A 1,153,433-nucleotide genomic window follows, 5' to 3' on the forward strand; every position below is an offset into this window, starting at 1 on the left:
TACTGCCCTGAAGGTGGTTCCAAGGTTCCTGTGAAGTACAGTGGTACCTCAAAGATATTGGTTCCAGACAACTGCAATATAGCAAATATCACAATAAAGCAAGTCACACAAACTTTTTGGTTTCCCGGTGCATATAAAAGTTATATTTACACTATACTGTAGTCTATTAAGGGTGCAATAGCATTATGTCTATTAAAAAAATGTACATACCTTAATAAAAAATACTTTGTTGCTAAAAAATGTTAACCACCATCTGAGCCTTCAGCAAGTGGTCATCTTTTGGCTGGTGGAGGGTTGGAAATATTGCAAGAATTACCAAATGTGACACAGAGACGTGAAGCAAGCAAATGCTGTTAGAAAAATGGTGCTGATAAGACTTGCTTGCCACAAATCTTCAATCTGTAAAAAATGCAATACTCGCGAAGTGCAATAAAATGAGTTATGCCTGTAATTCTAACAGTCACAGGTGATAAGTGAAGCCATATGATAGATAGGGTCAGATGGCCTAGAGATAGGGTTGCCAGATTTAGCTAATAAAAATGTATCCCCAATATTTCATGGGACATAATTATACTAAAAATTTATTTGTTTGTCTAATATTCAACTACTGTATCCTGTATTTCATCTGGTAACCCTACCCAGAGAGCTTTTGGGAATGTGTATGAGAGTTTCACTTTCCTTTGGCAGCAGAGAAATGTCTCTTCATCCTGTCTGCTGTGCCACAAAGAGCACAGAGAACACAAGGAGAGTCAGTCAAAGCCAGCAGAGGTTAAAATCTCCTACATGCTTTATTGGACTTCAAAGAGTCTTATGAAATAACACAGAAAAACCCATGTGAGGGTGTCCAGGGGGTACAAGGCAGTCTGCAGCCTAGCACCCTCCCAAGACCAGCCCCAGGTGCCCCCACCCCAGGCCCAAAATAGGATCCCAGAGTAAAGACACGGCAGGGAGTGGGGCAGAGGGAAAATACCTTTACAGCCATTGCAAAAACAGGGAAGGGAGAGAGTTGTCTAGAGGGTGGGAAGGGCGGGGGAGTGGTCACACAGCCACCTTGACCTACACCATCTTCCTTAGCCACCCCCTTCCCTAAACCGGCTGTGTCCTTCTTGAGCCTCTGGCCCAGGATATGCAGTAACATGAAAATGGGGTCTCACAGGGCAAGTATGCAGTGCAGGCACTTGGGAAATTCAGGAGATTTCATTTTTCAACTTTAAACTGTCTTTTGGTTCAAATGTGACAACATCCTGCCCAGCAGCTCCAAGGCCCCATTAGAGCCCTGTATCATAGCTGAGGCTCCCACGGCCATGGGAGCCCACTGTCCTGAGCCTCAGGAGTAATGAGGCTTGGGGAGCATTTGGGCAGCGCCTCTTATAGACAAACCCTCCTGCAGGGTGGGGGAGCGGGAATAAGAGAGAGGCAGGTGTGAGTGAGAGAAGAGAGAAAAGGTGACTGCTTTGTAGCCCACACCTCTGGCTTCCACTCATCCTCCAACTAGGAGAAGTCTCTTCCGATCTATCCCCTAGCCTAGCCTCTCTTCAGAACTCTAGTGGCTTGTCCTCTGGGAGTTGGTTTCGCTCCCCCATGGACCCCTGGAGGCCTCAGTGAGCTCCAGGCCGAGGTTCCCTCTGGCCCACCACACTCCCAGAGAGCAAACTGCAAATATTAGGTCCTAGGCCCCAGTCTGGGGCAAACAGAACCATGGTCGGTGAGGTGGAAGAGATCTGAGGCACAGGTGTCAGAAGTTACTGCCCCTCTCTTCCCCCCTAGCCTCTAGGGGAAGTTGGGGAGTGGCGGGGGGGGGGGGAGTCCAAAAGCAGGAGACAGAGAGAAACAAGAAACCAAACCTCAAAACTGGGACAGCAGAGACAGAAGCTGGACCCCAGAGGTGGACTGAGAGCTGAGGGGGCAGCAACTAAGACATGCACTGAAGTGGAGAGGGAGTGACAGCAGCAGCCCATGGTTGGGAGGGAGGCAGGGCAGGCAGGCCATGGTGGTCAGTTAATAAATAATGTTGAAGGACCCAAGGATACGGGGGGCAAGTATGTACAGTGCCCAGGCCCCAGGGCCAGCCCCTCCCATGCCCCATGCTGGGGGCCAGGTATGTTGGAAGGGAGGGAAGGGGAGGCAGAAGACCAGGTGAGGACAAGCTGTCCCACAACTGCCACCCTCATCCTGCCTACTTCTTAAGAGGCTTCTTAAAGATTTTGAGGGGAAACTTCTTCCGGCCTGGGCTGGAGTCTGTCTCCTCACCAATGGAGCCATTATCCTCCTCAGCCACGGCCTTCTTGCCAGCCAGGTGGGGAATACGTGTATTTCGGCTAGACTGCAGGGCTCTGCTGTCCCCAGCTGGAGACGGCGTGTCTGGGTCTGGGGAACTGGGGCTGTGAGAACGGGAAGAATCCAAATGTGGAGAACCACTAGGTGGGGCTGGGGAGCTCAGCTCCATCAGGCTGTGGGCCTTGTCCAGCCCGTGGTTCAGTGCCAGCAGTGCCTTCTTGGCCAGGGCAGGGCTGTCAGGCAGTTTCTCCACCAGAGAGGCGGGATGGACCCCCTCAATCAGCCGGTGGCTGCCGTTGGAAGTCATGGCACTGAGAGCCTCATCTGCAGCACGGACCATCTGAGGAGGCTTGAGGACCAGACGCTGGCGGTCACTCATGTGGAGGGAGGACTCCGAATCGGAATGGGTCAAATCCCTGTAAGACAGGTCAGAGAGGAAGAAAGGGACGCATAGAGGATGGGGGGGCAGGGGGGAATTTGAAGAGGAGACAGGGGCCAAGAGAGAAGACAAGGGCAGGGTAGGAAAATGGGGATGGAGAGAGGGGCAGGAGAGATAAAATAGGGTGAATAGCAGGTGGGAAAGAGGGAAGAATGAGAAACAGAGGGAAGTTGAGCAGGCCATAAGCACGGCATAAGAGAGAAGGAAGGAATAGGGAATAAGGATAGATTGGAGAAGAGATAAGGAGAAAAGAGTAAAATTGGGGAGGAAGAAAAGCAAAAGGAGAAGCAGGTAGAAATAAGAAGGACCAAGGGGAGAGAAGAAAAGAAAGAGGCAAAAGTGATGGAGAGAGAAGAGACAGACAAGAATCAAAAACAAATGTCATTATACCATTATCTTTCTGGCAAAGGGCTTTCTAAGGCCTGCACCCCACCCCTGATGAATGGCCAGGCCCTAAACCGGTGCAACCATTGGCTTCAATGCCACAGGCATCCTCCTCAATAAAATCTCTGCTTCCATAGCTGGCTAGATTTCTTACAACTGCACCCTAAGCTAACCCAGAACCCGTATATTTCTCTGAGTCACCATTTTCCATGCCTCCCTCCCCCATTTACTCCTGTCACCCCTGGGACACATCCAGTCTGGGCCAGGCCCCAAGGAACAGGGCACATGCAATAAGTGAGCCTGACCCAGCCTGGGGAGAGAAGGGTAAGAACAGCCTTGCAAACAATCCCTCACCCACCCCAAAAGGCCAAGATGCTGCCTCTTCCAACCCTCTGTCAGGATTCAAAGGAGGTCACAGAGAAGTGTTTCAGCATTCAAACCAAAGCTGGCTGACAGCAGGAAGGCTGGGGTCTTTTTCAGAGCTCTACAGACGGGGAGAACATAGGGAGGCATAGAAAGACAGGACATTGGCCTTTAAGGAGCAGTGGTTCAGAAGAGCTGCATGCTGGAAGTCCTAAGGTCTAATTCAATTTCCAGCTCTGCCTGAGGCTTGCTGTATGACCTTGGACAAGTCATCTAACCTTGCTGGTCCTCAATTTTGGCCAAATGAAGATAACACCAATTTAATTATCTTGCAAGACTGTTTGGAGGCCCAAATATGTTGGCAAAGCACTTGAAAATGTAGAAAGTATTGTGGGAATGAAGATGATGAGGCCAGTCAAGCAGGAAGACCCTTCCGTGGGCCAGTCACAAGAGGTTTCTTTGCAAGGCTGAGCTACGGGGACACGGCACTGCACACTGGACGTGCACACACAGAGGCAGTCCAGGATAGTCGAGACCCTTTAAGGGGCTGGCTGTTCCTAAGAAGACCACGAACTAATTCTGGACGCCACACCTCCTGCCTCTATAGACAAGAGGGTAGATATGGGAGTCCCCTTCCAATCCCGTAACCCTCCTTCTCCTTTCCCAGAGGCCTGAGAACCCATGGCAGAGGCAGAGGAGAGGGCTAAGGGAAATGTTTAAACATCCAAGTCAGGAAACCAAAGGGAAAGGGTCATGAGTGGGAGAGGAGAGCACAGCAGGACCCGGAAAGAAGGAGGCTGTGGGTGGAAAAATTAGGGAGGGCACCAGGCTCCAAAAACAGGCAAAAGCAGGAGGTTGACTAATAGTTATTATAGGTTTAATTCTCAGCAGGAAACAATTAACTTAAGCAGCCACGCTGTGGGCCAGTACCTTGCTGAAGACAGGGGATAGCAGAGAACAATCCCAGCTCCAACTCCCATTCCAAATACTGTTTCAGCCACGTACTCTAGTGTTTATGAACGGTCTCATATTTGCTTTCATATTTCAGATGGTGTCCTTGCTTCTATCTAAATGTGTCCTTGTTTCTCTAAGTCCCAAGATGACCCTCTCCGTATCCTGCCTTTTCCACACAGGTGTGAACCACTGAGCATGGTGCCAAGGAAATTCTAGGGGGCAGCCACACCGGGAAGAGGGGCCCTCTAGGCTGAGGAGGTGAGGATCCTAGGAGCCCACCTTTCTAATACCAAGGAAGGACGAGAGGTCAAGAGGTTGGGGTCTACCCAGACTCACTCCCCCTGGCCCACTGCCCCATTTGGTCATGATTCCCATCCCTCTGTGCCTCCATCATCAACGAAAGCTGAGGCTTCCAAAGCAAGAAAAGAACCTGGGAGGAAGCCTGGGTGGATATAGGAGGGGAAAGGCCCATTGAGGCAAGCTCACCTTCCCTCCCTGAGTCTTTGAGACAATTCAGGTCAGGGGTGTCCCTCCCCAAAGGTTGGGCTGCCTTGGGCTCCCACCCCAAGCTACTAACCTTACTAGAGAGCCTGTTTGCCTTTAGAGACGATCCTCTGATGCATGGTGCAAAAGAAAATTCAGTAGTGAACAGGCCAGGCAGAGGCACGTACTTCCCCACCCTCCCTCCCCACTGCCCTCAGCCTGGGCCTTGGAGCGTGAGATTCACAGCATCCTCTAGTGCCCCCAACCCACTTCAGTCCTCTCCATCTGTACTGGGAAGGGCAGTCTCCCTGCCTAGGCTTTTGGATGAAGATGAGGGTGAGGATGAAGATGAGTAGCTCTGCTTCTAGTAAAGGCTGTCCTTTTGTGAAAGAGAAAGGAACAGCCTTCAAGGATAATTATCCAGAGGTTCGAGGGGCAGAGCTAGAGAGATTGGCATCCAGGGTGAGGCAGGACCAAAAGGAAGCAACAGGGTAAGGCGGCTGCAACCCAGAGACCAGGATTGAGCCGTGGCCACAGCTTCAGAGATGAGAGGTCCTTCCAGAGGAGAGGGACTTCCTGAGGGTCCTCTAAGCTTGTTCAGGTGAGGTCAAGGCTACTATATCTGACCCTAGCCTATCACCTTGAGCTATAGCAGGGAAAGTCCCTGCAGCTGCCACACCAGGCTGTGGGAGAAAGCCTTTCACCAGTTCTGATACAGTTCACTTACTGAGACCTTGTGAAAGGACAAAAATATCCGACAGAGTGTCCTGGAATGGAAAGCCAAGTCCTAGTCTGTGTTCTGCTCCTAATTAGCTTTGGGACCTGGGGAAAATTACTTAACCTTTCAGAACCTTAACTTCCTTCTCAGACGTGAGTGTTTTTAATGCCGGCCCGACCTATAAACCTCGCTTGTCCAAAACCCCTAAATCTGTTTCCCCCCCTTCTGAAGAGTAATTCCATGAAGGGTACTACATCCATTCGGTCACCCAAGCTAGAAACCTGGGCATCATCCTACACTCCTTCCTCTCCTCCACCCCTCAAAGCCAGTTACCAAATTAATCCTCTTGTTTCTATACCAAGACCTTGTTACCTCCCCTGATGGCCTACTGCAATGACTTCCAAATTCCTGTAGTCTCCCCATTGTTTCCTTTATACAGGCCACTAAAATGTTATTTCTAAAGTGCAAATATGACCAATTCACTTTCTTCTAAAAACCCCTTTGCAGTTCTCCGTCTCCTAAAGGGTAATGGCCAAAGCCCGTGTCCTTTCAGAACCCCTCATCATTCTAGCCTCATCTGCTACCCCTTCCCACCAACACATAGCAAATGTTCTAACCACACGTAGATCAGGTTCTCTTGAAACTCTATGCCTGTGCATGTGTTTCCTCTGCCTAGAATACACTTTCTCCTTTGCCTGCACACAGGGTGCCAGCACAAATGTCATCTCTCTTGTGAAGCATTCCACCCGGGTTCACACTGTTAGCCATTCCTTCTTCAACACCCCCTTAGCACTTATCAAACTGTTCCAGAATCATTTATGTACCTCTCCCAGACCAGACTGCAATTCTTGATGGCTGGGATTGTATCTTATCATCTACGAATCCCCATGCCCAGCAGAGCCTGGCAGAGTAGGTATCAATAAATGTTCGTTGAGGGTGTGAAGGAAGTGAGGACTCCATTGAGATAACAGATGTGAAAGTTTAGGCCAAGGTGCTATAGGACCGTGAGGCAGCGGGGTTGTTACTCATGTTTAGAGTCAGCAAACCCCAAACAGAGAAGGGAAGAAAGCCTTAGGGAGTTAGGCTGACCTTAAGGAGGATTCGCAGGCTGGGAAAGGATAGGACAAGGAGAAGTGCCCCACCGCACACACACACCCCGCAGCTGACCAAGCAGCAGCCAGCAGGCAAAGGCCGAGGTAAAGGCAGCAGAGGGGCAAGGAAGGGAGAAAGGAAAGAGAAGAGAGACAGCTGGTACCCCAAGGTCTCTGAATGCCAAGGCATCACAGCGGTGCTGTCAGAAGGGGGTGGGTCAGGGTAGGGCTCCATCTGGAGGAAATAGGAAGTGCTGTGGTGGTAATAAACAGGGTGGATGTGGACGGTGGTGATGGAGGTGGTGGTGGTGGTGATGGTGCTGGAGGTGGTGGCAGTGGTGGTGGTGGTAGAGGAGCAGGAAGAAGAAGCAGAGGCAGATGGAGCGCTGGTCCCGAGGCCTTCAGAAGTGAAAGACTGTCCAGATGAAAGGCTGCGCATTCGCCGCAGAGAGACCCGGCTTGTCAAGAAGCGGCCAGCCTCGCCCTCTACCAACCTCTGAGATCCCAGGCCATGCTGTGGTTCCGTCAGGCGCTGCCGGACGCTGCTGCTCTGCAGGCTGGGGGCTGCAAGGAGAGTGAAGAAAGTGTGAGGAAGGGCCAGCCTACTTTGGGCTGGTGGCAAGCAGGTTTGCCCATGGAGAAATGCTTACTGGAGACCACTCTGGGCCTTCAGTGGCCAATCTGGAGAATGGGGCACCTCCTCCCCGAAACCTCCCACCAGGGGTCCTAAAAGGAAGGGGAAGTTGAAGATGAGGTACCCAGGTCAGTTTTAATGGCAATTCCAATGGAAGCAGACCTAGGGCCAACATTACTATGAAGGGAGACGGTAAGGCAGTTAGTGGGAGGGCACAGGCAGGACGGGGTAGGATAGGGGTTTGGGACAAGGTCCGGGAGGGCACTAAGAACCAGCCTTTTTAGAAAGCCAAACTCAGGAAATAATTCACAACTCAGACAAGGATTTATACACAGACATGCTCATCACATCATTATTAATAATTGTATGAAAGTAAAAATAAAGGTGGAACGACAGGAAGATGATAACACATCCAACTGCTGGAAGGTTACACAGCTATTAAACATGATGCTTATGGGAATTCCCTGGCGGTCCAGTGGTTAGGACTCAGCGCTTTCACTGCCAGGCCCTGGGTTCGATCCCTGGTTGGGGAACTAAGATTCTGCAAGCCGCACTGCGCAGCCAAAAAAAAAAAAAAAAAAAAAGCTGCTCGTGAGAAGATTTTTAAAACATAGAAAAATGTCTATTAAAATGCTCAGGAAAAACAAAAGGCTACCAAATTTCATGTAAAAGGAATACCTTGAGCTATAGAATAAAAAAGACAGGAATTTGAAACAAGGCCTTTCTGTTTCTAGCTGTGACCTTGAGTAACTTACTTCCCTATTTTAATTCCTAATTTACAAAATCCTTCAGGTTGTCCTGAGGCTTCAAGATAATATTTTTAAAGTACCTGACACAGTTCATGGCACTCAATAAATGGTAGTGATTATCATTATCTTGACCACGTAAAAAAATTATTTAAAAATTCACAGACAAAAGACTGAAAGAGAAGGTACTCAATATGATGGGATTACAGGTACCTTTTTATGCCCACATTTACTCTTTTTACTATCCAAATTTCTTCTAATAAGCATGTACCCAACAAAGAACCAGCTCTTGGATCAATGCTGCAGATCAGGCTCTTGGAAGACGAGGGCCACCATGCCCAGAGAAGGGGTATGTGGGTACCAGATAACTTAGAGATGTGCTAGAACATCCCTCTTGGGCTCACTCCCAGCTCCAGTTGAAAATAGAATTCACACCTTTGTTTTTTTCTCCTCTACCCTGATATATGGGCCTCCCTGCCTTCTCCCTAAAGATGGGAGAAAGGACACGGTTACATGGATGGCAGAAGGCTTGGAAGGGCCACCAGGAAGAGAACACAGTTCCATGGTGATGGAGAGCTAGGGAGCCAGGGCTTCTATGGCTGGTGGCTTTCGAGACATGAAAGGGAGGCTTAAGGGGAAGAGGAGGCATGGAATAGGGACGGGGAAAGAGAGACAGAAGGGGAACACAGAAGGAGAAAAGAGGAAGAGAATCTTTCCTTCCCTCTTTCATCTCAGCCCAGCTAGATGAAGGGCCGCCAGGACATCTGTCTAGCTGGGCTGAAAGGAGAAGCCTAAGCCTCCCATCACCATGGCTGTTCTCTCTCAAGCACTCAGCTGAGCAGGCTGATTCTTCTCACCTCCGAACCCTTCCCTGAAGTTAGTAGGGACCGTGGTGAGGGAATAGCAGAGCAGGCAGGGGAGGGATGCAGGCAGGAGAAGGGGCCCGTGGGATAGGAGTGTTGGTTTAGCCCCAAAAGTTGGAAAAACAAAAGCCCCAAAGGGGCTCCTCAAACCCGGGTATTTCCAGAGGGACTGATCATCCGAGCCGGCGGATGCTGAGCAGAGAGAGCGGTCACTGAACCTACGCCCCATCAGCCAGGCAGCATCTAGGGTCCAACAGCCAGGCCAAAAGGAGAAGAGAATCTGATTTACAGAGGGCTTCGCCCTGCCCCTCAATGGGATAAGGGAAGGGCCAGGGGGCAAGGGGTGGGTGGCTCAGAGCTAATGAAGGTCCCTCCCAACCCGGAGAACATGGGAGCCTTTAGATCAATACATCAAGATCAAGCTCTACCTGCTAGGGATCCTAACCTTGCTGGGCCTCTGACTAAAGCCCTGCCAAGTTAACAGCCCAGGGAAAGAAGAGGCTTGCCCAGAGGCAGACTATCGCTGAAGAAACTTACAAATAAATCCTGTCTGGAGCTGGAATCCAGCCTGATTAAAGAATCTGACTTTCTGAAAGTGAGCCCCTAACCCAGCCCAGCTTTCTGCCATCCCCTCTGCACTCATGGGATATGGGCCCAGCACAAGAGCTTTTCCATAAAAGTCTATCCTATTTATCTAAAATAGCCTCTGATCCAGAGAAAAATTCAACAGGGTCAGTAAGGGGTATGTCCCTTCCTTCACTTAAGAATTCCCACAGAGTGCTGTCTCCTTCAATTCTGCCCTACTCAGCTCTTACCACTCGCAGGGGAGAAAAGGAAGAGGGAAGACCCAGGACAGAGGGTGGGGATGGCCGAGAGTTCAGGTGGAAAGACAGACATGCTTGTGCAGGAGATCCCTCCTGGACAAGAATGTCTTTCTGGCTTGGAGGATTTAGGGCTCTTTTACCGTAAGGGACTATTGCTTCCTGGGGCCTCACACGAAAAAACAAAAAGAAAGAGACATCATTCCATTCAACTACTTTAGCAGTTAAAAGTAAGGATTATAAAATTAAAACCAATTAAAGCAATAAGTAGTCAAAATGAATGCCATTTTTATATTATGAACCACTAAAGGAGATTATTTTTATAAAGATAGATAGGAGCAGGGGGAAAGGAGAATAAAGAGATTAAAAAAAACACAAAGAGTGAAGGGAGACACACTTAACACAACAGACCCATAGGGTAAACAGAATATATAGCAAAGGGAAAACCACCAAAGGGACAATTATAAAGGGGTATCTTGATGCGGATTATGCTTTACTAACCAAGGTCATGAGTTAAACCATCTTGGTTTCTGCCCCATATGTTGCTTAAGCACAGCAGAGGCCAACTTCTCAATCTGCACATCAAAGGCTCCTTCCCTCCTCCCCAGCCAAGAGGTCACCTACACTGCATGGACAAGGGTGACACAATCTCCTCATCCATGTCGTCCACATCGTCAGTCATGATGAAGTGGGCAGGGTTGGGGCGCGTACTACCCATCCAGCTGGGATCTATGTTGAGGGCAGCCACCAGGGAGTGGACACCAGGGTTATTGACAATCTGGAAGCCACAGAGGATCTCAATCTGTTGCCAGCGGTGCAGGCGTTCCCGCAGTGCTGCCGTCACCTCGCTCAGAGCTTGCCTGAAGAGGGATGAAAGGAAATGGCAGGCATGGGTGTGAGCCCCAACAGAAGTGAGGCTGCTTCTCAGAGGAGCAAGTTGGGGGGATATGTGTAAATAAGAAACACAATTAAATCATAAACTTAAGAGCAAGGTGGGAAATAGCCAAGGGCTACGGCACGAGACCAGAGCTGTACCTCTACCAGTGAAGAAGCAGAGTTAGGGCTGGAGGCCCTGGACGACCTCCGACTCTGAGGATGGGATGGACATCGCCAGAGCTGGGCAACAGGGGCTACTTACTTAGCTGTTAAGATTTTGTGATCCACATCATCCAGGGAAGAGCTGTGGGCCACGTGGAAGGTGCCAAAGAGTGTGTTTCTCTTCTTTTTTATCTTCTCAGCCTGCAAAGATGAGGCCCTCAGCTTAAAAAGAGCAGGGATAGAGGCTGGAGAAATGAGAAATGCTATTCTGTGACTGGTTCCCCTTCCTCCTAGCACAGCTTAGGCTGCACAAGAAGAAGGAAGACAAGAAGGGAAAGGAAAACAGAAGGCAACAGGAGAGAAAAGCATAGGGGAAGAAAGAAAATAGAGGCAGTGAGACAAGCAAAGGGATCCTGGCCCCAGGAGGATTCTGTCCCCATGTCAGTCTGGGGCCAGCAGAGACTTCCCTCTACCTGCCTCCACTTGCTTCATCTTTCCCAAAAGGCAGGTGGGAGTAGCCCCACACCCTCATTCCCTCCTCCAGAAGCCTGAAGACATTATTAGAAACTGTATTATCAGGAAAAGAAACAAAACCCAACACCAGGATGTCTCTGTGTCCAACAGGAGGGATATAGAGAGGCAGAGAGGAGGAAGAAAGGCAGGTGAAAGGAGGGTGGGGGGAGAGAAGAGGGCAGCAGGAAGGCAGGTCTCACCCCCTCCTTGGCCACCAGCAGCTGCTTCTCGGCATTTTGCTTCTTGATGTTGTAGTACTGTACCTCCACCTCGTGTGTCAGCTGCAGCCACTTCTGAAGGGCCTCTGGAGCATACCATGAGCTATGTGATTCCAGCTCCTTCTCTGCTTTCCTCAAGGCCTCCCGGACCTGTGTAGCCAAGAGGATGTGAGTCCTTACTACTACCAAGACCCTCTCCAATGCCTCTGGTATGATACTTCAGAGTTCTTTTCTTCTGTCTCACCTAAGCTTCACAACTCTCCCAAGAGGGAGAAGGGGCAAGGATTATTCTCTGCATTTTACATACAAGAAACCAAGCTTGGAGAAGGAAAGTAACCTCCTCAAGGTCACACAGTCAGTAGTGTCAACCAGAACTCAGATGGAGATTGATTGATTGATTGATTGATTTTTGCTGCCAGAGTAGAGCAATCTATTCTCACATACTGGTTGCCTCTCCTCATCATATAGCCAATCTCAGCAATCTTCCCTGCTCTCATAAGGTACAGGCTATCTCAATAAATCCTCTTCTTTCTGACAGTTGGGTCTGTTCCTGGACCCAAGACATCACAATGTGGCAGGAAAAGCATTTGGTTGGGAGTCTGGAAATATGATCTGGTCCCTGGTCTGTCACTCAACTGGCTGTGTGACCATGTGTTTCCTAAAGCAGACCTCAATCAGTGTAAGGCTTTCTCCCATGCAAATCCAAACTGTAAGCGAAGGGGTGATCTCAGGAGAGCGTGAGCTCCCCGTCATGAGAGGTATGTAAAGAGCTCATGTCTGAAAGACCTTCAAAATGATTGCTGATCCAGAAGGGGATTGGCCTGAATACTCTCCAAAGTCTCCTCCAGCCCAGAGACTTTATCAGTGATTCTCCCATTGAGATGGGTGGGTAGGCTGTAATAGGCACTCTCTACAAGGCAAGAAAACAACAAGCAAGCTTATACCTAACATGGGCACTGCCAACAGAGGCCAAGATATGGAAGGACCAATGTGTAAGCAGAAACCTCCTCACTGACTTCTCAGCAAGGAGCATAAAATGAAGCAGATGGTCACAAAGCACTTAAGCATGAATCTGAGAGTATATACAGAATCCATTATATTCACTGAATTCCTTCTATCTCACCCAGCCTACCAGTATAAATGATCCCCAACTCCCCCATCTGAACACTGACTTTTAGCTGGTCAGAATCCCAGAGAAAAGAGATTGAGAGCAGTCTCATGCCCAACTTCAGCCACTGGGGAAGTATCCCATAGCAGGCCTGAGGTCCTCCCCTGAACCTAATATAGACCGGGAGGGCCTTAGCTAAGGACAGAACACCTTCATTCCTCTGAAAGCCAATGACAAGATGAAGCATCAATTGGTTTTTGCTCCTTGAAAAGGAAACTATAAAATGGCCCACTCCTGGCTTTATAGATTTAAAATGAGGAACAGATACCTTAGAGGCTGATACACCGAGTCTGGAAGTGTAAGATCAAGTTCTACATTAAAAGCAGTTTAATGTAGCTGCAAAACTTTGAAGCTATGAGGAGCAGGAGGACAAAGCGCTAACTTAAAAACCTCCAAGGAGGGCTTCCCTGGTGGCACAGTGGTTGAGAGTCCGCCTGCCGATGCAGGGGACAGGGGTTCGTGCCCTGGTCCGGGAAGATCCCACATGCCGTGGAGCGGCTGGGCCCGTGAGCCATGGCCGCTGAGCCTGCGCGTCTGGAGCCTGTGCTCCGCAACGGGAGAGGCCACAACAGTGAGAGGCCCGCGTACCACAAAAAAAAAAACCTCCAAGGGGCAGAAATGAATCTCTCATAGCCTTTCAGGGCTGAGGAGAAAGAAATCCACCAGATCTGAATAACAAGTCAGGAAGGGGCATACCTGAGAAACTGGGACAAATGAGCCTTAGACCAAGTCTTATTAAACTACAACCCAGTTCCAACATATGTCAGTCTCTCATTGGCTTGAGGCAATCAGAGCCTCACCCAACATACCTAACAGAACCCTATATCTGATGGAAGATTAAAAATCACCTGCAGCCTCTATTATTTTTTATGCACACTGTCCAGCATTTAATAAAAATAAATTACTAGACATGAGAAGAGGCAGGAAAATATAAGCAATAATCAAGAGAAAAAATAAGCAGTCCCACAAATGATCCAGATGTTAAGAGTTACCAGTCAAGGACTTTAAAACAACTATGATTGAAATGTTAAAGAAAATATGGGAAAAGATGGACAGGAAACATGAAAACATGGAGACTCTGGACAGGGAATGAGAACCTATAAAAGAGCATTCTAGAAAATGCCCTATGAAAGGGCATTCTAGAAAAATACATTATCCGAGAGTAGGATTCCACTGGATGGGCTAAATAGCACAATTCTCGGCAGAACACAGGATTAGGGAACTCAAAGACAGATCGATATAAAATAACCAAACCAAAGCACAGAGAGAAATAAAGAACAGAACTAAGCATAATACACACTACAGAGAACGTGTATTCTGCAGTTGTTGGGTAAAATGCTCTATATACATCAATGAGGTGAAATTGATTGACCATGTTTAAATTTTTTATATCCTTACTGATATTTTTGGCTGCTTATTACTGAGAGATAGATGCTCAAATCTCTAACTTTGATTATGAATTTGTCCTTTTAGTTTTCTTAACTTTTGCTTTACATATGTATTTTAACTATATTATTAGGTGTACCAAATTAAGGGTTGTTATATATTACTGTTTAATTCACACATATCGTAAGTGAAATGTCCATTTTTGTCTCTAGTAATACTTCTTTCTCTAAAGTCTACTTTGTCTGATATTAATATAGCTACAGCTGCTTTATTTTGCTTAGTGTTTATCCTAGTGTTCTCATCCTTTTACTTTTAACCATCTTGTATCCTTATTTGTAAAGCTTGCCTCTTGTAAACAGCATATAGTTGGGTTTTGTTTTTTATCCAGTCTGACACTTCGCCTTTCAATCGTTTTGTGTAGTCTGTTTACATCAACCAAGTCTCAGCACATTGGAAAGGACTAAAACCCTATAGCACACACTGTTTGACCACAGAAAAATTAAATTGGAAATCAATGAGAAAGATAAATAGGAAAGTACCCAAGTGTTTGAAAATTAGGCAACACACTTCTAAATAACCACAGGCCAAATAAGAAATCACAATGGAAATTAGAAAATATTTTGAAGTGAATGATAATGAAAATATGAAATATCAAAACTTAGTAAATGCAGCTAAAGCAGTGCTGAAATGGGAATTTATAGCTCCAAATGCATGTGTTAGAAAAGATTAAAGGTTTAAAATGTATAACCTATTCTTCCATCTCAAGCAGCTAGAAAAATAAGAACAAGTTAAAAAAAATTTAAGTGCAAGACTTCTACACTGAAAACTACAAAACATTGTTGAGAGAAATTTTTAGAGACCTAAATAGGTGACAGGATAACCAATCCTCATGAATTAGAATAATTATTTGGTTAAAGTGTCAGTTTTCCCCCACATTAATCTATAGATTCAATGTAAAAACAAATAACAATCCCAGCAGAGCACACTGTAACGGAATGACAAGCCAACATGGAAATGCAAAGAACCTAGAACAGCCAAGGCCATCTGGCAGGAGGACAAAGCTGGAGAACCTAACACTGCCAGATATCAAGACTTGTTGTAAGACAATGTGGGATAAGGATAGACATATAGACCACAGAACAGCGTATCTACCTGGGAAAAAACCTTGATCTCCTATCTCATCTTATACACAAAAATTAGTTTGAAATAAGCCATACCCCTAAATGTGAAAAGTAAAACAATAAAGCTTCTAGAGGAAAATATCTTGGTGTTAGGAAAAGATTTCTTAAACAGGCCACAAAAAACATCAACCATTTAAAAAAAAAAAAGATTGAGTAATTGGTCTTCATTAAAGTCAACAACGTCTGTTCATTAAAAGACAATATTAAAAGAGCAAAAAAGCAAGCCACAGTCTGGGAGAAAATATTTGCAATATGTATGTATATATATAGACAAGAAGACTTACATCCAGAATATATTTTAAAACTCTTACAAATCAATTAAGAAAAAATACAACCCAATTTGTAAATTAGAAGAGATTCCCAAATAAAGTGGTCAATAAACTTATGGAAAGGTATTCAATATTATTGGTCAATAGGAAAATAAAAATTAAAATCACCATGAGATACCATTACATCCATATCAGAACGTATAAAATGAAAATGCCTAAAAATACCAAGGTTGTAGCTCAACTAGAACTCTCACACTATTGCTGGTGGCAGTATAGGTTGGTACAACCATTTTCGAAAATTGTCAATTTCTGATAAAGTTAAATATATAAATGACCTACTGCATATCCAACAGAAATAAGTGATGCCCGCCAAGGAGGTTCATAAACAATGTTATTGATAAACTGCAAAAAAAAAAAAAAAAAAAAAATCTGCAAACAACCCAAAAGTCTATCAACAGGAGAATGGATAAATAATTTACAGTATATTCATACAATGGATTAATACTCAGCAATGGAAATAAATCAGTTATCACTACATGAAACATGGATGACTCTCACAGACACAATGTTGAGTGAAAGAAACCAAACATAAAAGAATACATACTGTATAATGCTATTTAGATGACGTTCAAAAAGCACGTGAAACTAATCTGGTTTAGAGATTAAGACTGTAGTTACCTTTTGGGTGGAATACTGACAGGGAGAAAGGGGAGGCAAAAGCGAGCCTTCTGAGTGCTTAAGAGAGTCTGTATCTTGATCTGGATGGTGGTTACACAAGTACATGCATATGTAAAAGTGTGCCAGCTGTATACTTATGATTTGTATACTTTATGTAAATACCTCAATTAAAAAGGAACAAAATAACTGTTACCACCTGTTATTCACTGTTCTTTGACAACTGCAGTGACCATTTTTTGCAACTTTCCCACTACTCTTAGCCAGACCTTTGGCCCCTGCCCTTTTACCCCACCCCCTCGGGGTGTCCAAGAATTCGCAGATTTCCCCTACCTGCTCCAACTCCTCCTCAGCATATTTTTGGCGGCTCCGTTCATTCTCAGTACCCTCCCGCAGCTCCTTCAGCCGCTGGGCTTCCTGCTTGGCAAGGCTGATCTCATCACGCAGCTTCTTCTCCAGGTGTACCTTCTCCACTTCCACTGTGCGGTGCTCCTCCTGAGCTTTGTGCAGCCTGGGGGGCGATGCGGGGAGCTGGAGAAGGCTAGGCAAGCGGGCGCCAGCCAACACGCCACGAGGCATGGCATCCAAGAGGAAAATGAGGGCTCCAGCACTCTGAACATATTCTCCCTACTCTGCTGCCTGTCTGGCTCTGAGGTAGCTCAGGGCCAACAGAAACCATGGTCACTACCATAATTCTTATGTGGGCCATCATTCTGCTGCCAGTAATAAAGGCTGTGAAGCTAGGTTCCTGGGTACCTGAATCCTTCCTTCTAAAGTGTCTCACATACTCAGATCATAACAACTACTAATTTACAAGGTATTTCACATTTGTTCTCCCTGCAGATAATGATATATTGTATCATTATAAGCCTGGGACAGATACGGACATGGAGGCTTAGAGACAGGAATTAACTGCATGTAGAACTGAGACCAGAATTCCAATCTATATGTCTTCAAATCCCACAGTTACTACCCTTATACCAAGGCATCTGGAAGGTGCAATAAATGTAGAACACCCTGCAAGCTAGACCAAAGACCCAGAGAAAGCCTGATGGTGAGATGTGACAGGGGTGGTGGTAGTGGGGGGGATTTAAGGAAGATGAGAGAGGAACTATTGAGCTGTACCTCTTGGACTCCTGAGTACCTGTTCCCAGAAGCACCAAAAAATGAAATTCATGCCAAAGGGGCTGGACAGGATTTGGGAGAGCCCCTGCTGTCCCCAGCCCTGAGTTCCCTTCCTAAGTATCTTCCATGGTGGGTAAGATCTAAAGGGCATCAGTTATAATGAAAATATGCCCTTGTACCCACCCACACATTCCCTCTGTTTACTGACAAAACCTTTCATCCATCCAACCAAGCTTCCTTCCTTCCTCCCTTCTTTCCGCCACATATCTATGTTCATTCATTCATCCATCCGTTCATTCACCAAGTACTTTAAGGCATCTACTAAATGCCAAGCCCTGTGCTGAGCCCTAGATATATTGAAATGAGTGAGAAAACTGTCTCTGCTGCTGAGGTACTCATAATCTAGTCCAATATAAACAAGTAAACAGATAGGTGCACACAGTGTGATAAGTTCTATGATAGAGAGATATACAAGGTGTTGGGTAGGCCCCAGGGATGGGGTGATCAACTCTGCCTGAAAGGAGTCAGGGAAGGTGAGGCCTGGGACTAGACCCAGAAGAAAGAGTAACAGTTGGCTAGTCCCTCTGGAAGAGGGAAAGGACTTAGCCACTGTCAGGTCTTCCGATCTTAGCAGGAACCACCAAGTTACCGGGGAACCAGGATAAGAGGGGGAAAGGATGAGGAAGAAGACAAGTGATATATGGCTTTAGACTTGAGGTACGGAAGAGGAAGGATAGGCTACAGAACAAGTAGGGCCCACAGAGAAGAGCACTGACCACTGAGTTCATTAAGAAGGTGAAACAGAAGAGGCAGAAACAGAACTCAGCCTCTAAATAATCCCAAGTCCAGATGTGTCAGTGACTGAAGCCTCAAAAGATGTGGTGACAAGTAAGGAGGGAAGAGGGAAAATGTCTAGGCTGCACGCTTCCTGCTGACAAACTGCAGCCTTCTGTCTACTTTGTTCCTGGAGTGAAAGGGAGTTGAGCCTCCTTAAGGTATACAGCAGGTGGCGCTACATGCACAGCTAAAAACAAATCAGAGGCGCCATTTCCAGCCCCATCCCCTTCCCCTTCCCCTTGCTGAATGTCCTCCTTTATTGTATTCTTCCATGACCCCACTGCTTGAAATTACACCACTAGAGATTCGATTCTTCACTGAAATATTATCCTCTCCGGAAGCAGCCTCTTCTGAAAAGCCTGTGATATGCCTGTCTTCTCCATACAATAGGGAGCTCCTTTTAAAGTAGAATCAGAACTGACCCACTTTCATAACCCTAACAGGATCTAATAGAGATGAAGATCAATAAATACCACTGGGTACAGAAATGAGAAAATGAATATACAATCAAGCCTTGTCTCACTACATCTCCTCCACAGAAGACTGAGCACCCTGAAGGCAGCAATCAGTTACCATTACAAGCAAGAAAATCAGGCAGCCTGACTGCAAGCCCTGGCTCTAAGCAGCTGTATGACTATGGACAAGTCTGTTCCCTGGACTAGGCCTGTTTCTTCCTTTGTAAATGGGAATCAAAATTCCTGCCTGCCTCAAAGAATTATCCTGAAACCCAATGAAATCCTAACTGGAATGCACATGTAGCATTACATTTATTCACCCAAAATATCAGGAACTCTGTAAAAAAGCTCTTTGGTGGCTGACAGTGTAGGCCTGCCAAAGTGAGGAGGGACAAGGAGGCACATGGGCTCTGGACACTGTCAGAGGAGGATATGTGTGTGCACAGGTGCAAGCCTGTCTTTGGGGAGTGTGTGCATTTGTTTCTCCAAGTGCCGCAGTGGTCATTTAGCTCTGGAGGCCGTGCGGAGCAGGGAGGGCTGGGAGCTTAGTTTTATCCCCAAACTTGGAATGTCTCCTGCCTAGATTCTTTGCCTTTGGAATGAAAACAGTACATGTTTTTCAGACAAATGAAGAACGGGGACTGCCCACATAGCAGCATTTAGCCCCCGTTTGGAAAAGGGCCCAGGAACGAGGGGGTCCAGCAAAGTAGCCAGGAATCGGCTCAAAGATAAAACTCCTCTTGCCTCCTAAAAGTCCAGCCCATGGAAATGAATCTGCTAAGCCTGCCTTTATTGAGGCAGCACCCTGTGGGTGTCGAAATTCCTAGCTTACTACTTACTGACACTCACACTCTCTGAGGCTTCATTTCTTCAACTTGAAAATTGGGATAACAATACCTACCTAACAGGGTTGTGGTGATTAAAAACAATAATACATTTAAGTACTTAACAATACCTAGCTCTTAAGAAATCCTTTCCCCATCCCTCCAAAGAAAATTATATCTATCATTTTAAAATAACAGAAAAGAGCCAGACTTCTTCATTCCTTTTTACATGGATTCCTGCAAAGACTTCCCAACTGGAGCCCCTAGGCTGTTGGAATAATTTTCTAAAAGACAGTTCTGAAGTAGGCTTCTCCTTTTCTCAAAACCAAAACAAAGCAAAAAAGCCAAATACCTACATTGACTCTCTATTGCCTTTTGCATCCTGCTAAATTTCTCCATGTGAGTCTGTAGGTGCCAGGGATCTGGCCTCACTCTATACATTCAACCAGAACTACCAGGTTACATCTTTCCTACCCGTCGTTCAAGGCCACCTCCTCAGACTCCACATCCACTCATCTCCTACCTCTGTTCCCCTCCAGTCCTTGAAGCTCTCGTCCCATAAGCTGGCACTGAGTCACTGCTCCTTCTTAAGTGTGAGCTTTGTGGCCCCAGGAGCAGTGACTTCCTTACAATTCCCTGCACAGACCTGATTCCTAGACTTCAGGAAGTGTTGGGTTGGCCAAAAAGTTCGTTTGGTTTTTCTCTGTAAGATGGTTCCAGTAGCGCTTAGTTGTCTTTAACTTCATTAGAAACAATTTTGTTAGACTGTATTGTGACAGCTGTCATATCAGCATGCATTTAAAAAAAAAACTTATCAAAATTGGTGAATTTTTGGGGCTTCTCTGGTGGCGCAGTGGTTGAGAGTCCGCCTGCCGATGCAGGGGACATGGGTTCGTGCCCCGGTCCGGGAAGATCCCACATGCCGCAGAGCGGCTGGGCCCGTGAGCCATGGCCGCTGAGCCTGCGCGTCCAGAGCCTGTGCTCTGCAACGGGAGAGGCCACAACAGTGAGAGGCCCGCGTACCGCAAAAAAGACTTGTGCAGTGTATGGAGAAGGTGCTGTGACTGATTGAACATGTCAAAAGTGGTTTGCGAAGTTTCGTGCTTGCTGGATGATGCTCCACGGTCAGGTAGGCCAGTTGAAGTTGACAGCAATAAAATCAAGACATTAATTGAGAATAATCAACATTATACCACGCGGGAGATAGCCAACATACTCAAGATATCCAAATCAAACGTAGGAAATCATTTGCACCAGCTTGGTTATGTGAATCGCTTTGATGTTTGCGTTTCACATAAGTTAAGCAAAAAAACCTTCTTGACCGTATTTCCACATGCGGTTCTCTACTTAAGTGTAACGAAAATGTTCTGTCTGTAAAACAAATTGCGACGGGCGATGAAAAGCGGATACTGTACAATAATGTGGAAGGGAAGAGATCGTGGGGCAAGTGAAATGAACCACCACCAACCACACCAAAGAACGGTCTTCATCCAAAGAAGGTGATGTTGTGTATATGGTAGGATTGGAAGGGAGTCCTCTATTACGAGCTTTTTCCAGAAAACCGAACGATTAATTCCAACAAGTATTGCTCCCAATTAGACCAAATGAAAGCAGCACTCGATGAAAAGCGTCTAGAATTATTCAACAGAAAATGCATAATCTTTGATCAGGATGACGCAAGACCGCATGTTTCTTTGATGACCAGGCAAAAACTGTTACAGCTTGGCTGGGAAGTTCTGATTCACCCGCCGTATTCACCAGATATTGCACCTTCGGATTTCCATTTATTTCGGTCTTTACAAAATTCTCTTAATGGAAAAAATTTCAATTCCCTGAAAGACTGTAAAAGGCACCTGGAACGGTTCTTTGCTCAAAAAGATAAAAAGTTTTGGGGAGATGGAACTACGAAGCTGTCTGAAAAATGGCAGAAGGTAGTGGAACAAAACGGTGAATACACTGTTCAATAAAGTTCTTGGTGAAAATGAAAAATGTGTCTTTTATTTTTACTTTAAAAACCGAAGGAAACTTTTGGCCAACCCAATACTTAGGTTGGCTGACTGACTGGCACCTTCTCTTCACAGCTAGATCTTCTACAATAGTCTCTAAGCCATGTTTTATTTAAACAGAATACCAGACTATCAGAGCTAGAAGGCCCTGGTATTCTCCTAGTTCAATGCCTTTACATTACTGATGAGAAAATAAGTCCTAGAAAGGAAAGGGATTTACCCAAAGTCATACAACAAGTGAGTCTCATGAGATTTAGATGCTGTACAAGAAAGCAGGAAAGGTATTAGGAAGACAGATTTGTGAGGTTTCTTTGGGAAACAGTGAAGAACAGTTAATTATGTCTACTTCTATGGGAAGGGAAGCAGTCCAGAGGTGGGACGGAGGATAGAATGACCCCTAACTAGTCATCCAACCAGGGAAGCTCAAGACCTCTGACAGCTCCACACTTCTCCCTCTGAAGCTCCGAGGGAGAAAAGATAGAAATAAGCTTCTGCCCTGGGGAGGAATACTTGCCTGTGCGAATGGAATGGCAGGAACCTAGGCTCTGATGCAGGTTTGGAAGGATGACACAGCCTGGGCCTCTACGTCGTCGGCAGGGTCTCAGGAGCCAGACGGCCCACAGCGCAGGTGGAAACTGGAGGCTCCCAAGAGATGGCAGCATCAGGGCCGTGGGGAAGGGACAGGGCCTTACCTTTCCTGAAGGTCATGCAGACTCTGCTCAGCTCGGTGTAAGCCCTCCAGATCCTTCATCATCTTCTTCATGTGCTCCTTGGAGTAACGGTTCTGGATATAAGCAAACCAGCAGCCGCCCACACCAATAACGATAGACACCACAAGCATGAAGTCCTTGAGGTGATTATGGCGGGTCACTGCCAGAGAAGAAGGGCACAGTGAGTCGGGGTGCCCACTACACACTTAGCCCTGCAGACCCTGCTGCATCCCCTCCTCCACAAAGCCTTCCCGCTCAGGAGGAAGTCGTTTCTCTTCTTAGACACACACTGGCCACACTCTGTGCCATTTTCTCTACTAAGTCAAGGCCTAGTTTGGAAAGGATGAGAGGCCTTAGAGCAATACAGAATGCTTACTGGATCATACTCTCCTAATACACAGTGAAGAGAACTAGTGCCTTCTCAATACATCCCAGCCATTCTGGGCTGCAATGAGCCCATGTGCCCAGATGCAGTGGCTTTTACCCTACAGGGTAAGCAAGGCTACAGTGCTACACTAGGTAGAAGGGGATGGCTGGTAAGGGTACCAAGCAATGTCACTGGAGCCTGAGGACTGGCTGTGGGACTGAGATTATTGCAGGAGCTGGGTCTCCTGGACTACGAGGCTATTCTAGGTACAAGGTACAAAGAACAGAGCAGGTAAAGGTCTGCAAGTCTCATCTACAGAGAGCATTTCTAGGCTGCGGCTCAGCCCAGAGACCAGGTAGAACAGGAGTAGCATCAAGAGATTGGTACACATTAAGACATGACATGTGCCAGGAAGAGAGAATACCTCCAGGGAAGGCCTGGCAGCAATCTGGTGAGGTGCGAGGGCCCTGGCCGCCAGCTGGGGTTCAAAGCAATGCTCAGTCTCCAGAGCAAAACCAAAAAGCTAGACAAGGAATAACATCAGAAGATAAGAGTAAAAACCACGTCCCAAGAACTGAGCCCGCCAGAAGAGGGGCAGTCCTGGAGCCTGAGATTGGTCCCGGTGTGCCAGACCTGGGCTCTCGGCCACAGCACAGGAGACTGAAAGAGACACCAGGAGGGAAAGAGGCTGCTCCTGTAGGCCCTGCCTGCATTGTACTCCACTTGAGATAGAGCAGCTATGGCTCAGAGGGGCCCCAGACGAGGGAAAAGAGGTAATGACGTCCTGTGCACAGTGCGTCACCTGGTGTTGGGGAGGGGGAGGCAGGACTGACGGGATTTCCGTGCCCAGTAAGGACAAGGGGCTGAGGGGAATCCAAAAGGATCCAGTGGAGCCACCGAGTTGAGGCAGGGTCTAGACAGCAGGAAAAGACACATGGAGCTGAAATCCCACTGCACGAAGCTGAGGCCCAGTTTGACAAAAAGGGTTATATTCATAGCTCCTCATTGAAAGGCTGAGCAGTAGGACCTGGGGATGGTGTGGGATCAAGGACAGATTAGCACATTCTATTTCCATCCAAGGGAGGGGAGTTACTAGGTCCAGGGTGTAGCCGTGTCCTTTACGTGTTTATGCCAGACTCCAACAGAGAAAACTGAGGGTCCTCTAGCGGCCATCCTCTAGCTTCCCGGAAGGTCTATACTTCCAGCCATTCTCAAGTCCCCACTCTCCCATCCTTCAGGTCCCAAGAAGGGATATCTCTGCAGCACAGCGAGCTGCTTTCCTTTCTGGAACACACCTGCCTCCTATCCAGCCTCCACCAAAGGCTGGGGTACTGTTTGTCTCCCCTGTTTATTAAAGACTTTTCATCTTGGCTTCCCAGGGTTTCTCATCATCAACATCTCCTTTACGTTCCTACTCAAAGTCAAAGGTACTCTGTTCAAACAAGACTCCATGCGACCAGCACCCTCCCCCTATTACCTCCAACACTTCAAAGTTCTTGAGGTGGGCATACAGATTGGGTGTGGATCTATTCTATTCAGTCCCTTATTCTACCTTCTCTAGATTGATTTGAAACAAGATCCTATTTTTCCCAGCTTCATATTCTCATCCAACGCATAAATAAAAATACTGAATGACCAGGGGCAAGGATAGGCTCTATCAGTCACTCCCTGGGTCTCTTCAGCCAGTTTTGACTCCACCTAAATACACAAGCATCCATCCCATATATCCCTCTGCCTTTTCAAATGCATAGCTGAAGCTCAAATATACTGCCTGTCGCATCCCATGGGCTACCAAGCTTGGTGGGAAGAAAATAAGTCTAATCTAGCTGGTTTACTCTGTGGCCCCTACTGATCATCCCTTGTCTGTAGGCCAGTGCCCAGCACAGCACTGACCAGCACACAGAAGGTATTCAATAAATATTAGTGGGATTGAATCTTCACTGACAAGCCTCAAGTGTGATATCTCCCTCTCTTTAATCCACATAAGCAAAGAAGGGAAATAGAGAAAATATAAAATGGGAACGGGCATTTATATTCATTTCAAATTCTCACAACTATTCTATAAGGTAGAGTCTTCCCATTCTGTAGACCAGAAAACTGAGGCTCCAGAGAGGCACTGACTTGCCAGAGTCCATAAAAAGTGACAGAGCTTGGATTCAAATCCAGATTTGCCTGACTGCATGGTCTTTCTGCTACACCCCACTTTCTCATACTCATGCAGCAGGTATTGTTTCTGTTTTACTACATGCAAACATCTCTCACCATGGAGATGCCTATATCCCCTGATCTAGCCTGAGTTCAACTCTAAGGATTCCAAGGCCTGAGTTTTCCCACGAAACAACATGCTGGGAGCTGGCTGTGGCATTGTCATCAGGACAGTGAAGATCCAAAGGCTGAATGGCCAGGCCTTTGAGGTTACACGTAAGGCCTCATGTAGAGAAATTTTTGTTTCATCAGAGGAAGCATCCTGCACTTAGTATGAGGAAGTCTGGGTTCTATGCTTGCCTCTGCCCCAATCTGTCATGAAATTCATTTCCCCCATCTGGGTCTCAGCTTCCTCAACTGTAAAATGCATTATCACAGAATTACTAAAAGATCAAATGCATAGTTGTAAATGAAAGTGCTTTGAGGTGTTTGGAGACATTTAGATGGGCATATCCCATAGGTAATAAAGAATGTAGATGTGGGATTTGAGGAAGAGGTAGGAGTTGGAGAAGTAGATGTGAGAATTGTCAGTTCCCTTCAGTGGGGCCCCGGGCTGAACCCCACAGTCCTAAGGGAATCTGTGATGGTTTACTTTATGTGTCACCTTGACTGGGCTAAGGGATGTCTGAATAGCTGGTAAAGCATTATTTCTGGGTGTGTCTGTGGAGTTGTCTTCATAAGAGATTAGTATTTGAATCGGTACACTAAGTAAAGAAGGTCATCTTCACTAATGCGACTGGACATCATCCAATCGTCCACATGCCACTAAGGGCCTGAACAGAACCAAAAAGCAGAGGTAGGGCAAATATGCTCTCTCAGCTTGAGCTGAGACATCCATCTTCCCCTGCCCTCTTACATCAGCTCCCCTGGCTCTCAATCTTCAGACTCAGACAAGGACTCACACCATCAGCTCCCCTGGTTCTCAGCCTTCAGACTCAGACTGAATTATACCACTGGCTTTCCTGGGGTCCCAGCTTGCAGACGGAAAGATTGTGGAGCTTCTTGGCCTCCATGATAGCATGAATCAATTCTCATAATACATCTCCTCGTATATGTATCTATATACATAACCTATTGGTTCTGTTTCTCTGGAGAACCCTGACAGATACAGAATCTATAAACTATTGTGTCAGAAAAAGAAGGGAAAATAGGGAATTTAAGAGTCTAGTCTATGCCTTATTAGTGATGTACCTCTTCCTATCATAATCTCAATCCTATTCTTCAATTCCCACCACCTTCCCAGCCTACCACAGTTCACAGAGACCTGCCCATTCCTTCTCCTCTGAACTAGGATTCCCTGACCAACCCACTCTTTGGACAGCTAAAAACATGTATTATCTCAAGGTCTGCCCTAGGATTCCCTGACCAACCCACTCTTTGGATAGCTTAAAACATGTATTATCTCAAGGTCGGCCCTGTGTGTTTTTCAGCTTCCATGGCAGTCACCTTCTGGTAATCTGTGAGTTACTCAGGACCAGGGCACAAGACTTACTTATCTCTGTAGCCTCATACTTAGCATAGAGGCTGGCCAGAGCAGGTACTCAGCAAAGGTGGAAAGGAGAGAAAAAGGGAAGAAGAAAGGGAGGTTTTAGCAGGAAAGGGGAGATACAATATAAAGTGCACGTGGAAGGCAAATAAATACCAGCTCCTGGGATCAGAAAAAATATGGCAAGCTGTCCTCACAACCCCGACTGGAGCTCAGCTCTCAGAATCCACCTCACACCAGGGAACACAGCCACAGAGAAACCATGGAGGTTTCATGAGAGCAGAGGTGGCTGGCTAGGTGAACAGAGCGAACCCAGGGAAGCTGGTTAGGACCTGGGGAGCCAGAGGGTGGCAGAATTCCCAGCCTGAGTGCTGCAAACAGATTTTAGCAAAATTAGGTCAACTGTTAACACAATCAGGCCCGAGGCAAGGGAGGAGGGTGTAAACAAATGAGATGCTTACATGTGAACACAGTCAGGGGTGATGGTGAGAATTTTCAGGGTGCCAGTTAGCAATGAGAATGTGAGCCTCCAATAATTATCACTTTCTGGAATCCCCTCTCCCAGTCTATTCTCTCCACCGTTCTACTGCCCACACTAATGTATGTGCTAGGAGTTTCTCTTGTCATTTACACAGCCTTCTGTGCTGAGGTATCTGTTTAACCTGTAAGAACTATTTCTGGGCCCTCCTCCCTTCTGGTTGTAGCCAAAAACTGCCTTAGCTGCCTCACCTATGCACAGACACTACATAGGGAGCGGTTCTCCCCACAACTAAGCTGGGCCAGACTCTTCTCCCACCTCCCCCAGCTTCCTTCTGTGTAACTTCTAGCATTCATCTCCTGGCACTTCTTCCTTGCTGGGCCTTACACTGAGTGCTGATGACAGATGAACAAAGCTGTGTCTACCCTCAAGGAGTTTCCAGTTTAAAGAGTAACAGACAGGAAAACCGATTGTTATACAGAAAGCAGGTACAATTACTTTGTTGTGCACCTGAAACTAACACGATATTGTAAATCAACTATACTTCAAAAAAAAAAAAAGGCAAATCTGAAATAACAAACACACAAAAAAGCAGGTACAAAGGGCTGTGAATCCCCAGAGGAAAGTAAGAGGGAAGGGTTGAGCATGCCCGGGAAGAGGCTGGAAAGGCATCCTAGAGAAGGCTTGAAGGGTAAGTTGGAACATAACAAAAAGGAGAAAGAGGGTAAGAACAGCTGACAGAGACCAGAGCAAGCTGTGCCAGAGAGGCAGCTACTCCTGCTTCCTGAGGACTTTTCCCTATTACCTGAGCCACTGAGGAAGGAAGACAAGGTGCAGTCTCGTCTTTTCCTCTATCACAAAGGAAAATTCCCCAGCCCTCGCAATTACTGGGCAGGCCTCTCTCTGCACCCTTCTCTGCACCCTTCTCTTTGTGCTAAGAGCACAAAGGGCACATAAGCCCTTAGCCCGAGACCAACCACAGCAGGCATTACACTAAAAACAGTAGCTATCATTTACTTAGGGGAAACTGGGACACAGAGAACCTTAGGAATGTGCCCAAGGTCACAAAGCGAGTGAGTGAGTGATAGAGCCAGTTTGCTTGATTTCAAAGCTAAAACTCTTATATCTTGTTTCCTCTAACACAAGTAGAGGGTGGGATAATACAGTAGAAAAGAGCACTGAAATGTAAGTTAAAGACCTAGGTTTAGGGGGCTTCCCTGGTGGCGCAGTGGTTGAGAGTCCACCTGTCGATGCAGGGGACACGGGTTCGTGCCCTGGTCCGGGAAGATCCCACGTGCCGCGGAGCGGCTGGGCCCGTGAGCCATGGCCGCTGAGCCTGCGCGTCCGGAGCCTGTGCTCCGCAACGGGAGAGGCCACAACAGTGAGAGGCCCGCGTACCACAAAAAAAAAAAAAAAAAAAAAGACCTAGGTTTGAGGCATGGCTCTGCTATTGAAAAGCTGAACGACGTCTAAAAACTCACCTCATCTGGGCCTCAATTTCTCCCTCAGTGAATCATTTGCTGCCCTAATGAGACATCAACTTAGGCCCCAAACTGAACACTGTCCTTGGGCCTCTATGTCTCAGAGCACACCTGACACCTGACTAGCGGCACGGCCAGGAGAGCCCCAGGTGGGCCAGCCTGGAGCCAACTCTGCAGGTGGAAAAGACAGGAAAGCACCTGTGCTGCTCTGTGGCCACATGGGGAGGACTGAGCTGTCTGCCATTGTCAGGACTCTGGGCCGAGCCAGTGTGATCCCTCTTCCCCCTTCCCAAGCTCTGAGGCTGCTGTGAGTGGATGGATCCTGCTCGCTCAGCAGACACCCCCAGCTACAGTAAACAAAATTTTGATTTGCGATTTCTCAAACCTCAGACCCGTTAAGACTGGGAGAGGTAGCCATGACTGGAAACTGAAGTGGGCCCACGTGCTCTGGGGGTGTTTACTACAAGCCTGTGGTGAGGCCTGAGCGCTCACCCTGGATGTAGAACCCAGCAGAGCCAGCACAGGCCATCACTCTAAGTCCTACGTGAGTGCTGCACAGGGAAGAGCACTGACCTAGGGATTTCAGTCCATGCGCAAATGGGAAAACAGAGCTGAGAGGGACACAGATCAAGGGATTCTTTGCAGATACCCACCAGGCATGGCCCCGCCCTTGCAGAAGTCTCCTGGCAAAGAGCTTCCTAGTATCTTCCTCAGGTTCCAGCTGGCAATTTTCAAAATTTTTCTTTAAGAAGCATCAGCAGGAAAGTATAAAAACAATCTCTGCCATCAGGACAGCTGCTGGATTCCAAAATCTTAGCTCCCAGGAGTACACCAACTCTACCTGAGTCCTTGAATGAGAGAGCCAGTAAGAGCCTTAACGACCAAGCCCATTCTACAGATGAGGGAAGCTAAATCTAGGCAGGAGAACTAAATTGCCAAAGGTCACTTGATAAGGCAAGGGCCAAATACAGAAATCCCAAAAGTACAGGATACAGGATACAGGAGGAAAGAACAGACCTCCTCCTGTCTTTTACACAGAACCCTTATCAACCAAAGGGTTCTTGCCCAAAATCATGGAATGTACAGCTGAAAGGAATTATAAGGATCCTTTAGTTCAGCTGTTTCATGACGCAAATCAGCAAACACATACTGAGAAAAGTGACCTACACCAGGTCACACAGTGAGTGGCAATTCTGAAGAGACCAAGGTGCTTTCCTAAACTTTATAAGAAGTTCTCTAAATGGAAGTCCAGGAGTTATAAAAAATCAATTTGTGTATAATGATGATGATGATGATGATTATGATGGAGATATAATCCACATACCCTAAAGTTCACTCTTTTAAATTGTACAATTCAGTGCTTTTAGCGTATTCACAAGGCTGTGTAACCATCAGCACAATTAATGTTATAACCTTATCATTACCTCAAAAAGAAATCCCATACCCATTACCAGTCGCTTCCCATTTCCCACTCCCTCCAGCCCCTGCCAGCCACCAATCTGTATTTGGTCCCTATGGATTTATCTATTCTGAATATTTCATATAAATGGAATCATACAATATGTGTCCTTTTTTATGTCTGGCTTCTTTCACTCCCTCAGTTCTGTCACTTCTTTCACTTTTTTAGGCCACTTTTTTCCAGGTTCATCCATGTTGTAGCATGTATCAGAACTTCATTCTTTTTTATGGCTGAGTAATATTTCACTGTATTTATATACCACCACTATTTATCCATTCATCCATTGATGGATATATGGGTTGCTTCCACTTTTCAGCTATTGTGAATAATGCTGCTATGTATATATACTTGTTTCAGTACTGTTTTCAGTTCTTTGGGTACATTCCTAGGCATGGAATCGCTGAGTTACATGATAACTATGTTTAATTTTTTGAGGAACACTATTTTCTACAGTAGCTGAACCTTTTTACATTATCACTAGAAATGTACAAGGGTTCTGATTTCTCCACACCCCTGCCAACACTTACTTTCTGTTTTTTGTTTTCGCTTTTATTGTAGCTATTCCTAGTGGGTGTGAAGTATCTTCTTAGCTCTAGTACCCCTGCTCTGCCAATCTCAGAAATAGTTTTCTGCTGACCTCTGACCTCCCTTAGATTAGGTCATATGCAACCTATAGGCTATATGAAATGAGTCTAGGATAAGATACTCCTGTCCTGGTATCAGTCTAACCAGCTTCACCAAGGCTCCTCTTGCTGGCTCTGACCTCTGGGACTCAGTACCATGTATGTACTCAGGATTCTGGTGCCTATGCTCTCCAGCCCTAGCTGATTTTTCCATATACAATCCTTGCTGACTTTAACCTGCAGTTTCTAATGCACCCTTTCAGATATGGTAAATCCTATTTTGAATCAGAACATGTAACAGTTAATATGTCTCAGAAGACTAAGGAAGACTTTCAGGCTGGCGGAGACCTCCCCTAACTAAGGTGTGACAGAGGACAGCCTCTGCAAAGATAGCTTAGCTTTCACTGCTGGGTTTGATTCTTCTGGCAGAAGTGTTCTTGCTGGTGTATACAAAGAGAGGGGAATAGGCTGTTAACGGAGAGAGTTTAATAAAGCCACTTCCCATTTTTCAAGAGTCAGCTCAAGAGTGATCCTCTCCATAAAGCTTCTTGGTCTGCAATTGAAAACTCCTCCCTACTTTGTGCTCCCGCCTGAACTATGGAATGACTTACACGACAGTTATACCACCGTATTTGTTGACCATTTATTCAATTTGTTGACATGCCAATCTCCACTCAGAAGGAACTTCTTGAGAGTAGGGACCCTGTCATGCATAGTGGTACACAGTAGGTGCTCAATAAATGTTAGTGGATGAATGAAAGCCCATTGCTCAGTATGCAGGGTGGGTCTCATATAAAGAGTAGTGACTTCGCTGTGTCATTTATTCAAAACTTATAAATGAATCACAAGAAAAAAATGTGTCCTAGGACCAAAAACAGGGCAACAAAGGAGATGGAAATGGTCTTCTCCCATGTTGCTCTGTTTCACGTTTTCAAAAGATATAGACCTTCTGGAAAAGGCAAAACTATGGAGAAGTAAAAAATCAGTGATTGCCAGGGGTTGAGGAGGAGGGCAGGGTAAATAGGTGGAGCACAGAGGATCTTTAGGGCAGTGAAACCATTCTGTATGACACCACACAGATGGATACACATCATTATACATTTGTCGAAATCCACAGACTGCACAACACCAAGAGTGAACCTTAATGTAAACTACAGACTCTGGGTGATAATGCTGTGTCAGTGCAGGTTCAGCAGTTGTTACCACTGTGACATCACAGTGTAGCACTGTGGTGAGGATGCTGATAATGGGGGAGGCTGTGCATGCATGAGGGCAGGAGGTATATGGAAAATCTCTGTAGCTTCCACTCAATTCTGATGTAAACCTAAAGCTACTCTAAAAAATAAAGTCTAGGGACTTCCCTGGTGGTCTAGTGGTTAAGACTCTGCACTTCCACTGCATGGGGCACGGGTTCAATCCCTGGTCGGGGAACTAGGATACTGTGCAGTGTGGCTAAAAAAAAATTTTTTTAATTTTTTTAAATTAAAAAAATGAATATAGGGAATTCCCTCGTGGTCCAGTGGTTAGGACTCGGGCTTTCACTGCTGTGGGCCTGGGCTCGATCCCTGGTTGGGGAACTAAGATCCCACAAGCCGCATGGCCAAATAACTAACTAACTAAATAAATAAAGTCTATTAAAATTTTTTTAAACCACGGAAAGTACAGACCCATCCACCTCTATTGAGACATCAGCTTGGGCACTTGTCAAGCCAAATGCACGGACAGGGAAATGTTATACTGCCCATGACCCTGCCTGCCAGCTGCTTCTCTGGACTGGTTCTTGGTTCTATAGCATTCTGCTGCTGGCATCCTCAATTGATGCCAACAGCTCCCAAAGGGCAGGGAGTAGGCCCTAAGAGACTGTTTGGTCAAGACTAATTTTCTAAGAAATCTTGCTACTTCTGTGCTGAGTTCACTTAGAATAAAAAAAGGTTGGCAAGGTTGGCCCTTCCCACCTCGCAGATCTTCAGGAGTTGAAGCACCTAATACCCTCAACTAACCCTGGGTTGAAGAGACCAAACTTCCTTGGTCTGAGTGTGTCTCTATTGATTCAGTGAAAGCCTGCTTAATCCCGTTTGTCTGTCCAAGGACACAAAATGTCCAGCAATCAGTTCATACCCTCTGCATATCCACAGCTGAGAGCAGGAACAGCTAAATGGCACTCGGCCCCTTTTGGGTGACTTTTTATACCTGAGCATGCCATTCATATTTTAGCGTTTGTATCCCTGCTCAGGTTGTTTCCTCCACCTAGAATGCCCTCTCCTGCCACCTCCATGGAATAAAACCCTATCCATCTTTAAAGGCAGAGGTCACACGCCACCTCTTCTATAGGATGCCTTCTTTATCCCTCCCCTGGATCTCAGCAGCATTGTGTACCTCTCTAGAACATTCATTTTATCCATTTAGGGCAGACCCAGGACCTCAACCCAGCCACTCCAACTGCCTTCGGGTCCATGGCACATCAGCAGCCCTTCTTGCCACAGGACTCACAGAGAGGAGGCCCAAAGAGCACTGTGTCCAGGGCCTTCAGCTGCAGCTTCTGCCGATGGCTCCGGTCTGTCATCTTTAGCACAGTCCCTGTCATGGTGGTGTTGGTTACAGCGAGCCTGTTGGGACAAAGAGTAGGGGCTCAGTTCCCTGCCGGCAAAGCAGGAAGGATCCTGGTAGGACTACCCACCTCGCCCAGGAACACTTCCATGACTTCTAGCTCCTGGCGATTGCTCCCCTCTGCACTCTAGTACACAGAGTCTGTACCAGTGGATCTCAACAAGCAGTGAACAGGACACATAACATTCACCAAGAATTTGTTCACCCTTCTCCCCATGTCCACCATCTCCTGAATATCCTACTCTCAAAGGATTATCCATCTGTAACCATTCCCACACCCAACTGTAAATTTTCTGTTGTACTTCTCCTTCCAGGGATTATCCACTATATACCTGTCCCCATACTCCCACCATTTGCAAACACATTCACCTGTCCAGCCCAGGTCAAAATGTTATGCCACGTGACCCAGCGATTCTAGGGACCTCTGAATTATCCTAATCCTAACACATTGTCATTAAATATAAATCTGCTGACAACAAGCATTGCATTAGTCTTCTTATAATGCAATGCAACAAGCATTGCATTAGAACTTCTAAGAAATGAGAGATGAGCTAACATTTAATAAGCAGCTGTGTATATCTCATATTGTTCTGACACTTTAGATACAATACCTCACTTGGTCCTCACACTTTAAGAACCCAGTTCTATTATTAGCTCCATTTTACAGATAAGAAAAATGAGACTTAGAGGTAAGTAACTTCCCAAAGTCACGCAGCAAGTAAGTGGCAAAGGCAGGATACAACGCAAATCTGCTAGATCCGTCCCATTATACCACGCTGCCTAGGGATGGGCCTAGAAGCGCCCACACTCTACCCCACACCCTACTCTCTGAACGCTCCATGCTTCCTGCTGTCGCTAAGGTACCACAGCTTGTTTATCTCTACCCCTATGCCCAGCCTGGCTGGGTCTGGTCTTGGATCTAATCCTAGTCACAGAATGGCCAAGTGAGCGCACTGCCTGAGAACTAACTTCTTACCCTATGTTTTACAGTTTTAATCCAAGCCATAGCCGTTCTTCAAGATGGAATAGGCCAGGGATCCACAGGGCAATACTGCTATTTCCATGGGAAAGAAACCTAAATCCTGGAGCTTCATGGTCAATCATCTGTTTAATTGTCTGTCTTTTCCACTAAACGTGGAGTTCCTCAAGGCAAATGTGAGGTCTAATGCATTTCTTTGTCCTCAGGACCCAGGAGAGAGCATGGCACATGGTAAGTGCTTGGTAAAGTTTTGTTAAATAGAACTAAACTGAGTATTTCCAGGAAGCCTATTTTCAAACTACATGGGGCAAGAGGAAGGTGCAGTGAAAAAAGCAGGGCACTTAGAACCAGGCAGACCTGAGTTCAAATCCCAGCTCTGCCACTTACCAGCTCTGAAAAATCATAAAATATCTGAAGTTCAGTTTGCTTGCCCGAAAGTTGGGATAATAATTCCTTCCTCCCAAAATTGTGAGAATCAACTGAAATAATAGGTAGGAAAGTACCCTATAAAGGGATGTACAGACATTAAGATTATTACTCTCTCAGAGTAGGGAGAAGCTGTGAATAAGAGGCTGCAGGCAGCAGAGGAGGGACCAGCCAGCTCAGCTAGGCCTGGACAGCAGCGCCCGGTAGCCCTGTGGCTGGAGGCTGCGATGTGTGGGCATTCCAACAGCTTCCCCTTCCCCCTTCCCCTTTGCTGAAGCTCATAACCAGATGCACCTACATAATAAGATGACAGATTATACATAATCAGCACTTACCAGACAGTAAGCCCTTTGAGGGCAAGGGCAGGTTGTTGTCATCTTTATCCCCAGCACCCAGCACAAGTGCTTGGCCCAGAGCAGGTACCCAGTAAATACTGGGTGAATGAATAAGTGAATGGATTAATGACTGAATGACATATGGCGCTAGTTTGACATAACAAGAAGTCCAAGCAGTATTCCATCCCCTCCCCACACCCACCCCAAGTCCTAGTACATTGTGCCTGAAAGGGAGGCAGAGCTAGGGCATAACAGCTGTCGGAAGAGTCATTCCAGAGAGGAGACTGGGGCCAATGGTAGTCAGCCCCCACCTCTGCACCGGTTCTTTAGAGCAGATAAACTGCAGATGGATAGTTCCGGGAAGGTTAAAAGAGCCCCGAGTCCCCTGGGCAATGAAAGAGGCAACTGCTGGGGGGACAGCAAAAGAAAAAGAGAAAAAACACAGGCTTTGAAGTCTACCCAGATCTAGGTTCAAATCGCAGTTTTGCCTCTAACTAGCCATGTGACCTTGGAAAAGTTACTAGGCCAGGTTCATCATCTAGATACAATAATACCTACCTTACAGGATTGATGTCAGAATTAAATGAGATACTGTACATAAAGTGTTGAGTAGAGTGCCTGGCATACACTAAGCACTCAATAAATGGTAGCTATTAGTACTAGTCCCAGGATTGACAGAACTATTAAGTAAGAGAATAGATGTGGAGTGTCCATATGCTTTCTAGCAAGTGCACAGTAAATGTGAGAAGTCTACAGATCCTGCCCTGAAAGGGGTGAAACTTCAGTTAACAGGTGAGAGCAACGTGAGGGCAAGCCGACCCCAGCCCATTCCCTGCACCCCCAGTGAGAGAACCCAGTCCCTTCCTGACCTCGGCATGGCATGGCCACTGAGCTGCAGCTTCCGGAAGGTCTCCTCATACTGAGGCAGCTCCACATATGTGATCAGCCACTGCACCACCTCATCCACGGTCCAGTTGTATACTGCGGGAAGAGATAAGCAAAGCCATGACTCCAGAACGCAAGCACTGCTTGTTCTTACTGTCACAGTCTCCACGACCTTAACATTCAGCACATGTCTACGTGTTTAACAGATCTCTCTCCCATAAAATCCCAAGTATGAAAGGAATACATACAGTACTTTTTGTCTGACCTATAGGGGATGGACTTGTTCTTCCACTATTCAAGTATCTGGGATAAAATAATCCTTAATTATTACATAATATACTACATTATATATAGTATTATATTATATATTATTGCAATATAATAATAACAAATGATATTAATAGAAGCCATCATTTACATAGCACTTACTATATAACAGGTACTGTGCTAAGCACTTCACAGATATTAGCTCACTAATCTTTGCAACTACCATGTGAAGGATATGTTCCACTTCATCCCTATTTTACAGATGAAGAAACTGACACACAAAAAGGTTATGTAACTTTCCCAAAGTTATCCAGCCAGGAATTGGTAAAGCCAATTTTGGACTCAAGCCGTCTGGCGTCAATAGCCCTTGCCCTAGCCATTATGTCATAAATATAATACGTATATAACATTTTAAAATTTATATAAATAATATATATAAAGGATATATATATATGTGTGTATATATATATATATGGACACACACACATACACACATATGTATATCCTCCCTGACACTGCTGGAAAGCTTCATACTAAGGCAAATCTGAGCCGAGTGACGGATCCAGATGACATCACTTAAGCCCTGAATGAGATCACACCTGTAGACAGCCCTATTCATACATTTTTCAGTTTTGTGCAAAAAGTATTTTCCCATTTTACTTATATCAGATTAAAAAGATTTTCTGTCACAGCAGGAGCCAATTCTAACTGAAACAATTACTGAGTGATCATTCACAACATGGTAAATCATGTCATTACCATACACGGATCACTGTACCTAATCATTTCCTCAATAGTATAAGACTGTGATTTTTTTAAATGGACAACCATAAAAATAATCCTTGTAAAATAATTTTAATATTTCTGTGGTATTTAGCCACATATATAACAAATTTATTTCCATACTTTATCAAGAATCAACAATAAAAGAACAGAAGAGGACTTAACATGCAAGGAATATGTTCAAGCCAAGTAAAAGTCAAATGACATCATGATGTCTTATATAAATCAAAGTTTCATAGGAGCTTGAGTAGAGAAAAATGGTGGGAGGACTGAGTCACCATATAGCACCCAGTAATACAGCTATGCTGAACTTAAAGAGCCTTGGGTGGGAGCAACTGGGTTTCAGCAAAAACATGTCATTTTATTGGATTTGAAATTTGCTTTTATTTAATGTATCAGTGTGTTTTTGTTCATATTTGTACACAAATTTTATATAGCAACTTAAACCTCATTTTATGTTTCTACATATTTAAATACCATTAAATAAAGCCAGCTTTGCAGGCCCAAGATAAATGATTTCCCTTAAAAGGAATCTGTACATTTCTCAAGTTGAAAACTACCGCTGTGAGCAGCAAGAAGCCAAAAAAGTTTTGAAGCAGAATGAAATGGTGAGATTTATCACCCTCCTCTCTTAAGATACATATCTTTCCCCAAAACTGTCCTTCATCAGAATGCTTTCTAATTTCTCCTTAGTAGTCAGGAGACATTGAAGGCAGGGACCACATCCTATTCATTTTTGCTCACTCCTTTGTCACTAAAATAGTGCCTCTTATACAGTGGCATCAATAAGAATTTACTGAAAGAATAACTACCCTAAATGAGGAGTTCCAGAAATGTTCTGAATGTGGGCCTCCAGACAGCAGCCACAATCCTCCTAGACAAATATACAGCTCAGGTGGAGGTTAACTTCTGAAATGCTTGTCCAAAAATCAGCATTCCTCTGGTAGGCACACCTCAGATCTTAGGTTGTTTCTGTCACTCGCATATAAACTAGAGAAGTTGGAAGGCTGGGCTCTGACCCTTCATCCTTCTATCTCCCATAGGGGAGCCCAGCACACGGTACAAAGCAGACACTCAGAGAAACATTCCGAATGAAACAATAGAAGACAAAAATGCTCTAATCTCTCCATGTCCTCAAGAAGCTGCTGGAGCTCAGGAGGAAAGTTCTGAAGCCGAGAGACTTTGAAGGTAGATTAGACCATTTGCAGAGGCACAGGAAAGGTTCCGGGAGAGGAAATGAGGCAGGTCTAGTGCACTCAGATTGATTGCATCCTAGAAGACAAGATCCCGGAGGCTTAGGCGGTGAGTGCTTAGTCATTGCCTGGTTGAATATCTAATTTCCAGTCTAGAATACATTGGAGGGAAGAGAAAGATTAATTTCCAAAAGATATGCTCAAGTCCTAGGGCTTAGGATAGGAGGGATGACAGAACTGGGGTTAAAGAAGTGTTGAGGAAAGTAGAATAGACTGGCCTTTTATTCCTGAAAATGAATATATCTCCACATACATTATAAACGTGATCACTTGCTACGGTCCAGAGTGTTAGGTAATGAAGGCCTAGCAGAGTGGCACAAGATGTGAGGCAGACAGACAAGTGCTAGCCTGCAAAGTGCAGAGAACACATTCCTTCCACTACTGTCAAGGGAGCTTGGCCTCACCCAGCATGGCGTATGGAGTAGAAAGGCCACGTCACATATTGTTGCTTGAAAGGCTTGAGGCCAGCGGTGCCACAAGGGTCTTCTGTCTACGGGGAAGACGACCTGATACAAGCCTGAGCATAAACGCTTGGCATGCAGGAACTCCTCCACTTGTGCCCTACACTGCAGTGGAGACAGAAGTCACTCTAGACCAGGGTTTCTCAGTCTCTGCAGCACCGACCTTTTGGACAGGTTAATTCTTTGTTGTTGGGGGCTGTCCTATGCATTGTAGGATGTTTAACAATAGCCCTGGCACCTACCCACCAGATGCCAGTAGCATGCTGCCAGTCATAACAATCAAAAGTATCTCCAGATGCTGCCAAACGTTCTCTGGGGAGCAAAACTGCGCCCCACTGAGAACTACTGCTCTAAACACTACACTAAGTGAGGCAGAGGGTCTGTAAGGAGACCACTACACTCCAATAAGGATGGACTCTGAACATAGTAAGTCCCTACAGAACTAAGCTTTGCAGAAAAGGATGATGACTTCAGCATGTCAGGACAAACCTCAAGGCACTTGTTTTTTGGGTTTTGTGCTCCACATATTATTCTGTTACCTGGCAGATGCCCTACCTAGGTAAGGCTTGGCAGTATGGTGTTGCCCACTCAGAGTCACTGCAGTCTGAAAAAGTAAGCCAGGACGAGCTGCATCCTTGTCAGACAGCAACACTGTGTCCCAGCATGAAGATCTCACTCAACAGTCAAGGTGAGATATTAGGGCCCCTTGTTCCTAAGGTTCAAGTATCTAAAAGTTAAAAATCTTGTTCTGCTTTCTCATTCCAAAAGAGAAAATGGGAAGAATCCCTGAGCCGAAGTGAGGAAGAAGGTAACAGCAAGTACAGAGAGCTGTGGCTGACAGTAAAAGGAGACAGAATTTGACCAGGGGAGCTTAGTACAGATAGAGACTCCAAGTGACTCACACGACCAAACCCCAGGAGGACATGCAAGCAAAAGAGAGTTTTCTAAGGTCATGATTCTCTCATCCCCCTAAGCCTGTCCATTTTGCTCCTAGAGACATCAAAGACTACATCTCTGGGCAAAATGACAAACAGAACTACACAGAATCGGAGAAAGCCAACCTCTGGAGTTTTCCACAACAAATAGTCCTTTATAAAAGAAATGCACAAGGTGACTGACTATGTAGCCTCCAACCTTTCTAATGACATAATCTACATGTAAAAAAAAATTTGAGCACACATTGCCAATATAAGAATATCTGTTTATAAATTAGATATATGTACTAACATTAGGTATACTGTAAAACATACATAAAAATTAAATGAGATAAAAATAAATGCAATATAAATACAAGCTATTATATTCTCTTGGGGCACCCCAATTGATTGTCTTGTACAGTTGGAAACCATTGACCCAAACTTCACAGCTTTACCCTACATGTTGCCTCTGTTATAGCTTTTAGCTTCTCAGTCTTCTTCTAGAATCAGTATCTTGCACTATTTACTTATTTATCCTTGAACATTGCTCTCAAACTTCTAGGTCTTTGCTGTTTCTGGAAAAGCTCTCTTCCCTCTTCCTGGCCTGATAAACACCAACTAACCCTTAAAACCCAGCTCTACCTCTTCACTTATTGAAACTCTTTGGAGCCCATTTTAAAATCATGAGCAAAGACACAGAACTATAAAGTGTGGGGCCTGTTCAGAGAACTCTGACTCCCATCTGCCTGGAGTCCAAGGGTTATATATAGGGACAAGGAGGGTGAGGCACTGCTGAGGCCAAATGATAAAAGGCCTTGAAAGCAGTCGGTCCAAAACTCCAAATTCATTTATTCATTGGGGGGAAATTTTTATTGAGTACCTACTACTTGCCAGGCACTGCTCTAGAAGCTAGGAATATAACAGTGCACAAAAGTCACCGGTTCCTAGTGTTTATATTCTGGTGGAGAGAGACAAACTAAAACACTGTAACAAATAATTGTATGTTGGGTAGTGATAAATACAAGAAGAAAAATAAAGCAGGGTAAGAGGATAAAGAGTAGTGCTATATCAGACCAGATCAAGGAAGGCCTCTTTGACAAGATGACATTTGAGGAGAAAATAAAATGAAGTCATGAGCCATGTGCATACTTGGGGGAAGGGCATTCCAGGCAGATGGAACAGTAAGTACTACTCCTAGCACATGAGCTATAGTGATACCTCCAGGGATATGCCAGAACAGATCCTTGGCCTTGGCCAATCCTTTTTCTTGTCAGAGAAAGAATAAGCAGTAAGAAATGGGCTCCTGAATCAGTATGTCTTTCCCCTAATGGACTGGTGGTGCCTCCAAATAAAGCCCTCACTTTTGTAGTTTCAAACTCACATCCCAAAAGAACTATGTCTGGCAGAAAAGTCACCAGTACCTTCTTTGCCTCTCTTTCACACAGCTGTTAGTCAGTTAGTTGGTCACTTGGTCAGCCTTTGGTCAGTCTTTTGGTCAGCCAGTCAGATATAGCACAATGGTTAAGAATTTGGACTTTGGAACCAAGTGACTTGGATTGAATTCAAGATTTGCTACTTACTAGATATAAGATCATGGACAAGTTACCTAACCTTTCTGTGCCTCATTCTGTCACCTAATGGTGAGAATCAGAGTTCTCACATCATAAGAGTGTAGAAGATATGAGAAGTTCCTAGCATACAGTAAGTGCTAAACAAATATTATCCATTATTATCACCATTCATTCACTCCTTCATTCACTAAGCTTTCACTGGCTTCTACGCTAGTAGATCCTTGGTTGGTTACAGAGATCAATCTGGATGATCTCCATCATCCAGGGCTCTTTTCTAGAGAAGGAGACATATAGGAAATTAAATGAGTATAATACAGTGTGATAAGTGCTAGGTAAGAGGGATGTATGGGGTGATGTGAGGGCACAGAGAAAGGAGTGACTGATTGCCAGAGAGAGTCAGAAAATGCATCACAAAGCCTAGCTTTTTATCTGACTACTGTGGAGAGAGAGCATTCCAAGACGCCTACAGAATCTTACCACAGTGGCCCTCCCTAAAGACAGTTTGCAGCCTAGACCTGTGGTTTTTCTCTGAGTGGTTTCCCTCTGGCTCTCACTAGCAGTTTGTCATCTGAGCCTAGACTAAGGCAGATACTATGTTAGTTTTCTAACATGGTCCAATACCAAGCCCTAAACCATTACTGCAAAAAGAATCTGGCCCTTTCACTTAGGCCTCATGTGATAGGCCCACTAGGCTGCCTGGCAGAAACCAAGTCTTCAGAGCCCAAAAGGACACACTAGTGAACACCACCTATAAAGAAGCTACATGGCTAGCAGAGACCAGATTAGAGAAAGACTGACATCATGGCTGCAGAGTAGTAAGGGAACCTAGAGTTTGGAATGTTGAATGAGCCAAACAACTCATATAACATCACACAATGGCAGACCCAAGGACAAACTCCTGTCTTCCACATCCCTGCTCTGGGCCAGGTCCTGGGCTATGTGTTAAGATATGGAATCATATAAGATAATGCCCTCAAGCAGTCTGGTGGGGAAATAAAAAGGGAGGGGAACAGATAGTTGCAATTAGTGTGCTAAGTGCTGTGATGAGATAAATGTAAGAGGCTGTGGGAACACAGAAGGCATCTAACCTAGCCTGTGGTTTTCAGGGAAGATTTCCTAAAGAAGGGTATACTGAAATTGAGTCTTAATTATCAAGTAGGATTTAACCAGATCAACAAAGGAAGATAGAGGGAACACTATATGAGAAAGCATCAAAGGATGAAAGAGAATGGCATATCGTAATAACTGCAGATAAATCAGTGCAGGTACAGAGAAGGATGTGTGATAAACAGTGATAGAAAATATGAAAATAACTGGAGCACAGAAACGAGCCTGAGCCTGGTATGTTAAAGTAATCTGGCACAATGCCTGGTATGTAGAAGGTACTCAGTTAATTTTTTTGTTTTGTTTTTTGCAGGCATGTTTGCACAAATTGGAAGAGAGAAACAGTACCTACTGAGGCCAATACTACAGAGGTGAGTAAGGAATGACAGCATGAAAATATTAAGAAATTCTCAGAATATAAGAGAAGACAACCAGATTTTTACATATATGTACATATTGATCTTTTTTTCCTAATTGAGGTAATTCATTCTGAGATTACAAGTGGGTTAATGTCAATGCATCTGACTAACATCTCATAGATAAACATGAAAAAATCAGTGGCATTTTCTGTAACAATTAATCTTTTTTAATAAATTTATTTATTTTATTTTTGGCTGCATTGGGTCTTCGTTGCTGCGAGTGGGCTTTCTCTAGTTGTGGTGAGCAGGGGCTACTCTTCATTGCAGTGACTACTCTTCATTGTGTGGGCTTCTTATTTCGATGGCTTCTCTTGTCATGGAGCACGGGCTCCAGACACGTAGGCTTCAGCAGTTGCAGCACATGGGCTCGGCAGTTGTGGAACACGGGCTTAGTTGCTCTGCGGCATGTGGGATCTTCCCAGACCAGGGCTCGAACCCGTGTCCCCTGCACTGGCAGGCGGATTCTTGACCACTGCGCCACCAGAGAAGCCCTGTAATAATTAATTTTGTCAACAACTACTGAGCTTTCAATATTTTATTGAGTTCCAAATGAGACAGCAGTTGTGATTTAAATTAAAAGCTAGTTCTATACAAATTGTTACCTGACCAATAGAAAAATCAATATTTATCTTTTCAAAATAATATATGGTTACTATATATGATTATGCAGGAATTTACTTGTAAAATTTTTAGCAGTACCTTTATTTCTCCAGGTTCCATTTAGTAATATTTACTCCACACAGAAATTTGGTGTCTTAGCATGTTTGTTTCATTATTTAAAAAAGAAATGGGGAACCACTGAAAAGCAGAGACTTGGTCAGATATTTGTTTTAGAAAGATTTCTCTGGAACCAACTAAAGTACAAACTGCAGTACAGTTAGACTGGGCCAAGAAGAATAGTATGAAAACATTCAAGCAAAGCAAAAGATGATTAAACTAAGACTTCTGCTTCAGGCCAAGATGAAGTAACAGGGATGGAATTCACCCTGCCTCATGAAACAACCAAAAAAAAAAAAAAAAAAAGATAAAACATATGAAACAATGGTTTTCAAGACACTGGACATCAGCCTACAATGGACAGTGATCTTGAGAGCTGGTAAACAAATGAGGCAAATCATACAACTGCCCCAGCTTATGGCTGTGAGAAAATTTCCAGGCCACTGTGCAGAGAGTGAAACTAAGGTTGAGAGGGCAGAAATGGAAATACACTGTTGGGAGGTTCTTATACTATATGTGGCAAGAGGTACTATTATCTCTTGAAAATAGACTGTGATAAGTTAAAGATGTGTATTTTACCTCCTAAAACAACCACTAAAATGACAAACCAAAAAGTTAAGCCAACAAAGAAGATAAACTGGAATTATCAAAAATACTCATTAATCCAAAAGAGGGTAGAAAATAAGGAAGAGTGAACGAAGAACAGATGGGAAAAACAGGAAGTGAACAGCAAGATGATGGACTCAGATCTAACCATATTAATAAACACATTCAATGTAAATGGTTTAAACACCCCAATGAAAAGGCAGAGACTGTCTTATTGCAAAAAAAAAAAAAATCGGGCTCAACCATATGCTGTCTATAAGAAATGCACTTTAAATAGAAAAGCACAAATAGGTTAAAAATAGATGGAAAAAGATACACCAAACTAACAATTCTCAAAAGAAAGCTATATTAATATCAAAGTAGATTTCAAGGCAAAGTATATTACCAGGGATAAAGAAGGTCATTTCATAATAATAAAGAGGTCAGTTCATCAAGAAGACATAATAATCCTAGATCTGTATGCACCTAGTTAACAGACTTTCAAAATGAAGCAAAGACTCACAGAATTAATTGCAAGAAATAGGTAAATCCACAATTATAGCTGGAAATTAAAATACTCCTCTCTCATTAATTGATAGAACAAGTAGGCAGAAAATCAGCAAAGATACAGTAGACTTGAAAAACCATAAACCAACATGGCCAGACTGAATTTTACAGAACACTCTACCCAACAAATGCCAAGGGCACATGGAACATTTACCAAGATAGATCATGTTCAGGTACATTTTTTAAGAAGTCTTAGGGGCTTCCCTGGTGGCACAGTGGTTGAGAGTCCGCCTGCCGATGTGGGGGACACGGGTTCGTGCCCCGGTCCTAGAGGATCCCACATGCCGCGGAGCGGCTGGGCCCGTGAGCCATGGCCGCTGAGCCTGCGCGTCCGGAGCCTGGGCTCCGCAACGGGAGAGGCCCCAACAGTGAGAGGCCCGCGCACCGCAAAAAAAAAAAAAAAAGAAGCCTTAAAATATTTTAAAAATATTAAATATAAAGTATGTCCTCAGACCACAATGGATTTGAAATGCAAATCAATAACAGAAAAATCTCTAAAAAAATCCCCAATATTTGGAAACTAAATAACTTGCTTCTCAATAATTCATGAATCAAAGAAGATATCAAAAAGCAAACAAAGTATTTTAAGCTGAATGAAAATAAAAACAAAACACATCATCTAAGATAGTGAAGAGCCAATACTAAGATATAAGACAGATTTCAGAGGTATGCATTTCTAGGGCAAAAATAATCCCTCAAGTTGGAACACATTAAGGGATGCTAAGTTATTAGAGACTATATCAGGCCCCCCAAAAAGGTGAAAATAAGCATTTACCATCAGTTGCGTTTTCATTTTAGATATTTTCACTCTGTCTATGCTATGAATAAATCAGTTGGAAAAAAGCAAAAAACTACAACACACTAGAATTTGTGAAATGCTGCTAAAGCAGGACCTAGAGGAAATGTATAGCACTGAACGCCTATATTAGAAAAAAAAAGAAAGGTCTTGAATCAATATCCTTAGCTTCCACCTTAACGAACTAGAAAAAAAGAGCAAATTAAACCCTAAGTAATCAGAGGAAATAAAGTTCAAAGTAAAAGTCAATGAAATAAACAACAATAGAGAAAATCCTTGAAACCAAATACTGATTCTTTGAGAAGATCAATAAAATTAATAAAATCTAACAAGATCAGTAAAAAAAAGAGAGAAGACACAAATTACCAACATCAGGAATGATACATCATTACAGATTTAAGGCATATTATAAGAATAATAAGGGAATGTTATGAGCAAATGTATGCCAGTAAATTTGACAACTTAGTGTAATGGACAAATTCCTTGAAGACACAAACTACAAAAGCTCATAGGAAAAAAAAAAAAAAAAAACCCGTCCCACAAAGGAAAACACCAGGCTCAAACAGCTTTACTGGTGAATTCTCCCAAATATTCAAGGAAAAATATAACAATTCTGTATGAAGTCTTCTGAAAAAATTGAAGAGGAATACTTCCCAACGCATTCTATGAGGCCAGCGTTATCCTGATACCAAAAACAAAGATATTTCAAGAAAAGAAAATGACAAACCAATATCCTTCATTAACAAAGGTGCACAAGTTTGAAACAAAGTTTTAGCAAATAGGAAATACAGAAAACAAACTAGTGGTTACCAAATGGAAGAGGGAAGGGGAGGAAGGGGAAAATTAGGGATGTGGGATTAAGAGATACAAACTACTATGTATAAAATAGATAAGCAACAAGGATATATTGTATAGCTCAGGGAACCATGGCCATTACCTTGTAATAACTTTTAATGGAGTACAATCTGTAAAAAACACTAAATCACCATGCTGTACACCTGAAACTAATATAATACTGTAAATCAACTATACTTCCATTTAAACATTTTAATAGAAAAATTAAAAATAAAATTTTTAAAAAGTAAAATCCAACTATATATTAAGAAGATGACCAAGTGGGGTTTATCCCAAGAATGCAGTTAGTTTAACATGGAAAAATCAGTCAATATAATTTATCACATTAGCAAACAAAAATAGAAAAAACAGGCAATCATCTCAAAAGACACAGAAAACTCATTTGATAAAATCCAACATGCATTTCTGATCAAAGCTCTCAGAAAACTAGGAATAGAAGGTAGCTTCCTTGATGTAACAAAGGTCTTTTACAAAAACAAACAGACAAACAAACAAAAAAACCCACAGCGAATGTTATATTTAATGGCGAAAGACTGAATGCTTTCCCTTTAATATCAGAAACAAGACGAAGATGTCTGCTCTTACCGCTTCTCTTCAACACTGTACTGGTGATACTAACTAGGGCAATCAAATAAGAAAAATATTTTTTAAAGGCATTCAGGTTGGAAAAGAAAAAGTTAAACTTTCTTTACCAGCAGACATGATTGTCTAATTTGAAAATCTGATGGTATCCTACTGATAAGTGAGTTTAGCAATGTTGCAGAATACAAGATCAATATATAAAATCAATTATATTTCTATATAAAGAAACAATCAGGAATTAAATTTGTAATACCATTTAACAGTAAAATGTATGTTATGTATATTTTACCACAATTTAAAAAATACTATTTACAATAGGAACAAAACCTATGAAATGCTTAGAAACAAATATGACAAAATATATGAAAGACCTGTATCCTGAAAACTACAAAACATTGCTGAAAGTGTTATCTCCTGAATAAATGGAGAGATATACTTTGTACATAGGTCAGAAAACTAAATATTGTTAAGATGTCAGCTCTCTCAAACTAATCTATAGATCTGATGCAATCTCAGTCAAAATCCCAGTAGGGTTTTTTGTAGAAATTGACAAGCTGGTTCAAGGACAAACAGCCAAAACAACTTTGAAAAAGAAAAACAAAGTTGGAGGGCTAATACTGTCTGACTGAAAGAATTACTATAAGGCTATTGTAATCAAAATAGCATGGCATTGACATAAAGACAGACAAATAGATCAGTAGATCAGAATAGAGAGTTCATAAATAAACCCATGTTTATACGGACAACTGATTTTTGACAAAAGGTGCAAGGCAATGCAGTGGAGAAAGGATAGAATTTTCAACAAATGATTCTAGAACAATTGGGACATCCACAAGCACAAAAAAGAACTAAAATCCATACTTAACACCATATACAAAAATTAATACAAAACAGATCATAGGCCTAAATGTAAAACCTAAAGCTATAAAACTTCTAGAAGGAAAGGTAGGAGAAAATGTTTGTGTAAGCTTGGGTTAGGCAAAGATTCCTTATACGTGATACCAAAAGCATGAGCCATAAAAGAACAAATTGATAAACTGGACTTCAGAAAAATTAAAACTTTCTGTTCTTTAGAAGACACTGTAAAGAGGATGATAAGCCATAGACTGAGAGAAAATCTTTGCGAAGCATACGTCTCATAAAGGATTTATATCCAGAATATATACAGGACTCTAAAAACTCAACAATAAGAAAACAAACAACCCAAGTTTTAAAAAGACATAAGATTTGGACAGATAATCCACCAAAAAAGATATATGAATGGCAGTTAAAGCACATGAAAAGATGCCCAACATCATTAGTCATCAGCTAAATGCAAAATAAAACCACTATGTAATAACACTACACTATTAGAATAGCTAAAATTTAAAAGACCATACCAAGTGCTGGTAAGGATGTGCAAGCACTGAAAGTCATACACTGCTGCTGGGAATGTAAAATGATACAACTACTTTGAAGACGGTCCAACAGTTTTTTAAAAATATATACCTACCATGTGATCTAGCCATTCCATTACTAGATATTTACCTAAGAGAAAAGAAAATATGTGCCCATAGAAAGACTTGTACATGAATGTTCATAGAAGCTTCATTTGTAATAACCAAAAACTGGAAATAACTCAAATGTCTATCAGCAGGTGATGGATAAACAAACTGTGGTATATTTAGACAATGGACTACTACTCAGCAATAAAAATAAATAAAATATTTATATATGCAACAATATGAATAAATCTCAAAATAATTATGCTAAGTGAAAGAAGCCAATTTTTTAAGTGTATATTATATGATTCCATGTATATAAAATTCTATAAAATGCAAACACGCCTATAGCAGCTGAAAGATCAGTAGTTGTCTGAGAGGTAGGAGGGGAGAGATCACAAAAGGCTGTGAGAAAAACTGTAGGGGTGATGAATATATTCACTATCTTGATTGTGGTGATGGTTTCACCGTTGTATACATGTGTCAGAACTTTGAAAATTGTACATTTTAAATATTTATACCTTATTTTATTGTCAATTACAACTCAATAAATCTCTTTCAAAAGAGGAAGTTGAACTAAAACAGTATCATAGGAGATGCACATAAAATATATTAAAGAGGTAGAATCCTCAGGACTTGGGAACAGAAATAGGTAAGAGATGCTCAGTTTCCTTTATTAAATGTGGATACAAGTAAGACATTTTACCCTCAAATAGCTATGTAATATAAATAGAAAATGACTGTGATAAGTTCATTTTCTTCAGATAACAAAAAACAACCAGCGTTGATGTAATGATTTAACACATCATGGTAATTTTATATTTATACCTGAAAGAATGTAAGAGAAAGAAAAAGCCAGTTGTACCTTTTCCCCAAAAAATATAGCAACAAACAACTATGGTTGAGGAATTTAACTAAATGACTTGAAGATTCACTTAGCAAAGTAATTTTTAAATAGCTAAAAGAACAGAACAAATAGATATCTCGTCAGGTTTATATAAAAGCAAAAAGGGGATGCCAACTCTTTTATATTGATCTGACTTTTGAAATGGTTTATACAAAAGTCCAATGCCACCTGGCTCCCTGTGTTATGTCAACAGAGAGGCCAGTTCTGCTGAGTTTTCTCCCTAAAACCCTCCTGGTTCTCCAGTACTGCTCTACTGCTCCAATAAAAAATCCTGTCCTACAAACGAACAGACTGAATAGGAGATCTGTCAGCTTATTTTCTTATTTCCAAAAGCCCAGTAGAAAACAAACATCTTCTCGGGACTTCCCTGGTGGTGCAGTGGTTAAGAACCTGCCTGCCAATGCAGGGGACACGGGTTCGATCCCTGGTCTGGGAAGATCCCACATGCTGCAGAGCAACTAAGCCTGTGTGCCACAAGTACTGAGCCCATGCGCCTAGAGCCCATGCCCCGCAACAAGAGAAGCCACTGCAATGAGAAGCCCGCGCACCGCAACGAAGAATAGCCCCTGCTCACCACAACTAGAGAAAGCCCGTGTGCAGCAACAAAGACCCAATGCAGCCAAAAATAAATAAATAAATTTATTTTTAAAAAAAACAAAAACATCTTCTCAAGACAAAGTTCAGAGTGACACTAGAATACCAGGTTATTTTGCTTTTAGCTGGAATCATACTCTTTGGTTAGAATCAAAATTGATGGTTAAGGTGCCTTTGATCCATAAAAATGGGTAAAGAAATTATTAAGAAATATGCTTTGTTTGGCAGACAACATCTTTTTAAATCTCATGTCCACGAAAAGGGAGAAGAAACAGTAACACTGCACTTTGTTTAGAAGAATGGAAGCCATGCTTTAGAAGGGAATCCTCTTAGGTCAATGCCTCCCACCACCCTTCACTACAAAGGGCATAGTTACTGTTTCCATTGGCTCAAACATACAAACAACAATTCTACTGCTCAAAGATTCTACAAAATTCACCTGGCATCTCTTCTGTTAAAGAACTGCTACTTTGGGCTTCCCTGGTGGTGGTTGAGAATCCGCCTATCGATGCAGAGGACACGGGTTTGTGCCCCGGTCTGGGAAGATCCCACATGCCGCGGAGCGACTAGGCCCATGAGCCATCCGGAGCCTGTGCTCCGCAAGAGGCCACAATAGTGAGAGGCACATGTACCACAAAAAAAAAAAGAACTGCTACTCTCCCTACCTCAAGGATCTTAGAGAGATTGGAATTTGCAGCACCCTCCAACTCTTGCCACACACACATACTCTCTTCTCTCACCATTACTACCCTACATAAGTCTGTGATCCAAACTATGCCAATCTGATTCTCCCTCCACTGTACCTGACTCTTGGGCAAAGACAGAGATGAAGAATGAATGTAGCCGAGACATATGAGAGTTACTAATTAGAAGAGGCCAATCCCGTAGTCCCTGATGCTGGGATCCCTGGAGTTGCCCTTGTTCTCAACTCTTCCTCAGCTCTACTAGTTCAGCTCTTCCTTACTTAATGACTTAATTTTGTATAATAAAGAATTTGGCTGGTTTTTATCTTTAGGTCAATTTCCCTGATTATAGGAGTATCTTTGTTATTCATGGTAGGCCCTTGGGTCACACTTGAGTTCATGCTAATGAGATGACTCTGGATGGGGGCTGGTCACCAGAAAGATCAACCATGTGACTAGAGGACTGGGGCTTTGAGCCAGGTGATATCAGCCCAGCCTTTGGGGAGGAATAGAAGGCTGGTGATTGAGTTCAATCATGTGGTCAATCAATCATGCCTAAGTTATAGGAAACCCCAATGAAAACTCTGGACAATGAGGCTTGGTTGAACTTCACGGTTGCATTGATGACTGATGTGCCAGGAGGGCAATATGTCCTGATTCCATGGGGAGAGGACACAGAAGCTCCACATTCAGGACCCTACAAGACTTTTCCATATGGGTGTCTTCTTTTTGCTGGTCCTAATTTTTATCCTTTATAATGAAATTGTAGTCATAAGCATAGCACTTCCCTGAATCCTAAGAGTTATTTAGTAAATTATTAAACCTGAGGGGATTGTGGGAACCCCTGATTTTGTAGCCAGTTGGTCAGAGCACAGGTGGTCTAGGAACACCCAGAGCTTATGGCTAGTTTGGTGTCTGAAGTGACAGTATTCTTGTTAGGTATTGTGCCCTTTTCTTATGAAGTCTGCACTAACCCTGGATAGTTAGTGACAAAATTGCATTACATTATTTCACTTAATCACTCTCTTTCTGCTTCATCTTCCTCATCTGTAAATGGAGACAATCGTAATATTTAAACTTCATAAGGTTTTTGTAAGAAATAAGAGTTAATATTTGTAAAGCACTCAGACCACTGCCTAGCACATATTAAATACGATATAAACATTAGAGTAGTTTTGTAGTTGTTGTTGTTGTTTTTATTATTAAAGTCCAGAGCTGGCTAATGTAGAGATTATCAGCCTTTTCTGCTTAAATCTAAATAACACAGAGAAAAGGCTGGCCCCAACATTAGTCAGAAAATGTTAACAACATTAATCACATAGATGGTACTGGCATTAGTCAGCTAATGTTCTGAATACAAATGACCACTGCTGATATCTACATCATCTAGAAAAACTCAGGCCAGCCAGTTTGAGCCAGTGACAGAATAGTACATGTTTTTTGTAGCTCTGGAAATCATAACTCCAGAGAGATTAGAGGCCTTACTTGGAATGAAACAAACTGTTGGGAGAAATAGTACACAAGAAGATTCTCACTTTTAGTTTGTCAAACCATCAGGCATGACACATGGTGAGCAAATCTTAAAATGGTACATATATATCACTTCTAGCTTAGCTATGAGCTACATCACTGTGCATTGAAATGTTTTTCTCTGCTCACCAGTAACGGGTACCAACTCTGCAAAACTCACTCCATTGTCTTCCATCTTCCTGTCATTTAGAACATGCTTGGTAGTGTTCCAATTAGTTGCTGAGTCCAGAAATAAAGTCCTTACCAGAAAGTTGTCTTGAGCTGTTTTCTAATACTATGATTTAATCCCTCTGTTTCTGCCCTCTCTTGGTCACTTTCCCTTCCCAGCTACTTCTCTTTGGCTTTCAGAGAAGGTCAGGAATGCTCTCCCTGCCATCTTTCATTCTAAGTTCCGACTTTTGACACCCTCTCTTAAAACCCAGGCGCCATGGCCTCAAGTTACTACAGAAAAAGAAGAAAACTAAAATTAAATAGTACTGTTAGAAGATTTTTCCTGGCAGTGCTGGTATCATTCCAAAGATCATTTCTGTGCTTGATCTCTCATCAGTAGACAGCCTGAGTTGCTCAGGAGCTTATTAAACAAAAGCCCCCACAAGGATAACAATTTCCAGAAAGCTATCTACATAGCTAAATTATGCTTCTTCTAAATTGATTAAAAACAGAGTTAACAAGCATCAGCCTGTCCATCCTACAACCAGGATTAGAATCCAGGTCTTCCTGGGACTTCCCTGGTGGTCCACTGATTAGGACTCCATGTTCCCAGTGCAGGGGGTACAGGTTCGGCCTGGTCAGAGAACTAGATCCCACATGCCGCAACTAAAAGATCCTGCATGCCTCAACTAAAGAGCCCACATGCCACAATGAAGATCCCACAAGTGGCAACAAAGATACCGCATACCACAACTAAGACCCAGAGCAGCCAAAGAAATAAATAAAATATTTTTTTAAAAATCCAGGTCTTCCTGTTTAAATCTAATGTTCTCCATCTATATTATAGATGATCCCTTCCAGAACTGAAATTCCATAATCCTAGGTAAGAATTTTCTTTTTTAATTTATTTATTTTTGGCTGCACTGGCTCTTCATTCCTGCACGCGGGCTTTCTCTAGTTGTGGCAAGTAGGGGCTACTCTTCCTTGCAGTGTTCAGGCTTCTCACTGTGGTGGCTTCTCTTGCTGTGTAGCATGGGCTCTAGGCACACGGGTTTCAATAGTTGTGGCACGCAGGCTCAGTAGTTGTGGTGCACAGGTTTAATTGCTCCGCAGCATGTGGGATCTTACTGGACCAGGGCTTGAACCTGTGTCCCCTGCACTGGCAGGCAGATTCGTAACCACTATGCCACCAAGGAAGCCCCCTAGGTAAGAATTTAAACAAAAATAGAAACCGCCTCATTCCTACCAAAACTGGTCTTCTCTACAACCAGACCAGTGCTTTCAACCACGGTGGCATGGAAAAGCACTGGCCTAGAGAGCAGAAGGTCCAGGTCTAAGTCCTGGCTCCACTATTTACTAAATACAATGAACAAGTAACTTTATAAATTTAGGCCTGAGGGAGGAGATATGGGGATATATGTATATGTATAGCTGATTCACTTTGTTATAAAGCAGAAACTAACACATCATTGTAAAGTAATTATACTCCAATAAAGATGTTAAAAAAAATTTTTTTAATTAAATAAATAAATAAATTTAGGCCTAAGGTTCCTCATCTGAAAAACCAGGAATGCTGGTGGTCACTTATTTTTAACTCTTCTTAGCATCAAGACATACCCTAAGAGACCCAGGGGAGAGATTGCTTCCATTCTTATTAGTATCAAAGGAAGCTCTAGCCATAGACACAAATGGAAAGGAGGCTAAGGCACTGTTTTTTCCTTCCCTGTCAAGCCTCATACAATTAGACATGCTCTTTCACTCAGAATTTTGAAGCAAATGCTCTAGGAGGAAAAAAAAAAAAAAAAAAAAAAGGTAATCACGGTTTAGCAGTCTTACACATGAAAAAGATCTAAAGAGCTAAAGTTTTAATTTTTTTTTTTTTTTTTTTTGCATACGCGGGCCTCTCACTGTTGTGGCCTCTCCCGTTGTGGAGCACAGGCTCTGGACGCGCAGGCTCAGCGGCCATGGCTCACGGGCCCAGCCACTCCGCAGCATGTGGGATCCTCCCCGACCGGGGCACGAACCCGTGTCCCCTGCATCAGCAGGCGGACTCTCAACCACTGCGCCACCAGGGAAGCCCTAAAGTTTTAATTTAATAAGTCCAACATGAGTCAGCAGAGTGATTTGACTGCTGAGGGTACCAGTATCTAATCAGACTGCATTAACAGACACACAGGGTCCAGAACTGAGAAGCGGATGGTCCTGCTCGGCTCTGTGCTGATCAAACCACACCTGGGGGTCTGCGTCCAACTGTAGGAGCCATGATCTAAGAAATACATTAACAAAAGTGTCCATATGCAGGAGACCAAGATGAAGAGGAGGCTGGAAAAAAATGTTTTCTTCAAAGAACTAGGGCTATTTAACCTGGAAGAGAAGACTCGGGAGAGAGTTCAACTGCCCTTCGACCCAACCTTTGAATCATCTAGGACTCAGCAGAGCCAGGACCAAGTGGGGAGCTTCAGAAGAAAGGGGCTGCCTCAAAAGGCCAGCAAACTCCCTGTCTCTGGAGATGAAGCAGCCAAAGCTGTGAGGTTCCTTTGGGGGATGGGGGGAGCTGGTAAGGAGAGGTGTAGGGATAGGATAGGATTCGATAAGAATTCTAATGAGAACAACTCCAACTCTGTTTGGAGCATCTTCCCCCATTCTCAGCACAGTGACTCTCTTCAGTCTTATTCAGTCTCTATACAGTCTCTATTCAGTGACTGTATGTAGAACCATTTCAGTAATTTGCTCTTTACTAAGCATTTTATACTCATGTCCTTTAAAGGCCAAATTGCTACCCATCTTCTTCTCTCTTCTCTAAACCTTCCGGCAACTAGGATTGACAACCAAGCTGCCTATTACCTTCTGAAGACTTCCATGCCTTCCACAAGTCCTCTACGCTGATGAGCTTATCCTCACCATGGAAGGTGCTGTGTTTCACCGTTGGGTCGTGGTAATTGAGGTCTTCCCTCAGGAACTGCAAGGGAAAGCACATAAGTCACAAGAGATACCTGGGAGCCAGCCCACTAAGATCTCCTCACAGGTCACCTAGCTACCCACAGCACATCCCACCTGCCGGATGTACAAGTGTATCACATCACCCATGTATCCTTCCATGTGAATATGTCCTACTTACTAACTAGACTGCCTTTTCTTCTCTGTTATATGTTTCGTTTGAGAAAAAAATAAACGTGAATAAGAAATTCCTTCCTCATATTTTTTTAATTATGGAAAAGGAAGAATTAACAACTTTTGAGCACTCATTTACACACTAAGCAACATTCCAAGAGCTTATATTTTCTCATCTAATCTTCACAACTAATGAATTATCACACCTATTTTACAAATGAGAACAGTAATAGTCTTTAGTTATTTATTTATTTAGGCTGCGTTGGGTCTTCGCTGCTGCTCGCAGGCTTTTCTCTAGTTGCGGCGAGCGGGGGCTACTCTTCATTGTGGTGCCCGGGCTTCTCATTGCAGTGGCTTCCCTTGTTGTGGAGCACGGGCTCTAGGCATGCAGGCTTCAGTAGTTGCAGCATGCAGGCTCAGTAGTTGTGGCTCGCGGGCTCTAGAGCAAGGTTCAGTAGTTGTGGCACGTGGGTTTAGTTGCTCTGCAGCTGTGCAATCTTCCCGGACCAGGGTTCGAACCCGTGTCCCCTGCATTGGTAGGCAGATTCTTAACCACTGCGCCACCAGGGAAGCCCAAAAGCAGTAATAGTCTTAAAGAACACAGTTTGCCCCAAATTCTCAAAACATTAAGTTTAAAGAGATTTAATTACTTGCTGTGATGATTTTAAAATATGTCCACAATTCTTTGACAATCCTTCCATAAAAGTTGAATTCTTCTGCCCTTGAATATAGGCTGACATTAATGACTCATCTTCTAACAAACAGAATGTGGCAGCAATGATGTCAAATGACTTCCCAGGCTAGGTTAGAAAAGGCAGTATAGATTCCACCTGGCTCACTCCCTTTGGGGACACATGCCTTGGGAGCTCTGAGCCACCATGTAAGAAGCCTGGCTACTCTGAAGCTATCATTCTGGAGAGATAATGTGTAAAGACTATTTAGAGCTAGCAATGTCTGAGCAGCACAAGCTGTCTGAGTCTTCCAGCCAGGAGTCAGACATGTGAGTGACTGAGACTTCAGGTGATACTAGCCCCTAGATTTTGAGTTACTTCACCTGATGCCAAGTGGACACACAGGAGCTGTCCCTGATAAGCCAAGCCGAGATTGCAGAAACATGATAAAATAAATGTTTTTGTTGTTTGGAGCCACTAAGTTTGGGGGAAGTTTGTTATGCAGCATTAGATAACTGAAACATCTGCCCAGGGTTACAGCTGATAAGTGATAGAGTTAGTATTCCAACCCAAGGTATCTGACTTTATAGTCTAAAGTTTTCCCCTGTACCGCATATGCTGTCCTTTAGTTATGCGGATTTTTTTTCACACTATACTTTTATAAGAAAAAAGAAAAGCAAAAGAAATCAAAGCTTTTAGAAATTTAACTGGTAATTAATTTCACAGATACTCATTCAGCCCAATCCTTAACCACATTAGTATGTATAAGATTGAACAGTGATCACTGCTTTCCACAGAGCCTCAAACATCAAAGAAATACGCAACTCTGATCACTACTCTCACAAGAACACATTTTAGTAGAATTTTCCGGAAATGTCTCTTATCCACCTTTCATTATCCCCAGGGTCCAAGAAAGGAAAGGGTCTGACTCAGAGTAATGTCAGTAAATGTTGCTGACTAAATGAACAGATGATTGACAGAATGGTCCCAGATTCCTTAAACTCATAATCGAGGGATGATTTTCTCCCCTGGGTTTTTCAGACATAAGACGTCTGGGCTTAAAGACTCAGGAGAGAAGTTTGAAGAGAGACCACACTGGATTACTCTCAACCTAGTCAGGGTATAGGCTGCTGAGCACAAGGAACTTGACAATGTCCACAACTATAACGTAGCACTGTCCAATACAACTTTCTGCAATAATGGAAAGCTTCAATATCTGTCCTGTCCAAACAACTGTCACTAGGCACAGGCAGCTATTGAACACTCATAATGTGGCTAGTATGACTAAAGAACAGAAATTTTTTTAAAAATTAATTTAAGTTTAAATGGCCACATGTGGCTAATAGCTACATACTGGAGTACAGCTCTAGTGCAGTCTACTACCTGGGGTATAGGTACGGCCTAGCTACATTCCCATGGAGGCTAGAATCCTGAAGGGAAGTCAAGACCTCCGGCGAGATGAGGAGTGAAGAGCAGTGCCTAAGTTTAACAGTTCTCTGTGTCCTCCCCCCACAACTAAACTCAGGTTCCTTCTGACACGTGTGGGTTAGGTTCTCCAGCTCCCCAATGTCTCATCTGAAATTGGTGAGAGAATCTACTTTTTAATAAGAATTAGGTAAGTGACATGGTGAAGGGCCCAGAGCAAGGAGATTTTGTCAATTCTTAGAAAGGTAAACTGACTGAAGTATTTAACATGTTTGGATTTTTTAATCGTCAGCCCTTTAGACCGCCTAACATCCAATGTATTGTATGCTATAAATTGTGACTCTTAACATTTTTTCCCAAATTGCTACCCAGTATCCCAACTCCATTTATTAAATTATCTGTCTTTCCATGGAAGCAACCTAAATGTCCATTGACAGATGAATGGATAAAGAAGATGTGGTATATATACACAATGGAATATTACTCAGCCATAAAAAAGAATGAAATAATGCCATTTGCAGCAATGGATGGACCTAGAGATTATCATACTAAGTGAGGTAAGTCAGACAGAGAAAGACAAATATCATATGATATCACCTATATGTAGAATCTAAAAAACTGATTTACGAAACAGAAACAGACTCACAGACATAGAAAACAAACTTACAGTTACCAAAGGAGAAATGGGGGTGGGTGGGGGATAAATTAGGAGTTTGGGATTAGCAGATATAAACTACTATATATAAAATAGATAAAGAACAAGGTCCAATTGTATAGCACAGGGAACTATATTCAAAACCTTGTAATAACCTATAATGGAAAAGAATATGAAAAAGAATATATATATATACACATATATACATATATATATATACACACACATATATACACATACATATATCAATACATAAAAAACTGAATCACTTTGCTGTACACCAGAAACTAGCACAACATTGTATACTTCAATTAAAATAAATAAATAAATGCCTTAGACCTTAAAAAAAATTATCTGTCTTTTATTCCCTTTTTGGAAAAATGCTATTTAATAAGAAGTAATTATAAAGTAATAACAACTACATATATAGTTGGGTATATTTCTAGCCTCTCCATTCTTTTGCACTAAACCATATTCTTTTGCTAGCACTTGACTATTTTATTATACTTTTTATTTTAGTTCAGTTTTATTTTATTTTATGCTTTTAAAATTTTTCTAATGTCTTGACCCCCTCTTTCCATGGCTCTTTTATTTCAGAACATTTCTTGTCAATCTCAGTTACTTATTTTTCAAAACGAATTTTAAAACAATTTTGTTAATTTTATTGAGAGTCTGATTACTCTCACTGGGTGATGAGTAAGTGATGAAATCACTGGACCTTAAACACCACACCCTAGGACATATCAGGGAAGACACAGTTACAAGCAGTCTGAGACAGTCAGTCTGGAGGCAGAAATTCATTCATTCATTTATTCAACAAATACAAGATTTCTATGTTCCGGGCACTAGAAATGCAGTAAATAGTAAACAAAACAGACAAAAATCTTTGTCCTCATTGAGCTAACATCCAATTTGGGTGAGAGAGACAATAATTTGTATAAAGCAGAGAAGGTCAAGAGGGAAGGCCAAGAGTTGTGGTATTAGTGATTTATCATCTTCATTAGAGGTGTCAAGGAAAGTCTCATTAAGAAAGTGACTTTCAGGCTTCCCTGATGGCGCAGTGGTTGAGAGTCCACCTGCCAATGCAGGGGACACGGGTTTGTGCCCCGGTCCGGGAAGATCCCACATGCCGCAAAGCGGCTGGACCCGTGAGACATGGCCGCTGAGCCTGCGTGTCCGGAGCCTGTGCTCCGCAACGGGAGAGGCCACAGCAGTGAGAGACCCGCATACCGCCAAAAAAAAGAAAGTGACTTTTAAGCAAATATCTGAAGGAGAAAGGCACACAGGATAACTGGAAGAGTATCCCAAGAACAGAAAATGGCAAATGCAAAGGCCCTGAGCCAAGAACAAGTATGTTCAAGGAATAGCAAGGAGGCCAGTGTGGCCAAAGAGAAACAAGTGAGGTGGTAACTAGCAGGAGATGAACTCAGAGAAGCAACAGGGGTACAGATCATAAAGGCTTTTGTAGGTCATCATAAGGACTTTGAGTTTTACTCTGAGATGGAAGCTGTTGGAGGAATTTGAAGAGATATGCGACACGATCGCATTTACATCTTTAAAAGCATTTCTCTGAACGCTGTGTTGAGAAGCAGACTATAGGAGGACAAGGGCAGATGCGGGGCAACCAGGTGGCAATTGCAATAATCAAGATGTGAGCTAATGGTGGCTTGAAACAAAGTAGTAATGTGGATATAATGAGAAGTTGTCAGGTTTTACATAAACTTTACAGAGATCAAATTTCTAATCCTCATAACGTTTTTAGTTTTGATTCATCAGGGGTCCTTTAAGGTATACCCTACTTTAGTCCTCCTAGGCTCTAACCCAGACCCTCTTAATCTAAGACTAGAGAAACACTTGTCATATGCAGGCCTTAGGAGCAGAAATGCCAAAATCCCCAAGGAAGAGGATTTTCTACCATTATCAGCTAACTCCAGGAAACCATGTGATGAGATATACCAGCTACTTTTAGGGAGCCAACAAGAAACAGACTGCTTTTTATAGCCAAGTCTGGTCATTGAGGTGTATGGAGAGCAGAGAAGCTCATGGGAAGAAGGTGCAAGGAGTATCCGCACAGGGGCTCACATCAGGCTCTGCTGGTACCACAAAGCATGCAAAGAAAGAGTAAGGTCAGAAAACAAGGCCAGCAAGAAGGTGGTGCCAAACAAGGAGGGTGGGCTGACAGAAGCTATACCTGAAGGAAGGGCCAGATGCTGGATGGAACCTCGTTAGAGAACAAGGAAGTGCGGCTGCAACAATCAGGCTTTTTTCTTTTTTTTTTTTTTTTAACATCTTTATTGGAGTATAATTGCTTTACAATGGTGTGTTAGTTTCTGCTGTATAACAAAGCGAATCAGCTATACACATACATATATCCCCATATCTCCTCCCTCTTGTGTCTCCCTCCCACCCCTCTAGGTGGTCACAAAGTACCGAGCTGAGGCTTTAAGGGGAGGAAAGGCGGTGTACTGTAAATATAAAGAGTTCAGAACCTTTAGAAACAGACCCCTTCCTATGTGACTTTTGGGCAAGCTACTTAGCATCTCTGAGCCTGTATTCCCCTCAAAATGAGGGCTAATTATCCCTCTCATTTGAGTGTGATAAGGATTAAATGACTCATGTTTGCACAAGTCATAGACTGCCTTTGCACATGTCTTTTAATGGCCCACAGAGCATTTTATAAATTGAAACTATATATAAAAATCACAGGGACTTCCCTGGTGGTCCAGTGGTTAAGACTCCACACTCCCAACACAGGGGGCCTGGGTTCAATCCCTGGTCAAGGAACTAGATCCCACATGCTGCACTAAGAGCCTGCAAGCCACAACTAAAGGAGCCCACATGCCACAACTAAAAAGATCCTGCATGCCGCAATGAAGATCCCGCGTGCCACAACTAAGACCCAGCTCAGCCAAATCAATAAATATTTTTTTAAAAAATCAAATTTCACCCCAAAAGTCCAGCTCTCTTTAAAAAAACAATTTAAAGGTCTAGCAACACTGAGCTCCAGTGACAACTCTGGAATTTTATTTGGGAGAGGCTTAAGGGCTACAATTTGATTGGAAGGGAGGGTGGTGGCTAAGGGACTTGTCATGAGGTTGTGTTTGCAAAGCAAGCACATTGTTTTTATGTAGATCATTCATTACAAATTAATTTTATAATGCAACATTTTATGAAGATGTTTTTGTTTACATTTTACTTAAAATTAAGAAAAAATTAATTGTCCGTATCAAACAGTATTATACATAAGTCGCAATTTGGGGCAGCTTAGAGGTGGGGCAGTTGGTCCTGAGGAAGATAACGAGGGTTTCTTTTTTTTTTCTTAATTAAAAAAATTTTTTTTCCCTTTATTTATTTATTTTTGGCTGCATTGGGTCTTCGTTGCTGAGCGCGGGCTTTCTCTAGTTGTGGCAAGCGGGGGCTACTCTTCATAGCGGTGCGCGTGCTTCTCACTGCAGTGGCTTCCCTTGTTGCGGAACACGGGCTCTAGGCACGTGGGCTTCGGCAGCTACAGCACACAGGCTCAGCAGTTGTGGCGCACGGGCTTAGTTGCTCCGTGGTATGTGGGATCTTCCTGGACCAGGGCTTGAACCTGTGTCCCCTGCATTGGCAGGCGGATTCTTAACCACTGTGCCACCAGGGAAGCCCAACGAGGGCTTCTTGATCAAAGATGATTATTCTGTGCTCCCACAGTCCCTGTGTATACCCTAATCAGTCTTGTTATGCGTCTACCTCCCCTACCAAACCATATACCCTCTGATAGACGGTCCCAGTTACCCAGCCATAAACATAGCATACAAGAAAATTGTACAGAACTAGAACTTTGATGTCCAATATACTTGAGGTAGGCATTATCACATATTACTCTGAACACTGTCCCACATCCAGCTAATGGCTAGTGTCTGATATAAGACAAAGTTTAAAAGCAACAAAAAGCAAAACCAAAACAAAACCAAAGAGGCAACTTTTGGCTCCCACAACAAGGATTTACTATTTCGGACTCAGAACAAGCAGCTCTTCTCTCAGGAAGGTCTAAGGAGGCTCCCTGAAAGTCCTGCCTTACCAGGGGGAATACAGCACTGGCTAGAGCTGCAGCTCAACAGCTCTCTGAAGAGCCAAGGGACCAGTTGTTACTAGGTATATTTAGTTCTATGAGCTCAGAAAAGTGATGTCCCTGGCAGTGGCACAAAGCATGCAACCCCATCCCAAGTGAAGCAGTAGTGAGGGGGTGTGGGTGAGAGCAGACAGGAGGGGAGACATGTCTCTAGAATTCCAACAAAACAGGCCCAGCCAGCTTCATCAGGGAACAGAATTCACTGAGGTAAAGCTTGAAGAGGAGCAGCACATCTGTGGGTGCAGGAATCAGGCAGGTCTCCTGGGTTCTTGCCTGGAAGCAATTACTCCTCCTTCCCCTTTCCACCCTTGTTCCCCACTGCTGATGCACCACATCTCCCAAACCACACCACCACAGCACCACCCCCGCTTCCCCACACATACAATGTTTAGAACCCACAACACACGTGCCCCAGATCTGAGAAGCTTCCCAACTCTTGTTTACCACGTGAACATCTAGCAAGGACACAAATTTTAGATACAACAGCTCTGAATGTCACTGGTACAGAATGCTGGGGACATGGACATCTCAGGGGTGAAAAATCTGTCCTCAGTGAGACCAGAAGCTATTGCTCAAAGTCAGGGAGAGAACGGGCTTCCCTGGTGGCGCAGTGGTTGAGAGTCCGCCTGCCGATGCAGGGGACACGGGTTTGTGCCCCGGTCCGGGAAGATCCCACATGCCGCAGAGCGGCTGGGCCCGTGAGCCATGGCCGCTGAGCCTGCGCGTCCAGAGCCTGTGCTCCGCAACGGGAGAGGCCACAACAGTGAGAGACCTGCATTCGCAAAAAAAAAAAAAAAAAAAAAAAAGTCAGGGAGAGGACAGTCATTTCTCACTCACCTTTGTACATCTAGTCTCACTTCTGCCAGTCCATCTACCACATTAGTCACCAGAATGACCTTTGTAAAGTATAAATCTAACTATACCAATGTACCTACTTAAAATCTCATGACTCCCCATTACCAATAGGATAGAGCCCTAGCCCCTTGGCCTTACATTCAAGGCCTTTTACAATCTGCCCCATAGACTAACTTTCCAGTCAGCTTCCTGGCCATTCTCCCTCCCTATCAGACATCTACACTCCAGGCCAGGGGTCAAGAAACTATGGCCATGGGCCAAATCCAGCTTGCTGCTTGTTTTTGTAAATAAAGTTTTATTGGAACTCGGCCACATTCATTCATTTATGCACTATCTATAGCTGCTTTCAGGCTTCAAAGGCGGACTTGAGTCGTTGTGACAGAGACTGTGTGGCCAGCAAAGCCTAAAATATTGACTATCTGACCCTTAATAGAAAAAGTTTGCCAACATTTGCTCTAGATACATCAAGCCACTTCAGGCTCCTTGAACAAACTAAACCATGCTCTTTTTCCTTTACACAAGGTGCTCCTTTTAAAATGTTTCTCCTTCTCTTTATCTGCTGAAGAAAAAGTCACTGCCTCTGTGAAGTTTTCCAGACCTCTCCCAAGCAAATTAATTGCCCTATCCTATTTGTTCTCTTAGTCCTCAGGGTATATATCTATGACAGTATTTATCCCATTATACCATAATTACTATTGAATTACCCCATTTTTACTCCCCCTAAGCAACTCAAATATAGAAACTGTGTTTTATTTGTCACTTATCTCTTTACCCGGCATCTTGCAAATTTTCTGGAACACCTAAATAAATAATTAATTTAGCTCTGTAAGTCAAGCTCCAAGCATAGAGCCTGGCACAGAGCAAGGTGTGTGGTTATTAAATAACTGAATGAGTATCTCTCACTTGAGCTTGTCCTAGAACACCCAGAAGAATGCTTAGCTTAGAGTAGGTACTCAATGCATATTATGTCTACTATACAGAAGAAAGAAAAAGGTCCCCACATTGCCAGCCAATCTAAAACAAAGATATCCAGCTAGGGGCCAGAGGGTTACACTGGCTTGGGTTCAGTGTAACATGATGGTTTAGAGCTTGATTCTAGAGCCAGGCTGCCTGGGTTTGAATCCTGGTTCTACCACTCACTTTCACTGTATTAGTCACATCATTTGTAAAATGGACATAATAGTACAAACTTCATAATACACTTATATTGAGGGTATTATAAATGGATTAATTCACATAAAGAACTTAGAATAGTACCTGGCACAAAATAAGCTCTCCTATGTATGAATTGAGCTCTCCTAAATATTAATACATTTGATATACTATAAGAGGAATATAAAGATACTAAGAATGTGCAATCCTGAAGCCCACTATTACAATGATGCTGATCTCTCATATGTAAAGGAGACACACAGAGGAGGTAGAAGACAGATATTTCCTAAGTGCTTGCTACACGAAGACCATGTGCCAAGCGATCAGCAATAGACAAGACACTGTAATCTACTGACCTCTAAGGCCCTTTCCATTCTACTCTATGTTCCTTACTTTGAAAGCTTTAACTCCATTTAAAACAGAGATTTCACAACCTTGGCAAGACCCTCCCTGCCTTCTTTGCCACATCAACTGTCACTTCCTCCCAACCCCAATGATAATGAAATACTTGAAGTTCTCTGAAAGTACCAGGCTCTTGACCAGTCTCATGTCTTTGCACATACTGTTCCCTTAGCTAAAACACTCTCCTTCTCCCATCATCTCTTCGGACCAAAACGACATATCAGCAACTCTGTACATGGGTAAAACTAACTTAGGTCTTCCTCTTCCGTGACTCCATCACAGTATCCACTTATCCTACTGCAGTATCCTCATGTGTTTACATGGCTATTTCCACAACTAGAGGAATTTCTTCTAAGGCAGCAACTTCACCTTCCCTTTTACTCCTATATATCTAGTACCCAGCACACATGCAGGTACAGAGAATCTCTCTGAGGTCGATGATAAAGCTTAGTCCTTGTCATGGAATCATCTTTGATGTCCTCAGGCCATGACATTGGTCACATGACACAGATCAAATACTAGAGGCAGCATCTGAAGTTGCAACTTGCTAGGTACCTGGCCAGAATGGCAAAGACTAAGAAATTTTGACATCTCCAGTCTTGCAAACTATCGGGACCAAAGTATCCAAGCTAGCCAAGGACTACTGCCAGGGGAATCTTATGAAAGGGGGATAGAAATGGATCACTAATTTAAAAATATTTCCCCAGACAGAAAGGATTATCTTCTTGGGGTCAATACTGCTACATTTACATAGGAGGAATACACAGCACTGGACAGAATGTGTTATGGGTAAAAATGTTTTTAAAAACTGATGAGTTTGGGGCTTCCCTGGTGGCGCAGTGGTTGAGAGTCCGCCTGTCGATGCAGGGGACGCGGGCTCATGCCCCGGTCTGGGAGGATCCCGCATGCCACGGAGCGGCTGGGCCTGTGAGCCGTGGCCGCTGGGCCTGCATGTCCGGAGCCTGTGCTCCGCAACGGGAGAGGCCACAGCGGTGAGAGGCCCGCGTACAGCAAAAAAAAAAAAAACACAAAAAAAAACAAAAAAAAAACTGATGAGTTAGAGGGGACTTCTGGCTTGACAGTGTGAGAAGCTTCATAGAACCACTCTCCAGTGAAAGTGGCAAAAGTTATTTTTTAAAAGTAATCATTCATTATGTGACATATAACAGAAAGTTAAAGATCCTTAATATAAGAGCACCTAGAAACCAAACAAAAGATGAGCAAAAGATATAAAAATATTTTTATAAAGAAATATAAACAAACATGTATAAACTTTCAACTTCATAAGCAGTCAAAAATTAAAATGAATACCATTTTCCCATCCCTTGAAAAGGCAGCTATGAAAGGATTGGTAATAACTAGTGCTGGACATAATGAGCACTCTGTCATTGTTGGAGAAGGTATACATCCATGTAGCTTTTCAGGTGGACAATTTGTCAGTGTATATCAATACTTAAAAGGTGTCTAGCCTCTCATTTAACAGCTCTGACTGTAGGCATCCAACCTGAAGAAATCTTCACGCAAGTCCTAGGAGTCACGTATAAGTAGGTGTATCGAAGCATTTTTTGAAATAACAAAAAATTTGAAACATGATTGTACATAAATGAAGAAATTGTTGAAGTAATACATACTAACTCCTACCAGGCAATACTCTGCAGCAGATGAAAAGAGCTCTATAGTGTGGACATGAAAATATTTCTAAGACATAGTGATATGAAAAACAAGGTGTACAATAATACTGAATCACACACTCCTGTTTATGTTTATATGGTTATGGACCTGTTTACATATATATGGCATGCGTGTGTCTGTGCATGCCTAGAAAAAAGTCTGTAATAATGCATATCAAGATGTTGATGGTTTCCTCTGCCCAAGGCACTAGGACTGGAAGAGGAGGAATGAAAGGGGCTTTACGTAATTTACTTCATTCTAGGTTATTTGGGTTTTTTTAATAAGCATGTTTTTACGGATGACAAATAACTTTCATTTTCACAGAAAACTTGGAAAATGCAAATATATAATCTCTGATACCGTAAAAAAAAAAAAAAGCCATCATTCAAAATCTCTAGAAATTGTCCTAGGGCATATAGCAAATGAAGAAACATTTGCTCAAGAAGATCTACTAAAACTCAGTAAGAACAGTGAGAGTCTGTAGTATTTTAATTAACACTTGCTCCCTCTCTCTCTCCCCACTGCCAAATCAGTAAGACAGAAACCCCATTCCAGACTGGTGCAGCTGAGAACACAGGGCTCCCTCATGCCCAGGCTCCCAGTTGGAAGGCTATGTCTCCTCCTTCTTCCAGTTACCTGTTGCTAAAGCTAAGTTCTAGGTGAATCCAGCAAAGAAGTGGGCCTCCCTACTTTCACCCAGCCCCCACTCATGGGGCAGGGACTTCACCTTGGATGCAGAGCCACTGAGCATACTGGGGACCTCACTGCCATTTCCCTAGCTTATAAGACAGCAATTATACTCTGGGAGAGGCAAGTCAAGAAGGCACGAGGCTACTGCCATCCCTCCACCAAGTGTTCAGCTCCTAAAATGGGGGTGTCACTCAAAGAGAAGAACGTCATCGTCCCCACCTCCAACTCCAGAACCATAGCTCAGAGTTCTTGCCTGGTAGGAGAAGCAGGCTTTAGAGAGTTTTGAACCTCTCCCCAAAGGAAATTATTTTATTTGCAACAGAATGTGAAGAAGTTTAAGACCAAGGGCTCTCTGAAAAACAGTGAAAGTTCTGGTGAAAGGCAATTGGGAGGAGAGGGGTGGATTTATTGGAGATATAGGCTGAACTGCAGGGGAAAGAATTTGCTGACTGGGAACAGAGACAGCTGGGAGGAGCCCTCCTCTTGTAAGAACAAATCTCAAACACTGATCTCAGAAACTATCCTTTCAAAGGAGCCCTAATATGAGTGGATCAGTCTGTGGAGAAAATTTATGCCCCAGGGCATTGTTGAAAACAATAGAGTAATCAGATGGCAACTAACAGAGCTTAACAGCTGAGTGGGGCCAGGAGAAGACAGAGTCAAAGACAGCCCTGCCAAAACCATTGCCATCCAAAGGTGACTGTGGGCATATCCAAAGCTGCACCCTCTGAGAAGCAACATCAGAGGCTTCACACGGTCAGGAGGTGGTGGGAACAGACCACTGAAATAATCTTTCCAGTCACCAAACAAACAAACAAGTAAATAATAACAAGCCCCAGAGGGGTTGGACCAGTAGCCAGAATTGCTCCAGTATATGATCAAAAACATCCAGTTTCTAACAATACATATATTGTTTCATATATATATATATATATATATATATATATATATATATATATATGGCATGCGAATTAACAGGAAAGTATGAGCCATACACCAGAGAAAAAGCAGGCAACAGAAACTGTCTGTGAGAGCAAGCAAATTCAAATTTGACAAAAAAAGGCTCCAAAGTAGCCATTATAAATATCTTCAAAGACTAAAGGAAACCATGATTAAAGAAGTAAGGGAATGTGTGGTGACAATGTCACATCAAATAAAGAATATCAATAGACAGAAATTACAAAAAAGAACCAAAGGTATGTTGTGGAGTTGAAAAGTACAGTAACTAAGAGAGGAGCTCAACAGCAGCTCTGAACCAGCAAAAGACAGAATTAGCAAACTGGAAGATAGGCTGAAGGAGATTACACAATGCAAAAAACAGAGAGAAAAAAAGAATGAGAAAAAATGAACAGTTCCAGAGAAATGTGGAACACCATTTTGCTCATATGCGTAATGGAAGGATCAAAAGGCGAGGATGGGGAGTTCCTTGGTGGCCCAGTGGTCAGGATTCCGGGCTTTCACTGCTGTGGCCCGCGGTTCAATCCCTGGTCGGGGAACTGAGATCCCACAAGTCGTGTGGTGTGGCCAAAAAAAATTAAAAGTAAAAATAAATAAAAGGAGAGGATGAAGAGAAAGGAGCAGAAAAAATAGAGAGAGAAAGAAATAATGTCTGGGAATTTCCCAAGTTTATTGAAAAGCATTAATCTACCTATCCAGAAAGTTCAACAAACTTCAAAGAGGATAGGATAAATGCAAAGAGATCCACAGACACATCACAGAAAAAGCTAAAAGCCAAAGGCAAGGAGAAAATCTTAAAAGCAGCAAAAGAAAAATAATTCATTACACATAAAGGAAGCCAAATAAAAATAACAGCCTACTTCTCATCAAAAGCAATGGATGCGGGACTTCCCTGGTGGTGCAGTGGTTAAGAATCCTACTGCGGGGCTTCCCTGGTGGCGCAGTGGTTGAGAGTCCGCCTGCCGATGCAGGGGACATGAGTTCGTGCCCCGGTCCGGGAAGATCCCACATGCCGCGGAGCGGCTGGGCCCGTGAGCCATGGCTGCTGAGCCTGCGCGTCCGGAGCCTGTGCTCTGCGACGGGAGGGGCCACAGCAGTGGGAGGCCCGCGTACCGCAAAAAAAAAAAAAGAATCTGCCTGCCAATGCAGGGGACATGGGTTCCAGCTCTGGTCCGAGAAGATCTCACATGCCGCAGAGCAGCTAAGCCCGTGCGCCACAAATACTGAGCCTGCGCTCTAGAGCCCGTGCTCCGCAATGAGAAGCCACCTCAATGAGAGGCCGGAGCACCACAACGAAGAATAACCCCTGCTCGCGGCAACTAGAGAAAGCACTAGCGCAGCAACGATGACCCAGCGCAGCCAAAAATTAATTTAAAAAAAAAAGTGAAGGCAAAATAAACACTGAAAAAATTCATTGCTAGCTGACACACCTGATATTGATAAAAAGCACTAAAGGACATTTTTAAGGTTAGTAAGGGACCCCAGATAGTAATTTGAATCCATGTAAAAAAATAAATCTGTTCCTTTTTAAATAAATGCATTCATTCACTTAACAATATTTATAGAGTACCAACACTGAGCACTATTCTAGGTACCAGGGATTTAGCAGTGAACAAAACAGATCCCCTGCCCTTATGGATTAAATGATAGAATCCAGAAGGTGATTAAGTCCTTAAAAATAAAAAAAAACCCAAAATAACAAACAAAAAAAAAGAAGTGATGTGTAATGAGGATGTAGGTGCCAGAAATGCAGTAGGCTTGCAGATTTCATTATTACATAGGGTAGTCTGGGAAAGGTCTCATTGATAAGGAGAAGTATGAGAAAAGACAAAATATTGGGAAACATGAGGGAGTTATCAAAGTGGATATCTGGGGGAAGAATATTCCAGACAGAGGTAAGAGCTATAACAAAGGCCCTAAGACAGGAAAAACAAGGAGTGTTTGAGAAACAGCATGGAGTGTGGCTGAAGTGAAAGACCAAAGGAGATAGATGAAGAGGAGGAGATCCTAATGATAAGTGGAAGCCAGGTCACATAGGACCTTACTGACTCTTTTTTTTTTTTTTCGGCTGTGTTGGGTCTTCATTGCTGTGCGCAAGCTTTCTCTAGTTGCAGCGAGCAGGGACTACTCTTCATTGAGGTGCACAGGCTTCTCGCGGTGGCTTCTCTTGCTGCGGAGCACGGGCTCTAGGCGCATGGGCTTCAGTAGTTGCAGCATGCAGGCTCAGTAGTTGTGGCTCACGGGCTCTAGAACACAGGCTCAGTAGTTGTGGCGCACGGGCTTAGTTGCTCCGCGGCATGTGGGATCTTCCCGGACCAGGGATCGAACCTGTGTCCCCCGCATTGGCAGGCAGATTCTCAACCACTGCGCCACTAGGGAAGCCCTGGACCTTGCTGACTCTTGTGTTAACTTTGGCTTTCATACTAAATGAGAAATGGAGCTAAAACAGGGTTTTGAGTAGAGGAGTGAAATGATCTGGTTTACATCTTTTAAAGCTCTCTGGTTGCTACACTGAGAATAGACTGTAGACATGGTGATCTGTTATGAGGCTGTTGAGTCTCAGTACCTACAGTGGAGTAGGGGTGCGAAATGATTAAATTTTGGACATATTTTGAAGGTAGAACCCACTGGATTTACCAATGGATATGGGGATGAGAGGAATTATGGATGATTCAGAGTATTTTTTGGTCCAGGCAATGGAAATAATGGAGTTGCCTTCAACTGAGATGACAAAGGCTGTAGGAAGAGAAGGTGTTGGATGAGGTGACATTTAGAACCCAGTTTGGGTCATGGTAAGTTTCAGATCCCTTTCAAATTCTTAGAAGGGGACTTTGGGAGTTTGGGATGGACATGTATACACTGCTGTACTTAAAATAGGTAACCAACAAGGACCTACTGTATAGCCCAGGGGACGCTGCTCAGTATTATACAGCACCTTAATGGGAAAAGAATTTGAAAAAGAATAGATACATGTATATGTATAACTGAATCACTTTGCTGTATACCTGAAACTAACACAACATTGTTAATCAACTATGCTCCAATATAAAATAATTTTTTTTAATTTCTCAAAACAAGATATACAAATGATCAATAGGCACATGAAAAGATGTTTGGCAAAATTAATCACCAGGGAAATGCAAATCAAAACCATAATGAGATATTATTTCACATCCACTAGGATAGCGATAATTTAAAAAATCAGATAATAACAAGTGTTAGGATATGGAGAAATTAGAACCCATGCTCTGCTGACATGAATGTAAAATGGTTCAGCCACTTTGGAAAACAGTCTGGCAGTTCCTCAAAGGGTAAACATAGTCAACATATGACCCAGCAATTCCACTCCTAAGTATATACCCAAGAGAAATAAAAACATCTGTCCACTGGGAATCCCCTGACGGTCCAGTGGTTAGGACTCCGAGCTTTCACTGCCGTGGCCCGGGTTCAATCCCTGGTTGGGAAACTAAGATCCCACAAGCCGTGCAGTGTGGTCAAAATAATAAGAATTTTTTTTAATTCTTTAAATAAATTAAATAAAATAAAAAATCTATCCACAAAAACCTGTACCATAGCAGCATTATTCATAACACCCAAAAGGTAGAAACAACCCAAATATCCATCAACTGATGGGTGAATAAGCAAAATGTAGTGTGTCCATACAATAGAATATTATTCAGCCATAAAAAGGAATCAAGTTCTGATACATGCTACAACATGGATGAACCTGGAAAACATTATACTAAGTGAAATAAGCCAGTCACAAAGCACCACATATTATATGATTCCAATATGAAATGTCTAGAATAAGCAAATCTTTAGAGACAGAGAGTAGATTAGGGCTAGGGGGAATAGGAGGACAGGGGGACAATAGCTAATGTGTATTAGTTTTCTCTCTGAGGTGACAAAAATTTTCTAAAACGGACTCCAGTGATGGTTGCACATATCTGTGAATACAGTAATAACCATTAAAGTGTACATTAATAACCATTAAATTGTAAATGGGTACATTATATGGTATGTGAATTATATCCCAATAAAGCTATTTTTTAAAAACTGGTGGGTTTGACCAGGGCCAGGCAAACTTTTTCTGTAAAGGGCCAGACAGTAAATATTTTAGACTTGGTGAGACATACAGTCTGTTACAACTACTCGACTCAACTCTGCTCTTCTGTGAAAGTAGCCATGGACAAGATGTAGATGAATAAGAGTGGCTCTGTGCCAATGAATCTTTACTTATGGACACTGAAATTTGAATTTCATACAGATTTCACATGTCACAAAATTCTTCTTTGGATTCTTCTCCCAGCTATTTAAAAATGTAAAAGCTATTCTTGGGAGATTGGGATTGACATATATACACTAATATGTATAAAGTAGATAAGTAATAAGAACCTGATGTATAAAAAAATAAATTAAATAAAATTCAAAAAAATTTAAAAAAAAAAATAAAAGCTATTCTTAGTTTGTGGACTCTATAAAAAACAGGAAGGGTGTCATATTTTGCTGACCCTGGACTAAATGCACCTAATCCTCCCTCCATTATGGCTTCAAGTACTAAGGAAATCTCTCTCCCTTACAATCCCCATGAACAAGAGTCAGTTTTGATTCCCCTTTCAGTTTTTCCCCCACACTCACTACCATTCCTATGCATGGCTTTCCAACACCCTGGGAAATACAAACCCAGCCAAGTACTCAACAGCAGGAAAACCTCCCGGACTCCATTTCCAAAATAGAACATCAACTTGGTAAGAGTTGAGGGCTCACCATGTGTTCTTTATAAATGCCACTCACCTTTGGGCACTGAGTGGATAGAGGAAAAGGCTTGGGAACAGAGAATATAAGAGAGTAAGGCAAACTCATGCCTCCTCTTTAAGAACCTTCTGGCTCCTAATCAACTCTAAGAGGGAGAATTTAGGCTTATGTGTCAATGAGCAATATAAAAAAAAAATCCTTAAGAGCAGAATTTCATTTTAGAGCATGATGGTACCACAAGAGAAGGCAGAAGGGATGAGTGAAGACATGAAGCCTCTATTAAGAGGCATTTGTTCATTCATTTGCCCAACCAGCATCTTCTGAGTAGTGACTATGTGGCATTGCCTATGCTGGTATCTGAGGACACAGAGATTAATCAGACATATTGAAAGCACCTGGGTGAGTCAGCTATATGGGGGAAAGTCAGTCCCTGAAGGCAAGAACCACTGTCCTATGTGGAGGAAAGGGCTACGGCTCAATCCCAAAGGCAGAGCCCAGAAACACTTTCTCCAATCCTCTCAACCCCACACTGCCTGAGACCTCACAGAATTTTCCACTCTGAACTAATCAGGGAACTTGCTCACCACCCAGAGATACCAGAAGACTTGTGAAGGGACATACAGGAAAAAACCTCACCGATACAGACTCGAATCCCATCTCTGCCACCTACTCACCACATCACTTCAAGTCTGTAAAATGCAGACTACCTCACAGTTACAGTGTGGAGACAATGAGATCATGTAAGGCACAGTCCCTCACAGTACCTGTATGTAGAAGGTGCTTCAGGAATGTTTGACTATTCTGAACCTGGGTCGCTTGGCAAGAGGGGTCACACTGTGGAAAATGATGTATCCTGAGTGAACCAGCTCTGAGTCCCAGCAGCTTCTAAGCCCCTCCTTCTCAAGATGCAGGGCTGCTAGGTGAAAGAGGGCCTGGTTCTTACCCGATCATGCCATGCTGCTGAGGTGCATGCCTACCTGACCTACCCCCGGGAGGGCCTGAGGCTGCTGGGCACTGAGGGCAGAAGAGGACAAGCTGCGTACCAACTGCTACTATTGAAATGTTCATACAGCGTTATGGTTTACAAAGGCTTCTTTACATCCATTATCTTATTTGAGCCTTTCACCAGCCATCAAAGGGATGTATTACCGGTATCGCTATCTTGTAGATGAAGAAACTATTCTCTAGACATCTCCCTACTTGATGTCTCCCAAACTTGCCCTTTTCTTTTTTTGCCTCCTGCCTTTACTCATAAAGTTCATCTTTCCTGGAATGCTCCTCCTTCTTTCTTCATTGGTAAACCCTGCTCCCCTTTGAAAACCAAGTTCCAGTTTGATCTGCTTGGCAAGGCCTGCTCCTGACGTACCTTCAGTCAGAATTAGAGGCATCTCTGTTTAAAATCCTTCTAGCTCATCATCTTTGGGATAAAATCCAAGTTTCTCAGGATGGCAAGAATCTGGCTTATGCCTGCCTCTCCAACCTCATCTCCAACCTCTCCCTCCCTGCCCCACCATTACCTTCTATGCTCAAAGTAAAACAACCACTGATTCACAGATCCCAAAAGGACATCATACTCATTCCTCCACTTGCTATACCTTTCTCTTCTCAAGGCTAACTCCTATTCATCTCAGGCATCACCTCTTCTGTGTCGTCTTTCCTGGCACCCTAGGATGGGTTAAATTCCCTCTTCTGTACTTACAGAGCATGCAGTGCTCATCTCTGGTCACAATACCTGTTAGGATTGAACACGTGTGTCTTTCTGCCTCACTAATACATGAGCTCTCTGCAGGTAGAAAATCTGTCTTCCTTATTAGTCTTTGCATACCCAACATCCAGCACAGACCAGACACTAAATATGTTTAGAGAAGGAAGACAGAAATAAGGGGATGGGGAACACGAGGACAAATAAGGGGTGGTGGTGGTCATGGATCCTCAAGTGAATCAGACATTGCATTGGAAACCAATTGTTTCTAATGCCATTAAGTACACTGAATGTGATGCACATGCAGATACAGACATGCACTGAGAGACTGGCATAAATATAGATACATACAGACAAACAAACACAAACACCAGTTAGGTCTGAAGACAAGCAGGACCTTGGGAGCCAGTGGCTGATTCCTCCTTAGACAGGAAGATCCAGAAGCTTACTTAATACCTGAAGTTGATCTTTTCTCTCTCTGCTGGCTTGACCATTTCTGGCCGTAGATGATCCTTGCATTCTGCCTACCACTTTGTAGGGCCCAGATCCTGCCTAGACTAACAGCAGCTTTGGACTCCTGATCATACTTCCTGGCTCTGTTTTTGCCCCCAGGTCCTGCACACCGTACTGCACTGTAACCTTTCGCTCCTAATCTTCTCCTTGATCTCTGACCTGGCTCATGGGCCTTCTCTCAGCTCCTACCTCCTTGGCTCAGTGTTCCTCCCCTCCTCTACTTCTTATGCACACAGACACATCTAAATACAGAAAGGCACAAAATGATGTATACACACCCACAAAGAAACAAACACAAAGGCACATATAGACATATACACATATATGGACACACACACAGAAGCCTTACAAGTACAACTAATCCCTGCCATTAACAGGATTGCCATCCAGAATAGACAAAGCAGACTCACCAACAAAGATGGGAGGAAGGAAAACAACAGTCTGCTTAGTGAGAAAGAATTTCCCTATCTGTCAAAGCAAACCACCGTCTGGGTTTTCCTGGAAACATGAGTGGAACCATCTGGGGGAGCTGCTGCTTCACCCTGTATCTGGCTAAGGCACTAGGACAGATTGCAAACGACGCTTACTCCCTCTGATGTGTAGCTCAGTTTGTCTAGCAACCAGTACCCCTCCCTGAGTGCTGGCTGACAATGTGTCTTCTGCTACACCAGCACATGTTAGATTACCTCACCCCTATTCCTCTTGAAACTCCCACAGTCTCCTGTGCACACCACCATTACAGCCCTGAAGATGTGCTGTTGTCATTGCCAGTTTACATACCCGCCTCTCTCACTAGGCTAAGGGCTTATGAATGGCAAAGAGTGTCTTATTTTCATCTCTATTCTATTCTACAGATGAGGAAAGTGAGCCTCCGAATTACTTGGCCTTATAGCTAGTACGCTGCCGAGCTTGCATCTGAACTCAGGTCAGACTCCACAGCTCATGCTTAGACTTTTAAAAGTCAATTTCCAGATACTTTATTCTAAGAAACTCACAAAATGCCAGGAAGCCCTCCTAGAAGTTAGGGCTGAATGCCTGAGGAAGGCCACAGAGCTTGGACTCACTGGGGTTGTAGCCTGGAAGCTGACTATGAGGTACCCCTGGTGAGTGAATGCTACAGCCATCCATAATTAAGTATTTACAAGGAAAAATGGGGATAGGTCATTCCCTAGCCTAAAGAGCACGTGTTATCTGAAGGATGATCTCTCATGGTATCAGTCATCTCTGTTCTGTCCAAAGGGTCTGAGCAGACTTCAATCTGTGCTGTGTCTGAATTAAGGGCAGGCGGTCAGAATGTTCCACAAGGCAGGAGATAGGATGGTGACTGCACCAGGAGATAGGCAGGGAGCTAGAAGGCAAAAAAGCAGCAAAGTGCCTCCAAACTGTAACAGTCCTTTAGGTCAAAGAAGAGTTATTGCAGCAGCAGAAATGTATACATCGAAACCCATGCTGAGGTTATTTGAATAATTGTGTGCAAGTTTTTTCTGCCCTACTTTTCATATAGTAAACTTAAAAAAGCAAAACAAAACAAAACAAAAAAAACCTCTAGGCTGTCAAAGCTGTTCAAAGAGGAAACAAGGAAAATCTATGTTCAGGGACCAAGGGGAGAACTCTGCTTCTGAGGGGCCAGCATGGTAGCAGTACTAGATATCAGAGGAAGGCCCTGAGCACAAGGCAAACCCAGGAAAAATAAAACTGGGGCCAATTAGCCAGCTGCGTTTGATATCTCCTGTCATGGAGCTCCATATGATAAGGGTCAAGAATTGGATTCAGGTCCCTGGTGTGTGGGTGAGAGAGAATTACCACCTGGCTCTCCCTTAGCTTCCCCAGAAGTGACAACTATAAAAAAAGAGAAAGAAGGGAGGGAGGAAGGGAGGAGGGGAGGGAGGGAGGAGAAAGAAATTCTCCCAAAGGCTGTTCAGTCTGGTGTCCTCAAAAGCGATCTACACCTGCCCAGAAACAGAGGGAACCTAGCTGTCAGCTAGCTAACCAGGGATCTCTGCTTCCAGAAACCATGGTAATTCAGACTTAGAAGCACCTCTTCATATCTGTCAAAGTAAGGAGTGGGGGAAAGGGAGATAGAAGTCAACATGGTTTTCAATGTGTTTTCTACAGAGCACTAGGGATTCTTATGGATTGGGCTACAGAAAGGCAAGTGGAAGGTGATCACTACTCCAACCAATGTAGTGACACTTTTATTTTTTTAACATCTTCATTGAGATATAATGCACATACCATCTTAGTGTACAGCTCAAGGGTTTTTAGCATAATTACAGAGGTGTACAATCACCACAAGTCTGAAACATTTTCATCAGCCTGAGGCAGATGTGCGTTGCAATAACCCCAAAAAATGGATAACTGTGAGCTAATTCAGTCTCAGTTTCCTTACCAGTTATATGGAAAAATCACTATGTACCCCACAGTAGACGTTTCTTGTAAAGATGACATGAGCGATTGTATGTAGAAGCACCCAGCACAGGCCTAGCACATTACAGGCGGGTAGGAGTAGAAGAAGTAGTAAGTAATACTACTACTGGGAACTAAGCCACAGGCTGGGGACTCTCTATGCACAAGTTCATTTCATCTGTGCCATAACCTTTCAAGGTAAGGATTACTGTCCCCATTTGACAGTGAGGAAACGAAGCTCACAGAGTTTAACAAACTTCCCAAGGTCACACAACTATTAACTGTACACCTAAAACCCTCGTCTTTCTTGCTCCAATGCCTCTGCATGCCTTTGCTCAGTCACACAGCCTTTCAGCAGTCTCAGCAGCGTCTTTTCCTTTCTTCAACACCCCTCTTGTATGTTCTTCTCTGTCTTTCCTAACATTTTAACTATAGTGATTTCACCTCCATCCAGATTCTGTATATGATTCATAGCACAGGGCAGAGGGATAGGGAAGCGGTCACAGAGGAGGTCAGACACACACATCATACACAAACGCCTGGAGCCCAGACCCTAGCAACTTCTAGAAACAGCCCACCATTGACTCAGCTGCTATCCTGGCCAGGAACTCACAAGTCAAAAGCACCCTGTCCCCCATACCATTGACCAGCCAACTCTATACTCTTGCTCTGCCCTAGTGAAACAATTTAAGGAGCACACACAGATAAGATAGAATCTTTGCTTTCAAATTCAAAAAAATGTAACTCATCACCTTTGTGTGCAAGGCCCTGCAACAAGCACTGTGGGAGAAGCAGTGATGCATGAGACCTGGTTCCTGGGAGGCATTCACAGTCTGGTAGGACAGACAAGGATGCACCCAACTAATTACAATATGGAGCAAAGCAATATGCCAGATGCAGGCTTCATGCCAAGTACTCTGGAGCATGGGAGAGGAAGGATTACTTCCCACTGTAGGGGAACAAACAAGATTTCTTGGAGGCAACATTTAATCTAGGGCCAGTAGTTCTCAACCAGGAGCAATTCTATTCCCCAGGGTAACTGACAAGTGGCAATAAAAAAAGTTTGGTTGTCACAACTTGGGTGGTGTGGGGCGTGGGGTGGCTGCTCTTAGCCTCTAGTGTAGAAAGGCTAGGGATGGTGCTAAACATCCTACAATCTGGCCCAAAACGTCAGCAGTGCTGAGGCTGAGAAACCCTGATTAGGCCTTGGAGGACAAGTAGAATTTTTACAGGCAAAAGTGGGAACCAGAGCGATGCCAGGATGAGGGTTTATCTGGAGCAAAGGCACAGTGATGAGAGATTAAGAGCATGTTTGAGATGGCTGCAGCATAGAGTGAGGGAATGCAGGGTATAAGAAGAACTAGTCAGGCGAGCTAAAGTCAGACTGCAGGAACCCTGGCGGGCAGGTCAGAGTTTAGATTAGTTTAGTAAGTGAAGGTAAGCCATTCTTACAATTTCATCATCTCTAAAACAGAGTTAATAACACCGAGTTCACAGAGTGGTTGAGAAGTAAATGAAACCACATATATACTCAGCTGGCACAGGACTTATTACATGGTAGGAATGTTACTTTTCCACCGCACTCCCTTTACAAGGTAGGACTAACGATCAGAGTCGTGCTTTAGCAATTCCAGTATTAGTGCAAAAAGACAAACTTATAGGCAACAATACAATCAAAATCATTGGGGTACAAAGCAAGACATTCTAAGTGCTAAACGAGTGATGTAGACTGTGCTGCAGGAGTTAGTACTGAGATGAGAGAGATCAGTGGGGGAAGAAAGCCAGGCAAGGTTCATGAAAAGTGAAGCTGGGGCATTCCAGAGGACACCTAAGACCAATACACACAGAGCCAGGGGTTGGAGGGAGGGATATAAAAAGTTAATTCCCAGAAAGGAGAACTATCTGAGCAAGGAAAGGCACCTGGAATAAACATGGAATGACTATGACCCAAAGAAGGACAAGAGTCAGATCAGAGTGGTAGGAGGTATGTCTAGAGAGACTTACAGGCTAAGGCCGGGGAATTCCCTGGTGGTCCAGTGGTTAGGACTTGGCACTTTCACTGCCATGGCCCGGCTTCAATCCCTGGCCAGGGAACTAAGATCCCACAGGCTACACAGCATGGCCAAAGGGGAAAAAAAAAAAAAGGTTAAGGCCAGATTTGAAGGGATGGCGTGCTAGGCACAAGATGGAATAAGAAAAGGAAATTAAAATGTAACTTAGAAAGATCACTGGCAGCGTGTACATGTGCTGGTGAAGGAGAAATTAGAGGCAACGGAATACTGAGGGCTGTCTACAGCTATCTGGATACAAAGAAATGAAGCCACAAGCCTCAGGAGGGAATAACAATCGTTGTTAGTCATGATGATAACTTCTGAGCATAATGCAGCTACTTATCTTCGTCCAAATTAACCCACGCTGGCCACAGCACTGGCTACGTGTGAGAAGCTCTTAGGGCCCTATATACTGCCCCTCCAGCCCAATTCCTACTGGGCCTCTGGCTATTGCAAGTGGAACTGCCGGCTGCACCCCTTCGGTTGTTTCCCCAGCCCTGATTCCACCTGGTGCCAGAGTCCATCCTTCCTCAACCCTCACAGCCTCCCAGGACCTAGCATGCTTCTTGGTGGAACAATTTTAAAAAGGTAAAAAACAAGTCAACTTTCACCATGCTAAAGTCAAGCAGATCTAATGACACTACCACAGCATGGCCTTGTTCAAAATCCTCTAGCCTTCCAGATGGGTAGGGGAAAATCAAAAGTTCTCACTTAGACCTTTTTTAAAATAAAGGCATAGGCAGGAGGCTGAGTGAGCTAACAGAGAAGTTGTGGCCCCTAGAAACGTGTGACTCTGCTCTATCATGTGCCATTTCCCTTAACATCAGCTACTCGGGTGAAGACAGAACTACCTCCTGCAGGGTCCTGGCCCTAGCCGTGTCAGCCGAACTGCTGTGGGTGGCTCCCAGAGCTGAACACTGTGGTGCCCTGGGATGATGAGAGAGCTGATTTGGAATTCTTGCGATACAAGCCAGCCCTCACTATCTGTACCATCACGCTGAGGGAGGAAAAAACATGAATTTAGAACCTATCACGCGCCAGCCCTTGTGCTTGGAGCTTTGAATACATTAAATGCTTACAACAACCCTGCAAAGAGTTACCCTCCTCAAATAGCTGAATAATTGAGGCTCAGAGAGGTGAATTTATTTGCCTATATGTCATCACATAGACAGTAAGTGGCAAAGCCAGGTTTTGAACACAGGCCTATCTCTAACAAAATGTAGGTTCTTTCTGATGATAACAACAATAATAATAACAACAAAAACTAACTTTTATTGAGCCTGTTCTATATGCCAGGCATTGTACTAATTGCTTTATATGCATTATTTCATTTAATCTTCACAACAACTTCATGAGGTACCTATTATTATCACTCCGCTTTTTTTTTTTTTTAACATCTTTACTGGAGCATAATTGCTTTACAATGGTGTGTTAGTTTCTGCTGTATAACAAAGTGAGTCAGCTATATATATACATATATCCCCATATCCCCTCCCTCTTGTGTCTCCCTCCCACCCTCCCTATCCCACCCCTCTAGGTGGTCACAAAGCACTGAGCTGATCTCCCTGTGCTATGCGGCTGCTTCCCACTAGCTATCTATTTTACATTAGGTAGTGTATATATGTCCATGCCACTCTCTCACTTCTTCCCAGCTTACCCTTCCCCCTCCCACTGTCCTCAAGTCCATTCTCTATGTCTGCATCTTTATTCCTGTCCTGCCCCTAGGTTCTTCAGAACCATGTTTTGTTTTTTTTTTTAGATTCCATATATATGTGTTAGCATACGGTATTTGTTTTTCTCTTTCTGACTTACTTCACTCTGTATGACAGACTCTAGGTCCATCAACCTCACTAAAAATAACTCAATTTCGTCTCTTTTTATGGCTGAGTAATATTCCACTATATATATGTAACACATCTTCTTTATCCATTCATCTGTCAGTGGACACTTAGGTTGGTTGCAGGTCCTGGCTATCATAAATAGTGCTGCAATGAACATTGTGGTACATGACTCCTTTTGAATTATGGTTTTCTCAGGGTATATGCCCAGTAGTGGGATCACTGGGTCGTATGGTAGTTCTATTTTTAGTTTTTTAAGGAACCTCCATACTGCTCTCCATAGTGGCTGTATCAATTTACATTCCCACCAACAGTGCAAGAGGGTTCCCTTTTCTCCACACCCTCTCCAGCATTTATTGTTTGTAGATTTTTTGATGATGGTCATTCTGACTGGTGTGAGGTGATACCTCATTGTAGTTTTGATTTGCATTTCTCTAATGATTAGTGATGTTGAGCATCCTTTCATGTGTTTCTTGGCAATCTGTATATCTTCTTTGGAGAAATATCTATCTCGGCCTTCTGCCCATTTTTGGATTGGGTTGTTCGTTTTTTTGATATTAAGCTGCATGAGCTGCTTGTATATTTTGGAGATTAACCCTTTGTCAGTTGCTTCGTTTACAAATATTTTCTCCCATTCTGAGGGTTGTCTTTTCATCTTGTTTATGGTTTCCTTTGCTGTGCAAAAGATGTTAAGTTTCATTAGGTCCCATTTATTTATTTTTGTTTTTATTTCCCTTTCTCTAGGAGGTGGGTTAAAATGGATCTTGCTGTGATTTATGTCATAGAGTGTTCTGCCTATGTTTTCCTCTAAGAGTTTGATAGTGTCTGGCCTTACATTTAGGTCTTTAATCCATTTTGAGTTTATTTTTGTGTATGGTGTTAGGGAGTGTTCTAATTTCATTCTTTTACATGTAGCTGTCCAGTTTTCCCAGCACCTCTTACTGAAGAGGCTGTCTTTTCTCCATTGTATATTCTTGCCTCCTTAATCAAAAATAAGTTGACCATATGTGTGTGGGTTTATCTCTGGGCTTTCTATCCTGTTCCATTGATCTATATTTCAGTTTTTGTGCCAGTACCATACTGTCTTGAGGACTGTAGCTTTGTACTATAGTCTGAAGTATAGTATATATAGAAGTATGTACTATAGTCTCATTCCTCCAGCCCCATTTTTCGTTCTCAAGATTGCTTTGGCTATTCGGGGTCTTTTGTGTTTCCATACAAATTGTGAAATTTTTTGTTCTAGTTCTGTGAAAAATGCCAGTGGTAGTTTGACAGGGATTGCGTTGAATCTGTAGATTGCTTTGGGTAGTAGAGTCATTTTCACAATGTTGATTCTTCCAATCCAAGAACATGGTATAGCTCTCCATCTGTTTGTATCATCTTTAATTTCTTTCATCAGTGTCACACAGTTTTCTGCATACAGGTCTTTTGTCTCCTTAGGTAGGTTTATTCCTAGGTATTTTATTCTTTTTGTTGCAACGGTAAATGGGTATCACTCAACTTCTAATGAGGAAACTGAGGCTTAAAGAGATTAAGTAACTTCTCAAAGTTTCCACAGCTGGTAAAGGGAAAGCCAGGTTTAAACCTGGGTCTGTGTGACTCTGCAGCACAAGCTTTTAACCCTGTGCTATTCTACACCAGACACCACAGACACTAACAGAAGGTTAAGTATATTTTGCAGCTTTCCAGGCTCATACTAACGTACCCATCTCCACCCCGCAAAATGTGTGATCTCACCCTTGCATAAGACTCCCATCTCAGCCTGACGACATGCTTGCTACAGTGATATTGGTCAGTCATTCCACACATGAACATTAAAATACAATTGTCAGGGACTTCCCTGGTGGCGCAGTGGTTAAGAATCTGCCTGCCAGCGCAGGGTACACAGGTTCGAGCCCTGGTCCGGGAAGATCCCACATGCCACGGAGCAGCTAAGTCCATATGTCACAACTACTGAGCCTGCACTCGAGAGCCCATGAGCCACAACTAATGAAGCCCGTGTGCTGAGAGCCTGTGCTCTGCAACAAGAGAAGCCACCACAGTGAGAAGCCCGCACACCACAACGAAGAGTAGCCCCTGCTCGCCACAACTAGAGAAAGCCCGCGTGCAGCAATGAAAACCCAATGCAGCCAAAAATAAATAAATAAATTTATATATATATATATATATATATATATATATATATATATATATATATATATATATATATATACAATCGTCAGATGTAGGTAGCTTTCCTGGAAATATAGAGGAAACAGAAAGGTGGCAATAAGTAGCGTTCACTGAGCCTGAATTGTGTGTCAATGCTATGCTGGGAACATTTTTCTTACTTAACATATGATGAAATGAACTGTGGTGGAGGGCACAGGGGGAATCTGGTCCTATGAGTTTTAGTACCTATGTAGATTCTTATAACTGCCCCACAATCCAGACATGGGACAGTTCCATTACCAAAAAAAAACTCCCTCATGCTGCCCCTTTGTAATCAAACCCTCCCCACACCCCTAACCCCTGGTAACCACTGATCTGGCCTCCATCCCTATAGATTTGCCTTTCTTAGAATGTCATTAGATGTTATCATATAGTATGTAACTATCTGAGATGGTTTCCTTCACTCAGAGTAATGCCTTTGAGATTCATCTATGCTGTGTACATCAATAGTTCATTCCTCTTATTGCTGAGTAGTTTTCCATAGTTTGTTTTATCCATTCACACACTGAAGGACATCTGATTTGTGTCCAGTTTTTGGTGATAATGAATAAAGCTGCTATAAACATTTGTGTACAGGTTTTAATACAAATATAAATTTTCTTTTATCTATCGGGGTAAATACCTAGAAGTAGGACTGCTGAGATATGTATTAAATTGTGTTCAGCTTTATAAGAAACTCTGTAAGAGTTCTAGTGGCTCTTCCTCCTCACATGGTACTTGGTTTTGACTACTTTCTAATTTTACCCATCCAAATAGGTGTATAGTGATATCTCATTGTGGGTTGGTTTTTTTTTTCTTTTTTTCTTTTTCTTTTTTTTTTTTTTTTGGCTGCACCGGGTCTTAGTTGTGGCATGCAAACTTTTAGTTGAGGCATGCATGAGGGGTCTAGTTCCCCAGCCAGGGATCGAACCCAGGCCCCCTGCATTGGGAGCACAGAGTCTTACCCACTGGACCACCAAGGAAGTCCCTCAATGTGGTTTTAATTTGTACGTCCCTAATAGCTAATGATACTGAGCATTTTTTCATATGCTTATTTGCCATGCATATATCTTCTCTGATGAAGTGTCTGCTCAAATCTTGTCTCATTTTTTATTGAGTTGCTTGTTGTCTATTGATGAGTTTTGAGAGTTCTTTATTTGGACTGGGAACTTTTTGTTTTGTTTTGTTTTTGCGGTACACGGACCTCTCACTGTTGTGGCCTCTCCCATTGCAGAGCACAGGCTGCGGACACACAGGTTCAATGGCCATGGCTCACGGGCCCAGCCGCTCCACGGCATGTGGGATCTTCCCGGACCAGGGCACGAACCCGTGTCCCCTGCATCGGCAGGCGGACTCTCAACCACTGCGCCACCAGGGAAGCCCTGGACTGGGAACTTTTAACAGCACTTTTCTCACTTAATCCTGATAGCAACGCTGCCAAGGGTAGGAATCATTAACCACCATTTTACCCTGAGAAAACCAAAGGGAAGTCACTAAACTACTATAACCTGATCACAGTTCTGCCTAATTTCAAAGTTTACTTATCACTTAATCACCTATGACATACATATTACTAGAATGCAAGCTCTATTAAAGCACGGATCTTATCTGCTTTGTTCATCATGGAATCTATAGCCCTACAACAGTGCCTCACACATAACAGGTATTCAATAAGAATTTGTTTAATAGCTGAACAAATGTCCTTTATTTTCCATGTAGGCTCCACAGAAGACAATAAAACTGCTCTCAAACTGTCTGGTCCCGTCAAGGGGACAGTGGTTTTAGGAAGGCTCTTGTCTGCCCACCTCAGACTATCAGGACAGCCTGAAGTGCCATCCCACTGCTGCAAATCCTTTGCCCAGAGGCAGTATCCCTACCAGAGGTCTCAGTAGAACACAGGTCATGAATTCCCACACTGCCAGGCTGGCAGAACTCCCTGTCAGCTTTGCAAGGAGGACACCAGCACCAATAGTGCCATCTTGCTCATCTGAAGGGCCCACAATCCATAGCCTCTGCTACCTAGGACAAAAGCAAGCAGAGATGACACTTGAGAAGTCAAATTGGCTTCCCCCCACACGAGCGACTGTATATTGTCTATAAAATGGCTGCTGAGTCTCAGTTTACCGAAAGTCTAATTTCATAGCTTACAGCAGAGACAGAAAGATCAGAAATGAGAATGAATCAACGAAGAGATAGAAAACTATAAAAAGAAATCACAACAATGCATACAGGAATGTAAGCACTGGGGTAACAGTGCAAGAGGCCCTGAAGACATGCTTTGAATAATCCAAAGAAAGTAACAATCTGTTCACAGTCATCTGTAAGAAGGAAAACTTACTTCAAAAATGGCTAAGATTTTTAAATATCTAGAAATGAGGTTATAGTTCAGTTATCTGAAAAACTTACCGATATGAGGCTGAATAAATGAGGGCTTAATAGAGTATCCCAGCATATTTCTCCTAGGGTCCTTGGGTAATCAGCAATTCTTTTAAGCGGGACATAAGAATCTCAGGTCCTTGATGGCCAGCACAACCAGGGTTTCATCTCTGGTGTCTCAGCATCCATAATCTGATATTCCAAGCTCTGAGCTGCCCACCCAATGGTCTAGTTAGATCATGAACTCCATCTATGTTGAGACTGACTCAAACACACACACTTTGCTACCGTGACTTTCTCTTTCAAGGAGAAAATAGCTTGTGAATGATCATGAGACCCCAGACTGGCAGGCCCCTCTGCCCACCAGAGGCCCGGACTGTAGGGAGAGCAGCTGAAGCCAAGGCAGGCAGAAGCTACACTGAAAAAGAACAGCTCACCACTGGCACAGGGAAAAGCAGGGTGACAGCTTTTGTGTTATTTTAGAACAGTTTGTGCTGATGAGCTTTTTGTTGTGGTACATTCCTCTAAAAAGAACATTTTCTTCCTCCCTCCATTGACAAAGTAATTCAGCAGAAAGTGAAAAAAGAAGGAAGAGTGGATGACAAAGATATCCAGGAATTTGTGGATCTTGGATCGTATCACCTTCTTGACTGTGGTGCCACGCATCTCCCAGTCCTGTGGTCAGGAAACCTCTAGGCCTCCCTCACCACCAGGAACATGGCTCTATTCCCAGCACAGACAAATAAAATGTGGGTCCTCTGAGGGTCAGTGACACATCTAGATGTGACCAAAAGTTTGGATACTTTCATCATGGCTGTTGGCCTTGCTTAAGAACCTACAGCTGCCAGGTTCAGCAAGTATACATATCTCAGCCTGGTTGCCTGGGCCCCCTTTCCTTGCCAGGCTTTTGCCCTGCAGTTTTCTCCCACAGTCACTCTGTGTGACCAAACCTACCCTCCACGCTTCTTACTGCCTCCACATCTTTGCTCACACTGCTTCCTGCTGTTCAGGCTGCCCCACCCCTTCCACTCTCTCCCAATTCTGTTTCCTCCAGGAAGTCTATTTTTCTCCTCTTATAAGTTCCTTAGACATTATCTAGCTCAACCTGATACAAGGATCCCCTCTGCTGACCAATCAGTGGAGTGCTGTGTTCTACTGTCCCATCTTCAGTGACAGGGAGTTCACTACCTACCTACCAAGGAAGCCTCTTCTATGACGAGATAGCGCTGTGAGGTGATTCTTTATTCCAGAAGAATATGCCTATATTTTACTTTCCCCACAGTGGTCCTGGTTCTGCCCTTAGCATAAGAGAAACAATACTGCAGTACTTAACAGCATAGGCTTTGAAATCAGATCTGTTCTCCTACCCAGCGTGTCCTTGAACAAAATGCTTAACCTTTCCAAAGTTCCAGTCCTTGATGGTAATACCAACTTCCTAAGGCTATCAACAAAGTTAAAAAAGTAACTATGCAAAGAGCTTAACAATGTGCCTGGCACAGAGTAAGGATTTCACTGTTATCATCGTCATCATTTAAGTCTGATTCCTCTACTTCGATTGCATTTGAAAATAGAAATTGTATTATCTGAATCTTTTCTTTTCCAGGCTAAAGTTTCTTCACTAGACTGTAAATTATATGAGGACAGATGTATCTCTATGTAATTATGTGTATTTGCTGCCACATCCCCACGTCTAGAACAGTGCCTGGCACACATATAATAGACAGTTATAAACACTGAATTGTATTGAATGCCGTCCGTTTCAGAGTTTCCATACCCTTCATCATTCATGTCACTCCTCTCTTTCACTGTTTCAAATGTTTTTGGCAACGTGAAATCCAAAGTTGAATTCACAACTTAAAGGTGGGCTAACCAGAGGAGGAGAGACTAGATTGGCCCCTCCCTCACGATATACACCCTATTGCTACTAAAAGCTGGCATAACTTGCCAGCTTCACCCCATTGCTGGCTCAAGTGGAGCTTGAAAACAACTGAAGCTTTTCAGTCTTTTGACACATGATGACTTTGGGCTCTGGGCTCTGTGGAATTGGAGCTGCAGTCACGCCAAACGGTGAAACAATAACAGAGCTATTTCCACCTAGAGATTCCTCTCGCTCTTACTATCTGGACCACTCAACTGGATCCCAGCAACTGCAGCCTGGAATTCAGAATGATCTTTCTAGGAACCTTTGTTTCTTCTTCACAAATAGAGTATACGCTTCCAAAGGGCAAGATCTGACTGTCTTGCCTTCTCTTCCACATGCCAGCACAGGGCTGAGCACAGAGTAAGGACAGATGGATGCCCTCCTTCTACAGCAGGATTATAGCAAGGATTCAGGGAAACTGTACAGACGAGCCTCAGGGCTCCCTCTCCTCTCAAACAGCACAGCTCGGTCAGTGTTGTGCTTCTAGCCGGTAGGCAAACAGGAGCCAGTCCAGGCACACACACAGATGTTAAGGCCTGCACTCTGGCAGGCCGGCTCCTAGAGGCTGCTCTGCTGAGAATCACCTTCCCTGACAAGGATGCATTCCTAGAGGACAAGCCAATATCAAGAACACCTCTCCTCAGGGAACAGACTGTCTAGACAGCTTCAGGGACTGTTCACACAGGAGGAGAAGAGAGCCGCACAGGGTGAGGGAGCTCACCTCATCACTTTCTTCCACATCCACGTCACCATTGGCATCATCGTCCATCAGCTTGTGGATGCTGCGGACTGCATCAAAGCTGAGCTTCTCATCCTCACTGTGGCACAGGGGCTTGTCAATCCGGCAGAACTCTGTACAGGAAAAGCAAGAGACAACATTACTGGGGGCTGCCACCCAGCTCTATTACCTACCTGTCTCACAGTCCCTGGCTTCTAGCGCCTGACTCCTCACACAGCCACTTAACAGACTATTTGTACAGTGATAAAAGTATTTCATAGTAACTGTCTTCCCTATTTAGGGTCAATGCTTTATTATCCTAATAGTTCCTTGGCAGGGAAGTCAAGCATAGGACTAGGAATACACTGGGATCTACACAAAGAACATGAATAAATAACTCACAAGGAAAAAATATACAAGTGAGAGAAAATACAAATAGCTGATGAACACAGGGAAAGGTCTTACTAGTAAAATCAAAGAAATACATATTCAAATGAAACATCATTTTTAGTCAATAAATAAAGGTGAATTAATACAGTCTTTCTAGAAATAGGAAAACAGGCCATTTGTTCCAAGGCCAGAGTACTACGTAGTTTTCCTTTTTGTTCACTTTGTCACTGCCTGTACATATAATGCCAGCCACAGGCCAACTGAGGAAACCCTTCACATCTTATGCCTTCTCCAGGACAGCTACATTCAGCAAGCATGGAGGTCTGGAGTGAAACTTCCTCCACCCACCACCATACAGTCATACAGCAATAAAACCAGCACAAGAGCCTAGCCCACCCATGTCTCTTTCATGACACCTAATCCTCTCTTACGAACCTGGAAAACACCTAGCCTGATCAAGGCACATAGCAGAAAGAGCCTGGAATCTAGTCTAGTAGCTCTACTATGTGGCTCTAAGGAGGTCACTTCCCTTCTTCAGGCTTCAGGTTCACTATTTGAAAAAGATATTTTAACTAAAGTTTCTGGTATTTCTTCCAATTCCTAGAGTATAAAATTCCTCTTGCCTTTCGACCCTGATCTTTCTAGGCAAAATACTCTTCAGATCACCCCCAAAGAAGACAGAAGAAAAACCGTGACCTCCCAGATAACAGAAGCAGTCACAGAAGAGAAAGCAAGGACAGGGTGAAGAAGCTGTGGCTGTGAAGCCTTCTAGAAGTCCCTGATCAGAGACCGGAAACACTAATCCATCTAATCATTTACTTGTCTGCTGGTGAGAAACAGAGACAGGATTGGACAGGTCACCTCTCTATCGCTTGCTAGTTGCTCAAATCCTTTTCAAAATGAGGAGGGGTGTAAATATTAAATTTTTTAAGTCCCAGATGTGACTCAATAAAAATATGTTGGATATTGAAGCTCACAGATGTTAACGGATGTGCCCAAAGTCAAAGGTCGCTGAAGAGGCACAGCAAGACCCCGGGTCTGCTGACTCGCAGGCCAGCACTTCACCTGACTGCCTTTATGCCAAGGTAACCAGACAGCTTTAGTTTCATCTTCTGGAAGCCACGGACAGTAATGCTGGTAGGAAGCACACTGAAGAAATGGCTTTATAAAAGAAAAAAGTAGATAAATAGTATGCATACAAAAGAAATAAGTACCTCCATGCAATCTTATGTTCCTCTACCTTTGTCCTGGCAAGGTGGAGTGGAAAATGGAGGGTGGGGTAAAGGGGTGGTGGGTATTGAGGAAAAGAGTAGAAAATAGCCAAAAATTAAGGAATTGTTTCTCAGTTTCCTCACCAACGAGAGCTCTTGGCATGATTGCTTCATTCATGGACTCCTATCCACAAATTACCTATCCCCCCAAAATTGCAGTAAGTAACAACTAGTCCATAGATGAAGCACACAGCACTGAGATTACCACAACCAACATAACACTTTCCTTCCCTTATTCCTGTTTTTATATTACTCAAAGGCATATATAATTGCCTATAAGAGCTTTTTGATCAGCATAGGATATGCCCATTTAAACAACATTTATTGAGTACTCTTCATATATCAGGGTCTATAATCAGCACAGGGTATAAAGAGATGAATCAGACTTCATCTTTGCTCTCAAGGAGCTCAATTATAAAAGTGGGGGAGATACGCAATTAAAACACTATGCGCTAAGTGCCATAATAGAAAGAATTGAGGTTATGCTAGGGGTCAGCAACTTCTGTAAAAAGCCAGACAGTAAACATTCAGGATTTATGGGCCATATAGTCTCTGTGGCAGCTACTGAACTATGTCATTGAGCACAAAAACAGCCACAGACAAAACATGAGTGAGAGAACTTAGCTGTGTTCCAACAAAATTTTATTTACAAAAACAGGTGGTGGGTTGGATTTGGCCCTTGGACCATACTTTGCTGACCCCTTTTCTAGAGTTCCATAGGTAGCACACCTGAAGCACATCAGATCGACAGATTTCTGACCCAAAACAAAGAAACCTAATCTTTTCATTAGCAAGTATCCACCCACAGGATGAACCTAAGTAAAGTACTTCTATTAGGCTTTTAAAAAATAATGGGAATAGTTTACCAAGCTCTAGGGACTAGGGTCTCCAGGCTGGGCACAATTGGCCTACAGCAGGTCCAAGAAATCTAGGCTTCAAGCATCAGGCTCTAGTTTGTAACCTGATCAGACAGACAGGTGACCTTTGCTGCTGGCATCATCTGGCATAGAGAAGGATTAAAGGGATTGAGGATAAGGGAGTACAAAATCTTGATGTCCCATATGGCCATAGAATCCTGTCCAGAAAAATCATGTCAGCCAAAATTCACAAATAATTCCTTCAATGAAGCATTTTCTAGGCTGTCTCTCTCTCTCCTTCCTGAGACCTTTTCTATCTTCTCTTAATACATTCCAATCTGGCAAGGTTTCCCAGACCCATCCAGAAATTACCTTAAAAGATCCACCCATTTTAGCAACACATTATTACTGCAATGAAAGAGCCCTGCACTTGGAGTCAGAACACATGTGTCAAAATCCCAGCTTCATCAGTTACAACCATATGATATTGGACAAGTTGTTTAACTTCTCTGAGCCTCCAATATCTCATTTGCAAAATAAGGATAATTAACTCTGCTGCATAGGGTTTTTGTGAGAGTTAAGCAAGACCACATTTGTTAAAACACCTAGCATAGGGCCTGCATGAAGCTGACATTTAATACATTTGTAGTTTCCTTTTTTCCTCCCAGACCAGCAAGTGAACAGTTCCCATCTTTTGCTAACTTCAGCCACTTTCCCTCTAAGACCATAAAGAATCAAACACAGGCAGTACAGTCCAATCACATTGCTCAGAGGAACGTTCTAGGTGAGCTGGCAAGCAACTCTGACAATGGTCTGTCTTCCCACAGCATTTATATGTCTATCACTGGTAACATTTATCATACTGTGTTGTAGTTGTCTATTTAATTTGTCTTCCCCATAAGGGCTAGGGACTATGTACCCAGCAGCAAGAAAAAACCAGGTTCTTGGTAGATGCTCAGTAAATGTTTTCTGAATGAATAACTAAATATCAGCTCTACAATTATATACGGGATTTCTGTAGGCAGAAAAGAGAATTTTAGGTAGAGAGAATAGTACAGGACCAAGTTTTAAATTTTTTGGTCTCAGGACTCCTTTTTACACTTAAAAATTGAAAATCCCTTGGGCTTCCCTGGTGGCACAGTGATTGAGAGTCCACCTGCTGATACAGGGGACACGGGTTCATGCCCCAGTCCAGGAAGATCCCACATGCCACGGAGTGGCTGGGCCCGTGAGCCATGGCCGCTGGGCCTGCGCGTCTGGAGCCTGTGCTCTGCAAAGGAAGAGGCCACAACAGTGAGAGGCCCACGTACCACAAAAAAAAAAAAAAAAATTGAAAGTCCCAAACTGTTTGATATTTACTATATTAGAAATTAAAACATAAATTCTAATATTTAGTAATTAATTCATTTTAAAACAATAAAATCTCATATACATTAATATAAACATGTTTTAATGAAAAATAATTGTTTTCTGCAAAAAAATTCATGAGAAGAGTGGTATTGTTACACACTTTTGTAAATCTCTTTAATGTCTGACTTGATAGAAAACAGCTGTTACAGCCTCATTATATCTGTTTCCACATTCAAGGTGTTGTTTTGATTGAAGATCAAAACATAGATATGCAGTTGGAAAATGCAGGAGTATTTTAATAACCTTTCAGATAATTGTGGTCATTCTTCTCTGATACTGCACTGAAACTCAACAAGTAGGAAGTTTATTAAAGGTTAGTTACAAGGTGAAATCTGAAACTATACAGATGAACTTTTTGTACTCTATTACAATAAAATCCATTGGTCTATCTTGCACTTTGAATGGATCTTTTATCCATAGGTGATTTTTTTTTTCTTTTTGGCCACACGTCATGCGGGATCAGATCTTAGTTCCCTGACAAGGGATTGAACCCACGCACCCTGCAGTGGAAGCATGGAGTCTTAACCACTGGACCACCAGGTAAGTCCCTACCCATTGGTGATTTTGAAACATGATACACTAATCATTTGGAAACTAGTGATTCGATGAGTTAGGCAGAGCTTCCAAATTTGACACAGTTCATTTATACAATATCAAAATAATCACAATTATTAATATCACCACTGATTTCATCAGAAAAGCTGTAAATCTGGAGAAGCTGTCAAGCTCACAGTGGCAGATACAAGTTTTCCCAAACTCTTATTTTCAATTAAAAGCTGGAATTTTATCACTGGCAACAAATACTATCAGTTGTTTTCCTTAAAGTAGCAGACTCACTTCATTCATTTTCAAGAAGATGTCTGCCAAAAGCATAAGTCTGAGTAATTGCAATTTGTCAGTTATTCTTTCAAGTAAAACTAGTGTTCCCCGAGAAAAGGAGGTAGTTCAGCTTGCAACTCAATCACACAAATGCATTTCCTTGAGATAAACATCAGGCTCCTACGTGCAGCAAAAGTGCTTTATGCATACTTCCTGTTTTATCACACAGAATACTAAAGAGACATGTATTCATGGGATACAATTTAATAAAATTAATAAATTTTTACTTCTCTATTAAAAGCTTAAAAAAAACTGAGAGGGCATGGAGGTGAGGAATGCAGTGATTACTGGCACAATTTTGTGCCACTCTTTTGACTCCTGTTAAGGTGCCAGCAGTTTTACCTACTAATTTCTTCTGCACCAACAGTGCAAAAGTACACACGATGGAAAAAGCAAATAGCATCTTAGTATTATTATTAAATGGCTTTGACCTTCTGGATCCCCACAAAGACCTTGGTGACCTCCAGTGGTCTGCAGACCACACTTTGTTAACCACTGGCGGACAAAACCACAAAGGCTTTTCCCTCATGTCCAAATCTCCTCTCCTTTCTCAAGGCAGAGCTAATCATTTACTGTTTTATGCTCCAAAGCACTCTGTACATAACTCTGTTATATTAATTCTCATGCTCTGAGTTGTTTGCATGCCACATCCAGAAAAGGGCAAGGGCTAAATTTGACTCACTCTATCCCCCAGGGCCCAGTATGGCACCATCACTAATATCCACCTTGTCAAGTACGAAATCAGTAAGTGCTGGCTGAACGAATGAATGCATGAATGAATGGATTCATAACAAACCACCTCCCCAAAAGGCAACAGAATTCTTGAGGGCAACCCACCCGTTCCCACCAGCAATATCCACCATGCACCTAATGCCCCTCCTCTCCCAGCACTACCGTGCAGAGCCACTACAGTTGAGCTGGACAGTGGATTACCTGATGTGAGACACAAGCCTAGAGGGAAAGAAATGAGAGAAACAGCAGTCAAGGAAGAAGGCAGAGAGAAGGAGGAGAGAAGGGCACTGGTCAGACTGGTCCTCAGCGCTTGGCTGGAACCTGAGGGGAATCTGGATGGAAATGGCTAAAGTTTACCAACAGGGGCCTCATCTCCGAAAATAATTTCTCCCCCTTCAGCCTCCACCCCCCAGCCAGGACTGGCAGGCTTTGCAGTGACTCTGATGGGATCAGAATCCACCCTTACCCTTAGAAAGGGCTCAAAAGACTGTAAGACTGAGAGCATGAGCCCTAGGAAGACTTTCAGATTTGACCAAGGACCATGAGGTTCCAGAGATAAAACAGCCTGGAACCTAGAATGAGGATGGGGCTGGGGAGGAGGGCAGGGGACCCTCTAGACAAAAATGTGAAGGCTGAGAAGGGGAACTGGCTTGGGACATGGAACTGTCAAGAAAAGGTCCCCCCTGGAATACAGCATGTAGCAGGCCTAGCCACAGAGGAAAGAGGATTCCTCTTTGAGGAAAGAGGATTCCTGGGCTGTGTAAAATCCAGCCTACCTGCGGGATGTTCCTTCCCTTGTTAGAACATCACGTCCTCATATCCAAGAAGAGGCCCAGCTCTTCTCAGCAGGGGGCAGGAACTGAGAAGCGCTTCCCTTCTAGACAAAGCTAGCACTGGTTTCAGCTACCCAAGCAGCACTGACCCAGAAGACTTCTGACCATGCTCACTTCTCCTCAGAGGGAGAATACATAAAAAATAACCCATACAGCACCAAGAGTGAACCCTAACGTAAACCACGGGCTTTGGGTGATTACGACGTGTTGATGTAAGTTCATCCTTGGTTAAAAAAAAGAAGCACCATTCTGGTGAGAAATGTTGATAACGGGGTTGGCTATGCATGTGTGGAGGCAGGAGCTATATGGGAAATCTCTGTACCTGCCTCTCAATTCTGCTGTAATCATAAAACTGCTCTAAAAAATAAAGTCTTAAAAAAAACATAGCCTGTAATATGTGTGTGATTGGTAGAGATTTTGTTCAATTCTTATTAGCCTGCTTTTAAAAATATTACATATGTTGATTATAATGTGAGATAATTATATTCTCACTCTAACCTGAGATTTGAATACTCCAGTAACAGTTGTTTATTTTATTTTTTTCATTTTCTCTTTTTTTAAATTAATTTTTATTGAAATATAGTTGCTTTACAATGTTGTGTTAGTTTCCACTGTACAGCAAAGTGAATCAGCTATACGTATACATATATCCCCTCTTTTTTGGATTTCCTTCCCATTTAGGTCACCACAGAGCACTGAGTAGAGTTCCCTGAGCTATGCAGTAGGTTCTCATTAGTTACCTATTTTATACATAGTATCAATAGTGTATATGTGTCAATCCCAATCTCCCAATTCATCTCACCCCCCGCCCCGCTCCTTTCCCCCCTTGGTTTACATATGTTTGTTCTCTACATGTGTCTCTATTTCTATTTTGCAAATAAGATCATCTGTACCATTTTTCTAGATTCCACAAATATGCATTAATATACGATATTGGTTTTTCTCTTTCTGACTTACTTCACTCTGTATGACAGTCTCTAGGTCCATCCACGTCTCTACAAATGACCCAATTTCGTCCCTTGTTACGGCTGAGTAATATTCCATTGTATATATGTACCACGTCTTCTTTAACAGTTGTTTAATTTATATTAAACATAATTAAAGAAAGTCATCAGTGGAAAAATGATAATCCATGGCATCAACTATATATAAAGCTCCAATGAGCAACATAATGAGATATACCTCTGAGTTTCAGCATTTCTGACTTTGTACCTCATGCAGGCTTACCACGGTCAGCTTACAGCTGCAGTTATCTGAGGGTATCTGAAGGCAGAGCTATGTCTTTTTCATTTTTTCATAGCACCTACTACCACCTCACACATGATATACTTGTTCATTTATTTGTTTATTATCTGTCTCCCTCCAATAGATGTAAGGTTCATAAGCAGGGACTTTTTTTGTTTACTGCAGTATCTCCAGGGACTCATATAGTGCCTGGCACATAGTAGGTATTCAGTATAGATTTGTTGAATGAATAAATAAATCTTTGTCTTCCCTAATGTGCAGAGCAGACTTCTCCTCTCTACCTGACTTTTTTTTTTTAATAAATTTATTTATTTTTGGCTGTGTTGGGTCTTCGTTGCTGTGCGCAGGCTTTCTCTAGTTGCATTGAGTGGGGGCTACTCTTCATTGCGGTGCACGGGCTTCTCATTGCAGTGGCTTCTTTCGTTGCAGAACACGGGCTCTAGGCATGCGGGCTTCCATAGTTGTGGCTCGAAGGTTCAGTAGTTGTGGCTCGCGGGCTCTAGAGCACAGGATCAGTAGTTGTGGCACACGGGCTTAGTTGCTCCACGGCACGTGGGATCTTCCCGGACCAGGGCTCGAACCCGTGTCCCCTGCATTGGCAGGTGGATTCTTAACCACTGCGCCACTAGGGAAGCCCCTCTACCTGACTTTTAAATGTTGGGCTTTCAAAGAATGCGGGCTCAGTCCTAGGCTCTGTTCTCATACTACACTCTCTCCTAAGTAATCTTACCTCTCCTCATAGCTTCAACTACCCTTTAAAGAAATTACTAGCCATTACCAACTTCCAAAAAACAAAATGATGTTTCTGGTTCAAATTTCACTTTTGGCCTACAGAAACCCACAGACTCTAACTACCTACTAAACATCTCCATGTGGATGTGTAACAGGCACCTCAACTCATAACGTCTAAATCTAAACTCATTACCTTTCCCCCAAACTTCCTACTTCACCAGTTGTTTGTGTCAGAAACCTTGACATCTCACTCTCCCTCACTCCCCACATTTAATCAATCACCAATCCTAGTTCAAGACTCTTAACTATTCCAGATCTCATTCTCCACACAGCATGTCACTCTCAGCAGAGAGATTCTAAATACTTAATGAGCAATCAGCAGGAGTGCTGGCTATAGGCAGTGCTGGTGCGTACCACCTGCATATCTGTCCAAGGCCTCTCCCTTCCTAAAACCCTTCAAAAGTTTCTCATTATTCTCAAGATAAAGTTCAGGACTTCCCTGGTGGCGCAGTGGTTAAGAATCTGCCTGCCAACGCAGGGGACACAGGTTTGAGCCCTGGTCCGGGAAGATCCCACATGCCGCGGAGCAACAAAGCCCATGTGCCACAACTACTGAGCCTGAGCTCTAGAGCCCGCAAGCCACAACTACTGAAGCCCGTGCACCTAGAGACTGTGCTCCACAGCAAGAGAAGCCACCGCAATAAGAAGCCCGTACACCACAACGAAGAGTAGCCCCCGCTCGCCGCAATTAGAGAAAGTCTGCGCGCAGCAACGAAGACCCAATGCAGCCAAAAATAAATAAATTTATTAAAAAAAAAAAAAGTTCAAAGTCCCTACTGTGGCCTGCCAGGGCCAGAACGATCTGCCACCTGCCACCTTTCTGGTCTCATGTCCAGCAACTACTCCTGCTTCGTGTGACCCTTCTTTGATGTGCCAAGTTTCTTCCCTCCTTTCCACACAGCACAGTGGTTCTCGGCTCTGGCAGCATATTAGAATCACCTAAGGAGCTCTTAAACTGCTGACACGCAGCCCCCAGTATCTCTGTGGGTGAGACCTAGGTATGGGTTTGGGTTTGGGGGTTGTTTTTTCTTTAATTGAGAAATAACACATATATAGTAAAGTACATAAATAAACATAAGGATCAATTTAAATATATATATATATATATATCCATGTAATTTTCACCAAAATCCAGATACAGAGCATTCCTAACACTCCAGGAAGACTCCCTCCCCTTGTCCCTCTCCAATCACTACTACGACGACCCCACAGCGGTAACCACTATTCTGACTTTCATCACCATAGATAAGTTTTGCCTTTTTTCCCGACATTTATTAAAATGGAGCATGGGGCTTCCCTGGTGGCACAGTGGTTGAGAGTCTGCCTGCCGATGCAGGGGACACAGGTTCGTGCCCCGGTCCGGGAGGATCCCACATGCCGCGGAGCGGCTAGGCCTGTGAGCCATGGCCGCTGAGCCTGCGCGTCCGGAGCCTGTGCTCCGCAACGGGAGAGGCCACGAGAGTGAGAGGCCCGCGTACCGCAAAAAAAAAAAAAAAAATGGAGCATGGATATTTTTAGGGTACAGTTGCACACAATAAAATGCCCCCATTCTAAGTATACAGTTCTATGTGTTTGACAAACATATGCATTCATATGACCACCACCCTGATTAAGATCTAGAACACCTCCATGGTCTCAAAATGCTCCCACTTGGCTCTTCAGTGCCAACCTTCATCCCCGTCCCCACACAACCACTGATCTGATTTCTATCATTAGAAATTAGTTTTGCCTCTTCTAGAACTTCAAATAAATATAATCACAGCTCTGTACTCTTTTGTGTCTGGCTGCTTTTGTTCAGCATGATTTGAGATTCAACCATGCTGTCACGTGAATCAGTAGTTTGCTCCAATTTATTGCTGAGTAGTATTCCATTGAATGGATATACAATTTGTTTATCCATTAACCAATTTCTAGCTGTTACAAATAAAGGTTATGAATGTTAAGTGTATAAGTCTATGTGTGTACACATGTTTTCATTTTTCTTGAGTGAAAATGAGTGTTTTATTCCTTGAGTTCCACTAGGGGTGGAACTGCTGGGTTAGATGACAGGGGTATGCTTAACTTTTTAAGTAACTGCCAAACTGTTTTCCAAAGCAGTTGTATCACTTTATACTCCCACCAGTAAGCACCAGTACGAAGCACCAGTCCTGTTGCTTCATATACTCTCTTATACCTGGTGATGATGCTAATGTGAAGCCCAGGTTGAGAACCACCTAGAATTCCTTTTATATGAAAGGCTCTTCTCTTTCTTAACCTGCAAACTCTGACTCATACTGCTAGACTCAGTTTAAATACTTTTTCTCCAAAGAATCTTCTTTGATTCATCTTCTTTCCCAAACTAGTTTAGGCCCAAATTATATTTTCTCCAAAGTACCCTATATTTTTCATTTATAACACTTTTCACAATTGTAATTATTTGTGTGATACTTTGCTTAATATCTCTCTTCTCCACGAAACTGTAAGCTCCATAGCAGCAGGAATCATGGCTATCTTCTTCGTGGCTGAATCCCAGCTTCCAGCCAAACTCTAGCACCTAGCAAAGTCCCTAGCACAACAGCTGGGCTTCAATAAACATTTGTTGTATAAACAAATGAATGCCCAACAGAACCTGTTGCATGAAGGAGCAAATTCAGAGATGAACAAATACAGTCCTTGCTCACAGAAAGTACTAGAATGAGCATAGTACATGAGTTACAAAGACACAAAGTAGAATATGGTAAAGGGTCAAGAGACCAGAGCAACAGGAGACAGCACAGTCTGAACAACAGGTAGAAGGCAGTGGGGGCAGAAGGGAAGGCTACCTAAGCACAGCAACCCAAAAGCAGGGAGCACAGCACCTCACATGGTTTGATTTATTAAAAGAGCCAAAGTCAGAACTTCCCTGGTGGTCCAGTGGTAAGACTCCACGCTCCCAATGCAGGGGGCCCAGGTTCGATCCCTGGTCGGGGAACTAGATCCCGCGTGCATGCCACAACTAAGAGTTCGTATGCTGTAACTAAGAAGTCTGCAGGCCACAACTAAGGATCCCGCATGCTGCAACTAAGATCTGGTGCAGCCTAAATAAATAAATAAATAAACAAATAGGCCAAAGTCAAAGGGTTCTTTTTGCCAATCTTGCAAAAGCTCCTGGCATAGAATGGGAGTAACGGATAGTGGGATCTCTCATCATACTCAAACTCTAAATGGCAGAGTTGGAGGAGCTTTGGAGAGCATTAAGGGCCACTGCTCACTTTACAAGTAGAGAAGGAAACTGAGGCCATGAAATGGGGTTGTTTTGCCATAGGCGGGCTGGCAAAATACTGTTAGAACCAGATTAGAAGCCTCACTAACTTTTTTTTAATTTATTTTATTGAAGTATGGTTGATTTACAATGTTGTGTTGATTTCTACTGTGCAGCAAAGTAATTCAGTTTTACATATATGTAATATTTTTTAATATTCTTTTCCATTACAGTTTATCATAGGATATTGAATATAGTTCCCTGTAGGACCTTGTTGTTTATCCATTCTAGATATAATAGTTTGTATCTGCCAACCCCACACTCCCAATTCATCCATCCCCCACCCCCCTCCCGCTTGGCACATACAAGTCTGTTCTCTATATCTGTGAGTCTGTTTCTGTTTTATAGATAAGTTCATTTGTGTCATATTTTAGACTCCACATATAAGTGGTATCATATGGTATGTGTCTTTCTCTTCCTGACTTACTTCACTTAGTATGATAACCTCTAGGTCCATCCATGTTGCTGCAAATGGCATTATTTCATTTTTTTATGGCTGAGTAGTATTCCATAGTACATGTACACCACATCTTCTTTATCCTTTCCTCTGTCAATGGACATCTAGGTTATTTCCATGTCTTGGCTATTGTGAATAGTGCTGCTATGAACATAGGGGTGCATGTATCTTTTCGAATTATAGTTTTTTTCTAGATATATGCCCAGGAGTGTGATTGCTGGATCACATGGTAGCTCTATTTTTCGTTTTTTGAGGACCCTCCAAACTGTTCTCCATAGTGGCTGCACCAACTTACATTCCCAACAACAGTGCAGGAGGGTTCCCTTTTCTCCACAGCCTCTTCAGCATTTGTTATTTGTAGTCTTTTTAATGATGGCCATTCTGACTGGTGAGAAGCCTCACCATCTTCTTATACCATGTCTTGTGGCAAGACTATGGTTGGGAGATCCAGATGAGCCTGTGCAACAGGGCTTCTTAGAACGACTAATTCTTACTCTCCAAGGCCAACAAACAGGGGTAGCGGGGAATGGGTTCCATTAGGTTCTGTTTGTCTATTAAGGGCAAACACAGAAGCCCTAACTGAGCTTGTGCCATTCCCCAAGCAGGGTAAAACAGAACTTCCCGGTTTTGCCTTAACTTCTTCAGTGTCTAGCACTAGCCAAAGGCCCTTCTTCACTAGGACTTAGAAACAAAGTTAAAAAGACACTAGAGGGGCACTCAGTCACCCCTTTGTGTCCCATTTCTACCATCTTCCTCCTCTCAGTATTCTTTTCTTCAAATTTTGATCTCACAAGAAGCCTCCTTCCAGAAGAAGATGGCTAATCCTTAAAGTTAGTCCCCACCAGGCAGGCCATGCCTTCAATAACTTGGGCTTCTGGTCCTTCTGGCTGTTCTGACTCCTGGTGCCTACTCCTGGGTCTCCTGCAGGGCTTTGGACTCTTGCCCATCTGCTTAACAGCCTATTTGCCTGCACTTTTAAACCTATAAACTTTCTGACTGAATTAGAAGTGTCTGACCCCAAATTCAGTGCTCACATGCTGGCATTTTAACACTCATTTATGACTTTCAAACAGCTATTTGATGAAATAGCTAGCTAAAGGCAGTGGCAGTACAAAGAGAAGTAAGACACACTTTTCTGGCCTCCAGGGTCCCCTCCATTCCTACCCCCCAATTATTAAAATATATACTGAATTACATAAGTGGTAGATGTAGGTCTTTGAATCTGACTTTCTTATACCCTGACTACTCCTAAGGATTAATTTTCTTATCTGAAAAATCAGTAAAGTTCTTTAAAATCGTAACCCCTATAAAAATGTCAGTCGTTCATTTGTCAGTTCTCTATTCTTTGCTTTACCTGTGAGTCTGATGTTCCCAACTACAGCAGGAGGAGTCTGATTTTTCCAATATCCCTTGTGTCTGGCCCTGGGCTGGGCAGCACAGTACCCGGTTCTAGTGACAACTGAAAGGTGCGTGCGTACAGGTTTGGAAGATTCACTTTCTCAGCTCTGGGGTCCCACACACCACAGGTCTTTACATTCTTTACATTCTAAAGGCGTCTGTGCCAAGAAGTGTGACCGTCCCAGAGAAATTCAACACACTCTCGTTCAAAAGCCACCCCAAATTCTCTGATCTGGCGCCTGACCCAAACATTCCTGTGTCCTGGCCAGTACTTGTCAGGGTCTGCGATGGCCAAAAAAATAATTACAAACAACTCAAAACAGCTTTCTGCTAGGAAGAGTTTTCTAACAGTGCTGGGGTGGCCATCCAAGGACCAGCCCAGATAGGGACTTGGCGCAGTGCCCTGGGGAGATGTCCAACCTATTAGTGGACCCTCTAGGATTATACCCTCTGGGTTCAGAAGTGGGGCTGGCTCCCAATAATCAGTGCTTATCACAGCAGCCCCAAGAGCACAGTGATAAAGGCCTTGAAGATATAAACACTGAGGAGCCAGGCACACCACTGCATGGGGTAAAAACAATGTGGATTACAGTTTCCATAGCAACAAGAGGTTCTTCCTCAAGCCTCCCAGGCCTACTGCTGGCTGGCTTACCAGAGAACACATTCCTAGGCTCCAAAAGAGACCAAGACTAGGAGAGAACTTCTCACCATCTTTCTGCCCCATATAAGCCTCCACTCAAACAATACAAGGAAGCTAACTGGGCCCCCTTCTTATTTTCCTGAGAGAAGATAACCAAGAACACCTACTGAAAAACCTGGCAGTCAGGATGATCGTTTTAAGAACTAGGTTCGCAGCCCTTCCTTACCCGATGCAGCTGTCAGCTATGGTGGCAGAGCAATTCCCCTGAAGAGGGACTGACTATTAGGAATGAAGTATGCCTGAGCCTCCTTACAGCCCAGGCTCTCTGACCCTGCTCCCTCATCTGCACAAGCCTGATGCGATTTCTGAGGAAAGGCCTCTCTGGCAAAGCACATTCCAGCTCACAGAGAACGGAGTTCAGGTCTCAAAGTCTCTTGCCTGGGTTACTACAATAGCTTCCTCGCTGATCTCCCTGCTTCTGCTCTAGTCTCTCTTAAAGTCATCCTCTACCAAAGCAGTCAGTATAATTTTTCTAAAATTCAAATCTGACTAGACCACGGTCCTGAATAAAATCCTTTCAGGTTCCCATAAAAACCTGTACACAAATGTTCATAGAAGTTTTATGTGTAATAGCCAAAAAATGGAAGCAGGCTATATGTCCTTCAACAGGTGAATGGTTACACTCTAGTACTTACATATTACTCAGCAATAAACAGGAATGAAGTATTGATTCACATACCTTCCCTGGGTGAAGTCCCAGGGAATTATGCTGTGCAAAAAAAGCCAATTCAAAAAGGTTACAAACTCCACAATTCTATTTATATAACTTTTTTTTTTTTTTTTTTTGCGGTACGCGGGCCTCTCACTGCTGTGGCCTCTCCCGTTGCGGAGCACAGGCTCCGGACGCGCAGGCTCAGTGGCCATGGCTCACGGGCCCAGCCGCTCCGTGGCATGTGGGATCCTCCCGGACCGGGGCACGAACCCACGTCCCCTGCATTGGCAGGCGGACTCTCAATCACTGCGCCACCAGGGAAGCCCTATATAACATTTTTTAAAGGGCAGAATTTTAGAAATGGAGGATAGAGGGGTTAGGGACACAGAAGGGCATGGGAGGGAAGGGTGTGATTACAGGACAACATGAGGGAATTCCCTGGCAGTCCAGTGGTTAGGACTTGGCGCTTTTACTGCCAAGGGCCCGGGTTGATCCCTGGTCGGGGAACTAAGAGCCCCACAAGCCACTCGGACGGCTGAAAAAGAAAAAATAAAATAGCAAGATAACATGAATGATCCTTACGGTGTTGGAACAGAACTTGGTACACACACACACACACACATACACACACACACACACACACACACACATACACAAATACATGTAAAAGTGAGGAAATCTGAACAAGATCAGTGGATTGTGTTAATGTCAATATTCTGATTGTGATATTATACTACAGTTTTTCAAAATGTTACTGTGGGGGAAACTACACAAAGTTTCCCAGTGATCTCTATATTATTTCTTTTCTTTGCTTTTTTTTTTTTTTCCGGTACGCGGGCCTCTCACTGTTGTGGCCTCTCCTGTTGCGGAGCACAGGCTCCGGACGCGCAGGCTCAGCGGCCATGGCTCACGGGCCCAGCCGCTCCGCGGCATGTGGGATTTCCCGGACCGGGGCACGAACCCGTGTCCCCTGCATCGGCAGGTGGACTCTCAACCACTGTGCCACCAGGGAAGCACTTATATTATTTCTTAAAACTGCAGATAAAGCTATAATTATCTCAATAAAAATTCTAATTTAAAAACAAAATCCTTTGCAGGGCTCCCAAATTCCTACAACAGTGATTCCTAACTTTTTTTCAATGAGTAATTCAAAAAAGCTCCATATAATAATGGTTGTTCTTTTAGTATCCACCAACTGAAAAATGATAGTGGAAATAATATGGATTCATGAGACACCCCTCAAGGACCCTTTTCAGGGCTTCAGATCCCCAAGACTGGAAACCCCTGGCCCATATAATGAATATAGATGAACAAAGCATGCCAGGCTTTTCAAGAGGTGGTCCCTTCTGAGTTCTCTAGCCTTACCCCATGCCGCTCACTCACACATACCCCACGCTCTCACCGCACTAAACCACATGCAATTCCATAAATACACAAGATTCACTTTGCGGCTTTGTACATGAGGTACCCTCTGCCTGCAATATCCTTGCCCCATTCTATGCCTGACTAACTCCTACTCAAGTTTCAAGATTCTACTCAGGCTTTTTCTAATTCCTCCAAGAAGTCTTCTCTGCACCGAAACTCCTAGGGTTAGATTGGGAGCCCCTCTTCTGTGCTCTCATATTCCCTGTGCTTCCCTCTATCACACTTAGACCAATTACTCAACCTCTTGATGCCCCATTTCATTTTATTTATTTATTTATTTTTGGCCACACCTCACAGCTTCTGGGATCCTAGTTCCCCAATCAGGGATCAAACCCGGACCCCCTGGAAGTGCAGAGTCCTAACCACTGGACTGCCAGTGAAGTCCCCTCATTTCGTTATCTTAAAATAAATAGAAAATAATATGTACCTATCTCATAAAGTTGTGCAAATTAAATGAGTTAACACATCTAAAGTACTTCAAATAGAACATGGCACACAGTAAGCGTTCGATTACTACCAAGTTGTTTTTGTTCTAATTGTCTGTCTAACCACTACAGTAAAAGATACAAGCAGGAATCAGTATTTGCATCCATCTCTAGGTCTATGGTAGGTGCCTGATCAATATTTGGGAAAAGAATTAAGGGATCTAAGTTTGAGGTAAGGAGGTAGAATTTAAGTCAATGGTAGCATGGGGGATCTAGAAAATTGGGAATTACTACTAAGAGCAAGAGGTAAGTATAGGGTGCAAGCAAGGAATAAGATAGCCATCTCAGAAAGATAAGCACTATTACACGTTACTGAGAACTTGGGTAAATAAACACAACTGAGAACTGCTAAATTATACGTATCTCCTAACCTGGCTTTGGCTGTACTCAATTATTATGAAGAACTCCTTTGATTTGTCACTGTAACTTGTTAATATTGAGCTGAAAAAGTTGCTTAACCTTTTGGAGGCACTGTTTCCTCCTCTGTAAAATGTGGCATAATAACACAATTTTCTAAGTATTTAAGATTATGCAAGAAAACTACCTAGCCCATTGACTGAAGTAAAACTAGTTTGGTCTGGATAAATGTTATGTCTTCCCCTTGACTCAAAAAAATTTTTTTCTCTTAAAATTTTGAAAATATATCCCTTGAATAATAACTGCCTAGCTGATGGGAGAATGAGATGTATGTGAAACCGACCTATACAAAATACCAGCTTGACAAAGGGTGTAGACGGGTACCTAGAATTACTCTCCCCTCAGCTCCTCATGTTTAATGGAGACTTGCTGGCCCTTCAAGGCCCAGGGAAAGTCCATCTCCACCGGGAAACCTTCTTGAACCACTCCAGCCCCTATGAGTCTCCCCTTCTGAGGTCAGAGCACTGAACCCAGTCTGGTCCAGGCACCACCTCATAAGGTTTCTTCTAATCATAATTGAATTATGTCCCCCACGTGGCCTGTTAGCTCCTCTGGAGTGGGACTTGACTGTCTTGCTGCTATCTCCACAAGAACAGAATTAAGGACATTCTAACTGCCTAAGGGAGAAAGGGAGGATGAACATGACAAGAACTATGCAGCAACTTCTACATATGGTGTCTCTTTACAACTCTGTGAAGGTGGTACCTTTATTATCCCCAATATAAGATGAGGAAACTGAGGCCCAGATATACCACATGACTTACTCAAGTCACATAAATGGTGTAAGTAGGGCTGGAACTGGGATACTATCTATCTCCAGAGTCTTCATAATAATAAGTGCATATTGGTATCTGCCTGGTTACCAACCATATAGCTGATTGGTAAGGCAATTCGGTCACACCAGCCTCCCATCTCAACTCCTCTTTGCTGCCAATTTGGGCCCGAGACAGTTGTTTGACTTTCTTTCTTCCTCTTATTTTGTCCCACATAGGAAATGCGAAGGGAGCTCCCCTGTGTCCCTTCCAGGTTGGAGTATGTGGAAGAAACAGGCTAAACCAAGGGCCTTTCAGGGGTAATAAAAAGGGAGGCAAATATTCATATCCTATAATATCAGAGCCAGAAAGACTCACTAGTTAAATTCTCTGGTTTTACAGATGAGGATGTTGAACCCTAAAAGGCAAGGTCATTTGCCTAAGGTCACACAGCTGAATGGAGACTGAAACCCTGTCTCCCAGCTCCCAAATTAGCGCTCATTTTGGTCTACCCTGCACCAGGCCATGGAGACAGAACTGGAGTATGAACTGTCAGGTCTGTCACTAAGCAAAAAAGCCAAACACTGTAAACACAGGAAATGGGCTGGGGTGAGGTTCAGAGGGCGTAGCAACCTTTGCCAAGTTAGAAGTGTTCACGGGTTTCCTGTCCACAGCTGTTAACTGTCAGAGAAACGCTCCAGAAAGTAATACAAGGCAGAGAAAAAGGAAACGACTGAGGCTTAGAATTGACTATAAATTATTCAGGCCAACCCACTTAGTTTTACAGATGAGGAAGCTAAGACCCCCCCAAAAAAGAAAAATGGCATGTCCAAACTCACACCATAGAATTTAAGGACCCTTAGAAACCACTTACGTGGTTCAAATCTTTCACTTTAATGATGAGCTGTCTGAGACCCAGAAAGGGAAAGAGGCTTGCCCAATGTCACACAGCTAGACTGGGTCAGAGGCAGCACTGGAACCCGGGTCTTCTACCTCACAGGCCAGTATGCTTCCCACTAGTTAGAGTGAATAAGATAAAGGGGTTTGCCTCAGATGATCTGAGTGCTCTTTTGGTCTCGGAAAAAATACATGTCAGGAAATTGAAAATAAGCAGAATATACTAACAGCTAATGAAGAATGACAAGGACCATACAGAGCAAGCTTAAAGGAGCCAAAACCAAAGTGGTCTGGTTGCTTAAGACACTTTGGGAAACTAAGAGGCAGAAAAATATTTTGGCTATTCTAGGAACTTAAAATCCAAATAAGAACAAGTAGGGAAGGCAGACAGAAAAGGCCGGAAACCCTAAGGGAAATCCCAAGGTACTGCTTCCTTCTTCCGTCCTAGGCCAAAATATCCAGAAAACATCACCGCAGGAGCAACCCTGGGTTCAGCGGCCACTATGGGGTACTATAGTAATCAGCAGATTCCCGGGCCCCACATGCCACACAGCTGGCAGGTGTGGTGGGGAACTACATTTACACAACTCCTGGCAGTTCATATATATTCAATCCTCACATCAGCCCTGCATGACAAGGATCATGACTGCCATTTTTTAAAATTTATTTATTTATTTATTTATTGGCTGAGTTGGGTCTTCGTTGCAGCCCATGGGCTTTCTCTAGTTGTGGTGAGCGGGGGCTACGCTTCATTGCGGTACGCGGGCTTCTCATTGCAGTGGCTTCTTTTGCTGCGGAGCACGGGCTCTAGGTGCTCAGGCTTCAGTATTTGTGGTGCGCAGGCTTCAGTAATTGTGGCACATGGGCTCAGTAGTTGTGGCGCACAGGCTTAGTTGCTCTGCAGCATGTGGGATCTTCCCAGACCAGGGATCGAACCTGTGTCCCCTGCATTGGCAGGCGGATTCTTAACCACTGCGCCACCAGGGAAGTCCCATGATTGTCATTTAACAGATGTGGAAACTAGGGTTTAGAGAAGACAAGTCTCTTGTTCACAATCGTAAAGTTAGTATTGTATATGGCAAATACAGTATTCAAACATAAACTCTCATTCCAGAAATTCTTAGCAAATGCCTGCTGTTCCAATCCTGTGGAACAGGGCTAGGGATACAGTGAGGAAATAGATATAGCGCCCAGCCTACAGGAGTTCCAATCAGGGATTAGAGAGTTAAGTAATAATTATTATAACAATATAGAACATTTTTGAATGCTTACCATATGCCAGGTACTATTCTAAGCTCTCCACATATACTGCTGCATTTAATTCTCACAGTAATTTAGTGAGGTAGTTACTTTTCTTTTTTTTTTTTTGGCTACACCACGCAGCTTTTAGGATTTTAGCTCCCCAACCAGGGATTACACTCGGGCCACGGTAGTGAAAGCGCTGAGTCCTAACCACTGGACCACCAGGGAATCCCAAGGTAGTTACTATTATTCTCCTCATGTACAGGTAGGAAACTAAGGCACAGAGAGATTAAGTAACTTGCTCAAGAGCACACAGCCAGTAAGTTGTAAAAGTAAGGATTCAAACCCAGGCAGCTTGATTCTAGAGCCTATAATCTTTTCTTTTTTTTTTTTAATTTACACAGGTATAGTTTATTTACAATGTTGCATTAATTTTACTTTACAGCTAATTGATTCAGTTATATATATATTCTTTTTCACATTCTTTTCAATTATGGTTTATCACAGGATATTGAATATAGTTCCCTGGGCTATACAGTAGGACCTTGTCATTTATCCATATAATAGTTTGCATCTGCTAATCCCAAACTTCCAAGCCATCCCTCTCCCACACCTACCACCCCTTGGCAACCACAAGTCTATTCTCTATGTCTGTGAGTCTGTTTTGTATATAAGTTCACTTGTGTCATATTTTAGATTCCACATATAAGTGATATCATATGGTATTTGTCTTTCTCTTTTTGACTTACCTCAGTATGATAATCTCTAGGTCCATCCATGTTGTTGTAAATGGCGTTATTTCATTCTTTTTTATGGCTGAGTAGTATTCCATTGTATATATGTACCACATCTTCTTTATCCATTCATCTTTTGATGGACATTTAGGTTGTTTCAATGTCTTGGCTATTGTCCATACTGCTACTATGAACATAGGGGTGCATTATTTTTTGAATTATAGTTTTATCTGGATATATTCCCAGGAGTGAGATTGCTGGATCATACGGCAACTCTATTTTTAGTTTTTTAAGAAACCTCCATACTGTTTTTCATAGTGGCTGCACCAATTTACATTTCCACCAACAGTGTAGGAGAGTTCCCTCTTTAGGGCTTATACTCTTTTTTAAAAAATATTTATTTTATTTATTTATTTATCTATCTATTTATTTGGCTGTGTTGGGTCTTAGTTGCAGCACACGGGATATTCGTTGAGGCATGCGGGATCTTTCGTTGCGACATGCGGGCTCTTCGTTATGGTTGTGGCGTGCGGGTTTTCTAGTTGTGGCGTGCGGGTTTTCTCTTTAGTTGTGGCACGTGGGCTCTATAGTTTTGCAGCACGCGGGCTCTCTAGTTGAGACCTGCAAGCTCAGTAATTGTGGCACGCAGGCTTAGTTGCCCCTCGGCATGTAGGATCTTAGTTCCCCAACCAGGGATCGAACCCATGTCCCCTGCATTGGAAGGCGGATTCTTTACCACTGGACCACCAGGGAAGCCCCAGAGCCTATACTCTTAATAGCCACTTCCAAACAGGCAATGGCAAGACACTCTGGTGAGGGCTCTGATAGAGGGAGGCCGGAGGCAATGGAGGGCCTTGCTGGGACAACTGTAATGAAGAATGACTATCTAGAGGCTAGAAAGCACAGAAAGGTCAGAGGAACCTGAGCATCGAGGACTGGGCTACAATAGTTGATTGCTCCAGAGACAGGAAGTCTCTGGTGAGAAAAGATGAAAGGGTGACCAGAGTCATTTTACTCTTCTCCTGCTCTGATCAGGACACCGTTACCTCTGTTCTGCAGAGCTTTCTCATCCAACATCTCACCAATCCTCACTACAGTCAAGGGAATCAGGCAGGGCAGAGACTCCCAATTCCCACTTGACAAATGAGAAAAATGAGACCAATAGAGCAGCAGTGATTTGTCCTAGATATGAGGTGGCGGCAGAAGAAAGTCAAGTCTCTTGACTTCTGCTCTTTCTACTAACCTACTATGACTCTAGATCACAAAAAGGAAAATTCAAAACATTGTATTTAGGAAGAGTTTAAAATTCTAGATTTCTCTGACCATTCTCTTTTCATTTTACCATCACTCCCACCACTCCACCCCCTCCACCCCTCACCATACATGCACACAGAGTTCTTAAACTCTGCTTACATATACCCATGCTCCCTCCCTTGATGCCTGAAAGTCAGTGATTCAATCAGTGAGTTAATCAACCACAAAGCCTTGGCTGCTATTAGACACCACGTCCTCAGGGAAACATTCCCCTCCACCAGCTCTTCCTCAGCATACAGATCTTTAAATAGCAATTAAAGAAAAGAGAGGAATACTGAAAAAGGAAAGGCCAGGGAGAAACACCCTATGAGGGAAGAACATCTCAAACGATTCTTAAGTCTGCACAGAGACATCATATTTAGCCCCAGCCTGAGGTCCACCCACAAAATCAACTCAGTTGGGATCTTGAATTTTTAATAAGGAAAAGTACTAAAACTCCATCATTAAATCATTTATTCATTCATTCTTTCGTTATGATTGATGTTTACCTTGCATACAACTTAGGTGTTAGAGCCACACACACTCACACACACACACACACAACCTCTGCCTTCAAAAAGCTTAACTTTTAGTTTATGCTCCATTGTTGTAGATGAAGCCATTTTTTACTAATTCATTTGCTTCTATCATTTATGTGAGTTTTATGTATATAAGTGATAATTTGTGTTTTTCAAGTCTTAGTAATATGACTATGGGAGTTACACGGAGAGGAAGAATGAAGGAAAGGCGTGTTTGTTCTTTGATATATTTTTTCATCTATTCCAGAAGATTTTCTTTTTAGAAACTTGAGTTGGCCTGAGGCTCTTTTGGAAAGAGCTATGTTCAGCAGTAAATAATCTTTTATTTTTCCTTTAATTAATTAATTAATTAATTAATTGGCTGTGTTGGGTCTTCGTTGCTGCGCGCGGGCTTTCTCTAGTTGCAGCGAGCGGGGGCTACTCTTTGTTGCAGTGAGCAGGCTTCTCATTGAGGAGGCTTCTCTTGTTGCGGAGCACAGGCTCTAGGCATGCGGGCTTCAGTAGTTATGGCACACAGACTCAGTAGTTGTGGCTCGTGGGATCTAGAGCAGAGGCTCAGTAGTTGTGGCGCACGAGCTTAGTTGCTCCATGGCATGTGGGATCTTCCCGGACCAGAGCTCGAACCCGTGTCCCCTGCATTGGCAGGCAGATTCTTAACCACTACGCCACCAGGGAAGTCCCAATAATCTCTTTTTATTAAAAAAAAAAATCAATAGCTTTACCAGAAAAACAGAAACAAAACCTTACCTTCTAGTGGAGAAGGCAGGCAATCAGGATACAAGGAAAGAGGTATAATCAAGGGATATACCACATTCTGTGGAAGCAAGATGACTAATTCTCCTTTACGGGTCAGGGAAAGACTTCCCAGAGAAGATTGGCTTGGCCATTGGCTTGCCCTCAGAGAATATGGAACATCTAGATGCTAGAATGCTGAGCCTGCACAGACAGGGCAGGAGAGGTCTCTAAGGGCAGACTAAACAGCCCTAGGTTGGGAATTTCCTGGCAGTGGTTAGGACTCTGTGCTTCCACTTCTGAGGGCCCGGGTTCGATCCCCTGTCTAGGAACTAAGATCCCGCAAGCTCCTTGGCGTGGCCATAAAAAAAAAAAAAAAAAAGAGTAGTCCTAGGTTCCTAGCAGAGGAGTTGTCATGGCCCTGGTTGTTTCAAAAATTATATTACCCCTCTGGGGCATCTGCTCCAGGTAAAGTTCATCAGACTCTGTAAGGGACCAAACTCTACCCTGCACTCAAACAGACCCAAAGCTCTAAGCATAAGCTCTGAGACTCTACAAGAGACTTCTCTATCTTGCCCTCACACACTTCTTCCTGTCTTGCACACAGCCTCCCACAGCAACCAGAGCCACCTTATCTCCCAAAGAGCTCTGCTGGTGGATACCACCATTAATTGTCTTAAGACTTAAAGCCAGACAAAATGAGAAACAGTTCAGTTCAAATGCAACCATTAGTGCTTTAACCTTGAGCGAGCCAAAGATGAAGACAAAAGTCCTTTTAATGCACAAACACAGAACAAAGCAAACAACTCATATCAAACTACAGTCCATTCAGTGGAAGCTGCAAATTCGGTAGTCCCTGCCACCCTACCCACCTGTCACCAAACCCATGTTCCAGCTAGGCCCAGCCTAGGCACACAGCACAAGCAGCACTGGAAAGAAGGGTAGGGGAGCAGGTGCTCAGACGCTTACCTGAAACACTATCCAAATGGAAGAGAGCAGCTGCACCCTTCCCATGCCCCATCCCGACCCCACAGAATGCCAGCCCAGCCTGGCCCCTGTGGGACTTGAAAATCCGCAAAGAAGCTGGCAATGTACCACCTAAGCACCACAGATCACACTTCTCAGGAAATGCGGGCTACTTTTGCAGCCCACATGACAGGACTGCCACACGCAGTCTAGATACTAATGGCTATTTAAGGAGTGCTGCTCTGAAATAGAGAAAGCGGGTTGAAGTTTGGTGACCAACTTGATCATATTCTACACCCATTCTCACCTCCATGCAGTCCCCAATATCAAATCCTACCATACCTTCAAGCCCAATCCACATACTGCCTCCTCTGAGAACAGCTTCCAGCCTCCTGCAGTCCTCAATGATCACCCTGTTTCATTCAGACAACATTTATTCACTCAGAAAATATGTAGCAATGCTTTTTCTATGGCAGCACTCTTTGCTGCGGTACTGCTGCATTCCCCTCACCGGAACTCAAATTCTTTGACAAGGCTGCCCAAGTCCTACACATCTACTGCCTAACCCCACCAAGAATTGCCTCTGCATGCAACAAATCTATTATACTAGATGATTTAACGTGGACACATCCTACCTCAAGAGCCCACTGCCAATTCTCCTCCCTCTAATTCAGCCTGCACTTCCCGATCAGATCTTGTTTACCACCACTTTATGCAGGCTCACCACGGTGATGGCTCTTCACTACCTAGAGCAGAGGTCTTCAAAGTACAGATGACAATCCCTGAGTTAATAGATCAGATTATTTTTTTAATTTATCAGAGTCCATCAGTAAGGGCATATGCTGTTTTATGGAAGTTTTATTTCATTTAAAGAATAACAACAATAATTATAGCAGCTAACATTTATGTAGTACTATGTGTCAGGCACTATTCAAGCACTTTCTATTTGTTATCTCATTCATCCTCACAACAGCCTTACAAGGTATCATTATTATCATCTCCATTTTTCAGATCAAGAAGCTAAGGCACACAGAAATAAACTAAGTGGTGGCATTTAGAGACAGGTAGTCTGGCTCCAGAGTCCAAGCCTCTAGCTACTATACTACACAATAGAGTATAAAAAGGGCTTTTAGGGCCTTCCTGGTGGCCCAGTGGTTGAGAGTCCGCCTGCCGATGCAGGGGACACGGGTTCGTGCCCCGGTCCGGGAAGATCCCACGTGCCGCGGAGTGGCTGGGCCCGTGAGCCATGGCCGCTGAGCCTGCGCGTCCGGAGTCTGTGCTCCACAACGGGAGAGGCCACAACAGTGAGAGGCCCGCGTACCGCAAAAAAAAAAAAAAAAAAAAAAAAAAGAGGGGGCTTTTAAATACATATATATACACCAGTATAGAGAGCTCAAAAAAAACCTTCCCATGATAACATCTCTTTTATTTTTTTTTTAGTATTTATTTATTTATTTTGGCTGTACCAGGTCTTAGTTGCGGCATGTGGATCTTTTTAGTTGCAGCACGCGGACTCTTAGTTGTGGCATGCACACGGGATCTAGTTCCCCGACCAGGGATAGAACCCATGCCCCCTGAATTAGAAGCATGGAGTCTTACCCACTGGACCATCAGGGAAGTCCCCAACCTCTCTTTTGAATAAATAAAGCCTAAACTTCTGTCTCTTTAGCTATACTTCTTACTGCTTCTTCCATGTGCCCTCCATTCCCACCAGACTGACATACTCACGGGACCTGAACCTTCCCATCCCCCCCTCTTTCTATCACCCTTCTTCCACTCTTCCCTTCCCCCAAATCCTAATCAACCTTTCAGGCTTAGCTCCTCTAGGAAGGCTCCTGGAAAAGGGGAGGAGGGAATTACCACTGGTTTTATGCCCACCATGCATCAGACACTATGCGGGTGCCTTAGACACATTACCCTCATTCGATCTTCACAACCCTGTAAGGCTGCTATCACTATGCCTGCTTCACAGAAAAGAAAAAAGTAGTTCAGAAGGTTAACTTGTCAATGGCCCACAATACTAAAGCACACACTCTTTCCACTATACCTTCTAAGTCCCTTATGACTTTTTCCCCATGTTTAGATAATTACAGGTATACTATTTGATTTTGTATTTTATTAAAAACTGTCTCCTATTATTTTCCTGTTTATATATGTGTCTTATCTCTCCAGCTGAACTCTGAGCCTCTCAGCCCAAGGACTTCCCCTATTGCACCTAACACATAGCTAAGCACACAATGGCTACAGAATTTTACCAAACCAAAGCAGCATGTCTGGCCTTAGCTAGAAGAGAGGACTCTTGTGTTCTGGGTAAAGCTGCTGAATGCCTGTGCCTTAACGACACATAACTATTAATTAATTTCTTCTATAGCTAAGGAAAAAGTTCTCTTAACCAAGAAAATCACATAGTGAAGTCTATGAGTCACTCCTGTCAGCAATAACATGAAGATACCAGAAAACAAGTAGCAAAAAAAGAATTACAGTGGGTGGAGTGTTTTTTCCCTTCCCACTTTGTAGGGAACACAATTGGGATGATGCTCTCTAACGGGTGCACACAGCTTCAGCTATGGAATGAGGGAATCCCAAAGGAAAGGCCAGCAAAACCCAACCAATCCTAAAGTTGCTCACAGAAGGCCCCCAGAGGGCTCAGAAGAATATAGTAGCAAACTACTGGCCAAGGAAGCAGAGAATGTGGGCTCCAGTTCTGGTTCATTCATTTATTCAACAACACTTACTGAAAGTACTGAGGATACCAGTCAATCTAGTGTGTAATCCAAACAAGCAAGTTACTTAACTCTTCTGGACCTCTAAAAAGAGTTTAATAAGCACTTTCTTGCCCATTTCACAAGCTGTTGAGAGGGTCAAATGAGAAAAGGACAGATCAACATCATGGACAAAGTATAAGCCTGTGGGATTATTTTAATTGTGGTAAAGCACACATAACATAAGTGGCTCTATTTTATATCTGTATTTCTCTGGCCTAAGGGCAGAGCAGTGGTGGGCAGAAATGCAGAAATGAGATCAGCGGTAACCTCAACTTCGTCACAGTCACCCACTCTCCTGACCCCTTGTTGGGCCTGTAAGATTTCCAGGAATCACTGCACAAAGTCTGTTCTAGAATTTTCAGGAATGGAAAGGTCTAAAAGACTCATAGACTCTCAGAGCTAGAAGGGCCTTTCGGATGAAACTCATCGTGACCCACATCCATGTCTCATCTTTCTTCCAGCTTATCACCAGATAACTGTGATGGCACTGCCTATCTTCTGAGAGCATCAGATATCAAACAGCATTTTATAAGCCAGGTTATCTAGTTTCAATAACTATATTTACTGTCCTATTGCCATGTCTGAGTCTTTAGAAAATTCTTGTCTAAACATTCTGTGTAGGGAGATTGGTTCAAGATGGCGGAGTAGAAGGACATGCACTCGCTCCCTCTTGTGAGAGCACCAGAATCACAACCAACTGCTGAGCAATAATCGACAGGAAGACACTGGAACTCACCAAAAAAGATACCCCACATCCAAAGACAAAGGAGAAGCCACAATGAGACGGTAGGAGGGTCACGATCACAATAAAATCAAATCCCATAACTTCTGGGTGGGTAACTCACAAACTGGAGAACATTTATACCACAGAAGTCCACCCACTGGAGGGAAGGTTCTGAGCCCCATGTCAGGCTTCCCAACCTGGAGGTCCGGCAATGAGAGGAGGAATTCCCTGAGAATCAGACTTTGAAGGCTAGCAGGACTTGACTGCAGGACTTCAACAGGACAGGGGGAAACAGAGACTCCACTCTTGGAGGGCACACACAAAGTAGTGTACGCATCGGGACCCAGGGGACGGAGCAGTGACCCCAAAGGAGACTGAACCAGACCTACCTGCTAGTACTGGAGGGTCTCCTGCAGAGGTAGGGGGTGGCTGTGGCTCACCATGGGGACAAGGACACTGGCAGCAGAAGTTCTGGGAAGTACTGCTTGGCATGAGCCCTCCCAGAGTCTGCCATTAGCCTCACCAAAGAGGCAGGTAGCCTCCAGTGCTGGGTTGCCTCAGGCCAAACAACCAACAGGGAGGGAACCCAGCCCCATCCATCAGCAGACAAGTGGATTAAAGTTTTATTGAGTTCTGCCCACCAGAGCAACACACAGCTCCACCCATGACCAGAGGCTTGCACAAGCCTCTTAAACATCCTCATCCACCAGAGGGCAGACAGAAGAAGCAAGAAGAACTACAATCCTGCAGCCTGTGGAAGGAAAACCACTTTCACAGAAAGATAGACAAAATAAAAAGGTAGAGGACTTTGTACCAGATGAAGGAACAAGATAAAACCCTAGAAAAACAACTAAAGGAAATAGAGATAGACAACCTTCCAGAAAAAGAATTCATAATAATGATAGTTTAGTTGATCCAGGACCTCAGACAAAGAATGGAGACAAAGATCCAGAAGACACAAGAAATGTTTAACAAAGACCTAGAAGAATTAAAGAACAAACACCTAGAAGAATGAAAGAACAAACAAACAGAGAGGAACAATACAATAACTGAAATGAAAAATACACTAGAAGGAATCAATAACAGAATAACTGAAGCAGAAGAACGGATAAGTGACCTGGAAGACAGAATGGTGGAATTCACTGCCATGGAACAGAATAAAGAAAAAAGAATGAAAAGAAATGAAGACCGTCTAAGAGACCTCTGGGACAACATTAAACACAACAACATTCGCATTATAGGAGTCCCAGAAGGAGAAGAGAGAGAGAAAGGACCCGAGAAAATATTTGAAGAGATTATAGTCGAAAAATTCCCTAATATGGGAAAGGAAATAGCCACTCAAGTCCAGGAAGCACAGAGAGTTCCAGGCAGGACAAACACAAGGAGAAACACACCAAGACACATAGTAATCAAACTGACAAAAATTAAAGACAAAAATTATTGAAAGCAACAAGGGAAAAATGACAAATAACATACAAGGGAACTCCCATAAGGTTAATAGCTGATCTCTCAGCAGAAACTCTACAAGCCAGAAGGGAGTGGCATGACATATTTAAAGTGATGAAAGGGAAGAAACTACAACCAAGATTACCCAACCCAGCAAGGATCTCATTCAGATTCATGGAGACATCAAAAGCTTTACAGACAAGCAAAAGCTAAGAGAATTCAGCACCACCAAACCAGCTCTATAACAAATGCTAAAGGAACTTCTCTAAGTGGGAAACACAAGAGAAAAAAAGGACCTACAAAGACAAACCCATAACAATTAAGAAAATGGTAACAGGAACATACATATTGATAATTACCTTAAACGTGAATGGATTAAATGCTCCAACCAAAAGACACAGGCTCCCTGAATGGATACAAAAACAAGACTCACATATATGCTGTCTACAAGAGACCCACTTCAGACCTAGGGACACATACAGACTGAAAGTGAGGGGATGGAAAAAGATATTCCATGCAAATGTAAATAAAAAGAAAGCCAGAGTAGCAATTCTCATAATAGACAAAATAGACTTTAAAATAAAGACTATTACGAAAGACAAAGGACACTACATAATGATGAAGGGATCAATCCAAGAAGAAGATATAACAATTATAAATATATATGCACCCAACATAGGAGCCCTCAATACATAAGGCAACTGCTAACAGTTATAAAAGAGGAATTCAGGGCTTCCCTGGTGGCGCAGTGGCTGAGAGTCTGCCTGCCAATGCAGGGGACGTGGGTTTTTGCCCCGGTCCGGGAAGATCCCACATGTCGCGGAGCGGCTGGGCCCGTGAGCCATGGCCGCTGAGCCTGCGCGTCCGGAACCTGTGCTCTGCAATGGGAGAGGCCACAATGGTGAGAGGCCCGCATACCGCAAAAAAAAAAAGAGGAATTCGACAGTAACACAATAATAGTGGGGACTTTAACACCCCACTTACACCAATGGACACATCATCCAGACAGAATATTAAAAAGGAAACACAAGCTCTAAATGACACAATAGAACAGATAGATTTAATTGATATTTATAGGACATTCCATCCAAAAACAGCAGATTACACTTTCTTCTCAAGTGCACACGGAACATTCTCCAGGATAGATCACATCTTGGGTCACAAATCAAGCCTCGGTAAATTTAAGAAACTTGAAATCGTATCAAGCATCTTTTCCGACCACAACGCTATGAGATTAGAAATCAATTCCAGGGTAAAAAATGTAAAAAACACAAACACATGGAGGCTAAACAATACGTTACTGAATAACCAAGAGATCACTGAAGAAATCAAAGAGGAAATCAAAAAATACCTAGAGACAAATGACAATGAAAACACAATGATCCAAAACCTTTGGGATGCAGCAAAAGCAGTTCTAAGAGGGAAGTTTATAGCAATACAAGTATACCTCAAGAAACAAGAAAAATCTCAAATAAACGATCTAACCTTACACCTAAAGGAACTAGAGAAAGAAGAACAAACAAAACCCAAAGTTAGTAGAAGGAAAGAAATCATAAAAATCAGAGCAGAAATAAATGGAAAAGAAACAAAGAAAACAATAGCAAAGATCAATAAAACTAAAAGCTGGTTGTTTGAGAAGATAAACAAAATTGATAAACCTTCAGCCAGATTCATCAAGAAAAAGAGGGAGAAGATTCAAATCAATAAATTTAGAAATGAAAAAGGAGAAGTTACAATGGATACCGCAGAAATACAAAGCATCATAAGAGACTACTACAAGCAACTTTATGCCAATAAAATGGACAAACTGGAAGAAATGGACAAATTCTTAGCAAGATATAACCTTCCAAGACTGAACCAGGAGGAAATAGAAAATATGAACAGACCAATCACAAGTAATGAAATTGAAACTGTGATTTAAAATCTTCCAACAAACAAAAGTCCAGGACCAGATGGCTTCACAGGTGAATTCTATCAAACATTTAGAGAAGACCTAACACCCATCCTTCTCAAACTCTTCCAAAACTTTTCAGAGGAAGGAACACTCCCAAACTCATTCTATGAGTCCACCATGACCTGGATTCCAAAACCAGACAAAGATACTTCAAAAAAAGAAAATTACAGACCAATATCACTGATGACTATAGATGCAAAAATTCTCAACAAAATACCAGCAAACAGAACCCAACAACACATTAAAAGGATCATACACCATGATCAAGTGGGATTTATCCCAGGGATGCAAGGATTCTTCAATATACGCAAATCAATCAATGTGATACACCATATTAACAAATTGAAGAAGAAAAACCATATGATCATCTCAATAGATGCAGAAAAAGCTTTTGACAAAATTCAACACCGATTTAAGATAAAAACTCTCCAGAAAGTGGGCATAGAGGGAACCTACCTCAACATAATAAAGGCCATATATGACAGACCCACAGCAAACATCATTCTCAATGGTGAAAAACTGAAACCATTTCCTCTAAGATCAGGAACAAGACAAGGTTGTCCACTCTCACCACTATTTTTCAACATAGTTTTGGAAGTCCTAGCCATGGCAGTCAGAGAAGAAAAAGAAATAAAAGGAATACAAATTGGAAAAGAAGAAGTAAAACTGTGACTCTTTGCAGATGACATGATACCATACATAGAGAATCCTAAAGATGCCCCCAGAAAACTACTAGAGCTAATCAGTGAATTTGGTAAAGTTGTAGGATACAAAATTAATGCACAGAAATCTCTTGCATTCCTATACACTAACAACAAAAGATCAGAAAGAGAAATTAAGGAAACAATCTCATTCACCATTGCAACAAAAAGGATAAAATACCAAGGAATAAGCCTACCTAAGGAGGTAAAAGACCTGTACTCAGAAAACTATAAGACACTGATGAAAGAAATCAAAGATGACACAAACAGATGGAGAGATATACCATGTTCTTGGATTGGAAGAATCAACATTGTGAAAATGACTATACTACCCAAAGCAATCTACAGATGCAATGCGATCCTTATCAAACTACCAATGGCATTTTTCACAGAACTAGAACAAAAAATTTCACAATTTGTATGGAAACACAAAAGACCCCGAATAGCTAAAGCAATCTTGAGAAAGAAAAACGGAGCTGGAGGAACCAGACTGCCTGACTTCAGACTATACTACAAAGCTACAGTCATCAAGACAATATGGTACTGGCACAAAAACAGAAATACAGATCAATGAAACAGGATAGAAAGCCCAGAGATAAACCCACGCACCTATGTTCAACTAATCTATGACAAAGGAGGCAAGGATATACAACGGAGAAAAAACAGTCTCTTCAATTAGTGGTGCTGGGAAAACTGGACAGCTACATGTAAAAGAATGAAATTAGAACACTCCCTAACACCATACACAAAAATAAACTCAACATGGATTAGAGACCTAAATTTAAGACCAGACACTATAAAACTCTTAGAGGAAAACATAGGCAGAACACTCTATGACATAAATCACAACAAGATTTTTTTGGATCCACCTCCTAGAGTAATGGAAATAAAAACAAAAATAAACAAATGGGACCTAATGAAACTTCAAAGCTTTTTCAAAGCAAAGGAAACTACAAACAAGACAAAAAGGCAACCCTCAGAATGGGAGAAAATATTTGCAAATGAATCAACGGACAAAGGATTAATCTCCAAAATATATAAACAGCTCATGCAGCTCAATATTAAGAAAACAAACAACCCAATCCAAAAATGGGCAGAAGACCTAAATAGACATTTCTCCAGAGAAGACATACAGATGGCCAAGAAGCACATGAAAAGCTGCTCAACATCACTAATTATTAGAGAAATGCAAATCAAAACTACAGTGAGGTACCACCTCACACCAGTTAGAATCGGCATCATCAGAAACTCTACAAACAGTAAGTGCTGGAAAGGGTGTGGAGAAAAGGGAACCCTTTTGCACTGTTGGTGGGAATGTAAATTGATACAGCCACTATGGAGAACAGTATGGAGGTTCCTTAAAAAACTAAAAATAGAACTACCATATGACCCAGCAATCCCACTACTGGGGATATACCCAGAGAAAACCGTAATTCAAAAAGACATATGCACCCCAATGTTCATTGCAGCACTCTTTACAATAGCCAGGTCATGGAAGCAACCTAAATGCCCATCGACAGACGAATGGATAAAGAAGACATGGTACATATATACAATGGAATATTACTCAGCTATAAAACGGAACGAAATTGGGTCATTTGTAGAGACGTGGATGGACCTGGAGACTGTCATACAGAGAGAAGTAAATCAGAAAGAGAAAAACAAATATCGTATATTAACGCATATATGTGGAACCTAGAAAAATGGTACAGATGAACCAGTTTGCAGGGTAGAAATTGAGACACAGATGTAGAGAACAAACGTATGGACACCAGCGGGGGAAAGTGGGGTGGGGGGTGGGGATGGGGTTGTGATGAATTGGGAGATTGGGATAGACATGTACACACTGATGTATATAAAATAGATAACTAATAAGAACCTGCTGTATAAAAAATAAAATTCAAAAAAAAAAGGAAAAGAAATAAAGGAAAATAGTCAAGCAAGACCAAACAACAACATTCTGTGTAGGACCCAGTTACATGATAGTGAAAAAAAAAGCTCCTGTACCCAACTTGGACCCAAACATAAAAGGAAAGCAGTACCTTCCAGAAGCTAGTATGGTGGTAGTACAGATATTTAGTAAGAATCAGTCCCTCAATGAAGGAAAGGGTTTCAAGATCCAGGTTCAGATGACATGGTCCAGTTGCCCCTTCTCACATCTTCTAATGCCAACCTTAGTCATTCTGGATGGTGGTCTTATTAAGAAATTCAGCATTTCCTCCCTGTGGCCCTAGGCAGCTAGTCTCTGTTTAACAGTTGTAAAGTCAAAGCACTCCTATCTCCGCATGGCCCACTCCTATCTCTGCATGGCCCAGTGATAGGGAGTTACAGTAGTTTGGAAAATCTTCCTTGTTTATTAGCAGGGGACCAGATAAAACAACAATCCAAACTACTTTAGTTAGAGAAAAACTGCCATTTTAAAAGTTGTCAGCCCCTCTCTCTCTTAGAAATATCAAGTCATCTTGGCACAGACTATTGTTCTTAAGGGTTTTTTTAACCCCCCTTTAATTATATAAATATAAAGCAAGCAGGCACACATTATCCCTGGGGAAAAGGATACAACATGATCTTCTGTGACTTGGCAAAGACTGTTCCCAATACTCCTTGGTATGTAAAACTGGGAAAAATGGATACAAATATACACAGGGTCCAAAGCTCTCCCAGGACCAAAGACTGAAACCTTGACCACCTTTCTTTTGAGGTTCTATACTATTAGAATTTCTCAGACTGACTTGAGATTTTAAGTCAAGTTAAAGGTAGGAAAGGACAGTAAGAGCCTACAGTAAGCACTCACACTGAGGAAAGAGAAAGTATGAATGGGTGTTCTAAGCTCAATACCATAACCAAAAGGATCATGGAAGAATGCTGGCTATGCAAACACTTCTAGACCCAGCCAACTAGAGATTGAAGAAGTTCCCTTCTCCGGTGGACGAGCATATATAGACATGACTTGGAGAGGTCAAACACAGTAAAGCCTAGGCCAGGTGTGACATTCAAGGAGCACTATATCATCCTCCCTCAAAGAACCACTGTCACTTGTGCAGAACCAAGTCCTCACAGCTACACTAAATAAGGAAACAACATACTGTGAGTAGTCCGTTTTTAAAAGCCACAATGTGTTATCATCAACAGAAGCTAAAATATGGGGCCCACAACCAGACCAATAAGATTCTCTAGCCCACTATTTGGAACTAAGCCTGACCCCTTAGAGTTCTTAATACTTCAGAAAGAGAAAGAGGGAGGAGGAAAATCCCCAAGAGAAACATACTAAATTTCCTGATAATTTTATAGTCATTCAAGAGATTAACCTTAATATTGGAAAGACATCAGACCTTATTTGTACTTCAAACAGATGACAAGCTAATGAGGCATTTCATATCCACTGCACTTTAATTTTTCCAAAATATGCTATACTGGCCCACCCATAGGGCTCTAATTATGCCTTCTGAAGCCACACAGGAAAACAAGTTGATTTTCTCTTCCAAAGAACAGCCTTTCAAGGATAGGAAGACAATGATTACATTTTCTCTTCAGGGCTTCCAAACCTGGCTCCTTCAATTCCTCTCCAAAGCACTAGATTTCAAGGCCCCCCTCCATCTTGCCTCCTTTACATATGCTCTGGCCTGTCCATGTTGCCCTTATAGTGCCTAGCCCAGAACTGGCTGCAGCCTACCACAGAGAGCAGTCTCAGAGCATATGCGACTATCGTGATCTATCATCTATATTTCTATATCTTGTTCTGTGAGCCTAGGAGCCAGTCCCTTTTTCAGACACTACATTATACCCTGTTAGCAGGCTCCCTAGTCCACCCCATTCTTCACAGGCCTGGAGAGGCAAAGGCTGGGCATAAGGCAAGTAGTTCTGCCTACTTTGGTCCTGAGGTTCTAGCGGTACTGATAGCTGTTTCATCCCTCTCCACCGCCTACTTCTGGGCCTCTTGCTCCTCAAGACCCCTTTAGTGCGTAGACTATTAAGTCTATGTCATCTTACTCTTTAATGCACTTGTCCACCAGGGCAAGACAGGCAATGGCTGGACCACAAAAGAAGAGACGGAAGGCAGAATAGCACAGTAGTTAAGAACATGGGCTCCGGAGTCAGACAGCCTGGGTTCAAATCTTGGTTCTATCACTTATTAGCCATGAGACCTTGAACAAACCACTTAATTCCTCTGTACCTCAGTGTTCTCCCTGTAGAATGAAGATAATAATAGTACCCACTGATGGAAATGTTCTATATCTTGACTGCAGGGGAGAGGTTCCAGAGGTGTATATATTTGTCAAAACTCAAACTGAACACTTAAAATGAGTGCATTTTACTATATGTAAATTACATCTCAATAAAATCGATTTGAAAGGTTAAAAAAAATTACAGTAACTACTCATGGAGGATTGTGAGGATTAAAAGAATTTTGAAATACCTAAAATAGTTCCAGAAATCATAGTAAGCACTGAAGCAACGTTATCTATTTGTAATGGAGTTAGCAATGATGCGTCCAATCTCTATGCCCTGTGATTGCTGCTGGAGAGCAAGGGAGGGGTCTGAAAACCCAAAGGGATCTTCAGTTAGCTGAGATGTGGTATTTTCCCAGAAGTTTCATTATAGATCTGGCTTTCACCAGATAAAATACCAGTATCACAAACCACACCTCGTCCATGCTCCAGCCAAGGTTGCGTTTAACACTAGCAAAGCCAAACCACAGGAATCATCACCAAAATCAAAGATGTTCCAGTGAAACTGGGAGGGATCTGTTTTCTTTAGTCTTCCTCTGGCTTAGCCCATGAGATCTTCCTGGGCCAACTTAGGTTTCTATTCAGTCCTTCACCAAGTCTTCCCTGAACGTCTTCTCTGCCTAGCCTTGGCAGGAGGAGGGGGTGACAGAAGGAAAAGATATCAAGTTTCCTGGCTCCCTCACCCTCACCAAGTTCACAATCTACAGGAATTACAAATAAAAAGAGGAAACATATCAGAGGCAACAAGGCATAGTGAAGAGACCACTCTGCAGGGAGCTGGAAGACCGGTGTCTAGCCTCAGCTGACACTTACTAGTCACATGACCATGAGCTAGTCCCAGGGCACTGTGAACTTCAGTTTCCTCCCCTATAAAAATGAAGGGATAAGAATAAACGATCTCACAGTCTGTGGCCCGACAATGGTAGAAAAACAAGTGTAATAGGACTTGTTTCAGGATCTCAGTCCTCTGAGAAACTCAGGGTGAGCCAAGTGAGCTGATTTAGAAGAACTGATTGTCTTAGACCCAGAATACAGTAAGGGGAGTGCCTCATGGCTATGGCTGCTGCAGCAACAGTGATGGCAGTCATAACTTGGAGGCAATCGGTTCAGCTGCTATTACAGGGAACGGGTTCATTTCTATTTTCTCATCTTGCACTGCCCCACAGGACCAAACCTGCAAATTAAGGATTCAGGATACCAAGTGTGGCTCATTTCTGGCATTTCCTCCCTATTCATTCCCTGGATCAGGCCCAGGGGGCTAGAAGAGCACTGTGAGATGAAGGGCAAAGCAGGCAAAGACAACATCTGTAGAGCACGACACTGTTCTCTCTGGAAGTCAGCTACCGTCATGCATGTTTGAAGGACTATGGGACCTAGAAGATAACACAATACAGTGAATTATGCAAGAGAATCCTTTTTTAGTTTATGGAGGTACACAAGATAGTTGTACAACCATCTAGTTCAGGCATCAGTGTAGTTCAGTTCAAATTTCTTGATACTCTAGTCTCCTTCAGGTCCTGTGCCTGCTAAAGAAAGATGAAACCGACTCAGTCTCTTGCTCTTAAGGGGCTCAAGATATGCACAGCGAAGCAGAGAGTTAAGTGAGTAAACATGGTACAACAAAGGCCTGTACAGAGTGCCTACCTCCATAGAAAGAGGGGATCAAAGGCAATGTCACTGAAAAGGTAACATCTAAACTGAGTCTTGAAAGGATGAGGATGTATCCATGGGGCAGAGAAGATGGAAAGGACATCTTCCCTCTTCTCTAGGGATGGAAAGGACAGAGGGAACAGAATGTACAAAGACCTGAGATATGAAATAGCCTGTCATGCTTCAGGACCTGCAAGCAGTCTGGGGTAGCTGAAGCACAAGCTAGGTGAGTGCAGAGGCCTTCTGTTATTTAGATCCTACTTCTCAAATGGGACTGCAAAACTGCCAAGAGAAAGGAAGGGAAGAAAGAGTACTGAAAAGCAGGTGAGGCAGTAAATACACAACCCACCTCTCCTCCTGCCTTCCCCCAGACTCCGCCTGACACAGCCCCCTGCCACACCAAACACACCCCCGAAAACTCCAGGAAGGAAAAACCCTCCCCACTCTAAGGTCAGTAGCTCCAGAATCCCCAGTTGAAGAGGCAGGTCCTCTCCTAAAAGGGAGAAACGAGAACCACAGGTCCCTGGAAAAGGAACATTAAGTACTAATTTGCAAAGATCCAACCAACCCTAGCAGCCATGCAACTTAGAAAGGCTGAGGGAATCTCATCCCATCAGCCAAGCCCAGATCCAATGCCTTTTTCACCCAAACTCATCTCCAGTGAGCCATCCCCGGCTTCTATCCTACTGAGAACGCTGTGGGAGCTGCAGTGAGAAAGGCAGCCCAGCAAATCCAGAGCTGACTTACCCTTTAAAATGACTTTAGCTACAGTTATATTGTTGCCTCCTGCTAAACACAAAAATAATTTTAGATGGAAAAAAAATGACTCTAGAGTATCTCCCAAGCAGGACACATTCCTGAGCCTCAGCCATGCTGAGAATCCTTAGGTTACTGACACAGGGCGGCCAGACAGATGAGTCAAAATAGACAAGGCCAAGCAAGCCATGGAAACAAGATGACACGCAAGACCTGAAGTCTGTGACCACATTGGGAAACAGCTGGGAGTGGCAGAGAAGCATGAACTTCAGTCAGACCCGAGCTCTAATCCCAAGGCACTACTCACTAGCTTCACCGAACCTTCAGTCTTCTCATCTGTAAATAAGCATAATAATAGTATTTACCTCAGAGCATTATTGAGATTATTAAATGAAGTAAAGAATATAAACCACTAGCCTGAGGCACACAGTCAGTGTTTAAATAACTTCCTTTCCCTTTAACCAGAGCCACAAGGATGCACTGCTGCACAGTTAGGGAGGGGTGGCCCCATTCACAACACAGTCTATGTGAACAGCGCACCCTGGAGTTAGGCAATTGCACAGTCCAAGGCAGCCAGCCACTGGCCTTCTGTCTATTATAAGAGGTACCAGAACTCAGAAAAACAGAGCTAAAATACCACCATAGGTGTATTCAAGACAATGGATGGGTCTGAGACCACACAATCAATCCAACTAACAAATATGAGGCAACAGGGACACATCTCTGACAACCACGGCAACTCCATCTTAGCCAGAAAGCCTCTTCTATGCTCCTGCTGAGGTAAAAGCCAATTTCTTGACCTCCATCAACCTCAGGTCTGTAGATGAACCCCATCAACCAAGGATCTGGCAAGTGTGAAGCCAGGGATGAAAGCAAATGCTACAAGTTTCCAGCTGTGGTCCACATCCTCTCTGCTTGACAGGTGGCCCAAATACTCAAGGGCAGGCAGTGTCTCTGAAGGTGTTAAGTCTTGTCACATGGGAGCCAGGAGATTGAATCCAAGACCTAGGATGACTTTAGCACCCTGGCTACCAAGCAGTAAAGCCACTGCTCCTAACTGAGCGTCTCCAGGGCAGGTAGGGACCATTTCTGATTGTTTTGTATGTCCCCAGACCCTAGCACAGTGCATGACACAACCCACCAGCTGTAAATGGTTGCTTAATAAATGAACCAACAAGGACGTGGCCTTATCCCTATCACCTGGACTTTAGGCCTCTGCATATACTCTATCTGCTGCCTAGAATTTACCTTTCTTAACCCCACTTACTTAGTTATTTTTTCTCAATTCTCAGGTCTCAACTTAAATGTCATCTATTATGGTAGTGTTGAGGTCTTTCCTGACACCCTAAACAATATTAAGTTCCCCAGCCATAAGTACGCTCTCATCACATCCCTTATTTCTGCCTCATAAGTCATCAGACTTCATTGTGATTATCTGTTTTATTTTTGCCTTCCCTCCTACACTGTAAGCTCTAGGAGAGCAGGAACCATATCTGTCTTGTTCATTATACTGATTCCCAGAGGCTAGTACAGTACCTGGCACAGAGGGAGTGCCCAATATGTTAGAATAACTGAATACATGAGTGAAGGAATGAAGGAATGAGAGAGCTCCAGTCCAAAATGGCTCTGGAGTGACTGGGGATTCAAAACTATCTGCTCAGCCCTAAGCTGTCAATGGTTACTTTTTGATTCAGACCTTAATAGAGCCTACAAATGCCCATGCATGGAAGATGACAGCAGACTTGACGAACAATAGAACAAAGAACAGTCTGTGTGACAGGAAGTAAGAAGAGACGGAAGAGGAGTTATGAAGCAGAAACCCCACCTCTGAGTGCCTTGAATGCCATGCTAAGGAATATGGTTTATTAGCCTGCAGGACAACCACTATCTGACCTGAGTTCACTCAGGGCACACAGGCCTATGAAAGGTACCATCCTGCTATAGCCACCCACTGAGTTCCCTTTGATTGCCCACAGACTGACAGGCCTTCTTGCCCTCCCTTCAGGTTCACCCCCATTTCTCTGAGCTGTGTGGAATCATTCAATAACACAGGTGCCCCCAATGATAATTTGTGCAAATTACCCTAGCCCAATTTTACTAAAGAAAGTTGTAAACAGGGAAGCTGTCATTTAGGAAAAACAAGATCAGAGGGCCTGGATTCAAGTGTTGTTTAGCTGTGTGACAGTAGGTTACTTAGTCAACCTTTCTGAGTTTTAATAATCTCTATAAAATAAGAATAATACCTATCTCACAAGGTTGTAGAGAAGGTTGAGATAACACATTCAAAGGGCCTAGTTCAGTGTCTTTCATATAGTAAGGGTCCAACACAGATTTATTTAAAAAAAAAAAATCCCACCTAGAGCACAGGGCTATTATTTCCTCCTAAATGCTAAGCACTTTCATTTGACCTGATACAGCACAGAGACCCACAAGGCCAGAGGTTACTCATACAGACTTGGGCCTGTCTTACCTCCTAAAAGGGGATGGGCAGACTGCCCTGTTTCCATTCTGTGTCTAGCTGAGCACTGAGGAAATTACCAGCAGTCAGGCTGCTGGGAGTGGGGAAGTGGGGGAAGAGCTGAGACTCTCCCAGAACTTCAGATCTATTAATAGCCTGGTCACGTGTCTACAGAGGCACAGGATTGTTGTCTGTAAACTTGGTAACCCATGGCCCAAGACAGGCAATTTAGGACTGGGCTGTGTTCCAGACCAAAGACTGCAGACTGGGGTCCACTCTCAACAATGAAGCATGGTAGCAAACTAGAGCAACCAGAAGTAAGGTGTTGACTCTTCATAAGATGCAAGGAAGGAAACTACAGAATAAATCCCTCACCCTCCCCAACCCTGCTAGCTTTATGTTACAGGAGGCCTCAGATGGGGCTCAGCGTTTATAGGATTTCAGTTTGCCCTTGGAAATATATTTAGATACTCACTCTAGCCCTGACCAACTGCATCACCGTGGATGAGTCACTACCCTCTAGGCTTGTTTCTTTATCTGAAACTCAAGAAGGGAAGGCCAGATGATCCTACCTCTTGATGAGCTTGTTCACGAATCTTCATCTCAAAGTCCTGATTTATGAGAACACGAAGTCTAAAACACTGTGTTCTAGAGATGGAGAGAGAGGGATCTCCGGTATACTGCCCTCTGCCACCAGCCTCAGCCCCTCGACCAGGAAGAGAGGCAAGGAACATAAGGAACTGGGAACAAGCCACCTCGACCTCTCAAATCCCAGCACCTCCAGCCTCAGAAGGCCATCATCCTATGGCACCCAGGAAGGGGCTCAGTAAATGTAGGCAAATGACCAGAATATGGGTGTAAATTGCCAGTTCCCATACAGTTTCTTAAAGGGAAGACCTGGAACAGAGGAAAAAGAAAAGAGGAGATAAGGGGCCTGTATTTTCTGTCTTTCCCAATTTCAGCATCACCATCAGGGGAAAAGCAGGACATCTGTAGGAAACTTAACTACATAAAGTCATAAAGTTATTAGATTTAAATACAGTTCTCTGTGTGTGTGTGTGTGCATGCACATGCGTGTGCACACGTGTACGGAACTGTCTGTGGGTGTATGGTCTTTTCTTTATTCCACCAACAAGCCTCATGAGGAAGACTCAAGAAGTGATGGCTTCCAGAATGCCGGGAAAGCTCTGACACCAGGAAGGGACTTAAGTCCTTGTCAGCACTTTGGGGCTCTGTGAAGTGCCCCTCTACACACACACACACACAAAATCACAGACAATCATACACCCCAGGGCTAAACTAAAACGCCCACAGAGCACAGATAAGCCAAATGAGTTTAAAAGACAAAACAATTCCCAAACCAATAAAATGTAACTGTTATATAGGATTACATATGTATTAACACACCTAAAGAAAAAAATCTGTACTTCATTCGGAAGTTTTGGACAGCCCCAGAAGCTGAGAAAAAGCAATCACTGATACACATATTGGCAGACATACAATTGGGTTCATTGGCAGAATGAACCCATCACTCATTCATTCCACAGAGGTTTACTGAGCACCTACTATATACCAGGCACAATTCTAGGCCCTGGGAATACAGTGACCCTAACACTCTCAAAAAAGAGGGAGCCAATGAACTTCAAACATTCCAGCTGAATTCCCATGACCTTTCCATCCCTACTGTGAGACGAATGCATCAGGCTACTGTAGCGTCAGTATCAGCCAGAGTCCTTAGTCGCAAGAACAACTTAGTCTGTAAGTTCAGCAACTAAAACTGATTCTAGATAGTCTAAGCAGAAAAAAAAACAAAACAAAACCTTATTTTAAGAGCAGCTCAGACTCACCTGGAGAAGTTGAAAACCCAGGGATGGATGTCAAGAACAACACCTAAAATCTGGCAGTAGAACTAGTCTGGTCAGGATATCTCTGCTTCCACTGCCAACTTCCACTATCCCCAGCCACTGCAATACGACTACCACTGCTGCTCTGGGAACTCAATCTTGCTACATGCACCACCACCACTGCAGTCCCTGCTTGCTTGCATCACCAGCTCTTCAGAGTCAAAGTCCATGGAAAGCGGATCAGACCAAAAGAACCTACGGCAAGCTGCAAATGAGGTTGAAAGTAGATGTCTGGCATTTTAAGTGGAGAAATTCTTAAATACAGGAAAAGGTAATAAATATTCATTTTAGCTACTTTGGTATTATACACAAAACACTGGATTCATCTAACTAATGGCCCTAATTCAAATTTCATGTTCACCATAACCTTTCTGCTTAGGATTTGGTGTTCCACATTGCCACCCAAAGGCAAAAAAGCACTGGTCATACCAACACAGGCATTCTTGAGGTTTTTATATATCAGCCTCGTGAACTTGGTTAAGAGAATCTGCTTGAAGAGATAAATATTCTCAGTGTACCGACAAAATCTGAACCTTCAAAAAGTGAAATACTAACAAACATTTGTTGAGCACTTCATATGTGCCAGATACTATCCTAAGCACTGTATATGGATTAACTAATTTTTCATAACAACCTTATAAATTGGATACCATTCTCCCCATTTAACATAAGAGGAAACTGTGACACAGAGAGTTTAAAGTAAACTTGCCTAAGAATACACAGCTAATAAAATGAGAAGTCCAGAATTTGAACCCAGGTAGTGTGACTCCATATTTTTGTCAGCTCCCCAAAGTAAATCCCCACCTAAGGAAGCCTATTAGGTAGTGTCTTGCTCATTGCAGTGTTTCTGGTGGGTTACAGAATGGCAAGAAGACACAGTCCTGTAACCTCCATTCTAAGGTTCTATTCTGGATTTAATTAGCTGCAGATACAAAATCTTATTGGAAGAGAGATGGCTATCCACAGAGGACAAGAACAGATGAAGCACCTAAGTGAGGCTTTGTTTGGCCTCCAGATTCTCTAACCGTAGTTGCTGATAGTACTATTCACACAAGAGAGTCTTTGCCGGACTTCGAGCTCAATTCTTATTATGCTACAACCTTTTATTTATATTCAGGGATTACGCCTACATTCAGAAAGAACTTACACAAACAGTATATAAGAGAGTCATCTCCTAACTGGAATGCACAAGACTTTCCAATGAAAGTACAGAAACATTAAAACTCTTATTTTATCCTGTTTTTAATCTTAAACTATAAGAATTACACTTTGCCAGTATTAAATGTACAGACGAACAATGATGCCCTCTCTGAATCTGTCAAGTGTTTCCATATCATTTATTACATATAAGGTGTCCTGAGAATAGAATGGAAGTTCCACAGTGTTCGAGGGAGAACAACAGTGTCTGTCTGCAGTTACTCATGTGCTTTCAGGATACCATGACATACTGTACTGCAATTAATACATGTCTGACTAAATAAACTTACAAATTATGGTTTCTATTTTTTTCCCAACTAAACCAACCCCCACCACATAGATCAATGATTTTAAAGGATTCTTGCAAATAAGTAAACAAAAATAAAAAACAATCCCCACTGGTTGAAGATAATATTAAAATTACACACAAAAATAAATAACAAGAAAATGACAGAGCTGACCTTTCTATTCCTAATTCTATTCCTAAACTCTCTATCAGCTACATTACAGGGTAAAAACAATCTAACTGGTTCAAATAATAAGTTGGCCAAAAAGATTGAAAACTATCAAAAAAACTTCTGGAAAGATGGATTTACATTTCTCATTAACAGTGAACTTCATCCTTAGTATATACTGTGTCTTGATACGTTACACTAAATCAGGGGTCAGCAAACATTTTCTATAAAGGGCCAGACAGTGAATATTTCAGGCTCACAGGCCAAACATCCTCTATTCTTTTGTAACTAAATAACTCTGCCATTAGTGCAAAGGTAGCCACAGATAATATACAAAATATATATATATATATGGATTTATTTGTAGAAGCAAGTGTAGTTTTCCAATCTTTGTATTTAATAATGATGATATAAAGCTATCATGATTTAAAATACATCTAAAAATTAAATCTAAAGATAAAACTCTACAAATTTTCTGCGATGCTTAAAGTCTGAAGGTATTCAATCCAGTTAAGAAGTCTCTTTATAGGTTTCCTGCTTAATAGTGAAAAATAAAAGGCACATATCACTGGTGAAACACTATTTCCTTCTTGCTGCAATGAAAAATGGGATTAAATAGGACATGAAAAGCAATATTTTGTAAACTGCATTCATTTACCAGCAAATGTGATTTGAACAATATATACAAAATATTTCTTAAGATTAAAAAAAATAGGGCTTCTCTGGTGGCAGAGTGGTTAAGAATCCTCCTGCCAATGCAGGCGACACAGGTTGGAGTCCTGGTCCGGGAATATCCCACATGCCACGGAGCAACTAAGCCCGTGCGCCACAACTACTAAGCCTGCGCACTACAGCCCATGAGGCACAACTACTGAAGCCCACATGCCACAACTACGGAAGCCCGCACGCCTAGAGCCCGTGCTCTGCAACGAGAGAAGCCACCGCAATGAGAAGCCCGCGCACTGCAACAAAGAGTAGCCCCTGCTCACTGCAACTAGAGAAAGCCCACGTGCAGCAACGAAGACGCAACGGCAGCCAAAAATTAATTAATTCATTAATTTTAAAATAATAATAATAAACTATAAAAAACGTAAATTAAAAAAACAAAAAAATAAAAATTACAAACTACGGAGCTCGGGAGATCGCTAGACTGTAGAATGTAAGTTTCCCTTCATGTGCCACTTAAACGTATTTGCTACATTCTGTTAAATACTGAAGTACAAAAGGAACTGCTTTTTAAGGGCCACTAAAGGAAAAATGTACAAAAAAGAAATATCCCCTATATGGGGTGTGCTCAGAGCAGGGGGCCTGAAGAAATGGTTCCTCTGTTTACAACACATCCAACAGGAATCTGGGTACATTGTGACAAGGGACACAAAACTTGTGGCCTTCCTATGAACAAATACCTGACACATGTCCCCCCTGCACCTCCACGTGGCTGCTGGGTCAGAGCTCAATACTGGTAGAAAAGCTACAGTATTTATGTGGGGAGTTTGCCACCTAGAGCCTGTCCAGTCTACATGGGTGGGCCACGAGTGGTCCTATAGACATAAAGGCTTTGAATCTCTCTTTTCAAGGAAAAAAAAAAAAGAAAAAGAAAAATGGCTTCCAACTATATGCCATTCTGGAAAAGGCAAGACTATGGAGACAATAAAAAGATCAATGGTTGCCACATGTGTGGGGGGAGAGAGGAGATGAATACACAGAGTACGGAAGTTTTTATGAGCAGTGGAAATACTTTGAATGACATTATAATGATGGATATATGTCATCATACTTTTATGCAAACCCATAGAATGTGCAACACTCTTTACTTCATTAAAGTGAACCCTAAGGGTGAAATGAGAAGCCCACGCACCACAATGAGAAGCCCACACACCGCAACAAAGAGTAGCTCCCGCTTGCCGCAACTAGAGAAAGCCTATGCACAGCAACAAAGACCTAAGGCAGCCAAAAATTTAAAAATTTATCAGAAAAAAACCTATTGTAATAATAATTAAGACAGTGTGGTATCAATTGCAAGGATACAAAAATAGCCAATAGAATAGAATGGAGTCCAGAAACACAGCCACACATAACAGTCACCTGACTTATAACAAAGGTGACACTACAGTACAGAAGGGAAAGAATGAACTTTTCAATAAATAGTATTAGATCAAATGGATATCCATATGGGGGGGAAATATACCTTGACTCACTACCTCACACCATCACAAAAAAATTCATTTCAAATGGACAGCAGATCTAACATGAAAGGTAAAACAATAAAGCTTTTAAATGAGGAAATAGGAGAACATATTCATGATCTTGGAGTAGGCAAAGTTTTCTTGAACAGGACACCAAAAGGCCTAAACATGAAGGAAAAAGTTGATAAACTGAGAAAGATATTCACAATACATATAAGACAAAGGACTTGGATCCAGAATACATGAACTCCTACAAAGCAACTAAAAAATGGCAAGCAACCCAAAGAACAGTAGGCAAAAAACTTGAACACTTTACAAAATAATAAGTCCAGACTATGTGTGTGTATGTGTGTATATGTATGTGTGTATGTATGTATGTATGTATATACAGATAGACAGTATTTGTATATATCTATATACATGTATATAGATATATATGAATGAAAAGATGCTCTACTTCATAGTCATTGGGGAATCACAAATTAAAACCACAGCGTGAGAACACTATACACCAATCAGAATGGCTAAAATGACAAAAATAGGGAAATATTAGATGTTGGAAAGGATGTCTAAAAACTAGTACACACACACAGCTTGTGGGACTGTGTATTAGTATCACTTGTTGTATAATAACTACCCTAAAACTAAGTTGCTTAAAACAATAAACATTTATTATCACACACAGTTTCTGAGTGTCAGGGACAAAGAGTGGCTTAACTGAGTGGTTCTGGCTCAGATCTCGCATAAGGTTCATAAAGGGCTAGGGCCACTGGAGACCTGACCGGGGCTGGAGGATCTGCTTCCAAGATGGCTCACTCACACTCCTAGCAAGTCAGTGCTGGGTGGGTCAGGAAGCCTCAGTTCTTCTCCATGTGGGCTGTTCCATAGCCTGCTTGAGTGTCCCCACAGTATGTAGGCAGGCTTCCGACAGAGTGAGTGATCCAAGAGATAGTGAGACAGACAAACAGTAGTACCTTTTATGACCTAGTCACTGAAGTCATATACCATCACTTTCATTTTATTCTATTTCTTAGAATTGAGTTACTAGGGTCTAGCTGAGTCAAAGGGAGGGGAATTAGGTTCCACCTCTTGATGGGAGGGGTATCAAACAATTCGTGGACATATTTAAAAACAAATACACTTACTTTGGCAAAGAATGTGGCAGTACCCACTGTGGAGCACATGTATCTTACCAAGGCCTCCGTGTGCTAACCTCCTCTTGTTCATGCTGTCTGATTAGCATGATGTCATCAACGTAACAGATCAAAGTGATGTTCTATAGATGGCCAGATGGTCCAAGTCTCTTCTGACTATATTATGACAAAGAGTAGAAGAGTGGAAGTGTTTATATAGCCCTCGGCAAAACTATGGAGGTGTAATGATATCTGTTCCACAAGAATGCAAACTGTTTTTGGCCTTTTTTTCTGATTGAGACAGAAAAGAACACATTCACCAAACCAATGCCCACATACCATATTAATTTGCTCTAGCAAAGATACCATATCCATCACAGAATCCATAATTGGGGCTACTAAATTAAACTTGCTGAGGTCTACGTTCTCCAGAATCCATCCAGTTTTGCAGAAGAGGGCAGACTAGTGAATTAAATGTAGACATAATAGGGACCACCACCCTGCATTCTAAAGATACTTAAGGATAGCACTATTTCCACCATCCCTCACAGAATATGATATTAGTTTTGATTCACTATCTTGGCCAGAGGAAAATGCAACAGTTTCAAAAGCTTCCACTTGGCCTTCTCCACTATGATAGCTCTTATGTGACAGGTCAAGGTTCTGATGGGGGTGCTACTAAGTATGTGCATCCCAATTATACATTTGAGGATAGGTCTGTGGGATAATTCTAAAAAGTATCATGAGAAAGTAATTAGATAAATATATGTTAACATTACACTAAGTGAAAGAAGCCAGACATGATTCCATTTATATGAAAAGTGTAGAATAGGCAAATCCACAGAGATGGAAAGTAGATTAGTGGTCGCCAGGGACTAGAGAATAGGGAGTGACTGTTTAATGGGTAACAAGGTTCCTTTTGGGGGTGATGAAAATATTCTGGAATTAGATAGTGGAGATGTTGCACAAAATTGTTAGAAACCACTGAATTGTATATTTTTAAATGGCAAATTTTATGTTATGTGAATTTTATCACATTAAAAAAAACAAAAATAGAAAAACAAAGACAGCCGTTGGCTGCCTTATGCAGCTGGCTGATGTATGAGGGCTGCTTTCACCCTCACTCAATTTACAATACAGAATCCAGCTCATGGCGCTATACATTCTAGCATACTGAGCCCTTGCAAAATGCTTAGGATACAAATATATTTCATCATTCACATCAACCAGTACATTGTAAAGTCACTTCTTCTTGTTCTCTAGGAGTCCCTATTTAAATCTGAAAGGCTCATGGCTTTAAAAAAAAAAAAAACCAGTTTGGTGTCCAGGCTAAGCAAGGTCCTTGGCATCTTCAACCCCAGGCAATAGCTGGCTCTGCTACTTACCTCACTGTCCCAGATTTGAAGGAAAATACAATCTCTTCTACATAAAGCCAGAAAGGCAGGAAGAAAGGATTCAGTGACTATCATACCTCAAACAAATATTTATTGGACAAACTGTCTAGCAGTTTTCAAATTATGCTCTGCAGATCCCTCCTCCCACTCAGGTTCCTTGGCAATATCTACAACTTGAAGCAGAGCAGCTCTACTTTGTTGAGTTTTAAATATTGGAAGCACACTTAAAAAAAAAAGAAATTAAAATGGCACAATTATGTAGCAAACATCTATGAATTTTGCTGATTTAACAATCTCCCCACCTCCCAAGCCCTCTTTAAGTACATGTACCTTGATCTTCCCTGAGGGAACCATCCCTCCCCTGCTCTCAGCCCACATGATTCCAGGGTAGCTGACCATGATCCCTGGGCTCCATGAGTAGAATATAACTGTTGGCCAATGAAAGTCCAGCATTCTTCCAGTCACAGTGATACTTTAGGGTGGGCAAATGACCCAAGCCAAAATCATACCCACGACTGCCAGCACCATCAGGAAAGAGGTATTATCTTTCCAATAGTGGTTGCTTAGCTGGTAGATTACACACCCAAAGCTGACAGCTACCTTTGCCACTACATGGGTGGAGGCTTTAACACCAAAACAAAGAAAAGCGGAGCCAAGAGGAGAGAGATTAGGTCCAAATGACATGATTCAAGTCCCTGGATCTTGCTGTGTCTAAAGGTAAATTTCCTTCTAGGCTTTTTAGTTACTTCAGTCATAAGTGCCTCTCATAAGTCAGTCTGACCTGTATTTCTGTCACTTGCAAAGAAGGCACAGCAAATGTAAAATTATTTGAAAAAAAATTAAAAACATCCATCTGGTCAATAAACCTCAAACCTTTACTGTAAATCACAGTTGGGGAAAGAATATTTTTAAAAAAAGAGAAAATTTTAGAAAAAAGCTCCCAGGAGAATTAGTCTTCTCCTTGACTCCTCATTACATTCCCAAAAATGCATGGTATGGGCTTCCCTGGTGGCGCACTATTAAGAATCCACCTGCCAGAGGGAGGAATACTCCCAAACTCATTCTACGAGACCACCATCACCCTGATACCAAAACTAGACAAAGATGTCACAAAGAAAGAAAACTACAGGCCAATATCACTGATGAACATAGATACAAAAATCCTCAACAAAATACTAGGAAACAGAATCCAACAGCACATTAAAAGGATCATACACCATGATCAAGTGGGGTTTATCCCAGGAATGCAAGGATTCCTCAATATACTCAAATCAATGTGATACACCACATTAACAAACTGAAGGATAAAGACCATACAATCATCTCAATAGATGCAGAAAAAGCTTTCGACAAAATTCAACACCCATTTATGATAAAAACCCTTCAGAAAGTATTCAGAGAGGGAACTTACCTCAACATAATAAAGGCCATAAATGACAAACCCACAGCCAACATTGTCCTCAATGGTGAAAAACTGAAACCATTTCCACTAAGATAGGAACAAGACAAGGTTGTCCACTCTCACCACTATTATTCAACATAGTTTTGGAAGTTTTAGCCACAGCAGTCAGAGAAGAAAAAGAAATAAAAGGAATCCAAATCAGAAAAGAAGAAGTAAAGCTGTCACTGTTTGCAGATGACATGATACTACTATATAGAGAGAATCCTAAAGATGCTACCAGAAAACTACTAGAACTAATCAATGAATTTGGTAAAGTTGCAGGATACAAAATTACTGCACAGATATCTCTTGCACTCCTACACACTAATGATGAAAAACCTGAAAGAGAAATTAAGGAAACACTCCCATTTACCATTGCAACAAAAAGAATAAAATACCTAGGAATAAATCTACCTAAGGAGACAAAAGACCTGTATGCAGAAAACTATAAGACACTGATGCAAGAAATTAAAGATGACACCAACAGATGGAGAGATATACCATATTCTTGGATTGGAAGAATCAACATTGTGAAAATGACTATACTACCCAAAGCAATCTGCAGATTCAATGCAATCCTTATCAAACTACCAATGGCATTTTTCACAGAACTAGAGCAAAAAAATTCACAATTTGTATGGAAACACAAAAGACCCCGAATAGCTAAAGCAATCTTGAGAAAGAAAAATGGAGCTGGAGGTCTCAGACTCCCTGACTTCAGACTATACTACAAAGCTACAGTCATCAAGACAGTATGGTACTGGCACAAAAACTGAAATATAGATCAATGGAACAGGATAGAAAGCCCAGAGATAAACCCACCCACATATGGTCACCTTATTTTTGATAAAGGAGGCAAGAATATAATGGAGAAAAGACGACAGCCTCTTCAATAAGTGGTGCTAGGAAAACTGGACAGCTACATGTAAAAGGATGAAATTAGAACACTCCCTAACACCATACACAAAAATAAATTCAAAAGGATTAAAGACCTAAATGTAAAGCCAGACACTATGAAACTCTTAGAGGAAAACATAGGCAGAACACTCTATGACATAAATCACAGCAAGATCCTTTTTGACCCACCTCCTAGAGAAATAGAAATAAAAACAAAAATAAACAATTGGGACTTAATGAAACTTAAAAGCTTTTGCACAGCAAAGGAAACCATAAACAAGATGAAAAGACAACCCTCAGGGCTTCCCTGGTGGCGCAGTGGTTGAGAGTCCACCTGCTGATGCAGGGGACACGGGTTCTTGCCCCAGTCCGGGAAGATCCCACATGCCACAGAGCGGCGGGGCCCATGAGCCATGGCCGCTGAGCCTGCGCGTCCAGAGCCTGTGCTCCGCAACGGGAGAGGCCACAACAGTGAGAGGCCCGCTTACCGCAAAAAAAAAAAAAAGACAACCCTCAGAATGGGAGAAAATATTAGCAAATGAAGCAACTGACAAAGGATTAATCTCCAAAATTTACAAGCAGCTCGTGCAGCTCAATATCAAAAAAACAAACAATCCAATCCAAAAATGGGCAGAAGACCTAAATAGACATTTCTCCCAAGAAGATATACAGACTGCCAACAAACACATGAAAGGATGCTCAACATCACTAATCATTAGAGAAATGCAAATCAAAACTACAATGAGGTATCACCTCACACCAGTCAGAATGGCCATCATCAAAAAATCTACAAACAATAAATGCTGGAGAGGGTGTGGAGAAAAGGGAACCCTCTTGCACTGTTGGTGGGAATGTAAATTGATACAGCCACTGTGGAGAACAGTATGGAGGTTCCTTAAAAAACTAAAAATAGAACTACCATATGACCCAGCAGTCCCACTACTGGGCATATACCCTGAGAAAACCATAATTCAAGAAGAGTCATGTACCACAATGTTCATTGCAGCTCTATTTACAATAGCCAGGAGATGGAACCAACCTAAGTGTCCAAGAACAGATGAATGGAAAAAGAAGATGTGGCACATATATACAATGGAATATTACTCAGCCATAAAAAGAGACGAAATTGAGTTATTTGTAGTGAGGTGAATGGACCTAGAGTCTGTCATACAGAGTGAAGTAAGTCAGAAAGAGAAAAACAAATACCATATGCTAACACATATATATGTAATCTAAAAAAAAAAACAAAAAAACATGGTTCTGAAGAACCTTGGGGGAGGACAGGAATAAAGACACAGATGTAGAGAATGGACTTGAGGACAGTGGGAGTGGGAAGGGTAAGCTGGGACAAAGTGAGAGAGTGCCACGGACTTATGTATACTACCAAATGTAAAACAGATAGCTAGTGGGAAGCAGCCGCATAGCACAGGGAGATCAGCTCAGTGCTTTGTGACCACCTAGAGGGGTGGATTAGGGAGGGTGGGAGGGAGACACAAGAGGGAGGAGATATGGGGATATATGTATATGTATAGCTGACTTGCTTTGTTATAAAGCAGAAACTAACACACCATTGCAAAGCAATTATACTCCAATAAAGATGTTTAAAAATTAAATAAATAAATAAATTTTAAAATTAAAAATAATTAATTTTAAAACAAAAGAAAAAAAGAATCTGCCTGCCAATGCAGGGGACACGGGTTCGAGCCCTGGTCCGGGAAGATCCCACATGCCATGGAGCAACTAAGCCCGTGCGCCACAACTACTGAGCCTGCGCTCTAGAGCCCACAAGCCATAACTACTAAGCCTGCGCACCTACAGGCCATGCTGTGCAACAAGAGAAACCACCACAATGAGAAGCCCGCCCACCACAACGAAGAGTAGCCCCCGCTCGCCACAACTAGAAAAAGCCCTTGCACAGCACGAAGACCCAACGCAGCCAAAAATAAATAAAATAAAATAAATAAATTTTTTTTTAAAAAAGAAAGAAAATGCATGGTATTTTACAGTTTCCATTGATAATCTCGCCTGATCTCCAAAACCAAAACAACCCTCTGAGGTCAGCATTCACACTGTATATTTGAAGACATTGAGGCTCAGAGAGAAGTGACTAACCTAAGTCATCCAATTTGAAATCAAGGTTTCTGTCTCCAAATTATACCTTTTTACTACTCATTACTGCTTTGCACAGTTCTCAGCAAGCCATGCACAAGTCTGGGAACCTGCCTGGGCTCAGTACAGACTTGCTACCTGACAGCAATGTTCCCCTGACCCTTGGCAGTTTTGCCTTGTTTCAAACAGGCCTCGCCCTGCTCCGTTTCCACATAGCCTGAGATAAAGACAAGCTCATAGCACAGCATCCCACTGCGTGCACATAAGGGTGTGTCACTCAACTGACTGGCAACACTGAAAGTCAGTAGCCTTACTCTCAAAGTAGCCCTAGAACTATCAAATGCACATCAATAGATAAGATCTGAGGAGGAAGAAATAAGGTGCGCCTATGATGAGAAGCTGCAAGTCAGCTAACAGAAACTAATACAACTTCTATAACTATTGGAATCTGAAGATCCAAAAATCATTACTGACTGGAAAAACTCCAACAGCGTACATTCAAGGGTTTAAAAATACATTAGGCTCATGCTATATACAAAAAATTAACTGAAAATGGATCAACAACCCAAGAGCTAAAACCATAAAACTCTTAGAAGAAAACAAAGGGATAATCTTAACTACCTTAGATTTGGCAGTAGATTCTTAGATATGACACAAAAGGCATGAGTAACAAAAGAAAAAATAGATAAATGTGACTCCATAAAAATTAAAACCTACTGTGCATCAAAGAACATTACCAAGAAAGTGAAAAATTACCCTACAGAAGGGGAAGGAATATTTGCAAACCATATATCTGATAAGGATCTGGTATCCAAAATATATAAAGAAATCTAACAATTCAACAACAAAAAGATAAACAACCTAATTTTAAACAAAAAAAGGACCTGAACAGACATTGCTCCAAAGAAGAAATACACATGGCCAACAAGTACATGGAAAGATACTCAACATCATCAGCATTAGGGAAATGCAAATCAAAACCACAATAAGATGTCACTTCACACCCATGAGGATAGCTGTAATTAAAACAAACAAACAAACCAAAAAATAACAAGTGTTGGCAAAGAAGTAGAGAAATGGAACCCTTACATATTGCTGATGGGATTGTAAAATGGTGCAGTTGCTGTGGAAAACAGTTTGGCAGTCCCTCAAAACGTTAAACACAGAATTACCATATAACCCCACAATTCCACTCCTAGGTATATAGCCAAAAGAATTGAAAACTGGTACTCAAACAAGTACATGTACACGCATGTCCATAGCAGCACTATTCACAATAGCCACAAAGTAGAAACAGCCAAAGCGTCTATCACCAGAAAACGGATAAACAAATGGTGGTATTTTCCAGCCATAAAAAGGAACGAAGTTTTCTGGTACATACTACAACATGGATGAACCTTATAAACATTATGCTTAGTGAAATAAGCCAGACTCAAAAGGACAAATATTGTATGATTCCACTTAGATGAAATATCTAGAATAGACAGATTCATGGAAACAGAAAGTAGATTAGAGTTTAACAGGATCTAGGAGGAGGGGGAAATGGGGAGTTATTGCTTAATGGGTAGAGAGTTTCTGTCAGGGATGATGAAAAAGTTTTGGAATAGTGGTAATGGTTGCACAATGGTGTGAATGTAATTATTGCCACAGAATTACACACTTAAAAATGGTTAAAATGGCTAATTTTATGCTATACATTTTACCACAACAATGAAAAAAGAAAAAAGAGAATGATGCACTGACACATGCTACAAAATATTATGCTAAGTTAAAAAAGCCAGACACAAAAGGTCACATATTGTATGACTCCATTTATATAAAATATCCAGAACAGGTAAATCCACAGAGACAGAATGCAGATTGATGGCTGCCAGGTGGAGGGAGAAATGAGGAGAAACTGCTTAATCGGTAAGGTGTTTTACTGTGGAGTAATGAAAATGTTTTGGAACTAGAGAGAGGTGATGGTTGTACAACATTGTAAATGTACCAAATGCCACTGAATTGTTCAATTTAAAACGGTTGATTTCGGGCTTCCCTGGTGGCGCAGTGGTTGAGAGTCTGCCTGTCGATGCAGTGGACACGGGTTCGTGCCCCGGTTCGGGAAGATACCACATGCCGCGGAGCGGCTAGGCCCGTGAGCCGTGTCCGGAGCCTGTGCTCCGCAATGGGAGAGGCCCCAACAGTGAGAGGCCCGCATACCGCAAAATAAAAGGTTGATTTTATGTTATGTGACTTTCACATTAATAAATGCTTTAAAAGTACATGAGAGAGGGCTTCCCTGGTGGCGCAGTGGTTGAGAGTCCGCCTGCCGATGCAGGGGTCACGGGTTCGTGCCCCGGTCCGGGAGGATCCCACATGCCGCGGAGCGGCTGGGCCCGTGAGCCATGGCAGCTGAGCCTGCGCGTCCGAAGCCTGTGCTCCGCAACGGGAGAGGCCGCAACAGTGAGGGGCCCACGTACCGCAAAAAAAAAAAAAAAAAAAAAAGTACATGAGAGAACTCAAGCAATCATCTGGGAAGCAGGAATCAGGGCTAAGTGGCAAGGCAAGGCAAAAATTGTCAGGAACCCAGTAAATAGTCTGACGTAAAAGATGTCTGGGAACAGCAGCAAGAAGCCACTTGATGCTGCAGCACCCGGAAGCTTCCCTACGTTGGTGAGGGTACAGGCAAACCTGCTAAAACTAAGAGACGCCTGCCCAGAGTAGATTAAACCAAAGAGATGTTTCTTTCTCTTTCGTATAATAGTTTGGTAGCGAGCAGTCTGGGGCTGAGTGGAACTTTGCCATCCTCACTCAACATGATGCTTCCATCTCTGGGACCAAAAAGAGTGCTGTACTCTCACAATCTCCCAGCTAGCAGGAGGAGAAAGAGGGCAAGAGAAGTACTTACCCACTCTGTTCAAGCACCTGGCCCCAGAAGTGGTAGGTGCACCACTTCCATTTTAGATCCTACTGGTTAGAACTTAGACATATGGCCACATTTGGTTGCAAAAGAGGCTGGGGGACTATATGCCTCGCTAAAACTCAGGCATTCTATCATTAAAAAAAGAATGAGAGGGAATTCCCTGGCGGTCCAGTGGTTAGGACTCCAAGCTTCCACTGCAGGGGGCACAGGTTCAATCCCTGGTCGAGGAACTAATATCCTGCATGTCAAGCGGAGCAGCCAAAAAAAAAAACGAATGAGAGAGTCAATATTGGCAAGGACAATTAACAGTCTCTGCCATACTCACTTCAAATACTCTTTATTTTTTTATTATTTGTCTAATTAAACGAAGAACTTATTCCAAAGCCCAGCTACCCAGAGGTCTGCAGTTATTGTTCAGTGGAACCTCCCAGCTAGGGTAGAAAGACAAGAAAAGGAGTGCAAGGCAGTTATGGACTGATGTCCCCTGTTAGCCTCACTGCAATGACCAATGCCAACATAGCCTATTATTTGCCTTTCATCACTGGAAATTTACAGTGTAGAAATAAACGCTTCTTTAAAAAAAAAAAGAAAGAAAGAAACAGTAAGAGCTGTCTATGTGCAATATTGGGGCAGGGGTACAGAAAAAAACCTGTAGGGCATGTGTCTTTGAAAAACTCCCCATCTGTGTGGCAACCACACACAAAGCAATCACAATGCAGTGAGATAATTAACAGAGAGACATATAAAATTTAATGGAAGAATAACATAGGAATGGACTGTCTGCCTATGGGCAGGGAGAACCAAGAAAGCTTCAAAAAAGTGGTAACACTGGAGCTGAGTGTAGAAGGATGAGTTTACCAGATAGAAAAGGTAGGAAGATATTCAAGCAAGATGTAAAGCATGAATAAAAACATGCAAGATGTTTACTGAAAAGACAATAATGCAGGAGCCAGATCATGGAATGCCATGAAACCAGATTCAATCAAAAGCTTGGATTTTACAATGTAGGGAATGGGAAAGCAACAGAGAATTCTTAGCAGGGAAGGGCCATGGTTAGATTGACCTGTTAGAAAGATGACTATGGCAGCCTATAGGAAGGATGGACAAAAAGAGAACATGCATTGGGCTCACATCCCTGCTGCTACACCTAGTCCCATCCTTGACTCCCCAGTACCGCCACCGATAAGCCAAGTCCTTGCAGAAGAAAGGCAGTAACAAAACCCCAGGCCAAGTCCTACAAAGACCGAGGCAGGATGAGGTTCTTAGTTTTGTTTGCTTTTAAGCTTTTCTATTGAGGTGAAATTCACATAACACAGTATTAATCATTTTTAAATGAACAGTTCAGTGGCATTTAGTATATTCCCAATGTCGTGCAACCACCAAAGTTCTCAGTTTTTGACAAGGTCCAGGAAAGCCTCTGTGATTTCACTGAGGTCAGGCTCCACCCACTCACTCCTCAGGTGTCTCTGCTCAGACAGATATGCCAGATGACTGTGGCTTTCAGCAAACATCTGTCTACAGTCCTGCGGCTGCCATCCTGTCTCCTAGCCTTTCCTGACCTCACCTCCCCTGGGAAAACAGGGCATAGTGACCAGAAGCAAAATGACCATGTCTATCTCTTATTTAAAACTTTTCAGTGGCTCTGCTTTGCCCAAAGAATGAAGTTTCAAATTCTTAACATGACATACAAGACTCTCTGCAACCTGGCATCTGCTTGTTCCCTACCCTCATCTCCTAAACATGTTGCCCTAAAATTCTTTCCTCTCATTATGTTTCCCTTGCTACTTGAGACTGCTCCAACATCTATTTTCTTTCTCTCACCCTGGGAATGGTGCTGTCATCCCCATACACTTTTCCCCCAGGCTTATCTTACCCTGAGGAAAGTTCTCATCCTATTTTCATTATTTCCTGGGAACAGCTCTGATCTCAGTCTCATTTTACCCTGGAGACCACTCTGATCCACACTTCACTATTCACTGTTCTCTGGATATGTCACTGACCACATCATACCATAGAATGACTTTTTTCTACCTCCTCCTCTTCTACTTCTGTCATGTTACTGAGAAGAGCTTTACCCTGAATAATCAGCTTCTGCTCCCTCCGTCTGGGCCTCCTATAAGCCCAGGGCTTCACCAGGTCTCCCAACCCAAAGTTCGTATGTGGGTTTTAGAGTACATAGTAAAAATCGTAGAGACAGAAAGCAGAATGGTGGCTGCCGGGGGCTGGGGAGAAGCGGGAATGCGGAATTACTGTTTAAATGGGTACAGAGTTTTTGTTTTACAAGATGAAAAGAGTTATGGAGATGGATGATGGTGGTGACTGCACATTATGAATGTATTTAATACCTCTAAACTATACACTTTAAAAATGATTAAAATGGTAAATTTCATGTTATGTGTTATATTACCACAATTTTTTTTAATTTGGGAAAAAATTTATGGGTACCTGAGACCTAGGAGAGAGATATAACTATATCCCAGCCAGCTGAGGGGTTGGCTCCTGGTCTCATTCTCCCTGACCTTCGTTTCTGAAAGATACACCTTTTTTAAAAAAATAAATTTATTTATTTTATTTTATTATTCATTTTTGGCTGCGTTAGGTCTTCGTTGCTGTGCGCGGGCTTTAGGTGCGACGAGCAGGGGCTACTCTTTTTTGTTTGTTTGTTTATTTATTTATTTTGGGCTGTGTTGGGTCTTCATTTCTGTGCAAGGGCTTTCTCTAGTTGTGGCAAGCGGGGGCCGCTCTTCATCGCAGTGCACGGGCCTCTCACTATCGCGGCCTCTCTTGTTGCGGAGCACAGGCTCCAGACGTGCAGGCTCAGTAGTTGTGGCTCACGGGCCCAGCCGCTCCGCGGCATGTGGGATCTTCCCAGACCAGGGCTCGAACCCGTGTTCCCTGCATTAGCAGGCAGATTCTCAACCACTGCGCCACCAGAGAAGCCCAAGGGGGCTACTCTTCGTTGCAGTGAGCGGGCTTCTTATTGCGGTGGCTTCTCTTGTTGTGGAGCACAGGCTCTAGGTGAGCAGGCTTCAGTAGTTGTGGCACATGGACTCAGTAGTTGTGGCTCTCGGGCTCTAGAGCACAGCCTCAGTAGTTGTGGCACACGGGCTTAGTTGCTCCACGGCATGTTGGATCTTCCCGGACCAGGGCTCAAACCCGTGTCCCCTGCATTGGCAGGCGGATTCTTAACCACTGCGCCACCAGGGAAGCCCAAGAATGCTGTACCTTTATTTGGATGGCATTTGAACCCAGCCCCATTTTACCCTGGAGATATCTCTGACTCCAGCCTCATCTTACTCTGGGAATAGCTCTGATCTAGGCCTTCCCAATCACCACACCATAAAGAAAGTCATGCTACAGAATACTCTGAAGATGGTTTGCACTCTGACCTTGGGTGACATTAAACCTCAGGAAAGGAAAGTGATGCGAAGCAATTGGCCCAAAATAACCTTAATGTTATTCCAAAGTAGGGAAAGAAGGTTTTTCCTGGGGAGTGGGGGAGAAAATTTTTCCAAATTATCACAAAACTCTTCTGACTTTCTGTATATACATGCCAAAGTTTTGTCAAATGGTGCACAGGGAGATCTCACACAAAGGCCTTTTTCCAGGTGTTTTAGGCTTCTAACTGCAGCAGCATCACAAATATCAGTGTGTTTCCATGCGAGTGAATGAACAATGCCCAATTTGGGCATTTGGACTTTGCCTTTCTTCTGGTTTCTAGGCCTGTGGTTTAAACACTCCATTCAGAAACAAAGAAATAATATTTAGACTCCATCCTTCTAAAATATTTTATTTGACTTTGGTAATGTTTTAAGTGGAACAGACCTAGGCTTTACAAATTTCTAGCCATGCAATCCTAGGCACATAACTTTCCTCATTTGTAAAATGGGAATATCTTGCAGGGCTGTTGTGAAGAAAAGTAAACATATATAAGGTATCTACCAGTGTACCTGGCCCAAAATATTTCACTCAACAAATATCTACTAAGCATATGTTATATGCCAGTCAGTGTTCTAGGCACTAAGGATTCAGCAATGAACAAAAATCACTGCTCTTATGGAACTATCAGGGAGTAGGGGGCAAAGTAAAGGGCCTGACAAATAAATATGTCAGAGGATGATAAATGCTATGGAGAAAAATTAAGTAGAGAATATGCTACAGGGGAGGGTTTGTTATTTTTAAATAGAATGATTGAAGAAGGCCTCACTGAGAATATGACATTTGAACAAAGGATCTGAAGGAAAAGAGATAATAAGCCATGCAGAGGAGAAAGAGGGAAGAACAAATGCAAAGGAGGCAAGAGCATATTTACCTTGTTCAAAGGAGAGTGAGGAAGCCAATGGGGCAGGGTGAGCAGGTGGAGAGGAGATAAGGATAAGCCAGGTTGCTGGGAGCCAAGTCACTCTAAGGACTTTGCCTTGTTCTCTGAGGGATATGGGAAGCCACTAAAGGACTGTGATCTATATGACTGGATTCATGTTTTGAAAGGATTGCTCTGGCAGCTCTGTTTAGAACAACTGTAGGCAGGCAAGGGCAGAAGCAGGGAAACCAATCAAGAGGCTATTATTTCTCCAGGCAAGAAACAATGGTAGCTCGGATCAAGGTGGTAGGAGCAGAGGCAATGAAAAGTGTCTAAATTGTTGATGTGTTTTAAAGGTAGAACCAATAGGATCTGCTGACAGAGTGAATGTTAAGTGTGAACTTGTTTAAATTAAAATGCCAGTTAGACATTCAAAATGTCAATTAAGGGGTTGGCTATACAAGGCTAAAGTTCAGAGGAGCGTCTGAGCTAGACACACAGATTTGAGAGTTATCAATTAACAGATGATAATTAAAACCATTAAAGTGGCTTTTAAATGCCATTTATTTATTACTCAATAAATGAATTACCCAGTGAATAGTAACTGCTATTATAACCCCTTTGTTTTTGTTTTTTGGGGGTTTTTTAATTTATTTTTGGCTGCGTTGGGTCTTTGTTGCTGCGCACAGGCTTTCTCTAGTTGCAGTGAGCCAGGGCTACTCTTCGTTGCGGTGCACAGGTTTCTCATTGCGGTGGCTTCTCTTGTTGCGGAGCATGGGCTCTAGGCGCACGGGCTTCAGTAGTTGTGGCACACGGGTTCAGTAGTTGTGGCCAGGGGGCTCTAGAGCGCAGGCTCAGTAGTTGTGGCGCACGGGCTTAGTTGCTCTGCGGCATGTGGGATCTTCCCGGACCAGGGCTCGAACCCGTGTCCCCTGCATTGGCAGGCGGTTTCTTAACCACCGTGCCACCAGGAAAGCCCCCCTTTGTTTTCTTAAGGTGCTAGAAATACTTGCCAACTCTTACCATGAATACTTAAACTTCAGTGCCCAACCTCCAACCCCATCCCCAATCCCTCAACTCCCTTCCTTCCTTCCAAATTTTCAATTAAAACACTAGATAAGTGGAGGCATTGTGCTGTTAAGTGGTAAAGGCACCAATTTTAGAGTTAGACAGAATTGGGTTTGAATCCTCCATCTTAGCCACGTATTAGTTCTATGACCTTTGAACCTCAATTTTCTTATCCGTAAGATGGGGCTAATAGTACCTATGTTACAGGATTGTTGTAACAATAAGACATCTATTCATTCTTTTGTTCAATAAATACTTACTGAGTATTCATCACATGCCCAGGACTGTGTTTAGCACTAGAGTTATAGTAGTAAACAGGCACAGATACTGTCCTCACGGAGCTTATTGCCCAAGGGACCATAATACTTCTAAAGGACCAGACAAAAGTTTTAAATTTAAAAAATCATCTAAATAAAATAAATACGTAAAGAGCCTCACACAGTGCCTGGGCAAAAAGTAGGTGCTAAATAAATGATAGTACTTATTATTTTATAACTAAAGCATATAAATCTTCATAGAACAATACACTTAGAATTGGAATGACTTTTAGAAATCAAAAGGTCCAATTCCCTCATTTAACAGATAAGCAAATTAACTTACTCCATAATAAACTTACTCAGGACACCTCTTCAGTCAGGCCATGTGCCAAGTAGTGGGATACAGGGATAAGTAAAACAGTCCCTACCTTATGTCAAGTAAACACATAAGGGGGAAGTGACTTGCCCAAGGTAACCTGAGCAATCACTTAGGCTAGAAATCATGTCTTCTAATTTTCAGTGTTTTGCTCCTTCCACCGATCCAAAATTATTCATTTCAAATAGAAATACTTATCAGGAAGAAGCCTACCATATGGCCTGTGCCAAAAAGAGTGCCATCCTACAGCTCAGCAATTCCTTGCAGGTAGCTTGTCAGAAAGGGTAAGCTCTTTGGGCTTAGAGGTGGATCCTTTTTTCTCTATAAACCATCAATAACAGGCAGCAGCTAGGACCTCAGAGGCCCTGGTCGGAAGCTACAGAAAGATGGAGAAAAATGAAAGCCTACAGTCACCAAAGCCACTGGCTAAGCAGAGAGAAGGCTGGGCAAGGCCAGACCAAGACCCTTCTCCTTCATCTCAGAGATTAAGTCATGTTCCCTCCAGGCTAGGGCCATCTTCAGAGCTCTGCCTTTGTCCCTCCTGTCCATCCATCCCTACTCTCCCTTCCAGACCTCTTTAGAGTCTCAACATTGAGCTCCTAATGGAAAAGACACTGTGGAGTAGAAAGAGCACACCTTGCAGTTTCACGGACCTGGGCTGAAACTTTGGCTCTACCACTAACTAGCTGTATGCTTCTTAACTTGTCTGTTTCCAAATCCGGAAAATGGTGACAATACCATATTTCTGGGAGTTGTGGTGAGTGTTAGAATTGCATCTAATGTTTAGATGTATCTAGAAAAGTTCCTGGCATACAGAGGTTACTCAATACATGGTGCTGTCATTAATTATTATGAGTGTCAAGGTCTCTCTTGTCTACTCCACACTCTTTCTAGTGACCGCAGCCTTCAGCACAGTACCACAGTTTAGGGCTCCCACATTAATATGGAGTATTCAGAAAGCCACGGCACCTTTACTTGGCCACCTTTCTCTATCTCTTGTCCCTCAACCTATACCAGCTCAGGTCCCCATTCCATTCCCCAACGCTGAAAAAACAAAATCTTTGAACCTGCATCCCCTGGTTCCTCTTCAAAATATTACCCTCGGGCTTCCCTGGTGACGCAGTGGTTGAGAGTCCGCCTGCCGATGCAGGGGTCACGGGTTCGTGCCCCGGTCCGGGAGGATCCCACATGCCGCGGAGCAGCTGGGCCCGTGAGCCATGGCTGCTGAGCCTGCGCGTCCGGAGCCTGTGCTCCACAACGGGAGAGGCCACAACAGTGAGAGGCCCGCGTACCGCAAAAAAAAAAAAAATATATATATATATATATATATATATATATATATATATTACCCTCTTTCCTTCTTTCCCGGAACACCATATTTCTCAAAAGAGAAGTCTGTACTTGCTGCCTCTAGGCCCTCACCTCACACTCACTCCCTAAGCCACAGCAGTCTAGCTTCTGTCTCCACCCCTCCACTGAAACTGCCTTCACTGCACCACCAATGACTCAGTAGCCCCACTTCAGGGCTCACCCTACTTGTTCTCAGCTCCAACAAGCATTCGCCTCCTTTTACAAACTCTTCTCATTCCTGACTTCCCAGACAGTACTTTCTCCTGCCTCTCCAACTGCTCCTCCTCAGATGCCTTCCCTGACTTTTCTGGCTACACATATCAGAGTTCCTCTGAGCTCTATCCTCAGCCTCCTTCCGTTCCCCATTTTATGGATTTTACGCAGGCAATTTCATCTATTCCTATGGTTTCCACTCTCACTTAGAAATCATCATTCCTACATCTATGATCAATCCTACCTCTCTCAGGACTCCAAAACTCATATCTTCTCCCCCAAGTACCAGATATTTTCTCCTGAATGTCACCCAAAGGCATCTCAAAACCAACATTAACTTCCCCAAACCAGCCTCTCCAGCCTGTATTCCATGTGTTAATAGCATCATAGTAATACCCAGACACCTAACATTTCTTCCCTCTTCCTTTAGTCACACAATTTAAATCAACAACCATGATCACTGCCCTGGATCCAGCCTCATCATTTGCTACTGCAACAGTCTTCTAGCTGGCTTCCCGGCCTCTAGTTTACTCAATCCATTCCAATCCTCCTAAGCACAGGCATCAAAGAGATCTTCTAAAACACCACTCTGATAGGATTTAAGGTCTTCAGCATTCAGAATCCCTCCCAAGCACCCCCATTCCAGCATGATGAACAGCTCACCATTCCCTGAATATGCCGTGCACTTCCACACTCACAATGCCTGGAATGCATCCCAGGGCCCTCTCTGCCTGGCATACTTCTGGTCATCCTTAAAGATCCAGCCTGAACAACTCTGAAGCCTTCCCTGACTCTCTCTTGCTAAGCATTTAGACCCTCTTTCCTTTGTCTCTCAGTCTATTTTTCTATGTTCCTCTATTGTCACACTTGTGACATTATATTGAGTGTACTTTCTTATGTGCTTTATCTTCTCAGTAATTTGTGGATTGCTCAAAGACAAGGATCATATCACATCTCTATACCCCAGCCCACTTGCCCAGTCTCTCAAAGTGAGCAACCAGGTTCACCATCAGTTATGACAAGGGATACTCCCCCATATCAGGAGAGCAAACTCCAATGGCAACAGGAAGTCTTAATAGGTTCAGCTTCCCCTCTTGCAAATGCTTCCAGATGCTGCTTGGACTCTGACCCCACAGGAGGTATTCCTGACCCGATTCCTGGGGCCCCTCTGCCTAGAACAGGCAGGGGATAGGAGAGTTTCCTGTAGATTAAAATTCTTTGGAAAATGATTTCTAAAATGGGCCAAGATTACAGGTACAAATGGCAACTACCAGGGCCACCTCAGGAAGTAATTTGTGAAATAACTTCAAGCTCTTTCTACACCTTCAAAAGCAACTGAGATGATTACTACGACAATCTGTGGCGAGTCTTCTTGCCTTCAATGCCACCACCCCGCCTTGGAAAATTGCCCTGTACCATGCTACTTGCAATAAGTTGCTTCACTAGCCAGAAATCTATGGTGGCTTCTCACTGTATGATGTATGATGGCCTAAAACTGCATAACATGGTGATTTAGAGCAAGGATTCTGGAAAAATATCACCCAGGCATGAACCCTAACTTCATCATTTATTAACCATACGAGTTTGAGCAAGTCTCTGGGCCTCAATTTTCTCACCTTTAAAATAGGAAAATAATAGTACCTACCCTCTTAGACCTGGTATAAAGATTAAATGTACTAATAATAAGAAGTAAATAATGAAAAAAGAATTAAATAAGCTTAGCATTAAAAATGCTAACAACAGGGGACTTCCCTGGTGGCGCAGCGGTTAAGAATCCGCCTGCCAATGCAGGGGACACGGGTTCGAGCCCTGGTCCGGGAAGATCCCACATGCTGCGGAGCAGCTAAGACCATGCGCCACAACTACTGAGCCTGAGCTCTAGAGCCCATGAGCCACAACTACTGAAGCCCACACGCTTAGAGCCCGTGCTCCGCAACAAGAGAAGCCACCGCAATGAGAAGCCCGCACACTGCAATGAAGAGTAGCCCCCGCTCGCCACAACTAAAGAAAGCCCGCACGCAGCAACAAAGACCCAACGCAGCCAAAAATATACATAAATAAATAAACTGATTAATTAATTTAAAAAAATGCTAACAACAGCGCCTAGCACATGGAAAGAACTTCGTATATTATACAAAACATATTCAGGTTTCAAGTCCTCTATCTTCATAGCCTGAGACATGAACTGTTACCCTGACCCATTTCCAATTCTTCAACTGACCAGCTCCCAATCCTTTTAACTTCTGACTTCATCACTTATGATTCTTTCCCCCTACCCATAATACCAATCCCCATCTGCCCAGCCCCCACTCTGTCCTTAGCTGCGAATTCTCTCTGGCAGTGCTACCTTCAACTGCCCCGGAAATAAGCCCCCTCAGCAGAGTGCCCATAGGAGATGCCATGGCTAAGAGCAGTACAGGATACCACCTTCTTCTGAGCATTTCATGTTCACTCCTACCTGCACTCCGGTCATCTGCATAATCCAAATGCTTCCCTGAACTTCTGCAGTATAAAAACCTTACAGTTTTAGAGACCAAGTCACACCATCTCCAGGAAGCCTGCTAGACAATGTCTGCCTTCCCTCAACTACTAAAATCTTAACCTATAAAACACACTTCCATTCTCACATAATCTAATCATCTCTACTAGATTAAGTTCCTGAGGCAGTGTCTGGTTTTCCATCACTACATTCCCATTATCCTAGAACAGTGACTGGATCATAGTAAATGTTTAATAAATATTTATTGAATGTAATCAATCTAACACAACTTCTGCATCTTTAAATAAGGAAATCAAGGTTGAGAAAGTAGAAGTACCTAACTTAACTCAAAGTGAGACTGGAACCCAGAACTCCCTAAGACTGAAATATTGAATGCAATCCCCCCTACCCAACCCACTTCTTAGCCAGCTGCAATTAACAAGAGAGCAAATAGATAGTTCTCTGATTGAACTGAGTATTATTCCCTCAAAGCCGACCATTTACCTCCCCTTCCAGAAGTAGCAAACAAGGCCAACTATAGAGGCTCCATTAGCTAAATCTCCTACCATTGAGTCTGGGACATAACCAGGGACTGGTGGATTAACCAAGATTTCTAGCTTTCTATAACAACCCCCCAGTCTGTGAAAAGAAGGGGAGTCCTGGAAGTACTTTGCCAGCCAAAGGACAGTTTGCCATTCTACTTCTTCAAATCCAACTAACAGAAAATCAGTAGCCACTTTATGCTCATTTTACCTAATTGTGTCACATGGTACACTGGTATTTTATGAAATATCAATAGATGGGTTGTTGGTTTGTTTTTTTTGGGGGGGGGGTGGAATTCCATGATCAAAATATGTAGAGTCATCTATACTTCAATTTTAAAAAAAAATGTAGGGACTTCCCTGGCAGTCCAGTGGCTAAGACTCCATGCTTCCAAGGCAGGGAGAGTGGGTTCGATCCCTGGTCAGGGAACTAAGATCCCACATGCCGTGCAGTGCAGCCAAAAAATTTTTTAAACAATAACAATAAATTTTTTTAATGTTTTTAAATGTAGAAAACCCTGCATACTTTTCCTTACCATATTAAAGACTCGCAGCTTTTCCAAACTTAATCTCAAAGGTCTTTTACAGACTAATACCTATTGTCTTTTCATATGATAGTGATGTTCTAAAGAACACTTATTTTAAAAGAGTGCACTGTAAAATATATAAAGGTACTGTTACTCCACGGTTACACAAAATGGACAGGACCCTAAAGTAGAAGAGAATGCCTGGACCACTTGGACTACTAAAATTACATTACTTTCGCCAACACAATAAACTTGTGGAAAGGTTAACCTAGATTCAGATCTAAGTCTGTTTGACTTTAAAGCCTGTGTCCTCCCATCATTATATTATATTCCTTGACAGTTGCTCATTCTAAAAAATCTTTGTTGGGCTTCCCTGGTGGCGCAGTGGTTGAGAGTCCGCCTGCCGATGCAGGGGACGCGGGTTCGTGCCCCAGTCCGGGAAGATCCCACATGCCGCGGAGCAGCTGGGCGCATGAGCCATGGCCGCTGAGCCTGCGCGTCCGGAGCCTGTGCTCCGCAAAGGGAAGGGCCCCAACAGTGAGAGGTCTGCGTACCGCAAAAAAAAAAAAAAAGAAAATCTTTGTTGAACTGCAGATGAAATACAGCAAGGGATATGAGGAAGCATAAGATTTAGTAATCTCTGCCTTCATGGAACTCATAATTGGCTGATGCTCACAGCTGTGATAGAGGGAATAGGGAAATAGGGATAGAGGGATGGGGGGCAATGGGAGCTCAGGGGGCCCCCTAATCAATGTGGCAGGGGAAGTTGTTAGGGAAGGCTTCCCAGAGAAGTTGGTACCTCAGCTAGTCTAGCGATGAAGAACATCAGCTCGAGGGGAAAAGACCAGTTTCTACAGGAGGCCAGCTTCCAGACCATCCAGTGAAGAGACAGCAAAGAAAAGAGGGTGTTTATCAGATATAGCATTTCTGGGGGCCAACCAGAGATGGCTTCAGGGAGCACACACAGGTTGGGTTGCTGCCAGACACAAAGTTACTTGCCAGTTGCCCTCCTGGAAACAACCGGGCAGTATTTACTTTGACAGAATCTTAGGCCTGAAAGGAATACTTTGAAATCACTTAAAGAAACCCCCACTTCCCTGATGGTAAGAGGTCCTAAGACAGCCTGGCTTCATTTGTCCCCACGAGCTGAATATGGGAGAACCACACGTTAGACAATGATAATTATAATGGTTGGCAATCAATGAGCTTATTATGTGTCAGGCAATCTGCTAAGTGCTCCAAATGGATTATCTCATCTTAATCTTCATAACAGCCCTATGAGGTGGATAAGATGATTATCTCCCTGTTAGAGATCAGGAAGTAGGCTCAGAGAGGTTAAGTAACTTGGCCAAAGTATTACTAGCAAGAGATGGCACCCAGGCAGACCAACCCCAGGGCTCATGTCCTTCATCCTTAGACTAGCTAAGGTACCAACTTCTCCAGGAAGCCTCCCTTGACAACTTCCTCTCCTACTAAAAATTAGGGGGCCCCTGGCTCCCATCGCCCCCTCCATTCCTCTCTCTACCCCTTTGTCCCCATTCCCTCTATCACAGCAGTGAGCATCACCAAATTATGAATTCCGTGAAGGCAGAGATTACTAAACCTTATGCTTCCTTATATCCCTCATACCTAGCATTGCATTTGCAGCTCAATAACGATTTTTTAGAGTAAACAACTGATGATAGAAATACACAGACTTCAAGGTCAAACGGACTTAGATCTGTCCAGGCACAGCCCTTCTTAGCTATATGATCTTAGCTGTCACTTAATCACTCCGGGACTCAGAGTGGTAACATTTTTTACCATATAACCTTCTGAGAAACCTAAGCCAAGCACCTTATATAGCTCCTCGCACATAAAAGGCAGTCAATTTCATTTACCATCCTCCTCCTTTCCCCTTGTCCTACATATATTGGTAGAAAGAACACTAGTCTGGGAATCCAGAATCTAATTAGCTATAATCTTAGTTACTTCTCCTTTCTGGGCTTCAATTTCCTCATCCACAAAACAAGAACTGTTGGTTTGGAACAAATGAAATAAAATGTGCTTCAATGGTTAAAAAGCACTGCACAGATGGAAGGAATTTTTGTCATACCACCTATCTGGCTTTTAATCAGCCTTGAACCACACTGCATACAAGTGTCTTGAAGCTCACAGAAGAGTGATTTCTCAGAGACCAAAATCTAAAAAAGGAGGGCATATTTGCACTGTCACTACAGGAAGGAGCCTGTCCCACTGAGGAGCTGAGGTAAGACACTGCCAAATGGCTTTGCTCCTGCAGTCCCTAACTAATTAAGGCTTCACTCCCCTGCCCTGTCTGCCTGTGACCTCTGCAAAGGCTCGAGAACACCAAGTGCTCCACAGAAGCTCTTCTCTTGGCCAGAGTGACAAGGTATTGCTGGCTAAGGATTAGCCAAAGCTTTTGCTAAAAGGTTCTTGCCCTTGGCCTTCCTCAGAACACAGCCAAAACAGGGAGCCCTCGGGCTGTCTTGAGGTTATCAGTTTAGGATTCCTAAGAGTCAGCCCTAAACACAGCTACCAGGACCCTGGGTCTGGAACATGTCAGATGTGACACAACTGAAGCCCGACCAGCCGGGCCCTCTGGACAGACTAGGGAGTCTCCTTAAGGGGTAGGGTAAGGGCCTGGTCTTCCCATTCTCAGCTAGTAGTATTTTGTCTTAGATGCTCCCAAGGCCATTTTTCAAGTTCTTCAGGCTGCATAGGCCCCAGGGACTTAGCCACTTCCTTTGCTCATTAATGCAAAACTCTCACTCTGCCCCTTAGGGCTCCCTACCCCAAACCTAGATCTAGGGTTAAACTGTCAGTCCATTCATCTCACCCTTCAAAAATTAAAACACATGGGCTCTTTTTGTTATAAGGGTTTAACCATTGGGTTGGGAAAGACTATAGGCCAAAACAACACACGCGAGGAAGTAAAGAAGTTTAAAAAGTCTTACAAGTTACTTACAGTCACTGTCCCCACTTCACAGTTCCTAGTTCTTGTCATAAGAGGTGCTCTTAGAGAACAGCTACAATCCAATAGTTTTCAAAGTTTATTTTTAAACAATGTAACCCTCTTTTTCAAACGCAGTTCAAATTAAACCTAATTAGTAGTCTCAATATCTAATTAGGTCTCTAATGAAATAATGGATCTAGGTAGTAAACATCAGTGGCTCCTAAAATCATTAGACAAAAAGCTGATGGGAAATATTTTAATGAATAGATCAAGTTAACAACATCTGAACCCATTCCTCGATGTTAACATTACAAAAAGACAGAAAGTCAGATGTGGTTAAACATATTTTCAAAAAAATGAAGGAGAGAGGAAGGAAGGGAGGAAGGGAGGAAGGAAAGGAAATGATTCTTTATCTGATCCTGTATCTGATCAAGCCTTAAGATCCAACTACCAATTTATATAAAATACAGAGGATGTAGGAACATGTTAAATGCCATCACAGGGAGATAATCAGCAAAACCCAGAAACTGGGAAACTCTTCAGGACAAATGACCCAGCTTCTTCAATATAAAATTTCAAGGAAAAGAAAAGAAAGAAGGGGGAAGCTATGGATTAGATGAGACTCAAGATTTAGATCAATGAATGTGTAGACCTTCTTCAGATACTGATATGAATAAATCAACTTAAAAAAATTTTTTGAGTCATTACGAGAAATTAAACACTAACTGTTGATGATATTAAGGGATTATTGTTATATTTTTAAGCATGATAATGATATTTTGGTTATGGTTTCAAACACAGTTCTTTTAGAAATATATACCAGGGGCTTCCCTGGTGGCGCAGTGGTTGAGAACCCGCCTGCCAACGAAGGGGACATGGGTTCGATCCCTGGTCCAGAAAGATGCCACGGAGCAACTAAGCCCGTGCAACACAACTACTGAGCCCGCGTACCACAACTACTGAGCCCGCGTGCAGCAACTACTGAGGCCCGTGCGCCTAGAGCCCATGCTCCACTATGAGAGAAGCCACCGTGATGAGAAGCCCGCGCACTGCAACGAAGAGTAGCCCCTGCTCGCCACAACTAGAGAAAGCCCACGCGCAGCAACGAAGACCCAACACAGCCAAAAATAAATAAATTAAATAAATTAATTTATTTTTTTAAAAAAGAAATATATACTAAAATGTTTGTGAATGAAATGATATGTCTGGAATTTGCTTCAAAATAATCCAAGGGGGTGGGAGGATAAAGATGAAACAAGATTGATAAAATCAGCCATGAGTAGGTAATTGTATATGGGGAGTAATGGGCACACAGGGGTTCATTATACTGCCCTCTCTCGTTTTAAATATGTTTAAAATTTTCCATAATAGAAAAGGTTTTTTTGTGGCATGGACATATATACACTACCAAATGTAAAATAGATAGCTAGTGGGAAGTAGCCGCATAGCACAGGGAGATCAGCTCGGTGCTTTGTGTCCACCTAGAGGGGTGGGATACGGAGGGTGGGAGGGAGACACAAGAGGGAGGAGATATGGGTATATATGTATATGTATAGCTGATTCACTTTGTTATACAGCAGAAACTAACACACCATTGTAAAGCAATTATACTCCAATAAAGATGTTAAAAATAATAATAATAAGCTGCGTGTAGAGGAGTTACGGCTGTGACATATGAGAAAAGTCTAGAGCTCTTCCCATGACTCACCTCTCCCACGGCGATTCCTAGGCACTCTGAGAAGCCCTAGGACACCTAGAAACAGTTTGAAAAACACTCCTGCATTATAAGGAACACAGATACCTGAGTAAGAGAACCTGGTTTCAAATCTTGGCTCTGCTGCCTTAATAGCAGTGTGACACCTTAAAGAAGGTACCCTCTGAGCTTCGTCTTACTCTTGTGCAAATAGGACTATCTCCCAGGATAGCAATGAGGGTCAAAGAAAATAAGGGATTGAAATCGTTATATTCTCTTTTTTTTTAAAAAATATTCACTTATTATTTGGCTGCGTCGGGTCTTAGCTGCGGCCCATGGGATCTTTCGTTCCGGTGCATGGGCTTCTCTCTAGTTGTGGCACGGACCCCAGAGTGCATGTGCTCATTAGTTGCAGCATGGGGGCTCTCCGGTTGCAGCTTGTGGGCTCAGTAGTTGCAGCACACAGGCTTAGTCACCCTGTGGCATGTGGGATCTTAGTTCCCCAACCAGGGATCAAACCGGCATCCCCTGCATTGCAAGACCGATTCTTAACCACTGGACCACCAGGGAAGTACCCCCTTTTTTAAAAAAAAGAGGCACTGCTGTAGTTCTTTTTTTTTTTTAATATTTATTTATCTATCTATTTATTTAGCTGCATCAGGTCTTAGTTGCAGCGTGCAGGCTCTTCATTGCGGCACATGGGCTTCTCTCTAGTTGCGGCGCATGGGCTTAGCTGCCCCACGGCATGTGGGATCTTAGTTCCCTAAGCAGGGATCGAACTCACGTCCCCTGCATTGGAAGGTGGAAAATCCTTTGTATTCTTAACATCTATATGTTCATTATTATTAGGACCATTAGGGAGAGAATTTGCCTTTTTTTCTTGACAGTAAAGTTACTCAACCCCCACCCCACCCTAATCTTCATGCCAATCCCTTCCAATCCTCAGCAAATACATGTAAATTCTGTTAAGACATGAGAGGAAGCAGGAAATAAGGGTCACTCAGTGGGCAACCCCTATGTGCCTGGCCAGCTTTAGTGTGTATGTGTTTGGGGGGTAGGCGGAGGACAGGTAGTGGGAAAGTGCCCTAGAGATTACTGAAAAGTTACCCTCAGACTAGGATCTAGGTCTCTAAACTACAAGTCCCAAATGAAAAAAATAAGTAAAAAGTACTTGTGATGAAGGCCAACCATTAGGGGAAAAATTTTAGTGTTAATGACAGAGTTTAGCTGCCTATTCCTGACTCAGAAATAATAGGACCTATCCTTTTTATCAACTCTTTGATTATTTTCCTTTCACAGCTCCTCATTGTTTGAATGATTTTGTCTATAAACAAAGTACATTTATTGAGAAATAATTCAACATTCTCAGCTGTGTTTATTATCACTACTTTTTCTTTTCAAAATGCTGGTCCAGATTTTAACCAACCATATACAGTTATCAGAACTCCATTACCATATTGTGAAATCACACACCTCTCCATCCTGGCTTTGACGCTAAATGAGCAAGAAAGTGAAAGTAAACATGTAGACATTCAAGCACCGGGCCCTGCTACCAGTTGCTTATTTTGGCTCTGTACTTGTGTCCAAGGTCATTCACTCACTGGACAGGTTTATGTCCTATGATGCCATCAACTGCCAGTCAAATCACCAATCAGCATGAGCAAACTAGTATTACCACACAGCACTGGCATAATTGAAACCAAAAGCAAAGACACTTGAATTGTATGTAAATATATAATTTTCATTAGGCTTACTGAAATACTGAAAGTAATTTAATTTATTCATTCAAAAACAAATATTTACTAAGCATCCCTGTCTAAGACCTTACTCTAGCTAGGCGCTAAGCACAAAATGAATAAGACATAGTCCACGGCCTAAAGGGACTATGAGGGAGTCACACAAATAAATTCCTTTAATCTCTAAATTTCCACAGACCACAGGGCACCAAAACTGTGCTGGAAGGAATTTTACATTTTACTCCCTTATAAATATGAACAACCTGTGAAAAGGCAACCTGCTTCAAGAAGTACCTCTCAAAAACATAGCCCTGCTCTGGAGATACAAGCTGGTCCACTACCGGAAAATCAAGAAAAGGGTTTCTGAGAGCAAGGTCTTTGTCTACAATTCAACAGATTTGTGCTAGATAAGAGATCAGCAATTTGGCCCTCAGGCCAAATCCAGCCCAACACCTGTTTCTGCAAATAAAATTGTACTGGAACACAGCCATGCATGATCATTTGCATATTGTCTATGACTGCTTTCCTGCAACAACTTGCCACTTCAACAAAAACCGTATGGCCCTAAAATATTTGCTATCTGCTACTTTACAGAAAATGTTTGCCAACCTCTATGCTAAACTCTGAAGATGCAGAAGTGTATCTGTATCTTGATCTGGGTGGTAGTTACATGGGTATACACATATGTAAAGATTCATTTTATCACCATAACTCAATTTTTTTAATGAAATAAAGAATACTTGGTCCCTGCCCTCTAGCAACTCAAAATCTGGTAGAGGCCGTAAAAGTAAACAACTGCAGTACAATGGTGATAAGAATCATAATGAAGAGCTATACTAATTACAGTAATGGTACAAAAGAGAAAACGAAACCCTAGCCAGGAATGCAAGGCCAAGTCTTCGTAGGGAAGATAACTGAAGTATATCTTGAAGAATGAGTAGGTATATACCAGAAGGGCAGTGGTAGAGAAAGAAAAATGGAGGTGAAAGGGAGAGGTTATTCCAGGCAGAGGGGACAGCATATGCAAAGGCTCAGAACTGAAGGAAAAGGAAAAAAAAAAAAAAAGGCATGCCTTTCATAAATGACAAGTAACTCACAGAAACACTTAGATAAGGTGCTAGCAGAGCAATGTCAAAAGATGAGACTGGAGCAATATGAAGGGGTCAGATCATGGAAAGACTCATATGAGGGGTGGCCACATAATTTATAGTCTAAACAGGGTCACTTCTGAGAGTAAAAGAGAACCAGAAAAATAGTTGTAAACAAAGACTACCCCAGGAAAATATCATAACCCTATAATGTGCCATATTAAAGAACTTGGACTTTGACCTACAAGATAGCACAAGTTAATAAAGGGTTTTTTACAAAAGAATACCAAGATTTATGCTTTAAAAAGGATAAATGCATAAAAGCATCTATTTATTTAATATATACACAGAGTACTTATGTGCCAAGCACTGCAAATATTACTTATTAATCCTCATAACTACCTTGTGAGATAGATACTATTATTTTCCTCATTATTCAGGTAAAAGGCATAGGCTTATTAAGTAACTTGCCCAAAGTAGCACAGCTAATAAATGGCAGAGCCAGCATTTGAACGCAGGCACTTAGGCCCCAGAGTTTGTGCCATTCTCCTACCTATGACTCAGAGAATCCTGAGCCCCAGGTCGGTGTTAAGACCCTCTATATAGAAACCCACCACACTCTACATTTCTCCATAGCACGCAGCATATTTCTAATCATTTGTTTAAAAATCTATCTTCCTCACTACATTATAAACTCCTTAAGGACAGGGTTGAGATTATCTTGTTTACCACTGTATTCCCACAGCCTGATACATTTATTAGCTCTCAATTTAGAAATCATATTAATAATAGCTAACATTTATTGACCACTTTCTCGGTTCCAGACACTGTTTGAAGAGCTTTAAACATACTAATCAATTTAAAATAAGTTGAATAACTTGTCCAACGTCACAAAGCTAGTAAGAAGTGGAGCAAGGATTCTGGATGTAGCTCAGTGCTCTTAACTTTATGCTATACTACCTTTTTATTGAAAAAAACTATGAATTAATAAAATTAGTACCCCTGGTATACAAACAGTGCCTGCCACTCAGCAGGCATTCCAAAAATAAATGACTCAGGTGCTAAGGAAGAGACAGCCTGTAACCACATCTCCTTCCTTCCAAAGAGGCAGCCTAGCCCATATTAGGTTGAGTCCCACTTCCACCAGTTACTAGATATGTGACCTTAGATTCCTCATTTATAAAATGAGAATAACAATATCTATCTCATTGGCTGTTGTGTGGATTAAATAAGGTAAATGCAGAATTGTACCTAACACATACATACTCAATATACCTTTGTCTTTTATCATAACAATTAACAGTATTTTTATTATTTTATTTTATTTTCATTATTATTAACTGTTTGATTAGTGGTGGGTGGACTTAGCTATCACTCAGAGTTCCTGTGACTTCTCCCTAAGTCCCCTGAGACCCCCTCCATGACCCTCCCCAAGTCTTACCAAAGTTGAGTATTTTACAAGCTTAGAGCTCACGTGGGTATTGTACACAGAGTGTTTCAAGGAGCTTTAGACTTCTGGCCCAAAGTCTAGAGAGATAAAAGTCCTAAGGGTGGGGTCCCAATCCCCATTGCCTAAGCCATGACTTCCAGAAGCAAAATCAGGAAACCACTACCTCTAGCTGACCTAGATGATAATGAAGGAAACCACACTAGAAAACACGTTTAAATACAATATCCCCTTGAGCTTAAAACCTAAGTCAAATCTTAACTGCCAGGCTAGAAAGGTTGACTGAGTCCAAAAGAGAAGCCAAGAGCTTCTGCCAGTGCTGCTGGGTCTAACAGGAGGAAAGTTTTAGACTTTTGAGGTGCCATAAAACATTCTCAGCAATCGCTGTGACAAACAACTCAAAGCCTGCTGGACACCCAGTCCTATATCAGGATCAGAAGGGTAAGATCACAGAAATCATAGAATTGGGAGAAGTAGGTGGATATCCAGAGATTACCACCTGGATTGGCCCCCGCTTTCAGACTGTAATATACCTATCTATCATTAGCCTCATTTTACAGGAAGCAACTGAGGTCCAGAGACGGTAAGTGAGATACCCCAAGTCAGATATCTAAGAAGCGGCAAAAAAAAAAAGCACCTAGTCTCAAGGACTGACAATCTTGATGACAAGGTAAGACTCACAAAACTGTTAAAACACATTATCAGGTGGTAAGGGAGATTCCTATGAGGAGCTTCAGGTATGAAAAGGAAGAACAAGAAACCAGGTACAGAAGGCCTCAGAGTAGAAGTCCCTGCTCACCACATCCCTCACAAAGTAAAAGGGTCCCTCCTTGCTTTTATGGCTCCTTTAATACCTACTACCCTGTAATATCTGTTTACCTATCTCCCCCATTCGATGGCAGTTCCTCAAGGTTATACACATTTTATTATCTTTACCTATATTATCAACACCCAGCCTAAGCATATAGCTGCACCTCCTGCTGACTTAGAAAAGACTCAGACTAGACCCACTCACACCCACAATACTAAAAATAAGGCACATGTATCCTATTAGGCATCTGCCAGGGCAAGAGGCCAGACCCTCAAGAAAGAGGCTAAGAGAAAGTTAGTTTGGCCTATTAATTTAACCTCTTAACTGTTCATCTGTAAGATACTAATAACAATAGTCATCTCAGAAGACTGTATGAAAAAGTAAATGTCCATGAAAGCACTTAACACAGTAGCTGAACATAGCAGTCACTCAATGACTGCTAGCTCCCTTAACACAGTACTCCTGAGGGTACTGTGTTAAGCCTCAGGAGTAAGACGATGATCTTATCTGAGGCTTCTCTGCTGGAACCTCAGCATCTAGCACAGCGCCCATCATAGCTGCCTGGATCCAGTAAGCACTCACTAAATAGGGAACTCTCGAGAAGACTACTGGACACGGACCACTGATGGGTCGCTTGCCAGTACAGCAAGACCAATCCATCTGCTCTGCTAACCCTGGAGACATGCAAACACAGAAGAGATCAAGTCCCTGGCCAGCAGCAGGTCTACATGTGTACAGAGCCCCTCCCATAGTAGAGCCTGGCCATTGAGGTGACCAGAAAAATATAAGAAGGATCCAGATGACTTCCTCAAAACCACCTGAGAGACCATACGGCAATGTTCCAAACTCCCTACATCTCCATTTAGGACCTGAGCTGGAATATTAAACTGAACACCCACCGTCACATTTCCTACACTCCCCACTGAGAAGGAAGGAAAGGCTCCTTCCTTTTAGCGCTGCTTGTTTAGAAAAGCTAATCTCCTGGGAAATGGCTGGGCCCATATCCTGGCAAATAGGATCTGGCAAAAGCTTGAACCCCACAAAAGCATCTCGGTCATTCCACCTTGCTGGGCTCCAGGGCTGAAAATAGCCCCAGATGAAAAACAAGCTGTGTGGACTACTTATCCAGTTTCATTGCAAAGGCAGGCCTTAAGCTGGCTGAAGAGGACAAGCCCCTTACTCCTGAGCTCAGGCAGGGCTAGAAGCCTCACCTGTTTCCGGCCCTATAGCAACTGGCATAGCTCTGGCACTTCTCAGGCTTCATATTTCCAAAACAGCAATGGAACAAGTGCAGAACAGACAAGGGTCTTCTGCAGTCAGCCCAGCACTGCTTGAAGGCATGGCAGGGAAAGAGAGAGCTATTCCCGGACACAGATCCGCTATTCTTTCATAAAATCTAAGGGTAAAAAGAAAGACACCCAAAGCAGCCCACACCCAAAAAAAAGAACCATTCTATAACTCTGCTTCATCTTTTTGGCAATGACCGTAAGAGGCTTCTCTATCAAGGTCCTAACTCAATGCCCATTTAAGGGCAGATTTACCTAATCCCAAATTAGAGTCAATCAGTCTTCAGTCTTACACACCAAGTCCAACCCTGTCTATTACACACCCTGATCCACACCATTAGAGTCAACTGTTTCCAGGTCTGTCTCCCCCAACACCTTAAGCACTTCTAGAGACAGGGCCCAGGTCTCATAATGTCTGTGTCTCCAGTTTTGCCCAGCACAGGGGCATGCTTAGATTAGGAGCACAAAGGCCTGCTTGTTGTAGAGCGAAAGTGAGCAGGTACAGAAACAGGACAGGAAGTGTAAGGACAAGAACGTATCTTGCCTTACTCCCCCTGGAGTCCCCACCCAGTACATGCTGCCCTCTGGCCCTAGGCTCAGGCTCCCTCTCTTATCACCAAGCTCACAGCCATCTCTCCCTCCTTTGGCTCTGCACAATCCTATCTGAAGCATTCCCTAGATGGTTCTTGACATATTAGATGTCTGTTTCATCTCCTGGGTGTGTTTGGGATCTCCTTGAGCACAAGGCCCATGGACCAGCCACAGGGTAATCCACCAATAATTGTTTACAGAGGGAAGAAAAAGAAAATCAACTTCCCTTGAGCTTTCAATTGCTCATCTGTGAAAAGGTGAAAAGAATATCTGCACCAGCATCCCTCACCTGGTTTTACCTGGTTGCTCCCACAGGCTTAGATTATCTCTCTTTCGCCATGTCCTCAGCTGGTTCCCAGGGAATTCTCCATAAAGAATTCAGGGCAAATGGTTCAGCACCTATATTTGGCCTACAATTGTGTGATACTCAAGATGTCATCAGAACAGAGATGACAGCTCATTCTTCACATCTCACATCCCTCACACTACAAGGGGTGACTCATCTATGCCGATCCCAGCCAAAGACAGGAAAAGTTCCCTTGAACCAAAGCAGGACAATGCTGCATCCTGCACCTACCCACTGGTGAGCCCGTGCCTAAGATCATGTTCAGGTTCACGTCTCTAACCGGGAGTGGGCCCCTAAGTCCTCACTTTTGTGGGCTGAAGTCCTGGGGGAAGACTTCCAATCAGAAAAGAAAATAAATTATAACTTTCTACAGCTGTGTTAAAACCAATAGTTTTGGGGGGGGGGTTTAATATATTTATTTACTTATTTTTGGCCGTGTTGGGTCTTCGTTGCTGTGTGCGGGCTTTCTCTAGTTGCAGTGAGCGGGGGCTACTCTTCGTTGCAGTGCGTGGGCTTCTCATTGTCGTGGCTTCTCTTGTTGCGGAGCACGGGCCCTAGGCGCGCAGGCTTCAGTAGTTGTGGCATGTGGGCTCAGTAGTTGTAGCTTGCGGGCTCTAGAGCTCAGGCTCAGTAGTTGTGGTGCAGACGCTTAGTTGCTCCGCGGCATGTGGGATCTTTGCGGACCAGGGATCAAACCCGTGTCCCCTGCATCGGCAGGTGGATGTTTAACCACTGCGCCACCAGGGAAGCCCAAAACCAATAGTTTTTAGCAGACCCAAATTATCTTTGTTTTTATTTAGGTACAATTCACCCATTTAAAGTACACAGTTCAATGGTTTTCAGTATACTCATGAAGTTGTGCAGCCATCACCACAATCTAATTTCAGAACATTTTTATCACCCCCAAAAGAAACCCCATAACCATTAGCAGTCACTCCCCATTATGCCCACCCTCTAGCTCATGATAACCACTAATCTGTTTTCTTTCTCTATAGATTTGCCTATTCTGGGCATTTCATGTAAATAGAATCATGTAATATGTGGCCTTTCCACCTAGAGTAATGTTTTCAAGGTTCATCCACGTTGTAGCATGTATCTGTACTTCATTCCATTTTATGGCTGAAAAATATTCAATATATGGGTATATCACATTTTGTTTATTTATTCCTCAGTTTATGAACATCTGGGTTGTCTCCACTTTTTTGCTATTATGAATAATGCTACTGTGAACACTCGTGTGCAAGTTTTTCTATGAAAGTGTTTTCAATTCTCATGAGTATATACCTATAAGGGGAATTGCTAGGTCACATGGTAACTCTATGTTTAACTTAGAGGTGAAATTACCTTTTAAAACACTTTAACTCACTCCTCTGCCTTCCTCTCTGTCAAGACTTTCCATGGTCAGCCCCACTCTCCAACACACCTAAAGAAGCCCAGTGGCTACCATCTTAGCTAGTGGCTACTATATTGGACAGCACAGATATAGAACATTCCCATCATTACAGAAAGTTCTATTGGACAGTGCTGATCTAGAAGAATAAGATAATTAGAACAATTATAGCTAACATTTAATGGATGTTTACAATGGGTCAGACACTGCACCAAGACCTGTACAGGGATTATCTCTTTTAATCATCATAACAACCTCATGTAAGTATATTCCCATTTTATAGATGGGAAAATCAAGGCTTTTAGGAGTTAAATAACTTGCCTAAAGTCACACAGCTAGTAAATAGAGCCATGATTTAAACCCACAAAATCTGACTCCAAAGTCTGTCTTTTTAACCACTATATTACACACAAATGATTATAATAAGGCAAGATGTGCTAATGGCACAAATGAAGTCCAGAAAAAGAGCTAAGGGACTTCAAAAGAGTAGAAGTCATATCAGGATATTAAAAAAAAAATGACTTCATTAAAGAAGCATGAAAAAGAACCACTAATCTAATCTATTCATCCTATACTCTAGGCCCCTTCAAGCACCATCTCCTTCAGAAAGTCTTCTTGGATTACTCCAGTCCACACTATTCTCTTCTTCTATGTTTCACATTTATTTAACTGCTCTCTAACTAGTTAAGAAATTATCTGATTTGTAAGTTCCCCAAAGACAAGACTAGAGGACATGTTTTAGTCTCTTCTACGGCCCAAGTGCAGCAAAAGCAGAACTCAGAGCAAGAGGTTCAATCTAAATGTTTCTGGAGGACTGCTGACTATTATTACTCCCTTTGGTTGGATTCAGACATAGCAGGAAACAAGGCCAAAATGAGAGAGAGCAAGAGACAGAGACAGAGACAGAGAGAGAGAATTCGAGCACCGCACAGGAGAGTAGAGAAATCGCATTCTTCCTCCTGGAGGCTGAGCTAAATAGGCTCCAAATTCCCCAGGCTATTCCCTTTGACCAATTTACACAGAGCTTCACTTGGAGCATGGGTTTTGCTCTCAGCCCCTGAATCAGGGCTGCATCAGTCAGTGTTCTGAATAAGGTGTCACGCAGTTTCTAGTGTAAACCAGTTCCTTGGTCTTCAAGGTGCTGAAAACATCTGGCTGGCTCCCACACTACTCACTCATTCTCTTGACTTCGGAAAGGAAGAGCCAAGCATCATGCTATCACCATTTAAGAAAGCACTTTCGGGGGCTTCCCTGGTGGCGCAGTGGTTGAGAGTCCGCCTGCCAATGCAGGGGACACGGGTTCGTGCTCCGGTCCGGGAGGATCCCACATGCCGCTCGCGGCTAGGCCCGTGAGCCATGGCCACTGAGCCTGTGCGTCCGGAGCCTGTGTTCTGCAATGGGAGAGGCCACAACAGTGAGAGGCCCGTGTACTGCAAAAAAAAAAAAAAAAAAGAAGCTACGAATATTAGCTTCATTCTACATGCTAGATGCTGCAACATGGGTGGACCTCCAAAATATTAGTGTAAGTAGAAGAAGCCAAACATAAAAAGTCACAAATATGATTCCATTCACATGAAATATCTAGAATAGGTAAATCCACAGAGACAGAATGAAGATTGGTGGCTGCAAGGGAAGGGGAGAGGGGGAAATGGGAGCAACTGCTTAATGGGTATGGGTTTCCTTTGGGGTAATGAACATGGTTCGGAACCAGATAGAGAGGGTGATTATAAAACACTGTGAATGTACTAAATACCACTGAATTATGTATGTGAATGGTTAATTTTGTTATGTTATGTGAATTTCACCTCAATTTTAAGAAAAAGATAAATGGCTCATGGCATCATATTCTAAAAGGAAAAACTCAGAAGCAAGTGTTTCCGTATCCAACTGCTCCTTCCTGCCCTTCCAGGATGCTTGCCCTCCCATCCTGCAGACATTCAAACCTGCCATTTTAGCAATGAGTTATGTTCCCTTGTTCTCATTTTCTAGTCATTCCCTGTGTCAAGCCGTCTAAAGTCCCCAGTGAGAAAGCAAGCTTCCTTTTTTTTTTAATATAAATTTATTTATTTTTAGCTGTGTTGAGTCTTTGTTGCTGCGCATGGGCTTTCTCTAGTTGCGGCGAGCGGGGGCTACTCTTCGTTGTGGTGCGCAAGCTTCTCATTGCAGAGGCTTCTCCTGTTGCAGAGCACGGGCTCTAGGCGCACGGGCTTCAGTAGCTGTGGCGCACGGGCTCAGTAGTGTGGCTCGTGGGCTCTAGAGGGCAGGCTCAGTAGTTGTGGTGCACCGGCTTAGTTGCTCTGCGGCATGTGGGATCATCCCGGACCAGGGATCAAACCCGTGTCCCCTGCATTGGCAGGTGGATTCTTAACCACTGTGCCACCAGGGAAGTCCCAAGCTTCCTTTTAAATAGGGTCCACGTGTACTTGTTCTGTTTCCCCTACAGCACAGACCAGGTCATGGGTGGAGAGCAGGGGGAAAGGGTCTGAATGACCTCTCTTGAAGCAGCAGTTTGGAGCGGTGCTATCTCTGAGAAGGGAGCTAGAGGCTGGGTGGCCAGGGAGACCAAAGATACAATCATCACACAACGGTATGAATTTGTTTTATTCTCTTTGGCGTGGGACAGGGTTCAAGAAGAATAGAGAAGTATTTAACAAACAACTTTGTAGCAATATCTGGTTTCAGAAATAACAAAAATCTCTCAGTAACAACTGGGTTCTTGATTTTTCCAAAGCAACAATTCTAATGCCAAAGTCTTTCAAAAAAGCAACAAAGATTTTACTCCCAAAGTTTGACCCTGAAGCCATCCCCCAGCTGTCCACAAGCTGTTTTCATTGCCCTCAGGAGGCACTGGAGACCCAGAGGCTGGAGACTCCGGGCACAGCATTCAAGCTCAGCCCTATCAGCCAAAAGGCTCCAGCGTAGCAGGCATGCCATCACTGAAGCCTGGAACTCAAGCCATAACGAGTAACCTGCAAGGGTCACAGGCACATCTTCCCCAGGCTCCTCATGCTTTATATTTATAGTAATATTGACAATAAAAACCACCAACAAATACTTCCTTTTTTAAGGGCCATTATGTGGCCTTTAAATACATTCTCACAACAGCCCTAAGGCTCATACAGATTAATAATTTGCCCAGGGTCATGAGGCTAATAAACAATGGCAAAGTCAGATTTTAAGCTCTGGTCTGCATGCTTCCAAAGTTTATGCCATTGCCACAACACAAAACTGGCCAGCACCACACATCCTGCCCCAACTATTTCCTGGTTGTCCATGAGAAAATGCTCTGACCACTCAAAATAAAAATGCTTCTTGGGCTTCCCTGGTGGCGCAGTGGTTGAGAGTCCGCCTGCCGATGCAGGGGACACAGGTTCGTGCCCCGGTCCGGGAAGATCCCACATGCCACGGAGCGGCTGGGCCTGTGAGCCATGGCCGCTGAGCCTGTGCATCCGGAGCCTGTGCTCTGCAACGGGAGAGGCCACAACAGTGAGAGACCCTCGTACCGCAAAAAAAAAAAAAAATGCTTCTCAGTTTAACATAATCCTAGTAGATCAAGGACAGAACCTCTCTCAGGCAGTAGCAACCCAGAGCACTGACACCACTGAGAAGTACCTGAGATTGCTATCCGGGCTACTCCACCATTCCCCAGGTCACCAATCAAGCCTGCTGAAAACCCAAACATAGATGTTCTGCCTTGAAGGTAGGAGGAGAAATGCCAGAGAGAAACACAAATGTGGAAGGCATGGCAAAGAAAACACCAAGCCAGAAATCAGTAGACCTGAGACCTAGTCTCAGTTCTGCCCCTAATTAGTTATACGACCTTGGGAAGTCACCTGCCTTCTTTGCACTTGTGTTTTCTGCTATAATATGGAAATAACAATTCCCTCCCATCATATTTCACAGGTTTACTGTGGACATGACAAGCAAAAAGACAGGTCTTAAATAGGAGAATGCTTTGAAAAGTGTGAAGCACAGATTAATGAGGGGCCATTATGATATGACTACCACAAGCTGGCTGGAGAGAAGATTAATGCCCATGAAACAATTAGAAGGTGAAACAGTAGTTAATTAGGTGCCAAGTTATATGGCACAGACTGAGAAGATTATACTCTGGATAGGGGTGTTCTCAGGGATTAGTCAGAGAAACTGCATAGAAAAGAACAGACAGGATTGAAGAGGGATGGAGAGCAATAGTGGCAGCAAAAGTATGTAGCCAGGGAAAAGAGTGGTGAAGAAGCAAGAGAGGAACAGAGCTGGATCATACGCTGTGTGTTGGGAGCTCTGGGAGGCCACAATGGGAGGTAGGGTAAGGCCAGACTGTGGAGAGGAGACAGTCAGGCCAAGGAGCTGGGGCAGGATGCAGTCAGCAACAGGGGACAATGGGGGAGAGCAGAGCTGGATTTCACAGCAAACATTTATTGAGGACTAATAATGCGGTAGGCGCTATCTCAGATTATAAGGATACAGAGATGGAGTAAGACATGAAACTTGCGCTCGTGACTCTGTGTCTGAATCCTACTCTTCCAGCTTCAGTGACGTGTACATCAAAGAACAAGCTTCACAATCACAGAATTCTGGATTCAAGTCCTTGTGCCACCATTGCTAGATGAGTGACCTTCATCAAGTAACCAAAGCTCTCTAATTCCCAGTTTCCTTATTTGCAATGCAGAAGTAATAATAATCTTTCATAGGATGGTGGTGAGTACTAGATATAAAGCACTTAAAAAAAGAAACTTGGTATGCGCCTTCTCGACATACAACAGATGATAACTATTATTATCGTTCACTAGCTTTGTGACCTTGGGAAAGTTGCTTAACTTCTCTGGGCTTCAGTTTCATCATCTGTAAACTTCACAAGGTTGTTGTAAATATTAAAGGAAATAATTGGTCTAAAGCACCTAGCATAACAACAGCTCAGCAAAATTCCTTCTCTTCCCTCTGTCTCCTTTCCTCAAGCCTATATTTGAGATCTTCCTTGTAGCAATGCTTGGCTCCCAAAGGAGGGCACTGAGGACACAGCCAGAGCACCTACTGTCTCTACTTCTAGAAGACACCAGGTCCACTTAACCCCTAAACTAACCCTAACTTACCCAGTGCCTGACTACCCCCATCTAGGAACATGTTCTTTAGCTGCTTCTGGCCAAGTGGCTTCAATTCAACTGTCTGATGGCCAGACAATTCCTCCCTGCTTACTCATCCTCCAAGAAACTAAACCAGAAGAGAAAGCTCTGAAGTCTAAATGTTGATAAAAGAAAGGAGAGTGGTATTATGTCCAGTGTCTTAAGACCACAGGATAGAAAGGAGAGGCACTGAGCACACTTGCTGAAGGGCAAATATATCCCACTGGTCTTGTGCACATATGACAAGGGCAGGCAAACCTGCTGCCACTTCCAACAGTTTCAGGAATGTCTCAGAAAAAGGCCCTCAGCCTGCTGGAGTCACCCAGGCATGAGGGAAAATTAGGTTTTCACTAGCAAAGGTCAACTCATAAATACCTGATTAACTCATGCAAACATGCTCTGCTCCATGTGCTGTGAGAATTTACAACTGATCCGGAGCAGAAGTCAAGCTGAGGACACCTTTCAAAGCTATAACTAACAATAACTGGTGTAAGGGGAGGCAGTGATGGCTGGCTATGAAAGCCTAATCCAAATCAGGTGAGTCCAGACTCTCCAGGGGAAGCTGCTCTTTCTGGGAACAACCTCTGCACAAACCTGCAGGGCAAACATTACCTTGCCTTGAAAGACAAGAGCCAGACCCTCCCACCAAGACCCCGGGAAACACAGAGGCAAAGCATATATATTCCAACACTCCTGCTCAATCCCAGGGACTTCTGTTTGTGAGGAAATAATACCAATAATTCTAATCTCACACATTAGAAAGACGTGGTCAGATCAAACCTGTGAAGCCATTGGCTAGGCTCCCCAAGCAGATCTGCTTTGTCCTCGGTGCTTCCATCCCACTTTGCAAACCAGGAAGGGAAAACAAAAGGAACCATCTTTCATTGAGCACTTACTAGGACTTGTACAAAAGTTTTAAAACCTTTACTTTAAAAAAAAATCCCCCCAATTATTCTCTGTAATAGCTAATCCTAGTCCCATTTTATAAATGAGGTAACTGAGCATCAGAGAGATTAAGCAGCTTGCTCAGGAAAGGGGCTGGTGAAGGGCAGAGCCCAAATATGAACCCAGTCTGTCTGATTCCAAAACTTAGCCTTTCTTTCCACAAATATTTATCAAGAGCCTACCAAGTGCCAAGTACTGCTCTTGGGTGAAAACACAACAGTGTAAAAGACAGACAAAAACTCCTGTCTTTATGGAGCTTTCATTCCTAAACCAAGAACCCTCCATACTTAGCATACCATACATTTAATAGGTAGACATCTGTATTTCTTTCTCCTCCACCCGACAGGACTCAACAGATACAGAATGAAGGGACGAATGTGGCTCTTTCCCTCACCTCACAGGAATTCCTCTCAGCTGCTGCCCAAACAACATTCAACAGTTTACTCATCAACTTAGCATTCTTCTTCCCACCTATGTCATAGGTTTAAGCCACATCTTTTTCTTGTTGCTGTTTTGGCTGTGCCAGGCAGCACTCAGGATCTTAGTTCCCGGACCACCAGGGATCAAACCCATACCCCCTGCATTGGGAGTGCAGGGTCTTAACCACTGGACCAGCAGGGAAGTCCCTAAGGCATATCTTAAACCAAAAGCCTCCTGCAGTGCTAGCAAATTGGCTCCAGTCACCTACTGAGTATGACAACAATACTATTTCGGAGTTTACAAAACACTTTACATACATTGTCTTATTTAATCCTCATAAAATTAAACAGGGTAGGTATTGCTTTCATTTAACATGGAAACAGACACCCAGAAAGGTAGTTACTAGTTACTTCTGTCCTTAGACACAAATGAGTAGTTGGAACTACACAGTTCTACTCCCAGAATGCATTCTTCTCCCCTTCGCCTAAGGACATCTCCTAATCTATTGCTAATACTGGAGAAGGCAAAACGGTGTCATGTCACTATCTAGATCATTCTGCTGATTATGCTATTCCAGATTTCCCATTGTATCCAAACAGAACAAACAAAAAACACTGTGTTTCAGCCTACCTATTTTGGAATTTATTTTGATTGTCATTAATATTTTATTATTTTTCCTGTTAAAGGTCTTTTAACTGTATTTTGTTATGTTCTAATTTGCCATTTATTCCCAAAGGAACAAACTTTTGATGTTAAACACTAAACATATATGCTATATGCACAGAAAAAGGCATGAAAATACTTTTATAATTTTTTTCAAGTCAGTGAGAAAGATAATTCAACTTTTAAAAATGCCTTCACAGGCTTGCCTTCTTCAGGAAAGCCTTTATCCTGTGAAGTGAGGCACACCAGTAGGCAGAGGCTGCAGAAAACATAAGACCCAAATGCAGGGTTAATAACTTAGCATGCTCTTTGCAAAAATAACCCAAGTACCCACAGTCAGCAGGAATATTCCAGCAACCACGGCCAGGCCGAGGGCTTTGTCATAGTACTTTACTCCAGGTGGCACTGATCTGACTCTTAATCAAAGGGAGACTACGAGAAAGAAACTGTAAAGCCAGATGCCAAGGAAAATGACCTGAGGGAAAAGATGCCTGCTCCTTGGGAACCCAAAAGGCATGCTGCCTAGAAGGCCCTACTGCCTCGAGAACAACAAAGCACACTCCCGCAAACCAGGAAGACCCAGGCCTGCCTTCGTGCAGGGAACTAGCCGAGACTATGCCCAAAACCTCTCTCCTTACCAGTCTGTCATGATGCCTGAAGTTTCAACACTACAGCTTCCTTTGGGTCTTCGGAGAACACATCCTGAGGGCCACAGCTTGCAGGAGTGGGAGCAGCCAAATGAGGGAGGTAGATCCATGCCTCATTGGATATCAGCCAGAATAGAGGGAAGGGCAGAGTGCTCTGGAAAGGCAGGTCAAGAAAATAATTCTGGCTGTAGGAACTGGAGGCAGGAAATTTGCTCAGCTTAGAAAGATATGAGGATAGGAAAGTGTTTGTGCTGCCTTAGGAAGGTAACCAGAGGCTTTGGGAGAGACCTGGATTTGAATTCTGGTTCAGTTGCTTACAGGCTGTAATGACTATCAGGCAAATTATTTTCCTTTTATGAGTATTTTCTCATCTATAAATTGGGCATTATGAAAAGATGTGGCCATATCTCAAAAGACAGCTGTGTGAAACACTAGCCCTGACCTGGCACATGGCAGGACTTAATAAATATCCCTTTTTCTGGAACAGGAACACACATCAGGGAAGGATACCCCAGGGCAATGGAAATTACTTGCCAGCTGACAGAGCAAAGCCATTTGCGAGCTAATAGAACAGACAATCGACCTGAAAGGGCACCTTGGGAGTCTGGAGAGTACCAAATCCAGGCATATGTGGATGCAGGGCTCAGCCTACATCTCTCTCCACCATGAAATGTGTAGCCGCCCATTCTGGACAGAAATTATCACATCATCATGCATTTAGTTAGATGAGGAAATGGAAACCCACTCCTCAGTTCCCCAGGAAAGACCGCCCCATGCCAACTTCTGGTACTCCAGGAGTCTGAAGCAGGACCTAGTACAAGGAAAGTATTGAGTCCAGCTGCCAACATTTTAATTAGTCCAACCTGAAAAGTCTATAACCACAGGAGATTACAAGGAGCCCCCAGGGAAAGCCTCTGCCCTTCACTCAGTTCAGCCAATTAGATCTGTTCAAGTGCCCTAATTTTTATCACTGAATTCCTGGGGGAATCAGGCTTCACCAAGCTCTGACTTCTGGCTGAGAGTACAGGTACGTGCTCAGCTCAGGAAGAGAAGTTGGGTGTGGGCTACAAGAAAGGCAGCAGCAAGTATGCCCTGAGGCCCTGACACCCTTCCTGCATCAGTAAACTAAGAATTGCCCTCTTACCAGCCTCCATCCCCGACCCCAGTGTCCTACTGTGACCTATTCCCCCAGTGGATATACCCTAACTTAATCCGCACTAGCAAAGGCTAGTTTTTTGGGTTGTTTTTTTTTTTGTCTTTTTAACATCTTTATTGGAGTATAATTGCTTTACAATGGTGTGTTAGTTTCTGCTTTATAACAAAGTGAATCAGTTATACATACACATATGTTCCATATCTCTTCCCTCTTGCGACTTCCTCCCTCCCACCCTCCCCATCCCACCCCTCTAAGTGGTCACAAAGCACCAAGCTGATCTTCCTGTGCTATGCGGCTGCTTCCCACTAGCTATCTATTTTACGTTTGGTAGTATATATATGTCTATGCCACTCTCTCACTTTGTCACAGCTTACCCTTCTCCCTCCCCATATCCTCAAGTCCATGCTCTAGTAGGTCTGTGTCTTTATTCCCGTCTTACCCCTAGGTTCTTATCTAGAAACAATAAATGCTGGAGAGGGTGTGGAGAAAAGGGAACACTCTTGCACTGTTGGTGGGAATGTAAATTGATACAGCCACTGTGGAGAACAGTATGGAGGTTCCTTAAAAACTTACATATAGAACTACCATATGACCCAGCAATACCACTAGTGGGCATATACCCTGAGAAAACCATAGTTCAAAAAGAGTCATGTACCAAAATGTTCACTGCAGCTCTATTTACAATAGCCAGGTCATGGAAGCAACATAAGTGTCCATCTACAGATGAATGGATAAAGAAGATGTGGCACATATATACAATGGAATATTACTAAGCCATAAAAAGAAATGAAATTGAGTTATTTGTAGTGAGGTGGATGGACCTAGAGTCTGTCATACAGAGTGAAGTAGGTCAGAAAGAGAAAGACAAATACCGTATGCTAACACATATATATGGAATCTAACAAAGGCTAGTTTTGATTCTCAGTTCAAGGGTACCCTCAACCCAGTAATGCTTGTATTTTAAAGGAGATTCTCCAGAATGAAAATGACTTCAAGGCTCACAAGAATCAAGCTGCGTGGTACACCGGGAGCAAATGTGAAAATTGAGGCACAGAACGGTAGAGTCTCGTTCAAGTTAATGACAAGATATTACACTCAAAAGCTAACAAACATCACTTTTTCTAAGGCTCAGCCCTCTGCCTTACAACTATACCAGGTGTGGCCACACTTTTCCAGTTGTCATTAAGAGTTAGAAAGGAAGGTTATAAGGAAAAGTGAGAACCTAGGAGACATAAAGTAGTAAAAAGAGGGGAAGAACCAGGGAACTGTATAGTTGATCAGACAATCAGAAAAAGAGAACTAATAATAAATTACTCACATCTGTATAACACTAAATACTTGTCACATTATCTCATAAAATCTGCATTCATCAACCTTGTGAGATAGGTTCAAAATACCTGGCATGGGGAAACTGAGGCCCAGAAACGTCAATAGTATCACAACCACAGCTAATTCCTAGTCTACTGTTCTTTTTTATTAAACTAGATTTTTCATAAAGAAAGTTATGAAGACTCAAGAGAACTAGAGCCTCTTGACTCTAGCTAGAAAGAGGGAAGAAAAAGAAAAAAGGGTTCAAGGGAAAAAGTGGAAAAAAACACGCTTTAAGACAGAAGCTACAGGGACTTCCCTGGTGGCACAGTGGGTAAGACTCCGTGCTCCCAGTGCAGGGGGCCCAGGTTTGATCCCTGGTCAGGAAACTAAATCCCACATGCATGCCACAACTAAGGGGCCCGCCTGCCACAACTAAGACCCAATGCAACTAAATAACTAAATAAATAAAAAAGAATCAGGCCCTCTTTAAAAAAAAAAAAGGCTACAAAACAGTAAACAGCTATCTCATTAATCAGAAAATCTTCTTGCAATCCCCCTTCCACCCTCTCAGAGGTTATGTGACAAGACATCAGACAAGATGGCCAGTTTCAGGCCTGCTCCCATGACAATGAGCTGACACAACCACAGACCTGCTACCTGACAAGACCTGAGCAGCCTCCTCCCCCTCTCAAGATGATGCAGGAACATGTGTGCTAAACCAAACAGATGACTACAAGAGGACTCCAGGTACCAGTTTTGATCAGCAGCTGCACCCTGGCACCTCTGTCCCCAGCCAGGGCTTACTCTAGTCCAGCAGGAGTTTCCCCTCAAAGCATAGCCTAAATTCAGCTAGCACTGTGCCCCCCCACCTTGAGCCAGCTGAAGGTTGGTAGAAGACCCTGGGGAAAAGGGATAGTAATCATCTTCTCTCAGGCCAAGAACTCCTGACAGGGTATGATGGCTTAGTGTTCCTTCTGCAGCTCCATTTCACACTAGAAAATTAGAGATGTGTGACTGTGGAAAACTCAGCATGTTCCCATACCTGAAAGCCCCAACTGCAGGTGAGTGAGTAGCCTAGGAAGCCTAAAGTGAAAGAAGACCTTCCCTGAGAAACTGTGAGTTTGTCTGCTCTCACTCGGCCAAAATAATCACTGTATATATGGCTCCAACCCATGCCAAAATCCTGGAATAACACCCTCACATAGCACTTGAAGGTTTCACAAAGTGCCTTATCTTCCATTGCCTCCATGAGGTTAATATTCCTTTTATTGCAAATTTGGAAACTAAGGCTCAGAGAAAAAAAGCAACCTGTTCAAGATGTCACAAATGGGGCTTCCCTGGTGGCGCGGTGGTTAAGAATCCACCTGCCAATGCAGGGGACACAGGTTCGAGCCCTGGTCCGGGAAGATCTCACATGCTGCAGAGCAACGAAGCCCGTGTGCCACAACTACTGAGCCCATGAGCCACAACTACTGAGCCCACGAGCCACAACTACTGAGCCTGCGAGCCACAACTACTGAAGCCTGCACGCCTAGAGCCCATGCTCCACAACAAGGGAAGCCACCACAATGAGAAGCCCGCACACCGCAACGAAGAGTAGACCCTGCTCGCCGCAACTAGAGAAAGCCCATGCACACACAGCAACAAAGACCCAAGGCAGCCAAAAATAAATAAAATAAGTAAATTTATATATAAAAAAATGAAAAAAACAAAGATGTCACAAATGGAAAATGGCAAAGCCTGGAGTTGAACCCAGGTATTCCTATCTGCAAGAGTCTCTGATTTTCCTGCAGTGAAGGCTCAGCTTTGTAAGGAAGCTTAATAGCTAAAAACAAGAGACCTGTATTCTCAGACTTGGAATCCACCAAGCAGTTCTTGTATGACCTTTGGCAAATCCCTTCACATCTTTGGGCATCAGAAAACTCATCTGTAAAATGAAGTGATGTAAAACAACCGTAGAGAGAAGACAATTCTTTGGTTCCTAGAGTACTGTGAAGTGTAGCCCTTGCCTAGCACGTCAAAAAAAGTCAACTACCCCCCTAGTCATCACAGCCTAGCACTAGCCCCCTCCTTCAGACTGCCATATATTTTCTGTTACTGGCACCACCAGGCACCTCATTACCCACACGCAAAACATGGCTACATCTTTGCCTCTTTCCTTCCCTCCCTACACTTAAACGCTGAGTCCTACTGATTCTGCCTCCATAGTACACACCTCTCTGCTCATGAACAATTGCAAAGTCTCCTATCTAGACTCCCTGCCTCCAACCTCATCCCACCAATGCATTGTGCGTGTTCTGTGAGATTAATCTGCCCAAAGCAAAACTCAGGTCAAGTCTCTCCCCTGCTCAAAACCTGCAAGGACTACTTACTGCCTACACAGCAAAGTCTGAACTCTTTAGCCAAACACTGAGGCCCTCCATTATCTTTCCTCAATTAATCTTTTTTTGCCTTATTTTATCATACTCTCCTTCATAGATGCCACTCTCCAGCCAACCTGGACTAACCAATGTCCCCTAAAGACTCTTCACTTTGTCTCACTCCATGCCTTTATTCATGACATTTCCTTTGGCTGGAATGCTTCCCAGCCAGAGGAAACCTTATATTTCTGCCTGAAGTACCTGAAGACCTACTAAGCTGCTACCTCCTCCATAAAGCTTCCCTGATCTCTCCAGGCAGAGGTGATCCCATTTTCCAATAGGATCATAGGTATTATTCATAGGGCACTGAAACTAGATTGCCTTGCATGATAAACTGTAAAATGGGAAACCCATTGTGAGGATTAAACAAGATTACGTATGTGAAAGTATCTAACCCAGTCCTGGTATAGAATATGTGCTCAATAAATAGGAGCTCTTATTATGATAAGGAAAAATGTTCGTACACATCTTAACTTCCCTATTATATTCAATCCTTTTACCGGGCAAGGTATAACATACATGTTAAATGTCAGCTGAAGAGGTAAACACTACATAGATACAGACCCTATCCCAAAGCTTGTATCCACAAGAGCTCAACCATAATGCTGTTTTTAGAGGATACAAACTGAACACACAGCACTCTGTAGCTATACACTTCACCAGTGTGATACTCCCATTCAGAATTTATTAAGTGGATACACTTTCTCATTCCCTCCCCCATCCCCTACAAATTCCAATCCCAGGTTATTCCAGGCCACTTAGGCAATAGAACAAACTAATGCCACTAACAGTCTGATAAATTGTACACTTTTCAATCCAAACACACATCTCTACTTAAATTCATATAGCTGTTTCCTTCCTTTCCACAGTTATTAAACAAGAATAGAAACAGCATTGGCCTTTGGGTCAGATAAATCTAAATTCAAATCCTGGCTTAGTCACCTTGGGAAAATTACTTAAATTCTCAGAGTTACAGCTTCCCCATCTATAAAATGAGAAAAATATCCACCTTTAAGGGTTGTTATACAGCTGTAAAGCACCTAGCCCAGGACCTAGAAGATAACAGGTGCTCAATAAATAGCAGTTATCATCATCATTCTTTTTTTTTTTTAATATTTATTTATTTTGGGCTGTGTATTTGGGCTGCTCAATAAATAGCAGTTGTCATCATCATTCTTTTTTTTTTTTAATATTTATTTATTTTGGGCTGTGTTGGGTCTTTGTTTCTGTGAGAGGGCTTTCTCTAGTTGTGGCAAGCGGGGGCCACTCCTCATTGTGGTGCGTGGACCTCTCACTATCTCAACCTCTGTTGTTGCGGAGCACAGGCTCCAGACGCGCAGGCTCAGTAGTTGTGGCTCATGGGCCTAGTTGCTCCATGGCATGTGGGATCTTCCCAGACCAGGGCTCGAACCCGTGTCCCCTGCATTAGCAGGCAGATTCTCAACCACTGCGCCACCAGGGAAGCCCCTCATCATCATTCTTATCATTGAAGTTATTTGAGTTGTCTCAATTACATACTTATCTCTTTAGCAATACACAATATGAGTTTCAGTGAACTTTGCCCTTGTCGGCAAAAGTTTCTTGAAATAAGACCTCCACAAGTCTGAGTACCCAGGTACACACACACACACACACACACAAGCTGCTTTCTAACCGGTGTATGTGTTATGCCTGAAGGGCACCCAGCTCCCCTGGTCCCTACATTCCAGATGCTGGCTCTAGGAACTTGGAAAACACAAACACATTTGCTTTAATGTACACATTGTAGTGATGAGAGCTCCGAGAGCTTCCTACAAGCCCTGAGATGACCCAGAGAGCCAATCAGGAGCACAGCTACTGAATCTCACTGGAGAAAATCAGAGGCACATGAGACTTGGAAGCCTGCCTGCCTGCCTGCCTGCCTGCCTGCCTGCCAGTGAGATTTCTGGTCATTACTTAGGCCAACATTCAACACAAGGCAGCCAGGAGCTCTGTAAAATGGCTAACAGGAAAAGGGACAGGTTTGGCCCAGCGGGGCCATGCTGACAGCACAGCTGACTCTTTTATGCCTCTGCCTCCTTTACCAAGTTCCCCTAGAGGCCCCTCCCCAATGCCTTGAAGGAAAGCTGGTGTGACGTCTGCTCAGGCTGGAGTTCTCTGAGGCCCAGGGAGTTCGCAGAATCAGAGATAACCTTTAAAACACCAGTGATCTTCACTGGACTATCCTACCTCGCTGCTGCAAAGCCCAGCATGAACAAAGGCTCCCTTCTCCATCCCACAAGCCCGGCTAAGGAAAGTAGTTCTGTTCCTTCAGCTGCCTCACATTTGCCCTGTGGTAAACCCAGGGGGTCCATGGAGCCAAAGCCAAGCAGCAGCAGGAGCCAAGGAAGCCCCGCCCACAAGCCTCATCTCAGGCCTCCAGGAGCACAGCCCTGCTCCACTCCTACTACAGCCACCTGCTCAGGGCAGCCAGTGCTATGGCAAACAGAAAAGGCCAGCCAGAGTCAAGGGCCGAACCGTCCCCCAGTGCGACTGGTAACTGTCGCTGCGCGCAGCTTCAGGAGGTACTCAGTAAACAGGGATGAAGTACCAGGCAGCAGAAAAATAGTGAGTGCCCACAGAACACCTCAGAAATCCCCCACGTGAGCTCTACCCCTAATCTCAGGGCACTCTTGTCCAAGCTCGTCACTTGGCACTCTCCCTCCATGACTACTCAATCCAAAGATCAACTCGTTGTTATTCATCCATTTATTCAGCAAATATCTATTGGGCACATACCTTGTGACCCGTACTGTGATAGATACTAAGGACGGGTGCTATGGTCAGAAAAAATAGACATGGCTCTTGCCTTCAAGAGAGAGGAAAATATGCAAAAAAAAAAGGCTTTAAAAGCTATTTCATACAAGTTTTAATCCCATTTTCAAGTGAGGAAACTGTAGTTTGGATCATACTGTCAGTAAGGACTCAAGTCAGTGCCCAGTGCTCTTGATTCCCACATCAGGCTATCTCTTGCTTTAAGAGGCATAAGTAGGGTGTGAAGGGCACAGAGAGTATTGTAGATAGCAAGTGCTACCGGAGTTTGGAAATGAGAGGGAGTTTGTGGCTAGCATTAATGTCAGGGATCACTTCACAGAGGACTCAGAGGTTAGGTAGGAAGGAAGGAGGAGAGGGGAGGACATTCTGGGAGGCAGTAAAATGGCATTCATAAGTAAAGGCAAAAGAGAAGCAGTATAAGGTGTGCTCTGCAGACCAGGACAAAGAAAAAAGCCTGGCTGGGCCAAAATGTAGAGAGGGGAACCGAGGAAGATGAAGTGGGCAAAGTGGTCTGGGGCCGGAACCCTGGGTCAGGAAGGAAACTAGCACCCATAGAGGGATTTTAGGGTTTACACCGTCTCTATTCCAAGCTCCCCAGCAGAAAACAAAAGTACAGTGCTGTTGGCTCATTTCAGGTTTTTCCTTGCAGGTCTCTCACTGAAATAAATCTGCTCCACTCTGATCAACATGACAGGGCCATAGCCATCCCTACTCAAGTCTCGCCTGCCTTAGCAAGTTGTGCCAACACAGGCAAGGCTTTGTCAAATTCTCAGTGCCCAGAAAGGTCCCCCTAGGTGGCCACGAGTAACCCCACAGGGCTTTAGATACATTTACCCTGCCTGCGGAGGCCCCAAATCTATACATAAAGCAACCAGCTGAGCCAAACAATGGTGAGATATGCAGTACGACACTCTGACCCACCTCCTTCGGGAAATCTGCTCTGTACATCAAAACAAACAGATCTCTCCTTGCTTGAATTGAGATTGCCAGGGGAGTACAGAATGCAGACATTAGTCACCATACGCCACAGATATCACTGGGCTTCTTTTTCTGCGCATCATATAAAAGCTCCCTAGCTGGGCAGGGAAGATCCTCAGAAGCAGCACTGACTTTGCATACCCCCCCAGTTCTGCCCAGCACAATTTCTGTGAACACAATACAATATTGTGAACTGCTTTCTGGTTTTCCTCTGTATAGGTCTCAGACCCCCTAACAACCCAAACTGGCTGTGTTAGGGTAAAGAAGCTCCACAACAGAGTGGGAACAGCATGTGAATAATAATCAGACAAAATTAGATTCTGGCCCCAACTGAGACCTTGGGCAAATTTGTTCCTGTCATATGTAGACTGAGGAGTTTAGTTGAGATGGTACTTAAAAGCCCTTCCAACTTTGACACACTAGGATGTGATAGCACCCAACATCAACGGCCCTAAAGGTCAGAGTAAGTTTTTCAGCTGTCAATGTGTAAGTCCCAGTTCAATGCCACTTATAAGTCTAGCTCTCAGAAGGCAAGTTGGGGCAGTAAAGCCTCCAAGGTCAGTGGCTGTACAATGTGCTCCAGAACTAAAGGTACCAAACAAGGAGTTGGGAGGCATGACTAGAACCTAGGATAAAAATCTAGTTTAGAATTGGGTTTAAAACAGGGGAGGAATACAGGTGGAAGGGCCATGTCAACTCTACATGTCAAAGCAATGCGGTCATGCATGAATCAAAAGGACATAATACCAAAGGGAGTACAGAAAGACACCACAAGACTCTAGGAGGCAAGCAAAGGAAGTCAGAGGAAAACTAAGAGGACTCAGCACCCATTGTTCCCAAGATCATGGCCCTAGAATGATGTCACAGGCATCCTCTATGATGGCCCCCAGTGATCCCTACCCTCCTGGTATTCATGCCATTGTATAATCCCTTCACCTTGACTTGTTTCTAACAAATAGAATATGGCAGAAGTTGTGGCACATCAATTGCAAGATTAGGCAATAAAAAGATTGCAGCTCTCATCTTGGGCGCTCCCTCTTGGATCACTTGTCCTGGGGGAAGCCAACTGTCAGGTCATGAGGCAGCCCAGTGCAGAGGCCCATGTGGCAAAGGACCAAGGCCTACCAACATAAATGGTAGCTCATAAATGAGCTTGAAAGTAAATACTCTCCCCGCAGTTGAGCCTTCAGTCCCAGCCCAACAGCTTGACTACAACCTTATGAGAGACCTTGAGCCAGAGGCACCCAGCTAAGCAGCACCCAGATTCCTAACCCACAGAAACTGAAAATAATAAATGTTTACTATTTTAAGCCTCTGCATTTAAGGATAATTTGTTATGTACCAATACAGGTAGGGACTAGGCCCATCTGGTCAGCCGTTTCAAGTCTGCAGGTGGGGCTAGGGAAGTGGTTACAGCCAGCAAAAGGAAGGGGATATAGGCCGGAAATAAGGTGAAATACTAGCACCCAGACTTTATCAACAGCTTCCCTATGGCCTAGAGTAAGCTTTGAGTAAAAGCCTAATTTGGCCACACGCAGGGTTCATATAAGTCTGGTGGGTACACCTGATGTAAAACAATGGCACTACAGCAGTTCCAGAGAAGCAACTTCCATTAGAGAGGCGCAACCGTAAGAAGACACTCAGATTCTGACTGAGGCTTTTCCAGGCCCATAAAAGCAGAGGTTGTGAGGACCCCACTATCCCTAATTGTGTGGTACTTTAGAGTTTATAAAGCCCTTTCACCACATAAGTTATCTCATTTGATCCTCACTACAAATCTATTCATTAAGGTTATGCTCTTTCTACAAATGAAAAAACTAAGGCTGAGAGAGGCAAAGTGACTTACCCTCTGCAAGGTCCACAGACAGTAAGAAAAAAAGCTGGAACTCTGAAGCTCCCCTAAATCCAGATATTTATGTCTGCTGGCTGTGGCCAACTGAGACCCTTTTGCCAACCAAAGCCAATCATCTCATCTGAGCTTCTACCCAGCCCCACCCACTCATTTCCCAACTCTCTCCTCCCCACTACACATAGGTCTTTTGTGGAACTAGACAGTTTCCCAGCTACTCCCAACCGCATTCTCATGCTAAGGCCTGCAACAATAAGAGTCTGGTTTCTTTAAAATCCTAGACAAACTTCTTCCAAGCAAAATGAGGCCATTGGACTCAAACTGATCTGGATGACTTTTTTAACAAAAGCAAAAAACAAGAAATTCTATTTTTTGTTTGTTTGTTTGTTTTGCCTCACCACATGGCTTGCAGGATCTTAGTTCCCCGAACAGGGATCGAACCTGGACCCCAGCAGTGAAAGCACAAGAGTCCTAATCACTGGACCACCAGGGAATTCCCAAAAAATGAGAAATTCTAGAACAGTGAACTTTCTAAATAAGTGAAGCTTACTTCTTCCACTTTACCTAACCCTTTCGAAGTAAAACTTCTTCAACTTCCAACCTAGTAAACTACAGTTGAAAAAGAACCAGACAATAAATCCCCTTCAATTCAGTTTTACAAACTCTACAGTATGTAAAGTATACCATGTGCCAAGGCTTGTGCTAGGAGCTTCCTGTCCTAACCCTCGAGGAGTTTTTTTCAAGGAAGGCCGGCACATACACAGGTAACTCCAACAGGGTAGCATGATTGGTAAGATTATAGACTCCATCATCCTCCAGAGCAGCACTTTGTCATAGGTGACAAGACTACTCAAACACCTTTGTTAGCACAGCTATGGCCAGACCATTGAGGCTAAGGCTCTGTATGCCAGATTGGTGAGGGACACACTGACAGGTACTGTGTTTTGATAAAAACAACAAGGGCTTGATACACAGATCCCCAGAGTTATGGTTCTGATCCTGCCACTTTTTAGTTATGTGACAAAGAACACAAATTTCTCAGCTACGAATTCTTCACCTTTAAAATGGGCATAATGGGAATTCCCTGGTGGTCCAGTGGTTAGGACTCCATGCTTCCACTGCACGGCGCAGGGGTTCAATCCCTGGTTGGGGAAGTAAGATCCTGCATGTCACGTGGCTCGGCCAAAAAAAATGGGCATAATAATAAAAACAGGTATACCTACTTCCAAAGTTGAGGATAAGATAAAATAATACGGGCTTCCCTGGTGGTGCAGTGGTTGAGTCCGCCTGCCGATGCAGGGGACACGGGTTCGTGCCCTGGTCCGGGAAGATCCCACATGCTGCGGAGCGGCTGGGCCCGTGAGCCATGGCTGCTGAGCCTGCGCATCCGGAGCCTGTGCTCCGCAACGGGAGAGGCCACAACAGTGAGAGGCCCACGTACCGCAAAAAAAATTAAAAATTTAAAAAAAAATAAATAAAATAAAATAAAATAGTACATTGAAAAGGGATAAACAGATCTGAACTTGGATGAAAATACAAAGTGCCCTGGGTGAGCAACACCATGAAGGGTTGCTGAAAAGCCCAGAATGTGTACCAAGATATATGAGAAGGTATGAAAGGAAGAGAGAAAATATGATCCATTCAAACAGGCCCTGATTTCAGCTTTTCCAACAAACTTTAACAGAAATTTTAGGCTGGGCACAATAAAAACAGAGATAAATAAAATACAACCCCTCCTTTCTTCCACAAAGAGCTTACACTTGTAAGTGAGCAAATATATGTACAGTGTGCTATGTGTTAAATTAGAAATTTATACAAAATATCCAGGGGGTAATAAAGAAAGCTCTGTATTGTTATTACTTGATTTCTTACACTGTGTTATGGGCACAGGCGTATTCAATGTATTATTCTTTATACTTAGTTGTATATCTTAATAGTTCATAATTTTTTTTTGATCAGCAGTAACAAAAAAAGAAAGCTCTGTTGGAGACCCAGTTTGGTATCTTTCACTCTCCCAAAAACTTTGACAGCCAGAACTGCTGGGTTTCCTGGAGAATCATTTCTCACAGAAAGCAGTATACCACAGCCTGCCCATGAAGTCACTCAGCACTGTATCTCAAAGCCACTCAGCAGGAAATGAGGGGCCCCCTGGGGCTCAAACTCAAGTCCTGTGAAGACCTAGGAAACCCTCCCATCAGGACCTCATCCCTTCCTTGTCAGAGAACAGGAGTTCTTAGCATGATGGCTCCACATTCCTAAGGAGCCCATGAGAAGAATTGGGGGGGGGGGGTGTGATTTGGATGGGAAAGAAATTACATCTTTATTTTCAACATTCTCTTACTGAAAGTTAGCATTTCCTTCAATCATACATAATAACCAACCATAATATTATTAGCACTACCTATGATTTTGTCACCAACAGAAAGTACAGACATTTTCATGTCACATTACATTGGTATAGATATCTCCAAATATTATTCATAATCATCATTACTTCAAAATTACAGTAGTTATGAGACCTGCCACAGACCACACGTGACTGCAGTCTTCCTGTCTACCAGCCCTCATGCGAGGTAGTTGGCCAACTGTGAAGCAACTCTGCCCAGTTATTGTTCAGCCGCCAGTGAGACCCCATGTGCTCACACTGGTGATCCAGACCTCTACAATGCCCCCTTCCCTCCAACAATCCCCAAGTCAGACCACTCCCCACCCCGTTCTCTTATGCCTCCGCACAACCCCTCCTTCCAGGAAGCCCTCCCCAGCCACCTTAGCCTAGCTCAGCCCACGCAGAGCTCTTGTAATCCTTAGCCTACACTGTCTACCCTGCTTGGTTTTGTGCTTCATTAAGCTTGTGCATTATGTTGTATTTAATAGTCTCTAAATATATATCCCTACCCCCACCCCCAAACTAGACTACTTTGGTAGCCCTAAATTCCTTCCATAGTACAAAGCAAGCAGTAAGCACTCATTACAGACTTGTGGATTGAATAACTGATTACGCCAGGGTCCCTGACTCAAATGTCTTAGTCTAGTTCTACTAATAACCCATTGTGGAATTTCTATGTGACGCCTCTCTGGACATCAGTTTCCTCATATGTAAAAATAAATAAGTTGAACTAACTGATGTTTCCACCTCTTAACTTTTGAATTAGGCAACCACTTTTTATCTCCCCAAGATCTGAGAAAAATTATGGAGGAAACTGAGAAGCCTCCCCCAGCTCTCCCAGGCAGGGTTAGTCACTTGCTCCTCTGGGCTTCCCACAGCCTTTTGTATGCATATATCATACCTCTACTACAGCGCTTATCACAAAGTTCTGAAAGAGTGTATAACCTAGTGGCTGAGGTGGAGGTGGGGATAAGAGTCAGACTGCCTGGGTTCAAATTCTGGCTCTATTCCCTACTATCTGTATAACCTTGGGTAATTTACTTGACCTCTCTATGATTTCAGTTCCTCACTTATAAAACAGGGATAATACCAAGCACACAGGATGGCTGTAAGAATTAAAAAGAATAAAATGTTTGGAATAGTGCCTGCCACACAGTAGGCACTAAAAAATGTCAGTTGCTATTATTGTTGATGTTACTGATGTTATTAATGTCTTGCTAGGCACTGGGTTCCTACTTCAGCTGGATCTCTGTCCTCTTCCCGTTCTCCATCACAGTACTCTGTTTATGTTTTCTTCCACAAAAATTACAAGACACTATATTTATTTATGTATTTATTTTCTATCTCCCCACTAGACTGTAAACTCCATGAGGGCAGAGAACATGTCTGTTTTGTTCATCCTTTAATTCCCAACACCAAACACAGTGCCTGGCCCAGAGCAGGCACTCAAATATATGCTGAATACACAGCACGTGAGCTGACACTGTTCAATGTTTGCTGAATAAATTAACCTGGTTAAGGATGATTGTCAAAGCTGAGGTGTGGGTGCAGATGATGTCCTAGCTGCCCCAGGATTAGTGTGACCCTCTGCCCATCCCCCAATATTAGCCTCAGCCAAGCCGCACCCACCTGCCCTTGGCTCCAATCCAGTTCCGGGAACCACCCTCAGCTAAAATTAGCATAGCCACCAAGATGGCCAGGCCATTTATAGCCTTGGAGGCAGCAGCAACTAGCTGGGTGGGCAGGCAAGACTCTGGCCTCCCACTCCATTAGGGGTGAATTGAGAAGCCAACCTGCACTCCATAAACTGCCTAGAGGCCTATCCTCCAAAGCCCAGTTCTAGTTATACTGAGTAGAACTACAGTTCCTGAGTAGAGGTCCTCAACCAACACTGGCAGTCACAACTCCAGACTCACGTGGGACCCCTCACACACATTCTGCAGGAAACATTTTTAGTTGCTGGAGGCAATGAGTCCAGAGTCTAAGGGAGGTTCCAAGCATCAATTCCAGGCAGTTTCAGAAGTGCAGGCTTCAGAGCAGCACAGTCAAGCACAGATCTTTACTGAGAAAGTAACTTAGCACAACTGGGTATACAGGCATCAAAGAGCCAGAAGGTGACAGGAATGGCCTCTCCCAATGAGAAGGCCTTCTAGCAGAGCACCTGCCTTCCCTGGAGGGGCAGACCTTTAAGATAGCCATGTACATCCAACAAGAGAAAAAATGCAATTTTCTGGCCCCTGCAGAAGACCCTCCAGAGGAGAAAAAGACAGCCTTTTTTTGGATCTCTGCTACAGAGTCACCAGGGGCTGCCTAACTAACTCACCAAGAGGAAAGTAACATTCTCTTGGCCTTACCTAGTGCTCCTTTAACAGGGCAGGGCCTGAGAAGACAGAAGAAGTCTAGGACTTAAGAATCAGAAAACGTGGGACTTCCTTGGTGGTCCAGTAGTTAAGACTTTGTCTTCCAATGCAGAGGGTGCGGGTTCAATCCCTGGTCAGGGAGCTAAGATCCCACATGCCTTGCAGCCAAAAAACCAAAACATAAACAGAAGTAATATTGTAACAAATTCAATAAAGACTTTAAAAATGGTCCACATCAAAAAAATCTTTTAAAAAAAAATCAGAAAACTGAGCATAGGACTCAATTTCTTCAACAATAAAAATGGGGATAATACCACCTGCCCTGCATTCTAATAGAGCAATTGCGAGACTATGGGAAAAACAGCTGTGTAAAATACAAACTTTAGAGAACATACAAATTGACTAGATATGTTGAGTCTGATTTAGAAAAGTGGAAGCTTTAAGGGTAAGTAAAACTCCTGTGTTCTGAGGATACAGAGGGACTGGAAAGGCTACAAGAGTTCCTGGCTGTGTAGACAGCTCCTCACCAAATCCTTTAGAAGAGCCCCGTCCATGAGCCCAGTCCACCTCTTTGCAAAAATGAGTTCTTATCTGAGTCAAAGTCCCAGACAGGCCCAAGGTGATAACCTACCAGAACAACAGTGCTGGGGCCTCCAGGTTACCACAAACTATAGTCATTCCCAGCACCTAGGGTCTCTGAGATTTCCTCCCTGGGCTTCAATATTACTGTGACAATAGAAACTAATTTCTGAACTGAGAGGAAGAAAAGACCAAAAGAGAAGCCTAAGTAGTATAATCAACATAGCCAAGCCTCTAAAATATGTTGTGTGGAGGGCTGTCTCCATAAGCTCAAGCCAGGGGCTGCTTACGAGGGATGCTGGAGTGCCTCTTACCTATGGCATGTACAAACACACAAATCTTCCTGACAGCTAGCTAATGCCTAAATTCAAAACTTCATCTCTTTTAGCACTGTGTCTAAAATAAAGAACACTTCCTCCCCCCCAAAAGAAAATTCATTTTATGTCAGGCACTCATATTTTAGGGTGAAAAAAGGACATATTATCAGTTACAAACAGGGATGTCACTGGGACAGCAGAGATGCTCCTCAGGTCTTCTGCACAGTTTGACCTACATCTGCCTTCATAGCCCAATGACAGCCAAGCTTTGAGCTAGGGTTCAGGGGCCAAGGAGACACTGTATGGAGAAACAGGATTAATATGCAAGAAGGACCTATCTTCAAAGCAACAGCCTAGGTGCCATGCTTGTACATAGGGCAACCCTGGCCTCACTTGGAAGCCAACCCTTGGGGTACCTGCAGTCACACCCAGCCCAGTCAAGGAATTTAAAAGGGGGTTTCCTAAGAAAGGGTCTAGCACCAAAGCCAGCCTCTGGATCCATCCATGAAACTTCCTGGCCACCATGATTTACGCTTCCTTTTCCTCCTTGTATCAACAGGTATTCACTGCAGCGTCCCCTCACTTGAGCTTGCCCCGCCGTAGAAAGAACCCAGCTATAAACTCTCCTCATTCTGCATCTCACTACTTTGGGCAGATCACAGTGACCGGGTGAGAGAAACAGGGATCAAAAACTGAATACCTCTAAGCCTTGTGTAAAACAACTGCATTTTAAAAGTGCTCTTTCTTCTGCAACAATACCAGGGCTCCTACTGTTTGACAAGCCTCCATAAGTGCATAGGAAAAACCAGGACAGATCAAAAATATTGTACAATTCCTACCCTCATCAGTCAGAAGAAACAGAATAAGTCAACAAGTGGTCCCAGGAATTACATCATGCCCATGTCAACAAAAGGCCATTTAACTCCCTGGTGGTAAATAGGATTCCATCTAAGGAACTGCCTTGATATTTCAAATGGGCACAGCTAGAAGACAGCAGATTACCTAAGGGAAGGGAGAGAATAGGGTCCCCACGCTCATTGGAATAGAAAGGCACACCTCGACACTAAGTTAGAGAGTAATAGAGTTGGCCCAGTCCTGACTCTTCCTACCCAACCCAAGTAGCCTCAGCCTCCCCTGTGCTGCCAAGTGCTGAAACTGGCCAAGAGCAACAGACTTATCATCTGCCCAGGGCATCAGTCCAGACAAGTAGTCATGAGAAGGGGTCTTGACTTGCTGATCTGAAAGGCCAAGGTGCCCCAAAAGCAAAGCTCTTTCCACTGCCAACAAAAGATATCCTGAGGAGGGATGAGGAAAGTTGTTCAAGAGAGACAAAGACATTAGAAGGGAAAGAACTCTTTGGACTACTAAGAACAGGCAGTGCCATGTGTGGGTCTGCCATCAATCGCAGGTGTATAAACCTAGGGTTCGACTTCCCCACTTGGGCAACTCAGTTCTTGTCCGTGGCCAAGGCCTTACCTGCTACAGTGGACTCCTCAGAACTGGCCCCCGAGCCGGTTCCCGTCGTCTTCTCGCTGTGGCTTTGGCTGAGGCTCTGGCCGTGATGCAGGAGAAGCCCCCAGAGGAGCCACAGGGCAAGACGGGCGCACACATCCATGACTCCAGGTCTCAGTCAACATGCGCCTGATGTAGATTCCTCAGGATCCCAGAGGCAAAGCTGGGAGCCCGGGAGTGCAGCTGACGGTCCTGGAACCCCAGGCAAGATGCCCTCGAGGTGCCGCAGCTGTCCAGCCACCCGTGAGTCTGCCTCCTCAGACAGCCAAAGGTCAAGTGCTCCAAGTTTGGGCGCGGGAGGAGGGCCGGCGCCTCGGGTCCAACAGTGGGTCCGCCGGAGCTGCGACGGCCTGAGTACCCGGTCGGCTCGGGCCGCTTCCGGAGAGTTTGGACAGGGTGGCCGCGGAGCCGGTGTCAGCTCCGCAGCCGGCTACACCCCTGCCGGAGGGGGCGGGCGGGCGGGACCTCCAGCGGGCACCGGAGTGGGGGAGGGAAAGAAGGGAGGGAAAGAGGGGGGCACCTGGCCTCGCACCGCCGAGAATCGGCGAGGGGCACAGGTTCGGGAAGGGCGTGCGACTTCCAGGCCCCCGCGGGCGCAGGCGGCTCGGGGATCCCAGGCCTCCTAGGCCGAGGTCAGTGCTCCCGCCCAGTCCCGTGCCCAGGCGGCCGGCGGTGCCCAGGTTCAGCAGGCGGACGCGCACGGGCCAGGCCCGGGACAGAGGCTCCCCGGCGAGCGGGCGGGAGGCGCGGGGCGGGCCCGGGGCGGGCGGGGGCGTGCTCTCCCGCAGGCCCGCCCCGCGCCGCCCGGCCCCCAGCGAAGCCCGAGCCCGCCCCAGCGCCCGGCTTACCCCGGAATAACCTGTTAGAGACAGCCGCCCGGCACCCCCAGACCCCGGAGGGCTCTCCCGGCTCTCGGCCCGCTCTAGTCTCCGCCAGGACCCCTCTCCCCAGCCAAGGGTCGGGTCCCGGCCTCCCTTTCCCCCACGAGAGCCCCTCCCGCACTAACAGCCCGCGAACGAGCGGGCGGGCCCCTGACACGCAGTCGCTCAGGTAACCCAGGCCTGCGGCGGCAGCGACGATGACAGTAGCTGCCCTGCCCGATCTCCGGGCCTCGGTGCTGCTCCACTCGCCCAAGCTCTAGAGCTGGTCAGGGCAAAGACCCTCGGTACCACGACTGCCGCCCGGGGCTGCCTGAGGCGACAACTGCCCAGCCCGGTTCGGCCGGGGGTCCCATTGCCAGCCCCCCACTCCAGGCCGGTATCCCAGGCTCCGCCCTCCCCGCCGCGCCTTGCAACCAATCCGCTTCCGCCTCTCTGCAGCTTAGGAACCCTCGCGCTTCGTCACCCGTGTGCAGCGGCCCCTGGCGGGCAAATCTGGGCGCTGCGAACAGGGCCCGAGCTCGTTGGGAGGCCCTGCCCCTTTGCAGAGGATTGAGGAATAGAGCTAGGACCCGCCCCGGGGGAGGCCCATTAGGGCCTGCTAGTGGTTTCGGAGGAAATGATGCCAGAAAATACACGAAGCGTCCAAACCACTGTAGGTAAAATTGCCCTACACATACCGTAAGTCTTGGCTAAATGACCCCATCTGCCTACCTGACGCCCCCTCCCCGCCTCATCCAAGCTAAGTCGGATGCCCTCCCTTAACTCTCACAGCCCGTTTTCCTAACCCCCCCTCCAAATACCCTCCCCTCTGAGGTTTTTGCGGGTAGGGCCTGTGGCTGGTTCCTCCCTGCATCTCACTCTCCCAGCTCTCTGTGTGGCTTGGGGGTGTTAGCGACTTGAGAATGAGTGCCCCCATAAAGAGGGAGTTGAGCCTGGGCCTCCTTCAACAGAGCCTGCACTTCCTGTTCTCAAGTGTGCTGTCAGCAAATCTTTACTGAAACCTGCTCTGTGCCCTACCCTGTCCTTGGCACCTGAGGCAGAGGAAGGGATTAGGCCCCGTCCCCACTCTGACAGTGCTAAGCCAGCTACCTGTTCTGAGCAAGGCTTCTGAAGACCGGGAACACGGATTTGCCCAATAGCTGCCTGGCTTAAGGGTTAGGCTGTCGATATAAAAACACACGTCTGACGTCATCTACTACCACTCTTCCCACTCTCTTATTAAACGTCAGTCGCACTGGCCTTCTTTAAGTTTCTCAAACACATGGAACATCAGCCACCTCCCGGCCCTTGTATCGGCTGTTGCTTCTACCTGAAACCGTCTCCCCTCCTGGCCTCCCCATCAACTCCCTCGTATGGCTGGCCTCTCATTCTTTCAGATGCAGTTCAAGATCTTCTCAGAAAATCCTACTCTGACTGCCACCTCAGGTCCACAATTGGACCATACTCATATCTGCCTTCCCCCGCCCCATAGGATTGTGACTTTTCAGAGGTCAGGGGCTGTGCCTTATTCATCTCTGGGAAATGGCCATCCAGCCATAGGCCCTGTACATCGTAAGTGCTCAATAAAAGCTGGTTGACATGAGTTAATTCATTTGATCATGCAAATATTTATTGAGTAACAACTGTGTTGCTGGGAAATTGGCCCTAACAGAAGATGAGCCCCTGATCTAGGTTCTACTAGACCTACACTCGGAACCAGGAGTCTGAAATTCAAATGGAAAATGGGAAAATAGCTAATATTATTGAGAGAAGTAGGTGCGAGTAATAGGGAGTGGTAGGGACTGGGGCACACTGGTAAGCAGGCAAGAAGGTGAACTCAGTATTGCTGGATCATCTTTAAGAGAAGATGGCAATCTGGACTTTTAAATGATGTAGCCCCTTTATCAACACAGACCTACTGTATAGCACAGGGAGCTCAATATTCTGTAATAACCTATATGGGGAAAGAATCTGAAAAATAATGGATATATGTATAACTGAACCACTTTGCTGTACACCTAAAACTAACACAACATTGTAAATCAGCTATACCCCAATATAAAATAAAAATTAAATTTTAAAAATAAATTTTTTTTGATGTTGGGGGTAAGAGTTTTTATTAATTAATTTATCTATTTTTGCTGTGTTGCGTCTTCGTTTCTGTGCGAGGGCTTTCTCTAGTTGTGGCAAGCGGGGGCCGCTCTTCATCGCGGTGCGCAGGCCTCTCACTATCGCGGCCTCTCTTGTTGCGGAGCACAGGCTCCAGATGCACAGGCTCAGTAGTTGTGGCTCACGGGCCTAATTGCTCCGCGGCATGTGGGATCCTCCCAGACCAGGGCTCGAACCCGTGTCCCCTGCATTAGCAGGCAGATTCTCAACCACTGCGCCACCAGAGAAGCCAAAAAAATAAATTTAAAAAAATCAAAACAGAAAAAAAAATGATATAGCCCTTTAAAAATGATATAGCCCTACATCTATAGCATAAATTGATCACTCAGACTACAAGTTTATAATTTCTGCCTAAGCCAACCCACCTGCCTGTGTACTCATTTGTCAAAGAGAACACACAAGAAAAAAGAAAAATAAATCATGCTTAATACAACCTCCTTTATACTCAAGTGCATCTTTCTCTTAGCTACCATGTGAGTTCTTTGGGGGTATGGTTGCAAAACCCATGTGGTACAAAGAGCCTGGGTCTTGGAGACAGGAAGCAAGGGTCTATTACCAATTCACACCAAGACCTTGAAACTCTCAGAGCCTGCTGCATTTCCTGTGAGGCTAAAATGGTCTCCAGGAACTAAAAACAGAATTACCATATGCTGCAACAATTCCACTTCTGGGCGTATGCCAAAAAAAATTGAAAGCAGGGTCTCAAAGAGATATCTGTACACCCATATTCATAACAACACTCTTCACAATAGCCAAACGCAACCCAAGTAAGTGTCCACGGATGGATGACTATATAAACAAACTGTGACAAATATATATATATATATATATATATATGCAATGGAATATTATTCGGCCTTTAAAAGGAAGGAAATTCTCCATGCTACACATGAATGAACCTCAAGGACATTATGCTAAGTGAAATAAGTTGGTCACAAAAGGACAAATACTGTATGATTCCACTTATATAAGGTTCCTAGAGTAGTGAAATTCATAGAGACAGAAAGCAGGATAGTGGTCACCAGGGGCTGGGGGGAGAAGAGGATAGGGAATTGTTTAGTGGATATGGTTTCCATTTTGCAAGATGAAAAGAGTTCTGGAAACTGGTTGCAAAACAATGTGAATGTACTTAATACACTTAAAATGTAAATTTTATATTATGTGTATTTTACCACAGTTAAAAATAAAAGTAAAAATAAATGGTGTCTGGGAGCAAAAGCCATGGCCTGGACATTAGGAGAAACATTCTTGTCTCATCTCTGCCTCCAAGATCATGATGTGACATCAGAAAAGCCAGTGCCCCTCTGGATCTCAGTCTCCCCAACTATAGGATGGGTAGGGACCAGATTATTGATCCAGTTCAGCTTTAATATTCTATAAGGTAGGAAAATCCTGAGACCTCGTGGATCTTCCTGGATCAGAAGCTGTGACTCTCACCTCAGTAGACCCTAGATTGGGTCCTCATGTAAGTGTAGCCTCTGCAAGAAGCCCTCACCACATTGTGTCTCAGGAGGAAATTGAGAGCTTGGTTTTGTTTTGTTTTTTTCATCTCTGTGTCTTTTTGAAACCTATACACCAAGCCTTTACCGTGTGCCAGGAATATCTCCCTTGCATCACTCTTAGGGCCTTGCTCCTAATAGATATTCTGCAGATGTTGGTTAAATCAAACCGGATTAACAATTCTTACGCCTCTATTCTACTATTTGCAAGAGCGTTCACATCTATTATCTTATTTCTCTCTCACAAAACCTCTGCTAGATAAGTCAGAGACTATACTTATTTTACAGATGAGGAAACTGAGCCTAAGAAGAAGTGACAACCACATCAAGTTCTCTTTCTCCTCTGGGATTTCCTCCCTATCCTTCAAGTCTCAGTTCAAGTGATACAAATCAGCCATACCTTGATCACTGATGACAGCATAGCATGAACCAAAAGTTATGATTAGTCAAAAAAAAAAAAAGAGCCAGCTCAAAAGTCACCTCCCTTCTTTTCCCACCTTCCCTGACTTACCCTGTCTCTCCAGTCTCCTGCTACTCTAAGTACCTTAGAGTACTTATATAACTGAATTATGATTATCCAATAAGTATTTATCTTCCCCATTAGCTCCTGAGTTTATCAAGGACTTCATTTCTTTTTTTTCTGTTTTTTTAATTTTTTGGCCCCATGGCACATTATGTGGAATCTTAGTTCCCCAACCAGGAATCAAACCCACACCCCCTGCATTGGAAGCGTGGAGTCTTAACCGCTGGACCACCAGAGAAGTCCCAGGACTTCTTTTCATTTATTTATTTATTTATTTTTTGCGGTACACAGGCCTCTCACTGTTGTGGACTCTCCCGTTGTGGAGCACAGGCTCCGGACGCGCAGGCTCAGCGGCCATGGCTCACGGGCCCAGCTGCTCCACAACATGTGGGATCTTCCCAGACCAGGGCACGAACCCGTGTCCCCTGTATCGGCAGGCGGACTCTCAACCACTGTGCCACCAGGGAAGCCCCTTTTCATTTATCTTTGTATTCTCCCAAGATAGGACTGTACCCAGTACAGAGATGGTACTCAGTAAGAGTAAACGAATGAACGATGAGTGTTCTGTACAGCAGCTTAGCTGTCCTTTCTCTCACAGGGTTTCTGATTACCAACAGCTTTCATTTGGAAAGTGAGAGAATCTTCAAGAGAATCTTCAGTAGAAGTGTACTAAAAGAGTCCGAAATCTCCTGCTCAGAAAAGTTTAGGAATCTGTAAGTTTAGGCTGTGTTATCAGTGGTGCTCCCTGGTGTCCAAAAATGGCAAGTACAGCTATCACTAAGAGTCTGGCTGTGTACAGAATGAGGAGAGAAAACTTGGCTTGTAACAACTCTTCCCAGGCTAGCTTCACAAAGAGAATCATCTTCCTTTCCAGAATCAGTTCTAGAATCTCACGGCCAATGTTCGTTCATTCAACATCTACCAAGCCCCTGTTTGTAACAACCCAGTTCCTACCCTCAAAGAGCTCAATTTTTCGGGGAAATATATAGATGAAGAGTAATTAGAACGTGTTGATAATGTCTTGAGAGAAATTGGTACAGGGGCAAGTGAAGGAGCACAGAGGAGGAACAAGTAACTGCCTAAAACAGTCAGAGAGGCTGTGCATACGGATTGGGGGAGGAGGACGGGTTCTGGAATTATACTGCCTAGATTCACATCGTGGCTCTGCTGTGTGACTCTGGGCAAACCAAGCTGCTCCTGGAATGTACCAGGGCTGAAGAAAGAGGAATTTCCCAGAGGGAGTATGCCAGATGACCTGGGTACCACCCAGTTTGGAGAAGCTCAAAGAGGCAAAGGTGTCCTGGAGGCAAACAGGACAACTACTGTTCTGCCTGTCTGGGAGGAGGGACCCTCCAGAAGGATTGGGCATGTGCTTGGTCCCCCTTCCCTCCATCCAGTTATTTCCTCAGGGGGAATCAGGAACAATTGGTCCAAGGATGCGACTCTAGAACTTTGTTTCATTTGTCACTTCCCCTGTTTGTTCTTTCTGCTATCTCCTGTATTACCCATCACCTTCTCATTTCATGAAATGAGACATTGGGCTTATCTTTGGGAGTAGCAATAAGGGGAATAATGAGCAGGAGACTCGTATTTCCGCTCAGGCAGCCTGAAAGAGGGAAGGCCAGGGGATCAAGAGGAGAACCAAGACGGCTGAGTCCCTGGAGCCACATGAGAGAAAAAGAAGAACTCAGATTTAGGGTTAGCTTGAAGAGGCTGGGACTGGGACTGAGCAGAAAACCCTGTGGGCCACTGGTGAGCCATAGGAGCTGGAGCTCAGTGAGGACCAGGCTGGGAAGACCCGTTTGGAAAACACCAGGGCAGGGGTGAGATCAATTCAGGGCCTTTCTCCTCCCCCTCTCTGTCTTCATCCTGCTCTTTCAGGGGAACTGAGTCAGCTTTAGCATTTGATCTTGAGAAAGAGGGAAGAATTATCAGGGAGAAAAACTTGAAAACAACATGAGTACATGCAGAAATAAATGTTTATTAATTGTACCCTGGGCAATCTGCTAGACACTCAGCTTGCTTATCTCACTGAATCCTCGCAATCCCACAAAGCACACAGTATTGTCATTCTGATTTTAAAATGAAAGTAAATGCCTCTGTTGTACGCTTTTATATCACTCTGTACTTTTGTATCATTACCTGTTTAAGATTTATCTCCCTTTCTAGTTACATCAGGATAGGGGCTTGCTTTTGTTTTCACCACTGCATCATTGGCATGTGACACTATGCTTGGCCGAGAGGTTTTCGATAAATATGTGTTTAAGGAATGAATAAGAGAGGTCATGTGACTTGTCAAAAGCCACAATGTAAGTGGTACGACCAGGATTTGAATCCTGGACCGTCTGGCTCCAGAACCTGTCTCTGATCTCTCTATTCTACCCCTACCAAGTGCTTTCATATATTCTCTCATTTCTAAATGTCCTAGCTCAGTGACCTTTTCTCTCAGCTGCTTGTGAACACAAATGTACACTGCCAAGAACTCACCTATTCAGGGAAAGCAAGAGAGAGAAACAGTCCATCTGGAGTTGTGTCCTCTTCCTACCCTCTTCATCTCACCACCTTCTTCCTCCAAGAAGCCTTTGCAGACAGCCCCACCTGTCTACCTGTCTCCTTCTCCTCTGGTCTTATTGGCCCTTCCTATGCCTGTGCCATAAAAGTGGCTCCAAGTCACCTGGTCTCTGATGTTTCCATACATATTAGTGCTTTATTAGGGCAATTTTATTCTGCTAATATACTGAAGGCAAATATACTGCAGGCAAGTATATTCTGCAATATACTGAAGGCCTGCCTGTGCCAGGCCCAGTGGTTGGACACAGAGATGAACCAGACACCACCTCAAATGACTTACACTTAGTGGAGAAGGCAGACATTAGGCACAGATACAATTAACTGGAGCACAAAGCAAGATGACCTAAATGGTATTAAAGAACTATGAGCAATATGTTACATGCATAAACCTTAATTACTTAATGATTATTTTTAAGTGTGTATCATAGAAGGTCACAGCTCAAAAGTATCATCTGGTTCAACTCCTTGCTTTCCGGTGGAGGAGTCTGAGACCCAGAGAAAGGCCAGGCCTCGTCTAAAGTCTCACAAGCCAGTCTGGCTGAGCCAAGACTAGACTTTGGGTCTTCTGAAGCCCAGCCGAGGGCCCTTTCCTCCTCTGCTAGTAGTTTCATATGCAACAGTCCCATATCCCATCAGACCATGACATCCTCAAGGCCAAGTCAGGTTCTCCCACCTAAGCAAGCTGAACCAGGGTCAGGCATGTCCAAGACCAAGGCCTCAGGAAATGCAGTCACCCCAGACTACCAATCCAGCCTTTTGGTCTACCGCACCTATTTTTACCACTATGCTTCTAAAATGATTTTCAAATATTTTTGCAGAAAACTTTTTTTTTTAAAGAGCCTTTTACCCAGAACACTAGTATATAAATCAGATAAAAGTGAACCAATTCCAGTTGAAGGAAAGGAAGGCCAGAGCCCCACTATTTTCCCACCCTCAAGTCCTGGGAAGGGAACTTTAGGAACACAGTTCAAAAACCTTTGTTCTGGGACACAATTTTTTTTTTAACATCTTTATTGGAGTATAATTGCTTTACAATGGTGTGTTAGTTTCTGCTGTATAACAAAGTGAATCAGCCAAACATATACGTATAACCCCATATCTCCTCCCTCTTGCATCTCCCTCCCACCCTCCCTATCCCACCCCTCTAGGTGGACACAAAGCACTGAGCTGATCTCCCTGTGCTATGCGGCTGCTTCCCACTAGCTATTTTACATTTAGTAGTGTATATATGTCCATGCCACTCTCTCACTTCATGGGACAATTTTTAATGGCTTCATAGAAGCCATTTTAGTATATGGTCCTCCACTGAACCCTGTCTTTAATGGAAACTCACAATCCTTTCTTCATCATCAAATGGCAAACACCAGCCATGTGCTCCCACTAGAGTACGGAGGGGAATCTGATTTTCCCCTTGTCTTTCCTTGTTTCCTCGTCTCCACACAGAGGAGTATGTCCCAAGTGCTGTGGGGAGGGAGGAGAGAGACCCAAACTCTGCCTGGAGGATCTGGGGAAGCTTGAGCAGAAGGATCATGGAGAATGAATTCATCTACTCAATCATTTACCAGCCTGAATCTGATAGAGACTTTAATATTCTGTTCCACACCATACCCACTAGCTACATGAACCATCAAGCATTTGAAATGTGTCTAGTCAAAATTCAAACGTACTCTAAGTGTAAAACATACACCAGATTTCAGACTTAGTACAAAAAAAGAATGTAGACTATCCTATTCTTTTTGTTTTGTTTTTTTGCTGTATGTGGGCCTCTCACTGTTGTGGCCTCTCCCGTTGCGGAGCACAGGCTCCGGACGCACAGGCTCAGCGGCCATGGCTCACGGGCCCAGCTGCTCCGCGGCATGTGGGATCTTCCCGGACCGGGGCACGAACCCGTGTCCCCTGCTTTGCCAGGCGGACTCTCAACCACTGCGCCACCAGGGAAGCCCCTCCTATTCATTTTTATAAGCACTAATTTTATACAGATTCATGCTGAAGTTGAATGATTATATTTTGCATATGTTGGGCTAAGTAAAATATATTATTAACATTAAATTTTACCTGTTTCTTTTTATTTATTTGCTGCACGGCTGTGGGATCTTAGTTCCCCAACCAGTGATCGAACCCGTGCCCCCTGCAATGGAAGGGTGGAGTCCTAACCACTGGACCGCCAGGGAAATCCTTCGTTTTACTTTTAAAAAAAAATGTCATCACTAGGAAGTTTTAAGTTGCATATGTGGCTTACAATATATTTCCACTAGACAGCACTAGGAGACTACCAAGTGCATGGCAGAGGTGGTGTGTGTGCATGCATGTGTGCGCGCGTGCGAGTGTCATTGGAGGCAGTGGTCCATCACCGCCAGATTGTGAAAGACTGAGTCGATTTCGCCCGGCAGTCAATACAGGAAAGAGGCGGAAAGAATAGAATGCACAAAGACCCAAAGATGTGGGCTGGCACACTGTGTTTTGGGAACTCATTCTTACAGTAGTATGATTTTTAAAAAGAAGAGGAAAAGAAGTATTTGTTGAGTGTTTACTTTGAACCAGGTATTGGCAGCAGGCCTTTTACATCCATTCTCATCTTCACAACTACAGGATGAAGGGGAAGTTACTCTATTTTGCCAAAGACAGAATGGAGGTTCAGAAAGGTTGGACTATTTATTCTCGGAGTTGTTCTTCCTCTTTATCTGGAAAGCCTCTTGGAGACAGGGAGCCTTTCGTTAATGCCTGTTCTCCTCCACAGCACCTAGCTCTGCACGCAGCTCTGCACGCAGCTCTGCACGTGGTAGGCACTCAGAAAGTTTGTGATGAACGAAGGATATCCTTTCTCAAGTCAGAGCTCCACGCGCAAGGCCAGGGAGCAGAAGCACCAGAGGGCGCCCACGAGTCCGCCCACCCGCCGGTCCCCAGAGCCCCGGCAAGATTCAGGACTGGGTGCGGCCCTTCTGTCCCAAGCAGTTGAGCGCCCCAGCGAGAAGAGGGTGCGAGGGGAGCCCCACGTCCTGGCTCCGCCCCACCCCCCTCCCCAGAGCCCAGGCGCGCGGAGCCGCCGGGTGCGGAACAACGACACGACATCCTGTTTTTGGGGCCCGCGGCTCCGCCTGCGCCTCTGCTGATCTTGTCTTTCCCCGGGTGCTGACGCCAGCTCTCCTTCCCCCAGTCTCCGCACCCTTCCCAGGGGTCTGGGGCCTTCCCACTGCTGAATCACCGCCACCCCGCACTCCCCCGGGGCTCGGGGCAGAGGTGGGGACTGCCCCGCCGGACCTATTCTGGCCAACCCCCAGCCTGGGCCATCGCTCGATCCCTGGGCTTGACTGAAGGTACCAGGCCTAGGGGCGCCTGTTCACAGCATCTTACCGCAGGGGTTGGTGGGGGCCAGATAGGGGGAGGGGGGACAAAAGCCAAGCGCCTAGGCTAGGGCCTCTGCTGGGGTGGAGGTGGCAAGAAGGGGACTGGGAGGACTGACCTTAAGGGCCTCAGAGGTAAAGGGCTGGGGTGGGGGAGCCCAGTACCCGGCCCGGGACCCACCCGCTGGGGTCGACCAGGACGGGGGGGGGGTGAACCGGCCGGCGGACTTCCTTGTCGAGCCCCGCCCCACCCCGCCCCCGCGCCCTGCCCCGCCCCGCCGGCCGGCCCGCCCCCCCCACTTCCTCCGGCCTCCTGCTCTCACTTCCTTCTCCAGCCCCGACCCGCTGCCGCCGCCCCCCAGCTCCCCCGCGGCGGGGAGGGCACCAGGTGAGGCCTGGCTCCGGCCGGCAGGCTGGGGGTCCGTGGGAGGGGAGCCCGCCCGGCCCCGGACTGGACGCGGCCGCGGGAGGCCGCGGCGGGAGGTGCTCGGCTCGCTTCAAGTTGGGCGGGCGCGGCCGGCCGGGCAGGGCGGGGACGGGCCACTGCAAGCCGGCGGCGGTTCGGGGACTGTGGGTTCCTGTACCAAGGGCGGCGGTACCGGACCCCGGGAGCCGCGAGGAACTCCTGAGGTTGGAGGGTCTCCCGCTCCGAGAGAAAAGTCTCTGAGTGGAAGAGCTTAGGGCTGGGAGATGGGACTCAGAGGTGGGGTGCCCCCAGGAGTTGCAGGGGGCTGTTACGAAGTGTGTTGAGAGGAAGGGGCCTCTGGGCTAGAGAAGGCGCTCCCGCTGCTTTGGCAGTTGTGACACTTGTGAGGTAGAGAGAGAGGCTGTCTGTTGCCTCTGAAGCCCGAGGCTGCGGAGAAAGAGCTCCTTCCCTGGAAGATCGAAGCTGGTCCAGACGCACAGCCGCAGCCTGCAACCTAAGGGTCCTCTGCGCTCAGGCGGAGGGTGGGGGAGCCCCCCGACCCCAATCCTTCTCTCTTTATGTCTGTTTTTCTGAGGCCCAACTTCTCCATCCCTGGAACAGAGCAACAGGTATTTTAATGAGCAGACATCGGCTGTGCCTCGCTGCTTAGTGCCTGGCTTTGTCTTTGCTGGGTAAACTGAGGAAGGAAGGGACCTGGTCTTGCCCTGTGACTAGAGGTGAAAGGACTCTTATTCAGAGGTACTGATAGTCCTTGAGGAGATGGCATCAGGAGAGCAGGACTTGAGGAGAGCAGGACTGGTTTCAGGAGATGGAGAGAACAGGGCTTCTGGGAGGCAGCACGAGGCTCTAGCCTTGGAAGATGATCAGGAGCCATCTCCTGGTCTTCCTCCCCCCCCCCCGTCCCCTTTATTAGTCCCTGAATTCTACATGTTCTCATTCTGTCTTCCTCCATTCCTTCTTCAGATTCCATCAGACGTCAGACACGAACCCTCCGTTACTCTCTTCTTGCGTTCTCTTCAGTCCCTTCTCCCCCCCCACAGTCATGCCTGGGCCCTGACCTCTCACCTACCCTGCTTCTCTGTCCATCTCTGTCCTCTCCCAGTGGCCTTCCCCCTCCCTTCCGTGCCCAGCTTCTGGCTCCTGCACACACATCCACCCTCTGTTTCTTCTATCTCCCCTCATTCCTCTGGATCCCTCTCTTCTCCTTTCCTTTCTGCCACTTATCTCCAGCTTTGGGGAGCCTTTTCAGACCTCCCTAGTTCAGAGAGGCAGGCTGCAGCCTCCCCTTGGTAGAGGTGATGAAAGGGCTGGAAAACCGCTGTATATGTGTATGTGCATGCAAGTGTCTGCATGTCCACATCTTTATCTTTTGGAGACAAAATAACTGCCCTCAGCCTTGTGAGGGCCCAGAGCAGGGGAAGCCAGCAGAATGAAGGGAACCTGCAGTGGGTGAGGTTGTGGTTAGGTAGGAGGAAGCAGTCTGTAGCAGTCAGGGTATCAGGGTAGAGTGACACAGGAATAGGTCTGGTGAGAGAGGCCGTGGGAAATCAAAATCCCCCAGACCCTTGGGTGCTTGATCAAGAGGCCAGGCCTGGAAGCTGGGGGACAGCCTAAAGGTCCCTGACTCCAGTGCTCACTGGTTCCAGCACCACCTTGTGGGGACAATGGGACCAGGTCAACTAGGTGTGATGGAAGGAAAGGGAGGGGTAAAGGCAGGATTCTGGAGGGAAGACTATAGCTGGTCTAAGTTCAGTCTTAACTGTGGTAGTTCCAGTTCAGGAAAAAAAGAAGGGTATGAGGCAAAGGTGTCTGCCCCCTCTTTCCTGCTGCCTTCCAAGGCCTGCGCAGGCCAGATTCCCATGTGCCCAGGGCTGCATCAAGGCCTTGGTGACCAGGAAGCTCTCTGGAGTTCTCACCCCTCTGCCTTCACACATCCTTAACATGCCCCCCTCACCTAGGACCCTATTCCCTCTCTTTCGGGAATTTCTTGCAAGTCTAACTGTATTCCAGCCTGGCTCTATAAGCTCTTGCTGTTCCCATTCTAGAGCTCCTTCTTTAAGCCTTTGGGATGCATGCTGAGAGATCCTGTTTCTCTCTACCTCCTCAAGTCTACTCTATTCATTTCTGTCCACTAGAAGAAAAGAGAAGTGGAGGGGAGCAAGTGCTATTTTTTATGGGATTCCCAAGCACAGCTAGATTTAAGGACTATCCCTGTTCCCCATTCTGTCCTCTTTCCTTCTCACCGTTGTCCCTCTCCCATGGATTGTCCCTTCCTCCACACTCCTGTCTCTGCTACTCTGATTCTGGGAGGTACAGGGGGGTTTGGCCCCAGCAGGAAATCCCAGGGACCTACATAAAAATCCCAGCTCAGGGAAGGATATGTATGCAAGGCACTTTCCCAGCATCAGGGCTCAGTAAAAAACCACCCAGGAGTCCTGACTCCCCACCTGCCAAACCAGTACTTATTTTAGATAACTGAGCAACCCACAGGACTCTAAGAGTGAAGACAGGATGGATGAGACGGGTTCTCCCAGGCAAGATGTGGCCCCACTGGAGGTTTGAGCTAATTGCATGAAATTCACTGCTGGAAAAATATAACCAGGGTGGGAGGAATCTAAGTGGGGAAATATTTTGTGGGGGGATGAGGGTGGGGGATATGTGTCTGCTATATCCCTCAAGGGAGGCTGCCCTTGAGGTCTTGGCTAAAGAAATATGGTCAAGGTCTTGACATGAACAGAAGTGGCTGATACAAGATTGTCACAGATCCTGGTTGAGAATACGGAGAGTTGTTTCTGGCAAGATACTAAAGCAGTTGAGGTGGCTGGTGTGAGCTTTTAGGGGGTAATAAGCAGGAAGATTTGAGAGGTTGTGGCTGTAGCGAGACAGTTGAGAAGATATAAGAATGAGGGTAGCAGGGCAACTGTGAAGATGTGGTCCCCGACTGAAGACCCCTCTCCATACAGAGTATAGACCCATTAGTGGTGAGGCTTGTAGGGTTCTTTGAGGAGGGAAACCAAAGACAAAGCCTGGGCCGCCTCCCCAGAACAGATCGGTTTTCCTGTCCAGGGTCCAGCTTCCTCTTTTGTCCTCATGTCATGGGGGGAGGGCATCTCCCCAGGAGCTGAGCCTAGAGGAGGCTCTCCTCGGCTAGTTCAGGGTGGCTGTCTGTCCAGTAATGTCAGTTCTAAATCATGGATGCCCCGGCATGGGCTAGGCATGAGGCCCTGGAAGCAAAACGGGCTCAGACACCAACCTGGCCCCTTTGGCCCATTTCCTGAAGGGATAAACCATGGTAGGGTCATCCTGAATGAGGTCAGAGAGATGGGCCCATTCCCAGGCTGGAGGTCAGGAGACCCAGGTCCTTGTCCTGGATTTGCTCGCAACCCTCTGTATAACCCTAGTCAGCTTTGTCTCTTGTGGCTCAGCTTCAAGATTAAGAAGTTGCCTATCAATACTTCCAAAGAACATACAGAATACTGATGGCTCTGACTCTCTTTCCCTCAAGAGGCTCCTCATAGCTGTGCCCCTGACTCTGGACCCAGCCTTGAACAGGTCTAAGTATCTGTCTGGGACAAGTGCTGTGGCCCCTTTCCCCAAAGCACAAGAGAAGAGGGCAGAGAGTGTCAAGGATTTTGCCAGGGCTCAGCAATGTGGGGGGGTACCCGGTGCCCTGCTCCAGCTCTGCCCCAACTGACAGTGGAAAATAGATGCCGGAGTTTCCTCCCTGATGTTTTTTTCCCTTGTGGAAACCCCCTCAGATCTGGGGCGGGGTTCAAGGGACTGGGCAGCCCTGGGTCTCTCTGTGGGTGTTTTCAGGTGGGGGAGGCAGGATTGGGAGGATGGCACTTCTGTACAGCCTCGTGCGAAGTGAGCAAAGGCAAAGGAAGTGCCACTTCAGGGGCCTTTCATGGGGCCCCAGGACTGCTGAGCTGCTGTTAGGTGGGGAGGAGGAAGGCAGAAGGAAGCAAGTGTTGGGCCTTCCTCTGTGCTGCCTGATGGGGGAGGGGCAGCCTCCTTAGCTCCCCCAGCCAGAGCTGCCCTAACCCTGGGACTTACTGTGTGTGGAGCATCTCAGGTGCTGGGACACCGAGAGAAGAAGGAAGGGAACTGGGACTGAGTGAAAGGGTCCCAGCCTCCCACAGCCCTCCCAGCTATAGCTGTCTTGTTTCCTCCTCCTCTCCAGTCCCTAGTGGGTAAAGTCAACTCGCTCCGTCTCTTACCCTATCCGTGGAGTGCAGGATCCTCTGCAGGGGCTGAAGGGTGGAGAATGGCAAGAGGTGGAGAATTCTCCAGTGTGAATTTTTTTTTAAGGCTGGGAACTAGGCTGTCTTGGGTTCTGCCCCTGCTAATGAGAGAAGGGGAAGAAAAAGAGAGACTCAGCCCTTGGCCTGGTCCCAGCCCCACGCTGACCTCATGTCTCCCCCAGCTTCCTCCTCCTAGCCCAGCTGCAGCCCCTTTGAGCCTCTTCGTACCATCTCTCCTCCACTCCTCCCTTCAAAACAAACAGACAGACTGGCAGAGCTTCTGAAGCTGTTTCTAACACTAACCATGACCATGACCCTGACCCTGACCCTGGCCTCGTCCTTGACCAATCCTGGTCTTCAGATATCCCCAGTCCTTAGCCTCATCAGGACCACTTTTCCTACGCATCTTCCTCATCACCACTGGGCTAGAGCTATGCCTGCTCCACCCCTCTCACCCTTCCAGTTGAGGACAAGACAATCTAGCCAATGTGTTCATTACTCTGAATTGTACTCCTCAGGGGGAGGAAGTTAGTTACCTTTGTCTGATGTCTCCTGGGCATGGAGGCTCTTCCTTGTTCCCAGAGTCAAAATCTGAATTGATGAGGGAGGAGATGTGTGTCAGTCTGCAGCTTTTGCTCAGCTCTCTGCTGGGCTTCTGGAAGTAAGCAGGACAGATTTCCCTCCTCATGAGGCATCCTGTTAAGTTCAGCACAGTGAACCATAATAACAGTGCTGGGGAAGGTAGGGCAGAAGAAGGGGTGGCTGTGGTGTCCTGGAGAAGCTGGGGAATGGAGCTGGGCCCTAAAGGACTGGGAGGCTGTGGGGTAGGGTGAGGGGGTGGGGGCAGGAAGCAGAATTCCAGGAAGAGGAGCTCCCATGTGCAAAGACATGAAGGACAGATTGTGTTCATTCAGCTTTTTACTGACAGCCACTGTGTGCTGTGCTCAGCCTGGGGAGACAGATCAGCCGGGACCTTGCCCTCTAGGTCCTCCCAGTCTAGTGACAAGAGATAAGATTCAGATCAGCTTCCACGTGACTAAGATAATGCACTTGTGAGAAAATGGGACCAGACCATGGATGGGATAAGTCATTTGTGACTTGGGTGATTTACAAAACTTCCCTGAAGGAGGTGGCAATGATGCTTGGCTCTGGAGGACCAATTGGGGGATCCTTTGAGGCAACTGGAGTCTTCTGGGCTGCTGGGTGGGGGGTTGAAGGATGGAAATGGAGGAGAAATACTGGATTCCCACCGGGACAGTGAATATGGCTGCTTGATGTGTTTTGGGAAAGAGAATCTAGAGGCTGCTTGTAGAGAGGATCAGGGTGATGTGGCCAGAGCTTAGGATCAGAATACCCAGAGTGATGGATTACAGTCAGAATGAGTTTCAGCGAGGGCTGCAAAAGGGGATCCCCCATGTCAGGGAGGCAGATTAGAAGGCTGTAGTAAGTTCCTATTGCCTCCACACTCCCCCATCTCTTCGGGCCTATTCCTCCCCTCCTCCACTCCCAGTTGGGACACTTCCCCTGCTATTATGGCCACAGAGATCTGGCAATCAGGAGATCTGGCAATCAGGCAATCCACTGCTTCCTTTTCCTCCCCCATTCTGGGCCTGCCTGGGCCACACCCAAGACCAGGCCCCACTGGGTACAAGCTGGGCTCTGGGGACTACACTCAGGGTGAGCCCCATGGGCTGTGCTCCCTGCGGGAGCCAGGTCCAGCTGCTACTGGGAGGAAAGATTTTCCTATCCCAGTCAAAGCTTTTGGCTGCTATTGCTGTCCAAAAAGATTCAGCATTGCAGTTTTGACTGGGGGGGGTATCAGCCCAGTTCTGAGCTTCTGACCTGTCTATCCAGATCTCAGTAACACAGACAGAAGCAAGCAGGTCAGAAGTTCTATACTTAGCTTTTCTGTAGGGGAGTCGAGAAGCTCAAGCCTCAGTATTGCTCGGGGTTGGGGGGGCATCCACAAGCTAAGGAACTTATGTATGACTACTGGAGAAGGAGAGTAACACAGAGCCAAAGAAGGATTTAAAGGGTGGCCATACTGTGGAAGTTCAAAGAAAGGAGAATTCAGTAGCCTCGTGGGACCATGAGACTTAAGCTAGGCTTTGAGTCAGGAAGATTTGAGAGGGGAGAAGGAATGGCAGCAGAGAGAACAACAAGAGTAAAAGTTCAGAGGCCAGAATGATCCTGGCTTGTTTACACAGGACAATGTAGACCCCTCTGGAGCAGGGAACTCACATTGCCGAGTACCTGCTTTATATATATACATTGTGCATTAACTCACTTCATCCGTTTAACAACCTTATAAGGTTGGTACTATTACCTAGCTCATCGTGGCAGAACTAGGATTTAAACCCAGGTCTATCTGACTCCAAAACCCCTGCCAGATTATGAAGAATTCTGAATGCCAAGATGAAGGACCAGGCATGATCTGAATTAAGCTGGGAATCGAAAGCCAGAACAAGTCATTGTAATATGGTTAATACTATACCAATCTGCAAATATTATTTATTTACTAAACAAAAGTTCTTTTCTTTAAAAAAAAAAAAAAAAGTGACTTGGTGACTAAGCCACAGTCGATCCCCAACCCCAGGCAAGCCACTCTCCTTGTGTGGCCTCCTGCAGCGTTGACCGTCCCTTTTTCCTGCGTGGTACAGGCTAGACCCTACCTTTTAGCATGTGCCCTCCTTAAATGAGCTGTGGGAACTTACTTGACCCAGTTCAGGCCATAGGATTTCAGAGAAAAGAGTTGTCCTGGGAGAGAGGATAAGGGTCTGAACTAGACCTGAAGAGGGAGAATTGGGCTGCCGCCACCACTCAGACACCTGCGTACTCAATGATTCCTGCCTCTTGGTATGAAAGACTTTGCTTTTGCCACCTTCTCTGTGCACCCCACTTCTGAATTTAGAAAGCACATTCATTCCTGTGCTCAGGATCCTCACTGCTGTCCTTTGAGACAGGGAGGGCAAGTTTTATCATGCCTGTTGTACAGTTGAAGAAACTGAGGTTCCAGGAAGGGAAGTGACTTACTTGCTCAAGGTCACAAAGTCAGCTGTTAAGGGGTAACTTGGAGGCTCTGTGACACATTGAGGAAAACATAGGACTTCGGATTGCAAAACTGGGGTCTGTGTTAAAAAACTGGCATCTGTGTTAGCTCCCGTGCTGACTAGCTATGTGACGTTGGGTTATTTTAACTGCTCTGGGTTTGTTTCCTTACCTGTAAATAGGAATAGTACCAATGAGTTGTTATAAGGATCAAAACAATGTAATATGATCTATATTGTGATCTATAAAGGGTTGTACCTTGTGAGGACTTTTAATCAAGTGGCAGAGTGGGCAGGTGAACCCAGGAGGTCAGATTCAGGTGCCGGTGCTCTTGGCCCTATACTATACTGCCTCTGCCCTGCTTGTTTCTGGACACTACCTCACTCGTGATCCTTTTCCGGTGGTGTCAGTCCCTGTTCCCTTGCCAGCCCGGAAGCTTCCCTCTCCCTCCTCGCTCCTTTGAGGGCTGATTTACTGATTGCTAGTTGATAACCCCTCCCTAGAAAGCTGCCTGGAGCCAGCTGTACTTTCAGTCTCTTGGGCCTTGTGACTGCCGGCCAGAGTTCCCTCCTTGCCTTCCTGCCTGGGCCAGCCCAGTGCTGGGCTTGAGGGGGAAGAGTTCCCCGTCACACTGCCATGCCCACTCCCCTGCTTTGTGTGGAACTGAGGATTTACAGGCCTAGGAGTTGTGCTTTCGAGATGCTGGGGTCTCCTGGAAAATCCAGTGGACACAAGTAATGGCACCAACACCCACCACCCCAAGATGCTGTCTCTTCTCCCCCAAGGAAGAAGCCACAGAATCCTGAGATGAATGTGGCCTGACTTGACACCACATGCTGAGGTCTTAACGCATTTGCTTGACTGATCAGCCCTCCCACCCCCATCCAGTGCTCCTGCGGGCCTTTCCTATCCCCATCGTCCTATCTCCTGCTCCCAGATTCCTTAATGTCTCACCTCATCCACTTAGTACCCTTGCACAGGCTTTTTTCTCTCCAGTTCATGGGTTGGGAAACTGAGTCTCAGAGAGGGTAAGTGCCTCATGCTTGGTTACAGTGAGTCAGCAGCAGAGCAGAGCTGGGGCTAGGACTTAGGTTAGTTCTCTTGACTCCCAATCCCAAATTCTCTACTGCCCTAGAGGGTCCTTATTTTCTTCCTGGATCCATACCCCAAGGCTCTGTATCCTCTCTCCTGAGGTTGAACACACACACTTACTCATGCAAATAAGGTGGAAATATTTTTAATGCGAACCAGAGAGGCAACCTCATAGAATGAACTCATTTCCCTCCCAGCTGGTCCCAGGGGAAGCTGGGGCCTGGGAGGGAGCTGGGACCAAGCCCTGGATCCTCTGCAGGTTCCACACCATGGAGTTCCTTTTCCACTTCCCAGTGGCGGATTCTCCCTCCCTCTCCCAACGTGATTTTTGAGGCTTTGGAACCAGTGGTTGAGAGGTCAGGCTGGGAGGTAAGAGGTTGTCAGACCAGGGTGCAGTCTTGCTGTGTATAAAGTGAAATGGAGAAAATGGGCCAGTGGTGAAGGTGCTGGGGTGGAGCGGGGGATACTTAAGAGCTCTGGGTGTGTCTGAAACAGGACTATCCCCTTCCAGGGAGCAGGGGCCTGGTCGTGAGAGAGTAGCAGGGAAAGGAAGTCACATACTAGCTAGAAAAAGTCCCCCATGGCTGAGAGGAAGTAGCCAATTAGAGGAGGACCCCTGCCACAGCAGTATAAATAATCACAGGGTTTCCGGAAGCTCTGTTCTTTTCCACAACTCAGAAGAGCAGTTCCTCACCTGAAGGCCCTGTGAGCTGCCCAGGTGACCAGGGTGATGGCTGGAGCTAGGACTCCTCTGAAACTCACCCCACTGATAATTACAGCAGCTTATTTATTTGGCACTTCCTGTGTGCCACGCCTCATGCCAAACACTTTCTACATGTTAGCTCATTTCATACTCTGACCAACTCTAACCCAATAGGCAAGATTATCCCCATCTTACAGATGAGAAAATTTGAGGCTCAGGAAACTTAAATGTGTTGCCCGAGATCATACATGACTAGTTGGTGGAGCTGTGATTAGAATCCCTGACCAGTCTGATTCCAGCATGTCTTCTCAGTGATAGTGCTTTAATGGCACTGTGTTCTCTACCCAAGAGTCTGGAAGCCCCTCAAGTTCTTCAGAGGCACAGCCCATGGTCTCAGGAAAGGGACAGAAGATTAAGGGGGAAAATCAAGTTTTTGTCTTACTCTTCTGTTCATCCCTTCTGGCTGGGCTTGGAGGATCTGCCTCACCCTACCTTGAGAGAAGATACAGACATCTGGGAGCCACAGCCTCTGCCTCATTCATCATTACACACACAGATTCCAGATCGAATTCCAGCCCTGGCTCGGTCTCCAGTGTTCTCCTACACTGAGTTGCCAGCCTGGGTATGTGTGGCCAGATAGGGTTTCCCATGCTTCCAAGAATGATGGGGTAAGCGCTCCTTCCTTTTCCCCATCCCCAGGGTACCCTGGATTGAGACAGGGCAACTGTCTAGAGAATTGTGCCCCTACTCAGCAGGTTTCTCATTGCACCTTTTGGTTTGCGTTCAGTAGCCAAGATGTCAGGTTTGGAGTTGAAGCATCAGTGCACTAGGCAGGGTGTGGGCCCTGAGTTGGGAGAGGCTCCACCCATGGCTGCAACTCGGAGTGACCTGGGACAGCTGCCTTGTGCTAGAAGCCCTCTCCAGTCTACTCGGTGGGAGGGGTCCATATCTGACAGAGGATCTGGTAGATCCCTACAAATGCGCACCCTCCTTTTGCGTCTATACTTCCCGGAGGAAAAATAAAAGTAGCTAATACTTATTGAATGCTTATTATGACCAGGCACTGTTCTAAATGCTTTACGTAAGTTAACTCATATAATCCTCACAACAACCCAATGAAGTAGGTATTATTTTATCCCCATTTTACAGATTAGAAAAATGAGACATAGAGAGGTTAAGTAATTTGTTTAGGGTCATACATCTAGGAGATAGGAGAACCAGATTTTGACCTTTGTCAGTCTGGCATCAGAACGTATGTGCTTTGCATAATATATTACACCTTAGTGCCAGCCTCTTTATCCCTGAGCATCTTTGTGTGGTCTCAGGGCCTCTCTCCCATTTCTTGTCTGTCTCTCTGAGGTCTGTCTTGATGGGATTGCAGGATGGTGTTCAGGTTAAAAGAACTGGAGCTGGTTTCCCTCTGTATGCCCCCATCCTTTCTTCCCAGTGGATACAGTCCTCCCTAACCAAGAGTATCCCTCTCATCTGTCCATAGGTCACTGCATCCAGAGGGGCCCGGAAGGGGAAGGAGGCATAGCCTCCACCACAGCAGCTGCACCCGCCATGCAGAGCATCAAGTGTGTGGTGGTAGGCGATGGGGCTGTGGGCAAGACGTGCCTGCTCATCTGCTACACAACCAACGCCTTTCCCAAGGAGTACATCCCCACAGTGTTCGACAATTATAGCGCCCAGAGTGCCGTTGACGGGCGCACAGTGAACCTGAACCTGTGGGACACAGCGGGCCAGGAGGAGTACGACCGCCTCCGCACACTCTCCTACCCTCAGACCAACGTGTTTGTCATCTGTTTCTCCATTGCCAGTCCGCCCTCCTATGAGAATGTGCGGCACAAGTGGCATCCAGAGGTGTGCCACCACTGCCCCGACGTGCCCATCCTCCTGGTGGGCACCAAGAAGGACCTGAGAGCCCAGCCTGACACCCTACGGCGCCTGAAGGAGCAGGGCCAGGCACCCATCACACCGCAGCAGGGCCAGGCGCTGGCCAAGCAGATCCACGCTGTGCGCTACCTCGAGTGCTCAGCCCTGCAGCAGGACGGCGTCAAGGAAGTGTTTGCTGAGGCTGTCCGGGCCGTGCTCAACCCCACGCCCGTCAAACGTGGGCGGTCCTGCATCCTCTTGTGACCCTGGCACTCAGCTTGGAGGCTGCCCCTGCCCCGCCACCAGTTGTGCCTTTGTGCCTTGGCGCCTTGTCTGCCCCCAGCTGTGCCTTAAGGACTAATTCTGGCACCCCTTGCCAAGGGGGCTCCCTGAATGCCTTTTTCTCCTTGAGGAGGCCCACGGAGAAAGGGGCTTTGGGCCCTGCCCCACTCTGCTTGGGAACACCAGGTATGCTCAAGAGCTCACCCAGGCCAAGGCCGGACCCCTCCCCAAGAAGCCAACCCAGTGCCTCCTCCCCACTTTCCCCTACTGACCAGTTGATCCAGCTTTCCACACAGATGTTGCTGCCTATTCTCTCAGGTTAGGAGCTCTCAGCCATCCCTAACCTCTCCCTCGCTGCTCTTCAAATTGCCCCCACCCCCCAAGATGCTCTCTCCCCTCCCCAGAGAAGGAGCCACAGACTCCTAAGAAGATGAATGTGCCCTAACCTACCCCCATGTGCCCAGGCCTTACGCATCCGCTGACTGACTCAGCTCCACCCCCACCCCCTCTGGGCTCTTGGGGGCCCCTCCTACCCCCATCAGCATCAATAAAACCTCCTGTCTCCAGTGGCGCTGGCTCCTCCCTGTGTGCTGGGCATTGGGGGGTTGGGCAGGGGCCGGGCATGGGCTAGGGCTCCCCAGAGACTGGGAGCCTTTTGTTTCTTACAAGAGGGGACAGGGGACAATAGGCTTCATTGTGGTCCCCCCACCCCCCAATTTCCCTAACAAAGCTCTGGGCTCCCTTGGAGGGGCCAGTCTTGTTCTGGGGCCCAGCCACATATTCTGTAGTAGACTGGGATGCAAAGCATGAGGAAAAACTTCCTGATCTAGGACTCAGAAAGGGAGATGTTGAGAGCCATCAGCCTGCAGGTGGGTGCTCTCACAGTCGTGCATCTGAGAGCTGTCCCCTTATACCCTCAAGGGGACAAATCTTTACTGTCAGAGTTGGGGCTGGAACTCAGGCCATCGCCTCAACCCAAGACTCTCCCAGGTAGCCCAGCTTCCAGACTTGGAGTCATCACAGGGATAGCTCAGTCACTCCTGCTCATCAAATCAAGGCTTGGACCAGCCTTGGGAGACTCCAGGCCTAAGGGGGTGGGGTGGGGGAACGCCACATGGAATCATACCCTACCATGGACTTATTCCCTCCATCCTGGAGCCTGTCCCTCCCCTCAGTTCCATTAAAGAGACAAGCCCCCGAACAAGCAAGCCTAGCCCAGACAGTTGGCAAAAAAAAAAAAATTTATTTTCCTTTGAAATAAAATGTACAACCAAAAGAGCACAGGGCCTAAGGCAGTAGGGAGGATGGGGGGGACACCAGAGAGCCCGTTTTGGGGTAGGAATCTGTGCCTCTGTCCCCTCTACCTGGCACCTTTTGCCAAGGAGGAAGAGTCTGTAAACCAGAGATTCCAGAAGGGAAGGGAAATACATGCTGTGCCAGTGCTTTTTCTGTATCCTTTGGGTAGAGAACACCACCTCCACAGGGAGAAGCACAGACTGGCAGAGCCCTCGGAAACCATATAGCCTCCCACCCCTCACCCCCATCATCCACACGGACACGAGGAGGCTCAGATAGGGAAGGGCATACACCATATCAGAGGGGAAGTCAGGTCTGGGACACCTGGGCATACTCAGCAGGGGAATGTGGTCACAAGCCTGAATGTGCAGAGTAGATCATTAGACGCATGGGTCAAGTGAATGACCCCATGGGGAGAAATGGCTGCGGTTTTCTGGTAGCAGCCACTGCTCAGTGGCCCCTGACCTCAGCGAGAGGTGGCTATGTAAAGGCCAAGAACCAGATGGTGGTTATGAACCTCAGGACTTCTTTTAGCACCAGATGGTGGAGCTCTCCTGCCAGCTCAGCTTCTTGGGGCTTCTCAGGTACGGGTGATGCTGCTTGAAGAAGCCTGTGCCTTCACGTGGGCTGGGGGAAAGGAGAAGCCAGTAGGGCCGGGGAAAGCCTTGTCCTGTGCCTTTCTTCCCTTCTTCCCCTCTACCCCAGCTTCAGTAGGGCTCAGAGAGGACGCAGGGGGTGAGGGAAGGCCAGAGTGGTATCCTGTCCTAGTTTCTCTGGGCAGTGGGCCTCCTCGCCAGCAGGAGAGAAGGGTTTAGAACCGTTTTTCCTCAGGCTGGGAGGTAATGAGCAGCTCCTTGTTCCCGAAGTCCCACCAGGCCGTCATGTGGAACGCCATGTTGGTTAGGACAACAGTATACTCCAGGATGGCAAAAATGGTGTATACTGTGGGAAGGACACAAGGAACAGGGCGTGATAAGCCTCCTTCCCTACCCCCCAGGGGCCTCTTGATAGATCACCACCACTGCATCACTACGCAAAGAACACAATGGCAGGCAGTCCCCAAGACCACTGCCACTGCCATACTGCACATTACAGAAAACATCCCAACTGTCCCTTAGCCACTGTGACCACCTGTGGATCCTCGCCTGGCCTCACCTCCAGCCTCACAATACATGTTGTGCCGAAAGTACGCAGCCAGCGCCGTGAAGAAGGAGACGAAGTTGATGATGAAGAGCCGCTGTTTCCAGTTGTAGGACTTGCGCTCCTAGGGGATGGGCTGTCTGATCACTCTGCAGCTTGTTAGATATGTGCGGACAGCCTCCCCTCTTGGCCCCAACTCCTAAGGGCTGTTGTCTTGCCTCCTTTGGTCATGGAAGGGGGCAGAGGCAGGGGCAGCAGGAATGATGGGCATTTCATACCCCTGCATTTGGTGTAATGAGGCCAAGGTACAGTGGGGTCCCTGTCCCTCCCATTTCAGGGGGACAGAGTATGAAAGTTACTTGGAGTTACCCACCAACCCAACACCTCCAGATGCTGTGGGGAGAAGAAAAGTACGGGGTGTGGGGGGGCAGGGCCGGGGGGAGGCACCAGAGTTATTACAGACCACAGACCCCTGACGCAGTGTTCCCCCTGCAGCCTGGGTGCTGCCCCTCATTCTACTCCCATTTGGAGGCACTACCTCTTCTATTCTCCATTTTCCCATGCTACCCAAACACAGCCCCAGATTCTGATCAATCACCCTCCACTTGTCCCCAAGCCCAGCCCCAGCCCCAGTTTGCAAAAGAACTCCATTTCCCACCTCACCATTACCCGCATCCTGAGGACGAGTGTCCTTGATTTTCCTCTGGGCCGCCTGCAGCCCCACTAGGAGTAGACCGTACCTCTTGACTTACTGTGTGCTTCTTGGTCAGCCGCCAGAGAATGCAGGTGAGGAGCATGTGACTGAGGGATGAGGCGATGAACACAATGAAAGCGTTTTCATGGATGGCTGGAGGGAGAGAGGAGGGCTGGGAGCATGCACCGCAGGGAGCACCCAGAGCCCTGCGTCGTAAGGTCGGGGGGCGGGGGTGGGGGGCAGGGACATCCCCTCCCGGAACCCCTCCCCGCTCCTCCTTCCCTTGTCTGGGCACCCACTGAAGTCCTCGGAAGAGGAGACATAGGTGAGCACTAGCAGCGCAAGGTTCTCCACGACGTTGAGGCCGAAATTGAGGCGGCAAAGCTGGCGGTAGCTGGGACACGGGGAGGCGCAGCTGAGGTAGTGGTTCCAGTAGGTGAAGGCCACCAAGAAGCGGGGTGCTGAGTGCAGGCCAATGCAGAAGCGCCATACGTAGCGCTGGGGCACCTCTCCGCCGATGGCCGAGCTCACCGACGGCAGGTAATTGGGCACCTAGAGAGTTGTAAACCATCTGGGCACCAGCCCCCTGCCGGCCCCACCCACCTTGAGATCTTCCTCTCTGTGGAATCACCTTGACACTCAGAAGGCTCTGGTCCAGTCCCCTGCCTCCAGGATGTCCTTCTTCAGAGCCCCAGAGCTCTCCAGGGAGACCTCCCCTTCCAGGTCCTTCCAGGTCCCCAGTGTGCCTGGTTCTCATTCCCTAGCCAGCTTGGGGTTTGTGCTGGGGCATAGTGGGACCGCCTCCTTCTCCCTACAGGTGGCTGGGAAAGCTATAGGCAGGTTCAGATGCTCTCTGAGCCCACAGCACAGGGCTGTGACCTGGATAAAGTCCTGTGGGAGGGTCCATGAGCCCAGCAACCCAGATTCAGTCCCAAGGACAGAAACGAGTCACAGAGCATCTGAGCTTCCTTGGCACAGCGCTGGATTCACTGCCCAGCTAAGCTGTTCCTGACTGCTCCCAGCTTCACTTGTTCTTCTGGTCTGGGGTACCAAGGTAGTAGAGGGTGCTGTGAGATCCTAGGGAAGCTGGGCCAGAAGATACATTCACTCTGGTCACGTTTAGGAAAATGGGTGCTCCTAACCTGGGGTAGTCTAAGAAAATGACCCTGTTCTTATGCATCCCTCTCATCCATCTTTCTCAAAGGCTGGAATTCCCTCATTCCTTAAGGAACTGGAGTGTCATTCTTTAAAGCTGAGGAAGGAGATAGTATCACACAGCTGCAAGGACTGATGTTGCTTATTTTGGAGGGTGAGAGAATGGGGGATGGATGAACAGTAGTTTCGATGGGAACAGGAAGGTCAGGAATAGGAAGAGGCTCTCTTAGACTCAGGGGCCTAGAGCAGTATGTCTCAAACTTTAATATACATACGAGTCACCTGGAATTGTGTGAGAATGCAGAAGGTCTGGAATCTGAGAATCTGCATTTCTAAAAGATTCCATGACTGCAGAATCTACCAGTCTGTTGCCCACACTTTCCGTGGACTTTTTTAGACCTTCAACAAGAGCCAGAGCAGTGCCAGAGCCCAGAAACCCAGAGAGGGAATGACCCTGCCGTGACTATGGCAGGACAAGTCTTAGAGATGGAGTTCTGGAAGACCCCTTCCTTTCTCCCAGTGGGGATGCTGAATGGGTCTCCAGAGTGGCTGGGAAGGCAGGCAATGATGGAGGAAGCTCACAGGGCAGGGGTGGGCCTGGGACAGGACGAGCCAGGGCCCTCACAAGCCTTCACAGAAACAGAGATGGATTCCCCTCAGCACTGTCAGAGGAAGCTAAGTGCAGAGCTCTCAGAGAGAGGGTGATGCTATCGAGGCCATGGCTTCAGATACCATAGCTTGAGACCAGGCTCAGATATTCACTCTGAGTAATCAGTGAAGGGCAACATGGAGGCTTTGGAGCCACACAAACCTGGGTCTACATTCCAGCTCTGCCTTTATTAGCTGGCTGACCTTGAGCAAGTCACTTCACCTCTCTGAGCTTTGATTTCCTCATTGGCAAAATAGGGATGACGTCACCTACCTTGCAGGGGACGGTGAATACTAAATATAATGTATGCAAGGCATCTGCAGTGTCTGGCACGCAGTGAGTACAAGCGATGGCTTTCAGAAGACAAACTTTCCTGAAAAGCCTGCAAATTGGCTGTGATCTATGTGGCTACTGAACGTGGCAAGGCCGACTTATGAGTGAAAGGTGGGAATCATATCTTGACTGGACACTTCCGAGACCTCCAAGCCTCCTTACTTGACTTTTCTGCCTCTCTGGGTAGGTCCCCTAGTAGGATTAGTGGGAGTGTTGCCTCCACTTTCTAGAATATTCATTTTGAAAACTCCTGCCCCAATCTCAGCTACTTTAAAGGGAACAGTACCAACATCTAAGGCTTGGCTGGGAGAGCCGAGAATATTCAAGGGCCCAGAGCCCTGACTGATGCTGGGAAAGAGGTAAAGGGTAGAGATGTCACGGAGTTAGGGGGATGCCTCAGGAGGATGAGGGTTAGGGCCCTGTGGCTGCCTGTCCCATCCTCACAAGCTCCTCTCAAATTAAGGGTGGGGCAGGATTCTAAGAGCAGGGATTGCCTCCCTCATCACACACACACACACACACACACACACACACACACACACACACACACACACACACACGCTTAATCAGGTACAGATACTCATATACACCCCCGCCATTCCGAATACACAAGTTCCCCACTCACCAACTATACCAACAACAAGCAACATGAGGACATATCAGAGCCCACGTACACAGCTCACCACAAACCTCCCCAAAAGCCCAGAGCTAAGGGTACTGAGAGATGGGAACATAACCTCTTTCCCCAAGAATAGAAACCCTTTGGCCTGGAAGACATGGCTCGGTGGATCTATGGCAGGGCAGTAGATCAGAAATTCACATGGTACAAAGGGAGAGGGTCCAAAAACTTCCTTATCATAGAACCTCATGTTTCACCATTAGAGGTTCATTCCTCTGGCCTCAGATAAAAGTACCCTGAAATTATGGATGACTTTTCTTTATACGTTACCACCCCTTCCCCTCCCCACCAACTAGACAAAAACTCCCATTCCTGTCAATCCTACTTGCTACTCTTCTCTGGACTCCATCCCCTCTTCTCTAACCTCATAGTCCCCCATCTTAGCACTGGTATCCCCTGTACCATGAGCTATTGCACTAGCTTCCTTACTGGTCACCCTACTCTTGCCCTCTGCCGTTGAATCTGTTCTCCACTCAGGAGCCAGAATGGTCTTCTAAAGCTCAAATCTGATCGTGTCCCTTCCCTGCTTAAAATCTTTCCAAAGCTCCCCATTGCCCGCTGGATAAAATCAAAAGCTGTCCGCCTGGCACTCACAAAGGTCCTTCTTCACCCCACAGCAACAATTCCCCGTCCTCCAGGAAGGAAGTCTCCAACATCCAAGCCGGTTTAAGTGCTTCTCCTGGGCCCCGCATCCCTGTGCTCCCTTTTATCACAGAAGGGATCTCATCTCACAGTGTTGTGACTGTCTGTGCCTAGGTCTGTCTCTTCGAGGAATAAGATGCTAAGGGCAAGTCCATGTTCAATTCCATGCCCCTGACACAGAACCTCCACCCCTGGGCCCTCAAGAAAGGCTTGATGGACTGCTCTTGGAGACAGGAACTCCTTCTAGGTTTCTAGCTGGCAAAGCTCTGAGTGGATATAGGTTGTGGGGCCTGAGACTGCCAGAGGAGAAACAAAGATAGAAGAAGCCAGGGCAGGGCTGGGCGTCTTCTCAGGTCAGGCCCCTAGTCTGCGCTAAAGGACCTGTTACTTCTCCTGGCTCCTGGCCTCATCTTACCTCCTCAGCCCTGGCTTCCTTTCCAGTCTGGTCTTTCTTCAGCCCCCTTCTCCCTCTCTCAATCTCTCCTGCTTATTCCCACTCTCTTCCCTTCCCCCAGGCCCCCTCTGCTCCCTTGTACCCTCTACAATCCTCTTCTACTCTTGGAGGACTGTGACTCTACTTTCCCTGAGTCTCTCTCCCCAAATTTCCCCCAGCTCTGACTTTCCCCCCACCATCCTTTTATCCCTCTCCCCTCTCTCTGTCCCTCCACCTTCTCTCCTACTGTCTGATTCCACCCTTATCACCATCTCCTGACCTGGCCCTGACCCAGGTGCTGGGGAGCCTGGCACTCACCCCACAGTCAGTGGCCACTGTGTACTCAAAGTGGAACACCAGGGACCAGATGATGCAGAAGAAGAAGCCAAACACGGGGAAAGTGATGACCCACCAGACCATGGCCGTGAAGCGGAGCCGGAACACGGTCCCATCGGGGTCCAAGGGCTGGGAGGCCGCAGAGAACATCCTGTAGGGAGTGGTGCCCAGGCAGGGCAAGGGACACAACTTGGGGCCTGGTGGGGTTACCTGGGCCTAGGAAAGTGGGGCCTTTTCCAGAGCTGGCTTTTCAGAGTATAGGGAAGAGCCAGAGTATAAAGAGTAGGAAGGGCATAAAGGAAAAAGGAAAGCAGTGCAGAAGAGGAGGTACAGAGGGAGATGGGGCAGGAACAGCAGAGAGACAGGGTCAGCTCATAGGAATCCGTTTGGCACACTGGTCCTATAGGTTCACCTCTTGAAGAGTATGGAGAATAGAGGCTCCCAGTGGCCTGGATATGGGAGCTCTGATGGCCCACCTCATTCCCATGACCCTCATACCCACTCAGGAGAAGGATCAGAGGTGGAAGGGTTATTATTCCCATTGCACAGAAGGGAAGACCAAGGCCCAGAACTATGCTAGGATCAAACATTAGGACTAAGGCCTCTTGCCACTTGATAGCTTAAGGCTCCAAGTCAAGGTTTACTTCAGGCCAAGTAACCTAGATAAAGGACCTTGGCTCAGACTGACCCAAGCCTTCCCACTGACCCTGTCTGACCACATTCCTGCTCTTCACCCAAGTTAACTAGGAACAGTGGGAGGGCCCCATAACCTATTTCAATGGGACCACAGGCTACCAGCCATCCCACCCCCAGGCTCAGAATGATCCAAGCCTCAGGCCAGCAGTACCCTGACCCCGAGATACCAGAGTCCCTCCGGAGGCCCAGACCTCTATCTCCTTCCTCTCTGAGAAGACCATGTCACCCGATCCAAGATTTTCGGGAACTGAGGGTCATGGGAGCCTTCTCCACTCAGGTTGAGTCTCCTGTGCTGGGCCAGACCCAGGAAGGACAGACCCAGACTGAGGCAGCTGGGCTTCTTCTGCTTCTTCTCCCTCTGGGCAGAGAACTCCCTCCCCCACCCCCACTGCGCCGACCACCATGACCCTTCACGCTGGGCTTCCTTCTGGAGGGCAGATTTGTATTAAAAGGCCTAGGACCAAATCTCCCCTGGGGACTCAGACCTCCCTCCATTAAGGGAACCCTAGTCTACTAGTCCAGCTCAGCATCAGGGAATCAGGGTGGGGGTAGGCGCACTAAGCAACACTCACACTGGGTGCTGAAGGATCCGGGGCTTGGGTTGAGGGCTCTAGCCAGACTGAGACTGCTCTAAGACTGGAGGGTCCCACCCCCAGTTCCTGAGGGCCTGCCTCCCGCCCACAGAGCCCGGATCTCCACGCCTTCCCCGGGCACACAGCCTTCCCACGACCAACAAGGCCATGTCATAAATCCCAGAACACTCTGCAAAGGTAAGAATGATAGTGGCCAAGGTTGGCCCACAGCAGATCCCTTTGCCAGACATGGCGGTGGGGACCTTTCTGAGGGTTGGGTCCAGGCATGTAGGCAGGTTTCTGGGAAGGGAAAGGGAGAAAGCAGAATAGGATTTAGCCCCTTTCTGTTGGAGCAGGACTGAATATGTTTGTTGGGCCCCATCAGAGAGCTAGCTAATCTTAAACAGTAGATTCGCAGTCCAAAACAGATCTAGACAGGCCTGAATATGAGGTATCAGTGTCCAGCCTGTACCTGTGCAGAAACAGCTAGTGGCAGCTCAGGCTGCATTAACAGAGGTCTAACAGCCAGTAATAGGAATAGAACAGTCCTGATTTGGGCTGTTCTTCCCAGGCCATATGAAGTCCTATGCCCAGATCAGGGCCTAGGAGAGGACAGTGATCAACTGGGCCAAGTCCAGGGCACATGTCTTGTACGGATTGCCTGAAGGAACTGGAGCTATGCTACCTGAGAAAAGTAAACTCAGGGGACCCTCCTCCCCCGCCATTACTGCCTTCCCATCTCTGCAGGGCTGGCTGGAAGCCAGGTGGAAAAAGTAGCTCCAAGGGTCCCAAAGCAGAGCCAGAGCCAGGACAGAGATTCACCAGAAAGAGGGTGTATGCTCACTATAAGAGCTTGCTGGGCTTCCCTGGTGGCGCAGTGGTTGAGAGTCCGCCTGCCGATGCAGGGGACACGGGTTCATGCCCCGGTCCGGGAAGATCCCACATGCCATGGAGCAGCTGGGCCCGTCAGCCATGGCCTCTGAGCCTGCGCATCCGGAGCCTGTGCTCCGCAACGGGAGAGGCCACAACAGTGAGAGGCCCGTGTACCGCAAAAAAAAGAAAGAAAGAAAGAGCTTGCTAATTGTTAGTTACTAAGTCTCCTCAGAATCAGCTGCCTGGGAAGGAAAGAAGCTCTCCATCACTGGGGATGTGCAAGCAGAGGCAATGTCATCTATTGGCAATTATAGACTAAGGCTACTTCTTTCATTCCTCAGTTGGCCATTCCTGGGATTCTCTGGGTGAAAAATTCAGAGTATATTGGAAAATTCCCAGGTGTATCCATCATAGTAGTCCCAGGGAGTAGGGACAAAATACCCCTGGGGTCACTAGGCCTAGTCTTGCCCCAGAGAGGCCAGGTACCCCTCCAGCAGCTACCTATGCCTTAGCTCCCTATCTAATATGTTGAGAATGGGTTATAAGTATGCTGAGGTTACTGATCCCATTATCATTTGGAGCCAGCCACGAGGACCAGAGCAAACAGCCTACTCCGTCTAACTCCATATGCCATACAAATATTATAATTCTCTGTATGGACTATGACTGCATTATATCCTGCCTTCCTTTTCCCAGGGCTGGTGTGTGTGTGTGTGTGTGTGTGTGTGTGTGTGTGTGTGTGTGTGTGTGTGTGTGTGTGTGTCGGGGGGGGGGGAGTCCTATCCATTTATTCAACAAATACTTTTTTTTTTCCCTGGCCGCGCTGTGTGGCATGCGGGACCTTAGTTCCCCGACCAGGGATCAAACCCATGCCCCCAGCAGTGGAAGCACAAAGTCGTAACCACCGGACCACCAGGGAAGTCCCTCAACAAATACTTTGTGATTCAGATGCAGTGCCCATCTTCAAGGAGCTCCCAGCCTAGTAGGGAAGAGAGACACAAATATAATGTGATAGAACCATATCAGAGAGAACACCTGGAACTATGGGCACCCAGAGGAGGGAGTGATTAAGCTTGCCCCATGGAGGCTGCAGAAAGCTTTTTGGAGGAGGAGACATATGAGAAGGGTTTTGCAGGATGAAGAGGAGTTGGCCAGGGTAATAGAACATTTGATGCATTATCTAAGGTGAGAACTAGGTCAGGAGAGGCTGTTGGATGGATCCTTTCTGATCTTCCCCCTCTGATCACCTGGTCACCCCCTTTTCTTCCAGTCCTGTTCTTTCTGATAGCTCCCAGCCCTGAGTCTCACCAGGCTGGCTGCCCACAACTCAAGGCCCACATCTACCCACTGACAAATCAAGAAGAGGGAAAACTTGAAGTCATATGAACAAAAGAAGTGGGCCCCCATGCTTGCCAGCCAGATCCCACTCCTGGTTGTACCCCTTTTTCTCAAGCAAATGCTCTTTATAGGAAGGTGGAAGCTCAGCTGATTGGGGGCCTTCTGAGCTCTCTGTGAGGCTAGTTCAAGGGTCCATGTCCAGGCTCTGCCTCTTTCCCACCTAGAGACCCTTGGCTAACTTCCTCTCCTGCCCTGTCTTCCAACTTGACAATCTCCTTTTCCTCTTCCTCCTTCTGCTCCTCCCCTTTCACATTTCCCAAACCACTTTCTTATTTCCTCCACCTGGAGCGCTACACTAACACTGAGAAGGAGGAGGACAGGAATTAGCAACCCTGACAGACATGGGGAAACTGAGGCTCAGCCTCTGAAATTCAGGTAATATACAGAGTCAGTGGATGAACTAGCAGGATAACAAAGGTCCACACAGGTCTCACCCCATTTACACCCATAACATACAGAGAAAGAACTCTCACAACTTCCTTCCTGGCCCAGCACCCTATATCCCTGTCCAAGAGGGTGTATGGCCACCTATGGAACCTCAGAGGTCATGGGACCTACCCCAGAAAACACATGTACACACACATAATCAGGTCCCCAACCAGACAGACACAGATATAGTCTCTCTCACACACATAGCCCACTCAAAGCCATTATAGTCATGTCCCTCACAGTTAACACATGCACATATACATAATCACATTCCCGTAGGGACAGGCACAGCCCACAGTGCCCCACTAAAAAGCCCCAAATGCCCTCTAGCCCAGTTTTTTTCTCTGTCCCCCAGAAAACACTGGGGCTGCTGAATCTGCCCCTCTATGAACTAAGGATTGGGTTCGGGGTTCTGGGGCTGCCCAACTTCAGGGACCCTGGCCCTCAATGACCTCTGTTGAAGGTGGAGGGAGACTATTCCTTGGGACCTCAATTTGCAGGCATCCCCCCAGCAGCCCAGTATGTTTGATGGCTAATCCTGTTACAACAGAATCAGGATCCAAAATAGATCTGATTGGGCCTGAACATGAGGTATCAGTGCCCCCCTCCACAAGCCCTACCCCACAGTGTGTGGCCGTAGTCTCCTTGAAGTGGAAGAGCAGGGACCAGAGGACGCAGAAGAGGAAGGCGACAAGTGGACAGCAGACCGTGACCAGGGCCACCAGGGTGAAGCGGAGCCGGACCAGGGTCCCATCCCGATCCAGTGGCAGTGGGACCTCGTACATCTTGTCAGACCTGGGGATGGAGTGGTGTGCTGTCAGGGCCCAAGGTAGTGAGGCTGGGACTCAGTGGTGAAGTTAGCCCTTGTGCTCAGTCCTCAGCTTAGCTATGCTATGGGGTGGAGAGTCTGAGATGGAAGCCACCTAACCCCTAAACTTGGACAGCTACTGCCCTGGATGAGGAAGATGGACTGAGAATCCCATGAGAACATTCACCCTCAATTTCAGAGGAAAGACAATGAACCAAATCTGTGCTAAGATGAAGACGGAATAGATTGAGAAAACTTCTTCTCATCCCTAGGCCTGGCTTGACAGGCCTAGTACTACAGGAGCCGGTTGAACTAGTCTCTCTTGTTTCAGGAACCAATCCTAAAACCTCCCAGTGAACAGAATGGCCCATCTCCTCCCCCAGGCCTTGGAACCTCCATGTTTCAGGGCCTCCTATCAGCTCTCACTGCTTCACCCACCGGCCCGGGGTGCTTCTGCACCTTCAATCCCTTCCCAGCTCTGTGTGCTCTGTGTGCCTGCACCGCAGTCCACAGCAGCAAGGACTCCATGGAAGCCAGCAGAACCTCAACCCCCTGCCTGTCCCCACCCGCTGCCTCACGTGCTCTGAGGGTGAAAGGCTTTGCAGAATCAGGCCTGGTGCTAGCCTGGGCTTGCTGTTTGCTAGAGAGAGCTGCCTGGTCAGCTTCTGGAGGCTTCCCAGTGCCCAGGGGCCTGTCCGCTCCCCTCTGGAGACTAGGTAAGGGCTCCTGAGGACTGGGCTCCTCCCCACTGCACTCTCCCACTCAGATGAGGATATGAGGTCATGCACTATACTACTAGCCAAGTATATACCAGCAATCCTAGCCTGGACCCCCTCAGTGTATAGAAGGGGAAGTTGAGGCCAAGAGAGGGGCAGGACCCTGCTCAGGGTCACATAGTAAAGAGAAGGAAGAGCCAGCAGTGGGCAGATGTGGGGCTCACAGTGTCACAAACTGCAGCTCTCACCTTCCTTGACCCTTTGCTCTCTGGGCCAGAGCTCTGGGCAGAGAGGTCAGGTTACGTCAGGTTAGGAGGGAAAAGTGAAGGGGTACCTGTCCATAGGAGGAAAAAAACTAAAAAACCAAATCTTATATAAATGAGTCAGTCAGCCCCGTTCCCATTTTAAAGACAGAGGAACCAAGACATAGAGAGAGGAAGGTCTTTCCTCAAAGCCATATGCTGAACCTGAGGGAAAGCCATCCTCAGAATTTAGGCTTCTAGTTGCCAAACTAGGGCTGGCTCTGGATACATAAAGAACCTGCCCTTCTGGACTCCAGGACCTTGCCTGGAGATCAAGTCCTAGCTCTTCCTGGCCCCGCCCTCAGGACGCTCTCCTAGTCCCGCCCTCAGGAAGAACCCTGACCTCCAGGAGGCTGGCCTCATGGCATCTGGAACAAGCCAGGTGGATATGCCTCTCAACCATCTTCCTCCACCCACCTCTCTGCCAGGCTCCATCAGGCAGCCTGCCCCAACTGCTCAACCTCCTTCCTCCTTCTGCGGGCCGGGGGTTTCCCAGGAGCGGTGGAAGTGGCTCTGGTGGCCCTCCCAAATCAAGCACATTCCTACAGTCCTTGGATCATCCCCAAAGACCTTCCCCACCCAGCCCAAACCCAGATTCTGTGGTTGCCATGGTACTAGTCCCCCCTTCCAACATCCCTTCCTGAAGCCAGCTGCTCTGGATCCCTCAGGAATCACTGGGACCCCCAAACCAAAGACCAGATCCTCAGGGAATGACTAGGCAGTGCCCAAGGCAGGGGTTGATAAGGTTTGAGGAACAGTCTGTTCCACTTGTTGGAGGTATGCCTAACCTCCCTTTTAGCTGTGTGACCTTGGGCAAGTCACCTAACCACTCTGGGCCTGTTTTCACAGTTGTACAACATGGGGATCTTGTGGTTTGGATAACTAATAAGGCCATACCAACTAGGTCATTCTACTCTCCCAGGCTTCAGGACAGGGAGCTCACTACCTGAAGGGCAGCTGTCCAGCCCCAGTCAACTCTAACTTCCACACAGGTACCACTTAACTGAAAACTGCTTTCTTAGGAGTATCCCTACCTTATTTCCAAAGATCCTCAAAGATCTTCTCAGCCTCCAGTCCAAATCCACACCTACTGGGTGCCTTCTGAGTACTAGGCACCCTGCTTAGCACTAGATATACATTGTTTCTTTTAATTCTCACTACAACTCTATGAGGTAGGCGCTAGCTATAGCCTGTATATTTCCATTTTACAGAAGAGGCAAGTGAGGCTCAGGGAGGTTAACATTTGCTCAAGGTCACAGGCTAATAGCTGGCAGAGTTGGGATTTGAAACTAATCTAAAGGGTTGCAGGTCCCCGGCACCTCTCTCCTGGGGCACCTAAGGAAGAATCTGGACTAGGAGTGCCGGCGGGGTGAAGAAGGGAGAGCTCACTCTGGAACATCGGGCCCCTGTCAGGGAGCAGAGGGGAAAGGGGTCAGCTACCCCAGCGGGCACAGCAGCAGGTCCTGGACAGACACCAGGATCCCCACAGCCCGGGGCCGGGCCCCGCGGAGGCCAGACCGCGTGGCCGAGCTCCCCCAAGTGGGGCTGCCCGGCAGTCCAGCACACCCATCTCCATACTCACCCAGGCCGTGGCGGCGAGGAGGCCGCGCCGGCGCAGTCCGAGAGCAGGGAGCACCCGGGGGAAGCCCAGGCCGGGCCTGGGGGGCGAGCGGTGGGGGGCGGGTCGGAGCGGGAACGGCGGGGGCGGGGCCGGCGCGCTTGGGGCGGAACTTGGGAAGGAAACAGCACCCAGATCCTCTGCTGGCCCCTCCCCGCTTCTGCGGCCCGGGACCCCGGGCTGTCCCCCTTAATCTGGCGTCCCCTCATGCCATGCCGATCCAGCACTGGTCAGCTCCACTAATTTCAGCTGCATGGGGGCAGCCGGAAGAGCACTGGACACCTGGGTCTGACACGTTGGATCAGCCACCTTGTCACTTACCTCTCGGCTGCGTTCCATCACCTGTTGAAAGAACATAAAATTAATTCAACAGGACCTCGAATTCTCTCATTTCTTGACCCCAGTCTCTACCCACCTCCCACCCCAACCTAGACGAAATCATCCAGTTTCGCACTTCTTAAACATTAAACCAGTTTGGCCCCAGCCTCGGCGCCCCTTCCCCAAACTTTGCTCCCCAGAGCCCAATCGGGGCATTTCAGCAAAGGGAAGAGTGCCTCACAGGGAACGAGATCCCGTGGGGCCCACCGGAGAAACTCTGGGCCACAGCTATTCCCACCTTTGATCAGGAGAGGGCGCCCTGTCCCGCCTGTCGAAATGCAGAGAGCGGATCTCCTGCCCCCCAACCCCACCCTAGTCCTGGTCCCTCTTCACCATGAGAGGGCTGATCCCCAGAAACCAGCCCCCAGCCAGGGTTTCTTCCCCACCCTGACTGACCCCCTAAAGGAATCTGAGGGGGACTCTTGGCTACCTTTGTAAAGACCATCCTACCTCAACGGGGAAAAAGAATGAAGGGACCAGTAATCCCTCCTACAGTTACAATGTGGGATTGTCAGAGCACCTGCAGCAGGTGGAGGACATCTGACCTAGACACCATTACCATCACATTTTTCCCGTTTAAATCCCCACAGTAATAATTAGCACATTTTGAGCACCCCCGGTGTCCCAGGCACTTTTCTACTTTTTTATGTTATCCCATTTAATCCTGATAAAAGCCCTATGAGGTAGATACTATTAATATCTCCATTTCACCAATGGAAAACAGAGAAGATGAGTTACCTACTCACACAGCTAGTAAGTGTCAGAAGCCAGGATTCGAGTCTGGCACCTGAGGTCATTCCCTTAATCACTATATACTGTTAATTCGGGGAAACAAAGGCCCAAATTTGATTAACTTGCCAGAACCCTTTTGCATGCATCCACTCTTGTTCATTTACTCAGCCTAGGCCCCCTCTGTGACAGGCCCTGGGTTGGGCAATAGTGGGGGACCAAGAGATATCGTGCTCACTCCTGGGGGTCCAAGTCTACAGGGAAGGTGTCTTATTCTAAAAAAAATAGTTTTCTTGACTTGAATTCTGCCGCCCCACCCCACCCCACCCCGGCCTTTAAAGTCCCAGGGCAAATGAACAATTAGTAAAACTAATTGTTACTGAAAGAACCACTCCCATTTAGTTTTGATAACTGGATTTAGGTTTTCTTCCTTGGGGCTTCACGTGATGCTCTTTGTCTAGCTCCAACCCACACATGCCTGCTCCTGGCCCCTGTTGCCGGTCTTAACCCCTTGTCTGTTCCTTTGGCTCTAAGTACCATTCCCTGAGGCTGGGTCTCTTCTCCCTGCCTCTAGACTACCCCCCAGTGCCTGAAACTTGAGGTGCTCTAACTGGCCTTTAGTTCTCTGGTGATTTGGGCACTTCCCCACCATACAGTCCTCAGTCTGTTTCCTCATCTGTAAAATGGTTTTAGGAATATCCACATTATAGTGTTGTTGTGAGAATTAGATGAGGTAATAGAGCAGTGTGCCAGGTTGATGACAGCTAGATGTGTCAGCAACAGTCTGAATTTGTCCTGATTGAGCCTTTTCCGAACTGTCTGACCTCAGCTGTCACTGACCCTCTCTGAATCTGTTTCCTCCACTGTCAGTTTGAAAGACTATCACCTACTTGATTTATATGAGGAAAAGTGGAAGAAAAAGATGAGTTCTTACTATGTGCCAGGGACTATATATGCATTCTCTTATTTGATCCTCTTAATAATCTGATGAGGTAGGTTTGATGAAAGCCATTTTACAGATTAAAAAATTGAACAAGCATCTAAGCATCTAGGCTCGACCTTATTCAGGACGCTCTCAGTGTTTGCTGAACTGGCATTTGTCCATTGTCCAAGTAGCTGCTGCTGCTGTTGAAGCCTTTCAGTGTCTCCTCCCTCCTGGTTGGTTTGCCTGGTGCCTGGACATATCCCAGAGAGGCCTGTGCCTGAAACAGCACCACTGTCTTCAAGCTTTAGCCATGATCACTGCTCCACTCCCCTTTCCACATACACATACCAGATATCCCAAGCTCACTGAGCATTTGTTTTCAGGGATGTTCCAGCCCCCAGAAGCATAGGGCGGTGTAGAGGTGGGGGGCAGAAGAGGGGAAGTGAAGGTGGGATATAGTTGTCAAGGAAAGCTTCCTGTAGGAGATCTCCTTCACTCCTTCACTGCCCTCCTATCTCTCCATCATTCTCCCCATTAGCCACATTGGCTCTTCTTACCACACAGATCTGATCATGTCCCGCCCTTGTGCCTTGTGGCAAAATAGTAAATTTTCATGGCTTTCAGCATCAAGGGCAAATTCCTTAGTGTGATGTTCAGTATCCTTCATAACGTGGCCATCCTCTACTCCAGCAACCACTTGTTTTACATTCTAACTACACTCACCTCTTCCATGGAGCCTTTTTTAACTTCCTCCTTATCTCTCCCTACCCCCCATGATCTGCCCACCTCCCCACTCCTCAGGCAGCCTTGGATGGCCTTCCATCACACCCTTATGAGGGCTCTAACCACAATGAAGCAAAATAATCTGTTGCCTGTTTCCCCGACCCTCCTGGCAGCTCATTTAAGGACAGAACCTCCACCTGTTCTGTTTATTTCTGAATCTCTCAGCTTAGCCCAGGCATGGGCATACAGTAAGAGTCCAGAAAATATTTGCTAGATTGATTTAATTGAACTGGATTTTGAAGGATGGGTAGGATTTAGATATATCAAGAAGAGATTTAGGAACTGCAAGAAAGGGCTTTGAAGAATGACTGCTGGGAATAGAGGGTGGAGGCAGAGGGTGCATGGCTCGGGGTGGGGGTGGGAGGTAGGTAAAGTGACAGAGACAGAAACAGTGCTAAAAGCATCCAATTTCAGGCCAAACGCTGCCCTGCCTCCTAGGCAGCCTTAGGAAAGTCCTCCTGGGTTGAGGAGGAGTGTTCTTTTTTTCTTCCCAGAGATCTTTCTCATGGCAGACACATCCTTCTTGGATGGCTTTAAACTATTTACCCTAGGCTCACCCATCTTGCTCCAGCTCCATTCTGCCTCAAATAGTAATTACATCTTCATTGTTCTATAGAACATTCTTTAGCTTCCCTATCACTTCTTTTTTATAAAAAATTATTTATTTTTGGCCGTGTTGGGTCTTCGTTGCTGAGAGCGGGCTTTCTCTAGTTGCAGCGAGCGTTGCGATGCGCGGGCTTCACATTGCAGTGGTTTCTCTTATTGCGGAGCACGGGCTCTAGGTGCGCGGGCTTCAGTTCAGTAGTTGTGGCTCACGGGCTCTAGAGCGCAGGCTCGGTAGTGGTGGCACACGGGCTTAGTTGCTCCGTGGCACGTGGGATCTTCCCGGACCAGGGCTCGAACCCGTGTCCCCTGCATTGGCAGGTGGATTCTTAACTACTGTGCCACCAGTAAAGCCCCTCCCCTATCACTTCTAGGATGAAGTCCCAGTTTGCACCCATGGATACACTGAGCTCTTTCCTGGTCCCACATCTCTGTTCTCCCTGTTCATCTGGCATGGAATGCATCTTTTCCTTGTCTCAGCAAACTCTACCCTTCCTATAAAGGTATAGATTAGCATGACACTTTAGTGAGTTAGGCATGCATGCAGTAATTTCTAGGGCTATCACTAAAATAATAGAAAAAGAATTTAATTTCCAAACTGATGCAGGAATAAAAATGAAGTAATCCAAAAGAATGCAAGAAAGGAGATTTAAATGGCCAATAAGCACGTGAAAAGATGGTCAACATCATTAGTCACTGGGGAAACGTATAAAAAAAACCACAGTGAGATGCCACTTCACACCACCTAGCATGGCTATAATTTAAAAAGAAAGAAAAAAGAAAATAACAAGTGTTGGCAAAGATGTGGCTGGCAGGAATGTAAAATGGTACAGCCAGTTTGGAAAACAGTTTGGCAGCTCCTCAAGAAGCTAAATATAGAGTTACTATATGACCCTGCAAATCCACTCCTAGGTATAAACACAAGAGAATTGAAAACACATGTCCACAAAAAACTTTTACATGAATGTCCATAGCAGTACTATTCATAGTGGAATAATAGAATAATCATTATTCATGATGAAACAACTCAAATGCCGTCCAACTCATGACTGTATAAACAAAATATGGTATATTCATAAAATGGAATATTATTCTCCTATAAAAATGGGTGAAACTTTGAAACATTATGATAAGTGAAAGAAGTCAGACACAAAGGCCACGTATTTTATGATTCCATTTATATGAAGTGTCCAGAGTAGGCAAATCCATTGAGACAGAAAGTGTACTAGTAAATTGCCAGGAGCTGGGGGGAAGGGGGAGATGGGGAATGATTGCTAATGGGCCTGGGGTTTCTTCTGGGATTATGAAAATGTTCTGGAATTATATAGTGGTGGTAGTTGCACAACCTTGTGAATATACTAAAAACCTCTGAATTGTACACTTCAAATGGGTGAATGTTATAGTATGCAAATTATATCTCAATTTTTTAAAAAAAATCTGGCAAAGAGCTTGGCCTCAGTAAGTGGTAGTTATTTTTACCAAAAAAAAAATTTTTTTTAAAAAGCACAGAAACAGAACATCTGGGGCAAACAGAAAGTCTAAAATGTTAGATAAAATCCTAAATATACCAGTAAATTCGTTAAATGCAATTGACTAAATGCTCTAGTTAAAAGTCAGATATTCACACAAGATTTATGTAAATCTAATTATATGTCATTTATAAACATCACCCTTCCTTATCAAGTTATAGGAAAAGAAGGAAATCAACATTTACTGCATGCTTACCATGTACCAAACAGGGGCCCAGTCCTTTGCAAATTTCATGATCTTATTTGACCTTCACAAGCACCTTATGAAACAGAAATTATTGTGCCCACTTTATAGACAACGAAACTGGTGCACAGAACAATTAAATAATTTGTGCAAGGTCTAAAAAGTAGTAGATCTAGGACTTGAACTTAGATCTGTTTGAATCTAACTCTGCTGCTCTTTCCAATGTACCATATAAGAAATTTAGAATCATCTCTCTGGAAGGAAGTCTCGTGTTCTTTTATAATTCTGCAGTCCTTACAGGTCTCTATACTCCCTGGGCATCAATCCTTCAGAGCTGCATAGAGTGAGTTCTCAGGGCATGTGTGAGAGAGACTGGAAGCTTCCAGGACAGAAATGGACTTTACTTAGCTCTGTCTCTCTTGGCCACAGCAGAGTGTTGAGCGGTGGACATCTCTGGGCTCCTAATGCCCAGGACAGAGCTTGGCTCAGCAAGCTTTTGAGAACATGCACCAAATTCCTTGGCTTTAGAGGAGAAGAAGGCAGATGATGACAATCAAAAGGGGTGTTATGAGAATTAGGCAGAGTAAGACTATGTGGGCCTAGGAAGCCCTGGTCCACAAAGAAGTCCTTCCTGGGGCAGAAGTCCCTGGGAATGATGAGCTTGTAGGCCACATGCCTGCCAGAGTACCTAACAAGAGGTCCTTCTACTTAGAAATCACCATGATCACAGGAAATTCCTCCCTGGAGCACTCCTTGTCCAGTGTCTCTCCCTCCAGTCTTCCAATAAGTATACACTACTTAAGGGACCCAACTCCTGCACACCTGCTAGTACTCTGGACTAAATACACTCACTCACACAAGACATATTTCTGAGCTCCTTTTCTGTGTCAGAATCCATGTCTTAGAATATTTAGAATGGGAATTCCTTAACATTTTTAAAGAATACAAATAATATCTATCATTTATTGAGGGTACCTGTGTACCAGTTACCATATGCCTCAGCTCATTTAATTCTCACAACTCTGTGAGGCAAGTACAATTATTACCCCCATTTTACAGACAAGGAAACTGAGTTTCAGAGGGGTTAAGAAATTTGCCCAAAGTTCATACAATTAATACATGGTTGGGCTCAGATTTAAACCCAGGGTTCTCTGACTCAAAAGTCCCATACTTCTTTTCTATTTAAGAAAATAATTCTCTCATTCATGCATCAAACATTTAATGCACACCTATGCTGTGTGGCTGGCCTTAGGGACATCAGAATAAATAAGCAGAGGAGAGCCTTAAACAGAGCTGGGTTTGAGGATTGGAAGGTGAGAAATCAAAGGTTCAGGAGGGCAGTGAGGAAGCTACTGTAACTCTCCAGGGAGACCTAATGACTTTCTGATGCTGAATATAGGCAAGGGAGGGTGGAGGGAAAGGAGTGATGTTTGGATGGAGTAGTTGGGGAAAGGTGTCTGGAGTCAGATGTTTAGCTTTCCTATTTGACCATCCACATATTTATTTTTTTCTTTCTTCAAGCACCTACTGAACATCTACAATGCACTAGGTTTCTTCCATCCATTATCTTATTTTACCTTTACTACCAGATCACTCCACTTTTTTTTTTTTTAACATCTTTATTGGAGTATAACTGCTTTACAATGGTGTGTTCACTTTTTGACTAGGTAACTCTAATCCCTTGCCACCACTGAAAACCCAGAGTGATTTAAGTTTATCCATGTTTTGGGCAGGGCCCATTTCAATTTTGTAGATATGTCCCAGGAGGAGGGGGTGGTGGAGCGGTAATCCTAATAGGTTTTGCTTTCTGAACACAGTCCCTGCTATTTTGTGTGGGACCCACAGTCACTAGATCTAGTTTCTAGAACATGCTCAACCCACCCCCTTGAGATATCAGGCTTCTGCTCCGGGCTAGGCCTTGAGGGAAAGGAACACCAACTTGAAAATGAAGCTCTGGCCTTCAAGAGCCCGGCACCAGAAGATAGGAAAGTAAATAACAGAATACAAAGTAACAAGGCTGTAACAGAGGCCTGCCCAAGCATTACTCCAACTAGCTGTGAGAGATCCCAGAGAAGTGGGAACATTTCAACTAGACTTTAAGAATAAGTAGGGGTTCCTAAAGTGCAGGTGGGAAAGAAGTTCCGAGAATTGTCATTTGTACCAAACTCTAAGCTGAACCATTCCCTTAAGGCACCTCTAATGTTCCTAACGTCCATTCTAGGGATTCAGAGAGGGAAAGGTTGTGTTGGGGTTGGCATGGGTCAGGAGACAAGGAGGCCAGGTTTGCGGGCCTCGGAGCAGCTGCAGGTGAGCTACGCAGATAGACCTCCTAGGAGGTCACTCCAGCTCCGCACGTGGTCTGGCCAGGAAGTAAGGGCAAGACAACGGGGTAGCTTTCCCGTCACAGCCCGAGGACTGGGGAAAAGTAAGGGTAGAATAGTTACCATGCCATCCTGGAGCCTTCACTCTGATTGGCCCGAGCATCAGCAACCCGAGTCTCTCCGCTCCAAAGAAGGGGGCGGAGCCTCAGCATAGCGTCATCACTCTTCTCCCCTCCCCCCGCCCGATGTAGCCACTCACCAGCCTACCTCTAGGGGCCCTTGTGACGTCACGACTCCCTCCCAGCCAACCGCGGCGGCAAGGGGCCGTACTTCATGTCCCTCCCACTGCCCCTCCCGCTTCCTCCCCCTAATTCCTTCCGTCCCTCCTCTTCCCCCTCTCCAGTCTCCCAAAGACAGCCCTCACGTTCGGTTTCAAAAGACTCTAGGTCCAATGCATAACAGGGTGGGCCTAGAGTGGCGGCGGTATCTGCCAATGAGCAGGCAGCGAGGGCGGAGCGTCCGCAGCGAGCCTCTGACGGCAGGCGGCGTGTGACGCAGTCGGGCCCTCTGCGCGCTGCGCCCGAAGCGGCGGTCGGTAGCGGAGGTGGTGGCGGCGGTGACGGTTTTGTGGCGGCCGCGCGCTGCTCTCTGAGCGGCGGGTGGCAGACGGGCCTAGGCCCTCACTCCTGACACTTCCCGTCCCCCACCGCATCGCGGTAAGTCGGGAGCCGGGGTGGTGGCGGCCGGGGACCGGCAGGCTCCACCTCCTCTCAGGGCGGGCGGGTTCGCGGGGAGTCCCAGGCCCTCTCCGCGCCCGAGTCTCGAGCCGGGGCGCGCACCTTCTGCCCTGAGGGAGGGGGCGGGGCCCGCGACCCTGCGGCCCCGAGGCCCAGCTTTTCGGGCTCCGGGAAGGAGTCGCTATCGGTGGGATCTGGGCCCTGGGGTCTCGCGTTGCAGCCTACGTTGAGGGGCGTCCCTTTAGCTGGTTGTACTCATTCATTTGCCGGGCGGTGGTTAGGTGGGCCGGCCCTTTGCTGGGGCAGCGCCTTGAGACCCTGAGTACGGTTTTCCCAGCACTTCTCTGACCATCGTGCGGGATGGACTTTATGTGCCTTGGCTTCTCCAAGGGGAAATTTGCAGCCCCAGGGGAGTGTGAGTGCGTCGGGAGTTTGTTACCTTTTTAAAACAGTATCTGAGAATTAAGGTCGGTTTAATGGAGTGAAAGTTTATTTTCTGTTCTCCCACGTGTTCCACGTAAAGCTAGACGAGGTGAGGTTTTTGAATTACTATCGCCATAAGGACCTTAGAAATTAAGCCAATCCCCCTACTCTACGTTAAATGCAAGTGCTATAGGTGGAGAAACCGAGGCCTAGAGAAGAAACAGGATTAGCCAATGCTACATCTGACTCAGTGTAGAAATTTTTCTACTACACTGCCCGCCCTGGGTGTTCCAGCCTCCCATTACTGAGGATTCCCTTTGGAAGAGTGGAGGGGTTAAGGTAGGGACATGGATAGTTAGGAGCAGACCTAGTCTTCAATAGCGTTTCCGATTTAGTTACTACCAGCTCTGTTCGTGGTAAGGCAGACGCTTCATTAGTTCACCTAGACTATGAGAACTAAACTTACAAGTTGGTTAAAGAATGTTAGTTATGTTATGTATTGGAAATGAATCGATAAAACTACATGTCATTGGCTAGTTTCCTGTCCCAGGTCTGAAATTTTTATTTGTGACAGCTGCTGGGGACTCAGAAGAAAGAGTCCAGTTAATGAACTACAGCAATATTGCAATAGAAAACCAGAAATATGGACAAGATTTAGAAAGGTACACAGCAGTCATTTTGTATTTCTTGTACCTCGGAACTCATAACGCCTCTCTTACTGAATTCGAAAATTGTAGTAGAATGAAATGAGAAGATTAAACTATTTTGGGAGAAGAAGCTAACTGGAAGAAAGAAAGAAAAGAGCAGTGATCATCCCCTGTGACAGTCTTATAAATTCAGAAGGAAACACTTGTTGACTGAGTGAGTGACAGATGGTGTGTTTGGAACTTGATCGAAGAAGTTAGGATATTTAAAAAACCAGAAGTTGGACAGGAAGGAGGTACTGGGAAATAATTTGATAAGGTTATTTTTTGACTCTTCATTGAGATTTGATGAAGGCCACTTTGGTCTGTTCACATAAGTCAGATCGTCACTTTCCTCTTGTTTAGATGACGAAGCAAAAACTGAAAAATGTATGTAAGAGCAGAAGAGAACTGTAGTCTTAATACTAAGAGGTGAACAGGGTATGTTTTCTGTGACATGTTCTCTTCTGGGAAGCCTTTCCTGGCGTTCTTTCCCCTGCAAGCTTCCATAACACTTATTTGATACTTCTATTTATAGCACAAATCATTTTGTATTTTAGCTGTGTCTTTTTATTAGACTGGTAAAAAATTTTTGACTTTGTATTCAGTTTGCTTAGCACAGAGTAGGCCCGCAGTAAGTGTGCTTGCCTGAATGAATAAACAGATATGGAGGAGTTAAGCCTAAAAATAGTCTATGAAGAGGCTGGGTATTTGTGTACTCCTGAAATACGGGGCCCAGATAAGAGGACCCATACCATTCGTGTGATACACGGTACTTTGGTACCTGACTTTATTCATGTCCACTTGCTCCTGGATAACTAAGAACAAGCACAACTTTTAGGGAACCAAGTTCATAGCTTGGAAAAAATCAGTAATATTACTTTATTGTGATTTTTTATAGTAGCAATTAACCTTAGGAAGAAAGGGGTAGTAGTACTGATATTTAATTTCCAGTAAATAAAGAGCACATCTGCAATTATGCAATTTGTCCAAAGTTTAGGAGATTAAGAAATTTAGAGATTTACCAGTAGGTATTAGAGACAAAGTATGTAAACAGCGTTTCTTAAGAACTTGGTGCATTCTGTGTGTTTGGAATTGAACCTAAGTATTTGGCATTTGTGTATTGTAGTATTTTACCCATAAAGTACTCATAACACCCCCTCCCTAAGTTGTAACAACCAAGAATGTCTCCAAACATTGTCACATGTTACCTGGGAGGCAAAACTGCCCCTGAGTGAGACCACTGCTCTAGAGAAAACGTTCCCACTATTTCAGTAAAAAAATCTTACCTTTATCATGTCTGGTCTATGCTTGTGGAGTCCGCTAATAAGTTGCATCTGGTTGAAACTGTTCTCGAAAACCCTTAAATTGTCAGAATCTGGTATGGGAAGCTGAAAAGCTAAGAGTCCTAGAGTCACTTTCTTTAGTTTCTCCTTTCATTTCTGTGGTAACCTCCCTTCCTCTGAGATAGGAGAAATCAAAGTCCTGTTTGAAAGGAGATAGGTTGTTGGGTAAATAGAGCAATATTTATTTGTTTTTGTGGAAGAGGGCAAAAAAGAGCTTGTAGTTGAATTGATACAATTAAATGTGATGCTCTGTGATTCCATTCTCTTTCCATTTCACTGATACACGACCTGCCACGTGAATCGGAGGTCTTGTCCCATTGTACTGACTCTGAGAATTTAATAAACACTGAGAATTATTTGCCACATTTTAAGAGTTTGTACTTAATTCAGTGTACTGCGAAACAATTGTAATTTTTTAGTAGAGAAATAAAAATGATTTCTTAAAGTATAGGTCTAATTAGCTAAGTCTGGTACTAATTGTTAGTTTAAGCTGGGAGGTAGTAGGGTAAATTGGAAGGTGTGAAACTGGAGTCAGACGATTAGAAGGAGGCTCTAGCAATGGTCTAGCAGTTCTCAAAGTTTGAGGTCTTGGGACTCCTTTATGCTTTTAAGAATTATTGCGGACTCTGAACAGCTAGAAACTGAAACTAATATTTAAAAGATTTATTGATTTAAAAAATACTCTTACGAAAAGTTACTAAAAAATTTAGTGACAACAGTGGCATTGTTTTACATTTTTGCAAATCTTTTTAATGTCTGGCTTAATAGAAGATCACTGAATTTGCAGATCTTTTGCATTCAGATGGTTGGTATGTTGTTTTAGTTGAAGTATGTGAAGAAATCCAGCCTTATACAGATATATAGTATTTGGAAAAAGGAGTGTTCTAATGACCTCTTCAAATAATTGTAGATTTCTCCTTTGACAGTACACTCAAACCTTCTTAAAGGTTTGTTGCAACATGGAATCTGAAACCATATCATTGAACTTTTGTACAATGTTACATTAAAATTCATTGGTCTGTCTTGCACTTTGAATGGGTGTTTGTTTACCTGTGCATGATTTTATGACATTATATATTGGTCATTAGGAATCATTGGTGCACTGAGTTACGCAGCTCTTCCAAATGTTGACAAATTTACAGTTGCTAATATTTCCACCCATTTCATCAGATAAATCTTTTAAGAATTGGGAAGTTGACAAGCTCATAGTGGTGTACACAAGTTTTCAATATTCCAATTTTCTCTTCAAATCTAAGTAACCATAGTTTGTCATTTATTCTTTGAAATAAAAATGGTGTTCCATTAAAAAAAACTTGGTTCAGCTTTCTACTCAAAAGTAATCACCCAAGTGTTTTTCCTTGGGACAGCCATTGTATTTCAATATGTAGAAGTGCTTTTGAGTACTTCCCACTTTGTCCCCCCAAATAATCACACAGTATTGAAAAGATGTGTACTGAAATGTCAAGCGTTAATACAATCCATAATTTTTACTGCTCCATCAAGGACATTTAAGTGAAAGTGGATTTTTTTTTTTTGCGGTATGCGGGCCTCTCACTGTTGTGGCCTCTCCCGTTGCGGAGCACAGGCTCCGGATGCGCAGGCTCAGCGGCCGTGACTCATGGGCCCAGCCGCTCCGCGGCATGTGGGATCTTCCCGAACCGGGGCACGAACCCGTGTCCCCTGCATTGGCAGGTGGACTCTCAACCACTGCGCCACCAGGGAAGCCCGAAAGTGGAGTTTTGTGTGTGCTATAAGTGGGTGGCAGTGAAGAATCCAATGAGTATACAGTTTGGGGCCGTTGTCTTGTTTCATGCTCAGGTTCTAGGTGTAGAGGTCAGCACAGTTTTTTTAAAAAGGCAAATAATATCTTAGGATTGTTATGAAAATGGTTTTGACTTCTTGGGCCCCCGAACAAGGTCTTGGGGACTTCTAGGAGCCTTTGGACCACAGTTTGAGAACCACTAATCTAGGGCAATGATTTTTCACACTGGTTCATACAGCTGTAAGCTTCTTTGAAAGGGTCAGCTGATGGGGTTCTACTGTGCCCCCACCCCTCTTTACTTCAGCCAGGGCAGCTTTTGTGCTTATGTCTGTTTTATGGAGTGGGTTCCATAGCTAACTATTTGAAAACCACTGATCAAGGGAAGAATAATCGAATGCCTGAATTAATCTGTTCAGGAAGGGAACAGTTCATCCTCCTTGAATACGTGTTGGAGTCACTCATCATCACACCTTTGTTTAGACCTCCATGTGCTTCTTTTACACAAAGATTACTAGTATCAGCCCCCCGAACCCTTCTTGCTGGAATAAGCTTCTTAAGAAATAGGCAAATGGTTTTGTAAATTAAAAAGGTGAGTAGTTGGGAATGAGGCTAGAGATGTGAAAGGAGCAGAAGTGAATGAATGATCCAGAGTGACTCGGTATATTGTGTGGGGAGGTAATTGTTTTCATTGTTTGCAGTGGTGCTTTACAGTTGTGTTAAGTGGTCAGTAGATGACACTGAAGTATTGGGAAATAAGTCATATTATGTATGGAGTTCTAGCTAGGCATTGATCAATCAAGGTTTAGAGTGGGGGGAAATTATTACATTTTTCTAATTAAAAATATTGTAAAACTAAACACAAACCTGCTTTTGAGGAACTCTAGTTTGAGACAACTTTGTCCTCCTAACAGTTCTTTGGTGTAGGCTGTATAATCCCTATTGTTCAGATGTATCAACAGAAATTGAGATCTGAGGTTGAATATCATGACTTAACTACAATTACACAGTAGCAAGTAGCAGCGGTTTTTTATTCCTCTTTTACCTTTTTATTTTGAATTAATTTTAGATTTACAGAGAACTGCAAACATACTAAGTGGCAGAGAGTTTTTAATATAGATTTGTCTCTAAAGCTAATGTATTCTTCACTACTTCAGTTTGTAAAATGAGTGTTATGTTAAGGGGATGAAAAAATGCTACTCAGCACTATGAGGAAGGAGCTGTATTAGACACTGTGGATTATTTCAAGTTAATTTTACACACGAATGGGAGAAATGAAGCAAAATCAAGATGCTTTTTACCAGGGCAGCAAACAACTCATATACTCAAGTGGCAGGTATAACAGCAAATATATTGCATAACTAAAAACAGCTGGGAGGCATTAGTTTATGTAATAGGGGTTGGAAAGGGGGAGGGGGAGGGGAAGTATTTTTATACTGATAAGAGTCTGATGGGTCTAATCTGGGACAGTCATGTGAAGCAGGTGAGGCTTGAGCAGCAATTTTTAGAAAGAAAAGGGAACATAGTATTTAGAGAGAAGAATGAATGTTCTAACAAGGGGAATGGCTTGATCTGGGGATTAATCATAGGAAGGATACTGTAAAACAAGTGGATAGTTTTGCTGGGCTATATTATTAGGTGATTAAGATTAGGCCAATCTCTTTTACCTGGAATTCTCCCCAACTCCCATCCCTCCTCTCTCATCCAAGGCAAAAATTAGTATTTTTCTATTCAGTTTATCTGTGATGATAATTCCTGTCTTTTTAAGTACTTTTGTGAAGATTAGATGAGAGACTATATGAAAAAGTACTTTGTAAGCTGGAAAGTACTATACTAGTCCATTTGTGTAACAGATATTTAGTGTTTTTGCTCTTTACTGAGTTTGATACAAAGGAACTCAGTGAAGTGGAAAGAAAAAATTACTTCCCATTTGTGTGACTTTCTGTTGTCAGAGAGCAGCAAGCTTGCTTAGTCATTCAGATAGCACTTAAAGTTGGCAGTTGACTGGGTGTTACCATGTTTCAGGGTCTGTCCACCACTTTTCTGGAAGAAAACAGTTTTGTCATTGTGCCCAGAGTTCACAAAGCTCACGAAAATTGGACATCAGTTTATTGAGCTTTAGTTGGGACGGTGGGAGAATACTGGACTACTGTTAACCTGTCATTAAGGCTACCTCTTTCTTATATCTCACAGTCTGAATTATTAATTAGAAGATTGAGCATAGAGAACAGTAAATTTAAGGACATTGTCTCTTTCTGTATAACACTATTTCATTTTTATTTTTTCTTTCTAAATATGTCTTTTTTTAATTTTAAAGGGAAATTGAATAAATTGAAATAGTTGAAAGACACTTTTATTGGGCTGCATTGGGTCTTTGGTGCTGTGCCTGGGCTTTCTCTAGTTGCGGCGAGCAGGGGCTACTCTTCGTTAAGGTGCACAGGCTTCTCATTGAGGTGGCTTCTCTTGTTGCAAAGCACGGGCTCTAGGCGTGTGGGCTTCAGTAGTTGTGGTGTGCAGGCTCAGTAGTTGTGGTACATGGGCTTAGTTGCTCCGCGGCATGTGGGATCTTCCCGGACCAGGGCTCGAACCCGTGTCCCCTGCGTTGGCAGGTGGATTCTTAACTACTGCTCCACCAGGGACGTCCCTCTAAATATGTCTTACACCAAAAAAAATTGCAACGAGTGTAAGTCAGTCCGTCCATAGAGGAAGTGGTTAATCTTTGTAGGAAAGTTCATAGAAGCCACGGTGATAACCTTATGAATTGTCAGTCCCTGAGAGAGATTACCTTCCTGGTGACTAGAACTCCCATGTTTGCCAGAGAAGTGTCTCTTTCTCCTGATAGTGCTGGATCAATACTGCCAAATTTTGGTCTTATAGGTTCCCTATTTGTAATGAATGTAAAGTCATTTCCCTTTAGTTGTCAGTGTTCTTTCTTAAGGAGGACTCTAGGAGCATAGCTTCTGGAGTAAATAATAACTTTGTGGTCTTCGGCAAGTTATTTCTGTCTCAATTTCCCCATTTGTAAAATAAGGATAAGAATAACTACCTTATTGGAGTTTTGGGAGGTTTATAAGAGAATTCATTAAAAAGCACTTAGGACTTCCCTGGTGGCGCAGTGATTAAGAATCCGCCTGCTAGGGCTTCCCTGGTGGCGCAGTGGTTGAGAGTCCGCCTGCCGATGCAGGGGACATGGGTTCGTGCCCCGGTCCGGGAGGATCCCACATGCCGCGGAGCGGCTGGGCCCGAGCCATGGCCGCTGAGCCTGCGCGTCCGGAGCCTGTGCTCCGCAACGGGAGAGGCCACAACAGTGAGAGGCCCGCGTACCGGAAAAAAAAATTAAAAAAAAAAAAGAATCCGCCTGCCAGAATAAAGACGCAGACATAGAGAATGAACTTGAGGACACTGGGAGGGAGAAGGGTAAGCTGGGACGAAGTGAGAGAGTAGCATGGACACATATACACTACCAAATGTAAAATAGATAGCTAGTGGGAAGCAGCCACATAGCACAGGGAGATCAGCTTGGTGCTTTGTGTCCACCTAGAGGGGTGGGATAGGGAGGGTGGGAGGGAGACGCAAGAGGGAGGAAATATGGGGATATATGTATAGCTGATTCACTTTGTTATATAGCAGAAACTAACACACCATTGTAAAGCAGTTATACTCCAATAAAGATGTTAATTTAAAAAAGAAAAAAAAAGAATCTGCCTGCCAATGCAGGGAGCAGGGGTTCAACCCTGGTCCGGGAAGATCCCACATGCCTCGGAGCAACTAAGCCCGTGTGCACAACTGCTGAGCCTGCACTCTAGAGCCTGCGACGCAAGTACTGAGTCCGCGTGCCTAGAACCTGTGCTCTGCAACAAGAGAAGCCACTGCAATGAGAAGCCTGCGCACCGCAACGAAGACTAAAGAAAGCCCGCGCGCAGCAACGAAGACCCAACGCAGCCATAAATAAGTGAATAGAATTTTTTAAAAAAAAGCACTTAGAACAGCCCTTGGGACACAGTAGGAACTTAAGAATTAGCTAGTATTATTTACTCTAGGAGGGTTTTAGTTTGGGCCAGGTTAATGTATTTGAAAGGATAAAGACTTGAATATGTGCTATTCCTTTAAACTTGAATGAATTTAGAAGTTCCACACATTTCAGTCTCTAGGATTACTTCTTTCTCTTTTTTGAATAGATTTTTTAATGGAAATAGAGAGTTAGTGCAAATATCTGCATCCTCTAGATCTTTTGTTATTGTTAATAGAGGAAGTAAACATTACAGAAAAGTTTGGGTCCTCTGAATCTCTGCCCCATGCCTCATTTCCCTTCCTCTCCCCAGAGGCAACCACCTTCATCTATTTTAGTAACCAGTCTCCCTCTTTTACTTTTACTATGTATATATGTATCCATAAATAACAGTGTATTACCTTTTCTATTTTACAGAAAGAATCTGCCAAATGTGTCTTTTTCAACTTCCTTTTTTTCATTAAACATCTTTTACTTGGAATAATTCTCATAGGGTAACTTTGTTCAAATGTTCTGGTGGTGCCTTACTCTTGATACACCATATTCTGGGTACATACTTAGCAGAATGCTCTGATTCACTCCTTTAATTGGGTAATTTAATGTTAATGACATCACTACATAATAAACTGTTAAGTACATTTATTATATGTTTATCATATGAGGGAAACTGAGCTTGGTGTTGAGATACAAGGCCAGATAGGAGAGGTACACAAATAACCCATTCTTACCTGTGTACCTTTCTTATGCTTTCCCTCTCTTCTCTTTCTAATCCCTTAAGACCTAGTTCGCATTCTAAGTCATCAGGAATTTTTCCTCACAGTTCTCGCCCATTTTCCTGCCTAATTTTGACTTCTTACTTCTTGGCAATTACATGCTCTTTGAGTTCTTAATGTGTGGGTTCTTTCTCTGATTATATCAGAAGTTACAAACTCAAAACCTGTTGGGGCCAGGCAGCTGATGGAGATGAATGATACTGGGTGGGTATTGTGGCACATTAGAGTATGGCTATGACCAAAAGAGACAGTTCCTACTAAGCTCCAGACTCTTACTGCCATGAAGTGATTATAATCCTAGTCTGCTTAATCATTTTTCTGACATATCCCTATTTTAAATGTTATCAGCTAGATTGACAATATATATGTATACATAAACATTTCAAAATACATACATACATATGTATGTGTATAATATACCGTGTGTGTGTGTGTGTGTGTGTGTGTGTATGTATGTATGTATGTATGTATGTATATATAACAGGCCAAAGAAGTGTCTGGTGGTTGTATCCAGCCATTGTGTGATCTCTTCCCTTTAGCAACCTCTGAATTAAATGATAAATTCTACCAAGAATCTTTCCTTTCATGGCTTCCTTTTGTTGTGAGAATTAATCTAGCATAATTTTAAGTTAGAAGGTACTTCTAAAGTAACTTGATCATGGGACTTCCCTGGTGGTCCAGCAGTTAAGACTCTATACTCCCAGTGCAGGGGGCCCCCGGTTCGATCCCTGGTCAAAGAACTAGATCCCGCATGCTGCAACTAAGACCCGGTGCAGCCAAATAAATAAATTTAAAAAAAAAAAAAGTAACTTGATCATTTAGGCTGTGTTTTAAAGGCACATTCGTGATGATTATCATTAATTTGGAAAATGAGTACATCTATGTTTCAGACCCATTGTTACATTTTGGGATAGTAAACAAATGGTACTATTCCTACCTTAGAGGAGTTGATTACGTATTGAGGGGATCGTTGGGGGAGGTTGAGAGGTTGACTTCCTTGGGAAGCAGCCACTGACTTGGAGATAATCCTGCATGAGTTTTATTAGAGAGTGAGCTTGGGATCACCATCTGTGGGAGAGAAGGAAGCAGAAATGAGCTGAGGAAGAAATTGAATTGTGATCTTAATGAAGGCCTCAGCCAATCCATGGAGAGTATGAAGCTAGAATCACCCTTCAGAGTTACCCTAAGGTGGAGCAAAGGTGCCTGGCTTTTGGATATGGTCTATCCTCCGGAGATGATCTGACCTTGGGTGAGGCAGCTCTCAGCTGTTCTGAAGAGGGCCGACAGCTGAGGGCAATCTTTTGGTAGTACTTCTCAGCAGCTGGGACAACAAATCCTTGAGTCCCAAAGGGAGATCTGTGTAGTTGGTGTTATCACAGGTCCACTATAGAGTCAAGATAGATATGTGTAAACAAATCATAATGTGCCATGGAAGCCCAAAGGAATGACTAATTGCTAAAGGGAGTTTGAGAAGGCTTATAGAAGAGATGTCATTTGAACTAGGTTTTGAAGAATGAATTAGTACGTTGTTTGGTAGGGGCGATGGGTGGGGGGCATTTCTCATGAGTCACTGACATTTCATAGCATATTCAGGAAATTGATTTGTTTGAAGAGCAAAGGGTTTAATGTATTAGCCATTCTTTAATTTCTAACGATCATGATAAAAATAATGAGGCTGTTTCCAAAATCTTGGTTGGCTTCCATGGTGATAGTTTTTAAAAAAACACTTAGAATCCCAGTGTGATCAGGCTTGAGGCTAAACCAGGCTCATCCTTGCCAGAACCAAAAAGATAGGCTGAGCTTGAGTGAGAAGCTTTTTTTCCAGGAGTCTAAATTGGATTTGGTCCCTGTATTGTCCTTGTTCTTGGGTCTGGAACAGATGAATTTCCTTAATATACAGCACATGTTCTTTTTTTTTTTTTTTTTTTTTTTGCGTTATGTGGGCCTCTCACTGTCGTGGCCTCTCTCGTTGCAGAGCACAGGCTCCGGACGTGCTGGCTCAGCGGCCATGGCTTATGGGCCTAGCCGCTCCGCGGCATGTGGGATCTTCCCGGACCGGGGCACGAACCCGTGTCCCCTGCATCGGCAGGTGGACTCTCAACCACTGCGCCACCAGGGAAGCCCACAGCACATGTTCTTGCTTGTTTCTTAGTATCTTCCATCCTAGGATTGAAGGTGTCCATGGGAAGTCAGAGGTTAAACTGGGGATCTACCACTTATCACTTCTTTGACCTTGGGGAGACTTGCTAAACACCTGATCCTGTTTTCATACGATCCTTTTAGGGTTGTTGAGATAATATATAAGGGCTTGTAAACTGTGAGGTGTTTCTCAGGATATTTTATTACTACTTAAAATCCTTTGTGGAATATATGTGTGATACTAGGTTTTTATGTTAGGATAAGACTGTTTAAAATCAAATTTTGATTGCTAGAAGTTGTGGATTTGGTCTGTAGAACCTAGTGCCACTGAAACCCTAATTAACACTAAAATCTTCTATATGAGGACAGATTTCATAGAGAAAAACTATTAACTAGGCTTTTGCATCCTGACATGTCAGCTGTATGGAAGATGTCAGATTTACACGAATAGATTGCTATTTGTGGGGTCAAATAAGAAAACAAATGGCAGATTTAGCATGATAACAATATTACAACTCAGTTTTTACCTTACTGGTGACAGGTCAAAAAATTTAGTCAGCAGATAAAGTGGATTTAGTTGGGGCTGTGACCCAAGACTGCAGTGTGAGAGAGAGTACAATCAAAATGAGTTGGTCCAGACATCTGACCCCTAGCATAACTGCCAATTCTGAATCAACTGTTGAAAAGCAAAGCAATAGTACTTCCAAGAATATTTCCCCTGGAAGGGAGAGTCACCAGTTAATATGGTAAAGGTCCAGTCTGTCACTTTGTGACACCTGATAAATTGGGAAGGCAGGAAACTTCAAGCAGATCTCATTACTGAAAGAGAAATGATGATTACCTGAAATATAGCCTCCAGTTCCAAGGGAATGGATTAGAGTCACTTGAGGAGCCTTTCAAAATGCAAATGTCTACATCCCAATCCTGGACATTTTGGTTTCTGACTTCTGGAATGGGGCCTAGAGGCTTGTACTTTGAAAAGCTTGCCATCTAATTCTGATGTGGCCTTCTTGAACCACTGGTTTCAGTGAGCTTTGTTTAATTGAAGGAGTTATTAAATTCCTGGATGTTAGGATAAAGAACTAAGTGCTGGAATTTTTTTTCTAGGGGAACACAGGGGGCAGAATATTGCTTTCTATAAAAAGCATTTCTTATTTCACCTTTTTTCCAGTGTTGCACAAAATGTTTTGGATGTTAGAATACCAAAGTGCTAATGGGACACTGGAATATTGTGGGTGGGGCGCACTCCTCAACATGTTATTGATACGTTTAATTCTATTATATGAATGAGGCATATGATTTTACTAGAAGAAAAAAACTACTTCATTATGTGTAAATAATAAAAAAGCCATCATGCCTGTTATAAAATCCAAACAAACATGATTGACTATTTTCTGAGTTTTCATATTTAAAGTAGTTTACTCATTATTTTCTTGTCTGCTGGCAGGTAAGTGGTAGCAGATGTCCTAAGTTTAAGGAAAATTTATAGAGGGGGAAAGTGTTTACTTCTTTAGTAAACTATACCTTTACCTTGTTTTCATTCAGATCTAGGTGGGGGAAGTCAAACTTCATTTTTGTACTTGTTGGAACTTTGGTCCAATTCATTAAGTGTGCCTGGGTGTATAGTTTGGATACTGGAGGGGACTCATTCATATGCAGTGGGGGTTTTGACCAAAGGTTTTCTGTAATATTCCCAGAAGAAGTAGAAGATAGATAAGCAGGGGACCATAGAGAGTAGTGTTAAGAAGTAATCTCAAAAAGAATGTCAGGGCACCAGAATCTCTGGGATTTAGAGATGGGAGGAGGAGGTGTGTGTATAGTTTGAAGAACAATATTACATCATTTTATATACAAGCAAATGGGGGGGAAACTTTACAATGCAAACTGTTGAAACTAAAGCCTGACAAAAATTTTAGCTTCTCAGGTGGTTGGGATAAGAGAATATCCTTGTAATTTTTAATGGGTATTCTGCATAACTTACTACGTGGGACATACCAAAATCTGGTATAGTAGACCTGAAATCTTTATTAAAGGGGGGCTTAGGTTTTTCAAAAAGGTCGAAAAACATTGTTTTAAAGGGATGGTTATTGGTGGGATATGAAGTTTAACTTCACATTATGGTACTAATTCATTTCAGCTCAACTTTACAAAGTCTGTTTTATCATATAGAGTTTTAGGATATTGAATGAGAGTGAACGTTATGCTATAGTTTGAATAGACCTAACTAAATTTGTAGAATGATATATTTTTCTGAAAAAAATTCCATTGCATTCTGTGGTCTTTAAAAAGTGATAATTTTTTTCTTCTTTCCAGCTTTCTGAAGATTTCGAAGATGTTTAATAAGTCATTTGGAACACCCTTTGGGGGTGGCACCGGTGGCTTTGGCACAGCTTCAACATTTGGGCAGAGTAAGTTTTAAAAAATAACAAATGAGGGAGAAAAATCTTCAGCTATTATTAAGAATAAATCCACTCCAGTAGTTTTAGATAGGAATTAATTTATGCTTTGGTCTTTATAATAACTTTGAAAAATGACCAGGATATGATCTTGTTAAAATTTTCTAAAAAAAAGAGAAATAAGTTCTGAGTTTTCATGGTTTTCTGATCATCAGTAGAAGGTATTTAAAGTATTGTTATTAATTGGCTCTTTTGGCAGAAATTTATAATTTGTTACTAATTTTCAGACCAGGAAATCCTTTTTTAAATATTGGAGTCTAAAATGCAATTATTGGGACTTCCCTGGTGGCCCAGTGGTAAAGAATCCGCCTTACAATGCAGGGGACACGGGTTCGATCCCTGGTTAGGGAACAAAGATCCCACATGCCGCGGGGCAGCTAAGCCCGCGTGCCAGAGCTTGCACGCCTCAACTAGAGAGGCTGTGTGCCACAAGCTGCAGAGCCCACATGCTCTGGAACCTGCACGCCACAACTAGAGAGAAGCCCGTTTGCTGCAATGAAGAGCCCACGAGATGCAGCAATGATCCCGTGTGCCGCAACTAAGACCCAACACAGCCAAAAATAAATAAATAAATCTTTAAAAAAATGAAATGCAATTATTGAGGGACATCCTGGCAGTCCAGTGGTTAAGAAGCCCTGCTTCCACTGCAAGGGGCCTGGGTTGGATCCCTGGTCGGGGAACTAAGATCCCTCATGCTGCGTGGCCAAAAAAATAAAATAAAATAAAATGCAGTTACTGAATAACAGCTCTGAGATTTGCTCTGTGAATAAGAAACAACGGTTAAAATGTAAGAGTCCCTAATTCCCACCAGTCCTCTTGAGATCCATTTCCCCTTCCATTCCACATGGCACTAGTTGTCTATAGCAACCCTTACTCACTTTTAAACTTTTTGTTAAAAATTTATACTTAAACACAAAAACAGAAGGAATGGTATAACTAACTCTCGTGTACTTATTTCCCAGTTTCAGCTATCAGCATTTTCCCGATCTTGTTTTTATCCCTCTCTCTCTTTTTTTTTTTTTTAACGGTACACGCGGGCCTCTCACTGTTGTGGCCTCTCCCGTTGTGGAGCACAGGCTCTGGACGTGCAGGCTCAGCGGCCATAGCTCACAGGCCTAGCCGCTCTTCGGCATGTGGGATCTTCCCAGACTGGGGCACAAACCCGTGTCCCCTGCATCGGCAGGCAGAGTCTCAACCACTGCGCCACCAAGGAAGCCCTGTCCCTCTCTTTTTAAGTGGAGCATCTGAACAGTTTTTTAATGGAAATCCCAGGAACTTTAATTCATGAAGATTTTTAAAAAGCATAACTACCAAACCTCAATCATTCCTAACAAAAATATTAGAGAAAATTTTTACAAGTGACCCCTGACCTTTTCTTAAACTATTTTATATATCTAGGTCCTTGATTTTTAACCAAGAGTGCCCACCAGGTGGATTCTTAACCACTGGACCACCAGGGAAGTCCAGAGTCACTTTTTTTTTTTTAATTAATTTATTTATTTTTGGCTGAGTTGGGTCTTTGTAGCTGCATGTGGGCTTTCTCTAGTAGCGGTGAGCAGGGGCTACTCTTCATTGCCGTGTATGGGCTTCTCAGTGCGGTGGCTTCTCTTGTTACGGAGCACGGGCTCTAGGCACGTGGGCTTCAGTAGTTGCGGCACACAGGCTCAGTGGTTGTGGCTCATGGGCTCTAGAGCGCAGCCTCCGTAGTTGTGGCGCACGGGCTTAGTTGCCCTGCGACATGTGGGATCTTCCCAGACCGGGGATCGAACCCGTGTCTCCTGAATTGGCAGGTGGATTCTCAACCATTGCGCCACCAGGGAAGCCCCCAGAATCACTTTAAAAAAAAATTTTTTTTTTATTGAAATATACTTGATTTACAATGTTGTGTTAGTTTCTGGTGTATAGCAGCATGATTCAGTTATACACACATATTTTTTCAGATTCTTTCCCATTATAGTTCATTTTATAAGATATTGACTACATTACTAGTTCCCTGTGCTATACAGTAGGACCTTGTTGTTTATCTCAGAGTCACTCTTGGAGGTTTGTTCCCGAAATATGTATATCCCATCATAGAACTATGGAATTAGAATCTCTGGGATTGGAAGTTGAACATGTGTATTTTGAAAACTTCCCAGGTCATTCTGATGTGCTCCTCTAATTAAGGACCATTCATCCCAGAGACTGTAGAGTGTACGGTGTCTGGAGAAAATTTTAACAGTTTTTTGTTTCTTTTGTTTTTTTTTTGTTTTGTTTTTTGGCTGCGTTGGGTCTTCGTTGCTGTGCGTGGGCTTTCTCTAGTTGCGGTGAGCAGGGGCTACTCTTTGTTGCGGTGCGCAGGCTGCTCATTGCGGTGGCTTCTTTTGTTGCGGATCACGGGCTCTAGGCACATGGGCTTCTGTAGTTGTGACTCGCGGGCCCTAGAGTGCAGGCTCAGTAGTTGTGGCGCACGGGTTTAGTTGCTCGGCGGCATGTGGGATCTTCCTGGACTGGGCTCGAACCCGTGTCCCCTGCATTGGCAGGTGGATTCTTAACCACTGTGCCACCAGGAAACCCAAATTTTGATTATTTTTGTCTGTAGTTCATAGTAGCTTGGCACTTTTTTTTTTAAACCTATCAACATCTTTAACTTATTGAAAAGTTATAAGCTTTTTAACTTTGTTTCCTTACTTTACCCAGGACAATGAATAAAGTGTGGCTTAATATCAGCTCTGTTATAAGTAGTCTGATGGAATTTTGAAAAAATAGTTTTTGGATTAGACCAGTGGTCCTGTTCAAATGCAGAATGTTAAGAAATATTAACATCCTCTTTCATTGGGCCACCTGGTTTAGATTTTATTCTGACCCTGGATTTTGCTTTATCAGATACTGGTTTTGGCACTACTAGTGGAGGGGCATTTGGAACATCTGCATTTGGTTCTAGCAACAATACCGGAGGCCTGTTTGGAAATTCACAGACCAAACCAGGTAGGGGCTTTATTTGGAATACAGTTGGTTTATTCATAGCTGGTATAGGGCTTCACTAAGTGACTCCAGTCTGTTTAACCCTTTTTTTCCCCTCTCTATCTCTTCAGGAGGCTTATTTGGTACCAATTCATTTAGCCAGCCAGCTACCTCCACAAGCAGTGGCTTTGGGTTTGGCACATCAACAGGAACATCAAACAGCTTGTTTGGAACTGCAAGCACAGGGACCAGTCTCTTCTCATCCCAAAACAATGCCTTTGCACAAAATAAACCAACAGGCTTTGGGAGTAAGTAGTAAATCATTGGATTTCTGCATCTAACAATTTGATTTGCTTATTGAATGTGTTCTCTCTTCTCCTTTTCCCTGTGTTCACCCACCTCCTTTTCTCACCACATAGCAAAAACATGGGGAGAGGAAAACTCAAAATGATATTGAAAAGTTTAATAGGCTGGAAGGGAAGGGGTACATCTCTTCAAGAATGGAAGTCTGAGGGGCACTGGTATTTAAGGAATATGCAGAGGAAGAGGTACCTGATATAGAATGACCAGAGAATAAGATGAAAAGCCAGGTCAGAGTACTGTCATAGGTGTCAAGAAGGGAGAATTTCAAGGAGAAATATGTGTAGTTAACTGTAGTATACTGCAGGGGCACCTTCCTGCCTTTGTTTCGCTTTTGGTTTGAAGAGACTGAAGCAGGAATGGTAAGTACTGGATGTGACATGGTTACTCCTCCATTCCTTAGCCATGGCAGGTGTTTTTAATTGATGGCTTCTTTCTCTTTAAGTCTAAATGTGACCCAGGGATACTTCACCACACAGTTCTTTGAGGCAGAAACACTGCTAGTTGCACAGGTGTGCCCTGTGAGTTGATGCCATTCCCAGCACTGGTATGGTAGAATAAGTAAGTTAGCCAGCTATCAGTATTTTACAAAGGGAAAGTTGTTTGAGGGGATGTTGAAATATTTAACCATGACAATATAAAATGCAATCTAAAATACTAATTCAAAAGACATATGCCTATTTACTTTATATATTAGGACATGTTTTTAGAAAAGAAATAGTATGATTGCCAGTGAGAAATCACATTCCTCTTAACTTGGTATGAGGATGTCACTTAATATTAAATATTGGCAAATAACTTTGTATTGCTTACTGCTATTTCTGGTACCATATGTGTAATTTCTTTAGAAGTAGTATCTTATATTTTGAAGAATACATTCCTTAGATTACAGTTAAATTCTCTGTTATGTGTTTTTTTTTAAACTCAGCTATTTGGGAAAGTAGATTTATTTCTGTAAATGACCAACATGCCTACTAATTTTTCTAAATTATTTTTCTGGGTGAAATTTTATATTAACCTATGTGTGGTTACCCTAATGGGACCATTTGTTTGTTTTAAACGTTTTGGTTATATGTGGGTGTTTGTAATAATATATGTAAATAAAATATACTGTGACTCTTGTTCAGGTCTGTTGTGGTAAGGCATTGTCAGAAAGACAAGTTCATTGAGCATCTGGTCTTACCAAGAGAAATAAGATAAAATATTTAATGAAACAATACTATTTCTTCTAACTTGTTGTTTAAGTATGCCCAAGGACTTTACAGACACTTAGCTGACTAAAGATTCAGATTTTGTTTCACGTCAAAGTTGTGAGCCTAGAACTGTGTGTGTCTGTATGAAATATCTGTTTGAAGGTACTTGCTAGGGAGATTGGAAAGATAGAAAACCTGAGGATTTGGAAGTAATGCTGCTCTAATGCCACAGGCCAATTCCAAGATAGCTTACAGATTCTTAAATTCTTTACTGTTACCATCCCATTTTTCTTTCTAATTTATAGATTTTGGAACAAGTACCAGCAGCGGGGGACTTTTTGGAACTACAAATACCACCTCTAATCCTTTTGGTAGCACATCTGGCTCCCTCTTTGGGCCAAGTAGTTTTACAGCTGCTCCTACTGGGACTACTATTAAGTTTAACGTAAGTATTGTCTTTCGATCTTTGTGTAATATTTTTGTCTCCTGTATGTTTTTTTGTAGGAGGAATCATAACATTTCTTCTCTTTCCAGTTATGCATAGCTTAGTCTCACTCTTCCTGAAATATGTGTTAAGAACAATATCTGGGAATAGTTGTATAGTAGACAGGAAGAGTCATGAAACATAAATCTAGATTATAATTTATATTTGAATTATGCTCAAACCAATTAAATTTGTATTCACAAGGTTGATTACAGTAGTAGTTGATTACAGTTCCCTGATGGCTTAGTGGTTAGGATTCCAGGCTTTCACTGTCGTGGCCCGGGTTCAATCCCTGGTTAGGGAACTGAGATTCCACAAGCCTTGTGGTGCAGCCAGAAAAAAGGAAATATCAGGTTGAGCTTGTATTTACTGTGTTCATAATTGGCCTCTGAATCGTCAACCATTCTTTACAGAAGTAAAGAAGGAATGATGGGGCAAACTGTAAAAATCATTGAAAATAGGGCCTCCTTAAGGAGCTGTATGGAATAACTCATCAGTTTCTGTGTGCCAATTAGAAATAAAACTTTTGTGGTGAAATGACAAAATGAAGCAAATGAGTTTTGTGTTTTCTTCAGCTTTTTTGAGAGAAGTTGGATGGAGGGTTAGAATGAAAGATTCTGTTTATGAAAATACATGGAATACCACTTGATGTAAGATACTACTTGATGTGATTGTTTTGGAGATACTTAGGATAGGCTGGCAGTGCAGTTAGTCTAATGGAAATCTCTGGCAAATATAGGGATTGGCAAAACTTGTTAAAATTCTTCCAGAAAATGAAGAATTTCTTAGGCAGGGTGTTGAATTCATAATACTCAATTTAGAATCCTGAATTTAAAATAAAGTTAAATGTAAATGATAGAGAAAAATACTGTGTGTTGTCTCTTAGAAAGTACAGTAATTGAGAAAACTAACAGTACAAGTAGGAATCTTTTTTTTTTTTTTTTTGTGATATGCGGGCCTCTCACTGTTGTGGCCTCTCCCGTTACGGAGCACAGGCTCCGGACGCGCAGGCTCAGCAGCCATGGCTCACGGGCCCAGCTGCTCCGCGGCATGTGGGATCTTCCCGGACTGGGGCACGAACCTGTGTCCCCTGCATCGGCAGGTGGACTCTCAACCACTGCGCCACCAGGGAAGACCCTAAGTAGGAATCTTTAGTTACCTAGTGCCTTTTGCCTCATAAGCTTATGGGGGAAAAACCAGGCTTCCATATTTCATAAATGCAACAATAGTCACAAAGCAGACACTTCAGAGCAGAGTAGGAATTAGAACTCAGAAATAGAGGTTTAAATGTATATATTAGGTAAATTGGATAAAGCTTCCCTTATGCATATATTATTAAGTGTATTTTAGTAGATAATTGAATGGCTTCGTTATGGGATTAATCCCTGGGTTTTTGATAACTGTTTCTGAGATTGACTTATGCAGATAACCTTGATACAGGGAGAGATCAAGAATGCAGTGTATTTAATCAAGCACTCTTAAAACTGTCCCGTTAAGTAAAGAACCTAGGGGACTGGTTATAGAGTTCAGTCGTTGAAGAATTGTGTCTGGGAGAGTAGGGTTATAAAGCTTGAACTTAAACGTTTTCTTTAGACTTTCAGATTTGCCTTTATCTTCCTTTGCAGCCTCCAACTGGTACAGATACTATGGTTAAAGCTGGAGTTAGCACTAACATCAGTACCAAGCACCAGTGTATTACTGCTATGAAAGAATATGAAAGCAAGTCCCTAGAGGTCAGTAAAATGCATTACAGAGTATCACCCTAACCTTTTGATTCTATTGGGAAGCAGCTTTTTAAAATGTTTTTGATTATTTTTTAGGATTTATGTAAAAAATTAAGATTAACCAATTTTTTTTCATTAATACATTATTTATAGATATTTGTTGTTTTAGGCAAGGATGATATTCAGCTTGTATGTACGGGTATAGTTTTACTAATAGTCTATTCTGATTGGCTGTTGCTCATACTACACTGGGCAGTGTGTGCACATGCATGTGTTTTTAGTAAACTCATGCAAAGTCATAAGTGTGCAACACAATAAGTAAACCATTATCAGCATCCCTGATGTCCCCTTTGGGCCCTGCCCCCAGAGTCACAATCCTCCCCTTCCAAAGGTAACCACTATCCTGACTGCCCATGTTTTGCCCATTTTTGAATTTTACGTAGATGGGATCTTATATTACGTACTCTTAAATCTGTCTTTCAGCATTGTGATGTTTATCCATGTTGTTGTGCGAAGTTATAGGTTGTTCATTATCATTGTTGTGTGATAGTTCGTTGTACATTTTGACTGTCATCTCTGGTTGTTGCTGTTGCTTCTTTTACATCCCAGACTGTGCTTGCTTCTTTGGAGTATACAGAAACACCCTTACTTGTGAGACAAAACTGTTAAACTTTATCTCTTCTTTTCCTGAGTTTTCTGAATTCCTCAGAATCATCCATCTTTTAATCAGCTAATCTTTACATTTGGGGTGGGAGTAGATATTATTGTCTAAATGAAAGTATTATTGTCTATAGAAGAAAATTGAAATTAAGATGTGGTTGGCTGGTCCTTTGGCCTGTAGTTTTATGGTAATTATGGTATGGATTTTAATGTCCATTATACACTGTTGAAAGTGTTTTTCTGTAATGATAGTAAGTTAACCATTCCATAGTTTTCTGTTTTTTTAATCATGGTTCCTATGTGAACATAGAAATTGAATACTAAATGCAAGTATTATTTAGCCTCCTAAATAATTTTTTTGGCTGCATATTAATTTGGAATATGTTTTCACTTACTCTAGGAGCTTCGTTTAGAGGATTATCAGGCCAACCGGAAAGGCCCGCAGAACCAGGTGGGAGCAGGTACCACGACTGGCTTGTTTGGGTCTTCTCCAGCCACCTCCAGTGCAACAGGACTCTTCAGTTCTTCCACTACAAATTCAGGCTTTGCCTATGGTCAGAACAAAACAGGCTTTGGAACTAGTAAGCACTTGACATCATGTTGGGCCATATTGAGGAGGGACAGATAGCTGAAAGTAAAACATAATTGTCATTTTTGTGCTTAAGTGCTATGGAGAAAAATGATTCAGGGGTGCTAGAGGAATAGGAAATGCCTGGTATGTTTGTGGGGGGTGGGGAGAAATATAGTATTAAGTGCAGATGATTAAGAAGGGCTTCACTGATAGGTGGTGTTTGATCAGTGACCTATCTGAAGAAGGTGAAGCATAAAGCTATACAGATTTCTGGGGGAAGAATATTCCAGCTGGAGGAAACTAGAAATCTAGAAATCCTGAGTTTTTGCTAAAGGGGAGAGGACAAGGGGAAGTACTGGAGGATATAGGGGAATATATGTATGTGTGTGTGTGTGTGTGTGTATATATATATATATATATATATATATTTTTTTTTTTTTTTTTTTTTTTTTTTTTATTTTGCGGTACACGGGCCTCTCACTGTTGTGGCCTCTCCCGTTGCGGAGCACAGGCTCTGGACGTGCAGGCTCAGCAGCCACAGCTCACGGGCCCAGCCGCTCCACAGCATGTGGGATCCTCTCGGACCAGGGCACGAACCCATGTCTCCTGCATCAGCAGGCGGACTCTCAACAACTGCGCCACCAGGGAAGCCCTAGGGGAATATATTTTATAGGCCTTTGTGGGCCAGTGTCAAGATCTGAATTTTTATTTGAGTCAGGAAGCCATTAGAAGGTTTAGATAAGTCATGTGATTATGAATAAAGGATCATTCTGAAGGCTGCTGTATTAAGAGTAGATTGTATGGGGGCAAGGGTGGAAACAAATCAGTTAGAAAAGCTGTTGCCCTATCCACATGAGAGATGATGTGGCTTGCAGAGAATGGTGCTATGGTATGGTAAAAGTGTCAGATTCTGGAGCCAGTTTGAATGTAGAACCGATGGGATTTATTGATGGATTGATTTATGTGGGATGTGAAAGAGGGGAGTCTAGGATGATTACTAAATTACTTTATAAAAGTGTTACTTTTGCAAAAGTAATATACACATATGATTTAAAGTTCATGATATACAAAAACGTACATATCCAAAGGTCTTTTCTTTTTTTCCCCCTTAGCCACCAGTTTGCTTCTGTAGAAACAAGCAAAAGTTACATTTTTGAGGGTAGCCTTCTATAGAGTTACATACACAAATACACAAATGAATACACGTTTAGATGGCATTTACATTCTTTTCAGTTTTGGTATTCTGTGATTTAGTTTAGCCATTATTAAGTATTGTTATTGTGTCACACCTATGCTGGATATATTGCTATAAAGAGAAAGCCCCTGTTCTGAAGAAAAACTTAGTCTAACGAGGTTAAAAATACACACATAGACTTTAAGTGTAGTGTGTTACCTTGTAAAATAGACGAAAAGCTGTGGGGTCACAAAGGAAGATTACTTAGCCCAGCCTGGGTTCTTGGGGTCAGAGTGTTTTTATAGAAAGTCGAGTCTGAACCAAATCTGGAGTTACGTGAAGAAAGGTGGAAAATGAAGTGGTTATCCAGTTTGAGTAATGAATGAATGTAGGGTAATTTAGATATATAATCAATAACATAGACTATTGAAGTAACTAGATAATGTGAGGTTTGGCATTTCCCCCCACCGTTTATTTTTCCTTTTCTTTTCCTGAAAGGTACGACTGGATTTGGAACAAATCCAGGTGGTCTTTTTGGCCAACAGAATCAGCAGGCTACCAGCCTCTTCAGCAAACCATTTGCCCAGGCCATAACCACCCAGACCACTGGCTTTTCCTTTGGTAATACCAACACACTAGGACAGCCAAGCACCAACACCATGGTAAGGAAACAGGTCTTATTTGTAGAGCTAAGTAATGAGGCTTCTAATCATGTCAAATTAACAAGTTCTATCTCTACTGCAGTTCTTAAGGGTTGACGATACGTATGTGTAGTAAAGGGAAGAGAGCAAAAATCTTTGAATAATTAAGACATAGATTCTAGTCCAGGCTCTACTCCGTATTTAATGAGGGGCTATTGAACAAGTCACTTATCCTTTCTGGGCATATTTTCTCATCACTAATCGCTGCTTAGTGTGCTAGAATTGGCCGTCCTGAAGCTATACCTTAGGACATTGACTCCAGGCATTCTGTAGAGTATAGGAGAAAATATTTATAAACTACTGGCTCTGTTTCAGAAGGTTCTTTCAGCTCATTCCCTTAAGTGGAATCAGGCAAAGAAGTTTAGTTCATTAAAATAAATAAGAGAGAACTAAAACTTAGAGCCATGTTGGATAATTGCTACTTCTGTCCAGATAGTAGAAGAGAAAGTCCTTATAGTCATGAGCAGTTTATTTCTAGGGACTCTTTTAGGGAAGTATAAAATTAAAGGTAAATTTGAGGTATGATTTATTGATTAGAATCCTTGGGATATACCTGGTTTTAAAATTAGAGATACTTTGCCTGATTAAAAAATAAAAAATACAGGTAGACCCAAAAATCTTCAAAATACCGGCAAATTGAATTCAACAACATATAAAAAGGATTATACACTGTGACCAAGTGGGATTTATCCTAGGAAGGTTGGTTCAACGTATTTTCATATTAATGTAATAAACCATAAAGTAGAATAAAGTACAAAAGCCATATTGTCACCTCAGTAGGTAGAGAAAAGACATTTGACAACCTTTCATAATAAAAACACTCAAAAAGGAATAGAAGGGAGCTCAGAATAGCCAGAACAGTCTTGAAAGAAAAGAAAGCTGGAGTGATGAAGTGATGAAGACAGTGTAATACTGGCATAAGGCTAGACATATAAAATCAGGGGACTAGAATTGAGAGTCCAGAAACAAGTCCTCATGGTTAATTGATTTTCAACAAGAGTACTAAAACAGTTCACTACGGAGAGAATCTTTCAACAAAGAGTGCTGGGATAATGGTTTTCCACGTGCAAAAGCACGAGGTTGGACCTTTTCTTTATACAATTGTGGTAACTATAAAAGCTTAAAATGGATCAAATGTAAGAGCTAAAACTATAAAACTCATAGAAGAAAAGGAGTTAGGCAATGATCTGTTAGATAGTACACCAAAAGCAAAAGCAGCAAAAGGGAAAAATAGATTGGGCTTCTTCAAAGTTAAAAACTGGTGGGTCAAAGGGGATACCATCAAGAAAGCAAAAAGAATACCTGCAAATTGGAGAAAATATTTTCAAGTCATATATCTCACAAAGGACTTGTGTCCAAACAATTAAGAACTCTTATAATTGAATAATAAGACAGACCATTAAAAAATGGGCCGAATACTTGAATAGACATTTTTCCAAAGAAGATAAATGACTAATAAGCACATGAAAAGGTACTCAATGTCAGTAGGCATCAGGGAAACTGCACTTCAAAACCACAGTGAGATATCACTTCATATCCACACTAGGAAGGCTATAAACAAAAAGAGAGACAATGATAATGAATGTTTTCAAGAATTTGGAGAAATTGGAACCCTCATGCATTGCTGTTTGGAATATAAAATAGTGCAGCCACTTTGGAAAAATTTGGCAATGCCTCAAAATGCTAAATGTAGAGTTAACATATGACCCAGCAGTTGCACACCTTGGTATTTCCCCCAAGAGAAATGAAAACACAAGAACTTGTATACAACTGATCATAATAACTAAAAGGTGGAAACAACCCAAATGTCCATCAGTGATGAAGGGATAAATGAATGCGGTATATCCATACAGTGGACTATTATTCAGCCATTAAAATGGAATGAAGTACTGATACATGCTACAACATGGAGAGACCTTTTAAACATGCTAAGTGAAAGAAGCCATTCACAAAAGACCACGTTTTGTATGATTCCACTCATATGAAATGTTCAGAATGACAAATCTATGGGAACAGAAAGTAGATTAGTGGTTGGTTGCCTAGGAATGGGGAGTGACTGCTAATGGGTCCAGGGTTTCTTTTTAGAGTGATCAAAATTTTCTGAATTTAGAGTGGGGATGGTTGCATAGCACTGAACATAGAAAAAACCCACTGAATAGTCCACTTTAAATAGGTAAACTTTATGGTATGTGAATTATATCTCAATAAAGCTGTTTAAAACACTACGTTGAATTCTCAATTCAGCTATAGCCCACTAATTAAATATTTTTCTTTTGTTGACTAATGCATAAAAAAATCTTTAAACATTGGATGATACAAACTTTGCTTATTTGAAATTGTGTAGTTTATCATAACAAATGAAGACTTAACATTACACTACTGCCTTTGTTCAGATTAATTTTATTATTTTCAGCTGATTATTTTCAGTTATTTGATTCAAAGTCCATTCCCCAGCTCAGTATTAATACGTTCTTTTGGCATAACTCTGAAAATGAAGCACCCTGTCATGGCATTTTGTTTTCAGTGTGGCAACCCTGTTATCTCTTAGAGCACAAGAGTTAGTATAAGGTTTTTATAGCTGTCCAGGACTGTGTTGCTCATCAGGCTTAGATACAGATACGAATTTCTGGTCCTTCCACTTAGGGGCTGTGACATCTTGGGCAAGTTTTTAACTGCTCTGAGCCTTATTTTCTTTTGGAAAACGGCCCTGCGTTTCAGGGTTGTTGTGAAGAAAAGAAATGTTCTATATATTTAGCATAATGTCTGTCACATAAACTTAAAAAAATGGCAACTATTATTAATAATCTAAGACTTTTAAAGACAACTGACTATTGTAGGTTTTCTTGTAATCTAGACTACCTTTTACAGGGTTTATTTGGAGTAACCCAAGCCTCACAGCCGGGAGGTCTTTTTGGGACAGCTACAAACACCAGCACTGGGACAGCATTTGGAACGGGAACAGGTCTCTTTGGGCAGACCAGTACTGGATTTGGTGCTGTTGGTTCGGTAGGTTTTTGCAGTTGACTGTAACTTGAAGATGTGTATAAATCTGTTAAAGGAATTTCTAAGAAAAATCTGTCTTTTGGGAATTCCCTGGTGGTCCAGTGGTTAATACTCAGTGCTTTCACTGCCATGGGCCTGGGTTCAAGCCCTGATCAAGGAACTAAGATCCTACAAGCCACGGAACACAGCCAAAAAAATAAATAAATAAATTTTAAAAAAAGAAAAATAGGGATTCCCTGGTGGCGCAGTGGTTGAGAGTCCGCCTGCAGATGCAGGGGACGTGGGTTCGTGCCCCAGTCCGGGAGGATCCCACATGCGGCGGAGCGGCTGGGCCCGTGAGCCATGGCCGCTGAGCCTGCGCGTCCGGAGCCTGTGCTCCGCAACGGGAGAGGCCACAACAGTGAGAGGCCCGCATACTGCAAAAAAAAAAAAAAACAACAGAATAAGAAAAAAGAATGCTGAATTTAAAAAAGAAGAAAGAAAAGTCTGTCTTCAAGTATTCTTTTGGGTTATAGTGTATGATTTGATACTGATAGTAACTGAAAGCTATTTGGTAACTTAAAAATAGGCAACTTATAATAGGTTTATTTTCAAAAAGTAAGTTCTTTTTAAAACTTGTTTGTTTCAATACTTATGTGGAGTTTACTTCTTTTAGTAAAATTTCACTCCCGTTGGTTAAATTGTTGAGTTTAAGTTGAGGTGCTTTTGCTCTTAAAATCAGGTGTTTTTTTTTTCTTTTTTAAATAAATAAATATTTATTTATTTATTTATTTATTTTATGGCTGTGTTGGGCTTTCGCCACTGCACGCGGGCTTTCTCTATTTGCGAGGAGAGGGGGCTACTCTTCGTTGTGGTGCACAGGCTTCTCATTGTGGTGGCTTCTCGTTGCGGAGCACGGGCTCTAGGCATGCGGGCGTCAGTAGTTGTGGCACGCAGACTTCAGTAGTTGTGGCTCGTGGGCTCTAGAGCGCAGGCTCAGTAGTTGTGGCGCACGGGCTTCGTTGCTTCGCAGCATGTAGGATCTTCCTGACCCAGGGCTCAAACCCAGGTTCCCTGCACTGGCAGTCAGATTCTTAACCACTGTGCCACCAGGGAAGCCCCAAATCAGGTAATTTTAAATTCCTATTTCTAACTTCTATTTTGGGTGATAAGTTAGTATCGTATTTGTTAATTAAGTATTTTTGGTGGTGATCAAGTTGTTAAAATTGTTGGTATTCTGAAGGTCTTCATGCCACTGGAGGCTTAACTGAATTTTTTTCCTTGTTAAGTCATTTAAGTAAAAAATTACTATATAGGAATACACTTGACCTAAAAAACAATAGTAAATACCACTTAGAGAAACTATATGTCTGTATTATGTACGCATTATAACAAGCTTTGAACTTCAGTTTAAAAAAAAAAAAGGAAAAGTTCCCAAATCATGTGGTTGTTTTCATGGAGATTGAAATCTATTATTTCTTATTTGAGGTGAGAAATTGAGAAAATTATCTAATGCTTCAGAAAGTTATTTTTTAACAACTTTATTGGGATATAATCCATTTGCCATGCAATTCACCCTTTTAAAGTTTAAAATTCAGCTGTTTTTAGCATATTCACAGATTGTGCAGCTATCACCATAGTCAATTTTAGAACATATTTGTCACCCTAAAAAGAAACGTCATCCCCATTAATAGTCACTTCTCATTTCCCCCAAGTCACTTCAGGCCTGCTGTCTATGGATTTACCTATTCTGGACATTCCATATAAATGGAGTCACATCTTTTGTGACTTGTTTTACTTAGCATAATGTTTTGAAGTTTCATCCATGTTGTAGCATGTTTAAACTTTTTACTGTAACTCTTTCTACTGGCACGTTAAATACATGATAACGTTTCTGTTACCAGGTAAAAAATATTTGATTGACTTGTTGTTGTTGTTGTTGTTTTCTTTGTCTCACTGAAATATTATGTTTGATGAAGTGTTACCATTAACTTCTCAAGCCAGGAGCATTCTGTCTTGTTAATCTTGCTCAGATTAGTATGTTTTTCTGATAGTTATTCATCCTTCTTTATACCTTTTTTATAAAAATTATGATATCTTCTCTCCCTTACCACACACCCAATCCAGTGTACCTAAGGTAACCTCTGTTTCCTGTTTGGAGTGTATCTTTATACTACTTAATATTTTCCTGTGTTGTGTTCTTTTTAGACCCTGTTTGGCAATAACAAGCTTACTACATTTGGAACCAGCACAACCAGTGCTCCTTCGTTTGGTACAACCAGTGGCGGGCTCTTTGGTAACAAACCAACCCTGACTTTAGGAACCAATACAAACACTTCCAATTTTGGTACATATAAAAAGCAGGTTTGACTCTCTTAAAGTTATACTGACTATACCACACATTCTCCTGATTCATATTATTGGGAATATTTTAAAATTCTCAGGTAAGCTGTGGCTTGATAAGAGGTTCCAGAGGGAAAGGTTTAAAATCAAGCACTTGGGTTGAGATGCCTGGAAGAGATGTATGTAAATTGCCTTAACTAATTTATATTCTCTTGACTCCCTGCTTTGGATAAAATGGGGCATTCAGCATATGCAGTAGCAGTACTGTGCAGAATGTTGGTTCTCTAATGGAGGTAGATTTTTTTCAAAATAAGGAATCATTTTCTTTGGATTACCTCACCAATAATTGAGAAACAATAAGTGAAACACATTTGCTTGAGATAACACATTCTGTTAGGCCAGGTTTCAAGCAGGGAAGTAGTAAACAGATGAGATTAGATGATTCTTTTTTTTAACTTTCTGTTGTTGTTTTGTGTTTTGTTGTTTTTTTGAGATTTAATGATTCTCATTGGAAGTTGAAGCCTCTCTGATTTGGGGGACTGTTCATTAGTTTTCCTATAGCTGTGTGTATTTTTGAATACATGTTCATTGGAAGAAATTTGGAAAATATATGTAAGATTGAATAACAGAAAAACAAACCTTATACTACTTTCCAGAGATATGCTGGAAAATTTTAAATTCATTTAATAGAAACATTATTTCTATTATTTTAACTGTCTTTTATAACTACCTAATTAAGTTTTCAAACAAATTCAATGTATTTTGAGATAAATCATATATGAAAAGTTCATTTCATTACCAAGGGGAATAGTGGTTGAAATATTTGTTTTAAGGATTTCATGTGCCAGATGCAACATTAGGTTCTGGATATCTAGTGGGTGATGAGTACAAACATATGGCCATTTGCCGTAAGTCAGCAGTTACAGTTTTTCAGTGAGTTTTTTTTTTAATAAATTTATTTAATTAATTTTTGGCTGAGTTGGGTCTTTGTTGCTGCGCACGGGCTTTCTCTAGTTGTGGAAGCGGGGGCTACTCTTCCTTGCGGTGCGTGGGCTTCTCGTTGTGGTGGCTTCTCATGTTGTGGAGCGTGGTCTCTAGGCGTGCGGGCTTCAGTAGTTGAGGCTCACGGGCTCTAGAGCACAGGCTCAGTAGTTGTGGCGCACGGGCTTAGTTGCTCCGTGGCATGTGGGATCTTCCTGGACCAGGGCTCGAACCCGTGTCCCCTGCATTGGCAGGCGGATTCTTAACTGCTGTGCCACCAGTGAAGCCCTTCAGTGAGTTTTTTTAATGATCGTGTACTGGAGAAAGAGGCTACATTAAGCATCCATTGGAAGGTTATATGTGTTCATGGAAATATGAACTATGTGAAGGAGATAGATAGGTCCTTGTCAGGTGCCAATTCCTAAATTAATGTTTTGATTTGAGTTTTATAACCCCTTTTGTTGGGTTCATTCATTCCTAGTAATGATTATCATTCTACCTGTAATTCTTTTTGGCTGTGCTCGATGAAAGAATGGTTTTGAGGCAGTAGACTTGGTTAGCATGGATATCAAATTTTGTGTATTTGTTTCTTATCTATGAAGTAAGATGGGAAAGATACTTAAGGGTTAAATCAGTGTTTTTCAGCCTTTTTTTTTTTTTTTTTTAGATCACTGTCACTCCCTCTTCCCCAGAGAGACTTTGTAGACCTTTTTCCTCTTAAAAATTATCTTCTGGGCTTCCCTGGTGGCGCAGTGGTTGAGAGCAGCCTGCCGATGCAGGGGACACAGGTTTGTGCCCCGGTCCAGGAAGATCCCACATGCCGCGGAGCGGCTGGGCCCGTGAGCCGTGGCCGCTGAGCCTGTGCATCCAGAGCCTGTGCTCCACGATGGGAGGGGCCACAACAGTGGGAGGCCTGCATACCGCAAAAAAAAAAAAAAAAGGAAAAAAAAGAAAATGCATGTTTTTTGATAGCATACTTCACGTTCAGAATTAAATATATTTTCTATCTGACAAGGTGCTTATGTAGGCTATTGATTTGAAAATGAAAACTCTCATCTTTATTTGATATGCCTCACTACTTATGTGCTGAATTTGAATTGTCCTTTTTTTTTTTTTAAATCCTTAATGTTGACCTAGTACCTGGCATAGACTAGGTGCTCACTAAAAGTTTATTAATGAATAAGTGGGGCCCTGAGAGGAAAGATTCCCTATACAAGTAGGGGTTGCAGGGTGGCAAGTTTTGTTTTACTCTTGGGTGAACTTGTCATTCCATTACCACCCCAGAGGGATCCAGATCTAACTAAGACTTTCTTTGATGTTCCTGTTGTCTTGGGAAGCTATCAACTTTGGTGTTGTGGGCAGAGATGATCTTCTGATTTGGTAATAAGTCATATAACAAATCTGGAAATGGAATAAGGTTACACAAAGATTTGTAGTATCATATCATTGTTGGTTGCACGTTACCCAGTATGGGATTGTGTTTCATTATGATGGTGATTAATCCACAGAGTGAAAAGGTTCATCTACAATTGATGTTGCCACATCCTTAAGTCATTCTTTAGAGTCATCAGTTCATTTTCTTAGTAATTAACCTAACAGGGACTAGTTTAAGGTTAAGTGAATGAATAGAATTGTTTCAGGAGAGAAATTACAAGCAGGATGTCAGCACTTGTGAGCAACAGTTTAAAGAGGTTGAAGATCTTTTGGGTATTGATAAGATGGTACTTGGTAATAAATTATTGGTTCCTCATGCTACATGGTTAAGGGGACAGTTTAGCTCTTTGTGTACATAGACATCTGATATTTTAAGCGTTTTTTTTTAATTGAGATATAATTGACATGTAACATTATATTTCAGATGTATTGGGTGGGCCAAAAAGTTCGTTTTTCGTAAGATGGCTCTAATAGCACTTAGTTGTCTAACTTCATTTGAAACAATTTTGTTAGATTGTATGTGACAGCATGCATTTGAAAAAAGACATCAAAATTGGTGAATTTTTGTGTAACCATTTTAATATTGAAGATGGAAGAGAACAACATTTTCGGCATATTATGCTTTATTATTTCAAGAAAGGTAAAAACGCAACTGAAACGCACAAAAAGATTTGTGCAGCATATGGAGAAGGTGCTGTGACTGAAAAATGTGTCAAAAGTGGTTCGTAAAGTTTCATGCTGGAGATTTCTCACTGGACAATGCTCCACGGTTGGGTAGACCAGTTGAAGTTGATAGCAATCAAATTGGAACAATAATTGAGAACAATAAACGTTAAACCACGCGGGAGACAGCCGACATACTCAAAATACCAAAATCGAGCTTTGAAAATCACTTGCACCAGCTTGGTTATGTTCATTGCTTTGATGTGTGAGTTCCACATAAGTTAAACGAAAGAAACCTTCTTGACCGTATTTCCACATGCGATTCTCTACTGAAATGTAATGAAAACATTGCGTTTTTAAAACAAATTGTGATGGGCGATGAAAAGTGGATACTGTACAACAATGTGGAACGGAAGAGATCGTGGGGCAAGCGAAATGAACCACCACCAACCACACCAAAGGCCGGTCTTCATCCAGAGAAGGTGATGTTGTATATATGGTGGGATTGGAAGGGAATCCTCTATTATGAGCTCCTTCCGGAAAACCAAACAATTAATTCCAATAAGCACTGCTCCCAGTTAGACCAACTGAAAGCGGCACTTGATGAAAAGCGTCCAGAATTAGTCTACAGAAAATGCATCATCTTCCATCAGGATAACGCAAGACCACTTGTTTCTTTGATGACCAAGGAAAAACTGTTAAAGCTTGGCTGGGAAGTTCTGATTCATCCGCCATATTCACCAGACATTGTACCTTCAGATTTCCATTTATTTCGGTCTTTACAAAATTCTATTAATGGAAAAAAATTTCAATTCCCTGGAAGACTGTAAAAGGCACCTGGAACAGTTATTTGCTCAAAAAGATAAAAAGTTTTGGGAAGATAGAATTATGAAGTGGGCTGAAAAATGTCAGAAGGTAGTGGAACAAAAGGGTGAATATGTTGTTCAGTAAAGTTCTTGGTGAAAATGAAAAATGTATCTTTTATTTTTACTTTAAAAACTGAAGGCACTTTTTGGCCCACCCAATACAATGTAATGGTCCAATATTTGTATAATTGTGAGATGATTACCACAATAAGTCTAAGTAACGTCTGTCATCATATATAGATAGAAAGTTTTTTTTCTCGCTTACCCCTATGTTTCCTTCTAGGAGTTTTATGATTTTAGATCTTATATTCAAGTCTGTAATCCATTTTGTTTATGTTGTACGATAATGGTCCAGTTTTATTCTTTTACATGTGGTTGTCCAGTTTTCCCAACACCATTTATTGAAGACTGTCCTTTCTCCATTGTATATTCTTGGCTCCTTTGTCATAAATTATTGACTGTTAATTAATTAATTGTTCTTAATTTTACTTTAAAGTTGTTTTGAAATAACAGAGTTGATAAACTTTTGTCAGTAAGAATCTGTGGAAATGTGTGGTATAAACAGTGTAAGTTGGGACTTACTTCCCTCCTGTGGGTTTGAGGTAGTTCACTAGTATCTTGTTTTCTGCTGTTTATGGGGTTGGAAGATCCTTTTTGGTTAAATTTTAACTCAGAAAGACAACATCTCCAAGTACATTTTCTGGGTTTTTTGGTTTTTTTTCTTTAAAGAAAATTGATTGTGCTTGAGTGGGCAGTACTCCATTTTTGTGGCCATAGCTGTTAGAAAAATTGAAGAAAAGACTTAATGCATGAATTAAATGTATTGAAAGTAAGTCAGGTTACTTGCTTAGATTTTTAAATGACATTAGAAATATGTTTTCAAACTGTATAATTCTTTAACTTTTGTTCTTTACATTTTTCATTCATATATAAATTCAAATATTGGCCTGACAAAGTATAATCTTAGTTGGTGACACTGACATATATTCCAAGACACTTTCTTTATTCTGTTATGTTGAACTTGTTCACCTCCATGATACCTTTTTAAAAGACTTCAGGTGTACCACAAACAGGATTTGCTGGCCAGTGATTGGGGTTTTTTTCCTCTTATCAAAAGAGATTAATGATATGTTCATTATCATTTGTTGATATTTAGCTCCAAAAGGAGTACAGAAACTGTGCACACATCTGAACAAAAGAGAAATAATAGCAGTAATGTGATGTGTAGGTGTCTTTGTGGGGAGACTTGTGGATTTTAGAGGGGAATCACAGGATTTTCTCTAAATGTTGGGTCATAGTGAAAGAGGATGGTTTGTTCAACTCTCCATCATCTCCGATAATGAAACAATTCAATTCAAGAAAGGTTATTCATAGATTATCTTCTCTTTTTAACGTCAGCTAGCTGAGTCCTCGAATGCTCCTATGAGCTGTTTGAGTCTGACTCCATTAACGCTCCTCATGTGTGATCAGCCACACATTACTATTCATACAAGGTCCATCTGTTCAAAACAAAAGCTGCTGTAGAGATTTTTATAGGTAATCTTCTCTTAGCAAGAACCTTTAGGTTCAGTGAAGTGTCTTTGTTGACTGTCTTATTTTTTAGTGAAAGTTTGGGGGGATTAATTTTTCTTCTACTAATTAAACGTGAAACATAGAATGGAGGCTTTGAGTATTACGAAGGGAATGTTCCCCAAGCTCAAGCACAATCACTTTGCTTTAATATTGGGTATTATCCTATATTGAATTGATACTTCAAGTCTAAAATATAATTAAGTAAATAGGAAGACTGTGGGATCTGTTTATACTTACTTAAACTTAAACATTAAATTAGCCTACCATTTAGGATTTCTAAATATCAAAAAATGAAGGGATGCAAAACTTAGGGTCAGACTGCTTTGTTTGAAATTCCCTTGTACAGGACATTGAGAGTTGTGTTAATGTACAGTCCACTCATTCTTTTGTCCTTCTAGGGTTTGGCACAAATACCAGTGGGAATAGTATTTTTGGAAGTAAACCAGGACCTGGAACTCTGGGAGCCGGGCTTGGTGCAGGATTTGGAACAGGTAAGGAACTGTACCATAAGATTTAGGAAGTGATACAACTAAATCTAATTGCTGCAACTTAAGACCTTTGTTTGATCATATACATGGAAATAAGAGGCCTAGATTTTCATTTTCACAAATGGATTTAGAAAACATTCCCATATGCTTTACCAGATTTTAAAATGCTGGCACATTTATCTTAGAGGCTGTCTGTTCCTTTTGTACAAAATGTTTGTCCTCTGATAGTCCTGGTGTGCCTGGGATTTTCAGTACTTAATGTGTTATGTCAGAAGATACACATATTTTGAATTTTGGTCAGTCTTGCCAATTTTTAATTTGCCTTCCAAAAAGAATGCCAGTTTGCATTTTTGCTCATATTTTATAAAAGTGCCCATTTTTTCATACCCTTTCCATATTGTTGGGCTTCTTCATCTTTGTGTGCCTGATAGTGGAAGTTGGTATGTTCTGATTTACACTTCACTGATTACCGGTGAAGGATACCCTTGTGTATGTTTACTGGACATTTGAATCTTTCAGTTCTCTATTCATAATCATTGTTGATCATTGTTTCTTTATTTTTGATAACGTTTTATATATTGTGGATATTAACTCTTTTGGGTCGTATGGTAAACTTCTTGAGCCTTTGAGCTTACTCAAATTCTACTACATATATTTTGCAAGAAATAAAAACTAAAAAGCTGTAGTTTTTTGTACAATGTGATCCTTAAACTTAAGCAGAATATAACATCTGACATCATGTTCTCTTCTAATCCCAGAAGGAAAATTAACTTTGGTGTGGTCTTTTTCAAGGTAGTTTGATGCTAGACAGCTTATGAACCATAAACCTAAGCTGGGATAAGATGCTGCTCTAATGTCTGTTACCAGATATTTCCACTCAGTCTTTGTTTATCATTTAATTTTGTTTGTGATATCTTAATGTACAAGTTTTATTTTTATGTGGTCAAAGTTGTCATTCTCTCCTCTTTGGCTTCTGGGTCTTGCAGATTATGATTAGCAGTGCTTTATTTCTGTAGTCTAAGATTATAAAGTCGCCTATAACTTTTTTCCTGATGCTGTTGTCTTCTGTTCTACAATAATGTAATACCTCAACCTCTTTATTTATTTGAATATATTCGGTTTTCCTTGAACAGTTGTACCTCACAGACGATGAATCTCATTTTCACTGCTGTTATATAATCCTAATTCATGCTTTTCCCATATAAACTAAAAGCCAAATAAAATTAATAAAGAATTTTACACCCCCACCTTAGCAGCAATAGATCATGTAGGGAAACGAGAATTGTGAATCACTGAGTACACACTATTGAAATTCTTTGGTGGTCACGTCTGCTAGAGCAGACTTTTGGCTCTGAGAGGAATGTGTCTGGAGACTATCAGATATAAATACCCACATTAATGAATTCTGCATTTCATGGTATCACAATTAGGATAACATTGTAGCTTTGGACTGTGTTTTAGGGGGTCATTAGCTAAGTGGGTATTCCTATGTAGATAGCTTCTTGTTTTGAATGATAGAGATTCAAACTCATGCCTCAACAGAAGTACATTTTCATGTAACATAGGCCTTTGGGTACTTCATGAGTAGTCGACTGTAGAAACCTTAAGTGTACAAATACATAAATTTTTTGTACACCTAGATTTAAGTGACCAATCTTAGTGTAAAATGTTTTATATTATCCTTTGGTGTATCATTAAATCATGGGTGCATCAGTTTCTTGTTTCACACAGGTATTAACTGTCATTAGCACTATCAATAGTATGCCATTTTCTTGGTAGTTACTTAGTAACAATACTGAGAAGTTTTAGTTCTTAAAATTTTCTATGAAGCCATAAGTTTAAGGGTACATCTAGTAAAGTTTGTTACACTAAGATATACACAGAAAAATCTACCCAAAGCTAATAGGTACCATAGATAAAATTAAATTCTAACATTTATTAGAAAATCTCAATAAAGTATAACCATTTTTATTTATTCTTTGAGCATCCTTAGAGTTTTTAGGACCACTGTTACCATGGTGCCACCAGTATATCTTCCTTATGACTCCTACAACTACCTGTAAATATAACACAATTCATAAATTGACATTATTATACATCAGAATGTCCCTCAACTTGTGTAAGTCCTTTCACTAAGTATAAAAAGCCATTTGTACATAATATAAGACTGATCTGGATAAAATACATGTTTTTGTTATTTTGTAGGTTATTGAAATATAGTGATTTTTAGACTGTTTCATGATTCTTCCTTCAGGGCTAATGCAAATACACACCCATCCAGAACAGAAATTTTTATCCATTTTATATATTCAGGTTTCATCTAAGCCTTTTGTTTAGGGTTGGTAAGGAGGTTTTGTTCTCTGGGAGAAAAAAGAAGAATCCTGAAATTTTTACTGTAAACCATGTTCTTTAAGGGAGTAATATAGGGACTTCCCTGGGGGTGCAGTGCTTAAGAATCCGCCTGCCAACGCAGGGGACATGGGTTCGAGCCCTGGTCTGGGAAGATCCCACATGCCGCGGAGCAGCTAAGCCTGTGCGCCACAACTATGGAGCCTGCGCTATAGAGCCCACGTGCCACAAGTACTGAAGCCCGCGTGCCTAGAGCCTGTGCTCCACGACAAGAGGAGCGACTGTAATGAGAAGCCCACGCACCGCAACGAAGAGTAGCCCCCACTTGCCACAACTAGAGAAAGCCCACGCGCAGCAATGAAGACCCATGCAGCCAAAAATAAATAAATTTTTTCAAAAAGGAAGTAATATGGGCTTCCCTGGTGGCGCAGTGGTTGAGAGTCCGCCTGCCGATGCAGGGGACGCGGGTTCGTGCCCGGGTCCGGGAGGATCCCCCATGCCGCGGAGCGGCTGGGCCCGTGAGCCATGGCCACTGAGCCTGTGCGTCCGGAGCCTGTGCTCCGCAACGGGAGAGGCCACAACAATGAGAGGCCCACGTACCGCAAAAAAAAAAAAAAAAAAAGGGAGTAATATAATTTTAGTTTTTCTTGGAATTTTCACCAGTTTCTAATGGGTTGGAACTTTAAAAGGAGTCTTATTCCCTGTTTCAAAGCTGGGTTTTTTAAGGTGAAATAATCCCATTGCTATATTGTTATCTTATTATTATTAGTGAGAGTTGGACAGTTAAGGAATGCTTTGTTCATTTAGGAGTCATCCTCATTAATTTATATTGTAATGCATTCTCTGAGTGTAAACTTCCTATCCTTTTTTTGGGGTTGCAATCTCAAGACAGTTTCCATTCGATATTTTTGACCTCCAAGTATTATATTATATGTTTGAAGTGATTTTCCTGGTAAACCATATCTCTGTCAAGAAACATTTGTATGTTAAAAAGAACTTCAGGGCTTCCCTGGTGGTGCAGTGGTTGAGAGTCTGCCTGCCGATGCAAGGGACACACAGGTTCGTGCCCCGGTCCGGGAAGATCCCACATGCCACGGAACGGCTGGGTCTGTGAGCCATGGCCGCTGAGCCTGCACATCCGGAGCCTGTGCTCCGCAACGGGAGAGGCCACAGCAGTGAGAGGCCCGCATACCACAAAAAAAAAAAAAAAAAAAAGAACTTCAGATCTTCCAAATTGCCATTAACTTTTTCTTTGGGGTGGGGGAGGGATGGAAAAATGTTTTTAATTTATGCCAATAACTTATCCTAAAAAAACTAAATTCTTCCCACTTTACACTTTAAAATCATTGCCAACAGCACGGTCCATAAGCAAGATTCATTAAGCTTTAAAACATTACAGGTTTCTGCAGCGGCCTTCTCCCTGGTGAAGATAAGTTCTTATTTCATCCACAGATTTAGGCTGAAACTTGAATCTGTTTAGTAACCTCATCACAAGGCATTCAGCTTTTTATAAAACAAAAAAAAAATTGTCGGAAATAGTTTTCATGAGACGGTATACTTGAAAGTGTTACTTTTTGCTCTTCAAAGAAGATATATTGGATTTGGTTTTCTATAACCTGCATGTTAGTCAAAAAGGTGACGTTTTAATTGGTTCAGTTGAGTATTTGATTTGCAGATACTGAAATTTAAGGAGAATTGACAATTTTGAAATTCTTTAGAAATCTGTTTTACTATAGAGTAGCAATTAAGAGCCCTGGTTGTATTGTCAGATGCATCGAGGTGTGAACTCTGGTTTCACCACTTACTACGTTTGTGACATTGAGCTAATTATTAAAGCCTCCATTTTCTCTCCTGTAAAATAGGGACAATAGTTCCTGCTTCAGGCTTGTGAAGGTTAAATGAGATGATAGTAGTTAATATCTAATGAATGTTAGTATCTACCAGACCTCTACAATGCTTAATATGTGTTTATTTTAATCGTAGGATAAATATCTAAGCTATGTATTATTATCTCATGTTATAGTTGAGGAAACTGAAGCACAAAGAGGTTAAGTATTTTGCCTATGATATATACGATGTACTCAACAGTTCTTGGCATATAGTTAGCATTTACTGTATTAGATTTTTTTTTGAAATGAGTGGTTATTATGAAGTTTCCAAATGTATTACATTTTTAAGTAACTGACCTCTGGCGTAACATTCAAAGGATCTTCTGTGGCGCTTTTTCTTTCCTCTTGTCTCCATAGCTCTTGGTGCTGGACAAGCATCTTTATTTGGGAACAACCAACCTAAGATCGGAGGGCCTCTTGGTACAGGAGCCTTTGGGGCCCCTGGATTTAATACTACGACAGCCACTTTGGGCTTTGGAGCCCCCCAGGCCCCAGTAGGTAAGTGTCAGTCACTTTAGAAGCCTTTACTCAGTTTATTTCTTGCTAATACTTAACTTGCTGACTTGATTTTCCGCCCCACCCTATCCCGTCCCTACCAAAGCGGTATATTACACATAGGTCATTAAACAATCATGTAGTGCAGAAGCACTTATAATAGGTCCTGACCTTCCCCGCTTCCCCACTCCTAGGTTTACTCCCCCAAAGAAACCACTTTTGTTACAGCTTTTAATTCATCTGGCATGTAAGTAAGTTTATATCTCTGAATGATGTGCTTATATTGCTGTGTTTTGCTTAAGTCTACATATATCAATATTTAACTTGTTAATGGTAGATGAGAATTTAGCTCAGTTATCAGCTCTGTTTTTTATTCACTTCTCCCAATATATCTGTTTACTAAATTCCCTAAGGTTAGGGGTTTTTTTTTGTTGTTGTTGTAGCTGGATTTGAGACATTTTTAAAATATTACTTATTTGGTCGTGCCAGGTCTTAGTTGCATCTCATGGGCTCCTTAATTGCGGCTTGCTGGCTCCTTAGTTGTGACATGCAAACTCTTAGTTGCAGCATGCATGTGAGATCTAGTTCCCTGACCAGGGATCGAACCCAGGCCCCCTGCATTGGGAGCGCAGAGTCTTATCCACTGTGCCACCAGGGAAGTCCCCCACAAGTTTAGTTTTATCTATTAAAGTGTTTTTCATACTTCATTTGTTTGAATACCCCTTCCTAGTTTTTGCTATATCTGCCTGCCACCTTTGTTATTATTTCTTATTTAAAATTAACTTACTTTGTAACTTAAATATCTTTTTTTTAAAGAAAATTATGTTTTACCAAAAATAAAAAACTGATGTCACCTGGCAGATATAGAGTAACTGAGATGGATGGATGGATGGATGGATGGATGGATGGATGGATGGATGGATGGAAGGAAGGAGAGAAGGAAGGAGTGAGTCTCTGTACCATTAAATTCATCTCCTGTATTATCATGATCCATGTTTCACATTTTGAGAAGCCATGCAAATTTCCATGTCCTTACATACTTTGCAAATTTAAGCCATGTCCTTACATACTTTTTCTTACTCTGTCAACTAGGAGATAGTATTTCTTGAGTCCCCTTGGTCAAGTAAGGCTAACAGTCCTCTTCTTTACCCTTCTTTTTCTGTCATTTCTTTGCCCTTTTTATATTTTTGTATTGATAAAGTTGATAAAGTACTCTCTCCTAATAATTACTGTCTTTTTTTCTTTGGGGAAAGAATAAAAGTTTCAAATGAGCATAGCATTTTATTATAACTGTGAAAATATTGCTACTTAACCAAGTAATCTTTTCTCATACAGCTTTTTCTTTGTCCTGGAACTTCTGATTTTTTTCCCTTGCATTACATTACCTGCCCTTATCACCTTCTTAACACTAGTCCAAATTCTTAAGGGTAGTATTAGAATTCTTTTACCCTGGATACCTCATTCTTTGATCTCTCTGTCCTCCTGTAGCAGTATGAACTCTGATTACTCCCTAGGCCTTCAGCATTGCTCTAGTATATTCCCTTCAAGTCTACTCAGTGGGGACTGCTATGTCCTGGATATAGGGTTTTCCTCTATTTCCTAAATTTTCTGGAATGTGTCTTTAAGTAACATGGATATGAAAGGTAAACTTTGACTACTTACAGTTCTGAAAACATCTTCATTTGTTCCACACACTTTAATGTTATGGAATTCTGGTGTAAAAATAATTCACCCTCAGAACTTTGACGATACTTCTTGCATTAACCATCTCTGATAAGAAGTCTAATGCCTTTCTGATTCTTGAGACTTGTTACCCCCAGGCTCACAACCATTTAGGATTGTCCCTTTGTTCTGAAATTTCAGTGATTTGCTTAGACCTTTTCTGTCTTTTTTCTTTTTTGGCCACGCCATGAGGCATGCAGCATCTTAGTTCCCTGACCAGGGATTGAACCTGGGCCCCAGCAGTGAGAGCGCCGAGTCCTAACCACTGGACCACCAGGGAATTCCTAGACCTTTTCTGTCTTAACATTTGATTTTTTTCACCCATGTTTCTACTTTCTAGAAGTTTTTTTTTAATTGTCTTCTGAATCATCCTTTTGGATTTTTTTTTACTGTCTTTCTCATTCTCTGGAAGTTCCTTTTTTTAAGCATCCAGTTCTTAGATGCAGTTTTTTTCTTGAAACTCTGAATTTAATTGGCATTAAAATTTTTTTAGAATTCTTCTGTTCCTTAAATTTTCAGGATTATTTTTGTGGGTTTTTTGTTTGTTTTATTTTTGTTTTGATCCTATTCTTTAATACTCAGTGATGCTTTCCAGTCATATTTAAGAATAAAATAATAAAAATCTCACTGGCAACTTGTGTACCTGGGTAGAGCATTTTCATCAGTAGATTTCATTTGATAAGTAGCCCAGGGACCAGCTATTAGCCAAGGGTCCTCTAAATGTTAGAATACCACATTCTTAGCTCTGGGATGATGCAGGTCCCCTTGTTGCCCTTGTTAACTTGATTTCATCAGAGGAACTCTCTCTGATATTTTGACTTATCTGTTGAGCATCAGGGATTAGGAGGATGACAGGGTATAGTAGTTGTTGTGTATATATGCTTTGCATTGGTTCTTCTCTCCTTCCACAGTCTCAGTTCATCAAATTTAGTCTTCTTGAATCTCTCAGCTTTCTGTGCTTCAGGCAGATAGTCCCTCCTTTTGGCTGTAATCCCCTTTGAGTGTACTCCAAGGTATGGTTTACTCTCTCCTGCTTGTCCACTTCTTTCTTCTAGGCATTTGTTATATTTTCTCATCTGTTCATTTACTACCTTCCTATTCTTTGTCATTGTGGGCTGTGTAGATATTTTAATTTGTTTTATCCATAGCTTTAAATTAGGTCTTTGGAGCTAGCAGAGGTGAATTAGAACTCTAATTTCTCTGTGAAAATTAGAATCAGTTTTATCATAAAATTATATTCAAATTTTATTTGTTTTCCTTAGTTTTGATTTTAGTAGGAGGTAGCATAAATACCATAACCTGCTATTTTACATAGATAGCTTTTGAATGGTTTTTAATAATCCATCTTTTCCCAAAGCCAATAAAAAGTTCCTGACATGAATTTGATATTACAGTTATATACAGTAGTGTTTCTGCTCATTTAAATGTAGTTGTATTGATTTAGAATGTACATCTTTGCATCACAGGATCTTAGTTATAAGGTGCTTTAGAGCTTGTGGGAGTCCGTTACTTAAAAGCCTTGGCTATGGTGGCTTTCTTACAGGTTAGTCCAGTCCATTGTTTTGTTCAGGTTGATTAGAAACCAAAACCTGCCTTTATAGAATTTCCACCCGGTGGTTCTACTTCTATCTCCTAAAGCCAAGCAAAATCAGTCTCCTACAATTTCTTTGTGGTAACCTATTGCCTTTCTTTCAGATAAAGTATCAGTTTCCTCTGGTCTCAGAAGACTTGATTTTTATACCTTTTTTCTATCTCTTTAATCATTTGGTTATGATATGGTTTTTCAGTATGTTTTCAAATTATTATGACCAGAACTGAATATAACACCAGTAAATGATAGCTTAACTAGCGCTTATGCTTGCTTATTCTCTTATTTTTGCTAACTTATCAGCTCTCTTTTCTGTATTTTATTTGAAATAATTCAGTTAACAGAGAAAATTTCATATTTAAACATACAGAAATAAAGACATCCTCACACACTTTCCTAATTACGTATGTTTGAATTTGTTGAGGAAGTTTTTATTTGAGCATACCCAGGAGGGGTGACCTATACTTGTTATATGGTGGGATCAGCTAGTGCTGGTCAGTGTTTTTCTTTTAATTTATTTATTTATTTGGCTGTGTTGGGTCTTAGTTGCGGCTCACGGGATCTTTCGTTGCTGCGCAGGGGCTTCTCTCTAATTGTGGCGTGCGGGTTTTTCTCTCTCTAGTTGTGGTGTGTGGGCTCAGTGGTTTGCGGCACGCAGGCTCTCTGGTTGAGGCACGCGAGCTCAGTAGTTGTGGCGCGCAGGCTTAGTTGCCCTGCGGCATGTGGGATCTTGGTTCCCCGCCCAGGGAGCGAACCTGCATCCCCTGCATTAGAAGGCAGATTCTTTACCACTGGACCACCAGGGAAGTCCCTGATCAGTGTTTTTTTAATGTGTAATTGGCTGTCAGGTAACAAACTGACTAGTGAATATCAGAGTTCATTAAAAATATCCAGGGTTTTTTTAATCTTATTGAATAGTCCACAGAACAACATTATGTTATTGGGTGGCTACTTTTCTGTATTTTTTTCTCACCAGTAGTCTTAAATTGGATTTAGGAGCTTTCTGAATACAGATGCTTTACTATATGATCATTAAATTGACATCTCCTCTGGGTTTCACAATCCTGAGCAAATTTGTACCCTCTCCTAAAATATCAACATACAGTGTTTTAGTATTTAGTGAATACATCCAGTTTTAAGAATGCTTAATTTGACTACAGTGGATCTACCCCTTTTCATTAATTTTATTTTAACTGTTTTGAGTTTGTTGTTGATGCTGCTATTGTCTCTCCACTCCCCCACCCCCCACTCTGCTCCATTGTATTAAATTTTTCAAAATTTTTTGTTTGTGGCACTTCTTTTCTGTGGATTATCCCAGCCGCTCTGCAGCATGCGGGATCTTCCCGGACCGGGGCATGAACCCATGTCCCTGCATCGGCAGGCGAACTCTCAACCACTGTGCCACCAGGGAAGCCCTGATTTGATTTTTTTACCAGTATTTTTTTTTGAAATATTTATCTTGTGAAGAGGTTTCTTCATCAATCAGGGTACAGTGCAGATTTTTTTGTTGCTGTTTTCTTTTTACCGTGTACAATTGTAGATCATTGTTCCTGTCTGATGACGTTTCTTGTTACACTTTTTTTTTCTCTATTTCTTTATTTTATTTCTTTCTTTATTTTTTTGACTGTGTTGGGTCTTCGTTGCTGTGCACAGTCTTTCTCTGGTTGCAGCGAGCGGGGGCTACTCTTCTTTGCTGTGCACGGGTTCTCATTGTGGTGGCTTCTCTTGTTGCAGAGCATGGGCTCTAGGCACGCAGGCTTCAGTAGTCACAGCACACAGACTCAGTAGTTGTGGCTTGCAGGCTCTAGAGCGCAGGCTCAGTAGTTGTGGCTCATGGGCTTAGTTGCTCCGTGGCATGTGGGATCTTCCTGGACCAGGGCTCAAACCCGTGTCCCTTGCATTGGCAGGCGGATTCTTAACCACTACGCCACCAGGGAAGCCCTGTTCTTACACTTTGAAAGAAAATGGGGTGATCTTTTTTCCTTTCAATTTTTACTTAAATGGAATATGAATATCAAATGCAAATAGTAAATATAAGGATGCCTTAACAGCCATTTTCATTTGCTACCCTCTTCCTCTATATTCTCAGTATACTTAATATTTTTTATTCTGGAATTTTTTACTTATTAAATCAAAGATACTTTATTTCCACATTGTCATTTTTAACAACTACTTAATCCACCATGTTGATGAATCATGATTTTTACAACTGTTAATGTTGGACGTAGGTTGTTTCCAAGTCTTGACCATTACAGATAACGTTCAGTGAACACTTACAAATATGTCTTTATTTTCCTTCTAGTTTGATTAAGTCCTTGGGTTAGATTTTTATGATTAAAATTATTAGGTTAAAAAATATAAAAACGTTACTTGCTCTGTGTACTGTCATATTGTTTCTTTTAGACATTAAACCAATTTGCAGTGTTTCTGGAAGTCAGACTGATCCCTTTTTATATAGCTATGCCATTGATAGATAATGAGGTAGATATAAAATTTCTTCACCGTTGTTTAGGTTTACATTTCTTTGATTGTTGGCAATAATGAACACCTAAGTAAAATTTTATGTGTGTTCTCTCTTATGAAGTGCTCCACATATCTTTGACCTTTTAGATTATTTGATTGTTGATTTTCTTCACAGTTTGCTCCTTTGCTCTCAACCAGTAATGCCACTGAGTGAGTCTGAACATTTTGAAGAGAATCTCAAGTTCTCTTGATTTAAGGCACTGGATCCTTGGACTGACATCTTGCTTTTTCTTTTCTTTTTTTAAAAAGCTTTGACAGATCCAAATGCTTCTGCTGCCCAGCAGGCTGTTCTCCAACAGCACATCAATAGTCTGACATACTCACCTTTTGGAGACTCTCCTCTCTTCCGGAATCCCATGTCAGACCCGAAGAAGAAAGAAGAGGTAAGTTGAAGGATGTTTCTATAAAATCTGTTCTCAGAGTAGGAGAAACTTAGGTGTAATTAAGCTTTTAAGACGCATTATTTATGCTTTTCACTAGGCCGGGGGTAAATTATTTTTGTATCTGGAAGGCAGCATGACAGTGAAATAAGTATTGAACTGGAAGTGAAGGCTGAGACTTTTCAACAGCCCTGATATGAGGCAGATATTATACTCATTTTATAGTTGAGCAAACTAAGGCTCACAGAGGCTGATTTCTCTAACATCATAATGTCTTAAGCGGCAAATCAAAATTCTTTTCTCCTGATTTCTACATAGCTTTGTCTTAATCTCTTAGGCTCTAGAAATGATCTTGTGCTCACTGTGTTGTGGCATTGAAAGTAGTCTTTGGTCGGTTTAATCCTTTTTTACCACTTACAATCTGTGAGATATTGGGCATCTCCTTTTGCCTCTCTGAAATGTGTTTCATCTGTAGAATGGGAATAGCAATTCTGTTCAGTGTTGAGAATTAGAGTAAGTTGCTCAGTATACAGAAATTATTATTTAGCCATTTATGTCTCACTAGTTACTGTGTTCAGCACTGAGGATACCTAATAAAAGTAAACAAGAATTTATTCTCTAAGAGCTTGCTATCTAGTGAGGAAGATCAGACCTGTACATGCTTAAATTTACTCAGCTTTAGTATAGTATATGCAGTAATAGATGAGCCCATCAACTGATGAATGGATAAACACAATGTTGTATGTCTATATAATGGAATATCATTCAGCCATAAAAAGGAATGAAGTGATGATCCATGCTACAACATGGATGAATCTTGAAAACATGCTAAGTCAAAGAAGCCAAACGCAAAGGCCACATGATTCTATTTATATGAAATGTGTAGAATAGGCAAATCCATAGAGACAGAAAGACATGCTTGCCAAGAGATAGAGGGGACTTCCCTGGTGGTCCAGTGGCTAAGACTCCACACTCCCAGTGCTGGGGGCCCGGGTTTGATCCCTAGTCAGGGAACTAGATCCCACATGCTGCAACTAAAGATTCCACATGCTGTAACTAAAAGGTCCCACATGCCACAACTAGGATCTGACACAGCCAAATAAATAATAAAATAAATGAATGTTAAAAAAAGAGATAAAGAGAGGAACTGGGAGGCACGGGATTTCTTTTTGGAATGAGGGAAATGTTCTGGAATTTAGTGGTTGGTGGTTGTACAGCCTTGTAAATATACTAAAACTCAACTGAATTAAATGCATTAAAATGGTGAATTTTATGTTAGTGAATTTCATGTTAATAAATATTTTAAAATATCACAGAGGGAAGAGCATAGATTCTTGGGTGAGTTTGATAAAGGTTTTCAGAAGAGGTAAGGTTTAATTTTTTTTTGAGAACATATGTAGAAGTTGGTAGATCTAGGTCAAGACATTCCAAGCAAAGGCACAGAATTGTGAAAGATCTCAAAAGAGATTTGGGAAGGTTTGTTGTTACTGAAGTGTAAACAGTCTGCATTGTGAAGAGAAGAATAAACTGTGACAAGTTTTATATTTTAGATATTGTTGTTTCAAGTGTTATATAATCCCATGTATACTGTTTAGAAAAACAAATGTATAACATCCTAAAGATACTATGGAGACATAGTAAAGGTGCCATCAAAACCAACCTGAAGGGCTTCCCTGGTGGCGCAGTGGTTGAGAGTCCGCCTGCCGATGCAGGGGACACGGGTTCGTGCCCCGGTCCGGGAAGATCCCACATGCCGTGGAGCAGCTGGGTCCGTGAGCCATGGCTGCTGGGCCTGCACGTCCGGAGCCTGTTGCTCCGCAACGGGAGAGGCCACAACAGTGAGAGAGGCCCGCGTACCACACACACAAAAAAAAACTAACCTGAAGACTAATTAATTTAGTTGTATGTCTCCTCCACTAACTTTTAATACCCTCAAAAATCAGGGAGAGTATTTGTATTATTTTAAATTTCTTTCTTTCTTTTTCTTTTCTTTCTTTCTTTTTCTTTTCTTTCTTTCTTTTTCTTTTCTTTCTTTTCTTTCCTTCCTTTCCTTTCCTTCCTTCCTTCCTTCCTTCCTTCCTTCCTTCCTTCCTTCCTTCCTTCCTTCCTTCCTTCCTTCCTTTCCTTCCTTCCTTCCTTCCTTTCCTTCCTTTCTTTCCTTTCTTTCTTCATTGCTGCACACCGGCTTTCTCTAGTTGCAGTGAGTGGGGGCTACTCTTCGTTGTGGTGCGCAGTCTTCTCATTGCAGTGGCTTCTCTTGTTGCAGAGCATGGTCTCTAGGCACATGGGCTTCAGTAGTTGTGGCATTTGGGCTCAGTCATCGTGGCTCGCAGGCTCTAGAGCATAGGCTCAGTAGTTGTGGCACACGGGCTTAGTTGCTCCGCAGCATGTGGGATCTTCCTGGGCCAGGGCTCGAACCCGTGTCCTCTGCATTGGCAGACGGATTCTTAACCATTACACCACCAGGGAAGTCCCAACTGTATTATTTTTATTCTTAGTGTTTGACTCATGGTAATTATCAGCATTTATTAAATGGTGGATAAATAAAGGCTAATATCTATCCATTTTTTCAGAGTGATGTAGATTGCATAAAAGTTGAATATTTATGGCTGTGCCTCAGTTTTTCTTGAAGGATAAGATTTTTGGTTTAATTGAAAAATAATTAGGCTTAGAATTATTTTGGTATTTTCTTAAAATTGAATGTAAATATTGTCGTCTTTGTTTTAGAAAGCAAAACAACTGCAGGCTATTCTCTTTTGTAAGATGAAGAGAAATGCACAAGGTATATTAATATGTTAGTACATTTTGATTTACAAAGCACTTCAGATGCAGTATCTCAATTACATTTTGAAACAAGTCAGACAAACCCAGTGAAATGGGGGCTGGGGAGATGAATGAAAATCAATTATAGAGAAATAAAGACAGTTACATTAGCATTCAGTTACAAAGCATTACTTTGTACATTAGCATTCAGTTACAAAGCATTACTTTGTATGTAAGAATGCTAATTAGCATTAGCATTCTTACATACAAAGTTGGGTGGGAAATCCTTGTGTTCTGAGAGCCAAGACTCCAAGAGGGATCTAGCAGGTGAATGGCAGAGATGAGGTATGAACTCTGGTCTTCTGATTTTTAAGGCCAGTATCATATTTGAGTTAAACTAGAACTGTCCTTGATTTTTTTGTTTTTCAGAGATTGAAACCGACAAATCCAGCAGCCCAGAAGGCTCTCACAACACCTACGCATTATAAACTGACACCCCGCCCTGCCACCAGAGTCCGACCGAAGGCTTTACAAACAACAGGCACAGCCAAGTCACACCTCTTCGATGGGCTAGATGACGATGAACCATCCTTAGCCAATGGAGCATTCATGCCCAAGTGAGTTTCTGTTAAATTAGATGTAAAATATTAATATAAACTAAGTATAAAACTGTTTACTTAAATGTGCTACAAATGTTATATATACATTTTTTTCTTAATGTGATAAATATAGAATATCATGAAGAAGAATAAAAATAACTCAGTCACTCCCAGAGATAATCATAGTTAACATGTTTTGGTTAACATCCTTCAAGTTTTGCCTATATCATGTTATTTGGTTTTGTTTTTGATAAGCTAGTGCTAGTGCTTACATTATTTTAAGCAGAAGACACTGTTTTCTTACAACTCAAATTGGCCAAACTAGTTAAGAAAAAATATATATACGTATACACACATTTGTTTTCATTCCTACACATATAGATATTAAATAATAAAATAACTAATTACATTGAAAATAAATTCAGGAAAGTATGTAGAAGAGTTGTTGGTAAACATTGAAAATTATACTTACAGTATGCAAACATGCCTTATTAGAGTGTTACTATATATGCATGGGGGAAAAAAACAAAAATACATACCAAAGTGTCAACAGTAGTTAACTTCTGGAGATATAATTTCAGGGCATTTCATTTCTAAGTTGTTTATTTTTCTAGATGCATTGCTAAACACACACAGAGGCTTTTTTAAAATACCGAATACTTTTCTAATCAGAAAGGAAAGCTTTTTTTTTTTTTTTTAAAGCTTTGGGGGGAAAAGTAGAAATTCATCTCTTATAGTTCTTAGTCTGTGAATGTTATAAAGTGTAAAAAATTATCACTCCTTTTTTTCTCTTAAAAGTATGTTGGACAGCTGCTTCAGAAAAGATGGAAAGTCCGATTTTATGCATTTCTTTAGAACATCACTGGATTATTTTGAAGGCAGGGACTGTGTATTATTCATGTTTATGTCCCCAGCATTTAGCAAATTGTTCGGCACAGAGTAAATAAAAAGGGCTTAGAGTCACCCTTTTTAGTCCAGTCATTAGATCAACAGCTTTCAGGGCAATTTCACCAGGTCTTAGGATCTACAAATATGATATACAAATAGAGAGGATTGGAGTGGGAAAGCACACGTTTTGCTGTTAATATGGTATCCCCTTCCTGGCTTCTACTTCTGTGGTGTTGCTCTCAACAGTCTTTACTTGATGTATTGGAAGTACACGGTTTACCTGTCACTTTTCCTTGATTTACATTCCTGGAAATGTGGCTTCCAGGAACCCCCCCACTTTTCTAGTTTTGTTCCTACCTTACTGGTTGCTCCTTCTGTCTCCCTTGCTGGTTACTCTTCTTCCTGGCCTCTTAAAACTGGAGTGCCCCTAGGCTCAGTTCTTGATCACATTATCTTTACTCACTCCCAAAGTGATTTAATTTAATTCAAGACTTTTTGATCATCTGTAGTCTAATTCTCAAACTTTTATCTCCAGCCTGGACCTCTCTCGCAAACTCCACGCTCATATCCAATGTCCAGCCCTACTCAACATCTCCACTTGCATGTCTAATAGACATTTATTTCAAAATTAACATGTCCAGAACTGAACTGATCTTCCACCTTAAAGCTGTTCCACCCAAAGCCTTTCCTGTTGCAGGTAATTGCATTTCTATCACTCTAGTTGCTCAGGCCAAAAATTTTGGAATCATCATTGACTTTTTTCATACATCCCATATCTAAGCCATCAGCAAATCTTTGTTCTACCTTTAAAAGTTATCCAGAATCTGACCAATTCTTACCACCTTCACTGCTACTAATTACCTTGACCCAAGGCACCATCATCTCTTGACTGAATTATTGCAATATTCTCCTAACTGATCTTTTTGCTTTTACCCTTGTTCTTTGCATTCTGTTCAGAATAAAGCTAACAGTGATTCCTTTGAAGTTTAAGTCAGACCACGTCACTTTCTGTCCAAAACTCAATTGTGGTTCATACTTCACCCAGTAAAAGCTGAATTCCTTACAGTGGCATATGAGGCCCTGTAAGATCTGATGTTCCATTACCTCTGTAAACACATCTACTACTGTCTTCACTGTTTACTCCACCATAATCTCCTTGCTGCTGTTAGGACAAGAAAGGCATGCTATTGCCTTTGGATCTTTCCTCCAATTGTTCTCTTTGCCTAAAACACTTCTCCCCATAAATCCTAATAGCTAACTCTCTTGCTCTTTACTCAAATGTCACATTGGTGAATACTACTCTGGCCACCCTATTTTAAATTTTACCCATCTTTTCTCTTGTCAGAACTCCCCATGTTCTTTTATTTATTTATTTTTTCTGCCAGTTATGCCAGCATCATTTGTTAAACAAACTGCACCATTCCCAAGGGAATTTAAATGCTACTTTGATGTATTAGGTGATGCTCTATTCAAGTTATATGCTTGTTCGTTTGCATGTGTGTTTATTCTTTTTTTTTTAAGTTTTAAATAACTTATTGAAATATAGTTGATTACAATGTTGTGGGGGGTTTTGTTTTTTTGGCTGCGTTGGGTCTTTGTTGCTGCGCAAGGGCTTTCTCTAGTTGCGGCGAGCAGGGGCTACTCTTCGTTGCAGTGCGCGGGCTTCTCATTGCAGTGGCTTCTCTTGTTGTGGAGCACGGGCTCTAGGCATGTGGGCCTCAGTAGTTGTGACTTGCAGGCTGTAGAGCACAGACTCAGTAGTTGTGGCACACGGGCTTAGTTGCTGTGAACAAGACACATTCCTCTGTCACAAACTATGGGGGAAGAGAGATGTTGACAAAATAATCACAAGTGAGACAAGTGACAGAAGTAGAGATTGCCACTGTAGGAGAGACTAACAGAATGATGAAGGAAAGCTTCTCTGAGGATGTGTTGTTTAAACTGAAGAGGGATAGGGAGGACTGTCAGGCAGAGGGAGTATTTTGTTATGTTTCTGGTTTTAAATACACATATATTTTTTCAAGCGGATATAATTTTATTTTCCAGTTTTTTTTTTTTTTTTTTTCCTGTACGCGGGCCTCTCACTGTTGTGGCCTCTCCCATTGCGGAGCACAGGCTCTGGACGCGCAGGCTCAGCGGCCATGGCTCACGGGCCCAGCTGCTCCGCGGCATGTGGGATCTTCCCGGACCGGGGCACGAACCCGTGTCCCCTGCATCGGCAGGCGGACTCTCAACCACTGCGCCACCAGGGAAGCCCTTCCAGTTTTTTTTTTCAATGTTTGTTTCAAACATGACTTGACCGAATGGTATTCTGTCTTGTATTTATCAAGATAGTCTCTCCCCCCACCGCCCCATTTATAGAAAATACTGGAAAGTGCAAGTTGTTGCCTGGGCATGAGGGAGAGGTCTTGGAGGGATAGAAAGGAGAGATTACAAGGTGTATGAGGAGACTTCTGGGTATTTATGGCTGTGTTGTTTTTCTTGATTGTGATGATGGTTTCACTGGCGTATACACATTTCAAAACTTATACACATGTCAAAACTTAATATGTGCTGTTTACTGTATGTCAGTTCTGAACTAATAAGTAAATGTAGCAAGGTTGTGGGAAACAAGTTCAATACAAGTTCAAACAAGTAACTCTTATTCCTATATCGCTATATTCCTATAAGCCAAGTGAGGGCAGTGACGTAAATATGGCGAAATATACATGAATCTGTCACTTGTTTTTACTTATGAAATATTTCATTGTTGAAATAAATCTGGTGTTCAAAGTCACATAGTTTTGCTTCACAAATTGTGGGACACTTTTCTGTTCTTTGGCTTCTTGTGTCTGTTCTTTGTACCTGTCTCACCTTGATATTTCTGATTCCAGTCCTCTTCACATTTGCCTGACACTGTTTTTATGTTTCATATTTAGTTCCTTGTTTTTTACTTGTACGTTCTTCATGTGAAACATTTAATTAAGCCATCTTCTCTCCTGCCCCCCACCCCACCCCTGTTGCTGTGTTTCCATCCATTACAGCTAATATTTTCTGTGATCACTAGGTTGTTCGCTCTTTGGCCAGAAGGGACCCTTTTATGTTGGCTCCTAAGTCCTTTCCATAGACCCTGATAGTGTTTGGTAACTTACTTTCTTTTTTTTTTTTAACTTTTTTTTCTAATTAATTAATTAATTTATTTATTTTCGGCTGTGTTGGGTCTTCGTTTCTGTGCGAGGGCTTTTTCTCTAGTTGCAGCAAGCGGGGGCCACTCTTCATCGCAGTGCGCGGGCCTCTTACTACCGCGGCCTCTCTTGTTGTGGAGCACAGGCTCCAGACGCGCAGGCTCAGTAGTTGTGGCGCACGGGCCTGGTTGCTCCGCGGCATGTGGGATCCTCCCGGACCAGGGCTCGAACCCGCGTCCCCTGCACTGGCAGGCAGATTCTCAACCACTGTGCCACCAGGGAAGCCCAACTTACTTTCTTGTAGCGTTCACCATGTAAAATTTTGTCCAGGACTTTTTTTGCCTTCTGTGTTCCTGATTTAGATTGGCTTGGATGTTCCTGTCTTATAATTTCCTTACCCAGTTTTGGTATAAAAATTAGGCTGACCTCACAAATTGTATCATTTCCTCTATTCTCTGGAAGACTTTGGGTAAGATAGGCCTTTCCCCACCCCCCCTTCCATTAGATGTTGGATACTAGTGAAGATACGAGTCTGAAGTATTATTTGTAGTAAGGTGTTTTGTTTTAATTATTGACTTTAAAGTTATAGGACATCAGCTTTTTCATTTTTTTGAGTCACTTTTGACAAGTTATGTTCTTATAATATTCATTTCAGCTCATTAAAATTCCAAACTTACTGGCATAAAGTTGTTTAAAAATATCCTTACTGTCTTTTTCATTTTAGTAGAATCTGTGGGGATGTCTGTGTTTTCATTCCTGACATGTAGGTATTTTGTGCCTTCTCATTTTAGCAATGTGGTCAGGGATCTACCAGTTTTATTGACCACTTCAAAGAACTAACTTCTGGCATTATTGATGCTCTTGAGTCTAATTCCTCTTTCATTAATTTTTAATTTTATTTATCATATTTTCACTAATATTTATTTTTAGTCCATTCCCCCCTCTTTTAAAAAAAAAATTATTTTATTTTTGACTGCATTGGTTCTTTGTTGCCTGCACACGGGCTTTTCTCTAGTTGTGGCAAGCGGGGGCTACTCTTCGTTGCACTGCACAGGCTTTTCATTGCGGTGGCTTCTCTTGTTGTGGAGCATGGGCTCTGGGTGTGCGGGCTCAGTAGTTGTGGCTCGCAGGCTCTAGAGCTCAGGCTCAGTAGTTGTGGTGCACAGGCTTAGTTGCTCCACAGCATGTAGGATCTTCACGGACCGGGGCTCGAACCCATGTCCCCTGCATTGGCAGGCGGATTCTTAACCACTGTGCCACCAGGGAGGTCCATTCCCCCCCTCCTTTTATGGTATTTAATTTTCTGTCCTTTGTCTAAATGGATGCTTAGCTTTTATTTTCAGCTTTCCTTCTTTTCAAATATTAATTATGCATCTAGAGATGTAAATTTCCCTTTTAGTTCAGCTCTATTTGTACTCTACAAGTTTTGATATGGAGTACTCTTAATGTTCAAAAAATAATTATATGATAAATGCTTTCTGATTTTCATAGGGTTTTTTGAGCCTTGGGTTATTCAAGAATATAAATTCCTAACATGGAGATTTTTAAGTTATCTCTTTGTTACTGATTTCTAGCTTATGTGCAAAAGAAAAGAGTACTTCAGGTGATTTCAGTTCTTTGAAACTTGTGGCTTGGTTTAATAGTCCAACATGTGGTTAGTTTTCATAAACATTCCATGTGTATTTGAAAAGAATATATATTCCATAATTGTTGGGTATGGGGATATTAAATTAAACTAAGCTTGCTAATCATTTAGGTCTTCTACATACATAGTGATTTATTTGGTTTGGATATTTCAGTTACTTTATTTCCTTAACCTCCAAATCACAAAAACGTATATAAACACATCTTCAGTTTTCCTAAATTTATCTATTTTAATATTTAACAGCTTTTACAAATGTGTGCGTGAATGACTTGTGTTTTTTTTACTTACTAATTTTTATTGTGGTAAAATATACATGAAAATGGTTAAAATGGTAAAATTTATGTTACGTACAATTACAATTCAGTGGTGTTAAGTATATTTACAATATTGTGTAACTATCACCACCAGTATCTCCAGAACTTCATCATCCCAAACAGAAACTCTGTACCTGCCATGCGATAATTCCCTATTTTCTTCTTCCCACAGAAGAAGAAACCTGTTAACCTCTTAACCTTTATATTACCTTCTGTCTGTAAGAATTTGCCTATTTTAGATACCTAATATACAGAGAATCATACAGAATTTATTCTTTCTTTCATGTCTGGATTATTTTGCTTGGCATAATGTTTTATTTTATTTGTTTAAATTTTATTGGAGTATAGTTGCTTTACAATGTTGTGTAGTTTCTGCTGTACAGCAAAATGAATCAGCCATACATATACACATATCCCCTCCCTTTTGGACTTCCTTCCCATTCATGTCAGCACAGTGCATTAAGTAGAGTTCCCTGTGCTATACAGTATGTTCTCATTAGTTGGCATAATGTTTTAGAGGTTCATTAAGTTGTAGCATGTATCAGAACTTCATTTCTTTTTTTTTTTTTTTTTTTGGTGGTATGTGGGCCTGTCACTGTTGTGGCCTCTCCCGTTGTAGAGCACAGGCTCCAGACACGCAGGCTCAGTGGCCATGGCTCATGGTCCTAGCCACTCCGCGGCATGTGGGATCTTCCCAGACTGGGGCATGAACCCGTGTCCCCTGCATCGGCAGGCGGACTCTCAACCACTGCGCCACCAGGGAAGCCCAGAACTTCATTTCTTTTTAAGGCTGAATAATATTCCACTGTATGGTTAACCCACATTTTGTTTATCCATTCCATCTATTGATGGACTTTTGGGTTGTTTCCACCTTTCAGCTGTGTGAATACTGCTGCTATAAATGTTGGTGTACAAGTATCAGAGTCCCAGTTTCAATTCCTTTGAGTATATATCCAGGACTTGAATAGTTTGGTCATACATTGATTCTATACTTAACCTTTTAAAGAACTGGCAAACTGTTCGGGCTACCTGAAAAACAATTCAGAGTAATGATAGTAAAGATGATCCAAAACCTTGGAAATAGAATGGAGAAAATACAAGAAACGTTTAACAAGGACCTAGATGACCTGAAGAGCAAACAAACAATGATGAACAACACAATAAAAGAAATTAAAAATTCTCTAGAAGGAATCAATAGCAGAATAAATGAGGCAGAAGAACGGATAAATGACCTGGAAGATAAAGTAGTGGAAATAACTACCTCAGAGCAAAATAAAGAAAAACAAATGAGAAGAATTGAGGACAGTCTCAGAGACCTCCGGGACAACATTAAACACACCAACGTTCAAATTATAGGGGTCCCAGAAGAGGAAGAGAAAAAGAAAGGGACTGAGAAAATATTTGAAGAGATTATATTTGAAAACTTCCCTAATATGGGAAAGGAAATAGTTAATCAAGTCCAGGAAGCACAGAGTCCCATACAGGATAAATCCAAGGAGAAAGATGCTTAGACACATATTCATCAAACTATCAAAAATTAAATACAAAGAAAACATACTAAAAGCAGCAAGGGAAAAACAACAAATAACATATAAGGGAATCCGTGTCAGGTTAACATAGTAATCAAATTGGCAAAAATTAAAGACAAAGAAAACTTATTGAAAGCAGCAAGGGAAAAACGACAAATAACATACAAGGGAACTCCCATAAGGTTAACAGCTGATTTGTCAGCAGAAACTCTACAAGCCAGAAGGGAGTGGCATGATATACTTAAAGTGATGAAAGGGAAAAACCTACAACCAAGAATACCCAGCAAGGATCTCATTCAGACTTGACGGAGAAATTAAAACCTTTACAGACAAGCAAAAGCTAAGAGAATTCAGCACCACCAAATCAACTTTACAACAAATGCTAAAGGAACTTCTCTAGGCAGGAAACAGAAGAGAAGGAAAAGACCTACAATAACAAACCCAAAACAATTAAGAAAATGGTAATAGGAACATACATGTCGATAACTACCTTAAATGTAAATAGATTAAATACTCCAACCAAAAGGCATAGATTGGCTGAATGGATACAAAGACAAGCCGTGTATATATGCTGTCTACAAGAGACCCACTTCAGACCTAGGGACCCATACAGACTGAAAGTGAGGGGATGGAAAAAGATATTCCATACAAATGGAAATCAAAAGAAAGCTGGAGTAGCAATTCTCATGTCAGACAACATAGTCTTTAAAATAAACACTATTACAAGAGACAAAGAAGGACACTACATAATGATCAAGGGATCGATCCAAGAAGAAGATATAACATTTGTAAATATTTATGCACCCAACATAGAAGCACCTCAATACATAAGGCAAATGCTTACAGCCATAAAAGGGGAAATCAACAGTAACACAATCATAGTAGGGGACTAACACCCCACTTTCACCAATGGACAGATCATACAAAATGAAAATAAATAAGGAAGCACAAGCTTTAAATGATACATTAAACAAGATGGACTTAATTGATATAGGACATTCCATCCAAAAATAACAGAATATACTTTCTTCTCAAGTGCTCATGGAACATTCTCCAGGATAGATCATATCTTGGGTCACAAATCAAGCCTTGGTAAATTTAAGAAAATTGAAATTGTATCAAGTATCTTTTCCAACCACAACACTATGAGACTACATATCAATTACAGAAAGAAATCTGTAAAAAGAAATACAAACACATGGAGGCTAAACAGTACACTACTAAATAACCAAGAGATCACTGAAGAAATCAAAGAGGAAATCAAAAAATACCTAGAAACAAATGACAATGAAGAAAACACAACGACCCAAAACCTATGGGATGCAGCAAAAGCAGTTCTTAAGACGGAAGTTTATAGCAATACATTCCTGCCTCAAGAAACAAGAAACATCTCAAATAAACAATCCTGCCTCAAGAAACATCTCAAATAAACAACAGAACGTTATACCTAAAGCAATTAGAGAAAGAAGGACAAAAAAAACCCCAAAGTTAGCTGAAGGAAAGAAATCATAAATATCAGATCAGAAATAAATGAAAAAGAAATGAAGGAAATGATAGCAAAGATTAGCAAAACTAAAAGCTGGTTCTTTGAGAAGATAAACAAAATTGATAAACCATTAGCCAGACTCATCAAGAAAAAAAGGGAGAAGACTCAAATCAGTAGAATTAGAAATGAAAAAGGAGAAATAACAACTAACTGCAGAAATACAAAGGATCATGAGAGATTACTACAAGCAATTATATGCCAATAAAATGGACAACCTGGCAGAAATGGACAAATTCTTAGAAAAGCACAACCTTCCGAGTCTGAACCAGGAAGAGAGAGAAAATTTAAACAGACCAATGACAAGCACTGAAATTGAGACTGTGATTAAAAATCTTCCAACAAACAAAAGCCCAGGACCAGATGGCTTCACAGACGAATTCCAGCAAACATTTAGAGAAGAGCTAACACCTGTCCTTCTCAAACTCTTCAGATGGTGAAAGATGATGTAAAATCTGAAAGAGAAATTAAGGAAACATTCCCATTTACCACTGCCACAAAAAGAATAAAATACCTAGGAATAAACCTACCTAAGGAGACAAAAGACTTGTATGTATGCAGAAAACTAGAAGACACTGATAAAAGAAATTAAAGATGTTACAAACATGTGGAGAGATATACCATGTTCTTGGATTGGAAGAATCAACATTGTGAAAATGACTATGCTACCCAAAGCATCTACAGATTCAATGCAATCCCTATCAAACTACCAATGGCATTTTTCACAGAACTAGAACAAAAAATTTCACAATTTGTATGGAAACACAAAAGACCCCGAAGAGCCAAAGCAGTCTTGAGAAAGAAAAATGGAGCTGGAGGAATCAGGCTCCTGGACTTCAGACTATACTACAAAGCTACAGTCATCAAGACAGTATGATACTGGCACAAAAACAGACATATAGATCAATGGAACAGGATAGAAAGCCCAGAGATAAACCCACCCACATATAGTCACCTTGTTTTTGATAAAGGAGGCACGAATATACAGTGGAGAAGAGACAGCGTCTTCAATAAGTGGTGCTGGGAAAACTGGACAGCTACATGTAAAAGAATGAAATTAGAACACTCCCTAACACCATACACAAAAATAAACTCAAAATGGATTAAAGACCTAAATGTAAGGCCAGGCACTATAAAACTCTTAGAGGAAAACATAGGAAGAACACTCCTTGACATAAATCACAGCAAGATCCTTTTTGGCCCACCTTCTAGAGAAATGGAAATAAAAACAAAAACAGATGGGATCTAATGAAACTTAAAAGCTCTTGCACAGCAAAGGAAGCCATAAACAAGACGAAAAGACAACCCTCAGAATGGGAGAAAATATTTGCAAACAAAGCAACTGACAAAGGATTAATGTCTAAAATTTACAAGCAGCTCATGCAGCTCAATATCCAGAAAACAAACAACCCAATCCAGAAATAGGCAGAAGACCTAAATAGACATTTTTCCAAAGAAGATATACAGATTGGCAACAAACACATGAAAGGATGGTCAGCATCACGAATCATTAGAGAAATGCAAATCAAAACTACAATGAGGTGTCACCTCACACCAGTCAGAATGGCCATCATCAAAAAAATCTACAAAAAACACTGGAGAGGGTGTGGAGAAAAGGGAACCTTCTTACACTGTTGGTAGGAATGTAAATTGATACAGCCACTATGGAGAACAGTATGGAGGTTCCTTAAAAAACTAAAAATAGAACTACCATATGACCCGGCAATCCTACTACTGGGCATATACCCTGAGAAAACCATAATTCAAAAAGAGTCATGTACCACAGTGTTCATTGCAGCTCTGTTTACAATAGCCAGGACATGGAAGCAACCTAAGTGTCCATTGACAGATGAATGGATAAAGAAGATGTGTCACATATATACAATGGACTATTACTCAGCCATAAAAAGAAACGAAATTGAGTTATTTGTAGTGAGGTGGATGCACCTAGAGTCTGTCATACAGAGTGAAGTAAGTCAGAAAGAGAAAAACAAATACCGTATACTAACACATAAATATGGAATCTAAAAAAAAGAAAAAATTGGTTCTGAAGAACCTAGGCGCAGGACAAGAATAAAGACGCAGACATAGAGAATGGACTTGAGGACACGGGGAGGGGAAGGGTAAGCTGGGATGAAGTGAGAGAGTGGCATGGACATATATACACTACCATATGTAATATCGGTAGCTAGTGGGAAACAGCCGCATAGCACAGGGAGATCAGCTCCATGCTTTGTGACCACCTAGAGTGGTGGGATAGGGAGGGTGGGAGGGAGTCGCAAGAGGGAGGAGGTGTGGGGATATATGTATATGTATGGCTGATTCACTTTGTTATAAAGCAGAAACTAACACCATTGTAGAGCAATTATACTCCACTAAAGATGTTAAAAAATAAAGGAAAAAAGAAAGAAAGAACTGCCAAACTGTTTTCCATAGCCGCTGCACCATTTTACATTCCCACCAGCAGTGCACAATGTTTTAATTTTCTCCATATCCTTGTCAGCTCTTGTTATTTTCTGGTATGTCTGTCTGTTTATAATAGCCATTGTAGTGGGGGTGAAGTGGTACCTCATGCTTGTAATTTGCATTCCCTTTATGATGTTGTGTGTCTTATGTGCTTATTAGCCATTTATCTTCTTTGAAGAAAACTGGCAGTAACTGGAATTCAAGGATGATGATATTGACCTTCAGAGTTTTTTTTTTCTTTTTTTTATGACAGTGCTTATGAGATGAGTCATAGCTGAACTTAGGACCATGTGCTTTTTACTTTTAGTTCTTTCTTAACTCCAGGGGTAGAGACTTTTCAGGTCCCAACACAAAACAAGTGGCATTTACTAGTGACCCACCCCCTTGGTGGCTCTAGACTCATCTCTGCCTCCCTGGTCCCACAAGACTTGTCAAGTTCACCATCAGCCTCTCAGCCTTCCCTTTGGATCCGAAAAGTCTCCAGGAGAAAAGCAACCCAAAATATCGGACAGCTCCCCGTACCACTGTCCCCCCAGGTTGCTGGTACAGTCATTTTTTACTATCTTGTTGGCTCTTAATGCCTAGAAAGAGCTCTGAGTTTTCTGGTAATCCTTCCTAGGAGAATTAGTCTGCATTACCTAGTCTACCATTAATAGGAGAGCAACTTTTATTTTTCATGGAAATAATAATTTTTTATTGTCAAGTGCCTATTTCATTGGCTTACTTAATACTTATTTAATAACATCATGACTATAGGGAGTATAAATAGCATACATAGGTAAGGAACAAACACTAGATGTTTGTTACTATATAACCCAGTTGTTGAGACTAGAATAAATTAGAGAGTGGCCTAACTACTTAATGGTTGGTTTTGGGCGGCGGTCGGGGCGGGGGGTGGGGAGGCGGGTTGGTTGGTGGGTTTTTTTTTGTTTTGCTTTGTTTTTGTTTTTTTGGCTGTACCGCACACCATATAGGATCTTAGTTCCCCAACCAGGGATCAAACCACGCAGTGGAAACGTGCAGTCCTAACCACTGGACCTCCAGGGAATTCCCAGTGGTTGGTTTTTCTAAAAGAGGGAATGGAGTGCATTAGGTAATCCAGTGACTTTTTAAGTGGAGGTTGATTAAGATCTCTTGTATTGTTTTTCTACTTAAAGCTGGTATGCTGTAGAGGTTGTTGCCTTAAATAAACCTATTGTACACAAACGAACTTTTTAGGTATTCATGGTCATTTCCATCATTGGATATCAGGGGATTTTACTCCTCTTTCTTGTCTTTTTTTTTAAAGAAACCTTTCTCATTTAATCAACAAACATCTATCCTATTTTCCTTCAAGGCAGCGTGCCAGGTTCTATGCAGGAGCAGTCATAAATCCTGACTGCCAAAAAAGAAAAAGTATTTAACGAGAGAAAAGACATGTCGAGAAGTAATTGAAATATATGACAGTGTGATGAGTAAACTAGTGTCTGAACAAAATGCTCAGGGAGTTCAGAAAGGGAAGAGTATTTTCTGGGGGATTTCCTACTTGATTTTGATGTGCTTAGCTTATTCTTCCAAACACCTGAGTGTAATATATTTGAGACCTTGTGTTCTGGTTATGTATTTATGGGATAAGTTGGTGAATTGAACTTGTTAGGTCAATTTTAGATATATATGAATTGAATAAGAGTGTTCCTTTCCACTTAAGGTTTTAAGATGGTCTTTGATGTAATTATGTGTGCCTGAGTTCTTTCTTTTTTTTCTTTTGGTCTCTTTATAGGAAGAGCATTAAGAAGTTGGTTTTGAAAAACCTTAACAATAGCAATCTCTTCTCTCCTGTTAATCGTGATTCAGAAGATCTAGCTTCACCATCTGATTATCCAGAAAATGGAGAGAGGTAAACTGAATTCTCATTTGGGTTACTTCTGGTAGAGGGCCTTGTGCTCATTTAGAAAAGATTCTGAGCTTAGAATTTATTCATTCTATGAAATTGTATGAAGTTAGAAGTATTGGGTTGGCCAAAAAGTTCGTTCGGATTTTTCCATAACATCTTACGGAAAAGTCCAAATGAACTTTTTGGCCAACCCAATATTACAGCATATCAGCATCCAGAAGTTATGTTGTGTTGTTACTTCTTGAGTACTTTAGACCATAAAATTATTTTTCTGATTCATTTCTGCAAAACTATTTTCGTATCCATGTATGTCATTTTGGATGGGGTTGTTAAAGTGATACACAGTCACTGTAACCAAACCAAAAAAATAAAAAAGTATAGAAATATATAAAGGAGGAAGTACAAGTATATACACTAATTCTTAAGAGTTCAGTATATATTCTTACAGTTTAAAAATTTATTTATAAATATATTCTTATATATTGTAGAGTTTATGCATGAAATAATATTCTGTAACCTGCTTATTTCCATTTACTGTAAACACCTTTCCGTATCAATATGAATAACCTGCCTCCTCTTTTTAAATGAGTCTGTAACCATTATTGTAAATGTAAGGTAATTCAATCAGTTCTCTATTAGAGGACATTTAGATTATTTTGGTATTCCTATATTCAAAATAATGCTTCAGTGAAAAATCCTTGTATATATGTCTTTGCACTTCTGTTTTTTTTCTCTTTGGATAAAATTTTAGTTTGAGTTTTCATAAATGAATCACTAATACCTTATTGATTATAATATTAAAAATTTTAAATTTTCAGTTTTTTATTTTGAAATTCACCACTGATTATTTGACCCCACATAGTAGACACCCCCTTCCCCCTTTAAACTAAATGTTGTGACGCTCAGGTTCATTCATTCATGAAAATAGGTCAGTTAAAGCTGTGGAATCTACAGCCAGATTTCCTGGGTTACAATCCCAACTCTAGCACTTAACAGCTTTGTGACCTTGGCAAGTTATTTTTCTGTGTCCGAGTTTTCTGTAAAATACAGAGAATGATAGCCTATTTTACAGGTTTACCGTAAGTATTAAGTGAATTTTTAATACATGGAATTACCTAGAACGGTGCCAGAAGCTAGTAAAAGCCTAGTAATGTTTGATTGTTACCATTTTACTACTGTTCCTACTCAAGGGACTAAGATAGTATTTATTTTCTCCCTTTTCAGATTCAGTTTTCTGAGCAAACCAGTCGATGAAAACCATCAGCAGGATGGAGATGATGATTCTCTTGTGTCACGTTTTTATACTAACCCTATTGCCAAACCCATTCCTCAAACCCCAGAGAGTGCTGGAAATAAACATAACAGCAGCAACAGTGTGGATGATACCATTGTTGCGTTAAACATGCATGCTGCCTTGCGAAATGGGCTGGAAGGAAGCAGTGAAGAGACCTCTTTTCATGAGGAGTCACTTCAGGATGACCGAGAAGAAATAGAAAATAATACTTACCATATGCATCCAGCAGGTCAGATTCAGATTGGCACTTAAGTAATCTCCTACCAGTCATATGAGACCTCCTGTTTGTCACTGATTTTCAACATAATAGAAGTCAGCTATCTGAACTTCTAAATGTTTTTTATTGCATTTTATGGAAGTTAACACTTAAACACTTCTCACTGATGCTTTGGTTGATTTGGAATTCACTTTTTTTTTTGTACCTTTGGAGTAGTTAAAATTCATTTTATTAATTATCCTGGTATAGTTTAAATATCCCAAATTTTGTAGCCAGAGAGACTATCCTCATAATTTTTCCTAGCTTTATAAACTCACATATTGTTTATTGGTTTTTTAATTAAAATTATAGCAGTATTATCATATGAGATTTTTGAGATTTGAGTAGACCATAATGCCTGACTAGAATAGGCATTCAAATGTTAGTGGTTGCTATGGTTATTATCACCTCAGTTCTGTGCTTTTCTTTTTTGTCCCCAACAATGAACTGATTAGTTTTTCCACACTAATCCATGAAACAGTATAAACTACAAGATTGAAGTATCTTGATGGGATGCTTAAAGTTTGCTTTTTCTCTCTGTTGACTTAACATCTCATTTGGGTTTTGACAAATGTCATTACATTCCCCCTTCCCCCCTTTTAATTGAGGTACAATTTACATATAGTGAAGTACACAGATCTTAAGTGTTCATTTCAATGAATTTTGACATATATATACTCAATCAAGAGATAGAACATTTCTTTCACTCTGGAAAGTTCTTTTCTGTCCCCATCTCAAGAAGTCAACCACAGTCTCGTTTCTGTCACATAGATTAGTTTTGCCTAGTCTTTTTTTTTTTTAAATTTATTTTACAGTTTGTCTTGATGTGTCTGTAAACTTGTTCTATATCTAATTATCTTATTGCCTTCATATATATCTTTGGCCACTTGGCGCCCTAAGGAAACAACTTTATACTTCCACATTAAGAATCCTATGTTATCTACATTTGTGTTTAGACATCTACATGAGTTCATTATAATACTACATCTTAAATATCCAGTCTAGATTTTTTTTTTATTGTTTCGAGTTTTCTCACTGACATTTTTTGCCGCCTCCCAATTTAAAATTCCATTCTCAAGGACACTTTAACAACCCTCTAAAACTCGCCCATAGAGAAGCAAGTTAAACATGTGAGTGGGCATTGCTGGAGGCTGGAATTTGATCTTATATTGGCCTTAAACTCTTTCCTCTCAGAGAGCAAGTTAGCCTGATCTCTTCCTGTAAATGGAACAAGGAGTGACTAGAACAAGCATACCCATGCTATATTTTCTTTGATTTCTTCAGAAATCTGCCTAGTTAGCACTTTTTAAAATAACATCAGTGTAGTCCTTTAAGTTTCCATTTGTCTATGGGACTTTCTCATGTAGGATTTTTCATCTTGATTTTAGCTCTCAATTTGAGGATGTAAATTTGAAAGATACAAGAGGTTTATAGAAGGCAATAACATGTAAAACTAAAAGCATTGGTTTTGGAGTTTTAGCTCCACCTCTAATCCACTGAATTACCACATAAGCCAAAAACCTGGGTTTGGGCGTCTTCCATGTGTAAAATAAAAGAAAACAATAAGTCTTTCCCAGAATGTATTCTATGGAATGCCTTTCATAGTGCACGTATGTTAATAGGTGTCATATGAAAAGGAAGTTCTGTGGTTAAATAAGTCTTGGAAACACTGGATTAAGTAAATAGATTTCATTGTTTTGTGAGTTTTCAGAACCTGTAATATACTATCTTGTGCATGTTCTCCAGACTTACTTAACCATGAGGTTTTTTTAAAAAAACACTTGGTTTCTCTTAGGAATAGTGTCTCTTAGAAAAGCAGATTGAAAAAAAAAAAGAAAACTAGCTTGGAAAAATGCTTTATTCCTATATATTTTCTCTTTTTATAATAATTTACTGATCAGGTAATTTTTTAAATTCCATTCTGTAGAAAATTTTTAAAAAGGAAAAAGTGAAATAAATACTACCGAAAATTCCTCTACCTGAGGTCAGTCACAACTAGTATTTTCTGTTTCTTTTGTCATAGGTATCGTTCTCACTAAGGTTGGCTACTATACTATTCCATCCATGGATGACCTAGCTAAAATTACCAATGAAAAAGGAGAGTGCATTGTCTCTGACTTCACTATTGGTCGTAAAGGTGAGTGTGAATTTGAGAGTTAGTAGTGTATAAGCCAGAGATCTTCACTTTATTTTTGTAATTAAGTAAAGGAAGCTCTTGATAGCTAAATTTGTTTTTTACCTACATTTGGACCCACCTTGGCCTGAATAGACACTTTGATTGACAAGTAACAAAAAAAGACTAGAACTTTGTAATAGTCTTCACAAAGACTGTTTGTAAGTATTTGGCTCATTGCAATTTTCTACAATTAAAATACTGTAAACAGCAAGAAATAGTGAGAAAATTAATAGTTGACAAGAGATGGGTAATACTTAGGTTCAACTTCATATTATTAAGTTATTACAGATAAATTTTCTTGGGGAAAAATCTCATCTTGCTGTATTGTATTAAAAGAAGGACTCAAGTATTTTAATTCATACTGCAGGCTAGGTGTTAAGGGTTGTTTATGTAGCAGCCGGAGAGATTTAAATTTGGGGAGAGATTTAAAAAGGCTATTTTGAGGATAACGTTAAGTGCTGTAAAAACGCACATGTTAAATCAGATAAATGTATTTGATGTCACCTTCTAATACATATTATAGATGAAATAACCCATTCAAGGAATTGCTGGGTGATTTAGAATATTGATTAATGTTTAAAGCTGCTTGCTCCTTCTCATTATATAATCACTAGAAGTATGAAATGGGTATTTGCCCTCTATACAGGATGAGTTTTTAACTGTTTGTTCTGATTTATAGGTTATGGTTCAATCTATTTTGAAGGAGATGTGAATTTGACAAATCTAAATTTAGATGACATTGTGCATATCCGAAGGAAAGAAGTGATTGTTTACTTAGATGATAACCAAAAACCACCTGTGGGTGAAGGGCTAAATAGGTATGAATTTATTTACATATTTAAAAAATAATCAGTTAAATCACAGTTTTTTTCTGTTAACACAAATGTATTCATATTATATACATTTTTTTGCAACTTATTCCTTTGACTTACTATAGTGTATGATTATTGTTTCTCTACTTTCATTTAAAAGTGTAAGTGATAAAGAAATGATATAGTATGACTTCTTTGGCTTCTTTTCCCTAATATCATCAGGTCCAATTGGTTAGTTTCCAAAAACTTTTGGGAAACGCCTTTTTTTTTTCTTTTGGCCACACTGCGTACCATGTGGCATCTTAGTTCCCCAACCAGGGGTTGAACCCTTGCCCTCTGCAGTGGAAGCACAGATTCTTAACCACTGGACTGCCAGGGAAGTCCTGGAAAATGCTTTTTAATAGTATTTTTTTCTTGTTTCTGCTGTGACTGTGCTTAACTCTTTCTCTATATGTTAGTGTGAGATACTAGCTTCTAATATGGTCCAGGTGAAAGGGCCATAATTAAAGTCATTTATGTTCACAACCCACTGAGATTGAATCATGAAGAAATAGAAGCTCTAGGGCTTCCCTGGTGGCGCAGTGGTTAAGAATCTGCCTGCCAGTGCAGGGGACGCGGGTTCGAGCCCTGGTCTGGGAAGATCCCACGTGCTAAGCAACTAAGCCTGTGCACCCCAACTACTGAACCTGCGCTCTAGAGCCCATGAGCCACAACTACCGAGCCTGAGTGTCACAACTACCAAAGCCCACATGCCTGGAGCACGTGCTCCACAACAGGAGAAGCCACCTTAATGAGAGGCCCACGCACCACAACGAGGAGTGGCCCCCGCTCGCCACACTAGAGAAAGCCTGCACGCAGCAACGAAGACCCAACACAGCCAAATAAATAAATAAATAAATAAATTTATAAATGATAATAAAAACAAAGAAATAGAAGCTCTGAACAGCCCTGTAACTAATAAGGAAATTGAATTAGTAATCAATACCCCCTTCCCTGGTGCCCGCTTCACCCAAGTGCTGGACCAGATGGCTTCACTGGTGAATTATACTAAACATTTAAAGAAGAATTTACACCATTCTCCTCAAACTCTTCCCAAAAATTGAGGAGGGAACACTTTTCTAATTCTTTGAGGCAAGCGTTACCCTGATTCCAAAGCTAAACAAAGATGCTACAAGAAAAGACTACAGACCAGTATCTTTAATAAATATTGATGTAAATATCCTCAACAAAATACTAGCAGACAGAATTCAGTACTGCATCGATTGGATTACACACCATGACCAAATGGGATTTATTTCTGGAATGCACAGATGGCTTAACATACAAAAATTGATGAATGTAATGCATCACATTTACGAAGGAAGAAAACCACATGATCATCTTGGTGCAGAAAAAGCAGTAGACTGAATTCAGTACCTTTTCATTTTAAAGACACTCAGCAAAATAAAGATAGAAGGAAACTACCTCAGCATAAAAAGGCCATATTTGAAAAACCCACAGGGAACATCATACTCAGTAGTGAAAGACTGAGAGCTTTTCTTCTAAGATCAGGAACAAGACAAGGATGCTTGCTTTTGCCACTGCTGGAAGTCCGAGCCAAACCAATTAAACAAGATAAAGAAATAAAAGACATTCAAATTGAAAAGAAAGAAGTAACTTTATCTCTGTTCACAGATGATGTGATCTTTTTCTTTTTTAATTTTTACTTATTTATTTTTTTGGCCGTGCCGTGTGGCACGTGGGATCTTAGTTTCTTAACCAGGGATCAAACCCATGCCCCTCCAGTGGAAGTGTGGAGTCTTAACCTCTGGGATGCCAGGGAAGTCCCAGATGATGTGATCTTATATGTAGAAAGCCTAAAGATTCCACAAAAAACTTTACAGCTAATAAACACATTTAGCAAGGTACAAAATCAACACGCAAAAAACAGTTGAGTTTCTGTATACTAACAATAATTTGAAAAGGAAGTTAAGACAGTTTCATTTACAGTAGCATCAAGAAGAATAAAATACTTAGGAATAAACTTAACCAAGGAGGCAAAAGACTTATATGCTGAAAACTACAAAACGCTGCTGAGAGAAATTAAAGAAGACATATAAATGAATAGATATCCCATGTTCATGGATAGGAAGACTTAAAATTGTTAAGATGTCCATACTACCCAAAGCAGTCAACTGAGTTAATGCAGTCCCTATCAAAATCCCAACTGCATCTTTTGCAGAAATAGAAAAAATGATCCTAAAACATACAGAATTTCAAGGGTACCATGAATAGCCAGACTAATCTTGAAAAATAACAGAGCTGGAGGACTCACACTTCCTGACTTGAAAAACAAAGCTACAGTAACCAAAACAGTGTGTTACTGGCATAAAGACAGACATATAGAGTAATGGAACAGAATAGAGAGCCCACACATACAGGGTTAAATGTTGACAGGGTTGCCAAGACCATGCAATGGAGAAAGAAATCTCTTCAGCAAATGGTTTTGGGAACACTGGATATCCACAACAGAAGAATGAAGTTGTATCCTTACCTTATGCCATAAATAAAAATGAACTCAAAATTGATCAAAGACCTAAAACATAAGACTTAAAACTATAAAACTCTTAGAATATGTTTCACAACATACATGGCAAAGACTTCCTGGGTACGACACTGAATGCATAGGCAACAAATAGTAAAAATAAACAAACTGGGGCTTCCCTGGTGGCGCAGTGGTTGAGAGTCCACCTGCCAGTGCGGGGGACACGGGTTCGAGCCCTGGTCCAGGAGGATCCCACATGCCGCAGAGCAGCTGAGCCTGTGCGCCACGGCTGCTGAGCCTGGGCTCTAGAGCCCGTGAGCCACAACTACTGAGCCCACATGCCACAACTACTGAAGCCCGTGTGCCTAGAGCCCACCACAGGGAGGGAGGAAGTCCACTGCAATGAGAAGCCCGCGCACCGCAACAAGGGGTGGCCCCTGCTTGCCACAATTGGGGAAAGCCTGCGCGCAGCAACGAAAACCCAACACAGCCAAAAATAAATAAATAAAATAAATAAATTTATAAATAAATAAAATAGACAAAGTGGACTACATCAAAATTTAAAACTTCTGTACATCAAAGGGCATAATCAACAGAATGAAAAGCCAGCAAATCATGTATCTAATAAGGGGTTAATACCCAGAATATGAAGAACTTCTATAGCTCAACCATTTAAAAAAAAATAATTAAAAATGGGCAAAGGACTTGAATACATGATTCTCCAAATATGATAAAAAAGTGGCCAACAAGCATATGAAAAGATGCTCAACATTGATAATAATTAGGGAAATGCAAATCAAAACCACAGTGAGTTATCACACCCCTTAGGAGGTTACTTTAAAAGAAAAATAACGTTTTTGCAAGAGTGTGGAGAAATTAGAACCTTTGTGTATTGTTGGTGGGAATGTAAAATGTGGTGCAGCTGCTATGGGAAAGAGTATGTATGATGGTTCCTCAAAAACTTAAAAATGAACCAGCAATTCTAATTCTGAGTATATATCCAAAAGAATTGAAAAATAGAGTCTTGAAAAGATATGTGCACACCCATATTCATAGCAGCACTGTTCATAATAGCCAAGAGGTAGAAGAAACCCAAGTGTCCGTGAATAAACAAAATGTATGTACACACAGTGGAATATTATTTAGCCTTAAAAAGGAAGGAAACTTTGACACATGCTACGGAACGGATGAACCTTCAGGACATTATACTAAGTGAAATAAGCCAGTTGCTTGCAGAAAGACAAATAATGTATGAGTCAACTTATTTGAGGCACGTAGAGAGTCAGATTCATAGAAACAAGACAGTAGAATGGTGATGATAACTTTTGTTATACCTTTTTAACCACAATAAAAATTAATGTTAAAGTCATCAAAAAAAAGTAATCTATTATTATGTGGTAATCACTGTACTAAATGCAAGGCATACGGGATGAATAGGACACAGTCCTTGATCTCAGATATTGCTATTAGAAGGATTACATTACCATTATTATCATCAATTCACACTCATTTAATGGTTAATACTGTGATGTTCCTGATACCTCATTCTGCAGGCATTCGTTGTTAATGGTAGTTGCTGCTATTATTACTGTTGTTGTTATGTACAATAACACTTTAAGACCTTCACTAACACTTAGGTCTTTGCACTGAACTATTAACACTGGACTTGGTCAAGGATGCATAGCTTAAGTGTTACTAAAATCAGATTGGGGACCCTGGTGGCACAGTGGTTAAGAATCTGCCTGCCACAGTGGTTAAGAATCCACCTGCCAATGTAGGGGACATGGGTTCGAGCCCTGGCCCAGGAAGATCCCACATGCTGCGGAGCAACTAAGCCCATGTGCCACAACTACTGATCCTGCGCTCTAGAGCCCGTGTGCCACAACTGCTGAAGCCCGTGCTCCGCAACAAGAGAAGTCACCGCAACAAAAAGCCTGCGCACCACAACGAGAAGCCCGCGCACCACAGCAAAGGGTAGCCCCCACTCACCGCAACTAGAGAAAGCCCACACACAGCAACGAAGACCCAACACAGACAATAAATAAATAAATAAATAAATAAAATTAAAAGAGAATCCGCCTGCCAATGCGGGTGACACGGGTTCAATCCCTGGTCCAGGAACATCCCACACGCCACGGAGCAACTAAGCCCGTGCGCAACAACTACTGAGCCCACGTGCTGCAACTACTGAAGCCCGCATGCCCAGAGCCCGTGCTCCGCAGCAAGAGAAGCCACCTCAGCGAAGAGTAGCCCCCTGCAACTAGAGAAAACCCCAGCACAGCAATGAAGACCCAATGCAGGCTCCCCCCACACCCCCGTCCCCGTCCATTAAAAAAAAAAAATCGGATTGGAGGGGCGTCCCTGGTGGCGCAATGGTTGAGAATCCACCTGCCAGTGCAGGGGACACAGGTTTGAGCTCTGGTCCAGGAAGATCTCACATGCTGTGGAGCAGCTAAGCCCATGCGCTGCAACTACTGAGCCTGCACTCCAGAGCCTGTGAGCCACAACTACTGAAGCCCGCGTGTCTAGAGCCCATGCTCCGCAACAAGAGAAGCCACCACAATGAGAAGCCCGCGCACCGCAACAAAGAGTAGCCCCCGCTCGCCACAACTAGAGAAAAGCCCGCACGCAGCAATGAAGACCCAACGCAGCCCAAGATAAATAAATAAATAAATAAATTTACTAAAAAAAAAAATCGGATTGGAAATAATTGATGTACCATGGTAGTTTGAAGTAAGTGGGATTTGACACTCTTGAACCAGATATTTAGCTAGTTGATGTGGGGGTAATTCCTTACTCTTAAGCCCATCTACCTTAGGAGCCAAGACTCAAGTTTATGAAACACCTGCAGAATAATTCCACAGTAACACAGGTACCTTTATTTGCTGTGTATATATGTGTTACTTGGCTTTCTGGTCATAGATATGAAACATTTACACTTTACTTGATTGTACATTACAGGAAGGCTGAAGTTACATTGGATGGAGTTTGGCCAACAGATAAAACATCTCGTTGTTTAATAAAGAGCCCAGATCGACTTGCTGATATCAACTATGAGGGAAGATTGGAAGCAGTTTCAAGGAAACAGGGAGCTCAGTTCAAAGAGTACCGTCCTGAAACTGGTTCTTGGGTATTTAAGGTATAGTCTTTTTTTTTTTTTTTTTTTAAGGTATAGTCATTTAACCTAGTTCTTATAAACTGTAGTTATAAACTGTGTTAGAAGAGATCCTTTTTTAAATTCTATTTCTACAAATTAGGAAATAGATATAGAGATACATCATAATTTGCTTCAAATTACACATCTCATTAAACCCCAGAGCAGTAAGGAGCTATTATAAACTTTTTGAGCACATGATTCAAGTTCTACGCCCCATCTTATGACCATTTAGATATACTTCTATGGTGTGTTTTTTTAATTTGTGACATCATTGGGGACATCAGGCAGAATTTTTGTCTGTTGATAGATCACCTCTTCCTAAATAATTTTTATTCTTTTAAAGATTTCTGGGTATGTAGAGGTTGACTTCCTCCCTTCCTTAATAGTTTAGTCCAGTGGATTCTTTCTCTTCTAGACCAGTTGGATTATTTAGCTTGTCGAAGGCCCTTGTGTAGGTAAGGAACAACTAGGCAGTACATACACACACACGCACGCATGCGCGCGCACGCACATAATATATACATATATACCGAAAATAGTAATGACTCTTCTGGATTTGGTTTCCTGTATTAATAGTAAATCGTAGAAAAAAACAGTAAAGTATGATACGTGACATTTCATTTTGCTTTAAATATTTTGATCTCTTTTTTTTTTTTTTGAAGCTAATTCTGTAAGATTGCAAGGACAAGTATAATGGAAGCCCTTCTGAATATAACAGTGTTAAAAGTGATTTTGTTGGATTCTTCTCTTCCTTAGGTCTCTCATTTTTCTAAGTATGGCCTTCAGGATTCTGATGAAGAGGAGGAGGAACGGCCATCCAAAACTAGTACAAAGAAGTTGAAGACTGCCCCTTTACCTCCTGCAGGCCAGGCCACCCCATTCCAGATGGCTCTTAATGGCAAACCAGCACCTCCGCCCCAGGTAGAGACAGGACAATGAATTTGAATGGAGTCCATGATACAGACGTTGAAAGCAAGTCATTCAGCTAGTACAAAGCTGTTTTATGACCCCGGAACTTTGAAGAGTACAAATGTATTGGCAATCATGTTAAGACAATTACAAGGGAGGGCATGAGGTGGTACTGGTATCTGTTGTTTACTTGAGAGATTCAAAGAATTCTCTTGCTGTTTGGATCATTCCTTCTACAGATTGTCATTCTTAAACACCTCCCTCTCTCTTCATTTGGACTTGCTGAATTCTCTGCTCAGTGATCAACTTAAGATAGTATTTTGCTTGTGTGGGTTGATGCAGAGTAAACCCGACTTCTGTTGACTACCTAATGTGCAGTTTAATCTTATTCTTTACCTCCATGGTTTTTTTAAAAGTTCAGGTTAGCTTTCTGCAAGGGTTTTTAACTCCATTTTTCTCAAGTTGTTTGCTTATACTTCAGGTAATCTCTTGATATTTGTATTTTGACAATACATAATCTTTATGAAAATACATAAAGCTTTAGAATACAAATGAATTGTTGGCTTGGGGAGAGTAGGGGCTACATCATTTATTGCAATTACCTGTACCACACTCTTTTTCAGTATTGTTAAGCCAGTATAAACCTTTTGTCTTTGTAAGGAAAGGTTTGTAATTTAAATATCAGGTAGTTTCTTTGCCAAATCATAAGGGTGTTTTACTTTCATTTGGATGTTGTTTATATTCAATCAGGTTATAACAGTTTTTTTCTGTGCTGCCATACTCATCTCAAAGAAGAGAACTTGATATAAAATGTCTTTGTAAAGCATCCTCTACCTCTCAGCTGCTAAAAGCAGGACCTTTGGAATTTTCCATGCTACAATTCTTAATGCTGAAGGCTGCTGAAATGTGCGATTTTTATGATTGATTAAATAATTTCTTGGGAGGCACTTTGGAGACTTTTGTGTATATATGTTCACGTTTGCGCGTACAGGGTGAGGGGGAGGGTATGATACAAGTGGGAAATGGGAAATATGTTGACTTTTATGTTTATAATTTTAGCCTTTAGAATACCCCTCTATTTAGAATACATCTCTTCTGAACTAAAGAAATGCTGTAAATGGACTTGGTTTTCCAGTTACCCACATTCATTTTGTCTGAATCATATGCTTTGTATAATCTCTCTTTCCAATTTTGCAGTATACTGTATATGTATTTCTTTGGATAAGAGTCAGATAGCCTTCTTTTCTGCCAATAAAAGTAATATGTAGGCTCCTTAAAGATACAGCTGAAAAAGAAAAGCTTCATCTTTTGGACAGGTAGAGCAAATTTATGTAATGTTGACCATCAGTGATTTCTAGGCTCTTTAATTTCCAGAATACAAATAGTAAGAGATAACAATAAATTCCTGTGATGGCACTACAGTAGGTGAGAGAGTTCTTTTGAAAAACTGAGCACCAAAAAATTTCAGGAGAAGGTTCTAGGAAAAGGAGAGGTGGTAAGGATCAAGATGGGCAAAGAGAATATAGTGAATAGGTATCTTATCCAGATATCTCCTTTGATTGAGGAAGTGGACCGTCTTTGACCTTTTGGATGCAGAAGGGAGAAATGGGTAGACTTGTTTAGATATTTAGGCTAATGTGTTAGAACAATAACAGGGGACTTTGGAGAACTCTTTGTAATGCCCAGTGACCTAAGTGAGGTTAGGGGAAATGCCAGTGGTTGCACAGTTTTTTGAGTTATTAGCAGCAGGACCTACATTTTACTTGGCATGAGGAAAATACTTGAGCCATCTGAATAAACTGGAAACAGCACAGTCTTCTCATCCCAGTGTCAAGATGACTGTCTTCACATTGTCACCTGGCTCCCTGGAGGGGTTGATTTCCGTGATACGGTGTTCCTTCCGTCTGCTGTAGCTTTCTTTCCCCCACTGTACACAATCTCAGGTTCTCTGACTTTAGCGGGGGGGGGGGGGGGGGGGATGGTGTCCTTAAGGCATTAGGAAGATATATAGTTTTGTTTAATGGTTACATTTATTCAACTATCTTTTGTATAATATCCTCAGTCCTGTCTTTGCAGTTAGTTCTTAAACCTTGCTTTGCTCCTTAAACAGCAAGTGAATCTAAGCAATCAGAAAACAGAAAGGTAACTATATTTTTATGTAATCTTCTCCTCTGTGCCTTTTTTTTGGCTGCGCTGAATGGCTTGTGGGATCACAGTTCCCCAACCAGGGATTGAACCCCGGCCACAGCAGTGCAAGCACCAAATCCTAACCACTAGGCCACCAGGGAACTCCCTCTCTATGCCTTTTAAGTTAGAGAAAATGTTGGCAGAAAACCCTTCATCACAGGTGAATTAGGGCAGTTACAGAAACATTTGTTTGGTAGTTAGAACATTTATTCTAAAATGCTGATCTAAGACCCAATTTTCAGCCAACTGCATCAATATCTTGGAGAGCCCATGTATCTGGCATTGAGGCTCAGGCATATTTATATTTTAAATGCTTTCCCCCAAGTGATTGAGATATGTAGCTTCGTTTCGAAACTGTCAAAAGGCTTCAGATCTTCAGCAGTGACGTAGAGAGACATGTAGCTTTTTCCTAAGCCTTATAGTGAAATGTAACTTGTGTTCAGTACCATCAAGACACACTAGTTGACTTGCTCAGAAACTTAGCATTGTTTACTCGGTGAGTACATTCAAATAACTTTAAAAGTTTTTTAAAGGAAAAAGTGATTAGAATTTAGAAGAAAGTTCCATTTTATCTTGTGTTTAAAAAGTGGCAGGTATCTAAATTTAGCCAGTGAATCAATATATATTTTAATTTATATTTTATGTAATTTATACATGTTATATATAAAATAATTCTATAGTCACAAGCCTTTTTCAGATATTCATGTTATTGAATCCTATGCCTCCTGCAGTAATATCCGTGAATGTATGTGTAGAAACATGCACACTTTCATGGGCCCTTGTAACCCTGACATGGGATTGCTCTTGAACACAGTATTGTTGACAGGGCTGATTTTCCAGCAAAATGAATATGAAACATTCTTTGCTGTTAGAAAACGAGTTGGAGGCAGGCAATAGTAGTACTTATATACTGGATTAGGCTATTTGGCTGGGAGAACAATATGAATTATTTAAACATGGATTTGACCTTGGATTGGATATTTACCCTTTGTTGAATAAGGGTATCTTGATTTAACTTCATTGCATTACTTTATCTGTTGGATTAAGAGATGCTGTATCTTTAGGGTATTGTTTACATGAGGAAGATTCTTTTGAGCTGGAGAGTGGAGGTTTCTAAAAACATTAAAGGTTTCAGTTGTGAAACATCACCCTCCATATATCTAAAGAGAGTCATTTTGTAGATCTTGTCTGTTTACTTAGTATTTGATGGGCTTCTTTTTTTTTAACCCCCTTCTTTCCTTACTCAGGTCCTTCTGTGTCACCAATTTTTTTTATTGTCTACTTTTCTTTCTAGTACTGGCTTTGAGGAAGCACCTGATCTCCCAAGATTTCTCTGAAAATAACATCTGTTGGGGTAGTTTGTTGAAATTACTTAGATATACTTAAATGAAATCCACACATGGGGTTTCTAGGAGTTTACCAGGTCCTCATAGTTTCAAATTCACTTCGCCCTGTCCACTTATTAGATGACAGTAGCTTTGAAGTCTATGCATGAGGATGAAACAAATAAAACCTTGATCCTTAGCTTTCTTAAAGATAGGCTGAGTCCCTTAGGTCTCTAATCTAGTTACTTGATGAAATCCTGCCACTGCCTAAAAGTGTTCTAAGTGAGCATCTGTTGCTGTTACTGTTATTCCTTTGTTGAATAGTATAGTAAATTGAAACCCTCTTCCTCCTTCCTTTCCTCGCACCTATACTCGCTCCTTATCTTTCATAGGTATTAGCTTTTCCTACTGCGTGGCAGACACTGCATTAGCCAGTAGAAATAACAAAGTGTTTTGGTGAATTTAACAATGTGCTTGGTGTTAGATACAGAAAATAGTAGGCTATAATCTCTACTTTCAAGCCTTCACAATCTGGTGGGTCAAATATATATATGTGTGTGTGTGTGTGTGTATGTGTGTATACACACACACACAAGGAATTATACCATGATATAGTGTATAAAATAGGTATAGACAAGGTGTTACGGGAACCCAGCAGAAGAGGGTATCCTGACAGGTTGACAGAGGATGGGGAATTTCAGAACTATTCATAAAGTGAATTGGTTAAAAGTTAACAGACCAGAGGGCATTGGAGTGTTCCCATGATTCTTGTAATTATAATGAGAGGATCACCACCAGGGCTGCTTTTCATTTTTTTTCCAGAATTTTAAAACGTAAAAGTAGTTAGACCTGCCTGTAGCCTCCCCAATAGGTAAAAAATAGTATCATTTTGTCTTTTAACCATTATTTAGCCTCCAGTTTGTTAGAGCAGTCCTTGGGGATTGTTCACAACTTAAGTGGCAATTCACCACGTTTCCAACACCTCAACTTTTCTACAGTTATAGATGGAAATAGTCATTCTTTTAGTAAGGATATTTGTTAAAGGAATTCAGGGGAGTAATAGATAATACACCATTGAAAAATTTAAAGTTTAAAAAGTTATGCTAATGGTTGTTTCTTGGTTCAAAGAAATCATGAAACTTTTTTTTTTAACCACCTATTGTACAATAGCATCCATTTGAAGTTTAGCATGAAATAGGCCACTCATGAAAGATAAGCCAAAAATTGTGGAAGGTTAGTAATCTACAGATGAGATTATGGAAGAAAACTAATTGGAAGAACTTTTAGATTTGAGAATGTTTCGTAAATTGGCTTAGCCGCTTGTTAACATTTTAACCGGGTCATATGCAAGTTTAGGACATATTTAATGAATTTGCACTGAGCCAATTTTACAGTGTGTTTCCGCTTTATGAATGTTTACCTTTTCAAACCATAGACTTAATCATGGCTGTATCTTTAAAACTGCTTAATAAATGTAAATCTAACTCTTGACACATTTAAACATAAAGGAATTATTCCCAGATAAAAATTGTTCCTAATAGAACTTTGCTTTTTCTTTTGGGAAATTAGAGTACACGTTCGTCATCTGATATGATACTGCACGGGTAGAGCCCAGCTAACCTTAGGATTCAGTCTCCTGAAAGATAAATTCCAGGCCCAAAATTGTGTTTGTGATAACTAGAAATTTATGTCTAAATGTTTTCTTTAAGAAAATGCAGAGTTACTGGAGACTTTGATATTTGTATCTTTTATTCTCTTTTCCCAATGGCTTCTGACTGCAAGGAATGTGAGGGAAGGGTAACCCTGTATAAATCAGAAAATTATAGTTGCTAACTAAATCAAGTAAGGCATAATCTTTGTCTCAAGAAGACCATATGTTCAGTATGGGTGCTGGCTTAGGTTCCAGGCTCTAGACCATAATATTACAAAAGGGTGATTCCATGAATCCTCATTTGGATCCCAAGTACTAATAGAGGAATTGGGGGGTAATTTTTAAATCCTCTTTAGCAAATATGCTACCTCACATTATGATGGAATGGGCAGAATCTAATATTGTTGTATCATATTTTGAATAAAGTAAATATGGTCTAGAAGCTTTGTGTCTATTTGGTGTCGTTTAATGCTGCTTCCCTGATCTTTCTGCTGTCTACAGAGCCAGAGCCCAGAGGTGGAGCAGTTAGGGAGGGTTGTGGAACTGGACAGTGACATGATAGATATCACCCAGGAGCCAGTTTTGGATTCCATGTTAGAAGAGAGCGTGCCTGAGGATCAGGAACCTGTGTCTGCCTCAACACACATTGCGTCTTCACTGGGAATTAATCCACATGTCTTACAGGTGAAGTCCTAACCCACCCTTACTACAACAGGAATCCAAACTAATATTTATCTTCCCTTCATAACATCAGGCTTTTCCTTTCATTAATCACTTAAGAGTGTTGAATGGTCACTGGAATGAGAAAAACCAGGAATATGGCCCATGTTTAGGCATCATTTTCCCATTCGTGGGAGGAAGGCTATAGTGAGATTCAGAAGACCTGGATTCTAACCCCAGTTTTGTAACTGTTACTGTGTGACTTTAGGCAAGTCATTTAATGTGAGCACTATAAAATATTAATTTCATTTACTTTACAGAGAGGTTTTGAAGCTCTGGAAAGTGCTCCACAGGAGTTTTGTTTGTTCATTTGTTTATTTTTTCTCTTTTTTAAATTGTAGTTACAAGTTTCTTTAAGCTCTGTCTCAACTTCTCCCTGCCTGTGCCTTTTGTCATATTATGAATTTAGCCTTTGACTTACATTTGACTTTGAAATTAATTCATTCAGCAGACATGTGAGCAACTGCTGTGTGCCAGCCTCTGGTGAGACTGTATATACAAAGCAGAGGAGTTTTATATAACTTCTGTCCTTCAGGCACATACAGTGGAACAGAGTCACACAAATATTATACTAGCTCTGGACACAGCCTGAGACAGAGCTTTTTAAAAAATTGGTCGTTGTAAACTGCATTTTTCTTTTATGGCCTTTGGATTTGGGGGAGCACATTCATTCTATAGATATTGCCTTTTTAGATCATGAAAGCATCATTGCTTGCTGATGAAGAAGATGTAGATATGGTCCTGGATCAACGCTTCAGTCGCCTTCCTTCTAAAGCAGATACGTCTCAAGAAATCTGTTCTCCCAGGCTCCCCATTTCAGCAACTCACTCATCAAAATCCCGTTCATTAGGTACTGTAAAAGATGCTCTTTTGCAAGAAAGCTGTAAAGTCTGGCTTTTCACATATCTTCTTCTAAGCTGAGTTGACTTCTCTAGCAAACAACTCCTTAAAGGTGTATGACATAATGATGCCAAGCAGAAATGTACTCTTATAAATGCACCTGTTAGGTGGGGCCAGTTTTTAAAAAACATGGTCACTGGTGCAGATGCAGAAGTTGTATGGAGAAAAAAAGCATTTGTTTTGTTGGGGGGCATGTTTTTATTTGCTTATGAGTGTGGGTTAGATAGTAAGCTCAGATTTCCTAATTTTTATCATACCTTAGAGGAATCAGCAAGTTGTCTTGCTCTGTACTCTTTTTGTGCAGTTCTAACACTATCATTATTGCTTTCTAGGGGCAAATGTTGCTTCTTATAATGTGCAAAACTTTTCAGATTTCTACCTTTCCCTAAACCTTCCCAAATTCCCAGGACAGCAGTTGCCTGTACATTTTAAAGCTTTTCTTATCTCTTCTAGTGGGCTTGTAACTATGTGGGATTGGAGGTAGAGTATTGATATCAACAGAGGAGTTCAGCAGGTGTAATTTCAAAACGGTTTGAAAGCCAGAGGAACTACCAGGAAGAAATTTGTTATATTGCCTTAAAAACTAAATGTTTGGGCTTCCCTGGTGGCACAGTGGTTGAGAGTCTGCCTGCCGATGCAGGGGACACGGGTTCGTGCCCCAGTCCGTGAAGATCCCACATGCCGCGGAGCAGCTGGACCCGTGAGCCGTGGCCGCTGAGCCTGCGCGTCCGGAGCCTGTGCTCCGCAACGGGAGAGGCCCGCGTACCAAAACGAAAACAAAACCAAAAACTAAATGTTTATTTTTCAGTTCTTTTGAGTACCCTAGTTAACGTTCCTTTTTAAAAATACTTTAATAAAGCATCAGTTAAACATTTATAGCAAGCTTTTCCGTAATGAACACTACATGAAAATCTCATACTTCAGTAACTAAGTCCTTGCTTTAGACAGGAAATACATAAAATTGGAAAACAGGCAAAAATAACAAGAACTACCCTTCTGAAGGGCATATATGCAATCACAAGATGCCTCTGAAAGGCATATATGCAATCACAGATAGGTTTCTGTTTTCTTAAGTCTGACATTGAGTACTGGAGTGGTATGAATTTGACTTTTGATCTTACCAACTTTTTATGTTGACTAAGAAAGGTTACATTTGGCATTCTGATAAGGGCATGAGTATTGGTGTCAGACTTAGCTGGGTTTATCTCTTAGTTCTGCCACTTAGTAGCTTTGTGGATTTGGACAAGTCACTTAACTGAGCCCAGTTTTCCCATCTATAAAGTGAGGACTGTAATGTTCTTCATTTAAAGTTATTGAAGGATGAAATGAAACAGTGTATATAAATGGCTTATATAGAGTCTGCTGCAGATAACTGCTAGATAGTTTTTTTAAATAGTAGTAGTAGTAGTAGTAGTAGTAGTAGTAGTAGTAGTAGTAGTGTTATTAATGTTGTTATTGTTGGTGACATCATCATCATTAGAATTCCTGCCTTGATTTCCTGTGTGAAAGAGGAATTTCTGTAGAGTCTGATATAAGCTACTCCTGGTCATCTGTATGTGATTTAAGTAGCTTAATAAAACTATAATTTCAGCCTTGATGGTTGTTGTTCAAGAATCAATAGACTGTATTTTCTAATAGTCTTTTTTTTTTCCTTATTTTAGTAGGTGGGTTACTACAATCAAAATTTGCAAGTGGAACTTTTCTTTCACCAAGTGCCTCTTTACAAGAGTGTCGCACTCCCAGAACATCGTCATTGATGAATATTCCATCCACATCCCCTTGGTCTGTCCCTCCACCCCTGACCTCTGTGTTTACGGTGCCCAGCCCAGCACCTGAGGTTCAGTTGAAAACAGTGGGTACACGCAGACAACCAGGCCTAGTCCCTCTTGAAAAGTCTGTCACCTATGGAAAGGGGAAACTCCTGATGGACCTGGCCCTGTTTATGGGACGCTCATTTCGGGTTGGTTGGGGCCCTAACTGGACTCTTGCTAATAGTGGAGAACAGCTGAGTGGCCCTCAGGAACTGGAAAATCATCAGATTGCTGATTCTATGGAATATGGATTCCTGCCTAATCCAGTAGCTGTTAAATCGTGAGTCACGTATTCTTATGCTTTTTGAGAAGGGCAACGTGGTAGGTGAGAAAAAGCTTTTCATCACCAGGAGACCCATGTTCAGGGCCCTGCTTTGTGATCTTTCTAGATATATTCTTAGCACAATTTTATTTGTATAATTAAAAGCTAAAATGATTAATAGCTCCATTTGTACCATCAAGGTATGAAGAGTATAGAATAGTTATCTAACAGTTAAACTTTAGGTGGAAAAGTAACAGACTCAAAGCTAATGCTGCAGCATTCCTTGAGTTTTCATCCTTTTTATTGCATTAGTCATTTTTCTATTTTCTCACTTAGATATTGGTAATATCTTCATAAGTAAGGTATATTCTCATTAAAGCACATTCCCTGTGTCTTAGACTTAATAAGGTAAATGTATGAACTGTGGATAATCCATACACAAGTATTTGGAAATAAGATGACATCTGCTAATTATACATGTTATATATCTCTACACAGTTCCCACCATTAATATTTACATATGTATGATTATAGTTCTGTATATACTTTATATACTATATATTACCGTACTGATTTTATATATATATATAAAAATATATATAGTGTTCTGGTAGTCATTACGTAGTATGCATACAGTTTTTTGTAAAATTTGTAACATTTTTCTATTTACTTTTCATAATTGTAACAAACTGCTATCTTTACTACAGATTGTGACTATGATCACCTATTATTATTAGTTTTTAAAGTTGATTTTGAAGAAATAAAAAATCAACAGCATCTCTTATACCTCACAATTAGGAATATTGATCCTAAACCCAGGTTATCCATGATGTCATGATATTTTAGAGATTGTTAATGTCAGTCCTAAAAATTGGATCAAGGCTGCTCAACTGTATGCTCATCTTAATTGAGAGTCAGTTCTTTAGCATCTGTAAGCTTAGCCTCATGACTTTTGATACTGATAACTCATAACTTAATGAGTTAAGTGTGGTTTGAGAAACGGGTGTCCCACACTAGCTTTTGACCATTGGATTTCATAGTATCTATATACATGCAGAGCCATTTCCAGGTCTAATTGTACTCACTCCTATGCCTATTATAATCTGGCCTAAGAAGGCTTAGGATTCTTTTCTGAATGCATCGGTCAGGTAATTTGCTCAATATATATCAAATAAGTTCATTATAGTTTGATATTAAGAAACAAATTTTCTTTAAAATCAAAGTGGAATGTTTCGTGTCCTATTTTGTAATTATAAAAAGAAACAGGTTTCATTGTAGGAAAATTCTACCATCTGTCTTTTCTTATTTGTTATTTTCTCTTGTAGCCTAACTGAGTCTCCATTCAAAGTTCATTTGGAAAAACTCAGTTTGAGGCAAAAGAAGCTGGATGAAGACCTGCAATTATACCAGACATCTCTGGAGCTTAAATTAAAACATAGCACTGTCCATGTGGATGAGCTGTGTCCTCTCATTGTCCCCAATCCGGGAGTTGCTATCATTCATGACTATGCAGATTGGGTTAAGGAAGCATCAGGAGACTTACTGGAACCACAAAGTGAGTATGGACTATACTTCTAACCCTTGATGCCCCAGGAACAGGAGTAGGAGCATATGTTCATAGGAGGACACAGTTTCCTTGTGCCAATGTAGTGGTGGATGCCTGAGCTTACACTTTATCTGTAGTTGAGTTGGGATGAGCAAAATCTCAAGCAGGAAGAAATCACATCATTGTTTATCATTACTCTTAGGCCACTGTTCAAAGGAACTGTAGCCAGTCACATCCCGTGGGCTTATAAAATTAGATCCCTTACCCTACCCGGAGAACATAGCGGGAGAGAGATCCTACCTAAGTCCTACCCATTCTTCCATGTCCAACTCAAGTCCCACTTGTTCTTCCCAACAACTTTGGTGGTTATAACTTCCCTTCCTGACTTCTCTCACTATTACCTCTCTATAATGATTCTGATCATGTTTTTCTGAACCAGTACTTCCATAAAGGGCTTTTCTAATTTGGGCACTTACTATTTCAAGTAGAAAAATTACATGTTTCACACAACATTTCACGTCACTTTTACTGAAAAATGGGGACTATTAGAATGTTCCATACCACATGTTTTGGGAATTGTTTATGTTCATTTCTTTGTGTTTGCTGTAGTTGTCTTATCTCTTCAAATATGTGAGCCATCTTCCCAATGCATACTTGTAAGTAGCTTAAGGTGGTAAACAGTGCTTCCTTTTTGTTTTCCTTTGTGAGGGGCAATATAGCATTAGTGGTTAAGAGTATAGAGTTGGACTCTGAGTACTTGAGTTTGAATCCTGGCTCTGTTACATCTTGCCTGTAACCTTGAGCAAGTCACTTAATGATCTGTACCTCATTTTCTTCATCTGTAAAATGAAGGTGGTAACTATTGTATAGTTACATTGTGTAGATGAGAGTTGGTTTACTCCTGAGTGCTTTGAACAGTATCATTTAGGCTCACTAAAATGTTAGGCTGTGCCTATAGCAGATAATAATCCCTCACAAGTTTTCAGAGCACTTTATATTTCTTAAAGCATTTTTTGAACAGAATTTGATCAAATTAGAGGATTTTTCTCTATCATTTGAGACTATATGTAGCCATAATTAGGCTAGAGGAACCTGTTTAAAGGAGCCTGGAGTTACATTTGTTATGTAAGTACCATGGATACATGGAGTGAGCAGGCAATACCACACACCTCTGGAGCTTGTAAGACACAGGTGAGTGAGGTGGAGACAGATTCAGGGAAATCAACTTGAGTTGTTGTTTGGGGTATTTATTAATTTATGTATTTTTAATGCCACATTGAAGTGATCCCCTCTCTGTAGTTATTGTATGGCTTCATGTCATTGCATTGTTTTCCTGTCCCTTCCTTAGTTGTGAAGCACTGGAGCCTAACGTGGACATTATGTGAAGCTCTATGGGGCCACCTGAAGGAGCTTGACAGCCAGCTGGATGAGCCCACTGAATACATTCAGATTCTGGAGCGAAGAAGAGCTTTCTCTCGCTGGCTGTCCCATACAGCTGCACCTCGAATTGAGGAGGAAGTCTCCCTAACCCGAAAAGACAACCCTGTGGAGGCTGTCTTCAGCTACCTCACGGGCAAGAGGATCAGTGAGGCCTGCTCCCTGGCCCAGCAGTCAGGTGGGGCATACCGTCCTTCTCTGCACCCCTGCCTACTTCCTACTCACTGTCCCTACCCCTTAATCGTGTGTTTGCCCTTGTCTTCTAACCCGAATGTTAAGTATAAATTTCCCAGGAAGATCGCCAGTTCCTCCAGAATAGGTAGGGACTCTGTCTTCCAGTTTTCCTTTTATAACCTTAGATAAATTTTATTTATCTATCTATCTATTTATTTATTTTTTGGCTGTGTTGGGTCTTCGTTGCTGCGCGTGGGCTTTCTCTAGTTGCTGTGAGCGGGGGCTACTCTTCGTTGTGGTGCACGGGCTTCTTATTACAGTGGCTTCTGGTCGTGGAGCATGGGCTCTAAGCACGCGCGCGGGCCTCAGTAGTTGAGGCTCGCGGGCTCTAGAGTGCAGGCTGAGTAGTTGAGGTGCGCAGGCTTAGTTGCTCCGCGGCATGTGGGATCTTCCCGGACCAGGGCTTGAACCCATGTCCCCTGAATTGACAGTCCAATTCTTAATCACTGCGCCACCAGGGAAGTCCCTAGAATTTTTTTATTGCCTCAAGCCTTTGTACTTAAAATTTTTTATTAAAAGAGATACTGGACTCTAGAGAGTGAAAGACTCAACCATTTTCTTTATATCATACATTTGTTTTTCCTCTAGGTTTGAGTTTGCCATTTCTCAGTGTCATTATATAGTACCTGCTAGTTGGGCATGTTTACAGTTATGTCATCTCAGTTTTCACTATAGACCTTTCAATCAAATGATACTTCCCTCCATTTTACAGATGAGGTACCTTGTGTAGGGTCACAGAAATAATAGTAGATCTGACACTGAACTCTGTGTACTATATAATCTATATGTAATTAGTTTAAGCTACAATACTTTGAAGGTTTTCTACCCAAGCCAAAAACGTTAAGTTCTTGATCAGTATTTTAGCACTACTGCAGAGAGCAGTCAGAGGTGTTTCTTGAGGGCCAGAAGAAATAAAATAATGCCCCCAAGTGTTTTCCCAAGTCTGTGAATTCTCAGTATCACCAGAGAACTGTTTCTCTTGTAGGTGATCATCGTCTTGCCCTTCTTTTATCCCAGTTGGTTGGCAGCCAGTCGGTCCGGGAGCTGCTTACTATGCAGCTGGTAGATTGGCATCAGCTCCAGGCTGACTGTTTCATCCAGGAGGAGAGACTGCGTATCTTTGCCCTCTTGGCTGGAAAACCGGTATTTTTCTCTTTTCTCATAAACTTACATAAATTTTCTCATAGGTTCAGGATTGCTTGAGGTTAAGGCAAAGAGCTATCTTTGTAAATTGTACACTATTACATATAACTAAGCAACTTGTATTTAACTTTCAGCAGAAATATTTTCAGATTTTAAATGTACAACATGTACATTGTGGGGAAGAAATACTGGTTATATAGAAATTAAAATGTTAAAATTCACCATATCCCATATCATAGTGATAAACAACATAATTCATTGTCTGTCTTTCTAGACACATTTTAAGTCTATTTTGACATATATGTGTGCGTATTTACACTTGTTATATATTCAAATAAAATGAATTATATGTAGCAGTTCTGCAACTTTTTTTTAACTTACTGAATATGATCATTTTTCATGTTGTGTGGCCTCTCTTCTTTCAATAGCCACTTCTCTTCCATTTTATGAATGATGTATCATAATTACTTTAAGCCAGTTTTCTTGCTGCCTACCCATTTTGCTTGCCATCTTAAAGTCAATTTCCAAAAATGAAATCACTAATCAGAATTTATTCACATCTTAAAGTTGGCAGCTGTGGTCAATGAGTGGTTCTCACCTCTTCTCAGCACTTACTGTCTAAGTCCACCCTATCACCTGCCACGAAGGGACTGTGTATTTTATATCCGGATCATTAACACTGCTATTTAAATCATTTAGAATCAACTTGAGTAAGTGAGCAACGTGCAGGCCTGGCCAATAACAAGGTAATATATAATTTAGAGCTGTGATGGTGATTTTGTCTCCTGTAGGTATGGCAGCTCTCAGAGCAGAAGCAAATCAATGTATGCTCACAGTTGGATTGGAAAAGGTCCCTGGCTATCCATCTTTGGTATTTGCTCCCACCAACAGCCTCCATTTCCAAGGCACTCAGCATGTATGAAGAAGCATTTCAGGTATATGTATCCAGTATAGCCAAACAAAAGAGTCCTGGTAGGATTTCTGTTTTTGCCAGAAAAGTACTACAGAGAAAAAACCATCAAATCACATTTCATAATACTTTTTCCTAACTGCTTTTTGAAAAGTACCATAGAATTGAAATGGACACAGGAAATCTGATGGGAAACTTCTTCAAGTTTCTGCTTCTATTTTGTTTAATACGATGAGTTTCCACAATTTATTTTCTTACTGCTGTTTTCCTGCCTCAACATTGGAGGGTTTTTCTTCATTCCTAATGCTGTCTTATTCCTTCAGGAATTCCCTGAGATACAGCCTGACCTCGTGTTTATTATAGCCCCAAATTAGCAGGTCTGAAATTTGCCTCTAAATATCACTATATTTCATATTCCTTGTCCATTTGGAGGTTAAAGGATTATTAATGTTTTTAATGCCATTATTTGGTTCTTCTCTTACTGTTCATTTTTATTGTCTTTGATATCATTTGCCAGAATTATAAGTATTTGTCAGGAAAAAGAGAACACTAAAAAAAATTGAGTGTAATAAGAATTGTGGCAAGAAAGGTGGTGGGATTAGAGCTGTCTGAGGTCTTTGCCAGTCCATTGAAGGCAGGTGGAATATGTCACTGATCAAAATAAGTTTAAAATCCTTGAAACACTCCTTTAGAGGATGTCGCACCATTCTTAATACACATCTGAGTAACTGAGACACAGTAGAATCTAGTGAAACATACTAGCAGCTGATGTATTGTTTTATCAAATTCTTCAGAATACCTCTGAGGGTGACAGATATGCCTGCTGCCCACTTCCCTCATACCTGGAGGACTCTGGCTTTGTGGTAGAGGAGGAGCAAGACTCACAGAGACCTCTTCAAGATGTCTGCTTTCACCTTCTAAAACTCTATAGTGACAGGTAAATCAGAGCCATATGTTATAGTCACTCGAGGGTTCCATGAACCCTAGGGAGTCCTTTCCCTTTTATATGTGGTCAAATTGCCCTAAGTCTATATAAATTACCAAAATATAACTTACAGTAATTGAGTGCAAAGAGCATGGGAACTGGAATTAGAAATCTAAAAATTCACATTTTAAATCAACTATACTTAAATGAAATTGTTTTTTAAAAATCTAAAAATTATTTTAATCAACTTTAATGAGATACAGTTTTACACATAATGAATTTGTGGTTTGATATGTTTTAATGTAATCTAACTACCATCACTATCAAGGTAACATGTACATTACCCTCAAAAAGTTACCTCATGTCCCTTTGCAATCAGTCTACACCACAGACAGCTACTGACTGACTTTTCATTACTGTAGATTAGTTTTGCTGTTATAGAATTTTATGTAATTGGGATCATTCTGTATGTTATCTTTTGTGCCTGGCTTCTTTTACCCAGCATAGTGATTCTGAGATTTATCCATGTTAATATGTGTATCAGAAATTTGTTTATTTATTCATTTGTTAATGGACAGTTTTCTTGTTTTGGGCTGTTAAGAATAAAGCTGCTATGAACATTTGTATCTAAAAATGTTTGTATCATTTTGCATTCCCACCAAGATCTGTAATTGCTCCATATCCTCTTCAAAACTTGGTATTGTCAGCTTTTAAAATTTTACCATTTTAGTGGGCACATAGTGGTGTGTCATTTTTTGTGTGCTTAATAAGAAATTAATATAATAACATGCTATGATATCTAATCAGATAATCAAAACTATCTCAGAGCTGTCTTTTTACCTTATCAGAAACACTGAGTGGTTTTCTCCAGTCAAAAGTATTAGCTCACATCTCATTTCATTTCTTTAAATACTTTTTTAAATTAACTATATAAATTATAGAATAATACAGCCTTTTATTGTGGTAAAATACACATAATTAAAATTGTGTTTTAATTTGCATTTCCCTAATGCCTAATGGTGGCAGGCATTTTTTCATGTGCTTATTTACCATCTATCTATATATCTTCCTTGTTGAAATCTATTAGAAACCTTTTGCCCCCCTTTTTTTAATAGGGTCGCCTAATAGTTATTGTGTTGTAATAGTTCTTTATATATTTAGGATGCAAGTCCTTTATTATAAATGTGTTTTTGCAATTATTTTCTCCCAATACACAGGCACAGAAGTTTTACATTTTTATAAAGTCCAATTTATTGAAGTTTTTAAACTATAAAATCAGTTTCTTTAATAGATACAGAGCTGTCGAGGTTTTCTATTTATTCTTGAGTCAGTTTTGCTCATTTGTTTTTCCTAAGGAATTTGTCTGTTTCACCAAAGTCACCAAATTTATTAGCATAAAGTTCTTTATAACATTTCTATATTCTTTTATTTATTTATTCATTCATTCACTCATTTTTGACCGCGTTGGGTCTTCGTTGCTGCATGCGGGCTTTCTCTAGTTGGTGGCGAGCAGGGGCTACTCTTCGTTGTGGTGCGCGGGCTTCTCATTTTGGTGGCTTCTCTTATTGCGGAGCCACGGGTTCTAGGCGCACGGGCTTCAGTAGTTGTTGCACACGGACTTAGTTGCTTCGTGGCATGTGGGACCTTCCTGGACCAGGGGTCGAACCCGTGTCCGCTGCATTAGCAGGCAGATTCTAACCACTGAGCCACCAGGGAAGTCCCTCCTTATTCATTTTTTTAAATTATTTATTTATTCATTTTTGGCTGCATTGGGTCTTTGTTGCTGCATGCGGGCTTTCTCTAGTTGCAGCGAGCGGGGGCTACTCTTCATTGCGGTGCACGGGCTTCTCATTGCGGTGGCCTCTCTCGTTGCAGAGCACGGGCTCTAGGCGCACAGGCTTCAGTAGTTGCAGCACGTGGGCTCAGTAGTTGTGGCTCGCGGGCGCCAGAGCGCAGGCTCAGTAGTCGTGGCACACGGGCTTAGCTGCTCCGCGGCATGTGGGATCGTCCCGAACCAGGGCTCAAACCCATGTCCCCTGCATTAGCAGGCGAACTCTTAACCACTGCGCCACCAGGGAAGCCCCCTTATTCTTTTTTAATGTCTGTAGGATGTGTGGCTGTGTCTCTTTCTTCCATGATATTGGTATTTGTGTCTTCTCTCTTTTTCTCTTGATTAGTCTGTCTCCAGCTTTTGGTTTCATTGGTTATCTCAATTAGTCAACTAGCTCAAAATGAATCATAAACCTAAATGTCAAACTTAAAACAATAACCTCTTAGAAGAAAATCTTCGCAACTGTGGGTTAGGCAAAGATTTCTTAGATACCAAACACATCCATAAAAGAAAAAATTGATAAATTGGACTTTAACAAAATTAAAAACTACTACTCATTAGACAGACTGTTAAGAGAATGAAAAGATGAGCCACAAATTGGGAGAAGATACTTGCAATTCATATATCTGATAAAGGACTTTTATCCAGAGCATGTAAAGAACTCTCTGAACTCAATAATAAGAAAACAATCCAATTTAAAAATTGGGAAAAATATTTAAAGGGATGCTTCCCCAAAGAGGACGTACATATAAAGCCCATGAAAAGTTTTTATCAGTAGACATCAGGGACATGCAAATTAAAGCCGTCATGGGATGCCACTACCCATCTATTAGAATGGCTAAAAATTAAGACACCTGCACCAAATGTCATCATGGAAGCGGAACATTTGGAATTCTCAACCCTGCTGGGGGAAAATGTAAAATAATACTGGCACTTGGAAAAACAGTTTGGCAGCTTAAAAAGTTAAACATACGGCTACATACATATGATCCAGCCATTCCACTCGTAGGTATTTACCCAAGAGGAATGAAAACATATGTCTATTTATATGTTGATAGCAGCTTTATTTGTAAAGGTCCAAAACGGGAAACAACCCAAATTTCCATCAACAGGTGATTAGATAAGCAAATTGTGGTACATCTATACAATGGAATACTATCTCAGCAGTAAGAAAGAATGAACTGTTGATAAAATGCAACAGCATGGTGAATCACAAAATACTTTTACTTATTTTTGAAGCGGTGAGAAAAAAAAATACCCCCAAAAATGTACCTACTGCTTGATTCTAATTTATGTAAAACTCTGGAAAATGCAAACTAATCTATAATGATAGAAAGATCAGTGGTTGCCTGGGAAGGGTAGGTGTAGGGAGGGGCAGGAGAGAGGGATCACAGAGGGACTTAAGGAAACTTTTGGAGGTGATGGGTATGCTTGTTATCTTGACCTTGGTGGTAGTTTCACAGGTGTATATATATGTTTAAACTTATGAAAATTGTACATTCTAAATATGTACAGTTTATTGTATGTCAATTTTTCTTATTTATTTATTTATTTTTGCGGTACGAGGGCTTCTCACCGCCGCGGCCCCTCCCGTTGCGGAGCACAGGCCCCGAACGCACAGGCCCAGTGGCCATGGCTCACGGGCCCAGCCGCTCCGTGGCATGTGGGATCCTCCCGGACCGGGGCACGAACCCGTGTCCCCCGCATCGGCAGGCGGACACTGCGCCACCAGGGGAAGCCCTATATGTCAATTTTTTTAATGTCAAAAAAAAAGAAAAAAGGAAGAGGAAGAAAAGTATATATCTCAAAGTGTCAGAAATAGAGAAACCAAAGCCTGAATGAGATAATAAAGTGTTCTTCTCATGTAAGGTAGAATTGCTATGACTAAAACCCTTACATAAACTGTAAGGAACTGCACTGTATAATGGCCGCTATTCTCATAATACTACTTTAAATTAGTTTTTAAATATAATTACTTATTCACACTAGCCATATTTCAAGTGTTTAATGTGGCTAGTGGCTATCTTATTGGTCAAGGCAGATTATAGAACATTTCCATCATCACACAGAGTTCAGTTTGACAGCACCGGTCAAGAAAAACTACTCATTACTTGGGGAGGTGTTAGGAACTTGTAAAATGTCTGGGATCTTAGGTGAAAGGGAAAAGTTTTGGTTGGTAATCAAGGCCCAGATCTTTAAAACTTTTAGGTGTGGGATCTTAGTTCTTACTCTTCTTATGGTCTGGGACTTGGAAGCTAAGAACATAACACATAAACTGGTCCAGAGTCTTTGAAGTCCCTGGGCGCTCAGCAGAAAAAAAAGTGAAAGTCTGTAGGGAGACTTTCAAACCTGGATTTCTATATAAAGAATAATACATACTGTAGACAAAATCAAAAGTAAGATTTATAAGCCATAGAAGGAAATAACCATCAAGACTGGTTAGCTATTGGGACTTCCCTAATGGTACAGTGGTTAAGACTCCACACTCCCGACACAGGGGGCCCAGGTTCAGTCCCTGGTCAGAGAACTAAGATCCCACCTGCCACTGGGCACCTAAGCCCGTGTGCCACAACTAGAGAAGCCCATGCATTGCAACAAAGATCCAGGGCAGCCAAAATAAATGAATAAATAAATCTGAATTTAAAAAAATAAAACAACAACAAAAAAGACTAGTTAGCTGGTCAAACAAACAGGTGAAGTAGCATTCCAGCAACTTCAGATAGTAAAACAACCTGAAAGATACTAAATAACTTATATATATATATTTTGATAGATCTTTATTGGAGTCTAATGGCTTCACAATACTGTGTTAATTTCTGTTGTACAACAAAGTGAATCAGCCGTATGCATACATATGTCCCCATATCCCCTCCCTCTTGCGTCTCCCTCCCTCCCATCCTCCCTATCCCACACCTCTAGGTCATTGCAGGGCACCGAGCTGATCTCCCTGTGCTACGCGACTGCTTCCCACTAGCTAACTATTTTACATTCAGTAGTATATATATATCGATGCTACTCTCACTTTGCCCCAGCTTCCCCTTCCCACCCCATGTCCTCAAGTCCATTCTCTATGTCTGCATCTTTATTCTTGCCCTGCAACTAGGTTCATCAGTACCTTTTTTTTTTTTTTAGATTCTGTATATATATGTTAGCATATGGTATTTGTTTTTCTCTTTCTGACTTACTTCACTCTGTATGACAGACTCTAGGTCCATCCACCTCACTACAAATAACCCAGTTTCGTTTCTTTTTATGGCTGAGTAATATTCCATTGTATATATGTGCCACATCTTTATCCATTCATCTGTTGATGGACATTCCATGTCCTGGCAATTGTAAATAGTGCTGCAGTGAACATTGTGGTACATGTCTCTTTTTAAATTAACGTGTATTTTTTAAATCGTTAAGAAAAGTAATTGATACTACAGTGAAAGAATGGAAGGGAGAGAGTTGTGAAGACTCCCTGTACCAGGATGGTAAAAATAGACCAAACAACTACCAGCAAACCTGGTAGAAGAGCCACCGAAGACGAAGTGCCTTGGTTTTTGGTAGATCGGTAATGTGGCTGAACCTAGAGGAGGAAGACTATAAGGCTTATGATGCTTCTGCTCCTGGCTGCCTGCCTTTATTGTTTTGTAAGCTGTAGCTGAGACAGTTGACTCGTCCAGTACAGGTGGTCTGCTAGCTGGGTTTGGTAACTCTCAGCACATTCTCCTTTGCAGACATTATGATCTCAACCAGCTGCTGGAGCCTCGAAGCATAACAGCAGATCCTTTGGACTACCGTCTAAGCTGGCACTTGTGGGAGGTGCTACGGGCTCTTAACTACACCCATCTCTCAGAGCAGTGTGAGGGTGTGCTGCAGGCCAGTTATGCTGGCCAGCTGGAAAGTGAGGGGCTCTGGGAGTGGGCCATCTTTGTCCTCCTGCACATTGACAACTCAAGGTGAGTGAGAAGCCATCAAACACACTGGTTGCATCCAGCGCTACAGGGCAATGCCAAAGGAATCAGTCTCTTAGGGTTCAGTTCAGCAAGTAAGTGTTTAGAATGTATTTTTGGGTCCAGCCTTGTGATAAACCTTAAGACAGTTCAACCTGCAGCCCAGACTGTCTCTGTATTCATGTGAACACGTTAGAAAGATTGCCCTTGATTAAGTGCCAAATCGTGCTATTTATCATAAGGCCTCCCAATAGTCCGAGAAGGGAGAAGAGATCTCTGTGAACTGCAGAATCTCTGAGTCTCTCTAGAGATAAGATTCAAAATACGTGTAAAATTGGTATAGGAAATAATTAAGTGGGAAGGAAAGATATGCCCGGGTGGAGAAACCCCATTAACTAGGCACAGATTCCTTGAATGTGGCATGTTTAGAATTATGCAGAAATAGTGCTGTCCGAGTTGGATCTGTGGAGTAATGGTTGGCAGGGAGGGCCCCTGCTTTTTCTTTACTGGCCCTTCCCTCTCCATCCACCCACCCCTATCCCTCAAGTTTGATAGTGTTGTATTTACCTATTTACCAATACAATCTTGCTTAGATGTGTAATGTTTTGGTTCTTTGTGCTGAACAAAAACCAGAGAAACATCTCTGTTCCATGCTTTGAATGAGATGAAGTTGGAGGTTTTTTGTTAATGGTAGCAGCATGGCATAACACTAAGAACAAAAACATTTATATAATACTTTGTTATATAATGCTTTTATATATCTTTATACACTGTTGCAAGTACTTTAAATATATTAACTCATTGAATGCTCATAATGAACCTATGAGACACTCTTACTATCTATTTTATAGATGAGCAACCCAAGGGATAGAGAGATTAGGTAACTTTTGTTCAAGGTCACATAGGTACTAAATGGCAGAGTGAGCCTTTCAACTCAAGACACCCAGAGTCTGTGCTCTTGATCATTGTACTGTACTATCTGTCATGTCTTAGGGTGTGGAAAGAAGTTGTTTTGTAGTCAGAGCTTTCTAAATTCTGGCTCCACCATGTACTCACTTTGACCTAAGGTAGAGCTTACTTCACTTTTGACTTTGAGTAAAGACACTCTCTAGACCTCAGTTTTTTTAAATATTAATCTCTATTCAAAGGTGACTGTGGAATTAAAAGTGTAAAGCATCCAGCACAACCTTACTTTTAAGGAATTTCTCTTTCCTCTTGCTCCTTACCAGGAAACAAAATGATCCCAGAATTTTCCTCTAAGTTTATTTAAACACACTCATGGAGAATTTCACGTGGTAAAAGGCTGGCTGATGGGATGATTGATGTTTGGCTGTGGGAAAGCAGATCCTATTTCCTAAAGGGGAGGAAAAAAGGAGGCAGTTGTCATGAGATTGGGAGTCCTTTGAAAAAGCTAGGAGTTGAGAAAAGAATCTAAGATGAGGAGAATAGCTTTGATCTGAAATTAAAATGACTGATCCTTTGGCCCAGACATAGAAGGACTCTATTTAAGTGGCCTTGAGAGCAGAAAGATTGAGTTTAGCCTAAGTCTAGCAGTAAAGAGAAAATGAATTAGGAAGGCCGATGACTTTTAAGGGAAAAAACGACCTGGAAGAGACCTTATGTTTAAAAACTACTTTGTTTTCTTGCATTGACCACGTGAGACAGAGGGCAGGGAGGAGGTTAGAAATAAACTGCAGAGTGCTCGGTGGATCTAGAATTCCCCTATCCCAGTCCTTCATCTCCTGTTAGAGAAAGGAAACAAAGAAATGAGCCTACTGGGATGAACACACACACACTACTATATATAAGATCGATAAACAACAAGGACCTACTGTAGAGCACAGGGAACTCTACTCAATATTCTGTGATAACCTGTATGAGAAAAAAATCTAAAAAAGAATGAATATATGTACATGTATAACTGAATCACTTTGCTGTACACCTGAAACTAACACAACATTGTAAATCAGCTGTACTCCAATAAAATTTTTAAAAAGGAAAGAAATGAGCCGAGTCAGGAGAAAACCTTTTCAGGGTAGTGGGCAACCTTCCCAAGAGTATTCGTTTTCAGACTTTTTTGACCATGAAAATATAATGTTTTTACAGAATGCTTCTATTCTGTTTCATTTTAAAAATTAATGCTGGTGTGATAGCTTTTTAAGTGAAGTTTGAGGTGATCCGCTAAGGGTCAGGACCTGCAGTTTAAGAGACTGCCTCACGGGCCACTGTGAGCTGTCTGAGGCAGCCTTCTCCATCAGTGAGAATGAGATTTATCCCAGCTGACCTTTCCTCCTATAGCATGCGTGAGAAGGCTGTTCGAGAGCTGCTTACGCGGCACTGCCAACTGTTGGAGACCCCTGAATCGTGGGCTAAGGAGATTTTCCTGACGGAGAAGCTCTGTGTGCCTGCTGAGTGGATTCATGAGGCCAAAGCAGTGCGAGCACACATGGAATCCGACAGGCACTTGGAGGCCCTCTATTTATTTAAAGCGGGGCACTGGAACCGCTGCCACAAACTCGTCATCCAGCACTTAGCTTCTGGTGAGTGCTTCAGACTAGGGCCTGTGTCTCCTGGAATTACCCCCAATTCTTCCAGTCTCTGAGCCCATGATGAGTCAGGCCAGAAATGATGATCAGAACAGGGTATGGCAGACTTGAATCAGATCACACTTTGTAAAAGCTCTCTGTGCAGAAGATGCTTGGTAAGGGTGAGGGGCGGGGTCAACAGCAATATTGTTACATTCCCATTTGCCAGGAATATTCTTGATATTCATTAATTATGTTAAACTCTTTGTTTATTTAGGGAGTTTTATTCAGCAACACCAGAAATATCTGTTTGGGAAACTGAAGCCAGAAATTCTTCACAGTTTTCTTAAGAGAATTTCAAAATATTCTACTGTAATTCTCAAGTCTGACCCAACATAATTTTCCCTTTCTTCCTGTCTTAGATCTTTCTGCCATGTCCTTCCTTTGTGCACTTTTGGTCAATATTTTGTTTCTTCAGATGCCATTATTAACGAGAACTATGACTACCTGAAGGGGTTCTTGGAAGACCTGGCACCCCCGGAGCGCAGCAGCCTAATCCAGGACTGGGAGACATCTGGGCTTGTTTACCTGGACTACATTCGGGTCATCGAAATGCTCCATCATATACAGCAGGTGCCTGAGTTCCTTAAACCACGGCCTAGTTTCCCCTTTCCCTGGCCCACAGAGCCATAGCGACCTCCAAAGGCTTGAGCAACGACTTGAAAAACTCATTGGCAGAGATAGCACTGTCAGTGTAGGAGGGATTTTTTTTTTTTTTTGCGGTACGTGGGCCTCTCGCTGTTGTGGCCGCTCCCGTTGCGGAGCACAGGCTCCGGACGTGCAGGCTCAGCGGCCATGGCTCACGGGCCCAGCCGCTCCGCGGCATGTGGGATCCTCCCGGACCGGGGCACGAACCCGTGTCCCCTGCATCGGCAGGCGGACTCTCAACCACTGCGCCACCAGGGAAGCCCAGGAGGGATATTTTGATGAAGCTAATTTGATGTAGTTACTATGACAGCTCTATCAAAACTTTAAAACGTTTTTTGGTGCTTATTGCCAAGTAGTGTGTACAATGGACATTCCTAAGCCTTGTCCATAGTCAGTCTCCTCCCCTTGTTCTCATCTTTTCCCCTAGTTTTAAATGAGAAGCTTAGGGTTGAGAGATAAAGTAAGGTCAGAGATTTGGTGAGGATGTTTCACATAACATTTGGCATGAAAGTAATTGATTTCTGTTGTTAACAAAGCCACAATTCCTGTTAATATCTGCATAATTAAATGCTGATTCTTAGTTGGAGTCAGGAGACTTAAATTAAGTGCTGGCTTGGGCTCCACCTCTCACTGTGTGCTCTTAAGAAATCAATACCATGTTTGTGAACCCAGATTTATATAGATTTTTGGTGCAGTGTTAAAGCCTGATAGTTACATGGTTCACGAATGGTGATTTCAAGACTTGCCCAATCCTAGGCCCTGTACACTATATTGTTTTCCTGTTGTGTATAATTGCTAAGGTCTCGTCTTATCCTCAGCGACTAGGCTGGATGGTGGTGACATGGCACTGCCGGCCAGCTTCTTGGGTTTTCCCCTCCCTCACCTCACTCTTGTTTCAGAGTGTTGCATAGTCAGTCTGTGGGTAGGATTGGAGTGATGGGAGCTCCTCTTGGCCTAATTGGTTCCTCTGCTTCTTTGTAGGTGGATTGCTCAGGTTATGAGCTAGAGCAGTTACATACCAAAGTGACCTCACTGTGCAACCGGATAGAGCAGATCCAGTGTTACAATGCCAAGGATCGCCTGGCTCAGTCAGGTCAGCCTCTCGCCTCCTCCCCCTTCCTGCCTGCTCATTGCTCATTGTCTTTATGATTATTATAACCACACCTCACCCCCAGTCCTTTGGTGCTTACTCTGCTCTCTTTCTCCAGACATGGCCAAACGTGTAGCCAACCTGCTGCGGGTGGTACTGAGCCTTCAGCATGCCCCTGATGCAACCTCCGACTCAACGCCAGACCCTCAGCGAGTCCCTTTGCGCCTGTTGGCTCCCCACATTGGCCGGCTCCCCATGCCTGAGGACTATGCCTTGGAGGAACTGCGCAGTCTCACACAGTCCTACCTGCGGGAACTGACTGTGGGGAGCCAGTGAGCCCCAGGCTCCGCGCACCACACTCACATGCCGATTCACACTCACTACGCAGAGGTCCCCTACGTTGAGTTGATTGGCACCATTTGCCATTCTCTGGGTTGGCCATGGAATCCACCCTCCCTTCCTGCTGCCCAAGCAGCAACCTCCAGTTGTTCACGGCTTTCTTAATACTAAACACAGCATAAGGGCTTTTGGAACCCCCAAAAAAGGATCCAAGTCTCTTTTTTACCATCCTGAAGACTATTCTTTTTTTTTTTTCCCCTTTCTTTTTGTAAATGGTCAGTAAAGCGTCGGTAAAGCACCTTTGGCAGAATTCCCACACCCCCTAAGAACCAGGGAATGCTTTTCCTCCGTCAGCCATTCTGGATCTTGTGACTCGATGCCAAACTGCTACCCTACTCCTACTCCTGCCCTTTTATACTAGGACTCTTTAGAAGGAGTGGGACAGGTGATGGGACAAATGTGTTGACCTAGGACTGTCCTCTCTTAACAAGTAAACTATCCACAGAAGGAAGGAGAATCTGTCTCTGAAGTAGGTTGTTGATTAACACTGACTTTTGGCGTCAGAAGAGAGTTGGACTGAATTAGGAGGCAGAACAGGGTCTTTCTGACCCATTTAGGGTAGAAGTGAGTGCCTGCCATCGAGGGGTGGGGCTTCAAGGCTTGATTGTTCTTCCTGCCTTGAATGTTCTGTGAACACCAAACCTTCCCCGTGCAGGAGCTCTTGGTACCAGATCACACATCTCTGGGAAACTCCCAGAATTCAGTTTGGTGCCTGGTTTTCAGTCATCTTGCTAGGCCTCCTGTCTGGATTTGCCTGAAGAGTTTGGATGAAACATGGCAGGTTGGGTAGCCCTCCCTGTCCCTCCCACTCTAGCCCAGAGCATTTCCCACCCTCCATTTACAGTCCCAGATGGTGAAACCATCACTGAGGCAGGCAAGGATCTGGGCTTCAGGGGGAGGCAGGGGGCTTTTGCTACACTGCTGCCCACAGCTGTGGGGAGCCCCAGGTAACGGTCTGAGACTGCGGTGTGAGGGCTGTCACAGACAACATGGCATGCCTCCCTGGGTCTTCATGCATGAAGATTACAGAAAGGATTTTATTAAAAAGTGTATATATATATATATATATATATATATATATATATATATATATATATATGACCTAGATTATTTTCCTCTTTTTCTGAAGCTACTTTCTTAAAAAAAATAAAATGAAATGTTTATAGCATTCCTGGTATTGGCTTTCCTTTTGTGGTTTTGAGCCTTGTCCCAAGGAGCTTTATGGTGGCCTTGTTTGATTTGCACTCTAAAGAGAGACTGGCCGTGGGTTAATGAGAGAATAGTTGCAGACTAGATCAAGGCTAGGTTTATAAGGGTCAATTTTGGGGTGAGGGGGTTGAGATTATTGATGGATCCTGACTGCTATACATTTATTTTTATGCGCTTGGATTCCTAGTGGGGAATGGGGCAGGGTTTCAAATTGCCCAGTGGTATATACTTAGTATTCAAAGCCTCTCTGCTCTGGGGTTTTTGTTTTTAAACCTTGGCACTTCATCTTTCAGCTTCCATTGTGTAAAAGGGATAATGATCCCTGATGTTGCTGCTTCACAGAGCTGTGCTTGAGAGGGATCAAATGAGGCTGATGAGTAGGTTGGTTGGTTGGTTGGTTGTGTTAAATTGAAGATATGAGCAATTTCCAATGAGGATTAGGCCAAAGATTTCTGGGACATCGATGAGATGAGCAAGCAGTGGCTGGGGCTTCCCTTTAATTTGGGCCCCTGAGGATAAGGGTTACTCAGCTGGGAATCTCCCACCATTACTGACTGACTGTGAACCTGAGCGAGTCACGGAGCATTTGCTGGACTTAGAGCAAAGAATTTGTTCTGCGTTGCTCACCAGAGGTGTTTTGTGAAAAGTGAGTACTTTAGAAGTGGTTTACCTTTAGAAATGTTAAGCACTGTGAATATGGGCAGTATTTCCTCTTAGGTATTTCCTTTAAAAAAAAACAAAAAACCTGTAAGTCAAATATTTATCACAGCAGCTATTTGCGTCACAGAGAATAGACTTACAGTTAAAGTGAACAATAAAGATGATAAGCGGTCTCTTCTATATTTCAAAATCCCATTGAAACATATTTTTAAAAATTTAAGTTTCTCAAAAATATAAAAATAAGAACCAGTTGTCTCAAAACTCAACAGATCTGTGGAATCCACAACCTCATACAATGTTCAAAGTATTTCCTCAGCAGAATGCTGGAATAATGCCAAAATCAAAGTTAATAGAGGTCTGGAGATTAAATGTTGGATTAGCAGAGCCAAGACCTGCAGGCTAGCTGGTCTTTTTTAGCTGTTTGACTTGTTTTGTTACTTTGTATTCCCAGGGAATTATTTCAGATTTTTTAAATTTGTTGTCTTTCAGAGAACCAGCTCTCAGACGTAACAGTTTTATTGGAGTTCTGTATTGTAATATATTCATTTCTGCTTTAAACATTCATTTCTTATGCTTTCCTAAGTGTTTTTAAAAATCTTTTATTGTAGAAATTTTCACCCATGCAAAAATAAAATGATGTCTCAGTTTTTCAATCTTATTTAATATCTTTACCCCCATTCTTATTCCTACCCACGCACCCACCATGGTATTTCTTTCTTTTTTTTTTTTTTTTTAATTTATTTTTGACTGCATTGGGTCTTCGTTGCTGTGCGTGGGCTTTCTCTAGTTGCAGAGAGCGGGGGCTACTCTTCATTGTGGTGTGTGGGCTTCTCATTGCGGTGGCTTTTCTTGCTGCAGAGCGCGGGCTCTAGGCACGTGGGCTTCAGTAGTTGTGGCTTGCGGGCTCTAGAGCGCAGGCTCAGTAGTTGTGGCGACCGGGCTTAGTTGCTCTGCAGCATGTGGGATCTTCCCGGACCAGGGCTTGAACCCGTGTCCCCTGCATTGGCAGGCTGATTCTTAACCACTGTGCCACCAGGGAAGTCCCTCACCATGGTATTTCTAAGGGAGATCATCATTTCATCAATACCTAAGCATTTCTAAGATAAATTTTTATAAATATAATCACAATACCATTGTCGTACCTAACAAAATTAACAATAATTCCAAAATATTAACTAATACTCTCTGCATTTTCGAATTCCCCAGTTGTCTCAAAAGTAAAATCTTACTACAGTTGATTTGTTTAAATTAAATCAGGATCTAAACAGAGTCCACACTTGCATTTGGCTGATAAGTCTCTTAAGTCTCTTTTAATCTATTAACAGTTCTCCTCTCTCCTTTTTTAAATGCCCTTTATTTGATGAAGTACCTGGGACATTCATCCTTTAGCATAGAGGGCCAGGGGCTTCTAGATTTGGCTGATTGTGCCTCTACCTCCCTTACTTGCTGTATACCACTGGTTAGATCTAGAGACTTGATTAGATTCAGGGTCCTTCTCATAGGTGGTGCTGTGTTTCATCACTACGGAAGACACTGTCTCGCTGTTCTACTTCTAGTGATGTTAAGATTGTTGATTCAGGTGTTGTCAGCCTGATTCACCCTTTCTAAAGCTTCCATCAACCTTCCACCTAATAATCATGACCAAGATTCACTGTTTCATCATCGCACATTCCTTATCTTTTTATATGTGATGATTCAGTATTTTCAAAATAGAGACTAAAATCAGTTGTTGTCCAGGTACTTTTTTTTTCCAAAATGGCTTTTTAAAAATAACCCACCAACTTTTTTTTTAAATAAATTTATTTATTTTTGGCTACTTTGCTGCTTTGTTGCTGTGCGTGGCTTTCTTTAGTTGCGGCGAGCGGGGGCCCCTCCTCGTTGCCATGCGCGGGCTTCTCACTGCAGTGGCCTCTCTCGTTGCGGAGCACGGGCTCTAGGCGCGTGGGTTCAGTAGTTGTGGCTTGTGGGCTCTAGAGCACAGGCTCAGTAGTTGTGGCGCACGGGCCTAGTTACCCTGCAGCATGTAGGATCTTCCCAGACCAGAGCTCAAACCTGTGTCCCCTGCATTGGCAGGCGGATTCTTAACCACTGCACCACCAGGGAAGCCCCCCACCAACTTTTAGAATTATTTTTTTCAAATTAACATTTTTACCCTAAAACACACTAAATATGTTATAAGAAATATTTCACCATTTTTTCAGGTAAACATACCAATTTTTCTGTAACTCTCCAGTCTATTCTATGTATGTGATATTTCCATGTGTTTTGAAGCACTCTTGAATTTAGCCTTTATTTTGGCCTAAAGGTATTCTGCAAAATGTTGCTTTTAAATGTAATTTGAGGGTAAGACAACCTTTTGCCCCCAAAAGATTGAATAACTGCTGAAGAAAATGGTACGGAAAGAAAAATGCATCTTTTACCCCGACACCCATCCCTACAACATCTGCCACTCTTTTTTTTTTTTTTTTAATAAATTTATTTTATTTTTGGCTGTGTTGGGTCTTTGTTGCTGCGCGTGGGCTTTCTGTAGTTACTGTGGGGGGGAGTACTCTTGGTTGCGGTGTGTGGGCTTCTTATTGCAGTGGCTTCTCTTGTGGAGCACGGGCTCTAGGCGCGCGGGCTTCAGTAGTGGTGGCACACGGGCTTAGTTTCTCTGCGGCATGTGGGATCTTCCTGGACCAGGGCTCGAACCCGTGTCCCCTACATTGGCAGGTGGATTCCCAACCACGGCACCACCAGAGAAGCCCTGCCACTCACTCTTAAGTCTTGTCTTCCTCCTTTGTTTTTGTTTTGTTTTGTTGGTTTTGGTTTGGTTTTTTGGCCGCGCCGCATGGCATGCGGCTTCCCACATGGCGGGATCTTTAGTTGCGGCATGTGAAATCTTAGTTGCAGCACGTGGCATCTAGTTCACTGACCAGGGATCAAACCTGGGCCCCCTGCATTGGGAGCACAGAGACTTAGCCACTGGACCACCAGGGAAAAGTCCCTACCTACTCATTCTTGATAGTCCTCTTGTTTTCACTTTTCAGTCCTCATTTATTTCTTAAATCATATTACATACACTTATATGTTGTTTTTAAAAGAGGCAGTATAATTATAGTATAGTGTAGTATAGGGATGGACTGTTTACCCCAATTACGTTCAAATCCTGGGTCCACTGGAATATCCTATGGAATCTTGGCTAAGTTATTTCCTGTGCCTCAGTTACCTCATTTGTAAAATGGAATCAATAATAGTATTTACTTCATAGGGTGTTGTGAGAATTATGGATTAATATATGTTAAAGTGCTTAGAGCACTACCCAAAGTATATTAGCTACTCAAATTATCATTAATATGTCCAATATGTGATCTCTTGCTTGTTTCTATGAGTGTTTTTGTTTCAGCTAACTCATTCATGGTGGATTATGATTTTTTTAATATTTATTAATTTATTTGGCTGCGCAGGGTCTTAGCTGAGGCACGAGGGATCCTTAGTTGCAGCATGTGGGATCCAGTTCCCCGACCAGGGATCAAACCCGGGCCCCCCGCACTGGGATCTCAGAGTCCTAACCACTGGACCATCAGGGAAGTCCCAATTTTTTTTTTTTTTTTTTTTTTTTTGCGGTACACGGGCCTCTCACTGTTCTGGCCTCTCCCGTTGTGGAGCACAGGCTCCGGATGCTCAGGCTCAGCAGCCATGGCTCACGGGCCCAGCCGCTCTGCGGCATGTGGGATCTTCCCGGACCAGGGCACGAACCCGTTTTCCCTGCATCGGCAGGCGGACTCTCAACCACTGTGCCACCAGGGAAGCCCCCCCAATATTTTTGATAACAGCTTTACTGAAATAGAATTCACATACCATACAATTACCCATTTAATGTGTACAATTAGTTTAGCTATATTCACAGAGTTGTGCAGCCATCACCACACAATCAATTTTAGAACATTTTCATCCTCCTAAAAAGAAACGCCATAGCTTTCAGCCATCATTCCCCAACTTTCCCAGACGTACACAACCACTAATCTACCTCCTATCTCTATAGATTTGCCTGTCCTGGACATTTCATATAAATGGAATCACACAATATGTGACCTTTTGTAACTGGATTCTTTCCCTTAGCATAATACTTTCAAGGTTCATCCATGTTGTAGCATACATTGGTACTTCATGCCATCTTATGGCCATATGATACTTGATTGTATGGACATACCACCTTCTATTTATATATTTCATCAGAATCTAACACCACATAGAAAAACTAAGTCAAATTAGATCAAAGACTTAAATGTAAGACCTAAAATTATAAAACTCTTAGGGACTCCCCTGGTGGTCCAGCGGTTAAGACTCCACACTCCCAATGCAGGGAGCCTGGTTTCAATCCCTGGTCAGGGAACTAGATTCCACATGCTGCAACTACAGGAGCCCACAAATCGCAACTAAAAGATCCTGCAGGCAGCAGCGAAGATCCCACATGCCACAACTAAGACCTGGCACAGCCAAATAAATAAGTAAATATTTAAATAAATAAAATTATAAAACTCTTAGAAGAAAATAGAGGGTAAAATCTTAACAACATTGGATTTGGTAATGATTTCTTGGATATGACACCAAAGGCACAAGCAACAAAAGAAAAAAATAGACAAAATGAACTACATGAAGAATTTTTAATTTTGTTCATTCTAAAGACACTGAGTAAAAAGGCAACCTAGAGAATGGGAGAAACATTTGCAAATGATTTATCTGATAAGGGATTAATATCCAGAATATATAGAGGACTCCTAGAACTCAACAACATAAAGAGAAAAAAAAATCAATTTAAAAATGAACAAAGGACTTGAACGGACATTTCTCCAACGAGGATATACAAATGGCCAATAAGCACGTAAAAAGATGCTCAACATCGCTAATCATTAGGGAGATACAAATCAAAACTATGAACCAGATACCACCTCGTATGCATTAGGATGGCCATTATCAAAGAAAACAAAGTAAAAGATGTTGGTGAGGATGTGGAGAGATTGGAAGCCTTGTGCATTGTTGGTGGGAATGTATTCAATAAAAAGGTATGTCCGCTGTGGAAAACAGTATGGCAATTCTTCAAAAAATTAAAAACAATTACCATATGATCCAGCAATTCCACTTCTGGGTATATATCCAAAAGAACTGAAAGCAGAATCTTGAAAGGATATTTGTACATCCATGTTCATAGCAGCATTATTCACAATAACTGAAATGTGAAAGCAACCCAAGTGCCCATCAAGAGATGAATGGATAAGCAAAATGTGGTATATACATACAATAGAATGTTATTCAGCCTTAAAAAGGAAGGAAATTCTGACATATACTACAACATGGATGAAACTTTAGGACATTATATGAAGTGAAATAAGCCAGGCACAAAAAGACAAATACTGGGATTTCCCTGGTGGTCCAGTGGTTAGGACTCTGTGCTTCCACTGCACTGGGCACAGGTTCGATCCCTGGTCAGGGAACTAAGATCCTGTGGGCTGCACAGCGCAGCCAAAAAAAAAGACAAATACTGACATGATTTCACAGAGACAGAAGGAAGAATGGTATTTGCCGGGGGCTGGGGCTTATGAATCTAAATGTGTGTTTCTGAAGATATCTTGACTAACTCACTAGGACCATAGTGCAAATACTGTTGATTGCTGTGCATTTGTCAATGTACTAGGCAGTTGCCTTGCATTATCAGGTACTTGCATTGTCTCATTTAATTCTTACGACAACTATTTAGGTGAGGACTGTTAATCCCACTAACCTGTTTGATAAAACTGAAACACAGAGAGTTTCAGTATCTTACCCAGGTCAGACAGCTCATAGGACAGAGCTGAAAGTAACTCTAAAGGCTTTGTCTTCAGGGAGATCAGCTTGTGCTTTGTGACCACCTAGAGGGGTGGGATAGGGAGGGTGGGAGGGAGATGCAAGAGGGAGGAGATATGGGGATATATGTATATGTATGGCTGATTCACTTTGTTTTACAGCAGAAACTAACACACCATTGTAAAGCAATTATACTCCAATAAAGATGTTAAAAAAAAAAAGGCTGTTTTCCCAGAAATATAGATCAATGGAACAGGATAGAAAGCCCAGAGAAAAGCCCATGCATATATGGTCACCTTATTTTTGATAAAGAAGGCAAGAATATACAATGGAGAAAAGACAGCCTCTTCAATAAGTGGCGCTGGAAAAACTGGACAGCTACATGTAAAAGAATGAAATCAGAACACTCCCTAACACCATACACAAAAATAAACTTAAAATGGATTAAAGACCTAAATGTAAGGCCAGACACTATAAAACTCTTAGAGGAAAACATAGAACACTCTACGACATAAACCACAGCAAGATCCTTTTTGACCCACCTCTTAGAGAAATGGAAATAAAAACAAAAATAAACACATGGGACCTAATGAAACTTAAAAGCTTTTGAACAGCAAAGGAAACCATAAATAAGACAAAAAAACAACCCTCAGAATGGGAGAAATATTTGCAAATGAAGCAACTGACAAAGGATTAATCTCCAAAATTTACAAGCAGCTCATGTAGCTCAATATCAAAAAAACAACCCAATCCAAAAATGGGCAGAAGACCTAAATAGACATTTCTCCAAAGAAGAAATACAGATTGCCAACAAACACATGAAAGGATGCTCAACATCACTAATCATTAGAGAAATGCAAATCAAAACTACAATGAGGGGCTTCCCTGGTGGCGCAGTGGTTGAGAGTCCGCCTGCCGATGCAGGGGACACGGGTTCGTACCCCGGTCTGGGAAGATCCCACATGCCCCGGAGCGGCTGGGCCCGTGAGCCATGGCCGCTGAGCCTGCGCGTCCGGAGCCTGTGCTCCACAACGGGAGAGGCCACAACAATGAGAGGCCCACGTACCGCAAAAAAAAAAACTACAATGAGGTATCCCCTCACACCAGTCAGAATGGCCATCATCAAAAAATCTAAAAACAATAAATGCTGGAGAGGGTGTGGAGAAAAGGGAACTCTCTTGCACTGTTGGTGGGAATGTAAATTGATACAGCCACTATGGAGAACAGTATGGAGGTTCCTTAAAAAACTAAAATAGAACTACCATACGACCCAGCAATCCCACTACTGGCCATATACCCTGAGAAAACCATAATTCAAGAATAGTCATGTACCACAATGTTCATTGCAGCTCTACTTACAATAGCCAGGTCATGGAAGCAACCTAAGTGTCCATCATCGGATGAATGGATAAAGAAGATGTAGCACATATATACAATGGACTATTACTCAGCCATGAAAAGAAACGAAATTGAGTTATTTGTAGTGAGGTGGATGGACCTAGAGTCTGTCATACAGAGTGAAGTAAGTCAGAAAGAGAAAAACAAATACCGTATGCTAACACATATATATATGGAATCTAAAAAAAAAAAAAAAATGGTTCTGAAGAACCTAGGGGCAGGACAGGAATAAAGACACAGACGTGGAGAATGGACATGAGGACACGGGGAGGGGGAAGGGTAAGCTGGGATGAAGTGAGAGAGTAGCATGGACATATATACACTACCAAACGTAAAATAGATCGCTAGTGGGAAGCAGCCACATAGCACAGGGAGATCAGCTCCGTGCTTTGTGACCACCTAGAGGGGTGGGATAGGGAGGGTGGGAGGGAGATGCAAGAGGGAGGAGATATGGGGATATATGTATATGTATAGCTGATTCACTTTGTTATACAGCAGAAAATAATACACCATTGTAAAGCAATTATACTCCAATAAAGATATTAAAAAATAAATAAATATAAATAAATAAAGGCTGTGTTTTCCCTGTGGCCCAATACCGCCCGTGATGTTTAAGCATAGGGAGAATACTGAGGCTCAGACTGGGATGGCTGTGGGATGGCGAGGATGCAGGCTGCATCTCCTGCTTTGTGGGGCCACCTGGAGCAGCCTCAGTCTTGGCACCCCTCTCACCAGGAGGGGAGAGCTTGCTTGGCACAAAGCACCCGGCCTAGACAGATGTGTTCAGTCCCTAACTGAGGGCACAGCTGACAGATGAAAGGGAGCCTGAAGAATTCAGTAATGATGACAGAGCTGGGAGGACAGTTACCATCCACTGGCCCTCTCCCCTCACACCTTTAAGCCCCAGTCTCTTGCAGATCCTGACCTGGCATCTCTGTACCCTCCAATCCCCCAAGTTGGGCCTGAGCATGGGTGCTACCTTACAGAATTTGAATAATTCAGGTCCCAGTGACCTGAGGTGTCAGTTTCAGTTGCTCTGTTCCCATGGACACAGGTGTCCCAACTCTGTAATTAAGCTAATGAAAGGGAAAGGGGGCACGGCCTTCTGTCCTGTGCCTCAGAAGGCTCAGGGCTGATGGAGTCCCTGTCCCTGTCTTGCTGAGAATGCGCCAGGCTCCCCCAGAGTCAGGTGTGGGGAAGGGCTTGAGGAAGTCAAGGGGGCTGAAATAGAGACAGGAGAAAGGAAGAGAGAGAGGAAGACCAGAGTCAGGGAGGCAGAGACCAAGAAAGAGTTACAGAGGGACGGCTAGAAGGAAATCGAGACAGAGAGGCTGAGTGAGAGGTAAAGGGGGTGGGAGGCGAAGAACAGGGCAGAGGCAGAGGCCAGAAGAGAAGGAGAAACAGTAGATGCCAAGGCCCAAGGACTAAAATCCCAGGGCAGGTACAAATAGCAGGGTCAAGGAACTGGAAGGGCTGCAGGACTCCCTGCAGGGTAGTTGGACTCAACAGAGATCCCAGTCTTCCTTCTGCCTTGCAGGGACTGTCTACACCATCCTTGCCAGCAGGGCCTGATGCTGCCGTAGGTCAGGCCAGGAGGCTCCTGTCCAGAGACCTGCCCTTCCTCTGGCTGCGGCAAGGCCATGGGGCCCGGCAGCCACCGCCTCAGCCTCAGCATCTCTGTCTCCAGTCTGGGCCTTCTGCTTCTGCTCCCACTCCTGCCAGGTATGCTCAGTAAACCAGCCCTGGCCTCTCTGGGCGTTGCTGCTGTTCCCATGCTCCCCAAACCTCTCTCCACGTGCTCTCTCTTCATTTCTGTGCTGGGAGCAAGCACTGTCTGGGGAGTGTGGAGGAGGGGGAGCTGAAGAGGGCAAGAGGGGGCTTGCCTGACTGGGGCGGGAGCAGTTGATGGGGCAGCTCCCAGGGATAGGGCTGGGAAAGCCAGGGGGACCAGAGCGCGAAGGGTGAGTTTGGGCTTTATCTAGCAGGCCTGGGGAGCCATTGAACAGGTTTAAGCAGCTACTGGTCTAGTCAGATTCATTTGTTTAAAAGCTTGATCTCTCAGAAGTGTGGCAGGTGGTTAGAGAGGTGAGCCCGAGGTGGGAGAGCAGGGAGGAGGTGGCTGCTGCCGTGGTCCATATGCAGGGAGGATGGGCCCGAGCTGGAGAGGTGATGAAGCATTCAAGAGCATTCAGCAGTATGACTGACAGGATGCGGGCACAGAGTGGTCTGCAGAGAGGAGGGGCAGAAGGGAGAGACAAATTACCAGATTTCCAGCTGAGGTCACCGGGGAGTGCTGTTTGCTGAGATGGGGAACACAGGACAAGGAACAGGTTTCAGAACATGGAGGGAGGAGAGTCTTCCCTGGTGGTCTAGCAGTTAAGACTCCGCGCTCCCAATGCAGGGGGCCCGGGTTCGATCCCTGATCAGGGAACTAGATCCCACAGGCCGCAACTAAGAGCCCACGTGCCGCAACTAAGAGCCTGCATGCCGCAACTAAAGAGTCCACACGCCACAAGTGAAATGATCCCGCACGCCACAACGAAGATCCCGTGTGCTGCAACTAAGACCCAGCACAGCCAAATAAATAATAAATTTTTAAAAAAAGAAAAAAAGAAAACAAGAACGAGGTGGGAGGAAAGAAGTTCATATTTTGGCCCTACACAGTTTAAAGTGCTTACAGGACATTTAGGACATTCAGGTCGGAGCTCAGGAGAAAAATCTGGGCTGAAGAAAAAAGGAGACAAGGGCAAAGGACAAGATTCTGGGGAACAATACCTAAATCAAGGACTGAGAAAAAAAAAGAAGGACTGAGGACAATGGGATGTGTCACAAAACCCAGGGAAGAGTGTGTTTTCAGGAAGGAGGGGCCCATAGTGTTAGAAGCTTTGAAGACATCAACTGAAGTGCAGCTAGAGAAGCAGAGACAGGCTGGAGGGACTGGAAGAGGCAGGGCAACAGGGTTCTGGATGCCTGGTTGAGAACTGGGACTCTTGCCATCTGTTTGGGCCCCTCCAGCATTTGTTCTTTTGTTTGTTTTGTTTTGGCCACATCACACGCCATGCAGGATCTTAGTTCTCCAACCAGGAATCGAACCCGTGCCCGCTGCAGTGGAAGCGTGGAATCTTAACCACTGGACTGCCAGGGAATTCCCAGCCCCTCCAGCATTTGTGGTGGGGCAAGCAGAATCCAGGTCCTTGGGAAGGGAATGGTGGGGAAGAAACCCATCAGCCTTGCTTCAGAAGATAGTACCTACTCACACTATGGCCTTCACCTCATCTATCCTTGGAGGCAGGCCAGGGAGGAACTAGAGCCACAGGTAGAGAGACAGAGAACAGGGACAGTTAGACAGCTGTGAGACAGTAGAGCAGCTGACAGGGCCTCAGTCTTGTGGAGGGTACAGATTGTGAGCAGAGGCCCCTGGACTAGGGTCTCGGATGGACACCCTTTCTTACTGGTCCCCCAGAGTGCTTCGGAGCTGAGGGCAGGCTGGCACACAAGCTGTTCCGAGACCTCTTTTCCAACTACACAAGTGCCCTGAGACCTGTGGCAGACACAGACCAGGCTCTGAACGTGACCCTGGAAGTGACGTTGTCCCAGATCATCGACATGGTGCGTTGGTTTTTGTACAGTCGTGGAGTGTGCTGGTGACAGTGTCAAGGAATGGGGGAATGGGAGACTGGGATTAATCTCCAATCAATTCTTTCCTGTAAACATTAAGATTAGCAACAATAACAGCTACCAACTGTTGGATCCTAACTGTTGGGTGCCCACAGTGTGCCCAATACTTTGCACACTTGAATCCATGCCTAGCAGAGATTACCACCCATGTAACTTCTGAGGAAACTCAGGCCCAGAGAAGAGAAGGACCTGCCAAGGTCACATAGCAAGGCTGGGTGGGAACTGAACTGTATGGGCAAGTCAGGTTTGCGGGTGCTGACCAGAGCTCTATAGGTGAGTGTGCACACACAGGGCAGGCTATGTGCAGACGTCTGTCCACATCTATGCCCACTCTCTGCCCCCAACTAGGATGAGCGGAACCAGGTGCTGACCCTGTACCTGTGGATCCGACAGGAGTGGACAGATGCCTACCTACGATGGGACCCTGACGCCTATGGTGGCCTGGATGCCATCCGCATCCCCAGCAGTCTCGTGTGGCGACCGGACATCATACTCTATAACAAGTACTTCCTACCTGGGCCCCTTCCCTCTCCTACCCCTCCCTAGAGTTGCCCTTGGCTCTGGTGATGCACTTGTCCCCCATCCTCCACATCGAACCCGGCTCCTATGGTGCCCTAGACGCTTTCCCCTAGGACCCTTCTATGCTGCCAGGAAGGTGTTGGCAATTGTGGCTGCATGGTGCAGTAGGGCTTCCTGACCACCCCCCCCACACACACACACACACACACACAGCGGCTCATGGCAAGGGCCTGCTGGAGGGACCTCACAGCCCCTTGACGGCACCTCCACTTTAGGCTGTCTCAAGCCAACCCAGGCTGAGTGTCTCCTAGGAATCCTCCGTGTGGTCCAGGGCCAATTCTGTATCTCTCGCAGAAGGGGTTCTGGGACACAAGTGCCTCTTTATGGCACTCTCCACCCTTTTCTCAGGGCACCCCAGGGCCTGCCTAGGGATTTCCTTCAGGGCTTAGCCCTCTGTAGTCCCTTATGCCGCCTAAGCCAGTTCTGTGCTTCCCAGACAACACATAGCTCCGCATATTTTCCTCAGGGCCCCTCTAGGAGCTTTGCAGATGACACTCAAGGAAAGCCACCGTGCGCCCCGCGCCAACTTTTGAGCTAGGTCTGTGTCTCGTTCTGGGCACTACAGGCGCCGGCCCCGCTAGGCCTCCAAAGGCACAGAGGGCCCTCTCTACTGCTCCCTTTGCCCTCTGTGCCGCCCCCAGCGGGCCGGAAGCGCACCCCTTTCAAGGGGCAGCCCTTACCTCCCAGGCCACGGCGCCTCAGGCAGCCCCACCCCCTGCCCGCAGGGCGGATGCGCAGGCGCCAGCCTCAGCCAGCACCAACGTGGTCCTGCGGCACGACGGCGCCGTGCGCTGGGACGCGCCGGCCATCACGCGCAGCTCATGCCGCGTGGACGTGTCGGCCTTCCCATTCGACGCGCAGCGCTGCGGCCTGACGTTCGGCTCGTGGACGCACGGCGGGCACCAGCTGGACGTACAGACGCGCGGCGCCGCCGCCAGCCTGGCCGACTTCGTGGAGAACGTGGAGTGGCGTGTGCTGGGCATGCCGGCTCGGCGGCGCGTGCTCACCTACGGCTGCTGCTCCGAGCCCTACCCGGACGTGACCTTCACGCTGCTGCTGCGCCGCCGCGCCGCCGCCTACGTGTGCAACCTGCTGCTGCCCTGCGTGCTCATCTCGCTGCTGGCGCCTCTCGCCTTCCACCTGCCCGCCGACTCGGGCGAGAAGGTGTCGCTCGGCGTCACCGTGCTGCTGGCGCTCACGGTCTTCCAGCTGCTCCTGGCCGAGAGCATGCCGCCGGCCGAGAGCGTGCCGCTCATCGGTGAGCTCTGAGGGCCCGGGGTGGCGGGGGAGGGGGCCGGAAGAGGACGCCCTCAACCCGGGTTTGAAGTGCGCGGGTGTCCGCAGGTGCAGGAGTGGGAGCCGGACCGGCCTGGGTCAGCGGAGGGGCCCCGCCGACAGTCTTGGGGTCTGGCCTCGTTCTGAGATTGAGGGGGAAGAGGTCGGTCCCCTCCAGGGAGAAGGGGCAGAGGAAAGAGTTGGTCTTTCCTCAAGGACTTGATGGAGGAAGGTCGACATCCCCAGTGTTACAATCACAGGCAAACCATACTAAGTGCTCACTGCGTGTCAGGCGGTCTCCTAAACACTTGACGTTTATTAACTCAAGGAAGCAGCACCACACACCTGTGAGGAAGTTTCTGTTATAACTTGCTTCAGATCATGCTGGTTCTATTTAAGAGTGTGACTTTCACGGGACTGTGGGTGAGTCCAGCCTCCAGCAGTGGGGGGAACAATTAGGGAGCAGGTCGCTTCTGAGAACCTGACGGGGGAATGCGGGAGATGGAGCCCTTGGCCCTTACCTCCTTCCCGCTTCCATCCATTGGGCTTGGAGGGTCCTGCGAGCCTTACGGGGGAATGAGCTCATTCCTCCTTGTGCTCAGGCAGTTGGGGAGCTCAGGCCCCCTGAGTTCTTGTTTGGGGCCTCAGTTCCCTTTCCCTCTCTTGCAGGAAAGTACTACATGGCCACCATGACCATGGTCACCTTCTCCACAGCGCTCACCATCCTTATCATGAACTTGCATTACTGTGGTCCCAGTGCCCGCCCAGTGCCAGCCTGGGCTCGGACCCTCCTGCTGGGACGCCTGGCGCGGGGCCTGTGTGTGCGGGAACGAGGGGAGCCCTGTGGGCAGTCTAGACCTCCTGAGTCATCCCCCAGCCCCCAGCCTCCTGACAGAGAAGCTGGCCCACCAGCAGGCCCTTGCCATGAGCCTCGGTGTCTGTGCCATCAGGAAGCCCTGCTGCGCCATGTAGCCACCATCACCAACACCTTCCACAGACACAGGGCTGCCCAGCGCTGCCATGAGGAGTGGAAGCGCCTGGCCCGTGTCATGGACCGTTTCTTCCTGGGCATCTTCTTCTCCATGGCTCTGGTGATGAGCCTTCTCGTGCTGGTGCAGGCCCTGTGAGTCCCAGGGGTCTGCTGCAGCCACAGCACCTCCAGACGGGGATGGAATGGCCAGGCCAGGTGGTGGTTGGCCCTCAGGCCACTCAGTCTCTCTCCACTGGCCCTCAGAGCCTGGGACATCCTCTCTTCAGCGCTACTTACTTCACACACCAGAGGGAGTACTCATTGTCTCTGTACCCTAACCTCCAAGGGAAATCCAGAGCTTTCCGCTCCCCTGATTCCTGCAGAGGAGGGACTCTAAGAAGGGTCAAGATCAAAGGGCAGTCCTGCAGGGACAGAACTGAACTCCGATGCTGAGTGTTAGTGCTTTCAGTGAGGAGAGTGCAGGTAGTACAAACAGAACTGCCACACTTCCTGTCTTCTCTTCCTTCCTCTGTGGCTGCTGTTACAGGGACTTGGTCTTGCCTGTCCCTACCTGGGGGCTCAGGGATGGCAACTGGGAATTCAGGATTCCTGGTCCAGTTTCCAGAGCAGGAGGCCACACAAGGATTTGGCCCCAAAGCCCCGACTGATAATAAAGTGTGTGCCTATCACTTCCTCCGTGTCCTCTCTTATCCTTAGGGCCCATGGTGGTGGAACTTGGGGACCAGCCTCTTAGGGACCTTAGGACTCATGCATCAGAGCAGAAATTACATCTTTGCTGACAAGAAGATGAGATCCAGTCTACCCTGTTCCCACACAGTGACATCCGGAGAGCTTGAAGGTACCCAAGGTAGGGGCAGTACAGGAACCAGCATTCACAAGGTATTTATTTGTTCCTTTCTGACTTCCACACATCTTCTGGCACCACCTCTGTGCCTCGGACGCCGTCCCTGCCCTCATAAGCTCACAGTTGGACTTGGGAGACCATGGCCCTTTGGGAGCACAGAGGCAGGGCCCCTAACCCAGCAGGGTGGAGGGGCCAGAGAAGGCTTCCTGGAGGAGCGAATAGGAGCAGTCCAGGTGTACATGGGAAGCATTTGAGTAGTATCAGCAAATACCATGGCCAAGTACTGTTCTCCCCAATCGCCCCACCTCCAAACGACTTTAATCTTCTGTCTCCAAGTGAGTGGTTACCTGTCCTGCAGTCCCCCCACCTCTATTCACCGTCTTACTCCTAGACCCCTGGATGAGGCCCAGTCCCTACATTTTCCTCTTCCCGCTAGCAAGCCTGGCAGCTGCCAGAGAAAATCCCAGAGTTCCCTCCAGATGGAATTACCGCAGATCTTGGCCACGCTTAAAGCATACATGTGGCTGACAGCCTCACGTTGGGCAGAGGTGACGGCAGAGCTGTTCAGTGGCTGATGGATTAGAGGAGTCCTGGACTCTCTGGAAAGGCTTCTCCAACAAGGAACCAGAGCAGCAGTAGAAGGGACCAGACTGCAGACAGGGGGCCCTGACCCATGGCTGCAGGAAAAACAGAGGCACAGAGGTTTAGGGGCAACGTGAGATACACAAAGAAACAAGATGAACAGAGCAGAGTGAGCTGACTGATACACAAAATTAGGGAGGAAGGTGGAGATGAGACCAAGGAGAGCCCCAGTTCCCCTTCCAGAGGTCCTTAGGTCTGTCCCCCAGTCTCCTACTGACACAGCTGAGGCACTGCAGGGTGGAATGAAAAGGGTTAGAGATCTGAGTGGGATCTGGTGATGCAGATCTTTGCTCCTCTGCTCAAACTCTGGTGGGAGAGTTGCTGGTGCACTGGGATGGGGGATGGGGAGGGGGGCGGGAATCCTAAACTCTCGCAGTGCTTGAAATTACGTTATCAGACCTCAAAGAGGCTGAGTTGGCGTCTGGAGACCTGGCTGGTCTTGACTCTGCCACTAACTCACTCTCACCTGGAGCAAGTCACTTCTGTCTCCGAGTCTCACTTTACTATATAATGAGGATAATACTCCCTGTCCCACCTCCTTCCAGTCGATAGTTGTCCAGTAAGGGTAAAATGAGATGATATCTGAGGAGGTGGGGGCCAGCCTGGTACGGTGGTTCCAGGTTCAGCTCCAGGACCAGGCTGTTTGGACCGAACACTTTTCTAGTTCTGTGTGTGGGGCTGGTTGCATCATCTCTTTGTGCCTGCCTTCTCTCATCTGTGGAACAGGGGTGATGACATTACCTGCATCATTGGATCATGGTGAGGATTCACGGAACCCTGAGTGGTACTGTGTCATGGAGAAGGGTGGCTGGGGCTCCTTCCTATCTGCTGTTCTCAGAGCCCTGAGGGAGGAGGCGGGACCTGAGGGGGAGGGGCGGCTGTGATTTCTTCCCTGAGAATGGCCTGTTCCCGCCTAGAGAAGTGGTGGCTGAGGCAGGACCTGGCACAGCAGGTGTTCAAGCCAAAGGGAACCTGGGGACCGTCTAGTCCGATATGCCTACTATGCAGATAGGGAAACTGAGGCCCAGAGAGAGATGTTTGGTCACAGAGAGAGTTAGGGCAGAGCCTGGGCTAGAGCCCAGGTCTCCAGAAGCCAAGACCTGACCTTGATCTTGGGAGGTGGTCTGAGAGAGCTCTGAAGGCAGTAACAGACCGAGGGCTCTGCGGCAGGAGGAGGAGAAGGCCCAGGAGGACTTTGTGGAGCGGCCCTTCCCTCCGTCGCCTCAGTGCAGCCTGGAGCTCTCTGGGCTCTGGTCAGTGGACTCCTGGGAAGGCGGAGACGGCCCCAGGCTGGGTGGCCATCTCCCACATACACATTCAGTGGGGAGGGTTAGCAACCTCCCACAGGTGTCTGCTTAAGGGAGTCTACTTTTTTTGATTGAAAGGGCGTTGTTTTTATTTTATGGGGGATGTCCATCCAGGAGAGGGGCCCAGACCCAGGATAGCCAGCTCAGCCCCCAGCAGAGCCCCACAGATGCCCACAGCCCTCACCTGAGTTATCCAGACGGCAGGGCCCTGACTTGCACTGCTTGTCTGTAGGGAAGAAACAGCAAAGAATCAAAGGCTCAGCAGCTCTCGGGATGGTAAGGGACTCCAGAGCCCCGTGGTCCATCCCTGACTTGCTCTAGGAGAAGCTGGTGTGTTTTCTCCTGATTCTGCTTCCTTACAGTGGGACCTCCCTTGCCTGGGTTTGACTTGACCCATGAATAGCAGGGCCAGAAAGGCACCAGCCCTTGAAGCCAGGGTCATCTGGGCACTCCTCCTGCCCCCCCGGCCTGTAACTTTGCCTCCATGCCACACCCGCCTCTCCCTCTCCCATGTCTTGTCCCAGCCAAGGAGGGGCTAGTTTGTGTGTCTCCTTCACCTTCCATCAACTCGTGCACGCTCGTGATGCTGTCCAAGGTGGTAACTGAAGCCGCGCTGGAACTTATCCCTTGAGATGTGGTCCATGGGTCCAGCCAACAGCCTGCCTCTAACTATTGATATGAAAAGTGGGCCTCACAGGCCCCTGGGCATCCCTCAACGAGGACCAGCAGCCCACAGCCCCTTCAGAGGTTAAGGACCTGGGCCCATCTTCATGATTACTCCTCTGGATGGTCCAGGGAGGATGGACAGGAAAGCATCCGAGACCTGCCAGAGCCCAAGCTGGAATTTAGGGGTAATGCACCTGACTGCTGGCTCACCACCCCACCCCACCCCCGCCAGCACACATGACGGCACAGGGGTTCTGTTCAGTCAAATAAACACACTCCTCTCAGAAAACTGGGGTGGGCCGCTTACTCATTTCTGGCAGCAGCTTCCAGCTGGGAGGAAAGCCTGACACCAAGTCTCTTTGGCCCTCAGATGGCCAAAGACATCTGCGTTGGTCAGGAAACCCTCTTCAGTCTCCCCGCAGGCAAGTGGCCAGCTCTGGCTTAGACACCTCCAGGGTCGAGAAGCAAGCGTGCTACTTAAGAAGGTTATGTCTCTCCTTGGACGGAAGGGGTGGAGGGGCTGGGGGACAGGACTCGGTCCTTCTCACTGTTTCTAATATCTCTGTATGTATCTTCTGAAAACGGGACGGGCAAGGCCACCTTCCGCCCAGCTGCTGGCTGGCACGTGCCCTGCTCACCTTTGATGTACTCACAGTTGTACATGCTGCGCTGGCCCAGGGCCCGGAGGTAGATGCGGGTGGGGCCCTGGGCCGGTCTGCTGGCATTGATCACCTGGAAGGTCTCGAAGGGAGGGATCAGCACCTCCTCCTCCCCAGGGAAAAAGGAGTAGCCCTTGATAGGGGCCCCGAGGCAGGTCCAGATGCCGAAGAAGGTGTCTTCCCCAAACTGCTGGGCTGCAACATTCTGCAAGGATGCAGAGGCAAAGCCCCCCAGCCTGACGGTGGCCCCGGGCCCTGCTGGCCGGAAGCGTAGGCCCTGCACCCCTCGGAACACCTGGCGGCACTGGGGTGGACGCTGGCCCCTGCCCAGCAGCTGCAGGGCCTCAGTCAGCAGGAAGTGGAGTGTCTTGAAGGAGAAGTGGTGGAGGTAGTGGAGCCGGGAGCGGCCAGCCTCGCGCACGGCCGCGTTGAATTCTTTGTGCAGGGGGCTGTTAGCTGTGTAGGCCAGGAGGGCCACCCCGTGCTCTTCTCGGAAGCCTGCGGGCGGGGACAGACGGGTAGGGCTGAGGCCCCACTTGGACCCCCAAGCCTGGCGCTCCTGCCACTGGCTGCTTGCCTGAGCCCAGACATCGGCGTACACTTTGTTGGCCTGGAACTCCGTGCGGTTGAGATCCGGGAGAGCCGCCGCCATGGCTGCGGCACAGCCAGCATACTGGTCGTCAAAGGAGGCCAGGGCCATGTCCAGGGGCATTTCTCGAGAGAAGAGGTCTCGTCGTGTGATGGGGTGGCTCTGGGCCTGAGGCAGGGGGAGCAGCAAGGACTGAGAGATTAGGCCCTGGGAGAACGGGAGCCCTGTTATCCAGCTTCCCCCTCCACTGAGCTGAGAAAGAGTAAGGGCCCCAGACACACCTGGAGGGGAAGGGGCTTGGGAACTACTAGCTACAGATCCCCGAGACCAGGCTCTGGGGCTGTCCCATCTCCAAGCTCTGAGCGATCTCCAAGCGAAGCATCCGGCAGACTTCAGAAGCCAGCAGCTAGGGCATGGGGTCAGCGGAGGATGACTGTACCTGAAGTGCTTCCATGAGGCCCATGGACACGAGCAGCAGAGACATCATGGCAGGGGTCTGCATATTGGAGGTGACCTTGGGCAAGTTACTCTTTGGGTCTCAGTTTCCTCGTCTGGAAAATGGGAATCTGCACAGTTTAATAAATTGTGATGAATTGACACCTAGCCTGGGCCCCTTTGGGTGCTTGACACAGAGTCACAACGTAGAAACGGAGGCTCAGAAGCGAGAGGGGACCCTTCTTGCCGGAAGGAACATGGGAGACTTCCTGGAGGAGGTGACATGTGAACAGGGTCTTGTGGGACAAATAGGAGAATAAGGCTTCAGTCAGGGAAGGTAGGAGAGAAAAGATTGGAGTTGAGGGTGGGAAAGGAGTTTGGGACAGCAGGAATGGGAAGAGCAATGGTATTAGAGGTAGGGACTCGGAATGTAAAGAGTGAAAGACGTTCTGGCTAGTGTGGCAGTTGCAGTGTTGGAAAGCCTGGGGCCAGTCCTGAAGGAGCTTGACTGCCACAGTGAGAGGTTCAGGCTTCCCCTCAGGGGGACATGAGGCTGGAACAGGGCAGATCCAGGAGTGGTCAGCTGGTGGGGCCACAGCAGGACTCCAGGGTCAGGCTTAGAGCAGGGCTTGGGGATCCAGAGGGTCCTCCTCTGTCCCTGCAATCCTGCTGCCAACTGAACCCTCACCCTAAGCCCTCAGCTGATGCCAGGCAGGGACCCCCAGGTGGTGCGGGAAGAGGGGCTGGGTGGGGGAGAGTACAGAGGGTACTGCTTCCCCCAGGGAAGCCTCCTGCATCCTCTGGGTGGGCACGCTGAGGGCCCAAAGTGGCTCCAAGAAGGTGTCCCAGCTTTGGGTCAAGATTGGAACAGACAGTTTCTAAGTTGGTGCTGCTTCTTTTTTTATTTTTTTACCGAGTAATGCTTATTGTGTATGAATGAATGCTTATTGTGTATGAATGAATGCTTATTGTGTATGAATGTATCACAAAGCCCAAGTCCCCCTTTTCTTGCTTTCCCTCCATGTCCCCCTTCTCACTGTTACCCATGCCTGCTGTTTCCGTGGTAATGTACCTTCAAGACCTTTTCTGATGCACACACAAGTAATATATTTAAATATACATACACACATAGTTTCCTGTATACAGCCTGTTTTGGGTTTTTTTATTGTCACTATTTTCAAAAAGAAAAAGGAAGTGTGCTTATGCATACATGTTCTACAACCTTTTCCCAGGTAACAATGTACCATGGACTTCCTTCCATGTCACACATGCATATCTACCTTGTTCATTATGATGGCAGCATGGAATTTCATATATAGTTAATCCATAATTTATTTAACCATTTCCTTATTGAGGGACACTTAGGGTTTTTTTCCTAATTTTTTGTTATTACACATGATATTGCAGTGAACATCCATGTATATAAATCTTTGTCCTCTTGTCTGCATATTTTTATAGGAAAGATATCAGGAAGATGATATTTAAAGGATCTGAATAGTATTCATTTAGATAGCCACTGCGCCACTGCCAGGTTGCCATCCAAAAGGTCCCACTTCACCCTCCCACCAACAATGGACAAAAGTGTCCTTTTCTCCATGTCTTTGCCAACACTGGGCATTATTAATCTCTCTTAATTTTCATTTAACTGGTGGTACAAATGGTATCTAGTTTTTAATTTACGTCTCTGGTCACTTAACAGGATCAATCATAACTGTAACTTTTTTTTTTTTTTTTTGGCTGCGATGCGTGGCAGGTGGCATCTCAGTGCCCCAGCCTGGGATCGAACCTGGGCCCTCGGCAGTGAAAGCTGGAGTCCTAACCACTGGATTGCCAGGAAATCCCCATAATTTTAATTTTTTTAAGTTTTAACTTAATAAAAGGTAGTACATTTTCATTATTCAAAATTTATAGTCCACGAAGCATGCAGTGAAACGTCTTTCTCTCACTGATCCCCCAGCCCCAACCTGCTCTCCCCAGAGCTAACCAATGTTCCCATTTCCTGTATATCCTTCCAGAGATACTCTAGACGCATACCAGCAACTTCTCGGGTATTTCTCTTTTCCTTCTTTTATACAGACTGTAATACAGTTAGTGGTTTTTTATCTTTAGAAGTCTGATGAAACCTGAAACTGCTCCTCAGAAAATGGATATATGCACCTTCACACAGACGTTACACAAATTTCAGGGTGGTTATGCATCTGCCCCAGTCTCACTCAGGTTAAGCATCCTTGCTCCCGAATCTACTCTGGCTTCTGGTGGGGCCTAAGTTTTGATAGTTCAGTGACCCTAAGATGCTGGGATGTTATGTGGCTATGATTTTGTGAGTCTCCAAATCTAAGATCCTCTAATTGCCAGTATACAGTTTAAATTGAGGTGTGAGTTTCTCTGGGCAATGGAGTTAGCATCCAGCAGAGTTTATCAAATTCAACATGTCCCAAACTGAACTTATCTTCCCTCCCTCAAAACCTGCTTACTCATTTATTCAGAAAATTCTTGAGCATCTGTAATGTGTCAGGCACTGAGGATAAAATTATGAACAGAAACAACAAAATCCACATCCCTGCTTCTTTAAGCTCTTTTAAGGTGGAGATGGAGTTGGAGTGAGGAATTTCAAGTAGCATGTTACAAGAACCCAGAGAGCCTGATGGAAACACATTTGTACAAGGAGTGGGTTTAAGTGAGGGGCTGACCAGAGGAGATTCGGAGCAGGTAGAATTAAAAATGGCATCACAGGGCTTCCCTGGTGGTGCAGTGGTTGAGAGTCAGCCTGCCAATGCAGGGGACACGGGTTTGTGCCCCGGTCCGGGAAGATCCCACATGCTGCGGAGCGGCTGGGCCCGTGAGCCATGGCCGCTGAGCCTGTGCGTCCGGAGCCTGCGCTCCGCAACGGGAGAGGCCACAACAGTGAGAGGCCCGCGTACTGCAAAAAAAAAAAAAAAAAAAAAGGCATCACAGTGGGGTGTAAACCTGAGATACCGCTCCCTAATTCCAGGATAGAATGCTAATGGGCAGAGAATTCAGCAGCAAAAACTACTTGAACTCTTGTGGTCTCCTGGAATCCACCAGAAAAGCCTGAGCTTCTATAATCTTCTCTTTGTGGAGAAATTAGTCCATGGGTTCAAGTGGGGCTTTCCTCACTCTGTACCCCCATGAGGGGAATACATGACCCCAAACTGGTGCTCTAATGCCCTGGCCATTGTGATTGGCTCACGGATGGACACATAACCCAAGCAAGACTACTCAGAGTCTTTCCTGAGATTTGATAGATGGGTGTTGTGTAAAAGAGAGTGTGCCAGACACTGTTTATTCCCCAGCCCGTATCCCCTCAGCTCATCTTGAAGTTCAACACAGGTGCAATGGATAGTCCTCAAGCATCTGACAGCTTCCCACCCTTAGTGTTCTGTGTATTTCTGTGCCCAAGGCTTTCTCCATCACCCTGGGAGCTTGCTCAGGGCAACCCCAAAGTGCAGGAGACTTAATGTTCCCAAGGACAGCTGTCACCCAGTGAGGGTAGTCAGATTCTCTATTCCACAGAGGGTCCCCGATGGGACATAGTTGACCACAGTGGTCGCACAATTTTTGCGGGGGAGCTTTTCTCTCTTCTTCAACTCACTTTGCCACTGCTTCACTGATACTCCCTGGGATCACCTTTCAGATAAGCTGACTACACCCAATCCTTGTCTCGGGGTCGGCTTTTGGGGGAACCCAAACCAAGAGAGAAGGTCTTCTCTTTGGGTCAGAAACCATCAGAACATGGCCCAGAACTGTTCCTTCAGCCTGGACCCAGTGGAGCAGACCTGGGCCCAGCCCACAACAGGGAGGTGCCCAGCTGAGGCAGACTGGCAGCCTGAAGCAGAGCTGCCCATCCAAGCTCACTTTAGCCAACCTACAGTCAACGTGAAGACCCAGGGGTATGAGAATAAATGTTTGCATGCCACTGAGATTTTGTGGCACACAGCAAAATGGTCATGCAGTGAAAACATGAGGCAAACTATGTCTGTCACTGCCTCTCCACTATCCTGTTTCTGTCCCCGTCTCTGCCCTGCAGAAACACAGCAATAAAAGGTACCAGAGGCTTGTGATAGGGCAGGAGAACTGTGAAGTCAGACATTGAATCATGTGGCCAGACTAAGGTATTGGCAGTGAAGGTGGACACAGCATTACTAGGTAGAATTTACTAGACTTGGTGTCTGATGGGATTTAGGGGATGAGACGGGAAATCAAGGCTCACAACTCTGGTTCCCATGCTCGGGGTTGGAAATACAGAGGAGAAGCAGAGGAAACTTTAAAAGCTCATCCCAGCACATAGTAGGTGCTCAGTTAAAAAAATGTATTGAATAAATGATCAGGTTAGGAGGGGAACTGGTGAGTTCAGTTTGGCACATGTGGACACTCTAGGGGCAGACATCCAAGATGGAGCAGAATGGACAATAAAAGACATTTGAGAGTCATAGGTGTATTGAGGTCAGGGAAGAGATAAGGTCCCCAGGGAAAGAGGCAGGGAGGGTTGAGGAAAAAAGAGAGCAGCTTGAAGCCAAGGCACAGGCAGAGCAAGACACTTCCTTGGGTTTCTAGAGACTCTTCACTTCTGGCCTTTGGGTCCCGTTAGATACCCTGGGATCCTTGTGATTAATTCCTCTTTGGGCTTCATCCAGCTCAGGGTGGTTCCTGTGAACTTGCCAACAGAAGAGTCTCGCGTAATCTACCATCCTTATTATTCATCCAGTCACCCAAGATGGTTACTTGGGTTTCCATTCATTCAGCCATTCATCAAACACTAGATTAGTTGTCAACTAGTGCTGGGCACAGTATGGGTCCAACCTCGATGCTCCTTCCCTTTCCCCATCCCCACGTGCCCTGCCATGGCTCAGGTCAGCCCCTGCCTTCTCCCTGATCTCCCTACCTCCGCTGTCACCCCTGCTAATCCACACTGCTGCTGCTCCGCGGAGTAGGGAGAACAATGTTTCTAAAGCACAGTTGGTCATGTTCCTTACCTGCTTGAAAACCCTCTGTGGCAAACCTGACTGGAAGAAATATCTCAAAATGCAGAGATGACAATTATGAGGCAAGGGATGAGAAGGCATCCAGAAAGAAAAAAAAAAAAAAAAAGCAAGAGATCAAAACAAAACTTACCTCCTTACCCTCAGGACAGAATCCAACCTCCAGGCACTGGCATTTGAAGTGCTCTGTGACCTTGCCTGCCATAACCTCTTCAGCCTCGTGCCCCACCACCCCTGCTTGACTTCTACAGTACAGAGCAAAGTTCCAGGTGAGGCGCTGCTGCTTCCCTCCATGTGCTGGGGATGCCCTTTTCCAACCCACTCTTCACGGCTTCACTCAGGAGCCACCTCCTCCAGGAAGCCCTCTGGCTTCCTAAATCACCCTGTGCTTTCCCCTGTCACTGTCCTAATCGTACTGTGCTGCCCTTCAATGTCTGCCTCCTCGCTGGCCTGTGAATTCCCTAAGGGCAGGGACCAGGTATGACCCATTCTGTGTCCCCAGAGCTCAGCCCAAGGCCAGGCACAAGTGAGCCCTCCTGGAATGTTTGCTGCAAGTCTGAGAGGCTTTCTGGGTGCAGCCAACAATGTAGAGCACTGCAGAACAGGTGCATTGGTGACTTAGTGACCAGTTTTGCAGGGAATGGTGTGGAGGCCAAAGTGGTGGGGAGGGCCTGGGAGGCCAGGAAGTGGAGGCACTGGGCAACTCCTTTTCCTATCCCAGCTGCCCTTCTGTCCTTCCTCTCATCCTGCTCAGGGCACTTCTTGTCAGTTTCCCCTCATCCAGACCCTTGATGAACATTCCCTACTGGGGATGTGACTCCAAATCCCTCCCTAGAAATCCCCAAATTTCCCAATGGCCTCAAACCTCCCTAGGTATCCCAAACCTCTCCATCAGAGGTGCAATGGTCTGAATATTTGTGTCTCCCCAAAATTCATATGTTGAAACCCTAATGCCTGATGTGATGGTATTAGAAGGGGGGGGGGGGCTTTGGGAGATAATTAGTTCATTAGTTCATGAACCCTCATGACTGGGATTGCTGTTCTTATAAAAGACACCCCACGGACTTCCCTAGCACCTTCTACCATGTGAGAACACAGTGGGAAGGTACTGGCTATGAATCAGGAAAAGGGCCCTCATCTGACCAGGCTGGCATGCTGATCTCAGACTTTCAGCCTCCAGAACTATGAGAAATGTTTGTTTGTTGTTGATAAGTTACCCAGTCTGTGGTATTTTGTTATAGCGGTCTAAACAGACTAAGATATAAAGTTCCCAGAAACTCTTCCAATGATTCCTGCGACTCTTCCATTAATACCTCAAATTTCCCCTTTAAAAAAACCGCTTTTCATGCCCAGTGCCCAGGAACAAGTGGTGTGCCCCTTACCTAGACTTTCTCCGGGATGGGGAAGCTGGTACTGGTCTCCAGCGATGGCCACCAGGGGAGGGGCAGGGCAGATTTCTCTTTTATACCGTCAGTCCCCCACCCCTTGTACCTCTCCCACACAGCTGCTCAGAAATGTGACACTCCCCCATCTATTTCTGGACTAGCCTCTGCCCAGTCTGCTCTGGGCCAGAGCACGTCCCATGAAAAGGGAACCCCTGAAGCCAGAGGGAAATCAAGGATCCAGGCTAGAACAGCTGCCTCCCCACTGGGTTTGGTCCAGCATTCAGCGCCCCTGGCCTCAGGGAGTATCTCCTTATTTTTCCTTTCATGTGAGCATGGAGACTCACCTAAGGTGCAAGACGAGATTCCCAAAAAGCCTGGGTCCCAACTCTAGCACTCCTTGGCCATGTGATCTTGGAGGACTTTCTGCTTCACTCAAGACCCCTGTTCAGTGACTAGGTTTGACTCCATCTCTTGGGGTCTTTCTTGGGGTTCCAGGTCTCGGGATGGGAGAAGCAATTCCCCAAAGCCAGAGGGTAGAGAGAAGACAAAGCCATGATACCAGAGGTTCAGGCTGCCAGAAAGTTCTTCCCAGAGCTGCTGATTCCTCAGCTGGCCCCTTCTCCCATTACCTCCCAGTGGGCATCTAAGACTTAGAGCCAGGTTATTTATAGGCAAGCCCAGGGAGGTGAGGGGGAAAGGCTAGTGTTGATAAACATGGGGTCACCTGAGTCTGCGAGGTCAAGGGAGAGAGGGTCTAGGGAGGGGCGGGGCTGGACCCTGAGGTTGTGAGAGAGAGAGCTCTGCATCTGGGCCACGCTTGCTTAAGGGAAGGGGCATAAAGAGAAGGGAGTGGGGTGGGGGCCGCTAAGATGCTGGACCACACGTGACCCACGTGTTCGCCATATGCAAATTGTATGCAAATGAACGAGCGCGCAAGTGGTGACCTCTCGGCTGGCTGGACCCTCTTGGTCTCTTCGGCCTAGTTGTCTGGAGCCCGGACCGTGGCGGTCAGGGGCCGCCCGAGGGAGAGGCCACGTCTCGTAATTCTCCTCTAGCACTGGTTTTGCTCGGAGAAAAGGGTCCTGGAGAAAGACCTCGCAGTCCTTGGGAAGGAGAGTTAAGTACGACCCTCAGCCCCGCCCCCCAAGCCCCAGTGTTTGTTGTTGGGGAAGAGAGGTGTCAGGTTACCGCCAGTGGCGCTATAATTAGCCGCGGGACTTCGTTGATCCGCGGGTCTCCGGGGACAGGGGGCAGCGCGGCGCCTCAGCAGACTTCAGTCCCCGCCGCCAGGAACCTTCAGTGCCCCTTCCCGCTCTCCGCCTCCGCCACCTCCAGGTGAGTCCCCGGCTCCCCGTCCCCTCCCTTCTCCAAGCGGAGCCAAATTACCGCTCTCCCTTTAGCATTCCCGAGCAGAGGGCGCTGAGCACCCGAGCAGCTGGGAGGTGGGGGAGCTGAGACTGGGGTTGTGTTGGGGTGGAGGCGGGGGGTGGGGGGGTGGGGTGGGGTGGGTGGAGGATAAAATCCAAGACCCGCCCACACACTTAGGGCTGCTCTGGGCACCGCCCGCGCCCCGCCGGGCCAAGTCCTAGACCAGGGACCCCTCACACTGTAGAAGAAACTCTCCCAACATTCTGTCCCCCAGCCCATCGAAGCCAAGACTCCACCGTCGCTGGTCCCACCCTCAGCGGGATCTCACTCTCCAAGTCTCCCAGAGGAATGATGTTGGTGGCTCTGTTGATCGCCCTTAGCTGCCTTGGCATCCACACCCTCAGCGGCATCCGCATTTACGCCCCCTGGCAGGTAACTGGGGGGAACCATTTGCTGCCACAAAGGGAACAGTTGGGGTGGACCCGGGGCCTGACTCCTCAAAGAGCCTTCCCAGGGATGCTTCTCTATTATGCCATTCCTCTTAATCCTCTTCCTCTCAGGAACTTCCATCCCTATAGGGAGCCCCAACTTCCCATTCCATCTCCCAGAACCCAACCTCCACCCATTGGTCCTGCTGTGATCCTCCTTCCTTCTATGGTCCTCCCTTGGGATTGCCTGCATCTTTCTCCTGTCACTTCCCATCTCCCACCACAGGCCCAGCCTAACAAACTCCTTTGGGCTACCTGTGTACTGCCCTCCCGCAGCCCCTCCCACACCAGGGCTTGACCTCCTCCCAGTCCCCATCCCCAGGTTTGAGGATGAGGGCTTCTCGAGCAGGAGAGGACTCAGAGCCTCAGAGCTGCCAGTGACTTGCTGTGGTGTCTAGCACCTGTGTGAGGGGGAAAGAGCCTGAGGATGGGGATGGGGTCAGGTAATTGGAGACTGGCCATACGTTTGTATGTCACCTGCATACTGAGCCTTAGAGCCAGAACGGTGCTTGGAAGTCTTCCAGCCCCACGTCCCACTGAGTGCAGGAACCTCTCTAATGATAAATGACCCCTCTTAGTTAGTACACAAGTGAGGATCTATATGCTATCCTTACAATAACCCTGTGGGGTTGGAAGTATCCTCAATTTATAGGTGGAGAACCTGAGGTCCAGAAAAGTTAAGAGACTCGCCCAAGATCTCACAGCCCATAGGTGGTGAAGCCAGGATTTGAACCCATGTCTGTCTGGCTCCAGTGCCTGTTATTTAAGCCCTTGAGCTCTTGCCAAATTTCACACCCCAGATATTTGGGCATAGAAATGAGATTCTGTGTTTCTGAACTGATCTGCCGCCAGAACCTCTGCCCAGTACCCTGAACTTACACCCTTTCCTGTGTGGCCCCTCTCTTCCTTACCTCTATAGGCCCAGAATGTTTCCATCCAGAACCTGAGCCTGGCTCCAAACACCTTCGATGATGCCTATGTGGGCTGCTCGGAGGAGATGGAGGAGAAGGCAGTCCATCTGCTAGCGGAGGAGATGGCTAACCATACCAGGCTGCGGGAGTCCTGGGAGACAGCCCAGAAGGCCTGGGAGCAAAGGTGTCCAGGGCTCAGCCTGCCTCCTGGCTTCAAAACCCAGCACGGAATCGCCGTCATGGTCTACACCAACTCATCTAACCCTTTATACCGGGAGCTGAACCAGGCTGTGCGGACAGGCGGTGACTCCAGGGAGTTCTACATGCAGCACTTCCCCTTCAAGGCCCTGCACTTCTACCTGACCCAGGCCCTGCAGCTGCTGCGGGGCAGTAGGGACTGCAGCAGGGAACCTGGGCAGGTGGTGTTCCGAGGCGTGGGCGCCATTCGATTTGAACCCAAGGAGGTGGGGGTCTCTGTCCGCTTAGGCCAGTTTACCTCCAGCTCCCTGGATGAGGCAGTGGCCCGCAGATTTGGTAATGCCACCTTCTTCTCTCTAAGGACTTGCTTTGGGGCCCCGATCCAGGCCCTGTCTGTCTTTCCCAAGGAGCGTGAGGTGCTGATCCCCCCGCATGAAGTCTTCTTGGTCACCAGTTTCTCCCAGGATGGAGCCCGGAACCTGGTGACTCTCTCCAGCAATAATCAGATGTGCAGCCACTTTAACTGCGCCTATCTGGGTGGTGAGCCATGCATGAGGGAAGCAGGACTGGCAGGATGTCCCTGATTTATTTCAGTCCCCAGGGCCTTCAGGAGACCCACGTGATTAATGGGGAAGTTGAGGGCTGGAAGTTAGCTGGAGTTATTTTTCTCTGTGACTCAGGTTTTGCCAGCTCAGAGAAGGCCCTATAAGTGTTTTCTGCATCTGTGAATATTCTCAGATGATTCTATAAAGGTCCTTGAAAGTTTCCTTCTGCTATACAGTCTAAAAGACCAAAAGAACCTGGTTAAGGGGGGCAATAAGCAGAGGAAAGTGACAGGAGTGCTGCTTCAGATCTCAGGAGGCCCTGGGCGTAATAGCGTAACACATACGCTATTCCCAAGTGCTGAGTCAGGGACAGAATGGGGCCAGGATGGTAGCAGGGATGGAAAGGCAATCTGGGAAGATTTCCTGGAAGAAGAAGGAGGAAGGGAAGTCAGAAGTTTGTATTTAGGACAAGGGAAAGCTAGATTGAGATTGGGAATGGCCGTGCCAGGGCCTGGTGAGAAGGGAAGTTTGGGGTGTGAGGGTCTGTCTGCATGGAGGCCTCACTGTGCTGTCTGTTGCAGCGAAGAAGAGGCCGAGATGTGAGTCTGTGCCAAGTGAGTCACCCTCCTGCCCCTCCCTCAGTTGCTTTGACTCCCCCTGGCCCTGCTGACCCTTCACCACCTTTTCCTCTCTCTCCAGCAGGAGGACAGGCCGACTCACTCTCCAAGGGGGCCTTCTCTCTGCTCTCCTGGAAGGCCCTGCCCTTGGCCTCTTAGGAGTTCCAGCTCTCAGGAGCTGGGCTCTGAAAGTTCAGTGCCTGCCACGTAGGAGTCCTGGGAAATGATGACATCCATATGAAGATGGGAGGCTTTGAAGAGCCTGGAGAAGCCAGAACATGGTTTCGGACCCAGACCTAGCAGCCATCTCCCCGGCCAGGATGTTGGCGGATCTGAGGCCATGGTAGGGTGGAGGGATCCCCGCTACGTGGTAGGGACTCCAGGGGACAAGCAAGGGTAGTACTGTGACAGCCACTGGATTAAACAGTGTTGCAGTGTGGTGACCTCAAATTTCATGATTGGTTTGTTCCATGAGACTAGACCATCTGCCCTGCTCTGGCCATATGGGACTCAGGGACTGAGGGACTAAAAAGAATGACTTTTTGATCACTTTTAGACATGGTCTCAGTGCAGACCCTTGTCACACACTGTAACCTGCAAACCCAGACGCTTTAATAGACAGAGGTTCCTCACAACAGCCCTGAAGGCAGGAAGGGAGACAGATGGCTTCCTAGGCCACTTGTCAGATGAGGAATGCAGAGCCAAGGAAGGAAGCAACTTGCTGAAGGTCAGAGAGGTAGTGCTGAAACCAGGACCCTTACCTCCTAGTCCAGAACCCTTTCCACCAAACATCTGAAGGAACTCAAAGTAGGATCCTAAGCCCCAGATATCTGGGACCCCAGAGCAAGCCATTTCTCTCTGCCCTGCTCCCACAGGGTTCATTTTGGGCTTGGGGATCTCAAAACATCAAGAGACAGAGATTCTCACACACTCTGGAGGCATCTGACATCCAGAACAGAGGCTTTATTGAGGCAAGGAAAGCAGCACGGGCTCCTACTGAGCCCCACCCTCACCCATCTGGGGTGTTCTACTCAGCACCAGAAGGCGGGACCCTCCCACTGCATCAGGACCCCTCCTTGGTTCCCAGATCTTCCTCCTGGGGCACGTCCCCAGCCCCCTCTGATTCTTGCTCCCTGTGCCCTAGCACGTGAGCTGGGGAGGAGGGGCCAGACTCTCCAGATGCTGGAGTCCTGGCCCTGCCTGCGTCCTGAAGCCCAGTTTCTGAAGACACCTGGGTCCCCACAATCCCTGGCACTGTCAGCTCTGGGTTCTCAGGGATGGGAGGGCCCAGGTTCTGGAAGCTGTTGCACACTCGGCTGATGGAGCGACAGAGGATGCTGGCACCGTCTGGTGGCCGGCGCAGCCTTCCCTCCACCAGAGTCCGCTGCACACCGGCTACCTCGCTTTGCAGTCGAGATACTGTCTTGGTCAGCTCTGTCAGTCTGTTGCCCAGGTCTTGGGGAGGGGTGGGGCGTGGCAGTAGTGACGGGGAGGTCATTCAGAAGATGAGCCTGCCCTGGACCCCTTCTACCCTCAGCACAACCCCAGGGGACATTTATGCCGGGGGTCCTAGGCAGGAGAACTGGAGGAAGTGAGGGACTGGCTTATGGCATGTGGGTCAGGTGGGCAGGCCGAGTCAGGCGCAGATGAATCAGCAGGGCTGGGGTGGTGGTGAGTCTAGAAGATACCAAGAAGGAAAGTCTTATGGACCAGAGAAGGGGTCAGGAGTCATAGAATGAGAAATTTTCTAATGGGTAGAGATTTGTACATCCGCCCCCTCTGCCTTCTTCCCCATCTACACCTGTCCAGCTCATACCCACCCTCAGAGCCCAGTTCTGATTCCACCTCCTCTTTCTCCAGCTTCTGGTACTCTATCCTTCTACCTTCCCATGAGCCTCTCAAAATGATAGACTCTTTCTCTTCTTTGGGCTCCCACTGCAATTTGTGTCTCCTTTTCTAAGCACTTTCTGCCTAGCGAGATGGTTTCTCTTCCTCAGCAGACTGAAAGCTTCCTATGTGTCCCTGCTGGGAACAAAGGGGATCTAGCAATGAACCCTGGTTGAATGAGTGAATGAATGAATGATGAATAAGGTGAATGAGTGAATGGGAAAGGGAGTGAATGAGAGAATAAATGAACACAAGAATGAAGGTGGGAATGAAGGATTAAATCAAGTGAGTGTAATAAATGTCTAAACAGGTACGAGGGTAATTGAGTGCAAGGGCCCACACGATCTGGGCAGGTTTTGGCTTCCAAGGGTGGGTCGGAGGGGGGCCACATAGAGAACTGCAGGCTGGTTGGAGGGGTGTGAGGCTGGGTGTTCCAGCTGAGCAAGGGACAGGAATGGGGAAGGCCTGGAGGGGAGCAACTAACTTTTCCGACGGGTCTCCTCAAACTCCCCCCGCGCAGTCTCTGTGTAGCGCTGTACCAGAGCCTTGATGACATGAAGCCAGTAGGATCCACGCTCTTCCTCCCCAGGCCCTGCCCCTGCCCCAGGATTGGCCTGGGATGGGAAGACAGGAGGGCGAGAGAGAGTCTTCTCCCCCAGCTTTTTTCTAGTCACTGCATCCTCCCCCAGGCAATAAAGATGGAGGCAAAGTCTGTGCAGACTTTTCTATCCCTGAAGGCCACACATCTAGACCCTCATGCAGACCTGGAAGGTAGTCTGGATGGAGGCCAGAAGGGGTGGAATGGCTGAGTGCAAGAGAACTAGGGTGGGAGGTGGGTGAGGGTTAGGAGGAGAAGCAGAGTGTGGGTAGAGAGAAATGCTGAGCAAGGCAGAGTTGAGCTCTCTCCTGCCACCAACCCAACCTTGGTTTTCTTGAGTTGAGTTAGTGCAGGTTAACCCTGTCCTTCAAATTCCGCAGAGGGGAGACTAGGGAATGTGGGGAGGCATCTCCTTGGACCAGCTCATGCATATGAGATGGAAATCATCATGCAATTTAGAATGATTAGTTCTGGGTCCAGTTTTAGGCCTCAGGACAGTACCAGGAGGGCAAGTCGGGCATCTGGGGCAGATAAAGGAGAGAGAGAGCGGAGGTGAAGTAGGCAAAGTGCTGGACTCAGAAGACAGGCTCAAATCCCAGCTTGGTCACTTCGCCGCTGTGTGCCTCGAGCAAGCTGCTCAACTTCTTCAGGCTGAAGGTCTCCAGATTTAAAGTGGAGATGGTGATAGCGCCTACTTCCCAGGCTGGTACTTCCCTGGCATGGAGTAGAGGATCTCTAAATGCTTAGGAAATAATGATTTTTATTTATCTGTATTTATTTAGCTCTCTAAATATTTTATGGTTAGCCTATTTACTTTTTTTTTTTTTTCTCTATTTTTTGGCCTCACCGTGTGGCCTGTGGGATCTTACTTCCCTGGCCAGGGATCAAACCCATGTCCTCTGCAGTGGAAGTGCAGAGCCTTAACCACTGGACCACCAGGGAAGTCCCTAGCCTATTTACTTTTATAATGTAAAAAAGCAAAGCCTTTTCTTAAATATTTTAAAAGGAGAGACAGGATTGACAGAGATGGTACAGCAGAAGCATGAGAGAGAATGATGGGTCTTTTCAGCTGCAGAGTATATAAAGCGTATTTCTTGTATAAAATAAGGAATAAGAGCTTTGGAAAAGCCATTTCCTAAGGTGCAGGGTAGGTGGGAGGAGACACCTGATGGGGTCACCAAAGAGCAGGCTAGTGAGGTGGGGGGCAGCTGGAGGAGGGGTGGAACCTCACTGGGGGTTCAGTGGAGGGTGGGGGAGACCCCCAGCTGGCTGGTATAGTGGGATCCATCAGGACTCAGTGACTCCCAGCACAGGCCCAGAGAACTGAATACAACTTCAGGTGAAGATGCTGAGTTGCACCCTAGAGGGGAAGCAGCCCTGACATGGGGTCTGCAAATATGCATCACCTGGCAACCTGGACAGGGCCAGGAAGTGGTCAGGGTGAAAGGGTGATAGTTCCAGAATGTGGAGTTTGAGATGCATTAGGGTGTAAGAGGTACCATGCAGGATAGCCTGGAGCTAGGATGGTGGGAACTGGGAACCCCTGGCATTTAGTTTCTTGTAAATGTCATGTTTTCTCCATGCTTTTGCACATGCTGTTTCCTGTGCCTAGAACTCCCTTCTCCACCGTACCTGCCCATCAACCTCCTGTTTATCCTTCAGGATTCTACTCTGCCCTCAAGGTCTCCGGGAAGCTCCCTGACCCCTGAGGCTGGGTCTGGGGCCTCTCGTCCCTGCTCCAATAGCCCCCTGTGCTTCTTTCTATCATAGGTTTGTCATCATGCACAATTACATTCCATTTCCTTCTGATGCTCTAGACTGTCAGTACCTCAAAGGACCACCGTCCTGCATATCTTTATTTCCAGAATTGGTGTGCTTTGATAAGTGTTTGTTAAACAAACTGTTGACCAATCAGATAAGGGAAGGCCTTCCTCACCTGGGGATCCAGGGGCCTCAGAGCTTCAGAGTTGGCCTGTGGCCTCGCAGAGCTGACCTGGAGGCCCTGTCTTAGAGAGACCCTCAGGTAACATGTTTTAAGGGGAACAGATAGGACCCCCTACAGACCTGGCAGTAATGCTATCTGAATTAGCAAGGGGTCCCATGCCAAGCCAGACTGAGTTAGGGAGCAGATAATGAGAGGTAAGTTAGTGCCTTGGAGGCCTGCCCTCCTCTCTCAGGCCTCAGCCACCTTCTAATTTCCAGTTTGTGGGGCATTCTCCCCTTGGCTTCTTAACACGTTACTTTGAAAAACGTTCAACGATACCTTGACCCAGTTTAGGGCAAAAAGTTTTGCCTAAAGCTTATGGGGTATTGGCAGCTTGGGAGGAGGGTGGCATGAACTTCTGTTCGAGCTGGGTGACACAGGATTGGAAATTTAGGAAATGGCCAAAGCCAGGAGGAGGGAAAGGCAAGCCATACGAGAGAGCAGGAATTGGGAGCAGGCTTTCTGGGAAACATACAAGGAAAGACAGACAAGCCAGGGGTGTTCAGACAAATGGACGGTATAGGCAATACAGCTGAAGACCCGGTGTGAGGAAGACCCACAGCAGGCAGAGGAGGTGCTCACAAAGGTGGGGATTGGGGGAGAGGCTGGCTTCTTGGCTTTGCAGCAGGAGCAGCAACAGCAAATGAAGAGGAAAATTCTCCTGAGAAACTGAGGTGAAGGGAGGGGGTTAGTTAGAGGACAGGGTCTAGGCTAATGGGGCAGGAGCTGGGATAGGGGTGCTGAGTGCTGGGGGCTTGGGAGAGCTCTGAGGTCATCACCTGAGAAGGTAGAAGGTAGCCTTGGGGGAGGGCAGGATGCTGAAGGGCACGGGCAGCGTCAGGCCCTCTCGGAAGTAGGACAGGTAGAGCTTGGAGCAAGCAAACTTCCACTCCACGTCAGCAGCATCCTGGGGGTTAGGAGGCAGGGGCTCTGCAAGGACCACTTTGGTGCCTAGCCCTCCTGCCCACTCAGTCTGCCCCATTTCCCCCCAGCCCTCATGTCTCTTCTCCAACCTCTTTCTTCTCCCCATTCTTATCTGCACCTCCACCTATCACCCACATTTCCCCTGCCTGTACCCCCCTTCCCCTCTTCCTCCCCACCACCTTTCATGCTTCTGACATCCAGTTCCATCCGGACTGTTCTCCAGCCACAAACCGTAACCCATCCATCTCCTTCCCTCTCCCTTCTCACGTTCCCACCTACTTTTCCACAACACATCCTTCCCCCCCCATTATAAGGTGGAAAGAGCACTAGACTTGTATCTGGAGAAAATAATAACATCATTAAGACCCTCAATCTACAGATGAGGAAAGTGAGGCCTAGAGAGGAAAACTTGTCCCCAGTCACAAAACAAGGCAGTAGTAGAGGCAGAGCCGGAACCCAAATGTCTCCACTCCTTGCATGCTATTCCTCTCCATTCCTTTCTCTCTTCTTCCCTCTGGCCTGAGCCACCCTCAGTTCATGCACCTCAGTCTCCTGGAAGGAGCTGGTGATCATGGCAATGAGCATGTTGAGCAGCGCAATGACCAGGACGATGGTAAAGATACCGTAGAGGGCCTGGCCCACCAGTTCCGGCACCAGAAACTGGGGCATGTCAACCACACTGTGCTCCTCCATACCGAACATCGTCCAGAACAGAAACTGGAAGGTCTCGTTGAAACTGGCATGGGGGGCTGAAGAGTAGGATGTGAGGGGTGGGAGATGAGCCAGAGCGCCACCCAGACCCACTCCTTCTCGCCCTCAGGACCCAGGCAAAGGCGCTGTGCTTCCACGAAGCCCGTTGGACCGCTTGTCATTTCTGATCTCCCGCCAGAATTTACTGAGCGTATAGCAGTGCCAGGAACAGGTGCTAAGGTTACAGCCATGAACAAGACAAGCACAGTCCATGTCTTCAAGGACGCTATGTTCTGGGTGGGGAGCGGGGGTGAGATGGACACCAACTCTACAAACATCCCTAAATTGTGGCAAGTGCTATGAAGCAGCAGCACAGGATGTTATGGCCTAGTCTGGGAGCTGGGGAAAACTTCCTCAAAAAACATTCAAGCTGAGCTCTGAAGGCTGAGGGAATCAACCAGGGGGAAGGGAAGGAGATGTGAAGCGTGCCCAAGGTAGGGGAGTCTGGGGGGCATTTGAGGAACTGAGAGACGGCCAGCATAGCTCGTCTCAGAGGGCAAAGGAGAGAAGCTCATGAGAGGGAAGCAGGGACCAACCAGGTCATGCAGGGCCCTGTAGGATAAAAACAAAGATCCTCACTATGGCCTAGGAGCCTTAGGAAGCTATGAAGAATTCTAAGCAGAGGGGTGACCCCTGAATTACTTTTGATAAGATCACACGGGCTGCTGTGAGGAGAGTGGAAGAGAAGCAGATGAGAGAGTGGGGGCACGGAGACCAGTCAAGAAGCTGTTGCCATGGTCTGGGTGAGAGAGGATGGTGATTGGACCACGGAAGCAGCCACCCATGCTGCTTCAGTTCAAGCCTAGATGACTGCAACAGTCTCCACAGCGGGTCTCTGGCCCCAGTCCCTCTCTCGTCCTTCCATCCTCCACACTGCACTGAAGGTGTTCTTTCTAAATGCTGATCTGATGTGCTGTACTTCTGCTTGTCAAACTTTAAATGCTCCTGACTACTCTCAGTCCAAATGCCCACCATGCAACGTACCTGAGGTTTTTAGCAAAAATACTTTTGACTTAATTAGCTGTCTCCCATAAATGAGCAGGGGGGCTCAGCCTGCCTGTGCTGCCGTGGAATGACACCAGGACCCATGAAGCAGGCTGGAAGGACTAGTTCCTGTCCCTAAGATTCATGATTTCAACTGTGTCAGCAGACTTCCTCAACATCTTGAAGCCAGGATGGGAACAAGGATTCTTGGTAAGAGGATTGGTCTGAATAAAGCCTCCATTTACTTTGGAACCATGAGAAAGACTTGACCAACATCCACAGGCCCAACCATGGGTCCTTCAGGTTCAACAATAAAACCATCATGTAGTTGCACTCAGGAAGAATTCGTGATTGAACGATTGCTTGGGAGGCCATCCGGAGCTCCCTGGTCTGCTGGGCAAGCCAGGCTTCTCAGCAGGACCTTCATGAGCTCCGTGACCTGGCCCCTCTACCCTCTCCAGCCTCCCCTCTCAAAATCCCCTCTATGCACCAACCATGGAGGAAGTCTTGCTATTCTCCAAACATACCTCCTTGCCTTAGTATGTGCCCCCTTCTGCCCAGAATGCTCTGTACCTTCTCTGAAGTTTACAACCTTTGTAGGTGGAGTCCAGAGTTCCCTTCTCTATGAAGTCTTCCCTGATCATCAAGACAGAGGAAGGGGCTTTCCCTTCTGATTACCCTCAGCATAAGCCCTCCTTCCTCACATCACTCATCATCTCAAACTGAGTTTATTTGTGCACGTGGCTATCTTCTCCAGGAGACTGAGTCTGGTTCACTTCTGTCTGTGCTTCCAGTGCCAGGGACAGGACCTACTACAAAGAAGGTGTCATAAATGGGTGTGAACTCAAACAGCAATGAATGAATGACTAAGAAAGTGAATGAATTTAAAAAGTGAGTGAATGAATGAGTGAACAATGAATGAGTGAGTGAATGAACAAGGAATTAGTTATTGGCCATATTTAGGGAGAACTGAGTATCAAAAAGAATAATGGGGCTTCCCTGGCGGCACAGTGGTTAAGAATCCGCCTGCCAACGCAGGGGACACGGGTTCAAACCCTGGCCTGGGAAGATCCCACATGCTGCGGAGCAACTAAGCCCATGTGCCACAACTACTGAGCCTGAGCTCTAGAGCCCGCGAGCCACAACTACTGAAGCCCGCACGCCTAGAGCCCGTGCTCTGCAACAAGAGAAGCCACGACAATGAAAGGTCCGCACACTGCAACAAAGAGTAGCCCCCAGTCACTGCAACTGGGGAAAGTCCGCGCACAGCAACGAAGACCCAACACAGCCAAATATAAAAACAAATTAATTAATTAACAAAAGAAGAATAATGACTGTAATGGATTATTATATTTTTAAAAAATCTTTGAATCCATAGTGATATTCAAAAAGAGTGGAAAAGGAAGCACTTCTTTATGGCAGAATGCCAGCAAAGAAATGTACAGGGAATGACAGCAATAGAAAATCAGCATCTTGAAACCACTGTTATAATAACTGATGCAGGTAAAAATCATCTGTAAAGGGACTTCCCTGGTGGCGCAGTGGTTAAGAGCCTGTCTGACAGTGCAGGGCACGTGGGTTCGATTCCTGGTCCAGGAAGATCCCACATGCCGCAGAGCAACTAAGCCTGTGCGCCACAACTACAGAGCCTGCGAGCCACAGCTACTGAAGCCCACGCACCTAGAGCCTGAGCCCTGCAACAAGAGAAGTCACTGCAATGAGAAGCCTGCGCACCACAATGAAGACCCAACGCAGGCAAAAATTAATTAATTAAACAAAAATCATTTGTGGATGATAAATCCACTCAGAGCAAAGTTGCAAGAAAGTGGTCTAGGCACACAGTCTCAGCATCTCTTTTCATTACCACAAGGGTATCTCCTTTTCAATGGAGAGGTTTGCTAGACCAATGGGCCTCACCAATGGGCTAAACTGACATTGTGAGCCTCCTGATGTGATACGATGGAAAGTACACATCATCAATTAGGTTGCGTTCTTGCCAAAATTGCTTAAGTTGAATCTGATCATGAGGAAGAGGTGATTACTAAGCTCCAAGTTCACGGTCCCAGAATCCCACCTGCCCATCCTGCCTCTGCCCCTGAGTACTTGCCCAGCCGCTCTGTCTCCTGGTAAGGCACGTAGATGTTGTTGAGGCCGCAGAGGAAGGCGGTCAGGATAATCGTGAGAATGAACATGAACCTGGCAGGGGGTGGGATGGGGGAGGGTCAGAGCAGGTCTCTTCCCTGCGAGAAGTCAGGCTCTGGGAAGAGAGATGGGGGTGATGGCTCCCAGTCTCAGCCTCTACTTGACAAGGATTCAGTGTGGTTATTATTAAGAAGAGAGAAATTAAGGGGTGGGAAATGAGAAGGGATTTAAAGGGTGCTGAAGCAGAAGCTCTCCCTCCAGAATAAAGGATTCTGGGTTGAAACAGTCAAAGCTGGGCATGGGTCAGGCTCCCAGGGAGGGACTGAGATGCTGAGATGTGGTACAAGGATGAGGGAGAGTCACAGAGTCCTACTGGACAGGATTTATCACCAGTGGAGTTAAAGCCACATGTGAGTTGAGTTGGCTGGCAACACGGAAGGCTAGGAGAGTCTCAGGGGTGGGATGGCAAGTTCTGCAAGCTGAGCTGAGCTGAAGATGTTCACAGATGTAACCAGGGCTTTTCCCATCAAGGGCACCCATGCCTGTCCCACCTCAGGCAGGGTTTTCCCAGGGAAGCAGGCACGAAAAATGGGCTCTGATTAGGGTGAAAGGCCAGGTAGGCTGTAAATGATTTGATGATAATTACCAGGAAGACCAGATAATTCCATGAATTCCAAAAGCAGTTGTACAGTGGAAACCATCCAAAGGGACCCCTGAGTCCAGTGCCTCACCACAAAGATGGGAAAACTGAGCCCCAGAGAGGGCCATGGAGACAACAAAGGAACTGGGACTGGAATGCCAGCCAAGGGCTCTTACTGCTATTGGTGGTTCCTGATCTTTGGAGTCATGGGCCTCTTTGAGAATTAGATGAAAGTTATAGACCCTCTCTGCAGAGAAATGTACCTTTACATTTACATCCGAAAATTTGCCTTTATTTTCAGGGTTTCCGAGGTCTCTGGAGCCTGTACAAGCAACCCAGGATAAGAATCCCTGTGCTAACTAGAGCTGGGAGCTTCAGAAGGAGATCAAGTGGGGTCCATCGGAGGGGAAGATGCTCGAGCAGGGGCAGTACGCACCAGATCATGTCGTCCATCATCCTGCCAATGGAAATCTGCAGGATGCCCAGCGACTCATGGGCCGGCAGGACGTAGGCCAGGTGGGTGAAGCAAAGAGCACCTCAGCCAGGAACTCGTGGTCTTCCGTGCGCCACTTACGCCGCTCTGTGCAGGTGGAACGGGGTTGGGGGGCTGAGGCCGAGAACCAAGGAAGGGAGGGGACTGGGGGACTCAGGGCTGAGCTAGGAGGCACTCACCAGCCGAGGTGAAGTAGCGGCAGGCAGCCCCGTCCGGGGCATCCCGGCAGCGCCTGTAGGCCAGCCCGGCCAGGAGCACGAAGGCCGCCAGGTACAGGGACAAGACAACCGTGTCCAGGATGTTCCACCAGTCCAGGAGGTAACTGCACAGGCCCTCGATCCACACTTCCTTACACTCAAACCACAGGAAGCCTGAAGGAGGTGGTAGGGAGCCAGGGCAGGGTGAGGCGCCTCCTCCGTCCAGGTCAGAGCTGGGTTGCAGGTATGGTTGTAGGGGGAAACTATCCATGGGGTGGGAGAACTAAGATATGAAAGGCATGAAATGGATAAAATGTAGACGTTTAGTCTGCTTAAGTACAGAGATCTTACGTGAAAATAAAAAGAACTTCTGGCTGATGCAGACTCAGCTGCCACGGAGCCTGTGCCACTGATCCCAGTTGGCTGATAAACTCAAAGTGAGTAACACCTTGAGAAGCTGGTTATTGGGAGGGGATGATCGAAATCTGCTTCCCCCTTCCCTCCACCAAGTATATATTGGACAACTATTTCAAGAATATTGATTTGAAGGGGCTCCAAATTATCAACCTGCTCCTTATCAGCCCGGGGCCCAGGGCCTGACCTGGGGATGGAGGGTCTCGGGAGCTGGACCCCATTAGCCAGGTGACCCTGCCATGTCATACCCTTCTCCGTTCCCTGGATACAAGCATGTGCTTTTTTACTCATGGTTCTGTCCACCTAGAAAGCCCTTCCACACCCTTTTGAAGGCAGGCTCGCCTTTGTGGCCCAGGACAAATCTTACCTCCTCTGTGAAGCCTTCCCTAACCGGGGGAGTGAGTTCTCACAGCTCTCTTCAGACCTCTGTGATACCATCGCTGTGGGGCACTGCAGGAGATCTCTTCCTGGGTCCGCCCCCCGTCCCCTCCCCTGAACTTTGAACCCCTCAAGGGCAGGGACCATGGCCTATTCACCTCCTTGTCCCTGGTGCCCAGAACAAGGCCCAGTAGTTACTATTGAATAAAAACTGATTAAGCTCCTACCATGTGCCAGTGGGATCCTGTGGTGAATAAGACAAATACAGGCCCTGGCCTCCCCGGGTTCATAATCTAGTGAGGGAGGCGGGCAAGTAGCCAAGTCGTTACAAGCCAGTGTGGTAACTGTTAAGGTGGAAAGGAGGGGAACAGAGGCTGTTGTGAGAATGTTTAGGAACAGATCCTCACCCTGATTTGGGGACCAGGGAAAGCTTCACTTCTCCCAGAAAGTGACGACTGAACTGAGACCTGATGGAGGAGTAGGAGCCGGCCAGGTGAAGGGGCAGCACGGGCAGGGAGAGGGCTGTGGGGAAAGAGAACGTGCGCGGGCCTGGAGACAAGCAGTGCAGGCGAGGTGAGAACTGCATCCATTCCCACGGCAGCAGGGGGTGGATGCTTATTTAAATACGTTGGATGTGTAGAAGGAACCCTATTTAGTTTATCTGTGTGTTCTCAGGGCTTCACTCACAGTAGGGCAGCAGCAAGTGTTTATTACATGAAGAAACAAGGAGTGTTCTTTTATTTATTTATTATTTTATTTTATTTTATTTTATTTAGCTTTGGCTGTGTTGGGTCTTCACGGCTGTGCGTGGGCTTTCTCTAGTTGCGGCGAGCAGGGGCTACTCTTCATTGCGGTGCGGGGGCTTCTCATTGCAGTGGCTTCTCTTGTTGAGGAGCACGGGCTCTAGGCGTGCGGGCTTCAGTAGTTGTGGCTCGCGGGCTCTAGAGTGCAGGCTCAGTAGTTGTGGCGCACGGGCTTAGTTGCTCCGCAGCATGTGGGATCTTCCCAGACCAGGGGTTGAACCCGTGTCCCCTGCATTGGCAGGCAGATTCTTAACCACTGTGCCACCAGGGAAGCCCGGAGTGTTGTTTCTTAAGACTTCTTCCCCCGTGGGCAGGAACTGTATTGGTTTCATCTGCACCCAATACAGGTCAATAATGTTTAGTAAATAACTGCATGAGAAACTTTTCCTCTTGCATGGCTCTTGTTTTCTTCCCCAGAGTTTCTTGGCCAAATAGTCTTTCAGGCCTTACTGACTGGCTTGGTACAGGGTAGAGCAGCGGACTTAGTCTACTGGTGTCTTGGGAGTTTGCTAACTAAGCTAGAGACAAGTAAAGGGAAGACAGATGAGGAAGGGACCCCCAGTCCAGCTGCTGAGCTGACCAGCCAAATGCTCGGTAGAGCCCTGGAGGTTACTGTCAACTGCATTTGCTGAATTGTTTGAGAATACTCAATTCTGCTATAGAAGCAAAGAACACCAATGGAATGGCTGGAACTTATGCATTAAGCATATAGAAGTTAGTTATCTGGGTGACATGTTGGACAAATAAAGCAAGTAGAGCATATGTGTGTGAACATATGTAGAATATTTAGGGTAGACAGTAAATATTAATAATACGCTGAATATACACAAGGCAGATGAGGCCCTTAGGATTCATCAGATCTTAAATCAGCTCCCCACTGGTGATACCCATTCTGGCCTCACATGTCCTCTGCCCAAAAATTGCGAAGAAAAGTCACAGCTGTTCACCAGGATGATTAGTAAGCTACAGCTGTGGTCAGACATACTTGCCCCTGTGTTTCTCCTCCAATCAAGTGTTGGGGCCAGTCTGCTTCCGGCTGTTGTATCCTCTGCTCAAACCTCAACTCTGGTCCTCGAAACACCACCATCATAAGTACACCATTTATGGGTTTAATAAACTGTATGATTCAAGCAACTTAATTTGGTCTGTGAGCCTTTCTGTTCCATGACCTTCGGGATAGATTGCCTGGTGGTGTACTTGCTGGCTACCATTACACCAAGGTAATCTCCACCGGACACAGTGGACCAGTGTCTTATTTGTGGGAGGATATGAACATCCAGAATGGGTAGCGACTGGTGCCAGGGTAGGGGAAGAGTGGGGTCCTTGCTCAGGGGGTCTATCACAGGGCTAGGTCCCCTGATTAGAGGTGAAGAGGAAACCCTTGGTGGACCAGAGCCCGGAGGGGTCTGGTTATGTGTTCAGGGAGAATCTACAGGGGCAGCCCCCCTCCACGGGGGTGCTTACTGTGAAGAAAAGTGAGGGGGCCCCCAAGGGGGTCTGCCACAAATAAAAGGCCCACACATGTACCTGCAACCCAAACCATGCGTAGTGAAGTCTCCCAGACACTGTGGCTGCGGCCTCGGAAGGTACTCAGCTGTGTTTCCATGACCAGGGACTCTCCCAGCAGGAAGATGCGGAACCACAGATAGGAGGCCGAGTGCAGCAGGAACTTCGGCACCGGGATCTTCATCAGGCAGCCCAGCTTGGGGGAAGGAAGGAGAGCAGGGCTCTCAGAGTCCTGTTCAAATCTCTCCCCACCCTGGATAACTTCCGGGATGCTCAGCCCCCACATGTCTCCTCCTCTCATTCACTCACTTATTCAGACATTTATGAAGAATGTACTGTATATTAGGCCTTCCCCCTTCGTATCTATTTTTTCCTTCACAACCGTATGAGGTGGGTATCGTTATTCCCATTTTTTAGCTAAGGAACTGAGGATCACAGAGATAAAGTAACTTTCCCTGGGGGGTCCCACAGGCTCTTCAATCACAACCATGTTAAAAAGAAATTCATCACTTTTGATCCCAAACTTGTTCCTTCTCCTCTTCCTCCTGTTTCCCCATCTTAGAAAACGTCCTGGCCACCCAGACCAGGAAGCTTAAAGGCATCTCTGCATCCTCTCTCTCATACACTCTGACAGTCTCCCTAACTCCCGCCCCTCCCCCAATCCATCCTTTACACCACTAGGAGAGAGAGCTTTCTAAAACACAAAACTAATAGGATCTCTCACCTCATTACAGTCTTCCAGTGGCTCCCATCATTGCATAAGGCTCTGTGGGACCCGGGCCCCTGCTTACCTCCTACCACTCACCATTTGCACTTATGCTTTAGCTACACAGAGTTCCTCTCAGTCTCTAATAGTTTGCATTCTCCCTCCCTGGGCCGTTGGTGGACATGCTGTTCTGCTTCCTGGAGCACTGCTCACCCTATTCCTCACTTGATTTACAGGTACCTGGCTTGCTCTTTATTATATCCCCAGCACCAGGCACGATGCCTGGTTCACAGTAGGGTCTCAAGGAAATATTTGTTGGGTGAAGGAATAGAAATATCTGGGTCCACAAGGGCTCCCAAAGAATCTGTAGGTTGGGGCAGAGTCTCTTTAGGAGATTGTAGGGCTGTATATACGACTCAGGCTTCGGAGGCAGAGAGACCTCAGTTTCAATCCTGACTCTGCTATTTACTGTGGACAAAAGAGCATTCTGTTCCTTGTGTCTCCACTGTAAAATCCAGGTGCAATGCCTACCTTCCAGGACCACCTCAAATTACCTGATGGGAACATTCCCAAAGTGCCTGGCCCAGGGCCTGGCATAAAGCAAGTGCTAAATAAATGACAGTTATCATTACTTCTATTCTTAGTACCCGGGACTTGGGTGCCAGCCAGTGGCCAAGGCAGAGGAAGGGCGTGGTGAGGACGATGAGGAAGGCGACCAAAGAGCTTCCAGATACTGGTGCTCCCACGCCAGCCAGCGAGGCTCCCATGCCAGATGGAGGACAGGACCTGCTGGCAGATGGGGGGTGCTACAAACTAAGCAGAGATGGGAGTGAGGAGAGGGGGTGGCCACCAGCCAGGGAGGAGGAAAGGGAGCTAGTTGGGTGCACTGACTTCCCTGCCATAGAGGTTGAACCATGTTTTTTTTCTTCCCAGGCCAGCCAGCTCAGAAGAGAGGCAACCCACTTGCCATGTGACCTTGGGCAGACCCCACCCCTCTTTGGGACTTGGTTTCCTAGTCTATGAAGAAGTTGAATTCAAAGATTTTCCTGGACTTTCCAGATCCTGCATTCCTGAATCTAAGTCAGGCAGTGGTGGGTGCAACTGGGTACCCAGTCCCAGAACCCGCAGGATTCCTTGTCTTCTTAGAGACGTGAGGCACCAGCCTTCATGGTCTTGAGGAGGGAGGATCAGGGAAAGTGGGCTCTGGTGTCTTAGGGAGCCATTGTGAAGGAAGGTTTTTGGCTAAGCTCCTGGTGGGCTAGGATATCTAGGGTAGGTGAGAGGGAGCAGTAAGCGGGGGGTAGGCTAGAAGGAGAGCATGTCTTAGGCTTAGGGGACAGGCGTCTAGTGAAATGGGGAACCATGGAATCACTTGACCCTTAAGCCCTGAGAGATGTAGTCTAATCTTGCTGAATAGAGTGAGATACTGAAGTCTAACAACAGAAAGAGACCACACCAAACCTACTCAGCAGGCCAGAGGCTGAGTAAGACCCAGAAGTCTGTTCTGAAGGTGGGGTCTGGGTGGGTAATGGGACTTCCAAGGGCTGGGGAGAGGTTAGGGACTTAGACTGAAGGTAAGAAGGGCAGGTGGGAGACCCACAGAATCAAGGGTCTAGATAGAAGCGTGCTCAGAATGAAGATCTAAGAGGGGTCCTGAGGGCAGTGAAAGGACTTGCTTAGGGTTGGAGCAGGGACTACGTAGAGGTGGCAGGGCAAGGGGTCAGGGCAGGGCGGGGGAGGAGGGGGTGGGTAGGGCCCAGCTGACCCACTTCTGGTTGTAGGTGATGGCCAGTCACAGCCTCGCCAGGTTGGGGATGCTTTCCTCAAAGGCCTGGTCCAGACCCTCGGCCTTGGGCTCAGTCTTGCTGTCCTCGCCCAAGTCATCGAGCACCGCAGTGACCTTGCTCTGGTTCTGGCACATGCCCAGCAGTTCAAAGCCGTAGTCCTGGCTCAGCGACTCCAGGGCAATGTACTCAGGCTGTAGGGAGGAAGTCCGTGTGCGCCTGCCACCCTGGGGGCCCAGCCCCATTAGGTCAGCCCCCACCCTCCCAAAAGTGGGTCTGGGCCACTCTGTTCTGCCCTCGGCCGTCACTTCCCCACAGCTGGTGTCACCCTGAGTCCTCTATTCCTTTCTTCCCTTCCACCCCACCTATCCTCTTGGCTATAACGAGGCACTTCTTGGGTCAACTTTGCTTCTCTGTCGCTGCATCTACCTCATTGCTGAGTCATTTCAACTCAGACCCCTCCGTCACCTTTGTCCACCCCTTGTACTTCCTCCTCCCTATTCCTGTCCCACTTCCGCTCCTATTCTTCATGCCTTCTTGGGTTAATTGAATTACTTTGTTGAGCACCTACCTTATACGAGAGCCCGTGCTGGCAGTTTTAGGAGCTGCAGACACGAGTGGGCAGTTCTTGTTTCCACTTTACCCGTCCTAGCCTCAGTTTTACTTGGGGCCCTAACACCAGAGAGAATCCAGGCTAGGATTTTAGGAGGCTAGGTCTGAGGCCCAGCATGGTCCCTCAGGTGGTGTCACGCTGGGTAAGGTATTTCCCCTATCCAAGCCTCAGCCCCCTTGCCTGGAAAGTGGGGATGATCATTCCTGCTGCCTCCTTCCGTGGGCTGCTACGAGGATGAGGGATGGTCCTTTGGAAAGGGCTGCTCTTCCCTGCTACCTGTGAAGTGGAGGCTCTTCATTCCCTGATCCTTCTACAACTCTGGAGAAGCAGCATGCTCTTCCCTGAGCTCGTCTGGCACAGGTCATCCTGCCCTAGGACTCTGTTAATATCCTTGTTTGTTTCCCCACCTAATGGTAATCTTGACCATGGGAACCAAGTCTGCCTGGCACAGAGGGGATGTCAGTGGATGAGTGATGGATGGAACTGGACTGGTGAATTCAAAGCCCCTGACCAGCCCCTGCCTCCAGGCCTCCCTGGCTCCCCTTCACGCATTCTGTCTGCACAGGGTTCCTGCACTCATCCCATGTCTACTGTTACTAGCCGAGAGTCTTTGCTTGGACGGAATCCCTACCTCAAATATCCTCCCTACTCCTCTTCACTTGTGTTAAACCACCTCGTTGTGTAGCCAAGATTAATCCCACTTCTTCCAAGGAGTCTGCCCTGCACACAACATCTGTAGCTTCCTGACCTCTTTTCTGCTCCTTAGAAGCCCTCTGGTACCATCCACAGAGACCCTGAATGAAGCTGAGCATCCTGGGAGTCTTGTCCGCCTCTCTCTGCCCTCTCTCTCCCTGCTGCGATCACAAGCATGAGGCCGCAACGCACAATGCTCTAGGTGGGACCACACAGTAGGTATTCAGAAAGGACAGGTTCTACTGAATGTCATCTCTAAGTCCGTCCAGCTGCCTTCCTATCTATGTTCTCTCTCCTCCCTCAGACTGACCCAGGAGACACCTAGGATAGGGTCTGTCCCACCCCCATAAGACTAGGTACCCCTAGAGTGACAGCTGTCTGCAATTAGAATGAGATCCCCCTCAGGGTGGAATTCTGCAGCTCCCCATCAGAATGGAGGTTTCCTGAGAACATCTTTCTGTTGTTTCCCTCTTCCCAGAACACCCACCACAGGCCCGACCACGCCCCGGTGGAGGACAGATACGGGACACCAAGGGCAGGGGAAGGGAGCAGAAACCAACCTTAAACTCAGGCTCCTTGTGGGCAAGGCGCCTGAGCTCGCAGCTGAGCTGGAAGGCAGCCAGCATGGCGTCCTCACTGGCCAGTGAGAGGTGGGTGCAGCTGGCAATGCCATGACAGGTGTTGATGCGGGACAGGGAGAACTGGAGCAGATCACAGCAGCATGTGTTGCTGCACTTGAGGCAGGCACAGGAGACAGGGTGGGGCCGGGCGATGCTGTGGCCCTGGTCCATGAGCAGCTGGGCGATCTCATACAGGTCCTTCTGGCAGGCCAGGGTGAGGGAGGTGACACCAGGGGCAAAGCGGGGGCCATCGACTGATGAGTCAAAGAAGGCCAGTGAGAAAGACCTGGTGTCCACCTTGCGGCCCTTCTCCCATTCCAGCCAGGCCAGCAGGCGACGCACCACTGCCGGCTGGTTTGTGTCCACAGCCACCAGCAGGGCCTCGTGGATCTGCCGGAAGTCGAACTTGACACTGGCCAACAGCACACCACTGATGGCCTTGTGGCCCAGGTGGATGGCCAGATTGAGCGCCTCCCTCCAGCAGTGGTCCTCAGCCTCCTCCACATTCTGCAGGGGCCCGCCTGACCCGCCGTCTGTGGTCTCAACCCACAACTCCAGCAGCTGCTACACCAGGTCCAATGGCACCCAGCAGCGGAGGTGGGAACTTAAGCTTTCTGTTCACGATCTCGGTCCACTTAGGCTGAGGCTGGATGAAGGAGTAGAGAGGGTGGGACCCCGAGTCTCCAACCTCCTTTGCTTTGGGGCCTCCCTCACCCTTCCACCTTCAAGCCCTTAACCCTCTATACCCAGGCAACATTATAGTCTTCCTATCCCAAACACACAATAACACAAATTTCCATTTTTGTTTTAGGTAACACTTATGTAGTGCTTAAGTACAGGTAGTTTTCAAAACCCTTCATAAGTAAGTAATTCATTCAATTCTTAAATATCCCTGTAAGGTAGGAGCTATCATTCCCTCTTTAACAGAAGAAGCTGACATACAGACATGCCAAACCACTTAACGAGGTGGGCAGCCAGGCATTCTGGCTGAGGAGGTGGTATTGCTAGTTACTTTTCCATGCTACTTCTCAACTCAGATAGAAATTATTACTAGTAGCTTTGGGATTTCTGGAATCTCTACTTCTTCAAAAGCCCCCAAATGTGGGATATGAGAATGTAGGTAAGTAAATACTTTCCCTCTTTTAAGGAAAATAACAATGCTACCACTTTTATCTGTTTTACTCTGAAATTAAATTCTACATTAGGGGCTTCCCTGGTGGCGCAGTGGTTGAGAGTCCGCCTGCCGACGCAGGGGACACGGGTTCGTGCCCCGGTCCAGGAGGATCCCACATGCCGCGGAGCAGCTGGGCCCGTGTGCCACAACTACTGAGCCTGCGCTCTAGAGCCTGCGAGCCACAACTACCAAGCCCACGTGCCACAATTGCTGAAGCCCACGCGCCTAGAGCCCGTGCTCCGCAACAAGAGAAGCCACCGCAGTGAGAAGCCTGCGCACAGCAACGAAGAGTAGCCCCCGCTCACTGCAACTAGAGAAACCCCACGCAGCAACGAAGACCCAATGCAGCCAAAAATAAGTAAAATAAATTTAAAAAAAAAAAGAAAAGAAGAAAGTAGTTTATTAAGTCAACATAATTCTAATCAGAATTCCAGCAGAAGTTGCTGGCAATCACCACAAAGTCATCAACCAATAAAGGGCCACAAATTGCTAAGACAATTCTAAAAAGATGGATCAAAGAGGTGGAGAACAACTCTGAAAAGAATTACAAAATCACAGTATTTCAACATATGGTCTATAGAAACAAGCAAATAGATTCCAGAAACAGACTCATATAAATGGGAATTTACAACCTGTTAAGTTGACTGTAAGATAGAGCACGATTTTGTCAGAAAAAGATGAAGTAATAAATGGTGTTCAGAAAACTGGTTCACACCTAGAGGGATGGGATAGGGAGGGTGGGAGGGAGGCTGAAGAGGGAGGGGATATGGGGATATATGTATACATATAGCTGATTCACTTTGTTATACAGCAGAAACTAATACAACATTGTAAAGCAATTATACACCAATAAAGATGTAAAAAAAAAAAAGAAAGAAAGAAAACCGGTTCACAATGTGAAGAAAAATAAAAGCAGATCCCTACCTCATAACATTTTTAAAATTTTACTCAAATGGATCAAAGATGGAAATATGAAAAATAAGGTAACACAAGGTTAAAATACAAACGACTGACTGAAAGAAAGATATCTGTAACACATATAAACTTGGATAGTATGCAGAAGTACTTTTATTTTATTTTATTTTTGTAAAGAGGATTCGGGGACTTCCCTGGTGGCACAGTGGTTAAGAATCTGCCTTCCAATGCAGGGGACACGGGTTCCATCCCTGGTCAGGGAACTAGATCCCACACGCATGCTGCAACTAAGAGTTCGCATGCCACAACTAAGGAGCCCGTGAGCTGCAAACAAGGAGCCTGCCTGCTGCAACTAAGACCCAGAGCAACCTAAGAAAATAAAAAAAAATTTAAATTAAAATAAAGAGGATTCAATAAAATAATTTATGTAAATACAAAGGACAGTGCCTGACACTTAGTAAGCTCTAATAAATATCTGTGACTAACCTTACCTTATAGATAATATTATTAGGAATGCTTTGATAATATGGAATTAGCTGAGTTGAACTGGGGAAAGGAGTTGTGAGAATGTTCCCTGAAGCTCAAAAGTTGACAGTCCTGGTTAGGAGGCAGGGGGTTGGAAATGAGTTAGGAAGCTATAAGTCGGGGTGCAGCATAGTGAATAAGGTGTACAGGACGAGGGTAAAGGTAGGAGCTGGGGACGCAAAGTGTGGGCATAGGAAAGAGTACGGAGCTGTGTGAAGTGGATCCTGAGGCGTGAGAGCCTAAGAAGCAGTTGGGGGCCGTGCAAGTCCCGCAAGGCTCTTCAGCTCTCAGCTTCGGAAGCCTAAGCCGCTACTTCCACGGCTCCTCGGAATGCGCTGTTCTGTCCACTTCCTTGATGGTCACCCTTCCTCCCTTTCGTCCATTCCCCTCCCCATCGACAACCCCAACGACCCTCACCCGGGATAATGGGCCTCGAAGAGCCACCTCTGCCTCAGATCCTGGGCCACAAACCCATTATCCTGCCAATTCTGCTCTCTGACCTCCGCCTTCTGACCCAAAGCGCCACTCTTCCGCCTCCCGAAGTCCGTGAATTCGTTCTGGGGCCTCAAGAAGCCGCTGTTTCCGGAAATGACTCCCACCTAGGTAAGAAGGCATGTGCTATTGCCAGGAAAATACATTCGGTGGTTTATGTATATTTCACTCGTTACAAATCTCCTCTAGAGAGAGCGGAATTTAAACTTCCGGGTCAGCTTCCATGCATTCTAGGAAATGTAGTCCTTAGTCTCCACGCTTCACTCCTGTTGCCCAGAGTGAGGGAGCGTCGCGAAAGTAGACGGTTTAGGGACCCTTCTCTTTGGCTCTCCAAAGGGGGAAATTGGTGAAATATTTGCACTGAAAATAATACAAGGCCGATTTCTCATTTTCCAAGAACTCTCCTCCGCGGAAGGTTAGAAGTATACGGGATCCGTCCCTCCTTGACCTTTAAGTGGGTAGCAGCTAGATGGTCTCTTAGTTCGCCTCAGGTCTCCGCCTGTCTTGGTGTCCCGCCCCCTCTGCCGGAGCCCGCACCGCCGATTGGCTAGGAGCACTTGAGCGGCGGAAGCAGCTGGCTCGCGCGGGGCCTGCGGGGAGGGGGAGAGTTGTGAAAATGGCGGCGGTGGTGGAGGTGGAGGTTGGAGCAGGTGCTGCCGGGGAACGGGAGTTGGATGAGGTAAGAAGAGTTGAGAGTCGAGGAGAGGAGAGACCCAACCTGAAACTGAAGGGAGGGGAGGGGAGGTATCGGAAGTGGGGGTCCTAGGAGAGATGGAATCCTGAGAGGGAAGGAGCCAACAGGAGACGGGTGCGGGGAGGGGGAAATCTGAGGTACCCTGGACTCCAGGACTCAGGGACTCGGAGGCGGTCGTGGGGCAGAAGACTTGCAGTAACCTCAAGGGTGGAGTTGGAGGACAGGAAGAGAAGCCAGAGGGGTTGGGGTGTTAAGATTTGGGATTATTAGGTGGGGGTCCTGGGAGGATTAGAGGGCCGCCAGGTAGCTTGAGTTGGAGGGGCGTGGGCTCCTGCAAGGGAAAGCCGGGTTTTACTGAGGGAAGAGACTCTGTCTAGGTTTTCAGTGGGGCTGGGGACGCGGACCGCGGAAGAGTGCTTATCTACTAGTATTAGGGCTTCGGGTTATGTTTACGTAAGAGCTCTTTACATTCTAGAACTTTGTACATAATGTGGGCTCAGTGAAGTTTTGGTCATCGAATGATAGAACGAATGGATGCATGGACAACTGTATATCGGAATTCACTCATTCACTCACTTAACAAACAACAAGTATCCCCTTTGTGCCGAGTCCTGGGCTAAGTGCTAGGGACCTTCCCATTGAAGAGCTCACAGTATGGTGGTGGGAGACGCATAAGAAGACTAGTCATTGCATCGGAGGTATAATGGTGGGACTGAGAAGAGGGGACCAATTCAGTTTGGGCTAGGGAAGGCTTCCCAGAGGAGATGAGTCTTAACAGATAAGTGATTCTCTCTCCCTCTTTCTTTTTCTTTCTCTCTCTCTCCCCCCTCCCTCCCCTATCCTCCCACCCGCCTCCCTTCTTCCCTCCTTCTAGACTTAGAAGTTCTTTGAGAGTGAGCTCTTGAGGGTATATGTCCCCTTTACCTACATAACAGGCATTTAACAACTGGTGTATTCAATTACCAGTGGTCCTTGAAGGAAATCACTAGGAGGAAGGAGACATTGAGTTTGAAGGGATGAAGGGACAGCACTGAGAAGCAGAGAGAGGTGAGAAAGGAAAGGGAAAAGATTCTGAGGCCAGAGGTACATTCATGGCTAGGGGTGCTTGTGGTTTTGCCCATGACAGCATATGGACGGCAGGGAGAAATAGGAGAAAGGGGATTGATTGTTGGGGATGGAACCAGTGGGATCTCTGAGGGATCAGAATCTTAGAGGCCCTGGCTGTGTGTTGGGGGTGAGGATTGGGGATGAGGCCCAGAGAAAGAGAGTAGAAGTCGACTTGAGAAGCAAAAACTGTTGTTTGGTGGTGGGATGACTTGGAGGTTTTGGTTTACCTGTTTGGGAACATTAAGGTGGAGGGGAGGAGACTGAGAAACTGGCAGGTGGTCAGAGCAGGGAGAGATTTTTAAAGAAGCATTTTAGACCCATATCTTTCAGTCACTAAAGACCAGGGATGTTTGGATGCCACTTGGTTGGTGAGGTGTGGTAGTCGTGGAAATGACTTCCAAGACCCCTTTCAGCTTTCAGTTTCTGTGATTATGGTTGGTTGTAGTTCAATGAGATATATTTGAAAGTGCCTTGAAAAAGTAAGTACTGTATTTAAGTTATTATACATGGTTTGTTAGTCATGGGCTCTCCTTTGGGGGGGCAGATTTCAGTTACATATATCAGGGTTCATTGAGATAAAGAGCAAAAGTTTTGGCAAAGGAGAAAAGAACTTAAAGTTTTGATGTTAAACATTTTTGATTTTTGCTTCTTAGCTTTTTTTCCCTTATGGTTTTAAGAACTTAAGAGCTTCTATTATCATAATTATACTTCCAGAGAGTCATGTCTAGAGGTCAACTTTATATGTAACCACTAGCATTTATCCCAGAAACTTCTGTTCCTTGTTTCATTTACTGAGAAATAATATAATCTGTTGTCTGAAAATTCTGTGTGGATGGTTCTATCCTTTTCCTTGTGTGTTTAAAAAAGTAACTTTGAGAAGCAGGAACAGACATCCCTTCAAGCTCAAAAAAAAGGAGGGGTGGGCAGGGGTATGGTCTGGCAGACCTTAGTTTGTGAGTTTCTTTCGATACTTCTATCTCCCCAGCTGTTTCTTAGTAGCCTTAACTAGTGAAAGAGAAGGTGAAATCCATCCTTTAATTTGTAATTATGGGGGTCTACTGTGTTTTATGCACTGGGAATCCAAAGATGAGTAAGACAGGATCTTTACCAATTTATAGTGTAGAGAAGAGACATGCAAATGGCCCACTGCAATACTAGATAATTGCTGTAATGGAAGTGTGTAACAGATTCAGTGGGGCACAAGAGACAAGCACTCAAGTCTGCTGGGGGATTCAGTGAGATCTTTATGATGGAGATGGATTTGAGTTGAAAAATTAAAGGTTAGGTTTATAAAGAAGCATATGGCATCAGAGTTGCTCTCCTGTAGTACCTTCTGCTTGGTAGAGAGACTATTGTGGAGCTCAGATTATAAAAGAGTAATGGATAGCCTAGCTAAGATGCAGTAGGGTACTCCTTGCCACTTCTTTGGAAAGATTGCATGCTCTGATTTGTTCTCTAGGATATCGGGCCTGTGTTTTCCAATATCAGATGCCGTTAGCATGATAACTAGTCTGGAATAGCAGCCATCAGTTTATTTATGTTCCTTTTGTCCGTTTCATTATTACTTTCTATAGTATTTAGTTAAGGTAATTAAGACTTTGCTCACTGCTTCTGTTTTTGAGAGGAAAAGAGCTACCAATAGAAAAGCCTGCTGTTTATTGAGCCCTTACCATAAACCAGCCCCTGTTTAAAGCCTACATTATCTCATTACTGACAGCAGCCCTGTGAATTAGTTGGTGTTTACCGCATTTTATAAATGACACTGAGGCAAGAGAGGTTAAGTAGCATTCCTAGGATTCCACAGTTTGTGAGGGGAAGTGCAGATTCCATCCCTGGTCTGCCTGTGCTATACTGAACTAAGTTTTACACCGCCATACTATACTGAACGCCTCGGTTCCATTTCTCATGCCAGACTCATCTTACCAAAGTAAACTACCTTTTTCTTAATATACAAAAGTCCCATCTCCGGGCTTCCCTGATGGCGCAGTGGTTGAGAGTCCGCCTGCCGACGCAGGGGACACGGGTTCATGCCCGGTCCGGGAGGATCCCACATGCCGTGGAGCGGCTGGGCCCGTGAGCCATGGCCGCTGAGCCTGCGCGTCTGGAGCCTCTGCTCTGCAACGGGAGAGGCCACAACAGTGAGAGGCCCGCGTACCGCAAGAAAAAAAAAAAAAGTCCCATCTCCAAAATGTGAAGCAGCATTTCATTCCTGAGAGATTCAAAGTGGGGGTTAACTAAAGGAATATTGGTTTTTCTACACAGGTCGTTTAATTTACCTATAATTTGATTCTGCTGAACCCCTGGTCACGGGGAGTGATGAGCCCAGTGGCAATTAGGGAGATGAGAGATGGGTCTAGCCAGCTCAGGCTAGGGCTAGGTATTAAACGCTTTGATGACTGGCTAAGTTCTTCAACTTGCTAAACCACAGGGTGCTTGAGAATGTTAGGGAGGATAAAGCATGGGTACCAGCTTGGAGGCCCAGAAGCAGACCTATTCTGGAGCCAGTGAGTTCCTTCTTGAAGGGGGACCTGGCTAACCATGAGAAGAATTGGAGGCATCATCTTGGCACAGAGAGCTGGTTTGGGACCTAAGGTGAAAAAGCACTTCTACATCCAATCAGGGCCAGCCTGCCTGCCTGGCTAGTGCCTGTGAATTCCGGATGTGTCTACTCCCAGTAATTGTTCATCTGCCAAAATGATGTGATATTATGCAGAGTAGTGAGTAGTTTCCAGCTCAAGTTCAAAGCAGGTATCTCACCCTACAGCTAACTTGAGTTATTATTGCCTTTAGTGTGTAATTTCCCTCTTCTGGGCCTTGTTTTATTCTTGTTAAAAGAGGAGATTGGACTAGATTGGTTGTTTTTAAACCTTTAGTCATGAAACCCTTTATTCAAAAAAAAATCTCACTTTGAAGCCTTGTGGTCCTTGAAGGGACTCAGAACCCCTTGAGTATCTCAAGCCACACTTTGAAAATCAGGGAGCTTTCTCTTACTGCCAACTGATTGGGTGACCCTACTTTATGTTCCTTCAGCCCCCCTGTACTTCCTCTAACCCAGCTCTACCAAGCATTATTTTAACTGTCTGTCTTCCCCACTAGACTCTTAGCTACATGAGAGCGGAGTACAAGTCTATCTTGCTCATTGTTGCAGTCCCTTCACTCAGTATGGTGCCTGGCATAAAGGTGATTATTATTTTTGAGTAGTGGTAATAAGCTCCTCTCCTTAGTAGTATGTGCTTTTTTATTGAATGTTTACAGCATCCCTATGAGATTTGAACTATTGGACTAAGTCATGACTAAAGCTCTAACATACTGTGTACCATGTTTCTGATTACCGCCAGGTCTTTGTTTGTGCTGTCCTGTCTGCCTAGAGTACCTTTCCTTTCCCCCGTGTCTTTCCAAATCTCACCTGTACTTTAAGCTTCTAGCCCAAGGCTCTCTTGTTTTGTAGAACTATTCTGATTTACAATGATATCTTCTTTCCTTGTGTTTCATAGTTTTCTCTGTGTTCATTTATCAATTCATCAAACTTTTTGGAAGCACCTTCTGTATGCCAGGTACTGTGCTATGCTTGATCATACCAAGATGGGTAATGTGTGATAACTGCCTTCAAGGAGTTCACAGACTAGCCTGGGTGGAGAGAGAGTGATAAATAAGTACAAAAATGTGTCACAGGTGCTGTGTCAGTGGAATATGTGTAGTGGGTACATCAAGGAGGAAGTAGCAGTCTGTTATATCTTCTCAGGGAGGCTGTAGAAGTTCCCATTCCCATGCTTCTTCAAAGTAGTAATCTTGGACTGTTTTGTTTTTCCTCCTGTGGGTCTCTCCCTGTAGACATTTGATAAATGTTCCTTGTTTCCAGGGATTTTTTTTCTCTAGGAATTCTTGGTTAAAGCCAAGATCTTATTGAGGAATTGACGCATGTGTGACTGAAGTTTAATCTTGGACATCTGACCATATATCTTTGGATTTTTTTTTTAAAGACGTGTAAAATGAGTAGTAGCATAATGTAGTGGGGAAAAAAACTAGAGTAGTAAACAATAGACCTAGATTCTAGACTAGAAATAGCAGATTTTGTTTTATCGCAGAGACAGCCAAATGATAACAGCTGCTTAGAAGGTTGTGTTGAGAAGGTTTCTGAGGCCAGGGTTCAGCAGGAGAGTGCTAAAGGTGAAATGATATAGAGTACTTACTCTGTGCCAGGTCCTGGTGCCAAGTATTTTATATGCATTATCTAATTTCATACCACAACCTTACAAGGTAGGTATTATGATGGTTATGTCCATTCTTCAGATATGGAAACTGAGGCATAGAGAGTTTAAGTAATTTGCCCACTGTCGCACAGCTAGGTAAGTGACAGAGGTAGGGTTCAAATCCAGGATGACTCCTACATCTGTGCTTTTAACCACTCTGGGCAGTGTGAGTACTGTATGCTTCCCATACTGTCTTATGTTAGACATTTCTACTATATAAGTGTAGGACTTCATTTACAGAGGTGATTTGACTGGGGTAACGCTATTTGTCAGTCTCTCCCATGAGACTGAGTTCTCCTTGAAAGCCCTATCCATCCTTATATCCCTGGTGCCTGACATAGAGTATGATTCAATAAATGTTTGAAGATGCCAACTCATGAAAGATTCCATACCTTAATTCTTTTTTTATTTTTTTTTTTTTTGCGGTTCTTGGGCCTCTCACTGTTGTGGCCTCTCCCATTGTGGAGCACAGGCTCTGGATGCGCAGGCTCAGCGGCCATGGCTCACGGGCCCAGCTGCTCCGCGGCATGTGGGATCTTCCCAGACCGGGGCACGAACCCGTGTCCCCTGCATCGGCAGGCAGACTCTCAACCACTGCGCCACCAGGGAAGCCCCATACCTTAAATCTTCATATGTGAAATGATAGGTTTGGACTAGATGACCTTCTAGAGGTTTCCCACAGCTTTGAAAGTCTTGGATCCCAGGATTTTACTGTGCCTTGTGTTTCCTACAGTTTCTTTTGGGTACTCGGTGGATACTAGGGAATAACCAAATGAAGGTATAATTATTATTAATAATCTGTGCAAATAATCTTGGGATGAGAGAAGAAAAAAATGGTGATAGGGAAGTTATACACAAAAAGGCCTACATGTAACCTCCAATTCTGTAACCTTTGTCTTTTTGTGCAGTCAGAGTCTCATACTCTGGCAGACACCCTATTTGCAGACAGTCTTTCCTTCCCATTTGGTTTCCCATTATAAACCTCCCATCCCCAGCTCTTTTTTTAGCTGTGCCACACAGCATATGGAATCTTAGTTCCCCGGACCAGGGATTGAACCCACGTCCCCTGCATTGGAAGTGTGGAGTCTTAACTACCGGACCGCCAGAGGAGTCCCTCACTCTTACTTTTTGCAGTCATTTGTTTGGTTAACCCATTACTTAATAACTCATCTACTTCCAGAAGGAATTTAAGGTGTCCTCTGGTCAATAAAGGAGGGTAGGAGAGAGGAAGAAAAAATGAAGAGGAATGTTCTAACTTCTTGAGTGCAGGGACTATCGTTTTCATCTCTCTACATTCCTCAGTTCTTGGCGCATAGCAGACATTTGTTGAATAAATGAGAATGTTTGTAGATATGGATTCTACTCAGGTTTAAGGAAGTGTTGACTAAATTGCAAAGGTTAACTGATGTACTCTGTTCTGGCAATAACACAGTAGTGCCTGACAGTACTATTTGCTTATAAACTGCTTATGAAGCATTTTCGTTTTTAATTAGTGCCATATTCCTCCTTACCAGTGAGTCATAGGCACAGTATCTGAGGACCTGCTTTCCGCCCCAACAGCACTCTGTATAGACATCTATCAACACTTACCATGTTGTTTTGTTTGTCTCCCCCATCGCTCAGTGAACTCCTTGAGGGGACAGAACCATACCATTTTTCATCTCTGTGTTCCCAGCACCTAATCTCTCTCAGCGGCTAGCACAGAGTAGATATTCAGATGCTTATTGAACTTGAATCCTTTTTTTAAAAATAAATTAATTTTATTTATTTTTTGGCTGTGTTGGGTCTTCATTGCTGCATGTGGGCTTTCTCTAGTTGCGACGAGTGGGGGCTGCTCTTCGTTGCCGTGTGTGGGCTTCTCATTGCAGTGGCTTCTCTTGTTGCAGAGCACGAGCTCTAGGCACACGGGCTTCAGTAGTTGCGGCACTCAGGCTCAGTAGTTGTGGCTTGTGGGCTCTAGAGCGCAGGCTCAGTACTTGTGGCGCACGGGCTTAGTTGCTCCATGGCATGTGGGATCTTCCCAGACCAGGGATCGAACCCGTGTCCCCTGCCTTGGCAGGCGGATTCTTAACCACTGCGCCACCAGGGAAGCCCTGAACTTGAATCTTAAATCTAGTCCATCCACCCATGTTGAACACTCCCAGCAAGTGAGCACCTCGTCTGTGTTTAAATCCCTCTAATGATAGGGAGCTTATCATTCTGTGGTCAGCCTGTTCCCTCTTCGAATTCCCCTGTTGCAATATTCTTCATACTGGGCTAGAATTCTTATTTCTATAGCGTCACCTTTTTAGTCCTCCTTTTCCAGATCCTGCTTCTTTGCATCTTTGACCCATGGAGGCACATGCACTGACAGAGAATGCCTCTGAGGAGTTTAGTCTCAGTCCACCTGGAGCTATTTTTCCTGAAAGCTTACTCCATGAAAGCCAACCCAGGATAAGCCATCCAGCATCATTCCTCTTCTCTATTTTATTTTTGTGTTTTCCCTTCTTGAAGTCATTTGTTATCTCTCTGCTCCTCAGAGGAAAATCTGTAGGTAAACATAAACTCATTAGTTCCCTCTAAAGTGCAGCTTTCCCAGGAGGATGCTGAGTTATGACCATGGGGCTTTTGGTCCTGAGCAACTAGGGAGAACCAATGGGGAAAGGGGAAGCTGGAAGCAGAGAGCATAGCCCTGCCAAGGTTTGTGTTCCCTCTGCCCTCCTTCCCCCTTCCCAGTAGGATATTCTCAATAACTGAATGTGTCTGTTATTAAGGAGGTCTCCAGTGGCATTTTATTTTCCATTGCCCATAGGATTGAACCTAACCTCTTCCTGAGCCTGTCATTTAGCGCCTTGCAGAAGCAGACTTTTATCCTTCTATTTTAATGATAACAAATAATAGCTAACTTTTTTATTGCATACTGGTATAATGCCAGGCGTTATACCAAGCATTTTACATACATTAACTCTTTTAATTATATTTTAATACTATTATTGTCTTCACCTTCCGGATCAGTGAAAACTGAGGCACTGCCAAGTAATTTATTCAAGGTTGGATAGCTTGTAAGTAGACTTGGGATTTGAACCTGGTGATGTGACTCCATGATCTCTATTGCTGGTGTCCTCTATAACATGGATTTACTGTTTTCAAAATTCACCATATATTTATTGAGCATTTAATTTTGCCAAATACTTTATTTGGTCTTGGGGATTCATAAATGGTTAAAGAGACTATCTGTGCTCCAAAAGAGTTTATGGTCTAGTGGGGAGAGGGACCCATCAAGTGATAATGACGATGTAGTGTGATGAGTAGAGCTATATACAGGTATCACAGGTGCATGGGAGGAGTGTGAAAGTGTATTTGGGAGAGTTAGGGGAGACTTCAGAGATGATATGTCATTGGGCTGATTCTTAAAGGAGGGATAAAGTTTATCATATGGCTAGGAGGCTGGTTTACACCAAGCTAAAAGCACATATATGAAGGAGTGGAAGCATGATATCTTTAAGCATACTATTAAACATACTATTCTCCACTAATAAAACATTTAGTGATACCTGCTTGCTTTGTGCAAGCTACCGTGTTAGGTACTTAGGTTGAGAGGAAAGACGCTAATTCATGTTTCATACCTTCAAGGAGCTTATACAGTTCAGTTAGAAAAATAGTACATGTAGTCCAGTTGGAAAGGCTATAATTATAAAATAAGTTCTAAATACCTTATCAATTGAAAAAAAAAGTGCTATTTGGGAAGTAAATCTCATTGGAGGGGTTAGGGAAGACTTCGTGGAGAAGGAGCCACCCGATGATTTAAATTTCACTATAGAGAGCATCAGGAATAAAGGCCCCAAGTAAATGTGAGAAAGAAGGATGCGTTTGGGGAATCAGCAAGTAAGAGAGGACTAAGTACTAAATCTAGAAACATGGGTTGGAGCCAATATGAGGTTGACTTTATTTTATTTTAAATATTTATTTATTTATTTATTTATTTATTTATTTGGCTGCATTGGGTCTTAGTTGTGGCACGTGAGATCTTTCGTTGTGGCGCGTGGGATCTTTTGTTGGCGGTGCGTGGGCTCTTCAGTTAATTGTGGTGCATGCACGGGATTCTCTCTAGTTGTGGTGCGTGGGCTCCAGAGCATGTGGGCTCTGTAGTTGCGGCACGTGGCCTCTCGAGTTATGCTGCACCCTGCAGCACGTGGGATCTTAGTTCCCTGACCAGGGATGGAACTGGCGTCCCCTGCATTACAAGACGGATTCTTAACCACTGGAGCACCAGGGAAGTCCCGAGGTTGACTTTAAACACCAGGTTGAGGAGTTAAGATATATCCATTCATTCCTTCAGTCAGCAATTATTGAGTGCTTGAATATGCCAGATATGGTGCTGGGGACACAAACATGGAGACATGGCTCCAGCTTTCAGGGGGCTAATAGTCACATAGCGAAAGACGGACATGGAAACAAATGATGGTAGTGTATTATAAGTATGTGTTATGTACTGTGGTGACAAAGGAGGGAGTGATTAACTCTGCTTGGGGGAATCATTAAAGACTTAACAGAGAAGATGCTTGAGATGGTTCTTGAGGAGTAAGTTTGAGTTCAGTAGGTAGTCAAAAGTCTGTGAGGTATGGAAGAGTGGTCCAGCAAAATGAAAAGATACGCAAAGGCTTGGAGGCATTAAACAGCCTGGAATATTCTGGGAACTGTAAGAATGCCTGCATTACTGGAGTATAGGTTAAATGTAGGGGGATAGCAGTGAGTGATAAGGTTGGCGAGGCTTTTCTAACAACATAAGAAGAAGCTTGGGCTTATAACATGTTCAGATCTATGTCTCAGAATGATCAAGTCTGGTGGAAGTGTGGAAGTTATTTTTGGAGGGCTCAGCTTGGGGAAAGGAGAAGAAATCAGTTGGGAAGTACTGCAGTCGTCTAAGAGATGGTGGGGGGCTTCCCTGGTGGCGCAGTGGTTGAGAGTCTGCCTGCCGACGCAGGGGACACGGGTTCGTGCCCTGGTCCGGGAAGATCCCACATGCCGCGGAGCGGCTGGGCCCGTGAGCCATGGCCGCTGAGCCTGCGCGTCCGGAGCCCGTGCTCCGCAACGGGAGAGACCACAACAGTGAGAGGCCCGTGTACCGCAAAAAAAAAAAAAAAAAAAAAAAGAGATGGTGGGGATCTGAGCAAGAGCAAAGGCAGTGAGGGTGGAGAAAAGTGAGTGGCTATAAAAATATTAAATAGCAGTGCTTCCACTGTCTTTTTTCCCTTTCCATTCCACTCCCTAATTCATTCACTCACACATTCATCAAGCATTTATTAAGTATGTAATCTGTATTGTTTATTCATTCTTCCCCTCTTCAAATACTTGTGACTTCAGGATGTCAGGAATATTCCTAGGTCCAGTAATTCAGCAGTGAACAGGACAACCAAGGTCCTTGCTCTTGTGAAGTTTACTTTCTAAATGGGGGAAATGCAAGTAATGAATAAGTAATAAGCAGGATAACTCCAAATGGTGATAAGTGCTCTGAGAAAAGTAGGGTGATAGGATAGAGAACGACTAGAGGAGAGGTGCTACTTTTAATACGGTGGTTTATGGAATGCCTCTGAGGAGGTGATATTTGAACTAAGACCTGAATGAAGAAGACTTAGCAATTTGAAGATTTGGAAGCATAAGTGTGTCAAGTGGAGGGAGAAGCAAGTATAAATCGGTGGGAACGAGTTAGGCATGTCTTGGGACCAAAAAAGAAGGCCAATGGGACTGAATTATAGTGAGCAAGAGAAAAATAGTACCATATGAAGTCAAGGAGTTTATAGCAGTGTCAGATCTGTAAGGCCTTGTAGATACTGCTAAATTTGTTGAATTTTATTGAGAGTACAATGAAAATTTTGGATGGTGTTAAAAATAGGAGTGAGGTGAGCTGATTTGCATTTTTCAAAAAGATCTTTCTGGCTGCTTTGAGGAGAACGGATTGTAGGAAGGCTTTCGAGGAGGGTAGTTAAGAGACTATTGCAGTAGTCTGGGTGAGAAATGATAGTTTTGGAGTTTGGGGGCGGGGCGGGTAGGGTGGCAGAGATGGAGAAAAGTGGATGAAATTAGAATATGTTTTGAAGTAGAGCCTACAAGACTTGCTGGTGGATTGGATATGGGACGTAAGGGAAAGAAATAATCAAGCTTGACTTTCAGGTTTTATGAATTTGTTTTGCTTTGACTTGTAGTTGGCAACACCATGGCTGATGTTATTGTGTACTGAAACAGGATGGACTGGGAGAAATTTTTGTTGGGCGGTGGGGAGGAAATGCAGAAAAATTTTGGCCATGTTAAGTTTGAGATGGCTACATAAACATCTAAGTGGTGTTGTTAATTAGGCAGTTGGAAATATGAGCTTAGAGTCAGGGGAGAGGTCCGGACATTGGTCTGGGTCTCTGAAGATCTGGCTTTTTATACTAGCTCTACCACACAGTTGTTACGTGATACAAGTCAGTACGACACTCTGAGTTGCAATGTTGTCGGCTTAAAGTAATAATGAAGTTATTTGTTATGCCAGCCTTATGTATATGGTGGGAAAATCCTTTTCATTCATTTATCCATTCATCAAGTATACCCTGAGCATTTACAAAGGCACTGCCTTAGCTGTGAAGGATAACGCAGACATAGGCCCTACTCTCAGGCTGCTCATAGTCCAGTGGAAGAGTTAGTGAAATAAGCAGATGTAATAACTGCTGTAATACAGAGAAGCACAGAGCTCTCTGGGAGCACAGAAAATGGTGGGAAAGGGATCAGGAGAGGCTCCCCAGAGAAGCAGCACTTTAGCTGATGTGGAAAATGACTAGAAATTAACCAGCCAAAGAGAGAGGCGGAGGGCCCTCTAAGCAGGAGGAGCAACATGTGCAAGGTGGGAGGTGAGAGGGAGAGAACAGCACTGACAGGTCACTGTATAAGGTATAGTATTATTGGAGCATCCAAGTAGGAGGTGGGGTGTAATGAGGAAGTAGGAAGACTGGAAAGGGAGGCAGGTATAAGATCATGTAAGGCCTTATATGCTATGCTAAGGAGTTTGGATTGGAGAAGGGATTAAAGAGGCAGGGAATGGTGGCTCAGTGGTTAAGAATCCGCCTGCTAATGCAGGGGACACGGGTTCGAGCCCTGGTCTGGGAAGATCCCACATGCTGCGGAGCAACTAAGCCCATGTGCCACAACTACTGAGCCTGCACTCTAGAGCCCGCGAGCCGCAACTGCTGAGCCCGTGTGCTGCAACTACTGAAGCCCACGCTCCTAGAGCCCGTGCTCTGCAAGAAGAGAAGCCACCGCAATGAGAAGCCTGCGCACTGCAACAAAGAGTAGCCCCTGCTCGCTGCAACTAGAGAAAGCCTGTGTGCAGCAACAAAGATCCAACGCAGCCAATAAATAAATAAATAAGTAAGTAAGTAAGTAAGATGTAAAGATGATAGCCAGAAAAAAAAAAAATAATAAAGAGGCAGGGAAGACATACCTTAATCCAGGCAAGTAGGGCTTCCAGACTTTCTAATTCCAAAGTGCATGTGCTTTCCGGTGTATTATACATAGTGCAGGGGAGCATATGTTAAGTGCCAGGCAGACTGGAGTCAGATCATGGCCTTGTGTGGTCACAGGAGAGGTTACTCTCAATGCTGTCGTGGAGGGCACTGTGTGGCCTACTGAGGAGTTCTTCCTTTCTCTTATAGGCAGCATTGGCAAACCAGAAGATTTTGAATTTGAGTGACACAGTGACTAGCAGGAAGGGCATGAAGTTGAAGGGCCTAGATTATGTTTGTAGCTTGAATAGTATTATAGAAAGGAAGAGATGTTAGAGACATTTCCTGCCTCACTGACCTAGGCCTTCTGGTGCAACGAGCCATGTTCTTCAGTTTTTCCTTCTCCCCAAAGCTTCCTTCAGTCCTATTTGTATTCTGTGTTAAGTTTGGAAAGTATTTACTGTTGGCTATTAAAGATCACGAAGGATTTCATGTTAGTGCTTAAGAGGAAGAGTCACTTTCTAACTTAGAAACCACAAAGGATGGAGCACCTTTGCCAGCTGTACATCACTGATGTGGTCCAGATACCAGCCTGTCTCTCTAGATCAAGTTTGAGCTCCTTAAGGAGAAGAAAGGGCACTTCAGGCAAAGCCAGCATGTCATTTAGTGCTGTCATGTGCTTGATATCTCCCACTGGCTAAGGGAATGGAGGGAGGGGGCCAGTTTTCTAAGTAATAGAGCATTTTGATGACTACTTCTGAGCGTGGGCCGCTGCAAGAATGGCTTATATAGAAGTTGCTTCTTATTCTCAGAGAGCAGCAGCTGTCTCAGGGGTAACTGGTAGTAGCCAGTATAAACAGGTAAGTTCTGTTGGTTTCAGATGGCTTTCCAAGTTCCTCTGGATTCTTTTGCAACATCATCCCCACTGTCTGTTCAAGTGAGAGTTACTCAGTCTCTGTGTATTTCCAAGGTGTGTGCTTTGTGTCTAGCGCTAGGTGTAAAGTGTGAGGGAGATGCTGAATGAGTAAGGCATTATTCTTTTTTAAAAAAATAAATTTACTTATTTATTTTTGGCTGTGTTGGGTCTTCGTTGCTGTGCATGGGCTTTCTTTCTCTAGTTGCGGAGAGCCAGGGCTACTCTTCATTGCGGTGCACGTGCTTCTCGGTGCAGTGGCTTCTCTTGTTGCGGTGGCTTCTCTTGTTGCAGCGGCCTTTCATTGTGGAGCATGGGCTCTAGGCGTGCGGGCTTCAATAGTTGTGGCTCGTGGGCTCAGTAGTTGTGGCTCGCAGGCTCTAGAACACAGGCTCAGTAGTTGTTGCGCATGGGCTTAGTTGCATGTGGGATCTTCCTGGACCAGGGCTTGAACCCATGTTCCCTGCACTGGCAGGTGGATTCTTAACCACTGCACCACCAGGGAAGTACCTAAGGCATTATTCTTGTCTTCAAAGCAGTTAATGTTATGTAACATCCATTTAACATTTATTGAACACATACAATGTGCCAGATTACGTGCTAGTTCTTTGAAATGCAAAAATTAGTAAGAATCAGATGATCCTCAGACCACTTAGGATTGCTAAATGGGAAAAAATATTTGCAAACCATATATCTGATGAGGGACTTGTGTTTGGGATATGTAATGAACTCTTACAACTCAACAAGAAAAAGATAAATAATCCAATAAAAAATGAACAAAAGATCTGAATACACCAAACGATCTGAATAGACCTATCTCCAAAGAAAATATATAAATGGCCAATAAGCACATGAAAAGATGTTGAACATCATTAGCCATCTGAGAAATGCAAATCAAAACTACAGTGAGATACCACTTCATACTCACTATGATGCTATAATCAAAAAGACATAATAACAAGTGTTGTGGATGTGGAAAAGTTGGAATCCTCATACACTGCTAGTAGAAATGTAAAATGGTGCAGCTGCTGTAGAAAACAGTTTGGCAATTCCTCAAAAGGTTAAGCGTAGAGTTACCACATGACCCAGTAATTCCACTCCAGATATATACTTGAGAAATAAAAACATATGTCCCTATAAAAGCTTATACACGAATGTTCATAGCAATATTATAATAGCCCAAAAGTAGAAACAACTCAAATGTGTATCAGCTGGTAAATGGATAAATAAAATGTATGTCCATACAATGCAAGATTACTTGTCAAGAAAAAGGAGTGAACTACTGATACGTGTTGTAACATGGATGATCTTTGAAGAACATTATGGTACATGAAAGAAGCCAGTCAAGGGACTTCCCTGGTGGTGCAATGGTTAAGAAGCCGCCTGCCAGTGCAGGGGACACAGGTTCGATCCCTGGTCCAGGAAGATCACACATACCACAGAGCAACTAAGTCCATGTGCCACAACTACTGAGCCTGCACTCTAGAGCCTGTGAACCACAACTGCTGAGCCCACGTGCCACAACTACTGAAGCCCATGCGCCTAGAGCCCGTGCTCCACAACAAGAGAAGCCACAGCAATGAGAAGCCCGCACATCGCAACTAAGAGTAGCCACTGCTCACCACAACTAGAGAAAGCCTGCGTGGAGCAACGTAGACCCAACACAGCCAATCAATCAATCAATCAATAAACAACAAAAGTAATTTTATTTTTTAAAAAAAAGAGGCCCGTCAAAAAGACAGCATATTGTATGATTTCGTTTACATGAAAGGTCCAGAATAGACAGATCTATAGAGATATAAAGTAGATTGATTAGTGGTTGCTTAAGTCTAGGGATAGGAATAGGGAGTTGGCCAGTGGGCTTGAGCTTTCTTTTTAGTGTGATGGAAATGATTTAAAATAAGATGGCTGTACAACTCTATAAATATATGAACAGTCATTGAACTGTCCACCTGATATGGATGCTATACCTCAACAAAGCCTTAAAAATAAGAAAAGATCCTTGGCCTCAAGATGATTAGAGTCTAGTGAGGGAAACAGAAACAAGTATAAAAAGTAATAAATGTGACCTTAGAGGTTTGTGCAAATTGTAAATTTCTTCAGGAGAACAGAGGAGGAAAGGAATTACTTCACCTGAGGAGATCTACTAGACTCTAAACTCCTTGAGAGTGAGAGCTGTTATTTATTGTATCCCCTGTCTAGAGCTTAACATATGATCAGTTAACAGTTGTTGAATGGGTGTGTGAATGAATAAAGTTGGAGAATGTGTCACAAAGGAGGTGATATTTGAGCTACATCTTAAAGAAGGAATAGAAATGGACTAGACAGTGAAGGTGAGGAAAGAATTCTAAGGAGAGAAGACAGCAGCAGCCAAATCACTGAGGGATAAAAGGGAAGAGCACCTTAGAGTGGTAAGTGGTTTAGTGTGGCTGGAGTAAAAGCTGTTTATTGGAGGTGGTGAGATAAGTAGCTGGTTATATACCACATTATGAAACACCTTGTGTGTCATACAAAGGAGTTTGGACTTTAATCCAAAGGCAGTAGAAAGTTATCCAAGTTTGTCAAAGTAGGGGGCTGATGCAGTCAGATGTGTGTCTAATAAAGATTACTGTGGCTGCTCCTGTTATGAATCTGTACTGGCAAGATTTGCATCAGGGAGATCACTCGGAAGTCACTGCAGGTCTAGGAGAGAGCACGAGATAAAGTCTGAACCAAGAATGTGTGGCAATGAAAAATTGGAGGGAGATTTCATAGGTGGGTAGATGTGATCAGCACATGGATAGTCCAGATTTAGGGCTTTAGGAGTTTCACAGAAAGCTGTAGAAAGTTCTGTTCTGGAAGGGCTCTGTAAGAGGTGACATCTGGGTTGGATCTTTAAGGATGGGTAGAAAAGTATAGAGTGTATTAGAGGCTGGAGTGCATATGGGAAAGAGTAAGAGAGGAGGGCCAGGTGGGGAGGAAGCCAGTCTGAGAAATACGAATTTTATGGGGTAGGAATTGAAGAACCAAAGAAGTGTACATTAGGTGCCCCCAAATTTGATAATTGTTGAATGGGAGAGAGGTTGTTAAACTATTCCTCCCACTTTTGTATAAATTTTAAAAGTTTCTTTAAAAAAGCTTTCCAATTCAGCTGGCCTGGAGGATGTGCTTTTCTGGTGATGGTAGGAGGGGTAGGAGTGGAGGGCAGACAGCAGCCACAGCAGTTATTTTCAGCCAGCATCTACTCTGACTCCACTGCCTACAGTGTGCTGTCCATGTCAGGCTTTTCAGTTAGGCTAAGCATAACCAATGTCTGCATGATCCCCAGCTGACTTACGAGGTCTGAAAAGTGAGGTAGTTCCACTTTAATTTATTGGCCTGGAATTCTTGCCAGGGCTAAGGAGTTGGAGAAAAATGTGAGTGAGAGGGGAATACAGAGCCACAAATAGGGGTAGCCTGTGAAACTTTGGACTTCATTTGTAATCCTAATCACTCAGCACACCATAGTATCTGTCCCCCCCGAGATAGAGGCAGCCAGCCTGGTGGTTTTGCTGTACCAGGTTCAGGAACTAACTAATCTCTCCTTTCTCTGGGCTTACACAGCATTTTGTTTATACGTCAGTGGTTATCCTTATCATATTATGTTTAATCTGTCTCACCCCTACCCCCTGGACTGTGACTACCTCAAGGGCAAAGGTTGGGCTTATTCATCTCTAATGTTTTGTGAAAGAGTGAAGTCTCTAGCTGCATGATTGATCATTCTGTAACTTGACAGGATCAGCTGAGACCTTTGAAGTTCCCGGTTGCCCTGGTAGATGGGGTTCCAGAGTTTAGGGCCCTTTGCAGTTAGAAGGTACTTGAAGCCAGGGCAAGAGGTCATCCCCCAAGTGATGGATATTCCTGATGCATGCTTATGGTAGTCACTTGGTAAATTTTCATTGATTTAATTTGGTAGCATCCTGTTAAATCACACCTCACTACACTAAAGGCATTTTGCTTTCACTTCTGTGGTAACTAAGGTAACTGTGGCAGTTTGGAAAGCCAAAGTATTATAGCTGACTCCAAAGCTTTGGAGTTAGACAGATTTGACAGATTTGGTATGAATTATTATAGCATTTTAGCTTTAAGGGACCTTGAAAGTAACTTAAGCCAATTTCCTCATTTTATATATGGGGAAACAGGCATAGAGAGAAGTGCCCTGTTCATTGACATATAGCAAGTAAATAGCTATGCCAGATCAGGACCTACAACTCTTTTTCTTGTCACTGAGAAAGGTGGTTGTTGCCCTGAAGCCATTTCTTGGGGTGAAAAGTGGGAATGAGGTAAAACCCAAGGAAATAAGACATACTACATGGGCTAGTTTCAGCAAGTTCTCCTGTTATTGGAAGGCTTTCTGGGGAAACCAAACCAGAGTGTCTACATGTAGCCACATAATGGCCTCCTTTTTCATTCTTTCTTCTCTTACCCTGCTTGCTTTTTCTTCATAACACTGCTACCAGAAATTATTTCATATATATAAATATATGCTTATTTGTATATTTATTGTCTGTCTTCTTCATCATATGGTAAGTTTTATAAGGGAAGAGACTTTGTTTTATGCCTGTCTTGTAATTGAATGAACAGATATTTATGGGCTGTCAAGGTGCCAGGCACATGCTTCCTATGACTTTGGTGTTTGTAGGTCATGATATGTCTGTTTCTTTGTTTGCATTTGATCGTGAATGTATCTAAACCTTCCTTGAACACAGAATACACATTATTGGCAAATGATTGCCCAATAACTGTATAGTGCTCATAGGAGTAGAGTGAGGTTACCTTTTCTGTGTGGATTTAGGCAGTGTGAGATTTAATGTGAACCTAAACCTCATGCCGCTTGATCAGGCCGGGTAGAGAACAGAATCTCAGAAGCAGCAGAGCTATGTGATTTGGCAGCTGGGGAGAGAATTCTTGGTGCATAGCTGTGGGGAGACAGCAGGACTCAGGGCTGACTTATCCAATAGGCACAGTACCCAGGGGCCCATAAAGATGTCTTAACTTCTTTCAATCAGAAGAAAAAATGAATATAATTCATCTTGGATTATATTATATCAATACAGTCATAAAATATATTTTAAAATATTTTTCTAATAGAGAAAGGGTTCCACAAAGGCAAAAGTACCTAGGGCCCATGAAAGTCATAACGTGGCACTAGCAGGACCTTGTGACTAGTCATTGGCTTGGCCATTTGTGGCCCTAAGCCCTGACTCTGATTTCTCCCTTAAGGTCTGTGATCCTCTCCCCATCACTCCTATCCCTATGCCCCATAACGGTGATCTTCATTCAGTGAGTCATTTTTCTCCTTTATATCTCATTTGTGCCTTCTGTAAAATGGAAACAATTGTGTTCCTTCTGCTGAGTAAATTCATGCTTTTAAAACAACCTAATTATTTTATTTTTAAATCTGTCTTCTCAAGGGCAGGAAAAAAAGTCTGGTTCATCTTTGTATCTCCATGCCTAGCCCAGAACCTACACATTTAGAACAGAAGTACCTTAAATGAGAGTAAATGAATAAATGTATCAAACCTCACAGATAGCTTCAGAGGCTTTCTTTAGGCTTTATCTTTCTCTATGGTATGATTTACGTATGTTCTTTATGGTATTGGATATATGGTATTATATATCTCCAGCTACCTTTTTAGTCTTTCTGAGGTTCTGTCAGCAAAATTTATAGAGCTATGTGGACACTTAAGAAAATGATGTGGAAAACAAGAGTGTTGCACCATCTTAGAGAGTTAAGAGCCGATGTGATCAATCAGGTACACATGGGGAATGAATAGTCTTTTCAACAAATGATGCTGAAACAACTAGATAGCCACAGCTAGTAGGACTCCTGCCTCACACCATATACAAACATTGACTCAAAACAGACCAATGACCTAAATGTAATAACTAAAACTATAAAACTCTTAGAAGAAAACAGTTATAAATCACTACCAAATTAGGTAACGATTTCTTAGATATGACACCAAAAACACAAGCAATAAAAGAAAAAGTAAATTGGGTGTCATCACAATGAAAAACTTTTGTATTGCAAAGGATACCACCAAGAAAGTAAAAAGGCAACCCACAGAATGGGAGAAAATTCTTGCAAGTCATATATCAGATAAAGGATTTTGTATCCAGAATATATAAAAAACTTTTACAACTCAACAATAAAAATATAAATAATTTTTAAAATGGGCAAAAGAGGGCTTCCCTGGTGGCGCAGTGGTTGAGAGTCTGCCTGCTGATGCAGGGGACACGGGTTCGTGCCCGGGTTCGGGAAGATCCCACATGCCGCGGAGTGGCTGGGCCCTTGAGCCATGGCCGCTGAGCCTGCGCGTCCGGAGCCTGTGCTCCGCAACGGGAGAGGCCACAACAGTGAGAGGCCCGTGTACCGCAAAAAAAAAAAAAAAAAAAAGGGGCAAAAGAGTTCCAATAGGCATGTAAGAAGCTTGGAAATCACCATTCTGTCCTAAGAACAAGTAAAAAGCTGAACAAACTGAAAAATCAACAATTCTTAGATTTTTAAGAGAAGTAAGGTCATAGGGCAAAGGCAAATTGCTGCCCCCCAAATTGGAGAGACGAACAGGTGAATACAGAGAATCACAACTTACAGAAGCAGAAACCTCTTTGGGAACCAGTGCTGGAGAAGGGAAACCTGGATTGTAATTGATGAATTGCTGGAGGCTCAGTATGGACAACTCAGAGTTAAAAAACTCCAGGGGGACTCAGTCATTGAGGGCCCCCCACAATGACTTCTTGGATATCTATCAGGTTCTTACACTGAGTATTGAGAAAAACCCTTTTGTGCTTTGGGGAGGGGTGGGGGAAAGGAGCCATTTAAAAATACTACAGAGCATTCTGTTCTTCTTAAGGTCTGCCATCAGGGGAAACTTTAACCAAAGCCTAACCTGTTGGGGTTTTGTTGTTGTTGTTGTTGTTGTTTTTTGCGGTACGCGGGCCTCTCACTGTTATGGCCTCTCCCGTTGCGGAGCACAGGCTCCGGACGCGCAGGCTCAGCGGCCATGGCTCATGGGCCCAGCTGCTCTGCGGCATGTGGGATCTTTCCGGACCGGGGCACGAACCCGTGTCCCCTGCATCGGCAGGCGGACTCTCAACCACTGTGCCACCAGGGAAGCCCCTGTTGGGGTTTTATCAGAGCCTAACTGACCCAGGGAAAAGGAAATACCCATCTCTAGTCAGCCCTAGCCTTTCATCTTGGAGAAGGGAAATACCCAATTCCAGTCTACTCACACCATCATGTCCCACCTAAGAGGGGTGGGTGAGGCACTGAGAAGCACTTGTGAAGTTCACATTCCAGAGGCACAGACTCACTAAAAGACTGAAACCCAATCATAGGACTATAGAATGCTTCCCCTCCCTCAACATGCCACCACATTACTAAAGGTCTATTTATAGCAGTTCCCTTTACCTGGTATATCATGCCCAGCTATCAAGAAAAAATTACAAGATATACTAAAAAGCAAAATACACACTTTGAAGAGACATACCAGGTATCAGAATTAGACCCATCTATGGCAGGGATCTTGGAATTATTAGACAGGGAATTTAAAATAAGTATGATTTACCGTGCTAAGGCTCGAATGGATAAAGTAGATGACATGCAAGAACAACTGGGCATTGTAAGCAGAGAGATGGAAATTCTAAGAAAGAACCAAAAAGAAATGTTTAGAGATCAAAAACACTGTAACAGAAATGAAGAATGCCTTTAATGGGCTTATCAGTAGACTAGACATGGCTGAGGAAAGAATCTCTGAGCTTGAGGATATTTGAGTACAAACCTATAAAAGTAAAAAGAAAAAAGACTAGAAAAAGCAAAATAACCAAGAACTGTGGGACAACTACAAAAGTAATGTATGCTGCTGTGATCTGAATGTTTGTGTTCCCCCCAAATTCATATGTTAAACTCCTAATCCTCAAGGTGATGGTATTAGGAGGTGGGGCCTTTGGGAGGTGATTAGGTCATGAGGGCAGAGCCCTCATAATTGGGATTTGTGCACTTATAAAAGAGGCCCCACAGAGTTTCCTAGCCCCTTGCACCATGTGAGGACATAACAAAAAGTCAGCTGTCTGTGAACCAGGAAGCCCTCACCAGACACAGAATCTGCTTGTGCTGTGATCCTGGACTTGCCACACTCCAGAAATGTGAGAAGTAAATGTTTGTTGTTTATAAGCCACCTGGTCAATGGTATTTTATTATAGCAGCCTGAACAGACTAAGACAGATGCATCATGAGAATACCAGAAGGAGAAGAAGGAGAGAAACAGAATATTTGAAACAATAATGACTGAGAATTTTCCCAAATTAATGTCAGACACCAAACCACTGATCCAGGAAGTTCAGAGAACACTAAGGATAAATGCCAGAACCCCCCAATAAATCTAGGCATATCATTTTTAAAATGATAGAAAATCAAAGACAAAAAATCCTGAAAGAAGCCAGAGGAGACAACACCTTAACCTACAGAGGAGCAAAGATAAGAATTAACCCCCAGTTTATCCTCAGAAACCATGCAAGCAGGAAGAGAGTAGAATGAAATGTTTACAGTGTTGAAAAAAACAAAAACCCCACCAGCCTAGAATTCAGTATCCCATGAAATTAGCCTTCAAAAGAGGAGAAATAAAGACAGACAAAAATAGAGCAAATTTATTGCCAGTAGGCCTGCCTTGCAAGAAATGTTAAAAGAAGTTCTTTAGAGAGAGGAAAATAATGGAAGTCAGAGCCTCAGATCTACATAAAGAAAGGAAGAGCATTGGAGAGGGAATAAGTGAAGGTAGAATAAAAACATTTATTTTACTATTTCTTTTTTTAATGAGCGATTTTAAGTTTTATTGTATCTTAAATGTCATTTTCCATATGTTCATAGCTACTATATAGAAATACAATTTTTGTGTGTATGTTTATATTGTATTCTGCCACCTCGTTGAACTCTCTTATAAATTCTAGCCCTTTTTTTTTTTTTGGTAGATTCTTTGGGATATTCTATGTAGGCCATGATGTCATCTGCAAATAGGGGGCAGTTTTATTTCTTTCCAATCTGTACCTTTTATTGCCTTATTTTGCTGGCTAGAAACTTCAGTATTATGTTGAATAGTAGTGGTGAGGGTGGACATCCTGACATTTCGGATCTTAGGGGGAAAGCATTCAATCTTTCACCATTAAATATAATGTAAGCTATAGGATATTTGTAGATGCTCTTTTATTTTATATATTGTTTTTTTTTTTTTTTTTGCTGCACCACACAGCTTATAGGATTTTAATTTCTCGACCAGGGATCGAACCTGGGCCCTTGGCAGTGAGAGCATGGAGTTTTAACCACTGGACCACCAGGGAATTCCCTGTTTTATATATTGTTGATTGATCTAACGGAATAGTTTTTTCAAAGTAATAATACCAACACTACATTTGACTATGTATGTGTGTGTGTATTTATGGATAAGTGAAATGAATGACAGCAATGATACAACAAGCGTTGAGAGGGAAGAATTAGGATTATTTTGTTGTTATAAGGTACTCAAACTATCTGTAAGGTGGTATAGTATTATTTGAAAGTGGGTTTTACTCTAGAGCAACCACTAAAAGAAGTAAAAATAAAAGTATAGGGAATTCCCTGGTAGTCCAGTGCGCTTTCACTGCCGAGGGCCTGGGTTTGATCCCTGGTCGGGGAACTAAGATCCCACAAGCTGCACAGTGAGGCCAAAAAATATTAATAATAATAAATTTTTAAAAAAAGTATAACTGATAAGCTAAGAAAGGAAAGAGGATGTAATCATATAATATTCTCAGTTAAAACTATAAAAGGCAGAAAAAGATTGGAAGACAAAAATAGAAACAAAGAATAAGGGCAACAAATAGAAAACAGTAACAAATATAGTAGATGCTAATCCAACTATATTAATAATCACTTTGAACGTTAATGGTCTAAATACATCAGTTAAAAAACAGAGATTGTCAGAGTGGATAAAAAATACAAGACCCAACTCTATATCTAAAAGAACCCCATTTTAAATAAAAGGACACATATAGATTAAAAGTAAAGGAATGGGGAAAGATATATCAGGCTGACAATCAAAAGAAAGCAGGAGTAGCTATATTAATTTCAGGTAGAGCAGACTTCAGAACACAGAAAGTTATCAGGGATCAAGAGGAGCATTACAGGGCTTCCCTGGTGGCGCAGTGGTTAAGAATCCCCCTGCCAGTGCAGGGGACACGGGTTCAGAGTAACCAAGCCCATGTGCCACAACTACTGAAGTCCGCATGCCTAGAGCCTGTGCTCCACAACAAGAGAAGCCACTGCAATGAGAAGCCTGTGCATAGCACTGAAGAGTAGCCCCCACTCGCCACAACTAGAGAAAGCCTGCACGCAGCAACGAAGACCCAATGCAGCCAAAAATAAATAAGTTAATTAATTAATTAATTTCAAAAAAGAGGGGCATTACATAATGATAAAGAAGTCAGTTCTCCAAGAAGACATAACGATGTCTTAATGTGTGTGTACCTAACAATAGGGTGTGAAAATACATAAGGCAAAAAATGATAGTATTGCAAGGAGAAATAGATGAATCCACTGTTACAGTTGGAGAATTCAACACTCCTGTGTCAGAAAGGGGCAGATCTAGCAAGCAGAAAATTCATGAAGGCAGGGCTGAACTCAATGACACCATTAATTAACTGAATATAATGGATATTTATAGACTACTTCATCCAGCAACAGCAGAATAGACAATCGTCTCAAGTTCTCATGGAGCATTCACCAGGATAGACCACATTGTGGACCATAAAATATATCTTAGGGCTTCCCTGGTGACGCAGTGGTTTAGAGTCCACCTGCCGATGCAGGGGACATGGGTTCGTGCCCCGGTCTGGGAAGATCCCAGATTCCGCGGAGCGGCTGGGCCCGTGAGCCATGGCCGCTGAGCCTGTGCGTTGGAGCCTGTGCTCCGCAATGGGAGAGGCCACGATGGTGAGAGGCCGGTGTACCCCCCGCCAAAAAAATATATATATATACCGTAACAAATTTAAAAGAATAAAAATCATATATTTTCTGCTCTCAGTGCACAATGGAATTAAATCAGAAATCAGTAACAGGAAGATAGCTGGAAAATCCACAAATACTTGGGAGATTAAACACCATACTGCTTAAATAACACATGGATCAAAAAAGAAATCTCGAGAAATTTAAATATGTTTGAACTAAATGAATATGAAAACAAGACATATCAAAATTTGTAGATACAGCAAAAGTAGAGCTTAGAGGGAAATGTGTAGCACTGAATGCACATATTAGAAAAAAAGGAAAGATATAAAATCAGTCATCCAAACTTCCACCTTTGGAAACTAGAAAAAGAGCAAATTAAATCCAAGATAAGCAGAAGAAAAGAAATAATAAAAATTAGAGCAGAAATCAATGAAATTGAAAACAGGAAATCTAGAAAAAATCAACAAAATCAAAAGTTGGTTCTTTGAAAAGATTAATAAAGTTGTTAAACCTGTAGCCAGGCTAACTAAGAAAAAAAAGAGAGAGGATACAAATTCCTAACATCAGAAATGAAAGAGGGGATATCACTACAGAGCCAATGGACACTAAAGGGATAATAAAGGAATACTATGAGCAACTCTGTGACCACAAATTTGATAACCTAGATGAAATGGACCAATTCCTTCAAAGACGCAATCGGTCAAAACTCACACAAGAAGACAGACAATCAGAATTGGCCTATATCTATTAAAGAAATTCATTGAATAATTAATAACCTTCCAAAGCAGAAAGTACCAGGCCCAGATGGGTTCACTGGTGAATTCTACCAAACATTTAAGGAAGAAATTATACCAATTCTCTACAATCTCTTTCAGAAGATAGAAGCAGAGTGAATACTTCCTAACTCATTCTATGAAGTCAGCATTACCCTAATACCAAAACCAGACAAAGATATTATAAGACAACTATAGACCAATGTCTCTCATGAACATAGGTGTAAAAATCATTAATAAAACATTAACAGATTGAAACCAGCAGTGTATAAAAAGGATCATACACCATGACCAGGTGGAATTTATCCTAGGTATGCAAACCTGGTTCAATATTTGAAAAATTAATGTAATCTATCACATCAACAGGTTAAAGAAGAAAAATTACATGAACATATCTATATATGCAGAAAAATTATTTGACAAAATCCAGCACCCATTCAAGATAAAAATTTCTCATTAAACTAGGAATATAGGGGAACTTCCTCAACTTGATAAAGAATATCTACCCAAAACTTACAGCTAACATACTTACCTGGTGAGAAGCATGAAGTTTTCCACTAAGATCAGGAACAAGGGAAGGTTGTTCCCTCTGACCACTGCTTTTCAACATCATACTGGAAGTCCTAGCTAACACAATAAGGCAAGAAAAGGAAATAAAATGAATATAGATTTGAAAGGAAGAAATAAAACCATCTTTGTTTACAGATGAAATGGTCATCTATAGAAAGGATCAACCAAAAACCTCCTAGTACTAATAAACTATTATAGTAGGGTTGCAGGATACGCAGTTAATATACAAAAGTTAACTGCTTTCCTGTATACCAAGAAGGAACAAATGGAATTTACAATTAAAAGCACAATACCAGGGACTTCCCTGGTGGTCCAGTCATTAGAGTTTACCTTCTAATGCAGCGGGTGTGGGTTCGATCCCTGGTCGGGGAGCTGAGATCCTACGTGACTCAGCCAAAAAAACCAAAACATAAAACAGAAGCAGTATTGCAACAAATTCAATAAAGACTTTAAAAATGGTCCATATCAAAAAAAAATCTTTTAAGAAACCCCACAATACCATGTACTTTAGCACCAATAAAAATAACATATGTAGATATAAATATAGAAAAATATGTACAAGATCTATGAGGAAAACTGTAAAACCGATGAAAGATATCAGAGAAGAACTAAATGGAGAGATATTCCATGTCCGTGTAAAGGAAGACTCAATGTTGTCAAGATGTCAGTTCTTCCCAACTTGATCTATAGATTCATTGCAATCCCAGTCAAAATCCCAGCAAGGTATTTTATAGATATCAATAGACTGATTCTGAAGTTTATATGGAGAAGCAAAATACCTAGAATAGCCAATACAGTATTGAAGAAGAACAAAATTGGAAGACTACTTACCCAACTTCAAAACTTACTATAAAGTTACAGTAATCAAGACACTGTGGTACTGGTCAAAGAACAGACAAATAGATCAGTGGAACAGAATGGAGAGCTCAGAGATAGACCTATGTAAATTTATCAATTGATCTTTGACAAAGGGGTAAAGGCAATACAATGGAGCAAAGAGAGTCTGTCAACAAATGGTGCTAGAGCAATCAGACATCCACAAGTAAAAAAAAAAAAAAAAAAAAGGTTCTAGACACAGGCTTTATACCCCTCACAAAAGGTAACTTAAAATGGACCACAAACCTCAATGAGATCACAAAGCAAAACTGTAAAACTCTTAGAAGATAACATAGGAGAAAATCTAGGTGACCTTGGGTTTGGCAATGACTTTTTAGATACAACATCAAAGGCATGATCCCTGAAAGAAAGAATTGATAAGCTAGACTTAATTAAGATTAAAAATTTATGCTCTGCAAAAGAAACTGTCAGGAGAATGAAAGCACAAGCCACAAACCGGAAGAATGTATTTGCAAAAGACCTATCAGATAAAGGACTGTTATCCAAAATATACAAAGAACTCTTTAAACTCAGTAATAAGAAAACAACCTGGGGCTTCCCTGTTGGCGCAGTGGTTTAGAGTCTGCCTGTCGATGCCGGGGACGCGGGTTGTGCCCCGGTCCGGAAGGATCCCGCATGCCGCGGAGCGGCTTGGCCCGTGAGCCATGGCCGCTGGGCCTGCGCGTCTGGAGCCTGTGCTCCGCAGTGGGAGAGGCCACAACAGTGAGAGGCCAAGGTACTAAAAAAAAAAAAGAAAGAAAACCTGATTAAAAGTGGGCTAGAGGGACTTGCCTGGTGGCGCAATGGTTAAGAATCCATGGGCCAGTGCAGGGGACATGGGTTCGATCCCTGGTCTGGGAAGATCTCACATGCCGTGGAGGAACTAAGCCGGTGCACCACAGCTACTGAGCCTGTCCTCTAGAGCCCAAGAGCCACAACTACTGAAGCCTGCACACCTAGAGCCCGTGGTCCACAACAAGAGAAACCACTGCAGTGAGAAGCCCACACACTGCAATGAAGAGTAGCCCCTGCTCACCGCAACTAGAGAAAGCCCGCACGCAGCAACGAAGACCCAACCCAGCCATAAATAAATAAATAAATAAATAAATGGGGAAAAAAAGTGGGCTAGAGACCTTAACATATAGCCCACCAAAGAAGATATATAGATGGCATATAAGTATATGGAAAGATGCCCCACAGGCATCTTCAGGGAAATTCAAATTAAAATGAGATACCACTACACACCTATTAGAATGATTGAAATCTGAGACACTGACAATACCAAATGCTAGCAAGGATGTGGAGCAACAAGAACTCTCATTCATTGCTGGTGGGAATGCAAAATAATACAGCCACTTTGGAAGATAGTTTGGTGGTTTCTTGCAAAACTAAACATACTGTTACCGAATCCAGCAATTGTGCTCCTTAATATTTCCCCAGAGGAGCTCTTATGTCCACACAGAAACCTGCATACAGATGTTTATAGCAGCTTTATTCATAATTGTCAAAATTTGGAAGCCACCAAGATGCCTTTCAGTAGGTGAATGGATACATAAACTGTGGTACATCCAGAGAATGGAATATTATTCAGTACTAAAAAGAAGTGAGCTATCAAGCCATAAAAAGAGATGGAGGAATGTTAAATGCATATTACTAAGTGAAAGAAGCCAATGTGAAAAGGCTACGTACTATATGATTTCAACTATATGACATTCTGGAAGAGGCAATACTGTGGAGACAGTAAAAAGATCAGTGGTTGCTAGAGATTGGGGGGATGGAGAGATGAATAAGCAGGGCACAGAGAATTCTTAAGTCAGTGAAACTACGCTGTATGATACTCTAATGATGGATATGTGTCCATGAGGACATTATATGTTTGTCCAAATCCACAGAATGTACATCAATAGTGAACTCTCAGGTAAACTATGGACTTTGGGTGATGGTATGTCAATGTAGGTTCTTCAGTTAGAACAAAGGTACCGCTCTGATGGGGATGTAGGTAATGAGGGAGGCTATGCATATTTGGGAGCAGGGTGCGTATGGGAAATCTCTGTGCTTTCCACTCAATTTTGTTGTGAATCTAAAACTGCTGTAAAAAAAAAAAAGTTATTTTTTAAAAGTGGACAAGGGACAAAGGATCTGAATAAACTTTTCTCCAAAGAAGATATGTGCATGGCTAATAAGCATATGAAAAGGTGTTCAACATCATTATACATCAGGGAAATTCAAAATCATATTGATCTGCCATTTCACACCCATTGGGATGCTTTTTACCAAAAAGACAATAAGTGTTGTTGAAGATGTGGAGAAATTGGAACTCTCATACACTGCTGGTGGGAATGTAAAATGGTGCAGCTGCTGTGGAAAACAGTTTGGCAGTTCCTCAAAAGGTTAAGCATAGAGTTACATGTGACCAGACAGTTCCACTACTAGATACATGCTCAAGAAAAATGAAAGCATGTCTACATGAAAACTTGTAAATGAATGTTCGTAACAGCATTATTTGTAATAGCTCAAAACTATAAACAACCCAAATGTCCATCAACTGATGGATGGACAAAGAAAATGTCGTATATCCATACAATACAATATTATTTGGTAATAGAAAGGAATGAATTACAGTACCTGCTGCAACACTGAAAACATGCTAAGTGAAAGAAGCCATTCACAAAAAACCACATATTGTATGATCTCGTTTATATGAAATGTCAAGAATAGGCAAATCTATAGATAGAGATCAAAAGTAAATTGGTGGTTCCTTGGGCTGGGGGGAGATTGGAGAGTGATGGCTGACCGGTATGTGGTTTCTTTTTGGGGTGGTAAAAATGTTCTAAATTTAAATAGTGGTGATGGTGGCACAACTCAATATACTAAAAGCACTGAATAGTACATTTTAAATGGATGAATTTTACGGTATGTGAATTAGATCTCAGTAATGCTGTTGTTAAAAACAACTCAGGTGTATAGAGGTATATGACTGTAGGACAAAGTGTGGATGTGAGTGCTGGGATGCAATAGCAATTTTTTTTATGATAATCCTTTTATTTTTTTAACTTTTAATTTTATATTGGAGTATAGTTGATTACCAGTGTTGTATTTCAGGTGTACAGCAAAGTGATTGTAATAGCAATGCTTTTATATGCATATGAATTACCTAGGTATCTTATTAAATACAGATTCTGATTCAGGAGGTCTGGGATGGATTCTCTTCCGCAGAGCACAGGCTCCAGACGCGCAGGCTCAGCGGCCATGGCCCACGGGCCCAGCCGCTCCGCGGCATGCGGAATCCTCCCGGACCGGGGCACGAACCCGTGTCCCCTGCATCGGCAGGCGGACTCTCAACCACTGCGCCACCAGGGAAGCCCTGGGATGGATTCTGAAGCATCTATTTCTTAAGCTCTCAGGGTGCTAATGCTTCTGGGCTGTGGATCATGCTCATCAAGGCAGTAAAGGATTTTTTTTTTTTTTTTCCAGTGAATGGGGTCAGTCTAAAGAGCCTTTCAGGATCCAGGAGGATTTGTCTAGCATTTTGCATGAAGGCAGAATGTGGTTTGGTGGAAGAGAGGGGCTGAAGGGACAAAGTAACCAGCCCGTGTAAAGACTCAGAGACCACCGAGTATCAGTATTTGTGGGGGATAGGAGGTCTGTTTGTGGTATTACACTGGTGGACCTTGAGTCTTTCGCACCTGAGAAAATATCAGTCAACCGCAGATCATTTTCCATTTTTGTAAAGTTTTCTCTTGCCCTCTGCCTGACATTTTTGGTCTAACTTCTTTCAAATCTGGACCTAGGTAGATTGACATGACTAGAGACCTTGCGACATCCTAGGAGGGGAGTGATTGGTTGGCAAAAAGACATTCTGTGTATGGGTCTTAGGAGTGGGAAATGGGCCCATCAATCAGTAATCTTGCCCTGAGAACCTACCTAATTAGCTACCTGAGCTCTGGACAGGTCAAGTTTAGACTGACTTACTTCTTGGCCCCAGGTGAATAAACTCATTAATGAGGGAGCAAATAAAGATGTATTTCCAGATGGTACAGGTTAATTATAGGTATAGCTTATAGCTTTCCTTGTTTTTCCACCTGAGCTAGAAGACTGATTTGGATGTAATTTTTAAAATCTTTTCATTCAGCATGCAAATATTAAAGCCAAATCATGTCTTTACTCAGCATTACTCCACTCTGGTGCTCGTACTACTCCACGAAGTGCTAAATGGTCCTCTAAGCACCAAGTCTAGTCTCAGCCTTAGTGCTTGCCCTTCTCAGCTGTTCCCTGAGCTCTGAAAGCATTACTGCCCTGTGCTTCACCAACATTCAGTTCCCTGGCCTCTCTGAGTACTTTTTAAAGTACACTCACTCTCCTAGGAAGAAAGGCAATGAAATCACTTGGTCACTTGGAATATAATTACCCTCACAGCCCCACAGTGAAGTCAGAAGACTTATTCTCTATTTTCCAGCGGGAGAAACAAAGGCACAGACAGTAGCATGCTTGACCACTATCTCATGGAGAGGTGTCCCCATGCCTGGTCCGGTTCTCTGAATCTTCCTTGTTTTCTCTTCAATGGACTTACCTTGCTTCTTTGAACATGTAGTTGTGTTGTTTTGTTTTGTTTTGACGTGTAGTTTTTTAAACATGATTTTCTGGGTGCCTCCAGAAAATGAATACTTCTTTCTCAGATGCTTATTAGGTATTTTTCAAGTGTTGTTTACACTCCCATTTAAGCATCTCCAGGTGGGGTGCTGGTGTGTCAGCGTACTTACTTATTACCCTGTTGGAGGGAATTCTGTTCAATTTCACAAGTACTCAGTGAGTGCTTAATATACACTCAGCTCTGCTATTCTACTTGAAAGACGAAAAAGCAGTGTATTCTCCTCGGCTCTGTGGGATCTTCTAGGATGGGAGCAAGATAGACATAAGCAGGACTTGGACTAGGGTGAAGCAAACAAGGCGCTGGGCGCAAACTTGAAGGAGGCACTCACTCTCAAGGTCATGCAAGTGCAGTGTCAGTACCTGAAAATGTGTGCCTTCTTAAATTTTGAGCTCTAGGTCCCTTGCTTGCACCACCCTGGTCCTGGCCCTGGCCCTGGATTTAAGAAGCAGTTAGGTCACTTGGAAAGCATGTCTAAGATAACATAAGATCGTGGTCCTTGGGCTTCCCTGGTGGCGCAGTGGTTGGGAGTCTGCCTGCCGATGCAGGGGACATGGGTTCGTGCTCCGGTCTGGGAGAATCCTGCATGCCGCGGAGCGGCTGGGCCCGTGGGCCATGGCCGCTGAGCCTGCGTGTCTGGAGCCTGTTGCTCCGCAACGGGAGAGGCCGCGACAGTGAGAGGCCCGCATACTGAAAAAAAAAAAAAAAAAAAAAAGATTGTGGTCTTTAATTGTCTGCTCAGGTACCACCCAGCTGGGCCTTTCCATTTCCTGCATCTACTTGTCTCCTCTTGGAGGGGACCTCTGTCCTTCTGGGGGGATGAAGGACTGAGTCAGGTCACATGAATAAATTCTGTGAGGCAGTGTGAAGTAGGACGAGGAGGGTGGTTGACTTCATTACCCTGATTGGCTGGGGGAAGCCTTAGGATATTGTTTCTTCCCTCCCCTCCCCTGCCCTCTGTCTTCCCCTCTCCTTCCCTCTCCTCTCTTTTCCCTCTTCACCCCTCCCCTCTTTTCCTCCTCTACCCTCCTCTTTTCCTTCCCTCCCTCCCTCCTTCTCTCTCTTTCTTTCCCTCCCTCCCTCCCTCCCTCCCTCCCTCTCTCCCTCCCTTCCTTCCTTCCTTCCCTCCCCTTCCCTTCCTTTCCTTTCCTTCCTTCCTCAGCTGGGACACGTAGAAACCAGAAAGCCCTCTCTAAGCAATGGTGGACATTCCCAGTACCCACACATAAAGGATGCATGGTAAATATGTACTGATTTTACTCAGTAGTAGTATGGAGTTCTGCCCATTTTACTTCAAACATCCCACTTAAGGTACTTTTCTGAAGTTATCAGAGGAACAGTGGGAAACTGGGCCTTGAACTTCGTAAGAACTAAAGGAATATTTGTTGATTGATTCCTTTGGTGATTATGAGGGCCTTTCTTCTGTATATCAAGGAGCATTTTCAGCTCAGTTCAGTATAAGAATGTATCGAGTGACTTATGTACTGAGGCTTTGGGTATGCTTCTGTATGGCTACAAGGAAGTAGAAGACTTGAGCTGTGATCTCAAAGAACTTAGTAGTATTCTAGAGCAGTGGTTTTTGAGCTGGGACAATTTTTGTCCCCCAAGGGACATTTGATAATGCCTGTAGACTTTTTTGGTTTTATCTGTGGAGATGCTGCTGGCATCTAGTGGGTAGAGGCTAGGGATGCTGCTAAACATCCTACAGTGTACAGATCCCCACCCCCCACCCCCACCCCCACCCCCACAAAAAAACAACCCAGAGAATCAACCAGCCCAGAATATCACTAGTGCCAAGGTTTAAGAAGTCCTGCTCTAAAAGGATAAGACTAACAAATAGAACTGGAACTTTGAGGTTGGAAGGCCACACTGCTACTTTTTTTTTAACATCTTTATTGGAGTATAATTGCTTTACAATGGTGTGTTAGTTTCTGCTGTATAACAAAGTGAATCAGCTATACATATACATATATCTCCATATCTCCGCCCTCTCGCGTCTCCCTCCCATCCTCCCTATCCCACCCCTCTAGGTGGTCACAAAGCACTGAGCTGTTCTCCCTGTGCTAGGTGGCTGCTTCCCACTAGCTATCTGTTTTACATTTGGTAGTGTATATATGTCCATGCCACTCTCTCACTTCTTCCCAGCTTACCCTTCCCCCTCCCCGTGTTCCCAAGTCCATTCTCTACGTCTGCGTCTTTATTCCTGTCCTGCCCCTAGGTTCTTCAGAACCATTTTTGTTTGTTTGTTTGTTTTTAGATTCCGTATATATTACACTGCTACTTAATAGCAGAGCAAGGACTTGGACTAGGGTGAAGCAAACAAGGTGCTGGGCGCAAACTTAAGCTTAGTTCACCCTAGTCTAATGGGGCCATTTAGAGTCAAATGATATTATATGACAGAATATTTTATCTAGCTTCATGTCCCACAAATCATAATTCAAACTTTTAGCTCTAGCAGTGTGTGATCATTGTATGTTGGGCAGGGACAGTTCTAAGACAGTAATGGATTTTTATGGTGGTGTCTTTCTACAGGTTGATATGTCAGACCTCTCTCCAGAGGAGCAATGGAGGTAAGTGTGACAGTGTGGGCCCCTCTTGGTGGGAACTATAGATTAATCCTACTAAAAGAGTTGTATATCTACCCTTTTTGCTTCCTTTTCTGTGGCAGGCAGTGACCTATGACCAGTAGGACAGGTCATTTGAGATCTTTCCCAGTATTTGGGTCACTCTTGGGTAGCTCCCTCGGTCCTTGGGAGTAAATAGATAATTGCACCAAACCACCCATCTGGGTTTTGAATACTAGTTCTGCCATTTCCTAGCAATGTGATCTTGGGCAAGTTACTTAACTTCACACTACCTTAGTTTTCCCAATTTGTAAAATGAGGATCATAACAGTTGTTGTGAAGATCAACATGTATGAAATTCTTAGAACAGTGCCTGGCATGTGGTAAACTTCCAGTAAGTGTTACCTGCTTTAAGGATGATTATCATCATTAACATCATCATGATCCATGAAACAGGGCAGAGAGCGCTGTTTGAGAAAATGCGAGATGTGTCTTCTGATCTCAACTCTGCTACTAACTTGCTTTGTAACCAGAGTGAGTCAACAAATATTTTATTGTCATTATTTCTCATTGGTAGAGGAGTTTCAAAAGTGCTTGCCCCACAAACTTTATAAGGTAACTGACCAGTGAGCTGAAATCAACCAAGTAAAAGTTTAATAGTGAGCAAAAAACACCTCATTTAGATTAAAACTATTGATTATAAAAAATGTAGAATGGCAAAGATATCAACTCATATGACAGGCCCAGCAAGATTTTAGGTGACTTTAAGCTTAATATGCACCAGTTGTGTACTTAAGCTACCAAAATACTGTACAGTTTGCGAAGATGTTCATTGAAAATATACTATCTGCCTTAAGGGAAGTGACAGTGCTACTGTGTTCTGCTTTGCTGAGTCCACATTGATTTTGTTGTAAACACTGCATATGAAGATCTTTAGCTAGATATGTCTAGAAGAAGGCAATCAGGATTAATGGTCTTCACATTATGTTATATGCATCGTGTATAAAGATCCAGAACTGTTAACCTAAAAGGGCCCAGGAAAATGATGGTAGAAACGGGATTGGTTTTTTTTTTTTAAATAATAGTATGATAAATATTTGAAGGGGCAGCATTGGGAAAGAGAGAGTGGATATGTTCCAGAGTGTAGGATTAGGTCCAAAGGACTGAAGCTGTAGTAAGATAATTTAGTCTCATTATCAGAAACATTGTTAATAATCGTGGTATATTGTGAGGCACAGAGCTTCCTGCTTCTTAAAGCTTTGGAATTTTATTCCTTCATAAGCACGTATGAGTTCCTACAATGTGTCAGACACTGCTGGTTCTAGAATAGATTATTTTAAGAGGCATGTATTCTCAGCCAGTGGAGGTATTCAAACAAATGATTGCAAAAATAATTTTTGCATTGAGTGGTAACTTGAGCTAGGTGCCTTCTGGTGTTTTCTCAGTCCTTTTTTTGATTTCTTGTTGTACACATCCATTCAGTTATATACTGTCTGAGAACAAGAAACTTATCTCTTATTATCTTTATAACTCCCCATAATCCTTGGGATTTTAAAATATCCTTTGCCCTTTTAGTTTAGCTTATCCTCACAACAACCCTATGAGGGAGGCAGAAAAGATAAGGACTCCTTTTGATGGATGAAGAAATCGTGATGTAGAGATGTAAATTTTCTTCGCTAAGGCCACATAGGTTGTGTCTGAACCTAAGTTTCTGACTCCTACCCCTATTATATTTTGTCAGATTCTGTCACCTAGGATAAAGTTTTATGTAAGGTGAACCCTTAGGTGCTGTGACTGCCAGGCTGACTGACATTTGGCTGCCCACCAAGTTTCCCCCCTCCTAACATTTTATTATGAAAAATCTCAAATATACAGAAAAGTTGAAAGAATTGTACAGTGAACACCCTTGTACCCACCACCTAGATTGTACAACTAACTTTTTGCTATATTTTATGATTTGTCTATCCATAATGCATCCCACTGGGTTCTTCTTGCTTAGTCTCTCATTGCCCTTGGGAATTCCATGAAGATACCATTTATGTTGTCCTTTCCCTTTCTCCCTAATACCCCTGGGTATGGAGAACTTGCACAAAAGCTCCTGACTACGGGTTACATTTGTACTTAGTTTCCTAATTCCTTCTTTATTCCTCTCCCTTGGCTGTAGGAGTGACTTTTCTTTCCTGTTCTCAGAGGAAGCTTTTTGCCTATACTGGCCAAGGGAATCACTTGTTGCCAATCCTCGGGACCAGAGAATGCCGGCCTTTAAACTCTTAGATTAAATAAGAGTTTCCAGTTGTACTCTCCTTGAGCCCTTGAAGAGTCTATTTACCTGTGGATACTGATAATGAAGTCACTGTTGGAATAGTGTAAAATCGAAGCACTACTGAAGTTCAGATTTTTCAGGCTTTAATCTTTAGGATCTCTGGTTCTGGCAGAGAGGGTAGGACAAATAAAGCAAGACTTTAACCCTGGAATTTGCACATATTTGCAATATTACTCCTTTACTGGTATCATAAATATCATTGAGTAAGAGTATGAGCCTTTATGGCTGTGACCTCTCTGGGTTACTTTCTTCTTCCAGTGACAGGTTGAAATAGAACTGAAATGGAAAGGTATCAGCTGTTTTTAACATTGGGGCTGGGCAGCAGACCACCCACCTTTAACCCCAATACCTAACCTTGGTGACTAGGGCCCATAGAACCCCTGTTCTATTCCAAAATGCCTGTCCTCTAGGGCATGTGTGTTTCTAGCCCATATTTCGTACAGTACAAGAGTGTGTTCTACACTATGGACCAGTGAGATATCCCTGGAAAACACTGCTCCTTTACCGCCACACCATCCCTGACCTAGCTCACCCCATCTGTTTGGCTTTCAGGGTCGAGCACGCACGCATGCATGCCAAGCACCGCGGCCACGAAGCCATGCACGCTGAAATGGTCCTCATCCTCATCGCTACCTTGGTGGTGGCCCAGCTGCTCCTGGTACAGTGGAAACAGAGGCACCCCCGCTCCTACAATGTAAGCCACTTTGTTCATTTTTTTGTTTGCCAGTCATCAAGAGACCCTTCTTAAGTATTCTAGGGTCCAGCCTAACCCAGGCCACATGTAGGCAAGGAATAGATAATAATACTAAACTGTATGTGTGAATGGTGAATAGTGTATGTTGGGTGTGTGTTTAAGGGACAGGCGATTCAGATTGTGAAAACTGGGAAAGAACCTGAATGTACTTTCATAGCCAGAAAAGGTAGATCCTTCCTTTTAACATTTTGGGATAGATTCATGAAGGAGCTGTTCATTAGGAACTATTCAAATAGAGGGAGAGATGATCACTTGATTGGGAAGACCAAGCCTCCAATGAATCTTTAGATTAATATTTTGAAAATGCAGTAATAAAAAGGAGGCAATGTAACAAGTGGTAAGAAGGCAGGGTCAGAGTTAGAGAGACCTAAAAAGGCAGTTCTAGAGGAAATAAGGAACAAAAACATAAAATGTACAGAAAACATACAGCTAAATGGCAGAAGTAAATCCTTCCTTATTAGTAATTACTTTAAATGTAAATGGATTAAATTCTCCTATTAAAAAGCAGAGATTGTTACATTGATTTAAAAAACCACATTATCCATGTTTATACTGTCTATAAGATACTCACTTTAGATATAAAGAAACAAGAGATAAAAGTAAAAGGATGGGGCTTCGCTGGTGGTGCAGTGGTTAAGAATCTGCCTGCCAATGCAGGGGACATGGGTTTGATCCCTGGTCTGGGAAGATCCCACTAAGCCCATGCGCCCCAACTACTGAGCCTGTGCTCTAGAGCCTGCGAGCCAACTACTGAGCCCGCGAGCCAGAACTACTGAAGCCCGCACACCTAGAGCCCATGCTCCGCAACAAGAGAAGCCACCACAACGAAGAGTAGCCCCCACTCGCTGCAAATAGAGAAAGCCCGCAAACAGCAACAAAGACCCAATGCAGCCAAAGATAAATACATAAATAAATATTTTAAAAAAGTAAAAGGATGGAAAAAGATATTTCATGCAAATGATAACCAAGAAAGAGCTGGTGGCTCTTAAATGTCAGACAAAATAGCCTTTAAATCAAAAAAGGTTACATGAAATAAAGAAGGACATTACATATTGATAAAAGGTTCATTACAGCCAGAAGATGTAACAGTTATAAACATATATGTACCTAACAAAGGAACCCCCAAATATGTGAAGCAAAAATTGACAAAATTGAAGGAAGAAACAGATGGTTCTACAATAATAGTTGGAGAGTTCAGTACCCCACTTTCAGTAATGGATAGAATAGCCAGGTAGATCAACAGGTAAAAGAGGACTTGAACAACATTATAAACCAATTAGACCTAACAGACATATACAGCATACTCCACCCAACAACAGCAGAATACATGTTCTTCTCAAGTACACATGGGCCATTCTCCAGGATAGACTATATGTTGGACCACAAAATAAGCTTCAGTAAATTAAAAAACATTAAAATCATAGATGCAACTACTCTGGATTAGGACACGGCAGGTGGTATACTGGATTCTTTTACAACTATTATCTTAGAAGTATTTAACCTTTTCAAGTATAACCCTTTTTTAACATAAAAAACTTGGCAAACATCCATGTGATAATAGTTGTACTTTGAAAGAATACATAAACACATATAGTAGTAACAATAGCTAACATTTATTGAATTTTTACTATGCCAGTCACTGTTCTAAGCACTTTACATATATAACTCATTTAATCCTCACAGTAACCCAATAAATACTGTTTTCTCCAATTACAGATGAGGAACTGAGGCAGAAAGGCTAAGTAACTTGCTCCACTGGTAAAACCATTATTTGAACCAAGACAATTTTACTCCAGGGCTTTTACTCTTAATCCCTAAATGCTTGTTTTTCTCTAGTATGCTTTTTCAGACCTCTTGTAATAGGGCCAAAGATGCCCAGAGGTCTGTAGCCCACAGGATGGGAACTGCTACACTATCTCATTTAACCCTCCTAATAGCCCATGATGTAAGTACTATGAACAAACTGAGGCCCAGAGAGTTCAGGCATGAAGGGGGGATACTAATAGAGCCAGGATTTAAACCCAAGTCTTCTGTTTCATATTTCATAATTTCTACTATACCATATGGTGCTTCTGGAAAGGATTTTCCATCAAGGGAACCAAGGGATAATATGGAGCGTAGGCAGAAGAGAGACTAATCTTTGCCCTTGAGCTGGCACTTGTTCCAGACATTACTGGCCTATAGCCACCTCATGTGTTGTCATGCACCGCAAGTAGAGACATCTGTACCTTCAGGTCATAGTGCATGGAATGACCTCATGGCACCAAGGCTTTTTGAACTAGGCACCATCCAGCAGGCTGAGCCATCTGGGGTGGGGCTTCATATCTGGACCCTGCTCGTGCTTCACCCTGCCATCTGAGATAAGTCACTTGTTTTTCAGTGTGTGCTTATAGTACCTGCTCTATAAAATGGGGATTTATCAGGATGGTTTAATTGAGCCTGGAAAATGCAAAAAATCATAAACCAAATGTAGAGAGACCCCTTGGAATTTCTGTGCTTGAATTTAGAAATAATTATATATTGTTGGCTAATCTGCAGAGATTTCTGAAAACCTCTGAAGAAGTGAGGATGCATAATGTACTGCAGTGGTTTTCAGTATGTAGTTTTTTAAAAGGCTGTGGAGTCCTTTCTTCAAACAGTATCTTAAGGAAAAACCCAGTGTAGAAAATAAGAGGATGCTCTTCTTGGGCTGGTAACCCTGACACCTCCGCTTTCTCAGGAACATCTATAGGACACATCAGAGTGTTAGAAAACCACTGATGTGTCATTCATTCATTAATCTTTTTTTTCTTTCTTTTGCGGTACGCGGGCCTCTCACTGTTGTGGCCTCTCCCGTCGCGGAGCACAGGCTCTGGACGCGCAGGCTCAGCGGCCATGGCTCACGGGCCCAGCCGCTCCGCGGCATGTGAGATCTTCCCGGACCGGGGCACGAACCCGTGTCCCCTGCATCGGCAGGCAGACTCTCAACCACTGCGCCACTAGGGAAGCCCCATTCATTAATCTTTAATAGGAATGTGATTGTGACTTAATGAGGCCAGTTGTTGTAAGGAAGACGCACAGTTGTCTCATTACTTTATTGCCACATCCTGTAAACATGCTGAACTACATTGGTGAGAGGACATGCTAACATTATAGCATATCTTACACTGAGAAACTTAAACTCATCTTTAGAAAATTGGAAGAAGAAATCTGTAGTGTCCTGCTTTATGCTGCTCTTATACAATAATGATCTATATTGCTTTTGTTAAAACTTTTATTAACTTGGGTACAATGAATGTTTTTACTGCTTTGATTAAAGTACTAACTTTGGAGGAAGAAAAATTGCCCAAGATGCCTGTACATAATGGCATCTCCTGTCCTTTTTCAAGCTTACCAGAAGTTGGAGCTGTTTGCCTTGTAGCAGTAAATACAGTGGAGTTAGACCATCTGGCTTGATTAGCCAGCTCCATGCTTCCTGGCTATATGACTTTATACCTCTCTGAGCCTCAGTTCTTATCTCTAAATTGGGGTGATAATATCTATCTCCTGGGTTGTGAAGATTATATAAAATTGCATGGCAAAGTGTTTTGTAAACTCTAAAGCTAATGTTAGTGACTTTGTTCCTCCTACTCCTAAGAGAAAAGTCTCAAGACATAAAAATATCTTCAGGTACTATTTTATGTGGAAGTGGAATAGATTTTATTTTTATTGAGGACAATTTCACATAACAAAATTCACAGTTTTAACTGTTTTAAAGTGTATAATTCACTGGCTTTTAGCACATCCACGTTGTTGTGCAACCATGGCCACTATTTAGTTCTAGAATGTTTTTGTTACGCCAAAGGAAACCCCATACCCATTAAGCAATCACTTCCCATTTCCCCCTCCCAGCACACCCTGGCAACCACTAATGTGCTTTCTATGTATTTGCCTATTCTGTATATTCATATAAATAGAATCATATAATATGTGGCCTTTTGTGCTTGGCTTCTTTCACTTAGCATAATGTTTCCAAAGTTCTTTCATATTGTAGTATCTACCAGTATTTCATTCCTTTTATGGTTGTGTAATATTCCATTGTGTGGATATGCTACATTTTGTTTATCCATTCTTTAGTTGATGGACACTTGAGTTGTTTCCACCTTTGGGCTATTTTGTTTCGTTTTGTTTTTTATTTATTAATTAATTTTATTTATTTTTGGCTGCATTGGGTCTTCGTTGCTGCATGCGGCTTTCTCTGGTTGCGGTGAGCAGGGGCTACTCTTCGTTGCGGTGTACAGCCTTCTCATTGCAGTGGCTTCTCTCGTTGCAGAGCACGGGCTCCAGGGCACGTGGGCTTCAGTAGTTGTGACACATGGGCTCAGTAGTTGTGGCTCGCGGGCCCTAGAGCGCAGGCTCAGTAGTTGTGGCGCACGGGCTTAGTTGCTCCGCCGCATGTGGGATCTTCCCGGACCAGGAATAGTACCCATGTCCCCTGCATTGGCAGGTGGATTCTTAAACACTGTGCCACCAGGGAAGCCTTGGGCTATTTTGAATAGTGTTGCTAGGAACATTCATTGTAAGTTTTTATTTGAACACCTATTTTCAGTTCTTGGGTATATCCTGGAGTGGATTTGCTGAGTCATATGTAACTCTATGTTTAACTTTTTGAGGAACTGCCAAATGGTTTTCTATAGCAGCTGCAGGATTTTACATTCTAACTCACAATATATTGGGTTCCAATTTCTCCACGTTCTCGCCAACACTTGTTATTTTTCTTTTTCTTTTCCTTCCTTGCTTCCTTGCTTCCTTTTTTCTTTTTTTGTATTATAGCCACCCTAGTGGGCATAAAGTGGGATTTCATTGTGGTTTGATTTGTATTTCCCTAATGGTGTTGAGCATCTTTTGATGTTTTGGGGTTTTTTTTGTTGGTGGTGGTTTGTTGTTGTTGTTTTTGGCCACACTGCAGCATGTGGGATCTTAGCTCCCTGACCAGGGATTGAACCCATACCCCCTGCAATGGAAGCACGGAGTCTTACCACTGGACCGTCAGGAAGTCCTCTTTTGATGTTTTTATTGACTATTTGTATATCTTTTTTGGAGAAATGTCTATTCACGTTCTTTACCCATTTTTTAATTGGATTTCTGTCTTTTTTTTTTTCTTTTTGGATGTTCTGTGCAGCTTTTGGGATCTTAGTTCCCTGACTAGGGGTTCAACCTGGGCCACGACAGTGAAAGTGCCAAATCCTAACCACTGGATCGTCAGGGAACTCCCAGATTTTTGACTTTTTGTTGTTGAATTGTAGAAGTTCTTTATATAGTCTGGATACTATACCATCGTTAGATAATGATTTACGAATATTTTCTCCCGTTCTGTGGGTTGCCTTTTCACTTTCTTGATAGTAGTATCCTTTTATGCATAAACATTTTTAAGTTTGGTGAATCCAATTTTTTTTGAATATATTTAACATATAACATTGTGTAAATTTAAGGTGTGTAACGTTAATTTGCTACATTTATATATTATAGCATGATTGCCATTGTAGTGATATTTAGCACCTCTATCACATTACATAATTATTCTTTCTTTTTAGTGTGGTTGGAATAACTAAGTTCTAGTCTGTTAGCAAGTTTGATCATTAAAGTTCAACATCATTGTCCATATTCATTATTCTGTGCATTAGATCTCTATGGCTTATTTACTACTATGGCTTATTTACTACTAGTTGCAAGTTTGTACTGTTAAACCTATTTTTTTCTTTTGTTGCTTATGCTTTTAATGTCATGTCTAAGAATCCATTGACAAATCCAAGATTATTAAGATTTTCCCCTGTGTTTTCTTTGAAGAGTTTTATACTTTTAGCTCTTAGGATTTAGGTCTTTGATCCATTTTGAGTTAATTTTTTGTAAGTGGTGTGAGATAAGGATCTAACTTTATTTTTTTGCGTGTGGATATCCAGTTGTCCTAGCACCATTTATTGAAGAGACTTCTTCCTCCATTTAATGGTCTTATTAGCACTATTGTCAAAAATCAATTGACCATAGATGTATGCACTTATTTTTGTACTTTCAGTTATATTCCATTGAACTATAGATCTATACTAATGCCAGTATCACACTTTTGATTACCATAGCAATGTAGTAAGTTCTGAAATTAGGAATCATGAGTCCTCCATACTGGTTCCTTTTCAAGATTGCTTTGACTATTCTAGATCCCTTGCAATTCCATGCTAATTTTAAGATCAGTTTTTCCATTTCTGCAAAAAAAGGCAGTTGTGATTTTGATAAGGATTGCTCTGAATCTGTAGATCATTTGAGGGAGTATTACCATGTTAGCAATATCAATCTTCCCATTCCATGAACTTTCATGAGCATTAATTGTCTTTTCATTTATTTCAGTCTTCTTTAATTTCTTTCATTAATGTTTTGTAATTTCCAATGTACAAGTCCCATATCTCCTTGGTCAAATTTATTCCTCAGTATTTTGTTCTTTTTGATGTTATTGTGAATGGAATTATTTTCTTAATTTCCTTTTTGGATTGTTCATTGTTAATATATAGAAATAAAACTGATTTTTGTGTGTAGATTTTGTGTTTTGCAACTTTGCTGAATTTGTTTATTAACCAATAGTTTTTTTAGTGTAGATTCTTTAGGGTTTTCTTTATATAAATCATGTCCTCTGTTTTGCTTCTTTTTTTCCGATTAGATGCCTTTTATTTCCTTTTCTTGCATAATTGCTCTGGCTAAAACTTCCAGTACAATGTTAAATAATAGTAGTGAGATGGGCATCCTTGTCTTTTTCCTGATCTTAGGGGAGAAGCTTTCAGTCTTTAATCTTTAAGTATGTTAGCTGTGGATATTTCATAAATGCCCTTTATCATGCTGAGGAAATTCCCTTCTATTCCTAGTTTGTGTGTTTATCATTGAATGGGTGTTGAATTCCTCAAATGCTTTTTCTACATCAATTGAGGTGATCATGTGGTGCATCCCTGGGATAAATCTTAGGTGGTCATGGTGGGTAATCCTTTTAATATGCTGCTAGATTTGGTTTGCTAGTATTTTGTTGAGGATTTTTGCCTCTGCATTCATAACAGAGATTGGTTTGTACTTTTCTTGTCATATTTTTGTCTTGCTTTGGTATCAGGAAAATGGGGCCTCATAGATAAGTTAGGAAGTGTTACCTTCTTTTCTGTTTTTTGAGGAATGGAATTTTGGTGTAGTATAAAAAGCCTTGAAGTGGGAGTCACTTGATCTAAGATCTATTTCTAGTATCACTGCTAATTAGCAATGAACCTTGGGCAAATTACTTATTCCCTCTTAGCCTCGCCTCATTCTCATGTTTCATCTTTAAAGTGAGGGTTGAAGACTAGATGATTGCTAATGTCTCTTCAAACTTTAAAATAGTTTTTCATTACTGTTATTTTGTTTAACTCCAAAGGCCCAAATTAAAGCTAAGGAATGAGAGTTTTAAGAATGCAGATTTTGGCTAAGTATTATAAAGAAATTTTCAACAGTGAGGGCTGTTCCACAGTGGAATGAACTGTCTTAGAAGGGAATGCTCTTCCCATTACAACTATGTTTTATTAGGGGCTAGACAACCCCGTCAGGGATGTTGTGGAGCAGATTTTTGTGAGTTTTACGGAATGGTTGGCTGGACTTCTTCTAAGTACTCCCTCTAAGCTCTAAAATCTGTATCATCGAATTACCAAGAGAGGCGAAGGCCTGTCTCATTCTTAAGAGGACAAAGCTGACCTGTCGAGAGACAGGATGAGGTTTCGTTCTGGTTTTTTTTTGGCGGTACGTGGACCTTTCACTGTTGTGGCCTCTCCCGTTGCGGAGCACAGGCACCGGATGCGCAAGTTCAGCGGCCATAGCTCACGGGCCCAGCCGCTCCGCGGCATGCGGGATCCTTCCGGACCGGGGCACAAACCCGTGTCCCCTGCATCGGCAGGCGGACTCTCAACCACTGCGCCACCAGGGAGACCCATCGTTCTGTTTTTGTTTTGTTTTTGTTCTCATTACAAATGTTATACATGTTATAAAAAATTCAGAAGTGCCCAGAGAGAATCACTGTTAAACATTTGTTACACTTGCAGATTTTTTTGTATGCATATGTTAATATTTATAAATTTTTAGATATTTATGACATCCATTGGGCTCTGCAACATTTTCCACCTAATATAGGCATACCTCAGAGATATCATGGGTTTGGTTCCAGACCATTGCAATAAAGTGAATATGCAATAAAGTAAGTCACACAAAATTTTTGGTTTCTCAGGGCATATAAAAGTTATATTTACACTGTATGTAGTCTGTTAAGTATGCAATAGTGTTATGTCTAAAAAAACAAGGTACATACCTTAATTTTAAAATACTTTATTGCTGAAAAATGCTATCATCTGAGCCTTCATTGAGTCAGTCTTTTTGTTGGTGGAGGGTCTTGCCTAGATGCTGTTGGCTGCTGACTGATCAGGCTGGTGGTTGCTGAAGTTTGGAATAGCTGTGGCAATTTCTTAAAATAAGACAACAATGAAGTTTGCTGTATCAATTGTCGTTTTACAAATGATTTCTCTGCAGCACCCAGTGCTGTTTGATAGCATTTTGCCTACAGTAGAACTTCTTTCAAAATTGGAGTCAATCCTCTCAAACCCTGCCTTAGCAACTTAAGTTTATGTATTATTCTAAATCCTTTGTTGTCATTTCAACAGTCTTCACAGCATCTTTACCAGGAGTGGATTCCATCTCAGGAAACTACTTTCTTTGCTCATGTGTAAGAAGCAGCTCTTAAGCTGTTAAAGTTTTATCATGAGATTGCAGCAATTCAGTCACATATTCAGACTCTACTTCTAATTCTAGTTCTCTTGCTATTTCTACCACTTCTGCAGTTACTTCCTCCACTAAAGTCTTTAACCCCTCAAATTCATCCACAAGGGTTGGACTACATTTCTTCCAAATTCCTGTTCATGTTGCTATTCTGACTTCTTTCCAGTGAATTGTAAATGTTCTTAATAGCATCTAGTATGGTGAATCCTTTCCAGAACGTTTTCAGTTTTCTTTGCCCAGATCCAAACAAGGAATCAATATCTATGGCAGCTGTAGTTTTACAAAATGTATCTCTTAAATAACAGGACTTGAAAGTTGAAGTTACTCCTTGATGCATGGGCTGCAGAATGGATGTTGTGTTAGCTGGCATGAAAACAACATTAATCTCATTGTACATTTCCATCACAGCTCTTGGTTGATCAGGTGCATTGTCAGTGAGCAGTAATATTTTGAAAGGACTCTTTTTTTTTTTTTCTGAGCAGTAGGACTCAATAGTGGGCTTAAAATATTCAGTAAACCATGTTGTAAACTGATGGGCTGTCATCCAGGCTTTGTTGTTCCACTTATAGAGCACAGGCAGAGTAGATTTAACATAATTTTTAAGGGCCCTAGGATTTTGGGAATGGTAAATGAGCATTGGCTTCAACTTAAAGTCACCAGGTGCATTATCCCCTAAAGAGAGAGTCATTTTGTCCTTTGAAGCTTTGAAGCCAGGCACTGACTTGTCCTGTCTGTGAAAGTCATAGATGTCATCTGCTTGAAAATCTGTTGTTTAGTGTGGCTACTTTGATTCATCATCTTAGCTAGATCTTCTGGGTAACTTGCTGCAGCTTCTTCATCCGCATTTGTTGCTTCACCTTGCAATTTTATGTTGTGAAGATGGTTTCTTTCCTTAAACCTTATGAACCAACTTCTGCTAGCTTTAAACTTTTCTTCTGCAGCTTCCTCACCTCTCTCAGCCTTCAGAGAATTGCTCTGGATTAGGTTTTGGCTTAAGGGAAAGTTGTGGCTGGTTTGATCTTTTATCTAACCACTGAAACTTTCTTCATATCAGCAGTCAGGCTGTTTTGCTTTCTTATCATTCATGTGTTCACTGGAGTAGCACTTTTAATTTCCTTCAAGAACTTTTCCTTTGCATTCACAACATGGGTTAACTGACACAAGAGGCCTAACTTTCGGCCTGTCTCAGCTTTCAGCATGCCTACTAACTGAGCTTAATCATTTCTAGCTTTTGATTTAAAATGAGAGATGTGTGACTCTTCCTTTCACTTGAACACTTAGAGGTCATTGTAGGGTTATTAATTGGTCTAATTTCAATATTGTGTGTCACAGGGAATAGGGAAGCCCAGGGAAAGGGAGAGAGATTGGGAATAGCTGGTCAGTGGAGCAGTCAGAACATACACAGCGTTTGTTAAGTTTGTTGTCTTATATGGCCTAGTTTGTGGTGCCCCAAAACAATTACAATAGTGACATCAAAGATCACTGATCACCGATCACCATAACAAATATAAAAATAATGAAAAAGTTTGAAATATTGTGAGAATTACCAAGATGTGACACAGAGACATGAACTGTTGGAAAAATGGCGCTGATAGACGTGTTCAACTCAGGGTTGCCACAAGCCTTCAGTTTGTAAAAAACTGCAGTATCTGCAAAGCGCAGTAAAGCAAAATATAATAAAACAAGGTATGCCTGTACTGGCTCTCAGATATACAAGCCATATTAGTTTGTATGTCTATCCGTATTAGTATGTGTGCCATCCTTTTAAACTACTAAAGCATAGTATTCTTTTAAATTGGTTTTTTTAAATTTAACTTGTGTCTATTAATAGACGTGTTAATTAACAGTTTATCTCAGTTGCAACAATGGTTCAGTAAACTTTTTACATATATAATTTGCACAGCTGGGCCAGCGTTTCTGGAGAATGAATTCCTAGAAATGGAATTGCCTGGTCAAGTGGAATTGTCATTTAATCATTAATGGATCTTGTCAAACTGCCCTTCAAAAAAGTTGTAGCAGTTTATAATCCCACCAAGAGGTGTTAAACAGTGCTATTACCCAGTGTTAAAGAGAGTATAGAGAATCCTCAGTATTTTTAATCTTTGTCAATCTAATAGGGTGAAAATACCTAATTTAAAAGTCAAGTAGGGCTTCCCTGGTGGCGCAGTAGTTGGGAGTCTGCCTACCAATGCAGGGGACACGGGTTCGCGCCCTGGTCCAGGAGGATCCCACATGCAGCAGAGCAGCTGGGCCTGTGCTTCATAACTGCTGATCCTACGCTCTAGAGCCCATGAGCCGCAACTGCTGAGGCCTGTGTGCCTGGAGCCCGTGCTCCGCATCGGGAGAAGCCATCGCAGTGAGAGGCCCGGGCACCGCAACAAAGAGTAGCCCCCCTCGCTGCAACTAGAGAAAGCCCGCGCTCAGTGGCAAAGACTCAACGCAGCCAAACCAAAAATAATAAATAAATTAAATAAATAAATTATAAAAAATATAATAAAAAAATGAAAGTCAAGTAGTTCTGGCACTTCCCTGGCAGTCCAGTGGTTAGGACCCACACTTCCACTGCAGGGGGCATGGGTTTGATCTCTGGTTGGGGAACTAAGGTCCCACAAGCTGCAGCGTGGCCAAAACAAACAAACAAAACAAAACAAAAAAGTCAAGAAGTTCTGTAAGGTTTAAAAAGCAAAACACATCAGCCCTCTGCCTATCTCTATCCATCCCTGATTATTATTTCAGTGGCAACCACTTTAAACTTTTTTTAGTTGTTTTCTGATCCTGACCTCTATATTTTTAAGTAACATGATTACACATACACTCACACACACACACACACACACACATATATATATATATACACACACACACACATATATATAATTTTCCTTTTGTCTTTCTACCATGGAAGGTGGTAATTATCTTATACTGCTACATTATACCCATCACATACACACTTTTCCTCCCAGTTTTTAGTTAAATAAATATTCCCTATTTACATTATTGTGACATATAAATGTTATTCACAGTTGAACCACTTGGTGTATTTGGTCATATTTTCTTTCCTTGCTTAGGATTCTTTTGGAATGTTTCTTATTGATTTATAACAGCTCTTTGTATATTATGAATAAACCTTTTGTCATACGTGTTGCAGGTATCTTTCCTCAGATTGCTATCTGATTTTATTTGTAGAATTGGTACAGAAATTTTTGTAGACTAGATTTATGAACCACCCTGAGGGCTGAGGATTCTGTTATTTGCTGTTCTGTTTGGATGGCCCATTTGGTATTCCTTGTTTTCCATCCTGGTGCATCTGAAGTTCTTCTCCCTGCCTAAACAAATTTTAGGTACTTGCTGTAACTGCAAGTTTTTAGTTCTTAAGGGACCCCCTCACCTTGAAATTCAAATCTGCTCTAGGCTGAAGATGGGCTTCAGGGAGGAGAAGCAGAGCAGAAATATAGTTGGGCCATCACTAAAGTATGAACTTCACTATTGCATAAACATAATTAATAATACCAGCTACCGTTTATTGAGTACTTCATAATGTGCCAAGTATTTTGCTCTGTGGTGGGTAATTTAATCTTTGTCATTGTATGGATCAAGAAACTAAAGCTCAAAGAGATTACTGAGCCCCACTCAACCAATGATTAGCAGAGTCAGGATTCACGTCCAGTCCCTCTGACTCCTGTGCTCTCCTTCACTCTTCCCTGATGTCTGTTTGTTTGTTTGTTCAATTAGCAAATATTCTTTGATCCTTTTTAGCCCCGTGCTAGTCAGTAGTCAGTTAATATTGTTAATATTGTTAATAGTCAGTTAATATTGTTTCATCGAGAAATCACTTTGAAAAAGAGTTTATAAAGTTGGATATTCACATTCCCTATGACCCAGGAGTTTAATTCCTAGATATATGCCAAGAGAAAAGTTTGCACATGCATCCCAGGAGGGAGGATGTACCAGAATTTTCCTATCAGCACTATTTGTAATAGCAAAAACTTGAAAATGACCCCAATACCCATATATAGGTGAGTGGATAGGTTAGTTGTGATATATTTTCACAATGGATATAACTTATAAAATAATGCATATATAAATATATAGAATAACACAAAAATAATTAACTATAGTTACAAATCATGGTAAGGATGAATCTTAGCAATATAATATTGAGTGAAAAAAGTCCCAGAAGAGTACTTATAACTTTATACCTTTTATAGAAAGCTAAAAACAATGAAAACTAAACAATGTTTTAGAAATATATATGTGAGTGATAAGATCATATTTTAAAAAGCAAGGGAATGATAAAATCAAGATTCAGGATAAGGCTGACGTTGGATGGAGAACTGGAGGATAGGATAGAGAAGAAGAGGACGTAGCTAAATATAAGTATGTTTAGGTGTTTCAGTTCTTATGTTGGATGGTGGGTTCAGTATTTGTTATATAATTAAATAATAATTAACTTGAAAAGGAAATAAATCCTGTCACTGCTTCACATAAATGAACCTTTGGGACATTATGCTAAGTGAAATAAGCTGGTCATAAAAAGACAAATACTTCCACTTATATGAGGTACCTAGAGTAGTCAGATTCATACAGAGAGAACGTAGAATGGTGGTTGCCATGGGCTGGGGGTGGGTGGGATTGGGAAGTTGTTGTTTAATGGGTACAGAGTTTCAGGTTTGGCAAGATGAAAAAGTTCTGGAGATCTGTTGCGCAGCAGTGTGAATGTACTTACCGCTACTTAACTCTACACTTTTGAAAATGGTTAAGATGGTAAATTTTATGTGGGTTTTTTTTTAACCACAATTAAATTTTTTTTGGCCATGTTGCACAGCTTGTGGGATCTTAGTTCCCCAACCAGGGAATTGAACCCAGCCCACAGCAGTGAAAGCGCTGAGTCCTAACCACTGGACCACCAGGGAACTCCCAAAAATAATTTTTAAAAATTAAAACAAAAGTGGTCTATGCATAGACTAACGATGAGAATATTCATTAACCAGAGATTCTGATTCATTTTTTTTCTCTACTAGAAGTTCAAAAATAAAGGCAAGAAAGAAAGCAGTTCCCAAGACAGGGACCTTACCAGATATTAAGACATACTATAAGGAATAGACAAATAGACCAATGGAAGAGAGTGAAGATCTCAGAGATAAATCCTTGTATAATGGGAACTTAATATACACTAAAGATGTAATCATCAATCAGTGAAGAAAATAATCATTGTTAAGTAGATTGTGTTGAGAAAACTGGCTCGCCATATAGAGAAAAATTAAAACTAAATTCCTATATAACACTGCATACAAAAAGGAACTAAAGATAGATTAAAGATCTAATTATGAAAGGCAAAATTATGAAGTTAATGAAAAATGTATAGGCTAATAAGATAAAGATTTGATAAATTTGATTATATTAAGATTAAGGATTTTTGTTGGATAAAGGATACTATAGGCAAAGTTAGCTGATAACAGAATGAGAGATTAATAATGATTAAAACTGACAGTAGATTAGTATCTAGACTATATGAAGTAACTCCTACAAATCAACAAAGGAAAGACAGCAGCTCCAGTAGAAAAATAGGCAAAGAATATGAACGGGCAGTTTACAGGAGAGGAAATCCAAAAGTCCATCAAGAAGAGATGCTCAAAGTCATTAGTAGTTAGAGAAATGAACATTAAAACAGCAATGAATTATCAATTTATTCGATTGGCTAGAAACTAGAAAGCCAGATATTTACAAGTATTGGCATGGATCAGAGGCTGTAGGAACTCCCATGCATTCTTCGTGGCTGTGAAGCCTGTTGCAGGCATTGTGGAGAGCAGCATGGCACTGTTCAATCAGATGGAATATATACATGTCTTGTGACATATCCTAACAGGATATATGAGAGGGTGTTCATTTAAATGTTAAGTCTGGCAGTTAATTGAAGAGTTGTGGGCAATCTAGATACCTGTCTCTGAGTTAATAGGCAAAATGTGGTGGATGCATATCATGGCACTGTGTACCCATAACAACTTGTGGACCTTAAAAGCATAGTACGGAGTGGAAAAAGTAACAAACTGAAAGATACACAACACAGTGCCAATTAATTAATCAAAAATATACGTATTAAACACATTAGAATGTCTGTGGAGTGAGGAATGGGAATAAAAAAGAACCAAAACAAAACAACTCCCACAAGAATGTTGTGTAAAGGAGAGAAATATGAGCTGATTGAGATTAGCTGTCAGAGCTTTCCAAAAAATGCTTCTTATGGCATGCCAAGAAATGATGGAATTAATTGATAAGGCTCTGTTTCTCTCAAACTGAATGAAATTTTCTGTTCTTCACTAGTGCTGGTTGGTGGCCCAGCCTTCCATTGGGCACCCATGACCGCTAAGTAGAAAAACACTAGCTCTATTCTCCTAGACCAGGTTTCTCAGTAGGGAGACTATTAACATATTGGCCAAATGATTATTTTTTCGAGGGGCTATCCTGTACATTGTAGGATGTTTAGCAGTAGCAGCAGCCCTGGCCTCTACCCACCAGATAGATGGCTGGTAACACCCCTCCCCCAATTGTGACAACCAAAAATGTCCCCAGACATTGCCAGATGTCCCCTGGGGAGAAAATTCACTCCCAGTGAGAAACACTGTCCTAGACTCTAGGACCTAGAGCAGCATGGATGTTGCCAGCCATGAGATTGATTATGAGCAAGTATGCCAACCTACTGGTTTCACTGTGAAAAGTATCAAACTTCTCTCTGTAATTTAGGAGTTCAAAGAAAAGAAACTTCACTTTAAAAGAAGAGAAACTTAGTCTAAATTAACTGCTGTTGGGAACAAGTGATCTTACGGTTTTCTGTATTTAAATTTCAGGTACTGTTCTTTTCAGCAACAATAGTAATAATACCTTAAACTGCTTAGAGTTTTGAATTTGTTGATTTAAAAAAAATACTTTTCTCATCTGTTCTCTCTTTGGAACCTCACAACAAATAGCTTTATAAGATAGGATAGGGATTTGTCTCCATTTTTCAGATTAGTAAACCAAAGTGCAGAATCCTGAAGTGATTTATCAGGAGCACGTGACCTTTAAATTTACGTCTGGAGAGCCAGATGTAAAATCTGGTTCTTGGTTAAGTGCTCTTTTCCATAGAGTACTCAACCATTTTTTGAGGTTTCCAAAAGCTTCAGGAAATTGTTGTCAGTTCTGCCATGGTCATTTCTGTTTTTAACTCCCCTGATTTTTCCTTTAATAATTTTTGCCCAAGTCCTTTTCTTGGATTTCAGGTAGTTTCACAACTACCTCCCTTGGCTCTACATTGTCTTGCTTCCTCAGGGTTTCCCCCCCAGCTTAGTGACTGATGCTGGGAGGCAGAACTTGGGAGACAGAAGATCTGGATTGGCAGCCTAGCCCAGGCCACACTTGCTGTTTGGCTTCTCTGTAGCTCAGTTTTCATCATCTATTCAGAGAATCTAATCTTACTTGCTCCTTAGCTCCCTCAGGGATGTTAGGGGAAGGAGTAAGTTTATGCCTGGAAAGTATCCTATTTTTAAAGATCTCCAAGGAGAAGCTTTCATCATGTCTGTCTGTTACCAAATATAGTATCTTTTCAGACTCCTATCCCCTAAACTGCTGTTTCCTCCTGGAATGGATGAGTGGCAAAATCTCCTACCTGGAAATCTTTAAAGTTCTATAGATTTTTCTCAGACCAAGACGTTAAGAGGGTTACTAGAATGTGGCTAGAGAATGCTAAGATGGTAAAGGGCTGTAATCCACTTCTTAAGAGAAAGGAAAACTTTTCTCCTCAGAATATAATAAAAACTCCTAAGTGTGATCAGCCTCCTCTGAGCCTTGCCTGCCTCTTTAGGCTCATTTCTCACACCTCCCTCGGGTACTAGTTGTACTCTCTCAGGTATACCATGTCCCTGCATCATGATACCTTTCTCCACCTGCACCTATTGGACCATCAGGACGGAGATGGTAGGTTCCTTTCTTCAGGAAGCCTTGCTTGATTCCTCCACGTTGAGTGAAGCACCTCTACTCTACTTCCTTGGCTACCAGGGCCTACTCCATTATAGCACTTATCATTTTGGATTATAGTTATTTGTTTCTCCTCAGTAGACTTCTTCTTGAGGCGGTTTTGTATTTTATCTTTGAATTCCCCAGTCCTTAGCCTGGTGTCCAGTAAATGTTTATTAAATGACTGCTTGAGTGACTCTTCTGCCTGGAGAGGAGAAGACCTGGGAAAAAAAAGACATAAAATTAGGAGAGTAAGCATAAGAAATAGGGAGTAAATTTACTCTGTGCTTCTCTGAAGGATAAGAGTTTGACCCAGAGGCAGAAGGAGGAGGCAAAGGCAGATTTTTTTTCAGGTCAGCACCAGGAAAGAACTATCTAGTGCATTTGTTATCATTGGAATGCCTGCTTCATGTGGTAAGGTTGACCATTTGCCAGGGGTGTGGTAGGAGGTAATTGCCAACCAAGTTTCTGCCCTGTAGAATATTCCAGCAATATGTGGGGTCTTACCAGGTCACAGAAACTGTGCTATTATATCTGCTTGCTGGGCCTCTGGATGATCTTCAGATAATAGCCATGCCTTCCTGTAGTTTTGTCCAGGCCTAATATGCCAGTGCCTTCAGCTCTTCCTTATGTGATTTGGTTTCCAAACCCTTTGTAATCCTGGCTGCTCCGTTGTGGTCATGCTTATTCATCACTGTTCTTTCTACATTGTGGTCCTAATACCTGATCTCAGGGCCCAAGTTTGCTTTGACAGAGCAGAGAATGGTAGAGCTGCTGCCTCCTTCATTCTGGGTTTATTCTTAGTTAAACAGCGTAGTGTTGCCTTGGCTTTTTTGGTAATGGCCCTGTTGGCGTATATTCCCTGGCAAGTTGTAGTCAGGTGAAACCCCTAGATCTGTTTCACATGAGCTGCTGTTAAGCCACTCCTTCCCCAACCTATACTTGGGTAGTTGGTGAGGTTTCATTGTAAGGTTTTGGTTCTTCATTTCAGCTTCTCAGGTCACAGCATGTTAGAGCTAGAAGAACTCTAGGAATGAGCTTTATTCATTTTGGATCTTGTTTCTGTTTCCCATGTTCACTGCCTTGCCCCTCTCTCCTTCCCAAGCTTTGTACTATTCACAGTGTGGTAAGCAGATCCTTTGTATTTTCATCCAAATCATTCATGAAAATATTGACCAGAGCTGTAGAGCATATCCTAGACACCTTCTTCCAGTTGATTTCTGTCCCATTTATCAGCATTTTTTTCACGCTGATTCAAGCTGTGAGTCTCTGACTTTGTTCAGCTACCTGGGCTTGTCGTTTTCGTTTCACCCTCAGTATTCCTCTTCAGCCAAGCACGGTGGGTGGCCCTGCCCCCATAACGTAGGAAGATATAGAAGTGATGAGAATGCCAGAAGTCGGAAGTGCCAAACATCAGCACACTAACAGGGGAGCTGGTGCCCAGAGAAGGATGTGATCTGAGAGCTCTTTTTTGACTTTTCGTGAATTACGGTTTCTGAGATGAAAGAAATCTAAAACAAAGACAGTCCATTTAAATTGGGCTAGCTCTTACTGTTAGCATCTAACATCATCATCTCAACTGTGTAGCCTTGTGGAGAGAGAAGTGGGATGTTGTTATTCTTATCTTCCAGATCAGAGAAGCTGGGATTGTTCCTCAGCAAATGTTTGCTGAATGAATCAGTGAGTGAGTTTCAGGCTAGTCTTCACTTCAGCTTCATATTTTCAGATTCAGGGAGAGAAGGATGAGTGGCTTACACACACACACACACACACACACACACACACACACACACACACGCACGCACGCACGCGCACATGCACATGCACGCGCACACGCCATAATGAAGCCTTCAGAACCAGAGCTCTGCCATTTCCAGTCAGTCTCCCCTTGACAGCTCCTGACCACACTGCTACATCTCTCCTCTGAACTCCCATAGCAGTGCTTGATGCTTTGCATGGCTGCCCAATTCATGCATTTATGTCTCATCACCCCAAATTCTGGAAGAGAAGTTAGGGCCACGGCTTCCCATTATTTTGTGCCTTTCACAGCATCAAGTACAGGCACTTGGTTGAGCAAACTGTCGAACCAAATGTGTCGCCACCAGGTGGCACCAGAGTTCCTGCTGTTGCTCTGAGAATCTTGAGTAACTTTCAGCCATTTATTGCCAAGCTAGCCATTAAAAATGCCTTCCTTAATGAGGAAGCTTCAATTTATTTATTAAGTAGAATGCCAATAAATACTACAGTAGACACAAGTAAATTAACCAGGCAAAATTGTAACTTACCATTTTCCCCCATAGTAGACTATTGTGTTCACACAGCCCCTCTGCCTGCTGCTTGTCAGGCACTGAGCTCTCACCCCAGCAGCTGCTTTCCAGGCCTTGAAGAGAATCTGACTTTCAAGCCTCCCTGGCACAGAGCGTCTCGATACCTGAAAATGGCTTCAAATCCTTGGTTTGGGTTTTTGGATCATTTATTTTTCCTGGAAAGGACAAATTAAACATTATAAAGAAATTGCTATAACCCCACCACCTTTAATATGTTGATTACTTTGGTTATCTCATTGCAATCTTTGCTTCCTTATATATGTGGCTTTATTCATTTTTGATCATGTGAAGCCATAATAAGAGCTCTCATTTACTTAATGCTTACTATGCAACTATGCTTGTTGTTTTATATACATTGCTGCTATTGAAATATAAGAGCTATTATATTGAATCCTTAAATTATATTTATTATATTACTTATATTGAATGCTTGCCTTGTTGGGTACTGTTCTAAAAGTTTTCCATGCATTAACTCCCATGACCTATATAGCCTGATGAGAGTAGGTACTGTTTACCTCATTTACAGTTCAGAAAACAGGCTGTCAGAGTTAAGTGACTTGCCTAAGGTAACACAGTAAATAGCCGTATTGGGATTCATATCTAGAACTCTTTAATTCTAAAATTACTGTTCTTTTCACTATATTATCGCATTCTGCTTTGTTCATTTGCTCTTTAATGATGTCTGTTTGTACTTCTTCTTTAGAAAGGGTGTAAGGATTCATAGAATCATTAAAATATGGGTTTGATCTATGTTATTCTCCTGCTGCTAGACTGTTAGCTCCTTGAAGACAGGGACGAACTAGAGGTCATGTTTATTTATTTCTGCATTCCTCTTCTCATGAAGTGCAAAGTAAGTACTTGGATGAATGAGTGAAGGCTGCCTTCACTCTCCCAGGAAGTCTGAGATACAGGGCTGCTTAACAGAACCTCAGCGTGCTAGAGCTTGAAGGAGTTTGAAAATCAAGTCAAACCCTTCCTTTAAGGAGGAAGGCCCTCCTTAGGGTTACCTACTGAGTTGGAGGCAGAACAGAACTAGAATCCAGGTTTGCTGGGCTTCTACTGGGCCATCTGGTTTCAAAGAGCCTAATCCTGTCCCTAAATCTCCTTCCTTTCTTCCCTTTCCTACCCACCCCCCTCCTCTCTTATCTTTCATGATGTGTAAGTTGAGTAGCTTTACACCCTTAAAGTTTCAAGCCTGAACGTTACAAAATGAGGCAAGATTTTCCATTCATTTTACACTGATGCCCAGACTTACTCCTAATTATGTCTTTGTTCAACCCAGAATAGAATCCAGGTCCTCTGCCTCTCACCACACCCAAAATATGCAGAGCTGCAGCTCACATAGGGAAAATTATCTTGACTGGATTCCCCCCCCAGAACATGCTATTGGTGATTGATGGGGAGTGGGAAAGAGGCTATTAGGGCAGGCTGGTCGTTTTTATGTAACAGCCAACTTTTTGGAAAACCTCAAAGGAGATAGGAATTCCTGTTCTTTCTCAGAGCGGACACATGTGACCAGGCCATGTGATTTAATTCTTCTCTAGTTTCTGGGCCTACTGTTTTGTAAACACCCCCATGAGCCTGTTAAAGCAAACAATGTGAAGGCTAAAGACCCTGCCTGTAGCCCTTCTTTCCATACCCACCTTCATCTACCCCCCTTTTAGTGTCACGATTCTGGTTGGCTTATCCCCTAGTTTAAATAATCTGTGATGTCTTTTCCTGGTCTCCAAGTATCTCCTAGAATGTCACCTGGAACATTATTTGGGTAGCCGTTAGTACATCCTGGTGCTTTTCACACTTTTTTTGGTAAGGCCAGAATATTTTAGAACACTTCATTCAGAGTCAACTGCAGGTTGCTGTACAGTGGAATTGGTACTGAGACTACATTGTTCGCTGACCAGTGGGCACACAGCACTGGAAGCTCTAAAGCAAAGTGGCTGCTCACCATTTTCTTCCACTGTGTCTCTCTTTTTTTTTAATATGTAAAATAACACTAAAAAACTAACGCTTTTTCTTGCCACAGAGCAGTCTATGAGAGAGTAGTAGCTACAGACAGCTTAACACTAAAAAGATGCTTTAAGCTGCACTATCCAGTGTTGTAACCACCAGTCCCATGTGACAGCTGAACACTGGAAATGTGACTGGTCTCTTTTGAGATATACTGTAAATATAAAATAAACATCGGATTTTAAAGCCATAGTACAAAAAAAAAAGTAAAATATTTCATAGATAGTTTTATATTGACTACATCTTGAAACAGTAATATTTTAGATATATTGGGTTAAATAAAATATATTATTAAAATTAAGATCATCTGTTTCTTTTTACTTTTTTTTTAACATAGCTACTAGAAAACTTATTTATTTTTTTATAGTGGCTTTACCAGTTTATATTCCCACCAACAGTGTAGTAGGGTTCCCTTTTCTCCACACCCTCTCCATCAATTTATTTCTTTTTTAACTTTATTTATTTATTTTTATACAGCAGGTTCTTACTAGTTATCTATTTTATACATATTAGTGTATATATGTCAGTCTCCCAATTCATCCCACCACGACTCCCCGCCTCCTCCCTGCTTCCCCCCCTAGAAAACTTAAACTTACATATGAGACTCACATTATATTTGGACTGGGCAGACTAGTCTAGAAATCCCCAAGAGTAAATAGTTTCTCAAAAGTTTTCTCTTCTGGGGGCTTCCCTGGTGGCGCAGTGGTTGAGAGTCCGCCTGCCGATGCAGGGGACATGGGTTCGTGCCCCGGTCCGGGAAGATCCCACATGCCGTGGAGCGGCTGGGCCCCATGAGCCATGGCCGCTGAGCCTGCGCGTCCGGAGCCTGTGCTCCGCGACGGGAGAGGCCACAACAGTGAGAGGCCCACGTACCAAAAAAAAAAAAAAAAAAGTTTTCTCTTCTGTGGAACTTTAGGAAACTAGCTAATATTTTCCTCTCTATAGCCACCCCCCCCTTTTTTTAAAAAAAAATTCTTTCATTTAATGCTACCAAGAAGAAAGCCTCTATTAAGTGCTAATTATCTGTTTTTACACCTGCTATTCACCTGAGAAGAGTGACATCTAGTAAAAATTGGGTGGTTGCGGGAGGGAGTTAGGAGACATTGGAGAGCAGAAGACTCGTGATTGGTCCAAACTTCTGACTTAGAATTGTTTTATACATTTGGAACTCTGTAGCTAACAAGTCTGAGGTAAAGATATGAAGGAGGGAAAGTAAAATAGATGCTCTTTAAAACAAATGTGCTTCCCTCTTAGGGTTCTAGTCTTGCTTTCCCCTCATTTATCTAAATTCACTGAGGATCTGTCATGGGCCAGACAGTTTCCTAGCACAGAGGAATCAGATGAGTGTGGCCTTGTCACTGCTCTCAAGGAGGTTACAGTAAGCTAGAGGACGAATTTGAATCCAGTCTCATACTCTAGGTAAGCACTGTAATGATGGTAGAAAAGAAAATGCGTTTGGAGCAATAGGAAGTCATGATTTATTCTGCCTAGAAGGGAGACTGAAGCCTTTGTTTGTCTTGGATGTGATACCCTCAGGCCAAAAGACAGATGGGAAGGATATTTTGCCCTGAGGGGAACAACCTGACTACAGGCATGGGGAATGGTAGGAGGTGGTCCTTGAAATAGTAGTTTGGGGCTCCATTGTGGGGGATTTGACTGCCTGTCTAAGGATGTTGAGTCTAAGGATGTTGAATCTTATCCTGTAGACTGGGGACCCTTAGAGGGTTCTAAGCAGGGGGATGACATACTTCAAGACTGTGTGCTCCTGGGAAGGATAGATTGGAGGGGGAGACACTGAATGCAAGGAGACTTAACAAAGAGGTCATAGTCAGCCAGGTAAGGGGTAGCAAGGGCTCACATGTAAAGGAAAGAATATGTACAATAAACAGTTGGGTGGGGGGGTAAAAGGTTGCTGTCAAGCACGGTCCCAGATTTCTAACTTGGGTCACTAGGATGTGCCTTTATCCAAAATTGGAAATGTAGGAGAGGATCAGGCTAAAATGGAACACACAAGATGCGCTCTGGATTTGCAAATAGAGCTGCAGAGGGAGCTGGCTAGAGCTGAAGTGCTTGTGTTTGTGTTTCAGATGGTGACCCTCTTTCAGATGTGGGTTGTTCCCCTCTATTTCACAGTGAAGCTGCACTGGTGGAGGTTCCTAGTGATCTGGATCTTGTTCTCTGCCGTCACAGCCTTTGTCACCTTCCGAGCCACCCGAAAACCACTAGTACAGACAACCCCAAGGTGAGAATTTAGGAGTGGGTAGTGGGAAGGAGCTAGGCTTCCTGAACTAACGGGTTGGGATGCACGGGAGACAAGTGGGTTAGACTGAAAAAATTGCAGTTTTTGTCTGCCAAGATTACTTGGCACAAAGCCCCACCAAAACGAGCTGATTGGGAGACCTCCTGCCCCATTCACAGAATAAAAACCTCCAAGTCTTTCCCTATAGCTTACCTTACAGTTTACATCAAGGTCTGTTTATATTAAAAGCTAACAAAATAAGTAAGCAAATCCTGGTCATTGTGGTTTCATTATAACTGTCATTTTCTTCTGTAACCTCTTCTCTGATCTCTAAATTAGATTTTCTGTCACGTTCTCTCCTAGTGCCCTGTAGTTTTCCTTCATAAAACTTATTGTAGTTTATAACTAAATATTATTTTGAGTGTCTGTCTCCCCCACTAAACTAACTATGAGATCAGGAACCACATCCATTTTGTTTGTCACTGTATATCCAGGCCCTACCACGGGGTCTGGCACATAGTAGCCTATTGTCTGAATTTTTGTTGAATGAATGAATCTCAGCAAATTTACAATTTTCCAGCAAACAATACTTCCTTCTTTGGTCACAAAGCAGCCCCTGCCTGTATACATCTTTTTTCTTTTTTAATTAATTAATTTATTTATTAATTTATTTATTTTTGGCTACATTGTGTCTTAGCTGCCACGCGCGGGCTTTCTCTAGTTGCGGCGAGTGGGGGCTACTCTTTGTTGCGGTGCACGGGCTTCTCATTGCGGTGGCTTCTCTTGTTGCGGAGCATGGGCTCTAGGCACGCAGGCTTCAGTAGTTGTGGTGCATGGGCTCTAGAGCGCACACTCAGTAGTTGTGGCGGGCGGGCTTAGTTGCTCAGCGGCATGTGGGATCTTCCCGGACCAGGGCTGAAACGCATGTCCCCTGCATTGGCAGGCAGATGCTTAACCACTGCGCCACCAGGGAAGTCCCCTGTATAATTCTTTGTATTTCCAAATGCATTTCTCATTTGATCCTCCCAACCAGCTTGTGAGGTCATTTAATATCTATACTTGACAGAAAAAAAAAGAGATTTTCTCATTTATTCATTCATTCATTCAACAAGCACCTGCTATGTGTCAGGCCCTGTGCTGAGCACTGGGGATACAGAGCTGGAAAAGACATGGTCCCTGTCCTCAAGGAGTACTTGGTTTAATGGAGGAAATGGACAAGAAAGCAGCTGTTTTAGTGCAGTTGGTAAGTACTGTGAGACACGTGTGTACAGGTTCAGGAGAGCCTAAGAGAAGAACCAGCTAGCCTCAAGAGTTGTGACTATCTGATCCAAAGTTTTCCAAGTTGCAACTTGCTCTTTTTCCCATGCCTCTTATGTTCCACTTTACTACAAGCCTTTCTTTGGCTTTCTGAGTTTCATTCTACAAAGTAAAATTTATCTGCAAGGTGAGGTCAGTGATCTAGAAGCCCCTCTCTGGCTGTGGTAGTTTACATTAAAAGCCAGTATAGAATATTACAGACTCTGGAGCCAGATGGATATGGATTGGAAACCCTAGCCCTGCCAGTTGTTAATTATATGACCCCTATGACTGCACGTTTCTCAGCCTTGAATTCTTTATCCCTAAAAATGTGATAATAATTGCTACCTCTGATAATAATTGCTACCTCATATAGGGTAATATGAAGAAAAAGTATAATAAAGCATGTTAAGAGTCATCGAGTAACATTTTCAACATCTAGCTAAAATGACTGAAAATGTGTCTATAACATGGGAGGTTTTTGATAACAGTAACAACTAGCATTCGATAGTGCTTTACAATTTCAAAGTACTTTCATAAACACCCACATTTATTCATGCAGCATTTATTGGGTATGTATTATTTACACCAGGAAATTATATACACTATGTACAATCCAGTGAGAAAGGTGGCAGGGGGTTCCTGTTTTAGAAATAAGTAAACTTGTCTCAGGTTGATATGACTTATCTGGGGTTACCCAGCTACTAAACCTCACTTAATCCAGGTTCCACCTAAAATGCCACATCCTTTCCACTGTGTCTCAGTCCCATCTGATCAGTACAAACCCTGGATAATGGAGCTCTCTGTGGTCTTTGAGGGCAGACACTGCAAGGTGTTCGGGTCCCTCCGCCAGCCTGAGAAGCCATCGCCCCTTGTTTAGCCACAGCAGGGAGGCCCAGGCAGGGACCTTGAGCATTCTCCCTGAGGCCCAGCAGGGTTGGCAGTAACCTACTCAGCTCTCAGGAGCCAGGCAGATTGCTAAATTACTCCTTAGCTCTCCTCACAGGTAGAACAGTGGCTCCTGATATCAGGGACCTACCTCCATAACATTTAAAAGGCTCTGGTACATTCTGGGAACCATCTTTCCTCTCTGATCCTAGTTGCAGTCAATCAACCAGATTCCACACTGCTTTTCATTGGATCCTAGGGAGCATGGCTCCTCCTTCAGGAGAATCGCACAGTCCCATTCTACTGCACCCCGCCCCCATCACGCACACACATCCAATTCAAGGGTATTCGTTGAGTGCCTCCTTCCTTATCCCCTCTCCTTCAGGAAAAAAAATAAATTCAGAAGCAAACTCATTAGATATATTTCATTTTGTTATTAGCCTGTGGGTAGGAGTGAAGCAGTATTTACATTAACCATGCCCAGTTACAAAAGCCTGTAGCTAATTCTACCTTTTATTCATCTTCCCTTGAATCCTCTTTCCTGATAAGAATGCCTGTTTCCTTCTGAGCACAGCTGTATTTACTAATTTTCACTTCCTCATCCAACTAACCTGAATTTGAGATGACATACTTATCTGAGGTCAGCTGTGTACTTTCTTTGTTTGAGGTTAAACTTCTCTTTTCTTCCCTTGGTCTGAGACCAGGAAAATACAAAGCACTAGCTCCCTGGTATGTGGAGGTGTTTCTGCAATTGAGGGAGTGACCAGCCTTGCTCAATAAAAGTCCTAAGCAAAGAGCCTGATGTCCCCATTGATGTGAGAGTAAGGGATTCTGGTGGTCCAGAGGCTCTTAGGCCAGTCTTTCTGTGTCAGCTTTACTAATTTTTTCTCCTTTCTCCAGGTTGGTTTATAAGTGGTTCCTGCTGATCTATAAAATCAGCTATGCCACTGGCATCATTGGCTACATGGCTGTCATGTTTACCCTCTTTGGTCTTAACTTGTTATTCAAGTGAGTACCCTTTGCTTTTGTTTTTGCTAGTGTCTGGGGAGGAGGGACTGGTGAGATGTACCTTTGTTCCTGGGACAGGTCCTGAGTATGAACAAGGGGAACATGGCACCTAGGATAGGAGACTTGGCTTTAGAGGATGGGAGGATGGGTGGGCCTTCCATGATTTGTGCTGGCAAAGAGAAAGGAATGTCTGAATAATACAGAGTTAGAGTCTCAAATCATTGGTTGTACTTCCCAAGAATTTATATTTTAGTGGGAAAGTATAATAACAAAAGTAAGCATAATAATGATTATAGCCAGTTACTCATAACTCCATCACCCCAACAGAACCATTTTCCTTTTCCATGTGTGTATTGTTTACTGTAACATCCACTCTACCTGAGTGGTCTCATGTTCAAGGAGAGTAGGAGTTGGCAAACTACATCCTGTGGGCCAAGTTGGCCTACCTTCTGTTTTTATAAAATAAAAATATTTTACTGGAACACTCATATTCATTTGTTTACACATTGTCTATGGCTGTTTTTGCAGTAAAACAGCAGAGTTGGATAATTGTGGCAGAGACTATATGGGCCACAAAACCTAAAATACTTACAATCTGGACCTTTACAGAAAAAGTTTGCCGACCCTGGACTAGACAGTTGAACTCATGGGACACAGCTGGCCACACCTGGCAACAGATCCACCTAGAAAGATACAAGACAGTAAATAGCAGGGCAGCGTCTGCAGGAGTCCTCACAATAGTCCCAGGGCTGAGATATGAGAGAGTGAGACCACACAGATGAGTGTGGCAGCCAGCTAGGCCCAGAAGACCTACTTCTCCAAGGAACACATCAGGTTTAAAACTCTCCCGGTCCAGATGCAGTGTTCTAATCGCAGGTCAGGTTTAATATATAAGCATTGCTACTTTGTGACACAGCTGACATTCCACCTTTAAGAGCTTTCTCAGGAAACAGAGATAACCTGTGGACTTTTAAGTCCTGCTCCATTGTTGGTCACGTAGGTTGTTTTTTCAGTGCAGCGCTGTCACAGGTAACATTGCAGAGTTGCTTCCTAAGGGTACATGACCAGGAGTGGAATTCTGGCTGTTGCTTCATATTGTCATAAGCTTTCCAAAAGGTCTGTATCAGCATACAGGTTTCCTCTACCCCCAGTTAAGGCAGAAGCCAAGTAATCCTGGACTCTGGGACTGGAGGGTACAGTGAGTAAGCAGGGCAGAAAAGGATAGGAATGTGGTTTCTACAGCTGTAGGCTGTGGATTGGGACAATGCATTGAAGCTAGAGATTTAGGATTCAAATTTCAATTCATGACCACTGGCCTCTTCCCCAAACCAGGTATACTGTAGGCAGGAATCTCTGAAACTGAAAGGAATAAGTCCTACTTTATATAATGAGAGGACACCCATGGAATTCTTTCTTCCAGGGGTAGTACAGGCTGAAAGAATAAACAGGCTCCACAAATATTTACAGGAATTTATCAGTGTAGAGTCAACACATCTCATCAAAGAAAACCAAGGTACTTCCAGATATCTTCCTAACCTGGATGGTTAAAAAAAGTAAAAACCAAGATTCTCTATTATGTTTTAAAGGTATTTATTCTAGAATTACAGTTTCTTTTTTACTTTGATAAACTGTATAAGGAGGAAAACATAATTGAGAATCTTGACCATTTTTATGCTACTAATCAGGTTAATTGGTGTAAGATCATGACGTCTAGTTAGTACGTTAAATGTTGTAAGATTGGTGGGCAAATTCAACTTTCTAAGCTAAATGTAATTTACAACTTTAAGTGAACACGTACAGTTCTTGGTACAAATGTTTTAACAAAGGTAGTTTTCTATAATAAACATTTAAAGACTCAAGTTTGCAAACTGTTGGTCCCTGGAATTACTAAAACAAACTTCCTAATATTATAGGCCTATTGTCCTTAGTAAGGAGACTTGGACCAAAATTTAACTTTGATGACATGATACAGAATATGTATAGATGCAAGTTAAAATTTTATGGTAACTGGTATGTGTATATTTACTAACTTTATCTTTGTTTTCTAAAGATGTGGTTGGCAAACTTCTTTATAAAGGGCCAAATAATAAATATTTTAGGCTTTGTGGGACAAAAGGCAAACTCTAGGATGGTATATAGGTACTTATATAACGAGAGAAAACTCCTCCCTTGCTCCACCCTGTTTGCCTGGGTGGCCTGTCTCAGATGGTGGACATACTTTGTGCCCACTTGCTATCATATGAAACATTCTTAGAAGGAGGGGCCTGATGGAGGTGAGTGACCCCTGGGATCATTTTCACTCTCTGCTCCAGTGACACCCAGATCCTGCTGTGCCCTTCCCTCCTTTTGGAGGGCTCAGCTATTTCAACTTGGGCAACTGGCTGGAGGTGAGGCAATTCAATAGTGAGTTGCTAACTTCCGGACTGAAAATTCCACTGCTTAGTGTGTAGCAGTTGCCAGTAGTGGAGTCCCCAACATATAGGTGCCAACTAGGGAGCTGCAAGCATGGTCATCAGTCAGAGGAGGCAGGCACTGGAAACAGAGTGGGGAAGTGAGCAGAAAGGGATACCCTGGCTTGGTCTTCACAGCTCCCAGTCCTAGGCTGTTCAGGTGGTGCCCACAGGTCATATACAGACAGGCAACAGGCTGGATTTGGTTTTAGTTTGCCAACACTTGCTCCAGCTATTAAAGCTTCCAGCTTTAGACGCTGCCATTTGTGTCCCAGAGTAGTAATCCAAAGCAGTTGCATCTCAGGGCAGGCCTTACAGGCCATGCTGCTTCCCTTACAGGATCAAACCAGAAGATGCCATGGACTTTGGCATTTCTCTCCTCTTCTATGGCCTCTACTATGGTGTTCTTGAGCGGGACTTTGCAGAAATGTGTGCAGACTACATGGCATCTACCATAGGGGTGAGTTCACTTGGACTCTTTAATACTGCCTCCTGCCACCTCCAAAGAGTTCAGGATAGCGTCACTTGTTTGATGGAAGAGATAAGCCATACAAAATCCTTCAGGATGTGAGTGGTATGTATGGAGGTTCCTTCCTTAAAATTTGGAAAACCGATCTCAGATGTACCCTGGAATTTTTAACTCTAAGCTATTATAAGAATCACTTTACCCCACAGGAAGTTAACAGTCACTCAACAGATACTTATTTAGTGCCTCTGTCTAGTGACAGAGATGGGTATTAAAGTAATAAAAACACAAATTATATATGATACTTTATGATATATTATTAAAATTATAACTTTAATAAATATTATGAAGGGGAGGTTCATGATACTATGAACAAATATAGTCATGTCATTTGACCTAGTCTTGGGGCTCAAAGATGGCTTCCCTGAAGATGTAACTATTGAGCTGACCTGAACAATGAGTAGAGTTAACCAGATGAAGTGAAAAGTGAAATGTATACCAGGTAGAGGAAATAGCATGTGTAAGAGGCCTGTAGTGGGAGAAAGGGTGAGCATTTTAAGGAACTAGGCTCATGTGGTTGTAGGGCTGAATTATAGTGGAAGTGTATGGAGGAATAATCAAAGGCTAGGCTAGAAAAAGCCGTAGAGGCCAAATGAAAGATTGTGATTTTTATACTAAAAATACTAGGGGGCTAAGATAGAAAATGACATCATCAGATTTGCACTTTGAAAAGATCATTCTGGCTGCTTGGGTAGAGAACAGATTGGAGAGGGCTCCACAGACCAGAGTGACCCACTTAGTCTTTAAGAGACAATTGCAGTAGTCTGGGCAAGATGAAGGTAGCTTGGATTAGGGTAGAGATGGTGAAAAGTGAGAGAAACGGACTATTGGAGAGATATTCTGGAGGTAAGGTTGACAGGACTTGGATATAGATTGGTTCTGGAGACTGAAGGAAAAAACATGAAGGAAAGAAAGGTAGGTATCAAAGCTGACATTTCTAACTCAAGCAACTCCTTGGATCCTTCACTGAGATAGGAAATGCTGCAAGAGGACCAAGTGGAGACCATGCAGAGATTCTTCAAGCTTAAAATATAGGTAAAGTAACAGCCAGTGTAAGAAACCCAACTCAATATCCTTATATCTTTTTTTCAAAATGTCTGTTGTTTTGCTGTTTGTAAAAGTAATACATTCTTTTTTGTAATTGTGTGAACAACACAGAAGTGCTTCCCATCTGAGTATCATCCTATTAGACCCAGCCATAAGAAGGAATATTTCCAAGTTTAATAGACATTTCTCCAGTTCTGTGCTGAAATAAGTGTGGTTCTGTCTGATGAGTGGGGACTGAAAGGCATTCAGAAGTTCTTGCTACTTCTGAGGTAGCAAGAGGTTTGGCAGGTTGGAGAGAAACCCTAGGAGAATGTCAGGGAAGCAGGTTCTCTTGGAGCATCCAGATACCAGTCCTAGCTTTTAGGCAGCAGATATCAGTGGAGACCAGTTGAGAAGTACATGAAAGCTTGGCACTGACTTCATATGAGGCACCTCAGGAACTCTTACTGAGTCTGAGGCAGTTTTGCAGGTGGGGGCCTATTGGCTGTGCAAATTTGTATGTCACTGCTACTGTGATCTCATTCATGCCACGGGCTGGTAGGCTTAGGGCAATTCACGTTAAGCAGGAGACTCAGCTATTATTCTTGGGTAACATTAATCAAGTACAGTTTTAGGTCTAGGACTTTGTTTCTCAGTATCCTGGGACTATTTTTATTTTTCCTGTAATGGATCAAATTGAAAACAGTGTATTGGGTCACTTTATAGACAGCCTGTTAGATTCTTTTCTGAACAGCTGTCTTATGTTTTAGCAACATTTCACTGTCTCATCTATTTGTGTAGACTTCAGCTCTTCCTTTAACCAGTTCACTCCCCGAAGAGATTTCCAGACCCTAGATTGTCTAATTAGTAACTTTGCTTTCAACAGCAGAGATTGTCTAATTACTAACTTCACTTTCAACAACAGCTGTTCACTGAGACTGCTTCTGTGGCACAGCCAGCTTTTCAGAGAATCCCTCTAGTGATTTCTTTTTCTTCTCATTCTGTTTTTACAGGACCAATTCTCTGATTTTCCCAGGTTGTTACCAACTTTATCTCAAGGTTATTATCAGCTGCCAGTTTAAGCATAGCCTTTATTCCCTCAGGTGGGGGTCCCTAATAACCAATCTGCAGAATCCCTTTTCTGAGCTCAGAATTGATCCACAAGTTAGCTTCTGCTCTGGGAGATGGAATTATTAAATTGGCCTCCCTAAGATGCAGTTTGAGCTGGGCCACTTTCCGTGCTCTTGGGAAGAATTATTGGGTGCTGCAGTGATTATAAGTGATAATCCCTAATAAGATAATTCCCTAATAATGATAAATTCCAGCTTCACCAAGAGACCTGGTGGGAGAATTTCTCGTTAGGGTGGAGAGTGCCTCAAACACTAGCTCCTGACCCCTCATACTCTCCTTCCTTTTATGGGATCTCACTAGATACCCCCACCACTCCACAATAACAGTCTGTCCCAAGGATAAACCCACATACCTCCCTGTACCTCTTAGCACAGAATCAAACAGTCACGTCGGACTTTATTAAAGGTTGAGGATGAATAACAGGAAAATAAACTGTGAGTATTTGAATGAGGTTGATCTGAGTTATCAGGCTGCCTGCTTTCCAGGGTTTTCAGACCCTGCCTTATCTAACTCTCAGCCTACCTCTGTATACTGGGTGTCATCTTAACACCCACCACTTAGAATCCACATCTGGACAATACAGTCCTCCAGATGCCTAGACCTAAAGCCTGTGTTCTTGACAAAAATGATGCTGCCCTTCCCCTATACCACAGGGTATCTTACATGAGGATCTACCTCTTCCCTAGGTAGTTGACATTGAGAATGGCTTTCCTTTTCAGAGGAGCCACTCTATCCAAATGTCTCTTTCAGAGGAGTCATTCTGAAAACTATCCAACAGAATGTGACCTTGCTGATCCTGACTATAGACAAGCAGTTTGCTGTTTCCCCAGGTTCCTTTCTTGGGGGTTCATAGGAAGACTAGGATAGCTTGTGATAGTACTGGGTGAGTCACCAGGAGTTAACGCATTTGTTGTTTTCCAATACTCTTAGCAAATATTGCTGAGACTTAGTGACAGGCCTTCTGCTAGGGCTCAGGATGCCAAGAGATTAGACCAGGCAGGAATATGGGAGAAGAGACTCCAACATGGGATAAAGGGATAGATTGCACCACCTTGGAGTGCTTTCCAACCCTGAGAAATCCAAGACTCTGTTATTTCTGCCCATGTCTTTGGTCAAGTGGGCCTTGGTCTGCTCAGGAACACCTGGGCCCCTGAGCCACAACAACCTGAATTTAAAGAATATTGCTGGCCTTGAAGCCAAAATCTGATCAGTGCTTTGGGGAGGGCACTTTGAGGAAGCCAGGAGACTCCAGCTTTCCACGCATTCATTGGCCAACTCATTATTTATTCAAGCAACAGTTATTTATCAACCATCTACAATGTACAGAGTGTGACTGAGTGTAGCCCTTACTAGCACCACTGCCCACTTTCAGTAGCAGCCCTAGTTGTTTTTTTTTTTTAATTGTGGTAAAATACACATAACATACCATCTTAACCATTTTAAAGTGTACAGTTCAGTAGCATTAATACATTTACATTGTTCTTCAGCTGTCACCATGATCCATCCATAGAACTCTTCATTTTGCAAAACTGAAGCTTCATACCCATTAAACAATAATTCCCCAATCCCCACTCTCCCTAGCCCCTGGCAACAATCATTCTACTTTCTGTCTTTATGAATTTGACCACTCTAGGTGCCTCATATAAGTGGACTCATATACAGTATTTATCTTTTGTGACTGGCTTATTTCGCTTAGCATAATGTCTTCAGGGTTTACCTATGTGTCATGTGTCAGAATTTCCTTCCTTTTTAAGGCTAAGTAATATTCCATTGTGTGTATATACCACATTTTCATTCCTGGTTATTTTTCGTAGTCTTTTGTATGTTCTGTGATCACAGCTTCTATCCCAGAGAGTCAAAGTTGATTTTGGAGCTGTTACCAGGTCAGGAACTAGGTCTGATTCATCTCTTGGTCTACCTCTGGGAGTAGTTTGACCTAAAAAGATCTGTAATTAATTAATTTCACAATTCCTAGAAATAAGACCATGATGTTTTATAATTGTATTAACAAGCATTCTCAATTCCTTTTACACCATTCTGCACTACTCTTTTTAGAGTAGAATAGCTCTTTGTTTTGCCTCACTTGGAGAAATTTGTAACTGTTTTGAGTCAGGTCGATTCAAGGGAATCATGGATGGTGTCTGTGTTCTCCAGCTGGTTACTGTGAGGTCATAAGCTTGTGACAGCCAGACAGTCTAGTTTCCATTCACACCCAAAAATCATGTTGGGGTGGGGTGGAGGTGGGGGAGTGGGGGAGTGGGGGATTGTGAAATAAGCTTATTTCTGGGGCTTCCTCCTCTGCGAGAGTGATTGGGCAGGCAGGGTAGTAACACATTGTTTGTGCTGCATTGGGCCAGGTGTCCTGCCTCACATTTTCTATCTCCTGAGCAAATTGCTGTGCCCCAGATTTACTGCTTCCTGGATCCTCAGCAGCCCCAGATAATGTGAGGACAGGACTATCTGCTCATTCATCTGACTTGAAGTAGTAGAAAGAGCCAGGAGGTTAGAATCAGACAGATCTGATTTCAAATTCTCCTCCACTTTTAATTATCTGTATACGCTTGAGCAAGTTGCTTTACCTCTCTGATCTGTTTTCTTAGCTGTAATAATATTGTCAGCCTTATAGAATTGTGGTAAGGAACAAATGGGTTAATGTCAAGCACTTTGCAGAGTAGCCTGGCCCATGGCAAACACTCACATGATGATGATGATGATGATGATGACAGCGATGATGATAGCTGCCATTTATTAAGTACCTACTATACAGTCCTGCTGTGCTGTACGACCATGTATTTTATGTCTGTAATCACCTGGAGCACAGGGTCCTTATAGAATTTGTCTTTGTATCTTCATCATACTCAACACACAAAGCAAGACATAAGACAGATCATCAACCATGAGTAATTGCCAGTTCTCTCTTAACGCCATCTATTGTCTGAAGCCATCTTAGACACTCTGTGATATGGAATCTCCTCCACTATAATTCTGGAAATGGGTATTTTATTCAGTTTTTCAACAGGTATTTCTGAAATCATCTACTTGAACTGACTGGGAGCCAGGTCAGCCCTGCCACCAGCCCTCTCTGGCCTCGAGTGAGGCTTTCCTCCTTGGGCAGTAGTCTCCTTACTAGTCGAGGGGGTGGCCCAGAAGAGCCCACTAGGCTTTCATGGCACACATTTCCTGTGATGGTCGATGGTGTGGATTATAACTTATACATCCTGAGCACCTACTACATGCGAGCTCCTGTGCTGGGGTCTTGTGTGTTTTCTCAGTGTGTCTTCCTAGTACCATGTGAGGCCGGGGGTAGTGTTCCTGTCCTACAAAGGAGAAATCTGACTCTTCATCTGAAGAGCTTACTCTCCCACTTTGAGTAACCTGTTTCAAACCTTCTCTACTCTCAAACCTCTCACATCCCTTCCTTCTGTCCCTTCATTCTCTGCAGATGACCTCGCCTCCTGTTTACCTGAGCAACTAGAAACCAAACAGGAATCCCCACAATTCCTGACACCGTATCTACAGATCTGCTCCTGTTTGCATCCATCTTCTCCTTCCCTCCTGTAACAGTGGAATAAGTGTCCTTTCTCCCATCAGAGGCCAGCCCTACCTGTGCTCTGGATTCCACACCTCCTGCCTGCTCAGGGACCCGATATGCTGTTGACTTCCTTTCTCTCCCATGACTTCACCTTTTCCCTCTACTGGGCTCTTTCCATTAACGTTCTAAGTGTTCTTTTTCAAAAATGTCCTCTTTTTGACCCACTGTCACTTCTAGCTACTGAGCCATTTCCTGTCACTCACAGTTAAACTTGCAGGAAGTTCCTGTTTCCTTTTTTATCACCTTTCACTTATCCTTGGCCCATTCTAACTGGCCTCTGCTCATGCCCTTCTTCTGAAGTGACTCTTACTCAGGTCACCGGTGACTCTGTGTCACTCATTCTGGTGGATTGATTCTGATCTCAGCAGTCATCAGCACAGTTGACTCAGCACTGCTTCCTTCTTAAAAAGGTTTTCCCCCCCTTGGATTTTGTGACATTACACTGTCCTGGTTTTCTTTCTGTCTCTCTGGTATTTTCTGTCTCCTCTGCTAACTTTCCATCCCCTTAAATGTTATTGTTCCTCCGAGCTCAAGGCTAAACCATCTTCTTTGCTCTTCGCCTAGGTATTTCCCTTTTCTTCTTCCACGGCTTCCAGATCTCTAATCCAAAACTCTCTTCTGAACTCCAGGCCTTTACTATTCAGCTGCCTCTGGTATCAACAGTCCACTTCTCTCAATTTTTACTGCCATCAAATTAGCCCAAGACATCACCTTGGCACAGGCCCCCATACAGCATTTAAAGAATTGTAACTGTCTCTTAGCTGGTCTCTCTGAATCCATTTTGGCCTCATCTCCAATCCATTTTTCACACAGAAGACAGAGTGCTCTTTTTTTTTTTTTTTTTTTTTTTTTTTCTGGTACGCGGGCTTCTCACTGTTGTGGCCTCTCCCATTGCGGAGCACAGGCTCCGGACGCACAGGCTCAGCGGCCATGGCTCACGGGCCCAGCCGCTCTGCGGCATGTGGGATCTTCCCAGACCGGGGCACGAACCCATGTCCCCTGCATCAGCAGGCGGACCCCCAACCACTGTGCCACCAGGGAAGCCCCAGAGTGCTCTTTTAAAATATGAGTCTGATCATTACTCCGTACTTAAATAAAGCCTTTAGATGATTTCTCATTGCAAGTCCAAGATCCTCCATGCAGCCATAAGGGCGTTAGGTTCCTTTCAGTTTCTCAAGCGCACCAGGTCCTTCCTGCTCCAGGGCCTCCTCTTGTCACTTCTGCCTCTCTTCATCTTACTAACTCCCACCTATCCTTTACCTCAGCCTAAAATGCCACTCCCTTGATGACCTAGGTTTAGTTAAACCCCTTCATTGCAGTGTTCTTTGATAGCCCTTTTAATGCCTTTTAAATAATTCTTATTTTAGCCTTTTAAGTAATTAGTCCTCATTTTATATAAATTAAAAAAATTTTTTTTGACGTATAGTTGACTTACAATGTTGTGTTAATTTCTTCTGTACAGCAAAATGACTCAGTTTTTTCATATTCTTTTCCACTATGGTTTGTCACAGGAAATTGAATATAGTTCCCCGTGCTATACGTAGGACCTTGTTGTTTATCCTTGTTGTTTATCCATCCTTTATATAATATTTTGCCTCTGCTAATCCCAAACTCCCATTCCTTCCTTCCCCTATCCCCCCTACCCCTTGGCAACCACAAGTTTGCTCTCTATACCTGTGAGTCTGTTTTTGTTTCATAGATACATTGATTTGTATTGTATTTTAGATTCCACATATAAGTGATACCACATGGTGTTTGTCTTTCTCTTTCTGACTTACTTCGCTTAGTATGATAATCTCTGGATCCATCCATGTTGCTGCAAGTGGCATTATTTCATTCTTTTCGATGGCCGAGTAATATTCAACTGTATATATATGTACCACATCTTCTTTGTCCATTCATTGGTTGATGGACATTTAGGTTGTTTCCATGTCTTGGCTGTTGTAAATAGTGCTGCTGTGGACATAAAGGGTGCATGTATCTTTTCGAATTATAGTTTTGTCTGGATATATGCCCAGGAGTGGGATTGCTGGATCATGTGGCAACTCTATTTTTAGTTTGTTTTTTTTTTTAGTTTTTTTTTTTTTGCAGTACGCGGGCCTCTCACTGCTGTGGCCTCTCCCGTTGCGGAGCACAGGCCCTGGGTGCGCAGGCTGAGTGGCCATGGCTCACGGGCCCAGCCACTCCGCGGCATGTGGGATCCTCCCGGATCGGGGCATGAACCCGCGTCCCATGCATCGGCAGGCGGACTCTCAACCACTGCGCCACCAGGGAAGCCCAATACTTATTTATTTAATGTCAGTCTCCCCTAGCTGTAGGTTTCATGAGGACAGAGGCCAGGTCTGTGTTTTTCCAGCATTCTAGCCCAAGGACCCAGTCCAGTGGCTGGTACTTAGTAGGTGCCCAATATATTCTGATGGAAGGAAAGAAGAATTTGGGTGGCTTGCTCAAGGTCATCAAGATAGTAAGTGACAGAGGATGGAAATGTGGTGTGTCTAATCCTGACAAATTATGTGGCCCCTTGAGCCCTTTCCACACTGAGGCATCAGGCTCTTGAGGTTAAACTGAAATCTGCCTCCCTGTACTTTACCCTACTCGGCCTCAGTGCCTCCTGATACAGTCTCTGTGGGTTCTGCAAACCACAGGGTTGCTGGGCCCTTCCTGACTTGACAGGCTTACCTGATAACTTTGTTGAAAATTTGTGGGATTTGACCCTGCCGGCCTGTTGCCACATTAGCTTGCGGGGAGAACTCCAGAAGCTAGGGGCCTAATAGACATTTTCCTGGGCATCCCTCCTACTCTCATTATCTCATCCAAGTTCTCTTGCATCCTGTATCCCTTGCCTCAGTGTCTTGGGGCAGAACTCAGGGATGATTTGAGGTAAAGCTCTTCCTCAGAGCTCTCACCCATCTCCTGAGTTGAGGCGTTCCCACTTATTTCACTGCCAACGCTGTGGGCCAGAGTGAGTGGCCATGTTCCTGTGCTGCATGATTGTGCAGGGACTCAGTGCCAGAGCTGGACCCAGACTTCTTGGCCTATTTTCTCTCTGTTCAGTTGATGTGCCTAGAAATTCTAAGCCAGACATATTTCAGAGCCATAAGCCTCTTGAGCGCTGGAGAAGTGTTTTCCCCTCAACACTAACATTCAGATTCCAGCTTTGGAGAGTTGCAGTTAGTGGGCTTCCACAGGTTTGGCCCTGCCCTAACTCTTGCTTATCCTTTTGCACTCTCGATAAACATATCAGAACCTTTTGAATTACTGGCCCTCAGTGAGCTAAGTAGCTGATCTTTCTGCAGCATTCAGCAGATGTTAATGGACGTCTTGGGTAGAACTTGGGTTAGGAGTCAGAGGGTCTGCGTTCTCATCACAGCTAGTTTCTTTCCTTTCTGGGCTTTGGTTTCCCCAGGGACGGGGCTGCTCTGGTGTTCTGTGATAGTAACGAGTTCACCTTGAGCCACTTCAGACAGTTTTATAAGACGGTGAGGTAGGGGTGAAGGCAGGAAGCTCTCTATTCATGGATTCTTGGGGTGGTGTGGCTCTACCTTCTACGCTTGAGGACTCTTGGGAGTCAAGAGAGCCCATTTCTTATAAGGGCAGCTTGGAGTCAGAGATGCCTCCATGTTGAGCAGAGGTTCTGGCAGGTGTAGCTGTGTCTGATCTGGCTGTCACCATCCTCCTTACTCCCTATCCCAGCACCTGTATGCCCACCCCTCCTTCACTGCTATCCCTCACCCAGCTTCAGGGCTGTGGCTTTTTCAGAAGATAGTTGCTTGGAAATAAAAAACAGAGCAAACTCAAGAAAATACAAAAAGGCTAAGTATAATCTATTTCCCTTATAGGTAAAGATAAAATTGTAATAATAAATGCAGAATCCTGTCTAAAAATTCATTTTACAGTTTTGCAAGATGTGAAGTTCTGGAGATTAGCTGCACAGCAATGTGAATATACTTATTAACATTAGCGAACTGTATATTTTAAAATAGTTAAGATGGTAAATTCTGTGTTACGTGTGTTTTACCATAATTTTTAGGACAGTGCAAAGAAAAAAAACAGTAGGTCTTAGACTATATCAACAAATAAAATTCAAGTCTTTTCTCCTTGGGGTGAAGGGGAAATGCTCTGTAGCTATTTAACAATAAACCACAAGGAAAGTATGCAAAATTTGGAATTTCTTTTTGGAGCATGGAATTGGTTATCCATTGTGATTAACCATGGTAATACATAATCTTTTAAAGTATGAGCATACCTCGTTTTATTGTGCTTTCCTTTATTGCGCTTTGCAGATAATTGTGTTTGTTTTGTTTTGTTTACAAATTGAGGGTTTGTGACAGCCCTGCATCAAGCAAGTCTATCAGCACCATTTTCCAACAGCAGTTGCTCACTTTGTGTCTTTGTGTCACATTTTGGTGATTACAATATTTCGAACTTTTTCATTATTATTAGATTTGTTATGGTGACCTGTGATCTTTGATGTTATTATTGTAATTGGTTTTTTAGACATAATGCTGTTGCACACTTAATAGGCTACAGTAAGTATAAACATAACGTTTAAATACACCGGGAAACCAAAAAATCTACGTGACTTGCTTTATTGTGGTGTTCTGGAACCGAGCCCTCAATATCTCTGAGGTTTGCTTGTAATATATGTTCATTAAGGAAAATTTGAGTACAGAAAAATAGGCAAAAGAAAAAATATCACCTATAATCCTACTACCAAGACATCACTGGTGTGAATATTCTCATACATTTCCTTCTGATCTTTTGATAGATTTGGATTGTCTTTACATATATATGTACCAATAATACTGTGCCTCCAATTTTGTACCCTGCTTTTGACACTCAGTGTTATATCTCAAGCTTCAGTTAACCCACCACCTCTCTAGGCCCTTGAGTATAACTTATTGAGGCATTCTTCTATTGTTGGTCATTTATGGTTATTTCCAATTCTTCTCGTTTTTTTTTTTTTTTACTGTTTTTTAAATAAAATATATGTAATGTAAAATTCACCATTTTAGCCATCCTTAAGTGTACTGTCTACTTCCAGAATTTTTCATCACTCCAAACAGCGACTGTGCCCATTAAGCAGTAACTCCCCATTTCCTCCTCCCACCGCTGGTTACCTCTAATCTGTTTTCTGTCTATGAATTTGCCTATTGTAGATATTTTATATAAATGGAATAATATACAATGTTTATCCTTTTGTGTCTGACTTATTTTACTTAGTGTAATATTTTCAAGGTGCCTGCATGTTGTAACATGTATCAGAACTTCATTATTCTTATGACTGAATAACATTTCATTGGAGGGATAGACCCCATTTTGTTTATCCATGCTTCTGTTTCCGGACACTTGGGTTGTTTACACCTTTTGGCTATTTGTGAATAATGCTGCTATGAGCATTGGTATACAAGTGTGTGGTTAGTCTCTGTTTTTATTCTTTAGGAGTGTGTACCTAAGAATGGAATTGCTGTGTCATATGGTAATTCCACATTTAACTTTATGAGGGATTGCCAAACTCTTTGCTTCTTTAATTATAAATAACACTTAAATGAGTATCTGTATGCTTGAAGCTTTTTTGATATTTTTACTCCTTTAAACTCCTTAAGGTGAAATTAATAGGTTAAATGGTGTGACAGTTTGAGACATCATGCCAAATGCTGTCCAAAAGGGTTGAACCTCTTTTGCTTATGCCACAAGTGTCTGAGAATGCCCTTGTCACCAAACCAGCATTGCACCAGATGTTTCACTGTTTTGAATCTTGGAGAAGAGATGTTGTCCATCTCTGATGGAACCATAATCTGGCTGCACAGTGGCTTCACTGACGTAGTTCCCAATCACCAGCCCTGAGCCCTTCTTTTTCCCATTCTCCTTGTCCCTGATGCCGACCCTCCCAGTCTTCAGGTCCTATCAGATCTGACTTCCTTTCACCCATCTGCCCAGCAGAGATGAGGGCGATCTGGTGTATGAGATATTCTCTAGCTCTGGGGACTCCCCCTATCATGTCGCCTCCTCTACAGAAGACCTAAGGCCTCTGTGGTACCTTCCCACTTTGGCTGATTCTCACGTCTTTTCTGTCTTTTCCTCCTGCTCTTCTCTCCCAGTTCTACAGTGAGTCGGGCATGCCCACCAAACACCTCTCGGACAGTGTGTGTGCCGTGTGTGGGCAGCAGATCTTTGTGGATGTCAGTGAAGAGGGCATCATCGAGAACACGTATAGGCTGTCTTGCAATCATGTGTATCCTGCCTAGAGCTCCTGGGCCACGTCTCTCTTGCCACGTGCACACTCCAGTCAGGGAGGGAAGGGTGTGGTCATGACCCTGGGCGTGCTGTCCAGACCTTTGAGGCTCTGGGCGTGCTGTCCAGACCTTTGAGGGTAGGGGAGTCACAAGAAGCAGACATTTGGGTGATGTCCTCTGCTAGGGAAACCAACCCCCAGGAGTAGAAACGGCTGCCTCCTTTGCTCCTTCTCACAGACTGGAGCCACTCTTACATGTAGCCTGGCTGGATCAGAAAGGAGCCGGCAGCTGCACTAGCTGCCCCGAGACTGGGTCAGTCACAGGGGAGGAACACCCTCTAACTGGCACCCTCAGTTTCGGAATCAAATCCGCCTGAATAGCACTTGTGACATTTACCACGTCCTTACTCAGCTCCCATTCTGTACCATGTGTTATCTCCGTTTTGCCCCATAACAGCCCTGTAAGGCAGAGTTCATTATCCTCACTTCACATATGACGAAGCAGGGTCAGAGAGAAGGGACTTGCCCAAGATTATACAACTGATAAGAGGTGAAGCCAGGATTTGAACCTTCCTCCAGAGCTAGGGCCTGGGCACCTTGAAGACCGGCATGGGGTTGGAGTGCCATCCTGGCCGCCCACCATTTCCCTTGACCAGTGGTGCTCAGATTCCACGAGTTCTGTATCCGCGGCTGGTGCATTGTGGGAAAGAAGCAGACGTGTCCCTACTGCAAAGAGAAGGTAGACCTCAAGAGGATGTTCAGCAACCCGTATCCTTTGTTTGGGTTCTTTTTGGGAGTGGGCAGTGGTAAGAAAGTACTGGCCTGCATCCGGGTGGGTGTTGGGGCCCTCCCTCCTGCCCCCAGCCTGGCTGCTGCCCACCAGTCCATGCAGCTTGTGGTCTTGGGAAGTGGGTGGGATGTGGGGCAGGACCAGCAGCTCAGCTTCTCCTCTTGGTTCAGGATTCCTCAAGGGTAAATCGGTGGTGATAGCAGCTACCATTTAGTGCTTGCTTACTATGTGCCTGGCACTGTGCTAAGTGCTTTACTCGTATTAGCTCACTTGATTCTCTAGAGCTTTATGACCTGGGTAATATTATCCTCCTTTTACCAGTGAAACAGTTTAAAGATTGAATAATTTGTTCAAGGTGATATAACTAATGGGTTGTGCCTTACCTGTGACAGGCAGGGCTGGAGACCAGCTCTGTGCCTGTGCAGGACCTGCAAGGTACAGGGAAGGCGGGGACCCCTGTCCCCATCCACCTGAACACAGGACCTGTGCTCCTCTGAGCTGCCCCTCCCTACCTGACCAGCCCTCCCTACTTTGCCTTCAGCCTCCGCTTCCTCCCTGCAGCCTGTCTGTCGGAAAGTACCCAGCCACTTCTTTGGCCACCCCCCCCCACCCCGCCTTTCCCCTGGGATCCAGGGACTTCTCCCAGCTGCCCTTCCTCTCTCTGCCAGGGTTCCCTGTCCCCTGGACACTAGCTGGGCCGTGCGGGGCCACTGTGTTCCCCTTTAAGGTTTCTTGCTTGGTTCTTCCAGGGTCTAGTTCAGGAACAGTTTAGTAACTCCATGGTCAAGCTGAAGGTTGGGGCTTCCCTTAGTTCTCAGGAATGGGCCCGGCTGTGCTTTCTGATGCCTTCAGAGGGATTCCCCATAGTCTCATGAGGTTCAACCTGTGCTTTCCCCGGAGCTGGTTTCCCAGGCTCCCTCTCCACGTCTTGCCCGGCAGTTAGCTGTAAAGTGAAAGGAAGGGACTTATCTCCAGGGGCCGCTTGGCCTCAGTAGGGCCTGGTGCTCAGTGCCCTTGGGTGGGTATTCCTTAGAGCCTTTGCCTGGGGTTATCCCCTATGACCAGCCTCTTGCTCTGCCCCCTCATGCCTCTGTCCCGAGACTCAATCCCTTCCTTGACCTAGAAAACCTCTCATTTTGGACATTGCAAGAACCTTTGGGTTACCTTATCCCACTCCCCGCCTCCCTGATGCCATCATCACCCATAATCTACAGCAGTCTCGGGCACACTGGCGGTCCAATCTTAGAAGGTTATGCGGAGCCCTGTCTGTATGTTGGTCATGGAGAGCTTAGTTTCACCCCTCCACCCTCTCCCGCATCTGTCCGATCTTCTGCACTTCTTCCTCTCTGCCCTCCTGCCCCCATTCTCTGGGTTTAGCCCTGCATTCCAACATATAGGGGCTGGGTGGGGCTTTCTAGAAAGCAGCTTCCTTTCTCTGTAGTCCCATTTCTGTGGAGCATCTGGAAAGTGTAGGTAGACCCTCTCACCCATCCCCTAGACCAGCCTTAGCAACTCGAACACGTAACCTCTTTTCTTTGACGCAGTGACAGCTGGGAGAGGCCTCATGTCATGTACGGGCAACTGCTGGACTGGCTTCGATACTTGGTAGCCTGGCAGCCTGTCATCATTGGCCTGGTGCAAGGCATCAACTATATCCTGGGCCTGGAATAGTCAGGAAGAAGAGCATCCACCCACCATGGACCTCAGGGCACTCTCCTCCCTGCCCTCCAAGACCTCCTGGGTGGGAAAGACTCAAAGGGGCACTCGGGCCACTCAGGACCCCTCCGGCTGTGTCCGGGCTGGGGAGGGATATGATGGAGAGCCAGCAGGTGGGGCTGTCAGCAGTGGGGGGCTTTTTAAAAGAAAACTATTTTGATGAATATATTTAAAAACCTTTTTTATTGTGGAGCATAGGAATTGCCCCAATTCCTCCAGGCCTCAGCCTCCCTGCTTGAGCAGGGCAGGAGCAGAGCCACAACATTTTTGGTGTAAAGGAGCCATCTCTTCTCTGGCTGAGAGCCCCAGCCCACCTCCCCTTCCTTCTGTATGTGGGGCTTGAGCCTGGTACACTCAGTGTGGAAGAGCCAGGGAGCTCTGGCCAGTGCCACTGATGAGCACTGAGGGGTGAGGTGTCCTCCGTCCTCCCTGGCTAAGGCCACAGTTGGGCGTTGTCTGGCTCCGTCTTCCCTGTTGGGGGCCGTAGGCTGGTGGAGACAAGTGGGACCTTGTCGTGACTTTTGCAGCAAGGGAAGCTCTAGGACCTCGGAATTCACCGGGGATTTGTGTGGGGGTGACCAGAGCTGTAGCAGCTTGGGGAACCTCCCACTAAGTGGGGCTGTACTCAGCCAAGAACAAAGACCATCTATATATAGTTGGGCCACAGGGGTTACTGCTGGCAGCGGTGATTGAGGGCCGCTTGTGCAAGCTGATCCTCTGCCCAGAAGTGGTGACACGTGCTGAAGGCCACTGCCACATCACTTCCTTCCCCGAAAGCCGGAGAGCGTGTGTGTGTGTGTGTGTGTGTGTGCGTGCGTGGTAGAAGAACTATGACAGATGTGAGGCTTCTTCCTGTGGTCAGACATTGTTCCCTTGAAGCTGCCAGGGGATTCCCAGCCCAAGGAATATCCTCATGTCAGCCTTGTCATCCATGAGTCCTGCCTGGGCCTGGCAACACAAGTGGTGAGGTGGGTGGGAAGAGGGTCAGGCCCAGGTAAGTATGGGTTCTGAAAAGGGGTTCCAGGTAGGCCCCAGCTCTGGTCCTAGGAATTTTGAAGGAAATGGGAGGGCAAACGTGGTCCTTCCGTGCTGGGTTCCTAGGGAATATGGCCCTTCAAGTGCAGTAAGAACCAAGCAGGATCTTGTCATCCATTCTGAATAAAGCTCCGTGAGCTGGGTTGGAAAGCTGAACATCCATCTTGCTTTTCTTCTTCCCACCTCTTTCCCTGCAGTCCCCGTGGGTGCCTGGCCCTTGCTGCCTCTTGCTCTTCCCATTTGAGAGCCGGGGCCTGGGGGTGGTTGGCCCTGCCCAACATCCCTGAGCAAGGTGGAATGCCGGGCTTTCGTCCTGTAGCAGAAGGTGCCCTGTGCCATCGCTGGGTGACTGTCCTCACCACCTGAGGTCAGTGCCCTGCCACCACCACCCCTCTCGCGGATCACTCTCAGCTTTGGCTTCTCTTACCCAGCCGTGGCTTCCGAGGTCTGCATGCCAGTGGGCTCATCCTCAGAGAGTGGAATGGCGGCAGGGAGCATCACTTTTGTCCCCGTACCCCTGCATCAGGCTCATGTGAGAACCGAGGCCAGGCTGTCCAAGGCTGTCTCTTCATACTTCAACAGTCCTGAGTCCCATGACCTCCCAGCAGCCCGACTCTGGCCTTGGTTACACTCACAGGTAGAGTCCTGCCTCCTCTCCCTCGCATCCCCACCCCCTTCCCCAAAGGACTGTGTCTCTGAAGTCCTGGGCAGCTTTGCCTCCTGACCTAACTGCTGGAGACACTGGTGTTCCTAGGGAGGAGTTACTCTGCATCTAACAGCACAGAAGCTCCTGGGGCAGGCGGTGGGGGAGGAACTGAGAAGATGAAAATGTCAGCTAGAGCCCTGGAGAAGAGGAGTTGACTTTTAGTCTCCACGTCTAATTGGGAATGAGTCGGGTTTTTATACATACACACGCACATGCATATGACACGCACACAAAACCCTTGGGATTGCAGCAGTGTTCGGACACGTCTTCCAAACCTAATTCCATCTCCTGGCCTCCCTGGCTCTGTCCCCAGCATCCCATCCTCCTGATCCCAGACACTTGGGTCTGGTCCTTCACAGTTGCTCGAGCCAGTGCTGGGTACGCGCCCTCTTACTCTGGGAAGCACCCTCTCCTCCTCTTAGGTCCAGTGCTCCAGCTTGTGTTCCAAGTGCTCGGCTTGTCTGAGAGGTTCCTGCCCACAAGGCCTGGAGGTGCTCTCAGTGTAGCTCCCATGGTGTGGCTCACGTGGGGCCAGACGCAGCTGAGCTGAGCTGTGGAGCTCCAAAAACGGGGGGTTCCGGAAAGGAGGGTTTTTCAGGGCTTCCTGTGAACCAGGTAGGGGGAATCTAGACTTCCTGGTGAACTTAGATCTGTAGCTCTGGCCAAGGGGCTGGGAGGACAGAAGTGAGAAGGATTCATGGGAGTGATGGGTGGTCGTTGGGTTGCTGGTTGGAGGGAGGTGGGGAGCCTGAGAAAGGCCAGAATGTGGATGGGCTGGTGTGACATGGAGTCTGAAATGGTCAGAGTGATCCAGCTTGGGGTCTCCAGTGACTAGGAGAGTTGTCCCTTTGAATATGGTGTGGCTGTGAAGGAAGAAGCAGGAGGCCTGTTCACGTAGAAGAGCAAAGGTGGACACCGAAGTCCTGACCGTTGGCTGGGATGGAAGAATTCATGTGTGAGAGACTCTTTCATTGGTTCATGCCCTGTGTGCCCCTGGGAGGGTGGGCCTGAGGAAGGTTAAAGACCCCAGGCTGATACCATCTGGAAAGCGGGGGGCCTGGGAGTTAGCAAGAAGGTTCCTGGCCAGTTCCTGGCCACTGTGAACTCCGGCTCAGGAAGAGGGGCAGTGTGCAGGAACCTTAAGGACTGGGCTCAGACTGCTGTCATGTATGTGTGCCTTCTCTTGGTAGCCAGAGTCCGCTCTAGATTCCCTGGTTAAATAAAAGTGAAAGTGAAATAGAAGGGAGAGTTCAGTGCTTTCGCAGAAGGATTTCACTATATATCCTGCCCTTCCCAGAACCAGCTCTGGCAGTGGAGAGAACTTTACCTCCCTTTGTGACTAGGTAAGTCCCTGGTCCTCTTTGGGCCTCAGTTTCCATGCCTGTAATGAAGGGGTTAGATTGGACTAGTAACCAGTATAATGTTGATGGTAATAAGAGCTAGGGTGGGGATCCCCTGGCTTTGTTTTTAGGGGCTGGAAGAGCTCTAGCCTATGCCCGATGCCAGTCCTCCAGGAGTTCTCACAGGTGGACAGGACAGAGTAAATAGCAGTGCCTGACAGCCCACTGAAAAACTAGAGGTAGGGAGGGGCTGTGGAGTCCACAGGAAGAAGGCCACATGCAAGCCACTCAGAAGACGTGGGAGAAGCAGTTTTTCACCATCTCCTCCCCCGCCTCCCCCAGAGAGGAGGAAGTTGTCACAGATATATAGATCCAGGCGTGCCAGCTCCTGACACACGCATCACGACCATGAGACAGAACTGGATTCCAGGTGGGACCTGGGGCTGTGCACATGCGGGTGGAGGGGTGGGGGGCATCCTGAGACCAGAGTGGAGCCATGTGGCTGGCCCTGAGCCTCACCCCCAGGTGGGCTCCCCTCAGCTGCCGTGCTGTTGCTTTCGGCCTCTGCCCGGATGCTGTGGCTCTGGCTCCATTCCAAGGTCTCCCTGTGCTCCATTCAAAAAGGGCCAAGAGGTGGGGCTTGAGGGGTTCTTCTGCCTCTCCCGTTCCCTGGGCAGAGCCCAAGAATCTCTGCCAGACTTACATCCCGGCAGCAACTCCCTCTCTAGCCAACATCCGAGCTAGGATGCCGGGCAATCCCCGGAGGTCAGACAGCTGCTGACCTCTGTGACTGTCCTTTTTTCAGACCCCAGCCCTCTTTGGGCCCTGCTCCTCTGTGCCCACATCGTCTCCCACCTGGCCAGAGCCACATCTGTGCCTCAGGCCACTACAGCTGCCACTGCCTCAGCTGGGATCGCAAAGGACACCTGCCCCTCTCGGCCCCCAGCGCTCCCGACAGCTAAGCAGTGCCCAGCATTGGAGGTGACCTGGCCGGAAGTGGAAGTCTCACTGAGTAAGGAGCCATTCTGATGGGAGCCCAGGAGAGCACGGTGGTCAGAGGGCGGGCTGAGGGCACGGAGGCACCAAGGGTGGGGTTGGTTTCTGAGCACCTGTCCCCCAACCTTCTGTCATGTAGCCCACCACCAACCAGGTCAGCTTGGCTGAGCACTGACTTCCTCTCCCCGCCAGCATCGCCAGTGTGGCACAGGGCTCAGCTCGCAGCTCCCAAGATGCTCCCTGTCAAAGGGGACGGAGAGGATTCAGACAGAAGGAACAGTCAGCGGACTCCCAGAGCCTTGACTGCAGTGGCTGCAAGCCCAGCCCCTCCTCCCAGAGCCCACTTGCCCTCTGGCCTCCTCAGAGGAGCGGAGGCCTACTGGTGCTGCCTCCTCAGCCAGGGCTCCTAGAGTCACTGGAGCTGGGTGCTAGAAAGGGTCATTCTGAAGAAGAAAGCTCAGGAGTCAAGGACCTAGACCAAGGACCCGTCCCCAGATTCCTCCTACTCAGCCAGGGTCCCCTGGTAGATGACCGCACTTCTCTTAACAGACTCTCCACTCCAGGTTCCTGGATCATGGCAGCTGGGAAGCTGGGCAGGGTGGGCAGGCCACAGCGTGGCAGAGGGGAGGGTCTGCTGTACAGTCGGGTTAACAGCCACACGTGTCCCTAGATGGAACGCTGACCTTGTCCTGTACTGCCTGCAGCCGCTTCCCCCACTTCAGCATCCTTTACTGGCTGGGCAACAGCTCCTTCATCGAGCACCTCCCGGGCCGGCTGCGGGAGGGCAGCACCAGGTGAGGGGCGCGGCGATGAGGCCGGTGGGAGGGAGGCCTCCTCCTACGGTCCTCTCATGGCCTTTCCTTCTCTTCTGCTCCAGGCGGGAGCACAGGGGCACGAGGACCCAGCTGTGGAGGGCCTTGGTGCTGGAGGAGCTGAGCCCCGCCCTGCGAGACACCAACTTCTCCTGTGTTTTCTCGGATCCTGGGCAGACTGCCCAGCGTCACCTCGTCCTGGCCCAGCTCTGGGTGAGGAACCCAAGGGATGGACTTCCAGGGACAGGAGGAGCTCTGCTTTGGCGTGGGGAGGAAAGGGTGGGCTCTTTCCACAGTAGCCTCCAGCTAATGCCCACCAATTCCCCGAGCCTGAGGCGGAAACTAAAAGGAACAGGATTCAGGCAGGGGAGGCATGGCCTGGAGAAAAGTGACAAGGGATGTCCCTCCCACCTTGGCCCTGATCCTTGTTTGCTTCACTCCCCCAGGCTGGGCTGAAGACGAGCGTACCCCCGACACAAGAAGCCCTGTCCTCCAGCAAGTCCCCTCAGCCTCACCATCCTGATAATGAACCCCAAGCTCCAAAGCCTGGTTGAAATGCCACCTCTTCATTGAGCTCTACACGCTCTCAGCCCAGGCCACATTCTGCATCGACTTAATGTTGTATTTGTTTCGACTGTCCCAGGGAAGGTATGCGGGGAGAGGCTGCTTCTGACCCATAGCTGTATCTCTGTCACCCCAGCAAGACCTACGACGGGTGCTCATAAATGATCTTCAGTGGTGGCGTGCTGATGTCTGCCCATTCATTTATCCTTTTGGCCATCATTCTACTCACAGAACGTGGCCTGTCTGAGGAGGGAGTGTGGGAAGAGGAGAGAGAATGCCACTCAGAAGCTACAGACAAAACCAGATTCAGGGGACACAGGCCCTCAGAAGAGAAGAGGCCGGCCCATAATGCTCCTCAGGAGCAGAGGCCAGAAATGGAGTGTGGGAAGATCCTGTGGCCTGAGAAAGGCCAGGAGAAGGGATCTGAGAGAAGGTATGTGGGTCTGGAGTCTCCACAGGGACAAAGGTACGCTGCTCTACAAAGCCCAGGTTTCCCTACTTTTCCCACACAGATCAAGGTGTCTCGGCATTCAAGGGAGAAAAATAGACTTTATTTACAAGTAATAACATTTAGAAAAGATCCATCCCTGGCCCTTAAAAACCTTCCCATCACTCCAAATCCCACCCCAGTGAAATCTGGGGAAGGAAGGGGATGAGCTGCCACTGAAGGCTGCCCCCCCCCCGCCCCCATCCCCCACTGAGGCACAGGGCCCGTTTCTCCTGGAAAAGAGCATCCTTCGGGCAACTGTGCCCTTGGGTGGATGGGAGCACCTGGGGGTGGGGCGCTCCCACTAGGTCAATGCCCAGTCCTGGACTTCAAAAGCAAGGGCCCTTGCTCGGCCCAGCCACCGGGAGCAGCAGGGACCAGGGCCTGCTCCTCCAATGGTCGGTCCCTTCTAGATCCAGAGGCTGAGAGGAGGACTGACTGGGCCCAAGGACCCAGCCACTCAAAGCCAGCCCCAAATCTTCTTGTGATGGCGCTGGAGAAGTGACTGCTCTAAGAAAACATCAGGAGGCGAGGCAGGGAGAGGACCCAGACTATCCAGGCTCCGGGCCAACTCTTGAGGACACACCTGTTCACCTGGCGAAGGTCCGGGTACCAGGCCGGGGTGTGGGCAGGCGTCACTGTCTATAGGGGTTTGGCCACTGCTGGCCTGGGAGCTGAGAGAAGGCACTGAAAGGGACAGAACAAAAAGGACCAGGCGAGGGCAGCATCAAGGACACAGGTGGGGCCACTCACTGGTACCGGCTCTTTATTGCTTTGCCTGGAAGAGAGAGAGACAGTCACTCAAGTGGAAGAGACTCGGTGCCAGGCTGCACCAGTGCCCCCCCACACCCAGACTAGGGTCCCTTCCTTGGTGTGGCCCTGGACCCAATCTACCTTCAGGTTACCAGTGGCTGGCTGTGCCTAAGCAGCTCTGGGTGCTCTCGGGAGAAATGGAGGCGTGTCCTCTCCTCCGTAAGGAGCAGCTAACCAGGCCGGGAGCACCTGCTCTCAGTCCCCGCCCTCCAGCAGCCTAGCTCAGCCCTGCCTGGAAGCAGCCCCTGGGGTGGCTGGCGGGGGGCGGGGGGGGGGCTGCCCATGCTCCTACCAGATTCCTAAGAGCCGAACCCTCTCCCTTCCCTGACAGTGCCTCCACCTTGCCCTTGGCCCGAGGGGTGGCAGTGGCAGCGGCGATGGCGGCGGCAGTGGCGGCACTGGCTGTGGTGGTGGCGATGCGAGGAGAGCGGCGGGTCCCACTGCGGGGGTTGGGGGAGGCCTTGGATGGGGCTTTCTTAGAGGCTGCCCTCCGCAGAAGGCTATTCCCGAGCTTCTTGGGTGTGTTGAGGATGCTGAAGGCCATTGACTGGCGGCGGTCAGCCTGTAGGGAGAGGCTGTCAAACTGGGGGTGCCACTGGCCTCCCAGGCTAACCTGCTGCTCCAGGGCTCGGCCAGCAAGGCCCCTCCAGGGTCTCCCTTCAGCCCCTGACTAACCTGTTTAACAACAGCTGGAGCTGCTTTCTTCTGGGCCTCGGTAGTGCTCTGTCTGCGCCCTTCATGTCGGTCCCGGGGAGTCATGGGGCGTGGGAAACAGGTGGTGGCCTTCTTAGACTATGGGGAAGAGGACAGTTAAGCCAGAGGACAAGTGGACCGTGTCCAACCAGCACCCGTCCCCCTTCTGAGCCGGGAGCCTCCCCGCTAATCAACTTATGGGAGCCGACGTCACCCACCTCGGGGGTGCCAGGGCCCTGGTGGGGCTCTGCGGAGACCCGTTTGCGCTGCTGCCGGGTGGTGATGCCAGTGCCCTCAGCTATCTGGGCTGGCTGCATGCTCGCTCGGCGCAGGGTCTCCCGGGGGTCACCGGTTTTTATCTCCTCATCTGTGATGGTAGGCAGGCTCAGGGAAGGCTGCGTGGGGTAGAAAAAGTGGTCGGTGGAGCCAAGCTGTTTGGAGGTGGAGCAGGACCGCCCCAGAACTCTCTTCACTGGCCTATCTTGTGAAGCAGCTAGAGCCTTCCTATCGCAAAAAGCTCCCCACCTACGCCCTCCACTATGGCTGCAAAGAGCAGTCCCAAGAGACCTCTCCAAGCTCCTGCCCACCCACAGGACCTTCACCCCTGAGCTCCCTCCCTGCCAGCTACTGGACTGGAAACAGGTCACCCTCCTTGGCAGGCCAGGGCACTGGGGTGGGATGACGAGGAAGAGGTGAGCCAACAGGGGCAGGTCCATGGCAGGGGGCCCCAGAGCTCACCCTGGACTCCAGAGGGTAGCAGGTCTTTAAGTGCGGGGGGCACACTCGATTGCGCTGCTGCAACTCTGCAATGCGGTTCCAGTCATCCAGCTGCTCAGGCTCATCCTGGCAAGTGCCCATGTAGAAGCTGTTCCTGCCTGTGGAGGGCGAGGAAATTGGAGCAAGTGGGGCTGGAAGGCCAGGAGGAGAGTGGGGAGGTAGCATCCCACCAGCCTTTGCTGCCACCACTCCCATGCACCTAGCCCTTGAACTTCAAGCCTAGCACCCCAGAGCCCTGCTCTGCTCAGTGCTGCAGATACAGGCTCGGGGCTCACAGACCATCCCTACCCTGGGGACTGGCTCATTGCTTCCTCCCTGGGGTCATATGCAGAGGCTGTGACACCGAGAGAAACTAACGGAGGGCCAGGAATCGATACCCAGAGTGGTCCCTGAAGGCAAGAGCCTCAGAAAAGAATCTGAGCATAGCTCCCAGGCCAGTCTGGCCTCTCTGGCAGCCCCTTCCCACCTGAGAAGGGGCCTGGAGGACGACTGACAGCAGCCGGGCAGCACTCTTGTGCTGGGAATTCCAGGCCCGTCATGTGTTTTCTGGTTTATAGCCTGGCTGAGAATGACATCAGTGTTATTGCCCAGCACAGCCCCTTGATGTGACAACAGGCAAGGCCCTCAGACTGCAGGGAGGAGAGGCAGGTGAGGTGCTGGGTGGCGGCCAGGAAGCCAGCCTTGGGTTTTTAAAAGCTTGTCCCTTCCCTATGCCAGGATCTGCTTCCAGTCTAATCTTTGGGTGTGTTAAGTCCCCACAATCCCCTCACCTGGAGGGGCCCCGCTGGACACCCCAGCCTGGGAGCGGCGAGCGGAGCTGCGAGTGGTGGGCCGGTAGCCAGGCAGGCTTAGCAGAGCCGAGTTGCCGTCGTCGGGAGAGCCCAGGCGGGCTAGAGACTGGGTGGAGGAGGCAGCTCTCGGGCCAGCCTGGGAAGCAGGGGCAGACTGCGTGCTATAGAAGGAGGAGTTGGCGCTGTCTGGCTCCTCCACATCTAGCTTCTGGAAGAGAGGATGCACCTGTTGTAGTAGGGATAGGGGCCCTGACACCCCATCAAGAAGCCTCCCGTTCCCCTTCCCGAAGCGCCTCAGACCCCATGGCTGCACGTATCCACACTGCCTTGCATGGGGTCCTTAGCTGCACTTCTGCAAGAAATGGGCCTTGTTGCCAGAATCCCACACAAGGTACTGAGGCTGTCAAGACTCTTTTCTGTCCATTTTTCCATTGAGTCTATTAACAATGCTTTAAGGGAGGGAAGGCAGAGTGCATCAGACCATTTTAGAAGTGAGGTGCAAAGGAATGAAGTGACTGGCCCAAAGGGCACAAAGCAAGGAAGCGGCAGAGCTGGGGCTAGAACTCACGTCTCCTGAGCTTGTTGGGTTCATCCCACAGTGTCCTTCCACCCAAGTGTGCCAGGCCCCTGACCATCTTTTAGAACTTCTCCAGCTTCTCCCCACCAGAGATGCCCCCCTCCTCTCCTCCCCAACCTCCTAGTGCTATGGAAACAAGGACCAGAGCCCCCAGCCAGGCAGGCAGCCCACTGGGCAACCACAACGCATCTCAGCTACCCAAGGGTGTACCCAGGGGTGTGTGGGGAGGCACGGGCCGGACTGCAACTTCTCCACATTGTCTCCCTTAAGCCTGCACAGGGTCACTGCTGTACACGGAGAGGACAGCAGCCTTAGAGTCAGTGGACAGGCAGCCACGTCCAGCCCTGCCCCTTTCTACCAGAGGCCTAAGCAAGTCACCACCCTTAAGCTTTCCCATCTGTGGGTATGGACTGGTCAGCCCTGCCTGCTTCTTGAGGCTGTTTTGAGGACCCAATGGAAAGATGCCCTTGAGAGGAAGCAAGCATTGCTACCCTGCAGCCCCACTTGCAGCAGCCTGACCTTGGTCATGGTGATGTTGATGATTTGCGTGGTGCGCCGACGAGAGGAGCGGGTCTTCCGGCCTGAGTCCAGGAAGACATCCCCCAGGGAGTCCAGGCTGCTCTCCAGGGGGGGCTGACCCCGAGCGGGGATGGGGGTGAAGTAGAGACTCTCCAGGGATTCTACCTTGGGGGGCAGACGCTGGGAGATGGGCGAGGCTGGCTCTCCAGGGATGCTGGTGCCATCTGGCTGGGTACGAGGCAACTTGCTGTGGGGAAAACATCTGCTGAGGTGCCATTCCTGGGGCTACAAGGCATTTTGTCCATCCCTTTGCTCCAAAGCGACCAAGTCCTACATTTATTATTACAAGAAGACTAAGTCAAGCACCCCACCCTCTCTGATTTCTCAGAGGTATCAAGGAGAGTTCTTGACCTTGGCCTTCCATCCGTTCTCCATCCCTGGTGAGCCTATCCACTCCATGGCTCTCTGAACTCAATACTGGCAATTCCCAAACCCTGCTCCCAGACCCATATATCCACAGCCCCAGACCTCCCCCATGGATTCCACAACTAACGAACATGTCCCAAACCAAGTCCATTGTCTGTTCCTCCTCCTGTATCTCCTATTTCAGCAAGTAGGAGCTGGGAGGGGCGGCCTCCACCCAAGCCCCCAGCCACGAACACAGGCACAGTCCTACCTCTTCCCTCTCCTGCCAAACCCAATCGGCGAGTGAGTCTCCTGAGAGCTCTCCTAACCACACCATACTCCACTCTCACGCCCCTCCCTGCCTGCCTTGCCCCCTCTCACCTAGACTTACAACAGCCTCTGAGAGACACAGAGTGAAGACAAACAAGGACTCGAGCCAGGCTGCCCAGGTTCAAGCCTAGCCCTGCCACTGTGGCACCTTGGGCAAGTGACCGCCCCTCTGCCCCAATTTCATCTGTGAAAGGAGATAATCATAGACGCTTCCTCAGAGTTGTTAAGGGATAAATGAATGAATACTTTTCAGGTGTTTATAACAGTGTCTGACACACATAAGTCTTGAACATTTCTAAAAACACATTTATTGTTTTTATTAAAGTCTCAGTTTTCCCCTATCAGGACAGGCTTTCTAAGATGCAAACCGGACCATGTGCTCCTCAACACGTGCTCACCCCCCACTCAGTGGGGAGTCCAGCTGGTCCTCAGGGACTTGGGCCCAAGCCCTTGCAACTTCATGTTCCAGCCCATCCAGGCTCTTTCTCGGCCTCTGCTCTCAACCACTCTCCTCCGTCCATCAGACACACCCCTACGGCAAGACTCAGAGCAGGAGTGACAGCCTCCATGATGCCTTTTCTGACCACTCATTTTTATTTACTCCCACTGTGCTATATACAAACATCTGGCCTAATACCTCTAATACTTTCTTTATTCTTCTCTAAGAATAAGCTTCCAGAGGGCAAAGGGTTCACGTCTTATTTATCTCACAGCCCCAGTGCCCAGGATACAGCCTGATAAACAGGGGGCGCTCAAAGGACAACAGACGGAGGGAGGAAGGGTGCCTCCTGACCTGGTGATAGTGAGTGGGGTCCCCTCCTCGCAGCTCAGATCCAGGCTGTCAATGCTCAAGTCCAGCTGAGGCTTAGCCTGCGGCTCCCGGCTCTTTAAGGCGTCAGTCGCCACCTGGAACTTGCCCAGGTCCCGAAGCTGCTGGTCAGCGTGGGCAACCTGGGAAGGAGAGCCGAGGGAGAGTGAAGGGAGGCCTAAGCAGGGATGGCTGAGGAGAGGAGGGCGTCAGTGCAGCCAGGGCCCTACCTGTGCCTCCAGGCTGCGCACCTGGGCGGTGAGGTGACGGCAGGTCTGCTCGGCCTCCCTGGTCTTCAGCCCGGCCTGCTGCAGTTCCCGGCCCAGCCGATCCGCTTCAGCCCGCAGCTCCTTGTTCTCTGTCTGCAGCTGCTCCAGGCCCCGCAGCTGCTCCTGCAGCTCTTGGTTCTGCTGCTTCTTGGCATCATAATGAGTCTTGGCCTTCTCCATCTGGGTGGGCAGAGGGCAGGTGTGTTGGTGGGGCTGGGGTAGGGTGGGGCAGGAGGGCAGGTGGGCAGGACCAGGCTCCTCACCTGCAGCTTGTAGTGCTCAGCCGCCTGCTCCTTCTGGCTCAGCTGGGCCTGCAGCTCATTCAGCTGGGCCTGGAGGCGCTGCGCCTCTTGCTGGCTCTCACCTCCCTGGGCCTGGAAAGCACAAGAAGGGCTGATCAGGGCTGCTGGTCTGTTTGCTCCACCCGAATCCATAGCCTCCTGGGCTCCATGGATGTTTTCAGACTCCTGCCTAACCTCTCAGGACACACAAAAAGACCTTTTACCCGCTCCCAACTCCAGCCTACCAAAACACCACACACCCCTCGAAGTGCACCTTCTATAGGAGCTTTTCCTGTCCAGCTAATGCCATTTCTGGAAGAGTTCTGGCAGCCTGCCTTTGCTTCTTTGAGACCAGGCACAAACCATCTCACTCTCTCTCCATGAGTACAGTCTCCCCGAGGAGGAAGGGCACTGATCCCCAGGGAACACCAGGGTGCAGAGCATGGAGCTAGGCACACAGCATGTGTGCTCTCTGAGGACACGTGAATTCATTTCTGCTCAAAACCACTCTAGGAACTAACTATCTCCACTTCAGAGATGAAGAAACTGAGCTCAGACCTTGAAAGCAAATTGACCAGGGTCACAGTAACTAAACAGCAGAGTAAGACTTGAACCTTGGTCCACCTGACTCCAAAGCCTGTGTGGGCTCATTTATGATGCCGGCACTGCCTCCTATCCAGACCATAGACTCCTGGGGAGCAGGGCCTGTGGCGGCTTCTCTGTCCACCTACAACACCAGCAAATACTACGTCTGTAGCAGGCACTGGACAGGGCCATCCAGATCCAGCCTTACCTCTCCACATCTCCCAGCACCAGGAAGGCCCCTAAGAAGAGTGTAATAAGCATCTGTTTATCACGTAATTGTGACATGGTGTGGAGTACATGGCAGTGAGATGGGGAAACAAAGCTGAGCTCCCACCAACTCTATGACCCTCCGAGGGCCACTGGTGCCAAATTCCTTTGCCCCTAACTAAAAGCTGTGACGCCTAGAGCTGCAAAAAAGCAAATATTAAACCAAAGAAGGTGACATCGCTGAAAGCATTAAGAATATTAAATTGCATTGTAATATTAAACGTTACTGACGCTCCTCCCTGAGATTTAGCAGCGCAACCCAACTGAACTTTCTGCAGTGATGGAAATGTTCTGATTTGCCCTGTCCAGTACAGCAGCCACTAGCCACACGTGGCTACTGAGCAGTGGAACTGTGGCTAGCGCAACTGAGAAACTGAATTTTAAATTTCATTTCAATTTAAATAACCACACATGGCTAGTGGCTACTGTAGCAGACAGTGAAGGTATGGGGGTTGGGGGCCACTCCAGTCTTCCCTCGAGAGCTCCCAGAGGCACAGGCGGGGCTCCTGAGGCTGCCAGGCCCCAGGGTGCCCCAACCCAGGGGCTTAGCACCTTCCCTCCCCGCTTGACCTGAGGCTAGCAGAGGGCAGGCCCATCCCCCAGCTGTCCCACCTTCAGCTTCTGCTGCTGCACCTTGCTGGCTTGGTCATGGTCAGCTAGCTTCTTACTCAGTTCTTCCACCTGGGGCAGGAAGGGAAAAGGAGAAGACAAGACTCAGGGAGGCCTTCCCCTGGATGTCCAGACAAATTACGCGGTTTTCCCCAGACCAGTCCCCAGTGTTCCTGGAAGAAGAAACTCAGGTCCTTTCTCTGGCCTCTAATTAGGGAACGGCCTGCTGCCCAGGCTGGTCAGCAGGACATTGAGTGATGTGACCCAACTCAAGTGCTGCCAGAGCCACCTGCCTGTGCTCGCCTCCAACCCTCACCTGCAGAGACAGAGACAGCACAGCTGACTCAGGAGCCGACACCCCACCACGTCCTACTGCCGCTGCTGCCGCTCCAGCCCCAACCTTCCCAGGCCAGACAGGACCAGGGGACCCAGTCTACCACTCCAGCAGACGTACTCAGTGAGTGCCCATCCCCCCTCCTCCCAGATACGGCCAGAGAAAAAGCCAGATGCTCGGACCTCTTCCCAATATCCACAAGCCGTTAGGGTTGGTGCTAGCGGTGTGGCTGCTGTGATTAGCACTGGGGGTCAGGCTGCTGGAAGAGGAGGGCAGGGGCAGCACATGTACTCCAAGCCCACCCCACTCCCACAGAGAGGAAGAGCGAAGGGAGGGAGGGGACGAGAGGGAGCATAACAGCCACAAACACTCCTGGCTCCCCCAGGCATTCCAGGAGCTCAAGCATGATCAGCAAAGGTGAGAGGCAAGGGCTCCATTGCTAACTGTTTGCTATTCAGTTTGAGCTTCCCCATCATCTCAGGCTCCTCGGAGGAGATGATGGGAGGAGAGAAGGGCCGACTCCTCAGCAGGCCCAAGGTGACAGGGTAGGAGGAGTGGTGGAAAGCGTGCTCCCACTAAATACCAGTTTGATAGCTTTGACGTCCAGGGCAGCAGAGATCCTTGTGAGGGCACGGCAGCCAGACCTCCCCTCCTCTGACTTGTGGGAGCCCCTCCTACTCCTCTCAACCTTGGCCTTCTTGCTCCCAGACATCACTACTCCATGCTCGGGGTTAAAACCCCAGAGAGTGATGGGCAGGCGTCCTGAGCTCACAACCCCCCTAATCTATGGGGACCTCCTGCACATCATCTTTCTGGTTTCTGTGGGGAAGAAGGGACCTGTGTTAAACAAGGCCCATGGGCATCCTGCGAGTCCCCACAGTTGAGTACCCAAACTTGGAGTAGGTCTTGGAGGTTCAGGAATCCCAAGAGCAGTCTGTCGCTGGATCTGATATGGGAAAGATGAAGCCTACCCTACCCCTCATCCCTGACAAGCGATGAAAGCACAGAAAAGTGGAGAGGCCGACCTGGGATGGGTGGGATGAGGCCTGAGAGAGGGCCTAGCACACTGCACTCCGGGGCGGCCTGGGCCTGGGTTCCACGGCTTGACCCTGCCCCCTTCACAAACAGTTCACAACAGGAGCCAGCGGAGGCAAGCTGCAGCCGGGGTCATGCACCGAGACCAGTCACCGCTTAAGCAGCCAGCATTTAGCGAGGACCTCAGGCATTACCTGCTTAGTTTGCTCTCTCTGAAATAACTCTAGCTGCTCCACCTGTGCGTGGGGAGGAGCAACGGAGACAGCATGAGATGGGGGCCAAAGAGGCACTGGCCCTGGTGCCAGGCTGACCTCACCGAGGCTCTAATCTTCCCATGGAACTAGACGTCTAAAAATTTTTGTAAATGCTAGCTCGGGTCATTCTAGTCGCCGGTGGCTCTCGGGGCCTCCACTGCAAGTGCGCCTCCTCACGACACTGTGCCTCAACGGGCTGATGGCCTTTGCAGCCTGACTCTCCAGGGACAGAGGCTTCAGAGAAGAGGAGGCTATTGGTATTTTCTGTAGGCCAACGGGGTGGGGGCAACAGACTTGAACTCTACCAGTCACCTCTCTTCCTCTGCCACCCAGTGAGTGTGGGAAGACAAGACACTCTAATCATGTGGGAGCCGGAGGCCCAGTAATGCAGAGAGACAACGTCCCCCCCTCCCACAGGGCTGCTCTCTGGGGGCGTGCTTGAGCTGGATGCCTCACCTGGGCTGTGAGTTTCTGCCTCTCCTCCTGGAAACGCTGCCTCTCCTCCAGGACCTTGGCCTTGGCACCCTCGTACTTGGCAGTCATCACCTCCAGCTCCCGGGCAGAACTCTGTGCCTCCCGCTGCATCTCGGCCAGACGGGTCTCAGCCTCAGCACGCACAGCTGCCAGCTCTTGGCCGTACTTCTCCCGGGCCTGGTCCAGCTCCACTTCCAGGAACTGCCGGCCGAGGTTGGCCCGCTCGCCCAGCCCCCGGTTCTCCTCCGCCAGCAGGCCATGAGCCTTCTTCAGCATGCTCAGCTGCTCTGCGTAGCTGGCCTTCTCTGCCCGCAGCTGCTGGGCTGCTCGCTCCTGCTCTGCCACCTTCTGCCGCAGGGGCACCAGCTCCCCGAGCTCGCGCTGGGCCCGCAGCAGCTCTGCGCGCAGCCCACCGGCTGCCTGCTTGCTCTGCTCCAGCTCCTCTCGATGGCGTTTCTCAGTGGCTGCCTGCTCAGCCTGCAGCTGCTGGCACAGGTGCTTAGCGGGCAGCAGCTCGCTCACCAGGGCCTGCGTGCTGGTGTGCTCAAGCTGCAGGGCAGAGAGGGCCTGCTCCTTCTGGAAGAACTTCTCCTGCCAAGCCTTCAACTCTTGGCCCAGCTCTTCTGCTCGCTCTGCCTGCGAGGCCAGCTCCTGCCTCAGGCTCTCGGAAGCCACCCGCTGCTTCTCTGCCTCCTCCCGGAGGGTCTGGACCTCCTCCCGCAGAGCGGAACTGCGTTCCGCGGCCCTGGCGCTGCTGCTGGCCGTCTCTGCCTGGAGCAGACGCAGCCTCTCTTCCAGCTTCTGACTCTTCTCTGACTCGGCAATAACCAGCCGCTTCAACTCCTTGCTCTCGCCTTCCTTCTCCAGCACCTGGCGGTTCAGGATGGACACCTCCTCCTCCAAGCTGCTGATGAGGCTGTTTTTCCTCTCAGCCTCCTGCTGACTCCGGGCCACCTGTGCCTTCCACCCATCCTCAGCCTTGCCGTGCTCTTGGGCCTTGGCGCGGAGGGTGGCCAGCTCCCTCTGGGCTGAGGCTAAGGTGTCCTGACCGCTCCCCAGTTCCTGGGCCTTCTGCTCTAACTGGCCCCGCAAAGTCTCCAGAGCACTGGCCTGCTCCGCGTGGGAGGTGCGCTCAGCCTCGAGGCTGCGCTCCAGGCTGGAGGACTTCTCCTGATACTCGCAGACCTGTTGCTCCAGCCTGCTCACCTCTGCCCGCAGAGCCTCCAGCTCCGGGCCTGTTTGCTCCGTCTTTCCGGTAGCCTCAGACTGGGCTCCCGACCCGGAAGCGTCTTCTCGGCTGGCCGTCCCTAGAGACTGTGGGCACTCCTCCTCTTTCCCGGCCAGCTGTTCCTTCAGCCGTTCCACAGTCTGCTGAAGCTCCTTCAGCTCTGCCCCCTGGGCTGCCTCCTGCCCACGAAGCTTGGCCAGCTCCTGATCCTTCCCCTCCTTTTCCATCAGGGCGCGGGCCAGTGCCTCCTGCAAGGCAGCAAACTCCACACGCTGCTCGTTGAGGGCATTCTGCAGCCGCATCTCAAGCTCGGCCTTGGCGGCCTTCTCCAGGGCAAGGTCGGCTTGGGCCCGGCCCCGCTCCTGGGTCAGCCGCGCCACCTCCCTCTCCTGCTGTCCACGCTCCTCCTGCTGCTGCCCCTGGCTCTCCATCAGCGCAGCGCGCAGCCTCTCCAGCTCACTGCCCATTTGCTCTGCCTCACGCTCCATGGCCTGCAGTGCAGCCTGCGTGCTGCAGAACGGGCGTCCCTGATGCCACTCCGACTCTCTGTCTCCTGCCCTGGGCGGCTCCTTGAGTAGCTCCTGGGAGGCCGTTTCATGCTGCTCACCCGCCTTGCGCACCAAGGCCTCCAGGCGGACCACCTCCTTGCTGGTGGCAGCCATCTTCTCCTGCAGAGCGGACAGGTCGTCTGCGAGCTTCTGGGCCCTGACCTCCTTCTCCTGGACCTGCTGCAGGGCCCTGGCCAGGCTGGCGTGGAGCTGAGCAAGCTCACTCTGCTGCCGGCCGATCTGGAGCTCGCTGTGGGCCTCTATCCCTGCCACCTTCTCCTTTGCCTCCTGCAGCTCCTGGCGGGCCTTCTCGCATTCCTCCTTCAGGGTCATCAGCTGTTCCTGGAATATGGCTCCGTACTGTGCCTCCTCCTGCTGGCTGTCCTCGTACCGCTCACGCCAGGTGGCCACCTCCTTGGCAAGCTGCTCACACTCACTCTCAGCCTCGCGCTGGGAGGCGATGGCCTCAGCCAGCTCCTGCCGCAGGGCTTCTGTCTTGGCCTGATGGGCCTCCCCGAGCTGCTGCAGTCGGGCCTCCAGCCCCCTGCGCCCAGCCTTCTCTTCTTCCAGCTCCTGCTGTTCCTGCTCGTGCTGCTCCACCAGGCTCCGGGCCTCCGCCTCCAGCCTGGAGATGCATCGCTGCTGCTCTTCCAGGATGTCTGCAGCCCTGTGCTTCTCCTCTTCCAGGCTGCCCTTGGTGACCTTCAAGGACTCCTCAAGGGCCCGGACCTGCTCCTGGAGCTGGGCCTTCTCCTGGGCCACCGTTTCTCTCTCGGTTGCTTTTTGCTGCTCAGACCTCAGCTGGGCCTTCAGCTCTGTCACCTGGGCCTGCGCCTCACACCGCTCCTGGTGGGCTGCCTCAGCACGGGCATGGAGCTCCTCCACCTTCTGGCTCAGCTCTGCCTTCTCCCGCCGGGCCTGTGTCACCGAGGTCTGGGCACTGTCCCGGGCTTCACTAGCAGCCTGAAGCTGCTGTTGCAGGACTTCCAGCTCGGCGGCCTTCTCCTTCCCCAGTGCCTCCAGCTGCTGGAGGGCTGCATCCCTCTCCCGTAAAGAGGCCTCCCGCTCCTCAGCCGCAGCGGCCAGCTGCTGGGCGTGGTCTCGCCGGGTGGCCTTCTGCTCCTTGGTGGCCTCTTCCAACTGCTGTTCCTTCTGCTCCAGGCTGCTGCTCAGCTGCTCCACCTGCTGGCGGAGGCTCTGGGAGGCCTGTTCCTGCCGCTGGAGGGTCTGCGCGAGCTGCGCCTGCTCTGTTTGGGCCTGCTGCTTCAGGCCAGCCAGTTCTTGATCCCGCTGCTGGACGGTGGCATTGAGGGTGGCGAGCTCGGAGGTCATCGTGGCCACCTGGGCAGACAGCCGGGCCCCTTGAGCCTGAGAGGCCTGCTCCAGCTCTTCCTTGGCCTGGCCAAGGTTGGACAGGGAGCCCTGCAGCTCGGCAATCAGGCTGGCCAACTGCTGCTTTTCTTCTTCAAAGTGGCTCCGCTCGGCAAGCAACTTGGCTTCCCGCTGGCCCAGCTCAGTCTCCAGCACCTCCACTCTGGCTTGGAGCTGGGTGTTGTCTGCAGCGAGAGTGGCTGCCTCTTGTTTGAGAGTCTCCAGCTGGTGAGATAAAGAGACAAATGGGGCTCAGCACGACTCCTCAGTCCCCCGGCCCCTCTGGGGATTGAGGACCGCCAGGAACCTGAACACGGCGAACGTGGGTCTGCAGCAATCCCAGCACACAGGTCTCACCCCTGCCCCTGAGATCCTACCTGCAAGACATCACCCAGCACCTCGCCCTTCTCCCGGGGTGGGTTCTCCCGCAGCTGGGCCAAATGTTCTTCCAGCTGTGAAAGTTTTCCCTGAAGGATTTCATTCTTCTCTTCAAGGCATTTCTGGGAGTATACAAGAGCCCCATGTTAACAGAAGTGGAACAGGCACCGGATTACCACACAAACCCTTTTGAACATCAACAAAACATAAGACCCTATTACCTTATTACCAAGATCTCCTTTTGCCCTGACCTAGGGGAAAACTTGCAGAAATCAAGGACCTGGGACCATGAGAGACCTGACTCTCTAGCCCTGGTACCAGGGCTCAGTTAAGTCAAGTGACCTGCTCATTTCTTCTCCAAGGCTGCTGAGTTTACTCCAGATTTCCTCACTGTATGCCCTTCCTCACTCATGTCTTGACTCTCAGATAATCCAAAAACCCATCAGCTTAAAAATATCCCAACAGCAGCAGCATCCCCTGGTCCCCTGCCCCACTTTACACCACTGTTCACTAAGTACCTACAATAGGCCAGGCACTGTGCTGGGTACCTCTCTGAATTTCTAACCTACCCAACAGATCTGGGAGGTAGCTACTACCATCCCTTTTTTTTTTTCTACAGGGTAAGAATCTGAAGCTCAGAAGTAAAGTGCTTTGCCCCCGGGCTACATGGTTATTAATAAGTGGCAGAGCTGGATTCTTATTAGCAATAATAAATAACAGTAACTAATTCACCGAGAGCTCACTTTGCACCAGACAATGTGTGTTCAGTGCTCCATATGCATTATCTTACAACGGATAATGAGGCAGCTACCCATTCTTTTTCCCATTTTAGGAAAAGGATGCCTAGAAAGAAAGTCAAGTAACTTGTCCAAGAGCCACACCTTGTAAACAGCAGAGACAGGATTCATAGGTGTACTGGCCTGAAGCCCATTACAGCACACTATTAAGCCCTGAAAAGTAGACAGCATAATTCCCAAAGGCCCCAAAGAATAGAGCGGTAAACGGAATTCAGCTTTGAGTGTGTGGTCAAGACTGTGGCCCTGACTTCCCCAAGCAGAGGGTTACCTTGTCCTGCAGGGCTGTGCCGAGCTCCTTCTCCAGATGGGTCTGCTTCTCCACCCACTCCCGAGTGGCCTTGCTGTGCTCTTCTGTCAGTTCATTGAGGGCCCCCTGTAGTTGCTGCAGGTGACTGGCAAACTCCCGCAGCTGAGACAGACAAGAGGGAACGCCCATCACCCAGGGTCAAAACTGCCAACACCACTGCTATCTGCCCCCTGAGCTCCAGGGCCTGGACAGCTCCCATTAGCCTTCCAACCTTCCTCAAACCAATCGCAACTATTCACGTCTCTGACTCAGGACTACAAATCAAAACTTAGGGCCACCAGCCGGTCCCTGGCAGCAGCCAATTACGGAATGAGGACATTCTCCTCAACACTCTTTGGGGGAATTTTCCAGACCAATTCAAGCAAAGGGGCTTCCAGGTGGGGGCCAGAAACCTCAACACTCACCTTAAAGGAAAGGTCCCCATTCTCTTCAGAAAGTTGGTTAATTTTGCGATCCATCTGGCTCTTCTCTGTCTTCAGGTCCTGGCACTGCCTCAGAGTTTCGTGGAGCCGTATGGTGAGGCTGCAAGGGAGGGGAGCAGTGAGGAAAGAGCATATCTCCCCTGCCCCGGGAGTGGGAAGGACGGTAGGGAGCACTGTACCTCTCATTCTTGCCACGGAGCTCCTCAAGCTCCCTGGGCTCCAGCGGACTGGCTGCCTGCTTCTCGTGCAGCAGAGCCAGGCGGTCGATGCGCTGCTGCATCACGGCTATCTGCGCATCTGCCCCAGAGGAGGGGAGGACAGAGGAGAGTTAGCACAGGACTAAGGGGAGGAGGGGGAGGAAGGAAGAGGCATCCAATCCCGGGGAAAGGAAGGAGGGTGGCAAGGACAGAACCAGCTTCCAGGAGGTCAGCCTGACAGGCCCAGGGCTGAGCTCTAAGCATCCGGGCCAGCAGAGGTGACAAGACAGAGGGGCCACGCCTCAGACAAGCCCAGCACTTCCCCGGATGAAAATCCCAAATGCTGCCCGTTAACACACATCTGCCAGCGGCAGGCCACCTACCCTTCTCTGTGAGGAGCTTGCGGTTCTCGGCCAACTCCAGCTCCAGCTCGTCTCGATTATTTCTCTCATCTGCAAGCTGCTTCTTCAGCCGCCTCATCTGGAATTGTGGGGTCTGCAGAATGTCACCCATGGGGGAGGCTGGAGAACCTGGGAGGAAGCTGAGGAAGGAGATGGTCCAGATGCCATGGTCAGAAACCGACGTGAGGGCTGAAGCTACCGACCACAGGCGGGGCTGGGGGAGCCCGGCCCTATGGTTGTGAGCACCGGCTGCGGGGCCCAAACACCTGGGGTCTGTCTGCAGTGCTACCTCGTGCCTTATGACATGACCCTGAGAAAGCTTTTCTTCTTCCTCCAAGCCTTAATTTCTCTATGCCCTCCCCCGCCCCCATCGCTGCAAAAGGAGTGCATTCCCTTTGCCTCTACAGAGCTGCACTAGGAGAACGGACTTTAGCACAGTCTCCAGGGAAGCAAGAAATTCCATAAACAAAGAACAGCCTTTGAAAGGCCTTCTGCCGAGGACAGATCCCAACCAATTCCCCCATTAGTACTGGGGCAGGGGAGGGCATCCCAGATCTACAAGATACTCCAAGCACTCTTGATGACATAAGGGGCTGGTCAACAGCTTAGCCTCTAGGATGCAGGGATCTGAGGACTGGATGTTGAGGCCCCATCCCAGGAGAAGAGGCCCGGCACATACTTGTTCCCACTGGAAGAGGCGACTTTCTGTAGCTCTAGGAAGCGAACCTCCCTCTTGGCCTGGTGGCTGGGTGGGGAGAGCTCTTCAGAGATGGTGCTGGAACAGGGGGAAGGGACAGGAGCTAGAGGGGAAGGAGTAAACAAGCCAAAGAGAGGTTAGTAAGAGGGTGGACAGATTTGCATCTTTATGCAATTTGAGAACTCGCCTTAGTGGGAATGAATCCAGACACTTATAGGTAAGCTGCAGAGGGAGGCGCTTGGGCAGAACGTGAAGCCTGGTGTCTGGGTTACCCAGAGGTCAGTGCCCTAAGCCAAATCAAGCAAGGGGCTTCTGTTTCCACAGATCCCCAGCACTCAAAGAGCGCAGTGAAGTGACTGTGTCCCCCGTGCTCAGAGACTGGACCAAGTGCTCACGCTTTTCCCTCAAGCCAACCCTGAGCAGATCTCCTCTCAGCCCCAATGACCTCTCGAGTCAGAACCACCAGCCTCCTTGCTGAAGCCCTCCATTCTGAAATCGTGCACTGCCAGCATGACTTCTTCTCAAAACCTCCTCTTCCCCTGGTTCCCACGGTGACCTTCGCATGGCCCTCCTACTTCTAACACCGGGTCTCGGTCTCCCTCACCTGCTCCTCCCGCCTCCCTCTCCCACCTGCCCTCCAAGCCCCAGAGCTCTGATGGGGCCCGTGTGCTCTGCCCACGGTGCCCAAGGCTTCAATGGCCATCCATACACAGACTTGCAAGCCCACAGCCTGGCCCAGAGCCCTCTCCTGAATTCTAGACTCACATCTGCAACATCTCCACCTGAGGGGCTGACGAGGAACCTGAACACAAGGAACATCCAATTCAGTGGCTGGATGAACGTGCCTAGACCCACACCTTACACCCTGTTGCTGTCAGACGGCTCTTCCAAACAGGCAGCACTCTCACTCTCTCTGATGTACTTCCAGCAAGACACTTGGTAGATTCGATATCTCCCTGTTCTAGCACTTATTCCTTATCATACATTCTGGTTTATGTATCTGCCTTCCCACCTAGAACACAGGCATTATGTAGGAAAAACAATTTTCTAAGACTGTGTACTCCCAGCTTATAAACCTAGAGTAATGACTGTTTAAACTACAAAAAACAAAAAAAGAAGTGTGTGTGTGTGAGGGGAGCGGGGGCGGGTAATCAAGGAGAACCCACAGCAGACATGATCACTTATAAATGTTCTGCTTAGCTGCTGCCAGGCGCAAGAAGGAGCTCTGTGGGAACTGGGATGATGGCAAGATGGCCCAGAAATCAACTTACCCCCTTACACACGTTTCCTAAGCACCAACTCTGTGACTTGTGTTGGGGCAAATCCCCACTGCACTTCCTGACAACTCAGCATCCTAGCACTCCCCAGCTCAGAAAAGAGAGGATCCTTGGGAGTGATCCCAACTTACCTTTCTGTAAGAAGTTCTCTGAGTCCTCATTCAGGTTTAGCCCATCCTCATGGTCCAGCACAAATTTGAGAATGACAGCTAACTCAGCCTGGACCACAGACAGAGAAAGAGCATCATTTAGGTGTTCGGGAGGCCCGAAGGGATGGAGGGCACCATCCTGGCCGTGCCAGCCCTAGGAGCCTGCTGGAGCCCATTCTTCCTCTCAGACCTGAAGACCCATGGTCCAGCCAAGAACACTCCACCAGAGACATGGTCACCCTACTTGTCTCCAGCCCCTCTTCTCCCCTAAAGACGTACCCAGGGTGAGACAGAGGTCCAAACTGACTTTGCTCCTGACCATGAGATGAGAATGGGCAAGCAAAGTAATGCAGTCAGAAAGCTTTCATACATAACCCTGTTGGCCTCTTCCAGCTGACCTCACTGTTGTTCTTTGTCTGAGTGAGAACTCCTCCAGGGCTCATCCAAAGCTTAGCCACCAGCAGGTATAATCTTGCCTTCTCTGTTTGAATTCCAAAGCTACAGAGTTTATCTGATTTTCCTGGCCATCTCTGTAGTTCCTTATTCCTTTAGAATTTGTTTCTACCAGGTCTATGATCAGCTTGGAGCAAAGAAAAGGTTAAAGAAAGGAAGGAGCCACCCATGCCTCCCACGCCACTACAACCCCCAACCCCAGAGACGAGCCATGAGCTAAGTGAGTACGAGATGGGATGACTCAACATTTCTACCACCACGTGAAAGGCCACAGCTCTCTGGACACTGCCCCACCAGTCACCTACATTACCCACTGTGGCATCCCAGCTGCTTCTGCTCTGGAAAATAAAGGACAGCTGCTCATATAGGAAGCAAGGAAAACATCAGGACCCATATGGCAGGTAGTTCCTGGAAACCAGGTCAATTCCCTCTCTAATGAAACAGACGCACCAACTCTTCACTTAGGGACCATGCAGAGCAGGGGAGAGGACGTAACCGCTCTGAGCTAGACTGTCATGGCGGACAAAGACATTCTCACTAATCCTTCCTACCAGAGGAAAGGAGGAAGAAATGGAGTGACAGTTTGTGTAAAACACACACACGTACATACGGGAACACATACACGGAGAAAGAATAATTTCTGTGTATTATCCAAACAGTTCAGGTAAGGGTACAGTTAAATTTACGTACATGAAAAGGACTTGGAAGTATATCCTTTAAAAGTTAGCAGTTATTGCTGAGAATGAGATTACTGGCAACTGGTACTTCCTTCTTTGTGCTTTTCAATATCTTCCAGACTTTCTATAATGAATGGCTATAACTACTATAACATAATTTTTAAAAAGAACAACATATGCTGTTTAAAGAAAAACAACTGGAATGAGATAAAACACAGGCAAGACCTGCTGGGTGGGGTGGAGGCACAAGGCCTTACCTGAATCTTGTATTCAAATTGTTCCCAGTCCCTGGGACTTCTGGAGCTCATGGAGGAGTGGTATAAGAGCAGCATGGTCATCTAGAAGCCAAACAGGAGGCAATCACTGAGCAGGGTTCTCTTCTCGGTCCCCACCCCTGCCCCACTCTGGGGACTCTGAGCTATTCTGAGACCCTTCCAAAGCTCCTAGAATTCAGCAGCCCCAGGCCGCTGCCCTTAACTGCATCAGGAATCACTTGATTGAGGACTCAGTGCTCACTCTGCAAAAAGCCAGGTGCCAGAATTCCTGCATAACTAAATTCCTGGACTCATGGAACCCTGGGTATGAAGCTTAAGGCATCATCTATAGGCCAGCACCCAGAAACAGAAGAGGGAATGAAGTGGACTGAGCTAAAAAGAAAAGTGTGACGACAGCTGTGTGAGGCCTGATTCCTGCCAGGTCTCCATTGAGGCCACAGTAATGATCTAGTCAACCTCCCTGTCATAAAGGTGGGCTCCTAAAATCCTTGGCTCAATCAGCCTCTGCCTCACTAGGTAGCTGCCTGGACCTACCGCCTACCTCCACGAGGCCCAGAAATAAAGCCCCACCACTTCTTCTGGGTTAAGAAAAGGCCCCTCTGCAGGCCCCTCTGGTGCCACCCTCCCCCCAGACCAGTCTGGTATTCCACGGGTACCTTGGCAAGTTCCAGCTCTGATCCCTCCATCACCTTCTGCACTGACACCAGGCGTTCTGGAGAAGAGGGATGTTTTCGGTTTTCTGTAATGACAACAATGTAGAAAACACGGTGAATTTCCTGGGGACCATCTCTGAGATCATCAGAACACCTCACAGTCAGAGGAGCAGAATGGCTGGTGGGACCAGGAGATGCAGGGCTCCTTATTCCTAGGTCCCCTCTCGCCCAACATACACGTTTCCACCTGAAGTTAGTTCTATCCTGGATTGGTCCAAGGACTACAGGGATAGTTAAAGAAGAAAGGAGCCTGGAATTCACAGCAGCTCTGGGGCCTGACATTGCACTCACCTACCCACGCACCAACTCCCACTCAGCACCACAGAGGAGGAGCCCAGAGATTCCAGGTCACTCAAGAGTCTCATTCCAACTGCAGCTGCAGAGGAAGCCCACCTGCAGCTGAGTCAGACCAGGGCTGGGACACCTGGTTCTTATGCTGCCAGAGGGGCAGGGCTCAATTACTAACACCCTGCTTTATCTAAATCCATTATCACCTTTCTTATAATTCTCTTGAGGTGGGGATGGTAGATAGCTCCCGTGTCAAAGATGAGGACTCTGTCCACAGCTATATGAGGGAGGAGAATTGACAAGTGCTGTGCTAGAAGCTTTGCATGTGTTATTTTTTTTAATATTCATTCACTCATTCATTTATTTATTTGGCTGCACCGGGTCTTAGCTGTGGCATGCGGGATCTTCGTTGCGGCATGCGGGATCTAGTTCCCTGACCAGGGATTGAACCCAGGTCCCCTGCATTGGGAGCGCGGAGTCCTAACCACTGGACCACCGGGGAAGTCCCGCATGTGTTATTTACTCTATCCATCAACCTTAAGAGCAATTACTATGATCTTCATTTTAAAGACAGGGAACCCATGTCCAGAAAGGTCACACAAACAGTAGAGTAGAAGGGCCAAGATTTCAACCTTAACCTGCCTGTGCCCCTATACCTATCACCTAAGCAATTAATTCAGTGTTATCAGGGGAAAATGTTTTTCTTGCAAGGGGAAGAGGGTAACATGGATCCTTCTGTCTCCTTGCAGTGGGAGGAATGGGAGCCCAAGGTGATGAGTCCCCAAAACCGACCCTCTGGCTCTACCTGGATCCCGAAATGGGCTCTGGGACTGCAGGGACACTCCTCCCCAACTGGTGCAGGCATCACCAGGCCCAGGGAAGCCGCCCCAGTTGTACTCATCTTGGTGGTACAGAGTGGGCAGCCTCAAGCCTTTGCTCCCCCAGATACCTGGGACCTGGTTCTTCCAGGTCCAGATACCCAAGTCCCAGGAGCTGAGGAAGCAGCTCCTTCCCAGCTAGATAAGAAAAGTGCTTACTCTGCAGAAAACTGCACACAAATTCCAGTCTCTCTGGCACCGGCTGCTGCAGAATCTGCTGCCCTTCGTCAGTGCCATGGCTAGAAAAAGAGCAAGTATTAGAACCAGAGTACTTAGCAATCCTTCCCTCCTTGCTACTGCATTACATACCATCTTCCCATCCCTTCAGGTTGGATCTGTGCTGGATCTGGGGGAGAACCAGACCAGACATTGGAGGCAGGGGAGAAGATACCAAGACACCATTTAGCCAGAAGGAACTGTGTCGTGGTTGAGAAGTGGGGACTTGAGGCATGAGGTCCTCCTGGAAAAGATGGCATTTGTGAATATCAAAAAGCTCTGTGGGAAGGGGGTCGAGAGGCGATGGAGGCAGCACAGATGACTGGCAAGCCAGGACTGATAGCCTTCAACGGCTCAAGTGTAAAACGTCAGGATGCCTGTGAATGTGGCTAGAGTACGAGTCAGAGAGGACTATGGAAAGGGAAAAACAGATCTAAAAACTGAAAGAACAGGAGGGAACGAGGCTCTGAAGTGACAGGGCAAAGTTCACCACACACTGAAGGCTGAGGTGGCCTCCAAGAGGCCAGGCCAAGGGACAATCACTTTCCATCTGTGGCCTTTGCGGTGCTTGTGTTTGTTTAAGTGGAAAGGCAAGCCAAGTGTGGAGAGCAATGAGGGCAGGGAGGCAGCAGGGGGCGCTCTCACGCTGCCCTGGCCCCTTGACCCTGGCCCCTCAGGCTAAGTGCAGTTTCATTTTTGGAAGGGACTACCCTTACTTCAAGTTAGAAAGCTGACTTTTCTATCTAGGCTACGGCTGAAGACACTGATTGAAAAGCCTCCTGTTCTTCAGAACCCGAATCTCTAAGTTTCAATCAACTTTCTGGAGGGCAGGGCAGACTCTAGAATCCTCCAGTGCCAGACATCCTGCAAAGCACAAGAAGCATCCTAGGCAAGACCATGAGAGTAGCTCCCTCCAGCTCCCACGGGATTACAAAGGCTTCTTCCAAGTGAACCCCCCACAGGAAGCACTTTGGGTAGCTGGTCTGTGACTAGGGACACCTACAAAGTCTTTTATAGATGCTAATCTCCTCACAGACTCCTGAAAGAGCCATCTTCCCTACCCACCCACAATCTGGACTGTTGAGACTCTCTTTGCCCTCAGCACAGAGTAGTAATTTACCTAAGTGTATTCCATTGGATAAAAATAAACAGGGTTCTTGGGCTAAATGTTTGAGAAATACTGGGTTAAACCAAACTGAACATTTTCTAAAGAAGGTATAAATACGCATTATTTCCTAAACCTATCTGACCACAAACCTCCTCTTTCCCCCACTGAGCCCCTGGGATAAGTACAGGTGCACGGAACATGCTTTGGAAAACACTAGTCCTGGGGAAATCCAGCCCATCCTTTAAGATGGCACTCAAGTCTCATCTCTGGCAGGAAGCCAAGAAGAACCACTGCAAGTCACATCTCCCCTCTCCTTCTCAGGAATTCCTACAGTACTCACGGATACAGGTGCATCATTTATAACTGACCGCTCTTTGTGAGCTGAAAGCTAGGAATACAGCAGGGGCTGAGTACATATGGGCTGACTGACAGATGAGGAATACTTTTTACTGGGAAGAGCAGAGGTCAATGTCAGTAAGACAAATGTCAGAGCTTTAAGTTTTCTGGAAAAATGCCTCCACTAAACTTTGCTATGCAAGCCTCATAGATATCAAAGAAATGAGACAGCCTTTTTGCTTTAGGCTATTCACCATGCACAGGAAAACAGAAAGGGAAACTTTCTGAAAGGGTGGAGCCCAAAGAATTCTCCCAGAGAGAAGGCCAAGTGGCCAAGGAACAAGCTTTTGTTCGATTCCCACAGCTTCTATCTGCCACCAACCCTGCCATCCTCCACTGCCTTCCCCTGAGAACTAGGTGTCTGATTTCAGTTAGCAACAGTAGGAGCATCACAAATGAATCAGCCAGAACACGTTCACCAAGAACGTCTGTTTTCCCAAAGGAAGTTGGTCTGAATCATCCTGGATTTGAGATGGAAATCAGGGTTAACCTGGGATTTCAACAGCCCCTCCATCCAACACACACACACATTCTCTCTCTCTCCCCCCCGTCCCCCCACAAGTCTCTTCTAGTCTAAAGCTCAGGCAGCACCTTAGAAAACAACTTGGAAAATGGGCATCTTGAATTTTTGACCCTCCTTATGAAAATTTCCCACAGGGTCATAAACCTACAATGGCTACACCAAGGACATACATCCTCACCCCTGGACACATCTACTGCTCTTGTCATCAGGCCAAGGAAATTTATCTCCTCAAAAGCAAAAGCTCCTTGATCCATTCTTAAGTCCAAAAAAAGCATGCTGCACCCTACTGTGTGTTACAACAAGGCATATCATACCTGGCTGCCTCTCCTTTAGTGATGTTAAATTGTAGGTTAGGTATTGCCAGCCTAAGAGTTTTACTGGCCATTGATGTTAGTTGTTGCCTAGACCTACTACTTTCATTAGGGTTTGCAAAATGATAATTTTCATTAGGAGTGGCAAAATGATGATTTATAGGTAGTGCACAACTCCATCTATATAGTATCCTTGAAAAAAATCTTAAGCCAATTAAGTTTAAGATCTAATTACCAGTTTATAGGCAACAAGGGGAAGAACAAGTTAAGTAGTACCATAAAGACACAATTAACAAAAGTCAGAATTTAGGAGATTCTACAGGATCAAAAAAAAAAGGAGTGGGGTATGGAGGTAGAAATGAGTAGGAAACAAGACTGGGAGGGCCCCTGATGAAAGCTCTGAATACCAAGCTGCAGATTTTATATTTCAACCTCCTGGCAAGGAAGCGCCGCTGAGGTCCATCAGCTGTGGAGCATCACAATGAGAGCCCTGAGATCACAGGCACAGGAACACCCTGGAATAAGGACAGTTTAGAGAAGAACGAAGTCTCCAGGCCCTGGCATCCAGAATGAGGCAGAGGAAGGGACGTGAGAAATCTTCTAAAGGACACAGAGAGGATGGTGACCAATTAGAAATCTGTGCCCAGGTGAAGGAGGAATTCAAGATGATGTTGAAATGGCCTGTCTGGGTAACCGGGAAAGAAACCGGGAGTGTCCAGGCATTCCCTGGCGGTCCAGTGGTTAGCACTCGGCATTTTCACTGCCAGGGCCCGGATTCTATCCTTGGTCAGGGAACTAAGAACCCGCAAGCTACGCTGTGCGGCAGGAAAAAAAAAAAGAAAGAAAATGGTAGTGTCTGTATCAAAATAAGAATACAGTGACTTCTTTCACTAAGGTAGGTGGGATGGTTAGAGCCACACGGACTTTTAAGAAATCATATTGGACACCCCATTATCAATGTAAATCTCAAAAGATTAAAAAAAAAACACTCTAGAAAACCCATCTGTCATGGGGGCACTCAGCCCCACTAGACTTTGCTGATAAGAGAATATCAACTACATTTTCATTCACTCATTTTCACCAACAAACATTAATTAAAACCTAATCACTGCACTGTGCTAAGCTAGGTATGGAGGACCCGAAGATGAATTAGACCCAGATCCTGCCTTTGACAAGCTCAGTTCTACCTTCTTTCCCTGTCAATGAGCTGCTGCCTATGAACCTGCTTCACAGAGATGCTGAATCCCCAACACCAGTTCCTACCTGCTGTGTGTGAAACACAAACACCTCGACACTTCAGATCTTGGTCTGAGGGACCTCCCGTCTATTGTGCTTCCCTTTAAACAGGGAGGGTCGGTCCTCTCCACTGTCCCCCCAATTCCTTATATCATGGCTGGCCCCTACTTTTGCCCATAGCACCAAGAAGTAAGAAGTTTGTCAGTTTTGCCCTTCATAATTGCTAAAAGTTGAGGATACAGGAAAAGGGGTGAACCACATGACCTTTAAAAAGATAAATGTAGGTTACAGCTTGACCCATCTTTGCTGGGTTCCAGAAAGGTAAGGTATGAGGAGGAGGCCCCACTCCACTCATTTCCCAGATAATGGTGAAGTTCAAAGGAAATGTGCTAAAGACACAGATATAAAATTTAAAGGCCTAAACTAAAATCCTGGCTACATGACAAGCAGCTTATCTAATGCTAATCGACCTCACAAAGCAAGTAAATGAGGCAGGTGAAAACCCCGGGAATGCTATAATGGGTTAGAGAGGGGCATGTCTGTGCTGTGCTAACAAATTAGAGATTTTTAGGCGCTGCTTACTTCCCTCAAGTTTAAAAGCTTCCCGTTTCTTCTTCCTGGGCCTACAGGTTGCAAAGAGGGCTTGTGAGATAAGGATGAGTCACGAAAAGAGGGCTGTAGAAGACTCCCATTGAGACAGAGGACGGAGCCCCGGAGCAGGCTCCCGGAACACTGTGAGAACACGGAGACTTGGAGGCTCTTCTGCGAAAGAGTGAAACCTTTCTCATAAAGACACACAATGACTGGAGAACGAGGTCATGTGTTTTGCCTCTGGGGCCCACACTGGCCTAGACATCCCAGTCCTGCGGTGCTTTCTGGTCACAGCTGTCAACAAGGAAACAAATGCAGTCCCCACCCCAGCATGCAGCTTCACTTGAGAGGCTGGAGAGGGATGTGGCACAAACTCACATGCTGTCAATGATCCTGAGGAAGACGCTGCAGTCCTGGAGCTGCACCACGGCCTCCACGGGGTCAGCCACGTGCAGACTGTTCACCTGCGAGGCAAAGGGAAGAGCCTGGTGAAACCGTCATAAGTGCCAGAAGCCCCGGGAGGGAGGGGGGTGGAGTTCCACTCCCTTCCCCAGGTGTTGACAATTCTGTTTGTTCCAACTGCCTATAGTTGTAACGAAAGGAATGAGAGAACAGGTGATTCTAGGACTTTTAACTTCCAGCTCATCCACTAACAGCCACCTGAAGGCCGCCATCACAGTCCTTCCTTTGGCTTCAACTAAATAAGAGCTTAAATTCTCCCAGAATGTTCCAGCACTTGGGGTGTACTTTAAATATAATTAGGCATAAAATGGTTCTACAAGAATACTGATAGTTTCTAGAAGAAAATCAAACCACCACTGCCTCTGAAGAGAGGAACTTGATGGTTGGGAGTTGAGGTAGGAAAAAGGCTTTTTATACTCTAGCGCTTTGTATGTCTTGAATGGTTACATTATAAACCTTCGTAGCTCAAATTTTTACAGCTAAAATTTACAGAATGTTACAGCTCTTCAAATTTGAATTTTGCGTCTACTCAAAATTTACATTATATACTACATATATTTTATATACTCCCACAGATATAAAATCTTGTGATTGATGCATTTTAAAATTCTTTCTAGACATGAAACTTCAGCTGAGGCAGGGAGAAATGATGAGGCAACAAGATAAGAAGAAGAAGGAAGGGAAAGAAAAGCTAGGAACCCCAAAGAAAAACTTGTCAATATCCAATGGCCTCTCCCTTTCCTTGCCTTCAGGCAGACATTCATCTAAATCAGTCTTTCCCACTAGAAAGTTCACCAGCAGTCACATGCAAATGAAGCAGGTACACAGGTTATTCAACAAGCATATATGGCGGACTTCTATAGGAAAACCTCATAAATTCCACAGGTACCAAGTTCAGAAGCCCGGGCTGAAGTTCACCTTTGTAGTACCTTATTAAGAAGGAAGGGTCCGCTAAGTCAATCAATCACATATGCAAGACTGAGGGAGAAGGGAGACTTACCCTGCTTTACAAGTTATTTTTTAAAACTTCAGCATAGTGGTTATGCACAAACGAGTAGATTCTATTTATAAATGTGCTCTTTATTTTTTTAATTGAAGTATAGCTGATTTACAATAACCTGTTAGTTTCATAGTGATTCAGTATTTTTGCAGATTACCCTCCATTATAGGTTATTACAAGATAATGGGTATAATTCCCTGTGCTATACCGTATACCCTTGTTGCTTATCTATTTATGTGTAGTAGTTCTGTATCTGTTAATCCCTTACCCCTAATGTGTCCCTCCCACTTAAATGTGCTCTTCAACAGGCACTGGGCTGGGGGCCCCCAGACAAGGATTTTTGAGTCCAGCTCCTCCACTAACTTGCCAGGAACCTTTGTTTATCAACTTTGTTTCTTTCTGTGACTGTTTTCTCACTTGTCAAACTTATCTACCTTAAAAGACCAGTGTGTGTTCAAATGGGATTGTGAATGCAAGAACACATTACGAAATAAAAGTACTAAATGCAAAGCACTATTATGGTTATGAAGTAGATCCAGCAACACTTCTACTTCTTAACAGTTAAATTAGCTGACTGCACTGGAGGATCAAGAGGATTAAAAAAAAAAATCAGTGATTCAGCTACAGAAATGATAGTACTTATTTCCATTAAATAATTTTATATTAGAAAAACTTCTAGATAAATCTAAATTAAAATAGGTTGAGGGACTTGCCTGGTGGCGCGGTGGTTAAGAATCTGCCTGCCAAAGCAGGGGACATGGGTTCGATCCCTGGTCCAGGAAGATCCCACATGCCGCGGAGCAACTAAGCCTGGGAGCCAGAACTACTGAGCCTGCACTCTAGACCTTGCAAGCCACAACTACTAAGCCCGCGTGTCACAACTACTGAAGCCCATGCACCACAACAAGAGAAGCCACCGCAATGAGGAGCCCGTGCACCGCAAAGAAGAGTAGCCCCTGCTCACTGCAACTAGAGAAAGCCTGCACGCAGCAACGAAGACCCAATGCAGCCAAAAATAAATAAATTTACTAAAAAATTTTTTTAAAAAATAGGTTGAAAGTAAAAAAAAAAATTTAAGTGCAGAATATAAAATACGACCTTCTCACTGGACTCTTAAAGATAATAATTTATACCACCTTTGGGGGGGTGCTTAATCTAATTAGAAAAGGCCAGTGTAAATTTTCTAAGAAGACTGAATATTCCAGGCCAAGGTCCCTTTCCACCTGCTGAAAATGAAGAGACTGCATGACTTAAGCATCCAAAAACCATCTTCTTTTAATATCCGCAATCTAGGTAAAACATTCAAGGGCTGTGAATGCTCGTTCGCTAACAAGATTGAAAAAAATCGTACCAGTTAGCTGATTTAAAGTCACTTAAGGAATCTGGATTCATCTCATACCAATTAAGTAATAATCCAGCAATAGTTTCTTTCATGGATATAAAAATGTATTTTCTTCCTGTGCATTATTTTGCTCTCAAATGATAAATCATTTAAAAGTTGAAGAAGTGAAGAAGCTCCTTTATCTCTAGTCAGGGTATAAAACGTGAGAGAGGACCAAGCTCACTGAATAAGTGCCTGTAAGGCTTTCCGGGTCATTTAAGGCGCCTGAATTTTTTTTTTTTAAATAAATTTATTTATTTGTTTTTGGCTGTGTTGGGTCTTCGTTGCTGCATGTGGGCTTTCTCTAGCTGCGGCGAGTGGGGGATACTCTTCATTGCGGTGCGTGGACCATTCATTGCAGTGGCTTCTCTTGTTGTGGGGCATGGGCTCTAGGGCAGGAACGCTCAATAGCTGCAGCTCGTGGGCTCTAGAGCGCAGGCTCAGGAGTTGTGGCGCACGGGCTTAGTTGCTCCGCAGCACGTGGGATCTTCCCGGACCAGGGCTCAAACCCGTGTCCCCTGCATTGGCAGGCGGATTCTTAACAACTTCGCCACCAGGGAAGTCCCAAAGGTTGTTGAATCTTAAAGTTCCCTATATTCCCTATAACAATATACTCATCAAGGGGCTTCCCTGGTGGCGCAGTGGTTGAGAGCCCGCCTGCTGATGCAGGGGTCACGGGCTCATGCCCCGGTCAGGGAGGATCCCACATGCCGCGGAGCGGCTGGGCCCGTGAGCCATGGCCGCTGAGCCTGCGCGTCCAGAGCCTGTGCTCCGCAACGGGAGAGGCCACAACAGTGAGAGGCCCCCGTACCAAAAGAAAAAACAAAAAAAAAACAATATACTCATCAAATTGCTGGGTACAGAATAATTTCAAGCCATACTTTAAGTTAAATAAAATATAATTTTTACATTAGAAAGTAAATTACTGAAAATTTGGAAAACAGAAAAACTCCACTCACTAGTATTTTAATACATGCACTTTCAGCATTTTTTTTTTGCGGTACGCGGGCCTCTCACTATTGTGGCCTCTCCTGCTGCAGAGCATAGGCTCTGGACACACAGGCTCAGCGGCCATGGCTCACAGGCCCAGCTGCTCCGTGCCATGTGGGATCTTCCCGGACCGGGGCACGAACCTGTGTCCCCTGCATCGGCAGGTGGACTCCCAACCACTGTGCCACCAGGGAAGCCCACTTTCAGCATTTTGATATATTTCTTTCTAGTCTTTTTTCCTAAGTCATTTTTTTAAAAAATCACAGTTGTGATCGTCACACGCGTGTGTTCTATGCCACTCTTCTGGCTACCAAGCATTATTCCATGTTGCTACAGTGTCATAAAACCCACTTTAGCTGCCTAACTTTTGTTTAAACTTAAAGATTATATCTAACTATATTTTAATATATTAATGCATGTTCATTGTGATTTTTAAGAAAAGTATACAAGTATCTGCTGTTAAATAAAACTAGTCTTGTTTCTGTTTTTCTCTGTAAAGGTAGTAGTCACTATAAAAACAAGCCTAGGACCAAAATAAATAAACTGATAAACTTAAAACAACGTGGCTAAACGATCCCCTAATATTCAGTTAATCTACTGAACTAGACACAGAGACACAACCCAACCAGCCTTCTCCTGGGGAAGAAGAGATAATGTTTCTAATACAGACATAAAACACTGAAATGTAAATATAAAACATAAATATAAAACAACCATTTTAAACTGTACAACTAAAGTTTGCATCTACTTCAGAAACTGAAGACTAAGGATGCACATTTTGTATGCTAAATACATACTTCCTGACTACAGATTTGACAGTGATTAAAGACCCTGTTTTATTAAACCCCTACCCTCCTTGGAAATTAAAAATTCATTTCCTTTAAGGATTCTATAATTCTTTCTTGAAGCTGGCTCTTTAATTGGCCCTGATTGGTCAATAGTCAGGGTGACTACTAAAATACCCTTTACCAAATAGCATGCCCAGGCAATATTTTATTTATTTATTTATTTATTTTTTGGCTGCTCTGTGCAGCATGTGGAATCTTAGTTCCCCAACCAGGGATCAAACCCGTGCTGCCGGCAGTGCAAGTGCAGAGTCTTAACCACTGCACTGCCAGGGAAGTCGCCCAGGCAATATTTTAATATTTAAGTGCTTTTTACAGACATTATCTTATTATCCTCACAATAATGATTATTATTTTAGTTTTAGAATATATTCAAAAAAATTTTTTCTTTCCATTTTAAAAATGAGGTGCTGAGAGACTAAGTAACTTGTCTTGGGTCACACAGGCTAGAGCAATGATTCTAAGCTGGGCTGTCTGACTCTAAGGCCCATGCGTGTCATCGTTACACTCCGTGGCCTCTTCTGTTTCTCTGTAGTTCCCAATGCTCAGCATTATTTTTTCATTTGCCATTGTCTTGGGCAGAAGTACATGAAAAGACCTAGCAGAAGAATTTTGGTGAAGTAATCAAGAAGGCACCAAGAGGACAATGGAAGCTCACAGAAAGGTGGTAAGGAGAGCCAGGAGAACCTTGCCCTGAGATTAAAGGCCTTTCAAGACCAAAGTCCCTACATGCCACTGAAATTCAGTGTCAACGCTTTTTCAGAAACAGGCACAAGGAAATGCACAAAAAATGGGTTTCCATGCTGCTCTGCAGCCACCCTGCCCATGACCAAAAAGGAATAATATACCTCAGAGAAGCCTTTTCTAAGCTACACAAGTTGTGGATCACATGTCAGCAGCAACATCACTGAAAATAATAGAAGTTAAAAACTAAGGGGAAAGGCAAAAGAAAACTTATTTCCTTTGTCTGGAGAGGAGAAGACTCTACACAGCCCTGACTCCTAGAAAACTCCTCTCTCACCTCTCCCAAGCCTCCTGGAAAAGTGTGGCATACAAAGGAGAGGAAGACCACTCACCCAAGAGAGGAGTGCAGCTGCCCGGGTGGCATGCAGCGTCATCTTGCTGAAACCAGACAGTCACCCTGATGCACCTGGAACCCAAGAGAAGAGGCAGTACAGTTAATTATATCAGATATCCACGATGAAGGAAGAGGGGGGAAATGGTTTCACTTACCAGCTCTGAACACTTAAATAAGTCACTCTTCACTTGGCACTTAATCTACCAAGGGACCATGGGAGTTTTTAGAAAGCTCAGACTACACATCAAAATTACTATAAAACTTACTGTGTCACAGCTGACAATAAAGAACCCTGCATTTAATTCAATGTCCACAAGCTCTACACACAATCTCTCTGTCCCTTAGAAAATACAACATTCAAAGCTGGACTTCAACCCTACTCTTTGGGATGGTGGTGCCCTTAAAACATGGAACAAACATGGTTTTTCACACACACCTAGGTGTAAATGTTGATTCCATGTGACCATGGTCTTGTGACCTTGGACAAGTAGCATAACTTCTTTTAGTCTCAGTTTCCTCATCTGCAAAATGGGACCTGCAAAAACCTCTCTGGGTTATGTGATGCTTCAAGATAAAGCAGATAAAGAAAACAGCAGTGTCTGGCACACAATACGTATTCAATAAATGATCACTGTTCTTAAGCTAAAAGGTTGATTTCTGGCTCTTTCTGCAGGTACCCAAAGTCTACCTAATAAACAATAACCAAGTCCTTGGGGGAAACCACTTCAAATTCTGGATTTTTATACCCCCCACAAAAATGTCAAAGACGTATTTCAAATGGGAGACTGGATGAAGCCAAATCCAATTCTGGGGGAGATCCCATGGGACATTTAATGAAAGATTAGGTACTGGGTCCTGGTATTCTTACCCCAATTTCCCTTCCCAGTGGGAATCAGCCATCTGCCTGCTAACCTGCTCAAGAGACCACGGACATGGTGACTAAATATTCCCCAACACCTCTTAGCAGGCCCCCATAATTCCCACAAATCTTCCTGGGAGTAATCAGCCCCACCACCTGCCTACTACTGCAACAGGTGTGCTAAGTTTGTCACTACTCCAGTAGAAGGAGGAACAAGAGTGGTAAGAGCCACATCACCTATAACTCTCCCCACATATCAGCATCTCCAAGGTGTGGGTTCTGTGGAACCAACATTTGCTAAGTACTTTCTGAATACAAAGTGCTGGGGATAAGAAAGACACCATTCTTGTCCATAAGGTGCTCACTGTCTAACAGTGAGGAAATAATAGGGGAAAGAGAAACGTAAATCTGATAAGCCACTACCCATCAACTCTTGAGGCCTTCCTATGCAAGTGTACTCTGCTTTATCAACCAACCAAAAAGGTTTTCTTAGTCCTTACATATGTTCATCCTGTGCTGGAAGCTTCGTGGGAAATGGGAGACAATGACATGGTCCCTGCTTTGAGGGGCTTACAGCATGGTGAGGAGTAAAGGTAAACATACGAGAAGCGGACTTCCCGGGGCTTCCCTGGTGGCGCAGTGCTTAAGAATCCGCCTGCCAATGCAGGAAGCACGGATTCAAGCCCTGGTCTGGGAAGATCCCACATGCCACAGAACAACTAAGACCATGCACCACAACTACTGAGCCTGCGCTCTAGAGCCCATGAGCCACAACTACTGAGCCCATGTGCCACAACTACTGAAGCCTGCGTGCCTAGAGCCCATGCTCCCAACAAGAGAAGCCACCACAATGAGAAGCCTGCACGCCACAACGAAGAGTAGCCCCCGCTCGCCACAACCACAGAAAAGCCTGTGTGCAGCAACAAAGACGCAACACAGCCAAAATAAAATAAAATACATTTATTAAAAAAAAAAGAAGTGGACTTCCCTGGTGGCGCAGTGGTTAAGAATCTGCCTGCCAATGCAGGCGACACAGGTTCGAGCCCTGGTCTAGGAAGATCCCACATGCCACTGAGCAACTAAGCCTGTGCACAACTACTGAGCCTGCGCTCTACAGCCCACGAGCCACAACCACTGAAGCCCACACATGCGCCTCGAGCCCATGCTCTGCAACAAGGGAAGCCACTGCAATGAGAAGCCCACGCACCGCAACGAAGAGTAGCCCCTGCTCACCGCAGCTACAGAAAGCCCGCAGGCAGCAACAAAGACCCAACGCAGCCAAAAATAAATTAATTTTAGAAAACATATGAGAAGCATGAAATAATAGAATAAGTAAATGCTAAATATAACTAAATGCTAATTATAATTAATTGCTTCCTGACCCTGCAAAACCCAACGTGATTCCACCTGTCATACAAACATCACAATCTTGGAAATGAGCCAATTCACCTAGGCTTTGGCAAAAGCAAGTGAAGTGATTAAGGGAGTTCTCAGGACGGCAGAGAAGCTAAGGGGCCTATGTTTTCCTCAGTTTTGGATGGTTTTCATCCAGCATGGCCTATCTGGGGGCACTGACTGCCTTGCTCCCTAGGTAGGATTAAGGCAGGTAAGTCTCAACTACTGCACTGCAAAAAGGCTTTTCTGGTGGTTGGCCAACCTAAAGTTAGAAGGACCATGCTTGGCCCTTGGAGTGAAGGCAGAAATGTCCAAATGCTCTACTGGGGCTTCTCTGCGGGGCAGGGGCGGGGGGGCGGTAAGGTCTGAGCAACGCAGGAACAAGGGAAATGAGGCCCAGATTACCTCCCTGTCATCCCCACTGCTGCCTCTAGACTTGCTATCCTTTTGGTGAGGCCCAAAACTGCAGTCAAATTTTATTTGCAACCGAAGGTAGATCTTGCCCCCTCTGAGAGATTCCACAGCTGTGTTGCTAAAAATGACCCGACGAACCTCTCCCCTTTATCTCAGAGGCAAAACATACAACCCTTACATCCTCCCAGGGGAGCCTGTCTAAAACTGGTGTCAAGGCCAAATGCCTTCTTCTGTGCTCCCCAGGCACAGGAACAGGCAGAATCCAATACTCAACATGAGGCAAGACCTTATCAGCTCAAATCCCATAGAGGGGCACCTTCTCAGAGACAGGACACTTTCAGGGCTTTTAGGGCAGCCCAGCCCTTCACTCTTCTCCAGGTAATGAATGACTGAAGCCAGTGGCACAGCTAGTCCTCGGCACGGGGACTACAACTTTAAGCAGGCCTTGGCTTGGAACCTAGGGATCCCAGCCAGAGCACCATCCTCCACACCCTCCCCCTGAAATCTGAGGCAGGCCCCACCCAGAAGACTGGGTGATGGTGACTGAAAAACAGATCCCCGCAATTGTAGCCTGGAACCATTTCACAGAAGGGTCTGCTAAGATTCACCCCCAACTCAAACAGGCAACTCCTCACCCCCACCACCCCCGATCAACAAACAAAATCTCAAAATGCAGGCCCTCTGTGGACACCTTCAGAGTTCCTACCTACCTCTTTCTTTGAAAAGAAGTGCCCCAGAAGAGAAGGCACCCTCTCTTTTCTCTGGGCTCAAGAAGGAACCAAGACACAGAAGCAGCTGCCTTATAAACTAAAGCCCTTGCAACCTCCTTACATTTTCAAAACTGACATAATATAACTCTCTCACATCAGGATCAATTCCCACATTTACAGTAACCCCTCTATGTTTCCAGAGAAGATATATCAGGACAAGGAACTTGACACTCAAGAGATACGCTGGCACCTGGCCTGTACCCTCTCTGGGTCTTAAAGAGTTAAAACCTAGTCCTGGTTTCGTACCAGGGCTGAAGCTAATGCAAACCACCTGCTCAGATGCAAGGACCAGGACTGGAGGGTCAGGTTGCTGAGCTCTGGGGTCTGTTCTGGAAAAGCTTCAGTTTTAAGGGTTCACCAAGTGATAGGCCAAAGGCCAGAGGTCTGAGTTGTGGCAGCACTGCTCTCCTTACCGCCCCCCCCCAACTTGGGTGCCAGCACCTCTTAGCCACTTAACTGACCTCCTAAACACCAGCCCTACCCCAAGATAACACCAAAGTAATCTTTGGTCTCAGAGAGCTGTAGAACTATACTGATCACTCAGCCCATGGGCCCTTACCTCCGCTGGACCCTCATTCTTTCAGGTGCTAGCTCCCATTCCCAGAATTTCAGGACCCAAAGCCCACACAAACTCTCACCTCCAAGGTTCCTGCCCTAAGACCCACCCCCTCTCTACCGTGGGTTCCAAAGGCCCACAGGCTGACAACTCATAAGGGAAATGGCTTTCCCAACTCTGTGCCCACGTTGAATAGCAAGATTTACCACTACTTACCCAAACAGCCAGCCTGCCTGCCTGTAGCCATAAGCATTCCAAGCTCTGTACGCCTTTCTAAAAGGGATACCACCACCATCTGAGAGACCGCCCCATCCAAAGAGTGAACATCCTAACCCTGAGGGTGTTCTCCTCTGACAGGTGTGGAGGCACACTCCAGCAAGCACTCAGACCTCATCTGGTGGGTTACCCCAGAGCAGCCCAATGAAGGTCAAGCTATGGGATCAAGGGCTAACTTGTCATAAAGAACAGGACAGGAAATACCTTGCTGGTGCATCCCCTGGCTCCCAGGAGGTAAAAGGCCCAAGGACCAGCAGCTTCAAGAGAAGCCAAGGAAGGAAAAACACAATCCTTTTCAACCCCTGGGGAGTTCTGAGCAGGATGCCTTGTGCAAGTCCAAAGAGGTTTTCTGCACCCCTGAGGTCAGGGCAAACCAGCTTGCTGGATGTATTTCCTGAGCCCTCTGAGGGGCTCACTGTGGACTCAGGCCTCCCCCTCTTCACACAGACCATCCCCTCTGTGTAGCCTAGAATTCGGCCCAGAGTCCTGGTGAGGAACACGAGACGAACTGCAAGGGAAACCAAGGTTTCCCTCGTTTCTTCCAAGTGGCTTACTGCTATCGCCCTTCCCCCCATGCTCTGGAGGGTCCAGATCAGAAGGCCGTGGGCACAAGGGCTGCAATCATGAACCAGATCTGGGGCCTAGAGCCACAGACTACACACGCACACCCGAGTTCACTCCAGCAGTTCATCAGCACCTGCCCCACTGCTATATTCACACCCCCTGGTCCCTACCAGCTGACGAAATGAACCTTTTCCACTCCCTACCACCGCGTACACACCCAGGCCTCACTCGGGAATGGAGACGCTCCCCCGAGCTGTCTACAGCTCAACGTGCAGGCGCACACGCTTTCCCCCTCTGAACAAAAACACGCTGACATCTACGCGAGGGGGGAAGAAAGCAACCCTTTGCTCTGAAAGGCGCCAACTCCCGGATGTTGGCAAGCTCTGCTCCCAGCGCCAGTTTCAGAGTGTTTACTTGCTTTCCCTCTCCTCTCCCTCCCCTTCAAGGATGGTGCAGGAAAGGGAGGTGAAGAGGGGAGTCCACCGCACCCCCTCCTCCATGTTTGAACAAAAACCCAGAGAAACAGTGAGGGAGAGAAAGTCTCAGCGCGGGGGTGGGGGTGGGGGGGTGGCCTTACCAGACTCCCAAAGCCACACGTATCTACAGGTTCTAATCCGCCATTAGCACTTAAATCTTGAAAGGAGAGGAGGAAGGGGGGGTCTAGTGGAAAGTAACCCCACACACAAAAGAAAAGTTGTTGGTTTTCTTCTCAGCCTGGCAGGAGCGATCTTCCTGGCTGACAGCCAGAAGTGCGTCACAATCAGGAGTCTGCTTTCTTTAAAGGCGCAGCAAGCTTCCGCGATCTGGGAGCGCAGGCGAAGCAGGGAACGCTCAGCAAGGGGGGGAGGGGTGGCAGTCGGGGGCAAGGAGGAGGGGGCCCTGGAGCACTGGAGAGGTGGGGTGGCTAAGGCTTCGCCCGCAAACAAGAGACTAGGGCGCACGGGGGGTGGGGTGCGGGTGGGGGAGGAGCCGGCAGACAAAAGTACTGAACTGAAACGGTGGCGAGAGCCAAAGCAAATTGTGGCGTAAACACAAAACACACCTCACAGCGGCCTGCCTGACAAACCTGATATCCCCCGGACACTCCCCCTTTGCGCTCTTAAGACAGCAGTGACAGCCTGTCCATCTCTGGCCAGCAGCGGAAGGGTAGGCCACGGACTGCCCTGATGATTAGATCAGCCCTGCCTGGCGGCGAGCAGGGCAGGGAGGAAGACCCGGGAACAGAGGCTTTGGAGAGCGAGCAAGACGCCAAGCCCATTTAAACGCGGGCAGCTTCCTGCCGGCTCCAGGGAGCGCTGCGTCTCCAAGCACACAGGCCGCTCGCACACAAAGCGCCGGCCTCCTTACGCGGGCGCCGCCTGCCCTGGGACATGGCCGCCCCCGAGCCCGTTCCCCGAGGGAATCTCTCCAGCCCGTACCTTCTGCGTGGCTTGGCCAGACTGCTGCGCTGCGCCCGCTCCTCCCCCTCGGCCACCCAAACAAGGAGCCCCGGCAGACTGCGGCCCTGGAGCGCAGGCCTGCGCTGTCGTGACTGCGCGCTATTGTCGACTGCGGAATGGCCGCCAAAATCCCAGCTGTGCTGCCAGAACCTAATCCCCTGTTCCGCTGAGCATTTGTGGGGAGGGGCTGAGGGGCCAAGGCACGGGACCTAGTACGGCAGGCACTGGCTGGAGCCCCTTAACACACACAGGCACTGGGACCCAGCGCCGGCATGGCCGAAAAGAAAAGATGTCTGACTCTTAGAAAACAAAACCACCGCGTTTACACCCATTAAACAGTGACCCTCACCAAGACCGCGAGAGAAACCCACCAGTCATCAGGAAGCCCCTCATCTTCCACTTACACCACAAACATTTATTAAGCACCTACTGGGCAAAAGGTACTGCTGGAAGACATTTTAGATGCTAAGGTCGATTATAATTCTAAGAAATGTGACTTGAAATTGTATTTCAAGACAGCATGTGCTCTCACAAAAAGATACAAAAATTCTAACCAGTTGAGAATAGGGAAGGACTAAAAACTAAGTGATATTTTAATCTGGATCTTAAAACACATAGGTAGGGCTTCCCTGGTGGCGCAGTGGTTGAGAGTCCGCCTGCCGGTGCAGGGGACACGGGTTCGTGCCCCGGTCCGGGAAGATCCCACATGCCGCGAAGCGGCTGGGCCCGTGGGCCATGGTCGCTAAGCCTGCGCGTCCGGAGCCTGTGCTCCGCAACGGGAGAGGCCACAACAGTGAGAGGCCCGCGTACCGCAAAAAAAAAAAAACAAACAAAAAACAAACAAAAAAACACATAGGTAGAACTTGCCCAGATGGAAATGGAGAGAGAAGTAAGGAAGAAGGGAAAGCAGAGAGAAGGTGTGGAAGTAGTGGAGGAACAGACTTGAAGAGGGAACTGGGGTAAGAGCTGGAGAATCTTAAACTTCAAGAAATCGAATTAAAATCTGGACGTTCATTTTGTTGTTTGTTTTTAGCATAGAGATGTGGTGTGATGAGAAGTGTGCTATGAGAAATTATTCTGGTATATAAATGAATGAGACTAGCAGCAGGGAGGTGGGTCAGAAGGCTGCCACAACAGGCAGGAGACAGGTGATGAGGACTTGGGGGGTAAGGTAAGAGAAAGTGCAAAGAAGGGGAATGAGAGACACGGTGGAGACAGGATGAAGAGAAGGGAATGACTGGAAGCAGAGGAAGGAATTATAACAAAGAAAGTGTGAGGGATGGCAGGGAGGACAGAGAGGCCATATATAGAATTAAAATAAGTGTAAAAATGCTAGGGATCATGTTAGAACAAGAGAGAAAACAAGGTGCAATAGATAGCAGCTAATGCTGACTGAGTACATACTGTGCACCAAGCACTGTTCTGCTGGCCTAATGTGTGTTAACTCATAAATCTGAAAAACTCCCTTTGTAAAGTAGATACTATTATCACTCATCTTTACAGTGAAGAAACTGAGCCACCGAGATAAAATAATTTGCCCAAGATCACACAGCTCATGAATGGCAGGACTGATACCACTTGCTGCTCTGTCACCCTGGCAAGTAACCTCTGAGTCTCAGTATTCCTATTTGTAAAACAAGGATAAAGATATTTTATAAGATTGTGATGAGGATTAAATCACATCTATAAGATGCCCAACACTTTGGCTAGCACATAAGGCACAGGGTGGTACTTACCAAAGGTTAATTCCTACTTAGACATTTTGGCCCCTTGTCACCAAGGTGTCCAAGCATAAGTTGGCTCACCATTTGTCAGGGAAGCTAGTGGGGTGCTCCTTCCTGAAAGAGATTAGATCCTCAGGATGCTTGCTTTCCTTCCATCAGTCTGCCTCTATGGATTTTACTTTAAGGTCAGCTTAAATGTCAGCACCTCAAATATTAACGGATAACGGTGGTTCTTGGGGAGGAGTTAGATTGTAGGGGACTTTCTACAATATATGTTTCTTTTTATGTTTGAATTTAATTTTAATAACCATGTATTACATTGGTGATCAGAAAAATGTGTCTATATTCTGCATTTGTCACTGGTACTGACTTAACTGTATATGCAGGGAAGTCTTGTTTTCACATCTAGAATGTAAACTCCTCAAGGGCATAACCAGTTCCATCTCTCTATGATCCCCCATAGTACCTAGCACACTAGGGCTCCTTGAATCTGTTCCATTGAACTACATCTGGATGGAAGGCTTCCAAATTCAACCTTCTGGCCACCAGAGAACGACCGTGGTGAGTGGTGGAGATACTGTGGAGGGGGTCAGACCAAGGTCCATTGCTGCAGAGACCTCCCATGCCCCGGCTTCTTCTCCCAGGCAGGCCCTGTATCCTATTCCTATAGTATCACTTGCAGTCTGTGGTTAGCAATCGCTATTGGTATTCAAAGATGCACCAGGAAAGTAAAGGCAAAGCAAAAACCAAAGCTTTTATAGAAAAGCAAGGTGGCAAACATAATTTAATGACAGGCACGATCAACACTCCAAAAAAGGTATGGGGTGAAAAGAGGAGGCAGGCCTGCTCAAATCACCCTGGCCACATCTGGCACTGTGTCAGCCCTGCTGCTCCCTAGCACATGAAAGAATTGATACTGTGTCTCAAAAGAATACAAGAGGTTCTCCCCCCACCCTCCCTTGGCTCTAAACTCAAGGCAACAGCTTCCAGCTGTGCAGCCTCAGAGGCTCTGAACTCTCCTCTGGAACCTGTCCACCAGAGTTGCCAAGCTTCTGAGCGGCGGGGGGGGGGGGGGCAGTTTCCCCAGCCTCTCCCTCCCCCACCACAGAGCCACCCCTCCCCTCCCCTCCCATGGCAGCCAGCCAGCAGAACTTCCCCACCCCTCCTCCCAGCCTAGCCAGGCAGTAGGCAGGCCACATGGCTCCTGCTGGATTCCACAGCCCTAGCTCACTGTCCAAAAGACTAAAAGGGATAAGAGTGGTAAAACCATTTTTAAAAGAAAGAGAGAGTGAAAGAAAAAGGAAGAAGGGAAAGAAAATGACACATAACATAAAATTTGGAATAGGCTTCAGATAGAGGTTGGAGGGGGTTGGTGATGGGTGCAGAATGCACAGGGTGTTTCAAAGGGCCTGGTAATATTACATCTTCTGAGCTGGGTGGAATATGGTGTATGGGTGTTTTATTATTCTTGTTTAAAATGTAAATGTTATAATTTTAAGTGTATTACAATTTTTATAAGTTTAAACAGAAGATGGGAAGTGAGAGATTCCCCTGAGACAGTTCTGGAATGGGTGGTTCTTAATACAAATAATTTGTCTAGCCTTCAAGGCCATCTATGACCTGACCCCGGTCTTACCTTCCAGAGTCATCTACTGCCCTTACCCAAACCCTCCACCCTGCCTGACTGGTCTTCTCACTATCTTCTGAAGTCCCTCTGAACCTCCTACCTCAGCCCACCAGCCTGGAAGGGAAGCTTTCACCGTAGGAAGCGGTAGGCTAAGGGCCAATGAGAGCCTCTCTCTCAGTCCCTACAGGCCCTCCCACGAGGAAAGCTGGCAGGAAAAAAATTCTTAGGGTTCCATTACCCTATGCAATGCCTTCTAGTCCCTCCTCCCTCTGCCACCTGAGGTCCTAGCATAATAAATACATAAAGACTAACATTATTGTTGCTGTTACTGTTGTAATTAATAGCTAATATTTAATGAGCACTTGGTATGTGCCAGACACTATGCTAAACACTTCCGAGCTTTATTTCGTTTAATCCTCATAATAACCCAGTGACACAATAACCCAAAATACTATGATTATCACTATTTTACCGAAAAGGAAACTGAGAATTAGATTACATAACTTGCCTAAGGTCACAAAGAGTAAGTGTTAGAGGCAAAATTTGAGCCCACCTTGAGCCCAGGTCCCATCCTCTTACACTTACATGGTCATTTCATCTAACTCTCAGGACAATCTATAAGGTGGGTTTTATTTCTAAAGATGAGGAAATCTGAGGCTCAGGAATTAAGTGACTTAGTCACATAAGTAGTGAGTTATCTACCCGGTCTCTGCACTATTGTCTACTGCTCTTGAATAAGCAATCATTGAATGAGTGAAAAAAAGGTAGCACATTCTCAGTGGCTCAAAGAAGCCTTGTACCTCTACCTCCTAATAAAAATCAACTGTTTAATCAAAAACATTCAACAGTTCCAATTTCAAAAGTAACCACTAAAGAATTTTTTTCTGAAGATGCAATAGCTTTACAAACATTCAAGGACAAAAACTCCTCTGAGGCAGCAAGCACAGAAGGAGAGTCTTCTACTAGAAGAGATGTTGACATACCTCAAAGGTGAGAAGCCATGGAGAAAGAAGGCTGCAGGAAATGCCATTGGCTGGAGGGAAGGACTAATATTTCAGAACCCTGACCTGGAGCTTATTTACCAGGCCTCATTCTCCCTCTCCAGAGGGTAATGGCAAAGTAATGAGGCAGTGTTGGTAAGCCTGATCTTTCTGGGGAGAAAAGCAGAGGGTAAATCAAAACCCAGAGACGATTCATTATGACATCCAAGAGGCTCTACTCAGTTCTCCCTCAAGAACGTCTTTCTACAAAACGCCTAAGAACCTGTCACCCTTTTTCATCCTCACAGAGGAGCAAATGGCTCTGTCCCTAAAGGCAACATATCTAGCACAGTGTTTGCTCACAAACACAGAACTGATGATAAGGTAAAAGAAACTAAAAGAACAGGTTTTTGTTTTGTTTTGTTTTGTGCGGTACGCGGGCCTCCCACTGCCATGGCCTCTCCCGCTGCGGAGCACAGGCTCCCGGACGCGCAGGCTCAGCGGCCATGGCTCACGGGCCCAGCCGCTCCCTAGGAACAGTTTTAATGTAAAGATTTGCAACTCCTGGAGACAGCCTTGCTAATGATGGAAAACACACTAGGTTTGCTGTTGGAAGCCCCAGAGGTAAATTCTGTATCAGCCACAGACTGTATTTGTGGCTTTAAGCAAGGCACTTGCCCTACCTTGGGTCTCAGTAACAGGTGAGGGTCAGATCATATCTAAAGTATCTCCAAAAATTTCCCATGATTTCTTTCTCCAGGACACCATTCTCAACAACAAAAATCTTGCAATAGGGCTTCCCTGGTGGCGCAGTGGTTAAGAATCCGCCTGCCAATGCAGGGGACACGGGTTCGAGCCCTGGTCCAGGAAGATCCCACATGCCATGGAGCAACTAAGCCCGTGAGCCACAACTACTGAGCCTGTGCTCTAGAGCCCACGAGCCACAACTACTGAGGCTGTGTGCTACAACTACTGAAGCCCGTACGCCTAGAGCCCGTGCTCCGCAACGAGAAGCCACCGCAATGAGAAGCCCGCGCGCGCACCACAATAAAGAGTAGCCCCCACTCGCGGCAACTAGAGAAAGCCTACGCGCAGCAACGAAGACCCAACGCAGCCAAAAATAAATTTAAAAATAAAATAAAAAATAATTTTAAAAAATAAAAGCCACAGAGAAAGTGCAATTTATAATTACATTTATCTAAACAGCCTAAAGAAAAGCAGCTTTCTATACCTGGTCAACAAATCACAGAATCTCAAGGATGAAAGAGACCTTAATGGTCTTCTAGTCCCCCCTTACATCCATGAGGGAATACAGTGACAACTTTGCTGAAGATTTCCTATCTTCTGACTGAGACAGAAATATTTTTTTTAATTAATTTATTTTTTTGGCTGCGTTGGGTCTTCATTGATGTGCGTGGGCTTCTCATTGCAGTGGCTTCTCTTGTTGTGGAGCACGGGCTCTAGGCACGCGGGCTTCAGTAGTTGTGGCATGCGGGCTCAGTAGTTTTCTGGCTCGTGGGCTCTAGAGTGCAGGCTCAGTAGTTGTGGCGCACAGGCTTAGTTGCTCCACAGCATGTGTTATCTTCCTGGACCAGGGCTCGAACCTGTGTGTCCCCTGCACTGGCAGGAGGATTCTTAACCACTGCGCCACCACGGAAGCCCAAGACAGAAATTTTACAACTTATTTGTATGCCTGAGCAAGGCCTGCCAATTTGAGACAACCTGTGATTTCAGAACATAAGCTTGGAGAACAGGGACCCTGACCAGGATCTGGTTTGTTTCAAACAGGCTTTAAGTAGCCACAAAACTCAGAGGACATCTCTCTCTTCTCCCTTCTCTCCCTCTCTCCCACTCTCTCTTTCTCTGTCTTCCTCTTCCTCGCTCTATCTTCCATATTTCCACCTCCTACATAGCACTGAAACCTCTGTTTTTCTGGTTCAAATCCATTTCTCCTTCTACCACACCAGGATGACTTTAACCACTGATAGAAATGAACAAATACAAATATTAATAGGGGCTGGATTTCTGAAAAGGATGCCAGATTGACTCAAGAACCAAACTTGGCAATATGTTACCAATAAGTAAAATAAATGGGACTAATGTCTAACATGGTCATGATAAAAAATTAAAAAAAAACCCTAACTATTTAACAGACTTCAAGGATTTAAAGAAGGCTATGTCTCACATCTCAATTAATCCCCCCTAAATTTAGAACCCTAAAAGGCAAGCATGTTTATTACAATTTTATAACTAGGAACCTAAGCCTCAAAAAGAAGACAATACCTGCCTCCAGGTCAACCACCAAGGTTGCAGAACCAGAACTCAAGTCTAAATCCATGGCTCTCTCCAGCCCAACTCGGCTACATCCTATACCTTTCTCATCAGCATAGCCTTTTTTTTTTTTTTTTTTTTGATCAAGTCATTCTATTAAGGGGCTTTGGGGGAGGGTCGAAAGGCTGGGAGGACGATCAGATCCAACGTCCTTCTCCCAGCCGGGACCTTCCCTGCTTCACAGTCCCCGAAAGAGCATAGCCTTTTATTCATACAAAGCACTTAGGAAATCCTTGTTCAAATTGTTTTTCCTACAGCTCCTGAAATGGGCAAGGCAGGAATCATTTTCTCCATCCTTAAAGATACTAAGTAACTTGAACTGCAGTCGATAAAATAACATCCCATGTCTCTGGCATCACTGAAAAGTACAAAATTCCTCACAAGCAATTTTCCTAAAAACTTCCTCCCTTTAGGACCAAACCTTTTTTTAAAAAAAACTATTTGTAATACAAAGTCTCGAAAATGCATAAGATATGTTACTCTTTACTTGTAGTTAATGAAATTTAATCAGGGACATTCAACTATAAACATGAAAGAAACACCTATAAATACTGTGCTGGGGACTCAAAGATGAATTAGACAGGCTCAAGATCCTGTGTAGAAACAAACATACCTATAACTCACCTAAACATGAGCCCAAAGAACATGGCCTCGGGTAGTGTTGAAAGGAAGGTGAGAGAACACTGGAAAGTCTAGTGGAGACCAGGAGTGACTTACTAAAGAGCACTGAGAGGTGCTGAAGGGTTCTGAGCAGGAGAATGGCATACTTGTATGTGCTTTGGGAAAAGATGAATCTGGCATGACATTGAGTCCAGAGGCAGAACACCGAGTTAGGCGGCAATCGTAGTGGCAGAGACAAAACTGCTGCTGTCAGGCAAGGGCAGTAGGAACTAAAAAGAAAGGTATATTTAAAAGGCATTGCGGAGGTAGACTCCAAGCTCTTAGGATACGGGAGTGTGGGACAGGTGGGGAGCAGAAAAAACCTCTAGGATTCTTGCTTTGGTGAAAGACTTCAGAAGAGGAACACAGGAGTTACTGTTTTACAGGAGCTGTGAGGGACTGATTCACTCAGGAGGGATGATGAGGAAAGCTTTACCAAGGAAGTAACATTTAAGCGGAGTACTTAAAGTATGAGTAGGATGAGTAGGGCTTCCCAAAAGAGAAGTTAAAAAAAAAAAAAAGCATTCTAGCAGGGAGAACAGCATGTGCAAAGACAGAGCTTGTTACATTTGAGCAATGGCATGCAGTTTTAGTAAGGTGTAGCAGATGATGAGGCTAACTAGTACTAAATTGTGAGGTACTTACATCACACTAAGGAATTCAGATTTTATCCTGCAGGCGATGGGAAACAACCAAGGTTTCTAAAGGGAAGAAGTAAAGGGGAGTAACATAGATCAGATCTATGTTCCAGTCGGTATGAAGTACAGGCTAGAATGGTGAGAAATAGGAGGAAGGCAATACAGCATAATGGCTAAGAGCATGGGGTCTGGAGTTGGACAGCCTCCTTAAAATCCTGGCTCTAGACCTTACTAGCTGTGCAAGCTTGGACTAGTTATTTAGCTTCCCTGTGCTCCCAGGTTCCCCATCTGTAAAATGGGAATAAGAATAATACTTTCAGTTTTTTGGCCTGAGGCGACCCAGCACTGGAGCCTACCCGGCTTTTTGGTGGAGCTGGTGGCAGACTCTGGGAGGGCTCATGCTGGGGAGTGCTTCCCAGAACTTCTGCTGCCAGTGTCCTTGTCCTCACGGTGACACACGGCCATTCCCCGCCTCTGCAGGGGACCCTCCAATACTAGCAGGTCCTGTTGGAAGTCCTGCAGTCAAATCCCGCTAGCCTCCGAGGTCTGATTCTCTCGGAATTCCTCCTCCTGTTGCCGGACCCCCAGGTTAGGAGGCCTGGCGTGGGGCTCGGAGCCTTCGCTCCAGTGGGTGGACTTCTGTGGTATAAGTGTTCTCCAGTTTCTCTTTGGCCAATAGCAGCTGTGGAAATTTACACCCCCCACGTGCTGGAGGCTCTCAATGGGACAGATGTTCAGTTAAAATGCACTTTCTCCAGCTTTGCCCCTGTGGGTGATGCTCTAACAGTGACCTGGAATTTCTGTCCTCAAGATGGGGGTCTAAGCAGTTTGTTTTCTACTACCACGTGGATCCCTTCAGACCCATGAGTGGGCATTTCAAGGACTGGGTGGTCTGGGATGGGAACCCTGAGCGGTATGATGTCTCCATCCTCCTCTGGAAGCTACAGTTTGATGACAATGGGACATACACCTGCCAGGTGAAGAACCCACCTGATGTTGATGGGCTGATAGGGGAGATCCAGCTCAGAGTCGCGCACACTGAAAAGAAGAAGAAAAGCTCAACCAAGAAAAAAAGGCTTCTGCTTACTTAGAAGACACAGACTAACATTATTAGATGGAAGCTGAAGATTTCCAAGAACAAAAACCCTGAGACAAGTTGGAGTTAATGGAAGCTTTTCTTTGGCTTTTCCAGTTGTGACCTGTCTTCCAACCAGCTCCGCAGTATATAACCACCTAGACAAGCAACGTTCCTCTGGAGCCAGCAAAGGGCCCTTCTTGAGCAGATACCACCAGACTCACACACACACAGCCCTGTTTCTAAGGTTTTATTTAATTTCAGAGTACAAATACTGTATTTTTTTCAAATGCCCATTAGCTTTTATATACTAGGAAGCTACATTTTTGCCCTTAAACACTCTTTGTGGATTATGACTTGTATACACATATATTGGCATCAAATGGGATAAAAGTCAACTTTGTCTGTCATAACATTTCCTTTAATATATTAGTTTCCTTAGAGCAGCATTCTTGCTACTAAAGTTAACATGTTTACTCTTTCCTTCTCACACTCTCAAAAGGTGAGCTAATTCTCCCAATTGTTTTTGAGTGATTAACAGAAAATCCTAAATTCAAACTGTTAAAGAACAGTTTGATTTTCATGGCTCTCCTGAAGTATGGGACACGTATTATTTTATTGAATTTCTTTCAATACCCTAGATGGTAGGTTTTTGTTTTTGGTCAATTGATCCAAGGTTTACAGTAGTACAAGTCTAAACCACAGAGTAACTAGGGAAGGTTACATAAATGCTAATAGATTGACAAATGCCACCTCAAGATGAATTGCTTGTCACCTTTTTTCTGTGCTGTGACAAGCAATCAACAGTTCAGATCTTTCACGAGCAGTGAAGTTTAGCTTACTATAGTTTTTCCCCCAATTCAATTATTTATAACAATAGAGCAAAATCTATGCTCATTTGTAGACTGGAATCATTAAGCAGTTAAATGAAGGTTTCTGAAGGAGTATATTACAATTTAAAAATTTAGGGCTAGTGAAAAACATCAACCCTAAATGATAATAATTTTGTATAGTGTTATACAAAGCTCTGAGAACTGGAAGAGATTATTTAATTTTTTTTCTTTTATTTATTTTTTAATTCAGTTGCTTATTTGGGGGGAGGATTTGGTGTGGGGGCAAAGAAATACCAAAACTAACAGAATGAAACCAACAACCAACTTTATTATTTTTTTTCTCTTATACTAGTAGATAAAACAAACTTTATAAGTGGGTCATGGAAAGAAGAGTGCTTTTAAAGAAGTGTCTAGTCTCCCAGTGTCTTTCCAAACTTAAGCTACTGCAGCACTTATTTGAAGAATAGAAAACATCTAAACGTTTAGGAACCTCTCCCCCTACCCTCTACCCCCCCATGTTTACAGCTTGATATTTTCAGTTTTCACCAACTAGGCTGAAGATGTTATTTCTTTTAACGAACTGGAATTTCCAAATAGTTTATCTGTATTTAAAGATGATGAACTTTGATATTTTTTCCAATACTAAAAGAAAACCTGGTATAATTTACATATGGACCTTGATTCTGAAATGCATTCCATACCTGTCATTTTGCCTTTTATACTGTCTAAAAAAGTACAGTTTCAGTACCCAGTTTTGAAACTCAAAATTACATTTAAAGTCTATATTATCTTTCACATTTTCTATTTTTCTCTATAATTCAACCTTTGAAAATATAGTAACTGGGTATTTCTTCAAACAGATGGCCTGGGTGATGTTCCATAAGTGTAAAGAGGTAGTTAAAAACTCATGGAAGGTGTTCCCAGCAAAACTTGTAGCTTTTGTGTCTTGGCTAAATATTCAAGGGTTAATATAGCCCTGCTGTTCAGTGTCTTTTACTTGAAGAGAACTTTTGTATTGTAATTTATTTTTTATTGTGCCTTAAACACTATGTAAATAACCTTCAGTAATAAAGTATTACAATTATTAAAAAAAAAAGAATAATACTTTCTCAGAGGGTTGATATAAGGAATTCACAAGATAGTATGTGTAAAGAAAGTGCTTAGCACAGTACCTGGTACAGAGATAAATGTAGCTACTATTAGAGGCTGAAAATTCATTAGTAAAAAGTTACTTCCTCGTGTGGTCTAGTGTTGTCCAGGCTCTTCTTCCTACCTGAAGCTTTCTCTTCCTACCTATTCACCTGATTAATTCTAACTTATCCTTCATACCTTAGCTCAAATGTTACTTCCCCATGTAAACTCTCCCTAACCATCTAGATTAGGTCAGGTTCCTACTATGCACAGCACCATACCCTTTCCTTCATAGCACTCATAGTCTCTAATTACATCTTTTTATATTTCATTAATTTCTCTTTTTCCTATTACCATAAGTTCCATGAACTCACATACTGTGTGCTCACCACTGAATTCTTAGAACTGAAAAAACTCCTGGCACACAGAAGGTACCTGATAAGCATTTATTGAATGAATGAAAGGTTTCAAATTATGTCATTAAAGTGAACCTCTTCAGATGCAATCTTTATACAGAAGGCTAGAGATAGAGATTTGGGTCACATTTGTAACAGTGTGACTATAATCAGAAGTGGGTCTATGGTGGGATCACACTTGCCTCTTAGGCCTGTAAAGGGATGGTGTATTCATTTGCTATTGAAATTGGTTAATCTTAGGCCAAAGCCTCTGCCTTACACAGCTCCAGGAGGCACCAGCATTAAGACAGGAAATGAGAGACTTTGGGAGAAATTCCAAATCCTTAGGGATTCCTTTTAGGTCTTATATGTTATTTCCATTTTGGAGAATTTAACAGAAACTAGTGACTACAACAATGTCAACAAAAAAAGGAGATAACACAGGTGGTTAAGAGAATGGATTTGAGGATCAGACAAACTTCTTCATTTTCTCTTCTTACTTGAGGTTCACATCATCTCCTGCTTGGGACTCTACGTCCCTCACCAAAAATGACTAGCAGCTCTGTACAGCTTTTCACCACTGACAGTGTTTTCCATCTACAAAATATTTCACGTGAGATCACAACAGCTCTGTGAGATAGACACTATTGTTTTCATTTTATCAAAAAGAAATGAAGTTCATAAAAGTACCTTACCTAAGGTCACACAACTAAAAAGCAACAGGACCACGATGCAACTCTGATCCTCTGGCTCCAAACCTGGAGCTCTTTCCAGCAGACTCACCCAAGATAATTATGAGCCATCCCGATGTATACTTTCACTGCATTTAAAAAGAAAACAGCACGGGGATAATGACTGGAAGGGCATCATGGGATGCTGCTAATGTTCTATTTCTTGATATAGCACTAGTTATCCACAGGTGTGTTCACTTTCTGTAAAGTCAGGAGCTACATACTTTATAAACTTTTCTGTGTCTATGTTATACTTTAAAAAGCAAATATGAGGCAAAATTATGATAGAGACTAATCAAAATTCAGAAGCTTTAAGTTGGATGCCTCAGGGCTACATACATATTTATCTAACTTCCCAAGGAGCAGCTACATATAGGACACCTACCAGTTAAATAAGCACAAAATCCTTGCACACTCAAATACCATATCCACCCACTGGGATTAGGAGAAAGGGAACCCCAGGAAGGGGCCAAGAGTATAGTTAATGAAAAAGAAATTGGCACTGAAAAGTAGAACTATCCTATATCATCAATGATAAGATATTTCAATTTCAGAGATAATAAAAATGTGAAAAAATGGCCAATGCCAATTATAAAATGCATTCTAATTTTAGACTGTTAAAATGCAAAAACAACAATAACAAAAGATGGGCTTCCCTGGTGGCGCAGTGCTTAAGAATCTGCCTGCCAATGCAAGGGACACAGGTTCGAGCCCTGGCCGGGCAAGATCCCACATGCCGCGGAGCAACTAAGCTCGTGCTCCACAACTACTGAGCCTGAGCTCTAGAGCCCACAAGCCACAACTACTGAGTCCGCATGCCACAGCTACTGAAGCCTGCACGCCTAGAGCCTGTGCTCCGCAACGAGAAGCCACGACAGTGAGAAGCCTGTGCACTGCAACGAAGAGTAGCCCCCACTCACCGCAACTAGAGAAAGTCCGCACCGCAGCAACGAAGACCCAACATGGCCAAAAATAAATAAATAAATATTTTAAAAAAGAAAAACAATAAAAGCCATTTAAAAATAAATGAAATGTAATGTTCTAAAATCTCAAGAGGTGGTTCAACTGTAGAACTGTAGAACCATAAACCTGTGGAACGTTAGGGCTAGGAAGGACCTTGGAGATCAACATCTCCTGGTACAAGCTCTTCATTTTAGAGGCCCTTGTTTAACAGTTGTTAAATGATCTTATTAAATTAAAGCTCACACATCAAAAAATTTAGAACTACGACTACAAAATTGGTTCCCTTACTCCTGGGTTCTCTTTCCACTACCCAGATACCTCCACTAAACCCAAGAGAAGATTTACAGGATAACTCTGTTTTTACTTTCATAATTCTTTATTTCATTAACTCACTAAAAATAATTAAAGCACCTCTTAAAAATTAAGATGAAAAACTGTTTAGGAAACTTCAATTTTTACTTAGACAAGTTTATATTCCTTGTTCTCTAAAACCAATGAAGCAATACAAAGTTAGATTAAAAACAAAATTAGTACTCTCTCAGCCTCCAAGTCCCCCCAAAAACATAAGCAAAAATATATTTTTATATTTAAGAGGATTCTTTTTATTGTTCTCTATTTTTCAAAAGCTAGGCTTACATATTAACATTGCTCTGCAACTTATTTTTCTCACTTAATAATTGATCATGAACATCCCCCCCAAGGATCAGTAAATAAAATTCTAACTCATACTTTTAAAAAACTGTATAATAACAGTACATATAAAGGATATACCATAATGTGTTCACATATTTTCCTACTGATGGACATGGCTATTTCCAATGTTAGCATTTCAAACAGTGCTGTAATGAATATCCCTGTACATATTTCTTTTTAAATGAAACAAAAAAACTATTTCTACACACACGCTTTCCTTGTTGTCCCACGTTTTGACTGCTTCTTTTCCTATCATCATCCGTGCCTTGCTTGCTCACAGAATTCTTCTCAGGGCCCCGTGTGATAACCGAGAACAAAGCAATCTGGAGAATGTCAAGACGCGACATGTGATGGTTACTGTTGGTAAATTAGAATTGGCCTGTCTGGCCGCCTCTCCCAGCCACCTGCGCACAGTGCCCGCCCACCCCCTCATCCATGCACTCCTTGTTCTGGTCTCGGCAGCTGCTTCCAACTCAACTGACGTGGGCAGAGCTGGATTGGGGAATTAATCCTACTGTGTCACACTCCTGACCCTGACAAGTGCAGACAAGCCCACCAGCAATCCAAACTAGTGGGAAGGAGAGAGAATACATGATCACTATGAAATAATATAATACAAAAGTACACAGAGTAAAATGCAAAACTCCCCATTCACCAAACTTTAACCCACATTTGCCAATGGCCCTCCCCTCCTCAGAGGTACCACTGTTATAAGTTTTCTGTATAACCTTTCAGAATTTTCCTAAGCATGCACACACACACATACATATATGTATATATACATGTCTGTATAGATACACATAGATATGTATACATACATATACATATGTATACACGTATGTGTGTAGACAAAGAGTGTGTTTGGTCTACCTACCTGTTGTCATACTGTATACTTTGTCCTGCAACTTGACTTTTTTTTTTTTTTTTGCAGTACGCGGGGCTCTCACTGTTGTGGCCTCTCCTGTTGCGGAGCGCAGGCTCTGGACACACAGGCTCCGCGGCCATGGCTCACGGGCCCAGCTGCTCCGCAGCATGTGGGATCTTCCCGGACTGGGGCACGAACCCGTGTCCCCTGCATCGGCAGGCGGACTCTCAACCACTGCGCCACCAGGGAAGCCCCTGCAACTTGACTTTTTCACTTAAAAATTTTTGACCTGTTTCTTATTAGTATATAATGGATTCCTCATACTTTTAAGAGCTCATGAAAAATGCCACGGTAAGGTTGTGCCACTTTATTTTCTCATTTTGCTATGTTTGAATATTTAGGTTGTTCATAGTGTTTTGTCATGACAAAGAATGCTCCATCGATAATGCTGGTGAACCTCTTTTTACATACAAGCTAATATTTCTCTAGGATATGTACCAATAATTGGAATTGATGAAGTCTGTGCATGTTAAATGTTGACAGGTACCCAAATTAGCATCCAAAAAGGTATACCAATTTATAGTTCCACCAACAGAACATAAAACTTCCCTTTTCGACACCCTTCCAACAATAGATGTTATTTTCTATTTTACCAATATAAAGGATAGAAAACAATATACTATTGTTTTAATTTACATTTTCCTGATTTCCAGAAAAGTTAAATATCCATATGTGTAATTAGTCATTCTTATTTTTAATGGAAAGTATTACCATTTTGAATTTAAACAAGAGAACTCAGAGAGGCTAAGGTGACATAGCTAGTAAGTAGCAGACATCAAAGCTAAATTTTTGAACAACTTCCCATCAAAGCTAGGCCTTCTGACTATCTAAAGTATTTTCCACTACCCAGAGGTCAATAAACTATGGCCTGAGGGCAAGCTGCCCCAATTCTGTAAATCAAGTTTTACTGGAATACAGTCATGCCCATTCATTTATGTATTGTCTATGGCTACTTCAGTTCACCAATGGCAAAGGTGAGTAGTTGCAACTACGTGGCCTGCAAAACGAAAAAGATTTATACCTGGGCCTAAACAAAACAATAACTCACATTTAACACCTAAAGAAAAGTTTCATAATGAGATTAACTGTTGTCCAATTGACTAGAGTGTGGCTATCTTAGACAGTGTGGCTCATTTTAAAATAAAGTATATGCAGTACAGGTCTGGTATATAATATTGAAGAAAAGAATCCAAAACACTCAAAAGAAGTCAAAAGACACTCCTCTACTTCTTGGTTAGGACACTACTCTAAAGAGTTTCCTATGTGCTATTCATCATCTTCCTTGTCTCTTTAATTTCAACTAATGGGAAACAGATCCGGTTCCTACTGTCCTTCAGTGACTTGGACGAGCAATGTAGCTCCCACTCACACGTTACAATGATAATATGAAAGCAAAGGAAGCCCCACTATTTCTGCTGCTAAACACACCCCCATCACCACATCATAGGGGTCTCTCCTTCCCTTTTGCTTATAGAGAGAAGATTCACCAGGAAGGAGCTAACATTTCCAGTATGTCTAGCCAACTGCTAAGAGCTAGGACCCTGATTTTTGTGGGAAAGGAAAGCCAATTCTCCCTCTCTATATCCTACCCTTCTGAAGATCCTGGCCACAAAAGTAATTAATTTCAACTGGGAACTTTAGGCCATTCAGCTCCTGTAGGGCAGATGGGGAAAGTGCCATCATCCCCATTTTATACACAGGGAATTGAGGGGAATTGACCTTTCGTTTTAGCAAATGCGACCTTCATACACTGACACTCCCACCCACGCCACTTTCTCCTTCCATCCTCTCCCAAATATTGATTTTATATAATAATGGCAAAGAAGCTATCATACTTTCCTGGAGAGATAACTTAATCTAGGGTTTTGATTGAGAAGTTAATGATTAAAGAAGGAACAGTGTATTTTCTCATGTAAGTAAGCAGGCATTCTTTAAGTGGTTCTCTGGAAAGAAATTTGGCAATACATACCAAGAACCTAAAAAATGTCCATATTATGCTAAGTGAAATAAACTAGACACAAAGGGACAAAAATTGTATGATCCCATTTATGAGGTACCTAGAATGGGCAAATTCATAGAGACCGAAAGTAAAATAGAGGTTACCAGGGACTGGGGGAGGAAGGAATGGGGCTATTGTTCAATGGGTACAGAGATTCTGCTTGGGATGACAAAATGTCCTGAAAATGAACAGCAGTGATGACTGCACAACACTGTAAATATACCTAATCTCACTGAATTGCACACTTAATTGTGAATTTAAATTGTGAATTTAAGGGCTTCCCTGGTTGCGCAGTGGTTGAGAGTCTGCCTGCCGATGCAGGAGACGCGGGTTCGTACCCTGGTCCGGGAAGATCCCACATGCCGCGGAGCGGCTGGGCCTGTGAGCCATGGCCGCTAAGCCTGCGCGTCCGGAGCCTGTGCTCTGCAACGGGAGAGGCCACAGCAGTGAGAGGCCCACGTATCGCAAAAAAAAAAAAAAAAAAAAGTTGTGAATTTAACACTTTAAAATTTAAAAAATTTTAAAGTGAGACTGCTAAAAAAAACAAAGTTTGTGTTCTTTGATCAAATAATTCCATTCACAGCAATAAAAGTTTAGAAAATTATCTGAAATATAAACAAAGATATATTAATATAATTATCATTATGAAAAACTGGAGAAAAACTAAGTATCTAACAATAACTCAAGTAAATTATGATATATCCATATGATGAAGCCTTATGCAGTCATTAAAAATATTCTAAATAATTTTAATGACATGGGGAAATGTTGAATTTTAAAAGCACTATATATAGTGTTAGTGTGGTATGACTTTATTTTTTAAACTACATATACAAGTGTGTATGTGATACATACACACACGTGCACAGCTGTGTGTGAATATGCATGTTATATTTATAAGGAAATATATCAAATAATGTTTATTTGTGAGTTGTGGAATTATGGGTATTCTTACTTCCTCCCTTAAAAACCTTACTTTTCATGTTTTCTAAGCTGTACCATGAAGTACAATCAGGAAAAAAAATTTAATTTCACATCATTTGACCCAGTAATTCACTTGCAGAGATGTATCATAAGAAAATAATGAAAAATACTGATCAAAACTTATGCATAATAATGTTCATGCAAAGATACACCAGAAATTACTAATTATAAATTAATAAAAACTATTAATAAGTAATTGTTACCTCTGCAGAGTAGGATTAGGATAAAGGGTGATGTGCAAGGGACTGACTTATTATATATATTACTTTTATAATTTGTATCTAAGTATTAGAGTATTGTTTAAAATAGAAAAAACTGAAAGCACTATAAAAATCCTATATGATAGACTATTATGCAGCCATTAGAAATATCGCGAATTCCCTGGTGGTCCAGTGATTAGGACTCTGAGCTTCCACTGCAGGGGACCCAGGTTCGATCCCTAGTCAGGGAACTAAGATGCCACAAGCCGAGAGGCACAACCAAAAAGAAAAAAGAAAAAAGGAATATTTGTAAGGAGCTTCAGTAACATTATAAACATATATGAATTTATATAATGAAAACAATGGGAAATGGAAAAAAAGCAGAAGACAAAATTGTAGGTAACATATGATCTGGACTGTGCCACACAGAAATGTGCATAGGTACAAAATATCGAAAGGAAACACTAAAATGGAAATAACTGATTTTCTCCAGATGGTAGGGCTATGGATGATTTTAGTTTTCTTTATATTTTTCTGTATTTTTCATATTTCCTACAGTGAATATATACTATTTTCAATCAGTTCAAAAAAATGTTTTTGGTTTCCACTGTATATTCAAAAGGATTAGCAGTAGTAAGGAACTCACTAAACAAGACTGTAGGATGTATATGCCTAAGAAAATCTTCATCTTTGGGGAGTGGCGAAAGCGCAGTCTAAAGGGACACTGCTGACTAATTCCTGCCTTCTTGTGGTTGGAGGTGCTTTAGAAAATATAACTAAGGAATCAAGTACATAAACATTAGATGGCTGACAAACTTTATACTTTAAGAACCAAGACCACCACCTTCTCATCCCTGAAATCTAAGACATGACACTTGAAAAACACTCCAAAACACTCAAGAGCTAACTCCATGAAGAATAAAATCCAAATCCCTTAGCATGACACTTAAATGTTCTTTAAGATCCAACCATCAAACATCTTTTCCAGCCTCATCTCCAGCTCATTCCTCTAAAATATCTTCTATCTCAGGAACACTTTTCCCAGACATGCCAGGCATTTTCCAGGCTCTGTGCCTTTGCCCATGCTGTGACTTCCTCCATAATGCCCTTTCTAAAAACCGAATAAGGTAAAAAACATTTTTTAAAAAAGGGAATTCCCTGGTGGTCCAGTGGTTGGGACTCTGTGCTCTCAGTGCCAAGGGCCCGGGTTTGAGCGAACTAGGATCCCACAAGCCACGTGGCACGGTCAAAAAAAAAAACAAAAATCAAAAAAACCCAAAATGTCCTTTCTTCTGAACTTAAGGAATTCTAATTCACCCTTTGCAACCTAGCTCAAATGCTTTCTCCCTTCAGAAGCTCTCCTTGTTCCCCCCAATTCAGGAATAATTAATTGTTGTTTCCTCTATATGCTCCATACTGCTTGTTCCTCTACACACTTTACTTCATTCCTCCTTGGGTCAACGTTAGCTGCATATGTATTTCACTTGACTAATAAGCTCCTGAAGAGCAGAAACCATCTTATTCACCTATCAGCTCCGTTCCAGCACAATGCTTGCACACCGCAGGTGCTAAATAATGCTGCCCAACTGAATGACAGCCAACTGGCCCTAATCTAGAGAATTCTTTCAGTGAGGCAGCCAGCGAAGCCAAACTGTCAAAGAGGACAATCCCTCTACTTTAAAGCCACATACCTAGCAAGAGTGACCAGCAGAAAATGTCATGGGCCTGCCACTTTAAGGGGACTGGCAAGCTGACTGTGTTTACACAATCCTAATTAAAACTAAAAGGCACTGAGGGAAAGAAGAGAAATAGGGAGATTAAGAGGTGTGGACTCTACAGATCACCTCCTCCTGTTTAGAGCCCAAATCTCCCAGCCTAGTACATAGCGAGCTCACCAAGCAGCCTATTCTCTCCTTGCTGTCACTGTAGGATCTAAGTATTGAAAAGCAACTGATTAGGTCTCTCCAGCAACTGGCTCTGCTCTTAGGCATTTAATTTCTATTGTGGTTACATGGGGCTTTTCCTCTAAATGATTCCCACACTGCTCCAATCATTAAGAAAATCCCTTTAAAGAGAGGCTTGAAATTAACAACAGCAGGGAACAAAGTCTCTAACCCTTCTAAACCACAATATCCACACTGTCCATTTTGATGATATTCACCCCCACCTCCTTCAAACAATAGGTCCTACCAGGGAATGACTACCTCTCTCAAGATCAGCATGTCCTGTGATTGTTTTTCAGGAGAAAGCTCCCAGTGCCTGCTTCTCATTAAATAGCTGCTTCACGTTTGATCACTCAGCTGTGACTGCGAGTAGAGAGTATAGTCACTACAATTTAAGGACTAAAAAGGAATTCCACTCCTACCTCCCTAGTCTAATAGTCAAGCAGCTTAGAACAAACAGATAGCTCCCTACCTCAAACCTCCTTTGGCCTACCTGTTTTCAGATCTAGAACTCTTAGTATCTAACTCTTTCAATGAAGAAAAATGAAGAAAACATGGCCGTGAGAAAGAGAATCACAAAGTGACTTAGTGACAGAACCTTTTGATTAGGATGCTTAACGCCTTATTTTCTTGACTAGTTATCAACAAGACACCATTTCCAGGAACAAAGTCCAGGATACTACAGACAGCCTAACTGAAATGCGTTCAAGACAGCCCCTCTGGGGCTTCCCTGGTGGCGCAGTGGTTGAGAATCTGTCTGCCAATGCAGGGGACACGGGTTCGAGCCCTGGTCTGGGGAAGATTCCACATGCCGCGGAGCAACTGGGCCCGTGAGCCACAATTACTGAGCCTGTGCGTCTGGAGCCTGTGCTCTGCAACAAAAGGCCGCGATACTGAGAGGCCCGCGCACCGCGATGAAGAGTGGCCCCTGCTTGCCACAACTAGAGAAAGCCCACGCACAGAAAGGAAGACCCGACACAGCCATAAATTAATTAATTAATTAATTTTTTAAAAAAGAGCCCCTCTGCTTCTCAAACTGCTGAGGAAAACAAATAAACAAACAACAACAGACAACAAACCAAGTAAGCTGATACATCATTTCTCCTACAAAAGACTGGAGCTACCAAATCATCTGCTTCAGCCACGCCACCTGGGAATCACCCTGATGCACTATGGTGTGCTGGTGAGCAGTGGCTGCTGCAGCCTGAGCAACTTGTGGCTGCTGAGTCTTCTGGAGCCGGGACTGCAGTGGCTCCTCAGCTACAATGTCCCATAGCAGCATGTTCCAACCTTTTTGACCCTCAGCACATTTGTGATTTGGGAGGACTACCACAAGAAAGGCTAATTTTCCCCGCCCACTATCTTGTCACTTTGACCTAGAAGCAGGCATACGCACAGGGAGTAAAAAGGAAGTGACGCCCTTTTAAACAAACATTTCCAATCTTGTTGAATCAAGTGAAACCTGTAATCAAAATAGTCTCCTAAGATTTACAAGGCACTACTTTGGGAACTGCCTTTAAAGGCTACTCCATGCGAGACACACACAAAAATTAAATCTTATTATTTTACAGTCACACCTCATTCTTCACCAGAAAAGATACTGCCTTGCTTGTCTTTGGCTCACAACATCTTCTAGGTGTTTCCAAAAACTGAATCTACCAAGCAAGAGTGAAGATTTGCTACCTCTGAGAATATTCAAAAGATTGGCTGAGAGGCCAAAGATGTTTTGAGCACTGGCAGCATCACCTGAGTAAACGTAAAGGCTGAGAACATGATTACTTCGAGGGGGACAAATTTACAAATACTCTAATTGTCCCAAAATTACAATGAAGGGGACAAGGTATGGGCAGTATATGTCACGTGTGTTAAAGATAAACTGTTATACTAATTTACAGCCACACATTACATAATCATAAATTTTGGCTCTGGAAGAAATCTTCAAGATCATATAATCTAAACTGCTCATGTTTACGTATAAGAAAACTATAGTCCACTGGGGTTAGGCAGTTTGTCCCTGGTCACACAGCTGGTTAGCAGTAATCAGGACTAGAAACCTAGTCACCCTGACTCCCAGCAAAAGCCACAAACACCCTAATCCATGCACCTCCCCCTTCCTGTTCCTCGCTGCTGTCTTTCAAAGGGGAGATAACTCAGGACACTAAAGCACAGCAAGAATGGTTTTGAAACCCAGTTTCTGAGAAATGACAGCTTAAGATCAGGACTTCTCTGCAGCGGCTCCTATGAGTATGAGCCATCATTTAGTGCCTGGTTCACAAGAGTTCTGGGTAATCTACCTCACAACAGGGGTCAGTGAAACCCCCTAGACTCTCCTCCCACAGCTAGAAGAATATGTTTATTAAACATCTCTGCCCACCTCCTGCAGTAACCTGTTTACTTCAAGTAATTGAAAGAAGGTTACTTAGAAGAACCTGGATCAAGGAAAAAGAAAGCAGTAGAGATCCTGTTCGGGAAAAAGCTGACCTATGAAAAAGCAGAGAGAGGGTAGGAACCATCTTGACTTACCTCCTGGTGAACAGCTTTCTCAGGTTCGGACAAAGTGATCCCTGGCAATCTGGCTTATAATTAGCCTCCACCCAAGGAAGGGGCAAAGGGACAGGAATGCTGTTCATTCCCCCATCCCGCCGACTGTTGGTCAGCTGAGCCTCACATCATCCTGGGCAGCCCCAGCATTCTGTAGATCAGACAGCCACCGGAAGGGAAGCCACGCAGCCTAGTTCAATGGGGTGGGTCAGTGGCAGAGCAAGGAAGAGTCACCGGGGCAGAAAGTCTGGCCTCCTGTGGCAAGACAGCCAAACCACACCCCAACGTGGTCAGCACTGGGGAGGCTCTGCCGTACTAGGGCTCCAGTCTCTAAAGCAGGAAAGGTCCTTCCTCAGGAGGCTCCAGACCACTCACATTTCTAAGTGTGTCCCTCCTGCTCAAAAGCCTTCCGTGGTTTTCTTCCTAAAGCACCATATCTAAATCCCTTGGCTTAACTGTCCAAGCCCTCCACTATACAGCCTCAAGTCATTTATTCAACCTTATTTCCCACTGTTCCACAGTGTACACTCTGAGCTAATCAAGCCAGTCTTCCCATTTCTCTCTGCAGGAGCCAAGCCCTTTCTCATTTCCATGCCTTCAGTTATCCAGCAGTGGTAAATTCAAGCCCCTTCAGGGGTTAGGCAGGTAATAGAAATGAATGTTCCAGTGTGGCACATGGAAAAACGAGGAAGTGTTGCCCCCACCTAAAGGCATTCAAATGTTTTAATTCAAGTATTTATGCAATATTTCACTCTGAGCATCACAATAACATTTTAAAGAGTTACCAATACTCTTTCTAGCTTGCACGTAAGGAAACTTCCCTGAGGTTAGGCAGCTGTCAAAATGCTGAGCACAGTCTCTAGGCCTGTCTGAAACCAAAGCAAGAGCTCTAAACTATTAGGCTTCCCAGCAGTACAAACACCATGAAAGATACAGAGCTCTAAACTCTGGAGAGGAAATTCACTTTTCATGATATATAACCTTAGTAGTGGGATGAGAAGTCCAAATAGCAGCTTGTCTAACCATACTCCAACTGCCTCAAATTCTATCCATCTTCCAAACCCCATCTTCCTACTAAAGTCTCTCCTAGCACCTCCAGGTCCTACTGAATTCCCTCTTCTCTGATGGGGCTTACAGATTAGACAACATAACTGAGTGCTAAATTATGTACTGTCATGCAAAACTGAATACTGTTTGCATGTGTTTTCTAGCTTCACTAATCAAACTACTGTATTAACCTATCTAGTTTTACCAAAAATGTTTAACCTGTATCTAGTCAAGAGGAAATAGTCATACAAATCCAAATTAAGAGACATTCTGCAAAAAGCTAACTTGAACTCTAAAGAATGTCAATGCTATGACAGATGAAAAGGCATTCAAGATTAAGGGATTTAAAAACTGTTCAAAGTTAAAGCAGAATAAAGGCTTGACAAAGTCGTGACAACTAACGCATGCATGATCCTTCAATGGATCCTGAACTGACAAAAAGTCTATGAAAGACATCATTGGAAAAATTAGAGCAATCTGAACAAGTATTGTATACCGGATGAATTGAATTTCTGAGTATAATTTTATTGTGGCTATGATAGGAAGATACTCTTATTTTTTTAGGAAATACTTGTGGAAATATTTAGGGATGAAGTAACATGATGTTTACATCTAACAGTCAAAAGGTTCAGAAAATGAAGGATAGAGACCAAAAATAGCAAACTGTTAACAATTAGTGAATCTTGGTGAAGAATATACAAGCATTTGTTACATTATTCTTGTTAAGTATCTGTAGGTTTGAACAGTTGGGGAGTAGGGAAATCCTGTATTATAAATACACTTGTTAAATATTCAGCTCTGTGAGAGGTATAATAGGCACTCATTATGATTTGCTCACTGCCTAAGGAAACTGGGCTTTGGGGGTCAGCAACCAGACAGAGTCCACTTTGCAGTCGTTCATGAGGGGTACCATGGCAAACTCTAAGGGAACAAGAGGTTTCCCTCAAACTCACATCGTCACGCCATAGGAAAGACAGAAAAGTAGGCAATCAACGCTATTGTTACCTCATCCCTCACTGAGACCATCCGGAAGTCAGGCACTTGACAAATGCCCCCTTACAGGGCAGAATGCAGTTGCTACCCACACACAGGACCAAGACCTTGGGTCACACTGTATTCACGTTGCCACAGGGCACCAAAAACTTGACAGCCTGCAAAGCAAGTGTCTCTAGCCAGTCACAGGAAGGCACCCAGGTGGTCAAATAAATAAGCCTGAAATACATGCACAGTCTTCACTCCTCACCAGACAAACCAGTCCTGAGCTGCAATAAGGCAGAAGAAATATGCAAGGCTGAATCACTGGCATTTCCTGCACTGGCTTCAAAGAAACTGGCCCTTAAAGAGGACAGAAAGGACAGCTGACACAGCTGCCAAGAGAGGCCTCAACCCAGAAGCATGCTGTGCAATATGCCCTCTCTCCCTTCTACAGCCACCAGATCATTTTACTTCTGCCAAGTGGCCCCTTATTAGGGTGACTGACTGCCCAAAGGCCAATCCTTAGCCTTGACTCTCTCCTCCCCTCATTGACAGCCAAGATTCTGCCCTTTCCAGACAGCTCCTCCCCCAATTTAGCAGAAAGAATAGTCAAAACTATTCCCCCCAAACCTCCATCAACTGAAGTAAGATCTCCAGAGGTGTAACATTCAGCTTTCTTCTCAAACCTACCATGTTTAGCATTTTTACCAAAGACAGAATGAAAACATGTAAGGTCTACTTGTTAAACTTTGGAATTGTAAACTGTGAAGAAAAGAAAATACAATGTTTTTAGATTTGATCCAGCAAAAAGATCTTAACAGCTTCAATGATACCAAAAATAGCCAATAAATAATTTAACAGGACTACACATAAAGCCCTGCATTTAGAATAAAAGAAATCAACCAAACTAACATGGGATGGTAAGGACCTGGTACAACAGTTCATATTAAAAATGTTGCCTTTGGGGGGAAAAAAAGGCTGCCTATGGTGGGAAGTGGAGGACAGGCTGTTACTCCAGACACTCCCCTGCGAACCATCAATCTGACAGACCTACCCAAAACATCAATGTGGCTCAGGTCATGTTAGTAGAAGACGACTCTGTGCCCCACCTCTGAAAAGCAAAGTCAGAGCACGTGCGAGAAAGAATGACAACCACTGTGGTGAAGGGTCTGAAAGTCATGTCATAGCAAATGTGAGGGGAGAACTACAGATGTTATGCCAGGGAAAACATGAAAACTTTTTTCAAACATATGCATGCTTGTCATGTAGACAAGGAGAAAGACTTACGTGTCCCCGTGAAAGAAGCCAAAACCAGAACTAGTTAGTACAAGTTAAAGGAGGATAGATTTTGGTTTGATGTAGGAAAGAACTTTCAGCACAATAAATAAGAATGTGCATTATGGAACCCAGAATGCTTGGATTAGAACACCAACCCTACCACTTACAAACTGTATGGCTTTGGGTAGATTAATTTATAGTAGAAATAATAGTACTTACCTCACAGAACTTTGGGAAGCAGTTCATGTAAAGTGCTTAGAACAGTATACGCTGAAAAAAAAGAAAGGCCTCTATTGCTATTACTAACTGTTGATATAATGGACCAGATAACCCGAAAAGATTCCTACTAAATATGCCTGGAAATGCTTAGAAAAATATAATAAAAATCCTTTTACACTTGCTAGTTAAGTTATTTTCTCTCAGCTCCACACCTACCCTGTTATGCTCTGCTCTGTGATGCTGGGGCTCGGACTCCACCAATACTATCTCACCTTTGCCAGCGGGCTCCCAGTTAGGTTCTGTCTACAGGGGGTGCTAAAGGGAAAATGGAAGGCAGGAAGAGGCTGCAAGGGATTTCCTTCTTCCTGTGGCTTGCTGTTTCTTGACAACAGCAGTTGATTCTTCCCTGCTTCTTTCTAAACTCCCTCTCAGAGGCACCAGCACCAGCAGGGCAGGGCTCAACCAAACCTGGCTCCTCCAGGCCCCTCCTGTGAGCTCCTGAGAAACCAGCAACGCCCTCTCCTCAGAGAATCAGGGTGCATGCAGTTCCATCAGATCCCTCCAGAATTCTAGGTTCTGACAACCCCTACCTTCTTCCCTTTGTTTTTCAGTCCTGGATGAGGCAGGTGCTTTATGCAGTTATTATATCAAAGTTACTTTAAGACTCCCTTTTTGCTCTTTCAGCCCTCCAACAAGGGATTAAACTAAACACCTTTACTGAATTCACTCTATTAAAATATCTGTGTGTGGTTTCTATTTTCCTGATAGGATCCTAACTTACACTAGATAAACTGAACTCACAAGAAAGTAGGAGAAATCCCAGGAAACAGAAAGAAAGAAGCTGAAAATTGGATTAGTGAGGCATAGCTGTCCCAGCAATGTAAGGAATTCGTGACCTCCTCATAGTCCAGGAGATCTTGAGCCCATAAAAAAAACCCTGAGATCTCTGTATAAAGGCTGGGATCCTCAGTAAAAAAGACAGACTAGGAAAAAAAAAAAATCTGTCCACAGGGAAATAAGAGAGGTTGCCTTGCTCATCTAGTAAAGTGGGAGGAAAAAACTTTCTAGGAGGGCTTCCCTGGTGGCGCAGTGGTTGAGAGTCCACCTGCCAATGCAGGGGAGGCGGGTTCGTGCCCTGGTCTGGGAAGATCCCACATGCTGCAGAGCAGCTGGGCCCGTGAGCCATGGCCGCTGAGCCTGCGCGTCCGGAGCCTGTGCTCTGCAACCAGAGAGGCCACAACAGTGAGAGGCCCACATACCGCAAAAAAACAACAACAACAAAAACACAAAACTTTCTAGGAATTAATAACCATAGGTGCACACAAGAGGTGGATTTGGAGTTAAAAATTTATACTAAGTCTGTGGCCTGGAAATCTACAAGTACAGAAAAATTCCAGACATTTTACTCCCAGGTTGGGAACAGCCTTTAGTTCCCAGCAGGAGCAAATACAAAGTTGCTGCAGGAGATACACAAATGGTCAAAAGATGTTCAACATCATCAGGAAAATGCAAATTAAAACCACAATAACACTACACCTCCATGAGAAAGGCTAAAATTAAAAAGACTGACAATACCAAGTGTTGGTAAGAATATAAAGAAACTAGAGCCCTCAGATACTGCAATGGGAACATGAAACAGTACAGCCACTTTGGAAAACTGGTAATTTCTTAAAAATTTAAAGATAACATGCCATATGACCCAGCCATTTCACTCCGAAGAGTCAAGAAAATACATGTCCACTCAAAGATTTGTACATGAATGCTCACGACAATTTTATCACAACAGCCAAAAACTGGAAACAACCCCAATGTCCATCAACAGTAAATGATAAACAAAACTGTATGATATAGTCATATAACAGAATACTACTTAGGAACAGATAGTAACAAATTACTGATATATGTACTAAATAGATAAATTTGAAATGCATTACACTGCCTGAAAGAAAGCACACATAAAGGTACACTCTGTATAATCTGACTTAGATAAAATTCTAGAAAATACAAATTAATCTATAGTGGTTCCTGGGGCCAAGGGAAAGGGAAAGATGAACTGTAAAGAGGCATAAGGAAACTTTTGGGAGTGATGGGAATGCTCTGTATCTTGATTGGGGCAGCTTTTTATAAATGTATAAATCTGTAAAAACTTTTTTTACTTTAAATAAAGCGTATTACAAATGCATAAATTATAATTAAGCAAAGCTGATTAAAATAAAAAAGCTGTTCTTGAGAGAACTGACCTCAACTCAAGCTACATAAGGCTATCATAGATAATACTCCTTTGAATATGAGCTCACAATCCAAAATTATAAAATACTTGAGGAAACAATCCATCATGACAAAGAGTCATTGAAACAAATGGCAGGATTACACTCGAAAAGCTTCAGAAAACTGAACAAACACAGTAAGTTAAATTTATTTAAAATTAATATAGATGAATTGAAAACACAGGACAAAAACAAGATACCATGAAAAACAAAGAGGCAGATTTGAAAATGAACCAAAGAGTACTTGAGGAAATGAAAAACTTAGCTAATGAAAATAAGAATTCAAAAAGTAAATTTGGGGCTTCCCTGGTGGCACAGTGGTTAAGAATCTGCCTGCCAATGCAGGGGACACGGGTTCGATCCCTGGTCCGGGAAGATCCCACATGCCACAGAGCAACTAAGCCCACGCGCCACAACTACCGAAGCCCATGTGCCTAGAGCCCATGCTCCAAAACAAGAGAAGCCACCGCAACGAGAAGCCCGTGCAACTCAACAAAGAGTAGCCCCCACTTGCCGCAACTAGAGAAAGCCCACGTGCAGCAACGCAGCCAAAAATAAATAAGTAAATATTTAAATTTATATGTTAAAAAAATAAATTAGTTCTAGCTTAAGAGTAATTAGTATGCTAGGAGATAGATTTAAGGAAATTATCTAGAGGTAACACAGAAAGAGAGAGACAGAAATCATGAAGAAAAGAATAAGAGATGTGGAGGTCAGAATTAACAATAGAAGGTTCAAGGTAAGTTAAATATGAGATCAGGGAGAGGCACTATTTAAAGAGGTATATGCCAATAAAATGGACAACCTAAGAGAAATGGACAAATTCTTAGAAATGTACAATCTCCCAAGACTGAATCAGGAAGAAATAGAAAATATAAATAGACCAATTCCCAGTAATAAAATTGAATCAGCAATTTAAAAAAACTGCCAATAGGGGCTTCCCTGGTGGCGCAGTGGTTGAGAGTCTGCCTGCCGATGCAGGGGACACGGGTTCGTGCCCCGGTCCAGGAGGATCCCACATGCCGCGGAGCGGCTGGGCCCGTGAGCCATGGCCGCTGAGCCTGCGCATCCGGAGCCTGTGCTCTGCAACAGGAGAGGCCACAGCAGTGAGAGGCCCGCGTACCTCAAAAAAAAACAAAAACAAAACAAAACAAAAAAACTGCCAATAAACAAAGGTGAAGGACCAGACGACTTCACAGGTGAATTCTACCAAACATTTAAAGAAGAGTTAACACCTATTCTTCTCAAACTATTCCAAAATAATTACAGAGAAAGGAATGCTTCCAAACATTTTCAAGGCCAGCATCACCACAACACCAAAACCAGACAAAGATATCACAAAGAAAGAAAATTACAGGCCAATATCACTTTATAGTTGTGAAAATCCTCAACAAAATATTAGCAAACCAAATTCAACAACACCATAAAAGGATCATGCACCATGATCAAGTGGTATTTATCCCAGGGATGCAAAGATGGTTCAATATCCACAAATCAATCAGTGTGATACACCACATTAACAAACTGAAGAATAAAAATCATCTAAATGAATGCAGAAAACACTTCTGACAAAATTCAACATCCATTTATGATTTAAAAAAAAATAGCATCAAAGTGGGTCTAGATGGGACTTCCCTGGTGGCGCAGTGGTTAAGAATCTGCTTGCCAATGCAGGGGACATAGGTTCGATCCCTGGTCCAGGAATATCCCACGTGCCACGGAGCAACTAAGCCCGTGTGCCACAACTACTGAGCCTGCACTCTAGAGCCCGCGAGCCACAACTACTGAGCCTGCGTGCCACAACTACTGAAGCTCACGTGCCTAGAGCCCGTGCTCCGCAACAAGAGAAGCCACCGAAATGAGAAGACTGTGCAACACAACAAAGAGTAGCCCCTGCTCACCGCAACTACAAAGTGCACGCGTAGCAACAAAGACCCAATGCAGCGAAAAATCAATAATTTTTTTAAATGACAAAAAAAAAGGTGGGTCTAGAGGGAACATCTCAACAAAATAAAGACCATGTATAACAAGCCCACAGCTAACATCATACTCAACAGTAAAAAGCTGAAGGCATTTCCTCTAAGATCAGGAACAAGACAGGATGCCCACTCTCACCACTTTTAGTCAACCTAGTATTGGAAGTCCTAGCCACAGCAATCAGGCAAGAAAAAGAAATAAAAAGAATCCAAATTGGGAAGGAAAAAGTAAAACTGTCACTGTTTGCAGATGACATGATACTACAGAAAATCCTAAAGGGGCCACCAAAAAAAATTAGAACTCATCAATGAATTCAGTAAAGTTGCAGAATACAAAATTAATATACAGAAATCTGTTGTGTTTCTATACACTAACAAAGAATTATCAAAAAGAGAAATTAAGAAAGCAATTTTATTTACAATTGCTCAAAAGGAATAAAATATCTAGTAATAAATCTAACTGAGGTAAAAGACCTGTACTAAGAAAAAGACAAGACGCTGATGAAAGAAATTAAAGATGATACTAACAAATGGAAAGATACACCATGCTAATGGATTGGAAGAATTAATACAGTTAAGTCCCCTACATACGAACAAGTTCCCTTCCAAGAGTGTAAGTCCAATTTGTTCCCAAGTCCAACAAAGTTAGCCTAGATGGCCAACTAACATAATTGGCTATATAGTACTGTACTATAATAGGTTTATAATACTTTTCACACAAATAATACATAAAAAACAAACACAAAAATTAAATTTTAATTTTACAGTAGAGTACCTTGAAATGTACAGTAGTACCAGCTACATCACTGCTGTTTTTATGCTTGCTTCTGGACACCCTGGGCTTGAAATAAAGATACTGTACTACTGTACTGTACAGAGTACTGTACAGAAAAGTACACAAAAGCAGAACCACTTGTAGAGGATGCATGCACGTGACAATGTATGCCAGACACGTGAACTACCTTATGTGATTGGACATTTGAATACATGTTCGCATCTTTGAAAGTTTGCAACTTGAAGGTTCATATGTAGAGGACTTACTGTATTGTTAAAATGACCATTCTAGCCTAAGGCATTCTACAAATTCGGTGCAATCCCTATCAAAATACCAAGGGAATTTTTCACAGAACTAGGACAAATAATTCTAAAATTTGTAATGGAAACACAAAAGACCCTGAATAGCCAAAACAATCCTGAAGAATAAAACTGAAGGTATCATGCTCCCTGATTTCAAACTATACTACAAAACTATACTAACCAAAACAGTACACCAAAACAGACACACAGGGGCTTCCCTGGTGGCGCAGTGGGTAAGAATCCATCTGCTAATGCAGTGAACATGGGTTCAAGCCCTGGTCCAGGAAGATCCCACATGCCGCGGAACATCTAAGCCTGTGTGCCACAACTACTGAGCCTGTGCTCTAGAGCCCGTGTGCCACAACTACTGAGCCCACACACCACAACTACTGAAGCCCGCATGCCTAGAGCCCGTGCTCCGAAACAAAGAGAAGCCTCCGCAATGAGAAGCCCACGTACTGCAACAAAGACCCAATGCAGACAAAAATAAATTAATTAAATAAATAAATTTAAAAAAAAGACACACAGATCAATGGAACAGAATAGAGAATGCAGAAATGAACACACACTTACATGATCAATCAATCTACAACAAAGGAGATGAGACTATACAATGAGTAAAAGTCTCTTCAATAAATAGTATTAGGAAAACTGTACGGCTGTACATGCAAAAGATTCAAACTGGACTACTTTCTCCTTTCTCATACCATATACAAAAATAAATTCCAAATGAATGAAGACTTAAATGTAAGACCTGAAACCATAAACCTCTTAGAAGAAAACTCAAGCAGTGTGCTCTTTGACATCAGTCTTAGCAATATTTTTTTGGATATGTCTCTTCAGGCAAGGGAAACAAAAGCAAAAATAAACAAATGGGACTACATCAAACTAAAGAGCTTTTGTATAGCAATGGAAACTAGCAACAAAAAAGTGAAAAGAAGACCAAAACATGGTATGGGAGAAGATATTCACAAACAATATATCTGACAAAGGGTTAATATCCAAAATATACAAAGAACTCATATAACTCAACATTAAAAAAAAAACCAAATTAAAAATTGGGCAGAGGACCTGAACATTTTTTTCAAAGAAGACAAACAGATGGCCAATGGCCACATGAAAAGATGCTCAACATCACTAATCATCAGGGAAATGCAAATTAAAACCACTATAAGATATCACCTCATACCTGTTAGAATGGCTATTATCAAAAAGACAACAAACAACAAGTCCTGGGGAGGATGTGGAGAAAAGGGAACCCTCTGGCACTGTTGGCAGAATGTAAACTGGTGCAGCCACTATGGAAAATAATATGGAAGTTCCTCAAAAAATTAAAACAGAACTACTATATGATCCAGCAATTCCACTCCTGGGTGTTTATCCAAAGAAAACAAAAACGAGGTGAAAAGATATATACACCCCTATGTTCATTGCAGCATTATTTATAATAGCCAAGATATGAAAGCAACCTAAATGCCCATGGATAGATGAATGGATAAAGAAGATGTGGTACATATATCTAATGGAATATTACTCAGCTGTAAAAAAGAATGAAATCTTACCATTTGCGACAACACAGATGGACCTAGAGGGTACTAGGTAAGTGAAATAAGTCAGACAGAGAGAGACAAATACTGTACCATTTCAATTATATGTGAAATCTAAAAAACATAACAAAACAGAAAGAGTCACAGAGAACAAACAGGTAGTTGCTAGGGAAGCTGACTGGGGGGATGAAAAATAGGTGAGGGAGATTAAGAGATACAAACTTCCAGTTACAAAATAAGTGAGTCACGGGTATTAACTGTACAGTGTGAGGAATATAATCAGTAATGTAATATTTTTGTATAGTGACAGATGGAATAACTTTTTTGGTGTTTTTAAAAATTTATTTTATTTTTGGCTGCATTGGGTCTTTGTTGCTGCGCCCGGGCTTTCTCTAGTTGCAGCAAATGGGGGCTTCTCATTGCGGTGGCTTCTCTTGTTGCGGAGCACGAGGCTCTAGGCGCGCAGGCTTCAGTAGTTGTGGCTCGCGGGCCCTAGAGTGCAGGCTCAGTAGCTGTGGTGCATGGGCTTAGTTGCTCTGGGGCACGTAGGATCTTCCTGGACCAGGGCTTGAACCCGCGTCCCCTGCACTAGCAGGCGGATCCTTAACCACTGCACCACCAGGGAAGCCCGGAAAAACATTTTTTTTAAATAAAGAGGGGAATTTTTACAAAATTGAAAGGTATGAAATCTCAGATTGAGGCATCACTATAAGCCCCCAGTAGGATAAAATTAAATCCACACCATGTAATGAAACTGCAGAACACAAATGACAAAAAAAAAAGGATCTTAAAAAAAACCAGAGAAAAAGGCAGGTTACATACAATGAAATAATAGTTCAATTGTGAGCACAGTTCTCAAGAGTAACAACAAAAAGCCAGAATTTCTGTAAAATGACATTTTCAAAGCACTGGGAAAAAAAATAATTGGAAGCCTAGTACGCAGCTAAACTATCAATCAAGACTGACAAGGAAATAACGATATTTTCCAACAGAGTATTTACCACTAACAGACCCTCACTAAGAAAACATCTGAAGGGGGAATTCCCCAGTGGTCCAGTGGTTAGGACTCCGCACTGCCACTGCAGGGAGCACAGGTTCGATCCCTGGTCAGGGAACTAAGATCCCGCATGCCGCTGGCATGGCCAAAAAAACCCCCAAAAAACAAAAAACTGAAGGATGTATTCATCTATTTGACACAAAAAGAAGGGATAAAACGCAAGAAAGAATAATGAAAAAACAAACAGTAAATGTATATGGGTAAAATGAAATAATCAGTGACAGCACAAAACAATTATTATTTATTAGAATTGTTCAAACATTAAGATGACTACCTTTGGAAGTGGTCTCATTCTTGGAAATGCTCATTTTGAGTCTGGACAATATGTTTCAATATGTTTAATGTAAACTGGGTAAGAGGCTGAAATAAATGACCCCTGACATACCTACTGACCATAGGGTTTTATCAATTAGACACAGCTGTCAAAACATTCCCTGATCAGCTCTGTTTATCCATCTGTGGCAGGGCTTTCCCCTATCCTAACAGTTCTAGAACTCAAGTTTTAGTTCAAGGCATTCTTCCCACTCCCATATTCCATAAATTAAAAAATGAACATTCTAAATAGAAATGTTCCTTATATGAGCTTTTGGTTAAGATCTTCTAGTTTGGGGGAGTACAGTTTGGGGCTTTAGACTGTAATTCAGGCTTTACAATTAGTCATCACTTGCTTGAACTTGGGCCAAGAAGAGAATACTTTGGCAGCTTTTACTAAGAAGTATGTTCCTCTTCCTCTGAAGGAGAAAATACCACACAGGAACAGAGAGGGAGGGAACACATACATTCATCCCTGCTGGCTGAAAGATGCCTTACTTGATGTGAACATTCCCTCAAGGTTCCCATATATTCACAGCAGTAAAGATCTCCACAATGTGGAGCTCCAATTCCCTTCTCATCAAAGGTTTCTGCTCACCACACTTGATTATCCAGAACTTTAGAAACACATGACCAGGCAACAGACCCCAGAGAAAGGTAAGCATGCGTTAAAGTAAGTATTATCACATTTTTCGAAGGCAGTGCCCTTCCAGGCAAGAGGACATAGTAAGAAGTTCAAAAGCCACTAAATACAGATGGAAAAGCCAGGCTCCTATCCCTTTTCAGCCCAAGTAAGCTCATTCATTTCAAAGCATACGTTAATGACCATGATACATTTCACACCCTGCATAGGCATGAGGATGGAGGTACAAAAGACACCGTCTCTATCTAGTAGGGGAGACAAACAAATACCAGATGAAAAGCGCTATCTCAGGTGTAAGCAAAAGAGGGCGCCCAGAAGAGGCAGCATCAACCCAGCTGGGCTCTCTTCCAACAAAAACCTTCACACAGTCACATCACTTATAGTCAAAAATGTTTACTCTCCAAGATGCTTCCAAGAAACAGCTTACCTGATTTCACCCTCAGAACCACCCCAGGAAAGTAGGTAAGGCAGGTAAATTCGTTGTTTACATCATAAGTGAAAAGTGAGGCTCAAAATAAACTGACTCGTTAGTCCAAGACAACCCGCACCGCCAACACAGCCCCTCCCCCCCCACTTAAGCCCAACTCCACAAAAACCCCGGTATAGCCAACCACGCACTATCTATGCAAACCTGGCCAAGCTGAACATAAACCTCAGATGGCCCACCTGTAATAAAGTATAATAATGCTGTTAGGAATATTAAAAAGATCCATATAAAGGGTGTGGCACAATGTCTCAAACGTCGTTGGGGTTGAGAAAATGTTTATTACTACTACCACTATTGTTAACAATAATAGGCGAAGCCTTCCCACTACAGGAACCCTCGGCGACGAGCCTTTCAGGAACCCGCATTACCGGCACTCGCGTCGCCCTCTGACACGATTCCACGGACACGCCCCCAAACAGACCCTCCCCCCTAAGCACGCCCGGCACCTCCCCCTCGGACAAGGCCCTCTCCTCACAAACCTTACCCTAGATAGACTCTCCCCAGTCAGCCTCGGTTACGAAGGAGCCCTTCCGCTCACACCCGCCTCTCCAGCATCCCCCTTGGGCCCGGGCATCCCTGCGGGCGCCCAAACCACACGCCAGCAGCGGTTACCTGGCCCCGCTCTCCCGCTCCTACTCTGGCTTTCCCCGGATTGCGTTGGTCGCGGGCTCGCGCCAGCGCCGTAAGCACACAATTAGTTTAAACTATGGCCCCGCCCCCTCGCACCGCCCTTCAATTGGCCCCTGTCGGCTGGCGTCACACGCAAGAGCACGCTGGAGGACCCGGGAAAAGGAAGTGTGAGGGCCACTGGAAAGGGAGAAAGGGTGTCACAACTTCCGGACCCCGGCCCTCGGCTTCAGGGCGAAGGCAAGTACAAATAGCTGCACTGCCCGCGGCCTTGGAACCCAGCCCCTGACGGACTACAGCTCCCGGTAGGCATCGCGGCAGCGCCTACGGCGCTCAGCTGCGACGTGGTGACATAGGTAGTTACCATAGAGTTGCTCTGAGTAACCCTGAGATAGTGGGACGCAGAGGCTGGAGGGGAAGCAACTGCGGGTGAGTTGGGCGGGAAAACAGGAAACCTGCTCTAGGGGACAAGAACTCTATGGAGAGGGGAGGGGCACCCAGAAAGACTAAGATCTTCCTTTCTCGGGGGCCTGAGACCTCCCCGCCTTACCCCTTATCCCTTTTCGCAGTGAACAAGACACAAACCCATATGGGATAGACGGGCGCGGGGAGGGAAGGGAAGGCTGAGACACATACCCAGACAGATTTGGGGGTGCTTAAGAACCTCCCCCATCACAAAGATGGGACCCCCTAATACTACTGTCTCAAATCCCTGACACATCTTGGGAGATCTGAAACGCCTTCAGACATGGGGTTGGTTTTCCTCTGGTCGACTGAGACCCTCTTCAAGACATGGGAGTAAGATTAGAATAAATCACCGTCCCTAATTCTGGATTTGTAGGAAACTTTCTGGGGCTTGAACTGCCCCTTTCCTTCCAAGCAGGAAGACCGAAGGGTAGAGCCTCCTTTTCAGAGAGTCAGCAGGATCTTCCCACACATACTTATTAGGGGTCCTGTCCTTAAATTACCTCTTCTCCCTACACCTCCTCTGTGGTCTGCTTCTCCAAGTTCTGCAGTTAGAGCTTCACTCCTTTTACAGTCTTCATGACAGATCTGTTACAACTTACCCAGTGTCTTCACATCCAGTCTTTCTTTTGAGCTTGGTGAGTCCAAGGATGTTTATCCCCATTTCACAGATTGGAAAACTGAAACCTAGAGAGGAGCAGTGACTTGCTGGAGGCCACACACCAAGTCAGTGACAGCTAGGACTAGACCCCTGTTTGCCAACTTCCAGCCAAGTCTCTAGCTTGAGCCTACAGCCTCTCTAGCTTAAGGACTTGTTCAAAGTAGTAAGATAAACTGCCCCAGGGAAAAGAAACTTGTATCGCCTACATTGAGTTATTTACATTTCAGCCTGAATGGGTTTCATATCCTTCCTTGAAAGTTTAAATGGGGAAAGAGAACTAGAGAGACTAAAGACAATGGGAATCAAACAGATTTAACTAAACAAGAAGTAAACAGTCTTGCTAACACAGCACCCATGTCTGATGCTGCCATGATTAGTTAGCTTCTGGCTGGCTCCTAGCTGGCCCTGATTGGTCCACTTACTGTCTTAAAGCTTCCCCATGCTTGGTCCTAGGCCCACTTCCCACCTCACTCTAAGACTCTCTTCTTGGATGTTCTCATCCACATCCACAACTTCATTTACAACCTATATGCAGATGTACGGGAGTGTGTATCTCCAACCCCACCCAACCCTCATCTCCAAGCTCCAGATCTATATAACCAATTGCATCTTCAACATCTCCTTCAGGATATCTCAAAAACATCCAAACTCAACATGTTTGCAGCTGAACTCGTAATCCCTATGTACTCCAAGCCTGAATTTCTTCCAGTGTTCTCACCTCTGTCCACCATTACAGAAGTCAAAAAAACAAGCATTATCTTTAATACCTCTTTCATTTCCCATCCATCATAAAATCCTGTCAGCTTTACTCCTAGTATCTTTTCTCTAGTCGTAGCTACCATCACATCCTTCCTGCCTTCCCTCCGAGCCATTTTGCATACTGCAACCAGAGTAATCCTTCAAAATGCAAATCTGATATTGTTCACTTTCCCCACAATACCCCCAATTAAAAATATACCTTGGGATTCCTATTGCTCTTAGCATCAAGCAACATCTCAGCTTGGCTCCTACCGACCTCTCCAGCCTCCAGTCTAACCATACATTTCCCTCCCACTCTCCCTCCAGTTATATGGCCTTCTTTAAGGTCTTCAAAATTTCAAGTAACCACTTACCATAGAGCCTTCGCACATGCTGTTATTTCTTCCTGGAATGTTCATCTTTTCCCTCTGCCATAGTTAATTTGTACGTATCCTTCATATTTCTCTCGATCACTATTTTTTTTTTTTTTTTGGCCGAGCCGCGTGTCATGTGGGATCTTAGTTCCCCCACCAAGGATGAACCCGCACGCCCCTGCATTGGAAGCGCAGAGTCTTAACCACTGGACCGCCAGGGAGGTCCCTCTCAATCACTTCTTTAGGACTATCTCCCCTGACTGCCTAGAGCAGCTCAGATCCCTCAATTATAGCAACGTCGTGTCCCTCTCCTTTATAGTGTTATTCACTGTTGCAATGTTTAACATATTGTTAAGTACCTACTACTTGCCTCCACTGTCAGGATACAACCATGAGAAAAACATGGCTTCTGCCCTGGTGGAGTTTATGTACACACAGATAGTAAGGAGATAATACTAGTGTTACGAGTGCTACCAAGGGTAAATATAGGGTGTTATGGGAGTCCAGAAGAGAAGTCGCACATCCAGACTTGGGCATGAGGGTAGGCTCCTCAGAAAAAAGGGAAACCAGAGCTGAGTCATTAAAAATTAGCAAGGCAAAAAGAAGAAACTGTACTCCAAGCAGAGAAAGCTGGATGTGCAGAAGCCCAGAGGCAGGTGCAGGGAACTTACTCCGAGTAGCTGCATTTGGCTGGCCTGCAGAATTGGAGGTGAGGATAAGAGATGGGAGTAGAGAGATGGGCAGGAACCAGTTTGAATTTGGGGCCTACCTTTGGCACCTAGAAATATAACTTCCCAGAATACATTAGATTATGTGGAAGACTTTTCATGACGGTCTTTGGTTTTTCTTCCACCTGTAGCCCATAAATAGAAACCCTCACTAGGCCAGGCTGTTGAATCTCCTATCAGATCTCTTCATCTCAATATTCCTCACAGCTTCCTGGGCCATAATGTTGCTACTTACCTGAGAGAGAGAAGAGACAGGCTATCAACAAATCAAATTCCAATTGTTAGCAATTTCCAAAAACTAAAAACAAATTTCCATCATCAACTTGGGATTGGTTAAATGAAGTTAAATTAAGTAAAGTTTTTTTTTTTTTGGTACGCGGGCCTCTCACTGTTGTGGCCTCTCCCATTACTGAGCCTGTTCCGGACGCGCAGGCTCAGCGGCCATGGCTCACGGGCCCAGCCTCTCTGCGGCATGTGGAATCTTCCCGGACCGGGGCACGAACCCGTGTCCCCTGCGTCGGCAGGCGGACTCTCAACCACTGTGCCACCAGGGAAGCCCAGTAAAGTTTTTTTTAATATATAATTTTATTTATTTAATTTTATTTTTGGCTGCATTGGTTCTTCATTGCTGCACGCGGGCTTTTTCTAGTTGCAGCGAGTGGGGGCTACTCTTTGTTGTGGTGCGCGGGCTTCTCTTTGCGGTGGCTTCTCTGGTAGCGGAGCATGGGCTCCAGGCGCACGGGCTCAGTAGTTGTGGCACATGGGCTTATTTGCTGCACGGCATGTGGGATCTTCCCGGACCAGGGCTCGAACCCTTGTCCCCTGCATTGGCAGGCAGACTCTCAACCACTGAGCCACCAGTGAAGCCCTGCGTTGGGTCTTCGTTGCTGCGCGCAGGCTTTCTCTAGTTGCGGCGAGCGGGGGCTACTCTTCATTGGGGTGGGCGGGCTTCTCATTGCGGTGGCTTCTCTTGTTGCGGAGCACGGGCTCTAGGTGCGTGGGCTTCAGTAGTTGTGGTTCACGGGCTCTAGAGCGCAGGCTCAGTAGTTGTGGCTCGTGGGCTCTAGAGCACAGGCTCAGTAGTTGTGGCGCACAGGCATATTTGCTCCACAGCATGTGGGACCTTCCCAGACCAGGGCTCGAACCTGTGTCTCCTGCATTGGCAGGCGGATTCTTTTTTCTTTTTTCTTCTGACTCCCAGGCCTTATTTTTTTTAAAATAGATCTTTATTGGAGTATAATTGCTTCACAATACTGTGTTAGATTCTGTTGCACAACAAAGCGAATCAGCCATATGCATACACACGTCCCCATATCCCCTCCCTCTTGAGCCTCCCTCCCATCCTCCCTATCCCACCCCTCTAGGTTATCACAAAGCACCAAACCTATTTCCCTGTGCTATGCTGCTGCTTCCCACCAGCCAACTATTTTACATCCGGTAGTGTATATATGTCAATGCTACTCTCACTTCGCCCCAGCTTCCCCCTCCCACTACAAGTCCTCTAGTCCAGTCTCTATGTTCCTGCCCTGCAACTAGGTTCATCAGTACCACTTATTTTTTTTTAGATTCCATATATATGTTAGCATACGGTATTGGTTTTTCTCTTTCTTACTTCACTCTGTATGATAGACTCTAGGTCCATCCACCTCACTACAAATAACTCAATTTCGTTTCTTTTTATGGCTGAGTAATACTCCATTGTATATATGTGCCACAGGCAGGCGGATTCTTAACCACTGCATCACTGGGGGAGCCCAAGTAAAGTTAAAGTAGGGTACACACAAATTCTATGGAACACTCTGCAGCTATTAAAAAGGGTAAGAGAGTCTACAACAATTTGAAAAGAAAAAAGTAGCTTTACAAAGGAACAGAAAGTATGTGTTTATTTTAAAATATACATAAGTTTGTTATATATGTCTTCTAGGAGGTTATATTCCCAACCTGTAAATCATGAGCGTTCTTGGAGAGTGAGATGGAGAGCCACACTTTTCGTTTTCACTTGATGTATCTCTCTATGTTGTTTGACTTTATTCAGCTATCACGTTAACTTTTAAAATTAAAAAAGAAAAACAGTAGGGCTTCCCTGGCGGTGCAGTGGTTGAGAGTCCGCCTGCCGATGCAGGTGACACGGGTTCGTGCCCCTGTCCGGGAAGAACCCACATGCCGTGGAGCAGCTGGGCCCGTGAGCCATGGCCGCTGAGCCTGCGCATCCAGAGCCTGTGCTCCGCAACGGGAGAGGCCACAACAGTGAGAGGCCCACGTACTGCAAAAAAAAAAAAGAAAGAAAGAAAAACAGTAAATGATATTTCCAGTCGGGAGAAGAAAAACTCCAAAACAGAGCAGGTATGCCCCTAACCCTGTCATTCATCAATTCAGTCAACGTAGACAAATGAGGAAGGCGCTAGGGTCTGACTAGCTCCTGGTGATGAGGCTGAACAGCAGCTGGGAAAGACTGACTCCAAAAACATAGCCACTGGAGCGAGTAAGGCAACCTCAAGGCTCGTCAGTTCTCCCCAGCAGTCAGGTTCACTATGTGACACCTTGAAGATATCATTCATTTATTCCTTCATTTCTTTCATTTCTCCATTTATCCATCAAGGCTTTAGTGAATACCCAGGCTTGGTGCAGGGTAATGGTGGGAAGAGAGAAAGAAGTCTGACTTCTTTCCCTGTCCTCAAGCTTACAGGGAGGGAACAGGAAGTAGGTTATAAAGAAATGAGTACAGAGAGTACAACTGGTTCAATTTATTGAACACCTGCTACAGGACATACAACAGCTCTCAAGACAGGGTTTCTCTCCATTTTACAGATAAGGAAACAGGCTGTGATGAAATTTTATTCAAAGTACAGTGGGGGCATATATCAATTAGTTATTGTTGTATAACAAACCATCCAAAAACATGGTGGCTTAAAACAATGAACACTTATTATTGCTTCCAAGCCTCCGAGTCAGCCATGTGTTTCTTCTGGTCTTGGCAGGGCTCATTCATGTGTTTGCCGTCACATGTGGGTTGGGTGACTCTCGTGATCTTGCCTTCGGGTAGGCTGGCTATAGGCTAGTCTAGGATGGCCTCACCTGGGATCACTGGCTTTCTTTTTCACGTATCTCACCTACACGTTTCTCATATCCCTCCAGCAGGCTAACCATGTTCTCTTGGCACTGGCAAAGAGCACAGGGCAAGTCCTCTCTTTAAGCTTCTATTTGCTTCATGTTTACCAACATCCTGTTGGCCAAAGCAAGTCGCATGGCTGAACCCAGCATCAGAGTGGATGGAACTACAAAGAGGGCAAAAGAGATGGATACAGGGGAGACCATGATAGAGTTCATCAAGGGAATCAATCTGATACAGGGCACAATGATCAATTTTATCTGGAAAGAAAGTCTTCATCAAAGAGGGTATGCTAGAGCTGAGTACTGAAACATGAGAGTATTCACTAAGTAGGCAGCTGTTTCTTAGAACTGGATGCAGGCTGGTTTGCCACAATCAATAGCAACCCAGCAGGATTTCCTGTGCTCTTTACAGACAGGGTTCTATTATTTGTATCTTGGCTTCATTCCTTCTGGTCAAGCATAGGGCAGCAGGCGCTGAACAAATGTTTGAAGAATTGAATTAAATATCTTACTGTGAATGAGGTGTGGACTGAAATAGCTGAACCTCGGAGCCAATTGTTAGAAAGTGCAGCTTAGCATCAACATCCCCAAAACAGAAATCCTTGTATTTGGCAGTTTCTCATTCATTCCTCCCACAAACATTTCCTGAGTGCCTGCTGTAAGCCAGGTTCTGTGTTAGATGATGAATAAGACACAACACTAGCTCACAGCCTGGGCTGGTGTTTAAATGGAGAAGACTAATAACCCTTTCCAACGGGCAAATTTGTCGAACTACTTGGGGCTCCATTTTATCTTTAATAAATAAATAAATTTATTTATGTATTTATTTATGGCTGCATTGGGTCTTCGTTGCTGCACTCGGGCTTTCTTTAGTTGCATCAAGCAGGGGCTACTCTTTGTTGCAGTGCACGGGCTTCTCATTGTGGAGGCTTCTCTTGTCGCGGAGCACAGGCTCTAGGCGCGCAGGCTTCAGTAGTTGTGGCACATAGGCTCAGTAGTTGTGGCTTGTGGGCTCTAGAGTGCAGGCTCAGTAGTTGTGGCACATGGGCTTAGTTGCTCCGCGGCATGGGGGATCTTCCCGGACTAGGGCTCAAACCCGTGTCCCCTGCATCAGCAGGCAGATTCTTAACCACTGCGCCACCAGGGAAGCCCCAGGGCTCTATTTTTAATACTAACTCATCCAGAAAAATGCTTCAGGAGCTGGTGCTACACAAAATCAGAAGTCCTTTGGAACTGCACTGAGGTTCTCTGATGGTCAAGATTAATGGTAAAAATCCGCCCTTAAATGTTTTAAGCTAAAATCCATGTCCTGTAGTGCTGAACTCTGGGGTCCCAACTTGAGAAAAGTATCCAGTCTTGCTCAGAGGCATCAAACTTCTTGTGGGTTCTCAAGTGGGACGCGTCTAGGTGAGAAGCAAGCCAGCTTCCTCTATTTCTACAAAAGAATAATGTGTTCTTTGTTGTGTCTGTAGATTTGATATCCAAAGATTCAGGTCTCCCCAATCAACAACCCATGCCCATCAGGCCAGTCTCACACTTGACAGAGAATTCATCTGTGAAGTGACTCAAGCCATCACTTACCCAAAGCTCAGTTGAGACTGCTGCTTTTTGAGAGGAAGACATTCACTTTCCATTCCTCTAAACCTGTTAAACTCTATCCTTCATATGTTAAGTCACCAAAAAAGGAATTTACCTAGACTGTGTTAAGCTTAAGCTGAATTATAAGCTCTCAGGTCCATGGTTTTTTAAGAGGAATTCCATTTTAAGAACATTTGTGAATTTCATAGTCTCTGGATACAAATTGTTTCTTTGAATTGAATGATGAGAACCACATATACTAAGGTTTCCACTTTTGCTTTAGTTGCCAGGAATTTCAGGGATAAATAGAGGCATAGTTTCCTAATTCCCTGGTTCATCTCTCTCTCTTCCTTTATTCTGGCTTCTAATCTTTCTCTTCCATGTTTTCATTTTCTATATCTGTACTGTCCAGTATGGTAGCCTCTAGTCACAAGTGGCTATTAAGCACTTGACAGGTAGCTTGTCCCAGTTGGGATGTGCTGTAAGTGTAAAGTATCTCAAATTTTAATATCAATTATATGTTGAATGATATTTTGGATATATTAGGTTAAATAAAATATATTATTAAACATAACCTCACCTGTTTCTTTTGACTTTTCTACTAGAAAATTTTAGATTACATATGTGGAAAAAATATATACACATGGCTTGCATTTGTGATGTTCATTATATTTGTTGGACAGCTCTGTTCTACAAATCATCCTGTTTTATGAGTGTGTTATTACCATAAAATACCTCAAATCCTTTTGGAAAGCAAGTAAAGTAGTAAATGCAAAGGAGGTGACAGTAGTGGATGAAGTGAGAAGGGGAGGTTGACTGGGACATGTATTTGTCAGTCTATTTGTCTTTTGTTTGTGTCAGCTCTCCTCTTCACAGGTGAGTGGTGTTCTCATGGCTCTGCCCAGTCGAAAAATTCTCAGCTTTATTTGAGCTAATAAATTGGAAAGGATCTGATAAGACAATTCACACCACATTGTAAATGACTGATAACACTGTGTTCACCCCTCTCAAGGGGTATTTCCATTTTAACAGGGAACAATCCCTGAACCCAAAGGAATGAATCCCTAATGGTGGAGTTTCAGGCATCAGTGACAGGTGAGTGAGAGTGAGGCAGACTCTGGTCTTATATGTATGTATGTTTATATATGTATGACTACATTCAGGACGTAGCTGAAAGTAGGGTCTTCCGATGAAAAGATAATGGGGCCGACAGACAAGGTGAGCAGAGAAGGTAGCAAATCCCCATATGGGTCAGACTGCAAAGGGCTGTCAGACACCAGATCCAGTGCAGGCCCTCAGGGGTTTGTTAAGCAATAGAATAGCCCAGTTGATGTCACCAGAGGGTAGCTATAAAGACAGCCTTCATGGCAACTACTATGGAGTAGCAGAAAAGGACTCAGAGTAGGATTCAGAAGACTAGGATTGTAGTCCACAGCTGACTCACTGGCTTAACTTTGGGCAAGTGCTCTCACCTTGGGGCCTCAGTTTCTTTGGAAAGTAGAAATGGGTATTATAACTATCAATGAACTCTAAGGGATGTGAAGGTGCTCAGAGAAGTAGGAAGTGCCCTACAAATGCAAGGAATCATGATTGTTATCTTAAAGTAGAAATGCAGCCATGCAAACCTGGAGTAGTGGAGGGTATATAGCAGGGGTGGAGAGCTATGAGGAAACCTGAGGGCCAAACACCAGTCCTTCTCTGTCCTCCCAGGCTGAACCCGGATTCCCAGGGCCCATGCTTCCACCTGACAAATGATGGCTTGAGTTATGAACAAACAGGACTATACGAACACTTCGGTGCAAGAGCCCCCTGTGGACTACTCCTTCCGAAACATCCACGTGACCCAAGGTCAGCCCCCAGAGCACAGCATTCCACTCACCATGGCAGCAGGATGGGTGTGGTCCCTAGGGAGAAGCCAGTCTTCTACTTAAAAGCCTAAAGAGATTCTTTGCATAAGCATATGGGATATTTGTTGCTGCTATTTTGGGGAGAGTAGTGGGTAGGAAGGTGGGAGTGGAAGAGTTTGGCCTTTTAAAAAATTACCAGCAAATCTGAAAGGACCCAGGGGGCTTTCAGGGTAACTGATGATCTTCAAAAGAAGCCAGGCTACAGCAAGACAGTCAGGTGGAAGAAAACAGGAGAGCCAGTCTATCAGCCAATAGTATATTCTCCACTTTTTACCTGGAGAGAAGAGACTAATGAAAGGAAAACACAGGCTGCTACAGAGTCCAGCCAACAGGCAGAACCCACTCTGAGGACACAAGCCTGTTCTGATCACTGGTAAAACATGTAAGGTCTTGTTATTAACAAACTGGCATGTTTCCAGTCTAAATATTTATTGACAAATTTTATATTCATTTCAGTCATATCCAAATTTATTCCATTATCACCCACACTTATTACAGGTCCCAGCACTGCCCACGCTCATTCCTGTTTTATCATTCAGTGTGTGTGTAAATGGGCAGCTAGTACCTTTCAGGAGGGGACAGAGGGAGGCTCTCATCAAGATCATATTCTCAAGAGAATGTGCTTCTTCCCAGGGAAGTTCTGCTGTCTTTGTTATCTGCTCTCATAAACACATCAGTACGTCTGCCTTCACAGAACACAGGTTGGCATCAACATAACCTAGAGCCATTATCTGGCTTTGGTCGACTCTCTTAGGCAAGCAGCGGCCACCTTTAAGTTCAGGAAGCACATGAATAGTTATCAAGGGTACTGGATACTACTTGGGTTTGGGTTTAGGGTACTTACTACTTGGGTTGCCGTCAGCAGTAACTCCCATTTGTTCTCTCATAGCACACACCCACTTGCCGTGATCCTCCTTTATTATGCACAGCGTCACTTCTGATTGATGTAGTCCATGTTTCACAGGGTTTTAGCTGCAATAATGGCTATGTACAAGATAGCTGAGGTGACAGAGGAAGGAGAGAAGTATGGCTCCTACCTACCCTGAGAATTCCTAGATCTGAGTGGGGAGTGTGGCTTAGCCCTCTATGGTGTCCTCAGAAGGAGGGGAGAGACAAGTTACTATGACCAAGGATAACTGCACAGCACAAAACATAATCTGCACAGATGCCCTGTCTTTCATTTAACAGTTAAATCTTGAGCACCCACTATTATTAAGCCTTCTATATATGTGTGTTTAGGTCTGTACACGTATGCCAGGCATATGCTCCTTGCTGAGTGGGGAAGGGAGAAGGAGAGGCACATCTAAGCCCCAAAAGGCCAGTCCCCTCAGGTTCCCCAGGGCATTTGGCACACTTACTTAAAATTGGGGTTAGAGGACAGGGTAGAGTTTTGGGGTACCTGGTACACTATTTCCTGAATTAATCAATATATGGATCATAGAATCTGAAATGGCAGTGACTTTAGAAGGCATCCAGTCTACTACCTCCAACCCATAGTGCTCTAACTGCTCACAAACCCAGTTAAGGGAGTCCCATACCACACACCTACCAGCCCTTCCATTACAGGGTGAGGAATGACACAAGAAAGTTCTTCACATCAAACACGTGTTCTCTGTGGACACGTGGGAAAAGCTGCATGGCAACCCTTCATAGATATGAAGACAGAATTATGTCTTCCCCAGATCTTCCTGGGGCTAGACAATCCCTAGTTCTCTGAGTGTTGATATCTGTGGTCCAATTTCCAGACCCGCCTTGGCCTACTCTGAACAGGGCAGCTTTGACAGATCCTCAGGCAATGCAGTGCTCTGATGGAGTCTGCGGAGAGCAGCGTGGACACCCTCCTCCACCCATGATAACAGCAATCCCAGGCAGCCTCAAGTTCTAGGCAATGCCATCCCCAGTGGCTCCCCCTGAGCTGGGGATCAGCCCATGCTTGCTGGCATTCCCCAAGCTGCTGCCTCACCAGACTGGAGGCTAGTCCGTAGGTGGGCTTATTTTGATCTTAACTTTTACTCATCTCTCTTTTCATTTCAGGGTTTGCAGTCAGGCGATGTGAGGCTGGGGGTCAGGATTAGGGTTTATTCACGAGCTGGGGTACTCCGCTTCATGACCCTCCTGCCACCTCCCCCCCACCCTCAGGCCCCAACTGTGGGTCCACTCACTCCCGGACCAAGACAGAGAGCCACCTGGTGGATGCTGCCTGACCTGCAGCTGAGGAGAAAAAGTTCAAGCTGGGTGGGGGTGGAAGAGAAGTGTGTCTAGTAAGAGCTGAGGCGAGGGTGAAGACAAGTGGACCAGTTCAGAAAGTACTACTTCCTTTCTGAGAGGCAGCTTTAGACAAGTAACTAAAGGCATAGAGGCAACAGGAAGCATCTAGTCACCTCAGCCAGAGCTGGTGTATGGTTCTGACTCTGCCACTGAGACTGTGAGCCTCCTGGTTCTCCCTGCCCTGGTTCTTAACTTCTTTAATGGATGCCCCTCCCCTCACCCTCGTTCTGCTTGAAGAATCTTATCTATTTCTCTAACTTGTATACACTCTATGCTAATGATTCTCAAGTCTATGTCTCCTTCATATCCAACTGCTTACTCGGCTTCTCCTCTTTCTAGTACTACAGGAACCTCAGATATGCCAAGGCCAAGCCTGAACTCATCACCTTCCCAACTTTTCTTTTTTCTTTTTTTTTTGATTGATTTATTTATTTTTCTGGCTGCGTGGGGTCTTAGTTGTGGCACGCGGGATCTTCATTGCAGCATGTGGGATCTTTTCGTTGCGGCACACGCGGCTCTTTGCTGCAGCGTGTGGGCTCCTCTCTAGTTGTGGCGTGTGGGTTTTTCCTCTCTTTAGTTGTGGTGTGCGGGCTCTGTAGTTTGCGGCACGCGGGTTCTCTAGTTGAGACACGCAGGCTCAGTAGTTGTGGTGCGCAGGCTTAGTTGCCCTGCGGCATGTGGGATCTTAGTTCCCCGACCAGGGATCAAATGCACGTCCCCTGCACTGGAAGGCAGATTCTTTACCACTGGACCACCAGGGAAGTCCCTCTTCTCCTTTTCTTAATCCTGTATCAGTTCATAGGACTGGCATCTCACCAGTCATCAAGAACATTGGGCAATACCCTTGAATTTTTTTTTTTTTTTAACCGCGCCACACAGCATGTGGGATCTTAGTTCCCAGACCAGGAATTGAACCTGCATCCCCTGTGTTGGAAGTGCAGAGTCTTAACCACTGGACCGCCAGGGAAGTCCCAACACCCTTGAATATTATTCTACCCTTGCATCTAGTCAACCATCAAGTCATGCTGTTTGTATGTCCCTCATCCTTGCTTAAATGACTGAAAGAGCCAAATTGGTCTTCCAGTCCCACCCACTCCCTACAATCCATGCTCCACACTAAACCTTCAGTGATCTTTCTGAATTGAGAGCTGTATCATCTCCTTTGCTTTCAACCCTACAGTGGCTTCCCATCTTCTACAGGATAAAGTCTAAGATGCTCAGCCTGGTTTTCAAGGCTCCGTGTCTCCTTTTCCCTCCTTGCCCCCTTGTGTAGTACGTGTGTGTGTGCCCATGCTATTCCATACCTCTGTAACTTTGCTCATGCTCTTCTCACCCTTTCCACCCTTCTTTGCCTGGTTAACGTCTCCTAACCCACTGAGATATCCAGCTCAGGCTTCACCTTCCCTGGGAAACTTCCCTAAGCTCCCAAACTGGGTTAGGAGACCCTTTTCCGTGCTTCCACAATTTAAATAGCATTTATTATAGTATATTCACCGTTTGTTTTCATCTTTCCCATCTGAGCTCCTCCAAGGCATAAACATCTGCTTCACCCCTGCTCTATTATTCATACAGAGCTTATCTCTCATTTTGTTCACCATTGTATATCCAGTATCTGGCACACAGCAGATACTCAATACTAATGGAAGAGGGAGAGGACATCAAGAGTGTGTGACACTGAAGTGAATTCTATAGGCTCTACCAGTGGATAATTCTGGATTTTGTGCTTCAGCATCTTGGCTCAAGTCCAACACCTCTGCTTCTTGGTTTCCTCATCTATAAAATCCGCCTCCCTCCAACTCCCACACAGGGGTGGTATACAGAGGACCCAATTATACAATAGACCTGAGAGGAGCACGTGACCCAAACCAAGAGTTTGGGATGTGAAGTCTTTGACCCTTAATCCAAGCTCACTCTGACTGCTGGGGCCTGGGGAGCAGTGCATACAGTCGCACTGGACACAAGCATGGGATTCTGGCCCTGCCAGCTCCTCTAGCTACAAATTCTCCCAGTTCTGTTCCTTTGCCACCCCCCACCCCGAGCCAGAAAAGCAAAGATGGCATACCCAAAGTTCACTCTGTCCCCACAGATCTGTTAAACGAGAAGCCACGGACAGGGCTACGACCACTAAGGCACGCAAAGTCAGGGAAGTCTATATCTCAGTCCCTGTGGCTGAACAACAACGTCCTCAATGACCTCAGAGACTTCAACCATGTGGTTTCACAGCTTCTGGAGCATCCAGAGAACCTGGCCTGGATTGACCTGTCCTTCAACGACCTGACTTCCATTGACCCTGTGAGTCCAGAGGGTGGACCTGAAGCCACCTTGTCCAGTCCCCAGCCTCTCCACCTCCCACATATTATCAAGGAAGTAGTGAGGCAGCATGGTGCCCTGCAAAGCACATGGCTGTGGGCTCAAATAGATATAGGTTCAAATACTAGATCTGCCTCAGACTGTGACCTTGGGCAAGCTCCTAACCTTTCAAAACCTCAGCCTTGCTGTCTGAAAAATGGGGATAATATGCCAGCATTATAAACATTTTGTGAGGATTAAATGAGAACAAATGAAAAGCAACCGGCACATAGCAAGCCTTCACATAGGAGGCTGAAGTAAAATCGTAGCTTATTATTGGGCACCCACTGTGCTTTGTGCCAAGTTCTTTTGCAGAGGTAGGTACTAAAAGTACAGCAGTTACTTTCCATGAACTCAGGCTAAATTTTAAGAAACAAACAAAACTGGCCCCTTTTCATCCAGGATCTGTGCTAGAGGGGAAAGGAGTTAGAGTATGACTTGTAAACTGTTCCCCAGGTGCACTGATCTCAATTTAACTACTATTTTAAAAGCTCTTATGTACCTAGCATGATGCTGTCCCCTGTCCCCTGTTGTGATAGAATCTTAGAACACCAAAGCTGGAATGGTCTTCAGTGAAGGGACAGCTAAGGCTCAAGGAAAAGCAGGAGAGCCCAGGCACCTGGCAAGTCAGTGGCAGTGACAGGACCCAGGCCCATACCTTCTGCCCCTCGGATCACAGTGCTCTGTCAGTGTGGTGCCCCTGTACCCCTTCAAAGGCAAATAAAAGTAGGTTGGAATCAATCTAGTACGGCTCTGAGGGTGACAAATCATTCCCCAAACTCTTCCTTCTCTGCCCACAAGTCAGTCCTGAGCACAGATACACGGCTCTGTCCAGTCTAGCTTCCGGTTTCCTTCCCCAACAGGTCCTGACAACTTTCTTCAACTTGAGTGTGCTCTATCTCCATGGCAACAGCATCCAGCGCCTTGGAGAGGTGAACAAGCTGGCTGTCCTCCCTCGGCTCCGCAGCCTGACACTCCATGGGAACCCCATAGAGGAAGAGAAGGGGTATAGGTAAGTGCCCTGCCTGGAGGTGGGCTCCGCTGGGCTCCCATGAGGGAAAGGAGGAGCGTTAGGGTTAGAAACCTAACACCATCCTTCTGCTATGCTTGGACCAGGGAAGGGAGTAGAGGGCTTTAGGCATTTCTTGATGTCAGTCAGGATAAATTCAGTCTCCCCCACACTCTACTCAAGTCCCTCCATTCCTTGCAGTCAGAGGAGATAGGAGCGACTGGTGGAGGGGGAAAGGGGTTCTAGAAGGGGGCCTGACCCCCAGCCCAAGTCTTCCCCACAGGCAATATGTGCTGTGCACTCTGCCCCGTATCACCACGTTCGACTTCAGTGGGGTCACCAAGGCAGACCGTTCAACAGCTGAAGTGTGGAAACGCATGAACATCAAACCCCAGAAGGTCTGGATCAAGCACAATGCACTGTGAGGTTCCAGGGACCCCAGCAGTCCTGAAGGCCTGGGGATGCTCAGCTTGGTTTGACAATAAATGATTTGAGCTGTTCAGCAGAAGTCTCTTATACCATGTAAAGATGCCCCCCAACTCAGGCAAGCGCCTGTAGCTCTGGTCTTACTTCACTGGAACAAGGAGGAAGTGGAAGGAGAGGCCTGCTGGCTTGGGACGCAGGAGACCTGGGCTGATTGCATGGCCTTGGGAAACTTATCTAACCTGTCTGGGCCCCTTTTCCCTCTTTAGGTCAGATATCCTGAGGTTAGAGTTGCTTCGCAGAGCACCAAGGTTCTGTGGAGATGCCTCAGAGGCTTCCATGACAGGAGGCCAATAAGATGGGCTGTGACCTCTGAACCCCTCACTTCAATCAATCAGATGAGAGTAGTTCCACTGTCGTGTTTACATATCACGATTCTACTTAAGATTTCACTTGATAAAAAGAATCTTCTGCTTGAAACTATGTGTCTGCTGACTCTGTACCAGGTGCTGTTGGTCTCCCTGCATACATCCACTCCCTCACCAGGCTTCTTGGTAATTCCACTGAGCCTGAGGCAATACCCACAACAGTGAGAGCTGCCTCAGATTCAAGTTCAGCTTTGACAGTGTTCCCATCACTGGAGGAGGGACAAGCTGAGTCTTATCATATCTGAGGTTAGTGCAGGCCAAGTCTCAGCTAAGACCTGGGAACCCTGAAGCCTTATCTCCTTGATTCCTTTTAGTGCCCCTAGAAGATGCCCCCTCCCCATCCTCCACCTCGCTGCTCACAGACTTGAGTAGCCAGAAGTAAGTAGTAGTGGGGTGGGCAGGACAGAGGGGCTGGAACCAGCACACAGATGGATACACTTCCTTTATCGAGGGTGACAAACCAAACCAAAACAAAAAAAACCAAACATGTAAAAACCCAGGGTGCTAGAAATACAAACTCAATTCATTCAAATTCAAGCTCATCCAGACCCTGGTCACAAGCCCTCGTGAGGTGCATGTGAGCACCAAGTCAGGGAGAGGGGGACAGAAGTGAGGCCAAGAAAGGGTAGGCAGGGAGTCCTAAGAGGCCCCCTAGTGATCACCCTCACACCGGCACCTGCACCTTCCCAGTGACAGTGAAGACCTACCAGGCCCTGTCCCGGTGACCCCCACCCCACCCGTGGCCAGGGCTTTGAAGGCCAGTCCCAAATGGTTCTACCCTCCCCTGTTCCATCCTCACTCGCTCAGGCTTCTCGCCTCACTCTTCTCCTCCTCCTCCACTTTCTTCTGTGATTAGTAGCAGGTTAGGATACTGTATAAGCCACAGTGAGGCTGGGGGCCAGGGGAGGCAGGGTGGAGACGGAGTGAAGAGAGGAGAAGAAGAGCTGTCCAGGGACCCCTCTCTTCATGGAATCCCAAACTGTACAACCAGCTCCTCTTTTGCGTCCACACGGATCTGAGAAAGTGCACTGTAGGCATAAGCAGCTATCCTGGAGACCTGGGACAGAGGGACCGGGAGAGAGGAACAGAGAGACAGGTGAGAAGGGAGATCCGGAAGCAGGCGGAGGGGATGGGTGGCCAGAGAGGGAATGATGGGGGACAGGGAGCCAAAGAGAAAGGCAGGGATGGGAAAGACAGAAGGGAAGAACAAAGGGTAGCAAAGGAATGAAGGTTTAAGAGAGGGGATGGGGAGAAGAAGAAAAGTAAGAGTGAGGTGGGAGTGAGCAGGGCCCACAGGCTACCAGGCTCCCTAACTCCACTTCCCTACCTCCTCTGAGGTGGAGGGGCGAACCCTGTGCCTCGCTGCCACCCAGCGGCAGGGGCGGGGCGAGGGGTGGCTCACCTGCTGCAAGTCGGCGAACGGGACAGGCTCGCTGGCCAGCACTTGGTGAGGCTGGCTGGTGAGGGACGGCAGCGGCGGCAGCTTCTTCCAATGGGTCAGGCTGCTGCTCAGCACAGCCAGGCGGGTGCTGGCCGAGGGGGAGGAGGGGGGACAGGCAGTCAGGCCACAGTCGGCCCAGCCAGCCCAGGCAAGCTTCACTTCCTCAGACCAGAGAAGTAGGTGACAGGAGCCTCAGCTCACCACAAACCCACTCCAGGCCGACCTCCTTTAGTCTCCATACCCTTGAGTGTCATGGGGCAAACTGGCTCAACAGGACCATCTACTGAGGCACCCAAGTGACTTGGGGCCACCCCCCAGGCCACACCCAAAGGAGAAGCCCGGACTGGGGCCCAGGCTCCAAAGCTGGATCAGAGGGAGGGGAAGGGAGGGGCCCAAGCAGCCTGAGGGATCCCAGCCGGCCAGAGGCTCACCTGTACTGCCTCGCCCGGTCCATGTACTCGTGCTGCTCCATGCCCTGGGAGTCTGCAGCAGACACGTCGATGATGTTGCTTTGGGGAGAAGAGGCAGAGAGGACGTAACAGGTGCTTCCGAGATGGACAAACAAGACTCACTGCCAGGTGCCAACTCCAGGGCTATCTGACACCAGTGTCCCTGCCTGCCCACGGGAGCAGGGCTGGGCCCAGAGGCACCTCTTCCCACTGATCTTATCCCATCCCCCACGTCCTGGGCCTGGCTCTCCATCCCAGTCTTTAATATGGATGAAGGAGGTCTGCCCCAGGCCCGGTCCTGTGATGCCCACCTGGCTGTCTTGGCGAGGATGGAGGAGAGCAGTGCCTGCTCATCGGTGCGAGCGGAAGGCAGGCTGTGATAGTTGGGCTCGGCTCCATTGAGGGCTTTGGTGGGTGGGCTGCTAGGGTCCAGCAGCAGCTTCCGCTCCTCTCGGTCCTAGGAGAGGCCATGGGGGTAGACATCAGCCCTGAGGCCCTTAGTCCAACCCACCTTTATTAGGCTCTCTTCTCAGCCCAGCTCTGACCTTTAAGCACCAAAAATATTTTTATTAGGAATATCCCAAGTGCCCAACTGTACGGAATGTCGGCTCTAAGACTCAGATCCTGCCTGCCCTTGGAAGCTAAGCTAAGCTAAGCTGGTCGTCTGGGATGAATTAAAGTGGAACCAAGCAGTCTTAGAGGCCCTGAAAAGACGGGCAGAGGCACAAAGCAGGTATTTAGTAACAGCCCTGCAGCTTCAGAAAATGATCCAGGGCTTCCCTGGTGGTGCAGTGGTTAAGAATCCACCTGCTAATGCAGAGGACACGGGTTCGAGCCCTGGTCCGGGAAGATCCCACATGCCGCGGAGCAACTAAGCCCGTGCACCACAACTACTGAGCCTGCGCTCTAGAGCCTGTGAGCCACAACTACTGAGCCCCCGTGCCACAACTAGTGAATCCCGCATGCCTAGAGCCTGTGCTCTGCAACAAGAGAAGCCACTGCAATGAGAAGCCCGCACACAGCAACGAAGACCCAACACAGCCAAAAATAAATAAATAAATTTTAAAAAAAAGAAAAAAGAAAATGGTCCAGCCCCCAGCAGAGAAAGGATATTGGAGACTGGAAGACAGAGGAGGTGGAAAATACCAAAACGGAAAATACCAAAACAGTGGGGTGTAGAGGAGAAACTAATACAAGTCAGGAGCCCAAGAATGGCCCTCCTAATCCCCCAGACCAGATCCTCCCCAGCAAGGCTGTCTGCTCCCAGGATGGAGAGGCCCTGTGAGGCCAGACAAGGCCCTGGGCCCCAAGGAAAAGCAAGTCCAACCTCTCAATGGCCATTCCTCATATTATCTCAGGACAGGAGTTCCAGCTGCAAACTCTGGGCCCCACAGTCCGAGTGTCCCTTCTTTGTCTTTTCTCTTTTTTTAAATAAATTTATTTATTTTATCTTTGGCTGCGTTGGAGCTTCATTGCTGCGCATGGGCTTTCTCTAGTTGTGGCGAGTGGGGGCTACTCTTCGTTGTGGTGCATGGGCTTCTCATTACCATGGCTTCTCCTGTTACCGAGAATGGGCTCTAGGCGCGTGGGCTCTAGAGTGCAGGCTCAGTAGTTGTAGCACACGGGCTTAGTTGCTCTGCGGCATGTGGGATCTTCCCAGACCAGGGCTCAAGCCCGTGTCCCCTGCATTGCCAGGCGGATTCTTAACCACTGCGCCACCAGGGAAGCCCTTTTTTTTAAAAAATTATTTATTTATTTGGCTGCACTGGGTCTTAGTTGCAGCGTGCAGGATCTTTAGCTGCGGCATGTGGGCATCTAGTTCCCTAACCAGGGATCGAACTTGGGCCCCATGCATTTGGAGCATGGAGCCTTAGCCAATGGACCACCAGGGAAATTCCCAAGTGTCCCTTCTTTTATTTTATTTTTTTAAATTTTTTAAACATTTATTTATTTATTTTGGCTGCACCAAGTCTCACTTGCAGCATGCGGACTCCTTAGTTGTGGCATGCAAACTCTTAGTTGCGGCGTGCATGCGGGATCTAGTTCCCTGACCAGGGATCGAACCCAGACCCCCTGCATTGGAAGTGCAGAGTCGTACCCACTGGACCACTAGGGAAGTCCCCAAGTGTCCCTTCTTGAGGGCAGGTCCCTTCTACTCTCAGGTGATCACTCTCCTCTCTTCCGATGCTCTCTTTGTGTGGGACTCCCAGAATCAAACTTGGTGCTCCCGGTGTATCCTTACCTGAAAAGTTGGAGTTGTTCCCTCCCTTGCCAAGCCACCACACCTCTGTGAATGTGGTTTCATTAGTTTCAGCAGCCCTGTTTCTGCTAGCCTATGCTAATCACTACAACCCCCAGAACTGACCTGGGACCAAACCAAGTCTCCCTGGTCCTGTATAATTCTATGTGTTATTTCTCCTCGTTTTAGCCCCTTGTTCTTATCTACTGCAATCTTTCTGAATACAACCCTGCCTTGAGCCCATCAGCTGCAAATCCCTGCTGGCTTTGTGTCAGCTGCAAACTGGATAAGTGGATATGCTGGGTATCTATCCAAAGCATAAAGAACAAGGGTACCCAGGACAAAACCAGAGACAAGGGTGCATCCTGGCTAAAGCGGACTCACCAGCCCTCAGTGCCAGACCACTGGACTCCTTAGTGTTCCGTTTCAGGCCTATCTCAGTTCCTACCAGACTTTCACACTTGCAGGCTCCCAGCTCCCCTGCCCACAACTCCACAACTCTCCTTACAGAGGATACTTCCTCCTACCCTGCTTGCCCTGCCCTAGGCAGGGCCAGCCTTTTGACATTACTCTTCTGTCTCAAGCCTAGGTTGCCCATGTCCCCAGTTCCCAAGAGCATGAGACAGAAGCTATGGGCTTCTGCCTCATCAGCTCCCAACTCCTAGACACCCCGACCCCCTAAAACACAAGCTAAGTACTAAAAACAAGATGTTTGCCAAAGATTAAACTATCTCTAAGGAAAGCCAGCTCCATAATGAAGCCGGAGTTTGCTTCTTCTTATATGTCCATCTTTTCCCCAGCCCCAATTCAGACAGATCCTCCTGCAGGATAAGGGGTTCTCCAAGAACAAGGTTGTTTTCCTGAGACCTAGACTCCTGGAAGAGGCCATGCTACCACAATTAGAGTGGACAAATAACATCACCCCATCCCCAAAAGGGTGACTGGAGCATGGGGGAGGTTTTCACACCAACGTTTGTCCTGGAGTCAACGTCAACCTGGGAGTCAGAGCTTCACTGCCTACTGTAGCACAGACATGTACGTGGCCTATCACTAGCCACCTGGTCTGTGGGCACAGCTAGAAGACACAAGTCTGCCCAACGGATAAAGACATGACTTGTCATCAAAATACCTTGCCTGTGGCACTTCTCAGCTCTGTAACCTTGGCTAAATCACTTAGCCTCTCTGAAGTTTTTCTTCACATTTAAATAGACATAACTGGTACCTATATGACAGATGTTTTGGCAAGAATCAAGTGGGATAACTGTAAAAGGTCTTTGAAAACTGTAACATGTTATACATTTCTCTTTATTATTATAACAAAGGGTCCAATATGAGAGTGTGAGAGGGGCCTGCCCAAGACCCGAAAGAGGGGACAGTGAATGGTTTTGGCTTGTAGACCAGGTAGTAAGCAGACCTTCTCCACGTGAGGCATCAAATCACCCAGGACTGATCAAGCACCATCTCTGGGGGTTAAAAACAGAAATGAAAGCCCATCAAGGGGAAGGTGGAGATTCAAGAAAACCACAATTCCAGCTAGAAGCTGGTATCCTTTCTCATAAAGAGTTAACCCTTGACTCATTCCCTGCAAGAGTCCATATTATGGTTTAAGGGACAATTTCCCATTAAACCATAGCTTTCCCAGTAGGCAGGGATATTGCCTCCTATTTCTAACAGGCTGGAGTGAAGTGTGAAGTACTGGCTGTATGGCATGCCTAACATAAGGCACAGACATATGTATATGTTCACTGGGCATTTGGAGGCTTAATGAGGCCCAGGGGCCACCCATCCCTCTCATACAAGTGACATTTTCCCCAGCTTAAGTCCTTGACCCAAAATAGATTAACATGAGTCACTGGGGAAAGACCTACTTCCCATTTACCAGTGATATAATCCGTTTCTGTGACCATCTACTCCACTGGACTGTGAGCTACTTGCTGAAACCTTTCTACAGTTTTTGTCTCTATATGTGTTGAAATATACGATCCAGGCTTAGAGGTAACCAAAAAGGCAAGTGGCCAACAACTTGAGACTTCATCCTTGAAAAGGTCTTCCCCTCCTCAAAGGAGGTCAGGCAGGCAGGGCAAGGATTTAAGTGTGGCAGGAAGTTAGAATACACCAAGGGGAAGAGACAGAATTTAAAACTGTACAGGCCTTCCCAGCCTAATCCTTTCTGCAAAAGGATCAGATCTACAGCCAAATTCCCAGGACAAACACCCTTCTAGCTAGAGGAACCCTGAGGCCCCAGGTAGGGACTGCACTGAGGCAGGCCAAACTGAGCTCCCCAGGCCACCTCTCTTTTCCCCCCAGTCTAGCCAAAGCTAAACCCGATTTGTTGCTTTCCAACTTCCCACAGGTCCTGATGTCCTCACTGTGTCTATTAAAACCTTCACTGATCAACTCAAATGACACCAACTTCCATAGGCCTTCTCCGACCCCAGATCAGCAGTGACCTTCCTTCTTCAACCCCAGGGATTCAGAGTATACACAGATTCCTGATTCATATCGGGACACTCTAACTCAGAGCCTCAGCTTACCCACCTTTACAATGGATTCACAAAGCCCGCTAATACAAAACACAGAGAAGGAAGCTGGGAAGAAAGTGCTTCCCCGAGACCTAGGCTGAGGATCCTTGAAATTGTAAACGTCTGAAGGTAGGGAAAGATGGAAGGCGCGCGAGCGAGCGGGACACGCGGCTGCCTGCACATCCCAACACAGGGGCTGTGCAGAAAGAAATGAGTCTTTAAAAGGGGTAGCAGCCCGGCCCGGCGTCTCCTCTGTAATCTGTCCTCTCCGGGCCCCCGTACTCAGTGAGCCCTGAAGTCCTGCTGACCCTCTTCTGCAGCCTTTTCTCTGGGCCCCATGCCCCAGGATCTCTGCCCTCACTCCCGAGCCCCGCCCGCGGCGGCCGCACCTGGTCCGAGTCCTCGTTCTCGCTGCTGTAGCAGCACCCCATGGCGGGGGTCGGGCCGGGCGCTCAGGCCGCGCCGAGGAGGGACGGCGTCCGTCAGGAGCCCTTCCGGTCACATGACCCGCGCCTGCATCCAGCAAGTAACCACCGCCCCCGCGCCTACCCCTTCCCAGAGGAGCTTAGCCGCCGCGGCTGCCGCCGGAACCCCGGCTTCCGGCCCCGCCCCTACCACGTGATCTTAGCCAACCAATGGGAAGGCACACGCTGCGTGACAGGCCGTGAGACACGTGATGCAAGGAAAGGGAGGGGCGGATCATATGACTTCAGCCTCTTCCGGGTCTCAGCCGGAGACTTCCACTGATGGTTATAGAAGCCCTCGTGTTAAGTGTATTATGTGTTCCCGTGGGCGCCAGGCTACCCTTGTGGGCCAGTGAGCGAATTTATACCAACTGCCGTCATGAAATACTCTCCTAAATGCCTTTAGAGGGGCGAGTAGGATCCAGGCTCTATGCTCCAAGAGTACACACCGATAGGCCCAGTTGCCTGGTGCCAAGGCTGGCGACATACAGAGGGTGTGTCACCCAACCTGGACTGGGGATCTGAGACTTACTGGAAGAAGGGACCTTATACCTTCACAAACCGAAGCAGAGTGGAGCTCAATCCTGGTGGAGGAGATAGAGGCCACCTCAGTGATCTCCTTGCCCGCAGGCATTTCTCTTCAATCTTGCCTTTTTACAGCAGTCATAGTAATCTAACACACAAAGCTCACAATCAGTGCGCTTCTTAGAAGCATCCCACATCTTCCCTTGGACTCAACACAAGTCCAAGTCTGTCGTGCAAGATCTTGCAGAGCCTGACACCCACTCCAGGCCCAGGGCAGTGGAGCAGGGGTTGGGGGAATGCCTCACCAACCACAGGGAAATACTTGGAGTTTCCTGATTGACTTTCTGGACTTTACACACATGGCCTGGCACACTGTCTCCCCACCCGGTCTGCCTGCCCAAAGCGCCTGTGTTCATGGAGCATGCCTTCTAGTGCTCACATTATATTCTCTGTTCCTGTGTCAGTCTCTTCTAACAAAGGTGGAGTTCCAGGGGGACAGGGACAGGATCCGACTCTTCTCTGTGACTCAAGCCTTGGCACTTGCTTAGGATTTGGAATTATTGAGTAACTCACAACCTCCCTATCACCTTGGCTCACACCATACCCTATGTCCTGAACCAAGGGATTTGAGGAGAGGTCACCAAACCCAGTAGCTTTATTACCCCTCAAATCAAGACCCCGGAGTTCTGTAAGTTCTTTGAGGGCTCCTGAAGGGTAGGAGGCAGCTCAAGCTTGTACCTGGGGTTGGTAACTTGAACTGCAGGTCTCAGGTGACAGCAGCAGCCTCAGCATCAATAATTGACAGCAAGTCCAGCCTGCCTCAGGGTTCTTCCCCACCCCAAGGACTCCCCCTCCTGTCCTATGCTCTGATCTTCCCCAAGCAGGAGCCTCCAGCCCAGGTAAGCGGGGCCCTTGAGTGTGGGTTCCCAAGCGCATCAATTCAGATTCACCGTCACTCACCTACCTATTCACCCCATTCATACACTCCTACTTTAATTTTTAGTCACCACCACCAGTGGCCTCAAAAGGGTCAGATGGTCCAGTGCGTGGGAGAAGACAGGGCACTTATCCCAGACAGGGGGTGGGGGGAGTGGGGAGAAGAGGCTGAGTTGGGGGAAAGTGTGTGCTGTGTGTATATGTGAATGTAAATGTGAATGGAATGCTGAGAGAGAGGATAGGAGGGGAGTGCAGGGGAGGGGAAATAGGACTAGAGAATAAATATACAATCACGGACTGTTCCCACCCCCAGGGAAATGCTGACAGAGGGAGGGTCCTGGGGTGGTTAAGGATATCTCATCCTAACACGCCATGGAGTGTTATGATTGCCTTTTACTGAGGCAGAAGAGTGACAGTGAAGGGGTTCCTGACTACAAAGTTGTGCTCTTTTGCTACACAGTAATGGGTCAGAGACCAAGCAGGCAGTGGGTAAGGTGGGAGGAGAACTCAGGAAGGAACTGGTGAAAGGGGTTCTGAAGAAGAGTGACTACAGAGATAAGGGAAAATGGGTGGAGGGAGCAAGGTGAAGATGAACCAGGAGTAGGAAGAGGTAGTTTGGGGTTGGGTGCTGAACATAAGACAGTATGTTGTCCTTGAAAGTACGTGGGCTTGGAATCAGACCAGCTTGGATTCAAATCCTAGTTCTTCCGTGTGACTCTGGACAAAGGACTTAACCTTTCTGAGCCATGGTGTGTAAAATATAGGGATAATTGCTACTGGTAAGGGCTGCACAAATGACAGGCAAACGACATGTGTGGGTTTCCCTCCCTTCCTCCACCCCAGGCCCAGGTAGGGACCATGTCCCCCGCCATCGCGCTGGCCTTCCTGCCACTGGTGGTGACATTGCTGGTGAGGTACCGGCACTACTTCCGACTACTGGTACGCATGGTCTTACTCCGGAGCCTCCGAGACTGCCTGTCAGGGATGCGGATTGAGGAGCGGGCCTTCAGCTATGTGCTCACCCACGCCCTGCCTGGGGACCCTGGTCATATCCTCACCACCCTGGACCACTGGAGCAGCCACTGCGAGTACCTGAGCCACATGGGGCCTGTCAAAGGTCAGTGTTCCTTAGCCTTCTGCTCCAGGAAGCACCTCCAAGATGGTGAAGGAAGATCTGGGATTTGCCACTGCCTTACTGGGTGAATTAGGCAGGTTCTTGATCTTCTGTGGGTCTCTTTTTTCTTCTCTGGAAATGAGGGGGCTGGGCAAAGTTATACATTCATCCAGTAAAATTTATCACCACCTCTTTTGTACCAGGCATGTGCTAGGTGCTGGGGGAGGAGGTAGAGGCCAGGGATGAATCAGCCACAAAGGCTGGCATCAAAGGGGGCATGATACAGGAGAATAACCACCTCAGCACACAACCCAAAACCTTGTAATTATCTGTGTCTGAGTCTTTCTCCCCCACCATGGAGGTTTCTCCAGCCCATTCAGGGTAGCTGTCTGGCTGGATTTGTCTGAGTCCCAGCTGTCAGCACATGTGTTTTTAGAGTCTTATTTAAGAAATTCATCCAATTCAATGGTTAGAAAGATATTCAATGAACAAATCAAGGGAGGATGAAACTAGAAGGTCTAGCAAAGACCTCTCGGGAGCCTGGACAGTGGTCTCTCAGAAGCCTGGTCTCTCTCTGGTGGTTGTTTCTGCCTGGGCCCTCCTGGAGGAAGCAACATTTGAACTGGGCCTAGAGGGATTGCTTTCGAGTTGGCCAGGTAGTTGAGGACAGAGGTGGGGGAGGACAAAGCCAGCCACATATCTAAATGTGGCATGAAGAAATGAACCAGCATGGTTGGCTCTGGGCACAGTTGTTTGGGATGGCTGTGGTGGGAAGAATTGAGAGCTGAAACTGGAAAGGTAGGATAGGATCAGGTCCAAGAAAGTTCTGAATGTCAGGCTGAGGATCCCACGTTCAATCCCAAAGGCCTTTAGGTTCATAGGAACCAGGGAGCATTAGGGTCAGATTTGTCAGAAAGATTCCTAGTGTTTGGTGTGAAGGAGGCAAGCTGAGAGGGGCAGGGAGGCCACTGGGGCTGCTAGGACTGTAATCCAAGAAAGAAATGAGACTCCCGCTGGTTGGAGGTTGCAGTGGCAAGTGGGCATTTGAGACCCCTTTCCATGAGGGCCCCTGCATCCATCTCCCATGTCTGCTGCAATAACCATCTCCCCCCATAGGTCAGATCGTGATGCGGCTGGTGGAGGAGAAGGCCCCTGCTTGTGCACTGGAGCTGGGCACCTACTGCGGGTACTCCACACTGCTTATTGCCCGTGCCCTGCCCCCTGGGGGTCGCCTTCTCACTGTGGAGCGGGATCCACGCACAGCAGCAGTGGCTGAAAAACTCATCCGCCTGGCTGGCTTCGACGAGCGCACGGTCAGCCCCCACCTCCCCAACCCTGGTCTCTTTCCTGCCACCCCCAGCTCTGCCCTAGCCAGCTTCCCCCATGGGGGAATCCCACCTAGGAGAAGGAAACAGCTCCACTTAGGGAACTGTGAACCTGGAGAGTGTATGAGCTCTTGTTCTCCTGTTCCAAGTTACTGGCATGTATCTGCTGCTGGATGACAAAGAAGCAGTTAAGAGGAAAGTCTCTGGAGCCCAGCAAATCTGGGTCCAAACCTTAGTCTGCCTCTTGTTGGCTGTGTGATCTTGGGCAAAGCACCTGTCCTCTGAATCTCAGCTTCTTTACTAGCAGAATGAAAATCACAATGCTGATCCTGACTCCTTGGGTTCTGAGGCCAGGGGAAATATGAGAACACACACGGAGACCTAGGCCAGGGCCTGGCACAAAATAAGCCAGATCCCAGTAGGGTCTGGTGTGGGAGAACAACCGCTCCCACCCTCATCTCCAACTCTTCCCACCCCCACAGGTGGAGCTCATCGTGGGTAGATCAGAGGAGGTGATCCCGCGCCTAAGAACCCAGTACCATATGAATCGGATTGACCTGGTGCTCCTGGCACACAGGCCCCGACGTTATTTGAGGGACCTGCAACTGCTGGAGGCCCATGCCCTGCTGCCAGCTGGTGCCACAGTGTTAGCTGACCACGTGCTCTTCCCTGGTGCACCTCGCTTCCTGCAGTACGCCAAGAGCTGTGGCCGCTACCGCTGCCGCCTCCACCACACTGGCCTCCCTGACTTCCCTGCCATCAAGGACGGCATAGCCCAGCTCACCTACTCAGGGCCTGGCTGAGGTCCAGGCCCAGGGGTACTTACTGCTGCCTCCCCCCACCCCCCAACCAAGCAAGGACCTCAGAATATCCCCTCCCCTCCCTGCTTGTGGACTGACACATACTGGGCTCAGGGCTAGGGAGTCTCTCCTCCCACCTCTGTCTCACTCTGGCTCCACACTAACCTGAGGCCTCAAGTTCTGTCAGGCTGTTTGATCCCACTGGTCCCCCTCCTTCCAGTCCAGAGTCATGGACTGACAGGCAAGAGACTTCAGCTCACAACACAGCCCTGTCACTGATTTGCTGGGTTACTCCATGGGAGTCCCTGCCCTGCTCTGAGATCTAATCTGTTCTAACACCAAGGAAGTTGACTAGGAGAGCTCCAGGGGCCTCCCAGTTCTGGCGCTCAGAAAGCCTGCCTCCCACCCCCCACCCCACCCCACCCCATGCCATTCCAGGTGGGATCAAAGGAAACAGTAAACACTGAGTTAGAGGCCCTGCAGGAATGGCTGGGTGCAAGCTGGGCCAGAGGAAATGGCAGTGGAGCCTGGGCCCACAGCCAGGGCTACCCTGGCCTTCCATAGCCCCAGCCCGCGTGGCCAGGTAGATTTGCCTGAAGTCCCTTGAGAACCCTCTCCCCAAAGCTCAAGAGAAGATGCTGCACTCCTCTAGGCCCCACCAAGAAATAGGGAATAGATGTGGGGAAAAAAATCAGTCCTGTGTCTTTATTAAAGAGAGTTAGAAAGAGACTAGATCTGGCAACCAAGGGATGAGGTGCTGGCCAGAAAGGTGGGGTGGGCTCAGGCTCTGCGGATTCAAGGGCAGACTGATGGCCTGGGAGGGGCCAAGGATACCAGGTGCTGGCAGCAGCTAAGGAGGTGCCCGAGGGTGAGCTTTCAGGCACCGGGGCAGGGGGGGTTGGGTGATCAGCTGGGTCTGCAGGGGCTCCAGGATAGGTTGGGCGGGCCTGGAGTCTTTCTGAGACCACCCTGCCTTGTCTACCTAGATCATCCACTGGTCCTGATCCTGCTCGTTGCCTTCCATGTCCACCTGGAGAGGAGGCTGGGTGTGGGTGGGGAGGGGCCTCAGCCACCCAGCCAGCCCCAGTCCCAGATCCTGCCCCTGGCTGGATCCAGGGTTTCTGTACCCGCTGGCTGCCAGTGAGGTCAGGGGTAGGGGCCCAGGAGCAGAGGCCCTGCCCCACACCCCTGCCTACCTCATTGACCTCTCCATCGTCAGGTGACTCATTGTAGTCATTCATCTCATCCATGTCCTGCATGTCCTCATCATCCTCCGAGTCCTCTTCACTGTCCTCGTCGTCGTCTTCATCTTCCTCTTCCTCGTCATCATAGTGCTGGTGAGGCAGGGAAGAGCCTGTAGCCTCTACAGGTCTGCCTGGGCCAGTTCAAGGACTGGCCCACTTGGAGCCTCTCTCTGGGGACAACGAATGAGCTCCATTCCCCAGTCCTGTCCCACTTTAATCTAGCAGGCTGGTGCATGTTCTGCAGGACCTTAGTGCTGAGCCCAGTGCCCTCCCCCTCTACGTCCTCTTTTCTGTCCTCCACCCAGAGCTGAGGACCACGACTGCTCTGGAGTCAGAGGCCAGACCTTCCAAATTAGAGCAGAGCCTTGGTCCACCTGGGCCCCACAGAGGCCCCACCTGCTGGAGCCACTCACCTCTGAGGCCGGCTTGCCAATAGGTACCAGGTTGTTGTCTTTCTCTGCAATGCTCTGGAGCTGTGGCCACAGGGGGAGAAGAGCAAGGCCAGGGCCCAAGCAGGGCAGTCAGGGGCATGGCACTCACCTGCCCTGCCCCCAGGAAGACCCCCAAGTGTGAAGGAGAAGCTTCCTTCCAGCTCTCTGGAAGATTCAATCCCTTTCTCTCCTGTCATCTGCCACTTACTTATGAACTTGATCCAACTACGTAAACTCTCTGGTCCTTGGTTTCCTCATAAGCTTATGGTGAGGATGAAGTGAGACTATCAGCCTAGAACATGACATCTGCTAGGTCCTCAATAAACAGTCAAAATTATTATTTTCTATGCTTTAGGGAAAAGAGCCTGGGCTCCAACCTGGCCTAGAGCTCCCACGGTCCCCTGGCAAATTAGGGTAACACAAAAGTGAGAACCTAGGCCCCCAGCTCAGGACAAAAAGCTCCCCCAGGGCAGGTCTCCAGAGTAGGTCTGGGTCAACGCCAGTGAAGGGGGGCGGGGCACCTGACTGAAGCTCCACCGCTGTGCTATGTCCTCACTCACCCAGGCCTGATGCTGCTGTTCTTGCTGCTGCAGCTCTGTCTCCTCCACACAGGGTCGATCCAGATTAAACCACAGTGTCTCAGTCACACGGGGGAAGAGTGAGGGAAACAACGTGGACATGGCTCCTAGACTGAGGAAAAGCGTCAGGTGAATCCAGCTCTCAGATGTGTTTGGTTTTAGTTTGTATTTGGTTACATTTTGATTTGGGGATTGGGTAGTGTGGAAGGTAGCAGGAAAGTACCCCTTCCCTGTGGGAATCAGACAGACCTGGGTTTGAGTCCTGGCTCCACCGCTTACTAGCTGTTTGACCTTGGCCAAGTCACTTAACCTCTCTGAGCCTCAGTTTCCTCATCTGTAAAACGGGGACAGTAACAATTATGCCACCCTCATAGTTATTCTGATAATTAAGTAATTTACTTTATGGGTAAGTAAAGCTGTTTGTAAGCTGTTCAAGGAGGGAAGAGAATGGAAGCCAAATGTAGAGAGAGGAAACCAGAATGCAGACTGGCCTTACAAAATTAAAGACAGCAGGACTCTACTGAAACTCTCTCCACCTCCTCCAAACACTGAGACCTACTTTCTGCTCCTCCATGCCGCCCACACCATACCCACCCAGTGTCAGAAATTTTGGACCCTGACCACCTCTATCATGAACCACAGCCAAACTGGGGGGCAGGGAGGGGAAGTGTTATCACGTGCACGTATGGCTCAGTAACATTCTAAAGGTATGAGCAGATGAAAGACTGGATGAACTAACATGTAAGAGAACAAGTATATTCAGCTCAGATTCAGCAGCTGAGGGAGCTGAACGGGAGGTCCCAGAGAATCTGAATTAAAACCTTTCAGCTCACAGGAAAACTGAGGCCCAGCGACAGGCAACGACTGGCTCTAGGTGCCACGGTGAGTTGGGCATAGAACTCTCGCGGGGAAGAGATCCAGGCCGGGCACTAGAGGTGAGCAGGAGAAAAGGATCTACGTCTAATTCTGCTCTCGCCCTAATGCACTTGACCAATCCGGGGCCAGCCGCTGCCCTTCCGTGGAGCTCAGCTGCCCGGCGCGTTTAAGAGGCACAACAGAACCCTCTCTCAAGTCCCATAAGCACTGAAGGGCCAGAGACCGCGGCTCCGAAAGCCCAACCCCTCACCGCAAAGCCACCGCCCATTCTCGGCTTATTATGATAATGACCGTGGAGTTGACCAACAGGAAGAAGGCATGGGCGGGATCCAGGCAGGTATTTGGGGTTGCTACCGAGAAAGGAGCGGGGCCTGGATAAGGCCAATTAACTGCAAGAACTGCTGGGTGACAGGAAGTGACACCAATGAGTGACGGACCTTGTGCGACGGGGTGGGGCTTAGTTTCGAGGAAGCGGCCAATGAGCTGGAACTCTTTTAATGTTAAAGGGAGTGTGAACAGGCAGCTCCTGAGGAGGCGAGTCAAGGGAATGAGGTTTCTCTGGGGAAGGGAGGAAAGAAGGGGCAAAGAGACAGCAACAGCAGCCTGTCTTATGTACTTACCGCGCCGGGAGTCGGCAGGCGGCGGCGACCCGGAAGCACTTTATTCTCCCTGAGCGGAAGAATCCATCGGAACCTGGGACACACCAAACGCATGCGTCCTTGGTCTTCTTTTGTTTCCCGCTCCCGCCCACCGGACTGGAAGTGACGTTACACACGTTAGTCACGTGTTGGGTGGAAATTTGGCGCGCCTGCTCTATTGGCCCCGCCTTGAGTCTCAGCCAATCGGCCTCTCCAGCCTGGACCCGCCCCAACGGCCCCATTTAGCCCCGCCTTTCTGTCCCCAGGCGGTATTTGCTTGCCAATCCCTGTTGAAAAACACCTGGTGGCAACCAGCGTTAGTACTAGGACTGTTTGTCTTGCTGCGTCCCGGGAAAATTAGTCTGCTTCTACCCCAGAATCGCTGGGTGATTTTACGCCTCGCCCCTCCTGTTTGTCTCGTCTCCCCCTCAGTTTCCCGTTTGGGTGCATACATTCATTTATGTATTCCTTCGACAGAAATATTTGAGTCCCTACTATATTCCATATTCCAGGCCCTGCTAGAAGCTGGGGCTAAATCTAGGAACACGGTCCCTGCCCTCAAAGACCTCACAGACCTGTGGGGAAGCCAGACTCTGTAGACCTGCAGTGGACTCACTGGTCTCTTAAGACTGCCTTTCCAGTTCTGCATTCCAGATTTTGTAAGGGCTTGATTACCCAATCTCAGGCGCAGCATTCTGCTGCTGGGAAATTCAGCTGCCCTCTCCAGGACTGGGCTAAATAAGCTTAGCTGTCAGCCTTGTCACATCTCTCTCCCACTCCTTTGCTGATGCCTCCGTTTTACTAACCTCTGACTCAGCTTCCCTTTCAGAGATCCTTATGCCTTCTGGCAATGTAAGTCCTTCAAACCCAACCCCCATTAAGCTCCATCACTCACCAGCCCCTTTCACGGCCAGCAGTCATCCATAGTTCCCCTCCTGCCCTGACCAAATGTGTGACCTTTAACAAATCCCTTTTCCATGTCTGGGCTCAGTTTCCTTTTCAACCAGCATCATAATCTCTGCCCAGCCTTCTTCGCATCTTGGACTGATGTGAGGATTTCATGAGATAACATATTTAAGAGGTAGTGTACTGTGCATATCGACTGTCATTGTTGACAAGCAGCTCTGGGTGTTATAAAGTTTTTCATTAGAGTAAAATTTGCCCCTTGGAAATGTCCACCTTTTTCTTTCATTCATTCAAGCAATATCTACTGAGTACCTTACATATGCCTGCCACTATTCTAAGTAATGGATACACAACAGTGAACAAAACAGACCAAAAAAAAAACAAATCATGAGGAGACTCATGGTGCTTCCATTTTAATGAGAGATAAATAAAGAAGATAGGTAAATAAAATATATAGTTTTAAGACTGCAGTAAATATTGAGGAGAAAAAATAAGTCAGAGAAGTGGAAATAAAATGTTGGTAGGGGAGACGTTTCCTTTCAGTTAGGGGGCCAAGGAAGACCTTACTGGGAAGGTGACCTTTGAGTAAAAGATCTGAAGAAAAAAGAAAGGGGGCACTATTCTGATATTTAGGGAAGAACATCAGGAAGGAACAAGTGCAAAGGGCCTGGAATGGCTGGAGCATAGTGTTCTGTGGGGAGAATGGGAGAAGACGAGGATAGAGATAGGAGCCAGAGAGTACAGCTTCGCAGATCACGATAATAAGGACTTTGGTTTTACCCCATTTACCCCATGTTGAGGATCCCGTGAAGGGTTATGAGCAGAGGATCCACACAATCTGATTTAGATTTTAACAGAGTTACTCTGGCTGTTTTATGAAGAAAAATTCAGTGGGGTCAGTGGCAGAAGCAGGGAGACCAGTTGGAAAGACAAGGGAGGTGCTGGTTTTGGGGGGAAATATCTGGAGCTCATTTTTGAGTGTGTTGGCTTTGAGATGTCCATTAGAGTAGGGTTGTTGAGGGAGCAGGAGGGCATATAGGTCTGAAGGTCAAGGGAGAGATCAAGACTGGAAATATCAGTTTGAGAGTCATCAGCACATGGATGGTGTTTAAAGCCATGAGAGTGGATGAGCCCACCAAAGGAGTGAGTGTAGATGGAAAATCATTTCCTTCAAAATTCAGAATTTGAGAAAACTAGGAGAAGCAGCAAACTAATGAGAAGGAGGGCCAAGAAGATAAGCAGAAAGCCAGGTAAGTTGGGTGGTATCCTGGAAGCCAAATAAAAAAGGGGTATCAGGAAGGAGGTAGTGCTGCACTACAGTGAAGTTCTGTATAAAACTGTTCCTATTTGTTTCCTCAGCAGACCATGAGCTCCTTGAGGGCAGAGACTGAGTGGTTTCTAAGTCCCCAGAACCCACCCTTGACTTCTCCCTTCTCCATCCCTTATCTGCTCCTTCAGTGTCCCCAGCAGTCACTCCCTCTGGTTCTTTTAGTTACAGGATCCCTACGTCCGGCATCCTTTGCCTCCGTCCTTCCTGACAGCTCTGGCCTGATGGAAATCCCCCAGTAACCTAGAGTTTCTTACCTAGCTCCTCAGCCAGGTTCAACAAGCCATGGTGAGCTTCCCTGGTGGTGCAGTGGTTAAGAATCTGCCTGCCGATGCAGCAGACACGGGTTCGAGCCCTGGTCCGGGAAGATCCCACACGCTGCAGAGCAACTAAGTCCGTGCGCCACAACTACTGAGCCTGCGCTCTAGAGCCCGCAAGCCACAACTACTGAGCCCTCATGCCACAACTACTGAAGCCCGTGCACCTAGAGCCCGTGCTCCATGACAAGAGAAGCCACTGCAATGAGAAGCCCACACACCACAACGAAGTGTAGCCCCTGCTCACCGCAACTAGAGAAAAGCCTGAGCACAGCAACAAAGACCCAACGCAGCCAAAAATAAAATTAATTAATTAAAAAAAAAAAAGCCATGGTGACAGGGGAAGGGGAAAAGGAAGAGGGATAAGTGGAAATTTGGGGTGATACCCTATTTTTGGCTCAGGCAACTGAGTCAGTGATGGTGCCACATTCATTATCCACCATTTATCCTTACCAAGTGCTTGAGTTTTTTTTTCCTTTCATTTCAAGGATAATAAACTAAGACTCTGAGGGAATTTCCTCGTGGTCCAGTGGTAGGACTCCACGCTTTCACTGCCGAGGGCACGGGTTCAATCCCTGGTTGGGGAACTAAGATCCTGCAAGCTGCGTGGAACGGCCAAAAAAGAAATAAATAAAGACTCATATTCCTTAAAAATATAAAATTTAAAAAGGTTAAAAATTTGCCTCATATTCCTTCATCTGTTCCACTATTTGGTCGACATTTATTGAGTGCCAATTGAGTGCCAGACACCTTGATAGGCCCTGGGGACAGAGAGATGAAGCAGAAATAATCCCTATCCTAGAGGAGAATACAGTCTAGTGAGGACTAAGACAGTTATAGACAATTATAGAAGAGGGTAGTAAATATTAAAATCAGTGTATACAGAGAGTGTTATAAGAACACAGAGGAAAGAGAGATGAATGGATTCTGGATAAACTGAGTTTAGACTTTGTTTGAAGGAAGGAAACATTTATTTGAACGGGCCTTGAGGGATGAGTAGGGGTTTACCTAGTAGACAAGTGGGAGAAGGGGATGCACAAAAAGGCGTATTGCATGCAAAGGCACTGAGTTAAAAGCAGATGATGTATTTGGAGAACACTGAGAATCTTTTTGGGCAGAACTAAGTGTCTCGGGGTAGAGAGAGAGATGAGAAGGAACGTTAGGGGGACTCTGATGGGGTAGGGCTTTGGTGGCCCTGAGATAGAGTGGATGTGATGAGAGCCAGGCATCCTGGGACTTACCTTGGCTCTATTACTGACTTTCTGGAGACCCGAGGCAGGTCCCTCCCGCTCTCCCAGCTTTCATTTTCTCTAACATAATATCCCAACCATGTCTCCAGCTCTGGTGTGAATCCCTGGAAGACACTTCCCTGACGTGGCCCCTTCTGTCCTGAGATGTCACCTGCTTCCTCGTGTTTTACCCAAGCCAGGGCCTGGGCTGAAAGCAGAAGGCAGGATGGGGATTTCCCAAGTCAGAAATAAATCCAAAGCCCGTGGGCTGGAGAGAGAAATCCATGGCTCTGTGCAGAGAATTCTCCAGGATCCAGGAAGGCTTAGACCTGAGTGATGTGAATTCAATGCCAGTGAGGGCTGCTTCCATGGTCCTTGAGGAGTATGGCTGGCCCTGGTAGGGGACAGAGGGAAACGTCAGTCACCATCTCTTACGTATACCGAAGGATATTTGGTCTCCAAAGAGCTTTCACACTTGTCATTTCCTCTTATCCTCACCCCAGTCCTGGAAACCCTGCTCCCAGTTAGCCTATGAGGAACGTGAGGCTCTGGAAAGTGAAGTGGCTTGTCCGAGCTGAAGCTACAACTTAAGAAGGTCAATCTTGCATTCGCTCCACAAAGCTTTCTTATGAGCCAGTCTGCGCTTGGTGATGGGGGACCCACAGGGGAATCAGATCTGAGTCCTCATCCCCTGGAAGCCCCCAGTCTAGTTTGGGAGGCATCAAGCAAATCATTAGGCCCTTGAGGGCAGGTCTCTGATTCATCTCTATTTCCTTAGCACACAGCACAGTGCCTGGCACAGAGTAGCCACTCAAGAAATGTAAAAGATGGGCTTTTCTTCCCTTCAATCTAATGGAACTGAATTCATTAGACATGTGTTCGTGTGACAATTGCTACACTAGAGACAGATTCTGAGAAGAGTGGGGGCAGTGAGCAGAGAAGGGTAACATGTGGGTGTGGAGGTGGGGAGGGATCCTCAGGGAGATGAGACTTTGAAGGAGGAGAAGTCAGGAGAGGACAGTCTAGACAAGAGGGGGCTGCAAGTGCAAAAGAGGCCTGAAAGAGTGTGATGTGCCTGGGGCATGGCCATGCTTGCGGGCCTCCTTGTGGCCATCCTGGTGATGGGCACAATGAGAGGACACAGGATGAAAAAATGGTGCCCTTGTTACCAAGTCCAAGCTTGTACCGCTCACTGCATGACAGGCCAATAAATCGAGATATGAGTTGTTGGGATAAGGAATAGTGACTTTATTTGGAAAGCCAGCAGACCGAGAAGATGGTGGACTACTGTCCCAAAGAACCATCTTACCTGAGTTAGAATTCAGGCTTCTTTTATACTAAAAGGGGAGCAGGTGTGGCTTGGTGTAGGAATCCTTTGTTCTTGCAGCTGTCCGTGTAGGTGTGGTCACAGTATTCCCATATAACTTCAACAAGACAAATGTTATCCTCTGTTCTGCACCTTTTAGTCTCTACATGAATGGAATGACACCTTAAAGGGTCCGAGCCTTGAGAACGGGCTATCCTGTATATTTCAGGTTATAGGCAACATTCTTTTACAAAAGGGGCAAAGCCAGCATAACTCAGTACAGGCAACAGCACAAAGGTCAGTGCTAAAGGAATTCAATATGGAGTCAGGTTTGTTATTCTCTGTTATACCCTGTCCTCAAAGGATGACACATACCCTTGGAGAAGGACGAGGAGACATTGAGAAGGGCTTCCTTGAGCAGGAGAGACTTCAGCTGTACCTTGAACCATGCTTCAGAGTTAAAGAGTGAGAAAGGAGGAAAAAAGAAACCTTCCTGGTGGGAGGGGACTCCCTGAGCAGGCACTGGGGTGTGTGGTGAATGAGGAGACTGCTTGGCAGGAGAGCATGGCAGGCGTGTGGAGATGCTGTGAGGAGCTGGAGAGCCCCACTGGGTGGGCTGGCTGAGGGAGTATACTTTTGCTTGGGGTACAAGATTCCTCTACCTCAGGGTCATTGTAATGGAGCAAATGGGCTCGTTGCCTGCTGCCCAACGGAAAGACCAAATAGCAGGCAACAGTTGTGTGCAGAGAGAAAAGATTTTATTGCAGCCAAACTAGGAGACAGGAGGCAGTGTGCAGATGTGTCTGCTCATGGGTTTTTGAGTGGGATATTTATCTTGGAAACAGGAAGTCGGGGGGGGGGGCCTTGGAAATGATTGGTGGAAAGTGCATGTAAGTTTAAGGAGTTTTCTGCTCAGGCAGGCCTGACTGCTTTTCCTGTCTCTTCCTGGGTGGCATGTGCAAATTGTGTGTATGTGTGTGTGTGGGGGGGGTGTCCATATGTAACATGTAGTGGATTTTTTTTTTTTTTTTGGTCCTGCCACTGCACTGCTTGTGGCATTCTAGTTCCCCAGTCAGGGATAGAACCTGGGGCCCCCTGCAGTGGACGCATGGAGTCCTAACCACTGCACCACCAGGAAATTCCCCATGCGGTGGATTTAAAGTTCACTATCAGTCATCATTGTAGTCCTTCAATGCACCTCCCAGCCTGATGCTCAGTTGGAGAGACTTCAGCAAGTTGTATCCATATCTGTAGTTTCCCTGACACTCCGAAAAAAAACCAAAAGGAAAAACAAAAAAAAACTTCTGTTCTTGATGTATTATTTTGTTTGTACTTTATGGGCCTTGTAAATTACACGGCACATTTCAACTCAACACGTCATTTATTTTCTGGTTAGCAAACAGTCACTGAGGTCTCTCCTGGGCCTGACTCTGAGTTTAGGATGGATGAATGAGTTATAAGTGATTGCTGTGGATTCTCTTCCAAGTCCCTAGAAAGCCGGCCCCAGGAGGGGTGCTGTAACAGGGAAAAATAAACCTGACTCAATATTAGATCTGTTTCTTTTACTTTAACCTTTTTTTTTTTTTTAATTTATTTTTTTGTGTGGTACACGGGCCTCTCACTGCTGTGGCCTCTCCCGCTGCGCTCAGCGGCCATGGCTCACGGGCCCAGCCGCTCCGTGGCATGTGGGATCCTCCCGGACCGGGGCACGAACCCGTGTCCCCTGCATCGGCAGGTGGACTCTCAACCACTGTGCCACCAGGGAAGCCCTACTTTAACCTTTTATTCTATTGCTTTTGCTTTGTGTTAAGAATGTTGCCTTAAATATACAATGGAGAAGACAGTCTTTTCAACAAGTGGTGCTGGGAAAACTGGACAGCTACATGTCAAAGAATGAAATTAGAACATTCTCTAACACCATACACAAAATAAACTCAAAATGGATCAAAGACCTAAATGTAAGGCCGTACACTATAAAACTCTTAGAGGAAAACAGAGAGAGAACACTCTTTGACATAAATGGCAGCAATATCTTTTTTGATCCACCTCCTAGAGTAATGGAAATAAAAACAAAAATAAACAAATAGATCTAATTAAACTTAAAAGCTTCTGCACAGCAACAGAAGCCATAAAAAAAAAAAAAAAACGAAAAGACAACCCACAGAATGGGAGAAAATATCTGCAACTGAAGCGACCGACCGACAAGGGCTCAATCTCTAAAATATACAAACAGCTCAAGCAGCTCTATGTCAAAAAGACAAACAACACACTCAAAAAATGGGCAGAAGATCTAAACAGACATTTCTCCAAAGACTACAGATGGCCAAAAATCACATGAAAAGATGCTCAACATCACTAATTATCAGAGAAATGCAAATCAAAACTATAATGAGGTATCACTGCATACCAGCCAGAATGGCCATTATCAAAAAGTCTACAAACAATAAATACTGGAGAGGGTGTGGAGAAAAGGGAACCCTCCTACACTGTTGGTGGGAATGTAAATTGGTAAACCACTATGGAGAACAGTATGGAGGTTCCTTAAAAAACTAAAGATAGAACTACCATATGATCCAGCAATCCCACTCCTGGGCATATATCCAGAGAAAACCATAATCTGAAAAGATACATGCACCCCAATGTTCACAGCAGCACTATTTACAATAGCCAAGACATGGAAGCAACCTAAATGTCCATCAACAGAGGAATGGATAAAGAAGATGTGGTACATATATACAATGGAATATTACTGAGCCATCAAAAAGAATGAAATAATGCCATCTGCAGCAACAATGGATGGACCTAAAGATGACCATACTAAGTGAAGCAAGTCAGGCAGAGAAAGACAAATATCATATGATATTACTCATATGTGGAATCTAATTTTTAAAATAATACAAATGAACTTATTTACAAAACAGAAACAGACTTACAAATATTGAAAACAAATTTATGGTTACCAAAGGAGAAATGTGGCATGGAGGACCTTGGGATGAACATACACACACTACTATGTATAAGACAGATAACCAACAAGTACCTACTACGCAGCACAGGGAACTCTATTCAACATTCTGTGATAACCTATATGAGAAAAGAATCTAAAAAAGAATGAATATATGTATATGTATAACTGAATCACTTTACTGTACAGCAGAAACTAACAGAACACTGTAAATCAAGTATACGCCAATAAAATTAAAATAAAAAATAAAAATAAATAAAAGGTGAGAGTATATGTAAAATCTAAAAAGAAATTTAAAAAAAAAAGACTAAGATCCCACAAGCCATGCAGTGCAGCCAAAAAAAAAAAAAAAGAAGAAGAAAAAACCTGAACTCATAGATAGAAAGAACAGACTGGTGGTAGTCAGAGGCAGGGGGTGAGGGGTGAGTAAAATGGGTGAAGATGGTCAAAAGATACAGACTTCCACTTATAAGATAAACAAATCATGAGGATTTAATGTATTCACAGCATTACATAGTGACTACAGTTAATAATACTGTATTGGGGACTTCCTGGTGGCGCAGTGGTTAAGAATCCGCCTGCCAATGCAGGGGACACGGGTTCGAGCCCTGGTCCAGGAAGATCTCACGTGCCACGGAGCAACTAAGCCCGTGTGCCACAACTACTGAGCCTGCGCTCTAGAGACTGCGGGCCACAACTACTGAGCCTGTGAGCCACAACTACTGAAGCCTGCGTGCCTAGAGCCCGTGCTCCGCAACAAGAGAAGCCACCCAATGAGAAGCCTGCGCATCGCAACGAAGAGTAGCCCCCGCTCACCACAACTAGAGAAAGTCTGCACGCAGCAATGAAGACCCAACGCAGCCAAAACTAAAATAACTTAAAAAAAAAAAGTGGCATGGTGGTTGCAGGCGTAATAGAGAAGAACAAATCTGACTCCACATTAGATCTGTTTCTTTTACTTTAACCTTTGTATTCTATTGCTTTTGCTTTGAGTTAAGAATGTTGCCTATTGTGTGGGCGGGGAGGGATAAATTGGGAGATTAGTGTTGATATATACACAGCTCTATATATAAAACAGATAAGTAATAAGAACCTACTGTATAGCACAGGGAACTCTACTCAATACTCTGTAATGACCTATATGGGAAAAGAATAAAAAAAAGAGCAGATATATGTATATGTATAACTGATTCACTTTGCTGTACAGAAGAAGCTAACACAACATTGTACATCAACTATATTCCAATAAAAATTAATTTAAAAAAAATAGGGCTTCCCTGGTGGCGCAGTGGTTGAGAGTCCACCTGCCGATGCAGGGGACACGGGTTCGTGCCCCGGTCCGGGAGGATCCCACATGCCGCGGAGTGGCTGGGCCCGTGAGCCATGGCCCCTGAGCCTGCGCGTCCGGAGCCTGTGCTCCGCAACGGGAGAGGCCACAACAGTGAGAGGCCCGCGTACGGGGGGTGGGGGGGGAATGCTGCCTATAGTCTGAAATATACATGATAGTCCATTCTCAAGGCTCTGACCTTTAAAGGTATAACACTTTTCCCTTCATATAGAGATAAAAAGTTGCAGAACAGAGAATAATATTTGTCTTGTTGGAGGTTTACAGGAACATCATGACCTGACTGACCTATGTAGACAGATGCAAGAACAAAGGATTCCTAGTCTCTGGACGTCATGACTGTTCACTAGTGGCTCCGCAGCACTGAGCACAGTGGCCAGGCATCAGCTGATATTCAATAAATATTTGTTGAATGAACGAATGAGAGACCAAAATACTGGACACGTGTGGTATCTGTACTGTTCAGGGAAGGGCAGAGGACTTGGATCTGGGATCTAGCTCATTGATTCCTCATTGTGTGCTCTGACTTTGGCCAAGACACTTCACCTCTGAACCTCAGTTTCTCTATGTGTAAAGTAGGGGCTGTCTGCCCCACAGGGTTCTTGTCAAGGTCAAATGAAATACATGTGATAAGGGTCCAGTTACTGTCCCAGGGAGCTGCACAGTGACCCAGAAGCTTTGGCCGAAGCATACAGGAAGCAAGGAGGCTTCGACTGAGACATCTGGACTAACAAGGTTCTAATCCAGTTCCAAGTCCACCATCAGTCCCCAGGTGACCTTGGATCTGTATTAGTTTCTTATGGCTGCTATAACAAACTACCGAAAACTTTGTGGCTGAAAACAACGTGGATTTATTCTCTTACAGTTCTGGAGGTCAGAAGTCTAAAATCAAGGTTTCAACAGGACTGCATTCCTTCTGAAGGCTTCAGGAAAGATCCATTTCCATGTCTTTTCCAGCCTCCAGAGACCACCTGTATGCCTGTGCTGTGGGCCCCTTCCTCGTATCACTCCAACCTCTTACTTCCACCCTTATAACTTCTACTGGAATCTCTGATCTCCTGCCTTCCTCTTATAAGGATCCTTGTGATGATATCGGCCCATTCAGATAATCCAGAATAATCTCCCTATCTCAAGATCTGTACCTTAATCACATCTGCAAAGTCCCTTTTGCCATACAAAGTAACATTCACAGGTTCTGGGGATTAGGACATGGGCACTAGTACCATCCTTCTCCCACTTGGGCATCAATCTCTTCTTCCAGAAGATAATAGCCTCAGTCTGCCCTGCCCTCCCTCCCTCCAGCCTCCCCCTGGAGGAGGGCTCTCATGGAGCCAGGAATGTTGGATGGAGACCAGGGAGTGAGTTCCAGACTGCTTCACCACCCCAGCTCACAAATTGCCCCAATCTTGTCACGGGTAGTTACAGCCCCAGGACCTAACTGCCCCCTAACCTGTGCTCTGCCCTTCCCTTCCATTTCCTGGGCTTTTCCAGGCAGGCCAGCCTCCTCCCACCCCAATGACAACCAACCTTTCACAAAAAAACACCCTTTATTACTAAATTGCAAACATTTACTATCTCACGCTATCTCTGCCTGCACCCCCTACCCTGCACTCCAGGAACCTTAATCCAAATATTTCTCCCACATCCAATCCTCACTCACAGCCCCTTATGGAAGTCACACTTCATTTTACATTTCTATTTTACAGGTGGAGATATTGAGGCTCTACCCCTTCCTCCTCACTCCAGCTCCCGGATCTCCTCTGCCACTGTCCTTTCTGCTCTCAGCCTCCAGGGCCAGGGCAGTTTCACCAAGATGCACTGAATCCAAACTGGTGACAGTCTCAAATTAATCAGAGGGGGCCCAGCGATCATCCCAGCCCCTACTCGGCATTCACCATTCATTTAGACTACAAATATTTCCTGAGCACTGACTAGATACTTGGTACTGTTTTAAGTTGGGAACAAAACTGACACAATTCCTTGCTCTCATATGGTTCACTTTGTAGTGGTGGGAGACCATCCCATAAACAGGCAGTAATATCAGATGGTGATAAATGTGCTGAAAAAGAATAAAGCCAGGGAAGGCAACGGAACACACAGGGGTGAGGATGGCAACCATATTCGAGAGAAGGTGGTCAGGAAAAGGTTCGCTAATAAGCAGACATTTAAACAGATTTCCAAAGAAAGGAGGCAGAGAGCAATATGGAAGTGGCGGAATATTCCAGGCTGGAATCAGCATCACTTCCAGCAGCTGCTACCCAGATTTCCTGCTGCAGTACCAGCCAGCACCTTTCCCATCTTCTGTCTCAGAAAATGGTGCCAACATCTCCCAGTCCATAACCCAGAAACCTGAGACTCATTTTTGTCCCTGACCTCTCCCTCTCTCCCCACACCCCAAAAGTCCCCAGGCCCTAGAGATTTTATTCACTAAGTATCTCATGAATCCACTACTTCCCTCAATTCCAAAATTCTTTTTTCCCCATCCCCCTCCAGCCCTACTCCACTCATAGCCTTCCTCATCTCAGCAAATGGCCACACACTCTTCCGATTTCTCAGCCCAAGAACCCTTGGAGTCATCCTAATTCCTCCCTTTCTCCCACATCCAGTATCCAATCCATCAGCAAATCTCATTAGCACTCCCTTCAAACTACATCCAGATTCCCACCCTTTCACCGCCCCCTCTGCCACCGCTTACCCCCTGCTTCAAGTCATGGTTGCCTTGAGCTTGTGCTGTTCAAAATAGACCTTCATGTTCTTTGCTTGCTTTCCCTTGTCCCTAGAATCTGTTCCTAGATCAGATGCTGAACTGAAAAAAAAAAAAAAAAAAGTTTCCATTGCATTCAGAGTAAAATCCCAAATCCTTACCCAGTCTGACTAATGCGGCCTTCTAGATTCTGGTCCAGACCACACACTCCTATACCGTGTGCCCTGCTCCCTGCTCACCAGTCCCACTGGCTTCCTTGCTGTTTGTTCTTAGAAGGCACTGAGTATATTCCTGCCTCAGGGCCTTTGGACTTACTGTTCCCTCTGACTGGAATACTTCTCCCTTGTAGTATAAACTGACTGTTAGGTTCTTTGTTTTGTAATGAAAGTGCCTGTCTTAAGCTTTGATTACTGAGGCAGCCACATCAAAGGATATCTTGAATGAACAAATCACTAGATAAAGAGTCAGGCTGCCTCCTGGAACTGAGGCTCCTTTGTTTTAGAGGTATTGGTTGATCTCAGTAACTGACCATTTGGGTCACTTGTTTTTTTTTTTTAACATCATTATTGGAGTATAATTGCTTTACAATGGTGTGTTAGTTTCTGCTTTATAACAAAGTGAATCAGTTATACATATACATATGTCCCCATATCTCTTCCCTCTTGCTTCTCCCTCCCTCCCACCCTCCCTATACCATCCCTCTAGGTGGTCACAAAGCACCGTGCTGATTTCCCTGTGCTATGTGGCTGCTTCCCAGTAGCTATCTAGTTTATGTTTGGTAGTGTATATATGTCCATGCCACTCTCTCACTTTGTCACAGCTTACCCTTCCCCCTCCCCATATCCTCAAGTCCATTCTCTAGTAGGTCTGTGTCTTTACTCCCGTCTTACCCCTAGGTTCTTCATGACATTTTTTTTTTTAGATTCCATATATATGTGTTAGCATACAGTATTTGTCTTTCTCTTTCTGACTTCACTCTGTATGACAGACTCTAGGTCCATCCACCTCACTACAAATAATTCAATTTCGTTTCTTTTTATGGCTGGGCCACTTGTTTTTTCCCTTCCCACACTTTAAATTCCTGCTCATATGTTTTTTTTTTTGTTTTTTAATACATTTATTTATTTATTTATGGCTGTGTTGGGTCTTCGTTGCTGCGCGCGGCCTTTCTCTAGTTGCAGCAAACGGGGCCTACTTTTCGTCGTGGTGCACCGGCTTCTCATTGTGGTGGCTTCTCTTGTTGCGGAGCATGGGCTGTAGGTGCGCGGGCTTCAGTAATTGTGGCACGCAGGCTCAGTAGTTGTGGCGCACGGGCCTAGTCGCTCCGTGACATGTGGGATTTTCCTGGACCAGGGCTCGAACCCTTGTCCCCTGCGTTGGCAGGCGGATTCTTAACCACTGTGCCTCCAGGGAAGCCCATCAAATATTTTAAATTCATCAATGAAGAGAGACTGAAACCCTAGGTCCCCACCCTCAACGCCAATAAAAGCAGAACCCCAAGCCCACACATTCTTTCTTCCTCTCTCTATGGCAACCTTGCTCTATGGCCACAGGTACGCTGTGTAATTTCCGGGTCCTGTAAATGAACCTTTATTCTTTCAAAGTTTCCTGATGCTTATTGCTGCAAGATATCTTGCAATCATAATAAGAACTTTAAGGGCCAGTCCAGACATAACATTGCTTTTTGACAGGCAGAGCCAGGCACAAAACAATTGGCATAGTGGGCAGGATTGCATGATTGCCCTTGCAATTAAACAAGGGGAATGCCCTTTTTACCTGTAACTTGCTTACTAACCACCTAACTCGGGTGGGTAACACCATCTGAGGAAGGAGCACCCCTTGCTGGGGGCCGGTTGCGCTACGGTGTGCTTTCACATGATTCTCAGTGGTGTGTTGCCTGTGGTATCCAACCCAAAAGGTCACAGCTGCCATAATAATCCAAGGATCTCCCCAGAGTGGTGTGATAAAGCCTAAATGGTCTAATGAGAAGAGTAGGCCACTAATTATAAAGGGCTTAATTGACTATTGCCTAAGGGTCCTCCATGCCTCAAGGCCAAGGAGAGCTAAGGAGCCTTGAATTGCAAGGCTATTGTCACTACTCAAGGAGAGGCTAAAGGTATGAGAAAAACATTCCCTTAGGGGAAGAGGATAGGAGATCTCTTACTGCTACCACTGTCAGTAGGTTGTGCTATGTAGGACTATGTGTCCTAACCAAGAAGAATGAAATAGCCTTGCAGCCAGAAACCAGTGGCAACACCAGAGGGAAAATATGACAGAGGCTTACAGTCTCTGTGTCACCACTTCACTCACTACTTGGTCCCCTGAACTGATGGAATATTATGGATCCAATCCCTGGTGTGATGTTGCAACTGAGCAGGACCCTGTGGGGCTCCTGGGCATGGAAGCCTTTCTGTCCCCCGTTTCTTATTTGTAGGGAACAGACTCCAGCATCCATGACCTTCCCTGAGTTCCAAAAGGGAGATTCAAACAGTGGCTAATCAAGGGAGAAGCAGCCAAGAAGCCACCTGAGGCGAGATTAAAGGGACCAGAGAAACTCATCAAGATTAAGAGACAGTGGTTAAGCGCAGTGGTTAAGGATCCGCCTGCCAATGCAGGGGACACAGGTTGGAGCCCTGGTCCAGGAAGATCCCACACGCCGCAGAGCAACTAAGCCCATGCGCCACAACTACTGAGCCTGCACTCTAGATCCCGCGAGCCACAAGTACTGAGCCTGCGCTCTAGAGCCCGCAAGCCACAACTACTGAAGCCCGTGCACCTAGAGCCCGTGCTCCGCAACAAGAGAAGCCACTGCAATGAGAAGCCAGCGCACCGCAACAAAGAGTAGCCCCCTCTCACTGCAACTAGAGAAAGCCATGTGCAGCAACAAAGATCCAACTCAGCCAAAAATAAAACAAACAAAAAAAGATTGAGACCACCTGAGATGAGATTAAAGGAGTGCAGGCTCTGCACCCACCCTAATCTTATCAGCAACTCCACACTTGAACTGTTGCTATAAAACTCCTCATCAAATCCTCCCGGGTTAGGGACATACAGTTTTTCAGGGCAGGAGCCCACTGTGTACTCTTTGCCTGGCAAAGCAATAAAGCTATTCTTTTCTACTTCCTTTAAAACTGTTGTCTCTGAGAGATTTGATTTGGCACAGGTGCACAGAGGCTGACCTTTTGGCATCAGTGTTACTAAAAAAATTAATAGACAAATATAAATGTCCTAAACATCTGGTGCCAATGTCTCCTAAGAACCCTGATGGGGTACACCAGCTCCTTGACAAATGCAAAACCCCACAGATGCTTCCTGGGTGTTATTTATTTATTTGAATATTTATTTATTTATTTGGCTGTGCTGGGTCTTAGTTGTGGCATGCGGGATCTTTTAGTTGCAGCATGCAGGATCTTTAGTTGCAGGCATGTGGGATCTAGTTCCCTGACCAGGGATCGAACCCAGGCCCCCTGAATTGGGAGCGTGGCGTTTTAACCGCTGGACCACCAGGGAAGTGCCTCCTGGGTGTTATTTAAAGCCATGCATACCAACATGCCAAAACTCTGGAATTACACTCCAGGGGCCTGGGGGCTTTTCCCAAAGACTATATGCATATCTCCCGTTAGTGGAGGCAGACCCAATCCTGGCGAGGTCTCTTGGGATACCCCGTGGAAAGGAAAGCAGCCACCCACAAAGAGGGCTCACAGTGACATCATCCAAAAATTTCTGGTAACAGCACATAAGATTAAGGTAACAGGATAAAAACAGGAAGTGGAAACTGAGATCAAAAACTGTACCTTAACTGAAATTAAAATATTATTTAAAGATTTTATGCATGGGGAAAGAGTGAGGGAAACTAATTGGCTATTGTGGATTTCTTGGATTTTCTTGTTTGGTTGGAACAAGACAGTCTCTGAATTGATATTTACAGCTGCCAAAATGTGTCAACTGGCTGGTATCTCTAAAGACACTAAAAGCCATAACTTTCTTAAAGATTCATTTGAGCTCATTTCCTCTGAGATATTACAGATCCCGAGGCCCCTGGACTTTCCCCTGTATGGGGCAGAATTAGAAGTATGAGTCATGGGTGTCCCTGCCCCCAAGGGAAAAGGTGACAAGGTTACCAATCTCTTGTGAGGAGGAAGAGGGAAATGGGAAGGCAAAGGCCCTTAGAGCCACTGATATTCGTACCAGGGGACTTCCTCTCCTCACTTGGATGTTTAGTGCCTGGCACCATGACCATTCTTCCATCACAGTGACTACTGGTAAGGCTCACAATGAATGGAAAACATTAAGATGAAGCCCGTCTCCTGCTGCGCAAAATTGGCATGGTTCAATAGGTTTATCATTTCTGTGACCACAGTGATCCAATATCACTGTGCCAGTGACCCAATACACTATGCCAATCACCACAGTGATCCACCCCTTTTCATTTTCAACCCTGAAAAAGCCCACTCTGACCTGGAGTCCAGAGGATTATTTTTAGAAGGTACTCCCCTAATTACAGGGCAGCACTACTACATTTTATTGGGACTGCCAAAACCATCCAAAAGGCACTAAAACTCCAAGAAGAAAACTTAGATTCTTTCTCTGTCCCTTGAAGATGTAAATCTTAAAATGTCTTTGAAATATAAACACCCCAGGAAATTACTTGTCAAGGACAAATACAAATCTTAAAAGTCTTCTCCACAAATATTAGTAAGAAGCTTTAGCCATTGGAGCAGGTAACCTTAAATTGTTCCATCTGCCAACTTGGATTCAACTGTTATTATAAACTAATGAGTTTTATATTGTTGTATGTGATTCATAGCTAACATTTTGGAACAGAAGCTATAGAGTGTCTGTGTCTGTCTGCCCATTTATGTATATCTATGCATGCACGTTATATATATGTGATTTTTTTCTTTCTCTACCTCTGGATGGAAATGCTAAAATTAATTTCTAAAAGAGATCTTATTTAATTGGTTTAAAAATAAATAGTTATCAATTAAGTATTCCTAAAACTCAGAAATACAGTAACTAACTCAAATGTTTTTTTTGTTGTTGTTGTTGTTTTTTTTTTTTTTTTTTGTGGTACGCGGGCCTCTCACTGTTGTGGCCTCTCCCGTTGTGGAGCACAGGCTCCGGACGCACAGGCTCAGCGGCCATGGCTCACGGGCCCAGCCGCTCCGCGGCATGTGGGATCCTCCCGGACGGGGGCACGAACTCTTGTCCCCTGCATCGGCAGGCGGACTCTCAACCACTGCGCCACCAGGGAAGCCCTCAAATGTTTTTTGAGTTCACATGATCCGGGGTAATCGCTGGTAAATAAAAACTGGTTAAATTAAAATAGGTATGTCTTTAGAGTTACCAGCATTAAATAAAATGCAGATTGGGACCTCCCTGGTGGTCCAGTGGTTAAGACTCCACACTTCCACTGCAGGGCGTGCGGGTTCGATCCCTGGTTGGGGAACTAAGATCCCACATGACACATGGCCAATAAATAAATAAATAAATAAATAAAATGCAGATAAACAACTTTTATTCTCCCTGGGCTTACTAGTCAAATAAATTCATGTTATCTCCATTACAAAATTTGTCAGCAAGAAAGGTAATTTTGGATGATGGCTGACTTGTGTCTAATGAACTTTTTGTGGGTAGTCTAAACATAATTGTTGGGAGATAGATAAATGTAAGTGGGATAAGAGTTTTTAGGTGAACTTTACTGCAATAATTATGTGTTATGGTATGTCTACTTAAGAATAGTTTCCCAAATCTTTGGTAACTTCCACCCTGAAAATTTTGCTAAGTTAAATTAAATGATGGGAATTCATTTAATGTCCAGATCATTTCCAAATATGATAAAATACTGAAATAGGAATTGCTCAACAAGTCTAAGTTTACCTAATTTTGACCTCCTATTACAGAGGAAACGGTATTTTCTTCTATTAGGAAGCATGTCCTGTGCCACGTTGAAAAACTATACTATGAAGAAATGTATGTTTCTAGAAATTATGAAATGTATTCATAAATTTGCCAATCTAAAGAATGCTGATTTAACAGTTCAGTTCACAAGTGCTTACTTTTTTTTTTTTTTTGGCCGCACCGCACAGCTTGAGGGATCACAGTTCCCAAACCAAGGACTCGACCCGGGCCACAGCAGTCAAAGTGCCAAATCCTAACCACTAGACCACCAGGGAACTCCCCACACATGTGCTTACTTCTTAGTGTTCATTCGAAATTAAGGTTCCTAAAGGTTAAGAATTCTAATTAATATACATAATTAAAGCTACTAGAAATAATAAGGTAAACAACTCTGTATGCAAGGAAAGTAGGATTTTTATTTTTGGCTTAGAGAAGGTATGAGGTATGGAGATGCACTTTTGTTAAGGGAAAAGAAAGTAAATTTTTCCTAAAGTAAAACTGGTTATTTCAGAATGGGAAAGAGGAAAATAAAGGATGAAGTGGTATAGAAAGTTGGGAAGAAAGAGAAAGGAACAGAGAAATTTACCTTGTGGGGTCAAGTTGGCTAAAATGGAATTGTTACTATAAGGGTTTTTTTAAAAACATAGGCTTTAGTATCAGTAGTATGCTTACGTATTTTCTTTCATCTGCTAAAAGGACAAAGTTATCTTGGAGCATTGATCTACTCCTCGTAAGAGATTACAAAAGGTTTTTCTTTACCTTTTAAGTAATCTGGCTAGGAATCACAGATGTTGTGTTTTACCAAAATAATTTCCTCTGCTTCATGTTATCTTAATCAGGTGTTTGATTACTAAGAAAACTGAGTCTTCTGAATATTATGAGAACTCACAACTCTGGGGCCTTCTGTATTTGCCTTTTAAATCTTTTGTCACTTTGGTTAAGTAGATAATTAAGTATTTTTTCATAATGATCTGTGATGTTATTTAGTTAAGTGTCCAAAACCTTTTGATATTTTGGACAAACTTCCCCAAATCAAATTCTAAGTGAAGTCTTTTTGACCTGGGAGTAACTTTGGGATTTTCTAGAGGTCTAAGGAAAACTGGATTCATAAAACTGCTAACAAAAGATCAAGGTCAATAATTAATTACAGGGCTTCCCTGGTGGTGCAGTGGTTGAGAGTCCACCTGCCGATGCAGGGGACACGGGTTCGTGCCCCGGTCCGGGAAGATCCCACATGCCGCGGAGCGGCTGGGCCCATAAGCCATGGCCGCTGAGCCTGCGCGTCCGGAGCCTGTGCTCCGCAACAGGAGAGGCCACAACAGTGAGAGACCCGCGTACCGCAAAAAAAAAAAAAAAAAAAAGAATTAATTACATAGGGACTTCCCTGGTGGCACAGTGGTTAAGAATCCGCCTGCCAATGCAGGGGACACGGGTTCGAGCACTGCTCTGGGAAGATCCTGCGGAGCAACTAAGCCTGTGCGCCACAACTACTGAGACTGTGCTCTAGAGCCCGTGCTCCGCAACAAGAGAAGCCAACCCAATGAGAAGCCCGTGCACTGCAACGAAGAGTGGCCCCCACTCGCCACAACTAGAGAAAGCCTGCATACAGCCATGAAGACCCAATGCAGTGAAATAAATAAATTAATTAATTAAAAAAAGAATTAATTACATAGGATTGAATGAACTGCTGAGGATAATTATAATTTTTTAATGCCTTTTGCTTGAAGCACTGTTGGTTCTTTAATCTTTAGTTTTCCAGATTTAAGGAAACTTTTCCTCTTAAGCTATGACTTACAGTAATTTGGTAAAGTATATCTTTGTGAACAAAGATGAAACAATTACTTTTCCCTCCTACCTGATCCCTCCAGAATTTGGAAACTCCCATTGAGTATTCTTATTTTCATGGCCATATAGTTATTTGCATAAGGGCAACAAGAATCTGCTCTCCTTGTGACAGGACAAAATTGGAAATGTTGATTATATCACCAAGGTTTTTGACAGGAATATCATATTTGAGAGAGACATACACAGACTCAGGTATGGCCAGATGGCTTTAAGGAAATAAGTTGACTTTATAGAGTCAACAAACCCCTTGGAAAAATCACCCTCGTACCTTGCTTACAGGGTTTCAGCAGCATTATGAGATCACTTCCTGGAAGGCCCAAGAACCTCAGGATATTTTGGGAACCTCAAGAAGAGAGAGGAATTCACCCAATTCTACAGGTATTGCAGGCAAAGTCTGATGGTAAATTCTAGGCTTGGTTTCCTAGCCTCAAGAGGCATTTAAAAATTCAATCTGGAGATTCCTTATGAAAAGTTCCAGCAAGGCAGACTTAAAAGAGCCTATATGATCAATCACTATTCTTGCTGCATCTATGTAAATAATCAGGCCACGTTTAATGAGACTAGACTTATTTTGCAAACAAATTAGTCTTACTTTGATTATCTCTGATAGAAATGGGAGTGAGTATATAGAGAAAAAAATTATGTTTCAATGGAAAACTATTGTATACCTTGGAGACATCAGATTCTAGTCCTGTTAATCGTCTTTGGCATTTTGTTTTGTACCTGTCAACTGGACTGGATGCTGAATTCTTCTTGTTTCCTCCCATATCTGGCTACAACTCTCCAGACTAATGTTTCCAATTTTTCTCCCACCCTCTGCCTTGGAATCATTAAGAACAAAAACCACCCTTTCCCCAAAGCTATGCAGGCTGAAGTGGGACAACTTGATGTAAACTTCAGAGAGATCTCCACGACAGCTCATGTATGGACAATCTTCATGACTGTTACTATGTGGGCCACTAAGAAAAATCACCAGAGACATTCAAACTGCAAACCAGGAAAATCTGTCAGATTGCCATTGTCTGCCCTCATTCCACCTGAAAATGCCTCAAGCCTGACGTTTAGAAATCTTCTTGACTGTTGCCTTCAGAACTCAGAAACTTGGATTATGATATGCTCCAGTCATGAACCTTTTTTGTTTGCTTGTTTCTTCTGTTTCCCTAGAAATGCCTCTTATTAAATACCTGATCCAAGGGAATTCCCTGACAGTCCAGTGGTTAGGACTTGGAGCATTTTTTTTTTTTTTTTTTTTTTTTTATTTTTGCTGTGTTGGGTCTTCGTTTCTGTGCGAGGGCTTTCTCTAGTTGTGGCGAGCGGGGGCCACTCTTCATCGCGGTGCGTGGGCCTCTCACTGTCACGGCCTCCCCCGTTGCGGAGCACAGGCTCCAGATGGGCAGGCTCAGTAGCCGTGGCCCACGGGCCCAGCCGCTCCGTGGCATGTGGGATCCTCCCGGACCGGGGCCCGAACCCGCGTCCCCCGCATCGGCAGGCGGACTCGCAACCACTGCGCCACCAGGGAAGCCCAGGACTTGGAGCTTTTACCACAGAGGGACTGGGTTCAACCCCTGGTCAGGGAACTAAGATCCCACAAGCGTCGAAGGCAAAAAAAGTTTAAACAATTAAATAAATAAATAAATAAATAAATAAATACCTGATCCAAATACCTGCATCATGTAGGCCTAACTGGGGAACCCACCTGCATCACTGCTTCCAAAAATGGGATATAACCCTTTAACTCACCTATTCTCAGGACTAAAAGACTGGTTCGATGAGATATAGAGCAATCTCCCAACTCAGGACAGGTTCAACACTACTTACACCAGATGGCCCAAGATGTTAAAGTATTCCACAATCTTACCAAATCTTTGAACAGATTGCCAGCGCCCCCCCTCCCCCGGAGATAACTGATCTACTTTCAAGACTGGACTTTTCAAGTTTGATACAATGGCTATGGACTGAATTTCAGACTATTGCCTGTATAATTATTATCAGATTTGCTACTATAACCCTATTTAGATGTGCAATTTCTGGTTACAATGTACCCTACCCCGACTTTTAGCCAATCAGGTACCCAGCCAGTTAGTGTCCTCACCATTGATTCTGATGCTTCTGCATCACAGGGAAGATTGCATTGTAAACCCTGACAGGTTGTTGGATTTTTATGTTTTTTTATAATGCAAGTGCCTGACTTAAGTTTTGATTGCCTATGTATCCACTTCAAAGATGACTATCTTTTGGGCAGGGGAAGCAAATAATTTTAAATTTCCTTCCTTCCTTCCTTCCTTTCTTTCTTTCCAAATACACCAAAGACTCATGCAATGCTGCTAGCATTGGATGCAATCCTGGGCCACAAGTCTGCACACTCTTTTGCAACTGGTTCTGTGATGGCTGAACCTTTCATCTCGCCTCTACTGTTTACTATGATCCCAGTGTTATCTTCAAATTAAAGAAACATGCCATCGTTTCTCTGGTAAGACTTTTGTTGTCAAATTACCGCTGCTGGATGTACTTTCTTTCTGAGCTCTGGTTTGCCTTTCTTCTTTAAGTACTTTTTTTTTTTTTGGCCATGCCACGAGGCACGTGGGATCTTAGTTCCCCTACCAGGGATGGAACCCATGCCCCCTGCACTGTAAGTGCAGAGTCGTAACCACTGGACCACCAGGGAAGTCCGCTAGTTTGCCTTTCTTGACAGTGGCCCTCACCATATCACCCATACCAGCAGGAGGAAGTCTATTCAGTTGTCCCTTGATCCCCTTCACAGAGATGATAAAAAGATTTTGGCTCCTGTGTTCAAAGACGGCTATCTAGAATAAACACACTGCTAGCCACTAGATAAAAAGCCAGGCCGCCTCCCTGCATTGAGGTTCCTTTGTTTTAGCGATGTTGGTTGAATTTGATAACTGTTTGGGCCGCTTGTTTTTTCTCTTTCCATGCTTTAAATTTCTGTCCTTATGTTTTAAATTCACCAATAAAGAGTGAGCGTGCAAAAACCTTGGTCCCCACCCTTGACCCCAATAAAAGCAGAACCCCAGGCTCACACATGCTTTCTCTCTCTCTCCCCATGACCTCGCTGTGTGGCCCCAGGTGCTGTGTGACTTCCAGGTGCTGTAAGTAAAAAACCTTTGTTTTTTCAAAGTTTCCCAATGGTTGTTGCTGAAGGGTGTCTTGCAATCACGACGGCCAATCCAACCACATCATTGCTTGATAGGCTGAGACCGGCACAAAACACCCCACCATATCCACAGGGCTCTCCTTTCCTCATTTCACTGTGGTCTCTGCCCAAATATCACCTCCCCTTTCCCTGCTTTAATTTTTTTCATAGCACCATCACCAACTATCTGTTTTCTCTCCCCTCCTCTCCTCCTATTAGAATGTCAGCTTCATGAGAGCAGGGATTTTGTCTGGTTCACTGTTGTAGCCCCAACACCTAGAACAGCCCAGCACATAGCAGTCACTTGATTAATCTAGAATGATTTGTTGAATAAATCCCCACTGCCACCCTGCTGGTCCGAGGCACCATCACCCCAGCCCTGGACTCCTGAAGCAGCTCCCTAACTAGTCCACCTGGCTCACCCCCATGCCCACACTCAACCCCTTCTGCAAACACCAGCCAAGGGGATATTTCAAAACTGCCAACTGAATTCACTCCCCAGCTTAAACTCTGCAATGATCAAATAATTTGATAATTCCTCCAATTGATGAGATTTTGTGGAAATAGCCACTCTTACTGGTATGAGTGCACACCGGAGGGCAATGTGATAATATTTCTCAAAGTAAATAATGTATGTACCTTTTGTCCCAACAATTCCATATCTAGGAATTTATCCTCTAAGTAGGTTCTTTTTTTTCTTCATTGTTTTATAGAATTTAAAGAAATTTGTAAATTGTGGTAAAATACACATAACAAAAAATTTACCATTTCAGCCATATTCATGTGTACAGTTCAGCTTCATTAAGTACATTCATATTTCTGTGAAACAACCACTACCATCCACCTACAGAACCTTTTCATCTTCTCAAACTGGAACTCCATGCCCATTCCCCTCTCCCCAGCCTTCTGCCAACTACCATTCTACTTCCTGTCTCTATGAATTTGACTACTCCAGGTACCTCATATGAGTGGAGCTATACAGTATGTGTCCTTTTACGACTGGCTTATCTCACTTAGCATAATGTCTTCAAGTTTCTTCCATGTTGCAGCATGTGTCAGAATTTTCTTCCTTTTTAAGGGTGAATTCCATTTTTTAATTCCATTGTGTGTACAGACCACATTTTGTTTATCTATTCATCTGTTGATGGACCCTTGGGTTGCTTCCACCTCTTGGCTGTTGTGGAATAGTGCTGCCATGAAAATGAGTAAACAAATATCTATTTGACTTCCTGCCTTCAATTCTTGAAGAAACAGAATTGCTGGATCATATGGTACTATATTTAATTTTTTAAGGAACCACCATACTGTTTTCACAGTAGCTGCACCATTTTGAATTCCCACTCCTCTACATAGATTCTTACGTACAAGGATGGATAGATATGCAAGGACACTCACTACAGCACTGACTGAAGTAGTAGAAGCCACTTAAAGTCAATAAAGTTATTTACGTTAATAGAGTCACATAGCTCTATATAAACTGATAAGGAACCATCTGTAGCACATCCTGTTAAATGAACAAAGCAAAGTGCAAGGGAATTGGGGGTAACCTTACTTCTAGGGATTGTCGCCATGGTATCCTGTTGCAAGATTGGCCCATCCACTGTCCACAGTAGCCTGGTCTCCCTAGGGGCTGAGTACACCTAGATGCTGGACTCAGGGCTGACCATCTGTTCTTGGATGTGATGAAAAGGCATTCTGTTCCTGTCATAATCTTTGATCATCTGCGATAGAAAGCCTTTGAGAGCAGTCATGCATAATGTGGGCTCCAGGTCAAAGCAAAAGGTAAAAAAACAAGAGCTATAGTTTTAGGTGTCACAAATCACTGTACCTTTCATCTAGGGGCTGCTGAGAACCAAGGACGTTGATTAAAGACATTCAGGAGAATTGGATGAAGGTTGGTCTTGGCACTCACCAAGGACTATAGTAGAGTATTTAGCACCACTGGCAAATCAGTCAGACCTGGCCTTGGCCATGATCATAGAAGCTGGGATTGGAGGGTGTGAATTTCAAAGAAGGTATGATTCTACAGGCCCACTGGTTGAGGACACACCACCCTCTCTTTGGACCCTGTGGGTGGGGTGGGGTAGGTCTTAACACTGTTTGTAAAAGTACAGAGATGGGAATAATATGACTTTGGTTACTGGAATAATTATGGTGTGTGGGGGGAAAGACCCCAGATCTGTGATCAGCCTCCATAGAAATATTTGCTCAGAAACATTGTCAGGATTGAGGAAGCCCTGAGGAGCCAGTATTATCTATGAAATCTTCCGTTCACTACTCCACAAGGACAAATCATAAAGTAATTGAGGCAGTGCTGATTTCTTGAATAATTCTTCAGTCCACTGTCTTAAAAGCATTGTGCAGAATATTCAAAGAGGATAAACAGAAATGTGAATTTCATAACTACTAAGATTTGTAACTGGCTGGATTTAAATATTAGTGTGATAATCTGGTTTTCCTCAGAATCTTATTTTAGTAAGAATAACTGGGGAATTCCCTGGAGGTCCAGTGGTTAGGACTCTGCAATTCCACTGCAGGGGGCATGGGTTCAATCCCTGGGCAGGGAGCTAAGACCCCACAAGCCCCACAGTGTGGCCAAAAAAAAAAAAAAAAAAAAAGAATAACTGCTATGTGACTGTATTAGGGTTATAAGCCAAATTATTTGAGACCCTAAAAAAGGCAGTACTATCACAGTGTTACCAGTTAGCTATTGCTGCATAACAAACCATCTCATAACTACGTGGCTTATTGTTGCAGGCCAAACTGGATGTTAAAATAAGTGGATTAAAGTATGATGAAGATATTTACATTGTGTCAAAGTCTCTTCCCACCAAATACTGATTACTCACAAAGGGAAACTAATAACTATATGGTAGAAAAACCACCTTAACCAAATGATTACTAGCATCCTGTACAACATCATGTATCCCTTGATGTGATGCAGTGAGAAAAGGACATTACTCCTCTGATTTTCTTGCCAAAAATACATAATCTCTACCTAACTATGAGAAAATATCAGACAAACCTAAAGTGAGGGACATTCTATAAAATAACTGACCAGTACTCTTCAAAAGTGTCAGTCATAAAAGACAAAGACAGTTTGAGGAACTGTCATAGATTGGAGGAGAATAAAGAGACAGGACAATTAAATGCAATCTGGATTCATAGATTGATTGGATCCTGGACCAGAGAAGGGACATTGGTGCAAAAACTGGAAAAGATGAAATGAAGTTTATAAATGAATTAAGAGAATTGAATCAAAGCCAACTTCCTGATTTCTTATGATTGTACGCTGGTTATATTTCAACATTTGAGGAAACTGGATGAAAAGTATACGGGAACTGTACTACTTCTGCTATTTTTCTGTAAGTCAAAAATTACTACAAAATATAAAGATTAAAAAATAAAATACGCTTAGTGGTTTAAAATAATAGCTATTTTATAATATTTCAAGATTCTGTGAGTCAGGAATTTGGGCAAGACTCAGCAGGATAATCCTGCTCCACGCTGCAGTGACTGGGGTCACTTGGTGGTATTCAGCTTGTGTCTGAGTTGGTCCTGAGCATCCAAGATGATTTTATTCATGTGCTTGGCACGTGGGCAAGAATTGCTGGAAGGCAGGCCTCAACTGCGGCCCCCTCCTCTCTGTGTAGTCCCTGGACTTCTCAATGTGGCCTCCCCTGCAGGGTAGTCAGTCTTCTTACATGGTGTCTCTGGGATCTAAGAGCTAGTATTCCAAAATACAGGAAGTAGAAGCTGCCAGTCCCTGTCTTGGTCAATTTGGGTTGCTGTAACAGAATACCATAGATTGGGGGGCTTAAACAACCAAAATTTATTTCTCACAGTTCTTATAACAGACAAGAACAAACCTGACTACCTGTCGGATCTCTTCCTTTAGCTCAAACCCTTGTGCTCTATTGCCCATGCTTACTCAAGCTGGCTCTGCACCTTTTGTAAAGAACGTTGCCTATAGCCTGAAATATACATGATAGCCCATTCTGGAGGCTCTGACCTTTAAAGGTATAACACTTTTCCCTTCGTATAGAGATAAAAAGTTGCAGAACAGGGACTTCCCTGGTGATCCAGCGGTTAAGACTCTGGCACTCCCAATGCAGTGGGGCCAGGTTTGATCCCGGGTCAGACCCCGGCTCAAGGAACTAGATCCCACATGCCGCAACTCTAGATCCTGGGTGCCACAACAAAGATCTCACACATGGTGACGAAGATCCCACGTGCCGCAACTAAGATCCGGTGCAGCCAAATAAATATTAAAAAAAAAAAGTTGCAGAACAAAAAATAGCAATTGCCAGTTAGAACTTCACGCTCTCACTGCCAAGGGTGTGGGTTCAATCCCTGGTAGGGGAACTAACATCCTGCAAGCCCCACGGTGTGGCAAAAACATAAATAAATGAACTTAGAAAAGAAAATAACCATTGCCTTGTTGCAGGTTTATAGGAACATTGTGACCAGGATTTGGACAGCTGCAAGAACTAAGGATCCCTGAACCAAGAAGTGTGCAACAACCAGCCACACCTCCTCCCCCTTTTAGTACAAAAGAAGCCTGAATTCAATTTCAGGTAAGATGGTTCTTTGGGACACTAGTCCACCATCTTAGCCTGCTGGTTTTCCATATAAAGTTGCTACTCCTTGCCCCCAAAACTCATCTCTCAATTTATTGTCCTGTCATGTGGCAAGCAGTACAAGCTTGGACTTGGTAACATTCTGAAGCCTGGGAGTCTGAGATCAGGGTGCCAGCACAGCCAGTTCTGGTGAGGACCATCTTCTGGGTTGCAGACTGCTGACTTCTTAATGTATCCAGACATGTTAGAGAGCAGAATGAGGCAAGTTCTCTCATGATTCTTATAAGGGCACTAATTCCATCTAATACTAATCACCTCCTCTAACCCTAATCACCTCCCAAAGGTCCCACCTCCTAGTACCATCACATGGAAGATAGACAGTTTCAACATACGAATTTTGGAGTGACACAAACATTCAGTCCATAACAGTCCCTTACAGCCTGGAGCTAGAAACCGGCAGAGTGTTACTTTCACCAATATAATATTAGTCAGAGCAGTCACAGAGCCTGTCTACATTCAAGTGAAGGGGACACAGACCTCACTTCTCAATAGTCAAAGAATTTGTTCCTTTTTTTTAACCCATCACACATGGGAAAGAGATTAGATTAATCATAACCCTTGGTTCTTGGCATACGTTTTTTGGTTTTTTGGACGCGCCACGTGGCTTGTAAGATCTTAGTTCCCCAACCACGGATCGAACCTGCACCGTTGGCAGTGAGAGTGCCAAGTCCTAACCACTGGACCACCAGGGAGTTTCTCCAGCATACTCTCATCATTGATGCAGGCATGGACTGCCTTTATATATTTATTTGTTTGTGTATTTGCTTAGCTTTTTTCAAAAAGGCAAAGGAAAGCTTATGTTTTTCCTTTTTGTGTCATTTATGATTTGTATACCTGCTTGATAATATGACTAGGAAGAACTTCTAAGCTTATCTCTGGTTGGAATGGGGTGACACGATACTCTTATTTCTAAAATATCATATTTCCCTTATTTGCATTATTTGGCAAAACTTAGCAGAACTAAAAAAATAACTGTACAGTCTAAGAGCTTTCTGGAGAGAGAGGCTCGAACTTCCCTGGCGGCCCAGTGGTTAAGACTCTGCGCTTCCACTGCAGGACCATGGGTTCGATCCCTGGTCAGGAAACAAAGATCCCACATGCCGCTCATGGTGTGGCCAAAAAAAAAAAAAGAGAGAGAGACAGGCTCTAAAGATTGTTCTAAAAAGTAAACACAGGCTGTGGTTTCTCAGCTAAATTTCCTGTAGGTAAGGTAGGAAAATAAAACGTTTGATCTGGAGATGGTATTACAGTGAAAACGCATGGGCTTTGCAACTAAACCCACTTGGGTTGAATCCTGACTCCTCTACTTTCTAGCTGTTTGGGAATTCAGCTAGTTACCAGAGCCTCAACTTCCTCATCCTTATGTTGGGAATAATGTCAACTTTGCAGGGTGTTGTGAGGATTACAAGACACAACAGTGTAAATAAAGCATCTATTATTCTAATTGGTATAAAGTAGTTCTCAGTATATGACTACTAGTGTGATTATGTACAGTAATGTTTAGTAGGCTACAAATAATACTTTCAAACTACTCCTAAGAGAAGGAAGACAGATAGATATATACACGTCCCTATTTAGAAACTGAAGATACGAAGACCAGGAACACACTGAAGATCACAGGCTGGTACAATGGAAGGAGGGCAGGGGACTGCTGACTGTGGTCCAGCACTCAGCACTGATGGAGCCCTGGACAGGCAGATGGGGCAAGGTGAGCACCTCATAACCGGACACTGACCTTGTCACCTCAGACTTACCTGCAGCAGGACCATGTACTGAGAACAGACTGAAACCACAGACCCTGCCCCCCTGGAGAGGCATTCTACTAGCTGAGTAAGTGATGACAGGATTTGGAGGTTTTCCCCAAATCATAATGGGAAAAAATCAATATACATGACTAAAAAAAAAAAACAAGGGGCTTCCCTGGTGGCGCAGTGGTTAAGAATCCGCCTGGCAATGCAGGGGACACGGGTTCAGGCCCTGGTCTGGGAAGATCCCACATGCTGTGGAGCACCTAAGCCCGTGCGCCGCAACTACTGAGCCTGCGTGCGCTCTAGAGCCCGCGAGCCACAACTACTGAAGCCCGCGTGCCTAGAGCCCGTGCTCCACAACAAGAGAAGCCACCGCAATGAGAAGCCCTCGCACCGCGACAAAGAGTAGCCCCCGCTCGTCACAACTAGAGAGAGCCTGCGTGCAGCAATGAAGACCCAACGCAGCCAAAAATAATAAATAAAATAAATAAATAAATAAACAAACAAGAGCAGTACCATTTGTCTTCCTAAGTGAGGTAGCAGTTTTACTGTCTGCAATAATGTTTGAGAAATGAAGACTGAGAATCAAGTACTTTTAGCTAGCAAAAGTGAACTTTTCCTTCTTAACTTTTTGTTATAATGGTTAATGAAACGATTTTTTGTCACAGAGAGCATTTGAATGAATTTCAGACCGTAAAAAGCACAAAGAAGTAACTTGAAGGTTATGCTATCAAATGTGACAATAATACTCTAGTGTATAAGTGTGGATAACTTGATTTCATGAGGTTTTTGTTTCTTTTGTGAAAAGCATAAAGGTATAGTAAAAGTATCCAAAAATGCAAAGCATAGAACAGTATGCCATCATCTGTGCATAAAAATGGGATATGTGTGGCATAAAGGCATAGAATTTCTCCGGCAGTATACCCAAGGAACTAGGACTGTTGGTAGCCTCATGTTTATACTTTTGTAAACATATGTATAGCATCCATAACTGACATGTAGCATTGTTTACATTGTTAATCATGTTATTCAAATTTACATAAATGGTATCAAATCAGATGCATCATTCTGTATCTTATTTTTCCATTCAACCTTTTGTATATTTATATAAATATACATAAATACATGTATATTTCAATAAGGTATATGTATATTCACATGGTTCAAAAATCAAAACAGCATAGAAAGGTTTACAGAGGAAAGTCTCATCCCTAAGCCGTGCCCACTCCCCAAGCAACCACTTAAAAAAATTTTTTTTTGTACCTTTCCATAATTCTCTTTCTTTCTTTCTTCCTTTCTTTACTTTTTTTTTTGGCTGTGCTGTGCATCTTGCATGATCTCAGTTCCCCAACCAGGGAATGAACCTGGGCCATGGCAGTGAAAGCCCGGTATCCAAACCACTAGGCCACGAGGGAACTCCCTCCAAAGTTTTCTTATGCAAACACATATATTCTCCCTCCTCCTTTTTTACACAAAAGATTGCATTCTATTGTCACCTTTCTGCACCTTTCTTTTTTTTTAAATTGAAGTATAGTTGATATACAATATTATATGTTACAGGTGTACAATATAGGGATTCACAATTTTTAAAGGTTATACTCCATTTATAGCTATTATAAAATATTGGTAATATTTCCTATGCCATACGATATATCCTTGTAGCTTATTTCACACATAAAACTTTGTACCTCTTAAGCCCCTACCCCAGTGTTGCCCCTCCCCCCTTCTCTCTCCTCACTGGTAACCACTAGCTTGTTTTCTGTATCTGTTTCTTTTTTGTTATATTCACTAGTTTGTTGTATTTTTTATTCTATTTAAAAAAAAATTTTTTTTGGCTGTGCCCTGAGGTATGTGGGATGTTGGATCTTAGTTCCCCAACCAGGGACCGAACTCTTGCCCCCTGCAGTGTAAGCATGGAGTTTTAACCACTGGACTGCCTGGGAATTCCCTGTTGTATTTTTTAGATTCCACAATAAGTGATATCATCAAGTTATTTGTCCTTCTCTGTCTGACTTATTTCACTCAGCATAATACCCTTCAAGTCCATCCATGTTGTTACAAATGGCAAAATTTCATTCTTTTTTATGGCTGAGTTGTATTCCAGTGTGTGTGTGTGCGTGTGTGCATACACATCTTTTTTACCCACTCATTTGTTGATGAACACTAAGGCTGCTTCCATATCTTGGCAATTGTAAACAATGCTGCTATGAACATTGGGGTGCATGTATCTCTTTAAATTAATGTTCCTGTTTTTTTGGATATACATCCAGGAGTGGAATTGATGGGTCATATGGTAGTTCTATTTTTAGTTTTTTAAGAAATGTCCATACAATTTTCTACAGTGGCCACACCAATTTACGGTCCCACCAACAGTGTATGAGGGTTCCCTTTTCACCACATCCTCACCAACGTTTGTTATTTGTGTTCTTTTTGATGATAGCCATCCTTACAAGTGTGAGGTGATATCTCATTGTGGTTCTGATTTGCATTTTCCTGATGATTAATGATGTTGAGCATCTTTTCATGTGACTGTTGGCCATCTGCATGTTTTCTTTGAAAAAATATCTGTTGAGGTCTTTACCCATTTTTAAATCAGGTTGTTTGCTGTTTTGGTGTCCAGTTGTAGGAGACGTTTATATATTTTGGGTATTAACTCCTTATCGGCCATATCATTTACAAATCTCTTCTCCCATTCAGTAGGTTGTCTCTTTTTTTTTTTTTTTCTGGTGGCACCACACAGCTTTCGGGATCTTAGTTCCCCAACCAGGGATGGAACCCAAGCCCCCTTGCAATGGAAGCGCAAAGTCATAAACCACTGGACCGCCAGGGAATTCCCTTAGTAGGTTGTCTTGTCGTTTTGCTGATGGTTTCCTTTGCTGTGCAAAAGCTTTTAAGTATAATTAGGTCCCATTTGTTTACTTCTGCTTTTATTTCCTTTGCTTTAGGAGACAGATCCAAAAAAATACTGCTGCGATTTATGTCAGAGTGTTACGCCTATGTTTTCTTCTAGGAATTTTATGGTTTCCAGTCTTACATTTAGGTCTTTAATCCATTTTGCGTTTATTTTTGTATATAGTGTTAGAGAATGTTCTAACTTCATTCTTTTACATGTACCTGTCCAGTTTTCCCAGCACCACTTATTGAAGAGGCTGTCTTTTCTCCATTGTATGCTCTTGGCTCCTTTGTTGTAGTTTAATTGACCGTAAATGTACACACCTTTCTTCTTTCACTTAACAATATACTTGGAAATTTTTCCATATTTGTACATCAAGAGCTTCCTTATTCTTTTTCACCAGGTTAAATCTCATTGCGTGTACGTACCATAATTTGTTTAACTGGCCCCTAACTGAAAGACCATTAAGCTGTTTCCTAGACAAAGCCTCCAGCCTTCCTTGACAGAGCGGCTGATCAAGCAGTCAGGAAGGGCTTATAAAAAAGTGTGCGGAGGTGGGGAGACACTCTACCATCCCAGGTGGACTGAAGGCAGAGGTAAGGGCAGGACAGGGAGGAAAGGCAGGAGGGGAGAGGAAAGGTGGGAGCTCCCCGGTGCCCTGGGAGGCTGGTTTCTCTCAGACTTTTCCTCTGGTGCCCCACCACCCACTACTAGGACTCAGCTTCTCCTCCACATTCCCCTTACCTCTTGGCCTTCCCCCAGGTCTAGGCCTGACTCTGCCCCGGGGAACTTCCCAAGACCCGTCTGCGGGGGTTGGAGAGGGTTGCCTCGGTGTAAGGACCTGGGGTTTATTTATTTCTCTGGGCCTGCAGGCTCACTGGCTTCCCACATAGCTCTGCCCCTACTCCCGGCTCCCCTGGCACATCGTCCAGGACCTGAAGCAAGAACTGAATGGCTCAGTGGCCTTCATCTGGCCCCGGGTCAGCTTTCCTGTCTGCCCCACTGGCAATCTCTGGGCGCCTAAACCTAGACTGCTTTGGGCTAGTGGGAATGGGCTGAGGAAGCAGCAGCAGAGCCTGTCTGGCGCCCCTCCTCTCACTCCCCAACCCCATCAGCAGATCATGCCTTGTGGTTCCTCTTATGCAGGACCCTCTGATTGTGGGTGAAGTACTGGCTGGCAAAATCCGGAAGGGGATGTCTAGAGAGGGGTGGTGGCTCCCTCCACGTCACAGAGCAAGCTAGTGTTAAAATGTCCTCAGGTGGGGGTGGATTCCTACCATCTGGCCCAGACCTCGCCAGGCCGTTCGTCGCTCGGCTCAGCTGTGCTGTGGGATAAGCTGGGTGGGGAGGCCAGAAGATCTGCACTTGCGGGGGAGACAGGAAATCTGACCAAGAGTCTTACGGTGGCTTTCTGGCAGAAGTGTGTGGACATGGCCTGGCGGATGACACAGTTGCTGCTTCTGGCTTTGGTGGCTGCTGCAGGGGGTGCCCAGCCCAGGATTTCACAGGCCAGGACAGACCGGCTCAACGTCTGCATGGATGCCAAGCACCACAAGACAAAGCCAGGCCCTGAGGACAAGCTACATGACCAGGTGAGGATGGAGTGATGTCTGGGGTAGGGGAGACGGCTGACCCCACAAAGGGGAGAAGTTAGGGAGATGGGAAGATCAGCTTTGGCAGGCGATGGAGGCGGGAGGGTGGCTGAGGTGATCCTGGTGGACCCTCTCTCAGGAGGCCACTACAATACCGGGGTGACTATTTATCTAGCACCCTCTATGGGCCAAGTGTTTTCCTCACACCTTGTCGTGAATGTGTCCAAAAGGCCTCCTTGGTAGGTGGATGGTGGTCTCTACTTATACAAATGAGGAAATAGGCCCAGAGAGGGCACAGGTACATGTGGGAACTGAGAAGCCAGTCATTAGCAGGTGCCAGGAGAGGGACTGGTGGAACCTTTCCCAACCTTCATTATGTGCCAGCCCACGGAACTCAAAGTCAAGGTAGAACAGACAGGTCCCTCATGGTCATGATGTGACAAATAACTACAAACAGGCCAGGTCCCCACCCACATTAGGTCCTGAAGAGACAGTGACAAATCAGGTATGCTGGGAAGACTTCCAAGCAAAGGGACCATTGGCCTTGGCCTTGGAGGATGAACCAGAGTTTTCCAGGAAGACAAAGAAGGAAAAGGCAGCCTAGCAGAGGACAGCACGTACACGGGTTGGAGGGTGACAGCACAAAGCGGTGGCAAGTCTAGTGTGGCCAGAGCCAAGGATATGGCTGCACACAGAGAAGGGGAGGTGAGGCCTGAGTCCCCATGTCATAGGGAAGGCTCCTGAAGCAGCTCAGACAATCTGAGCTTGAAGTTGAACTCCAGGCTCCTGAGAGATGCCGATATCTCATTCCTTCCGGTCACCCCCTCTCCTCCCTACAAGGCTTCACGCTGCTGGAGGGCTAGGGTGTTCCCAGGGGAAGACTGGCATGGACGCTTCCAGGGGCTCCAAGTGAAAAGAGGGAAGCCCAGCAGCCCATTACCTCCGAGTCATTTCCAGCTGTTCATTTGCTCTGTGTGTGTGTGCATGTGTGTGTAGTAAAATATCCATAACATAAAACTTGCTGTTTAAGCATTTCTAAGTGCACAGTTCTGTAGCATTAGGTAGATTCACACTGTTGTGCAAACATCACCACCATCCATCTCCAGAACTTTTTCATCCTCCCAAACTGAAAGTCCACACCCATCACTGCATTTCTAGAACTTTTAAAGTTCTTTATAGGAATTGTGTTTTTTGCCGCACCCCGCGGCTTGTAGGATCTTAGTTCCCTGACCAGGGATCAAACCTGGGCCCTCGGCAGTGAAAGCGCACTGGACCGCCAGGGAATTCCCAGAACTTTTTAAGTTCTAAAGGTTGCTTTAAAGAACGCTAAGCAGCACTTCCTCTTTGCCAAGAAATGATGCAGACACAGACCTTGGAGGGAGTCAGGTGATTCTAATTCTGAGGGATGCAGGCTATATGGGAGTGGCTGGTTTTGCTGAGTCTCTAGCATAGGCCAGGAAGTGCTTTTCATTCTATTTAATTTAGTCAATTAATTTATTTATTGGCCGTGGAGCACAGCTTACAGGATCTTAGTTCCCCGACCAGGGATTGAACCCACGTCCTTGGCAGTGAAAGCGTGGAGTCCTAACCACCGGACCGCCAGGGAATTCCCCGCTTTTTTTTTAAATTTTTTTTTTGTGGTACGCGGGCCTCTCACTGTTGTGGCCTCTCCCGTTGTGGGGCACAGGCTCCGGACGCGCAGGCTCAGCGGCCACGGCTCACGGGCCTAGCCGCTCCGCATGTGGCATCTTCCCGGACCGGGACACGAACCCACGTCTCCTGCATCGGCAGGCGGACTCTCAACCACTGCGCCACCAGGGAAGCCCACCCCGCTTTTCATTATATTAACTAACTCTTTTGGAGGCAGAAACCACTGACCCTGGCTGACAGGTCGGGGATGAGGTGCATGGGGTCTTGCAGGGCGACCAAGAGTTGAGCACCTAAGGAACTGCATGCACGAAGCTGGGGAGGCCTGGAAGCAGGTTCTGCGGCAGCAGCCCCGGGCGTGGGCTGGCTTATTGGAAAGGGGTTGGTTTGGATCCACCCTCAGGGATTTTCCTTAGTTTCTCCTGAGTGCCCAGACCTGTCACATCTCCCTTCTCACTTGAGCCTGGATGCTAGAGTTCATCTCAGACATTTTTAGCAACTGGCTCATGATTGCTCAGCTCTTGACTCCCAGCCTACGGCAATTTCTAAAGAGAAATCTTCACCACTTCTACCATCTTACCTGCCTTGAATTCACCTTTCTAGGATTGCGTCCCATGTTTAGCCAGGCCCATGTTCAGGCCTATGTGTGGTCATTGCCCCTCTGTGCCCCGCTGCTTTTAAGACCTACCAGGAGTCCCCTCGCCTGGGGTTCCAGACCCTGAGAGAGCCAGACTGGCCCCCTTCCCCTCCACCCCTCACCGCAACCTGGACCAGGCTCCTCCCTCTCCTCTCTGTCCTGACGTAAAACCTTAACCTTACCATCCACAAGGGGTGCAGCTTACTTAAGCTCTGTAAAAATCGGAGTAACGATCTTTTACTCGATAACCGGTTATTGAGAAGATAAAGTGCAAAAGCCTCAGGGACTTTGCGTCTGCTATTTTCACTGCCCCCAGTGTTCTCTGTCTCCCCCCTCCCCACCCCTAACTAAAACCATAAGCGCAAGGAGGGCAGAGATGTGATCTGTTTTGTTCATTACAGTATTCGCAGCACCCAGCACAGTGCCTGCACTCAGTTCATACTGTCTCAGTGCAAAATGAGTAATCTAAATAACCCAGAAAACATGAAATAACTTTGTAAACTGCTGAGACATGTACAAATAATAATTGCCCCCCCAGACGATGGTTCCCCAGGTCTCCCACATCCCCTGTGTTACTTTCTGTTAAAAGTCAATACTATTATTGCCTTTACCCCACAATGAGGGCTCCTCAAGGCCAGGCTTAGAGGCAGCCTCCCCAGCGACGGTTCCTCTGGGTGACCTACGCGAGGCAGAGGAACCACATTCTGGAGGAGATGGCCATGGTGGGTCAAGGACTTAGCCCCGTGTCTTCCCCTCCCAGTGCAGTCCCTGGAAGAAGAACGCCTGCTGCTCCGTCAACACCAGCCAAGAAGCCCATAAGGATATTTCCTACCTGTACAGATTCAACTGGGACCACTGTGGCAAGATGAAGCCCGCCTGCAAGCGCCACTTCATTCAGGACACCTGCCTCTACGAGTGCTCGCCTAACCTGGGGCCCTGGATCCAGGAGGTATGGGCACCATCCCCACAGACATGAACCTCAGCAGAGGGCAGGGCCCACCGGCCACTTGCAGGGAGGGCGTGGCCCAGGAACTCTGGACTGAGGGCGGAAGAGGCACCGCCCCCTCCCCCAGCCCTGGACTCCATCAAGGCTGTAGCAGCTGAGATCCCTGGCTGACTGGAGCCCTCCCTCCCCCCGCTCCCCCCAGGTGAACCAGAGCTGGCGCAAAGAACGGTTCCTGAACGTGCCCCTCTGCAAAGAGGACTGTCAGATCTGGTGGGAAGACTGCCGCACCTCCTACACCTGCAAGACCAACTGGCACAAGGGCTGGAACTGGACCTCAGGTGAGGGACTGGGTGGGGGCGGGGGCTGGGGGGAGGGAGGGGTTTGGAGGTGGAGGGGGTGTGTGGAACGAGTATATGGAGATTTGAGGCTGTGGGGCTGGTGGAACAAGAGACGGTTCTGGACCCAGTGGCTACAGGTCTTCCATCCTCCCCACAGGGTATAACCAGTGCCCAGTGAGAGCTGCCTGCCACCGCTTTGACTTCTACTTCCCCACGCCTGCTGCTCTGTGCAATGAAATCTGGAGTCACTCCTACAAAGTCAGCAACTATGGCCGGGGCAGCGGCCGCTGCATCCAGATGTGGTTCGACCCGGCCCAGGGCAACCCCAACGAGGAGGTGGCGAGGTTCTACGCTGAGACCACAAATTCTGGGGCCATGCCCCAGGGGATTGGACCTCTCCTGCTCAACCTGACCCAGATACTGCAACGCTGGTTCCTTGGCTAAGCTGTTTCCACTGCTGACACCTGGATAACTTCCTTGCCTGCACCCAACCTCAGCTCAGCCCAGCTCCACTCTCTCAGATGAGAAGGACCCACAATACCCTGGTCATTGGTTCCTGATCCAAGGTCCTACAGGGATCCTCTGCCAGCCTATTCTAATAGATATATCTATTGTGTCCTGTGCCTTATAAATAATTTGGGGATGTGTGGGTTGGGGGTGGGGGCATGCCTCATTGCTTCATCATTCCTCTCGAGAGGCCGGAAGAAGAACTGGGACTAACATGAAGTTCAGCAGCAAGTAGGGGGTGGAAGTGGATCCCTTAGCCTGGGGCTCTTACTTCTGCACCAGCCTTCCCCCTCATGCGCCCTCCTATGCCACAAGGGAACAAGGGAATTGGTGGAGGGAAGCTGGGGAGAGATTGGCAGATGAGTTAGCAGGCTCCTGAAAGTTTCTTTCCCTTTCCTTCCCTTATGGAGATATTAGTGGGCAGATCCCCGTGATGAACACTTGCATTGTCTCCATTTTTTAAAAATGACAATTCTACAGTGAAAAATCATGCACATAGTAGAATGCTATAGCATTGAATTCCAGAAGAGGGATTGCTGGGTCAAGCAGTATTTGGATTTATAATTTTGATAGTTACAATTTTACAGGGGTTATATCATTGTGGCCCCCACTAGCCTTGTTTCCCCACAACCTGGTCAACACAGTATAGCGTTAAACTATGAATTTTCTGCTAAGCTGATTTTCTGCTAAACTGATAGGTGGGATAAAGGGCATCTCAGTGGAGTTTTCACTTGCCATGTTTCTTACCATGAGAACACAGTTTCTGAGATCTTTCCATATTGATCTACAAGATCTAATTCATTCTCTTCCATTGCTGGGCAATATTCCGTTCTATGTATAGATCACATTTAATTCAGTCACCTACTGATGGATATTTGAGGGAGGGAGGTTCTTTTACTCCAAATATTCCCTCTCTGGGTTCCTGGAATGCTCTTTTATACTCTGCAGGCTGGCTCTTGTAGCCACTTAGATTTCAACCTATAATTAATTCCCCACTAAAATGACTTCTGACCACTCAACCAAAAGAAGTCCTCTTGTACAGATATCCATCCACTGTGTTTACTGTCTGACTTTTCCCTAACAAAACATACACACCTGAAAGCAGGGGCCATGTCTATGACATTTTGTGCCAGATCCCCTGGGCCTGGGTCAGTGCCTAGCACAGAGGAGGTGCTTAGAAAGTGAAGGAATACATGCACTCATTCTGTCAGTCAGCAGATGCCTTCTGAACACCCAATCTGCCGGTGTCGGCCGACAGGGAGGGAATTGAGTACCTTGCGCTGTCTGGTGGGGGCAGACAGATGTGAGAACCAGTAACTCTTAGAACAGTGAGCTGAGGGTTTGCTCCAGGGGAGCACAGAGTGTAGCGTAGTTCCATGGAAGCCCATAAAGGTTAGGGAAAGCTTCCAAAGCATAATGTTTGCCAAGCAGACTAGGTGGAGGAATGGCATTCCATGGAGAGGGTTCAGGAAGTGCAAAGGCTTGGAAGTGATAGAAGCACAGCAGAATTTCTAGGTGGCTAAGACAGAAGATAAGAGGGCAAGGGCAGGAAATGAGGCCAGAGAAGAAACACTGGATCTGCAACCCTCGAGACTCTGATGCCCTCACAGTGCTCTCTCCTTTCTTTGTGGAAGAAGCCAGGCTTGGAATCAGACTCAGCTCTAGCCCCTCTTTGCTGCCTGGGAACCGCAGTTTTCGCAGCTGTGAGGATGGGTGATAAGCGACTGCATATGCCATGGGCTGGCACTCAGGAAGAGCCCCAGTTTCTCTCATCCCTACTCCCTGCAGCCCAGAGCCCCACCCACGCAGGGCCAAAGACCTCCCTTTCATCTTTGTCAAGTCACAGGGCAGCCTTCAGATCGGGGTCCACAAGGATGCCAATGGCTAACCTGGCTGGTATTAAGCTTCCAGTCTGGGCAGATACTCTCAGGATCGGCTCCACAGTGGATGTTTGACTGTACCCCTCCCTGTTGGCCAGGTGGCCTGAGCACTGAGGATTCAGATTCAGAGCCTGGCATAAGGCTCAAGAAGGGCAGGGACTCCTCACGGATTAGAACTCCACCTCCAACTCACTTCCCACTTGCTGGTCGCTTCTTCTGAACCCCTGAAGTCTCGGAGGCCAAACATCACTCCTGCAGTGGAGGAACTATAAAGCCCAGTTTATGATCAGTTCCTGGCACAGGGGTGGAGGATGGGGGACAGGGGTAAGTCGCATCTAGAAGAGCATCTAGAGGAATGCTTTTGGGCATTCCTAGACACCTGGTCATGATCCAATTAGGAGAAGGCTGCGCTGGGCTTGTAAAGCCAGGAGGCAGGTCTGGGGGTTCTAGCAGCCCTCTACCTGCTCAGGTCTTCAGACGGCTTAACCCTCCCGAGTTATCACAGAAGTCAAGTATGGCTCACTCCGAGGGAGAGGGAAAGCAGGGCACAAGCTGGGGGTCTCCTGGGAGTTGATTTCTCCACCCTCCCCCCCACTGGAGTCAATTTCTTTGCAGGCTCTTTAGGGCTTTCCTTCCTGGCTGATTCTCCTGCAGTGATCCAGCTGCCTCCTCTGGCTCCCAGCCCTGCCCCCTGCTCCATGGGCTCAGACCTGTGGCCTTTCCAAGGATAGTGAGGCCCCATGTTCCTTAAACTTCTGCTGCCATCATAGGCTGATGGCTCCCACATCCAACCTCGACCCTTCCCCGGGCTTTCACCTCTACCACCACCTCCCCGCCAGGTTGCACACAGGCACCTCGACAAAACAGAGCTCAACGTTCACTCCGGCCCAAATTTGCTCCTCCCCTCTTCGCTTTCCCCACCAGTGGTACCAGCCTGGCCTCAGAGGGTGAAAAAAGAAAGGCTTCTGTCCCTGGCTAGGGTAGGAGTGGTGGGAGGAGTCTACATTAGAGCAGACTCTTAGCTGCTGGAGAAAAGAGACTTGTGTGTGAGTGGGTAGGGGAGTGGGGGGAAGGGAGGGGAGCTGGAGCCTTGGAATAACTGAGGCTCTGGTAGTCTGAACATCTGTGATTTTATAGCTGTAGGTGGGCGATGCCTGAGGCTGCTGAGGTTGAAGAGTTGGTGGCTCTGTAAGTTGGGGATATGGGAGCTCCATACTCTCTACAGCTGCCTGGGAGCTGGGAGGCCCGAGCTCCAGCCCTTGCCCTGCAACGAGCTCTGTCCTGATTCTCTGGGTCTCGTTCTCTTTATCGGTATAACAGGATGAGGGTGTTAGAAGTGGAGCAGATTTCTTTAAAGGATCCCAGCAACTCAGGCTGCAAGGTTTTCTCAGACCTGAGTTTAGGGGAGAAAATGGAATAAGTGGGGCCTGGGGACTGGCCTTAGGCCTGCACTATTAATCCAGTCCCTCCCAGCCATCACCCTTCCTTGGAGGCCTTGCTGGAGCCCACGTGCAATAATTAACTCCTGGGTGGCCTTCGCCCTATCCTAAGCGCCTCTCCTGGGCCACATTCCCACTGCCCGTCTCCTAGGCCACTAAGCTCCTTCTGTCCCCTAGACTGAGGCAAGGGGACAGCAGAGCAGAGCAGAAGCCTGAGCCAGACCGAGGGCCACCTCTTCTCCCAGGTATGCCACTCTGCACCCCCTCTCAGAGCAACACACCCTAGGGCACTCCCAGCAAGTATTAAAGGATTTGAACTGGGAGGATCCACTGCCGAAAGGCAGAGAATCCAGAAGCAGAGACGGGGCCTGCCCAAGGTTAAACTACAAGTTAGCAGAACCCAGGACTCGCCTTTCAGCACAGCACTGAGTTCTCAGAGCTTCAAGTCTGGGACCCTGGGGGGAGGGGTGGCGGTGTAGAGGATGGTGATTGGTGGTGGCGGTGGGGTCTGAGCTGGACCCAGAACTGAAGCTGAGACTAGGAGGGGGGAGGGGCTTGCAGGGTGATGTAGGTGGCATGGAGGGGAAGAGAGCTCTGGCTCTAGAAAGCAGCCACAGCAAGAAAAACCACCGACTGACTGAGTGGGATCCAGCAGGACCTGGGGAAAGGGTTTTCTCAGCCCTCCCAGTACTCCCCCAGTACTCTGTGTCAGTTACCCCTATGGGAGCCTCAGCACAGGGAAAGAGCAGGGGACAAAAGCTGAAGGAGCTCTGGACTTGAGGGTCCTGAGTTGGACTTGGGTGGTCCCTACTGTGTGACTTGGGACACGTTCCTCAACCCACGCCCAACTGATTCCTCAATCCGTGCCCAGCTGGCTAGTATTTCTTAGGGTTTTCCCCCCTACATTTAATCCTCAGGTGAGGAAACTAAGCCTCAAGACAATGTGAGTTATTTTCTCCCAAGGTCAAGCAGGAGGGGGAGTGTGAGAGCTGGGATCATGGACAGGCGGATCTGGAATCCTGTGCTCTAAACTGCTAGACTCTGTTTCCCCAAAGGAGCCTGATCCTGAATCACCTGGCATTTCCAAGAGTACAGATTTGTCCTGTGCTCTTGGAGATCAGGGAGTGACGGGATCAATGGAGAGATGATTGGGTCCTGGAATGAATGAATTAGCAAATGAATGAACACTGGAATAAACAGTGTAGCAGGATAATGGATTGTGGAAGGGTGTGAAGTGAGGAGAGCTAGGTGGGAATGTAATCCCAGGTTTCCCCGAGCCCTGCTGGGCAGAGTCAGCCTGGAGTCCACCCAGTTCAGGCCCCATCCAGGAGGCCCAGGCAAGATGCTGGAGTTTTGCAGAAGATGGGGGCAATGTGGTGGCGAGGCAACTTTGTGAGCAGGGAGGATGCATAAGCTTTAGGAGCTGTACGAAATGAATTCTGAGTGTTTTAGGAGAACCAGGCACCTGGTGACCAGCGGCATGAGGGAAAAGGCACCTCCCAAAGCTCAGCGTCAGAGGTCAGGGGATTGAGATGCTATGAAGGCCAAGGAGAGGCCAGCTCTGTAGCAGGGGTTCAGGAGCCTCCCTAGGCCCCAGGGGTGGTGGGCTGTTTGGCTGCCCATGTCCACCCCCAAGCCTCTGCCCTGTGACATCCTCCAGGTCACAGGGTCTCTGGGAGAGGCCAAATAATGAGGCTGGAAAGGGCTGGAAGCAGGGCTTTTTTTTTAAACATTGATCTGCATCTGGAGTTCCAAAACTAAGATAAACTTTTACACAAAGTCATTTGGTATCAAAATCTGACCTGAGGGCTTTCCTGGTGGCGCAGTGGTTGAGAATCTGCCTGCCGGTGCAGGGGACACGAGTTCGAGCCCTGGTCCGGGAAGATCCCACATGCCACAGGGCAGCTAGGCCTGTGCGCCACAGCTGCTGAGCCTGTGCTCTGAGCCCGCGAGCCACAACTGCTGAGCCCACGCGCCTGGAGCCCGTGCTCTGCAACAGGGGAGGCCACTGCAATGAGAAGCCCACGTACTGCAGCGAGGAGCAGCCCCCGCTCTCCGCAACTAGAGAAAGCCGCGTACAGCAACAAAGAACCAAAGTAGCCAAAAATAAAAAAAAATTAAAAAAAAAAAATCTGACCTGAAAATTAATGTGAGGTTATTATAGTTTTTACTTATTCCACCAGTATACCTATTTTCTTCCCCACAGAATGTGTGCTTGATCATTGACTGCCTGTAAATTGTATATCTTATTTTGTATTACCTTTGATAAAATTGCCAACTAAAGAATGTCACTGCCACCCAGGTTCTATAAGGATTAAGTTATTAGTGACTGCAGTTGCTGACCTTTAACACACACTAAAAGAAATTCAGGGTGGAGATCAGGAACAAGGCACTCTGTGCTCTGGGAAAATTGGCAGAACAGGCCTTTCGGATGGTTAGATATTTTTAGGAAAAAATTTTATGAACACCAATTCTTGCATCTTCTCATATCTAGAAAAGCACTAAAACCATTACCTAAGATATCTGTTCCTCGCGACTAGCAGCAACCTTCTCCCGAGATGTGTGCTTGACTGCACGTACCCCTTGGCCGAAATCACATATGTACTGATCTCCCCCTTCACCTCTTCAGAACAGTTTTGCAGAGCAGTCTCCTGGGCTATAGACACTGAGTAAACTCAACTCAGAGCTCTTACATTGTACATTTTTTTCAGTCAACAAAATCTGAAAAGTTTTAAGCTCTGAAACATTTGCCTCCAAGGATTTCGAGCAAGGGATTGGGAACCTATGGCAATCTCCTGGCTATTTCTGCATTTTGCCCAAACTCCATCCCTTAGTTGCGCTTGATCCTCATGATCTTGTAAAGAAGCCAGGGAGATCCCAGCCAGGTACTGTCCCAGTGGACCCAACCCTCCCTGAGGCTGGCAAGACTAGGGTGTCAGTCTGATCCGCCCTAGGCTCCACCCACCTAAGACTGTTATTAACACCTTGAGGACCCACCTCTGCATTCCCGCATTCTCACATTCCTTGCTGCCTTTGACCACAGTTATTTCTTCAGGGACAAGCATGGCCTGGAAGACAACGTGGCTACTGTTCCTTTTGGTAGGAGTGGTTGCCGTATGGACAGCCCGGCCCAGGACTGAGCTTCTCAATGTCTGCATGAATGCCAAGCACCATAAGGAAAAGCCAGGTCCCGAGGACAAGCTACATGAGCAGGTGGGCCGAGAAGTGGTCTGAGTTGGGGAAGAGCTGCCTCAGGGAACGTCTGCCTGCCTCCTTGGTGGAGGCAGGAGGCCGCCTGAGCAGGTCTTCAGTTTGCACTGGTTTATGGGCGACACTTTAACACATACTGTGTGCCCAGTGTTGTCAGGCAATTCCAAGAGCTCAGCTTCTTGGTTGTTGGGTTTCCGTGTTACTATAATCAGGAAGCAGGCCTGGAGAAGAGCCTGGAGAGACCTGTCTGGGGGGTTGATTTTGATTTCTGAGTTTAGACTGGGGCTAACCCCTCCAAGGATCTGAGAGGAGAAAGAGCACACTGCATGTGGCAGCTTCTTTTCTGCCAGCCCCAAACAGCTCAGGAAAAGAGGGTCTCTCACAGTGAGGCTGGGTGCGAGACAAACATGTCCTCTGGGGCTGTCAACCCTATTGGACCTGAGGTCTCCTTCCTATGACAATGACTTTGCCACAATCCCTTCAATCTCCTGAACCTATCTAAAAGTTAAAAAAAAAAAAAGTCAATGTGATGTCATAGCTGTAAAGAAAAAAACAAAAGGCAAGTCACTTGAACTATGCATTTCAATATGTAAATGTTCATATTTATCTCATCAGCAGATAATGGTCACAGTCCGCTATTTGTGCTTGTTTTGCATCATTGAGCCCCTAGCTGCCAGTGCAGCCTGACAAGTGGTGGTACTACTTGGATACTTCCAGCAGCCTTGACTTTACCCTCTTCAGCCTATATATTTTTTATTTTATTTTATTTTTTTTATTTTTATTTTTTTTTTGCTGTATGCGGGCCTCTCACCGTTGTGGCCTCTCCCGTTGCGGAGCACAGGCTCCGGACGCGCAGGCTCAGCGGCCATGGCTCACGGGCCTAGCCGCTCCGCGGCATGTGGGATCTTCCCGGACCGGGGCACGAACCCGTGTCCCCTGCATCGGCAGGCGGACTCTCAACCACTGTGCCACCAGGGAAGCCCCTTCAGCCTATATATTTTTTAAAGTGCACATCTTAATATTGTGCTTTTATACTAAATTCTAGGCCATGGGTTTTCATTCATTCAATAAGAATGTACTGAGTATTTCTGTAATTAGAACTATTCTGGGGTTGCAGTTTATTTAACTTGCTTCCTTACCTCCAGGTCTTTCTCACCTTCTGAAAGAGGCTTAATCTTACCCTTGTAGAAAACAATTTCCCATTCCTCTCCCGCTTTGTTTTTTCCCAAAGCAATTATCCAGTGGTAAGTTTTCCTTGTGTTCCCAGTTTCTAGAAAAATGCCTGGGTTAGAATAAGTAGGAGCTCAATAAAGACTTGAATTAATGAATGTTGTGATGACTGCATCTCTGGGTGAGGCTCCCTCCTGGGATTCCACAGTCTTGGAAAGCCTTCTCCCCCAAAGAAGGCCCCCCAGTAGCAAGTGTTTCCCTGAACACTGTGTTGGGGAATCAAGGACTAAAAGGGGAGAGGCTACGCATGTGAATATTCTGGTTATGCTGGGTGTGAGAGTTAAAAGTCAGTATTATTATTGCCTCTACCCCACAATGAGGGCTCCTCAAGGCCAGGCTTAGAGGCAGCCTCCCCAGCGACGGTTCCTCTGGGTGACCTACCCGAGGCAGAGGAACCAGATTCTGGAGGAGATGGCCATGGTGAGCAAGGACTTAGTCCCGTGTCTTCCCCTCCCAGTGCAGTCCCTGGAAAAAGAACGCCTGCTGCTCCGTCAATACCAGCCAAGAAGCCCATAAGGATATTTCCTACCTGTACAGATTCAACTGGGACCACTGTGGCAAGATGAAGCCCGCCTGCAAACACCACTTCATTCAGGACACCTGCCTCTACGAGTGCTCGCCTAACCTGGGGCCCTGGATCCAGGAGGTATGGGCACCATCCCCACAGACATGAACCTCAGCAGAGGGCAGGGCCCACCAGCCACTTGCAGGGAGGGCGTGGTCCAGGAACTCTGGACTGAGGGTGGTAGTGAACGCAGCTCTCTTGCCCCTTTCCTGTTTGCCCATTTCTGTTCCCCTCTAACCTTAAAGGAGCCTAATTATAGGAATGAGATCACCAGGCAATTTAACCTAACTCCTGACTTATGCTCTCCTGAATAGACACTATGCCTTGCCTAACCTGTTGGTTCTTTTCCTAGATTAAAAGTAAGAATGAAGAATTAAGTAGTTAAAAAATGACTAGCTCTCTACCTCCAACAGCTCCCTTAGCAATCCTGCAGGCAGATCACTTGGGCAAGATAATATCTGAAGAGAGAGTCAGCCAGTCTGCACACAATGGAGACTGATGCAGAATCCAACCTCCTGCCTTGATGATTCACTGAGATTCTTTCCCCTTTTTCCCTTTAAAAACTGTCATGGCTGAGCAGAATCTTCGGAGTTGGTCTCGGGACATGAGTTCACCTTTTCCCCAGATTGCCGGCTTTTCTGATTAAAGCAACTTTCCTTTCTACTGACACTGGCCTCTCGCCTCTCGATTATGGGCTTTTGAGCAGAGAACAGCGGAACCGGAGTTTGGTAACAGTAGAGGCACCGCCCCCTCCCCCAGCCCTGGACCCCATCAAGGCTGTAGCAGCTGAGATCCCTGGCTGACTGGAGCCCTCCCTCCCCCCGCTCCCCCCAGGTGAACCAGAGCTGGCGCAAAGAACGGTTCCTGAACGTGCCCCTCTGCAAAGAGGACTGTCAGATCTGGTGGGAAGACTGCCGCACCTCCTACACCTGCAAGACCAACTGGCACAAGGGCTGGAACTGGACCTCAGGTGAGGGACTGGGTGGGGGCGGGGGCTGGGGGGAGGGAGGGGTTTGGAGGTGGAGGGGGTGTGTGGAACGAGTATATGGAGATTTGAGGCTGTGGGGCTGGTGGAACAAGAGACGGTTCTGGACCCAGTGGCTACAGGTCTTCCATCCTCCCCACAGGGTATAACCAGTGCCCAGTGAGAGCTGCCTGCCACCGCTTTGACTTCTACTTCCCCACGCCTGCTGCTCTGTGCAATGAAATCTGGAGTCACTCCTACAAAGTCAGCAACTATGGCCGGGGCAGCGGCCGCTGCATCCAGATGTGGTTCGACCCGGCCCAGGGCAACCCCAACGAGGAGGTGGCGAGGTTCTACGCTGAGACCATGAGTGGGGCTGGGCTCCATGAGGCCTGGCCTCTGCGTTTCGGCCTGGTCCTAATGTTGCTCTGGCTGCTCAACTGAGCTCCTTTTATTTTCTGATACCTGGACATCCCTGCCCTGTTAAGAGCCACAGCTCCCAATTCGTCAGTTTCTGTTTCTTGGTGGGAACTCTTGACTGTTTGAATAAAACCAGACACCCCACATGTGTCGGTCGTGTAAGTCATTTGAGTGTGAATGGAAATGTGACTTGTGCTTCCCAGTTCCCACTGATTGAAGCTAGTTAGACTTGGTCAGTTCCCATCTCTGATACTTGCTATGAACTTGCCAGATAACTTAACTATTCTTCCAAGCTGGGACACAGTCATACCTTTCAATTTCATTTTTCACTACAGCTCTGGTCTAGAGCCAGGCCCAGGATTTTATCATTTGAATTGGACCCAAGCCACCCAGGGTTAACTGTTCTGCCCTGTGCTCAGCTCTCCAATAGAAGAGAGGGGAATAGGAGTGTCCAGCATGTTCTGGATGGCTGGCTGGGAAGAAGTGAAGGGTAGCCACAGGAGCTCTAACCCCCTAACAGATAACACCCCAAAGCGCTATCTGCCAGGCACCGTCCCAAATGCATCTTAAAGGGATAACAGACCCCAGGCCTGACTAGAGGAGCTAAGCCTGAGCTAGTCTGGCAGAGCTAGGGTTGGAACCCACACCTAGATGCCTAGAGCAGGTCCCAAACCAATGATCTGACAGATTTTTAGGCAGTGTTCCTACATTAAGCATAATTTGTAGAAGTTGTAATAAGCGAGGTTATGTTACAGCAACATCCCTAATATCTCAGTGCCTTCACACAACTAACACTGATTTCTTGCTCAAGCTATGGTGCTTAACATGGGTTGTCAGGGGGATTCTGCTTGTCACTTAGGGGCCCAGGCTGATGGAGACTCCATCTCATCACACACTTCCACGAGACAGGAATAGGGAACTTGGTGAATTCCATATAGGCTCTTAAAACTTCCACCCATCACTTATTTCATTAGCTAAATCTAGTCATGACCATGACTAACTTCCAGGAGGCCAGGAAAAATACGGTCCTAACACATGCCTGGAAGCAGAGGGGAATCAGGATATTTGTCAACAGGCTTACAGGCTGCTACAAAGACCTTATTATGTTATGGTCAGTTATATTTCTGGCATGGTCATGGTTACAAATTTAATTTTTCAGTTAGATCCTGGCAAGAAGAACCAACTCTTTGAACTTATACATAGAACTATATCAACACAAAAAGTGGAGCAATGCACTGGCCACCACCCTAGTCACTCTTGTGAACACAGTCATTCAATGTATCATTCTCTATAGAGCCAGTGACACTATTTATACATATGACTTGTTTACAGATATATTAGAATTAGTGACATTTAAGATAAGTACCATCTCAATCCAATATACCTTATCAAAGGCCTATTTGGCTGTTTCTGAACTGTTTCTAAAAATACTGGTTAGAATCCCACTTTCTGTAGTTGTCATCCTCAACTTCTGAGGAGTCATTAGCTTGAGGATGTATTAATAATTTTCCAAATTAAGATTTCCTAGAGCAGAAGTACTGGCATAAAAATAGACATAGAGATTAATGAAACAGAATTGAGAGTCCAGAAATAAACCCTTATATTTATAGTTGATCGATTTTTGACAAAGGTGCTAAGGCAATTCATTGGGATAAAGGATAATCGATTCAATAAATGTGCTGGTACAATTGATTATCCACATACAAAAAGATGAATTTAGACCTTCAACTCATAACATAAACAAAAATAACTCCAAAGGGATCATAAACTTAAATGTAACAGATAAAACAATAAAAACTTTAGAAGAAAACAGGAGAACACCTTCCAGACCCTGTGTTAGGCAAAGATTTCTTATATTAATGCTTCCACCCATCATTTGTTTCTTTTTTGGACTGAAAACACAGTCCATCACTGAAAAAACTGATAAACTGGACATCATCAAAATTCAAAACTTCTGCACTTCAAAAGACATCATTAAGAAAATAAAAGACAAGAAATAGCCAAGAGGAAATATCTGCAAAACACATATCTGATAAAGGACTTGTATCCATAATATACAAAGAATACCGACAACTTAATAAGACAAACAACAAATTAACTAATGGGCTAAAGAAATGAATAGATATCTTATCAAAGAAAGTACACGAAAAGATGCTCAACATCATCAGTCATTAGGAAAATGCAAATTAAAACCAAAATGAGATACTATTTCATACCCACTAGAATAGCTACAATAATAAGACAGGCAATAACGAATGTTCATAAAGACATAGAGAAACTGGAACCCTCCTATATTGCTGATGGGAATATAAAACGGCACTGTCCTTTGGAAAACAGTGTGGCAGTTTCTCAAAAGGTTAACACGAAACTGTCATACGACCCATCAATTCTACTTCTAAGCATCTACTCAAGAGAAATGAAAATACATATCCACACAAAGACGTGCATGTGAATGTTCATAGCAGCATTAGTCGTAATAGCCCCAAACTGAAAATAAGCTCAATGTCCATCAACTGGTGAGTAGACAGACAAAATGTGTCGTATCCATACAACAGAATACTATTCAGCAATAAAAAGTAATGAACTACTGACATATGCTATGTCATGGGTGAATCTTAAAAACATTATGCTAAGTGAAAGTCCATTTGTATGAAAGTTCCAGAAAAAGCAAATTTATAGAGACAGAAAGTACACTAGTGGTTGCCTGAGGCTGGATTTTGGAATAGGGATTAACTGTAAATGGGCACAAGGGGGATGAAAATGTTCTAAAACTCATTTATGATCAGGTTGCACCACTCCACAAAGTCACTGTAAATGTTAAATGGGTGAATTTTATGATATGTAAAATGAATGAATGAATGAGTGATTGCCTATAGAATACTCTCCCTTGCAAAGGTAGCATATAAGGAATTTTATAGATTTCTGAAATTTCTGTGGAGTGCACCCATGAGGGGATGCATTCTAAGGAATTTAGCATCTGGCTCCATAAAAATCTACCATCTGAGCCAAACTCTATTCCATCATGAACTTTGAGAAACTGGTTGGACCAACGTGGCAGTCAAGGAGGGAGTCAGTACTTGGTGTAGATGTAAACAATACCAATAGGGATGCTTAGGAGGGTGGCCCACTGCCAAGAATTTTTTTAGAGAGAGTGCTTATTGCGGTTGGCACAAGTATGGTCTACTGAATTGAGGGTTAGAGACCACAGCCAGGGGAAACAAAAAGGGCTGCATCATATGACTAATCAAAAAAAGAACATGAAGCACATTACCAAAAATACCAACATAATAACCACAATCATATCGCCTTCATCAACTTCCCTAATTCTTTAAAAATTGTTTCTTGTTACCTGTTTGTGGCTTAGCATCTTTCTCCATAGAAGTCTTCTGCTTTGGGGCTGGAATTTTTCTGGAAGTCTCAAGTCCCAGGGCTCTGACAGCTTGAATCATCCAAGCATTAGTTTATGGTGATGTCAGATCCATGAGTCTATTTTCCAGTCAGTCAATTATGGTACGATCTTCAGGAAAACAAAAGGAGAGAAGAGAAGCTCCTTGTTAGCACAAACGGAAGATCGGTCAATCTATTAATTTCTAATACCAGAATAAAAGAGGGAAGAATTTTCACTGGGGTGTAATACAACAGAGCATGAACTTACTGTCAACTGCTATATTTCATGACGTCTCAGTTGATAGCTGTTTTGAGGAGAACATATTATTAGAACCTGGAGAGGGAGAGGTGGACAAGGAGAGATTGTCTTCTCAATCAATTTAACAAACTTATTTTTTATAATTCCATTTGTCCTCTCTATTGCCTCAGCTCCAAGGGAGATATGGACAGTGGATGTATTTAGAAATCTTGAGGGCCTCACAGTCTGTTTTGTAAGATGTGTATGAAAATTACTATCAATAATAAAAGGTTATTTTAAAATAAAGGATAAAATCATCTTGGAAATAGACTTGTTGACAGTCGTCATGCAGACCCTTGTTATTAAAATGCGTGTGCTTTTACTCATGTGGGAAAGTCTGCAATCACTAAACATTCACAGACACAATCCTTTACCTTGTATAAAAATCCTCTAGAAAGGACGAATTCTTCTCTTTGCTCTAACATCTTTCTCCACAATGTGAACATGATGTACAGGGCAGCTCTTATGATACTGATAAGCTGAATTTTAAAACATGGAGCATACCAATTATACCTAACTATTTTTAGCATCCCTCCTTGCCTCCTTCTTTACTTATGAGTACCATGCTGTGAGGGAACAAATTTTTTATGTATTCTAGCAGCTGTCTGGGAAGTGCCAAGATGATTTTGGTATAAAATATGCCTTGATAGTTTTATTATTCTGAATTTAGGACCTGATCTTGGAGAAGGGAAACAGAAAAAAAAAAAAAGTGTTGTCAGGAAATAACCTCAGTCTTGGCTGTGTTATTAATACGAAAACTATATTTTATAACAACCTTGTCACCAAGAATTTTAACTTCTCTAGAAATGAGGGATCTTATTGTTTCATGTTATATCATGACCCAAGAGCATGATGCAAGTCAGCACAAAGCCCAAAAAATTAACATGCTTTTTTGAGAAGTGAAAGTTCAAATTCAGGTTGATAACGACCTAAACTTTGCTATGAGGGCAAAACACACAGGAAACAAAAAATAACTTTTATTTATTCGTGTTAACAATAGACTGTATACTCGAAAACCATTTTACTTACAAGTGACCAATATTATTTAAAGCTTTATGCTTCTTAAAATAGAAGTAATCTGAAGAAGCACTTCTGGAATGACAGAGTAAGGACATCTGAAAATCCACTCCCCCATAAAAGCAATAACACTGGCAAAACTTGTCAAAATCAACTTTTCCAGAACTCTGGAAATTAATCAAAGCTTTCAAAAACCTACGGAGAATTTATTCAAGAAAAATGGCTGAATATCAGTAGGAACAGTGAGCTTTGTGGTACTTTTATTTGCTTTTTCCCATCCTCCTCTCCCCAACTCCACAGTAGTCTCCAAAATCAGCAGCCTCACAACTACAGTAGCTATGAAAACCAGTGGCCTAGCAGCCACTAGAGGGGGCAGAGTGGGTGTGGATCTCCCCAAAAAGCCCTATCCCTAGAGAACTGTCACTATTTGATCTATCTGGAAGCTCTGTTAAGAGCCCCATTCACAAGGCTTGTCTGACTCAGAGCCCACCCAGTGAGAAACCCAACGCCTAGGTGTTTGTCTAAATAATCAGCAGCAAATTATTTGACATCCCAGCTTCCTATCGGTTGTGGCAAACAAGAGGCAGGACAAAAAACTTAAAAGGAACATCAGGGAATGAGATGCCAAAAGGGAGCTTTGAAAAGCTCTGACATCTCTACCTGGGGATCTTGAATTCATGTGCATTTGCAGAACTGTGAATATGTCCAGGAAATACCTGAGAAGGCTCCAATCCCTCAGCTCTGGGTTAGGTGATGATCCAAAGGCAAGATCCATGAAAGAAAGAACTGATAAGCTAGATTTAGTCAAAATTAAAATTTTTTGCGTGATTAAAGACATTGTTGGAAATTCCCTGGAGGTCCAGTGGTTAGGACTCAGTGCTTTCACTGCCGGGGCCTGAGTTCGATCCCTAGTTGAGGAACTAAGATACTGCAAGCCGTGCAACATGTCAAAAAAAAAAAAAAAAGAAGACATTATCAAGAGAGTGAAAGGTGAAAGGACAAGCCACAGACTGAGAGAACATATTTGCAAAAGATATATCTGATAAATGCCTGTTATCCAAAATATACAAAGAACTTTTAAAACTAAACAATAAGAAAACAACCTGATTAAAAAAAATGGGCAAAAGATATTAATTAACGAATACTTCATCAAAGAAGATATACAGATGGCAAATAAGCATATGAAAACATGCTGCACATTATATGTCATTAGGAAGTGCAAATTAAAACAACAACATGGGGCTTCCCTGGTGGCACAGTGGTTAAGAATCCGCCTGCCAATACAGGGGACACGGGTTTGAGCCCTGGTCCGGGAAGATCCCACATGCCGCGGAGCAGCTAAGCCCATGCGCCAAAACCACTGAGGCTGCACCCTAGAGCCTGTGCTCCACAACAAGAGAAGCCACTGCAATGAGAAGCCCACACACAGCAACGAAGACCCAACGCAGCCATAAATAAATAAATAAATAAATTTATTTTAAAAAAACAACAAGGGCTTCCCTGGTGGCGCAGTGGTTGAGAGTCTGCCTGCCAATGCAGGGGACGCGGGTTCGTGCCCCGGTCCGGGAGGATTCCACATGCCGCGGAGCAGCTGGGCCCGTGAGCCATGGTCGCTGAGCCTGCGCGTCCGGAACCTGTGCTCCGCAATGGGAGAGGCCACAACAGTGAGAGGCCCGCGTACAGCCAAAAAAAAAAAAAAAAAAAACCACACACAACAACATGATACCATTACACACCTATTAGAATGTCCAGAATCTGGAACACTGACAACACCAAATACTGGCGAGGATGTGGAGCAAAAGGAACCTTCACTCATTGCTGGTGGGAATGCACAGTAATACAGCCACTTTGGAAGATAGTTTGATGGTTTCTTAAAAAACTAAACATACTCTTACCACATGATCCAGCACTCATGCTCCTTAGTATTTACCCAAAGGAGTTGAAAAGTTATTTCTACACTAAGACCTGCACATTAAGGTCTAGAGCAGCTTTATTCATAACTGCTAAACCTTGGAAGCAACCAAGAGGTCCTTCAGTAGGTGAGTGAGTAAATAAACTGTGGTACACCCAGATAATGGAATATTATTCAACACTAAAAAGAAATGAACTATCAAGCCATGAAAACACATGGGGGAACTGGGGACTTCCCTGGTGGTCCAGTGGTTAAGGATCCACCTTCCAATGCAGGGGATGCGGGTTCCATCCCTGGTCGGGGAACTAAGATCCCACATGCTGCGGGGCAACTCAGCTGGCACACGACAACTACTGAGCTCGAGTGCCTTGACAAGAGAGTCCATGTGCCGCAAACTACAGAGCGCACGTGTCCTGGAGCCTGTGCACCACAACTAGAGAAAAAAAACCTGCATGCCACAACTATAAAGAAGCCCATGCGCTATGACGAAGAGCCCGCATGCCGCAACTAAGACCAGACGCAGCCAAAAAAAATAAAGAAAATAAATAAATTAAATAAATAAATATTTTATAAAAAAGACATGGAGGAACCGTAAATATATATTACTAAGTGGAAGAAGCCAATATGAAAAAGCTACATACTGTATGTTTCTAACTATATGACATCTGGAAAAGGCAAAAGTATAGAGATAGCAAAAGGATCAGTGGTTGCTGGGATTGTGGGGAGGGGGGTGTAGGCAGAGCACAGAGGATTTTTAGTGCAGTGAAAATACTCTGTATATTATAATGATGGATACCATTACGCATTTGTCCAAATTCATTGCATGTACAACACCAAGAGTGAACCCTAATATAAATTATGGACTTTGGCTGATTAAGATGTGTCAATGTAGGTTCATCAATGTAACAATGTTACCACTCTGGTTGAGGATGTTATAATGGAGGAAGCTATGTACGTGTGGGGGCAGGGGATATATAGGAAAATTCTGCACCTTCCCCTCAATTTCATTGTGAACCTTAAGCTGCTCTAAAAAACGAAAGCCTGAATAAAAGTTTTTTTTATTAGAGGTGCTCGAAAGCAGGTTTGAAGTGGCTTCAGGTTTGAAGAATCTATAAATGTGAAGATGGAAAACAGAAATTGTCCATTCTTAAGAACCAAAAAAAAAAGGGGAAAAATGAACACAGCCTCAGGGACTTGTGGTAACCATCATGCATACCAAAATATGCACAATGGGAGTTTTATAAGGGGGGGGAGATATAAATATTATAGTATTGGAGGAATCGTGGCCTAATCTCAGATTTTATAAAAAAAATTAATCTACACATCTGAGAAGCTCAATGACGTCAAGATAATATAAACTCAAAGAAATACACACTTAAACACATCAGAGTCAAACTACTGGAAGACAAAGAGAGAATCCTACAAGCAGCAATAGAAAAACAACTTATCATGTACAAAATACCCTCAATAAGAGTAACTGCTAATGTTTCATCAGCAACGATGAAGGCCAGGAGGCAGTGGGATAATATATTCAAAGTGCTGAAGTGAAAAAGCTCAATCAAGAATTCTATAACCAAGGGGAATTCCCTGGTGGTCCAGTGGTTAGGACTCCCTGCTTTCACTGCCAAGGGTATGGGTTTAATCCCTGGTCAGGGAACTAAAATCCCACAAGCTGCACAGTTTATCCAAAAAAAAAAAAGAAAAAGAAAAAAAAAAGAATTCTATAACCAGAAAAACTATCCTTCAAAAATGAAGGAGAGGGACTTTCCCTGGTGGCACAGTGGTTAAGACTCTGCGCTCCCAATGCAGGGGGCCTGGGTTCAATCCCTGGCCAGGGAACTAGATCCCACATGCGTGCCACAACTAAGAGTTCACATGCCACAACTAAGGAGCCCGTGTGCTGCAATTAAGGAGCCCACATGCTGCAACTAAGACCCAGTGCAACCAAATAAATATTTTAAAAAAAAAGGAAGGCAAAATTAAGACATACCCAAATAAACCAAAAGTGAGAGAATTTGTTGCTAGCAGACTTTCTTTACAAGAAATACTAAAGGTTGTTCTTCAAGCTGAAATGAAAGGCCACCAGACAGTATGTGAATCCCCATGAAGAAATCAAGAGCATAAGTAGAAGTTAATATACAAAGAAATATAAAATATGGTATAAATGTATTTATGTTGTAACACTTATCCTATCTAATGGAAAAAGACAACTGTGTAAAATAATACTTATTAAAAGTCTGTTGATATGTTCATAATGTGTAAAATTATACTTTGTATGACAATAATAGTACAAAGGAGTGGGGGAGGGAATGAAGCTATATTGGAGCAAAGTTTTGAATACTATTGAAACTCGGTATTAACATCAACTAGATTGTTATAAATTATGATGTTAGTTGTAATCTCGGAGCAACTAGTAAGAAAAAACTCAAAAATTATAGTAAAAGAAACAACAAAGGCATTAAAATGGTACACTACAAAATATGAATTAAACACAAAGACGGCAGTAATGGAGAAACGGAGGGACAAAAAAGACAAACAACATATATAAAACAAAATTAAAGATGTAAAACATATCATTAGTAATTACATTTTATATAAATGGATTAAATACTCCCAATAAAAGTGCAGAGATTAGCAGATAAAAAAATCATTATCCTGAGCTTCCCTGGTGGCGCAGTTGTTGAGAGTCCGCCTGCCGATGCAGGGGACACGGGTTCGTGCCCCGGTCCGGGAAGATCCCACATGCCACGGAGCGGCTGGGCCTGTGAGCCATGGCCGCTGAGCCTGCGCGTCCGGAGCATGTGCTCCGCAACGGGAGAGGCCACAACAGTGAGAGGCCCGCGTACCGCAAAAAAAATAAAAATAAAAAAAATAAAGCACTGAACAAACAAGGAATAGACGGGATTTTCCCCAATGTGATAAAGGACATCTATGAAAAACCCACAGCTAACATCCTGTTCTATGCCAAAAGGCTTTACCCCTAAGATCAGCAATAAGACAGGTATATCCACTCTCATCATGTCTACTCAACACTGTACAAAAGTTGTAGCTAGGGGTATTAGTGAAGAAAAAGAAATAAGATCCATACAAATTGGAATGTTAGAAGTAAAACAATTTCTATTCACAAATGATGCGATATTCTATATAGAAAATCCTAAGGAATCCTCAAACACATGATTACTAACAAATGAGTTCAGCAACTTTGTAGGATACCAGATCAATATGCAAAAATCATTTGTATTTCTATACACTAGCAATGAACAATACAAAAATAAATTTAAGAATACAGTTCCAGGCTTCCCTGGTGGCGCAATGGTTGAGAATCTGTCTGCCAATGCAGGGGACACGGGTTCAAGCCCTGGTCCGGGAAAATCCCACATGCCGCGGAGCAACTAAGGCCGTGCGCCACAACTACTGAGCCTGCGTCCTAGAGCCCACAAGCCACAACTACTGAGCCCGCGTGCCACAACTACTGAAGCCCTTGTGCCTAGAGCCCGTGCTCTGCAACAAGAGAAGTCACCGCAATGAGAAGCCTGCGCACCGCAACAAAGAGTAGCCCCCGCTCGCCGCAGCTAGAGAAAGCCCGTGCACAGCAACGAAGACCCAACGCAGCCAAAAATAAATTAAATAAATAAATTTATTTTTTAAAAATAAAATAAAATAAAAAAAAATAAAATAAAATGTGTGGCCCAGGATAAAAAAAAAAAAAGAAGAATACAGTTCCATTCACAATAGCTTAAAAAAGAATCAAATACACAGGAAAAAATTTAACAAACGAAGTAAAAGACTTGCACAGGGGACTCCCCTGGCAGTCCAGTGGTTAAGACTCCGTGCTTCCCAGTCGCATAGCACAGGGAGATCAGCTCGGTGCTTTGTGACCACCTAGAGGGGTGGGATAGGGAGGGTGGGAGGGAGGGAGACGAAAGAGGGAAGAGATATGGGGATATATGTATAACTGATTCACTTTGTTATAAAGCAGAAACTAACACACCATTGTAAAGCAATTATACTCCAATAAAGAATTAAAAAAAAAAAAAAAAAAGACTCCGTGCTTCCACTGCAAGGGGTGTGGATTCAATCCCTAGACAGGGAAATAAGATCCCACATGCCACATGGCGAGACCAAATTAAAAAACAACAACAACAAAACGTGTACACTGAAAATTACAAAACATTGTTGAAAGAAATGCAAACCCTAAATAAATGGAAAGAAATTCCATGTTCATCAATGAGAAGACTTGATAGTGTTATGAGGACAATACTTCCCAAATTGATCTACAGATTGAACTCAATTCTTATCAAAATCTCAGCTGGCTATTTTGGAGTAACTGAAAACCTGATCCTAAAATCCATATGGACATGAAAGAGACCTACAATAGCCAAAACAATCTTGAAAAAGAACAAAATTAGAGGACTCACACTTCCTGATTTTAAAACTTACTACAAAACTATAAGACAGTACAGTAGCAGGATGGAGCTGAGAGTCCAGATTTTTGACAACAGTGCTAAGACAATGCAAGAGGGGAAAGCATAATCTTTTCAAAATATGGTGCACGTTCACAACTGAATATTCACATGCAAAAAAATTAAGCTGGACTCTATTTTACACCACACACAAAAACTAACTCAAAATGGATCAAAGGCCTAACCATAAGAGCTAAAACTATAAAACTGTAAGAAAACGTAGGGGAAAAGCTTCATAATATTACATTAGGCAGTGATTTCTTGGATATGATAGCAAAAGCACAGGTAACAAAAGAAAAAAAAGACAAACTGGACTACATCAAAATTTAAAGCTTCTGTCCAGCAAAAGACAATTAATAGAATGAAAGGCAACATACAGAATGGGAGAAAATATTTGCAAATCATGTATCTGATAAGGGGTTAATCCAGAATATATAAAGAACTCCTATAATTTAACAAAAACAAAATAACCTGATTAAAAAATGGGCAAATAACATGAATAAACATTTCTCCAAAGAAGATATACAAATTACCAACAAGCATACAAAAATAGGCTCAACATTACTAATCATTAGAGAAATGCAAATCAAAACCACAGTGACATACCACCTCATATCCACTAGGATGGCTACAATTAAAGAAACAAACAAACCAACAGAAAATAACAAGTGTAGCCAGGATGTGGAGAAACTGAAATCCTTGTACACTGCTGGTGGAAATGTAAAATTGTGCAACCATTTTGGAAAACAGTATGACAGTTCCTCAAAAATTAAAAATAGAATTACCATATGATCCAGCTATTCCACTTCTGGTTATATATCCAAAAGAATTGAAAGCAGGGTCCCAAAGAGATAGTTGTATACCTGTGTTCATAGTAGCATTCTTCACAATAGTCAGAAGGTGGAAGCAGCTCAAGTGTCCATGGATGGATGAATGGATAAAATGTGGTATATACACACAATGGAATATTATTCAGCTATAAAAAGGAACGAAATTCTGACACATGGATGAACCTTGAGGACATTATGCTAAGTGTAATAAGCCAGTCACAAAAGGACAAATAATGTATGACCCCAATTATATGAGATATCTAGAGCAGTCAAATTCTTAGAGACAGAAGGTTGAATGGTGGTTACTGAGGACTGGGGAGAGAAGGAAATGGGGAGCTGCTGACTAATGGAAATAGAGTTTCAGTTTTACAGGATGAAAATGCCCTAGAGATTTGTTGCACAACAATATGAATATACTTAACACTACTGAATTGTATACTTAAAATGGTTAAGGCAGTAAATTTTATATAGTCTGTATTTTACAATTTTTTAAAAGGCTAAAATATTGTTTAATTGAGGTATTCTCATTTATCAGATTTGAGACAATTTTTCTCTGTGACCCTGGACTTCTGTACCTCATCTTCTACCTGTGTCCATCTGGCTGCTCATAAATTAATCTGATAGCTGCCATTTAAGCCTACTCAAGCAACCTAAATGTCCATCAATAGATGAATGGAAAAAGAAGATGTGTTCATAGTAGTATTCTTTACAGTAGTCAAAAGGTGGAAGCAGGGCTTCCCTGGTGGCACAGTGGTTGAGAGTCCGCCTGCCGATGCAGGAGACGCGGGTTCGTGCCCTGGTCCAGGAAGATCCCACATGCCGTGGAGTGGCTGGGCCCGTGAGCCATGGTCACTGAGCCTGCGCGTCCAGAGCCTGTGCTCCAAAACGGGAGAGGCCACAACAGTGAGAGGCCCACGTACAGCAAAAAAAAAAAAGGTGGAAGCAGCTCAAATGTCCATGGATGGATGAATGGATAAAATGTGGTATATACACACAATGGAATATTACTCAGCCATAAAAACAAATGAAATATTGCCATTTGCAGCATATGAATGGATGTACAGATTATGATACTAAGTGAAATGTCAGGCAGAAAAAGACAAATATTATATGATATCACTTATATGTGGAATCTAAAAAAATAATACATTGCCATGTGGTGTGGCCAAAAAAATAATAATAATAATACAAATCAACTTATTTACAAAATAGAAACAGAGTCACAGACATAGAAAACAAACTTATGGTTACCTCACAGGAAAGGGGAGGGAGAAGGATAAATTAGGAGTATGGAATTAACAGATACACACCACTATATATAAAATAGATGAACAACAGGGATTTACTGTATAGCATAGGGAACTATATTCAATATCTTGTAATAACCTATAATGGAAAAGAATCTGAAGCTGTACACCTGAAGCTAACACAATATTATAAATCAAATATAGTTAATTAAAATTTTTTTTAAGCCTACTCAGTATATGTCAGGCTTTTCTACATATAATTCTCAACAATCTTCTTGTGAGCAAACTGAAGCTGAGAAAGATTCAGTGATATTTCCCACAGTTGTGGGAGGGATGGAGCTATCACTGGGTCCCATGACCTGGCCCCAAAGCCTGGGTTCTTTCTCACTAGGTCCCATTCCCCTCAAGTTAGCTTTATCCTAACAACCGCTTGGGGTCAAAAATTCAGATCCCCCTTGGAGATGAGCAATCATCTAGATTTTGATGCATGTTGAATGTGTAGACCCTGGAATGAAGAAATTAACAAATAAAGAGATGAATGAAAACAGGAATGGATCATTTGACAGACTAAAGCAACCCTGAAGAGGGTGGGATCGGAAGAGAAGGAAGAGCAGGAGGAAAGCTGAAAGAGGAAATTGTATCTATGCTTCCCAGAGCTCCTAGTCAGTCTATCCGGCGCTGAGGACAGAGAACACAGAGGGCAGTGCTGCGGCTTGGAGCTGCTGCCAACCTGAAGACAGGCCAATCCAGACTTGTGTGTGCGCCCAGCAGCAAAGGAGGCTCAGGCAAGTTGCCCTAAGGAGGGGATGGTGACAGGACACTGGGGAGACTTGGCAGGTTGGCGCATAGGGGCGGGGCATACCTCTCTTTAGAAAGATCACTCTGGCTCCTGCGGGGAAGGTGACTTGAAGGGGAAGAAACTGGAGGAGGGAAGACCTTACCCCAAACACAGAGCCAAGGGAAGTGAATTCCAGAAACGTTTTCGGAGAGACCTTGCCAGGGCTTGGTGATCAACTGCATGGAGGATGGGGAGGGAGAGGAAAGTCTCTATTATCAACTCTTAGGTCCCTCGGTGACAGAGCCTAAAGGAAAAGATCTGTCATGGGCGGGGTGAAAGGTGAGAGGCAGTCATGGACAGAGTAGTGGGCCATCACTTTTGCTGGGGGTCTCCCACGACTCTAAGTGCTTGTCTGGTTAGCAGCTCCAATGTGAGGGACTTTTATGTTGTCCCTCAGGTCCTAGGGTCCTGCATTTGTGTTTTGAGGGATAAGGTAGGGATCTGGTGCATCTGTCCAGAAAGAGCTGAGGAGGCCAGAGTCACGATGTGGGGGGTGGACAGGAGGAAATGGCTTTCAGAGAATAGGGAAGGAAAAAGTCTGAGAAAGCAAAGCTGTTTAAAAACAACCACCCCAGGGGCTTCCCTTGCGGTGCAGTGGTTAAGAATCTGCCTGCCAAGGCAGGGGACACGGGTTCGAGCTGGTCCAGGAAGATCCCACATGCTGCAGAGCAACTAAGCCCGTGTGCCACGACTACTGAGCCTGCGCTCTAGAGCCCACGTGCCACAACTACCAAGCCTGCGTGCCACAACTACTGAAGCCCACGTGCCTAGAGCCCGTGCTCCGCAACAAGAGAAGCCACTGCAATGAGAAGCCTGCACACTGCAACGCAGAGTAGCCCCCACTAGACACAACTAAGGAAAGCTCTCGTGCAGCAACAAAGACCTAATGCAGCCAAAAATAAATTAAAAAAAAAAAAGTAGAGTCCCAGTAGCAACCTAAATGTCCATCAACAGACTGAGTGGATAAAGAAGATGTGGTACATATATACAATGGAATATTACTCAGCCATAAAAAAGAATGAAATGATGCCATTTGCAACAACATGGATGGACCTAGAGATTATCATACTAAGTGAAATGAACCAGACAGAGAAAGACAAGTATCATATGATACTGCTTATATGTGGAATCTTTAAAAAAACAAACAAAAAAAACCACCCTTGTCATTTCTGTATCATTTAACCAAACACCATCCTGCGTGTTACCTCACTTGATCCTTGTGCTGATCAGGAGAACTCAGCAGAGCTGGGTCGCTGCCACCCCAAGGGTAACAGGGTTTCTAACCTGGCATGGGAACCCAGGTGATCCAGGGTGTAAAGGCAGGGCACTTGCTGGACATAGGATGAGGGCACTGTGTGTCCCTGGCCCCTTTCAGGGGAGCAGAGCATGAACCTGAATTATTTAGTTACTTTTCTTAGATCAAGTCCAGAGAGAAGGTGAGAGCACAAGGCATCTCCTCCACCTTGGGAAGATTCCCCCAGGGCTCACCCTCTAATCCCAGATCCCCTTCTGAGCCCTTCGAGCCTGAGGTGAGGGAGCTACCCCTTTTGCCGATCTTCTCTACTTCAGTCTCAAGGAGCCTCAGGACCCCAACACTGAAGGAACAGGGTCTGACCCCATCCTTCAGTGTGGAGCTGGGGAGACTGAGGCAAGAGGTGAAGGGGGCACCCTGCATGGGACTCTCTCCCCTCAGGCTTTGGTCTCCCTAACCACAGCTGCCTCTGCAGGAAAAGAAAGGCATGCCCTGGAAATTAACACCCCTTCTGCTGTTTCTGGCCTGGATGGCCTACCAGTGCAGTGCCCAGCCCAGGACAGACCTGCTCAACGTCTGCATGGATGCCAAGCACCACAAGGTAAAGCCAGGCCCTGAGGACAAGCTACATGACCAGGTGAGGATGGACTGTGGCTCTGGGCAGGGAGGGGGCTTGTTCAGACAAGGAAGAGGAAGTCAGGGTGGCGAGGGAGGGGTCGCGGGGTCAGCCCCTTCACCACACACACACATCCTGAATTATCACTGTGGGAGAAGGTGAAGGTAGGATGCGGGGGAGTGGCTGGCGTGATTCTAGGAGTGGCCTGCTCAGGATAGGACACCGTGTCGGCAATAAGGCGGAATGATCGTTTACTGAGCACCTACCAGGTGTCATGTGTTTTCCGTGTGTGATTTCATATTCCCAGGGGTCCTGTGATGTGGGTAGATGATGTTCTCCTCCACATGACACAAATTAGGAAACTGAGGCCCAGAGAAGCACACAGACACACAAAGGAATGGGACAGGACTTGCCCTTGTGGTGGGGTAGGGGTAGGACTGAGGTGGGCAACTCCAGGGGTTTAAAGGGTGAGAGACTTCAGCGTATATTACTGCATAGCGTATCCCCTTTCCTCCTTTGCTCAGAATGCCACCTTCCAGTGAGGCTGTTCACAACCAGCCAGAAAATTTCAACAGTCATCCCATACTCCATATTTCCATTCCCTGCTGTAATTTCCTCCATATAACTGATCGGATCTTGATATATATTTTTTCTCTTTTAGTTCTTACTGTCTCCCCTCACCAGAACACATATTTCTGTTTTGTTCTCTTCTATATTCCCAGCATCTAGAACAGCAACTGGCATAAAACAAGTACTCAGTAATTATTTTTTAGTGAAAAAATAAAATACTTTGTATAAAGTATCAAGCGCTGTATAAATGAAAACTATTGTCTCCCCAAGGCAGGGTCTCTCCCAGGCTCTCACCACCCCTGCCTCCCCATCACACTGTTGTAATTGAGTCTCTCCCAAGACCAGAGTTTCTGGAGGCCAAGGACAGAGAGGTCCTAACAGCGAGCGTTCCTAGGACAACCTACCTGGGGCAGGAGGGCAAGAGCCAAATGGGAAGAGGCTGGAGGTGGCAGAGCTTGTGGTCGGGGAGGCAGTTAGTCTCATGTCTTCCCCCCCCCCACCCCCCCGCAGTGCATCCCCTGGAAGAAGAATGCCTGCTGCTCTGCCAAAGTCAGCCAGGAGCTGCACAGGGACACCTCCTCCCTGTATAACTTTAACTGGGAGCACTGTGGCAAGATGAAGCCCGCCTGCAAGCGCCACTTCATTCAGGACAACTGCCTCTACGAGTGCTCACCTAACCTGGGGCCCTGGATCCAGGAGGTATTGGTGTCTCCCTCACCCCACCCCAGCAGGCTGTCGCCCAACTCAGTCAAGGCTGTTCCTACCAACATCTCAGGCTGACTGGAGCCCTCCCTCCCCCGGCTCCCCCCAGGTGAACCAGAGCTGGCGCAAAGAACGGTTCCTGAACGTGCCCCTGTGCAAAGAGGACTGTCAGAGCTGGTGGGAAGACTGCCGCACCTCCTACACCTGCAAGGCCGACTGGCACAAAGGCTGGAACTGGACCTCAGGTGAGGGCCTGAGGGTGGGGAGATGGAGGTGGAGAATGGAGAAAGGGGTTTTGAGGATTTGGGGTTGGGCAAGTATTTCTAAGGGGGGCCAGAAATGAGTTTTGGGCCCAGGGGCTGAATGTCCGTGCCTACCCTCTCTCCCCCTGCAGGATCTAACAAGTGCCCAACTGGGACCACCTGTGGCACATTTGAGTTCTACTTCCCCACGCCAGCAGCCCTGTGTGAGGGCCTCTGGAGTAACTCCTACAAGCTCAGCAACTACAGCCGGGGCAGTGGCCGCTGCATCCAGATGTGGTTCGACCCCGCCCAGGGCAACCCCAACGAGGAGGTGGCGAGGTTCTATGCCTTGGCCATGAGTGCTGGGGCCATGCCCCAGGGGATTAGACCTCTCCTGCTCTGCCTGGCCCTGATTTTGCCACTCTGGCTCCATGAATGAGTCCAGCCATCCCCAGACAGTCCTCAGGTTTGATGACCAGGCTGGGCTCAGCTCAGCTCCCACAAATGAGGAAGCCATAAGCATGCCTCCATCCATTACCCATCCCTCTGTCATCTAGTTCCTGCTCCATGGTGGGGCCTGTGGTTTCTCTGACAGCCAGTTCTAAAAAACAGACCAACACATCCATGTCTGATGAATTATTTTTGTTGTGAGTTTGTGGGTGGTAGAGGGCAGATTCCATAGTTTTTGGATTCCTTCAGATTAGAGAAATGAGACATGGGTTTGAAACCCAGCTCTGCTACTATGTGAAAGTGAAGCAGTTGCTTGACTGCTCTAAACCATACCTCCTCAATAAAATGAAGATAATAATCCTTCCTTCTCTCATGGTTGTTAAATGTTGCCTAAAAACCATGTGTGCCTAGTGCCTGCACATTAATAGTCCTCAGGGATCCTGTTGCCCTTGTAGCCCCAAATGAGAGCGCCAAGTCCAGAACTTCATTATTTATACTGGGCCCCAAATACCCTTCCTTTCCCCCAGGCCTTGTCTGCCTGGCTCTGTGCTCAGCTCTGCTGCTCTGGGAAAGCTGGGGATGGGAGCCAGGGAAGGCTTTGGATTCCCGGGGCAGGGGGTGCAGCGGGTCTGGTGTGAAAATAAATTCACCCATGTGGATTGAAGGGGCAGAGTTGGGGCTTGGGAGCCTCAGAGGAGGAAGACAGCAGATTGGGGAGAGCATCTGTGAGGTTCCTGGGGAGGAAATACTCCGGAGCCTTGCACTGGTTCAGCCCTGCTGTATCCTGGAAGCGTGGCTGGAAAAGCGGCGGAAACCCTTAGGGGCTTCCCAGGGGCAGGAACTTCTCTGGCACCTTTGTCCCCTCCAGGGTTGGTAGATATGCCTCTCCTAGAGGATTGCTCTGTCGTTGCACAGCCCCCAGGAACTGGGCCTGAGTTTATATCTCAGGGTCTCCCCCTTCCCCTTTCCCCCTGGGGAAGCCTTTGTCTCCACATCCCAACCGCAGTTATCGTCAGAGAGGCGCAGGTACCTGTGTGAGAACGCCAGGCAGGAGGTGTCATCAAGCTAGGACGAGAACCCAGAAGTGAAGACTCGTAGTCCAGGTCTCTCCCGCCGCCTCATACCAAGAGGTGACTGATAGGGGAAGCTGGCCACAGATTGGAGGACGAGTTATTGGGTTGCTGGAGGGGTCCTGAGACGCTGTTTACCGTGTGGGTGAGTCTCAGTCACTACATTTACCTAGTCTGGAAGGCCCCACAGACCCCGCTCCACGTCCCAGGCTTTGCTCCAGCTGGGTGAAGTCAATGCACATTTGAAACAGAGAAAGGAGCTCGTCGGAACTGACCCAGACACAGGTTCAATTTAGCAAAGTGAAAGTTCTCTCGCAGGTTAAAGGGGATCCTCCGACAGCGGCCTAAGAGTTGGCAGCAATGGGAGCCAGGCTGGAGGCCTGCGCCTTTAAGGATCCAGGGGGCGGAGGGGCGGGGCAGGAAGCGTACTCCCAGGAGACGCCGCCACCGGCTAGGTCTTTTTGTGGGGAGGGGCGGGCCAGACCCTCCTAAGGACCCCGCCCCCTTTCCGGGAGGCCCAGGGGGCCCTACCGCCCCTTGTGGGAGGGGAAGGGGCCGGGGGTTGTCGGAGCGAGCCTGGTCTAGGGCGCTCCTGGCTCCGCGTCCCGCCCACAGAGGCTCGAGTTTGTTGACTTGGAGGGAGTAGCTGGGATGGGGGCGGGTGCTAATAATACTCGTTCGTTCCATTGCCTCGCTTTACAGTTTACACAGCTGTCACCTTCGTTACTCCTTAATTAATAATAAAAATAGCCGCTGTTCGGGAGCGCCCACTGAATGCCAGGCCCCGTGCGGAGAGCTTTACAAGAACGGTCCTATTGAGTCTGCCCTCATAAAGTTATCCCCATTTTACAGAGCCGGAAGGCGAGGCTCTGAGAGGCGCCGTGACTCGCCCGAGGTCAATCGGCTGGTTAGCGGCTCCGGAATCAAGGCACTGGGCCGGGCGAGGCGGGGCGCGGGTTCTACCCCCGGCTCGGCGGAGAGCCGCGGGGGCGGGGCGGCGGGCGGGGCGGAAGGCGAGGTGGGGGGGTGCGGCGGCAGAGGATGGCCATCTTAAGTGGCCGCTGGGAGTCCAGGGCTGCTTCCCCGGGGAAGGGGGCATCGGAGCAGCCCAGGAGGTGGGGGTCTGAGTACGGCGGCCGGGGCTCTGGGGAGAGGTCGGGAGCCCGGGGGTTTGAGGGAACTTTCTTCTAGATGGGCAAGGAAAGGCCTGATCTCGGGCTGCTGAACCCCTCAAGGCCGGGGCCTGCGGGTATGGGGGATGGTGCCAGGGAACTTGGCCGAGAGGGGGGAAGGGCTCTGCCTGGGCTGAGAGGGGCTGCCAGGGACGGTGCATGGGGATTCGAGGACACTGGACCTCCTCTGGGGGTTTGTGGGGGATCCCCCACGCGGGACTGGGGCCCAGTGGAGTTTGGGGGTTCAGGTCTAAGTAGGGGCTGGATTTCACGGGAGTTGGGGGTGATGGGGAGAGAGACGGCAGGAGGTTGGTTCATCATGGGATCCTTCGGGGATTTTGGTAACTCGATCCTACGAGTCCGTAGGGGGGCCGAATGGAAAGGATTTGGGGGTGGAATCAGACGTTTATGGGAGTTGGGGGTCATATAATTGTGAGTATTGAAAGGAGGGGGAGGGGATCGGGAATCCCAAAGTGTCGGGGCGCAGGATGGGTTGACTTGGGCTTGGAGGCGGGCGTTAGGAGCTGGATCTTCTCCGGGTGGTGATGGCTGGGCAGGATCATTGTGGGGTTTGGGAGGCCGGCCTCCCCTGGGGTTTGGGGGGGTCCCGGCTCCTGCGGGAATGCAGAGGGCAGCTTCCCCGCGGGGAAGAGGGTGAGGGCAGGGGCGGGACGGGCCTTGGGCCGAGCGGTGGGGGTGGGGGCCGGCCGCCCGGCACTGCGCTCCGCTCCTGCCCCTCCCCCGCCGCCTCTGAACAAACTTTTCTTTCTCTTCAAGTTGAGGCCGGCGCTGCTGGCGGCGGCGGCTGCGCGGCAAACCGGGCGGCAAGCGCGGCGGAGCACGGAACCCCGATCCCCGGCTCGGTCCCGCCAGCGGATCATCAGGCTCGGTCCCCAGCCCCGGTACCCGGGCCCGGTCCCAGCGTCAGCGCCGAGCGTCCCAGGGCGGATGGCGCGGGGCGGTGGGCGCGGGCGGCGCTGAACCCTGCCCTGGCCATGGCCTCGGCGTGCGGGGCGCCGGGCCCAGGGGGCGCCGGGCCTGGGGCCGCTCTGGGCAGCCCGGCCCCCGCCTGGTACCACCGCGACCTGAGCCGCGCCGCCGCCGAGGAGCTGCTGGCCCGGGCAGGCCGCGATGGCAGCTTCCTGGTCCGAGACAGCGAGAGCGTGGCGGGAGCCTTCGCGCTCTGCGTCCTGTGAGTGGGGCTGAGGCTCCCGGCGGGCGGGGGCACGGCCCGGGCTTCGTTGAGTGCTGTGGGGAGGGCCCGGGACAGTGGGACGCCTGCGCCCGCCACAGTGGGGCCCTTGGCTCTCTGCTGGGCCTGAGGAAGGATGCCTGGAGCACTTCCTTCCTGCTGTGTGTCTGGGGGCACTTGCTGCGGCACTGAGGGCAGAGTATGCGGGGTCCTGCGGCCCAGGGTCGCTATAATTGGGGAAAGTGTAGCGAGTCTCTGGCAGACCCCCTCAGGCATCCTCCAGGCAGGGGTGAGGATGTGCATCCCACGGTTGTGTGCACTTCTGTTTATGTAGGGATTGGGTGTCTGAGTGGGAGTTGGGGCCAGAGGAACTAATGGGGTGTGTGGGGATGCCCAGCAGCTTCCTTAGGGGGCTTTCTGTTTCCCGGGACTGAGGCTGGGGCCTGCCTGGGTATGTATGACTGCGGCTGGGGACAGGGTGGTGTTGAGAAGGGGAGTGAGGCAGTATGGCTCCCTGTCATTATTTCATGAATCAGTGAGTGAGTGTGTGTGCCCTGGCTCTGGGATCCTGCTGCCCTAGCCCTGAGCTGTGGGTGCTGAGCGTGGGGCTAGGCTTGGCAGCTCTCTGAGTGGGCCTGGTTTTGTGCTTGTACTCATCTGCCGTGCATGGCAGTGGTGTTGGGTGAGTTTGCACTCTCAGTTTTGGAGTCTTCTTCCTGAGCTGCCCCCCTGAGCCCCAGAATCTGACATTGGGTGGGCTCCTGTAGGCCTCTGGAGTGGAGGTGGTGAGTGGGAAGTGGTGGGGCTGCTTTGTTTAGACCTAGTTATGTTCCTCCTCAGGCCCGTGAGCCCTCCCAAGTCCCTATCCCTGTGTCTCTTTCCCTTCTGTTCTCCTCACATCTTTAGGTGTACACTGGCCTAGGCCAGTGGTTCTCAATTGGGGTTGATTTTACCCCTCAGGGGACGTTTGGCAATGTCTGGAGACATTTTTGGTTGTCACAACTGGGATCGTACTACTGGCTCCTAGTGGGTAGAAGCCAGGGTTGCTGCTAAACATCCGACAATGCACAGTACTGTCCCTCACCACAAAGAATTATGTAGTCCAAAATGTCAGTGGTGCTGAGGGTTGAACAACCCTGGCCTAGGCAGTGGACCTGAAGAGGAAGGGGTCCCTCAAGTTTCAGCTTATGTCCCATATCTGAGGCCCAATAGGGGACTGAAGAGGAACAGCCTAGGCAGATGAATAACCTAGAGTCCTGCATGCCAACCCTCTCTGAGGCGTACCCCCTAATTAGGGAGGGGAGGGAGGCAGGTGCTAGATCAGCTGTTGAGTGGGAGGGGGACAGCTGGGCCTGTGTCTGGATGGGAACATTATTGTCCCAGGAGGGAAAAGTCCTGGCTCCATTGCCGGGGAGGGGACGGGTGGGGTGAGGGGCTGTCTGTGTGTGAGGACTTCAGCTTTACCGGCTGACTCTGGTTACTCCCTGCATCTCAGGAACCTGGGAGTGGGTGATCAGAAACATACTTGCTTACCTGTATATGCCACCCATGCATACAGGGGAAACATTCAGGACACAGCCCTGCCCCAGCAGGCGCAGTCAATCCAACCAGCAGGCCCGGATACAGGTCCTGGCCTCCGTCCTGACTTTAAATGCCAGCTCTGCCTTTTACTTACCTTTTACTTGCTCTGTGACCTTAGGCAAATCACTTTTCTACCTTGCGCCTGTTTCCTCTTCTGGAGAAGAGGGATAATAATAATATCTGCCTTAAAACGTGAGGATTAAATGAGATCACGTCTGTAGGACGTTGAGTACCTGACTTGTCACAGAGACAGGACTCAGTTAATGGGATGCTATTACTCTTACAAACACAGACCCACAGTCCAAAAACCAACACACCCAGTCACACACAGATAGCCACACAGTTTGTGCCCAGTGGTCAGGAGAGCCCCTGGACGGGGCTTACCTGAGGGGAGAGGATGGCCCTGTGGCTAGGGTGTAGAGTCTCCTCAAATAGGCATTTGGTCCTCTCTAGTAATACCCACCTCCAACACACACGGCCTAGGTGACCCCCTTTGCAAGCCTGCCCTGAGGTGCGGCTGCAGAGGGATCCTCCACCCCCACTGAGTGCAGCCTGTACCATCCAGGCCAGGCTCAGCTGTCACCTGCTCAGCTGTTGCTACCATCTGTCAGCACCCCTCTTGCCCCTCCTTAGCTTGGGGCTCCTAGAGGCCCACCTCTCCCATAGAGGGCCCCCATGGGTCATCCCAATTTCCTGGTGTCTGGGGAAGGGGGGAGAAAGCCCTAGAATGATATCCTCACCCCCCCCCCCCCAGCAAAACTACTCCAGACACACCTGACTGCAGCAGAGCCAGACACCAGTGTAAACACAGGCAGCAGGCACACGTGTGATAGCACGTCACCCATGCATGCAGACGGGTTACCCAGGCCTCTGAGGACTCTTACTCTGGCGGGGGGCCCAGACTGGTACCAAAGCCCAGAGGGTCTGTTTAGACAGCTGTGGAGGCCACAAAAGAGCTGCCTGATGCTTCCGGGGCCCTACAGTGGGTGTGGAGTGTATGTAGGCCTGGGGTGGGGGTGGGTGGGTCTGGGCATTCCTGTTCTGCTTGGCACTAGCAGGATAGAGGGGACTGGCCCCATCATTAACCCTGTGCAGCCTGGGCAAACAGCTTTAAGGAAACCTAGACGAGGGGCCTGGGGGCTGAGCCCGCTGGTAGGAGGAAACGGGGTCTTGGGACTTAGACCCCAGCCTGGGGGTGACAGATTCTGATCCCCTGCTGTGCTGTCAGGTATCAGAAGCATGTGCACACATATCGAATTCTCCCTGATGGAGAAGATTTCCTGGCCGTACAGGTAGGAGCTTAGACCCTGACCCCTGACCTTGATTCCAGCCTAAGGTTTGGGACCAGCTGATTGACGCTTCTCCCACTCTTGCTGGCCTGCAGACCTCGCAGGGTGTGCCTGTGCGCCGCTTCCAGACCCTGGGGGAGCTCATTGGCCTGTACGCCCAGCCCAACCAGGGCCTGGTGTGTGCCCTGCTTCTGCCTGTGGAGCGGGAGCGAGAGCCAGACCTGCCGGATGACCGCGATGCCTCAGGTGCTGCCCGGGGTGCGATGTACGAATGCCTTCCCTGCGCCCATCCCCGGCCATTACCTGCGACTTCCCAACCCATCTTCTCAGCCTGACTCCCCTGAAGCCCGCTGCCACTCTCCGTGGTGCCTGGGCCCTTTACCCCTTTCCACGCAAGTCTCTGACAGCCATCGTGTCCCCCGTACTTCACTGAGGGCAGGGGGCTCACACCGCTGCCCACTGGCCCCTGTCCACAGATGGGGAGGATGAGAAGCCCCCACTGCCCCCGCGCTCTGGCTCTACCAGCATTTCTGCCCCCCTCGGGCCCAGCAGCCCCCTGCCAGCCCCTGAGACCCCCACGACTCCGGCTGCTGAGAGGTGAGACCCCAACCCCCTCCTGAGCAGGAAGTCCCTTTCTTCTCTGAGAACTGTGTCCTCACCGAAGGTGGGAAGACCTTTAAGCCCCCAGCCCTCCCCAGGGACCCCCGCCCTGTCTCAGCCCCAGAGGCAGACACCCTGGCCTGTTGTACTATGACTGCCACCTGTACCGTCTCCTCTAGGAATGGGGTGGGGTTGCTGGGACAGGGTCAGCGGGGCCTCCACTGACTTCTTAACCCCTCCTGAAGTGCTCCCAATGGGCTGAGCACTGTCTCGCACGAGTACCTGAAGGGTAGCTACGGGCTGGATCTGGAGGCTGTGCGGGGTGGAGCCAGCAACCTGCCGCACCTCACCCGCACCCTTGCCACCTCATGCCGGAGGCTGCACAGGTACCTGGGACATCCAGCTCCACGCGCTGCACCCTTACCTCTCACCTGTCCTCTCCTGCTGCCTTGCTACACAAATGCCCTGACCTTTGACCTCTGGCCCTGAACCAGGAACCAGCTATTGCCTCCTGACTTTTCCTCGCCTGAACCCTTGTATCCTCTCGGTGGCAGCTGAAGCTACACACTCAGCCCCTCTTCCCTATACTTGGGTCGGGGTGGGGAGTTCTGACCTGATGTTTCCCATAGTGAGGTGGACAAGGTCCTGTCGGGCCTGGAGATCCTGTCCAAGGTGTTTGACCAGCAGAGCTCGCCCATGGTGACCCGCCTTTTGCAGCAGCAGGTGGGATTGTGGAGAGACCTCTGGGGAGTGGGTTCATGTTCTGGCGCTGAGTGGGGTGCCTCCTGCTTGGTGGCCTCACGGACGAGCCTCATTCTTTCTCCCCGCAGAACCCACCACAGACTGGGGAGCAGGAGCTAGAGAGCCTGGTGCTAAAGCTGTCAGTGCTAAAGGACTTCCTGTCAGGCATCCAGAAGAAGGTGCCCCGACCCCTGACCTCTGATCCCTGACCCACTCACCGGTCCCTGGCCACTTGCGTTGCTCTAACTGATCTGAACCCTGAATCTGTAGTTTAGCACTGAGACCCACATCAGCTGTGTCCCTCCCCGCCCCAGCCCTCAGCAAGGCTCCTAACCTTGCCCTGTCCTTGCCCCCTCCAGGCCCTGAAGGCCCTACAGGACATGAGTTCCACAGCACCCCCGACCCCGCTGCAGCCATCCACACGTAAGGCCAAGACCATCCCTGTGCAGGCCTTTGAGGTACATGGTGGGGGGCGGGGGGGAACCTCACAGGGCAAAGAGTGGGTGGAGGTGAAGGGGGTGCTGCCTGCCCCCAGGTCTTTTCAGCAGCCCCTCTACCTCCTGGCCTGTAGGTGAAGCTGGATGTGACCCTGGGTGACCTGACCAAGATTGGGAAGTCACAGAAGTTCACGCTGAGTGTGGACGTGGAGGGTGGGCGGCTGGTGCTACTGCGGAGACAGCGGGACTCACAGGAGGACTGGACGACCTTCACGCATGACCGCAGTGAGCCAGGGCCCACCCTGGGATGGGGGGTGGGGTGGGCCCCTGGGCCTTAGGGCACAGGCTGGTGTGACCCATCCTCCATCCCCTAGTCCGCCAGCTCATTAAGTCCCAGCGGGTCCAGAACAAGTTGGGCGTCGTGTTTGAGAAAGAGAAGGACCGGACACAGCGCAAGGACTTCATCTTTGTCAGCGCCCGGGTGAGCAGCGGGTGGGCCAGGCCACTGGGGGCTGCAGGAGTCCCTGCTGGATGGGAAGAGAGGGAACACGTGATGTAGGCATGCCATCCCTCGTGGTGGGGGCAGTTCTGACGGAGCAGAGAGTGTGTATACTGAGAGTGGGCAGCCTGAGGGTGGATTCAAATATTCATTCAGTGAACGTTTACTGAGCACCTGTTGTATGCTTGAGGAGTGGGTGTATGGTGGTGAGCCAGAGAGGTATGTCCGTCTCCTCCTGGACCTGCCACCTAGCAGGGTGTCCCCGTGGAAGGGGGTTTCCTGGCCACCCACCTGCCCCTGACTGGCTGCTGTCCCCCCAGAAGCGGGAGGCCTTCTGCCAGCTGCTGCAGCTCATGAAGAATAAGCACTCCAAGCAGGACGAGCCCGACATGATCTCCGTCTTCATAGGCACCTGGAACATGGGTCAGGCCCGTGCAGGGGCTGGGGTGGGAGAGAGGAAGGGCCCCATGCAGGGGCCTGACCACCTGCATCCACTCCCCCTCCAGGAAGTGTGCCGCCTCCAAAAAATGTGACATCTTGGTTCACATCGAAGGGTCTGGGGAAGACCCTGGATGAGGTCACGGTGACCATACCCCATGACATCTATGTTTTTGGGACCCAGGAGAACTCGGTGGGCGACCGCGAGTGGCTGGACCTGCTCCGCGGGAGCCTCAAGGAGCTCACAGATCTGGATTACCGCCCGGTGAGGGTCATCCTCTTGTCCAGCCCGCCTCCTCACACACTGCCCCCAACTATCCTGCTTGACCTCATGCACGACCCTGGAGAGCGCTCCCTCTGGTCCCTGGGCATATCCTTTAGGAAGTTTAACTGGAGTCCTTTATGCTATGGGAAGGGCTCTTTCTCTCTGGTCCCTCAGGAAAAAGGGGTGGCAGCCCTTCCTATTTTGTGACTTCCAGAACAGTCTGTAGTATGGGCTGGGCGGGGTGGGGGAGATGTGGACAGTGGCCCAGCTCAGGGCAGGGGTGACCCCGCACCCCTTCCCCAGATTGCCATGCAGTCACTGTGGAACATCAAGGTGGCTGTGCTGGTCAAGCCAGAGCATGAGAACCGCATCAGCCATGTCAGTACATCCAGCGTGAAGACTGGCATCGCCAATACCCTGGGTGAGTAGGGAGGGTGGGGTCTCTCTGTCCACGCTTCTTGCTTCCTCTCCAGCCCAGGGTCCAGGGTCTCCCCCTTTTGGGTAGTCTCAGCTTTCCCATCTATAGAACTCTTTGAACTTTGCAAAGCATGTTTGTATTCTAAATCTCTTCCAGCCCCACCAGGAAGGCAGGGCCAGGATAATTACCTCCATTTCTTAGATGATAAAACTCAGGCCCAGAGTGGTCAAGTGAGCTGTCCAAGGTCACACAGCTAGTACGTGGTAGAGCCCGGCACCTGGCATAGTGCCCAGGTCTCCCTGTTTGCCGTCCAGTGGTCCCTCAGGATAGATTCTGCTCAGAATCTGCAGGTTCTTGCAGCTTCACCATTGGGGTCCCCTGTGACCTCCAGGGGCTCTCTGTTCACACATGCCGACAGACCCAGGCCATCCAGATGGGGCTGCATGTGCCCCATGTGGACCCCCAGGAAGGCGTGGGTGTGTGTGCAGGGGCCTGCCTGCCTCATGGTATGTGGGGAAGTCGGGAGGATCTTCCCACTGCTGCTTAGACAGGCAGAGGGGAGTCGGGAGCCCACCGGGGGTGACTCAGGCCTTCTTCTGTTGCCCTGACAGGAAACAAGGGGGCCGTGGGTGTCTCCTTCATGTTCAATGGCACCTCGTTTGGCTTTGTGAATTGCCACCTCACCTCGGGAAATGAGAAGACTGCCCGGTGAGGGGGCACCTTCTCAACTGTCTCTTTAGCCTCATCCTCTCTTTGCCAAAGACCTATTCCCTCTCCCATATCCTAGTCTACAGTACATCCTACATCCCTGTCCCCAAGGCCCCCTTCTTCCTTACCTCAACTCAGGACCCCTCTGTCTCTCCCTGACTTTGACCTTGTCCCCAGTTCCTTCCTCTGTTCCCAGGGACCCTGATCCCTGGCCCATCCCTGACCCCAGCCAGAGATGTCTTACCTTCATGCCTGTCCCTGACACCTGACCCTGGAGGCCTCCCCCCACCCCCCACTGTAGACGGAACCAGAACTACCTGGACATCCTGCGGCTGCTCTCGCTGGGTGACCGGCAGCTCAGTGCCTTTGACATCTCTCTGCGTTTCACTCACCTCTTCTGGTTCGGGGACCTCAACTACCGCCTTGACATGGATATACAGGTGTGAGCAGGGCCCAGCAGGTGGCTGGTAGGGAGGCTGGGCTGGGGCCAGGTGGGCTCTCACCTCTGGCTTTGGCTCGAGGGGGAAAGTCTCCAGCCTTTGTGTCCCCACCCCAGGAGATCCTGAACTACATCAGCAGGAAGGAGTTTGAGCCCCTGCTCAGGGTGGACCAGCTCAACCTGGAGCGGGAAAAGCACAAGGTTTTCCTTCGATTCAGTGAGTGTGGGCCCGGCAGGGGGTCCCTGAGGGCCAGGATCCTTGTGGTATCCCTGGGTCTTCCGGGCCCTGACTCCTCCATCCCCCCCCTGCCTTCCCTAGGTGAGGAGGAGATCTCCTTCCCACCCACCTACCGCTATGAGCGGGGTTCCCGGGACACGTACGCCTGGCACAAGCAGAAGCCAACTGGGGTGAGTGAAGAGAAGGAGCTGGGCCTGGGGAGACCCCCCAGGGCTGCAGTGAATCAAGAGTGTGTGTGGGGTCAAGGGTCCAGGCCTCTGCACTTACCGCTCCAGCTTCCGTGGCCCCTTTTGGGGCCTCTGGGGTGCTCCTGCATGTTGTGAGGATCCAAGGAAGGAGGTGGGCGCTGGGGCCACTGTGGTGGGGCCCCAGCTGACCTCTGACCATGCTGCCATCCCCTGCCCCAGGTCCGGACCAACGTGCCTTCATGGTGTGACCGGATTCTCTGGAAGTCCTATCCCGAGACCCACATCATCTGCAATTCCTATGGTCAGAGCCTCCCAGACAGGGTGATGGGTGGTCCTGGGTGGTCACTGACCCAACTCTGCCTCAGCTTTGGGAAGTGCCAGCAGAGAATAAGGAGCTTTCCCCTCAGCCCTCATTCCTACTCCCCTCCCCAGGCTGCACAGATGACATCGTCACCAGCGACCACTCCCCCGTGTTTGGGACATTTGAGGTTGGAGTTACCTCTCAGTTCATCTCCAAGAAAGGTGGCTATTCTGGATGTGCTTGTGGGTGTGGCGTCCATCTGGGTGGCTGCAGGTGCTGGCCTGGGGATGTGCATAGGTTTGAATACATCTAAATGTGTGTGTGTGTGTGTGGGGGGGGGTGTTTGGGTGTTTACATGTACATGTAGGAATGTTTCTGAATATGTGATGTGTGAGGGTGTCTGTGTTGCCTGGGTCATCACAGGAGGTACATGCCCAAGAGCGTGAACGTAAACATGTACGTGTGTCTATCTGCCTGGGGCCACTTGAGTACCCGAGTGTGCCTGGTGGTGTGGTGGGTTGTCAGCAGGCATATCCTGCAGGCATTCTGGTCCCTGGTCCTCTCTCAGTCTCTCATCTTGGGTTGTCTGTTTGTCCCAGTCCCAGGTCTGGGCTTTGGGGTCTCGCTACTGGTTGCTTGGGATGGAGGAGGCCCCTCCTGGCCTTCCCTCCTGCTCTGCCAGGGCTGCTGATTCCCTGTCCCAGCACTCAGTCTCTCTATCCCATTCCTTCTGCCACCCTCTCAGCCCTCCTGTCTATATTCCTCCCTTTGCCCCTCAGGGCTCTCAAAGACCTCAGACCAGGCCTACATCGAGTTTGAGAGCATCGAGGCCATTGTGAAGACGGCCAGCCGCACCAAGTTCTTCATTGAGTTCTACTCCACCTGCCTGGAGGGTCAGAGGCGGGGCCCAGGGCTGGGTGTGGGCCACAGGGTATGGGAGGCCCGAGGTGCCCAGAGTGGTCAGCCCTCTAGTTAGAGAGAAGGGAAGCTGAGAGGTGGCGCTCAGTTGGGTGTCCCCCACCCCCACCCAGAGTACAAGAAGAGCTTCGAAAATGATGCCCAGAGCAGTGACAACATCAACTTCCTCAAGGTGCAGTGGTCCTCACGCCAGCTGCCCACGGTGAGGCTTGTGGGTGAGGACACAGAGAGGGAGGTGCAGCAGAGCGCCACCTGGAGCCTGCCTGGGAGGGCGGGCAGAGCCGGCAGCACAGGCTTGTGTGTGGGGTGGGCGTGAGTGAGGATGAGGGCACGTGCTCTGTTTGGGGGAGTGGGGGGAGCCAAGTTGCAGCTGGTTCATTCATTCATTCAATGAATAGCTCTTGAGCCTTTGCTAAACATCAGGTCCTGTGTTGGTCATTGCTGATGCAGAAAATTAATTAATTACAGGGCTGTTAAGTGCTCTGAGAGGCCCATGCAGGATTGTGTCTTCTACCTTATGGATTAGGATCTTTCCTAAGAGTGGATGGGAGTGAGCATGGACGAGCTTGAGGGTGGGGTGAGTGGCGGTGTGGCAGGAGGGGGTGGGTGGGCCTTTGTTCCTCACTGGGCCTCTCTGTGCCCCAGCTCAAGCCCATTCTGGCTGACATCGAGTACCTGCAGGACCAGCACCTCCTGCTCACAGTCAAGTCCATGGACGGCTACGAATCCTATGGTGAGGGTCGAGGGGGGCCAAGGGGCACAGAAAGCCGGGCAGGGCCCTAGAAAGGCTTGGCAGTCTGCTGGTCTGCTCCATCTGCCCTTCAGGGGAGTGCGTGGTGGCGCTCAAGTCCATGATTGGCAGCACGGCCCAGCAGTTCCTGACCTTCCTGTCCCACCGCGGCGAAGAGACAGGCAACATCCGTGGCTCCATGAAGGTGCGGGTGCCCACAGAGCGCCTGGGCACCCGTGAGCGACTCTATGGTGGGGGCCCCATTGGGAGGGGTGTGGGGCATAAGACGGGGTGGTGTGGGCGGGTCTAGGAGGGGAGGACCAGGGCTGCAGGGAGGGCATGTTGGAATCCCTGGAACATTTGGCAGTTCTGCAGCCAGGTCTGGGGGTGGGCCTGCCCTAAGGAGTAGCTGGGAAGGGGCTAGCAGCCCACTGGGGTGTCTGTGGGATGCAGGACCCCAAGTCTCCTTTGAGTCTCCTTTCCCTTCCTCCCCCAGAGTGGATCAGCATTGATAAGGATGAGGCAGGAGCAAAGAGCAAAGCCCCCTCTGTGTCCCGAGGCAGCCAGGAGCCCAGGTGAGCTGGGGCTGTGTGGTGTGCTACGTGAGGGGTGCCCGGTCAGCCCCTACTTCACCTCTCCTCCCCTGTGCACCCCTGGCAGGTCAGGGAGCCGCAAGCCAGCCTCCGGAGAGGCCTCCTGTCCACTCTCCAAGTTATTTGAAGAACCAGAGAAACCACCACCAACTGGGAGGCCCCCAGCCCCACCTCGAGCTGCTCCCCGGGAGGAGCCCTTGACCCCCAGGTGAGAGAAGGAAACTGTCACCCCCTGACTTTATCCATCGCTGTGCGTGGCTCTCAGGGCCAGCTTGGGGATCACCTGCTGCTTGGCTGCTCTGCTGCCGCATGGCCGGAGGTGCCAGGGCCCTACGCTCGTGGCCACTGGCCAGCCAGGCCTCCTGAAGGTGTGGCTCTCTGGTCAAAGGGAGCACAGTCAGCCTTTCCTCTCAATCCTGCCTTAAAAAATAGAATTAGAAATTGTTTCTGCAACAGCTCCCTCTGTGTAAACACTTAACTTGAGCCTTCTGTTTGGGGATAGGCCTTCATCTCAGCACGGATTTCCCTAGGGGTGTTCTATGGACCACTGTCCTACAAGATGCCCCCGCTGGTAACTGGTTTGTTGTCAAATAAGTTTGGGAAATGGTTGTTGCTAGATTCTTTTCTTAGATATTCCCAGTGCACAATAGTATCAGCAAAAGCTCTGAGCATGTGGACAGGAAGGAAATCCTTTTTCAACTCTGTTGAATATAGTTTCCCAAACTTAATGGGCCAGGAAACTTTTCCATGCAATAACTATTAATATCCTGGGGCACTACAGTTGACCCTTGAACATGGCAGGGGTTAGGGGTGTATAACTTAGAGTCATCCCTCTGTATCCCCAGTTCTTCCATATCTGCAGTTCCACATCCACGGGTTCAACCATTGTGGCTTGTAGATCATGTAGTGTTGCAGTACTGAAAAAAATCTGCATGTGAGTGGACCCGTGCAGTTCAAGCCCGTGTTGTTCAATGGTCAACTGTAGTATTCTGTGGATCATACTTTGGGAAAGTGAGGCTTGCTTTTTAATTATATCCAATTGTTACTTGAACGTAAATAAAAACTGCTGGTGTGTTTTCAGTCATCTTCAGCTGTTATCAGTCACCTTGGTTTTATCTCTAGGCTTGAGTAAAACTAACCTGAATCCCTGAGTAAGATTCCCCAGTAGATCGGCCTCAGATGCCTCCAGAGGCTTTCCGAATCTGGCTGGTCATTCTCATTGAAGGCTTTTATTGTCCTTCCTTCTGGCCTCTGTTTTCACCCATTTACGCTCAGCTTTCACCGTTACAAAATCAAAAGATTGCAGAATCTTAGCGAGTAAGGCAAGGAAGTTTAGGGGTTATCCATTCAACTCCCCTGTCTCCCCAGTTTTAGAGATGAGGACCCCAAGGGACAGAGAGGGAAAGTGATGTGCTCAAGGTCACGTGCAAGTCTAGGACCGGGGCTTACGTCTCCTGACTCGCAGTCCAGTTCTCCTTCCACTGCACCCACCCACCGCCTTCCCTTTGGGTTGCTGGGTCCTGATTTAGTTATTCTGCTCCCAAACCCAGGTTGAAGCCAGAGGGCGCTCCAGAGCTGGAAGGGGTGGTGGCGCCCTCACCTAAGAACAGCTTCAATAACCCTGCTTACTACGTCCTTGAAGGGGTCCCACACCAGCTGCTGCCCCCGGAGCCACCCTCGCCTGCCAGGGCCCCTGTCCCACCTGCCACCAAGAACAAAGTGGCCATCACAGTGCCTGCTCCGCAGCTTGGGCGCCACCGGCCTCCCCGTGTGGGAGAGGGAAGCTCATCAGATGAAGAGTCTGGGGGCACACTGCCCCCTCCAGACTTTCCACCCCCACCTCTGCCGGATTCGGCCATCTTCCTGCCCCCCAGCCTGGATCCTTTGCCAGGGCCAGTGATCCGGGGCCGCAGTGCGGGTGAGGCCCGTGGCCCACCACCTCCCAAGGCCCATCCAAGACCCCCACTGCCCCCAGGCCCCTCACCCACCAGCACTTTCCTGGGGGAGGCAGCCAGTGGGGATGACCGCTCCTGCTCAGTGCTGCAGATGGCCAAGACATTGAGTGAGGTGGACTACGCTCCTGCTGGGCCTGGCCGCTCCGTGCTCCTGCCAGGACCCCTGGAGCTGCAGCCGCCCCGGGGACTGCCCTCGGACTATGGCCGGCCTCTCAGCTTCCCTCCACCTCGCATCCGAGAGAGCATTCAGGAGGACCTGGCAGAAGAGGTATGTGCACCAGGGGTGGCTGTCGGTGTGTGCTTGCCCATGGGTCGTGGTATACTTTTACTTCATTCAGCACTCAGTGGTGTTGCCTCTGCCCTGAGCTGGGCACTGGGGAAGGAGTTGGAGGTCATATGAATCAGCCCCGCTCCTGGCCTCTCTCCCCACCCCAGAGCAAACGGTAGAATGTTGCTGTGTGAGGCACCCTCAGTGCTCTCTCTGACGTGCCCTATTCCCTCAGGCTCCGTGCCCGCAGGTCGGGCGGTCTGGTGGGCTGGGCGAGGCAGGCATGGGAGCCTGGCTGCGGGCCATCGGCTTGGAGCGCTATGAGGAGGGCCTGGTGCACAATGGCTGGGACGACCTGGAGTTTCTCAGGTGGGGGCGGGGCTGGAGGTGGACGGGGGTGGGGCTGGCCTCGGGGGCGGAGCTACGGGCTCTCTGGACCACCTCGCCCTTCTCCCAGCGTCTTTTACCCCTACAGCGACATCACCGAAGAAGATCTGGAGGAAGCTGGGGTGCAGGACCCGGCTCACAAGCGCCTCCTTCTGGACACCCTGCAGCTCAGCAAGTGATCGCGGTGGCACTGCGAAGCTAAGAACTGAGCGCCTCTACCTGCCCTTGAAGGCCCAGCCAGAGCTCCGGAGTTGAAAAAGTTACGAGCGGGCGGGGCAGTACTTCTCTGCCTATTTATTGGGGATCTGCGTTCCCTACTGCCCAATCATTTGGAATGCCCTAGTTAGGACATCCTGCCCCTCACCTTTTAGAGTCAGGGCCCAGGAGGTCAGTTGCCGTGGTTACCGAGGATCTTGGTTATTCTGGTGCTGTCCTCCCTTTCTGGACCCCTTCTCCAGCCCCAGGGAGGCCATGGGGTCCATATGGGTACGTCGTGGGCCCCCACTCTCACCGTTGTTCCTGCTGCCCTCCACCTGGCCTGAACCACAGGTGGAGGGGCTCGGCTAGGACCTCTCCCAACCCCCATTCTGGGGGGTGTCCGTCCGGAAATGAAGGAATAGCCCGAGAACTGGGCTAGGGTTTATTTAAGCTTTTCTGTATGGGCTTAGGGAGGGCGGGCACTTTAATGTTATGGGGGCCGGTTTAGGTGGGGGGGAATAATTTTGGCCATAAAGCGCCAGTTTGCTTAGATTTGTCTCCTGGTCTGTACCGCCCTGCCCTGGGGCTGTGTGGCAGCTCAGGGTTCCTCGCTGGTCACAAGGGGAACCGGTCTCTTGCAGGTAGCCTGCCCCATCGTGGGTACTCAGAAGGGTTGCCGGTGTGCTGTCTTCAATAAATTAAGTTTTATTTGGATTGAGCAAAACTCACCTCAATAAATTACAGGTTTTTCAAAGGAAAAGAGCAACAACAGCAACAACGACAAAAAAACAGGAACGAGGAAGCCCCTCCATCCCGTTGCCCTGGCAGCTCCTCCACTCATCTAACGGGCCTGCCCTCTGTGCCAGACCGGCTGGGGATGGGAGGGGATGCATGAGGGTGAAATTGGTGGTGGGACCCTTCAGGCCACTCGTTATCCCAATGACGACCAGCCTTTGCACGGGTGGGGTCAGTGTGGGTGGGCCCAAGGGCTGCAGCAGCAGACTGCTCTCCAAGCTGAGTGACCCAGCCAGCTACAGGGGCAGGGGAGGAAGCCAGGCTGTCCCCGTTTGAGGAGTCACCTTTGGGCACTGTGTTAGGGGCAGGTGTTGTTTGATTCCGGTTCTGAAGAAAACCAGGCTAGAAGGGGTTCTGGGCTCTCCTGGAGGGCATCCCAGTGAAAAGTACCCCCCTCCACTGAGTAGGGGTGGGTGAGGATGAGAGTGGCCCTGACTTGGTCTCCAAAGCTGGGGAGGGCACACATAGGTGTCAGACACGGTGGGGGGTGGGACAGATGGGGACATCAGGCAGGTGGCCAGGATGAGGAGGGACTCTGTCAGATCCTGGAGGGGCAGGGGCGTCTCAGGCGGCAGGCCCGGAGCCTCTAGAGGCCGGCAGCTAGAAGAGATTGGTCTTCAGGGAGGGGCCAGGCTTCCGGTGGAAGGAAGACAGAACCCCCGAGAAGGGCCCTGGCCCGGGTTCCGCCGGCTGCCAAGCCTTAAGCAGCTCCGCCGCGCCCGCGCCCGGTCCGCCGCCCCCACCGCCCGCCACGCCGGCCCACAACGGGCCCTTGAGCGGCTGTGGCCCCGGCCCGGCTCCAGGTCCGGACCCCAGGGCGGCGGGCAGCGGGCTGGGGCTCAGGCGCGGGCTGGCCAGGCCGGGCGCAGGCGGCGGCGGCGGCGGCAGCGACGCGGTGCTGTCGGGCGTGGGGCTGCACGTGGACTCCTTGGAGTCGTCGTCCTCAGACGAGCAGCGCGCCTCACCCTTTTTGGCGCCCGCCGCGCCCGCCGCACCCTTGGCGCTGGCCGCACGCTCCTGTTTGCGGAACTTGGCCCGCCGGTTCTGGAACCAGACCTGCGGGCACAGGGGCCGGTCAGCCCGGGGCCGGCGGGCGCGGTGAGACCTCCTTCCGGAGGGGGCTGGTCAGGATTATTACCAGCCTTCTGAGTCTTGACCCCCTCCACCACTCTGCTCGTTGCCCTCCTCGTCTCTCGCCTCCCTCCCCTCCTCGTCTCTCGCCTCCCTCCCCTCTTCCACTAGCCCCTTCCTCCAGGTCCTTAGGCTCTTCCCCTTGGGATCTGCTCACCCGCGGATCCCGCTGCCTCCCAGTGTTCTCTGTCTCCCGGAGGGAACTCCGCCTTCGCTCTCCTCATCACCCAAAGCCCTCGCCCCAGTTCTTTCCTACAAGGAGCTCCGGGAGTCCCCCCGGAGCGTCCCACGGCAGTGGAGAGAGGGTTAGGGCACTCGGGAAGCCTTTTGTGCAGGGTCTCCAGTAAAGGCATGCCAGCTGAACATCTGTACTCAGATTTGTAAGATCGACGAAAAGTCCGTCCCGACCCAGCTCCTGCGCCTACCCTGAACCCGGGCTTTCCAGACTCAGAAGTTTCACCGTTGCAGAGCCGAAGAGGGGACCTGGAGGCGCTGACTGGCTTTCCCCCACTGCTCGGCCTTGTTTGGCCCCGAGGCCACCTGGAGCTGACCCTCTATCCACTCGGCCTCCGTCCTGGCTTCCCAAGCATCACTCTGCGTGCCCAGCCCTACCCGGGAGACTGAGGAGAAATCGTGGGGCTGAACAGCTCAGTTCTTCCGAAGGCCTCAGGACCCGCCTGGCCCCACCGCCTCCCGGGGCTGCCGGTCCTCCCCTGCCCAATCACCTCCAGACTGCACCCTGGCCCCTGGTCCTAGTTCGCCGCCCCCGGGCTGTACCCGCCCGCTGCCCGAGTGAGGCCCCTCTGTCCTTCGGACCCCCCAGGTGTCAGGCACTAACTTCCCGGCCCCGCTCCGCGCGCACACACTTCCGCGCAAACACGCACCTGCACGCGAGCCTCGGTAAGGTCGATCTTGAGCGCCAGCTCCTCGCGCGTGTAAATGTCGGGGTAGTGAGTCTCGGCGAAGACGCGTTCCAGCTCCTTCAGCTGCGCGCTGGTAAACGTGGTGCGGATCCGCCGCTGCTTGCGCTTCTCGTGCAGGCCCGACGGCTCCGGGAAGAATTTGTAGGGCACTACGGGTGTGTGCAGGAGGGGGGAAATCAACAAGGGTGGGGATGTGAGGGGCCGATCCCGGCCCGCTGTGTTCTGCCCCTGAGGGATCGCTCACCATCCCCCGCCCCTGACCTGGCCCCTCGGCTTGGTCCTCTCAGTACGGATCGGCTTCCCTATCGCTGGATGGAGCCGGCAGGGGTGAAAGCGGACGGAGCGCGGGGAGGCCTGGGGCCCAAGAGCCGCAGAGAGGGAACCAAAATCTGATCCTCGGATCCAGGCTGCTGGCCTGTCGTTGGCCCTCCGCAGTGTTCCCTCTATCTCCCGCCAGTCTACCGGACCCGACCCTCAGTGTGTTTCTCCCTCAGTCGGCCTGACTTCAGGTCCTGCTATATCCACTCTAGCCTTAGCTGTCTGTCAGGTCTCATCAACATCCTGTGTCTCCCCAGTAACCAGTCATGGACCGCGGGTCTACTTTCAGGCCTGCCACGGACTCTCTGACATGTAAAAATTTGGCCGCCTCTACCCTGCATCCCTCTCCTTCCTAGGCCTCATTTCCTCAGCCCGATCTCATATTGCATTCTCTTCCAGGTGTCCCCCTCTCTTTTTCATCTCTCTCCAACCATATCTATCTGCAACTTTCCCCTCCTGGACCATTCTTCTCTTTGTGCCCATTGAGAAGGGTTCTTATTTCTCCCCTCCCAGGTTCCTCCATCTTCTCTTTGCCCTTCTTCTTCCTCCCAGACATCTCTCTCTGTCTCCCAACTCCTCCAAAAACCAGCCCCAACCCTTCCCTTCACTCTTCCCATCCCTGTCTCCCATCTACCCCTTCCCAGTACCCATTGTCCCACGGACAGTATTTCTGACACTATCTCCCCATCCTTGTCTCCAGCCCCAGTTTAGTTCTCCCTGTTGTCCAGGGATCCCCAATATCCTTATCTTTGTCATATCTCCCTAGTTCTCTATCTCCCCTACTCCTGTCTCCAACACCCCATTCCTATCCCCATCTTTCTCATCTCTGTTTTCAATCTTCCTTGGTCCCCATCTCCCATAATTCCTGTCCCCATCACCTGGTTTTTATCTCCATCTCCCCAACCCTGGTTCCCCATTTCTTCCAAGTACCCCAATCTTCCCATCTCTGCTCACATCTCTCTGTATCTGTCCCTATCTTCTCCATCTCAGACCTCCATCTTTCTAGGGCCCATCTCCCCATTTCCTGTTTCCAGCTCCCCAGTCCCCATCTGCATATGACCCAGAGTACCCAATCTCCCCATCCCCGTTCCAGTTTCTGACTCCATCTCTCTGGTTCTCACTTCTCCAAATCCAGGTCTCTCTCACCATCCCTCCCCACCACACAGGTCCCAATCTTCTACTGGGTCCCGGTGGTCTTCCCAGGAAGGAAGAAGATAAGGAGAATGGGTGGGGCAGCTTGAACTCTAACTGGAGCAATGGGGGTGGCTAAGAGGCTCCACGAGGTTGAAGGTTCAGATGGGGTCTTGGATCAGGGGGCTTGGGTATTGCATGGGGCTGCTTCTGGGTTCTGCAGTACTCTAGCTGGGAGAATCTCCAGGAGGCATGGGGAAATGAAAGTTGCTCAATGACCTGAGCATCCTTTTCTTCTGGCCACAGAATGGGTTTCAGTAGCGCAAGAGGGTTTGGGCACAGGTAGGATGGGTTCAAAACCAGGCAGTAGGGGCTTGATGGTGCTGGGGCTCTGATGGGTTCAAAACCAGGCAGTAGGGGCTTGATGGTGCTGGGGCTCTGGGAAGGCTCCCAGCTGGGCAGCTCATCTGCCGCAGGGGTCCATGCTGGGGGTCGGGCATGAAGCGGGGTGGGAATGATAAGGATGGGAGGTCTTATTGGCCTGAGCCGAGAGCATTTTCCAAGGATACAGGGCATAGAGAGGTTTAGTGGTCAGTTTTTGCAGATGGGCAGGGGAGGGCCTGGTGAGGAGCCTGAGGCTACACTGGGGATCTATTTCCTTGACCTAAAGAGCACGGGATAGGGATACGGCAGCGAGAAGAGGAACGGGAAGGAGGAGAGGGTGGGGCTCAACTCTGCCTAGGGAATCCCGTCTTACACGAGGGACTGTGGATCCCGCGGGGAGTTGGAGGGTCTGACTAGGGCAGGGATTGTGGCGGCTGTGGGGGACAGTCGCAACCACTAGCCGAGTAGGGCAGGGGCTAGGGGTGCTGTAGGATTTGGAAGGAGGGTGGTACCGGGGATGGGCTCACCTGCCGAGTAGGGCGCAGGCTGATGGTCGCGTAGAGCGCCAAGCGCGCAGTTGGAGGAGCCGAGCGCGGGGCAGGGAGGCCCGGCCGCGGGGAAGGCGGGCCGCAGGGGACTGTACTGGAAGCCGCCGGGCTGGCTGCAGGCGCCGAAGTCGCCGTAGGCGGACGCCTCCATGGCCGCCACGCACGAGTCGTACGAATTGAGGTAGGAGTAGTCCATCGGCCCGGGGGGCGGGGGCGGGGGCCGGGCCGGGCCGGGTCGGAGTTGGTGTCCCGGGCCGGGTGGGGGTCAAGATGGGGGTTGGAGCGCCAGGGGCCGAGGACCCGAGGCCGGCTCTCAGAGCTCGCGAGTCCGCCCGCCCCGTCGCGGCCGCGCTCCGCCCCGGTGCAACGCAAGTGCAGCCCAACCCGGCCCGCGCGCCTTTTAACGCGTAGGACCCCGAGGAGGGGGCGGGGCGGGGCGAGCTCGTCGGGGCGGGGCCTGGACGGCCAAGGCCCCGCCCCCAGCCGCCCCCGACCCCCACCCCAAAGGGTCGCCGCCGCCCTCTTAGAGCTCGGGATGTGCAGGGCAGGCTGCGCGGGGCCCCATCCCTAGAGTCCCCCATCCCGCCCCAATCCGGACCAGACCTTCAGTCTATGCATCGTGCCCAGCCGTAGGGTCCCGACCCCTCTCCCTGGCCTCTCCACCTGCGGCCCCGCAGAAGGGAGGGGAAACAGGCCCGGCGGCGCTCGTGTGAAGAAGTTAATTCAATTCGTCCTGATAACCGAGTTATTCCGATCCAGTCCCTCGGCCCCGCCCCCAGCGAGGTCCCATCCCGGAAGGGACCACGGAGATGGCTCAGGAGGGGGAATGAAGACAAGGACGAGGAAGAGACGGGGCCTGAGATGGGGACAGAGGATGTGGATGAAGAGAGGAGACAGAGACGGAGACAGGGAGAGAAAGGGACAGAAACAGTGATGGAGAAAGATGGAGAAAGGGACAAGAGAGATACAGGTACACAGATGGAGATAAGGATGAGACATGGACGAGAGAGATAGATTGGAGACGTGGGCGGGGGGGGCGGCAAGAGGGAGACAGGGACAGAGGTGGCGACAAAGGTGAAACATGTACAAGAGGAAGGAAGGGAAGGAGGTGGGACAAGGCAGAGATAGAGGAGACAAAGATAAGAGAGAGACGAGAGGGGGACAGAGAAAGCAAGTGAGGCAGGCATGGAGACAGAAAACACAGGGAAGAGACACGGTTGGAAAGAAGGATTGTGATGGAGATGAAGAGAGAGATGAGACAAAACAGGGCAGTGATAGTGAGACAGACACACACGGAGGGTCAGTCTCAGTGAGACAAGGCCAGGGACAGACACAACAGAGGAACAGAGGCTAAGGGGCGGAGAGAAAGAGCCTTTGGAGAGCCGAGACCCACCAGCTGGAGTGCCCAGCGGGTAGAAGGACTGTAGTGGAGGCGCGGTGTGAAGCTGCAGAGGGGGAGGGTTGCCTCTCTCCTAAGTTGTCCTGAAGGCCACACGACCCTGCCCTGCACCTTCAAGGCCCAGCCTGCCTCTCCCCTCCCCCAGGTCCCACAGTTCAGCCCCTCTCCCCGCTGCTGCTGGGTGTGAGTCTCTGGTCCCCAGCACCCTCGGCACAGAGTGTGTGTGTGTGATGAATGTCAAGACTGGGGAGTAACCAAATGACCCCTTCACTCTTTCTCAGCTTCCACCCCCTCCTGCAGAGGCCTTTTTCTTCTTCAGGAAAACCACCTAGACTCAGTCTGGACTTGGCCACAGACGCGCTCCACGGACTTAGCCATTGGCCTCCATACTGTGGGGCCACAGGATACAGAATCCTTTCCAGGAGAAGAGACTAGAGAACTCTTCCACCCCCACAGCTCACCCAGCTCAGCAGCTTTCCCACCCAACCCCCAGCCTCCTGCACCCAATCTTGGCAAGTTCTGCAGGTGGAGAAGTGGAGACCCAGCAAGAAGGCAGGGGGGCCCCCTTGTCACCAACCAGAGTCCTCGGGGGTTGAGAGACGGCTCCTGGAATCCCTCCCCGCAGCTTACCAGCACAGTGGGGAGCATGCCCACCCTCAGGTGATTCACTTCCCTGGCCACTCATTCTTTGCTTAACACAAGGACACCTATCCCCCTTTCTGTAACCACTCCTTTTCAGGGTGTTTCTTTGAGGTATTTTCTCTAATTATTTTTAGGTCTAAGCTTCTAAAACTGAGAGCAAAACTGATTCAAAATGTTCTCTCCACTGGTGTGGGAGGTGCACCTCTCTACCTTGACCCAGGGACCCAAGTGATCTCACAATTGGGAAATCAGACAGTGCCACTGCTCTCTTCCTTAGACCTCCCATGGCTCTCCATTGCCCTCAGGATCAAATCCATTCTGGCCCACAATGTCCTCCATGCCAGTGCTCCAGTCTGCTTCCTCCTCACCGTGGTTTTCTTTGCAGCCCTCACACATTGATCTTTTAGTTCAGAGCTGTTCTCTCTGGCTGGGATGTTCATTCCAGTCTCCATCCCACCACACTCCCCCCATCCCCCGCCAAAAAGCAAGCCAAAACCTGGTTGACGCTTGTTTGTCCATTGGGTATCAACTTGGAAGTCACTGCTTCCTGGAAGCCTTCCCTGATACCCCTAGACTAGGTTGGGTGTCCCACAGTACCTCCCTCTCTTTTGGTTACTCACCTTGTTGAAGTATTTGCAATAAAGTGCAAGGTCTCAGGGCAGAGCTGTGTCCTCATGTTGATCACTTTCTCTGCAGCCTACCCACGATGTCTATGGCATCACTGCACATCATAGGCCTTCCCATATCTGTTTGTTGAATGAATTAGTGAAGGCTAGGCTGAACTCTTTGTGTTGGGGAATCCTGCCCTTGTTTCTAGGGAAGGAATCCCCATCCCCAGCCTCCCACTCCCCACTCTCTGAAAAGGGATCATACTCCCATCTTCATTCCCTCGGTCCCCAAGGACAGGAAACTTCCTCCATCTGGGCCAACCTTCTGCCTGGGAGAAAGTCCTTCCTCATCTGAGGAATTTTCAAGGGGCCATATCCCTTCCACAGGGACAAAGCTGAAGCAAAGGAGCAACTGAAGCTTTCATGCAGGGACCAGCAGAGATATGAGGCCCTGGTTCCACCTGTCTCTGTTTCCATGAGCCATCCCTGTCATTTCTACAGTTTGGTCATTGAGCCATTAAGTTCCTCGTTCTGTCTAAACTGCTTTAAGTTGGGCTTCTGACACTTAAAACCAAGAGCTCTGAGCAGTATAACCTATAAATACTTGACACCTTTACAGATAATCAAACAAATGGCTGTGATTGGAAGTTTTATGGTAACATGCATGTTTCAGGGTCGGCTGGGCAGGAGCTGCCCTTCCCCTGACTCAGGACTGTGAAGTTCGAGCCTCCTCTCTCTGCAAGGAGCCATTTGTATCTGCTGATTGGCACTGAAACTGAGATGAAGCCCAAGAAAATGCTTTGAACCCTGTCCACTGTTGGGTTCAGGTGTTTCAGGTGGTGGAGGTGGGGGGACTTTGGAGGCCAGGCTGTGTGCATGTGTGTGTGTGTGTGTGTGATATGCGGACACCCAAGAGGGCTTCCTGAGAACTCACCATAAAAGAAGGAGACAGGCAGAGTGGGCTGGGCTTTGCAAGGGCCTCATACCAGAGAGGCTAGTGGCTGTGATCTGATGTGGGAGCTCATCCTGACTGAGAACCCCTCCCAAATGCGTGCACTCCTGGGGAACTAAAAATGCTCTGACATGAAACACTGTCACAGCAATCCTGCTGTGAAGCCTCCTTGCTAAGCATGTCCTCACTTCCATAACTGATGACATATTCTGGAGCCTGATTGCTGGGTTCTGGCTCTGACACTGCCACTTCCAAGCTGGATGACTTAGGGTAAGTTATTCAACCTCTCTGTGCCTCACCTTTTTCACCTGTAACCTGGTTTATTTTAATGATTAGGTGAATTAAAATATATGAAGTAGGACTCCCCTGGTGGCACAGTGGTTAAGAATCCACCTGCCGATGCAGGGGACAAGGGTTCAAGCCCTGGTCCAGGAAGATCCCACATGCCACGGAGCAACTAAGCCCATGTGCCACAACTACTGAGCCTGTGCTCTACAGCCCACAAACCACAATTACCAAGCCCACGTGCCGCAACTACTGAAGCCCGCGTGCCTAGAGCCCATGCTCTGCAACAAGAGAAGCCACTGCAACAAGAAGCCCACGCACCACAACAAAGAGTAGCCCCTGCTCGCCACAACTAGAGAAAGCCCGCGCACAGCAACCAAGACCGAGCGCAGCCAAAAAATATAAATTTATTAAAAAATATATATATATATATATGAAGTGTTTGAACAGTGTCTGGCACATAGTAAACATTAAATAAATTAGCTCCCACCACCACCACCCCTTCTCTCTCTCACCAAGTGATTGAGGCCTGTGACTGACAGACCCAGACCACACTCTAGTCAAGCTCCTCTGATCTGTTGCACCTGATACCTGGACGTATAATCTGGGCATGGACTCCTGTCTTTGCATCCCAGCATCACTTCTACCTTCGAGATTTCAGAAGATATCAGGGCCCTGCAGAGTTACCCAGCCTGACCCCTTAATTTTTGCAGATGAAGAAACTGATGCCCAGAGAGGAGTCCTGGAGGAAAAGTGAAAACAGCGAGAGTGTGTCATGGTGGGGAGGATTCCTTCCAGAGAGGGAGCAGCATGCAAAAAGGAACCTGGGGAGAGGGTACAGTGGGGACTGTCCTTTTTCTGCTGCTCTGATCCCAACTCTGCGAGCCTGGATAGTGGAATTACCTTGAGAACAGAGGAGAAAGGACCCATGCCTTGGAGAACTCTCCCTGCCTGTGGTCATTTGGAGAATTCCCAGGCTACTTCTAGAGCAGCCACAGATCTTAGCCTCCCTCAGAACTCTGAGCAAGGATCTCCAGGGCTCAGAATGTGGGCACCAGGCTGATTTACTAACCCAGTGCACTCCTGTCAGTCCTTCTCTCTCTAGGGGGAGAACAGAAAGTGATGGCGCCTCCTTACCTTTGAAATGCATCTTCTCACTCTCTGAAGCAATGTCCTCAGTGTCATCACTGTACAACTATGATTAGAAGCCAAGCTTGATTAGACATCCATGTCGACCTTCTAATAAAGGATGGAGCTTATCTATCAGTGAAAAGTTAGCACATTTCTGGTCCTGCTTAAGGACCTTAAAATTCCTTTCACCCCCATATATCTACCAACTCCATCAGCAATGTTCTTCCCAATCGCTCTTCTCTCCTGCTATAATTTCGGGTCCAGGGAAGGTTGGAGGCAAATATATTAACTGTATATTCCCAACCTGTCTATCATAACCTGTAGTCTCTTGTTCATCTCTCTGTTATGGGGACAACCCTTACTGACTATTTTTTTTCTTCCCACCACTACCTTAAGTTACCCGGTCTTCTATTAATTTCCACTTTTATTTTTAGCTTCTAGCATTAGGCCTTTCCAGGGATCCTAAACATCTAAAATGTTCAGTTCTCAGAGATCGCTGAAGAGTGAGAAGAGATCTTAACTCAGTTCTACAACTATTTCTTGAGTGTCTGATCTATGATGGAATCATGGGGCAGTCGACACATGGGGATAAATTAATCCTGGTTGCTTTCTTTAAGGATCTTCCAATCTGGTGGGCACATAGGCACTTAACTTATGGGGAGGCTCTCCTTAGAATGTTTTAGTTGTCTGGGCAAGAGAATGGTACATAGAAGGTGAGACAAGATGGCTCTTTTTTTAAAAAGGGAAGGGGGAAAAAAAGGGTTTGATCCTACCAAACATGCCATACATTGATAAGCTTATTCAAGCTTTTGTGCATGAGAAAGGACTTGCCTCAGGGCCACCATCATGGACATCTGTAGTGTGGTTAGCCAGGCACAACTTTTCTCTTGGGAACTGTCTCCTCCATCCAAACATCCTCCTCCAAACATGGCTACCCACGGAACCATTGTTCTTAACATAATCCTACCCTCAGCCATAACTGGTCCAGGTGTGGGTACCTGTTTGAAGATGGGTCAATAAAACCCTTTCTCATCATTTTTTTCTTATTTGAATTGAGAAACCAGTCATTCTCTTTTGAATGGTGAAAACTATAAATGTAAAGCTCAGGAAATGTTTGCAGCCATGTTCCCCAACATGAAGAGAAGGAAGGTGGTTGGAGTGAAGAAAGAATCAATAAGAAGCTGAGGCAAAAGATATAGAGACTTATGTTAGAATTTAAGAGCCTAGCTCCAGTTATTCCTGAGACATCCTTACTCTTTTTGCAAATTAGTTCTTCAGCCCTTTATTGAATTTTGTTACCCAATACAGTCTTCTTTATGTTTAATCTATTTCAAGTTGGATTTCTGTCACTTCCAAACAAAGAGATTCAAATAAAAAATAGGTATAAGGTATGCAGTGATGCAAACAGCAGACCCTAAAAAAGGAACTGGCCTTGTTGATATAGGGTGGGATGCAGTGAGAATCCCTCCATTCTGAGCCTGGAAATGAGATGTCCTTGTTAGGTGATAATGAAGTAACTGGGAAAACTACTGCATGTTGTCTCTTAGAGCTTGACCTCAACTTTCCCCATTGCCCTGTGGTTGTAACTGCAGAGGATTAAGTAGAAAAGTGGTAAAATAATTCACATCTGGCAACCTTGGGAAGGGGTTTAAGAGGGGACAAGCAGATGAGGAACAGCATGACAATTTGTAACTCTGGTAAGGAAGCCTCTGCCCACGGTCAGCAATCTGAGGCTGCCGCAGGAGGATAGCCATGTGATCTGCAGATTGGTTATAGCCAAGTTCTCTGCCACATTCTAGAGTGAATGCATTGATTAGGAAACATTGACTGTTTGACAGGTGATAATGGGAATATTTGGGAAGATCTAGAGAAATTAGGGAAGTGTGATTCTCCCAGTCCTTCTTGGCACCTTGGCCTGAGAGTAGGAAAAAGTTGGCATTTTTTTTGACATCTGGCATCTGAAACCACTTCCTATGTTAGGGGAATTCCCTACCTAATAGATGCCAGATACTCTCTGAACTTCCCTTAAAACCAGAGTGCAGACACCTGACCTATTCTCAGCCAAGCATGTACCTTGATCACAGCCTAAGCTAATGACTCTGTAGCTAAGGAAGTGAGCACTCAGTGACCATAAGAATTCTCTCCAGGGGAAATGGCTTTACAGCAAGATCTAGTTCTAGGTGCAGCAGGGCCCCGACATAGCTTGTTTTGGGCAGCATTGAGGGTTCAGTGCCAACCATGCCAGCTGTGCAAGGGGCAGTGGTGATGGGGCTGTCCTCATGGAGACAACAATGCAGCTTAATTTAGGGCATTGTTTCTAGTTGTGTGGCTCTGTATTTGGTCCTCCAGTCATTTCAGCAATCCCCTGAGATATGTTTTATAAATGTAATATGTTTAACATAAAATTTTATTTTGCTTAAATAAGATGAAGTTAGTTTCTGTTGCTTGTAACTAATGACTGATTGATAAAGAAATTGGTACTAGATTGGCTGAGGGCATCAAACTCCCAAGGTACTAGTTGGAATCTGGGAATAGTTGTGTGGCTTTGTTGGGACTAGAGTTAGTGGAAATCCAGAGATGGAGTGGCATTCAGGGGCAAAACAGCTCATCAGTTTATTACTAGTGGCACCTGGAATGAAGTGTCCATTGAGAGCACAGACTTGGGGGACTGTCAGAGATCAGTATAAAGAGAATGAGGAATGCAAGGATTGTGAGGAGGTGTGGAAAGCTTAAAGAGATTGAAAAATGTAAAAATCAAACTCAAAGATTGCTCCTGTGTGAGAGTTTGAGTATTGTTTGGAAGAGGGACATGGGTTGGTGATAAATGAGAGGATGTGCATGGCTAAGAGAGCCCTGAGTCCTCTACGAGTTAGGGTTATTTTGGGTGCACATAAGGGAAAATCCAAAATAACAATAGTGTAAACAAGATAACAGATTATTTCTTCTTCACTTAAAGTAAGTCTGGAGGTAAGGAGTCCAGTGTTGGTATGGCTGCTGAGTGCACATCAGGGACTCATATTCCTTCTTCCTTTCTGTTTCCTAGAGTATGATTTCTAACCTCAAAGTTACTTCATGTTCTAAGATGGCTGCAGGAATTCCAGTCATCACATCCACCTTCTAGGCGGCAAGAATGAGGAAGAAGGAAAACAAAAGGTACATTTCTCAGTGAGATATCTCCCTATAAGGAACGTTCCAGAAGTTCCATGCAACACTTCTGCTTACTTCTTTTCTGCCTGAACTCAGTCATATGGTCACATCAGACTTAATGAGAGATTAGAAACAGCATGATTTTAGCTGGGCATGTAAGTATCCCAAATAAAATAGAGTCTCTGTTGCTGAGGAATAAGGAGAGAATGGATATTAGGCAAGTGTATTAGTTATCCATTGCTGCATAACAAATTACCCCAAACTTACTAGCTTAAAACAACACACACTTGGCTTCCCTGGTGGCGCAGTGGTTGAGAGTCCGCCTGCCGATGCATGGGACATGGGTTCGTGCCCAGGTCCGGGAGGATCCCACATGCCGCGGAGCGGCTAGGCCCGTGAGCCATGGCCGCTGAGCTTGCGCGTCCGGAGCCTGTGCTCTGCAACGGGAGAGGCCACAACAGTGAGAGGCCCGCATACCGCAAAGCAAAACAAAAAAACCCCAAAGAAACCACATACTTATAAAGTCACAGTTTCTGTGGGTAAGAAATCTGGGTGTGGTTAACCTGAGTCTTCTGCTTCAAGGGCCTCGCCCAAGGATGCAATCGAGGTGCTAGTTCTGCAGTCTCAAATGAAGGCTTGACTAAGGAATGATTTCCCCCAAGCTCACTCACATGGTTGTTGCCAGGACTCAGTTCCTCCAGGGCTGTTAGTCTGAAAGGCTCAGTCCTTGTCAGATGTTTGCCAGTGGTTACCCTCATTCCCTTGGCCAATGGGCCCCTCCATCAGGGCAAGCATGTAGGAAGAGCCAGAGAGAATGCCAGCAAGACTGAAGTCAGCCTTTTATAACCTATCCTTGGAAATGACATTCTGTCACTTTTGCCATTTCTATTCCTTAGAAGCAAGTTACTATGTCTTCCTGCTCACACCCAGGGAGAGGGGATTACACAGGGCATGAGCATCAGGAGGCAGGGATCTCTGGGAGTCATGTCAGAAGCTGCCTACCACAGCAGGCAATTGGTGATCTCTCTTACAACCCCAACCTACCACTGAAAATAGCCAGAGACTATAGCACCCTCTCCCTGTCCAATGGGGTTGCTTCCCTCTGGTGTGAAGACTATATGTAGACTTCCCATGGGGAATTATGTGGCAAGAGGAAGCCAAGTCTCCTCATGCCCCATCCCACTGACTTAATCGTCTCCATACTCATTATCAAAATCAGACCCCAACATGCATCAGGGTCAAATAGGAGCTCAAATTCACAAGAAGGCCTTCTCACTAAAAGAATTAAAAGATTTTTCAATCTTTTATATCAATAAAATTTGGCAAATATATGTGGGAATGGATTCTGAGGGTTCAGGACTAAGGAGGAGGAACATAATTTAAAATTAGAATGAAATGACCAATATGAGTGCACTTACCAGAGAGCCTGGATTCCACGTGCCGATTTTAAGAGCTGGGAGTTCTAATCACCTTTTTGTACAAAAGAGATGAGTTTATTTTTTCTTAGAGTCTAACATCTTACTATATTCACTTGATCACATATCCACCCATCTATGCATTTTTCTGTCAATTCATTGTATTTTTTTTCAGATTTTTTTTTAATTAATAGATTTTAGTATTTAGGACAATTTTGGATTAACATAGAAAATGAGCAGATAATAGAGAAAGTTCTCATATACTCCCCTCCCCCACCCTAGTTTCTCCTATTATCAACATCTTACATTAGTGTTGTATATCTGTTACTATTAATGAACCAGTATTGATATATTATTATTAACTAAAGTCCATAGTTTACATTAAGGTTTACTCTTTGTGTTATATGTTTCTATAGTTTTTGACAAATACATGTCTTTATTCACCATTACAGTGTCATACAGAATAGTTTCACTGCCCCTGTGTTTCAACTATTAATCCCTCTCCCCTTTCCAATACTGTCTCTATATTTTTGCCTTTTCCAGAATAGAATCACAGAGCATGTAGATTTTTCAGACTGTATTTTTTATGCATTCACAGTAAGTTGCAGACATCCATACACTTGGCCCCTAACACTTCAGTGTGCATATCATTAAGTAGAGAAAATTATTGTTAATTTTTCAGGTAAAATTTTCATATAGTGAAATGAATAAATCTAAGTGTACCATTCAATGAGTTTGACACATGCATATATCTGTGCAACCCTACCCCTTACCATGACTCCAGAAAGTTCTTTCATGCCTCTTCCCAATCAATCCCAAGCCCGCTCCCTCAGAGGCAACCACTCTTCTGATTCTTTTCCACTACAGACTAATGTTGCCCGTTCTTGAATTCCTCTGAGTACTCTTTGTGTAAGCCTTCTTTTTTACTCAGCATAATATTTTTGAGATTCATCCATGTTGTGTGTATCAATAGTTCACTACTTTTTATTGCTGAGTAGTGTTTCATTGAATGAATATACCTGTGTAGGCAGAATTCTAAGATGTCCCCCAAGATTCCTGCTTCCTGGTGCACATGGCCTGTACAATCCCCAATTCTGTGAATACGATGGGATAGCACTCCATGATTAGGTTATGTCATATAGCACAGGGGTCCCCAGTCCCCAGGCCACGGACTGGTACCGGTCTGTGGCCTGTTAGCAACTGGGCCACACAGCAGGAGGTGAGAGGCAGGTGAGGGAGCGAAGTTTCATCTGTATTTACAGCCACTCCCCATCACTTGCATTACTGCCTGAGCTCTGCCTTCTGTCAGATCAGCGGTGGCATTAGATTCTCATAGGAGTGCGAACCTTACTGTGAACTGTGCATGCGAGGGATCCAGGTTGTGCACTCCTTATGAGAATCTAATGCTGGATGATCTGAGGTGGAGCTGAGGTGGTGATGCCAGCGCTGGGGAGCGGCTGCAAATACAGATTATTATTAGCAGAGAGGTTTGACTGCACAGAAACCATAATAAATCAATGCGCTTGAATCATCCCCAAACCATCCTCCCTGCCTCCAGTCCGTGGAAAAATTGTCTTCCATGAAACTAGTCCCTGGTGTCAAAAAGTTGGGGACCACTTATATAGCACATTTGACTTTAAAAAAAATTTTTTTTTTCTGTTTTTTAATTATTTTTTGGCTGCACTGGGTCTTTGTTGCTGGGCACGGGCTTTCTCTAGTTGCAGCGAGCAGGGGCTACTCTTCATTGTGGTGCTCGGGCTTCTCATTGTGGTGGCTTCTCTTGTTGCGGAGCACAGGCTCTAGGTGCGCGGGCTTCAGTAGTTGTGGCACGTGGGCTCAGTAGTTGTGGCTCACAGGCTCTAGAGCGCAGGCTCGGTAGTTGTGGCACATGGGCTTCGTTGCTCCGCGGCATGTGGGAACTTCCCGGACCAGGGCTTGAACCCGCATCCCCTGACTCGGCAGGTGGATTCTTAACCACAGCGCCACCAGGGAAGTCCCGCACATTTGACTTTTAGAAAGGGGGATTATCTGGGTGGATCTAACCTAATGACATGAACCGTTTACATTTGGTTCAAGAGGTCTTAAACAGTGAAGTCAGAGAGATGTGAAGCATGAGAGACACTCAACAGGAGGATGATTCTTCATTGCTGGATGGAGAGGCCACATTGCAAAGAATGTGGGTGACCTCTAGGAGTTGAAAGTGATTTCCAGCTGACAGCCGGTAAGAAAACAGGACCTCAGTCCTACAGCCACAAGGATCTGAAGTCAGCTAAGAACCTGAATAAACCTAAGAGTGGATTCTTCCTCAGAGCCCCCAGAAAGGAATGCAGCTCAACTGACACCCTGAGATCCAGAGCAGATGATAGTCCAGCCATGTTCTGAGTAGATGAGAACTGTGCCAGACTTTGAAATACAAACTTGTGAGCTGAAATGAACATTGTTTTCAGCTGCTAAGTTGTGGGGTTATTTGTTACACAGCAATAACAAACTAATATAATACCGCAGTTTGCTTAGCCATTCTCTTTTGATGGACATATGGGTTATTTCTAGTTTTAGACTATTATCAATCATGCTGCTATGAACATTTATGTACAAGACTTTTTTTGTTGTTATATGTTTTCATTTCTCTTGGGTCATAGGGTAGATGTGTATTTAGTTTTCTAAGAAACTGCCAGAGCTTTTCCTAAAGTAGTTGTGCCATTTTACACTCTCACCAATAACGTATGTGAACTCTGGTTGTTCCACATACTCTTGAAAGTCAAATAGTGTCAGTCTTTTTAATATTTTCCATCCTGGTGGGTGTATAATAGATTTAATTGCCTTTTTTTTCAGTTGGTTGACTGACACCTGGATTCACTGATGAAGTTAAATGAAATTGAGAATCCTTTGGTATAATGAAGAAGAAATAATTAAAACACTTAAGGAGATGAGAATGTTGGTTTATAAACCTCTCCTTCTAGGTTTATAAGTGTGATTCATCTACACCCAATTCCACCCCCTGAGAGGGCCCAGATGACATTCTCTTCACCAAGGTGTTGAGAAATACATTTGTGAGAGGGTGATGGCATCTTTGGAAAGTGCTGTAGCAACTGGTTTCTGCAGGCCAGTGATGCTGGAGGAAGACACTACAGATGGGACTAAAGAATATGGGTAGTTCACTAATATCCTAATTTGTAAAACCAAAGTCCTCTGGAACTGGTGAACAGAGGGTGAACTTAAGACAAGATAGTTATGATATTTAACCCAATTTCCAGGCCTGGGTTAGTTCACAGATTTCGAGTACCTTGAATGAAGTGAAAGCAAGTACACTTATGGAAGATGTATATAAATATCTGTCTATATATTCCTTGTAGATTTCCCTGATGGGACCTGTAGTCATTTCTCAGGGTAAATTATGGGTTGAATTATGTCTCCCAAAAAGATATGTTGAAGTCCTCACCCAGGTACCTTTGGAATAGGTGACCTTATTTGGAAATATGTTCTTTACAGATGTAATCAAGTTAAGATGAGGTCATATGGAATTAGTGTGGGTCCTAATCCAATGACTGATGTCCTTATAAGAAGAGGGAATTTTGGACACACACAGAGAACACCATGTGAGGATGGAGGCAGAGGTTGGAGTGATGCAACTGCAAGGCGAGGAATGCCAAGGTCTGCTGGTAACCACCAGAAGCTAGGAGAGAGGCATGGAATAGATGCCCCTCAAAGCCTCAGAAGGAACCAGCCGTGGCAACACTTTGACTTTGGACTTCTGTTCTCCAGAACCGCAAGAGAATAAACTTCTGTTGTTTTAAGTCACCCAGTTTGTGGTACTTTGTTATGGCAGCCCTGGAAAATGAATAGAATAACTGTGATACTGGGATTGTTGACACTGGCTGTAATGCTAATTGGGGCTGTAGTTGGCACAGTGGTCCACCATTCAGAGTGGAGTCAAGTGATAAATTGACTTGATTCTAATCTACTTCAACATCAGTCCAGTCCTTAAACCCCTTTCCCCATGATTTCTCTAGTTCCAGAGTGTATAGACTAGGGATAGTAAGCAGTTGGCAGAATATGTCTAATACAGGGAATACAGCTATTATGGTTGAAAGGGCTAAGTGGAAGCCCTAGGGCTTCCTTCCTATCAAAATTATAAACAACAAATAATAACACATCATTGGGGGGAAATGCAAGACTTGGTAACCATCAAAGACCTGAAAATTCAGAGGTGGTGATTCCTGTTACTTACCCACTTGACTCACCTCTCTGGCTCATGATGAAGTCAGAAGAGCCTTGGAGAATGACAGTGGATTATTGAAAGGTTAAGACAGGTGATGACTCCAATTGTACTGCTGTTCCAGATATGGTTTCTTTACTAGAGCAAAACAATAGAGCCTCTGCCACCTATAATAAAGTTATTAACTTGTGACTGTTTTTTCTCTATTTCAATAGCAAAGAAGGCCAAAAGTAGTTTTGTTTAACCTGTCAAGGGCAGAAGTACATCTTCACCATTTTGCTTCAGGACCAAGTTAACTTTGCCTCTGGGCCACAATTTAGTCCACAGGGACTTTGATCACCTTAGCATCCCATAAGACAACACATTGGTCCACTATGATTATGACAAAATGCTGATAAAACCTAAATAGCAGGAAGTATCAGGTACCCTGCATGTCTTAGTGAGTTGGTGTTGTCAGTGTTTGGAATTTTAGTCATTCTAGTAAGTGTGTAGTGGTGTCTCATCGTTTTACTTTGCAATTCTCTGATAACATATTATGTGGAACATTTTTTCATGTGCTTATTTGATATCTGTATATCATTTTGGTGAGGTGCTGTTCAGATCTTTTGCCTATTTTAAAATGAGGTGTTTTTTTTTTTTATTGTTGAGTTTTAAGGGTTCTTTGTGTATGTTGAATACTAGTCAGATATGTGTTTCACAAATATTTTCTCCCAGGCTGTGGCTTGTTCTTCCATTCTCTTAACAGTGTCTTTTGCAGAACAGAAGTTTCTAATTTTAATCAAGTCCTACTTATCTGTTTCTTCTTTCATGGATCTTGCTTTTGGTGTTATATCTAAAGAGCTATTTGGGAGTTCCCTGGTGGTCCAGTGGTTAGGACTCGGCACTTTCACTGCCGTGGCCCAGGTTCAATCCCTGGTCAGAAAACTAAGATCCCGCAAGCCCTGCAGCATGGCCAAAAACAGACAAACAGCCATTGCTAAACCAAAGATCACCTCAGTTTTCTCCTATGTTATCTTCTATGAGTTTTATAGTTTTGCATTTTACATTTAGGTCTATGACCCACTAACATGTGTATTTTATTATTATTATTTTAAATTAATTAATTTTTGGCTGTGTCGGGTCTTCATTGCTGTGTGTGGGCTTTCTCTAGTTGTGGCGAGTGGGGGCTACTCTTCATTGTGGTGCGTGGGCTTCTCATGTGGTGGCTTCTCTTGTTGTGGAGCACGGGCTCTAGGCGCGCGGGCTTCAGTAGTTGTGGCACGCGGGCTCAGTAGTTGTGGTGCACGGGCTTAGTTGCTCTGCAGCATGTGGGATCTTCCCGGACCAGGACTCGAATCTGTGTCTCCTGCACTGGCAGGTAGATTCTTAACCACTGCACCACCAGGGAAGTCCCTACGTGTGTATTTTAAATAATTATTTTATCAAAGAGAAACAAATAAAAAAAGAAAAATTTTAAATCAAATTAAAAGTACAGAATTTAAAAACAATCAAGACATAATGAAAAACATCAGTCCTCTTCTCTCCCCACTTTTATTCTCAGAACCCAGAACCTACTCTCTAAACCATTCTAGCTGTTTCTTTTGGTATTTATCTCCATACATTTAGATAAATCATAATTTTAGGTAACATTTACAATGTGTCAGGCTCTATCCTAAGTGCTTTGCATGCATTGTCTAATCCTCTCAATCACCTTATATTGTAGGCACTATTTCTATTCCTATTTTAGAGATGAGAAAAATCGAGTTACAGAGGGATCAAGTAATTACGTAAAGTCACATTGTTAGCAAATGGCAGAGCTGGGATTTAATCTCAGGCAGTGTGTTCTTCCAGTATAATGTTTACCCTGTGATTTCTTGATTGACTGATTTTAGACTCCTGGCATCCTAATATGAATAATTATAACTCACACCACCCAAGGCCCCGCCGTGTCTCTATTATCTCAATATTCCACATTTCATTGATCTAAGACATCACTGATTGTAAGCCACACTTCTGTATACCGCTAAAAAAGAAAAAAATAACCAAAATAACCACAATGCTTTCTTATCCCTTAGCATTTTTATATTTATTGAAATAGATCCTTTATACTTTAGATGTATAATTTATTATATACTTTGGTGCTTGCAAGCAATAAAAAGAAAAATATAAGGGACTTCCCTGGCTGTCCAGTGGTTAAGACTCTGCACTTCCACTGCAAGGGGCATGGGTTCGATCCCTGGTTGGAGAGCTAAGATCCCGCATGCAGTGCTGAGCGGCCAAAAAATTCAAAAGAAAGAAACAGAAAAAGAAAAATATAAGCAAATAAGTTGGTTTAAGTATTTCTAAAACTTCTTTATATTCAGAGTCCCATTTTTGAATCATTTTTTGCCTCAAAGATGTCAATGCCCACATTTAATTAATTTAAACACAATATCATACTCTGAAACTTCAAAAGTATTGGTGATACAGCATTTTAAAAAAGAGGGATCTGATCTGCAATCATGAATAGAATTTTCTTCCAAACCATTGATATTCATTCTGCGAGTTTTGATACTAGCACTTCCTTGTTTTTTCCAGAAAGTATAAATGAAAACTTCTTAGACAAAACCTGGACTTATATTCATTCCTCAAATGACACTTAAATGGTTTGTGGACTGAAATCTCCAGGAGTGGCAGTTATCCAGTCATGCCAATAGAAATAGCAATCATGTTTGCACATGGCAGTTGCATCTATGTCACAACCATTGCCTGGCTGACGATGATTGTGATGGATCTTGATTTCAGATTTTCAGATTCCAGTTTTTTTTTTTTGGCTGTGTTGGGTCTTCGTTTTTTTTTTTGTTTTTTTTTTGTGGTACGCAGGCCTCTCACTGCTGTGGCCTCTCCCGCTGCAGAGCACAGGCTCCGGAGGCGCAGGCTCAGTGGCCATGACTTACGGGCCCAGCCGCTCTGCGGCATGTGGGATCTTCCCGGACCGGGGCACGAACCCGCGTCCCCTGCATCAGCAGGCGGACTCTCAACCACTGCACCACCAGGGAAGCCCGGGTCTTCGTTTTTGCACGTGGGCTTTCTCTAGTCGCATCGAGTGGGGGCTATTCCTCTTTGCGGTGCACGGGCTTCTCATTGCGGTGGCTTCTCTTTTGCAGAACACGGGCTCTAGGCGAGAGGGCTTCAGTAGTTGTGGTGCGTGGGCTCAGTAGTTGTGGCTCATGGGCTCTAGAGTGCAGGCTCAGTAGTTGTGGCGCACGGGCTTAGTTGCTCCGTGGCATGTGGGATCTTCCCGGACCAGGGCTCGCACCCGTGTCCCCTGCCTTGCCAGGCGGATTCTTAACCACTGTGCCACCAGGGAAGTCCTTAATTTCCTTGTATGAATTTTCATAGAAGTAATAATTACCTATTTTTCATTTGCTTAGTTTCCTAAGCCTCTATCACTGTCACTCTCCTAAGGAACTGTAAAATTCTTGGAGATAGTCTTTTCCACACAGTCGGATATATCAAGTCTTCTATCAGTCCCATATTTTTTTTCCTGGAGCTTTCTGGGGTAGATTGGATTATTGTTCCCAGTGCTTCACGTCTTTCCAGTTAAGAGAATTATACACCCCTGATTTTTGCCATGTGACTTTGCAGTATCTCTCCCTAGAGTAGGGGGAGTATATTTTCCTGTCCCACTGATGTTGAGCATGGCCCTGTGACCTGCTTTGGCTCAAGAATTTTAACAGACGTGAGAGGAAAAGAGATTTCAATGTGCTTGTGTAATCTGGCTTGCTTCTTGAGCCTCTGCAATCCACCGTGAAAAGGACATGGCTTGGATAGCTGTTGGTTCAAGGAGAACGAGAAAACATGGGGAGAAGACCTGAACTGAAACCTCAGTCTAGAGGCAAGTCCAGCTGAGTGCAGCTGTATTGATTGAACTCTAGCCCGTATGCAGACCCACGAACATGAAAAATATTGTTGTAAGCTCCCGAGGTTTTGAGATTTTCTTTTATTACACAGAAAATACTGACTAATATACCTTCTGTCCTCCTTCATGAATCTGGACTAGTTGTTGCTCTATAGAGCTATTGTCCTGGGATATGCCTTTGTGTATCTATTGGGCCAGATACCCCATTTATTGAATTCTGTGACTTTCTTTTTCTTGGTTTATTTCCTTGTTTTAAAGGAGCACATCCTCAAGTAGCTACCTGAGAATGGGCGCAAGATAGGAATATCTTTTGAGACCCATGCATATCTGAACACATTTATTGGGCCATTACATTTGATTAATAATTTGGCTAGGTTTGTATTTCTAGGTTAAAAATAATTTTCTCTCATAATTTCACCATTTTCTTTCAGCTTCCTATGTTGCTTTTGAGGGATATCATTATGACTCCTTATTCTTTGTACATGACTTTAGTTTTCCTTTGGAAGCTTTTAGAATCTTCTTTACATCCTGAGGGTTTTGATATTTCAATATGATATGACTGGGTAGGAATCTGCTTTCAACCAATGGGCATTTGGTGGGTCCTTTCAGTCTGAAAAATTCATGTCCTTTAGCGATGGAAAATTTCTTCTATACTAATTATTTGATAATATTTTCTGCCTCACTTAATCCTTTTTTTTTTTTTTTCTGGCTGCATGGCTTGCAGGATCTTAGCTCCCTGACCAGGGATTGAACCCGGGCCCTCAGCAGTGAAAGCGTGGAGTCCTAACCACTGGACAACCCAGGGAGTTACCTCTTCTTTCTTTTAAAAACCCCTACTAGGTGGATGTTGGGCATTCTTAATTGATTTTTCTAACTTTATCTGGTCTCTCACATTTTTCATTTCTTTTTGTTTTACTTCTTGGGAGATTTTCTCAAGTTTATCTTCCAATTATTTTATGGATTAAAAAAATTAACTACCATATCTTAAAATTCTAAAAGTTATTCTCTTCTGTTATTACTTTTTTTTAATATAAGTTTATTTAATTTATTTATCTTTGGCTGCGTTGGGTCTTCGTTGCTGCGTGCAGGCTTTCTCTGGTTGTGGCGAGCGGGGGCTACTCTTCATTGCGGTGCACAGGCTTCTCATTGTGGTGGCTTCTCTTGTTGTGGAGCATGGGCTCTAGGCACGTGGGCTCAGTAGTTGTGGCTCGAGGGCTCTAGAGTGCGCGGGCTTCAGTAGTTGTGGCACACAGGCTTAGTTGCTCCGCAGCATGTGGGATCTTCCCGGACCAGGGCTCGAACCTATGTCCCCTGCACTGGTAGGCAGATTCTTAACCCCTGCTCCACCAGGGAAGCCCCTCTGTTATTACTTTTAAAAGAAGGATCTTGTTTTTCTTTCATGGCTATATTATTTTCTCTTTTTTCTCTATGGATATCATAGATTTGGGGGGAAGTTTTCCTGTATTGCTTCTGCTTCTTCTAGGGGTCTGCCATTACTGAATCTTTTAATTCTTTGATGAGACTTCCTGGAAGGGGTAAGATTTCAGTGATGCCGTCATTCAAAGGGAATTCAAGTCCTTAGAGAAGCTTTTATAATGACCATGCCAAAGGTTCCCTGGGTCACAGAGAAGAGATCCTACCCAATCAAAGATGCCTTTACCAGTTTGGAACCCATCAGCACAACCTTCTCTTTGGGCCTCCAAAGCTGTGTGGTCCTTTCAAGCGAAAGTGAAAAGCAGTAGGAATTATTGTTCAAACAAGGCCAGGACTTGCCTACAAAAGTCTTCATTTTAACCATTTATGGAGATCTACATTTCTTTATGTAGATCCAAGTTTCTCTCTGATATCACATTCCATCATCCTGAAGGAGTTTCTGTAATATTTCTTGTAATGCATGTCTGATGAAAATGAATTCTCTCAACTTGTATTTGTCTAAAAAAGTACTTAATTTTTATTTTTGAAACATTTTCATTGGGTTTAGAATGCTGAGTTGACAGTTTCTTCCTTTAGCACTTCAAAGATGTCACTCTACTGTCTTCTAGCTTACAGAGTTTCTGGTGAGAAGTGTGCTTTTTTCCTCTGTATAATGTCTTTTTTCTCTGGCTGCTTTCAAGATTGCCTCTTTATCTTTGGTTTTTGGAATCTAAATATAAGTCCAGGCGTGTGTAGTAGTTTAAAAATATGCATACAGGTCTTCCCTGGTGGCGCAGTGGTTGAGAATCTGCCTGCCAATGCAGGGGACACAGGTTCGAGCCCTGGTCTGGGAAGATCCCACATGCCGCGGAGCAACTAAGCCCGTGTGCCACAACTACTGAGCCTGCGCGTCTGGAGCTTGTGCTACGCAACAAGAGAGGCCACGACAGTGAGAGGCCCACGCACCGCGATGAAGAGTGGCCCCCGCTCGCCGCAACTAGAGAAAGTCCACGCACAGAAACGAAGACCCAACACAGCCAAAAATAAATAAATAAATAAATAAAAATATGCATACAAAGTCTTTGATGTTTTAGAAGGTGGAGCTTAATTCCCCTCCTCTTAAGTTTGGGTTAGACTTAGAGACTTGCTTCTTTTTTTCCAGGTATAAGGTGGAATTTTTAAAATTTCTGTCTTGATTTTTTTTTGATTGAGATTTAATTGACATATAACATTGTGTTAGTTTCAGGTGTGCAACATGATTCAATTGTATGTATTGCAGAAGTGATCAATGTCTCGTTAATTGTCACCATACATAGTTCCAATTTTTTTTTTCATATTACATCCCTATGACTTATTTTATAACCTGAACCTTACTTTGTTCCTTTTGACCCCCTTAACCCATTTCACCCACCTCCCCACCTGGCCCTGCCTCTGGCAACAACCAAATTGTTTTCTGTAGCTATAGCTTTTTTTTTTTTTTTTTTTTAAGATTCCACATATAAGTGTGATCCTCAAGGTCCATCCATGTCCCAAACGGCAAGATTTCATTTTTTTAATGGCTGAATAATATTCCAGTGTGTGTTTATATCTCACATTTTCTTTACCCATTCATCCATCAATGGACTCTTAGGTTGTTTCCAAACTTTGGCTATTGTAAATAATGTTGCAATGAACATGGGGATGCATATATCTTTCTGAGTTAGTGTTTTCATTTTCTTCGGATAAATACCCAGAAGTGGAACTGCTGGATCATAGGTAGTTCTATTTTTAATTTTTTGAGGAAACTCCATATTGTTTTCCGTAGGAAACTCACTTTTAATGGAGAGACTATGGTGGGAATAATGGTGTGGTACCTCTGAGACCTAGATCATACAAGACAGTGCTGCTTCTGCCTGACTCTAAGATTGCTCTGGGAATGCTAACTGCCACATTGTGAGGACTTTAAGCTGGTATGCTTTGGTCATCAGGAAATTATAATTATTTTATATATTTAATTGTCAGAAAAAGGCAGCTGGATGAGGAGTTACTGTAATGGGAAGAAACTGTCAAAGATAAAATTCCAAATCATGAAATTATGCCATAGAAAGCATATTGAGGAATTTGCTCTTCCAGCAAGCACTAGGTAAGCATCTACTCTGTGTCTGAGTATGCCCAGAGAAGCCACAGAAATCAAGCAGAGGAAGACCCTAAGACAGTTTTGTAATTTTAACCTGTTAAAATATGAACCTTGACTTCTTTGATACAGCTCTATTAAAATGTAGTTTTACTTTTTAAAATTGATAAGACTTTTTTAGAGCAGCTTTAGGTTCACAGCAAAACTGGGGTGGAAAATATAGAGTTCCCGTATTTCACAGCTGCCCCAAAGTCTCCCCACTATCAACATCAGCATCGGAATGGCACCTTTATTACAACTGATGAACCAATATTGACACATCATTATCAACCGAATTCCATAGTTTACATTAGGGTTCACTGTTGTCCATTCCATGGGTTTTGACAAATGTATAATGTCACATACCCACCATTATCATACAGAATAGTTTCACTGTTCTAAAAATCCCCTGTTCTCTACCTGTTCATCTCTGCCCCCCACTCAAGTTCCTAGCAACCATTGATGTTTCTTACTCTCTCCATAGTTTTGCCTTTTCCAGAATGGAATCATATAGTATGTAGCCTTTGTAGATTGGTTTCTTTCACTTATGGTTTCTCCATGTCTTTTTCTAGCTTGATAGCTTATTTCTTTTTAGTGCTAAATAATATTCCATTGTCTGGATGTACCAGAGTTTGCTTATGCACTTGCCAATCAAAGAATATCCTGGTTGTTTCCAAGTTTTGGCAACTTGAATATGAATAAAGCTGCTACAAACATTTGTGTATAGGTTTTTGTGTGGACATCCATTTTCAGCTTCTTTGGGCAAATGCCAATGAGTACGATTACAGGATTGCATGGTAAGAGTATATTTAGTTTTTTAAGAAACAGTCAAATTGTCTTCCAGTTTGTGCATCCCCACCAGCAATAAATGAAAGTGCCTGTTGCTCTGTGTCAGCATTTCTTGCTGTCCGTGTTCCAGATTTTGGCCATTCTAATAGGTGTGTAGTGGTATCTCGTTTGTTGATCTGTATTTCCCTGATGACATATGATGTTGAACATCTTTTCATATGCTTATTTGCCATCTGTAGGTCTTCTTTGGAGAAGTTATCTGTTCAGATCTTTTGCCCAGTTTGTAATCTGGTTGTTCATTTTGTTATTGTTGAGTTTTAAGAGTTCTTTGTATATTTTGGCTATCAGTCCTTCATCAGATACTATGTTTTGCAAATATTTTCTCTCAGTCTATGGCTTGTCTTCCCATTCTCTTGATATTTAACTTCGATACATTAAAAAAAAGTCTTATTTTTAAAGAAAATTTTCTTACATTTGATGTATAATTTTTTGATATAAAAAATTGAGGTAACTCACATCATAAAATTTACCCTTTGAAGTGTACAATTGCGTGACTGCACAAAGTTGTGCAACCGTCACCACTATGTAATTCTATAACATTTTCATCATTCCAAAAGAAGCCCATTATCAGTTGTTCCCATTCCCCTCTTCCCTCAGCCGCTGACAACCACTAATCTACTTTCTGTCTCTATTGATTTGCCTATCTAGACATTTCCATATAAAAGGAATCATAATATGTATTCTTTTGTAACTGGCTTCTTTCATTTAGCATGTTTTCAAGGTTCATTCATGTTGTAGCATGAGTCATTACTTCATTCTTTTTATGGATAAATAATATTCTATTGTATGGATATACCAAGTTTTGTTTATTCATTCATTAGTTTGATGGGCATTTGGGTTGTTTCTACTTTCTGAACATTTGTGCAACAAGTTTTTGTGTGGGTGTATGTTTTCATGTCTCTTAGGTATACTTAGGAATGGAATTGCTGGGACATGGAAATGCTATGTTTAATCTTTTAAGGGACTGCTAGACTCTTTTCCAAAGTGGTTGTATCATTTTACATTCCCAGTTTCTCAGCATCCTCACCAACACTTGCTATTGTCTATCTTTTTGATTATAGCCATTCTAGTGGGTGTGCAGTTTTGGTTTGCATTTCCCTGATGGCTAAGGATGTGCTTATTGGCCATTTGTATACCTTCTTTGGAGATATGTTTACTCAGATGCTTTTCCTATTTAAATTGTCTTTTTATTGTTGAGTTGTAAAAGTTTTTCATTTACTCAGTATACTAGACTGGCCAGAGAAGGATCGGGGTTTTGGACGAAGTACAGTTATTGTTGATAAAATTTAGATGTGACCATGATACAGGTGGCTAAGGTGGGCAGGGGCATAAAAAGGTCACTAAATGTAAGCAAAGTAGGGTATTGGATAAGTCATTCATGGGAAGTTGAAGCCACCAAGAATGATGGCATGTGTTGAGGAAGGGAGAAAGTGATATGGGGCCTAAGATCTTCCTTGTGTGAGGGAAGTTGTTGAGAGATCAGTAGATAGGGCAATGACAGAGGGCTGGAATAGTCAAACTGCTGAACTTAAAAAAGCTAGGAGGAAAGATGAGCAATAATCACAGAGAAGCAGTGGGGGCTCACTTCCTGGGTCTGACAATAAAAGCAGCTGCCACCTAAGAGGACTACAGGGGAAGAAGCATCTTAAGGGACAGCCAGAGTAAACGATACCTTCAGGAGACAGTTAAGGTGAAAAATATTCTCTGACATAAATCATAGCAATGTTTTCTTAGGTCAGTCTCCCAACACAATAGAAATAAAAGCAAAAATAAACAAATGGGACCTAATCAAACTTATAAGCTTTTGCACAGCAAAGGAAACCATAAACAAAATGAAAAGACAACCTATGGACTGGGAGAAAATATTTGCAAATCATGTGACCGACAAGGGCTTAACTTCCAAAATATACAAACGGCTCATATAATGCAATAACAAAAAAAAATCAAAAAATGGGCAGAAGACTGAAATAGATATTCCTCCAAAGACATACAGATGGCCAACAAGCACATGAAAAGATGCTCAACATCACTAATTATTAGAGAAAAGCAAATCAAAACTACAATAAGGTATCACCTCACACCAGTCACAATGGGCAACATCAAAAAGTCTACAAATAACAAATGCTGGAGAGGGTGTGGAGAAAAGGGATCCCTCCTACACTGCTGGGGGGAACGTAAATTGGTACAGCCACTATGGAGAACAGTATGGAGGTTCCTTAAAAAACTAAAAATAGAACTACCATATGATCCATCAATCCCACTACTGGGCATATATGCAAAAAAGACGAAAGCTCTAATTCCAAAAGACACATGCACCCCAATGTTCATAGCAGCATTATTTACAATAGCCAAGACATGGAAGAAACCTAAGGGTCCATGAACAGATGAACGGATAAAGAAGATGTGGTATATATACACAATGAAATATTACTCAGCCATAAAAAAAATGAAGTAATGTCATTTGCAGCAACATGGATGGACCTAGAGATCATCATACTAAGTAAGAAAGAGAAAGACAAATATTATATCACTCATATGTGTAATCTAAAAAGCAGTACAAACGAATTTACAAAACAAAAACAGGCTCATGGACATAGAAAATAAACTCATGGTTACCAAAAGGTAAGAGGTGGGGAGGGATAAATTGGGGAGTATGGGATTAACAGATGCAAACTACCATACATAAAATAAACAACAAGGATTTACTGTATAGCACAGAGAACTATATTCAAAATCTTGTAATAAACTATAATGGAAAAGAATTGGAAAATAAGAATATACACATCTACACATATAACCGGATCACTTTGCTGTACACCTGAAACTAACACAATATTGTAAATCAACTATACTTCAGTAACAGAAAAAAAAAAAGAAAAAAATGGTGAAGAGATGGAGCAAACATTCCAACAAGATGCTTATATAGAAAAATTTGTTGATTATTGAAGGAAGAACTGGGGGCACAGGGAAGTGTTGGGAACACTATGTGATGAGGTGATGGTAGATGACCACTGACGTTCAGACCTCTTGAAATTACTTTGACAAACCTGTGAGGAATGCTGGGATTAGACTGGAACGACTCTTGCAGGATGGTGGGCAAAGAGTTCCAGGATTGTGCTGGCAGGTACATTCCTTATTTCTGCAACTGATCATGGCCCTGGGGGTGGCACACTGGTGACTGCCCTCTTCCCCCAACCCTAGGGGGTATTTCCCTTGTCCTAGGTCAGCTCCTTGGAGCCCAGTGGGTGACCCAAATCTTTATCCTTTAAAGAATACGAGTACTTAGTGGTTCTGTTATTTAATACCTAAATCAGTTAAGACCACAGTAGAGAAAATTGTTCAGGGGAAAAAAAAAAAAAAGGAAATAAATCTAAAGAAACCACCTAGAACAAAGGTTCTTTTTTCAAGTTCACCTATTCTTTTTTCATACTGTCCTTTCTTGCCTTATGGTTTCTAGTCCTCCCTTTATTTCTCTGAATATTTTAAACATACTTTATTTTTTATTTATTAAAATTTATTTATTTTTGGCTGTGTTGGGTCTTTGCTGCTGCATGCGGGCTTTCTCTAGTTGTGCCGAGTGGGGGCTACTCTTCCTTGTGGTACGTGGGCTTCTCTTGTTGCAGAGCACAGGCTCTAGGCACGTGGGCTTCAGTAGTTTTGGCATGTGGGCTCAGTAGTTGTGGCTCACGGGCTCTAGAGCACAGGCTCAGTAGTTGTGGTGCACAGGATTACTTGCTCCGCGGCATGCAGGATCCTCCCAGACCAGGGCTCGAACCCATGTCCCCTGCATTGGCAGGCAGATTCTTAACCACTGCACCACCAGGTAAGTCCCTAAACATACTTTTATTTTTAATTTTTAAAAAATTTATTTATTTATTTATGGCTGCATTTGGTCTTCGCTGCTGTGTGTGGGCTTTCTCTAGTTGCGGCGAGTGGGGGCTACTCTTCGTTGCAGTACGTGGGCTTCTCATTGCAGTGGCTTCTCTTGTTGCGGAGCACAGGCTCTAGGTGCACAGGCTTCAGTAGTTGTGGCACGTGGGCTCAGTAGTTGTGGCTCACGGGCTCCAGAGCACAGGCTCAGTAGTTGTGGCGCACGGGCTTAGTTGCTCCACGGCATGTGGGATCTTCCCGGACCAGGGATCGAACCCGTGTCCCCTGCATTGGCAGGCGGATTCTTAACCACTGCACCACCAGGGAAGTGCCAACATACTTCTTTTAAATTCAGATTCTTCTATTACAATTCTTGGAGTGCAAATTCTCCCACTTGTTGCATCTGCTGAGTTTGCTCTCCTTCATGGTGGTTTGCTTCTTCTTTCGTTTTCTCTTCTCCTCCTCCTTTATTTGGGGTAAGTTTTCCTGTAAGCTCATTTCAATAGGACTTGTTTTTCCAAAGGTTCCTTTGTGAAAACTTGGTTACAAGAATATCCTTACAGAACACTTTTGTGTTTGCTTCTAAGGGATCCTACGGCCCAGGACCAGTTTTTTGTTAGTTTTTCATCTTGACATTCCAGTAACATTTGGGTACTGTGAATTTAGACCACACTCTCACAAACAGCAAATGTCTTAGTTTCTTTGTAGCTGACTCTTTCTACTTACATCTCTGAGTGATGTTAGACTTTTTTGTATTTCCCTACTGATTCCCAGGTTAAGGAGCAGTGTTTTTCTAGTCTTCATTGCACAAGGAAGTAGTCCTTTGAGACTCCTGTTTCAGTGTTGAAGGCCTAGCACTCAGCCATTAGGCCTATATCTGAGTCCCAAGTCTCCATGAACTCTTTGACCTCCACTCTCACAAACCCTCTGACTTTTGGGTTCCCATTCATTTCTGGAACCCTGGGATTTCCCATTTTTAGGTTTAAGTCCAGTTGTGTGTCAAACTTTTTTTTTTGGCTACATAATATTCAATATTTCTATATTTGAGGTAGGAAGTGAGTTTGCCCGGAACTACTGCCTGTTGTATTGATATATTGGTCAGAAGTCACCCCCAAACATTCTGCATATTGCAATCAAGGGGCTTTTTTGTTTTTGCAGGCTCAGCGGCCATGGCTCACGGGCCCAGCCGCTCCGCGGCATATGGGATCTTCCTGGACCGGGGCAGAACCCGTGTCCCCTGCATCGGCAGGCAGACTCTCAACCACTGTGCCACCAGGGAAGCCCCAAAGGGTCTTTTAAAGACACAAATATGGCCATTTCATCCTCTCAGCATGGCATTCGAGACACTATGAAGTACAGAAACTCACCTCTCTAGCTTCATTTCCCACCACTTTCTCCTCTTCTTCACACTCACATACACTCTCTACACTCCAGTCACAGACATTAATTCTTCTCTTTCTATTCTCTCATAATTTTATTTAGGGTGTACATTGATAGTAGTTACATTTACTTATTCTCTAGTTTGCGTGCTATCAAGATGGAATTGTAGTAACTGACAGCAGTAGTAACTCATTATCTCCCTAACCCAGAAAATAGTAGCTCCATATGGTGAAGCTACTAGACACTTCAGTATAACATGATTTTAATTTTATTAAATTAAAGATGTTCGAGTCTAACTATGCTTGCACTGAATTGTATATTAAAGAATTGACACTTTAATGATATCAAGTCACCCTTCCAAGAACCTGGTATGTCTTTTCACTTGTCAGATCTTGTTCTATGCTCTTCAATATGATTTTTTGTTTATTCTTAGTATTTTATAATTTTGAATAGGTATCACATTAATATGGTTCAAAACTTTAAATTATAGAAATGAATACAGTGAATTTACCCTTCCATTGCAGTCTCCTCTCTGCCCAATTCTTCTCTTTTCCAGAGATATTTTATATTATTATGAGCAAATACATACACCTATTTATTTCAGTTGTGAATGGAATACTTTTGTTATTGTTTCTAGTTGATTATTGCTGGAATAGAAAAAAGCAATTGATTTTTGTACATTTATCTTTTACTCACTTACCAAATTTCCTTATTAATGCTAATAGGTTTTACTTATAGCCTCTTAGATCTCCTAAAAGCACAGTCACATATCAACAAAACAAGATCATTTATTATTTTCCAATAGATACCAATTACTCACTTTTCTTGCCTAATTATTTACACCTAAATTTTCAAAGCAGTGTTGACGCTTGTCTTATTTCAGACTTTAACAGAAGTAGCTTTAGTATTTATAATTAAAAATGTTTGCTATTGGCTTTTGATGGTTTCTTTTACTTGGAGTTTATCAAATCATACTTAAAGCTGTAATATTTTATCAAATGCTTTTTCAGCATATACTGATAAAATGTTCATCTCCTTTCATTAAAAAAACTTTATTCTGAAATAATTTTAGACTTACAGAAAAGTTGCAAAAACAATACAAAGAGTTCCTGTATACCCTTCACTCAGATTTCCTCCATGTAAATACTTTACTTTTGTTTTATCATTCTGTATGTATACTTTTGTATGTGTGTGTATGTATAATTTAGCTTCCTGAAACATTTGCCAACTGTCTTTATCTTTAAATATTTCAATGTATATTTTCTAAAAACAAGGATATTCTCTTACATAATCATAAGAACTATTATCAAAATAAGAAAATTAATATTAATCTACAGACATTTAAATAATCTTCAAGTTCTTGATGTAATGGATTATATTAATAAATTTCCTGATACTGAGGCTTGTATTGCTGAAATAAAACTTACGTAATTATGTTGTATAATTCAACTTAGTTTTATTTGGAAGTTTTGCCTCTATAGTCGTAGATGAGATTAAGCTATGGCATTCTTTTTGGCAGTTTTGCGGGTTTGAGTATTAATCTTACGCTGGCCTTTAAAAATCAACTGAGCATCTTCCCATTTTTCCCATGATCTGAATCAGTTTTTATAGTAATTAAAAATTACTCTGATCTATTTTTTGGGCTGGATGATGGCTACAGTGGTATTCACTTTGTGGATAACTCATTGAATCGTATACTTGTGATTTGTGTACTTTTCCATGTATATGTCAATTTAAAAAGTTTAAAGAAAACAATCTTTTAAAAAGATAAAATTTTAATGACCTTTCCAATCTCTTCTTTTGGTAACTAATTGGCGTATTCAAACCACTGACTTGGGTCAGTGTTTGCTAGGAAATGATCTATCTGTTCTGTTTTCAAAATTGTGGCCACAGACTTCTCCTAAAATTATTTTAAATACTTTCATATATGTGGTTATGTCTGATTTCTCATTCCTAATCTTGGTTTTTTTTTTTTTTTTTTTTTTTTTTGCTTTTTCCCTATATCAGGCTGAGGAGATTTTATCTATTTTATTGGTGTTTTCAAAAAGAATAGTTTTCTTATCCTTTCTCCTTTTTTGTTTTTTGAATTCCTACTTAACTTCAGGTTTTATCTTTAATTGATCCATTTTCTATTTTCCTATGCTTTAAATGTGTTTTTTTCTAAATTCCTAAAACCATCACTACATATCTTTGAATTTTTCCTTTTGAACAATAAAGATATTACATTTTCATTTGCAAGTCCAGCCTCATGTATTTCTGGATACTCAGTAAGTATCTGGGGTCTTACTTTGCCCCATTCACTAAGGGTCTAGCAGGTTCTACTGCCTGGCCACAAACACATGACAAATGTGTGCTCCATGAACATATGATACTGTTCTGTCCTGGGACTCACTATGAAGGTCTATGCTTGCTGCAGGGCCCACCCATCCATCCAAATACCTGGAGCAGCCATCATGTGATGGCTCTGTGCCAGCTTCTATGAATAGGATAGTGAGTGGAATAACTGGGTATCTGCCCTCTTGGATCTTACACTCTATCTGTTCTTACATAGAACAAATAATGCAAGTGAGCTGAATACTGCCTAGGATGCTATGGTCCAACATCACCTAGGAGGTCTAGCTAAGATTCCCTACAAGTGATACTTAAGTTCCTCAGAATCTGAGGGTCTACCCTGTCCCCTACCGTCTTCTCAGAAAGGTGGCCATTGGGTTTTCTTGTACAAAAATTATCTGGTTTTGAGTTATATGTCTGCTGCTCCTGGCCGCAGCTGACTAAACCAAGGGACTGACAGTCAAGCATAAGAACTTTATCCAATAGGAATGTTCCATATAGGATGGTCACCGACTGACTTAATTAGAGCCTCTAAGGGAAGTCTGAACAAAAAACAGAGTGAGAGGAGAAGAAACAGAGATAGCAGGAGAGGAAGAAGCAGAAAAAGAATAGTAAACTCATAATAATAAGGGCAAATTGCAAACCTTGTGGTGTTGGATTGGAACTGTAGGCATCAATACGGACTCATAGTTTTTAATAATATACAGATAGACAGATACAGTAATAAATTCAGTTGTGTGTGATACATGTGTTAACATACACACATATATCTCCTAGCTTTGTGTGCTGAAAAGGCCTAGAAGCAACAACACTCCAGTAGCAATGAATATACCACCTTAGTTTCTAAGTACCATTCTCAAATAAAAGGAACCAGGAGCTGCTTAGAGAAATGTCTGATGCCAGGGCTGGGACAAGAAAAGTATGAGTGAGCCTGGAATATCCTGTGGTACCAGAAAGTAAGGCAATACTAAAAAAAATGATGGGGCAATGTTGAAACAACACAGGAGCCAATTTAGGAGCTCCCAATGGCCAAATCTAGGCCAAATGAGCAAAAAAAAAACTATGTTAGTATTAGGTTATAACCCATAGACTAAAACAAATATCCATTAGTTTATACTAATATAAATAAATTACTGAATAAATAAATGGGGGAAAAGAGACAGCTGTTCCTTACAGTAGAATACCAATTAATAAACATAGATGGAATAAGAAAAGAGAAAGTCATCATTAGGCAAATACAATATTAATGCTTGTTATAAGTAAGAACCATTGATGGATGCTAAAAATCAATAGGCAAAATTCTAAGGATAAATAAGACATCTATACAGCTCCTATCTTTCCATGAGATTCTTATTAATTTCAAAAGGGAAATTAGTAAACCTACAGTGGAGAAACTGGCACACACAACCTCAGCCATGTGCTGCCACTATGAGGCACTAAGAAGGGCACAGCATCACTTGTGGGTTAGTCTTGCCCAAAATGTAGAGCCTCGATCTAATCATGTGAAAACAGCAGGCAAATCCAAATTAAGGGACATTCTACAAATTAACTGATCTGGACATTTCAAAAGTGTCAAGGTCATAAAAGGCAAAGAAAGCCAGAGGAACTGTCACAGGCTGAAGGAGATGAAGAAAACATAACAAAATGCAATGTGGGCTCCTCGATTGGATTCTGGACCAGAAAAAGGACATCAGTGGGGAACATGGCAAAATTTGAATGTCTACAGATTAGTTAGTAGTACTGTATCATGTTAATTTCCTGGTTTTACTAATTATACTGTAATTTAATAATTTTTAAAGATGTTAATATTAGGAGAAGCTGGTGAAGGGTGCATGGGAACTCTATTATTTTGGCAACTACCTGTAAGTCTAAAATTATTTCAGAGCAAGAAGTAAAATAATAATAATAATAATAATAATAACACACAAAAAAGAATGGCACGTGAGCTACAACTACTGAGCCCACGTGCCACAACTACTGAAACCTGTGCACCTAGAGCTCATGCTCTGCAACAAGAGAAGCCACAGCAATGAGAAGCCCACACACCGCAACGAAGAGTAGCCCCCACTCGCTGCAACTACAGAAAGCCCGCGTGCAGCAACAAAGACCCAACGCAGCCAAAAATAAGTAAATAAAATAAATTAAAAAAAAAAAGAATGGCAGTCACTGAGGTTAAGAAGCAGCAGACAACTCCTTGAGGGGCTGGACAGTGATTGCTGGAGCATCTGCTGGAGCCCACGTTCTGGCTTCTGACTGCCTCACACCTGCCATGTTGTCATCACCCAAGGGATTTTGATTCCTGTCCCCATTTTCTGCTTCCTGAAAGAGACTCTGCAACACCAAAGGAAGGTTCCAAAATGGCCCCGCAGGGGGAGGGTGATGACATGGTCATCGATGGTGGCTATTGCAGATGGTTCCCAAGGTGTACCAAGCCTTGCTGTGCCCTGCTAAGCTGAGGCTGGAACATGTCTTGTCTGTGGAATGCCTTGGGGGATGGTGTGCAGTCCCTCTGCTTAGTGACTAACATGCAGACTGCACAGGGGAGCTGTTTATTCCAGGTTCACTTAGCTGGGATCATAGTATAGACGGGGCTGAGGCAGGCTCCATGGCCATCTGGGCAGAGCCCGACCCCATGATTCCTCCTCCTGCAGTTCCCCAATGTCTACGTAGTTGGTCTCCTGAAGGAGGCCCTGTAGAGCTGACCTTGCTTGGTCATTTGGTAACTTCTGTCCAGTCTCCGTGTAGGGCAGGGTAGTGCCCAGTCAGCCTTCCTCCTAAAGATGCCCTATGCTGGCTTAGTTCCAAGGCTGGAGAGACATGCTCTGGTCTGACCTCTGAACATGGGGTGGGGAGCAACAGTAGCTATGACACAGTAGTGTCCCTGAGAGTCCCTTTCCCTTGGAATTTTAGAGCTTGGGAAAGAGGAAGCTACGGCTTAAATGCAGAACCTCTGTGCCTGGGCCTCTGCATTCTTCTCCATTCCCAGTGGAGACATTCTGGGGACTCAGTTGCATGAGAGCCAGTAAAGGGTGGCAGGTCACAGCCTGGTCCCTGTCTCTTTCCAGCCAGATCTGTTCTCAGCTGCCATACTTCTGAGCTTCCAGGAAACATGATAAAGTTCCAGAGACGCTGGGACATGGGGATCATGCTGAAGGACAGAGATAAGAGACCTCCCTCTTCCCCCTGGCTTGAAGGGGATGGAGGAGCAGCTCCTCTCCCAGAGACCTGTTAGCACATGTGGGGCCCACAGGAAGGGATCAGGGTAGGGCAAAATTCCTGCTTTTGACTTTGGAGAGGAGTGAGAGGCAGGAGGAGAAGGTAGGTCGTTACCATGCCACAGCCAAGGGGGCTTTATTAGGTGTTCAGGGCACGTATAGGCAGGTAGGTAGACACTAGAGGGTGTGGCACACCTTCTCAGGGTTTAGTGGTGCCTGGATGTCCAATCTGTGGGTCTTGCTGTCCTTATCGATGATCTCCAGCCGCAGCTTGGGTGGACGCTTCTCAGCCTGGGGTGAGGGCAGTTCAGGACTCTTGAGTAGCTGCTTGTCTGAGTCCTCCACAGTGATGCGCAGAGTGCAGCCCCCTGGCAGCAGGTCCTGCTCGTAGGCGGCCGCCAGCTGGTTTACCACACGGCGCTCCACCTGCAGGTGGTAGGTGAAGTGGTCTTCACTGCCAAAGCCTGGAGGCCTGGCTCTATCACTTACTGCTCAGGCAAGTACTTACTCAAAGCTTCAGCTTTTTCATCTGCAAAAGGCTAACAACGCAAGCTTGCACGACAGTGCTAATGACACATTAATGTCAGTTTCTGAGGTTCTCAGCCCAGTTTCTCACACTGGTAGGGGTTCAAACTCAGTTACCCTTTAGGATAGGGGTTTTACTTGATTATATTGTTTTTGGTTCTGAAGAAGCATCTGCTCTAAGAACAATTCCTGCCTGTCTGGACAGACTGGGAGCCCAGGGAATGCGTCTGGGGGCACCAGGGAGGGAGGTGTGGAGATGCCTCACTTCTCTCAGGCTCCTGTGCTCACCTCATGCTTAATGGAGCGGGCGCCATAGTGCACGTTGTAGCCGTCAACCAACACGTCTGCCACCTCACGGTCCCAGAGCAGTGTGATGTTGTGCCTTTGCTTGGCCTGGGACAGGTCAGATAGGAGCATGCCTGAATGTGGGCCAGGGCTTTCTATCTCTCAGCGCTCTGGCCTGAGGCCTGGGCCTGTGAGAGACTGTGTGCCCTATAGCCACTGGACCCCTCTGTGCTCCTTCTTCTGGGGGTGGCGCTCCCAGCCCAGTGTTCCCTGACTTCCAGTGGGCATATATCCCACCCCCACCCACAGGCAGTCCCCGCTCTTACTCTCTTGGCCCAGAAATTCAGCTCCTTGTTGACGAGTTGGATGAGCTCCGAGTGGCAGAAGGGGAGGAAGTAGACGATCTCATTGATTCGTCCCAGAAACTCATCTCTCCTGAAGTGAGCCTATAGGGCCAGGTTAGGGATGGGGTGAACTCAGTGACCCAGAGGGTATAAAGGAATTACTGGACCCTATTGGGGAAGATGGGTGTGGGAGGGTTTCCATATCTTCACGATGGCTAAGGGGATCCCCCCCGACCCGAGGCTCCAGCAGGAATGACAAAGAGCTCTTACTTTTAGGATGGGGCGAATCACATTTTCCTTGAAGTTCTTAGAGATGGTGATTTTGTCACTAGTCTGGACATCCCCTGTAGAGACAGAATCATAAACCCAGGACCTTTGGGAGCTGTGCCTGCTCCTTCACTCTATCCATGAAAAAAGCCCTGGTCCTGACCCTTATGGTCTGTGTGTTCCTGGTCAAGGTCTCAGGCTGTCTGAGCCTCAGCCTTCTCCTCACCTGCACAATGAGAGGCCTGGACTGGGTACCTCCTAGGCCCTTCCACTGCTCATGTACTGGTAGGAACTGTATGAAGGAGGGGAGGGGAGAGGAGAAGAGTCAGGACCAAGACTGGGCTGGAGAGTTCAATCCTAAATAGAAAGGTGACAGATGTGGCCTCCTGCCTGACATGCTCCTCCTTTCCTCCTATGCAGGAAGGCTCCCTGGCTGAAAAAGGCTGGGTCACCTCCATACGGTTTCTGATCTGCTATCCCCTCATTGCACCGAGGTGTCTCCATCTGTTGAGTGTGCATCCCTTCAGTCCCCTTAGGCCCTGGCCTCTTCCTGGCCCCATGCCCTGGTGTGGCTCTGTCCATTACTCTGTCTGGAGCCCTCCTGTCACCCAAGAGACTTGGGGATTTCTTGAGGAAGTAGGGGCACCGTCTGTCTGCCTCCCTCCACTATCTAGTAGGGTGCTTGGTGTCTGGTCAGGACCAGCTAGGAACAAAGATGCTACCAGGGCCCTCATCTGGCCCCAGGACACCAATGCCATCCTGCCATCCTTGACCTCAGGAGATGTGCTGGCGGCCTGGTCACTTGACCAGTTGCCCAGAGAGCTCGGGCCACGTGCTGTACCAAGGTTCTCGGCGATCCGGTTATGGCTCATCTCCAAAGCTTCCTGCCTCAGCTGCAGCGCGTGCTGTGCTATCTCGTCACTGCCCACGTTGGAGGTCATGATGAAGATGGCGTCCTTGCAGTCGATGGTCTTCCCTTTTCCATCTGTCAGCCGGCCCTGGGAAGGAACCGTGACTGCATGGTCAGGGAGTGGTAAGGCTGGGCCCCTCTCCCAGGAGCTCTCTCCAGAACCCCTGTGCCTCCCCCTCCTCCAGCAGAGTCAGCACTCCCTCCTCTGGGGTCTCTGAGCACTGTTCTCACACCTCGGCTACAGTGCTCACCTGCTGGGAGTGCCCCAGGTTGAGACTGAACCTGCTGTCTGGCATCTCTGAGGGCACCCAGAAGCCAGCCTGACTGTACATGCATCCATCCAACACACTCTCCTGGAGGCCCAGTCTGGGCCAGGCTCTGTGTTGGGGCACTGGGGACTCACTGAGCCTCTGACATGCTCCCAGTCTAGAGAAGGAGTGAGGTCAGGAAACAAGCAGTCACAATTCAGTGGTTAAATGTTATGACAAAGGGAAGGCCACGCTGCTGTAGGAGGTCAGAGGAGGGTATTCTACAGGGTCATTGTGAGGACCAGGTAAATGAACTGAAACAGGTATAATCTCTGCATCTTTAGAGCCATCCTCTGGCCTGGTTAATGTCCCTCCTTTAACCAACTTGGGAAATTGCCTTGGAATCTTTAGCTTTTTCTAGAGGTGACACAGAAGAGAGCATCTTTACTAGAAACAGATGCACAAGGAAAGAGAAAAGGGGCAACAGTAGAGGGAGGAGACAGAAGAATGAGAAAATTGTAGCTGTCCAGGGCCATTCAGTTCAAGGGCAAGGAACTCTGCCCACTCAGCAAACCTCAAGGCTAGCATGGTACAACAGCACTTTGCAGTCATTTATAAAAAAGCACTAATCAGGGCCCCATTGAGAGGAACTGATGGAGTCTGACTTTGATGGGCACATCTACTTCCACTGCCGGTGCCCTGCTTAGTGCTTTCCGTGCACTGTTGCACTCTGCCCACTAGAAGGTCGCTTTATGAGGGCAGAGGCTGGGTCTTGCTCTCACTGGGTCCTAGAACAGTGTCTGGCATATAGCATGTGCTCAACACTTGCTTGCTGAATGCTTGAATCCTCACCACCCCTACAAAGAAGCTGAGGCTCAGAGAGGTTAAGTAATTTGTACAAGGTCTCACAGCTAAAATACAGTAGAGCTGAGGCTCTATTGAACTGTCTGACCCCAGAACCCATATCCTTCACTGTACACCAGGCTACTGGGGTCATACCAACAGTGTGGGATAAAATGAGGCCTCATGCAATTTTCTTTCCCTAAATAAAAATTTCTCAGAATTCTGCCAAATTCAGTTTGCATCCTTTGATCCTGACAGGAAACAAGCTACCGGGACAGGTGTGGGGAGAGGCAGACCTTCCTGGGAACTCATCTGGGTTGCAGGCAAAAGCATAACTCCTGCCAAGTTTGAGAACATGGCTTTGGGGAAAGGTCACTGACCTCAGCCTGTTGGCACCTGCCCAAGCCAGTGATGCTGGGCCCTGCCCCAGCCTCAGGTAACCAATCCTCCTCAAGTGTTCCCCTTTCCCTGGTGGCGAGGGCCTCACTCAAGGTCAGCCCTTGGTTCTAAAGCCAATGCAAAGGCAGACCAGCCCTGGCCCTCAGAGGTAAAAAAGGAATGTGCATTAACTGAGCGCCTACTGTGTACTGGGCACAGTACCAAGTGCTTTTCTGCCTCACTTTACATGGGACCTTGGCACAGGCCTCAGAAAGTGTTAGTTCCAAGGGGGTCTATTCAACAGGGCCCTCGAGATCCAAATCCTGGTCACTCTCCCGTCCCAGCCTTGGGAGGGACGAAGAGAAGGCAAGAGTGCAAGCAGATGTTCCTGAGCTTGGCCATTAGCTTCCTACTTCACCCCCTGCTTATGGGTTACAACACGACAGAATCCACTAAGGGCAACTCTAGTTTTGGGGACCATGTCTGCGTGCATGTGTGATGTGCCCAAGTGCGTGCAGATGACCCTGTGTGTGTTCGCAGAGCTCATCCCTGAGGACTGAGCACACACACTGCTGTACTGGCCAGAGCAATAACCAGTGGCCATTTCTTTCAGAGAGATCAAAGCTCTGCTCATATCTGGGCCTGAGGATGGGTCCCAGGTGGGTGAGGGGAGCAGGTGCAGTGTATTACTGACCCAAAGGGTGACCTTCACACTGTTCACGTCTCCTTCTCCTCAGAGTCCCTGGCAAGAAAATGTGTCCCAAAGAGGGAGCTGTTGCTGTCCTGCCTCTCAGCAACGACTGGAGTGCACGCATACTGGGTGGCGCGTGAATGCTCACCTCAGGGTTATAGGGGCTGCTTTCCCCCGTTTCTGTCCTTGAAGGGAGGAGCAGTGGGTGGGCTTCCTAGGACTTCTGCCCTGTGCTACAGACTCTGGGGTCAACAGAGAAGTGACCTGCATTAGCTCTGCTTGATGTTTTGGTGAGAGTATTAGGGCTTCTGCTTTTCTGGGTCCAAGCTTGGGAGGTCTGGGCTGGGTGGATATGGGGCGGGGGGCTTCCCTATTCCCCCAGACTGGATCAGGTGCCCTTATAACTCCTACTTATCCTAGCACACCACTCACCACAGTGGCTGGACTGCTCTTTGCTGCCTGTCTCCCCCTCGCTCAGAAACACTGAGGCAGGGACTGTCTGTTCTCCCTCTGTCCTCTCTGCCCCGCACTGAACCACCTTCTCCTGGTTTGCCTCTTACTCTCTGGCAATTCTGCCTTTGACTCTTTTTGGAGAGGTTGCAAGGCTGTTCTTACCTCTCTTCTCTGCACACCATACTCTCACTAGGTCAGAGATCTCACCCCTTCCTGTGGCTTCTGGTACTCTCTCTGTGCTGAAGCATTCCTGAGTCTCTGCTTCCGGTGCAGGCCTCTCTTACACTCCACACCGCTCAAACTGATGAGCGACTTCTTGGACATACCCATCTGACTGTGGCATTTCATTTTCAACAATTCCAAACCTTAGCTCCTTACCTTCCTTATCAATCTGTTGCTCATCCCCTTGTGTTCCCTGCCGCAGGTTGATGGCAGCAGCACCCATGGGTCACCCAGGCCAGAAATCCTGCCGCTGGTCATCCTTGGTCCCTCCCTCTCTCCTCACATCCAACCACCGAGCCCTGCACAGCGGACTTCCCGGGAGCTCTCCCCATCTCACAGCCCTGCTTGAGAGCAGGCCTCCCAAGCTCTCGCCTGGACTCTTCAACAGTCTCCTCACTGGACTCTCTTCTTCCTTCTAGTCCATTTGCTCACTGCTGCCTATAGGATCTTTATAAAGTGAAAACCTGATCATATTTCTCTCTTGCCTAAAGTCTTTAAAGGCTTCTTACTATTCACCAAAAAAGTCCACACTCCTCTGCCTGGCATTCTAACCTGCCCCTGTCTACCTTATCCACCTATCTCCACCATTCTATTCTCCCTTTCCCTCTGCAGTCGATCAATACTGAACAGCTGTAGTTCTCTGCATATACCAGGCTGCCTCATGCCCCTGTGCTTCTGCACACTGGGTGTCTACTGCCAGCCCTTCTCCACTCTGTTCACCTGGCAAATACTTATTCATCCTTGGAAGGTTTGCTGAATTACTACTGAATTAAGTTAGTCAACAGGGCATTTCTCCCGGCGCTGTGGGTTCTGGGAATGGTTGGAGTGAGACAAGGTCTCTGTCCTCAAGAAGCAAACATGCATAAATCTGGCTAAGTAAGCTCAGATGGCAGCTTTGGTCAATGGAAGCAAGGGCATAAACATCAGAAACTGTAGCAGGTTGTCGGGAGCTGTAGGAAGGAGTTATTATCAACTCCCCAAGGTAGTCAGTGGAGTGACAGCAGCAGTGGGTGGGGTGGACAGGGCTTACACACGGGAGTGGTAAGCATTTTCCAGGTGGGGTTGGTTGTATTTCAGTCAGCAGTTGCCTTCCCTCTTTCTGGACCAGGAACCTCTCCAGGGAAGTGAGAGGCCAACCAGGCTGCTGTGCTCACCTTCCCTAAGCCGGGCTCTCCCTTCCTGTGAATGCTTCATTCCAGATCTACTGTTCTCTTTTGGCCTTGGCTGCATGGTAGTTACTATTTTAGCTGCAGGCTCTGGAACTGGACTGCCTGGGTTCAAATCCTGGATTTCCTCTTCCCAACTGTGTGACCATGGGTGAATAAATCGTCTCACTTTACTTCAGTTTCTACATTTGTTACATGGAGTCAGTAATAATAACCATCTTCTGGGAACCAATCCTCCTTCTGGGAGGATTAAAGGAGTTCATACATGCAATAACAGTGCCCTGCACACAAAGTACAAAAATGTCAACTTTATCATATCTCCTTTCTGCTGTCTACTAGGTAGGGAGTTCCCAGAGGGCAGGTTTGGGTCTGGTCCACAGCTGTGTACCTGAATCCCACCAAGAGGCTAGAAGGCGGCAGCGGGGGTCGGGGTCGGGGTGGTCTCAGAGCACAGGTGCGGGAAACAGAATATGTGACCTTTGAAGGCTTGGCCTTCATTCCTCAGTGGGGGTGGGGGGTGGGTCTCGAGACAGGGAGCAGATGAGAGCCTAGGAAGAGAGCAATAAACTGGGGCAGGGGCAAGGATGCTGGGCCAGGTGGGACAGGCAGTGGGCAGCTGTGGGGACATTTGGATCTGGTTCTTCCTGGCTTGGTACCTGATGTGCTATTTGGTCCACGGGTATCCATTCCTGCATTTTGTTAGTGCACTTTGACATGGGCAGCAAACCTCTTTCCATTTTCCCAGGGCTGGAGGGAAAATGGGGCTGGACATTTTCCCTGGACTGGACTCCATCCGGTCATGTGCTGGCTAATATAGTCCCTGCATGGGAGCAGATGGGAGGCCTCATCCCCAGTTCTGCAGGACCCCTGGAAAAGGTGGATGGCAGCCCCTCCCACGATCATAAGCTCTCCCTCCGCTGCTCAAGATAAGGACTGGTACAGATGGGGAGAACTGGGGCTCTGGGACCAGATGTATCTGCAGCCCATTTCTGGCTCTTCCACACAGTAGCTCTGTGGCCTTGGGCAAGTCATTTATAACCTTGCTGAACCTCAGTTTCTTCATCTGTAACAAATGATTGGTACCTTGCCTGGCTATTGTGATGATTAGCAAGAACGTCTGTAAAGTCTTTAGCACAGGCCTATTACATAGACTGTGCTGAAAAAGAGGAAGTTGTTCTCATTTAGAGCTCATTTCACCAGTTAAGAGGGAGACTGTCCTTGCTTGTGACCAGCCTGGAGCTCCTCAGGAGAAGATGGTTCCATGAACCAGGGCACCACCATTCCATCATCATGGTCACCATCACAGACAGCAGCAACGTCCCTGGCGTTTTAAAGGACTGGTGAAAATGATGGCTGACATGGGGAGGAGCAGGAGCTGTCTGAGCCAGAAAGGTTCTTGGAGCTTATTGGATCCAGCCTCCTTGTTTGTCAAACGAGGTCCCTGATGCCGAGAGATGGGGCAGAGCTAGAACTAAAAATTCAGCTCTCTCTCTCTCTCCCCTGGCACCCCTGTCCCATTCTGTCTCTTTCGAAGGTAGTCTGGGCAGCCACAACATTTCAACTGTTGGGCAGTGCTGGTCTTCCTTGGGTGCCCAGTCTGGGCCCCGGTCCAGAGAAGGGGTGAAGCCACACCTGCTAAGTGACTGAACGTACACACGAGGAAGCAGCAACTTGAGGAATGATCAATTCTGGGCCCCTGGGTCCTGCTGTTCACAGCCCCCCATACCTACAGGTGTCCCCAACTCCATCCCGGCCCAAGCTGACTGGCACCTCATCAAACAGCTGCAGCATGATGGTGAGCACATCTGGATGGGCTTTGTCCACCTCATCGAAGAGCACCACAGCGTTGGGGCACTGCTTCAGCTTCTTGGTCAGCTGGCCACCCTCCTCATGGCCGATGTAGCCTGGTGGGGACCCAATAAATTTGGCCACCTGATGGAAGGAAGGAAATAAGTTAGGAAGGCCTTTCTATGCTTTTAGTTTCCAATATGGGACATGCAACGGTAAGATGGCTTTATATACTGTTAAGATTGCCTGTCTCAACAAGGACAATCAGGTTGTCTCTTTGGGTGGAAGGAATCCTGCTGTGATGGGAGAGCAGATGATCTTTTCTGTGTTTACTCTTCAGAGCAAATCGTATGCAAAACAGATCAGTGACCCTGCTGTGTACATATGCTCCCCGCAAAGGACAAATCCCAAGGCTGCTGGAATTATCTCAGGCCTAATCGACAAGTCACATCAAAATAGCCAGGCAGAGCCCTGTTGACAGGCTCTCCAAACCACACTTCACCAAGGACTCTCACTCACCTCATGCCGCTCCTGGAACTCAGACATGTCAAGCCTGATGAAACCCTGTGTGGAAACAAGCAGGAGTCCATTTGAAGAAGGCAGGGGGAAGGGTTAAGGAGGAGAGATCTCAAATATATTTCGGCTTTTAAGCCACACCAAGCCAAGATTTTCTATCCCATTTTCATGATATAGTTTTTTCTGGCTCCTTGCCTCCTTTTTCTGTCCACTCATCCCCCACGATTCCCTCATGCCCTACCTTAATAAACCCAAGTCGTGTTCCTGCCTTAAATCTGGCTTGGAATGTCTCTTTTTTCAGGCTTCTACTGGGTCTGATCACCACATCATCCACTCATCCCACATTTCCTGAGGGCATACTGTGTGTGCCAAGCACTGGAGCTATGTCTCTGGTCTCTAGCAGCACCTGAGTGGGGCAGGCTGACATGGACAAAGTCAGTCACCATCAGCGTGGGATCATGATGAGATGGAGGGGAGCAACAAGCACCCAGACAGCTCCATGGTGCCCTCAACCTTGCAAGTCTATGTGGGCACATGCCCCTTTTTCTTTTTTTTTAAGTATAGTTGATTTACAAAGTTGTGTTAGTTTCAGGTGTACAGCAAAGTGATTCAGTTATACATACACACACCCACATATATACATATATATATTCTTTTTCAGATTCTTTTCCATTATAGATTATTACAAGATATTGAATACAGTTCCCCGTGCTATAAGTAGGTCCTTATTACTTACCTTTTTTATATATAGTAGTGTGTATATGTTAATCTCAAACTACTAACTTATCCTCTCCCCCTTCTCCCTTTGTTAACCATGAGTTTGTTTTCTACGTCTGAGAGTCTATTTCTGTTTCATAAATAAGTTCATCTGTATCATTCTTTTAGTGTCCACATATAAGTGTACGATACAATATTTGTCTTTCTCTGTCTGACTTACTTCACTTAGTATGATAATCTCTAGGTCCATCCATGTTGCTGCAAATGGCATTATTTCATTCTTTTTTTTATGGCTGAGTAGTATTCCATTGTATATATGTACCACATCTTCTTTATCCATTTGTCTGTCGATGGACATTTAGGTTGTTTCCATGTCCTGGCTATTGTAAATAGTGCTGCAATGATCACTGGGCTGCATGTATCTTTTCAAATTGGAGTTTTCGTCTTTTCTGGATATATGCCCAGGAGAGGGATTGCTGCGACATACGGTAACTCTATTTTTAGTTTTTTAAGGAACCTCCATACTGCTCTCCACAGTGGCTGCACCAATTTATTTTTATATTATTTATTAAAAAATTTTTTTATCACAGTTTTTTAAAAAAAATAAATTTATTTATTTTTTGGCTGCGTTGGGCCTTCGTTGCTGTGCGCAGGCTTTCTCTAGTTGCAGCGAGCAGGGGCTACTCTGTTGCGGTGTGCAGGTTTCTTATTGCAGTGGCTTCTCTTTTTGTGGAGCATGGGCTCTAGGCACGTGGGCTTCAGTAGTTGTGGCTCGTGGCCTCTAGAGTGCAGGCTAATTGTGGCACACGGGCCCAGGTGCTCCGCGGCATGTGGGATCTTCCCAGGCCAGGGATCGAACCCGTGTCCCCTGCATTGGCAGGCGGATTCTTAACCACTGTGCCACCAGGGAAGTCCCTACTTTTCTTTTTTTCTTCTTTTTTTTTTTTTTGCGGTATGCGGGCCTTTCAGTGTTGTGGCCTCTCCCGTTGCAGAGCACAGGCTCCGGACGCGCAGGCTCAGTGGCCATGGCTCATGGGCCCAGCCGCTCCGTGGCATGTGGGATCTTCCCGGACCGGGGCACGAACCCGTGTCCCCTGCATTGGCAGGCAGACTCTCAACCACTGCGCCACCAGGGAAGCCCCCTACTTTTCTTTTAAACTAATAAATCTTTCTCATTTATTTACATGTTTTCACTTAAGAGCTATCTAGAATGTAGCTTGCAGCCCTTCTCTCTCCATGGTTGGGCCTAGGGCTGATTTCCAGGGAACTGGCTCCCTGGGGTGAGGCCCGACCATAATTAGCCCCAGGGGAAGAGCACACCCTCTGGAGTGGGATTTGCGAGTTAAAACAAGCAGAATGCCCATGACTTTTCATGAAGAATTTAGGGATTTAGGGCATTATAAGGGCATTCAGAGGCCCTGTATCTCCACCCAGATCAGGGTTCCCCAGAGACTCCTCAGGCTCCTCTCCTACTGGCACATGCTTCCAGCTAAGAGAATGCACCCACTGCCTATGCTTCTCCTGAGAGCTGGGGATGAGGGAGGGCGCGCCAAGACCCTGAGAGGGAGGTAGCTATGTCTGAAATCCAGGTTATACTCTAGTTCAGTTGCTGGCCAGAAATTCAGTCTGTGATGTATTCTATTTTTTTCTCTGTCCTGTCACTCTGTACGTGAGGTATAGGGTGGCAGAAAGAGCCCAAGGCTTGGCTTCCAGCCCCAGTTCTCCACTATCTGTGTGGCCTTGGCTGCTTTCCCTTTTGGAGCTGCAGTTTCTTCCTATATACTCAGGCCCTTATGCCCTCTCGCTGTTTCTCCTTTATGTCATGGCCTGAGGAGAGGACCTAATCCAAGAGGTTGGAAAGGCCTTGGAGAAGTTCTTAAGGTCATGAGGGTGTGTTATCAGAGGACATAGAGCATTAGCCAGCAAGCATCTTCAGAGGGACCCAGGCAGCTCGGCCAAGAGAAACACTGGCTTCAGGAAGTGTGGGAAGATAGACATGGGGAAGCTGGGAGTGCTGCCCAGAGGGAGCAATGAGCTGGAAGCCACGAGATGGGTATCTGGATAATAGGTGACACTCACTGGGCGCTTACTATGTGTCTGGCGATGTTCTAAATAAGCAAGCTATAAAGGGCTTAGAATGTGTGTAAGTCTATGAGATAAAAGTAGTATTATCATTCCCACCTTACAGATGAGAAAACCGAGCCACAGATTAAAGTAACTTGCCCAAGGTCACTCAAGCTTGACAATCTGGCTCCAAGCCTGTGCTCTTAGCCACTCTACCCTCCTGCCTCATATTTCCCACTCCATCAATCAGCTGGGCTCTTGGCATCTTCATTTGAAGGGTTCTGAGCTTTGTGTCCAGAACCAGTGTCAATCAATGCCCCAAGATAACAGGGAGTACAGACTTCAGTGCTCACTTACGCTTATGTCAAATTACCTGGGTTCTTATCCTAGTCCTACTGATTTGCTGAGTAACTCTCAACAAATCTAAGGGCTTGATTTTCTTGGCTAGAATAATTTTGGTTTCAAATGATCTTACCTTAGGGTTATCTAGAAGTGAGGCAACAATAATAACAATTACATCTAACATGTACTGATTGCTTACTATGTGCCAAGAATGGTGTTTAGCATTTTACATCATTATCTCACTTAACCTTCATAACAATCCAATGAGACAGGCACCATTACTGAATCCATTTTACAGATGAGAAAACTGATGTAAACAGAGATCTCAGCCAACTCCACAGAGTAGTTTAGCATTGGACCCAGAGCCCTGCTCTTGATCCCTTCATCATACTGCCACTATAACTGCAGTCGTTAGGGCTTCACCACCCTACTTCAGGATGAAATCACGGAATGCCATTAAGGTTTCTTCTCAAGGATTATTAACCCTAATAATGGGAGTTAACAAAGCTGCTCAATTTGGGAGAAATAGTAGAGGTTAATGAGAGAAAAATAATAAGCTCACAAGTCTGGTAAACAAATTACAGGACTTCCCTGGTGGCGCAGTGGTTAAGAATCCACCTGCCAAGGCAGGGGACACAGGTTTGAGCCCTGGTCTGGGAAGATCTCACATGCCATGGAGCAACTGAGCCCATATGCCACAACTACTGAGCCTTCGAGCCACAACTACTGAGCCCGTGTGCCACAACTACTGAAGCCCGCGTGCCTAGAGCCCGTGCTCCGCAACAAGAGAAGCCAACGCAATGAGAAGCCCGCACACTGCAACGAAGAGTAGCCCCCGCACGCAGCAATGAAGACCCAACACAGCCAAACATAAATAAATTAATAATAAAAAAGAAATTATGAAAATGTGCAAACAAGTCCTTGAGAGGCAGCCAGGTCTGGAGGTATTGTGACTCTTTACAAATGAGGAAACTAAGGATCAGAGAGCCAGAACTTGAATTCAAGTCACCAACTCCCAGGTCAGTGCTCAGTCCTCCTTTACACTGGGCCCTGTACATGACACTTCCCACACATCACTCCGTGGGTCCTGGTGATGTCAGGTACCCTGGTTAGACAGCTTACAGTCCAGAACCCTCAGATTTTATTTTTCAATTTTATTTATTTATTTATTTATTTATTTTTGGCTGCGTTGGGTCTTCCCTGCTACGTGCATGCTTTCTCTAGTTGCCGTGAGCGGGGGCTACTCTTGGTTGCGGTACGTGGGCTTCTCATTGCGGTGGCTTCTCTTGTTGCGGAGCACAGGCTCCAGGCTCGTGGGCTCCAGAGTGCAGGACCAGTAGTTGTGGCGCACGGGCGTCGCTGCTCTGCGGCGTGTGGGAACCTCCCGGACCAGGGCTTGAACCCTGTCTCCTGCATTGGCAGGCGGATCCCCAACCACTGTGCCACCAGGGAAGCCCAGAACCCTCAGATTTTGAAGGCAGGTTTCAAACATGCCTGTTACATGTCCAGAGAATGTCTATGCTAGACACAGATGCTGTAATGAGTTGGTCCTCAGGGCTGGTGAAGGTAGAAGTTTTATAGAAGCAACAATTATGATTTAAAAATAAAATACATGGTTATATTGGGCTTCTCATGCCTCTCATCTCCCTATGTGACATGGGGACAAATGGACAAGTTTATAATCTAGCCTCCTCCTGTGGCTGAGAACAACAGTTCTGAGAGAAGAGTTGAGAGACTGGATTCTGATTTTACTTCTTCCCCTAACAGGTGACTCTGGATGCTTAACGCTGTAGGGTCTCAGTTCTCTCATCTAAAAAGTGGGTCTAATTTAGCATTTATGCTATCTTCCTTATAGGATCAAATAAGACAATGGATGGGAGTACTGCTGTGGAAAGTACAGAGTGATGAATAAATATAAGACAAGGGATCAGGCACTTACTGGGTGCTAGAACCTGTGTTCTCTGTGATTCATAGTATCTCACTTGATGCTCACGACAACCTTAGACACAGGACTGATTAGCTTCACTTTGAGGCAAGAGCTGAAACTTAAGAGGGGTAAAGCAACCCGTCTAGGACCAGTAGAACCTGTGCCAAGGAATGGCTGACTCCAGAGCCTGGATCACCCAGGCCACTGACTCCAAGTGGTGACGGTGTTAACTCCGTCTCCTAGGTGAGGCATGTACTGAAGGATGCCATCATCAGCTTTCAGGACACACTGCACTGATGGAAATCTGCCTCTTGTTTAGATGCTCCAACTGAAAAATGACCTGCATCATCAGTCTTTTATCAAGCCCCTTCTCCTTTCTACACCAGCAAGTCAGCAGATACCTTCCTTCTACTTCCACTGTGTATGAAGACATATTAAGACAGCTTGGATAAGGAGATTATGATTTGTAATTAAATATTAACCTTTCTGACAGTATTAAAATTAAACCACTCGGAATTCTTCATCCCTAATCAGGTGGTTCCTGCCCATAACTGCATCTTCCCTAATAGTCTTGCTAGTTTATGGCCCTTTCCAGAGTGCTAATTGTTTCAATCGCTGCCAACCTGATGAATTGTCTTAAAAACGCTATTTCGGTTGGAGCATATTAGCATGCCATGCGCTGCTTCTTGCCTGCCTGCCTGCCTGCCTGTTGAGTGGGTCTGCTCTAGCTTTGGTTGAGACAGCTCACAGACAGCTACTGGCCGAGTCAGTAGAAGGGGGCTATGAATGCAGCTCAGAAGGACACAGCCTGAGCTACCTTGTTTCTGTGGCTGCCAGGCCCTCAGGGAGGTGGTGAAGGGGGAGCTAGGCAAAAGCAGGAAAGGAGGTGGCCAGGACTCTGTTGCTGGCAGTTTGGCTGGCGGAGGCCTGGGCAATTCCTCATCACCTCAGCTGGGGAGGCTTTCCACAGAAAGTAGGCAAGGGCATCCAGGGTCATGGGCAACCTGTGATGCCTCCACACTGGGAAGGCCAGTAGGAAGAAGAATGTGTGGCTTTAAGTTGAAATGTTTCTGCAATCTCCAAGGACTGCTCTGACATTTCTGTCTGTGTGAAAGTATTTCCTGTCAGTCTAGAAAGTCAAACTGAGCAGGCCTTGGAAAGCCAGAGTCTGAATAAGGGGATGGGCACAGCCCTGTCCTATGGAGAATCCAGGCCTCTGGGTCATGGGAAAAAGGAGACTGACCACCTCATAGCTTAGGGCATTAAGAAATCATGTTTTAAAGGTCATGTAGAATGGGGCTTCCCTGGTGGCGCAGTGGTTGAGAGTCCGCATGCCGATGTGGGGGACGCGGGTTTGTGTCCCGGTCCGGGAGGATCCCACATGCCGCGGAGCGGCTGGGCCCGTGAGCCATGGCCGCTGAGCCTGCGCGTCCGGAGCCTGTGCTCCACAACGGGAGAGGCCCCAGCAGTGAGAGGGCCGCATACCGCAAAAAAAAAAAAAACAAAAAACTTTTCTCCTACAGGTCTGAGACTCCCTCTAGCATGGCCTTGATGGCACTGGACAGTAGTGATATGTTTCTAAAGCTGTCTCCCCCTCAAGACTGAGCTCCTCAGGGCAGGGGAGTGTCTTAATGAACGCTGTATTATCAGGATCTAGTACAATACCCGGCACAGAGTAGATGCTTAGAAATGTTGTATAAATGAATCTCACTGGGTTCTCCCAAGTGCCTCAAGAGTCAGGCAGGGCAAGGATTATTCATCCTATTTCACAGATGAAGAAATTGAGGCACAAAGAGGTTGAATAACTTGCCCAAATTCCTGGAGCAATTGGTGGCCAAGTTGGGGCCATAGCTGAGGCCTGCTTCCTGGGCCAGGGCCCATCTTTTTGATTGGCTATTGCCAGATTCAGGGAGCCTAGGATTTTTTGGGCTAGCAGGAGTGGTGAGCTCTCCATGGCCTGCCAATTGGGCGTAGATCCCAGCCCTTACCTTTTTGGCATCTTTGTGCATATATTTGGCTGTCTGCTTGGCCAGTTCTGTTTTTCCTAATAAGAAGGAAAAGAGAAGTGTTGGGTTAGGACCAGATGACTATCTCCTGTGATGAAAGCATATTAGAAATGCATGGATGCTGGAAATAATGTATGTTATGGATGGGAATGTTGAGGCTCAGAGAGGGTCAGTGACTCTCTCAAAGTCACCAAGGGAATTAATGGTAAAACTGGGACCAGAATCAAAGTCTGCATTGCATCTTGATTTTTTGTGGATGGGGATTGAAGCCTTTTCTCTACAGCACCATCCTAAGAGTGAGAGGTTGACTCTTACAATCCAGAGCCATCCTGTCCTTTGAAGCCCAGCATAAACCTTGCCTGTCCTAGGAGCACCCTGACTTCCTGGCTCACTGCACTGTATCTCTCTGGACACCCACGGTCTTGCCATCCAGCCAGGCCCTGGAGCCACAGGCCAAATAGAGGCTGGGAGAGGATAAAAAGCACCTCTCCTTGGCTTCACAGCCTTGCTTTGTAACATAAAGAAGGAATGATAATACCGAAGTGGTGGCTCTGAAGGGCCATTTGGCATGATGGTCAAGGCTTTGGAAGTCACTATCTGGTATGGGTTAAGTTCTATAGTATCATGTGAGGTAATGGTAACCCTTTGGGACCCTACATCTGAGGGAGCACCCATGAAGATGCTGAGAGGGGAAGAGGAGGCAACAGATGCATGAAATTCCCTATCAAGACAATGGGAGAGAGAAAAACAAAAAGACAACGGGAGGTGGTGGTGGTGTGGTGGTGGCAGTGGGAAGTATCTGTGAGGGCAGAGAGTGAGGGGGTGAGAATGCCTCAGATAACCCAGCCCAAATGGCTATAAAAATCCCCGACCCATTTCACTGCAACCAATTTTGCTATGCACTTAGCACTGTGCTGGCCATCAGGGGCTTTCTTTAGCTTCCTAGAGGGTTATGTCCCAGGCTACACTAGATAAGGCTGGTGCACTGGGCAGTGGAGGTGGTTCAGTTCCTAAAGGGCAGCCTCTGGGGTTGCAGAGTGGCTGGACCAGGACTCACAGGACCCCAAGGGCCTGGCCTTCCAGGTGAAGTAGGTCCTACACCACAGCTTCCAGAGAGAGGGGCATAATTCCAGCTGTTCCTAATGTGACAGATGATCCTCTTGCTGGCTCTGTAATTTGGAGGAAGTTGTTCTGGGAGCTAGATTTGAATGAGAGGTGGGTCGTGTGACTCTGGCCCATAGCAGCTGGGGCTCCTCCAGCTCTCCTTCCCCACAGGCTGATCTACTTCCAGTTACCTATTCCAGATGATCCCAGGAAGAGGAAGACCAGAGGGTGTTCTTCGTCGTACCAGCCATTCTCCTTCCTCCGGATCGCTATGGCCAAACACATAAGACGGGAGGACAGGGAGGGAGGCAGATAAATCAATGACACAAAAGGCAGGATAATTATCACTAAGTATACAATATGTTTTACTGCTCTGCGCCCACTCAAAGTCCTCACTACCATTAGTGCTGCCTAATCTGATTAGCTGGCAAGGCCCCTAGAGACACCTAATCAGGTTAGCATGGATTTGGAAAGCTGCCCAGAGCAGATTTCGGATAAAGTTTTCCAGGATGAGCACTCAGCGTTGCCAAGGAAACTGAAAGGCGGGTGGATGGTGAATGGAGGTGAAGGGGGTGGGGGGCTGGTGAAGGAGAATTCGAGAGGAACTTTAGCTCTCCACTGGTAACCCATCTACTCACCACTGGCAGGAGTCTGAGCCTGCCCCTATGCAAATGGGAGAGGCAGAAGCCCATGGCAGGCCCTTGGGGATCTGGGGTGTGAGCTCTGAACTCTTTCCCATTTGGGGGAACTAAGGTCTCATCTGCCGTTAGGAAATACAGCCAAATGCACTTTCTGGAAGCCAATGAAGGGTAGTGTGGAGCTCAGGGCATGGAAGGGTGAGCCACCTGGTTAGCACCTCCACCAACATGGCCTCCACTGGGCAGAGGTAGGGGAACGGAAATAAACACGTACTAGGTTCCCCAGGGCTCAGCTCTGCTAGAGTGAGTGCTAACCTGTCCTCTTCAAGGGTTCTATGTGCAAGATGAGGAAATTAAGTGCCCAACCACAGAGTGGGAGAGTCAGGCTCAGAAGCATCACTCAAGTATAAGAGTAGGAACAGAATGAGGCAGAACAATCAGAAGAATCATTTATTAAACATGCTATCTGCTAGGCCCAATGGAAAAATCGCCAACATTTTATTACTCAAGACCCATACCCTGAGTGGAAAATATTATTTTCAACTCCATCATACTGAACAGGAAACTGAAACAAGAGATAGAGAGATCTGCCCAAGTCACACAACTAGTAGATTACCAGCTGACTGGTGGAGATGTTAGAGTTGCATCTCTAAACCTGTCTTCTTTTTTTGTCACATATGGTTACTTACAAAAGCTAGTATCAATTTGGGTTGCCATAAACGGAAACACGGCCGTCAGAAGAAGGAAGGGGAGAGACCATTGTGCAATGTCAAGGTCATCCTGCAGATGGAACAGCATATATGGTCTGGTCCCCAGAGCGTTAAGGGGAGATGAGCAAAAGGATACATGTCAGAGGACAAGGCATGGAAACCAAGTCAATGGAGGAAGAGTTGACAGTCTTAGGGAAGCATCGTCCATTCTTGAGGTGCAAAGATCCTAAATGCTATACTGTGTGGTATAATCTGTGTGGCTGGGTTTCAAAGAAGCGGCTGGAGAGATCAGGGAAGGCTTTTGGAAGAAGTGGGACTGATGACAGATCACAGAGACTGGGTGGGATCTGGAGGGGGCAAATGCAGCAGCATGACAGAGGTGGAGAGACAGGAATGAACATGAGTACTTGTGGGTGGGATCAGATCAAAGAGGTCTCGAATCCCTGTCTTAGGAGTTCAGGTCCACACTGTGGGCTTTGTCACCTCAATCTCTAATGCTTCTACCTAAGATACTTTCTAGTTCTGGCCTCAGCAGAAAAAAAAAAACTGTGCAACCTCATGGACACCAGACTAGCCACTCTGCCTGCTTGGGAGATACTCCCTGAGACTCCTGAGAGGGGCCTGAGAAAACACTGTCTAACCTCTCCCTTGGGCTAGGTCTCAGATCATCTCTAAACTGACTGGCTTGGTCCTCTGGAAGGCCTGGCCATGATGGGAATCCACAGACCTCATAGGTATCTGAAGGCTGGGGATGAAGATGGAGAAGTCCCAGCCTGGTGAGAGGGAGCCCCCAGTGTCCTGACAGAAACAAGACCCTGTGGGTGGGGGTATTTGGGGAGGTGGAGATACTGTAAAATGGCAAAGGCTAGACTTCTGTGAACATTATGTGTGGATGTGTGTTGAGGCAAGGGTGACAGAGGGGGTTATATGAAAGGAGTCACACTCTTCCAAAAGTTGGCTAAATTGAGAATCTAGGTTGGAAAGAAGCTGAGCAAAAACTGGATTCAGGCTTCATGGGGGTATTTGGGGAGGCAAAAGTATCCAGGCATCACTCGGACAGGTGGCCTGGGGAACCAGGGTTCCCCAGGTGTCATGAACCTGAGGTTCTGATCTTGACTTCTCTTTCAGGAAGCTTCCCAGCCCACCAAGAGCTGCATGCCTCTGGGCTATGCAGTTCAAAAACACCATGGAGAATGCGGAATTGGATTACGCCAGGGGCCATCTTTTCCCCCTTCTTTTCTAATAATGCACCTGGGAGAGAGCTCTTTATAATGCCAAGCAGACTCCACTGCACAGCTGTCCCTGGTCAATTCTGCCAGACCCAGGGCATGAGTCTGGGGTGGGCTTGATCTGGGCTCCCCGTGAAACAGGCAAAATGCCAACCATTAAACAATTACAACTCTGGATATTTCTAATAATATCTGAAGAGAAAAATGGCCAAGCAGATGGCGTCCGACAGAATGAAAAATGGAAGCAGCTACGAAAGACCGGGGAAGGCGGGCCCTGGGGTGTGTGGTTGGCAGGGTGGCTGAGGACCAAGGCTGGGTGCCTCAGGGTTCTGTCAGGCTGGGACAGAGGCTGGGACAGACAGAGACCTGGATAGGCCCATTTGGGATGTGGCCACAGGTATTGGTGCTCTGTGGACAAGCAAACGCAGCAACTTCCTCTGCTAGCACTTCAGAGTCTGTAAAGAACTTCTGTAGACATAACTTCATTTGAGGCTGGTTATGAACCCATGAGGTTGGCAGGGCAGGTAACCTGATTCCCATTTTACAGACGAGGAAATATATATAAAGAAGTTAGGTGACCTGCTCAAGACTACACAGGTAAATAAATGAACCTGGGCTTTAACCCTGGCTCTGGCTAGCTCCTGAGCATGAACTGGTGCTTCAGGAGTTTAGAGAAAGGAGTTGGCTCTCCCCTACCACAACATCTCCTCATTCCCTCGCCTCACCTGGAAAGCCACCGCACTGCAGTCTTCCAGTCCGGCTGGCTCAGCCATTCCATACATGGTCTCAGGAGCCCCTGCCCCTGACCATATCCTGACCACTGCTCTCTGGGCTTGAGATGGTGTCAGGTTCCCTGAGCAGGCAGCTCAGCCCCTTCTCTGGCCAGTCCCATCTCTGAAAGCTCCAACAGGTTTGGCAGCCTCTCCACATGCTGAGCCAGCTCCAGGGCCTCCTTGCTGGGTTCTTCCCCTTACCAGAACGTCTTCTCCTGACCATGTCAACCACTACCAGACCATCCTAAGTCTCACCTGCAACAACTCTTTCCTGTTTATTCCACCACATCACATCTGCTCCATTAACTCCTATGTTCATCTATGGGGCAGTATGATGGAGAGGGCAGGAGTTACAGGACCTAGTTTGGAGTCCTGGCTCTGCCACTTAATAGTTGATTGACTTTGAGTAAAACACTTACTGATTTAGAGGTTTGGTTTCTTCATCTATAAAATGGGAAGAGCCATACATGCTCAGTCAGCCCCACATGAAGATTAAAATGAGTTAATGGCTATAGTATAGTATAGTTAATGGCTATAAGTTGCAAAGAATGGAATAATAATAAAAATAATGGTAGTCATAGCAGCAGTAGTGGCAGCTGCCATTAGCTTTGCTATTTTACAGATCTCTCTTTCATCCTTACAATAATTCAGAGAAGTAGACATTACCTCCATTTTACAGAACAAGAGACTGAGGCTCAAAGGGGGGCAGTGGAGCAGGTTTCATCTGTCTCTGCCCTCGTATCAGGGGGAGGGTGTGCCTCAACCTGTGTATTCCGTGGGTGCATGTGCTAGGCATTCTACTTCCTGAGGGACTCTTGCCCATCACTGGTTTAATGTGTGCTGACTAAATGAATTAATTCTTGGTTTTTCTGGAATCACAAGGGGAAAAGAACAGACACTTCAACTCCCATTTTACAGAGAAGAGTGAGGCCTGGACCCAAGAGTCTCTTATGGCTTCAACTGGTTACTACTACTACTACTACTACTACTACTACCCTTGGGTGAATAAGGTTTCCACTCTCTTCTTAACCTCTCTCCAGGGAGCCTTATTCATTTGCTCAGCAAAAAAGCTCTGTGTTGAGTGCTGGGGCACCTACAAAGAAGCCTAAAACAAGGTTTGTGCCTTTTGGTTGAACGCTGCTATGAAAACTGTGGGTTACAAGTGGGATGGGAGCAACTGGGAGAAGTGTGGGAAGAGCCATTTGTGCCTGAAGTATGAGGGAGAGATGGCCAGGCAGTCTGGGTATGAAGGGACATTCCAGAGGAAAGCCCTGGTGTGTGCAAAACCAAAGTGAGACAAAAGTACTGCCTCCTCCTCCCATGCCAGGCCTTTGCCTCCATCTAGCTCAAGGTTCCGGGGGAGTCTGGGCAGGCTGACTCTTCTTTCCTGATAAGTTCTGGTGATGCAGTGGGAGAGATTTTTTTAACCTAACTGGAACATGTTTGTTCCATGCTTGTGCCACCTCCTAGGGAAACCTGTCCTTCAGAGGGACTCCATGGCTGAGTCATCTAAATGTCTATTAGCAATTTCCTATCTAAGCTTATAGGTTCGAGGAGCACAGCTCAAGAAGTATCTGCTGACTGAGTGGATACTGGTGCCTTGGGTTTGGTGGATGATGAGAGTGAGTTCTCTTCTTAGTCTGTAAGGATTAGTCTTTCTGAAGACAAACTATTGCTACTAAGGGGTTACGTATTAAAATTGCAAAAAACAGCTTTTGTTGAGCCCACCCATTATATGTGCCTATGTGCATGCTGTGAGGTAAGGGATCCCTGAAGGGAAGATTGACACCCTTCCAGAAAGAGGCTGAGATCAGAATTTGTGCTGAGGAGAGGCAGAACGTCAAGATGGTCTCAGACTTTGTTCATTTGAGTTCACTTGAGTTCAACCTTTTACACACCTGTGTACCAACCCTGGGGAAACAGACCTGAATGAGAGGTAGTTCCTGACCTTGGGAGGGAGAAAGACCACTGATGCCATGTGGTAAGTTCAGTTTTAAAAGATGTCCACGGGAAGCCCAGAGAAAGGGCCCTGCACCCAGGTGGAGGGCTAAGGAAGGCTTCCTGGAGGAGGCCTCGGTGTTGAGGGTCCCGGCAGGTGAGTGGAAGGGCAGGGCAGTCCAGACAATAAGAATGGCAGGCGCACAGGAGGGACACCTGAAGTGGTGAGGTGGGGAAGTGGAACTGTAAGAAGTTTTCTAAATCAGTCACTGCCTCTCTACAACTCAGGGATGACCTGGATGTATTTCTCAGATTAGAAACAGGACTCCAAGGGAGGGTCCAGAAAGGTGCAGTGCTTAGGAAGGTACATTTTTGGATTAGTCAAAGAGGGACGTGGAGCACAAGACAGGATGGTGCGCCTACTGTGTGCACATGGCTGATGTTGAGATTCTGAATTCGGGCCAGACCTTGGAAGAGCAGTCAAGGTGGTAGAGCTTCCTGGGGGAGTTCATGGGCTTGAGTCAACTGGGACCAGATGCAATGGGTTCTGGGGACAGGCCCCTGGTCAGAGGGAGCGACAGGGTGTGTAGGATGACCTGCTGCCCAGAAAAAGCTTCTTGGAGCAGGTCTGGGGAAAAAGGGTCAAAGGCTGAGTAGTATGGGTGTTGTAATTAACTATTTCGCTACAGTCACATTCCTAGTATGCTTGTGAACAACTAGAAAGCAGGCTTACAGCTTCTCTTCTTTCCTCAGAGCACATCAGAGATGGACAAAGGGCCATACCAAAATAATTAATCTGACAAACTTCACTAAGCATCTACTTCGAGCAGAGCGCTGTGCCAGGACATGGGAAAACAAAAATGATTCAGTCATGGTCTCTGCCCTCAGGAGTCTACAGTCTATTGCTCCTGAACTGAGTTAGGCTAAGTAAAAACCAGCCCAAGTGTGGGAGGTGGGCAGGGCTGGGGTGGGGAAGGGGCCAGAAGAAAGGGAATTACAAGCAGAGGGGGCAGCATCAACAAATGCAGGCAGGAGATCAACACAGCACATGCGGGGTAGCAGAAGCAGCCGTTTTGTGCAGTGCCAGGTGGGGACGGGTGGGGGCAACCGAGGAGGGGGAGCAGCAGGGGTGGGCCCTGTGTGCCAGGCTAGGGCAGCCACTCAAAGATTTTAAACAGGTTTTTTTTTTTCCCCCCCCTACACTTTACAAAGCTCACTCTAGCTGGGGAGAAGTGATTACAGGGAAAGAAAAGGAGGCAGAGACACCAGTGAGGAGGCCACTGCTTGGTTCACATGGGAGATACTGAGGTCCTGAGCTGGGGCAGCGGTATTAGGAACAGAGGGGAGAAGAACAGAGAGTTACAATGATAGAACTTGATGGGCTGTGAGGGGTGAGGGGGAGGGAAGGACCAAGGAAACACCTAAGTTTCTATTTAGGAGACCAGGGAACGGTAGTGCCTTTACTGAGACAGGAACATGGGAGGAGGGTGGGTTGGAGGAGGAGGGCGGAGTCTAGCTCTGAATGGGCTGAATAGACAACTGCTTGCGTTTCTGAGGATGGTGGGGCACAGAGGCTCTGAGCTCCCAGGAGGTCTGCCCAGTAGAACAGGCATCCTCCCCTTCCCCATGTTCAAGAACGGCTCTGCATTCTGGATGGAGAGCCTCACTTTCAATGTCAGTGCTCTGGCTTGTGGTCTGTAGGTTGGTCCTGCTTTGGCTCCAGTGACCCCAGAAGACCAGAGAGGCCATGGGGGCCTGGGCTGTGGGGCTGGTGCTTTATCTCCTCCATTTGTAAGGCGGTAACTGTGCGCCAGCCTTGCTAGAAGCCCTGCAGCTGGGGATCACACTGATAAATTCACTGTATTACTTTGCACAAATCAATATCCCAGCACTTACCAGGGGTTGATGTGACCGAAATTGGTTTCAGTCAATTCGTGAGGGTAATAAATGGCCATTTATCAAATCAATTCATTCTGCGGCACTTCTCTGCCTGCCCATCCTCGTGGTACCCCTGGGGTGCCAGGCTCCACCCAGCCAGCCCCCAGCACATATCTGACACTAGCCTAGAGGACTCAGGGAGGTCTGGCCTACCCTCTAGATCCGCCTCCCTCTCCTGCACCTACTTCAGTCTTGAGGTCCTGAGGCACTGGCTGCTGCTTACCTGCCACAAATTCCAACCCAAAGAGTGCCTCATGCTTCACCTGAGTTTGTAGCTGAACACAATCTATTATCAGTGTGATCCTGGCTGCAGGGCCTCTAGCAAGGTGGGTGCACAGTTACTGCTTTACAAATGGAAGAGAACATACCAACCCCTCAGCCCAGGCCATCCACGGCCTCTGTATCTTTTCCAGCATCACTGGAGCCATAGCAGGGTCAACCTACATACCACAGGACAAAGATCTGCCTCCAGATCTGAGGCAGTTCGGGTGACAGAATGGAGCTTTGGATAGAAGGAAGCACTCGGGGCAGACATTCTGACAGGTCCTAGGAGGTGGGGAGTGGAATCATCTACTCCTGCTCTGGGCCAAGGGCAGGGACAGACAAGGTGATGTAGGACCTGGGGAAGAGACCAGTCTGGGGCTGGGACTAGGGATAAGTCCCGGGTTGAAGGAAATAACTGTGGGCCTGACCTGTAGAGCACAGTACCCAACCCTAGGTGGTAAACATCTTGAGGAAGGGGACTAGATTTTGTTGAGTGCTATCTGGTACACGCTGGAAGAAGCATGTGCTTTACAGTCCGACAGTCCTGGATTTGGCTCCTCGGTACAGAGATGAGGAAACTGATGCTCAAAGAAGCTGAATGACCAGCCTGAGCTGCACAGCTGGTAAGTGGCCCACCTATGATTTGAGCCCTGGTTGATCCTCCCTCTCCCCCCAGCTACTTCTGGGAGCTTCATAGCTTATGGGCTTGAGAAGCTGGTGAGTAGCAGGAGGTAAGAGGAGCAGGCAACCTGCTGGGAAAGGGCTGTGTAAGAAGTGGGGGGAAAATATCATGATGGCAGCTGCAGTTCTGGCCCAAGTGGACATGGGACTCCAGCAGGATATGCTTTCTCAGATCTCTGCTAGGTCACCTGTCTCTCCCATGGGCTCCTCCTCCTCTCTTCTTCAACTCAAGAGTTCCCAGGTCTCCTTCCCCTCTACCTCAGACACAGAGTGCGGTGTTGCCACCTCCAAGGTGGTGGCTGAGGGTGGCTGTCTGTATCCAGACCCAAAAGGGCAGCCTGGTGTGGTCTGGGCCTGAGTAGCAGGAACTTGTGTATTCATAAAAGCTTTCCCTGGCTCCTGTGTGTGCCTGCAGGCAGCCTTCTGACCTCTAGCTGGTGAGGCAGCTCTGGTCTATGGGCTCCTCTTTTTTTTTTTTTTTAAATTAATTAATTAATTTTGGTTGTACTGGGTCTTCTTAGTTGCGGCAGGTGGGCTTCTTAGTTGCAGCTCGCCAGCTCCTTAGTTGCAGCATGTGGACTCCTTAGTTGTGGCAGGCGTGCTCCTTAGTTGCGGCATGTGAATTCTTAGTTGCAGCATGCATGTGGGCTCTAGTTCCCTGACCAGGGATTGAACCTGGGCCCCCTGCATTGGGAGCGTGGAGTCTTACCCACTGTGCCACCAGGGAAGTCCCTATGGGCTCCTCTTATTCACTGATGGTCAGGCCCCTGATGAGGGGCTCACGAGCCTACTGGTGTGTGAGGCATCTGGTGAATACTTGCAAAAACGACGTTGATGACAGATATAATGAGAAATTAACAGTCCCACTGGTGTGTGAGGATGATGGAGACTGGGCTGGGCTTAGTGTGTCACAGGGGTGACTGCCTTCATTGTTCAATGACTCCTCTAATAGGTTTCCTAGGGCTGACAAGGCCACTCCAGAATGTTCCAGAGGGGCACCACAATTTCAGACTCATTTCTCCTTTTACTGGCGAGAACTGGTGCTGGCCTTGGCAGTCGCTGGGCTGCATATGGTGGGACTAGATGCAGCACCAGATGCAACATGTGAGTGGGACTGACCACGACATCACAGGGAAGAGGTTTTTAATTTTCTTTTTTTTTTTTTGGCCAAGCCACGTGGCACGCAGGATCCCAGTCCCTGACCAGGGATTGAACCTGCACCCTCTGGAGTGGAAGCGCAGAGTCCTAACCACTGGACCTCCAGGGAAGTACCGGAAAGAAGTTTTTAAACTTGAGCTGAGCATCAGATTGCCTGCAGGGCCTGTTAAAACACAGATTTCTGGGGAATTCCCTGGGGGCCCAGTGGTTAGGACTCTGCTTTCACTGCCGAGGGCCTGGGTTCAATCCCTGGTCGGAGAACTAAGATCCCATAAGCTGCATGGCATGGCCAAAAAAATAAATTAAAAAATAACCCCCAAAAACAAAACCCACAGATTTCTGGGGCCCCCTGCGAGAACTTCTTATTCCATAGGTCTGGGCTGAGGCCTCAGATCTACATTTCCAATGAGTTCCCAGAGGATGCTGGTGCTGCTGGTCCAGAGACCACTTTGAGAACCACTGCCCTGGGGGATACCCCTTGTCTAGGCCAGGCATAGGGTTCCACTGACCTTACCTCACCTGTCTGAGGTCACCCTCAGGGAGTCATGCACCTGAGTAGAGGAACAATAGTGAGGCCACCATCCTGAGCAGAATCTCAGTTTGATATATCTCTCTAGTGGGATCTGCATGGGGAGGAGGGCCATTAGATTAGGAGTTACACCAGCAGGCAGTCTAGCTCCCAGGGGTCAAAGTATCGGACATAAAGAACTTCTGAGGTGGAGAAGGCACTCAAGACTTGTTCAGAATATTTTCCCCAAAATTGAACCAGCTGCTGACAAATTATACTGAAGTGTGGCAGAGTCCTGTGCTGGGAGACAGAAGATAAAAGTTCTAGTTCTGGCTCAACTGCTACATTACTAGTGATGGACAAACTCTTGTTCCTCTCTGGGTCTCAGTTTTCCTACCTGAAAAATGGGGGTGGGGTGGGGGCAGTAGACCAGATGAAGGTTAGAGTTAAATTCAAAGCATACGAAGGCAGCCTTGAGCAAATTACTGAAGTGCTCTGTCTCAGCTTCCTCATCTGTAAAAGAGGAATTTAATGGCACCAACCTCATAGGGTTGCTGTAAAGATTAAATGACACAACATATGCAAAGAGCTTAGAACACTGCCTGGAACATAGGAAGTATTCAACAAATGTTATGTTGTAATATTATTAGCCACTTCTCCCCAGCATGGAGACAGCAGGACTACAGCTCACTAGGGCAGACCGCGAGCTTCCTTGCCCTTTTTGGTGCAGGCCAGCATCTCGCATACTCACCAGCACCTACTGTGGCGATGGCACTCTCCTGGCCAATGATGTGCTCCTTCAGCCGCTGCTCCAGGGGAAAGCGGCGCCGTTCCTCGGCCTCACGTTTCCGCTGCTTCTCTTGGTACTGTGGGGAGAGAGGGAAGCTGGCTCAGGAGTGCTGGGCCCAGGAGGATCCTAGTTTCATTCTATCCCCCAACTCAGGGGGGAAAAACACAGGGTTTTTTCTCTGAGGGTCCTGATGCACAGCTCTGGCTCATGACCACTGGAGGCTGGCCCAGTCCTCCCCCTGCCCCTCGACCTAGGCCTCACCTCATCTCCCTACCTCGGGTGGCCACTGCTCAGGGGTCCTGCCTCACCCTGCTAGTAAGTACTGCTAGTAAATTAACCCTTGACTCTGGCGTCTGACAGAAGATTTGGTTCGAATCTCAGCTCTATCACTTACAAGATGTGCTCATTACCTGGAACAAGTTACTTTGCCCCAGTTTTCTCCTCCGTAAATTGGGGATTAAATATGATAATGTATATAGAATGTGCCTAGCATCATGACTGATGTGCACTGAGTGCTTACAAATATAGGTTCCTTTCCTTTTCCACTTATCCTCTTTTTCTATAAATTTATTTATTTATTTATTTATTTTTGGCTGTGTTGGGTCCTTGTTGCTGCACGCGCGCTTTCTTTTAGTTGTGGTGAGTGAGGGCTACTCTTTGTTGCGGTGCGTGGGCTTCTCACTGTGGTGGCTTCTCTTGTTGCAGAGCACGGGCTCTAGGCGTGCGGGCTTCAGTAGTTGTGGTCCATGGGCTCTAGAGTGCAGGCTCAGTAGTGGTGGCGCACAGGCTTAGTTGTTCCACGACATGTGGGATCTTTCCAGACCAGGGATCGACCCGTGTCCCCTGCATTGGCAGGCGGATTCTTAACCACTGCACCACCAGGGAAGTCCTCCACTTAACCTCTTGAAACCCATTTTGGTTTTTAAACCAGAGCTACGAACACCCTCTACTTCAGTGATACTGCATTTCAATTAAACACAACTATTCAGCAATTGCTGTGTGCCTGGCCCTGTGCATGCAATGATGGAAAGGTGGGGCAGGGGGAAGGAGGAGGATTATACCCTGCCCCCTGGGAGGTTTAGATGATGCTGAGTGTCTGGCATGTGTCTGGCCTCCGGCTTGGTCCATTTCAGAAAAGGCAGATGGAGGAGGCCCGAGCTTGGTCCTGCTGCGAGGGAGAAGAGAAGAGCCAGGCCTTGCTCTCAGGAAGCTCAAAGTTGTGCAGGGGAGGAGAGGCAGGGTCTGTACACAAATACTACTCAGGCAGAATTAGCCATTTCCCTCACGGTTCCAAAGCATGTGTGCCTATTTCTAGCCTTGTACCTATCACTAAAAAAAAAAAATTACTTGAAAACCAGTTTGTTGCATGTGTGTGATTCTGTCTTCCAAATCAATTATGAGCCCCCTGAGGGTAGGCACTGCCTTTTACTCACTGCTATTCCCGGCACGGGTCCTGGCACAGTGGAGGCATCTGGTGAATATTTGCAAAAATGAAGTTGATGACAGATATAAAGAGAAATTAACAGCTAGACTGGGTGATGTAGGAGTACAGAGAAGGGAAGGATACATAAAGCACGGAACAATTCTGGGAGACAGGAGGCTTGAAGGAGCTGGAATACTGGGCTAGGTGGGAGCTGTGGGACTATCTGGAGACTGGGCAAGGAGGGGTGAGTGTGTGGGTCTGATGATAAAGCATTTATGGAGGCCAGGGGATGGAGGGTGGGGGAAGGGAACAGGTCTTGAAGTGGGATGGAAAGACCTGGGTCTTCAGGAGGCTTCTTTCCCCTAGGGCCCCTGTAATACTGACAGCTTTCTAGAAAGCGAGCTGCCAAGGTATGGCCCTGTCACAAAAGTTGTGGCTGCAGATTGCTCTTGCAGGGAGAGTGGATGAAAAATACCTGCTGCTTGGGCAGTGTTTTCTTGTTAAGGTAGTGACCTTGACAGAAGTTAAAAAAAATAAATAGCAAACAATCCAATTTCGGCTGTTGCTATCAGTCTGTAACTGAAAGCTCCCATCAGTTCCGGGGTTTCATACGGAGCAATAATTCGGCGCTGATCCCAGCGGAGCAACACTTGCTGGTTGGAATCCAGCGTGTCATCGTGCAGCTCCCTCAGGCGCCACATACATCACCTGGCTCTGCCGACTCCAGGCATATATCTGCTTCCTCCTCCCTGTCCACTCAGCCCCTCTCAGCACTCGAGTCCACTGGGGTGGAAGGCTCTGATGGTGAGATGCACACATACCTGCTGGTACAGCACTGGCCAGCAGCCTGGCCAGCTCACAGTCAGTCTGGCTGCAGAAGGAAGCTGGCCTCGGAGGGTTTGTTAGGTCTGTTTCGTCACTTCCCCTCAGGGATGGGTATTCCTGCCTCTGGGCCTTTTGCTCACACTGCTCCCTCAGCACAAAAGTCTTCTCTATTCCCACCTACCTCTAAGTGATCTCAGTTTAAATACCAAATTGCCTAAGGAGCCTGTTGCCCTGGCCCCGGGACCTCCAGAGCACTTATTTAACTGACTGTTTATGTCTCCTTACTCCACACATGAGGTCCGTAGTGACAAAGCCCATGTTTTATTCATTGCTATAGCTCCAGCGCCTAGCATAGGGCCCTACTCACAGAAGAAGTCAATACATGTTGCCAACCGAATGAGGTAACTACCGTTTGTGGAACAGCTGCTGTGTGAAAGGCACGGTACTCAGCACTTTAGATGTAGTGTCTCACTGAATTCTTATAGTAGTCCCCATCTGGAGTTTGACTCCTCTTCTGGCTCACAGTGGGGCACACAGTGTGGCAGAAAGAAGCAGCTTTGCTCCACAAAGATGTGAATTTAGACCTCGCCTAATCCAGTTACTAGTTAGCTGACCTTGGGGAAGTTAATTCACCTCCCTGAATTTCAGTTTCCGCATCTCTAACACGGTGATGGTACTCACACCTACCTTGCAGGATCCTTGTGAGGATTAAGTGAGGTGATGTATATGAAACAACTGATAGGTCTCTGGCATACAACAAATGTGTACGTAGAAGTCGCTATGTGAGAGACTCAAGTGGCCAGCATAGTACCTGGCCCGTGGCAGGCCTCTGATAAATGTAACTTCTCCTTTGCTGCATTCTGATAACTGATTATCTAAACCAGTGCCTTTTTTGTTTGTTTGTTTTTGTTTTGGTGCTGGAACCCTTTTAACTAATTTAATCTGCACGGAGCCCACAGATAAGGGGAACGGTTGCTCCGGCTTAAGCAGAAGCCAGAGGCCAAGTCCACGTGGATGCCCCCACTTGCCCCAGTGTGGCTCCTGAGGCTTCTCCTCCTAGGAACCCTGGGTCTGCAGGGTACAGTCTCAACACCAACTGAGTTCTCAGGACGCCTCTACTGTCCGGGGTGGCTCAGCTCTGCCTGTCAATTTTCCTTACGCGGTAGAGAACTCCATATATAGGTACTTTTCATCTATTAGTTTGTGGGGCCTCACAAAACATATCTTCTTTCCTTTGCTACAGGCAAAGCCTAACATGACATTTCCCGCCACTTTGTTGGTTTGGGTACGGCCACCATGGCCTCCTTAAGTCTTTTTCAGGGAAATATTTCTACCTCCTATAACTCGACTTCACTGTCATGATTTTAGGTTATCTTAGTATTCCTATTATTTTCTTGGGCAATGGGAAAGGGTTCTTGACTTTTATGGGGGTGAGCATGGGGGAAAGGTTGCACTGTGATCTGGCTGGTTTCTCAGGAGCTTTCTAGATGGTACTGGGAAAGATTCAACCTATGGCTTAAATCTGAGCACATCCTCATTCTAGCATACTCCCTCCCAGCCTGAAGCCCTATATATCTCCTCAGAGAAACTTCTGAAACTGGATCAGACTTTTTGATAAAAATGTACAGGACAATGGGATTAAACCAGGTAGAAGGTTACTGCTTCATGCTCTTTTCCTAATGCTTATTAGCACAGAGTTTATATTAAAAAATATGCTGAATGAATGAATGACTTTTTAAGGCATGAGCTATGAGTTCAGGCTTGTGGAAAACTAACCAGTGGAAGAACCTAGGAAAGGAAAACATTTGGTCTGTATATATTCTATTTGGGGGAGAGGAGAGAGAAGGATGGGAGAAGGCACTTGGTAAGGGTCTATGAATGTGGGCTACTGCTGTTCCCGGCTTTCTGAGGAAATGGGGAGGAAGGCTACAGGGACTGAGGTCAAGGCCCTGCTTTGACAGGATTCCACTGGAGGAGAAGACAGGTTAGATGACCCAGCCTGCAAAAGTAGGGGGCACTGGGCTGAGAGGCCCAAGAAGCTATCCAGGAGAGCAAGAGCGGGGGAGTGATCATCTTCTTAATAAAAGCCACATGCAATTAGCTTCAGAAGCCCTCACCTGGAGCTAGCAGCAACCAGCTCCCAATGCTTCATCTCGGCTGGATAATCATGGCCACTGGTTTCCATCATTCTTGATTTAATATGGCACCCCTCCTGGCTCTGAGTGCATTTACAGGAAAGGCCTGGGAGGCCGAGGCGAAGCCTAGCTGGGCTCTCGCTAGGAAGTGGGTGGCTGGGCAGAGAGGATCTGCGGAGGAGGGTTACAGGGAGAAGGGGTATGGCAGCACACCTACTGTTGGGCATTCCTCAGGAACAGGTCTGATAATAAACCTGGTAGTACATTCACTGAGAGAGGAGCGAGGTTAGGGGTGGTAGGCAGAATGAGACCCTGGACAAGAACAGGATAAGCATGGAAGAGGGAAGAGAAGAGAGGCCAAGCTGCAGTTTGTCTCTTGTGGGAGGTCAGGGCAGAGCCCACTGGCTGCTCACACACTCAGATATGCCCCATCCTCCTGACTCCCTGATCCAACCCCAACTTACATCACAGTCAGGGCTTCTACCATGCCCTGAAGCTGTGGGGGACAGAGAGGACTGGGTGCAGAGGCCAACAAAGGGGACCATGGGGCAACAGATGAGACTGGAGGGGTGTGGGATGATGGAATGAGTCCTGAGAAGGGGGGTGATGACAAGAGGAGCCTAGGGGTCCAACAAAGGAGCCTGGGAAATACAGCGCAGACAGGAGAGGAGACTGGGGGACAAGAGGGGCACCTAAGGGACTTCAAAGTCTCTTGAACTAGCTCAGAATCCACATCCTTGTAGAGGAAAGCTGGGTACAGAGCAGGCATCAGTCCCATCAGACTTGAGAACCACTATGTCAGCATCCCAGATTCCATTCTCCTCTCCTCCAGTCGATCCTCTTTTTGCTGCCAGAACCATATTTTTAACATGTAAATCAGATCATGTCATTCCTTTGCAAATAGCTGGGTTAATCCAGAGACAAGAGTGGTGAGAGAAGGTTAAGAGGCGCAAGGAGTGGCTAAGGTGAGAAAATGGGTTATGTTCTCCTCAGTCCATCACATCAGGAGGCACGTGATGCTCCTGTACCTGTGGCTGGGGATGTTAATTTTGATCACTTGGTTAAGGTGGTCTGTGCTAAGTTTCTCCAAAATTCTTCCCTTTGTAATTAATAAGTACCTTGTGGGGTGGGACTCAGTGACTGTGAAAATATCCTGTTACTCCTCAAACTTCCACTCACTAGTTTGAACATGGACTGATGAGTCTTGCTTGATTTAGAACCAACTGTTCTAAGTCTCACAGCCCTGTGGAGTTCAGAGGATCTCCTCCTTCCTCACTGTCCAGAGATGAAGTAATTAAAGCAGGGTCCCACTGGTAGCAAGTAATAAAGGCAGAACACTAACCCTTGTAGTCTAACTCCAGTGCCTGCACTTTCCACCCTGCTAGATAAGAAAAGACCTGTTCTTGCCTTCAGGAAGTTCAGAGCCTGTTTAGGAAGATGAGACTTAAAACACAAATTTCATATTCCTACTTTTAGCATGGGGTTACCTAACGAATTTATTGAAAATAAGCACCAGAGGGTGTTCTTGCCAGAAATGCATAATCTGAGTTGAATCATAGGAAACATTAGACAAACCCAAATTGAGGACGGTCTACAAAATAACCAGCTTGTACTCCTTAGAATGTCAAGGTCATGAAAGACAGACTGAGGAATTGTTCCAGATTAAAGGAGATCAGGGCTTCCCTGGTGGCGCAGTTGTTAAGAATCTGCCTGCCAATGCAGGGGACACGGGTTCGAGCCCTGGTCCGGGAAGATCCCACATGCTGCGGACCAATGAAGCCCGTGTGCCACAACTACTGAGCCTGCGCTCTAGAGCCCGTGAACCGCAAATCTACTGAGCCTGTGTGCCACAACTACTGTAGCTAGCGCACCTAGAGCCCGTGCTCCACAGCAAGAGAAGCCACCGCAATGAGAAGCCCCGCGCACCGCAACGAAGAGTAGCTCCCGCTCGCTGCAACTAGAGAAAGCCACGTGCGACAACAAAGACCCAACACAGCCAAAAAAAAAAAAAAAATAATTAAAAATAATTAAAAAATAAAGGAGACCAAAGAGACATGAAAACTGAATCCAGCTTCAGATCCAGAATTTTCTTTTCTTGTAAAGAGAATTATTGGGACAACTGGTGAAATCTGAATAACATCTATAGACTAGTTAATATCAATATTAATGCTCTGATTTTAAGGATTGTACTGAGATTATATAAGAAAATTGCCCTTTATTTTTTAGGAAATTCATACAAGTATTTAGGGGTAAAGGGGTATCGAGTATATAACTTAACCCTCAAATGGTTCAGAAAAAATTATACATATCTCTCTCTATATATTATTTATATATACATAAGTAATAAAGCAAGTGCAATAAAATGTTAACAACTGGTATTATGGGTGAAGGTTTATGGGAATTTGCTGTACTATCTTTGAAATTATGTAAAAGTGAAAGTGAAACAAATCAGGACAATGCTTACCCTTAGGGATGGGTAGTGACTGGAGGGGAGTATGATGCAAATGAGTACTTGTAATAGTCTATTTCTTGATCAGGTATATTCAGCTTGTAAAAATACAGTGAGCTGTATACTTATGCGTACTTTATACAAATATGTTTCAACAAACAGTTTTTGAGAAGTTAAAAGAAGGGACTTCCCTGGTGGCGCAGTTGTTAAGAATCCGCCTGCCAATGCGGGCGACACGGGTTCGAGCCCTGGTCCGGGAAGATCCCATATGCAGCAGAGCAACTAAGCCCTGTGTGCCACAATGTGCGCCTGCGCTCTAGAGCCCACGAGCCACAACTACTGAGCCCACGTGCCACAACTACTGAAGCCCGTGCACCTAGAGCCTGTGCTCTGCAACAAGAGAAGCCACTGTAATGAGAAGCCCGCGCACCGCAATGAAGAGTAGCCCCTGCTCACCGCAACTAGAGAAAGCCTGCGCGCAGCAACGAAGACCCAACGCAGGCACACACACAAAAAAAAGAAGCAAAAAGAAAAAGAAAGAAAGCAAAAGCCTGTCCCTGTAAAGCATGGAGTGCTGTTCTTGGCCCATGGAGAACCTGTAACGAAGGTCAGATGGTGCTGTCTGGGCCATCTGGGCCAAGCACAGAGCCAGGCATGCGGCACAGTGGCTCTCGAAATGAGATGCGAAGCAGGGAGCAGGTTGGGCAAGGCAGGGAAGGGATAGCTCTTCACCCTAAGCCAGGAGGAACATAAATCTCTTACCCTCCTGTATACCTCACCTGTTCTCTCCTGATAGCTTCCTTCAGATCTGATGGGAGCACCCAGGCTTGCAGCCCAGAATGAGGGGCTCAGGGGAGCACTGCATCCCCAGCTACCCCTGAAGCAAATGAAAAAATACAGAGATAGGAAATGTGCTTGTGATTCTGTCACTGGGATATGCAAATAAAATATATATGATAGGCCTATCTGCCTAATATTCCTGCCAATTCATTCTCTGGATGTGATTAAAATGAGCAATAAATTCCTCGTGAGTCTCGATGGAGTGAGGATCTGGGAGCGGAGATGCGGGCTGGCACAAGCACGTCCCCCTCAGCTGAACATTCATCATGGAATAGCTCCCTATATTTTTGTTTTATCTGCCATCGTGTGCACAGAGATAGATTTCTACCTCTCCTTCATCTCTTAGTTAAGATGTGGAAATGGTCTAAGCTTTAAGTATTAAACTCTCCAGCTACTGAAATCCTTCAAAGTGAGATCACAGTTATCTTCTCTATGAAGCCTGCCCTGCTTATTCTGTCTGGAGGTGATCCATGCTTTCCTGGGGCCCCCACAAACTCTGTATGGACCCCTCCTAAGGCACAAGTCAGTCTGTGCGTATCAGAGCTAAGAGCGCCTGCCTCTCCCCATCTCCCTCTCCCAACAGCCAGCTCAGGAGACAGGAGCTGGGATTCATCCACCTCTGGATCTTCTCAGGGGGCCCAAGGGGGCTTCTGCACACAGAGAATGCTGAGAGAACTGAGCAAACCGGCCATGAGGAGAAACTTATTTAAGCCACCTAAGGTGACAGAGATTCTTAGATAAGTGAGTGACACATTTTAAAAGGCAGAAGAAAATTAAAAATTAGGCTTATGGATAATTCTAAAATGAGAAAATCATCAAGAAATAATAAGTGAAAAAAGCAGATCCCAAATATGGAACTAGGATCATAACTCATAACACCTTCAGGACCAAGTAGGAAATACAAATGTCTGACAGGCAAGCACATAATACAATAGGAAATAGGTGCCTGTGGGTGGAGAGTCCACGCTCCAACCTCTAAGGCATTATACTCATATTTAAAAAGAAAAAAAGTTGGCAAAATAAAACATGGCTGCCAGTTTGAGACCCCTGGGGTTTATACAGTAGGCTACTAACCAGGTTAAAAAAAAAAAAGACCACTTATATAAATATATATAGATATGGTTCAGAAAAGGCAAATGTAGTATCATAAGAAGAAATCTCTGATTCCTATCCCAATAGTTGCTAATAATAGCTTGATTTTCTAAAGTCACATGCTTTATTTCAGCTTCAGATTTCTCATTTGTAAAATGTGGGGAATAAGAGCTACTTCATGGCTTTGTTACAGGATTAGAAAAAATATATATTAGAACACCTGGCAGAGTGCCTAGATGCACTTGATAAATGGTACCTACAATTATTATAAATAATTAAAAACATTAATAGCAGTTATGTACAGGTAGTCAAGCTATCAGGCTAAAACGTTTTTAACTGAGATTCAGTTCAGTTGACATCTCTTCCAGGAAGCCTTCCTTGATCTCCCAGGCAGTATTAGAAGCCACCTTGGCTTTCCATAGTCCCTGTCCCTGGCCTTCCCTGGGACTGATGAGTTGGTGGTATCATGCTTTACTTGCCTGTCTCCTCACCAGATTGGGACTTCCTTGAGGGTTTCACCCAGCTGTCTTCTTCCCATCTAGCTGAGAGCCTGGCACACAGATGTCATTCATAAATATGTACTGACTTATTTAATTCTCTTCATTTTACTCTCCAAATTTTCCATAATGGGAAAGATGACTTTTATAATTACAAATTTTCTATAAAGAGCCCATAACTGACTATAGAGGTAGGTGAAGGTGGAAGAGGCTGAGCTGGGTGGCAGGGGGATGCCGGATGGAAAGCAGGGGAGGAAGATAAGATCAGAGTGGTGGTAACCTATGTCTAGACAAAGAGCCAGGAGATGAGGTCTCAGGTTGGAGCCTCAGCACCCTCCAGGCCTGAATCATTATGTTACTGACATGGGGCCTGAACTCAGAAAGGAGCAGCTGCTGCTTACTTACTGGCAGAGGGAGACAGAATCCAGTCTAAAGCAGTGTTCTTCCCCTGAAACTCTTCCGCAAAACTCTTCCGCACAATTTTGAAAAGGCAGTTTTTTGCAGCTTGGAGGAAAAAAGCAGAGCGGAAAGAATGGGTGACCATGGAGATGCTGAGCAACTAAGAGAAAGACAACGCTGCTGACATCCAGGGAGAGGTGAGGGTGGTTCACGTGGGTAGAATTTGAGGGGACTGCAGAGCAATCAAGTGGAAGTGCTCAGCAGACAGGTGAACACTTCGGAAGGAGGAAATCCAGACTGGGTAAAGGGATCAAGTGCAGAGAGGTGACGACAGAGAAAGTCTTCCAGCTGAGAGGTGACAGAACCCCTGGGCTGGCTCTGAGTGGTCTTCTAGCCTCTAAAGGCAGTCCCTGCCTGGGGTCACAGCTCTGTGAGGGAGATCCTCCTGCAGCAGCCACCCGTTAGGCCTGGCTCTGTCCTAGTCCTAATACTGAATTAATTTCCTCTCCTCCCATCCCCACCCCAGTCGTCCCTGTGTCTACGTGCATCTCTCCTTTCCGGGCCAGACGCCCCATTGCCTTCGGCCTTTTCTCATGGCACAGTTCTGCTTGCCTCCTTACTGCCCCCCTCTGCACAGATTCTAAGAGCTCAGTCTACTCAGAAGGTAGCATCTGCAATTGCCCTCTGTGGTCCAGAAGGATCTGACTGGCACAGAGGACGCAACTGCCACGTATTCACTCGGGACACCAGCTTTGTACTGATGTGGCTGACATCAGGCCATTTCTTGGGCAGCCAAATTTTGTTAAGGGTCCCTCTGCAGCCCTAACCCTTCCACCCTCTCTGGCACTAAGTGGCCTGTTCTCCTGCTTTACATGACTAGACCAGGGCCTGCCCTATGTCACACCACCTGACAAATATGGGTACTTTTGGCCAAGTGCAGCGCTTGCTCTCAGGGGACAGTGGTTTGGCCTGAAAAGGGAGATAATGATGGGGAGGCAGTCCCTGAGGTGACTTGAAACAGTGCTCAGGGATTTCCTTATGGCATGGGGGAAGCTGACCCAACTACAGGACAGGAACATGGGATTAGTTCCAGTGAGTTGTGAGTGGAAGTAAAGGGTCCTACTTCCAGGCTGAGCAGTTAGCTGCAGATGCAAGGCCCTTCAGAGCACTCTCTCCTCTCTGTAAGCAAGCAGCAGTATTTCAGAGGGTGGCTGCTCTGCCAGTCAGGTCCCTGAGGACCTAGGATGAGCACAACCCGCCTCTGCTGACGTTCATGTGTAGCATGAGGTAAAAATGAATCTTTGCTGTTTTAAGCCTCCGAAATTTTGGGTTGTTACAATACCATGACCTAGTTTATCCTGACTGCTACACAGACAATGGTATTTTGAATGGAACCTTAGAAACCACTTAGTCACAATGTTTTCATAAAGGTAAACTGATCTTCAAAAGGGGAAGCGCTCACCCGAGGTCACCCAGTCAGTGAGTGGGGGAGCTGGGATCACAACCCCTGTCTTGTCTGTCTTAGTCCGGTGACCTAAGTGCTCTTACTCAAGACACAGAGAATATGTGCCACTAGGTGGGACCTGTCACTCTTAATCATCTCAAAGCACTTCGGCCAGTTTGCCAATGAGAGACTCCATGATGCTGGAAAGAGCTCAAGACTGAGAGTCAGAAACCAAGCCTTCCAGTTCCAGTCCTGCCAGTGAACCTACTATATGACCCCCTGTCCAAGTCTTAGTTACAGTTTTGACAGTAACTCACTCTGGGACCAAATGCAAGTCACACCACATCCCTGGGGTCCAGTCTCCCCAGGAGGAAAAGAAGTCATTTGATTTAGGTTTCAGAGATTTAAAATGTGTGCCCACAGCACAGCCTTCAGGGAGGTTACCTGGGGGGTAGGGACAGTCCGGTGGGCGGGGCACTGGGCCACCTCTCCTTCAACAAGAACAGCTCTCTTTTCCTCTGACTTATTTGTTTAGACTTCGATAAGATTTCCCATCACCGGACTTGATGACTTCTCAGGTCCCTGCCAGCTCTGAGATTTGTGATTCTAGTTCTTGGATTCTGCCAAGCACTTTTTGAGATATAATTGGGTGGCTGAGAGGAGCAGAAGGCAGCCTGTTTTCAGAAGGTTCAAAAGTCTGGTTGAGAAGATCAAATGAAGATGGAGATTGTTTTGGCTCAGATTCCATACAAGGCTCTCTGGAGTGTGTGTGGAGGGAAGAGGTCAGGGAATAGCTCTAGAAGGAGTGATGATGGGAAAGGATTACTTGATGAGGCTAAAGAATACATGAGGCCTGAGGAAATAGTACTTAGGCTGAGATTTATGTCTTGCTGTCCTTCCTCCTATGAAAAGGAGCTGGAAGGTCCATTACCTCAAAAACTGAATTTGAAAGTCCTCAGAAGACAGAAGTGGCCCAGGCCTCTTCCTGGTCAGGAAGAGGGGCGGCTTCCTATTCTTGATGAGAGTGGGGGTTGGATTTCAATTTAAATAGACAATAATCCCCTAAGGAGAAGTGGCCCTTGGTGTGGAGCCTGACATAATTTAATGAGTGAAAGACCAAATGCAGCATGGAGTACCCACAGGCCTTCTCCTTTCTTTGAGACTTACCTTGGCCTCAGAAGTCCTTAAGAGCTTCATCACCTCCCCTTCTCGAGCATAATCCAAGGGTGTGTGTCCCATTTCATTCCTCTGCAGGGGGTTAGCTCCTGGCAGGAGGAGAAGGAGAAATAGAGCCTCTATAAGTGATCAGTGGGCTCTCGGCCTTCCCTCAGAGGTGGCTTGTGCCTTGATTTCAGTGTAAGGAAGGCCCACAGAAATATGGAGCAACAGAAACCTAAGAGATTGAAATACATGTTAAGCTACTCTGAGAGAGGAGTTCTCAGTCCTCTCTGACACAGTGGTCAGGGTACTGAGGCTCCTACATGGGCATGCACACGTGCAGAAACACACCACCCATGCAGAGAGGTGCCACCCACACAGATATGCTATACACACACACAGGTGTGCTGTGCATACAAAAATACACACAGCCAAACATGCTAAAAAATACACCAAACACGCACATAGATTAATACACCCCAACACCAATGCGTTATTCATTAAAATGCCCGCATTATCAAATTCGTTTGTACACAGATGAATATTCATTCATCAAAATCATATAAAAATCTAAAGCACAGAATATACGAAATAACCGTGAAAAGGCCCCCTTCTTTCTGCTCTCTGCCTCTCCCTCTCCTTTAATGCTCTCTTCCTTCTGGACACTTCCTGCCTACCAGAGTCAGCTGAGTCCTCTGGTCATCATCAGCAACCTGGCTGTGCCAGCCCTCACCGGTGCTACTTGTTGGTGAGTTTGTGCACTCAGGCAGGCATTTCCTCCAATCATTAGTTCCTATGATTTGAAGACAAAGAACTTTAAGTACAACAAAAAGAAGAGGCTTGCTGGGGGCCATGCATCTACCTTCTCTCACTTTTAAGTGCCGGCAGCTGATGAGCCCTGAATAAAGTGTCCACTTGGTGCAAAGCCTTGTGGACAGGCAGTCGTGGAGGAAAGGCTACTCTAACCCCCATGCTATCAGAATCTCCTTCCCAAAGCCTAGGTCTGAGCACCTCACTCTACTCTTCAAAAACTGTCCATTCCATTCAATTTGCCAAATCTTGAATGAGTGGGGCCTGGGAACATGGAAGACTCAGATCTGGCCCTGCTCTAAAAGCACTTCTCTCAAGAACTATGTGTTAAATGGAACATTAAGGTAGTGGTCAACTAGTATTCCTTGATCTTCTTTTTTGCTAGGGAAGTGTTGTCTAGAAGTAAAGAAGGGTTAAGACACAGTCCCTGCCACAGGATATAATAAGTTGGCTGGGGACACTAAATACACAGGTAAGGCCGTGTCACCACGAGGCCTGGCTCGGGGGGATGTCCAGCCACTGTTTGTTGATGGACAGTAAAAATCAGTGTTTCTCAATCCCAGGCTGAGGAAACATTTATATCATGATATAAAATCATTCCTATTGAAACTCTCTGCTTCTTTTTTTTTTTTTTTTTGCGGTATGCGGGCCTCTCACTGTTGTGGCCTCTCCCGTTGCGGAGCACAGGCTCCGGATGCGCAGGCTCAGCGGCCAAGGCTCACGGGCCCAGCCGCTCTGTGGCATGTGGGATCTTCCCGGACCAGGGCACGAACCCGTGTCCCCTGCATCGGCAGGCGGACTCTCAACCACTGCGCCACCAGGGAAGCCCAACTCTCTGCTTCTTAAAGGACTATATACTTACCGACAATGGCAAACATTCATTAAGCATTTACAAGTGGCTGTCTGCCTGGGCTGTAGAGAAGAGGTGTGGGAGGATGAGGGGAAAGGAACAGAGAGCAGAAAGTATGATCCAGGCCAAGGAAACTTACTGTCAATAAGAAAAATTAATACTTTTATATACGATCCTATTTTCTAATAGAAATCTGGTATAAAATATTAATATAAATAATCTTTACTAAAATATAATTCACATACCATTTAAAGTATACAATTCAAAAAAATATACAATTCAGTGGTTTTAAATGCACTTACAACATCATACGTCATCAGCACTATCTAATTCCAGATCACTTTCATCATCCTGAAAGGAAGCCCCGTCACCATTACCAGAGACACTCCTCATTCCCCTCAACCCCAGCAACCATTAGCCTACTTTCTGTTCCTGTATTTGCCTACACTTGACATTTCATAAAAATGGCATCATACAACATGTGGTCTTTTCAGTCTGGTTTTTTAAATTTAGCATGTTTTCAAGGTTCATCCATGTTGCAGCACACGTTATTCATGCTACAACATGAATGTAGGAATATAGCATGTACTTCTTTCTTTTATGGTTGAATAATATTCCATTCTATGGACGTACCCCATTTTGTTTACCTATTCACCAGCTGATGAACATTTGAGTTGTTCCCCCTTTTGGCTATTATGAATATGCTGCTACGAACATCTGTGTTCAAGTCTTTGCATGGACGTATGTTTTCATGTCTCGGGTATATATCTAGAAGTGGTGATGATAATAAGAATAATAGCCACGGGTATTTACTTACTATGTGCTAGGCACGGCGCTCTGTACTTTATATACGTTATATCATTAAATCCTTACAACCATCGTGAGGGGCAGGAATTAAATTACCATGCTACAGACATGGAAACTGGGCTCAGAGGAGTGAGACAACTAGCCAAGGTCACAAAGTCATTTGTTTGGAGCAGGAGTCGAACTCTGGTCGACTACAATTCTCCACACTCCCACCAGGACAGCCATGACACACCACTGGTGAAAAATCATTCTGTGGTTTTTTACTGTTTACAGGATAAAATACAACCTTCCTAATAAGGAGGGTGCCTGGGTTCTTCCTAACTAGCAGGCAAGTCCTCAGATGCTCAGTTGGAGCCTCATTTTTTCTTTCAATTCTGTTGGTGCTTACTGGGCACTGTGTATCAGGGCCCTGTATATAGGAAGATGGGGGACTGCCAAAGCCAATGAAGAGTTTTCTTTTTTACATTTCTTGACCACTCTGTAGAAACTGATACCTTGGCCACTCTCTCCTTTGAGTTCTAAAAACCACTTTTCAGGTTTTCCTCACACCCTGTGACTGTTCCTTCTCTCTTCTGCAGGCTCCTCTTCCTGTCTTTAAGATGAGGTCGGGCTTCCCTGGTGGCGCGGTGGATAAGAATCTGCCTGCCAATGCAGGGGACACGGGTTCGATCCCTGGTCTGGGAAGATCCCACATGCTGTGGAGCAACTAAGCCCGTGCGCCACAACTACTGAGCCTGCACTCTAGAGTTCGCAATCCACAACTACTGAAGCCCGCACGCCTAGAGCCCATGCTCCGCAACAAGGGGAGACACCGCAATGAGAAGCCTGTGCACGGCAACAGAGTAGCCCCCGCTCGCTGCAACTAGAGAAAGCCCGCGCTCAGCAACGAAGACCCAACACAGCCAAAAATTAAAAAAAAAAAAAAAAAAAAAAAAAGATTAGGTGCCATCTAGAGTTTGAGTCTAGGCACAATTCCAGCTCTCCAGAAGCTAACGGGGACCAGAGGTGACCATGCAACTACAACTCAGGCCAAGTGTGATCAGTGTGCTGAAGGAGGGACAGCAGGACTGTGGAGGCTCAGGAAGGAACACAGCGCTAAGGGGCTTGTTCGCCTGGCCCAGTTTTCCCAGCCCAGCCCTGTTCTCTCTGGTGCTCAGCATTGAGAACTCGACGGGCAGTGGCAGACATCATCTTCCCCTTTCCCAAAGCTCCTGGACCACAGTTAGGGAGGGCCGAAAGAGAGCTACAGTCATGCAGTGGAAAGGCCTCTCCTTTCTCAGGTAGCCTCAGGGGGAGCTCTGTCACTAAATATGGGCTAGAGTGGAAGGGGGATGAGGGAGAGACCTCTGGAAGGGAAAGAAGAGAAGAACAAAGAGAAAAGATAAATGGTTAAGAGAGGAAAAAAAAATTGGGAGAGAGAAGGGGAGGGGGAGAGGAAGAGAGGTGAGAGAAGAAGATAGTGGAAGACCAGAGGGTGAGATTAGAAGCTTCAAACAAGTGCTGTCAGTGATCTATATTTGCTTACAGAATGAAAAATGTGTGCCATAAACATTGGCCACTGAGTAGTTTCTAGTAGGAGTCATGTCACTTCTCATAAAGGATGGGATGGGGATAGGTAGGGCATCTCTGCACCGGGGCCAGCCAGCACAGGGATGCCTTTTAAAGCAGGGCTGGGCCTGTCACCAGCCCAGGAGGCTCTCAGCTAGGCCCCACCCCAGCTACCCCGAGCGGGAAAGCCAGCCAGGCTCCCCAAGGTTCTGGAGCCTCAGGGCAGCACGGCTGCTCCCACTTTAGGAAGGCTGAGGCAGGGGCATCATGGATAATGTCCATCTAATATTAGTCCCCCAGCCCCTGCACCCTTGCTCTGGTGCTCTGGCTTGACTAATTGCTGTAATAATTGATGGAACCTGACTTCTACAACTGATCGATTTCACCTCCACGACCAACGGCCACAAACCATTACACTCCAATAAATAACCACGTTGGGCCTCACCCGCCTGCCCTCTCCAGGGGCATCAGGATGGCCCATGCCCTGGCCTGACCTCCCCTTGCCTCCCACCCAGGGCCCCTCCGGGCCAAGCAGCTGGTCTAGAGGGTCAGGCTTCTGGAAGTAAGTCAGAGGGCTGGGCGGAGGTGGGGAGCGCTAATCGCAGGCCATCCGTCACCTCCCACTGGCTGTCTGGGGCTCAGGCCAACACCTGGAGCACCCCAGGCAGTATAGTGCAGGACCCCTCCCCTCCTCTCCCTGCTTCAGATTAGTGTGTCCCAGCTTATAATATTTGATAAACAGCAGATTGGCTCCCTGGCAGCACTGCTGCGGCTGCGCCTGCCCCCTACAGCTGTGGAAGGTCACTCATTGGGGAAATATGTTTCTGTCAGTGGTATTGAAAAAAGTTTAGTGGAGTGACAGGCCTCAATTTTTCAAATTTTATTAACTCCATCCTCTTAACCATTTGTCTTGAATTCCTTCAGATTCTGGGGGATCTGTCAATAAGGCTCGGGCCAGGAAAGTAGGATGGGGGTGGATGGTCCTGGACCGGTCCTGGCTGGTGCCAGTGACAGGCTTGGGTCTCAACACCCAGGGCAGGATAAGGCAGTGGAAATGGTATTCATGGGAGAGGAGGCCTGGCCCACGGGGGCTCAGGGAGCCTGCTGCTCTTCCCTGGTACAGAACCTGCTTTAGGTTTGACATAATCATAGGCTTTCTGAGTGGAAAAAGACCTTAATGATGAGCTCTTCCAATTCCTTAAGAAGAGACTCCCCTCTACTACATTCGAAACAGGTGGGTCATTCTGGCTTCCCTGAACATGCCCAGAACCCAGTCCCAAGCTCATGGCCTACCAAGGGGGTTCCTGCCACTAAACTGAGGGAAGATTCTTTTCACATGAGCCCCAATCTCTCTCTCCAACCCCACTCTCACCTTGGACTTCCTGTAAACACCTGTTCATCTTTTAAGACTCAGTTCAGGCTTCTTCTCCAGGAAATCTTCCTTGTTTCCCTACCACCCCAGGCTCGGTACCATCTTTTGTGCTCCCACAGGCCCATCTGCTTCTATCTTACTACACTGATCCCTGTGTTAAAACAGTCTGTCTCCATCCAAGACTGAGAACCCTCAGAAGTCAGGGACCATGGCTGATCCACTGCTATATCCTGACTACCCAGCACAGGGCCCGGCACAGAACAGGTGTTCAATGAGATTTACCAAATGAACGGACTTCTTTCCATGTGCTATCTTCTGAGGGCACACACAACATGGCTGTTCTTCCTGATCCAGAAAAGCCCTTCTCACAGCAAGTGTGTGACCATGTTCTTTGCTCCTGTGGGCCAAAGCCCCCAGTCTCTTTGCTGGTTCTAGACACCTCTTTGTCTGGGTGACAGATCAGGTCAGGTCAGGCTCTGACACCCTCAGTGCTCTGTGGGTGGGAAGTGGGGAGGAAGTGGTTGGAGAGAGAGGCCCACTTGCCCTTCCTGGGGAGAGTGCTAAAATCAGAGTGGGAGATGGGATTCAGATCTTCTCCGTGCTGACAGCAAGCCTAAGGTGGGGAGGGGAGGAGGCATGTTACTCCCTCCTCCCTTGACACCACTCTGTTCTGGCCCTCTGCTATCTCTGTGACTATCTAAGAAGATGATGCGTATGAGACAGCTTAAAAAAACCCCAGTAACTGTCCTATACAAATGTGTGAGGCTATGTTATCAATAATATTGACATGCTCACCCACTCCCTCCCACCCCCCACAGTTCTATCAGCCGTTGGGGCCTTCTAGTGACCCAGATCTACCACCACTGCAGTTTCCATGATTCACCCCTTCCCCTAACTGCAGCTGGCTCCCTGCCCCCTAAAAGGGTACACAGCCTGGGAGCCAGTAGGGTTGGGGATCACCACTCCCTGGCTGTATGACTGGGGTCCTGCTTCATTTCTCTGGTGGTAATGACTGCTGCCCTGCCTACCTCTAGGGGTTCTGTTTGAACTAAATAAGATAAAAAGCTTGAAAACTATTGGTGGGGAGAAAGATTGTACTGGCTGTACAATGCTCTTTGTAATAACTTCTGCATTCACTCTTCCTTTCCATTTTTACTGCTGGCTCCTTTAGCACCTTCATCCTGATTTTCACTATTTTAACAGTCTGTTTACTATTTCCAATTAGAAGGTTTTGTTGAATATAAGGGAAATCTTTCCCATGATCAGAGACATCAATATGGAGCCATCCATTCTTTTTGGTTGCGAGCTCCCCATCAAGGAAGCCCTCCAAGAGAGACAGGACGACCACATGAGAGATGCCGTGCACCTGTCCCATCTCCACACTCACCTTCACTCACCTCCACACTGTTGTCTGGGACACTCCTCATGCCTTGGAACCCCACTCCTTGTCTCCCTGACTATCCAGACCCTACCCCCTTTTCAAGGGCCCTTCTCTGGGAAGCCTCCTCGCCCTTCCAGTTCTCAATGCTCATCATCTATGGGCTCCTATTATCCTCCCACTCCTCCCTTTTCTGGGAGTCCATCTCTGTTTAATCTTCAGAGTTAGTCTGTGTGTAGCTCCTCAGGTCAGAGATGGACTGATTCTTCTGTGTGTTCCCAGAGGCTGAAGGTGAGAGAGAGGAGCCCTGTCCAGAATGCTGCAGGCAGCACAGCAGCACTGGGAACAGAGCTGAGGTTCCTGAGCTTTTCCCCTAAACCAACCACTGAGCATTCTCAACAGAATGCATACACCCGCGTACATGTGCACCTGCAGATCAGCCTCCCTGGTAACCGAGAACATTTACTGAGTTCTTATTATGTGCCATACCCTGTGCCAACTACTTCCTTCTATTTAATTCTTAATAAGAATTTGATGAAGAAAGCAGGAGAGGTATAATTTTTTTCCATTTCACAGATAACTGAGTCCAGTGGAAGAGCAAGGTGAAAGGAGACTGGCTAACATTTGTTGGGTGTTACGGCCTTTATATACAGTTTTCATCATACAAAGACTGAGAAAACAGAAGCGGGGAGAACTGAAATAATCTGCCCACAGTCATGGGACTTATTATACTATTTTTCTCTTTTGTATATGTTTGAAATTTTCCATAATAAAAAAAATTTTTTTTTAAAGAAGACAGGTCTGGTTTTCCACCACACAGTGCTACCTTCCAAAGGCCTGATGACTCAAAAAGAGCTAAAAATCATCTTTCCTCTTCCCTTCCAATGTGCTCAGATGATCCAAAACCAAGATGGGGGTGGGGCGGGTCTCCAGAGGCAGGTTTGGGACAGGCAGGTTTGGGACAGACAGCTTTGTAGAAGGGTACGAAATGGAACTCCTTTTCCTCCCATTCAGGGCTCCCCTGTCTGGGGTGACAGGGGAGCCCCCAAACAGGTCATTTAGAAGTCCTAGCTGGCCCCCAGAATGTCATTTGGAAGTCCTAATTCTCTGACACACACAGTCTGGTTGGGAACCCTTGCCTTCAGGGAGGTGGATTTCTAAAATTCATGGAACAGAGAGCTACTGCCTCATGGCTCCATCATTAAAATTCACTGAGTACTGACTTTGGGCCAGGAGCTGGGCACGCAGTGGATTCAAACTTGTTCTTGCCCTGGGGGAGAACCCAGACTGGTAGGAGACAGACAGGTACAGAAACAATGACAATATAGTGTGGTGTCAGGATGAGAAGAGGATGATGAATCCCTCCCCCGACTCAGAGGGAGCCATACACAGTGTAGCTGGGGAGATGGAAAAAAGAGTACCAGCTTTAGAGCAGAAGGTGCTATAATAAGAACTAAGGGAAAAAAAGACTGGAGAAAGCCTGGAGAGGGGAAAGTCAGAGCTCAAGGTCATGGAGAATGAGTGGGAGAGTGTAAGCTAGAACCCAGGCCTTCCAGTCCAGGGCTCTTTCTGCTTGCCTCGAGCCCTACCCCATGAGCTTTCAGTTCCAGCACTGACCAGAGGGATTAGACTACACTGGGTTTTCACCATTCTCTTCAGTGTGTCAAACGCCTCTTTGCCTACCACTCAGACCCAACATTCTGCAAAGATCAGCTCCATCTCCCCTGCCTTGAAGCCTTCTCAGACCACTGCAGCCTACATGGACAACTTCCTCCTTTGAAGCCCTAGAGTACTTATCTGATCACACACTTTTCACCCATATGTGTCTTGTCTCCAGAAGCAGATGCATTACTAAAGGGATGCTTTGTGAAGGCCTAGAAAAGGAAATGGTGATGATCCCTAGGCATCAGGATGGGTTCACAGAAACCCAGTCATGCCAGACTAACCTCATTTCCTTTCTTCACCAGGATTACATGTGTTTGCTTAAGCAGGTACAGTTAGGGCATATGTAGACTTCTTCAGACATGTGCTGGGGTGTCTCAGGACAACACTGAGGACACAATGCAGAAATGTGTGCTCCATGTCACTACAGTGTGGAGGGTTAGTCAGTGACTGGTGGACTAACCAGACCCAAGCGGCAGGGTGGAGTGACTGACAGATCAGAGGTGAAGAAAAAGCAAGTTTCCAGTGGCAGCAAAAAGGCTTGGTCCTGGTTCAGCATGTTGACCCCTGACATGGGGATGGCCTGTTCATCATATCTATGGATGTCAGATTAGGGTGGGAAGAGTACCAAATACATGTGTGGAAGATGGACATTAAGAGCTAAAACACATGAGATGAAAATTAATGGAGATAAATGGGAAGCCATGGGTTTTGGATGACAGACAAAGTGGAGACTGTTCTGGGAAGAGTGATCAAGATAAGAAAGGGTTTAGAAGCCAAGTGAGAAACACGGTTTAAGGAATTGGAGGTTTAGGCTGGAGGAAAGATAGCTCAGGAGAACATGCCTGAATTTTCAGGTATTTGAAGGGCCATCATGTGGAACAGGAATTAGATTTATTCTACATGAACCCAACAGTAAAATTAAGACCCTTGGAAGCAGATTTTGGCTCAATATTAGAAAATTCTAACCATCAGAAAATCCAAAGATAGAATGTGAGCAGCCTCAGGAACAAATGAGTTCCCCAGCACTGGAAGTGTTCAAGCTCTGAATGGGTAACAATGTGGTAGGTCTGCTACCTACACATCAGTTGACAGAGGTTTTTTTTTTCGAGATTGTTAATTTGTGTTTATTCATTCATTCAGAGATATCTTTGGAGAGCCTTCTATGCATCTGGCACCATGCCGGTGCCAGGGACAGAAAGGTGAATAAGAAGACACTGTCCTTGCTCTCAGGGAGCTCTTGATCCTGCTGAAAGCAGATGGACAAGTTTATTTCAATAGTATCTTATGCCTTGATTACAGGCCTCAGGACAGGGAAGGCTGACTTCAGCTCAGGTTAATTCAAAGAGTTCCTATGGAAATTCAAACACACGTTTGGTTACTAAAGGTCATAGTTTAATCAAGGCCAAATCATTTGTGTAAACCAACTACTGGCTGTGGGAACAGGAGTGTACACTGAAGCACAATTTGTGAATTTTTGTGCATGGTATTTTGCTCTTACAGTCCAAATTGGTCTTTGGCTGGGACTTGTTTATGTATCTACAGATTGTCTTACAAGTGGCTGTGGTGTCAGGGCAAAGTGATTTAGCCAGCGGGGCTACCCAACTTTCCATTTCTTACCCACCCTATGGGGACTGCTTCAGCACAGACATAAACATGCTCCTGCTGTTACCTTATTGCACTCATCACATGGGGAGGCTAGAAGGCTTGATTCAGGGATATGATTGGATTTTAAATCCCAGTCTCCCAGGATTTTAATTACTGGTCTGGGGCAGCAGGGCTAGGCACTGGCTGCCTTTGGATGGAGGAGGTCGATACGCCACTCCACAACATATTGAGCCACAATGCCTGAAGACTCTATTTCTCTATTTAATCATCTTTTGCAAAATTTACAGTGGAACAGGAGGGATCAATACTGAATTTATCACATTCTCTTGTAAATATGAGCCAGGAAAGAGTTCCAGGCAGTTTGTTACTGAATGGGAGGGAACACGTCTGTGTATAGCTGGGCATTAGGAAATGAGACAAAATCCATACTTTTTGGCATAAGCTACAGATGCTCAGCCAGTCTCTAAAAGCCTGAAGACAAGTTCAATGGGGAGAACACTGATCCATTCATTCATGTGATCAACCAACCAACATTCCAGAGCACCTATTTTATGCTGAACCCTGTATACTCTCCAGGAACATAACTGGAGCTCTGCTCTTGAGATCATAATCACAGATACCACAGTGGCTCTGCCACTTACTAGTGGTGGAGCTTGGGCAAGTTACTTAACAGCCTAATGCCTTTGAGTATGCATATGGAAAATGTAGGTAATAAGAGTATTAAACTTGCAAAGATATTTTAAGTACTGAAAGAGAGAAAAGCCTTAGTCTAGAGCTTGGTACAAAGTAAGAACTCAATAAATGACAGCTATTGTTATTTTTACTACAATTACCATTATTAAGCATTCCTTCCTATAATATTTCTCACTAATGGTGTATGTGTAGAGATGGAGGTGTCGAGGAGGGAGCCAGCCACCCCAACTCTTTAGCAGATGGAAGGGAGATTGAGTGGCCTTCCACAGGTTAGAGACCTACTCAGGGCTACTGGCAGCAGAATCAGAGGAACAGAAGGAAGAGGATATATGAGGAGACACATGCTAAGCTCTGTTTTTTCAAACTTCAGTTGTAATCTTTAAAGCAATAAAATTCCCTGGCGGTCCAGCGGTAGGGGCTCCATGCTTCCAATGCAGGGGGCAGGGGTTCAATTCCTGGTTGGGGAACTAAGACCCCACATGCCACGCGGCTCGGCCAAAAATAAGCTTCCTAAAATTGCTGTGGGGTAACAGAGTGAGAAGTGATTCACTTCAGGTAGGCGAACCAGGAAAAGTGACAAGAAGAGACATAAATGAGTTGGCTCTTGAAGGCTAAGTAGGGGTTTGATAGGTGGTGAAGTGGGGAAAGGGCATCCCAGGCACAGAAAAGTGAATGAGCAAAGGTTTGGAGGCAGGAAAGACTCCATGCTAGGGAATGAGTAGTTGAATGGGCCTATGGCAGAGACAGTTCCTGTGTCCCCAGGCCCACCTGGCTGCAGGCATGCCCCTGGTAAGCCTATCAAGCTCTGGTCCCAATCCTGAAGCAAACAACTGTCCCCTGCCCCTCTTGGAGATAGGGTGGTAGAAGATTCCTGGTGGACTGCAGAAAGACTTGCAGGCTGGGTTAGGCATATGAGCTTAACTCACAAGCATTAGAAATTACTGAAGGTTTCAAAACAGGGGAGTGGTAGGGTTTTGCAGGGTAAAGGTTTGGAAAGGAGCCTAGAGGTAGGGAGACCAACAAAAAGTCTCTTACAATAGTCCAGGTGAGAGTGATGAAGTCTGAACTAGGATAGTGGGGACAGAGGAGAGAGGATAAACTTGAGAGAAAACTCTAAGAAAGATGGGCTTGGTGGAAAGTGAGGGTGAAGTCATCAGACACTTATAAACACTTTCTTGTTTGGGTGACCAGTAATGATGATGCCATTCACCAACTAGGGAATACAGAAGAAAGTATGAGGGCTGGGTTTGGATACATTGAGCATGAGATGTCTACAGAATATGAAGCATCAGCAGAGCTACTAGAGACATGAAAATGCCTGATGTGTTCTAAGGAAGGCAAATATGCAGGTTGGTCTGGTTAGAAAAGAGGTGATACAAAAGCATGGAAATGAACATTCAAACATATCGAATATTTCACATACAGAGTTAGGTGAGGAAAAGGGCAAAAGCAAAAACTCCTGCCAAAAATTTATGTTCAAGGCAAACCTAAGGTAGGGGTTTTCTAGATGAGGGATAATGCTCTGAATAGCATGTGACATATACGTTGGAAGTATGGGGATCCTTAGTTCATTTTCATTTGGGGCAAGTTTCCTGTACGTTGTGGGCTTTCAGTAGGCCAGCCCCCGTGCTCCCTACAATCCAGCACAGACTATGCTCAGAAGTGGCAGCAGGCTCTGTGACCAGAAAGCAGCTGGGAGCAATTGTCAGTAAGGAGGGAGAGACTCTGGATAAAGCAGAGTTCAAAGTGAACTATAATAAGAGCCTGGGTCTCCGGGCTTCAGCGCCCCTCCTCCCCTTCCTGCAAATGACAGCTGAGACCAAGGCAGCCAAGCCTGGGGTCTGGGCTGAATTTAGCAGTCATAATTATACTGCTGACGTCTGGGGCAGAGCCACAGTCTCTGCAGAAGGCAGCAGCTTTTGTTCGTGCGCTAAAAGCACACCATCTTCAAACATGCTAATCGCATGTCTGCGTCCATCTAACAACACTGAAGGAGGCTGAGGAAAGGGCACACAATGCCCACACATCTGGCTAATTCAGTTACGAGGCCAATCAATCTTGATGGGTTGTCTATAAAATACCAACCACCCCAAAGGACTGAGCTGACCAGATGTTTAAGCTTCTGTTGACCAATCCCAGCCTAATGTCCATAGCAGGGAAGAGGGGGTTATCAAGAGATGGCTTAGGCTTCCACTCACATGTCTATTCCCAAAGCTAAGTAAAGCCTTCTGCTTGAATGAGAAGTACCAGCACGTCAGAGTGGTGGCTGAGCCAGGCTAACTGGAATGAAGTACACTCAAATATACAGACTTTCACTCTGACCTTAAAGGAAGACAGGAGGCCCTATTTACAGTTGTCTTTGAGAAGAGCGACAGAAACAGAAACCGATGAAATAGTTTTGCTAACTGCACTTCCCAGAATGGAGAGAATCAGGAATACAGAGGCAAGTATCTTTAACTATGATATTAAATGCCACAGGCTGCAGTTCTGGGCACAGGAACTGTTCACCACTGATGTCTATTTTTCAACCCCCCATCAAGGTTGAAAGGAATTACTCATCTCCCTCATAAAACTGTTGCCAAAAAAATCTGAAATAAACAAACAAACAAAAAACCAGGAGCCACTGCCAAACGGACCCTTCCAGTTAATACTCCTTCCTTCATACCCAACCACAGTCACCAGGCAATAGTCACTGAAAGTATAAGTGGAAGGGTAGTGGGGAGATTAGGAAAAGGAGAAGACGGGGAATAGACTTGAAATCTATACCAAGAGGACCATTTTCAACCCAGAGCTTCTTGCTGGTGCTAATGATTCCACTGTTTCTCAAAAGTGCTTTTCCCTAATTAATTCTAAGGACTTTACCAAGTCTGTCTCAGAGTTGAAGCTTCATGACAAACCAGATGGATGGACTTGGGTAAAGGAAACCTCCAACTTTTTAGAAAGTGGTGAGAGAGAAGCACATTAAAAATGAGGGTTTATTGTGATAGCCCATGCCCAGAACAGTACCTGGCACTCAGTGGGAATTTAATAAATATTTGCTGACTGAATAATTATGCCCTAGTTATGATGCAACTGAGCTATGTTCCTTCAATGTGTTTGTCAGGAGAGGCCTCCTGTAGTCCCTGGTAATAATGCTGAACAAAATCACTCACAGAGATCCGGGGCATCTTCTCTCAGCCTGAACGAGAAGGGATGAAGTGGTATTGGGAGGTAAGGGTATGGACCTCATTACCACCCACACCCAGAAACCTCTTCTTCCTCTGCCCATGGCTGTAGTAACCAATGATGCTGACCAATCCTGCCCCCTTTGGATTCTTTTCTACCTTGATTTATATGATACACAATACCTAAATCTTTGTCTCCTTTGCAGGTTCCTGTCCATTCTTCTATCCCAAGTCATGGGTGACACCCAAGGCTGAGTCCTCAGCCCCTGTCCCTTTCTCTCTGTATCCATTCTCCTTTAAAAAGAAATAGTTCCAATTTGCACAAACTATTCCAGTGGTTCTCAGTCCTGGCTGTACATTTAGGACTATATGAGAAGTATTAAAACCATATCAATCCAAAATGGGAGAAAATATCTGCAATATATATCACAGATAAATAGCTAATATTCTTAACATACAAAGAACTTTTAAAAATCAAGAGGAAAACAAAGACCAAAAGTCCTAGAGAAAAATGGGCAAAAGACATGAATAGGCAATTGACAAATGGAGAAAAAATGGCTCTTAAACATTTGAAATGATGCTCACTTCAGTCATAATAAGAGAATCAAACTGAAACTATACCAAAATACTGTATCTCACCTATTAGACTGGCAAAAATTCAAAAGCTTGGCAATATACGATGTTGACAAGGCTGTGAGAAAACAGTCACTTTCATACATTACTAGTGGGAATGCAAAATGGCACAACTTCTATGGAGGAGAAATTTGCAATATTAACCAAGGGCATACATTTATCCTTTGACCCAGCAATACCACTTCTAGAACTTTACTGTAGAGACGCACCTCCCACAATCCCCAAATGTATGTGCAAGAGGTTATTCACATAGCATTATTTGTAATTGTAAAATAATGGAAATCAAGCATAGGATATATAGCACATACACACAATGGGTTACTATGCAGCTGTAAAAAATAAGGAAGATTTCTGTGAAATGATACCGAGTGAATTTTAGGAAATATGGTTAAGTAAAAAAAAGCAAACTTCAGAAGAGCATATATAGTATGCTTTTATGTAGGAAAAAGGAGAAATAAGAAAACACACATATATTTGCTTATACGAAGAAATACAGGAAGAATAAACCAGAAAACAATCAAAACTGGTTATCTACAAGGGTTCAGGGCTTACTAAGGAGAGCAGAAAAAAGTTGAAAGGGACACAGGAGGGAGTTTTACTTCTTTGAGTATACCTTTTTGTACAGTTTTTAGAAAAACGTTAATGTTCTACATGTTCAAACAACAAAATTAAAACAAGGAGAGGTAGAGGAGAAAAATCCTAAAACTGAAAGAATATTGAAAAAATTAACCCAACTGTATATCAAACGAACAACATAAACACCCTGAAGGGTAAAACACCCACCTAAGTAACTGAGGAACCAGTATTTGACTATATACCCTTAGCCTTGGATGGAGTAGCTGTGAGAACTGTAAACAAATTCTGACCTGAACTCTTTTAGTAGTTTGTTTCCTATAGTGGTTTAGCTGAAGTAGGTCTAAAGATTGTTTTAGATGTATTATAGGATTAAGCAAATGAGTACATGTACCAGTGCTGTTTGCAGCCAGAATTCTCACTACAGAAGAAGGGGCATAGAAATATGAAATGTGTGAAGACAAGGAAGAATGCTGTAACAATGGACTGGAATGGGAGGCATCAGTGTTCTCAGGACCTCTAAAACAGGTATGTGCATATGCATATATGTGTGTATATGTCTATGCATGTGTGTAATAAGCACACCTATTACTCATGTTTCAGTCTCTAATACAACTGCCCACTAAAAAGTTGTAGGGCTTTCAGAGAAATGGCTGATTCCAGGGCAATGGCAAGGTGGATCCAAGGTAAGACTGAAACATCTTGCTATGCCAGAAAATATGGAAATTAAAAAAAAAAAAGATGGGGGTATAGCACCCTGGCCAAATCTGAGACAATTTTAGCACCAGTGTAACAACTAAGGTCAGTAATTAATTCTAGAACATTAAAGCAAGAGTATCCACAAGCACATTTTGACAATAAAGAGATAAATGGGAGAAAAGGGGTTCTTGTTGACCATAGAATGCCAGGTGCTGACTGGTCAACTGTGGAGTGAGCACTGGAGTTGGGAAAGATGTAAAATATTCATTTTGCAACCATCATATAAAGATTTATTCAGGAAAGAACCATCAGTGGATGCTAAGTCTAGGGGGGAAATTTTGATGAAAAGGATAGTTGCATGGCCTTCAAAATGTCTCCCCATAGACTTTATTAATTTCAAGGGAAAAACTAATAATGATACAGTGGAGAAACTGGACAATACTTGGGTTAGAGATGGGGTGGGAGTAAGACTTTTCACTGAAAACCCTTTTGAATTTTGTACTGTGTACAAGTTAACTATTAAAACCATTAACTATTCAAAAACAGGAAGAAAAATAAAACATTTATAAAATATCTCTGATAGTGTGGTAGGTAAAATAATGGCCCCCAATTATGTCCACGTTCTAATCCCTGGAACCTGTGAATATATAAAGTTAACTTGGCAACGGGGAATTAAGGTTTCTTATCAGTGACTTTGAGATGGAAAGAGTATCCTGGATTATCCAGGTGGGCCCAATGTAATCACAAGGGTCCTTTACAAGTAAAAGAGGGAAGCAGAAGAGTCACTGTCAGCGTGATGAAATGTGAGAAAGACTCGAGGGACTGTGGCTGGCTTGAGGATGGAAGGGGACTGAGACAAGGAATGTGGGCTGCCTCAAGAAGCTGGAAAAGGCAAGAAAACAGATTCTGAGTCTTCAAAAAGGAACGCAACTCTGCTGACACCTTGATTTTCGTCCAGTGAGATTCATTTCAGACTTATCTCCAGGACTGTAAGATAATAAATTTGGTTTGTTTTAAGCTGCTAAATTTGTGATAATCTGTTTACAGCAGCATTAAGGAGGATACATAGGAAAAGCTACAGTGGTTGCCTCTGAGGAGGAAGACCAGGCATGTGGAAGGCAGACTTCCTTCTCACTATACATCCTCTGGTACTTCTTGAAATTTTTATTTTCTACCTTTTTTTGAAGTAAAAATCACTACAGTTGCTAAACCAGCCAACAATAGACAATCACTTCAGGGGCTATCTACTGACTTCAAAGTTGAGTACAAGTCCTCTGGCTCACCCGCAAGGCCCTCCACACTCAGGCCTCCCTACCCACCATCCGATAGGTGGCCAGTTTCTTCCAGGTCTTGAACATGCAAGGCTCATCTCTGCACCTCCCACACCTGACAAGCTTCCCTCCTCCCCCCGCTGGTTTGAATTCTGCCTGTCCTTCAGGATCTGCCTCTAGGCGCCCTCCTCCATGAAGCTTTCTACAATGCCAACACTCATCATTCCCCTCCTCACCTCATTCATTATACTGTTTTTTCTGACCTTTGCTTACATTTAATTTAGTCCTGTTACCTACTGTCATGGTGTTTTCAGTGTGCTTTGTGTCTGGGCCTTTTCACCAAACCAGCACTCTACAGGGTGTAGTCTGAAGGAAGGGCCTGTATCTTTTCTTTCTATTCCTGTAATGCCTAGTGCCCATTTATACATGAACTTAGCAAACATTCAGTGAGCATCTACATGTGCTAAGGATAGTGCGAGGTGCTGGGGATGTAAGCCCTGCAGATCTAGACCCTACCTTGTGTAATGAAGGTGAGATCTATTAATCAGATAACTGAATAGCTACATGCTGTGGTAAGTGAGATAAAGAAATTATACAGGCTGCTTTAAGAGCAGAGGAACCTAGAAGAGGGATGCCAGTGGTCAGCTGCAGGAAAATAATTAATAGTTGCTGAATAAATATAAATACTTAGATTTGCAGTTAGATAAATCAAAGAGCAATTATTCATCAGAATCACAAAATTTGAAAACGGAAGGGAGCTTTGAGATCGCCAACTAATAATCACCAACTTAGACCAACTAATTTTATAGATGGGAATAATGAGGCCCAGTGAGGGGAAAGGGACTTATTCAAGGGCCCACCACAAGGTCAAGTTAGTGCAGGTCACCGGACGCCCAGTCAGCACTTCCCACTGCACAGGGTTCATTACTTCAAAGGGAGTTTCTGAAGGATTCCTGAAGTGGCAGGCTCCTTTCTTCTGCTACACTTAAAAGAATTCATTTCCAAAATGATGTTCAGGAAGGAGTCTGTAGGATCAACCTACAGAGAACACCTCTGCTGTGTTCTCCCTGGTACACTTCTAGGCCTCTGTGTAGAGGAAGAGAGCATGTGAATACTAGAAGCAAACTCTTTTTGGGAAGGGGACCTCAGTTCTGACCCATCTGACCCTGGCATGGGCCTCTGTTGCTATTTTGCAGGCTCTGACCTTCAGACTGATGTTCCCTTTCTTAAAACACAGTGCTGCCCTTTCTCTGTGCATTCTGCCCAAGAGCACATTCACTGGAGGAGCACGAGTGGGCTGGCAAAGGGCAGTTGGCCCTGCCTTGGGAAATCGGAATCCTACTCAGATGTTTCCAGGCCCAGTGCAGGTGGAGGAAAGCACAGAACGCAGAACAGACCTGGCCCAACTGACGCTGACCTCTCCCTCACCCAAGGGAGTCTTGGCCTCCAGCTGCCACTGTTGGCGGTGATGAGCTCATGCCGGATACCAGCCAGGCTCATCTGAGATCTGAGGACTGCTTGGAGCCGATTAAAGCCTTGATGAAATGCGGGTGCCTGGATGGCAGGTGGCTCTGGAGAGCTTGGGGCTCTGGTGCCCAGGCGCTCTCATCTCTAACTCAACTATGCAGTGATTCCTCTATGTCCATAGGATCTGGGATACAGAAACACCTTTCCCTGGGGACAGCAAGGACAGTTCATCATTCTGCACTGAATAGGCCAAAGGCAGAGGACAGGACTCAGGGTCACTGAGGGCCCCTTTTAGCCCTGACCTATCATATGAACTGCAGTAATACCACAGAATTCCTCCATTTCCCAAAATGCTCCTGACTGGACTGCTGGGTCCTTCTGGATGACTAATGGCCATCACTCTCCAAAGGCTTTTCTCAAGTCAAGTGACAGGCTAACATCTACACTTCAGGTCTCCATGTATATGCTATTTGCTCAGGGAAGACCTCCCTCACCTTCTTCAGACTAGATTAGGTCTCCATTACACTCTCCTAGTACCCTTTACTTTTCATTAATACTACTTCTCTCCGTGGTAATTACCTAATAATTTTGTGATTATTTGCCTAATGTCTATACTCTGCCAGACTTAAAGCTTCATAAGAATGGGGAGTGCAGGAATTCCCTGGCAGTCCAGTGGTTAGGATTCCACACTTTCACTGCCAAGGGCGCAGGTTCAATCCCTGGTCAGGGAACTAAGATCTCGCAAGCTGCGTGAAGCGGCCAAAAAAAAAAAAAAAAAAAAAAGGGGAGTGCTATACTTGTTAAGGTAATAACTGGAAATCAATAAAAAAGACCAGTATGGGCAAGAGAAAGTTTTACAGGTTAAGTTTTTTTTTTTTGTATTTATTATTTATTTATTTTTTTGCAGTACACGGGCCTCTCACTGTTGTGGCCTCTCCCATTGCGGAGCACAGGCTCCGGATGCGCAGGCTCAGCGGCCATGGCTCACGGGCCTAGCCGCTCCGTGGCATGTGGGATCTTCCCGGACCGGGGCACGAACCTGTGTCCCCTGCATCGGCAGGCGGACTCTCAACCACTGCGCCACCAGGGAAGCCCTACAGGTAAGTTTTTAATAGTATTCTTCAAAAGGAAACTTTTATATACAACAGAGGGGCCCCTCCTATACACCACATTAGCTATGGGACCAACTGGCTTTACAGCCTGCAACCAGTTACCCATCTAAGCCAATCTTTTCTGGTTTTGAGTGGCATGGAGGATTTTCTTTCTTTTTGTTTAAAATAGCGTTATATACGATAAAGCTCACCTATTTAAAGTATACAATTTAATGGTTTTTTTTTAAAGTATATTTACAGAGTTGTGCAACCATCACCATAATCTGATTTTAGAATACCTTCATCACCCCCAAAAGAAACCCTGCACCCATTAGAAGTCACTCCCCAACGCTCCCACAGAAAACTGCTGGCATGGAGGGTTTTTAGCTCTGTGTCCAAACAACCAGAAGAAAACTTATCATCCAATCATCTGACATGATTTCTTCACCATACAGATGAAAAAAGTGATGCCACAGAGGGGCTGTGATCTGCCAGAGGCCCTACAAGGGTGAGATGGTGGCAGAGCTGGGGCAGATCATGGTCCCCAGTGCCTGCATCCTAATGGCATTGCTTTGATATCTCTGCCATGCAGTGTGTCTGTCTATCCCAAACTGTTTACCCCACTGGACTTTAAGCTACTTGAGGGCAGAGGCTATGTTCTGCTCATTTGTCTTCCCCTCTTGCCCAGGAGTACCATTAGAGCAATGATGCTTAAAGTGTAGTCCACATACTTGTGCTGGTCTGTGAACTTGGTTATTAGTCATTGGTGAGACAAGCACAGTAAGTGAGAGTTAAGTGTCTGGAAACTTTTATAGCAACTTAAGAGTAATTTTGTCTGTTGAACCTAATGACAAATTTGGGCCTGTATTTTATATGCCCTTTCAAAATATATTTTTTCTAATAATTTGTTTTAATCATATTTTACAAAAAAGAAAACCTGCAGAAGACAGGTTTTTCAGATAGTTTGAGAAGCACTGCCTTAAAGCAACCCCTTCCCCACTCTCTTCTGCTTCTCCTTTTCCCTGTTTCCTTGAATCTCTTGCACTGGCTCCTCTTCTCATGCTCACATCTGAAATGTAGGTTCTCTCAGTTGTGTCCTTGGGCCTCTTTAGCTCTACAACTTTCCATGGACAACTCAGACTAAGCCAGCTTCTACCACCCCCAAGAGACTGACAACTCTCGAATCTTCACGCCCAACTTACAGACCTTTCTCTCCTGAGCTTCAGACTCATTGTCCAACTGCCTGCCTCACATCTCTACAAGAGTGTCCCACAGGTTCCCTGGCTGGTCAACAGCTATTTATTAGTCACCTACTATATGCCAGCTGTGAGGTTTTTTCCTAGGAGCCGTGAATATGGCAGTGAAATAAAGAGACAAGGTCTTTGTGATTACAAGGCTTACATCCTAGTGGTGGGGAGAGACAGATGATAAACATGCAAACAAACATGATCATTTTAGGGACTGATAAGTACCATGAAGAAGATAAAATAAGGTAATATGACAGAAAGTGACTGGGGGGCTTCCCTGGTGGTGCAGTGGTTAACAATCCTCCTGCCAATGCAGGGGACACGGGTTCGAGCCCTGGTCCGGGAAGATCCCACATGCTGCAGAGCAACTAAGCCCGTGCGCCACAACTACTGAGCCTACGTGTCACAACAACTGAAGCCCGGGCGCCTAGAGCCCGTGCTCCGCAACAAGAGAAGCCACCGCAATGAAAAGCCCGTACACCACAACGAAGAGGAGCCCCCGCTCGCTGCAACTAGAGAAAGCTCGCACACAGCAACAAAGACCCAACGCAGCCAAAAATAAAATAAATTAATTAAAAAAAAAAAAGTGACCGGGGAAGCTATTTTACTAGGGTGGTCAGGAAGGCCTCTCTGAGGAAGGGGCATTTGAGTTGAGATCTGAATTTCCAAGGGGGAGAGTGTTCCCATCACTGGGAGAGGTTGGTACAGAGGCCCCGAGATGGAAAGGAGCTCAGTGTGCCTGAAGGGCGAAAGGAGGTCAGTGTCACTGAAGAACCGTGAACAAGCGGGGTGAGGGAGTGGCTAGAGATGAGGTCACAGAGACAGGAAGGGTCTAGATAACATAGAGCCTTGTAGGCTCTGGTAAAGGATTTGGATTTCATTTTGATTTCACTGGTATGCTAACAGAAGATTTTAAATAGCAGAAAGACAGGGTTTATATTTTAAAAAGATCCTCCTGGCAGTTTTGTGGAGGATGGATTCATGGAGACACAAGGGGAAATGGTGAGACTAGCCAGGAAGCTGTGGTGATCATCCAGGAGAACTGCATCGTGGTCCTGAACTGGGACTAGAGTTTGACTAGAGGCAAAAAAGGGATGGTTCAAGATGTACTTTAGAGGTACAGCTGACAGGACTTACTGAAGGACTTGATAGGCAGTGTAAGGGAGAAAGAGAATTCAAGGATAACTCTAAGATTTGTGGCCCGAAAACTAGGTAAATGACAGTTATCATTTATTGAGATGGAGAAGACTTGGGGGATACCAATTTTGGGAGAAAAATAGAAGTATATTTTGGCCATGATGGCACTGAGACTGAGGAAACAACTGGAGCCGGAGAAGTGAATTAAGTGGCTAGCTATCATTTCTTTTTGAGGACTTTTAACCATGAAGGGATGCAGAGAAATGAGGTGGCAGCTGGAGGTAGATATGGGGGTCAAGGGAAGTTTTTAGTTTGCTTTGTTGTTTAAGATGGGTGATATTAAGGCATATTTTTATGCCGATGGGAATGAGCCAGCAGAAAGGAGAAAAAGGATAATGTAGGAAAGACAGGGGATCACCGGAGGAGCAAAGTAATTGAGAAAGAGAGAGGAAATAGGAGTCTGAGACCAAAAGCAGAGGTGATCTTAGGAACTTCTTCCATTGCAGAGAAGGAAGGCAGCATACAGGAGTATAGATGCAGGTAGGCTGGTGGAAGTGGTGGTGGGAAGATAAGGTAGTTTCCTTATGACTGCAATTTATTTTCTCTATGAAGTGTGAAGTGAGATCATTAGTTTGGGAGTTGGGGAAGGCGAGTGCTGGAGGTTTGAGGAGAAAGAAGGTATATAAAAGTGTTCGTGATCCAGAACAAGACTGTGATTTTACTCAAGAAGTGTAGTGGGGTGGCTGGCAGTATTGAGTGTCTGAAATTCACGGACATAAATGTAAAGTGAGTCAAGTTAGCATGGTTGTGTGATATTTTTTCCTCCAGCAATACTCAGCTCTTCAGATACAGACATGAAGTAAAAAGAAATTGGGTTTAACTAGGGCTAGTGTTTCATCAGGTGGTTACAAAGAAGGGAGAGAGAAGCAAGGGAATAGTTAGAACACTGGACCATGGAATCTAAAAGTGGGAAGGAGGGAGGAAGAAAATGTTCAAAACCGAACTGGTCATTCCTCTGCACATCCAATCCACCCATACCTCCTTCCAGTATTCCTTACCTCAGTACAAGCACATACCATCTACTCGGCCATCCAGTCCAGGATCTGGACCTGATCTTGACTACTCCTTCTCTCTCACCATCTGATCCTAATGATTCTACTCCTAAATCTTTCTGGGATCAATCTTTCTCTCCTTTCTCACTGCAACTGCCTTGCTGTAGGTCTCACCTAGACAATTAAAATAGCTTTCAAATGAAATATTTTCCCTTTCTCCAATCATGCCCCTCCTAATATATTTTTCCCCTATTTTCTCTAATCTTTCTTTCAGGTATAACATATATACAGAAAAGTACAAAGAAGGCATAAGGATACAGCTCAAAGAATTTTCACAAGGTGGATGCATAACTAGCACCTAGATAAAGAAGCAGAACATTATGCACCTCTGAAGCCCTCATGTGCCCTTCCCCAGTCACTACCTACCCTCTTGAGGGTAACCACCATCCTGACTTCTTACACATTGGGTGATTTGTCTATTTTGAACTTTATATATTACAGTCCAGTCATATAGTTAGTACTCTTCCATGTCTGGCTTGTGTCCAGAAATGCTAGGTTGTTGAGATTCATCCAAGTCTTGTATACAGCAAGAGTTCATTCGTTCGTTTGTTCATTCTATTATTCCATTGCGTGTCCATAATTTATTTATCCATTCAACTACTGATACACATTTTTGAAACTTCTAAACCATCTTTCACATTAAACATAAATCTGATCCTTCCCTACCCTTAATCTTAATGGTTTCTCACTGGAGGATAAAGTTTTATGTCCTTAGCAGATCTTATGTTACAGGCCTTCATTATTGGTTCCTGCTTTCCATCCTTCAATTCATACCCCATAAATTCAGCTCTTCTGAACTACCTGCCGTGTACTGAATAAAGTATGCTGCTTTCTACTCCATACCTCTGAACATGCTGTTTCCTCTGCCTTTCTTCCTCATCCACCCAGTAAACTCACATGCATCCTTTAAGACTTAGTGTAAACACCATCTCCTATACCATGCTTTCCCTGCTCTCCCCAGAGATTTAAAAGGTCTTTTCTTTGTGATCCATCAGCACCTTCTATACATCTCCATTAATACATCAGATAGCAATTTTTTGCTAAAATGTCTGATTTCCTCACTGACCTATGAGTTCCTTAAGGGTAAAGACCATGTCTGGATCATCTTTTATTACCCAGGTGCCTAGGCACATGGGTGCCTATGACAGGAGAGATGCTCAATAAGTGCTTGAAAAATAAGTAAGAAGACTCGCCCAGGGGTTACATAGTACCGTATGTGGGAGCTGGAAGGGGTCCTTGGAATCAGCCACACTAATTTCTCCATTTTACTATGGAGGAGAAAGGTTTTGCCTAAAGCAGATAGGGTTTGCTGGTGGCAGAGCCAGAAGGTCTGATCTTCAGCCCAGGGCTCATCCCCCTTCCCTGCACTGCTGGCAAGAATCAGAGGGTGACATTTCCATAGAGGACAGCCTGGGGCAAAACTGATCCCCTTAACATCTGGCAGTGCAGCCAGATGGGCAGACAGTGAAGTGGAACAAGGAATGGAGCTCTAAGTTTCTAGCCCCGACAACAAAATAACAGGCTGTTAAAGGGAAGATATCAGCACTGGAAAGCTTCCTTGCCTCAGGCGGCAATGGTTGGGAATTTAAGGACAGCTGGTTAACACTGACAACTGAGCCCTGTACTTGGGCAGAGGGACATGGAAGGGCAAGAAAGTAGGTAGGAAAGAGGCTAAGGGAAGCCCTGGGGAAGATGCTATTAGGTTTCATAAAGCCCAGTGTTTCTGAGGTGATGAGCACTAGTGGCTGAAAAGGCAGGGGCACTGTGACTAAAAGAAGGAAGATAGCTTCATACATGAAGCTCTAAAAAGCCAGATATATTATGACACTCAGAGCAAGTGGGCCAGGAAGCAAAGACACCACATCTCCAGTGGCATCCAAATCTACAGTGGCTCTGGAGATTCCGGCACATCCAAATATGTACTAAACTATGTGCAGGGCATTGTGGCAAAGGAGGCAGGGAAAGTAAGGCCCTCAAATGACCTCAGTCTAGCAGCGGGGACTGGACCCAAATCACAGGGAACAGGGAAGACTTTAGAAGGGAGGTGGCATGAGAGCTGCAGACTGGCTGGTAGAAAGCATTCCACTAGGCTGAGAAACAAAGTCTTGAAGGGAAATGAGAGGCAGAAAGACCTGCATGAGTAAAGGCACTGAGGTAGGAACACAGAAGCGACGTTACGCTGTAGCTGGAGTATTAGGGCAGCAGTGGGAAAAAAAAGCTAAGTGAGGGTCAGACTAGAACAACTCTAAAACCAGGTTAACAAATTAGGATGAGTAGGATTCCTTTTTTTTAAAAAAAAAACATGAGCACTGGGTGCTTTTCAAGTTAATAACAGATATTATATGTAGAGGGCTTACTCTGTAGAACCTACACACGCCCAATCCTACAAAACCTTAGATGGTAGGTGGCATGCTCCCATTTCCATATGAGGAAAGAGAACTGCAGAGCGGTCACAGCTTAGCCAGGACACACAGCTATTAAGGGCAGGGCTGGATTCAGATCCTAACTCCACAGTTTATGCTCCCTCTTTGTGGTCTTTCTCACCTGGGGTTTCTCCTTTGAACCACAACTGGGAAATTATTTGAGTAATGATTTTCTCAATTCTCTCAAGAATGGTACATAACTCGTACCACTTTAGATGCCTGGGAGAGAAATTAATTCCTTGTGTGCAACAGACGCCTTAAAACATTAGAGCTTAATTTTCCAAGGAACCCTGGTTGAGAAAGGCTGCGTGACAAGAGATATGTTTTAGGAAAATCAGTCCGGCAGTGGGATCACATCCCTGGGAGGAAAAAGCTGCAAAAGCACCTAAACAGCCTCGGAACTACTGGGATGAGTCAGCTCCAGGGGCTTGAGGAAGGAGGCCCCCATCTTCTCTAATTACTTGTCTTCTCAGTTGTCCTGCCCTTCCTTCATTCCTCCAACCTTTTCTTGTACTTGGCAGTCAAGTACTGAAGCAGAGCCTTCCTGCTCGTAAGCCAGCAACCCAGGCAGAAGCAGCATCTTCAGAGATGAAAACCACAGAAGCCAGTGCACCCACTTTTCTGTGGAGGCTGGGGGTAGAAAACTGGCACTACTGAACTCAGAACTCTTCCACAGAAATCCATCTGGCAAACTCCTATTACTCTCCCTGATAAGGCTGAAGCACACCATCCTCTGGGAAGCTTTCTGTAACTGATTCCACCTCCCTGCTCACCAGGCAGAAGCAGGTATTTCCTCCTCGGTATCCCCACAGCCCCTTGTCCAGGACCCTGCTCGAGCATCTGCCTGCTGTCACTGCCTGTTTCCATGTCTGTCTCCTCTACCAGTCTGAGCCTCTCTCAGGGTCAGGGACAGTTTGCCAGATCCATCTTAGGATGCCCTGAGGTCCATCTCAAAGATGGCAACTGGCTTACCCAGAGTCACACTACAGAGCTGAGATCAGACACACTACAGGTCTGTCTGATCCCCAAGACTGTGTTCTTTTCACTATGTTTCAGGGTCTCCCAAAGATGAAGAAGGGCCTTTCTGTGCTAAGCACCCAGCCCAACACTGAAGAGTTCAGAGGCGGTGCTATCAGAGTAGACCAGACCACCTGGAGAGGCTTCCTTAGAGGTAGATCCTTGAAGAGTCTGAGGATCTAGCTGAGAAGAGAGGGAACACGATGGTGTTTTAGGCAAGATGGGGAAGCTGAGGGGCAGAAACAGAATTAAGAAGCCATTAGGTAGGAGTACAGGTTTCATGGGGGAGGAATGGGATTACAGCTGCCAGGTGAGAGTTTGATTTCTTTATACAATCGTGGAGCACCTACCTGTACTAGGAGCTTTTATAGATGTCATCACTAATCCTTATGCCCACTAATCACTGTGATATTTCCCAGGTGTTACTTTACAGACAAGAAAACTGAGGCTTAGAGAGTTAAAGTAACATGTCCAAGCCAACAGAGCTAGTAGCTGGGGAAGCTGGGATTCAAACCCAGGTTGGTCTGACTCTGAAGCCTAAAGTCCTTTTTATTACTCCATGCTGCCTCTTAAGAGGTCAGAGAACTTCCCACATTACCAGACTGATGCTGCTGCCTGGACCACCCCCCACCCCCAGCTCTCACGTGGGGACTGCTGATCAGAGGGCAAGCGCGGTTGCCCCCTCTAGCTCTAACCCTCTAAGATCTGGGGGCCCTAAATCCCTGTGGACTAAGCAATTTCAAGAACAAGGGTTCGGTGTTGACCTCGTGAGCACAGGCTGGCCCTGTGTCTAAACCTGCCTTGGATCTCACAGAGAAAGCCTCTAAGGTGCTGTAGCAAAGCCGGTGGCAAATATAGGCTAAAAAAGCTGGATGGTCAGGAAGGCAGGGCCTGTATTCCCTGAAACCTTCTGGAGGAGGTCAGCTGAGGTCAGAAAACTTCGGAAATGTCACTGACAAGAGCCCCTAGGACAAGGGAGCAGGATCCTGCCTCTCGGTTGGCTGGTCACACACACAAGCAGACCAAGAGAGGTCAAGGGGGGAGGGAGGTCAGAAGTTGGCAAGCCTGCAGGCCCTGAGTGATGGCCACTTGTTCAGGTCAGGAAGGGAGAAATAAGTGGGTTAATGGTTTTGGCCCTTGAGGCTGGGAGGCTAGGGCAGGGGGTGTAAATGGATTCTGGGTAAAAAGGCAGGTGGGTGAACTGTAAAGGTGGGGGCTAAGGGCATCTGTTCCAAGTCAACAAGCAAGAACCATGCCCCTGGAATTGCTCAAAGGGCCAGCCTTGGCCTGGGGGGTGAGGGTGGAGGGGTGCTTCATAAAAGGCCTGTGTTTCTTCATTTCAAAGGTGTTCGATCTGGAAGGCTGGGGAGAAGGACTCTTTTTAGAGTGAATTCCCTGTCTGCTTAGGGGCTGAGGGGAAGCAGGGAATGTAAACCACTGGACAATAGCTGGGGGTATTGATTGATTTTAAGGCATGGCAGAGAGAAGCTCCATGGTGAACACTGCAACTCCTAGCTACAGATGTCTCGTTGGAGAGCTTTCCAAAGGACAAAGTGAGTAGCATCTTGCTTGGGGACATTTTCTAAGTCTCTGCTTCTGAGAGCAATGAGTTCTTGCTCCAAAAGCATCAGTCATCCCAGGCGCCGTCACCACATCTGTGAGCAGTCCTGCGCCTCACAATGTACATGCCCCAGATCAAGGCACACTCTGGCTGCTCTGGGGCAGGTAGGTCCCTTGTAGGCTGGGGATATGGGCCAGGCCCGAGTCTTAAGTGAGTACGGCTGGGGCTGATGGAAGGTGGCAGGATTTGAGGGTTACTGAGAAATCCTTCCAGTCCAATCACATGACAAGGACTAGAAAATGATCTGGGGAGGTTGGGCCAGGGAGGCAAAGGCTCTGGGACTTAAAGAACTTTCGTTGAAGACTGGGTTTTGAAAAAGTGATGGGCTGCAAAGGACAGGTGGCAGAAGATACAGAGAAGAAAATCACACCTCATTTAAAAGAATCTATTTCAACCAGTCAGAGAAGAACTAAAATGGAATGGACTCCTAGGGAAGAAGTAGGATTCCCTGAGTCCCTGAGAGAATCCAAGGAAATGCCAGTCAGCCAGCTGTTGGAGAGGTTTCTGCCAGGAGAAGAGAAGTCAATCAGGGTAACCCAGAGGACTTCTGAGGATCCTTCTAGCTCCCAGGTTCTATGAAGAATGACCACTGACAAGGAATACCCTGGCGTCCAGGCCCAAGAGAGGGTCCCTAAACCTTTAAGAAGTGTAAGTGAGGGCATAAAAAGGCAGTCAATGCCTTACTCACTCTGGGGCCTGGGCACCACACATCCTGGCAAGATGCTTCCCTCCCTATTCCAAGGAGAGGCTGGAGTGGGATGAGGGAAAGTGACTGCGTGGGAGCCATCTGACAGGGTGGCAGGTAACTCTGTAGCGGGCCTGGACAGGACCAGACTAGCCTGAGTCTGGGGATGGTATGTATTAACCCTCCAATTAAATCAATGCTCTCTAAAGGAAGGGTATTCAATCATTCAGCAAAGAGTTACTGAGTGCTTACTGTGTGCCAGGTACTTTACCAGGTGCTGGGAATGAATCAGCCATGGTTCTTGCCTTTGCTTTCAGGGAGCTCAGAGTCAGGTTAGAGAAAAGGCTACTGAACACACAAAAACAATTCCAGATTGCAACAAGTGCAATGACAGAAAAGAGTAGGGTACCATGACCCAGAGTAATGGAAGGAGCCTAATTTAGACTGGGGTGGAGGTGGGATCAAGGAAGATGTCTTTGAGACTGGGGTTAGTAGAGATTTGAAGGGTCTCCCCCTTGGTCCACCAGCCCTGCTCTGGAGGTCACAGGGAAGAAGACAGGACACTTTGGGGGAGAGCAACAATCAAGAAAACTCTCAGAGCATGTGCAGACAGGCAGGATGGCATGGTACCTCACACAATCACAGGCAAAGAATGCACTCCAGCCACATGAGGGCATATCACACATGCACACGGCCACTCTCATGAAGTGCAGGCACCCTCGAGGCATTTCCAGCTCTAAGAGGGTAACAAGGCTCTGGGGAAGCATGGCATTTCCAGGGTAGAAAGGTTGCTAAGTCCTTACCCTCTTTCCCTGCCCCCCCGCCCCGCCCCATTCACCCATGACCTCACCTCCACCAAGCAGCTCCCTGACGGTGCGGTAGTCGTCGGCAAGGACAGCATAGTGCAGGGCTGTGCAGCCCTTGAAGCTGGCACGGTTGTTCAGCCGGTTGTTGAAGTCATCCTCTCGGGTGACCAGGACTAGAGGGACAGCAACACAAATCCTTCCATTAGCAACAAATGCCATGAGCTGCCAACCTCGTCTTCTTTCTCTTGGCATTTTAATTCCCTCATTCACTCATCTACCTACTTACTAAACATATAATGGCACCTACTATGTGCCTGGCCATCTGTGCTGGGAAAGAGGAGGTAAAACAGAGCCCATCCACAAATGTTTACTGACATCCATTATGTTGATAGGATTCACTTGGGGACACGGAAATGAATCAGACATGGTCCCTGACCTAATCTGACAAAGGAGGCAGACAGTAGACAGATGTTTACAGTATTGAGATAAATGCCATTATAGGTATAACGGGATGATATAGAAAGCCAGAAGGGAGCTTAGCTCAATTTGGGCATGGAGAGGATCTCAAAAGAGGACAGTCTTGAAGGGTGAAGAGAAGTTATCCAGGTGAAGAAAAGAAGGCTAGGGTAAGACTCGGGACAAGGGACTTCCCTGGTGGCACAGTGGTTAAGAATCCGCCTACCAATGCAGGGGACACGGGTTCGAGCCCTGGTCCGGGAAGATCACACATGCCGCAGAGCAGCTGGGCCCGTGCACCGCAACTACTGAGCCCATGGCTCTGGAGCCCACGAGCCACAAGTACCGAGCCCGCGTGCGGCAACTACTGAAGCCTGCGCGCCTAGAGCCCATGCTCTGCAACGGGAGAAGCCACTGCAATGAGAAGCCTGTGCACCACAACGAAGAGCAGCCCCCACTCGCTGCAACTAGAGAAAGCACAGCAGCAAAGACGCACAGCAGCAAAGACCAAATGCAGCCAAAAATAAATTAAAAAAAAAAAAAAGAAAAAAGACATGGGACAAGTCAGGAAAGAGACAGAGGCTGTTCTTAGCAGAACAGTAACATACCTCCTCTGTGCTCTGAAGACGTCTACAATCTAGTGAGTATTTAATATTTCGTAAAGAACTTTTAAAATTTATAAAAGCCATTAAAAATTTGAAAGTACAAAGAAGAAAAAGCATCATTATCTCTGCAACTTGAGAAACTGCATTTAGTATTTTGGTACATGTCCTCTGATATCTATATCTACATCTATATCTATAGGTATAGCTATACCTGCATATATATCCTACAAAACTGGAATTTACTACATTGCAATTTTGTAATCTGCTTTTTTTCCCTTAATAAATGTACTGTGAACATTGTTTTTGAAGGTAGGAAGAATAAGCATTTCATGTGTCAAAGAACCAAAAACCCCCAGGCTCACTCTAGTGCTAATATTAGTGAGTCTCTCTCTCCAAATTGATACAAAAGAACCTAAAACCAGTTGCATCACTCTAGGTTAGGTGACCAAACATGTCCTTGTTCACCTGGGACAGTCATGACTTTTGCTTTTTGTCCTGAATGGTCCCACTCTGGACAATATTTGGAAGGCTACCCAACCTCTGGGCCCTCCCTTGGGAACTGAGCCCCCGTGGAGCGATACCTATGCTGCTTAGGTGATGGGGTTTCTTTCTGCCTCATGCAGAAATTATTGAAGTTCTTGCCTTATGTTCCCTCCTGAGCTTAGTTCATTGGAGGAGGAATTTGGTTCCTACCTACCTGTACCCACTCCTCCCCGAGTCCAGGGCATAGGGCCTGCAGAGGGCAGGCTCCTCCTACCTCCCACTGGATAAAGGCGTGTAATTCATAACCTTGCCTATGTAGTCAAAAGCACCAGACAATTCTGAAACCATTCTTTTCCAAGCTGTCTTGGAATGGAATCTATGCATTTTCCCCTCCTACAAAACTGAACTTGCTATTTAAAGTCCCAAAAGCCAGAAGACTGTCATGCCTTTTCCTAATCCTAATAGATTTCACTTACTGACCTTCCTCTACTCTGGCTGACATGGTCATTTCACACAATCTATTTAATTCTCCTAACTACCTTATATAGTAGGCATTATAATTCCCATTTTACAGATGAAAGCTAAAGCACAGAGATCATAGAGCTAATAAGTGGTTAAGTGAGGATTAGAACCCAGGTTTAATCTGAGTCCTCACCCTTTTTCCCCATCACAGCATGCTGTCACTCTCATTTTGCAAATGAGGGAATCAGAGCCCAGATCCCAGATGTTCTGGTCCCAGCCTTGGCTCCTACTCCCTCTTCTTTCCCTGCTCAAGTGAAGGTGCCAGCACACTCTCTGTGGAACTTGCCCTAACAAAGATCAGCCTGAGGTTTGTAGCTAATACCGGATAAGCTTACTTAGGTGGAAGCATTTCAAATGTTTGGTCAAAATGAAGTTGTTGGAGTGTGTAACTGGGGAACAGACCACACTTTCTTGTGGTATGGTGAATCAATGGTCCATCAGCTCTTCTGTAGCAGTCAGAGGCTCTCCTGACTGATGACCTCCACCCCTGGAGTTATCTGACCTTTCCTGGAGCAGGGAAAACAGGAAGAAGGCCTCTGATTAGCTAACGTGTAAGTCCGTTGTGCAATGGCATCTGCATTTTTCTCATAAGAGCCCTTTAGGATCTAACTCAGAGATTAACTCTTGGTCACGAACAGTCTCATCAAATCATGGTAAGGGATCTTGTTTCCAGCCCACTGCAGATTAGAAGAAGCAAACTAGAAGGCTAGGGAGAAGTCTTCAGAATCAAGTACGCTGATTACAGTCAAGTGCTGACCTGGCAGGGAGGGAAAAGAACAGCACAATATAAAGCTGAAAGAGGAAGCCACAGAATACAGTGCCTCAAGAGCCCCTAGGGCACCACTGAATTGCCACGTAGGACATTAACTGCTAGATATAATGATGAACCTGACGAAAAGTGATAGCTGGTTCAAGAAAGCAGGAAGGGTATAATCCATTTTACAAAGAAAATATATCATTCATTCAAAATATATCATTAATGAACACCAATGCATGGTAGCTTCTGGAGATATACTAATAAGACACACTTCTTGACTCTAAGAAGTTAACAGTCTAATGCAAGAATCAGACCACTGAATGGACAAATTATAACACTGTTTCACGAGTGCAAGACAGAGCTATACACAGGGTGCCTACCATAAAAAAGTAGATGAACTCAAGGGACACAGCTGGTCTATTTGGTTCAGGGACAAACATCAGCAGAGTGGCAGTGTCACAGCCCAGCTAATAAGGAATGTCCATGAAGAGGGCCCCTGCTCCCCTCTGAGGTCTCATCACTTACCATCCCCTTCCTAATGCTCTTTCTTGCCTCTTGGATTTTGCAAATACTATTCCACAGCCTGGAACATTTCCCCCTCTCCCATGCCTTCAACTGACTAACTCCAATTCACTTTTAGGCCTCTGATTAAAAGTCATTTCCTCTAGTGATTCTTGCTGAGTTTGAGGTAGTTACTCCTCCCAAGAGCTTCCCTAGCACTTTAGGCATTTCCCAATTATGGTATTTATTACCCACTCCATTGCAATCATCTGTTTACTTGACTACATTCCCCACTAGACCAAAAGCACAATAAGGACAGGAAGTGTGACTGTCTTCCCCACAGTTGTATCCCAGTGCCCAGTACAGTGTCTGACCATAAATATGTGCTTAACAAATACTTGTTGAATCAGCAAATGCATACCTAATACATAAATAAGGCCCTAATATTACCTTGTTTTGGGAATAATAATAATAATGCCAGCCAGCAGTATTTAGTAGAGGAAGTAGAGTGCAGCTGTTAAAAAAGTGAGCTCTGGAGCCAGACCACTTGTGTTTGGGTCCCAGTTCTGAATTTACTGACTGTGTAATCTTGGGTAACTCACCTAACCTCTCCATGCCAAGTTTCTTTACCTGTATGCAGAGATGGTAACAGTGCCCTCTCATGGGATATTGTAAGGATTGAATGAGACACTGTGAGTAAAGGGGCTTGGAACAGGGCCTAACAGTACCTCTTAGTCAATGTCGGCTATTATCCTTACTGTCTAGTCTTGTGCTTCCAAAAGTGTATTCTCTCTGTGAAAAGAGGTTTGGGGAACCCTGCATGCACTTTTCCCCTCCAAAAGGCACAGTTGTGAGTAAGAACCATCTGTTTAATTTGGCATTACTCAGCAGTTTTATGTCTGACAGCCTCTTTCCACCCAACCCTTGTTAAAATCCTGCAGTACTGGTGTTCCATGGAACACTCTTTGGAACTGGGTTGTGCATAACAATCTGTAAAGCACTTCATTTACTTATTTATTTCAGAACAACCCTGTGAGGTGGAAGTTCACTCTCCCCATTTTATAGATGGGGAAGCTGAAGTTCAGCAGGGTGCCACAGTCAGTCAGCGGTGGAGCTAGGACCCAGTCCAGGTCAGCTAGGCCCATTTCATGCTCTTAACAGTAAGCTCTTTTCCCCTCATCGCCCAGTTTTAGAAGCCCTGACCCAGGATATCTTGCTGAACCCCCCAGATCATTAGATCTCATACTCTTCTGTTTTAAAAAAAAAAAAAAGACTAAAGGTGGGAAGGAGGTGTGTGCAGCATGCACCCTCATGTTCTCACTTGCTCTCACAGAGAAAGCAGAAGCAAACCCACAGAAGCTAAAGTGACTCATCCAAGGCTGGCTCACCAGCTGGCCACCACCGTGGTCTTTTGAGGCCTGGCGTTTACAGCTGGTCCTCAGCCAGTGAACCATCCCCTCCCCAAAGACATCTACCAGCCTGTCTCCAGCACAGGGGGAGATGGGCTCAGGCTCCTGCTTCCCCTCCAGGCCAGCCATTCCTGTCCCTTCACCCTTGTGGCCACAGGAAGAATGACAAAGCATTACTTTGTTATCCTTCTGCTCCCACCTCTGCCTTTTGATGTTGCAAAGTCTATGGCACGGTGCCGTGGCCAGGGTCAGTCTGAGTGCCGAGGCAGGTGTGCACCTGATGTACACTCTGCAGGATTCCCTGCACTTAGCAGTGCCAAGGAGTTAGCAGAGGTGAAAGTTGTCCCCAAAGCCCTTCCTATAGCTAGGCCACTACTCAGCACTGCTGAAACTGCAGAACAAGACTAAACAAAACAAAACAAACCACTGCCTCCCACAATAAGAAACAGTAATTTAAGGTAAAGGAGTCACACAGTCCTGAATCTTAGCTCTGCCACTTACTAAGTTCTTCTATCTGTAAAATGGGCACAACAAGCAGTAATTTAAGGAATACTAAATATTTAAGTATTATGAGAATAAAATCTGATAACAGATTTTTAAAAACATTACCACAAACATTTAGTAATGCTGTTTTCTCCCCTGGGGTAGGCACTGGGGATGCAGAAGTGAATCAGACATGGCTTCTGTCCTCATATTGCTAAGACTACTGGAGGAGACTGAAAAAAGGCATGTGGGGCAAAATGGGTGGTCTCCAGATAACAAAAGCTTTATTATCATTGCCTTGTGTGGAGGAAAGGTAACCCTAGCTAAAAGTCTCTCCTTCAGGCTAAGCCTCTACCCGCCACGCCCAGGAACTTATGCCATCTAACGTCATGGAGTGTGTAGCAGTGCCTTTAAAAACATGAGCATGTCTCCATGAGAGGGAACCTTTAGAACTAACCTGACAAACACAAGGATAACCTCTTACATTTGTGCAGCACTTTACGGTTTAGAGAGCGCTTCAATGCAATTGTTTCCTCACCCCAGGTCAACCTAGGACAGATAGGTCAAATATTATTCTATTGAACAGAGGAGACAGAGGTAAAGAGGTTGGATGGCCTGCCCAACTTGGATTGCTAATTGGTGGTGGACCAGGACTAGGTCCTGAGCCCATTTGGCTCCATCATCCATATTGCACAGCTTCGCCAGTGCCCACAGGCTCAAGCCTCACATACTCCAGCATCAGCGGACCTGGCTTGAATCTCAGGGACTAAGCTAAATTCTTACCAAGAGTCTCCAGGAAGAAGCCTCTGGGCTCACAGCTCCCTCCCCACAAGGTGTTGTGTATCTACCACCTCGTTAAATCCTCACTCCTACTGCCAGCATCGGCAAGCTGCCTCAACTTCTGTGGGCACTGTCGGCTCTGCCTCTTGTGTTTATCTTCAGCCAAGGAATGGGGCAAGAGGGAGACTCTCTGTGCTGGGTCACCAAGAGACCGTCTCTGGGGAGGGCAAGGCTCTTTATTTCCTTCCACAGCCTGGATGATCCTCCTTCCTCTCCAAATCCTAACTGTTCTTTAAAGCCCAATTCAAGGCCTCCTCTTCTAGGAAGTCCTTTCCTCCCTGCTCTGCCCTGGATGCCTATCATGTTGATTGTGTGTATCCATTTACCACTTACTTATTGATCGTCTTATAACAGCTTTTGTAATACTTTCTTGTGTTAAAATTTCCCTTCTGACTCCCTAATTTCCTCATGGATGACAGAAACTAGTTCATAACATTTTCTGTATGTATCTCACCCAGCATCACTTCAGTATTTCACGTATCTTTAGCAATGAGCACACAGGAGCCTTCATTCACCCCCTGCCCTGGAGCACACCACTACTGAGCACCTCAGCACAGTGAGTGCTATGAAAGGCATGTGCGCAAACTGTCTGATGGCAGCAAAGACAGGGCACATGTCATGTGGCTTGGGGAGGAATCTCCCAGAAAAACTAACTGGAAGATGAGGTAGAGAAGAGTGTTCCAGGAAAGGAAGTGGTGCTTGCAAAGGACAGAGGGTCAAGGCTGCATTACCTGCCCATACAAGAAACTGGGAGTTCTTCAGCAAACTTGGAATGCTGAGTGAAGGCAGGTAGAGCAGTGGGCACAGATGAGGTTGCCCAGGCAGGCAGAGGCCTGATCCTGAGAGGGGTTTGGACTGTATCCTGAAAGCTATGCGCAGGCAGTGGTTTTTGTTGATGAATTAAGCAGCATGGGGAACAGCAAAAACAATAGACCAGGAGAAAAGTGAACTGGGTTCAAAAATGGCTTTCACTAAACTTGATATGTATCTCAATCCCTCCATGTCCCAGATCCCTTATTTTTTTATTTTTTTTTTTTTGCGGTACGCGGGCCTCTCACTGTTGTGGCCTCTCCCGTTGCGGAGCACAGGCTCCGGACGCGCAGGCCCAGCGGCCATGGCTCACGGGCCCAGCCGCTCCGCAGCATGTGGGATCTTCCCGGACCGGGGCACGAACACGTGTCCTCTGCATCGGTAGGCGGACTCTCAACCACTGCGCCACCAGGGAAGCCCCTCAGATCCCCTATTTTTAAAGTAGAGGAGTTTCTTCACATCAGTGGCTCTTAAACTTTAATGGCAACAGAATCACATGGGTAACTTGTAAGAAAAAAAAAAAACAGTTGATTCTTGGGCCCTTGCTTCAGCAATTTAGATTCAATAGGCAGGGCCTGGAAATGCAGAGCTGAAAAAGCCCTTTGTGTTGCTCCTCACAGAAAACTCTGAGCAGCACTGGACTAGTCTCTGAGGGTCTGGTCTCTGAGGGTCCTTCCCATTCTAATCTTGTCATGAACACAAGAAAGATGCAAGGCTGGCCAAACCCATCCCACTTCCAAATGCCTGATCTGCTCTAGGGAAGCCAAGGATGTCTAGGCACCAGAATGTTCTTCCCAAGGCCCATGTTTAGAAAGTTAGAGCAAAGCCCCCAGGACACCAAGTCTTGGGATACTGGAGACATCCAATATCTCACTCAAACCTCCTCTCCCTGCCAAAATCCAACTGGAATTAGGTCTTTCTATAGCATATACTCTAGCCTTTTTCCTTGTTTATCCAGCAAAGTGTTACGTAATTTCCATGGGCTGGGCCATGGCGATATGAACAGGCTCTGCCCTCAAGATCTTATAAATGCTGCAAATAACATCAAAAGAATCTATCTTTTACCAAGTATCTCTGAAAGGAAAGAGTTCAGAATATTGAGCTGGAAAGACCTGGATTCTAATCCTGGTGACTCTAGAAAATTATTTCATCCCTCTGAGCTTCAAATTGCTCACTGGTAAAATAGAAGCATTAATATCTTTGAATTGGGTTGTTGTGAAAATTGAAATGATGTGATATAGTGAAGGGCACAGGAAATGGCTGCATCTAGGAAATGGTGATTTTTAAATTAACATGTCCTCTGCTGTCCTGGAACTTGTAATCCATATTCCTCTGTTTGACTTTCAGAGGCTCTCCTACTTGGTCCTAATGTCTCCAAATAGACTTCCAACTCCTCCCTTCCTGCTGGAGAGACCCCCCTCCATGAGATGACCCTGGTGATCCTACCATGAATTCTCAGTAGGCAGCACTGTGTATTAGGAAGAGCATAAAGGTCAGAGCCAGTCAGACTGGTAAGCAAAACTCACTGTATGACTTTGATCAAATTAACATCGCTGAGAATCTGTTTTCTCATCTGCAAGATAGATATCATCACCTATCTCATAAGATTCAATGGCAAATCCAATTAAAAAATGGACAAAGAATCTGAGTAGATATTTCTCCAAAGAAGACACACAATGGCCTAAAAGCACATGAAAAGATGCCCAACATCATTAGCCATCAAATGCAAATCAAAACCACAATGAGATACCACTTCATATCCACTAGGATGGCTAAAGTGAAAAAGACAGGCAATAATAAGTGTTGGTGAGGATGAAGAGAACCTGGAACCCTCATACATGGCTGGTGGGAATTTAAAATGATGCAGCCTCTTTGGAAAAGCCTGGTAGTTCCTCAAAAGGTTAAACATAGAGTTACTATATGACCCAGGAATTCTATTCCTAGATATAAACCCAAGAAAACTGAAAACATTATGTTCACACAAAAACTTGTACACAAACATTCACAGCAGCATTATTCATGATAGCAAAAGTCAAAACAACTGAAATGACTCTCAATTGATGAACGGATAAACTAAATGTAGTATAGCCATCAATGGAATATTATTCAGCTAAGAAAAAGGAATGAAGTATTGATACATGCTACAACTTGAATGAACCCTGAAAACATGCTAAGTCAAAAAGAATTCAGCCACAAAAAATCACATATTGTATGATTCCATTTATATGAAGTGTCCAGAATGGGCAAACCTATGGAAACAGAAAGTAGTAGATTAGTGGTTGTCTAGAGCTAGGGAGAGTTGAGAGATGTGGAGAATGATTGATAATGGGTATGGGGTTTCTTTACAGGGTGATGAAAATGTTCTAAAATTGATTGTGGTGATGGTGGCACAAATCTTGTGAATATACTATAAACCACTGAATTATGCACTTTAAATGAGTAAACTATATAGTATGTAAATTAAATCTCAATAAAACTGTTACACTAAAAAATGTAAAGAACTGAGCACATTGCCTGATGTAGTAAGGATGCAATAAATGGTAATAAATTTATTATTGTGCCCTTTCCTCTTCTTGATGCCACTCTAACCATGGCCAGAATCACCTCTTACACTAATACTGAAGAATATGTCTAGCTCACTGAAAGGAGCCCATTTCATACTCAGTGAAGGGTCACAGGTGAGTTCTGAAGGCTAATATCCCAGGACGAAGAGTCTTACATAAATATATAACTCCTGGGGGACTTCCCAAGAGTGAAGTTCTTTAGTGAATGGATGTTACACTTGTCTCTCCAAGCAGAAACCACTGGGGGTACAGTGGTTAAGACTCTGTGCTTCCACTGCAGGGGGCATGGGTTCGATCCCTTGTTCAGGAACTATGATCTCACGTGCCATGCAGTGCAGCAAAAAATTAAAAAATATATTTAAAAAATATATTTATATACATATTAATATAATACACACACATATATATATTAAAAACTCTTTAAGTAATAAGAAAATAATGGCTTCCATTTACTGAGCACTTACTATGTGCCAGGTACTGTGCAAGGAACTTTACAATTATTTTCCTTGAAAGAATCATACAGGGCTGTTATTATTATTATTCTTATTTACTAAATGAAGCAGCTGGCACTCAGGTTATGTAGCTTGTTTCAGGTCATACTGGTAGTCAATGACTGAGCTAGTCTGTTCAACTCCAAGGCTTTTACTCTCTTCTCTATGTGATATCATGGCTTCACTATTTCTTCCTTTTATTTATCTATGTTTTACCCATTCTTTACAACTCAAGAAGTCTGATTTTCACTGATCTCCCTTTCCTCTCTGCATTCTAGTACTGTCTAGTCCACATCAAATTAGTTAACATTTTCTCTTACATAGTCTTTTGTGTTCTCAGATTGCTTCATGCATACACTCTTGAGCACTGCAGGTGTTCCATAAATACTTCTTTAGTGAATGGATGTTACGCTTGTCTCTCCAAGCAGAAAACAGGTTCTTGAAGGACAGATACTGTGTCTTATAGATCTCTTTAACCTTCATGTAGAGAACGGTCATCTAGGCTGGCCTATGGCTGGAGGGTTAGACCTCGCTTAAAAATGGTTCTCACAAACACCATGCTCTCTGCCCATAGACTGGAAGGTTTCTCCTTAAAAACAGGACCCTGGCTCACCTTATTATACCTTATCATAGTGTAGCATGAGCACTGGCACTTTCTGTAGTAGGAGCTCAGAAAGGTTTGATGAATTAAAGAGAAGACTGGGCTAGCACTTAGTCTACTGGAGACACATCAAGGGCAGCCTTCCCATTGGGATCCCAAGTCCATCTTCTCTCACTCCAAGAAAGAGAAATGGAAGAGCAGGAAGGTTGGCCTGGAACCTTAAGACAATATGTTGTTCGCCCTGCCTGTGGCCCTAGAAGCATCCTCTCTGGCCCAGGACCCTCCTCTGACCACAGACCCAGGTAGAGCTTTCCAGAGCCCATGTCTCACCTGCACACCATCAAAATCAAAGAGCTGGGCAAACTCTTAAGAATCTGTAACTTGTTCTGTTATCTTTTACTCTGTTATCTACAGACCCATCAACAGTCTGTTTGAACTTCCACTACTTCCCATCTCTCCTAACTCTCAGGGGAATAACATGCTCACAGGTATCTAGAGTCCCTTTGATCTGTCCTATAATTACCCTGATCTCACCTTCTCCTACTCCCCTGCCCCCACCCTGATCCTAACCAAAGCAGTATTCTTTCAGGTCCAGGGATCCTCTGGGCAGGGCTGGCAACAAGAGGAAGGAGTCTGACCTCTCTGCCTCTCAGCAAGCCATGCTACTTGGTTGGCTAAACTTGGTCCCTCTGTGCTCCCCATCTCTACACCTGCTTGCCTCTCCTCTGCCTTTTCTTTAAGATGTTAAAAGCCCGCAATAAAAAACAAATACAAAATGCTGTAATTAATAGCCAATTCCAAGCCAACCCAGCATCTCTACTAATAAACCTCAACACTTGCAAAAAGAACAATAAATTCTGCCCCTCTCTGGTTCTGGGGTGGTCTCTTATATATACTCTGTGTGTGTGTATGTATGTGGGTAAGTGTGTCTACATATATATTTATTTTCCTTTATTTCCCATCCAGGGAGGGGCAGAATAATGAACTGCGTGCGTCAGGGAAGATGAATCTGAGATACTAGGGAGCAGTGCGGTAAAAAGATTAAAGTGTTATTATTGTTGGTTTTTTTTCCCCCATGGTCCATTGTGACAGCTCGACCGTCATCTGTAAAAAATGTCTCAGTGAGAGATAATCATCGGAAACTCAATAAAGCGTCAGGGGGAGCCTCAGCCCCCATCAATCACTGGGTGCCTGGAAAATTTCAGCCCTCTGTCTCCCTTCCTGCTATCCATATAAACGTCTCTAATATATTTTTTGTGGTGTGTGGGACCCATCCCTGATTTGGAACTTTTGATGAAAAAATATTTATACACAAAATATGTAAATCAGTTAAAAATCATAAGACTAGTTCTTTGACACCCCATCCCACTTTTTTCTTATTTTCATAAATGTATCGAATTTATTCTTTTTAATAAAACATGTCAACTAGTCTATCTCCCTCTCTTAGTTAAATGTATATATAGATTTGGAGGGCTAAAAGGATGGAAACAATTAACCTAACTGGCTGCTACACTTAATCTTGAAGTTGACCAAAAGGCCTGATAGATAGTGCATTGTCCATCCTAGTGACTCTGTAGTGGCTGACACTGCTGAGAAATGACATGTAGAACCACTGGCACTGAAGGTGTGACAAGGCTCTGACAATGATGAGGAAGAGGCAGGGACATTATTAAAAATAATAGCTTGCCCAAACAGCTTTTGGCCTGGCAGATCCCCAAGCCTTCCAAGACTTCGGACAAGTCAGAGGTTCTGAGCTAAGTGTGGGGCACATACAAGCTGATATGGTTGCTGGGTTCCTACAAGGGCAGGAGACAGTTCTGCTGGCATTTGGCATCATCTCTCTGCCTCAGTTTCCTTTAGTGCCTACATCACAGGGTTGCTGTGAGCACACAGTAAGTATCAATAAACATAACCTGCTGCTGTAGCTATCGTCATCATCATCATCTTACCTATTATTATTACCACTTCCCCCTGCTTCTCTACTCTGGAAGGAATCAGTTCCTGCAGTACCTTCTCCTCTAGGACCTTCAAGACTCCTCTCTGCCTAAAGGATAAGGTCCAAGAATCTTGATTTGGCCCCAGCCTACTCTCTTTAAAGCAGCACCTTTACTGCTCATTACCCTCTAAAATGAATCTTCTGCTGTACAGATGCTTCACCCTAACCAGTTTACTTGCTGCCCTGAAATATGTTTTTTCTGTTTTCCACCCCTGAATATTTTGGACATAACATACCCCTTCTCTGATCACACCCAATTCACATTTAGTTGCAGGCCCTTCCATAAAACCTTATACTTTGAGGCTCAAATATCATTTTACTTCCTGACGTTTCAGACAGAGATTCTCTTCTCTGAGCTCTGATAGTCCTTGTTATCTGCACCTCTGACTGGACCCTTGTCAAACACTGTCTTGGTCATGTCGTCAATCTTCATTGTTATTAATTATCATTCTTGCTGATACCTTGTATGTGCATGATACCTTGTATTTTCTCAAATATTTCATAAGTACTTCAATTTGATCTTTATAATAAACCTATGGTATAAAAAGTATTATTCTCTACAGATGAGAAAATCAAGGCTTAGAGAGCTAAAGAGAACTGCCCAAGGTCACACAGTTAGGTGATAGCCAAGCCATTCCTTGGACTCTGAGATAATGTTTGGTTCTTTGCAGATAACAGTTTGCTACCGCTGAAAAGCATTTGGAAGGCTGTGACAGAGACTCTGAATGAAGTTTTATATAAGAGTATGATGAGGACAAAGATGATGATATAAAAACAGAAATTTACATTAATGGAATGCCTTCTATGTTCTACGTTTTAGGCTAGGGATAAATATACTACCCCTAACTCTCCCAATAACCTTTATTTTACAAATAAGGAGATGCAGCCTCTGAGAGGTACAGAAAATTGTTCCAGGTGTCATAGCTACTAAGTGTTCTGTACACCCATAATACCATGGCTTAAGCACACAGATGCTCTAGGAATGAAACTTAAAGTGGCAATAAAAAAGGTCTCTTCCAGGGAGGAGAAGGTCCAGATGAGTTTTTTTTAAAGCAGTTCAAGCACAAGTAGCCTAGATCATCTACTCAAGAGTGGGAGCCTGTTAGAAATGCAGAAATGCAAAATATCAGGTCCTACCTCAGGCATACTGAATCAGAATCTTGGGAGTCGGGGTGTGGCAGGAATCTGTGTTTTAACAAGCTCTCTAGGTGATTCGTAGGTCCTTGGGAGCCTTATTACTCCCATTTGAGTTTGTCTCCAAGGGCGCAGATTCTCTCTGCTTTGCCTGGGTAGGTCTGGACATGCAGTGGGTGCTAGGTGTTAACTTATAGTGAACAGATGAGCTAGGGTAAGACTACTCCTTAGCATGTCCTGGGGAGACGGAGAAATTTTATAGAGAGCAGTTCCATTACCGCTGGCGGGGACTCCTAGCCGTCTCCTGAACTCCAGGGCACTTGTCCACTGGTTTGTGATGTACCAGCTTGCATCATCCTGTCCCCCATCTGAAGATACAGAGATGGGGAAGTCAGCTGGAGCAGGTCAGGACCTGCAGCCCCTGGAGCTGTGGGAAGAGGGCCAACTGGGCTGGTGGGGTTGGCCTTGGCAGGTTCAGCCAGGAAAGTCAGGCCCTCTACCCCCAGAAGGGCCCTGTGCCAACCCAGCTTCTGTACAACTCATCTTTATACAGCTGCCACTTGGAGCTGAGAAGAGAAGCTGATTTATAGCCTGCTCTGGCCACGTTTCTGCCGTGTTTTATTGTTTTAATTGTCTATGTGGGAGGAGCTCAGAGGGCTCACTTGCATTTCTGACAGCCCCAGACACCCAATGTTTATAACAGTTACTTACAAGCAGCCAGCAGCATCCCTGACTGGGTGACTTGTTTACTGTTACGTCTAATCTACTGCCTCCTCCACCTGAGGATTGGGGCCCACCACCCATCAGCCAGCCACAAGTGGAACTCTCCTAGAGTGGGCATGGGTGGGGCTCAAGGCACTGAATGGAATGTGGTCAAGATCAGGGAGTGAGTTGGTAGAGAAGCAGCCGTGATCTCTTAAGCTCCCCTCCACGTGTCCCCTCTAAGTGCCTTGCTCAAGCTGTGCTCCCTGCTAAGAAAATCTTTTCTTTTTTTCCCCCTCCTCTTCACTCTCCAAAGTCCAGCTCAAATCCTACTTCTTCTAAGTACATTACTTGCTCTGACGATGAGCCTAAAGTTTCTAGAACCTTAGAAATCACATGGCTGACAGGAACCTTGGAGGCTATATAATCTAATGACCCTTTACAAAATCCCTGATGGGCGGACAGCCAGCCTCTGTCAGTGCCCCTTGAGTGGTGAGTTGCTCAGTACCTCCAAGGCAGGTTTCCTGCCTTACACTGATCCAAGACCCAACTCTGTACAGAAATTCTTCATCACATGCTACTGTGCTTTACATGTATTTATTTCTAGTCATCCAAACAACCCTTTAAGATGGGTATTGTTATCCCTATGTTACAGATGAGAAAACCTAAATTCAAGGACCTTAAGCCACTTGCTTAAGATCACACAGCTGGTGACAGAGCTTAGAGGACCCATTACTTCCTGGCACTGAAGACTGACCTTTCTCCAGGATACCGCTGTGCCTCTGAAGATGCCATTCTGAGAACTGGAGAGAATGGACAGAACAGTCAGACCAATAAGGCCAAGCATCCCTACATCACCTGCACCAGCAGACCTGCTCTCTACCCAGAAACACCAACCTTGACAAGAGCTGAAGATACAGTAATGTGCCAGTTGAGCAGGCTTCTTGCTAGAGCAATGCCAAATGTCAAACAGGAGAAGGGTTTCACTAGAAATGGGGCAACCGATAGCCAAGTCTCAGCAAAGAGGTTTCTTTCCTCTCTAGGCTGTGCCCATTCTGAGCAGGCAGAACGGATATAGAGCCTCTCTGAGAGAAACTTCTCTGATACCTTTTGGTCTCCTTGCCTGGATCCTCTTTCCTCCCCACACCTTAAATGCTGATACCCTGAGTGAAGGACTTGTCCTCCTATCCCTTCCCTTTAACTGTTTTCCTTAGGCAGTTTCAGTCACATTCATTGTTTTAACTACCAAGCAAATGCTGCCAGACTTCTTTGAACTACAGACCCACTCATCTAACAGTTCACCGAAAGCAGAACCCGAGGTGACAGATGGGTGCCTCCTTTTCCATCAATTCCCACATTCCACTGAATATTCCACCTCCTCCTAATATTTTTCTAATACCTGTTCTCTCCATTCCCAAAGATTTCTTTTAGAAATCCCCAGAAATGAGAAATGCATTTTGAGGGAGAGGAGCATGACTTCTCATCCAATTCTCAAAGGGATCCATCATCCCCCAAACATTGCTAATCTCTCCTCTCCAATTCATCCCCACCCCATCAGAATGGTCCGTCTAAAATGCTAATGTAAACTGAGCATTCTCCTACTTAAAATCCTTTGATGGCCTTCAGAAAACACTATGAGCTCCCTAGAATTGCCTTTCAGGGTCTTTCCCACATAGAACCCTGCCTCCCTCTCTGGTCTTACTTCTTGCTATTCTCAGTACTGTGGCAGATGATTCCAGTGGCTGTCACCTATCCCATGTCTCTGCATGTGTTATCCCTTCTACCTGGAAAGTCCACCCCTCTTAGTCTGCCTGGCAGTCTCTGACACATCCTTAAGACCCAGTTCAAAGTCACTTACCCTGTGACACTTCCCAGATATCAGTCTGCCTTCAGATAGAGGGCATCACTACCTATACCAGTGCTACCTATATCCTTTGTACATCTATCAACCTTTGCATTTATCATTCTGCACTGTGGTGCCTGTTCACAGGTCTGTCTTCTTACTCGACTGGGAGCAGATCATATATATTGAGGGGCTAGATCATATATATCCATTTTTATTTATTCCCAGCATCTGGCAGAGTGCCTGACACTCAGTAAGTGCATGCTCAATTATAAATAAACAAAACTAATAAGCAATTACAACCGTAGAGTACTCTACAATTCACACATCACATACTTTATCTCTTCATCTTCACATAATACTGATAAGGTAGACAAGGGAGATATTATGGGGGTTTAGGGAGGTCTTGCCAAAGTCACAAACTACAACTCACTCTTCCCTTCAGTACTGAGCACAGGCTGAACCCCACAGAAATATCTATTAGAAATTTAGTGAACTTGATGGACTTTGGCACTGACTTTATACTTTGCTTGTGTTTTGAAGAACTTTGCTGAGCTTGTGACTTTCCTGTGAATTTGCCTAGACACACTCTGGACAAGGGGCTTGTACCTCGTCTTCTACTTAACCTCCTCACACATCCCCAAGTCAGGTAGCTTCCCATGAAAAAGTCAGTCCAATCCAAAGAAAAAAAGAACCACAGGATTCTTTTGTTTCTGTCTACTTCAGCAGTGAGAATGACCCCGAGCTGGGTACAGTGACTTGCATACAGTGGGCAATCAATAAATACTGGTTGAATGGATAAATGAATGAGGTATCTTTAAATGGAAAAAGGAAAGAAAAATATGTTTAAGAAGGAGTTAAAGGCTTAGACTGGTAAGGAGAGGAGAACCCTGAGACGATTTTAAAGAACTGTCACTCTCCAGGCCCGGAGTCAGAAAGCAGAGCGTATGAAGTCAGAGAGCAGAGTACATCCACACTGATACATCAGGGAAAATCGGCTGAGCTGCCAGAAAACTGTGGCCGGCAAAGGTAGTCTGAAATTCAAAAAAGAGAAAAAGCTACAGAGAGAGTTAGATCTCACAAGCCACAGAGCAGTGAGTTTATCAATGATTGTTGATAAAATTTATTATTTCAATCTAGAATTTATTTTTAATGGTTCTGAAACACTTAGGTGATTACTGGGTACCAGTATGGGTTCGCTAAGGATAAGGCAAAACCATGCCAGAATAACCTAATATCCTTTTGGGAAAGGATTACTGAACAACAAATTAAGACAAATGTTAAACATGTTTTTATTTCAGCAATAAATCAGAGAAAATCTCTTAAAATTTTGTGGACAGGATGAAGAAATGGAGGCTAGAAAAGAATGAAGTTTGGTGGATCTACAGCTGTGACTGTTGAGTAATACTTCTAAATTGTCCTGATCATGAGCTCCAGGGCTCTGTACTTAATAGAGTCCTGTAAACATTTTAATCAACGACTAGCACATGAAGTACATGATGGCAGGGATCTTGTCTAACTCACCAGTACCTAGATCAATGCCTGCTAGATAGGAATGTGATCAATAAAATTTTGTAAAATGATTGCTTAATAAGTAACTGAATCCATAGAAAGCCTATTTGCTAACTTTGCAGATCATATAAAATAAGAAGAGATAGTTAATATTTTTATCTTTATTTCATGAGAGATACGCTAGCCTATTCCAATATTTTTGTTGTCTACCTACCTAGAATATAGGCTGGCTAGCAAAAGCTAAAAAAAATTCAGAGGAGGTTGATGAAAACAGGCAAAGAAATGGAAAGGAAGCAAGGAAGGGAGGGAAGGAGGGAGGAAGGGAGGGAGGGAGGGAAGAAGAAAGGAAGGAAAGAAAGAAAAAAGGAAATATCTAAAACATGGTTGGCAAACTGCAGCCTATGGGCCAAATCCAGCCTGCTGCCAATATTTGTAAATAAAGTTTTACTGGAACACATCCACACACTCTCATTTGTGTATTGTGTTCTGCGCTACAGTGGCCAAGCTGAGTAGTCACAGCTAAGACCAACTGGCCCACAAGGCTTAAAATGTTTACTATCTGGCACTTTCCAGAAGAAGTTTGCTGACCACTGATCTAGAATGTTGAATATGAGGATCAACCTGGAAAGCTGAACTATTAGAACACAAAGGTACAAAACGTGAAAGGCACGGGTGGGGACTGGTGTGACAGCAGAGGTTGGATTAGACGGCTTCACAGTTCTGAGATTCTGTGAAATCAAAAATGCTTACTGGACCCTGTTGGGATCCCAAGAACAGATAAGAAGGCACTCAAATAATCCCTTCCCTTCTACCTGGCCCTGCCCTCTCAGCAAATGCTCCTCCTTGCTTTTTGGTGAGAGCACCTGAACAGAAGACAGAGCTGAGGGTGGCAATGCTATGTCTTAGTGAGGAGAGGACAGCCTATAAGGTGAGTCCCCACACATCAGGCTGCAAATATAGGGCAAGTTGGGTACTCATGAAATTCTCCTCTGTTGGAAACAAAGTGAACATGATTCCCCCAGCTCAGTGGGGAATCCAAGGAGGCATAGGTCAAGGCCTGAACATGGAACTGTCAGCTGACGAGGAAAGAAAAGACATATGAGCAGATCAGAGTTCAAATAACCACATAAAGGGCCAAGATTTAGAGAACATTCAAAAGAGCAGCTGAGGGCAGGTTGCAGCAAAAGTTCCATGGAGGATCTAGTCACAGCAAGCGAGCTTGATAAAAGGAGCAGGTTCAGAGAGGTGGAGAGGCAGGGGGAGGGCAACTTCACACTGCAACTGGGTAGCAATGCTCTGATGCTCTTGACATTTCTCTCAGGCTGCTGATTTGAGAAACCTTGCTGGGGCAGCAATGACACCTCTGCCCTAGGCTACCACACCCACGTCAGTCTGGTAGCCTTGCTGACAGCTCTGAGGGCTGAGCACACTGCTTCCCTCTGCTGAACCTTCCCTCAGGTCAATGTTCTGACCCTTAGGCAATCAGCAAGGCTGTCTGTCCTGGCATTACTGCCAACCCTAAAGTAGCCACTGCTCATCTGCCCTGCTGCTGGAAAGGGAGGGGAATCTCAGCCTCTGTGAGTGATCCAGGATAATGGGCGGGCAGCAGAGCCAATCTGGACAAGCAAAGCTCAAACGTAAAATATTCATCTCTGTCTGCAGTCAAAGCAACCTACCCTCTTCTCAACCCTACTTTTGAAAAACTCACCAGAGGCAATAACGGACTAACTTGCCCAGGTACCCTTCAATGGACACGTGACCAAGCCCTGGTAGGTGCACACCGCCTCCTTCCTCTGAGAAGTCCAAGCAACCATGCACACAACACCCCAGGGAGGCACTGATGACCACCCCATTTTACAAGCACAGACAAGGTCCACTCTTTGTCCTGGGTCATTCAGTAAGTTGAGGGGCCAGTCCAGAGAGAGGATTGTATTTCACACAGAAGAGGGGAAAAAAACAGTTGAGGGACTTCTGAGGCTGAGGAAACCAGTGAGGCTGCTTTCTAGTTCTGGGGCAGGGCTGGGACAGGGTAAGTCTGAAGAAAGTAGAGGAAGAATAAATCCACATTCCACACAGTTGCCTTAATTATTTTATGGAAACCTGCTCCACTGTCCACTCATCTGAGACTCCACAGATTGAGGCACTTTTGGGAGAACACCAGTTAAAAGGTTCTTCTACCCCTCCACCCCGGTTATGAAATTGGGCCTCTATTTTATTCCCCAAGACTTGAAGTGACATAAATTATACAGCCAGAGGGGACTGTGAAGGGCATCTGTTCCAAGCCTTCTGCGCTCTCTATGAGTTCCTAGAGGATGAGGGACTTGCAGGCTCTCACCCTGAGTTGCTGGTAGAGTTGGCACAGAGCACGGCTGCCTGGAAGCCACAGGGAGGAGAGATCTCAGAACAGCAGGGTAGCCCACACTTACCTTCTAAAGAATGGATTCCCTGCTCCTTGGCAGTCTTGTAAACACTGCTGAAATCATCCCCGAGGTTTGGGTCAGCACCAGCTGCAAGCAGGACCTGCACCACACTGGAAGAAATCAAAAAGACACCAAGTGTCAAAAACAGGAAAGGCTGAGGAAGTAGACACTCAGATTCTGAGACATGTTTGGGGACTGGATCTGCCTCTGCTCATGTGAGTGGTACAGTGGAGAGAACATGAACTTTACGAGCATCAAAGACAAGGGTAGGAAAGTTGGCTCTGCAACTTTACTGGCTGAGACGCTCTGGACACGTTATCTAACGCCTCTCTAAGGCTCAGTGTCCAAGACAATAAAATACGAAGTGTTTATTCATCAATTACTTATCAAATGCTTACTATGTTCTAGTCACTGTTCTAGGTGCTAGTGTCCATGCCCTCAAGGAGCTTACAGTCTCTTCTGGGAAGGACAACAAATTAGCATAAAATTACAGCGAAGTGTGATAAAGGCTACGATGGGAGAAGTACCATGTATGGTGGGAAACTAAGGGAGAGGATCAAGAAAGGCCTCCCAGAGGATGTGGTATTTAAGGTGTTAAAGACTTGGAAGGCTGAGAAGCCAGATCTGGGTTGGTGAAGTGGGAGGACCCAATGCATTTACAAATCGGAGGCAAAAGAGCACGAAACTTCACCTGAAGAAAGCAGAATTGGGGATTTCCCTGGTGGTGCAGTGGTTAAGAATCCACCTGCTGATGCAGGGGACACAGGTTCCATCCCTGGTCCAGGAAGATCCCACATTCCACGGAGCAACTAAGCCCATGCGCCAAAACTACTGAGCCTGTGCTCTAGAGCCCGTGAGCCACAACTACTGAGCCCGAGCGCCCAGAGCCTGTGCTCTGCAACGAGAAGCCACTGCAATAAGAAGCCCGCGCACCGCAATAAAGAGTAGCCCCCACGGAATTCCCTGGTGGCACAGTGGATAGGAGTCCGCCTGCCAATGCAGGGGGCGCGGGTTCATGCCCCGGTCCGGGAGGATCCCACATGCCGGAGCAGCTGGGCCCGCGAGCAGTGGCTGCTGAGCCCACGCGTCTGGAGCCTGTGCTCCATGACGGGAGAAGCCACAGCGGTGAGAGGCCCGCGTACCGCAAAAAAAAAAAAACCCAAAAAACAAAAGAGAGTAGCTCCCTGCTCGCCGCAACTAGAGAAAGCCCACGCGCAGCAACGAAGACCCAATGCAGCCAAAAAAAATAAAATTAAAAAAAAAAAAGGTAGAATTGGAGTAGAGGGTGTAAGGGGAAGAAAAGTGGGGAATGAGATAAGCCACTGAAGGGATTAAAAGGGAAGTGACGTGGCAACACATGCTTTTCCTCCCCACTTCAAGATATATACATTAAAAAAATACAAATCATATAGAAATATTAAATTGAAAAATGAAAGTCTTCCCTTATAGCCATCTCCTTAATCTAAATTCTAAGACTAACCACTATTTATAGTTTGGTGTGTTTCCTTCCAAATCTTTGCTATTAGAAGAATCACTCCTATAGCTGTGTGAGAATGAACTGGAGGGAGTAGGACAAGAGGCAGGAGCCTCCACAGTGAGGTTAAGTTAGGTGAATTTATATAGCACCAAGTACAGTGCCTGACCCAGGAATACTCCATATATGTTAGCTTCCCTTCTATCATGTAATGTTCCTGCTAATACTTTCCTTTTTTTTCCCTAATAAAAAAAGGTTCGTGTTCACTATTAAAAAAACTCAGAAGATATAGCTAATCAAAAAGAAAAAAGTTTTAGAATATATAACATCTTTCCATTTTTTTCAATGTATGCACATTTTTATTTACCAAAAATTGGATCATATATAAACTCTCCCTAAACACACACATACCTCACCCCCCTTCCATGTCTTAAATATCTGTCTATCACATTGTTTTTAATGACTGCACAGTATTCTACTAAAAGGCTCGTCTATATTTAGCTAATCCCCAATGGTAAAACAATTAGATTATTCTTAATATTTCAATAACAATCTCTATTTCCTTTGCATAAATTCCTAACAGATGAATTTCTAGATCAAAAGTATAAGCATTTTTAAGGATTTTGATAAATGTTACTAAATTACCTTTCAGAAAGATTGTACCGATTTTTATTTTTACTATCAAAGGAAGAAGGATGAGAGCAACCGCTGTGCCTTTCTTTCACCAAAGCTTTTTCATTATGTGTTAATCTGGACACAGAAAATGGAATCACACTGCTGTTTCAACTTGCATTTCCTTGATTACTAGTGAGGCTGGACTTAAAAGAAATGTTTAGCAATCAGTTGTGTTTCCTTTTTCATGAATCACAATTATCAATTTTGTTTTTATTTTCAGGCATAATGTCCTTTGCCTATTTTTCTCTTAGCATGTTCATCTTTTGCTCACTGGCCTTCAAAACTATTAATGCTTTTGAAGGCATAAATGGCAAGCATTAAAAAAAATTACTCTAGGGAATTCGCTGGTGGTCCAGTGGTTAGGACTTGGCACTTTCACTGTCAGGGCCCGGGTTCAATCCCTGGCTGGGGAACTAAGATTCTGGAAGCCTTGTGGCCCAGCCAAAAATAAAAATAAATAAAAATTTAAAAATCACTCTATCATAAATATTAAAAAGCCAACCTACAATTTTAGTTTCTCTCCTTTGTTAGTTTTTCAATATCTGTAGCCAGCAGTATTGCTGGTTTTCCCTGTATCAACTGGTTTGAGTTTCATAACCTTCAACAGGCACAGGACCTGCCCAATTATTTGCTGAACGGATGAATGAATTTCAATAACTCCCATGCACACAAACACACAGTCCTCATAGGTAAGTCAAAGAACCAGAATCGATCTCCCACATAGATGGGGTTCTTCTACATCTGATCTAACATGGTCAAGTGAGCCTCCTGTGCCTATTCCCCTTACCTAAAAGGATCTTAAGAATTACCTTTTACAGGTAATTTATCTAGGATATGAATTATGATCCCAAAGAGAAATAAGAAGGGTCTCTAAGCACCTAAAATCAATGTCTAAAACTCAGATATTTAACTCACAGCAGAGTCTGTCAGGTTTTCACTTGGAGACTATTTGCTCATAGTTTACACATAATTTGGATTAAGACTGGCATTAGTCTTCCTGCTTGCCAGAAGATTAAAAGAGGGTTCAAAAAGGCTGTTAGAGATGGGCAACTACCTGCAGGCAGTGAGAAAAATATCTGATAGAAAGGGATGTAGTATGGTACAGAGGTTAAGAACGCTGGCTTTAAAATCGGAGACAATATGAACATCAACATGAATAAAGACATTAATGGATTATCACCCATTGGGTACACTAAGATTCCAAGAGTCCGTATTGAAAGTAAATGAATAAGTCAATGGGAGAGACGGGAAAGCTCTTCTTTATTGTAGAATGACAAATAATAAATGTAGAACAAATGATGAAATTAGAAAATCATTTTGCAATCATAATTATCAGGGATATTAAGAGTATGTAGCTCAGATTTCCCTGGTGGCGCAGTGGTTGAGAACCCGCCTGCCAGTGTAGGGGACACGGGTTCAAGCCCTGGTCCAGGAAGATCCCACATGCCATGGAGCAACTGGGCCCGTGCACCACAACTACTGAGCCCGTGCTCTGGAGCCTGCAAGCCACAACTACAGAAGCCCGCACGCCTGGAGCCTGTGCTCCGTAACAAGAGAAGCCACTGCAATGAGAAGACCACGTGCCGCAACAAAGGGTAGCCCCCACTTGCTGCAACTAGAGAAAGCCCGTGCGCAGCAACGGAGACCCAACGCAGCCTGCCCAAGTAAATAAATACATACATACACACATAAATGCTAATGAGTACTGTGATACTCCTAAAGAAGGTTATGGTATGCAGCACCCCCAAATTAAAAAAAAAAAAAGGAGGAGTATCTAGCTCATATGACTCTGTTAGTGTATGTAATGTGCTTGTACAGTGCCTGACATATAATAAGTGCTCAAAGAACATTAGTTATCATTACTATGTACCTGACCCCATAGCTGGGCTGTGGGAAAGTCAAGAGAAGTTTGAACTAAGACACAAATTGGGAAGACAGCATGAAATTTTATAACAAGTATAGGGAGACGTGGGTTCAAATCAAAGCTCTATCATTTACTGACTGTGATCTTGGACAAGTTACTATACCTCTGGGACTCCATTTCCTTACTGGAATAACAGATAATGATGCCTCCCTTGTAGGTTATAAGTATGTAAAACCACAGTGCCTGGCACATCAAAGGAGATCCACAAATATGAGCTCTCTTCTCTGTGTCCATATAATCTTAGTGATAATAACACAAATCTGGGCTGAAGTGGGCTCTAGATATATACCTAATCACCCCCAGGACTCATGCTGGCATAGCCCTGTGTTAAGAAGGCAGCTCTTGGGCTTCCCTGGTGGCGCAGTGGTTGAGAGTCCGCCTGCCGATGCAGGGGACGTGGGTTCGTGCCCTGGTCTGGGAAGATCCCACATGCCGTGGAGCGGCTGGGCCTGTGAGCCGTGGCCACTGAGCCTGCATGTTCGGAGCCTGTGCTCCGCAACGGGAGAGGCCACAACAGTGAGAGGCCCGCATACCGCAAAAAAAAAAAAAAAAAAAAAAAAAAAAAAAAAAAAAAAGAAGGCAGCTCTTCTAGTCATGTACCAAAATGTTCATTGCAGCACTATTTACAATAGCCAGGACATGGAAGCAACCTAAAAGTCCATTGACAGATGAATGGATAAAGAAGATGTGGCACATATATACAATGGAATATTACTCAGCCATAAAAAGAAATGAAATTGAGTTATTTGTAGTGAGGTGGATGGATCTAGAGTCTGTCATACAGAGTGAAGTAAGTCAGAAAGAGAAAAACAAATACTGTATGCTAACACATACCTATGGAATCTAAAAAAAAAAAAGGTTCTGAAGAACCTAGGGGCAGGACAGGAATAAAGACGCAGACATAGAGAATGGACTTGAGGACACGGGGAGGGGGAAGGGTAAGCTGGGACGAAGTGAGAGAGTGGCATGGACATATATACACTACCAAATGTAAAATAGATAGCTAGTGGGAAGCAGCTGCATGGCACAGGGAGATCAGCTCAGTGCTTTGTGACCACCTAGAGGGGTGGGATAGGGAGGGTGGGAGGGAGACGCAAGAGGGAGGGGATATGGGGATATATGTATACGTAAAGCTGATTCACTTTGTGATACAGCAGAAACTAACACACCATTGTAAAGCAATTATACTCCAATAAAGATGTTAAAAAAATAAGGCAGCTCTTCTATATTCTGCACAAGTTGGCTTGTTTTAAAATCTAAGTGAGAAGGGTTTGTCGATCTAAACTCAAAGGGACATAATTTGGTTAATCCTCAGCTGCTGTGTCCAATCACCATTCAATCACACCCCCTCCCATGGCAAGCTGTCCCTCCAGGCAGCTAGTGTCACTAACTGTGCTACCTGGGCCTCTCCAGGTTCCTGAGTATTGATTCCATCTGTCCAATTTGCAGGCTGCAAGACGTGTCCAAGCAACCAAGTATGCTGCCCTTCGCCCCAAAGGGCAGACAGTGGTCTGGCAGGATGGGGAGAGGAAAGTGACTAGGCTAAGCCCTGGGGCTGCTAACCCAATCAAAAGGAATGGGCAATTCACTTCACAAACTTGGAGGACAAAGAGGGTGAGCATCCAAGCTAGTGACTCATTCTGCAATCCTGGAGAAGACTCCTTTCACTTTTAATTAACTCAAAAGGCAGCAGCCCCACTGTGGGGTATACCTAGGACTAAAGGAACTGTGGCTGCTCAGGCCGAGTGGCACCAAACACCTTACCAGATAGCTAGTAAGCTTTTTTTGCCCAAGAGCTGTCTCATACTTAAAAAGCATCTAACACAGAGTTCCACAGGGATCAGGCCCTTTTTGGAGAAGCCAGCCCAGATCAGGCTAAAGGACTACATGACTATGGTTAGCTCTGATGATGAAAAGAACTTCGTGGACCAATGGGATGTAGGAGGGTAGAAACAGAGTAGGAGGCTAGCCAGGTAAGAGAAAGCTAAGGCAAGGCTCGTGAGAACAGGCTTAGCAGCAGGCCAGGCCCAGGGAGTGTCAAGAAGTTCATAGTCAAAACAGAGCCAAGGGCCAGAGACCAGGCAGCAGAGACGTGAGGCAGAGAGTAAAAAGCCAGGTCAGATGTCAAGGACTAGAGGCAGAGGGAAACAGCAGACCACAAAACAAGTAAGCAACCAGAAACGAAGAAACACACTGGTATCAGAGGTCAAGACAAGGCAAAAGAAGCAGACACCAGGGGCAGCAGTGAGGAGACTTCGCAAATGAAGAGATTTCTGCCTCTTTGACATTTTTTGCTGAAGCAGAAACAAATCCCCCAATTCAGAACTGTATCTGGGAGAAGGTTACGTACACAAGATGGTGAGTTGGCCCACCTGGCTGACAAGGGGACTACAGGATCTGACGGCACAAAGGGAGGCAGGTACTGCTATCCGAGGTGATCCACCAAAGGAAAACTAGAGCCGCCCCGCTGTTCTGGCATTGGCATACTGGCTATCACTTGGGAGGTTTGGGTTTAGGTATCACTATCTTAAATTGGAGTAGCTGGTGCTAAATGGGCAGTGAAGTGTATGGGCTAGGCCTTCATGGTCTTAATAGCTGGGTTAAAGGGGACAGAGTACACCATCCCACTCACTTATGTTTTTCTATAACACACTCAAAGGAACTATGCTGACTACTCCAGAGGTTCTCACCGGACAAAGGCTTACAAACATCAGCAATTCTCCCAGCCACCTCAGGACTTGGCCTCTGGTGGTCTGTGGAAAGATATGCCTACCAATGTCAGTATCAACCTCAAAGGCTAGAGATAATCTCCAGATACCCTACTTCCAATACTAATCTGGAGAGTCAGAGAATGTCTACAGCCCAGGAGGATGGGGGTTTAGAGTTGGCCTTTAGTGACTTGGCTCTGGTAGCAGTACTTGCCTTCCTGTGTGTCCATCAGAATCTACTCTGGTCTTATCTCTGCCCAAGTGAGCTGACTCACCAAAAAGACCGGGCTTTGTGAATACTGAAGGTGAAGGTTGTGAGGGATAGTATCCAGCTGACAGGTTGGCAGAGAAGCAGCAATAGGGCCGAGCTAGCCAGGCCAGGGATGGGGGGCACTGCAGGCCTGGAAATCTGGCTAATCAGAAATGGTCAGGTCTTAAAGATTGGCCTTAGATAGGGAGCAGAATGCAGGTCCAGAGCCCGAGACCTTGGTAAGAGTTACACATGTGAGTAGGAGTGGTGAGCTCTGAGCCTAGGCTGAGAGCTGTTTTCTTTCTGCTTATTTTACTGCCTGCTGATACAAGTATCTATTTTCTCAAGGGTACAGTAGGGCTAAGTAGGAGGAAGACAGCAGTCTAATAATAAGAGCTAGCATTTGTATATACCTCCTACATGCTAGGCACTATTTTAAATACTTTATATATACTAACATCTAATCTTCACAACAACCCTATGAAGGAGGTTAAACAGAAACTGAGGGATAAGTAACTTGTCCAAGGTCACTCAGCTGTAAGGAGCAGAGGTGGGATTCAAACCAGGGCAGTCTGGCTACCAAGCCCATGTCCTTATCACTCTGCTACATGGCCTCTCACTTCCCTGTGTTGACTCCCAGGTAGCTAACAGTCTGTAGAAGCACTTTGCCTCAACTCAAGTTTTAGCAACAAGGCTAGGATCAGGAAGCCCAACAGAAAAATGAGGCAAGGATATGAACAGTCAATGCCCAGAGGAGGAAAAAAACAAACAAACAAGATGATTAAGTATATGAAGAGATCCTCAAGCTTGTGTGTGATTAGAGAAAGGAAAATTTTTAAAAATGAGATAGCATTTTATTGGGAATTTGGGACTGACATGTACACACTGCTATATTTAAAAGAGATAACCAACAAGGACTTACTGTAAATTAATTAATTAATTTAAAAAAATGAGATAGAACTTCAAGTTAACACACTGGCAAAAAGTGAGAACGCTGAAAAATGCCCAGTGTTGGTGAAGACATGCGGATCTCAGATTCTTCATGCACTGCCAGGGGACAGACTGGAGCAGCCATTCTGGAAGCCAATCTTGTAATATTTGTCATGTTAAAGTACCTTACCCTATGACCCAGCACTTTGCTCGTGAGGATATGTATCTCAGAGAGATTCTTACACAGGTCTATAGAGGGCAACATGGGAGATGTTCACCACGTATTTTGTGGCAGTGGGGAGTTGAGGCAATCAAGTGTCCATCACTGGGGGAACAGGTAAGTTAAATGTAGTAGACACATGCTATGAAACATGATGCAGCAGTCAGAAGCAACAGGCTGGATACACGTGCAGCAACATGAATAGATGATTTTTAAAAAGGGGTTGATTCCCTGCCACCTACTATTATTCATTAATTGAACTTGACCATCTGTTCTAAAAATTTATTCCTTCAGGGAGTCTCTCAATTGCAGAACTCTAATTCCCATGCTGATCTAGTGATTTTGGGGGCTGAAGAATTAAGGACCCAGTGAAAACAATTAACTCCCCGAAGTACACCAAAGGCCATCACGCAGGCCCCTCCTACTGGTTCAACTGGTTAGTGCTCATTCACCTTTAGGGCTCCTCAGTGACATAGTCACCAACTCAACTGAGGCTTCTCCGACTCCCAGCCCGGGTCCACACCCTCCCTCTTTGCACAGAATCCAGTACTTACTCCTGTGGAAGGTGGCCCTCACCATGTTATGTCGTTATTGCCTGTCTACTTTTACTTGCCTTTCCCAGTAGATCACGGGGCAAGAGCCATGTCTCAACCTTCTTTCACAGCTCCTTGCCCAGTGCCTGGATCCCAATAAGTGGTCAACAGATGATTTCTGAATGACTGCACGAAAAAATGAAGAATGAATAAATGAAATAATTATTTTATTTGGTGAGAGATGGGGGAGAAAGGTGGAATGCAACTGTCTCAGCCCTGCCCAGCCTTCCCCCACCTGAGGGTCCGAACTGGGCTGCAGGCAGCTTAGCTGTGGAAAACTTCCATCTTCCTCTCCTGAGCACTAGGCCCTTCCTGCCCTCCACTAGGCAGTTCCCAAACAAAGCTGAGGAAAAGAACGGGAGGGTGGTCCCTAAGAAGCAGCTCCTGGGACTCACAGAACTCCCTTTGGAGCAACAGCCCCCACCAGGCGAGTTTTAACTTTCCGATCAGGTTTGTAATTAGATTAGATGTGGTAGCACACGTAGGAAGTTGGCTCACGTGGACCTTGATGAGCTCCTGCTTTCAGGACAGTGGGGCGTCACAATGCACAGGAGGACAGTTACATCAATTGGCTTTCTGCTCTCAGTGGCCGGAGGGGCTTTGGATCATCACATTGTTTAGGAAAGAGGGAGGAAACCTGTGGTGTGAGCTGAGGCCTAAGCTGGGCGAGGCGCGTGTCAAAGGCGGCTGGCGAGCAGCTGGAGTTGGTGAAGCAAGAAGGGCAGTGATCCCAGCTCCAGGTCGTCCCCACACAATGTGGAGCTTCAGAAGAAGCTCCTCCGACTCCTCCTCCCCTCTACCCCCCACATGCAAGCATAGGGTCACTGTGTCCCAAGGAAAAGACAAAGAGTTGACCTATTCTCAACCCAGAGCACACCTCGATGAGGGGAGAAAGCAAAGAGGTCACAGGTCAGGAGGTTTGCTGGAAAGTCAAATGAGCTATGGATCATTCAGTCTACTGGTTGGTCTACAGGCGGTCGGGAAAGCGGGGAGGCCCGACCAAAGGAACTGGCCTGTGTTGAATCTAGAGGTCCTGTGGTGTAGAGGCATGAGCTTGGTGGGGGGCAGGATGGGAAGGCAGTTTTCTTTTCTTTTTTGGGGGGTGGGGTGCAGTTTTCTTTTTAAAGCCAGCTTCCTTGGGAAACAAACTAAAGATTAGGGAGGAAGCAAGGAAGGTACCTGTGTAGAAAATGTGCCCCCGTTTCCTCGAATGAGGATGTTATTTTGTTTACTTCCCTCAAAAGGTAAAGATCAATAATCATAATAAAGCAGCCACGGTGGGTTGAGCACTTTACATTTACTACTCCAGATCCTTATAACCACTTGCAATGAGGTACTAGTCAATTTTACAAATGAATAAACTGAGGCTCAACGAGATAACATGAGTTATCCAAGTATACACATTAAATAAGCACAGGAATCACGATTCAAATCCATGTGTCTGTCTGGGGCCAAACCCAGTGCACACTCCCCTAAACCACACTGGTTCTCACCCATCTGACCATCCATTAGTCTGTCATAATATCCCATAGTCGCTGGGCCCTTACTATGTACCAGGGACAGTGATATTTTCAGATGGTCATAACAGCTAGCTGGGATAAGAGGGAGTCTGATTCAGAGGGACAAGGGTCAAAATCAGTAGAGGGCTCAGACCAGGTGAGATAATTTGGGCAAGGCTTAAGGAAGACATGGCACGTTAAGCAGAGGGCCAAGGAATCGAGATTACCCATCACAGGATTTCCAGGACAATCCCAATTTCATATACTTAGCCTAGTTCTAAATACACTTCCATATCTGTCAATCTGTGGTTCATAACACACAGTCGCCAAACCGATGGGGCAGTGTGGTCAAGCCCTGGTTATTAGGGATTCTTTCCACAGTATAGGCTAGACTAGGCTCTCTCCAGGCAAATGATCCGTAAGAGCATGTTGAGGCTGGTACATCTCCTAGACGTACTATGCACTAGGCATTGCAGTAAGCAGTCTTACATGCATGTTAATCTTCGCAACCACCCTATGCTGAGGCAGATGCTAACGTTGTTCCTACTTTGCAGATGAGGAAACAGCTGTTCAGAGGTAGAGCTAGGTTTTAAACTCAGGCCCTCTTTCCAGAGCTCTTGTTCCTCACCACTCTGCCACACACAACTAGACTGTGCTCCCCAAAGTAAGGACTGTGCCTGGCCATCTGTTCCCTTGCACATAGGCCGCAGTACGGGCCAGTAAATATTCGTTGAATCAATTCACTTCTAAGGCCTTAACACTGCACTGTTGATGCACACATTGAGTTTTCAGTCAGCTCCTGGGCTTTACTTGATAGTATTGCTAAAGTGGGTCTCCTAGGATTTTACAGTTGGTTTTTGGTTTTAACTGTAGACTGAAACACTTGTCCCTATTAATTTTTATCACCACAGATTTAACCATTGCTCTAGCCCACGGAGTTCTTTTTTCACATCCCTGACTCTTTCACCTAACATATCAACTACCTCTAAGCTTCATTTAATCTGCCCATTTGGTTGGCATTTATCAATGGTCTCACTAGAATCAGTGATATGACTAGTGAATAGGACAGACCCCTGTGGCTCACCAGTACAGTCTGCTTTCCAGTCTGATATCCATTCACATATAAACAATGAACCAGATCATTCACCATACATTAGTTTGACCAAACTATTTGCCACATCATATTTTATTAATGTGGATATTATAAGAGACAGCCAAATACCTTGCTGCAACCCAGACACACCTACCATATTTACTGTATATTCCTGACCCACCAAGCTGGCACCCCTATTTATTTATTTATTTATTTATTTTAAACATCTTTATTGGGGTATAATTGCTTTACAATGGTGTGTTAGTTTCTGCTTTATAACAAAGTGAATCAGTTATACATATACATATGTTCCCATATCTCTTCCCTCTTGCGTCTCCCTCCCTCCCACCCTCCCTATCCCACCCCTCCAGGCGGTCACAAAGCACCGAGCCGATATCCCTGTGGCACCCCTATTTAAATAAGCACAGAGTGGGTCTGATGTCCTTAAAGAGGAGGTGCAGGAGTGGACCATACCACAGTCCCTAGAAATGGAACACCCTTCCCCAGGCTGCTGAACTGGATGAGTACTGGATGCTCTTTTCATCCGAACTGATCTTCTCCATGAAGACAGCACTGAACACAGAACCCCAGGATGGGATATAGCGCTGGAGAAGGGGGTGGGTACCCTGAGACTGTCAGTTTAGGCAAATGAGCTGACATCACTTTCCAGGGAGCAGTGTCTGGGTGGCCTGAGGTCAAGGCATGTGTCTGCCAAACTAGAAACGGGTGCATGCTGGGCTTGGAATATCATTACTACGAAACAGGATTATCTTGAGCAATGATTCTAAATGGGATTAGAAATGACTCTCTGTTACTCAGAGATAATCAACCACAGCAGCGGTGGGAGAGACATCAAGCTCGGCACACTTTTCTGGGGGCATGGTGCTGGCATTCCGGGCACCTGGCCAGCACGCTCACCCGCCCTTTCTTGCTGGGAAATACTGGGAACTGCTCTTCACTAGGCAGCTGCGGCCACCTGGGATGAGAGCAAGCTCCACATCAAAGTGCCCTGCTTTGGGGTCCCATGTTCTAGGCCCAGCTTCTTAGATGAAAAGGAGTGGAAAAAGAATCTCCAAAGCCCTACTGCTTCTGCATCACCCATCAGATACTGGTGAGAGGCAAGTAATACCCCCACCTCCATCAAAGATAGGCTTACCTGCAGGAAATTCACTAACTTCCTGAGGTCACCAATCAGCAGCAGCAGTGTTAGTCATAATAATAATTAAGACACTACCACTACTACTATACTACTATTAACTAAAGTAGCAAACTCTTATCAAGTGCTTACTATGTGGCAGGCATTATTCTAAACACTATACATATATTTACACATTTAAAGTAGCTCAGCTTATTATCTCCATTTTATGGCTGAGGAAACAATCACAGATAAGTGAAAGAACTTGCCAAGGTAGATGACTAGTAAGAGGAAGAGACAGCTTGGATGTGAATCCAGGTCGTCCAGCTCTAGAGCTCACAGCTCTACCACATGCTAGACAGTTACAGCCTGAGAGGACCATGGTCCATGCTGGATAAGGCTTTCCTTTACCCTCACTGGTCTCCAGACCCTGCCAGTGCCCCCTACTAACTCTGGTACATCCCTACTTTCTTACTTTTATGAGCCTATGCTCACAATGGTGCTTATTCCAGAAATGCTGTCTTTCTGCTCTCCACCTCTACCAACCAAAATCCTGTCCGTCTTTCAAGGCCCACCTCATGTGAAAGGGCCTCCTTTCATGATTAACCCCTACCCCAGCACTCTAGGCTGGTCTTCTCTGGGTACTGACCACATTCTGCCTCAATCTGCCGTTAAAAGGAGGCTTGTTTTATCCCTTTTCTGAAAGCTTTTTTGAAGACAAGGAGAGTAGTTTGTCAGTTTTTAGATTTCTCAAAAAATCATCCAGCACATAGTGGGTCATCAAGAAACCCTGCCTGAATTGACTTGACTCCTGGTCTTGGCACCCCTTGATTCACTGCATGGCTTTGCTCCCTGCATCTTCCCTACCCAGGTAGTATAATCCAGTGGAGAGAATAAGGATTTGGGGTTCAGAGGGACCTGACTTCAAATTCTGGCTCCCCCTTTCACTTACTGGACAACCTTAGGCAACTCTGAGCTTCATTTTCCCTATCTGTAAAATAGGGATAATAATCCCCCCATTTTAGGATTGCAGTGAGGATTAGAGCCAACATGGGAAGTATTCGACATGGGCCTGGCACACAGAAGACACTCAGTCAACCACAGCCATCATCACCACTATAGTCAGGAGATCAGATAGCACAAAGCCAGCCTCCTCCGGCCAAAGGAAGCACCACTCTGCAGCAAGCAGCCAGGCTGAGAACAGGCTGGGGACCTTGGGAAGAGACTGTAGGCCTCCAAAGCAGGATAGACCTCCATGTTGTCAGGTCCCCTGGTACCTACATTAAAGCACAGGTACTGGGGTTCTCTACCTGCTCTGCCTCTGGCCAGCCAGCAAGGAAGAAGAGCCTCCCATGGAGGCTGCCCCAGTCCAGCTGCAAGAGAAGCATCAGCTCTTTGCTCTAAGAACACTTGTGGAGCTGTCGGCCACACAGAGAGGCCTGTAAAACCTCTCCTGCAGGTCAGCGATCTGGCTTGGGCTGCTGGGTTCTTAAAGATAGGATTTAATGCCCCCCCTCCCCTTAGTAAGGTGGAGGGAAAATAAGCAAATGCTAAAAATAAATGACTGCTATGAGAGGGAATTAAATGGTCTTCAGCCAAGGATGGCGGCATTTTAAAATTAACAAAGCCCAGGTACCACATCCAGGAAGGCCTTGGCAAATGCGTGTTATCCACTCATTAGCTCAGCTCCTCAGGGACTCCAGCCAAGCAGGGAAGGCAGTGCCGGGAAGCAGTCCTTCCGATGCTGATGAAATGCACCCCGCACCCCGGGAGAAAAAGCAGAAGGAGGGAGGGAGACTCTTGTGGGGAATTTCAAACAGTTCTGCTGGAGCTTCCTTCTCTGCCTGGCAGTCTCACTTCTCTGAGGCAGGGGCTTTCAAGGCAACCAGCAAGCCCAAGTGGACTCAAATCTGAACCTCCCCTCACCACCCCACTGTTTCAGGATCTTTGGTTCCTGAAGCTCCACAATGGCCATGCTATTTAGGTGATCCTCCCTGCGTGGCAGTCCAGGGACAAGGAAACCAAGAATGATGTGGGATGAGAGGCAAGCTCCCAGTCCTGAACCCTGCACTTTCTCCTCGCCATAAAGAACCATATGACACTTTGTGAGCCCACTGTATACCACTCATAAGGTGAATTTATCACTATTCATTAGTAACTGTACTTCATGACATCACGAACCGTGTGAATCCACAAATCTTTATTCTCTACTAACAATCAGAATATATAGTACTCCAATGTAAGATACCATCAACTATAAGAATTCAAAACATTCCAGGTGACTATAAACAGTATGAATTCATTTTAACTCTACTAACAGGAATTCTCAGTACACCAAAGGTCACAATTAACAGTGAAAATGTAGAGAGATATGATGGTTTTTTGAAAACTTTTTAAAAGTCTGTTTATTGAAGTATCATTTATGCATAGTAAAATTCATCCTTTTAAATTGTACAGTTTGATGAGTTCTATGACCACCACTATAATCAACACTTAGAGTATTTCCATCACCCCAAAAGTTCCATTGGGCCCTTCCTCCCACTCCTAAACCCTAGCAGCCACTAACCTGATTTCCGTCCCTATAGTACTGCCTTTTCCAGACTGTCATATAAATGGAATTATACAGCAGGTAGCTTTTCATGTCTGGCTTTAACTTAGCATAAGGCTTTAAAGATTTGACCATGTTGTTACCTGTACAAGAAGTTTGTTCTTTTTTTACTGCTGAGTAGTCCACTGTATGGATGTACCATAATTTGTCCATTCACCAGATGATGGACATTTGGGTGATTTCAAGTTTTTGGTGATTATGAATAAAGCTACTATAAATATTTGCATACAGGTCTTGTTGTAGATGTATGTTTTTATTTCTCATGGACAAATATCTAGGAGTTGGTATTGCTGGGCTGTAGCAGCAATGATAAATGTATGTTTTACCTTTATAAGAAACTGCTGAAGTATATTCCAAAGTGGCTATACCATTATGAATTCCTATCAGCAGGGATGACAACTGTTCTGCATCCTTATCAGCACTTGGTATTGTCAGTTTTAAAAATGTTGGCCATTGGTATAGGTGTGTAGTGGTATCTCATTGTGATTTTAACTTGCATTCCCCTAAATGCTGAGTATCTTTCATGTGCTTATTTGCCATCAATCTCTTCTTTGGTGAAGTGTCTGCTCAAATCTTTTGCCTATTTTTTAAAAATTGGGCTATTGGGACTTCCCTGGTGGCGCAGTGGTTAAGAATCCACCTGCCAATGTAAGGGACGTGGATTCGATCCCTGGTCTGGGAATATCCCACGTGCCGTGGAGCAACTAAGCCCGTGCGCCACAACTACTGAGCCTGCGCTCTAGAGCCTGTGAGCCACAACTACTGAGCCCGCATGCCACAACTACTGAAGCCTACACACCTAGAGCCCATGCTCCACAACAAGAGAAGCCGCCACAATGAGAAGCCCGCGCACCACAACAAAGAGTAGACCCCACTCGCCGCAACTAGAGAAACCTGCGCGCAGCAACGAAGACCCAGTGCAGCCAAAAATAAATAAATAAATTTATTTAAAAAAAAATTGGGCTACCTTTTAATTACTGATTTGTAAGAGTTCTTTATATCTTCTGGATACTATTCTTTTATCAGACGTGTTTCGACAGCTTCTTTTTTGAGGAATTAGAATACCATTTTTCTTCCAAACCACTATCCCCTGCATATACATGCTGATGAAGAAAACAGGACAGACTTAAATTTTCAATTTACAAATACCTTAGTGTCATTGGACAAAAGGTCAAGCAGTACTCAGTACCTGTTAAAACTCATGAGACTATTTTTACCTCTATGATGAGCGCCCAACCACCATTAGGCTTTAAAGAAAGCTACATCTGCAGAAATGGCTGTCCTATAAATAGCTTTTGCCCCCCAGGCTCTGCACCTCCCAAAGCCCTGTTCTGGTCCACCAGGCTCTTGGAATGGTCAACAGTCGTCACACTCCATTGCTGGCCATTGTCCACTGGGAAAGGTAGGAGGCTCCCAATCCACCCCTCAGTGAAAGAGCAAACAGTGCGGCCTGTGGCTGCCTGGACATCAAAGTAGAGCAAACAGGCCCGGCAGGCCCTGCCTCTCCGCCTACACATCCTGCAAATGCCATCTGAAGGAGCATCCCTGAGGGGGTCATGACTTTCAGCTTGTCACAGCACACATCAAAGTTTGCACCACACACGAACTGGGTGCATGGGTTCGAATCAAGTTGCCCAAGAGCGGATACTCAGCCATTGTGTCCAGTTTTAATCCCGTGTTTTCCCAAGTAATTAAGCCTTCTTGCTTATGAACTTGTGACTAAGTAAAGCATCACTGAGAGGTTGTAACATCAAAGTGCCTTCCACCGTCTGTCCATGTTTAGTAAAATTGGATTTCTTTCCCTTCTTAAAGAAAAACTAATTGAATTTAGCTGAAGGCTGGGTATATTTGCACAAGCCAGTAGAGGCTGTGCTAAGTCACAGTGGTCATCCTGGGACCCTGTGGCTTAGCGTTTAGCTGGGCTGGGTCAGAGTGCAACACAGAATGAGGCACCCAGACTCAGGCTAAACAAGTGCCTGTGGCATGAGGCTTATGGAGGGCTCACTGTGGAGAAGGGGCCAGCCCCCGCCAACTACTCCTCAAGTCAACACTACACCCAAGCTGTTACTAGGCTGGCAAAAGGATTGTCCTAGCAGAATGTTGGTAAATCTTTGGCAGGAGGGCTACTGAAGACAATGGCCATCACAATGCTCAAGTCCTTGATGTCAGCAGTCCAAGTAAGCTTCTTAAGGCAAATGCTGTGATGCTTACTTAGTATCTGAATCCCCTTTAGCCTAGCATATCAGCACCTGACACAGTCTAGTTTTTAAAAAAGTCTGCTGGATGCATAACATGATAACATAAAGGTATGTCAGCACAAAGTTCCTCTCTCCTGAAGAACCAAAACTCTCTGTATCCCTTTTTTGCCCTGCTTGTCAGGAAACTTCAAATTAAATTCATACTCCATTCCACTAATTACCTGATTTACAGTGAGTACAGCCTGGTCCCATTTATGTAAAATTAGACACATAGATATAGATATAGATATAGTGATCAGTCTCTAGGTAGAGGGGATTCAGTTGACGGCTACTTTCTTCTCTATATTTTCTTTACAAAAACAATAAACCTATTTTTGGAAAAGAAAATCTCTAGTTCAATCCTGATAGAATTATCTTTCCTTTTACCAATATGATTTCTGATCTTGATCCAGTTTTAACTCTCCTGTGTACATTTATATTTGTATTTTGATTTAAGTCACCTTAAACCCTTTTTGTAAATAAAAGGAGGGAATAAATTATAAATAAGTTCCCATGCATATTTTTAACATTTTGTTCTATAACACTGTATTTTCTGTTCAAAATTAAACAAAATAGCACTCTCTTTACTATTCAAAATTAAATAAAATAATAAATACATATATAAATAAAGGTTCACAAGAAGATAATCTCCTTAAGTATAGAGACTACTGTGTTCATATCCCCAAGGACTTAACACATTAAGCAGCCAGGCACTAAAGGCAGTTGAGGGTGAAATGACTGGGCTTCTCTCAGGATATCTCCTTTGAGCTTGTGGGCTGCCAACATTCTAAAGGAGGTGAAGGTTCTCTACTTTCAGCCTTGAATCACGGGGTGCTGTCCCTCTACTCGCCCTTGACCCAACCCATTTCAAAGGTGGTGGCATTTCAGGCTTGGCCAGTATGATTCCAGAAGCGTTTGGTGACTGATGAGATGAGAATCAGCACACTTCTAATACAGAAAAACTTACTGGCAGATTGTGCTGGGATGGACACGATAATCCTTCAAGACCACTCCCATAGCACCTTACCAATGAGGCCTACCCACCCTGGCATTCCCTTTTACCAGATTCTACTTTTCCTTTTTTTCCATTAGCACTTCTTATCTTCTAATATATAGTTTACTTATGCATTGTATTTATTGTTTATTGTCTGTCCCTGCCTCTCTCTACCCAGGGACCACCACTTGTACAGAAATAAGCTCTTTGAGGATAGGGATATTTGTCTGTCAAGAACAGTGCCTGGCAAACAGTAGGTGCCAAACAATTTTTGTGATATGAATAAATAAAGCCAACCTGAGAGTATGCTATTTTCTATAAAAATCTGTCCTCACTGGGTACCGGAAGGAAGAGGAGGGCACAAAATAGAAGCTTAAAACACCAATAATTAGTTCTAGGAACCAAGTACATACAAGCCAACACTCTCACTTTGCTCAATGAGCATCACTGATTTGCTAATGGCCCTGGATAAAGACAGAGCAATCAGTTAAACCAACAACTCATTAGATTCAGAGAGAAGTGTCCTCAAAGCACATCTACTAGCTATGTGCTCACTGATTGGCAGTACTCTTAAGTATAGTGTTAATTCCTATTCTGTCTCAATGCTGATAAAATCAAACATAGAAGGGCACATACCCCCTCCCTTTTCTCCACCACGGGTTACCTCTTGCAGATGGAGATACCTGCAAGCTGGGAAAGACTGGTGGGTGGGGGTGGAGGCAGGGGAGGGGGGTTATAAGTGGTAGAATAAGCACATGTGTGTTTGTGTGTAGAGGTCTAATGTGAGCAGCAGAGAATAACATCTCACCATTTGTAACCTGTAGCATATACATTATCTCATTTGATTCTCACAAGAATATAGTAAGAATCTATCTGCTCTGTGGTGAGATTCAGTCCCCTCACCCCCTCTGCTTTGATACTATCCTATCCACACTGCTCTGATACCACTGATTACACTATACTCTGTTTCTCTACCTGCCTGTCGTTTCCACATTAGACCACGAGCTCCCAAGGCCTCTGATTCCCCAGTGATTAACATAAAGCCTGGTTCAGAGTAGATATCTACCAAATGTTTGTAGAAATAGTTGATGTCAGGTGAAGAAACAAGGTGTTCATAGAATTTTGAAATTCAGCTAAGGGTCAGAGCCAGGACTGGATTCCAGGCTCTCAACTGTGGAACCTATTTACATTAATTTTTCTTTTAAAGACTATGTGCTTAAAGCTAAAGGGGCAAATAAGGAGAAAGAGTGCTGAGATCAAGTTCACAACAGAGCAGCAGAGAAGAGAGAACTCTCAGTACAGCTAAGTCTCTCAGCCAGTCTGAGGCAGTGCCTCCCCGACATTATAAAATACCTGTTTGGTTGATTTCCACCACATTTATGACCCTTCCAAAGGTGGCCAGTACTGGCAGATAAAATCCTTAAAGATCTGCTTGAAGGGAAAATGAAAACTTCTACCTCCCACCATCAATGTCAGTGGCTGTTACTAAAGCACCCAGTCTGCCTTCTTTGAAAGCATCTCTTTTTGCTCTTTTTCAATCAATTCTTTTGCATAATCACAGCTAGAGACTGCGACGTAATGGCAGCATCCAGCCCAAGCCCTGGATCTGGCAGTGGGAGGCAGCAGTGAGGTACAGTAAAACACACAAACTCTGCAGGCAGTCAGACCAGGTTCTAAATTCTATCTGTGTGACCTTAGACAAATCACTTTACCTCTTTGGGCTTCAGTTTTCTCAGCTGCAAAATGAAAAATAATAATATATATCTTGTGGGTGGTTGTAAGAAGTAGAGATAACTATATACAAAGTAGACTGTTTCAATCTTTACACAACAGCTGCATGCTGGGGGAATGGGGAAGATATAGGAAAACAGCAGGGCCTCCAATGAGAGGGAAGGAACACCCCCACCTGCCCTAGTTTATACAAGAACTTCCAAAGGAACAGCCCAATGGAGCCCTTGCTGGGGACAGTGACTGCAGACTGTTCAACATGGATAATGATAACGTAATCATAATGATAACTTACACAGGTACACTTAACCACTTACAACAGGCTTTCAAACATTTTGTTGCTTCAATAAAGCAAATGACTCGCCTAAGGTCACAAAGTCAATGAAGGATGGAGCTGCGATCCAGAGCTACATCTTCCCTCTCCACATCTCCTATACTTTCCATTGCACCAGGTGTAGACCTGCACCAGGTGTAGTTCCTTAGGCTGAGTCCATTTCCCTGCCTTTCAAGAAGACAGCAGGGGGACAGGCAAGGGTGGGAGAGGGTTCAGGATCGTGGTCTGCAGAGCTCTGGCAAAGGGAGCCCCATGTGGAAGGAGATCTCTCACCTGTCGTTTCGGTTGATGGCTGCCACCATGAGTGCTGTCCAGCCAAGTTTGTGCCTTGCATTGACATCAGCACCTTCCGACAACAGCCTAGAAAGAGACAGAAATATTTTCAGTATATGGCTTATCATGGACATAAGAGTGGAAGAAATGAAAAATCAATAAACAGGGAGGCTAGATGAATTTGGAAATAGTTATAGGGCTTTGAGAACTAAATACCCATCCCAGCTCCTCTGGTCACTCTCCCTTGACCCCAGCCTTCTCCTACCTCTCTCCCTCTTCCCTTAAATGAGTTTGCCTCTGCTGTCATCCTCCCAGCCTACTGAGGAAAGAATGTGCCTTCCCCCCTGTCCAGAATGCTCTCTCCCTGCCTCTCTGCCTATTCTAAACCTACTTTCATATAATGGGATACAACCCTGGCTTGAGGACTCTCTCCCAAGTAGGCTTTCCTGACTCATCCAGTCCACAGATCTCTCCTCCTTCCTTAGAATTCCCCCATGCTTAGCACCAAATGCCCAATGACACTTCTCATCTATGTAGCTCCCGGTTTACGGAAGAATCCCACTTCTCAAGTTTATTTGTATGGTCGCTGTCTGGAAATTGGAACTCTGAATGCAAGGGAAGATGGAAAGAATGTTAGAAATGCTAGATTAGGTTTCTAGAAAAGTCCATATGAGCCTATTTGACTCTATATGCCAGTGCCTAGTACACAGTAGGAGCTCAGTAGCTGTTAACAAAAGTTTTTAAGTGTACCACTAAAAGCCTGAATTCTGGGTCCCAGTAGCAGGGGGCCCTATAATGTGGGGGTGGATAGAGAGGAGAACAAAGAGAACCAACTCTTACTGAGCACCTCCTACAAGCAGGAACTGCCCCAGAACTTTACATACATGCTCTCATTCACTCTTCACACAAGCTTAAGGAGCTGGTATTAATCTCCTCTTTTCATGGATGAGGTAATAAGTTCAGCGAGGGGAAATGACTCGCTGAAGGTCACAAAGCTAGTTAAGGGGCAGTACAGTGACTGGAACCCAAGTCAATAATGGCTCTGCAGCCTGAATCCTTCTCACCTCACCAACCTTCCTCTACACTGAACCTGACTCCATGTAACATGGAAGAGAAAAGACTAAATGGACTCCAGCAAATCAGCATGACATATGCTTGGCCCTGTGCTGAATTCTGGGATGGGAGTGTGGAGAAGACATGGGGTTTGCCCTAAGGAATTTAGTTGTGGAGGGAGGACTCAGGATAGCAGGAAAACAAAGCCTGTCGTGTGTGGTTTCCCACCATAAGTGCTGTAGGAGGCCAGGAAACAGGGAGACCAAAAGTCAAGTGTTTCACCAACAAGGCAGGAGCTGCTTATGAGGAATGGGCATTAGGGGGAACTGGGAAGCTGTCTACTCTTCAGTGCGTTCTAGACGAAAGGGCACTGGCAGAGAGTCAAGAGGCTTGGGGTTGAGTCCTAGCACCATTCTTATGCCATAATCTGTAGTAAATGCCCCTCTGGACCAAGCCAAGTCTAACCTCTGTGCTGCTGAGGTAAGCAGGTGATAAAGGCTTGGGAGGATGAAGAGACACATCATGTACTCATTCGTTCACTCAGCCTGTGCTGATGCAGGGAATGAGACAGGCACTGTCAAAGCCTGAGGGGAAGACAGACCAGCAAGCACATTGCTACACATCAGACGAGTGCTAGGAAGGGGGCCTCAAGTTGCAAATGTACAACCAGGGAACCTAACCTAGCCTTAATGACCCAGAAGGCCTCTCAGAGGAAGTGATGATAGAGAGTTAGCAAGACAAAAGGGGGCAAGGGAGGGAAGGAGTGTTCCAGGCAGAGGTAAAGCCTCTCATCAGAGTAGAAGGCAGCACGGGGTATATGAGGCCCTGAAAGAGGTCTGGCACGACTCAGGCACGAAGTGCGAGGGGAGTGTTGAGAGAGGAGGTTGGGAAACCCTCTTCTCTCACCTCTAGTTTGAAAGGTTTCTTCTGGTCAAAGTCCTGGGCCTCTTCCTCTTACCACATACACTGTTAAGCATCCTTTATGCAGAAACAACTGTCCATAGCCAAAGGTGTTAAAGAGGCTAAGAACCCTGGGGATAATTTTCTGAGACAGAAATCTCTCTTTGCACAAAACCTTCCCTTGTTTAGCAGGCCAAGTGGTGCTGTGGAGAGCGCAAGTTTCTGCGAACTGAGAGACTGGAGTCTGATTTTAACTGTGATTCTGGTTGGATGGCTTCACTTCTCTGGCCCTCAGTCTGTAAGACCAGAAAATCAGGAAGGGCTGATGAGAGGTGTCTGCGGGAAAAGACTTGCACTATGCCTTGAAGAATAGGAACAATTTACAGAAGAGGGAGGAAGTGCATGCCAGTCAAGACAAAAGACACAAGATACTATTCAGAAGCAGGGAAGGGATGAGAAAGTATACTCAGAGACCATCAGGTAGATCCATCTGTGTGACAGTTAGCAGCACAGAAACAGGCAGCTGCCAAGGTAGGCAGGGCCTACCACAGGGCCTCAAAAGCCAAGCTAGGAGGCCAAGGCAGTAGGCATAAACCTTTTTTAAGCCATGGACTCCTCTGAGGATAAATCATCAAAGCTGATGATTCTTTTCAGAAAAGTGCACAGGCACACACACACTCAAAAAAAAAAAAAAAAAATCTTTCTTTACATACAATGCCCAGGGGTTCGTAGGTCCCCATGAAATCAATAGTGGACCCTAGGTTAAAAACCCAATCTAAAGGGTTGACAAATGCCTGGCATGTGTGTGCTATGGTCCTGCCCTCCTGTATCTCAGTCAGAAATCATGACTCTCTCTCAGCAGTTCTTTCCTATGGAGCCTTTGAAAGAGCCTCAGAATCCTTCTCAACACTGGTTTCAATCAGCTACCATCAATAAGAAGAAACCTATTTGCCATTCCTTGGACTCTCACCATAGGCAAGTGGGGTTGTCACTGAAGGTTTGGGGCAAAAGAACTTATAGAATTAACCTAATAGCTTAAGCAGGCTGAATTTGAAAGGAGACAGAATAGAAAATGGGGACAAGGAGACCAATTTGGAGGTTGCTGTAACACAGACCAAGGGAGATGAGCTAGGGCAGGGAAATGAGAAAGTGCGCATGAACAGAAGAAACGCAGTGCAGCCAGAATCCTTTATGCCTTTAGTGGGTCAGTGACCTGTGTTCCCCTGCCTGGGCCCTGAGAATTCTAGAAGCAGCACTCCCCTGGAGGCAGTGCTGAAGAAAGAAGATTGAGATGCCTCCTCTTCCTGCCCCTTAAGGGCTGAGGGTAGTGTAATAAAAAGAAAAAGATGAATAAAAGCCTCTGGAGCAAGTCAGACGTGGATTCAAATTCTGGTTCAGCTAGATAATGCTGAGCAAATCAATTCTGAGTCTCAGTTTTCTCACCTATCAAATAGGGACAGTAATCTCTAATTTGCAGGGATCCCAGCCCAGTCCCTGGCACATAGCAAGTACTCAGTACAAAGTGGTTTTTGCCTGCCACGCTACCCTGTTTCTATCTCTTTGAAGGAACAAAGCGATCTGGCCTCAAGTTGGTAGTGGCAGGTTGGCAAGTACCCTGGGATTCTAACACAGGGTCACATGGGATGACCTGGGTAGTTCAGCCAGGCTGGCTTCACGCACTCCTTTGTTCATTTATTCAACAAACATGCAAACACTCACTCTGTGCCTGGCCGCATACTGGCTACTGAGGAGGAGACGACTGAAGTTCTTGCTTTCCAGAACCTAAGCCAAGCAGGGTTTTCTTTTATTTTTTCTTTACTTTTATATATATATATATATATATATATATATATATGTATATATATATATATATATATATATATATATATATATATATAAAATGTGCGTGTGTGTATTTATTACTTTTTTCCACAAATAATTGCATTTTAAAATTATTTATTTATTTATTTATTTATTTATGGCTGTGTTGGGTCTTCACTGCTGCGCGCAGGCTTTCTCTAGTTGTAGCGAGCAAGGGCTACTGTCGGTTGTGGTGCACGGGCTTCTCATTCAGTGGCTTCTCTTGTTTCAGAGCACGGGCTCTAGGTGTGTGGGCTCAGCAGTTGTGGCTCGTGGGCTCTAGAGCGCAGGCTCAGTAGTTGTGGCGCACAGGCTTAGTTACTCCGCGGCACGTGGGATCTTCCCGGACTAGGGATTGAACCCCTGTCCCCTGCATTGGCAGGTGGATTCTTAACCACTGTGCCACCAAGGAAGTCCATAATTGCATTTTAAGATATGTTCATACTGCTAATTCATACAATAATTCCACTTTTAAGTTGCTACTTAATGCTCTATGGCACATCCACCAGATTTTCCCTCTCTGCTCTCCCAGGGATACCCACCCAGCTAACCTCCATCTCTCAGCCACCAAAAGCAATGCTCAAAGAACATCCTCTTACATATACCCTTTTGGACCTGTGTGAGTATTTTCCCAGGGCATGTACTCAGAGTGCAATCCCTGGGTTACAGGGTTTATATCACTTGATTTAACTAAATAGTGCCAGGGTCCTACAGGACAACTGCTCCATCTACCCTCCCACCAGCAGGACAGGGGTGTTCCTGTGTACCATGGACACTTGGCAGTAGCCAACTTCCTAATCACTGCAAGTTCAATAGGTGTAAAGGGATCTCACATTGTTGTTTTAATTTGCATGTCTCTGATTACCAATAATTTTGAGCTACTTATTATATGCACATTAGCATGCTGAAGTTTCCTTTTCTGTACACTGCAGGGTTTTCTTTCAAGAGGAGGAACTGCTGGGAGAGAAGGCTTCTCCAAACTTGCTATCCTTTCAATGAACAGTGTAGAAGGAGCACAGGGCAGAAGCAAGAGACCTGCATTCTAGTTCCAGTTCTGCCACCTCCTACTCTGACACCCCACAGAAGGTATATTATCTCTCTGAGATTTAGTCTCTTTATAGGTCCACTAGGGTTTTAAGAGGTGACACTGAAATCTGAAGGAAAGGGCTCTGCAAACCTGAAGGGATCATTCCAGGAGGCAAATCTTAGTGTTTTTTAGTGAGACACCAGCTTTTAAGCCCTGCCCAGCATACTGGCTATCATCCTTTGCAGCCTCCTGGGGCTGAGGTGTAAAGGAGAAAGCAATGGCCCTGGAGTCCAAAGGCTGGAGTTCAAATTCTGGCTCTGTCACTTATTAGCTGTGACATGGGGGCTATTAATCCCTATTGTGCAAGGTAGTTGTAAGGATTAAAAGAGACACCACATGGCAGAATTCCATAAGGAGTGGTGGCACCTAGTAAATCAAGGAAGGACCAGAACAAACAAAAACATCAGTGACCCCAACTCCAAACAACTTCTCCTCTTTCAGAGCTGGGTGGGCCTCTCCCCCACTTCCCCTCTGTGTGCAGAGCAGTCCCAAAAGTTAGGATTTCACAAACCCAGGTCTCCTCCATTTCATTTTGTTGCTTTGCAAGTGAATGCCCAGCGGGCAGTCATTTCAAAGTCCTGGGCCAGCTGGGCGGGTGGATGCCTGCTGAGAGCAGCTGAAAGGGCCTCTGAGGCCTGAGAAAGCCACCCTTGCTCTCCCCTGTGATTTTCACCAATGGACAAAATGCGGCAAGTGAATTAATCTCTTTTAAAAAGAGCAATGCTTGTGACAGAGCATGGTGTCTCCGAAAAGGTTAGGATTCCATCATCCCTGAGATGATGAGTGAAAGGCTTAATGCAGGTTGCCACTCAGGGCAGAGCTGCCTGTGGCCAGGGGCTGAGAAGTGAGGGTGGGCACTGCAGGCCTTTCTGGGCTCACTCCAGACTTGTGGAAGCCCCTTCCCTAATGAACTAGGTCTCCTGCTTGGCAGGGCAGTGGTGGGTGACACTAAACCCAGGGTAGATGATGGAGAGGAGACCACACTAGCAGTCCAGAGTTGAATCCCAGCTCATGTACAACTCTCAGGCAGTAGAGAGGGGCAGGAAAATAAGCGAGAGAGACCTTGGTTCAAATGCAGGCTCTGGCACTTACTGGGTGGGTAGTCATGGACGAACCAGTGACTCAACCTCTCTCAATCTCGCTTGGTCTCCTCACCTGAATAACAGCTCCTGCTCTCAGAGCCTGTTCCAAAACTGTTAAAAAAAAGGGAGAGGACTCCACCAGCCCTATTCCATATGTCATTCAGGGGCACCATGAAGAAACGAGACAAAATATATAAAAGCACTTGGTATGCGATAAAAGTGCTATACAAATGGAAGAGTGTATTTCATTACTATCATCATTTTCCAATGAGTGTCTACCTCATTTTAAGGAAGCAACAGAGCAAACTAGGATGATAGATCCAAGGTGTACACAGAACTTGGAATATAAGTGCTCCAAATTTTCTGTGGATTGATAATGGATGGTCTCAAATCCCCAGGCAAGGGCAGTGGTAGAATAAGGGTTCTCCAGCCCAAGAGCTGAAGATTTCCACATAAGAGTGAGTAATCAAGGGAAGAAAAGCTGCTCCCATCTATCAGGGACCCAGGAGAGTCCTGAAGGCTACGGACCAAACAGGCAGCAGTGGTTATCTCTTTTGGGGAAGTGGGGGTAAGGGATTCAAACTTTCACTTCCTGCTATGAACTCTTCTGTATTGTTTGAAGTTCTGTTGCTGTTTTTTTGTAACAATAAGCATACTATTACTCTTAAAAAAAAATTTCTTAGGAAAAGAAGAACTTTGGACCTAGAGCTTATACTGAGTGAAGTCAGTCAGACAGAGAAAGACAAATACCATATGATATCGCTTATATGTGGAATCTAAAAAAAAGGTACAAATGAACCAACTGACAAAACAGAAACTGAGTCACAGATGTATAAAACAACTTACGGTTACCAAGGGGGAAAGGCAGTGTGGGGAGGAGTGCGGGGGAGGGGTAAACTGGGACAGTGGGCTTGACAGAGACACACTACTACATATGAAAGAGACAACTAATAAGCACCTACTGGATAGCACAGGGAACTCTACTCAATACTCTGTAATGACCTATATGGGAATAGAATCTAAAAAAGAGTGAATATAGGTATACGTATAACTGATTCACTTTGCTGTACAGCAGAAACTAACACACTGTAAATCCACTATACTCCAATTAAAAAAAAAAAAACAAAAAAAAACGAGAAAGAAAAACTTACCCTTTCTTCCTCCCAGAAGCCTTCCCTAAGACAGCCTTGGTGCAGCCATGGTGCCCTGTGCTAGCCTGTGTCAACAGCTGTCATACAGTTTCCTTGTCCTACTTTCCCAGTAGTCAGCATGGCCCCCTAGAAATGAGGACATGCCTTGTTTCTTGACTTCTGGTGCTGGCACAGCAGCCCACGCCAGAGGGCTCAGGGGTTGAACAAATGAATGCCTGTAGCACTTCCCTATACAAATCTCTCACCTATACTCATGTGCCTGTCTTCTTCCAAGAACTTAGGCTCCTGTGTATATGTGGAAGATGTGGGTGAGGAAAATGTCCTCATTCTCAGGGCTGAGGACGCTTAGACACAGGCCTGGGGCTGGAAGGCCATGGGTTCTAGTCATGGCTCGCTCAGTAACTAGCTGTGTGACCTGGATAAATCTGTCTCACTTTTCTCTGCAATAAAATAAGGGAACTGAATTAAATGATTTCTCAAGTCCCTGCCAGTTCTAAAATCTTAGGATTCTAAATATGTACAGCATCAAAACAGAAGTGAACTCCTGGCAGACACGGGCACCAGCATGACTTCCAAAGAAAAGTCAACTCCTCAGGCTTGCTGTTTATAGGAGGGAGGGAGTCCCAGACAGGGATACAGGACAGTTTTGAGTTATTATGGCTAACAGCTCTTCCACTCAGGGGAGGGAGGTAACACTTGGTTTTTCTTTCTTCTTCTTTATGACCAATCAATATAAAGCGGCCACTGAACTTCAATCGTGCATTGTTCCAACTGATTTCCGGACCCTTCACATGAACTGCCCTCAGCTGCAGCTGGGGAGGGGGCTGAAGGGTGGGAGCCCTGTCCCACCTGCATCAGAGGCCTGGAAGCAGTGAGCCATGCAGACTCAATCATAATTGCTATCTGGGCAACAGGGCCCTGGCTGGAGCCTCGCAGAAGGTCCTGTTTACAGTAATAACAGCACCAGGCCCTGCTGTCTGAGCAGAGGCAAGGCGCCTGGGGCTAGAATCCACACACTGCCTCCATCTGTGCCTTATCTACCCGGTGGGTCTGGGCTGGGAAGGGTGGGGCAAGGGAGGAAATGCTGCTCTCAGACCCCAGCCTCGGCCAGCTGACTTCAGGCAGGTCCAGGTGCTCCAACTCCACAGACATGAGGCCTCCCTGGCATCTTTTGCTTTCACTGCTTGGACTGAGCACTCTCATTCAAGGGCTGGCTCAGGGCCCTGCCCCTAGGAATCTCTCCAGATGCTCTCATTCCCAGTGAGGTAGCCCATCCCAGCGCGGCCATATCTGGACTACTCCAAGGGGCAGTGGGTGGGCAGTGAGGGAGGAGGACTGGCACTTAGGCAGCACCAACAACAAATGAGGTGTGCTGTGTAATGTGCCTGCATGCTTCATAACCAGTTACCTCCTATTGTATAAAGTTTTAAAATTTCCAGATGTAAAGAAGGATCCACTGAGATCAATCTGTCCAATCCTTCCTTTTATACATACAGATATGGAGGCTCAGAAAGCACCAGCCTTGGAACAGACTGATGCGGATATAAGCCTGCACCTGTCTCTTCCAGGCTGTGTGACTTTGGGCAGGTCATCTTTACCTCTCTGAACCTCAGCCATCCTACTTTATCAGTCTGCTAGACCTACCTAACAAGGGTGCTGAGATGACCAAAGGAAATAATGTATGCATAAGCACTTCCAAGTGTTAGCTATCATCATTACCATTGTTTTATGTGTTCAAAAGCATACAGCAGACGGGACTTCCCTAGTGGCACAGTGGTTAAGAATCTGCCTGTCAATGCTGGGGACTAAGGGTTCAAGCCCTGGTCTGGGAAGATCCCACATGCCGCGGAGCAACTAAGCCTGTGCGCCACAACTACTAAGCCTGCACTCTAGAGCCCGCGAGCCACAACTACTGAGCCTGAGTGCCACAACTACTGAAGCCTGCATGCCTAGAGCCCGTGCTCCACAACAAGAGAAGCCACCGCAATGAGAAGCCTGCGCACCACAACCAAGAGTAGCCCCTGCTCGCTGCAACTAGAGGAAGCCCGCACCGCAGCAACGAATACCCAACGCAGCAAAAAATAAATAAATAAATTTATTATTTAAAAAAAAGGCATACAGTGGAAGAACTGTATCAGAACTTTACTGAATACTGCTGGATTAAACAGAATAAAAGCCAAAGGTGGGACCATTCTTTGTCCCACCTTTCTTACAGTTTCTAGGAGGAACTTGGCACACATTAAAGTGCATAGATTATTATTATTTTTAACTTTTTATTTTGAAATGATTTCAAACTTACCAAGCAGTTAAAAAATAGCACAAACGCACAAAACTCAGGTATATCCTTTACTTGGATTCTCATTACATTTTGCCTCATGTGCCTTACCACTCCACTCCTTTTCTTTCTCTCTTTTTTCCTAGACCATGTGAGCGTTAGTTTCAGACATTATACCCCTTTATTCCCAAATACTTCAGCACGTATTTCCTAGTATAAGGACACTCTCTTACATAACCACTAACCAATAATGATTGAATTCAGAACACTTAGCATTGATAAAATATTTTTATCTAATATATATCCCGTACTCAAATTTCTTCAATTATCCAAATAATTTTTTTAGCAATTTTTTTTTAATAGGGGATTTTATAGGGGATTGCTTTATAGCAATCCCCTCTCTGCCCCAGATCCAGCTATAATCCAGGATCAAAACTCGAATCAGGGACTTCCCTGGTGGCGCAGTGATTAAGAACCTGCCTGCCAATGCAGGGGACACAGGTTCGATCCCTGGTCTGGGAAGATCCCACATGCCGTGGAGCAACTAGGCCCGTGCGCCACAACTACTGAGCCTGTGCGCCACAACTACTGAGCCTGTGCTCTAGAGCCCACAAGCCACCACTACTGAAGCCCACGCTCCACAACTACTGAAGCCCACGTGTCTAAAGCCCGTGCTCCACAATGAGAAGCCACCGCAATGAGCAGCCTGCGCACCACAACGAAGAGTAGTCCCCACTCACCACAACTAGAGAAAGCCTGCGTGCAGCAATGAAGACCCAATGCGGCCATAAATAAATAAATAAATATATTAAAAAAAAAAACTGGAATCAAGCATTGCATGTGCCTTCAGTTTCCTTTCATCTAGAACAGTTCCTCAACTTTTCTTTGATATATATTCATGATATAGACATTTCTGCAGAGTCAGGCTAGTTTGTAGATTGTCCTTCAATTTGGATAACAATTTTTTTGAGGAACCACGGCCTATTATTCAACTATTCATTCCACAAACTTTTCATGAAACTGGTTACTATAGGACTCTGAGCAGGATACTGAGGGCAGTTTGATGAATTACGCAGTGTTCTTGTTTTCAAGGTGTTCACTGGATAGCTACACACCTGGCAAACAGCTAAAATACAAGCAAGGTACCATGTGAGTGTAGGGCAGAGCAAGAGCCACAGGGATGACTTCTTGGAGGCAGAGGCATGAGTTGTGCCACAAAGGATGGGCAGAAGCACAGATTCCCTTAATGAATTCCTGGGATCTTCTATGGGAAACATCTGTACTTCCTCGAGCAGTGTGTGCCATGGCTGGGACTCAATAAAACAGAAAAACCAACAAGGCCAGAAAGGGGAGGGGGCGGTCCAGGGCACTCTCATCTGGGTACCTCACTCTCATCTGGGTACCTCTGGGCTCTAAGCTATGTCCCAGTCAGCAGCTGCCTTGCTGACAAGAAGGCAAAGTCTGTCTAGGCAGTGAAGTGTGGGAAAGGGCCATGAGCGCCACCTACTGGCACCACGGCAGGCCTCTAGGCTGCCACAGAGGGCAGTAGGGCAGCTGGGCAGTTGGCTGGTTGATAGGAAGCTTGTCATACTATGGCAACGAGACACAGAAGTGGCTCAAATTTCTTAAATTGGGTTGGCACTTGGCCCACTACTGCTAAGCTCCAGAACCCTATGAGATTTTCAGTAAAGAATGGACTGTGCAAAGCCAACCACAGTACCTGGCCCTCTAGATGGGGAGGGACAAAATCTGGACTTCATTAATTCAGGTTTGTCCCAGTAACAAAACTTAAGTAGCCCCTTCTCCAACCAGGCTCTGTGCTGGGCACTGAGGGTACAGATGAATCAGACACGGATCCTGCCCACAAGGAGCTCGCAGTCTGAACTGGGGGTGGGGAAATGGAACAAGTAAGTACACAAATAAGTGCTTAAAGGATCACAGGTGTTCTGAGAGCTGTTTGTACAGGGTCAGTGAGCACACTGCATGCTTGGCTCTTCCGGTCTTGCAAAGCTCTTGAATGGTGGAGTTCAAAAGTGCTCACGTTTCTTGAGCAGCCTACTATGCATCAGGCACTTGACATTTATAATCTTAACTGGTCCTGTGATTAGAGGAAGAGCCTGAGTCATATAGAGAGAGGGTAACTGACTTGCTTAAGATCACATGGTCAGTTAAGTGGCAGCTTGGGACTGGACCCCATGCTCTCTCTACTGAACCACACTGCCTTCCAGGGCACATATTCCATCTTCTTCCCTTTTTTCCCACATTTAGCCTGGGGCCAGCACAAGTATCTGATGGGACTAACCAATTGACAGAAAATGATAAAGTAGGAAAAGCCTTAAGTGAAAAGGAGGTTATCTGAGGGATAGAGATACTCTGATTAGTTCTGCTGTCTAGAACTTTCTCCCCTGGAAGAGACCCCTTCTCTTAGACTGAAGATGAGAAAGGCCAGATCCATCCCTTCTTCTTCGTGGTAGTCTCCATACTACCACCACCACTTTCACAGCTGCATGGCAATACAATACTTTAAAGTCGTCTTGGTTAAAACAAGCTTGGCAAACAAATCTAATTGGTAGGTTATAGAAGTACAGGAAGCCCCAACATCACTAATCATTAGAGAAATGCAAATCAAAACTACAATGAGGTATCCCCTCACACTGGTCAGAATGCCCATCATCAAAAAATCTACAAACAATAAATGCTGGAGAGGGTGTGGAGAAGAGGGAACCCTCCTGCACTGTTGGTGGGAATGTAAATTGACACAGCCACTACAGAGAACAGTATGGAAGCTCCTTAAAAAACTAAAAACAGAACTACCATATGACCTAGCAATCCCACTACTGGGGATATACCCTGAGAAAACCATAATTCAAAAAGACACATGCACCCCAATGTTCATTGCTGCACTATTTACAATAGCCAGGACATGGAAGCAACCTAAGTTTCCATCTACAGATGAATGGATAAAGAGGATGTGGCACATATATACAATGGAATATTACTCAGCCACAAAAAGAAACGAAATTGAGTTATTTGCAGTGAGGTGGATGGACCTAGAGACTGTCATACAGAGTGAAGGCAGAAAGAGAAAAACAAATACCGTATGCTAACACATATATATGGAATCTATAAAAAAAACCTAGGGGAAGGACAGCGATAAAAATGCAGATGTAGAGAATGGACTTGAGGACACGGGGAAGGGGAAGGGTAAGCTGCGACGAAGTGAGAGTGGCATGGACATATATACACTACCAAATGTAAAATAGATAGCTAGTGGGAAGCAGCTGCATGGCACAGGAAGATCAGCTCAGTGCTTTGTGACCACCTAGAGGGGTGGGATAGGGAGGGTGGGAGGGAGACGCAAAAGGGAGGAGAAATGGGAATATATGTATATGTACAGCTGATTCACTTTGTTATACAGCAGAAACTAACACACCACTGTAAAGCAATTATACTCCAATAAAGATATTAAAACAAAAAAAAAAGAAGTACAGGAAGCCCTAGTTTTCTGTAGACTGGGCTGACTGCAAGCTTAACAGACTCTAGGAGTATAATGCAGCTGCCAAGAAAGCTAATGCAAGCTCAGGCCATGTTAATAGATTCTTAAAATCTCTAAAAAGGGGATCACTGCCCTGCTCCTCCCAATAATGGTCATGCCACACTGGAATTCAGAAGGGGCACCAAAAACTTTGTGGCCACTTCATTAGAAAATGACTAGGATGAGGACAAGACTTGAAATCACAATTTAGAGAACCAAGGGTTATTTGGCTTGGAGTTCTGTCTCTTAATATTTAAAAGTCTGGAACAGGAAAAGGGAGCTGTGTAGTCCTAGAAGACAGAGCAGGGACCAAAGAGGGGAGCAGTAGAGAGCGCTAACTCCATAACAGCAGCCCACCACGTGTCAAGTGCTATGCCAGGTGCTTTCACAGTATTACGTCAGAATTCACCACGACATAAAATATAATACTTTTCTAATTACAAAGTGCTTAAGCTTACATTATTCCAACTGCCCAGAATGTCTTTCCACTGAGCTCCTTGTATCCAAATACTACCCATCTCCAGGCCCAGACTAAATGCCCCCTTGTCTATGGAGACTTAACTTTTCGTATGTACTAATTACAATTCTCTTACCAGACTGAAAGTTCTTTGAAAGGCAAAGGTCATGAGGATACATCTTTATGGTCCTCCTCAATGCCAAGTGGGGCATACTGCTCATGATGGGCCTTAAGAATGAATAAATGGCAAAGAAAATGTACAAATGGCCAAAAAACTTATTAAAAGATGCTACCAAGGAAATGCAAACCAAAACCACAACTAGATATCACTACACACATACTAAAGATGGCTCTAATAAAAATGACAACGAATGTTGGCAAAGATGTGGAGAAATCAGAACCCTCATATTCTATATTGCTGGTGAGAATGTTAAAATGGTTTAGTTACTTTGGAAACTAGTGTGACAGTTTCTCAAAATGTTAAACATAGAGTTACCATATGACCTGACAGTTCCACTCCTAGGTATAGATATAAAAACATACATTCACACGAAAACTGTACACAAATGTTCATAGTAGTGTTATTCATAATAGTCAAAAAGTGAAAACACAAATGTCCATCAACTGATGAATGTATAAATAAAATGTAGTATATCTATACATGGAATATTATTCAGTCATTAAAAGGAACAAAGTACTGATACATGCTACAACAGAGATGAACCCTGAAAACATATTAAGTGAAAGAAGCCAGTGACAAGGCGCCACATATTGTATGAGTCCATTTATTTGAAATACCCATATAGGGAAATCCATCGAGACAGAATGTCAATTAGCAGTTGCCAGGGTCTGGGAGAAGGGGGAATGGGGAGTGACTGCTAATGGGACTGGGTTTTTTGGGGGGAAATGGTGATGAGAATGTTCTGGAATTAGAGAGCAGCGATGGTTGCATAATCTTACAACTATATTAAAAAACCACTGAACTGTATACTTTAAAAGGGTGAATTTTATGATATGCGAATTATATCTCAAAAGGAAAAATAAAATGAATGAGTAAATGTTTGACCAATCAGTCTGCTTATCATTCAGGAGGGAGAGTGTGCCTCATACCTAGAGGTGCCTAACTGAGGGCTGGATGTTGCCCATCAGAGAACCTAAAGAGGAGACATGAATACTGGACAGGAAGTGAGGCTGGAGACAAAAGTGCCTTGGGTCCTAACAGACCCATTCGGGGGCTGTACCTGAGTCCCAGTTGGCCCTGGGAAGGATACTGCTCTGCCTGCTGGACTCTGAACCCCTGGGAATTTCAGGGGCCTCCTCCAATTGTTTGTGCTTTACATTCGGTCCCTGCTCACTATCTGCAAAAGCTGGTCAAATACACAGACTTCCCGGGAGGCCTGGGTGCTATCCTCGCAAACAAAAGGGCATTGAGATGGAAGCCTCAGCTCAGCCTCAGAGAGGGATTCTTATGCAGCCTTCCTGGGCCTCCCATCCAAATGAATGGAGGATCCTGGAGACCAGTCAGCCTGCCCAGCTGCTGTACCCTCCTGCTGGGTAGACTCTGGAGAATAAACAAGGTTTTATTCAACCAGTCAATCAACTGGCCAGACTCTGTACTGTGTGCTTTCTGAGTGCCCAGTCAGCCTTGTGTGACTAGCTATGGTGAAGGCAGGAGGAGATGCCATCTACCTGGCTGTGACAGCATGGCCTGGGTGAGGAGACACACGCATGAAGCAACTGAGGAGAAAGACAATGAGATGAAAACTAAACATGATACCATTTGGCTCAGAATTTAAGGCTGTGGAAATGTTGATAAGAAAGATCAACATGGGCTGGAACTAGCAGTGAACTGCAGTAAGAAAAGCACATACTTTGCATTCACATGGGACTCGGTTTAAATCACAGCTCTACTTCTTACAAGCTGTAGGGTAGTAAGCACTAAATCTGTCTGAGCTTCAAGTGGAAAATGATTATAACGCAATCTGTTTTGCAATACTGCAGCAAAGAATGAAGGTAATACATATACAGTATCTGGTACTCTGCCTCACATAGAGTGGGTATCTAATAAATGGCAGCTATTATTATTAGGGAGGGTGAGCTTTCTGGAAAAGGAAGGGCTTGAAGGGGGCAATGAACCACGAACAGGATCTAGATAGGGGTGTGAGGAGAACAGGGGTAGAGTTGGAAGTGCTACAAAGGCTCACAGGTAGGAAGAAGTAAGCTGTGTGTTTAGGGCTAGAGAAGTCAGTTCTGACTGGAATGGGGGTTCTTGGGACAGAGGGGAGCCGGCTTGGCTGGGAGGAATGCAGGGGTGGGGTGGGGCCTGTCAATGAAGAGCAGAGTTGAGGGCAGGACAGATAAGGGATCTAGATTTGACATTTATCTTCAGGAACCTTATAGACTCCCAGTAAGGCAGACTGAAATGGTTCTCCGTTGAGCTACAAAATATCTCCCTGAGCCTGGAAAAGTGCTGGGAGGAAACTGTGACCCAGGCAAGCTCCATTCTGCTTCCGGCCTCATGGCCTCCTCATCTGTAAAATGAAGTGGTGGGTCACTTCCAAGGGGGCGACTTTGGGTAAATTACCAAACAATCCAAATTTCTGTTTCATCATCTATGAAATGGGGCTATACTACTTACACAGTTTTAAGGATTTAGTGATTTAAGTCTCACGTAATGCCTATCTCTAAAAAGGCATTCAATAAACATTGGTCACTATTAGTAATAGTTAATAATGTTATTAAAATATTATTATTTTATGTGCTTTATAATATACATATACAATGAATATATGTAAAAAATACACAAAAGTATGCTGTCAAAGTAATATGCTACAAACATTAAACAAAACTCTGAATATACATGGGTTCTAAAAAAATGTAGTAAAACTAAGCATGATAGGCTGGGTGCCTTTCTGCTCCACCTTAATATCCATTTACCTTGTGTTCATTTGCTGGGGTCTCTGAATGCACACTAAGAGCTTAAGAAAAATGAAGAGGGTAAAAATAGATTATCCAGAAAATCCTACCCATTATCTTAATTTATTTTGCTAGTTCAGGGGCGAACACTTAGTGTAATTAACAACACTCAAAAACAACACCTACTATGTATTGAGCACCTGGTATGTGCCAGGCACAGCACTCGCTGGTTTTTCTCATTTAATTTTCTCATTTAATACTCACAGCAAAGGTGTGAGGTAGGTCAATCATCATCCCACTTTGCAGATGAAAAATCTAAGGCTAGAGAGGTTAGGCTACTTTCCCAAGGTCACAGAGCTAACAAATGGCACAGGTGGGATCCAAACCTTGTTTTCTCAGACTGACAGCTGGGAGTCAAACCTTGTTTTCTCAGATTCTGAATTCCTTACTGACAGGATTCCTGCCAGTGATATGAAAACCTCTCCAGCAAACCCACTGACAGAGTCACAAGAAGAGAACCACTTATGGCCTTAGGAGGACTTTGGGCCTGGGACCACTGCTCCAAAGAGAGGAGAGGGAAGGAAGCAGGATGTAGAAGAGCCTTAAAGTTCGAAAGTCAGATTTTCTGAGGAGGCTTTTCAAACAGGACAGAGAGAGCAGAACTGTGAGGTAAATTGCTACAGTGAATATGGTAAGCCCAGTAACATATTAGTTTGACTATTTTTAATATTCTTAGATTTCTCTATGTTCCTCAGTTTCCAGGAAACCTCCACGGGAAAAAATCCAACTGGTTCCAGTCATGCTGACAGGATTTGTGCTATGACCATGACTGAGCTGGGACTTTGGAGAAGAAGCACTTGGGCCACAGCAATGGTGGTGGGGAGATACAGCCTGACAGCTGCCCCTGCTGGGGAGCCCTGGGGCACAGCAGTTTTGTGGTCTCACTGCCTCCGTGGCTAGATCAGTGCCCAAGAAGACGCTGGCACACACAAGCTGGTAGGCACTCAGATTGGCTCCTAATGTTTCTCAGCAATCAGAATGGTTGCTGAAGAGGGCAGACAGCAGAAGCAAGAAGAACTACAATCCTGCAGCCTGTGGAATGAAAACCACATTGACAGAAAGACAGACAAAATGAAAAGGCAGAGGACTATTTACCAGATGAAGGAACAAGATAAAACCCCAGAAAAACAACTAAATGAAGTGGAGATAGGCAACCTTCCAGGAAAAGAATTCAGAATAATGGTAGTGAAGATGATCCAGGACCTCGGAAAAAGAATGGAGGCAAAGATCGAGAAGATGCAAGAAATGTTTAACAAAGACCTAGAAGAATTAAAGAACAAACATCTAGAAGAATTAAAGAACAAACAGAGATGAACAACACAACAACTGAAAAGAAAAATACACTAGAAAGAATCAACAGCAGAATAACTGAGGCAGAAGAATGGATAAGTGACCTGGAAGACAGAATGGTGGAATTCACTGCTGCAGAACAGAATAAAGAAAAAAGAATGAAAAGAAATGAAGACAGCCTAAGAGACCTCTGGGACAACATTAAACACACCAACATTCGCATTATAGGGGTCCCCGAAGGAGGAGAGAGAGAAAGAACCCAATAAAATATTTGAAGAGATTATGGTCGAAAACTTCCCTAACATGGGAAAGGAAATGGGCACCCAACTCCAGGAAGCACAGAAAGTCCCAGGCAGGATAAACCCAAGGAGAAACACACCGAGACACATAGTAATCAAATTGAACAAAATTAAAGACAAAGAAAAATTATTAAAAGCAACAAGGGAAAAACAACAAATAATATACAAGGGAACTCCCATAAGGTTAACAACTGATTTCTCAGCAGAAACTCTACAAGCCAGAAGGGAATGGCATGATATATTTAAAGTGATGAAAGGGAAGAACCTACAACCAAGATTACTCTACCCAGCAAAGATCTCATTCAGATTCGACAGAGAAATCAAAACCTTTACAGGTAAGCGAAAGCTAAGAGAATTCAGCACCACCAAACCAGCTCTACAACAAATGCTAAAGGAACTTCTCTAAGTGGGAAACACAAGAGAAGAAAAGTACCTACAAAAACAAACCCAAGACAATTAAGAAAATGGTAATAGGAACATACATATCGATAATTACCTTAAATGTGAATGGATTAAATGCTCCAACCAAAAGACAAAGGCTCGCTGAATGGATACAAAAACAAGACCCATAAATATGCTGTGTACCAGAGACCCACTTCAGACCTAGGGACATATACAGACTGAAAGTTAGGGGAAGGAAAAAGGTATTCCATGCAAGTGGAAATCAAGAGAAAGCTGGAGTAGCAATACTCATATCAGATATAATAGACTTTAAAATAAAGACTATTACAAGCGACAAGGAAGGACACTACATAATGATCAAGGGATCAATCCAGGAAGAAGATATGACAATTATAAATATATATGCACCCGACAAAGGAGCATCTCAATACATAAGACAAATGCTAACAGCTATAAAAGAGGAAACCGACACAGGAGCACCTCAATGCATAAGACAAATGCTAACAGCTATAAAAGAGGAAATCGACAGTAACACAATAATAGTGGGGGACTTTAACACCTCACTTACACCAATGGACAGATCATCCAAACAGAAAATTAATAAGGAAACACAAGCTTTAAATGACACAATAGATGAGATAGATTTAATTGATATTTATAGGACATTCCATCCAAAACCAGCAGATTACACTTTCTTCTCAACGGCACACAGAACATTCTCCAGGACAGATCATATCTTGGGTCACAAATCAAGCCTCGGTAAATTTAAGAAACTTGAAATCATAGTAAGCATCTTTTCCGACCACAACACTATGAGATTAGAAATTACAGGGAAAAAAACGTAAAAAACACAAACACATGGAGGCTAAAAAATATGTTACTAAATAACCAAGAGATCACTGAAGAAATCAAAGAGGAAATAAAAAAATACCTAGAGACAAATGACAAAAAAAACATGACGATCCAAAAACCTATGGGATGCAGCAAAAGCAGTTGTAAGAGGGAAGTTTATAGCAATACAATCCTACCTCAAGAAACAAGAAAAATCTCAAATAAACAACCTAACCTTACACCTAATGGAACTAGAGAAAGAAGAACAAACAAAACCCAAAGTTAGTAGAAGGAAAGAAATAAAGATCAGAGCAGAAATAAATGAAATAGAAACAAAGAAAACAACAGCAAAGATCAATAAAACTAAAAGCTGGTTCTTTGAGAAGATAAACAAAATTGATAAACCTTTAGCCAGACTCATCAAGAAAAAGAGGGAGAGGACTCAAACCAATAAAATTAGAAAAAGGAGAAGTTACAACGGACACCGCAGAAATACAAAGCATCATAAGAGACTACTACAAGCAACTTTATGCCAATAAAATGGACAACCTGGAAGAAATGGACAAATTCTTAGAAAGGTATAACCCTCCAAGACTGAACCAAGAAGAAATAGAAAATATGAACAGACCAATCACAAGTAATGAAATTGAAAATGATTAAAAATCTTCCAACAAACAGAAGTCCAGGACCAGATGGCTTCACAGGTGAATTCTACCAAACATTTAGAGAAGAGCTAACACCCATCCTTCTCAAACTCTTCCAAAAATTTGCAGAGGAAGGAACACTCCCAAACTCATTCTATGAGGCCACCATCACCCTGATGCCAAAACCAGACAAACATTACCACAAAAAAAGAAAATTACAGACCAATATCCCTGATGAATATAGATGCAAAAATCCTCAACAAAATCCTATCGAACAGAATCCAGCAACACATTAAAAGGATCATACACCACGATCAAGTGGGATTTATCCCAGGGATGCAAGGATTCTTCAGTATATGCAAATCAATCAATGTGATACACCATGTTAACAAATTGAAGAAGAAAAACCATATGATCATCTCAATAGATGCAGAAAAAGCTTTTGACAAAATTCAACACCCATTTATGATAAAAACTCTCCAGAATGTGGGCATAGAGGGAACCTACCTCAACATAATGAAGGCCATATATGACAAACGCACAGCAAACATCATTCTCAATGGTGAAAAACTGAAAGCATTTCCTCTAAGATCAGGAACAAGACAAGGATGTCCACTCTCACCACTATTACTCAACACAGCTTTGGAAGTCCTAGCCACGGCAGTCAGAGAAGAAAAAGAAATAAAAGGAATACAAATTGGAAAAGAAGTAAAACTGTCACTGTTTGCAGATGACATGATACTATACATAGAGAATCCTAAAGATGCCAGCAGAAAACTACTAGAGCTAATCATTGAATTTGGTGAAGTTGCAGGACACAAAATTAATGCACAAAAATCTCGTGCATTCCTATACACTAACAACGAAAGATCAGAAAGAGAAATTAAGGAAACAATCCCATTCACCATTGCAACAAAAAGAATAAAATACCTAGGAATTAAAAAAAAAAAAAAAAGAATGGTTGCTGAGCAGCTGAGCACATCAATCCCCTCTCAACCACCCCTGCCCCGCCCCCAACTCAGCTGTCACTGCTGTTAGAACAAGACAAAGCTCCTTACTATAGACAGCCTCCAATGCCTTGCAAGACCTGCTTATTCTCCAAGCTCCTGGCACCCCCCTCTGAGCTGCAGTCCCATCAGCCTTTTTCAGTCCTTCACACCTGCTGTTGTTCCTCCTGCCACGGGGCCTCTATAAACAAAAGTTCCTTCTGCCAGGAAAGCTCTTTTTATCCTTCTTCACCTAGGTTAATTCTTCCTCTCCTTCACTTCGGACTCAAGCTTCCTCTGGGAAGCTTTCCCTGACCAGAGTAAACCTCTCAGAGGCACTCAGGATTCTCCATACCATCCCTTTGCAGCATTTGTCACAGTTGTAATTTCGTATTTGCATGATTAACGTCTGACTAGGCTTTAAGTTTCATGAGGTGAGGTCTGTACATTTTTGGCTTACCACTGATCCATCAGGGCCTAGCACAGTGCCAGCACACAGTAGGCACTATTTGTTGAATGAATAAATGACTGAACTAATTCACCATTTTTATTTTTTTCCTAGGGGATGTCAGTTCCTCCATTTACAGGTTTATTATGACTGTAAATAACTGTTAACGTCTGCCTAACTCTTACCATTCACCAAACACTTTTACAATTCTCAATAAGTATTTGTTAACTGTTTACATGAACAGAGATGAACAACACAGCAATGGTCTCCCACCTCCAAAACTCACAGTACTGTGAGAGAGACACACAGAGAGAGAGAGAGAGAGAGAGAGAGAGAGAGACAGACAGACAGACAGAGAGACAGAGAGACAGAGAGAGACAGAGAGAGACAGAGAGAGACAGAGAGAGAGAGGAAGAAGGAAACAGATGACCCATCCCAAAAGAGGGTGATAAGTGCTACCTGGAGGGCTAGGGAAGGCTTCCCTGAAGACGTGACACTGATGAACCAAAGGATGGGTAATTTTCTAGACCACAAGAGTTCACCTGCCTGGAACTCTCACGAGATCCTGGGAGGGTGGCCTGTGAAGTTATCTTACAGTCGAAGTCACTGAGGAAGTTAAGGGACTACCAGCTCAAGGCCATACAGCCAAGGACCAGTGGGGCCAGCACTAGAGGCTCAATCCCAGGGCTGGGCTCCCCTTCAGGGGCATCCCTCCTTCCCCCAAGCCACCCCAGTAAGCCCTCGCTGTTCTCTGCTCCTCGGCTTGGCTAACCACCTGACTCTGCTGGGGTTCTCAGCAGCTGACTGGCTGTTTCCACAACTCACCTACTCTCGAAGTTCATAAAAAGCTGCTAACCCAATCTTCCCCAGTTGCTTTCCATCACCAGGGAGCAAGCAACCAGAGACTCAGTAAGTCCACACCTCAGAAAAGGTGCCAGGCCCTGGACCACTCTGCAAAATTGCTTGTTTGGTGAAGGCCCACTTGAGCAAGCCCTGGTGTTTTAGTGTGTGATTTGGACCCTCCCCAAAGGGCTCAGTTTTTTCTGTAGAGCTTAACCCTGAGAATTATATTTCAGAGTTCTCAGTGGGAAGCCCATTAACAAGATTTGGAAACTAAGATTCAAAAAGGGAGGGTCTATTACCTACTAAGGGTCATAGAGACAGTTACTGTGACAGAAGTGGAACCCAGGTCTTGTTTTCTTTATTTAATAATCTTCACTTTAATGTCAATTATTTATATAAGAGAACCACTGAGAATTAATTTCTGACAGTATTATTTTAAATAAAAAATATCATCTTTAAAGTTATGTGACGATGTTAACAGATGAGGTTTGTAATATATTTTAAATACATACTGCTCTTCTCTCTAAAATCCAAGCCAGGTATTTAGTGACAAATTCAGTGGCAAACTTTAATAACTTCAGTCAAACTTTAGTAACTTTTCTATCAGCGACTCATTCTGTCTCCTGAATAATAATGAACTTAGTAATTCCAGGGTAATACAGCAACTAGAATGGTCTAGGTTTAAATCCTGTCTCTGCTGGCCTTCTTCCTGACTCTCTGTCCTTGTTTCCTTATCTATAAAGTGGAGGTAATGATATCTATCTCTTGGGATTGTTATAAGCATATACTTAAAAAGCTTAGAATTGTGCCTGGCACATTACAAGTATTCAATTACTGCTAGCTGTTATTTTTTTTAAACATCTTTATTGGAGTATAATTGCTTTACAATGTTGTGTTAGTTTCTGCTGCATAACAAAGTGAATCAGCTATACGTATACATATATCCCCATATCCCCTCCCTCTTGCGTCTCCCTCCCACCCTCCCTATGCCACCCCTCTAGGTGGTCACAAAGCACAGAGCTGATCTCCCTGTGCTATGTGGCTGCTTCCCACTAGCTATCTATTTCATATTTGGTAGTGTATATATATGCCTGCCACTCTCTCACTTTGTCCCAGCTTACCCTTCCCCCTCCCTGTATCCTCAAGTCCATTCTCTACATCTGCGTCTTTATTCCTGTCCTGTCCCTAGGTTCTTCAGAACCTTTTTTTTTTTCTTCTTAGATTCCATATATATGTGTTAGCATACGGTATTTGTTTTTCTCTTTCTGCCTTCACTCTGTATGACAGTCTCTAGGTCCATCCACCTCACTGCAAATAACTCAATTTCGTTTCTTTTTATGGCTGAGTAATATTCCATTGTATATATGTACCACATCTTCTTTACCCATTCATCTGTCGATGGATACTTAGGTTGCTTCCATGTCCTGGCTACTGTAAATAGTGCTGCAATGAACATTGTGGTACATGACTCTTTTTGAATTATGGGAACCCAGGTCTTCTAATCCTAAAAACCTTGTATTCTTTCTGTAACATTATGCTGCCTTCCAACATCCCAGAATTCAAAACAACCTGTGTGGGTTATACTCTAGCATTCAAAAAATGCTCTCAAAAAGCATCAAATTACAAGAGTGATGCCAGTTAGGCCTTGACCTTTGGCCTAGGATAAAGCTTTTGTTTCAACCTACTGCAAGCCACAAGAACATTTACATATTTACTGGTTAAGAGAGTCAGATGTTTTGGTTGCTCTGATGCCATCATTAATGTCTTCCCATCAAGCCAAAATGATACAACAATCAATAGACAGACAGCCTCCCTGAGGCCCCGAGACAGCCAAATGTATTTACCAGCCAGGGTTTTTGTTAATTAGATAAAATCCCTGGATCAATATGCAGAACATTTACCTATACTGTAGCTAAGCACATTCTGGACACCTTAATCCTGGCACGTGGACAGCAAGCGCCTCAAGCCCCAAGCTGGGGCATCTGGGGACAAGAACCAAACCAAGCCATCAATGCAGAGCTAGAATAAATGTGTTTAGCCTTCAACAAAACCCAACCCTTTCTTCTTTCCTGTGTTGCAAATCAAACCAGACTTTTTCCCAAAGGTATCTAGTAAAAAACTTTTAACTGGTATGAAGTACTTTATTGCCTAAAACCATCAAACCAGAAATCAAAACAAGATGTCAAAACAATCTCTAAACCAATCATTGAGGCAGCATGCTATATATAGCGGGAAGAGTCAGAAAGACCCATTCAACTGCCTAGTTGACCTCTCCCCTTGAATATCTCACTGAAACGTTAAACGCAGCATGTTCAAAACTGAACTCATCATTTTCTTCCAATCCAGTCCTCCTCTAGGATCTTCATCTCAGCGAATGGTAACAGCATCTCCACAGCGGATCAAGCCAGAAAACAGAAATTCATTCTTAATACCTTCTTCTCCTTAATCAACCATATCCAATTCTATTCATTCATTCATTCATTCAAGATTCACATATTGAGTACCTACTACATACCAGGTACTGACACTGTTCTACACAACACCAAGTCCTGTCTAGCTTACCTCCTCCATCTCTGCTACTGACATCTTACTTCAAGTCACCACCTGCCATCATCCTCTCTGGTCTGCACTACTCCAGTCACTTTCAACCGGTCTTCTCCATCCACCACAGCTCTATCAATCTATTCTCCACAGAGCAGCCAGAGTGATCTTTTAAAATTACAGATCTAGATCATGTCACCATGTATGTGTCTTTTTCTCTCACATACACACACCTTAAAATTCTTCAATGGCTGCCCACTGTTCTTAGTAAAAATAAAAATCATTAACTTGGCCAACAGATCCAGTGTGATATGGTCCTTGCTTAACTTTCCAACTTTACTTCACACCCTCTCCCACTTACTCTCTAGAGTCCAGTCATACTGGCCTTCTCTAATTCCTTCACATCTCTGCTTAACTCAAGGCCTTCTACCTACTGCCCTTCTAACACAATGTTCTAGTTTTCTCTTCATCCTTCAGAGTTCACTTCAATCTCACTCAGATGGTTTGCCTTACTGACCACATACCCCCACCCCTAACCCCTCCTATACTCAAGGTTAGATTCCCAAGTGTCTTGTACTTCATTTTTTAAAGAGTTTTATTAAGATATAATCCACAGGACTTCCCTGGCAGTCCAGTGGTTAGGATTCCGTGCTTCCACTGCAGGGGGCACAGGTTCAATCCCTGGTTGGGGATCTAAGATCCCACATGCCGTGAGGCACAGCCAAAAAATAAATTAAATAAATATTTAAAAAATTCTCCTTTAGGGCTTCCCTGGTGGCGCAGTGGTTGAGAGTCCGCCTGCCAATGCAGGGGACACGGGTTCGTGCCCCAGTCCGGGAGGATCCCACATGCCGTGGAGCGCCTGGGCCCGTGAGCTATGGCGGCTGAGCCTGTGCGTCTGGAGCCTGTGCTCCGCAACGGGAGAGGCCATAACAGTGAAAGGCCTGCGTACCGCAACAAAACAAAACAAAACAACAACAACAACAACAATAAAAACTCTCCTCTATAAAAAAAAAGGAGAAATAAAAAGGATATAATTCACATACCATAAAATCCATCCATTAAAAGTACACAACTCAATTGCTCTTAGTAGATTCAGAGTTGTGTGATCTTGACTACTAACCTCAGAACATTTTCATTAGCCCAGAAAGAAACTCTGGACCCACTAGCAGTCACTCCCTGTGCCCTCCCAACCCCAGCCTCTCCAGTCCTTGGCAATCACCAATCTACTTTGTCTCTATGGATTTGTCTGTTCTGGACATTTTATGTAAATTGAATCATATAATATGTGGTCTTTTGTGTCTGGCTTCTTTCACTTAGCATAATGCTTCCAAGGTCATGTTGTAGCATATACCTAGTAGTACTTCATTTCTTTGTACTGATAAATAATATTCCACTGTATGGCTATACTATATTTTTATTTATCCATTGATCAGTTAATAGACTTTGGAGTTGTTTCCCTCTTTAGGCTACTATGAATAATGCTGCTGTGAACGTTCATGTACAAGTACATTAATATACATGTTTTCATTTCTCTGCAGTACATACCTAGGAGTAGACTTGCTGGATCATAAGGTAACTCTATCTTTAATATTTTGAAGAATTGCCAACTGTTTTCCAAAGCAGTTACACCATTTCACATTCCCACCAGTAATATATGAGGATTCCAATTTCCCCACATTCTTACCAACACTTGCTATTATGTCTTTCTGATTACAGTCACCCTAATGGGTGAGAAGCAGTATCTCATTGTGGCTTTGATTAGCATCACCCTAATGCTAATGATGTTTGGCATCTTTTCACACGCTTATCAGTCATTTGAAAATCTTTTTCAGAAAAATGTCTATTCAGATCCTTTGTCCATTTTTAAATTGGGTTAACTTTTTTATTCTTGAGTTGTAAGAGTTCTTTACATATTCTGGATGCAAATCTCATATAATTTGCAAATATTTTCTCCTTTTCTGTGGGAGAGTCTTTTCACCTTCTTAAAAGTGTCCTTTGAACACAAATGTTTTTAATTTCCATGAAGTCCAATTTACCTAATTTTTTCTTTGGTTTCCTATGCTTTTGGTGCCATATCTAAGAAGGCTTTGCCTAGCCCACAGTCACAAAGATTTAATCCTATGTTTTCTTCTAAGAGTTTTATAGTTTTAGCTCTTACATTTAGGTCTATGATCCATTTTGAGTTAATTTTTGTGTATAGGTGAGGGAGGACTCCAACTGCATTTTTTTGCATGTGGATATCCAGTTGTCCCAGCACCATCTGTTGAAGAGACAAACTGTTCATCACTTTGAAGTACATAATTATAATTGCATAATTAGTCACCTGGCTCCCGGTTAGACTGTAAGTACCAAGAGGGCAGGAACTGTGCCAATCTTGTTCACCACTCTACCTCCAGCACTCAGTCCAACGCCTAGTTCCTAATAAGCAGTCATATATATTGGTTGAATTAAGTAATAATTCTATTATTAATAATGAACACTCAACAAGTCTGTAAGTTATAGGTACTATCATTTCCATGTTACTTAGTCTTACAGAAGTTAGGCAACTTGTGCCTTGTTTTGCTGGTTCTCGATTTTTGACTTAATGTGCTCCCTCTTCACCTGAGAAGAGGGTCAGTGTGCTCCTCCAGAGCGAGGACTGCTTCCCCTTCCTCATTTTGTTGCCACCAACACAAATTCAGCTCAGGGCTAGGCACAATGGACAGGCTGGACAGATGAGTGACTGAGGGACAAATGGACAATGCCCTCCATGACCAGGTCCCTTCCTATCTCCAGTCTCTCCTGGCCTCAGGCTGTGATCCAGCAACACCAAACAGTAATTTCCCCTCCTCACCACACACTCTAGGCTGTTTCTTGCCTCAGTGCTATCACTTACACTGTTCCCTTTGCCTGGAACGCCTTCTCCTTCTATTTGCTAAGCCCTCCTGACATTTTAAGACTCTAATCTTTTTCACTAGGAAATGTCTGAGAGGTGTCATTTCCTCTAGGACATCTTCTCTGGTCCCCCAGGTTGATTAGTGGTATATCCTGGCCTCCTGTCTCAGCACTGATCACACTGTGTTACCACAGTCTTCCCCAGACTCCTTCACTGAGGGCAGGAATCATGAGTGGTCAGATGTCCCCTGTGCCAAGTATGCAACCCAGCATATGACAGGTGCTCAGTAAAATTTTGTCAAATGAACAAATGAATCCTGGAGAGAAAGGGTAGGCAGTCTGCAGTCCAAGATTGACACCATCAGACTTCCTTCTTTTAAAAAGCGCTTGGGCGGATGGAAACAACTGAGTTAAGCACTCAGCAGAGGGCTTTCCTGGTGGCACAGTGGTTAAGAATCTGCCTGCCAATGCAGGGGACATGGGTTCAAGCCCTGGTCTGGGAAGATCCCACATGCCGCAGAGCAACTAAGCCTGTGCGCCACAACTACTGAGCCTGCGCTCTAGAGCCCGCGAGCCACAACTACTGAAGCCCGCGCGTCTACAGCCTGTGCTCCGCAACAAGAGAAGCCATCGCAATGAGAAGCCAGCGCACCGCAACAAAGAGCAGCCCCGCTCGCCGCAACCAGAGAAAAGCCTGCGCGCAGCAACAAAGACCCAACGCAGCCAAAAATAAAATAAATAAATTTAAAAAAAACTAACAGAAAAAGCACTCAGCAAAGGCCCAGCTCCCTGCCGGGAGAAGGGAAGTGGGTAGGGGTATAGTCTTTCACCCAAGTTTGTTCGAAAGGAAATGTGATCTCCACTGGGAGAACAGGAGGCCTCACTTCTGCCAGCCCCGACAGCTCCTCACATGGCTCAGCTCGAGGTTGGACAGATGTGCCTTCAGACTGCCCTGTGCCCTAGGTTTCGGGTGAGTGGATCCTGAGTCCAGAAGCCAGGCTTGGGCTTGGGCTAAGCCCAGAAGCAGGGCCACCTGCTCATGCTGCTGACAGGTGGGACAGGGGCCTCAGGACTGGGCTTCCACTCCTGAAGAGCGAGACCTGAACTTGCTAACAAGGTTTAAGTGCCTTGGGGGAGGAAGGAAACAGTTGCCACACAGGGAGAAAGGAGGAGAGGACAATGGGAAGAAAAAGGGACCCAGCCCTCCTCTGATATAGCCAATGGGAGTATGGAAATAAGACTCTGGATTGTCTACTTCAGGTTTGCTGAAAAGTCAGTAAAAAGCAGCTTTCCCCAACTTTCACTGTGCTGGAGAAGAGGATAAGACATGTGGGAAACCAGACCTTGTCCCTGCCCTGGGGAGGCACACAATCCAGTGGTTTAAGGTGAAGTCTAGCCCAAACCTTCTTAATATAAAAAAGAGTGTGGCGAGTGGCAGAACCTTCCCTGCCCCTTTGGCCAGGCAGGCCCATACCACAAACGATTAGCCAGCTCTACATAAAACAGGTCAACAGTGCCCACACTTCAGGTGGCTGTCCAGAGCTGTTGGCTTGCTGCGTGAGGATTCCTCATCTGTTCCTGATTTGGGCAGCATGGGAACCGCACTGGTTTTCCTGTTCATGGGCTGAGTGCCTCCTCAGTCCTGATGTTCAGCCCTGCTTCTCCCACCTGACCTCCAACCTCTCTTCTAGCAAAGGATTCCTCTCCTGCCATGGCTAACACGGCTCTTCCTAGATGACCCACGTACCTTCCCAGACCAGCAGGCACGTGTGGGGCAACGGGCAGATCACACTCAGCTGGGAGGAGTCAAGGAAGTCTTCACAAGGGCTGTAGGACTTGAGCTGACGCTGGGAGGCTTTAAGCAGAGGGTAATGAGCACTGTGTACAGAGAGCCATCTGTGTGGAGGGTCCACACCTAGAACCTAGGAACTGCAGATTCCAGAGTATCCTTAAAGAGGATGATGAAATTTCCCGCCTCTGAGCAGAAGAGCTTCAGATCACTGCCCTTCACTATCCAGAGCTCTCCCAAGGCTCTGGGGCCAGCGGAAGGTAGGGGGCCATCAAGGCAGAGACACACACAGCATAGAATCCAGAGAGGGCAAGAAGGAAAGGAGGGTAGAGGACAATATTATTACCAGGTCTGAGTTTTATTCCAAATACTGATTTAACCACACATCATACACATGGTGACCCAACCACGTATAAACTATAGTAAATATCTTTTAAAAATTGAGAATGGAATTCTATCCTGGTATCGGCAGGTCTGTTGGGCAGAACTAAAGGCCAGGACACACAGAGGAAGAAATTAGGGGTAGCGTTAAGCACCTGTGCAGAGTCTAGGGCGTAAAAAGGCTAAACAAGGACCTGCAGTAGGAATTCAAGAAAGCTTCCTTCTAGCAAGGGTGGTTGGGCTCTCCCCACTCCTACCTGTAGGTCTAGCTCTCTGAGTGGGAAGAACTGTGATTGGTAGGTTACATGTTTGTTTCCTTGAGACCAGGTGGTGGTAGAGGGGGGAGACTGTCAATTCTGAGGGGCACGGTCTGTGCCTTGCTCATCTCTGACCCCCTCACGAGGGGTGAAGGGAGATTCTGATTGAGTCATCATGACCAAGAGAGATAGGACAAGAGGAGGCAGGAGAAAGGCAGGTTAGAGACTGGTGACACACAGGAAAGTCCCTACAGACCCTATCCACACAGGCAAGCATGAATGTTGTGAATCACACACACAACGTAAATTCAATCACTTCCTGTAATTTTGTGGCAGGGGTTTACCTGCTAATGAGAAAAATGTGTATTTGAAAGAGCTAAATCAATCAACCCTTGGGGGCTCAATGGAACAGGGTAAACTCAGCCTCCCCTAGGTGATGGAAAGGTGGATTCACAGCACTGCTGCTCTGTAAATGCACTGCCTATACTGGCTCGCCAGAGGAAAGCAGCAGTTACCTCAGCAGTCATCAACAGGTGATTAAAGGGTCAGCAAAAGCCTTAAAGCACGGGGCACAGCCACTTTCCACCCCCTCATGCCATCGTACTGCAGCAGAAGGAAATGAGGCTCATCTGTTTCTGGCCACGCACTGCCTGGAGTTATGAATGGCTCTTATAACAAGAAACTGACATCTGTGCTTGGTTTTAAAGATGCATCATCGCATGTTTATTAAACTATTGCTCCATAATATTTATTTGGCTACGAAACAACTCCCAGCCCATACTTCCAAAAGTGGTTTATTAAAAACTAAGCCTTGAACATTAATACTCAAAAGCACCCTTGAGAATCAATAATAATGCTGCAGATAAAATGCAAGGGAATCAAAGCAGTAAGTCTTGATGGGGGCTGTGACTGCCTTTCAACACTCTCTTGTATGTTCAGGCAACTGGAGTGAGGGAGCGCACCAACGGGTGTGCAGCGCTGGGCGCAGTGACAGCCTCTCCAAACACCTGACTTCCTGTTTAAAATATGGATATAGTGGTAGGGAAGGGAGGATGTCCTATGGCCACCTAGCTCTATACAAAAGGCAAAAAATGGTCAAAGTTAGGCCTAATGCGGGCCACTAGTTTCACCAAGAATGAAGCCTCTGCCCCTGAATAACAGCCCCATACTGATGCCCTATGTCTGAGCATCCATCCAAGACACAGACTCTGCCCTGCCCTGGGCACCAGGCGGAGGCCCGAGTGAAGTCCTGTCCCTGAGCAAGAACAAGTCTCAGATCTAACTGACCAGTGGTCACTAGGGGAACAGCTGAGCCAGGGAGGCTAGAAATGCAGTCAGCCCCTGGGCAGGAGCCCAGCATGTGCACCCAGCCCTGCAGGCAGGCTGCTCTGGCAGAAAGGTCTCTTCCAGCTCCCTCTCAAATCTCCAAGCCTCTCCACTGGTGCCCACCTGCACCCCATCCAGGCAACAAGCAATTACAAGTGACCGATCCCACAGAGAAACAAGAACAAACTGGAAGATTCACTGAAGAACCTACAGGATGCAGAGGAACTCCAAACCACATCCTTCAAAGAACAGAACAGCCAAAGGATCCGGGGATGTTTGGGGCCAGAAAGAAGACACAGGGACTGATTCTCTACCTTAAAATATCTAAGGGTTGACCTGGGCCAAAGGAGCCCAAGTGACTCGGTGACTACAAGGAAGTCACAGCGTTCAGTTCCCAGCTCACTGTGAGGATTTCCTCCAAGGCAGAGCCACCGCCAGAGCAAGGGGCCCATCCCGCTCAGCCCTCCTGCACGGGAGAGCAAGGCCTGGGGTATGACACTCACCTGTTGACTTCTTGGACATTGTTGGCTCGAACAGCTTCCACCAGGGCTGCATCTGAAGAGAGAGGGGGCACTGGTCAAATCCCTGGCCAGGACCTACCCCTCAGGGCTGCTTGGAGGGCCCAGTAAGACAGTGGAAATGGAGGCACTTCAGAAACATGGGCTTTAGCAAGTGAAAGGGCGCCAAGATATACAAAGAGAAAGCTAGTCATCCCCTGCCTACGTGGTAGCCTCTGTTAACAACTTGTCTTCCACATCTTTCTATTAGAGCCCAAACGCTTCACTCTCATCACAAAGGTGATCCAAATAACGTGTTAGTACCACGTGTGGCCTACAGTAAACACTCAGTGTGTGAACTCCTTCACTCTTCATTAGCTATAAAGCTCTGCAGGTTTATGTGATTATCATTGTTGTTATTAACCATCCCCCTACCTTGCCCCACTTTCTCCCCCCACTTCAGTTTCTCAGCCTAGTCTTGAATCTTGATGTCACAGGTCACAAGCCCAGCAAGAGGGACAGGATAGGGAGGAGCAGGCAGGGATGTGGACCCCTCTGAGAGTGGAGACAGCCTCAACCAGGAGGCCAGGCTCCAATACACTCTGCCCGCTATTCACCTTGTGCTATGGCAGCCCCTCTCCCTCTCAACCCCAGCTTCCCTGACTATAAAGCAGAGACAATAATCCCTGCCCTGATGGCCTCACAAGGATGCTAAAGAAATGAAATAATGGCTGAAAAATCTGCAAACACCCAAATGCCAAGTCCAACAAAGGGAGATCCAAAGCAGAGGGTTCCAATCAATCCTTTAGGAATCACCAGGCCTAGCAGAAAGGCAATGTTAAGTCTGGCCTGGCCTGGGCAGCCTGTAGGCTGTTGGCACCACCTTGTGGCCATAGGAAAAGCTGCCTGGCTCGAAAATACTCAAAAGTCAGCAGAAGCACAATTCTTTCCTGGGCCGGTGCAACACTTTGAGCCCAGTTGGTCCTGAGCTCCACTGATGGGCACTGGACAGACTCATACCCATCCCTGCCTCAAGGAGCTCTCAGTCCAGCCAAGAGAGTCACCCAGTAAAACATGAGAGGAAGCACTGGAGCCGGGTGGAAGTAGCAGACTCGGGCTCCAGTCCTACCTCTGCCACTTACTTTCTGTATGAGCTGGCTAACTTACCTAACCTCCGGAGCCTCAGTTTCCTCATGTGTACAAAATCCACCTTATCATGCATATGCAAACCAGTCCTGTGGTTCAGACCTATGCATATGCCTCCACCTCACCTCCTGGCCTAGACTGCAGGGCCAGGTCTTCCTTGGTTACCTTCCCCAGTTGTTCTTCCAACACACACCCAGGCATGCTTGGGCAGCCCCTAGCTAGAAGGGAAACAAGCCTTCCTCAGATATTGCTGTATCCACTCTCCCCTCAGTCTTCAAAAAGAAGTGGCCTCTGCAAGGTCACAGAGGGAGTGAGGAATGAGCTGAGATTAGAACCAGGGCCTCCTGGCTCCTAAAGGGCAGTAATGACTGTGCTGCACTGAGGGTCTCAGCTTACAACTCAAAGTAAGGAGACAGGGTAACTGGCAGGTCAGAAAGGTTGAACTGGTCATGGTTTTGGTCATTATCTATTTTGGTGAACAGACCCTAGTCTCTTTGCTAGGGTTCATATGCCACAAAGTCCAATCTGGAGCCTCCCAAAAGCTCTAAGGCAAGACCTTGGACACCTTCCCCCAATCCTTCTAAACATACTGGCCTCGGAACATTCCCTGCTCATCAACTTTCCATTGCCTACAGGAGAATTCCAACCTTTCCAAACCCTTGTGCCTGATATCCAGACCCCACTCCATCTGCTCTCACCTCATTCCAAAGACCCCCTGTCCTCTAACCAGGCTGGACATTCTGCTAGCCTCTATACATGCCACGCTGACCTGCGACTACTTTATCTCTGTTCCCGGAAACCTCTGCGTAGAATACAAACCATCTCAAGGTACATTTACTAAGTACCTATACTAAATACCAGAGACTATGGTGGACAAACAACGTGAAAGTATTAGGGAAAGGAGCTGGCATCAACCTGAAAATATCAAGATGCACTTGCTGCTCTCATGGAACTCACAATATTCACTCTCCTTTTCATCTTTGCCTTATCCTTCGGAACTCAAGTTCAAATTCCCCATCCTCCAGGAAGGTCTCCAATCATTCAGGAAGGCTTTCCCGACCCTGCTGGCCTTCTGATCCCCCAACAACACACTATCAAACCACTCACCAGACCTACAGGTCTAACTGCCTGCACTGTCCCCTTAACTGGCATTGTGTTAAGTTAGGAGTTCTACATTGAGCTCCAAAGTAGGCACACACAGAGTATAAAAATATTGGAAGTAATAGAATCATAAAAATATAATTTAATTTTTAATATTATAAAAATATTGGAAGTAATAGAATCATAGCATGCCCAAGCTAGAAGAGCCCTTAGGGGTTCTATTTCAACACCCTCATTTTGTAGATGAGAAAACAGAGGACCACTGAGGAGGAACAAAACTCCAAAGTCACAATGGGAGTTAGAGGCAGAACCAAAACAAGATCCCAGGTGTCCTTACTCCCCATCCAAGGCCCTTCCTTTATAGCTGGTCACATCTGTTGAATAAACAAATGAATGTCACGGGAGTCCCTCCTCTTGGTCCAAAATCTCAGAGCTTGGGATGCATGGAATCTAGGAACACCATGCCTTAGTCTTCTCTCTTGAGGAAAAGCTGAGAACCTGAGTAGCTGGACTCACGTAGGCCAGAAGTCTAGCTCTCTGCCTGCTCTCCCAGTCCCTGCTCGGCTCCATGCACCCAGGGGGGATGCCAACCTTGGTCAGCCAGCCCCCATGGTTGCTCTGGGGCTCTACAGAGCCACTTCCTTGTCTTCCTTCTCCTGCCAACTGCCCCACATAGCAAGATCACCTCACGCCTGAGACCAGGCACAGCAAAACCTTAGGAGTCTCCCTGATGGATACACCCACGCTGCTGAACTCCAAGAGGAGTCAAAATAACAGCACTGTAAGCGTACTGAGAAGTCATCCTTCACTGTATAAATGGGGAAACTGAAGCTAGAGAGCAGCAAGGGGCGAGCAGGGCCAAAGCTGGCATTGAAACCAAGTCTCCTCTTCCTTTCTCAGGCCACCTTAGGGAGGGCAACTTCTCTAAACCATCTAATGGTTGCCCTTAAAACACACGCGGTTCCTTGGAGACCTCTGAAAAGAGGAATTGAACCAGGCGATACGGTAGAGAAAATGCTCCCATCGTACAGATGGACAAAGTGATGCTCAAAGAAGGGAGGCTGACCTGTAATAACTGTATTATTATACAATAATAGTTGTACAATTTGGGAAATTATACAACGCAGAGACACTGAACTCTTCGGCCTGCTCTATGACCTGATGATGTCTAGGTCCTACAAGGACTGAGGCTCCGGTGGTCTAAATCTATATGCAACTCCCACCCTCCAAAGATACGCAGTCAGGACACTCCTCCGGCCTCTCACTTCCACAAACCCATACTGTCCCGATAATCACCCTTGTTGGACGGGCTCTTGCTGTAACAGTGTACCACCAGCACCGTTGCCAGCGCCCACACGCCCATTCCGGCCCTGTTGAGGGCCCCGTTCCAGCTGTCCTGTCCAGGCAGAGTGTCTTCGGGGCTAGGAATGCGTCCCCACGTGGCGGCTGCGAGGCAGGGGGTCTCGGTACCTCCCCTCTGGCGCCCCCCAGTGGCTGTCCCTTCTCTTGTGAGTAAGGCCGGCGATGTTCCAGGGCGCCCCCCGATGGCTGCCCTCAGCCGCTGAGGCTCCCCGCGTCCCCCGGTGGTCACACTCCGGTCGGTGGCACTCCCACGGCTCCGGAGCGATGGGGACCTAAGCAGCTGGAGGAGCAGCCGCGGCGCCGGCGCTGTTCTCCTCAACACCAGGGACCCCAGCATCGTGACAGCTGCTTCGATAACCCCCTGGTGCCGGCCCCTGTACTGGCCACGTCCAACATGGCTGCCGCGGCGCGTTCGAAGACGCCGCGTAGTGGAATTACGCACTACTTCACGGGAGTGGTAGTCCACAGTCCTAGATCTTGACGCAGCGGAGGAAAAAATAAACTACACTTCCCAGAAGGCTCTGGAACTTGCGCCAGAATGACTGCCGGCTTACGGGAGCCCGAGGCATGTTGGGAAATGGAGATAGGGCGGGGGGGCGTGGCAAGGAGGGAAACAACCAAGTAGGGGCGCAGCGATCGAGAGTTAAGGTTGAAAAAAAAAAAGTAATTTCTAACGATTGTAAATTAAACAGGAATCTTCAGTGAAGGCCAATTATGAAACTTATGTTTATTTCTTTTAGCCTATATCTCTTTTTAGCCTGGGACTGCTTTTCAAAAAGATATCTAGGTAACTGGTGCACCTGAAATAGAAATTCCTTTTCTTTTCCTACACAGGCTTCCTTTCGGTTGAAAAGCTGACGCCTAATCTTGCTTGTCTTATTTTCAAAGGGCTTTCACATGGGCTATCTCATCTTATCCTCATGGTAGCTGCATGTGGGAACCTGGGCAAGGACTATAATTCCCGTATACAGGGAAGGAAATTTAGGCTCAAAAGTGAAATGATTTGTCAATAAATCAATAAATAAAGCTCAAGTCTTCTGACTCCAAGCCCATCCTCTCCATTAACACCTGCACCCCCAACCTGCCCTCTCTTCTCCAGAGTGAACCCACAGGTAGGCAAAGGAGGAAGCTCTTCTTTATGCCAGTTCCAGCTCCTGCTCCTGCACTTACTTCACAGTATCAGAGCCTTCCCGGGTGACTCTATTTAAATTAATAATCTTCCTTCCCCTGTCTTTCTTATCCTGCCTACTTTTTCTTCATAGCACTTACCACCTGACATACTAAATACTTATTTGTTTATTGTCTTTCTCCAGTAGACATGAGACCTACGACACAAGGACTTTATTATTTTTTTCACTTTCACACATCACTAGCACCCAGAACAATATCTGGAACAAAAAGAGGTACTCAATAAATATTTGTTCAGTGAATGGCTTACTCTCACTTTATTAGTGTGGGGGAATGACTATGAGCTTTAGAGTCCAGGCAGACCTGGATTTCAATTATGACTCTTGTATTTACTACATGTGTGACTTTGGGCAAATTTATTTGCCTCTCTGATATTTAATTTCCTCATTTTTATCAAAGATAATAATACCTACCTTCAAGACAATCAGTTGTATTAAATGAGATAATATGTAGACCACCACCATTCCTGGCTCACAGTAGGTCTTCAAGAAATGGCAGCTCTTGTATTGCCTGCACTAGGGGTTTATTGGATTCCCTACTCTAAACTTCTTGTGGGCAGAGATGGGGTTTCTCATCTCCCCATCCCTTAGCAAAGGCACTCAGCAAATAGCTGTTGAATGAATGAATGAATGTTTTAAAAGTACAATAGTCAAAGCATTTTGACCTCCCTATTTTAAGAGATTCCCAGGATATCCTGTCTTTTTAGCCACTCTATTCACTATAGCAGCTTCACCCTCCCTGTTTTCTTAGAGGACTTCTGACTCCCAACTAGGGTTGGTCACAGCAGGAAGGGCGGTCTCTGAGCTCCCATTACCAGGTGGGTCACAAGATGGAGAGCATCTGAGTGTGCAGAATTCAACCCCCCTGCTGCAGACACTTTCCAGGGCCCTTCAGTATACTTAGAACTGCATAACTTTCCAAGCACATATCCATTGATTCTCTCATTTGATTTTCACAAATAACATCTATGAAGGGAAAAAGGCAGTGTTGAATAACTATCAGCATTTGGTAGGGAGTACTGAGAGTGTTAAATGATCAATGTTTGGCTGAGTGAGAAGTAGTGAGGGAGCATGGGGGAATCACCCATTAGAATCAGCCAGGACTCAGTGAATTCTAGATCTTCCAATAACCAATTCAAACCCCCCTAGGTCTCATTGATAACATTTTAAAAGATCTTCAATTCAGGAAGACTTCCTTTTGGTCTGCTCAGAAAGCAAGGATTTATATCAGGTTCTAGTTACCCTACCTGGGCCCTGAGCTTCTAGCTCTTGGGTTGGGGCACAGAGGACTCCAGTTTCATTTAATTTGTAATTAGGTTAGTAGAGATATTGGAGTGGGGTTTAGGAGGAGGCGGAAAGTGAAGGATCAATGCAGTTGCTGGGGTCATCTACTGATGGAGTAGAGTTGGAGACCATTCTATAGGTTTCTAAAGAAAAAACTTTTCCTGAAAAACAACAACACACACACTCATTTTTAAACAAATAATTAAATATATGGTTGATAATGAAAGCTGGATTTTTCACTGTTAGAGAAAGAAGTTATAAGTAAGGAAAGAGAGAAAGCTAAAATGAACCTTGTGGCATTGGATTGGAATTAGGGGTATCAGTATAAACTCATGCTTTTAAAATATATACAAAATAAAATAAAACAAAATATATACAGATAGGGAATTCCCTGGCGGTCCAGTGGTTAGGACTCTGCGTTTTCACTGCTGAGAGTGCAGGTTCAATCCCTGGTCAGGGAACTAAGATTCTGCTAGCTGCATGGCTCGGCCAAAAATAAAAAATAAATAAATAAATAGATAAAATATATACAGATACATCAATACAGAAATATAGATATGTAAGTATGTATGGTTTAGTATAGCCCATATATTCCCTCTCTGTGTCTCCTGAGAAGGTCTAGAAGCAATGACACCTTAAACACTGAATACACCATATCACCCAGATCTAAACACTATCCTCCAATAAAAGGAACCAGTTCTCTTTGGAGAAATGGTTATTTTCAGAACTGAGGTAGGGAAAATACAAGATGACCCAGGACTATCTTGTGGGCCAGAAAGTAAGGAAAGAAAAACCAGATACAGGCTTGTCAAAAGAACACAGGAGTCAATGTGAAGGTCCACCCAGGTAATATCTCTTTTGATAAATCAATGTCAAATGATAAGTAATATAATCACAGGAGTGATAGTTTATCATATTCATAGGTTCTTCTTTCTCTCAATGTGTGCACAAGGCCTGTACACCCAGAGGTGGGAATCTTAGAGGTCACCTTAGAATTCTGACTACTGTGGTACTCTTCAAAAGTGTCAAGGTCATGGGACTTCCCTGGTGATCTAGTGGTTAAGACTCTGTGCTTCCACTGCAGGGGGCACGAGTTAGATCCCTGGTTGGGGAACTAAGATCCCACATGCCACACGGCACAGCCAAAAAAAAAAAAAAAAGTCAAGGTCACGAAAGATAAGGAAAGACTGAGGAGCTGCTACAGACTGGAAGAGATGAAAGGAAATGAAAACTAAATACCTTGTGTGATCATGGATAGGATCTGGGGACAAAAAAAGGACATTAGTGGGAATACTGGTGAATTTCAAGTAAATTCTATAGTTAGTAATATTGTACAAATGTTGATTTCCTGTTCTTGATCACTATACTGTGGTTATTTAAGATGTCAACATTGAGAAAGTGAGGTGGGGGATATAAAGAAGCTCTTTGTACTATTTTTGCAACCTTTCTGTAAGTCTAAAATTAATTCAAAATAAAATGTTTTTAAGGGAAATGTACTTTAGTCTATTTTCTCCCTCAAATCAGTTGGTAGTTGGGATAGGCAGGGGAAATAAAGAAGAAACTGACATGTATTAAGGGTCTGCTATTCATTTATTAGTCCTTTCAACAAAGTATTTGTTGAGCACCTAATATATGCTGGATACCATGTTAAGTGATTTACTAGAGTCAACTCCTTGAGGATAGGGTCCATGTCTTACTCATTTATGTATCCCAAGCACTTTGCACAGTGGCTGGCACAGAGAAGGCATGTATGTTCTTATTTAATTCTGACAATAACTATGAGGTAGGATTTTGCCCCCATTTTTCAGATGGAGAAACAGGTTCAGTGACTTGTCCATGTCATAAACTAGTGAGTAATGGCTCTAGGATGCCAGCCCAGGTCTGTGTGATTCCAAAGCCTCCTTCCACCACATCATGCTGCTCTCCATCTTGGATAGGCATCATTCAGTTCAAAGAGCATTCAATGGTATGAATTCAAATACAAAATTTACATGATTTTTTTGAAGGTAAAATATGTGAGTTCTCAAAGAATCTTCATGCTTGCATGGAAGATGATGGCTAGAGCCCCAGATCCTCTCATGGCATTCCAGTGGAAACCTTTGAAAACAACTTTTTTCTACAAGTTATATGGTCAGTTAATAGAAGCAAAAGATATAATTTTAAAATAAGGTATTCTTCCAAATATCAAGAGTGGCTGATAAGTAGTTCATTTTGGTTAGCCTTCATTACTCAAAGATATTTTAAAGTATATTTAGCACCATACCTAGAGGTTAATGAATAGGGTCTGGAAACAGAATTCACTTCCTGCGGATCCTGCTGGATACTATCATACCCCTACCTCAGTGCCCACTCTCCCACAGCTCTTTGGAATAAGTGATATGAATGGATTTTTTAATAATAATAGAAGCTAAGTTTTATTAACTATTTACTATGTTCCAGCCACTGTGCTAAGTAACCTATCTGAATCTATAATTTATATAAATACTCAGATACGTTTCTCCCAGGTTTTGCTGAATATATTTTTTTCATGTGATCTCTCTAGTCAATGAAGGTACAATACCCCAACGATAACAAGTAAACTACATCTGAGAAATCTTGGAGAAACTTACCTAAGCATCTTACAAAAACAGAAGAAGTTAATAGGTACTGAATGCTGAGATTTATTCTGAGTCAGTCAGTGCTAATAAACACTTTATATGAGCAAACTCTCTTAATTATAGGCCTGCATAGGCCTGCATTAACCCTATGAGTTAGATACTATTAATATTCCCAGATTTGCCCGACTCAGAGTCCAAACTCTTAGCCATTACACCATTCTGAGGAAGGAAATGTGTGAGCGTGTTTGTGTGTGTGTTTTCTATCTATGTTTGTAGGGGTGTGTGTGAAAAATATTCTGCATTATTTTTTTCTCAAATACAATACATTGCCCACTTTCCTGTATTAACAAATAGCAGATAGTGAATATAATTTAACCTTTTCCTGATCAAGGTTATTGCTATAACAACAGATTTTTTTTGTACCGTGTTGTAAATGTAGAAATCTTGAGCATTAACCCAAACCACGCATGGAAAATATTTTGCAGAATAAATCTCTTGTATCACCTCCTTTACTTCTCATCTGCCTCTTTACCACAGAATCAGAGTGTAGTATGTGGCCTCTGGGCAGAGTAACATGGCTACTTTTTACACTAAAGATGAGAATTTTGTTTATGAAAACCTGAAGATGAATTATTTAGTAAATGGTGTTGGGACAACTGGGGAGCCAATTGGAAAAAAATTGGATTACTATCTTACCTCTTCCACCAAAATAAATGCCTACTGAATCAAAATGTTGAAATGTGAAAAAAGAAACCATAAAAATGTTAGAAAAAGCATAAAGTATTTTTTTGAAATGAATTTGAAGTAGAGAAACTTTCTAAGCATGACACAAAACTCAGAATCCACAATAGAAAAGATTGATACATTTGACTCTGTAAAATGCAATCCTGATGGAAAAATACCATAAACAGTGAAAAATATAAATGACAGTCTGGGAAAAATATATTTGCACCACAGTGATGAAGGGCTAAGTAATACAAAGAACGCCTACAAGAGATAAATAAATGGACAGGGTCAATGCTTGTGCTAGCTTATACCACTCCTTGTGCAAAGTGAAGGCAGGGTCTTCCTGGGGGTGAATTATGGAAAGGGGTTCAGTGAGCAGTGTGCTGCCAGGTTTCTGCTTCCATTAGTCTTGTTGGCTTAGGCTTTTGAGCAGCACATGAACTGCACATCCAATCATGGCAGCCTGGAACAAAGGACTTGACTGAAGAGTTCACAAGAAGAAAAAATTATATTTAAGCATATGAGAATATAATCAATACCTGTGATAAGAAACATACAAATCAAAACTATAATGATCCACATCCTGTACTATATACAAAAATGATCTCAAAATGGGTTAAGGTAAAACCTAAACTCTAAAACCTCTAGAAGAAAACAGAGAGAAAATCTTTGTGACTTTGAGTAAGGCAAAGATTTCTTAGATAAAACACAAAAAACATTCATTTGCAAAAAAGAGATAAATTAGATTTCATCAAAATTGAGAAACTTTGCTCCTTAAAAGCCACTGTTGAGAGAATGAACAGACAAGCCACAAAAGGGGAGAAAATATTTGAAAATCATATATCAAAGACTGGTACCAGAATATAAAAAGAACTCTCAAGACTCCATAATAAGAAAACAACCCGATTTTAAAATGGTAGAAATATTTGAACAGACACTTCATCAGAGTGAAATGAAAAGACCCTCAACATCATTACTCATTAGGAAAATGAAAATTAAAATCACAATGAATTACCATTACACATCTATTAGAATGTCTAAAATTAAAAAGGCTGACCCCCAAATATGGTGCCAATATGGAGCAACCACACACTCATTCACTGTTGATAGGAACACAAGATGGTACAATCACTTTAGAAAACAGTTTGGCAGTTTCTTTAAAAGTTAAACATACACCCACCGTGTGATCCAGCCATTCCACTTCCAGGTATTTACCTAAGAGAAACAGAAACATATGGCTTCTAAGTGACTGTCTTATTTGTGATAGTTACAAACTGGAAACAATCTAAATGTCTATCAACACAAGAATGGATAAACAAATTGTGGTGTGTCCATACAACCTAGTACTACTCACTGATAAAAAGGAATGAACTACTGATAGACGCAATGACATGGATGAATTTCAAAATAATTATGCTGAGTGAAAGTAAGATTAAAAAAAAAGACTGCATACTGTATTACCCTATTTATATAAGATTCTAGAAAATAAAAACTATAGTAACACAAAGCACACCAGTGGTTGCATGGGGGAGTGGTGAGGAAGGCTGGTAGGAGGGAGGGATTGCAAAGGAGCACAAGGAAACCTTTGAGGGTGATGGATAGGTTTATTATCTTGATTGTGGTGATGGTTTCACATGGGTAAACAGGTCAAAATTGACTAAATTTACGTTTTAAACATGTGCAGTTTACTGTATGTCAATTATACTCCAGTAAGGCATTTTTTAAAACTGTAATGAGATATGAGTCACCTATCAGATCGGCAAATATATTTTTAATATATTTTACAGTATATATATATATATATATATATACACACACACTTAAGTTATATATTAAGTTTTATATATATAACTATATACATATTATGTATAACTGTGGCAAGTTTGTGAAGAAAAAGACACTCATATTGTTGGTGGGAGTGTAAATGTGTACAGTCTCAATGGAGGGCTGACAACATCTCAATATTGGAATTTAAAATATAGATATACTTGCACATATGTAAGATAAGGCCTGTTGTTTGGGGATATTTGTAATAGCAAGAGATTGGTAACAGCCTGAATATCCATAATAGGAGGTTTAGTAAATATGTTAGTACAGCTAAAAATATTATTATTTTAATATTAATATATAAATAATAAAGTATAAATAATAATAAGATATAAATAATATTATCTCTTTTAATATGAAAACTCTGAGGTATTTTAAGTGGAAAAAACCAAGGCACAGAACACTTGTATACAATCATTGGTGTTATTTAGAAAAAAATACATTTATATGATTATACACTTAGGATATCTCTGGAAGGATAATAAAAATAGTTGCCCTTGGGGTAGACAAAATGGGGCGGGGGGATCAGGGAAAGAAGTAGGGAGGGAGGAAGAGTTTACTTTCCACGTATACACTTTGAATTTTGTAGCATGGACATATATTTCTTATTCAATTAAATAAATCTATTATTTCTATACCAATATTCACTTTAAATTAATTTCTGGCATCAGTGAGAGTGTTCTTTATCTCAGACTATTGCATGCTTTTTTCTCAGGTAGAAACCCTGACATCTTGTGGACTATTTTTTTTTTCCACCTTCTGTTCAATTTTTTTTTTAATTGGGGTATGGTTATTTTACAAGGTTGTGTTGACATCTTGTGGACTTTTAAGATAATGCTGCTAAATATCATAATCAGAGTTTTCACCACTCCATTCAACTTCACTCCATCCCACTCCGTTCCTCTTTGTTGAATGCTTATGGGTAAGCTGACCCAACAAACCAACCCTTTAAAGCTGACACAGTTTCAATAATACTCAACCTCACTTAACTGAACAGCGGTGAGGCACCAGGTACTGAAATGGCAGTCAAGGTATGGAACTCTGGACGGCCTGCAGTCAACAGGAAACATCAGTGCAGAATGGCAAGTGCTGTAACAGAGACAACTCAGGTGTCCCTGGGAGCACACAGCAGGCTGAGTAGTGGGTCAGGGAAGACCTCAAGGAAGTGACACCTGAGCTGAGTTCGGCAGTAGTGCAGATTTGCCTTGCCTGCTTGCTTGGTTGGCCAAAAAGGGCATATGCGTTTTTTCCTGAATATATGCAGGAAAAAACGCATACGCCCTTTTTGGCCAACTGCATCATTGTCGAAGTTCTGCCGCTTTTCATGTGCTTTAAAGGCGAGTCCAATCTACCTCTTGAAATCTGTTTCCTGCAATTCTGCCTTGCGTTCAAATCCTCTTCGTTGCCTTTCCTCAATATATTGTTGGACAATAGTTGTCATTTATAACTCTGCAGGTTTGTGAATTGCAGTGTCCCTGAGCTCCATTTTTCAACTCGCTTTTTTGTGAGCTGGCTGCAAAACCGCAGGATTGCTTCAGGCCCTATTCTTGTTCTGGGGCGGCAGGCTGAGCCTTTGGTCAATTCCTCTTCCTGATGGGAAATTAGAGTGATATGTGCCTGTCCAAACACCTACAGCTAGTCTCTCATTGGTTCCCCTCTTCCCATTCATCCTCAGGACAAATTGCAAACTGTGCGAAACAGGAGGTTAAAGGTGCTGATTCTCCAAGTGGGGAGATTGTTAGTAAAGCGGCTGGAATGGCGAACCCGAGCACCAGGAGAGGAAAAATGGGGTGCGTTTTAGAGACCTTTCCCGATCACACGGTGTACCATCTTCTGGGTTTCCCGTGCATCTTGTAGCTGTAGGAAGATTCCCTTGAACCTAGAGAGTTGGGACCCATGGAATGGGTAGCACACAATATTACTTTAAAGGGTCTGCATTTGCTCACCCAACCTCACCAATCCTCTCAGCCCCAAGAGTGTCCAGCCTTATTTCTCATCCAGCTGTGGGTGTAGATGTGGTCAGTCCAGGTTGAATCACAGCCCCTGAACGAATTTTGTAAAAATTTCTCTCTCTTTCACTGTCTTTGAAATTTATTTTTAAAATGGGTTTTAGCTGAGTTTCACTGCTGTGTTTATGCTGCTTTACAAACAGTTGATTCAGTTACAGAGAGATATCAATACACACGTTTTAAGATTCTTACTAGTGAGATATGTTCTTCTGTGGTGAATAGGGGGTGTTGAGTCCAGTTCATTGAGCAAGGAGTAGGTCTTGTCTATTACATATTTGGTTTATGGAACGGTATCTGTGCTAATTTCAAACTCTTGTGTTATGCATCACCCCACCTCACTTTTCCCCTTAAGCAGGCATAAGTGTGTTTTCTAAATGTGTGACTATAGTCTGTTTTGTAATTCAGTTCATGTGTAGCGATGTTTACCTTCCTTCTTTAAGTGATATCTTATGATAAGTCTCATTTTCTGTGTGACTTCTTTCACTTAGAATCATCATACCTAAATCCACTCATTATGCTGCTACTAGCCTTCTGACATTGATTTCATGGCTGTGTAATATCCCATTGTACATAAGTACCACAACGTCTTTATACTATTTTCTCTTTCCTGGGATATTTAAGCTGTACCAGAGTCGAGGTTCTTATAAATGGAGCAGCCCTAAACTTTGGGGTGCCTGTGTCTTGTTGATTTTTAGTCTTCCCAAGATATATGCCCGTGAGTGGAAGTGCCCTATGCTCTGTAGCTCTCTTTTTTAGATGTTTTAGGAAACAACATACACTTCTCCAGAGTGGTTGTTGGCAATTTATATCCCCCCCATCAGCGTAACAAGGCTGCCTGTTCTCCATGGTCTGTCCTGCATTTCTGGATTTTACAGTTTGTTCGGATGGCGCTTTTCACCGGTGGGAAGTGAGACTTCTTTGTAGTGCAGATTTGCCTTGCCTGCTTGCTTGGTTGGCCAAAAAGGGCGTATGCGTTTTTTCCTGAATATATGCAGGAAAAAACGCATACGCCCTTTTTGGCCAACTGCATCATTGTCGAAGTTCTGCCGCTTTTCATGTGCTTTAAAGGCGAGTCCAATCTACCTCTTGAAATCTGTTTCCTGCAATTCTGCCTTGCGTTCAAATCCTCTTCGTTGCCTTTCCTCAATATATTGTTGGACAATAGTTGTCATTTATAACTCTGCAGGTTTGTGAATTGCAGTGTCCCTGAGCTCCATTTTTCACCTCGCTTTTTTGTGAGCTGGCTGCAAAACCGCAGGATTGCTTCAGGCCCTATTCTTGTTCTGGGGCGGCAGGCTGAGCCTTTGGTCAATTCCTCTTCCTGATGGGAAATTAGAGTGACATGTGCCTGTCGAAACGCCTACAGCTAGTCTCTCATTGGTTCCCCTCTTCCCGTTCATCCTCCGGACAAATTGCAAACTGTGCGAAACAGAAATTTAAAGGTGCTGATTCTTCAAGTGGGGAGATTGTTAGTAACGTGGCTGGAATGGCGAACCCGAGCACCAGGAGAGGATAAATGAGGTGCATTTTAGACACATCTCCCCATCACACGGTGTACAGTCTCTGGGTTTCCCATGCATGTTTTAGCTGTAGGAAGATTCCCTTGAACCTGCAGATTTGGGACCCATGGAATGGGTACCAGGCAGTATTACTTTAAAGGGTCTGCATTTCCTCATCCAACCTCACTAATTTCTTAGCGCGAACAGTTTCCAGCCTTATGTCTCATCCTGCTGTGGGTCTAGATGTGTTCAATCCATGTTGCATCACAGCCCCTGAGAAAAAGTTGTAAGAAGTTTTCTGTGTCTCATCGTCTTTTATTTTTTTTAATTTATTATTATATTGGTTACAGCTGATTTTCAAAGCTCTGTTTCTTGCTGCTGTACATCCACTTGATTCACGTACAGAGAGACATCAATAAATTCTTTTTCAGATTCTTACCAGTCGTATATATTCTTTTCCGGTGACTTGAGTGTGCTGAGTGCAGTTCTTTGAGCTACCGTGTAGGCCTTGTTGATTATCAATTTGGTATTTGGAATGGTATCTTTGCTAATTTCAAACTCCTGGATAATGCCTCACCCCTCCCCACCTTTCCCCTTTAGCAGCCTTACGTGTGTTTTCTACATATTTGACTATGTTTCTGTTTTGTAATTTATTTCATGTGTAGCCATTTTTGATTCCACCCTTAAGTGATATCTTATGATATGTGTCTTTTTCTTTCTGACTTATGTCACTTAGAATGATCGTACGTAACTCCTCTGGAGTTGTTGCAACTGGCCTTATTTCACTGATTTACGGACTGAGTAATATTCCACTCTACATGAGTACCATATCTCTTTTATCCATTTTTTCCTTCCAGGGACATTTAGGTTATATCCAAGTCGAGGCTCTTTTAAACACAGAGGCGGTAAACGTTGGGGTGCCTGTGTCCTGTTGATTTCTGTTTTTCCCAAGATATATGCCCATGAGTGAAAGTGCCCTATGCTCTGTAGCTCATTTTTTAGATGCTTTAGTAAACACAATACACTTCTCCAGTGTGGCCGTTGGCAATTTATATTTACACTATCAGCCTCACAGGGCTCCCTTTTCTCCTTGCCCTGTCCTGCATTTCTGGTGTTTACACTTTATGAGGATGGCTCTTCTGACTGATGCGAAGTGATACCTTTTGTAGTATTGATTTCCAGTGCCCACCTGTTTTGTTGGCTAAAAAGGGTGTATGCCCTTTTCTTGAATATATTCAGAAAAAATGCATATGCCTTTTTTGGCCAACTGCATCGTAGGCGATGTTCAGCCTCTTTTCTTGTGCTTTAGTGGCGAGTCCGTTCTACCTCTTCAAATCCCTTTCCTGCCATTCTCCCTTGCTTACAAGTCCTTTTCGGTGACTTACCTCAAGACATTTTTCGGAGATAGATATTTTCCACTCTGCAGTTTCGTGAATTTTAGTGTCCCTGAGTTTCATTTTTCAACTTGTGTTTTTGGGAACTGGCCACAAGAGAGCGGGATTTCCTCAAGCCTTTTCTGTTTCCGTGGGCAATCCTGCCTTTGGTCAATTCATCTTCCTGATTGGAAATTAGAGTGACATGTGCCTGTCCGAACACCTAGGACTTGTCTCTCATTGTTTCTTCTCCTTACGCTGCATCCTCTGGACAAATTCCAAACTGTGTGCAACAGGATGTTGACGGTGCTGACATCCCCAAGTGGGGAGATTGTTAGGAAAGACGGTGGAGGGGTGAACCCGAGCACCAGGAGATGAGGAGATGAGATGCCTTTTCCAAACTCTTCCCAATCAAATGGTGTACCATCCTCTGGGTGTGACAGGAATGTTTTAGCTGTAGGAAGGGTCCCGTGCATGTAAGGAGAACACCAGGGATTTTTCCAAATCAGTGTCTCCCCGAACCCCAAACTGGGGAACTTTTTACGCTACGGCTACACGTATGTTCATTAAGAGCCTTGGGAGTAGGCAGAGTCCAAACTTTAGATGATTGAAGTCTTCAGGGTCAGAAGCGCTCACCATCGGCTTCCCTTAGGTTACATTTTATCTGTCATTGATAGATGATGTCGATAAAAATATCTATTCTTTTTCAGATTATTTCCCCTTATAGGTTATTGAAAAATATTGAGTGTAATTCCCTGTGCTATACAGTAGTTCCTTGTTGATGATCTATTTTATACATAGCAGTGTATATGTGTTAATCCCAAACTGTTAATTTATCCCTCCTCCCACCTTTCCCCTTTGGTAATAATAAATTATAAGATTTTATACTTCTCAAAAATGGGGGAGCTGAAAGAGAGGTATCATTTTCAATGGAAAAACATTCAAAACAAGATTGAAGCTTTAGCCAAGATTATTAGATGTACATCCTTGGAAAGAAATCACTTCATTTCTCTAATGTTGACCTGACAAATAAGACAAACCTCTTGAACTTGCTTATAATAAAGTGATGGAAATAGCCAATGGAAGTGTTACAAACATCTTATTTTACCCGAGCCTTATACACTGCTCTATGTTAATTACAGTTTGGCTCACACATCTGTTCATTGAAGTTACAATATTCTCAATTTCTGTTACTGATCCTCCAGAGTGGACCCCAACAAGGGTCCCCCTGCCCAGTGTCATTGGAGCCAACAGATCGAGACTGAGTTTGGTTCAGAAGCAAAGGAAACTTTATATTTTGATCAGAAAATGGAGAGGTGAGAGCGTGCACTCCCCTGCGGGCTGTGGGCGGGGCTGTTGTGTAGGGATCCCGGCAGCGTCAGCGGGAGGGAAGGGGCGGAGCTCTCGAGGGCCGGGTTGGCTGCAGCTCAGGCTCTATGTCGCGGAGTCTGCACGGGGCCCCGCGAGCTGAGGTGTCGGCCCAGCCACTCTGCACTAGGAAATTGGGTCTGAAGTGCCGGGTGTGGGACCTCTGCATGCGGAACCCTAGGAGCACGTGAAATTAGACAAAACACAAAGGAAAAAAAGGTTAGACTTTATTTTATTGCCCAGATTCTATTTTTATCTCCCAGGAATTTTTCATGGGCTTTGCCGGTGACAAACCCCTCCTCTGCCTTTTGTCCCGTTCCTCATTCTTGGGGTGCTGAGGGTGCAGACCCCTCTTCTGTAACTGCTTCGTGCTGAGTTGGGAGTCCTCATACCCGGGGGGGGGAGGGGCAGAACTTCTCCCCCCATCAGCCTCCAGGTGAGGTTGATTGTCCCCAGGCCTCCTGCCTCACTGCTTGTCCGTCTGAGCACCAGCATTGGAAGTGTTATAAATTCTAATGACCTTTAAGGGTCCAGGAAAGAGATGTGCAGAGACGCTGGGGGGGGGGGGGCGGTTTTACCCCGCCCCACATTTGTTCGGCCACCTTACTTAGGTTGACGTTTTCTGCCAGCCTAGATGCTCTGACCTGTAGTCTGTGCTTTCTTCAATTAGGCCCCTGAATTAACGTACAAACAGCACCAGGTGTCAGAGCCCTGCCTACTCAACTCCCAGACAATCCAGTGTCGGTGGTGATCCAGGACCATGATGGTCACTGAATCAACGTCCTTTTGAAGTAGCCAGGAGTCCAGCCGGTCTTATTGGCCGCCGTCACTGCGGTGTCTGTAGGTTTTTCTATCGTGACAGCGTGATAAATGGTTCCCCCACCAAGCTGATTAGCTCCTCTCTGGGTGCAGTACGTCCTGCAAGCAGTAGTCTGCTCTTTCGGGGCACACTCTTGTTTTCTGAGAGAAACTCCAGGTCAAGTGATGGTCACACGAGTCGTCATGGGGGCCCGTTGCCCCCGGTTGTCTCTGGAGGTTGGAGCTGGAGGGCCTCCTCACTCGAGGTCAGTGTGCCCACGGAGCGACCCCTGCAACTGCAGGGCATGGTGGGCGGTTAGGATCACCTCGTGGGGTCCTTTTCCCTTAGGAGGCAGCTGGCCTTGCAGGCTGCTGATTTCCAGGTTTTTAGATACCCCCAGTATCCTGGCCGGATGGGGCGGCGGGCCAAGCCCTTGGTGACCGTAACTTCTCCTACCTGGAGGGCATTCTTGCGTTGTTCCATTTCAAGTGGTCCCAGTTTTTGCACTAATACTCCAAGGGCGATTCACCTTCTATGGAGATGTAAAGGTCAAAGGGTTTAGCTAAATTAGGGAGGTCCAGGGCAAGTGTCTGAATTGACTGCTCTTTCCATTCTTGAAAGGCCGCTTCTGGATTCTATTCAAAAGGATCATCATCTTTTCCTTTCAGTGTTTCATATAGAGGCCCAGCTATTAGACTGTATTTAGGGATCCAGATGCAGCAAACCCCGGCCTCCCCAGGAACCCCTAAGCTGTCTTCTAGTTTTAGGACGGGTAAGCCTGCAAATGGCTTCTTCCCTGTCCTGGGATGGGCTTCTCCGACCTTCTGTGAGAATGAAGCCCAGGCAGGTCATGTTAGTCTGTGATATTTGAGCCTTTTTCTTGGACACCTTCTATCCTTTATTGGCTAGGTAGTTCAGAGGCCTCCTTAGTAGGGCTGGAGATCAGAATGTCATCTGCATATTGAAGGAGGGTTCCCTTTTCCAGAGGTAGAACTTCTAGGTCTTTAGCTAACGTTTCCCCAAAGATGGTGTGGGAATTTTTGAACGCTTGGGGCAGGACGGCCCAGCAGTATTGTTTTTGTTGTATGTTGAGTCTTGCCACTCACAAGCCAAAATTTCTTGTGACTCTGGGACTAATGGAATACAGAAGAAGGCATCATTGAAGTCTAATACAGAATACCATGTTCTGGTGGATGGTAGAATGTCCAGTAGTGTGTAGGAATTAGGAATTACTGGATGTATATCCTTGGTGACTTCACTGACTCTCCTGACATCCTTTACCAGATCCCCAGCAGCCCACAGGGCTCTCGTGGCCAGGCCAATCCCAGGATATGGAGCTCACCTGGGCAGGTCCCCCCCACCACGCAGCCCATGGGGCTCTAATGGTCAGGCCCCTCCCAGGATATGGAGCTCACCTGGGCAGGTCCCCATTAGCCCACGGGGCTCTCGTGGTCACGCCCCTCCCAGGATATGGAGCTCACCTGGGCAGGTTGCCAGCAGCCCATGGGGCTCTTGTGGTCAGGCCCCTCCCAGGTTACAGAGCTCCCCTGGGCAGGTACCCTGGCAGGGATGGGCACACAGGAACCGTGCACATAGCCCTCATTGAAGAGCACCCCCAGCTCACCTGTCGCTCAGAGCTGACACAGAGCACCTCAGAGCAGGACTTGAACTAATGAACAGCAGCTCTGACAGGTCTGTGGCCCTGGGCATCACTCTGTGCGGCCTCCCTCCGTTTGGTCTTCCAGAGACTTCCACTGCAGTTGGGGCACCAGGCCTCTGTCTCCACCCACCATCCCTCCTCTCCCTGACTCTTGGGTTCCTCTCATTAGGAGAGGGTCTTCTTGAAGTTGTCTCCCACTCATGGGCCAGATAAAATGATTAGAGAACAGAGCTACAGCCCCTTTTCTATCCTGACTCTCAGGAGCCCACACCTGTTCCTTGGACCTGGCCTGTTCAGGCAAGTCCATTTTCTGCAACTGTGAGCCCCTGAGGGGTGAGGATTGGCTGACCTGGGCAGCCTGACCCTGCCGGCCAGCCCTCCCCAGGTGTGCCTGCGTTGAGGTCAATATAAACACTGCTCCAGGAAGCAAGAGCCCCTGCAGCTGTGCCTGACGCCATATTCTCTGCCCCGTCAGCAGTGTCGGGGCTGGGCTGGTGGGAGGGAGTGAGGGGCCACGGCTTTGTGGGTGGCCCGGTGTGAGTGGGGCTCTGCTTGACTTTCTGCAGGAGTTGCCAAGCTGCCACCTGCTAAAGAAGAGGATGTGTCACCCATACCTGCCGCTGGAATTTCTCCCTGGGCAGAGGTGAGGAAGGAAAAATCAGTGGGGGCCGGGACAGGAGGGGTATCTCGGGAAGGGAAATGGAAACCTTCCAGAAGAGCGCCTGGGACCAGGACCATCCTGGCTGGCCTGCAGGCACCAAGTCGGCCTGTGTGCTGTCGCTGGTGTGGCTGCATGGCCCTTCCTATAGGCTTTCAAGTCCTTGTACCTATTCAGGTGTTTTACCTGGGAAGGGTGGGAACAGTTCAGCAGCAGCTGGCCTGGGGCTCAGCTCACGTTTACTCACAGACGTCTCGGCACAGTCCCCCAGCTTTGCAATGAGGACGCTTCTTGCGGGGGTGTTGCTGGCTGCATGGGAGACGATTCCCCACCTCTGACCAACTTCAGAATTGTTTACCACTGGAGCAAGTGCCCTGATAGGGTTTTCCTCTGTATAACTGGTGGGTTCTGTTTTTTTTTTTCTTCTTTGGTTCAAGGTAGATTTTATTCCTCTTTTTTGTATTTATAGATATAAGCATGGAAATCATTCATTCATATAAATACATGTATGTGAAGAGAAGAACTTTTTTTTCTGTTTTATTATTTTTAATTTCATTTAAAAAATTTTTTTAATTTAATTTTATTTATTTTTTATACAGCAGGTTCTTATTGGTTATCTATTTTATACATATAAATGTATACATGTCAATCCCAATCTCCCAACTCATTCCCCCCCACCCATGGCTTTCCCCCCTTGGTGTCCATACGTTTGTTCTCTACATCTGTGTCTCTATTTCTGCCCTGAAAACAGGTTCATCTGTACCATTTTTCTAGGTTCCACATGTATGCATTAATATACGATATTTGTTTTTCTCTTTCTGACTTACTTCACTCTGTATGACAGTCTCTAGATCCATCAACGTCTCTACAAATGACCCAATTTCATTCCTTTTTATGGCTGAGTAATATTCCATTTTATATATGTACCACATCTTTTTCCATTCGTCTGTCTGTGGGCATTTAGGTTGCTTCCATTACCGGGCTATTGTGAATAGTGCTGCAGTGAACACTGGGGTGCATGTGTCTTTCTGAATTATGGTTTTCTCTGGGTATATGCCCAGTAGTGGGCTTGCTGGATCATATGGTAATTCTATTTTTAGTTTTTTAAGGAACCTCCATACTGTTCTCCATAGTGACTGTTTCAATTCACATTCCCACCAATCGTGGAAGAGGGCTCCTTTTCTCCACACCCTCTCCAGCATTTGTTGTTTGTAGATTTTCTGATGATGCCCATTCTAACAGGTGTGAGGTGATACCTCATTGTAGTTTTGATTTGCATTTCTCTAATAATTAGTGATGTTGAGCAGCTTTTCATGTGCGTCTTGGCCATCTCTATGTCTTCTTGGAAGTAATGTCTATTTAGATCTTCTGCCCATTTTTGTATTGGGTTGTTTGTTTTTTTAATATTGAGCTGCATGAGCTGTTTATATATATTGGAGATTAATCCTTTGTCCATTGATTCATTTGCAAATACTTTCTCCCATTCTGAGGGTTGTCTTTTCATCTTGTTTGTAGTTTCCATTGCTTTGCAAAAGCTTTTACATTTCATTAGGTCCCATTTGTTTAGTTTTCTTTTTTATTGCATTACTCTAGGAGGTGGATCAAAAAAGATCTTGCTGTGATTTATGTCAGAGTATTCTTCCTATGTTTTCCTGTAAGAGTTTTATAGTGTCCGGTCTTACATTAAGGTCTCTAATCCATTTTGAATTTATATTTGTGTATGGTGTTAGGGAGTGTTCTAATTTCATTCTTTTACATGTAGCTGTCCATTTTTCCCAGCACCACTGATTGAAGAGACTGTCTTTTCTCCATTGTATAGTCTTGCCTCCTTTGTCATAGATTAGTTGACCATAGGTGTGTAGGTTTACCTCTGGGCTTTCTTTCTTTTTTTCTTTTACACCTTTATTGGAGTATAATTGCTTTACAATGGAATGTTATTGTCTGCTGTATAACAAAGTGAATCAGCTATACATATACATATATCACCATATCCCCTCCCTCCTGCATCTCCCTCCCACCCTCCATATCCCACCCCTTTAGGTGGTCACAAAGCACCGAGCTGATCTCCCTGTGCTATGTGGCTGCTTCCCAGTAGCTATCGATGTTACATTTGGTAATGTATATATGTTCATGCCACTCTCTCACTTTGTCCCAGGTTAACCTTCCTCCTCCCCGTGTCCTCAAGTCCTTTCTCTACGTCTGTGTCCTTAATCCTGTGCTGCCCCTAGGTTCTTCATAAACTTATTTTCTTTTGATTCCATATATCTCTGTTAGCATATGGTATTTGTTTTTCTCTTTCTGACTGACTTCACTGTGTAGGACAGACTCTAAGTCCATCCACCTCACTACAAAGAACTCAGTTTTGTTTCTTTTTATGGCTGAGTAATATTCCATTGTATATATGTGCCACATCTTCTTTATCCATTCATCTGTCGATGGACACTTAGGTTGCTTCCATGTCCTGGCTATTGTAAATAGAGCTGCAATGAACATTGTTGTACATAACTCTTTTTGAATTATGGTTTTCTCAGGGTAAATGCCCAGTAGTTGGATTGATGGGTTGTATGGTACTTCTACTTTTAGTTTTTTAAGGGACCTCTATACTGTTCTCCCTAGTGGCTATATCAATTTACATTCCCACCAATAGTGCAAGAGCGTTCCCTTTTGTCCAATAAATGCCTCTCCAGCATTTATTGTTTGTAGATTTTTTGATGATTGCCATTCTGACTGCTGTGAGGTGATACCTCACTGTAGTTTTGATTTGCATTTCTCTAATGATTAGTGATGTTCAGCATCCTTTCATGTGTTTGTTGGCAATCTGTATATCTTCTTTGGAGAAATGTCTATTTAGGTCTTCTGCCCATTTTTGGATTGGGTTGTTTGTTTTTGTGATATTGAGCTACATGAGCTGCTTGTAAATTTTGGAGATTAATCCTTTGTCATTTGCTTCATTTGAAAACATTTTCTCCCATTCTGAGGGTTGTCTTTTTGTCTTGTTTATGATTTCCTTTGCTGTGCAAAAGCTTTGACGTTTCATTAGGTGCCATTTGTTTATTTTTGTTTTTATTTCCACTTCTCTAGGAGGTGAGTCAAAAAGGATCTTGCTGTGATTTATGTCATAGAGTGTTCTTCCTATGTTTTCCTCAAAGAGTTTTATAGTGTCTGGTCTTACATTTAGATCTCTAATCCATTTTGGGTTTATTTTTGTGTATGGTGTTATGGAGTGTTCTAATTTCATTCTTTTACATGTAGTTGTCCAGTTTTCCCAGCACCACTTACTGAAGAGGCTGTCTTTTCTCCATTGTATATCCTTGCCTCCTTTGTCATAGATGAGTTAGCCATAGGTACGTAGGTTTATCTCTGGGCTTTCTTTCCTGTTCCATTGATCTATATTTCTGTTTTTGTGCCAATACCATATATTCTTGATTACTGTAGCTTTGTAGTATAGTCTGAAGTCAGGATGTCTCATTCCTCCAGCTCTTTTAATTTCCCTCAAGACTGCTTTGGCTATTCGGGGTCTTTTGTGTCTCCATACAAATTTTAAGATTTTTTTGCTCCAGTTCTGTACAAAATGCCACTGGTAATTTGATAGGGATTGCATTGAATCTGTAGATTGCTTTGGGTAGTATAATCATTTTCACAATATTGATCCTTCTCATCCAAGAACATGGTTTATACCTCCATCTGTTTATATCATCTTTGATTTCTTTCAGCAGTGTCTTATAGTTTTCTGAGTACAGGTCTTTTACCTCCTTAGGTAGGTTCATTCCTACGTATTTTATTCTTTTTGTTGCAATGGTGAATGGGACCGTTTCCTTAATTTCTCTTTCTGATCGTTCATTGTTAGTGTATAGGAATGCAAGAGATTTCTGTGCATTAATTTTGTATCCTGCGACTTTACCAAATTCATTGATTAGCTCTAGTAGTTTTCTTGTGGCATCTTTAGGATTCACTATGTGTAGTATCATGTCATTTGCAAACAGTGACAATTTTACTTCTTCTTTTCCAATTTGTATTCCTTTTATTTCTTCTCTGATTGCTGTGTCTAGGACTTCCAAAACTATGTTGAGAAATAGTGGTGAGAGTGGAAATCCTTGTCTTGTTCCTGATCTTAGAGGAAATGCTTTTAGCTTTTTACCATTGAAAATGATGTTTGCTGTGGGTTTGTCATATACCGCCTTTATTATGTTGAGGTAGATTCCCTCTATGCCCACTTTTTGGAGACGTTTTATTATAAATGGGTGTTGGATTTTGTCAACAGCTTTTCCTGCATCTATTGGGATGATCATATTTTTATTCTACAATTTGTTAATATGGTGTATCACATTGATTGATTTGTGTATATTGAAGAATCCTTGCATCCCTGGGATAAACCCCACCTATTCATGGTGTATGATCCTTTTAATATGTTGTTGGATTCTGTTGGCTAGGATTTTGTTGAGGATTTTTGCATCTATATTCATCAGTGATATTGGTCTGTAATTTTCTTTTTTTGTGGTAATGTTTGTCTGGTTTTGGCATCAGGGTGATGGTGGCCTCATAGAATGAGTTTGGGAGTGTTCCTTCCCCTGAAAATTTCTGAAGAGTTTGAGAAGGTTGGGTGTTAGCTCTTGTCTAAGTGTTTGATAGAATTCACCTCTGATGCCATCTGGTTCTGGACTTTTGTTTGTTGGAAGATTTTTAATCAGTTTCAATTGCATTACTTGTGATTGGTCTGTTCATATTTTCTATTTCTTCCTGATTCAGTCTTGGAAGGTTATACCTTTCTAAGAATTTGTCCATTTCTTCAAAGTTGTCCATTTTATTGGCATAGAGTTGCTTGTAGTAGTCTCTTAGGATGCTTTGTATTTCTGTAGTGTCTGTTACAACTTCTCCTTTTTCATTTCTAATTTTATTGATTTGAGTCCTCTCCCTCTTTTTCTTGAGTCTGGCTAAAGGTTTATCATTTTGTTTATCTTCTCAAAGAACCAGCATTTAGTTTTATTGATCTTTGCTATTGTTTTTATTTCATTTATTTCTGCTCTGATCTTTATGATTTCTTTCCTGCTACTAACTTTGGGTTTTGTTCTTCTTTCTCTAGTTCCTTTAGGTGTAAGTTTAGATTGTTTATTTGAGATTTTTCTTGTTTCTTGAGGTAGGCTTGTATTGCTATAAACTTCCCTCTTAGAACTGCTTTTGCTGCATCCCGTAGGTTTTGGATCATCGTGTTTTTGTTGTCATATTTCTCTAGGTAGTTTTTGATTTACTCTTTTATTTCTTCAGTGATCTCTTGGTTATTTAGTAACGTATTGTTTAGCCTCCATGTGTTTGTGTTTTTTACATTTTTTTCCCTGTAATTGATTTCTAATCTCATAGCATTTTGGTCGGAACAGCTGCTTGATATGATTTAAGTTTTCTTAAATTTACTGAGGCTTTATTTGTGACCTAAGATGTGATCTATCCTGGAGAATGTTCCGTGTGCCGTTGAGAAGAACGTGTAATCTGCTGTTTTTGGATGGAATGTCCTATAAATATCCATTAAATCTATTTGGTCTATTGTGTCATTTAAAGCTTGTGTTTCCTTATTAATTTTCTGTCTGGATGACCTCCATTGGTGTAAGTGAGGTGTTAAAGTCCCCCGCTACTATTGTGTTACTGTCGATTTCCTCTTTTATAGCTGTTAGCAGTCGCCTTATATATTGAGGTGCTCCTATGTTGGGTACATATATATTTATAATTGTTATACCTTCTTGGATTGATCCCTTGATCATTATGTAGTGTCCTTCCTTGTCTCTTGTAACATTCTTTATTTTAAAATCTATTTTATCTGATATGAGTATTGCTACTCCAGCTTTCTTTTGATTTTCATTTGCATGGAATATATTTTTTCATCCCCTCACTTTCAGTCTGTATGTGTCCCTAGGTCTGAAATGGGCCTCTTGTAGACAGCATATATATGAGTCTTGTTTTTGTATCCATTCAGTAAGCCTGTGTCTTTTGGTTGGAGCATTTAATCCATTCATGTTTAAGGTAATTATCAATATGTATGTTCTTATTACTGTTTTCTTAATTGTTATGGGTTTGTCTTGGTGGGTCCTTTTCTTCTCTTGTGTTTCCCACTTAGAGAAGTTCCTTTAGCATTTGTTGTAGAGCTGGTTTGGTGGTGCTGAATTCTCTTAGCTTTTGCTTGTCTGTAAAACTTTTGATTTCTCCGTTGAATCTGAATGAGATCCTTGCTGGGTGGAGTACTCTTGGTTGCAGGTTCTTCCCTTTCATCACTTTAAATTTATCATGCCACTCCCTTCTTGCTTGTAGACTTTCTGTGGAGAAATCAGCTGTTAACCTTACGGGAGTTCCCTTGTATGTGATTTGTCATTTTTCCCTTGTTGCTTTCAATAATTTTTCTTTGTCTCTAATTTTTGTCAATTTGATTACTGTGTGTCTCGGCATTTTTCTCCTTTGGTTTATCCTGCCTGGGACTCTCTGTGCTTCCTGGATTTGGGTGGCTATTTCTTTTCCCATACTAGGGAATTTTTCGACTATAATCTCTTCAAATATTTTCTTGGGTCCTTTCTCTCTCTCTTCTCCATCTGGGACCCCTATAATGCGAATGTTGTTGTGTTTAATGTTGTCCCAGAGGTCTCTTAGGGTGTCTTCATTTATTTTCATTCTTTTTCTTTATTCTGTTCCATGGCAGTGATTTCCACCTTTCTGTCTTCCAGGTCACTTATCCGTTCTTCTGCCACAGTTATTCTGCTACTGATTCCTTCTAGTGTATTTTTCATTTCAGTTATTGTATTGTTCATCTCTGTTTGTTATTTAATTCTTATAGGTGTTTGTTCCTTAATTCTTCTAGGTCTTTGTTAAGCATTTCTTGCATCTTCTCGATCTTTTCCTCCATTCTTTTTCCAAGGTCTTGGATCATCTTCCCTATCATTATCCCAAATTCTTTTACTGGAAGGTTGCATATCCCCACCTCATTTCATTGTTTTTCTGGGGATTTATCTTGTTCCTTGATCTGGTATAAAGTCCTCTGCCTTTTCATTTTCTCTATCTTTCTGTGAATGTGTTTTTCATTCCACAGGCTGCAGAATTGTAGTTCTTCTTGCTTCTGCTGTCTGCTCTCCGGTGATTGAGTCTATCTTAGAGGCTTGTGCAAGCTTCCTTATGGGAGGGACTGGTGGTGGGTAGAGCTGGGTGTTGCTCTGGTGGGCCGAGCTTTAATCTGCTTGTCTGTGGATTAAATAAAAGTTTAATAAAAAGCTTAATCCGCTTGTCTGCTGATGCATGGGGCTGGGTTCCCTCCCTGTTGGTTGTTTGGCCTGAGGCGACCCAGCACTGGAGCCTACCTTGCTCCTGGAAGGGCTAATGGCGGACTCTGGGAGGACTCACGCCAAGGAGTATTTCCCAAAACTTCTGCTACCAGTGTCGTTGTCCCCACGGTGAGCCACAGCCACTCCCCGCCTCTGCAGGAGACCCTCTAAAACTAGCAGGTAGGTCCGGTCATTCATCTACGGGGTCACTGCTCCTTCCCCTGGGTCCTGATGTGCACACTACTTTGTGTGTGCCCTCCAAGAGTGGAGTCTCTGTTGAGACTGAGTCTCTGAGTGCAGTTGAGACTCTGAGACTCTGAATGGAGTCACACAGACTCTGGGTCCTGTGAAGCTTCGATGCTTTGTGGTTCTAGATATCCTATAGGAGATGGTCCACAGCAGGTGAAGCTAACGCTGTCAGTAGAGGTGGTGAAGCCAACGATCTGCAGTTCCGACTAGAGGTGCGATGTACATAGAGGACAAAATCATCTCGTGTGAACGTAGTTAAGGCACGTTTAAGATGAATGCAGTAACGTTAATGCCTAACATCTTCTCTCTTGTGCCTCCTGTCAGGGACTCCATCCTCAGTTCCTGAGGCTCCTTGTAAGTCATGTACAGGGGAATGGAGAGAGGGCTCTGTCCAGTCTGAGCCCTGAGTTAACCTGTGTGTATCTTAGGATAGTTTGTATTTCTGTGGTGTCTGTTGTAACATCATCTCTTTCATTTCTGATTTATTTGGGCCCTCTCCTTTTTTAAAAAAACATACTACTGTTGTCTTTTATTCTTTACAGAAGTTTAATAAGTGTTTGATCTACTACCCTTACTCTATGTATACTTTGTGCAGTGAGATTTTTACTTTTGTTTGTTTTCTTGTTACTATCAATAGTTAGTGAGACTTCTTTTAAGCTACCTTCAACATTGCTTATAAAGCTGCTTTATTAGTGATGACAGAGGCTTAATGGAAGTTGTGTTTTGGTTGTAAATTAGAATGCAGTGTGCCAGCAAAAAGCCCCTTAAGTTTATGTCTCATTGCTTCTTGTTCTCTTTTTAATTTAATTTTTATTTTTTATCACAGAAAATTTGATTATAATGTTTTGTTTGTTCTAAGTGTGCAAGATGTGGTTCTTTCACAAATATACATGTATCTATTCTTCTTCAGATCCTTTTCCCATGTATGTTATGACACAATGTTGAGTAGTCTTCTCTTGGTATTCCGTATGTCTTTGGTGATTATATATTTCACATGTGTTTGTATATCTCTGTTAACCACAATATCCTAATGTATCCAATCCTCACACCTGTCCATTTGGTGAACCATAAGTTTGTTTAAGGAATCTGTGATTGCCTTTCTCTGTGGAAATATATTCATTAGTATCAATTTTTAGCTAACGCATATAAGTGATATAATAGGATATGTGTCTTTTATTGTTTGATTTAGTACGATTTGCCTGATTACCTCTAGACTCATCTATGGTGCTGCAAATGGCATTGTTTTATTTTTTTCCCTAGCTAGTATTCCATCTGTACATGTACCAGTTCTTCTTTGTCCACTCACTTCTTGATGGACTTTTTGGTTGCCTCCATGTCTTGGCTATTGTAATACTGCTGCAATGTACATTTGTCTGCCTGTGTCTTTCCAATTCTGTCTTCTTAGCTTATAGGCTCAGGAGTGGTCCTCCTGTATCATATGTTAGCTCAATGTTTACCTTTTAAAGACATCTCCATTCTCTTCTCATTAGTGGCTCTTTGCAGGTTACATCCCACTTAAAGTTGAGGGTATGCATTTCTCCACAACACCTTCAGCATTTATTGTTTGTAGTTTTCTTGTGGATGGATATTATGACTGGTGTGAGCTGATACCTTTTTGTGGTTGAATTTGCATGTGTCTCATAATCCGTTGAAATTGAGCTTTAAGGCATGTCCTTTTTATTTTTCAAACTGCTTAAAGCTTAGTTCTTCAAAGTGTTTTCTTAAAGTATGAGTCACATTTTGAAATTTTTTGGCCATTACCTCCCTCAAGGCATTTTGAGGGCAGGATTCATTTACACCCCTGCAGTACTTGTACACATGAAGTGACCATTAGCACAGGCTTTAAAGCTGCTTTTGCAGGTAATGACCAGAGGGCGGCAGCCTTTCTACGTTCCCCATGCTGGTACTAGGGAAACAGACCTTCCGGTCAGTGGTGTTCCTCAGTTATAAATTAGAGTGGAATGTGCCCGGATAAACCCACCAAAGCTGATGTTTCCTAACTTATGTTTGTTTTTGAAATTTAATTTATATTTTTTATTGAAGTAATATTCCATTGTGTACATGGACCACTTCTTCTTGGTGCATTCCTCTGTTGATGGACTTTTTCGTTGCTTCCAAGTGTTGGCTATGGTAAATATTACTGGAGTGCAGGATTGCCAGCCAGTGACTTTTTGATTCTCATTTTCTCAGGTGATAGGCCGAGCAGTGGGTGTGACTGATTGACTAGTAGCTCAATGTTTCCCTTTTCAAAGCACCTCCACTGTGTTTTCATTAGTGGCTCTTACCACGTCCGCCTTAGAACCGAGGGTACGCATTTCTCCACAATCCCTTCAGCATTTCTTGTTTGCCGCATTTTTGCTAATGGCCATTCTGACTTCTGTGAGCTGATAGGTTTTTGTAATTTGGGTTTGCATGTCTTTAAAAATTCCTAAAATTCATCATTTTCCCACACCTTTTTATTCTCTGTTAAAAAAACAAAGAAAAAAGTGTGAGTACAATATACGTCTTGAAATTGTCTTCTTGGAAGGTTGCCCTCTTTTGAATTTTTGGTCCATTTTTGCCCCCAGGATTTTTTTGGAGGGCAGGTGTAATTTACAGGCCTGTGAGTTTGGTGAATATTTAGTGACCATTAGTACTGGGTTTAAAGCTGCTTTTTTGGGAAACGGCTACAAGGAGGCAGCATTTCTCCATTACCAAATCTGGGTACTAGGGCAGCAGAGCCTTTCTGGAAGTCGTGTTCCTAGGCTGTAAATTAGAATGGAATGTGCCAGGAGAAACGCCCATAAGTTTGTCTCATTACTTCTTGGTTTCTAAAATTTTTAAAATCGGAGTAATGATTAGAATATTGTTTGTCCTAGGTGTACACAATCTGGTTCATTTGTACATTATATACGTCTATTCATGTACAGATCCTCTTCCCGTGTTAAATATTACATAGTGTCCTGTACACCTCCCTTGCTATATGGTCGGTCTTTTTGATATATGTATATAATATGTATGTGTATACGTATTGGAATGCTAATCTTAATTTATCCATTCCGCCCACCTTTCCGTTTAGATAAGCATAGTTTTTTTCTACATCTGTGCGTGTCTTTCTCTGTGGAAATATGTTCATTTGTGGCAGTTATTAGATAACGCCTATAAGTGATATCATAGGATATAGGTCTTTTGCTTTCCGACTTACCCCATGTTCTGTGATTATCTCCAAGCTCATCTATGGTGCCTCAAAGAGCAGTGTTTCATTGTTTTCCATGGCTAATATTCCATTGTGTACATGGACCACTTCTTCTTTATCCATTCATCTGTTGATGCAAATTGGTAACTTCACTGTCTTGGCTATTGTGAATAGGCTGCAGTGTAGCTTTTGCAGCCCGGGTCTTCTAGCTTCTGGTCCTCTCAGGTGAGAGGCCCAGTGGTGTGACTGCTGGATTGAATGGTACCTCAATTTTTACTTTTAAAGGCAGCTCCTTTCTGTTCTCATTATTGGCTGTTACCACTTTACATCTCACCAGCACCTAGAGGGTACACATTTCTCTAAAACCACTTCAGTATTTATTGTTTGTAGACTTTTTGCTGATCGTTAGTTGACAGTTATGAGTTGAAAACTTTTTGTAGATTAGATGTTCATGAGTGTAATAATTCCTGAGATTGAGCTTTTATCCATTTTCCTTTTTTTTTAAAAGAGAGTGAGTAAAACTTACCTCTTCATACTATCTTCTTGAAACATTTGACTGTTTTGAATTTTTTTCCCTACCTCAGCACAGTTTTTTAGGGCAGGTGTCCTTTACAGCCCTGAGTCCTTGTGAATGTTAAGTGACCATTAGCTGTGGGCTTAAAGCCGCTCTTGCGGGAAATGGCCACAAGGCGGCAGCATTTCTACCTTTCCAACTCTGGGTTCTTGGGCAAGAGAGCTTCCCTGGAAATCGTGTTAGTAGGTTGAGAATTAGAGTGGAATGTGCCAGGGCAAACCCCCAAGAGCTTATATCTCCTTCTTGTTTGTTTTTTAAATTTAATTTTTATTAGTTATCAGAGCAAAGTTGATAAAAAATATTTTCTTTCTCCTAGGTGTACAGAATGTGGTTCATTATATCATGTATCTGTCTATTCATGTTTGGATCCTTTCCCATGTCGATTATTACAGAGTGTTGAGTAGACCTTTCTTGGTATTCCATAGGTGTTTTGTGATTATATAGTTCATATGTATTAGCACATGTCTCTTAACCCCCATATCCTAATTCATCCATTCCTTACACCTTTCCATTTGGTTAAACGTAATTTTGTTTTCTTAATCCATGCTTTTCCTTGTTTTGGAAATAAGTTCGTGGGTATCAATTTTTTGGTAACACCTATAAGTGATGTCATAGGATATCTGTCTCTCAGTTTCTTTCGTACTTCAAGTTGGGTGATGATCTTTAGGTCCTTCTATGGTGGTGCAAACGGCACAGTTTCATTCTTTTCCATGGCTAATATTCCATTGTGTACATGGACCACTTCTTTTACATTTTTCTGTTGCTGGACATTTTGGATTCTTCCAAGTCTTATCTATGGTAAATGTTCCTGCAGTGTAGGATTGCCAGCCTGTGTCTTTTCCATTCTGCTCTGCTCAGGTGATAGGTGCATCAAAGGACCTACCAGATCACATGGTAGCTCAATTTTTACCCTTAAAGGGACTTCCATTATGTTCTCAGTACTGGCTGTTACCAGTTTACATCCTCCCAGCAGCTAGAGAGTACACAGTTCTCTGAAACCCCTTCAGCATTTATTCTTTGTAGACTTTTTGCTGAAGATCATTCTGATGGCTATGAGGGGAACATTTCTGTAGATTGGATTTGTCTGGCTTTATTAATTGCAGATGTTGAGCATTTTTCAATTCCCTTTTATTTTAAAGAAAAAAGAGAAAAGACAAAATGTGGGTAAAATATGCCTCTTAAAATTAGCTTCTTGAAATGTTGACGTCTTTTGAATTTTCTGGTCAATATACGACCCCAGGATTTTTTTTGATGGCAGGTGTCATTTACAGGCGTGCAATTATTTTGAATAATAAGTGACCATTAGCGCTGTTGTATGAAACGGCCAGAAGGCAGCAGCACTTCTCCTTACCAAATCTTGTTACTAGGGAAACAGAGCCATAATGGAAATTGTGTTGTAGGTTGTAATTTAGAATAGAATGTGCCACGAAAAAGCCCCTTAAGTTTATGTCTCATTACTTGCTGTTCGTTTTTTTAATTTAATTTTTATTTTGTATCAGAGCAAATTTGATTACAATGTTTTGTGTGTTCTGGCTGTGCAAGATGTGATTCTTTTACACATATACATATATCTATTTTTCTTCGGATCCTTTTCCCATGTAGGTTATGACAGAATGTTGAGTAGTCTTCTTTTGGTATGCCATAGGTCTTTGGTGATTACATATTTCACATGTGTTTGCATATCTCTGTTAAACCCAATATCCTAATGTATCCAATCCTCACACCTTTCCATTTGGTGACCCATAAGTTTGCTTAATGAATCTGTGATTGCATTTCTCTGTGGAAATATCTTCATTGGTATCAATTTTTAGGTAACACCTATAAGTCATATCATAGGATATGTGTCTTTCGCTTTCTCACTTACTACCAGTTGCTGATTACCTCTGGACTCATCTATGGTGCTTCAAATGTCATTGTTTCATTTTTTTCCGTGGCTAATACTTCCATCTTTACATGTACCAGTTCTTCTTTGTCCACTCATCTCTTGATGGACTTTTTGGTTGCTTCCATGTCTTGGCTATTGTAATACTGCTGCAGTGCAGTTTTGCTTGCCTGTGTCTTTCCAATTCTGTCTTCTTAGGTTATAGGCCGGGGAGTGGGCCTGCTGGATCATATAGTAGCTCAATGTTTACCTTTTAAAGGCACTTCCATTCTGTTCCCATTAGTGGCTCTTACCAGGTTACATCCCACTTCAAATTGAGGGTATGCATTTCTCCACAACCTCTTCAGCATTGATCATTTGTAGTTTCTTTGCTGATGGTTATTCTGAGTGGTGTAAGCTGATATCTCTTTGTGGTTGGATTTGCATGTGTCTCATAATCCTTTGAAATTGAGCTTTCAGGCATGTCCTTTAATTTTTCAAACTGTTATTACAGCTTACTTCTTCAAATTGTTTTCTTGAAATATGTGCCACATTTTGAAATTCTTTGGCCTTTAACTGCATCAAGACATTTTGAGGGCAGGTTTCATTTATAGCCCTGAAGTACTTGTGCATATGAAGTGACCATTAGCACAGATTTCAAAGGTGCTGTTGCAGGTATTGGCCAGAGGTCGGCAGCATTTCTACGGTCCCCACTCTGGTACCTAGGGAAACAGACATTCCTGCCAGTGGTGTTCGTCACTTATAAATTAGAGTGCAATGTACCCTGATAAACCCCCAAAAGCTTATGTCTCCTTACTTATGTTTGTTTTTTAAATTTAATTCATATTTTTTAGGGACTAATATTCCATTGTGTACATGGACCTCTTCTTTGTGCATTTCTCTGTTGATGAACATTTTCGTTGCTTCCAAGTGTTGGCTATGGTAAATATTGCTGGAGTGCAGTATTGCCAGCCTGTGACTTGATTCTCCTTTTCTCAGGTGATGGGCCCAGCAGTGGGTTTGCTTCATTGACTGGTAGCTCAATGTTTACCTTTTCAAAGCACACCCATTGTGTTTTCATTAGTGGCTCTTACCTTGTCCCAATTAGTACCGAGGGTACGCATTTCTCCACAACCCCTTCAGCATTTATTGTTTGCAGAATGTTTGCTCGTGGCTATTCTGACTGGTGTGAGCTGATAGGTTTTTGTAGTTTGTATTTGCATGTCCTTAATAATTCCTAATGTTCAGCATCTTTCCACACCTTTCTCTTTAATTTAGGGGAAAAAAAAGAAAAATGTGTGAGTACAATATACCTCCTGAAATTGTCTTCTTAGAAGGTTTCCCTCTTTTGAATTTTGTGGTCGATTTTCAACCCCAGGATTTTTTTGAGAGCAGGTGTCATTTACAGGCCTGCAATGATTGTGAATATTTAGTGCCCATTAACACAGGGTTTAAAGCTGCTGTTGTGGGAAACGGCCACAAGCGGCAGCATTTCTCCATTCCCAAATCTGGTTACTAGGGCAGCAGAGCCTTTCTGGAAGTCGTGTTCCTAGGTTGTAAATTAGAATGGAATGTGCCAGGAAAAAACCCTGAAGTTTATGTCTCATTACTTATTGTTCCTTGTTTTAATTGTTTTAATCAGGGTAATGATTAGAATACAGTTTGTCCTAGGTGTACATAATCTGGTTCATTTGTACATCATATATATCTACTCATGTACAGATCCTTTTCCCATGTAAAAGATAATAGAGTGTTTTGTAGAACTGCTTTGCTATGTGCTCGGTCTTTTTGATATATGTACTTAATCTGTATTTGTATAGGTATGGTAAACCTAATCTTAATTTATCCATTGCCACCTTTTCCTTTTAGTTATGCATAGTTTGTTTTTTAAGTCTTTGTGTGTCTTTCTCTGTGGAAATATGTCCATTTTTGTCAGTTGATAGGTAATACCTATAAGTGATATCGTAGGATATCTGTCTTTTGCTTACCAACTTACCTCATGTTCTGTGATTATCTCTAGGCTCATCTATGGTGCCTCAAAGAGCAGTGTTTCATTGTTTTCCATGGCTAATATTCCATTGTGTACATGGACCACTTCCTCTTTATCCATTCATCTGTTGATGGACATTTAGGTTGCTTCCATGTCTTGGCTATTGTGAATAAGGCTGCAGTGCAGATTTTTCAGCCTTTGTCTTCTGGATTCTGGTCTTGTCACGTGAGAGGCCCAGCGGTGAGCCTGCTGCATCGAATGGTAGCTCAATTTTTACTTTTAAATGCAGCTCCTTTCTGTTCTCTTTATTGGCTGTTACCACTTTACATCTCACCAGCAAGAGTGTTGAGTAGACATTTTTTGGTATTCCATAGGTATTTTGTGATTATATATTTCATTTGTGTTAGTACATGTCTGTTAACCCCCATACCCTAATTCATTCATTCCTTACACCTTTCCATTTGGTTAAAAATAATTTTGTTTTCTTAATCCATGCATGTCCTTCTCTTGGAAATATGTTCGTGGGTATCAATTTTTAGGTAACACCTATAAGTGATGTCATAGGATATCTGTCTTTCGGTTTCTTTCTTACTTCAAGTTGGATGATTATGTCTAGGTCCTTCTATGGTGGTACAAACGGCACTGTTTTATTCTTTCCATGGCTAATAATATTCCATTGTGTACCTGGACCACTTCTTCCTTGTGCATTCATCTGTTGATGGACATTTTGGTTGCTTCCAAGTCTTGGCTATGGTAAATATTGCTGTAGTGCAGGATTCCCAGCCTGTGTCTTTTTGACTCTTGTGTTCTCAGGTGATAGGCCCAGCAGTTGGGCTATCAGATCATTTGGTAGCTCAATTTTTTATTTTAAACGCACCGCCATTCTCTTCTCACTACTGGCTGTTACCAGTTTACGTCCCACCAGCAGATAGAGGGTACACAGTTCTCTAAAAGCTTTTCAGCATTAATTCTTTGTAGACTAGTTTGCTGATGTTCATTCTGACGGCTCTGAGGTGAACGTTTTTGTAGATTGGATTTGCATGGCTTTATTAGTTCCTGATATTGAGCATTTCTCCATGCATTTTTTTTAAACAAAAAGAAAGAAAAGACAAAATGTGCATAAAATATGCCTCTTGCTATTGTCTTTTTGAAATGTTGACGTCTTTTGAATTTTCTGGTCGATTTACGACCCCAGGATTTTGTCTGAGGCCCGGTGTCCTTTACAGTCCTGCAAATATTTTCAATATTCAGTGACCGTTAATGCTGGGTTTAAAGCTGCTGTTTTGGGAAACGGCCACAAGGAGGCAGCATTTCTCCTTTACCAAATCTGGTTACTAGGGCAACAGAGCCTTAATGAAAGTCGTGTTCTAGGTTGTAAATTAGAATGGAATGTGCAAGGAAATGCCCTTTAAGTTTATGTCTCATTACTTCTTGTTCGTTTTTTTTGTTTTGTTTTGTTTTGTTTTTTTTTGCCGTTTGCGGGCCTCTCACTGTTGTGGCCTCTCTCGTTGCGGAGCACAGGCTCCAGACATGCAGGCTCAGCGGCCATGGCTCACGAGCCCAGCCGCTCCGCGGCATGTGGGATCCTCTCGGACCGGGGCATGAACCCGTGTCCCTGCATTGGCAGGCACACCCTCAACCAGTGCACCACCAGGGAAGCCCACTTGTTTGTATTTTTAATTTAATTTTTATTTTTTATCACAGCAAATTTGATTACAGTGTTTTGTTTGTTCAAGGCATGCAAAATGTGGTTCTTTCACACATGTACATATATATCTATTCTTCTTCAGATCCTTTTACCAGACTACACCACGTTGAGTAGTCTTCTCTTGGTGTTCCGTAGGTCTTTGGTGATTATATATTTCACATGTGTTTGTATATCTCTGTTAACTCCAATATCATAATGTATCCAATCCTCACACTTTACCATTTGGTGAACCATAAGTTTGTTTAATGAATCTGTGATTGCCTTTCTGTGTGGAAATATCTTCATTGGTATCAATAATTAGGAAACACCTATAAGTCATATCATAGGATATGTGTCTTTCGCTTTCTCACTTACTACCAGTTGCATGATCACCTCTAGACTCATCTATGGTGCTGCAAATGTCATTGTTTCATTTTTTTCCTTGGCTAATATTCCATCTTTACATGTACCAGTTCTTCTTTGTCCACTCGTCTCTTGATGGACTTTTTGGTTGCTTCCATGTCTTGGCTATTGTAATTCTGCTGCAGTGCAGTTTTGCTTGCCTATGTCTTTCCAATTCTGTCTTCTTAGGTCGTAGGCTGAGGAGTAGGCCTGCTGGATCATACAGTAGCTCAATGTTTACCTTTTAAAGGCACCTCCATTCTGTTCCCATTATTGGCTCTTGCCAGGTTACGTCCCACTTCAAATCGAAGATATGCATTTCTACACAACCTCTTCAGCACTGATCGTTTGTAGTTTCTTTGCTGATAGTAATTCTGAGTGGTGTGAGCTGATACCTCATTGTGGTTGGATTTGCATACGTCTCATAGTCCTTTGAAATTGAGCTTTCAGGCATGTCCTTTTATTTTTCAAACTGTTATTATTACAGCTTACTTCTTCAAATTGTTTTCTTCAAATATGTGCCACATTTTGAAAGTTTTTGGCCTTTACCTGCATGAAGATATTTTGAGGGCAGGTTTCATTTACAACCATGCAGTACTTGTGCATATGAAGTGACCATTAGCACAGGTTTCAAAGGTGCTGTTGCAGGTATTGGCCAGAGGTCGGCAGCATTTCTACGTTCCCCAACCTGGTACCTAGGGAAACGTGCTAAGTGATATCTGGAGAGTGGGAGAGGATTAATAAATACCCTAACCCTAAAGCGTACTCTAACACTAACCCTATTCCTAACCCATACGCTAAGCTTAACTGAAACGCTAACTGTAACCCATACCCTAACCCTATCCTGTACTCTAACCCTAACCCATAACCGTACCCTAACCAGTAGCCTAAACAGTACCTGTTCCATAACCCTAACCCAAGCCTGTTACCTTAACAAGTACACTAACCCTAAGCCGTACACTAACACTAACCCATACAGTAAGACGTACCCTAACCCTAACACGTAGCCATAACCTAAACCGTACCCTAACCCTCTCCTGTACCCTAACCCTAACCATAAACTGTACTCTAACCCATACCCTAATCCTAACCCGTACCCTAACACTAACCGGTACACTAACCCATACTCTAACCTTAAACCGTAACCATACCACAAAATGTACCCTAAACCTAACCTGTACTGTAATGCTAAACTTAACTCTAAACCATACTCTAACCTGTACCCTAATCCTAACCCATACCCTAACACTACACCATACACGAACGCGGACACTAACCCTAAACTCTAGCCATACCCTAAACTATACCCTAAACCTAAACTGTACCGTACCACTAATCCTAACCCTATCCTGTACCATAAACCATTCCCTAATACTAACCTGTACACTAACACTAACCCATACGCTAACACGTACCCTAAACCTAACCCGTTACCGTACACTAAACTGTACCCTAAACCATACATGTTCCCTAATCCAATCCCTAACCCTAACCCTTACCCTAAGCCTTAGCCTAACACGTACCCTTATCTAACCCGTACATTAACACTAAACCGTAACCTAACATGAACCGTAATCCTAACCCGTTGTCGTACCCTAACCTGTACCCTAAACCGTACCCGTTCCCAATCCCTAAACCTAAACCTAACCATTACCCTAAGCCTAACCATAACCCGTACCCTAAAACTAACCCGTACACTAACACAAAACCATACCCAAACCCGTATCCTAACCACAATCCGTTGTGGTACCCCAACCTGTAAACTAAAACGTACCCGTTCCCTAACCCTACCCGTAATCCTAACACTAACCCTTACTCTAACCCGTAACCTAACCTGTACATTAACACTAACCCGTACCCTAAAAGGTACCCTAACCCTAACTCGTTGTCATACCATAACTGGTACCCTAAACCGTACCTGTATGCTAAACCTAACCCTAATCCTAACCCTAACCTTAACACTTAACCTTACCCTAAGCCTTACCCTAACCCATACCCTAATCCTAACCTGTACACTAACATTAACCTGTACCCTAAACCGAAACCATTGTCGTACCCTAACCTGTATCCTAAACCATATATTTTCCCTAACCCTAAACCTAACCCTAACCCTAATCCTTACTCTAAGCCTTACCCTAACAAGTACCCTAACTCTAACACGTTTTCATACCCTAATCTGTTCCCTAAACTGTACCCGTTCCATATCCCTAACCATAACCCTAACTCTAACCCTAAGCCTTACACTAAACCGTACCCTAATCCGAACCCATACACTAACAATAACCCGGACCCTAACACGTACCCTAACATTTTGTCGTACCCTAACCTGTACCCTAAATCGTACCTGATCCCTAATTGTAACCCTAACCCTTACCCTAAGCCTTACCGTAACCCGTAACCTAATCCTAAACCATACATTAACACTAACCTATACCCTAACACGTACCCTAACCCTAAACCATTGTCGTACCCTAAAATGTATGCTAAACCGTTCCCTAACTATAACCCTAACTCTAACCCTAACACTTACCCTAAGCCTTACACTAAACCGTACCCTAATCCTAACCTGTATGCTAACACTAAACCGTACCCTAACACGTACCCTAACCCTAAAGCGTTGTCGTACCCTAAAATATACCATAAACTGTACCCGATCCCTAACCTATACCTAACCCTAACTGTAACACTAACCCTTACCCTAAGCCTTACCAAACCCATACAATAATCCTAAACTGTACACTAACAATAACCCGTACCCTAACATGTACCCTAAATCTAACCCATTGTTGTACACTAACCTGTACCCTAAACTGTACCCATACCCTAATCCTAAACTTAACCCAAACCCTAAACCTTACCCTAAGCCTTACCCTAAAGTGTACCCTAATCCTAACCCATACACTAACACTAACCAGGACCCTATATGAACCCTAAACCTAACCCTTTGTCGTACCCTAACCTGTACCCTAAACCATAGCCGTACCCTAACACAAAACCTAATCCTTACCCCAAACCTTACCCTAACCCTTATGCTAATCCTAGCCCAGAAAATAACACTAACCCATACCCTAACACATACCCTAAAACTAGCCTGTTTCTGTACCCTAAACTGTACCCTAAACCGTACCCGTTCCCTAACCCTAACCCTTACTGAAATACTTACACTAACCCGTATGCTAAACTTAACCCATACATTAACACTAAACCTTTCCCTAACACGTACCCTAACCCTAACCCGTTGTCGAACCCTAACCTGTAACCTAAACCGTACCCATTCCCTAACCCTAACCCAAACTGTAACACTTACCCTAAGCCTTACCCTAACACGTATCCTAATCCTAACCCATACACTAACACTAACCCTTACCCTATCACGTACCCTAACCACAATTTGCTATTGTGCCCTAACCTGTAACCTAAAATGAACCCATTCACTAAAACTAACCATAACCCTAAACCTAACCCTTACCCTAACACGTACATTAACACTAACACATACAGTAATGTACCCTAACCCTAACTCATGGTTGTACCATAACCTGTACCCTAAACGGTACCTGTAAGCTAACCCTAACGCTAATCCTAACCCTAACCCTAACACTAAACGTAAATCTTACACTAACCCTTACCCTAACCAGTACCCTAATGCTAACCCATACACTAATACTAACCCTTACGCTAACACGTACATTAACCCTAACTCATTGTCGTACACTAACGTGTACCCTAAAATGTACTCGTTCCCTAACCCTAACCCTTACCCGAAGCCTTACCCAAACACGTACTCTCATCCTAACCCAGACACTAACACTAACCCGTACCCTAACATGTACGCTAACCCTAAACTGTTGCATACCCTAACCTGTACCCTAAACCATACCCATTCCCTAGCGCTAACCCTAAACCTAACACTTACCCGAAGCATTAACCTAACCCATACCCTAATCCTAACCTTTACACTAACACTAGGCCGTACAATAACACGTACGCTAACCCTAAACAGTTGTCGTACCCTAAACTGTACCCTAAACCGTACCCGTTCCATAACCCTAACCATAACCCTAAACCTTACCCGAAGCCTTACCCTAAACTGAACCCTAATTCTATCCCGGACACTAACACTAACCCATACCCTAACACGTACGCTAACACTGAACCGTTGTTGGACCCAAACCTGTACGCTAAACCGTACCCATTCCCTAGCCCTAACCTTAACACTAACCCTAACCCTAACCCTTACCCTAACCCTAACCCTTACCCTTACCCGAAGCCTTAAACTAACCTGTACCATAATCCTAACCCGAACACTAACACTAACCCGTACCATAACACGTACGCTAACACTAAACTGTTGTCGTACCCTAACCTGTACCTTAAACCGTCCCTGTTCCCTAACCATAAACCTAACCCTAACCCTAAACCTTACCCGAAGCCTTACCCTAAACGTAACCCGTACACTAACACTAACCAGTACCCTAACACATATGCTAATCTTAAACCGTTGGCCTACCCTACCCTGTACCCTAAACCGTCCCACTTCCCTAAACCTAACCCTAAAACTTAACTGAAGCCTTTGCCTAACTTGTATGCTAATCCTAACCCGTACCCTAACACTAACCCGTACCCTAACACGTACACTAACCCTAAAACTTTTTTGTATCCTCATCTGTACACTAAACCATCCCCCTTCCATAAACCTAACCCTAACCCTAAACCTAACACTTACCAAAGCCTTACCCTAACCTGTACCATAATCCTAACCCACACACTAACACGAACACGTACTTTAACACGTACGCTAAGCCTAAATCATTGTCATAAACTAACCTGTACACTAAACTTTCCCTGTTCCTTAACACTAACCCTAACCCTTACCCGAAGCCTTACCCTAACCGGTCACCTAATCCTAACCTGTACACTAACACTAACCCATACTCTAACACGTACGCTCACCCTAAACAATTGTCATACCCTAACCTGTACCCTAAACTGTCCCCATCTCCTAACCCTAAACCTTACCGAAGACTTACCCTAACACGTCCCCTAATCCTAACCCTTACGCTAACACTAACCCGTGCCCTAACACGTACGCTCACCCTAAACTGTTGTCGTACACTAACTCGTACACTAACCTGTACGCTAAACCGTCCCCGTCCCCTAACCCTAACCCTTACCCGAAGATTTACCCTAACTCGTCCCCTAATCCTAACACGTACGCTAACACTAACACATACCCTAACACGTACACTCACCCTAAACTTTTGTCGTACCCTAAAGTGTACCCTAAACCATCCCCGTCCCCTAACTCTAAAATTAAACCTAACCCTAACCGTTACCCGAAGCCTTACCCTAATCCGTCCCCTAATCCTAACCCGTACGCTAACACTAAACCATGCCGTAACACGTAGGCTCACCCTAAACCATTGTAGTACCATAACATGTACCCTAAACAGTCCCCATCCCCTAACCCTAACCCTTACCTGAAGCTTTACCCAAACCCGTCCCCTAATCCTAACCCGTACGCTAACACTAACCCATACCCTAACACGTATGCTCACCCTAAATCGTTGTCGTACCCTAACCTGTACCCTAAATCGTCCCCTAACCCTAACCCTTACCTGAATCCTTACCCTTACCTGTCCCCTAATCCTAACCCGTACGCTAATACTAACCCATTCGCTAACACATACGCTCACCCTAAAAAATTGTCCTACCCTAACCTGGACGCTAAACCGTCCCCAACCCCTAACCCTAACCCTAAACCTAAACCTAACCGTTACCTGAAGCCTTACCCTAACCGGTCCCCAATCCTTACACGTACACTAACACTAACCCGTACCCTAACACGTACGCTCACCCTAAAATTTGTCGTACCCTAACCTATACCGTAAACCGTCCAGGTCCCCTCACCCTAACCCTAATCATTACCCGAAGACTTACCCTAAACAGTCCCCAATCCTAAAACGTACACTAACACTAACCTGTACCCTAACACGTATGCTCAACCTAACCCATTGTCATACCGTAACCTGTACCCTAAACCATCCCCATCCCCGTCCCCTAACCCTAACACTAACCCTTACCCGAAGACTTACACTAACCAGGCCCCTAATCCTAACCCGTATGTTAACACTAACCCATACCCTAACACATATGCTCAACCTATACCGTTGTTGTACCCTAACCTATACCCTAAACCGTCCCCGATCCCTAACCCTAACCGTAGCCCTAACACTTACCAGAAGCCTTACCCGATCCCGTCACCTAATCCTAACCTGTATGCTAACACTAAACCATAACCTAACACGTACGCTCACCCTAAAACATTGTCATACACTAACCTGTACCCAAAACCGTCCTCCTCCCCTAAACCTAACCCTTACCCAAAACCTTACCCTAACCGTTACCCTAATCCTAATCCGTACGCTAACACTAACCCATACACTAACACGTACACTCACATTAAACCGTTGTCGTACCCTAACCTGAACCCTAAACCATGCCCGTCCTGTAACCCTAACCCTAAGCCTTACCCGAAGCCTTACCCTAACCCATCGCCTTATCCTGACCCGTGCGCTAACACTAACACGAACCCTAACACGTACGCTCACCCTAAACACTTGTAGAACCCTAACCTGTACCCTAAACAGTCCCTGTCTCCGTCCCCTAATCCTAACTATAACCCTAACTCTTACCCGAAGCCTTACCCTAACCCGTCCCCTAAACCTAACCTGTACGCTAACACTAACCCGTACCCTAACACATACGCTCACCCTAAACCGTTGTCGTACCCTAACCTGTACCCTAAACCGTCCGTGTCCCTGGCCACTAACCCTAACCCTAAACCTAATCCTTACCCGAAGCCTTACCATAACCCATACCCTAATCCTAACCCGTACGCTAACACTAACCCATACCCTAACACATACCCTCACCCTAAACCGTTGTCATACCCTAACCTGTACCCTAAACCGTCCCCTAACCCTAACACTCACCCTAACCCTAACCCTTACCCGAAGCCTTACCCTAACCCATCCCCTAGTCCTAACCCGTACGATAACACTAACCGGTTCCCTCACACGTACGCTCACCCTAAACCGTTGTCGTACACTAACCTGTACCCTAAACCGTCCTCGTCCCCTAACCCTAACCCTAACCCTAACCCTTACTCAAAGCCTTACCCTAACCCGTCCCCTAATCCTAACCCGTACGCTAACACTAAACCGTGCCCTCACATGTACGCTCACGCTAAACCGTTGTCGTACCAAAACCTGTACCCTAAACAGTCCCCATTCCCTAACCCTAAACCTGATCCTAATACTTACCCGTAGCCTTACCCTAACCCGTCCCCTAATCCTAACCCATACGCTAACACTAACACGTGCCCTCACACGGACGCTCACCTTAAACCGTTGTCGTACCCTAACCTGTACCCTAAACCGTCCCCGTCCCCTAACCCTAACCCTTACCTGAAGCCTTACCCTTACCCGTCCCCTAAACCTAACCCGTACGCTAACACTAAACCATGCTCTCACACGTACGCTCACCCTAAACCGTTGTCGTACCCTAACCTGTACCCTAAACCGTCCCCATCCCCTAAACCTAACCCTAACCATAACCCTTACCTGAAGCCTTACCCTAACCCGTCCCCTGATCCTAACCCGTACGCTAACAATAACCCGTGCCCTCACACGTACACTCACCCTAAACCATTCTCGTACCCTAACCTGTACCCTAAACCTTCCCCGTCCCCTAACCCTAACCCTAACCCTAACCCTAACCCTAACCCTTACTCGAAGCCTTACCCTGAACCATCCCTTTATCCTAACCCATACGCTAACACTAACCCATGCCCTCACACGTACGCTCACACTAAACCGTTGTCATACCCTAACCTGTACCCTAAACCGTCCCCGTCCCCTAACCCTAACCCTAACCGTTACCCGAAGCCTTACCCTAACCTGTCCCCTAATCCTAACCTGTACACTAACGCTAACCCATGCCCTCACATGTAGGCACACCCTAAACCGTTGTCGTATCCTAACCTGTACCCTAAACCGTCCCCATCCCCGTCCCCGTCCCCTAACCCTTACCCGAAGCCTTACACTAACCCGTCCACAAATCCTAACCCGTACGCTAACACTAAACCATGCTCTCACACGTATGCTCACCCTAAACCGTTGTAGTACCCTAACCTGTACTCTAAACCCTCCCCGTCCCCTAAACCGTCCCCGTCCCCTAACTCTAACCCTAACCCGAACCCTTACCAGAAGCCTTACCCTAACCCGTTCCCTAATCCTAAACCATACGCTAACACTAACACGTGCCCTCACACGTACGCTCACTCTAAACCGTTGTCGTTCCCTAACCTGTACCCTAAACCGTCCCCATACCCTAACGCTAACCCTAACCCTAACTCTAACCCTAAAACTTACCCAAAGCCTTAAACTAACACGTCCCCTAATCCTAACCCGTACGCTAACACTAACCCATGCCCTCACACGTACGTTCACCCTAAACTGTTGTCGTACCCTAACCTGCACCCTAAACTGTCGCCGTCCCCTAACTCTAACTCTAACGCTTACCCGAAGCCTTACCCTAACCCGTCCCCTAATGCTAACCCCTACGCTAAAACTAACCCGTGCCCTCACACGTATGCTCAAACTAAACCATTGTCGTACCCTAACCTGTACCCTAAACCGTCCCCGTCCCCTAACCCTAACCCTAAGCCTAACTCTAACCCTTATCTGAAGCCTTACCCTAACCCGTCCGCTAATCCCAACCCGTACGCTAACACTAACCTGAGCCCTCACACGTACGCTCACCCTAAACAGTTGTCGAACCCTAACCTATACCCTAAACCGTCCCCATCCCCTAACAATAAGCCTAAACCTAACCCTGACACTAACACTTACCCAAAGCCTTACCCTAACCCGTCCTCTAATCCTAACCCGTACGCTAACACTAACACATGCCCTCACACGTACGCTCACCCTAAACCATTGCCGTACCCTAACCTGTACCCTAAACCGTCCCCATCCCCATCCCCTAACCCTAACCCAAACCCTAACACTAACAGTTACTCGAAGCCTTACGCTAACCTGTCCCCTAAACCTAACCCGTACGCTAACACTAACCCATACCCTAACATGTATGCTCACCCTAAACCGTTGTCGTACACTAACCTGTACCCTAAACCACCCCTGTCCCCTAACGCTAACCCTCTCCCTAATCCTAACCCTTACCCGAAGCCTTACCCTAAGCCGTGCCCTAATCCTAACCTGTACACTAACACTAACCCTTGCCCTCACACGTATGCTCACCCTAAACCGCAGTCGTACCCTAACCTCTACCCTAAACCATCCCCGTCCCCTAACCCTAACCCTAACCCTAAACCTTACCCAAAGCCTTACACTAACCCGTCCCCTATTCCTAACCCGTACGCTAACACTAACGAGTCCCCTCACGGTTACGCTCACCCTAAACCGTTTTCATACCCTAACGTGTACCCTAAACCGTCCCCATCCCCTAACCCTAACCCTAATCCTAACTCTAACACTTACCCGAAGCCTTACCCTAACCCGTCCCCTAAACCTAACCCGTACGCTAACACTAACCCGTGCCCTCATACGTACGCTCACCCTAAACCGTTGTCTTACCCTTAACTGTACCCTAAACCGTCCCCGTCCCCTAACCCTAACCCTAACACTAACCCTTACCCGAAGCCCTACCCTAACCCGTTCCCTAATCCTAACCCGTACGCTAACACTAACCTGTGCCCTCACACGTACGCTCACCCTAAATGGTTGTTGAACCCTAACGTATACCCTAAACCGTCCCCATCCCCTAACCCTAATCCTAATCCTAAACCTAACCCTTACCCGAAGCCCTACCCTAACCCGTCCCCTAATCCTAACCCGTACGCTAACACTAACCCTTGCCCTCATACGTATGCTCACCCTAAACCGTTGTCGTACCCTAACCTGTACCCTAAACTGTCCCAATCCCCTAACCCTAACCCTTACCCGAAACCTTACCCTAACCCGTCCCCTAATCCTAACCCGTACGCTAACACTAACCCGTGCCCTCACACGTACACTCACCCTAAACCATTGTTGTACCCTAACCTGTACCCTAAACTGTTCCCGTCTCTGCCCCCTAACCCTAACCCAAACCCTAACACTAACAGTTACTCGAAGCCTTACGCTAACCCGTCTCCTAAACCTAACCCGTACACTAACACTAACCCATGACCTCACTTGCAGGCTCACCCTAAACCGATGGCGTACACTAACCTGTACCCGAAACCGTCCCCGTCCCCGTCCCCTAAACCTAACCCTAACTGTAACCCTTACCTGAAGCCTTACCCTAACCCTTCCCCTAATCCTAACCCGTACGCTAACACTAACCAGTGCCCTCACACGTACGCTCACCCTAAACCGTTGTCGTACCCTAACCTGTACCCTAAACCGTCCCCGTCCCCGAACCCTAACCCTAACCCTAAACCTTACCAGAAGCCTTACGCTAGCCCGTCCCCTAATCCTAACCAGTACGCTAACACTAACCCGTGCCCTCATACGTACGCTCACGTAAACCGTTGTCATACCCTAACCTGTAACCTAAACTGTCACCGTCTCCTAACCCTAACCCTATTTGTAACCATAACCCTAACCATTACCTGAAGCCTTACCCTAACCCGTCCCCTAATCCTAAGACGTACGCTAACACTAACCGGTGCCCTCACGCGTACGCTCACCCTAAACCGGTGTCGTACCCTAACCTGTACCCTAAACCGTTCCCGTCCCCTACCTATAACCCTAACCCTAACCTTAATACTTACCCGAAGCCTTACCCAAACCCTTCCCCAATCCTAACACGTACGCTAACACTAACCCATGCCCTCACACGTACGCTCACCCTTAACCATTGTCGTACCTTAACATGTACCCTAAACCGTCCCCGTCCCCTAACCCTAACCCTAAACCTAACCCTGACCCTAACCCTTACCGGAAGCCTTACGCTAACCCATCCCCTAATCCTAACCCGTACGCTAACACTAACCCGTGCCCTCACACGTACGCTCACCCTAAACCGTTGTCGTACCCTAACCTGTAACCTAAACCGTCACCGTCCCCTAACCCTAATCCTAACCCTAACCCTAACCCTTACCCGAAGCCTTACCCTAACCCGTCACCTAATCCTAACCCGTACGCTAACACTAACCCGTGCCCTCACACGTACACTCACCCTAAACCGTTTTCGTACCCTAACCTGTACCCTAAACAGTCTCTGTACCCATCCCGTAACCCTAAACCTAACCCTAACCCTTACCCAAAGCGTTATCCTAACCTGTCCCCTAATCCTAACCCGTACGCTAACACTAACCCGTGCCCTCACACATACGTTCACCCTAAACTGTTGTCGTACCTTTACCTGTACCCTAGACCGTCCCCTTCCCCATCCCCTAACCCTAAACGTAAGCCAGCCCTAACACTTACCCGAAGCCTTACGCTAACCCGTCTCCTAATCCTAACCTGTACGCTAACACTAACCCATGCCCTCACACGTACGCTCACCCAAACCGTTGTTGTACCCTAACCTGTACCCTAAACCGTCCCTGTCCCCTATCCCTAACCCTAACCCTTACCCGAAGCCTTACCCTAACCCGTCCCCAATCCTAACCTGTACACTAACACTAACCCGTGCCCTCACACGTACGCTCACCCTAAATCGTTGCAGTACCCTAACCTGTACCCTAAACCGTCCCCGTCCCCTAACCCTAACCCTAACTCTAACCCAAAGCCTTACCCTAATCCGTCCCCTAATCCTAACCCGTACGCTACCACTAACCCCTGCCCTCAAATGTACGCTCACCCTAAAACGTTGTCGTACCCTAACCTGTACCCTAAACTATCATCGTACCCTAACCCTAACCCTAACCCTAACCCTAACCCTTACACGAAGCCTTACCCTAACCCGTGTCCTAATCCTAACCCGTACGCTAACACTAACCTGTGCCCTCACATGTACTCTCACCCTAAACCGTTGTCGTACTCTAACCTGTACCCTAATCCGTCCCCGTCCCCGTCCCCGTCCCCTAACCCTAACCCTAACACTTACCCGAAGCCTTACCCTAACCGGACCCCGAATCCTAACCTGTACGCTAACACTAACCCGTGCCGTCACACGTACGCTCACCCTAAACCGTTGTCGTACCCTAATCTGTACCCTAAACCGTCCCCGTCCCCGTCCCCTAATCCTAACCCTAACACCCGAAGCCTTACGCTAACCCGTTCCCTAATCCTAAACTGTACGCTAACACTAACCCGTGCACTCACACGTACGCTCACCCTAAACCATTGTCGTACCCTAACCTGTACCCTAAATTGTCCCCGTCCGCTAACCCTAACCCTAACCGTATCCCTTACTGGAAGCCTTACCCTAACCCGTCCCATAATCCTAACCTACACTAACACTAACCCGTGCCCTCACACGTACCCTCACCCTAAACCATTGTCGTACCCTAACTTGTACCCTAAACCGTCCCCATCCCCTAACCCTCTCCCGAACCCTAACCCTCAAATTTACCCGAAGTCTTACCCTAACCCGTGCCCTACTCCTAACCCGTACGCTAACACTAACATGTGCCGTCACACGTACGCTCACCCTAAACCGTTGTCGTACGCTAACCTGTACACTAAACCGTCCCCGTCCCCTAACCCTAACCCTAACCCTCACCCTAACCCTAACCATTACCCGAAGCCTTACACTAACCCGTCCCCTAATCTTAACCTGTATGCTGACACTAACCCTTACCCTCACACGTACGCTCACCCTAACCACTGTTGTACTCTAACCTGTACCCTAAACCGTCACCGTCCCCTAACCCTAACCCTAACCATAACCCTTACCCGAAGCCTTACCCTAAATCGTCCCCTAATCATAACCTGTACACTAACACTAACCCGTGTCCTCACAAGTACGCTCACCCTAAACCATTGTCGTACCCTAACCTGTACCCTAAACCGTCCCGGTCCCCTAACCCTAAACCTAACCCTAACTCTTACCCGAAACCTTACCCTAACCCATCCCCAAATCCTAACCCGTACGCTAACACTAACCCGTGCCCTCACACGTACGCTCACCCTAAACCGTTGTTGTACCCTAACCTGTACCGTAAACCGTCCCCGTCCCCGAACCCTATCCCTAACCCTAACCCTAAACCTTACCTGAAGCCTTACGGTAGCCCGTCCCCTAATCCTAACCAGTACGATAACACTAACCCGTGCACTCATACGTACGCTGACCGTAAACCATTGTCGTAACCTAACCTGTAACCTAAACTGTCACCGTCCCCTGACCCTAACCCTATCCCTAACCATAACCCTACCCCTTACCTGAAACCTTACAGTAACCCGTCCCCTAATCCTAAGACGTACGCTAACACTAACCCGTGCCCTCACACGTACGCTCACCCTAAACCGGTGTCGTACCCTAACCTGTACCCTAAACCGTCCCCGTCCCCTACCTATAACCCTAACCCTAACCCTAATACTTACCCGAAGCCTTACCCAAACCCTTCCCCTAATCCTAACACGTACGCTAACACTAACCCATGCCCTCACACGTACGCTCACCCTTAACCATTGTCGTACCTTAACCTGTACCCTAAACCGTCCCCGTCCCCTAACCCTAACCCTAAACCTAACCCTGACCCTAACCCTTACCGGAAGCCTTACGCTAACCCATCCCCTAATCCTAACCCGTACGCTAACACTAACCCGTGCCCTCACACGTACGCTCACCCTAAACCGTTGTCGTACACTAAGCTCTACCCTAAATCGTCCCCGTCACCGTCCCCTAACCGTAACCCTAACCCTAACCCTTACCCGAAGCCCACCCTAACCCGTCCCCTAATCCTAAAACTTACGCTAACACTAACCCGTGCCGTCACACGTACGCTCACCCTAAAACGTTGTCGTACCCTAAGCTGTACCCTAAACCGTCCCCGTCCCCATCCCCTAACCATAACCCTAACCCTAACCCTAACACCCGAAGCCTTACCATAACCCTTTCCGTAATCCTAACCTGTACGCTAACACTAACCTGTACCCTCACACGTACGCTCACCCTAAACCGTTGTCATACCCTAACCTGTACCCTAAACCATCACCGTCCCCTAACCCTAATCCTAAACCTAACCCTAAAACTTACCCAAAGCCTTACCCTAACCCGTCCCCTAATCCTATCCCGTATGCTAACACTAACCCTTGCCCTCACACATACACTCACCCTAACCGCTGTCGTACCCTAACCTGTACCCTAAACCATCTCCATCCCCGTCCCCTAACCCTAAACCTAACCCTAACCCTAAACCTTACCCGAAGCCTTACCCTAACCCGTCCCCTAATCCTAAACCATATGCTAACTCTAACCCGTGCCCTTACATGTACGCTCACCATAAACTTTTGTCGTACCCTAACCTGTATCCTAAACCGTCCCCAACCCCGTCCCCTAACCCTAACCCTAACACTTACCCGAAGCCTTAACCCTAACCCGTCCCCTAATCCTAACCCGTACGCTAACACTAACTCGTGCCCTCACACGTACTCTCACCCTAAACCGTTGTCGTACCCTTACCTTACCCTAAACCGTCCCCTTCCCCTTCCCCTAATCCTAACCCAGCCCTAACACTTACCCGAAGCCTTACCCTAAACCATCCCCTAATCCTAAACCATACGCTAACTCTAACCCATGCCTCACACGTACGCTCACCCTAAACCGTTGTCGTACCCTAACCTGTATCCTAAACCATCCCCGTCCCCTAACCCTAACCCTAACCCTAAACCTAACCCTAACCCTAACCTGTACCCTAAACCGTCCCCGTGCCCTAACCCTAATCCTAACCCTGTCCCTAACCCTAACCCTTACCCGAAGCATTACCCTAACCCGTCCCCTAATCCTAACCCGTACGCTAACACTAACACATGCCCTCACACGTACGCTCACCCTAAACCGTTGTCGTACCCTAACCTGTACCCTAAACCGTCCCCATCCCTGTCCCCTAACCGTAACCCTAACCCTAACACTAATCCTTACCCGAAGCCTTACCCTAACCCGTCCACTAATCCTAACCCGTACACTAACACTAACCCGTGCCCTCACATGTACGCTCACCCTAAAACGTTGTTTCACCCTAAACTGTACCCTAACCCGTCCCCGTCCCCTAACCCTAACCCTAACCCTTACCCGAAGACTTACCCTAAACCGTCCCCTAATCCTAACCCGTATGCTAACACTAACCCGTACCCTAACACGTACGCTCACCCTAAACCGTTGTCATACCCTAACCTGTACCCTAAACTGTCCCTGTCCCCTAACCCTAACCCTAACCTTAACCCTAACTCTAACCCTTACCTTATGCCTTACCCTAACCCGTCCCTTAATCCTAACCCGTACGCTAAAACTAACCCGTGCCCTCACACGTACGCTCACCCTAAATGGTTGTCGTACCCCAACCTGTACCCTAAACCGTTCCCGTCCCCTAACCATAAGCCTAACACTAATCCTAACCCTAACTCTTACCCGAAGCCTTACCCTAACCCGTCCCTTATTCCTAACCCGTACGCTAACACTAACCCGTGCCCTCACACGTACGCTCACCCTAAACCGTTGTCGTACCCTAACCTGTACCCTAAACCGTCCCCGTCCCCTAACCCTAACCCTAACCCTAAACCTTACCCGGTGCCTAATGTGTGACTGTAGTCTGTTTTGTAATTCAGTTCATGTGTAGCGATGTTTACCTTCCCTCTTTAAGTGATATCTTATGATAAGTCTCATTTTCTGTGTGACTTATTTCACTTAGAATCATCGTACCTAAATTCGCTCCTTAATCTGCTACTAGCCTTATGACATTGATTTCATGGCTGAGTGATATTCCATTGTACATAAGTACCACAACTTCTTTATCCATTTTTCTCTTTCCTGGGATATTTAAGGTGTACTGAAGTCGAGGTTCTTGAATCAGAGCAGCCCTAAACTTTGGGGTGCCTTGTCTCGTCGATTTTTAGTCTTCCCATGATATAGCGCTGTGAGTGGAAGTGCCCTATGCTCTGTAGCTCTGTTTTTTAGATGTTTTAGGAAACACCATACACTTCTCCAGAGTGGCTCTCGGCAATTTACACCCCGCACATCAGCGTAACAAGGCTGCCTGTTCTCCATGGTCTGTCCTGCATTTCTGGATTTTACAGTTTGTTCGGATGGCACTTTTCACCGGTGGGAAGTGAGACTTCTTTGTAGTGCAGATTTGCCTTGCCTGCTTGCTTTGTTGGCCAAAAAGGGCGTATGCGTTTTTTCCTGAATATATGCAGGAAAAAATGCGTACGCCTTTTTTGGCCAACTGCATCATTGTCGAAGTTCTGCCGGTTTTCTTGTGCTTTAAAAGCGAGTCCAATCTACCTCTTGAAATCTGTTTCTTGCAATTCTGCCTTGCTTTCAAATCCTCTTCGTTGCCTTACCTCAATATATTGTTGGACAATACTTGTCAATTATAACTCTGCAGGTTTGTGAATTGCAGTGCCCCTGAGCTCCATTTTTCACCTCGCTTTTGTGTGAGCTGGCTGCAAAACCGCAGGATTGCTTCAGGCCCTATTCTTGTTCTGGGGAGGCAGGCTGAGCCTTTGATCAATTCCTCTTCCCGATGGGAAATTAGAGTGACATGTGCCTGTTGAAACGCCTACAGCTAGTCTCTCATTGGTTCTCCCTCTTCCCGTTCATCCTCCGGACAAATTGCAAACTGTGCGAAACAGAATTTTAAAGGTGCTGATTCTTCAAGTGGGGAGATTGTTAGTAACGTGGCTGGAATGGCGAACCCGAGCACCAGGAGAGGATAAATGAGGTGCATTTTAGACACATCTCCCCATCACACGGTGTACAGTCTCTGGGTTTCCCATGCATGTTTTAGCTGTAGGAAGATTCCCTTGAACCTGCAGATTTGGGACCCATGGAATGGGTACCAGGCAGTATTACTTTAAAGGGTCTGCATTTCCTCATCCAACCTCACTAATTTCTTAGCGCGAACAGTTTCCAGCCTTATGTCTCATCCTGCTGTGGGTCTAGATGTGTTCAATCCATGTTGCATCACAGCCCCTGAGAAAAAGTTGTAAGAAGTTTTCTGTATCTCATTGTCTTTTATTTTTTTAAATTTATTATTATATTGGTTACAGCTGATTTTCAAAGCTCTGTTTCTTGCTGCTGTACATCCACTTGATTCACGTGCAGAGAGACATCAATAAATTCTTTTTCAGATTCTTACCAGTCGTATATATTCTTTTCTGGTGACTTGAGTGTGCTGAGTGCAGTTCTTTGAGCTACCGTGTAGGCCTTGTTGATTATCAATTTGGTATTTGGAATGGTATTTTTGCTAATTTCAACCTCCTGGATAATGCCTCACCCCTCCCCACCTTTCCCCTTTAGCAGCCTTACGTGTGTTTTCTACATATTTGACTATGTTTCTGTTTTGTAATTTATTTCATGTGTAGCCATTTTTGATTCCACCCTTAAGTGATATCTTATGATATGTGTCTTTTTCTTTCTGACTTATGTCACTTAGAATGATCGTACGTAACTCCTCTGGAGTTGTTGCAACTGGCCTTATTTCATTGATTTCCAGACTGAGTAATATTCCACTCTACATGAGTACCATATCTCTTTTATCCATTTTTTCCTTCCAGGGACATTTAGGTTATATCCAAGTCGAGGGTCTTTTAAACACAGAGGCGGTAAATGTTGCGGTGCCTGTGTCCTGTTGATTTCTGTTTTTCCCAAGATATATGCCCATGAGTGAAAGTGCCCTATGCTCTGTAGCTCATTTTTTAGATGCTTTAGTAAACACAATACACTTCTCCAGTGTGGCCGTTGGCAATTTATATTTACACTATCAGCCTCACAGGGCTCCCTTTTCTCCTTGCCCTGTCCTGCATTTCTGGTGTTTACACTTTATGAGGATGGCTCTTCTGACTGATGTGAAGTGATACCTTTTGTAGTATTGATTTCCAGTGCCCACCTGTTTTGTTGGCTAAAAAGGGTGTATGCCCTTTTCTTGAATATATTCAGAAAAAATGCATATGCCTTTTTTGGCCAACTGCATCGTAGGCGATGTTCTGCCTCTTTTCTTGTGCTTTAGTGGCGAGTCCATTCTACCTCTTCAAATCCCTTTCCTGCCATTCTCCCTTGCTTACAAGTCCTTTTCGGTGACTTACCTCAAGACATTTTTCGGAGATAGATATTTCCCACTCTGCAGTTTCGTGAATTTTAGTGTCCCTGAGTTTCATTTTTCAACTTGTGTTTTTGGGAACTGGCCACAAGAGAGCGGGATTTCCTCAGCCTTTTCTGTTTCCGTGGGCAATCCTAGCCCTTGGTCAATTCATCTTCCTGATTGGAAATTAGAGTGACATGTGCCTGTCCGAACACCTAGGACTTGTCTCTCATTGTTTCTTCTCCTTACGCTTCATCCTCTGGACAAATTCCAAAGTGTGTGCAACAGGATGTTGACGGTGCTGACATCTCCAAGTGGGGAGATTGTTAGGAAAGACGGTGGAGGGGTGAACCCGAGCACCAGGAGATGAGGAGATGAGATGCCTTTTCCAAACTCTTCCCGATCAAATGGTGTACCATCCTCTGGGTGTGACAGGAATGTTTTAGCTGTAGGAAGGTCCCGTGCATGTAAGGAGAACACCAGGGATTTTTCCAAATCAGTGTCTCCCCGAACCCCAAACTGGGGAACTTTTTACGCTACAGCTACACGTATGTTCATTAAGAGCCTTGGGAGTAGGCAGAGTCCAAACTTTAGATGATTGAAGTCTTCAGGGTCAGAAGCGCTCACCATCGGCTTCCCTTAGGTTACATTTTATCTGTCGTTGATAGATGATGTCGATAAAAATATCTATTCTTTTTCAGATTATTTCCCCTTATAGGTTATTGAAAAATATTGAGTGTAATTCCCTGTGCTATACAGTAGTTCCTTGTTGATGATCTATTTTATACATAGCAGTGTATATGTGTTAATCCCAAACTGTTAATTTATCCCTCCTCCCACCTTTCCCCTTTGGTAATAATAAATTATAAGATTTTATACTTCTCAAAAATGGGGGAGCTGAAAGAGAGGTATCATTTTCAATGGAAAAACATTCAAAACAAGATTGAAGCTTTAGCCAAGATTATTAGATGTACATTCTTGGAAAGAAATCACTTCATTTCTCTAATGTTGACCTGACAAATAAGACAAACCTCTTGAACTTGCTTATAATAAAGTGATGGAAATAGCCAATGGAAGTGTTACAAACATCTTATTTTACCCGAGCCTTATACACTGCTCTATGTTAATTACAGTTTGGCTCACACATCTGTTCATTGAAGTTACAATATTCTCAATTTCTGTTACTGATCCTCCAGAGTGGACTCCAACAAGGGTCCCCCTGCCCAGTGTCATTGGAGCCAACAGATCGAGACTGAGTTTGGTTCAGAAGCAAAGGAAACTTTATATTTTGATCAGAAAATGGAGAGGTGAGAGCGTGCACTCCCCTGCGGGCTGTGGGCGGGGCTGTTGTGTAGGGATCCCGGCAGCGTCAGCGGGAGGGAAGGGGCGGAGCTCTCGAGGGCCGGGTTGGCTGCAGCTCAGGCTCTGTTGCGGAGTCTGCACGGGGCCCCGCGAGCTGAGGTGTCGGCCCAGCCACTCTGCACTAGGAAATTGGGTCTGAAGTGCCGGGTGTGGGACCTCTGCATGCGGAACCCTAGGAGCACGTGAAATTAGACAAAACACAAAGGAAAAAAAGGTTAGACTTTATTTTATTGCCCAGATTCTATTTTTATCTCCCAGGAATTTTTCATGGGCTTTGCCGGTGACAAACCCCTCCTCTGCCTTTTGTCCCGTTCCTCATTCTTGGGGTGCTGAGGGTGCAGACCCCTCTTCTGTAACTGCTTCGTGCTGAGTTGGGAGTCCTCATACTCGGGGGGGGGAGGGGCAGAACGTCTCCCCCCATCAGCCTCCAGGTGAGGTTGATTGTCCCCAGGCCTCCTGCCTCACTGGTTGTCCGCCTGAGCACCAGCATTGGAAGTGTTATAAATTCTAATGACCTTTAAGGGTCCAGGAAAGAGATGCGCAGAGACGCTGGGGGTGGGGGGCGGTTTTACCCCGCCCCACATTTGTTCGGCCACCTTACTTAGGCTGACGTTTTCTGCCAGCCTAGATGTTCTGACCTGTAGTCTGTGCTTTCTTCAATTAGGCCCCTGAATTAACGTACAAACAGCACCAGGTGTCAGAGCCCTGCCTACTCAACTCCCAGACAATCCAGGGTCGGTGGTGATCCAGGACCGTGACGGCCACTAAATCAACGTCCTTTTGAAGTAGCCAGGAGTCCAGCCGGTCTTATTGGCCGCCGTCACTGCGGTGTCTGTAGGTTTTTCTATCGTGACAGCGTGATAAACGGTTCCCCTGCCAAACTTATTAGCTCCCCTCTGGGTGCAGTACGTCCTGCAAGCAGTAGTCTGCTCTTTTGGGGCACACTCTTGTTTTCTGAGAGAAACTCCAGGTCAAGTGATGGTCACACGAGTCGTCATGGGGGCCCGTTGCCCCCGGTTGTCTCTGGAGGTTGGAGCTGGAGGGCCTCCTCACTCGAGGTCAGTGTGCCCACGGAGCGACCCCTGCAACTGCAGGGCATGGTGGGCGGTTAGGATCACCTCGTGGGGTCCTTTTCCCTTAGGAGGCAGCTGGCCTTGCAGGCTGCTGATTTCCAGGTTTTTAGATACCCCCAGTATCCTGGCCGGATGGGGCGGCGGGCCAAGCCCTTGGTGACCGTAACTTCTCCTACCTGGAGGGCATTCTTGCGTTGTTCCATTTCAAGTGGTCCCAGTTTTTGCACTAATACTCCAAGGGCGATTCACCTTCTATGGAGATGTAAAGGTCAAAGGGTTTAGCTAAATTAGGGAGGTCCAGGGCAAGTGTCTGAATTGACTGCTCTTTCCATTCTTGAAAGGCCACTTCTGGATTCTATTCAAAAGGATCATCATCTTTTCCTTTCAGTGTTTCATATAGAGGTCCAGCTATTAGACTGTATTTAGGGATCCAGATGCAGCAAACCCCGGCCTCCCCAGGAACCCCTAAGCTGTCTTCTAGTTTTAGGATGGGTAAGGCTGCAAATGGCTTCTTTCCTGTCCTGGGATGGGCTTCTCCGACCTTCTGTGAGAATGAAGCCCAGGCAGGTCACCTTAGTCTGTGATATTTGAACCTTTTTCTTGGACACCTTCTATCCTTTATTGGCTAGGTAGTTCAGAGGCCTCCTTAGTAGGGCTGGAGATCAGAATGTCATCTGCATATTGAAGGAGGGTTCCCTTTTCCAGAGGTAGAACTTCTAGGTCTTTAGCTAACGTTTCCCCAATGATGGTGTGGGAATTTTTGAACGCTTGGGGCAGGACGGCCCAGCAGTATTGTTTTTGTTGTATGTTGAGTCTTGCCACTCACAAGCCAAAATTTCTTGTGACTCTGGGACTAATGGAATACAGAAGAAGGCACCATTGAAGTCTAATACAGAATACCATGTTCTGGTGGATGGTAGAATGTCCAGTAGTGTGTAGGAATTAGGAATTACTGGATGTATGTCCTTGGTGACTTCACTGACTCTCCTGACATCCTTTACCAGATCCCCAGCAGCCCACGGGGCTCTCGTGGTCAGGCCAATCCCAGGATATGGAGCTCAGCTGGGCAGGTCCCCACACCACGCAGCCCATGGGGCTCTAATGGTCAGGCCCCTCCCAGGATATGGAGCTCACCTGGGCAGGTCCCCATTAGCCCACGGGGCTCTCGTGGTCACGCCCCTCCCAGGATATGGAGCTCACCTGGGCAGGTTGCCAGCAGCCCATGGGGCTCTTGTGGTCAGGCCCCTCTCAGGTTACAGAGCTCCCCTGGGCAGGTACCCTGGCAGGGATGGGCACACAGGAACCGTGCACATAGCCCTCATTGAAGAGCACCCCCAGCTCACCTGTCGCTCAGAGCTGACACAGAGCACCTCAGAGCAGGACTTGAACTAACAAACAGCAGCTCTGACAGGTCTGTGGCCCTGGGCATCACTCTGTGTGGCCTCCCTCCGTTTGGTCTTCCAGAGACTTCCACTGCAGTTGGGGCACCAGGCCTCTGTCTCCACCCACCATCCCTCCTCTCCCTGACTCTTGGGTTCCTCTCATTAGGAGAGGGTCTTCTTGAAGTTGTCTCCCACTCATGGGCCAGATAAAATGATTAGAGAACAGAGCTGCAGCCCCTTTTCTATCCTGACTCTCAGGAGCCCACACCTGTTCCTTGGACCTGGCCTGTTCAGCAAGGTCCATTTTCTGCAACTGTGAGCCCCTGAGGGGTGAGGATTGGCTGACCTGGGCAGCCTGACCCTGCCGGCCAGCCCTCCCCAGGTGTGCCTGGGTTGAGGTCAATATAAACACTGCTCCAGGAAGCAAGAGCCCCTGCAGCTGTGCCTGACGCCATATTCTCTGCCCCATCAGCAGTGTCGGGGCTGGGCTGGTGGGAGGGAGTGAGGGGCCACGGCTTTGTGGGTGGCCCGGTGTGAGTGGGGCTCTGCTTGACTTTCTGCAGGAGTTGCCAAGCTGCCACCTGCTAACGAAGAGGATGTGTCACCCATACCTGCCGCTGGAATTTCTCCCCGGGCAGAGGTGAGGAAGGAAAAAAGCAGTGGGGGCCGGGACAGGAGGGGTATCTCAGGAAGGGAAATGGAAACCTTCCAGAAGAGCGCCTGGGGCCAGGACCATCCTGGCTGGCCTGCAGGCACCAAGTCGGCCTGTGTGCTGTCGCTGGTGTGGCTGCATGGCCCTTCCTATAGGCTTTCAAGTCCTTGTACCTATTCAGGTGTTTTACCTGAGAAGGGTGGGAACAGTTCAGCAGCAGCTGGCCTGGGGCTCAGCTCACGTTTACTCACAGACGTCTCGGCACAGTCCCCCAGCTTTGCAATGAGGACGCTCCTTGCGGGGGTATTGCTGGCTGCATGGGAGACGATTCCCCACCTCTGACCAACTTCAGAATTGTTTACCACTGGAGCAAGTGCCCTGATAGGGTTTTCCTCTGTATAACTGGTGGGTTCTGTTTTTTTTTTCTTTTTTGGTTCAAGGTAGATTTTATTCCTCTCTTTTGTATTTATAGATATAAGCATGGAAATCATTCATTCATATAAATACATGTATGTGAAGAGAAGAACTTTTTTTCTGTTTTATTATTTTTAATTTCATTTTTAAAAATTTTTAAATTTAATTTTATTTTTTATACAGCAGGTTCTTATTGGTTATCTGTTTTATACATATAAATGTATACATGTCAATCCCAATCTCCCAACTCATTCCCCCCCCACCCATGGCTTTCCCCCCTTGGTGTCCATACGTTTGTTCTCTACATCTGTGTCTCTATTTCTGCCCTGAAAACCGGTTCATCTGTATCGTTTTTCTAGGTTCCACATGTATGCATTAATATACGATATTTGTTTTTCTCTTTCTGACTTACTTCACTCTGTATGACAGTCTCTAGATCCATCAACGTCTCTACAAATGACCCAATTTCATTCCTTTTTATGGCTGAGTAATATTCCATTTTATATATGTACCACATCTTTTTCCATTCGTCTGTCTGTGGGCACGTAGGTAGCTTCCATTACCTGGCTATTGTAAATAGTGCTGCAGTGAACACTGGGGTGCATGTGTCTTTCTGAATTATGGTTTTCTCTGGGTATATGCCCAGTAGTGGGCTTGCTGGATCATATGGTAATTCTATTTTTAGTTTTTTAAGGAACCTCCATACTGTTCTCCATAGTGACTGTTTCAATTCACATTCCCACCAATCGTGGAAGAGGGCTCCTTTTCTCCACACCGTCTCCAGCATTTGTTGTTTGTAGATTTTCTGATGATGCCCATTCTAACAGGTGTGAGGTGATACCTCATTGTAGTTTTGATTTGCATTTCTCTAATAATTAGTGATGTTGAGCAGCTTTTCATGTGCGTCTTGGCCATCTCTATGTCTTCTTGGAATAATGTCTATTTAGATCTTCTGCCCATTTTTGTATTGGGTTGTTTGTTTTTTTAATATTGAGCTGCATGAGCTGTTTATATATATTGGAGATTAATCCTTTATCCATTGATTCATTTGCAAATACTTTCTCCCATTCTGAGGGTTGTCTTTTCATCTTGTTTGTAGTTTCCATTGCTTTGCAAAAGCTTTTACATTTCATTAGGTCCCATTTGTTTAGTTTTCTTTTTTATTGCATTACTCTAGGAGGTGGATCAAAAAAGATCTTGCTGTGATTTATGTCAGAGTATTCTTCCTATGTTTTCCTGTAAGAGTTTTATAGTGTCCGGTCTTACATTAAGGTCTCTAATCCATTTTGAATTTATATTTGTGTATGGTGTTAGGGAGTGTTCTAATTTCATTCTTTTACATGTAGCTGTCCATTTTCCCCAGCACCACTGATTGAAGAGACTGTCTTTTCTCCATTGTATAGTCTTGCCTCCTTTGTCATAGATTAGTTGACCATAGGTGTGTAGGTTTATCTCTGGGCTTTCTTTCTTTCTTTCTTTTTTTCTTTTACACCTTTATTGGAGTATAATTGCTTTACAATGGAATGTTATTGTCTGCTGTATAACAAAGTGAATCAGCTATACATATACATATATCACCATATCCCCTCCCTCCTGCATCTCCCTCCCACCCTCCATATCCCACCCCTTTAGGTGGTCACAAAGCACCGAGCTGATCTCCCTGTGCTATGTGGCTGCTTCCCAGTAGCTATCGATGTTACATTTGGTAATGTATATATGTTCATGCCACTCTCTCACTTTGTCCCAGGTTAACCTTCCTCCTCCCCGTGTCCTCAAGTCCTTTCTCTACGTCTGTGTCCTTAATCCTGTGCTGCCCCTAGGTTCTTCATAAACTTATTTTCTTTTGATTCCATATATCTCTGTTAGCATATGGTATTTGTTTTTCTCTTTCTGACTGACTTCACTGTGTAGGACAGACTCTAAGTCCATCCACCTCACTACAAAGAACTCAGTTTTGTTTCTTTTTATGGCTGAGTAATATTCCATTGTATATATGTGCCAGATCTTCTTTATCCATTCATCTGTGCATGGATATTTAGGTTGCTCCCATATCCTGGCTATTGTAAATAGAGCTGCAATGAACATTGTTGTACATAACTCTTTTTGAATTATGGTTTTCTCAGGGTAAATGCCCAGTAGTTGGATTGATGGGTTGTATGGTACTTCTACTTTTAGTTTTTTAAGGAACCTCTATACTGTTCTCCCTAGTGGCTATATCAAGTTACATTCCCACCAATAGTGCAAGAGCGTTCCCTTTTGTCCAATAAATGCCTCTCCAGCATTTATTGTTTGTAGATTTTTTGATGATTGCCATTCTGACTGCTGTGAGGTGATACCTCACTGTAGTTTTGATTTGCATTTCTCTAATGATTAGTGATGTTCAGCATCCTTTCATGTGTTTGTTGGCAATCTGTATATCTTCTTTGGAGAAATGTCTATTTAGGTCTTCTGCCCATTTTTGGATTGGGTTGTTTGTTTTTGTGATATTGAGCTACATGAGCTGCTTGTAAATTTTGGAGATTAATCCTTTGTCATTTGCTTCATTTGAAAACATTTTCTCCCATTCTGAGGGTTGTCTTTTTGTCTTGTTTATGATTTCCTTTGCTGTGCAAAAGCTTTGACGTTTCATTAGGTGCCATTTGTTTATTTTTGTTTTTATTTCCACTTCTCTAGGAGGTGGGTCAAAAAGGATCTTGCTGTGATTTATGTCATAGAGTGTTCTTCCTATGTTTTCCTCAAAGAGTTTTATAGTGTCTGGTCTTACATTTAGATCTCTAATCCATTTTGAGTTTATTTTTGTGTATGGTGTTATGGAGTGTTCTAATTTCATTCTTTTACATGTAGTTGTCCAGTTTTCCCAGCACCACTTACTGAAGAGGCTGTCTTTTCTCCATTGTATATCCTTGCCTCCTTTGTCATAGATGAGTTAGCCATAGGTACGTAGGTTTATCTCTGGGCTTTCTTTCCTGTTCCATTGATCTATATTTCTGTTTTTGTGCCAATACCATATATTCTTGATTACTGTAGCTTTGTAGTGTAGTCTGAAGTCAGAATGTCTCATTCCTCCAGCTCTTTTAATTTCCCTCAAGACTGCTTTGGCTATTCGGGGTCTTTTGTGTCTCCATACAAATTTTAAGATTTTTTTGTTCTAGTTCTGTAGAAAATGCCACTGGTAATTTGATAGGGATTGCATTGAATCTGTAGATTGCTTTGGGTAGTATAGTCATTTTCACAATATTGATCCTTCTCATCCAAGAACATGGTTTATACCTCCATCTGTTTATATCATCTTTGATTTCTTTCAGCAGTGTCTTATAGTTTTCTGAGTACAGGTCTTTTACCTCCTTAGGTAGGTTCATTCCTACGTATTTTATTCTTTTTGTTGCAATGGTGAATGGGACTGTTTCCTTAATTTCTCTTTCTGATCGTTCATTGTTAGTGTATAGGAATGCAAGAGATTTCTGTGCATTAATTTTGTATCCTGCGACTTTACCAAATTCATTGATTAGCTCTAGTAGTTTTCTTGTGGCATCTTTAGGATTCACTATGTGTAGTATCATGTCATTTGCAAACAGTGACAATTTTACTTCTTCTTTTCCAATTTGTATTCCTTTTATTTCTTCTCTGATTGCTGTGTCTAGGACTTCCAAAACTATGTTGAGAAATAGTGGTGAGAGTGGAAATCCTTGTCTTGTTCCTGATCTTAGAGGAAATACTTTTAGCTTTTTACCATTGAAAATGATGTTTGCTGTGGGTTTGTCATATACCGCCTTTATTATGTTGAGGTAGATTCCCTCTATGCCCACTTTTTGGAGACGTTTTATTATAAATGGGTGTTGGATTTTGTCAACAGCTTTTCCTGCATCTATTGGGATGATCATATTTTTATTCTACAATTTGTTAATATGGTGTATCACATTGATTGATTTGTGTATATTGAAGAATCCTTGCATCCCTGGGATAAAACCCACCTGTTCATGGTGTATGATCCTTTTAATATGTTGTTGGATTCTGTTGGCTAGGATTTTGTTGAGGATTTTTGCATCTATATTCATCAGTGATATTGGTCTGTAATTTTCTTTTTTTGTGGTAATGTTTGGTTTTGGCATCAGGGTGATGGTGGCCTCATAGAATGAGTTTGGGAGTGTTCCTTCCCCTGAAAATTTCTGAAGAGTTTGAGAAGGTTGGGTGTTAGCTCTTGTCTAAGTGTTTGATAGAATTCACCTCTGATGCCATCTGGTTCTGGACTTTTGTTTGTTGGAAGATTTTTAATCAGTTTCAATTGCATTACTTGTGATTGGTCTGTTCATATTTTCTATTTCTTCCTGATTCAGTCTTGGAAGGTTATACCTTTCTAAGAATTTGTCCATTTCTTCAAAGTTGTCCATTTTATTGGCATAGAGTTGCTTGTAGTAGTCTCTTAGGATGCTTTGTATTTCTGTAGTGTCTGTTACAACTTCTCCTTTTTCATTTCTAATTTTATTGATTTGAGTCCTCTCCCTCTTTTTCTTGAGTCTGGCTAAAGGTTTATCATTTTGTTTATCTTCTCAAAGAACCAGCATTTAGTTTTATTGATCTTTGCTATTGTTTTTATTTCATTTATTTCTGCTCTGATCTTTATGATTTCTTTCCTGCTACTAACTTTGGGTTTTGTTCTTCTTTCTCTAGTTCCTTTAGGTGTAAGTTTAGATTGTTTATTTGAGATTTTTCTTGTTTCTTGAGGTAGGCTTGTATTGCTATAAACTTCCCTCTTAGAACTGCTTTTGCTGCATCCCGTAGGTTTTGGATCATCGTGTTTTTGTTGTCATATTTCTCTAGGTAGTTTTTGATTTACTCTTTTATTTCTTCAGTGATCTCTTGGTTATTTAGTAACGTATTGTTTAGCCTCCATGTGTTTGTGTTTTTTACATTTTTTTCCCTGTAATTGATTTCTAATCTCATAGCATTTTGGTCGGAACAGCTGCTTGATATGATTTAAGTTTTCTTAAATTTACTGAGGCTTTATTTGTGACCTAAGATGTGATCTATCCTGGAGAATGTTCCGTGTGCCGTTGAGAAGAACGTGTAATCTGCTGTTTTTGGATGGAATGTCCTATAAATATCCATTAAATCTATTTGGTCTATTGTGTCATTTAAAGCTTGTGTTTCCTTATTAATTTTCTGTCTGGATGACCTCCATTGGTGTAAGTGAGGTGTTAAAGTCCCCCGCTACTATTGTGTTACTGTCGATTTCCTCTTTTATAGCTGTTAGCAGTCGCCTTATATATTGAGGTGCTCCTATGTTGGGTACATATATATTTATAATTGTTATACCTTCTTGGATTGATCCCTTGATCATTATGTAGTGTCCTTCCTTGTCTCTTGTAACATTCTTTATTTTAAAATCTATTTTATCTGATATGAGTATTGCTACTCCAGCTTTCTTTTGATTTTCATTTGCATGGAATATATTTTTTCATCCCCTCACTTTCAGTCTGTATGTGTCCCTAGGTCTGAAATGGGCCTCTTGTAGACAGCATATATATGAGTCTTGTTTTTGTATCCATTCAGTAAGCCTGTGTCTTTTGGTTGGAGCATTTAATCCATTCATGTTTAAGGTAATTATCAATATGTATGTTCTTATTACTGTTTTCTTAATTGTTATGGGTTTGTCTTGGTGGGTCCTTTTCTTCTCTTGTGTTTCCCACTTAGAGAAGTTCCTTTAGCATTTGTTGTAGAGCTGGTTTGGTGGTGCTGAATTCTCTTAGCTTTTGCTTGTCTGTAAAACTTTTGATTTCTCCGTTGAATCTGAATGAGATCCTTGCTGGGTGGAGTACTCTTGGTTGCAGGTTCTTCCCTTTCATCACTTTAAATTTATCATGCCACTCCCTTCTTGCTTGTAGACTTTCTGTGGAGAAATCAGCTGTTAACCTTACGGGAGTTCCCTTGTATGTGATTTGTCATTTTTCCCTTGTTGCTTTCAATAATTTTTCTTTGTCTCTAATTTTTGTCAATTTGATTACTGTGTGTCTCGGCATTTTTCTCCTTTGGTTTATCCTGCCTGGGACTCTCTGTGCTTCCTGGATTTGGGTGGCTATTTCTTTTCCCATACTAGGGAATTTTTCGACTATAATCTCTTCAAATATTTTCTTGGGTCCTTTCTCTCTCTCTTCTCCATCTGGGACCCCTATAATGCGAATGTTGTTGTGTTTAATGTTGTCCCAGAGGTCTCTTAGGGTGTCTTCATTTATTTTCATTCTTTTTCTTTATTCTGTTCCATGGCAGTGATTTCCACCTTTCTGTCTTCCAGGTCACTTATCCGTTCTTCTGCCACAGTTATTCTGCTACTGATTCCTTCTAGTGTATTTTTCATTTCAGTTATTGTATTGTTCATCTCTGTTTGTTATTTAATTCTTATAGGTGTTTGTTCCTTAATTCTTCTAGGTCTTTGTTAAGCATTTCTTGCATCTTCTCGATCTTTTCCTCCATTCTTTTTCCAAGGTCTTGGATCATCTTCCCTATCATTATCCCAAATTCTTTTACTGGAAGGTTGCATATCCCCACCTCATTTCATTGTTTTTCTGGGGATTTATCTTGTTCCTTGATCTGGTATAAAGTCCTCTGCCTTTTCATTTTCTCTATCTTTCTGTGAATGTGTTTTTCATTCCACAGGCTGCAGAATTGTAGTTCTTCTTGCTTCTGCTGTCTGCTCTCCGGTGATTGAGTCTATCTTAGAGGCTTGTGCAAGCTTCCTTATGGGAGGGACTGGTGGTGGGTAGAGCTGGGTGTTGCTCTGGTGGGCCGAGCTTTAATCTGCTTGTCTGTGGATTAAATAAAAGTTTAATAAAAAGCTTAATCCGCTTGTCTGCTGATGCATGGGGCTGGGTTCCCTCCCTGTTGGTTGTTTGGCCTGAGGCGACCCAGCACTGGAGCCTACCTTGCTCCTGGAAGGGCTAATGGCGGACTCTGGGAGGACTCACGCCAAGGAGTATTTCCCAAAACTTCTGCTACCAGTGTCGTTGTCCCCACGGTGAGCCACAGCCACTCCCCGCCTCTGCAGGAGACCCTCTAAAACTAGCAGGTAGGTCCGGTCATTCATCTACGGGGTCACTGCTCCTTCCCCTGGGTCCTGATGTGCACACTACTTTGTGTGTGCCCTCCAAGAGTGGAGTCTCTGTTGAGACTGAGTCTCTGAGTGCAGTTGAGACTCTGAGACTCTGAATGGAGTCACACAGACTCTGGGTCCTGTGAAGCTTCGATGCTTTGTGGTTCTAGATATCCTATAGGAGATGGTCCACAGCAGGTGAAGCTAACGCTGTCAGTAGAGGTGGTGAAGCCAACGATCTGCAGTTCCGACTAGAGGTGCGATGTACATAGAGGACAAAATCATCTCGTGTGAACGTAGTTAAGGCACGTTTAAGATGAATGCAGTAACGTTAATGCCTAACATCTTCTCTCTTGTGCCTCCTGTCAGGGACTCCATCCTCAGTTCCTGAGGCTCCTTGTAAGTCATGTACAGGGGAATGGAGAGAGGGCTCTGTCCAGTCTGAGCCCTGAGTTAACCTGTGTGTATCTTAGGATAGTTTGTATTTCTGTGGTGTCTGTTGTAACATCATCTCTTTCATTTCTGATTTATTTGGGCCCTCTCCTTTTTTAAAAAAACATACTACTGTTGTCTTTTATTCTTTACAGAAGTTTAATAAGTGTTTGATCTACTACCCTTACTCTATGTATACTTTGTGCAGTGAGATTTTTACTTTTGTTTGTTTTCTTGTTACTATCAATAGTTAGTGAGACTTCTTTTAAGCTACCTTCAACATTGCTTATAAAGCTGCTTTATTAGTGATGACAGAGGCTTAATGGAAGTTGTGTTCTGGTTGTAAATTAGAATGCAGTGTGCCAGCAAAAAGCCCCTTACGTTTATGTCTCATTGCTTCTTGTTCTCTTTTTAATTTAATTTTTATTTTTTATCACAGAAAATTTGATTATAATGTTTTGTTTGTTCTAAGTGTGCAAGATGTGGTTCTTTCACAAATATACATGTATCTATTCTTCTTCAGATCCTTTTCCCATGTATGTTATGACACAATGTTGAGTAGTCTTCTCTTGGTATTCCGTATGTCTTTGGTGATTATATATTTCACATGTGTTTGTATATCTCTGTTAACCACAATATCCTAATGTATCCAATCCTCACACCTGTCCATTTGGTGAACCATAAGTTTGTTTAAGGAATCTGTGATTGCCTTTCTCTGTGGAAATATATTCATTAGTATCAATTTTTAGCTAACGCATATAAGTGATATAATAGGATATGTGTCTTTTATTGTTTGATTTAGTACGATTTGCCTGATTACCTCTAGACTCATCTATGGTGCTGCAAATGGCATTGTTTTATTTTTTTCCCTAGCTAGTATTCCATCTGTACATGTACCAGTTCTTCTTTGTCCACTCACTTCTTGATGGACTTTTTGGTTGCCTCCATGTCTTGGCTATTGTAATACTGCTGCAATGTACATTTGTCTGCCTGTGTCTTTCCAATTCTGTCTTCTTAGCTTATAGGCTCAGGAGTGGTCCTCCTGTATCATATGTTAGCTCAATGTTTACCTTTTAAAGACATCTCCGTTCTCTTCTCATTAGTGGCTCTTTGCAGGTTACATCCCACTTAAAGTTGAGGGTATGCATTTCTCCACAACACCTTCAGCATTTATTGTTTGTAGTTTTCTTGTGGATGGATATTATGACTGGTGTGAGCTGATACCTTTTTGTGGTTGAATTTGCATGTGTCTCATAATCCGTTGAAATTGAGCTTTAAGGCATGTCCTTTTTATTTTTCAAACTGCTTAAAGCTTAGTTCTTCAAAGTGTTTTCTTAAAGTATGAGTCACATTTTGAAATTTTTTGGCCATTACCTCCCTCAAGGCATTTTGAGGGCAGGATTCATTTACACCCCTGCAGTACTTGTACACATGAAGTGACCATTAGCACAGGCTTTAAAGCTGCTTTTGCAGGTAATGACCAGAGGGCGGCAGCCTTTCTACGTTCCCCATGCTGGTACTAGGGAAACAGACCTTCCGGTCAGTGGTGTTCCTCAGTTATAAATTAGAGTGGAATGTGCCCGGATAAACCCACCAAAGCTGATGTTTCCTAACTTATGTTTGTTTTTGAAATTTAATTTATATTTTTTATTGAAGTAATATTCCATTGTGTACATGGACCACTTCTTCTTGGTGCATTCCTCTGTTGATGGACTTTTTCGTTGCTTCCAAGTGTTGGCTATGGTAAATATTACTGGAGTGCAGGATTGCCAGCCAGTGACTTTTTGATTCTCATTTTCTCAGGTGATAGGCCGAGCAGTGGGTGTGACTGATTGACTAGTAGCTCAATGTTTCCCTTTTCAAAGCACCTCCACTGTGTTTTCATTAGTGGCTCTTACCACGTCCGCCTTAGAACCGAGGGTACGCATTTCTCCACAATCCCTTCAGCATTTCTTGTTTGCCGCATTTTTCCTAATGGCCATTCTGACTTCTGTGAGCTGATAGGTTTTTGTAATTTGGGTTTGCGTGTCTTTAAAATTTCCTAAAATTCATCATTTTCCCACACCTTTTTATTCTCTGTTAAAAAAACAAAGAAAAAAGTGTGAGTACAATATACGTCTTGAAATTGTCTTCTTGGAAGGTTGCCCTCTTTTGAATTTTTGGTCGATTTTTGCCCCCAGGATTTTTTTGGAGGGCAGGTGTAATTTACAGGCCTGTGAGTTTGGTGAATATTTAGTGACCATTAGTACTGGGTTTAAAGCTGCTTTTTTGGGAAACGGCTACAAGGAGGCAGCATTTCTCCATTACCAAATCTGGGTACTAGGGCAGCAGAGCCTTTCTGGAAGTCGTGTTCCTAGGCTGTAAATTAGAATGGAATGTGCCAGGAGAAACGCCCATAAGTTTGTCTCATTACTTCTTGGTTTCTAAAATTTTTAAAATCGGAGTAATGATTAGAATATTGTTTGTCCTAGGTGTACACAATCTGGTTCATTTGTACATTATATACGTCTATTCATGTACAGATCCTCTTCCCGTGTTAAATATTACAGAGTGTTCCGTACACCTCCCTTGCTATATGGTCGGTCTTTTTCATATATGTATATAATATGTGTGTGTATACGTATTGGAACGCTAATCTTAATTTATCCATTCTGCCCACCTTTCCGTTTAGATAAGCATAGTTTTTTTCTACATCTGTCCATGTCTTTCTCTGTGGAAATATGTTCATTTGTGGCAGTTATTAGATAACGCCTATAAGTGATATCATAGGATATAGGTCTTTTGCTTTCCGACTTACCCCATGTTCTGTGATTATCTCCAAGCTCATCTATGGTGCCTCAAAGAGCAGTGTTTCATTGTTTTCCATGGCTAATATTCCATTGTGTACATGGACCACTTCTTCTTTATCCATTCATCTGTTGATGCAAATTGGTAACTTCACTGTCTTGGCTATTGTGAATAGGCTGCAGTGTAGCTTTTGCAGCCCGGGTCTTCTAGCTTCTGGTCTTCTCAGGTGAGAGGCCCAGTGGTGTGACTGCTGGATTGAATGGTACCTCAATTTTTACTTTTAAAGGCAGCTCCTTTCTGTTCTCATTATTGGCTGTTACCACTTTACATCTCACCAGCACCTAGAGGGTACACATTTCTCCAAAATCCCTTCAGTATTTATTGTTTGTAGACTTTTTGCTGATCGTTAGTTTACAGTTATGAGTTGAAAACTTTTTGTAGATTAGATGTTCATGAGTGTAATAATTCCTGAGATTGAGCTTTTATCCATTTTCCTTTTTTTTTTAAAAGAGAGTGAGTAAAACTTACCTCTTCATACTATCTTCTTGAAACATTTGCCTGTTTTGAATTTTTTTTCCCTACCTCAGCACAGTTTTTTAGGGCAGGTGTCCTTTACAGCCCTGAGTCCTTGTGAATGTTAAGTGACCATTAGCTGTGGGCTTAAAGCCGCTCTTGCGGGAAATGGCCACAAGGCGGCAGCATTTCTACCTTTCCAACTCTGGGTTCTTGGGCAAGAGAGCTTCCCTGGAAATCGTGTTAGTAGGTTGAGAATTAGAGTGGAATGTGCCAGGGCAAACCCCCAAGAGCTTATATCTCCTTCTTGTTTGTTTTTTAAATTTAATTTTTATTAGTTATCAGAGCAAAGTTGATAAAAAATATTTTCTTTCTCCTAGGTGTACAGAATGTGGTTCATTATATCATGTATCTGTCTATTCATGTTTGGATCCTTTCCCATGTCGGTTATTACAGAGTGTTGAGTAGACCTTTCTTAGTATTCCATAGGTATTTTGTGATTATATATTTCATATGTATTAGCACATGTCTCTTAACCCCCATATCCTAATTCATCCATTCCTTACACCTTTCCATTTGGTTAAACGTAATTTTGTTTTCTTAATCCATGCTTTTCCTTGTTTTGGAAATAAGTTCGTGGGTATCAATTTTTTGGTAACACCTATAAGTGATGTCATAGGATATCTGTCTCTCAGTTTCTTTCGTACTTCAAGTTGGGTGATGATCTTTAGGTCCTTCTATGGTGGTGCAAACGGCACAGTTTCATTCTTTTCCATGGCTAATATTCCATTGTGTACATGGACCACTTCTTTTACATTTTTCTGTTGCTGGACATTTTGGATTCTTCCACGTCTTATCTATGGTAAATGTTCCTGCAGTGTAGGATTGCCAGCCTGTGTCTTTTCCATTCTGCTCTGCTCAGGTGATAGGTGCATCAAAGGACCTACCAGATCACATGGTAGCTCAATTTTTACCCTTAAAGGGACTTCCATTATGTTCTCAGTACTGGCTGTTACCAGTTTACATCCTCCCAGCAGCTAGAGAGTACACAGTTCTCTGAAACCCCTTCAGCATTTATTCTTTGTAGACTTTTTGCTGAAGATCATTCTGATGGCTATGAGGGGAACATTTCTGTAGATTGGATCTGTCTGGCTTTATTAATTGCAGATGTTGAGCATTTTTCAATTCCCTTTTATTTTAAAGAAAAAAGAGAAAAGACAAAATGTGCGTAAAATATGCCTCTTAAAATTAGCTTCATGAAATGTTGACGTCTTTTGAATTTTCTGGTCAATATACGACCCCAGGATTTTTTTTGATGGCAGGTGTCATTTACAGGCGTGCAATTATTTTGAATAATAAGTGACCATTAGCGCTGTTGTATGAAACGGCCAGAAGGCAGCAGCACTTCTCCTTACCAAATCTTGTTACTAGGGAAACAGAGCCATAATGGAAATTGTGTTGTAGGTTGTAATTTAGAATAGAATGTGCCACGAAAAAGCCCCTTAAGTTTATGTCTCATTACTTGCTGTTCGTTTTTTTAATTTAATTTTTATTTTGTATCAGAGCAAATTTGATTACAATGTTTTGTGTGTTCTGGCTGTGCAAGATGTGATTCTTTTACACATATACATATATCTATTTTTCTTCGGATCCTTTTCCCATGTAGGTTATGACAGAATGTTGAGTAGTCTTCTTTTGGTATGCCATAGGTCTTTGGTGATTACATATTTCACATGTGTTTGCATATCTCTGTTAAACCCAATATCCTAATGTATCCAATCCTCACACCTTTCCATTTGGTGACCCATAAGTTTGCTTAATGAATCTGTGATTGCATTTCTCTGTGGAAATATCTTCATTGGTATCAATTTTTAGGTAACACCTATAAGTCATATCATAGGATATGTGTCTTTCGCTTTCTCACTTACTACCAGTTGCTGATTACCTCTGGACTCATCTATGGTGCTTCAAATGTCATTGTTTCATTTTTTTCCGTGGCTAATACTTCCATCTTTACATGTACCAGTTCTTCTTTGTCCACTCATCTCTTGATGGACTTTTTGGTTGCTTCCATGTCTTGGCTATTGTAATACTGCTGCAGTGCAGTTTTGCTTGCCTGTGTCTTTCCAATTCTGTCTTCTTAGGTTATAGGCCGGGGAGTGGGCCTGCTGGATCATATAGTAGCTCAATGTTTACCTTTTAAAGGCACTTCCATTCTGTTCCCATTAGTGGCTCTTACCAGGTTACATCCCACTTCAAATTGAGGGTATGCATTTCTCCACAACCTCTTCAGCATTGATCATTTGTAGTTTCTTTGCTGATGGTTATTCTGAGTGGTGTAAGCTGATATCTCTTTGTGGTTGGATTTGCATGTGTCTCATAATCCTTTGAAATTGAGCTTTCAGGCATGTCCTTTAATTTTTCAAACTGTTATTACAGCTTACTTCTTCAAATTGTTTTCTTGAAATATGTGCCACATTTTGAAATTCTTTGGCCTTTAACTGCATCAAGACATTTTGAGGGCAGGTTTCATTTATAGCCCTGAAGTACTTGTGCATATGAAGTGACCATTAGCACAGATTTCAAAGGTGCTGTTGCAGGTATTGGCCAGAGGTCGGCAGCATTTCTACGGTCCCCACTCTGGTACCTAGGGAAACAGACATTCCTGCCAGTGGTGTTCGTCACTTATAAATTAGAGTGCAATGTACCCTGATAAACCCCCAAAAGCTTATGTCTCCTTACTTATGTTTGTTTTTTAAATTTAATTCATATTTTTTAGGGACTAATATTCCATTGTGTACATGGACCTCTTCTTTGTGCATTTCTCTGTTGATGAACATTTTCGTTGCTTCCAAGTGTTGGCTATGGTAAATATTGCTGGAGTGCAGTATTGCCAGCCTGTGACTTGATTCTCCTTTTCTCAGGTGATGGGCCCAGCAGTGGGTTTGCTTCATTGACTGGTAGCTCAATGTTTACCTTTTCAAAGCACACCCATTGTGTTTTCATTAGTGGCTCTTACCTTGTCCCAATTAGTACCGAGGGTACGCATTTCTCCACAACCCCTTCAGCATTTATTGTTTGCAGAATGTTTGCTCGTGGCTATTCTGACTGGTGTGAGCTGATAGGTTTTTGTAGTTTGTATTTGCATGTCCTTAATAATTCCTAATGTTCAGCATCTTTCCACACCTTTCTCTTTAATTTAGGGGAAAAAAAAGAAAAATGTGTGAGTACAATATACCTCCTGAAATTGTCTTCTTAGAAGGTTTCCCTCTTTTGAATTTTGTGGTCGATTTTCAACCCCAGGATTTTTTTGAGAGCAGGTGTCATTTACAGGCCTGCAATGATTGTGAATATTTAGTGCCCATTAACACAGGGTTTAAAGCTGCTGTTGTGGGAAACGGCCACAAGCGGCAGCATTTCTCCATTCCCAAATCTGGTTACTAGGGCAGCAGAGCCTTTCTGGAAGTCGTGTTCCTAGGTTGTAAATTAGAATGGAATGTGCCAGGAAAAAACCCTGAAGTTTATGTCTCATTACTTATTGTTCCTTGTTTTAATTGTTTTAATCAGGGTAATGATTAGAATACAGTTTGTCCTAGGTGTACATAATCTGGTTCATTTGTACATCATATATATCTACTCATGTACAGATCCTTTTCCCATGTAAAAGATAATAGAGTGTTTTGTAGAACTGCTTTGCTATGTGCTCGGTCTTTTTGATATATGTACTTAATCTGTATTTGTATAGGTATGGTAAACCTAATCTTAATTTATCCATTGCCACCTTTTCCTTTTAGTTATGCATAGTTTGTTTTTTAAGTCTTTGTGTGTCTTTCTCTGTGGAAATATGTCCATTTTTGTCAGTTGATAGGTAATACCTATAAGTGATATCGTAGGATATCTGTCTTTTGCTTACCAACTTACCTCATGTTCTGTGATTATCTCTAGGCTCATCTATGGTGCCTCAAAGAGCAGTGTTTCATTGTTTTCCATGGCTAATATTCCATTGTGTACATGGACCACTTCCTCTTTATCCATTCATCTGTTGATGGACATTTAGGTTGCTTCCATGTCTTGGCTATTGTGAATAAGGCTGCAGTGCAGATTTTTCAGCCTTTGTCTTCTGGATTCTGGTCTTGTCACGTGAGAGGCCCAGCGGTGAGCCTGCTGCATCGAATGGTAGCTCAATTTTTACTTTTAAATGCAGCTCCTTTCTGTTCTCTTTATTGGCTGTTACCACTTTACATCTCACCAGCAAGAGTGTTGAGTAGACATTTTTTGGTATTCCATAGGTATTTTGTGATTATATATTTCATTTGTGTTAGTACATGTCTGTTAACCCCCATACCCTAATTCATTCATTCCTTACACCTTTCCATTTGGTTAAAAATAATTTTGTTTTCTTAATCCATGCATGTCCTTCTCTTGGAAATATGTTCGTGGGTATCAATTTTTAGGTAACACCTATAAGTGATGTCATAGGATATCTGTCTTTCGGTTTCTTTCTTACTTCAAGTTGGATGATTATGTCTAGGTCCTTCTATGGTGGTACAAACGGCACTGTTTTATTCTTTCCATGGCTAATAATATTCCATTGTGTACCTGGACCACTTCTTCCTTGTGCATTCATCTGTTGATGGACATTTTGGTTGCTTCCAAGTCTTGGCTATGGTAAATATTGCTGTAGTGCAGGATTCCCAGCCTGTGTCTTTTTGACTCTTGTGTTCTCAGGTGATAGGCCCAGCAGTTGGGCTATCAGATCATTTGGTAGCTCAATTTTTTATTTTAAACGCACCGCCATTCTCTTCTCACTACTGGCTGTTACCAGTTTACGTCCCACCAGCAGATAGAGGGTACACAGTTCTCTAAAAGCTTTTCAGCATTAATTCTTTGTAGACTAGTTTGCTGATGTTCATTCTGACGGCTCTGAGGTGAACGTTTTTGTAGATTGGATTTGCATGGCTTTATTAGTTCCTGATATTGAGCATTTCTCCATGCATTTTTTTTAAACAAAAAGAAAGAAAAGACAAAATGTGCATAAAATATGCCTCTTGCTATTGTCTTTTTGAAATGTTGACGTCTTTTGAATTTTCTGGTCGATTTACGACCCCAGGATTTTGTCTGAGGCCCGGTGTCCTTTACAGTCCTGCAAATATTTTCAATATTCAGTGACCGTTAATGCTGGGTTTAAAGCTGCTGTTTTGGGAAACGGCCACAAGGAGGCAGCATTTCTCCTTTACCAAATCTGGTTACTAGGGCAACAGAGCCTTAATGAAAGTCGTGTTCTAGGTTGTAAATTAGAATGGAATGTGCAAGGAAATGCCCTTTAAGTTTATGTCTCATTACTTCTTGTTCGTTTTTTTTGTTTTGTTTTGTTTTGTTTTTTTTTGCCGTTTGCGGGCCTCTCACTGTTGTGGCCTCTCTCGTTGCGGAGCACAGGCTCCAGACATGCAGGCTCAGCGGCCATGGCTCACGAGCCCAGCCGCTCCGCGGCATGTGGGATCCTCTCGGACCGGGGCATGAACCCGTGTCCCTGCATTGGCAGGCACACCCTCAACCAGTGCACCACCAGGGAAGCCCACTTGTTTGTATTTTTAATTTAATTTTTAATTTAATTTTTATTTTTTATCACAGCAAATTTGATTACAGTGTTTTGTTTGTTCAAGGCATGCAAAATGTGGTTCTTTCACACATGTACATATATATCTATTCTTCTTCAGATCCTTTTACCAGACTACACCACGTTGAGTAGTCTTCTCTTGGTGTTCCGTAGGTCTTTGGTGATTATATATTTCACATGTGTTTGTTTGTATATCTCTGTTAACTCCAATATCATAATGTATCCAATCCTCACACTTTACCATTTGGTGAACCATAAGTTTGTTTAATGAATCTGTGATTGCCTTTCTGTGTGGAAATATCTTCATTGGTATCAATAATTAGGAAACACCTATAAATCATATCATAGGATATGTGTCTTTCGCTTTCTCACTTACTACCAGTTGCATGATCACCTCTAGACTCATCTATGGTGCTGCAAATGTCATTGTTTCATTTTTTTCCTTGGCTAATATTCCATCTTTACATGTACCAGTTCTTCTTTGTCCACTCGTCTCTTGATGGACTTTTTGGTTGCTTCCATGTCTTGGCTATTGTAATTCTGCTGCAGTGCAGTTTTGCTTGCCTATGTCTTTCCAATTCTGTCTTCTTAGGTCGTAGGCTGAGGAGTAGGCCTGCTGGATCATACAGTAGCTCAATGTTTACCTTTTAAAGGCACCTCCATTCTGTTCCCATTATTGGCTCTTGCCAGGTTACGTCCCACTTCAAATCGAAGATATGCATTTCTACACAACCTCTTCAGCACTGATCGTTTGTAGTTTCTTTGCTGATAGTAATTCTGAGTGGTGTGAGCTGATACCTCATTGTGGTTGGATTTGCATACGTCTCATAGTCCTTTGAAATTGAGCTTTCAGGCATGTCCTTTTATTTTTCAAACTGTTATTACAGCTTACTTCTTCAAATTGTTTTCTTCAAATATGTGCCACATTTTGAAAGTTTTTGGCCTTTACCTGCATGAAGATATTTTGAGGGCAGGTTTCATTTACAACCATGCAGTACTTGTGCATATGAAGTGACCATTAGCACAGGTTTCAAAGGTGCTGTTGCAGGTATTGGCCAGAGGTCGGCAGCATTTCTACGTTCCCCAACCTGGTACCTAGGGAAACGTGCTAAGTGATATCTGGAGAGTGGGAGAGGATTAATAAATACCCTAACCCTAAAGTGTACCCTAACACTAACCCTATTCCTAACCCATACACTAAGCTTAACCGAAACGCTAACTGTAACCCATACCCTAACCCTATCCTGTACTCTAAACCTAACCCATAACCGTACCCTAACCAGTAGCCTAAACAGTACCTGTTCCATAACCCTAACCCAACCCTGTTACTTTAACAAGTACACTAACCCTAAGCCCTACACTAACACTAACCCATACAGTAAGACATACCCTAACCCTAACACGTAGCCATAACCTAAACTGTACCCTAACCCTCTCCTGTACCCTAACCCTAACCATAAACTGTACTCTAAACCATACCCTAATCCTAACCCGTACCCTAACACTAACCGGTACACTAACCCATACTCTAACCTTAAACCGTAACCATACCACAAAATGTACCCTAAACCTAACCCGTACCGTAATGCTAAACTTAACTCTAAACCATACTCTAACCTGTACCCTAATCCTACCCCATACACTAACACTACACCATACACGAACACGGACACTAACCCTAAACTCTAGCCATACCCTAAAGTGTACCCTAAACCTAAACTGTACCGTAGCACTAATCCTAACCCTATCCTGTACCATAAACCATTCCCTAATACTAACCCGTACACTAACACTAACCCATATGCTAACACGTACCCTAAACGTAACCCGTTACCATACACTAAACTGTACCCTAAACCATACGTTCCCTAATCCAATCCCTAACCCTTACCCTAAGCCTTAGCCTAACACGTACCCTTATCCTAACCCGTACATTAACACTAACCCGTAACCTAACATGAACCGTAATCCTAACCCGTTGTCGTACCCTAACCTGTACCCTAAACCGTACCCGTTCCCAATCCCTAAACCTAAACCTAACCATTACCCTAAGCCTAACCATAACCCATACCCTAAAACTAACCCGTACCATAACACAAAACCATACCCAAACCCGTATCCTAACCACAATCCGTTGTGGTACCCCAACCTGTAAACTAAAATGTACCCGTTCCCTAACCCTACCCGTAATCCTAACACTAACCCTTACTCTAACCCGTAACCTAACCTGTACATTAACACTAACCCGTACCCTAAAAGGTACCCTAACCCTAACTCGTTGTCATACCATAACTGGTACCCTAAACCGTACCTGTATGCTAAACCTAACCTTAATCCTAACCCTAACCTTAACACTTAACCTTACCCTAAGCCTTACCCTAACCCATACCCTAATCCTAACCTGTACACTAACATTAACCTGTACCCTAAACCGAAACCATTGTCATACCCTAACCTGTATCCTAAACCATATATTTTCCCTAACCCTAAACCTAACCCTAATCCTTACTCTAAGCCTTACCCTAACAAGTACCCTAACTCTAACACGTTTTCATACCCTAATCTGTTCCCTAAACTGTACCCATTCCATATCCCTAACCATAACCCTAACTCTAACCCTAAGCCTTACACTAAACCGTACCCTAATCCGAACCCATACACTAACAATAACCCGGACCCTAACACGTACCCTAACATTTTGTCGTACCCTAACCTGTACCCTAAATCGTACCTGATCCCTAATTGTAACCCTTACCCTAAGCCTTACCGTAACCCATAACCTAATCCTAAACCATACATTAACACTAACCCATACCCTAACACGTACCCTAACCCTAAACCATTGCCGTACCCTAAAATGTATGCTAAACCGTTCCCTAACTATAACCCTAACTCTAACCCTAACACTTACCCTAAGCCTTACACTAAACCGTACCCTAATCCTAACCTGTATGCTAACACTAAACCGTACCCTAACACGTACCCTAACCCTAAAGCGTTGTCGTACCCTAAAATATACCATAAACTGTACCCGATCCCTAACCTAACCCTAACTGTAACACTAACCCTTACCCTAAGCCTTACCAAACCCATACAATAATCCTAAACTGTACACTAACAATAACCCGTACCCTAACATGTACCCTAAATCTAACCCATTGTTGTACACTAACCTGTACCCTAAACTGTACCCATACCCTAATCCTAAACTTAACCCAAACCCTAAACCTTACCCTAAGCCTTACCCTAAAGTGTACCCTAATCCTAACCCATACACTAACACTAACCAGGACCCTATATGAACCCTAAACCTAACCCTTTGTCGTACCCTAACCTGTACCCTAAACCATAGCCGTACCCTAACACAAAACCTAACCCTTACCCTAAACCTTACCCTAACCCTTACGCTAATCCTAGCCCAGACAATAACACTAACCCATACCCTAACACGTACCCTAAAACTAGCCTGTTTCTGTACCCTAAACTGTACCCTAAACCGTATCCGTTCCCTAACCCTAACCCTTACTGAAATACTTACACTAACCCGTAACCTAATACTAAGCCGTATGCTAAACTTAACCCATACATTAACACTAAACCTTTCCCTAACACGTACCCTAACCCTAACCCGTTGTCGAACCCTAACCTGTAACCTAAACCGTACCCGTTCCCTAACCCTAACCCAAACTGTAACACTTACCCTAAGCCTTACCCTAACACGTATCCTAATCCTAACCCATACACTAACACTAACCCGTACCCTATCATGTACCCTAACCACAATTCGCTATTGTGCCCTAACCTGTAACCTAAAATGAACCCATTCACTAAAACTAACCATAACCCTAAACCTAACCCTTACCCTAACACGTACATTAACACTAACACATACAGTAATGTACCCTAACCCTAACTCATGGTTGTACCATAACCTGTACCCTAAACGGTACCTGTAAGCTAACCCTAACGCTAATCCTAACCCTAACCCTAACACTAAACGTAAATCTTACACTAACCCTTACCCTAACCAGTACCCTAATGCTAACCCATACACTAATACTAACCCTTACGCTAACACGTACATTAACCCTAACTCATTGTCGTACACTAACGTGTACCCTAAAATGTACTCGTTCCCTAACCCTAACCCTTACCCGAAGCCTTACCCAAACACGTACTCTCATCCTAAGCCAGACACTAACACTAACCCGTACCCTAACATGTACGCTAACCCTAAACTGTTGCATACCCTAACCTGTACCCTAAACCATACCCATTCCCTAGCGCTAACCCTAAACCTAACACTTACCTGAAGCATTAACCTAACCCATACCCTAATCCTAACCTTTACACTAACACTAAGCCGTACAATAACACGTACGCTAACCCTAAACAGTTGTCGTACCCTAAACTCTACCCTAAACCGTACCCGTTCCATAACCCTAACCATAACCCTAAACCTTACCCGAAGCCTTACCCTAAACTGAACCCTAATCCTATCCCGGACACTAACACTAACCCATACCCTAACACGTACGCTAACACTGAACCGTTGTTGGACCCAAACCTGTACGCTAAACCGTACCCGTTCCCTAGCCCTAACCCTAACACTAGCCCTAACCCTAACCCTAACCCTTACCCTTACCCGAAGCCTTAAACTAACCTGTACCATAATCCTAACCCGAACACTAACACTAACCCGTACCATAACACGTACGCTAACAGTAAACTGTTGTCGTACCCTAACCTGTACCTTAAACCGTCCCTGTTCCCTAACCATAAACCTAACCCTAACCCTAAACCTTACCCGAAGCCTTACCCTAAACGAAACCCATACATTAACACTAACCAGTACCCTAACACGTATGCTAATCTTAAACCGTTGGCCTACCCTACCCTGTACCCTAAACAGTCCCACTTCCCTAAACCTAACCCTAACCCTAAAACTTAACTGAAGCCTTTGCCTAACTTGTATGCTAATCCTAACCCGTACACTAACACTAACCCGTACCCTAACACGTACGCTAACCCTAAAACTTTTTTGTATCCTCATCTGTACACTAAACCATCCCCCTTCCGTAAACCTAACCCTAACCCTAAACCTAACACTTACCGAAGCCTTACCCTAACCTGTACCATGATCCTAACCCACACACTAACACAAACACGTACTTTAACACGTACGCTAAGCCTAAATCATTGTCATAAATTAACCTGTTCACTAAACTTTCCCTGTTCCTTAACACTAACCCTAACCCTTACCCGAAGCCTTACCCTAACCGGTCACCTAATCCTAACCCGTACACTAACACTAACCCATACTCTAACACGTATGCTCACCCTAAACAATTGTCATACCCTAACCTGTACCCTAAACTGTCCCCATCTGCTAACCCTAAACCTTACCCGAAGACTACCCTAACACGTCCCCTAATCCTAACCCGTACGCTAACACTAACCCATACCCTAACACGTACGCTCACCCTAAACCGTTGTCGTACACTAACCTGTACGCTAAACCGTCCCCATCCCCTAACCCTAACCCGAAGACTTACCCTAACTCATCCCCTAATCCTAACACGTGCGCTAACACTAACCCGTACCCTAACACGTACGCTCACCCTAAACTTTTGTCGTACCCTAAAGTGTACCCTACCATCCCCGTCCCCTAACTCTAACATTAAACCTAACCCTAACCGTTACCCGAAGGCTTACCCTAATCCGTCCCCTAATCCTAACCCGTACGCTAACACTAAACCAGGCCGTAACACATAGGCTCACCCTAAACCATTGTAGTACCATGACATGTACCCTAAACCGTCCCCGTCCCCTAACCCTAACCCTTACCTGAAGCTTTACCCAAACCCGTCCCCTAATCCTAACCCGTACACTAACAGTAACCCATAACCTAACAGGTATGCTCACCCTAAATCGTTGTCGTACCCTAACCTGTACCCTAAATCGTCCCCTAACCCTAACCCTTACCTGAATCCTTACCCTTACCTGTCCCCTAATCCTAACCAGTACGCTAATACTAACCCATTCGCTAACACGTACGCTCACCCTAAAAAATTGTCGTACCCTAACCTGGACGCTAAACCGTCCCCATCCTGTAACCCTAACCCTAATCCTTACTCGAAGCCTTACACTAACCCGTCCCCTAATCCTAATCCGTACGCTAACACTAATCCATGATCTCACACGTACACTCAGCCTAAACCGTTGTACCATAACCTGTACCCTAAACCGTCCCCGTCCCCTAAGCCTAACCCTAACCCTAACCCTAACCCTTACCTGAAGCCTTGCCCTAACCCGATCCCTAATCCTAACCCGTACGCTGACACTATCCCGCGCCCTCACACGTACGCTCCCCCTAAAGCGTTGTCGTACTCTCACCTGGACCCTAAACCGTCCCCGTCCCCTAACCCTAACACTAGCCCGATCCCTAACCCTAACCCTTCCCCGAAGCCTGACCCTCCCCCGTCCCCTATTCCTAACCCGTACGCTGACACTAACCCGCGCCCTCACACGTACGCTCCCCCTAAAGCGTTGTCGTACCCAAACCTGGACCCTAAACCGTCCCCGTCCCCTAAGCCTAACCCTAACCCTAACCCTAACCCTTACCTGAAGCCTTGCCCTAACCCGATCCCTAATCCTAACCCGTATGCTAACACTAAACCATGCCCTCACACGTACGCTCCCCCTAAAGCGTTGTCGTACCCTAACCTGTACCCTAAACCGTCCCCGTCCCCTAACCCTAACTCTAACCCTTACTCGAAGCCTTACCCTAACCCGTCCTCTAATCCTAATCCGTAGGCTAACACTAACCCGTGACCTCGCACGTACGCTCGCCCTAAACCGTTGTCGTAACCTAACCTGTACCCTAAACCGTCCCCATCACCTAACCCTAACCCTAACCCTAACCCTTACCCGAAGCCCTACCCTAACCCGTCCCATAATCCTAACACGTACGCTCACCCTAAACCGATGTCGTACCCTAACCTGTACCCTAAACCGTCCCCGTCCCCTAACCCTATCCCTAAACCTAACCCTAACAGTTACCCGAAGCCTTACCCTAACCCGTCCCCTAATCCTAACCCATACGCTAACACTAACCCGTGTCCTCACACGTACGCTCAGCATAAACTGTTGTCATACCCTAAACTGTATCCTAAACCGTCCCCATCCACGTCCCCTAACCCGAACCCTAACCCTTACCCTTACCCGTAGCTTTACCCTAACCCGTCCCCAAATCGTATCACGTACGCTAACACTAACCTGTGCCTTCACATGTACGCTCACCCTAAACCATTGTCGTACCATAACCTGTACCCTAAACCGTCCCCGTCCCCGTCCCCTAACCCTATCCCTTACCCGAAGCCTTAACCTAACCCGTCCCCTAATCCTAACCCGTACGCTAACACTAACCCGTGCCCTCACATGTACACTCACCCTAATCCGTTGTCGTACCCTAACCTGTACCCTAAAATATCCCCGTCCCGTAACCCTAACCCTAACCCATACTCGAAGCCTTACACGAACCCATCCCCTAATCTTAATCCGTACGCTAACACTAACCCGTGACTTCACACGTACACTCAGCCTAAACCGTTGTCGGACGATAACCTGTACCCTAAACTGTCCCCGTTACCTAAGCCTAACCCTAACCCTAACCCTTACCCAAAGCCTTACCCTAACCCGATCCCTAATCCTAACCCGTACGCTAACACTAACCCATGCCCTCACACGTACGCTCACCCTAAACTGTTTTCGTACCCTAACCTGTACCCTAAACCTAACCCTTACTCGAAGCCTTACCCTAACCCGTCCCCTAATCCTAACCCATACGCTAACACTAACCCGTGCCCCCACACGTACGCTCACCCTAAACCGTTTTTGTACCCTAACCTGTACCCTAAACCGTCCCCATCACCTAACCCTAAACCTAACCCTAACCCTTACCCGAAGCCCTACCCTAATCCATCCCATAATCCTAACATGTACGCTAACACTAAACCGTGCCCTCACACGTATGCTCACCCTAACCGTTGTTGTACCCTAACCTGTACCCTAAACTGTCCCCTAACACTAACCCTAACCCTTACCCGAAGCCTTACCCTAACCCGTCCCCTAATCCTAAACCTTACGCTAACACTAACCCGTGCCCTCACACGTACGCTCACACTAAACTGTTGTCATACCCTAATCTTAACCCTAAACCGTCCCTGTCCCCTAGCCCTAACCCTAACCCTAACCCTTACCAAAAGCCTTACCCTAACTCGTCCCCTATTCCTAAACCGTACGCTAACACTTACCCGTGCCCTCACACGTACGCTCACTCTAAACTGTTGTCGTACCCTAACCTGTACCCTAAACCGTCCCCGTCCCCTAACCCTAACCCTAACCCTTACCCGAAACCTTTCCCTAACCTGTCACCTAATGCTAACCCGTACGCTAACACTAACCCGTGCCCTCACATGTACGCTCACCCTAAACAGTTGTCGTACCCTAACCTGTACCCTAAATGTTCCCCGTCCCCTAACCCTAACCCTAACCCTTACCCAAAGCCTTACCCTAACCCGTCCCATAATCCTAACCCATACGCTAACACTAACCCGTGCCCTCACACGTACGCTCACCCGAAACCGATGTCTTACCCTAACCTGTACCCTAAACTGTCCCTGTCCCCTAACCCTAACCCTAACCCTTAACCTTACCCAAAGCCTTACCTTAACCCGTCCCCTAATTCTAACCCGTACGCTAACACTAAACTGTGCCCTCACACGTACGCTCACCCTAAACTGTTTTCGTACCCTAACCTGTACCCTAAACCATCCCCGTCCCCTAACCCTAACCAAACCCTAACCCTAACCCGAAACCTTACCCTAACATGTCCCCTAACCCTAACCCGTACGCTAACACTAACCCGTGCCCTCACACGTACGCTCACACTAAACCGTTGTCTTACCCGTACCTGTACCCTAAACCGTCCCCATCCCCTAACCCTAACCCTAACCCTAACCCAAAACCTTACCCGAAGCCCTACAGTAACCTGTCCCCTAATCTTACCCCGTACGCTAACACTAACCCGTGCACTCACACGTATGCTCACACTAAACCGTTGTCGTACCCTAACCGGTACCCTAAACGATCCCCATCCACTAACCCTAACTCTATCCCTAACCCTAACCCTTACCCGAAGCCTTACCCTCACCCTTCCCCTAATCCCAACCCGTACGCCAACACTAACCCATACACTAACATGTACGCTCAACCTAAACCATTGTCGTACCCTAACCTGTACCCTAAACCGTCCCCGTGCCCTAACCCCAACCCTTACCCAAAGCCTTACCCTAACCTGTACCCTAATCCTAATCTGTACGCTAACTCTAACACGTACCCTAACACGTACGCTCACCCTAAATCATTGTAGTACCCTAACCTGTACCCTAAACCGTCCCCTAACACTAGCCCTAACACTAACCCTTACCCGTAGCCTTTCCCTAACCCGTCCCATATTCCTATCCCATACGCTAACACTAAACCATACCCTAACATGTACACTCACCCTAAACCGTTGCCGTACCCTAACCTGTACCCTAAACCGTCCCCGTCACCAAACCCTAACCCTAACCCTAACCATTACCCGAAGCCTTAACCTAACCCATCCCCTAATCCTAACCCGTACGCTAACACTAACACATAACCTAACACGTACGCTCACCCTAAACCGTTGTCGTACCCTAGCCTGTACCCTAAACCGTCCCCGTCCCCTAACCCAGACCCTAACCCTAAACGTTACTCGAATCCTTACCCTAACCCGTCCCTTAATCCTAACCCTTACGCTAACACTAACCCGTGCCCTCACACGTACGCTCACCCTAAACTGTTGTCGTACCCTAACCTGTACCATAAACAGTCCCCATCCGCTAACCCTAACCCTAACCCTTACTCGAAGCCTTACCCTAACCCATCCCCTAATTCTAACCCGTACGCTAACACTAAACCATGCCCTCACACATACGCTCACCCTAAACCGTTGTCGTACCCTAACCTGTACCCAAAAACGTCCCCGTCCCCTAACCCTACCCCTAACACTTACCCAAAGCCTTTCCCTAACCCGTCCCCTAATCCTAACCCTGACACTAACCCTAACCCTTAACCGAAGCCTGACCCTCCCCCGTCCCCTAATCCTAACCCGTACGCTGACACTAACCCGCGCCCTCACACGTACGCTCCCCCTAAAGCGTTGTCGTACCCTCACCTGGACCCTAAACCGTCCCCGTCCCCTAACCCTAACCCTAGCCCGAACCCTAACCCTAACCCATCCCCGAAGCCTGACCCTCCCCCGTCCCCTAATCCTAACCCGTACGCTGACACTAACCCGCGCCCTCACACATACGCTCCCCCTAAAGCGTTGTCGTACCCTCACCTGGACCCTAAACCGTCCCCGTCCCCTAACCCTAACCCTAGCCCGAACCCTAACCCTAACCCTTCCCCGAAGCCTGACCCTCCCCCGTCCCCTAATCCTAACCCGTACGCTGACACTAACCCGCGCCCTCACACGTACGCTCCCCCTAAAGCGTTGTCGTACCCTCACCTGGACCCTAAACCGTACCCGTTCCCAATCCCTAAACCTAAACCTAACCATTACCCTAAGCCTAACCATAACCCATACCCTAAAACTAACCCGTACCCTAACAAAAAACCATACCCAAACCCGTATCCTAACCACAATCCGTCGTGGTACCCCAACCTGTAAACTAAAATGTACCCGTTCCCTAACCCTACCCGTAATCCTAACACTAACCCTTACTCTAACCCGTAACCTAACCTGTACATTAACACTAACCCGTACCCTAAAAGGTACCCTAACCCTAACTCGTTGTCATACCATAACTGGTACCCTAAACCGTACCTGTATGCTAAACCTAACCTTAATCCTAACCCTAACCTTAACACTTAACCTTACCCTAAGCCTTACCCTAACCCATACCCTAATCCTAACCTGTACACTAACATTAACCTGTACCCTAAACCGAAACCATTGTCATACCCTAACCTGTATCCTAAACCATATATTTTCCCTAACCCTAAACCTAACCCTAACCCTAATCCTTACTCTAAGCCTTACCCTAACAAGTACCCTAACTCTAACACGTTTTCATACCCTAATCTGTTCCCTAAACTGTACCCATTCCATATCCCTAACCATAACCCTAACTCTAACCCTAAGCCTTACACTAAACCGTACCCTAATCCGAACCCATACACTAACAATAACCCGGACCCTAACACGTACCCTAACATTTTGTCGTACCCTAACCTGTACCCTAAATCGTACCTGATCCCTAATTGTAACCCTTACCCTAAGCCTTACCGTAACCCATAACCTAATCCTAAACCATACATTAACACTAACCCATACCCTAACACGTACCCTAACCCTAAACCATTGCCGTACCCTAAAATGTATGCTAAACCGTTCCCTAACTATAACCCTAACTCTAACCCTAACACTTACCCTAAGCCTTACACTAAACCGTACCCTAATCCTAACCTGTATGCTAACACTAAACCGTACCCTAACACGTACCCTAACCCTAAAGCGTTGTCGTACCCTAAAATATACCATAAACTGTACCCGATCCCTAACCTAACCCTAACTGTAACACTAACCCTTACCCTAAGCCTTACCAAACCCATACAATAATCCTAAACTGTACACTAACAATAACCCGTACCCTAACATGTACCCTAAATCTAACCCATTGTTGTACACTAACCTGTACCCTAAACTGTACCCATACCCTAATCCTAAACTTAACCCAAACCCTAAACCTTACCCTAAGCCTTACCCTAAAGTGTACCCTAATCCTAACCCATACACTAACACTAACCAGGACCCTATATGAACCCTAAACCTAACCCTTTGTCGTACCCTAACCTGTACCCTAAACCATAGCCGTACCCTAACACAAAACCTAACCCTTACCCTAAACCTTACCCTAACCCTTACGCTAATCCTAGCCCAGACAATAACACTAACCCATACCCTAACACGTACCCTAAAACTAGCCTGTTTCTGTACCCTAAACTGTACCCTAAACCGTATCCGTTCCCTAACCCTAACCCTTACTGAAATACTTACACTAACCCGTAACCTAATACTAAGCCGTATGCTAAACTTAACCCATACATTAACACTAAACCTTTCCCTAACACGTACCCTAACCCTAACCCGTTGTCGAACCCTAACCTGTAACCTAAACCGTACCCGTTCCCTAACCCTAACCCAAACTGTAACACTTACCCTAAGCCTTACCCTAACACGTATCCTAATCCTAACCCATACACTAACACTAACCCGTACCCTATCATGTACCCTAACCACAATTCGCTATTGTGCCCTAACCTGTAACCTAAAATGAACCCATTCACTAAAACTAACCATAACCCTAAACCTAACCCTTACCCTAACACGTACATTAACACTAACACATACAGTAATGTACCCTAACCCTAACTCATGGTTGTACCATAACCTGTACCCTAAACGGTACCTGTAAGCTAACCCTAACGCTAATCCTAACCCTAACCCTAACACTAAACGTAAATCTTACACTAACCCTTACCCTAACCAGTACCCTAATGCTAACCCATACACTAATACTAACCCTTACGCTAACACGTACATTAACCCTAACTCATTGTCGTACACTAACGTGTACCCTAAAATGTACTCGTTCCCTAACCCTAACCCTTACCCGAAGCCTTACCCAAACACGTACTCTCATCCTAAGCCAGACACTAACACTAACCCGTACCCTAACATGTACGCTAACCCTAAACTGTTGCATACCCTAACCTGTACCCTAAACCATACCCATTCCCTAGCGCTAACCCTAAACCTAACACTTACCTGAAGCATTAACCTAACCCATACCCTAATCCTAACCTTTACACTAACACTAAGCCGTACAATAACACGTACGCTAACCCTAAACAGTTGTCGTACCCTAAACTCTACCCTAAACCGTACCCGTTCCATAACCCTAACCATAACCCTAAACCTTACCCGAAGCCTTACCCTAAACTGAACCCTAATCCTATCCCGGACACTAACACTAACCCATACCCTAACACGTACGCTAACACTGAACCGTTGTTGGACCCAAACCTGTACGCTAAACCGTACCCGTTCCCTAGCCCTAACCCTAACACTAGCCCTAACCCTAACCCTAACCCTTACCCTTACCCGAAGCCTTAAACTAACCTGTACCATAATCCTAACCCGAACACTAACACTAACCCGTACCATAACACGTACGCTAACAGTAAACTGTTGTCGTACCCTAACCTGTACCTTAAACCGTCCCTGTTCCCTAACCATAAACCTAACCCTAACCCTAAACCTTACCCGAAGCCTTACCCTAAACGAAACCCATACATTAACACTAACCAGTACCCTAACACGTATGCTAATCTTAAACCGTTGGCCTACCCTACCCTGTACCCTAAACAGTCCCACTTCCCTAAACCTAACCCTAACCCTAAAACTTAACTGAAGCCTTTGCCTAACTTGTATGCTAATCCTAACCCGTACACTAACACTAACCCGTACCCTAACACGTACGCTAACCCTAAAACTTTTTTGTATCCTCATCTGTACACTAAACCATCCCCCTTCCGTAAACCTAACCCTAACCCTAAACCTAACACTTACCGAAGCCTTACCCTAACCTGTACCATGATCCTAACCCACACACTAACACAAACACGTACTTTAACACGTACGCTAAGCCTAAATCATTGTCATAAATTAACCTGTTCACTAAACTTTCCCTGTTCCTTAACACTAACCCTAACCCTTACCCGAAGCCTTACCCTAACCGGTCACCTAATCCTAACCCGTACACTAACACTAACCCATACTCTAACACGTATGCTCACCCTAAACAATTGTCATACCCTAACCTGTACCCTAAACTGTCCCCATCTGCTAACCCTAAACCTTACCCGAAGACTACCCTAACACGTCCCCTAATCCTAACCCGTACGCTAACACTAACCCATACCCTAACACGTACGCTCACCCTAAACCGTTGTCGTACACTAACCTGTACGCTAAACCGTCCCCATCCCCTAACCCTAACCCGAAGACTTACCCTAACTCATCCCCTAATCCTAACACGTGCGCTAACACTAACCCGTACCCTAACACGTACGCTCACCCTAAACTTTTGTCGTACCCTAAAGTGTACCCTACCATCCCCGTCCCCTAACTCTAACATTAAACCTAACCCTAACCGTTACCCGAAGGCTTACCCTAATCCGTCCCCTAATCCTAACCCGTACGCTAACACTAAACCAGGCCGTAACACATAGGCTCACCCTAAACCATTGTAGTACCATGACATGTACCCTAAACCGTCCCCGTCCCCTAACCCTAACCCTTACCTGAAGCTTTACCCAAACCCGTCCCCTAATCCTAACCCGTACACTAACAGTAACCCATAACCTAACAGGTATGCTCACCCTAAATCGTTGTCGTACCCTAACCTGTACCCTAAATCGTCCCCTAACCCTAACCCTTACCTGAATCCTTACCCTTACCTGTCCCCTAATCCTAACCAGTACGCTAATACTAACCCATTCGCTAACACGTACGCTCACCCTAAAAAATTGTCGTACCCTAACCTGGACGCTAAACCGTCCCCATCCTGTAACCCTAACCCTAATCCTTACTCGAAGCCTTACACTAACCCGTCCCCTAATCCTAATCCGTACGCTAACACTAATCCATGATCTCACACGTACACTCAGCCTAAACCGTTGTACCATAACCTGTACCCTAAACCGTCCCCGTCCCCTAAGCCTAACCCTAACCCTAACCCTAACCCTTACCTGAAGCCTTGCCCTAACCCGATCCCTAATCCTAACCCGTACGCTGACACTATCCCGCGCCCTCACACGTACGCTCCCCCTAAAGCGTTGTCGTACTCTCACCTGGAGCCTAAACCGTCCCCGTCCCCTAACCCTAACCCTAGCCCGAACCCTAACCCTTCCCCGAAACCTGACCCTCCCCCCTCCCTTAATCCTAACCCATACGCTGACACTAACCAGCGCCCTCGCACGTACGCTCCCTCTAAAGCGTTGTCGTACCCTCACCTGGAGCCTAAACCGTCCCCGTCCCCTAACCCTAACCCTAGCCCGAACCCTAACCCTAACCCTTCCCCGCAGCCTGACCCTCCCCCGTCTCCTAATCCTAACCCGTACGCTGACACTAACCCGCGCCCTCACACGTACGCTCCCCCTAAAGCGTTGTCGTACCCTCACCTGGACCCTCAACCGTCCCCGTCCCCTAACCCTAACCCTAGCCCGAACCCTAATCCTAACCCTTCCCCGAAGCCTGACCCTCCCCCGTCCCCTATTCCTAACCCGAACGCTGACACTAACCCGCGCCCTCACAAGTACGCTCCCCCTAAAGCGTTGTCGTACTCTCACCTGGACCCTAAACCGTCTCCGTTCCCTAACCCTAACCCTAGCCCGAACCCTAACCCTAACCCTTCCCCGAAGCCTGACCCTCCCCCGTCCCCTATTCCTAACCCGTACGCTGACACTAACCCACGCCCTCACACATACGCTCCCCCTAAAGCGTTGTCGTACCCTCACCTGGACCCTAAACCGTCCCCGTACACTAACCCTAACCCTAGCACGAAGCCTAACCCTAACCCTTCCCCGAAGCCTGACCCTCCCCCGTCCCCTAATCCTAACCCGTACGCTGACACTAACCCGCACCCTCACACGTACGCTCCCCCTAAAGAGTTGTCGTACCCTCACCTGGACCCTAAACCGTCCCCGTCCCCTAACCTTAACCCTAGCCCGAACCCGAACCCTAATCCTTCCCCGAAGCCTGACCCTCCCCCGTCCCCTAATCCTAACCCGTACGCTGACACTAACCCGCACCCTCACACGTACGCTCCCCCTAAAGCGTTGTCGTACCCTAACCTGGACCCTAAACCGTCCCCGTCCCCTAACCCTAACCCTAGCCCGAACCCTAACCCTAACCCTTCCCCGAAGCCTGACCCTCCCCCGTCCCCTAATCCTAACCCGTACGCTGACACTAACCCGCGCCCTCACACGTACGCTCCCCCTAAAGCGTTGTCGTACCCTCACCTGGACCCTAAACCGTACCCGTTCCCAATCCCTAAACCTAAACCTAACCATTACCCTATGCCTAACCATAACCCATACCCTAAAACTAACCCGTACCCTAACACAAAAGCATACCCAAACCCGTATCCTAACCACAATCCGTTGTGGTACCCCAACCTGTAAACTAAAATGTACCCGTTCCCTAACCCTACCCGTAATCCTAACACTAACCCTTACTCTAACCCGTAACCTAACCTGTACATTAACACTAACCCGTACCCTAAAAGGTACCCTAACCCTAACTCGTTGTCATACCATAACTGGTACCCTAAACCGTACCTGTATGCTAAACCTAACCTTAATCCTAACCCTAACCTTAACACTTAACCTTACCCTAAGCCTTACCCTAACCCATACCCTAATCCTAACCTGTACACTAACATTAACCTGTACCCTAAACCGAAACCATTGTCATACCCTAACCTGTATCCTAAACCATATATTTTCCCTAACCCTAAACCTAACCCTAACCCTAATCCTTACTCTAAGCCTTACCCTAACAAGTACCCTAACTCTAACACGTTTTCATACCCTAATCTGTTCCCTAAACTGTACCCATTCCATATCCCTAACCATAACCCTAACTCTAACCCTAAGCCTTACACTAAACCGTACCCTAATCCGAACCCATACACTAACAATAACCCGGACCCTAACACGTACCCTAACATTTTGTCGTACCCTAACCTGTACCCTAAATCGTACCTGATCCCTAATTGTAACCCTTACCCTAAGCCTTACCGTAACCCATAACCTAATCCTAAACCATACATTAACACTAACCCATACCCTAACACGTACCCTAACCCTAAACCATTGCCGTACCCTAAAATGTATGCTAAACCGTTCCCTAACTATAACCCTAACTCTAACCCTAACACTTACCCTAAGCCTTACACTAAACCGTACCCTAATCCTAACCTGTATGCTAACACTAAACCGTACCCTAACACGTACCCTAACCCTAAAGCGTTGTCATACCCTAAAATATACCATAAACTGTACCCGATCCCTAACCTAACCCTAACTGTAACACTAACCCTTACCCTAAGCCTTACCAAACCCATACAATAATCCTAAACTGTACACTAACAATAACCCGTACCCTAACATGTACCCTAAATCTAACCCATTGTTGTACACTAACCTGTACCCTAAACTGTACCCATACCCTAATCCTAAACTTAACCCAAACCCTAAACCTTACCCTAAGCCTTACCCTAAAGTGTACCCTAATCCTAACCCATACACTAACACTAACCAGGACCCTATATGAACCCTAAACCTAACCCTTTGTCGTACCCTAACCTGTACCCTAAACCATAGCCGTACCCTAACACAAAACCTAACCCTTACCCTAAACCTTACCCTAACCCTTACGCTAATCCTAGCCCAGACAATAACACTAACCCATACCCTAACACGTACCCTAAAACTAGCCTGTTTCTGTACCCTAAACTGTACCCTAAACCGTATCCGTTCCCTAACCCTAACCCTTACTGAAATACTTACACTAACCCGTAACCTAATACTAAGCCGTATGCTAAACTTAACCCATACATTAACACTAAACCTTTCCCTAACACGTACCCTAACCCTAACCCGTTGTCGAACCCTAACCTGTAACCTAAACCGTACCCGTTCCCTAACCCTAACCCAAACTGTAACACTTACCCTAAGCCTTACCCTAACACGTATCCTAATCCTAACCCATACACTAACACTAACCCGTACCCTATCATGTACCCTAACCACAATTCGCTATTGTGCCCTAACCTGTAACCTAAAATGAACCCATTCACTAAAACTAACCATAACCCTAAACCTAACCCTTACCCTAACATGTACATTAACACTAACACATACAGTAATGTACCCTAACCCTAACTCATGGTTGTACCATAACCTGTACCCTAAACGGTACCTGTAAGCTAACCCTAACGCTAATCCTAACCCTAACCCTAACACTAAACGTAAATCTTACACTAACCCTTACCCTAACCAGTACCCTAATGCTAACCCATACACTAATACTAACCCTTACGCTAACACGTACATTAACCCTAACTCATTGTCGTACACTAACGTGTACCCTAAAATGTACTCGTTCCCTAACCCTAACCCTTACCCGAAGCCTTACCCAAACACGTACTCTCATCCTAAGCCAGACACTAACACTAACCCGTACCCTAACATGTACGCTAACCCTAAACTGTTGCATACCCTAACCTGTACCCTAAACCATACCCGTTCCCTAGCGCTAACCCTAAACCTAACACTTACCTGAAGCATTAACCTAACCCATACCCTAATCCTAACCTTTACACTAACACTAAGCCGTACAATAACACGTACGCTAACCCTAAACAGTTGTCGTACCCTAAACTCTACCCTAAACCGTACCCGTTCCATAACCCTAACCATAACCCTAAACCTTACCCGAAGCCTTACCCTAAACTGAACCCTAATCCTATCCCGGACACTAACACTAACCCATACCCTAACACGTACGCTAACACTGAACCGTTGTTGGACCCAAACCTGTACGCTAAACCGTACCCGTTCCCTAGCCCTAACCCTAACACTAGCCCTAACCCTAACCCTAACCCTTACCCTTACCCGAAGCCTTAAACTAACCTGTACCATAATCCTAACCCGAACACTAACACTAACCTGTACCATAACACGTACGCTAACAGTAAACTGTTGTCGTACCCTAACCTGTACCTTAAACCGTCCCTGTTCCCTAACCATAAACCTAACCCTAACCCTAAACCTTACCCGAAGCCTTACCCTAAACGAAACCCATACATTAACACTAACCAGTACCCTAACACGTATGCTAATCTTAAACCGTTGGCCTACCCTACCCTGTACCCTAAACAGTCCCACTTCCCTAAACCTAACCCTAACCCTAAAACTTAACTGAAGCCTTTGCCTAACTTGTATGCTAATCCTAACCCGTACACTAACACTAACCCGTACCCTAACACGTACGCTAACCCTAAAACTTTTTTGTATCCTCATCTGTACACTAAACCATCCCCCTTCCGTAAACCTAACCCTAACCCTAAACCTAACACTTACCGAAGCCTTACCCTAACCTGTACCATGATCCTAACCCACACACTAACACAAACACGTACTTTAACACGTACGCTAAGCCTAAATCATTGTCATAAATTAACCTGTTCACTAAACTTTCCCTGTTCCTTAACACTAACCCTAACCCTTACCCGAAGCCTTACCCTAACCGGTCACCTAATCCTAACCCGTACACTAACACTAACCCATACTCTAACACGTATGCTCACCCTAAACAATTGTCATACCCTAACCTGTACCCTAAACTGTCCCCATCTGCTAACCCTAAACCTTACCCGAAGACTACCCTAACACGTCCCCTAATCCTAACCCGTACGCTAACACTAACCCATACCCTAACACGTACGCTCACCCTAAACCGTTGTCGTACACTAACCTGTACGCTAAACCGTCCCCATCCCCTAACCCTAACCCGAAGACTTACCCTAACTCATCCCCTAATCCTAACACGTGCGCTAACACTAACCCGTACCCTAACACGTACGCTCACCCTAAACTTTTGTCGTACCCTAAAGTGTACCCTACCATCCCCGTCCCCTAACTCTAACATTAAACCTAACCCTAACCGTTACCCGAAGGCTTACCCTAATCCGTCCCCTAATCCTAACCCGTACGCTAACACTAAACCAGGCCGTAACACATAGGCTCACCCTAAACCATTGTAGTACCATGACATGTACCCTAAACCGTCCCCGTCCCCTAACCCTAACCCTTACCTGAAGCTTTACCCAAACCCGTCCCCTAATCCTAACCCGTACACTAACAGTAACCCATAACCTAACAGGTATGCTCACCCTAAATCGTTGTCGTACCCTAACCTGTACCCTAAATCGTCCCCTAACCCTAACCCTTACCTGAATCCTTACCCTTACCTGTCCCCTAATCCTAACCAGTACGCTAATACTAACCCATTCGCTAACACGTACGCTCACCCTAAAAAATTGTCGTACCCTAACCTGGACGCTAAACCGTCCCCATCCTGTAACCCTAACCCTAATCCTTACTCGAAGCCTTACACTAACCCGTCCCCTAATCCTAATCCGTACGCTAACACTAATCCATGATCTCACACGTACACTCAGCCTAAACCGTTGTCGTACCATAACCTGTACCCTAAACCGTCCCCGTCCCCTAAGCCTAACCCTAACCCTAACCCTAACCCTTACCTGAAGCCTTGCCCTAACCCGATCCCTAATCCTAACCCGTACGCTGACACTATCCCGCGCCCTCACACGTACGCTCCCCCTAAAGCGTTGTCGTACCCTCACCTGGACCCTAAACCGTCCCTGTCCCCTAACCCTAACACTAGCCCGATCCCTAACCCTAACCCTTCCCCGAAGCCTGACCCTCCCCCGTCCCCTATTCCTAACCCGTACGCTGACACTAACCCGCGCCCTCACACGTACGCTCCCCCTAAAGCGTTGTCGTACCCAAATCTGGACCTAAACCGTCCCCGTCCCCTAACCCTAGCCCGAACCCGAACCCTAACCCTTCCCCGAAACCTGACCCTCCCCCCTCCCTTAATCCTAACCCATACGCTGACACTAACCAGCGCCCTCGCACGTACGCTCCCTCTAAAGCGTTGTCGTACCCTCACCTGGAGCCTAAACCGTCCCCGTCCCCTAACCCTAACCCTAGCCCGAACCCTAACCCTAACCCTTCCCCGCAGCCTGACCCTCCCCCGTCTCCTAATCCTAACCCGTACGCTGACACTAACCCGCGCCCTCACACGTACGCTCCCCCTAAAGCGTTGTCGTACCCTCACCTGGACCCTCAACCGTCCCCGTCCCCTAACCCTAACCCTAGCCCGAACCCTAATCCTAACCCTTCCCCGAAGCCTGACCCTCCCCCGTCCCCAAATCCTAACCCGAACGCTGACACTAACCCGCGCCCTCACACGTACGCTCCCCCTAAAGCATTGTCATACCTTCACCTGGACCCTAAACCGTCCCCGTCCCCTAACCCTAACCCTAGCCCGAACCCTAACCCTAACCCTTCCCCGAAGCCTGACCCTCCCCCGTCCCCTAATCCTAACCCGTACGCTGACACTAACCCGCGCCCTCACACGTACGCTCCCCCTAAAGTGTTGTCGTACCCTCACCTGGACCCTAAACCGTCCCCGTACCCTAAACCTAACCCTAGCCCAAAGCCTAACCCTAACCCTTCCGCAAAGCCTGACTCTCCCCCGTGCACTAATCCTAACCCGTACGCTGACTCTAACCCGCGCCCTCACACGTAAGCTCCCCCTAAAGCGTTGTCGTACCCTCACCTGGAACCTAAACCGTCCCCGTCCCCTAACCCTAACCCTAGCCCGAACCCTAACCCTAACACTTCCCCGAAGCCTGACCCTCACCCGTCTCCTAATCCTAACCCGTACGGTGACACTAAACCACGCCCTCACACGTACGCTCCCCCTAAAGCGTTGTCGTACCCTCACCTGGACCCTAAACTGTCCCCGTCCCCTAACCCTAACCCGAACCCTAACCCTAACCCTTCCCCGAAGCCTGACCCTCCCCCGTGCCCTAATCCTAACCCGTACGCTGACACTAACCCACGCCCTCACAGGTACGCTCCCCCTAAAGCGTTGTCGTACCCTCACCTGGACCCTAAACCGTCCCCGTCCCCTAACCCTAACCCTACCCCGAACCCTATCCCTAACCCTTCCCCGAAGCCTAACCCTCCCCCTTCCCCTAATACTAACCCGTACGCTGACACTAACCCGCGCCCTCACACGTACGCTCCCCCTAAAGCGTTGGCGTACCTCACCTGGACCCTAAACCGTCCCCGTACTCTAAACCTAACCCTAGACCGAAGCCTAACCCTAACCCTTCCCCGAAGCCTGACCCTCCCCCGTCCCCTAATCCTAACCCGTACGCTGACCCTAACCCTCGCCCTCACACGTACGCTCCCCCTAAATCGTTGTCGTACCCTCACCTGGACCCTAAACCGTCCCCGTCCCCTAACCCTAAGCCTAGCCCGAACCCTAACCCTAACACTTCCCCGAAGCCTGACCCTCCCCCGTACCCTAATCCTAACACGTACGCTGACACTAACCCGTGCCCTCACACGTATGCTCCCCAAAAAGCGTTGTCGTACCCTCACCTGGACCCTAAACCGTCCCCGTCACCTAACCCTAGCTCAAACCCTAACCCTAACGCTTCCCCGAAGCCTGACCCTCACCCGTCCCCTAATCCTAACCCGTACGCTGACACTTACCCACGCCCTCACACGTACGCTCCCCCTAAAGCGTTGTCGTACCCTCACCTGGACCCTAAACCGTCCCCGTCCCCTAACCCTAACCCTAGCCCGAACCCTAACCCTAACCCTTCCCCGAAGCCTGACCCTCACCCGTCCCCTAATCCTAACCCTTACGCTGACACTAACCCGCGCCCTCACACGTACGCTCCCCCTAAAGCGTTGTCATACCCTCACCTGGACCCTAAACCGTCCCCGTCCCCTAACCCTAACCCTAGCCCGAGCACTAAGCCTAACCTTTCCCCGAAGCCTGACCCTACCCCGTCCCCTAATCCTAACCCGTACGCTGACACTAACCCGCGCCCTCACACATACGCTCCCCCTAAAGCGTTGTCGTACCCTCACCTGGACACTAAACCGTCCCCGTCCCCTAACCCTAACCCTAGCCCGAATCCTAACCCTAACACTTCTCCGAAGCCTGACCCTCCCCCGTCCCCTAATCCTAACCCGTACGCTGACACTAACCCGCGCCCTCACACGTACGCTCCCCCTAAAGCGTTGTCGTACCCTCACCTGGACCCTAAACCGTCCCCGTACACTAACCCTAACCCTAGCCCGAAGCCTAACCCTAACCCTTCCCCGAAGCCTGACCCTCCCCCGTCCCCTAATCCTAACCCGTACGCTGACACTAACCCGCACCCTCACACGTACGCTCCCCCTAAAGAGTTGTCGTACCCTCACCTGGACCCTAAACCATCCCCGTCCCCTAACCCTAACCCTAGCCCGAACCCGAACCCTAATCCTTCCCCGAAGCCTGACCCTCCCCCGTCCCCTAATCCTAACCCGTACGCTGACACTAACCCGCGCCCTCACACGTACGCTCCCCCTAAAGCATTGTCGTACCCTCACGTGGACCCTAAACCGTCCCCGTCCCCTAACCCTAACCCTAGCCCGAACCCTAACCCTAACCCTTCCCCGAAGCCTGACCCTCCCCCGTCCCCTAATCCTAACCCGTACGCTGACACTAACCCGCGCCCTCACACGTACGCTCCCCCTAAAGCGTTGTCGTACCCTAACCTGGACCCTAAACCGTCCCCGTCCCGTAACCCTAACCCTAGCCCGAACCCTAACCCTAACCCTTCCCCGAAGCCTGACCCTCCCCCGTCCCCTAATCCTAACCCGTACGCTGACACTAACCCGCGCCCTCACACGTACGCTCCCCCTAAAGCGTTGTCGTACCCTCACCTGGACCCTAAACCGTCCCCGTACACTAACCCTAACCCTAGCCCGAAGCCTAACCCTAACCCTTCCCCGAAGCCTGAACCTCCCCCGTCCCCTAATCCTAACCCGTACGCTGACACTAACCCGCACCCTCACACGTACGCTCCCCCTAAAGAGTTGTCGTACCCTCATCTGGACCCTAAACCGTCCCCGTCCCCTAACCCTAACCCTAGCCTGAACCCGAACCCTAACCCTTCCCCGAAGCCTGACCCTCCCCCGTCCCCTAATCCTAACCCGTACGCTGACACTAACCCGCGCCCTCACACGTACGCTCCCCCTAAAGCGTTGTCGTACCCTCACCTGGACCCTAAACCGTCCCCGTCCCCTAACCCTAACCCTAGCACGAACCCTAACCCTAACCCTTCCCCGAAGCCTGACCCTCCCCCGTCCCCTAATCCTAACCCGTACGCTGACACTAACCCGCGCCCTCACACGTACGCTCCCCCTAAAGCGATGTCGTACCCTCACCTGGACACTAAACCGTCCCCCTCCCCTAACCCTAACCCTAGCCCGAACCCGAACCCTAACCCTTCCCCGAAGCCTGACCCTCCCCCGTCCCCTAATCCTAACCCGTACGCTGACACTAACCCGCGCCCTCACACGTACGCTCCCCCTAAAGCGTTGTCGTACCCTCACCTGGACCCGAAACCTTACCCGTCCCCTAACCCTAACCCTAGCCCGAACACTAACCCTAACCCTGCCCCGAAGCCTGACCCTCCCCCGTGCCCTAATCTTAACCCGTACGCTCACTCTAACCCGCGCCCTCACACGTACGCTCCCCCTAAAGCATTGTCGTACCCTCACCTGGACCTTAAACCGTCCCCGTCCCCTAACCCTAACCCTAGCCCGAAGCCTAACCCTAACCCTTCCCCGAAGCCTGACCCTCCCCCGTCCCCTAATCCTAACCCGTACGCTGACACTAACCCGCGCCGTCACACGTACGCTCCCCCGAAAGCGTTGTCGTACCCTCACCTGGACCCTAAACCGTTCCCGTCCCCTAACCGTAACCCTAGCCCGAACCCGAACCCTAACCCTTCCCTGCAGCCTGACCCTCCCCCGTCCCCTAATCCTAACCCGTAGGCTGACACTAACCCGCGCCCTCACACGTACGCTCCCCCTAAAGCGTTGTCGTACCCTCACCTGGACCCTAAAGCGTCCCCGTCCCCTAACCCTAACCCTTCCCAGAAGCCTGACCCTCCCCCGTCCCCTAATCCTAACCCGAACGCTGACACTAACCCGCGCCCTCACACGTACGCTCCCCCTAAAGCGTTGTCGTACCCTCACCTGGACCCTAAACCGTCCCCGTCCCCTAACCCTAGCCCGAACCCGAACCCTAACGCTTCCCCGAAGCCTGACCCTCCCCCGTCCCCTAATCCTAACCCGTAGGCTGACACTAACCCGCGCCCTCACACGTACGCTCCCCCTAAAGCGTTGTCGTACCCTCACCTGGACCCTAAACCGTCCCCGTCCCCTAACCCTAACCCTAGCCCGAACCCTAACCCTAACCCTTTCCCGAAGCCTGACCCTCCCCCGTCCCCTAATCCTAACCCGTACGCTGACACTAACCCGCGCCCTCACACGTACGCTCCCCCTAAAGCGTTGTCGTACCCTCACCTGGACCCTAAAGCGTCCCCGTCCCCTAACCCTAACCCTTCCCAGAAGCCTGACCCTCCCCCGTCCCCTAATCCTAACCCGAACGCTGACACTAACCCGCGCCCTCACACGTACGCTCCCCCTAAAGCGTTGTCGTACCCTCACCTGGACCCTAAACCGTCCCCGTCCCCTAACCCTAGCCCGAACCCGAACCCTAACGCTTCCCCGAAGCCTGACCCTCCCCCGTCCCCTAATCCTAACCCGTAGGCTGACACTAACCCGCGCCCTCACACGTACGCTCCCCCTAAAGCGTTGTCGTACCCTCACCTGGACCCTAAACCGTCCCCGTCCCCTAACCCTAACCCTAGCCCGAACCCTAACCCTAACCCTTACCCTTCCCCGTAGCCTGACCCTACCCCGTCCTCTAATCCTAACCCGTACGCTGACACTAACCCGCGCCCTCACACGTACGCTCCCCCTAAAGCGTTGTCGTACCCTCACCTGGACCCTAAACCGTCCCCGTACACTAACCCTAACCCTAGCCCGAAGCCTAACCCTAACCCTTCCCCGAAGCCTGACCCTCCCCCGTCCCCTAATCCTAACCCGTACGCTGACACTAACCCGCACCCTCACACGTACGCTCCCCCTAAAGAGTTGTCGTACCCTCATCTGGACCCTAAACCGTCCCCGTCCCCTAACCCTAACCCTAGCCTGAACCCGAACCCTAACCCTTCCCCGAAGCCTGACCCTCCCCCGTCCCCTAATCCTAACCCGTACGCTGACACTAACCCGCGCCCTCACACGTACGCTCCCCCTAAAGCGTTGTCGTACCCTCACCTGGACCCTAAACCGTCCCCGTCCCCTAACCCTAACCCTAGCACGAACCCTAACCCTAACCCTTCCCCGAAGCCTGACCCTCCCCCGTCCCCTAATCCTAACCCGTACGCTGACACTAACCCGCGCCCTCACACGTACGCTCCCCCTAAAGCGATGTCGTACCCTCACCTGGACACTAAACCGTTCCCCTCCCCTAACCCTAACCCTAGCCCGAACCCGAACCCTAACCCTTCCCCGAAGCCTGACCCTCCCCCGTCCCCTAATCCTAACCCGTACGCTGACACTAACCCGCGCCCTCACACGTACGCTCCCCCTAAAGCGTTGTCGTACCCTCACCTGGACCCGAAACCTTACCCGTCCCCTAACCCTAACCCTAGCCCGAACACTAACCCTAACCCTGCCCCGAAGCCTGACCCTCCCCCGTGCCCTAATCTTAACCCGTACGCTCACTCTAACCCGCGCCCTCACACGTACGCTCCCCCTAAAGCATTGTCGTACCCTCACCTGGACCTTAAACCGTCCCCGTCCCCTAACCCTAACCCTAGCCCGAAGCCTAACCCTAACCCTTCCCCGAAGCCTGACCCTCCCCCGTCCCCTAATCCTAACCCGTACGCTGACACTAACCCGCGCCGTCACACGTACGCTCCCCCGAAAGCGTTGTCGTACCCTCACCTGGACCCTAAACCGTTCCCGTCCCCTAACCCTAACCCTAGCCCGAACCCGAACCCTAACCCTTCCCTGCAGCCTGACCCTCCCCCGTCCCCTAATCCTAACCCGTAGGCTGACACTAACCCGCGCCCTCACACGTACGCTCCCCCTAAAGCGTTGTCGTACCCTCACCTGGACCCTAAAGCGTCCCCGTCCCCTAACCCTAACCCTTCCCAGAAGCCTGACCCTCCCCCGTCCCCTAATCCTAACCCGAACGCTGACACTAACCCGCGCCCTCACACGTACGCTCCCCCTAAAGCGTTGTCGTACCCTCACCTGGACCCTAAACCGTCCCCGTCCCCTAACCCTAGCCCGAACCCGAACCCTAACGCTTCCCCGAAGCCTGACACTCCCCCGTCCCCTAATCCTAACCCGTACGCTGACACTAACCCGCGCCCTCACACGTACGCTCCCCCTAAAACGTTGTCGTACCCTCACCTGGACCCTAAACCGTCCCTGTCCCCTAACCCTAACCGAAGCCCGAATCCTAACCGTAACCCTTCCCCGAAGCCTGACCCTCCCCCGTCCCCTAATCCTAACCCGTACGCTGACACTAACCCGCGCCCTCACACGTACGCTCCCCCTAAAGCGTTGTCGTACCCTCACCTGGACCCTAAACCGTCCCCGTCCCCTAACCCTAACCCTATCCCGAACCCTAACCGTAACCCTTCCCCGAAGCCTGACCGTCCCCCGTCCCCTAATCCTAACCCGTATGCTGACACTAACCCGCGCCCTCACAAGTACGCTCCCCCTAAAGCGTTGTCGTACCCTCACCTGGACCCTAAACCGTCCCCGTCCCCTAACCCTAACCCTAGCCCGAACCCTAACCCTAACACTTCCCCGAAGCCTGACACTCCCCCGTCCCCTATTCCTAACCCGTACGCTGACACTAACCCGCGCCCTCACACGTACGCTCTCCCTAAAGCGTTGTCGTACCCTCACCTGGACCCTAAACCGTCCCCGTCCCCTAACCCTAACCCTAGCCCGAACCCGAACCCTAACCCTTTCCCGAAGCCTGACCCTCCCCCGTCCCCTAATCCTAACCCGTACGCTGACACTAACCCGCGCCCTCACACGTACGCTCCCCCTAAAGCGTTGTTGTACCCTCACCTGGACCCTAAACCGTCCCCGTCCCCTAACCCTAACCCTAGCCCGAACCCTAACACTAAACCTTCCCCGAAGCCTGAACCTCCCCCGTCCCCTAATCCTAACCCCTACGCTGACACTAACCCGCGCCCTCACACGTACGCTCCCCCTAAAGCGTTGTCGTACCCTCACCTGGACCCTAAACCGTCCCCGTCCCCTAACCCTAACCTTAGCCCGAACCCTAACCCTAACCCTTCCCCGAAGCCTGACCCTACCCCGTCCCCTAATCCTAACCCGTATGCTGACACTAACCCGCGCCCTCACAAGTACGCTCCCCCTAAAGCGTTGTCGTACCCAAACCTGGACCCTAAACCGTCCCCGTCCCCTAACCCTAACCCTAGCCCGAACCCTAACCCTAACCCTTCCCCGAAGCCTGACCCTCCCCCGTCCCCTAATCCTAACCCGTGCGCTGACACTAACCCGCGCCCTCACACGTACGCTCCCCCTAAAGCGTTGTCGTACCCAAACCTGGACCCTAAACCGTCCCCGTCCCCTAACCCTAACCCTAGCCTGAATCCTAACCCTAACCCTTCCCCGTAGCCTGACCGTCCCCCGTCCCCTAATCCTAACCCGTACGCTGACACTAACCCGCGCCCTCACACGTACGCTCCCCCTAAAGCGTTGTCGTACCCTCACCTGGACCCTAAACCGTCCCCGTCCCCTAACTCTAACCCTAGCCCGAACCCTAACCCTAACCCTTCCCCGAAGCCTGACCCTCCCCCGTCCCCTAATCCTAACCCGTACGCTGACACTAACCCGCGCCCTCACAAGTACTCTCCCCGTAAAGCGTTGTCGTACCCTCACCTGGACCCTAAACCGTCCCCGTCCCCTAACCCTAACCCTAGCCCGAACCCTAGCCCTAACACTTCCCCGAAGCCTGACCTTCCCCCGTCCCCTAATCCTAACCCGGACGCTGACACTAACCCGCGCCCTCACACGTACGCTCCCCCTAAAGCGTTGTCGTACCCTCACCTGGACCCTAAACTGTCCCCGTCCCCTAACCCTAACCCTAGCCCGAACCCGAACCCTAACCCTTCCCCAAAGCCTGACCCTCCCCCGTCCCCTAATCCTAACTCGTACGCTGACACTAACCCGCGCCCTCACACGTACGCTCCCCCTAAAGCGTTGTCGTACCCTCACCTGGACCCTAAACCGTCCCCGTTCCCTAACCCTAACCCTAGCCCGAACCCTAACCCTAACCCTTCCCCGAAGCCTGACCCTTCCCCGTCCCCTAATCCTAACCCGTACGCTGACACCCGCGCCCTCACACGTACGCTCCCCCTAAAGCGTTGTCGTACCCTCACCTGGACCCTAAACCGTCCCCGTCCCCTAACCCTAACCCTAGCCCGAACCCTAACCCTAACCCTTCCCCGAAGCCTGACCCTCCCCCGTCCCCTAATCCTAACCCGTACGCTGACACTAACCCGCGCCCTCACACGTACGCTCCCCCTAAAGCGTTGTCGTACCCTCACCTGGACCCTAAACCGTACCCGTTCCCAATCCCTAAACCTAAACCTAACCATTACCCTAAGCCTAACCATAACCCATACCCTAAAACTAACCCGTACCCTAACACAAAATCATACCCAAACCCGTATCCTAACCACAATCCGTCGTGGTACCCCAACCTGTAAACTAAAATGTACCCGTTCCCTAACCCTACCCGTAATCCTAACACTAACCCTTACTCTAACCCGTAACCTAACCTGTACATTAACACTAACCCGTACCCTAAAAGGTACCCTAACCCTAACTCGTTGTCATACCATAACTGGTACCCTAAACCGTACCTGTATGCTAAACCTAACCTTAATCCTAACCCTAACCTTAACACTTAACCTTACCCTAAGCCTTACCCTAACCCATACCCTAATCCTAACCTGTACACTAACATTAACCTGTACCCTAAACCGAAACCATTGTCATACCCTAACCTGTATCCTAAACCATATATTTTCCCTAACCCTAAACCTAACCCTAACCCTAATCCTTACTCTAAGCCTTACCCTAACAAGTACCCTAACTCTAACACGTTTTCATACCCTAATCTGTTCCCTAAACTGTACCCATTCCATATCCCTAACCATAACCCTAACTCTAACCCTAAGCCTTACACTAAACCGTACCCTAATCCGAACCCATACACTAACAATAACCCGGACCCTAACACGTACCCTAACATTTTGTCGTACCCTAACCTGTACCCTAAATCGTACCTGATCCCTAATTGTAACCCTTACCCTAAGCCTTACCGTAACCCATAACCTAATCCTAAACCATACATTAACACTAACCCATACCCTAACACGTACCCTAACCCTAAACCATTGCCGTACCCTAAAATGTATGCTAAACCGTTCCCTAACTATAACCCTAACTCTAACCCTAACACTTACCCTAAGCCTTACACTAAACCGTACCCTAATCCTAACCTGTATGCTAACACTAAACCGTACCCTAACACGTACCCTAACCCTAAAGCGTTGTTGTACCCTAAAATATACCATAAACTGTACCCGATCCCTACCTAACCCTAACTGTAACACTAACCCTTACCCTAAGCCTTACCAAACCCATACAATAATCCTAAACTGTACACTAACAATAACCCGTACCCTAACATGTACCCTAAATCTAACCCATTGTTGTACACTAACCTGTACCCTAAACTGTACCCATACCCTAATCCTAAACTTAACCCAAACCCTAAACCTTACCCTAAGCCTTACCCTAAAGTGTACCCTAATCCTAACCCATACACTAACACTAACCAGGACCCTATATGAACCCTAAACCTAACCCTTTGTCGTACCCTAACCTGTACCCTAAACCATAGCCGTACCCTAACACAAAACCTAACCCTTACCCTAAACCTTACCCTAACCCTTACGCTAATCCTAGCCCAGACAATAACACTAACCCATACCCTAACACGTACCCTAAAACTAGCCTGTTTCTGTACCCTAAACTGTACCCTAAACCGTATCCGTTCCCTAACCCTAACCCTTACTGAAATACTTACACTAACCCGTAACCTAATACTAAGCCGTATGCTAAACTTAACCCATACATTAACACTAAACCTTTCCCTAACACGTACCCTAACCCTAACCCGTTGTCGAACCCTAACCTGTAACCTAAACCGTACCCGTTCCCTAACCCTAACCCAAACTGTAACCCTTACCCTAAGCCTTACCCTAACACGTATCCTAATCCTAACCCATACACTAACACTAACCCGTACCCTATCATGTACCCTAACCACAATTCGCTATTGTGCCCTAACCTGTAACCTAAAATGAACCCATTCACTAAAACTAACCATAACCCTAAACCTAACCCTTACCCTAACATGTACATTAACACTAACACATACAGTAATGTACCCTAACCCTAACTCATGGTTGTACCATAACCTGTACCCTAAACGGTACCTGTAAGCTAACCCTAACGCTAATCCTAACCCTAACCCTAACACTAAACGTAAATCTTACACTAACCCTTACCCTAACCAGTACCCTAATGCTAACCCATACACTAATACTAACCCTTACGCTAACACGTACATTAACCCTAACTCATTGTCGTACACTAACGTGTACCCTAAAATGTACTCGTTCCCTAACCCTAACCCTTACCCGAAGCCTTACCCAAACACGTACTCTCATCCTAAGCCAGACACTAACACTAACCCGTACCCTAACATGTACGCTAACCCTAAACTGTTGCATACCCTAACCTGTACCCTAAACCATACCCATTCCCTAGCGCTAACCCTAAACCTAACACTTACCTGAAGCATTAACCTAACCCATACCCTAATCCTAACCTTTACACTAACACTAAGCCGTACAATAACACGTACGCTAACCCTAAACAGTTGTCGTACCCTAAACTCTACCCTAAACCGTACCCGTTCCATAACCCTAACCATAACCCTAAACCTTACCCGAAGCCTTACCCTAAACTGAACCCTAATCCTATCCCGGACACTAACACTAACCCATACCCTAACACGTACGCTAACACTGAACCGTTGTTGGACCCAAACCTGTACGCTAAACCGTACCCGTTCCCTAGCCCTAACCCTAACACTAGCCCTAACCCTAACCCTAACCCTTACCCTTACCCGAAGCCTTAAACTAACCTGTACCATAATCCTAACCCGAACACTAACACTAACCCGTACCATAACACGTACGCTAACAGTAAACTGTTGTCGTACCCTAACCTGTACCTTAAACCGTCCCTGTTCCCTAACCATAAACCTAACCCTAACCCTAAACCTTACCCGAAGCCTTACCCTAAACGAAACCCATACATTAACACTAACCAGTACCCTAACACGTATGCTAATCTTAAACCGTTGGCCTACCCTACCCTGTACCCTAAACAGTCCCACTTCCCTAAACCTAACCCTAACCCTAAAACTTAACTGAAGCCTTTGCCTAACTTGTATGCTAATCCTAACCCGTACACTAACACTAACCCGTACCCTAACACGTACGCTAACCCTAAAACTTTTTTGTATCCTCATCTGTACACTAAACCATCCCCCTTCCGTAAACCTAACCCTAACCCTAAACCTAACACTTACCGAAGCCTTACCCTAACCTGTACCATGATCCTAACCCACACACTAACACAAACACGTACTTTAACACGTACGCTAAGCCTAAATCATTGTCATAAATTAACCTGTTCACTAAACTTTCCCTGTTCCTTAACACTAACCCTAACCCTTACCCGAAGCCTTACCCTAACCGGTCACCTAATCCTAACCCGTACACTAACACTAACCCATACTCTAACACGTATGCTCACCCTAAACAATTGTCATACCCTAACCTGTACCCTAAACTGTCCCCATCTGCTAACCCTAAACCTTACCCGAAGACTACCCTAACACGTCCCCTAATCCTAACCCGTACGCTAACACTAACCCATACCCTAACACGTACGCTCACCCTAAACCGTTGTCGTACACTAACCTGTACGCTAAACCGTCCCCATCCCCTAACCCTAACCCGAAGACTTACCCTAACTCATCCCCTAATCCTAACACGTGCGCTAACACTAACCCGTACCCTAACACGTACGCTCACCCTAAACTTTTGTCGTACCCTAAAGTGTACCCTACCATCCCCGTCCCCTAACTCTAACATTAAACCTAACCCTAACCGTTACCCGAAGGCTTACCCTAATCCGTCCCCTAATCCTAACCCGTACGCTAACACTAAACCAGGCCGTAACACATAGGCTCACCCTAAACCATTGTAGTACCATGACATGTACCCTAAACCGTCCCCGTCCCCTAACCCTAACCCTTACCTGAAGCTTTACCCAAACCCGTCCCCTAATCCTAACCCGTACACTAACAGTAACCCATAACCTAACAGGTATGCTCACCCTAAATCGTTGTCGTACCCTAACCTGTACCCTAAATCGTCCCCTAACCCTAACCCTTACCTGAATCCTTACCCTTACCTGTCCCCTAATCCTAACCAGTACGCTAATACTAACCCATTCGCTAACACGTACGCTCACCCTAAAAAATTGTCGTACCCTAACCTGGACGCTAAACCGTCCCCATCCTGTAACCCTAACCCTAATCCTTACTCGAAGCCTTACACTAACCCGTCCCCTAATCCTAATCCGTACGCTAACACTAATCCATGATCTCACACGTACACTCAGCCTAAACCGTTGTACCATAACCTGTACCCTAAACCGTCCCCGTCCCCTAAGCCTAACCCTAACCCTAACCCTAACCCTTACCTGAAGCCTTGCCCTAACCCGATCCCTAATCCTAACCCGTACGCTGACACTATCCCGCGCCCTCACACGTACGCTCCCCCTAAAGCGTTGTCGTACTCTCACCTGGACCCTAAACCGTCCCCGTCCCCTAACCCTAACACTAGCCCGATCCCTAACCCTAACCCTTCCCCGAAGCCTGACCCTCCCCCGTCCCCTATTCCTAACCCGTACGCTGACACTAACCCGCGCCCTCACACGTACGCTCCCCCTAAAGCGTTGTCGTACCCAAACCTGGACCCTAAACCGTCCCCGTCCCCTAACCCTAGCCCGAACCCGAACCCTAATCCTTCCCCGAAACCTGACCCTCCCCCCTCCCTTAATCCTAACCCATACGCTGACACTAACCAGCGCCCTCGCACGTACGCTCCCTCTAAAGCGTTGTCGTACCCTCACCTGGAGCCTAAACCGTCCCCGTCCCCTAACCCTAACCCTAGCCCGAACCCTAACCCTAACCCTTCCCCGCAGCCTGACCCTCCCCCGTCTCCTAATCCTAACCCGTACGCTGACACTAACCCGCGCCCTCACACGTACGCTCCCCCTAAAGCGTTGTCGTACCCTCACCTGGACCCTCAACCGTCCCCGTCCCCTAACCCTAACCCTAGCCCGAACCCTAATCCTAACCCTTCCCCGAAGCCTGACCCTCCCCCGTCCCCTATTCCTAACCCGAACGCTGACACTAACCCGCGCCCTCACAAGTACGCTCCCCCTAAAGCGTTGTCGTACTCTCACCTGGACCCTAAACCGTCTCCGTTCCCTAACCCTAACCCTAGCCCGAACCCTAACCCTAACCCTTCCCCGAAGCCTGACCCTCCCCCGTCCCCTATTCCTAACCCGTACGCTGACACTAACCCACGCCCTCACACATACGCTCCCCCTAAAGCGTTGTCGTACCCTCACCTGGACCCTAAACCGTCCCCGTACACTAACCCTAACCCTAGCACGAAGCCTAACCCTAACCCTTCCCCGAAGCCTGACCCTCCCCCGTCCCCTAATCCTAACCCGTACGCTGACACTAACCCGCACCCTCACACGTACGCTCCCCCTAAAGAGTTGTCGTACCCTCACCTGGACCCTAAACCGTCCCCGTCCCCTAACCTTAACCCTAGCCCGAACCCGAACCCTAATCCTTCCCCGAAGCCTGACCCTCCCCCGTCCCCTAATCCTAACCCGTACGCTGACACTAACCCGCACCCTCACACGTACGCTCCCCCTAAAGCGTTGTCGTACCCTAACCTGGACCCTAAACCGTCCCCGTCCCCTAACCCTAACCCTAGCCCGAACCCTAACCCTAACCCTTCCCCGCAGCCTGACCCTCCCCCGTCCCCTAATCCTAACCCGTACGCTGACACTAACCCGCGCCCTCACACGTACGCTCCCCCTAAAGCGTTGTCGTACCCTCACCTGGACCCTAAACCGTACCCGTTCCCAATCCCTAAACCTAAACCTAACCATTACCCTATGCCTAACCATAACCCATACCCTAAAACTAACCCGTACCCTAACACAAAAGCATACCCAAACCCGTATCCTAACCACAATCCGTTGTGGTACCCCAACCTGTAAACTAAAATGTACCCGTTCCCTAACCCTACCCGTAATCCTAACACTAACCCTTACTCTAACCCGTAACCTAACCTGTACATTAACACTAACCCGTACCCTAAAAGGTACCCTAACCCTAACTCGTTGTCATACCATAACTGGTACCCTAAACTGTACCTGTATGCTAAACCTAACCTTAATCCTAACCCTAACCTTAACACTTAACCTTACCCTAAGCCTTACCCTAACCCATACCCTAATCCTAACCTGTACACTAACATTAACCTGTACCCTAAACCGAAACCATTGTCATACCCTAACCTGTATCCTAAACCATATATTTTCCCTAACCCTAAACCTAACCCTAACCCTAATCCTTACTCTAAGCCTTACCCTAACAAGTACCCTAACTCTAACACGTTTTCATACCCTAATCTGTTCCCTAAACTGTACCCATTCCATATCCCTAACCATAACCCTAACTCTAACCCTAAGCCTTACACTAAACCGTACCCTAATCCGAACCCATACACTAACAATAACCCGGACCCTAACACGTACCCTAACATTTTGTCGTACCCTAACCTGTACCCTAAATCGTACCTGATCCCTAATTGTAACCCTTACCCTAAGCCTTACCGTAACCCATAACCTAATCCTAAACCATACATTAACACTAACCCATACCCTAACACGTACCCTAACCCTAAACCATTGCCGTACCCTAAAATGTATGCTAAACCGTTCCCTAACTATAACCCTAACTCTAACCCTAACACTTACCCTAAGCCTTACACTAAACCGTACCCTAATCCTAACCTGTATGCTAACACTAAACCGTACCCTAACACGTACCCTAACCCTAAAGCGTTGTCGTACCCTAAAATATACCATAAACTGTACCCGATCCCTAACCTAACCCTAACTGTAACACTAACCCTTACCCTAAGCCTTACCAAACCCATACAATAATCCTAAACTGTACACTAACAATAACCCGTACCCTAACATGTACCCTAAATCTAACCCATTGTTGTACACTAACCTGTACCCTAAACTGTACCCATACCCTAATCCTAAACTTAACCCAAACCCTAAACCTTACCCTAAGCCTTACCCTAAAGTGTACCCTAATCCTAACCCATACACTAACACTAACCAGGACCCTATATGAACCCTAAACCTAACCCTTTGTCGTACCCTAACCTGTACCCTAAACCATAGCCGTACCCTAACACAAAACCTAACCCTTACCCTAAACCTTACCCTAACCCTTACGCTAATCCTAGCCCAGACAATAACACTAACCCATACCCTAACACGTACCCTAAAACTAGCCTGTTTCTGTACCCTAAACTGTACCCTAAACCGTATCCGTTCCCTAACCCTAACCCTTACTGAAATACTTACACTAACCCGTAACCTAATACTAAGCCGTATGCTAAACTTAACCCATACATTAACACTAAACCTTTCCCTAACACGTACCCTAACCCTAACCCGTTGTCGAACCCTAACCTGTAACCTAAACCGTACCCGTTCCCTAACCCTAACCCAAACTGTAACCCTTACCCTAAGCCTTACCCTAACACGTATCCTAATCCTAACCCATACACTAACACTAACCCGTACCCTATCATGTACCCTAACCACAATTCGCTATTGTGCCCTAACCTGTAACCTAAAATGAACCCATTCACTAAAACTAACCATAACCCTAAACCTAACCCTTACCCTAACATGTACATTAACACTAACACATACAGTAATGTACCCTAACCCTAACTCATGGTTGTACCATAACCTGTACCCTAAACGGTACCTGTAAGCTAACCCTAACGCTAATCCTAACCCTAACCCTAACACTAAACGTAAATCTTACACTAACCCTTACCCTAACCAGTACCCTAATGCTAACCCATACACTAATACTAACCCTTACGCTAACACGTACATTAACCCTAACTCATTGTCGTACACTAACGTGTACCCTAAAATGTACTCGTTCCCTAACCCTAACCCTTACCCGAAGCCTTACCCAAACACGTACTCTCATCCTAAGCCAGACACTAACACTAACCCGTACCCTAACATGTACGCTAACCCTAAACTGTTGCATACCCTAACCTGTACCCTAAACCATACCCGTTCCCTAGCGCTAACCCTAAACCTAACACTTACCTGAAGCATTAACCTAACCCATACCCTAATCCTAACCTTTACACTAACACTAAGCCGTACAATAACACGTACGCTAACCCTAAACAGTTGTCGTACCCTAAACTCTACCCTAAACCGTACCCGTTCCATAACCCTAACCATAACCCTAAACCTTACCCGAAGCCTTACCCTAAACTGAACCCTAATCCTATCCCGGACACTAACACTAACCCATACCCTAACACGTACGCTAACACTGAACCGTTGTTGGACCCAAACCTGTACGCTAAACCGTACCCGTTCCCTAGCCCTAACCCTAACACTAGCCCTAACCCTAACCCTAACCCTTACCCTTACCCGAAGCCTTAAACTAACCTGTACCATAATCCTAACCCGAACACTAACACTAACCCGTACCATAACACGTACGCTAACAGTAAACTGTTGTCGTACCCTAACCTGTACCTTAAACCGTCCCTGTTCCCTAACCATAAACCTAACCCTAACCCTAAACCTTACCCGAAGCCTTACCCTAAACGAAACCCATACATTAACACTAACCAGTACCCTAACACGTATGCTAATCTTAAACCGTTGGCCTACCCTACCCTGTACCCTAAACAGTCCCACTTCCCTAAACCTAACCCTAACCCTAAAACTTAACTGAAGCCTTTGCCTAACTTGTATGCTAATCCTAACCCGTACACTAACACTAACCCGTACCCTAACACGTACGCTAACCCTAAAACTTTTTTGTATCCTCATCTGTACACTAAACCATCCCCCTTCCGTAAACCTAACCCTAACCCTAAACCTAACACTTACCGAAGCCTTACCCTAACCTGTACCATGATCCTAACCCACACACTAACACAAACACGTACTTTAACACGTACGCTAAGCCTAAATCATTGTCATAAATTAACCTGTTCACTAAACTTTCCCTGTTCCTTAACACTAACCCTAACCCTTACCCGAAGCCTTACCCTAACCGGTCACCTAATCCTAACCCGTACACTAACACTAACCCATACTCTAACACGTATGCTCACCCTAAACAATTGTCATACCCTAACCTGTACCCTAAACTGTCCCCATCTGCTAACCCTAAACCTTACCCGAAGACTACCCTAACACGTCCCCTAATCCTAACCCGTACGCTAACACTAACCCATACCCTAACACGTACGCTCACCCTAAACCGTTGTCGTACACTAACCTGTACGCTAAACCGTCCCCATCCCCTAACCCTAACCCGAAGACTTACCCTAACTCATCCCCTAATCCTAACACGTGCGCTAACACTAACCCGTACCCTAACACGTACGCTCACCCTAAACTTTTGTCGTACCCTAAAGTGTACCCTACCATCCCCGTCCCCTAACTCTAACATTAAACCTAACCCTAACCGTTACCCGAAGGCTTACCCTAATCCGTCCCCTAATCCTAACCCGTACGCTAACACTAAACCAGGCCGTAACACATAGGCTCACCCTAAACCATTGTAGTACCATGACATGTACCCTAAACCGTCCCCGTCCCCTAACCCTAACCCTTACCTGAAGCTTTACCCAAACCCGTCCCCTAATCCTAACCCGTACACTAACAGTAACCCATAACCTAACAGGTATGCTCACCCTAAATCGTTGTCGTACCCTAACCTGTACCCTAAATCGTCCCCTAACCCTAACCCTTACCTGAATCCTTACCCTTACCTGTCCCCTAATCCTAACCAGTACGCTAATACTAACCCATTCGCTAACACGTACGCTCACCCTAAAAAATTGTCGTACCCTAACCTGGACGCTAAACCGTCCCCATCCTGTAACCCTAACCCTAATCCTTACTCGAAGCCTTACACTAACCCGTCCCCTAATCCTAATCCGTACGCTAACACTAATCCATGATCTCACACGTACACTCAGCCTAAACCGTTGTCGTACCATAACCTGTACCCTAAACCGTCCCCGTCCCCTAAGCCTAACCCTAACCCTAACCCTTACCTGAAGCCTTGCCCTAACCCGATCCCTAATCCTAACCCGTATGCTAACACTAAACCATGCCCTCACACGTACGCTCACCCTAAACTGTTGTCGTACCCTAACCTGTACCATAAACAGTCCCCATCCGCTAACCCTAACCCTAACCCTTACTCGAAGCCTTACCCTAACCCATCCCCTAATTCTAACCCGTACGCTAACACTAAACCATGCCCTCACACATACGCTCACCCTAAACCGTTGTCGTACCCTAACCTGTACCCAAAAACGTCCCCGTCCCCTAACCCTACCCCTAACACTTACCCAAAGCCTTTCCCTAACCCGTCCCCCAATCCTAACCCTGACACTAACCCTAACCCTTAACCGAAGCCTTACACTAACCCGTCCCCTAATCCTAACCCGTACGCTAACACCAACCCGTGCCCTCACACGTACGATCAACCTAAACCGTTGTCGTACTCTAACCTGTACCCTAAACCGTCCCCGTCCCGTAACCCTAACCGTAATCCTTACTCGAAGCCTTACACTAACCCATCCCTTAATCCTAATCCGTACGCTAACACTAACCCATGACCTCACACGTACACTCAGCCTAAACCGTTGTCGTACCATAACCTGTACCCTAAACCGTCCCCGTCCCCTAAGCCTAACCCTACCCTAACAGTAACCCTAACCCTTACCCGAAGCCCTACCCTAACCCGTCCCATAATCCTAACATGTACGCTCGCCCTAAAGCGTTGTCGTACCATAACCTGTACCCTAAACTGTCCCCGTCCCCTAAACCTAACCCTAGCCCGAACCCTAACCCTAACCCTTCCCCGAAGCCTGACCCTCCCCCGTCCCCTATTCCTAACCCGTACGCTGACACTAACCCGCGCCCTCACACGTACGCTCCCCCTAAAGCGTTGTCGTACCCTCACCTGGACCCTAAACCGTCCCCGTCCCCTAACCCTAACCCTAGCCCGAACCCTAACCCTAACCCTTCCCCGAAGCCTGACCCTCCCCCGTCCCCTATTCCTAACCCGTACGCTGACACTAACCCGCGCCCTCACACGTACGCTCCCCCTAAAGCGTTGTCGTACCCTCACCTGGACCCTAAACCGTCTCCGTCCCCTAACCCTAACCATAGCCCGAACCCTAACCCTAACCCTTCCCGGAAGCCTGACCCTCCCCCGTCCCCTAATCCTAACCCGTACGCTGACACTAACCCGCGCCCTCACACGTACGCTCCCCCTAAAGCGTTGTCGTACCCTCACCTGGACCCTAAACCGTCCCCGTCCCGTAACCCTAACCCTAGCCCGAACCCTAACCCTAACCCTTCCCCGCAGCCTGACCCTCCCCCGTCCCCTAATCCTAACCCGTACGCTGACACTAACCCGCGCCCTCACACGTACGCTCCCCCTAAAGCGTTGTCGTACCCTCACCTGGACCCGAAACCGTCCCCGTCCCCTAAACCTAACCCTAGCCCGAACCCTAACCCTAAGCCTTCCCCGAAGCCTGACCCTCCCCCGTCCCCTAATCCTAACCCGTACGCTCACACTAAACCGCGCCCTCACACGTACGCTCCCCCTAAAGCATTGTCGTACCCTCACCTGGACCCTAAACCGTCCCCGTCCCCTAACCCTAACCGTAGCCCGAACCCTAACCCTAACCCTTCCCCGAAGCCTGACCCTCCCCCGTCCCCTAATCCTAACCTGTACGCTGACACTAACCCGCGCCCTCACACGTACGCTCCCCCTAAAGCGTTGTCGTACCCTCACCTGGACCCTAAACCGTCCCCGTCCCCTAACCCTAACCCTAGCCCGAACCCTAACCCTAACCCTTCCCCGAAGCCTGAACCTCCCCCGTCCCCTAATCCTAACCCGTACGCTGACACTAACCCGCGCCCTCACACGTACGCTCCCCCTAAAGCGTTGTCGTACCCTCACCTGGACCCTAAAACGTCCCCGTCCCCTAACCCTAACCCTAGCCCGAACCCGAACCCTAACCCTTCCCCGAAGTCTGACCCTCCCCCGTCCACGAATCCTAAACCGTACGCTGACACTAACCCGCGCCCTCACACGTACGCTCCCCCTAAAGCGTTGTCGTACCCTCACCTGGACCCTAAACCGTCCCCGTCCCCTAACCCTAACCCTAGCCCGAACCCTAACCCTAACCCTTCCCCGAAGCCTGACCCTCTCCCGTCCCCTAATCCTAACCCGTACGCTGACACTAACCCGCGCTCTCAGAAGTACGCTCCCCCTAAAGCGTTGTCGTACCCTCACCTGGACCCTAAACCGTCCCCATCCCCTAACCCTAACCCTAGCCCGAACCCTAACCCTAACCCTTCCCCAAAGCCTGACCCTCCCCCGTCCCCTATTCCTAACCCGTACGCTGACACTAACCCGCGCCCTCACACGTACGCTCCCCCTAAAGCATTGTCGTACCCTCACCTGGACTCTAAACCGTCCCCGTCCTCTAACCCTAACCCTAGCCCGAACCCAAACCCTAACACTTCCCCGAAGCCTGACCTTCCCCCGTTCCCTAATCCTAACCCGTACGCTGACACTAACCCGCGCCCTCACACGTACGCTCCACCTAAAGCGTTGTCGTACCCTCACCTGGACCCTAAACCGTCCCCGTACACTAACCCTAACCCTAGCCCGAAGCCTAACCCTAACCCTTCCCCGAAGCCTGACCCTCCCCCGTCCCCTAATCCTAACCCGTACGCTGACACTAACCCGCACCCTCACACGTACGCTCCCCCTAAAGAGTTGTCGTACCCTCACCTGGACCCTAAACCGTCCCCGTCCCCTAACCCTAACCCTAGCCCGAACCCGAACCCTAACCCTTCCCCGAAGCCTGACCCTCCCCAGTCCCCTAATCCTAACCCGTACGCTGACACTAACCCGCGCCCTCACATGTACGCTCCCCCTAAAGCGTTGTCGTACCCTCACCTGGACCCTAAACTGTCCCCGTCCCCTAACCCTAACCCTAACCCTTCCCCGAAGCCTGACCCTCCCCCGTCCCCTAATCCTAACCCGTACGCTGACACTAACCCGCGCCCTCACACGTACGCTCCCCCTAAAGCGTTGTCGTACTCTCACCTGGGCCCTAAACCGTCTCCGTTCCCTAACCCTAACCCTAGCCCGAACTCTATTCCTAACCCTTCCCCGAAGCCTGACCCTTCCCCGTCCCCTAATCCTAACCCGTACGCTGACACTAACCCGCGCCCTCACACGTACGCTCCCCGTAAAGCGTTGTCGTACCCTCACCTGGACCCTAAACCGTCCCCGTACCCTAACCCTAACCCTAGCCCGAAGCCTAACCCTAACCATTCCCCGAAGCCTGACACTCCCCCGTCCCCTAATCCTAACCCGTACGCTGACACTAACCCGCGCCCTCACACGTACGCTCCCCCTAAAGCGTTGTCTTACCCTCACCTGGACCCTAAACCGTCCCCGTCCCCTAACCCTAACCCTAGCCCTAACCCGAACCCTAACCCTTCCCCGAAGCCTGACCCTCCCCCGTCCCCTAATCCTAACCCGTACGCTGACACTAACCCGCGCCCTCACACGTACGCTCCCCCTAAAGCGTTGTCGTACCCTCACCTGGACCCTAAAACGTCCCCGTCCCCTAACCCTAACCCTAGCCCGAACCCGAACCCTAACCCTTCCCCGAAGCCTGACCCTCCCCCGTCCCCTAATCCTAACCCGTACGCTGACACTAACCCGCTCCCTCACACGTACGCTCCCCCTAAAGCGTTGTCGTACCCTCACCTGGACCCTAAACCGTCCCCGTCCCCTAACCCTAACCCTAGCCCGAACCCGAACCCTAACCCTTCCCCGAAGCCTGACCCTCCCCCGTCCCCTAATCCTAACCCGTACGCTGACACTAACCCGCGCCCTCACACGTACGCTCCCCCTAAAGCGTTGTCGTACCCTCACCTGGACCCTAAATCGTCCCCGTCCCCTAACCCTAACCATAGCCCGAACCCTAACCCTAACCCTTCACGGAAGCCTGACCCTCCCCCGTCCCCTAATCCTAACCCGTACGCTGACACTAACCCTCGCCCTCACACGTACGCTCCCCCTAAAGCGTTGTCGTACCCTCACCTGGACCCTAAACCGTCCCCGTCCCGAAACCCTAACCCTAGCCCGAACCCTAACCCTAACCCTTCCCCGAAGCCTGACCCTCCCCCGTCCCCTAATCCTAACCCGTACGCTGACACTAACCCGCGCCCTCACACGTATGCTCCCCCTAAAGCGTTGTCGTACCCTCACCTGGACCCGAAACCGTCCCCGTCCCCTAACCCTAACCCTAGCCCGAACCCTAACCCTAACACTTCCCCGAAGCCTGACCCTCCCCCGTGCCCTAATCCTAACTCGTACGCTGACACTAACCCGCGCCCTCACACGTACGCTCCCCCTAAAGCGTTGTCGTACCCTCACCTGGACCCTAAACCATCCCCGTCCCCTAACCCTAACCCTTCCCCGAAGCCTGACCCTCCCCCGTCCCCTATTCCTAACCCGTACGCTGACACTAACCCGCGCCCTCACACGTACGCTCCCCCTAAAGCGTTGTCGTACCCTCACCTGGACCCTAAACCGTCCCCGTCCCCTAACCGTAACCCTAGCCCGAACCCGAACCCTAACCCTTCCCCGAAGCCTGACCCTCCCCCGTCCCCTAATCCTAACCCGTACGCTGACACTAACCCGCGCCCTCACACGTACACTCCCCCTAAAGCGTTGTCGTACTCTCACCTGGACCCTAAACCGTCTCCGTTCCCTAACCCTAACCCTAGCCAGAACTCTATTCCTAACCCTTCCCCTAAGCCTGACCCTCTCCCGTCCCCTAATCCTAACCCGTACGCTGACACTAACCCGCGCCCTCACACGTACGCTCCCCATAAAGCGTTGTCGTACCCTCACCTGGACCCTAAACCGTCCCCGTACCCTAACCCTAACCCTAGCCTGAACCCTAACCCTAACCCTTCCCCGAAGCCTGCAACTCCCCCGTCCCCTAATCCTAACCCGTACGCTGACACTAACCCGCGCCCTCACACGTACGGTCCACCTAAAGCGTTGTCTTACCCTCACCTGGATCCTAAACCGTCCCCGTCCCCTAACACTAACCCTAGCCCGAACCCGAACCCTAACCCTTCCCCGAAGCCTGACCCTCCCCCGTCACCTAATCCTAACCCGTACGCTGACACTAACCCGCGCCCTCACACGTACGCTCCCCCTAAAGCGTTGTCGTACCCTCACCTGGACCCTAAAACGTCCCCGTCCCCTAACCCTAACCCTAGCCCGAACCCGAACCCTAAACCTTCCCCGAAGCCTGACCCTCCCCCGTCCCCTAATCCTAACCCGTACGCTGACAGTAACCCGCTCCCTCACACGTACGCTCCCCCTAAAGCGTTGTCGTACCCTCACCTGGAGCCTAAACCGTCCCCGTCCCCTAACCCTAACCCTAGCCCGAACTCTAACCCTAACCCTTCCCCGAAGGCTGACCCTCCCACGTCCCCTAATCCTAACCCGTACGCTGACACTAACCCGCGCCCTCACACGTACGCTCCCCCTAAAGCGTTGTCGTACCCTCACCTGGACACTAAACCGTCCCCGTCCCCTAACCCTAACCCTATCCCGAACCCTAACCCTAAACCTTCCCCGAAGCCTGAACCTCCCCCGTCCCCTAATCCTAACCCCTACGCTGACACTAACCCGCGCCCTCACACGTACGCTCCCCCTAAAGCGTTGTCGTACCCTCACCTGGACCCTAAACCGTCCCCGTCCCGTAACCCTAACCCTAGCCCGAACCCTAACCCTAACCCTTCCCCGAAGCCTGACCCTCCCCCGTCCCCTAATCCTAACCCGTACGCTGACACTAACCCGCGCCCTCACACGTACGCTCCCCCTAAAGCGTTGTCGTACCCTCACCTGGACCCTAAACCGTCCCCGTCCCCTAACCCTAACCCTAGCCCGAACCCTAACCCTAACCCTTCCCTGAAGCCTGACCCTCCTCCGTCCCCTAATCCTAACCCGTTCGCTGACACTAACCCGCGCCCTCACACGTACGCTCCCCCTAAAGCGTTGTCGTACCCTCACCTGGACCCTAAACCGTCCCCGTCCCCTAACACTAACCCTAGCCCGAACCCTAACCCTAACCCTTCCCCGAAGCCTGACCCTCCCCCGTCCCCTAATCCTAACCCGTACACTGACACTAACCCGCGCCCTCACACGTACGCTCCCCCTAAAGCGTTGTCGTACGCTCACCTGGACCCTAAACCGTCCCCGTCCCCTAACCCTAACCCTAGCCCGAACCCTAACCCTAACCCTTCCCCGAAGCCTGACCCTCCCCCGTGCCCTAATCCTAACCCGTACGCTGACACTAACCCGCGCCCTCACACGTACGCTCTCCCTAAAGCGTTGTCGTACCGTCACCTGGACCCTAAACCGTCCCCGTCCCCTAACCCTAACCCTATCCCGAACCCTAACCCTAAACCTTCCCCGAAGCCTGAACCTCCCCCGTCCCCTAATCCTAACCCCTACGCTGACACTAACCCGCGCCCTCACACGTACGCTCCCCCTAAAGCGTTGTTGTACCCTCACCTGGACCCTAAACCGTCCCCGTCCCCTAACCCTAACCCTAGCCCGAACCCTAACCGTAACCCTTCCCCGAAGCCTGACCCTCCCCCGTCCCCTAATCCTAAACCGTACGCTGACACTAACCCGCGCCCTCACACGTACGCTCCCCCTAAAGCGTTGTCGTACCCAAACCTGGACCCTAAACCGTCCCCGTCCCCTAACCCTAACCCTAGCCCGAACCCTAACCCTAACCCTTCCCCGAAGCCTGACCCTCCCCCGTCCCCTAATCCTAACCCGTACGCTGACACTAACCTGCGCCCTCACACGTACGCTCCCCCTAAAGCGTTGTCGTACCCAAACCTGGACCCTAAACCGTCCCCGTCCCCTAACCCTATCCCTAGCCCGAACCCTAACCCTAACCCTTCCCCGAAGCCTGACGCTCCCCCGTCCCCTAATCCTAACCCGTACGCTGACACTAACCCGCGCCCTCACACGTACGCTCCCCCTAAAGCGTTGTCGTACCCAAACCTGGACCCTAAACCGTCCCCGTCCCCTAACCCTAACCCTAGCCCGAATCCTAACCCTAACCCTTCCCCGTAGCCTGACCCTCCCCCGTCCCCTAATCCTAACCCGTACGCTGACACTCACCCGCGCCCTCACACGTACGCTCCCCCTAAAGCGTTGTCGTACCCTCACCTGGACACTAAACCGTCCCCATCCCCTAACCCTAACCCTAGCCAGAACCCGAACCCTAACCCTTCCCCGAAGCCTGACCCTCCCCCGTCCCCTAATCCTAACCCGTACGCTGACACTAACCCGCTCCCTCACACGTACGCTCCCCCTAAAGCGTTGTCGTACCCTCACCTGGAGCCTAAACCGTCCCCGTCCCCTAACCCTAACCCTAGCCCGAACTCTAACCCTAACCCTTCCCCGAAGGCTGACCCTCCCCCATCCCCTAATCCTAACCCGTACGCTGACACTAACCCGCGCCCTCACACGTACGCTCCCCCTAAAGCGTTGTCGTACCCTCACCTGGACACTAAACCGTCCCCGTCCCCTAACCCTAACCCTATCCCGAACCCTAACCCTAAACCTTCCCTGAAGCCTGAACATCCCCCGTCCCCTAATCCTAAACCCTACGCTGACACTAACCCGCGCCCTCACACGTACGCTCCCCCTAAAGCGTTGTCGTACCCTCACCTGGACCCTAAACCGTCCCCGTCCCCTAACCCTAACCCTAGCCCGAACCCTAACCCTAACCCTTCCCCGAAGCCTGACCCTCCCCCGTCCCCTAATCCTAACCTGTACGCTGACACTAACCCGCGCCCTCACACGTACGCTCCCCCTAAAGCGTTGTCGTACCCTCACCTGGACCCTAAACCGTCCCCGTCCCCTAACCCTAACCCTATCCCGAACCCTAACCCTAACCCTTCCCTGAAGCCTGACCCTCCCCCGTCCCCTAATCCTAACCCGTACGCTGACACTAACCCGCGCCCTCACACGTACGCTCCCCCTAAAGCGTTGTCGTACCCTCACCTGGACCCTAAACCGTCCCCGTCCCCTAACACTAACCCTAGCCCGAACCCTAACCCTAACCCTTCCCCGAAGCCTGACCCTCCCCCGTCCCCTAATCCTAACCCGTACACTGACACTAACCCGCGCCCTCACACGTACGCTCCCCCTAAAGCGTTGTCGTACGCTCACCTGGACCCTAAACCGTCCCCGTCCCCTAACCCTAACCCTAGCCCGAACCCTAACCCTAACCCTTCCCCGAAGCCTGACCCTCCCCCGTGCCCTAATCCTAACCCGTACGCTGACACTAACCCGCGCCCTCACACGTACGCTCTCCCTAAAGCGTTGTCGTACCGTCACCTGGACCCTAAACCGTCCCCGTCCCCTAACCCTAACCCTAACCCGAACCCTAACCCTAAACCTTCCCCGAAGCCTGAACCTCCCCCGTCCCCTAATCCTAACCAACCCCTACGCTGACACTAACCCGCGCCCTCACACGTACGCTCCCCCTAAAGCGTTGTCGTACCCTCACCTGGACCCTAAACCGTCCCCGTCCCCTAACCCTAACCCTAGCCCGAACCCTAACCGTAACCCTTCCCCGAAGCCTGACCCTCCCCCGTCCCCTAATCCTAACCCGTACGCTGACACTAACCCGCGCCCTCACACGTACGCTCCCCCTAAAGCGTTGTCGTACCCAAACCTGGACCCTAAACCGTCCCCGTCCCCTAACCCTAACCCTAGCCCGAACCCTAACCCTAACCCTTCCCCGAAGCCTGACCCTCCCCTGTCCCCTAATCGTAACCCGTACGCTGACACTAACCCGCGCCCTCACACGTACGCTCCCCCTAAAGCGTTGTCGTACCCAAACCTGGACCCTAAACCGTCCCCGTCCCCTAACCCTATCCCTAGCCCGAACCCTAACCCTAACCCTTCCCCGAAGCCTGACCCTCCCCCGTCCCCTAATCCTAACCCGTACGCTGACACTAACCCGCGCCCTCACACGTACGCTCCCCCTAAAGCGTTGTCGTACCCAAACCTGGACCCTAAACCGTCCCCGTCCCCTAACCCTAACCCTAGCCCGAATCCTAACCCTAACCCTTCCCCGTAGCCTGACCCTCCCCCGTCCCCTAATCCTAACCCGTACGCTGACACTCACCCGCGCCCTCACACGTACGCTCCCCATAAAGCGTTGTCGTACCCTCACCTGGACCCTAAACCGTCCCTGTCCCCTAACCCTAACCGTAGCCCGAACCCTAACCGTAACCCTTCCCCGAACCCTGACCCTCCCCCGTCCCCTAATCCTAACCCGTACGCTGACACTAACCCGCGCCCTCACACGTACGCTCCCCCTAAAGCGTTATCGTACCCTCACCTGGACCCTAAACCGTCCCCGTCCCCTAACCCTAACCCTAGCCCGAACCCTAACCCTAACTCTTACCCTTCCCCGTAGCCTGACCCTCCCCCGTCCCCTAATCCTAACCCGTATGCTGACACTAACCCGCCCCCTCACACGTACGCTCCCCATAAAGCGTTGTCGTACCCTCACCTGGACCCTAAACAGTCCCCGTGCCCTAACCCTAACCCTAGCCCGAACCCTAACCCTAACCCTTCCCCGAAGCCTGACCCTCCCCCGTCCCCTAATCCTAACCCGTACGCTGACACTAACCCGCGCCCTCACACGTACGCTCCCCCTAAAGCGTTGTCGTACACTCACCTGGACCCTAAACCGTCCCCGTGCCCTAACTCTAACCCTAGCCCGAACCCTAAACCTGACCCTTCCCCGAAGCCTGACCCTCCCCCGTCCCCTAATCCTAACCCGTACGCTGACACTAACACGCGCCCTCACACGTATGCTCCCCCTAAAGCGTTGTCGTACCCTCACCTGGACCCTAAACCGTCCCCGTCCCCTAACCCTAACCCTAGCCCGAACCCGAACCCTAACCTTTCCCGAAGCCTGACCTTCCCCCGTCCCCTAATCCTAAACCGTACGCTGACACTAACCCGCGCCCTCACACGTACGCTCCCCCTAAAGCGTTGTCGTACCCAAACCTTGACCCTAAACCGTCCCCGTCCCCTAACCCTAACCCTAGCCCGAACCCTAACCCTAACCCTTCCCCGAAGCCTGACCCTCCCCCGTCCCCTAATCCTAACCCGTACGCTGACACTAACCCGCGCCCTCACACGTACGCTCCCCCTAAAGCGTTGTCGTACCCAAACCTGGACCCTAAACCGTCCCCGTCCCCTAACCCTATCCCTAGCCCGAACCCTAACCCTAACCCTTCCCCAAAGCCTGACCCTCCCCCGTCCCCTAATCCTAACCCGTACGCTGACACTAACCCGCGCCCTCACACGTACGCTCCCCCTAAAGCGTTGTCGTACCCAAACCTGGACCCTAAACCGTCCCCGTCCCCTAACCCTAACCCTAGCCCGAATCCTAACCCTAACCCTTCCCCGTAGCCTGACCCTCCCCCGTCCCCTAATCCTAACCCGTACGCTGACACTCACCCGCGCCCTCACACGTACGCTCCCCCTAAAGCGTTGTCGTACCCTCACCTGGACCCTAAACCGTCCCTGTCCCCTAACCCTAACCGTAGCCCGAACCCTAACCGTAACCCTTCCCCGAACCCTGACCCTCCCCCGTCCCCTAATCCTAACCCGTACGCTGACACTAACCCGCGCCCTCACACGTACGCTCCCCCTAAAGCGTTGTCGTATCCTCACCTGGACCCTAAACCGTCCCCGTCCCCTAACCCTAACCCTAGCCCGAACCCTAACCCTAACCCTTACCCTTCCCCGTAGCCTGACCATCCCCCGTCCCCTAATCCTAACCCGTATGCTGACACTAACCCGCCCCCTCACACGTACGCTCCCCATAAAGCGTTGTCGTACCCTCACCTGGACCCTAAACAGTCCCCGTGCCCTAACCCTAACCCTAGCCCGAACCCTAACCCTAACCCTTCCCCGAAGCCTGACCCTCCCCCATCCCCTAATCCTAACCCGTACGCTGACACTAACCCGCGCCCTCACACGTACGCTCCCCCTAAAGCGTTGTCGTACCCTCACCTGGACCCTAAACCGTCCCCGTGCCCTAACTCTAACTCTAGCCCGAACCCTAAACCTGACCCTTCCCCGAAGCCTGACCCTCCCCCGTCCCCTAATCCTAACCCGTACGCTGACACTAACACGCGCCCTCACACGTATGCTCCCCCTAAAGCGTTGTCGTACCCTCACCTGGACCCTAAACCGTCCCCGTCCCCTAACCCTAACCCTAGCCCGAACCCGAACCCTAACCCTTCCCCGAAGCCTGACCCTCCCCCGTCCCCTAATCCTAACCCGTACGCTGACACTAACCCGCGCCCTCACACGTACGCTCCCCCTAAAGCGTTGTCGTACCCTCACCTGGACCCTAAACCGTCCCCGTCCCCTAACCCTAACCCTAGCCCGAACCCGAACCCTAACCCTTCCCCGCAGCCTGACCCTCCCCCGTCCCCTAATCCTAACCCATAGGCTGACACTAACCCGCGCCCTCACACGTACGCTCCCCCTAAAGCGTTGTCGTACCCTCACCTGGACCCTAAACCGTCCCCGTCCCCTAACCCTAACCCTAGCCCGAACCGTAACCCTAACCCTTCCCCGAAGCCTGAACCTCCCCCGTCCCGTAATCCTAACCCGTACGCTGACACTAACCCGCGCCCTCACACGTACGCTCCCCCTAAAGCGTTGTCGTACCCTCACCTGGACCCTAAACCGTCCCCGTCTCCTAACCCTAACCCTAGCCCGAACCCTAACCCTAACCCTTCCCCGAAGCCTGACCCTCCCCCGTCCCCTAATCCTAACCCGTACGCTGACACTAACCCGCGCCCTCACACGTACGCTCCCCCTAAAGCGTTGTCGTACCCTCACCTGGACCCTAAACCGTACCCGTTCCCAATCCCTAAACCTAAACCTAACCATTACCCTAAGCCTAACCATAACCCATACCCTAAAACTAACCCGTACCCTAACACAAAACCATACCCAAACCCGTATCCTAACCACAATCCGTTGTGGTACCCCAACCTGTAAACTAAAATGTACCCGTTCCCTAACCCTACCCGTAATCCTAACACTAACCCTTACTCTAACCCGTAACCTAACCTGTACATTAACACTAACCCGTACCCTAAAAGGTACCCTAACCCTAACTCGTTGTCATACCATAACTGGTACCCTAAACCGTACCTGTATGCTAAACATAACCTTAATCCTAACCCTAACCTTAACACTTAACCTTACCCTAAGCCTTACCCTAACCCATACCCTAATCCTAACCTGTACACTAACATTAACCTGTACCCTAAACCGAAACCATTGTCGTACCCTAACCTGTATCCTAAACCATATATTTTCCCTAACCCTAAACCTAACCCTAACCCTAATCCTTACTCTAAGCCTTACCCTAACAAGTACCCTAACTCTAACACGTTTTCATACCCTAATCTGTTCCCTAAACTGTACCCATTCCATATCCCTAACCATAACCCTAACTCTAACCCTAAGCCTTACACTAAACCGTACCCTAATCCGAACCCATACACTAACAATAACCCGGACCCTATCACGTACCCTAACATTTTGTCGTACCCTAACCTGTACCCTAAATCGTACCTGATCCCTAATTGTAACCCTTACCCTAAGCCTTACCGTAACCCATAACCTAATCCTAAACCATACATTAACACTAACCCATACCGTAACACGTACCCTAACTCTAAACCATTGCCGTACCCTAAAATGTATGCTAAACCGTTCCCTAACTATAACCCTAACTCTAACCCTAACACTTACCCTAAGCCTTACACTAAACCGTACCCTAATCCTAACCTGTATGCTAACACTAAACCGTACCCTAACACGTACCCTAACCCTAAAGCGTTGTCGTACCCTAAAATATACCATAAACTGTACCCGATCCCTAACCTAACCCTAACTGTAACACTAACCCTTACCCTAAGCCTTACCAAACCCATACAATAATCCTAAACTGTACACTAACAATAACCCGTACCCTAACATGTACCCTAAATCTAACCCATTGTTGTACACTAACCTGTACCCTAAACTGTACCCATACCCTAATCCTAAACTTAACCCAAACCCTAAACCTTACCCTAAGCCTTACCCTAAAGTGTACCCTAATCCTAACCCATACACTAACACTAACCAGGACCCTATATGAACCCTAAACCTAACCCTTTGTCGTACCCTAACCTGTACCCTAAACCATAGCCGTACCCTAACACAAAACCTAACCCTTACCCTAAACCTTACCCTAACCCTTACGCTAATCCTAGCCCAGACAATAACACTAACCCATACCCTAACACGTACCCTAAAACTAGCCTGTTTCTGTACCCTAAACTGTACCCTAAACCGTATCCGTTCCCTAACCCTAACCCTTACTGAAATACTTACACTAACCCGTAACCTAATACTAAGCCGTATGCTAAACTTAACCCATACATTAACACTAAACCTTTCCCTAACACGTACCCTAACCCTAACCCGTTGTCGAACCCTAACCTGTAACCTAAACCGTACCCGTTCCCTAACCCTAACCCAAACTGTAACACTTACCCTAAGCCTTACCCTAACACGTATCCTAATCCTAACCCATACACTAACACTAACCCGTACCCTATCACGTACCCTAACCACAATTCGCTATTGTGCCCTAACCTGTAACCTAAAATGAACCCATTCACTAAAACTAACCATAACCCTAAACCTAACCCTTACCCTAACATGTACATTAACACTAACACATACAGTAATGTACCCTAACCCTAACTCATGGTTGTACCATAACCTGTACCCTAAACGGTACCTGTAAGCTAACCCTAACGCTAATCCTAACCCTAACCCTAACACTAAACGTAAATCTTACACTAACCCTTACCCTAACCAGTACCCTAATGCTAACCCATACACTAATACTAACCCTTACGCTAACACGTACATTAACCCTAACTCATTGTCGTACACTAACGTGTACCCTAAAATGTACTCGTTCCCTAACCCTAACCCTTACCCGAAGCCTTACCCAAACACGTACTCTCATCCTAAGCCAGACACTAACACTAACCCGTACCCTAACATGTACGCTAACCCTAAACTGTTGCATACCCTAACCTGTACCCTAAACCATACCCATTCCCTAGCGCTAACCCTAAACCTAACACTTACCTGAAGCATTAACCTAACCCATACCCTAATCCTAACCTTTACACTAACACTAAGCCGTACAATAACACGTACGCTAACCCTAAACAGTTGTCGTACCCTAAACTCTACCCTAAACCGTACCCGTTCCATAACCCTAACCATAACCCTAAACCTTACCCGAAGCCTTACCCTAAACTGAACCCTAATCCTATCCCGGACACTAACACTAACCCATACCCTAACACGTACGCTAACACTGAACCGTTGTTGGACCCAAACCTGTACGCTAAACCGTACCCGTTCCCTAGCCCTAACCCTAACACTAGCCCTAACCCTAACCCTAACCCTTACCCTTACCCGAAGCCTTAAACTAACCTGTACCATAATCCTAACCCGAACACTAACACTAACCCGTACCATAACACGTACGCTAACAGTAAACTGTTGTCGTACCCTAACCTGTACCTTAAACCGTCCCTGTTCCCTAACCATAAACCTAACCCTAACCCTAAACCTTACCCGAAGCCTTACCCTAAACGAAACCCATACATTAACACTAACCAGTACCCTAACACGTATGCTAATCTTAAACCGTTGGCCTACCCTACCCTGTACCCTAAACAGTCCCACTTCCCTAAACCTAACCCTAACCCTAAAACTTAACTGAAGCCTTTGCCTAACTTGTATGCTAATCCTAACCCGTACACTAACACTAACCCGTACCCTAACACGTACGCTAACCCTAAAACTTTTTTGTATCCTCATCTGTACACTAAACCATCCCCCTTCCGTAAACCTAACCCTAACCCTAAACCTAACACTTACCGAAGCCTTACCCTAACCTGTACCATGATCCTAACCCACACACTAACACAAACACGTACTTTAACACGTACGCTAAGCCTAAATCATTGTCATAAATTAACCTGTTCACTAAACTTTCCCTGTTCCTTAACACTAACCCTAACCCTTACCCGAAGCCTTACCCTAACCGGTCACCTAATCCTAACCCGTACACTAACACTAACCCATACTCTAACACGTATGCTCACCCTAAACAATTGTCATACCCTAACCTGTACCCTAAACTGTCCCCATCTGCTAACCCTAAACCTTACCCGAAGACTACCCTAACACGTCCCCTAATCCTAACCCGTACGCTAACACTAACCCATACCCTAACACGTACGCTCACCCTAAACCGTTGTCGTACACTAACCTGTACGCTAAACCGTCCCCATCCCCTAACCCTAACCCGAAGACTTACCCTAACTCATCCCCTAATCCTAACACGTGCGCTAACACTAACCCGTACCCTAACACGTACGCTCACCCTAAACTTTTGTCGTACCCTAAAGTGTACCCTACCATCCCCGTCCCCTAACTCTAACATTAAACCTAACCCTAACCGTTACCCGAAGGCTTACCCTAATCCGTCCCCTAATCCTAACCCGTACGCTAACACTAAACCAGGCCGTAACACATAGGCTCACCCTAAACCATTGTAGTACCATGACATGTACCCTAAACCGTCCCCGTCCCCTAACCCTAACCCTTACCTGAAGCTTTACCCAAACCCGTCCCCTAATCCTAACCCGTACACTAACAGTAACCCATAACCTAACAGGTATGCTCACCCTAAATCGTTGTCGTACCCTAACCTGTACCCTAAATCGTCCCCTAACCCTAACCCTTACCTGAATCCTTACCCTTACCTGTCCCCTAATCCTAACCAGTACGCTAATACTAACCCATTCGCTAACACATACGCTCACCCTAAAAAATTGTCGTACCCTAACCTGGACGCTAAACCGTCCCCATCCTGTAACCCTAACCCTAATCCTTACTCGAAGCCTTACACTAACCCGTCCCCTAATCCTAATCCGTACGCTAACACTAATCCATGATCTCACACGTACACTCAGCCTAAACCGTTGTCGTACCATAACCTGTACCCTAAACCGTCCCCGTCCCCTAAGCCTAACCCTAACCCTAACCCTAACCCTTACCTGAAGCCTTGCCCTAACCCGATTCCTAATCCTAACCCGTATGCTAACACTAAACCATGCCCTCACACGTACGCTCCCCCTAAAGCGTTTTCGTACCCTAACCTGTACCCTAAACCGTCCCCGTCCCCTAACCCTAACTCTAAGCCTTACTCGAAGCCTTACCCTAACCCGTCCTCTAATCCTAATCCGTAGGCTAACACTAACCCGTGACCTCGCACGTACGCTCGCCCTAAACCGTTGTCGTAACCTAACCTGTACCCTAAACCGTCCCCGTCACCTAACCCTAACCCTAACCCTAACCCTTACCCGAAGCCCTACCCTAACCCGTCCCCTAATCCTAACCCGTACGCTGACACTAACCCGCGCCCTCACACGTACGCTCCCCCTAAAGCGTTGTCGTACCCTCAACTGGACCCTAAACCGTCCCCGTTCCCTAACCCTAACCCTAGTCCGAAGCCTAACCCTAACCCTTCCCCGAAGCCTGACCCTCCCACGTCCCCTAATCCTAACCCGTACGCTGACACTAACCCGCGCCCTCACACGTACGCTCCCCCTAAAGCGTTGTCGTACCCTCACCTGGACCCTAAACCGTCCCCGTCCCCTAACCCTAACCCTAGCCCGTACCCTAAACCTAACCCTTCCCCGAAGCCTGACCCTCCCCCGTCCCCTATTCCTAACCCTTACGCTGACACTAACCCGCGCCCTCACACGTACGCTCCCCCTAAAGTGTTGTCGTACCCTCACCTGGACCCTAAACCGTCCCCGTCCCCTAACCCTAACCCTAGCTCGAACCCAAACCCTAACACTTCCCCGAAGCCTGACCTTCCCCCGTCCCCTAATCCTAACCCGTACGCTGACACTAACCCGCGCCCTCACACGTACGCTCCCCCTAAAGCGTTGTCGTACCCTCACCTGGACCCTAAACCGTCCCCGTACATTAACCCTAACACTAGCCCGAAGCCTGACCCTCCCCCGTCCCCTAATCCTAAACCGTACGCTGACACTAACCCGCGCTCTCACACGTACGCTCCCCCTAAAGCGTTGTCGTACCCTCACCTGGACCCTAAGCCGTCCCCGTCCCCTAACCCTAACCCTAGCCCGAACCCTAACCCTAACCCTTCCCCGAAGCCTGACCCTCCCCCGTTCCCTAATCCTAACCCGTACGCTGACACTAACCCGCGCCCTCACACGTACGCTCCCCCAAAGCGTTGTCGTACCCTCACCTGGACCCTAAACCGTCCCCGTCCCCTAACCCTAACCCTAGTCCGAACCCTAACCGTAACCCTTCCCCGAAGCCTGACACTCCCCCGTCCCCTAATCCTAACCCGTACGCTGACACTAACCCGCGCCCTCACACGTACGCTCCCCCTAAAGCGTTGTCGTAATCTCACCTGAACCCTAAACCGTCCCCGTCCCCTAACCCTAACCCTAGCCCGAACCCGAATCCTAACCCTTCCCCGAAGCCTGACCCTCCCCCGTCCCCTAATCCTAACCCGTACGATGACACTAACCCGCGCCCTCACACGTACGCTCCCCCTAAAGCGTTGTCGTACCCTCACCTGGACCCTAAACCGTCCCCGTCCCCTAACCCTAACCCTAGCCCGAACCCTAACCCTAAACCTTCCCCGAAGCCTGAACCTCCCCCGTCCCCTAATCCTAACCCGTACGCTGACACTAACCCGCGCCCTCACACGTACGCACCCCCTAAAGCGTTGTCGTACCCTCACCTGGACCCTAAACCGTCCCCGTCCCCTAACCCTAACCCTAGCCCGAACCCTAACCCTAAACCTTCCCCGAAGCCTGACCCTCTCCTGTCCCCTAATCCTAACCCGTACGCTGACACTAACCCGCGCCCTCACACGTACGCTCCCCCTAAAGCGTTGTCGTACCCTCACCTGGACCCTAAACCGTCCCCGTCCCCTAACCCTAACCCTAACCCTAGCCCAAACCCGAACCCTAACCCTTCCCCGAAGCCTGACCCTCCCCCGTCCCCTAATCCTAACCCGTACTCTGACACTAACCCGCGCCCTCACACGTACGCTCCCCCTAAAGTGTTGTGGTACCCTCACCTGGACCCTAAACCGTCCCCATCCCCTAACCCTAACCCTAGCCCGAACCCTAACCCTAACCCTTCCCCGAAACCTGACCCTCCCCCGTCCCCTAATCCTAACCCGTACGCTGACACTAACCTGCGCCCTCACACGTACGCTCCCTCTAAAGTGTTGTCGTACCCTCACCTGGACCCTAAACCGTCCCCGTCCCCTAACCCTAACCCTAGCCCGAACCCGAACCCTAACCCTTCCCCGAAGCCTGACCCTCCCCCGTCCCATAATCCTAACCCGTACGCTGACACTAACCCGCGCCCTCACACGTACGCTCCCCCTAAAGCGTTGTCGTAACCTCACCTAGACCCTAAACCGTCCCCGAACCCTAACCCTAACCCTAGCCCGAACCCGAATCCTAACCCTTCCCCGAAGCCTGACCCTCCCCCGTCCCGTAATCCTAACCCGTACGCTGACACTAACCTGCGCCCTCACACGTACGCTCCCCCTAAAGCGTTGTCATACCCTCACCTGGACCCTAAACCGTCCCCGTCCCCTAACCCTAACCCTAGCCCGAACCCTAACCCTAACACTTCCCGGAAGCCTGACACTCCCCCGTCCCCTAATCCTAACCCGTACGCTGACACTAACCCGCGCCCTCACACGTACGCTCCCCCTAAAGCGTTGTCATACCCTCACCTGGACCTTAATCCGTCCCCGTCCCCTAACCCTAACCCTAGCCCGAACCCTAACCCTAAACCTTCACCGAAGCCTGAACCTCTCCCGTGTCCTAATCCTAATCCGTACGCTGACACTAACCCGCGCCCTCACACGTACGCTCCCCCTAAAGCGTTGTCGTACCCTCACCTGGACCCTAAACCGTCCCCGTCCCCTAACCCTAACCCTAGCCCGAAACCGAACCCTAACCCTTCCCCGAAGCCTGAACCTCCCCGTCCCCTAATCGTAACCCGTACGCTAACACTAACCCGCGCCCTCACACGTACGCTCCCCCTAAAGCGTTGTCGTAATCTCACCTGGACCCTAAACCGTCCCCGTCCCCTTACCCTAACCCTAGCCCGAACCCGAATCCTAACCCTTACGCGAAGCCTGACCCTCCCCCGTCCCGTAATCCTAACCCGTACGCTGACACTAACCCGCGCCCTCACACGTACGCTACCCCTAAAGCGTTGTCGTACCCTCACCTGGACCCTAAACCGTCCCCGTCCCCTAACCCTAACCCTAGCCCTAACCGTAACCCTAAACATTCCCCGAAGCCTGAACCTCCCCCGTCCCCTCATTCTAACCCGTACGCTGACACTAAACCGCGCCCTCACACGTACGCTCCCCCTAAAGCGTTGTCGTACCCTCACCTGGACCCTAAACCGTCCCCGTCCCCTAACCCTAACCCTAGCCCGAACCCGAACCCTAACGCTTCCCCGAAGCCTGACCCTCCCCCGTCCCCTAATCCTAAACCGTACGCTGACACTAACCCGCGCCCTCACACGTACGCTCCCCCTAAAACGTTGTCGTACCCTCACCTGGACCCTAAACCGTCCCTGTCCCCTAACCCTAACCGTAGCCCGAACCCTAACCGTAACCCTTCCCCGAACCCTGACCCTCCCCCGTCCCCTAATCCTAACCCGTACGCTGACACTAACCCGTGCCCTCACACGTACGCTCCCCCTAAAGCGTTGTCGTACCCTCACCTGGACCCTAAACCGTCCCCGTCCCCTAAGCCTAACCCTAGCCCAAACCCTAACCCTTACCCTTCCCCGAAGCCTGACCCTCCCCCGTCCCCTAATCCTAACCCGTACGCTGACACTAACCCGCGCCCTCACACGTACGCTCCCCCTAAAGCGTTGTCGTACCCTCACCTGGACCCTAAACCGTCCCCGTCCCCTAACCCTAACCCTAGCCCGAACCCTAACCCTAACCCATCCCCGAAGCCTGACCCTCCCCCGTCCCCTAATCCTAACCCGTACGCTGACACTAACCCGCGCCCTCACACGTACGCTCCCCCTAAAGCGTTGTCGTACCCTCACCTGGACCCTAAACCGTCCCCGTCCCCTAACCCTAACCCTAGCCCGAACCCTAACCCTAACCCTTCCCCGAAGCCTAACCCTCCCCCGTCCCCTAATCCTAACCCGTACGCTGACTCTAACCCGCGCCCTCACACGTACGCTCCCCCTAAAGCGTTGTCGTACCCTCACCTGGACCCTAAACCGTACCCGTTCCCAATCCCTAAACCTAAACCTAACCATTACCCTAAGCCTAACCATAACCCATACCCTAAAACTAACCCGTACCCTAACACAAAACCATACCCAAACCCGTATCCTAACCACAATCCGTCGTGGTACCCCAACCTGTAAACTAAAATGTACCCGTTCCCTAACCCTACCCGTAATCCTAACACTAACCCTTACTCTAACCCGTAACCTAACCTGTACATTAACACTAACCCGTACCCTAAAAGGTACCCTAACCCTAACTCGTTGTCATACCATAACTGGTACCCTAAACCGTACCTGTATGCTAAACCTAACCTTAATCCTAACCCTAACCTTAACACTTAACCTTACCCTAAGCCTTACCCTAACCCATACCCTAATCCTAACCTGTACACTAACATTAACCTGTACCCTAAACCGAAACCATTGTCATACCCTAACCTGTATCCTAAACCATATATTTTCCCTAACCCTAAACCTAACCCTAACCCTAATCCTTACTCTAAGCCTTACCCTAACAAGTACCCTAACTCTAACACGTTTTCATACCCTAATCTGTTCCCTAAACTGTACCCATTCCATATCCCTAACCATAACCCTAACTCTAACCCTAAGCCTTACACTAAACCGTACCCTAATCCGAACCCATACACTAACAATATCCCGGACCCTAACACGTACCCTAACATTTTGTCGTACCCTAACCTGTACCCTAAATCGTACCTGATCCCTAATTGTAACCCTTACCCTAAGCCTTACCGTAACCCATAACCTAATCCTAAACCATACATTAACACTAACCCATACCCTAACACGTACCCTAACCCTAAACCATTGCCGTACCCTAAAATGTATGCTAAACCGTTCCCTAACTATAACCCTAACTCTAACCCTAACACTTACCCTAAGCCTTACACTAAACCGTACCCTAATCCTAACCTGTATGCTAACACTAAACCGTACCCTAACACGTACCCTAACCCTAAAGCGTTGTTGTACCCTAAAATATACCATAAACTGTACCCGATCCCTACCTAACCCTAACTGTAACACTAACCCTTACCCTAAGCCTTACCAAACCCATACAATAATCCTAAACTGTACACTAACAATAACCCGTACCCTAACATGTACCCTAAATCTAACCCATTGTTGTACACTAACCTGTACCCTAAACTGTACCCATACCCTAATCCTAAACTTAACCCAAACCCTAAACCTTACCCTAAGCCTTACCCTAAAGTGTACCCTAATCCTAACCCATACACTAACACTAACCAGGACCCTATATGAACCCTAAACCTAACCCTTTGTCGTACCCTAACCTGTACCCTAAACCATAGCCGTACCCTAACACAAAACCTAACCCTTACCCTAAACCTTACCCTAACCCTTACGCTAATCCTAGCCCAGACAATAACACTAACCCATACCCTAACACGTACCCTAAACCTAGCCTGTTTCTGTACCCTAAACTGTACCCTAAACCGTATCCGTTCCCTAACCCTAACCCTTACTGAAATACTTACACTAACCCGTAACCTAATACTAAGCCGTATGCTAAACTTAACCCATACATTAACACTAAACCTTTCCCTAACACGTACCCTAACCCTAACCCGTTGTCGAACCCTAACCTGTAACCTAAACCGTACCCGTTCCCTAACCCTAACCCAAACTGTAACACTTACCCTAAGCCTTACCCTAACACGTATCCTAATCCTAACCCATACACTAACACTAACCCGTACCCTATCATGTACCCTAACCACAATTCGCTATTGTGCCCTAACCTGTAACCTAAAATGAACCCATTCACTAAAACTAACCATAACCCTAAACCTAACCCTTACCCTAACATGTACATTAACACTAACACATACAGTAATGTACCCTAACCCTAACTCATGGTTGTACCATAACCTGTACCCTAAACGGTACCTGTAAGCTAACCCTAACGCTAATCCTAACCCTAACCCTAACACTAAACGTAAATCTTACACTAACCCTTACCCTAACCAGTACCCTAATGCTAACCCATACACTAATACTAACCCTTACGCTAACACGTACATTAACCCTAACTCATTGTCGTACACTAACGTGTACCCTAAAATGTACTCGTTCCCTAACCCTAACCCTTACCCGAAGCCTTACCCAAACACGTACTCTCATCCTAAGCCAGACACTAACACTAACCCGTACCCTAACATGTACGCTAACCCTAAACTGTTGCATACCCTAACCTGTACCCTAAACCATACCCATTCCCTAGCGCTAACCCTAAACCTAACACTTACCTGAAGCATTAACCTAACCCATACCCTAATCCTAACCTTTACACTAACACTAAGCCGTACAATAACACGTACGCTAACCCTAAACAGTTGTCGTACCCTAAACTCTACCCTAAACTGTACCCGTTCCATAACCCTAACCATAACCCTAAACCTTACCCGAAGCCTTACCCTAAACTGAACCCTAATCCTATCCCGGACACTAACACTAACCCATACCCTAACACGTACGCTAACACTGAACCGTTGTTGGACCCAAACCTGTACGCTAAACCGTACCCGTTCCCTAGCCCTAACCCTAACACTAGCCCTAACCCTAACCCTAACCCTTACCCTTACCCGAAGCCTTAAACTAACCTGTACCATAATCCTAACCCGAACACTAACACTAACCCGTACCATAACACGTACGCTAACAGTAAACTGTTGTCGTACCCTAACCTGTACCTTAAACCGTCCCTGTTCCCTAACCATAAACCTAACCCTAACCCTAAACCTTACCCGAAGCCTTACCCTAAACGAAACCCATACATTAACACTAACCAGTACCCTAACACGTATGCTAATCTTAAACCGTTGGCCTACCCTACCCTGTACCCTAAACAGTCCCACTTCCCTAAACCTAACCCTAACCCTAAAACTTAACTGAAGCCTTTGCCTAACTTGTATGCTAATCCTAACCCGTACACTAACACTAACCCGTACCCTAACATGTACGCTAACCCTAAAACTTTTTTGTATCCTCATCTGTACACTAAACCATCCCCCTTCCGTAAACCTAACCCTAACCCTAAACCTAACACTTACCGAAGCCTTACCCTAACCTGTACCATGATCCTAACCCACACACTAACACAAACACGTACTTTAACACGTACGCTAAGCCTAAATCATTGTCATAAATTAACCTGTTCACTAAACTTTCCCTGTTCCTTAACACTAACCCTAACCCTTACCCGAAGCCTTACCCTAACCGGTCACCTAATCCTAACCCGTACACTAACACTAACCCATACTCTAACACGTATGCTCACCCTAAACAATTGTCATACCCTAACCTGTACCCTAAACTGTCCCCATCTGCTAACCCTAAACCTTACCCGAAGACTACCCTAACACGTCCCCTAATCCTAACCCGTACGCTAACACTAACCCATACCCTAACACGTACGCTCACCCTAAACCGTTGTCGTACACTAACCTGTACGCTAAACCGTCCCCATCCCCTAACCCTAACCCGAAGACTTACCCTAACTCATCCCCTAATCCTAACACGTGCGCTAACACTAACCCGTACCCTAACACGTACGCTCACCCTAAACTTTTGTCGTACCCTAAAGTGTACCCTACCATCCCCGTCCCCTAACTCTAACATTAAACCTAACCCTAACCGTTACCCGAAGGCTTACCCTAATCCGTCCCCTAATCCTAACCCGTACGCTAACACTAAACCAGGCCGTAACACATAGGCTCACCCTAAACCATTGTAGTACCATGACATGTACCCTAAACCGTCCCCGTCCCCTAACCCTAACCCTTACCTGAAGCTTTACCCAAACCCGTCCCCTAATCCTAACCCGTACACTAACAGTAACCCATAACCTAACAGGTATGCTCACCCTAAATCGTTGTCGTACCCTAACCTGTACCCTAAATCGTCCCCTAACCCTAACCCTTACCTGAATCCTTACCCTTACCTGTCCCCTAATCCTAACCAGTACGCTAATACTAACCCATTCGCTAACACGTACGCTCACCCCAAAAAATTGTCGTACCCTAACCTGGACGCTAAACCGTCCCCATCCTGTAACCCTAACCCTAATCCTTACTCGAAGCCTTACACTAACCCGTCCCCTAATCCTAATCCGTACGCTAACACTAATCCATGATCTCACACGTACACTCAGCCTAAACCGTTGTCGTACCATAACCTGTACCCTAAACCGTCCCCGTCCCCTAAGCCTAACCCTAACCCTAACCCTAACCCTTACCTGAAGCCTTGCCCTAACCCGATCCCTAATCCTAACCCGTATGCTAACACTAAACCATGCCCTCACACGTACGCTCCCCCTAAAGCGTTTTCGTACCCTAACCTGTACCCTAAACCGTCCCCGTCCCCTAACCCTAACTCTAACCCTTACTCGAAGCCTTACCCTAACCCGTCCTCTAATCCTAATCCGTAGGCTAACACTAACCCGTGACCTCGCACGTACGCTCGCCCTAAACCGTTGTCGTAACCTAACCTGTACCCTAAACCGTCCCCGTCACCTAACCCTAACCCTAACCCTAACCCTTACCCGAAGCCCTACCCTAACCCGTCCCATAATCCTAACACGTACGCTCACCCTAAACCGATGTCGTACCCTAACCTGTACCCTAAACCGTCCCCGTCCCCTAACCCTATCCCTAAACCTAACCCTAACAGTTACCCGAAGCCTTACCCTAACCCGTCCCCTAATCCTAACCCATACGCTAACACTAACCCGTGTCCTCACACGTACGCTCAGCATAAACTGTTGTCATACCCTAAACTGTATCCTAAACCGTCCCCATCCACGTCCCCTAACCCGAACCCTAACCCTTACCCTTACCCGTAGCTTTACCCTAACCCGTCCCCAAATCGTATCACGTACGCTAACACTAACCTGTGCCTTCACATGTACGCTCACCCTAAACCGTTGTCGTACCATAACCTGTACCCTAAACCGTCCCCGTCCCCTAACCCTATCCCTTACCCGAAGCCTTAACCTAACCCGTCCCCTAATCCTAACCCGTACGCTAACACTAACCCGTGCCCTCACATGTACACTCACCCTAATCCGTTGTCGTACCCTAACCTGTACCCTAAAATATCCCCGTCCCGTAACCCTAACCCTAACCCATACTCGAAGCCTTACACGAACCCATCCCCTAATCTTAATCCGTACGCTAACACTAACCCGTGACTTCACACGTACACTCAGCCTAAACCGTTGTCGGACGATAACCTGTACCCTAAACTGTCCCCGTTACCTAAGCCTAACCCTAACCCTAACCCTTACCCAAAGCCTTACCCTAACCCGATCCCTAATCCTAACCCGTACGCTAACACTAACCCATGCCCTCACACGTACGCTCACCCTAAACTGTTTTCGTACCCTAACCTGTACCCTAAACCTAACCCTTACTCGAAGCCTTACCCTAACCCGTCCCCTAATCCTAACCCATACGCTAACACTAACCCGTGCCCCCACACGTACGCTCACCCTAAACCGTTTTTGTACCCTAACCTGTACCCTAAACCGTCCCCATCACCTAACCCTAAACCTAACCCTAACCCTTACCCGAAGCCCTACCCTAATCCATCCCATAATCCTAACATGTACGCTAACACTAAACCGTGCCCTCACACGTACGCTCACCCTAACCGTTGTTGTACCCTAACCTGTACCCTAAACTGTCCCCTAACACTAACCCTAACCCTTACCCGAAGCCTTACCCTAACCCGTCCCCTAATCCTAAACCTTACGCTAACACTAACCCGTGCCCTCACACGTACGCTCACACTAAACTGTTGTCATACCCTAATCTTAACCCTAAACCGTCCCTGTCCCCTAGCCCTAACCCTAACCCTAACCCTTACCAAAAGCCTTACCCTAACTCGTCCCCTATTCCTAAACCGTACGCTAACACTTACCCGTGCCCTCACACGTACGCTCACTCTAAACTGTTGTCGTACCCTAACCTGTACCCTAAACCGTCCCCGTCCCCTAACCCTAACCCTAACCCTTACCCGAAACCTTTCCCTAACCTGTCACCTAATGCTAACCCGTACGCTAACACTAACCCGTGCCCTCACACGTACGCTCACCCTAAACAGTTGTCGTACCCTAACCTGTACCCTAAATGTTCCCCGTCCCCTAACCCTAACCCTAACCCTTACCCAAAGCCTTACCCTAACCCGTCCCATAATCCTAACCCATACGCTAACACTAACCCGTGCCCTCACACGTACGCTCACCCGAAACCGATGTCTTACCCTAACCTGTACCCTAAACTGTCCCTGTCCCCTAACCCTAACCCTAACCCTTAACCTTACCCAAAGCCTTACCTTAACCCGTCCCCTAATTCTAACCCGTACGCTAACACTAAACTGTGCCCTCACACGTACGCTCACCCTAAACTGTTTTCGTACCCTAACCTGTACCCTAAACCATCCCCGTCCCCTAACCCTAACCAAACCCTAACCCTAACCCGAAACCTTACCCTAACATGTCCCCTAACCCTAACCCGTACGCTAACACTAACCCGTGCCCTCACACGTACGCTCACACTAAACCGTTGTCTTACCCGTACCTGTACCCTAAACCGTCCCCATCCCCTAACCCTAACCCTAACCCAAAACCTTACACGAAGCCCTACAGTAACCTGTCCCCTAATCTTACCCCGTACGCTAACACTAACCCGTGCACTCACACGTATGCTCACACTAAACCGTTGTCGTACCCTAACCGGTACCCTAAACGATCCCCATCCACTAACCCTAACTCTATCCCTAACCCTAACCCTTACCCGAAGCCTTACCCTCACCCTTCCCCTAATCCCAACCCGTACGCCAACACTAACCCATACACTAACATGTACGCTCAACCTAAACCATTGTCGTACCCTAACCTGTACCCTAAACCGTCCCCGTGCCCTAACCCCAACCCTTACCCAAAGCCTTACCCTAACCTGTACCCTAATCCTAATCTGTACGCTAACTCTAACACGTACCCTAACACGTACGCTCACCCTAAATCATTGTAGTACCCTAACCTGTACCCTAAACCGTCCCCTAACACTAGCCCTAACACTAACCCTTACCCGTAGCCTTTCCCTAACCCGTCCCATATTCCTATCCCATACGCTAACACTAAACCATACCCTAACATGTACACTCACCCTAAACCGTTGCCGTACCCTAACCTGTACCCTAAACCGTCCCCGTCACCAAACCCTAACCCTAACCCTAACCATTACCCGAAGCCTTAACCTAACCCATCCCCTAATCCTAACCCGTACGCTAACACTAACACATAACCTAACACGTACGCTCACCCTAAACCGTTGTCGTACCCTAGCCTGTACCCTAAACCGTCCCCGTCCCCTAACCCAGACCCTAACCCTAAACGTTACTCGAATCCTTACCCTAACCCGTCCCTTAATCCTAACCCTTACGCTAACACTAACCCGTGCCCTCACACGTACGCTCACCCTAAACTGTTGTCGTACCCTAACCTGTACCATAAACAGTCCCCATCCGCTAACCCTAACCCTAACCCTTACTCGAAGCCTTACCCTAACCCATCCCCTAATTCTAACCCGTACGCTAACACTAAACCATGCCCTCACACATACGCTCACCCTAAACCGTTGTCGTACCCTAACCTGTACCCAAAAACGTCCCCGTCCCCTAACCCTACCCCTAACACTTACCCAAAGCCTTTCCCTAACCCGTCCCCTAATCCTAACCCTGACACTAACCCTAACCCTTAACCGAAGCCTTACACTAACCCGTCCCCTAATCCTAACCCGTACGCTAACACCAACCCGTGCCCTCACACGTACGATCAACCTAAACCGTTGTCGTACTCTAACCTGTACCCTAAACCGTCCCCGTCCCGTAACCCTAACCGTAATCCTTACTCGAAGCCTTACACTAACCCATCCCTTAATCCTAATCCGTACGCTAACACTAACCCATGACCTCACACGTACACTCAGCCTAAACCGTTGTCGTACCATAACCTGTACCCTAAACCGTCCCCGTCCCCTAAGCCTAACCCTACCCTAACACTAACCCTAACCCTTACCCGAAGCCGTACCCTAACCCGTCCCATAATCCTAATATGTACGCTCGCCCTAAAGCGTTGTCGTACCCTAACCTGTACCCTAAACTGTCCCCGTCCCCTAAACCTAACCCTAGCACGAACCCTAACCCTAACCCTTCCCCGAAGCCTGACCCTCCCCCGTCCCTTAATCCTAAACCGTACGCTGACACTAACCCGCACCCTCACACGTACGCTCCCCCTAAAGCGTTGTCGTACCCTCACCTGGACCCTAAACCGTCCCCGTCCCCTAACCCTAACCCTAGCCCGAACCCTAACCCTAACCCTTCCCCGAAGCCTGACCCTCCCCCGTCCCCTATTCCTAACCTGTACGCTGACACTAACCCGCGCCCTCACACGTACGCTCCCCCTAAAGCGTTGTCGTACCCTCACCTGGACCCTAAATCGTCCCCGTCCCCTAACCCTAACCATAGCCCGAACCCTAACCCTAACCCTTCCCGGAAGCCTGACCCTCCCCCGTCCCCTAATCCTAACCCGTACGCTGACACTAACCCGCGCCCTCACACGTACGCTCCCCCTAAAGCGTTGTCGTACCCTCACCTGGACCCTAAACCGTCCCCGTCCCGTAACCCTAACCCTAGCCCGAACCCTAACCCTAACCCTTCCCCGCAGCCTGACCCTCCCCCGTCCCCTAATCCTAACCCGTACGCTCACACTAACCCGCGCCCTCACATGTACGCTCCCCCTAAAGCGTTGTCGTACCCTCACCTGGACCCTAAACCGTCCCCGTCCCCTAACCCTAACCCTAGCCCGAACCCTAACCCTAACCCTTCCCCGAAGCCTGACCCTCCCCCGTCCCCTAATCCTAACCCGTACGCTGACACTAACCCGCGCCCTCACACGTACGCTCCCCCTACAGCGGTGTCGTACCCTCACCTGGACCCTAAACCGTCCCCGTCCCCTAACCCTAACCCTAGCCCGAACCCGAACCCTAACCCTTCCCCGAAGCCTGACCCTCCCCCGTCCCCTAATCCTAACCCGTACGCTGACACTAATGCGCGCCCTCACACGTACGCTCCCCCTAAAGCGTTGTCGTACTCTCACCTGGACCCTAAACCGTCTCCGTTCCCTAACCCTAACCCTAGCCCGAACTCTATTCCTAACCCTTCCCCGAAGCCTGACCCTCCCCCGTCCCCTAATCCTAACGCGCACGCTGACACTAACCCGCGCCCTCACACGTACGCTCCCCATAAAGCGTTGTCGTACCCTCACCTGGACCCTAACCCGTCCCCGTACCCTAACCCTAACCCTCCCCGAAGCCTAACCCTAACCCTTCCCCGAAGCCTGACCCTCCCCCGTCCCCAATCCTAACCCGTACGCTGACACTAACCCGCGCCCTCACACGTACGCTCCCCCTAAAGCGTTGTCTTACCCTCACCTGGACCCTAAACCGTCCCCGTCCCCTAACCCTAACCCTTCCCCGAAGCCTGACCCTCCCCCGTCCCCTATTCCTAACCCGTACGCTGACACTAACCCGCGCCCTCTCACGTACGCTCCCCCTAAAGCGTTGTCGTACCCTCACCTGGACCCTAAACCGTCCCCGTCCCCTAACCGTAACCCTAGCCCGAACCCGAACCCTAACCCTTCCCCGAAGCCTGACCCTCCCCCGTCCCCTAATCCTAACCCGTACGCTGACACTAACCCGCGCCCTCACACGTACGCTCCCCCTAAATTGTTGTCGTACACTCACCTGGACCCTAAACCGTCCCCGTCCCCTAACCCTAACCCTAGCCCGAACCCTAACCCTAACCCTTCCCCGAAGCCTGACCCTCACCCGTCCCCTATTCCTAACCCGTACGCTGACACTAACCCGTGCCCTCACACGTACGCTCCCCCTAAAGCGTTGTCGTACCCTCACCTGGACCCTAAACCGTCCCCGTCCTCTAACCCTAACCCTAGCCCGAACCCAAACCCTAACACTTCCCCGAAGCCTGACCTTCCCCGTCCCCTAATCCTAACCCGTAGGCTGACACTAACCCGCGCCCTCACACGTACGCTCCCCCTAAAGCGTTGTCGTACCCTCACCTGGACACTAAACCGTCCCCATCCCCTAACCCTAACCCTAGCCAGAACCCGAACCCTAACCCTTCCCCGAAGCCTGACCCTCCCCCGTCCCCTAATCCTAACCCGTACGCTGACACTAACCCGCGCCCTCACACATACGCTCCCCCTAAAGCGTTGTCGTACCCTCACCTGGACCCTAAACCGTCCCCGTTCCCTAACCCTAACCCTAACCCTAGCCCGAACTCTAACCCTAACCCTTCCCCGAAGCCTGACCCTCCCCCGTCCCCTAATCCTAACCCGTACGCTGACACTAACCCGTGCCCTCACACGTACGCTCCCCCTAAAGTGTTGTCGTACCCTCACCTGGACCCTAAACCGTCCCCGTCCCCTAACCCTAACCCTAGCCCGAACCCTAACCCTAACCCTTCCCCGAAGCCTGACCCCCCCCGTCCCCTATTCCTAACCCGTACGCTGACACTAACCCGCCCCCTCACACGTACGCTCCCCCTAAAGCGTTGTCGTACCCTCACCTGGACCCTAAACCGTCCCCGTCCCCTAACCCTAACCCTAGCCCGAACCCTATCCCTAACCCTTCCCCGAAGCCTGACCCTCCCCCGTCCCCTAATCCTAACCCGTACGCTGACCCTAACCCGCGCCCTCACACGTACGCTCCCCCTAAAGCGTTGTCGTACCCTCACCTGGACTCTAAACCGTCCCCGTTCCCTACCCCTAACCCTAGTCCGAACCCTAACCCTAACCCTTCCCCGAAGCCTGACACTACCCCGTCCCCTAATCCTAACCCGTACGCTGCCACTAACCCGCGCCCTCACACGTACGCTCCCCCTAAAGCGTTGTCATACCCTCACCTGGACCCTAAACCGTCCCCGTCCCCTAACCCTAACCCTAGCCCGAACCCTAACCCTAACCCTTCCCCGAAGCCTGACCCTCCCCCGTCCCCTAATCCTAACCCGTACGCTGACACTAACCCGTGCCCTCACACGTACGCTCCCCCTAAAGCGTTGTCGTACCCTCACCTGGACCCTAAACCGTCCCCGTCCCCTAACCCTAACCCTAGCCCGAACCCTAACCCTTCCCCGAAGCCTGACCCTCCCCCGTCCCCTAATCCTAACCCGTACTCTGACACTAACCCGCGCCCTCACACGTACGCTCTCCCTAAAGCGTTGTCGTACCCTCACCTGGACCCTAAACCGTCCCCGTCCCCTAACCCTAGCCCGAACCCTAACCCTAACCGTTCCCCGAAGACTGACCCTCCCCCGTGCCCTAATCCTATCCCGTACGCTGACACTAACCCGCGCCATCACACGTACGCTCCCCCTAAATCGTTGTCGTACCCTCACCTGGACCCTAAACCGTCCCCGTCCCCTAACCCTAACCCTAGCCCGAACCCAAAACCTAACCCTTTCCCGAAGCCTGACCCTCCCACGTCCCCTAATCCTAACCCGTACGCTGACACTAACCCGCGCCCTCACACGTACGCTCCCCCTAAAGCGTTGTCATACCCTCACCTGGACCCTAAACCGTCCCCGTCCCCTAACCCTAACCCTAGCCCGAACCCGAACCCTAACTCTTCCCGGAAGCCTGACCCTCCCCCGTCCCCTAATCCTAACCCGTACGCTGACACTAACCCGCACCCTCACACGTACGCTCCACCTAAAGCGTTGTCGTACCCTCACCTGGACCCTAAACCGTCCCCGTCCCCTAACCCTAACCCTAGCCCGAACCCTAACCCTAAGCCTTCCCCGAAGCCTGACCCTCCCCCGTCCCCTAATCCTAACCCGTACGCTGACACTAACCCGCGCCCTCACACGTACGCTCCCCCTAAAGCGTTGTTGTACCCTCACCTGGACCCTAAACCGTCCCCGTCCCCTAACCCTAACCCTAGCCCGAACCCTAACCCTAACCCTTCCCCGAAGACTGACTCTCCCCCGTGCCCTAATCCTATCCCGTACGCTGACACTAACCCGCGCCCTCACACGTACGCTCCCCCTAAAGCGTTGTCGTACCCTCACCTGGACCCTAAACCGTCCCCGTCCCCTAACCCTAACCCTAGCCCGAACCCTAACCCTAACCCTTCCCCGAAGCCTGACCCTCCCCCGTCCCTTAATCCTAACCCGTACGCTGACACTAACCCACGCCCTCACACGTACGCTCCCCCTAAAGCGTTGTCGTACACTCACCTGGACCCTAAAGCGTCCCCGTCCCCTAACCCTAACCCTACCCCGAACCCTAACCCTAACCCTTCCCCGAAGCCTGACCCTCCCCCGTCCCCTAATCCTAAACCGTACGCTGACACTAACCCGCGTCCTCACACATACGCTCCCGCTAAAGCGTTGTCGTACCCTCACCTGGACCCTAAACCGTCCCCGTCCCCTAACCCTAACCCTAGCCCGAACCCTAATCCTAACCCTTCCCCGAAGCCTGACCCTCCCCCGTCCCCTAATCCTAACCCATACGCTGACACTAACCCGCGCCCTCACACGTACGCTCCCCCTAAAGCGTTGTCGTAACCTCACCTGGACCCTAAGCCGTCCCCGTCCCCTAACCCTAACCCTAGCCCGAACCCTAACCCTAACCCTTCCCCGAAGCCTGACCCTCCCCTGTTCCCTAATCCTAACCAGTACACTGACACTAACCCGCGCCCTCACACGTACGCTCCCCCTAAAGCGTTGTCGTACCCTCACCTGGACCCTAAACCGTCCCCGTCCCCTAACCCTAACCATAGCCCGAACCCTAACCGTAACACTTCCCCGAAGCCTGACCCTCCCCCGTCCCCTAATCCTAACCCGTACGCTGACACTAACCCGCGCCCTCACACGTACGCTCCCCCTAAATTGTTGTCGTACACTCACCTGGACCCTAAACCGTCCCCGTCCCCTAACCCTAACCCTAGCCCGAACCCTAACCCTAACCCTTCCCCGAAGCCTGACCCTCACCCGTCCCCTATTCCTAACCCGTACGCTGACACTAACCCGTGCCCTCACACGTACGCTCCCCCTAAAGCGTTGTCGTACCCTCACCTGGACCCTAAACCGTCCCCGTCCTCTAACCCTAACCCTAGCCCGAACCCAAACCCTAACACTTCCCCGAAGCCTGACCTTCCCCCGTCCCCTAATCCTAACCCGTAGGCTGACACTAACCCGCGCCCTCACACGTACGCTCCCCCTAAAGCGTTGTCGTACCCTCACCTGGACACTAAACCGTCCCCATCCCCTAACCCTAACCCTAGCCAGAACCCGAACCCTAACCCTTCCCCGAAGCCTGACCCTCCCCCGTCCCCTAATCCTAACCCGTACGCTGACACTAACCCGCGCTCTCACACATACGCTCCCCCTAAAGCGTTGTCGTACCCTCACCTGGACCCTAAACCGTCCCCGTCCCCTAACCCTAACCCTAACCCTAGCCCGAACTCTAACCCTAACCCTTCCACGAAGCCTGACCCTCCCCCGTCCCCTAATCCTAACCCGTACGCTGACACTAACCCGTGCCCTCACACGTACGCTCCCCCTAAAGTGTTGTCGTACCCTCACCTGGACCCTAAACCGTCCCCGTCCCCTAACCCTAACCCTAGCCCGAACCCTAACCCTAACCCTTCCCCGAAGCCTGACCCCCCCCGTCCCCTATTCCTAACCCGTACGCTGACACTAACCCGCGCCCTCACACGTACGCTCCCCCTAAAGCGTTGTCGTACCCTCACCTGGACCCTAAACCGTCCCCGTCCCCTAACCCTAACCCTAGCCCGAACCCTATCCCTAACCCTTCCCCGAAGCCTGACCCTCCCCCGTCCCCTAATCCTAACCCGTACGCTGACCCTAACCCGCGCCCTCACACGTACGCTCCCCCTAAAGCGTTGTCGTACCCTCACCTGGACTCTAAACCGTCCCCGTTCCCTACCCCTAACCCTAGTCCGAACCCTAACCCTAACCCTTCCCCGAAGCCTGACACTACCCCGTCCCCTAATCCTAACCCGTACGCTGCCACTAACCCGCGCCCTCACACGTACGCTCCCCCTAAAGCGTTGTCATACCCTCACCTGGACCCTAAACCGTCCCCGTCCCCTAACCCTAACCCTAGCCCGAACCCTAACCCTAACCCTTCCCCGAAGCCTGACCCTCCCCCGTCCCCTAATCCTAACCCGTACGCTGACACTAACCCGTGCCCTCACACGTACGCTCCCCCTAAAGCGTTGTCGTACCCTCACCTGGACCCTAAACCGTCCCCGTCCCCTAACCCTAACCCTAGCCCGAACCCTAACCCTTCCCCGAAGCCTGACCCTCCCCCGTCCCCTAATCCTAACCCGTACTCTGACACTAACCCGCGCCCTCACACGTACGCTCTCCCTAAAGCGTTGTCGTACCCTCACCTGGACCCTAAACCGTCCCCGTCCCCTAACCCTAGCCCGAACCCTAACCCTAACCGTTCCCCGAAGACTGACCCTCCCCCGTGCCCTAATCCTATCCCGTACGCTGACACTAACCCGCGCCATCACACGTACGCTCCCCCTAAATCGTTGTCGTACCCTCACCTGGACCCTAAACCGTCCCCGTCCCCTAACCCTAACCCTAGCCCGAACCCAAAACCTAACCCTTTCCCGAAGCCTGACCCTCCCACGTCCCCTAATCCTAACCCGTACGCTGACACTAACCCGCGCCCTCACACGTACGCTCCCCCTAAAGCGTTGTCATACCCTCACCTGGACCCTAAACCGTCCCCGTCCCCTAACCCTAACCCTAGCCCGAACCCGAACCCTAACTCTTCCCGGAAGCCTGACCCTCCCCCGTCCCCTAATCCTAACCCGTACGCTGACACTAACCCGCACCCTCACACGTACGCTCCACCTAAAGCGTTGTCGTACCCTCACCTGGACCCTAAACCGTCCCCGTCCCCTAACCCTAACCCTAGCCCGAACCCTAACCCTAAGCCTTCCCCGAAGCCTGACCCTCCCCCGTCCCCTAATCCTAACCCGTACGCTGACACTAACCCGCGCCCTCACACGTACGCTCCCCCTAAAGCGTTGTTGTACCCTCACCTGGACCCTAAACCGTCCCCGTCCCCTAACCCTAACCCTAGCCCGAACCCTAACCCTAACCCTTCCCCGAAGACTGACTCTCCCCCGTGCCCTAATCCTATCCCGTACGCTGACACTAACCCGCGCCTTCACACGTACGCTCCCCCTAAAGCGTTGTCGTACCCTCACCTGGACCCTAAACCGTCCCCGTCCCCTAACCCTAACCCTAGCCCGAACCCTAACCCTAACACTTCCCCGAAGCCTGACCCTCCCCCGTCCCTTAATCCTAACCCGTACGCTGACACTAACCCACGCCCTCACACGTACGCTCCCCCTAAAGCGTTGTCGTACACTCACCTGGACCCTAAAGCGTCCCCGTCCCCTAACCCTAACCCTACCCCGAACCCTAACCCTAACCCTTCCCCGAAGCCTGACCCTCCCCCGTCCCCTAATCCTAAACCGTACGCTGACACTAACCCGCGTCCTCACACATACGCTCCCGCTAAAGCGTTGTCGTACCCTCACCTGGAGCCTAAACCGTCCCTGTCCCCTAACCCTAACCCTAGCCCGAACCCTAATCCTAACCCTTCCCTGAAGCCTGACCCTCCCCCGTCCCCTAATCCTAACCCATACGCTGACACTAACCCGCGCCCTCACACGTACGCTCCCCCTAAAGCGTTGTCGTAACCTCACCTGGACCCTAAGCCGTCCCCGTCCCCTAACCCTAACCCTAGCCCGAACCCTAACCCTAACCCTTCCCCGAAGCCTGACCCTCCCCTGTTCCCTAATCCTAACCAGTACACTGACACTAACCCGCGCCCTCACACGTACGCTCCCCCTAAAGCGTTGTCGTACCCTCACCTGGACCCTAAACCGTCCCCGTCCCCTAACCCTAACCATAGCCCGAACCCTAACCGTAACCCTTCCCCGAAGCCTGACCCTCCCCCGTCCCCTAATCCTAACCCGTACGCTGACACTAACCCGCGCCCTCACACGTACGCTCCCCCTAAAGCGTTGTCGTACCCTCACCTGGACCCTAAACCGTCCCCATCCCCTATCCCTAACCCTAGGCCCAACCCTAACCCTAACCCTTCCCCGAAGCCTGACCCTCCCCCGTCCCCTAATCCTAACCCGTACGCTGACACTAACCCGCGCCCTCACACGTACGCTCCCCCTAAAGCGTTGTCGTACCCTCACCTGGACCCTAAACCGTCCCCGTCCCCTAACCCTAACCCTAGCCCGAACCCTAACCCTAACCCTTCCCCGAAGCCTGACCCTCCCCCGTCCCCTAATCCTAACCCGTACGCTGACACTAACCCGCGCCCTCACACGTACGCTCCCCCTAAAGCGATGTCGTACCCTCACCTGGACCCTAAACCCTCCCTGTCCCCTAACCCTAACCCTAGCCCGAACCCGAACCCTAACCCTTCCCCGAAGCCTGACCCTCCCCCGGCCCCTAATCCTAACCCGTACGCTGACACTAACCCGCGCCCTCACACATACGCTCCCCCTAAAGCGTTGTCGTACCCTCACCTGGACCCTAAACCATCCCCATCCCCGAACCCTAACCCTAGCCCGAACCCGAACCCTAACCCTTCCCCGAAGCCTGACCCTCCCCCGTCCCCTAATCCTAACCCGTACGCTGACACTAACCCGCGCCCTCACACGTACGCTCCCCCTAAAGCGTTGTCGTACCCTCACCTGGACCCTAAACCGTCCCCGTCCCGTAACCCTAACCCTAGCCCAAACCCTAACCCTAACCCTTCCCCGAAGCCTGACCCTCCCCCGTCCCCTAATCCTAACCCGTACGCTGACACTAACCCGCGCCCTCACACGTACGCTCCCCCTAAAGCGTTGTCGTACCCTCACCTGGACCCGAAACCGTACCCGTCCCCTAACCCTAACCCTAGCCCGAACACTAACCCTAACCCTGCCCTGAAGCCTGAACCTCCCCCGTGCCCTAATCTTAACCCGTACGCTCACACTAACCCGCGCCCTCACACGTACGCTCCCCCTAAAGCATTGTCGTACCCTCACCTGGACCTTAAACCGTCCCCGTCCCCTAACCCTAACCCTAGCCCGAAGCCTAACCCTAACCCTTCCCCGAAGCCTGACCCTCCCCCGTCCCCTAATCCTAACCCGTACGCTGACACTAACCCGCGCCGTCACACGTACGCTCCCCCTAAAGCGTTGTCGTACCCTCACCTGGACCCTAAACCGTTCCCGTCCCCTAACCCTAACCCTAGCCCGAACCCGAACCCTAACCCTTCCCCGCAGCCTGACCCTCCCCCGTCCCCTAATCCTAACCCGTAGGCTGACACTAACCGGCGCCCTCCCACGTACGCTCCCCCTAAAGCGTTGTCGTACCCTCATTTGGACCCTAAACCGTCCCCGTCCCCTAACCCTAACCCTAGCCCGAACCGTAACCCTAACCCTTCCCCGAAGCCTGAACCTCCCCCGTCCCCTAATCCTAACCCGTACGCTGACACTAACCCACGCCCTCACACGTACGCTCCCCGTAAAGCGTTGTCGTACCCTCACCTGGACCCTAAACCGTCCCCGTCCCCTAACCCTAACCCTAGCCAGAACCCGAACCCTAACCCTTCCCCGCAGCCTGACCCTCCCCCGTCCCCTAATCCTAACCCGTAGGCTGACACTAACCCGCGCCCTCACACGTACGCTCCCCCTAAAGCGTTGTCGTACCCTCACCTGGACCCTAAACCGTCCCCGTCCCCTAACCCTAACCCTAGCCCGAACCCTAACCCTAACCCTTCCCCGAAGCCTGACCCTCCCCCGTCCCCTAATCCTAACCCGTACACTGACACTAACCCGCGCCCTCACACGTACGCTCCCCCTAAAGCGTTGTCGTACCCTCACCTGGACCCTAAACCGTCCCCGTCCCCTAACCCTAACCCTAGCCCGAACCCTAACCCTAACCCTTACCCTTCCCCGTAGCCTGACCCTCCCCCGTCCTCTAATCCTAACCCGTATGCTGACACTAACACGCGCCCTCACACGTATGTTCCCCCTAAAGCGTTGTCGTACCCTCACCTGGACCCTAAACCGTCCCCGTCCCCTAACCCTAACCCTAGCCCGACCCCGAACCCTAACCCTTCCCCGAAGCCTGACCCTCCCCCGTCCCCTATTCCTAACCCGTACGCTGACACTAACCCGCGCCCTCACACGTACGCTCCCCCTAAAGCGTTGTCGTAACCTCACCTGGACCCTAAACCGTCCCCGTCCTCTAACCCTAACCCTAGCCCGAACCCAAACCCTAACACTTCCCCGAAGCCTGACCTTCCCCCGTCCCCTAATCCTAACCCGTACGCTGACACTAACCCGCGCCCTCACACGTACGCTCCCCCTAAAGCGTTGTCGTACCCTCACCTGGACCCTAAACCGTCCCCGTACACTAACCCTAACCCTAGCCCGAAGCCTAACCCTAACCCTTCCCCGAAGCCTGACCCTCCCCCGTCCCCTAATCCTAACCCGTACGCTGACACTAACCCGCACCCTCACATGTACGCTCCCCCTAAAGCGTTGTCGTACCCTCACCTGGACCCTAAACCGTCCCCGTCCCCTAACCCTAACCCTATCCCGAACCCGAACCCTAACCCTTCCCCGAAGCCTGACCCTCCCCCGTCCCCTAATCCTAACCCGTACGCTGACACTAACCCGCGCCCTCACACGTACGCTCCCCCTAAAGCGTTGTCGTACCCTCACCTGGACCCTAAACCGTCCCCGTCCCCTAACCCTAACCCTAGCCCGAACCCTAACCCTAACCCTTCCCCGAAGCCTGACCCTCCCCCGTCCCCTAATCCTAACCCGTACGCTGACACTAACCCGCGCCCTCACACGTACGCTCCCCCTAAAGCGATGTCGTACCCTCACCTGGACACTAAACCGTCCCCCTCCCCTAACCCTAACCCTAGCCCGAACCCGAACCCTAACCCTTCCTCGAAGCCTGACCCTCCCCCGGCCCCTAATCCTAACCCGTACGCTGACACTAACCCGCGCCCTCACACATACGCTCCCCCTAAAGCGTTGTCGTACCCTCACCAGGACCCTAAACCATCCCCATCCCCTAACCCTAACCCTAGCCCGAACCCGAACCCTAACCCTTCCCCGAAGCCTGACCCTCCCCCGTCCCCTAATCCTAACCCGTACGCTGACACTAACCCGCGCCCTCACACGTACTCTCCCCCTAAAGCGTTGTCGTACCCTCACCTGGACCCTAAACCGTCCCCGTCCCGTAACCCTAACCCTAGCCCAAACCCTAACCCTAACCCTTCCCCGAAGCCTGACCCTCCCCCGTCCCCTAATCCTAACCCGTACGCTGACACTAACCCGCGCCCTCACACGTACGCTCCCCCTAAAGCGTTGTCGTACCCTCACCTGGACCCGAAACCTTACCCGTCCCCTAACCCTAACCCTAGCCCGAACACTAACCCTAACCCTGCCCCGAAGCCTGACCCTCCCCCGTGCCCTAATCTTAACCCGTACGCTCACTCTAACCCGCGCCCTCACAGGTACGCTCCCCCTAAAGCATTGTCGTACCCTCACCTGGACCTTAAACCGTCCCCGTCCCCTAACCCTAACCCTAGCCCGAACCCTAACCCTAACCCTTCCCCGAAGCCTGACCCTCCCCCGTCCCCTAATCCTAACCCGTACGCTGACACTAACCCGCGCCGTCACACGTACGCTCCCCCGAAAGCGTTGTCGTACCCTCACCTGGACCCTAAACCGTTCCCGTCCCCTAACCCTAACCCTAGCCCGAACCCGAACCCTAACCCTTCCCCGCAGCCTGACCCTCCCCCGTCCCCTAATCCTAACCCGTAGGCTGACACTAACCCGCGCCCTCACACGTACGCTCCCCCTAAAGCGTTGTCGTACCCTCACCTGGACCCTAAAGCGTCCCCGTCCCCTAACCCTAACCCTTCCCAGAAGCCTGACACTCCCCCGTCCCCTAATCCTAACCCGAACGCTGACACTAACCCGCGCCCTCACACGTACGCTCTCCATAAAGCGTTGTCGTACCCTCACCTGGACCCTAAACCGTCCTCGTACCCTAACCCTAACCCTAGCCCGAAGCCTAACCCTAACCCTTCCCCGAAGCCTGACACTCCCCCTCCCCTAATCCTAACCCGTACGCTGACACTAACCCGCGCCCTCACACGTACGCTCCCCCTAAAGCGTTGTCTTACCCTCACCTGGACCCTAAACCATCCCCGTCCCCTAACCCTAACCCTAACCCTTCCCCGCAGCCTGACCCTCCCCCGTCCCCTAATCCTAACCCGTAGGCTGACACTAACCCGCGCCCTCACACGTACGCTCCCCCTAAAGCGTTGTCGTACCCTCACCTGGACCCTAAACCGTCCCCGTCCCCTAACCCTAACCCTAGCCCGACCCCGAACCCTAACCCTTCCCCGAAGCCTGACCCTCCCCCGTCCCCTATTCCTAACCCGTACGCTGACACTAACCCGCGCCCTCACACGTACGCTCCCCCTAAAGCGTTGTCGTAACCTCACCTGGACCCTAAACCGTCCCCGTCCTCTAACCCTAACCCTAGCCCGAACCCAAACCCTAACACTTCCCCGAAGCCTGACCTTCCCCCGTCCCCTAATCCTAACCCGTACGCTGACACTAACCCGCGCCCTCACACGTACGCTCCCCCTAAAGCGTTGTCGTACCCTCACCTGGACCCTAAACCGTCCCCGTACACTAACCCTAACCCTAGCCCGAAGCCTAACCCTAACCCTTCCCCGAAGCCTGACCCTCCCCCGTCCCCTAATCCTAACCCGTACGCTGACACTAACCCGCACCCTCACATGTACGCTCCCCCTAAAGCGTTGTCGTACCCTCATCTGGACCCTAAACCGTCCCCGTCCCCTAACCCTAACCCTATCCTGAACCCGAACCCTAACCCTTCCCCGAAGCCTGACCCTCCCCCGTCCCCTAATCCTAACCCGTACGCTGACACTAACCCGCGCCCTCACACGTACGCTCCCCCTAAAGCGTTGTCGTACCCTCACCTGGACCCTAAACCGTCCCCGTCCCCTAACCCTAACCCTAGCCCGAACCCTAACCCTAACCCTTCCCCGAAGCCTGACCCTCCCCCGTCCCCTAATCCTAACCCGTACGCTGACACTAACCCGCGCCCTCACACGTACGCTCCCCCTAAAGCGATGTCGTACCCTCACCTGGACACTAAACCGTCCCCCTCCCCTAACCCTAACCCTAGCCCGAACCCGAACCCTAACCCTTCCCCGAAGCCTGACCCTCTCCCGGCCCCTAATCCTAACCCGTACGCTGACACTAACCCGCGCCCTCACACATACGCTCCCCCTAAAGCGTTGTCGTACCCTCACCAGGACCCTAAACCATCCCCATCCCCTAACCCTAACCCTAGCCCGAACCCGAACCCTAACCCTTCCCCGAAGCCTGACCCTCCCCCGTCCCCTAATCCTAACCCGTACGCTGACACTAACCCGCGCCCTCACACGTACGCTCCCCCTAAAGCGTTGTCGTACCCTCACCTGGACCCTAAACCGTCCCCGTCCCGTAACCCTAACCCTAGCCCAAACCCTAACCCTAACCCTTCCCCGAAGCCTGACCCTCCCCCGTCCCCTAATCCTAACCCGTACGCTGACACTAACCCGCGCCCTCACACGTACGTTCCCCCTAAAGCGTTGTCGTACCCTCACCTGGACCCGAAACCTTACCCGTCCCCTAACCCTAACCCTAGCCCGAACACTAACCCTAACCCTGCCCCGAAGCCTGACCCTCCCCCGTGCCCTAATCTTAACCCGTACGCTCACTCTAACCCGCGCCCTCACAGGTACGCTCCCCCTAAAGCATTGTCGTACCCTCACCTGGACCTTAAACCGTCCCCGTCCCCTAACCCTAACCCTAGCCCGAACCCTAACCCTAACCCTTCCCTGAAGCCTGACCCTCCCCCGTCCCCTAATCCTAACCCGTACGCTGACACTAACCCGCGCCCTCACACGTACGCTCCCCCTAAAGCGTTGTCTTACCCTCACCTGGACCCTAAACCATCCCCGTCCCCTAACCCTAACCCTAACCCTTCCCCACAGCCTGACCCTCCCCCGTCCCCTAATCCTAACCCGTAGGCTGACACTAACCCGCGCCCTCACACGTACGCTCCCCCTAAAGCGTTGTCGTACCCTCACCTGGACCCTAAACCGTCCCCGTCACCTAACCCTAACCCTAGCCCGAACCCTAACCCTCACCCTTACCCTTCCCCGTAGCCTGACCCTCCCCCGTCCCCTAATCCTAACCCGTATGCTGACACTAACCCGCCCCCTTACACGTACGCTCCCCATAAAGCATTCTCATACCCTCACCTGGACCCTAAACCGTCCCCGTCCCCTAACCCTAACCCTAGCCCGAACCCTAACCCTAACCCTTCCCCGAAGCCTGACCCTCCCCCGTCCCCTAATCCTAACCCGTACGCTGACACTAACCCGCGCCCTCACACGTACGCTCCCCCTAAAGCGTTGTCGTACCCTCACCTGGACCCTAAACCGTCCCCGTCCCCTAACCCTAACCCTAGCCCGAACCCTAACCCTAACCCTTCCCCGAAGCCTGACCTTCCCCCGTCCCCTAATCCTAACCCGTACGATGACACTAACCCGCGCCCTCACACGTACGCTCCCCCTAAAGCGTTGTCGTACCCTCACCTGGACCCTAAACCGTCCCCGTCCCCTAACCCTAACCCTAGCCCGAACCGTAAACCTAACCCTTCACCGAAGCCTGAACCTCCTCCGTCCCCTAATCCTAACCCGTACGCTGACACTAACCCGCGCCCTCACACGTACGCTCCCCCTAAAGCGTTGTCGTACCCTCACCTGGACCCTAAACCGTCCCCGTCCCCTAACCCTAACCCTTCCCAGAAGCCTGACCCTCCCCCGTCCCCTAATCCTAACCCGTACGCTGACACTAACCCGCGCCCTCACACGTACGCTCCCCCTAAAGCGATGTCGTACCCTCACCTGGACCCTAAACCCTCCCTGTCCCCTAACCCTAACCCTAGCCCGAACCCTAACCCTAACCCTTCCCCGAAGCCTGACCCTCCCCCGTCCCCTATTCCTAACCCGTACGCTGACACTAACCCGCGCCCTCACACGTACGCTCCCCCTAAAGCGTTGTTGTACCCTCACCTGGACCCTAAACCGTCCCCGTACCCTAACCCTATCCCGAAGCCTAACCCTAACCCTTCCCCGAAGCCTGACACTCCCCCGTCCCCTAATCCTAACCCGTACGCTGACACTAACCCGCGCCCTCACACGTACGCTCCCCCTAAAGCGTTGTCTTACCCTCACCTGGACCCTAAACCGTCCCCGTCCCCTAACCCTAACCCTAGCCCGAACACGAACCCTAACCCTTCCCCGAAGCCTGACCCTCCCCCGTCACCTAATCCTAACCCGTACGCTGACACTAACCCACGCCCTCACACGTACGCTCCCCCTAAAGCGTTGTCGTACCCTCACCTGGACCCTAAAAGGTCCCCGTCCCCTAACCCTAACCCTAGCCCGAACCCGAACCCTAACCCTTCCCCGAAGCCTGACCCTCCCCCGTCCCCTAATCCTAACCCGTACGCTGACACTAACCCGCGCCCTCACACGTACGCTCCCCCTAAAGCGTTGTCTTACCCTCACCTGGACCCTAAACCGTCCCCGTCCCATAACCCTAACCCTTCCCCGAAGCCTGACCCTCACCCGTCCCCTAATCCTAACCCGTACGCTGACACTAACCCGCGCCCTCACAAGTACGCTCCCCCTAAAGCGTTGTCGTACCCTCACCTGGACCCTAAACCGTCCCCGTCCCCTAACCCTAACCCTTCCCAGAAGCCTGACCCTCCCCCGTCCCCTAATCCTAACCCGTACGCTGACACTAACCCGCGCCCTCACACGTACGCTCCCCATAAAGCGTTGTCGTACCCTCACCTGGACCCTAAACCGTCCCCGTCCCGTAACCCTAACCCTAGCCCGAACCCTAATCCTAACCCTTCCCCGAAGCCTGACACTCCCCCGTCCCCTAATCCTAACCCGTACGCTGACACTAACCTGCGCCCTCACACGTACGCTCCCCCTAAAGCGTTGTCTTACCCTCACCTGGACCCTCAACCGTCCCCGTCCCCTAACCCTAACCCTAACCCTTCCCCGAAGCCTGACCCTCCCCCGCCACCTAATCCTAACCCGTAGGCTGACACTAAACCGCGCCCTCACACGTTCGCTCCCCCTAAAGCGTTGTCGTACCCTCACCTGGACCCTAAACCGTCCCCGTCCCCTAACCCTAACCCTACCCCGAACCCGAACCCTAACCCTTCCCCGAAGCCTGACCCTCCCCCGTCCCCTATTCCTAACCCGTACGCTGACACTAACCCACGCCCTCACACGTACGCTCCCCCTAAAGCGTTGTCGTACCCTCACCTGGACCCTAAACCGTCCCCGTACACTAACCCTAACTCTAGCCCGAAGCCTATCCTTAACCCTTCCCCGAAGCCTGACCCTACCCCGTCCCCTAATCCTAACCCGTACGCTGACACTAACCCGCACCCTCACACGTACGCTCCCCCTAAAGAGTTGTCGTACCCTCACCTGGACCCTAAACCGTCCCCGTCCCCTAACCCTAACCCTAGCCCTAACCCGAACCCTAATCCTTCCCCGAAGCCTGACCCTAGCCCGTCCCCTAATCCTAACCCGTACGCTGACACTAACCCGCGCCCTCACACGTACGCTCCCCCTAAAGCGTTGTCGTACCCTCACGTGGACCCTAAAACGTCCCCGTCCCCTAACCCTAACCCTAGCCCGAACCCTAACCCTAACCCTTCCCCGAAGCCTGACCCTCCCCCGTCCCCTAATCCTAACCCGTACGCTGACACTAACCCGCGCCCTCACACGTACGCTCCCCCTAAAGCGTTGTCGTACCCTAACCTGGACCCTAAACCGTCCCCGTCCCCTAACCCTAACCCTAGCCCGAACCCTAACCCTAACCCTTCCCCGAAGCCTGACCCTCCCCCGTCCCCTAATCCTAACCCGTACGCTCACACTAACCCGCGCCCTCACACGTACGCTCCCCCTAAAGCGTTGTCGTACCCTCACCTGGACCCTAAACCGTACCCGTTCCCAATCCCTAAACCTAAACCTAACCATTACCCTAAGCCTAACCATAACCCATACCCTAAAACTAACCCGTACCCTAACACAAAACCATACCCAAACCCGTATCCTAACCACAATCCGTTGTGGTACCCCAACCTGTAAACTAAAATGTACCCGTTCCCTAACCCTACCCGTAATCCTAACACTAACCCTTACTCTAACCCGTAACCTAACCTGTACATTAACACTAACCCGTACCCTAAAAGGTACCCTAACCCTAACTCGTTGTCATACCATAACTGGTACCCTAAACCGTACCTGTATGCTAAACCTAACCTTAATCCTAACCCTAACCTTAACACTTAACCTTACCCTAAGCCTTACCCTAACCCATACCCTAATCCTAACCTGTACACTAACATTAACCTGTACCCTAAACCGAAACCATTGTCATACCCTAACCTGTATCCTAAACCATATATTTTCCCTAACCCTAAACCTAACCCTAACCCTAATCCTTACTCTAAGCCTTACCCTAACAAGTACCCTAACTCTAACACGTTTTCATACCCTAATCTGTTCCCTAAACTGTACCCATTCCATATCCCTAACCATAACCCTAACTCTAACCCTAAGCCTTACACTAAACCGTACCCTAATCCGAACCCATACACTAACAATAACCCGGACCCTAACACGTACCCTAACATTTTGTCGTACCCTAACCTGTACCCTAAATCGTACCTGATCCCTAATTGTAACCCTTACCCTAAGCCTTACCGTAACCCATAACCTAATCCTAAACCATACATTAACACTAACCCATACCCTAACACGTACCCTAACCCTAAACCATTGCCGTACCCTAAAATGTATGCTAAACCGTTCCCTAACTATAACCCTAACTCTAACCCTAACACTTACCCTAAGCCTTACACTAAACCGTACCCTAATCCTAACCTGTATGCTAACACTAAACCGTACCCTAACACGTACCCTAACCCTAAAGCGTTGTCGTACCCTAAAATATACCATAAACTGTACCCGATCCCTAACCTAACCCTAACTGTAACACTAACCCTTACCCTAAGCCTTACCAAACCCATACAATAATCCTAAACTGTACACTAACAATAACCCGTACCCTAACATGTACCCTAAATCTAACCCATTGTTGTACACTAACCTGTACCCTAAACTGTACCCATACCCTAATCCTAAACTTAACCCAAACCCTAAACCTTACCCTAAGCCTTACCCTAAAGTGTACCCTAATCCTAACCCATACACTAACACTAACCAGGACCCTATATGAACCCTAAACCTAACCCTTTGTCGTACCCTAACCTGTACCCTAAACCATAGCCGTACCCTAACACAAAACCTAACCCTTACCCTAAACCTTACCCTAACCCTTACGCTAATCCTAGCCCAGACAATAACACTAACCCATACCCTAACACGTACCCTAAACCTAGCCTGTTTCTGTACCCTAAACTGTACCCTAAACCGTATCCGTTCCCTAACCCTAACCCTTACTGAAATACTTACACTAACCCGTAACCTAATACTAAGCCGTATGCTAAACTTAACCCATACATTAACACTAAACCTTTCCCTAACACGTACCCTAACCCTAACCCGTTGTCGAACCCTAACCTGTAACCTAAACCGTACCCGTTCCCTAACCCTAACCCAAACTGTAACACTTACCCTAAGCCTTACCCTAACACGTATCCTAATCCTAACCCATACACTAACACTAACCCGTACCCTATCATGTACCCTAACCACAATTCGCTATTGTGCCCTAACCTGTAACCTAAAATGAACCCATTCACTAAAACTAACCATAACCCTAAACCTAACCCTTACCCTAACATGTACATTAACACTAACACATACAGTAATGTACCCTAACCCTAACTCATGGTTGTACCATAACCTGTACCCTAAACGGTACCTGTAAGCTAACCCTAACGCTAATCCTAACCCTAACCCTAACACTAAACGTAAATCTTACACTAACCCTTACCCTAACCAGTACCCTAATGCTAACCCATACACTAATACTAACCCTTACGCTAACACGTACATTAACCCTAACTCATTGTCGTACACTAACGTGTACCCTAAAATGTACTCGTTCCCTAACCCTAACCCTTACCCGAAGCCTTACCCAAACACGTACTCTCATCCTAAGCCAGACACTAACACTAACCCGTACCCTAACATGTACGCTAACCCTAAACTGTTGCATACCCTAACCTGTACCCTAAACCATACCCATTCCCTAGCGCTAACCCTAAACCTAACACTTACCTGAAGCATTAACCTAACCCATACCCTAATCCTAACCTTTACACTAACACTAAGCCGTACAATAACACGTACGCTAACCCTAAACAGTTGTCGTACCCTAAACTCTACCCTAAACCGTACCCGTTCCATAACCCTAACCATAACCCTAAACCTTACCCGAAGCCTTACCCTAAACTGAACCCTAATCCTATCCCGGACACTAACACTAACCCATACCCTAACACGTACGCTAACACTGAACCGTTGTTGGACCCAAACCTGTACGCTAAACCGTACCCGTTCCCTAGCCCTAACCCTAACACTAGCCCTAACCCTAACCCTAACCCTTACCCTTACCCGAAGCCTTAAACTAACCTGTACCATAATCCTAACCCGAACACTAACACTAACCCGTACCATAACACGTACGCTAACAGTAAACTGTTGTCGTACCCTAACCTGTACCTTAAACCGTCCCTGTTCCCTAACCATAAACCTAACCCTAACCCTAAACCTTACCCGAAGCCTTACCCTAAACGAAACCCATACATTAACACTAACCAGTACCCTAACACGTATGCTAATCTTAAACCGTTGGCCTACCCTACCCTGTACCCTAAACAGTCCCACTTCCCTAAACCTAACCCTAACCCTAAAACTTAACTGAAGCCTTTGCCTAACTTGTATGCTAATCCTAACCCGTACACTAACACTAACCCGTACCCTAACACGTACGCTAACCCTAAAACTTTTTTGTATCCTCATCTGTACACTAAACCATCCCCCTTCCGTAAACCTAACCCTAACCCTAAACCTAACACTTACCGAAGCCTTACCCTAACCTGTACCATGATCCTAACCCACACACTAACACAAACACGTACTTTAACACGTACGCTAAGCCTAAATCATTGTCATAAATTAACCTGTTCACTAAACTTTCCCTGTTCCTTAACACTAACCCTAACCCTTACCCGAAGCCTTACCCTAACCGGTCACCTAATCCTAACCCGTACACTAACACTAACCCATACTCTAACACGTATGCTCACCCTAAACAATTGTCATACCCTAACCTGTACCCTAAACTGTCCCCATCTGCTAACCCTAAACCTTACCCGAAGACTACCCTAACACGTCCCCTAATCCTAACCCGTACGCTAACACTAACCCATACCCTAACACGTACGCTCACCCTAAACCGTTGTCGTACACTAACCTGTACGCTAAACCGTCCCCATCCCCTAACCCTAACCCGAAGACTTACCCTAACTCATCCCCTAATCCTAACACGTGCGCTAACACTAACCCGTACCCTAACACGTACGCTCACCCTAAACTTTTGTCGTACCCTAAAGTGTACCCTACCATCCCCGTCCCCTAACTCTAACATTAAACCTAACCCTAACCGTTACCCGAAGGCTTACCCTAATCCGTCCCCTAATCCTAACCCGTACGCTAACACTAAACCAGGCCGTAACACATAGGCTCACCCTAAACCATTGTAGTACCATGACATGTACGCTAAACCGTCCCCGTCCCCTAACCCTAACCCTTACCTGAAGCTTTACCCAAACCCGTCCCCTAATCCTAACCCGTACACTAACAGTAACCCATAACCTAACAGGTATGCTCACCCTAAATCGTTGTCGTACCCTAACCTGTACCCTAAATCGTCCCCTAACCCTAACCCTTACCTGAATCCTTACCCTTACCTGTCCCCTAATCCTAACCAGTACGCTAATACTAACCCATTCGCTAACACGTACGCTCACCCTAAAAAATTGTCGTACCCTAACCTGGACGATAAACCGTCCCCATCCTGTAACCCTAACCCTAATCCTTACTCGAAGCCTTACACTAACCCGTCCCCTAATCCTAATCCGTACGCTAACACTAATCCATGATCTCACACGTACACTCAGCCTAAACCGTTGTCGTACCATAACCTGTACCCTAAACCGTCCCCGTCCCCTAAGCCTAACCCTAACCCTAACCCTAACCCTTACCTGAAGCCTTGCCCTAACCCGATCCCTAATCCTAACCCGTATGCTAACACTAAACCATGCCCTCACACGTACGCTCACCCTAAACCGTTGTCGTACCCTAACCTGTACCCTAAACCGTCCCCGTCCCCTAACCCTAATTCTAACCCTTACTCGAAGCCTTACCCTAACCCGTCCTCTAATCCTAATCCGTAGGCTAACACTAACCCGTGACCTCGCACGTACGCTCGCCCTAAACCGTTGTCGTAACCTAACCTGTACCCTAAACCGTCCCCGTCACCTAACCCTAACCCTAACCCTAACCATTACCCGAAGCCCTACCCTAACCCGTCCCATAATCCTAACACGTACGCTCACCCTAAACCGATGTCGTACCCTAACCTGTACCCAAAACCGTCCCCGTCCCCTAACCCTATCCCTAAACCTAACCCTAACAGTTACCCGAAGCCTTACCCTAACCCGTCCCCTAATCCTAACCCATACGCTAACACTAACCCGTGTCCTCACACGTACGCTCAGCATAAACTGTTGTCATACCCTAAACTGTATCCTAAACCGTCCCCATCCACGTCCCCTAACCCGAACCCTAACCCTTACCCTTACCCGTAGCTTTACCCTAACCCGTCCCCAAATCGTATCACGTACGCTAACACTAACCTGTGCCTTCACATGTACGCTCACCCTAAACCGTTGTCGTACCATAACCTGTACCCTAAACCGTCCCCGTCCCCGTCCCCTAACCCTATCCCTTACCCGAAGCCTTAACCTAACCCGTCCCCTAATCCTAACCCGTACGCTAACACTAACCCGTGCCCTCACATGTACACTCACCCTAATCCGTTGTCGTACCCTAACCTGTACCCTAAAATATCCCCGTCCCGTAACCCTAACCCTAACCCATACTCGAAGCCTTACACGAACCCATCCCCTAATCTTAATCCGTACGCTAACACTAACCCGTGACTTCACACGTACACTCAGCCTAAACCGTTGTCGGACGATAACCTGTACCCTAAACTGTCCCCGTTACCTAAGCCTAACCCTAACCCTTACCCAAAGCCTTACCCTAACCCGATCCCTAATCCTAACCCGTACGCTAACACTAACCCATGCCCTCACACGTACGCTCACCCTAAACTGTTTTCGTACCCTAACCTGTACCCTAAACCTAACCCTTACTCGAAGCCTTACCCTAACCCGTCCCCTAATCCTAACCCATACGCTAACACTAACCCGTGCCCCCACACGTACGCTCACCCTAAACCGTTTTTGTACCCTAACCTGTACCCTAAACCGTCCCCATCACCTAACCCTAAACCTAACCCTAACCCTTACCCGAAGCCCTACCCTAATCCATCCCATAATCCTAACATGTACGCTAACACTAAACCGTGCCCTCACACGTACGCTCACCCTAACCGTTGTTGTACCCTAACCTGTACCCTAAACTGTCCCCTAACACTAACCCTAACCCTTACCCGAAGCCTTACCCTAACCCGTCCCCTAATCCTAAACCTTACGCTAACACTAACCCGTGCCCTCACACGTACGCTCACACTAAACTGTTGTCATACCCTAATCTTAACCCTAAACCGTCCCTGTCCCCTAGCCCTAACCCTAACCCTAACCCTTACCAAAAGCCTTACCCTAACTCGTCCCCTATTCCTAAACCGTACGCTAACACTTACCCGTGCCCTCACACGTACGCTCACTCTAAACTGTTGTCGTACCCTAACCTGTACCCTAAACCGTCCCCGTCCCCTAACCCTAACCCTAACCCTTACCCGAAACCTTTCCCTAACCTGTCACCTAATGCTAACCCGTACGCTAACACTAACCCGTGCCCTCACACGTACGCTCACCCTAAACAGTTGTCGTACCCTAACCTGTACCCTAAATGTTCCCCGTCCCCTAACCCTAACCCTAACCCTTACCCAAAGCCTTACCCTAACCCGTCCCATAATCGTAACCCATACGCTAACACTAACCCGTGCCCTCACACGTACGCTCACCCGAAACCGATGTCTTACCCTAACCTGTACCCTAAACTGTCCCTGTCCCCTAACCCTAACCCTAACCCTTAACCTTACCCAAAGCCTTACCTTAACCCGTCCCCTAATTCTAACCCGTACGCTAACACTAAACTGTGCCCTCACACGTACGCTCACCCTAAACTGTTTTCGTACCCTAACCTGTACCCTAAACCATCCCCGTCCCCTAACCCTAACCAAACCCTAACCCTAACCCGAAACCTTACCCTAACATGTCCCCTAACCCTAACCCGTACGCTAACACTAACCCGTGCCCTCACACGTACGCTCACACTAAACCGTTGTCTTACCCGTACCTGTACCCTAAACCGTCCCCATCCCCTAACCCTAACCCTAACCCTAACCCAAAACCTTACCCGAAGCCCTACAGTAACCTGTCCCCTAATCTTACCCCGTACGCTAACACTAACCCGTGCACTCACACGTATGCTCACACTAAACCGTTGTCGTACCCTAACCGGTACCCTAAACGATCCCCATCCACTAACCCTAACTCTATCCCTAACCCTAACCCTTACCCGAAGCCTTACCCTCACCCTTCCCCTAATCCCAACCCGTACGCCAACACTAACCCATACACTAACATGTACGCTCAACCTAAACCATTGTCGTACCCTAACCTGTACCCTAAACCGTCCCCGTGCCCTAACCCCAACCCTTACCCAAAGCCTTACCCTAACCTGTACCCTAATCCTAATCTGTACGCTAACTCTAACACGTACCCTAACACGTACGCTCACCCTAAATCATTGTAGTACCCTCACCTGTACCCTAAACCGTCCCCGTCCCCTAACCCTAACCCTAGCCCGAACCGTAACCCTAACCCTTCCCCGAAGCCTGACCCTCCCCCGTCCCCTAATCCTAACCCGTAAGCTGACACTAACCCGCGCCCTCACACGTACGCTCCCTCTAAAGCGTTGTCGTACCCTCACCTGGACACTAAACCGTCCCCGTCCCCTAACCCTAACCCTAGCCCGAACCCTAACCGTAACCCTAACCCTTCCCCGAAGCCTGACCCTCCCACGTCCCCTAATCCTAACCCGTACGCTGACACTAACCCGCGCCCTCACACGTACGCTAGCCCTAAAGCGTTGTGGTACCCTCACCTGGACACTAAACCGTCCCCGTCCCCTAACCCTAACCCTAGCCCGAACCCGAACCCTAACCCTTCCCCGAAGCCTGACCCTCCCCCGGCCCCTAATCCTAACCCGTACGCTGACACTAACCCGCGCCCTCACACGTACGCTCCCCCTAAAGCGTTGTCGTACCCTCACCTGGACCCTAAACCGTCCCCGTCCCCTAACCCTAACCCTAGCCCGAACCCGAACCCTAAGCCTTCCCCGAAGCCTGACCCTCCCCCGTCCCCTAATCCTAACCCTTACGCTGACACTAACCCACGCCCTCACACGTACGCTCCGCCTAAAGCGTTGTCGTACTCTCACCTGGACCCTAAACCGTCTCCGTTCCCTAACCCTAGCCCGAACTCTATTCCTAACCCTTCCCCGAAGCCTGACCCTCCCCCGTCCCCTAATCCTAACCCGTACGCTGACACTAACCCGCGCCCTCACACGTACGCTCCCCCTAAAGCGTTGTGTTACCCTCACCTGGACCCTAAACCGTCCCCGTCCCCTAACCCTAACCCTAGCCCGAACCCTAACCCTAACCCTTCCCCGAAGCCTGACCCTCCCCCGTCCCCTAATCCTAACCCGTACGCTGACACTAACCCGCGCCCTCACAAGTACGCTCCCCCTAAAGCGTTGTCGTACCCTCACCTGGACCCTAAACCGTCCCCGTCCCCGAACCCTAACCCTAGCCCGAACCCTAACCCTAACCCTTCCCCGAAGCCTGACCCTCCCCCGTCCCTTATTCCTAACCCGTACGCTGACACTAACCCGCGCCCTCACACGTACGCTCCCCCTAAAGCGTTGTCGTACCCTCACCTGGACCCTAAACCGTCCCCGTCCCCTAACCGTAACCCTAGCCCGAACCCTAACCCTAACCCTTCCCCGAAGCCTGACCCTCCCCCGTCCCCTAACCCTAAACCGTACGCTGACACTAACCCGCGCCCTCACACGTACGCTCCCCCTAAAGCGATGTCGTACCCTCACCTGGACACTAAACCGTCCCTGTCCCCTAACCCTAACCCTAGCCCGAACCCGAACCCTAACCCTTCCCCGAAGCCTGACCCTCCCCCGGCCCCTAATCCTAACCCGTACGCTGAAACTAACCCGCGCCCTCACACATACGCTCCCCCTAAAGCGTTGTCGTACCCTCACCTGGACCCTAAACCATCCCCGTCCCCTAACCCTAACCCTAGCCCGAACCCGAACCCTAACCCTTCCCCGAAGCCTGACCCTCCCCCGTCCCCTAATCCTAACCCGTACGCTGACACTAACCCGCGCCCTCACACGTACGCTCCCCCTAAAGCGTTGTCGTACCCTCACCTGGACCCTAAACCGTCCCCGTCCCCTAACCCTAACCCTAGCCCGAACCCTAACCCTAACCCTTCCCGGAAGCCTGACCCTCCCCCGTCCCCTAATCCTAACCCATACGCTGACACTAACCCGCGCCCTCACACATACGCTCCCCCTAAAGCGTTGTCGTACCCTCACCTGGACCCTAAACCGTCCCTGTCCCCTAACCCTAACCCTAGCCCGAACCCTAACCCTAACCCTTACCCTTCCCCGTAGCCTGACCCTCCCCCGTCCCCTAATCCTAACCCGTATGCTGACACTAACACGCGCCCTCACACGTATGCTCCCCCTAAAGCGTTGTCGTACCCTCACCTGGACCCTAAACCGTCCCCGTCCCCTAACTCTAACCCTAGCCCGAACCCTAAACCTGACCCTTCCCCGAAGCCAGACCCTCCCCAGTCCCCTAATCCTAACCCGTAGGCTGACACTAACCCGCACCCTCACACGTACGCTCCCCCTAAAGCGTTGTCGTACCCTCACCTGGACCCTAAACCGTCCCCGTCCCCTAACCCTAACCCTAGCCCGAACCCTAACCCTAACCCTTCCCCGAAGCCTGACCCTCCCCCGTCCCCTAATCCTAACCCGTAAGCTGACACTAACCCGCGCCCTCACTCGTACACTCCCCCTAAAGCGTTGTCGTACCCTCACCTGGACCCTAAACCGTCCCCGTCCCCTAACCCTAACCCTAGCCCGAACCCTAACCCTAACCCTTCCCCGAAGCCTGACCCTCCCCCGTCCCCTAATCCTAACCCGTAAGCTGACACTAACCCGCGCCCTCACTCGTACGCTCCCCCTAAAGCGTTGTCGTACCCTCACCTGGACCCTAAACCGTCCCCGTCCCCTAACCCTAACCCTAGCCCGAACCCTAACCCTAACCCTTCCCCGAAGCCTGACCCTCCCCCGTCCCCTAATCCTAACCCGTACGCTGACACTAACCCGCGCCCTCACACGTACGCTCCCCCTAAAGCGTTGTCGTACCCTCACCTGGACCCTAAACCGTCCCCGTTCCCTAACCCTAACCCTAGCCCGAACCCGATCCCTAACACTTCCCCGCAGCCTGACCCTCCCCCGTCCCCTAATCCTAACCCGTAGGCTGACACTAACCCGCGCCCTCACACGTACGCTCCCCCTAAAGCGTTGTCGTACCCTCACCTGGACCCTAAACCGTCCCCGTCCCCTAACTCTAACCCTATCCCGAACCGTAAGCCTAACCCTTCCCGAAGCCTGAATCTCCCCCGTCCCCTAATCCTAAACCGTACGCTGACACAAACCCGCGCCCTCAAACGGACGCTCCCCCTAAAGCGTTGTCTTACCCTCACCTGGACCCTAAACCGTCCCCGTCCCCTAACCCTAACCCTAGCCCGAATCCGAACCCTAACCCTTCCCCGCAGCCTGACCCTCCCCCGTTCCCTAATCCTAACCCGTACGCTGACACTAACCCGCGCCCTCACACGTACGCTCCCCCTAAAGCGTTGTCGTACCCTCACCTGGACCCTAAACCGTCCCCGTCCCCTAACCCTAACCCTAGCCCGAACCCTAACCCTAACCCTTCCCGGAAGCCTGACCATCCCCCGTCCCCTAATCCTAACCAGTACGCTGACACTAACCCGCGCCCTCACACGTACGCTCCCCCTAAAGCGTTGTCGTACCCTCACCTGGACCCTAAACCGTCCCCGTCCCCTAACCCTAACCCTAGCCCGAACCTGAACCCTAACCCTTCCCCGAAGCCTGACCCTCCCCCTTCCCCTAATCCTAACCCTTACGCTGACACTAACCCGCGCCCTCACACGTACGCTCCCCCTAAAGCGTTGTCGTACTCTCACCTGGACCCTAAACCGTCTCCGTTCCCTAACCCTAGCCCGAACTCTATTCCTAACCCTTCCCCGAAGCCTGACCCTCCCCCATCCCCTAATCCTAACCGGTACGCTGACAGTAACCCGCGCCCTCACACGTACGCTCCCCATAAAGCGTTGTCGTACCCTCACCTGGACCCTAAACCGTCCCCGTCCCCTAACCCTAACCCTAGCCCGAAGCCTAACCCTAACCCTTCCCCGAAGCCTGACCCTCCCCCGTCCCCTAATCCTAACCCGTACGCTGACACTAACCCGCGCCCTCACACGTACGCTCCCCCTAAAGCGATGTCGTACCCTCACCTGGACACTAAACCGTCCCTGTCCCCTAACCCTAACCCTAGCCCGAACCCGAACCCTAACCCTTCCCCGAAGCCTGACCCTCCCCCGGCCCCTAATCCTAACCCGTACGCTGAAACTAACCCGCGCCCTCACACATACGCTCCCCCTAAAGCGTTGTCGTACCCTCACCTGGACCCTAAACCATCCCCGTCCCCTAACCCTAACCCTAGCCCGAACCCGAACCCTAACCCTTCCCCGAAGCCTGACCCTCCCCCGTCCCCTAATCCTAACCCGTACGCTGACACTAACCCGCGCCCTCACACGTACGCTCCCCCTAAAGCGTTGTCGTACCCTCACCTGGACCCTAAACCGTCCCCGTCCCCTAACCCTAACCCTAGCCCGAACCCTAACCCTAACCCTTCCCGGAAGCCTGACCCTCCCCCGTCCCCTAATCCTAACCCATACGCTGACACTAACCCGCGCCCTCACACATACGCTCCCCCTAAAGCGTTGTCGTACCCTCACCTGGACCCTAAACCGTCCCTGTCCCCTAACCCTAACCCTAGCCCGAACCCTAACCCTAACCCTTACCCTTCCCCGTAGCCTGACCCTCCCCCGTCCCCTAATCCTAACCCGTATGCTGACACTAACACGCGCCCTCACACGTATGCTCCCCCTAAAGCGTTGTCGTACCCTCACCTGGACCCTAAACCGTCCCCGTCCCCTAACTCTAACCCTAGCCCGAACCCTAAACCTGACCCTTCCCCGAAGCCAGACCCTCCCCAGTCCCCTAATCCTAACCCGTAGGCTGACACTAACCCGCACCCTCACACGTACGCTCCCCCTAAAGCGTTGTCGTACCCTCACCTGGACCCTAAACCGTCCCGGTCCCCTAACCCTAACCCTAGCCCGAACCCTAACCCTAACCCTTCCCCGAAGCCTGACCCTCCCCCGTCCCCTAATCCTAACCCGTAAGCTGACACTAACCCGCGCCCTCACTCGTACGCTCCCCCTAAAGCGTTGTCGTACCCTCACCTGGACCCTAAACCGTCCCCGTCCCCTAACCCTAACCCTAGCCCGAACCCTAACCCTAACCCTTCCCCGAAGCCTGACCCTCCCCCGTCCCCTAATCCTAACCCGTAAGCTGACACTAACCCGCGCCCTCACTCGTACGCTCCCCCTAAAGCGTTGTCGTACCCTCACCTGGACCCTAAACCGTCCCCGTCCCCTAACCCTAACCCTAGCCCGAACCCTAACCCTAACCCTTCCCCGAAGCCTGACCCTCCCCCGTCCCCTAATCCTAACCCGTACGCTGACACTAACCCGCGCCCTCACACGTACGCTCCCCCTAAAGCGTTGTCGTACCCTCACCTGGACCCTAAACCGTCCCCGTTCCCTAACCCTAACCCTAGCCCGAACCCGATCCCTAACACTTCCCCGCAGCCTGACCCTCCCCCGTCCCCTAATCCTAACCCGTAGGCTGACACTAACCCGCGCCCTCACACGTACGCTCCCCCTAAAGCGTTGTCGTACCCTCACCTGGACCCTAAACCGTCCCCGTCCCCTAACTCTAACCCTATCCCGAACCGTAAGCCTAACCCTTCCCGAAGCCTGAATCTCCCCCGTCCCCTAATCCTAAACCGTACGCTGACACAAACCCGCGCCCTCAAACGAACGCTCCCCCTAAAGCGTTGTCTTACCCTCACCTGGACCCTAAACCGTCCCCGTCCCCTAACCCTAACCCTAGCCCGAATCCGAACCCTAACCCTTCCCCGCAGCCTGACCCTCCCCCGTTCCCTAATCCTAACCCGTACGCTGACACTAACCCGCGCCCTCACACGTACGCTCCCCCTAAAGCGTTGTCGTACCCTCACCTGGACCCTAAACCGTCCCCGTCCCCTAACCCTAACCCTAGCCCGAACCCTAACCCTAACCCTTCCCGGAAGCCTGACCATCCCCCGTCCCCTAATCCTAACCAGTACGCTGACACTAACCCGCGCCCTCACACGTACGCTCCCCCTAAAGCGTTGTCGTACCCTCACCTGGACCCTAAACCGTCCCCGTCCCCTAACCCTAACCCTAGCCCGAACCTGAACCCTAACCCTTCCCCGAAGCCTGACCCTCCCCCTTCCCCTAATCCTAACCCTTACGCTGACACTAACCCGCGCCCTCACACGTACGCTCCCCCTAAAGCGTTGTCGTACTCTCACCTGGACCCTAAACCGTCTCCGTTCCCTAACCCTAGCCCGAACTCTATTCCTAACCCTTCCCCGAAGCCTGACCCTCCCCCATCCCCTAATCCTAACCGGTACGCTGACAGTAACCCGCGCCCTCACACGTACGCTCCCCATAAAGCGTTGTCGTACCCTCACCTGGACCCTAAACCGTCCCCGTCCCCTAACCCTAACCCTAGCCCGAAGCCTAACCCTAACCCTTCCCCGAAGCCTGACCCTCCCCCGTCCCCTAATCCTAACCCGTACGCTGACACTAACCCGCGCCCTCACAAGTACGCTCCCCCTAAAGCGTTGTCGTACCCTCACCTGGACCCTAAACCGTCCCCGTCCCCGAACCCTAACCCTAGCCCGAACCCTAACCCTAACCCTTCCCCGAAGCCTGACCCTCCCCCGTCCCTTATTCCTAACACGTACGCTGACACTAACCCGCGCCCTCACACGTACGCTCCCCCTAAAGCGTTGTCGTACCCTCACCTGGACCTTAAACCGTCCCCGTCCCCTAACCGTAACCCTAGCCCGAACCTGAACCATAACCCTTCCCCGAAGCCTGACCCTCCCCCGTCCCCTAATCCTAACCCGTACGCTGACACTAACCCGCGCCCTCACACGTTCGCTCCCTCTAAAGCGTTGTCGTACTCTCACCTGGACCCTAAACCGTCTCCGTTCCCTAACCCTAACCCTAGCCCGAACTCTATTCCTAACCCTTCCCCGAAGCCTGACCCTCCCCCGTCCCCTAATCCTAACCCGTACGCTGACACTAACCCGCGCCCTCACACGTACGCTCCCCCTAAAGCGTTGTCTTACCCTCACCTGGACCTTAAACCGTCCCCGTACCCTAAACCTAACCCTAGCCCGAAGCCTAACCCTAACCCTTCCCCGAAGCCTGACACTCCCCCGTCCCCTAATCCTAACCCGTACGCTGACACTAACCCGCGCCCTCACACGTACGCTCCCCCTAAAGTGTTGTCTAACCCTCACCTGGACCCTAAACCGTCCCCGTCCCCTAACCCTAACCCTAGCCCGAAACCGAACCCTAACCCTTCCCCGAAGCCTGACCCTCCCCCGTCCCCTAATCCTAACCCGTACGCTGAAACTAACCCGCTTCCTCACACGTACGCTCCCCCTAAAGCGTTGTCGTACCCTCACCTGGACCCTAAAACGTCCCCGTCCCCTAACCCTAACCCTAGCCCGAACCCGAACCCTAACCCTTCCCCGAAGCCTGACCCTCCCGCGTCCCCTAATCCTAACCCGTAAGCTGACACTAACGCGCGCCCTCACACGTACGCTCCCCCTAAAGCGTTGTCGTAACCTCACCTGGACCCTAAACCGTCCCCGTCCTCTAACCCTAACCCTAGCCCGAACCCAAACCCTAACACTTCCCCAAAGCCTGACCTTCCCCCGTCCCCTAATCCTAACCCGTACGCTGACACTAACCCGAGCCCTCACACGTACGCTCCCCCTAAAGCGTTGTCGTACCCTCACCTGGACCCTAAACCGTCCCCGTACACTAACCCTAACCCTAGCCCGAAGCCTAACCCTAACCCTTCCCCGAAGCCTGACCCTCCCCCGTCCCCTAATCCTAACCCGTACGCTGACACTAACCCGCACCCTCACACGTACGCTCCCCCTAAAGAGTTGTCGTACACTCATCTGGACCCTAAACCGTCCCCGTCCCCTAACCCTAACCCTAGCCTGAACCCGAACCCTAACCCTTCCCCGAAGCCTGACCCTCCCCCGTCCCCTAATCCTAACCCGTACGCTGACACTAACCCGCGCCCTCACACGTACGCTCCCCCTAAAGCGTTGTCGTACCCTCACCTGGACCCTAAAAGGTCCCCGTCCCCTAACCCTAACCCTAGCCCGAACCCTAACCCTAACCCTTCCGCGAAGCCTGACCCTCCCCCGTCCCCTAATCCTAACCCGTACGCTGACTCTAACCCGCGCCCTCACACGTACGCTCCCCCTAAAGCGATGTCGTACCCTCACCTGGACCCTAAACCCTCCCTGTCCCCTAACCCTAACCCTAGCCCGAACCCGAACCCTAACCCTTCCCCGAAGCCTGACCCTCCCCCGGCCCCTAATCCTAACCCGTACGCTGACACTAACCCGCGCCCTCACACATACGCTCCCCCTAAAGCGTTGTCGTACCCTCACCTGGACCCTAAACCATCCCCATCCCCTAACCCTAACCCTAGCCCGAACCCGAACCCTAACCCTTCCCCGAAGCCTGACCCTCCCCCGTCCCCTAATCCTAACCCGTACGCTGACACTAACCCGCGCCCTCACACGTACGCTCCCCCTAAAGCGTTGTACCCTCACCTGGACCCTAAACCGTCCCCGTCCCGTAACCCTAACCCTAGCCCAAACCCTCACCCTAAACCTTCCCCGAAGCCTGACCCTCCCCCGTCCCGTAATCCTAACCCGTACGCTGACACTAACCCGCGCCCTCACACGTACGCTCCCCCTAAAGCGTTGTCGTACCCTCACCTGGACCCGAAACCGTACCCGTCCCCTAACCCTAACCCTAGCCCGAACACTAACCCTAACCCTGCCCCGAAGCCTGACCCTCCCCCGTGCCCTAATCTTAACCCGTACGCTCACACTCACCCGCGGCCTCACACGTACGCTCCCCCTAAAGCATTGTCGTACCCTAACCTGGACCTTAAACCGTCCCCGTCCCCTAACCCTAACCCTAGCCCGAACCCTAACCCTAACACTTCTCCGAAGCCTGACCCTCCCCCGTCCCCTAATCCTAACCCGTACGCTGACACTAATCCGCGCCCTCACACGTACGCTCCCCCTAAAGCGTTGTCGTACCCTCACCTGGACCCTAAACCGTACCCGTTCCCAATCCCTAAACCTAAACCTAACCATTACCCTAAGCCTAACCATAACCCATACCCTAAAACTAACCCGTACCCTAACAAAAAACCATACCCAAACCCGTATCCTAACCACAATCCGTCGTGGTACCCCAACCTGTAAACTAAAATGTACCCGTTCCCTAACCCTACCCGTAATCCTAACACTAACCCTTACTCTAACCCGTAACCTAACCTGTACATTAACACTAACCCGTACCCTAAAAGGTACCCTAACCCTAACTCGTTGTCATACCATAACTGGTACCCTAAACCGTACCTGTATGCTAAACCTAACCTTAATCCTAACCCTAACCTTAACACTTAACCTTACCCTAAGCCTTACCCTAACCCATACCATAATCCTAACCTGTACACTAACATTAACCTGTACCCTAAACCGAAACCATTGTCATACCCTAACCTGTATCCTAAACCATATATTTTCCCTAACCCTAAACCTAACCCTAACCCTAATCCTTACTCTAAGCCTTACCCTAACAAGTACCCTAACTCTAACACGTTTTCATACCCTAATCTGTTCCCTAAACTGTACCCATTCCATATCCCTAACCATAACCCTAACTCTAACCCTAAGCCTTACACTAAACCGTACCCTAATCCGAACCCATACACTAACAATAACCCGGACCCTAACACGTACCCTAACATTTTGTCGTACCCTAACCTGTACCCTAAATCGTACCTGATCCCTAATTGTAACCCTTACCCTAAGCCTTACCGTAACCCATAACCTAATCCTAAACCATACATTAACACTAACCCATACCCTAACACGTACCCTAACCCTAAACCATTGCCGTACCCTAAAATGTATGCTAAACCGTTCCCTAACTATAACCCTAACTCTAACCCTAACACTTACCCTAAGCCTTACACTAAACCGTACCCTAATCCTAACCTGTATGCTAACACTAAACCGTACCCTAACACGTACCCTAACCCTAAAGCGTTGTCGTACCCTAAAATATACCATAAACTGTACCCGATCCCTAACCTAACCCTAACTGTAACACTAACCCTTACCCTAAGCCTTACCAAACCCATACAATAATCCTAAACTGTACACTAACAATAACCCGTACCCTAACATGTACCCTAAATCTAACCCATTGTTGTACACTAACCTGTACCCTAAACTGTACCCATACCCTAATCCTAAACTTAACCCAAACCCTAAACCTTACCCTAAGCCTTACCCTAAAGTGTACCCTAATCCTAACCCATACACTAACACTAACCAGGACCCTATATGAACCCTAAACCTAACCCTTTGTCGTACCCTAACCTGTACCCTAAACCATAGCCGTACCCTAACACAAAACCTAACCCTTACCCTAAACCTTACCCTAACCCTTACGCTAATCCTAGCCCAGACAATAACACTAACCCATACCCTAACACGTACCCTAAACCTAGCCTGTTTCTGTACCCTAAACTGTACCCTAAACCGTATCCGTTCCCTAACCCTAACCCTTACTGAAATACTTACACTAACCCGTAACCTAATACTAAGCCGTATGCTAAACTTAACCCATACATTAACACTAAACCTTTCCCTAACACGTACCCTAACCCTAACCCGTTGTCGAACCCTAACCTGTAACCTAAACCGTACCCGTTCCCTAACCCTAACCCAAACTGTAACACTTACCCTAAGCCTTACCCTAACACGTATCCTAATCCTAACCCATACACTAACACTAACCCGTACCCTATCATGTACCCTAACCACAATTCGCTATTGTGCCCTAACCTGTAACCTAAAATGAACCCATTCACTAAAACTAACCATAACCCTAAACCTAACCCTTACCCTAACATGTACATTAACACTAACACATACAGTAATGTACCCTAACCCTAACTCATGGTTGTACCATAACCTGTACCCTAAACGGTACCTGTAAGCTAACCCTAACGCTAATCCTAACCCTAACCCTAACACTAAACGTAAATCTTACACTAACCCTTACCCTAACCAGTACCCTAATGCTAACCCATACACTAATACTAACCCTTACGCTAACACGTACATTAACCCTAACTCATTGTCGTACACTAACGTGTACCCTAAAATGTACTCGTTCCCTAACCCTAACCCTTACCCGAAGCCTTACCCAAACACGTACTCTCATCCTAAGCCAGACACTAACACTAACCCGTACCCTAACATGTACGCTAACCCTAAACTGTTGCATACTCTAACCTGTACCCTAAACCATACCCATTCCCTAGCGCTAACCCTAAACCTAACACTTACCTGAAGCATTAACCTAACCCATACCGTAATCCTAACCTTTACACTAACACTAAGCCGTACAATAACACGTACGCTAACCCTAAACAGTTGTCGTACCCTAAACTCTACCCTAAACCGTACCCGTTCCATAACCCTAACCATAACCCTAAACCTTACCCGAAGCCTTACCCTAAACTGAACCCTAATCCTATCCCGGACACTAACACTAACCCATACCCTAACACGTACGCTAACACTGAACCGTTGTTGGACCCAAACCTGTACGCTAAACCGTACCCGTTCCCTAGCCCTAACCCTAACACTAGCCCTAACCCTAACCCTAACCCTTACCCTTACCCGAAGCCTTAAACTAACCTGTACCATAATCCTAACCCGAACACTAACACTAACCCATACCATAACACGTACGCTAACAGTAAACTGTTGTCATACCCTAACCTGTACCTTAAACCGTCCCTGTTCCCTAACCATAAACCTAACCCTAACCCTAAACCTTACCCGAAGCCTTACCCTAAACGAAACCCATACATTAACACTAACCAGTACCCTAACACGTATGCTAATCTTAAACCGTTGGCCTACCCTACCCTGTACCCTAAACAGTCCTACTTCCCTAAACCTAACCCTAACCCTAAAACTTAACTGAAGCCTTTGCCTAACTTGTATGCTAATCCTAACCCGTACACTAACACTAACCCGTACCCTAACACGTACGCTAACCCTAAAACTTTTTTGTATCCTCATCTGTACACTAAACCATCCCCCTTCCATAAACCTAACCCTAACCCTAAACCTAACACTTACCGAAGCCTTACCCTAACCTGTACCATGATCCTAACCCACACACTAACACAAACACGTACTTTAACACGTACGCTAAGCCTAAATCATTGTCATAAATTAACCTGTTCACTAAACTTTCCCTGTTCCTTAACACTAACCCTAACCCTTACCCGAAGCCTTACCCTAACCGGTCACCTAATCCTAACCCGTACACTAACACTAACCCATACTCTAACACGTATGCTCACCCTAAACAATTGTCATACCCTAACCTGTACCCTAAACTGTCCCCATCTGCTAACCCTAAACCTTACCCGAAGACTACCCTAACACGTCCCCTAATCCTAACCCGTACGCTGACACTAACCTGCGCCCTCACACGTACGCTCCCCCTAAAACGTTGTCGTACCCTCACGTGGACCCTAAACCGTCCCTGTCCCCTAACCCTAACCGTAGCCCGAACCCTAACCGTAACCCTTCCCCGAACCCTGATCCTCCCCCGTCCCCTAATCCTAACCCGTACGCTGACACTAACCCGCGCCCTCACACGTACGCTCCCCCTAAAGCGTTGTCGTACCCTCACCTGGACCCTAAACCGTCCCCGTCCCCTAACCCTAACCCTAGCCCGAACCCTAACCCTAACCCTTCCCCGAAGCCTGACCCTCCCCCGTCCCCTAATCCTAACCCGTACGCTGACACTAACCCGCGCCCTCACACGTACGCTCCCCCTAAAGCGTTGTCGTACCCTCACCTGGACCCTAAACCGTACCCGTTCCCAATCCCTAAACCTAAACCTAACCATTACCCTAAGCCTAACCATAACCCATACCCTAAAACTAACCCGTACCCTAACACAAAACCATACCCAAACCCGTATCCTAACCACAATCCGTCGTGGTACCCCAACCTGTAAACTAAAATGTACCCGTTCCCTAACCCTACCCGTAATCCTAACACTAACCCTTACTCTAACCCGTAACCTAACCTGTACATTAACACTAACCCGTACCCTAAAAGGTACCCTAACCCTAACTCGTTGTCATACCATAACTGGTACCCTAAACCGTACCTGTATGCTAAACCTAACCTTAATCCTAACCCTAACCTTAACACTTAACCTTACCCTAAGCCTTACCCTAACCCATACCCTAATCCTAACCTGTACACTAACATTAACCTGTACCCTAAACCGAAACCATTGTCATACCCTAACCTGTATCCTAAACCATATATTTTCCCTAACCCTAAACCTAACCCTAACCCTAATCCTTACTCTAAGCCTTACCCTAACAAGTACCCTAACTCTAACACGTTTTCATACCCTAATCTGTTCCCTAAACTGTACCCATTCCATATCCCTAACCATAACCCTAACTCTAACCCTAAGCCTTACACTAAACCGTACCCTAATCCGAACCCATACACTAACAATAACCCGGACCCTAACACGTACCCTAACATTTTGTCGTACCCTAACCTGTACCCTAAATCGTACCTGATCCCTAATTGTAACCCTTACCCTAAGCCTTACCGTAACCCATAACCTAATCCTAAACCATACATTAACACTAACCCATACCCTAACACGTACCCTAACCCTAAACCATTGCCGTACCCTAAAATGTATGCTAAACCGTTCCCTAACTATAACCCTAACTCTAACCCTAACACTTACCCTAAGCCTTACACTAAACCGTACCCTAATCCTAACCTGTATGCTAACACTAAACCGTACCCTAACACGTACCCTAACCCTAAAGCGTTGTCGTACCCTAAAATATACCATAAACTGTACCCGATCCCTAACCTAACCCTAACTGTAACACTAACCCTTACCCTAAGCCTTACCAAACCCATACAATAATCCTAAACTGTACACTAACAATAACCCGTACCCTAACATGTACCCTAAATCTAACCCATTGTTGTACACTAACCTGTACCCTAAACTGTACCCATACCCTAATCCTAAACTTAACCCAAACCCTAAACCTTACCCTAAGCCTTACCCTAAAGTGTACCCTAATCCTAACCCATACACTAACACTAACCAGGACCCTATATGAACCCTAAACCTAACCCTTTGTCGTACCCTAACCTGTACCCTAAACCATAGCCGTACCCTAACACAAAACCTAACCCTTACCCTAAACCTTACCCTAACCCTTACGCTAATCCTAGCCCAGACAATAACACTAACCCATACCCTAACACGTACCCTAAAACTAGCCTGTTTCTGTACCCTAAACTGTACCCTAAACCGTATCCGTTCCCTAACCCTAACCCTTACTGAAATACTTACACTAACCCGTAACCTAATACTAAGCCGTATGCTAAACTTAACCCATACATTAACACTAAACCTTTCCCTAACACGTACCCTAACCCTAACCCGTTGTCGAACCCTAACCTGTAACCTAAACCGTACCCGTTCCCTAACCCTAACCCAAACTGTAACACTTACCCTAAGCCTTACCCTAACACGTATCCTAATCCTAACCCATACACTAACACTAACCCGTACCCTATCATGTACCCTAACCACAATTCGCTATTGTGCCCTAACCTGTAACCTAAAATGAACCCATTCACTAAAACTAACCATAACCCTAAACCTAACCCTTACCCTAACATGTACATTAACACTAACACATACAGTAATGTACCCTAACCCTAACTCATGGTTGTACCATAACCTGTACCCTAAACGGTACCTGTAAGCTAACCCTAACGCTAATCCTAACCCTAACCCTAACACTAAACGTAAATCTTACACTAACCCTTACCCTAACCAGTACCCTAATGCTAACCCATACACTAATACTAACCCTTACGCTAACACGTACATTAACCCTAACTCATTGTCGTACACTAACGTGTACCCTAAAATGTACTCGTTCCCTAACCCTAACCCTTACCCGAAGCCTTACCCAAACACGTACTCTCATCCTAAGCCAGACACTAACACTAACCCGTACCCTAACATGTACGCTAACCCTAAACTGTTGCATACCCTAACCTGTACCCTAAACCATACCCATTCCCTAGCGCTAACCCTAAACCTAACACTTACCTGAAGCATTAACCTAACCCATACCCTAATCCTAACCTTTACACTAACACTAAGCCGTACAATAACACGTACGCTAACCCTAAACAGTTGTCGTACCCTAAACTCTACCCTAAACCGTACCCGTTCCATAACCCTAACCATAACCCTAAACCTTACCCGAAGCCTTACCCTAAACTGAACCCTAATCCTATCCCGGACACTAACACTAACCCATACCCTAACACGTACGCTAACACTGAACCGTTGTTGGACCCAAACCTGTACGCTAAACCGTACCCGTTCCCTAGCCCTAACCCTAACACTAGCCCTAACCCTAACCCTAACCCTTACCCTTACCCGAAGCCTTAAACTAACCTGTACCATAATCCTAACCCGAACACTAACACTAACCCGTACCATAACACGTACGCTAACAGTAAACTGTTGTCGTACCCTAACCTGTACCTTAAACCGTCCCTGTTCCCTAACCATAAACCTAACCCTAACCCTAAACCTTACCCGAAGCCTTACCCTAAACGAAACCCATACATTAACACTAACCAGTACCCTAACACGTATGCTAATCTTAAACCGTTGGCCTACCCTACCCTGTACCCTAAACAGTCCTACTTCCCTAAACCTAACCCTAACCCTAAAACTTAACTGAAGCCTTTGCCTAACTTGTATGCTAATCCTAACCCGTACACTAACACTAACCCGTACCCTAACACGTACGCTAACCCTAAAACTTTTTTGTATCCTCATCTGTACACTAAACCATCCCCCTTCCGTAAACCTAACCCTAACCCTAAACCTAACACTTACCGAAGCCTTACCCTAACCTGTACCATGATCCTAACCCACACACTAACACAAACACGTACTTTAACACGTACGCTAAGCCTAAATCATTGTCATAAATTAACCTGTTCACTAAACTTTCCCTGTTCCTTAACACTAACCCTAACCCTTACCCGAAGCCTTACCCTAACCGGTCACCTAATCCTAACCCGTACACTAACACTAACCCATACTCTAACACGTATGCTCACCCTAAACAATTGTCATACCCTAACCTGTACCCTAAACTGTCCCCATCTGCTAACCCTAAACCTTACCCGAAGACTACCCTAACACGTCCCCTAATCCTAACCCGTACGCTAACACTAACCCATACCCTAACACGTATGCTCACCCTAAACCGTTGTCGTACACTAACCTGTACGCTAAACCGTCCCCATCCCCTAACCCTAACCCGAAGACTTACCCTAACTCATCCCCTAATCCTAACACGTGCGCTAACACTAACCCGTACCCTAACACGTACGCTCACCCTAAACTTTTGTCGTACCCTAAAGTGTACCCTACCATCCCCGTCCCCTAACTCTAACATTAAACCTAACCCTAACCGTTACCCGAAGGCTTACCCTAATCCGTCCCCTAATCCTAACCCGTACGCTAACACTAAACCAGGCCGTAACACATAGGCTCACCCTAAACCATTGTAGTACCATGACATGTACCCTAAACCGTCCCCGTCTCCTAACCCTAACCCTTACCTGAAGCTTTACCCAAACCCGTCCCCTAATCCTAACCCGTACACTAACAGTAACCCATAACCTAACAGGTATGCTCACCCTAAATCGTTGTCGTACCCTAACCTGTACCCTAAATCGTCCCCTAACCCTAACCCTTACCTGAATCCTTACCCTTACCTGTCCCCTAATCCTAACCAGTACGCTAATACTAACCCATTCGCTAACACGTACGCTCACCCTAAAAAATTGTCGTACCCTAACCTGGACGCTAAACCGTCCCCATCCTGTAACCCTAACCCTAATCCTTACTCGAAGCCTTACACTAACCCGTCCCCTAATCCTAATCCGTACGCTAACACTAATCCATGATCTCACACGTACACTCAGCCTAAACCGTTGTCGTACCATAACCTGTACCCTAAACCGTCCCCGTCCCCTAAGCCTAACCCTAACCCTAACCCTAACCCTTACCTGAAGCCTTGCCCTAACCCGATCCCTAATCCTAACCCGTATGCTAACACTAAACCATGCCCTCACACGTACGCTCACCCTAAACCGTTTTCGTACCCTAACCTGTACCCTAAACCGTCCCCGTCCCCTAACCCTAACTCTAACCCTTACTCGAAGCCTTACCCTAACCCGTCCTCTAATCCTAATCCGTAGGCTAACACTAACCCGTGACCTCGCACGTACGCTCGCCCTAAACCGTTGTCGTAACCTAACCTGTACCCTAAACCGTCCCCGTCACCTAACCCTAACCCTAACCCTAACCCTTACCCGAAGCCCTACCCTAACCCGTCCCATAATCCTAACACGTACGCTCACCCTAAACCGATGTCGTACCCTAACCTGTACCCTAAACCGTCCCCGTCCCCTAACCCTATCCCTAAACCTAACCCTAACAGTTACCCGAAGCCTTACCCTAACCCGTCCCCTAATCCTAACCCATACGCTAACACTAACCCGTGTCCTCACACGTACGCTCAGCATAAACTGTTGTCATACCCTAAACTGTATCCTAAACCGTCCCCATCCACGTCCCCTAACCCGAACCCTAACCCTTACCCTTACCCGTAGCTTTACCCTAACCCGTCCCCAAATCGTATCACGTACGCTAACACTAACCTGTGCCTTCACATGTACGCTCACCCTAAACCGTTGTCGTACCATAACCTGTACCCTAAACCGTCCCCGTCCCCGTCCCCTAACCCTATCCCTTACCCGAAGCCTTAACCTAACCCGTCCCCTAATCCTAACCCGTACGCTAACACTAACCCGTGCCCTCACATGTACACTCACCCTAATCCGTTGTCGTACCCTAACCTGTACCCTAAAATATCCCCGTCCCGTAACCCTAACCCTAACCCATACTCGAAGCCTTACACGAACCCATCCCCTAATCTTAATCCGTACGCTAACACTAACCCGTGACTTCACACGTACACTCAGCCTAAACCGTTGTCGGACGATAACCTGTACCCTAAACTGTCCCCGTTACCTAAGCCTAACCCTAACCCTAACCCTTACCCAAAGCCTTACCCTAACCCGATCCCTAATCCTAACCCGTACGCTAACACTAACCCATGCCCTCACACGTACGCTCACCCTAAACTGTTTTCGTACCCTAACCTGTACCCTAAACCTAACCCTTACTCGAAGCCTTCCCTAACCCGTCCCCTAATCCTAACCCATACGCTAACACTAACCCGTGCCCCCACACGTACGCTCACCCTAAACCGTTTTTGTACCCTAACCTGTACCCTAAACCGTCCCCATCACCTAACCCTAAACCTAACCCTAACCCTTACCCGAAGCCCTACCCTAATCCATCCCATAATCCTAACATGTACGCTAACACTAAACCGTGCCCTCACACGTACGCTCACCCTAACCGTTGTTGTACCCTAACCTGTACCCTAAACTGTCCCCTAACACTAACCCTAACCCTTACCCGAAGCCTTACCCTAACCCGTCCCCTAATCCTAAACCTTACGCTAACACTAACCTGTGCCCTCACACGTACGCTCACACTAAACTGTTGTCATACCCTAATCTTAACCCTAAACCGTCCCTGTCCCCTAGCCCTAACCCTAACCCTAACCCTTACCAAAAGCCTTACCCTAACTCGTCCCCTATTCCTAAACCGTACGCTAACACTTACCCGTGCCCTCACACGTACGCTCACTCTAAACTGTTGTCGTACCCTAACCTGTACCCTAAACCGTCCCCGTCCCCTAACCCTAACCCTAACCCTTACCCGAAACCTTTCCCTAACCTGTCACCTAATGCTAACCCGTACGCTAACACTAACCCGTGCCCTCACACGTACGCTCACCCTAAACAGTTGTCGTACCCTAACCTGTACCCTAAATGTTCCCCGTCCCCTAACCCTAACCCTAACCCTAACCCTTACCCAAAGCCTTACCCTAACCCGTCCCATAATCCTAACCCATACGCTAACACTAACCCGTGCCCTCACACGTACGCTCACCCGAAACCGATGTCTTACCCTAACCTGTACCCTAAACTGTCCCTGTCCCCTAACCCTAACCCTAACCCTTAACCTTACCCAAAGCCTTACCTTAACCCGTCCCCTAATTCTAACCCGTACGCTAACACTAAACTGTGCCCTCACACGTACGCTCACCCTAAACTGTTTTCGTACCCTAACCTGTACCCTAAACCATCCCCGTCCCCTAACCCTAACCAAACCCTAACCCTAACCCGAAACCTTACCCTAACATGTCCCCTAACCCTAACCCGTACGCTAACACTAACCCGTGCCCTCACACGTATGCTCACACTAAACCGTTGTCTTACCCGTACCTGTACCCTAAACCGTCCCCATCCCCTAACCCTAACCCTAACCCTAACCCAAAACCTTACCCGAAGCCCTACAGTAACCTGTCCCCTAATCTTACCCCGTACGCTAACACTAACCCGTGCACTCACACGTATGCTCACACTAAACCGTTGTCGTACCCTAACCGGTACCCTAAACGATCCCCATCCACTAACCCTAACTCTATCCCTAACCCTAACCCTTACCCGAAGCCTTACCCTCACCCTTCCCCTAATCCCAACCCGTACGCCAACACTAACCCATACACTAACATGTACGCTCAACCTAAACCATTGTCGTACCCTAACCTGTACCCTAAACCGTCCCCGTGCCCTAACCCCAACCCTTACCCAAAGCCTTACCCTAACCTGTACCCTAATCCTAATCTGTACGCTAACTCTAACACGTACCCTAACACGTACGCTCACCCTAAATCATTGTAGTACCCTAACCTGTACCCTAAACCGTCCCCTAACACTAGCCCTAACACTAACCCTTACCCGTAGCCTTTCCCTAACCCGTCCCATATTCCTATCCCATACGCTAACACTAAACCATACCCTAACATGTACACTCACCCTAAACCGTTGCCGTACCCTAACCTGTACCCTAAACCGTCCCCGTCACCAAACCCTAACCCTAACCCTAACCATTACCCGAAGCCTTAACCTAACCCATCCCCTAATCCTAACCCGTACGCTAACACTAACACATAACCTAACACGTACGCTCACCCTAAACCGTTGTCGTACCCTAGCCTGTACCCTAAACCGTCCCCGTCCCCTAACCCAGACCCTAACCCTAAACGTTACTCGAATCCTTACCCTAACCCGTCCCTTAATCCTAACCCTTACGCTAACACTAACCCGTGCCCTCACACGTACGCTCACCCTAAACTGTTGTCGTACCCTAACCTGTACCATAAACAGTCCCCATCCGCTAACCCTAACCCTAACCCTTACTCGAAGCCTTACCCTAACCCATCCCCTAATTCTAACCCGTACGCTAACACTAAACCATGCCCTCACACATACGCTCACCCTAAACCGTTGTCGTACCCTAACCTGTACCCAAAAACGTCCCCGTCCCCTAACCCTACCCCTAACACTTACCCAAAGCCTTTCCCTAACCCGTCCCCCAATCCTAACCCTGACACTAACCCTAACCCTTAACCGAAGCCTTACACTAACCCGTCCCCTAATCCTAACCCGTACGCTAACACCAACCCGTGCCCTCACACGTACGATCAACCTAAACCGTTGTCGTACTCTAACCTGTACCCTAAACCGTCCCCGTCCCGTAACCCTAACCGTAATCCTTACTCGAAGCCTTACACTAACCCATCCCTTAATCCTAATCCGTACGCTAACACTAACCCATGACCTCACACGTACACTCAGCCTAAACCGTTGTCGTACCATAACCTGTACCCTAAACCGTCCCCGTCCCCTAAGCCTAACCCTACCCTAACACTAACCCTAACCCTTACCCGAAGCCCTACCCTAACCCGTCCCATAATCCTAACATGTACGCTCGCCCTAAAGCGTTGTCGTACCATAACCTGTACCCTAAACTGTCCCCGTCCCCTAAACCTAACCCTAGCCCGAACCCTAACCCTAACCCTTCCCCGAAGCCTGACCCTCCCCCGTCCCTTAATCCTAACCCGTACGCTGACACTAACACGCGCCCTCACACGTACGCTCCCCCTAAAGCGTTGTCGTACCCTCACCTGGACCCTAAACCGTCCCCGTCCCCTAACCCTAACCCTAGCCCGAACCCTAACCCTAACACTTCCCCGAAGCCTGACCCTCCCCCGTCCCCTATTCCTAACCCGTACGCTGACACTAACCCGCGCCCTCACACGTACGCTCCCCCTAAAGCGTTGTCGTACCCTCACCTGGACCCTAAATCGTCCCCGTCCCCTAACCCTAACCATAGCCCGAACCCTAACCCTAACCCTTCCTGGAAGCCTGACCCTCCCCCGTCCCCTAATCCTAACCCGTACGCTGACACTAACCCGCGCCCTCACACGTACGCTCCCCCTAAAGCGTTGTCGTACCCTCACCTGGACCCTAAACCGTCCCCGTCCCGTAACCCTAACCCTAGCCCGAACCCTAACCCTAACCCTTCCCCGCAGCCTGACCCTCCCCCGTCCCCTAATCCTAACCCGTACGCTGACACTAACCCGCGCCCTCACACGTACGCTCCCCCTAAAGCGTTGTCGTACCCTCACCTGGACCCGAAACCGTCCCCGTCCCCTAACACTAACCCTAGCCCGAACCCTAACCCTAAGCCTTCCCCGAAGCCTGACCCTCCCCCGTCCCCTAATCCTAACCCGTACGCTCACACTAACCCGCGCCCTCACACGTACGCTCCCCCTAAAGCATTGTCGTACCCTCACCTGGACCCTAAACCGTCCCCGTCCCCTAACCCTAACCGTAGCCCGAACCCTAACCCTAACCCTTCCCCGAAGCCTGACCCTCCCCCGTCCCCTAATCCTAACCTGTACGCTGACACTAACCCGCGCCCTCACACGTACGCTCCCCCTAAAGCGTTGTCGTACCCTCACCTGGACCCTAAACCGTCCCCGTCCCCTAACCCTAACCCTAGCCCGAACCGTAACCCTAACCCTTCCCCGAAGCCTGAACCTCCCCCGTCCCCTAATCCTAACCCGTACGCTGACACTAACCCGCGCCCTCACACGTACGCTCCCCCTAAAGCGTTGTCGTACCCTCACCTGGACCCTAAAACGTCCCCGTCCCCTAACCCTAACCCTAGCCCGAACCCGAACCCTAACCCTTCCCCGAAGTCTGACCCTCCCCCGTCCACGAATCCTAAACCGTACGCTGACACTAACCCGCGCCCTCACACGTACGCTCCCCCTAAAGCGTTGTCGTACCCTCACCTGGACCCTAAACCGTCCCCGTCCCCTAACCCTAACCCTAGCCCGAACCCTAACCCTAACCCTTCCCCGAAGCCTGACCCTCCCCCGTCCCCTAATCCTAACCCGTACGCTGACACTAACCCGCGCTCTCAGAAGTACGCTCCCCCTAAAGCGTTGTCGTACCCTCACCTGGACCCTAAACCGTCCCCATCCCCTAACCCTAACCCTAGCCCGAACCCTAACCCTAACCCTTCCCCAAAGCCTGACCCTCCCCCGTCCCCTATTCCTAACCCGTACGCTGACACTAACCCGCGCCCTCACACGTACGCTCCCCCTAAAGCATTGTCGTACCCTCACCTGGACTCTAAACCGTCCCCGTCCTCTAACCCTAACCCTAGCCCGAACCCAAACCCTAACACTTCCCCGAAGCCTGACCTTCCCCCGTTCCCTAATCCTAACCCGTACGCTGACACTAACCCGCGCCCTCACACGTACGCTCCACCTAAAGCGTTGTCGTACCCTCACCTGGACCCTAAACCGTCCCCGTACACTAACCCTAACCCTAGCCCGAAGCCTAACCCTAACCCTTCCCCGAAGCCTGACCCTCCCCCGTCCCCTAATCCTAACCCGTACGCTGACACTAACCCGCACCCTCACACGTACGCTCCCCCTAAAGAGTTGTCGTACCCTCACCTGGACCCTAAACCGTCCCCGTCCCCTAACCCTAACCCTAGCCCGAACCCGAACCCTAACCCTTCCCCGAAGCCTGACCCTCCCAAGTCCCCTAATCCTAACCCGTACGCTGACACTAACCCGCGCCCTCACATGTACGCTCCCCCTAAAGCGTTGTCGTACCCTCACCTGGACCCTAAACTGTCCCCGTCCCCTAACCCTAACCCTAACCCTTCCCCGAAGTCTGACCCTCCCCCGTCCCCTAATCCTAACCCGTACGCTGACACTAACCCGCGCCCTCACACGTACGCTCCCCCTAAAGCGTTGTCGTACTCTCACCTGGACCCTAAACCGTCTCCGTTCCCTAACCCTAACCCTAGCCCGAACTCTATTCCTAACCCTTCCCCGAAGCCTGACCCTTCCCCGTCCCCTAATCCTAACCCGTACGCTGACACTAACCCGCGCCCTCACACGTACGCTCCCCCTAAAGCGTTGTCTTACCCTCACCTGGACCCTAAACCGTCCCCGTACCCTAACCCTAACCCTAGCCCGAAGCCTAACCCTAACCCTTCCCCGAAGCCTGACACTCCCCCGTCCCCTAATCCTAACCCGTACGCTGACACTAACCCGCGCCCTCACACGTACGCTCCCCCTAAAGCGTTGTCTTACCCTCACCTGGACCCTAAACCGTCCCCGTCCCCTAACCCTAACCCTAGCCCGAGCCCGAACCCTAACCCTTCCCCGAAGCCTGACCCTCCCCCGTCCCCTAATCCTAACCCGTACGCTGACACTAACCCGCGCCCTCACACGTACGCTCCCCCTAAAGCGTTGTCGTACCCTCACCTGGACCCTAAAACGTCCCCGTCCCCTAACCCTAACCCTAGCCCGAACCCGAACCCTAACCCTTCCCCGAAGCCTGACCCTCCCCCGTCCCCTAATCCTAACCCGTACGCTGACACTAACCCGCTCCCTCACACGTACGCTCCCCCTAAAGCGTTGTCGTACCCTCACCTGGACCTTAAACCGTCCCCGTCCCCTAACCCTAACCCTAGCCCGAACCCGAACCCTAACCCTTCCCCGAAGCCTGACCCTCCCCCGTCCCCTAATCCTAACCCGTACGCTGACACTAACCCGCGCCCTCACACGTACGCTCCCCCTAAAGCGTTGTCGTACCCTCACCTGGACCCTAAATCGTCCCCGTCCCCTAACCCTAACCATAGCCCGAACCCTAACCCTAACCCTTCACGGAAGCCTGACCCTCCCCCGTCCCCTAATCCTAACCCGTACGCTGACACTAACCCTCGCCCTCACACGTACGCTCCCCCTAAAGCGTTGTCGTACCCTCACCTGGACCCTAAACCGTCCCCGTCCCGTAACCCTAACCCTAGCCCGAACCCTAACCCTAACCCTTCCCCGAAGCCTGACCGTCCCCCGTCCCCTAATCCTAACCCGTACGCTGACACTAACCCGCGCCCTCACACGTACGCTCCCCCTAAAGCGTTGTCGTACCCTCACCTGGACCCGAAACCGTCCCCGTCCCCTAACCCTAACCCTAGCCCGAACCCTAACCCTAACACTTACCCGAAGCCTGACCCTCCCCCGTGCCCTAATCCTAACTCGTACGCTGACACTAACCCGCGCCCTCACACGTACGCTCCCCCTAAAGCGTTGTCGTACCCTCACCTGGACCCTAAACCATCCCCGTCCCCTAACCCTAACCCTTCCCCGAAGCCTGACCCTCCCCCGTCCCCTATTCCTAACCCGTACGCTGACACTAACCCGCGCCCTCACACGTACGCTCCCCCTAAAGCGTTGTCGTACCCTCACCTGGACCCTAAACCGTCCCCGTCCCCTAACCGTAACCCTAGCCCGAACCCGAACCCTAACCCTTCCCCGAAGCCTGACCCTCCCCCGTCCCCTAATCCTAACCCGTACGCTGACACTAACCCGCGCCCTCACACGTACACTCCCCCTAAAGCGTTGTCGTACTCTCACCTGGACCCTAAACCGTCTCCGTTCCCTAACCCTAACGCTAGCCAGAACTCTATTCCTAACCCTTCCCCGAAGCCTGACCCTCTCCCGTCCCCTAATCCTAACCCGTACGCTGACACTAACCCGCGCCCTCACACGTACCCTCCCCATAAAGCGTTGTCGTACCCTCACCTGGACCCTAAACCGTCCCCGTACCCTAACCCTAACCCTAGCCCGAACCCTAACCCTAACCCTTCCCCGAAGCCTGCAACTCCCCCGTCCCCTAATCCTAACCCGTACGCTGACACTAACCCGCGCCCTCACACGTACGCTCCCCCTAAAGCGTTGTCTTACCCTCACCTGGATCCTAAACCGTCCCCGTCCCCTAACCCTAACCCTAGCCCGAACCCGAACCCTAACCCTTCCCCGAAGCCTGACCCTCCCCCGTCACCTAATCCTAACCCGTACGCTGACACTAACCCGCGCCCTCACACGTACGCTCCCCCTAAAGCGTTGTCGTACCCTCACCTGGACCCTAAAACGTCCCCGTCCCCTAACCCTAACCCTAGCCCGAACCCGAACCCTAACCCTTCCCCGAAGCCTGACCCTCCCCCGTCCCCTAATCCTAACCCGTACGCTGACAGTAACCTGCTCCCTCACACGTACGCTCCCCCTAAAGCGTTGTCGTACCCTCACCTGGACACTAAACCGTCCCCGTCCCCTAACCCTAACCCTATCCCGAATCCTAACCCTAAACCTTCCCCGAAGCCTGAACCTCCCCCGTCCCCTAATCCTAACCCCTACGCTGACACTAACCCGCGCCCTCACACGTACGCTCCCCCTAAAGCGTTGTCCTACCCTCACCTGGACCCTAAACCGTCCCCGTCCCGTAACCCTAACCCTAGCCCGAACCCTAACCCTAACCCTTCCCCGAAGCCTGACCCTCCCCCGTCCCCTAATCCTAACCCGTACGCTGACACTAACCCGCGCCCTCACACGTACGCTCCCCCTAAAGCGTTGTCGTACCCTCACCTGGACCCTAAACCGTCCCCGTCCCCTAACCCTAACCCTAGCCCGAACCCTAACCCTAACCCTTCCCTGAAGCCTGACCCTCCCCCGTCCCCTAATCCTAACCCGTACGCTGACACTAACCCGCGCCCTCACACGTACGCTCCCCCTAAAGCGTTGTCGTACCCTCACCTGGACCCTAAACCGTCCCCGTCCCCTAACACTAACCCTAGCCCGAACCCTAACCCTAACCCTTCCCCGAAGCCTGACCCTCCCCCGTCCCCTAATCCTAACCCGTACACTGACACTAACCCGCGCCCTCACACGTACGCTCCCCCTAAAGCGTTGTCGTACGCTCACCTGGACCCTAAACCGTCCCCGTCCCCTAACCCTAACTCTAGCCCGAACCCTAACCCTAACCCTTCCCCGAAGCCTGACCCTCCCCCGTGCCCTAATCCTAACCCGTACGCTGACACTAACCCGCGCCCTCACACGTACGCTCCCCCTAAAGCGTTGTCGTACCGTCACCTGGACCCTAAACCGTCCCCGTCCCCTAACCCTAACCCTATCCCGAACCCTAACCCTAAACCTTCCCCGAAGCCTGAACCTCCCCCGTCCCCTAATCCTAACCCCTACGCTGACACTAACCCGCGCCCTCACACGTACGCTCCCCCTAAAGCGTTGTCGTACCCTCACCTGGACCCTAAACCGTCCCCGTCCCCTAACCCTAACCCTAGCCCGAACCCTAACCGTAACCCTTCCCCGAAGCCTGACCCTCCCCCGTCCCCTAATCCTAAACCGTACGCTGACACTAACCCGCGCCCTCACACGTACGCTCCCCCTAAAGCGTTGTCGTACCCAAACCTGGACCCTAAACCGTCCCCGTCCCCTAACCCTAACCCTAGCCCGAACCCTAACCCTAACCCTTCCCCGAAGCCTGACCCTCCCCCGTCCCCTAATCCTAACCCGTACGCTGACACTAACCCTCGCCCTCACACGTACGCTCCCCCTAAAGCGTTGTCGTACCCTCACCTGGACCCTAAACCGTCCCCGTCCCGTAACCCTAACCCTAGCCCGAACCCTAACCCTAACCCTTCCCCGAAGCCTGACCGTCCCCCGTCCCCTAATCCTAACCCGTACGCTGACACTAACCCGCGCCCTCACACGTACGCTCCCCCTAAAGCGTTGTCGTACCCTCACCTGGACCCGAAACCGTCCCCGTCCCCTAACCCTAACCCTAGCCCGAACCCTAACCCTAACACTTACCCGAAGCCTGACCCTCCCCCGTGCCCTAATCCTAACTCGTACGCTGACACTAACCCGCGCCCTCACACGTACGCTCCCCCTAAAGCGTTGTCGTACCCTCACCTGGACCCTAAACCATCCCCGTCCCCTAACCCTAACCCTTCCCCGAAGCCTGACCCTCCCCCGTCCCCTATTCCTAACCCGTACGCTGACACTAACCCGCGCCCTCACACGTACGCTCCCCCTAAAGCGTTGTCGTACCCTCACCTGGACCCTAAACCGTCCCCGTCCCCTAACCGTAACCCTAGCCCGAACCCGAACCCTAACCCTTCCCCGAAGCCTGACCCTCCCCCGTCCCCTAATCCTAACCCGTACGCTGACACTAACCCGCGCCCTCACACGTACACTCCCCCTAAAGCGTTGTCGTACTCTCACCTGGACCCTAAACCGTCTCCGTTCCCTAACCCTAACGCTAGCCAGAACTCTATTCCTAACCCTTCCCCGAAGCCTGACCCTCTCCCGTCCCCTAATCCTAACCCGTACGCTGACACTAACCCGCGCCCTCACACGTACCCTCCCCATAAAGCGTTGTCGTACCCTCACCTGGACCCTAAACCGTCCCCGTACCCTAACCCTAACCCTAGCCCGAACCCTAACCCTAACCCTTCCCCGAAGCCTGCAACTCCCCCGTCCCCTAATCCTAACCCGTACGCTGACACTAACCCGCGCCCTCACACGTACGCTCCCCCTAAAGCGTTGTCTTACCCTCACCTGGATCCTAAACCGTCCCCGTCCCCTAACCCTAACCCTAGCCCGAACCCGAACCCTAACCCTTCCCCGAAGCCTGACCCTCCCCCGTCACCTAATCCTAACCCGTACGCTGACACTAACCCGCGCCCTCACACGTACGCTCCCCCTAAAGCGTTGTCGTACCCTCACCTGGACCCTAAAACGTCCCCGTCCCCTAACCCTAACCCTAGCCCGAACCCGAACCCTAACCCTTCCCCGAAGCCTGACCCTCCCCCGTCCCCTAATCCTAACCCGTACGCTGACAGTAACCTGCTCCCTCACACGTACGCTCCCCCTAAAGCGTTGTCGTACCCTCACCTGGACACTAAACCGTCCCCGTCCCCTAACCCTAACCCTATCCCGAACCCTAACCCTAAACCTTCCCCGAAGCCTGAACCTCCCCCGTCCCCTAATCCTAACCCCTACGCTGACACTAACCCGCGCCCTCACACGTACGCTCCCCCTAAAGCGTTGTCCTACCCTCACCTGGACCCTAAACCGTCCCCGTCCCGTAACCCTAACCCTAGCCCGAACCCTAACCCTAACCCTTCCCCGAAGCCTGACCCTCCCCCGTCCCCTAATCCTAACCCGTACGCTGACACTAACCCGCGCCCTCACACGTACGCTCCCCCTAAAGCGTTGTCGTACCCTCACCTGGACCCTAAACCGTCCCCGTCCCCTAACCCTAACCCTAGCCCGAACCCTAACCCTAACCCTTCCCTGAAGCCTGACCCTCCCCCGTCCCCTAATCCTAACCCGTACGCTGACACTAACCCGCGCCCTCACACGTACGCTCCCCCTAAAGCGTTGTCGTACCCTCACCTGGACCCTAAACCGTCCCCGTCCCCTAACACTAACCCTAGCCCGAACCCTAACCCTAACCCTTCCCCGAAGCCTGACCCTCCCCCGTCCCCTAATCCTAACCCGTACACTGACACTAACCCGCGCCCTCACACGTACGCTCCCCCTAAAGCGTTGTCGTACGCTCACCTGGACCCTAAACCGTCCCCGTCCCCTAACCCTAACTCTAGCCCGAACCCTAACCCTAACCCTTCCCCGAAGCCTGACCCTCCCCCGTGCCCTAATCCTAACCCGTACGCTGACACTAACCCGCGCCCTCACACGTACGCTCCCCCTAAAGCGTTGTCGTACCGTCACCTGGACCCTAAACCGTCCCCGTCCCCTAACCCTAACCCTATCCCGAACCCTAACCCTAAACCTTCCCCGAAGCCTGAACCTCCCCCGTCCCCTAATCCTAACCCCTACGCTGACACTAACCCGCGCCCTCACACGTACGCTCCCCCTAAAGCGTTGTCGTACCCTCACCTGGACCCTAAACCGTCCCCGTCCCCTAACCCTAACCCTAGCCCGAACCCTAACCGTAACCCTTCCCCGAAGCCTGACCCTCCCCCGTCCCCTAATCCTAAACCGTACGCTGACACTAACCCGCGCCCTCACACGTACGCTCCCCCTAAAGCGTTGTCGTACCCAAACCTGGACCCTAAACCGTCCCCGTCCCCTAACCCTAACCCTAGCCCGAACCCTAACCCTAACCCTTCCCCGAAGCCTGACCCTCCCCCGTCCCCTAATCCTAACCCGTACGCTGACACTAACCTGTGCCCTCACACGTACGCTCCCCCTAAAGCGTTGTCGTACCCAAACCTGGACCCTAAACCGTCCCCGTCCCCTAACCCTATCCCTAGCCCGAACCCTAACCCTAACCCTTCCCCGAAGCCTGACCCTCCCCCGTCCCCTAATCTTAACCCGTACGCTGACACTAACCCGCGCCCTCACACGTACGCTCCCCCTAAAGCGTTGTCGTACCCAAACCTGGACCCTAAACCGTCCCCGTCCCCTAACCATAACCCTAGCCCGAATCCTAACCCTAACCCTTCCCCGTAGCCTGACCCTCCCCCGTCCCCTAATCCTAACCCGTACGCTGACACTCACCCGCGCCCTCACACGTACGCTCCCCCTAAAGCGTTGTCGTACCCTCACCTGGACCCTAAACCGTCCCTGTCCCCTAACCCTAACCGTAGCCCGAACCCTAACCGTAACCCTTCCCCGAACCCTGACCCTCCCCCGTCCCCTAATCCTAACCCGTACGCTGACACTAACCCGCGCCCTCACACGTACGCTCCCCCTAAAGCGTTATCGTACCCTCACCTGGACCCTAAACCGTCCCCGTCCCCTAACACTAACCCTAGCCCGAACCCTAACCCTAACCCTTACCCTTCCCCGTAGCCTGACCCTCCCCCGTCCCCTAATCCTAACCCGTATGCTGACACTAACCCGCCCCCTCACACGTACGCTCCCCATAAAGCGTTGTCATACCCTCACCTGGACCCTAAACCGTCCCCGTACACTAACCCTAACCCTAGCCCGAAGCCTAACCCTAACCCTTCCCCGAAGCCTGACCCTCCCCCATCCCCTAATCCTAACCCGTACGCTGACACTAACCCGCACCCTCACACGTACGCTCCCCCTAAAGCGTTGTCGTACCCTCACCTGGACCCTAAACCGTCCCCGTCCCCTAACCCTAACCCTAGCCCGAACCCGAACCCTAACCCTTCCCCGAAGCCTGACCCTCCCCAGTCCCCTAATCCTAACCCGTACGCTGACACTAACCCGCGCCCTCACATGTACACTCCCCCTAAAGCGTTGTCGTACCCTCACCTGGACCCTAAACTGTCCCCGTCCCCTAACCCTAACCCTAACCCTTCCCCGAAGCCTGACCCTCCCCGTCCCCTAATCCTAACCCGTACGCTGACACTAACCCGCGCCCTCACACGTACGCTCCCCCTAAAGCGTTGTCGTACTCTCACCTGGACCCTAAACCGTCTCCGTTCCCTAACCCTAACCCTAGCCCGAACTCTATTCCTAACCCTTCCCCGAAGCCTGACCCTTCCCCGTCCCCTAATCCTAACCCGTACGCTGACACTAATCCGCGCCCTCACACGTACGCTCCCCGTAAAGCGTTGTCGTACCCTCACCTGGACCCTAAACCGTCCCCGTACCCTAACCCTAACCCTAGCCCGAAGCCTAACCCTAACCCTTCCCCGAAGCCTGACACTCCCCCGTCCCCTAATCCTAACCCGTACGCTGACACTAACCCGCGCCCTCACACGTACGCTCCCCCTAAAGCGTTGTCTTACCCTCACCTGGACCCTAAACCGTCCCCGTCCCCTAACCCTAACCCTAGCCCGAACCCGAACCCTAACCCTTCCCCGAAGCCTGACCCTCCCCCGTCCCCTAATCCTAACCCGTACGCTGACACTAACCCGCGCCGTCACACGTACGCTCCCCCTAAAGCGTTGTCGTACCCTCACCTGGACCCTAAAACGTCCCCGTCCCCTAACCCTAACCCTAGCCCGAACCCGAACCCTAACCCTTCCCCGAAGCCTGACCCTCCCCCGTCCCCTAATCCTAACCCGTACGCTGACACTAACCCGCTCCCTCACACGTACGCTCCCCCTAAAGCGTTGTCGTACCCTCACCTGGACCCTAAACCGTCCCCGTCCCCTAACCCTAACCCTAGCCCGAACCCGAACCCTAACCCTTCCCCGAAGCCTGACCCTCCCCCGTCCCCTAATCCTAACCCGTACGCTGACACTAACCCGCGCCCTCACACGTACGCTCCCCCTAAAGCGTTGTCGTACACTCACCTGGACCCTAAATCGTCCCCGTCCCCTAACCCTAACCATAGCCCGAACCCTAACCCTAACCCTTCACGGAAGCCTGACACTCCCCCGTCCCCTAATCCTAACCCGTACGCTGACACTAACCCTCGCCCTCACACGTACGCTCCCCCTAAAGCGTTGTCGTACCCTCACCTGGACCCTAAACCGTCCCCGTCCCGTAACCCTAACCCTAGCCCGAACCCTAACCCTAACCCTTCCCCGAAGCCTGACCCTCCCCCGTCCCCTAATCCTAACCCGTACGCTGACGCTAACCCGCGCCCTCACACGTACGCTCCCCCTAAAGCGTTGTCGTACCCTCACCTGGACCCGAAACCGTCCCCGTCCCCTAACCCTAACCCTAGCCCGAACCCTAACCCTAACACTTCCCCGAAGCCTGACCCTCCCCCGTGCCCTAATCCTAACTCGTACGCTGACACTAACCCGCGCCCTCACACGTACGCTCCCCCTAAAGCGTTGTCGTACCCTCACCTGGACCCTAAACCATCCCCGTCCCCTAACCCTAACCTTTCCCCGAAGCCTGACCCTCCCCCGTCCCCTATTCCTAACCCGTACGCTGACACTAACCCGCGCCCTCACACGTACGCTCCGCCTAAAGCGTTGTCGTACCCTCACCTGGACCCTAAACCGTCCCCGTCCCCTAACCGTAACCCTAGCCCGAACCCGAACCCTAAACCTTCCCCGAAGCCTGACCCTCCCCCGTCCCCTAATCCTAACCCGTACGCTGACACTAACCCGCGCCCTCACACGTACACTCCCCCTAAAGCGTTGTTGTACTCTCACCTGGACCCTAAACCGTCTCCGTTCCCTAACCCTAACCCTACCCCGAACTCTATTCCTAACCCTTCCCCGAAGCCTGACCCTCTCCCGTCCCCTAATCCTAACCCGTACGCTGACACTAACCCGCGCCCTCACACGTACGCTCCCCATAAAGCGTTGTCGTACCCTCACCTGGACCCTAAACCGTCCCCGTACCCTAACCCTAACCCTAGCCCGAACCCTAACCCTAACCCTTCCCCGAAGCCTGCAACTCCCCCGTCCCCTAATCCTAACCCGTACGCTGACACTAACCCGCGCCCTCACACGTACGCTCCCCCTAAAGCGTTGTCTTACCCTCACCTGGACCCTAAACCGTCCCCGTCCCCTAACCCTAACCCTAGCCCGAACCCGAACCCTAACCCTTCCCCGAAGCCTGACCCTCCCCCGTCTCCTAATCCTAACCCGTACGCTGACACTAACCCGCGCCCTCACACGTACGCTCCCCCTAAAGCGTTGTCGTACCCTCACCTGGACCCTAAAACGTCCCCGTCCCCTAACCCTAACCCTAGCCCGAACCCGAACCCTAACCCTTCCCCGAAGCCTGACACTCCCCCGTCCCCTAATCCTAACCCGTACGCTGACACTAACCCGCTCCCTCACACGTACGCTCCCCCTAAAGCGTTGTCGTACCCTCACCTGGAGCCTAAACCGTCCCCGTCCCCTAACCCTAACCCTAGCCCGAACTCTAACCCTAACCCTTCCCCGAAGGCTGACCCTCCCCCGTCCCCTAATCCTAACCCGTACGCTGACACTAACCCGCGCCCTCACACGTACGCTCCCCCTAAAGCGTTGTCGTACCCTCACCTGGACACTAAACCGTCCCCGTCCCCTAACCCTAACCCTATCCCGAACCCTAACCCTAAACCTTCCCCGAAGTCTGAACCTCCCCCGTCCCCTAATCCTAACCCCTACGCTGACACTAACCCGCGCCCTCACACGTACGCTCCCCCTAAAGCGTTGTCGTACCCTCACCTGGACCCTAAACCGTCCCCGTCCCGTAACCCTAACCCTAGCCCGAACCCTAACCCTAACCCTTCCCCGAAGCCTGACCCTCCCCCGTCCCCTAATCCTAACCCGTACGCTGACACTAACCCGCGCCCTCACACGTACGCTCCCCCTAAAGCGTTGTCGTACCCTCACCTGGACCCTAAACCGTCCCCGTCCCCTAACCCTAACCCTAGCCCGAACCCTAACCCTAACCCTTCCCTGAAGCCTGACCCTCCCCCGTCCCCTAATCCTAACCCGTACGCTGACACTAACCCGCGCCCTCACACGTACGCTCCCCCTAAAGCGTTGTCGTACCCTCACCTGGACCCTAAACCGTCCCCGTCCCCTAACCCTAACCCTAGCCCGAACCCTAACCCTAACACTTCCCCGAAGCCTGACCCTCCCCCGTCCCCTAATCCTAACCCGTACGCTGACACTAACCCGCGCCCTCACACATACGCTCCCCCTAAAGCGTTGTCGTACGCTCACCTGGACCCTAAACCGTCCCCGTCCCCTAACCCTAACCCTAGCCCGAACCCTAACCCTAACCCTTCCCCGAAGCCTGACCCTCCCCCGTGCCCTAATCCTAACCCGTACGCTGACACTAACCCGCGCCCTCACACATACGCTCTCTCTAAAGCGTTGTCGTACCGTCACCTGGAACCTAAACCGTCCCCGTCCCCTAACCCTAACCCTATCCCGAACCCTAACCCTAAACCTTCCCCGAAGCCTGAACCTCCCCCGTCCCCTAATCCTAACCCCTACGCTGACACTAACCCGCGCCCTCACACGTACGCTCCCCCTAAAGCGTTGTCGTACCCTCACCTGGACCCTAAACCGTCCCCGTCCCCTAACCCTAACCCTAGCCTGAACCCTAACCGTAACCCTTCCCCGAAGCCTGACCCTCCCCCGTCCCCTAATCCTAAACCGTACGCTGACACTAACCCGCGCCCTCACACGTACGCTCCCCCTAAAGCGTTGTCGTACCCAAACCTGGACCCTAAACCGTCCCCGTCCCCTAACCCTAACCCTAGCCCGAACCCTAACCCTAACCCTTCCCCGAAGCCTGACCCTCCCCCGTCCCCTAATCCTAACCCGTACGCTGACACTAACCCGCGCCCTCACACGTACGCTCCCCCTAAAGCGTTGTCGTACCCTCACCTGGACCCTAAACCGTCCCCGTCCCCTAACCCTAACCCTAGCCCGAACCCTAACCCTAACCCTTACCCTTCCCCGTAGCCTGACCCTCCCCCGTCCCCTAATCCTAACCCGTATGCTCACACTAACCCGCCCCCTCACACGTACGCTCCCCATAAAGCGTTGTCGTACCCTCACCTGGACCCTAAACAGTCCCCGTGCCCTAACCCTAACCCTAGCCCGAACCCTAACCCTAACCCTTCCCCGAAGCCTGACCCTCCCCCGTCCCCTAATCCTAACCCGTACGCTGACACTAACCCACGCCCTCACACGTACGCTCCCCCTAAAGCTTTGTCGTACCCTCACCTGGACCCTAAACCGTCCCCGTGCCCTAACTCTAACCCTAGCCCGAACCCTAAACCTGACCCTTCCCCGAAGCCTGACCCTCCCCCGTCCCCTAATCCTAACCCGTACGCTGACACTAACACGCGCCCTCACACGTATGCTCCCCCTAAAGCGTTGTCGTACCCTCACCTGGACCCTAAACCGTCCCCGTCCCCTAACCCTAACCCTAGCCCAAACCCGAACCCTAACCTTTCCCGAAGCCTGACCCTCCCCCGTCCCCTAATCCTAAACCGTACGCTGACACTAACCCGCGCCCTCACACGTACGCTCCCCCTAAAGCGTTGTCGTACCCTCACCTGGACCCTAAACCGTCCCCGTCCCCTAACCCTAACCCTAGCCCGAACCCGAACCCTAACCCTTCCCCGAAGCCTGACCCTCCCCCGTCCCCTAATCCTAACCCGTACACTGACACTAACCCGCGCCCTCACACGTACGCTCCCCCTAAAGCGTTGTCGTACGCTCACCTGGACCCTAAACCGTCCCCGTCCCCTAACCCTAACCCTAGCCCGAACCCTAACCCTAACCCTTCCCCGAAGCCTGACCCTCCCCCGTGCCCTAATCCTAACCCGTACGCTGACACTAACCCGCGGCCTCACACGTACGCTCCCCCTAAAGCGTTGTCGTACCCTCACTTGGACCCTAAACCGTCCCCGTCCCCTAACCCTAACCCTATCCCGAACCCTAACCCTAACCCTTCCCCGAAGCCTGAACCTCCCCCGTCCCCTAATCCTAACCCGTACGCTGACACTAACCCGCGCCCTCACACGTACGCTCCCCCTAAAGCGTTATCGTACCCTCACCTGGACCCTAAACCGTCCCCGTCCCCTAACCCTAACCCTAGCCCGAACCCTAACCCTAACCCTTCCCCGAAGCCTGACCCTCCCCCGTCCCCTAATCCTAACCCGTACGCTGACACTAACCCGCGCCCTCACACGTACGCTCCCCCTAAAGCGTTGTCGTACCCAAACCTGGACCCTAAACCGTCCCCGTCCCCTAACCCTAACCCTAGCCCGAACCCTAACCCTAACCCTTCCCCGAAGCCTGACCCTCCCCCGTCCCCTAATCCTAACCCGTACGCTGACACTAACCCGCGCCCTCACACGTACGCTCCCCCTAAAGCGTTGTCGTACCCAAACCTGGACCCTAAACCGTCCCCGTCCCCTAACCCTATCCCTAGCCCGAACCCTAACCCTAACCCTTCCCCGAAGCCTGACCCTCCCCCGTCCCCTAATCCTAACCCGTACGCTGACACTAACCCGCGCCCTCACACGTACGCTCCCCCTAAAGCGTTGTCGTACCCAAACCTGGACCCTAAACCGTCCCCGTCCCCTAACCCTAACGCTAGCCCGAATCCTAACCCTAACCCTTCCCCGTAGCCTGACCCTCCCCCGTCCCCTAATCCTAACCCGTACGCTGACACTCACCCGCGCCCTCACACGTACGCTCCCCCTAAAGCGTTGTTGTACCCTCACCTGGACCCTAAACCGTCCCTGTCCCCTAACCCTAACCGTAGCCCGAACTCTAACCGTAACCCTTCCCCGAACCCTGACCCTCCCCCGTCCCCTAATCCTAACCCGTACGCTGACACTAACCCGCGCCCTCACACGTACGCTCCCCCTAAAGCATTGTCGTATCCTCACCTGGACCCTAAACCGTCCCCGTCCCCTAACCCTAACCCTAGCCCGAACCCTAACCCTAACCCTTACCCTTCCCCGTAGCCTGACCATCCCCCGTCCCCTAATCCTAACCCGTATGCTGACACTAACCCGCCCCCTCACACGTACGCTCCCCGTAAAGCGTTGTCGTACCCTCACCTGGACCCTAAACAGTCCCCGTGCCCTAACCCTAACCCTAGCCCGAACCCTAACCCTAACCCTTCCCCGAAGCCTGACCCTCCCCCATCCCCTAATCCTAACCCGTACGCTGACACTAACCCGCGCCCTCACACGTACGCTCCCCCTAAAGCGTTGTCGTACCCTCACCTGGACCCTAAACCGTCCCCGTCCCCTAATCCTAACCCTAGCCCGAACCCGAACCCTAACCCTTCCCCGAAGCCTGACCCTCCCCCGTCCCCTAATCCTAACCCATAGGCTGACACTAACCCGCGCCCTCACACGTACGCTCCCCCTAAAGCGTTGTCGTACCCTCACCTGAACCGTAAACCGTCCCCGTCCCCTAACCCTAACCCTAGCCCGAACCGTAACCCTAACCCTTCCCCGAAGCCTGAACCTCCCCCGTCCCGTAATCCTAACCCGTACGCTGACACTAACCCGCGCCCTCACACGTACGCTCCCCCTAAAGCGTTGTCGTACCCTCACCTGGACCCTAAACCGTCCCCGTCCCCTAACCCTAACCCTAGCCCGAACCCTAACCCTAACCCTTCCCCGAAGCCTGACCCTCCCCCGTCCCCTAATCCTAACCCGTACGCTGACACTAACCCGCGCCCTCACACGTACGCTCCCCCTAAAGCGTTGTCGTACCCTCACCTGGACCCTAAACCGTACCCGTTCCCAATACCTAAACCTAAACCTAACCATTACCCTAAGCCTAACCATAACCCATACCCTAAAACTAACCCGTACCCTAACACAAAACCATACCCAAACCCGTATCCTAACCACAATCCGTTGTGGTACCCCAACCTGTAAACTAAAATGTACCCGTTCCCTAACCCTACCCGTAATCCTAACACTAACCCTTACTCTAACCCGTAACCTAACCTGTACATTAACACTAACCCGTACCCTAAAAGGTACCCTAACCCTAACTCGTTGTCATACCATAACTGGTACCCTAAACCGTACCTGTATGCTAAACCTAACCTTAATCCTAACCCTAACCTTAACACTTAACCTTACCCTAAGCCTTACCCTAACCCATACCCTAATCCTAACCTGTACACTAACATTAACCTGTACCCTAAACCGAAACCATTGTCGTACCCTAACCTGTATCCTAAACCATATATTTTCCCTAACCCTAAACCTAACCCTAACCCTAATCCTTACTCTAAGCCTTACCCTAACAAGTACCCTAACTCTAACACGTTTTCATATCCTAATCTGTTCCCTAAACTGTACCCATTCCATATCCCTAACCATAACCCTAACTCTAACCCTAAGCCTTACACTAAACCGTACCCTAATCCGAACCCATACACTAACAATAACCCGGACCCTATCACGTACCCTAACATTTTGTCGTACCCTAACCTGTACCCTAAATCGTACCTGATCCCTAATTGTAACCCTTACCCTAAGCCTTACCGTAACCCATAACCTAATCCTAAACCATACATTAACACTAACCCATACCCTAACACGTACCCTAACTCTAAACCATTGCCGTACCCTAAAATGTATGCTAAACCGTTCCCTAACTATAACCCTAACTCTAACCCTAACACTTACCCTAAGCCTTACACTAAACCGTACCCTAATCCTAACCTGTATGCTAACACTAAACCGTACCCTAACACGTACCCTAACCCTAAAGCGTTGTCGTACCCTAAAATATACCATAAACTGTACCCGATCCCTAACCTAACCCTAACTGTAACACTAACCCTTACCCTAAGCCTTACCAAACCCATACAATAATCCTAAACTGTACACTAACAATAACCCGTACCCTAACATGTACCCTAAATCTAACCCATTGTTGTACACTAACCTGTACCCTAAACTGTACCCATACCCTAATCCTAAACTTAACCCAAACCCTAAACCTTACCCTAAGCCTTACCCTAAAGTGTACCCTAATCCTAACCCATACACTAACACTAACCAGGACCCTATATGAACCCTAAACCTAACCCTTTGTCGTACCCTAACCTGTACCCTAAACCATAGCCGTACCCTAACACAAAACCTAACCCTTACCCTAAACCTTACCCTAACCCTTACGCTAATCCTAGCCCAGACAATAACACTAACCCATACCCTAACACGTACCCTAAAACTAGCCTGTTTCTGTACCCTAAACTGTACCCTAAACCGTATCCGTTCCCTAACCCTAACCCTTACTGAAATACTTACACTAACCCGTAACCTAATACTAAGCCGTATGCTAAACTTAACCCATACATTAACACTAAACCTTTCCCTAACACGTACCCTAACCCTAACCCGTTGTCGAACCCTAACCTGTAACCTAAACCGTACCCGTTCCCTAACCCTAACCCAAACTGTAACACTTACCCTAAGCCTTACCCTAACACGTATCCTAATCCTAACCCATACACTAACACTAACCCGTACCCTATCATGTACCCTAACCACAATTCGCTATTGTGCCCTAACCTGTAACCTAAAATGAACCCATTCACTAAAACTAACCATAACCCTAAACCTAACCCTTACCCTAACATGTACATTAACACTAACACATACAGTAATGTACCCTAACCCTAACTCATGGTTGTACCATAACCTGTACCCTAAACGGTACCTGTAAGCTAACCCTAACGCTAATCCTAACCCTAACCCTAACACTAAACGTAAATCTTACACTAACCCTTACCCTAACCAGTACCCTAATGCTAACCCATACACTAATACTAACCCTTACGCTAACACGTACATTAACCCTAACTCATTGTCGTACACTAACGTGTACCCTAAAATGTACTCGTTCCCTAACCCTAACCCTTACCCGAAGCCTTACCCAAACACGTACTCTCATCCTAAGCCAGACACTAACACTAACCCGTACCCTAACATGTACGCTAACCCTAAACTGTTGCATACCCTAACCTGTACCCTAAACCATACCCATTCCCTAGCGCTAACCCTAAACCTAACACTTACCTGAAGCATTAACCTAACCCATACCCTAATCCTAACCTTTACACTAACACTAAGCCGTACAATAACACGTACGCTAACCCTAAACAGTTGTCGTACCCTAAACTCTACCCTAAACCGTACCCGTTCCATAACCCTAACCATAACCCTAAACCTTACCCGAAGCCTTACCCTAAACTGAACCCTAATCCTATCCCGGACACTAACACTAACCCATACCCTAACACGTACGCTAACACTGAACCGTTGTTGGACCCAAACCTGTACGCTAAACCGTACCCGTTCCCTAGCCCTAACCCTAACACTAGCCCTAACCCTAACCCTAACCCTTACCCTTACCCGAAGCCTTAAACTAACCTGTACCATAATCCTAACCCGAACACTAACACTAACCCGTACCATAACACGTACGCTAACAGTAAACTGTTGTCGTACCCTAACCTGTACCTTAAACCGTCCCTGTTCCCTAACCATAAACCTAACCCTAACCCTAAACCTTACCCGAAGCCTTACCCTAAACGAAACCCATACATTAACACTAACCAGTACCCTAACACGTATGCTAATCTTAAACCGTTGGCCTACCCTACCCTGTACCCTAAACAGTCCCACTTCCCTAAACCTAACCCTAACCCTAAAACTTAACTGAAGCCTTTGCCTAACTTGTATGCTAATCCTAACCCGTACACTAACACTAACCCGTACCCTAACACGTACGCTAACCCTAAAACTTTTTTGTATCCTCATCTGTACACTAAACCATCCCCCTTCCGTAAACCTAACCCTAACCCTAAACCTAACACTTACCGAAGCCTTACCCTAACCTGTACCATGATCCTAACCCACACACTAACACAAACACGTACTTTAACACGTACGCTAAGCCTAAATCATTGTCATAAATTAACCTGTTCACTAAACTTTCCCTGTTCCTTAACACTAACCCTAACCCTTACCCGAAGCCTTACCCTAACCGGTCACCTAATCCTAACCCGTACACTAACACTAACCCATACTCTAACACGTATGCTCACCCTAAACAATTGTCATACCCTAACCTGTACCCTAAACTGTCCCCATCTGCTAACCCTAAACCTTACCCGAAGACTACCCTAACACGTCCCCTAATCCTAACCCGTACGCTAACACTAACCCATACCCTAACACGTACGCTCACCCTAAACCGTTGTCGTACACTAACCTGTACGCTAAACCGTCCCCATCCCCTAACCCTAACCCGAAGACTTACCCTAACTCATCCCCTAATCCTAACACGTGCGCTAACACTAACCCGTACCCTAACACGTACGCTCACCCTAAACTTTTGTCGTACCCTAAAGTGTACCCTACCATCCCCGTCCCCTAACTCTAACATTAAACCTAACCCTAACCGTTACCCGAAGGCTTACCCTAATCCGTCCCCTAATCCTAACCCGTACGCTAACACTAAACCAGGCCGTAACACATAGGCTCACCCTAAACCATTGTAGTACCATGACATGTACCCTAAACCGTCCCCGTCCCCTAACCCTAACCCTTACCTGAAGCTTTACCCAAACCCGTCCCCTAATCCTAACCCGTACACTAACAGTAACCCATAACCTAACAGGTATGCTCACCCTAAATCGTTGTCGTACCCTAACCTGTACCCTAAATCGTCCCCTAACCCTAACCCTTACCTGAATCCTTACCCTTACCTGTCCCCTAATCCTAACCAGTACGCTAATACTAACCCATTCGCTAACACGTACGCTCACCCTAAAAAATTGTCGTACCCTAACCTGGACGCTAAACCGTCCCCATCCTGTAACCCTAACCCTAATCCTTACTCGAAGCCTTACACTAACCCGTCCCCTAATCCTAATCCGTACGCTAACACTAATCCATGATCTCACACGTACACTCAGCCTAAACCGTTGTCGTACCATAACCTGTACCCTAAACCGTCCCCGTCCCCTAAGCCTAACCCTAACCCTAACCCTAACCCTTACCTGAAGCCTTGCCCTAACCCGATCCCTAATCCTAACCCGTATGCTAACACTAAACCATGCCCTCACACGTACGCTCACCCTAAACCGTTTTCGTACCCTAACCTGTACCCTAAACCGTCCCCGTCCCCTAACCCTAATTCTAACCCTTACTCGAAGCCTTACCCTAACCCGTCCTCTAATCCTAATCCGTAGGCTAACACTAACCCGTGACCTCGCACGTACGCTCGCCCTAAACCGTTGTCGTAACCTAACCTGTACCCTAAACCGTCCCCGTCACCTAACCCTAACCCTAACCCTAACCCTTACCCAAAGCCCTACCCTAACCCGTCCCATAATCCTAACACGTACGCTCACCCTAAACCGATGTCGTACCCTAACCTGTACCCAAAACCGTCCCCGTCCCCTAACCCTATCCCTAAACCTAACCCTAACAGTTACCCGAAGCCTTACCCTAACCCGTCCCCTAATCCTAACCCATACGCTAACACTAACCCGTGTCCTCACACGTACGCTCAGCATAAACTGTTGTCATACCCTAAACTGTATCCTAAACCGTCCCCATCCACGTCCCCTAACCCGAACCCTAACCCTTACCCTTACCCGTAGCTTTACCCTAACCCCTCCCCAAATCGTATCACGTACGCTAACACTAACCTGTGCCTTCACATGTACGCTCACCCTAAACCGTTGTCGTACCATAACCTGTACCCTAAACCGTCCCCGTCCCCGTCCCCTAACCCTATCCCTTACCCGAAGCCTTAACCTAACCCGTCCCCTAATCCTAACCCGTACGCTAACACTAACCCGTGCCCTCACATGTACACTCACCCTAATCCGTTGTCGTACCCTAACCTGTACCCTAAAATATCCCCGTCCCGTAACCCTAACCCTAACCCATACTCGAAGCCTTACACGAACCCATCCCCTAATCTTAATCCGTACGCTAACACTAACCCGTGACTTCACACGTACACTCAGCCTAAACCGTTGTCGGACGATAACCTGTACCCTAAACTGTCCCCGTTACCTAAGCCTAACCCTAACCCTAACCCTTACCCAAAGCCTTACCCTAACCCGATCCCTAGTCCTAACCCGTACGCTAACACTAACCCATGCCCTCACACGTACGCTCACCCTAAACTGTTTTCGTACCCTAACCTGTACCCTAAACCTAACCCTTACTCGAAGCTTTACCCTAACCCGTCCCCTAATCCTAACCCATACCCTAAAACTAACCCGTACCCTAACACAAAACCATACCCAAACCCGTATCCTAACCACAATCCGTCGTGGTACCCCAACCTGTAAACTAAAATGTACCCGTTCCCTAACCCTACCCGTAATCCTAACACTAACCCTTACTCTAACCCGTAACCTAACCTGTACATTAACACTAACCCGTACCCTAAAAGGTACCCTAACCCTAACTCGTTGTCATACCATAACTGGTACCCTAAACCGTACCTGTATGCTAAACCTAACCTTAATCCTAACCCTAACCTTAACACTTAACCTTACCCTAAGCCTTACCCTAACCCATACCCTAATCCTAACCTGTACACTAACATTAACCTGTACCCTAAACCGAAACCATTGTCATACCCTAACCTGTATCCTAAACCATATATTTTCCCTAACCCTAAACCTAACCCTAACCCTAATCCTTACTCTAAGCCTTACCCTAACAAGTACCCTAACTCTAACACGTTTTCATACCCTAATCTGTTCCCTAAACTGTACCCATTCCATATCCCTAACCATAACCCTAACTCTAACCCTAAGCCTTACACTAAACCGTACCCTAATCCGAACCCATACACTAACAATAACCCGGACCCTAACACGTACCCTAACATTTTGTCGTACCCTAACCTGTACCCTAAATCGTACCTGATCCCTAATTGTAACCCTTACCCTAAGCCTTACCGTAACCCATAACCTAATCCTAAACCATACATTAACACTAACCCATACCCTAACACGTACCCTAACCCTAAACCATTGCCGTACCCTAAAATGTATGCTAAACCGTTCCCTAACTATAACCCTAACTCTAACCCTAACACTTACCCTAAGCCTTACACTAAACCGTACCCTAATCCTAACCTGTATGCTAACACTAAACCGTACCCTAACACGTACCCTAACCCTAAAGCGTTGTCGTACCCTAAAATATACCATAAACTGTACCCGATCCCTAACCTAACCCTAACTGTAACACTAACCCTTACCCTAAGCCTTACCAAACCCATACAATAATCCTAAACTGTACACTAACAATAACCCGTACCCTAACATGTACCCTAAATCTAACCCATTGTTGTACACTAACCTGTACCCTAAACTGTACCCATACCCTAATCCTAAACTTAACCCAAACCCTAAACCTTACCCTAAGCCTTACCCTAAAGTGTACCCTAATCCTAACCCATACACTAACACTAACCAGGACCCTATATGAACCCTAAACCTAACCCTTTGTCGTACCCTAACCTGTACCCTAAACCATAGCCGTACCCTAACACAAAACCTAACCCTTACCCTAAACCTTACCCTAACCCTTACGCTAATCCTAGCCCAGACAATAACACTAACCCATACCCTAACACGTACCCTAAAACTAGCCTGTTTCTGTACCCTAAACTGTACCCTAAACCGTATCCGTTCCCTAACCCTAACCCTTACTGAAATACTTACACTAACCCGTAACCTAATACTAAGCCGTATGCTAAACTTAACCCATACATTAACACTAAACCTTTCCCTAACACGTACCCTAACCCTAACCCGTTGTCGAACCCTAACCTGTAACCTAAACCGTACCCGTTCCCTAACCCTAACCCAAACTGTAACACTTACCCTAAGCCTTACCCTAACACGTATCCTAATCCTAACCCATACACTAACACTAACCCGTACCCTATCATGTACCCTAACCACAATTCGCTATTGTGCCCTAACCTGTAACCTAAAATGAACCCATTCACTAAAACTAACCATAACCCTAAACCTAACCCTTACCCTAACATGTACATTAACACTAACACATACAGTAATGTACCCTAACCCTAACTCATGGTTGTACCATAACCTGTACCCTAAACGGTACCTGTAAGCTAACCCTAACGCTAATCCTAACCCTAACCCTAACACTAAACGTAAATCTTACACTAACCCTTACCCTAACCAGTACCCTAATGCTAACCCATACACTAATACTAACCCTTACGCTAACACGTACATTAACCCTAACTCATTGTCGTACACTAACGTGTACCCTAAAATGTACTCGTTCCCTAACCCTAACCCTTACCCGAAGCCTTACCCAAACACGTACTCTCATCCTAAGCCAGACACTAACACTAACCCGTACCCTAACATGTACGCTAACCCTAAACTGTTGCATACCCTAACCTGTACCCTAAACCATACCCATTCCCTAGCGCTAACCCTAAACCTAACACTTACCTGAAGCATTAACCTAACCCATACCCTAATCCTAACCTTTACACTAACACTAAGCCGTACAATAACACGTACGCTAACCCTAAACAGTTGTCGTACCCTAAACTCTACCCTAAACCGTACCCGTTCCATAACCCTAACCATAACCCTAAACCTTACCCGAAGCCTTACCCTAAACTGAACCCTAATCCTATCCCGGACACTAACACTAACCCATACCCTAACACGTACGCTAACACTGAACCGTTGTTGGACCCAAACCTGTACGCTAAACCGTACCCGTTCCCTAGCCCTAACCCTAACACTAGCCCTAACCCTAACCCTAACCCTTACCCTTACCCGAAGCCTTAAACTAACCTGTACCATAATCCTAACCCGAACACTAACACTAACCCGTACCATAACACGTACGCTAACAGTAAACTGTTGTCGTACCCTAACCTGTACCTTAAACCGTCCCTGTTCCCTAACCATAAACCTAACCCTAACCCTAAACCTTACCCGAAGCCTTACCCTAAACGAAACCCATACATTAACACTAACCAGTACCCTAACACGTATGCTAATCTTAAACCGTTGGCCTACCCTACCCTGTACCCTAAACAGTCCCACTTCCCTAAACCTAACCCTAACCCTAAAACTTAACTGAAGCCTTTGCCTAACTTGTATGCTAATCCTAACCCGTACACTAACACTAACCCGTACCCTAACACGTACGCTAACCCTAAAACTTTTTTGTATCCTCATCTGTACACTAAACCATCCCCCTTCCGTAAACCTAACCCTAACCCTAAACCTAACACTTACCGAAGCCTTACCCTAACCTGTACCATGATCCTAACCCACACACTAACACAAACACGTACTTTAACACGTACGCTAAGCCTAAATCATTGTCATAAATTAACCTGTTCACTAAACTTTCCCTGTTCCTTAACACTAACCCTAACCCTTACCCGAAGCCTTACCCTAACCGGTCACCTAATCCTAACCCGTACACTAACACTAACCCATACTCTAACACGTATGCTCACCCTAAACAATTGTCATTCCCTAACCTGTACCCTAAACTGTCCCCATCTGCTAACCCTAAACCTTACCCGAAGACTACCCTAACACGTCCCCTAATCCTAACCCGTACGCTAACACTAACCCATACCCTAACACGTACGCTCACCCTAAACCGTTGTCGTACACTAACCTGTACGCTAAACCGTCCCCATCCCCTAACCCTAACCCGAAGACTTACCCTAACTCATCCCCTAATCCTAACACGTGCGCTAACACTAACCCGTACCCTAACACGTACGCTCACCCTAAACTTTTGTCGTACCCTAAAGTGTACCCTACCATCCCCGTCCCCTAACTCTAACATTAAACCTAACCCTAACCGTTACCCGAAGGCTTACCCTAATCCGTCCCCTAATCCTAACCCGTACGCTAACACTAAACCAGGCCGTAACACATAGGCTCACCCTAAACCATTGTAGTACCATGACATGTACCCTAAACCGTCCCCGTCCCCTAACCCTAACCCTTACCTGAAGCTTTACCCAAACCCGTCCCCTAATCCTAACCCGTACACTAACAGTAACCCATAACCTAACAGGTATGCTCACCCTAAATCGTTGTCGTACCCTAACCTGTACCCTAAATCGTCCCCTAACCCTAACCCTTACCTGAATCCTTACCCTTACCTGTCCCCTAATCCTAACCAGTACGCTAATACTAACCCATTCGCTAACACGTACGCTCACCCTAAAAAATTGTCGTACCCTAACCTGGACGCTAAACCGTCCCCATCCTGTAACCCTAACCCTAATCCTTACTCGAAGCCTTACACTAACCCGTCCCCTAATCCTAATCCGTACGCTAACACTAATCCATGATCTCACACGTACACTCAGCCTAAACCGTTGTCGTACCATAACCTGTACCCTAAACCGTCCCCGTCCCCTAAGCCTAACCCTAACCCTAACCCTAACCCTTACCTGAAGCCTTGCCCTAACCCGATCCCTAATCCTAACCCGTATGCTAACACTAAACCATGCCCTCACACGTACGCTCACCCTAAACCGTTGTCGTACCCTAACCTGTACCCTAAACCGTCCCCGTCCCCTAACCCTAATTCTAACCCTTACTCGAAGCCTTACCCTAACCCGTCCTCTAATCCTAATCCGTAGGCTAACACTAACCCGTGACCTCGCACGTACGCTCGCCCTAAACCGTTGTCGTAACCTAACCTGTACCCTAAACCGTCCCCGTCACCTAACCCTAACCCTAACCCTAACCCTTACCCAAAGCCCTACCCTAACCCGTCCCATAATCCTAACACGTACGCTCACCCTAAACCGATGTCGTACCCTAACCTGTACCCAAAACCGTCCCCGTCCCCTAACCCTATCCCTAAACCTAACCCTAACAGTTACCCGAAGCCTTACCCTAACCCGTCCCCTAATCCTAACCCATACGCTAACACTAACCCGTGTCCTCACACGTACGCTCAGCATAAACTGTTGTCATACCCTAAACTGTATCCTAAACCGTCCCCATCCACGTCCCCTAACCCGAACCCTAACCCTTACCCTTACCCGTAGCTTTACCCTAACCCCTCCCCAAATCGTATCACGTACGCTAACACTAACCTGTGCCTTCACATGTACGCTCACCCTAAACCGTTGTCGTACCATAACCTGTACCCTAAACCGTCCCCGTCCCCGTCCCCTAACCCTATCCCTTACCCGAAGCCTTAACCTAACCCGTCCCCTAATCCTAACCCGTACGCTAACACTAACCCGTGCCCTCACATGTACACTCACCCTAATCCGTTGTCGTACCCTAACCTGTACCCTAAAATATCCCCGTCCCGTAACCCTAACCCTAACCCATACTCGAAGCCTTACACGAACCCATCCCCTAATCTTAATCCGTACGCTAACACTAACCCGTGACTTCACACGTACACTCAGCCTAAACCGTTGTCGGACGATAACCTGTACCCTAAACTGTCCCCGTTACCTAAGCCTAACCCTAACCCTTACCCAAAGCCTTACCCTAACCCGATCCCTAATCCTAACCCGTACGCTAACACTAACCCATGCCCTCACACGTACGCTCACCCTAAACTGTTTTCGTACCCTAACCTGTACCCTAAACCTAACCCTTACTCGAAGCCTTACCCTAACCCGTCCCCTAATCCTAACCCATACGCTAACACTAACCCGTGCCCCCACACGTACGCTCACCCTAAACCGTTTTTGTACCCTAACCTGTACCCTAAACCGTCCCCATCACCTAACCCTAAACCTAACCCTAACCCTTACCCGAAGCCCTACCCTAATCCATCCCATAATCCTAACATGTACGCTAACACTAAACCGTGCCCTCACACGTACGCTCACCCTAACCGTTGTTGTACCCTAACCTGTACCCTAAACTGTCCCCTAACACTAACCCTAACCCTTACCCGAAGCCTTACCCTAACCCGTCCCCTAATCCTAAACCTTACGCTAACACTAACCCGTGCCCTCACACGTACGCTCACACTAAACTGTTGTCATACCCTAATCTTAACCCTAAACCGTCCCTGTCCCCTAGCCCTAACCCTAACCCTAACCCTTACCAAAAGCCTTACCCTAACTCGTCCCCTATTCCTAAACCGTACGCTAACACTTACCCGTGCCCTCACACGTACGCTCACTCTAAACTGTTGTCGTACCCTAACCTGTACCCTAAACCGTCCCCGTCCCCTAACCCTAACCCTAACCCTTACCCGAAACCTTTCCCTAACCTGTCACCTAATGCTAACCCGTACGCTAACACTAACCCGTGCCCTCACACGTACGCTCACCCTAAACAGTTGTCGTACCCTAACCTGTACCCTAAATGTTCCCCGTCCCCTAACCCTAACCCTAACCCTTACCCAAAGCCTTACCCTAACCCGTCCCATAATCCTAACCCATACGCTAACACTAACCCGTGCCCTCACACGTACGCTCACCCGAAACCGATGTCTTACCCTAACCTGTACCCTAAACTGTCCCTGTCCCCTAACCCTAACCCTAACCCTTAACCTTACCCAAAGCCTTACCTTAACCCGTCCCCTAATTCTAACCCGTACGCTAACACTAAACTGTGCCCTCACACGTACGCTCACCCTAAACTGTTTTCGTACCCTAACCTGTACCCTAAACCATCCCCGTCCCCTAACCCTAACCAAACCCTAACCCTAACCCGAAACCTTACCCTAACATGTCCCCTAACCCTAACCCGTACGCTAACACTAACCCGTGCCCTCACACGTACGCTCACACTAAACCGTTGTCTTACCCGTACCTGTACCCTAAACCGTCCCCATCCCCTAACCCTAACCCTAACCCTAACCCAAAACCTTACCCGAAGCCCTACAGTAACCTGTCCCCTAATCTTACCCCGTACGCTAACACTAACCCGTGCACTCACACGTATGCTCACACTAAACCGTTGTCGTACCCTAACCGGTACCCTAAACGATCCCCATCCACTAACCCTAACTCTATCCCTAACCCTAACCCTTACCCGAAGCCTTACCCTCACCCTTCCCCTAATCCCAACCCGTACGCCAACACTAACCCATACACTAACATGTACGCTCAACCTAAACCATTGTCGTACCCTAACCTGTACCCTAAACCGTCCCCGTGCCCTAACCCCAACCCTTACCCAAAGCCTTACCCTAACCTGTACCCTAATCCTAATCTGTACGCTAACTCTAACACGTACCCTAACACGTACGCTCACCCTAAATCATTGTAGTACCCTAACCTGTACCCTAAACCGTCCCCTAACACTAGCCCTAACACTAACCCTTACCCGTAGCCTTTCCCTAACCCGTCCCATATTCCTATCCCATACGCTAACACTAAACCATACCCTAACATGTACACTCACCCTAAACCGTTGCCGTACCCTAACCTGTACCCTAAACCGTCCCCGTCACCAAACCCTAACCCTAACCCTAACCATTACCCGAAGCCTTAACCTAACCCATCCCCTAATCCTAACCCGTACGCTAACACTAACACATAACCTAACACGTACGCTCACCCTAAACCGTTGTCGTACCCTAGCCTGTACCCTAAACCGTCCCCGTCCCCTAACCCAGACCCTAACCCTAAACGTTACTCGAATCCTTACCCTAACCCGTCCCTTAATCCTAACCCTTACGCTAACACTAACCCGTGCCCTCACACGTACGCTCACCCTAAACTGTTGTCGTACCCTAACCTGTACCATAAACAGTCCCCATCCGCTAACCCTAACCCTAACCCTTACTCGAAGCCTTACCCTAACCCATCCCCTAATTCTAACCCGTACGCTAACACTAAACCATGCCCTCACACATACGCTCACCCTAAACCGTTGTCGTACCCTAACCTGTACCCAAAAACGTCCCCGTCCCCTAACCCTACCCCTAACACTTACCCAAAGCCTTTCCCTAACCCGTCCCCCAATCCTAACCCTGACACTAACCCTAACCCTTAACCGAAGCCTTACACTAACCCGTCCCCTAATCCTAACCCGTACGCTAACACCAACCCGTGCCCTCACACGTACGATCAACCTAAACCGTTGTCGTACTCTAACCTGTACCCTAAACCGTCCCCGTCCCGTAACCCTAACCGTAATCCTTACTCGAAGCCTTACACTAACCCATCCCTTAATCCTAATCCGTACGCTAACACTAACCCATGACCTCACACGTACACTCAGCCTAAACCGTTGTCGTACCATAACCTGTACCCTAAACCGTCCCCGTCCCCTAAGCCTAACCCTACCCTAACACTAACCCTAACCCTTACCCGAAGCCCTACCCTAACCCGTCCCATAATCCTAACATGTACGCTCGCCCTAAAGCGTTGTCGTACCATAACCTGTACCCTAAACTGTCCCCGTCCCCTAAACCTAACCCTAGCCCGAACCCTAACCCTAACCCTTCCCCGAAGCCTGACCCTCCCCCGTCCCTTAATCCTAACCCGTACGCTGACACTAACACGCGCCCTCACACGTACGCTCCCCCTAAAGCGTTGTCGTACCCTCACCTGGACCCTAAACCGTCCCCGTCCCCTAACCCTAACCCTAGCCCGAACCCTAACCCTAACCCTTCCCCGAAGCCTGACCCTCCCACGTCCCCTAATCCTAACCCGTACGCTGACACTAACCCGCGCCCTCACACGTACGCTCCCCCTAAAGCGTTGTGGTACCCTCACCTGGACACTAAACCGTCCCCGTCCCCTAACCCTAACCCTAGCCCGAACCCGAACCCTAACCCTTCCCCGAAGCCTGACCCTCCCCCGGCCCCTAATCCTAACCCGTACGCTGACACTAACCCGCGCCCTCACAGGTACGCTCCCCCTAAAGCGTTGTCGTACCCTCACCTGGACCCTAAACCGTCCCCGTCCCCTAACCCTAACCCTAGCCCGAACCCGAACCCTAACGCTTCCCCGAAGCCTGACCCTCCCCCGTCCCCTAATCCTAACCTGTACGCTGACACTAACCCGCGCCCTCACACGTACGCTCCCCCTAAAGCGTTGTCGTACCCTCACATGGACCCGAAACCGTCCCCGTCCCCTAACCGTAACCCTAGCCCGAACCCTAACCCTAACCCTTCCCTGAAGCCTGACCCTCCCCCGTTCCCTAATCCTAACCCGTAAGCTGACACTAACCCGCGCCCTCACTCGTACGCTCCCCCTAAAGCGTTGTCGTACCCTCACCTGGACCCTAAACCGTCCCCGTCCCCTAACCCTAACCCTAGCCCGAACCCTAACCCTAACCCTTCCCCGAAGCCTGACCCTCCCACGTCCCCTAATCCTAACCCGTACGCTGACACTAACCCGCGCCCTCACACGTACGCTCCCCCTAAAGCGTTGTGGTACCCTCACCTGGACACTAAACCGTCCCCGTCCCCTAACCCTAACCCTAGCCCGAACCCGAACCCTAACCCTTCCCCGAAGCCTGACCCTCCCCCGGCCCCTAATCCTAACCCGTACGCTGACACTAACCCGCGCCCTCACAGGTACGCTCCCCCTAAAGCGTTGTCGTACCCTCACCTGGACCCTAAACCGTCCCCGTCCCCTAACCCTAACCCTAGCCCGAACCCGAACCCTAACGCTTCCCCGAAGCCTGACCCTCCCCCGTCCCCTAATCCTAACCCGTACGCTGACACTAACCCGCGCCCTCACACGTACGCTCCCCCTAAAGCGTTGTCGTACCCTCACCTGGACCCTAAACTGTCCCCGTCCCCTAACCCTAACCCTAGCCCGAACCCGAACCCTAACCCTTCCCCGAAGCCTGACCCTCCCCCTTCCCCTAATCCTAACCCTTACGCTGACACTAACCCGCGCCCTCACACGTACGCTCCCCCTAAAGCGTTGTCGTACTCTCACCTGGACCCTAAACCGTCTCCGTTCCCTAACCCTAGCCCGAACTCTATTCCTAACCCTTCCCCGAAGCCTGACCCTCCCCCGTCCCCTAATCCTAACCCGTACGCTGACACTAACCCGCGCCCTCACACGTACGCTCCCCATAAAGCGTTGTCGTACCCTCACCTGGAACCTAAACCGTCCCCGTCCCCTAACCCTAACCCTAGCCCGAAGCCTAACCCTAACCCTTCCCCGAAGCCTGACCCTCCCCCGTCCCCTAATCCTAACCCGTACGCTGACACTAACCCGCGCCCTCACAAGTACGCTCCCCCTAAAGCGTTGTCGTACCCTCACCTGGACCCTAAACCGTCCCCGTCCCCGAACCCTAACCCTAGCCCGAACCCTAACCCTAACCCTTCCCCGAAGCCTGACACTCCCCCGGCCCTTATTCCTAACCCGTACGCTGACACTAACCCGCGCCCTCACACGTACGCTCCCCCTAAAGCGTTGTCGTACCCTCACCTGGACCCTAAACCGTCCCCGTCCCCTAACCGTAACCCTAGCCCGAACCCGAACCATAACCCTTCCCCGAAGCCTGACCCTCCCCCGTACCCTAATCCTAACCCGTACGCTGACACTAACCCGCGCCCTCACACGTTCGCTCCCTCTAAAGCGTTGTCGTACTCTCACCTGGACCCTAAACCGTCTCCGTTCCCTAACCCTAACCCTAGCCCGAACTCTATTCCTAACCCTTCCCCGAAGCCTGACCCTCCCCCGTCACCTAATCCTAACCCGTACGCTGACACTAACCCGCGCCCTCACACGTACGCTCCCCCTAAAGCGTTGTCTTACCCTCACCTGGACCCTAAACCGTCCCCGTACCCTAAACCTAACCCTAGCCCGAAGCCTAACCCTAACCCTTCCCCGAAGCCTGACACTCCCCCGTCCCCTAATCCTAACCCGTACGCTGACACTAACCCGCGCCCTCACACGTACGCTCCCCCTAAAGTGTTGTCTTACCCTCACCTGGACCCTAAACCGTCCCCGTCCCCTAACCCTAACCCTAGCCCGAAACCGAACCCTAACCCTTCCCCGAAGCCTGACCCTCCCCCGTCCCCTAATCCTAACCCGTACGCTGAAACTAACCCGCGCCCTCACACGTACGCTCCCCCTAAAGCGTTGTCGTACCCTCACCTGGACCCTAAAACGTCCCCGTCCCCTAACCCTAACCCTAGCCCGAACCCGAACCCTAACCCTTCCCCGAAGCCTGACCCTCCCCCGTCCCCTAATCCTAACCCGTACGCTGACACTAACCCGCGCCCTCACACGTACGCTCCCCCTAAAGCGTTGTCGTAACCTCACCTGGACCCTAAACCGTCCCCGTCCTCTAACCCTAACCCTAGCCCGAACCCAAACCCTAACACTTCCCCAAAGCCTGACCTTCCCCCGTCCCCTAATCCTAACCCGTACGCTGACACTAACCCGAGCCCTCACACGTACGCTCCCCCTAAAGCGTTGTCGTACCCTCACCTGGACCCTAAACCGTCCCCGTACACTAACCCTAACCCTAGCCCGAAGCCTAACCCTAACCCTTCCCCGAAGCCTGACCCTCCCCCGTCCCCTAATCCTAACCCGTACGCTGACACTAACCCGCACCCTCACACGTACGCTCCCCCTAAAGAGTTGTCGTACCCTCATCTGGACCCTAAACCGTCCCCGTCCCCTAACCCTAACCCTAGCCTGAACCCGAACCCTAACACTTCCCCGAAGCCTGACCCTCCCCCGTCCCCTAATCCTAACCCGTACGCTGACACTAACCCGCGCCCTCACACGTACGCTCCCCCTAAAGCGTTGTCGTACCCTCACCTGGACCCTAAACCGTCCCTGTCCCCTAACCCTAACCCTAGCCCGAACCCTAACCCTAACCCTTCCGCGAAGCCTGACCCTCCCCCGTCCCCTAATCCTAACCCGTACGCTGACACTAACCCGCGCCCTCACACGTACGCTCCCCCTAAAGCGATGTCGTACCCTCACCTGGACCCTAAACCCTCCCTGTCCCCTAACCCTAACCCTAGCCCGAACCCTAACCCTAACCCTTCCCCGAAACCTGACCCTCCCCCGTCCCCTATTCCTAACCCGTACGCTGACACTAACCCGCGCCCTCACACGTACGCTCCCCCTAAAGCGTTGTTGTACCCTCACCTGGACCCTAAACCGTCCCCGTACCCTAACCCTATCCCGAAGCCTAACCCTAACCCTTCCCCGAAGCCTGACACTCCCCCGTCCCCTAATCCTAACCCGTACGCTGACACTAACCCGCGCCCTCACACGTACGCTCCCCCTAAAGCGTTGTCTTACCCTCACCTGGACCCTAAACCGTCCCCGTCCCCTAACCCTAACCCTAGCCCGAACACGAACCCTAACCCTTCCCCGAAGCCTGACCCTCCCCCGTCACCTAATCCTAACCCGTACGCTGACACTAACCCACGCCCTCACACGTACGCTCCCCCTAAAGCGTTGTCGTACCCTCACCTGGACCCTAAAAGGTCCCCGTCCCCTAACCCTAACCCTAGCCCGAACCCGAACCCTAACCCTTCCCCGAAGCCTGACCCTCCCCCGTCCCCTAATCCTAACCCGTACGCTGACACTAACCCGCGCCCTCACACGTACGCTCCCCCTAAAGCGTTGTCTTACCCTCACCTGGACCCTAAACCGTCCCCGTCCCATAACCCTAACCCTTCCCCGAAGCCTGACCCTCACCCGTCCCCTAATCCTAACCCGTACGCTGACACTAACCCGCGCCCTCACAAGTACGCTCCCCCTAAAGCGATGTCGTACCCTCACCTGGACCCTAAACCCTCCCTGTCCCCTAACCCTAACCCTAGCCCGAACCCTAACCCTAACCCTTCCCCGAAACCTGACCCTCCCCCGTCCCCTATTCCTAACCCGTACGCTGACACTAACCCGCGCCCTCACACGTACGCTCCCCCTAAAGCGTTGTTGTACCCTCACCTGGACCCTAAACCGTCCCCGTACCCTAACCCTATCCCGAAGCCTAACCCTAACCCTTCCCCGAAGCCTGACACTCCCCCGTCCCCTAATCCTAACCCGTACGCTGACACTAACCCGCGCCCTCACACGTACGCTCCCCCTAAAGCGTTGTCTTACCCTCACCTGGACCCTAAACCGTCCCCGTCCCCTAACCCTAACCCTAGCCCGAACACGAACCCTAACCCTTCCCCGAAGCCTGACCCTCCCCCGTCACCTAATCCTAACCCGTACGCTGACACTAACCCACGCCCTCACACGTACGCTCCCCCTAAAGCGTTGTCGTACCCTCACCTGGACCCTAAAAGGTCCCCGTCCCCTAACCCTAACCCTAGCCCGAACCCGAACCCTAACCCTTCCCCGAAGCCTGACCCTCCCCCGTCCCCTAATCCTAACCCGTACGCTGACACTAACCCGCGCCCTCACACGTACGCTCCCCATAAAGCGTTGTCGTACCCTCACCTGGACCCTAAACCGTCCCCGTCCCGTAACCCTAACCCTAGCCCGAACCCTAATCCTAACCCTTCCCCGAAGCCTGACCCTCCCCCGTCCCCTAATCCTAACCCGTACGCTGACACTAACCCGCGCCCTCACACGTACGCTCCCCATAAAGCGTTGTCGTACCCTCACCTGGACCCTAAACCGTCCCCGTCCCCTAACCCTAACCCTACCCCGAACCCGGACCCTAACCCTTCCCCGAAGCCTGACCCTCCCCCGTCCCCTATTCCTAACCCGTACGCTGACACTAACCCGCGCCCTCACACGTACGCTCCCCCTAAAGCGTTGTCTTACCCTTACCTGGACCCTAAACCGTCCCCGTCCCATAACCCTAACCTTAGCCCGAACCCTAACCCTAACCCTTCCCCGAAGCCTGACTCACACCCGTCCCCTAATCCTAACCCGTACGCTGACACTAACCCGCGCCCTCACAAGTACGCTCCCCCTAAAGCGTTGTCGTACTCTCACCTGGACCCTAAACCGTCTCCGTTTCCTAACCCTAACCCTAGCCCGAACCCTAACCCTAACCCTTCCCCGAAGCCTGACCCTCCCCCGTCCCCTATTCCTAACCCGTACGCTGACACTAACCCACGCCCTCACACGTACGCTCCCCCTAAAGCGTTGTCGTACCCTCACCTGGACCCTAAACCGTCCCCGTCCTCTAACCCTAACCCTAGCCCGAACCCAAACCCTAACACTTCCCCGAAGCCTGACCTTCCCCTGTCCCCTAATCCTAACCCGTACGCTGACACTAACCCACGCCCTCACACGTACGCTCCCCCTAAAGCGTTGTCGTACCCTCACCTGGACCCTAAACCGTCCCCGTACACTAACCCTAACCCTAGCCCGAAGCCTATCCCTAACCCTTCCCCGAAGCCTGACCCTACCCCGTCCCCTAATCCTAACCCGTACGCTGACACTAACCCGCACCCTCACACGTACGCTCCCCCTAAAGAGTTGTCGTACCCTCACCTGGACCCTAAACCGTCCCCGTCCCCTAACCCTAACCCTAGCCCTAACCCGAACACTAATCCTTCCCCGAAGCCTGACCCTCCCCCGTCCCCTAATCCTAACCCGTACGCTGACACTAACCCGCGCCCTCACACGTACGCTCCCCCTAAAGCGTTGTCGTACCCTCACGTGGACCCTAAAACGTCCCCGTCCCCTAACCCTAACCCTAGCCCGAACCCTAACCCTAACCCTTCCCCGAAGCCTGACCCTCCCCCGTCCCCTAATCCTAACCCGTACGCTGACACTAACCCGCGCCCTCACACGTACGCTCCCCCTAAAGCGTTGTCGTACCCTCACCTGGACCCTAAACCGTCCCCGTCCCCTAACCCTAACCGTAGCCCGAACCCTAACCCTAACCCTTCCCCGAAGCCTGACCCTCCCCCGTCCCCTAATCCTAACCCGTACGCTGACACTAACCCGCGCCCTCACACGTACGCTCCCCCTAAAGCGTTGTCGTACCCTCACCTGGACCCGAAACCGTACCCGTCCCCTAACCCTAACCCTAGCCCGAACACTAACTCTAACCCTGCCCCGAAGCCTGACCCTCCCCCGTGCCCTAATCTTAACCCGTACGCTCACACTAACCCGCGCCCTCACACGTACGCTCCCCCTAAAGCATTGTCGTACCCTCACCTGGACCTTAAACCGTCCCCGTCCCCTAACCCTAACCCTAGCCCGAACCCTAACCCTAACACTTCTCCGAAGCCTGACCCTCCCCCGTCCCCTAATCCTAACCCGTACGCTGACACTAACCCGCGCCCTCACACGTACGCTCCCCCTAAAGCGTTGTCGTACCCTCACCTGGACCCTAAACCGTACCCGTTCCCAATCCCTAAACCTAAACCTAACCATTACCCTAAGCCTAACCATAACCCATACCCTAAAACTAACCCGTACCCTAACACAAAACCATACCCAAACCCGTATCCTAACCACAATCCGTCGTGGTACCCCAACCTGTAAACTAAAATGTACCCGTTCCCTAACCCTACCCGTAATCCTAACACTAACCCTTACTCTAACCCGTAACCTAACCTGTACATTAACACTAACCCGTACCCTAAAAGGTACCCTAACCCTAACTCGTTGTCATACCATAACTGGTACCCTAAACCGTACCTGTATGCTAAACCTAACCTTAATCCTAACCCTAACCTTAACACTTAACCTTACCCTAAGCCTTACCCTAACCCATACCCTAATCCTAACCTGTACACTAACATTAACCTGTACCCTAAACCGAAACCATTGTCATACCCTAACCTGTATCCTAAACCATATATTTTCCCTAACCCTAAACCTAACCCTAACCCTAATCCTTACTCTAAGCCTTACCCTAACAAGTACCCTAACTCTAACACGTTTTCATACCCTAATCTGTTCCCTAAACTGTACCCATTCCATATCCCTAACCATAACCCTAACTCTAACCCTAAGCCTTACACTAAACCGTACCCTAATCCGAACCCATACACTAACAATAACCCGGACCCTAACACGTACCCTAACATTTTGTCGTACCCTAACCTGTACCCTAAATCGTACCTGATCCCTAATTGTAACCCTTACCCTAAGCCTTACCGTAACCCATAACCTAATCCTAAACCATACATTAACACTAACCCATACCCTAACACGTACCCTAACCCTAAACCATTGCCGTACCCTAAAATGTATGCTAAACCGTTCCCTAACTATAACCCTAACTCTAACCCTAACACTTACCCTAAGCCTTACACTAAACCGTACCCTAATCCTAACCTGTATGCTAACACTAAACCGTACCCTAACACGTACCCTAACCCTAAAGCGTTGTCGTACCCTAAAATATACCATAAACTGTACCCGATCCCTAACCTAACCCTAACTGTAACACTAACCCTTACCCTAAGCCTTACCAAACCCATACAATAATCCTAAACTGTACACTAACAATAACCCGTACCCTAACATGTACCCTAAATCTAACCCATTGTTGTACACTAACCTGTACCCTAAACTGTACCCATACCCTAATCCTAAACTTAACCCAAACCCTAAACCTTACCCTAAGCCTTACCCTAAAGTGTACCCTAATCCTAACCCATACACTAACACTAACCAGGACCCTATATGAACCCTAAACCTAACCCTTTGTCGTACCCTAACCTGTACCCTAAACCATAGCCGTACCCTAACACAAAACCTAACCCTTACCCTAAACCTTACCCTAACCCTTACGCTAATCCTAGCCCAGACAATAACACTAACCCATACCCTAACACGTACCCTAAACCTAGCCTGTTTCTGTACCCTAAACTGTACCCTAAACCGTATCCGTTCCCTAACCCTAACCCTTACTGAAATACTTACACTAACCCGTAACCTAATACTAAGCCGTATGCTAAACTTAACCCATACATTAACACTAAACCTTTCCCTAACACGTACCCTAACCCTAACCCGTTGTCGAACCCTAACCTGTAACCTAAACCGTACCCGTTCCCTAACCCTAACCCAAACTGTAACACTTACCCTAAGCCTTACCCTAACATGTATCCTAATCCTAACCCATACACTAACACTAACCCGTACCCTATCATGTACCCTAACCACAATTCGCTATTGTGCCCTAACCTGTAACCTAAAATGAACCCATTCACTAAAACTAACCATAACCCTAAACCTAACCCTTACCCTAACATGTACATTAACACTAACACATACAGTAATGTACCCTAACCCTAACTCATGGTTGTACCATAACCTGTACCCTAAACGGTACCTGTAAGCTAACCCTAACGCTAATCCTAACCCTAATCCTAACACTAAACGTAAATCTTACACTAACCCTTACCCTAACCAGTACCCTAATGCTAACCCATACACTAATACTAACCCTTACGCTAACACGTACATTAACCCTAACTCATTGTCGTACACTAACGTGTACCCTAAAATGTACTCGTTCCCTAACCCTAACCCTTACCCGAAGCCTTACCCAAACACGTACTCTCATCCTAAGCCAGACACTAACACTAACCCGTACCCTAACATGTACGCTAACCCTAAACTGTTGCATACCCTAACCTGTACCCTAAACCATACCCATTCCCTAGCGCTAACCCTAAACCTAACACTTACCTGAAGCATTAACCTAACCCATACCCTAATCCTAACCTTTACACTAACACTAAGCCGTACAATAACACGTACGCTAACCCTAAACAGTTGTCATACCCTAAACTCTACCCTAAACCGTACCCGTTCCATAACCCTAACCATAACCCTAAACCTTACCCGAAGCCTTACCCTAAACTGAACCCTAATCCTATCCCGGACACTAACACTAACCCATACCCTAACACGTACGCTAACACTGAACCGTTGTTGGACCCAAACCTGTACGCTAAACCGTACCCGTTCCCTAGCCCTAACCCTAACACTAGCCCTAACCCTAACCCTAACCCTTACCCTTACCCGAAGCCTTAAACTAACCTGTACCATAATCCTAACCCGAACACTAACACTAACCCGTACCATAACACGTACGCTAACAGTAAACTGTTGTCGTACCCTAACCTGTACCTTAAACCGTCCCTGTTCCCTAACCATAAACCTAACCCTAACCCTAAACCTTACCCAAAGCCTTACCCTAAACGAAACCCATACATTAACACTAACCAGTACCCTAACACGTATGCTAATCTTAAACCGTTGGCCTACCCTACCCTGTACCCTAAACAGTCCCACTTCCCTAAACCTAACCCTAACCCTAAAACTTAACTGAAGCCTTTGCCTAACTTGTATGCTAATCCTAACCCGTACACTAACACTAACCCGTACCCTAACACGTACGCTAACCCTAAAACTTTTTTGTATCCTCATCTGTACACTAAACCATCCCCCTTCCGTAAACCTAACCCTAACCCTAAACCTAACACTTACCGAAGCCTTACCCTAACCTGTACCATGATCCTAACCCACACACTAACACAAACACGTACTTTAACACGTACGCTAAGCCTAAATCATTGTCATAAATTAACCTGTTCACTAAACTTTCCCTGTTCCTTAACACTAACCCTAACCCTTACCCGAAGCCTTACCCTAACCGGTCACCTAATCCTAACCCGTACACTAACACTAACCCATACTCTAACACGTATGCTCACCCTAAACAATTGTCATACCCTAACCTGTACCCTAAACTGTCCCCATCTGCTAACCCTAAACCTTACCCGAAGACTACCCTAACACGTCCCCTAATCCTAACCCGTACGCTAACACTAACCCATACCCTAACACGTACGCTCACCCTAAACCGTTGTCGTACACTAACCTGTACGCTAAACCGTCCCCATCCCCTAACCCTAACCCGAAGACTTACCCTAACTCATCCCCTAATCCTAACACGTGCGCTAACACTAACCCGTACCCTAACACGTACGCTCACCCTAAACTTTTGTCGTACCCTAAAGTGTACCCTACCATCCCCGTCCCCTAACTCTAACATTAAACCTAACCCTAACCGTTACCCGAAGGCTTACCCTAATCCGTCCCCTAATCCTAACCCGTACGCTAACACTAAACCAGGCCGTAACACATAGGCTCACCCTAAACCATTGTAGTACCATGACATGTACCCTAAACCGTCCCCGTCCCCTAACCCTAACCCTTACCTGAAGCTTTACCCAAACCCGTCCCCTAATCCTAACCCGTACACTAACAGTAACCCATAACCTAACAGGTATGCTCACCCTAAATCGTTGTCGTACCCTAACCTGTACCCTAAATCGTCCCCTAACCCTAACCCTTACCTGAATCCTTACCCTTACCTGTCCCCTAATCCTAACCAGTACGCTAATACTAACCCATTCGCTAACACGTACGCTCACCCTAAAAAATTGTCGTACCCTAACCTGGACACTAAACCGTCCCCATCCTGTAACCCTAACCCTAATCCTTACTCGAAGCCTTACACTAACCCGTCCCCTAATCCTAATCCGTACGCTAACACTAATCCATGATCTCACACGTACACTCAGCCTAAACCGTTGTCGTACCATAACCTGTACCCTAAACCGTCCCCGTCCCCTAAGCCTAACCCTAACCCTAACCCTAACCCTTACCTGAAGCCTTGCCCTAACCCGATCCCTAATCCTAACCCGTATGCTAACACTAAACCATGCCCTCACACGTACGCTCACCCTAAACCGTTGTCGTACCCTAACCTGTACCCTAAACCGTCCCCGTCCCCTAACCCTAATTCTAACCCTTACTCGAAGCCTTACCCTAACCCGTCCTCTAATCCTAATCCGTAGGCTAACACTAACCCGTGACCTCGCACGTACGCTCGCCCTAAACCGTTGTCGTAACCTAACCTGTACCCTAAACCGTCCCTGTCACCTAACCCTAACCCTAACCCTAACCCTTACCCGAAGCCCTACCCTAACCCGTCCCATAATCCTAACACGTACGCTCACCCTAAACCGATGTCGTACCCTAACCTGTACCCAAAACCGTCCCCGTCCCCTAACCCTATCCCTAAACCTAACCCTAACAGTTACCCGAAGCCTTACCCTAACCCGTCCCCTAATCCTAACCCATACGCTAACACTAACCCGTGTCCTCACACGTACGCTCAGCATAAACTGTTGTCATACCCTAAACTGTATCCTAAACCGTCCCCATCCACGTCCCCTAACCCGAACCCTAACCCTTACCCTTACCCGTAGCTTTACCCTAACCCGTCCCCAAATCGTATCACGTACGCTAACACTAACCTGTGCCTTCACATGTACGCTCACCCTAAACCGTTGTCGTACCATAACCTGTACCCTAAACCGTCCCCGTCCCCGTCCCCTAACCCTATCCCTTACCCGAAGCCTTAACCTAACCCGTCCCCTAATCCTAACCCGTACGCTAACACTAACCCGTGCCCTCACATGTACACTCACCCTAATCCGTTGTCGTACCCTAACCTGTACCCTAAAATATCCCCGTCCCGTAACCCTAACCCTAACCCATACTCGAAGCCTTACACGAACCCATCCCCTAATCTTAATCCGTACGCTAACACTAACCCGTGACTTCACACGTACACTCAGCCTAAACCGTTGTCGGACGATAACCTGTACCCTAAACTGTCCCCGTTACCTAAGCCTAACCCTAACCCTTACCCAAAGCCTTACCCTAACCCGATCCCTAATCCTAACCCGTACGCTAACACTAACCCATGCCCTCACACGTACGCTCACCCTAAACTGTTTTCGTACCCTAACCTGTACCCTAAACCTAACCCTTACTCGAAGCCTTACCCTAACCCGTCCCCTAATCCTAACCCATACGCTAACACTAACCCGTGCCCCCACACGTACGCTCACCCTAAACCGTTTTTGTACCCTAACCTGTACCCTAAACCGTCCCCATCACCTAACCCTAAACCTAACCCTAACCCTTACCCGAAGCCCTACCCTAATCCATCCCATAATCCTAACATGTACGCTAACACTAAACCGTGCCCTCACACGTACGCTCACCCTAACCGTTGTTGTACCCTAACCTGTACCCTAAACTGTCCCCTAACACTAACCCTAACCCTTACCCGAAGCCTTACCCTAACCCGTCCCCTAATCCTAAACCTTACGCTAACACTAACCCGTGCCCTCACACGTACGCTCACACTAAACTGTTGTCATACCCTAATCTTAACCCTAAACCGTCCCTGTCCCCTAGCCCTAACCCTAACCCTAACCCTTACCAAAAGCCTTACCCTAACTCGTCCCCTATTCCTAAACCGTACGCTAACACTTACCCGTGCCCTCACACGTACGCTCACTCTAAACTGTTGTCGTACCCTAACCTGTACCCTAAACCGTCCCCGTCCCCTAACCCTAACCCTAACCCTTACCCGAAACCTTTCCCTAACCTGTCACCTAATGCTAACCCGTACGCTAACACTAACCCGTGCCCTCACACGTACGCTCACCCTAAACAGTTGTCGTACCCTAACCTGTACCCTAAATGTTCCCCGTCCCCTAACCCTAACCCTAACCCTTACCCAAAGCCTTACCCTAACCCGTCCCATAATCCTAACCCATACGCTAACACTAACCCGTGCCCTCACACGTACGCTCACCCGAAACCGATGTCTTACCCTAACCTGTACCCTAAACTGTCCCTGTCCCCTAACCCTAACCCTAACCCTTAACCTTACCCAAAGCCTTACCTTAACCCGTCCCCTAATTCTAACCCGTACGCTAACACTAAACTGTGCCCTCACACGTACGCTCACCCTAAACTGTTTTCGTACCCTAACCTGTACCCTAAACCATCCCCGTCCCCTAACCCTAACCAAACCCTAACCCTAACCCGAAACCTTACCCTAACATGTCCCCTAACCCTAACCCGTACGCTAACACTAACCCGTGCCCTCACACGTACGCTCACACTAAACCGTTGTCTTACCCGTACCTGTACCCTAAACCGTCCCCATCCCCTAACCCTAACCCTAACCCTAACCCAAAACCTTACCCGAAGCCCTACAGTAACCTGTCCCCTAATCTTACCCCGTACGCTAACACTAACCCGTGCACTCACACGTATGCTCACACTAAACCGTTGTCGTACCCTAACCGGTACCCTAAACGATCCCCATCCACTAACCCTAACTCTATCCCTAACCCTAACCCTTACCCGAAGCCTTACCCTCACCCTTCCCCTAATCCCAACCCGTACGCCAACACTAACCCATACACTAACATGTACGCTCAACCTAAACCATTGTCGTACCCTAACCTGTACCCTAAACCGTCCCCGTGCCCTAACCCCAACCCTTACCCAAAGCCTTACCCTAACCTGTACCCTAATCCTAATCTGTACGCTAACTCTAACACGTACCCTAACACGTACGCTCACCCTAAATCATTGTAGTACCCTCACCTGTACCCTAAACCGTCCCCGTCCCCTAACCCTAACCCTAGCCCGAACCGTAACCCTAACCCTTCCCCGAAGCCTGACCCTCCCCCGTCCCCTAATCCTAACCCGTAAGCTGACACTAACCCGCGCCCTCACACGTACGCTCCCCCTAAAGCGTTGTCGTACCCTCACCTGGAACCTAAACCGTCCCCGTCCCCTAACCCTAACCCTAGCCCGAACCCTAACCATAACCCTTCCCCGAAGCCTGACCCTCCCCCGTCCCCTAATCCTAACCCGAACGCTGACACTAACCCGCGCCCTCACACGTACGCTCCCTCTAAAGCGTTGTCGTACCCTCACCTGGACCCTAAACCGTCCCCGTCCCCTAACCCTAACCCTAGCCCGAACCCTAACCCTAACCCTAACCCTTCCCCGAAGCCTGACCCTCCCACGTCCCCTAATCCTAACCCGTACGCTGACACTAACCCGCGCCCTCACACGTACGCTAGCCCTAAAGCGTTGTGGTACCCTCACCTGGACACTAAACCGTCCCCGTCCCCTAACCCTAACCCTAGCCCGAACCCGAACCCTAACCCTTCCCCGAAGCCTGACCCTCCCCCGGCCCCTAATCCTAACCCGTACGCTGACACTAACCCGCGCCCTCACACGTACGCTCCCCCTAAAGCGTTGTCGTACCCTCACCTGGACCCTAAACCGTCCCCGTCCCCTAACCCTAACCCTAGCCCGAACCCGAACCCTAACCCTTCCCCGAAGCCTGACCCTCCCCCGTCCCCTAATCCTAACCCTTACGCTGACACTAACCCACGCCCTCACACGTACGCTCCGCCTAAAGCGTTGTCGTACTCTCACCTGGACCCTAAACCGTCTCCGTTCCCTAACCCTAGCCCGAACTCTATTCCTAACCCTTCCCCGAAGCCTGACCCTCCCCCGTCCCCTAATCCTAACCCGTACGCTGACACTAACCCGCGCCCTCACACGTACGCTCCCCCTAAAGCGTTGTCTTACCCTCACCTGGACCCTAAACCGTCCCCGTCCCCTAACCCTAACCCTAGCCCGAACCCTAACCCTAACCCTTCCCCGAAGCCTGACCCTCCCCCGTCCCCTAATCCTAACCCGTACGCTGACACTAACCCGCGCCCTCACAAGTACGCTCCCCCTAAAGCGTTGTCGTACCCTCACCTGGACCCTAAACCGTCCCCGTCCCCGAACCCTAACCCTAGCCCGAACCCTAACCCTAACCCTTCCCCGAAGCCTGACCCTCCCCAGTCCCTTATTCCTAACCCGTACGCTGACACTAACCCGCGCCCTCACACGTACGCTCCCCCTAAAGCGTTGTCGTACCCTCACCTGGACCCTAAACCGTCCCCGTCCCCTAACCGTAACCCTAGCCCGAACCCTAACCCTAACCCTTCCCCGAAGCCTGACCCTCCCCCGTCCCCTAACCCTAACCCGTTCGCTGACACTAACCCGCGCCCTCACACGTACGCTCCCCCTAAAGCGATGTCGTACCCTCACCTGGACACTAAACCGTCCCTGTCCCCTAACCCTAACCCTAGCCCGAACCCGAACCCTAACCCTTCCCCGAAGCCTGACCCTCCCCCGTCCCCTAATCCTAACCCGTACGCTGACACTAACCCGCGCCCTCACACGTACGCTCCCCCTAAAGCGTTGTCGTACCCTCACCTGGACCCTAAACCGTCCCCGTCCCCTAACCCTAACCCTAGCCCGAACCCTAACCCTAACCCTTCCCGGAAGCCTGACCCTCCCCCGTCCCCTAATCCTAACCCATACGCTGACACTAACCCGCGCCCTCACACGTACGCTCCCCCTAAAGCGTTGTCGTACCCTCACCTAGACCCTAAACCGTCCCTGTCCCCTAACCCTAACCCTAGCCCGAACCCTAACCCTAACCCTTACCCTTCCCCGTAGCCTGACCCTCCCCCGTCCCCTAATCCTAACCCGTATGCTGACACTAACACGCGCCCTCACACGTATGCTCCCCCTAAAGCGTTGTCGTACCCTCACCTGGACCCTAAACCGTCCCCGTCCCCTAACTCTAACCCTAGCCCGAACCCTAAACCTGACCCTTCCCCGAAGCCAGACCCTCCCCAGTCCCCTAATCCTAACCCGTAGGCTGACACTAACCCGCACCCTCACACGTACGCTCCCCCTAAAGCGTTGTCGTACCCTCACCTGGACCCTAAACCGTCCCCGTCCCCTAACCCTAACCCTAGCCCGAACCCTAACCCTAACCCTTCCCCGAAGCCTGACCCTCCCCCGTCCCCTAATCCTAACCCGTAAGCTGACACTAACCCGCGCCCTCACTCGTACGCTCCCCCTAAAGCGTTGTTGTACCCTCACCTGGACCCTAAACCGTCCCCGTCCCCTAACCCTAACCCTAGCCCGAACCCTAACCCTAACCCTTCCCCGAAGCCTGACCCTCCCCCGTCCCCTAATCCTAACCCGTAAGCTGACACTAACCCGCGCCCTCACTCGTACGCTCCCCCTAAAGCGTTGTCGTACCCTCACCTGGACCCTAAACCGTCCCCGTCCCCTAACCCTAACCCTAGCCCGAACCCTAACCCTAACCCTTCCCCGAAGCCTGACCCTCCCCCGTCCCCTAATCCTAACCCGTACGCTGACACTAACCCGCGCCCTCACACGTACGCTCCCCCTAAAGCGTTGTCGTACCCTCACCTGGACCCTAAACCGTACCCGTTCCCAATCCCTAAACCTAAACCTAACCATTACCCTAAGCCTAACCATAACCCATACCCTAAAACTAACCCGTACCCTAACACAAAACCATACCCAAACCCGTATCCTAACCACAATCCGTTGTGGTACCCCAACCTGTAAACTAAAATGTACCCGTTCCCTAACCCTACCCGTAATCCTAACACTAACCCTTACTCTAACCCGTAACCTAACCTGTACATTAACACTAACCCGTACCCTAAAAGGTACCCTAACCCTAACTCGTTGTCATACCATAACTGGTACCCTAAACCGTACCTGTATGCTAAACCTAACCTTAATCCTAACCCTAACCTTAACACTTAACCTTACCCTAAGCCTTACCCTAACCCATACCCTAATCCTAACCTGTACACTAACATTAACCTGTACCCTAAACCGAAACCATTGTCATACCCTAACCTGTATCCTAAACCATATATTTTCCCTAACCCTAAACCTAACCCTAACCCTAATCCTTACTCTAAGCCTTACCCTAACAAGTACCCTAACTCTAACACGTTTTCATACCCTAATCTGTTCCCTAAACTGTACCCATTCCATATCCCTAACCATAACCCTATCTCTAACCCTAAGCCTTACACTAAACCGTACCCTAATCCGAACCCATACACTAACAATAACCCGGACCCTAACACGTACCCTAACATTTTGTCGTACCCTAACCTGTACCCTAAATCGTACCTGATCCCTAATTGTAACCCTTACCCTAAGCCTTACCGTAACCCATAACCTAATCCTAAACCATACATTAACACTAACCCATACCCTAACACGTACCCTAACCCTAAACCATTGCCGTACCCTAAAATGTATGCTAAACCGTTCCCTAACTATAACCCTAACTCTAACCCTAACACTTACCCTAAGCCTTACACTAAACCGTACCCTAATCCTAACCTGTATGCTAACACTAAACCGTACCCTAACACGTACCCTAACCCTAAAGCGTTGTCGTACCCTAAAATATACCATAAACTGTACCCGATCCCTAACCTAACCCTAACTGTAACACTAACCCTTACCCTAAGCCTTACCAAACCCATACAATAATCCTAAACTGTACACTAACAATAACCCGTACCCTAACATGTACCCTAAATCTAACCCATTGTTGTACACTAACCTGTACCCTAAACTGTACCCATACCCTAATCCTAAACTTAACCCAAACCCTAAACCTTACCCTAAGCCTTACCCTAAAGTGTACCCTAATCCTAACCCATACACTAACACTAACCAGGACCCTATATGAACCCTAAACCTAACCCTTTGTCGTACCCTAACCTGTACCCTAAACCATAGCCGTACCCTAACACAAAACCTAACCCTTACCCTAAACCTTACCCTAACCCTTACGCTAATCCTAGCCCAGACAATAACACTAACCCATACCCTAACACGTACCCTAAAACTAGCCTGTTTCTGTACCCTAAACTGTACCCTAAACCGTATCCGTTCCCTAACCCTAACCCTTACTGAAATACTTACACTAACCCGTAACCTAATACTAAGCCGTATGCTAAACTTAACCCATACATTAACACTAAACCTTTCCCTAACACTTACCCTAACCCTAACCCGTTGTCGAACCCTAACCTGTAACCTAAACCGTACCCGTTCCCTAACCCTAACCCAAACTGTAACACTTACCCTAAGCCTTACCCTAACACGTATCCTAATCCTAACCCATACACTAACACTAACCCGTACCCTATCATGTACCCTAACCACAATTCGCTATTGTGCCCTAACCTGTAACCTAAAATGAACCCATTCACTAAAACTAACCATAACCCTAAACCTAACCCTTACCCTAACATGTACATTAACACTAACACATACAGTAATGTACCCTAACCCTAACTCATGGTTGTACCATAACCTGTACCCTAAACGGTACCTGTAAGCTAACCCTAACGCTAATCCTAACCCTAACCCTAACACTAAACGTAAATCTTACACTAACCCTTACCCTAACCAGTACCCTAATGCTAACCCATACACTAATACTAACCCTTACGCTAACACGTACATTAACCCTAACTCATTGTCGTACACTAACGTGTACCCTAAAATGTACTCGTTCCCTAACCCTAACCCTTACCCGAAGCCTTACCCAAACACGTACTCTCATCCTAAGCCAGACACTAACACTAACCCGTACCCTAACATGTACGCTAAACCTAAACTGTTGCATACCCTAACCTGTACCCTAAACCATACCCATTCCCTAGCGCTAACCCTAAACCTAACACTTACCTGAAGCATTAACCTAACCCATACCCTAATCCTAACCTTTACACTAACACTAAACCGTACAATAACACGTACGCTAACCCTAAACAGTTGTCGTACCCTAAACTCTACCCTAAACCGTACCCGTTCCATAACCCTAACCATAACCCTAAACCTTACCCGAAGCCTTACCCTAAACTGAACCCTAATCCTATCCCGGACACTAACACTAACCCATACCCTAACACGTACGCTAACACTGAACCGTTGTTGGACCCAAACCTGTACGCTAAACCGTACCCGTTCCCTAGCCCTAACCCTAACACTAGCCCTAACCCTAACCCTAACCCTTACCCTTACCCGAAGCCTTAAACTAACCTGTACCATAATCCTAACCCGAACACTAACACTAACCCGTACCATAACACGTACGCTAACAGTAAACTGTTGTCGTACCCTAACCTGTACCTTAAACCGTCCCTGTTCCCTAACCATAAACCTAACCCTAACCCTAAACCTTACCCGAAGCCTTACCCTAAACGAAACCCATACATTAACACTAACCAGTACCCTAACACGTATGCTAATCTTAAACCGTTGGCCTACCCTACCCTGTACCCTAAACAGTCCCACTTCCCTAAACCTAACCCTAACCCTAAAACTTAACTGAAGCCTTTGCCTAACTTGTATGCTAATCCTAACCCGTACACTAACACTAACCCGTACCCTAACACGTACGCTAACCCTAAAACTTTTTTGTATCCTCATCTGTACACTAAACCATCCCCCTTCCGTAAACCTAACCCTAACCCTAAACCTAACACTTACCGAAGCCTTACCCTAACCTGTACCATGATCCTAACCCACACACTAACACAAACACGTACTTTAACACGTACGCTAAGCCTAAATCATTGTCATAAATTAACCTGTTCACTAAACTTTCCCTGTTCCTTAACACTAACCCTAACCCTTACCCGAAGCCTTACCCTAACCGGTCACCTAATCCTAACCCGTACACTAACACTAACCCATACTCTAACACGTATGCTCACCCTAAACAATTGTCATACCCTAACCTGTACCCTAAACTGTCCCCATCTGCTAACCCTAAACCTTACCCGAAGACTACCCTAACACGTCCCCTAATCCTAACCCGTACGCTAACACTAACCCATACCCTAACACGTACGCTCACCCTAAACCGTTGTCGTACACTAACCTGTACGCTAAACCGTCCCCATCCCCTAACCCTAACCCGAAGACTTACCCTAACTCATCCCCTAATCCTAACACGTGCGCTAACACTAACCCGTACCCTAACACGTACGCTCACCCTAAACTTTTGTCGTACCCTAAAGTGTACCCTACCATCCCCGTCCCCTAACTCTAACATTAAACCTAACCCTAACCGTTACCCGAAGGCTTACCCTAATCCGTCCCCTAATCCTAACCCGTACGCTAACACTAAACCAGGCCGTAACACATAGGCTCACCCTAAACCATTGTAGTACCATGACATGTACCCTAAACCGTCCCCGTCCCCTAACCCTAACCCTTACCTGAAGCTTTACCCAAACCCGTCCCCTAATCCTAACCCGTACACTAACAGTAACCCATAACCTAACAGGTATGCTCACCCTAAATCGTTGTCGTACCCTAACCTGTACCCTAAATCGTCCCCTAAACCTAACCCTTACCTGAATCCTTACCCTTACCTGTCCCCTAATCCTAACCAGTACGCTAATACTAACCCATTCGCTAACACGTACGCTCACCCTAAAAAATTGTCGTACCCTAACCTGGACGATAAACCGTCCCCATCCTGTAACCCTAACCCTAATCCTTACTCGAAGCCTTACACTAACCCGTCCCCTAATCCTAATCCGTACGCTAACACTAATCCATGATCTCACACGTACACTCAGCCTAAACCGTTGTCGTACCATAACCTGTACCCTAAACCGTCCCCGTCCCCTAAGCCTAACCCTAACCCTAACCCTAACCCTTACCTGAAGCCTTGCCCTAACCCGATCCCTAATCCTAACCCGTACGCTGACACTATCCCGCGCCCTCACACGTACGCTCCCCCTAAAGCGTTGTCGTACCCTCACCTGGACCCTAAACCGTCCCCGTCCCCTAACCCTAACACTAGCCCGATCCCTAACCCTAACCCTTCCCCGAAGCCTGACCCTCCCCCGTCCCCTATTCCTAACCCGTACGCTGACACTAACCCGCGCCCTCACACGTACGCTCCCCCTAAAGCGTTGTCGTACCCAAACCTGGACCCTAAACCGTCCCCGTCCCCTAACCCTAGCCCGAACCCGAACCCTAACCCTTCCCCGAAACCTGACCCTCCCCCCTCCCTTAATCCTAACCCATACGCTGACACTAACCAGCGCCCTCGCACGTACGCTCCCTCTAAAGCGTTGTCGTACCCTCACCTGGAGCCTAAACCGTCCCCGTCCCCTAACCCTAACCCTAGCCCGAACCCTAACCCTAACCCTTCCCCGCAGCCTGACCCTCCCCCGTCTCCTAATCCTAACCCGTACGCTGACACTAACCCGCGCCCTCACACGTACGCTCCCCCTAAAGCGTTGTCGTACCCTCACCTGGACCCTCAACCGTCCCCGTCCCCTAACCCTAACCCTAGCCCGAACCCTAATCCTAACCCTTCCCCGAAGCCTGACCCTCCCCCGTCCCCAAATCCTAACCCGAACGCTGACACTAACCCGCGCCCTCACACGTACGCTCCCCCTAAAGCATTGTCATACCTTCACCTGGACCCTAAACCGTCCCCGTCCCCTAACCCTAACCCTAGCCCGAACCCGAACCCTAACCCTTCCCCGAAGCCTGACCCTCCCCCGTCCCCTAATCCTAACCCGTACGCTGACACTAACCCGCGCCCTCACACGTACGCTCCCCCTAAAGTGTTGTCGTACCCTCACCTGGACCCTAAACCGTCCCCGTACCCTAAACCTAACCCTAGCCCGAAGCCTAACCCTAACCCTTCCCCAAAGCCTGACTCTCCCCCGTGCAGTAATCCTAACCCGTACGCTGACTCTAACCCGCGCCCTCACACGTAAGCTCCCCCTAAAGCGTTGTCGTACCCTCACCTGGACCCTAAACCGTCCCCGTCCCCTAACCCTAACCCTAGCCCGAACCCTAACCCTAACACTTCCCCGAAGCCTGACCCTCACCCGTTTCCTAATCCTAACCCGTACGGTGACACTAAACCACGCCCTCACACGTACGCTCCCCCTAAAGCGTTGTCGTACCCTCACCTGGACCCTAAACCGTCCCCGTCCCCTAACCCTAATCCGAACCCTAACCCTAACCCTTCCCCGAAGCCTGACCCTCCCCCGTGCCCTAATCCTAACCCGTACGCTGACACTAACCCATGCCCTCACACGTACGCTCCCCCTAAAGCGTTGTCGTACCCTCACCTGGACCCTAAACCGTCCCCGTCCCCTAAACCTAACCCTACCCCGAACCCTATCCCTAACCCTTCCCCGAAGCCTAACCCTCCCCCTTCCCCTAATACTAACCCGTACGCTGACACTAACCCGCGCCCTCACACGTACGCTCCCCCTAAAGCGTTGGCGTACCTCATCTGGACCCTAAACCGTCCCCGTACCCTAAACCTAACCCTAGACCGAAGCCTAACCCTAACCCTTCCCCGAAGCCTGACCCTCCCCCGTCCCCTAATCCTAACCCGTACGCTGACCCTAACCCTCGCCCTCACACGTACGCTCCCCCTAAATCGTTGTCGTACCCTCACCTGGACCCTAAACCGTCCCCGTCCCCTAACCCTAACCCTAGCCCGAACCCTAACCCTAACACTTCCCCGAAGCCTGACCCTCCCCCGTACCCTAATCCTAACACGTACGCTGACACTAACCCGTGCCCTCACACGTATGCTCCCCAAAAAGCGTTGTCGTACCCTCACCTGGACCCTAAACCGTCCCCGTCCCCTAACCCTAACCCTAGCCCGAACCCTAACCCTAACCCTTCCCCGAAGCCTGACCCTCCCCCATGCACTAATCCTAACCCATACGCTGACACTAACCCGCGCCCTCACACGTACGCTCCCCCTAAAGCGTTGTCGTACCCTCACCTGGACTTTAAACCGTCCCCGTCCCCTAACCCTAGCCCGAACCCTAACCCTAACGCTTCCCCGAAGCCTGACCCTCACCCGTCCCCTAATCCTAACCCGTACGCTGACACTGACCCACGCCCTCACACGTACGCTCCCCCTAAAGCGTTGTCGTACCCTCACCTGGACCCTAAACCGTCCCCGTCCTCTAACCCTAACCCTAGCCCGAACCCAAACCCTAACACTTCCCCGAAGCCTGACCTTCCCCTGTCCCCTAATCCTAACCCGTACGCTGACACTAACCCACGCCCTCACACGTACGCTCCCCCTAAAGCGTTGTCGTACCCTCACCTGGACCCTAAACCGTTCCCGTACACTAACCCTAACCCTAGCCCGAAGCCTAACCCTTCCCCGAAGCCTGACCCTCCCCCGTCCCCTAATCCTAAACCGTACGCTGACACTAACCCGCACCCTCACACGTACGCTCCCCCTAAAGAGTTGTCGTACCCTCACCTGGACCCTAAACCGTCCCCGTCCCCTAACCCTAACCCTAGCCCGAACCCGAACCCTAATCCTTCCCCGAAGCCTGACCCTCCCCCGTCCCCTAATCCTAACCCGTACGCTGACACTAACCCGCGCCCTCACACGTACGCTCCCCCTAAAGCGTTGTCGTACCCTCACGTGGACCCTAAACCGTCCCCGTCCCCTAACCCTAACCCTAGCCCGAACCCTAACCCTAACCCTTCCCCGAAGCCTGACCCTCCCCCGTCCCCTAATCCTAACCCGTACGCTGACACTAACCCGCGCCCTTACACGTATGCTCCCCCAAAGCGTTGTCGTACCCTAACCTGGACCCTAAACCGTCCCCGTCCCCTAACCCTAACCCTAGCCCGAACCCTAACCCTAACCCTTCCCCGAAGCCTGACCCTCCCCCGTCCCCTAATCCTAACCCGTACGCTGACACTAACCCGCGCCCTCACACGTACGCTCCCCCTAAATCGTTGTCGTACCCTCACCTGGACCCTAAACCGTACCCGTTCCCAATCCCTAAACCTAAACCTAACCATTACCCTAAGCCTAACCATAACCCATACCCTAAAACTAACCCGTACCCTAACACAAAACCATACCCAAACCCGTATCCTAACCACAATCCGTCGTGGTACCCCAACCTGTAAACTAAAATGTACCCGTTCCCTAACCCTACCCGTAATCCTAACACTAACCCTTACTCTAACCCGTAACCTAACCTGTACATTAACACTAACCCGTACCCTAAAAGGTACCCTAACCCTAACTCGTTGTCATACCATAACTGGTACCCTAAACCGTACCTGTATGCTAAACCTAACCTTAATCCTAACCCTAACCTTAACACTTAACCTTACCCTAAGCCTTACCCTAACCCATACCCTAATCCTAACCTGTACACTAACATTAACCTGTACCCTAAACCGAAACCATTGTCATACCCTAACCTGTATCCTAAACCATATATTTTCCCTAACCCTAAACCTAACCCTAACCCTAATCCTTACTCTAAGCCTTACCCTAACAAGTACCCTAACTCTAACACGTTTTCATACCCTAATCTGTTCCCTAAACTGTACCCATTCCATATCCCTAACCATAACCCTAACTCTAACCCTAAGCCTTACACTAAACCGTACCCTAATCCGAACCCATACACTAACAATAACCCGGACCCTAACACGTACCCTAACATTTTGTCGTACCTTAACCTGTACCCTAAATCGTACCTGATCCCTAATTGTAACCCTTACCCTAAGCCTTACCGTAACCCATAACCTAATCCTAAACCATACATTAACACTAACCCATACCCTAACACGTACCCTAACCCTAAACCATTGCCGTACCCTAAAATGTATGCTAAACCGTTCCCTAACTATAACCCTAACTCTAACCCTAACACTTACCCTAAGCCTTACACTAAACCGTACCCTAATCCTAACCTGTATGCTAACACTAAACCGTACCCTAACACGTACCCTAACCCTAAAGCGTTGTCGTACCCTAAAATATACCATAAACTGTACCCGATCCCTAACCTAACCCTAACTGTAACACTAACCCTTACCCTAAGCCTTACCAAACCCATACAATAATCCTAAACTGTACACTAACAATAACCCGTACCCTAACATGTACCCTAAATCTAACCCATTGTTGTACACTAACCTGTACCCTAAACTGTACCCATACCCTAATCCTAAACTTAACCCAAACCCTAAACCTTACCCTAAGCCTTACCCTAAAGTGTACCCTAATCCTAACCCATACACTAACACTAACCAGGACCCTATATGAACCCTAAACCTAACCCTTTGTCGTACCCTAACCTGTACCCTAAACCATAGCCGTACCCTAACACAAAACCTAACCCTTACCCTAAACCTTACCCTAACCCTTACGCTAATCCTAGCCCAGACAATAACACTAACCCATACCCTAACACGTACCCTAAAACTAGCCTGTTTCTGTACCCTAAACTGTACCCTAAACCGTATCCGTTCCCTAACCCTAACCCTTACTGAAATACTTACACTAACCCGTAACCTAATACTAAGCCGTATGCTAAACTTAACCCATACATTAACACTAAACCTTTCCCTAACACGTACCCTAACCCTAACCCGTTGTCGAACCCTAACCTGTAACCTAAACCGTACCCGTTCCCTAACCCTAACCCAAACTGTAACACTTACCCTAAGCCTTACCCTAACACGTATCCTAATCCTAACCCATACACTAACACTAACCCGTACCCTATCATGTACCCTAACCACAATTCGCTATTGTGCCCTAACCTGTAACCTAAAATGAACCCATTCACTAAAACTAACCATAACCCTAAACCTAACCCTTACCCTAACATGTACATTAACACTAACACATACAGTAATGTACCCTAACCCTAACTCATGGTTGTACCATAACCTGTACCCTAAACGGTACCTGTAAGCTAACCCTAACGCTAATCCTAACCCTAACCCTAACACTAAACGTAAATCTTACACTAACCCTTACCCTAACCAGTACCCTAATGCTAACCCATACACTAATACTAACCCTTACGCTAACACGTACATTAACCCTAACTCATTGTCGTACACTAACGTGTACCCTAAAATGTACTCGTTCCCTAACCCTAACCCTTACCCGAAGCCTTACCCAAACACGTACTCTCATCCTAAGCCAGACACTAACACTAACCCGTACCCTAACATGTACGCTAACCCTAAACTGTTGCATACCCTAACCTGTACCCTAAACCATACCCATTCCCTAGCGCTAACCCTAAACCTAACACTTACCTGAAGCATTAACCTAACCCATACCCTAATCCTAACCTTTACACTAACACTAAGCCGTACAATAACACGTACGCTAACCCTAAACAGTTGTCGTACCCTAAACTCTACCCTAAACCGTACCCGTTCCATAACCCTAACCATAACCCTAAACCTTACCCGAAGCCTTACCCTAAACTGAACCCTAATCCTATCCCGGACACTAACACTAACCCATACCCTAACACGTACGCTAACACTGAACCGTTGTTGGACCCAAACCTGTACGCTAAACCGTACCCGTTCCCTAGCCCTAACCCTAACACTAGCCCTAACCCTAACCCTAACCCTTACCCTTACCCGAAGCCTTAAACTAACCTGTACCATAATCCTAACCCGAACACTAACACTAACCCGTACCATAACACGTACGCTAACAGTAAACTGTTGTCGTACCCTAACCTGTACCTTAAACCGTCCCTGTTCCCTAACCATAAACCTAACCCTAACCCTAAACCTTACCCGAAGCCTTACCCTAAACGAAACCCATACATTAACACTAACCAGTACCCTAACACGTATGCTAATCTTAAACCGTTGGCCTACCCTACCCTGTACCCTAAACAGTCCCACTTCCCTAAACCTAACCCTAACCCTAAAACTTAACTGAAGCCTTTGCCTAACTTGTATGCTAATCCTAACCCGTACACTAACACTAACCCGTACCCTAACACGTACGCTAACCCTAAAACTTTTTTGTATCCTCATCTGTACACTAAACCATCCCCCTTCCGTAAACCTAACCCTAACCCTAAACCTAACACTTACCGAAGCCTTACCCTAACCTGTACCATGATCCTAACCCACACACTAACACAAACACGTACTTTAACACGTACGCTAAGCCTAAATCATTGTCATAAATTAACCTGTTCACTAAACTTTCCCTGTTCCTTAACACTAACCCTAACCCTTACCCGAAGCCTTACCCTAACCGGTCACCTAATCCTAACCCGTACACTAACACTAACCCATACTCTAACACGTATGCTCACCCTAAACAATTGTCATACCCTAACCTGTACCCTAAACTGTCCCCATCTGCTAACCCTAAACCTTACCCGAAGACTACCCTAACACGTCCCCTAATCCTAACCCGTACGCTAACACTAACCCATACCCTAACACGTACGCTCACCCTAAACCGTTGTCGTACACTAACCTGTACGCTAAACCGTCCCCATCCCCTAACCCTAACCCGAAGACTTACCCTAACTCATCCCCTAATCCTAACACGTGCGCTAACACTAACCCGTACCCTAACACGTACGCTCACCCTAAACTTTTGTCGTACCCTAAAGTGTACCCTACCATCCCCGTCCCCTAACTCTAACATTAAACCTAACCCTAACCGTTACCCGAAGGCTTACCCTAATCCGTCCCCTAATCCTAACCCGTACGCTAACACTAAACCAGGCCGTAACACATAGGCTCACCCTAAACCATTGTAGTACCATGACATGTACCCTAAACCGTCCCCGTCCCCTAACCCTAACCCTTACCTGAAGCTTTACCCAAACCCGTCCCCTAATCCTAACCCGTACACTAACAGTAACCCATAACCTAACAGGTATGCTCACCCTAAATCGTTGTCGTACCCTAACCTGTACCCTAAATCGTCCCCTAACCCTAACCCTTACCTGAATCCTTACCCTTACCTGTCCCCTAATCCTAACCAGTACGCTAATACTAACCCATTCGCTAACACGTACGCTCACCCTAAAAAATTGTCGTACCCTAACCTGGACGCTAAACCGTCCCCATCCTGTAACCCTAACCCTAATCCTTACTCGAAGCCTTACACTAACCCGTCCCCTAATCCTAACCCGTACGCTGACACTAACCCGCGCCCTCACACGTACGCTCCCCCTAAAGCGTTGTCGTACCCAAACCTGGACCCTAAACCGTCCCCGTCCCCTAACCCTAGCCCGAACCCGAACCCTAACCCTTCCCCGAAAGCTGACCCTCCCCCCTCCCTTAATCCTAACCCATACGCTGACACTAACCAGCGCCCTCGCACGTACGCTCCCTCTAAAGCGTTGTCGTACCCTCACCTGGAGACTAAACCGTCCCCGTCCCCTAACCCTAACCCTAGCCCGAACCCTAACCCTAACCCTTCCCCGCAGCCTGACCCTCCCCCGTCTCCTAATCCTAACCCGTACGCTGACACTAACCCGCGCCCTCACACGTACGCTCCCCCTAAAGCGTTGTCGTACCCTCACCTGGACCCTCAACCGTCCCCGTCCCCTAACCCTAACCCTAGCCCGAACCCTAATCCTAACCCTTCCCCGAAGCCTGACCCTCCCCCGTCCCCAAATCCTAACCCGAACGCTGACACTAACCCGCGCCCTCACACGTACGATCCCCCTAAAGCATTGTCATACCTTCACCTGGACCCTAAACCGTCCCCGTCCCCTAACCCTAACCCTAGCCCGAACTCTAAGCCTAACCCTTCCCCGAAGCCTGACCCTCCCCCGTCCCCTAATCCTAACCCGTACGCTGACACTAACCCGCGCCCTCACACGTACGCTCCCCCTAAAGTGTTGTCGTACCCTCACCTGGACCCTAAACCGTCCCCGTACCCTAAACCTAACCCTAGCCCGAAGCCTAACCCTAACACTTCCCCAAAGCCTGACTCTCCCCCGTGCACTAATCCTAACCCGTACGCTGACTCTAACCCGCGCCCTCACACGTAAGCTCCCCCTAAAGCGTTGTCGTACCCTCACCTGGACCCTAAACCGTCCCCGTCCCCTAAGCCTAACCCTAGCCCGAACCCTAACCCTAACACTTCCCCGAAGCCTGACCCTCACCCGTCTCCTAATCCTAACCCGTACGGTGACACTAAACCACGCCCTCACACGTACGCTCCCCCTAAAGCGTTGTCGTACCCTCACCTGGACCCTAAACCGTCCCCGTCCCCTAACCCTAACCCGAACCCTAACCCTAACCCTTTCCCGAAGCCTGACCCTCCCCCGTGCCCTAATCCTAACCCGTACGCTGACACTAACCCACGCCCTCACACGTACGCTCCCCCTAAAGTGTTGTCGTACCCTCACCTGGACCCTAAACTGTCCCCGTCCCCTAACCCTAACCCTACCCCGAACCCTATCCCTAACCCTTCCCCGAAGCCTAACCCTCCCCCTTCCCCTAATCCTAACCCGTAGGCTGACACTAACCCGCGCCCTCACACGTACGCTCCCCCTAAAGCGTTGGCGTACCTCACCTGGACCCTAAACCGTCCCCGTACCCTAAACCTAACCCTAGACCGAAGCCTAACCCTAACCCTTCCCCGAAGCCTGACCCTCCCCCGTCCCCTAATCCTAACCCGTACGCTGACCCTAACCCTCGCCCTCACACGTACGCTCCCCCTAAATCGTTGTCGTACCCTCACCTGGACCCTAAACCGTCCCCGTCCCCTAACCCTAACCCTAGCCCGAACCCTAACCCTAACACTTCCCCGAAGCCTGACCCTCCCCCGTACCCTAATCCTAACACGTACGCTGACACTAACCCGTGCCCTCACACGTATGCTCCCCAAAAAGCGTTGTCGTACCCTCACCTGTACCCTAAACCGTCCCCGTCACCTAACCCTAGCTCAAACCCTAACCCTAACGCTTCCCCGAAGCCTGACCCTACCCCGTCCCCTAATCCTAACCCGTACGCTGACACTAACCCGCGCCCTCACACATACGCTCCCCCTAAAGCGTTGTCGTACCCTCACCTGGACACTAAACCGTCCCCGTCCCCTAACCCTAACCCTAGCCCGAATACTAACCCTAACACTTCTCCGAAGCCTGACACTCCCCCGTCCCCTAATCCTAACCCGTACGCTGACACTAACCCGCGCCCTCACACGTACGCTCCCCCTAAAGCGCTGTTGTACCCTCACCTGGACCCTAAAACTTCCCCGTCCCCTAACCCTAACCCTAGCCCGAACCCAAACCCTAACCCTTTCCCGAAGCCTGACCCTCCCCCGTCCCTTAATCCTAACCCGAACGCTGACACTAACCCGAGCCCTCACACGTACGCTCCCCCTAAAGCGTTGTCGTACCGTCACCTGGACCCTAAACCGTCCCCGTCCCCTAACCCTAACCCTAACCCTTCCCCGAAGCCTGACCCTCCCCCGTGCACTAATCCTAACCCGTACGCTGACACTAACCCACGCCCTCACACGTACGCTCCCCCTAAAGCGTTGTCGTACCCTCACCTGGACTTTAAACCGTCCCCGTCCCCTAACCCTAGCCCGAACCCTAACCCTAACGCTTCCCCTAAGCCTGACACTCACCCGTCCCGTAATCCTAACCCGTATGCTGACACTAACACGCGCCCTCACACGTATGCTCCCCCTAAAGCGTTGTCTTACCCTCACCTGGAACCTAAACCGTCCCCGTCCCCTAACTCTAACCCTAGCCCGAACCCTAAACCTGACCCTTCCCCGAAGCCAGACCCTCCCCCGTCCCCTAATCCTAACCCGTACGCTGACACTAACACGCGCCCTCACACGTACGCTCCCCCTAAAGCGTTGTCGTACCCTCACCTGGACCAAAACCGTCCCCGTCCCCTAACCCTAACCCTAGCCTGAACCCGAACCCTAACCCTTCCCCGAAGCCTGACCCTCCCCCGTCCCCTAATCCTAACCCGTAGGCTGACACTAACCCGCGCCCTCACACGTACGCTCCCCCTAAAGCGTTGTCGTACCCTCACCTGGACCCTAAACCGTCCCCGTCCCCTAACCCTAACCCTAGCCCGAACCGTAACCCTAACCCTTCCCCGAAGCCTGACCCTCCCCCGTCCCCTAATCCTAACCCGTAAGCTGACACTAACCCGCGCCCTCACACGTACGCTCCCCCTAAAGCGTTGTCGTACCCTCACCTGGAACCTAAACCGTCCCCGTCCCCTAACCCTAACCCTAGCCCGAACCCTAACCCTAACCCTTCCCCGAAGCCTGACCCTCACCCGTCCCCTAATCCTAACCCGTACGCTGACACTAACCCGCGCCCTCACACGTACGCTCCCTCTAAAGCGTTGTCGTACCCTCACCTGGACCCTAAACCGTCCCCGTCCCCTAACCCTAACCCTAGCCCGAACCCTAACCCTAACCCTTCCCCGCAGCCTAACCCTCCCCCGTCCCCTAATCCTAACCCGTAGGCTGACACTAACCCGCGCCCTCACACGTACGCTCCCCCTAAAGCGTTGTGGTACCCTCACCTGGACACTAAACCGTACCCTTCCCCTAACCCTAACCCTAGCCCGAACCCGAACCCTAACACTTCCCCGAAGCCTGACCCTCCCCCGGCCCCTAATCCTAACCCGTACGCTGACACTAACCCGCGCCCTCACACGTACGCTCCCCCTAAAGCGTTGTCGTACCCTCACCTGGACCCTAAACCGTCCCCGTGCCCTAACCCTAACCCTAGCCCGAACCCTAACCCTAACCCTTCCCCGAAGCCTGACCCTCCCCCGTCCCCTAATCCTAACCCGTACGCTGACACTAACCCGCGCCCTCACACGTACGCTCCCTCTAAAGCGTTGTCGTACCCTCACCTGGACCCTAAACCGTCCCCGTCCCCTAACCCTAACCCTAGCCCGAACCCTAACCCTAACCCTTCCCCGCAGCCTGACCCTCCCCCGTCCCCTAATCCTAACCCGTAGGCTGACACTAACCCGCGCCCTCACACGTACGCTCCCCCTAAAGCGTTGTGGTACCCTCACCTGGACACTAAACCGTACCCTTCCCCTAACCCTAACCCTAACCCGAACCCGAACCCTAACCCTTCCCCGAAGCCTGACCCTCCCCCGGCCCCTAATCCTAACCCGTACGCTGACACTAACCCGCGCCCTCACACGTACGCTCCCCCTAAAGCGTTGTCGTACCCTCACCTGGACCCTAAACCGTCCCCGTCCCCTAACCCTAACCCTAGCCCGAACCCGAACCCTAACCCTTCCCCGAAGCCTGACCCTCCCCCGTCCCCTAATCCTAACCATTACGCTGACACTAACCCGCGCCCTCACACGTACGCTCCCCCTAAAGCGTTGTCGTACTCTCACCTGGACCCTAAACCGTTTCCGTTCCCTAACCCTAGCCCGAACTCTATTCCTAACCCTTCCCCGAAGCCTGACCCTCCCCCGTCCCCTAATCCTAACCCGTACGCTGACACTAACCTGCGCCCTCACACGTATGCTCCCCCTAAAGCGTTGTCTTACCCTCACCTGGACCCTAAACCGTCCCCGTCCCCGAACCCTAACCCTAGCCCGAACCCTAACCCTAACCCTTCCCCGAAGCCTGACCCTCCCCCGTCCCTTATTCCTAACCCGTACGCTGACACTAACCCGCGCCCTCACACGTACGCTCCCCCTAAAGCGTTGTCGTACCCTCACCTGGACCCTAAACCGTCCCCGTCCCCTAACCGTAACCCTAGCCCGAACCCGAACCCTAACCCTTCCCCGAAGCCTGACCCTCCCCCGTCCCCTAATCCTAACCCGTACGCTGACACTAACCCGCGCCCTCACACGTACGCTCCCCCTAAAGCGATGTCGTACCCTCACCTGGACACTAAACCGTCCCCGTCCCCTAACCCTAACCCTAGCACGAACCCGAACCCTAACCCTTCCCCGAAGCCTGACCGTCCCCCGTCCCCTAATCCTAACCCGTACGCTGACACTAACCCGCGCCCTCACACATACGCTCCCCCTAAAGCGTTGTCGTACCCTCACCTGGACCCTAAACCGTCCCCGTCCCCTAACCCTAACCCTAGCCCGAACCCGAACCCTAACCCTCCCCCGTCACCTAATCCTAACCCGTACGCTGACACTAACCCGCGTCCTCACACGTACGCTCCCCCTAAAGCGTTGGCGTACCCTCACCTGGACCCGAAACCGTCCCCGTCACCTAACCCTAACCCTAGCCCGAACCCGAAACCTAACCCTTCCCCGCAGCCTGACCCTCCCCCGTCCCCTAATCCTAACCCGTAGGCTGACACTAACCCGCGCCCTCACACGTACGCTCCCCCTAAAGCGTTGTCGTACCCTCACCTGGACCCTCAACCGTCCCCGTCCCCTAACCCTAACCCTAGCCCGAACCCTAATCCTAACCCTTCCCCGAAGCCTGACCCTCCCCCGTCCCCAAATCCTAACCCGAACGCTGACACTAACCCGCGCCCTCACACGTACCCTCCCCCTAAAGCATTGTCATACCTTCACCTGGACCCTAAACCGTCCCCGTCCCCTAACCCTAACCCTAGCCCGAACTCTAAGCCTAACCCTTCCCCGAAGCCTGACCCTCCCCCGTCCCCTAATCCTAACCCGTACGCTGACACTAACCCGCGCCCTCACACGTACGCTCCCCCTAAAGTGTTGTCGTACCCTCACCTGGACCCTAAACCGTCCCCGTACCCTAAACCTAACCCTAGCCCGAAGCCTAACCCTAACACTTCCCCAAAGCCTGACTCTCCCCCGTGCACTAATCCTAACCCGTACGCTGACTCTAACCCGCGCCCTCACACGTAAGCTCCCCCTAAAGCGTTGTCGTACCCTCACCTGGACCCTAAACCGTCCCCGTCCCCTAAGCCTAACCCTAGCCCGAACCCTAACCCTAACACTTCCCCGAAGCCTGACCCTCACCCGTCTCCTAATCCTAACCCGTACGGTGACACTAAACCACGCCCTCACACGTACGCTCCCCCTAAAGCGTTGTCGTACCCTCACCTGGACCCTAAACCGTCCCCGTCCCCTAACCCTAACCCGAACCCTAACCCTAACCCTTTCCCGAAGCCTGACCCTCCCCCGTGCCCTAATCCTAACCCGTACGCTGACACTAACCCACGCCCTCACACGTACGCTCCCCCTAAAGTGTTGTCGTACCCTCACCTGGACCCTAAACCGTCCCCGTCCCCTAACCCTAACCCTACCCCGAACCCTATCCCTAACCCTTCCCCGAAGCCTAACCCTCCCCCTTCCCCTAATCCTAACCCGTAGGCTGACACTAACCCGCGCCCTCACACGTACGCTCCCCCTAAAGCGTTGGCGTACCTCACCTGGACCCTAAACCGTCCCCGTACCCTAAACCTAACCCTAGACCGAAGCCTAACCCTAACCCTTCCCCGAAGCCTGACCCTCCCCCGTCCCCTAATCCTAACCCGTACGCTGACCCTAACCCTCGCCCTCACACGTACGCTCCCCCTAAATCGTTGTCGTACCCTCACCTGGACCCTAAACCGTCCCCGTCCCCTAACCCTAACCCTAGCCCGAACCCTAACCCTAACACTTCCCCGAAGCCTGACCCTCCCCCGTACCCTAATCCTAACACGTACGCTGACACTAACCCGTGCCCTCACACGTATGCTCCCCAAAAAGCGTTGTCGTACCCTCACCTGTACCCTAAACCGTCCCCGTCACCTAACCCTAGCTCAAACCCTAACCCTAACGCTTCCCCGAAGCCTGACCCTACCCCGTCCCCTAATCCTAACCCGTACGCTGACACTAACCCGCGCCCTCACACATACGCTCCCCCTAAAGCGTTGTCGTACCCTCACCTGGACACTAAACCGTCCCCGTCCCCTAACCCTAACCCTAGCCCGAATACTAACCCTAACACTTCTCCGAAGCCTGACACTCCCCCGTCCCCTAATCCTAACCCGTACGCTGACACTAACCCGCGCCCTCACACGTACGCTCCCCCTAAAGCGCTGTTGTACCCTCACCTGGACCCTAAAACTTCCCCGTCCCCTAACCCTAACCCTAGCCCGAACCCAAACCCTAACCCTTTCCCGAAGCCTGACCCTCCCCCGTCCCTTAATCCTAACCCGAACGCTGACACTAACCCGAGCCCTCACACGTACGCTCCCCCTAAAGCGTTGTCGTACCGTCACCTGGACCCTAAACCGTCCCCGTCCCCTAACCCTAACCCTAACCCTTCCCCGAAGCCTGACCCTCCCCCGTGCACTAATCCTAACCCGTACGCTGACACTAACCCACGCCCTCACACGTACGCTCCCCCTAAAGCGTTGTCGTACCCTCACCTGGACTTTAAACCGTCCCCGTCCCCTAACCCTAGCCCGAACCCTAACCCTAACGCTTCCCCTAAGCCTGACACTCACCCGTCCCGTAATCCTAACCCGTATGCTGACACTAACACGCGCCCTCACACGTATGCTCCCCCTAAAGCGTTGTCTTACCCTCACCTGGAACCTAAACCGTCCCCGTCCCCTAACTCTAACCCTAGCCCGAACCCTAAACCTGACCCTTCCCCGAAGCCAGACCCTCCCCCGTCCCCTAATCCTAACCCGTACGCTGACACTAACACGCGCCCTCACACGTACGCTCCCCCTAAAGCGTTGTCGTACCCTCACCTGGACCAAAACCGTCCCCGTCCCCTAACCCTAACCCTAGCCTGAACCCGAACCCTAACCCTTCCCCGAAGCCTGACCCTCCCCCGTCCCCTAATCCTAACCCGTAGGCTGACACTAACCCGCGCCCTCACACGTACGCTCCCCCTAAAGCGTTGTCGTACCCTCACCTGGACCCTAAACCGTCCCCGTCCCCTAACCCTAACCCTAGCCCGAACCGTAACCCTAACCCTTCCCCGAAGCCTGACCCTCCCCCGTCCCCTAATCCTAACCCGTAAGCTGACACTAACCCGCGCCCTCACACGTACGCTCCCCCTAAAGCGTTGTCGTACCCTCACCTGGAACCTAAACCGTCCCCGTCCCCTAACCCTAACCCTAGCCCGAACCCTAACCCTAACCCTTCCCCGAAGCCTGACCCTCCCCCGTCCCCTAATCCTAACCCGTACGCTGACACTAACCCGCGCCCTCACATGTACGCTCCCTCTAAAGCGTTGTCGTACCCTCACCTGGACCCTAAACCGTCCCCGTCCCCTAACCCTAACCCTAGCCCGAACCCTAACCCTAACCCTTCCCCGCAGCCTAACCCTCCCCCGTCCCCTAATCCTAACCCGTAGGCTGACACTAACCCGCGCCCTCACACGTACGCTCCCCCTAAAGCGTTGTGGTACCCTCACCTGGACACTAAACCGTACCCTTCCCCTAACCCTAACCCTAGCCCGAACCCGAACCCTAACACTTCCCCGAAGCCTGACCCTCCCCCGGCCCCTAATCCTAACCCGTACGCTGACACTAACCCGCGCCCTCACATGTACGCTCCCCCTAAAGCGTTGTCGTACCCTCACCTGGACCCTAAACCGTCCCCGTGCCCTAACCCTAACCCTAGCCCGAACCCTAACCCTAACCCTTCCCCGAAGCCTGACCCTCCCCCGTCCCCTAATCCTAACCCGTACGCTGACACTAACCCGCGCCCTCACACGTACGCTCCCTCTAAAGCGTTGTCGTACCCTCACCTGGACCCTAAACGGTCCCCGTCCCCTAACCCTAACCCTAGCCCGAACCCTAACCCTAACCCTTCCCCGCAGCCTGACCCTCCCCCGTCCCCTAATCCTAACCCGTAGGCTGACACTAACCCGCGCCCTCACACGTACGCTCCCCCTAAAGCGTTGTGGTACCCTCACCTGGACACTAAACCGTACCCTTCCCCTAACCCTAACCCTAACCCGAACCCGAACCCTAACCCTTCCCCGAAGCCTGACCCTCCCCCGGCCCCTAATCCTAACCCGTACGCTGACACTAACCCGCGCCCTCACACGTACGCTCCCCCTAAAGCGTTGTCGTACCCTCACCTGGACCCTAAACCGTCCCCGTCCCCTAACCCTAACCCTAGCCCGAACCCGAACCCTAACCCTTCCCCGAAGCCTGACCCTCCCCCGTCCCCTAATCCTAACCATTACGCTGACACTAACCCGCGCCCTCACACGTACGCTCCCCCTAAAGCGTTGTCGTACTCTCACCTGGACCCTAAACCGTTTCCGTTCCCTAACCCTAGCCCGAACTCTATTCCTAACCCTTCCCCGAAGCCTGACCCTCCCCCGTCCCCTAATCCTAACCCGTACGCTGACACTAACCTGCGCCCTCACACGTATGCTCCCCCTAAAGCGTTGTCTTACCCTCACCTGGACCCTAAACAGTCCCCGTCCCCTAACCCTAACCCTAGCCCGAACCCTAACCCTAACCCTTCCCCGAAGCCTGACCCTCCCCCGTCCCCTAATCCTAACCCGTACGCTGACACTAACCCGCGCCCTCACAAGTACGCTCCCCCTAAAGCGTTGTCGTACCCTCACCTGGACCCTAAACCGTCCCCGTCCCCGAACCCTAACCCTAGCCCGAACCCTAACCCTAACCCTTCCCCGAAGCCTGACCCTCCCCCGTCCCTTATTCCTAACCCGTACGCTGACACTAACCCGCGCCCTCACACGTACGCTCCCCCTAAAGCGTTGTCGTACCCTCACCTGGACCCTAAACCGTCCCCGTCCCCTAACCGTAACCCTAGCCCGAACCCGAACCCTAACCCTTCCCCGAAGCCTGACCCTCCCCCGTCCCCTAATCCTAACCCGTACGCTGACACTAACCCGCGCCCTCACACGTACGCTCCCCCTAAAGCGATGTCGTACCCTCACCTGGACACTAAACCGTCCCCGTCCCCTAACCCTAACCCTAGCACGAACCCGAACCCTAACCCTTCCCCGAAGCCTGACCGTCCCCCGTCCCCTAATCCTAACCCGTACGCTGACACTAACCCGCGCCCTCACACATACGCTCCCCCTAAAGCGTTGTCGTACCCTCACCTGGACCCTAAACCGTCCCCGTCCCCTAACCCTAACCCTAGCCCGAACCCGAACCCTAACCCTCCCCCGTCACCTAATCCTAACCCGTACGCTGACACTAACCCGCGTCCTCACACGTACGCTCCCCCTAAAGCGTTGTCGTACCCTCACCTGGACCCGAAACCGTCCCCGTCACCTAACCCTAACCCTAGCCCGAACCCGAACCCTAACCCTTCCCCGCAGCCTGACCCTCCCCCGTCCCCTAATCCTAACCCGTAGGCTGACACTAACCCGCGCCCTCACACGTACGCTCCCCCTAAAGCATTGTCGTACCCTCACCTGGACCCTAAACCGTCCCCGTCACCTAACCCTAACCCTAGCCCGAAACCTAACCCTAACATTTACCCTTCCCCGTAGCCTGACCCTCCCCCGTCCCCTAATCCTAAACCGTATGCTGACACTAACCCGCCCACTTACACGTACGCTCCCCATAAAGCGTTGTCGTACCCTCACCTGGACCCTAAACCGTCCCCGTCCCCTAACCCTAAACCTATCCGGAACCCTAATCCTAACCCTTCCCCGAAGCCTGACCCTCCCCCGTCCCCTAATCCTAACCCGTACGCTGACACTAACCCGCGCCCTCACACGTACGCTCCCCCTAAAGCGTTGTCGTACCCTCAACTGGACCCTAAACCGTCCCCGTCCCCTAACTCTAACCCTAGCCCGAACCCTAAACCTGACCCTTCCCCGAAGCCTGACCCTCCCCCGTCCCCTAATCCTAACCCGTACGCTGACAATAACACGCGCCCTCACACGTATGCTCCCCCTAAAGCGTTGTCGTACCCTCACCTGGACCCTAAACCGTCCCCGTCCCCTAACCCTAACCCTAGCCCGAACCCGAACCCTAACCCTTCCCCAAAGCCTGACCCTCCCCCGTCCCCTAATCCTAACCCGTACGCTGACACTAACCCGCGCCCTCACACGTACGCTCCCCCTAAAGCGTTGTCGTACCCTCACCTGGACCCTAAACCGTCCCCGTCCCCTAACCCTAACCCTAGCCCGAACCCTAACCCTAACCCTTCCCCGAAGCCTGACCCTCCCACGTCCCCTAATCCTAACCCGTACGCTGACACTAACCCGCGCCCTCACAGGTACGCTCCCTCTAAAGCGTTGTCGTACCCTCACCTGGACCCTAAACCGTCCCCGTCCCCTAACCCTAACACTTCCCCGAAGCCTGACCCTCCCCCGTCCCCTATTCCTAACCCGTACGCTGACACTAACCCGCGCCCTCACACGTACGCTCCCCCTAAAGCATTGTTCTACCCTCACCTGGACCCTAAACCGTCCCCTAACCCTAACCCTAGCCCGAACCCTAACCCTAACCCTTCCCCGAAGCCTGACCCTCCCCCGTCCCCTAATCCTAACCCGTACGCTGACACTAACCCGCGCCCTCACACGTACGCTCCCCCTAAAGCGTTGTCGTACCCTCACCTGGACCCTCAACCGTCCCCATCCCCTAACCCTAACCCTAGCCCGAACCCGAACCCTAACCCTTCCCCGAAGCCTGACCCTCCCCTGTACCCTAATCCTAACCCGAACGCTGACACTAACCCGCGCCCTCACACGTACGCTCCCCCTAAAGCGTTGTCGTACCCTCACCTGGACCCTAAACCGTCCCCGTCCCCTAACCCTAACCCTAGCCCGAACCCTAACACTATCCCTTCCCCGAAGCCTGACCCTCCCCCGTCCCCTATTCCGAACCCGTACGCTGACACTAACCCGCGCCCTCACACGTACGCTCCCCCTAAAGCGTTGTGGTACCCAAACCTGGACCCTAAACCGTCCCCGTCCCCTAACCCTAACCCTAGCCCGAACCCGAACCCTAACCCTTCCCCGAAGCCTGACCCTCTCCCGTCCCCTAATCCTAACCCGTACGCTGACACTAACCCGCGCTCTCACACGTACGCTCCCCCTAAAGCCTTGTCGTACCCTCACCTGGACTCTAAACCGTCCCCGTTCCCTAACCCTAACCCTAGCCCGAACACTATTCCTAACCCTTCCCCGAAGCCTGACCCTCCCCTGTCCCCTAATCCTAACCCGTTCGCTGACACTAACCCGCGCCCTCACACGTACGCTCCCCATAAAGCGTTGTCGTACCCTCACCTGGACCCTAAACCGTCCCCGTACCCTAACCCTAACCCTAGCCCGAACCCTAACCCTAACCCTTCCCCGAAGCCTGACCCTCCCCCGTCCCCTAATCCTAACCCGTACGCTGACACTAACCCGCGCCCTCACACGTACGCTCCACCTAAAGCGTTGTCGTACCCTCACCTGGACCCTAAACCGTCCCCGTCCCCTAACCCTAACCGTAGCCCGAACCCGAACCCTAACCCTTCCCCGAAGCCTGACGCTACCCCGTCCCCTAATACTAACCCGTACGCTGACACTAACCCGCGCCCTCACACGTACGCTCCCCCTAACGCGTTGTCATACCCTCACCTGGACCCTAAACCGTCCCCGTCCCCTAACCCTAACCCGAGCCCGAGCCCTAAGCCTAACCTTTCCCTGAAGCCTGACCCTCCCCCGTCCCCTAATCCTAATCCGGACGCTGACACAAACCCGCGCCCTCACACGTACGATCCCCCTAAAGCGTTTTCGTACCCTCACCTGGACCCTAAACCGTCCCCGTCCCCTAACGCTAACCCTAGCCCCAGCCCTAAGCCTAACCTTTCCCCGAAGCCTGACCCTCCCCCGTCCCCTAATCCTCAACCGAACGCTGACACTAACCCGCGCCCTCACACGTACGCTTCCCCTAAAGCATTGTCGTACCCTCACCTGGACCCTAAACCGTCCCCGTCCCCTAACCCTAACCCTAGCCCGAACTCTAACCCTAACCCTAACCCTTCCCCGAAGCCTGACCCTCCCCCGTCCCCTAATCCTAACCCGTACGCTGACACTAACCCGCGCCCTCACACGTACGCTCCCCCTAAAGCGTTGTCGTACCCTCACCTGGACCCTAAACCGTCCCCGTCCCCTAACCCTAACCCTAGCCCGAACCCGAACCCTAACCCTTCCCCGAAGCCTGACCCTCCCCCGTCCCCTAATCCTAACCCGTACGCTGACACTAACCCGCGCCCTCACACGTACGCTCCCCCTAAAGCGTTGTCGTACCCTCACCTGGACCTTAAACCGTCCCCGTCCCCTAACCCTAACCCTAGCCCGAACCCTAACACTAACCCTTCCCCGAAGCCTGACCCTCCCCCGTCCCCTAATCCTAACCCGTACGCTGACACTAACCCACGCCCTCACACGTACGCTCCCCCTAAAGCGTTGTCGTACCCTCACCTGGACCCTAAACCGTCCCCGTCACGTAACCCTAACCCTAGCCCGAACCCTAACCCTAACCCTTCCCCGAAGCCTGACACTCCCCCGTCCCCTAATCCTAACCCGTACGCAGACACTAACCCCCGCCCTTACACGTACGCTCCCCCTAAAGCGTTGTCTTACCCTCACCTGGACCCTAAACCGTCCCCGTCCCCTAACCCTAACCCTAACCCTTCCCCGAAGCCTGACCCTCCCCCGCCACCTAATCCTAACCCGTAGGCTGACACTAAACCGCGCCCTCACACGTACGCTCCCCCTAAAGCGTTGTCGTACCCTCACCTGGACCCTAAACCGTCCCCGTCCCCTAACCCTAACCCTACCCCGAACCCTAACCCTAACCCTTCCCCGAAGCCTGACCCTCCCCCGTCCCCTATTCCTAACCCGTACGCTGACACTAACCCGCGCCCTCACACGTACGCTCCCCCTAAAGCGTTGTCTTACCCTCACCTGGACCCTAAACCGTCCCCGTCCCATAACCCTAACCCTAGCCCGAAACCTAACCCTAACCCTTCCCCGAAGCCTGACCCTCACCCGTCCCCTAATCCTAACCCGTACGCTGACACTAACCCGCGCCCTCACAAGTACGCTCCCCCTAAAGCGTTGTCGTACCCTCACCTGGACCCTAAACCGTACCTGTTCCCAATCCCTAAACCTAAACCTAACCATTACCCTAAGCCTAACCATAACCCATACCCTAAAACTAACCCGTACCCTAACACAAAACCATACCCAAACCCGTATCCTAACCACAATCCGTTGTGGTACCCCAACATGTAAACTAAAATGTACCCGTTCCCTAACCCTACCCGTAATCCTAACACTAACCCTTACTCTAACCCGTAACCTAACCTGTACATTAACACTAACCCGTACCCTAAAAGGTACCCTAACCCTAACTCGTTGTCTTACCATAACTGGTACCCTAAACCGTACCTGTATGCTAAACCTAACCTTAATCCTAACCCTAACCTTAACACTTAACCTTACCCTAAGCCTTACCCTAACCCATACCCTAATCCTAACCTGTACACTAACATTAACCTGTACCCTAAACCGAAACCATTGTCATACCCTAACCTGTATCCTAAACCATATATTTTCCCTAACCCTAAACCTAACCCTAACCCTAATCCTTACTCTAAGCCTTACCCTAACAAGTACCCTAACTCTAACACGTTTTCATACCCTAATCTGTTCCCTAAACTGTACCCATTCCATATCCCTAACCATAACCCTAACTCTAACCCTAAGCCTTACACTAAACCGTACCCTAATCCGAACCCATACACTAACAATAACCCGGACCCTAACACGTACCCTAACATTTTGTCGTACCCTAACCTGTACCCTAAATCGTACCTGATCCCTAATTGTAACCCTTACCGTAAGCCTTACCGTAACCCATAACCTAATCCTAAACCATACATTAACACTAACCCATACCCTAACACGTACCCTAACCCTAAACCATTGCCGTACCCTAAAATGTATGCTAAACCGTTCCCTAACTATAACCCTAACTCTAACCCTAACACTTACCCTAAGCCTTACACTAAACCGTACCCTAATCCTAACCTGTATGCTAACACTAAACCGTACCCTAACACGTACCCTAACCCTAAAGCGTTGTCGTACCCTAAAATATACCATAAACTGTACCCGATCCCTAACCTAACCCTAACTGTAACACTAACCCTTACCCTAAGCCTTACCAAACCCATACAATAATCCTAAACTGTACACTAACAATAACCCGTACCCTAACATGTACCCTAAATCTAACCCATTGTTGTACACTAACCTGTACCCTAAACTGTACCCATACCCTAATCCTAAACTTAACCCAAACCCTAAACCTTACCCTAAGCCTTACCCTAAAGTGTACCCTAATCCTAACCCATACACTAACACTAACCAGGACCCTATATGAACCCTAAACCTAACCCTTTGTCGTACCCTAACCTGTACCCTAAACCATAGCCGTACCCTAACACAAAACCTAACCCTTACCCTAAACCTTACCCTAACCCTTACGCTAATCCTAGCCCAGACAATAACACTAACCCATACCCTAACACGTACCCTAAAACTAGCCTGTTTCTGTACCCTAAACTGTACCCTAAACCGTATCCGTTCCCTAACCCTAACCCTTACTGAAATACTTACACTAACCCGTAACCTAATACTAAGCCGTATGCTAAACTTAACCCATACATTAACACTAAACCTTTCCCTAACACGTACCCTAACCCTAACCCGTTGTCGAACCCTAACCTGTAACCTAAACCGTACCCGTTCCCTAACCCTAACCCAAACTGTAACACTTACCCTAAGCCTTACCCTAACACGTATCCTAATCCTAACCCATACACTAACACTAACCCGTACCCTATCATGTACCCTAACCACAATTCGCTATTGTGCCCTAACCTGTAACCTAAAATGAACCCATTCACTAAAACTAACCATAACCCTAAACCTAACCCTTACCCTAACATGTACATTAACACTAACACATACAGTAATGTACCCTAACCCTAACTCATGGTTGTACCATAACCTGTACCCTAAACGGTACCTGTAAGCTAACCCTAACGCTAATCCTAACCCTAACCCTAACACTAAACGTAAATCTTACACTAACCCTTACCCTAACCAGTACCCTAATGCTAACCCATACACTAATACTAACCCTTACGCTAACACGTACATTAACCCTAACTCATTGTCGTACACTAACGTGTACCCTAAAATGTACTCGTTCCCTAACCCTAACCCTTACCCGAAGCCTTACCCAAACACGTACTCTCATCCTAAGCCAGACACTAACACTAACCCGTACCCTAACATGTACGCTAACCCTAAACTGTTGCATACCCTAACCTGTACCCTAAACCATACCCATTCCCTAGCGCTAACCCTAAACCTAACACTTACCTGAAGCATTAACCTAACCCATACCCTAATCCTAACCTTTACACTAACACTAAGCCGTACAATAACACGTACGCTAACCCTAAACAGTTGTCGTACCCTAAACTCTACCCTAAACCGTACCCGTTCCATAACCCTAACCATAACCCTAAACCTTACCCGAAGCCTTACCCTAAACTGAACCCTAATCCTATCCCGGACACTAACACTAACCCATACCCTAACACGTACGCTAACACTGAACCGTTGTTGGACCCAAACCTGTACGCTAAACCGTACCCGTTCCCTAGCCCTAACCCTAACACTAGCCCTAACCCTAACCCTAACCCTTACCCTTACCCGAAGCCTTAAACTAACCTGTACCATAATCCTAACCCGAACACTAACACTAACCCGTACCATAACACGTACGCTAACAGTAAACTGTTGTCGTACCCTAACCTGTACCTTAAACCGTCCCTGTTCCCTAACCATAAACCTAACCCTAACCCTAAACCTTACCCGAAGCCTTACCCTAAACGAAACCCATACATTAACACTAACCAGTACCCTAACACGTATGCTAATCTTAAACCGTTGGCCTACCCTACCCTGTACCCTAAACAGTCCCACTTCCCTAAACCTAACCCTAACCCTAAAACTTAACTGAAGCCTTTGCCTAACTTGTATGCTAATCCTAACCCGTACACTAACACTAACCCGTACCCTAACACGTACGCTAACCCTAAAACTTTTTTGTATCCTCATCTGTACACTAAACCATCCCCCTTCCGTAAACCTAACCCTAACCCTAAACCTAACACTTACCGAAGCCTTACCCTAACCTGTACCATGATCCTAACCCACACACTAACACAAACACGTACTTTAACACGTACGCTAAGCCTAAATCATTGTCATAAATTAACCTGTTCACTAAACTTTCCCTGTTCCTTAACACTAACCCTAACCCTTACCCGAAGCCTTACCCTAACCGGTCACCTAATCCTAACCCGTACACTAACACTAACCCATACTCTAACACGTATGCTCACCCTAAACAATTGTCATACCCTAACCTGTACCCTAAACTGTCCCCATCTGCTAACCCTAAACCTTACCCGAAGACTACCCTAACACGTCCCCTAATCCTAACCCGTACGCTAACACTAACCCATACCCTAACACGTACGCTCACCCTAAACCGTTGTCGTACACTAACCTGTACGCTAAACCGTCCCCATCCCCTAACCCTAACCCGAAGACTTACCCTAACTCATCCCCTAATCCTAACACGTGCACTAACACTAACCCGTACCCTAACACGTACGCTCACCCTAAACTTTTGTCGTACCCTAAAGTGTACCCTACCATCCCCGTCCCCTAACTCTAACATTAAACCTAACCCTAACCGTTACCCGAAGGCTTACCCTAATCCGTCCCCTAATCCTAACCCGTACGCTAACACTAAACCAGGCCGTAACACATAGGCTCACCCTAAACCATTGTAGTACCATGACATGTACGCTAAACCGTCCCCGTCCCCTAACCCTAACCCTTACCTGAAGCTTTACCCAAACCCGTCCCCTAATCCTAACCCGTACACTAACAGTAACCCATAACCTAACAGGTATGCTCACCCTAAATCGTTGTCGTACCCTAACCTGTACCCTAAATCGTCCCCTAACCCTAACCCTTACCTGAATCCTTACCCTTACCTGTCCCCTAATCCTAACCAGTACGCTAATACTAACCCATTCGCTAACACGTACGCTCACCCTAAAAAATTGTCGTACCCTAACCTGGACGCTAAACCGTCCCCATTCTGTAACCCTAACCCTAATCCTTACTCGAAGCCTTACACTAACCCGTCCCCTAATCCTAATCCGTACGCTAACACTAATCCATGATCTCACACGTACACTCAGCCTAAACCGTTGTCGTACCATAACCTGTACCCTAAACCGTCCCCGTCCCCTAAGCCTAACCCTAACCCTAACCCTAACCCTTACCTGAAGCCTTGCCCTAACCCGATCCCTAATCCTAACCCGTATGCTAACACTAAACCATGCCCTCACACGTACGCTCACCCTAAACCGTTGTCGTACCCTAACCTGTACCCTAAACCGTCCCCGTCCCCTAACCCTAATTCTAACCCTTACTCGAAGCCTTACCCTAACCCGTCCTCTAATCCTAATCCGTAGGCTAACACTAACCCGTGACCTCGCACGTACGCTCGCCCTAAACCGTTGTCGTAACCTAACCTGTACCGTAAACCGTCCCCGTCACCTAACCCTAACCCTAACCCTAACCCTTACCCGAAGCCCTACCCTAACCCGTCCCATAATCCTAACACGTACGCTCACCCTAAACCGATGTCGTACCCTAACCTGTACCCAAAACCGTCCCCGTCCCCTAACCCTATCCCTAAACCTAACCCTAACAGTTACCCGAAGCCTTACCCTAACCCGTCCCCTAATCCTAACCCATACGCTAACACTAACCCGTGTCCTCACACGTACGCTCAGCATAAACTGTTGTCATACCCTAAACTGTATCCTAAACCGTCCCCATCCACGTCCCCTAACCCGAACCCTAACCCTTACCCTTACCCGTAGCTTTACCCTAACCCGTCCCCAAATCGTATCACGTACGCTAACACTAACCTGTGCCTTCACATGTACGCTCACCCTAAACCGTTGTCGTACCATAACCTGTACCCTAAACCGTCCCCGTCCCCGTCCCCTAACCCTATCCCTTACCCGAAGCCTTAACCTAACCCGTCCCCTAATCCTAACCCGTACGCTAACACTAACCCGTGCCCTCACATGTACACTCACCCTAATCCGTTGTCGTACCCTAACCTGTACCCTAAAATATCCCCGTCCCGTAACCCTAACCCTAACCCATACTCGAAGCCTTACACGAACCCATCCCCTAATCTTAATCCGTACGCTAACACTAACCCGTGACTTCACACGTACACTCAGCCTAAACCGTTGTCGGACGATAACCTGTACCCTAAACTGTCCCCGTTACCTAAGCCTAACCCTAACCCTAACCCAAAGCCTTACCCTAACCCGATCCCTAATCCTAACCCGTACACTAACACTAACGCATGCCCTCACACGTACGCTCACCCTAAACTGTTTTCGTACCCTAACCTGTACCCTAAACCTAACCCTTACTCGAAGCCTTACCCTAACCCGTCCCCTAATCCTAACCCATACGCTAACACTAACCCGTGCCCCCACACGTACGCTCACCCTAAACCGTTTTTGTACCCTAACCTGTACCCTAAACCGTCCCCATCACCTAACCCTAAACCTAACCCTAACCCTTACCCGAAGCCCTACCCTAATCCATCCCATAATCCTAACATGTACGCTAACACTAAACCGTGCCCTCACACGTACGCTCACCCTAACCGTTGTTGTACCCTAACCTGTACCCTAAACTGTCCCCTAACACTAACCCTAACCCTTACCCGAAGCCTTACCCTAACCCGTCCCCTAATCCTAAACCTTACGCTAACACTAACCCGTGCCCTCACACGTACGCTCACACTAAACTGTTGTCATACCCTAATCTTAACCCTAAACCATCCATGTCCCCTAGCCCTAACCCTAACCCTAACCCTTACCAAAAGCCTTACCCTAACTCGTCCCCTATTCCTAAACCGTACGCTAACACTTACCCGTGCCCTCACACGTACGCTCACTCTAAACTGTTGTCGTACCCTAACCTGTACCCTAAACCGTCCCCGTCCCCTAACCCTAACCCTAACCCTTACCCGAAACCTTTCCCTAACCTGTCACCTAATGCTAACCCGTACGCTAACACTAACCCGTGCCCTCACACGTACGCTCACCCTAAACAGTTGTCGTACCCTAACCTGTACCCTAAATGTTCCCCGTCCCCTAACCCTAACCCTAACCCTTACCCAAAGCCTTACCCTAACCCGTCCCATAATCCTAACCCATACGCTAACACTAACCCGTGCCCTCACACGTACGCTCACCCGAAACCGATGTCTTACCCTAACCAGTACCCTAAACTGTCCCTGTCCCCTAACCCTAACCCTAACCCTTAACCTTACCCAAAGCCTTACCTTAACCCGTCCCCTAATTCTAACCCGTACGCTAACACTAAACTGTGCCCTCACACGTACGCTCACCCTAAAGCGTTGTCGTACCCTCACCTGGACCCGAAACCGTCCCCGTCCCCTAACCCTAACCCTAGCCCGAAACCTAACCCTAACGCTTCCCCGAAGCCTGACCCTCCCACGTGCCCTAATCTTAACCCGTACGCTCACACTAACCCGCGCCCTCACACGTACGCTCCCCCTAAAGCGTTGTCGTACCCTCACCTGGACCCTAAACCGTCCCCGTCCCCTAACCCTAACTCTAGCCCGAACCCTAACCCTAACCCTTCCCCGAAGCCTGACCCTCCCCCGTCCCCTAATCCTAACCCGTACGCTGACACTAACCCGCGCCCTCACACGTACGCTCCCCATAAAGCGTTGTCGTACCCTCACCTGGACCCTAAACCGTCCCCGTACCCTAACCCTAACCCTAGCCCGAACCCTAACCCTAACCCTTCCCCGAAGCCTGACCCTCCCCCGTCCCCTAATCCTAACCCGTACGCTGACACTAATCCGCGCCCTCACACGTACGCTCCCCCTAAAGCGTTGTTCTACCCTCACCTGGACGCTAAACCGTCCTCGTCCCCTAACCCTAACCCTCCCCGAACCCTAACCCTAACACTTCCCCGAAGAGTGACCCTCACCCGTCCCCTAATCCTAATCCGGACGCTGACACTAACCCGCGCCCTCACACGTACGCTCCCCCTAAAGCGTTGTCGTACCCTCACCTGGACCTTAAACCGTCCCCTAACCCTAGCCCGAACCCTAACCCTAACCCTTCCCCGAAGCCTGACCCTCCCCCGTCCCCTAATCCTAACCCGTACGCTGACACTAACCCGCGCCCTCACACGTACGCTCCCCCTAAAGCGTTGTCGTACCCTCACCTGGACCCTAAACCGTCCCCGTCCCCTAACTCTAACCCTAGCCCGAACCCTAATCCTGACCCTTCCCCGAAGCCTGACCCTCCCCCGTCCCCTAATCCTAAACCGTACGCTGACACTAACACGCGCCCTCACACGTACGCTCCCCCTAAAGCGTTGTCGTACCCTCACCTGGACCCTAAACCGTCTCCGTCCCCTAACCCTAACCCTAGCCCGAACCCGAACCCTAAACCTTCCCCGAAGCCTGACCCTCCCCAGTCCCCTAATCCTAACCTGTACGCTGACACTAACCCGCGCCCTCACACGTACGCTCCCCCTAAAGCGTTGTCGTACCCTCACCTGGACCCTAAACCGTCCCCGTCCCCTAACCCTAACCCTAGCCCGAACCCTAACCCTAACCCTTCCCCGAAGCCTGACCCTCCCCCGTCCCCTAATCCTAACCCGTACGCTGACACTAACCCGCGCCCTCACACGTACGCTCCCCCTAAAGCGTTGTCGTACCCTCACCTGGACCCTAAACCGTCCCCGTCCCCTAACCCTAACCCTAGCCCGAACCGTAACCCTAAACCTTCCCCGAAGCCTGACCCTCCACCGTCCCCTAATCCTAACCCGTACGCTGACACTAACCCGCGCCCTCACACGTACGCTCCCCCTAAAGCGTTGTCGTACCCTCACCTGGACCCTAAACCGTCCCCGTCCCCTAACCCTAGCCCGAACCCTAAACCTAACCCTTCCCCGAAGCCTGACCCTCCACCGTCCCCTAATCCTAACCCGTACGCTCACACTAACCCGCGCCCTCACACGTACGCTCCCCCTAAAGCGTTGTCGTACCCTCACCTGGACCCTAAACCGTCCCCGTCCCCTAACCCTAACTCTAGCCCGAACCCTAACCCTAACCCTTTCCCGAAGCCTGACCCTCCCCCGTCCCCTAATCCTAACCCGTACGCTGACACTAACCCGCGCCCTCACACGTACGCTCCCCATAAAGCGTTGTCGTACCCTCACCTGGACCCTAAACCGTCCCCGTACCCTAACCCTAACCCTAGCCCGAACCCTAACCCTAACCCTTCCCCGAAGCCTGACCCTCCCCAGTCCCCTAATCCTAACCCGTACGCTGACACTAATCCGCGCCCTCACACGTACGCTCCCCCTAAAACGTTGTTCTACCCTCACCTGGACCCTAAACCGTCCTCGTCCCCTAACCCTAACCCTCCCCGAACCCTAACCCTAACACTTCCCCGAAGAGTGACCCTCACCCGTCCCCTAATCCTAATCCGGACGCTGACACTAACCCGCGCCCTCACACGTACGCTCCCCCTAAAGCGTTGTCGTACCCTCACCTGGACCTTAAACCGTCCCCTAACCCTAGCCCGAACCCTAACCCTAACACTTCCCCGAAGCCTGACCCTCCCCCGTCCCCTAATCCTAACCCGTACGCTGACACTGACCCGCGCCCTCACACGTACGCTCCCCCTAAAGCGTTGTCGTACCCTCACCTGGACCCTAAACCGTCCCCTAAACCTAATCCCGAACCCTAACGCTAACCCTTCCCCGAATCTTGACCCTCCCCCGTCCCCTAATCCTAACCCGTACGCTCACCCTAAAGCGTTGTCGTACCCTCACCTGGACCCTAAACCGTCCCCGACCCCTAACCCTAACCCTAGCCCAAACCCTATCCCTAACACTTCCCCGAAGCCTGACCCTCACCCGTCCCATAATCCTAACCCGTACGCTGACACTAACCCGCGCCCTCACACGTACGCTCCCCCAAAGCGTTGTCGTACCGTCACCTGGACCCTAAACCGTCCCCGTCCCCTAACCCTAGCCCGAACCCGAAACCTAACCCTTCCCCGAAGCCTGACCCTCCCCCGTCCCCTAATCCTAACCCGTATGCTGACACTAACCCGCGCCCTCACACGTACGCTCCCCCTAAAGCGTTGTCGTACCCTCACCTGAACCCTAAACCGTCCCCGTCCCCTAATCCTAACCCTCCCCGAACCCTAACCCTAACACTTCCCCGAAGCCTGACCCTCACCCGTCCCATAATCCTAATCCGGACGCTGACACTAACCCGCGCCCTCACACGTACGCTCCCCCTAAAGCGTTGTCGTACCCTCACCTGGACCTTAAACCGTCCCCGTCCCCTAACCCTAACCCTAGCCCGAACCCTAACCCTAACCCTTCCCCGAAACCTGACCCTACCCCGTCCCCTAATCCTAACCCGTACGCTGACACTAACCCGCGCCCTCACACGTACGCTCCCCCTAAAGCGTTGTCGAACACTCACCTGGACCCTAAACCGTCCCCGTCCCCTAACCCTAACCCTAACCCTAACCCTAAGCCTTCCCCGAAGCCTGACCCTCCCCCGTCCCCTAATCCTAACCCGTACGCTGACACTAACCCGCGCCCTCACACGTACGCTCCCCCTAAAGCGTTGTCGTACCCTCACCTGGACCCTAAACCGTCCCCGTCCCCTAACCCTAACCCTACCCCGAACCTTAACCCTAACCCTTCCCTGAAGCCTGACCCTCCCCCGTCCCCTATTCCTAACACGTATGCTGACACTAACCCACGCCCTCACACGTACGCTCCCCCTAAAGCGTTGTCGTACCCTCACCTGGACCCTAAACCGTCCCCGTCCCCTAACCGTAACCCTAGCCCGAACCCGAACCCTAACCGTTCCCCGAAGCCTGACCCTCCCCCGTCCCCTAATCCTAACCCGTACGCTGACACTAACCCGCGCCCTCACACGTACGCTCCCCCTAAAGCGTTGTCGTACCCTCACCTGGACCCTAAACCGTCCCCATCCCCTATCCCTAACCCTAGCCCGAACCCTTACCCTAACCCTTCCCCGAAGCCTGACCCTCCCCCGTGCACTAATCCTAACCCGTACGCTGACACTAACCCGCGCCCTCACACGTACGCTCCCCCTAAAGCGTTGTCGTACCCTCACCTGGACCCTAAACCTTCCCCGTCCCCTAACCCTAACCCTAGCCCGAACCCTAACCCTAACCCTAACCCTTCCCCGAAGCCGGACCCTCCCCCGTCCCCTCATCCTAACCCGTACTCTGACACTAACCCGCGCCCTCACACGTACGCTCCCCCTAAAGCGTTGTCGTACCCTCACCTGGACCCTAAACCGTCCCTGTCCCCTAACTCTAGCCCGAACCCTAACCCTAACCCTTTCCCGAAGCCTGACCCTCCCCCGTCCCCTAATCCTAACCCGTACGCTGACACCCGCGCCCTCACACGTACGCTCCCCCTAAAGCATTGTTCTACCCTCACCTGGATCCTAAACCGTCCCCGTCCCCTAACCCTAACCCTAGCCCGAACCCTAACCCTAACCCTTCCCCGAAGCCTGACCCTCCCCCGTCCCCTAATCCTAACCCGTACGCTGACACTAAACCGCGCCCTCACTCGTACGCTCCCCCTAAAGCTTTGTCGTACCCTCACCTGGACACTAAACCGTCCCCGTCCCCTAACCCTAACCCTAGCCCGAAACCTAACCCTAACACTTCCCCGAAGCCTGACCCTCCCCCGTCCCCTAATCCTAACCTGTACGCTGACACTAACCCGCGCCCTCACACGTACGCTCCCCCTAAAGCGTTGTTCTACCCTCACCTGGACCCTAAACCATCCCCTAACCCTAACCCTAGCCCGAACCCTAACCCTAACCCTAACCCTTCCCCGAAGCCTGACCCTCCCCCGTCCCCTAATCCTAACACGTTCGCAGACACTAACCCGCGCCCTCACACGTACGCTCCCCCTAAAGCGTTGTCGTACCCTCACCTGGACCCTAAACTGTCCCCGTCCCCTAACCCTAGCCCGAACCCTAACCCTAACCCTTCCCCGAAGCCAGACCCTCCCCCGTCCCCTAATCCTAACCCGAACGCTGACACTAACCCGCGCCCTCACACGTACGCTCCCCCTAAAGCGTTGTCGTACCCTCACCTGGACCCTTAACCGTCCCCGTCCCCTAACCCTAACCCTAGCCCGAACCCTAACCCTAACCCTTCCCCGAAGCCTGACCCTCACCCTTCCCCTAATCCTAACCCGTACGCTGACACTAACCCGCGCCCTCACACGTACGCTCCCCCTAAAGCGTTGTCGTACCCTCACCTGGACCCTTAACCGTCCCCGTCCCCTAACCCTAACCCTAGACCGAACCCTAACCCTAAACCTTCCCCGAAGCCTGAACCTCCCCCGTCCCCTAATCCTAACCCGTTCGCTGACACTAACCCGCGCCCTCACACGTACGCTCCCCAAAAAGCGTTGTCGTACCCTCACCTGGACCCTAAACTGTCCCCGTCCCCTAACCCTAGCCCGAACCCTAACCCTAACCCTTCCCCGAAGCCAGACCCTCCCCCGTCCCCTAATCCTAACCCGTACGCTGACACTAACCCGCGCCCTCACACGTACGCTCCCCCTAAAGCGTTGTCGTACCCTCACCTGGACCCTTAACCGTCCCCGTCCCCTAACCCTAACCCTAGCCCGAACCCTAACCCTAACCCTTCCCCGAAGCCTGAACCTCCCCCGTCCCCTAATCCTAACCCGTTCGCTGACACTAACCCGCGCCCTCACACGTACGCTCCCCAAAAAGCGTTGTCGTACCCTCACCTGGACCCTAAACTGTCCCCGTCCCCTAACCCTAGCCCGAACCCTAACCCTAACCCTTCCCCGAAGCCAGACCCTCCCCCGTCCCCTAATCCTAACCCGTACGCTGACACTAACCCGCGCCCTCACACGTACGCTCCCCCTAAAGCGTTGTCGTACCCTCACCTGGACCCTAAACCGTCCCCATCCCCTATCCCTAACTCTACCCCGAACCCTTACCCTAACCCTTCCCCGAAGCCTGACCCTCCCCCGTCCCCTAATCCTAACCCGTACGCTGACACTAACCCGCGCCCTCACACGTACGCTCCCCCTAAAGCGTTGTCGAACCCTCACCTGGACCCTAAACTGTCCCCGTCCCCTAACTCTAGCCGGAACCCTAACCCTAACCCTTCCCCGAATCCTGACCCTACCCCGTCCCCTAATCCTAACCCGTACGCTGACACTAACACACGCCCTCACACGTACGCTCCCCCTAAAGTGTTGTCGTACCCTCACCTGGACCCTAAACCGTCCCCGTCCCCTAACCCTAACTCTAGCCCGAACCCGAACCCTAACCCTTCGCCGAAGCCTGACCCTCCCCCGTCCCCTAATCCTAACCCGTACGCTGACACTAACCCGCGCCCTCACACGTACGCTCCCCCTAAAGCGTTGTCGTACCCTCACCTGGACCCTAAACCGTCCCCGTCCCCTAACCCTAACCCTTCCCAGAAGCCTGACCCTCCCCCGTCCCCTAATCCTAACCCGTACGCTGACACTAACCCGCGCCCTCACACGTACGCTCCCCATAAAGCGTTGTCGTACCCTCACCTGGACCCTAAACCGTCCCCGTACCCTAACCCTAACCCTAGCCCGAACCCTAACCCTAACCCTTCCCGGAAGCCTGACCCTCCCCCGTCCCCTAATCCTAACCCGTACGCTGACACTAACCCGCGCCCTCACACGTACGCTCCACATAAAGCGTTGTCGTACCCTCACCTGGACCCTAAACCGTCCCCGTCCCCTAACCCTAACCATAGCCCGAACCCTAACCCTAACACTTCCCAGAAGCCTGACCCTCCACTGTCCCATAATCCTAACCCGTACGCTGACACTAACCGGCACCCTCACACGTACGCTCCCACTAAAGCGTTGTCGTAACCTCACGTGGACCCTAAACCGTCCCCGTCACCTAACCCTAACCCTAGCCCGAACCCTAACCCTAACCCTTCCCCGAAGCCTGACCCTCTCCCGTCCCCTAATCCTAACCCGTACGCTGACACTAACCCGCGCCCTCACACGTACGCTCCCCCTAAAGCGTTGTCGTACCCTCACCTGGACCCTAAACCGTCCCCATCCCCTATCCCTAAACCTAGCCCGAACCCTTACCCTAACCCTTCCCCGAAGCCTGACCCTCTCCCGTGCACTAATCCTAACCCGTACGCTGACACTAACCCGCGCCCTCACACGTACGCTCCCCCTAAAGCGTTGTCGTACCCTCACCTGGACCCTAAACCGTCCCCGTCCCCTAACCCTAACCCTAGCCCGAACCCTAACCCTAACCCTAAGCCTTCCCCGAAGCCTGACCCTCCCCCGTCCCCTAATCCTAACACGTACGCTGACACTAACCCGCGCCCTCACACGTACGCTCCCCCTAAAGCGTTGTCGTACCCTCACCTGGACCCTAAACCCTCCCCGTCCCCTAACCCTAACCCTAGCCCGAACCCTAACCCTAACCCTTCCCCGCAGCCTGACCCTCCACCGTCCCCTAATCCTAACCCGTATGCTGACACTAACCCGCCCCCTTACACGTACGCTCCCCCTAAAGCGTTGTCGTACCCTCACCTGGACCCTAAACCGTCCCCGTCCCCTAACCCTAACCCTAGCCCGAACCCTAATCCTAACCCTTCCCCGAAGCCTGACCCTCCCCCGTCCCCTAATCCTAACCCGTACGCTGACACTAACCTGCGCCCTCACACGTACGCTCCCCCTAAAGCGTTGTCGTACCCTCACCTGGACCCTAAACCGTCCCCGTCCCCTAACCCTAACCCTAGCCCGAACCCTAACCCTAACCCTTCCCCGAAGCCTGACCCTCCCCCGTCCCATAATCCTAACCCGTACGCTGACACTAACCCGCGCCCTCACACGTACGCTCCCCCTAAAGCGTTGTCGTACCCTCACCTGGACCCTAAACCGTCCCCGTCCCCTAACCCTAACCCTAGCCCGAACCCTAACCCTAACCCTTCCCCGAAGCCTGACCCTCCCCCGTCACCTAATCCTAACCCGTACGCTGACACTAACCCGCGCCTTCACACGTACGCTCCCCCTAAAGCGTTGTCGTACCCTCACCTGGACCCTAAACCGTCCCCGTCCCCTAACCCTAACCCTAGCCCGAACCCTAACCCTAACCCTTCCCCGAAGCCTGACCCTCCCCTGTACCCTAATCCTAACCCGTACGCTGACACTAACCCGCGCCCTCACACGTACGCTCCCCCTAAAGCGTTGTCGTAACCTCACCTGGACCCTAAACCGTCCCCGTCCCCTAACCCTAACCCTAGCCCGAACCCTAACACTTCCCCGAAGCCTGACCCTCCCCTAATCCTAACCTGTACGCTGACACTAAACCGCGCCCTCACACGTACGCTCCCCCTAAATCGTTGTCGTACCCTCACCTGGACCCTAAACCGCCCCCGTCCCCTAACCCTAACCCTAGCCCGAACCCTAACCCTAACCCTTCCCCGAAGCCTGACCCTCACCCTTCCCCTAATCCTAACCCGTACGCTGACACTAACCCGCACCCTCACACGTACGCTCCCCAAAAAGTGTTGTCGTACCCTCACCTGGACCCTAAACCGTCCCCGTCCCCTAACCCTAGCCCGAACCCTAACCCTAACCCTTCCCCGAAGCCTGACCCTCACCCGTCCTCTAATCCTAATCCGGACGCTGACACTAACCAGCGCGCTCACATGTACGCTCCCTTAAAGCGTTGTCGTAACCTCACCTGGACCCTAAACCGTCCCCGTCCCCTTACCCTAACCCTAGCCCGAACCCTAACACTTCCCCGAAGCATGACTCTCCCCTGTCCCCTAATCCTAACCTGTACGCTGACACTAACCCGCGCCCTCACACGTACGCTCCCCCTAAAGCGTTGTCGTACCCTCACCTGGACCCTTAACCGTCCCCGTCCCCTAACCCTAACCCTAGCCCGAACCCTAACCCTAACCCTTCCCCGAAGCCTGAACCTCCCCCGTCCCCTAATCCTAACCCGTTCGCTGACACTAACCCGCGCCCTCACACGTACGCTCCCCAAAAAGCGTTGTCGTACCCTCACCTGGATCCTAAACTGTCCCCGTCCCCTAACCCTAGCCCGAACCCTAACCCTAACCCTTTCCCGAAGTCAGACCCTCCCCCGTCCCCTAATCCTAACCCGTACGCTGACACTAACCCGCGCCCTCACACGTACACTCCCCCTAAAGCGTTGTCGTACCCTCACCTGGACCCTAAACCGTCCCCATCCCCTATCCCTAACTCTAGCCTGAACCCTTACCCTAACCCTTCCCCGAAGCCTGACCCTACCCCGTCCCCTAATCCTAACCCGTACGCTGACACTAACCCGCGCCCTCACACGTACGCTCCCCCTAAAGCGTTGTCGTACCCTCACCTGGACCCTAAACCGTCCCCGTCCCCTAACCCTAAACCTAGCCCGAGCCCTAAGCCTAACCTTTCCCCGAAGCCTGACCCTCCCCCGTCCCCTAATCCTAACCCGAACGCTGACACTAACCCGCGCCCTCACACGTGCGCTTCCCCTAAAGCGTTGTCGTACCCTCACCTGGACCCTAAACCGTCCCCGTCCCCTAACCCTAACCCTAGCCCGAACCCTAACCCTAACCCTAACCCTTCCCCGAAGCCTGACCCTCCCCCGTCCCCTAATCCTAACCCGTACGCTGACACTAACCCGCGCCTTCACACGTACGCTCACCCTAAAGCGTTGTCGTACCCTCACCTGGACCCTAAACCGTCCCCGTCCCCTAACCCTAGCCCGAAACCTAACCCTAACCCTTCCCCGAAGCCTGACCCTCACCCGTCCCATAATCCTAACCCGTACGCTGACACTAACCCGCGCCCTCACACGTACGCTCCCCCTAAAGCGTTGTTGTACCCTCACCTGGACCCTAAACCGTCCCCGTCCCCTAACCCTAACCCTAGCCCGAACCCTAACCCTAACCCTTCCCCGAAGCCTGACCCTCCACCGTCCCCTAATCCTAACCCGTACGCTGACACTAACCCGCGCCCTCACACGTACGCTCCCCCTAAAGCGTTGTTCTACCCTCACCTGGACCCTAAACCGTCCCCGTCCCCTAACCCTAACCCTAGCCCAAACCCTAACACTAACCCTTCCCCGAAGCCTGACCCTCCCCCGTGCCCTAATCCTAACCCGTACGCTGACACTAACCCGCGCCCTCACACGTACGCTCCCCCTAAAGCGTTGTCGTACCCTCACCTGGACCCTAAACCGACCCCGTCCCCTAACCCTAACCCTAGCCCGAACCCTAACCCTAACACTTCCCCGAAGCCTGATCCTCACCCGTCCCCTAATCCTAATCCGGACGCAGACACTAACCCGCGTCCTCACACGTACGCTCCCCCTAAAGCGTTGTCGTACCCTCACCTGGACCTTAAACCGTCCCCGTCCCCTAACCCTAACCCTTGCCCGAACCCTAACCCTAAACCTTCCCCGAACCCTGACCCTACCACGTCCCCTAATGCTAACCCGTACGCTGACACTAACCCGCGCCCTCACACGTACGCTCCCCCTAAAGCGTTGTCGTACCCTCACCTGGACCCTAAACCGTCCCCGTCCCCTAACCCTAGCCCGAACCCTAACACTTCCTCGAAGCCTGACCCTCCACCGTCCCCTAATCCTAACCTGTACGCTGACACTAACCCGCGCCCTCACACGTACGCTCCCCCTAAATCGTTGTCGTACCCTCACCTGGACCCTAAACCGCCCCCGTCCCCTAACCCTAACCCTAGCCCGAACCCTAACCCTAACCCTTCCCCGAAGCCTGACCCTCACCCTTCCCCTAATCCTAACCCGTACGCTGACACTAACCCGCACCCTCACACGTACGCTCCCCAAAAAGTGTTGTCGTACCCTCACCTGGACCCTAAACCGTCCCCGTCCCCTAACCCTAGCCCGAACCCTAACCCTAACCCTTCCCCGAAGCCTGACCCTCACCCGTCCTCTAATCCTAATCCGGACGCTGACACTAACCAGCGCGCTCACATGTACGCTCCCTTAAAGCGTTGTCGTAACCTCACCTGGACCCTAAACCGTCCCCGTCCCCTTACCCTAACCCTAGCCCGAACCCTAACACTTCCCCGAAGCATGACCCTCCCCTGTCCCCTAATCCTAACCTGTACGCTGACACTAACCCGCGCCCTCACACGTACGCTCCCCCTAAAGCGTTGTCGTACCCTCACCTGGACCCTTAACCGTCCCCGTCCCCTAACCCTAACCCTAGCCCGAACCCTAACCCTAACCCTTCCCCGAAGCCTGAACCTCCCCCGTCCCCTAATCCTAACCCGTTCGCTGACACTAACCCGCGCCCTCACACGTACGCTCCCCAAAAAGCGTTGTCGTACCCTCACCTGGATCCTAAACTGTCCCCGTCCCCTAACCCTAGCCCGAACCCTAACCCTAACCCTTTCCCGAAGTCAGACCCTCCCCCGTCCCCTAATCCTAACCCGTACGCTGACACTAACCCGCGCCCTCACACGTACGCTCCCCCTAAAGCGTTGTCGTACCCTCACCTGGACCCTAAACCGTCCCCATCCCCTATCCCTAACTCTAGCCTGAACCCTTACCCTAACCCTTCCCCGAAGCCTGACCCTACCCCGTCCCCTAATCCTAACCCGTACGCTGACACTAACCCGCGCCCTCACACGTACGCTCCCCCTAAAGCGTTGTCGTACCCTCACCTGGACCCTAAACCGTCCCCGTCCCCTAACCCTAAACCTAGCCCGAGCCCTAAGCCTAACCTTTCCCCGAAGCCTGACCCTCCCCCGTCCCCTAATCCTAACCCGAACGCTGACACTAACCCGCGCCCTCACACGTGCGCTTCCCCTAAAGCGTTGTCGTACCCTCACCTGGACCCTAAACCGTCCCCGTCCCCTAACCCTAACCCTAGCCCGAACCCTAACCCTAACCCTAACCCTTCCCCGAAGCCTGACCCTCCCCCGTCCCCTAATCCTAACCCGTACGCTGACACTAACCCGCGCCTTCACACGTACGCTCACCCTAAAGCGTTGTCGTACCCTCACCTGGACCCTAAACCGTCCCCGTCCCCTAACCCTAGCCCGAAACCTAACCCTAACCCTTCCCCGAAGCCTGACCCTCACCCGTCCCATAATCCTAACCCGTACGCTGACACTAACCCGCGCCCTCACACGTACGCTCCCCCTAAAGCGTTGTTGTACCCTCACCTGGACCCTAAACCGTCCCCGTCCCCTAACCCTAACCCTAGCCCGAACCCTAACCCTAACCCTTCCCCGAAGCCTGACCCTCCACCGTCCCCTAATCCTAACCCGTACGCTGACACTAACCCGCGCCCTCACACGTACGCTCCCCCTAAAGCGTTGTTCTACCCTCACCTGGAACCTAAACCGTCCCCGTCCCCTAACCCTAACCCTAGCCCAAACCCTAACACTAACCCTTCCCCGAAGCCTGACCCTCCCCCGTGCCCTAATCCTAACCCGTACGCTGACACTAACCCGCGCCCTCACACGTACGCTCCCCCTAAAGCGTTGTCGTACCCTCACCTGGACCCTAAACCGACCCCGTCCCCTAACCCTAACCCTAGCCCGAACCCTAACCCTAACACTTCCCCGAAGCCTGATCCTCACCCGTCCCCTAATCCTACTCCGGACGCAGACACTAACCCGCGTCCTCACACGTACGCTCCCCCTAAAGCGTTGTCGTACCCTCACCTGGACCTTAAACCGTCCCCGTCCCCTAACCCTAACCCTTGCCCGAACCCTAACCCTAAACCTTCCCCGAACCCTGACCCTACCACGTCCCCTAATGCTAACCCGTACGCTGACACTAACCCGCGCCCTCACACGTACGCTCCCCCTAAAGCGTTGTCGTACCCTCACCTGGACCCTAAACCGTCCCCGTCCCCTAACCCTAGCCCGAACCCTAACACTTCCTCGAAGCCTGACCCTCCACCGTCCCCTAATCCTAACCCGTACGCTGACACTAACCCGCGCCCTCACACGTACGCTCCCCCTAAAGCGTTGTCGTACCCTCACCTGGACCCTAAACCGTCCCCGTCCCCTAACGCTAACCTTAGCCCGAACCCGAAAACTAACACTTCCCCGAAGCCTGACCCTCCCCCGTCCCCTAATCCTAACCCGTACGCTGACACTAACCCGCGCCCTCACACGTACGCTCCCCCTAAAGCGTTGTCGTACACTCACCTGGACCCTAAACCGTCCCCGTCCCCTAACCCTAACCGTAGCCCGAACCGGAACCCTAACCCTTCCCCGCAGCCTGACCCTCCCCCGTCCCCTAATCCTAACCCGTAGGCTGACAGTAACCCGCGCCGTCACACGTACGCTCCCCCTAAAGCGTTGTCGTACCCTCACCTGGACCCTAAACCGTCCCCGTCCCCTAACCCTAACCCTAGCCCGAACCCTAACCCTAACCCTTCCCCGAAGCCTGACCCTCACCCTTCCCCTAATCCTAACCCGTACGCTGACACTAACCCGCGCCCTCACACGTACGCTCCCCCTAAAGCGTTGTCGTACCCTCACCTGAACCCTTAACCGTCCCCGTCCCCGTCCCCTAACCCTAGCCCGAACCCTAACCCTAACCCTTCCCCGAAGCCTGACCCTCCCCCGTCCCCTAAACCTAACCCGTTCGCTGACACTAACCCGCGCCCTCACACGTACGCTCCCCAAAAAGCGTTGTCGTACCCTCACCTGGATCCTAAACTGTCCCCGTCCCCTAACCCTAGCCCGAACCCTAACCCTAACCCTTCCCCGAAGTCAGACCCTCCCCCGTCCCCTAATCCTAACCTGTACGCTGACACTAACCCGCGCCCTCACACGTACGCTCCCCCTAAAGCGTTGTCGTACCCTCACCTGGACCCTAAACCGTCCCCATCCCCTATCCCTAACTCTAGCCTGAACCCTTACCCTAACCCTTCCCCGAAGCCTGACCCTACCCCGTCCCCTAATCCTAACCCGTACGCTGACACTAACCCGCGCCCTCACACGTACGCTCCCCCTAAAGCGTTGTCGTACCCTCACCTGGACCCTAAACCGTCCCCGTCCCCTAACCCTAAACCTAGCCCGAGCCCTAAGCCTAACCTTTCCCCGAAGCCTGACCCTCCCCCGTCCCCTAATCCTAACCCGAACGCTGACACTAACCCGCGCCCTCACACGTGCGCTTCCCCTAAAGCGTTGTCGTACCCTCACCTGGACCCTAAACCGTCCCCGTCCCCTAACCCTAACCCTAGCCCGAACCCTAACCCTAACCCTAACCCTTCCCCGAAGCCTGACCCTCCCCCGTCCCCTAATCCTAACCCGTACGCTGACACTAACCCGCGCCTTCACACGTACGCTCACCCTAAAGCGTTGTCATACCCTCACCTGGACCCTAAACCGTCCCCGTCCCCTAACCCTAGCCCGAAACCTAACCCTAACCCTTCCCCGAAGCCTGACACTCACCTGTCCCATAATCCTAACCCGTACGCTGACACTAACCCACGCCCTCACACGTACGCTCCCCCTAAAGCGTTGTTGTACCCTCACCTGGACCCTAAACCGTCCCCGTCCCCTAACCCTAACCCTAGCCCGAACCCTAACCCTAACCCTTCCCCGAAGCCTGACCCTCCACCGTCCCCTAATCCTAACCCGTACGCTGACACTAACCTGCGCCCTCACACGTACGCTCCCCCTAAAGCGTTGTTCTACCCTCACCTGGACCCTAAACCGTCCCCGTCCCCTAACCCTAACCCTAGCCCAAACCCTAACACTAACCCTTCCCCGAAGCCTGACCCTCCCCAGTCCCCTAATCCTAACCCGTACGCTGACACTAACCCGCGCCCTCACACGAACGCTCCCCCTAAAGCGTTGTCGTACCCTCACCTGGACCCTAAACCGACCCCGTCCCCTAACCCTAACCCTAGCCCGAACCCTAACCCTAACACTTCCCCGAAGCCTGATCCTCACCCGTCCCCTAATCCTAATCCGGACGCAGACACTAACCCGCGTCCTCACACGTACGCTCCCCCTAAAGCGTTGTCGTACCCTCACCTGGACCTTAAACCGTCCCCGTCCCCTAACCCTAACCCTTGCCCGAACCCTAACCCTAAACTTTCCCCGAACCCTGACCCTACCACGTCCCCTAATCCTAACCCGTACGCTGACACTAACCCGCGCCCTCACACGTACGCTCCCCCTAAAGCGTTGTCGTACCCTCACCTGGACCCTAAACCGTCCCCGTCCCCTAACCCTAGCCCGAACCCTAACACTTCCTCGAAGCCTGACCCTCCACCGTCCCCTAATCCTAACCCGTACGCTGACACTAACCCGCGCCCTCACACGTACGCTCCCCCTAAAGCGTTGTCGTACCCTCACCTGGACCCTAAACCGTCCCCGTCCCCTAACGCTAACCTTAGCCCGAACCCGAAAACTAACACTTCCCCGAAGCCTGACCCTCCCCCGTCCCCTAATCCTAACCCGTACGCTGACACTAACCCGCGCCCTCACACGTACGCTCCCCCTAAAGCGTTGTCGTACACTCACCTGGACCCTAAACCGTCCCCGTCCCCTAACCCTAACCGTAGCCCGAACCGGAACCCTAACCCTTCCCCGCAGCCTGACCCTCCCCCGTCCCCTAATCCTAACCCGTAGGCTGACAGTAACCCGCGCCCTCACACGTACGCTCCCCCTAAAGCGTTGTCGTACCCTCACCTGGACCCTAAACCGTCCCCGTCCCCTAACCCTAACCCTAGCCCGAACCCTAACCCTAACCCTTCCCCGAAGCCTGACCCTCACCCTTCCCCTAATCCTAACCCGTACGCTGACACTAACCCGCGCCCTCACACGTACGCTCCCCCTAAAGCGTTGTCGTACCCTCACCTGGACCCTTAACCGTCCCCGTCCCCGTCCCCTAACCCTAGCCCGAACCCTAACCCTAACCCTTCCCCGAAGCCTGACCCTCCCCCGTCCCCTAAACCTAACCCGTTCGCTGACACTAACCCGCGCCCTCACACGTACGCTCCCAAAAAAGCGTTGTCGTACCCTCACCTGGATCCTAAACTGTCCCCGTCCCCTAACCCTAGCCCGAACCCTAACCCTAACCCTTCCCCGAAGTCAGACCCTCCCCCGTCCCCTAATCCTAACCCGTACGCTGACACTAACTCGCGCCCTCACACGTACGCTCCCCCTAAAGCGTTGTCGTACCCTCACCTGGACCCTAAACCGTCCCCATCCCCTATCCCTAACTCTAGCCCGAACCCTTACCCTAACCCTTCCCCGAAGCCTGACCCTACCCCGTCCCCTAATCCTAACCCGTACGCTGACACTAACCCGCGCCCTCACACGTACGCTCCCCCTAAAGCGTTGCCGTACCCTCACCTGGACCCTAAACCGTCCCCGTCCCCTAACCCTAACCCTAGCCCGAGCCCTAAGCCTAACCTTTCCCCGAAGCCTGACCCTCCCCCATCCCCTAATCCTAACCCGAACGCTGACACTAACCCGCGCCCTCACACGTATGCTCCCCCTAAAGCGTTGTCGTACCCTCACCTGGACCCTAAACCGTCCCCGTCCCCTAACCCTAACCCTAGCCCGAACCCTAACCCTAACCCTAACCCTTCCCCGAAGCCTGACCCTCCCCCGTCCCCTAATCCTAACCCGTACGCTGACACTAACCCACGCCTTCTCACGTACGCTCACCCTAAAGCGTTGTCGTACCCTCACCTGGACCCTAAACCGTCCCCGTCCCCTAACCCTAGCCCGAAACCTAACCCTAACCCTTCCCCGAAGCCTGACCGTCACCCGTCCCATAATCTTAACCCGTACGCAGACACTAACCCGCGCCCTCACACGTACGCTCCCCCTAAAGCGTTGTTGTACCCTCACCTGGACCCTAAACCGTCCCCGTCCCCTAACCCTAACCCTAGCCCGAACCCTAACCCTAACCCTTCCCCGAAGCCTGACCCTCCACCATCCCCTAATCCTAACCCGTACGCTGACACTAACCCGCGCCCTCACACGTACGCTCCCCCTAAAGCGTTGTTCTACCCTCACCTGGACCCTAAACCGTCCCCGTCCCCTAACCCTAACCCTAGCCCAAACCCTAACCCTAACCCTTCCCCGAACCCTGACCCTCCCCCGTGCCCTAATCCTAACCCGTACGCTGACACTAACCCGCGCCCTCACACGTACGCTCCCCCTAAAGCGTTGTCGTACCCTCACCTGGACCCTAAACCGTCCCCGTCCACTAAACCTAACCCACCCCGAACCCTAACCCTAACACTTCCCCGAAGCCTGATCCTCACCCGTCCCCTAATCCTAACCCGAACGCTGACACTAACCCGCTCCCTCACACGTACGCTCCCGCTAAAGCGTTGTCGTACCCTCACCTGGACCCTAAACCGTCCCCGTCCCCTAACCCTAACCCCAGCCCAAACCCCAACCCTAACCCTTCCAAGAAGCCTGACCATCCCCCGTCCCCTAATCCTAACCCGTACGCTGACACTAACCCGCGCCCTCACACGTACGCTCCCCCAAAAGCGTTGTCGTACCCTCACCTGGATCCTAAACCTTCCCCGTCCCCTAACCCTAACCCTAGTCCGAACCCTAACCCTAACCCTTCCCCGAAGACTGAACCTCCCCCGTCCCCTAATCCTAACCCGTACGCTGACACTAAACCGCACCCTCACACGTACGATCTGCCTAAAGAGTTGTACCCTCACCTGGACCCTAAACCGTCCCCGTCCCCTAATCCTAACCCTTACGCTGACACTAAGCCGCGCCCTCACACGTACGCTCCCCCTAAAGCGTTGTCGTACCTTCACCTGGACCCTAAACCGTCCCCGTCCCCTAACACTAACCCTAGCCCGAACCCTAACCCTAACCCTTCCCCGAAGCCTGACCCTCACCCGTCCCCTAATCCTAACCCGTACGCTGACACTAACCCGCGCCCTCACACGTACGCTCCCCCTAAAGCGTTGTCGTACCCTCACCTGGACCCTAAACCGTCCCCGTCCCCTAACCCTAACCCTAGCCCGAACCCTAACCCTTCCCCGAAGCCTGACCCTCCCCCGTCCCCTAATCCTAACCCTTACGCTGACACTAACCCGCGCCCTCACACGTATGCTCCCCCTAAAGCGTTGTCGTACCCTCACCTGGACCCTAAACCGTCCCCGTCCCCTAATCCTAACCCTTACGCTGACACTAACCCGCGCCCTCACACGTACGCTCCCCCTAAAGCGTTGTCGTACCCTCACCTGGACCCTAAACCGTTCCCATCCCCTAACCCTAGCCCGAACCCTATCCCTAACCCTTCCCCGAAGCCTGACCCTCACCTGTCTCATAATCCTAATCCGTACGCTGACACTAACCCGCGCCCTCACACGAACGCTCCCCCTAAAGCGTTGTCGTACACTCACCTGGACCCTAAACCGTCCCCGTCCCCTAACCCTAACCCTAGCCCTAACCCTAAACCTAACCCTTCCCCGAAGCCTGACCCTCCCTCGTCACCTGATCCTAACCCGTACGCTGACACTAACCCGCGCCCTCACACGTACGCTCCCCCTAAAGCGTTGTCGTACCCTCACCTGGACCCTAAACCGTCCCCGTCCCCTAACCCTAGCCCGAACCCTAACCCTAAAACTTCCCCGAAGCCTGACCCGCACCCGTCCCCTAATCCTAACCCGTACGCTGACACTAAACCGCGCCCTCACACCTAAGCTCCCCCTAAAGCGTTGTCATACCCTCACCTGGACCCTAAACCGTCCGCGTCCCCTAACCCTAACCCTAGCCCGAACCCTAAACCTAACCCTTTCCCGAAGCCTGACCCTCCCCCGTCCCCTAATCCTAACCCGTACGCTGACACTAACCCACGCCCTCACACGTACGCTCCCCCTAAAGCGTTGTCGTACACTCACCTGGACCCTAAACCGTCCCCGTCCCCTAACCCTAACCCCAGCCCGAACCCTAACCCTAACCCTTCCCCGAAGCCTGACCCTCCCCCGTCCCCTAATCTAACCCGTACGCTGACACTAACCCGCGCCCTCACACGTACGCTCCCCCTAAAGCGTTGTCGTACACTCACCTGGACCCTAAACCGTCCCCGTCCCCTAACCCTAACCCTTCCCCGAAGCCTGAACCTCCCCCATCCCCTAACCCTAACCCTAGCCCGAACCCTAACCCTAACCCTTCCCCGAAGCCTGACCCTCCCCCGTCCCCTAATCCTAACCCGTACGCTGACACTAACCCGCGCCCTCACACCTACGCTCCCCCTAAAGCGTTGTCGTACCCTCACCTGGACCCTAAACCGTCCCGATCCCCTAACCCTAACCCTAGCCCGAACCCTAACCCTAAACCTTCCCCGAAGCCTGACCCTCCCCCGTCCCCTAATCCTAACCCGTACGCTGACACTAACCCGCGCCCTCACACGTACGCTCCCCCTAAAGCGTTGTCGTACCCTCACCTGGACCCTAAACCGTTCCCGTCCCCTAACCCTAACCCTAGCCCGAACCCTAACCCTAACCCTTCCCCGAAGCCTGACCCTCCCCCGTCCCCTAATCCTAACCCGTACGCTGACACTAACCCGCGCCCTCACACGTACGCTCCCCCTAAAGCGTTGTCGTACCCTCACCTGGACCCTAAACCGTCCCCGTCCCCTAACCCTAGCCCGAACCCTAACCCTAAACCGAAGCCTGACCCTCCCCCGTGCCCTAATCCTAACCCGTACGCTGACACTAACCCACGCCCTCACACGTACGCTCCCCCTAAAGCGTTGTCGTACCCTCACCTGGACCCTAAACCGTCCCCGTCCCCTAACCCTAACCCTAGCCCGAACCCTAACCCTAACACTTCCCCGAAGCCTGAACCTCCCCCGTCCCCTAATCCTAACCCGTACGCTGACACTAACCCGCGCCCTCACACGTACGCTCCCCCTAAAGCGTTCTCGTACCCTTACCTGGACCCTAAACCGTCCCCGTCCCCTAACCCTAACCCTAGCCCGAACCCTAACCCTAACCCTTCCCTGAAGCCTGACCCTCCCCCGTCACCTAATCCTAACCCGTACGCTGACACTGACCCGCGCCCTCACACGTACGCTCCCCCTAAAGCTTTGTCATACCCTCACCTGGACCCTAAACCGTCCCCGTCCCCTAACCCTAACCCTAGCCCGAACCCTAACCCTAACCCTTCCCCGAAGCCTGACCCGCACCCGTCCCCTAATCCTAACCCGTACGCTGACACTAACCCGCGCCCTCACACGTAAGCTCCCCCTAAAGCGTTGTCGTGCCCTCACCTGGACAGTAAACCGTCCCCGTCCCCTAACCCTACCCCTAGCCCGAACCCTAACCCTAACCCTTCCCGGAAGACTACCCTCCACCGTCCCCTTATCCTAACCCGTACGCTGACACTAACCCGCGCCCTCACACGTACGCTCCCCCTTAAGCGTTGTCGTACCCTCACCTGGACCCTAAACCGTCCCCGTCCCCTAACACTTACCCTAGCCTGAACCCTAACCCTAACGCTTCCAAGAAGCCTGACCCTCCCCCGTCCCCTTATCCTAACCCGTACGCTGACACTAACCCGCGCCCTCACACGTACGCTCCCCCTAAAGCGTTTTCATACCCTCACCTGGACCCTAAACCGTCCCCGTCCCCTAACCCTAACCCTAGCCCGAACCCTAACCCTTCCCCGAAGCCTGACCCTCCCCCGTCCCCTAATCCTAACCCGTACGCTGACACTAACCCGCGCCCTCACAGCTACGCTCCCCCTAAAGTGTTGTCGTACCCTCACCTGGACCCTAAACCGTCCCCTTCCCCTAACCCTAACCCTAGCCCGAACCCTAACCCTAACCCTTCCCCGCAGCCTGACCCTCCCCCGTCCCCTAATCCTAACCCGTACGCTGACACTAACCCGCGCCCTCACACGTACGCTCCCCCTAAAGCGTTGTCGTACCCTCACCTGGATCCTAAACCGTCCCCGTCCCCTATCCCTAACCCTAGCCCGAACCCTAACCCTTCCCCGAAGCCTGACCCTCCCCCGTCCCCTAATCCTAACCCGTACGCTGACACTAAACCGCGCCCTCACACGTACGATCCCCCTAAAGCGTTGTCGTACCCTCACCTGGACCCTAAACCGTCCCCGTCACCTAACCCTAACCCTAGCCCGAACCCTAACCCTAACCCTTCCCCGAAGACTGACCCTCCCCCGTCCCCTAATCCTAACCCGTACGCTGACACTAACCCGCGCCTTCACACGTACGCTCCCCCTAAAGCGTTGTCGTACCCTCACCTGGACCCTAAACCGTCCCCGTCCCCTAACCCGTACGCTGACACTAACCCGCACCCTCACACGTACGCTCCCCCTAAAGCGTTGTCGTACCCTCACCTGGACCCTAAACCGTCCCCGTCCCCTAACCCTAACCCTAGCCCGAACCCGAAACCTAACACTTCCCCGAAGCCTGACCTTCCCCCGTCTCCTAATCCTAACCCGTACGCTGACACTAACCCGCGCCCTCACACGTACGCTCCCCCTAAAGCGTTGTCGTACCCTCACCTGGACCCTAAACCGTCCCCGTCCCCTAACCCTAACCCTAGCCCGAACCCTAACCCTAACTCTTCCCCGAAGCCTGACCCTCCCCCGTCCGCTAATCCTAACCCGTACGCTGACACTAACCCGCACCCTCACACGTACGCTCCCCCTAATGCGTTGTCGTACCCTCACCTGGACCCTAAACCGTCCCCATCCCCTAACCCTAACCCTAGCCCGAACCCTAACCCTAACCCTTCCCCGAAGCCTGACCCTCCCCCGTCCCCTAATCCTAACCCGTACGCTGACACTAACCCGCGCCCTCACACCTACGCTCCCCCTAAAGCGTTGTCGTACCCTCACCTGGACCCTAAACCGTCCCGATCCCCTAACCCTAACCCTAGCCCGAACCCTAACCCTAAACCTTCCCCGAAGCCTGACCCTCCCCCGTCCCCTAATCCTAACCCGTACGCTGACACTAACCCGCGCCCTCACACGTACGCTCCCCCTAAAGCGTTGTCGTACCCTCACCTGGACCCTAAACCGTCCCCGTCCCCTAACCCTAACCCTAGCCCGAACCCTAACCCTAACCCTTCCCCGAAGCCTGACCCTCCCCCGTCCCCTAATCCTAACACGTACGCTGACACTAACCCGCGCCCTCACACGTACGCTCCCCCTAAAGCGTTGTCGTACCCTCACCTGGACCCTAAACCGTCCCCGTCCCCTAACCCTAACCCTAGCCCGAACCCTAACCCTAACCCTTCCCCGAAGCCTGACCCTCCCCCGTCCCCTAATCCTAACCCGTACGCTGACACTAACCCGCGCCCTCACACGTACGCTCCCCCTAAAGCGTTGTCGTACCCTCACCTGGACCCTAAACCGTCCCCGTCCCCTAACCCTAGCCCGAACCCTAACCCTAAACCGAAGCCTGACCCTCCCCCGTGCCGTAATCCTAACCCGTACGCTGACACTAACCCGCGCCCTCACACGTACGCTCCCCCTAAAGCGTTGTCGTACCCTCACCTGGACCCTAAACCGTCCCCGTCCCCTAACCCTAACCCTAGCCCGAACCCTAACCCTAACCCTTCCCCGAAGCCTGACCCGCACCCGTCCCCTAATCCTAACCCGTACGCTGACACTAACCCGCGCCCTCACACGTAAGCTCCCCCTAAAGCGTTGTCGTGCCCTCACCTGGACAGTAAACCGTCCCCGTCCCCTAACCCTACCCCTAGCCCGAACCCTAACCCTAACCCTTCCCGGAAGACTACCCTCCACCGTCCCCTTATCCTAACCCGTACGCTGACACTAACCCGCGCCCTCACACGTACGCTCCCCCTTAAGCGTTGTCGTACCCTCACCTGGACCCTAAACCGTCCCCGTCCCCTAACACTTACCCTAGCCTGAACCCTAACCCTAACGCTTCCAAGAAGCCTGACCCTCCCCCGTCCCCTTATCCTAACCCGTACGCTGACACTAACCCGCGCCCTCACACGTACGCTCCCCCTAAAGCGTTTTCATACCCTCACCTGGACCCTAAACCGTCCCCGTCCCCTAACCCTAACCCTAGCCCGAACCCTAACCCTTCCCCGAAGCCTGACCCTCCCCCGTCCCCTAATCCTAACCCGTACGCTGACACTAACCCGCGCCCTCACAGCTACGCTCCCCCTAAAGTGTTGTCGTACCCTCACCTGGACCCTAAACCGTCCCCTTCCCCTAACCCTAACCCTAGCCCGAACCCTAACCCTAACCCTTCCCCGCAGCCTGACCCTCCCCCGTCCCCTAATCCTAACCCGTACGCTGACACTAACCCGCGCCCTCACACGTACGCTCCCCCTAAAGCGTTGTCGTACCCTCACCTGGATCCTAAACCGTCCCCGTCCCCTATCCCTAACCCTAGCCCGAACCCTAACCCTTCCCCGAAGCCTGACCCTCCCCCGTCCCCTAATCCTAACCCGTACGCTGACACTAAACCGCGCCCTCACACGTACGATCCCCCTAAAGCGTTGTCGTACCCTCACCTGGACCCTAAACCGTCCCCGTCACCTAACCCTAACCCTAGCCCGAACCCTAACCCTAACCCTTCCCCGAAGACTGACCCTCCCCCGTCCCCTAATCCTAACCCGTACGCTGACACTAACCCGCGCCTTCACACGTACGCTCCCCCTAAAGCGTTGTCGTACCCTCACCTGGACCCTAAACCGTCCCCGTCCCCTAACCCGTACGCTGACACTAACCCGCACCCTCACACGTACGCTCCCCCTAAAGCGTTGTCGTACCCTCACCTGGACCCTAAACCGTCCCCGTCCCCTAACCCTAACCCTAGCCCGAACCCGAAACCTAACACTTCCCCGAAGCCTGACCTTACCCCGTCTCCTAATCCTAACCCGTACGCTGACACTAACCCGCGCCCTCACACGTACGCTCCCCCTAAAGCGTTGTCGTACCCTCACCTGGACCCTAAACCGTCCCCGTCCCCTAACCCTAACCCTAGCCCGAACCCTAACCCTAACTCTTCCCCGAAGCCTGACCCTCCCCCGTCCGCTAATCCTAACCCGTACGCTGACACTAACCCGCACCCTCACACGTACGCTCCCCCTAATGCGTTGTCGTACCCTCACCTGGACCCTAAACCGTCCCCATCCCCTAACCCTAACCCTAGCCCGAACCCTAACCCTAACCCTTCCCCGAAGCCTGACCCTCCCCCGTCCCCTAATCCTAACCCGTACGCTGACACTAACCCGCGCCCTCACACCTACGCTCCCCCTAAAGCGTTGTCGTACCCTCACCTGGACCCTAAACCGTCCCGATCCCCTAACCCTAACCCTAGCCCGAACCCTAACCCTAAACCTTCCCCGAAGCCTGACCCTCCCCCGTCCCCTAATCCTAACCCGTACGCTGACACTAACCCGCGCCCTCACACGTACGCTCCCCCTAAAGCGTTGTCGTACCCTCACCTGGACCCTAAACCGTCCCCGTCCCCTAACCCTCACCCTAGCCCGAACCCTAACCCTAACCCTTCCCCGAAGCCTGACCCTCCCCCGTCCCCTAATCCTAACCCGTACGCTGACACTAACCCGCGCCCTCACACGTACGCTCCCCCTAAAGCGTTGTCGTACCCTCACCTGGACCCTAAACCGTCCCCGTCCCCTAACCCTAACCCTAGCCCGAACCCTAACCCTAACCCTTCCCCGAAGCCTGACCCTCCCCCGTCCCCTAATCCTAACCCGTACGCTGACACTAACCCGCGCCCTCACACGTACGCTCCCCCTAAAGCGTTGTCGTACCCTCACCTGGACCCTAAACCGTCCCCGTCCCCTAACCCTAGCCCGAACCCTAACCCTAAACCGAAGCCTGACCCTCCCCCGTGCCGTAATCCTAACCCGTACGCTGACACTAACCCGCGCCCTCACACGTACGCTCCCCCTAAAGCGTTGTCGTACCCTCACCTGGACCCTAAACCGTCCCCGTCCCCTAACCCTAACCCTAGCCCGAACCCTAACCCTAACACTTCCCCGAAGCCTGAACCTCCCCCGTCCCCTAATCCTAACCCGTACGCTGACACTAACCCGCGCCCTCACACGTACGCTCCCCCTAAAGCGTTCTCGTACCCTCACCTGGACCCTAAACCGTCCCCGTCCCCTAACCCTAACACTAGCCCGAACCCTAACCCTAAGCGTTCCCCGAAGCCTGACCCTCCCCCGTCTCCTAATCCTAACCCGTACGCTGACACTAACCCGCGCCCTCACACGTACGCTCCCCCTAAAGCGTTGTCGTACATTCACCTGGACCCTAAACCGTCCCCATCCCCTAACCCTAACCCTAGCCCGAACCCTAACCCTAACCCTTCCCCGAAGCCTGACCCTCCACCGTCCCTGAACCCTAACCCGTACGCTGACACTAACCCACGCCCTCACACGTACGCTCCCCCTAAAGCGTTGTCGTGCCCTCACCTGGACCCTAAACCGTCCCCGTCCCCTAACCCTAAACCTAGCCTGAACCCTAACCCTAAGCCTTCCCCGAAGCCTGACCCTCCACCGTCTCCTAATCCTAACCCGTACGCTGACACTAACCCGCGCCCTCACACGTACGCTCCCCCTACAGCGTTGTCGTACATTCACCTGGACCCTAAACCGTCCCCATCCCCTAACCCTAACCCTAGCCCGAACCCTAACCCTAACCCTTTCCCGCAGCCTGACCCTCCCCCGTTCCCTAATCTTAACCCGTACGCTGACACTAACCCGCGCCCTCACACGTACACTCCCCCTACAGCGTTGTCGTACCCTCACCTGGACCCTAAACCGTCCCCATCCCCTAAACGTAACCCTAGCCAGAACCCTAACCCTAACCCTTCCAAGAAGCCTGACACTCCCCCGTCCCCTAATCCTAACCCGTACGCTGACATTAACCCGCGCCTTCACACGTACGCTCCCCCTAAAGCGTTGGCGTACCCTCACCTGGACCCTAAACCGTCCCCGTCCCCTAACCCTAGCCCGAACCCGAACCCTAACCCTTCCCCGAAGCCTGACCCTCCCCCGTCCCCTAATCCTAACCCGTACGATGACACTAACCCGCGCCCTCACACGTACGCTCCCCCTAAAGCGTTGTCGTACCCTCACCTGGACCCTAAACCGTCCCCGTCCCCTAACCCTAACCCTAGCCCGAACCCTAACCCTAACCCTTCCCCGAAGCCTGACCCTCACCCGTCCCCTAATCCTAACCCGTACGCTGACACTAACCCGCGCCCTCACACGTACGCTCCCCCTACAGCGTTGTCGTACCTTCACCTGGACCCTAAACCGTCCCCGTCCCCTAACCCTAACCCTAGCCCAAACCCTAACCCTTTCTCGAAGCCTGACCCTCCCCCGTCCCCTAATCCTAACCCGTACGCTGACACTAACCCGCGCGCTCACACCTACGCTCCCCCTAAAGCGTTGTCGTACCCTCACTTGGACCCTAAACCGTCCCGATCCCCTAACCCTAAACCTAGCCCGAACCCTAACCCTAACCCTTCCCCGAAGCCTGACCCTCCCCCGTCCCCTAATCCTAACCCGTACGCTGAAACTAACCCGCGCCCTCACACGTACGCTCCACCTAAAGCGTTGTCGTACCCTAACCTGGACCCTAAACCGTCCCCGTCCCCTAACCCTAACCCTAGCCCGAGCCCGAAACCTAACCCTTCCCCGAAGCCTGACCTTCCCCCGTCTCCTAATCCTAACCCGTACGCTGACACTAACCCGCGCCCTCACACGTACGCTCCCCCTAAAGCGTTGTCGTACCCTCACCTGGACCCTAAACCGTCCCCATCCCCTAAACCTAACCCTAGCCCGAACCCTAACCCTTCCCCGAAGCCTGACCCTCCCCCATCCCCTAATCCTAACCCGTACGCTGACACTAACCCGCGCCCTCACACGTACGCTCCCCCTAAAGCGTTGTCGTACCCTCACCTGGACCGTAAACCGTCCCCGTCCCCTAACCCTAACCCTAGCCCGAACCCTAACCCTTCCCCGAAGCCTGACCCTCCCCCGTCCCCTATTACTAACCTGTACGCTGACACTAACCCGCGCCCTCACACGTACGTTCCCCCTAAAGCGTTGTCGTACCATCACCTGGACCCTAAACCGTCCCCGTCCCCTAACCCTAACCCTAACCCGAACCCTAACCCTAACCCTTCCCCGAAGCCTGCCCCTCCCCCATGCACTAATCCTAACCCGTATGCTGACACTAACCCGCGCCCTCACACGTACGCTCCCCCTAAAGCGTTGTCGTACCCTCACCTGGACCCTAAACCGTCCCCGTCCCCTAACCCTAACCCTAGCCCGAACCCTAACCCTAACCCTTCCCCGAAGCCTGACCCTCCCCCGTCCCCTAATCCTAACCCGTACGCTGACACTAACCCACGCCCTCACACGTACGCTCCCCCTAAAGCGTTGTTGTACCCTCACCTGGACCCTAAACCGTCCCCGTCCCCTAACCCTAACCCTAGCCCGAACCCGAACCCTAACCCTTCCCAGAACCCTGACCCTCCCCCGTCCCCTATTCCTAACCCGTACGCTGACACTAACCCGTGACCTCACACGTACGCTCCCCCTAAAGCGTTGTCGTACCCTCACCTGGACCCTAAACCGTCCCCGTCCCCTAACCCTAACCCTAGCCCGAACCCTAACCCTAACCCTTCCCCGAAGCCTGACCATCCCCGTCCCCTAATCCTAACACGTACGCTGACACTAACCCACGCCCTCACACGTACGCTCCCGCTAAAGCGTTGTCGTACCCTCACCTGGACCCTAAACCGTCCCCGTCCCCTAACCCTAGCCCGAACCCGAACCCTAACCCTTCCCCGAAGCCTGACCCTCCCCCGTCCCCTAATCCTAACCCGTACGATGACACTAACCCTCGCCCTCACACGTACGCTCCCCCTAAAGCGTTGTCGTACCCTCACCTGGACCCTAAACCGTCCCCGTCCCCTAACCCTAACCCTAGCCCGAACCCTAACCCTAAACCTTCCCCGAAGCCTGACCCTCACCCGTCCCCTAATCCTAACCCGTACGCTGACACTAACCCGCGCCCTCACACGTACGCTCCCCCTACAGCGTTGCCGTACCTTCACCTGGACCCTAAACCGTCCCCGTCCCCTAACCCTAACCCTAGCCCGAACCCTAACCCTTTCCCGAAGCCTGACCCTCCCCCGTCCCCTAATCCTAACCCGTACGCTGACACTAACCCGCGCCCTCACACCTACGCTCCCCCTAAAGCGTTGTCGTACCCTCACTTGGACCCTAAACCGTCCCGATCCCCTAACCCTAAACCTAGCCCGAACCCTAACCCTAACCCTTCCCCGAAGCCTGACCCTCCCCCGTCCCCTAATCCTAACCCGTACGCTGAAACTAACCCGCGCCCTCACACGTACGCTCCACCTAAAGCGTTGTCGTACCCTAACCTGGACCCTAAACCGTCCCCGTCCCCTAACCCTAGCCCGAACCCTAACCCTAACCCTTCCCCGAAGCCTGACCCTCCCCCGTGCCCTAATCCTAACCCGTACGCTGACACTAACCCGCGCCCTCACACGTACGCTCCCCCTAAAGCGTTGTCGTACCCTCACCTGGACCCTAAACCGTCCCCGTCCCCTAACCCTAAACCTAGCCCGAACCCTAACCCTAACCCTTCCTCGAAGCCTGAACCTCCCCCGTCCCCTAACCCTAACCCTAGCCCGAACCCTAACCCTAACCCTTCCCCGAAGCCTGACCCTCCCCCGTCCCCTAATCTTAACCCGTACGCTGACACTAACCCACGCCCTCACACAAAGGCTCCCCCTAAAGCGTTGTCGTACCCTCACCTGGACCCTAAACCATCCCCGTCCCCTAACCCTAACCCTAGCCCGAACCCTAACCCTAACACTTCCCCGAAGCCTGACTCTCCCCCGTCACCTAATCCTAACCCGTACGCTGACACTGACCCGCGCCCTCACACGTACGCTCCCCCTAAAGCGTTGTCATACCCTCACCTGGACACTAAACCGTCCCCGTCCCCTAACCCTAACCCTAGCCCGAACCCTAACCCTAACCCTTCCCCGAAGCCTGACCCGCACCCGTCCCCTAATCCTAACCCGTACGCTGACACTAACCCGCGCCCTCACACGTAAGCTCCCCCTAAAGCGTTGTCGTGCCCTCACCTGGACACTAAACCGTCCCCGTCCCCTAACCCTAACCCTAGCCCGAACCCTAACCCTTCCCGGAAGCCTACCCTCCCCCGTCCCCTTATCCTAACCCGTACGCTGACACTAACCCGCGCCCTCACACGTACGCTCCCCCTAAAGCGTTTTCGTACCCTCACCTGGACCCTAAACCGTCCCCGTCCCCTAACACTTACCCTAGCCTGAACCCTAACCCTAACCCTTCCAAGAAGCCTGACCCTCCCCCGTCCCCTTATCCTAACCCATACGCTGACACTAACCCGCGCCCTCACACCTACGCTCCCCCTAAAGCGTTTTCATACCCTCACCTGGACCCTAAACCGTCCCCGTCCCCTATCCCTAACCCTATCCCGAACCCTAACCCTAACGCTTCCCCGAAGCCTGACCCTCCCCCGTCCCCTAATCCTAACCCGTACGCTGACACTAACCCGCGCCCTCACACGTACGCTCCCCCAAAGCGTTGTCGTACACTCACCTGGACCCTAAACCGTCCCCGTCCCCTAACCCTAACCCCAGCCCGAACCCTAACCCTAACCGTTCCCCGAAGCCTGACTCTCACCCGTCCCCTAATTCTAACACGTACGCTGACACTAACCCGCGCCCTCACAGCTACGCTCCCACTAAAGCGTTGTCGTACACTCACCTGGACCCTAAACCGTCCCCGTCCCCTAACCCTATCCCTAGCCCGAACCCTAACCCTAACCCTTCCCCGAAGCCTGACCCTCCCCCGTCCCATAATCCTAACCCGTACGCTGACACTAACCCGCGCCCTCACACGTACGCTCCCCCTAAAGCGTTGTCGTACCCTCACCTGAACCCTAAACAGTCCCCGTCCCCTAACCCTAACCCTAGCCTGAACCCTAACCCTAACCCTTCCCCGAAGCCTGAACCTCCCCCGTCCCCTAACCCTAACCCTAGCCCGAACCCTAACCCTAACCCTTCCCCGAAGCCTGACCCTCACCCGTCCCATAATCCTAACCCGTACGCTGACACTAACCCGCGCCCTCACACGTACGCTCCCCCTAAAGCGTTGTCGTACCCTCACCTGGACCCTAAACCGTCCCCGTCCCCTAACCCTAACCCTAGCCCGAACCCTAACCCTTCTCCGAAGCCTGACCCTCCCCCGTCCCCTAATCCTAACCCGTACGCTGACACTAACCCGCGCCCTCACACGTACGCTCCCCCTAAAGTGTTGTCGTACCCTCACCTGGACCCTAAACCGTCCCCGTCCCCTAACGCTAACCCTAGCCCGAACCCTATCCCTAACCCTTCCCCGAAGCCTGACCCTCACCCGTCTCATAATCCTAACCCGTACGCTGACACTAACCCGCGCGCTCACACGTACGCTCCCCCTAGAGCGTTGTCGTACCCTCACCTGGACCCTAAATCGTCCCCATCCCCTAAACCTAACCCTAGCCCGAACCCTAACCCTTCCCCGAACCCTGACCCTCACCAGTCCCCTAATCCTAATCCGGACGCTGACACTATACCGCGCCCTCACACGTACGCTCCCCATAAAGCGTTGTTCTACCCTCACCTGGACGCTAAACCTTCCCCGTCCCCTAACCCTAACCCTAGCCCGAACCCTAACCCTAACCATTCCCCGAAGCCTGACCCCACACCGTCCCCTAATCCTAACCCGTACGCTGACACTAACCCGCGCCCTCACACGTTCGCTCCCCCTAAAGCGTTGTCGTACCCTCACCTGGACCCTAAACCGTCCCCGTCCCCTAACCCTAACCCTAGCCCGAACCCTAACCCTAACCCTTCCCCGAAGCCTGACCCTCTCCCGTCCGCTAATCCTAACCCTTACGCTGACACTAACCCGCGCCCTCACACGTACGCTCCCCCTAAAGCGTTGTTCTAACCTCACCTGGACCCTAAACCGTCCCCGTCCCCTAACCCTAACTCTAGCCCGAACCCTAACCCTAACTCTTCCCCGAAGCCTGACCCTCCCCCGTCCCCTAATCCTAACCCGTACGCTGACACTAACCCGCGCCCACATGCACGCTCCCCCTAAAGCGTTGTCGTACCCTCACCTGGACCCTAAACCGTCCCCGTCCCCTAACCCTAACCCTAGCCCGAACCCTAACCCTAACCCTTCCCCGAAGCCTGTCCTCGCCCGTCCCCTAATCCTAACCCGTACGCTGACACTAACTCGCGCCCTCACACGTACGCTCCCCCTAAAGCTTTGTCGTACCCTCACCTTGACCCTAAACCGTCCCCGTCCCCTAACCCTAACCCTAGCCCGAACCCTAACCCTAACCCTTCCCCGAAGCCTGACCCTCCCCCGTCCTCTAATCCTAACCCGTACGCTGACACTAACCCGCGCCCTCACACGTACGCTCCCCCTAAATCGTTGTCGTACCCTCACCTGGACCCGAAACCGTCCCTGTCGCCTAACCCTAAACCTAGCCCGAACCCTAACCCTAACCCTTCCCCGAAGCCTGACCCTCCCTCGTCCCCTAATCCTAACCCGTATGCTGACACTAACCCGCGCCCTCACACGTACGCTCCCCCTAAAGCGTTGTCGTACCCTCACCTGGACCCTAAACCGTCCCCGTCCCCTAACCCTAACCCTAGCCCAACCCTAACCCTAACCCTTCCCCTAAGCCTGACCCTCACCCGTCCCCTAATCCTAACCCGTACGCTGACACTAAACCGCGCCCTCACACGTACGCTCCCCCTAAAGCGTTGTCGTACCCTCACCTGGACCCTAAACCGTCCCCATCCCCTAACCCTAACACTTCCCCGAAGCCTGAATCTCACCCGTCCCATAATCCTAACCCGTACGCTGACACTAACCTGCGCCCTCACACGTACGCTCCCCCTAAAGCATTGTCGTACCCTCACCTGGACCCTAAACCGTCCCCGTCCCCTAACCCTAACTCTAGCCCGAACCCGAAACCTAACCCTTCCCCGAAGCCTGACCCTCCCCCGTCCCCTAATCCTAACCCGTACGCTGACACTAACCCGCGCCCTCACACGTACGCTCCCCCTAAAGTGTTGTCGTACCCTCACCTGGACCCTAAACCGTCCCCGTCCCCTAACCCTAACCCTAGCCCGAACCCGAAACCTAACCCTTCCCCGAAGCCTGAACCTCCCCCGTCACCTAATCCTAACCCGTACGCTGACACTAACCCGCGCCCTCACACGTACGCTCCCCCTAAAGCGTTGTCGTACCCTCACCTGGACCCTAAACCGTCCCCGTCCCCTAACCCTAACCCTAGCCCGAACCCTAACCCTAACCCTTCCCCGAAGCCTGACCCTCTCCCGTCCCCTAATCCTAACCCGTACGCTGACACTAACCCGCGCCCTCACACGTACACTCCCCCTAAAGCGTTGTTCTACCCTCACCTTGACCCTAAACCGTCCCCGTCCCCTAACCCTAACCCTAGCCCGAACCCTAACCCTAACGCTTCCCCGAAGCCTGACCCTCCCCCGTCCTCTAATCCTAACCCGTACGCTGACACTAACCCGCGCCCTCACACGTACGCTCCCCCTAAAGCGTTGTCGTACCCTCACCTGGACCCTAAACCGTCCCCGTCCCCTAACCCTAACCCTAGCCCGAACCCTAACCCTAACACTTCCCCAAAGCCTGACCCTCCCCCGTCCCCTAATCCTAACCCGTACACTGACACTAACCCGCGCCCTCACACGTACGCTCCCCCTAAAGCGTTGTTGTACCCTCACCTGGACCCTACAACTTCCCCGTCCCCTAACCATAACACTAGCACGAACCCGAACCCTAACCCTTCCCCGAAGCCTGACCCTCCCCCGTCCCCTAATCCTAACCCGTACGATGACACTAACCCGAGCCCTCACACGTACGCTCCCCCTAATGCGTTGTCGTACCCTAACCTGTACCCTAAACCGTCCCCATCCCCTAACCGTAACCCTAGCCCGAACCCTAACCCTTCCCCGAAGCCTGACCCTCACCCGTGCACTAATCCTAACCCGTACGCTGACACTAACCCGCGCCCTCACACGTACGCTCCCCCTAAAGCGTTGTCGTACCCTCACCTGGACCCTAAACCGTCCCCATCCCCTAACCCTAACCCTAGCCCGAACCCTAACCCTAACCCTTCCCCGAACCCTGACCCTCACCAGTCCCCTAATCCTAATCCGGACGCTGACACTATACCGCGCCTTCACACGTACGCTCCCCATAAAGCGTTGTTCTACCCTCACCTGGACGCTAAACCTTCCCCGTCCCCTAACCCTAACCCTAGCCCGAACCCTAACCCTAACCATTCCCCGAAGCCTGACCCCACACCGTCCCCTAATCCTAACCCGTACGCTGACACTAACCCGCGCCCTCACACGTACGCTCCACCTAAAGCGTTGTCGTACCCTCACCTGGACCCTAAACCGTCCCCGTCCCCTAACCCTAACCCTAGCCCGAACCCTAACCCTAACCCTTCCCCGAAGCCTGACCCTCATCCGTCCCCTAATCCTAATCCGGACACTGACACTAACCCGCGCCCTCACACGTACGCTCCCCCTAAAGCGTTGTTCTACCCTCACCTGGACGCTAAACCGTCCCCGTCCCCTAACCCTAGCCCGAACCCTAACCCTAACCATTCCCCGAAGCCTGACACTACCCCGTCCCCTAATCCTAACCCGTACGCTGACACTAACCCGCGCCCTCACACGTACGCTCCCCCTAAAGCGTTGTCGTACCCTCACCTGGACCCTAAACCGTCCCTGTCCCCTAACCCTAACCCTAGCCTGAACCCGAAACCTAACCCTTCCCCGAAGCCTGATCCTCCCGCGTCCCCTAATCCTAACCCGTACGCTGACACTAACCCACGCCCTCACACTTACGCTCCCCCTAAAGCGTTGTCGTACCCTCACCTGGACCCTAAACCGTCCCCGTCCCCTAAACCTAACCCTAGCCCGAACCCTAACCCTTCCCCGAAGCCTGACCCTCCCCCGTCCCCTAATCCTAACCCGTACAATGACACTAACCCGCGCCCTCACACATACACTCCCCCTAAAGCGTTGTCGTACCCTCACCTGGACCCTAAACCGTCCCCATCCCCTAAACCTAACCCTAGCCCGAACCCTAACCCTTCCCCGAAGCCTGACCCTCCCCCATCCCCTAATCCTAACCCGTACGCTGACACTAACCCGCGCCCTCACACGTACGCTCCCCCTAAAGCGTTGTCGTACCCTCACCTGGACCGTAAACCGTCCCCGTCCCCTAACCCTAACCCTAGCCCGAACCCTAACCCTTCCCCGAAGCCTGACCCTCCCCCGTCCCCTATTCCTAACCCGTACGCTGACACTAACCCGCGCCCTCACACGTACGTTCCCCCTAAAGCGTTGTCGTACCCTCACCTGGACCCTAAACCGTCCCCGTCCCCTAACCCTAACCCTAACCCGAACCCTAACCCTAACCCTTCCCCGAAGCCTGCCCCTCCCCCATGCACTAATCCTAACCCGTATGCTGACACTAACCCGCGCCCTCACACGTACGCTCCCCCTAAAGCGTTGTCGTACCCTCACCTGGACCCTAAACCGTCCCCGTCCCCTAACCCTAACCCTAGCCCGAACCCTAACCCTAACCCTTCCCCGAAGCCTGACCCTCCCCCGTCCCCTAATCCTAACCCGTACGCTGACACTAACCCACGCCCTCACACGTACGCGCCCCCTAAAGCGTTGTTGTACCCTCACCTGGACCCTAAACCGTCCCCGTCCCCTAACCCTAACCCTAGCCCGAACCCGAACCCTAACCCTTCCCAGAACCCTGACCCTCCCCCGTCCCCTATTCCTAACCCGTACGCTGACACTAACCCGTGCCCTCACACGTACGCTCCCCCTAAAGCGTTGTCGTACCCTCACCTGGACCCTAAACCGTCCCCGTCCCCTAACCCTAACCCTAGCCCAAACCCTAACCCTAACCCTTCCCCGAAGCCTGACCATCCCCGTCCCCTAATCCTAACACGTACGCTGACACTAACCCACGCCCTCACACGTACGCTCCCCCTAAAGCGTTGTCGTACCCTCACCTGGACCCTAAACCGTCCCCGTCCCCTAACCCTAGCCCGAACCCGAACCCTAACCCTTCCCGGAAGCCTGACCCTCCCCCGTCCCCTAATCCTAACCCGTACGATGACACTAACCCGCGCCCTCACACGTACGCTCCCCCTAAAGCGTTGTCGTACCCTCACCTGGACCCTAAACCGTCCCCGTCCCCTAACCCTAACCCTAGCCCGAACCCTAACCCTAACCCTTCCCCGAAGCCTGACCCTCACCCGTCCCCTAATCCTAACCCGTACGCTGACACTAACCCGCGCCCTCACACGTACGCTCCCCCTACAGCGTTGTCGTACCTTCACCTGGACCCTAAACCGTCCCCGTCCCCTAACCCTAACCCTAGCCCGAACCCTAACCCTTTCCCGAAGCCTGACCCTCCCCCGTCCCCTAATCCTAACCCGTACGCTGACACTAACCCGCGCCCTCACACCTACGCTCCCCCTAAAGCGTTGTCGTACCCTCACTTGGACCCTAAACCGTCCCGATCCCCTAACCCTAAACCTAGCCCGAACCCTAACCCTAACCCTTCCCCGAAGCCTGACCCTCCCCCGTCCCCTAATCCTAACCCGTACGCTGAAACTAACCCGCGCCCTCACACGTACGCTCCTCCTAAAGCGTTGTCGTACCCTAACCTGGACCCTAAACCGTCCCCGTCCCCTAACCCTAGCCCGAACCCTAACCCTAACCCTTCCCCGAAGCCTGACCCTCCCCCGTGCCCTAATCCTAACCCGTACGCTGACACTAACCCGCGCCCTCACACGTACGCTCCCCCTAAAGCGTTGTCGTACCCTCACCTGGACCCTAAACCGTCCCCGTCCCCTAACCCTAAACCTAGCCCGAACCCTAACCCTAACCCTTCCTCGAAGCCTGAACCTCCCCCGTCCCCTAACCCTAACCCTTCCCCGAAGCCTGACCCTCCCCCGTCCCCTAATCTTAACCCGTACGCTGACACTAACCCACGCCCTCACACAAAGGCTCCCCCTAAAGCGTTGTCGTACCCTCACCTGGACCCTAAACCATCCCCGTCCCCTAACCCTAACCCTAGCCCGAACCCTAACCCTAACACTTCCCCGAAGCCTGACTCTCCCCCGTCACCTAATCCTAACCCGTACGCTGACACTGACCCGCGCCCTCACACGTACGCTCCCCCTAAAGCGTTGTCATACCCTCACCTGGACACTAAACCGTCCCCGTCCCCTAACCCTAACCCTAGCCCGAACCCTAACCCTAACCCTTCCCCGAAGCCTGACCCGCACCCGTCCCCTAATCCTAACCCGTACGCTGACACTAACCCGCGCCCTCACACGTAAGCTCCCCCTAAAGCGTTGTCGTGCCCTCACCTGGACACTAAACCGTCCCCGTCCCCTAACCCTAACCCTAGCCCGAACCCTAACCCTTCCCGGAAGCCTACCCTCCCCCGTCCCCTTATCCTAACCCGTACGCTGACACTAACCCGCGCCCTCACACGTACGCTCCCCCTAAAGCGTTTTCGTACCCTCACCTGGACCCTAAACCGTCCCCGTCCCCTAACACTTACCCTAGCCTGAACCCTAACCCTAACCCTTCCAAGAAGCCTGACCCTCCCCCGTCCCCTTATCCTAACCCATACGCTGACACTAACCCGCGCCCTCACACCTACGCTCCCCCTAAAGCGTTTTCATACCCTCACCTGGACCCTAAACCGTCCCCGTCCCCTATCCCTAACCCTATCCCGAACCCTAACCCTAACGCTTCCCCGAAGCCTGACCCTCCCCCGTCCCCTAATCCTAACCCGTACGCTGACACTAACCCGCGCCCTCACACGTACGCTCCCCCTAAAGCGTTGTCGTACACTCACCTGGACCCTAAACCGTCCCCGTCCCCTAACCCTAACCCCAGCCCGAACCCTAACCCTAACCGTTCCCCGAAGCCTGACTCTCACCCGTCCCCTAATTCTAACACGTACGCTGACACTAACCCGCGCCCTCACAGCTACGCTCCCACTAAAGCGTTGTCGTACACTCACCTGGACCCTAAACCGTCCCCGTCCCCTAACCCTATCCCTAGCACGAACCCTAACCCTAACCCTTCCCCGAAGCCTGACCCTCCCCCGTCCCATAATCCTAACCCGTACGCTGACACTAACCCGCGCCCTCACACG

The 1,153,433-nt window shown here is 46.9% G+C and overlaps 21 protein-coding genes, 2 long non-coding RNA genes, 2 other non-coding genes and 1 pseudogene across 110 annotated transcripts; 14 read left to right on the top strand and 12 right to left on the bottom strand.

Annotated features, from left to right (window-relative positions):
* Window positions 1-769: 769 nt before the first annotated feature.
* Window positions 770-195,796, bottom strand: STIM1 (stromal interaction molecule 1). Of its 7 annotated transcripts, XM_067750128.1 has the most exons (14): window positions 194,457-195,795; window positions 87,905-88,035; window positions 54,576-54,690; window positions 35,494-35,605; window positions 32,768-32,883; window positions 22,161-22,338; window positions 16,555-16,732; window positions 11,525-11,692; window positions 10,912-11,012; window positions 10,398-10,633; window positions 9,103-9,195; window positions 7,204-7,273; window positions 4,995-5,031; window positions 2,516-2,693 (listed from the first exon to the last, which is right to left on the bottom strand). In XM_067750128.1, exons 1-14 carry the CDS (start codon window positions 194,593-194,595, stop codon window positions 2,649-2,651), a joined length of 1,719 nt encoding a protein of 572 aa, XP_067606229.1. In that variant the 5' UTR covers window positions 194,596-195,795; the 3' UTR covers window positions 2,516-2,648. The 7 variants fall into 7 exon arrangements, with proteins under 7 accessions (XP_067606226.1, XP_067606224.1, XP_067606225.1 ...); XM_067750125.1 differs by lacking the exon at window positions 4,995-5,031 and having other exon boundaries at window positions 770-2,693; window positions 194,457-195,794; XM_067750123.1 differs by lacking the exons at window positions 4,995-5,031; window positions 9,103-9,195 and adding an exon at window positions 135,898-136,014 and having other exon boundaries at window positions 770-2,693; window positions 6,874-7,273; window positions 194,457-194,595.
* On the top strand, window positions 133,804-133,933 carry LOC137231371 (small nucleolar RNA SNORA11). Its single transcript, XR_010946494.1, has one exon. It is a non-coding gene; the product is annotated as a small nucleolar RNA SNORA11 (small nucleolar RNA).
* Window positions 195,797-205,121: 9,325 nt separating the features above from the next.
* Window positions 205,122-217,695, top strand: RHOG (ras homolog family member G). Of its 3 annotated transcripts, none has more exons than XM_067750151.1 (2): window positions 205,122-205,428; window positions 216,465-217,695. In XM_067750151.1, the coding sequence occupies exon 2, from the start codon at window positions 216,533-216,535 to the stop codon at window positions 217,106-217,108; it is 576 nt and encodes a 191-aa protein (XP_067606252.1). In that variant the 5' UTR covers window positions 205,122-205,428; window positions 216,465-216,532; the 3' UTR covers window positions 217,109-217,695. The 3 variants fall into 3 exon arrangements, with proteins under 3 accessions (XP_067606252.1, XP_067606250.1, XP_067606251.1); XM_067750149.1 differs by lacking the exon at window positions 205,122-205,428 and adding an exon at window positions 205,740-205,843; XM_067750150.1 differs by lacking the exon at window positions 205,122-205,428 and adding an exon at window positions 210,965-212,982.
* Window positions 205,731-210,953, bottom strand: LOC137230548 (uncharacterized). Its single transcript, XR_010946167.1, has 3 exons — window positions 210,663-210,953; window positions 210,103-210,227; window positions 205,731-206,473 (listed from the first exon to the last, which is right to left on the bottom strand). It is a non-coding gene; the product is annotated as an uncharacterized lncRNA (long non-coding RNA).
* A 653-nt stretch (window positions 217,696-218,348) lies between the features above and the next one.
* Window positions 218,349-239,557, bottom strand: PGAP2 (post-GPI attachment to proteins 2). Of its 19 annotated transcripts, none has more exons than XM_067750140.1 (8): window positions 239,471-239,557; window positions 232,217-232,237; window positions 229,072-229,246; window positions 220,556-220,808; window positions 220,303-220,409; window positions 219,578-219,686; window positions 219,241-219,364; window positions 218,349-219,049 (listed from the first exon to the last, which is right to left on the bottom strand). In XM_067750140.1, exons 3-8 carry the CDS (start codon window positions 229,234-229,236, stop codon window positions 218,953-218,955), a joined length of 855 nt encoding a protein of 284 aa, XP_067606241.1. In that variant the 5' UTR covers window positions 229,237-229,246; window positions 232,217-232,237; window positions 239,471-239,557; the 3' UTR covers window positions 218,349-218,952. The 19 variants fall into 19 exon arrangements, with proteins under 19 accessions (XP_067606241.1, XP_067606242.1, XP_067606243.1 ...); XM_067750141.1 differs by lacking the exon at window positions 239,471-239,557 and adding an exon at window positions 232,455-232,511; XM_067750142.1 differs by lacking the exon at window positions 239,471-239,557 and adding an exon at window positions 232,350-232,464.
* Window positions 239,558-239,906: 349 nt separating this feature from the next.
* On the top strand, window positions 239,907-343,571 carry NUP98 (nucleoporin 98 and 96 precursor). Of its 7 annotated transcripts, none has more exons than XM_067750153.1 (33): window positions 239,907-240,063; window positions 253,530-253,624; window positions 256,538-256,639; window positions 256,747-256,923; window positions 258,474-258,613; window positions 260,278-260,385; window positions 261,437-261,617; window positions 263,280-263,443; window positions 266,351-266,488; window positions 268,673-268,811; window positions 274,722-274,814; window positions 279,407-279,547; window positions 285,627-285,760; window positions 288,950-289,137; window positions 302,428-302,544; window positions 303,766-304,064; window positions 306,115-306,228; window positions 306,947-307,085; window positions 312,565-312,742; window positions 313,517-313,681; window positions 319,334-319,516; window positions 320,246-320,402; window positions 322,114-322,543; window positions 323,851-324,080; window positions 325,420-325,686; window positions 326,728-326,885; window positions 327,677-327,820; window positions 328,590-328,732; window positions 334,274-334,495; window positions 336,788-337,029; window positions 337,493-337,647; window positions 338,704-338,815; window positions 338,931-343,571. In XM_067750153.1, exons 2-33 carry the CDS (start codon window positions 253,549-253,551, stop codon window positions 339,146-339,148), a joined length of 5,454 nt encoding a protein of 1,817 aa, XP_067606254.1. In that variant the 5' UTR covers window positions 239,907-240,063; window positions 253,530-253,548; the 3' UTR covers window positions 339,149-343,571. The 7 variants fall into 7 exon arrangements, with proteins under 7 accessions (XP_067606254.1, XP_067606255.1, XP_067606256.1 ...); XM_067750154.1 differs by having other exon boundaries at window positions 322,117-322,543; XM_067750155.1 differs by having other exon boundaries at window positions 268,673-268,760.
* TRNAE-CUC (transfer RNA glutamic acid (anticodon CUC)) lies at window positions 281,475-281,546 on the bottom strand. The gene has a single exon. It is a non-coding gene; the product is annotated as a tRNA-Glu (tRNA).
* A 6,370-nt stretch (window positions 343,572-349,941) lies between the features above and the next one.
* On the top strand, window positions 349,942-355,491 carry CHRNA10 (cholinergic receptor nicotinic alpha 10 subunit). The gene is made up of 5 exons (XM_067751679.1): window positions 349,942-350,023; window positions 351,765-351,910; window positions 352,328-352,482; window positions 353,284-353,816; window positions 354,503-355,491. Exons 1-5 carry the CDS (start codon window positions 349,942-349,944, stop codon window positions 354,958-354,960), a joined length of 1,374 nt encoding a protein of 457 aa, XP_067607780.1. The 3' UTR covers window positions 354,961-355,491.
* Window positions 355,492-355,690: 199 nt separating this feature from the next.
* ART1 (ADP-ribosyltransferase 1) lies at window positions 355,691-366,433 on the bottom strand. Of its 4 annotated transcripts, none has more exons than XM_067750162.1 (5): window positions 366,349-366,426; window positions 359,971-360,097; window positions 358,937-359,699; window positions 357,802-357,843; window positions 355,691-356,345 (listed from the first exon to the last, which is right to left on the bottom strand). In XM_067750162.1, exons 2-5 carry the CDS (start codon window positions 360,031-360,033, stop codon window positions 356,248-356,250), a joined length of 966 nt encoding a protein of 321 aa, XP_067606263.1. In that variant the 5' UTR covers window positions 360,034-360,097; window positions 366,349-366,426; the 3' UTR covers window positions 355,691-356,247. The 4 variants fall into 4 exon arrangements, 2 of the variants coding, with proteins under 2 accessions (XP_067606263.1, XP_067606262.1); XM_067750161.1 differs by having other exon boundaries at window positions 358,922-359,699; XR_010946169.1 differs by adding an exon at window positions 365,100-365,211 and having other exon boundaries at window positions 356,238-356,345; window positions 357,802-359,699; window positions 366,349-366,433.
* An 884-nt stretch (window positions 366,434-367,317) lies between these two features.
* On the top strand, window positions 367,318-370,928 carry ART5 (ADP-ribosyltransferase 5). Of its 3 annotated transcripts, none has more exons than XM_067750186.1 (5): window positions 367,320-367,686; window positions 367,994-368,151; window positions 369,127-369,856; window positions 370,443-370,475; window positions 370,564-370,928. In XM_067750186.1, the coding sequence occupies exons 2-5, from the start codon at window positions 368,068-368,070 to the stop codon at window positions 370,635-370,637; spliced, it is 921 nt and encodes a 306-aa protein (XP_067606287.1). In that variant the 5' UTR covers window positions 367,320-367,686; window positions 367,994-368,067; the 3' UTR covers window positions 370,638-370,928. The 3 variants fall into 3 exon arrangements, with proteins under 3 accessions (XP_067606288.1, XP_067606287.1, XP_067606286.1); XM_067750185.1 differs by having other exon boundaries at window positions 367,324-367,686; window positions 370,561-370,928; XM_067750187.1 differs by lacking the exon at window positions 370,443-370,475 and having other exon boundaries at window positions 367,318-367,686; window positions 370,561-370,928.
* A 613-nt stretch (window positions 370,929-371,541) lies between these two features.
* On the bottom strand, window positions 371,542-390,337 carry LOC137231142 (short transient receptor potential channel 2-like). The gene is given in 15 exon segments (XM_067751680.1): window positions 371,542-371,933; window positions 372,850-372,979; window positions 375,530-375,608; window positions 375,727-375,854; window positions 376,415-376,607; window positions 379,709-379,801; window positions 380,824-380,914; window positions 380,917-380,967; window positions 381,060-381,251; window positions 384,200-384,374; window positions 385,532-385,600; window positions 385,602-385,697; window positions 386,650-386,862; window positions 388,535-389,158; window positions 390,317-390,337. Coding segments are annotated over 15 exon segments (2,547 nt in total).
* A 476-nt stretch (window positions 390,338-390,813) lies between these two features.
* LOC137230555 (uncharacterized) lies at window positions 390,814-392,186 on the bottom strand. The gene is made up of 2 exons (XR_010946172.1): window positions 391,626-392,186; window positions 390,814-391,052 (listed from the first exon to the last, which is right to left on the bottom strand). It is a non-coding gene; the product is annotated as an uncharacterized lncRNA (long non-coding RNA).
* A 78-nt stretch (window positions 392,187-392,264) lies between these two features.
* RNF121 (ring finger protein 121) lies at window positions 392,265-474,820 on the top strand. Of its 6 annotated transcripts, none has more exons than XM_067750180.1 (10): window positions 393,285-393,301; window positions 425,150-425,226; window positions 426,520-426,557; window positions 429,427-429,568; window positions 452,820-452,974; window positions 456,056-456,163; window positions 458,953-459,073; window positions 470,990-471,123; window positions 471,790-471,891; window positions 473,464-474,820. In XM_067750180.1, exons 2-10 carry the CDS (start codon window positions 425,224-425,226, stop codon window positions 473,582-473,584), a joined length of 924 nt encoding a protein of 307 aa, XP_067606281.1. In that variant the 5' UTR covers window positions 393,285-393,301; window positions 425,150-425,223; the 3' UTR covers window positions 473,585-474,820. The 6 variants fall into 6 exon arrangements, with proteins under 6 accessions (XP_067606280.1, XP_067606284.1, XP_067606281.1 ...); XM_067750182.1 differs by lacking the exon at window positions 393,285-393,301 and adding an exon at window positions 393,389-393,441; XM_067750179.1 differs by lacking the exons at window positions 393,285-393,301; window positions 425,150-425,226 and adding an exon at window positions 392,265-392,379.
* A 144-nt stretch (window positions 474,821-474,964) lies between these two features.
* On the top strand, window positions 474,965-479,810 carry IL18BP (interleukin 18 binding protein). 4 transcript variants are annotated; one of them, XM_067750189.1, is made up of 7 exons: window positions 474,965-476,325; window positions 476,668-476,713; window positions 477,053-477,140; window positions 477,516-477,722; window positions 478,377-478,500; window positions 478,584-478,731; window positions 478,965-479,263. In XM_067750189.1, exons 3-7 carry the CDS (start codon window positions 477,119-477,121, stop codon window positions 479,070-479,072), a joined length of 609 nt encoding a protein of 202 aa, XP_067606290.1. In that variant the 5' UTR covers window positions 474,965-476,325; window positions 476,668-476,713; window positions 477,053-477,118; the 3' UTR covers window positions 479,073-479,263. The 4 variants fall into 4 exon arrangements, 3 of the variants coding, with proteins under 3 accessions (XP_067606290.1, XP_067606289.1, XP_067606291.1); XR_010946171.1 differs by adding an exon at window positions 479,314-479,810 and having other exon boundaries at window positions 474,965-477,140; window positions 478,965-479,166; XM_067750188.1 differs by having other exon boundaries at window positions 474,965-476,713.
* Window positions 479,612-552,787, bottom strand: NUMA1 (nuclear mitotic apparatus protein 1). Of its 14 annotated transcripts, XM_067750166.1 has the most exons (29): window positions 552,599-552,725; window positions 542,749-542,799; window positions 525,807-525,854; window positions 524,824-524,879; window positions 510,582-510,655; window positions 505,206-505,291; window positions 500,606-500,685; window positions 499,224-499,306; window positions 498,550-498,630; window positions 497,145-497,232; window positions 495,719-495,839; window positions 495,022-495,179; window positions 494,621-494,738; window positions 494,424-494,541; window positions 493,981-494,121; window positions 492,915-493,037; window positions 489,373-492,762; window positions 488,857-488,898; window positions 487,297-487,365; window positions 485,815-485,925; window positions 485,513-485,731; window positions 485,268-485,425; window positions 483,740-483,986; window positions 482,623-482,851; window positions 481,814-481,950; window positions 481,294-481,470; window positions 481,058-481,174; window positions 480,675-480,944; window positions 479,612-480,347 (listed from the first exon to the last, which is right to left on the bottom strand). In XM_067750166.1, exons 5-29 carry the CDS (start codon window positions 510,621-510,623, stop codon window positions 480,336-480,338), a joined length of 6,417 nt encoding a protein of 2,138 aa, XP_067606267.1. In that variant the 5' UTR covers window positions 510,624-510,655; window positions 524,824-524,879; window positions 525,807-525,854; window positions 542,749-542,799; window positions 552,599-552,725; the 3' UTR covers window positions 479,612-480,335. The 14 variants fall into 14 exon arrangements, with proteins under 14 accessions (XP_067606267.1, XP_067606268.1, XP_067606270.1 ...); XM_067750167.1 differs by lacking the exon at window positions 542,749-542,799 and having other exon boundaries at window positions 552,599-552,724; XM_067750169.1 differs by lacking the exons at window positions 524,824-524,879; window positions 525,807-525,854.
* Window positions 524,164-526,444, top strand: LOC137231143 (myelin protein zero-like protein 2 pseudogene; annotated as a pseudogene).
* An 84-nt stretch (window positions 552,788-552,871) lies between the features above and the next one.
* LRRC51 (leucine rich repeat containing 51) lies at window positions 552,872-571,754 on the top strand. Of its 6 annotated transcripts, none has more exons than XM_067750206.1 (6): window positions 552,873-553,046; window positions 561,409-561,491; window positions 562,107-562,244; window positions 566,658-566,863; window positions 567,784-567,932; window positions 568,213-571,754. In XM_067750206.1, the coding sequence occupies exons 3-6, from the start codon at window positions 562,163-562,165 to the stop codon at window positions 568,352-568,354; spliced, it is 579 nt and encodes a 192-aa protein (XP_067606307.1). In that variant the 5' UTR covers window positions 552,873-553,046; window positions 561,409-561,491; window positions 562,107-562,162; the 3' UTR covers window positions 568,355-571,754. The 6 variants fall into 6 exon arrangements, with proteins under 6 accessions (XP_067606311.1, XP_067606307.1, XP_067606309.1 ...); XM_067750208.1 differs by having other exon boundaries at window positions 561,429-561,491; XM_067750209.1 differs by lacking the exon at window positions 552,873-553,046 and adding an exon at window positions 553,096-553,170 and having other exon boundaries at window positions 561,429-561,491.
* LAMTOR1 (late endosomal/lysosomal adaptor, MAPK and MTOR activator 1) lies at window positions 569,206-575,976 on the bottom strand. The gene is made up of 5 exons (XM_067750212.1): window positions 575,821-575,976; window positions 570,982-571,127; window positions 570,653-570,730; window positions 570,183-570,309; window positions 569,206-569,837 (listed from the first exon to the last, which is right to left on the bottom strand). The coding sequence occupies exons 1-5, from the start codon at window positions 575,860-575,862 to the stop codon at window positions 569,745-569,747; spliced, it is 486 nt and encodes a 161-aa protein (XP_067606313.1). The 5' UTR covers window positions 575,863-575,976; the 3' UTR covers window positions 569,206-569,744.
* A 52-nt stretch (window positions 575,977-576,028) lies between these two features.
* TOMT (transmembrane O-methyltransferase) lies at window positions 576,029-581,279 on the top strand. Its single transcript, XM_067750192.1, has 4 exons — window positions 576,029-577,319; window positions 578,200-578,473; window positions 579,587-579,783; window positions 580,278-581,279. Exons 2-4 carry the CDS (start codon window positions 578,215-578,217, stop codon window positions 580,596-580,598), a joined length of 777 nt encoding a protein of 258 aa, XP_067606293.1. The 5' UTR covers window positions 576,029-577,319; window positions 578,200-578,214; the 3' UTR covers window positions 580,599-581,279.
* On the bottom strand, window positions 581,275-651,413 carry ANAPC15 (anaphase promoting complex subunit 15). 13 transcript variants are annotated; one of them, XM_067750194.1, is made up of 7 exons: window positions 650,869-651,413; window positions 635,364-635,531; window positions 584,345-584,417; window positions 582,831-582,960; window positions 582,253-582,312; window positions 581,792-581,929; window positions 581,275-581,637 (listed from the first exon to the last, which is right to left on the bottom strand). In XM_067750194.1, exons 2-7 carry the CDS (start codon window positions 635,461-635,463, stop codon window positions 581,578-581,580), a joined length of 561 nt encoding a protein of 186 aa, XP_067606295.1. In that variant the 5' UTR covers window positions 635,464-635,531; window positions 650,869-651,413; the 3' UTR covers window positions 581,275-581,577. The 13 variants fall into 13 exon arrangements, with proteins under 13 accessions (XP_067606295.1, XP_067606296.1, XP_067606298.1 ...); XM_067750195.1 differs by lacking the exons at window positions 635,364-635,531; window positions 650,869-651,413 and adding an exon at window positions 585,169-585,187; XM_067750197.1 differs by lacking the exons at window positions 635,364-635,531; window positions 650,869-651,413 and adding an exon at window positions 583,098-583,182 and having other exon boundaries at window positions 584,345-584,476.
* On the top strand, window positions 617,910-622,412 carry FOLR3 (folate receptor gamma). The gene is made up of 4 exons (XM_067751805.1): window positions 617,910-618,231; window positions 621,276-621,464; window positions 621,664-621,799; window positions 621,957-622,412. Exons 1-4 carry the CDS (start codon window positions 618,070-618,072, stop codon window positions 622,241-622,243), a joined length of 774 nt encoding a protein of 257 aa, XP_067607906.1. The 5' UTR covers window positions 617,910-618,069; the 3' UTR covers window positions 622,244-622,412.
* LOC137230494 (folate receptor alpha-like) lies at window positions 628,689-632,136 on the top strand. Its single transcript, XM_067750025.1, has 4 exons — window positions 628,689-628,838; window positions 630,523-630,711; window positions 631,465-631,600; window positions 631,758-632,136. Exons 1-4 carry the CDS (start codon window positions 628,689-628,691, stop codon window positions 632,036-632,038), a joined length of 756 nt encoding a protein of 251 aa, XP_067606126.1. The 3' UTR covers window positions 632,039-632,136.
* LOC137231316 (folate receptor beta-like) lies at window positions 645,775-650,198 on the top strand. Of its 2 annotated transcripts, none has more exons than XM_067751807.1 (5): window positions 645,775-645,948; window positions 647,717-647,895; window positions 648,955-649,143; window positions 649,256-649,391; window positions 649,541-650,198. In XM_067751807.1, exons 2-5 carry the CDS (start codon window positions 647,746-647,748, stop codon window positions 649,825-649,827), a joined length of 762 nt encoding a protein of 253 aa, XP_067607908.1. In that variant the 5' UTR covers window positions 645,775-645,948; window positions 647,717-647,745; the 3' UTR covers window positions 649,828-650,198. The 2 variants fall into 2 exon arrangements, with proteins under 2 accessions (XP_067607908.1, XP_067607907.1); XM_067751806.1 differs by having other exon boundaries at window positions 645,778-645,953; window positions 647,734-647,895.
* Window positions 651,414-651,923: 510 nt separating the features above from the next.
* Window positions 651,924-667,177, top strand: INPPL1 (inositol polyphosphate phosphatase like 1). Of its 4 annotated transcripts, XM_067750215.1 has the most exons (29): window positions 651,924-652,023; window positions 652,858-653,272; window positions 656,082-656,145; window positions 656,238-656,388; window positions 656,619-656,739; window positions 656,988-657,128; window positions 657,372-657,465; window positions 657,573-657,662; window positions 657,843-657,941; window positions 658,055-658,205; window positions 658,295-658,401; window positions 658,740-658,842; window positions 658,926-659,122; window positions 659,426-659,543; window positions 660,152-660,248; window positions 660,550-660,688; window positions 660,805-660,904; window positions 661,007-661,095; window positions 661,333-661,414; window positions 661,546-661,635; window positions 662,194-662,307; window positions 662,446-662,534; window positions 662,978-663,065; window positions 663,158-663,313; window positions 663,559-663,637; window positions 663,723-663,863; window positions 665,206-665,878; window positions 666,114-666,247; window positions 666,354-667,177. In XM_067750215.1, the coding sequence occupies exons 2-29, from the start codon at window positions 653,076-653,078 to the stop codon at window positions 666,442-666,444; spliced, it is 3,795 nt and encodes a 1,264-aa protein (XP_067606316.1). In that variant the 5' UTR covers window positions 651,924-652,023; window positions 652,858-653,075; the 3' UTR covers window positions 666,445-667,177. The 4 variants fall into 4 exon arrangements, with proteins under 4 accessions (XP_067606316.1, XP_067606314.1, XP_067606315.1 ...); XM_067750213.1 differs by lacking the exons at window positions 651,924-652,023; window positions 666,114-666,247; XM_067750214.1 differs by lacking the exons at window positions 651,924-652,023; window positions 656,988-657,128.
* PHOX2A (paired like homeobox 2A) lies at window positions 667,153-681,269 on the bottom strand. 2 transcript variants are annotated; one of them, XM_067750224.1, is made up of 5 exons: window positions 680,125-681,269; window positions 676,717-676,774; window positions 671,673-676,321; window positions 669,274-669,461; window positions 667,153-668,314 (listed from the first exon to the last, which is right to left on the bottom strand). In XM_067750224.1, the coding sequence occupies exons 3-5, from the start codon at window positions 671,887-671,889 to the stop codon at window positions 667,859-667,861; spliced, it is 861 nt and encodes a 286-aa protein (XP_067606325.1). In that variant the 5' UTR covers window positions 671,890-676,321; window positions 676,717-676,774; window positions 680,125-681,269; the 3' UTR covers window positions 667,153-667,858. The 2 variants fall into 2 exon arrangements, with proteins under 2 accessions (XP_067606325.1, XP_067606326.1); XM_067750225.1 differs by lacking the exon at window positions 680,125-681,269 and having other exon boundaries at window positions 676,717-680,118.
* CLPB (ClpB family mitochondrial disaggregase) lies at window positions 681,256-850,544 on the bottom strand. 6 transcript variants are annotated; one of them, XM_067750221.1, is made up of 18 exons: window positions 850,072-850,544; window positions 846,535-846,586; window positions 814,742-814,828; window positions 794,073-794,176; window positions 773,982-774,110; window positions 744,273-744,370; window positions 731,963-732,077; window positions 721,566-721,643; window positions 720,253-720,308; window positions 713,218-713,262; window positions 712,681-712,842; window positions 706,841-706,997; window positions 706,003-706,076; window positions 705,715-705,834; window positions 705,392-705,496; window positions 704,774-705,004; window positions 685,514-685,655; window positions 681,256-681,327 (listed from the first exon to the last, which is right to left on the bottom strand). In XM_067750221.1, exons 1-17 carry the CDS (start codon window positions 850,472-850,474, stop codon window positions 685,563-685,565), a joined length of 2,109 nt encoding a protein of 702 aa, XP_067606322.1. In that variant the 5' UTR covers window positions 850,475-850,544; the 3' UTR covers window positions 681,256-681,327; window positions 685,514-685,562. The 6 variants fall into 6 exon arrangements, with proteins under 6 accessions (XP_067606322.1, XP_067606319.1, XP_067606323.1 ...); XM_067750218.1 differs by lacking the exon at window positions 681,256-681,327 and adding an exon at window positions 787,868-787,957 and having other exon boundaries at window positions 681,335-685,655; XM_067750222.1 differs by lacking the exon at window positions 681,256-681,327 and adding an exon at window positions 787,868-787,957 and having other exon boundaries at window positions 685,609-685,626.
* Window positions 850,545-1,153,433: the final 302,889 nt, after the last annotated feature.

This window comes from Pseudorca crassidens, chromosome 9 (assembly GCF_039906515.1).
Source record: "Pseudorca crassidens isolate mPseCra1 chromosome 9, mPseCra1.hap1, whole genome shotgun sequence".
In the NCBI taxonomy this organism is placed as follows: domain Eukaryota; kingdom Metazoa; phylum Chordata; class Mammalia; order Artiodactyla; family Delphinidae; genus Pseudorca; species Pseudorca crassidens.

Excerpts from the sequence above, each read along its gene's own strand:
- LOC137231316 (XM_067751807.1), top strand. The coding sequence starts at position 647,746 with ATGCCCTGGAAATTAACACCCCTTCTGCTGTTTCTGGCCTGGATGGCC. Across the intron at positions 649,144-649,255 it reads TGGGGCCCTGGATCCAGGAG|GTGAACCAGAGCTGGCGCAA; the intron begins GTATTGGTGTCT and ends GGCTCCCCCCAG. Across the intron at positions 649,392-649,540 it reads AGGCTGGAACTGGACCTCAG|GATCTAACAAGTGCCCAACT; the intron begins GTGAGGGCCTGA and ends CTCCCCCTGCAG.
- CHRNA10 (XM_067751679.1), top strand. The coding sequence starts at position 349,942 with ATGGGGCCCGGCAGCCACCGCCTCAGCCTCAGCATCTCTGTCTCCAGT. Across the intron at positions 352,483-353,283 it reads GACATCATACTCTATAACAA|GGCGGATGCGCAGGCGCCAG; the intron begins GTACTTCCTACC and ends CCCTGCCCGCAG. Across the intron at positions 353,817-354,502 it reads CGAGAGCGTGCCGCTCATCG|GAAAGTACTACATGGCCACC; the intron begins GTGAGCTCTGAG and ends CCTCTCTTGCAG.
- PGAP2 (XM_067750130.1), bottom strand. The coding sequence starts at position 232,104 with ATGAGGGGACGCCAGATTAAGGGGGACAGCCCGGGGTCCCGGGCCGCA. Across the intron at positions 229,247-231,859 it reads TCCTCGCCGCCACGGCCTGG|GTCTGACAAGATGTACGAGG; the intron begins GTGAGTATGGAG and ends CTCCATCCCCAG. Across the intron at positions 220,809-229,071 it reads CTACGGCCACACACTGTGGG|GTGCCCAATTACCTGCCGTC; the intron begins GTAGGGCTTGTG and ends ACAACTCTCTAG.
- STIM1 (XM_067750122.1), bottom strand. The coding sequence starts at position 194,595 with ATGGATGTGTGCGCCCGTCTTGCCCTGTGGCTCCTCTGGGGGCTTCTC. Across the intron at positions 11,693-16,554 it reads CTGAGGAGGAGTTGGAGCAG|GTCCGGGAGGCCTTGAGGAA; the intron begins GTAGGGGAAATC and ends TTGGCTACACAG. Across the intron at positions 10,634-10,911 it reads CACAAAATCTTAACAGCTAA|GCAAGCTCTGAGCGAGGTGA; the intron begins GTAAGTAGCCCC and ends ATCCCTCTTCAG.
- NUMA1 (XM_067750170.1), bottom strand. The coding sequence starts at position 510,623 with ATGACGCTGCATGCCACCCGGGCAGCTGCACTCCTCTCTTGG. Across the intron at positions 497,233-498,549 it reads AATTTGAATACAAGATTCAG|GCTGAGTTAGCTGTCATTCT; the intron begins GTAAGGCCTTGT and ends TCTGTGGTCCAG. Across the intron at positions 481,951-482,622 it reads GTCCAGCGGGGCCCCTCCAG|GCAGGAACAGCTTCTACATG; the intron begins GTGAGGGGATTG and ends CGCCCTCCACAG.
- LAMTOR1 (XM_067750212.1), bottom strand. The coding sequence starts at position 575,862 with ATGGGGTGCTGCTACAGCAGCGAGAACGAGGACTCGGACCAG. Across the intron at positions 571,128-575,820 it reads AGAACGAGGACTCGGACCAG|GACCGAGAGGAGCGGAAGCT; the intron begins GTGCGGCCGCCG and ends GGCCTCTCCTAG. Across the intron at positions 570,310-570,652 it reads GACCGGGCGAGGCAGTACAG|CACCCGCCTGGCTGTGCTGA; the intron begins GTGAGCCTCTGG and ends CCCCTCGGCCAG.
- ART1 (XM_067750161.1), bottom strand. The coding sequence starts at position 360,033 with ATGCAGACCCCTGCCATGATGTCTCTGCTGCTCGTGTCCATGGGCCTC. Across the intron at positions 357,844-358,921 it reads CAACTGTGAGTACATCAAAG|ACAAGCAGTGCAAGTCAGGG; the intron begins GTGAGCAGGGCA and ends TCTTCCCTACAG. Across the intron at positions 356,346-357,801 it reads CTGCCGTCTGGATAACTCAG|CCATGGGTCAGGGCCCCCTG; the intron begins GTGAGGGCTGTG and ends TTTTTCCTGCAG.
- IL18BP (XM_067750188.1), top strand. The coding sequence starts at position 477,119 with ATGAGACAGAACTGGATTCCAG. Across the intron at positions 477,723-478,376 it reads GGAAGTGGAAGTCTCACTGA|ATGGAACGCTGACCTTGTCC; the intron begins GTAAGGAGCCAT and ends ACGTGTCCCTAG. Across the intron at positions 478,501-478,583 it reads CTGCGGGAGGGCAGCACCAG|GCGGGAGCACAGGGGCACGA; the intron begins GTGAGGGGCGCG and ends CTTCTGCTCCAG.
- RHOG (XM_067750151.1), top strand. The coding sequence starts at position 216,533 with ATGCAGAGCATCAAGTGTGTGGTGGTAGGCGATGGGGCTGTGGGCAAG.
- INPPL1 (XM_067750215.1), top strand. The coding sequence starts at position 653,076 with ATGGCCTCGGCGTGCGGGGCGCCGGGCCCAGGGGGCGCCGGGCCTGGG. Across the intron at positions 657,663-657,842 it reads TGTCAGGCATCCAGAAGAAG|GCCCTGAAGGCCCTACAGGA; the intron begins GTGCCCCGACCC and ends TGCCCCCTCCAG. Across the intron at positions 661,636-662,193 it reads TCAGTTCATCTCCAAGAAAG|GGCTCTCAAAGACCTCAGAC; the intron begins GTGGCTATTCTG and ends TTTGCCCCTCAG.
- TOMT (XM_067750192.1), top strand. The coding sequence starts at position 578,215 with ATGTCCCCCGCCATCGCGCTGGCCTTCCTGCCACTGGTGGTGACATTG. Across the intron at positions 578,474-579,586 it reads CCACATGGGGCCTGTCAAAG|GTCAGATCGTGATGCGGCTG; the intron begins GTCAGTGTTCCT and ends CTCCCCCCATAG. Across the intron at positions 579,784-580,277 it reads CTGGCTTCGACGAGCGCACG|GTGGAGCTCATCGTGGGTAG; the intron begins GTCAGCCCCCAC and ends CCACCCCCACAG.
- RNF121 (XM_067750178.1), top strand. The coding sequence starts at position 396,610 with ATGAGAGCGGAGTACAAGTCTATCTTGCTCATTGTTGCAGTCCCTTCA. Across the intron at positions 426,558-429,426 it reads TCTCCAGAGGAGCAATGGAG|GGTCGAGCACGCACGCATGC; the intron begins GTAAGTGTGACA and ends TTTGGCTTTCAG. Across the intron at positions 456,164-458,952 it reads GGTCTTAACTTGTTATTCAA|GATCAAACCAGAAGATGCCA; the intron begins GTGAGTACCCTT and ends CTTCCCTTACAG.
- PHOX2A (XM_067750224.1), bottom strand. The coding sequence starts at position 671,889 with ATGGACTACTCCTACCTCAATTCGTACGACTCGTGCGTGGCGGCCATG. Across the intron at positions 669,462-671,672 it reads GCCTGCGCCCTACTCGGCAG|TGCCCTACAAATTCTTCCCG; the intron begins GTGAGCCCATCC and ends ACACACCCGTAG. Across the intron at positions 668,315-669,273 it reads TTACCGAGGCTCGCGTGCAG|GTCTGGTTCCAGAACCGGCG; the intron begins GTGCGTGTTTGC and ends CTGTGCCCGCAG.
- ART5 (XM_067750185.1), top strand. The coding sequence starts at position 368,068 with ATGATGTTGGTGGCTCTGTTGATCGCCCTTAGCTGCCTTGGCATCCAC. Across the intron at positions 368,152-369,126 it reads GCATTTACGCCCCCTGGCAG|GCCCAGAATGTTTCCATCCA; the intron begins GTAACTGGGGGG and ends TTACCTCTATAG. Across the intron at positions 369,857-370,442 it reads TAACTGCGCCTATCTGGGTG|CGAAGAAGAGGCCGAGATGT; the intron begins GTGAGCCATGCA and ends TGTCTGTTGCAG.
- CLPB (XM_067750218.1), bottom strand. The coding sequence starts at position 850,474 with ATGCTGGGGTCCCTGGTGTTGAGGAGAACAGCGCCGGCGCCGCGGCTG. Across the intron at positions 721,644-731,962 it reads CATCGCCACAGTAGGTGCTG|CGATCCGGAGGAAGGAGAAT; the intron begins GTGAGTATGCGA and ends GTTTGGCCATAG. Across the intron at positions 712,843-713,217 it reads AGTTCCAGGAGCGGCATGAG|GTGGCCAAATTTATTGGGTC; the intron begins GTGAGTGAGAGT and ends TCCTTCCATCAG.
- LRRC51 (XM_067750210.1), top strand. The coding sequence starts at position 562,163 with ATGAACAAACAGGACTATACGAACACTTCGGTGCAAGAGCCCCCTGTG. Across the intron at positions 562,245-566,657 it reads AAACATCCACGTGACCCAAG|ATCTGTTAAACGAGAAGCCA; the intron begins GTCAGCCCCCAG and ends CTGTCCCCACAG. Across the intron at positions 566,864-567,783 it reads ACCTGACTTCCATTGACCCT|GTCCTGACAACTTTCTTCAA; the intron begins GTGAGTCCAGAG and ends CTTCCCCAACAG.
- NUP98 (XM_067750153.1), top strand. The coding sequence starts at position 253,549 with ATGTTTAATAAGTCATTTGGAACACCCTTTGGGGGTGGCACCGGTGGC. Across the intron at positions 319,517-320,245 it reads TTAATCCACATGTCTTACAG|ATCATGAAAGCATCATTGCT; the intron begins GTGAAGTCCTAA and ends TTGCCTTTTTAG. Across the intron at positions 337,648-338,703 it reads TGCTCCATCATATACAGCAG|GTGGATTGCTCAGGTTATGA; the intron begins GTGCCTGAGTTC and ends GCTTCTTTGTAG.
- LOC137230494 (XM_067750025.1), top strand. The coding sequence starts at position 628,689 with ATGGCCTGGAAGACAACGTGGCTACTGTTCCTTTTGGTAGGAGTGGTT. Across the intron at positions 630,712-631,464 it reads TGGGGCCCTGGATCCAGGAG|GTGAACCAGAGCTGGCGCAA; the intron begins GTATGGGCACCA and ends CGCTCCCCCCAG. Across the intron at positions 631,601-631,757 it reads GGGCTGGAACTGGACCTCAG|GGTATAACCAGTGCCCAGTG; the intron begins GTGAGGGACTGG and ends TCCTCCCCACAG.
- FOLR3 (XM_067751805.1), top strand. The coding sequence starts at position 618,070 with ATGGCCTGGCGGATGACACAGTTGCTGCTTCTGGCTTTGGTGGCTGCT. Across the intron at positions 621,465-621,663 it reads TGGGGCCCTGGATCCAGGAG|GTGAACCAGAGCTGGCGCAA; the intron begins GTATGGGCACCA and ends CGCTCCCCCCAG. Across the intron at positions 621,800-621,956 it reads GGGCTGGAACTGGACCTCAG|GGTATAACCAGTGCCCAGTG; the intron begins GTGAGGGACTGG and ends TCCTCCCCACAG.
- ANAPC15 (XM_067750194.1), bottom strand. The coding sequence starts at position 635,463 with ATGATTCAAGCTGTCAGAGCCCTGGGACTTGAGACTTCCAGAAAAATT. Across the intron at positions 584,418-635,363 it reads AGATGCTAAGCCACAAACAG|GTTCCGATGGATTCTTCCGC; the intron begins GTAACAAGAAAC and ends GGTGTGTCCCAG. Across the intron at positions 582,961-584,344 it reads GCCTGCCGACTCCCGGCGCG|TCTAGGAGCCATGTCCACGT; the intron begins GTAAGTACATAA and ends GCTTTTCCTCAG.